The 1,132,080-nt window shown below is 32.8% G+C and overlaps 11 protein-coding genes and 1 long non-coding RNA gene across 19 annotated transcripts; 9 read left to right on the top strand and 3 right to left on the bottom strand.

Moving 5' to 3' along the window:
• The first annotated feature begins 11,033 nt into the window (after positions 1–11,033).
• On the top strand, positions 11,034–52,934 carry LOC140448393 (synaptic vesicle glycoprotein 2B-like). 2 transcript variants are annotated; one of them, XM_072541480.1, is made up of 11 exons: positions 11,034–11,287; positions 18,812–19,015; positions 25,652–25,814; positions 26,627–26,808; positions 26,862–27,046; positions 33,115–33,275; positions 36,679–36,823; positions 38,339–38,453; positions 40,860–41,019; positions 51,771–51,898; positions 52,723–52,934. In XM_072541480.1, the coding sequence occupies exons 1-11, from the start codon at positions 11,146–11,148 to the stop codon at positions 52,776–52,778; spliced, it is 1,641 nt and encodes a 546-aa protein (XP_072397581.1). In that variant the 5' UTR covers positions 11,034–11,145; the 3' UTR covers positions 52,779–52,934. The 2 variants fall into 2 exon arrangements, with proteins under 2 accessions (XP_072397581.1, XP_072397582.1); XM_072541481.1 differs by lacking the exon at positions 11,034–11,287 and adding an exon at positions 14,713–14,797.
• Positions 52,935–62,322: 9,388 nt separating this feature from the next.
• LOC140448392 (uncharacterized) lies at positions 62,323–64,636 on the top strand. Its single transcript, XM_072541479.1, has 2 exons — positions 62,323–62,736; positions 63,317–64,636. Exons 1-2 carry the CDS (start codon positions 62,391–62,393, stop codon positions 63,601–63,603), a joined length of 633 nt encoding a protein of 210 aa, XP_072397580.1. The 5' UTR covers positions 62,323–62,390; the 3' UTR covers positions 63,604–64,636.
• Positions 64,637–69,780: 5,144 nt separating this feature from the next.
• LOC140447493 (facilitated trehalose transporter Tret1-like) lies at positions 69,781–101,478 on the top strand. Of its 4 annotated transcripts, none has more exons than XM_072540177.1 (3): positions 69,781–69,916; positions 83,654–83,918; positions 100,121–101,478. In XM_072540177.1, the coding sequence occupies exons 2-3, from the start codon at positions 83,762–83,764 to the stop codon at positions 101,467–101,469; spliced, it is 1,506 nt and encodes a 501-aa protein (XP_072396278.1). In that variant the 5' UTR covers positions 69,781–69,916; positions 83,654–83,761; the 3' UTR covers positions 101,470–101,478. The 4 variants fall into 4 exon arrangements, with proteins under 4 accessions (XP_072396278.1, XP_072396279.1, XP_072396276.1 ...); XM_072540178.1 differs by having other exon boundaries at positions 69,793–69,916; positions 83,648–83,918; XM_072540175.1 differs by lacking the exon at positions 69,781–69,916 and adding an exon at positions 76,399–76,562.
• Positions 101,479–127,326: 25,848 nt separating this feature from the next.
• Positions 127,327–141,898, top strand: LOC140447492 (facilitated trehalose transporter Tret1-2 homolog). The gene is made up of 2 exons (XM_072540173.1): positions 127,327–127,738; positions 140,543–141,898. The coding sequence occupies exons 1-2, from the start codon at positions 127,588–127,590 to the stop codon at positions 141,886–141,888; spliced, it is 1,497 nt and encodes a 498-aa protein (XP_072396274.1). The 5' UTR covers positions 127,327–127,587; the 3' UTR covers positions 141,889–141,898.
• A 7,566-nt stretch (positions 141,899–149,464) lies between these two features.
• Positions 149,465–162,566, bottom strand: LOC140447491 (uncharacterized). 2 transcript variants are annotated; one of them, XR_011951601.1, is made up of 3 exons: positions 161,753–162,566; positions 161,351–161,693; positions 149,465–149,747 (listed from the first exon to the last, which is right to left on the bottom strand). It is a non-coding gene; the product is annotated as an uncharacterized lncRNA (long non-coding RNA). The 2 variants fall into 2 exon arrangements; XR_011951600.1 differs by having other exon boundaries at positions 161,457–161,693.
• LOC140447490 (facilitated trehalose transporter Tret1-2 homolog) lies at positions 155,589–171,047 on the top strand. Its single transcript, XM_072540172.1, has 3 exons — positions 155,589–155,749; positions 159,004–159,359; positions 169,606–171,047. The coding sequence occupies exons 2-3, from the start codon at positions 159,179–159,181 to the stop codon at positions 170,940–170,942; spliced, it is 1,518 nt and encodes a 505-aa protein (XP_072396273.1). The 5' UTR covers positions 155,589–155,749; positions 159,004–159,178; the 3' UTR covers positions 170,943–171,047.
• A 37,577-nt stretch (positions 171,048–208,624) lies between these two features.
• LOC140448794 (uncharacterized) lies at positions 208,625–1,061,666 on the top strand. The gene is made up of 7 exons (XM_072541909.1): positions 208,625–208,856; positions 208,991–209,050; positions 220,167–220,933; positions 641,438–641,740; positions 894,498–894,648; positions 916,439–916,650; positions 1,061,509–1,061,666. The coding sequence occupies exons 4-7, from the start codon at positions 641,662–641,664 to the stop codon at positions 1,061,664–1,061,666; spliced, it is 600 nt and encodes a 199-aa protein (XP_072398010.1). The 5' UTR covers positions 208,625–208,856; positions 208,991–209,050; positions 220,167–220,933; positions 641,438–641,661.
• Positions 249,443–273,936, top strand: LOC140447488 (facilitated trehalose transporter Tret1-2 homolog). The gene is made up of 2 exons (XM_072540171.1): positions 249,443–249,730; positions 272,582–273,936. Exons 1-2 carry the CDS (start codon positions 249,589–249,591, stop codon positions 273,925–273,927), a joined length of 1,488 nt encoding a protein of 495 aa, XP_072396272.1. The 5' UTR covers positions 249,443–249,588; the 3' UTR covers positions 273,928–273,936.
• LOC140448798 (uncharacterized) lies at positions 307,543–309,324 on the bottom strand. The gene has a single exon (XM_072541915.1). It carries the CDS (start codon positions 309,322–309,324, stop codon positions 307,543–307,545), a length of 1,782 nt encoding a protein of 593 aa, XP_072398016.1.
• Positions 315,522–316,073, top strand: LOC140448797 (uncharacterized). The gene has a single exon (XM_072541914.1). It carries the CDS (start codon positions 315,522–315,524, stop codon positions 316,071–316,073), a length of 552 nt encoding a protein of 183 aa, XP_072398015.1.
• Cyp4aa1 (Probable cytochrome P450 4aa1) lies at positions 347,851–429,819 on the top strand. 3 transcript variants are annotated; one of them, XM_072540170.1, is made up of 10 exons: positions 347,851–347,995; positions 403,800–403,957; positions 412,286–412,483; positions 413,505–413,681; positions 415,561–415,606; positions 415,665–415,791; positions 424,694–424,831; positions 426,623–426,854; positions 428,261–428,440; positions 429,621–429,819. In XM_072540170.1, exons 2-10 carry the CDS (start codon positions 403,804–403,806, stop codon positions 429,782–429,784), a joined length of 1,416 nt encoding a protein of 471 aa, XP_072396271.1. In that variant the 5' UTR covers positions 347,851–347,995; positions 403,800–403,803; the 3' UTR covers positions 429,785–429,819. The 3 variants fall into 3 exon arrangements, with proteins under 3 accessions (XP_072396271.1, XP_072396270.1, XP_072396269.1); XM_072540169.1 differs by lacking the exon at positions 347,851–347,995 and adding an exon at positions 364,573–364,729; XM_072540168.1 differs by lacking the exon at positions 347,851–347,995 and adding an exon at positions 388,832–388,968.
• LOC140448795 (KRAB-A domain-containing protein 2-like) lies at positions 573,306–574,067 on the bottom strand. Its single transcript, XM_072541911.1, has 2 exons — positions 573,707–574,067; positions 573,306–573,598 (listed from the first exon to the last, which is right to left on the bottom strand). The coding sequence occupies exons 1-2, from the start codon at positions 574,065–574,067 to the stop codon at positions 573,306–573,308; spliced, it is 654 nt and encodes a 217-aa protein (XP_072398012.1).
• Positions 1,061,667–1,132,080: the final 70,414 nt, after the last annotated feature.

Below are 1,132,080 nucleotides of genomic sequence, written 5' to 3'. Positions count from 1 at the left end.
AAAATTCCGTTTAGGGAAGACGTCGCAAAGTTAGGAGAATCTAAACAGGAAGCATTCGCCAGATTGATGCAACTAGAAAGGAAGTTTGCAAAAGACAAACAGTTAGAAGCGAATTACAGACAATTCATGGAAGATTATGAAAACCAAGGTCATATGGTAATAGCAGAAAACCAGGGAGATGGGTACTACTTACCTCATCATCCAGTGAGAAAAGAGGACAGTACTACAACGAAAATAAGAGCCGTGTTTGATGCATCAAGCAAAAGCTCATCGGCAGTAAGCCTGAATGATATTATGCACACAGGGCCGAAATTACAACAAGACTTGACAAATATACTATTACGATGGAGATCCAATAAGGTAGCATACTCAGCGGATCTGGAAAAAATGTTTAGACAAATCAGAATGGCAGAAGAAGACCAAAAATATCAAAAAATTTTGTGGAGAAAGGACACAAAGGACCACATACAAGAGTATAACTTAACGACGGTGACATACGGCACGGCCGCAGCACCCTTTTTAGCGTTAAGAACAATACAACAATTACAAGAAGACGAAGGAGCGAGGTTCCCGTTGGCATCGAAAATTGTAAAAGAAAACATGTATGTAGACGATATACTAGGAGGAGCTGAGACAGTGCAGGAAGCAGAAACAGCCCAAAAGGAATTAATACAACTGTTCAGAAAAGGAGGTTTCACTCTTAGAAAATGGTTGAGCAACGAAGAAAAAATAATGGAGAACGTACCGGAGGATATGAGGAACGTAGACTCGAAGGCATTCAAACAAGAAGAAGTACGGAAAACGTTAGGAATACACTGGTCACCTAAAGAGGATATAATCACATTCAAAATAGGGATAACGACGGCAAAGAAAATAACGAAAAGACACGTACTGTCAGAAGTAGCAAAACTATACGACCCACTGGGATGGATAGCACCTGTAGTAATTCAGGCGAAAATGTTCATACAGGAATTATGGGAGCAAAAGACCAGTTGGGATAAAGAATTAACTAGCAACCAACAAAGCAGGTGGAATACATACCAGGCGCAATTAGTAAATCTGGAGAAAATAACATTGCCCAGGTGGAACAACTTAAGCAAGATAAACAGAGTAGAACTACATGGATTTGCAGATGCGTCTATGAAAGGATATGGAGCGGTAATCTACTCAAGGGTATTAGGCGCAGAAATTAAAACGAATCTAATGATAGCAAAATCGAAAGTCGCACCATTGAAAGGGAAAACGACGTTACCGAGGCTCGAGCTGTGTGCCGCGGTACTACTAGCAAATTTAATGAAGAAAACCCTACAAGCATTGAACAGGGAAAACATTGAGGTATATGCATGGTCGGACTCAACGATAACCCTGGCTTGGATAAGGGGATCATCAAAAAGGTGGAAAATGTTCGTCGCCAACAGAGTAGAGGAAATAAGACGCGTTATAGGACCGAAAAATTGGCATAAGGTAGATACAAAGGAAAATCCAGCGGACATCCTCTCACGTGGAAGTACCGCATCAGAATTATTAGAAGCAGAGCTATGGTGGAAGTGACCAACTTGGCTGACTAGTAACAAAACTTTAACTCAGGAATCAGAAGAAATACCAGAGACAAATGAGGAGGAAGTCAAAACGAAAATAACGGTGCACACGACAACGATAAAGGAGGACATATGCGAGAGATTCTCAAATTTAGAAAGAATGAGAAGAGTACTTTCATATTGTAGGAGATTTGCAGACAAATGCAGAAAAAAGAAGGACAATGGACAAAGTCAGCTTACAGTCCAAGAATTAGAGGAAACGCTATTAAAGGTGATAAAGCACACACAGCACGCCTACTTCAAACAAGAAATAAATAAGCTGGAGAAGAAACAGCAATTAGACAAGAAAAATAAATTAGCGTCATTGGTACCATTCCTGGATAGACAAGGAATTCTAAGAGTCACCGGAAGACTGAAACACACGAATCTAAAGTACGGAGAAAAACATCCGATAATTTTGCCAAAGGATAGTGCATTAACAAAGTTACTTATAACAGATAGTCACGCAAGAAATCTACATAGCGGATTACAACAAACACTACAGTACATAAAAAGGAAATACTGGATAATCAACGGCAGAAGAACCGTGAAAGATCATCTAGCAAAATGTTTAAGGTGCAGGAGGTATAAAAGCCAAGCAGCACAACAATTAATGGGAGATCTACCGAAAGACAGAGTGAACCCGAGTCATCCCTTTACTAACACAGGGATAGATTATGCCGGGCCAATAAAAATAAGTACCACGAGAGGCAGAGGACAGAGGAGCTATAAGGGCTACATCTCAGTATTTGTGTGTCTGTCAACGAAGGCAGTACACCTTGAGGTAGTAAGCGATATGTCTACGGATGCTTTCATCGCAGCGTTCAAGAGATTTACGGCACGCAGAGGACAGTGCAACAACGTATACAGCGATAACGGAACCACATTCGTAGGAACAGCAAATTTGTTGAAAAAAGAAAATCAAAAAATAGATGACGAGATAAAACAAGGATTACGGGCACTAGGTACCCAGTGGCATGTCATACCTGCATATGCACCACATTTCGGAGGATTATGGGAGAGCGCAGTGCGAATAATGAAATATCACTTGAAAAGAATCATCGGGGAAACAGTTCTAACATATGAAGAATTGAGTACGGTGCTGGCACAAATAGAAGCATGTATGAACTCGAGACCATTATGTGGGTCATCAGAAGACCCTGAAGGGAAAATAGCCCTGACACCAGCTCACTTCCTTATAGGGAGAGAAATTATATCACCAAATCGGGAAGAAGAGCTTACGACTTATTTGAAGATGCCGACGAGGTGGAGATTAGTGGAAAAAATAAAAAGAGACTTCTGGAAAATTTGGAAACAGGAATACCTGCACCAATTACAACAGAGAAATAGATGGCATAAGGCGCACCCTAACATAAAAGAAGAAGAAATAGTTATAATTAAAGAAGAGGATACACCTCCAGGCAGATGGCCATTAGCGAGGGTAACAGAAACACACCCTGGAGCGGAGGGATTAACCAGAGTAGTAACAGTGAGAAAGGCAAACGGGAAACTGACTAAAAGACCCATACATAATACAAGCTAATACGACTGGAAGAAGAGAAACAGGAAAAGCCGAAAAAGGCAGCAGCACTAAGATGGAAGAAAATACTAGTAGCTATAATGTTTTTAACGATGTTAAAACCCATAAAGGCAGAACCGTATAAAATATATAATCCGGTACCAGGATTTTTCACAGAAGACCTTGGAGAGGTCGTCATAGACCGGGGAACATTTCGAATAAAGGTGTTACTCGAAAAAGGAAGAATTCGAACAGAGCACCAACTAATAGGAAATATGATACAAGGCGTACGAGAACTGTGTCATGAGATAAAAATCGTGAATTGTAAGGATATAATAGAGAAATTGGAGGAAGGACAAAGAAAGGCGGAGTCAGTAAGCGAGGGGCTGACAGTAGAAATAAAAGGAAGGGAAAGAAGAGGAATATTAGGAACAATATTAACCTCAGTATTTGGAGTCAATGACGAAGCCTACAGTAACATTGAAGCATTAGATAATAACCAAAAGGAGCTAATAAAGGGATCACAGCACCAGGCGAAGATAATGTTAGAAACAATAACATCAATCAATCACACAGAGAACAGGATAAACGAGCAAATGAACAAGTTTAACAAAGCACTAATCACAGGTCTACAAGAAATATCTAAAGGACTTAACGAAGTAGAAGACAAAGCACAAAAACTAGAAACCGAATATAGCACGTTACGAATACAAACGATAGCATTACAAGTTATGGACTTCATAAACGAATATACTCAATTTTACGAGGGAATATTAAACCTTCACTATAACCACGGACACTTCATTGATATAGTGAAACCGGGTGAAATAACCAAATTAATAGGGAAAGCAGGGCAGATACTGCCTCAAGGGGTCGAAATACGACGACAACCCATTATAGAAACAGAAGTCAGTCATGACGACAGATATATAACAGTCATCGGCTACTTCATAGTGACAGGGAAAAATAAGTACAGCATGCTCAAAGTCACGGCCATACCACTTAACGTTGAGGGGTCGGTGTTGCGCACATTTGTCGCCCCAAGGAATCTACTGGTCGTAGATTATAACACACTGCACTACTTCGAATTGACCACGGAAGATAGAGAAAGGTGCTTACTGTTGACAAAGGCGCAGATAGCGTGCTCACCAACGGCTATAAGAAACATGGATACCCAACCAAACTGCATACTAGAAGAAATTTATGAGCGATCTAAGAATAGCACATGTCCAGTGGTAGCCAGGACAATACAGACAGCTCAATGGAGTAAGATGGGTACTCCCAACCTCTGGCTAGTTATCACGCCAGTCACGATACACATATCCATTATTTGCGATGGAAATCGGAGCGAAAGAGTACTGGAACGAGTCACATTCCTGAAGCTTTCACCCAAATGTATCGCCCAAACGAAAAATATTACATTACTCCCCACTAGCAGTGGGGTGGACAGAGCAGTGACGAGTTACCTGAAGTCGCCAATCACTCCCGTGGCCCAACTGGTGGCGAGGACACCCCGCAAGTTTAACACGCCTCTAAACACCTACCTTGACATACCAGGAGGAGAGCTACGTCATGTGTTACTTGAGGAGGAGAGTCTGGAACAAGAAATGACGCATACGCAGTGGCGATCGATTCACGAATCTAATTGGCATTATTTTGTGGCCACCGGGATCATTACTATAATGGTAATAATTGGGATACTCACGTTATGGAAGTACCGTCCTGTTGCACGACTATGTCGTTCAGGGAATCCACAAACTCAGACTAACGAACAGGAAGTACCTGTATTAGTTAGTAATCGGCACAACAATGTACGGTCGACTTCCCAAGTTGACATCCCACTTTCCACATTTTCATCCAATTGCCCTAATTTTAATCTAGAGATAGAGTCGGACATTGATAGCTAGGGTACGGTTGGAAGATTATTGATTATTCTTAAACTATTTATAATTTATCATGTTTGAATTTTACTATGTTATGTAATACTTATATGTAAACTTTGAGTATTGACACTTGGGCCAGATTGCCCGATTCCGCAGTATGTCCAATATCAAATCTTCATAATTCATATCCGAAATTGGACAGTATAATTTTATCACCCAGTAGACCGAATGAATCTATTTGTTATTAAATACACACACGTAGTTAATTAGGTTACATACACATTTGGTCAATTATAAATAATAATTTGGACATCAGTCAAAAGTACTGACAAAGTTAAACAATTTACATAAATTAAATACACATATCACGCTAGGTACGCGAAAAATATTGACCCAAATAGAATTTATATAAAACTAATATCTCTTGACTAGAGAAGCATTCAATCAATATTCACTCAACGAACATATAGTCTTCAACGATCAACTTCATCAGTCTCTACTCAAAGTAATCCCGGGTCTACACCCATAGTGTACGTCTCAACAATAAACTCTGCTACTATTATTTGGTGTTTCCATTACAACTGAACGAACATCTTCACTGAGCCAACGAAGGGAATTTGTTCATAGATTTATTCATGTAAATTTCTACATTATTACATTCGTCAAACATAAAAAATACAATACATGAGACATGTACTCATCAATAGAATAGAACCTGTGGTAAATCAAGAGTTCTTTAACACTATGTTTAAAAGACTTAGAAGATAACGGTTTATATCGTATAGGTATAGAATAGAATGAACTAGAAATATGCATTATTGTCACAGAAAATTGTACAATTTTATGGATAAGCTTACAAAAAGTCAGAAAATAACAATAATTAAAATTTACTGAAATTAAAAAAATTGCCAATATCACAAAATAAAAGGTAATAAAATAAACAATTAATTGCAAAATTTAAATAAATTGCTGGAATACTTCGGTCATATTATGAGACACCCTGAAAAATATGATCTTTTACATCTGATCATTCAGGGAAAGATCCAAGGTAATCGTGGTCCTGGTAGAAGAACATCATGGCTGAAAAATCTAAGGCAATGGTATGGAAAATCAACTACATCGTTATTTAGAGCTGCTGTCAATAAAGTCACGATAAGACAATCGATTCAACTCTAGATGATAAATAATCGTACCAGTTTTTGTTTTCCTTGTTGTGATGTATCAAAAAAAGGTATTTTAATACATGTAGCACCATCTTTCTATAACTTTTGTTAACACTCGGTGTATGGCGTGTTGCCAATATTGATTATTGAAATAAAGATGAAGTCATTGCTATCGAACAAAACATGGCGTTCGTTATTTCAATGTACCCCAGAAAATCCTTACTTCCACTATAATTTTCCAGATTCCTAAATAGAGCATTCTGGAAATATAAAAAAAAAACTAATTGCAAGGCGTGAATTTCAGAGGAATCTCCGGTCTTCGTTTGTCAGGAGAGTTTCTGGACACCCTGTATAACGTAGAATGGTACGTAGTCTGATTGATTGGAATTATTACTGTGATGTAGTAGATGGCAACCATGCAGTGTGGCTACGTCACTCAGCTGAGAGGAAACTCAGGACAGACGCAACGATGATCTATTTAATGTATATTGTTATTTGCATTACGTTTTGGAGTGATAATTAAAGTCGGTAGTATTTCCTATACTGTTGTTATTATTTATAACCCGGTCCGATACTTATTATTTGGCGACGAGGATGGGATCTGTGTGTGTGTGCCAGTTTAAGTGCATTATTTCGTCCCGGCGATAAAGCAAATTGTGTGCAAGATGGTGTGTGACTCTAAAGGTTGGGAACGTCGGGCGTATGGATTTTTTCTTCTTGGCAAATAACATTACGGACCCTGATAAGAAGAAAGCTACATTTTTAAGTTTGTGCGGTCCAAATACATACGAGATTATTAGATCTTTGGTCGCGCCGTCTAAAGTGTCTGATAAAACTTATGCGCAAATCATAGTTGAGTTAAAAAAGCATTTTCTCCAAAAACGTGGGAAATTGTGTGCAGGTTTAAGTTATATCGTCGGAATCAACAGACTGGTGAAACAATATCTGTGTATCTGAAGGAATTACGAAAATTGGCAGAACCCTGGGGTTTCGGAACTAGCCTTGACATAATGCTACGTGACCGACACGTTTGTGGTATTACCGACGAATCGCTACAGCAAAAGTTGCTAGCCACAGATAAGTTAAAACTTAAGGACGCGCAAGACATGTGCTTTGCACACGAGGTGGCCATGGAGAGTTTGGCGGTGCTACGAGAAAATGAGCCGAGCGCAGATGTAAACGCGGTAAGTTTTTGTAAAAATCAACCGCGCCAGTTTAAACAACAATTAGCTAACCGCGAAAGGAAGAAATGTTTTCGGTGCGAAAAAGAACATTCTCCTGAAACTTGTGAACACATTAAATCAACCTGTGCATATTGCAGGAAAGTTGGACACATCGAAATAGCTTGTTTTGCTAAAAAAAGAACCAAAATCACAAACGCAAAGTACATCAGACTACCGTGGAATCTACGTCCAATACCGAGCCGGGGAACACTCGGAGTGTTTTTTTATCTAAGTAGGGACTATGAATTTTCGTTAAATGACGTGACGTCTGATAGCATTACCGGTAAATATTTAGTAGATGTGCTACTCAATAACCAAAAAGTAAAAATGGAGGTTGACTCGGGTGCGAGTTATTCAGTGATAAGCAAATCAACCTACCCTGAAATCTTTAATTCGACCTAAAATAGATAAATCCAGTGTTATTTTACACTACTATCAAAACACAGTGATACCCACACTGGGTGTCAAGTGGAGGTAAAGAGAGGTCCAAGATCAGCGACACTTCCTCTCATAGTCACGGAAGGAAATCGCGCCAGTCTACTCGGCAGAAACTGGTTTGATAGTTTAGGTTTAACCATAGCTGGGGTAAGTAAAATTTTATCAATGATTAATTATTCAGAAGAATACAAATTTGGGATCTTACCGGGGTCCCCCAGTAAGTTTTTCGTTGGACAAAAATGTAAAGCCGGTTATGTGTAAAGCTCGTAAAGTTCCATTTGCGCTAAAAGACAAAATCGAAGTTGAACTGGACAGGCTTATTGCGAAAGGGGCTTTAGAGCCGATTAGGCACCCAAAATGGTGCACCAAAATTGTGAATTGTACAGGGTATCTTATCCACACTTGCGGGCGGTAAAGTTTTTGCAAAACTGGACATGGCGCAAACTTACCTGCAGTTAAGTGTCAACCGCGAAGCTTCTGAAGCACAAACAATAATTACGCATAAAGGGGCTTTTAAATGCATTCGTTTACAGTTCGGTATATTAGTGGCTCCACAAATTTTTCAAAAATTCATAGACACTCGATTAACGGGTATTCCTGGTGTACTACCTTATTACGATTACTTTTTAATAGTCGGTAGCTCAGAAATAGACTTGGATTCAAAAGTGCGCGCGGTATTTTCGCGTTTCCAGGAACACGGACTGCATTTGCGCAAAGAAAAGTGCGTTTTTCGAACAAAAACTATAAAGTTTCTTGGTTTTCGAATTAGTGAAGACGGTTTACGCCCCACTAAAGACAAAATCGCGGCCATAACCAATGCGCCTGCGCCAACCAATAAAACCGAGTTGCAAGTTTTTCTTGGACTTTTAAATTTTTATCATGTTTTTTTAAAGGACAAGGCAACAATTGCGAATCCGGTACATGCACTGCTCCGAAAGGACGTTCCCTGGCAGTGGCGTTTCATAGAACAAAAAGCTTTCGATTTATTAAAAGAAATTTTAGCGAAAGAACCTGTGTTAGGACATTAGAGTGAACAAAAAGATTTATTTTTGACGTGTGATGCCAGCCCTTACGGGGTAGGTTGTGTGCTTAGTCAACGTGATGATGAGGGACGTGAATATACAGTGGCGTACCATAGCCATACTCTATCATCTACTGAACGGAATTTCTCCCAAATCGACAAAGAAGCACTGGCCATAATATCAGGCATTAAAAAATTCCATGAATATGTATATGGCAGGAAAATAGGCATAAGAACGGACCATAAACCATTGGGTATTTTTAATCCGAAAAAAGGTGTTCCAGAGATACTATCACCCAGAATGCTTAGATGGGCTCTTATGTTATCTGCTTATGATTACGAATTATGTTACGTACCAGGTTCAAAAATTCAGAATGCAGATGCTCTTAGCAGATTGCAGTGGGCTTGGAAAGGTTGGCCTGATGAGAAAATTAAATTTTCAGACGAATATACTCCTTATCTACTACATAAAAACAAAATTAGCTGTTATCAAGACTGCCTGTTATGGGGTACAAGGGTAATAGTTCCACTTAGCGGGAGGAAAACAATACTGAATTTGCTACACTCAGCACACCCCGGAATCGTAAAAATGAAGTCACTGGCACGCTCATATGTTTGGTGGCCAAATCTCGACAAATAAATCGAACACCTAGTAAATACATGCAGAGAGTGCCAGGAGTCTAGAAAGATGCCAAAAAAGGCTCCAATCCATCCATGGGAGTGGGCCAGAGCTCCATGGACAAGAATACACCTCGATTTTGCCAGTCCACTTAAAGGCAAAATGTTTCTGATTATCATAGACTCGTACTTGAAGTGGTTGGAGGTTAAAATCGTTCCAAATACCTCTAGTGTTGTGAATATAGATGTATTATGTGGTTTATTTGCCACTCATGGCATCCCAGATGTTGTCGTATCTGATAAAGGAACTTGTTTTACGTCAGCTGAGTTCCAAGATTGTTTAAAGAAAAACCTTATAGATAGATCTTTATTTAAATAGAAACCTAATATACATACAATATAAAGAAAGTACACTATACATTTTTGACATATTATTTAAGTAACATTTTGAAATTATTGAGATTAGTACATTTTTTTTACAGATGTTGGTAACTGATTAAAATTTTGATTGAAACCAAAGACAAACATTGGTTGCACCGTACCATCCAATTAGTAATAGGCAAGCGGAACGCATGGTACAAAATGTAAAAAATGCACTAAAAAAAAATGACAGATAGTCATGAAGAAACTAAAATACAGTTAGCATTGCACATATATCTCAGCACATTACACCCCATTTTACAACAGGGAGATGCCCATCAGAAATATTAATGGGGCGAAAATTGGCTCATTATTTGATCGTTTACTGCTCGACTTTAGAAAAGAGATGTTATCTAAGCAAGAGATGAAAGATTCTTATAAAACAGTACCGAGATGTTTTCAAGAAAACGAGACTGTATTTGCAAGGTCATTTGCTCCAGGTGGTCAAAAGTGGCTTCCTTCCAAAATAATTAAAACCACTGGACCGTTAATCTACAAAGTTCAAACCCCTGATGGTAAAATTTTACGTCGTCATTCTGACCAAATCAGAACCCGTGTGTGTGACCAAGAAACAACAGACGAAGTTACACCGTCAACCTCGGTGGAAACAAAATTACTCGTAACTCCGCAACCGTTGTTTCTGCATCCAAACGAATTTGTGGACCCAGAACCAGAAATTGTAGAGCAGGCCGCTGAAGTGTGATGTATTGGCAACCATGCAGTGCGGTTACGTCACACTCAGCTGAGAGGAAACCCAGGACGACAGACGCAACGATAGTCTATTTAATGTATATTGTTATTTGCATTACGTTTTGGAGTGATAATTAGTCGGTAGTATTTCCTATACTGTTGTTATTATTTACAACCCGGTCCGATACTTATTAATTACGTACTCTATAAATTTCGACTATATTTTTAATATATGCTTCTGGCTGCTCAAGTACCATATTATAAGCATATTGCCTCGGTTTTTGTGATATCGCAATGGATTTTTTTGTTATTAAGGACACGACCACATTTTGCAACAAATTTCTGACAATCTTACATTTTACGTACTAAACGATCTTGGAAGTATTTATATAAGATTTTATTTGTTAAATTGTTGAATCTCAAAGTAAATGCATGATAAAAATATGCACATTTTCAAGAGAGTTGCAATCGTTATCGTTATCACAGTAATCTCAAGCGCTCAGACAATTTTTGGTTAAAAAAATCGTTCATTATAAAAACTTAAATGTAAAAATCTTAACAGTTTCTGTAGCGCGTATACTCGTAGTTCAACCATGACTGCAAAAATTTCTGAAGATTTAGAAATATTGACTTATGTACCTGAATTAGAAGTTAGTGAAGGAGATGTGAAACTGAAACCTGATCTTGCAGATAGAGAATCTGAAACTTTATTCTTATTTCAAGACGTTGCAAAAGGTTAGAATTAACATTGTGTTATTGTATTATCACTTTCTATCTAGATTATTTGAGTTTTTAAGAAGATGAGATATAGGAGTTTTTAAGAAGAGGAATACAATTTTTTTTACATAAGATACCTTGAACCTTGCTCTTGCAGTGCCTTCTATTGAAGGTAGTTGACAATTCTGTCAAATCCATTTCTACTAACCACTTTTTTAAAAACTACATATTCCAAACATTCCAATTATCTTAACTCCTCGTCGTTTTTTATGTCATATTCTTTTTTTCTTTATTTATTAATTGTATTAATCAGTTTTTTTATTACTCAGTATATGTCTAACATATTTATTTGTTAATATTTTTATGAAGCTATTTTCTTGTGGCACTAATGCAATAACAATTTTTATTGGGAATAAGCCACAATTCAATTTAAGTTTATTTTTGCCGTTTGGATTTCCAACTCGAAAATCGTTCTCAAAATACAAAATAAATGTTTATTTATAAAAGTTGCATATAAAATGCATTCGACACGAGCAGTCTGTGTAGACGGTCTTTTATCAGAGTTTGAATACTATAAATGGAAGCAATTATCATGTTACAAACACAATGAAAAAATCTACACTCACTAGATTTGTAGCAATAGGGATTTGTTGACAATCAGAGAATAACGACCTTGACCTTTTTGTCTGCAGTGTAATATTTATTCTTTGATGAGTTCTAAATTGATTACTTTGTTTTTATCAATTAAAACCATATTAAAAAATTATCCTGCACTGAGATGAATGGTAGTACAGTTATTATGTAAATAAAAATTATTTTTCAGTTGGTTAAAGAATTAGTTGCTACAAATTTAATCTTAGATATTGTATATGTTGTCCGTCTAGAAAATATCCGGAATTTATATTTTTCATAATTTTAATAGATTTCCTTTTTGTAACATTTTAAGACAAAAGTAATGCATCAAGTAGGTTGTGCCGATAGTAGGTTATGGACAAAATCGCATGACAACACCATCTGTCAAATATTGTTGTTTGTAAACAGACTTAAGATTTGTGAAATAATGTCGCAAGTAGAAAAACGAAAAGTGGTGGAATATTTGTATAGAAAGGGTGTCCAAAACGTTAAAAAATTAGGGCAATTGACTGAACTCAGAAAAAGTGCAGTGTATGAGACAATAAAGAGTATAAAAAATGGCATAGATATGAGACATAGACCAGTTTCGGGTAGACTGCGTAAGATTCGCGGAAACAATTTAAATGCTTTAGTGGTTTAGAATGACAAAATCCGCGCCTAGGGTTTCGAAAATTAGCGAACAGATTTGGAAATCAACGAAGAATAAAAGTGTGCCCAGAAACTGTCCGCATGTCAATGAAAAAGCAAGGCTACATATCAAGGAATCCAAAAAAAATCCCTACAATGACACCTCTGCAAAGGCAACGAAGAATAGATTTTTGTCAACGTTTTCGAGAAGATAATTTTAAGAATGTCTTTATATCTGATGAAAGTTGTTTCCAGCTTGGTGCAAATCATCTAAAAGTCCTATCAAGAGAAAATGTTGCCGTTTAAATTTTCAAATTTCTAACTAAAATAATGATTTGGGGAGCAATATCTCAGCGTGGTGCTACACTTCTCTGTATAGTGAAAGGTACTGTTGATAGTGCGAAATATTTTGACATCCTAAAAGGTTTCCGTCTTGAAACGGCTCATGTTTTATATCCAGAAGGGTGGCGTTTTCAGCAAGATAATGCAAGATGCCATACTTCTGCTTATACTCAAGCTTGGATGCAAGAACACGAATTGGCAACAATTCCGTGGCCAGCAGCATCTCCAGATCCTAGCTCCATTGAAAACATATGGGGAATGATGAAGATTAAAGTTCAACGAGCAGCGCCACGAGATAAAGAAGGTTTAATTCGGTTAGTTTTACAGGCCTGGAACACCATTACAGAAAATTATGGCCTTGACCTAGTTTTAGTTTCGGGTGTACCTGGACATTTAGTTAAGTGTTAAGATATAAATGGAGGTTATATAAGTAAATGACATGACTTATTTGTTGAAATTTTATATTTCAAGTGATAGAAATAAATTCCGTAAAATTATAATTCTGTTTTCTTTTTTCCGGATACTTTCTAGACGGACTATACTTTCATAACTAGCTGAATTCCCGATTTGGAAATATATGATAGCCTAGTTTTTATGACAGATGATTACAATGGTCTTTATATGGATAGAAAAATTGTAAATATCGATAACTTTTTGTCTTAAGTTTTTATTTATGAATAACAAACAGGGCAAACCCACTGCCAAAATTATACGAATGGAGCATACAATATAATAAAATTACAAATAAAAATAAAATATACATAAATACAATAAATAAGTAAGTACACACCAGTATGGAGCTGAGTCTCCATTATCTGCAAAAAAATTTGCAGTATTATCTGCCAAAATCTCAGTCATTAAAACCTCGACCATTCATTTTAATGGAACGATAAAGTTCATAAGAATGCATAATTCCTTAAAAACAAGTTGGATATTCTATCTGGACCAGAACCTGTATTGGTATTAAGACACTGTGCCAGAATGTAAAATTTTAATAGTTAAGGAATGTATATGGCTGTGAGTGATATCAGGCTTATAACTCCACTCGTCTAGGCAGGAAAAAGAAGGAATATGGAGACTGGTAAAGAAATTGTTAAAAGCATTAACAATTGACTGCGGCTCACTCAAAACAGAATCATTTATACGACTAGAAATATCAAAATTATTTCTCTTACAATTAACCAAATTCCAATATATTATACCGATGCCTCAAAATAAAATAATGGTACGAGATGTGCATTCTATATAGCATGAACAAACCTTCAAGAAAAAATTTAACTTAATAATAATATTGTTGATTGATATACGGTTGAACGCTCGAATAAATGAACTTTGAAAAATTAAAGTACTTTGCCCAAGTACTTTCGCTTTCTACAGCATCATCAGGGGCATTTCGTCAAATTTGGGCTATCCAGCAAGCGCAGAATGTAATAAACATGAAATTGAAACATAAATTGTACGTAACACTACACTCAAACAAGGACAAACAGTTTAAAATTATTTAAAAAGTTTCTATGCTACATTCTTGTCGGCAACAGGAGAGAGAACGAGCAAGGGAAACATTGTTAATAAACCATTCAGCAAGCAAAAAAAGAATACATTTCCTTTTGTTTTTTACTGGGAGGTTAATACTCTAGAATATTGGTTGTCCCCACCTCAAACCTTAGATTCTGCAGATCAATGCGTCATTCAAAACCGATATGGACCAAATTCGGGACAAAACTAATTTTTTCTGCTTATTTATTTGCTATAAATATCTCTTTTTAGTACGCTGCTGGACTCTTACTAAAACCCAAATGAAATTGTACGCATTAGAAGATAATTAGCATTCATATAAGCATTCATAAACAAGTTTTTATCGATTAAAATAATCAGGTAGTGTAGAAATCGTGAAACAAGTGTTTATTACGATGGCAGCCAGTACAGGTATAAAGAATTATAGATTAAAAATGGATAAGTTAGTTTCCAAAAATATTGGCATACACAAGACGCATATAATATGTTGAAGTTTGAAGCTTTGTTTTTGGTTTGCGATCTTATATCAATAAAATTATATCAATATCTATGAATTGTTTAGTTCTCTAATATCGGAATGTAATCACATACATTTAATCAACATCAATAAAGCCTATATTAACGGATTTATTAATACTGTCAGAGACACTCAGTAGATTATTTTATTTGTTTATTGCTTAAGTCGAGTATTATTGCTTATTAAGCATAAGACGCACTCAAAAGATGTTTATTCTAAATATTAGGGCGACGTGGTTTTTATGTTTATATCTCACGTCGAGAATGTGTGATTAAATTTAACGACTTCCCGCTTTGATTATATTTTTATTTCGGAGAAGCCGTGGCATGTTTGTATTAATTTAAAATATTGTAAAATCAGTACCTTTGTGAACTTACCACCGATATATTCTTTAGAATTATTTCATTTTAAAACTGCCTGTAATTTTTGAATAGAAGTTATTGTTGATAATTTTGGACTTTCATTTCATCGAACGATATTGATGTAGAACGGGTAGATTTACATTGATACAACCAACAAATACACTCACGATCATAAAATCCGGGTCACCTTGAAAATCGCCGTTATTTCATTTTAACGAGCTTTATCGTAAATAATAAATACACAAATACAAACTAATGCATGTTTATGAGAATTGTTGTCGGCTTAGCGGTTTCCTTTGTAATAAAGAATTCCAAAAATGCCGATTTCGCGGAAAACTATACACTTCCCAAAATGAACGGTACCTGTAACTGCCGCTTGTTTTAAATGTCTCATTTGTGCTTCGACTTTCTATTCAAACGCAACAAACAAACGTTTATTATTGCCATAATTAGTGTTTATTATTGTTTATTTTTTGCCAAAAATGCCTTGACTGTTGTTGAAACAGCACGCATTGTTGCGTTTGTGGAAGACGGTCACACTCAACGGCAAGTCGCAAGAACTGTTGGCGTAAGCCTTTCTACGGTTCAACGAGTGCTTCAACGCTTTCAGAAGACGAGTTTGCTAACCAGACGACCTTGATCTGGACGAAGAATAACGACCACGGCACGAGATGACCGTTTTCTTGTGTTTCAGGCTTTACGAAACTGGACTTCAACTGTGGTTATGCATCGAAATTGCCTACAAGAAGTACGAAATTGCAATGTTAGCTTGCAACAGTTAGGAGAAGACTTCGTTCTTCTGGACTATCTTCTCGGGTAATGGCTACAGGACCGCCACTTGGCCGTGCCCATCGAGTTGCACGACTAGCTTTTGCTCGACAATACGCGCATTGGGGAAGTAATGATTGGAGCAAAGTGTTATTTTCAGATGAATCTCGTTTCAGCCTGATTGGATCCATTGGACGTGTAAGAGTTTGGAAGAGAACCGGTAAACGCTTTTCACAAGCTTGCATTGCTCCAAGAATGCCATTTGTTGGAGGCTCCGTCATGGCTTGGGGAGGTGTATCTTCCGACTTCCGCACAGAATTACCCTTCATCGAAAATGGGTCCTTAACTGCACGAAGGTACATTACGGAGATTCTGGAAGAAAATGTTATGTCCACTATGACAGGGCTTGGAGAAGACGCAGCTTTTATGCAGGACAACGTTCGACCGCAGGTTGCCAGGATCAGTATGCAATACTTGGACAAGGTTGGAATTTCGAGGTTACCCTGGCTAGCTAGATCTCCGGATCTGAATCCCATCAAACATCTCTGGGACGATTTGAAAAAATGGATTCAAACCCATACACCTCCTCCTAACAACGCACAGGAGCTTAAGGATCTGTTAGTGAGAGAGTGGAATAACATACCACAACATGTAATCCGGAGAAAAATTGAGATTATGACCCGTCGTCTGAAAGAGGTTATTAGAGCAAGGGGAGGCAATACACGATATTAGTCATTGAAATTCTACCGATATTTTACCACGTTCTGTATTTTTAATTTTTTCTTTCGTATGTCTGTTTCATCAATTTGGTTTGTTTTCTGCTTTTTCAATAAAAACAATAAAAAAACAGTTTTTTCTTTCTTTCAAACAAACATTGATGACAAATAAAAAATACATTAGTCTAAAAAAAGGTTATTACTGCACCAGATGAAAAAATATTTAAGAAACTTGAAAATTTCAAGGTGACCCGGATTTTATGATCGCGAGTGGCATAGTTTTTATTATAGGTGAAACTGGCAAGTGTATTTTCTCAAAAACAACTTGACAGTGTGCAATTTTTTTTATTAAAATCAGCAGTACTTTCAGCATGTCACATGCCACTTTCTGAGCTTGGTCTTATAGGAGGTTATAAATACCTCATGGAAGAATAATTGTCAACACAAACACAACAACAACTCAATTAAAGGTCATTGCCTGTTACAGGGATTAATCTCTTTTAAAACTTAAAAACTTAAAAACTTTCTTTTTTTGACAGGCTTGTAGAGAGGAAAAAACAAAATAATTGAATCTCTGCCGTTTTCGGCGCACCCTATCTTCTTCTTAAAGTGCCCTCTCCTCAATGGAGGTTGGCTACTACAATTTTAAACTATCTTCAGCTGTTCTTATTAGCTGTTCAAAATTTAGCCCTGTCCATTGTCGGATGTTTCTGAGCCACGATAGTCTTTTTCTTCCTAGGCCTCTCTTTCCCTCGATTTTTCCTTTCACTATAAGTTGGGCATATTGGTACTTATTATTTTTCAGTATGTGGCCTAGGTATGATGTTTTTCTAACTTTTACTGTGCTAAAAAGTTCTCTTTCCTTGCCTATTCTATGCAGCACTTCTTCGTTTGAGGTATGCGATGTCCATGAAATTTTGAGTATTCTCCGGTAGATTCACATTTCAAAGGCCTCCAATTTATTTACGGTTGATGTTTTAAGGGTCCACGTTTCAACTGCATATAGAAGAGTCGACCAGACGTAGCATTTTGATAAACGTAGTCGAATTTCGACTTTTATTCGAGAATCACAAAGCAGTTTTTTTTATTTTTTCGAAAGATTTTCTGGCCTGTTCTATTCTTGATCTTATTTCTAGATCAGGATTTAGGCTGCTATCGATACAACATCCCAGGTACTTAAATCTATTGACCTGTTCTAAAATGTGCCCATTTATTGTGCAAGGTTGAGGTACGTTTTGGTTTTTTCGGATTGACATCACTTTGGTTTTTTTAATGTTTATTTTCATACCAAATTGCTCACAGGTCGAGTTGGTCTTGTCGATGAGTCGTTGTAGACCTAAGTCGGAATCCGCAATTAACACTGTATCATCGGCGTATCTGATACTGTTAATATTCACGCCATTCACATTGACTCCATCCTGGGAATCCTCCAATGCTTCTTTAAATAGAAACTCGGAGTAAAAATTAAACAGCAGACGCGACAGAACACATCCCTGTCTAACTCCCCTCCTAATTTCTACTTCTGCGGATGTGGAACCTTCGATCCTAACTTTGGCGTTTTGGTTCCAGTACAAGTTTTTTAAGAATTTGATGTCTTTTCCATCTAAACCGACTTCTTGCAAACGTTCTAATAGTAGGTCGTGTCTTACTCTATCAAATGCTTTTTCGAAGTCTATAAAGCGTATAAATATATCTTTCTGTTGGTCGTAGCATTTTTGGGCGAGAACTAGTACATTGAACAGGGCTTCTCTCGTTCCCATGCCGGCTCTGAATCCAAACTGATCATCTTCGATGATTGTTTCGCACTTTCTATAGATACGATTATGTACGATTTTTAGAAGGACTTTTACTGCATGACTCTTAAGGCTTATCAGACCGAACTCATTGCAGTGTTGTGGGTTTGGCTTTTTTGGTAGTGGGATGAATATTGACTATAAACCTCCAAAAAGCCATTATAACATTAATACCCTTGACAATAGAACAATAATCTGCTTACCTTTTTTTTATTATTATTTTTGTATTATTTTCTTAAGGTTATTAATTTTATCTTATATTCATTTAGGAAGTGCACCTACAACTTTTGAAGAGGCTGCCAAATTGGTAGGATTTGGCAAATTCAACATTTTGCTGATTAGTTTAACAGTTTTTGGTATATTCTCCCATATGTTTGAGTCTGGTTCAGTGGCATATATTCTTGCAGCAGCTCAATGTGACTTAAGTTTATCTTTACAGCAAAAAGGGTATCTAAATTCTATAGTTTTTGCAGGTAAGAATTTTTATAAATAAGTATTTCTAAATATTAATTAATGAGAAACAGAAAAATGTATTTCTTTTGATAATTTTAATGGAATGGTTTGTAATTGTTTTTATAAAACGATTTGTCTTTATAACTGATGTATATTTAAGAATTAAGTTTTATGTTTAGAGTAGAATCTAAGTTGTATTTTAGACATTACTGTTTTGTTAGTCTGTATGCAGCTTAAGATCATGAACTTTAGTGTGTAGACAGCTTAAGCTGACAGCTAACAGAGAATAATGATGGCCGCTAGTTAGAGCCCGTAATGTAAGTTTATATGTTAAAAAAAAAAGTCCTTAAGATAATTTGGTTTTTTAGTTTTACGTCTGTCGGAAGGGTATTCGTTTATTTCACTATTTTTATCAGTATCTGAGTCACTCTCAAACACCAGCTCTATGTTACTCTCAATTATTGTTGAACCGTATTGTCAAAACAAAACTGCCGATTTCTTCTGAAAATTTAAAATCTAATATTGTTGATCCACAAGTAGTTTCAGAAAAATTAAAAGCAAATTCACAAAAAATGAAAGATCACTATGATAAAACAGCTAAAAACTTACCTACTCTTCAGAAAAGCGATAATGTGTTATTCCGGAAGAATAATTCATGGCAAAAAGGTAAAGTAGTTGATAGGTATAATGAGAGGTCATATTTGTTAGTTGATACAAAAGGCCAACAATTCAGAATAAATCGAAAGTTATTAAATAAAACCAACCTGCCAGTTACAGTTTCTGAGTCTTATTTTTCAAATTTATTATATGATGATGCTCCTAGTTCTAGTTTGATGTGCCATGTTAAAAATAATGAGACTGTAAATATGTCATCTGAGATGGAATCTGCTGATGAATTAGAAAACACAGTCATAGAAACACAAAATACCTCAGCTGAAACAGCACAGAATGAGGACTCCAAAGATAATGCTAATTGCTGTGAAAATCCTGTTGGTAATAATGAGGAACAGCCGTCCATCTCAGGTAACATACATCAAGTAACTGAGAGTAACATAGAGCTGGTGTTTGAGAGTGACTCAGAAACTGATAAAAATAGTGAAATAAACGAATACCCTTCCGACAGACATAAAACTAAAAAACCAAATTATCTTAAGGACTTTTTCTTGTATTAATGGTTTTGTTAAAAAAAAAGCGTGTTGTATATTTAAGAATTAAGTTTTATGTTTAGAGTAGAATCTAAGTTGTATTTTAGACATTACTGTTTGTGTTAGTCTGTATGCAGCTTAAGATCATGAACTTTAGTGTGTAGACAGCTTAAGCTGACAGCTGACAGAGAATAATGATGGCCGCTAGTTAGAGCCCGTAATGTAAGTTTATATGTTTAAAAAAAAAAGAAAATAAAGTTCTCCAGAATAGTTATTTTTATAATATCCACCACCAACGAAATAAAACAATAACTACGATAACTTTCTCATTTAATTACAGTGTCTTTACCTGGAGCATTTCTGACAAGCAGTAGTAGCTTGGAGATCAATATAAATTACACGATGAGTACGTCGAAGAACAATTCATGCATTTTTGTTGAGTGTGATCATACGGTGCATTGTCTGGTTTAACGGTTGAATGTTAATTAAATCATATGATTATTTTTTAAGCAAAAAACAATGATTTTGGCGTATAAGGCGGATAAGGCGTAGCTTCCACTACTGTAGGCACTGTCAGGAACGGTTTGGTAGGTCCAAGGGACCATATCGCACAATCTCTTCGCTTGTTGGTTGTGGAGAAGATTGTATGTCAGAGTGTTAGGAGGTACGTGCAACCTGTTTTGATATTATTCAGAAATTCTTTTGCACTCTTCAGAGACTGTTAGTACCTGCAGATCTCTATGTGAGGCGTCATTCTGGATATACCAAGGGGCGCTGGCGATTATTCTTAGAGTTTTGAATTGAAATCTTTGTATTTTCATAACATTAGATTTGCTAGCTGATCCCCAGAGCTGCGATTTATTTGACCAAATGGGTTTTATTATAACTTTGTATATCAGCAGCTTATTGTCGATCGATCATCATCATCATCAGTGGCATTACAGCTCTTTAGGAGCCAAAGCCTTCTTCAGAACAATCCTCCATTCGCCCCTGTCTCTGGCAACTCTTCTCCATGCTCTAATTCCGATAGACTTCAAATCATTTTCTAGGTTGTCTTCCTTTTTTAGATACCTATGTCTCGGTCTTCCTCTTTTTCGTTGTCCGATCGGCCCTTTTTGGTTAGAAACTTTTCTGACTATGGCATCTTCCTCTCGTCTGATTACATGACCTATCCATCTGAGGCGTGCTACCTTAATGAATTTTACAACGTCAGGTTCTCCAAATCTTCTATACAACTCAAAATTGTAACACCTGCGCCACAAACCTTGTTCTTTTATGCCTCCATATATTCGTCTTAGTATTTTTCGCTCAAAACGTTTGAGCAATTCTTGGTCATTCTGTGTTAGTGTCCAAGTTTCTGAACCATATGTTAGCACTGGTCTTATTAGTGTTTTGTATATAGTCAGTTTAATTTTTCTAGGCATTTTTGAGGCCATCTGTTTTCTTAAGCCATAATAACACTTATTGGCGAGCACTATTCTTCTTTTGATTTCTTCACTGACGTTGTTATCTTTGGTTAGCAGCGACCCTAAGTATATGAAGGTGTCAACACCTTCCAGTTCTAGGTCATCAATTATTATTCGTGTAGGTGTCGGGTTGCTTGACCTAGTGCAACACATATATTTGGTCTTTTGAACATTTATAATTAGTCACATTCTGTGTGTTGTCGATCGATAGGTTTGAGTTTTTTCCCAGTATTCAGTAAAGTTTTTTGTATAAAATTCCTAGTTGTAGTCTTTTCATCCATATATGTTCGGTCCATGTTAATCGTTTGTCCAGATGAATGCCTAGATATTTTACGTCATCCTTTTGGAGTAAAGGATGTCCATCGAAGTTAACTTGTGGACATATACCTCTTAGAGTAAATGTAATATGTGTGGATTTTGAGGAATTTACTTTAATTCTGCAGAGTTTAAACCGTTCATTAGTTTTGTTTGGATGTAGCTGCAGTATCTCTGATGCTATTACTGGATTACTATGAGATGCTAGAAAAGCAGTATTATCTGCAAATGTTGCAAGCGTAAGGTTATTGCTTGTTGGTAGGTCAGCCGTATATATCAGGTACAAGATCTGTCCGAGCACACTACCCTGAGGTACACCAGATATGATGGGGTAGATGGGGTACAGAAGTCTTGTGTGCCACAACTTGTCAAAAGCTTGAGAGGCATCTAAAAAGGCTACAGTACAGTATTGCTTGTTTTCGAGACTAGTTATTATTGTTGTATATAATCTATGAACTTGTTCTATTGTAGCGTGTTTGTTACAAAATCCGATTTGATGGTCGCTAAGACCTTTTGTCTAACATTGGTTTGATTTTTCTCAACAGAAGTTTTTCAAAAACCTTAGAAATGACTGGAAGTAAACTAATCGGTCGGTATGAATTGACATCTTTTGGATCTTTACCAGATTTCTAAATGGGTATAATCTGTGTCATTTTCCGTTGCAAAGGAAAGTAGTGCAGACTTAACATGGCATTGAAGATCATAGTAATTATTCTGTAACAATCATGGGTTAGTTCTTGAAGGACCTTACCTGTAATGAGATCGTAGCACAGCGTCTTGTTGGGTTTTATCTCATTTTATCTGTTTTACTTCTTTAATATTAAATTGGGAGATTGGTAGTTCCATTTGATATGGAGCGTCAAGAAAAGAATGAAGTGGTTTTTATTGTTCTACAGGCACTTCTCTGGTAAATGGACTAAATACTTTCGAAAGATCTGTGAATGTTTTGGATTTTTCTGTGTATGTTCTTGCCGATTTACTTTTGGCATTTTTTAAAGGAGGTATGGCGTTTTGTAACCCTTTTAATTTTCTCCTCGCTTTCCATAAATAATCTTTGAAATGCGTCAGATTTTCTAGATAAGTTTGGATCCCTTTATTTTTTTCTTCTTTTAACAGATTTTTAAGTCTTCTTGTAATTCTGTTTAGGTTTGCTTTGTAAATAGGTGCGTTTGTGATTTGCCAATTTCTCCTTAGTTTTCTCTTCTCTTCAATCAAGCTTTTTGCACTCACAGAACAATTTATGCTTTCCTTTCAATTGTCTGTTCAGGAGTAGCACTCCATCCCGCCTTTTTTATGGAAGTAATAAGGTATTGTACCGCGTTTTCAATTTGTATTTCTGTTTTGATCTAAGAGATCTGGTGTTTTATTTGGATCTGTAGGCTAATAAGTTGGTTTTCTTGTAGATATACAGGTTGTTTCCCATTATTGATTTCAGGAGTTGTCTACCCCTTGTTGTGATTACCCTAAAGCCCCAGTAATGATGTTTGCAGTTAAAGTCTCCTCCTGCTATGAAGTTGTGCCCAAGAATGCTAAAGTATATATTATTAAAGTTGTTTTCGTTAATGGATTAGCCAGGAGGACAGTGGACTGCAGATAAGCAAAGGTTGCCTAGCTAGTCTTCAATGACAATGCTAGTTGATTGTACGTACTTTTCACTGAACTTATTATTTAACTCATGATGTTTTATATTTGATTTGATAATGATAGCTGTGCTATCGTGTGCTTTGTCATTTGGATGTTTTGTGTAGTGAACAATGTATTTGGGAATTTTAATATAATTTTTGTCTGTTAGATGAGCTTCTGATATGAGCATAACATCAATTTTCTTCTCTTCGAGAAAAATTGATTTCTTGGATATGCTGCGTTAGGCGATTTTAGTTCCAGACGGCTACTTTAAGTCTGTGTTGCATTAGTGCATTCATAGTGGTAAGGAGATTAAAGCATAGTGTTTATTCTCTCCATTAGTTTTACCATCAGATTTTCAAAGTTGGCAATTGTAGTTAAATGGTTTAAGCCGACACCCCTTTGTTGGTTTGTGATTTCAGTCGATTGACTATTCTCTGAAGTTTTTTTGTGCGTAAGAAACACCAGGGATTTGTGTTTTATTGCTAGTTTCCTAGTTGCTTTTGAAATATCAAAATGCATTGTCATTATATTTCTTCTCTTTGGGTTTTATGCTTCAGCTTAAGCAGTCTCTCTTTCTATAATTTACGATCAGTGTCTGGCAGTTCACAGAGTAACTATTCCTCATTTACTGGCCTTCGGAACCTGCAAATATACGCAATGAAGTATTCATGTTCACCAAGCAGGTGTATAAAACAATTTAGACGTAGTTCCTCACAGTTCATACATCTTCTCAAGTCTGGAATCAATGATGTTGTCCACTACGTCACTCTCCATCTTGTTGATTTTTACATTTCTTCGTTTTTCGTCTCTTTCTTGTCATATACTCACTCGGTCTATCCTTTATTAACACGTGCATGGCAACACAATCGGTAAAATTCACAAGATCTCATTAAACACTGTAGCACATACCATCCGCAACACTTTTTCGATCTGCATGGGAAAGGAGTTCTTGAATAAGGATTACAATTGCCTCACTCAACAGATTAATGGCTCTCGTCCTCATTGGTTTTGGACTCAAAATATTGGTAATGATCCCGCGCAGGGCAGAAGCCTTTTTTACGGTTTTGTGAGTTGCCATCATTCTACGACTCGGGCGTAATGTCACTAGCAAATACTTTTACTCTCTTCTATTCTGGGGTTCCTTAACATCTCTGACCTCGCCCTTACATACCGACAGTTCCAAACTTTGATATTCCATCCATTACTTGGTCTGATATGCTTTAGACTTCAAAGTTAAAGGCCATACTATCCTGCACTACCAGTAGCGTAGCGACGTCGTTCGCGAACGCGATTCATCATTTGATAGATTAGTCATAGAACTGACCCCTGTTATACCTCAGTCGTTATGTCGATCACTATTCCCTCTTAACTTCTTTTCTTTCACACATTTAATCCAAGACTTCATTCATAAGATAGCCTGGATACTTTCTCTTCTAGATCTCTTATAACTTCACCCCATCGTAGCGAATTGCAGGTATTTTGGATATCTAACAGCATTTTGGTTGAACTGTATTGCCTGGTTTATAGGCCTTTCGACTCTTCGATCAGTTTGCCGATTCTTCTCAGCATTTTATCATATAGTCTACCTATAAATGATAGAAGATATACGGTACGATATTGATTTGCTCCTTGAGGGGTAGCATGGGGTTCTAAGTTTTCCAGATTTTATAAACCGCTACGAACTACACACGTTTTACGTTTTTGAAGCAGATAACTTCTAGCGTCTTATCCAGTGCCATTTTGAACTACTTCACAGTGATTCTGTACTCTCCATTCTTTACGTTCTCACCCAGCTTATCAGGCAACTCTCGCCAGTGTTTATTTTTCTCGGCTTAAATTCTGTTCAGTTTGTTGTAAGGGATAGGTATCCAAGAAAAATACTATTATTTAAAAACAGTAGTATGTTGCTTTATTAAATTCATTCTGCCAAAAGCTGTTATGCTAGACTGCTAAGAATTTTGTTTAGTACATTTATAACCAATTAAAGAGATTCATGCAATCTGGCATTCAGATTTTTCGCTACTAAATCTTGTAGATGAATGACGCAATGAATTGCGCAAGCACCCCGCGGTTATTCTAAGAATAATGTTTCTTATTCTTTTAGGAATGATATCGGGGTCTTTCATTTGGGGGTTCCTTTTAGATGTTTACGGACGACAGAAGTTGATGATGATAGGTTATTTACTTGGCGCAAGTTTTAATTTTTTAGGCAGTCTATCTCAAAGCTTTGAGATGCTTTTAATTTGCAAATTTTTTGGAGGATTTATGTAAGTATGTGCCACGATAATAATAATTTGAATATATAATAGATATCTTTGTAATAAATCGTTATCAATTTGTCTTTGAAAAGTATTTAATCACCACTGGTTGCTCCACGTGAGTCTATACAATAGGTTACAATGTGACGTGAAGATAAATAACTGTTCGGATTTATAAATAGTACATGGGCGGAGCAACTGGATTAATCCTGGTATATACTTAAAATGTTTTTGGTGTTTTCTTCGAATTCTATTTTATAAATTCGAATATACTTTTCGTATATATCGATTTAATTTAAATCATGTATGTCTTCTTCTGTAACTTTCAGTCCACTTCTGAACATAGGATTCTTTCATATTTCTACATGGTGTTCTGTCATATGCTATTTGAAACCAACTATTTTCTGCACACTTTTTAATATCATCAAGCCATCTCTTCTGGGGTCTTCCGACTCTACGTTTTGTCTATTTGAGTCGCCAGTATACCAGTTTAGTTATCCATCTGGTTTTATCTTGCCGAGCTACATGTCCTAGGCATTGGTATTTAAGTTATGCAATACATCTGCTACTTTGGCTCTTTGACGAATTTCTTCATTTGTTTTTCTGTCCCTATTTGCAGACTTTTTTTGTTACAGCCATCGTTTCTAAGTCATAGCTTGCTATACATTTTAATTATTTAATTTAATTATAAAAATTTAATTATATTTTCCAAGCATATACTTCATTTTCCTGATTGCGGCCCAAGTTAGTCTTATTCTTTGTCTTACCTCGGCTGTCTAATTTTCTTTATCTATTTTAACAATATAATGTTTTTGTTTAAGTATTGCAGGTCCTTTTGCTGCCATGTCTGCATATTTAAGCGAATTCCATTCATCAGAATACAGAAACAAGGTTCAGTTAATCAATGGAACTTTAGCAAGCTTCGCGCAAGTCATGGTACCTCTAATCGCCTGGGGAATCCTCCCCTTACCAATCAAATGGTCTTTATTTGATGGGCATGTTGGTAAGAAGGTCAAACATTCTATGATTGCCTGATAATTGTTTTATTGTTTATAGAATTGCATTCTTGGAATGTGTTCCTGATGGTGACGGGCTTGGTCCCGCTGATAGGTGGGATTACATTTATTTTTCTTCCTGAGAGTCCCAAGTTTTTAATGACGTCAGGAAAAAACGATGAAGCAATGGACGTATTACGTACGGTATATAGTTGGAATACGGGAAATCCACCGGATACGTTTCCAGTAAGTATACCATGTAGATTCTCTAAATCATTAATTGCGTATATTGTTTCTTTCGATTATTCAGTTTTTTTATTTTCATAGTTTTTATAGTTCATAGGCTCTTTACCACATCGCAAATACCTGAAGGCTTTGTTGTGAGTAATTTTTTAAGACAAATATTATCATCATTATTATCAAAGCCTTGCACTGCTTGTGATTATAAGTAACGTCTGGGCGTTTTGAAAAGTTTATTTTGAGGTTTTATTCCTCGTTATCATATATAACTTGGTGTGTGTTTTTGCTAAATTTTTGCTAGTATTTGCTTGTGCAAAAGAATCCTTTTTCACCGATTCCATTCGACCGGTACTTACTTCATAGAATAACTGAAGTAGGCAGGTAAATAAATAACTCTCCGAGTTGCACACGCCTTCTGTTTAGATATTTCAATCGCTGCGTTAATTTTGACTAGGAGTTCAGGACTCACAAATGTTGTAGGGGAAAGGATAAGACAGCTGGTCCAATGATTTAAAAGCCAATATTAATAAAACTATATTCTCGCCTTCAACATTTGGTAGATAAAAAATAAAAGTAAATCTCGAAGAACCAGCGACCAATAGATCGCAAAATTTTTGGATTAGTAATAGTGTAGTAAGATTGAAAATAGAATAATTAAAATGACACTTCCAGTAAAAATATTTTTATTTTACGATTTACATAAATAAATTATCTAGCTACCAAAAGCTCGAAACTGAAGTGGAAAATCAAGTGAATAGAGCAAACAGAGCCGCAGGCTGACTGAATGAAACAATATGGAGAAATAAATATATCGGGAAAGAAATGAAAGGCAGAATTTACAAAACAATCATCAGACCAATAATGACATACGTGGCAGAAACACGACCTGATACATATATAGTCTCGGAATAAGGTTAAAGCGGGCCTTAGGCAACATTGTAATTCCGGGCCTATTTTTCAGTCATGACACTTACTTTGCGTTCGGTAGTTTTGTTTCAAAGCAATTAGTATGTAGTTCTATTTAATTATCTGATTTCAAGTAAAAAAAAAGGAAAAACATAATATACTTATGCACAAATTAAATAAACATTATTTATAAAAACAAACAAATATACTCAGATTGTTTAGTTATATTTCCTTTTTTTCGTACTTTTAATTCTGAAAACTGTCAATTAGTTTGTCATAATTAATAGAGTTATTTAATAACTTTTTTCTATATGTAATGATCAACTATTTAATTTTTGTTGGCCTAATGCTGATCTTTCACCGTATTCCTTATTGAAAGGGTTAAATGAATATTACTTTATTGAATAAATGACAACAGTACAGGCTAAATAATATTTTCTTTGCTTATAAAAGTCTTGTCATACTTAATTGTCATATTTAATTTTTTAGTTTATTGTAAAATAGTTTAATATCCCTCAGATCTTTTTTTTGGCTAATTAAAGAATTGTATACAATAAAAGAGTGGAGTGTACCAGGAGACAACGAAAATAATCTGATAAGAAACCAAATCGATTACATTCTCGTTAACAAGAGATTTAGAAATGGGATTAAACGCATGAAAACATATCCTAGTGCTGATGCAGACTCCGACCACAATTTACTTCTTGCCAATCTTAAGATTAAATTGAGAAAAGAATAGAAAAAAAAGTAAAACTAAGACTAAATTTGTCAAAGCTTGAAGCTGAAAAATGCCAAAAACAAATAAATGAAGCAATTGCACCAGCATTCACGGAAGCTTAAAAAATAAAGATATTAACAGTGCCTGGAACCAAAGGAAGTCGGCAGTACTTAACGTTGGCAAAACGTTTGTGGGTAGAAAAGAACCTAGTGCCAAAAAAGACCAGATATTATAAATCTCATAGAAAAAAAAAACGAACAGAGAAGAATACAAGCAAATGAAGAAACTAATAGAAACGCATATCAAGGAGGATAAAGAAGGCTGGATGGATGAAAATTGCAAAGAAATAGAAGAATTTAATGCGACACACATATCCTACACAGGAAACTGAAAAAAATTACGGGTAATACATGGAAGAGAATACCACAAGTTTAAAAAACTCCAATGGAAATCTCCAATTATCCGATTGAAGACGCTAATTATAGAAGAAGAAAAACAACAAACTTGAGAGAAATGCATCAAGGACTTATTTATAGATAATAGGGAACAAATAAATGAAACATTACCAACTGATGAAAATAAAAATTCAAATATCAGAGGTGAAGCAATTAAAAACTCAAAAAGTGGTAAAGCGCCAGGTCCTGATGAAATTCCAGTAGAAATTAAAAATCCTAAATGACGAAAATATTAAGTGTCTAACTAAATTATTTAATAAAATATACCACGACAGTCAAATTCCTGATGAATGGTTACAATCTACCTTTTTACCCTTACCCAAGAAAAATAATCTTAAATCTTGCGATGAATACCGATTTATTAGCCTCATGAACCACAGTTTAATAATACTACTCAAAGTTATTCAACAGCGTATAACAGCGTATAAATTAAAAATATTAAGAACACTTAGACACAGTTTGGATTTAGAGGTGGAATGGGAACAAGAGAGGCATTGTGCGCAATAACGGTACTATTACAAAAATGCAGGGAATATAATAAATATGTTATATAGATGGGCCGGTTTCACCAACAACAAATAAATCACTGAATAGTTAATCGTCGAATAAAATTTATTAGTAGAATAAATTTTATTCCGTTTCAATAACTATTTGTAATTCACAGTTAGTTATTCGTCGAATAAGTTCAAAGTGTAATGATTTTCCACAGACTCATGATACTATGACTAACAAGATAGGATCTTCCCGTAGCACAAAATCGGTCGTGTTCGCGCATGCCGTCATTGGAGATCAGATTTGAATTCTTGTTAAAGTTAAATGGGATTTTTATGCATTCTGTGATGAAATTATTTAATTAGCAAAATAATAATATTAAATAAAGGTTTAATAATTACAATAATCGTACACAAAAGGATATCTCCAAACTATTTAATAAAGATTATTTATTGACACATACAAAAAACTGACATTACGAACGTGCAGGTCTCCAATTACGTCACGACTTATGCGCAATATCTTATCTTCTTAATCATAGTATCATGCACAGACTGTACTCGTTGACACCTCTCTTGGCCTCCACCTCTTAGGTGCTTGGCCAAGCGCATCGCACTATTTTTCACTGTAATCATATACATAACCTATAATATTTGATATTGGTTGATTAATTTGTCAAAATAATAATAAACTCGGTTCGCTATTTCCAGTCCGAACTGTCTAGTGAATTTAGTAATTATTTTTTTGCGAAGTTAGTTACTTTTTGACAGACTAAAAGTGGCTGGAAATTACTATACAACCAAACACATGTACTCATAGCCAATATTTATAGTAAACAAACTAAATAGTAAATAAAATAGAACTTTGTGAATTGCAGACAATCAATATTTATTGATCTGCACCATATAACAAATAGTTATGTTGAATTATAACAACTAAAATATATTTTTTATACTACCCAAAATTTGATGGGTTTAGTATACATTTCCACTATTTAGAATAATTCTTCTTTTTTTAAAGAAAGAAGTCTGCAATAGTAGGATACTTGAGCTATTAATACTGAGAAGTAGGAATTGTTGTGTTGTAGGTTTCCGACAATGAATCTGTCAAAATATGCCCGAGCTAAGCGAATGGAGTTTAATTGTCAATGTCAATACATAATTTATATAAAAAAAATCTGTTTGTTGTGGTTGTAAATTATTGTGAATCTGAAACTTGTGAAAATGGACAAAAAACGCGAGAGGAGCAAAAATTATTTAGAGAAAGAAATGGAGAATTTTGATATTCTAAACCTAGTTTTAAAGTCCACATCATCAAATTCAGCAAAAGGGTTTCTTCTTTGCAGCTGCAAGCGTGGTCTTTTCCTTCGCTGCTCATTTCCGTCATCAAAGGATGATGATGATGATGAAGATAATAATCTAAAATAAATATATATGTATACAAAATTCAAATTGTGTGATATAATTACGTTTACCTCCAATACATTGTTGATAATTTCAAGTTAAACTAATGAATTTTCTTTATTATTGATATTTAAAGTGAGGTTAGCTGTCAACTTATTCGAAGAATAAATATTTATTTGGCCGATATTGGACTAATAACTTATTTGGAGTTTATTCATAGAATAAGTCTTATTTGACGTTGGTGAAATGCAGATATGTCAGTTTACTTTACAATACTCTGCAATAACTTTATTCATTGAATAGACTGCTATTTGTCGTTGGTGTAACCGGCCCATAGTTATATAGATTTATATGTTATATACATTTTCAAAAAGCATTTGACAGAGTTCAACATGGTAAACTCATACATTAATTGAAACATATACACCTAGATCCCAAGGATATTAATTTAAACAAAAGTCTATACTACAATCAGTGGTCGTACGGGTAGAATATAACCAGAAGAAAGAGTGAGACAAACTAAGTAGAAATTCAAAGATGAGTCAGACCCATATTATCATAAAGCTGTCCCCGACAGTTAGTGAAGTCTACATATAAATTATTTAAAAATTCTAAAATAACTTTCTCCACCACCTATTCCTTTTGTAAGTTTTCACCACCTCGAGAAAATATAGGTAGAAATTCCAAAAATCTTTCTTCTATACCACTTGGAAGAATATAACGAATAATGACGTTTAATTGATCTACGGGATATAGGTATATCAAGTGTTGAATGAAATAAAAGAGAGTGAAATTTGGCTTCCTTTAATTTGTTTCCTATTGTGAGTTGTAAATATTTCGATGTTATTGAAATTCATTCATCACATATTGTAGACGAAAAATAGTTTATAGTAACGGTGCCACAGTTTGCATATTTTTTTCACGTGTGTCCTGAAAAATGGATCTAATTTGAATAAGTATTGCAAAGCACCTATATAATTACCATTATTTTCACTGAAAAATACTTCATATTTCACATTACGTTTTTCAGTTAAATAAAAATAAAAATAAACGATAAAAATTAAACAAATAGAGCTTTGCATATGCCTAGGTTGCCTAGGCCTTAGTCCGCCTCTGTACAGAGAGGACAAAAAGGATGATAGAAACAGCAAAGATGAAAACACTAAAACATTAATGGTAAGACACTATTTGACAGAGCTACAAGGACAGATATGCCATAGAGGCAAGGTGGAGAACATCAATAACTGGGTAAGAAATAGAAGAGTAGAATGGAACGATCCTATAAGCCGAATGACAACAAATAGAGTAGTAAAGACGGCAAGAGCCGGTTGCTTTATAGGAAGACAATTAGTAGGAAGACCACGAAAACAATGGAACGACAACCTACTGGAGGTACATTGAAAAACAGACAGTCATGTCTAGATACAAAGAAGAAGACACATAAATAAATAGCAGTATGAGAATTATCAACAAATCCCCTTTGAATGATAATAAAATACATAAATGTTCATATAAAATGTTGTTAAAATACACAAATGTTCATATTAAGTGTTTTTAAAATTAAACAAATCAGATGTGTAGATTAATAAAAGTTTAGTTGGATATCAGGCAACCCTTCGGACCGGCATTTACGAAAGATTGGCTCAAAAAACTGTTGATTTCTTTTTCTTCTGTATTAATTAGAATAGCAGGTACTTACATATTTTATGCACTAATACTTAATTTAATGAAGTAAAAACTATTTAATAAAATAAAATTGACTTAAAATCTGCTTCTATTTAAGATGCACTATTAATTGGCTTTTATTTGAGAAGCTAAAGAGACAGTTTGACCAGCGTGCTTCTATTTGAGAAGACAAAGAGGAAGTGCTTTGAGGTAGTTAGAATTGAATAGTTTGAATTTAAAAAACTGGCAGGAGCAGGAGATACAGGAAGAACAAGACATGCCGTGCTGATCGTAGCTCTATAATTTAGTTACATGGGAAATTTAAATATTTTAATTATTGTTGTTTATTTATTAAACAAACTATTGTAGAACAGACAATTTTTTACAAGCATCTTTACTTTTTATAGATTTCTACGTATTTTTTTACTATTTTAGGTTAAGAGGTTAGTGGAAGAAAAAGTTAAAGGTAACACCAAAAACAGAAATATTCTAGAGGACATCAGAGTGGGACTTCGCACCTCAATCACGTTATTCAAACCTCCACATTTATGGAAGTTTCTTATTATTACCATTACAATGACCACGTGTCTATGCAGGTATAATAATTTCTTTAAACTTTTATACATTTCAAGTTTAATCTAGTTGAAAGAGATATTGATCTTGGCAAAGGGCAGCTCTCAGTAAAACACTGGTTCAATTTAACTAAAAATAATATGTACAATAAAAAGTAAAACGTCAATCCTGGCGACGACGGCGATATGACCCACTGTTTAATATCTGTCAAAAATAAAATACAATTAATGACATAAAATCTAAACGGTAATTACGGTGTGTTATACATACTAGAATAGAAGAATAGAAGTCTTCAAAGAATAGCAAAGCTCCAGGACCAGACGAGCTACCAGCGGATATACTAAAATTGATAGACAAAGATCGAATCCACTTGTTAGTAGACTTATTTAACAAGATTTATGAAAACAGTATAATTCCTGAAGAATGGCTAAGATCAACGTTTGTCCCTCTTCCATAGAAGGCACATGCTAAGCAGTGATCATCGCACGATCAGTCTGATGAGCCACACCTTAAAAATATTTCTCAAAATAATTCACAATAGAATTTACAGAAAATTGGAAGGAGATATCGGAGAAACTCAGTTTGGATTCCGGGAGGGATATGGAACTCGCGAAGCATTATTTGCCTTTAACATCTTGACACAGAGGTGTTTGGATGTGAATCAAGATGTATTTGCTTGTTTCATTGATTACAACAAGGCGTTTGATAACGTCAAGCATGACCAACTTTTAGAGATCTTGGAAGCTAAACAGTTAGATACTCGCGATATAAGAATAATATCTACTCTGTATTATAATCAGAAAGCAGTCGCACGCATCGAAAATAGCACAACAAATGAAATTCAAATTTAAAAAGGAGTTAGACAAGGATGTGCGCTGTCACAAATGCTATTTAATCTATATTCGGAAGAAATTATGAAGAAAGCATTGGAGGAAGAAGAGATTGGGATAAAAGTTAACGACCAACCAATTAATAATATTAGATACGCAGATGATACGGTTTTAATGGCGGAGACAGTAGAAGACCTGCAAGCCATTTTAAACAAGGTAGTCACAGCTAGTGAAGAGAAAGGGTTAACAATGAACGTCAAGAAGACGAAATTCATGATTATTTCAAAAAAAAAACAAAGATTGAATGCAAACCTGTACATCCACAATAACGAAATCGAACGGGTGCACAAATATAAATATTTGGAAACAAGCGTTAATAACAACAATTACATCACAGAAGAAATAAAAACTAGAATTGGAAAGGCTCGAGCTGCTTTTGTTAAAATGAAGGACATTCTGGGAAATCATGACATTAACTTAAACCTGAAAATGAGATTGGTTAGATGCTACATCTTCTCGATACTACTGTACGGAGTAGAGACTTGGACTTTAAACAAGACCAATATTGATAAACTAGAGGCTTTCGAAATGTGGATATACGGAAGAATTTTGAAAATACCTTGGATAGACAAAGTAACAAATAGTGAAGTTTTTCGAAGAATGAACAAAGAAAGGGAGCTGTTACTCACCATCAAGAGAAGAAAGTTGGAATATTTTGGTCATGTGATGAGAGAGAAAAAGTACCGATTGCTCCAGTTAATTATCCAAGGAAAGATTCAGGGCAAGGAAGCGTGGGGAGACGACGTATATCTTGGCTGCGCAATTTAAGAGACTGGTTCCAGTGCACATCTAACCAATTATATAGAGCAACAGCTTCAAAGATACGAATAGCAATGATAATTGCCAAACTCTGTAGCGGAGAGGGCACTTGAAGAAGAAGATACATATAGGCGGAGAAGGGCTAAAGGAATAAAGATGGAACGGGCCAATCAACACTCCGGCGACGAACGGACGGTGACTAATCAGTACTCAGTCACAGGAAAAAATAGGTCTGTCACAGATCAATACTCCAAGACCGAGTACGGAACTGCTACTAGATCAATACTTTAGCAGAAGCGGTTGGCCTTTAGTGAATACTCAGAGGCACGGTGGAGTTCCCACTAGATTAGTACTCTAGAGGAACTCGACTCACTCTTGCGATGGCTGCTATTTTATACGGTTGTAGGCCTTCCTTCTCATCTAGCGCGCATAGATGGAAGAGAAACTTGTGGTGGGAATTGGGAATCCGTTTGTAAGGAGCGCTAACGGGACGGAGGCGATGCGCCTCGTTACATCTTAAAAAAAAAGTGGACACCTTAAAGAACACGATTTTTAAGTAGATTTGGTTGAGTAAGTGATTTATTGGTAGCCATAGTTTATTTTGTATTTTTTTAGGCTGTGGGCTATAAGTTATTAACATCTCTTTTCTCCAGCCACTGGAAAAGCGGGGTGAATGACTAAAAACCTGAGAAAATTTGATAGAAAACTTCACAAAGGAGTTGTATAGGTGGTTAAAATGTTTCTGTTAACCAGAACGTTATCAAACTTAGTACTTGCAGTATTTCCCTTTATCAACAGTTTCCTTCCATCATTGGAGTTGGAAACGAGTGACTGTTATCATAAAATTTCGCTGTAAATCTCTATAAAGGTTTTTCGTGGATGGTAAAAACGTTTCTATGAACCATAACATTATAAAAAATCATTGTGACGAGGAGAGCAACAAAGAGGAGTGAGTGGCGAAGAACTAGGCAATTTGCCAATAAAGTGTTTTTTAGATGTAGAAAATTACCATTTCTTTATTGTGAAGATTTCATTGATACTGATTGTGACTTTCTCGTTATGATTGATATGTTTAGAGATGATAGTAAATTAAGGGAATCTAAAAATTAGATAAAACGCTGAGTACCGTTTTGCTTTCCCCTCTCTTCCACCTTTTACCTTTTACGAAACGATGATAAAAACGATTCCTCTATAAAATGATATAAACATGATTGACAGAAACGTTTTTTTAACCCCACTACAACTCTTTACAAAGTTTTTTAGCGAATTTTCTGGTCTTAGTCACTTATCCCTTGGTTATCTCTGATGTTGAAAAATAATAATTGGGATCTCTGTAAAGAACGATTTTTGATAAAGTTTTTAGTCACATTTTCAAACCTTGGGGAGTAAATCTACACATACTACAGAACAGACAATTGGAAATAAAAGAATTATAGTAGAAATCTTTAAACAATAAACAGAATTTTCTTCGATTTGAATTTGGATGTGGATATAAAGTGTCAAGACATAATTAAAAAAAAAACAATTTCAAATTCACTTCGCAAACAGATCACAAACTTTACAAAATCAACGAAGAAAACAAAACAAAACTTTAAATATTTCCAAAATTTTTCACAAAACGTATCAAATAATTTCCAAAGTATATCATATCATATTTTGTCAAAAAGAAATTGGACTTCCTAACAAACAAAAAACGGTAGTTTGGTTTGATGGAAATATTAACAACGCGAAGCTTTTTAATTATCACTCTGTATTTACTTTCTTTCTTCTCTTTCAGTCTTCAGTGTTTACGTCAGTGGATGCCTCAGCTGTTTCAATCGATCGAAGACTACAAATCGATAAATCACGGCAATATTTCGCATATTTGTACAATGTTAAGTGGATTAAATCTGGAGAGAAGATCCAATGACGGTTGTTCTACGGTGAGTATAAATATATATATATATATATATATATATATATATATATATATATATATATATATATATATATATATATATATATATATATATAGAGTAAAATTTAATGGCATATCTCGCAAAACAGAAAACCAAAAAAGGTATATCGATTGAAGGCAACCGTATATACGTATTTCTGACTATTGGTCGTGTTCAGTATGGTGCAGCCAAGTTAGAAAAGGAGCATGTTAACTTGGGAAAGGATCACTACATGAGCAATGCGACCAATTTGTGGCAGTAGAGTTAGAAGACCCTGATGGTTTCCAGGGCAACAATTAACAATAACCAAGGTATATATATATATATATATAATATATAATATATATATATATATATATATATATATATAAAAGAAATACTGGATATTATTGACTGTCGACATAAACAAACAACACAGTTTATTAGGGCTGCAGTCAGGAAGTTTGGCCGGGATGTTACAAGAAACACTCTTTTGACTTTTGGTCTAGCTTTCGGAATTATTTTTATTCCTTCTTCAAGACACTGTCATTAGAATTATTTAATATGTTATATTTTATATGTGTGTAATTAATGTTGAGTGTCGTAGCTTTATATAAATAATCTGACTAGTAAGTTGCATTGACATTGACAACTTGTGATATATTGTAAATATTTACACATTCTTCTAATTACAGTGTCTTAAAGAAGGAATAAAAACAATGTCGAAAGTTAGACCAAAAGTCAAAAGAGTGTTTCTGTAACATTCCGGCCAAACTTCCTGACTGCAGCCCTAATAAACAGCGTTGTTTGTATATATATATATATATATATATATATATATATATATATATATATATATATATATATATATATATATATATATATACGAAAGTAAAAGATTGCTTCTCATCAGCAACCCTTGTGGGAGTTCAAGTGTTCCTGATGAGAAGTTAAATAACTCGAAACACGTGTAGGACAATTATTGAATTTGAATGAAATAAAATACAATCTTTACTTTCATTTTAAATTAAGGAATGTCCAGAGAGAGACATCAGGTGGAATCATTATTAAAATCACAACGTGTGAAGTTAGTACTGTGATATAAGTTGCATTAAAGAGGAACTAATAGATTTAAAGCTAAACAATGTTTCCATAACAGAAACTATGATATTCAATAAAGTTTCCAAAGAATAAATGAATTTTTCTTCTTCTTCGTGTTCTTTTTAATTCTACTTCATAGATTAGGTATCTAAATATGTCCTTCGAATATGCTTCCCAATATTACTTCATTTTGTTTACCAATACTTTCCCTGAGGGAGCGCATTCCACAGGTTGAGAATCGCTGTTGTACTACAGTCTTAAAATTCATTGTAAAATCACTTTTTAATTTCGTAGGAGTAAAATTATACATTACTGCCATTTTATTATACGAGTTCACTTAATATTGTTATTTATATCTGGCCAATGTTTTTATCGTTTAATATTTAATCTTTCGCTTGCTCATCTCAACATCTTTTGCAGGATGTTACAAAATCCATGGTCTACATAAATGCAATGGTTGGTGCCAGTTTTCCAGTTGTTGCTTATTTTCTAACGGGATCCATAATAAACCTTTTAGGAAAAAAGAAGGTTCTAAGTAAGTAAGACGATTCTATTATTTCTTTACCATTACTACTAATAAATAAAACACTTTTGACGAAAGATACGAAAAGATAACGAACAATAAGAACAAATAGAGATTAAAAAGGATGTTCGTCAATGCTGTGTGATGTTAAAAATGTATTCCTATAAAATATACTATGTACCATTCTAAAAACCAACGACTAATTTACAGTAAATAGTCGATCCATAAACAGTGTATGATTTGTATCGTATTTTTTTGTGATATTCTGTTAGAAACCTATTGAGAAGCTACGACTTTTCCATTTTAATTTGTGGAGTGAAAGATTGAACGAAATATCTAACCGACATAAATATTGGAGGTTGTTGAACGATGTATTACCCTGATTTTAGTCCTATTTCCATTTTCCATTTCCTGAGTTTTATTTTGGGCCATCTATTTTTGTCTCCAAGTCAATTTGATTTCCACAAGCTGAAACGAAATACTGTCGGGCAGTGCGCTTATTTCGCACCAAGAATACAGTCCCCCCGACTACTATTGAGATTAATAAATAATAATAATAATAAGAAAGCTGTACTACATTCGACGTCCAGATGCGTGCGAAAATTTTTGAGAGATACACCGACGTACCAAGTCACCTAGGACTCGATAACATGGAAAGAGTCCCACCAGAGCTGAATCCTTTTGATACCGTAGGTATCTGGGATGAGCGAATGTTCCCCTTACAGGGAGTGTGAGCCGTATGGCTAAATCTGAATAATAATACAAATTGTTGTTCCTTGAATCAGAAGGTTCATTACACGCCATTCAGGATCACGTTATACCAACCAATAATTACCTGAAATATATCTTCAAAGACCCTCAGGTCCAAAATGATAAATGCCGATATGGATGTCAAGCTCAAGAATCCATCCAAGGAGGGTACTATAGCGAAAACTTTAGATTTCAAGTATACCCACGGAAAAAACTCTAATGATGTGAGGTCCGGTCACCGAGCTGGCCATTCTATCGTACCTCGTTGTCCAATCCATCTACCACGATATTCCTCATCTAGGTAACGTCTTATTGCACCATAATGGTGTGCAGGAGTATCATATTGTTGAAACGTTATTTCCAAGTTGCCGAATTCATCTGTATTATGCTCCAGAATTTCAAGTATTAACGGTTCAATTGCATTTTGTAACATCTCCAGCCACACTTCAGAGGTTAAGTTAGTATTAGGAAAAACAGGCCCAACTATGTGGTTTCTCAAAATACCTGCCCAAACATTTATTTTTGTTTGAAATTGAGTATGTGTTTCACGAAAAATGTGAGGATTTGTGTCACTCCAATACCTCACATTGTGAGCGTTAACATTTCCATTGAGAGAAAAAGTACTTTCGTCACTAAAACAAATTGTTTTTATGTAATCGGGCTGTGGTTACTTTTATTAGACATATTTTCACAGAATTCTAGTCTTCGGTCGGGGTCATCATCTGAAAGTTGGTGCACAATTTTTAATTTGTATGGATGAAATTTGTTTTCAGCCAACACTCGGTGTACCGTCTTTTGACTGATTCCATAGATATATGCAACTTGGGCTGTAGAAGAAGTAGGGTTCACTACCATTTCTGAAATGATGTCAATTTTTTAACGAAAATTAAATATTAACTAAGAACAACTAACTAAAAACAACTTGACTAAATTTGAATTGACTAAACTAAGCAGAAACAGAAACTATATATTGAGCTATACCTAAACGTTTTTGCAAACTAAAAATAACTAGAGAATTGACAAACTTCAACTTTTTTGACAAATAGCCAAAAGCGGACGTTAGAATTTTTATTAATTAAATGCCAAACTAGAATTTTAGTATTTATTTAATTTATTCTTCAAAATTATCTTAAATCCAAACAAAATTAGTATGATTCAATAGGTATTCGCTCCGTGCGTGACTGACGCGACACCTACCGCCTTCATCTGACAGTTTTGGACCTACCAATTTTCAGGTTAAACATATGACATTAATGACATATGTTTGACATTGTTAAATACAGGCGAAATTGACAATTATTAATAATTAACTTTTTAATTATATTTTTTCAGTTTATGTACAAAATAAATGTAGTATTAAGCGAATAGGTATATTTAATTAATAAATATTCTAACGTTCGCCTCTGGTTAATTGTCAAAAAAGTTGACGTTAACGTAAAAACAATTAGAGAATTGAAAAACGTCAACTTTTTTCACAAGGCCTTTTTTAAAATTATCTGTCACAGTGGCGCTGTAACGTCATTTCACATTATAAGTATTACCGTTTAAAAGATACGAAGGGGGAACGGACTAGCACTGTATATGCATATATTATATAATACATATATATATATATATATATATATATATATATATATATATATATATATATATATATTCTTTTTTTAGTTATATTACCTGGTGTTTCGGTGGCATGCATTATTGGACTATTATATTGGCGAGAAGCTGTATATATAACTATATTTACAGGAGTATTCATCGCTTGTGGACATGTTAGTGCTTATATGTTCTTGTCTGTCATTGTTGATACATTCCCCACAAATTTAAGGTATGTATTGTAATTTATTTTAAATAGTTTACTCTACTTAGTTTAGCCTCTGTTCAGGAAAGGCATCATAGTCAGACAGAGCCAAATCTGGTGAATAAGGAGGTTTACGAACACTAAATCATCAATTGATTGTACGAAATTTCATCGATTACGTTGTTTCTGCCGTCCACACAGACACACACACACACACATACACACACATATATATATATATATAGTAAACTCTTAAATATTGGGGAAATCTGCAAGAAATACTCTAATGTGTATCAATTGTTTCGCCGAACGTTTTCGCCAAAGAGAATTAATTTGGCTTCTTCAGGGCTGAAAGAGAATAAATTATAATTAGCTACCATATATTATCTATTAAAACATTATTGATCTTACCGTAACTTAGAATTGTAGAGTTAGTATATTAAAAAACTTTGCTAGTAACATAGTGGTGTTTTTTGTTACTATGTGCAAAAAAAGTTTTTTATAAGAATTGAACTGTATGGTAGCTTCGAACTTGACACGTAAAGGCTTACCCAAGGTTAATCGAAAAACCCAATGCAACTACATTTAAAAGGAGGTAATTCTTTGAAATGTCGGCAATAACTAAATTTTTGATTTTAAATAGTTAAAAGTGAGGTTCTGTTTAAGCCAGAACGCAAGCGCTGACAACTTCATTATAATTGTAATATATAATCATATATATATATATATATACATATATATATATATATATATATATATATATATATATAATATTATATATCTATATATATATATATATATATATATATATATATATATATATATATATATATATATATAATGTGTGTGTGTCTGCGTTCTTTTATCTTTTGAGACAGCTATAAAAATGGTCCTATCTTCCTAAGTTCTCGGAACCTGCCCTTTTAGTTTCAGTAAAAACCATAAATATCCACCTTTAGTTTTTTTACCTCATACATAACCTACTACTAGAATATTATACTCATTCAACCTTGTACAGGGTTCCTTACTGGAACCGTGTTCCATCTTGTATAGGTCTATTCAATGTAGTCCAGTAGATTCTCGTAGTACCTAGCCAAGTAATCCCTCGCAATTATACAAGATATGTTGTACTGTTTCAGATTACCTAATATAGAGTCTGCAGCTAATTCTCCAGGAAATAGATTCATTGTATGTAAGGGTCCTTAGCTGAAGCATTTCTAGTAAAAACCTGTTACGATACTAAGTTTTTCTGTTCAATGTTTCGAAGTGAATACTTCTTTTTTAGTACTTATGCCCTATTACCGCATGCCTATTCAATATACATTTTGTAGCTGATCTTTTTTTAGCAAGATCACTATATCTCGTTGCTTTTTATTCCTTGATGAACTACTACAAATATTATACTATTGCGAAAACGATTTCCAATCTTAGATGTTTACGCCTTTTATCTCTGGGTATATATGTGACGAGGTGATAGTTCAAAGGTGTTTGTAGTAATTAGGGTTTGCCCTCATAAAACTGCATTTCATTCGATACACCAAGTTCATAATTAGTAATTTTTTTTTCTTTATCGGTAAAATTGTCTATTATGGTAAAGTTGGATTTAATAACCGATATTATTGCTGAGCTAATCTGCTCATAGAGTAAGTTTTTCATCAAAGTGGTTTCATATTGGTGCAGAAATCTGAGTAATATTAACGATTTTATAGAAAAAACTTTTATTATCTCTTTAACTTGTTCGTTGACAATAATACCCTCGCCTTTATTGTGGTCTATATGTGAATAAAACACCTGATTACCCTCTACTTGTATTTGTACTACCCTCATTTCTTTTACAACATTGTAAATTTTTCAGCATTGAACATAGATCTTACATTTTATATCGCTATTCTCTTCATAACTGACCGATAAACTCTTATGCGTACCATGATCATCTAATATTTATCAGCGATTGAGATCCGCAGCATGACGTTTTTCAATCATGTGATGATTTTTCCTGGAAAGTTTACTGAGATAGTTTTCCGTTGCTTTTTTCATCGCAGTATCTTTATCTATTTAACCAGTATGTAGTTTTTATTAATGACTTTTTGATATAAACACCTTAATTGAATATCTTCCAATGCTGTGTTTTCTATCCCTTTAATAATTTCGCCCCATTAATGATATAGCTGCTATCCTATGTTAAATTCTCGGTATAGGACTTCGTCTACTTGACATTGGAATACGTCATGACAGGGCTGAGGACTTCTCTGTCCAGTGTGTTTTCAGTGAAATACAGAAGAAACCCTACTCACTTTAGAACTCTATCATGTGTTCAATATCAAAACCTAGTGGAGTCTCGTCAATGTAGAGGACGTTATTATTTTTCCATCAAGTCCACTGTTGAAACCGTGCCTTCGTGATATTGAATTTGACTTGTAAAATAGTACTTATCATTTTAATTGACTGATTATAATATATCTGTGAGGCTCTTTGCAAAAACGTGATATGTCAAATAGAACAAATTTTCAGTAGAGCAAAATTAAAAATTTATATCCTCATGGCAATTTGTTTTTATTTTTTACTCGCTCAAATTTTTTTAGATTTATATAAAATTTCGTGTATAAATAAACAAAATGCTGCTTAAACTGATAGTATACATTAATTTTGGAAATTCTATTGCGAAGAGGGATTTTACTAACATATCATGTTTTGACAAATATCTTAGATGCCATATATAGAAATATCTTATCAAAGTAAAGTACATAAAATACGTGAATATCTTCTTCTTCTTCGCGTGCCATATCAGAGTTATCCGACGTTGGCGATCACCATTGCGAATATCATAATTACAAAATAAAAAATGAAGAAATTTATACCGAAACTAAAACTTTGATATTTAATAAAAATGGTTAATTTTAACCAATTAATAAATAATTTAAACTTCACCAATTTATAGAATATCTAAATTTAAACTGTAGTATAAATCTCTTTGAAATGAGTAATAACAATTAGCAAAATTATTTTTATTCACTGTTATCAATTTAGATAAAACAGCAGTGTTTATCATTTAACAATAAAACATTAAATTCCATCATTTACATTCTCACTAGTCTTGAGTTCGTGCTAAAATAGATGGGACACTGGATTAAGGTATGGCAGCAGGAAAAGCAAGTCTTCCTTTTTTTGATATTTAGTGGGTTTAGGTTCACTATAAACAGGTTCTAATATAGGATACATCTGTTGTCCTCTACGTTTAATATTAGGCCTAGAAACGTCAAGACCTTTATGTGCATATTTAATATCTATAACACCAAAACCTAGAACTTTAATATCATGCCATTTCACATTTTCATTATCCACATCTTTATCACGCTTTACATAGTTATTTTGGTAAAGTTTTGAATACGCTAAAAAATCTTTCCTCTGGATTCTGATAACTTAAAATTTCTTCTTACCAGGGACAGTTCTAACAAACTGGTATAGTCCTACCAGAGATCTAAGAGAGTCATTAATATGTTTATTATCGATAAGTGTCTACCGCAAGGCATCGAGGGATCGCCTCTGGACAGGATCGTACTTTTATTTTCGATTTGCGTCACTTATTCGATTGTTAGGTGGGTTTAAAAGCCGGTCTTTATTATTGTCTACTAAAGTTTTAATAGTTGGAAAAATATTTGCATACACTACATTCACATATTGACAAAACTTTATCATTTCTAAATAGAGTACAAAAACAACAGAGGCAAAAATATTTTAGAAAATTATTTTCAAAATTGAGATGTGTCTAAAAGCTGGTTTTATACCATTATCAACTGAATTTAAAAATATTTACATACATTATGTATACGTAGAAAGCTTACCATTTATAAATACAATTCAAAAAGTACTTAGATTTAAAAAAAAATACATGGACAAGTAAGTTTCACTCTCACTGTCGTTATCTAGATCTATAATAATTGTTTCTTTGAGCAACCTATCTGTATTTATATAAGATCTTTTCATCTTTAGAACATGTGCAACACTATTTTTCGTGCTGTTCTTGGCTATTTTCTTTATTTCTAATTTAATTAGACGAACCACAGATGAATTTAGGGTAAGCGAAACATTACTTCTCCTTAACGATGCTTTTAGCTCATGTCATATATGTTTAATAAAATTGAACATGCAATAGTAAGGAGGAAGTCTTAATACTGTATGACCCATTTATTCCACCAAACTGTCGCAATAATACTTTTTTTGATGGAAAATGATTTTAATGTTTCAAGTAATACAAATCATGAATGTGTTGCTTGTGTGAGTCCATTTCAAAAGGTAAAAGAAATAATAAGTTAGACTTACTTACAATCAATTTAATTTAACTAATCGGACGACCGGTTTCGCTTTCTATAATATGCAAAGCATCTTCAGGTCACGATACAAAGTTAAAATGCTGAAAATAATATGGGATTATTATTTTCAGCATTTTAACTTTGTATCGTGACCTGAAGATGCTTTGCATATTATAGAAAGCGAAACCGGTCGTCCGATTAGTTAAATTAAATTGATTGTGAGTAAGTCTAACTTATTATTTCTTTTACCTTTTCAAGTAATTGTTTTTGAGAATAATTATCTTCATAATATATCATTTTCCAGCAAATATTCCTGGAATCTAAGTTTGGTGTCATTAGAACATGGAAGTTTATTCAGCCTACGAGTGTGGTAGATGGCATTGTCCATCACAATTACACTGTTTGGTGGTATATTTGGCAATAACTTCGCTGAAAACCAGTTTTGAAATAATTCTGACGTGGTGTCAACATGTTAGTCGAGACGGGAGTCCTTAATGTTTTTGCATGACAAGGCTAAAGCATTAGGTATAAAACCATTTTTTGTTCCTGCATGGATTATTGTAATACGTTTTCCTTAATTTGATGGAGCTTTTTTGTACAGCGACCAGAAGAATCTGCCCAAACATATTTTGGAACGTCATTGGTGTCAAACCACGCGTCATCCAGATAAACAATTTCTCTTCCACTTTCTCTGAATTTATAAATTTGAATTAAAAATTCTGTCCTCCAGATTTGTAGACGAGCAGATTCCATAATCACTTGGAGTTTATCGATCGTTTTTATTTTAAAGTCGTTTTTTAGAAGACATTGCCATTATTCTCGCACTGCAGCACTTGATTCTTCTGTCATCTTTCTGCAACTTTTGCATGATGATTTTTAACGTGGGGACGATGTGTTCTTCATACATGTTATAAATTTTTCTTCTAATGATTTCCACATTACTCCGGTCTAGTTTCCTAAACATATCAGCGTCTTTTCTTTGTCTTCTACTTACTATCGGTGGTTTTGTTATGAACCACACTGTGTTTAACGGTGAACAGTGAAAACTGGTTTTCATCGAAGTGATTGTCAAGTATACCACCAAACAGTGTAGTTGTGATGGACAATGCCAGCTACCACAGTCGTAGGCTGAATAAAGTTCCATGTTCTAACGACACCAAACTTAGAATCCAGGAATATATAATGAAAAATGATATATATTATGAAGATAATTATTCTAAAAAACAATTACTTGAAACTTTAACATCATTTTTCATCAGAAAACAATATTATTGCGACAGTTTGGCGGAAGAAATGGGTCATACAGTATTAAGACTTCCTCCTTACTATTGCATGTTCAATCCTATTGAACACATATGGCATGAGCTAAAAGCATCGGTAAGGAGAAGTAATGTTTCGCTCACAATAAATTCATCTGTGGTTCGTCTAGTTGAATTAGAAATGGAGAAAATAACCAATGGCAGCTGGAAAAATACAGATAGGTTGCTCAAAGAAACAATTATTATAGATCTAGATAACGACAGTGAGAGTGAAACTTACTTGTCCATGTATTTTTTTTTAAATCTAAGTACTTTTTGAATTGTATTTATAAATGGTAAACTTTCTACGTATACATATTGTATGTAAATATTTTTAAATTCAGTTGATAATGGTATAAAACCAGCTTTAAGACACACCTCAATTTTGAAAATAATTTTCTAAAATATTTTTGCCTCTGTTGTTTTTGTACTCTATTTAGAAATGATAAAGTTTTGTAAATATGTAAATGTAGTATATGTAAATATTTTTGCAACTATTAAAACTTTAGTAGACAATAATAAAGACAGGCTTTTAAACACACCTAATAATCGAATAAGTGACGCAAATCGAAAATAAAAATACTATCCTGTCCAGAGGCGATCCCCCGCTACCTTGCTGTAAACACTTATCGATAATAAATATTAATGACTCTCTTAGATCTCTGGTAGGACTATACCAGTCATGAGGTATACTTATTTCAATTTGTAAAGATTTTTTGGCACGCTTAATTCTCGCATGGTCGGCATCACATTCCATTACAGTATGATCCACTTCCAGGAACTTACGTTCTATTTCTTTTATTGTTGTTGATCTACAAACAAATAAATATAGTGCTCCTGCAACAATGTTATTTTTATTTTGCCCGTAGCAAAAATCCGAATATACAACTAATTTTTAAACTGTATCGACTAAGCTGTCAAGGAATTTTAAAAGACAGGAAGCTACTTGATCTGCTCCATGATCTGACAACCCCTCATGCCATATGAAACATGAAGTGGTATTTTCAGTGCAATTTCTGATAATGAGGTTATATATCCAGAACAATCTTTTATCTTCTTCAAGTGCCATCTTCGTTCCGAAGGTTGGCGATCATCAGGGCTATACGTATTTTCGAAACTGCTGACCGAAACAATTCGTTGCTGCTACAGCTATACCATTCCCGTAGATTCTTTAGCCAGGAGTTTCGTCTTCTTCCTATGGACCTTTTTCCTGCTATTTTCCCTTGCATAATTATTCGAAGCAGTTCATATCTTTCGCCTCTTGTAATGTGTCCCAAGTATTGCAGTTTTCGTTTTTTGATCGTAAATATGACTTCCTTTTCTTTATTCATTCTTCTCAAGACCTCGACATTTGTGACTCTCTCGGTCCATGATATTCTCAGGATTCTGCGATACATCCACAGTTCAAATGCCTCTAATTTTTTGGTATCAATCTTTTTCAACGTCCATGACTCCATTCCGTAGAACAGCACAGAAAGTACGTAACATCTCATCAGGCGAAGTTTCATTTCAAGGCTCAAATCTCTTCCGCAGAACACTCTCTTCATTTTAGTGAATATGGATCTGGGTTTTTCTATTCTTATTTTGATTTCTGCTGACCTATCGTTGTCTTCATTTATAAAAGTGCCTAAATATTTGTATTTGCTAACTCGATCGATAATTTCATTGTGTAAATATAAATTTTGGACATTTTGTGTTGATTTCGATATTACCATACATTTAGTTTTCCTTATGTTCAAAGATAGTCCATATTCTTCGCTGCAGTCTGCTATCTTATTCACCAATGTCTGTAGCTCTTCAAGTGTTTCTGCGATCAGAACGGTGTCGTCGGCAAATCTCAGATTGTTTAATCTAACACCATTTATTTTAATACCTACGGATTGCTCAAAGAGTGTTCTATTCATTACGTCTTCGGAATAGAGATTAAACAGGGTTGGTGACAGTATACACCCTTGTCTCACACCTCGCTTTATTTCGATTTCTTCAGTGGTATTATTCTCTACTCTCACTACTGCTTTCTGATTGTAGTACATATTTGCTATTAGTCGGATGTCTCGTTTATCTAAATTCTTTTCTGTCAGGAGTCTGATTAGGTGATCATGCCGCACTTTATCAAAGGCCTTGTTTGTAATCTTTTATAGTAGACTCTATTTGTGCTTAAATTTGGTGTTGGTAGGTACTGTTGCAAGTCAAATACTAAAATAACCATTTTACCGCTACTATTTCTGGAATGTCTGTTTTTTTTTTCATTATATGCAATCTCTGCTAGCTAAATGTGTTTATTTTTCTTCTCATTCACGGCTGCACGCATGTCTTCACTACTAGAAGATTTTTTTGGTTTTCTAGATAATCACAAATCTTACATGTATCAATACTAGGATTTTTAAATTTATATCCAAGTTCTTTAAAAATCTTAGCATAAAATGAATATGATACAGGCATTGTTCTGTTTGATGCATAAAGATCATAAAGATTTAATATTTAAGTTGGGAGCTAGATAGAGTCGACTTGTGTATTTTCGAAAGTAGTGGCTCTCATTTTTTGTGAAAGATTCTATATGTTTTATAACCTCAGCTTTTTCATCTGGTAGAGTTATGTGTTTGGCGTTTACCAAATCCATTAGGTTCTATAAAACCTATGGGTGATAGTTGTTTCTTTTTCATCAAAATATCAATTTTTCCTCTTGTGATACTATGCATATTTCTTTGCAAATTTTTAATGTTTTTTCGTTATATGTCATATATATAACGAATATATATATGATACCACAATCTGTCTATTTATATTATTTCTGCATTCTCATTTATCTTTTCGTTCTGTCTTCTTTGACTCTATCTTTATTCTTTCAGAAATTACACGGTCTTAGTCTTGCACTTTCTTGAGAAAATCATAAAAAAATTCTTTTTGTTCATCTAGGGAGAGTTTCTCGTGACATTTATTGCGACAGCATGTAGTAAGCGCTTAAAATACTTTTGCAAGCTTTTGTATACCTTTTATAATTCTTCTCTAAATTCTTCTCAAAACATCTTCTTTTTTTCTTATTTCTACTCTGTTATATTTTGGTTTTTTAGATTGAACAATTTTTTTGGTCTTTGCCATCATCACTTTTATTTGTAAAACTACTTACTTTTATTACTATTACTACTACTATTATAACTATTACTTACTTTCTCACACATATTATTACTGGTACTAGCTGTTATTTTACACTTTTTAGATTGAATTGATTGATATTTACCTAGCCTTTACCTCTCATTGTCACTTGTGTCAAATGAAGTATCCGGATATATAATTTTCATCTACATCTGAATTATCACTTCACAAATATGACACTAATTCTTAAGAATGACCAGTTGCTCCAGAGGTTGAATTTATTTCTTTAATTTCGGCATCATCTAAATACCTTTTCAATCCTCCTATATCACTTCCCACTGATTTGTTAAAATCCTCACTTTCAGCGTGTAATACTGTTTCTTCGTTATTTACTAAAACTGCCGAAGTTTCATGTTTTGTATAAAACTTAATGAGGTCGCTGGTTAAATGATATTCGATAAATAATAATAACGAAAAAATGAAATAATTTGTTTGTAAATCAATTAGCGAAAAATAGCAAATATAACTGTCAATAAATTAGGAAAGAAACTGGTCTTACTCATTATTGTTGTCTGTACAAAGAATATAGACTCACCTTTTGAAATATTGATGTCGTAGCCAAGGAAATCTCGTTGGTACCGTCGGGGCGTCGGCCGACGCTCGATGGCGAGAACCTATCACGCACTAGGTCTGTCTCGATCGCTGTCTGGGGATGAAGTGTTTTTAGATTGCAGGTCAGAAAAGAATCTTTTGGCCGTTGGGTAGAAGAGGGTACATCAATAAATCACCCTATTGTATTGTAATTGAGACCGTAATACGAAACCGTACACTTGTGTGCATCTTGGTGACACCGAATACAAAGGAGTCAAATTCTCCGCACTTCAAACATAATACATGAGACAACCAGTTTGGCAATTTTACGAAATAACCGGAAACAATATGTTTTACCAAAGTCGTTAGAATACATAGCATTATATTAGATCACATTACAGTACCGTAACAGAAATATTAATAGTAAAAATATGAAAAGAAATAGTACATACTTTCCCAAACATTTCATGTTGGCTAATAACCATATCAACTAACAGCTTTTCACACAACATACTTTTTACTAATAGTTTTCTTAAAAGAACCAAAGAACCATCTTATTTTAGTAAAATGCACAACACTAAATTTGGGTTATTTTATCTGTTGTCTATAGAACATCCGTCCACATTTTAAATTTGATAGTGACAAAACTTGATATGTCGACTTATCAACTTTTGGCAAAAATTAAAATGAAGTAATTTATTATATATCATGTTTCGTTGTTAACTTATATACATTTAATAATATTTTCCTTAGACATATCAAGATTTGGCATTTAAAAATATAACTTTAAACACATATCATGAATCACAAAGCTGAAATCCGTGATTTTTGACATATCCACTTTTAGCAAATAGCCACAGATATGATCAACGTCTTCTTGATATTTTGAAGCAGGAAGCTTCAGTTCAGTCTCAGAGACTGGGACAAAGTTCTTCAGGGACTCCTCGACAGGGAGTTGTGTAAACTTTCATTTATTTTGATTCTAACATCAGATCTGTGGTTAGGATCTCAGTTATCGCTATATAGTAGTAAATTCAGGTTTCAGGACGTTAAAAGTTTTAACAGTACAATAACAGTTTTAGTAAGTAAATTACAATCATACAGTAATATATCGCCATCAACCAAGCAACATCATTTAACTTATTTTTCTTCAAGTTTACAGGAGAGCAGTAACAAAACAAATTATTTTTATTGACGACGAATCTACCAAACCAGCCCTCAATCGATTTAGTATGAGAACTAAATGGGATACGTGGTGTTGTAGTTAGAAATGTTATACGTGGTGTTGCTTTTTTGCGATTACAGCCAAAGCTGTTGAGATTTTTTCAAATCTAAAGTCATACAGATATTCCGCGTGAGACTTCGCATCAAATGAAACAAAACCCCATTTATCAAAAAATTGAGTTTCGTGGTGTTGCTTTGTTGACGACGATATATAGATTTTTACAACTGTGAAATGCTTTAAACCAGTATCGTTTACATTTAGGGCTTCCGCATTGATAATATCGCCAGCAATAGGGCGGATGGGAACTGTTGGCACCAATGCACTATTTCCGGTGTTGTTTAAACAAAGCTGTAGCGTTACCTTTATTGTTATTGGTGGTTCTATGGCAGGTAAGTAATAGTGTAAGGTTAAGTTAGGTTAGGTATATAAATATGTTTAAATTTTTTAAAGTAACTAACAATTTTGATTACTTACGTGACTGTTGATACCCCTTAATAAATTCAGTATTTTTTTTCGACTTTCAGTAGCGAAGAAAACTAAAAATTATACAGAAACAGAAAGTAAAATAAAAGAGGAGCCCAATAACAACAGTGCATAAACTGGGAACACAAGTCATATATAAATACCGTACAAAGGAAATATAGTATCGACTAAAATGTAAAAATCATGATGATGGACTTAAAGACAGTAGAGAGTCTCGTTGAGAGATATTCTTAAGCAAATAAACAATCAAATAACAGGATGAAAATGCGCAATTTTCTTTTTAATCTCCATAAGAAAATCTGATCACTAGATCGACACATATAGAGTAAGTTATCGTGAGAAAGTGACGTCCCATTCCCTGTCAATTACGCCTTGTCACGCGGAATGCATGAAAATAATTTGTATGGAATGGAAAATAATTTGTATGGAATGGAAAATAATTTGCGACAAAGTAGTGGCAATTCAGTATAATTTTGTTTATAAGGTGATAACTTTCATAATCTACATAATTCCAGTTAGGAAGTGAATATTTCCATTTAAGAAATTATTGTTAGCCAGAGCAACATGGAAAGTAATTCAAATGAATGAAAGGCAATAAAAATCGGAAGTAATAAAATAATTATGCCTACTTCTTGGGGTCTCAAGTAGTTCAACTCATCTTCGTCATTTAGTACAAAAATAATCTTTAACTATAGAAAAGTTATTTTATAAATATTTTACTTTATTTTAGTGTGTGGTATACTGAACTTTTGGCTGCCAGATACAGAGCGCAAAGCTTTACAATGAGTCATACATGTGAATGGGCGAATAGGAAAGGAATTCGCTCGGTTTTGCAAGTTCAAACTAGTTTCTTATATAAGAAAACTTGTTCAACAGCTGTGATTAAACATACATTTTATTTTGTAGATTTTGTCTATAAATAATAAACGTATATTAATTTTACTGTTTTATTTACTGACCTTAACCCTGAACTAGTATCGTGGGGTCATAGATGACCCGAATTTTAAAAACCTCTAAACAAGATATAAAAATACGTTTATTATTTTTTTTTTGTATTTTAGATAAATGCATGTGTATATAAAAGAGATTTTTTGTAAACTTAAAATTTATTTCAAGAAAATTAAGATGCTATAATAAAAATAATAGAACATTAAAAAAATTTTTTATCAAAAACATAATTTATTATCCAGAGATCCAGCTCATCAGTTCTAGTTGCAGTTCTAATAGTCCAGACTGTGAGTAAAAAAAAAGGGACAGTTTTTGTCATAATTCTATAATTAATTGTAGCAGTTGGGGGTTGTAGGGGGGACCTTCCTGAGTAATTCTTATGTAAAAGCGACCAAATTTTTGGTTATTATTTTTTTATAGACGAAAAACAGTGAAAAATTCGTATATTTTTCCTTTTTTTAATATATCATTTAAGGTAATTATTTTGAAGCAAAACTGCTTATAACATATTATTCCTTATTTTTTTACCTGCCATTTAAGCTTTTGTGAGTTCAATTTGGTCCAATAGTTTATGCATAATTAGCCTTCAAAGACGAAAATCGCTGTTTTTTTTTTCAAATTGCAATATTTATTTCAAAAATTTTTTTGAACGATTTAACCTTTAAAATGAAGCTCTTTTGATTCCCCATCGAATAAAATTTTGTAAAGTAAAATTCGTTAATTTGTTGCTGAGAAACATTCATTTGTTGTCCCCACGACCAAAATTTTGAAATGCTGTAACTTTTTTTTAAAAATGGTAGAAAGATTTTTCAAAGTGATTTGTCTTCTTTGAGATTTAAATTTTCATTTCATACCCTGAGATATTCCAAAAAAATATTTTTTACCCCTCATTTTTTAATTTTAAAAAAGTACTATTTTTTATTTATAAACAATTAAAGTTGTAGCCGTCTCTGATCATTGCACGTAATTTTAACTTTCAGATTCTTTTAGCTGAAGACAAAACAAAGATTTTAAAAAAAACATTCTACGACCAATAGGAGCCGAGATAATTTTTTTTTAAATCATAGCCGCTTTATTTATAACAATTAGGGAACAAATCACACGGCATTCGACAGTTAAATATCTACATTTTTAAATGGTATACATTATTTCATATAAAAAACGTTATTTTTTTATTAAAAATGAATAATAAAAACAATCAATTTCTGTGCGACCGAGTCAGAGAGGTGGTGGGGGAATCTCTCTTAGGCTCGCGCAGCGCGTAGAAAAATGAAATCGGAAGTTAAAAACAGCGGCGCTCGGAAAAATTTGCATTATCTCGGTCAAATATGAACCAATTTTGATGTTTTTTGGGGTAGCTTGAAAAAATATTAACATCTACATCATTTATATTTATGCATAAATATTTATTCAGCGCTTATGAATATGATATTATAAATATTTATATATTTTTATATATTGAGTGTGTACTTAAGAAATTAAATTACATATGTACAATAAAAATAATATTTTACTTACGTGTGATTTATTGGTCACTTTATTAATGAAAAAATTAAAAAACTATTGGACCAAATTGAACTCACAAAAGCTTAAATGAAAGGTAAAAAAATAAGGAATAATATTTTATAAGCAGTTTTGCTTCAAAATAATTACCTTAAGTGATATATTAAAAAAAAAAAGAAAAATATATGAATTTTTCACTGTTTTTCGTCCATAAAAAAATAATAACCAAAAATTTTTGGTCGCTTTTATATAAGAATTACTCAGGAAGGTCCCCCCTACAACGCCCAACTGCTACAATTAATTATGGAATTATAACACGTTTTTTTACCCACAGCCTGGACTATAAGAAGACAGAAGGAACATACAAGTGAACGTCGGAAAAAACCTGTAAGTTTTTGATTATTTATTATCATTTAGAGCAGTGCATTTTTTTTGTAAATTTAAAATATTATTAAAGAAACTAAAAAAAGCTTTCAATTTTTACTAATACTTAATTGAAATATTTTTATTCTGCATACCTTTTTACTTAAAATAATAATATTTTGTCTACTGCTAATTCAAATCTAATATTTTGATTATTTTGATATTAATTATATTCGATAATTTTGATTCTTATAGTTTGAAATTCTTGAAACATTTGATTTTCATAATATAATGACATACTTATTTTTGACAAATCGTTATTTTTATACACATTTTGAGTTCATTCAATTCCACGTATATCGTATTTGCATTTTTTATATAAAGAATTTTATTTCTCCGGTTACAAGTGATAATATTACATTTTTTAATTGATACAATAAGCGGTGTCAACAAGGTTGAGATCATTGCGTTGTTGTGTAAGGTAATCTTGCTGAGACTTTAAAAGTTGAATTTAGGTCAAACTTATATACTTACGTAGTCGAAATGCACAGATTATATACAGAACAAGAAAAACTAGGTCAAGACATAACTAAGTTTCTAATTAACTTAAGAAAATTAAGGAAAGAAAAACGTATGACAGAATACTTAAACATAAAAAAACAGACAATGGAAGAATTGTGGAGCGACTTTGAACTTCAAAACAGAGAAAATGAAGAAAAGGGTTCAAGAGATGATAAATATTTTACATCTAACTTTTACGAGCAAGTACAAAAAAATATGAAGAAACGAAAAAGACGTTAGAGAAATTTATTAAAAATTCATACAAGTCTTCGACAAAAATTACAGAAGTAGAAATTAGGATGGAAAAACTTCATCATTTATTGGAAGACGACGAAAACGATGAAGATATAGGTACAAGGGGATTTAAAAGAAGAGTTACAAAAAAAAGATGCTTTAATAATGGAAATAACTTTGGACAATGAACAGGATGCACTAGAAGAAGGTGAAATAGAAAGATTTTATATAATGAAAAGAAGGGTGCGGTCGATCATACAAGAAAATAAGAGATTGGAGGCGGAAGGATGTGAGAAAGAAAAAATAATATTACCCCAAGTGAAGTTACCCTGTTTTGAGGGAAGGTATGAATCCTAGGTAACATTCTATGATAGTTTTAAACGTTTGATACATGAGAATAACCAACTATTAAATGTGGAAAAAATGCAGTATCTGAAGATAAGCCTCCGACGAGAAGCAAGTAGAATAATACAACATTTAAACACAACAGAAGCAAACTACAGTGTTGCCTGGAAAATGTTGCAAGATCGGTATGATAATCCAAGGATAAATCAATTTATATTAATAGACAAGATACTTCAGGCTGCGGAGATAAAAGAAGCGTCAGCAAAGGCGCTGAAAACATTACATAATATTCTCCATGAATGCTTAGAAGCGTTTAGTGGACTAGGTATAATGACATAGTCCTGGAGCACTATTCTATCAAGGATGAGCATGTGAAAGTGGGACACAGAAATTAGGAGATTATATGAAACGTCAATTCAAGACAGTAGGGACATTCCGACATATATGTCAACACAGGAATTCCTACAAAGAAGATTCCAGACATTGGAGATGTTGGAAACAGAAAGAAAAGGAACAGATCACAGACAACAGATAAAGAAGGAGATAACCTGTGTGGTGTGTCATAAAGAACATAAACTGTTCAAATGAACAAAGTTTCTAAGTCAACAAGTACGCGAAAGAAACAAAATCCTAAAGGAAAAGCAATGGTGCGGTAGATGCCTATTACACAAAGGAAAGTACCATGTTATTCCTCTTATAGATGTGCAAAATGTGGTGGACAGCACCATTAATTACTACACTTACCATTAATTGCATGTCAGAAGATCAGTATGATAACAGAAAGAATTCAGAAAATAGAAGGCCACAAAATAGACCAAATTCTAGTGGGTCAGGTCAGTATGATAACAGAAGGAATTCAAAAAATAGAAGGCCACAAAATAGACCAAATTCTAGTGGGTCAGAATGTCAGTACGATAACAGAGGGAATTTTGAAAACAGAAGGCCACAAAATAGACCCAATTCCAGTGGGACTAGAATGAAAAAGTGCTACTTGCAGGGCATTAGTACGAGTAAGAGACTCAAAAGGAAGCTCACACTTGATGAGAGCATTGATTGACGAAGGCTCGCAGCCATCATTGATTACAGGGCAGGCCGCTACAAGTCTCGGAATAAAAAGAAAGGCTGTCCACGCTCAGATATCTGGAATTGCCAATGAAGACCAAAGGACGTCGAAATGGAGCGTGATATTAAACTTAGAGGCGCATTTCAAAAATGAATTTGAAATGAAGACCGAAGCACTTGTACTACGAAAAATAACAAAAAATCTACCGGATAAGGAGATACATATGAAAGAAAGGAACAATAGGAACTTAGTCCTGGCGGATCCAAATTTTAATGAAACAGGTTCAATAGATATTTTATTAGGAGCCGAAGAATATAGTTTAATATTACTGGACGGAGTAGATCCAACAAAGGATGGTTTGCTCACCCAAAATACAAAATTGGGTTGGATAATGTCATTGATAGCACAGTAAGAAAATATTCCTAATGTACAAGTACTTAGCATAATATCTAGACGACAGATGGATGACGAAATAAAAAAAATACTGGGAGTTAGAAGAAGTAGATCAAAGCCAAACTCTCTCTCTCAAAGTAAAAAGGGATAACGAAGAAAGATTTATAGTTAAAATAGCCTGTAATTCTAATACAAGCCTATTAGGGGACTCAAATCAGCAAACATATGCGAGACTGCTGCAATTAGAGAAGAAATTTCAAAGAGACAGAAACCTATAAAAAGAGTACAGGAAATTTATAAAGGAATATGAAGATTTAGGTCATATGAAATTGAATTATACCGAAACCATAAATAAGCAAGAGTATTACCTTCCTCATCATGCAGTAATAAAAGAGGATAGTATCACAACAAAATGCAAGGCCGTGTTTGACGTTTCCAGTAAAAGTTCAACAGGAATCAGTCTCAATGATATAATGCACTCTGGACCTCGTTTGCAACAAGATCTTACAAATATATTAATACATTGGAGGTCGTACAAAATAGCATATACGGCAGATCTAGAGAAAATGTCTAGGCAAATAAAGATAGCTGAAGAAGATCAAGTTTACCAGAAGATATTATGGAGACAGTCTGTAAAAGAACCAATAAAGAAGTATCAGTTGTCAACAGTAACATACGGTACGAAGGCAGCGTCATACCTTGCATTAAGAACGATACAGAAATTATGAAATGACGTGAAATTAAAATATCCACTAGCTGCGGAACTTGTTAAACAAAACATACACGTAGACGACGTGCTAGCTGGATCACAAACGTTGGCTGAAGCTCATCAAGCTCAAACTGAGTTAACAGAAATGTTCAAAAAAAGGGGGTTTTGTATTAAGAAAGATTTAATGGAAACAATACTGGAAGAACTAAAAAGTGTCTATCTCAAAACGTTAGACAGAGAAGATATACATAAAACGCTAGGGATCCACTGGTCACCGGTTGAAGAGGTAATTATATTTAAAATAAAATTAAACGAACATAAAAAAATAACAAAGAGGCTGGTGTTATCGGAAATAGCAAAAATATATGTTATAATATAATATATTTTTGGAACAGTTGGAGACATGACTACTTGTCAAATCTACAACAGTGATATAAGTGGCAAAAACCGTCGCAAACCTAGAAAAAGAAGAAGTGGTAATAATAAAAGAGGATGACACCTCGCCGGTAAATGGCCATTAGCGAAGATAATCGAAACACATCGCGGAGCTGAGGATTTGACACGAGTCGCAACAGTTCAGAAGGCGAACGGAAAAGTAACTACTCGTCCTATACACAAGTCAATACCAATAGTACGAGAGCCCACCTCACGAAAGACAAATAGAGCACGTAGTATATGGAGAAAATTTATGGTTTGCATCCTATTTTTAGTATTTTTGAAGCTATCAAATGCAAATTTGTACAAAATTTATACCCCATCCCCCGGATTACATTCAGAGCATCTAAGCGATCTGTACATAGATCGAGGAATATTTAGAATAAAAACTCATCTAGAAAAGAAAAAAAATTTAGATGGTGAACGAACGATAGATTCAATGCTAAAAACGCTGGAAGATATGTGTAAGACAAGCAATATAATAAATTGTGATTCACTATCGAGCCAGCTAAAAGAGGAACAAGAACGAGCAAACATGATAAGTCGAGCATTAGATCTTGAAGTTAAAAGAAGACTCTTATAAGAAAAGAGTCTCCTTTTCTTAAGAAGAGGGATCTTCTAGGAACAGTCCTCACATCAGTATTTGGGGTAAATGATGAAATATACAGGGACATAGATTCTTGGACGAAAATCAAAAGGATCTAATAAACAATTTAAAACATCAGACGAAGATGATTTTACAAACAATAGCTTCGATTAACTCTACAGAAGAAGAAATAAACGGACATTTAAATAGGTTCCGAGAAGTACTGATAAACGAAACTAAGACAATGTCTAAAGGCCTAAGAAATGTCTCATATAGAGCTGACACATTAGAGAAAGAGTACATACGACTTAAAGTGGAAACGACTTATAACCGTGTAATGGAATATGCAAAAGAATATGCGAACACATATGAAAAAATATTAATTCTTCATTACAATCATGGACACTTCATAGATATTATACAACTCTGACAAATACAGTAAATCATTTCGAATGCTACAAGGTTCTTTCCATAAGGAGTAGATATAAGAAGGCAGCCAATAATAAACATGGTCGTACAAGATGAAGAAGGAGACATCGTCATTATTGGCTATTTCCTAATAATTGACAACACTAGATACAACCTACTGAGAGTTACAGCTCTTTCGTTGTCGGTGAGAGGTGGTGTTGTGCGCTCGTTGTTGGTCCCAAAGAATCTACTTGCAGTATGTTACAATAACTTACACTATTTTAAAGTGACATACGAAGATAAAGGAAGGTGTATAGAATTAAACAAAAGAGAGTTGGGAATGAGAGTTTAAACAAATGAGAGTGGATTCCAATGGGAATCATTAATATGGATACCCAGCCAAACTGTATCTTAAATGAATTATATGATATAACTACCAACACCACCTGCAATATAATAGAGTACACGATAAAGGAAACCAATTGGTTGAAAATGAGCACACCGAACCTCTGGCTAGTCGTTTCACCATACGCTATAAATTTAGCTATAATGTGCGACGGTTCTCGATCTGAACATATAATCAATCAGAGTTTTATAAAGCTGTCACCAAAATGCGTTGCTCAGACCCGAAACATAACATTACTCACATCCAGTAATGGATTGGAAACAGCAATTGGAAGTTATTTAAGACTCCCGTCAGTCCCATTGAAGAGCTTATGCAGAGGCCAATCATGAAGCAGAACAACATTCCCAGACATACTATAGATATACGGGGAGATGAGTTGCCAAATATTGTACATGAGGCAGAGCAGTTTGACGAATATATATCCGAACACACCTGGAAAACCGTTGCTAACTAACCATCAGTGGATTCCTCATTTAACCACGGCTAGTCACTATATTTATTGTTATGTTGATTGTCATTATGTGGAAGGTAGTCAGATATATTTAAAACTCCGAGAGAGCCAGAAAACAAAGGCATCAAGGTTCTTGCATCCAATCTCATTCAGCGCCTCGTAGACACACGATATCAGAACCAAATTTAAGTAAAACTTTAGAGAAAGCGATCAGTTTCACTTAATGAGCTTAGATTTTAATTAAATAGTTTAGCTGAATCATAAATTCTAAATATTCAAGTTATAGGTAGTACTGGTCGGGTGAGATAATAATTCAAAAACCGAGTGAATTAGTGTTATATTATTATTATTATTTTATATTTTATATGTGTTTAGATATTTTCTATTGGTCGTCTGTTTCTTTTATATAGTGTCCAATATGTCCAATCACAAATTAATCCCTTAATTTGTTATCTCACAATATTCTTAACTTATTAACCTTTTATAGTTTCACCGTGTATAGTTGAAACATTGTGAAATTAGAGTTCATTCATCTGCAAACTTATTAAATTGTCAATTTCAAAGTGTTGCAATAACGGACTAGATTGAATTGTATTATTGTAATTGTAATACTAACTAATTGTAAGCTCATAGTTCAAAGTTTGTTAGTATGATAGAAGCATTAACCTCTGTTCTGAGGTATACATCATTTGTGAAATTATAAATTGGGAATATGAGCTCATTTGATCGCAGTCTATTATAGACAGTTACCCAACTAACATCTATAGTGTAATTATTAGTAGCTGTCAATAAAACTATAATTTTTACTTCACGATTTCAACATTTTATTGTATTACCATCGTCGATCGAGAATAATAGACAAAAGAGCATTAGAAAACAGTTCCATCCTGATATTTACATCGAATCTGTCCATTTGGGAATAATGATTCGTTTAATTTTATCCCATACGATGCTCCAGTCGTCCCGTCCAGTAGGTAAACTAATATAAAATATCTAAAATAAACACTTATATTTGGGAGGTTCGATATAATTTTTTTAAATAAGATTTTTTACATCTGGTTTTGCTAACACTTTCGAAAAAGTCACGTGCCGCCAGCGTGTCTTCATTCTCAAGCGAAATTAAAGTTTTTTGTGCATTTTTTAACGGTATTTACCTTTAGTATTTAAAATCAAATAGCGATAAAAAGGAAAAGACAGTTAATATTTGATTTCACGTACAGGGCGCTTGCGCATCCGCTTATACGTATTTCGGCCTAATAGGCCTTATCAGAACGGCTTTCGCAATCGCTCTGAACGTGAAATAAATATTTTCTGTCTTAGGAAGCAACTCTAACATGGCTTCGTATAGACGCAATGTAGCGACATCTGATAATAAAATCGTAGACTAATTTTCGAAACCAAATTCAGAATTAAGCTTTAACACTAGAAACACCAGAGCGGTCATTTTGACTGCTTTTCATTTTTGACACTCTGTATTACCTATTCATAAATGTTTTAGAAACTTGATAATTTATGACTTTTCCTAGATCTATTTGAAGATTATAATTTCTCGTTTACAGATACTTAGCGTAATTACTTTTTAAGATATGGTAACGTATACCTAGAACTACCATATAGCAGTCATTTTGACTACTTTCTATTTTCGACCCTCATTAGTCTAAAGTATTATATTAGTCATTCATATTTATTTTACAAAATTTATGATTTGGGACTTTATTATTTACTTGAGGATTATAATTTCTTTTTTACAGGTACTTAGTATAATTACATTTTGAATATATTTATGTTGATGTCTACCTAGAAAAATGCGCTCCTAATGACGAGGTAGTCTAATTTTTGTTCTACTTTTCTGGGAAGTTTTTACTTATTTTATGTATAAAATAAATCGAAAATATTTGTTATTATGTAGTTTGAGTATACTCTTTGCAATTGCATGTTCAATCTGTATTTTGATTAATTTTACATTGTGATTTTTATTATTTCTGCTGTTATCATGTCTCGCCGATATTTGACTCAGCAGGAGCTATTAGAGTGTCTACAGAATTTGTCAGAAGATGAATCTGTAGCAGAGTTATCTGATGAAGATGTATCTGATAATGAAGTTGACGAGTATGTGCCTAATACAGTTGATCAAGGACATTCATCGGGCAGTGATTCTGAAGGTGAAGTTGAGATTGAGGTGATGCCCAGTACTTCTGCTTCAACTTCGAATTCAGACTTCAATACATCTTCAGAAATGATTACCAACCAGGTAAGAGGAATTTGCAGAAGCAATTTGGAGAATTCTTCCATAGATACCATAGGATGGGAGTTACTTGACAACAATGCTAGTACACCAGGTAAGCAACTATATTATATTAGTAGTTTCTATTTATGTATTCACTTAGGTGTATAATATTTTTGAGCATATTCTTTTTGATGTCACGAATATTGGCGATAATCATGGCAATATTTACCTTATCTGCAGGATGTTCTTCTTCCTGGACCCCGTTTTCCAAATATTTTTCCTTGCAGGATGGCTTGTAGAAGGGCGCATCTAGATTCATTTCGCACGATGTTTTCGAAATATTGTAACTTTCGAGATTTGATAGTGGTCCACGGGATTTGAAGTGTTCTCCGATTTAGCCACAGCTCGAATGCTTTCAATTTTCTGCATATATCTTCGTCAAGGTCAACTGTTCAACACCATAAAAAAGAAAAGAGAAGACGTAGCATCGCAGCATCCTTACTTTTATACCAAGAGAGAAGTTATGGCTCTTAAAGAAGGCCCCCATCTGGTTGAAGGTGGATCTAGCTTTTCCGATGTGCGCTCTTATTTCTTGGTTGTTGTTCCATTCTTTATTTATTACGGTGCCATTTATTTAAATAAATAAATAAATGAGTATATACCTGCATACTAATTTATCTCGTTCATTTTAGGAAGGCGTACCAGTCAAAATGTTCTAAAGGAAGCTGCTGGACCAACCCCTCATGCTAAGAGAAGCATTATTAGAGATTCTGCAGCTAGTGCATGGCGGCTGTTGATTGATGAATGCATACTCTGTAACATAAAATCATGTACTGTTGCTGAAGGTAGAAGAAAACTCAAAGATGAAAATTGGCAAATTTCTATTGAAGAAATCGAAGCATTTATATCCTTACTGTATGCTAGGGGAGCTTATATGGCACGAAATGTTAGCATAAAGATGCTGTGGTCTGGTACATGATTTGAGAAACAAATTTACACAAATAATGAGTTTTATCCGTTTTGATATGAGAAATACCAGGTCTGAGCGATTATCAACAGATAAATTTGCACTTGCGTCGGGAATATGGAACCCATTTATAGAGAATTGTATATTATGTTATACACCTGGCGAAAATATAACTATCGACGAACAGCTTTTTTCCACGAAGGCAAGATGCCGCTTTACCCAGTACATGGCGAATAAACCCGATAAGTTTGGAATTAAATTCTGGCTTGCAGCTGATGTAGAGTCCAAATATTTGTTGAACGGATTTCCTTACCTGGGGAAAGATGAACAACGACCAGCCAATCAACTTCTGGGGGAACATGTTGTTAGCCGTCTAATGGAACCATTTGTAAATAAAGGAAGAAATGTCACGACGGATAATTTCTTTACGTCCATAAAGTTTTACAAAAGAAACTAAAAGAAATTACAAAAGAATTACAAAAGAAGGCTACCAGCATTGTTGGAACAATCAACCGAACAGGAAAGGATATTCCACCGTCAGTAAAAAATGAAAAGATGGAATTGTACAAAACAAAAATTTTCAAACACGAAGATTTGACGCTAACGACGTATCAGGGAAAAGTCAACAAAAATGTTCTAGTGCTGAGTTCTTTACACTCGAATGTTATTAAAATGGGCACAGATAAAAAGAAAAAACCGGAAACCATCATCTTCTACAACCAGACCAAATACGGAGTAGACGTTGTAGATCAGATGGCTAGACTGTATTCAACCAAATCTGCTTCAAGAAGATGACCGTTGCAAGTTTTTTTTAATATTTTAGATATGGCAGGAATAAATGCTTGGGTTCTGTATAAGAAAGTTACGGGCAGTCAAATATCTAGGCAGGATTTTTTACTTCAGTTAGCAGAAGAATTGCGAGAAGATCACATGACTAAGGGCAGGACAACATCAACGGATACAAATCCAAGAGGTACAAAAAACCACCAAATAATAAACGTAAGCAGTATCAAACAGGGAATTGCAACAAAAATAAAACATTTGAAATTTGTCATATATGTAAAAATTTTGTGTGTGGGTCATGTACAAGCAAAATTAAAAAATTTTGCTACTGCATAAATTGTACTTAAATAATTAAATAATTTATTTAAATATATTAAATACGTCTTTTATTATTAGTTATTAACTTAATATAAAACGGCTGGCAATAGAAAATTCTAATATCCGTCATTTTGACCGCCGGTGGTGCTTCTAGGTATGCACAAATGCTGGTGCTTCTAGTGTTAATCTGTGCCTTCTAAGAATTGCAAGGCAAAACAGACGTTGATAAAGATGTTACGAGAGACATGGGGAATCTAAAAATTGCATTCCACAACATATCTCCTCAACTAAGCAAAATTCTTAGCGAATTGGTTTATAGTACTCGTACAGAGTATATCGAAATAAAAAGGAAAATACAGTTAAGATTTGATTTCACGTACAGGGCGCTTGCGCATCCGCTTATTCGTATTTCGCAATTATGATTATCTTTACAAATATTGAGCACTTCTTTTGTAAAATGACTCGAACGATTGTCTCCTATTAAGACCTTCTTTTCTTCAATTAAACGAGCATGAGCCAAAATTATAGTCTTAAACCAATCGGTAAAATAAATTGCATCAAACCATTCATGATTAGATCGATTATAACTCGTACCTTTACTGCAGCAAAGATTTTCACATCATGGGACGCCTCTAGGACCTCCTTGGTGCCAAGAACCCCACAAATTTGTAGCATTATAAACTACATAAGGCGATAATATATCTCCAGTTGCCGAAACATATAACATAATTGTCACAGCACTTTTAGTATAATCTATTATATTGTCTGGATATTTGACACCTCTTTGATAAATTAGTTTCTTTTTCCCCGGATCATCACTTAAATTACTTTCGTCGTAATTAAATATTGCAGGAGGGTAGACACCTTCAAGTGTTTTGCTTAATTCCTTAAAACAATTTGTTAATGTGTCAGCATCGACGACAGCACGAGCTCTTTTTATGTTGTTGTTTAAGCGTTCACTTAAAATTTGTTTGTCTTTCTAGGAACCCCTTAGTCCAATCGTACCCAAGAAAATTATTTTTAAAGAGTGAGGTTTACCAAGACGGTCTAGGTAAGCTTTTGCAGTTTAACGAAGATCCAATATATTTAATGGGAATCCTCAATTTGCACAAGTAATTACTGGATCCACAAAATCATCTTCTTCAACTTTGGTAAATGCTGTTTAATGCATCGCCCATGTATTCTGTTCATTAACGTACCCTTTGGAATATTGTATTTTTTCGATGCTGCATTAGTACTTATTTTTCCATCTAAATCTTCTGCGCTGTATTGTTTAAGAATTTTTGCACCATCATTACGCTTATACACCCTCGCCATTTTACAAATTTATTGTCGATAAGTTCGTAATTATTTTTAAAAATATTTTACGTGTCAGCACCCTTCCACGTTTCAAACTAAACTAACAATGAAACAATAACCAGCGCCGATTTAGTCTAGCTACGATACAAGATCATGCAAGTTTTGACCTGATGGGACATCTTTACCTCGGCGCGGCGGTTAACTTCACCCCAAATTCAAGCGAAAAGTGCATAAGTTGACAAATTTTAAGATTATAACGAAACTATTTTATTCAAAATTAGTAACTGGTATTTTTATCTACATTTAATGATTCGTTGAAATATTACCAACAGTTGCCAATAATATTTTTAGTTTAATGATTTTTGTATCAAAGATTAGGAATATTAATTTTCTTACAAATTAAGTTAATAATTTCGAGGTCGAGATTTTAGTATATACAAGGTGGTCCAGAATTATGTACATTAATTTCTAGAGCTCATAGTACGTCCAAAAATAAGGGTACTTCTTTATGTACACTTTTTTATAAAACTGAATAATAAGGGAGATACAACCCTTTAAAGGGGTGAATTGAAATTCTTATTTTTTCAAATATCTTTCAAACGGTTTTGAATACGGAGTTCATATTTTGGGAGTGATTATAAGACATTAGGATAATTAATTTCATGTCACCACTTACCACATCCTATATTAATACAGGGTAGTTTTGGGGGGTAAGTGGGGGTTATTGCGTCACATGTTTTTTAATTTTTACATATTTTAAAAAAATATTTTAAAAATTGTTTCCTTAGACTTTTCTACCCAAAAAAGGTGCTCTTGTAATATTTCGATAGATATCACCGTTTTCGATTTATTTAAACTCGAAGGTATACATGTATTTTATTGTAATCGTTACATTTCTTAATATTCATCAAGTATGCTTTGGAATTGACACTTGTGTTAGCAACAACACTTTAATCTCAAGTAGTCTATGAATTGTCAGTGACGTTTAATAACAATTAAATTATTTTATCTACACTTTTATTGTACTCGACAGTGAAATTTGTTTAACACGTCTCTTTTGCTATATTTTTAAATTTGTTTGCCCGCAATATGGCACACTATTCAAATTCTGAGATGACAGACATACTTTTAGTATTAGGGGAATGTTCGGGAAATGCTGCTGCCGCTGTAAGACGCTACAGAGGAAAGTATCCGAACATAAATATTCCCAATGTCAGGACTTTTGTAAGTACTGAACGACGACTGAGAGAAACCGATTGTCTTCAAAGAAGGAATACAGATGCTGGTCGTCGTAGAGAAGCAAGAAATGTTTTCGTTGAACAGCAAATATTGGATGCTGTAATAAATAACCCCACAATAAGTACACGCAGGTTTGGATTAAGAACGAATATTTCCCATCAAAGTGTTTTAAGAGTTCTGCATGAAGAGCAATTACATCCTTACCACTATCGACAAGTGCAGGAATTGTTACCTGACGATATGCCACTTAGAGTTGATTTTTGTGAAGTATTGCAAAATAAAGTTCAAACTGCACCAAATTTTTTAAGCAACATTCTGTTTACAGACGAGGCCACATTTACAAGACAAGGTATGTTCAATTCTAGAAATATGCACTTCTGGGCTGAAGAAAATCCAAGGGCTACAATGGAAACTCACTTCCAACACACGTTCAAGATAAACGTTTGGGCAGCTACTTTAGGAAATAGTTTCATAGGATACCACATCTTTCCCGGAAATTTAAATGGTAACATGTATTACAATCTTCTAGACAATATTTTACATGATATTTTGGAAGATATTCCATTACAAATACGAAGAAACATGTTTTTCATGCATGATGGTGCTACACCACATTATACAAGAATTTGTAGAAGGTGGTTACATGAACATTTCCCTGATAGGTGGATAGGCCGGAGTGCGGATGCACCGATTCATTGGCCTGCTCGTAGTTGTGATCTTAATCCAATGGACTTTACAGTATGGAGTTATTTGAAATCAAAAGTGTATAACACTCCAATTAATACAGTAAATGCGTTAAGAGACAAAATTGAACAAGTATTTACCGATTTACAAAACGATCCAGTAATATTAAATGGATTAATGCGTTCGCTAAATAAAAGAATTTGATTATGTATTCAACAAAATGGAGGACATTTTGAACAGTTGTTGTGAAATATTATTTTCGCCATTAATTAAATGTTAAGTATTAATTAAGTTTTCCATTAATTTGTAATATTATTGCTAACACAAGTGTCAATTCCAAAGCATACTTGATGAATATTAAGAAATGTAACGATTACAATAAAATACATGTATACCTTCGTGTTTAAATAAATCGAAATCGGTGATATCTATCGAAATATTACAAGAGAACCTTTTTTGCGTAGAAAAGTCTAAGGAAACAATTTTTAAAATATTTTTTTAAAATATGTAAAAATTAAAAAACATGTGACGCAATAACCCCCACTTACCCTCCAAAACTACCCTGTATTAATATAGGATGTGGTAGGTGGTAACATGAAATTAATTATTCTAATGTCTTATAATCACTCCCAAAATATGAACTCCGTATTCAAAACCGTTTGGAAGAATTTCAATTCACCCCTTTAAAGGGTTGTATCTCCCTTATTATTCAGTTTTATAAAAAAGTGTACATAAAAAAGTACCCTTATTTTTGGACGTATTATGAGCTCTAGAAATTAATGTACATAATTCTGGACCACCTTGTACAAGAAAAGAAACATTTTCAACTTTTCAGTCAAATCCACCCCAGCGGTCAACTACACTCCATTTCTTGTACTAAAAATGATCAAATATTAACCAAAAGTGAGGTTATTGTTAATTATCCGTAACAATTTTTTAAACAAATTATTATTATTAATTTGTAAAAAGTTTTTATATGCCAAAGGGTCTTCTATTAATAATTCTTCATTCAACATATTTAATATTCCTTTGCCTAATCCTTTCTATCGGTCCATTTTTTCTCCACTTACGGTTTTTTTAAGAAGCTTATGATTTTTTTTTCTTTATAGCTAGCATCATTATTACAATTAAAGATACTGCACATAATTGTAGCTTCTTTTTCACAGTCATTACTTCATTGTTAGGTTATCAATACAAAATTGGTAGAGCGCATGCCTAAATGCTAATTAAAATTAAGATAGTTGCTAACACAAACATACATTTTTCATACTAAATCGACTCGCGCACCTAAAAATATTTTAGTACTGAAATCAGTGTTGAAATTAGCATAATGGCAAGCGGACATAAAACGGGACTTTATTGTATTCAAATAATATCAACCATAACTTAGTAGAAGATATTTTCCTAAAATGGCATTAATATAAATACAAAAAATAGGTCAGGAACATTTCATACCTTTTTCTTATGTATATTTTTCTTTTTACTGTTTTTATTTTTACAAATTCTTTCTTCCTGTATAAAATTTGGTGTTTGTGAATCTATAACTATATTTCAAGAATTTTATAAATATAATTGATACAATTTTTATAAAATAATATTATGGTATTTGTCACTATTCGATTTACATAAATACAATCAGTCACTCAAACTATCACGTTTGGTTTTGTCGAGTTCAAAAGTTTTTACAACTGTAAATATTTCGGTATTTGCTAATAATAAAAAGATAATATACAACACCAAAATAAAAATAAATACTGCAAAAATATTTATCAAACTGCTTCTTCAACTGATAAAATTGTTCAAGGAAATGCAAACAAAGACAAATACAAGCACTACTTTTACGTGCTCACCAAAAGTATTGGGAAAACCATGAAGCTTTAAAATGAATTTGTTTTGTGTACTCAGGCTAATATCAAGCGTAATACAGTACAAAACATTTTCTAAAATAGTGCAATAATAAAATAAAATGATAAAAAAATTTAAAAAAGGTGCAGTACAGAAAGTAAGTAAAGAAAATTTAATATTTTATGCTGTATGTCGATTTTCCTTTTTTAATTATTATTAACTATTTTTAACTATTTGTTGGACGATTGGAATTGGAATGGACGATTTTGTTTAACAAAAAATAGTCTGAACACTTGGGATTATTGTGATAACAATATGAGTTCTTTTGTGCAAAAGTTCATATTTTTATCATGCATTTACTTTGAGATTTAAACAATTAAACAATAAAATCTTATATTAAAATAGATATTTTTGCACTATTTAATTGTGTCATTAGTAAAAAAATCCATTGCAAAATAACAAAAACAAGGCAACATGCTTATAATATGGTACTTGAGTAGCCATCACTGCAGTCAGAAGCATTCATAAAAAATATAGCGAAAACTTTACATATATAGCATTTTTCACATAAAAATGCTTGCACGTCATTCAAGATTTACGACGTCAGAACCCCACAGCGTTGCCAAAACATCAGAATAGTTAGTAAATGAGGAATTTTTAAAATGTCAACTATTTGTCAAACTATTATATTAACAGTAAATACACTTAGTTTTAAGACTACTGCAACACACTAAAATACATAAGAAAACATTTTAATACAAAATTATATATTCTAAATTTTAAACTTACCTCTTTTAGGGCTGTAATAGTAAAGACGTCCCGCCATTATTTCTTGTTCAAAATTATCTATCTTATATGAAAGCTTATCAGCTTTCTAGAGACTATTTATTTGTTTTGACATAGCACAATCACAATACACAACAATAATTAGTTTTTAAAGCTATTAGTCTAAATTTAATATGTATTTATAAATACAATTTATTAATATATATTATATTATGACCAAATTGTGTAAGAAATCAAAACATAAACAAAATTCTTACTCTAAAAAAGCGGCAACACATTATACACTTTTGCCACACGCTGAACTGTTAATAAAATTTGAAGTATTCCGGTATCAGTTGCGTACAATTATCTAATCTATTTAATTAAAATTATTATTTTGTGCAATATTAGACTTGAAGAGTTATTTCATAAAATTTATATTAATAATAATAACAAATGTTTTTGGTTATTTAATCAATATAATTCTAAAATTTTCAATATAATGATGATTACATTTTTCTGATTATTACACCATGTTGACGCCTATGAAAGATCGAGCAGTTCCGTATGGGTTTCGTATTATAAGCTGTGTTAGAAACATTTGAACTCTAAGGTTGACGTTCTGGAAATTTTAAATACAAGTGACGTCACTTTGTATAAATCGTGACGTGCAAGTGTTTTACTTAAAAAATGGTATACTGGTATACTAATACCAAACTGCTAGGTACCTATGATCACAAAAAATTAATAACAGACTCGGTCAAAAAGGCAAAACTCAAATTTTGCAAGAAAAATGACACCAAAAGCGAAGAGATTAACAATAATACACCTCTGATGAAAATACGATGAAAGCTAAACAAAAAAGACAACAAAGAAGAATATAAAGAACTAAATAAAATAATTTCAGCAGAATTTAGAGACGATCTGCGAAGATATAGTATGTAGTTACTCAAACAGTACAAGAGGTTTAAAGATAATGAAAAGATAAAAAAAATCGAAAATAGGAAAGAGAATTAAAAAAGAAATATGCAAGCTGAGATAAAGTAAGAAAAGGTAAACAGGACATTCTTAAAATGGGACACCCTGAATTAGGACACCCTGTATAATTATAAATAATAAAAATGCAATAATTTTTTTAATATTGTCTTTTTATTTGATAATTTAACATTTTATGGATATTTAATATACAGGGTGCGGCAGATAAACGGCCAATTAGAAATATCTCGATAACTAAAGGTAACTTCATCATGAAAATTAGTAGGAATAGGTTTTGAAGAGTGACCTATTTATTGAAAATATTTTCATCTACTTGCTACTTCCGGTTAGACCGGAAGTTGCCTATAACTGCGTTTTTTTATGGGACACCCTGTATATTTTTTAATTTTAGAAATATTCACGTAAATTTGAACATTTTTTGTTAATCCTCTATACCTATTGTGAACCGTTTTTAAGTTATAATGGTTTTTATATAAAAATTACACTTTTCTACCCTGTATATAAAGTTCAACATCCTCTAATGTAATTTAAATTAAAGAGTTTAAATTCCTTAGAAACTTCGATATTTTAATATGTTTTTACTATTAATCTGTATTGGTATTCCCTATCTCTTGCAGTTTTCAAATAAATTACTTTTATACATTTTTGTCACAAAAAAGATTTTTTTCCTAGACTATGTTGCATTAATTTACAACTTTCATATTGTAAGTTAAACAATAAACAATTAAAAAGATGCTATCAAAGAAAATAGGCAATAGCTTATTAATGTAATAAATGTTCAAAATGTTACCCATATAATAATGCTGGATAATCATATAATGTTTATTAGATTGCTTCCATCAAGAGTTCCATATAGTGGAACTCTAGGGGTAGTTTACCCCCTACATGGGGTTGATTAACTCGAACTCACTGGATACTTATAATTACTTTATTGGTTCTCTAAGTACAATAATGGAGAGAGTACCCAGTTGAGGATGACAACGCTAGCTTTCACTGGCTAGCTTTCTCCTAATTCTTAATGATCTACTCCCGTTATTTTCCGGGTATTTAACTCACGTGCTTTTGTTTATGCATTTATGTTTTTCCAATATAATTTGTACACATTATTAAACAAGCTTTTGATTACATTGCAAATTTCACTAGGTCAGCGCGTGTTCTAGTTACACCGATATTTTCAATGTCATAAACAAACAATCGCATTGAGCAATAAGCAATGAATAATATTATTAAAAGGATTTTAAATTTTTAAACTGAATTGGGTTACTTAGATCTGATTTCTGGATGCTTAATTAAATCCCTTTACACCCATCAACCTCCAATCATTTATGAACTCTTTTAATCAGATTTTCATTATTAGCTCTTGATATTGATTCTTTATTTATTTACTTAAGAACTTGAGGGACTTTATTTATTATAGGCTCCTCAGTAGTGATAGGCTCAGAGAACACCTTATTTTTAACATGTCTCTAAATATAGTAGTGACAACGGGATCTTGGTGACCAGAGAAACGGATCTTTATTAGCTATACGTCTATAGCTAAATATTTCATTAAGTTTAAATTTTCGTCAATAATCACGAGAGCGACTATCTTATTATTTTTCACAGCACAAAATACGTTGAATGAAAATAATGCTTAAAATTTACTATCCTACGTGAGCTGAGGATTTTCGTCACTCCAGAAGTGACTGTTATGATGGTTAACCATGTCATTTTTTGTAAACTTCGATTTATCACACCAAATAATTTTTGTGTAAAATCTTGATCTAGGCATTTCATTAAAACTCATTCAAAAAATTCTACACGTCTTACATAATCTCCAGGATGTAAATGTTGAGCTAGGACAGCCTTAGGAAGATTCTCTGCAACTTATCTTCAAGTATCAATATACTCATAAGAATTCTTAGATGTTACGTCTTTAGTAGCCTCCTCTATGAAGTATAAAGCTGGAGCCTTACAGAAGATGTTATAAAACGATTGAAATGTGGTGTTACCGACGTATGTTGAGGGTTTCATATATACACCACACAAGTATTATAACTATTCTCCGGAGGCTAAGGAAAGACAAAGAAATTATCAACACCGTAAAGAACAGAAAATTGGCTTACTTCGGCCACATCATGCGTAATAATAAATACCGACTTTTACAGTTGATTCTACAAGGCAAGATTGAGGGTAAGAGAGGCCCTGGACGTGGGCGTATATATTAGCTGGCTAATCTTAGGAAGTGGACTGGTCTAACGTCAACTGGTCTATTTCGCACTGCTGTGAATAGAATAAGATCGGTCAGTGTAATCGCCAACATCTCTAGAAGATATTCGCATTTAGAAGAAGTAAATGTTGAGCTAGTGTATACGATTAAAGGGTTCAATGATGTTTTTAAAAATTCTGTGAATTTTTTATGTCGATCATCATCATAATCGGTGGCATTGCAACTCGTTATGAGCCAAAGCCTTCTTCAGAACAATCTTCCATTCGCTCCTGTCTCTGGCAACTCTTCTCCATGCTTTAATTCCGATGAATTTTAGATCATCCTCTATGTTGTCTTAATACCTAAGTTTTTGTCTTTCTCTGGCTCGTCTTCCCACTGGTTCTGTTCGGTTGAAAATGTTTCTGATCGTTGCGTCTTCACCTCGCCTAATTACATGTCCTATCCGTCGAAGGCGTGCTAATTTAATACATTTTACAACGTAAGGTTCCCCAAAAATTCTGTATAACTCATAGTTGTAGCGCCTACGCCACAAACCCTGTTCTTGTACTCCTCCATATATTTTCCTTAGAATTTTTCTCTCGAAACGTATAAGCAATTCTTGGTCGTTCTGTGTAAGTGACCACTTTTCTGACCCGTATGTTAACACTGGCCTTATTAGTGTTTTATATATGGTAACTTTAATTTTTCTGGGTAGTTTTGGGGCCATCTGTTTCCTCAAGCCATAATAGCACTTATTGGCAAACACTATTCTTCTTTTAATTTCTTCGATGACATTGTTGTCTTTGGTCAGCAGCGAGCCCAGGTAGACGAAGGTGTCCACACCTTCCAGTTCCAGATCGTCAATTAATAGTCTAGGTATCTGGTTGCCTGATCTAGTACAATACATATACTTGGTTTTATGTGCGTTTATTTTTAATCATATTCTCAGTACAGACGCCCTTAGTGATGGAAATGCCTCGATCAGAGATTCTGTGAACCTAGCAATAATGTCTATGTCATCTGCATATCCGACCACTTGTACAGATTTATTAAAGATGGTGCCATTCGTATTAATATGGCACTCTTGAATTACTTTTTCTAGTGCAAGGTTAAATAAGAGACACGACAGTCCATCTCCCTGTCTCAGTCCATTTTTACACTGGAAGGGTCTGGAAAAGTCGTTTTGGATTCTGACTACACTCTCTACGCCTGTGAGTGTAAGTTCCGTTAGTTGAACAAGATCAAGCGGCATTTGAAATGACACCATAGCCTGTAGAAGTTTTGTATGCGGCTTTGAAATCCACGAATGTGTGGTGGGTATCGACTCCGAACTCAAGCATTTTCTCAAGAATCTGCCTGACTGTGAAGATTTGATCCGTTGTTGATTTATTGGGTCGGAACTATTGTTCATATCGATACCAGTAATAATTGCTCATTACCGTAAAGATGAATTTGGATTAGCTGCCAAATATCCCAGAATATCTATGTGTAAGTCTATACTATCGACGTGGGTCCTTTTACTTATAAACTGACCAAACTGGAAACAGTTGTTCAACAAACGTTTTACTCTCACCAAAAACACGGCTAGTTCTGGATACTATTCTGTTACACTCACCGTAAATTATAATTAAATTTAAGAAATCATCATTTGTATATCCTAAATGAGCCATTAGTATGTTGTTAAGAAAATTAGGCAAACTATTATCATAACTGTCACCCAATAGCATACCACAAGGTTACTACTAAACATTAACAATAACTGATATTTTTCTCAGAATATTCCATAGGCTACTTGATAAAAAAATTCTTGTGACAAAAATGTATAAAGTTAATTTATTTGAAAACTGCAAAAGATAGGTATAATAAATACTAATACAAATCGATAGTGAAAAACATATTTTTCTAAAATAATAAATCACATACATTTGAAAAAAAGGAATTAGGCGAAATTTTAGGATGCCGGTTTTATGCCAATTTCGACAGCACCCTGTATAATAAAACAGACAACTTTATAGTTTAAACGAAAATGCTGTATCTGGTTAATAAGTTTCAAAGGAATTTAAACTTTTATTCAAATTACATTAGAGGATATTGAACTTTATATGCATTTTAGAAAATTGTAATTTTCATATAAAAACCATTAAACATAACTCAAAAACGGTTTACAATAGGTATAGGAAAGTATTAACAAAAAATGTTCAAAATAACGTGAATATTTCTAAAATTAAAATATATACAGAGTGTCCCATTAAAAAAAAACGAAGTTATAAGAAATTTCCGGTATACCGGATGAGATGACAATATTTTTATTAAATAGGTCACTCTTCAAAACCCCGTCATTCCAATTTTCATGATTCAGTTACCTTTAGTTCTCGAGGTATATCTTTATACCGTCTCTAGGAAATTATAGTTGACAGTTCTCAATTCTCGTAAAGTATACATAGATAAACAGACTTTTTTTTTAAATTTGCTTTTTTTAGTTTAATACTTTTGATTAATATTATAATAGTGCCTTCGCATGTATGCAAATACTATTACCCCACAGAAATATTTTTCTCACATCCTCTATCATACTCCTCATTGTTATCAACACATTTTTGTTTGGAAAACCCAATTAAGATACGTCTCATCATAATATTTATTTAATGATGTTTTATCACATTTAAAGAAATGAATTGTAAACTTTCCTTGTCTTGTCTTTAATTGAGTTTACAGTTAGATCTTAAGGAGTTTAGTATGATACGTATCTAATGTGTGATTAATGTTTTTGACTATATTTAGTGTTAAAAATTTTGAAGGCAGGTGGAAGAGGTATTCAACAATATACAATAAAAAACATTTCTTTAAAAAAGAGGTATGTAATTTTTGCCGCTAAAAGTCACTAAATATTTTATTTTCATCTTTTTCTCATTTCTTTAAAATTTGTTCATTTAGGCATAGACAATGAGAAAATTTTTTTAGTAAATTTTAAAATAAGTATAGATAGATCATTGTGTATTTTTTAGTTAATATCCTTCTTTTGGGTTTTAATTGAATTAGAATTCAATTGAATCAAATTGCTGTAATTACTGTTTGCTCTATTTAATTGATCTTCCAGTTCTGTTTCAACCTTTCCATAGTTAGACAGTGGGATGACTAGATATTTACAACTCCATCACTTGTTCTATTATCTGATCTTTCATCTCCAATTTACATCTTAGTAAATTTGCTGTTATAATAATGTATTTTGTCTTTTTTTGGGAACATTATTATGTTAAACTTTCTGGCGGTTATATTTAATTGGTGCAGCATACGTTGTAAATCATCTTCGCTTTAAGATATTAGTATTGTATCGTCTGAATAGTAGATTATTTTAAATTGTTTTTATCTCATTTAGTAATCTTTTTTAGTTCTTACTTTTATCCATGATCAGGAACAACAGAGGGCTCAAGGAATCCCTCTGTTTCATCCTATTGCCAGCTGCAATTGAGTCAGTTAGTTCTTCTACTTTTACTTTTATTATGTTCTGGTAGATATTTTTTATCGTTTTGATTATTTCTTGAGGTATTTTTCTTGCATACAATAAGTGGATCATCATCTAGCCTTCTGCGCTCAAAGTTGAACATAGTACCCTCCCTTAATTTCTTTCAGTGCTGTCGGTCTTGAGCTTCCTGCAGCCAATTCCCATTTCTTTTTTACCATTTTTCAGTTTTCTTCTCAGAACTATGAGTTTCCTATTATTTTCAAACGTTTGTTGGATTTGTGCACTTTTATGCTTTGGGTTGTCCATCCAAATAGATTTTTGTATTCTTTTACTTTTCTCCCATACTCATACATCTCTTTACTTCAAGTTCATGATGATCTTTGCTTCTGTTACTTTGCTTCTATTTATTATTTGATTCTATTATATTTTTTCCTCTCTTTGAATAATGCTTGGGTTTGGGGAATATCTATTATAATGGCATTATGAGTGTTGCTATTTGTGTCTGAATTCTTATTGCTTTCCAGAATGCTGCTGATGTGTCCGTCAAATACTTGCATTTATATTATATATATATATATATATACATATATATATATATATATATATATATATATATATATATATATATATATATACATATATATATATATATATATATGTTCGGAAAGATTTCCGCGGTTAGAGCAATTAAACCTAGAGCTAAGATTAATACTATTATAAAAATTAATATTAAACTCTCCAGTCTTCCGGGTTGAACCGCGTTGATTTCCATTGCGCCGAGCTTTCGACATCCTCTTTGATGTCTTCTTCAGGGCTTCCGTGGCCTCAATCTCCCGAGCCCCCAGACACTACTGCACTGATCACTATTCACTATAGTAGTAAAGTGAATAGTGATCAATGCAGTAGTCTCTGGGGGCTCGGGAGACTAAGACCTCGAAAGCCCTGAAGAAGACATCAAAAAGGATGTCGAAAGCTTGGTGCAATGGAAATCAACGCGGTTTAACCAGGAAGACTGGTGAGTTTAATATTAATTGTTATACTAGTATTAATCTTAGCTCGAGGTTTAATATATATATATATATATATATATATATATATATATATATATATATATCTATATATAAATGTTACACTTGAAATTTCCGCGAGAGCTATATGTGCTTTCTTTGGCTTTCCAGGTTTTACTCCGCTTTGAATAATTTTGGTTTTGAGAAAAACCTTTATTTTGACGATCGATGTTTTAGACAAGGTCGTACGTGCCATTGTCAAATCAGGTCAGACCAGCAAGAAGCGTTACTACCTACTTTTCTATTTTTTAATTTCCTTAATGCTTCCGTTCCCTCTGCCTTCTCAATGTTTATTTCTTCATTTATAGTCACTTCTGGTGTTGGTGGTGCATTATCGTGACAGTCACATGCAGCAAATAGTGATCGACAGTGTATTATGCCCATGTTTCCTTCTGAATGTGTTTCGTTTTTATTAGTTTGTTTATCTATTTTCTTTTTTCTCTGGTCATTCTCCATTTTTCTCTTTGTGTTCCATAGAAGTCGTTTTCCATTTGTTTAAAGATCTCAATTTTTAAATAGCCCTTGAATATTTAGGTACATAAATAATTAAGATTTGAATACTGAGCATAGCAATATATGCAAAGAAAAGGCATCTCCTTCATAATTAACAAATTACAGGACAAAAACATCTTAAAATAGTGTAAAAGATGATTGTTTATTACTGTAATAAAAAATATTAGAAAGTAATTAAAAGGAGAGATTTGAAAAAGCATTTAGAGCAACCGCAATTTATTGCTAGAGATAGTCAACCCGAACATCTATTATTTTACTCATATATTCGATAAAAGATTGCACAACGAATGCAAAGCTGATCTAATTGGCAATGTAAGAGTACTAGAATGAGAACCTCGAGACAGACGCAAACCAGAAAGGCCAAGGAAAAGTTGGAGGGAAGGAATCGATAAGGAAACACTTAGAGGATGATCTATGGAATGATATAATGAGACGGATAACTTTATAAACTGATGACAATAACGTTTTGTAATTTACTAATCGGATTTCGTTGCTACTTGTTACTAAGTGTGTGGTACTTAGTGTGCTATGAGTGACATATCAAACGCGTATATTATATATTTAATTTATTTAAGATCTATAATTTAAAAAATGTATTGTTTATTCTACCAAATGCACTATAAATATTTTTTCATGTATGTACTAGATGCATATTTGACGAGTATTAAGCAACTACAAGTTATCTAAGAACTCATTCAAAAATAAATCTATGCAGCGTCATTTATTCTGGAATATTACTTTTACAAACTAAAAATAAACATACAAAATTGAACTATACTTTATTTGGAAATAAAGAATAGTACAGTTTTTAGGACAAAAAAAACACAAATTACAACGGGAATATTCAAAGCACAATACACAATACAGCACAAGACTTTAAGGCTTTGCTTTTCTGTGCCACACTGCACCAGCCTGTTTTCTTATGTCATAGTCCCATCTTAAATTTGGCCCTCTTCATGGTCTCTTAGCCCCTATTGGATACCATAGTGTAATTCTTGTGGACCATATATTGTCAGTTCTTCTCGCTAAATGTCCCGCTCAATGCTATTTTAAAGATTTAATTCTTTGGATTTCATCAGTCATCTTGGTTTTCTGTCTGATCCATTCTATTCTGTTTTTGTTATACCTAGCATGTATCGCACCATTGATCTTTGAGTGACTTTGATCTATTCGTGTCCAAGTTTCGCAGCCGTATGTCATGATTGGTAGTATACACTGATCAAATGCATTTTTCTTCAGTTGGAGTAGCATCCTGCATTTGAATATAACTGCATTTTTACCCAAAGATCTCCAAGTCAGTTTCATTCTTCTGGTGATTTCTGGGAGTAAGGAGCCAGATTTATGTATTAATTGTTTCAGGTATACATACTGATCTACTGTCTCAAGTGTAGTGTTATTTATCATTAAATATTCGAGATCCACGAGCGCATTGTACATGGTTTTTGTTTTTGTCAAGTTCATTTTTAGGCAAACTTTAATGCTAGCTGGCTTTAGATCATTTATAAGTTCTTGTAGTTCTGCAGGATTATTAGCAACCAGAACGCAACTGCAAATTTTGGATGGCTGAGGTATTCTCCATCAATGGATAGGCCTTTGTTGTACCAGTTTATTTTGCTAAATATATTTTCTAGAATTACAGTGAAGAGCTTTTCTGCTATTGCTTCTCGTTGTCGGACGCCTCTGGTAGTGGAAAATTCTGGAGTGTTTTACGGTTTGCCAATACCTTGATTGTCAAAGCTTCTATTCCTGCATCGGGATATATAGAATCAAAAACCTTTTTGAAATCTATAAAGGTTAATGCTAGCGGCATTTAATATTATTTAGCTCTATTCATTACTTATCGAAGCGTATAGATATGATCCAGGGTATTGAATCCACTTCTGAAACTAGCTTGCTCTCTTGGCTGTGCAGCAACTAATGCATTTGTTAATTTGTTGTTGATGATCTTTGTGAATATTTTGTATATGCTCGGTAGTAGACTTGTAGTTTTTGATATCCTGTTTTGCTACCTTTATTATCAGCGAGAATTATGTTTACTGTATTCCAGTGGTCTGATATGAAAAACTATGTCTGTTATGATTTTCCAGGTTTTTTGCCAGCCTATTTATGTTGTTCCACTGTTATGATAGCTATTCCAGCTGTTTTACCGCTTTTTATTTTTGTAATTGTGGATTCTACTTCTTCTGGAAGAACTTCTGGTACATCTTCTTGGTTACTGATTGCTTTTTTTAAGTGTTTTAGGGGCATTGTATATTTTTTTGTAGCATTTTGTCACCAGTTGTATTATTTCATTTCTGTCTGTAATTCTGGTGTTTTCGTTTGTTAGAGCAACGATTTGCGCCTTTCCAATGATTATTGCTTTTCTTGTTTTCTTTTAGCTATTTTGGTTTTCGATTGCATTTTCTGCCAGTCTTTTATTATATTATTTTTTTATGTGCTCCTTAATACTTTTCCTTATTGCTTATTGTCTTACACAGTTCTGTGTATTGTATTGTCTATATGTTGCTACTTATTTTTATTTATTTTCTTTGTTTTAGCATTATTTTGGTTTTATTAGACAATTTACTATATTCATTTTGTTGTTGCGGGCCTCTGATGTTTTTGGCACTATGAAGGATGATTTCCATTAATTGAGAGCTGTCAATTTGGTCATGACATGATTACATAGATTACATTGTAATCTTTCATCAATTGTCCTTTAGTAGTGATCTGAGTTTTTTTAGGTTGTTAATATTTATACCGGTTATTGTTGGTTTTGTGATTAATTTTATTTTATCAAAAGATATTAGTAAATTAACTAGTATGACAGATCAAAGTACTTGAGAACTTGAGTACTGAGTACTTAGGATATGTGATGAGAGGGCAAGAATACGCATTATTACAACTTATTATGCAAGGCAAAATCCGAGGAAAGCGAAATGTGGGAAGACGAAGAATATCCTGGCTTAATAATTTAAGGGAATGCAGTAGTGCAGAACTTTTTAGAGCGGTAGTCAACAGAGTCCGCATAGCCATGATGATTTCCAACCTTCGATAGAAGATGGAACTTAAAGAAGAAGACAGATCAAATATCCAACAATGACTAGTTTAATCACCTAAATTACTTATATGGAACAGATGACATAAAAGCTATAATGGTATTTGAAATCATACCTAATGAAAAATGTCGAGATTTAGACCTGCAGAAGTCCTGTATGAATTTAAGGATTGGAAAAAAACTCGTCCAAGAGGAGCAGAACTGGACCTGCTGTTGCGATCTCCCACTTCACTGCTCGAAACACCGCCATCAGCGCGTCTACCGGACTCTTACCCTAGCATAATCCATACTGCCTTGGGGACAATTCGCTAGATCTCTTTATTTCTCTTATCTACTTCTTCAACCATTTTACATCAACTCCTGAATGTAGGTCTCTTTCAATTGCTTCGATCTTTTTCTATCTTGCGCCAATATAATCCACTGTTTGACTGGCACTGCTCTTATGAAATTTACCCATCTCTTTTGAGGTCTTCCACTAATTCTTGTCATCCTCCTTTGTCTCCATTCTAAGATTTTCCGAGTCCACCTGTTATCATATCTGGCTATGTAATCGGCCCAGCGTTTCATTCTCTTGTTCTTATATTCTTATCGACTCCTTCTATTTAAATAAATATCTGTCTCCCTTTGTGCATGTCATTTTCTATAACAAATGGTCGTAGGATTTGTAGTTGCGTGCTTACTTTCATAAATTTCGTTTTTTTTTGGTATTTATTATTAAACCCATTTTTGTAGCTGATTCTTTTAATGCTACATACGCCTCTCGTAAAGCGTTTTCTGTTCTCCCAACAATATTGATAGCAGTAGAGGCAAGGATTTTTACTGATTTATTAGTTAAACCAATAGTTACTGTGACCTACCAATTGAATCAATAGTAGGTGGTATGTGACTTCGCATTACTGTTTCCAGAGCCACATTAAACAGTATACAGAAGAGAGGGTCTCTCTCCTGTATAAGCTGATTTGGTATTCTTAGCTCTTTCATTACTTTGAACATTTCTCTTCTATTCACAGAGTCGTAAGCTGCTTTGTAGTCTATCAATATGTGATGAGTATCAATGCCGTATTCCAGTTTTTTTCTTAAATTTGTATCATGGGTTTAAATCTGATAAATTGTCGATTTACCACCTCTGAAACTAAAAAATATTTTCCTACTATCCTTTCTGCATATGGTGCGATACGGTGACATAGTACTGTGGAAAATATTTTATACGCTGCATTTAGAAGCCTAATTTCTCTGTATTTAGAGCATTAAAAGATATCTCCTTTTTTGTGTATGGTGCAAAGTATTCGTTTATTCCAATCATTGGGGAGGGATTTCTGTGTCCATATTTCATTTAAAATCTGCTATAATGCCATTATGTTATCATGACTACTTTTTTTTTAAATAGTTCAGCTGGGAGACTATCTATTCCGGGTGATTCGTTTCTGACTAGTTTTTTAACTGAATTTTTAACTTCAAGAATGGGTGGTGCTTCCTTTTCTTTATCGTCTGTTTCCCTTACCTCATTTCTTTCGTCTTCCAGGTTTTCTACTTCTTCCTCTATATTAAGTGCCTGGTTAAAGTTTTCCACCCATCTGTTCAATACATCTTTCCTTATTGTTAGTTTAAACTGTAAAAGCATCAGTTTGTTAAATATATTGTTTTGTACCCCTTAAAATTATGCCAATTTAAACACATAAACAATTAAAAGAATTTTAAATCCAAAAACAATAATGCGTAAAAAGTGTGTAGTCGTACGTTAATATAAATATGTACATTTAACATTTGTTTCTTATCAGGGCCAACTTTTTTGCTCACTTAAACTTTAAATAAATATTTTTACTGTAAAATCCGGTCATGAAGAGATTCATTTATGTCAGTTTCAGCTCCTATAGTTCAAAGAACCAACAACGATGATATAAACACGATCGTACTTTTGAGTTGCAATATCAAGAAAAATAATAATTTAAAAGTGCATTTATACAAAACTTGCCATGGATAATAAACCTGTTGGATCGAATGATTACTCTTATACAGAGGACGAGAAAGCAATGATGGATAAAAATTTTTCGGAAGACAGTTTACCGTTAAAGATAGAAATTGAAGAGAAAAAGCGAGATACGTTTTTCTTGTTATTTATGGTCATAGCAGGTAAGTTTTTTAATAACAAATAAGGTGTTTTACTTTGTTAAATTTGGTCCAAATTTTATCTTGCACTGCTAAATATTTGGGTAACTTCCTAAAAGGTCCAACTTTTTAAAGTTTTATTTCTTTGCGGGCATATTTCTCTGCTCTGTTTGTTTTCTAAGATCCATTTAAAAATTAGGAACAAATTTTAAAATTAATTTTCTGCTTGTTTGATGATGATTGCTCAAAACACATCCAAATTTACGCAAAAGAAATATATTTAAAATTCGAAATATTGTGGAAAAAACGTGTAATGTTTGGAACCAAGTGGTAACATTCATCGGTTTCGAATCATAAGATTTTTGAATATCTGCTCGAATTTTACGAGGGAAAAGACCAGTGTTCAAATTACATATATATTTTGAACGCTAACCATTCTTTAGCGTTTCTCCAGTGGTTGAACAAAACTACCTACTAAATATATAAATATTTTTGTTAATTTTACAAAATGATATGCACGGAAATTTAAAAAAAGTAGACTAAAATAACTATAATTATATTAAATAATTTGTAATTGATATTTTAAAATCTTATTTTCTACACAATAAAATAAAATATTGTAACAATAAAACACTGAAATCTTTGTTTTCAAAACTTCTACAAAATTTATTATAAAATCTTATCACTACAGCTGTTTCGGTGGATTGCCTTTCTCAAGTGATTTATTTTTGGCATGCGTTTAAACTTTATAGTCTTTAATGAAATAGGTTAAGGAGGGGAGAACTGTTTGTCTCAAGTTGGTCATTCAGAATTATATCTGTATTTTTGACGTGACAACGTCTTAAATTAGGTTGTGGCTCGGAGTCATTTAAGAAAAAGTGTAACACCCGCTCACGTCTGTTACAGTGAGTCGCCGAACGAGAGAGAGGCCCGCCGGACCGGCGAATGCCTTGCGTCTCTCTCCCACTCAAACATGATCGGTCCGCTGCGCGCGGCACTAGAGAATTAGGCGCGTTGAATCGCTAAAGTTGAAAATCGTTGAAAGTATCGTCAGCTGTGTCTGTAGTGAAAATGTGGAGTGCTTAGATTCGTCATTTACAACAACTACAACAATAAAGGTAAATAATTGTACACTAATATTTCATTATCGTAAACTATGATTGATTGATTAATTGTTAGATTGACACAAAAGTTGAGAAACTGAGTTTATAGGTTATGTCATACTATTGACAAATGTTGATAGTGTTAAGTAAATTATTAGTTTAAATCACTCTGCAATCAATCGTAATTCAGTCGATTGAGAAGAAACAGCGCGTTTCAACTGCAAACAACTATTGTGCAATTTAATAATATTCATATCAATAAATATTCTACCGAGAAAAAGACGTTGTCACGTAAAATCTTCGCCCGTAAAACCGACTTTACAGGCAACCGATTTTTTTAATTTGTTCATTTCCATAGATTCTAACAAAGATAGCTTAAGGCGTTTATTTTGAATGTGAATTTGAAGATCGTCATTAAAAGAATGATTATGATCTAGAAGGTGAAGTGCGTATGTAGAATCTTTTTTTCTATTATTGAAAGCCCTTTTGTGTTCTGCTATTCGTTTATTAAAATTTCTACCAGTTTGACCGATGTAAGTTTTTGGGCAGTCGCCACATTTAAGTTTGTATACACCACTGTGTAAGTGGCTTTTTATTTTGGCTCTTGTTGTTTTTAATATATTTGCTTAAGTTGTTGTTTCTTCTGAAAGCTGGTTTTATTCCCTTCTTTTTATGTGTTTGGCTATTTTTGTTGATATTTTGCCTGTATATGTAATTAAGCAGAAGTTACTGGGTTTTTTCTCTGGTGGAGGAAATACTAATTTCAGAGCTTTCTTGTGTAGTTTTTGATTTAAAATTCTATTAATTGTTTGTATCCATTGTTTACGGCTGTTTGCTTAATGATATTTAATTATGTCTCGAAGTTGTATTTTGACATCGGAATTTCTGTTAATATATATAACATACTATGATAGGCTGCCAGATTATGTTGTGTGGGATGGGATGATGAATTGAGTATAGTCGTGTCAGTTTGGGTAGGTTTATGAAATATGAAGAAGTCATGTTTTAAGTCTGATAATTTATAAATCTAAAAAATTTATGGATTGATTTTGTTCTGTTTCTATTGTAAATTCAGTATGACTATGAAGTCAATTAATATACGATAAAAATTGGTCGAGGTGCCTGTTAGTTCCTGTGAAATATACCACTACGTCTACGTATCTCCTTCTTCTTCTTCTGGTTCCTATCCGTTTCGGATGTTGGAAATCATATTGGCAATCATGACCTTGCTCGCTGCGGCTCGAAACAGCTCCATTGAGGTTTTCTTAAACCATGTTCTTAAATTCCGTAGCTATGATATTCTCCTTCTACCGGGTCCTCGCTTACCTTTTACTTTACCTTACACTATAGACTGCAGCAGGGAGTAACGGTGCTGATTTCTCATAACGTGTCCCAGATATTGCAATTTTATGCGTTTGATCGTAAACACAATCTCTGGTTCCTTCTTCATTTTTTCTAGAACTTCCTTGTTCGTGATCCTTGCTGTCCATGATATTCTCAGCATTCTTCTATAAAGCCACATCTCGAATGCTTCAAGTTTTTTAATAGTGGTGTCTGTAAGCGTCCATGCCTCCGCCCCGTAAAACAACACAGAGAAAACATAGCATCTCAAATGTCTCATTTTTGTATCTAGGGATATGTTGCGACTTTTGAAGATAGCGCTCATTTTGGTAAAGACCGTTCTTGCCTTTCCTATGCGGCACTTTATTTCCTGTACATTGCTCCACTGTTCGTTTATAATAGTTCCCAGGTAGCAATACTGTTTTACTCGCTCTATCTGCGTCCCATTAATGTATAGATGAGCCCCATTTATATTCTCCTTGCTGATAATCATTTGTTTCGTTTTGTGGGTATTAATGTTTAGTCCGTACTGTTAACTGTACTCGTTTATTCTGTCTATTAGCCTCTGAAGTCCCTCTAAACTATCTGCTATTACCATGGTGTCGTCGGCATATCTAACATTGTTTACTCTTTCACCATTTAGAAGGATGCCTTCGTCTATTCCGTAAAGAGCCTCGTTAAAAATTTTCTCTGAGTACATATTAAATATCAAATAGGATAGGATACATCCCTCCACGTAGTATTTTTATGTGATCTGTTTTTTCTCCGTTAATTATCATGTATGCGGTCTGATTCCAGTAGAGTTCTGAAATTATTCTGAATTCTATTATTGTTTTGAAATCTTTGTCTCTAGATGATCCATAAAAATATCTGATAGCAATAGGCTTAGAGGATTACCCATTATAAGTCCTGCACTGTTATTTGTATATATTTGATTATTAAATTCAAAGTAGTCCTGGTTTATGAAAATTTCAAGAAGATGTAAAATTTAAGATGTAATGATTCGATTTGTAATATTTTGGTCTAAGAGGTTTTTTACTAGAATAAAAGTTTCTGTAGGTGGAATAATAGGAAAAAGACTTTTTACACCAAATGAAATTAATCTGGAGTTGTTAGGTAATTGAAAATGTTGTATTTTATTAACTAGGTAGTTCTATTGTATTTTTTATGGTAAATTTAGGTGAAAATTTAGTGTGTTCTAAAATAATCTCTACCAGTTCTTTTGAAAGTTTATATGACGGAGCTGTATAAGAAGAAACTACAGGTCTTATTGGGTGATCTGGTTTGTGTAGTTTAGTAAAAGAGTATAATTTAGGAGGCTGTGGGTTCATGATATTGAGGTATTTCTGTTCTGTTGGATTACCTATTGATTTTGAATTTTCTAACGCTAGCTTAATTTGTTTTTGATACTTTTCTGTCGGATCTTTGTGTACTGTTTCAAAATTTTGATTATATAAAAATTATATTGTTTTGTTATTATATTCTATTTTATCTATAGTAATAGTGAACCGTTGTCTACTTTTGTAAACACTATGTTGTTTTCTATTGATTAATTTTTAATTGAAATGGCTGTTTTATTCTCACTATTCACTACACACATTCTGCAATAGATTTTGCAATTATACTTTTTTCGATTATGTTAGCAGTTTTTTTTACATTTTATACCTAAATATTCTAAAGTTTTCTGATTATTATGTTGAGACAAGTTCTGTTTAAATCCATTCTCTAAAAGTTGCATCTCGCTATTAATAAATTTAATTAGGTATCAATTAAATCCATCAATTAAATAAACTATTTGTTAAACATAATAACAAAATATGATTTCCTATTAATAAATTATTTTAAATATACCATGGTAAGACAAAAAAATTAAATATATATGAATGAATGAATTCATTTATTTAAGATTTGATAATCATTAATTGTTTATAAAAAATATTTTATTAATTAAAATGTAAATGAACTTTCACTGTGATAATCAGTAATAATAACAAAATATTATAGGAAATGTTGATGTTTTGGGTAGCTTTTTTTTCAAAAATTGTTTTCACAAATTGCAATGTTTATTTTTTAAGTAATTTGATGACTAATTGCGCATTTTTATTGTATACTGAATGTTAATGATTTTATGTATATGTATATATATATATATATATATATATATATATATATATATATATATATATACATAAAACACCAACTTTTTGGGTATGCAGCGGAAGACAGAACAAAGAAGTACTCTTTTTAGTTGACCAAGCTTTATGAATAGACTGAAACACTGGGATAAAATTTCTGCAGTATGTAGCATTGATTATGGTATGTTTATTGAGATGATAGAGTTCTTGTTTAATTCCACTTGTTTTTCTTTTAAGAACAAATATTATAAACAAATTTTTGGAACTCCTATGGGAGCTAGTATCTCCCCAATTCTGGTTACATATGTAATGGACAATCTGTCGGATATTGTCCTCCAGGTTGTTCCTGTTAACGTTCCTTCTAATAAAAAGTATGTTAATGAAATTATTATGTTCTGTTATGATAATAACATAATAACATTATTATGTTATTATGTTATGACTGAGCTCTTAGACATTTTCAATAGCTATGACCCCTTCATTCGTACTCTTGAAAAAGAAGATCAAAACCAATCTGTTTCTTTCCTTGACACAATATTCACTGGAGAACTGGATAACATCATTACAATTGATTGGTATACTAACAAATTTAGCTCTGGGAGATACATACCTCAACTACCATTCATACCACAAGTCAAGCATGAAAGTGAATCTAGTAAAACAAATGACCACAAGAGTTTGTAAACTGGCTGACCCTGTTTATAGAAAGAAGAATCTTAACATTTTTTTACAATTGCTCCTAGACAACTCTTACCCCGAATCGTTACTCAGAAAAATCATCTTCAAGACATCCTCTGTTATACTTAACACACAAGAGAACCCTCCCCAAAATATAGGTTCTATGAAAGTTAGCTCTGATTCCCATTCACTGACTAACACTATTTCTAAAATCTCTTTTGTATCACTTCCATTTATTAAATATGTCACTCCCAAATTGACCAGAATTTTTGCTCAATACTTACCAATTTAAAAATTGCTTATAAAAGCACGCTATTTGTGGGATCTTTGTAGTCATTAAAAGACAAAATACCAAACTCAGATAAAAGTGATGTATACAAACTTAGTTGTTTAGTCTCTAAAGGTTCCTATATAGGTCACACCCCCCAAAAAGTTTCCAGACGTTTGACTATTCACAAAAGTGACATTAGGTTACACCCTGATAGATGTTCCCTAGCCACACATGCTAACGCAACAGGACACTTTCCATTTTTCGAATGTAAAAATCCTATCCACGGGCAGTAATTATTCAAAAAGATTACTTCTCCAGATAGCTTTTATTTTTCAAGAGAAAGAAACCATTAATAAAAAGACAGATACTAACAATTTGAGCAACTTATACTCATTATTGTTAACTTTAAATAACTACAAATCTATTAATAAAGATAATTCAGAGGCAATAATAAAGTTTCATTATATAAGTGATATATAATATCTCTTCTACTTCATAAAATAAGTCTTTTTGCCGCTTCTTTTTTAGAAAATCCAGCGCCTATCAGGTATACCAATAACTTTACATATATTGTCATTCTCTACGTTTTAAAACAAAAATTTTTTTTAGATAGTTTTCGCTATTGTTTGTAGGAGCTAGATGAGCTGTTCATAAGACCTTGACAAGTAATCTTAATTAGTGTAAGATACAAAATAAGTTTTTATTCTGTAATTTGTACTAATTCTGCTTCTTGTAGCAACGATTTGCGAAAACTTGGCCAATTAAAAAGAATACTTCTTTGTCCTGTCTTGGTATATATATATATATATATATATATATATATATATATATATATATATATATATATATATACATATATATATATATATATATATATATATATAAATATATATATACATATATATATGTATATATATATAATATATATATATATATATATATATATATATATATATATATATATATATATATATATATATACAGTGATGAGTGCCTTAAGACGTATTTCCATTTTTTAATTTCACATAAAGTAAAAACTGATTGACGACAATAAAGCAAAAATGTGAATAAAATAATTTAATTAATAGTAATTATTTAATCTAAAGTTTTAAATTATTAATCAAGAATAATTTCTTCTATGATGTGAGGATTTCATACACTCTTGTCACGGAATAATCAATATCCTTCGTGGATTAGTGGTAAGAACTCGACACAGACGTCGCAGACGATTAGAGTTCAAAACCCACATGTGATTTTCTTTTTTTTTTATTTTTTTTTAATAATATAAAATTATGCAGAGATCGTTTTGCTTAAGTAAAAATTCTACAAAATTAAAAAAAATATTCTCTATAAATAACGATGTTCTCATGCAGGCGCTCAGGCATAGAAAAACCTTCGGTTGTTCTCTGGTTCAGGGTTCAAATCCCACATGAAGGTTTTACTTTTTTAAAAATTTAAAATTATGCAGATATTATATCGTTTTGCTTTAAATCACTAGACATTTATTTCAGTTTTTATTAGAAGTGTTTGTAGTAAAACATGAAAATCTTATTGAAAAAACAACGTCGTACTTTCGAAAATAAAGTAATAATTCTTCAAACATAAAAGAACGTTCTAAATAAATGTACTTCCAAAAATATTTAAATAGGTAGAAACTTTATAAAAATAAAAAAATTATTCTAATGAAATGTATTTACAATAAATATTCGAATAAGCCTCCATTAGCAGCATAACAATAACCCAATCTATTATAAAAGTTTCGTCTAACATTAGTTAATGTTTCTGGACTAATACCTCTCATTGAATCAGAGATCTTTTCTCTTAATTCTTGGAGAGAATTAGGCCTATCGTCTTCAATTCCATATAGCTTGGACTTGATATATCCCCACATAAAAAAATCACAAGGTGCAAGATCAGGTGATCTTGCAGGCCAAAAAATATCTCCGTGGCCACTAATCAATCGATTAGGAAAAGTCGCACTGAGATATTCACTGACGATGCGAGAATTATGTGCGGGACAACCATCGTGTTGAAACCATATGGAATCGAAAGGTATTGGTAAATTACGAAGGGCTGGGAAAATTTGATTTTGCAGAAGTTCCAAGTATTTCCGCCCAGTCAACATACCGTCTATAAAAAATGGACCAATGACATGATTCCCTATTATGCCTCCCCAAACATTTACTTTTCGAGGACGCTGGGTACGAGCGACATAAATCTGACGAGGATTTCCTCGAGACCAATACCGAGCATTCATTGAATTGTGACGGCCCTGCAATGAAAACGTACATTCATTGGTGAACAAAACGTTCTCTAAAAAATGTTCATCTTGATGTGACATTTCCATTGCAGTTTGACAAAATTCTAAACGTCTATATTGATCCCCAGGGAATTGTTCGTTGGATTTATGAAGTTTATAGGGACGGTATCCATGTCTTTTCAAAATTTTACCTACTCTAAATCTTGAAATTCCATATTGTTCTCCGAGACGAGATGTTGATCGGGTAGGATTTTGCTCAATACTTGCACAAATTAAAGTGTCCCTTCGTTCCAAATCTGGATTTACCTCCCTTCGTCTACGAACTCCTCTTGCAATGAATACGGATCCATAAGTAAAAAAATTACGTATAATAGACTGAATTGTTGATCGTGCTGGAGCCGGCCTATTTGGAAACATATTTACAAATTGTTGTCTAATCATGTTGTCTGATAATCCATTCACATGCCAGGCAACAATTTGCACTTTTTCCTCGACCGTTAAAACCATTTTCACGAATTGTTTTTTCAATAAAAAGTTTCTGTTTACCGTGCACAAACACTTCTCGGTATGTTATTATTTTTGATGGCTTGATGATTTGGTTAGCTGTAAAGCAGGCAGCTGTTCGCGCGCATCCATTACAATGTTGTTAATTGTTTTGAAAATCATTACACGTACAGAGGAATTTATATTAACACTGAGAATTTAGTGATGGATTTGGCATTAAACAGTCTTAACCGGATTATTTTGCAATCACAACTGAAGACTGTAAAACTGAAATTGAATTTGAATTATTTTGTATTTCTATTTTTTAACATTGGAATAAGAATAAACTGTAAATAATGAGTTTTTCGAAAACTTTTTACCTAATATGTATCATATTTTCTATTATTTTTTGATTGAATAAAACAAAAATTTTATCCTTGGTGTGAATTGAACCTCCAATCTTCTTGTCACTAGACCACGTCTCTAACTATTCCGCCAATTCTAAACAGAATAATTGTTTTCGGATTGAACATACCTACCTTTATTTTAATCAAATATTTCAGTTAAGTTATTTTTATTATTAAATAAACTTAAAGATTTATAATTTAAAATCGCTAATAATTAATGTTTTTTACTATAATATATCTTAATTTATTCAATCATTTATTCTAACATCAGAAATTATTAAAATAAAATATTTTCGAGGTTATCCGTATAATTATGACTGAAGTGAAATAGCCACGTCAAGAACTAGCTTTATCTCATACTATCTCACAACTTAATCTGTCTTCTATCCTTTCCGCTATTTTGCTGGATGATAAGGCACTCATTACTGTATATACATCCTCCCATAGTAAGTAAGCAACTAATTCATTATATGTAAAAAATACCTAATAACCATCATTGTAGCTTTCTCTGTAATCTAAGGTTTCCTATAAACTTCCATTCTTCAGATACTAGAGTTCTACCCACATATCTCTATATTTATTATAGTTTTCTTAATTTCGCTTGTCCAGTAAGTCTTTCCAGTTTTCTGGATTTTGTGTATAGCCAGATTCGATAGGCTTTCTTTTAAGTATTTACCAACTCTATTATTTCTTGTGATCATCATTCCGCATCTTAATTTCGTACTCGTAAAAAGTACATACAAACTAAAAACTTTTTTTTGTAAGCAGGTTGGTAACCGCGCTAAAACCTTATTTCACTAGGTATAAAGATAGAAAAGCAATCAAAAACCTTTTTACGACAGCTCATATTGAAGTATAAAAAGGTATAGCTTGCTAAAGTAAAAATTGTTGATACCCCTTTTCTGAACTAGACGTTATGTTCTTCTTGTATTATGACATTTATTCCTGCAACTTCACAATATGGGTCATTATCCACTGGTATTTCCGTCGTCTTCAAACCTGGTACTAGAATCTGTGTGAAGGTTATTTAAATGTTAAAGTAGAATAAAACGATCATCATCCTCTGCCAATTCTACCAAGAAAAGCTGTAGTGATGGATTTTGCGTTTATTAAATTGTAATACCTTGTAAGTCAAAACTAACTTTGGTAAACAAATCTGTTAAATAAGCTATGTTCGATTTCCATCCGATTGAGTTTTCCTTCAAATCGGAATCTTTAGTAACCAAACAAAACACTTCCAAAATCTTGCCAAACCTAATCCTTTCAAGAGCAGTACACTGGCTCTTGAAAGGATTAAGCATGAAGGAGTAATCTATAAAACTTCTCGTCATTTCTTTGACACAAATGAAGAGATTCTCATGTAATCTGGCATTTAATTTAGCCTTTAGACTAATTAAAGAGATTTATGTAATCTGGCATTCAGATGTTTATACAGAAAATATTGTCGATCAATCACGAAATGAAATGCAAAATTATCTTTCACAACGTTAAATATTGATTAGCCTTTTGTGTCTGTCGCCAAAGTTTTAGCAAAGAAAATTTTTCTTCTTGGAATTCTTGGTCCATAACAAAATGAACATACGCTATATAGATCACTTTCGGAATCTTTAAAATAGATCAATGGAATATCCTTTACGTTTTATAGACTTACTTGAAAACACAACTAGGGGGATATTTTATGAAACCTTAATAAACAAAGACTGCCATAAAATAAACATTTAAACTTGTGGGTAGATAAAGCATGTTACGATATGTTTTTTTGTATAATTAGTTGCAATTTTCCAATTATATTAGAGAAAAATAAAAAATATGCTTTGTAATATGCTGACGGGTATTTACATTATAATCATAACATTGTAGATATTTTTGGAAAATTTGGGGTCATACAGATTATTTATTAGGTCAATAAATATAAAATAAAATATTATAAATGAAGAAATAGGATATAGTACATTGGTTCCGGGAAGTCTTAGTAAGTGAAATACATTTTAGCACTTCTTGATTTGTATAATCAAAGTTCAAGAGCTTCTAACCTGTTCATCACTGCTGAGCTCAAGGTCTACTTTTTGGTCCCATTTAATCGAATGGACTACACTCCAGCAAAGAAATAATAAAATGAGTCATACTGTATAAATTAGCAGTCTCTTTAAGTTTTACGGTGAAGAAGCGTGTCAGTAGCGAAGAAATTATTTTTTATTTAGCGTATGGAATATTAAGAACACTTAAATAAGTTCCTTTCCATTTTTTGGTAAAATTTTCTCAGCTCTATTGGCTTACTTAGGTCTTGTTCTTGAAGTTCTTTGTTCATATTTTCTATCTTCTTTATGTTGCATCAATAAATATGCTCTGCTTTTACTCCTGTTATAATCTGACAAAACAGTCATTCGTTCTTGCTCTTCTTTATTTACCTTTTATGCCTAGTAATTCTTGAGCTGCTTGTTTCATGATGTTTCTGCAACCTCCCTATTCTTCATTTATATTTTTATATTTTAGTCTGTGTTCTAGTTTGGTGTTTATGTTTTGTTTAAATTCTCTATTTTTGTTTGTAGTTTTGAGTCCTTCTGCATTGTATTATTTATATTTAGAACTTATTTGCTTTCTTTTTTAAATATTCAAAAATCCGGCCCTTATCCTACTTTCGAACCAGTAGTGATTAGAATTCGTATTTGATCCTTTGTTTCAAATTTGTTATTTCTCGAGCACCAATTTTTTTTTATTTTGTTGGGATACTTTATCATTCCTGTTCCATACCATGCCCGTTAAACGTTTAATTTTTATTCGAGTTCTTCCTTTAACGGTTTTATTAGTTTTTTTATTGACGCTTATGAAATGAAAGTATTTGCTTCGTTGATTCATTTGTGCTATTTTTATTTTGCTATGTAAACACATTTCGACTTATTATCAATACATTGATAAATTCGGTTATTAAAAAGACTTCTCGGTTATTTAACACTCAAGAGAATTAAATTTTTCTCGGAAATAAATTTCGAATCTTGATAATTGCGTTTCGTTCTGTTTACTGCCATAAACATAATACGTAGAATCAATTGCGAGGAGTATTGTATTTGTAACAATATAATTCATGATGGGCACGTGATTTCGGATACATTTCAACACTTACGGCGCGTGATTTCGGATGACTAATTTCATTTAATATTTGCCAGACTATGGATATTAGCATTTTAAAATGTGTTCCTAATAGCACCAAAATTTTATAATTTCCAATTTCGGCATGCCATTTCTATTCTTGTTTTAATGTCTGTTTTCCTTGTTCTCCTGAATTTTAGCGGTTAATAGTTCTTTCTTTCGGTTTGTATTTGATTTTTTATTTAATATAATGTGTAGTAATAATAATATATTTTATTGACCTTTTGAAGGTAATTTCACTTATATTAATTTATATTTTATAATTTAAGCATAAATGTTTGTAACTCTGCAAATATTATGTTGAATTCCTAAGTCACAATAATTAAAATTGTTTCTCTGCTTGTAAAGATTAAGAAAATCCACAAGGAAACTAAGTTCCTGTAGTTGGCTGTATACCATATATTAAAATTTTTTTAATAAAATCCTTTATAAAAAGGTATATAAAAAACTTACCAACTTATAACTTAATCTTTTATTTTTCCTATGTACCTAGTGTTGCTTTATAACAGATAGGGCCTTTTCTCAAGTTATAAGTTGAGTACTTTACGATCAATATATTACAAAAGCACTTCCAACCATCAAATTTTGTTCATTTCATATCTGTTTCAGTCTGTTAACACTTAATCAGATATTTATATTCATGAACTTGTAACTCAAGAAGTTTTACATTTACCAGGTACCAAATGTTGCTTTTTGACACACAGGGCCTTATATAATCGAGTTATAAGTCAAATTTTACATGAACTTTATATTACAAAAGTTTTAATTCATTCACTAAATAACATTCTCACATATTAAATATATTAATTCCTATACTTTTTTAAGAACCCAACTTTCCACCTGTGTCTAGTTTCCATTTTCCAGGTACCAAATGTTATTGAAACATAAAGGGCCTTATATTAGAATCTTTTTCACCACACCACTTGACACTTGTATAGTTGGTTGCCTAACTATAATCACATAATTTTCTCACCACAATTTCATCTTACATACATAATTTAAAACAACAACATTGATGGTTGATACTGTTATAATTTTTTTATTTTTATTTTAACTTTCACAATTTTAAATAACGTTGGCTTCTGTCTTAAAAAGACACATACAGTTACACTGACTGCTCTGTTACAACTTCCGTCATAACCTGTCAAGATTGTCATTTCAATCAGTTGTTTTCATAAAGTCCTCGTAGACATACCGTCTCAGGACTTGCAACTTAATGTAGAGTCATATGTCGCCATGTTACCAATCCAACGGTAACTTTACCATCTTAATCTTATACAAGAAATAATGTAAACTAAATTTTAATTAGTAATTTTTAAAGGGTTTTTACCCCCATATTTAGTGGCTACATTCATGTATTAACCTGTAAGTATTAACCACATTTTACATTAACCTTAGTTAAAATTTAAATTATTTCCTGTTCTTTTTAATTAAGTGGTTAAATACTGTTTTAGGACACTGATGATGGAATATTTATTCCGAAAACGTTTTGTCTATTTAACATAGCCCGACTGGGTTTTTATATACCTTTTTATAAAGGATTTTATTAAAAATTTATTAAGAAAATGTGCTGCATACAATTAAGTTACATTTTTTTTCGTGGAAAAACGTTGTATTTACATTCCTTTCAATGATAAACTAATTAAAGTGTTAAACAAATACTATTATCGGCGATTTAGTTTCAAATTTCCAAGTGAATGTTAATTTAATACATTCATTGTTTCAAATTTACTCAATGACGTATAAACCAAGACATGATTCAAATGTGACCTGAGTTTTGTTAATAATTTTTCATTGGATAATATTCACAACAAACGAACAAGACAGTATGTTTTAATATGCATTTTTTTTTTATTTGAAAAGATGTTTTACAACGTGTACCAAGATTCGGTATCCTATTATCATAAAAAGAAAAAGGCGCGTTAAAAACGAAGTCTATACAGGGTGTCCCCGAAAATAGCCCTTAAAGGTATGGGTAGTAGGCAACATTTAGAGCAAAAAAGTCTGATAACATTTTTTTCTAAATGCAACCGTTTGACCAAAAAACGAAAATACATTTTGGTATGCAAAAAGAAATCTGTCAACTACGTGCAGTGCTAAAATCTAAACTTATACAGTCACAACTTTAGTAAACAGATATTTTGGAACAACACCGCGAAAATGTTTTTAATTCATGAGTACCATGATATGTTGATTATTTATGGAGAAGCGCAGTGTCACAGTAATTTAGTTGTGCAAATTTATGTCGGGAATTTATGTATACTGGACTGTCAAAAAAAGTTGTTCATAGAACATTTAGGGAACAACTTTTACATCCATACCACTATCAAAGAGTACAAGATTTACACCAAGGTGATCTTCCTCTGAAATTAACATTTTGTAGGTGGTTTCAAGATACACTTGTCAGAGAACCTGAATCCTCCTGAAGTGTTAAGTGCGGATAAAGCATGTTTCACGAGAAACGGTGTGTATAATTATCATAATTGTCACATATGGGGTGACCAGAATCCTTATTTAATACGTAGGTTAGTAACACAGAAAGCTTTAGAAGGTCGAAGCTTTTTAAAGGTCTAAGAGATCATTTTTAATATAAAATAAATAGATTAGAAACACGAATAATAAGCAATCAGCATAGGAGTTAATTCCCAACGGGTCAATCGAAAATTGAGAAGTTAAGATAGTTATGACAAGGACAACACTTATTTGTATGTGTAATACTTAACAAACTGAAACATTTAGGGCGTTTTTTCCTTCTTCTTTGAGTATTGTAAAATTCGATATGATGACAAACTTCATTGTGATTGTCTTTTAATATGTGGCTAATGTACCTTTCTTTGAATTTAACCCTTTCACGACGGCAGGTTTTCAACGTGCCATGCCTCAGATACGGCAGTTTTTGTGCCTTGCGCTTCAATGCGTTTAACACTTGCGCACATATATGCGTTTCCCGACTTTTGTGGTAAACAAGCTCGTAAGTGTAAAATTGAAAAAACAAGTACAGAAGATAAATGTTCTAAACAACATCAAACTTTCATCAATGCATAAATTTTCGAACGGGTAAAACACGTCTTTGTATGCTTTCAGAAGATGAGATACAACTAATCTTATTTTATGTAGTTTCTCGTTTTTCTTAGTATCGTGGTTATTGTCGACAAAATGCAAATTTCGTTGAATCAATAAATAACGGTCTCGCGTAAAAATTTGTGAAAATATCGGTGTCGACAACAAAGAATCTTTAGACCAATAGTCTACCAGCCGTAGTTTTTTTACTTGCGCCATCAAAATTAACAAAGCTATAAAACAGTACACTTCACTTACTGTTATTTCACTCCATTGTTTTGTATGGATTCTCTGAATATTTTCGTTTTGGGAGCAGAACAGATTTGTTTGTTCCGTAATTAGTGTTACGATATTTACAGAGAAAAACAGTTGAAAACATTCCAAAATACTGAGGCTATCATTTTGAATTGAGGACCCTGAACGTTCATTACCAAAGGGAAGTGTTTTTGGTTTATATACATTACCGTCTTTCCGCCACTGGATCTCATCATCATCATCGATTAACCTCATTTTTTTTTTTCATCTTGATTCAGCTGAAAGTAAAAAAAAATAATATAAAAATAAGTCAAATTGTTCTACAGATAAAATTAGAACTGAAACTAATTTTTACTATATATTTATTAGAACTTACCAAGTTCATCAGTATCAGTGGAACAATCCGGTACTGGGTTTTCTACTTCCATGTCTAGTTCTGTATCTGATACATCAGTTATTATTTGTTCGTCTACTTCATTCTCGTTTTCAGAGAAATCTCCATCTGAGTCACTTTCTGCTTCAAAACTAAACTTCTCATCACTATCCGACTCTTCCAAAAGCTACTTTGACTCGTCTTCAGTCAGATATCTTTTTTTCAAACCCATTTGTTAAAAAAAAAATATTATTATAATTCAAAATATTTAAATGAAGGTAATGTGGTTGAAAAGCACATTATGCACGTACCACCGTCGTCAACAAATGACTTAACATTTTTTCCAAATGTACTGACTTCACTCCAACTCCCACGCAGTTCACCGCAGCTGTGTGAAATTCAATAAGCGATGGCTGTTAGAAATAGTATACAATACGAAAATGCGATTACGAACGTTTCCCTATCTAAAGTACATTTTGATGTAAGTGAATATATGAGTCTCCCGTATGTGTGGCTAGAAAACTTTTGCGCGTATATTCGGTTCCCGACGTTAAAGGGTTAATATTGATGTTTTTGGTTTTAGTTTTCTTTTTCCCTTCTTGCATAAAATATTTGTTTCATATTTAGAAATAATTTATATTTAAATAAAAAAAAATATTATTTATTCAGCTGCATATCTAGTAAAAGTTTTAACAATATTTTTTATATTTTAGGATCAATGACTAATGCTGTGTCTGGTGCTCACTTAGTCTGGACCTCACCAGTAGTTCCCAAATTAAAATCGGATATTTCAGATGATAATCCCTTAGGAAGGCCAGCAACGACGCTGGAAATCTCCATGATAGCAGGCTTTGCTCCACTAGCAATGATCGCTGGCTCACTGATACTTGGTACGTTATCAGAACTGCTTGGAAGAAAACGATCGTTGCAACTGTTGGCGATAGGAATTTTTCTAGCCAATGTGGTGTTGGCTTTCAGTACTAATATAGTACTAATCATAGTATCCAGATCCATATTGTTCTTTTTTTTCAACGGCACTATGACTATTTACCCAGTGTATTTAACAGAAATTTGCGAGGATCATAACAGAGCAAAATATGGTTGCTTAATGGGTGTGTTTTTGCCCTTTGGTAGCCTCTTAAGTTACGTTTTAGGATCTTTTTTTAGTGTAAGAGTCTACACTTTATTAATTTCTGCCCCTCTAATACTATTTTTGGCGTTCTTCTTTTTTGCTCCAGAATCTCCAGTGTACTCGTTATCGAAAGGAAGAAGAAATGAATGTTTGCAAACTTTAATGAAACTAAGAAGCAATAAGACTGAAAAAGAAATTATGGTAGACATGTACAAAATAGAAGAAACAATAAAGGCAAGGGTTTCAGGTACTTCGACTAATAGTATGGTATCTGTATTTTCTACAAAAGAAAGAAGATACGCTCTAATGCTTGCTCTGGTCCCAGTGGCCATGCAGCCTCTATCTGGAGTACTAGTGACCTTACAGTTTTTGGCGCCTCTGTTTATTGAAGCGGGTACAAAATATGATAGCAATCATATGTCGATCATAGTAGGATCGATAGAGCTGTCCAGTTTTCTTCTAACAACCTGTATTATTGAAAGGACTGGACGAAAGCCAATGTTATTAATTTCTGCGATTGGTATTGGCATTACTCACTTTGTTCTAGGTTTATATTTCTACCTAAAGTATATAGAATGCTCTTTTATATCCACCATACACTTACTTCCTCTGGCTTGTGTTATAAACCTCATTCTGATGTACTCATTGGGTCTTGGTCCAATACCAATGGCAATAATGGGAGAATTATTCACTCCTGACATCAGAACCAAAGCTTTATCGTTAATTATGACAGTTTTGGGTATTGGATCATTCGCTACCACCTCCAGTTATCCTTTTATGGTAGAGTATTTGGGTATGAATTGGTGCGTTTGGATTAACAGTTTATGTTGTATAGCGGGAGCTACCTTTATATACGTCATGATACCAGAAACGAAGGGTAAAAGTATTGTTGAAATTCAGGAATATATCAATACCAAGTGCAATAAATGATTTTATAATTTTGTGTTTTATTTTATAAACCATAATGTATACCTCTCCATTTTAACTTAATATCAATCCCACAAAATCTGCTTTGTCTTTTCACGGAAAATTTCCTTGTCATCCTCGTTTAAGCACCGTTGTACGTGAAGGGAATAATGACGTGGGACATCGTCCTGTCCTTTCACTTCCGTGTCAAAGTGGCATTCAGCTGGGTTGGCTAATGAAGCAGTAGGTGGCAGTCGTCCAAAGTGATCAAATACGCAAGATTGATAAGGTTTTTTACTTAAGTGCAAGATATTTTGTACAACCATAATCTTAGTAGTATTACTTTAAATCTTTAAAATACTTGACAAGCTGAAGAACAGAAAAGCAGCAGGTAAAGACGGGATACCAAACGAATTATTAAAATATTGTGGAACAGCAATGGCAGAACAATTACAACATTAAATTAATAAAATTATAAAACACAATAAAATACCGGAAGAATGGAGAACGAGAAAATTAATTTTACTACTCGAAAAAGAAGATTAAAAACAGTCAGAAAACTACAGAGATAGAAACTTGTTAAATACTACCCTAAAACTTACAACTAAAATTATACAAGTACTAATAAATCAGAGGGTAAGTTTAGCAGATGAACAACAGGGTTTTCGTAATAAAAGATCGTGTACAGATGCAATATTCGTTCTAAAGCAAACTACTGAGAAATCACTAGAGTATAATAGACCAGCATTTATGTGTCTGATTGACTTAAAAAAAAGCGTTTGGCAGAGTAAGATTCAAATATGTAATCAATCTTCTGTATAATAGAGAAGTTCCCCTAAATATTATAAAAACTATTGAAAACATCTAGCAAAACAACAAAATGGAAGTCAGAATAGATAACTTACTAAACGTATAGAAATATGCTCTTCAATTTAATCATGGATGAAATCATCAGAAGCGTTAACAAAGGAACAGGATACAGAATGGGAAATAAAGAAATAAAAATACTCTGTTACGCAGACGATGCAATTATGGTAGCCCAAGATGAAGATAATCTACAAAGACTGGTCCACAGATTTAACATAAGAGCAAAATAATTTAATATGACAATCTCATCTCAGAAAACTGAAACAATAGGAATCAGCAAAGAACCAACCAGATGTAAAATAGAAATTGATGGCATCACTATTGAACCAGTAATGGAAATAAAATACCTGGAAATTACACTGTCCAGCTATGGAGACCTGGACAAAGACGTAAGAGATCAAGTACAGAAAGCAAATAGACTGACAAGATGCCTCAATGTATGGCGAAACGGACACATTAAAACTGAGATGAAGTCAAGAATTATCAATCTAGTGTAAGACAGTGTATAAATGACTGGATACAAAATAGAAAAAAAGAATGGAATAACCACATTAGCAGAATGGGTAATCTCTCTCAAAATAGCAAGAGATGTCACCAACCGGCAGATTGAACGGCAAAAAGAACAATAATCTTGAGAAACATAATTTTATCAACAGAGAATATTATATACTACTATTGCGCACATAACGGATAAACTGTCAATAAAAGGTCTCCAATAAAGAAGAGTAAAGCGGTCTTTATTCAAGTTACCTCACTGTAACAAGTTGATCAATTCGATAAAATAATTGAGTTTACTCTTCTTCTTCTTCTACTTCTTGGAGGTCTTTCGATCTGTTTAATTCTGAAGCTGCCTCTGGTTAATTTCCTGGGAGGTAGATTGCCAACTATCCCTCCATCTTTTAGGTGGTCTTCCGGGAGGTCTTGAACCGGGCGGGTTGTTCTCTAGGGCAATTTTTGGGAGTATATTCTCATCCATTTATCTTACATGATTGTACCACATCCTCTTACGCTGCCTTCCCCATCTTACAATATCTTGAATTTTGCACTGCTCTCTGACGTTTGTATTTCTCTTCCTGTCTCTTCTTGTTTTGCCCACTATTGTTCTTAGGGTTTTCAGTTCGGCAACCCTTAGCATATGTTTCGTTTTGTTGGTATCTTCGCTCACTTCTATGCTATATGTCATGATCGGTCGTATGCAAGTCTTGTAGATTCTAATTTTACTATCTGTGCGCTTATTCGGATTTGATCAGACTATCTCCCGCAGACATCCCGACAATGCGGATGCTTTGTTGATCTGACTCCTTAGGTCCTTTACTGCGTCGTGTGTGCTTGATATATCTATGCCCAGATATCTGAATTGCATCACCTGTTCAATGGGGCTGTTCTCAACCACCAACTTACGTCTGAGCGGATCTTTTGCTATTGTCATACATTTAGTTTTGTTGGTAGAAATGGTCATATTTAGTTGGCGGCTTATTTGAAAGAACTGAAAGATCTGTCTCTAAAGATCATCTTCTGATTCGGCAATAATTGCATCATCTGTGTAACACACAATACCAATTCTTTTGTTGCCCATTCTGTATCTGAGATTGAGAGATGTTACTTTGTTTATAATTTTGCCCATGAGTAGGTTAAACAAGAACGGGCCTAAACTGTCGCCTTGTCAAATTCCTCCCGGTGTTGGAATATTTTCAGTGAACTGGTCTCCTGCTCTAACTTTGGTTACATTGCTGTTGTTTAGGTTATGGACTATATTTGTTATGTTGGTCGATGTTTTATTTTCTATTAATACATTTAGAATGTCTCCCAGGCAAACCCTATCAAACGCCTTCGTCAGATTAATGAAGCAAATAAACGCTGGCATGCCGAACTCTATAGCTTTTCTTTTATTTGTTTTATTATGAATACTGCATCTGTTATAGATCGCCCTCTTGTAAAACTTTGTTGTTCTTCAGCATTAGTGATTTGCCTTTCCAATTTGTCCTTAAGAATACTCGAGAAAAGTTTCATCGTTGTATTTAAGATGGTAATTTCTCTGTAGTTAATTAAGCAAATTTTGAAATTAAAGACATATTATATGCATGCGCGTTTACATAGTGATGTTTTGAAAACCACCTATATTTATACATTGGATGTCAGACTTGTTTGTGAAGATGGAGGGTATTCCAAGTTAATCAGCCAATAGTAAATAACAAGATAAGTCTATACAAGATTCTCGAGGAACTAAAAGGAACATTTTAGAAGAAACTAGTAAAAACAGTGCGAAATTACCAAGGCGAAATAATTATAAAAATTTAAATAATATTTTGAAAGTTTTTGTGATGTACTTATTTCCTATGTTTTTTTATTTTTTAGGATAAGCCTTTTACATATAAAGGATACAGGGAAAAAACCAGATATGTCACTTTTTATTGAAAATCTCGGAGAGGCGCCATTAAATTCTTCGAATAAAGACCTATATTTTAGAGTACTGGGAAAAAACTACCGTATTATGGCATAACACAATAGGGAGTTTTTGTTACTACCTAACGTAACGTATCTCCCTATACGTAAAGAACTAACGTATCGAAGAAGATGAACGTTAAATTGAGAGTTTTTGTTCTGCACGTAACGTAACGATGGTGTTGCCCTCACCGAATTAGTGATTAACTAATAAATTGTCAGTGCCAGTCTTGTCCTTGTCATTTAACCCTATTTTTGATATTCAAAATAAATAACAAATATTTTTTTGAACAATTTTTAATGTTTGAGATGGACGCGATATTAAATGTAGGTGCCATTATTGATGATGAAGAAGACAAAGACAAATAAGATGCCCTTCTTCTTCACATCTTGCACAACTATACGGCCGCTTTAATTTTGATACCATTAAAAATATTTTTCGCTTTTGAATTAAATTCCACCTTTCTGGATGGTCGTAAGGGTTCTTGTCTACGACTTCCTTCAACAAGAACAAATCATCTTCATTGCTGAAGTGAAGTCGTTTTCTACTGCTTTCCATTATTCATAAAAATCAAAACAAATATACGTAACCAAAAATGTAAAAATACACATACCACGTGTGCTTATGAAATGTGGAGGTTGAAATTTTGATAATCAGGTAAGATTCCCTTGCGCATTCGGTTACCTTCGGCTCGATAGGGATGCGTATGAACGTAACGTACCAGCCCGTTAGGGTAATTTAGGTTATTAGGTAATACGTATCTAGATACGTTAGTTCAACCATTAATGCGCATGCTTATATGTCAAAAAGATACGTTACGTATACGTATTTGCTTGCACAAAAACTCTCTAATGTCTAAAATATAGCGTATCGAATAAAAAGCAGTTTACGTGTCATGTAAACCAACCGGCTGATGCAATATTCATTTTTAAGAAACGTGTCAGTTTTATTGTCTCCGCAAAAGTGTAAGTTCTTGTTTGTTTGTATGACTATTAATAAACGATTATGGCTAATAGTGATTTGGAGGGGTCCGTTGAGAACAAAATTATGCCTTCAAAAAATAGGAAGACTATCGGCCAGATGTCAGAAGTCTCTAAAATGTTGAAGTTATCGACTCATGAAGCTAGACAGCCTGATAACTAAGAACAACTTTATAAGGTTGAAGTTCTTTGAGGTAATTCATGAGGCGCAAAGAAAATAAATATTGAGAAATTTTAAAGCTCTGCGCTCTTACGATGAGCAAAATTATTATTTGGCTGGTTTAATTACGGTCTTACCCGTCCAGCATAGAAGGTCTCGTCGAAACGAGAATACTGCGAGTTTTCATGATGCAAGTTACGCGTATCGAGTTCGAGTTCGCGATTGTCATATTCCGGTGTGTGCCAAAGTTTTTTGTTCCATTCATGAGATTACAAAAAATAAAATAAATTATATAAAGGAAAGTCTCAAACGAAGTGGTGCAGCTCCTAAGGACAGACTGTAGCAAAAAACTGGGGTTTGTAGGAGGAGAGATGTATAAGAAGAGTGGTCTATATATATATGGGATAAAATTGATAGAAGTAAAATAGGTAACAATTAAGTAAAGAAGTATGAAAAAAATATTGAACGGAATGTGGCTAGGCTAGCAATGTAGGCAAGAGAATGACCACTAGAAACTCAAGGATGGATACGGCCAATTTGCATGCCTTTTAAAGACAGTAAATCAGGAAAATATGTATGATGGATAGAAAAGAAGATATGAAAAATGAATAGATATAATGAAAATTAACAAAGAAAACAAATTGAGGGCGCCAGAAGAGGGATACTACTCTAAAAAGAGTAACGGTCACTTTTCCAGGTATCGTATACTGCTAATATTAATTAAAGTTGATGTAATAAACAAAAATACTGTAAATGTAAAAAGGTAAGGAAATATTAATAAAAAATTATATGCAAAACAAATTCAAGTTTATTAAATATAACTTCTTAGATTTTGACAATCTCTAAGTTACCAAAAAGTATATGAAAATTTCACAATATAATATTTTAACAGAAATGTTGAAAACAACTATAACAAAAAGTTGAAAACTACACAGAATAACTCTGATATAGAGTGTACAACCTACATCTAGGTTAAAAAACAACCCTAAACAAAATAATGCTAACGTTGGAAGAACGTATAGCCAAGTAAATATATTATACTAACCTACAATATGACCAACAATATTGTTAAACACCTCTAAATTCAAATATAAACAAAGTAATATATAAATGGGAACAAGCCAAGTTAAACAATTGAAACGGTCTATTATCCTGAAGGGATAATAGCCAGAGTTAATAACGCAAGATGATGTTATAAAAAAAACCTATAACTGGTGAAACAAGATATATATATATATATATATATATATATATATATATATATATATATATATATATATATATATATATATATATATATATATATATATATAGTTCTGAAGCAAAAACCAACTGTCCTCCTAGGTGAAACAGTTGTCTGGAAGGATACTCCCGAATGGCTTCGGTGTCCCAGCGAAGTCCTCCTTGAGGTCCGAAATTAGCACGGAGCTGGTGCTAATTGGCTCAGTTCCGATGGTTACTGTCCTGCCCTACCTCTAGGTGCAGGCTGGAGAAAAAATGAGGGTGGAGTAGACAATACCCCCTGGCTTGTCCCAATGACCCTGATTCTTATAGAGTTGAAGTGGTACTCTCCCTCGGATGTTCTAAGGGGAAGTTTAAAATTCCATGGGAGGTGGCTAAAAACAATTCCCCGTTACTTCTAGTCTCAACATTGATAAAAAGAAATCAAAGAAAAAGTGAGGAAAGTTTCTTTCAGCATAAGAAACCGGAGCAAAAAGATAATTATAGTAGATGAAAAAAAAAAACACATCCAATCGGATGTAGCGTGACCTTGCTTCACATAGAGTAAAAATATAATGGCCTTGAACAAAATACTATATTAAAATATGAAATAATGAATCTGAATAATAGGATATGGATAAAATACTCTAATGTTCATTAAAATATCTGTGGAAATTGTAATAGATGTTAGAGATTTACGGAAAATTCAGAATTTTAATTAGATTCATGCCAGAATGATTGTAAGCGGCCATACTATGCTTGAATTCGTGACCCAAGGTCATTCTGAATACCTTAAGGATGTGGGATGTGGGAACAAAAAGTTAGTTTTTATAATATAAAAAAAATAGTTATCAGACAGCTACTCAATTCCGTGCTAGAAATTTCACTTCAGCCTCCCGAGTTTCCGAAAAAACCGTCAATTAAATGGTTACGGTTATACTTAAAACATTTAACTTCTTGAAGTGAAGGAAATTCTATGAATTAATTGGATTTTCTTTCGCTAACTACCACCTTTGTACCACTTCAAACTCTCGATCAAAAGTGAATTTTAATTCACAGTTTGTTAACCAAGAGCCAGTTTCCACTCCCCCCTAATCTCCTGTCATCTCTCTGGTTTGCAATGGTACCAAATTTAGATCAGAGACAACTTAAATTATTAAAAATACACACTTAATGAGCAAATGAACACTTAAAGTTAGGCAACCCATACTACATCTCTGAAATTACTTTAATATAAATAGTAGTAAAAGTAACGACTGTTACAAGACGTGGAAAACATAGTGCAACACATAGGAAGCTGGAAAACTTAACAAAAGGTTTGGTATGTGACCACATCAAAGGTTTTAAGGGTCGCCAGAGCCGCTATAGTCTGGAAGATAAAAAAAGACTTATTTACCAGAAGAGCACACAGTCCAAAAAATGTTTAACCTCATCCTGTTTAAGGAAAAGCATCTAAATGCTAAAGTCTTATATGAAACGTACAAAACAATTTTTAATAAGCAATTTAATATTGCTTTTGGATACCCCAGAAGTGACACATGCGCAACGTGTGATGAATTTCAAATTAAGCTTAAAAGTTTGACTGATACTGATGAAATTAAACAAATAACTGTTATGAACGGTTGGCATAAAAGAAAGGCTAAAGCGTTCTATTCAAGGAAAATGAAAACCAAACAATCTGCAAGAATGCAACGAAAGGAAGCCATCTGCATTGATTTTTCAAAAAATGTTTCAATTCCGAAAATTGCCACACGATGTGTACTATAAACGCCAATTTTCTACGTATGCCTTTAATGTACATGTCCTTTCTTCTCGTCAGTCTATTTTATACCTATCCTGAAGAAAAGGCTAAAAAAGGATCTAACGTATTTGAATCTTTTCTTCTCCATTTTATCAATAATTACTTATAAGGCCATGTTGAAGAACTTCTGTGACTCTGCCAGAGACAAAATAAAAACTACTATTTTTCGATTTATTCATTTTGTAGTAAACAACAAAATTCTTATTCTGAAAGAAATAAATATCACACTCCATGTAAGAGGACATGTCTATTTGGTGTGTGACAAAAATGTAGGATTTTGTGATTTAAGGGCCCCTTTGAGGTCCCGGAAGGGTTTGAAGAAGTCATTAGACATTCCTATTTCAAACCATCGCCGTTTGTTATAGTAAGTGTGTCACAAAACATGGTACTGGATTGGAAATCATTTTTATACACAATATATTTACAAAAATGCCCATTTAAATCTCTGAAGGAAGTAGTGGCATCATCTAATCAGAGCCGCCTTATTTACTACCATTCATTAAAATTACATTAATTAATAAATATTAAAAAATACATTAATTATCTTTTTTAGTTCAAAAATAAAAACGGCTTCTTTTTGTCTATTTTAGGTGACATTTCTGTTTTTGTTCCTGCAAAACCGTGAGAGTGATTTTTTGTAAACTAAAAAACTGTAGTTCTAATACTTTATAATAATGTTAACTTTTACTCCAGTCGTCAGAGAGTTGACCCCCAAAAATCATACGAACAAGTTGAATTTTGCAGAGAATATTTTTTGGGACCCCAAAAAGATGCAAAAAAGTTTACCACTTTTACCCCCGGGTTTCACCCTACAAGAGGGTAAAAACGCAAAAAAATCGATTTACCAAGAATCTGTATATCGTAGAAAAAAATGTTTCAAATAAAAATGTAGCTGAGATAATTTCAAACAAAAATATTAATAAGCATTTTTTGTGAAGAATAAACCGTTCTCTTAGAAACAACGCTTGGAGTGACTGTCGAATTTGGATGTCAGTTACGCTCGCGCGAAATCAATGTTCAATAAAATTTGTATCAGCTTGACGGTAAAAATTCGATATCTTTTGATCCAAGTGTCGTATCGACAAAAATCAAGAAGCGTTTTAAAGGCAAATAGTGTAGCTTTCGTATGCCGTTTTTGTATTTTGCCGCAAATAAATTCAGATTATATATTTTTTTTATAGCCCTTTTTCTATCCGAATTGTCGAATAAAATCCTCTCCCATTTCTCGCCATTCATCCCTGTTGTGTGCTAGGCGTTTCCACATTGGTCCTGCGACTCTTTTGATATCGTAGCTCCAGCGCATTTGAGGTCTTCCTCTTGGTCTCTTTGCATCGTACGGTCGCCAGTTTCCGACTTCTTTGTTCCATTTACCATCTTCGAGACGTTCGTTGTGTCCAGCCCATTTCCATTTTAATTTAGCTGCTTGTTTCGCGACGTCCTTTATTTTTGTTTTGTTCCGGATTGCTACGTTCGTTTGCCGATCTATTAGTGAGATACCAAGCATCTGTCGTTCCATGGCTCGCTGAGTTTTTCGAATCTTGTCCATGTTCTTTTTTGTGAATGTCCAGGTTTGAGCTCCGTAAGTGAGAACGGGAAGGATACAAGAATCGAACACTTTGGTTCGAAGGTTTTGGGGTATCTTTTTGTCTTTCAGTATGTATGAGAGTTTTCCAAATGCGGCCCATCCCATTCTTACTTGTCTGCTTATTTCGGTAGTTTGGTTTTCTTTGTTTACCTTGATATTCTGACCCAGATATATGTATTCTTCTACATGTTTCACTTTTGTTCCTTGGATGGTTATCGTCGGTTGATCATCTTTATTCGACATTATCTTAGTTTTACTCAGATTCATTTTCAGTCCTTTTTTTATGGATTCCGTATGAAGCTCATCGATCATCGTCTTCAGTTCTTTCCAGCTGTCGGCTATTAGTACTACGTCATCTGCATATCTTAGATGGTTTAAATACTTTCCGTTTATCGATAGTCCTTTCGTTTCCCAATTTAGTGATTTAAAGATGTCTTCAAGCTCGGCAGTAAATAGTTTTGGAGATATGGTGTCTCCTTGTCTTACTCCTCGGTTGATTTTTATTGGCGTCGTTTTCATTCCGTTATCCATCGTGACTACCATTTCAGCGTATTGATATATATTATGTATTAATATCCTATATCTAGAATCTATTCTGCTGTTGACCAGTGCTTCCTCAATAGCCCATAATTCTATGCTGTCAAAAGCTTTCTCGTAGTCTATAAATGCTAAACAGATTCATCATCATCATCAGTGGTGCTACAGCTCTAGTTGAGCCTTGACCTTCCCCAGTCTATTTCGCCAGTCGTTTCTGTTCATCGCCAACCGTTGCCAATTTGCCGCGCCGATTTGCCTTGCGTCCTCGTCCACACCGTCCCTCCATCTCAATCGTGGTCTGCCTCTACTCCTATTTCCCACTGGGACCGATAATAGAGTTCGTCTGGGTGGGTAATTTTCATTTGCTCTTGATACATGTCTACGTCTATGATACATCTAAGCCTACCTATTTTTATGAAGGATATTACATCTCTACCATTTACTATTTTTTTATACTTCTCGTACAATTCGAAATTATATCGCCTTCTCCAAATACCATTCTCACATAATGCGCCCATTATTCTTCTTAGTATCTTCCTTTCGAAGACGAGCAGAAGATTTGCGTCTGTTTTGGAGATGGTCCATGTTTCTGACCCATATGTCAGCACTGGTAGGATGAGTGTTCTATATATTATTAGTTTGGTTTTCTGGCTTAAATTTCTGTTTTTTTGGCTAAACAGATTGGTAAATTGTATTCGTTAACTTTTTCTATTAGGACCTTTAGTGTGTGAAGATGGTCACATGTACTGAACCCTTTTCTAAATCCGGCTTGCTCTACTGGTTGATATACATCGAACTTTGTTGTCAATCTATTTGTAATTATTTTTGTGAATGTTTTATAAAGTTGTAATAGTAGTGATATTGGACGATAATTTTTCAGATCTGTATCGTCCCCTTTTTTGTGTATTGTGTATATTTTGTGTTTTGAAGCGTTGTTTCTAAGAGAACGGTTCATTCTACACAAAAAATTCTTATACATGTTATTGTTCAAAATTATCTCAGCTACATTTTCTATTTGAAACATTTTTTTGTACGGTGTACAGATTCTTGGAAATCGATTTTTTTTGCGTTTTTACCCCCCTGTGTGGTCGGGGTTTTAGGGGAAGTCCGGGGGTAAAAGTGATAATCTTTTTTGCATCTTTTTGTGGTACCAAAATTAATATTCTCAGAAAACGTCAGCTTGTTCTTATGACTTTTAGAGGTTCAGTGGCATTTTCGTCTCTGATTGGAGTATTCTGTTTTTATGTAAACTACTGTTTATAATCCCTTTTTAAAATAAAAATAATTTATTTCTAACATTATAATTCAATTTACGCAGTTGTGAAAAAAAAATTAAATATCTGGATTTTTCTCTGTACTTGTCATATTATGTTGTCATTATACCTATTGTTTTCATCTTCAAATCCCTTCTTGTGAGAATTTCTTGTGTTTTTTTGCTGTTTACCGTCTTTATCTTGTGGAGCGCCTTATTTATTTATAAAAATGGATAATTATTTTTTGTTAAAATCTTTATTAGCAAGTTTTTTTTCTTCCTAAAATACCGTTTTGTTGAAGCAGGTGTCGGGACCACGTTTCAGCAATTAATATTTGCTACGTTAGTTATTTTTATGTTGACGAGTAGTTCACCTATAATTAGTTCATTATAAAAGTTGAAAATTAAGTTATAAATTATTTTAAACGTTGCTGTTCATAGTATTGATACCAGCATAAAATATAATATAATATGGCCTTAAGGCAAAAACAGGACGATAATGTACTTTTGTGATATTCATTATATTGACAGGTAAGTTGTTTGACTGAAAATAGTTTCACGAATATCTCTCTACAATTTTGTCTATTTTTCTCCTGTGATCCTTAGGAGGTCACGAAGCCTTACTCGGGGGGTCGCCGGCTGAAAGAAAAAGTTGAGGTTCTTACACAAAAAAAAAGTTTATCAAATAGTGGTGCCATTTTTGAAACGATAATAATCAAATCATTTTCTAATTGCAGTATATTTCTCTTTTTAGTTTTAATGTCTACCATTGAGGAAAATGTCAGGTCACACAAGTATGAAGTGGCGAATTGCACTAAAAATTTAAGAGCTTCCTTTGCCAGCTCTGGATACTTGTGTTTTCTTTTCATCCAAAATACGTCGACACTTTGGGAATAAAATTTCATTTTAAGCATGCCATCAGCAGCTACATCTAGAAGACATTATTTCATTTTTATGGTGACATCAGCCAGATCTATTAATTTGTCCAAAAAAAAGGGTTTAAAATCCATCTATGCCCATTGTCAGCTTCAGAGTGCCTGGAAAGTATGTCAAAGTTGTTCTTGTAAATTATGCAAGCTCTGTATCATGCAATAAATGTGAGCCGATACTGCAAAACTTTGGTCTGTTGTATTATCTTCAACAATCATCTGAACACATGAAACAGACTTAAACATTTTATTTTGCAGAGATGTTGACCACAAACGAAGCTCTTGTTTAAGATGTTAAACTATTGTCTTCTCTTATGTCTATACAATATCAACCTCGGAGAGTTATTAGTGGAATTATAAAATCAATAATTTAAGCTTATCACTGTTGGAATATTTCCGTCATACTGAATTTACAGTAATTTTACGTTAAAAAAACAAAATTGTAAGAAGCGTACAGAGTTTATCTATCTATATAAAAGGCTATGATGACTTGTCACACCGTTTGTCCAGTAAGGTGACTACGCCACCTAGGAAAGAAATCTGAACTACCAATATTTGACCTTTCAATCATACTTTGTTTTTGAACGACACAAGGCAACTACCAAAAGGGTGCTACACAGTATCTTCATTAATAATAAACCTATAGCGACATATCATAGGGTACTATCAATACAGATTTACTATTAGACAAATTTTGATTTATTGACTTAAAGAAGGCCTCTGGCTGGGTATAAAATAAAAAACTGATTGAATCCTAATATAAGACATACCAAATAAAATTCATTCATGAGAAACATTCGGATGCAATTGTAATTTACTTGGTGAAATTCAGTTCTCGTGAGTGGGAAAATAGAAAAGTGGATAAATCTTTGGCAAATTTGAATGAATTTCTTGAATCTTTCAAGAATCGTGCAGATTTTTGGACTTATGGATTACAAACCTGAATACAAAGATAAACGCTCTAGATCTCTGCTAACTAACACAAGTAGAAAAAGAAGTTGTAATTTTTACAAACAAAATCATTTGATTTACAGTTATGACGAATTTCTTAAACTTCCGGTAACCCAAAGATGGAAGAAAGTAAGACAACTAAATTTATGTACAAACTGTTTATGTATTGGGCATTTTTACAAACAATGTAAATCGTTTAGTTGTGAGAGAAGGGGTTAGAAGTAAAACCGCCTAAGTCCAATTTTCACCAAAACGACTTTAGTGATGTTTCACGTTCTGAATATCTTATATTGTTTGGTAGTAAAATCGACTACGCTCTAACCCTACTTTATCGCCATCATTTGATGAATAGAAAAAACAACCAAAATGAAATTCACCAACCGTTAAGAGCAGAAATCGCCTTAGCGCACCTAGGCTGTTTTACTTCCAAACAAGCGACTGGAAATAAATATATTTTTATTACTTATGTTGTTTGGGTTCCACACAACGGTTTGGATTTGTTTATGGTGTGAAGGTTATACTTCTTTATTGGATTAATAGCAGTATTTTAAGTAATACTATTGTTTGCAGAAATTATATATTTTGTCATTAGAATATTTCGATCATGTTTTTTGGGTCAGGTAATGATTTTTGGAAAAAAAATAAAATAAGAATCTATTAGTTAAATAATTTTAAGGTTATATTATTTTTAGAGTCAGATAGTGATTCATACGGTACAGATGGAGAATCTGTAAAAACTACCCGAAAAAGTAAGCGTAACATACATGCATGGAAGAGGAATAATATCACAAATAAGAGGTTTGAGAGAGAAAAGGAATATGAAAGCAGAGAAAAATGAAGAGAACGAAATGTGTTCAAGAGTATGCGCATATTTGTAGGTACCAATGTGGAATATTTAATGAGGTTGAAAGACAACGACTCTTCTTTAAGTTGTACAGTTTACCAACCTGCAAACAGCTATTTTAGCTTCATACATCAGAAAAACTGAACGTAAAAAAAACTGGCTAATGGCAAACAAAATTACAGTACAGAAATTAAACTTCTTGACAGCTCTGTATGCAGAGTTTTTCCTAAAAACTTTTGATATCAGCGATAGTCGCTTTAAGGTTATGTGTAAAAAAGTTGACAAAAACAATTTTGTGGAGCCTGATAAATATGTCCCAACCACCAAAGTATCAGAGAACGCAAGAAAGAGAGTAATTGAACATATCAGATGATTTCCACGTTATAGAAGTCATTACTCTTATAATCTTTCTGTTATATTTGATTATATAACAAAAAGACTGATTTGGGAAAGCTCTAAAATGGGACTGAAAGTTAATATTATTAAATCAAAGTACATGGAGATCTCGAGCAAAAAAGAAATGAGCACCAGGGAATCCTTTAAAATGGAGGTGGAGAATGGATCAGTTGTAGAATTCGAGAAGGTGGATGAATATATGTACTTAGGTACTCTTATTGATCAGACATGTAAGGAAGAAACTGAAATCAATCTGAGACTGACCAAGAGCAACAGGTGTGCTAGAGCCATGAGCAAAATTATGAAGGCCAAAGATATATCTCGTAATACAAAAATAAGAGTATAAAAAACTGTAATTAGGCCCACAATGCTATACGCTGCCGAGACATGGACTATGAACAAAACCGTACAGAACACATTGGAAGCATGGGAAAGAAAGATACTTCGCAGAATATTTGGTGGAAAAGTAGTAGAGGGAGAATTAAGAAGACGAACTAATGCAGAAGTGTATCATTTGTATGCTAACCCTACAATAACAAAAGTGGTGAAAAAACGTAGACTAGAATGGTTCGGCCATCTAGAAAGAATGCAAGGTAATAGACTAGTCAAGAATATTGCTTGGAGAGTACCTGAGGGCAAAGAAAAGAGAGGAAGACCAAGAAAGAAATGGAGAGATGTAGTGATGGAAGATGTCAGAGAGATGGGAATCAGAGATTGGAAGCTGTTAGCTAAGAATAGAAAACGATGGAAATTATCCATCCAGCAATAGGCCTAAAAGGCTTGTTAACGCTGTACATACATACTCTTATAATCAATATCCAAATACGAAATACCTTTCATTCGATTTAAACATTCGTAAAATGTATTGTCTCTAAAAAGATAATAACTGCACTGATAACGATGAACCCCCAGTTGAGAAATTATATCACCATCATATTTTCAATAAAATTTAAAATTTCGCCATCCTCATTCATACACTTGTAATTAATGCGATCGATTGGTAAACTTAATCTCATCATCAACTGAAGACGAAAAAAAGAAGTACGAGACAAGTTAAGTATCAAAAATGGGAAAATTTACAACAGCTGCTAGAGTTCATACACCCCATTTACCATCAATTTTATAATGATTTGCCGCATAAGTCAAAGCAGCAAAAAACAAGGAAAAAAGAATCTTTTACGTGGAAATAAACCACCTGATAATCATGTTTAAGACAACAGTTTAATTGCATCAGTAAAACGTAAAAGGATAAAATTCCAAAAACTTTACTTTTGGAAAATTAAATTAAACTAAAATTAAATTTTTATCTCTTTAACTATTTTTAACAGCATAAAACTCTTAATTACTTTTTTGTAGTATGGGATAAGCAGAAGATATTTATGTAACAATTAGGTTTTATATGTACACATTTATTGAGTAACTACTATTTTACTTATTGGAATGTTATCCTTTTAGAAGTAGAGTAAAAAATCAACGCTCTTTTGTTACTACACACTTATTTTAATTACTATTTAAATGAGAATAAGCCACAATTAAAGGTTAAAATACGTTTATTGACGTTTCAATTTCCACTTCGGAAATCGTTCTCGTATTTTGAGAACGATTTCCGAAGTGGAAATTGAAACGTCAATAAACGTATTTTGGCTTATTGTGGCTTATTCCCATTTAAATAGTAATTAATTTAAAATGCTACAAGAAAATAGCTTCAGAACAATATTACAAACTTATTTATTTACATTTAAATGCTGTTTTACATATACAGTTTATTCATCGTCACTTAAATCACTAATAAGACTTTCATCATTCCCTCCATTGGAATCGATTGGTCCCAACTTAGGATCTGTTCCTAGAAATGTTTATATTCCTATGGTATATAATGCATATTTTTTCTGACATCAACGAGTTTGTTAGCTTGTACTGGTAACATTGAGTGATAGACTTAATCTGTTGAAGCTCCACTCTTCCTCCTTTATACAATTTGAAAGTTCCAACCACGAAAGAATCAATAAATGGATGAGGACATATCCATATTTCCACTGGTGTACTGGAAGTGCTTGAATTTACTGATGTTAATCTTGGCATTTTGTAGTTTTCTTGAATATTGAAGGCCACTATTGTTTAAAATCAAGAAAATTTGCATGTTTCAATAGTACTACATACTAGAAATTTTGGAGCTTTTACTTTAGCTTTTTGAATGATGTTATCGTATTGTTCTGGTGTAAAAATACGGTCATGTTTATGAATACCACGATTTGCTGTTACAAAGTCGTGATCACTGGGTGAGAAACTGTAACCGCAAACTAGGAAATAATGGTGAATTGTGTTAAATCTTCCTGTCATTGTTAGTGCTAAGAACAATCTTATAATGGTGTGGTTGCGGTTTTGACCACCGTAATCGTCACTAAACACATGTAACTCTTTTACTTCAGGGGATATTTTATCTCTAATGTACTTAGATACCATCGTACAAACCTCGTTAGGTCCTTTTTCCCTGAACCCTCATGATAGATAAAAAATACTACTACGTTAGTTGTTAGGTTATGGACACTAAAGATATACAACCATAGTTTATGCAGGTAAAACATTTCCTGCACAGGTAATGCAGACAACTGTACATTTTGCATAAAACTAATTACCATAATGTCTGTTCAAATATTGCACATTTCTGGAAGACATTTTATTTTAGAGTCAAATTTTTTAGCTCTTCGTTTATGTATTACAATATCAGCCGCAGCTGATAACTTTGCATTTTGGTTAATAGAAGATTTCATTTTCACAGAGAGTTCTTTGCAGACTGAACAGACGTCAACTTCGAGGCCTGCCGAATTTAAAATTAAAGTTTTCCTTATAGTATTTTAAAAAGATCTCATACTTGACATCATTTGACGAAATTTCAGGATATTTGTCTAAAAACATATCATAGACTTTTTTTACGTTTAAGGTTGCATCTAAATATAAAACTGTCTTTGATTACTAATGAGATGTTTTCTTTGGATATGATTCAATATCATCTTAGATATTTTTAACAATATCATTCGATTTTCTGGGGTGATTTTCATGAAACCCTCTTTAATCATATGGAAGCTCACCATTATTTTTTAAGTTAGTAAGACGTAATGCTTTATTACTTATTGAATGTAAACTTTAAAATGCCTTTCTACAAACTTCCACTTTTGTGTTGTTTCGTAATGAAAAATACTTAGATGATTGTATTTGCTTAAAGTCTTCATTTTTAGGCCTATGTCTAGTCACATCGGGTCTGTTAATAAGGCCTATCAAAAAAGTGTCGGACTCATTCTTAGGTTGATCATTGTATACAAGTTTAATAATTGCTGCTTTCTCTTTAAGGGAAAATAAATCTGTGCATTTTTCCTTACATAAACAGTGTCAGGCCAGTTTTCCTTTCTTCAACCAAAACACCTTTGGAAGTAACAAATTTTGATCCACAGCTTCTTGACTTCTTTTCTTTTAATTTTTCACCCCACTACCTCTTCTTTTCACAGAATACTGACTAATAGAGTTATTAATATTAGACATCATAAACCGTTAAATAATTATCTAATTATTAGAACAAACTAACCTCACTTTACACAACATACAAAACATAACCTTAAATGCTGATGTAATAACAAACACTCTGTCACAATATGCTTTTGGAAAGAAGTTAATATGGTCACGTGACACGTGAAAAGTAAAAAAAGAGTAGAAAATAGAAAACAAAAAAGAATCAAGAATATATAAAACTGGAATATTATCCTTTTAGATGTCAATTATGAAAATAATTTCGTTGAGGTCAAAAGGGATAACATTCCAGGAATGTTATTTAATTAGATTTCACTTCAGGAAAACTAGCTTAATATTAAGCTATTTAACGTGAAGGAATGTTATCAGTTTTTGACTAAGTCTGTAGAACTTGGTAAAGTGAACAAAACTGCTATCTTAAATAAATTTGGCAAAAAATGGAATGTTATCTTTTTAGATCTCACCGATTCAATTAATGTCAACCCGAACAATGAGTGAACCAAATAAAGTAAACGTGTTGTCAACTAATATTCTAGAAAATAATGTTAATAAGATTATTTAAAAATAATAATTGTTCAAATAATGATTATGTACTGTTGAGTACAGCTAAATTGAGGGTATAGGATAAATATGGAAAGACTCATATCGCACGGGTAATCCTAGATTCAGGGAGCCAATCCTGTTTTATTACAGAGGATTTTCTAAGTAAACTCGATTTAGACACAAAGAAAATAGATATTTGTGTGTAAGCAGTAAGATAGGTATGTTACTTGATGTTAGTTTGTTTTGGGATATAATGTTGGATGGTCGCATAGATCTTGAACAAAATTTACCTTCCCTTCAAAATACTGTTTTTGGTTATCTTATATATGACTATATTAGATGTCATTTTTCACAAAGATTTATTAACGATGATTTACAATTAGAAAAATTTTGGTCTGTCAAAAAACCAAAGCCTCATATTTCTTATTCAAAGGATGATGCTTATGTTAAAAATCACTTTAAAGATTTATTTTCTCGATCAGATACTGGACAGTTTGGTGTAAAAATTCCTTAGAATGAAGATCCTTCTGTCTTAAGTGATTCTAAGCAATTAGCTATCAAACGATTATTTATTTAGAGGATATATTTAAGAAGAGTTCCGAACATAAAACTTGTTATTCAAATTTCATGAGAGAATATTCCAATATAGGTCACATGTCAATTGATTATAATTCTGATGCGGAAGGCTCCACAGAACCTAATTATTTTTTACCACATCATGGTGTTATCAGAAATGAAAGCCTAACAACCATACTCTGTGCTGTTTTTAATGGTTCTGCCCCATCGAGTAATGGGAAGTCCTTGAACGGTATTCAATATTCAGGACCACCAATTCAAAATAATATTTTGGTTATTTTGATTAGATTTATACAACATACAGTTGTTCTGGTTTCTGACATCAGCAAAATGTATAGGATGATACTTGTTCAAGAATGCAAAAAATTGTCCCTCTCAGCCAATTTCAACTTATAATTTAAAATCCGTAATATATGGCAAGGCCAGTGCGCCATACCTAGCCATTAGGTGTATCCATCAATTGTCATTCGATAATAAAATCAATGTGAAATCAAAGCAAGTGAAATTATTCTGAGAGATTTTTATGTTGAAGATTTGATTACTGGATTTGAAAGTGAGGCTGAAGCTATGGTAAGATGTGCGATCACTGCGATCCCTCTATAGTTTTTAGGATCCGTCTTTGTGCCTTTCTTATGTATTGGAGAGATATACGTTTGTCTCTATTCTTCTGGAACTTCTTCTCCGTTTAAGCATCTTTCGAATAATTTTCGGATCATTTCAAACAGTTTTGATGATCCATACCTAATCAACTCTGGATGTATTCCGCCTGGGCCTGGAGATTTTCTTAATTTCATTCCTTTAACTGCTTATTTCACTTGTTCTATTGATATTTCTATTCTTCCTTCTATTTCCACTTGTTCATTTGTCTGTTTAAACCTTTTTCTTCTCTGTGTTAATAAGTTCTCAAAATGCTCTATCCATGTGTTCTCTGGTATTCTATTTATTATGACTTGGTTTTTTGTCGTTGTTCTCAACGTTTTTATAGTTCTCCAGGCTTCAGAGCTCTTTGTCCCTCCTATATGGTTGTCTAGGTATTGGCATTTTTGTTCCCATGCACTATTTTTCTTTTTAACCACTTCTCGTTTGACTTCTTTATTCAAGTTTTTATATTGTTGTTTTGTTTGTTCATCTCCCTATTGTAATAACTTTTGATATACTTCCTTTTTCCTTTTTGTCTTTTCTTCCACTTCTTTATCCCACCAATATGGTTTATCTACTCTCCGTATCTGTGGTCCTAAGGCTTGTAGCGCTGCGTCTTTCATGCAGTTTTTTATATGTTCGTATTCATCGAAAACATTAATTTCTATCAAAAATGATTTTAATTTACTATTTTATAAATAATCTGATCTTAACAAATTAATTAGAATTATGCCTTATTGTAGAAGGTTTGTTAATAATTTAAAGTTAACTTCTAATAGTAAAAGTTATGGCCCGATTTCAGAAATTGAATTTAATAACTCCAAGGTTTTTCTTGTTAGATTAGCTCACAGTCAGAAAGTTTTTTCTGAAAAGATTTCGCTATTAACTAAAGCTAAAGACCTTCCGTCAAAAAGTAAATTATTATCTTTAACACCTTTTCTAGATGTAACTGTATTATTGAGAGTAGGAGGTCGTCTTGGAAAGTCTTCTTAGAATTATGATGGGAAACTTCGTTTACTATTAGATAAAACTATGTTTTAAGCAAACTCATGTTTTAAGCAAACTCATCTTGAGTGATGAGCATGTGCACCTTCAGTATGCTCGGCCACAACTCTTGTTAACGACAGCTCGTAAAATTTTTTGGATAATTGCAGGGATTGCAGGTTGCCTAGCTAAAAAGGTTGTAAGAACTTGTATTAAATGCTATCAGTTTAAATCCAAACCTGCTTCTACAATTATGGCTGATTTGCAAGAACATCGTGTTAATATGTCACAACATTTTTTTAAAACCGGATTAGATAATCAGGGCCATTCACATTAAAAGATAGAAAGGTCGCGGATGTAAAGATAAGGCGTCTATATGTTTATTTATTTGCTTCGCCAGGAAAGCAGTACATTAAGAATTGATTAGTTCCTTGACATCTGAAGCTTTCATGGCAGGCCTTAGAAGATTTGTTTTTAGACGCGGTAAACCCGCGTATCTGTACTCAGATATCGGTACAAGTTTTGTACGTGCTAAAAAAAATTTGAAAATTTTGTATGATTTCATTAGAAATTCAGAGGATGAAATTGTCAGCTTTTGCGCAGCTCAGAATATTGTATGGCATGTCATTCCTTCTAGTAGTCCACATTTCGGACTATTATGGGAAAGTATTATAAAAAGGAATAAAATATCGTTTATATCATATTATTGGTCAAACCCTGCTAACTTATGAACAGTTTTGTACATTTTTAATTCAGATTGAGGGCACTTTGAATTCACGTCTCTTATATGCCTTATCATCCGATCCTAGTAATTATACTCCTTTAACTCCCCCACATTTTTTGATTGGAAGGCCAATGACCGCTATCCCGGATCATACGTTTCAAGCAGAGATCAAAATAAACCAGTTGTCCAGATTTCAATTGATTCAGAAAATAGTGCACGATTTTTGGAAGCAGTGGTCAAGGATTTACCTGAATGATCTCCAACAGCGTCGCAAATGGAGAAACAGTGCTTCCAGTCTTCAAATCAGAGCTTTAGTGCTCCTAAAATCTGATAATTTGCCAACTTATCAGTGGCAATTAGGAAGAGTAATATCTGTTCACCCTGGTGATAACGGCGAAATTCGAGTAGTAAGCGTCAAAACCGCTCACGGACTTTATTATAAACGAGGAATAACTCAAATTTGTCCATTACCATTAGTTGAGACTTGTTTCTAGTGTTTCTAATTATCTCTTTGAATATAACTTAAGTGATTTGTATTTGAACGTTACTGGAGCCTTTCAAGGCGGGGAGTATGGACAAATTATGATTTATTATGATAAAGTCAAACACAATCCAGCAACTCCACTATTTCATGTCTGTTTGACTAGCGACCTATGACACGAAGAACACCGCAGAGATAGAGAGAAAGAGAGAGAGGGAGAGAGAGAGAAGATTCAACAATTCAACTCCAATAGTATTTTTAAGAATAAATTTTGATTTACCAATCTATAATATAAAAATGAATCGCAAAATGTGTTGGTAAGCGCATAACTCAACAACTCATGGACCAATCTTAGCAATTTTTTTAAAATGTTCCTTGAAGTCTAAGGATGGTTTTTACGTCGAAAAAAATTCGAATAATTTCCGGGAAAACCCTAAAACAGCCCTTTTCTGTTTCCCATACAAATATTTTCTTACTAAATATAGAGTCAATTTTGAACTTTATTACTATTCAATAAAGTTTATATTAAATTACAAGCACTCACTGGTGTCTAAACAATGTAGGTGTATTCCTAACGTCGAAGAGTCAATTTGCGCTTTATTGTCGCTGCCCATGTGCGCGTTCATGTGTGTGCGCGTTCGTGTCTGTGCGCGTTAGTGTGTGTGCGTGTTCGCGTTGGATGATCTAATGCATTCACAGAAAAGTGATAATATCGTGAACCCGATCAAATTGAAAAGTCAAAAAATATAAGAGCTATAGATTTCATTGGCCTCGCAATATTCTTTCTTTTGTTTCAGTTTCGGAACGCGACATAAATTGCATCAGTTTTCATGTCGTCGCATCTGTCAAACAAACCGCGTTAAATAGCGTTTATTATCTTTAATAATTAATTTATTATTAATTTAATATACCCTATACACATACAACATTGTTTTGGCTTAAAGCACTTGACTCCAAGTCATATCAAATTGAAAAAAGTTAAAAAAAACTAAAACGTAGTGTTATACCCTCTTTGATTATATTCTCTTTCACAGACAAAGTAGAGATTTCACAGACAACAACAACCTGTCAATTTGCAGGTGTACATTGGTGTTCACACACGTGTTGTTTTTCTGGGATTTTCTGTTACCTTGTCTACTCAGTTTTCTTTTGTCAACTTGATAAACGAAACAAATTCTCCAGTTTTCTTCGATTTATTTTTGATTGATTGTTTTATATCGTGTTTTCTGCAAAGTGTTTTAATACGTGTGATTAATAATTATTAAGTATATTCGATATGCCTCCCATAAGACGAAGTAATTTAGGTAGAAGAACCCGAAATGCTACAAACCAATCTAATTACCGATCTAATCATACTGCACAAGAACGTGACGACCGAAATGAACGTCAAAGAATTCGTATATCACGAACGCGTTAAGCGAGAGCAAGAGATTCAACTAATAATGGCGCAAGTTTGAATCGAGCTGCTTTCAATTTATTACGATTTGTCAATTGACTACAGTAACTACCAATGTGTTACTATTGGATCTATGAACTTGGTTCATTGCTCTCATTGCTCTCATTGTAAGGCATTGAAATACAAAAATGAAGCCAATGGATTATGTTGCGCAAATGGGAAAGTGAAATTGATACCATTGGATCCACCACCAGAGCCATTGTACTCATAGGTTTCAGGAATAGGACCAGATTCTATACACTTTTTGTCAAATATCCAACAATATAACAATTGCTTTCAAATGACGTCATTTTGGGCAACAAACGTAGTTCGGGAAAATTTCATGCCAACTTTTAAGGTATGTATTATAGCAGTTAATCATTATTATTTTAGTGAACAAAATTTCCTGTTAACTGAGTAAAGATGTGTCATTAACCTTCAGTTCTCTAATTCCCAAGAAATATATTACTTAGTCATAATATTATTTGGTGATTCAGTATTAGCAACACTTTTATTATTTTGGAACACAATATAATTATTTGATGATGGGTATTAGTTACAACTAATTATTATATATTGATATACTTAAGCATATCAATTATTATTGGTGATTCAAATTAGGAGACAGATATACTTTTCATCATAATTTTTTTTAATTTACAGATACAAGGCCAAATATATCATAGAGCAGGTTCACTGTTACCAGTGTCAGATAGCAATTACAAATTTCTGCAAATTTATTTCATGGGCAATTCACCACAAGAAATTGATATGCTTTGTTCATATAACAATTTACTAAAGAGGTCTATTGTAGAACAATTACAAACTTTATTTCATGAGCACAATCAATAAATTGATTATGTTGTTTAAAACTGCACTGGATCTGATGCCATCTGATAATCACAAAATTGTAATCAGTGCTGATAAAACACCTGTTGGCCAACATGCAAGACGTTTTAATGCACCAACTATTGATGAAGTTGCCATCGTTGTAGTTGGAGAAAACTTAGAATCCCGTGGTATTGTTTTACATCGTTGGAATGATAAATTACTACGTATAAAGACGTATATCAGAGTCTTTAGACAAAAGTTGAAATCTTTAATGGATTTCATTATAAAACATTATGTGTTTGGAGAGACACGCTGCTGGATGTATTCTGTGGAGTGGCAGAAACGGGGATTGCCACATGCACACATTTTGAATTGATTAGTTGAAAAGATAAGGCCAAATGAAGTTGATACAGTAATATCAGCTGAAATTCCTAATGTAGAAGTAGATCCTGGATTGCATGAGGTAGTTATCAAAGACATGATACGTGGTCCCTGTGGAACTCTTAACCAAATTCACCGTCTATGGTGGATGATAAATGTTCAAAACGATATCCACGGACATTAATATCTGAAACAATTACTGGTAATGACGGTTATCCACTGTATCATCGCCGATCGACAGCAGACAATAAAAGATCAACAATTGTCAAATTAAATCAACAAGATATTGAAATAGATAATTGCTGGATTGTTCCATATTCACCCATTTTATCAAAGACCTTCAAAGCGCACATCAACGTTGAATCTTGCCATTCAGTGAAATCTATTAAACACATTTGCCAATATGTAACCAAAGGGAGTGATATGGCTGAGATTGGTATTAATGCAGATAATTCCAATGATGAAGTTACTCAATACCAAACAGGTCGCTATGTTAGTAGTAATGAAGCAGTTTGGCGAATATTTTCTTTTCCTATTCATGAGAGACACCCATGAGAGTTCATTTAGCTGTGCATTTAGAAAATGGACAAAGACTATATTTTTTCAGCACAGAACGCAGTGCAAATAGCTGCTCAGCCACCTTCTACTACATTAACCAGTTTTTTTAAGATATGCCAAAACGATGCTTTTGCTCAAACATTGTTATATTCTGAAATGCCAAAATATTATACTTGGAATCAATCCTCAAGGAGATTTATACGACGGAAACAAGGAAAACCAGTTACAAATGACGCTCATTGGGATCAAACTTTCAATGATGCTGTAATATCATCACAAGTTCATCAAATACGAACATTGTTTTCTATAATCATATCTACATACTTCCCATCAAACCCAAATAATTTGTGGATCAAGTACAAAGATAATATGTGTGATGATTCTTTTGTATCAAATACGGATTAGAAGTGGAAATCCAAATAAACAAATAAGCGAATAAATTTACAATGAAGCATAACTTAGCTTTTAGTCAAAATTTCAACATTGACCGATTAACAATGGGCAATGTTGACATTAGCCGGACAATGATAGAAACGTTATCAGGAATTAAAAATTATCATCAATGTCCAGTTTCTATGGAGAATAACGAAAACTTCCAGCCATTTTAATAAATTTACCTGTTGCAGTTCAGGCCATTGCTAGTCTACTCTTGATTTCTGAGAAGTTATCGCTATTGTTGGTTATTAGATAGCCCTAGACAAATCTGTCTACTACTTCGAAATTCGCCAATTGGTATATGCGCGGTAGATTGTTATTTGCCCTGTCTATGATAATTGATAATCGTTTTTGTTTTTCCGGCGTTGATCTAAAGCAGTTATATATCTGAAGGTATATCACTAGCAGATATAGACAACAAATAACAAATTTCATATGAAATTGGCCACATAACAATCTTAGAAGTTTATTCGGCTTACTCTTGTTGTCTTTTTATTAATAATATTGTAATTGTCTCCATAAGGACAATCACAACATCAGAGAATACAATGAAAATTATTAATAATAATAATGTCTGCCTTACTGGTAAAACCCCAAGCTAAAACGGACAATTTGTTTAACAAGGTGACGTTCTTATAATAAAGCAAAATACTAAATTGTTTTCTTTTAGTAAATAAATGATTTTGTCAGTTCATCCTTTTGTAAAGCAAAAATATCAAGATAAAACTTCCATTGTCTGGTATCTGTACGCAAATAAGTATTTTGCAGAATAATCTTCACGATAAAATTATAGCCAAAAATTTTTTATGTCATACTAATATTGTAGAAGAATGCACCTATTCATGTGTGCTAAAAGACTATTTAAAAAATTATCACAAGCTACATTGTTACAAATAATATTAAAAAGATCAAACACAAGTTATTGTTAATCTTTTTCAATATTTACGAAGTAATGAGAGAAATATCGTCGTAAAAATGAGCTGATAAAACAGTTTTTCAAAACTAGCAGTGAGTGAGGTGCTAGTGGCACGAGGAGTATAATTTTTGAAGATAAAAACAGTTCCGTCATGACAGAGTCTAAGCCCAGTGAAAGACGTGGGGTAGAATATGTACCTTACAATACACTAAATACAGAAAAGAACAATTTCGTCCAACTTAAGCCTCAAAACCAAGACACTAAATCGGACACACTTTTCTTGATCTTGACAATTCTTTCAGGTAATTATAGCATTTGGTTATTTACTTTGATATGCTAGTGTTCATTACTTTCCTCTCTCTAAGTGCTTCTATTACTGCGTTAATTATGTTATTTTTGAGTTTTCCCAGCTTTTCTCAATGTTATCGTTTTCTAATATTTCATTCCCAGCGATCTTATTTGATATTCTTTTTATATATAAGTATTGCATGGATCCCGTATTTAATCCTTCGACTCTGACCCCCCTATTACCATTTTTTCTCTGACTTAGTCTTTACTTGTTTTAATTCGTCATAAAACGTTTCTTTGTTGTTTGAGGCTTGTTATTTTCTGGGACGTGTACTCCGATGAAGTTCAGGTTTTCCTTCTCCATTCTTATCTTTACTGTTACAATCCTTTCTGATTGTGTATTGACACTTTTTGATGTGATTTTGGTGTATTAGTAACGCTATACCCTCTTTGGCCCTGTTTTCTTTTGCTACAAAAAACTTATTAAGATTGAAGCACTAAAAATGCGAATAAATGAAGAGTATGCAAAAATATCGCCACGCATCTGGCTTATGTGATATATGTATGCATTTGTTATAGTTTTGTACAATTTATTTTTTATTATTTCTTTAAAAAATAAAAATGTATATTTACAATTAGGTATCACGGCCCTAGTAATTACAAACCTTTTTTTTATTTAAATTAATGTGTCTCGGCTGCAAAGACCATTGACACAAACAATATTGTGTACAATAATTACAAAAAGTACATGTTACTAATTGCTACAGTTAATCTATAAGATTAGAACCTATGACTAAATAATACAACAGTTGTATCACTAAGTTATAAGTTAAAATAAGGTAAAATAATAAGGTAAAATACATGGAAAACAAGGGGTCATATTCTGTTGAACAACTGAATGTCTTTCAAGAAACCAATTAAGTTAAAGACTTGATCGGGTGAGTTTACAACGTCTTTGATATTTATATAGCATTCTCTGTTTTACGTACTTGGGACACTCGATCAGGATGTGTTTCACATTTAATACACTTGAGTAGATTTAGCTATTGGGTTTCGGCTCGGACTTCATTAACCATTCATGTGTGAGTCGGGTATGTCCTATTCTTAATCTTCGGATGACAGCTTTTTCTTTTCTAGAGATTGTTGGAAGTTCAAATTTTTCAACAGTCTGCCGGATCTCATGTAATGCACTCTTGATTGTGTTCCAGTGGATTTGCCAGGTATGATACTGTTGTTGCTTGAATATTTGCTTTAGGTCATTACGGATTTGAATATGTTGGGCTTTTGAGGATTGACTGTTTACACAAGAAGCTTACTTGGCTGCTTTTTCATTACCGGGGATGCCAATATGGGATGGTAGCCAGATGATCGTGACATTTACACCTTGAAAAGCGAGTGCACTGTAAATCCTATGGATTTCTTGAGCTAAGGGATGCTGAGAGTATAGACTTTTTATCGAGTGTAGTGACGACAGGGAGTCTGTGCATATTGCGTGGTTTTTATCATCTGTTTTTTAAATGCTTCTAGTATCGCATAAAATTCTAAAGTGTATACGTAATACATACATAAATTCTGCAAAAAAGATAATTTTATTATTTCATCATAAGTGGTAACGGCACATCCAACGCCTGCTTCGCTTTTGGAGGCATCTGTATACAGATTTCTTTGGAATTAGTTCTTGCTTATGACTTATTCGAAGTGTTGCCTTATAAAAAGGTTTAAGGTTTCATGTTTACTGTATTCTAATAGAGAAGTGATTGAATGTGGGATTGGTCTATTCCAAGGCGGAGTATCCGGGATTGGGAAGGGATGTGTTTTGTAAGGTCGATGGTTTTTCTTAGAGTTAATTTCTGGATGTCTATTATTGATTGGATCCTTTGCGGAGTCTCCACAGGCGATGTTGAAGTAATTAAATGGTAGACTGGATTGGATGGATTTGCGGCCACGGAAGCAAAGTAAGATTGAAGAAGATACTCTCGTCGAATTCAGAGAGGTGGTTCATCAGCCTCGCAGTAAAGGCTGTCTATGGGACTATATTTGGAAGCGCCTAAGCTAAGACGAATAGAAAGGTTATGCACAGAGTTCAGTAGCTTTAAGTCAGATTTTGATGCAGACATGGTACTGCTTTTTTAGAGGGGCATATTGTTATTTTTGTAAATGATTTTCTGCAGACATAATAATGCAGTTATTAAAGAGAGTTATTGCCTCGTCTATATCTTCAGATTGTTGAAGTAATAAGATATGATCTTCGGCGCTAGTCTGAAAATTATTCTAGTCCGCTTTAGCGATACTCCATTTAGTAATGGTGCAAATATTTTTATTGCTATTTGTTATGACTATCGGGATTTACTAGTGGTTACTATCATATAAGCTTTCTAAGGTATACCATAAGAGGGAATCGGCAGAATTGGAATCATATATGCTTAGATCGATAGAAGAGTAAGATCCTGAGGCGATGTTAAAATATGTAGTGGCTCCACTATTCATCAGACAAGCATTATTGCAACTGAATACGGCCTTTACGGTTTTTCCTATACCAAATGTTTCATTTGAGCCCCACATAGTATTATGGGCGTTAAAGTCTCCAACCAGTATAAAAGGGCTGGGAAGTTGGCGAATTAAGTCATCTAACTAGGTTTCTGCTAAGTTATAATTAGGTCGAATATATGTACTGCATATGGTTATTTGGTCGGGACACCAGACAGTTATTGCTATGGCCTCTAAATTGGTAGTTAGGATATATTGTTCCTCCGCTTACTCTTGTAAGGAAATGGTAACCTTCAAAATTTTTTAATCAAGTCTATATGTTTCCTTGAAATTGGTTTCGTAAAGGCAGATGATATCTGCTTTTGTATTATTGATTAATTGTTGTAAGCGTTCTAAGCGAGGGTAGAACCTATCGTAGTTCCACTGCACTAACGTGAAAGTAAAATATATTTAACATTGAGAACGTTGAGAGGTCAGAGAAGAGTCGGTTAGATAATCTTCATCATTATTTGTTGATTACGATGTTGTTCCAATTTTGGAATTGTCTATATCAAGTTGCTGTTTAATTTTCTTAGTAACTCTGGTAAACCTCCTCAAGGAATTAAAGTTCCTGTAGTTGGGTATATACTATATATGTATAACAAAAATTTTTATTAAAAATCCTTTATAAAAGGTATATAATTTAAAAAACCCAATCGGGCTATAACACAAAACGTTTTCGGAATCCATATTCCATCATCAGTGCACCTAAAAAGTATATAACCACTTAATTAAAAAGAACGTGAGATTTAAATTTTGACCAAGGTTAACAGAAAATGTGGTTAATACTTACTAGGTGGGTATACATGTATTGAGCCACTAAATTTGTGGGTAAAAACCCGTTAAAAATTGTTTTTTAAATTTAGTTTACATTTAAACGTGAAGTTGCTGGTCCTGAGACGATGTGTCTACGAGGACCTGATGAAAGCAACTGATTAAAATGACAATCTTGATAAGTTAGGACGGAAGTCCGAACAAAGCAGTCAGTGTATCTTTATGTGTTAGTCCAATTAAGACAGAAGCCAACGCTATTTAAAAATTGAAAAAGTTAAAATTAAAATAATGTAACAGTAGCAACCGTCAATGTTGTTGTTTTAAGTTGTTAATTTGTCCTGAATTTATTTTTAAGACTATAGTGGAAATTGTTTTATTAATTAATGTATTTGGTGAGAAAATTGTGTGGGTATTGTTAGGCAACCAACTATACATACGTCTTAAAGTAGTGTAAATTAGAGATTCTAATATAAAGCCCCTTATGTTTTCTCAACATTTGGTACCTGAAAAATGAAGCAAATTCCAAGCAACCCTCTGACACCCAGACTGTATGGTTTACCTAAGATACACAAGGAGGGCATTCCCACTCGTCCAGTTGTTAGTTTTATAAACACTCCAGTTTCCATCCTATCAAAATTTATATTGAATCTTATTAATAACATGACGAACTTCACCCCTCGATTCTCAGTCAAAAATACTAGTTATCTAGTCAATAACCTACAACACATTAATCTGCACCCCAACACCACTATGCTTTCATTTGATGTTAGCAATCTATTCACCTCTGTCCCTAAACAAGAAATAATTAATCTGGTTCACTCTCTTCTAAGAACCAACTCCATTACCTTATCTACCTCTAACTCCATTATCCAACTATTACAACTTTGCTTGGATCAAGATTTCTTTGTTTTTAACAACAAATATTATAGACAACCTGACGGCTTAGCCATGAATAGCTGTCTCTCCCCTCTATTAGCTGATGTATTTATGGATCCACACAGATCACGAAAAATCCTGAAATACTCCATTGGTTTCGCTATGTTGACGACTGTTTAGTCTTTATTTCAGGTAACTCCAATTCAGCTGAACTATTACTTTCTAAAATTAACCAAATCCACCCCAATATCAAGTTCACCATGAAACTAGAATCATCTATGTCAATCAATTTTCTTGATCTCACCATTACCAGATTAAATGACCACTTCGACTTCAGTATCTATAGGAAACCCACACAGACTGACCACGTAATACCATTCTCATCTAACCACCTCATTTCACACAAATACGCAGCTTTTCAAAGTTACATCCATCGCCTAGAAACCATTCCACTTTTAGATTTAAACTACAAAAAAGAACTTAACATACCAGGTACAAATAGCAGTCAACAATGGATATGATCACAACATCATCCACAAAAGACGCCTTAAGACCCTGCAGGAGACTAAGTTCCCCAGAGACCTTACCACCAAACCCAATTAGGTTTCACTCCCATACCATCACGAAAGTCTTTCTGGAGATATTCGAAATCTTATCCAACGTTCGGTTGAAAATATCTATGTTTCCTTTAAAGTACCTAATAATTTGGGTCAGCACATATCTAATTCCAAAGATCCCATCAATTATATAAACCGTAGTGGTGTTTACAGACTAAAATTACAGATTGTGATGCCACCTACATAGGTAGAACACGTAGATCACTGTATTCACGCTCTCTAGAGCACACAAAAAGAGAAAACACTTTCACTTTCTCTCAACACCTCAAAGAACACAACCACACGCTCAATATCCTAGAAGACGTTTCACTTATTCACAATATCCCCCAAAAAAACTTCCTCAAACTAGACTTATATAAAGACATCTTGAAGAAAAACAAAAAAGTCCAAATTGTGTTAATCGTCATGTCTCATTCAATTGAGACTTCCTCCCTCTCCATCGCCAACTATTCTCATAACCCACATCTTTAATTTACTCTACAACAAAATCTATATTTATTATTATTCGTTCGTCCACTATCCATCTTCCTTAGTTCACTACAAAACCTCACTTTCAATACATCATACTCTCTAACTTTCCCCACTTCTTTCTATCCAACCTACACTTCAAGTCTGACCCCTATATCTAATGTTTTCATGCTTCTTTTCGACACCTCTAAATTCTGAGTAGATTATTCTTTATCCCTCTCCTAAACTATTCAGTTCTCATTTGACTTATACACACATTTCCCTCAGGGTTTGGTTTCGGATCTCTGGAGACCCCAGTCTTCTGTAGTCTTTCCTCTTCTCATAATTTTAAAAATATCATAACTTCCTTTTTTACTTAAAATTAACAGAGCCACCCACAACCATTTCATTTTTACAGTTCTTGTCAAGATATACCAATAGTCTATTAAGCTCATGAACTTATAACTTATCCTTTTATATTTCTTATGTACCTAGTGTTGCTTTATAACAGACAGGGCCTTTTCTTCTTAAGTTATAAGTTGAGTACTATACGATCATCATATTACAAAAACCACGTCCCAACCATCAATTTTGTTCATCTCATATATTTGTGAATACACACAAAACAACAAACCTACTTCTTCCGTGATCACCTAATCAGCTACTTACGTTCATGAACTTGTAACTTAAAATTTTTTACATTTACCAGGTACCAAATGTCGGTTTTTAACATACAGGGCCTTATATGCTTAAGTTATAAGTTAAATATTACATAAACATTAGATTACATAAGCTTTTATTTTATTCACTCAACACCACCTCCAAATATAAAATATATCAATTCGTATTTCACCCATCAACAATAAATATTCAAGAATCCAACTTCTAACATATGTCTATTTTTCATTTTCCAGGTATCAAATGTTGAGAAAACATAAGGGGCCTTATATTAGAATCTCTAAGTCACACTACTTTAAGACGTATGTATAGTTGGTTGCCTAACAATACCCACACAATTTTCTCACCACATACATTAATTAATAAAACAATTTCCACCATGTGCTTAAAAATAAATTCAGGAAAAATTAACAACTTAAAACAACAACATTGATGGTTGCTACTGTTACATTATTTTAATTTTAACTTTTTCAATTTTTAAATAGCGTTGGCTTCTGTCTTAATTGGACTAACACATAAAGTTACACTGACTGCTTTGTTCGGACTTCCCTCCTAACTTGTCAAGATTGTCATTTCAATCAGTTGCTTTCATTAGTTCCTCGTAGACACATCGTCTCAGGATCAGCAACTTCACGTGGAGTCATACGTCACCATGTTACCAAATCCACTGATAATTTTAACATCATAGAATTTATCACCATATAATGTAAACCAAATTTAAAAAACAATTTTTAACGGGTTTTTACCCACATATTTAGTAGTTAAATACATGTATACCCACCTAGTAAGTATTAACCACATTTTGTATTAGTCTTGGTCAAAATTTAAATCTCACGTTCTTTTTCATTAAGTGGTTATATACTTTTTAGGTGCACTGATGATGGAATATGGATTCCGAAAACGTTTTGTGATATAGCCCGATTGGGTTTTTTAAATTATATACCTTTTATAAAGGATTTTTAATAAAAATTTTCTTGTAAATCTATTCTTGATTTTTCTATCTTCCAGTGAAGGGTATATTCTAAACATGTCGTCGAGTAGTGATCGAACACTTTGAGTGAACTTTTATGCTTCTTGTAGAGGGTTATTACTGCCGAATGAGTTTTCCAGAAAGGCAAGAAAATTTTCAACCGGTAAAGAGAATAAGTTTGGATTTTCTTGATAAAGATTATTGATTGTGAGAACAGACGAAGCGGTTAATTTAGATTGATCGGGTGCGACTTTCTTGGATTTTTTAGTTTTATGCTTTTTATGCGCGTTTGCATCTGGTGAAGGCATTTTTATGTCTTTGATGGGTAAGTTAGTAGATGAGTAGATTGCAGCAATAGAAGTGGTGGATATATCGACAGTTTTTATCTGTTGCCTGGGAACCGTATTTTGTGTTGTGTTTGCTGGTGCCATATTGTTTGATATTGGGGTAGCAGGAATGGATTCAGCTTGGGATGTTTCTTCATTTGGGAGAGGATTGCTAGGGTATTTTGACAGTTATTTGCTGTATATCCATGTTTTTTGCATAGAAAACATGCCATTTTGTCGGTGGAGAGAAATATTCAGTACGAATTATTATCGAATGAATTATTAATGAAGTTTCAATTTCGAGGCTATCTGTGGTTAGAGTAACGTATACCTGTCTTCTCAAGCTCATAATATGCGTAAATTTATCACCGGGGATTCCAGTTTTAATATATGACACTGGTGAAGCAACTTAAAGACCTAGATCTTGAAGGTGTTTTTCTATATTTCATGAGGTACTGATGGACAGACGTTGGAGATAATTAGTCTTTTGGCTGGGGTAACCAGTCTTGTTACGGATAGTTCTACAGAGTTGATTGTAATCGTAGGGTACTCTATTAAAATATGTTCGACAAGTTCAGGATTTGTTAAGTAGATGCATATCCGATTATTGGAAATTCTTGAGGTGAAGCATATGTTTTTGGGGCTAACAATGTTACCTATGGCTTTGACGTAGTCGAGTAGTAATAAGTTTGGTTCAGCATGTATTAATATGGCTTGACCTTTTTTGGGATATTTTGGTTTGGGTTTTGACATAGTAGCAGTTGCATATGAATTTGGATTATTACTGATGATGTTGTTTCCAGACATGGTGTTGCTAACTGTATGAGAACATTGATTTAAGTTGTTACTCATGTAGGCAAAAGTAACTATTTTTGGTTTTCTTGTAATAAAGTTTCGACTGATAGGCAGCAATTGTAGCGCATATCTGTATTGCTGGTTGCCTGGCTAATACTTCATGTCAAATGTGGCAAAAATGTCAATACAGCTATATGTTTTGGTTAGAAAAGTATTAATAAACAATTTCTTACCGACTAATATTACAGCTCTTGATGTTAAAAACTCTACACACCAATTAATAATCACTTGATGGTTAAATACTTTTAAAAACTTGTGTTTACTGCGATAAAGAGCCATTTTTACATTTATTCACATAGCGGTATGTACTCGTTCGAATGACATAGGACAAACTGTCCCAAACCTTTTTAAAATCCTTTGAATTGTATAACCTGTAATTGGTTTATTAGAATACCTTGCGCTAAAGAAAAATCTCTCAGTGTTCGCACTATTGCCTGAATAAAACATCATTGCAGATTTTTCCTAAACTGAGTACATTTCATTAACTTTATATTTCAATAATACATATATATATATATATATATATATATATATATATATATATATATATAATCATCAAATTAACTAAAGAAAATCAGAAAGAACAAATAAAAACCAGAAAAGGGCTGACATGGAGGACAGCATTCGAAAAGCTTTCCTATATACTAAAGAACGAATAATATCTCCTTTTATTAACGTATACTTTCTATTCTCACATATGGAGCTCAAATCTGGATGATTACAAAGAAAATTATGGAAATGATCTCTAAATGAGATCCATGAAGAGAAATTCTAAACATGAAACTCTATACAGGAAAAGCAATTGGATTGAATCCGTAAAAAAACAAAAGTGCGGGACGTTTTAACACAAGTAGCCAAACTTAAATGGACGATAGCTGCATATACTCTAAGGCAAATAGACGAGAGATAGAACAAGATACTTATATTATAAAGATCGTGAAACCACAAAAGGAAAAGAGGGACACTGCAAAGGAGATGCTTCACAAAATCACAAAATCAGTTCCGCTTTATATCTAATAAATGCACCAGTGACGCTATGTTATGCAAATTTTTCTTTTTGCTGATGATACGAGTATCACCTGGAGCAACGCTAATATTGTAACTTTTCATGCAACTATAACTTCTGATCTACTTACAATAAAAACCTGACTCTTATTTACTCTCCTTTAACGTGGATAAGACAGTAGCAATTTCTTTGTATTTTTATAGACAGCAACTTTAAATGATTCCTTCATATTGATTTGTTAGTAAAAAAGCCTCAGCCTGCTATGCAATGAGATCTGCTTCGAAGGAAATCAATTTATCATCTTCCAAAATAATATTTTTCTTTGTTCGAGTCTTATCTTCGATATGGTCTTTCTTTCTGGGGTTCTTGTACAGCTGCTCAATTTGATGATATTTTTAAATTACAAAAAACTCAATACGGTATCTGTTTGGCCTTCGCGAAAGATCACGCGAGTTTAATGCTTCCCTCTTTATATGTTTTAGAAACTGTTTGCTCAATTCGTAAACACCTACATGCTTTTTCAGCAAGACCTAATTAAGACTATTCCATCAAAAATTCAACTTTTGATGTTTATTTACCGATACTGTCCACTGAGTTAGTAAAGAACAAACAACAGAGTCTGCAAACAAAATGTACGACGATCTTCCTTTACAACTTAAATCACATCTTTCCCCAAGTTACGTAAAATGACAAAAGCCTATCTATCTGAAAGACCATATTATTCAGTAAAAAAGTTTTTTAATGAATAACTGAGAAATTACAGTACCTTTATGTACAAATAACTACAAATATGTAACTATTGAACAACCTACCAGAAACGGTGGGTGCCAATGGGTAATAATATATGAAGAAACTAAATGAAAACCTCCGAAAGTTGGATGCCAATGTAGAACCATAAAACTCACAACTTTCTTTGGGAGCCAATTGTTAGGCGTCGTTTAGCTCAGTCTCTCAAGCCTGAGAACGTTTTATTTTAGAAGTAAATCTGAACAATGAGTTTGGCTGGGACAAATAAACTAAGATATTAACTAATCATACAAAATTTTAATGGATATTAAAAATCAAAGCAAATCTTGCCTATAAGCTTTACAAATATAAAATATGATACTTATGGCATCACTGGATAACTTGTTGGCTTCAAAGGATTACAGAATATAATTGTTAGTTGCTGATGTTGGCTTCACACAATAGCTTGCTAGAGGTACCGGGATCCACCCAGTTTTAGTTCTGAGCAGCTATTAGGTTCTGCGTATCTGCTGCAGTTGTCATCCCATGTGTATGGTGCACCACAAGGCTTTTATAAACTTCCACCCAACAAGGAAGAACGAGATAATTAATTAGGCCAAAAAAACCCAGGAAAGATTTATTATATAAAATGAATTTTGAGCTGACGATCCAGCTTAAATAAGCAACATCACCATAAAAACTAATAATCTACCTCTAGTTAAAATGACATGACAGGGAGGAGTTGTCAACTGATAGACACACTGTCTATACCTATAGCAGTGAGGCATAGAAATTTATATGTTCTATGTCTGTGACATTGAACAGACTGGAGTGAAATACAGGAAATATAACTGAAATAAATGAACATTGAAAATAAAAAATAAAGATTAAATAGGATATTTAGTTGATTGAAGAATTGGGATAAGAATTGGACGCCAACTATTTTTAGAACAAAAATAGTAAAATGAAAGGTAAAGTCAATAAATAAATAAAATTAAAAGACATTGAATTAAAATAATTATTAAAAGAAAAATAACGAACATGTGACGTTTATAACGTTACAAGTATTTTTACCTATATTTGGGTATCATATGCAATAACTGCAACTAGTTCGTAAGGTTTTATTATGCAATTGGCAATTTATTAAAATTTTGCAATGGATTGTTTATTTTATTATCGTTTATTTTGTGATACTTTCTGATTTTTTGTAAGATTTGTTCATGAAATTATACAATTTTCATGGACAATAAAGCATATTTCTATTTTAATCTATAGATGGAGAGATAAATGGAGATGGAGATCTAAAAATAAAACGTTGGCGCAAAATGAATGAAAACTGTGCATTATGGAGAGGCATGGAAGAAGGAAAGAGAGGTCGTTATCCAAAGATGGATATCTGGTTCTGCTTAGATAAATATATAAATATTTATTATTATTTTAGTAGAGACTTGCCATCTCAGGCACTTTAAATAAAAAAATAAATTTACTTTTATTTTTATTTAAAAGATCACGTTCCTCATTGGACGTCTTCTACGCCTGCATCTTATTTAACATCACCCTAGAAAAAAAAAGCCAAAACCATAGGAACCATAAAAAAGGTACACAAATACTAGCATTTGCTGACGACGTTGTCTATAAGATGGCATATTTTTGACGATATGATAGATGAAATCAATCTAATAGAAAAAGCGGCGGAACACGAAGGCCTAAAAATAAATAAAGCAAAACAAAATGAATGAACGTTAGTAGGCCAAAAGGACTGTAGAAACTCTAGAGTATTCATGTAGGCAACTGTAACTTCTATATCTAGGATCGTTAGTTACTTCAGAGAATATTACTAGTGAAGAGATCACAAGGATATGCATGGGAAATAAAACATATAACGGACTTTTTAAACACTTAAGATCTCTTAACTTAACAAGAAGAGTAAGATGTAAAATTTAAGAGACACTGGTCAAACTAGTCCTAACATATGGATTAGAAACATGGACTAGCGGTCTGAAGCTACTAGCTGTGTTCGAACGAAAAATTTTAAGACATATATGTAAAGTAAAAAAAGGCCTGCGGCTACATAGACGTATATACTGAGCATCCCAGCAGCGAACAGTGACGACAACATCTTTTGCGGTTGTTCGATCTGTCTCTCTCTAGCGCATTGAAATTGCGCACTTGCTCTTTCCCTTGCTATACTTACTTGATGTAAGATACAGACACAAACAACGACAACAAAGATGGTGTCGTCACTAAACTCTAAGATGGTATTTAATTTTAATGACCAGGCTTCAACTCCATACAGAAGGACTAACCAACCGTAGCTTTTAATAACTCTAATTCGGACGTCTAAGCTTAGTTTTCGGTTATAAATAATTTGCTTCCGTTTTTTAATGTTAATTTCTATATCTGGATCCCACTTATCATTTAGTACTAATCCTAAGTATCTGAATTTGTGAACTTGTTCTAATTTAGTGTTATTTAGGTCAATGCGACAATTTTCATCGGTTTTACTAATTACTATTACTTTAGTTTTTTGAAGATTTATCGTCAGTCCCATTGCTTCATCTGCATTATTAACTCTGTCTAGTATATTTTGTAAGTCTTTTTCTGCTATCAGAACTGAATCTTGTGCATACCTGATATTGTAAATATATATATATATATATATATATATATATATATATATATATATATATATATATATATATATATATATATATCGTTTTATTACATATATCAATTTCGGATCCATCTAATGCTTCTTGCGTTTAGAGCATTGCATTCAGAGTACAAGTTAAAGAGCAATGGAGTCATGGCACAGCCTTGTCGGATACCATTTTGTATACGGACGCTTTAAGTAGTGGGGGTAGAATATTTTAAGGTTACTTTTTAGTTTTAATGAAGGTTTTAATTATAAGAAGACATTTTCCTTCTTCAATGTATAAAAATTCTTTTGAAGTCCGTGAATAGGACCCATGTTTTGTTTCTTTTATTTAGGTGAATAATATTAATCTTATTTTAAGGTACGACGGTCGCCACTATTACTGGATCCCACATGGTGTGGACGTCACCCGTTATCCCAAAAATTACCTCAAACGTTTCTGATGACAATCCTTTGGGAAGAATTGCAACAACCTACGAAATATCGATGATTGCTGGTTTTCCACCATTAGCATCTCTTGCAGGATCTTTATTTCTGGGACAATTGGCAGAAGTATTCGGAAGAAAAAGGTCTATATTGATCATGGCTTTGGGAGATATTACAGCAGTTGTTTGCTTGGCATTTAGTACCAATGTGTATTGTATAGTCGTATTTCGATGTGTAATATTTATGTTTTTTAACGGAGCTATAACTGTCTTACCTGTTTATTTGACAGAAATTTGCGAAGATCACAACAGAGCTAGGTACGGTTGTTTAATGGGTGGTATGCTACCTTTAGGCAGCCTCTTCGGCTACGTAGTAGGGTCATTTTTCACCATCAGAGTATTTACTTTATTAACCCTTAGTCCATTATTACTTTTTATTTTCTTTTGCGTATGTGCGCCCGAGTCTCCAATTTATTCCCTATCTAGGGGAAGAAGAGAAGAATGTTTAAGAGCTCTTAGAAAGTTAAGAAGCAATAAAAATGATAAAGAAATTGAGGGCGATATGTACCAAATAGAGGAAGCTTTAAAACTTCGAGCAAATTCTTCCTCTGGTAATATATTTACCTTATTCTCAACAAAAGAAAAGAGGTACGCAACGCTTTTAGCATTCATTCCCCCTATGATACAAGTTCTTTCAGGAGTTGCTGTTTTGGTCCAATTTATGGCACCTATATTTATTGCAGCTGGTACTAAATTTAACAGTAATCATTTGGCAATAGTAGCTGGTTCTATAAAAGTCATTAGTTTTATAATTGTTTCTTTCATTGTCGAGAAAACTGGAAGAAGGTCCATGCTTCTTATCTCTACAATAGGATCCTCTATACCACTTATCATGTTGGGTGGATTTTTCTACCTCAAGCACCTCAATTCTCCATTAATTGCTTCACTCCAGTGGCTACCTTTGACCAGCGTAGTGACTTTTATGATTACTTACTCCCTAGGAATTGGTCCAATTCCAATGGCGATCATGGGAGAACTTTTCACTCCAGATGTTAGAGCCGCAGGTGTATCATTTATTATGACAGTAATGGGTACATGCCTTTTTTGCGCCACGACTAGTTTCCCAATCATTAACGAGTTTCTGGGCTTACATTGGTGTATCTGGATGTACAGCGTGTTTTGTCTTCTTGGGGCAACATTTATTTATTTTATGATTCCGGAAACTAAGGGGAAATCTGTTGTAGAAATACAAGAATATATTAAAAGCTGTGTAAATAAATAAACACTTATTTTTCAGTGTTTTATTTTTAAATAGTGTTCTTGAAAAAGACGTTTATTACGATGATAACAAGTTATAGAAGACTTATAAAATGTACATTTAAGTACAAACTTCGAGTGTAATAGGTATATGTTTAATAAAATATTTAAAATTACATATTAATTATGTTTATATTAAACATTAAAATTGTAAACATTAATTAATATTATTAAAAGATTAAAATGATTTCGGAAAAAATAAATATGTATTTTCTAATTGTAAATTAAGTTTATTATATGAACTGAATACAGGAAATTAAGTATACATATTTAGGGTTTATGATGTATTTTTATAGAACAGAAAGTCCGTGATCTTCGATGGCACGTAAATTTGGTCTTGCATGTGCAATAAGCCTTTGGACTATTTCTAAGTCAATCTCACGAAATTTTTGCAAAATTCTTCGCCTTAGCTGATCTTTATTTTGGGCTTCCCAGCCTTTATTATACACCATTCAACGCAAAGCAGTCCTAAACTCTTCTATAGGTCTCACCTGAGGCACATTTGGACGATTGACGCGCTTGAGATCAAAATTTATATTTTGAGCAGTTAACCAATCTATCGTTCTCCTGGCGTAATGACATATATGATTTTATCATTGGGATAATGAGTATTTATAAATTTAACAAGCTTTTTAAGACACCTGTCAACGTAATTGTCAGCATTGAGAGCTTCACTGCACCGAACGGCTGTGAAACACCAGCTTCTGAGATGGCACACCATACCAAAATTTTATCGGCAAATTTCACTTTTCCCTTAAACCTAACTTTGTCAGGTGCATCTTGTACATTGCGTGTATAAAATCTGTCGTTGCCCTTCATTTCGGAATTGGATAAAATAAAATACTTTACATCGTTAATAATGAGAATTTTACCAGAAAAATGAGTACTTCTCAATGCACGGCAACATCTAGTTTTTTTTTAACTAGGCTGGTGTGTACTTAGGTTACCTTTTTTTTAATACTATTCTAAATTATTTCTAGAAATTGTTCTACTGTCAGTCATTCGGGAAATATTATATCTTCGGCCAACATTTCGCGAAGACTTTTCTAATTGGTTCTCCATATTCTGAATTATTCTCTGTTCTCGAGCAGGAATTAAAACTCTTAATCTTCCACTTTTGGGTAAATTAAGGCGTGGTATGTCATTCGCACTCTTTAATTATCAGGTAAATCGTTGACAAAAAAATATTTTGAGAACTAAAAATTCTTAAAATATCGCGTTTTGGTACATGTCCAAATAAACGATAAATACTTTGACGAATATTAAGTTTGTACGACATCTTAACGAATCGTATTTGTCAAAACTGACATTGCTTATATCGGTTAAGTTGTTTACTAACTTTGGTTTTCAACAGCAACTTGATAAAAAGGTTTCTACAAACAATACTTTTAAATCTAAAATTTTCCGAAAAGTTTAAGGACATACGTTATTTTAAGTGAAGGAAAATATGGTTGGAAAATAGAACATGTAGTAAAGATTAGTTAGTTAGAAGTCTTGCTAAATAACCTTATCACTTAACAGTGGATGTGTTTATATTACATATTCTTCTTCTTCTTGATGTGCCTATCCATTACGAAGGTTGGCGATCATCATGGCAATCTTTATCTTAACTGCAGAAGCACAGAAAAGCTGCACAGATCTTGTATTGAACCAGATTCTGAGGTTCTTTCTAAATATTTTTCCTTACAAGATGGCTTGAAGGAGAGCATATCTGAATTCATTTCGCACAATATGCCCGAAGAATTGTAACTTTCAAGATTTGATGGTGGTCAGTACCTCTCGGTTCTTTTTCATTCTTCTGAGGATCTCCTCATTTGTGACTCGGTCAGTCCACGGGATCTTAAGTATTCTCCGATATAGCGGCATCTTAAATGCTTCCAGTTTTCTGCACTATCTTCGTGCAAGGTCCAAAATTTAACACCATAAAAAAGGACAGAGAAGACGTAGCATCGTAGCATTATTACTTTTGTACCAAGAGAGAGGTTGTGACTCTTGAAGAAGGCCTTCATCCGATTGAAAGTGAATCTAGCTTTTCCGATGCGTGCTCTAATCTCCTGGTTGTTGGTCGATTCTTCATTTACTATGGTGCCGAGGTAGTTGTAGTGCGTCACTCTTTCTACAGGGGATTGGTTCACGTAGAGTTGACCTTCTGTTATCCTTATCTTGCTAATTATCATAAGATTTGTCTTCTTAACGTTTCTATTGAGTCCATATTGTTGACTGGAATACGTGATTTTGTTTAGAAGAACTTGTAGATCTTCTAAGTTGTCCGCAAATACTATGAGTCATCTGCATATCTGATGTTATTTAGCCGGTAACCATTTAGTAGAATACCTTTTTCAGTCTCGTGCAAAGCTTCGATAAATATTCTTCCAGAGCACAGATTGAATATTGGAGGAGACAAAATACAGCCTTGCCTTACTCCACGCATAATTTTCACATAGTCAGTATGTTCACCTTCAATTCTGAGATTTGCTGTCTGACTCCAGTAAAGATTTCTAATTATTTTCAGATCTTGGATGTTAATTCCTACTTCTTTTAGTATTTGCATCATCTTGGCGTGCTGTACTCGATCAAACGCTTTCTCGTAATCAACCAGACATGCGTATACGTCATAGTTGACGTCTCTGCATCTCTGGAATAAGACTTGTACTTTGAACAAAGCCTCTCTAGTACCACAGCATTTGTGAACCCGAACTGGTTAGGGGAAATTTGACTTTCACACAGCTTGTAGATTCTCTTATGAATTATCTTTAGAAACAATTTTAGGAGATGACTCATGAGGCTTATAGTACGGTAATCTTTACATTTTTTGGCTCCTGGTTTTTTTGGAAGTCAATAAACTCAGATTTCGGCCATTCTGTTGGTATTTCTCCAAAGTTGTGTATGTTGTTGAATATCTTTGCGATTATTGCTATTGATTCGTTGTCTATTAGTTTGAGTAGTTTTGCTTGTATATTATCAGGGCCTGCCGCTTTGCCATCCTTTAACTATGTTATTGCAGAATAAACCTCCTGCTGTAATATTCTTGGTCCATCATTTACCTCTTCTCCTAGCTCAAAGGTGTTATCTCTTTGGTCTTCAAATTAACATTTGGTCTTATTCCATATTAAATGTTAAAAATTATAAATTGAAACTTGTTCCAAACTTTCTGGGAAAACTATGACCCCTACTTGAAATTATTCCGCATCTGGGTTAAACTCCAAGTAAATGAAATTTTATTTTGGACTGCTTATGATCTAGAAAAAACCATTTAAATACCTTTTCTTTGGTTTAAGTGTAGAATATAACAACAATAACCGACTTATAATAACTAACTGGTTTACAAAATATATTTTGTCCGGAAGATATCTAAATTTTAATACCAACGCACCTATAACTCATAAAAGAAATTCGGTCTAACTAATAGAGCAATTAAGCTATCTAGCTCACAATACCATTCCGAAAATATGAAAAAACTAAAGATATCTTAGAAAAAAATACTTATCCGCGAGAATTTCATAGCCATCTAATTAAAAAATAAGTTGCATTATCAGAAAGTAATCTAATTCCAATACCAATCCAAAAAAAACCCAAACCATATATAGCAATCATAATAGTAATGTCACTAAATCAAACAAACACTATATCTCCCCATCATACATTAATGGATTATCTAAATAAACGTTGGCAAAATATGACACCCATGTTGGACATGCAATACAATATATATTGGACAAACACACAATTATCTATATACAGGCTTGTTGCACACAAACATAGTGTACAAACCAACAGATTAAACACTACAGCCTTGGTCAAGAATTCCCTAGAAAATAGCTATTCTTTGGATTTTGAAAATGTACAGAATTTGGAAAAAAACAAAACTACAATAAAATATGCATAGTGCAGATGACCCACATAAAAAAGATTAAAATTGAATCAATAATTAAGCTGATATCAAAGATATTTCCAATATGTATCATAATTTAGTAGAAACTGATCATGGGAATCGGAGCCCAAGATCCAGCATGGGAGGAACAGGCAAGGACTCCCAGGTCGTTAACCGACGAAACCCTTGTCAAACATCAAAACAAGACAAAGTAAAACTATCAAAAGCAAAAATAGGTACGTGGAACGTCAGAAGCATGTATCAACCTGGTAAAATGCATAACATCCTTCAAGACATGAGAAGAATGAATATAAATATATTAGGTGTAAGCGACTCATGGTGGTCTAACTCAGGATACTTTTCGACAAAAACCGGTACTTTATATTACTCGGGAAACATTCACAACCAGCATAGACGTGGAGTAGCAATTATGGTCGATACAGAGGTCAACAAGTCAATAGAGGGTTTTGTCCCAATCTCAGAAAGAGTGATGCTACTACAAATAAGGACATCACACACAAAACTAAATCTGATCCAGGTATATGCGCCAACGACGGATGCAACAGAAGATGAAGTAGAAACATTCTACTAACAAATTGAAGATGCACTGAAAATGTCAAAGAACAGGTAAATCACGGTACACAACAATAATGGGCGATCAAGGACTAGGAGAACGTAACGATAGAGGAGATCGTCTAAAACGATAGAAAAAATAAATGGAAGAGCTCTTCAACTACGAAAGAGAAAACCTATAAGACATATCTTTTGAGGACATGAGAACAAGTATAGAAATTATAAAGGAAGAAATATTGTATGCACTAAAGAACACCAGAAACGGAAAAAGCCCGGGGCCAGATCAACTGCCCATTGATATTCTTAAAATAATAGAAAATGAGTACATGGATGTCCTCTTAAAGCTCTTTAATGAAATTTATCAGTCGGGTCACATACCCAATGATTGATTGACCTCCACATTTATTTGTCTCCCAAAAAAGAATAATGCTAGAGAATGCACCGACCACCGCATCATAATCCTGATGTCTCACACACTCAAATTGTTTTTGAAGATCATCCATAAACGCATTTACCAAATACTTGATATGGATATTGAAGAAACCCAATTTGGATTCCGTAGAGGCGTAGGTACCCGTGAAGCACTCTTTGCATTCAACGTACTAATCCAGAGATGCTTGGATGTGAACCAAGATATGTACGTCTGTTTCATAGATTACAAGGTTTTCGATAAAGTCCGCCAAAAAGAGCTAATGGACGTCCTCAGAGCAAAACAATTACAATACAATGACCTTCGAATTATAACAAATCTATATTATAAACAGTAGGTACACATACGCATTAATGAACACACATCAGAAGAGTTCGAAATTAAAAGAGGAGCACGACAGGGGTGTGTATTGTCACCACTACTATTCAATGCATACTCTGAAGAAATTATGAAGAGAGTTCTTGAGGAAGAAACAGCAGGAATAAAGGTCAATGGAACACCAATTAACAACATTAGATGTACGGACGATACTATTATAGCAGACAACCTCCAGGACCTCCAAAAGCTAATGACCAAGATAGTTCAGTATGGAGAAGAATATGGATTATCAATAAACATCAGGAAAATTAAATTTATTAGGATATCAAAAACTCAAAATAATGATGAAAGCCTAGTTGACAAGTTGAAAACTACAATTATCTTGGCACAATAATGAATCACACAAATGATTACTCAAAAGAAATCAAAGTTCGAATAGAGAAAGCACGAACAAACTTCAATAAAATGAGGAAGATACTTTGTGCAAGAGAACTGAAATAAGACTTGAGAGTTAGGCTGTCAAGGTGTTATATTTTCTAGACTCTATTTTACGGGATAGAAGTATGGACACTTGACGCGTCGACTACTAAAAAGTTGGAAGCATTTAAACTGTGGGTGTATAGAAGAATCTTGAAGATATCATGGACCGAGCATGTAACAAACAACGAAGTCATGAGAAGAGTCAACAATATCTGGGACATGTTATGCATAATGAAAGATACAACATACTTCAATTAATTATGCAAGGGAAAATCCAGGGCAAGAGAAGTGTAGGAAGGACAAGAATCTCAAGGTTGCGTAACTTGAGGGAATGGTACGGATGCACATCAATCGAACTATTCAGAGTGACAGCATCTAAGATCAGAATAGCTATGATGATTGCCAACCTCCGTCGCTGAGATGGCACTTAAAGAAAAAGATCATAATTGAATAAATTGAGTTGTTTTTTTAAATGCACCATGGCAGATATTTAAAATACTATCCTAAACCACTCGTATTTTGAAGTACCTTATTTAAGGTTAGATACCACTTTTGTATTTCATGGTAAACTACCAAGAAGTCAGATATAAAATATAATAACTGTGTATTGTTTAATGTTGACATCGCAAACGAGCAAATAGTGCAGACCAAAAAATATGAATTGTATTAAGTAATGTTTATATAATTAAAGTGCTTATTGAAAATGGCAAATGGTCGAAACGTTTAAGCAATAATTAATTGTTTTATTTATTACAGGCCGATAAACCCAGGAATTAAAAAAAAGTTATAAGAAAAAAGCATATAGAGCAATATCTTTGTCAGCTTGCAGAGATAAATTGTTAATAAGTTCTTTGCTTTTCTAGTTTATTAGTTTATTACCTATTTTTATTCTAAATATTTATTAGGTTCATTTTTCTACATGACTGTACATGGCTCTACATATTTTAAGTATTTAATTTCATTTTTTATTTCTTCAAAATTTCGTCGTATTTTCGTTTTATTTTGATGCCTTAACGCTTACTATTACTTACGCTAAAACTCCGAGGACTTTTATAACGATTAAAGAAGGGACATAATAAGCTAAATTGGTTACAGGACTACCGGTGCAGAACGCAGTACTTTCGAGAAGAAAAAATTACTGTAGTATATGATAAGAGTACCATTTGCATCTGATTTGTAGGCAACTTAAATTACTTTTCTTACTATGTATTATGAGATGATAAGTTATTTGTATTTTACCGCAACGATCGTTATCAGACTTTAAAAATAACACAGATTTCTTATCGTATTACGTTAAAAACCTTTCGAAGTTGGGATTTTTTTAGCACATCTTATGATTTTAAAAGGAACAAGTGTTCGATCACTTCACAAAGTATTTAAAAGTAAATTAACGGAAGAGCTAAATCATCGAAAAGTAATTAAATATTTTTATTATCATCGTAAAGATTTTAAGATAAAATGTTGTAGGCCAGGTCAAAATGTAAAAAAATTGTTTTTATATATTATTTATAAATATGTTCTTTAGAAATATAACTAGGGTCTCAAAAGTTCATGTCAAAAATACTAAATTTAGATTTGAGGTGTCAGAAATTCACTCTCCGTTGGTCATTTGATCCTTCAAACTTTACTTCAAACTCAAGAATTTCATTATATCGCGATAGTAATTACGCCTTTTTTATTTTATTTAATTTACGGGAAACATTTAACGTCATTGTTTTAGTTGGCTATCTTGAAATCTGTCACCTGTTATTAGTTGTCAACCTATTTGCCTCCAGATATGGAGTATTCATTTTGTATTTACTTGGAACTCATAGTCAAGAATTCATAAGGAAATGCAGGTTAAATAATTACACAAAATGATTAAATAATTATACTATAAACAAAAGCAGATATACAAATCTCAAGAGGATTATAACCGCAAAGAGGAAGAAATTCCCAAAGCTTCTTTATTAATAAACTTTTAATATTTTTTGAGAGATATATTGCCCTCATCCTTTAGTTCTTTGGTGACCTTCCTTGCATATACCCACTTGGTTTTATTTCTAGTCTGGATAATCTGTATTTTTCCGTTCTTCTTCGGATTAATACATATTGCACCTGACAATGCGCTCTCATATCTTCCATCGAGATTTAACAAAATATCCATTGGGATCTACAAAAAGTAAAAGAATTTTCAAAATGTATTTTGCAGCCTGTATGGAGATGATGTTGGATTAAAATGTAACGTTCATATACTTTGTTTTAAATTCTTTGGTTAGTTTGACTTCTGATCGTGACTGAAGTAGGTACATACTATTCAAGATATTACATAGGACAAACTAACCAAAGAATTCAAAACAGAATCGATGAACATTCACATATTAATAGTAAGTTTCTAGTTATAATAATTTTGGTTATAAGTTTGAAGATTGTCATATTCCAATGTGAATGCGATAATTACCGAGTCATATGATTATCCGCGGTGATATCCAAAGTTAATACAAAAATACTAGAACAAAGATTTAGTCAGATGATAGAAAATAAAATAAGAAGAATAAGCTTTTATGTAAAAAAGACAATAAAATAACAATATACATAATATTAAAAACATTTTAGAAGGGAAACCAGAAACGGAAGGACTAGTATTAAAAATAACAGTTTTGGAAATAAAATTTCTTCTAGGATTATTAAAAAGACCAAAATAGATACAGTAATTAAGAAATTAGACCAGAATTAGAACATATGAATCAGCCAAAACAATTTAAAAAAGAGAATAATAGATGGAAAGACCACAATGAAAAAGACGAACCATGGAAAAATGTAGAGATAGAATAAAAGAGTTAGAAAAACAAGAAAAGAGAAGCGATTTAATAAATGAGTACAGAGCAGTAAAACCTAAAGAAATTGATAAGGAACAAACATAAAACAAACAATTTGACGCTGAAAGGCATAAGGATTTACGCAAAAGTGAAGAAAAAGTTTGAACCAAGGAAGCTTTTTTCTATATGTTCAACTGGTGTCATAGCAAATGCGGTTACCTTGAGGTTCCATAGGTTACCTTTCCAGGTTCCATAGTTTCTGGTCACTCCATTCAATTTCTCTCAGATGTCTTTCACTTTTCTTTTTGGTTATCATTTTATGAGAGTAATTACTAATAGACTGGGAGCTAAGCGATTAATATTTTAAGACTTTGAGAAAGCATTTGACTCAGTACAGCATACCTCCATTTTAAAAGCGTTTACTAACTGCAGTATTGATCATAAATATACAACTCTTCTTCGTAATTTATATAATAACGCAACAACTGCAATCAGAAACAAACACATTTTCCTTGAGAAAGGGTATTAGACAAGAAAACACCATCTCTCCTACATTATTTACCGCTTTGTTGCAGAGTGCTATAAGGAGCAATAATTAAGAAAATGTTGGAGTCAACATAGATGAGGAGTTTATGAACAACTTGAATATTTCCAGACAAAACAGTGGTTATTGCGGACCGGGTATATAATAAATACAATCCAAAAACATTTAAATATAAGGCACCCAAATTAAACAATTGTATAACTATAAGTATTTGATTCACGAAATTAAATTAGAAAGGGACAGCTTAAGGAAAACTGAGGGAAGTCTTTAGATCAGCTATTGTCATGTGCTTGAAAAGGAAGGACTTTAATCAGTCTGTGCTTCAGTTTCTAACGTATGGAGCAGAAATACTGACCCTTACCAGAAAGTAATAAATAAAATACAAGTGACACAGAGAGCAATTGAGAAATCAATGTCGAGTATATTTCTCAGAAACAGAATTTCAAATCAACTAGTTAGCAGAAAAACTGGTGATACGGACGCAGTTAAAAGCATTACAAAGCTGAAATGGAATTGGACAGGCCATGTTGTTTCAAACAGAAAGCCATGGACTAAATTTATGACAGGCCTATGTTCATCTGGATTTAAAACGGCTGCTGATGATGATAACGATAATATTACTTAATGCTAGGTTTTCTTCAGGCATTGTCTTTCGTTCTTTCTCTCTCGGTTTGCCTATTTTTTTATTTCAGCGATTGACATACAAAATTTCGATTGTCTTAGTGGATGCGTTCACATCAAAGAATAATAAAGCAACATGAGAAAACCAAATAAACCTGGACATTTTCAGATATGGAGGTCTCTTGCTACAACTAAGAATATGATAAATCAATGTTGGTTAACCTTCTACCACTGACTTGTACTTTCTGGAACATAACTACTTATGTGGTACCAGGTAGACCCCTTGTACTTTCTATTTGGCATTGCCAATTTTTTTTAAAAATTTGACAAATTATGTTAAAGATAATCTATTTGATACATTTTATTTTACAATAAAAATTAAAGATTAAATATACAAAATATGAAAAAACAAAACAACAAAAAAATTAACCCCCATATGAAAAACTACAACACATAAACTTTGACAATATTGGAATTCAGCTAAAAAGTTACTTTGCACATTCTTTACAAACATTAGCTCTACAGGCATCACACATTGATATCTTACAAACATTACATTATTTCTTAGTTAATTACTATTTAAATGGGAATAAGCCACAATTAAAGGTTAAATTACGTTTATTGACGTTTTAGTTTCCACTTCGGAAATCGTTTTCAAAATAAAAACCAACAAACTAATGTTTGTATTTTGAGAACGACTTCCGAAGTGGAAATTGAAACGTCAATAAACGTAATTTAACCTTTAATTGTGGCTTATTACCATTTAAATAGTAATTACTTAAAAATACCACAAGAAAATAGCTTCAGAACAATATTAATTCTTAGTTTTTTTATCATTTTTTCGTGGACAAAGCTTTCGTAGATCTTATTCGTTTTTGGTTCACATCGGGATGCAGGTTTTTATTAATCATCGGTTCCTTAGCATTCTACTTATGTTTATTCTCAATTCTGTTAGAAGTATTTGGTCAATAATTCTTCTATTGAAATGTAGTTTAACGAGTTTTTTTTGGCGAGCAACTTCACAAATTCTATTAGTCGTATGTTGTTTGCTACTGGATAGCTTTGGTGTAAAATATATGAGTTAACTCCAGCGACATCGATGATGGAATAAAAAACCACCTTAGGCGTCTACTTGAATTATAAATTGCATATTCTTTATCCAGGTCATCTACGCCCTGTTTGGTTTCAATATAAAATACAATAATGTCAGGTTTTCCAGTTTCAGCATCAGTTTGATGCATCATAGAAACCAAAAGTACAGCCTTACTTTTCTTTGAAACATGAGATACAGTTGTAATATTCTTAGTAAATCCGTAGATACAACTCCCCACTTCTCTCTTTCGGTTAAGCAAAAATTCCTTTCCGATTCTTCTTAAGCATACCTACATACATTAATCCTCTTTGTCGCAACACATTTGCAAGTTCAATAGAGGAGAACCAAGTGATATTCCTATTTGTATTTATAGTAGGTTGAATTAATTTCACCACGGATTAGGTACAGCCAAACATATTTCTTCATGTGTTAATAATTTGCCATGGCTGTCTTGGCAGGTATAAATATATACATTGAAAAAATAATGAGTACGGGCACCAATAAGAACCAAGACCTTCAGACCATACTTGTTAGGTTTATTTGGCATGTACATGCGAAACTTTACACTGTCCCTAAAACTATGAGCATCTCATCAATACAGATATATTATTTACAAATTTATTAAAAATCCCTGATATTGCTACAGCACATCATTTACTTTTTTTCCGCTCGGTCTTCGGGGTTGTCAAAACGTAGACATCTTAAAATCATCTTTTCTCGAGACATTACACAACGGAATATATCACGGTTACTGCCGTCTGTTGCAAATAAAGACTGAATGTCCTCCTTGTTTGATTTCAAAACAATGCTGTAGCCTAAAAAGGTTTTAACGTCTATAATATCAAGATCTTCGAGTTCCGGTATATTAAGCCGCTTATAGTTTCTTCATAACTTAGATAATTTTCGATTATTATATGTAAGAATTTCAGCTATAATGTCATTATCAATTAGAATCTCCATATTTGTAAAGGCGATGCACTTTTGCCCATTTGTTTGGTATAGAGGTGTGCTAAATATCACTACCCTGTGAGTTAACTTTGTGATTAGAAAATAACAATCACGACCTGTGTATAACAACAAAATATACTGTGACTGTGATTTCGGTCTACTACGTCTGTAGTTCTTGATGGCCAAAACGTGATATTTCCAGTTCTCGTCTGAGTCGATAAAACGTGAAATGAGAGACGTATAACAGGATAACAAGGAACGAGATAGAAATAGTCGGCGGTATTGTAAAGCCTCTTTCTAATGAGGAATGCAAAGATAATATTATATCGTCTTTGGAGGAATATGAACATCGATAGTTTAGTGTAATATTAGTACATAAAATATTATTTGAAGAAAATGAAAAGGGTATTTAGAGTTTCACTTGAATTTGTGTAACTCGTCGTATTTGCAGGGATATTTAATAATTTTCATTCTCATACATTTTAAAAATGCCAAATAAAAAAAGACAAATTACTAGTTTATGGAACTTTTTTATAGAAGTGGATGAAAATTATGCGTCATGCAATGTTCATTAGGCAAAGTTGTCTTATAAAACGAGCACATCTAATTTAAAAAAACACATGCAAGTAAAACATCCGACCATATCGGATATACCAAAATAGTAACACGTGTATAACTGTATGATGGTCTATACTAGCAATACTTTTTATTCGGAGGTTAACAGACGACTATTTCGTTACTCTGTGAAATCACAATCACAGGTAAAAATCACAACGAATAAAAATTACGATCACAGTAATACCTGTGATTGCCGAATCACATTATAGCACATCACCAGTTTGGTATCGTCACAAAGTACTGGCAAATGAACAATTATGTTATGTTTCTCTGTGCTCGTTCTATATACAAAAGGTTGTGATGACCACTTAAATTTATTTTTCCCATAATAACTCCTTCAATATTCAACTTCTTAACCAATTTTAGAATCGGATTTGTCAGACAGGTCACCACTAGCTCCATCACTATCATCTTCTAATACGGAATCTGTGTCATTCAAAGTCCATCAGGAGGTCATTTAAAGGACCACCTGATTCTTCCATATCGCTAACTTCACTCTCTACCTCGTCATACCATGCTAACAGAGCTTTTTCATAGTTTTTACCAACGTAGTTTACTGTTTTGGATGGATCTGCCATTATCATAAACCTTTCACAAACACTGACGTTGTGCCAAAATGAGCCCTTTTAAACTGTAGAGAGTTAAAACTCAATTTCACACTACTGAAGATCTAATCAATAAGTGAAAGGATCGACGTCACTGTAACTTGAAGCTAGCTGGAGTCACAGATCTATACCAACAAAAATAAAAAATAAATCGCGTAACTTGAATTTAGTATGGTCATGTGGGCACCACGTGAGTAGTAGAAGGTTAAAATCTAAAATACCAGACAAACAGAACCTTAAAAAAGATGACCCTAACTGTTGCGAAGACTATCGAGTTATCTGTCTATGTAATCTATTAAATATACTCCAAAATTATTTGTCCAAAATAATCACACCCACTTTGTTACACGAGGGAGAAAATAAAAAGATACAGAACACAAAACATACGACAAATAAACCATATCTAAACCCTGAATAAAAAAGATTAGACACATTTAATACTAAAAACAGGCAAAATTAGCAACCTAAAGGAAACGAAGCTACCTACTATTAATAGGTACATTGGAATCATAACGTCCAATCTCTGCATTTATCCTATTTGGAGAAGAATGGAAACAAACATTACGAATTCCACCAATGATAAAAAGTTTAATAAGACGTTCTCATCAAACAATCTGATATAAGCTGTAGACATTATTTATCGATGACACAATTATTGCACAACTCAACTAAACAACCGATCTATATAAAAAATTATTAAAATGTTTTTATCTCTATTGAATGCATAAACAAGCTACTATAAACATATAACAGAAAAAGTAGTCTAAATTTATTATTTATTCCATTTAGAATTCCCATCAGTTCAGTGTGCAGTACGCTTGTGAGCAGAAAATACGTAAATAATTCAGCTACGCACAATATCAAAGTTTTCATTACGATAATAAACAAAAAGTGTGAAGTCGTGGTTGAGGTTAAGAAATATTTAAGGTGAGTTTATTTCCGACACAATATAATGAGAGTAAACATAATCTGTAATTTTTAAAATCAATTTCACGCGATTTTTTAATGTACCTACATTATTTTACATTATTGACTAGAATTGTACATTATATTATTGAATACAAGTACTTACAATTAAAGCATCTTTAGAGTCTTTGCGACACAAGGCACAATGTTCATTTCCTTCATTATAATCTACAATTTGTCTCATTTGTTGTTGTCTGTACAAATTATGTAAGTGATACAATAATTTTACTAATTTAAAATTGTATTGTTCTGTTTTTTATTATATTTATTTTTGTTTTATACTTTTTATACTTTTTGTACTTTTTGTCTGATTTTTTTAGCTTTGTCCATAAAATTTTCATAAAAAAATAAAAAAATAAAATTCAATAATTTTCAGTGACAATAAAGCATATTTCTATTCCATCTTTCTATATTTTTATTAGGTATTTCTCCCTTCTTTGCAAACTTACTAATTTTATTTACACATTTAGACATTTATTTATTTGATTTCTAGTCTTGTTCTCCTTTCCTCCCATCGTTTTAGAATTTGTCACTTGGTTCTGTGGAAGTCTTTCGATATGTTCTTGCTATTAGATAGATTATTTGCTACCTTCACTTGATGCAGTAGCGCACCTAGAATTTGCCTCTGGGGGGGAGGGGGGGGTTTGGTTGGTCACCAAAAATTTTTTTATGATATTACCTCCATTTTGAGTGCTTAAAATGTGTGAGTAACAGTGTCGGAATAGGGTCCTGGTGGGGGGGAAGGTTTAACCCCCAAATCCCCCCCTGGGTGCGCCACTGACTTGATGTAATCAATTAATTCGTGTAGATTTGATCATCGGCAAACAAAAGGATATTCTTATCTGTTTATTGCATTTATTTGCATATTTTATCAAGTGTACCTGAGCCTTGCCCTGTTAATACATGCATTTAAATATCTATTATTAATATATCTAGTTTAAAGTCTATGCATTTTCAATTGAACTTCTTCTTCTTCTGGTTCCTATCCGTTTAGGATGTTGGGAAATCATATTGGCAATCATGACCTTGCTCGCTGCTGCTCGAAATAGCTCCATTGAGGTTTTCTTAAACCATGTTCTTAAATTCCGCAGCCATGATATGCTCCTTCTACCGGCTTACCTTGGACTTTACCTTGCAATATAGACTGCAGCAGGGAGTAACGGTGCTGATTTCTCATAACGTGTCCCAGATATTGCAGTTTTATGCGTTTGATCGTAAACACAATCTCTAGTTCCTTCTTCATTTTTTCTAGAACTTCCTTGTTCGTGATCCTTGCTGTCCATGATATTCTCAGCATTCTTCTATAAAGCCACATCTCAAATGCTTCAAGTTTTTTAATAGTAGTGTCTGTAAGCGTCCATGCCTCCGCCCCGTACAACAACACAGAGAAAACATAGCATCTTAAATGTCTCATTTTTGTATCTAGGGATATGTTGTGACTTTTGAAGATGGCGCTCATTTTGTTAAAGACCGTTCTTGCCTTTCCAATGCAGCACTTTATTTCCTGTACATTGCTCCACTGTTCGTTTATACTAATTCCCAGGTAGCAATACTGTTTTACTCGCTCTATCTGCGTCCCATTAATGTATAGATGAGCCCCATTTATATTCTCCTTGCTGATAATCATTTGTTTCGTTTTGTGGGTATTAATGTTTAGTCCGTACTGTCGACTGTTCTCGTTTATTCTGTCCATTAGCCTCTGAAGTCCCTCTAAACTATCTGCTATCACCATGGTGTCGTCGGCATTGTTTACTCTTTCACCATTTAGAAGGATGCCTTCGTCTATTCCGTAAAGGGCCTCGTTAAAAATTTTCTCTGAGTACATATTAAATATCAACGGCGATAGGATACATCCCTGTCTAACTCCACGTAGTATTTTTATGTGATCTGGTTCTTAATTGAACTTATTTACGATATTTCGACAAACGGATAGTAAAAAGAGAAAAATCAGGAAGCGGCTCTAATTATGCTAAATGAGACCAATAATTGTGTCGCAAATTCCTCGGTAGAATGTAGTAGGATCTGGTTACCCATATTAAAAGAGGAAGTTATTAAAAGGAAAATACCAGTTTTAGTAAGTCAGTAACATATAGATGATACATTATTTATGTTTTTTAAATAACAAACATATTAAATGAGAATTTGGTGTTTATTGAAAGTAAACTAAATGTACGACCAAATACTTACCATGTGGGAATAGTACTATAAGGTTCTTTTTCCTGGTTTTCCCCTCATAATTTGCTATGGAATCACTAACAGGAGAATTTTACTGTCATCATGGCATGTGTTTGTCTTTTTAAAAGACGAATTACATGCTATGATTTTTTCTGATGGATATTCTCAAGTTATAAAGTTGATTTCATGTAATCGAATGAACTATCTTATAAGTAAAGTCGTCCCAGGAACCCAATTCAACAATATTGGCAATACCATTTGAAAGTCGTCTACTTTAAAATGTATAATGTATGTCTGAATTGTCAATATAAATGAGTAAGACAAAATTAAATTATTGGAAGAATTTTTGATCAAGTAACAAAAAAACAAAATTTGTTTAATTTACTAATGAGATTTGGAGAACGATTTTCGAAGTGGAAACTGAAACGTCACTAAACGTACTTTACCCTTTAATTGTGGCTTATTCTTATTTAGATAGTAATTACTTTAGTCATTTTTGCGTTTTCATATTTTATTTTTAAACCGACTCTGTGTGTTACTTGCTGTAGTTGTTGTAGTATAACTCTTGCCTCTCCTAAGTCGTTTGTTTTGAGAACAATTTCATCGATATATTGGAGATGATTTAATTTCTGCCCATCGATGTTAATACCCTTTCAGTCCCAATCTAATCGTTTAAATGTCTGTTATAAATAGTTTTGACGGCATAGTATCTCCCAGCTGCACCCCTGTCAATTTTTAGGTTCTCAGTCATGTAATGAAGGTTGATAGTTGTTGCATTTTCATCTATATTTCGAATAATATTCGCATGCCTGTGATCTGTTCTGCATTCTAATGCAGTGCTTTTAAGGTAACGACTGTTACCACTGTCAACAAAAATAAGAATCAGGTGTTTATTATATTAGATTGCCTTTTCCCTAGACCCAAACCCTAGATATCCATAGTAATAGAGCCGTATAGACTCGATTTAACAAATAAAAAATTATTTATCTAAATGAATCATTTTTAACCTTCTGTATTAATTAATTTTATTTTTTTTCCAGCTTGCTCTCCATTTGTACTACTAATCACACCTATCAGCAAAAGTGTTTTTATAACGGGAAAGTACTCGAGTTAAACCCTTTGTTTGGAGTGGGATTTGTTCGGTGATAAAAATAAGTTTAAAATATCGAAACACCAAAGTACCGTTCATTGCACATCGTAACCGCGAAATGAACTATGACAAATCAAAAACAGTCTTCGAATTCGTACGGAGCCACCATTCACAGTAGTAGCTTGCAAGAGGTGAAGTATATACCTAGTGCAGTAGGAAATGTAGAGACGGGTCAAGCGTTTAAGCCTGAGCAGACTGAGCCGAAGAAGAAGGATACTTTGTTCCTCTACTTCGTAGTATTAACAGGTAATTTTTTTGTTTGATCTAATTGATATTTACTTTAGGATTTGTTTGTCCACTTTGAAAATTTTTAAGGAAACCTGTTTTTGTATGTCCATGTTGTATTAGTTATTTTTGTATTCGATTTAAAAATGCATGACAACACACTTTTATGGCACAAGATTAAAATGGTTTTTATATAGACCTGCCAAGCAGAAAAATTATAAACATCGATATCTGTTGCGTCAGTTTTGACCAACTTTGAATACATTATAACATAAACAGCAAATTTAGCGTTTGACCAAAATAATCTTCGAAAATATCGTCGTTTTTTGGTAGTTTTTCCAAATCTTTAAAACAAATCTTAATAAACCAATCCCTTGTCACTTACAATTTGACTGATAACCAAACAACGACCTTTTCCAGTTGGAAATTTTACTCCAGTAGACGCCTGACGACCAGTTGTAAACTGTTTAGCTTTCCAAAAGTTTTCCTACAAAATGTTCTTTACTTATCCATGTTTCATGCAGGTAAAAAATATCAGCTGATTATCTTCTCTTCTCAACAAACACAGATTTTCTATCGTGCTTCTCCCAAACGAAGACTAACTCATGCAAAATTTTCTACAATTTTTATCCTGTTATTTTTGGCAAACTTTAATCACTGTTATTGTCTGCTAAAGATTTTTCCAACGAAGTAATTTTATTTAGAAAATAATATGAGTTCACATTTCTTTGAATTATTTGTTTTAAAATGTTTATGTCGATTGGAAACTGAAGTTCTTAAAAAAAGGCGCCTTGCACTTGGGGAGTTCCGACATGAGTGATTACTTCTTATCGCTTATTATGGCTATGTGTGGGTTAATGAAATTTTACGTCTTCTTATTACTGAATTGTTGTTGTGAAATGAACACATTTAACTTCTTTAAAATATTAAAAATCTTAATATTTTTGTTTATACATTTTATGTAATGTTTTCAGTAATTTTCAAAATTTGTTAAATATAATATAGAATTTATTCACTATTTACATTTTCAATATTATTTTGTATTTATGTTTAATTACGTCATTTTGATTATTATATTTATATTGTAAAAATAAAATCATAATGAGGTATATAAACAGACATAAAGACATAAAGAGGTAATATATTAGGAAAATATGAAGAAACAGCTCGAAACAATAATGGCATAAGAACGCTAGATTTCTGTATGATGCACAATTTAGTAATAACTAATACATTTTTTTAACAGAAAAATATCCAAATGTACACAAAAAAGTTAAAAGTAAAGAATAGAAATCGATAATTGATTACATGTTAGTAGAAAAAAATAAAATAAGAAACGTAATAGACACAGAAAGAAGGGGTTCAGCAATAGAAAGTGGCGACTATTCAGTAGTAATGAAAATAAAACAAAATAAATCAGATAACAATAACAATAATAAGTGCAAGAAAAAAAATATGAATATAAAAATATTAGGTTATATAAATAAAGAACTAACAACTATAAAACTACTTCAAAGAGGTTATAATAAATACAGCAATGGAAGTATATGGAACACGTAAGAAGAGCAATAAAAGAAAGAACATTGCTGGGAAAATATACTTACAAAATAAAACACCAGAAAGAAAGCTATGAAGAATATAAAATATATAGAAGATTAGTAAAAGAATTTGTTAGAAAAGCAAAATGGACAAGTGGACAGAATTTGGAAAAAAGATGGAAACGAACAATAAAGAGAATCAGAAACTGTTCTGGAGTTTTAAAATCAATGAGAATAGAAAAAATACAAAACATAAAGAATAAAACTGTCGAACTTCTCACAGAAGAAAATGATAATGTAAATCTCACAAAGAATAGAAGATGATAATGTAAATCTAACAACCACAAATGAGCTGCAAGAAGCTATCGCAGAAATGAAAAACGGGAAGTCAGCAGGGTAGAACAGAAAAACAAGTGAAATGATGAAAAAAATGGGAGAAAATGCAATAAAGTTATTACTTAAGGTATTTAATACCATTTGGAAAGAAGAACAGATACCAATTGACTGGCAGAAGGTTCAGCCTTAATCTCCACTGGATGTTCAGTTATTCTAGTATTTGTTCTTTAATGCATCTATGTACCTTTTGACGGTTTCCTTGAGGTTGCAAAATTCCGATGTACCAAGGTTCAAATATACGAAAAGCCACATATTTAGTGCGAATAACTTGTTTGCGTTAACCATCAACACATACATCGAATTTTGATTCTTCACTAAAAATTACTCGGAAACAATTTTCTACCGACCAAGAAAGTTTAGATTTTGTCCAAATGAGCCTGGCTTGCTTTTGTTTTGCAGTTAACAGTGACTTCTCCTTTGCCTAGAAGAAAATATATTAAAATATATTTAAAATATAAGTACATACTTTTAAGCTGTTACCTGTAATTTAACCTTATAAAACTTTACTCCAGATTTAAGTTTCCACTTGCGACAATGTTCCCTTGACAGATTTAATCTAGTTTTATGATTCTATTTAGCTGTAACTTGCCTTAGAGTATTTCTTCTACATTGTTTGCAATTTTTTACTAATATTCTATATACTATTCCTATCAGAAACTAGATTTGAAACTAGAAACGATCCTGTCTTCTACGTTTTTTCTTTATCTAAGATACTTCATGTTTTCTTATAATGCTTGATTATATTCCACACTGTAGTTTTAGGAATATTAATTTCATCCGCCACTTCAAGGATTGTTTTATTGCGGCAATAATTGTTAATCACTAACTAATTTTTAAATTTGTAGAGATACCAGGTACCATTTTATTGAAATAATACAGCTATTCACTCAATTTGACAACAAATTAGTTATAAAATATACTTTGACGTTTGTTAAAGTGTCCTACTGCATTGTTTTTGCAGCCTAATTGTCTTATATTGTGATTTTTTTAGCAGTTACTTCATAATTTCCTATGCCTTAGTTGTCACTAATTTTTAAAGATTTTGATAATCCCTATGTGACGTTAATATGTTATGTGGTTTGTATAATTGTATAAAACAGTATTAATTACGTTTTGTGAACATATATCATTTAAAATATTGCTTACTTAGTGAACAAATTCCCCTCGTTGGCTGAGTGAAGATGTTCGTTCTGTTGTAATGGAAACACCAAATAATAGTAGCAGAGTTTATTGTTGAGACGTACACTATGGGTGTAGACCCGGGATTACTTTGAGTAGAGACTGATGAAGTTGATCGTTGAAGACTATATGTTCGTTGAGTGAATATTGATTGAATGCTTCTCTAGTCAAGAGATATTAGTTTTATATAAATTCTATTTGGGTCAATATTTTTCGCGTACCTAGCGTGATATGTGTATTTAATTTATGTAAATTGTTTAACTTTGTCAGTACTTTTGACTGATGTCCAAATTATTATTTATAATTGACCAAATGTGTATGTAACCTAATTAACTACGTGTGTGTATTTAATAACAAATAGATTCATTCGGTCTACTGGGTGATAAAATTATACTGTCCAATTTCGGATATGAATTCTGAAGATTTGATATTGGACACTTAGCATTCTTATCACAACTATTAAAAAATAATAATACATTAACAGTCAAATGCCTGAATATTAACTGTTTATTATCTTTAGCGGGATAACAATTTTTGCAATGACATCATTGAACTGTATTGCTTGCTTAGGCGCCAAGTCCCCGCTCCGTGCTGGGTCTAGTTCGACGACTAGGTGCTCGAGGGTTTGGGCTCCTCTTGCCCGTTTTTTTGGGTTTGTTTATCCTTTTTTTTTTTGGTGCTTGCGCCTAGTATTAATGTTTTATTATTTCTTTGATGACCGAAACCGTTTTTTTGTAGATTTTTTTGAATTACCATTTTTGTCTAGGTATATGTTAAGAGTATACCTCTGAAACGTGGCATTCGAACAGCAAAGAGAAAAAGAATGGATCCTTCATCCTACTTTTTATTTTAAATCAATTTTTTCATGTGTTTCCGTGACATTTCTTGGGGCAATTTTTTCACTACTTATCACGTAATCTATTTTGTTCAGATTTTGCCCACTATTAGGCTTATACAGATGTTTCTTTGATTATTAAAGGCAAAATTTATTGTCTATGCACTAACCCTTTTTTTGTGTCTTCCATATCAGCTTCCATATCTTATATTCTTGTGTTTAAAACTTATATGTACAATAATAACACCAGTAAAAAAATATCAATTTTTTTACTGGCAAAACAACCAACAATTTTCTGTAACTATTTCCTTGTAGCTTATATACATTATGTACTATATTTGATGAAAATAAACCACAATTAAACATACTAAACCATACACAATGTATTTTTAATTAAAAATGTGATTTATTTTGATTAAATATGGTACATAAAACAACCAACAATATTGAATGAGATTCGTAATAAAGAATTGAAGTTCGCAATAAAACATTGTGGGAAACATATTTTTTTAAAGACATAAAGTTTTTATGTTATAAAACATAACAAATGTACAACTATTATTGGACGGATAAGAATTATGGATTATATTTGAAGGATTAGTTCTAAGAACTATAAGATTTACACTGATAGATATAGGCGTTTTAAAATTCAACAAAAAACTATTAAAAAATGAGTTTATGTGTTTATCAATGATGTGACAAGTTACTGTTAAAGCAAAATTATAGAAAACGAGAATGAATTTTAATATAAGATGTTGATAACATGAACGAGCTAATGATATAAGAGTCTGATAAAGAGATTTAGTCTTGGAACAGATATTATCTTGGTATATGAAGTGGATAATGATTCTAAGAGTCTGATATAGAGATTCAGTCTTGGAATAGATAACTATAAATAAAATTAATCATAAAAATGATTTTTTTTTCCACTTATGCGTATTATAATTAAATTCAGAAATTGTTTTTTATTCTTCTTCTAAAGAGACGCCAATTGTTTCTTAAGACTTGTCTACAAAAAAACTAATACAAAATAAAATCCTCAAGGAAAGTTCCTTTAGCTGGCAGTATACCAGTGTACCACAAAAAATTTATTTAAAAATTCTTTATAAAAGGTATATTTTAAACACCCAATCAAGCTACATCACAAAACGTTTTCGGAATCTATATTCCATCATCAGTGTGTCTAGAACACACGTACATATATACACTTAGACACATTGATGATGGAATATAGATTCCGAAAACGTTTTGTGATGTAGCTTAATTGGGTGATTTAAATATACCTTTTATAAAGGATTTTTAAATAAATTTTTGTAATGCAAAATAATTATTTCATCCAGTGGCGTGCACTGACATTTTCGGAAGGAGAAGCGATTCAATAAGGATATAAAAAATATATTCTTATGAGGATCGAGATATAGGCATATCTACTTAATAGGTATATACCTAATATATTACTACCTGTTAACTTAAAAGGACTAAAAACAAAAACTATAAAAACGATGGTTTCTTTAAACTTAAAAGGAAGGGTTCTATTAAAAATTGTTTTTATATTCCGAGGGGCATTTCCCACAACACACAACTTTCAACAGTATGGACACTTATTTATACTTGAGGTCTATTTTCCTACCAATCAATGCAAATTTATCTATACTAACATCGTCGTAAAATTTTGGGTGTTCCGATAATTGTTTAGTGCACTCTTTTTCAATGGATAATAGGGCTAACTTGGAAAGTATGTCTTGTTCAATTTGTTGTAAAGCTTTTAATGCGTTTTAATAATGAAAAACTTCGTTTAACTGATGCACTTGTGGCTGGGATAGTTTGTACTAATTCACACAACTTGCTACATCACACGGGGACTTATTTCAACCAGTAGTATTTGAAAAAATTAACAGATTCATGGGTATTTCTTAATCACTAATATCAGTTTTTCATAAACGACACTTAATTGAGGATGCTAAGCATATTAGCGATATCAAAAAAATTCCATAATTTAATCATAGTGAATTAAATGCTTCTGTGCGAAATTTTTATGAATTGTAATTAGAAATATTAAAATTACACAATTCTAAAAATTTTAATTCGTTAAAATTTTAAAAGCGAGAATTCATTTGTTTTAGAATATTGTCAAAAATTTCGCCGTATAATCGTCTATAGGACTCTGTGTCGCCGACATTATTAATCTACATTCTTTTTTCTCACAGTTCTCACACCATGTTTTCAGTTTTATCGCAAATATGTTTTAAAATCATCCCGTTTTTTAATTATCAGTAACAGTCTCAACATCTCATTTTTCCTTATTATCCCAAACGTTTTGACAAAAATCTATTAACGAAGTACGGTACTAAAACACTATTTACACTAAAAGTCCATCTCTAATATTATCCTTGCCGTGAGATAAAACCAAATTAAGTCTATGTGAAAAACAGTGAACGAAAATTGTATGTTTAAATTTTTTCCTTTACTTTAGCTTGAGGACCTGCTAACTGACCAGCTATTCCCGCAGCACCATCATAGATCAAGGCGACAAGCTTGGAATCACATTCTAACTTCGAAATGGTATCACAAACCATTTGAATCATATCCCCTGCAGTTTGATCGTTAGTTATGTTCAAATATTTAAAGAATTGCTCTTGAAGAATATCATGATAATTGACAAACATTAGTTACATATATGTTGTTTCATCATCTCGTGCAATTGAAATAAAGGGTGCACCATTACAACGTCAGCAATGAATTTAACTAAATCGTTTTGGATTATGTTTAATGTACCTCGGAAAACTGTAGAATTAGGAAAATAATATGTTAGAGTTACATCAATTAATCCTTTTAACATATCCACATGTTTTTTTACCTTTTCATTATGAAATCTGTGGCTTATTTGCCACAGACTGCGATATGTCCCGAATGTTTTTTTTTTAATTGTACCACTTAAATGACCCTTAATATTTACATAAAATTTTACGCTTTTGTTAAAATTATTTAAATCTGTAATGTTGACTGAGCTCCAATGTGTTTTTTCGCCTGTATTAAAAAATAAAAAAGGCCATCAAAATAATTTTGATACAATTTTGCAGCTTGTCTCTTATAAGAACCCACGTTGACAGTGTCTGGTAAATTACTTTTTACCATTTTTCCGATTTTTCCACTTTTGTCGCTAAATTAATAGGTAGCGCACCTAGAATTTGCCTCTGGGGGGGGGGGGGAGGTTTTGGTTGGTCACCGAAATTTTTTTTATGATGTTACCTCCATTTTGAGTAGTTAAAATGTGTGAGTAACAGTGTCGGAATAGGGGCCTGGGGGGGGGGGTTAACCCCCAAAACCCCCACCTGGGTGCGCCACTGGACCTACTGAACTAATGTCCAGTTTCTCTTAATAATTTCGACTTGAAAATACTTTTTTTTAGTAAGGACAATACAAGCACAGTTTTCTAGATTGTTCACAAACCCACACGTCAGTCCTTTACTCGCTTTTTCCATTGCGGAAAAAATATAAACAACAAAGAAAAAATGCAGGACAAAATTTACAATTTTTTCAACCGTCAACCGTCACCGATCGTACATCGACTGCTACTAAATAAATAAAGTCGGAAGGCGGCCGAGAAAGCGCAGCCTGTTCACCAAATTCCCGAATAATTTAACATGACTCGTGGCTGAGGTCATTAATCTCTGAGTAACGTTTGAAGGGGATAAGTGAGGCTATTTGAGAAGTGCTTCCGTCAATACAGATAGACAGACTCAATGCGTTAAATTGTATTTCATGGGCATTGTCATAGTTGAGTTCAATTCCTTTCATCGATCAATTTCTAATATTTTTCAATGACTATTGCCTATATCATGGATTACTTAGATTAGGAAAAAAATGTTGATAATTAAACATTAATTAATAATATATTTTCTTATCGAAGTATAGGGAAGCGGTGCTGCTCCTGCTTACATGGACCACACGCCTATGTTTTCATTCCAAATATATAATGCCACGCCGGATATTGAGAAATTCGCTTTTTCTATGGCTAATGCCTTCGAAATTTGTCGGTCAAATTGTTAAATGGTTTTTAGCAGAACCTTTAATTTGTTGTGAAATTATAACAAACTGTTCGCCAGTAGATTTAGTTATAGTTTGACGAAGTTGCAGGTCATTTAGCGTTACCCAGGGAGCATCACGTTGAGGCGAGACAGCTTCACACCCCATTATGCTTATGACGCAAATAAATAAAATAAATCCAAAATAAATATTATACACAGAAATTTTGACATAAATTTTGACTAAGGCTTCAGATCCAAAGCAGATCAAAGCAGTATTTTGCAAATTTATTACAATCTCTTTCATGTACCCTTGGTATTGAATCCATTATTACTGATCATTAAATCGTATGTTATTAATTATGGTTTTGGTAAAAACTGCGCACCAACAAATGCATATTTAATAATAAAATGTTTTTTTATTATTAAAAATGCAATATGCATGTGATAATCCCTTCTGTGTGTGACTGCTGTTTATATTTCCTCGAGAAAAAATACTTTAATTTGAGATAAGAGCCATAGTGATTATTCATACTCGTTATTAAATGATACAGACACAATTATATATACATAATAAATATATTAGCGACATATTTGTTATTAATATCCTTTTTAACCTTGTTTTGAACAAAAATACCGGAAGCTACAAAGTGAGACGTAAAAGTAGTTTCTTTGTGGCGTATCAGTTTACGAGGTTTGTTACAAAAGTATCCGATTTTGATTCTTGACTTAACAATGCTTATTTTTCGTGTCAATGCTTTCGAATTAAGAATTCGGATAATTTGTGCTGACCAAATTTTAATTGGCTGAAATGTATCGTGAATACTTCTATTGTTACAGCTGGCTCACTGTTAAAGACCGAATATTATCTATTAAAATGCACGTAGAGATATTAAAATGTTGTGAACCGATATGATTTTGATTTTCTTATCACTAACCGACGTATTTGATTTGCACCTTGTACCATACGTAGGCCAAGTTACATTTATCAATCACCGTAAGGTATACTAGATCATCGTCAGCTTCAACCACAGTCTCGTATGTTACGGACTACTTGTAGCCTCGTGTAAAAAGGCTATCATTACCGATTCATTTTTTCCGGTTAATTTTCCTCTAAAACTTTTATGAATTATCTAGCAACTAAAGTAATATGAACAAATTCTCTAAAATTTGTGCTCACACTGTAAATCTCGGGTACTTTTGTTCAAATGTCAAATCATGATAATTATAAAATCGGATATCGTGATATAATAATCATAAATCTACCTTAGTCTATTTTTAAACTAACTTAATCATTAATATGTATTTTAAGTGATTGGGAATGTTTTGTAACATTAGTCGTTTGAGATAAAAAACGTGTAGATACGATGTTGATAGTAAAAGTATGTAGGTATAATATTAATATAATGTGAAGTACCTAATGAGTATTATAGGTATGAAGTACTTATAGATTAAGGTAAATTTAAAATGATGCACAATTTAGCTCGCAGGTGCAACAATCTTCCCAAATCTCCCAGTCAACATAGTAAAGAGAAGGAAAACAGTGGAACAGTAGACGGTACTGTGGACTAGTGTGGAGCTTCATACTATGTTTTCTGCATATTTAAAATTTAAATAATATATTTAAAATTAAATAAAGTAATTTTATTGTTTATATATTTTTTATATTTAAGTAAATTCAATAAATTATTATGTTCGCTATTAACGCCATCTGTTAACGTATTAACAACGCATACATTGTTTACCTCTGACAAACCTATCAAAGTCAGACCGAATATTAATAATAAAATATAAATAAATATTATTTGATAGTAAATTTAATTATTATATAAACTAAATAATATGTTTAAAAATAATAATTGTTTTTATATGAAATTATTTTAATATCTATATTTTGTTAGTTATTTTTCATGCAGATTTTAATTTAAACCTTCTTAGAGTAAATATATGATAACTAGAAACGGCTTGATCGAGAGTAGTGAATCAATGTCCTATACAACTATTCTATGACGCTACTCGTAACGACGCCATCTTGTGACGCTAGTTCTGTGACGCTCGGCGTAGCATTTTACTGCAAAGAAAAAAAAATAATACAACGCCAGTATAGAAGCTTCGCTTTTAAACATGAAATAAAATGATGCCATGTTTGAAAATTATGTTAGAATTATTATTGTAAAACAAACAATTAGAAGAAAAGTGCATTCATTTTATTTTCAAAATTAGATAACTTCTTTATAAAAACTTTAAGAAGCCATTAATCAAAATTTTTCAATTTGTCTTTTTCTATTTTCCAGGATGTATGCCCATAATAGTAGGCGGCGGATCCTTCGTATGGACCTCTCCGGCGATCCCCAAGCTTCAGCTGAACAACAGCGAAGAGAATCCCATAGGTAGACCCATAACTACCACGGAAGTGTCCATGATAGCAGGTCTTCCGCCACTTATGATGCTGCTTGGATCCCTTCTCTTAGGAAGACTTTCTCAAATAATAGGTCCTAAGAAGTGTCTGCAAGTTATTGGACTGGGAATTTTTGTCTCCGCAGTTATAATAGCTTTTAGTACAAAAGTAATATTAATTATAGTATTTAGGTGTTTTTTGTATATGTTTTATAACGGTACCTTGACGGTTTTTCCTGTTTATATAACTGAAATTTGTGAGGACCATAATCGAGCTAAATATGGTTGTCTATCGATGGTATTTTTACCATTAGGGAATTTGTACAGTTATATTTTAGGTTCGTTTTTTTCTTTAAAATGTTACTCTCTTCTACTAGCAGCTCCTGCAGCTTACTTTTTAATTTTTTTCTTCTTTGTTCCCGAATCGCCAGTGTACTCCTTATCGAGAGGGAGAAGGGAAGAATGCAAAGAGACCTTAACAAAGTTGCGAAGCAATAAGACTGAAAAAGAAATAGAGCACGATATTGAAAAACTTGAAGATACTCTTAAAGAAAGAGAAAATGCTAAAAGCGGTAATATTTTCCAGATTTTTAGTACTAAAGAACTACGTTTCGCTATGGTACTGGCTCTTGGACCAGTTTTGGTGCAGAATTTGTCTGGTGTGACAATAGTCATGGCTTTCATGGCACCTATCTTCAACGCGGCTGGTTTTTCGGGCAATTATATGTCCATAATCGTAGGCTGTATAAAAGTAAGCACTATCACACTGACTTCATTAGTTGTAGAACGAACTGGAAGACGGCCGATGCTCTTGATATCTTCTATAGGTACAGGCATACCTCTCCTAATTCTCGGCTTCTTCTTTTATTTAAAACATATAAATTCCCCACTCGTACCAAGTATACAGTTTCTTCCGCTAGCTTGCATAGTATGCAACGTTATTATGTATGCCCTGGGCCTGGGCTCCATTCCTATGGCTATCATGGGAGAACTTTTTACTCCGGATATGAGAGCAGCTGCGGTGTCAGTAGTAACAGCCGCTATGGGGCTCTGCATATTTGTCACAACCTCGTCCTATCCCTTCATGGAAGAGATGTTAGGAATACATTGGTGCGTTTGGCTGTACTGTTGTATCTGCTTCGTCGGTGCTACCTTTATATACTTTATGATACCTGAAACTAAGGGAAAGAGTATACCAGAAATACAAGAGTACCTGAGAACTAGAAAAATGTGATTATTATGTTTTGTGTTGGTAAATTTGTATTTTTTTATAAATTATGTTTTTGTACTTAAAAAATTGACGATAATGTTTATGTAAATATAAGATTTTTTATATAAATTGCATTTTTTTTATAAAATGGAACCCAACAAATGTAAGCCCCCTTAGTTTGGTTTCAAAAATGGTTTTGTTCCATCTTTTTATGAGGCGATCTATACTTTTTTTTCCATTTGGTTTATAATTTAGTATTTGTTTATTTAGTAAAATTTCATCCATTATGTTTATATGTTCTTTCATTAAGATCTATATTTTTTTTGTTTTCTCACTGATCGAGAAGTTCTTGTCTGAAATATTTCATTTAATTGTATATTTAGTTTTGATATGCGTTCCATTCCTACGAGAAATTTTCTTACATCACTACCCAGCTTTCACATTCGTATAACAGAGTAGGTCTGCTCATTGTAAGTTTTATTACTGTTCGCTTCTGTTCTGGTTTTTCAATGTTCTGCAAATTATTCCGCATATATATTTAAACATGTCAATTGGATAATGAGTGTCTCTACATTTTTTGTAACTTTTGTAACCTACAACACTTGAGGGAGATTACTTTCGATGATAAAGATATGAGAAAGATCTAACATCTTGTAATAATTCAAAAAACTTCACGTAAGTTTTAATTCACGTATTTAAAATCCCGTCCTGTATAAAATTTAAACTTGCGTCTTAAAATTCTCCCAATAAGCACATAGTTTTCTTGGATTAGAATAAACATTCACTTGATTGTTTTTAAAAACTAATGTCGGAGTTTTCTATTAAAACAGGCTTGAAAATCGCTAATTAGATGATTTAGCGTTGAGTGTGTTAGCCCATTCCGAAATTTTTTGGCTGAAATTGCGATGAGGTATGAAAAATAATATTTATTCCCTATTGAGCTTCTAAACAAGCCAGTAGTCTGGCATTATTTCGCCAGTACAGTGAGCTTTAAACCATAATACCAACAATTTTCAGTTAAGTCAATTAAAAGTTAAATAAAGTTTTTATCTTCATTCACTCGCCAAAGATGGGAGTGGAAACAAAAGATGTTTTGGTTTTTTATTGCTGATAAAAAAAGCATGGTTTAGTTAATATTGGGAAACAGCCTTTCTTCTGTTAAAAAAATCCGCAAGTTTGCAGTAAAAGTAAGTATAACGACACAAAGAACTGAAAAGAAAATTCCAACTGACTGGCTTAAATCAACAATTATCACGCTGCTTAAAAACACTCAGCAAGGAAGTGTTGTGGCTACCACGTAATTAAGTAATGAAAATATATAGATGAATTTATAGGAAATTTGAATCTTTTATAGTCAGCACATAATTTTGATTTTGTATGATTTTTGGAAAAGAAAAGAAGTCTGTTAAAAGGTTATTAATCGGATCCAATATAACAAAAATAAATATTTTTAAAAATGTTTTCCTAGATGATAGCGATCTAAAGATATCTGCCAATTTGTACGGGAATCAGACAGCCCAAATAAAGTTTAACCCATTTATCTGAAGAATTATTATTTAAATAACTTGTTTTTCAACTCAATCAAAATCGGGATTTTGGTACAATCGTTTCGTAATGAACCCACGTGCGTGTACTTAGAATTTAAGTGATTTTTCAACTTCTAGTCCATGTGTTTTCATACGACCCAGATTATATTTTGCATAATATTGTGGTTGACTTGCAAAAATATACATGTAAATAAATCTTATAAGGTGTTAACATTATCTTTAGACCAACTCTTAACAAAATGTTGTAAAAACCTAATATACTTTAACATTTTGCCAGAAATCCCCATCGATCGAATAAAATTTTAAGAACTTTTCATCACAACTACTTCAAAAACACCGACGACAAAATTTACATTTTAAAAATATTTACTTGGAATGGAATATTTTTCTTATCAGTCACACACTAGAGATTTATTTTGCAAAAACATCAATGAACTGTACATAAACCTAACAAGATTAGGAAACTCACAGGTTTGTATAACAAATTAAAAAACAGTGCTTTTTGCGGGTATTTTAACATTATTTTCTGCTCTGTCTTGTGGAATTCCTTGATTATTAACAATTGGTAGTCATTTTTTGTTAAAACCTTTATTAGAAGGATTTTTCTTCTTGAAATGCTTTTTTATTAGGGCAGGAGTTTTGAGCTCTATCATATAATGATTTTATGATTTCTTTTTGATATTAACGTTGTGATATGAGGGATAATTTAAATATCTGTTGGAGTGGGTTGGTTTTCTGTAAACTTTGGTTGCATATCCTCTGTCATCTTTTCTGACTAGCGCATCCAGAAGAAAAAGTGAATTATTGTTTTCTTTTTCCATGGTGATTTTTTTTTAATGTTTTGTTCGAAATCCTCCAAGAATGGCTAATTCGAAATTTTGCTTATGGAAATCATTATTAAGTTAAAAATAATTAAAAATACAGTATCTAGGCTATCTAGGTGATGAGAAGGAGTAAATGCCTGCTTATGCAAGTTATCATTTATACCACAGAGAGAATAGATTGTAAACCAAATAAAGTATTCAAGCCAAATAAATCACTTTATGGACTAAGGCAAGCATTAACGTGTTGGAACATCAAAGTAATTTAATATATACTTAAAATGGGCTAAGATCGAAGGCTGATTACTGTTTGTACACAAAAGTTTTTGAAGATGGACAGAGGATGTCAGAATGTATCTGATAATATGTAGATCATATTGTAATAACAGGACCAGACTTAACAGAATTGAGATGGACAAGAAAATGATAATTAAAGAAAATGAAGAATTAGAAAAAGGATCTACGGAACACGCACGTACGATATTTGAAAGTGTGAGTGGACACTTTGAAAAATTGTATCTGGATAATATAAATCGTAAAGACATTTATTAAACGTCATTTTGAAAAGGAAGTATAGAACTTTTTTTCTGTGAAGCAATGCCTATACCAATACGTCCGTGGAAAAAATTTATCGGGCAAAAAAATCGGGTTTTTTTGTTTTATTTTGCTTTGTTTTTTGAATATATTTTTATTTTTGACTTTAAAAGATAATACTATTTAGATTCGCAATAGAATAGAATAAAAATATGCTGTATTGAAATCATGATTAAGTTAAAAATAATTAAAAATACAGTATCTAGGCTATCTATGTGATGAGAAGGAGTAAATGCCTGCTTATGCAAGTTATCATTTATACCACAGAGAGAATAGATTGTAAACCAAATAAAGTATTGAAGCCAAATAAATCACTTTATGGACTAAGGCAAGCATTAACGTGTTGGAACATCAAAGTAATTTAATATTTACTTAAAATGGGCTAAGATCGAAGGCTGATTACTGTTTGTACACAAAAGTTTTTGAAGATGGACAGAGGATGTCAGAATGTATCTGTTAATATATGTAGATCATATTGTAATAACAGGACCAGACTTAACAGAATTGAGATGGACAAGAAAATGAAGAATTAGAAAAAGGATCTACGGAACACGCACGTACGATATTTGAAAGTGTGAGTGGACACTTTGAAAAATTGTATCTGGATAATATAAATCGTAAAGACATGTATCAAACGTCATTTTGAAAAGGAAGTATAGAACTTTTTTTCTGTGAAGCAATGCCTATACCAATACGTCCGTGGAAAAAATTTATCGGGCAAAAAATTCGGGATTTTTTGTTTTATTTTGCTTTATTTTTTGAATATATTTTTATTTTTGACTTTAAAAGATAATAATATTTAGATTCAGAATAGAATAGAATAAAAATATGCTTTATTGTCACTGAAAATTGTACAGTTTTATGGACAAAGCTTACGAAAAGTCAAAAACATAACAATAACCATTAAAATTTACTAAAATTACATAAATCGTAAATATCATAAAATAAAAGATAATAAAATATACAATCAATTGAAAAATTTAACTTAATTGCAAATTGCACAATAAAAACTTACGAACTAATAAGTTTACTATAATTTGTAAATAAACGTACTGTAATTTCTTAATGATTCGTTTTCCCTTTTCCACTAAATAATATTGTGTTTCAGATGGATAGGCTTTTGTCAATTTACGGAACTTAAGGAAATAAGTTGTAAATTTAAGTTGCAAATGGAGATGGTTGTTTAATTTTTTTGTCGAATATAATAAACATTCTTTACTAACTCAGTGGACGGGATCGGTAAGGTAAATACACATCAAAGATTTAATTTCTGGTGGAATAGGCATGATTAGGTCATGCTGGAGAAATATGTAGGTGTTTACGAACACGATTTAAAATCTTGTGATTTTGATGTAGCTTCCGCAATAAGTTATTCTACTGAAGACAAAAAGATATCTTATTGCTCTTTTTTGTAATTTAAAAATGACACGAGATTGGGCAGCTATACTAGAACCTCAAAAAAGAAAGGCCATATTGAAGATGAGACTAGAACAAAGAAAAATATGTTTTTTTGGAAGATGCTAAATTGATTTCCTTCAAAACAGATCTTATCGCATAGTAGGATGAGGCTAGTTTCTTACTTAACAAATCGATATAAAGGGACCATTTAAGGTTGCTGTCTATAAAATACCAAGAAATTTTACAGGATAAACGATACTGATCTGGCTGTTATTAAGAAGCAAGGGTTGAAGAGCTCCTTTATAGGATAAGGCTACTGTCTTATCCACGTTAAAAGACAGTCGGACCAGGTTTTTATTTTAAGTAGATCAGAAGTTTAAGTTGCATAAAGAGTTGCAATATAAGAGTTCCTCCAGGTAATTCTGGTATCATCAGCAAAAAGAAACATTTTTCCATCGATTTTTAAGTTAGCGATGTCATTTATAAAGATAAGAAAAAGTAGAGGAACACTACTGAACTTTGTAACCCTTCATATACAATTCATTTGTGACTAGTGTCAGAACCATTTGCTCAAACTAGTTGTTTCCTATCCTTTAAGTAAGATTGGTACCAATTTAAAGAAATACCTCGAATTCCATAGAAATTTAGTTTTTTTTATCAAAATGTCGTGAAAGAAACAAAATCCCAAATAAGTACAGAGAAAAACATGAATTAATAAGGAACAAAATAAAAGAGGCTAAGTAAAAGTGGATGATGGAAACATGCCTCGAAAAATTGGGGGCAAAGAAGAATTGCAGAAAAAGCATGATAATTATAATTTACATAAAAAAGTGAAAGAATTATCTGGAAAATCACGTACAAATACCTAACCGATTAATTGACAAAAACAATAAACCTATTAATAACTTAATTGAAATAAAACAATTATGGACTAAATATATTAAAGATCTTTTCATGGACACAAGAACGGAACCAACACAAATTGATAACGAGGAAGCTCCAATAATATTAAAATCTATCCAACATGCTATAAACAACTCAAAATCTGACAGAGCCCCTGGGTCAGATAAAGTTCATATCGAGCTGATTAAACTTATAGATGAAGACAATTTAAGTGCAATAACTATACCCTTTAACAACATATACAAACCATTTAATGTTTTATTTTTTTTCTAAAGTACATACATACAATATTGTCTTTTAATTGAAATTTTTCAACTGAGGCAATGTGTACTGCAGATGAAACTATAATCATTAAATGTTTTATTAATCTTATTAGTTTGTGTCATTTAAAATTAGTATCAAGTGTAAAAAGACGACTATGACCTAGTTATTTAAGAAAAACGAAGCACGTTACCGAATTTTAATTGACGATTGTCGTTTTTAATTAAAACTAATTATGTACTATATCTAAAAACGCAACAGATAACTTTAACTGTACATTTTGTACAAAAATAATAAACAGTGTTTAAATTTAGGACAAGATATTATGCTTTTTATATTACTCCAGTAAATGACCGTTTTGGAGTGTAATTTTTGTCGTCACGACGGATTTGCTTGAATATTTGTATTTCAGTTTCTCTTACCCTCTACTTCACTTTTGGACTCAAGCTCAGGGTTGCTTTTACATGGTGGATGAAAGCCAATCCTTATCAGGGTGAAAAATATACGTACATGCATTCAAAACAAGTCCGAAAATGGATAAATTGGCTAATTATATACAACTTTTGTTTCATAAAGTTTTTTTTATTAAAGTCAATACTTTTTGAGTTATTTTTTAAAATAAAAACCACGTTTTCAGATGGTTTATTCCTAGCAAAACATATCTTTTAAAAACCAAAAAGAAATGGTGTACTTATGAAATCTGTAGACCCAGCAGATGCAGATTTGTAGCTAATGAAAAGTAGGTTCTTATTTGTCAAATTGCAAATTGAATACTTCAACATAATATAATCAAAAAATAAAGCGCATTTAGGGAAAAACTCATCAACAGTGTTTACAATGCTTTATTTTTATTTTTTTAAGTTTCTAAAATAACCTAAGCGAGTTACGCTCAAAATAAAGGTCACTCTGTATTTTGTCAAAAATATCAAGAAAATTACCCCTTAATTAGCACCATCAATAAAATGAATCGTTACCGCTTTATAATTTACTTTATTTATGTATTTTTTATATGATCTTTAATTTTGACCGGTTTAAAGTGCTTATTTAAAAAAAAAATGGTTTTAAAGTGAAAGAAAATTTTTGAAATTTTCAGAAAATGCCTTTTTTCAAAGTATTAGTGATACAAAAAATCTTAAAGAGTAAAAAGTTGTAGGATTTGCTCGCGATTAGTGACTCGTTCAAGCCCTTTCAACTACAACTCTTCTAAAAATAAAGGTTTAAAAAAATTATTTTAAATGATCTTTAACAGCAATGAGCAAACCCAAACAGAATTTCTAGAAGACATAAAAATCTGTTAAAAGAAGAAAAAAATTAGGGGATCCAAACCTATCTAGAAAACCTGACGCCGTTCAAAGATTCTTTATGGAAAGCGAAGAGAAAATTAAAAAGGCCTCAAGTCGCCATACCTCCTTTAAATAATGCCAAAAGTAATTGGGCGAGAACACATACAGAGAAAATCGGGACATTGGCAAAACATCTTTCGAAAGTATTTAGTCCATTTACCATAGTAGTGCCTCTAGACCAAGAAGAACCACTTCATTCTTTTCTTGACGCTCCATGTCAAATAGAACTACCAATCTCCCAATTAACCATTACAGAAGGAAAACAGATAATAAAAAATGAGATAAAACCCAATAAGGCGCCGGGATACGACCTCATTACGGGTAAGGTCCTTCAAGAACTAAAACATGATTGCTACAGAATAATCACTATGGTCTTTAATGCTATGTTAAGTCTGTACTACATCCCTTTGCAATGGAAAGTGGCACTACCATCTGACCATCAATATGCTACACTAGAACAAATTCACAGATTATACACAACAATAAGAACTAGTCTCGAAAACAAGCAATGCTGTACTGAAGCCTTTTTAGATTCCTCTCAAGCTTTTGACAAATTGTGGTACATAAGACTTTTGTACAAGTTAAAGAAAAACCTACCTTACACTTACTTTAAATCATACTTTACAGACAGAAGATATCTAGTAAGATATAGTGAAGCCTGTCCAAAACTCGATTTCATCAAATCTGTTGTACCTCGAGGTAGCGTGCTCGGACCGATCTTTTACCTGTTATATACGGCTGACTTACCAACAAGCAATAACCTAACGCTTGCAACATTTGCAGATGATACTGCTTTTCTAACATCTCATAGTAATTCAGCAATAGCATTAGAAATGCATCTAAATAAAACTAATGAATTAAAGTAAATCTTTCAAAATCTACACATATTACATTAACTCTAAGAAGAGGTATATGTCTACCAGTTAATTTCGATGATGGACATTCTTTACTCCAAAAAGACGACGCGAAATATCTAGGCATTCATCTGGACAAACGATTAACGTGGACCAAACATATATGGACCATGGATTAACATGGACCAAACATCCGACTAATAGAAAATTTGTACTACAATCAGAAAGCAGTAGTAAGAGTAGAGAATAATACCACTGAAGAAATTGAAATAAAGCGATGTGTGAGACAAGGGTGTATACTGTCACCAACCCTGTTTAATCTCTATTCCCAAGACGTAATGAATAGAACACTCTCTGAGCAATCCGTAGGCATTGAAATAAATGGTGTTAGATTAAACAATCTGGAATTTGCCAACGACACCGTTCTGATTGCAGAAATACTTGAAGAGCTACAGACATTGCTGAATAAGATAGCAGACTGCAACAAAGAATATGGACTATCTTTGAACATAAAGAAAACTAAATTTATGGTAATATCGAAGTCAACACAAAATGTCCAAAATTTATATTTACACAATGAAATTATTGATCGAGTTAGCAAATACAAATATTTAGGCACTTTTATAAATGAAGACAACGATAGCTCAGCAGAAATCAAAATAAGAATAGAAAAAGCCAGATCCATATTTACTAAAATGAAGAGAGTGTTCTGCGGAAGAGATTTGAACCTTGAAATGAAACTTCGCCTGATGACATGTTACGTACTTTCTGTGCTGTTCTACGGAATGGAGTCATGGACGTTGAAAAAGATTGATACCAAAAAATTAGAGGCATTTGACCTGTGAATGTATCGCAGAATCCTGAGGGAAGAATCAATAAAGAAAAGGAAGCCATATTTACGATCAAAAAACAAAAACTGCAATACTTGGGACACATTACAAGAGGCGAAAAATATGAACTGCTTCGAATAATTATGCAAGGGAAAATAGCAGGAAAAAAGGAGAAAGAAGACGAAACTCCTGGCTAAAGAATCTACGGGAATGGTATAGCTGTAGCAGCAACGAATTGTTTCGGTCAGCAGTTTCGAAAATACGTATAGCCCTGATGATCGCCAACCTTCGGAACGAAGATGGCACTTGAAGAAGAAACATATATGGATGAAAAGACTACAACTACGTATTTTATACAGAAAACTTTACTGGATGCTGGAAAAATATCCACACCTATCGATCGACAACAAGCTGCTGATATAAAAAGTAATAATAAAACCCGTTTTGACATATAGTTCGCAGTTCTGGGGATTAGCTCGCAAATCTAATGTGATGAAAATACAAAAATTTCAATCTGAAACTCTAAGAACAACCGCTAAGGCTTCTTGGTATATTTAGAATGCCGCCTTACATAGAGATCTGCAGGTACTAACAGTCTCTGAAGATATCCTAACACCCTGAGATACAATCTTCACAACAACCAATAAGCGAAGAGATTGAAGCGATATGATCCCTTGGACCTACCAAACCGTTTCTGACAGTGCCTACAGTATTGGAAGTTACGACTTTTAAGTGCGCCCAGCCATTGTAATCTGTACCACTTTTAGTATTCGTATTCGCATATCTGTATATATGCGCGTCTCACATGTAAACCAGCCAATATTTCTGTTCTGATGGTTTGGTCACTGGACCTTACATGTCTCTGACATTGCTAAGACAAACAATTTTACTTGTTGTTACTTTACTAATTGTTTTTATGGTGAAACAGATTGTCAAAAATTTTGTTAGTCAGATGTTAATAAAAAAATCTTGTTGCCCTTAGAAAACTGACAAAATGTTTTTTTTAAGTACTTCATAGCTTGAAAGCTAGCCGAGTAATGAGTAAAAAATCAATCACACATTTTAGGAGATACCAGAACTCTTAGGTATACTGGAATATTGTAAGATGCACATAATGTGCTATTAAGGCACATACATACTTTCACTTATCCTTATAAACTAATAAGGGTTTTTTTAAGTTGAAATAAAATAAATTGATAATATTTTGATTAAAAAAAATATTTTATTTATACTTTTAATGACAAAAAAATAGCACAACTATTCGAATTTTTTTGCAAGGGGTCGTTTTTATAAGGGTAGAAATTATGTGGTAAAAAATTAAAAAAGTAAAGAAATCTAAATTTATTGTCATTGTATAATTATAGTTTATTTTTATGAACGAGAGAGTAATTAGCATAATTTTAACTGGTAGCTCCGACCACTCCATGGGCGTGCTCAAGATTAATTGAAAAATTACTTTGAATAATTGTGGAAAATAAATGAATTATTTCAGTGTTATAAAGTGTTATGTGTATGTAAACAAAAGTGACCTCTTTTATCACACACTATATTAGAACTGACTGGCCTACATTAAAAAGGGTTTTAAAAGATTCACATTTTTTTTAATTTTTAAAAATTACAAAAGAGAAAAACAGTTTTTAAAACCGTCTAAGGTATGTTAAATAGATGAATAAAAATAATAATATAAAACTTACAGCTACTTGTTACAAATCCAAATCAGATTCAGAAGATGAACTTTCAGAACCAAGATTTATAATAACTGGCTCGATCATTTTATCAGTAATATTGTCCAGCTTCCACATTTTTTCCTCTTCTTTAATAGTGTGATTTACTGCCTTTTCCCAGTTTTCAGGTTTTACATTATTTACGGCCTCCAAAAACAACTGTTTAACATCATGAATTTTAAAAGTGGTATTTTTTCTTGAAACTTCACTCTTTATCTGTGCCCATACCAGTTCAATCGGGTTTAATTCACAATGATATGGTGGGGATCTAAGTACTGTCATTCCACGATTTTTGGCAATTTCATCAATTTCGTATTTTTTAAATTTTTCTTTATGAAGGGCACACAACGAATAAAGTTCCTTTCTTATAGATCCGGGATAGTACGTAATATTTTTTGAACTCAGCGAATTCTGCAAGTCTTTTTTTAATCACTTGGTTGTGGGCAGTCCTTCTATAAGTCTGGAGTGATAACTTGCATTATCCATTACTATTACACAGTTCTTAGGAAGAAGATCTATCATTTGTTCGAACCATTCTTGAAAGACATCAGCGTTCATGTCTTCATGGTAGTCACCGGTACGAGTTGATTCAAAAGTTAATAAACCACCTTCAACAAAACCGTCTGAACTGCCAATGTGTACTATTATCAGCCTGCGTCCTTTTCCTGATGGTGGGTTTAAACCAGTAGATAAGTTATTTACAAAAGCGTGCCTTTGACTTGTAACAGTTTCATCCTGCCAAAATGTATTTGGTGTATGACCCTCGTTGATCCATGTTTCATCAAGATAAAATATTTTTCTTTTTTGGTTTCTCATTTCCTGTATGGTTCTTAGAAAATGTCTTCTTCATATGACAATATCACTTCTTTCTAATAAAATAGACTTTCTGGTATTCTTTTTCCAGCAGCGGAAGCCTATTTCTTTTAAAAGTTTCCATAACGTACTTCGACTCATTTCTGGGTAATCCTTATCATCTCGAACTGAGACAAGAACTTTATCCAATGTTGGAAATTCTTGTCTAAAGAAGAATTCATGCACTTTCCGTCGAAGTCCTTCTTTAAAATGATATTCTATTTGAAATTTTGGTTTCCCTGGAGCATTACGTGGCATTTGAAAACTACCACATTTCTCTTCTTTAATAACTCTGTAAATCGTAGATTTCCCAACACCAAGTGTACTGCTAACTAACTCAACGGTCTCATTAACACTTTCACATAAACGTTTGTCTGTAAATGATTTAAAACAATTAAATATTAATGTTTTTTCATTAACTGTTAGAGGACCAATTTTTCGGCGTTTACACGGCACTTCCAAATTTTCCATAACACTAGTATACGCAATAAACTGCACCTTGCAACTGAAGTACCTACTTTTAGTGAACTGTTAAGAATTTTGAATACGCCACTTGGACCTTCCTATATACAAAATGGAAAAACCCACTATCACATTCTCTGTGGAATAAGTTTAGAAGGTAATTATCTAGTCAATTACTGTCGTAGATTCCTGGAATTAAAGAATTAAATGTTTGATTGTTAAAACCCTTACTTCGTGGAATGCACTCATTTCAGATAAAATAAAACGTTTTATTTTATCTAAAGAATTAAACTTTATTTTGCAAATAGATAAAATAAAACGTTTTATTTTATCTAAAGAATTAAACTTTATTTTGCAAATAGGTAGGTACTTATTAAACTTTTATTGGTTATATATAACCAATAAAATAAACATCTTACATTTCTTGCAAATTCATTAGTACCTGTTAACCTCCCTCACTCCGACACTGGCAACCTTATTTAGGGATTAGTAACCTTCACAACTATTGTATTCTATTCTGCTCCAACCTTTATACCTGGTGGTCATACTCAATTTAAAATTGTTTTCCTATATACTTCTGTAAACTTGTTGACAAATATCTGTTTTTCATTGAGTCACCCGTATCAACAGTTTAGGGATTTGCATACATAATTTATTGTTTTATTACTCTCTCATACATAAAAATACACTATAAATATTTCCAAATTGCGAGCATTTACAGTTATATGATTTTTTTCTAATGGAGGTCTTTTCACCCCTAAAAAATTAAAAAGCAACCAATGGAACAAGTTCAATTATGAAGTGGAGAGTAAGTATAAACATGCAAATCAGTCAACATAAGGTATTCAATGACATTGTTTTAATTGTAACTAATCAATTGGGTAAGATTTAGGGGTTAAACTGTGATAAAACCTTGAATTATTTGGTTAATGTTAATTGGCATTTATTTACTTCATTAAAATATTTGAATCAATTATCCGCTTTAATTTAAAATTATTCAATTTTTGTTTAATAGCGGTAGTTTTTACCTGTAGACAATAGAAAGCAACCAATGGTACAAGTCCTAAAGTGAAGTGGAGGGTAAGTACAACCTAAATCCAAATTTTCATGCCATTCGATGGTGCCACGGAAAATTACAGGGTATTGCCGTATTTCACTTTCATCTACTGGACTCTATTGTTCGAAACTGCCGGTGATTTGAGAAATAAGTTATTATATTCTATAGATTCGTATCGTTTGCCAAGGTAAGGAAGGCAAATGAATAATATTAATACTAGGTTATACCTATAGGGGAGAAGAGGGAAACTTAATCCTACCGTCACATTTTTTCAGATAACTTTTTTTACAACCGATCTAGAACCTTGATAATTTAGTGGACCATTACAAATGTATCACATTTTTGGGCATTATACACCAGAAAAGTATACTGCTAATAAATAACGAGTTTTTGTAGAATCTAGTAATAGGGAGCAACTAGTCATATCTCCAAGTACTTCGGAAGACTTGATCCTTGTGTATGGGTGACATGATTATTCCTTCCCAAATTTACGATATTAAAATAAAACCGAAAATTGGATGTTAAAAACTAACTTTACTCAGACAGACTTAAAAAATATCATTAAAAATATAAACACTTTCTGGCAGAAAATTATACCCAAAAAGTTATAAAAGTGAAAAAAATTACTGTTGAATATTGAACATCCGCAGTATTTTAGGAAAGAAAAAACATCCTATGCGCTTATTGTAGCTCCTAAAAGTCGGGCTTGGTAACTTTTTTAACAAGTTCTCGTAGACACTTTGTCTCAGGACCAAGCAACCTCATGTAGAGTCGTACGCTGCCATGTTACCAATTCCACTGGTAACTTTAACATCTCAACTTATAAGAACATATAATGTAACAGAAATTTAAACTAACAACATTTAGCGGATTTTTACCCAAATATTTTAGTGGCTCAAAACATGTACTTAACTTTCAGGTTACACTGATGATGGAATAGAGATTCCGAAAACATTTTGTATTTGTGATATAGCCCGTTTGGGTATTTTATTATATACCTTTTATAAAGGAGTTTAAATTAAAAAAAATTAAATAAAAAAACGTTTTGTCGCCCTTTTTTTGGGCAAATTTTATTTTAAAATTGTCGTTATTTTTTTCCGTTATCTGTCCTACGTAACGATGGACTAAGATAATTAGTTACCCAATCTTCTGCTCGTCACCTTCTGCGTTTGATTCACATTCAGTATCAGTCTCTACTTGCATTTCATCGTTAGGATGAAATTCAGACTCTGACGATGGTAGTATTTGTCACTGCCCCCCGAACTTAAAGATTCTTTCATATCCTTAAGTTTTGTTTAGTTATTTTTTAGTAATCTTACTTTGGCCTTTGCTGTTTTTCTAATTTTTTTCTGAAAATATTGGAATTGAAAGGCTGTATACCCGTAACTCTAAATCCACTCTCAATGTTATGTGGAGTAAAAGCTATAGCTTATTAAATCATAAGATTCTCAAATGATGCAAATATAAATCATACTTTCACTGCAGCTCTAAATCTAAAATATATCACGGATAAATTCCCAGTGGATAAAGATTTGAGACCAGGATGTTGTACATTAAAATTGAAGCTTTTAGACAGCAGGAAAGAAAAATTCAGGGAATCTTTACTACATTTTGCCAATAATGAAACAGTTGTACCAAATAATAAGGAAGATAAGGAGTATATGATTTGTAAGGCTAATGAAGAGTAAGATATCTGGAGTTTGATCCAAAATATCAAACATCGAAGCAGTACCTAGTGACCTAGATTTCTGGTGACCTGTTGCAATGGAATAAAGTTCAATATAATCATAAATTTAATACATTTTCTGGTAAAACCCGTAAAGATTATGTTATGCAATTATTACAATATTAAAGAAACACCTGATATGACGTCAATGAGTTTAAATCTAAAGTTAATATGCACAACTTTCAAATAAATATTCAGGTAAATGTTAATTGTTTACGATAAACTGCTACTAGCGTTGCATGTTGATCCAAATACACACTATAGCATGATGGTACCATGAAATTTTCGTGTAGTTTTTTCATGAAATATACTGGAATTTCTAACAAAATAGTTTAGCTGTCATGAGTGATAACATGGAATGTGTTATATTGCTACAAATAAATCTTATTATAATTCCTTGTCCGTTGTTTTGCTAGCGAAACAAACTTACTGATTTTTTTTGGCTGATAGTAAGTAACTCATATGATTCTTCTTCTTTTTCTTCTTCTTCTATTTCTTTGTCTGCTTCCTTAGCTCTTCTCTGTTTCAGGAGTCGCTGTTCCTTATTCTTCCTTGTCACTAATTCTTATCCATCTTCTTCATTTGAAGCTTTATCTCCGAAGTTCTCTACATCTTCTTTTCAGTCTTCCTTTCTTTCATCATTTTCTAACAGCTTTATCCTTCGTCCCACATAGTTTTCATTTCTGATCATATTCCTTCCTTACTGTTTTAGTGAGATTTTTACTACCGGATAAGTGCGTCTTATGAGCCACGTTTTAAAAATCTTTTTTTAGAAAATAAGGTCCAGGGTTTATACTAGAATTGAAGGAGAAATTAATGATACCCAATTTGGTAATAATCTTGAAACAAGAGAGGCACTATTCAGCGTACAAGTACTGGTTCAGACGTGTAGAGATGTCAATTATCTGGGATACACGTTCTTTATAGACTTAACACATGGAAAATTGTTGGCAATTCTTCTACTAGTAGAAATCACTTCTTCTTCTTTAAGTACCGTCTCCTAATCGGAAGTTGAATATCATCACCATCATCTTTACTATATTAACTGCTGCTCTGAAGAATTCTATTAAACTGCATATAAACTAGTCCTTTAAATTGTTTAACTATGACACTCTTTTTCTTCCTATACTCCTTACTTCTCTTATCTTTTCTTTATTATTAATCTGCTATATTTAGTCTTTCCATTTATTTAACAGCATTATGCAATTTTCCAGCTTGATGTAGACTTCTAACATTGCAAGTTGAAAATAGGTAAGAACAACTTATTTCGATTCAAATATAAATGACAATTGGCATATGAGCAAAGAGATTAAAATCAGCATTGAAAAGGCCAGAGTAGTGTTCTTACAAATGCAAAAACTATTGTGTGGATGGAATATTGACAATAAACTGAAAATAAGATGCGCTAAATAAGCTTTCAAAATGTACGGTGTATCAAAATGTACGGTTTAATATAAACCCTCAGAAGTTTAAAATCATCGAAGGATTAAGTCCTCCACAACTAAATGGACAACTTTAAATCTAGTGTGCGAAGTAACGTAAAGATTACGATAAAGTTGATACATGGAACGTAAAAACTCTTAATGCAACAGGAAAACTCAAACTGGAATTTTTGGGTTCAGATATTAAAAAATTAGTATGATTGGCATAAGCTGCGACGAGTCGGTGACGACGACATAAAAAGAATAGTCGGAACAAATTGGAAGTATAATGCTCGGTATAGAGATTAACGGAAGGAGTTTCTAGAAGGCTATGTCCTGAAATAAACGATAGAAGGTTAAGAAGAAGTAAGTTTGGATCCCTAACAAGTAACCAGGACCAAGGCATACTGTACTACTTTGGCAGTAAAGAAGAAGACGCACATCATAGGAATGGAGTTGGTATATTTACAAGATATTTTAAAAATAATGATTCACGAAATTATGGAATTGATGGAGCAAAAAAGTCACCGAAATTAATAAAACAAAAAATAAAAGTGGCCAAAGAAAAAGTAATGAAGGATAAATGCGTAAAAATAGAAGAGCTGAAAGACCAACATGATGTGTTTAATAATAATAGTTTAATAGTAAGTATAAGTTTAAGAGTAAAACAGCTGCTCCGTTCACATCTTAATACTAAAAATTTCTTTAAGGCACTAAACACCTACGCTTAGTTATTCATTTAGTATTATTAAGTGGACTTAACTGGATATAGAAAGTCTTTAGCAATAAGTACGAACGAACCTCACAAAGGCACAAAAACCCTATCCTCGAAGTGCAGTAGAAAGAACGACATTACCGTGGTATTTGAAAGGACGAGGACTTATGGATATAAGTGAGCAATTAGAAAAACAGATTACTAATTTAAGAACTTATTTTCAGATGCAGGCTGATCAATCGATAAAAATAAGGGAATCAAAAATGCACATAAACAATCTAACTAAGGTATTAAAGATGAGCAAAGTGCATTTTTTCAATTTTTTACCAAAGAAATGATAGAAAGTGTAACATCGTACACAAATATTTTTATTATAACAATTTAACGAGTGTACACAAGGGACAGAGATGCAAAATTAACAGCGCCAAGGAGATCCTTGAACTTCTTGGAATTCTCTTCCTTGATGGTATAAAAAAGCTAAGCGATACTGATTTTAGAGAGAGACGTGGGCCACTGATGGCACAGAAATCAGAACCTTTTCGGCATGTATGGGATATATACGTTTTCTGTTTCTCCTTGGAGCATTTAGGTTCGACGACAAAACAAATCTTGAAGAACGGAAACAGACAGACAAATTAGCGGCAGTGCGAGAAATTACAGACAAATTCACAGACAACTGTCGGAAAAATTTCTGCTTAGGTGAACGTATTACAATTGACTAAATGTTAATTCCATACTAAATATTTGCATTGTGGGATTCAAAGATGTTTTATGTCTCAAATTTAAAAATTTACTGTGGCAAACAGCCCAAAGGAAGATATAATCTACCAAACACTGCAACAGATATTGTACATAGATTGGCCGAGCCCTTCAAAAATTTTAAAAGAAACTTAACGACAAATAATTGGTACACCAGTTATCCTTTGTCTCAAAAGCTTCTTCATCGAAAAATTACTTCGAAAAAAAAAAATAAAATAAAAATTTCACCGAAATTACTATCAAGCAAAACTAGACCTATACACTCCTCAATTTTTGCATTTCAGAAAGATACCACCCTTGTGTTCTATAGTGGAAAAAGGAATAAGGCTGTCATATGACTTTCTACGTAGCACCCTGATGATTCTGTAGATGAGAAGTTAGGCAATCCAGACATAGTACTATCTTACAATGAAACTAAAGGGGGAATCGATGTAGTTGACCAAATGTGCACCAATTACACTGTCCAAAGATGATTTAGACGGTGGCCGTTGGTCGTATTTTATCAGCTTATGAATATTGCAAGAATAAATGATAACATTTTATTTAACACCACTAATTGCGATAGGGCCCTAAGTCACATTAAAAAAAAAATAGCGGTTTCTCTAGTGACGCCCCATTTGCAAAGAGGGCAAATATCACCAACCTATCTGTTGGCATCAAAAGCTACTTAGCTCCATATAAGAGTTCCAAGACTGAGACTCCAAAACTACTTTACTAATGTAAAAAGCATGTGATCACCACACACATTTGCTTAGAATGCCAGCTTCATAAAAGTCAAACAGAAAGTCCTTAAAATGAATTTCCGTTTTGTATCTTTTTATGTTTATCTAAGAATTCTATTTTATTTTTGTATTTTATACTTTATTATATTTTTTACATAAAATATGTGTTTATTTACTCCTATGTATTTAAGAATGTAGAGTGTTAATTTAAATACCTACTTATTTTTGCCTGGCGTACAAAGTACGCCAAGCGACCACTTATGTAAAAAATATTCTAGCTACCACTTACGGGTTAAAAAAAATTACGGTAGGTGCCCCATAGTCCTACATAATGGGCGTATATACCCAAATGGGCACTGCAAAGGTTAAATTTAAATCACTGTAATATTGATTAAGATCGATTGATTTAACTTAACAACATAAGATCATTTGTCTATTTTGGTACCTATAGCAAACCTAACAACAAACTAAAACAGGGCACAACAAATTAAACTGGATTAGAAAAACCAGTCTAACGAAACCACAAATATTATAATAAATGTAGGACTATCTTTTGTTTGTTCTAGCTTAAACTGGCTATTTTTGTATTCTTCATCGTTGTTTTTACGTTTTGTAGAGAACAAAAACTTATCGTTAATAGATAAACAAAAGCATTATTTAAATTGTTTTAAATTGTTATATTATATAGAATAATATTATCCAGCACGTGTTCCTTAATATCTGGTTTAATGCCTGTAAATATTTGATACTGACAGTAACTTTACCTCTATCAATAAAAGTAGGCCTTTGTTTGGTTATTAAAAATAATAATACATGGGAAATTTTGCTGTACGATAATACAGGAAGGAGAATAAATATATTCTTAATTTTATTACTTGAGAGTTTAGTTTTTGCTCAAATTCTATCAAATTTTATCTGTATGAGCCGTATATCGTGTTCAATTACAATTACAGGTTGACTGCCAGCCTCTCTTTTTCTGCATTACCAAAGAGTCATTTGAGTACCATATATGGTACTTAGTCCACAAGATAAATTCAAATATTGAGGGCCAAATTTGGTACTCGCTATCAAGAACGCTTAACTAGAAAGATATTTCCATCGTCCAAATATGTCTGTCACAGCAGGACGTGGCTGTGATGTATGTGTGAGGATGAATCTTTTGAAGATCATTTTTTACGAAGAATTTAAGATTAAAAAATTTATTTTAAGATTAACGTTTTGAATTAACGAAAATAAATTCATTTGCTAGTGTTAGAATTGAATTGATAAAAATGTCAGTTTACTCTCAAAATAAATGTTTGGTAAACAAAATCTATAAATCCGTGTTTTACTTACATAGTCAGAATGCAAACTAAAATATTCAAAAACATTTGATATATACATCTGTAATAAAAAGCGCGGATCCGCTAGTCATTTAACAAATAAAACTATTCAATACTGAACTATTTATTTCACAAAAATATTATAGGTAAAACTAAACAGAATAAGTACAACACTAGGTATTCCGTTTGAAAACATTTTCCCATTGAACAATTTTATTTAATTTTCTAATTTTTGACCTAGTTGAATCCAACACCGATAAATGTTTTCGCTTCAATTTCAAATTTTCGCTTCTTTGGATTTTATATTTCTATAGATAGATAGATACGCTTATTGACAATTTTTACATAGGAAGCACTATATAGTAGCACATAGAAAGTCACTTATGTATACATAGGAAATAACTAAAAAATAATACAAGAACACATAATATAACATACACAGTGAAAAATAGAAATATAAAAACAATTCATTCAGTAAGGTGTAAAATAGTTTTCATAAAAACGACTACACTAGGAGCTCAAACAAATTCCTGTATTAGCCCAATAAGTTAAAAAAAAAGGTCGAAAATTTTTTCGCAGATATCTGAAGCTTTTAAGACATAGGCGGGGGTTACTAAATGAGGAATAGATGAAAAAGTAGTCGTATTTTTACCTTGCTTTTTTTTTTTAAACAATAATTTATGGTCACAATTTGATTTTTTGTTTATAATTTTCTCCTTTATATTTTACATAAACAATATTTATATCATTTTTTTATATCAAGAATATCTTTATTTTCCCGTTTTTTACATTAAAATTGATTAATAATTTACGGAGATATTTGCAAAAAAGCAGTTTTTTGCACTAATTTATAAATTTTATTAATTTTTTTATTAACAAAATAAACTTATTAATAAAAAAGTGTTGCACACAACACGTGGGGAGCAGATAGTAAAACACTGACCCTTATGTATAAGTCATTGATCAGGTCCAAACTCGATTACGCTTGTATTATTTATGATTCAGCAAAATCATATATCATAAAACAACTTGATCGAATACAAAATAGTGCTTTGCGAACCATACTAGATGCCTTTTATACTAGCCCTACTGAAAGTTTATACTGTGAAGCTGGAGAAGTCCCCCTGGAATTCCGAAGAAAACAACTTTCACTAACATATGCGGCATCAATACAGGCAAATCCAATCCTGTTAACCACTATGTAAATTCAGACCGTTTTAGGTATATCTTTAAAACACATGCTAGGCTTGACCTCCCTTTTTATGAAAGGGTAAATAGATACCTCAATGAACTTGAATTCAAATTTCCAGATACCTATTGTATACCAGATATTAACACTGTTCCCCCTTGGACTGTTCCCATCCCATCTATCAATACCAAACTCTCCATATATAAAAAAGCAGATAACCATCCCAAAGCATTATATCAATATGTCCTCCAAGAACTCATGACATACAGTAACCATAATCTTATATATCAAATATCAAAAGCTGGCTGTTGTGCCATATAACTTTGTTCTATTTTTTTAACATGTTCACACCTCTTTCTCCATTGTTCGACTGAAAATGAATTAAAAAAATCATCACACAAACTTTCCACTAATTTAAAATCAAAACTGACATTTTTTTTCAGCCACATATTGCTTAATAGAAACCCATACTAACTTTATAGGATTCAAATCAGGATGATACGGGGGTAACCGTAAAACTGAATGTCCTTTATCCTCGAGTATTTTGTCAATTTCATACGTTTTAAAGCGAGGTTTTTGTAATTTTATAATGTCGTATAGTTTAAATTTCAACATGTCATCTGTAAACGAAATATTTCGAGTTGTCAGGCACTGCTGCATTTCTGCTTTTCTTGGAGACATAGTAGTACATTTCTCAGTTTGTACGTTGTGATACGGTGCATTATCATCAATCACTAAAACGCTGTTCGGGGTACCGCAAATTTGGTATCAGCTTATCCTGAAGCCACTTTTTGTAATTGTCGTAGTTTATTGCATCATGATATTCTCCTGTTTTTATAGTAGGTTTGTAGCGCAAATAAGCGTTTTTAACAAAACCACTTTCACCTCCAGCATACACTATCACAAGAATCTGTCCTATAGATATTGGTTTTTGTAGGCTCTTGTTTGAACTATCAGACCAGCTCTTTTGGTAGGTATGACATTAATGGACGTATGTTTTATCCATGTATATAATTGGGCGATTTGCTTTCCTGTAACGTTTCATACTACGTAAGAACTTCAGTCTGAGATGTTTAATATTGGGCTTTTTCATTAATAATTTTCTATTAGTTCTGGTTTTTTGCCAACGAAATCCCATCTTTCTAATTTATGTTCGTAGGCTTTCTATGAAACCTGAATGCAAATGTTTTGTGTATGCGTTTCACAGTTGGCACTTGTTTTTGTGTTATACAAAAATCCATTATATAACGTCGAAGACGCCCTATATCAATATCGTCCAAGCACGTTTTTGAAGCGTTTTCTTTCCTCTTTTTGTTTGGAGTTACAAATGAGGAACATTCTCCGTCTTCAATTAATTGCATTTCCCGAGCAATTTTTCGAACGCTGCTTAAACTGACACCTGTTGTGAGTACCACACGATTCTGCACTTTTTCAAATATCTACACTGTTTATTGTCTTTGATTTGTTTTCTCATAAAATTAATCACATTTGCTGTCACTTCCCGTGTCTGATTATTTAAAACTTTACCCTTCAGATTCGATGTAAACTCCATGTTTAATATAGGTACACAACACAGATTTGCAAATTTGGAAATGACTCTCCTTTGTGGTCCGTTTACAAAAAATGTTTCACAGACTGTACCGACTTGTTCACGTCACAAACGGTAGATATTAAGTGGACGCTCACTGCGAGATCCATCGGATGACGAATGCGCATCATGGGCGTGGTTATTTTCAGACTCAGTTATATTTGGTTAACTGTACCTCAGCAATCGCTCGGCTTGTATATTTTATATGGAGCAATGGAGCATATTTTAATACGTATTATAATTTTTTTTTGGAGGTTGTTTATCAAAGTGTGGTAAAATGCTTTTTAACTTAAATATTTATTTATATGTATAACAAATGCTAACAAATGGCATAAAAAAAGTCAACAAGTTTAACATATTATATGCTCATGAAGAAAAATTATTGTAATTTGTGTACATCAATAGCAGGGATTAAACAATCATATTTAGTAAGCACATCTTCGATAATAGCCTCATCTTCTGTTATTTTTATTTTTTATTTGTTAGGTACTTTGGAATAAATATGAAAGATAACAGTGAAAGAAAGATTGCAGTATGACATAACAAATTGTAGTGCATTATTTTTTAACAGCGGTGCCTACAATTATTGTTTTAACACTATAGTTTACTCTTTTGTGTTATTCTTTTGTCTGTGACTTACCTAAATAAAATATTACTATATTAATGTTTCATTGACAGTACAAAATCTTTGAAATCGGAGGTAGAAGATGCGATAAAATATGCAAACTCTAAAAAAAGCTGTTGGTGCCGGAACACCAAGGGTATTCCTCCAGACTAAAACATTGACTTGTGTCAACCGTCCAATTGGTTTTTGCCATCCAGCACCGATTTATAAGCATTTACAGGTTAAAACTAATAATTTCTTTATTTAAAAATTTTTGAAAAATATATAAAATAATTTAACCTACAAATGCCACAATAAAACGAGAAACAGGACCAGGAAATAAACGAAAATTTTCAAAGAACTGAAAACATATTTAATACAATAAAAATAACGTTTTTCGGGAAAAGAGAAGTACCAAAGGAGATAAAAACGATAGTCTTTAAAAAAGTAGTGAGGCCTACAATAATATACAGTAGCAAGACTGGGACACTAACAGAGAGACAAAAATCAAGAATCAATGCAAAGGAAACGAGGTTCCTGAGAAAAATAGGAAAAGGATAGACTAAGAGACAACTCTGGTCTGGCAATGTGTGTCGTATGTCGGATCAAAGACTTACAAAACACAAGTAAATGGAAAAACAGAAGAGAAAGACCAAGAGCTAGGTGGTTTGGGGGTTTTAGGGAGGAAGTTGTAAAGAGGGATTTAGTAAAGGAAAAAGTACTAAATCAAACATATGACAGTAAAACGTGAAGGCAAATGAGCAGAGCTCAACGAAAACCGCCTTACACCTAAAGATAAAAAGGCTTAGGACTAAGTAAGTAAGTGTATTAATTTTATGATTTGTCAGCAGATTTTCAAAGCAAGCCGAAAAGCACATTTCCTGATAACAAATTTACCTAATTGCTTTCTCAATTATGGAAGTATTTTATAATCAAATACTTTATTTTAGTAGGTACTTCATTTTAGTCTCGAGTGGTTTTTCAATGTTCACGGAGAATCCCCTTTTTGTGATAATTTAAAATATTTGCCTCAAGATATATTATTTAACGAGGTAACTTATATAAAATGATACCTACACTACATTTTTATTCATGCGTCATCACTTATAACATACGAAATAATTCGCAATAGAAATTTTGACATTGTTATCATTCTAAGTACTTTTTTTGACTTTTCACGAACAGGTCGGAAGACGTTTTGATGGTAACGCTTTTTGTCTTTATCGTTTCTTATTTGATTTGGCTTAAGTTACATTATATTTCCTATCTTGAGCGTCCCTCTCCTCCAAATTCCTGCGCTCCAGTGCCTTCCTGATATTTCCACTTCACGACGATCTTGGTCTTCCTCATTTACTTTTTCTTAGCGGATTCTATCTAAAGAATCTACTAGGCCATCTACTTTCTTTCATCTGTAGAAGATGTCCAAAATACTTCTCTCTTTAATCCTGACCCCCCGGAGGGAGTGTAGTGGTCATCGAGATATCGCGTATTTTCCGATTTTAAAGATCTATGTCTCTGGTCATTTCTTTTATTTCATGGATCGATCTTTTATATATTTCTGTAATTTGATCGATCCATCTTGTTGGGGATTTTCGTCATGATCTTCGGCCTTCTACATTTCTTTAAATAATAAGTCTTTCCATGTTTTCTATGTCTGCTCCCATAACATATCCAAAGTATGTTAATTGTTGGAGATGGACTTTGCTGGATAGCCGTTTGCTGACTTTTAGGTCATTTAAAATTAAAATATTTATCCTGTGGTCGGTCCACGGAATTCGTAACATTCCTTTCCAACAGAACATTTTATTGGTGTCTATCGTTCTTCTTTCTGCGTGTCGGGGGGTCCAAGATTCACATCCGTATGTCAGTATTGGGAATATTAATAGTTAATCAACCTCATTTTTAGAGTTTGTGAAATTTGAGAGGATATAGAATATACCATGACCCAGATATCGTAAAACATATTAAGATAGGACCCAGCTAGAAAAACCCTCCTTGATAGACGCATTGGCCAGATACCAAGAGGAAGACCCAGAACAAGGTTCCTTGATAACATCGATGAAGATATGAGAAATATGGCAATACGTGCTTGGCGGAGGAAGGCCATGAATAGGGATAACTGGAGAAACATTCTTAAGGAGGCTAGGACCCACACATGGTTGTAAAGTCAAAATGATGATGATGATGATGATGAAATTTGAGTCCTTCAATATTTTGGCCATCTTTCGGCGTATTTTGCTAGATCACATCTACGTTTTATTTCTTCCTGTAGTGATCCTGTGTTTGTGATCAATGATCCCAGATATAAATATGAGCTTACAACCTCAAACCGGTCAATCGTGGTTATATACGGATGATTGCTATGTAGTCTATTCACTATCATAATCTTTGTCTTTGATATGTTTAACTGCAGATCAAATATTTGACTTTCATTTTCAACCAATCGTATGAGATCAATTAACTCTTATTGACTATTTGCAAGCAGCCCTTCCTGCAAATAGTCTGTTATATCAGTTAACGTGTATGTGGTATTTTATCATCATCGTCATGCAACCTCTTCTGTCCACTGCTAGACATAGCATCTCTCATTTTTCATCACTCTTCACGGTTCTGTGCGTCTTGTTGCCATTTCTTGGATATTCGTTTAATATTGGCCATCCAACGTGTTTGTGGTCGTCCTCTGCTGCGTTTGTCTTCTCTTGGGCGCCAGTCAATTAGTTTTTTGGTCCATCTTGAGTCTTTTAGTCTCGCTATGTGACCTGCCCAATTCCATTTCAGCTTGGCTATACGTTCGACGACATCAGTGATACCTGTTCTTTTCCTTAGGTCTTGGCATGTGGACATTACGAACACTTACTTTGACAAAAAGATATGTTATTTAGTTTAACTATTTCCAAATTTGGTTTGTAAACAAAATGTTTTGATTATGACTTTAATTTAACATAAAACGTAAAATGTTTGATGTAAAATCCTATTACTCTGTTATTTTGTCAAATCCTATTATTAACTATCCTGCTGAGATAAATTATTTTATTTATTATTTCGTTAACTATTAACTTTAGTTAAAAGGTATTTTATACCTAAATTTAGAAATATTAACGTTTTTGTATATTTTTCCTTCGTTGCCTGGAGTAATTACCTTAAATCAGAATTATGCAACTGATTTGTAAAATGCGATTATCACGAAAACTGTTGAGTTTTAAAGTTATTAGCAAGTATACCTTTTTTTTGTTAAAATAATGTATCTTTAATATCTTTTATCACAAATACAGGTTCGTAATATTTTAAAGTGTAGAATCGACTGTTTCTTTTTGTATAATTACTTAAGGACCACCCTGTATATACTTTTCTGTCAATTCTACCCCTTGATTTTGGATGTGTCAGTCATGAATTTAGTCTTACTGATGTTCAATTTTAGACCTATTGTTGAAGATACGTTTTCTAATTTTTGTAGGATTTGTTGTGCTTCACGCAGATCTTTGGTAATAGTACTATAATATGGTCGGTAAAACCCAGATGATTGAGCATTTCCCCGTCTCTTTTTATGTCCCTATTTTCCCACTTTAACATTTTAAAGGCATATTCGAGGACCGCTATAAATAATTTAGATGAGAGAGTGTCGACCTTTCTCACACATCGCTTTATATGAATTTCTCTGGTGGTATTATGTAGTTTTACACGCATTGTGGCGTTTTGGTACAATGTTTGTACTAACTTTGTAAGCCGGTAGTCTATTCTAATATTGTTTAGAGTAGTTATAATGCTGTCTAATTCCACGGTATCGAAGGCTTTGTGAACGTCTATTAAGATAAGTATCAGTGATCTTTTATATTCTATCGATTTTTCTATTAAGATTTTTACTGTTTGTAGGTGATCGTTTATTCCGAATTTTGAGCGGAAGCCAGCTTGTTCTCGGGACTGGTAGAAATCAAACTTTTTTTTTAGTCTTGTCGTAATTATTCGGGTAAACATTTTGTAGATATGGTTCAATAAGCTGATTGGTCTATAGTTTTCTAGGTGCGCCTTGTCTCCTTTCTTGTGTAGTAAAATTGTTAGTGCATTGTTTCATGTTTCCGGTATGCAACAATCTGTTAGACAAGGGTCAAACAAAATTTTTATTTGGTTGAGAAGGGCACGTCCGCTCCTCTTTATAGTTTCTATTACGACTCCATTTTTTCCTGGTGCTTTGTTGTTTTTCATCTTTTTCATTGGGTCTTGGATTTCGCTTAGTGTGATCTCTGGCACGAGTTCTGAACCCTGGTTGATGATTTTGCGTTATGCAAAAGTTTAAAGTAATTCAAGGTTTTTAAGTTCGTTTGGTCTTCTCTTTGACTTGTGTGTAGTTCTTGATAGAAGTTTGAAACTATGTGTAGTAGTTCTTCTCTATTTGATATGGAGACTCCTTCTTTGTTCTTTAGTTTGTGTATTTCACATTTTCCATTATTTAGCCGTCTTCTCAGGACTTTCACTGTGGCATTTAATCTATCTCTAATGGTCTCGTTGGTAATTATGTCGCACCTTGATTCTGCAATACATCTAACTTCCTCTTTTCTTCAGCATTTAAAGTCCACACTTCAATTCAATACGTTAGTACAAAGTTCACAAATGCTCTTCCAATCCCAATATTTGCTTTCTGTGTTATTTGTCGGTCCCACCATACTGTGTAAAGACTTCCAATTACTTTCTTTCCATGTAATATGTGGTGTCTAATTTCTTCTTGTCTTAGCCCATCTGTTGTTAAGATTGCTTCTAGATATTTTAACGATCTTATCTGTGTTACTTCCACCTCATTGTCAATCACGACCTTAAAACTGGCTTCAGAATCAAACGCTAAATATTCTGTTTTTCGCAAACTGATGTTAAGTTCCCAATCTTTATATGCTCCGTATAATCTTCTCAGCATAAATTCCAGATCATAGGAGTCCTGTGCCACAATAGCTTGGTCATCTGCGAAGTTAATACTGGTTAAATAGCCGTCGCCCACTGGTATCTACATACCGGCACAGCTAAGTCTGCACTGATATAAAATTCTTTATAAATATACATTAATTTATAAAGGAGATAGACTACATCCTTGTTTTAACCCTTTAGTTAAAAATATAATTTCTGATAACATATTATCAACACGAATGTAGGCTTTGTTGTTTCTATATACCTATTTTTTTTTAATATTTATTGTATAATAAAGAGATTATCAATATTTTACCTCCCAGACAATTTTGGTCTTCACTTATTTTCAGTGCCGTCGCCACTTCAAGTTTGTTCTTTATTATCTATAGCACAAAAGTCTTTTTTATATTGGATATTGGATATTGGATATATAAAGACACTTTTTATATTGAAGTGGTGATGTGCTTGGAAGTATTGTGAACTTATATCTACTAATAAACCACGACTATTCAGACTGTCATCATGTGGTAAATACGGCAAGTGGAGCACAGAAGATTTAAGCAGTGATATTTTCGCTTTTCGTAATGGTTCTTATGGGCTTAATGAATGTGCAAGGTTGTTTAAACTATCTAAAGCTACACTAAAAAGATATCTCGAAGAGAAAAACAAACGGGCAAATAATGCAATTTAAAAAATGGGCAGGTTTACTATATTTAATGAAGAAGTTGAAGCAGAATTGGCTAAGCATATTTTGATTTTCGAAGAGCGAATGTTTGGGATACGAGACGTCCGCAACGGTATTTGAATTGGCAAAAGGAAACAATTTGAAACACAAGTTCAACACAGATAAACGTATTACTATTTAAATCTTCAGGCAGCCGGAGAAAACTTCAGTGGCAAGAGCTGCAGGATTTAGCAAAGCACGTGTTGATAAATTCTGTGAACTTTTACAAAGAATTTGTGAAGAGGCAAAATTGACCTCCCCACGTTTTAATATCGATACGTTAGTGCGATGATCAATCCAGGACATTCTTAACATGCGGCGGTATACCCACATTTCAAAAGCGTCTAGTTTATTTTTATCCGCTTTCTTTAAGGTCCACGTTTCGGATGCATGTGTGGCTAAGGGAAAAATGAATGCCCTTACTAGCCTTAGTTTTGTGTGTATTGCTATGCTAAAATTTTTCCAAATTGTTACCAGTTTCATCATAGCTGTTCTAGCAATAATAGTCAACCTTCTACGTATCTCTCTATCACACCCTCCGTCATTTGTTATTAGGGACCCCAGGTATATGAAACTATTTACTACTTCAAAGCCCCCAATTTCTTTAATTTGTTGAAGATTATTCCGAGCTCTGTCTACTATCACGATCTTTGTCTTACTTCTATTTAGCTTTAATTAATATGTTTTGCTTTTCCCCTCCAGACATCTCATTATGTCTTCCATTTCTTCATGATTTGCCGCGATTATCAAAGTGTCATCAGCATATCTCAAGTTACTGATTTTTTGGCCTCCTACTGATATTCCACCCTTTCATCCGTCTAGTACCTTTCGCATAATGTGTTCGCTGTAGATATTAAACAACAGAGTTGGCGAGATTATGCATCCCTGCCTGACACCTGCCGATGTTCTGAAATGATCGGAATGGGTGTTGTTTATTTTTACTGTGCACTTATTATTTTCATATAGACTTCTAATTAGTTGAATTAAGTGGTGGGGTGCTCCTATTTCTGCTAGTATGGACCATAGCTGCTGCCATTTGACTTTATTGAAGGCCTTTGTGTAATTCACAAAGCACATAAGCATAGGAGTATTGAATTCACGAGTTTTTTCTATTAGCTGTCTGACATTAAGGATGTGTTCTCTTGTGCCTTTTTCTGGGAAAAATCCCGCTTGTTCTTCTGATATCTGAGGTAATAGAAAAGCTTTTAGTCTTTCATGTATTACATGAAGTAGAACCTTGCTTGCATGGGATATTAGGGTTACCGTTCTGTAGTTCTCGGTCTCTTTTAAAACTTCTGCGGTGATCTGCGGTAGTTTAAACTACCATGTATCTATTATTTGTGATTTTTTGGAATATTAACAGTATTTTCCGTCGACCGTCCATTTATGATCAATTTTTACATCCTCAAAATGATTGATTAATGACCCCTATTAATGAATGATTTTCTATTAATGAACAATGAACGATTTCATTATAGGCAACACAACATACATTGCTTGCATTAATTAATTAAACACTCTGTGATTGGTAGTGACCTGTGGTGTAGGCAACCAAACATACACCTATTTATATTCCCACTAAAAAATTTAAAATTATTTTGTATAAAAATAACAAATGTTCCACACAGCCAGTTGGAATAAATACGTTTTAAAAAATTCCTTCCGTTATTGCTAAATTCTTAAAATTAGAGCATCCGCATCTCTACACTGGGCATTGTTTTAGACCTTCCTCTGCCTCAATAATGTGTGACAGTGGTGCAGACTTTTCAGCTATTAAAAGACTAGGTGGCTGGAAATCGACTGCTGTAGCAGAAGGTTATATAGATAATTCTATGCAGAATAAACTTGAGACGGCTGAAAAACTCTTGGGACAAAATACCACTAAACCTTGTTAAAGTACTTCAGCACCACCGCTTCTTCTTCTATCACAAAATTTACAGAGGTCCAAGAAGACTTAAATATAAATGTGTCAAAATGCTATACAACAGATAATCATTTATCAATACCTTCCTTTAATTTCAGTAATTGTACTATTTTGAATATTAATGTTTACAATAATAAAACTATCACTAAGGAAAATTAAACTTTGAATAAAATTAATGAAAGCTGAAAAAATTGTTGTTTATCGATAAGTAAATAAAAATTTAAACTAAGATATATTTATTTCTAAAAAGTACGGTCGACGAAAAAGTTTTGTAACGAACTCGTGAATTAAAATGGCGATTAACAATCTCGAACATTAAACGATACTAACGATAACGTTAACGATATTAAAATATCTTAATTGTTAATCGCCCTTATTAATACACTTGTTGGTTAAAAAATAACTATTAGTAAATGATTTTTATGATAAAATTTTAAAATAGGTACTTATTAACATGCGTAATGCAATAGATATGAAAAGTGGTCCAAATTAGGAATAATAAGTATATAAGTAGAACCCTAATAATATATAAGTAGAATGAACATAAAAATAAAATTATTAATCGCAATAAGTACTATTAATTATTACACACAATTTAGGAATATAATTTCAAAAGATAAGTATATGTATTTAAAAATTTAAATTTGTAATTTGTTTCCTACTACTTATGCAACCGAAATACACTTCAACTATTTATACCACAGATTTTATTATATTATCTTTATTTAGAAAACAACTTAACCAAACCCAAATATTAGTGAACAATTAGTAATTGCTAAACTAGATAGTGATATAGAAATCAAAATTAGAGCAGCCATGGCAAAATCAGCAATGATTAAATTCCTAAAATACTTATACAGGAGGGAATTTCCGTTTTCCTTATTACCTTAAAGTTTTTTAAGGTCAAGTAATAGCATACTGTTTAACAAAGTCATTTTAAAATAAAAGTGAGTAATATAAACCTTCGTTGACCTTCAAAAATATGTGCCCATCTTATATCAATACAATACAAAAATACAAAAATGTATTGGGTATCTCATAAACGGCTAATGTAGTACAGTAGATACTTTATTATCTTTAACATATTCTTTTGTGACTTAAAATGAGCAATTCAGATCCCTGGATCTTCGTTCATTTTAAATTTTAATAAAACTACCAGAAACAACTGTTCAAAATAACATTTTCAACCTTAAAATCGTTTTTATCACCAATAATTAGTGCTGAATCATAGTACCCTGCATTTCCAGTTGTAAGTGACGAATCGGATGATATTGTAGGCAGTTCTAGTCGATATAATTAGTAGGAAAGAAGTACCACCTTCTTTAAATCAGCTAATTGAATTATTAGTACGTATAATGGGTGGATCTCTAACAGATATTTGTATACTGGTTAAATAAGCTGTTTTGAAGGGATTTATACAAGCAATATCATGAATTTTGAGATAGAAATATCATGAAAATTCGAAATGTAGTTTATACAATATTTAGCCCAGTGTGGTTATGCAAAAATTATCGATTTCACGGCAAAATTTTTCGCAGATATCTGAAGCGTTTAAGACATAGGTGGGGGTTACTAGATGACGAATAGATGAAAAAGTACTCGTATTTTTACCTTGCGTTTTTTTTAAACAATAATTATTTATGGCTACAAGTAGCGTACAATGAAAAACAATGGAAAGGAAGACTTGAAGAGGCTTATGTTCAGATGTGGACGTGAATGACTAGACGAAGAAGAAGAAGAAGAAGAATTATTTATGGTCACAATTTGATTTTTTGTCTATAAGTTTTTCCCTTATATATTACATAAACAATATTTATATCATTTTTTTATATCAAGAATATCTTTATTTTCCCGTTTTTTAAATTAGAATTAATAAATAATTTACGGAGATATTTGCAAAAAAACAGTTTTTTGCTCTAATTTATAAATTGTATTATTTTTTTTCTTAACAAAATGAAATGTTATTAATACATTTGAACATCGAGGAATTACGGTCTTTTAAATTTGTGCGAAATTTCCCCCGATCGGTCAAATAGTTTAAAAGGTATTTAATTTATTTATCCCTGAGGCTAAATATTTACCTAAACTACTGAACTTGCTCTATTAATGATGGGACACATTTAGCAAATTTCATAGGATTCTTCAAGACTTAAACTATCTCAAAAGTTAAATGCATTTTGTGTTTTCATCGAAATTATTTACAAACTAAAAGTTTGAAAAAGGGGTAGGTATGTTTTTTACTTATAAACAATTGTAATACCTTCTATATTTTTTAAGCTACAGACTTGTACGACTGTACATAACCATTGGATAGCTGGTAAAAAATTCACATTTAAAAAAAAACCTTCTATGAGTACTAAAAACAAAAGTTAGGGACTATTTTTAAAAAAATCATATCTCCATTGTTTATACACATTAAGAAGTAAAATTTGCACAAATTTTACTTCTTTGTAGATATCTGCGAAAAATTTTTCGACCTTTTTTTTTAACCAGACTGGGCCAATTTGTCATCGTTGTGATCCAGTTGTAAAAAGGTATATTGTTGTGGAAAAAGTACACTTTTTTCTTATTTTTTGTTGTTTTTCACCAATTTTTTTTAAGGTACAATAAATCTAGACAGACTATAAAATTCGTTGTTAACTGTTTTTTATTTCTTAAAGTTTTAAAGAATTCCAAGAGGAATTCAAATACTTCAGCAAAGAAGCTCTCCTTCCCTTTCTATAGGCTACTTGTTCTTCAATTGTCTTAATCGTGTTGTATTATTTTTGTGTATACCTACTTTGAATACTGCTGCAGCTAGACATATTGCTTAAAAGTTGTTATAAAAGTTGTTGGCCTCTTCTAATTTTTGTATTGTTTTTTTATTTGTTTTAAAAAACAATTTGTTACATTGTTGTTAAACGAACATATTGTAAGCAATAGTTTTAGTCTAATGACTATTAATTCCTAGTGAATCTATTTTCTAAATCTTCTCCTTGGGTTTTTTGTACCTCTTCTTCTATTAACTTCTAACAGCTCTAGGCTTTGCCCCACATAGTTTTCATCTCTACGTCTATCTAACTTTATTACTTATTTAATCAATATTCTTTAGCTTCAATTTAGTCAGATTTGTAAAGTCACAAAGACTAAACTGGCTTGGTCACCTAGAAAGAATGCCAGATAATCGAGCTGTAAAAGTAGTCCAGAGATGGAAGCCCCAAGGAAACAGAACAGGAGGAAGGCCCCGTAAAAGATGGATAGACGACGTAGAGAGGGATCTTAAAACCATGAACATCAGGCAGTGGCGAAGGAAAGTACCCGACAGGGCAGAATGAAAGAACATTGTTAAGCAGGCCAAGACTCACAAAGGGTTGTAGCGCCATTAGAAGAAGAAGAAGAATCAATATTCTTTGAGATATCCTGCTTTAATTCTTCTGCCAATATATGTATATCTAAAGTTGCTTTTTCAGCCGTCATGGGTTTCTATTTGCTTTATTTGTTAGTAAATTTTTCTATATACATAAAATAGCACTAAAGGCCTTAGACGCCCATGGCTTGAAAAGTTCTTTCTTCATTTTCGCTTTTCTTTATATACTTTGATCTTCTCTAGCTCGATATGTGATTTTTCTTCATTCCTTCTTGTTATTTATTTTTTTTTCTGGCCTTCTAGTTCAATTTTTTCCATATCTTTTTCTACCTGTTGATTCCATCAATTTTTTGGCCTTCCCTTTTTTTTGAAGCTATAGTGTAGTTTAGTACCCTTTTTGGAGTCCTCGTGTTCGGCATCCTTTCTAGGTGATCTCGCCATCTTAGTCTATGTGCCTTTATGACTCCTATTATATTAGGTTGATTATATAATTCCTTTAACTCATAATTTGATCTTCTTATCAATAAACCGTCCTTTATTATTCCTCCATATATCTTCCTCAGTATTTTCCTTTCCCATATCTCCAGTAAATTTTGTTCATTTTTTGTCATTGTCCATGTCTCACTGCAGTATGTTACTATTGGTTGTATAGTTGTTTTGTATAACTGTATTTTTGCCTTTCTTGATCAACACTTGCTTTTCAACATTCCACTAAGAGCACGCACACTTCTATTGCCTGCCATTATTCTAGCTTGTATTTCTTCTAAATGTTGGGTTTACGTGATACTATTGCACCTAGGTATGTAAATCTTCCTACCATTTCGAATTCGTATGATGATCCTTCTTCTACTTCTACTTTAAACTTTTGTCCATCCCTGAACCGATCATCTGTCCACTGCATACATTTTGTTTTAGTTTCATTTATGTAAAGTCCTATTTTCTTTGCTGTTTTTACTATTCTCTGTACTATCTCCTGTTGGTGTCTTTTATAATATAGGAGTCCTTCTCTATTGATTTTCGCTTGATGAGCAAGGATCGCCCTGCCTTAATCCTTCGTTTACTATAAATTTTTCCGATGCATGATTGTTTACTTTGACTCTGTTTTCTGTATTCTCTAAAGTAAGATGTATCATGTTACGCAACTTTCTGCTAACTCCCAGTTTCTCAATTTTCTCTCTTTTAATTCCTTCCTCTTTATTCCATCGTATGCTTGCTGGAAGTCGATGAATAGTGCTATCGTTGGTAAGTTGTGCTCATAGCTTTCTGCTTGTAATTCTCTGATTACAAATACTTGGTCCGTTGTGCTTCTCTCTCGTCTAAATTCGACTGATATTCGCCTATTATATTTTCAACTTCTGTTTTTAGCTTATCTTTTATGGATTTTAATAGGATTTTATATACGGTATCTAGTAAAGCTACTCCTCTGTAACTACTGCATTCTGTTTTGTCTTCTTGTTTGTATAATGAACAAATAATTGCTTCGCTTCCTTCAAATCTTCTGGTATTCGTTCTTTTATACATATCTTCTTTATGATCTTGTATATCTAATCATTTAGCAGTTTTCCACCATATTTTATCATCTATGCTGTTATGTTATCGCCCCCATGGCATTTGTTGTTTTTCAGATTTTTATAATTTCCTCGATTTGTTCTTTGCTGGGTGAATTATCTTCTATGTCTTCTAAGTGTTTGATTCTTGCTTCTGCTTTCATACATTCTCTTTATTTTGACTTATTATTGCCATTTAGTAATTCATCAAAATACTCTTTTCATCTTTCCACTATTTCTGCTTCACCGCTTATATTATTTCCTGCTTTGTTTTTAACGTATATGGGTTTTTGTTGAAAACCACTTTTTTGTGGTTTCTATTTGCTTAAATTTTGAGCTGTAAGTAAATTTTTATATCTCTATTCAAAGGTTACATTCAACAACCTTATGGTGTGTAAAATATTAGTTATTTTGCAATAAAACGGAACAAAGTGGACATAACATTAAAATATACAAAATATATAAAATTATGTGAATACTAGTAGCCAGTGGCCTTTACTAATTTTCTTTTGTATATACTTTGCTATAACTTTGTATTTGTATTTGTATTTACTATAACTTTAATCCTAAATTCATCCCTTTTCTTTAAAACATCCTGCTTTGATTCTTTTCTCCATATATTTATATGTCTATTTGCTTTACAGCTTCTCCTGGGCTTTTATTTGCTTTATTTTTGAGCTGTAAGTAAATTTTTCTATCTCTATTCAAAAGTTAGACCTTCTACAAGCCATATTTTTTAAAGTTTTTGGTATGGTACAACCCCTTGTGTGTAAAATATTAGTTATTGTGCAATAGAAATGAACAAAGTGGAAAGAACATTAAAATATAAACAAAAATATATAAAATTATGTGAATACTAGTAGCTAGTGGCCTATACTAATGAAACTTTAATACCTAATTCATCCCCCTTGTTTAAGACACCCAGCTCTGTTTCTTCTCCCCATATAATTAGATATCTATTTTATTTACAGCTTCTCCTGGGCTTTTATTGGCTTTATTAATAGGCTGTAAGTAAATTTTGGTATATCTGTTTAAAAATTAGACTTTATGGATGTTAGATGCCTCATAGTTTTAGTAAATATCCTTTAGAACAATTCCTTTGTCTGCAAATATTGGTTATGATGAGGTATAAACAAATTTTTAAATAAATTTGAAAAGTAGGTCAATAAAAATTAATAAAAAGTAGTCAGTATCCTAAACTGATGTCCCTTTGAGACTTTACTACCTATTTCATCAATTTTAAGTGACAATTTGGGTCACATTTTCTTTTGGGGTATCTCTATTTGATTTATTTTGTAGGTTATAAGTAAACATTGTTATTTCTGATCAAACATTAGGCTTTGTGGATGATATATTTGTTATAATTTTAATAAACATTCTTTAGAATACCCCTTTGTCTATAGAAAATTAGTTATAGTGGAATAGAAAGGAATAGATTGACAGCAAGATCAAAATATAACAACAATTAGAAAAATATGAAAACGACTGACAAAACAACTTGTCAGTAGTTTATATTATTGTCCTTTAAAACTTTATAATTTACTTTACCTTTTTCCTTGAGGACCCACTGCTTTAGTTCTTCTTCCAATACCTCTCTATCTATACTTTCTTAAGGGCTTCTTCTGAATAGTCCTTGTGATTTATATTCTGGTTTAAAAGTTAATATTGTTGTCTCTGTTCAAAATTAGATTAGTTAGATATTATATTCTTCATAGTTTTAGTCAAAATTATTTAAAAGGACTTTATTGTATGCATAATTTAGCTAGGATGAAGTGGAAAGATACCTAACAACAGTATTAACAAAACATAGAAAAAATTAGAAAAATATTGCAATAACAGAGTAATCAATTAATATAAACTTCCTTTTAATCTGAAAATGCTCACAAAATACTCCAAGGGACTAAAAAATTATCATGAAAGTCAAGATACTTGCAAAGAAGAGTAATATAACAGGTTCTGCAATTTTAATGTGATACCAGACGAGTTTCATTGGGTATTAAGACATACAAATATACTAGTTTACATAAGTATATGTATTTAATAGGGCTTTAAGATAAATATCTTATAGTTTATCAAGAAAACAACTTAATGTTTATTTGTATGCTGCCCTATTTTTTCAATAATTTAGGAATACAATTTGTTTTAGGGTTAAATCAAGGTCAGGGAATGGGAAAATAATAAATTGAAATAAACAATTTCATATTCTTTTAAGTTTCTTTTAATTATTATCATTTATTTTATATACTAAAAGGTAAAAATACCCATTTTTAGGTAGAATTATTATCTTCTGAAACGATAATGACAGGTGTCCGACCAATGGCAGAAGAGTATTTGAATAAATTCAAAATACTAATTATTGAGAACTCCAATTCAAAATGTACAAAAGCCAGTCGATTTTAATTTTTTTTTAAGTTCAAACAGTACCAAAAAAACTTTATTTATTATAATATTCAAAATTTTAGAACTTTGATGTCAACATCTATCACGTCACGATTGACCAATCACAGCGTGAGCTTTCCCCTACCCATCAAAAGGGTATAAAAGCAGATTTTCCCCTTTTGGGTCATTAGTCGCAAAGGTTAAGTGGTTATAAAAAGTTGTAGCGGTAAAGTTGTCTATTTGCACGGTTTTTCGCGGAAATAAGTACTCGTTTGAATCTCGTGACGGTTCAGAACTAGTGTTGCCTCTTCATTCGAATTTGTCGGCTGTCATCTGTCATTTATTTTCAAATCTAATAATGGTTCTCGTTTTGTTTTTTAAAAGAACTTTTTAGTTAATAATTAGTTTAGATTTTGTGTATGGCAGCAATATTATGGTATGTACTCATGATCAACAAATTTTCTTTTTATTTGTACATTTTTTATAGGTTATTTTATTATTATTTATATTCTGTTTTCGTGGTAGTAATTTGTTAAATTGATTGTACTAAAGTTTTATCTTTGTTTTTAGCTGCTTTCTATGGGGATTTAAATGGTTATGGACGATGGACAAATCTCCAAGAATTTGAAGGTGAGTTTTTATATTTTTTCTTTACTTTTATTTTTTATTAATATATATTTTAATAAATTTTCAAATTTTAGATGATTTTTTATATTTTTTGTTCCTATTTTTTACAGTTTTATTATATTTTTAAACAATTCTTATTTTTTAATGAATTTTTCGTTATTTTTATTATGTTTAAAACATTTTCTTAAACATGTATTGACTTTTTAATTAGGTAATATGTTTTTAAATATTTTTTTAATGAATTTTTAATTAATTTTTGTACTTTTTAAAATATTTTCTTGAACACATCTTGACATTTTCATGAATTTTTAATTTTAAATGTTTAAAACTTTTATTAGCTATTTTTAATTTTTTTAAAAACTTTTAGTAACTTTTGAAATAGTCGCCTAAATATACCTTCTTATCTTAGCATTGTAACCCTGGATGGGCCTTATGTTTATAGTTTTTAGATTTATGTCTCAACTATCTCGTTGTGCGTTTTCTTTCTCTTTTGTCTTCCATTATTACATTTCCTCTGTTTTTTTTATCTGCTTGTCTTTAGACGTGGTCCAACCTTTGAAATTTTATAAATCTTACAATATTAGGCTCTTCATTAAATTCATCTCGTGTTTTAATCTTGCACCACACCGTATATTTTTCTCAATACCTTTCTCTTAAATATCTAAAGTAGCTCGTCCATATTTTTTGTCATTATCCAGATCTCACACCGGACTACGGATCTAGTAAATGTTCTGTAGATAGATTTGTTTCTTTTCTCTTATAATTTCGCTGTCGTCATTTTTTTTTTGTTTCTGCAACTTTTTTTGAAATATGCCAGAACTCGTGGCTGAGTTCGATGAGTGGCAATTTGAATCTCATATGATGTGTCGTTTCTAGAAACATTTTCGAATTTATTATCATTTTTACTAAAAGTTTTCACTAGACACCACTGTGATGAAAATTTTATTCGTGATGTTTGTTTGCTTTATTTCTTTTTAATCTATCTCCACTTTGATTTGGTCTTCCGTGCTGTTTTCTTTAGTTACATTTAGGTTGTATTTTTTTATTTCGGGGTTCCGTTTTTCGGAATATGTACAATAGTACTATGCCATATGTAAATACGCATATCTCTGCATTTATCATTTGTATTACAATTACATTCCATCCTATACAGTATTTCCCATGTGTACTTTCCTCACCACTGTGCGGTACGTAATTTGAATTACCTGCAATTATTTTCTTGACATTCATAGCTCCTGCATTGTGTTGCGCATTACTTTTTGGAGTCGAACGGAGCATTAAAGTCAATAAAGGTCCGATATATGTTTTATATTTTGTAGTGCTTATGTTATTAACTTTTTATCTTATGACTTTGAATTGTGTTTGCTCATCTTCTAATTTTTTTTCTTGTATAAAGCTTTGAACACACCGAAGATAGGTAAATATCACTATAGTTCCCGTAAACGGCTTCTTCTTTTTTGTGTATTGGTATTAATCAGTTGTCTTCCCATTCTTTCGGTATTTTATTTGCGCTCCATACTTCGATCTTCTGATTATTTCGGGCAGCCGTTTATTTCCATCTTACTCAGTCCATTTCATCATTTCGGGATCAATTTTATCTGATTCGCTGGCTTTTCTTACTTTTATTGTACTTATTCCTTCTCCCAGTGCTTCGGTTCTTATTTCTTCTATTTGGTGTTTGTTTGCAGCAATTTGTTCTATGGTTCTCTTTGTCACTGTTTCTTAACTATCCTCAACCATATAGATTCCCAGTAATATCTAACATTTATGACCTCTAGTATTTCTGATATGTTTGTCTTTATTTGGTAGTTTGACTCTTACTTTTCTGGGCCCTTTTTTTTCTACCATACTTCTTACTTTGCTCCATTTGTTCATAAATATTAGAAATAGTGTTGGCCTAAGTGCTCCTTCCTGTCAAACTTCCATTTATTGTAAACGTAGCTGATGCTGAATTATTACTAATTACGGCATTGTTGTTTCGATTGTATATTTTTATATCATTTTTAGCAACTTGTCCATTCTTTTTTCTCTTAATATTTTTCACAGTTTCTTTCTTGGTACCATATCGAAGGCTTTTCTAGGCCAAAGAATGCAAAGTATATTTTTATCTGCAGCGCTTTTTGTGTTCTCTGTTTTTAAGTAAATATATCATCCTGTATACTCCTACCACTCCTTTTATATGGGTACTATTAGTGACACAGTATTGTTTTTCGTAAAATTTATTTTCCATTTTTTCCTATGATTTTTATAATTTCTGCTATTATTCTACCAACTCCAAATGCTTTTCCATACTTCAACAGTTTTCTGTGTTATCTTAAAATATATTATTTTGTTCTTTATTAATGCCGTCTTGGTTTATATCTGTTAATAGTTCTTCAAAATGTTGTTTCCATCTTTTAACTGCTTGTTTTATTTCTATTACTAATTCTCTATTTTTATCTTTAATGCTGCATGTTTCATGTTTTTTTTGTTCGTACCATCTTCAGGGTTCTGTAGAATAGCTTTTGGGTACTTTTGCTATCTTTGCTGCTGTAACTAATATATTGGCCCTATATGACATTGCGTTTTTCTGCTTTTATGCTTTCATATTTTTTCTGAGTTTTTTGTTATCTCCTTTGTTTTTCATTTTTGTTACATAAGTATGATTTTTTATCTTTTATTTTCGTTTTTATCTCTTTTATCAGCTTTAGTATTTTTTCGAATTTATCATCAGTTTTATCATTAGTTTTAGTGAGAATTTGATGGATTCTTTTAATCTTTTGGAGTATTTCGTAATTTTAAGCATCCCTTTTTCTATTTTGATTCTTCCAATAGTCATAAGAGTCCATGGTTTTTCACGTAATATATGTAGTTGTAGATCACTATTAATAATGCAGCCCCTTGACCGGTTACCTCAGCTAGCCTTCTATTTACAGTGTTTGATACTCTTAGCAGTGAAATATATCTAAGCGTTCTCGTATGTCCTTTAAAATTTTCTAATGCCGCCCTTGTTGCCTCTGATGATTTTGTCAGCACTTTGTTTACACCGGTAGACTAGTTTGATTGTCTGGTTTTTCTGCCTCGTCTATGTGCTGTATTGTTGATAAAGTGTTTATTTACAATTCTAAAATTATCACACTAAATCAATAATATCAATTTACAGGTTTTGGTTAGTTATTATTATAGAGTTAATCCTAGCATCTTATTTATTAGTGAAATTTAAAGACATAATAAGAGCTTATTTATTTAATACACTAGATTTTCTATTATTTTTTATTTCTTTATTGTTATTTCTGTGTTTACAGTTACGTTCATATTCCACAGAACCTATTTTTAGACTTCGTCTACTGTTTACACTTCAGGACCGGATCCAACGCAGTATTTTTTTTTTATAATAAATATAAGAAGCTTGAAGTCTAAATACATATATAGACCAATCAAGTTAATAAAAAATAAACATTTTTTCGTTACAATTGTATAGCCGTTACAATTGTATAATTGTATAGTTCGTTACAATTGTATAGACATCAAACTTATTGCCAAACTTTACTGGAACCAAACAGCCATTATTAATACCAACAACAGAGAATCAAAGCCAATCAGTATTGAACGAGGCGTGAGACAAGGCTGTATACTATCTCCCACCCTCTTTAACGTGTATTCTGAGAATCTATTTAGGGAAGCTTTAAAAGATCAAAAAGGAATTATCATAGGAGGAGAAATAATTAACAATATACGGTACGCCGACGATACTGTGATTCTATTATCCAATAACTCATTAAATTTGGAAATCCGTAAAAGGTTTACAAGATGTTACTTGTGGTCTGTACTTTTGTATGGATGTGAAACTTGGACTTTAAACGATATCATGAATAAAATCGAGGCGTTTGAGATGTGGTTGTATCGAAGGAGACTAAAAATTCCATGGACTAGCAGAACTAGAAACGAAGAAGTTCTTCGAAGAATGGGACATCAACGAACTCTATTAAATATTATTAAGAGGCGTAAACTAGAATATATTGGACATATAATCAGAGGACCAAGATATGAGTTCCCTCGGCTAATTCTCAACGGTAAAATCGAAGGAAAGAAATGGATAGGACGGAAGAAACTCTCTTGGTTGAGGAATTTGCGGCAGTGGACAGGTTTGACAGCGGACCAATTGTTACACGTAGCGCAAGACCGAGATCAGTATAAAAATATTATAAGCATGGTAGTCGCCGATGTTCCGTAGGGATATGGCACTCTAAGAAGAAGAAGTATAGCCGGGTTTGACAGTTAAAATGAGTAGTATGAGATATTACAAAAACACCCTCATCTAGGGATTTACTAACTTTTTAGAGGAAATATTTTTAAATAAACAATCAAAACATGTGTCGGGGAAAGGATGAGGTAGATAGGTCGAAAAATTGCGGATTATTAATAGTGTAGTAAATATAAAAATTGAATGTAGAATAATTAAAATGAGATTTCCGGTAGAAATATTTTTGTTTTATTATTTACATAAATAAATATCAGTATGGGAATTGCTAACAAATCCACCTTTTTGATTGATAATAAAAAACATAAATGGTTAAATAAAATGTTCTTAAAACACACAAATGTTCATATTAACCTTCCGCCGGTAACGTGAATTCTTGTAACATAGTTGGTAACATCGGTCTACGACACCGACTTTTTTAATAATGAATATCTTAGGTTGTGATTTCTGTTAATATTTTGATGTGACTAAATATTTAATGATCAATATTTATTTATTTTCGAGAAAAAAATGCACATTAAAAAAATTGACTTCATTTATAGTTTATTTTTATGAACGAGAGAGTAATTAGCATAATTTTAACTGGTAGCTCCGACCACTCCATGGGTGTGCTCAAGATTAATTGAAAAATTACTTTGAATAATTGTAAAAAATAAATGAATTATTTCAGTGTTATAAAGTGTTATGTGTATGTAAACAAAAGTGACCTCTTTTATCACACACTATATTAGAACTGACTGGCCTACATTAAAAAGGGTTTTAAAAAATTCACATTTTTTTTAATTTTTAAAAATTACAAAAGAGAAAAAGAGTTTTTAAAACCGTCTAAGGTATGTTAAATAGATGAATAAAAATATTAATATAAAACTTACAGCTACTTGTTACAAATCCAAATCAGATTCAGAAGATGAACTTTCAGAACCAAGATTTATAATAACTGGCTCGATCATTTTATCAGTAATATTGTCCAGCTTCCACATTTTTTCCTCTTCTTTAATAGTGTGATTTACTGCCTTTTCCCAGTTTTCAGGTTTTACATTATTTACGGCCTCCAAAAACAACTGTTTAACATCATGAATTTTAAAAGTGGTATTTTTTCTTGAAACTTCACTCTTTATCTGTGCCCATACCAGTTCAATCGGGTTTAATTCACAATGATATGGTGGGGATCTAAGTACTGTCATTCCACGATTTTTGGCAATTTCATCAATTTCGCATTTTTTAAAATTTTCTTTATGAAGGGCACACAACGAATAAAGTTCCTTTCTTATAGATCCGGGATGGTACGTAATATTTTTTGAACTCAGCCAATTCTGCAAGTCTTTTTTTTTTCAAGTCTGGAGTGATAACTTGCATTATCCATTACTATTACACAGTTTTTAGGAAGAAGATCTATCATTTGTTCGAACCATTCTTGAAAGACATCAGCGTTCATGTCTTCATGGTAGTCACCGGTACGAGTTGATTCAAAAGTTAATAAACCACCTTCAACAAAAATGTCTGAACTGCCAATGTGTAGGTACTATTATCAGCCTGCGTCCCTTTCCTGATGGTGGGTTTAAACCAGTAAATAAGTTATTTACAAAAGCGTGCCTTTGACTTGTGACAGTTTCATCCTGCCAAAATTTATTTGGTGTATGACCCTCGTTGATCCATGTTTCATCAAGATAAAATATTTTTCTTTTTTGGTTTTTCATTTCCTTTATGGTTCTTAGAAAATGTCTTCTCCATATGACAATATCGCTTCTTTCTAATAAAATAGACTTTCTGGGATTATTTTTCCAGCGGAAGCCTATTTCTTTTAAAAGTTTCCATAACGTACTTCGACTCATTTCTGGGTAATCCTTATCATCTCGAACTGAGACAAGAACTTTATTCAATGTTGGAAATTCTTGTCTAAAGAACAATTCATGCACTTTCCGTCGAAGTCCTTTTTTAAAATGATATTCTATTTGAAATTTTGGTTTCCCTGGAGCATTACGTGGCATTTGAAAACTACCACATTTCTCTTCTTTAATAACTCTGTAAATCGTAGATTTCCCAACCCCAAGTGTACTGCAAACTAACTCAACGGTCTCATCAACACTTTCACATAAACGTTTGTCTGTAAATGATTTAAAACAATTAAATATTAATGTTTTTTCATTAACTGTTAGAGGACCAATTTTTCGGCGTTTACACGGCACTTCCAAATTTTCCATAACACTAGTATACACAATAAACTGCACCTTGCAACTGAAGTACCTACTTTTAGTGAACTGTTAAGAATTTTGAATACGCCACTTGGACCTTCCTATATACAAAATGGAGAAACCCACTATCACATTTTCTGTGGAATAAGTTTAGAAGGTAATTATCTAGTCAATTACTGTCGTAGATTCCTGGAATTAAAGAATTAAATGTTTGATTGTTGAAACCCTTACTTCGTGGAATGCACTCATTTCAGATAAAATAAAACGTTTTATTTTATCTAAAGAATTAAACTTTATTTTGCAAATAGGCAAAGAATTAAACTTTATTTTGCAAATAGATAAAATAAAACGTTTTATTTTATCTAAAGAATTAAACTTTATTTTGCAAATAGGTAGGTACTTATTAAACTTTTATTGGTTATATATAACCAATAAATTAAACATCTTACATTTCTTGCAAATTCATTAGTACCTGTTAACCTCCATCACTCCGACACTGGCAACCTTATTTAAGGATTAGTAACCCTCACAACTATTGTATTCTATTCTGCTCCAACCTTTATACCTGGTGGTCATACTCAATTTAAAATTGTTTTCCTATATACTTCTGTAAACTTGTTGACAAATATCTGTTTTTCATTGAGTCACCCGTATCAACAGTTTAGGGATTTGCATACATAATTTATTGTTTTATTACTCTCTCATACATAAAAATACACTATAGGTACTAACATAATAATTGACAAACAATTTACCAAAACATGTCAAGTTTTTTAAAACAAAATATCAACAAACATAAAGACAAAGGTTGAAATGACAAAAAAAATGAAAAATTATTCAACAGATGTTCAACATAAACTGAAACTATTGTCCGTTTGCTTCCTTATTTTCTTCTACACTGCACACAACGCATAGTCCGGTTAAATGTTCTAAACACATATATTTTCCACACTGCCTATAAAGAAACCGAGTTTTGCGGTTTTTCTTACTACTGCAGAACGTACATCTTCCATACACATTATTCTGGATAGGTTGATTTCTTGTCTGCATGCCAAAAATTTTCACTAACCTCATACGAATTGTCCTTGGAATATTTTGTTCTAGGGCTCCTCTGCGAATATGTTCGTCAATAAGTTGAAAACCTAAGTCTGTCAAAAACTTTCGTCTTGGAATGCGTGTGTCTGTATTCGATTTGTATATAATGTAAGAATTTATCCCAGCGACATTCGACTGTACAAAATTACCATTGGCCAGTGACGGGTTGCTCTAGCGCAATTGTGTGCCGCGCAGAGTTAGTCCACGACATCCACTCCTCCTTTAGTCTTATTATAATCTATGATTATTTCTGGTTTACCTGTATAAATGTTGTCGTCGTAATGCATAGTAGATAACGCTAAAACATTTTTACCTTTTCGAGGTACATACGATACAAGGGTACACTTCTCTTGAAATGCGAACATACTGGTTTTTTCTGGCCTTTGTTGTGTTAGCACTAGAGGAATTTAAGGTTTATTCTTTCGTAACGTTCCTATAACAGTTAGACGATGTTCACGTTGAAGTAATCGCGCGAGCTGAACGCTTCTGAAAAAATTATCCATGGTAACGTTCCTTCCCGTTCCCATTCACACAGACGAGGTACAAGTGACATATTTGACGTATCAACAAAATATTTTCCTGCTGGCTGTCTACCAACATATACTTCCATCTTGGACATATAATACATATCAGCGTCTGCTAAAGCATATATTTTATACCGTAACTATTTGGTTTATTCGGTATGTAAACCCTGAATGAACGTTTGCCGCGAAAGGCTTCTAACTTTTCATCTATCGTAGTATATGCTGAAATATTGTAATGCTTCGGTAGATTAGAATTAAAAAAAAATCTCACGTATCGCGGCCAACTTGTCGAATTCTTGCTTTAGTATTCTAGTACTTTTGTCATTGAACCGAATGTGTCTTAAAATGAACTGGAACCTCTTTAGCGACATCGTAAGGCGATAAATCTCCATTGACCTTCCATCTGTTTTCTGCTTTTCTGGTGCTAACAAAAGGAATCAGCATTCTGATGATTCCTTTTGTTAGCACCAGATAAGTAGCCCAAACAGAGCTTTTAATTCTATAAGATCAATTGGCCTAGCCGTTCTGTTATTGACTGTGTCATAGCGTTTCAATGTTATAAACTTATTGGTGCATTCTACTATTTTTTTCAAGAATATCTGTAGTGAAAAAACATTCCCAAATCTCTTTTATCACCAATTTTCGCCTAATATCACCTTTTGGTCCTGCCAGATTGGGTAGAAGATTTTCAGTACGAGTTCGAACGTTACATTTAAATTCATGATGTTTCCTCCACCTTGTTCCATTTTTCCCAAACAAACGTGGTATACGCGGTATTACATCTACTGGTACATGATTTGTGACATATTATTCATCACAGAAATCCTCCTCTGAATTGGTATCATATTCTAGAACTTCTGAACAATCATCATCTTGCAAACTTGCGTCGTCAACTTCTGGTTCCGGTTCGGAATTATCAACAATTTCGTCAAAAAGTTATTGCAACCTGATTTGTTCTCTTTCGTAAGCCATATTCACATACAACTCCTAAAATTAATATCTATTATTTAAATTGACTATGGACAAAAACGACAAAAACTTAGCGTTGAGTATAACACAAATGGTAACCTCGCTCACAGCGTCAGGTCGAATAACATTATGAACTATCCTCACTCGGCTACAGATTTTTCAAGACTGAATAGCGTGATGAGGATATGCGCATAATATGCGCATTTGAGTTTTAGCGCGAAAAATCTACTACGTCGGTGTCAGGGACCGTACGTTACCACTCGAAGGTTAATTGTTCTTAAAACTAAATAAATGCGATTTATAGAGCAAAAAAGATTAGTAGTATATCCGGCAACCATGTAATTTGTCGGACCGTCACTTACGAAATATTAGCACAAAAACTGTCGATTTCTTCTGTATGAATTGTAATAGCAGGTGCTTACATAATTTTATGCACGAACACTGAATTTAACTAAGGTAACTATTTAATAAAAATAAAGATAATTGAAATCTGCTTCTATTTGACAAGCGTGAAAAGGATTTACTTGTTTCTAGCTGAGAAGTAAAAAGTAATGGCATGTCTCGCAAAACAGAAAACCAAAAATGGTATATCGATGGAAGGCAACCGTATATACGTATTTCTGACTATTGGTCGTCTTCAGTACGGTGCAGCCAAGTTAGAAAAGGAGCATATTAACTTGGGAAAGGATCACTACAGGAGCAATGCAACCAATTTGTGGCATTAGAGTTAGAAGACTCTGATGGTTTCCAGGGCAACAACTAACACCAACCACGGAGGAAGCTACAGCTACCTGGGGAAAGAAATGCCAAACGTTTTTTGGTGCGTAGAATTGATTTTTTAAGGATACCAGGCTAAAAACCCATCAGATAAGTTGTTGTTAACATGCTGTATATCCTAAACAATTAAAAATATTTAATTTTACCGAAATGAAAATTGTTCCTTTTAAAATAATGAACAAAATGACGTTTCGTAAACTTTAATTGTATTGTTAGAACCGGAGTTATAACAAATTTCACCAAAAACAATTGCAAAATAAGCATTCGATGGTGCATTTTCAAGTATAACTCAGTATGTTTACATGCAATTATTAACATACAAACTTTAAACTCCTGTTTTAAAAAATTACCCGTTTTTGTGCCCCTATTGCCTACAGCCGATGGTATGCTCAGGATTTCTTGTCCATGTTTTTTAAAAGATTTTTTTTCTTCTGCATGTTCTAGTCGCTTGCACTCTCTTCTCTGCTGTTACTTTGTAGTTCATTAAATCTAGCTTACTTTTTCCATATGCTGCTGTTCTATATTCTTTCTACATTCCGTATACTGCTGATTCCGTTATGATCGTTTTAATCTGTCTCAATTCCTCCTCTGGATTCGTATTATCTTCTCTGGTCTTGTTAATTTTTAGTTGGGGAGTAAACTGGTTTTTATTGATCTCATGAGAATCATAAAAAATTGCAAAAATTGCGCAACCTTTGTTTATTTAACAGATTTATAGAAACTGACTTCATTTGCGGTAAAATTCAAAAATTGCATACAAAAGCTGCACTCTTCATGTTTAAAACTCATTTTCTGTTTTGTCAATTGGTCACTCTGATCAACAGATATCGAAATTTTACCGTCGAGTTAATATAAATTTTAAATGTCATGTTAAAACATGACATTCAAAATCGTCGGTAAGTTCAGGCGGTTCATTTTACAGAAAATGTGTTCAACATTATCTCAGCTACATTTCTTGTTTGAAAAATTATTTTACGGCGTACAGATTCTTGGTAAATCGATGTTTATGGTGCTCTCTTAAACACCCTGCAAAGGGTGTTTAAGGGCGAAACCTATGGGTAGGAGTGGCAAACTTTTTTGCATCTTTTTGGGGTCCCAAAATTGACATTCTCAACAAAATTAAATTTGTTCATATGTTTTTTAAAGGTTTAGTGGTGTGGAGTAAAAGTAATAAAGGTTTTTTTATCAAAATATTCTGTTTAATGTTTACTATAAAACTTTATCGTGATTTCCCAGAATAAAATAACTGTTATATACCTCCAATTTTTTTACTAAATTAATTTTATACTAGTATACTACAGACTATTTTATTTTTGTTGCAGAAAGTCGATCTTAACGCGTAAAGGTAGGAGTATACGTCAGGTGTAGATATGAAATGCACACTTACCATATGAATTTAGCCATAATGCATGTCTTAGTTTTTGAAATACATAATGTACAACTAAAATATTAATACTTAAATTAATCTATACGGTGTAAAAGTGAGAGCGTAATGTATTTGATTGTCAAATGGGATCACATGCAGTTTTTGGGTCAATAAGTTGACTAATTCTTGAGACTTTCGGGTGTCAAGGTTTAGTTATGCAAGGCTGATCCGAGTCTTCTCAATAGCTGTCTAAAATGATAATTTTGAAATGAAGAAGAAAGAAGTGGATACCGACTATAATCATATATTTATTATTTGTTAAAAATATTTGAAATTAAAGTTATTGTACATTGAACTAAATAAATACAAATATTAATTTATATTTTTCATAAAATCAAAGATTTTCAAAACCAGATCCGCGTTTCACCTCTAGATACGTTGAGTAGGTTAGTTACCCTATTTGCATCCTCTTCAGACTGTTAGTTTTATCGTTAAAGTATAAATTATCATAACCACCAAAGAAGTTCACCTCGGCAACCTTAAAATTCCCATTTTTTGACAGCTAAAGGGTCGGCTTATAGGAACTGTTTTGTGATAGTGTGGATATATGTCAGAATGAGTTGGTCGCAGCCGGGTTTAGAAGATGGTCCGGAGTGAAAGAAGAAACTGGAATATATGGACTTCTTCCTGGGACCAGATTTTGGATGGAGCTGTTTAAGCGAGGTAAGCGATTTCTCAGTTTCTTTGTCAGGTAAGTCGTTGATATTTGGCCATGTAAATATTTATTGATATTGTAGGTCATACTTTTATTGTATTTAACAACAATTATAATTTTATTTGTGCTTCATAGGTACAAATATATATTTACTATATATTCATATTATTATAATGTATGAAAGTAATATTTGTTGTTTTCATTATCTGTTGTTATCGTTATATGTGGAGAACGATAAAAACAGATAATGAAAACCAATTAGCAATAAAAAAAATGCGAAAAAGCTATTAATAATTATAACAATTATATGAAAAAAAGCAGTTTAACAAACCAATCCCTGACGCTGCGCCTCTGGAGTGCGAGACGTAATTATGATTTTCAAACCCCAACATATGGCATCTTAAGAGTCCTGTTAGATGGACCAGTGACATAAGTGTGGGTGCCCGACCCTTTTGTATATATTTTTGTATTACAGATGTATATAGAACACAAAAAGATAGTATTCGCATTACATTTAGTCAGTAAACGTTTAGCTTTTTGTAAAAGATACACGATTATATAGCTCTCTCAAATCATCGTAATTTCTATTATAAAATAAACCCAAAAAACCCTGAGATTAATTATTATTAGCATAACATCATAGTATAATAATATGTTCGACTACTTTACGTATTCATGTTATAATAAATGACTCCCAGCTTGTGGCTTTTATTTGAAAATAATTATCGGTGAAAAGTTTTGCTCTGTTTCGGTAGTTCTAACGAAAAATCGCCGTAGAAAAGTGTGCTTTCGCCCGGTGTTTACGTGAAAGTGAGTTTCGGTAGTAGTACTTCGGACCATTTTGGACCATTCGGACCACTCTGGGTGTAGGATCTTTAAATGAAAGTTGAAAATAATTAGGTGATTCGCTAATTAAATTTCATATTGTATTAATTAGTGAACCTACTGTTTGTTAAGAAATAACAAAGGGCTTCGTTAGATACTCGGGCACTTTTTCTAGTTAACTTATTAGACAATTGACTGCTTCAGTATTACTTGCTGGGCTATACGTATTAAAACTTTCTGTTTTGTCGAACTCGGAAGTGATTTAGTGCTTTAGTGTTCCAAGGTTCCAAGGGCCATACCGTGTGGTGTGCAGAAAGGTATTTTATTAAAGATTCGACATATCTATTTACTGGCAAGTACTTTACAATTTTTGTATGCAAAATCATTTGTACAATTTTCGACGTCAAAACGTCGTGTTGACCAATGAACAGACCCAACAGCTTTTAGAACGGCGTCATTCCAAAGTGGCAACATATCAAAATGCCATTCACGATTTGACAGACACAATGACACTGACGTAAATGTCTATTAGCGCCGTAGAGATATATAAAGAGTGTGCATCAGTGTCTGATAAAAATGCGTGTCCGGGAATCGCGATGGTTTTCGATGATCTCGCGGCAAAATGATATCAAGGCGTCAAAATATACCATTTGGATATGGGAGGAACTTGTTTGCCTATTAAGAATTACGTTTGGTCTGAAAAAACCGGCATATTCTGTCTACCGCGAATTATTTGCCGATGGGCAAGACAAAAAAAAAATAGTGGACGTCTACTTTTGCCGATATAGGGCTAGTCTCGCGCAATTAGAACTAGGCAGCCTTACAGAAACAATCCAGCTGGATATGGTGTATTTACTACAAGAAGCGATTAGAAGAAAGAGTTCTCGAGAAGTCGAAAAAGGATGGTAGTACGAGACTTTGCGTGGACTATTAACATTTATTTAAACGCCGTAAGTACTAGTGACTCGTATTCGTTACTGCTTATGGACGATTTATTACACGCCGCGAAGCGAATATTTTATATGTCTACCATCGATTTGCGATCAAGGGATCACTAAGTTAACGTCGCGGAGGCTGACCATGATAAAACTGCATTTGTGTCACCGTTTGGGATTTTTCGATACTTATGGATGCCTTTTAGTCTCAAATTAGCCCCAATGACTTTTTAAAAACTCATGGACCGTTTTCGCTTTGGTTTTACTAACTTAAATAGAAAAGAGTGCGTGTTTGATCTCGAAAAAGTGAAATATAAACATGCCGATCGACGTTTCAAGGAACTCAGTCTATTCAAAGAAGGGGATTTAGTATGGACCAAAACAACTGCTCTTAGTAACAGGTCGAAAGGTAAGACAGCTAAATTCTACTCGAAGAGAGATCTACCCTATAAGATAAAGCAAGTGGTATCGCCTGTGAGCTATAAATAAGCTTTGTGAAATGAACACATCTACTACCCTTGGTGTGTCCCACGTATCCGCGGTTACACAAGATAGCCTCAGTGACGTTGAAGCCCCAACGACTGTGGTACCAAGATGAAGATGAGGACGCCCTAAGAAGAAAATCACATCTGCTTCCCTCCTCTAATGAGTTTGGGGTTAGGGGGAGACTATAACAAACCAATCCCGGACGCTGCGCCTCTGAAGGGCGAGCCGTAATATTATGATTTTTAAACTCCAACACATGGCATCTCGAGAGTCCTGTTAGAGGGACCAGTGATCTAAATCTGTATCGTCTGACCGTTTGGATATATTTTGGTTTTACAGATGTGAGTAGAACACAAAAAGACAGTAATCGCATTATATTTAGTAAGTTAACGTTTAGCTTTTTGTAAAACAAACACGATTATACAGCTCTATCAAATCATCGTAAATTTTATTATAAAATAAACTCAAAAAAAACCGGAGAGATAGATAGATAGAATTTATTCATCACAAATAAATAAGTTTACACAATTTTTACAAACAATGTATAAATTTTATCGGGCTAGTCAAAATTTTAGTACAAAAGAGTACAATATATAGTAAAAGTGCTCATAATTAAAATAAAACATTGATTACAATAAAATAAATAAGAAATAAGAGTTACAAATACAAATTTAGAACTATTGTTGCAAAAATGTTAAAAATTTAAAAATCCATCAACACTGTAAAATGTGTTGTCCATTAAAAATGAATACACAGTTTGAACCTTTATGTAAAGAATTACTGAGAATTAATATATTGACTATTTTATTATATTATTTTATTCATATATATTGAGGTGCATGTTGGGATACACCTAATCTAGAGAATGGTTGTCAAAAATTTGATTTACCTCTAGTATCAAGTGAGTGAACGTCCTCATTTCTGCCAAACTTAAGTTTGTTTTCCTCAATGTGCAATATTAATTGGAAAATTAAAAGGCTAGGTAGTGTTAAAATATTAGACTTCTTAAATAGTGGCTTGCAACTATCTGAAAATGGAACACCATACATACTTCTTAAAACTTTCTTTTGAGCTATAAATGCCCGTTCAAGATGAGATCAGCAACCCCAAAATATTAAGCCATACTGAAGTACAGATTATACTGAAGTAAGACTGGACTAAACTAAAGTAAATCATTCGCAATATATCAAATGAGACAGTTTCGCTTAAATTGCGCATTATATGGCTACATGTACTAAACATTGCTGATACACGATTTACGTGAGTTCCCCAAGTAAGTTTATGATCTAGGGTTACTCCCAAAAATTTCGTTGTAGTATAACTTTCTACTGATTTGGCATCCACATGTAAATAAAAGTCAGAATTTGGAGTTCAGTTTTTTTCATAAAATGTGTTTTTGTTACGTTGAGCTTCAGTTGAATATTTTTACAATAGGTGCTAAATTCAGTAGACGCAGCATTGGTATTTTCCACCAGTTGAATAGGTTCACTGTGAGACATGAGCATATTGGTATCATCAGCATACTGAACAATTTTATCTGGCATTGAACAAAACATGTTTAGGTCACTTACAAATATAATGAAAAATAAAGGCGCCAGTATTGAGCCTTAAAGTACACCCATCGTACCTTGAACTGGCCTTGACGTTACATTTTTCACTGTGACTACTTGAGTTCTATTACTTAAGCCACGTTTACACGATGACAATTGACGAAACAATTGTCATTGGACAATTGTCATCACGTGCTTGCGAATTGTCGGAGGCCAGTCTAGTTGAATAAGAAGATATTTATACGGGGCCAACTATTGCCATGGCAGTAGACAGCTAAAACATGGCCGACTGCTCGTCATGTGTTGTGTCCGGTGAGGACTTAAAACTAATGTTAAATCAGCTTTATCTGGAAGTTATCAGTAAGTCTTGCAATGTGCTAGAAGAGGAGTTAAATAAGAAAAGGAAGTGGACAAGGAAATGACTTTTAAGAAGAAACAGTCACGGTGCGTCATCTCAATTGATAAGGGAACTGCGGATGGAAGATCCAATGGAATATAAAGCATGTTTAAGGATGTTTTGATCAACTTTTACAGATGGTTGAAAGTAAAATATTGAAAGAGGATACCTTAATGAGAAAGGCTTCAAAGGAGAAGCCAAAACGTCGCAAAATAAGTAAAACTTTACACAGAGATAACCAGAAAAACAATTCCAATATAATAGATAATGACTCATAGGTATATATAGGTATACGGTGTGATAATTTACGTGAATATATATATCTATATATATATATATATATATATATATATATATATATATATATATTAAATTCAAACAGTAGTGAACTAGAAGCGACTAGTGAGTGTAGTAGTATCTGGGGGCTCGGGAGACTGAGACCTCGGAAGCCCTGAAGAAGACATCAGAGAGGATGTCGAAAGCTCGGCAAAATGGATATCGACACGGTTCAACCCGGAAGACTGGTGAGTTTAATATTAATTTTCATAATAGTAATAATCTTAGCTCTAAGTTTAATTGTACCAACTGCGGAAATCTTTCCGAGCATTATATATATATATATATATATATATATATATATATATATATATTTATATATATTGTTATGATGTGTTTTTTGTTTGAATTATGAGCAATGAGTATTTTTAATAATATAGGGTTTTTATCGCGGTTCTCAAAGAATTAGCTTGTAAGTACTTTTTTAAATTATCTTTATTATAACTATTATGAAACACACATATATATCTAACCTAGTCAATGTAAATTTAAAATAAACTATCTTTAAACTGATATTCTTATAAAACTAATTAAATTCTATAGACAATCTAAAATTTAAACAAACTATCTTCAAAATTGAAATTGTTATGACATTAACTAAATTATATTAACAAAACTTTGTACCTTTCTTTCACTGAATGCCTAAATGAACTGTTTTCCACTATATATATTCTAATCACCACTGAATGTCTTGGTACTTCGGTTATCCTTGTTTTTGTGAAATTTCTTTTTCCAATTATCAGCTTCTACCAATTTAAGATATAGTTTTCTTCACCAGCATTTATACACCACCAACCAAACCAGCAAACAGCATTTATATTTATTCTTCTTTTCAATATACCAATATCCAATTATTATAAGTTGATTTATATTAATCTCCAACCATAATATAATTTAATTTCTTCCAATATACTTTTATAATCTTCAATAATTATTTGTGTATAATTATAAATGTGCATTAATTATATGCATAATTTTTAATCTTCATTTAACTCACTATATTAAACAATTTGACTATTTGTACCTGATTCACTGACTCCAACTAACTTTCATATTTCTTATAAAACTGCTTGACTGACTTACTAAAACTGTGAACAATTGACTTCACTAATTAATTGTGTCTATCTTCTACTAACTTTCATAATAAACTGCTTGACTTCTGACTAAAAACTTCCTTACTGCTTGACTTCAGACTAAAAACTTCCATGACTAAAAACTGCCTAAAACTCTTCTGACTGCACTATCTAAAACTTTTCTGACTAAAAACTTTCAAAAACTGCCAAAAACTGCCATCTTGAATCCAAATCACGGGTATTTATATCTTTTGGACATTCTAGAACCATCTCGTAAGATATCATGTTCTATTTAGATCTATTTAATACATGTCTGAATTTTCTGGAACAAATCATTTCGCAAACATGGCCATCTCCGGAGATCCAGAGAATTCCATTCTTTTCTATTAATAATTTTGTTTACATTTAGGCTTTTCAGATCAGAATATATAATTAAATTAGTAACTTAACATTCTAATTTAATAAAATACACATTTCAAACAATATATTATTATAACCCACTTATATTCGTAAATATTCTTAAACGTCACTTCAGAGTATAAATATCTGTCAAATTTCGAGAGTATTTTTGGTTGCCTAGGCACATGGCTCACTTAAATCTATCTACCACATTATAATTACTAAAATACAACTTTTTACAATTATTATATGCTAATTTCTTAAAAATGCCCTCACATAAATATATTTTAATTAAATTCTCTAGTATATAACTTCTTAAAATAATCAAATACTTTTTTATATCTAATATTATGTAGTATATAACTTATAAATTATTTTCTATAAACCCCAATTGTCACAATACCCCAAAATAATATTTAAAATAAATAATTTACTTATTATTTTTTTAAATATTAATTTTCTCATACCTTATTAAATTTAATAAATTACTAATTCAATTTTTTTTTTATTATTTAAAATGTGTTAAATACATCCCTGTTCGCTGTCTATGTCAAAACAGAGAACAACGGAGCACAGTTCGGCTATTCTATGGTCAAACTGTCATGTCAAATGGAGCAATGGATGCGATATCAGAGAATAAAATATAACCTTAATTAAAAATATAATCTATATTGTGTTATGTTTATTTATAGACAAAATCTAGGAATTATTTCCATTCAAAATAACTTTCATCAATATAAATTGGTAAGTTTTACACTTTTTATAAAGACATTTACACAATCAATTCTGTATCTAACCCCAAATTATGATTTTTATGGTACCAAACAATTTCCATATGTACAAAATTCAACAAGTATGATGTCAAATTTATTTCCAACAAAGAAATCTATCATCTATCTATAAAATGGATCTATCAGTAAGTTTTTTTTTTTTTTTTTTTTTTTTTTTTTTTTTTAATTCTTTTCTTTGTTTAGTTGATATATTGGGCATTGGGTAGTAATTTCTTTTGCTATACTTATGTCATTCTTTGCAAAATAATTGTTCCTAAATAGCATCCATAGCTTTCTTGAACCAATATGCATATAATTGTTATGTAAATTTTTCAATATTTTCTTTGCTAAAGTTCTAGTTATTACATATACTTCTATGCCATTTATTATTTTATAATATACCCCATCTTTCCTAAGGACTTTTTGTTTTTCACTCAAATTGATCTGATCTCTTATAATTTCTTCTTTAGAATATAATCCAGTACTTTCTACTAATTGATTTAATCCAATTTTTATTGTTCGCTGCCCTTTTTGTGATGTATTTTCTAACCTTGATAAAGCATCTGCCACTATATTGGATTTTCCAGAAATGTATTTGATTTCAAATGAGTATTCACTCAATATTAGACTCCACCGATGTATTCTACTGTTTCCATATTTGTTATTTAATATAGATGTTAAAGCTTGGTGATCTGTTTCTATTGTAAATTCATTACCCAACAAATAAAATCTTAATTTTGTGACACAGTGTATTATACTTGCTAGTTCTAATTCTGAAACTGAGTAACCCTTTTCATGTGGCTTTGTAATTCTTGAAATGAATTGTATTGGGTATTCGACCCCATCATGTATTTGTAATAATACCCCTGATAATCTCTCTATTGATGCATCTGTTCTTAATATGAATGGCTGTGTGTAGTCAGGATAGTATATTTTCAAATTTGACAGAAAAATGTTTTTAATTTCTTGGAATGCTAGTTCTCTTCTCTGATCCCATCTCCATTTTACACCTTTTCTCAGTAGTTCAAGTAATGGAATTTCTTTTATACTTAGATCTGGTATCATCCTTTTATAATAATTAATTATTCCAATAAATCCTCTTAAAGTTCTTAAATTGTGTGGTGTTTTATATTCCTGAATGACTTGTGTCCGTTCTGGATCCATTTCGATTTCCTTAGTGTTAAGTTTATAACCTAGATATATGACTTCTTTTTGAAAAAATGTACATTTTTCTTGATTTATTTTTAGTCCAACTTTGTCTAATCTATTTATTATAATTTTTAGGTGTTTCTCATGATCTTCAGCCGTTTTAGAAAAAATTAATATATCATCAATGTAGTGAATTACAAAATGTTCATATTGATCCAAAATATCATGAAGACATCTACATAGAGCACTGCAAGATGATTGAAGTCCAAATGGTACTACTTTGAATTGATATACTACTCCATCTATCTGAAATCCTGTATACTGTCTACTTTTTCTTTCTAGAGGTATTAACCAGAAACTATGCTGTAAATCGATTTTAGTGAAAAATGACATTCCTGTAATTCTTCCTAATATTCCATCTATACTCATTGGTGCTTCAAATTGCTTTTCAGTAATCTTGTTAATATTCCTTGCATCCAAACATAACCTGATTTCACCTGATCTTTTTCGTACTACTACTATGGGGTTAATAAAACGTGTGTCTGCCTTCTCAATGATCCCATCTTCTAACATATTATTAATTGTTTTGTTTACTTCTTCTCTGTATTTATATGGTATTGGGTATGATTTTATTTTAAAATCTTTTTCTTCTTTAACTTTTATACTATGGATATAATTTTGTGCAATTCTATTTTCTTTATTGACAAGTCCCTTGTGTTGCTGCAATATGGAAATGACTATTGATTTATATTCTTCAGGGCAATTTAAAACTTTTATCATATCTTCTTCTTTACAAATAAAATTATTCTTCATTATGTACTCATTATTCCTTGCTTCCAATTTTACGCACTCCGCCTCGTAGGCATCCATCTGCTTAAAATTTCCATTCCTTAAATATTCACTACAATAATTATTCTTTACATTCTTTTGGGACATATCCCTATCATCAAAATACATTTCTTCTTCATAAACATCATTATTTTCTTTTAATAATATCCTATCAACTCTTATTCCTTCTTCCACCTCATCTTTCTGCATAAATTTAATTATTTGCCCTTTCAAAGTTACCATTTTTTCTTCAAAATCTATCTTTACTTTCTTCTTTTCCAATTCATCATTTCCCATTAATATATCAACACATAAATCCTTGACAATAAATCCTTGCATATTAATTTCTTTATTAAGAATATTAATTTTAAAATTGGCTAGTTTATCAATTTCACCCAACTTCTTATTATTTGCACCAACAATTTTAATTTTTGGAATCTTTATTATATCTGATAGTTTTAATGTATTAAAAATAAAATTCTCCGAGACTAAAGTACTTTCTGAACCAGTATCTATCATAATTTTAATCATTTTATTTTTGGCCAAATCATTTATATAAATTAAATTAATAGAGTCAATAATTTTATCCTCATCTAAAGAAATAAATTCAGAAGGTTTTTCATAATAGCAATGGCCTAACTTGTAATTCAGAAAGTTTACTGCACAAAATTTTGATTATTAGAATTGTCAGATTGTATCTGACCACTTGGATCTGATGTCCTATGTCTTTCCCTACTATGACTTCTACTCACATTTTCTTGCCTTGTACTATTTCGTTCCCTGTCTTCGCAGCTTCTATTCCTTCGAACACAATTTACCTGTCTGTTATAGTTAGGTCGCTCTGTATTTCTTCTATTGTTAAAATCTTGTCTATTATTATTAGTACTGTTATTAAAATGTTGTCTATTATAACTAGTATTGTTATTACAATTTTGTCTAATTTGATTACTGTTATTATTATTAAAATTTTGTAAATTATTACCATACCTAGTATTATTGTTATATGATTGTCTATATTGTTGATTATCATTTTTTTTATATTGAAAGTTATTATTGTTTTTTTTGTTATTATTATTACTTGTCATATTGCCTCTTTGTATTCTTTGAATAAAATTAATAAAACTATCTATTGTTTGAATATTTTGTACAGTTACGGTTTGCACAACATCAGCATCAAAATGTCTAGATACATTTAAGACTGTTTCATCCTCTCTAAGTGGTGGTTCTAAATATTTTGCAACTGTTATCAATTTCAATGCATAATCTACCATATTTGATTTTAAATTTTGATTATACTTTCCAAAATATAGAATTTCTCTAAACTTGGCTTGCTCTAATTCACCCCAATAATAATTTAAAAATTTATTTTCAAATGTTTGAAAATTATCTAAATCATTCTCAATACTAGCAAACCAAGTTGCTGCATTGTCATTTAATGTCATTCTAATATAATCTTTAATATCATTAATATTATTCACAAATCTTAATTTATGTTTTAAACTATTTATGTATACTCTAGGATGCAAATTTTTTATATTACCAGAGAATTTAATCCCAGTCTCATTTGTTAAATTTAAGTAAGGTCTCCCTATGTCTCTCATTTGTGAAATATCATCTATTCTCTGTTCCACATTTCTTATTTGATTACTATTTATTTGGATATTTTGTTGTATATCGTCTAATTTTTCTTCTGTGTTTCTCCTGTCTTCGTTAATTTTTACTTCTAAGTTACATTTCTGTAACTCTATTTTCTGTTCTATATCTATTTTATTATCTTGAATAATCCTCTTTACTTCTGTCCTCTCATTGTCTATCCTTTTCTTGTAGTCATTCCGTATACTTTTTATTTCATTTGCTACTTTTTTTTCTGCAGCTTCAAGTTTTTTATCCATTTGTTTTTCCATTTGTTTTACAATTTTATTATTATTATCTTCTATTTTCTTTTCTAATTTTCTATAATTCTCTTCCAATTTCTGTTCCATTTTTTTCATGTCTTCTTTGACTTCTTGTGAATTCTGTTCCATTTTTTGTTCTATTTTTTTCATGTCTTCTTTGACTTCTTTTGAATTCTCTTCCAATTTTTTTATGTCTTCTTTGATTTCTTTTGAATTCTCTTCTATTGTCTTGTTCATCTGCATCATTAATGACATCAAAGCTGCCATATTGACATTTTCCTCTCTTTCTGGATTCATTTCTGCAGTATCTTGTGGAACTTGAACTAAACTCTCCTCTTGTATAGGTTGTGTTTCTACTTCCACATCTTCTTCATTCTTTTTGCTTCTTGTACCTTTCTTTCCTTGAGACATTTTGAGACTTTACTTGTTCAAATATAATTAATAATAAAATCTATTATTTTTCCTTTCTACTGATAATTAATTTAATTATATGAGAGCACTTATCTTCCCAAACTAATTCTTTTAAATAGAGAGCCACCGCGTTGGGTGCCAAATTGTTATGATGTGTTTTTTGTTTGAATTATGAGCAATGAGTATTTTTAATAATATAGGGTTTTTATCGCGGTTCTCAAAGAATTAGCTTGTAAGTACTTTTTTAAATTATCTTTATTATAACTATTATGAAACACACATATATATCTAACCTAGTCAATGTAAATTTAAAATAAACTATCTTTAAACTGATATTCTTATAAAACTAATTAAATTCTATAGACAATCTAAAATTTAAACAAACTATCTTCAAAATTGAAATTGTTATGACATTAACTAAATTATATTAACAAAACTTTGTACCTTTCTTTCACTGAATGCCTAAATGAACTGTTTTCCACTATATATATTCTAATCACCACTGAATGTCTTGGTACTTCGGTTATCCTTGTTTTTGTGAAATTTCTTTTTCCAATTATCAGCTTCTACCAATTTAAGATATAGTTTTCTTCACCAGCATTTATACACCACCAACCAAACCAGCAAACAGCATTTATATTTATTCTTCTTTTCAATATACCAATATCCAATTATTATAAGTTGATTTATATTAATCTCCAACCATAATATAATTTAATTTCTTCCAATATACTTTTATAATCTTCAATAATTATTTGTGTATAATTATAAATGTGCATTAATTATATGCATAATTTTTAATCTTCATTTAACTCACTATATTAAACAATTTGACTATTTGTACCTGATTCACTGACTCCAACTAACTTTCATATTTCTTATAAAACTGCTTGACTGACTTACTAAAACTGTGAACAATTGACTTCACTAATTAATTGTGTCTATCTTCTACTAACTTTCATAATAAACTGCTTGACTTCTGACTAAAAACTTCCTTACTGCTTGACTTCAGACTAAAAACTTCCATGACTAAAAACTGCCTAAAACTCTTCTGACTGCACTATCTAAAACTTTTCTGACTAAAAACTTTCAAAAACTGCCAAAAACTGCCATCTTGAATCCAAATCACGGGTATTTATATCTTTTGGACATTCTAGAACCATCTCGTAAGATATCATGTTCTATTTAGATCTATTTAATACATGTCTGAATTTTCTGGAACAAATCATTTCGCAAACATGGCCATCTCCGGAGATCCAGAGAATTCCATTCTTTTCTATTAATAATTTTGTTTACATTTAGGCTTTTCAGATCAGAATATATAATTAAATTAGTAACTTAACATTCTAATTTAATAAAATACACATTTCAAACAATATATTATTATAACCCACTTATATTCGTAAATATTCTTAAACGTCACTTCAGAGTATAAATATCTGTCAAATTTCGAGAGTATTTTTGGTTGCCTAGGCACATGGCTCACTTAAATCTATCTACCACATTATAATTACTAAAATACAACTTTTTACAATTATTATATGCTAATTTCTTAAAAATGCCCTCACATAAATATATTTTAATTAAATTCTCTAGTATATAACTTCTTAAAATAATCAAATACTTTTTTATATCTAATATTATGTAGTATATAACTTATAAATTATTTTCTATAAACCCCAATTGTCACAATATATATATATATATATATATATATATATATATATATATATATATTATATATATATATATATATATATATATATATATATATATATATTTATATATATATATATATATATATATATATATATACATGAATTTCATATTTACATATTTAATAATTTGTATACAGATTACGATATCTTTATACATAACTAGTCGGTTTAATGCAACCGTTTAGAACGTCCAACGTTTAGAAGAAGAATATTTTCAAAGATGTAGGTACTTAATAGAAGTCACAACTTTCATCGTACTTTGCTTTGTATTCAAGTAAAAAGTAATAATATTCAACCAAATTATCTCAAATATTATTTAGAGAAAAACAAAAATAAACATATACTTTAACATCCTGTATCTCTGTAACGCATTATTTCGGGATACATATTTATTACATGACCTGACCAGGAAACTGACCAGGAAACACAGTGTACTGCTTCTCTAGGGCACTTTGAAGATGGTGCAATGATGGATTCTGATATCCCAGTAAATAAATAGCAAAATGAAAGTTTTAAATAATTTTTGGAAAAGTACTGTGAAAGGAATATGCTGGATGAAAGTACTCTAAAAAAAATTATGTTAATTGCGTTTTCAAGGAAACCATAAAAAAGTAAAAACACTAGTGGAGAACAGTTTCATCTTGTTTGCTGTGGACGAGACTACAGATATCTGAGGAAGGGACGTCGCTAATTTAATCATAGGCGTAACTTCAAGAAGAAATCTTGACAAAGGGTTATTAAGTGTGCTCCACACAAGGTCTGGAAGCAACAAATAACAATACAGTTTCAAGATTCGTAAATAAAGCTTTAACAAATTGTTATCTTTCCGAGGCTGTACCAATCAATAAAATAGTATTAATGCACTAACTAACAGCAGAAAATCTTAAACTGATTTATCCAAACCTTATTTACTATACGTGTCTCGTACAAAAGCTCCTCGTATAAAGCTCCTTTAAGGGTGCAGCTTTTTAGAAAAATTTTGACCATCACTTCATTACCTCCCGAATTAGTGTTAAATGGGTGGGATATATGGCTAGGTGCAGCTTTATACGACGCTGAATATATCGAAAATTTTAAAAGCTTCTTATTGAAACTTTAAGATACTGCTAGCAGAACGATTAAATATTGTCAGGATATTTTAGGTGAAACAGAATTACAAAACAATCTTTCTTTTATCAAAAACAACTTTCGTGAGTGACAAAATAAAAAAAAAAGGGGTGTGGCAGTCCAGTACGTTCGCCGTTACAAATTTATATGGGAGTCAATCTGCACAATCATTACATATGTAATGCTATAGGTAAGAGAGCAGAAAGATAACCAGAATTAGGTATATAGGTATATGGTGCATCGTTTGCTGTATATAAACAGCATTTAACCTGTAACAGGAGTGTAGTAAATGAAGGATTGAATCAATATTTTGATGAAAAGTAATGAAAATAAAATACGATTATTACTAATGTGCAGCTACATTGTGCAGCTATGGAGTATTGGACAAAGAAGTGAGAAATAAAGAACAAAAAGCAAATAGCCTGACAGGATGAACATGGCGAAACAGACACATTAACACTAGGATGAAGTCAAGAATTTATAGTCAGTGCAAGACCAATAATGAAATATGCCTCAGGAACAAGACCAGACCCAGCCACAAAACAAAGGCTACTGGAAACAGCAGAGATGAGAGTGATAGTACTGAGAATAGTTACAGGAAATACGCTGAAAGATCGAAAGAGAAGCGAAGACATTAGAAGAAAATGTAGCGTACAGTGAATAAGTGAAACATTAAAATGGAATAACCCCATAAGCAGAATGGGGGAGACCTGTGTCGTCAAAATAGCAAGAGGTAAGTCACCAGAGGTATTAGAGAGCCGGGTAAAAGACGGATTGACAAACTTCCAATGATGTATTAATTCGCCAATGAACAAGCAGAATTGCTTATAAAGACTGAGAATAAGAAGAAAAAATTCAATAGGGTTCAACCTTGGAGCAAGGTATGCATCAAATATCAAGTTTTTAGGATTTTTCCTTTATAGTTATAGCACATAAAGGCAGAAAAACAGACAGACAATAACTGTTCAGTCCTTAATACTAAATATTAAAAGAGTCAAAAATTTTAGTATATAGTTTGTTCTCATGAATTGTGGAGATAATTACAACATATTCAACATATATTCTAGCAAAACTGAATGAATTTATTCAATATGCTAACGTGGAAATAAAACTAAATAACCCAAACAACTCTTTTCTGAACCCTAAAACTTGAAATATTAAATTTTTAGGTAACTGAACTAAGCCTCAGTTTTATTAATAGCGTCTTGGCGCCATTTTGTAAGATACTTTTAAGTGGGACAATGAAGAAATTAATATATTATTTGAAAGCACTTGTATAAACCATTAGGTCCCTGGATTTTTTTGATTCTTTGTGGCACCGTTTCAAAATCCCCACTAAATTGTGAAAATCTTATTAAATTAACTCTGGGTGAAAGAATATTTCCTTCGTCCCAGATGGATAACGTCACTAGTATTATAAATGCCAAAAAATCTTGATCCAAAAATTAAATCGACCTTTTTTGAGATTTATCTTCATACATATAAACATATATATAAAAGAAATTTAAAATAGTAATCATTATATTTTGTCCCTTTCAACTCTACGCCCATGACTACTATATATGCTAAATATTCAATGATAAATAAAATAGTTTCGAAAATTAAATATTGTAGAAAATTATCGAAACAATATTAAAAAAGATATTATGATTTTCCATTCTTTGATTTTTAAAACCAAAGTGACAAAAATCAGAACATAGTGATATAAAAAATATATTCCCCTATTGGGATCGAACTCGCGACTTCTGGTTCTAAATACCGCGCTTTAAGTCATTCGACCAGTAACCTTAAATAATAAGATGCTTAATCAATGTCATTTTTGACAAGAACATTATTAAGATGTCAGTTTTTTGGTTGTATTTTGTGTTTGTGTTTATTTATTTATTGTATTCCAAAAATGGAAAGGTTATTACGAATCATAGAAGTTCCAGGAAGGATATTTATTTGTAAAAGACTTTGGTATATCTACCGAATTAATATAAAATAATAATATTATTAATAAATATTAAATATATTTACAAAAGGAACAATTTTGTTCTCGAGAGGGGAAATATATTTTCTGTCTCTCTCTGACCTATATCTTACATATGTAATGATTTTGCCGATTCACTCTCGTACAAATTTCCAACGCCGAACACGCGTATAGAAGTATAACTTCAATAAACAGCAAATGTCATTAGTTAAGCCGATCCAAAAATCAACAGGTTTGAAAGAAAGATAAAAGATATCCCTGGGAAAATTGGTAACATGGTATTAACAAAACTCAACGATGTATTAACCAAAAACAAATGTTTTCAAAAGATGAAGAAAATATTTTAAATTTTAATTAGAGAACACGTTGAAGATATAAATATCGATCCGGCAGTAGTGGCAAAGTAAAAGTATGCACTAATAACCATGCGGACGTTGAAAGAAGCTTTTCGATTTATAAAAATGTTTGGAGTGACAGACGCCGAAATTTTACGATGGAACATTAAAATGAGTATATTTATTTCATGCTTTAAACAAGAATTATATATTTTACTTTATCCAAGGTGTGTCAATAAAAATTAGGGTAAATTATTTTTGTTTCAGTCATCTATTTTTTTTGTTTATTTTATTTTATTTTATTTTTAAATTTATAATAGGTACTTAGTAGTTGTTAAGCTAAGCTTAGAAATTATTATATAATGTGTAGTAGGCAAACATATAATACGATGTTATACTAATACTCTCTAAATGAATCATTTAAATGCGGAATATTTTTAGATATAAAGGAATCGAAAGGAATCCCTATTTTTAAAAATAAAGTATCTGCAACGGATATTGCAGACTATAGGCTGATTTGTGTGTCAAGTCAGTTCTCTAAAATATTTGAAGCAGCATATGCCAATAGATTAACAGATTATTTAGAACATTTTAAAATTCTTTCTGTTATTCAAAACGGGTTTAGAAAAAAGAAATCTACAAATACTGCTATTTCTGACTGTCTTCAATAATTTATTTATAAAGCATTAAATGATAAATTAAATGTGTTAAGTCTTTATTATGACCTTAGTCGTGCATTTGATACGGTTGTTCGTGAACTCGTATTACAAAAATTGCAGGGTATTGGAGTACGTGGTATACCGTACAATTGGGCCTTATCTTATCTTAAGCCGCGTTTACACGATGACAATTGGCGACACAATTGTCAAAAGACAACTGACTGGCATGAAATTATTATCTTCGTCTAAACACTTCAGGCCAATTGCGTTGCCAACTACCCTCACAATTGGCACAAAATTCAGTTCTTTCCGGGAGTAGACTGAGGACAATGAGCTGCGCCCAGTGAGCCCCCCACCACTGGAAATCTCAATTGTCGCGACAATTGGCGCCGTGTAAACGGTGTAGACCAGTAGTGCTGTCTGGTTTTTTGCCAGTTCCCTCTAGTTCTCTTGTGTCAGTCAAAACATACATGTGGTTTGTGTTATTTGTGTTACGTTTGGTTATTCTTTAGCAAAATGGAACCAAAGTGGAGTGACGAAATGAATTCAAAATTCGTTGAACTTTACACAGGTGTTTGTGGGACCAGCAAGACGACTTGTAGAAGGATAGAAATGCTCGTGAAACGGCACTCGTTGCAATTGCTTAAAGCATAACCGTCAAAGGATTTGGTGTATCTGATTTGAAAGCAAAAATCAAGTCTTTCCACAGTACGTTTAATATTGAGATGGGTAAACTGAAAAAAAGTACTAAATCTGGATCTGTATGAGCGGATGTGTACTTGCCGACCCTTAAGTAGTTTAACGTAATGAAGGAAGTGATCGCGAATGGAATACTGACAAGGCAGACCAAAGGCATTTTTTCAAATATTTTCAAAAAACATAGACAGAGTTTACATGTAACAAAAAAACAGAAATAACTTAAATAAGGGTATATAAATAAATATACCACTTAAATGATGTACTGCTTTGGCTTCTTCCAATAATAACGAGTGTATCATTTTAGCTTGCCATACTACAGCTCCTTCATTAGCAAAGTAGGTTTTGTAAGCATCCCTTCTATCTTTGGCATTTTTGGTTTGTTGATGTGGCCCGACTCTTGCAATACTTTGCAACCCATTGGTTTCTGTCCTACAGCTGCTTTCAATGATGGCGCCTAAGTCAAAATCCTCATAGTATACTGATTTCCTTGGCATGTATGATGCAGTTGATTTGCTCCGCAGGAAATTCTGTAGGGCACAAGCAGCACAAATCACGTTGTAGATTGTTTCAGTTAGAAGAGGAATGGATTTCCCACATTATCTAAATCTACTGACTAATATTCCGAACGCATTTTCCACTATGCGCCTTGGCCTTGATAGCCTGTAGTTAAATGTTTTCTTTTCTAAATCCAACAATTGTCCTCCATATGGTTTCTTGGGGTATTCTTTCAAAGCAAACGCATCGTCTCCCACAATAACTCAATTTGTAGGCAGCAACCCACCTTCAAGTGGTTTGCACAGAGAAGATCTTTAAAAAACTGTGCTGTCCGACCTGGTACCATTGCTTTTAACGTAAATGAAAGTGAAACAATAGTCGTGGTCAACTAGTGCAAAAAGGATAATGCTGTTATGTTTCTTATAATTGAAAAATGTGCTTCCATAGTTTTCGGGCGCTCGTATATTCACATGCTTCCCATCGATTGCTCCATATCACCCCATAAAGTTCCATCGATCTCGAAATCCTTGCTCAATTTTTTGCCAGTCACCAACGGTCTCAGGCACCTAAAACCAAAAGTATAAATAAATTGTTCGACCTGTTTAATTTGTAAACAGATTACGATATCTTTATACATAACTAGTCGGTTTAATGCAATCGAATTTTTTAGCCAGGTCGAACAATTTATTTATACTTTTGGTTTTAGGTGCCTGAGACAGTTGGTGACTGGCAAAAAATTGAGCAAGACTTTCGAGATCGATGGAACTTTATGGGGTGCTATGGAGGAATCGATGGGAAGCATGCGAATATACGAGCGCCGGAAAATTTTGGAAGCACATTTTTTAACTATAAAAAACATAACAGCATTATCTTTTTTTCACTAGTTGATCACGACTACCGTTTCACTTTCATTTACGTTGGAAGCAATGGTACCATGTTGGACAGCACAGTTTTTCAAAGATCTTCTCTTTGCAAAGCACTTGAAGGTGGGTTGCTGCCTATAAATTAAATTATTGTGGGAGACGATGCCTTTGTTTTGAAAGAATAGCTAATGAAACCGGTGAAGGACTATTGTTGGATTCAGAAAAGAAAACATTTAACTACAGGCTATCAAGTCCAAGGCGCATAGTGGAAAATCCATTCGGAATATTAGTCAGTGGATTTAAAATATGTGAGAAATCCATTCCTCTTTTACCTGAAACAATCGACAAGGTGATTTGTGCTGCTTGTGCCCTACAGAATTTCCTGCGGAGCAAATCAACTGCAACATACATGCCTAGGGAATCAGTAAACTATAAGGATTTTGACTTAGGCGCCATCATTGAAGGCAGCTGGAGGACAGAAACTAATGGGTTGCAAAGCATTGCAAGAGTCGGGCAACCAAAAATGCGAAAGATAGGGATGCTTACAAAACCTGCTTTGCTAATGAAGGAGCTGTAGTATGGCAAGCTAAAATGATACACTAGTTATTATTGGAAGGAGCCAAAGCAGTACATCATTTAAGTGGTACATTTATTTATATAATCTTATTTAAACTTATTTCTATGTTTTTTTGTTACATGTAAACTCTGCCTATGTTTTTTGAAAATATTTGAAAAAGTGTCTTTGGTCTGCCTTGTCAGTATTCCATTCACCATCACTTCCTTCATTACGTTAAACTACTTAAGGGTCGGCACGTACACATCCGATGATCCAGATTCAGATTTGGCACTTTTTTTCAGTTTACCCATCTCAATATTAAACGTACTGCGGAAAGACTTGATTTTTGCTTTCACCTCAGCTACACCAAATCCTTTAACGTTTATGCTTTCAGCAATTGCAACGAGTGCCATTTCGCGAGCATTTCTATCCTTGTATAAGTCGTCTTGCTGGTCCCACAAATACCTGTGTTCTTTGTAAAGTTCAACGAATTTTAAATTCATTTCGTCACTCCACTTTGGTGCCATTTTGCTAAAGAATAACCAAATGTAACACAAATAACACAAACCACGTGTATGTTTTGACTGACACAAGAGAACTAGAGGGAACTGGCAAAAAACCAAACAGCACTACTGGCCTAAACCGTTCAGACGTCGGCGGCGATAATTGTCGCGACAATTGAGATTTCGAGTGGTGGGGGCTCACTGGGCGTAGCTCATTGTCCTCAGTCTACTCCCGGAGACAACTGAATTTTGGGCCAATTGTGAGGGCAGTTGACCAGGCAATTGGTCTGAAGTGTTTAGACGAAGACAATAATTTCGTGCCAGTCAGTTGTCTTCTGACAATTGTCTCGTCAATTGTCATCGTGTAAACGCGGCTTTAGATAAGATAAGGCCCAATTGTACGGTATATCACGCACTCCAATACCCTGCAATTTTTGTAATACGAGTTCACGAACATGTTCGTGTTCAAATGCACGGCCAAGGTCATAAAAAAGACCCAACACATTTAATTTTTCATTTAATACTTTATAAATAAATTGAAGACAGTCAGAAATATATGTATATGTAGATTTCTTTTTTCTAAACCTGTTTTGAATAACAGGAAGAATTTTAAAATGTTCTAAATAATCTGTTAATCTATTTGCATAGGCTGCTTCAAATATTTTAGAGAACTGATTTGACACATAAATCAGCTTATAGTTTGCAATATCCGTTGCAGATCCTTTATTTTTAAAAATAGGGATTCCTTTCGATTCCTTTATATCTGGAAATATTCCGCATGTAAATGATTCATTTACAGAGTATTAGTATAACATCGTATTATATATTTGCCTACACATTATATAATACTTTCTAAGCTTAGCTTAAGAACTACTAAGTACCTATTATAAATTTAAAAATAAAATAAAAGAAAATAAACAAAAAAAAATAGATGACTGAAACAAAAATAATTTACCCTAATTTTTATTGACACACCTTGGATAAAGTAAAATATATAATTTTTGTTTAAAGCATGAAATAACTTTATACTCATTTTAATGTTCCATCGTAAAATTTCGGCGTCTCTTACTCCAAACATTTTTATAAATTGAAAAGCTTCTATCAACGTCCACATGGTTATTAGTGCATACTTTTAGTTTGCCACTACTGCCGGATCGATATTTATATCTTCAACGTGTTCTCTAATTAAAATTTAAAATATTTTCTTCATCTTTTGAAAACATTCGTTTTTGGTTAATACATCTTTAAGTTTTGTTAATACTCTTACCAATTTTCCCCGGGATATCTTTTAGCTTTCTTTCAAAACTGTTGATTTTGGATCGGCTTAACTAATGACATTTGCTGTTTATTGCTGTTTATTGAAGTTATACTTCTATACGCGCGTTCGGCGTTGGAAATTTGTACGGGAGTGAATCGACAAAATCAATACATATGTAAGATATAGGTCAGAGAGAGAGACAGAAAATATATTTCCCCTTTTGAGAATAAAAATGTTCCTTCTGTAAATATATTTAATATTTATTAATATTATTATTTTATATTAATTCAGTAGAAACACCAAAGTCTTTTAGAAATAAATATACTTCCTGGAACTTCTATGATTCGTAATAACCTTTCCATTTTTGGAATACGATAAATAAATAAACACAAACACAAAAAACGACCAAAGAACTGACATCTTAATAATGTTCTTGTCAAAAATGACATTGATTAAGCACCTTATTATTTAAGGTTACTGGTCGAAAGAGTTAAAGCGCGTTATTTAGAACCAGAAGTCGCGAGTTCGATCCCAATGAGGGAATATATTTTTTAAATCATGATATTCTGATTTTTGTCACTTTGGTGTTAAAAATTAAAGAATGGAAAATCATAATATCTTTTTTAATATTCTTTCGATAATTTTATACATTATTTAATTTTCCAAATTATTTTATTATTAAATATTTAGTACATATAGTGGTCATGGGCGTAGAGATGAAAGGGACAAATATAATGACTGTTATTTTAAATTTCTTTTATGTATATGTTTATAAGTATGGAGATAAATCTCAAAAAAGGTCGATTTTATTTTTAAATAAAGATTTTTTGGCATATATATGATACTAGTGACGTTATCCATCTGGAAAAAAAGAGATATTCTTTCACCGAGAGTTAATTTAATAAGATTTTCATAATTTAGTGGGGATTTTGAAACGGTGCCACAAAGAATCAAAAAAATCCAGGGACCTATTGGTTTATACAAGTGCTTTCAAATAATATATTAATTTTTCCATTATCCCATTTAAGAGTATCTTACAAAATGGTGCCAAGACGCTATTATTAAAACTGAGGCTTAGTTCAGTCACCTGGAAATTTAGTAATTCAAGTTTTAAGGTTCAGAAAAGAGTTGTTTGGGTTATTTCGTTTTATTTCCACGTTAGCATATTAAATAAATTCATTAATTTTTGCTAGAATATATGTTGAATATGTTGTAATTATCTCCACAATTCATGAGAACAAACTATATACTAAAATTATTGACTCATAATATTTACTATTAAGGACTGAATAGTTATTGTCTGTCTGTTTGTCTGTCTTTGTGTGCTATAACTATAAAGAAAAAATCCTAAAATACTTGATACATACCTTGCTCCAAGGTCAAACACTATTGAATTTCTTCTTCTTATTCTTATTATTTATAAGCAATTTTGCTTGTTCATTGGCGAGTTAATACATCTATGAAAGTTTGTCAATCCGTCTTTTGTCCAGAAGTCCAATGCTTCTGGCGACTAACCTCTTACTATTTTGACGAGACGGGTCTCCCCCATTCTGCTTATGGGGTTATTCCATTTTAATTTTTCGCTTATACACTGTACGGAACATTTTCTTTTAATGTCTTCGCTTCTCTTTCGATCTCTCATCGTATTTCCTGTAACTATTCTCAGTACTATCACTCTCATCTCTGCTGTTTCCAGTAGCCTTTGTGTTGTGGCTGTGTCAGGTCTTGTTTCTGCGGAATATGTCATTATTGGTCTTACACTGACTTTATAAAGTTTTGACTTCATCTCAGTGTTAATGTGTCTGTTTTGCCATATAGTGTTATTAGTTCATCCTGTCAGTCTATTTGCTTTTTGTACTTTATTTCTCACTTCTTTGTCCAAGACTCCATAACTGCACAATGTAGCTGCACATTAGTAATAATGGTATTTTATTTCCATTACTTTTCATCAAAATATTTATTCAATCCTTCATTTACTATACTCCTATTACAGGTCAAATGTTGTTTATATACAGCAAACGATGCACTATATACCTATATACCTAGTTCTGGTTCGCTTTCTGCTCTCTCTTACCTATAGCATTACATATTTAATGATTGTACAGATTGACTCCCATATAAATTTGTAACGGCGAACGCACTGGACTGCCACATCCGTTTTTTTTTATTTTGTCACTCACGAAAGTTGTTTTTGATAAATGAAAGATTGTTTTGTAATTCTGTTTCACCTAAACTATCCTGACAATCTTTAATCGTTCTGCTAGCAGTATCTTAAAGTTTCAATAAGAAGCTTTTAAAATTTTCAAAATATTCAGCGTCGTATAAAGCTGCACCTAGCCATATATCCCACCCATTTAACACTAATTCGGGTGGTAATGAAGTGCTGGTCAAAATTTCTCTAAAAAGTTGCACCCTTAAACGAGCTTTATACGAGAAGCTTTTTGACGAGACACGTATAGTAAATAAGGTTTGGATAAATTACTTTAAGATTTTCTGCTGTTAATTAGTGCATTAATACTATTTTATTAATTGGTAGAATAAGATAACAAATTTGTTAAAGCTTCATTTATGAATCTTGAAACTGTATTGGTATTTGTTGCTTCCAGATCTTGTGTGGAGCACACTTAATAACCCTTTGTCAAGATTTCTTCTTGAAGTTACGCCTATGATTAAATTAGCGACGTATTTTCCTCAGATATCTGTAGTCTCGTCCACAGAATTAACATAATTTTTTTTCAGAGTACTTTCATCCAGCACATTCCTTTCACAGTACTTTTCCAAAAATTATTTAAAACTTTCATTTTGCTATTTATTTACTGGGATATCAGAATCCATCATTGCACCATCTTCAAAGTGCCCTAGAGAAGCAGTACACTGTGTTTCCTGGTCAGTTTCCTGGTCAGGTCATGTAATAAATATGTATCCCGAAATACTGCGTTACAGAGATACAGGATGTTAAAGTATATGTTTATTTTTGTTTTTCTCTAAACAATATTTGAGATAATTTGGTTGAATATTATTACTTTTTACTTGAATACAAAGCAAGGTACGATAAAAGTTGTGACTTCTATTAAATAGCTACATTTTTGGAAATTTTTCTTCTTCTAAACGTGCCTATCTACTAGAGATGTTGGCGACCACGTTGACTGATCTTTTTCTATTCACAGCAGCTCGAAATAAATCAGTTGACGTTAGGCCAGTCTACCTCCCAAGATTAGCCAGCCAGGATTTACGCCCACGTCCAGGGCCTCTCTTATCCTCAATCTTGCCTTGTAGAATCAACTGTAGAAGTCGGTATTTATTATAACGATTGGTGTGGCCGAAGTAAGCCACTTTTCTGTTCTTTACGGTGTTTATAATTTCTTTGTGTTTTCTTAGTCTCTGGAGAATAGGTATATTACATGTGTGTTGTTTATATGAGACCTTCAACATACGTCGGTAGCGCCACATTTCAAATGCCTCTAACCGTTTTATGGCATCTTTTGTAAGGCTCCAGCTTTCTACTCTGTAGAGGAGGACACCAAAGACGTAACATCTAAGAATTCTTATGCATATTTTGATACTTAACGGTAAGTTGCAGATAATCTTCCTAAGGCTGTTGAAAGAACTTCTGGATTTTTTAGACGAGTTTCTATTTCGTAGCTGTGATCCCAAGTATTCTTAATATTGCAGCCCAAATAGCATATTTTTTTCACTTTTTCTAACGCTGTATTGCCTATTTTAATTTGGGCGTTTATGTTGGTATTCCTACTAATGATCATTATTTTTGTCTTCTTGCAGTTTAGTTTTAGGCCGTATTTGTTACATGTTTCTACAACGTTGTCCATTATCCTTTGGAGCCCTTGCGCACTATCTACCAGCAACAGTTTATCGTCTGCATATCTAATATTGTTTATAAGTTGGCCATTTACAGCAATCCCATCTTCTGATTCATCCAAGGCCTCTTTAAAGATGTTTTCAGAGTATATGTTAAATAATGCCGGTGACAATATGCAACCCTGTCTGCCCCTTTTTCGAATGTAAAGATCTCTGACAGGAGATATATATATATATATATATATATATATATATATATATATATATATATATATATATATATATATATATATATATATATATATATATATATATATATATATTTGGAGATATATGTTTAAAATCAGTCTTATATTTTTACAACCGAGTCCTGATATTTTTAGGATGTCAATTAGTTTCAAACGTGGAACTTTATTAAATGTCTTCTCGAAATCAATAAAACATGCATACACATACCAGTTGACATCCTTGGCTCTCTGTATTAGAACGTGCAAACTAATGATAGTAAGGAGTACTTTAAGTACATGGCTCATCAAACTAATTAATCTATGTTCTTCAAATTTTCTAGCGTTGGCTTTTTTAGGAAGTAGAATGAATATTGATAGTAGCCAGTCTTTTGGTAAGTAACCAGTCTCGTAGATGTTGTTGAATAGCTTCGTAAGAGCTGAGATTTGGTGTACCTCAGCTTTAAAATTTTACCATGCACCTCATCAGATCCTGGTGATTTTCGATCTTTAATCCGCTTAATGGTCATAGTCACTTCGTCGTTTGTTATTTCTAGGCTATAGGGCCATCTTCGAATACTTCTTGCATATATTCTTTCCATATACGTAATTAGTCTTCAATTGTAGTCAAAATCTGACCTTCAATGTCTACAACTATACCTGAATTGCGTTGTTTTCTGGTGTTCTGTACCTCTTTAATTTTTTTGTGCATATGGAAATCGTCATGTTTGCGTTGTAGTGTTTCAATTTCCGTACATTTCTCAGTCAGCCATGCTTCTTTTGCTCCTTTTATCTCCCTTAGTATAGTCTTATGCAACTTTTTGTATTCGTTTTCATTTCTACCTTCTACAAAAAGTAAAAAAAATGTAGGTACCGCACTCTACAACTAATCCAATACTGAGGTCATATTAGAATTTTGCATGTCAAAATATACCCAAATACCAATTTTCATCCAAATATCGACATTGTTTCAAATATTACTTGCAAAAACCAAATAAACATAAAATTTTAACACCGTGTATTCCTCTAGAAACACGAACATAATACTTACAAGATTTTTTTAAGCAGAAAAAGTAAACTAAATTTTTGAAAAAAAATTATCATTAGACTGAAGGAGGCGGGGAATTATTTTTTTGATAGCATGGGACGATATCGTCTTTTTTTGGCTTTAGGGTAAATACCCACACAGCCAGACACAAATTTTTAAAAACAGATACAAGGATTACACAGAGATTACACTCTTCTCTCCCAGGGACCAATCAGGGCATTTTTATAAACGATAAAGGGTAGGCCACGGACAGATAGGTATTCGTACATTAAGGAAAGACATCAGGTATTAACAAAGGTTGTTATATTTGTATATTTGTTGTTCTGACGAAAGACAGCAAACAATCGTAAATTTCTTTTCTGTCTAAAGCAAGAAGATGCAGTATATAATATAGGCTTTCAATGTTTAATTTTAAAAGTTGTCTGAAAAGCTCATTAGATTGAGCTCTATATTCTAAACAATCAAAAAAGATGTGGTCTAGGTCACCGATTTTATTACAGGCTTCACAAAGATCACTCTCAAGTATTTTTATTTTATATAAATGTGGTGGATAACATGCGTGACCAAACTTCATTCTGCTGATAGTAGTTATACTTTTTCGACTGTAATCGTACTCATTGTACCAAGGTTTTCTCCTTAATTTGGTTTCAAGTCTGGTTTAACGTGTTGGATTTGTAAAGCTGTACTCTTGCCATAAATAGGACCATTTCTTCATCATTCTCTGTTTTGCTATGATTATTTGTTCGTCTGCAGTTAATTCGTAATTTATTTGTTCCCCATTACTATGCTTTCTTTGACAATTTAATCTGCAATTTTATTGTTTGTTATTCCTGCGTGTGCTTTGACCTAGAAAAATTTTATATATTTATTTTGATCTTGTAAATGTTTGAGTATTGCTTGGATGCAAAAAATAATGTCATTAGTTGTGTTTGGGTTTGATTTTAAAATTTTAAGAACGGAAAGTGAATCGGAAAAGATTATAGCATTCTGGTCCTCTTCCTAGTGGAATATATTCTAGTGAAATAGATGAACATATTCTAGTGCTTTTAGAATTGCTATTGCCTCAGCTGTGAAAATAGATGTGTTTTTGTTTAACTTATATTTTTTCTGTATACGTTTAGGTATTACGAAAGCGCAACCTGTACCATCGGTGTTTTTTGATCCATCAGTGTATATAGTGATGTAGTTTGGATGTTCTTCTTAAATTTGATTTATGACTATACTACTAAACGATGCTAATTCCGAATAAAGGGGTATATTCACATCACAGGAAACAAAGTGACCAAAGTAGTCGGTCTCTACCTTTGTTTGTGGTTTTAAGGTCACGTTTTTTAATCCATAACAAATAGGAGGAGAGGTTTTATGAATCCAAAAAGACTTACTTAGGTCGTATTCGTTTAATTTATATATGCTGCTAATGAATGGTGAGTTTTTCTTCAGCAACTTTTAATCATTTTTTCAGCTAAAAATGATCTTCTCAGTTCTAATGGAGGTTCGATTGCTTCAGCTCTTAACGGTTCAACTGGTGTAGATTTCATTGCTCCCAGACATATTCTGAGTGATTTGTTTTGTATAATATCCAGCTTACGTAAATTTGTTTTATTGGCTGTTCCATAAAGTGTACAACCATAATCAATTATTAATCTTATGTAAGCTTATTGTCTTAAACCCGATAATTGAAATCATTACAAAAATGTGAAACACAAAAAATAAAGCAGTAGTGCAAGAACTAAATTAATATAATTAAAAAAATTAATCAAAAAAAGTATATAAACGCAATGGATGGAAATTGACTAATTAAAACAATACTAAATTACAAACCAAGCTTAAGAGAAGCTTGATCGAATGAATAGAAATGTCTGTCTTGCTGCTAAATCCCCGGAGTGTTTTCCATACGTTCATATCGAAACTGGCAATGTGTTGGTGATAAACAATGCGATATACTAAATTGTTTTCTTTCGGTAAATAAATGTTTTTGTCAGTTTATTCTTTTGTCAAGCTAAAAAAGCAAGATAAAAAAACTCCCATTGTCTGATATCTGTACGCAAATAAGTATTTTGCAGAGTCATCTTTACGTTCAATTTATGGCCTAAAAATAGTATGTCCATACTCTTATTATATAAGAATCCGTGTATTAACGGGAGCTAAAATGGTATTTAAAAAATTATTACAAGCAAAAAAACTTATTGTATTGTAAACTTAAATTATGGTTAATCTCTTTTTCAACATTTATCAATTAATAAAAAAAATATTGTCATATAAAAATGGGATAATGAAACAGTGTTTCAAAGCTTGCAGTGAATAAGGTGCTACTGAGAGCAGGAATATAATTTTTGAATATAAAAACCGTCTCGTTATGACCGAGTTGGAGCCCAGTGAAAGAAGTGGGGTAGAGTATGTGCCTTACAATACAGAAAAGAACAACCTCGTTCAACTTAAGCCTCAAAACCAAGACGCTAAATCGGACACATTTTTCTTGATCATGACAGTTCTTTCAGGTAATTCTAACTTTTGTTTATTTACGTTTACTTTCATATATGTACAAACTGTATCTCATTAAATAAGTGATGAATTCGACTGTTTCCGATTCCGTGAATGTAGTTCATTTATCTAAAACGAAAATACTGAAAACAAAAATTTTCAGTAGTTGGTATCTCATTAATATGTTTCTAAAGTGTACAATAGACAGTGCACTTGTTACAGTGCATCTTGTAGTTATGAATCAACAGTAGATCATCGGTTCTGAAAATTAAAGTACCTACTCCTGTCCATCATCCGCACGTATAGTGAGAGGGAATATAAATGGTTGGGTCTTTGTCTGTCTGGGTTTTTTGTTCTATTCAGACCTCTCTTATATCCCTCTCTTTCATTGTCTTACATTCATCATTTTCAGGTCACCTTTCACTTCATCCAATCATCTAATAAAATCTCTGGGGGATGATCTAAAGGGACTCCTTCCCGTACGTTTCACCGTAAAGATGGTTTTCGTATCATTGCCAATATTTTTTTTAGTACATGACCTACTAGTGAGTTGTCCAGTGAGTTTTCGTATATTTTTCTTTTTCTAAAGCTGCCTATCTTCTAGTGATGTTTGAGACCACATCGCTCCATCTTATTCTTATAATATCAGCTCGCAAAAGACCAATTGACGTTAGACCAGCCCATTTCCTAAGATTAACTAGCCAATATATACATCTGCGTCCAGGGCCTCCCTTGCTTTCAATCTTGCCTTATATAATCAACTGTAGAAGTTGGTATTTATATGTATTTAAATGCCTTACGTGACCGAAGTAAGCCAATGTTCTGTTCTTTATGGTGTTTACAATTTCTTTGTTATCTTTTTACGAATGGCATTTAGGAATAGACCGGTGGTAGGAGTGGTCAATTTTATTGAAACTGTTTTGAGATGCCAAAATTGACATTCTCAGCAAAATGCAGATTGTTCGTGTGAATAGACGAGAAATTAACAAACGCTCTGAACAATAACACTGGCGAAAAATGGATGACTACTTATGGTAGAGAGATAAAGAAGACTGATGTCAAATTTAGGGTTTTTGTCGCAATTCTAAAAGAATTAGTATGTTCTCTGAAGTTCTTATTACAATAATTAAATAATACTGTACAAAATTTGGTACCTTTCTGTCACTGAATGCCTGAATGAAATTGTTTTCCAAAATAAAGTTTTTAATCGTCACTCAATGTCTCAGTTATCAGTCTCTGCTTATTCTTCTTTTTATGAAAGGGCTTTCCAAAATAGACCACAATGTTTCAATTATCAACTTCCACCATTTCAAATTATTTTTCTTCTTATTAAAATTTATACTTGAGTTTCTGTAAAATATTATTTCTTCTTTATTGTGATTGACTTCTACTATTAATAATTTATATAGTATTGTTTGTTTGATTTCTTTTCTATTAATATTTAACAAAAACTTGACTTTTTTTAAAAATTATTTGTGACAGTTCTCTTTTCTCCAAAATTTAATCCCGCCACGCTCAACGTAACAGCGTATTTTATAGCCCAGGCATTTTATAGTCCCGAAGCCACAAGGAAGTCCACAAAAAAAAATGTGTTTTCTGATTAAATAACGTAAATTCATATTGATATATTCATACTTTTCATTAAACCGTTTACCGTAAATTTACCTTATATAGCAAATATAGAAGGGGCCCGCCAGGCCTTCTATATTTCTATATACCGCTCCGCGGACTAGACGCTTAAGGCAGATCGAAATGAAAGATCTACTCGCGAAATCCGAGCACTAAGGTCATGTGCGGCATACATGGGATTGGTGGCCGGACCCCTCTCGGGTGCTCAGCCGGCGAGGAGAACAAAATTTATTTTGCCAAATCGGCGGCTGAGTGACCGAGCACACACTCTTTTCCGGACATAGAGTCATTAGCTCAGGCTGATGGCTCTATGGTCGGAAGACACGCTCTTTTTTCTTTTTTTTAGGGACTCAAGTCCCGACATAAAGCTAGAGTAAAATCAATAATAGAGTCAATAAAGTAAATAGGGAGAAAAGCCTAGATGTGGCTACCCCTACAGTTAGGTGGCATAACCACATTCACTAAAAACCGAGGATGTCCTAGTACCCAGGGCATCTTAAGTAAATTTCAGATCATAAGCCTCCTCACGTAAGTCACACGATGAGGAGGGGTGGTGGAAAAGCCTGGGGGTCAGATAGGTACCACTTCGATTAGCGAAGTGTGACCGGTTTGATCTTCGGACGTGTGGATCCCATACACATGTTCCTAGGGGCAGGGTTGATCACTGCGTGTGTGTGTGTGTGTGTGTGTGTGTGTGTGTGTGTGTGTGTGTGTGTGTGTGTGTGTGTGTGTGTGTGTGTGTGTGTGTGTGTGTGTGTGTGTGTGTGTGTGTGTGTGTGTGTGTGTGTGTGTGTGTGTGTGTGTGTGTGTGTGTGTGTGTGTGTGTGTGTGTGTGTGTGTGTGTGTGTGTGTGTGTGTGTGTGTGTGTGTGTGTGTGTGTGTGTGTGTGTGTGTGTGTGTGTGTGTGTGTGTGTGTGTGTGTGTGTGTGTGTGTGTGTGTGTGTGTGTGTGTGTGTGTGTGTGTGTGTGTGTGTGTGTGTGTGTGTGTGTGTGTGTGTGTGTGTGTGTGTGTGTGTGTGTGTGTGTGTGTGTGTGTGTGTGTGTGTGTGTGTGTGTGTGTGTGTGTGTGTGTGTGTGTGTGTGTGTGTGTGTGTGTGTGTGTGTGTGTGTGTGTGTGTGTGTGTGTGTGTGTGTGTGTGTGTGTGTGTGTGTGTGTGTGTGTGTGTGTGTGTGTGTGTGTGTGTGTGTGTGTGTGTGTGTGTGTGTGTGTGTGTGTGTGTGTGTGTGTGTGTGTGTGTGTGTGTGTGTGTGTGTGTGTGTGTGTGTGTGTGTGTGTGTGTGTGTGTGTGTGTGTGTGTGTGTGTGTGTGTGTGTGTGTGTGTGTGTGTGTGTGTGTGTGTGTGTGTGTGTGTGTGTGTGTGTGTGTGTGTGTGTGTGTGTGTGTGTGTGTGTGTGTGTGTGTGTGTGTGTGTGTGTGTGTGTGTGTGTGTGTGTGTGTGTGTGTGTGTGTGTGTGTGTGTGTGTGTGTGTGTGTGTGTGTGTGTGTGTGTGTGTGTGTGTGTGTGTGTGTGTGTGTGTGTGTGTGTGTGTGTGTGTGTGTGTGTGTGTGTGTGTGTGTGTGTGTGTGTGTGTGTGTGTGTGTGTGTGTGTGTGTGTGTGTGTGTGTGTGTGTGTGTGTGTGTGTGTGTGTGTGTGTGTGTGTGTGTGTGTGTGTGTGTGTGTGTGTGTGTGTGTGTGTGTGTGTGTGTGTGTGTGTGTGTGTGTGTGTGTGTGTGTGTGTGTGTGTGTGTGTGTGTGTGTGTGTGTGTGTGTGTGTGTGTGTGTGTGTGTGTGTGTGTGTGTGTGTGTGTGTGTGTGTGTGTGTGTGTGTGTGTGTGTGTGTGTGTGTGTGTGTGTGTGTGTGTGTGTGTGTGTGTGTGTGTGTGTGTGTGTGTGTGTGTGTGTGTGTGTGTGTGTGTGTGTGTGTGTGTGTGTGTGTGTGTGTGTGTGTGTGTGTGTGTGTGTGTGTGTGTGTGTGTGTGTGTGTGTGTGTGTGTGTGTGTGTGTGTGTGTGTGTGTGTGTGTGTGTGTGTGTGTGTGTGTGTGTGTGTGTGTGTGTGTGTGTGTGTGTGTGTGTGTGTGTGTGTGTGTGTGTGTGTGTGTGTATAGATATTTTAATGCTCGCGAAAATTCTCGAACGAAAAGAAGTTAGATTCTTTCTATTTTGATATATTAGACTTTTTGACGTTTTATTTTTAAACTTCTAGAACGTTCTTTTTTTTCTATTTCGAATTTTTATCGAAATTTAGGCTTTTCAGATCAGAATGAGAACATATATATATATATATATATATATATATATATATATATATATATATATATATATAAATTAGTAAATAACATTATTTTAATCCATAATTATTCTTTAAAATGTCCACTTTCTGTTCAACTTCACTTATATACCATATCAATTCATTCACAAAATGTCCCAATATAACAAATTTACTCATCTTAATCTATTTATAACATCATAACTATCAAAATAACCAAATAAAATACATTGCTGCAAAATAAGAACTTTTAAATAAACAATTATGCTAATTTTTTTAAGGATGTCCTCATGTAAATACTTTTTATAATATTCTCTAGTATATAACTTATAAATTACTTCTTTAATCTAAATTTAAGTTCATTCTAGGTTTCTAAACATTTTGATTAGCTTCCTTTTTCTGATATTTAATATTATCTTAATATATATATATATATATATATATATATATATATATATATATATATATATATATATATAAATAAATATATATATATATATATATATATATATATATATATATATATATATATATATATATATATATATGTTCGGAAAGTTTTCCGCGGTTAGTACAATTAAACTTAAAGCTAAGATTAATATTATTATAAAAATTAATATTAAACTCACCAGTCTTCCGGGTTGAACCGCGTCGATATCCATTTTGCCGAGCTTTCGACATCCTCTCTGATGTCTTCTTCAGGGCTTCCGAGATTTCAGTCTCCCGAGCCCCCAGACACTACTACACTCACTAGTCACTTCTGGTTCACTCACTAGTTCACTACTACGACTGGGACCAGTGGACGGTTCATTTATACCGTCGATGGTGACGTGGCCTAGGCGGGGGTTAGGGTGAGGATTGCCGCGAGAGTTGGAGCGAACATTTCCGACAGTGGGATTTTGATTCGAAGATGGAGGGGGCGATATTTTGTTTATGAGAGGTCTCCATTTAGAAGGTAACCGTATGGCGTCATCTCTTTTATTAAGGCAATTTGGTCTTTTTTCTATTTCTATGGTTTCTTGGATAATTCTTGGTTTATAAAAGCGGATGGGGGCTATGGTTCTGGAGTTTTCGAAATCAATATTGTGACCTGTATGAAGATGGTGTTGACCGAGAGCTGAAATTGAATCGGAATTGCGAACAGAAATGGAATGTTCATAAATCCTATTTTGAATTCTACGATTTGTTTGGCCTATATAGGATCGGGGACAGTCTGCACAAGGAATTTCATAAACTCCTTGCTGTTCATTTGGAATATTGTCTTTGATTGATCGGACAAGAGATGAAAGTTTTTGTTGGGGGGTAAATATTGTTTTTATTCCTCTTGGTTTAAGAATTTTGTCGATTTTGTCAGTGACACCTTTGATGTAAGGAAGAAACGCTTTCGTATGATAAGGGTCTGAGTCTTTGGATTGAGATTGAGTGGGAGATTGATGTCTGTGGATGCTCCTATTGATGTGATTTTCGCGGTAGCCATTTTGGATGAGGGCTTGTTTTAAACAAGAAAGCTCAGCGGATCTACTTGCATCATCAGAAAGGCGTATTGATCTGGATACAAGGGTATTAATGACTGAATTAATTTGTGAAGGTGGGTGGTGAGAGTTGGCATGCAAGTAACGATTGGTATGTGTGGGTTTTCGATAGACAGAGTAATAAAAACCTTGGGATTGGTGTTTCTTTATGAAAACATCGAGAAACGGTAGGGATGAATCAGTTTCCACCTCCATCGTGAACTGGGTACTAGGATGTATACCATTCAGATGGGTTTGGAAAGACACCAAAGCATCCCTGCCATGGGGCCAAATGACGAATGTATCGTCAACATATCGTAGCCAACATGTGGGTTTGAGCATTGATGTGGATAGTGCTCGGGTCTCGAAGTCTTCCATAAAGATATTGGCAATCACTGGAGATAGAGGGGAGCCCATTGGGGCACCATTTATTTGTCTGTAGAATTGATTTTGGAAGATGAAATAGGTGTTGGACATACAATGTTTAATGAGAGATAAGTGGTCTTGTTGGATACTGTACTTAGTTTTCAGAATGTTTAGAGTTTCATCTATAGGAATAATTGTAAAAAGTGAGACAATATCGAAACTTACTAGAATGTCTGACAGTGATATAGGGTATTGTTTAAGAAGTTCGATGAAATGAAAAGAGTTTTTGACGAAGGATGAAGCATTTTCGGCGAAAGGTTGTAGAGTTTTGGCCAAATACTTGGCCAATGGTTGTGTAGGGCAGTTATATGCACTGACAATGGGACGTAGAGGAATATCGGGTTTGTGAATTTTGGGGTGGCTATATATTCGAGGTGTTCTTGAAGACTTTTCACGAGGAATTAGAGATTTTTTGATGTCAACAGGAAGAGAGGTTTTATTGATAATGGCTTTTGTTGTTTTCTCCATATAGGTTGTTGAATTATTAGGAATTTGTAGTCTGGAAACTTAAAACTAAAATATCCTTAAAGGAAAGGTAAAATAGACGGCCGTAGAGGTGTAGGAAGAAAACAAGTTCCTTGGTTAAAAAACATTCGTGAATGGACACAGATAACAAATGCAGGACAATTATTCCATATTGCAGAAGATCGAGAAGCCTTCGCAATGGTGATAGCCAACGTCAGATAATTCTGATATGCTACGCGAAGAAGAAGAAAGGATTCTGGGCTGAAGTGTAGATCAGGTTTGTTAAATTTTGGCTAAGCCGTAACTTATATAAAAATTATGATAAGTCGTTTTGCAGTGCATAAATCTTGCATTTTGGTGGATTCATTTCCAGTGGTTTTGATTTTGCTGGTTGGTTATCATTTCGATGTAGCGGTTGCGGTTGATACTATAGGTAACATTTTATTCTCAAAAAATTTAAAGTAAAGATCCTTTTTAAAGATGTATAAATAAAAAAACCCAAATCCAAAAAAATGACTTTGTTCCTAATATTCAAGGGTGGAGAACCAAGTCAGAGGAAATCATAGCAGAAGTAGAGGAAGACAAGAAAGTACAAGCGGGAGTATCAATATCGATATAAAAAAACTAAAAGGAACCCTGCAAAGCTGGGAACAAAGCAATGAGAGAAATATTAGAGTATCCATTACGTAAAAAAAATACGATCTCGAGATCATTGGACTATGTTCTTCTTTGAGTACCGTGCCCAAGTTTTAAGCGTAGCTTTAAGGGTAGCTTCCACGACGATTTGCCGATATCGTTCTCGACCTTTGAGTATTTCCGTTGAGTATCGACTGCATTATCCTATATCTGCTTCCTCTCATTATATGCCCCAGATATTCGAGTTTAATCTTTTTTGTCATCTTTGTTTGTTCAAGACTTCTTTGTTTAAAATGTGTTGAAACCCATGATATTTTGAGCATTCTACGATATAACCACATCTCGAAGGATTCTAATTTGTTCATCACGTTAACCTTCATAATCCAGAGTTCAAATCCATACAGTAATACAGAATACACATAACATTTTAGGAACTTAATTCTCAGCTTTAAGTTCAGCTGAGAATTGATCAGAATAGAATTAAGTTTCATAAATGCTCCTCTTGCAATTTCTATACGAGTTTTAATTTCTTTATCCGGATTTAGTGTCTCGTTTATCCAATATTCTAGGTATTTAAAATGGTTAACTTTTGTTATCGGTTCATTGTTGACAATTAGTTGTATAGCGCTGAGGTCTTGTTTACTAACCACAAGTAACTTTATCTTTGTTGTATTTATGCTTAGTCAGTTATTAGAGCATTCTCTAGTGACTAGATCTATAAGGAATTGAAGATCTTGGATACTTTCAGCTATGATCGCGGTGTCATCTGCATCTGATGTTGTTAATAGTTTCTCCCCCGATTCGAACACCACATTGCCCTTCTAAGGCTTCGTTAAAAATTATTTCTGAGTAAACGGTAAACAAAGTTGGGGACAACACACAACCTTTGCTAACACCTCTTTGAATACAAATTTTGTCTGTTTCTTTGCCGTCTAACAGAATAGAAGCTTCTTGATTCCAATATAGATGTTGTAAACGTCTTAAATCTTTATCATCTATTCCAATCATTTCTAGATATTCGAACAGCCTACCATAGTGAACCCTATCAAACGCCTTCTCAAAATCTATAAAACATACGTAAATTGGTTTCTGTACTTCTCATGATCGTTAAAGTAGTGTTAACATTGAGAACAAAGCTTCCCTTGTTCTCAATCCTTGTCTGAAACCGAATTGTTTACTTCCCATTGTGTCTACACATTTCTGCTTGATTCTATTAGAATTATCCTAAGAAGTAGCTTAAGAGAGTGACTTATGAGAATAATTGGTCTAAAGTCTTTACATTATGATGTATTTGGTTTTTTTGAAAGTGGGATAAATGTAGACTTCAACCATATTCGTGGCAGTATTGTTTCAGTTTCGTATATGTGGTTATAAATGTTTGTTAGTACTGAGACATTGTCGTCATCTAGAAGTTTGAGCCAGTCTGATGGTATTTGGTCGGGCCCTGGAGATTTACCATTTTTGCTTTGTTTGGCGGCTTTCTCTACTCCTGCTTTTAAAATACTAGGACCAGTGTTCGTATACTTTGTGGTTTTAAATGGTGGCCTCGTATCCAGGAAGAGCTCTTTTATGTAGTTGGTCCATTTTTCCCTTTTTTCGTTTAAGTCGAGAATAATTTTACCTTTGGAGTTTCTCATAAACTGACGAGTTCTTTTTCTCTAAGTGTAGGTAATTTCTTTAAGTTTTTTGTGTATATTAAAATTGTCATGTTTTCTTTGTAGTTCTCCATTTCACGACATCTCTGTTCCATCCAGGGCTCTTTTGCTCGCTTAACCTCGTATCTTATTTGTCGATATATTTCTCTATATTGAGTCTCATCTTTATTTTTACAATTTCTTCTTTGCTGAATAAGGTCTAGTATGTTATCGGTCATCCAATCCTGTTTCTTTACTGGCTCTTTTTCTGATTTCAAATTTTCTGCTATGGTAACCATGGCGGAATCCATTATATCTATATGTTGTCCGATATTTTCTTGTTCAGATCTTTCTAGCTGTTTTTTATTTTCATTATTTATCTTATTTTCGAACTCATCTGCTATTTTGACATTTCTTAGGAGTCAATTATTATGTTTTTTCTGAGCTGTCGGGGCTTTTATTTTTTATTTTTTTAATTTTAGTTTGAATCCAGCACAGAGCAGATTAGTTGCTGCGTCTGCACTTGAGAATGTTTTTGCAGATATAGTAAATACTGTTTCTAAACCTTCTGTTAATGATAATGCAGTCGATTTGATTTCTGACTACCTTTCCTTCTTGATCAGCTGGAGAGTTAAAGGTATATAGTCGTCTTTTGGTTTGTTGAAACAAAGTGTTTGCTATAATGCAGTTTTCTTCTTGGCAGAACTGTATTAGTCTCTGCCCTCTTTCGTTCCTTTCTCCAAGTCCATACTTTCCGGTTATATGTTGTGTTATTTCGGCACCAACTTCGGCGTTGAAGTCTTCCATAATAATCGTATCTTCATGTTTTTTTTGTGCTCCGGACTATATGCACCATCAAAAAGTGCATCAATGCAGCTCTTCGAAAATATAAATAGATGCAAAGAAATTGTACTGTTGGAAGATTTTAAAGCTTGGGCAAGAAAAAACAAATGACAAAGTCGTAGGTAAATACAAACATGCAAAAATAAATGAAAATAAGGAACATTTATTCCAATACTGCGAACAGCACTCTCTGAAAATTTTAAACGGATTCTACCATCTAAAAATATACATAAGTATACCTGGATCCAGCCAACAAAAAACACCAAATCAATTTTAGATTACATTATCACAAAACAAGAAAAACATACAAGTCGAAAACGTAAGAGTGTTAAGAGGGCCGGAGTGCAGAACTGACCACTAGATGGTGAGAATAAAATCCACAAGAAAACTAAGTTCCTGTATACCATGTATCACAAAAAAATTTTAGTAACAATCCTTTACAAAATTTATATAAATTAAAAACCCCAAACGGGCTATGTCATAAAGAAAAAAACGTTTTCTGAAACCATGTTCCATCATCAGTGTCCTAAAAAGTATATAACCACTTAATACTTACTAGGTGTACATGTTTTGAGACACTAAATATCAGGGTAAAAAATCGTTAAAAGTTATATTTTACAATTTAGATTACATTTTTGGTATTATATTTTAAGATGTTAAAGTTTTCAGTGGATATGATAACATGGCGACGTATAACTCCACAAGAAGTTACTGGTCCTGAGACGAAGTGTCTACGAGTACTTGATGATAGCAACTGATTTGAATGACAAAATTGACATGTTAGGATGGAAGTCCGAACAAAGCAGTTATTGTAACTTAATGTCTGTGTCTTATATGAGAGAATCCATCAATATTTAAAAATTGAATAAGTTAAATTTAAAATAATTTAACAGTAGCAACCATCAATGTCGTAGTATTAAATTGTGAATTTGTCCTGAATTTATGTTAAGAACCTGGAGAAAAGTGCTTTATTGATTGATGTATGTGGAATGAATTGTGGTGAAGAATTGTGTGGGTACTGTTAGGCAACCAACTATACATAGGTCTAATGAATTGGTATGAAATCAGGATTTTAATAAAAGGCCCTTTATGTTTTGCAATATTTGCTACCTGGAAAATGCACAATAGACATATGTGGGAAATTGGATGCTTGAGACTTTATTGTCGATGGGTGAAATAGGAAAATATTGTTTGCAAACAATATTAAGTAAATACAATAAAATACTTTTGTAATGTGGTGTTCATGAGGTATTTAACTTATAACTTGAGCATAGAAGGCCCTGTATGTTAAAAAACAACATTTGGTACCTGGTAAATATAAAAGAATTTTTCAGTTATAAGTTCATGAACATAAATAACTGATTATGCGTTATCAGATAAAGTTGGTTAGTTGTTTTATGTTAACAACTATATGAGACGATTAGAAATTGATGGTTGAAACGTGATTTTGTAATAAGTTGATCATGCGTTACTCAGCTTATAACTTAAAAAGAAGATGCCCTGTCTGTTATAAAGCAACACTAGGTACATGACAAATATAAAAGGATAAGTTATAAGTTCATGAGCTTAAAGTGGGTAGACAGAGTTAATAAACTGTTGTTGTATATTGACAAGATATGTAAAAACTGCAAAAGTAGAATGTTTGTAGGTGGCTCTGTTAAATTTAAGTAAAAAATGGGGAGAATGAGTAAGTTTAAAAAGTTGTAAGAAGACGAAAGACACTACAGAAGGCTGGGGTCTCCAGAGATCCGAAACCAAATCCTGTGGGAGCTTTATGGGTAAGTAAAATAAGATGGGGGATGTAAAGGATAAAAAGGTGATGATCTTGTTGAAACAGATATGTGGGTGGCTTTTGTAATAGGTAGACTCAGCTTATAACTTAAGTAGAAAATGCCCTATCTGTTATAAAGCAACACCAGGTACATGAGAAATGTAAAAAGGATAAGTTATAAGTTCACGAGCTTGAGGTGGGTAGAGAAAAGTTGATAGACTATTGGTGTATATAGACCTGAAGTGTAAGATCTGTAAAAGTAGAATGGTTGCAGTTTCTCTGTTAAATTTAAGTAAAAAGAAAAATGAAAATTAAAAAGAAAATGAAAAATGTGATGTTTTAAAATGTTGTGATGGTTGTGTCAAAAAGAAGCATGGAGAACATTAGATATAGGGATCAGACCTGAAATTTAGGTTAAATAGAAAGTAGTGGGGAAAGATAGAGATTTTGATGTATTGAAAAGAGGTTTTGGAGTAAACTGGGGAAGATGAATAATTGACGAACGAATAATAGTAACTGTAAATTTTATTGTAGAAGGTTATGAGAATAATTGACGATTGAGTGGGAGGAAGTCTCGATTGAATGAGACATGGCGATTAACACAATTTGGACTTTTTTGTTTTTCTTTAATGATTTCAAGGTCTTCGTATAGGTCTAGTTTGAGAAAGTTTTTTTGGGGGATATTGTGGATAAGTGATAGATCTTCTGGGATATGGAGGGTGTGGTTATGTTCTTTTAGATGTTAAGAGAAGGTGGAGGTGTTTTCTCTTTTTGTTTTCTCTAGAGAGCGTGAAGACAATGATCTACATGTTCTTCCTATGTAGGTGGCATCACAATCTGAACATTTTAGTCTATAAACAACACTACGTTCATATAATTGATGAGATCGTTAGAATTAGATATGTGTTGACCCAAATTATTGGGTACTTTAAAAGAAACGTGGATATTTTCAACCGAACGTTTGATGAGATTTCGAATATCTCCAGAAAGACTCTCGTGATGGTATGGACGTGAAACATAATTGGGTTTGGTGGTAAGGTCTCTGGGGAACGCAGTCTCCTGCATGATTATAAGGCGTCTTCTATGAATGAGTTTATTGATGATGTTGAGATCATATCCATTATTGACTGCTATTTGTCTCAGAATGTTGAATTCTTTTTTGTAGTTTGAATGAGAAAGTGGAATTGTTTCTAGGCGATGGATTTAACTATGAAAAGCTGCGTATTTGTGTGACATAGGGTGGTTAGATGAGAAGCGTATTACATGGTCGGTCTGTGTGGGTTTTCTATAGATACTGAAGTCGAAGTGGTCATTTAATCTGATAATGGCGAGGTCGAGAAAATTGATTGACATGGAAGATTCTAGTTCCATGGTGAACTCGATATTGGGGTGAATTAAGTTTATTTTAGAAAGTAATAGTTCAGCTGAATATTCAGGAGTATTTCATAATTTTTCATGATCTGTGTGGATTCTAAATGATCCATAAATACATCAGCTAATAGAGGGGAGAGACAGCTACCCATGTCTATGCCATCAGGTTGTCTATAGTATTTGTTGTTGAAGACAAAGAAATCTTGATCTAAACACAGTTGTAATAGTTGGATGATGGAGTTTGTAGTAGATAAGGTAATGGAATTGGCTCTTAGAAGAGAGTGAACCAGATTCATTGTTTCTTATTTGGGGACACAGGTGAATAGATTGCTAACATCAAATGAGAGCATACTAATGTAGGGGTGAAGATTAATCTGATTTAGGTGATTAACTAGATGACTGGTATTTTTGACTGAGAATTGAGGAATAAAGTTTGTCATGTTGTTGATAAGATTCAATATAAATTTTGATAGAATGGAAACTGGAGTGTTTATGAAACTAACAACTGGACGAATAGGAATGCCCTCCTTGTGTATCTTAGGTAAACCATACAGTCTGGGTGACAAAGAGTTGCTTGGAATTTTATATTATGGTGCAAAATGTTCTGATAAGAAATCTGTAAAATATTTGATTATTTCTTTTAATTTATTTATAAACTTTTGAGAGAAGTCTGTTGTTAGTGAAATAAAGTTGTTATTATGGAGGAAAGTAGAGACTTTATTATTGTATAAAGTTTGGTATAAAACCACTAGGCAGTTATCCTTGTCAGCATTGCTAATAATTAAATTGTTGGATTTGATTTTATTTTGAAAGGATTTGAGGATTCTTCAACAGCACTTAATACCAACACCCCCTCATCTATCAACTTTTCTTTCACTGACCAAAACTTTCATCTCACGCCTTATTCCCGTAAACTCTCTCAAAACAAATGCAATGAACACTTAAATACCCTCAAATCCATCAAAAAAATTTATAAATAAATTAAAAGAAAATATCAAACATTTTACAGATTTCTTATCAGAACATTTTGCACCATATTATAAAATTCCAAGCAACCCTTTGACACCCAGACTGTATGGTTTACCTAAGATACACAAGGAGGGCATTCTTATTCGTCCAGTTGTTAGTTTCATAAACACTCCAGTTTCCTCGATTCTCAGTCAAAAATACCAGTCATCTAGTTAATCACCTAAAACAGATTAATCTTCACCCCAACATTACTATGCTCTAATTTGATATTTGCAATCTATTCACCTCTGTCCCCAAACAGGAAACAATTAATCTGGTTCACTATCTTCTAAGAGCCAATTCCATTACATTATCTTTTACAAACTCCATCATCCAACTATTACAACTTTGTTTAGAACAAGATTTCTTTGTCTTCAATAACAAATACTATAGACAACCTGATGGCTTAGCCATGGGTAGCTGTCTCTCCCCTCTATTAGCTGATGTATTTATGGATCATTTAAAATCCACACAGATCATGAAAAATCCTGAAATACTCCATTGGTTTCGCTATGTTGATGACCGTTTAGTCTTTATTTCAAGTAACTCCAATTTAGCTGAACTATTACTTTTTAAATTTAACCTAATTCACCCCAATATCAAGTTCACCATGAAACTAGAATCTTCCATGTCAATCAATTTTCTCGATCTCGCCATTACGAGATTAAATGACCATTTCGACTTCAGTATCTATAGGAAACCCACACAGACTGACCATGTAATACGCTTCTCGTCTAACCACCCTATGTAACACAAATACGCAGCTTTTCATAGTTACATCCATCGCCTAGAAACCATTTCACTTTCACATTCAAACTACAAAAAAGAATTTAACATTCTCAGACAAATAGCAGTAAATAATGGATATGATCACAACATCATCAATAAACTCATCCATAAAAGACGCCTTAAAATCCTGCAGGAGACTGCGTTCCCCAGAGACCTTACCATCCAACCCAATTATGTTTTACTTCCATACCATCACGTGAGTCTTTCTGGGGATATTCGAAATCTCATCAAACGTTTGGTTGAAAATATCCTCGTTTATTTTAAAGTAACCAATAATTTGGGTCAACACATATCTAATTCTAAAGATCCCATCAATTATATAAACCGTAGTGGTGTTTATAGACTAAAATGTTCCAGATTGTGATGCCACCTACATAGGAAGAACATGTCGATCATTGTCTTCACGCTCTCTACAGCACACAAAAAGAGAAAACACCTCCACCTTTTTTCAACATCTAACAGAATATAACCACACCCTCAATATCCCAGAAGATGTATCACTTATCCACAATATCTCCTAAAAAAACTTTCTTAAACTAGACCTATACGAAGATTTTGAAATCATTAAAGAAAAACAAAAAAGTCCAAATTTTGTTAATCGCCATGTCTCATTCAATCGAGACTTCCACCGACTCCATCGTTCATTATTCTCATAACCCATATCCTTAACTTACTTCTACAATAAAATTTACATTTACCATTATTCGTTCGTCAATTATTCATCTTCCTTAGTTCACTACAAAACCTCTTTTCAATACATCAAAATCTCTATCTTTCCGCACTCCTTTCTATTTAACCTAAATTTCAGGTCTGATCCCTATATCTAATGTTCTCCATACTTCTTTTCGACACAACTATCACAACATTTTAAAACATCACATTTTTCATTTTCATTTTAATTTTCATTTTTCTTTTTACTTAAATTTAACAGAGAAACTGCAACCATTCTACTTCTGCAGCTCTTACACTTCAGGTCTATATAGACCAATAGTCTATCAACTTTTCTCTACCCGCCTCAAGCTCGTGAACTTATAACTTATCCTTTTTACATATATCATGTACCTAGTGTTGCTTTATAACAGATAAGGCATTTTCTACTTAACTTATAAGCTGAGTCTACTTATCACAAAAACCACCCACATATCTGTTTCAACAAGATCATCACCTTTTTATCCTTTCCATCACTCATCTTATTTTACTTACCCATATAGCCCCCACAGGATTTGGTTTCGGATCTCTGTAGACCTCAGCCTTTAATGTCTTTCCTCTTCTCACAACTTTTTAAAATTACTTATTCTCCCCCTTTTTTACTTAAATTTAACAGAGCCACCTACAAACATTCTACTTTTGCAGTTCTTACATATGTTGTCAATATACAACAACAGTTTATTAACTTTGTCTACCCACTTTAAGCTCATGAACTTATAACTTATCCTTTTATATTTCTCATGTACCTAGTTTTGCTTTATAACAGATAGGGCATCTTCTTTTTAAGTTATAAGCTGAGTAACGCATGATCAACTTATTACAAAATCACGTTTCAACCATCAATTTCTAATCGTCTCATATAGTTGTTAACATAAAACAACTAACCAACTTTATCTCATAACACATAATCAGTTATTTATGTTCATGAACTTGTAACTAGAAAATTCTTTTATATTTACCAGGTACCAAATGTTGTTTTTTAACATATAGGGCCTTCTATGCTCAAGTTATAAGTTAAATACCTCATAAACACCACATTACAAAAGTATTTTATTGTATTCACTTAATATCATTTTCAAACAATATTTTCCTATTTCAACCATCAACAATAAAGTCTCAAGCATCCAACTTCCCACATATATCTATTCTGCATATTCTAGGTACCAAATGTTACAAAACATAAAGGGCATTTTGTTAGAATCCCGATTTCACAATAATTCGATAGACCTATGTATAGTTAGTTGCCTAACAGTACCCGCACAATTCTTTACCGCAATTAATTCCACATACATCAATCAATAAAGCAGTTTTCTCCAGGTTCTTAACATAAATTCAGGACAAATTCACAATTTAATACTACAACATTGATGGTTGCTACTGATAAATTATTTTAACTTTAACTTATTCAATTTTTAAATATTGATGGCTTCTATCATATTTAGACACAGATATTAAGTTACAATGATTGCTTTGTTCGGACTTCCGTCCTAACATGTCAATTTTGTCATTCAAATCAGTTGCTATCAAGAGTCATACGTCGTCATATTGTCATATCCACTGATAACTTTAGCATCTTAAAATATAATATCAAATAATGTAATCTAAATTGTAAGATATAACTTTTAACGGGTTTTTACCCCGATATTTAGTGGCTCAAAACATGTACACCTAGTAAGTATTAACTACATTTTGTATTAACCTTGGTTAAAATTTTAACTTCATGTTCTTTTTAATTAAAGTGGTTATATAATTTTAGGACACTGATTATGGAACATGGTTTCCGAAAACGTTTTGTCTTCATAACATAGCCCGTTTGGGTTTTTAATTTATATACCTTTTATATAGGAGTTTTACTTAAAATTTTTTGTGATACGTGGTATACAGCCAGCTACAGGAACTTAGTTTCCTTGTGGATTTTATTCTCACCATCTAGTAGTCAGTTCTGTACTCCGGCCCTCTTAACACTCTTACGTTTTCGACTTGTATGTGTGTTTCTTGTTTTGTGATAATATAATCTAATTGATAGTATAGCAGACTACCCTGCTATACTCCCAAAGCCGCGACAGCGGTATAAAACGGGAGACTACTATTATTATATATAATCTAATTGATTTGGTGTTTTTTGTTGGTTGGATCCAGGTATACTTATGTATATTTTTAGATGGTAGAATGCGTTTAAAATTTTCAGAGAGTGCTGTTCGCAGAATTGGAATAAATGTTCCTTATTTTCATTTATTTTTTCATGTTTTTATTTACCTACGACTTTCTCATTTGTATTTTTCCTGTCCAAGCTCTAAATCTCCCAAGAGTACAATTTCTTTGCATCTATTTATATCGTTAAAGAGCTGCATTGATGCACTTTTTGATGGTGCATATAGTTCGGAGCACAAAAAAAACATAAAGCTACGATTATTATGGGAGACTTCAACGCAAAATTTGGTGCCGAAATAACACAAGATATAACCGGAAAGTATGGACTTGGAGAAAGGAACGAAAGAGGGCAGAGACTAATACAGTTCTGCCAAGAAGAGAATTGCATTATAGCAAATACTTTGTTTCAACAACCTAAAAGACGACTATATACCTGGAAATCTCCAGCTGATCAAAAAGGATAGGTAGTCAGAAATCAAATCGACTACCTTATCATTAACAGAAGGTTTAGAAACAGTATTATATCTGCAAAAACATTCTCAAGTGCAGACGCAGCAACTAATCCGCTCTTTGCTGGATTCAAACTAAAATTTAAAAAATAAAAAATAAAAACCCCGACAGCTCAGAAAAACATAATAATCGACTCCTAAGAAATGCCGATATAGCAGATTAGTTCAAAAATAAGATAAATAATCAAATTAAAAACAGCTAGAAAGATCTGAACAAGAAAATATCTGACAAAATATAGATATATTGCATTCCGACATGGTTACCATAGCAGATGAAGTTTTGAAATCAGAAAAAGAGCCAGTAAAGAAAAAGAATTGGATGACCGATAACATACTAGAGCTTATTCAGCAAAGAAGAAATTGTAAAAATAAAAATGAGACTCGATATAGAGAAATATATTGACATATAAGATACGAGGTTAAGCGAGCAAAAGATTCCTGGATGGAACACAGATGTCGTGAGATGGAGAACTACAAAGAAAACATGACGATTTTAATATAAACAAAAAACTTAAAGAAATTACCTACACTCAGAGAAAAAGAACTCACTTTATGAGAAACTCCAAAGGTAAAATTATTCTCGACTTAAACGAAAAAAGGAAAAAATGGACCAACTACATAAAAGAGCTCTTCTTGGATACGAGACCAACACTTAAAACTACAAAGAATACGAATACTGGTCTTAGTATTTTAAAAGCAGGAGTAGAGAAAGCCGCCAAACAAAGAAAAAATGGGAAATCTCCAGGGCCCGACCAAATACCATCAGACTGGCTCAAACTTCTAGACGACTACAATGTCTCAGAACTAACAAACATTTATAATCACATATACGAAACTGGAACACTGCCACGAATATGGTTGGAGTCTAGATTTATCCCAGTTTCAAAAAAACCTAATACGTCATCATGTAAAGACTTTAGACTAATTATTCTTATGAGTCACTCTCTCAAGCTACTTCTTATGATAATTCTTAATAGAATCAAGCAGAAATGTGTAGATACAATGGAATATAAACAATTCGGTTTCAGAGAAGGATTGGGAACAAGGAAAGCTTTGTTCTCAATGTTATCACTACTTCAACGATCATGGGAAGTACAGAAACCAATTTATGTCTGTTTTATAGATTTTGAGAAGGCGTTTGATAGGGTTTAACATGGTAGGCTGTCGAATATCTAAAAATGATTGGAATAGATGATAAAGATCTGAGACTTTTACAACATCTATATTGGGATCAAAAAACTTCTATTCTGTTAGACGGCAAAGAAACAGACAATTTGTATTCAAAGAGGTGTTAGACAGGGTTGTGTGTTGTCCCCAACTTTGTTTAACGTTTACTCAGAAATAATTTTGAACGAAGCCTTGGAAGGGCAATGTGGAGTTCGAATCGGGGAGAAACTATTAACAACATCAGATGTACAGATGACACCGCGATCATAGCTGAAAGTATAGAAGATCTTCAATTCCTTATAGATCTAGTCACTAGAGAATGCTCTAATAACTGACTAAGCACAAATACAACAAAGATAAAGTTACTTGTGGTTAGTAAACAAGACCTCGGCGCTATACAACTAATTGTCAATAATGAACCGATAACAAAAGTTAACCATTTTAAATACCTAGAATGTTGGATAAACGAGACACTAAATCCGGATAAAGAAATTAAAACTCGTATAGAAATTGCAAGAGGAGCATTTATGAAACTTAGATCTGTTCTGAGCAATTCTCAACTAAACTTACAGCTGAGAATTAAGTTCCTAAAATGTTATGTGTATTCTGTATTACTGTATGGATTTGAACTCTGGATTATGAAGGTTAACGTGATGAACAAATTAGAAGCCTTCGAGATGTGGTTATATCGTAGAATGCTTAGAATATCATGGGTTCAACACATTTTAAACAAAGAAGTCTTGAACAGAGTAGGTCATGGAGAAGGCGACTTAATAAAGATAATAAAAAAGAGTAAACTTGAATATCTGGGGCATAAGAGGAAGCAGATACAGGATCATGCAGTTGATACCTAACGTAAATACTCAAAGAGCGAGAACGATATTGGCAAATCGTCGTGGAAGCTACCCACCACGCCTAAAACTTGGGCCCGGTACTCCAAGAAGAACATAGTCCAATGATCTCGAGATCGTACTGTTTTTACGTAATAGATACTCTAATAATTCTCTCATTGCTTTGTTTCCAGCTTTGCAGGTTTACGTTTAGTCTTTTTATATCAATATTGATACCCCCGCTTGTACTTTCTTGTCTTTCTCTACTTCTGCTATGATTTCATCTGACTTGGCTCTCCACCCTTGAATATTAGGAACAAAGTCCTTGTTTATTTGCTACGTCGTCTTAGTTTTTCCCATTTGTGTTCCAAGGCTGTATTTTTTGCAGTGGGTTTTTTTACAGGTGAAAAGGAATAGGCCTCACGCCCCAACCTATGGGGCGTGAGGAGTGAGGGCGTGAAGAAAATATAGTATCTCGTCTGCCCTCGGAAACCCAAAAGCTATTCAGGGTCGAAAGAAACAAGAGTCAAGACAGGCTGAAAGGAAAGATTAAAATCGTTGAACTCAAAACTCAAACTCAAAAAAAGTTGAAATAGGGTGGAATGTATATATATATATATATATATATATATATATATATATATATACATATATGTAAATGGAAATAAGCTACAATTAAAGGTTAAAGTACGTTTATTGACGTTTAAATTTGGAAATCGTTATCAAAATACAAACATCAGTAAATTAAACAAATTAAAATTTTCTCTTTTTACCATCCGTTTCTTTTTTGAATCATTCCATTGAACCCTATGCTCATTATTCCTTGGCCTTGGTATTTCACCTAAATAAATCTGATCGCATTCACGAGGTATTTTATAAATGCAATTATTTGTTCTTTTTTGTTCATTGTTATGTTTAGTTTTAGACAAAATAGATCTCAATGTGTTTGTTGTTTTGAATGTTGTTGAAATGTTGAATTATTTCCTATTCTTATAAGTTTTTCTGATAATCCTTTTATGTATGGTATTGTTATTTTCATCGTATTATTCCTTGTGTATGCTGTAGGATCTCGTTCTAAGTTGTTCTGTTCTATTCGGTCGATTGTTGAAAATTTCTTATTCATAAACGATAAAGGATAATAATTTTTTAATAAAACAGTTGTTAACAAATGTTTTTCCACCGAGAACGAATTTTCTTAGGACAAGTAACTTTGGCTCTATCGTATAAGCATTTAATGAATAAATGCTTTCTGTAGTTTTCCGGGTTTGACTCCGCGTTTAATAATTTTGGTTTTGGTAAAAACGATTATTTTGACGACGTTTCGGCAAGGTCGCACTTGCCATTGTTAAGTCAGGTACAGTCTGTCCCAAACCCTTCTTTCAGTGCGTCACTAATTTTGAAGTCATATAAGATTTTAAGAATGTTGAGAGTTATTGCAAGACATTTTAGTTAAATCTGACAGTTGCAGGATCGTAATAAACTAAATGTGAAAAGGTTGTTTTTTAAAATGTGGAGTAAAAACTTTAAAAATTCAATTTTTTTTTTTAATTTACATATTAGAGGTTTTTCTTGAAGAGTATAAAGGGTAACATGTTGGCCCAAAATGAACAAAAAACAATGTAAAGACACTAGTGATATTTTAGTAGGTTATAACAAACTATATTTTGATACAAACCTTCATTAAACATTCTGTATACACGATTTCTAATAATACGTTCATATTTATTGGTTAATGAAGTTCCTAGATTTTCACATACTGAAGTACTGAATACATACAAGTACATACTGAAGTATTTTCACATGTTGCAAGAGTATAGCTGGCGTCTGTTTGAATGCCTTCATTTGCCAATCGTCTTACTATGGGTAACGAAACTCCTAACGCCTTGGCAACACGCTAAAATATATGGTCTTTAAACTACTATTAATATTTTTTAGAATAATTTAAAACTTACTTCACGAAAGGCAGAAACTGATAATAAAGTTGTCCCTGTCTCTTTTTCTAATTGAAAATAATTTAATAATTTTAATATTAGTCTTTGTTCATTCTCGGTATATCTCGGGATATTTAAAATATTTTTAAAACAATAAATACAAAATTAAATTTTCACTGTAAAATGTCTGAAAATACTAACCTGGAATGGCAATTATCATTTTATCAGTTGAAATTGTCTGTCAAAGTATCTGTCACTATCGAGACCATCTGCGTCAAATTATATTTATGCGCATTATTTATTGAATATCTATTTAGCGTATTCTAAACTCCAAACAAGTATTATATCCATAAGTAGAATTCGCTTTAATATGCAAATACCCGTGAACGATACATAATTTTATATGTATGATAAGTTCTATCTATAATAATCACAGACTCACGTTTTTTTTTTCTATCACTTCTAGCTTAATGCGTTAGAGAGAATTCGATCAATGAAAATGATGAAAATTACTTGGTTCCCGGGAAGAACCGCGTTGAGAATTTATTACTTGACGTTTCGGCACCCATTTTGGAGCCATTATCAAGAGTGATAGGGTTCGGTTCGAGTTCGGGGTCTCAATCTGCCTACTGGCTTGGTTTATTACAGAAGTTGAAAAACTTATTAGTGTAATTGAAAATTTTTTTAAATGTTTTAGATTGTTTGTTATGTGAAACTTTAAATACAGCGTTTTTTAAGCATATTTCAAATGCCCCAAATTTGTTACCAAAACTCAAAATCAAAATTTTATGCTATAGGTTTTAAAATTTAAGCACTAGTAATCAAAACTTTATAGTGGCCAGTCAGTGAAAGGAATAGATTGTATTGATCTAGTGAGAATCATAAAAAATGGCAAAAATCGCGCCACGTTTATTTATTTAACACCTTTATAAAATCTGAGTTTTTTCGGCATATTCGGCATTTCGAATATTTGCGGCAAATACATAAACCGCATCCGAAAGCTGAACTCTTTATATTCAAAACGTATCTTGATTTTTGTCTATAGGCCACTTGAATCAATAACTATCGAATTTTTACCGTCGAGCTGATAAAAAATTTATTGACACTGCAAACATTGTTTCAACGAATTTATTTTTATTTTTATTAAATAGAACACGTATTTGTTCATGCTGTATAAAATGTCCGTGTCCAATATTTACTGTTTTTCATTTTACGTGAGTAATAATAATTTTATTTTAAGGGACTATGGTTGCCACTGTTGCTGGAACCCAATTGGTGTGGACGTCACCCGTAATCCCAAAAATTACCTCAAACGTTTCTGATGACAATCCGTTGGGAAGAATTGCAACAACTTACGAAATATCGATGATTGCTGGTTTCCCACCATTAGCATCTCTTGCGGGATCTTTATTTCTGGGACAATTAGCGGAAGTATTCGGTAGAAAAAGGTCTATCCTGATCATGGCTTTAGGGGAGGCTACAGCAATTGTTTCCTTGGCATTTAGCACGAACGTGTATTGTATTATCGTCTTCAGATGCGCAATATTTATGTTTTTTAACGGATCTGTAACTATCTTACCTGTTTATTTAACTGAAATTTGCGAAGATCACAATCGAGCTCGATACGGTTGTTTGATGGGTTGTATGCTACCTTTAGGTAGCCTTTTCAGCTACGTAGTGGGATCATTTTTCACAATCAGAGTATTTACTTTATTAGCACTAAGTCCATTATTAATTTTTATTTTTTTTTGCGCATGTGCTCCCGAGTCTCCAGTCTATTCTCTATCTAGGGGAAGAAGAGAAGAATGTTTAAATGCTCTTAAAAAGTTGAGAAGCAACAAAAATGATAAAGAAATTGAGGGCGATATGTACCAAATAGAACAGGCTTTTAAACTTCAAGCAAATTCCGCCTCCGGTAATATATTTACCTTATTCTCAACGAAAGAAAAGAGGTACGCAACACTTTTAGCATTCGTTCCTCCTATGATACAAATTTTTGCAGGGGCTTCTGTTTTGGTCCAATTTATGGCACCTATATTTATTGCAGCTGGCACAAAATTCAACGGTAATCATTTGGCAATAGTAGTTGGTTGTATAAAGGTTCTTAGTTTTATAGTCACTTCTTTTATTGTCGAGAAAACTGGAAGAAGATCCATGCTTCTTATATCTACAATAGGATCTTCTATACCACTTATCGTGTTGGGTGGATTTTTTTACCTCAAGCACCTCAACTCTCCAATAATTGCTTCACTCCAGTGGCTACCTTTGACCAGCGTAGTGGCTTACATGATTACTTACTCCCTAGGAATTGGTCCAATTCCAATGGCCATCATGGGAGAACTTTTCACTCCAGATGTTAGAGCCGCAGGTGTATCATTTATTATGACAGTAATGGGCACAAGCCTTTTTTGCGTTACGACTAGTTTCCCAATTATTAACGAGTTTCTAGGTTTGCATTGGTGTATCTGGATGTACAGCGTATTTTGTCTAGCTGGAGCAACATTTATTTATTTTATGATTCCGGAAACAAAGGGAAAAACTGTTGTACAAATACAAGAATATATTAAAAGCCGTGTAAATAAATAAATACTTATTTTTCAGTGTTTTATTTTGCTCATCTTACCTTCAGTTACTCAGTCAATATTTGTCATTTTTAGGCAACATTCATTACACGTAGTAAATGCAGGATTTCTACCCACCGAGTATTTAAAACAGTTTTTATATAATTTTATACAAAACAGACCGTTTTTAAAGAACCGATCGGTTTCGTACACCATAGAAAGATTTTATTCCATCTCATACTTTAATATATTACAGTTTCATATTTTCTGTATTTTTACTGTTCAGTTTTTAATTTTAAGACAAACATGGTATTATAAAATTTCGCATTTTCCACACATATTAAAGAAAATTGAATTGAAATTAGTGAAAGAGTTTTGATAACAGCTCTAAGACGTCAATCTTCAAAATGTTTTATAATTTCGCGATGCGTGTTCTGTTAGAGATGTTAGAATTGGTATGTTCTTGTCGTTGTTTATTTGCTAGTTATTATTATATGCTATGTACTCTGGGAGCGAATTTTGTATATGCAATTACCATTCGTCGTTTATTTCTTTCAATCCGTTCATTCCAAGCCCAAAGAGCTCAATCCAACGTTGAAATGTAAAAAAAGCGGCACCTTTTCTTTCAGCACCGTGTCCACAAATAGAAGAATCATTTATGAACTAGACATACTCTTTAAATAGCAAAAGAAATGTCCCTCCTTCAATTAGTTTGACTTAAAATTTTAGCTTTCTAAACATTCTAAAGTTTTTTTAATTTTTATAATAAAAGACTAGGTATATATATATAGGTATATATAAGATACATTACATAAAATACACTATTTTTATATATTCAAATATTTAATTTTAACATTTGTATTATTTTTAATTTTTAATATCTTATTAATTTTAATTATCAATATTTTTACTCGAGCATTGTAAATTTTATTCTCGAATACAACTTCAAGTACTTGCCTAATAATTGTACCTAATAGCTACATAAAAACTAGTAAATAATATAGCCACAAAAAAGCATCTCGATAATAACCAAAATAGTTAGAAAAGGAGGTAAGTATAGATATTTTTACTATCAATAGGTGGATTGTTTGATACAAAAATTGAGCGGGTTTATACCATACTTGCAAGCAAGCTACATTAATTGGTTTGTGGTAAGCGGAATATATCCTACAAGTTTACGTTCAGTCCAATGTCTCATCACTCCTAAGTCTATTGGTAATTTATATTTAGTCCAGTTTTTGAATATGGGCAATTTTAATTTATATTTTTATAGAATAAGTTAATTAAAGTATTAATAAAAATCAAATTATTCAATCAATATTGTGTTCCACGAAGGCACATTCAATATCCAAACATGCTGAGAATAATACAATATTCCTTCAAACAAAGTTCGAAAGCAACACCCCATTTTTATCGTCATACACAGGATCACAAAAAAAATCTTAACTATAGAACACTATACTGAATGTAACAATAAAACACTGAAAACTTTGTTTTCAAAACGTTAATGACGAATTTAAAATTCTCCACATTCAAAATAAAGGCCTTAAGCTATCTTTGTTAGAATCTATGGAAATCAACAAATTAAAAAACACAGATATAATTCTGAATGACCAGCTTGAGACAAACAGTTCTCCCCTCCTCAACCTATTCCATTAGAGACTATAAAGTGTAAACCCATGCCAAAAACAGATCACTTGAGAAAGGCAATCAGCCGAAACAGCTGTAGTGATAAGAATTTAAAATAAATTTTGTGGAAGTTTTGAAAACAAAGTTTTCAGTGTTTTATTGTTACATAAAATGAATTTCCATCAAGTAACGGTCGAATCCATCAATTACTATACTGAATGTTGTGTTGCCTACTTTTCAGTATAGATATAAGAAAAATACACTGTAGTTTGTAACAGAGATTATGTAAGAGACTGTCTTACATATCTCTGGTTTGTAAGGATACCAGATAAAACTTTTAACGGAATATTGTGTTGCATATCTTCAGAATGTCTAGTTTCCACAATCTTCACAATATTTTTAAATAAAAGCGAATAGTATAGAACACCGAGCTTCTTGTACACAATTTTATGCTCTTGACTACTATAAATTCTACTGTTCTGCTGAAAAGTGTTACAATTGTGCTAATAATTTCTTTTTTCTTAGATCGCTTTGTTTACTGTTCTCATTACAGTTGTACCTACTGGTATAAATAATGTCTATTTGTACTATTCCTAGTTATGACAGGTTTAGACAAGCAAAATTAGTATTTTACCAGGTTCCAACACCAAAACTAAGTTTTCAACACTAAATACAAATATAATATATATATATATATATATATATATATATATATATATATTTATATATATATATATATATATATATATATATATATATATATATATATATATATATATATTTATATATATATATATATATATATATATATATATATATATATATATATATATATATATATATATATATATATATATATATATATATATATATATATATATAGGGTAACGCGGGCTTATACGGACCACTTTTTTTTATCAAGATATATTTTACGATGTATAAACATTTTATTAATGAAAAATATATCAATATACTTAGTGACTTTTTCCCTAACATAATATCCATATATAATATCTCAAACATTTAAATAAATTATATAAGGACCTTTTTTTTTAAATTGTTTCTGTGGACCAGTTAACCTAACCGGTTGGGTTAGGTGGACCATCGGTGGGCCAGTTAACCTAACCAGTGGTCCACCTAACCTGATTAATCGGATTGATTCTTTTTAATCTTCCTAATCAGCTAAGATACTGCAGGTTGATAAAAATACATTGTAATTAATCTTTTAGGCTGTATTTAGAAACAAATATTAAAATATTAGCAAATATTATATTCAGTCACATCAATATTAAAATAAAACATATTCTTATAATGGCCTTTTGAATATGTAACTGGATTTGGTAAACTACACACTATATCCTCATAAGAAATAAAACTGAGATCCTCGTCTGTGTATTTAAAAAGATTTGAAGGATTCTGCTTCTTTAACAAAATAATTTCATAACCGTTATACAATTCTTTTATGACTTCTGCAGCATAATTTCGGGAGATTCTCTTACCGTGCACTTTTACAATAAGGTAATTTCATTCACAGTCATATTCATTGGGCGGGTTATAAGTCGTAGCTTCTTCAGACTCAATTTCATCAGAGTAATTAGAAGAATGTTTATATGGCGGTTCTTCCTCTGATTCAGATGAGGAGAATTGGAGAACTTTGCGGGTAACCTTTTTTTTGTGCGGACGTTTTTTTTTCTAATTTTATTTTGTCGTGCTTCGAACCTCTCTTCAAGTTCAGATTTTACAGGAGTATTAGTTATCAGAGATTTACCCTTTCTTATGTTATTATTAGATTTTCTAGGAGCTGCTTTTACAAATGACCCAACAGTTTCTGGAAAAACAATTTGTTTTTCATCGCCAGGTTTATTACTGGGGCAAACCTGCTGTATTTTGGTCACTCTATTGGGATATTTTTAACATCCCTGCTGGCTATTGTCAAATTTATTTAAATCGTTATCTTGATCCATTTGAACGTCTGAACCTTCATTAGATTAGCCTATCTCTTTTGACATATTGGCATTTGAATTAGATCGTTTGATCTCTTTAGACATATTGGAAAAGTTGCCGATACATATGTCATTCGTCAAAATAGAGCTTTCCAATGGTTCTAAGCATCGGTCTATAACGAATCACGGTAGAAAATCAGCGTCTATAAATATATCATTAAAAGCGCATATGCCGAATTTACGAAACCACTGTTAATATTTTGAAATGTAAATGCCTTTGGATAGGTATCACCTACAAGCTCGGCAACGTGGTATATAGTAATTACATTGCCGGGGTGATTTGTCATCCACCTATTACTAGCATCATAATAATATTTTTTAAAAGGACCAAATACTCATAAATCTAACGGCTGTAGCTTGTGACTACAGTGGGGTGGGAATGTTAAGAGGATAATTCCACTTTTCTCAGCATAATCTAGAACCGTTAAATTTAAATGGCTCTCGTGGTTATCGATTAAAATTAATTTGGGCCTTTTAGGGTTTGGTCTCTCACAAGTGACAAAATGTTTTAAAACATCTAAAAATAGTTCTCCCTGCATCCATCCCGACGATGTGGCATTTCCTTTAGTTCCAATAGGTGCGTTTTTCAACATATGATTCTTAAAATGTTTTCTTGGGAAAATTAGATAAGGGGGAATAACTCTTCCTGTACAGCCTACTATAGAATATAAGGTGACTAAGTTTCTCTTTCTGCTGAGGTAACTTGTCCAACTTGTCGTATACCTTTGGCTGTGATTATTTTTGGGGGCTTATAAACAGTTAAACACCCTAGAACAAAATAAATTAAAATTAAAATCAATACATTCATATTTTTAAGTAAAAAAACTTGACAAGTAGAAAAATTATATACAAACCTGTCTCGTCTAAATTATAAATACCTTGCGGTTAAAGATTATTGGTTTCTAGAACTTTTTTCAAATTTTGATAAAATATGGCAACATTATGACGGTTGAAGCTCGTGAATCGGCTTAAACTAGTTTGCTCTGGCGTTCTAAGGGAAAGATTATATCTCTTCAGAAAAGCCAGTATCCACTCTTTTCCGGCCATCATCTCTTTAGTCCAATTTTCTAAACCTTTTCTAATATTTTTTTGGTTTGCTGTAGCATAATCAAAGGCCAGTTTACGTGCTTCCTTTAGAGTTAAGCCGTAGTGCATCATTGATGATTGTTTAATATATTTGGCAAGGGCCTCTTCTTCGGCATTAGAGAAAACCTTCAGGTGTTAATCCTTAGGGCTAAAATTCATATTTTCAAATCCAATAGCATCGGCTTTAGCTTTAAATCTCACAACGTTGTTTTAGGTATTTGATACTCTCTTGAAGTTTTTCGAACTCCCAACCTATTTTCTACTACCTCTCGAACAGCGTTCTTCGAATTTTTTAGATCAAATGAACGATTTTCCGTTGTTCTTTTACGATTACGTGGCATTGTAACCTGTAAAATTAAATGATTTTGTTATAACACGTGCGAAAATGTTTGTGGGGTTAACTGGACCAGGACCAAGTAACCTGACCTATAAGTGATCCAGTCAACCCCACTGTAAAAAAAATGTTATTTAAATATTTTTCATGTTTATCATTTCGTAATAACTTATAATTTGCATAAACACGTATTCTACAATAGTTATTGTACTTACCTATTCAGCCGCTAATAAAATACAACTAAAACTGAATCCCAAAAATGTCGTCGCAAAAATACGTTAAAAGTAACTTTCCATCTTAAAAAACCACAATCGACTGCAGACGAAGACGAAACAACAATTAAAGGTAGACCGTACCAATTCTGCGCGGGGTTTCGGCACAGCTCGGAGATAATCGACAAACGTTTAACAGCACAATACAGTGCCGCGAAAAAATTGAAAATAGGGTGGTTTAGTTAACCCGACGGTCCAGTTAACAAGTCAACCAAACTGTCCCCTATATATATATATATATATATATATATATATATATATATATATATATATATATATATATATATATATATATATATATACTTAAATATATAGTAGTAGCTATAGTAGAAGGGGACAAAAAGTACTCTTTTTAGTTAACAAAGCTTTCGGAAAAAAATTTATTTGCATCATCATGGTGCTACAATAAGTAAAATTATTACCATTATTTAAACCATTTATAAAAAGATAGATACCAACAATTTGAGCAACTTATACCAATTATTGGTAACTTTAGATACTAGAAATCTATTAATAAATACAATTAATGATCAATAATATCAGTTTTATCATATAAGGGATATATAATACCTCTTCTACTTCTTAAAATAAGTTTTTTTGCCTCTTCTTTTTTAGAAAACCCAATGTTTCGAACATTTCGGAACTTTTTATTCGTCTCTATGAAGAGAAATTTTACCAGCTCACTAAATCATATAGCAAACTACTCCTACGTAAGAATCGTCTTCTTTGTGATTTGACATTCTTTAAAGCCTGCCGAGACCATAAAGTCATTCCCAAATTTCTTAAAATTAAATACGATATTTTTTCTTCTTCTATCTCCCAAATTCTTAGAAAGACCAATTTTGCGCTTCTCCGTGACGCGATTCATTCCACTAGACGAAAAATAGTGTCACAAACATCAGTATTTTTAATATCTGGTCATTTATTAATTCTTTGAAGGTACATTATATCTTATTGGATAGTTTCACCCGAATCAACACATAGATAGCCCCAAACACAACACAACAACGTTGAAACCCATTGCAGTCATTCATAACTTTTCTGATAATCCTATTTCGATCATTGCCACTCAAGCTTTAGCAAAAGGTTTCAATTACTCTGTTACTCCAAGTCACATTCCAATTTAGACAATTATCTCTCAAACTGAAAAAGGCCATCTCCAGTTTACCTTTCGAAGATGCTGAAATAATCAGACAAGACTTCTCTAGAGTTCTTAGCAACTGAAAGTCTTCTACTCTAACTATTAGGCAATTCGAGAAAAAAAAGCCCCAAAATAACTTCAGTCAAATCGAAATCAGTCAAATCGAAATCTAGTCATTCTTCCCGCCGAAAAAGACAATGCCACCGTCATCCTAAACATTTCTTATATTAATATACTCTCAAATCTCACTAATACTAAAGACTACAGACCAATTCATAATAATCCAACAACCTATCTTGAGAAAACAAAAAAGCCATTCTCAATAGAACCTCTTTTCTAGTTGACATAAAACAACCTCTAATTCCTCGTGGAAAGTCTTCCAGACCACCTCGAATATATGGCCTATCAAATATTCACAAACCCGATATTTCTCTACGTCCCATTGTCAGTGCACACCACAACTGCCCTACACGACTATTGGGCAATTACTAGGCCAAAACGCTATAACCTATCGCCGAAAATGCTTCATTATTCATCAAAAATTGTTTTCATTTCTTCAAACTTCTTAAAAAATACTGTATCTCACCGTCAGACATTGTTGTAAGTTTCAATATCGTTTCACTCTCCACAAACATTCTTATAGACGAAACTCTGAACTATCTGAAAACTAAATACAGTATTCAGCAAGACCACTTATCTCTCATTAAACATTGTATATTTAACACTTATTTCATCTTCCAAAATCAATTCTACAGACAAATAAATGGTGCCCCAATGGGCTTCCCACTATCTTTAGTAATTGCCAATATCTTTATGGAAGACTTCGAGACCTGAGCACTATCTACATCAATGCTCAAATCCACATGTTAGCTACGATATGCTAACGATATATTCGTCAATTCGCCCCATGGTAGGGTTACTTTGGTATCTTTTCAAATCCATCTGAATGGTATACATCCTAGTATCCAGTTCACGATGGAAGTGGAAACTGATTTATTCCTGCCGGTTCTCGACGTTATTATAAAAAAAAACTCTTTTTTTTATCACTCTGTTTATCAAACACCAGCCAATACCAATCGTTACTTGCATCCCAACTCTCATCATCCCTTCACAGAATAAGTCAGTCATTAATACGTTTGTTTGCAGCTCAATACGCCATTGCGATGATGCAAGTAAACCCGCTGAGCTCTCTAGTTTAAAACAAGCTCTCATCCAAAACGATTAACGAGAAAATCACATCAATTCAATAAAAGCGAAACTATGTTTTGTTGTAACTTAGGACCGACCAGTAAATAGTCGTTAAAAGACTTTTCTGAGACGCAATATACACAACTCGAATTTTATTTAAAACACTATCTGGTTTCACAACGCAATGATTTGGAATATAATACTTTCCCTTTTTCTTTTCGGCATTAGGGACTAACTGCATATGACCTATATCAAGATACTCCTGCATATGAAAAGAATATTATTTTTTCAAACTTGGTTGTCGAGATAAGCGCCGTTTCAATGATAGCAGTGTATTTAAAGCAATATCATAGCTATCTTGCAAACAAGGCGGCGATTCATGAAAAGGCAAAGACACAACATATTTACTTGAGACGTCCCGATTATGCGTTTCCTGATAAATATTTTTGCACAGAGCGTCTTCTTGTTCTGAAACTGGCTTTTGCGGTATGTTTTCCAGTTCCCAAAATTTCGATAACGAAGAATCTAGTGGGTCTTCAATATTTGAAAGACAAACAAGCGAAGTCGACGAAAGGTTAGGTGTGCTAGTAGGACCTAACAAAATATTTTTAAAAACGGTATTTAGAGCATCAGGTTAACCCGCTTTACCTTCAATTTTACCTTTTAAAAACACCTTCGAAAATATGCTACAACCAATTAACAAATCAATGGATTGACTACAGTTAAATTCGGGATCGGCTAACTTCAAATTTTTAATATAATTCCCGTCAATATGTCAATTTTGGTGCTCGGCAAATCCGAGCAAACCCGATCAGTAATAATAGCCTCTAAGTGAAACACCGGTGACTCCTTATTACGAGGTTGGTTAAAAAAAAAACTTATTTGACCGTGATTCAGTTTCGTTTGCATCGAATTGAGTCCGTTAACTTCAAATGAACAAGGAGTTTTAGGGCAGCCTAATCTACTGGCAGCTTTGCGACTAATAAACGAACTCATTGAACCCAAATCTAGAAGACATCTCAAGGGCTGTTTACACCCCTTACTATCAATCGCGTGAACTAAAACGGTACCGAGTAAAATTTTCTTTTTTGTTTCGTTTTTCTTCCCGACGAAAGTAGCAGCACAATGTTAATCAACGCGATTCAACCCGGAAGACCGTTATGTTTAATATTAATTCCTGTAATAGTATTAATCTTAGCTCCTCTAGGTTATATATATATATATATATATATATATATATATATATATATATATATATATATATATATCTTTTTCCTTAACTGGTCAACTGAGTACATTTCATTAACTCTATTACTTTTTAAACATTAAATCATAAAAAAACATTGAGAATTCAAGTACCTACTGTTTACTTTATTGTCACCGAATACAACCCTTTATACAGATTCTGAATTACATGTGGCCTATCTTTTAGAATAATACCCTGGCAAATGTAGTATATTTTACCAATATTTTGTAATTTGTTTAATGCATAGAACAATTTTAATTTTTGTTTTCAATACAGTTTTCAGCACTATATATATATATATATATATATATATATATATATATATATATATATATATATATATATATATATATATATATATATATATATAAGAAAAAAGAAGTACTTGTGACTCGTTTGGAAAAAATATATAAATGTTTTGGATGGGTTGGAGTTAATAAAAGGGGCTTTAACTATTTATTATCTGGAGCTTTCAATTGTGTTTACAACTATTATCAAGAGCTGCTAAAAAAGACAAAATATCTTACAAAGTTGAACTAGAAAGAAAAAAATTTTTGTTAACTCACCAAATAAAATTAGTTTGGTAAATAAAATTGCTGCTAATACATCTCAAAAATAAATAATACAAAAATGTCTTAATCTAATAAATGCTTTTCTGAAATTTTAGTATAATTTTAAGAACATTTTCTTAACACAAAAAAAATTGAATTTATAAAAAGTTAAAATAACGACCAATTACAAATAAGCCTCAATGTCATAAATGTCAACTTAAAATTTTTATTTTTGACAATTATATTGCCAAAAATAAATTTTGTTTAAAAATTCTTTTTTGTTTAGTATCAATAAAGAAGATTCATTCACCATTGATAGATGTCTGACAAAATGTAACAGATATATGGAAAATTAAATCAAAATGTAATATTTTACAAGTTTTATACATAAATTATAAAGAAATAATATAATTATAAATTTTGCTTGGATTTTTAATTTCTGTTTTTTTGTTTAAATTATTATCACTTTTACTAATACAAACTGGGGCACAATAACTTCCAGATAGCTCCAGCTGGCAGAGCAGGTACAAGGGTGTACCTAAGAACCAACCAAGATAACGAGAAGCTCAAGCAGAATTTTATTTCTACGAGTACGGCGTTCCACACGTGCACGAAAAAATCGGAGGTGTCAAAGAAGCTAGTGATGAAGGCAGCCCCCGGCATGGACCTGGATGAAGTAGAGTCCGAATTACGTAAGCAGGGAATAGTCGCAAAAGTGACAGAAATGAAAGCAAGACAGGATGGAAGAACTAGTAAATCCTATCTACTCCAAGTAGATAAGCAGCAGGATCTGAAGGAAGTAAAGAAAATCAACGGCCTCCAGAACATAAGAGTAAGATGGGATGCTTACTCAAAGCCTTCAAGAGCTACCCAGTGCTTCAACTGTCAAGAGTTCGGGCACTCGGCGAAGAACTGCTTTAAAGCTCCAAGGTGCATGAAATGTGCACTTGGTCATCAAACAAGGAACTGTCCACCACCTAAGGGAAAAGAAAACAAAGTCAGATGCTGCAGTTGCCAGGAGGAACATACTGCTAACTATTCAATGTGCAAGAAACACATTGAATACTTGGATCAACAAGCTGCAAGAAGGAACAGGAACCAGCCACAACGTAAAGCCACTCCACCGCCACCGCATTCATTAACCTTCAAGACGACAGTAAGCGGACTATCTTACGCTCAAACCACAAAGGGAACTCAACAGCCAACCTCCAAACCAGAAGGAGTCAAGAGCGCTTGGGCAGAAATCAACAAAATCGTCAATGTTGAGAAGATGATGACCATACTTCAGGACATGAAAAAGGAATTGCTCGCAGCTAAATGATTTGCAGAACATGCAATGATTTTCCTGAAATACGAAGAGATCTACAATGCCAATTAAGCATCTATGGATCCTGCAGTTCAACATAGCCTCACTGCGGCTAAGAATAAACGAACTTCGAGAGACGGTAATAAGACATAATCTAGATGTCATTTGCCTGTCTGAAACACGCTACATGATGGAGACTCAACTACCAAGGATCACAAATTATGACGGATACGAAAGGAGGGACGTGCCCAACGATAGAGGAGTGGCCATCTATGTTAAAAATAACATAGAATGGAACCAAGTAGTCATGGAAACAAACCACTTTGAAAACGTGGGAATCAAAGTAGGTAGTACTAATATCTTTTTTATTTACAGGAGCAGTCAGAAGAACTAGCCATCGAAGAATTAGATGCCATGCTTAACTCAGCACCAACCGTTGTCTTAGCAGAAGACTTCAACGACAAACATACATCATGGGGATGTGTGACGGACACAGCATCAGGAACAGCACTACTAAGGTACTGCGAAGACAGGGACAAGATGTTATTCGCATCAGACGAACCAACAAGAATCAGCCCCATGAGAGGACATAACAATTCAACGTTGGACTTATTCATCACAAAGGACGTCATTATAGAAGATGTTAGGGACAACTTCGAATGCAGTTCGGATCATAAACCAGTCACAGGAAGGCTGACATCAAGAAGCACAAACGCAAAGAAGCGATGACGCAAAAACAAGAAGAGAAGTCGACTACGAGTACAACAGGATCAAAAGAAGAAACGAACTCCAAATAGAAGAAGACCACACCAGCCCATACGAAGTAGCAAGGATCATCAGAAAACTGAAAGGAAGCAGAGCACCAGGACCAGAAGGAATCCATAACATCACCCTCAAGGAACTCCCAAAGAAGATCATAGTACAACTGTACTATATCTTCAAATACTGCTTGGAGAAAGGACACTTTTCGAACAACTGGAAACACGCGAAAATCATACCCCTTCTAAAACCGAAGAAGGGCGGAAGAAGACCAGAAAGCTATAGGACTATTTCTCTCCTAGAAACCATGGGAAAAATTCTGGAAAAGATCATCTACAAGAGACTGATGAAGCACACAGAAAGAAGAAGAATTATCCAAGAAGAACAATTCGGATTCAGAAAAGGAAAGAATTGCAAACTTCAATTAGCAAGAATCATCAGCGACACCAAAATAAAATTCAACAGGAACCAAAGGACAGGATTTGCCATACTGGACATAGAAAAAGCATATGACATGGTTTGGAAAAAGGCACTTATCTTTAAGATGGACAAAGCTAGACTTCCTAACTACCCAATCAACATCTGTGACACATATCTAACTAACAGAACATTTCAAGTTTCAGCTGACCAAAAGATGTCAACAATACAGGATATACACGAAGGAATGCCTCAGGGCAGCATCTTATCTCCAATTTTATATAACATTTTTGTTTCAGACCTACCAACAGATCCAAGAACTTCAACAGCTCTTTATGCAGACGATACAGCAGTGTATGCACCCGGAAAAGTCGAAGGAAGAATCATCAGAAATATGGAAAACCACTTAGAAAAAATCACGAGATACACGGAAAAATGGAAGATAAAAATCAACGCCTAAAAGACGCAGTTCATTTTTTTCAGCCAGGGTACGAGAGCACCACAAAACGAAATCAGAGTAGGAGGCAACAGGATCCAGGAAGAAGACTCAGTCAAATACCTAGGAGTCCACCTCGACAGAGGACTCAACTTCCAGGTGCATACACAAAAAACTAAGGTAAAAGCTAATGCAGCTAAAAGACTAATACTCCATTTCATTTTTAGGACCAGCCCGCTGTCCAAGGCCAAGAAAATTCAGTTGTACCAGGCCCACGTGAGATCGGTGATATTGTATGTAGTCCCAGTGTGGAGTTCCATCGCAGAGACACACTGGAGGAGATTAGAAGCTACCGAAACATCATGTTACAGGATCATCGACGGAACATCATGGAAAAACAGAGTAACGAATGCAACCATCAGAGAAAGGCTCCAGTACACACCACTGAGGGAGGTGGCCGAGAAAAGGACCAGATTCTTCTTTCACCAGGCTACAAGAAGACTCCAAAAGACTAGGGACATCCTCGAGAAAAACAGGATCCAGAGGATGCATAGAACCACGCACAAACTGATCGACCATCTGATCAGGGTCTAGCCGGATGGTTGCCGGAAAACAGCCAAGCAGGGAAGTAGGTACGATTCCGTAATTAGTACCTACAGAAAAAGACGAGGATAAAACCACCCAAAAAAGTCCAGGATGCCGAGAGGAGAAATAACCAAGAAGCTGGCGGTGCAAGTGCGAAACGCTGAAAAAAGAAGGCTAAAATGAATCAGATACCTGAATGCAATGTAAATTTTTATTAGGCAATACATGTTTTTATTTTTATTTTTATTTTTATTTTTATTTTTATTTTTATTTTTATTTTTATTTTTATTTTTATTTTTATTTTTATTTTTATTTTTATTTTTATTTTTTATTTTTTATATAATACAAACCATTTCCAAAAAAGTCCTTTTGTATTACTTTCACTACATAAAATTTTAATGTTATCAAAATCGATAATATGGTCTTTATCGATTACATGCTCTGCCAAAGCACAAGATGGTTTTTTTAATTCTGCAATCACATTTGTGAGAAATAATTCGATTTGAAAGATTTCTTTCGGTCTCACCAACATATTCAGCTTCACACTGAGTACAATTAATGCTGTATACTACATTGGTTATTTCAAATTTGTCTATAGGATATTTAATTTTGGAATATAAAGATAAAACAGTTTTGATGTTCTTTGTTGCTATTTTTATATTGTCAATAACCTTAAGTGTTGGTATTAATTTAGATGTTAATGATGGTATAAAAGATAGTGAATGATAATATATGTTCTGATTGTTAGATACAATGTTTTGAGATTTAGCAAAAAATGGTGTTAAGTTATTTATATTAAAAATATTAGAAAAAAGCATCCTATGTAGCATATCTGGAGGATAAGAGTTATATCAGTAGATAAAACTAAATACCCTATAGACAAATTTGAAATAACGAATGTAGTTTACAGCATTAGTTGTACTCAGTGTGAAGCTGAATATGTTGGTGAGACCGGAAGAAATCTTTCAAACCAAATTATTTCTCATAAAAGTGATTGCAGAATAAAACAACCATCTTGTGCTTGGGCAGAGCATTTGATCAATAAAGACCAATCAAGATTTTGATAACATTAAAATTTTATTTGGTGAAAGTAATGAATTCAAAAGGACTTTTTTGGAAATGGTTTGTATTAGCAAAAGTGATAATAATTTAAACAAAAGATCAGAAATTCAAAATCTAAGCAAAATTTATAATTATATTATTTCTTTATAATTTATGTATGAAACTTGTAAAATATCACATTTTGATTTAATTTTTCATATATCTGTTGCATTTTTTCAGACGTCTATTAATGGTGAATAAATCTTTTTCTTTTTTGTTACTAAACAAAAAATAATTTTTAAACAAAATTTTATTTTTGGCAATATAATTGTTAAAAATAAAAATTTTAAGTTGGCATTTACGACATTGAGTCTTATTTCTAATCGGTCGCTATTTTAACTAATTTATAAATTCAATTTTTTTTGTGTTAAGAAAATATTTTCAAAATTATAGTAAAATTTCAGAGAAACATTTATTAGTTAAGGACATTTTTGTATTAATTCTTTTTGAGATGTATTAGCAGCATTTTTATTCACCAAACTAATTCTATTTGGTGAGTTAACAACAACAACCCGAATAGCTAGGTAAAAGTAATAAATATACCAGACATATGGTATTAGTCACTGCGACATACCAGTGTTAAAACAAGTCGCGCGTATTACCACAGTGATAGAAAATCTGTAGTCGGAAGCGGTTCCGTGTCATTGTAAAACATTTTAGTTTAGTTGAACAAGCGGTGTGAAGTTTCGAGTGTTCTGTGCATACCTACTAACTTATTTTACATTGAGTGATTTCGAGTTCTTCTCTTCTTATGAAGACTTCTCACAAAACACCTGAAGAATTTCAACGGTTATTACGGTTTGATATTGTAAAAATGTTGAGAAACTCGTTGTGCCAGTAAAAAACGACAGAGATCCTATTGTTTATTAAGTATTTATGGAGGAAACTTTCGATATCATTCACGAGACCCATATTTTAATTGGACATGGGGGCCGCAACAGAATGATGAAAGAACTTAAGACGAAATATAAGAACATTACTGTGGAATTTATCAAGGTTTACTGAAATCTTTGTGTACCGTGTCAAAATAAAATGAGTATAAAAAAAGGACTCAACTTTAAGTAGTAGTAGTAGTAGAAGTAGTAGTAGTCAAGCCAACTTTAAGTAGTGCATTTAATTCAAAATGTCAAGTCGATCTTACTGATATGCAGTCACAAGCGGATGGTGACTATAAATTTATTATGGTCTATCAAGACCATCTTACCAAATTTGTAAAGCTCAAAGCAATAAAAACCAAGCGTGCCGAAGAAGTTGCGTACCATTTGTTGGAAGTGTTTACCATATTGGGAACTCCACACATTTTACACAGTGATAATGGTTGAAAATTCGCAAATAAGATTATTGAAGAAGTCTGCAGTATGTAAGACGAACTGAAAATTGTCCACGGAAAACCCAGACATAGCCAGTCGCAAGGTTCGGTAGAGAGAGCGAACCGAGATATCGAAAAAATGTTGGTCACATGGCTGCAAACAAACAAAACGAGTCAGTGATCGGAAGGCATAAAGTTCATCCAATTTATGAAAAACAGAGCTTATCATTCCGGCATTAGCTGTAGTCCATACGAAGCACTATTCGGTTGTAAGGCTAAAGTAGGATTAAAAACATCCTTACCTGCTAGTACTTTAACTGAAATTAGAAGCGAAGAAGATTTAGAAGCAATACTAGCAGATAAGTTCAATGATGCTGATGATGGAGCAAAGCACATTGGTAATTTGGTAACGTACCACAAAAAAAAACGATACAGTCACAACACAAAAACCATTGGAAATGATTAATATGACAATGCTGAGAAAAATTGGAGGATATATCGTGAAAAAGCAAACACGGTAGAAAAAAATTAATAATGAAAAAATAGAAAAAAATATAAAAATAATGTTAACCATTTTTCAATCCCATAAAAAATCACTGAAATATTCCACAATCTTTCACATGTACTAGACACCATGAATATTTTGACTTCTAAACTATAATGTTATTTAAACGGTCTGTACGTTGCATAATTTACTGGATTTTTCACATTTGTTGAGCTTTTGTTAACAACTTGTATACTGTCGTTTTATTTTGGTCGTCTATCAAATTAAAATATATATTATCAAATTAATTTTAATCTATTCAGGTTAGCCGTTACGTTTGAGTGTTTTTGGAAATCCAATAGTACCTAAGAGGTATTTTTAGTAAAGGAAAACTTAAAATAATTAAATTGTTTTTAGTGAGGTTAAGTTACATAGTTTTAAAGCAAGTCCGTTCAGTTATTTTATTACACTCGCTTACTCTCCGTAATTAATAATAAGATTTAAAAAATCATTATTAGTAAATACTAATATTGAAATAATTAACTGTTATGTTTTACCTTAAAAAAATAAAGTATCTCAAATGAATTGGCTTAAAAAAATATAGCCGAAAAGGTAATAAAATACACGTTCTAGTAAATACCTAAGTGAAATTAAAACACCCTGTACATAATATCAATAAGTTGGACGTGGAATTATCAGACATGCGCTTGTTTATGGGTTATAATTTCATGTCAGTAGCCTCGTTATTAATAAATATTATCCTGCCAGTCCTCTCGTATGCCTCTGCTGCGTGGGGACACACCTGTAAAATAAACAGGAAGAAAATACAAACAGCGCAAAATCAACTAATAAGAGATGCCCTGAACCTACCGAGATATGTACCTCTGAGAAATTTATACAGAGACTCAGGACAAACAAGAATCCTACACACAATGGACAAAAAGGCATACGAACTTTTCAACGGACTAAACAACCACCCAAGTAGCATGTTAAGAGAGCTGACTAACTACAACGCAAACACCAGGACGGTACACAGAAGACCTAAACAGCAAATAGCCGGATATAGGGTCCCAAACGAATAAATGAAGAATGAGATGGTCGCAAAGACGCTAAACAAAAAGAATGCAGTCATCAGAAAAACAACCACCCAAAAAAATCATTCTATTTTAGGACTCTGGCGAGAGGATACAGGTGCCAAGGCACTTAGATAAGGACACTATACACCGGGGTGTGTGGAGGCCGTATACACAAAAAAAATCGGTTGTTTTTCTCTTAAATTCAGCAATTATAGATTAAATTTATCACTAAACGTTTTAGCGTAACTTCATCTTAATTTTTCCATATAGAAGGCCCATCAGGCCTTCTATATACCGCTGATGCGGATAGGCCCTTAAGGCGGATCGTGTGATACTGATCCTCTCGCGGTCTCGCGACACCCGAGCACTGAGGTCATGTGCGGCAAGCATGGGCTTAGTGGCCGGACACACATCGGACACCCAGCCGGCGAGGAGAACAAAATTTACTTTTGCCAAATCGGCGGCTGAGTGATCGAGCACACACTCTTTCCGAACATAAAGTCGACAGCCCAGGCTGTCGACTTCATGGACGGAACACACGCTATTTTTTTCTTTTGTTTTAGGGACTCAAGTCCCGAAGTGCAGTTAGAGTAAAATCTATAGAGTCAGTAAAGTAAATAGGGAGAAAAGCCTAGATGTGGCTACCCCTACAGTCAGGTGGCATAACCACAATAACTAAAAACGGGAGGTGTCTCATTACCCAAGGCACCTCTAGTAACTTTCAGATCATAAGCCTCCTCACGTATGTCACACGATGAGGAGGGGTGGTGGAAAAACCTGGGGGTCAGATAGGTACCACTTCGACTAGCGAAGTGTGACCGGTTTGATCTTCGGACATGTGGATCCCATACTTAGTTTGGTATACACATGTTCCTAGGGGTTGGGTTGATCGCTTAGCGTGATTGTGTGTGTGTGTGTTATTAATAAATATATAGTTATTCAACGTGGAATGGCATTTTTTCAAAAAACAAAAAAACAAATATCTCGAAAATACATATTTCATTTTTGCTGTAGGACATTGTGCACAAATTTTGCCTATAGTTTCATGCAGAATTCGAAATATATTTCATATATAAATCTTTATAATTTATATATAAAACTTGTAAAATATCACATTTTGATTTCATTTTCCATATATCTGTTACATTTTTTCAGACATCTATCAATGGTGAATAAATCTTCTTCTTTTTTGTTACTAAACAAAAAAGAATTTTTAAACAAAAATTTTATTTTTGACAATGTAATTGTCAAAAATAAAAATTTTAAGTTGGCATTTATGACATTGAGGCTTATTTGTAATTGGTCGTTATTTTAATTTATTTATAAATTCAATTTTTTTTGTGTTGAGAAAATGTTTTCAAAATTATACTAAAATTTCAGAGAAGCATTTATTAGATTAAGACATTTTTGTATTATTTATTTTTGAGATGTATTAGCAGCAATTTTATTTACCAAACTAATTTTATTTGGTGAGTTAACAAAAATTTTTTTCTTTCTAGTTCAACTTTGTAAGATATTTTGTCTTTTTTAGCAGCTCTTGATAATAATTGTAAACACAATTGAAAGCTCGAGATAATAAATAGTTAACCAATAGCCCCTTTTATTATTATATTATATATATTATATATATAAACGGGCAACGGGCCATAGAAAACTTATTGGGGAATTCTAAACTTTTGAATTCTTGCTTTCCTAGTTATTTTATATCAAAAGTGATGAGATTCTTTGTAGAGGGCTAAAACTTTATTGAAAACAAAAATTAAAATTGTTCTACGCATTAACAAATTACAAAATTTTGGTAAAATATACTACATTTGCCAGGGTATTATTCTAAAAGATAGGCCACATAAAAAGTAATATAGTTAATGAAATGTACTCAGTTGACCAGTTGAGGAGAAAGATATATATATATATATATATATATATATATATATATATATATATATATATATATATATATATATATATATATATATATATATATATATATATTAACCTAGAGCTAAGATTAATACTATTACAGAAATTAATATTAAACATAACGGTCTTCCGGGTTGAACCGCGTCGATTAACATTGTGCTGCTAGTTTTTTAGTTCACGCGATTGATAGTAAGGGGTGTAAACAGCCCTTGAGATGACTTCTAGATTCGGGTTCAATGAGTTCGTTTATTAGTCGCAAAGCTGTCAGTAGATTAGGCTGGCCTAAAACTCCTTGTTCATTTGAAGTTAACGGACTCAATTCGACGCAAACGAAACTGAATCACGCTCAAATAAGTTTTTTTTATTCAACCTCGTCATCAGGAGTCACCGGTGTTTCACTTGGGAGCTATTATTACGGATCGGGTTTGCTCGGATTTGCCGAGCACCAAAATTGACATATCGACGGAAATTATATTAAAAATTTGAAGTTAGCCGATCCCGAATTTAACTGTAGTCAATTCATTGATTTTTTAATTGGTTGTAGCATATTTTCGAAGTTGTTGTTAGAAGGTAAAATTGAAGGTAAAGCGGGACAACCTGATGCCCTAAATAACGTTTTTAGATATATTTTGTTAGGACCTACTAGCACACCTAACCTTTCGTCGACTTCGCTTGTTTGTCTTTCAAATATTGAAGACCCACTAGATTCTTCGTTATCGAAATTTTGGGAACTGGAAAACATACCGGAAAAGCCAGTTTCAGAACAAGAAGACGCTCTGTGCAAAAACATTTATCAAGAAACGCATAATCGGGATGTCTCGAGTAAATATGTTGTGTCTTTGCCTTTTCGTGAATCACCGCCTTGTTTACAAGATAGCTATGATATTGCTTTAAATTGACTGCTATCATTAGAACGGCGCTTATCTCGGCAACCAAGTTTGAAAAAAGAATATTCTTTTCATATGCAGGAGTATCTTGATTTAGGTCATATGCAGTTAGTCCCTAATGCCGAAAAGAAAAAGGGAAAGTATTATATTCCACATCATTGCGTTGTGAAACCAGATAGTATTTCAAATAAAATTCGAGTTGTGTATAATGCGTCTCAGAAAAGTCCCAGTCGTGGCAAATCTTTGAACGACTATTTACTGGTCGGTCCTAAGTTACAACAAAACATAGTCTCGCTTCTATTGAATTGATGTGATTTTCTCAGTAATAGTTTTGGATGAGGGCTTGTTTTAAACTAGAGATCTCTGCGGGTCTACTTGCATCATCGCAATGGGGTATTGAGCTGGAAACAAACGTATTAATGACTGACTTATTCTGTGAAGGGATGATGAGAGTTGGGATGTTTTTGATAAACAGAGTGATGAAAACCTTGGAATTAGTTTTTCTTTATAATAACGTCGAGAACCGGCAGGAATAAATCAGTTTCCACTTCCATCGTGAACTGGATACTAGGATGTATACCATTCAGATGGATTTGAAAAGATACCAAAGCAACCCTGCCATGGGGCCAATTGACGAATATATCGTTAACATATCGTAGCTAGCATGTGAGTTTGAGCATTAATGTGGATAGTGCTCAGGTCTCGAAGTCTTCCATAAAGATATTGGCAATTTCTGAAGATAGTGGGAAGCCCATTGGGGCACCATTTATTTGTCTGTAGAATTGATTTTGGAAGATGAAATAAGTGTTGAATATACAATGTTTAAGGAGAGATAAGTGGTCTTGCTGAATACTGTATTTAGTTTTCAGATCGTTTAGAGTTTCGTCTATAAGAATATTTGTAGAGAGTGAAACGATATCGAAACAACAATGTCTGACGGTGAGATACGGTATTTTTTAAGAAGTTTGAAGAAATGAAAAAAATTGTTGATGACGAATGAAGCATTTTCGGCGATAGGTTATAGCGTTTTGGCGTTTTGAATTTTGGATAGGCCATATATTGGAGGCGTTCTGGAAGACTTTTCACGAGGAATTAGAGGTTGTTTTATGTCAACTAAAAGAGAGGTTCTATTGATAATGGCTTTTTTGTTTTCTCAAGATAGGTTGTTGGATTATTATGAATTGGTCTGTAGTCTTTAGTATTAATGAGATTTGAGAGTATATTAATATAAGAAATGTTTAGGATGACGGTGGCATTGTCTTTATCGGCGGGAATAATGACTAGATTTCGATTTGACTGAAGTTATTTTAGGGCTTTTTTTCTCGAATTGGCTAATAGTCAGAGTAGAAGACTTTCAGTTGCTAAGAAATCTAGAGAAGTCTTGTCTGATTATTTCAGCATCTTCGGAAGGTAAACTGAAAATGGCTTCTTCAGTTTGAGAGATAATTTTCTCAATTGGAATGTGACTTGGAGTAACAGAGTAATGGAAACCTTTTGCTAAAGCTTGAGTGGCAATGATCGAAATAGGATTATCAGAAAAGTTATGAATGACTGCAATGAGTTTCAACGTTGTTGTGTTGTATTTGGGGCTATCTATGTGTTGATTCGGTTGAAACTATCCAATAAGATATAACTATCAAATATAATGTACCTTCAAAAAATAAATAAATGACCAGATATTAAAACTAGTTTTCGTCTAGTGGAATGAATCGCTTCACGGAGAAGCGCAAAATTGGTCTTTCTAAGAATTTGGGAGATAGAAGAAGAAAAAGTATGGTATTTAATTTTAAGAAATTTGGGAATGACTTTATGGTCTCGGCAGGCTTTCACAAAGAAGACGATTCTTACGTAGGAGTAGTTTGCTATATGATTTAGTGAGCTGGTAAAATTTCTCTTCATAGAGACGAATAAAAAGTTCCGAAATGTTCGAAACATTGGGTTTTCTAAAAACGAAGAGGCAAAAAAAGTTATTTTAAGAAGTAGAAGAGGTATTATATATCACTTATATGATAAAACTGATATTATTGGCGATGAATTGTCTTTATTAATAGATTTCTAGTATCTAAAGTTAGCAATAATGGGTATAAGTTGCTCAAATTGTTGGTATCTATCTTTTTATAAATGGTTTAATTAATGGTAATAATTTTACTTATTGTAGCACCATGATGATGCAAATAAAAATTTTTGCGAAAGCTTTGTTAACTAAAAAGATTACTTTTTGTTCCCCTCTATTATAGCTATATATATATATATATATATATATATATATATATATATATATATATATATATATATATATATATATATATATATATATATATATATATATATATATAAACAGGTTATAGACCACCGTATTTTCAATTTTTTCACGGCACTGTATTGTGCTGTTAAACGTTTGTCGATTATCTCCGAGCTGTTCCGAAACCCCGCGTAGAATTGGTACGCTCTAAGGCTCTATCTTTAATTGTTGTTTCGTCTGCTCGTCTGCAGTCGATTGTGGTTTTTTAAGGTGGAAAGTTACTTTTAACGTATTTTTGCGACGACATTTTTGGGATTCAGTTTTAGTTGTATTTTATTAGCGGCTGAATAGGTAAGTACAATAACTATTGTAGAATACGTGTTTATGCAAATTATAAGTTATTACGAAATGAAAAATATTTAAATAACATTTTTTTTAAAGTGGGGCTGACTGGACCACTTATAGGTCAGGTTACTTGGTCCTGGTCCAGTTAACCCCACAAACATTTTCGCACGTGTTATAACAAAATCATTTAATTTTACAGGTTACAAAGCCACGTAATCGTAAAAGAACAACGGAAAATCGTTCATTTGATCCAAAAAATTTGAAGAACGCTGTTCGAGAGAAAGTAAAAAATTAGGTTAAGAGAGTATCAAATATCTAAAACAACGTTGTTGAGATTTAGAGCTAAAGCCGATGCTATTGGATTTGAAAATATGAATTTTAGCCCTACGAATTAACACCTGAAGGTTTTCTCTAATGCCGAAGAATAGGCCCTTGCCAAATATATTAAACAATCAATGATGCACTACGGCTTAACTCTAAAGGAAGCACGTAAACTGGCCTTTGATTATGCTACAGCAAACCAAAAACATATTAGAAAAGGTTAAGAAAATTGGACTAAAGAGATGATGGCCGGAAAAGAGTGGATACTGGCTTTTCTGAAGAGATATAATCTTTCCCTTAGAACGCCAGAGCAAACTAGTTTAAGCCGAGTCACGAGCTTCAACCGTCATAATGTTGCCATATTTTATCAAAATTTGAAAAAAGTTCTAGAAACCAACAATCTTTAACCGCAAGATATTTATAATTTAGACGAGACAGGTTTGTATATAATTTTTCTACTTGTCAAGTTTTTTTACTTAAAAATATGAATGTATTTATTTTGATTTTAATTTATTTTGTTCTAGGGTGTTTAACTGTTTATAAGCCCCCAAAAATAATCACAGCCAAAGGTATACGACAAGTTGGACAAGTTACCTCAGCAGAAAGAGAAACTTTAGTCACCTTTTATGCTATAGTAGGCTGTACAGGAAGAGTTATTCCCCCTTATCTAATTTTCCCAAGAAAAAAATTTCAAGAATCATATGTTGAAAAACGCACCTATTGGAACTAAAGGAAATGCCAAATCGTCGGGATGGATGCAGGGAGAACTATTTTTAGATGTTTTAAAGCATTTTGTCACTTGTGAAAGACCAACCCCTGAAAGGCCCACATTAATTTTGCTCGATAATCACGAGAGCCATTTAAATTTAACGGCTCTGGATTATGCTGAGAAAAGTGGAATTATCCTCTTAACATTCCCACTCCACTGTAGTCACAAGCTACAGCCGTTAGATTTATCAGTATTTGGTCTTTTTAAAAAATATTATTATGATGCTAGTAATAGGTGGATGACAAATCACCCCGGCAATGTAATTACTATATACGACATTGCCGAGCTTGTAGGTGATGCCTATCCAAAGGCTTTTACATTTCTAAATATTAACAGTGGTTTCGTAAAGGCGGGGATATGCCCTTTTAATGATGATATATTCACAGACGCTGATTTTCTACCGTCATTCGTTACAGACCGATGCTTAGAACCATTGGAAAGCTCTATTTTAATGAATGACATATGTATCGGCAACTTTTCCAATGTCTAAAGACAACGAACGATCTTATTCAAATGCCAATATGTCCAAAGAGATAGGCCAGTCTCATGAAGGTTCAGACGTTCAAATGGATCAAGATAACGATTTAAATAAATTTTTAAATAGCCAGCAGTGATGTTCGAAATATCCCAATAGAGTGACCAAAATATAGCAGGTTTGCCCCAGTAATAAAACTGGCGAAGAAAAACAAATTGTTCTTCCAGAAACTGTTGGGTCATTTGTAAAAGCAGCTCCTAGAAAATCTAATAAAAACAGAAGAAAGGTTAAATCTATGATATTAACTAGTACTCCTGTAAAATCTGAACTTGAAGAGAGGTTCGAAGCACGACAAAATAAAATTAGAAAAAAAAACGTCCGCACAAAAAAGGTTACCCGTAAAGTTCTTCAATTCTCCTCATCTAAATCAGAGGAAGAACCGCCATATGAAGATTCTTCTGATTGCTCTGATAAAATTGAGTCTGAAGAAGCTACGACTTATAAACCGCCCAACGAATATGACGTAGGCAATTGGGCAGGACAACTGGGCCTTAGGCTTAGCAGATTTTATTGGTTACTAGGTAAATAATCACAACTATCTTTACACAATAAGATATTAGTGTATAAATCAGTCATGAAACCAGTATGGAGTTATGGGATTCCGCTGTGGCGATCAGCGTCCAGGTCTAATGTAGATAGCTTAAAGAAGTTACAAGTCCTACGCGTCATTAAAAACACACCACGGTACAATTTACAAATATTTTTTAATAAATTAAAATATAACAGGAAATTGTCATAGAACAACTTCTTGCAAGTTATTTGTAAAATAACTGCACAATTTACTTATTGTAATATTAATACAGATTGAAAATAAATAGGTTAAAAAAGTAATTATGTGATATACCGAATTAAGAAACGACCAAAAGGAAAACGAAAAGTCGCACTCAAAAATTGCGAGTTTCAGAGTTTATTGAGGGGGGTTTTGAAAATAAAAAGATAAACAGTGTCGCAATGATTGATTAACAGTTACTTACGATCCCGTGAACCACAAAAAACTGCTAGGCAAAATATATAATACACTAAAAGACCTGAACCAAATGAAGGTCGTAGAGTCCACACTGCAGAATAGGAGATTTTACGGTATGCTTCATGGTAAGAAGAGCAGATACAGAGATAAAAAAATAGCATGTTCCGTCTCTGTTCATTATACATACAAACGACTGGCAAATAACAGAAAGCGCAAGACACTTTTTTTATATTGCTAACCCGGTACATTGCGGTAAAATTAAAGAATTTCAATATTTTAGCTACCTTAAACCGAATGCCTCAAAAACATAGGTAAGCGTCTTCCATCTAAATACAAGAAATGCGAGGTGGCAACTACAAGTCACACGAGAGGAAAAAGTACTACACTGACAAACCTAAATACCTTGCAGTTACGTTGGATAGATCTTTTAACATTTAAATACCATCACTGTTATAAAGCTAGACAAAAAGTATACAAGAAATGCCCTACTAAGAAAATATCTATCTGAAAATAGTTGGAATGCAATATCTGACACAATGAGAATACCAGCATAGACAACGTGTTTTTCAACAGGAGAGAATGACTACTCAGTCTAAAATCGATCAGCCTATGCAAAAAAAGTTGATGTAGACTTTAATGAGACGTGTATAATAGTAATCGGATATATGAAGCCTGCACCACTCAACCTTTTGTAGAAGGCAGTAGATTTACCACCACCTAAAGAACTAAAGGAAGTTCTTTTTAATTTGCAAGTTCTAATACAGAGAGCCAGGGATGTCAACTGCAATGTGTATGCATGTTTCATTGATTTTAAGAAAGCATTTGATAAAGTCCCACATGGAAAACTAATCGATATCCTTAACACATCAAAACTGATCTCAAACTTATATCTCCAACAAAAAGCAACAGTACAATTAGAAAATGAACTGTCTGAGATCTTAACAGTCGAAAAAGGAGTTAGTTGCATATTTTTACCAGCAATATTTAACATATACTCTAAAAACATCTTTAGAGAGGCCTTGGATGAATCAGAAGATGGGATTGCTGTAAATGGCCAACTTATAAACAATATTATATATGCAGACGATTCAGTGTTGCTGGCAGATAGTGCGCAGGGGCTCCGAAGGATGACTGATAACGTTGTAGAAGCCTGTAACACATTCGGCCTAAAACTAAATTGGAAGAAGACAAAAATAATGATCATTAGTAAGAACACTAACATAAACGCCCAAATTATAATAGGCGATACACCGTTAGGAAAAATGGAAAAAATATGCTATTTTGGCTGTAATATTAAGGATAGTTGGGATCACAGCTACGAAATAAAAACTCGTATTGAAAAATCCAGAAGCTCTTTTAACAGCCCTAAGAAGATTATCTGCAACTAATCTTTAAGTATCAAAATATGCATAAGAATTCTTAGATGTTACTTCTTTAGTGTCCTCCTTTACGGAGTAGAAAGCTGGAGCCTTACAGAAGATGCCATAAAACGATTAGAGGCATTTGAAAGTGCTACCGAGGTATGTTGAGGGTATCATATATACAATACACAAGTAACATAACTGTTCTCCAAAGGCTAAGAAACGACAAAGAAATTAAGAAATTATTAACACCATAAAAAACAGAAAATTTGATTATTTCGGTTACATCCTGCGTAATGATAAATACCGACTTCTACAGTTCATTCTACAAGGCAAGATTGAGGGTAAGAGAGGCCCTGGACGTAGACGTATATGCTGGCTGACCAATCTTAGGAAGTAGACTGTTCTAACGTCAACTGATATATTTCGAGCTGCTGTGAATAGAATAAAATGGGTCAATGTGGTCGCCAACATTTCTAGAGGATAGGCACATTTAGAAGAAGAAGAAGAACAAGAAAGAACATAATAGATCTGCTGAATATGAAGAGCAATTTGAACAAACTTTCAGTAAAGAACGCTCACTGTTGAATACGGAACCCAACCGTTCGAGGCTGAAATCCAGGAAAAACTTCCTGCGTTGTATATAAGTCGATCCTCCAGAAAACTACTCACCATTTCAAATAAAGAGGCCGTCCGATATTAGTCTTGACTGGGTAACATTAAATCGTATTACAATTGCTTATCATTAGCTTAAAGATCGAGAGAATCAAGAAGCTGCAAAATACTAATTAATATTATGCCCAAGATGTTTCTCATCATGTACCGTCAACGACCTGTGGTTGGTTAGCGATGTAGAATCGACATGGCTCGTTATTGAGCAGAGAATTTCAAGTAGATTAAAATTATTACAAAAATCAGATAATTGCATATAATGAGACATAGTAGATAGAGGCTTAAGAATATACGATACTGGAGAGGTTTCGGGTCAAACGATTTTTCAAAGAGAAAAATTTGTCAACATACATTCGATACCAGAAGGTCTTGAGGAAGAATGTACCATAGAACTGATTTATATTCAGATTAAAGTGCCATTAAAATACCTCCTGCAATAATTTCTGATATTACGTAATATTAAATTAAACGTTGGGATTTTGCAGATGAGTATTAATCATGTCAAAAGCCATATGTACAACAAAAAAGTAAGTACAGTTCATAAAACGCTTCATAAATAATGCAAATTCTATTTTTATTTACGTTTACTATTGCGTTCAATTTCAACGTTGACACGCCATATCAAACTCAGAAATGTTTGAGAATGAATAATATAGGCATTTGGAAGTAAGATAGTAATTTTTAATGGCAAAGTTACGTTACATTTTATTTAAATAAACTAATAGCTTATCAATATTTTTAATTTCTACAGACGTAGCGTACTTAACATACTAATTACTTCCTAAGTAGTTAAATTTTGGCGACCGTGACATTAGTCGAGGCGTCCATAATTATTTGGATGTTAGACAAAAATACCGTATAACTTTAAATTAATTAAATACTTGTTTTTGATACATTATGAAACTCTTTTGTTAACATAATTCATTGTTAGATAATGAGAAAAATGAGGTATTTTGTTGTTTTGGCGAATTACGCTTTCTTTGGCGATTTATATCGACAAGAACATAGTTCAATGTTAAGGGTCGAAGTTCAAAGTGAAGGCACTAAAATCTAATGATACCTGAATGTTTGCAAAAATTCGTAAAAAATTAAATACAAAAAATGTATAAGCCTCAAACTTAGCTCTTCTTAGGTTTATATCATACTCACTGTATTCTATCGACTAAGGTGCAGCCTCCCCTACATAATCGTTCTTGACATGATTGACATGATTAATACTCAACTGCAAAATCCCAACGTTTAATTTAATATTACGTAATATCAGAAATGATTGCTGAAGGTATTTTAATGGCACTTTAATCTGAATATAAATCAGTTCTATGGTACCTTCTTCCTCAAGACCTTCTTGAACCAAATGTATGTTGACAAATTTTTCTCTTTGAAAAATCGTTTGACCCGAAACCTCTATAGTATCGTATATTCTTAAGCCTCTATCTACTATGTCTCATTATATGCAATTATCTGATTTTTGTAATAATTTTAATCTACTTGAAATTCTCTGCTCAGTAACGAGCCATGTTGATTCTACATCGCTAACCAACCACAGGTCGTTGACGGTACATGATGAGAAACATCTTGGGCATAATATTAATTAGTATTTTGCAGCTTCTTCTTTATTTTCTCGATCTTTAAGCTATTGATAAGCAATTGTAATACGATTTAATGTTACCCAGTTCTTCCAGTCAAGACTAATATCGGACGTCCTCTTTATTTGAAATGGTGAGTAGTTTTCTGGTGGATCGACTTATATACAACGCAGGAAGTTTTTCCTGGATTTCAGCCTCGAACGGTTGGGTTCTGTATTCAGGGTTGGGTTATTCAGCAGATCTCTTAAGTTCTTTCTTGTTCTTCTTCTTCTTCTAAATGTGCATATCTCTAGAAATGTTGGCGACCACATTGACCCATCTTATTCTATTCACAGTAGCTCGAAATATATCAGTTGACGTTAGAACAGTCCACTTCCTAAGATTGGCCAGCCAGGATATACATCTACGTCCAGGGCCTCTCTTACCCTCAATCTTGCCTTGTAGAATCAACTGTAGAAGTCGGTATTTATCATTACGCAGGATTTGGCCGAAATAAGCAAATTTTCTGTTCTTTATGGTGTTAATAATTTCTTTGTCTTTTCTTAGCTTTTGGAGAATATTTATGTTACTTGTGTATTGAATATATGTGACCCTCAATATACGTCGGTAGCACCACATTTCAAATGCCTCTAATCAATCAAGGCTCCAGCTTTCTACTCCGTAAGGGAGGACACTAAAGACGTAACATCTAAGAATTCTTATGCGTATATTGATACTTAAAAATAAGTTGCAGAGAATCTTCCTAAGGCTGTTAAAAGAGCTTCTGGCTTTTTTAATACAAGTTTTTATTTCTTATCTGTGATCCCAAGTATCCTTAATATTACAGCCCAAATAGCATATTTTTTTCCATTTTTCCGAACGGTGTATCGCCTATTATAATTTGGGCGTTTATGTTAGTGTTCTTACTAATGATCATTATTTTTGTCTTCTTCCAATTTAGTTTTAGGCCGAATATGTTACAGGCTTCTACAACGTTATCAGTCATCCTTCGGAGCTCCTGCGCACTATCTGCCAGCAACACTGTATCGTCTGCATATCTAATTTTGTTTATAAGTTGGCCATTTACAGCAATCCCATCTTCTGATTCATCCAAGGCCTCTCTAAAGATGTTTTTAGAGTATATGTTAAATATTGCCGTTGACAATATGCAACTAACTCCTTTTTCGACTATTAAGATCTCAGACAGTTCATTTTCTAATCGTACTGTTGCTTTTTGTTGGAGATATAAGTTTGAGATCAGTTTTGATGTGTTAAGGATATCGATTAGTTTCCCATGTGAGACTTTATCAAATGCCTTCTCAAAATCAATTAAACATGCATACACATCGCAGTTGACATCCCTGGCTCTCTGTATTAGAACTTGCAAACTAAAAAGAGCTTCCCTTAGTTCTTTAGGTGATAGGAAACCTACTGCCTTCTACAAAAGGTTGAGTGATGCAGGCTTCATACATCCGATTACTATTATACATGTCTCATTGAAGTCTATATCAACTTTTCTTGCATAGGCTGATCGATTCTAGACTGAGTAGTCATTCTCTCCCATTGAAAAACACATTGTCTATGCTGGTATTCTCATTGTGTCAGAGATTGCGCTCCAACTATTTTAAGATAGATATTTTCTTAGTAGGGCATTTCTTGTAAACTTTTTGTCTAGCTTTATAACAGTGATGGTATTTAAATGTTAAAAGATCTATCCAACATAACTGCAAGGTATTTAAGTTTGTCAGTGTAGGCCTTTTTCCTCTCATGTGAGTTGTAGTTGCCACCTCGCATTTCTTGTATGTAGATGGAAGACGCTTACCTGTGTTTTTGAGACATTCGGTTTTAGGTAGTTAAGATATTGAAGTTCTTCGATTTTACCGCAATGTACCAGGTAAGCAGTATAAAAAAAGTGTCTTGCGCTTTCTGTTATTTGCCGGTCATTTGTATGTATATTGAACAGAGATGGAACATGCTATTTTTTATCTCTTTATCTGCTCTTCTTACCATGTAGCATACCGTAAAATCTCCTATTCTGCAGTGTGGACTCTACGACCTTCATTTGGTACAGGTCTTTTAGTGTATTATATATTTTACCTAGCAGTTTTTTGTGGTTCACGAGATCGTAAGTAACTGTTAATCAATCATTGCGACATTGTTTATCTTTCTATTTTCAAAACCCCCGTCAATAAACTCTGAAACTCGCAATTTTTGTAGGCGACTTTTAGTTTTCCTTTTGGACGTTTCTTAATTCGGTATATCACATAATTATTTTTTATAACTTTCTATTTATTTTCAATCTGTAATAATATTACAATAAAAAATTTAAGTAAAAATCCTTTATAAAAGGTATATATAAATTAAAAACCCAAACGGGCTATGTCATGAAGACAAAACGTTTTCGGAAACCATGTTCCAACATCAGTGTCCTAAAAAGTATTATTTACTTTTCAGGACGCTGTAGCAGTCTGTAACACTTTAATTAAAAAGAACATGAAGTTAAAATTATGACCAAGGTTAATACAAAATGTGGTTAATACTTACTAGGTATACATGTTTTGAGCCACTAAATATCAGGGCAAAAACCCGTTAAAATTTATCTATTACAATTTGGTTTACATTATTTGGTATTATATTTTATGATGTTAGAGTTACCAGTGGATATGGTAACATGGCGACGTATGGCTCTACATGAAGTTGCTGGTCCTGAGACGAAGTGTCTACGAGGACTTGATGATAGCAACTGATTTTAATGACAAAATTGACATGTTAGGTCGAAAGTTCGAACAAAGCAGTCATTGTAAGTTATTGTCTGTGTTTAAATATGACAAAAGCCATCTGTTGGGGTAAATCGCTTGTTTGGATAACTCGCTTGCGTAAAACTGATACACTAGTAGACTTTATCTTTATTAAAACAAACAAATATCTCGTTACAAAAACTATTTTTACGCTCAACATTAAATCTGTTTCTAACTTCATTGTCTTCTTCTTTTTTCATCTGCTGTCACTTTTCAACTAAAGATGTGGATAACTGCACCCACTCTCACCGACAACTGCACTTCATGTTTTAATTCTCCGTAACATACCGGCCGCCTTGAAACGTGTTAACACTTTCAACTATGTCCTGTGCTTCAGTCGGTAATATACAAAGTTTTAATACGGGTCGTTTAAACATTTTATTGTTTATGCGGACTGTTACCACTCGCACTACTCCATCAGTTCCTGGATGAACTTGTTCGATCTTAGCCATTGGTCAACTTAGGGTTGGAGTCTGTTCATCTATCACTAGGACAATATCTCCTGGTTGGATGCTCCTCTCGGAATGTTGTTTCCACTTGCTTCTGATTTGTAGTTCAGCAAGATATTCTCTCTTCCATCTTCTCCAAAAATGCTGGAGAATTTTTTGTAATCGCTCGAAACGCTTGAGACGATTTTCTGGTATCTGACTGACATCTCTGTCTGGCAGCAAAACTAAACTTCTGTTTAGTGAAAAAGGTGAGCGGGAGTCAAAGGATTTAACTGATCAGGAGAGGATGTTATAGGGCATAAAGGACGTGAATTAAGAATTTATTCGACCTGAACCAGTACTGTGTGAAATTCTTCTAGATTTAATTGTGCTTCTTCCACAACCCTCTTAAAATGAAATTTAAAACTCTTAACTCCGGCTTCCCAGATGCCTCCGAAATTTGGCGCTCTGGAAGGTATAAAATGCCAATCTATTCCTCGGTGAAGTAACTATTGAATTCTTCCGATATCGCTTGGTTTTTAAGAAAGTTATTAAGACTTTGTAGTTCCTTTTTTGCACCTACATATGTTTTTCCATTATCTGAATAAACCTTACCTGGTTTTCCACGTCTGCTCACAAATCGTCTAAAAGCAGCTAAAAAACAAGCAGTGGTTAGATCAGATGTACAAATATACATACATAGCTTTTTATTAATTTAGAACCTCTAGTCAATTGATCTTTTAACAAAAACGAAACAGCGAAATCCGTTCCTATATTAATGCAAGGTAAATATTGTTTTATTCTTGTAGCTGGTAATTCTCCCATAATGTAATTACCAGGTATAGGTTTTGCTCTAATGCATGAGATACAGTTCTTGACAATTCCCTTGCAAATATTACGTCCAGATATTGGCCAAAACCTTTCTAGAATCGAATCCAACAACATAGTTGGCCCACAATGCATCAATCGTTGATGCTCAGATTTTAAAATTAAACGTGTTAGTACATGTTTAGGTGACAAAATTGTTGGATATTTTTTATTGTATTCGTAGGTTGACTTCTGCCACCCACTCGGATAATACCATTCTCTTAGAATGGGTTCAAAGATAATAAGGTACTATTGCGTTTTAATCTTAAACCCTTACTTAATCTTTCAAAGTCTTCAGGAAAAGACTCCTTTTGTGCCACGGTTACTAATATGTCGAGTGCGTCTCTTAATTCATTACTAGTAAATAAGCCCACTCTTTTTTCCTTATCGCATAAATCCTTCACCTTTACCCTTAGTTGACAATTGAATATAAATCTCGCAATATACGCTGTTACTCGAATCAGTTAATTCAAATTTGAAAAACGTGTGAACAAATTAAAACTATCAATTAATATTGAGTGATAAGCAGTAGCCTTTTGCTCTGGTAAGTCTTCAAAATTTAGGATTTTACTAGATATAAATTCTTTTAGATCATTTGTAGTTAGCCGGCTAGGACCATTCTACCACAAATTTGACATAAGTATCTCATAAACGCTCATACCACTAGAGACGAGATCCGCGGAATTTTGATCAGTCATGATAATGCTATCTGTGGATCCGAATAAAAATAGCACTTATCATACTTAATTTGTAAATCCTTTATGGTTCTCTGTATCAGCTGTGCTAATAGCAACGAAGCACAGAGCTCTAATCGCGGTATAGTTAATAACGTTTTAACTGGTGCTACTCTGGATTTTGAACATAAAAGTTTGGATATATACTGGCCTGATTTAACTTTACACCTAATATATATACAACAACCATAAGCCTTTTGGCTAGCATCGTCAAATCCATGCAATTCCACAGATACATACGTAGACACTGACCATTCTGGGTATGGTAAGATAAGTAATCTTCATTAAGTCGTCCTTCAAATTCAACTATACATTAACTATTTCTTCGGGAAGATTCTCATCCCAATCGAACCGCCCGTGCCATAGTGATTGCATTAATAATTTCAAAACTATTACAATAGGACCGAGTAGACCTAGAGGGTCAAAAATCTGCGAAATAGACGACAATATAACGCGTTTCGTGATAGCTTGGTAAGTTTTAAATACTGGCAAGGAATATTTTATGGAATCAGATTCAGAGTCCCAGAATATCCCTAATGTCTTGTTCGTCTCTCCATTGTTTATATTTAAGACACTTGATTCCAAGCTCGTATCTACTTGGAATTTTGTCAATAATCGTCTTTTGTTACATAGCCATTTCCTGAGTTGAAATCCTGCACTCGCTAAAATGGATGTCACTTGAGCTTGTAAAGTCAGTAATTCATGCTCACTATTTGCTCCTTCTAGATAATCATCCATACAGAAAGACCTTTTTATCGATTCAGTCGCTTTAGGATTACTTTTTTCATGTTCACTTGCTAATTGTGTTAGACAGCGTACAGCTAAATAAGGAGCTGAAGCCGTACCGTACGTCACTGTGTTCAGCTGATAACATTTTAAGTCGTTGGCTGCGTTTTGTCTCCAAAATATTCTCTGTAGTTTACGTTGTTCGGGAGATACGTGAATCATTCGATACATCTTTGATATATCTGCAGTCATAACAAATTGATACTTTCGAAACCGGAGAACTATTGAAAAAAGATCATTTTGCAAGGTCGGTCCCACACATTGTACCTCATTAAGAGACAGACCAGATTCCGATTTCATTGAAGCATCAAATACTACTCGAACACGTGTAGTTTTATTTGTTTTGCGAATAACTGCATGATGAGGCATATAGTAAGCTAATTGTTGCTCTCGTTCTTCATCAATCGCACTCATATGTCCCGATTGTAAGTACTCTTGCATAAACATATCATAATCGCGTTTTAGCTCGAGATTTTTTAAGAGCCTACTTTCTTGTGAAAAATATCTTTGTAACGGGATTTCTTGTGAAAAATATCTTTGTAAAGCACTCTTACGTGAATTACCTAGATCTGTTAAATTTTCCTTAAATGGAATCGATACAATGAATTTATTGTCCGCTGATCGCTTGAATGTATTTTTGAAATACGTTTCGCAATATTGCTCTTCTTCTGAAATAATCGTTTTTACACTAGAATGAACATCTTCTATCTCCCAGAATTTCAACAGTATTTTATCAATAGCCTGCTCCTGGCTCAACTCGCTGGAAAAATTGCTAGCATGCGTTTCTACCTGGCTAGACGTTGAGCTTATCACGCCGCCCAAGATCCATCCTAATTTTGTCTCTTGTAGAACAATTTTGCTATCTTCTAATTGAATCCTGTCCAATTGTAATATTTCCCAGAATACAGATGATCCTATTAACAGGTCAATTTCTCTCGCTCGATTGTAAGTATGGTCAGCCAATTTAATATCCTTTGGTATTTTTAAAATGTTTTTATTAAATGAGGTGGTAGGTAGCTTGTCGGTAATATTTTCTAACACTAAACAATCTATAATTGAATTGAAATCGCTTGTACAAGAAGATATATTTAGCTTTACTTGATAATTTAACTTGGATATCGCTTGCTCTACTCCTATTATTTTAAAATTAACCGACTCCATACTTATATTTAATTTTTCACAAAATCTTGTTACAAAGTTGCTTTGTGATCCATTGTCTAACAGAGCCCTACACTCATGTACATTGCCTTGGCTGTCCTTAATATTGACCAAGGCTGTTGACAGAAGCACTTGTGATGTCATAATTTTCTCGCTAAAACAAGTATGACTACTTTCTACTTGTGTAATGTTATGATTTTCACATGTACTTTGTAATGTTTGATTGTCGTTGTTAATAGTTCTACAATTATCGCTAGATTGTTTATGAATATTATGTAGAAGACTGTTATGTCAACCTCCGCAAGCTTTACAACCTGAATGCCTACAACTCATAATGTCATGTCCTGGTCTCAAACAATTCTTACATATATTTAATTTACGAATCTCAGGTAACCGCATAGCTGGGGATAAGTTTAAAAACTTTCCCCATCGAAAAATAGTATGTTTTCCTTTACAAAAATAACAAGTTACCGCACCTGATACCGATTGACAAGTACTTACAAATGCATTTCTTTTATTGTTATTGAATTTGTTATTAAAACCTTAACTTAACTTAAATTCTTTTGTATTATCATGAACTACATTTGAAACTTTAAGCTTCTCTAATAATTCACATCTTTGTTTTAAGAATTTATTAAAATCAATCATTGTCGGCAAATCGCCCTCAATTCTAAATAGTTCCCATTCTCTATGAGTATATTTATCTAACTTGTTAGTAAACAAATAAATCAATAACCTATCCCACATGTTTACATTCTCTCCTAAAACTTGCAATGCTAGCAAATTCTTAGTGAAGCTATCATAAAATGATCTCAAACTTACATGACTTTCTTTTTGTATAACAGGATATTCAATGACTATGAATTAATAAACTCGTTTGATCATACCTATCTTTTAACAAATCCCAAGCTATTATATAATTATTCTCGGAAACTGAAATTATTTCTATAAGCCCTAATGCTTCATCACTCAAACATGATCGTAAATAATAAAATTTTTGAATATTAGACAATGTATTATCGTCAACTATAGTAGAAACCCTCAATTCAGAAGAGTGATTTCATAGTTTAAACGCCGAATATCCTCAAATGTAAATGTACACAGCGGCCCTCGAAAACTGCCTATTTTCTCGATTGCAATTTGCGTTTCCTCATAAGAAATTACAGAATATATAAAGTAGTATATTTATTTGTGCTTCTCTATAGTAGACTTGACCAGAAGTTGTCGTACAGTGTAGCCAAATCTTGTTCACAAGTAGTAATTATGGTCATACAAAACCTGTATTCTTCCACGCAGCGATTATTACCGTCATAAAAATACCAAAAAACGTGATTTTTTCAATAGTAAAAATTAAGCACAAAATTGTAATAAAATAAATTTTATTTATATGTTCCGTTTCGTTACGTATTTAAATTTATAAAATAAAAATCGATATTTTAAAACATTATTTTTCAATCTTTTGGCAATGTTGGAATTAGCGAGGGAACTCTGTTTTACAATTCGGATCCAGACATGCAGTAAAACTAGTTTTTATTATTTTTTGCCGAAGAAATGAACGAAGAAAACATTGGTGTTTCTATGGGTAAATAGTGCATGTGTTTTTGTGAGTATATTTTATGTGATAAGTTTGTAAACTTATTGTTGTCAATACTGTTTTATCAATACTGTATTGTAGTATTGATAAAACGTGTTATTGATAATAAGAGTGTTATAGTTTGTCGTTTTATAGCAAATATTTAGTTATATTCTTTGAAATTATTGTATATATAGTATATATCCAGATTATTGAAATACGATGGACGAAAAACCGAGTTGTTCCAAGAGAAGACAGCAAAATTCTGATGTTGATTCCAAGAATGAAAAGCCGCAAAAGAGACGGAAAATGTTAACGTCCGAAGAGAAGGTAATGATACGAAACGTTTATAAAGGAATTGTCGGCAGAAAAATGGCATTAAACGTTAGCCAAGCGGTCGACATTTGTAGCAGTTTAACAAAAGTATCCGTTAGCTGTATTTATCGTGTACTTAAAAATACATCGGAAAATAAAAAGCAAGAAAAAGGTAAAACTAGAGGTAGGAAAAGCATTGTTTTGGATGACGAGACAAGGAATATTATACGTCGAAAAATTCATTCATTTTATTTTCGGAGTGAAATTCCAACACTGAAAAAAATTTCTCAAGAGCTCGAAAATGATGACTCTTTACCCAAGATATCTCGTAGGGTCTTAATCAGGACCATGCACGAAATGAACTTTCGATACGTAAAACGCAACAGAAAAAGTATGCTATTAGAAAAAAATGAAATTATTCTGTGGAGAAGAAAATATTTAGAAGAAATACGAAAAATTCGCAGCACTGGATGCAAATATTTGGATGAAACCTGGATTAACGAAGATCATACAGTTGGAAAAGTTTGGCAAGATTTAAATGTAAAAAGTAAACGCGAAGCATTTATAGAAGGCTGGTCTACAGGATTAAAGGCTCCATCAGGAAAGGGACGGCGTTTAATCATCACCCATATAGGAAGTGATACAGGGTTCCTTGATGATGGTTTGCTTCAATTTGAGTCGAAAAAAACAGGTGATTATCATGAAGAAATGACTTCTGAAGTATTTGAGCGCTGGTTTAAGAGAATCTTACCAAAATTGGACTCTGGGTCTGTGGTTGTTATGGACAATGCGCCATATCATAGCCGCAGACTAGAACAATTACCGACGACGGCATGGCGGAAAAGGAGAATTCAAGAATGGCTTACAGAAAAGGGGATTGCATACGAAGAATCAATGCTCAAAATTCAACTACTTGACATTGCACGGTTAAGGAAAAGTGAATATCTTAAATATGTTGTGGATGAAACTGCAAAAGATGATGGTGTTAAAGTTCTGCGTCCACTACCTTATCATTGCGAACTTAATCCCATTGAACTTATCTGGGCGCAAGTGAAAGGAGAAGTAGCACGCAATAACAAAACGTTCAAATTAAACGAAGTTAAGGAACTTTTGATTCAAGCAATCGTCCATGTAACTCCAGAGAAATGGGCTAAATGTATAGGCCACATAATTAAAGAAGAATATCGTATGTGGCAACTTGACACTCGTGTCGAAGTTTTACTAGAGCCAATTATAATTACACCAGGTGAAGATAATGACAGCGATAGCAGCACTGCATCTTCAGATTTAGACAGCGAATAATATTTTTTAATAGTTTAGTAGGAACATCAGCATAAAAAAACCAAAAACAAAAAAAAAAAAACGAGAAGAACATAGTAAGTGTGTATAGTGTTTGTGTTAGAATAGAACAATGTTCTGTTACATCCAAAATTATTTTTATTTTGTTTTTATAGAATTTATTTTGTTTTATAGGATTTTATTTTGTTTTGTTTTATACTGTTTAAAGTGTTTTGTTTATTTTATTTAATGGGAAAATATGGCTCTTGGCGAACACCCATTTAAAAAAAAGTAACGCGCCACAAGACATACCTCTCGGGTGGTGTGGAAACTGTCTTAAAATTTGTTTTAAAAACATTTCATTGTGTAACTCTTTAAGGGCGGGTCACGTCAAAAGACGTTTTAGCGTAACTTCCGCGGCAACCGGGTGGCATCAGTAAGCTTTCTGCAAAATTACTTGTTTTTTATAGCTTTTTGTTTGTGGCATTCTGTATTTTTAGGAGACAGTAGGGAATAAGCCACAAAATATTTATTCATAGGTTTAATTTACTGACGTTTCGATCTCTATATAAAGAGATCGTTTTCAAATATACAAATGATAGCAATATTTATTTTTTTTGTGGCTTTTTGCTTGTGGCATTCCGTATTTTTAGGGAGAATGTTGGAAATAAGCCACAATACATCTATTTACATGTTTATTTTACTGACGTTTCGATCTCTATTACAGAGACCGTTTTTAAAGTTAAGAAAAAAAAAAAGAAAATAATATAAGAATATATAAATATATAATAATAAACAAATAAAATAAATATAACTATAATTTATATCTTTGAAAACGGTCTTTGGATATAGAGATTGAAACTTCAGTAAAAACCAGATAAATATATTGTGGCCTATTTTGAACAATAATATTTAAACAATATAATATAATTTAGATTATATTATACTGTTTGCATTCAGGTTGTAAAGCTTGCGGAGGTCGACATAACAGTCTTCTACATGTCGATAGTTCTAGGTATACTAGGGCATCTAGCGATAATTAAAGGGAAATAATATTCATAAACAATCTAGCGATAATTGTAGAACTATTAACAACGACAATCGAACATTACAAAATACATGTGAAAATCATAACAATACACAAGTAGAAAGTAGTTATACTTATTTTAGCGAGAAAATTATGACATTACAAGTGCTTCTGTCAACAGCCTTGGTCAATATTAAGGACAGCCAAGAAAATGTACATGAGTGTAGGGCTCTGTTAGACAATGGATCACAAAGCAACTTTGTAACAAGCAGATTTTGTGAAAAATTAAATATAAGTATGGAGTCGGTTAATTTTAAAATAATAGGAGTAGGGCAAGCGATATCCAAGTTAAATAATCGAGTGAAGCTAAATATATCTTCTTGTACAAGCGATTTCAATTCAATTATTGATTGTTTAGTGTTAGAAAATATTACCGACAAGCTACCTACCACCTCATTTAATAAAAACATTATACATTACATACATTATTAAATTGGCTGACCATACTTACAATCGAGCGAGAGAAATTGATCTGTTAGTAGGATCGTCTGTATTCTGGGAAATATTACAATTGGACAGGATTCAATTAGAAGATAGCAAAATTGTTCTAAAAGAGACAAAATTAGGATGGATCTTGGGCGGCGTGATAAGCTTGACGTCTAGCCAGGTAGAAAAGCATGCTAGCAATTTTTCCAGCGAGTTGAGCCAGGAGCAGGCTACTGATAAAATATTGTTGAAATTCTGGGAGATAGATGTTCATTCTAGTGTAAAACCGATTCTTTCAGAAGAAGAGCAATATTGCGAAACGTATTTCAAAGATACATTCAAGCGATCAGCGGACAATAAATTCATTGTATCGATTCCATTTAAGGAAAATTTAACAGATCTAGGTGATTCACGTAAGAGTGCTTTACAAAGATATTTTTCACAAGAAAGTAGGCTCTTAATAAATCTCGAGCTAAAACCCGATTATGATATGTTTATGCAAGAGTACTTACAATCGGGACATATGAGTGCGATTGATGAAGAAGGATAGCAACAATTAGCTTACTATATGCCTCATCATGCAGTTGTTCGCGAAACAATTAAAACTACACGTGTTCGAGTAGTATTTGATGCTTCAATGAAATCAGAATCCCGTCTGTCTCTTAATGAGGTTAAGAGGTTAAAACGTTATTAACTATACCGCGATTAGAGCTATGTGCTTCGCTGCTATTAGCACAGCTGGCACAGAGAACAATAAAGGAATTACAAATTAAGTTTGATAAGTGCTATTTTTATTCGGATTCACAGATAGTATTATCATGGATAAAAGGTCCAGCTAGTAAGTGGAAATTATTTGTGGCAAATCGTGTAAATGAAATTCAGCAACTAACAGATGTGAGTGATTGGTATTATGTAGCGACTGATGAAAATCCCGCGGATCTCATCTCTAGGGGTACGAGCGTTGATGAGATACTTATGTCAAATTTGTGGTGGAATGGTCCTAGTTGACTAACTACAAATGATCTAAAAGAATTTATATCTAGTAAAATCCTAAATTTTGAAGGCTTACCAGAGCAAAAGGCTACTGCTCATCACTCAATATTAATTGATAATTTTAATTTGTTCACACATTTTTCAAATTTGAATAAACTTATTCGAGTAACAGCGTATATTGCGAGATTTATATTCAATTGTCAATTAAGGCTAAAGGTGAAAGATTTATGCGATAAGGAAAAAAGAGTGGGCTTATTTACTAGTAATGAATTAAGAGACGCACTCGACATATTAGTAACCTTGGCACAAAACGAGTTTTTTCCTGAAGACTTTGAAAGATTAAGTAAGGGTTTAAGATTGAAACGTAATAGTACCTTATTATGTTTGAACCCATTTTTAGAGAATGGTATTATCCGAGTGGGTGGCCGGTTGCAGAAGTCAACCTACGAATACGATAAAAAATATCCAATAATTTTGTCACCTAAACATGTACTAACACGTTTAATTTTAAAATCTGAGCATCAACGATTGATGCATTGTGGGCCAACTATGTTGTTGGCTTCGATTCGGGAAAGGTTTTGGCCAATATCTTTACGTAATATTTGCAAGGGAATTGTAAGGAACTGTATCTCATGCATTAGAGCAAAACCTATACCTGGTAATTTCATTATGGGAGAATTACCAGCTACACGAATAACACAATATTTACCTTTCATTAATATAGGAACGGATTTCGCTGGTCCGTTTTTGTTAAAAGATCGATTGACTAGAGGTTCTAAATTAATAAAAAGCTATGTATGTATATTTGTATATTTGTCGACAAAGGCTGTGCACCTAGAGGTTACATCTGATCTAACCACTGCTTGTTTTCTAGCTGCTTTTAGACGATTTGTGAGCAGACGTGTAAAATCAGGTAAGGTTTATTCAGATAATGGAAATACATATGTAGGTGCAAAAAAGGAAGTACAAAGTCTTGATAACTTTCTCAAAAATCAAGCGATATCGGAAGAATTTAATAGTTACTTCACCGAGCAAGGAGTAGATTGGCATTTCATACCTTCCAGAGCGCCAAATTTCGGAGGGATCTGGGAAGCCGGGGTTAAGAGTTTTAAATTTCATTTTAAGAGGGTTGTGGGAGAAGCACATTTAAATCTAGAAGAATTTCACACAGTACTAGTTCAAGTCGAATCAATGCTTAATTCACGTCCTTTATCCCTATAACATCCTCTCCTGATCAGTTAAATCCTTTGACTCCCGCTCACCTTCTTCTGAGAAGAAGTTTAGTTTCGCTGCCAGACAGAGATGTCAGTCAGATACCAGAAAATCGTCTCAAGCGGTTCGAGCAATTACAAAAAATTTTCCAGCATTTTTGTAGAAAATGGAAGAGAGAATATCTTGCTGAACTACAAATCAGAGGCAAGTGGAAACAACATTCCGAGAGAACCATCCAACCAGGAGATAATGTCCTAATGATAGATGAACAGACTCCAACCCCAAGTTGGCCAATGGCTAAGGTCTATTAAAACTTTGTATATTACCGACTGAAGCACAGGACATAGTTGAAAGTGTTAACACGTTTCAAGGCGGCCGTTATGTTACGGAGAATTAAAACTTAAGTGCAGTTGTCGGTGAGAGTGGGTGCAGTTGTCCACACCTTTAGTTGAGAAGTGACAGCAGATGAAAAAAGAAGAAGACAATGAAGTTAGAAACAGATTTAATTTGAGCGTAAAAATAATTCGTGTAATGAAATTTTTGTAAGTTTCTTTTAAATAACAATAAAGTCTACTAGTGTATCAGTTTTACGAGAACATTAAATATAGGGATCAAACCTGAAGTGTAGGTTAAATAGAAAGGAGTGGGGAAAGATAGAGATTTTGATCTATTGAGAAGAGGTTTTGGAGTGAACTAAGGAAGACGAATAATTGACGAACGAATAATGATAAATGTAAATCTTTATTGTAGAAGTAAATTAAGGATGTGGGTTATGAGAATAATTGGCGATGGAGTGGGAGGAAGTCTCGGTTGAATGAGACATGACGATTAACACAACTTGGACTTTTTTGTTTTTCTTTTGTTTGTTTGAGAAAGTTTTTTTGGGGGATATTGTGGATAAGTGATACATCTTCTGGGATATTGAGTGTGTCCACCTATCACAAAAACCACCCACATATCTGTTTAAACAAGATCATCATCCTCTCATCTTTTCCATTCCTCATATTACAGCTCCCAGCTCCCTCAGGATTTGGTTTTCGTATCTGTGGAGACCCCAGCCTCCTGTAGAGTCTTTCCTCTTCTTAACAACTTTTCAAAATTACTCAATCTCCCTTTTTACTTAAATTTAACAGAGCCACCTACAAACATTCTACTTTTGCAGTTCTTACATATCTTGTCAATATACAACAACAGTTTAACTCTATCTACCCACTTTAAACTCATGAACTTATAACTTATCCTTTTATACTTCTCATGTACCTAGTGTTGCTTTATAACAGATAGGGCCTCTTCTTCTTAAGTTATAAGCCGAGTAACGTCCGATTATTTTATTATAAAACTACGTTTCAACCATCAATTTCTAATCGTCTCATATAGTTGTTAACATAAAACAACTAACCAACTGTATCCAATAACACATAACCAGTTATTTATGTTCATGAACTTGTAACTTGAGAATTCTTTTATATTTACCAGGTACCAAATGTTGTCTTTTAACATATAGGGCCTTCTATGCTCAAGATATAAGTTACTTACCTCATGAACACCACATTACAAAAGTATTTTATTACATTCACTGAATATCATTTTCAAAATTATTTTTCCTATTTCACCCATCAAGAAAACATAAAGGGCCTTTTATTAGAATCCTGATGTCACACCAATTCATTGGATCTATGTATAGTTGGTTGCCTATCAGTACCCACACTATTATTCACTACAATTTATTCCACATACATCAATAAATAAAACACTGTTCTCCAGGTTCTTAACATAAATTCAGGACAAATTCACAATTTAATACTACAACATTGATGGTTGCTACTGTTAAATTATTTTAACTTTAACTTATTCAAATTTTTAAATATTGATGGCTTCTGTCATATTTAAACACAGACATTAACTTACAATGACTGCTCTGTTCGGACTCCCGACCTAACATGTCAATTTTGTCATTAAAATCAGTTGCTATCATCAAGTCCTCGTAGACACTTCGTCTCAGGACCAGCAACTTCATGTAGAACCATACGTCGCCATGTTACCATATCCACTGGTAACTCTAACATCATAAAATATAATACTAAATAATGTAAACCAAGTTGTAATAGATAAATTTTAACGGGTTTTTACCCTGATATTTAGTGGCTCAAAACATGTACACCTAGTAAATATTAACCAAATTTTGTATTAACCTTGGTCATAATTTTAACTTCATGTTCTTTTTAATTAAAGTGGTTATATACTTTTTAGGACACTGATGATGGAACATGGTTTCCGAAAACGTTTTGTCTTCATGACATAGCCCGTTTGGGTTTTTAATTTATATATACCTTTTATATAGGATTTTTACTTAAATTTTTTGTGATACATGATATACAGCCAGCTACAGGAACTTAGTTTCCTTGTGAATATTACAATAAGTAAATTGTGTAGTTATTTTACAAGTAACTTGCAAGAAGTTGTTGTATGACAATTTCCTGTTATATTTTAATTTTAATAAAAAATATTTGTAAATTGTACCGTGGTGTGTTTGTAATGACGCTTAGGACTTGAAACTTCTTCAAGCTATCTACATTAGACCTGGACGTTGATCCCCACAGTTGGATCCCATAACTCCATACTGGTTTCATGACTGATTTATACACTAATATCTTATTATGTAAAGATAGTTGTGACCATTTACCAGTAACCAATAAAGTCTGCCAAGCTTAAGGCCCAGTTGTTTTCTTTTCATAAATATATGCTTCTTCAATGTTAGCCGCCTGTCGAGATGCATACCCAAGTATTTGACATGATCTTTTTGTTGTAACTCTTGGTTATTTAAAGACATTGGTGGGCATGCGTTTTTTCTATTAGTCAATGTTATATAGATTGACTTGCTCTCGTTTACTTTTATTCTCCACTGTCTCAGCCAAATTTGTATTTTATTAAGATTGGCCTGTAGTAGCTGAAAAATAACATTGTTGTTTGGGTATGAAGTTAAAATTGCTTTGCCGTCTGCGTACTTTCTGTGATTATAGTGTTACTCGTAGGTAGATCCGATGTAAATATCAGATAGAAAACACGTCCCAGCATACTACCCTGTAACATCTCCGCTTTGGTTGGATTTAGACTTGTACTGATAGAAAAGAAATCGAAAGCAAAGGAGGATAACGAAATAATTTAAGGGAAGGACTTATCTTTGTAGTGTAGATCCGTATGCCAAACTCTATCACAGGCCTTAGAAACATTCAAAAATGCTGCTAAACAATATTTCCTTCTAGAGCTTCTTGAATCAAGTTACAGACTCTATATATTTGCTCAGTGGTGGCATGTTGTTCTCTGTAATCAAACTAGTAGTTAGGTATTAATTGGCGTTCTGCAAGAATTGGTTGTAACCTATCCAGCAGTAGTTTTTCAAAAACCTTTGACATCATCGACAGTAGGCTAATGGGTAGACCGTTCTTAGAATTGCATTGAATATCTGTGTCAAGTACAGAATTCCTTTTTTTGGGAGTTGTTTGAGGATTTTAGCGGTAATCAGGTCGTACAAAGAAGACTTTTTAAGGCTTAACACTGATTGTATCTTCTTGTGAACTCGTTTGGTAGTGAATTTTTTCAAGGATAGTTCAAATTGATGAGGTGATTCAAAAAAATTTTGGTTCTCGTTTGTTATGCCAATGCTGTTGTTGTCTAGAGGGTTTGGCTGGAACACATTCACCAGATGATCGGCAAATGCTTCGGCTGTTTCTTTGTTGCGCCTAGCCCATCCTGCCTATCAAAGTAAGTACTCATTGATTTCCGTAGTTGATAAGTTTTTCAGGTAATACTGAATGCTATTATCCTTATGATTATTTAGAAGAATTTTTAATTGGGCGGTAGATTGGTTCAATGCAGTTTTATCCTGAGGCACTGCAAAAATCGCGCTACGTTTATTTATTTAACACCTGTATAAAATCTGAGTCTATTTGCGGAAAAACACAAAAACTGCTTACGAAAGCTGAACTCTTTAAAACGCATCTTGATTTTGGTCGATATGTCACTTGAATCAAAAGATATCGAATTTTTACCGTCGAGCTGATACACATTTTATTGAACATTGATTTCGCGCCAGTAACTGACATGTAAAATCTCAGCTACGGAAAAGCTCGGGTAAAAGTGGTAAACTTCTTTTCTGTGGTACCAAAATTAATATGCCCAGCAAAATTCAGCTTGTTCTTATGATTTTTAGAGGTTCAGTGGCATTTTCGTCTCTGATGACTGGAGTAATAAGAGAGTGGTCGGACGACAATTCAAAACAAGATTGTACTGTTCGAATTTCGGGTGAAATTCCCTTAGTGACACAAAATCGACCAAGTCTGGAGTTCTGTTAGGTTCGATCGGCCAGTAAAGGTTCACATGTTTACATACATTTGTCTACCTTTCAGATTTTTTAATCTAGATCTCCAATAAATATGTTTAGCATTGTAGTTGCCTCCCGCAAGAAACCTATTATCGAGTTTGTTGAAAAACTCTTGATATTACTATTTGTTTATTGTGCCGTGATGGACTCTAAATAGCACTAACAGTCAGTAGACGGTTTCAGGATTTCAGAATTTATTTGCTGATGCTTTATCGATGATCTAATTATAGTTGCAGTTCCTACATGTGCGGTGCCATTTGAATGCTTTGTATTATATATCAAGTAGTTTGAAATTTTGATGTAACTTCGATTTGTTAAATGAGTTTCAGATATTAACATTATGTCAAAATTGTTATTTATTATAAATGCTTGGACCTTATGGGCATGTTGTGCTAGCCCGTTGGCGTTTTAAATGGCTATTTTCATGAACTTATTCATTTTGAGATTTGGGCGATAACAGTTGTGAGTAGGTTTAGCCCAGTGTCCAACATAATTAAGTATCTTTTTAGTATTATACAGAAACTTCTCATTGTTTTTAAAGTTTAAGGAACAGTCGTCGACATCCTTATGATACGCTTTCTACTAATTCATTTTGTCGTAACTATGAAATATTCCAGTAACCATTCAAGATTTAATGGAACAATTCCCTAACACTAACTGACAAATAAAAGAGCTCTTAGATTATCATTCGAACTTTACTGGATTAAACTATAAAAGACACAATACCAAATGTAAATTTGAAGCTATTCGTCAAGAACTAAATGAGAATATACAAAAAATTTTATCTGACAATTTAAAAAAAAAAGGTAGCAGAGGAAGAAGAGTTTTGGAAACTTAATATGATAAGTGAAGAAATAATATATCCAATTATAGTTTCGTTTGGTAGCGACGAATATAATGATGATGATGATGATCTTCTATTGATGATGTTCTATTTATTTATAGTAAACTATTGTAACGATAATTACAATTGATTTAATGATTGATAATGTTACGGTAGAAAATATAGTTACAAGATAGTTACCGACAGGTTATACACAGGAAAGTTAAAGAATTCACGGGTGGACTAAGGCGGATACACAAAAAAAATCTAATTGTTTCTGATGCAAAGAGATAACACTTTGCTAGAAAAGGATATAAATGATGAGCTAAATCATTTTTGCAGCAAGAAGTTCATTTTTGTACTAACACAGCTAAAGAATAGTAAAGAAGCAGGCCTCAATAATATATAAGCGGAACTACTCAAACTAATAGACAATGAATCAATTGGCAAGGAACCGCAAAGTGGGCGACGCCTGGTGGTAGATTTCAAAAGCATCCAGTTCGGGAAAACATTGAAATTGTCATTAATTTGTATACATATTGGCGACCGGTTTATATTGTAATTAACAATGACTTCGACTTCAAAAAACTATTGCAGTGTTCCTCAATGTGCATCCTATTATAATTCACAAAATGATTCCATACATAAGTTTCCGCTGGACGAGAATATGAGAAAAATTTGGCAATGCATTTTGCGAATTGGCAGATCTATAAGACTGTGCAGTTTACATTTTACTGAGAACGATTACTTTCCAAATAAGTATTGATTAAAATATTATATATATATATATATATATATATATATATATATATATTTTAATATATTTATTTCTAATTTACTTTATAGTAACACCTGAAACTAAATTGAGAAGACTGAAAAATGCTGTTCCATCAGCTAAATTGCTAGAAAGGACTCATGAAGTTATTAGTACAAAACGTAAGGCGTAATTTACAAAATATAACGTGGCCAGCTCCAAAAACTGCCTCACCCTCAATTAAAGATCTCTGCCGACCTTGCAACCACAACAATAATTGAGATAATGTAAATTTTACTTTTCGTGTTACAGACATACTGTAAAAAAACGAAACATTTTATTTTATTTTTATTCAGGTTTGGGAGTCATTTACCGCATGTATAAACTCGAATCACAAACAAATAAACTTTGAAGAACGTACTCCAACTTTTACTTTAGCAAAACACACGTGTAAATGATTTATATAAGAAATACCAACACAATAGTTGTAGTTTGTTAGACTTCCGAAAAAATCAAGAGCTAAGAAATAGAAAGAATATCGTACGGTATATCGATCTAATATAATAAATCTTTTGTATTTTAAGTTTTTTTTTGTTTTGAACAATCCTTAAGGATTCTTGTAATGTATTGCCATAAAAACTGTGCTCTCATTTAAACATCGAGTATAAGCAGACAGAAATCGAAAAAACGTATTTTTCACGTACGGACATACTTTATGCACGAAACAATCACTTACATGATCGAAAACGATCGTTTCTTTATATAGGTACACGCAATTAGTATTACTCAAGGAGATACTCAAATTAAAATCCACATGAACGGTTTCCAGTTATAAGAAAATGAAACATTAAATATGTCGTTCGGGGTTATTTGCAATTGCCTTGGCTGTGTAGCAAGTGGGCCGTGTAATAAAGACCAACAACGTAAAAACGAGGCGTTTGCAATGAGTGTAGAACACGTTTTGGGCAATGCATTATAATAGGTACGTCTGGGGTCGCCCGGTAACATTGAAAACTGAATGATCGAAATTCCGAAGAATATGCTACTCGTACGTTAAATACATTTAAAAAAGAAAAAAATATTATATTACCACGAAATATTAAACTTTAATGGTCTCAGAGTGTTTTAATTTTATTTACCAGATCCACATATTTATATGCGTTTTCAATAATTGACCGGCACAAGTAAAGATAACAGGATGGAGAACGGAATTAAAACCCTTTCAGTCATGAGTTTTTGTTTGTAAAGATAAAAATTTTAAACTTGAAAGTTGAAGTATTTGATTTTTTTAAAGATTTATAAACAAAAAATTTTGCCCATAGTACCAATTTTTTTCGAAAAAAAAACTAATGTTCGTTAAAACGACCATGGTGACTCAATGGTGGCGCATGTAAAAAATACGCAAAAAATCGTAAAAAACATATTTATTTTGAATGAAATTCAATGAAACAATAGCGTTCACGGACAATACATAAATAAATTTTGCTTTTACTACAACTAATGTGTGTCTTTTACAGATAGGTTCCATTTTTACATCTTGCACCTTGTTTGCTTTGGTCAAATATGGGCAAATGATCCACGCCGTCAAAACGAACTTCTCTTCCATCCTCAATTTTTTGGTGATTGGTGGTGTACATTAGTGGTTAATGGACGTCCTATCTTTTTTGTTATTGTACTCTAGTCGTCTGAGACGAAAATGCCACTGAACCTCTAAAAATTATACGACTAAGCTGAATTTTGCCGAGCATATTAACTTTGGAACCCCAAAAAAGATGCAAAAAGTTTACCACTTTTACCCCCGGGTTTCTCCCTAAAACCCCCCTCGTAGGGGGTAAAAATATTATTAAATCCAATACTACTACCTCAAATTCTTTTGTGCGTTATTTCACAGAATATCAGAGAAATGTATGCAAAAAAAATTATACCACTACAATCATATACATATAAGTTTCCAAGTCATTCAATATATATATATTTGACCGGTCGCAGAAAGTGGAATAGATCAGTGCCCCCCCAGGACCCTATTCCGACACTGTTACTTACACATTTTAAGGACTCAAAATGGAGGTAACATCATAAAAAAAATTTTGGTGACCAACCAAACCCCCCCCCAGAGGCAAATTCTAGGTGCGCTACTGGAATAGATATCATCATAAACAACCTAAAGTAAAAAAAGTCTCCGGGAATTGACAAAATCACCTGTCAAACAATAATAAATAAAAATAGACAAATGAAAAAACAATTAGCTGAATTAATAAATCTAATATTTCAAACAGTCCAGTCGTCAGAGAGTTGACCCCTAAAAATTATAAGAACAAGCTGAATTTTGCCGAGAATGTTATTTTGGGACTCCAAAAAAGATACAAAAAAGTTTACCACTTTTACCCTCTGGCTTCCCCATAACACCTCCCTCGCAAAGGGGTAAAACGCAAAAAAATCAATTTACCAAGAATCTGTACACCGTAGAAAAAAATGTTTCAACTAAAAAATATAGCTGAGATAATTTTAAACAAAACTGTTTATAAGCATTTTTTGTGTAGAATAAACCGTTCTCTTAGAAACAACGCTTGAAGCGACCGTCGATTTTGCATGTCAGTTATGCGCGCGAAATCAATGTTTAATAAAATTTGTATCATATTGACGGTAAAAATTCGATTTCTTTTGATTCAAATGACATATCGACAAAAATCAAGATGCGTTTAAAAGGTAAAGAGTTCAGTTTTCGTATGCAGTTTCTGTATTTTGCCGCAAAAAAACTCAGATTTTATAAAGCTGTTAAATAAACGTGGCGTAATTTTTGCCCACGCAAATCTTTTTGTGATTCTCATAAGATCAATACAATCTACCCCTTGCATTGACTGGCCACTATAAAGTTCCGATTACTAGAGCCTAACCTTTAAAAATTATAGCATGAAATTTTAGTTTTGAGTTTTGGCAATAAATGTGAGGCATTTGGAATATGCTTAAAAAATACTTTAAAGCGTTTTTCAAGCATAAAGAAATTTAAACTTTCACATAACAAACGATCTAAAACATTTACAAATTTTTTTTCAATTACCCTAGGACATTTTTCAAAAGCACAAACATTGTGCAATAAAATACACTCAAAACCGATAAATGCATTTCCCTTGATGTGTGATCATTTGTAATCTAAAACATTAAATTCTGCGTTTTTTATTCATATTTCAAATGCCTAATATTTGTTACCACAACCGAAAATTGAAATTTCATGTCATAGGTTTTAAAGTTTGATCTCTAAAAATAGAAATTTTACTACAATTGGTCAATGAAGGTGATCAATATTATTGATCTCACGAGAATCGTAGTTTATTTAACACCTTTATAAAACCTAAGTTTATTCTCGGCAAAATATAAAAACTGCATACGAAAGCTGCCTTTAAAACACATCTTGATTTTTTTCGATAGAACATTTTGATCAAAAGATATTGAATTTTTACCGTCGAGCTGATACAAATTTTATTGAACATTGATTTCGCGCAAGTAACTGACATGCAAAATCGACGATCGCTTCAAGCGTTGTTTCTAAGGTAACGGTTGATTGTACGCAAAAAATACTTATAAACGTATTTGTTTAAAATTATGTCGGCTACATTTTTTTATTTGAAACATTATTTCTACAGTGAACAGATTCTTTCTAAATCGACTTTTTTGTGTTTTTGTGCGAGGAGGGTTGTAGGGTGAAGCCCGGGGGTAAAAGTGATAAACATTTTTGCATCTTTTTTGGAGTTCCAAGATTAATATTCTTTGCAAAATTCAGCTTGTTCATATGATTTTTAGAGGTCAACTCTCTGACAACTGGACTATTGGTAACCTTGAATATATAAGGGCTTCTGCAATTTACGTTCTGAAACTAATCAAATCCAACAATTTGTTTTTGGGAATATTCATTATTCTGGTTTTCTCCTTGTATTCTAACGAGGAATTTACACAGGCTATATGTACCACATAAGTGAACATTCTAAGTGTACACTTTTTACTTCTTTAGAGTGTTCTACATATACTGATGAGGGACTCTAGTTTGTCGACTTCGCCCATACGATTAGTAAAAATCTATGTACACTCATATTTTCTCTGAATTGGGATGCCTAATTTGGAATCCCAATAGAATCGGGTCCTGGGATAATACAAGTTACCCATCATGATTGAATCCGGATAAATATTTTCATCTCTATATAACAGATTTGTAGGAGCAAAGTTGTTTTCAGCCGCGTGTAAATTTGTCATTTCGACCATGATATTCAGAGGCCATCATTAATATAGCTGGAAAATTATTTGATTGGGGTTAGAATCTCAAATATTTCAGTATGAATAGGTTTGTACCAAGGTAATGGTGGTGTTATATATTGCACATTTTTCATCCACTCTATATTTTCTTTATAAGTGAGACCGTTTGCTTTACAATATTGTTTTATGTATGCCGTAGATTTATAGTTATATACTTTTAATCTATTTTTCTCTTCTTCAGCATTTCCAACCAATTTGTTTCGTTTTTCGTCTTTACCTACCCTATTTTATTCTTCGGCGTCAGATTTGAGTTCTTCGGATCTTTCATTGTTATCTAAAATTTATTTATATCGTCTATAGTGTATTTTTATGTATGAGAGAGTAATAAAACAATAAATTATGTATGCAAATCCCTAAACTGTTGATACGGGTGACTCAATGAAAAACAGATATTTGTCAACAAGTTTACAGAAGTATATAGGAAAACAATTTTAAATTGAGTATGACCACCAGGTATAAAGGTTGGAGCAGAATAGAATACAATAGTTGTGAGGGTTACTAATCCCTAAATAAGGTTGCCAGTGTCGGAGTGATGGAGGTTAACAGGTACTAATGAATTTGCAAGAAATGTAAGATGTTTATTTTATTGGTTATTATATAACCAATAAAAGTTTAATAAGTACCTACCTATTTGCAAAATAAAGTTTAATTCTTTAGATAAAATAAAACGTTTTATTTTATCTATTTGCAAAATAAAGTTTAATTCTTTGCCTATTTGCAAAATAAAGTTTAATTCTTTAGATAAAATAAAACGTTTTATTTTATCTGAAATGAGTGCACTCCACGAAGTAGGGGTTTCAACAATCAAACATTTAATTCTTTAATTCCAGGAATCTACGACAGTAATTGACTAGATAATTACCTTCTAAACTTATTCCACAGAAAATGTGATAGTGGGTTTTTCCATTTTGTATATAGGAAGGTCCAAGTGGCGTATTCAAAATTCTTAACAGTTCACTAAAAGTAGGTACTTCAGTTGGAAGGTGCAGTTTATTGTGTATACTAGTGTTATGGAAAATTTGGAAGTGCCGTGTAAACGCCGAAAAATTGGTCCTCTACCAGTTAATGAAAAAACATTAATATTTAATTGTTGGGAAATCTACGATTTACAGAGTTATTAAAGAAGAGAAATGTGGTAGTTTTCAAATGCCACGTAATGCTCCAGGGAAACCAAAATTTCAAATAGAATATCATTTTAAAGAAGGACTTCGACGGAAAGTGCATGAATTCTTCTTTAGACAAGAATTTCCAACATTGGATAAAGTTCTTGTCTCAGTTCGAGATAATAAGGATTACCCAGAAATGAGTCGAAGTACGTTATGGAAACTTTTAAAAGAAATAGGCTTCCGCTGGAAAAAGAATCCCAGAAAGTCTATTTTATTAGAAAGAAGCGATATTGTCATATGGAGAAGACATTTTCTAAGAACCATAAAGGAAATGAGAAACCAAAAAAGAAAAATATTTTATCTTGATGAAACATGGATCAACGAGGGTCATACATCAAATAAATTTTGGCAGGATGAAACTGTAACAAGTCAAAGGCACGCTTTTGTAAATAACTTATCTACTGGTTTAAACCCACCATCAGGAAAGGGACGCAGGCTGATAATAGTACACATTGGCAGTTCAGACGGTTTTGTTGAAGGTGGTTTATTAACTTTTGAATCAACTCGTACCGGTGACTACCATGAAGACATGAACGCTGATGTCTTTCAAGAATGGTTCGAACAAATGATAGATCTTCTTCCTAAGAACTGTGTAATAGTAATGGATAATGCAAGTTATCACTCCAGACTTATAGAAGGACTGCCCACAACCAAGTGGTTAAAAAAAGACTTGCAGAATTGGCTGAGTTCAAAAAATATTACGTACCATCCCGGATCTATAAGAAAGGAACTTTATTCGTTATGTGCCCTTCATAAAGAAAAATTTAAAAAATACGAAATTGATGAAATTGCCAAAAATCGTGGAATGACAGTACTTAGATCCCGACCATATCATTGTGAATTAAACCCGATTGAACTGGTATGGGCATAGATAAAGAGTAAAGTTTCAAGAAAAAATACCACTTTTAAAATTCATGATGTTAAACAGTTGTTTTTGGAGGCCGTAAATAATGTAAAATCTGAAAACTGGGAAAAGGTAGTAAATCACACTATTAAAGAATTTTCTATTTATATAGAATATAAAGTATTCTAGTAAGAATATAAAGTATTCTAGTAAGAAGCCGGTTTAGGATCATTTCCTTTACGCCTAATTCTAGTAATGGTGATCGCTGCTGCCCTTCACCAGGTTGATTCTATACTATCCCTAGAAGTTTCTTCAATCATTTGAAAGACATTCTCAAATTTTCCATAAATTATTTTCGTTAAAACTGTTTCTTCTGCTGATTCAAAGTGGAATGTCTCTGGGTCACCTCTATTCTTGTTAAGAACATTCTTCAGTCGTTCTTGGAGGATCTTCTTGGACCCGCTGCAGTCATCATCGCGTTCTTCTAGTTGCTCACGCAACTGTTTTACTGAAAGTTGTACTAACAGCATCTTTGGTCAGGCACACACGTACTTTTTTAAATGTTCTTTCGTACAAAGATCACTACCGAACTACGTGGATGTTTTCGACGAACAATACTTTATAAAAGTTCAGAAGTCATTTCTTTTTTTAAAAACTGCTGAATTAATTTTTTTAATAAATCAATTGTTCTCACACTGTGACACCAACTGTAGCGTTTTTAAATAAAACGAGCTGTTCGAATTTATATAAATATATTTATTTATAAGTTTACAGTTCGGTAATATCTTAACAACTAAACTAACTCATAACATCGTTACATATATATATATACCAAAAGTATTATTCTAGGATAATCTAAAGTAGTCCCACCTCTAATTCGCCAACGGGAAGGGTTGTGCTCTCTTGCACTCGATATCGTCGGAAAGTTCTAGTCGTTTTTGAGATGCAACCGTTACACGGGCCATGCCGGATGCATGTTCGTAACAATATGTTGAATGAAGAATTATTAATAGAAAACCCTTTGGCATATAAAATTTTTTTACAAATAAATAATAATAATTTGTTTAAAAAATTGTTACGAATAGTTAAAAATAACCTCACTTTTAGTTAATACTTCATTATTTTTAGTACAAGACATTAGAACATGCTCTAATTTTTAGTACTGAATCGGCGCGCGCATCTAATTTGTAGATACAATATTTTTAGTATTAAATATATTTAATACTAATTTAGCATAATGGCAAGCAGACCTAAGCCAAGCAAAAATCTCTCCATTTTACGTTGTGTCCTTAATTTTTCCGTTGACATTTTTGTGAGAGTTAAGGTTTCCGCACTGTATGACAGAACTGGGAGAACGCACTGTTGAAAGATTTCCTTTTAAATGGATTGTTATTGAACATTTGTTATAACACGTCTCTCATTTTTCCGAATGCAGCCCAGCCTAAACTTACTCCTCTGAGTAGCTAACATGTTTGGTTGTCTCGAATTAATCTTATTATTAATCTTATTTCGTGCACTAAATACATATATTTTCACAACTTTTCTGGACAATTTTTCGATTTGTATTAGCTCTTTGGGGACTAAATTCGTCATCATTTTTGGTTTCTGCATATCTTTGGCTTCTCCCTAAGTCGTGTTTTATGAGAACAATGTCATCGGCATATCGGAAATGATTTGGTTTCTGTCCGTCGATGTTAATACCCCTTGAGTCCACTCTAATCGCTTCATTTAAAAACATGCATAGCTCAATATTAAATTTGTGGTCGCTGTAACAAAAATATGTTAATGTAGCAACAATTGTGCTAGAGGAAGTCTGGGTGACTCTATCCAGTGTAGCAAAAGGGTGAACTCTAAAATGCACCTTGATACACCAACGAACTAATATGGGGAATAACGGAAGATGGAAGGGATTAGATAGAAATAAATTATGTAAAAGAAATAAATATGAATTTTATGAAGTAAATATGAATTTTAAAATATAACAGAATTAAGTGTTGGCTAGCGACTATGCAGGAGAATGACCACTTGACACTCAAAGAAGGATTCGGCCAATTTGCATGCCCTACAGAGACCGTAAGATATAAGAATTAATGACAAGAAAACTACCAAGAAATAAACAGATGAAAAGTAAAAGTTGCTCTAGTGAATGCTTGGGCGCCAGGAAGTTAAATGTTTTCTTCCGAGATATCTTGTATTGCTGAAAATAAGAAAGATAGGTACTAATTGAAATATTAAATTTTAACCCAACTTTAATAAATACCAATTTTATGTACAGACTATTTTAAACACTTATATATGACCCATCACCTCTTATATACAATTAACTTATCTATATTTACAGTAAAATCCCTGAATAATTATAAAACAATTTACCCCTGATATACCCCTTAAAAATTTCAAATTGTGACAAAAGTTAGATCCAATAATAATGTATAAATAATAAATATAATTATATACTACTCACTAATAGTTAGTTTTCGTTCAAAAATTGTTTAGGTTTTTAAGTAAAAATTCTCCGGGATATGTGTGCACACAATAACCTAACAAAGAGAAATTCAAGGGAGAGTTATAACCTCATCCCTTGGTAAACAATAAATAATTAAATTAAATTACAATGATAAAATGTTTTTTTTTTAGGAAAAATTGAAAATATTTATTATTAAGGATAGTTTTTGTTATTAAAAATTGAACCAAAAGTCAAACCTTGAAGAGGACATAAAAAAAAATTATTTAAAGTAATTGAATGATAATAAAAAAAAAATAAGTCAGTTCTTCCTGTCGGTTTCCCTCGAAGAGTGGAGAACTGGACTCAGGTGGTAACAAGATACCAAACCTGTATTCCCTGGATCAGGTACTATTGGACAAATACGTCCCTTTAAACTGCTTCTTAATTTCCCATAAAAACCAACTTGAAACTCCTTCCCCTTATCTTTATTAAGTATAACCCCAACTAAAAAATAATTCTTCCCCTGACTTGTAACTGGATTCTTGAGTAGGCTAAAAAAACAGTTGTGTTACTCCAAGTTTTTGTACATACAAAAGTTAAGGAAAAACACAAGGGTTATCAACCTTGGAAGGTGATACAAAAAATGTCAGCAAGTGACCTTAAATTGAAATAAAAACCTTAATGGTTTTCGGTAAATAGTGACCTTCGAATGGTGTGACAATGTTTTTATAATGTATGGATATATTAAATAGATAATTTTAACGGCAAACATGATCTTATATATTATAGAATAGGAAAAAAAAAGAAATATTAGCCGGTTTAACGGTATGAAATTGGAATAAATAATTGTTTGCTTTAATTCTTGAAAGGAAATAAAAATTTGAGATAGATATAGAATCTAATACTTATAATTTATTTAGGTATAAAACTTTTCCTTAATGAAATAAGGTGAAATATAACATGTATCAAATATATGAGATACCTATCAAAGACGAAATTAAAATAAGTCTGAATTTTACTAACAATGGCGGATGGTATGAAGGATTTTTCCTTATAATTTATTTGTAATGTTATCTTACCGGCTAGGGTGATCCAACTGAAAATATCCTCGTACAAAACAACAAAATAACTCAAATGGTTTCTTCTAAAATAACAGCTCTTCCCATAAAAAATAAACTTAAACTAAATTCGGGAAAAAAAATGGACTCCCAGCCGCTCTACTCTGAGATGTTTATTCACTCACATCCAGTTAACAAGTGACAAGTTGAGATTTTACACGTCGCAGAATAAATGTACTTTCAGAATTTCGCCGCTGAGGGCGCAGTTTAATGCCAACCTCAGAAAATAATATTCACTGGGAGTTATTTAAATATTTAGTTTAAGAATATTTCAATATGAATTTAATTTAGAACTAAATTAAAAGATTCCAGTCACAAAAAGAAGGTAAACGATTATTTAAGTAACGGACTCGTTACATCGCAAGTTAAAAATGTCGTTATTCAGGAAATGAAAACAATGCAGGCAAATCACACAGCAAACAAACGCACCTATTATAGATATAAAACGATTATAAACGCTAGAATTAAAAGAGCTTATTAATTATTAAACAAAAAGGATATCACAAATAACAAAATCACGCCGAATCATTTCATTTTTGTACCATCCAGCTTCTCCATAGTACTGTGTTAGAAAGATACGCTTTCCAAACAAATTTCTTCTATCAGTTAAAGATAAAATAAGAACTTTGAATAAATTGATGTCATAAAAAGATCTCAGTATTAAATATCAAATAGGTATTAAAAATATATACAGCACTTTGGAAGATGGTGAGAAATGGGAAACTATTTTTAATTTATCACAAATTATGGCGTACGCTAACTGATTCTGTATTATGATGCAAATTATACATTTTTCGTGATCTAGTTTGAATAATTTTTGTTTTTAGCAATTTCCACTATTACACAGTAGATCGTTATCAGAAACAATATTCATAATATGCCTATATTTCACATTAAATAATAATATCTTTATACTTTTATTTAATATTAAAATACATCTTGGCTGACATAATAAATATTTACTACTTTTATAAATCGATACTACAAATGAATCGATCAACTATGAACAGAACAACGAATAGATTAAGTAGATATATTAATTTCTTCATATAACCTTCATTTTACGCAATGTAGACAAATTAATTCAAAACAGTAGAATATTTTGGGAGTCTTAATTAATATCAAATCACCTAGTAAACATGTATGGAACCTTGAAATGATTTAAGAACTAATTAATGACCTGAAGAAAATTTAAGACCCGGAAGTGTTAAAGGAAATAAAAAAACGTGGTTGTTTATATTTTTGTGAGATTTTGTCACATTTATCGTAGAAATTCATCTTAATTTGCAAAAAATGTGATGACAACCAATGAAAAATTAGTCGTAAATTGAGATTTGTCGCAGTATTTGATGTTGCTTGCTGTACATGCGATGACCACTATATAATTTATAAGGCGATCAAAAAGCAAGGAGAATGTCTATGTTCAATCTGAAACTCGCTAGTTCTCCCTAGCACCTTGGGTATTATGATATGGAATAAGTAAGAAAACTAAAAATAAATTACATTTAAAGCAAGTAAACTGAATAAACAAATGACATACATTTTAATTCGATTAGTAACTAATTATTATATATGACTTAATTTTTAAAACCTGTATTACCGCATTATAATAGTATTATTTTAAAACAATTACCGCAGCTATGCCAATGGCCGTATCCAAAAATCTCCCTTATGCACCCCGCCGAAACGAATGAGAGGTGCCGATATAGTCTTTTATGAGAACGTAACGGTACTTTAAAATTTTGTATCTTTATAGACCCAATTCTTCGTATATCGTTCAGCTTTTTTATTCCTTAAAAGGAATATCCAAACAGGATTACTTTATGGCTACTTTACTTCAAAGAGAACATATATATACATATATATATATATATATAAGAAAAAAGAAGTACTTGTGACTCGTTTGGAACAAATATATAACTGTTTTGGATGGGTTGGAGTCAATAATAGGGCTATTGGTTAACTATTTTTTTATTCTCGAGCTTTCAATTGTGTTTACAATTATTATCAAGAGCTAAAAAACAAAATACTTACAAGGTTGAACTAAAAAGAAAAAACAATTTTTGTTAACTTACCAAATAAAAATTAGTTTGGTAAGTAAAAATCACTGCTTACATGTTCAAAATATTTAATACAAAAATGTTTTTATCTAATAAATGTTTCTCTGAAAAATTTTTATAATTTTGAAAACATTTTTTTTAATATAAGAATAATTGAATTTATAAATAAGTTTAAATAGCAACCAATTACAAATAGCCTCAATGTCATAAATGCCAACATAAAATTTTTATTTTTGACAATTATATTGCCAAAAGTAAAACTTCGTTTAAACATTCTTTTTTGTTTAGTAACAAAAAGAAGAAGATTTATTCACCCTTGACAGATGTCTGAAAGAATGTGATAGATATATGGAGAATTAAATATGACATTTTACAAGTTTTATATATAAATCATAAAGAAAGAATATAATTATAAATTTTGCTTAAATTTTGAATTTCAGATCTTTTGTTTAAACTCTTATCATTTTTGCTAATACAAACCATTTCCAAAAAAGTCCTTTTAAATTTATTACTTTCACTACATAAAATTTTAATGTTATCAAAATCCATAATATGGTCTTTATCGATTACATGTTCTGCCAAAGCACAAGATGGTTTTTTAATTCTGCAATCACTTTTGTGAGAAATAATGCGATTTGAAAGATTTCTTCCGGTCTCACCAACATATTCAGCCTCACACTGAGTACAACTAATGCTGTATACTAAATTCGTTTTTTCAAATTTGTCTATAGGATATTTAGTTTTAGAATATAAAGATGAAATAGTTTTGATGTTCTTTGTTGCTATTTTTATATTGTTTAAAAAAATTTATAATTATATTCTTTCTTTATGATTTATATATAAAACTTGTAAAATGTCATATTTAATTCTCCATATATCTATCACATTCTTTCAGACATCTGTCAAGGGTGAATAAATCTTCTTCTTTTTGTTACTAAACAAAAAAGAATGTTTAAACGAAGTTTTACTTTTGGCAATATAATTGTCAAAAATAAAAATTTTATGTTGGCATTTATGACATTGAGGCTATTTGTAATTGGTTGCTATTTAAACTTATTTATAAATTCAATTATTCTTATATTAAAAAAAAAGTTTTCAAAATTATAAAAATTTTTCAGAGAAACATTTATTAGATAAAAACATTTTTGTATTAAATATTTTGAACATGTAAGCAGTGATTTTTACTTACCAAACTAATTTTTATTTGGTAAGTTAACAAAAATTGTTTTTTCTTTTTAGTTCAACCTTGTAAGTATTTTGTTTTTTAGCTCTTGATAATAATTGTAAACACAATTAAAAGCTCGAGAATAAAAAAATAGTTAACCAATAGCCCTATTATTGACTCCAACCCATCCAAAACAGATATATATATATATATATATATATATATATATATATATATATATATATATATATATATATATATATATATATATATATATATATATATATATAACTGTTTTGGATGGGTTATGGGGTATATATATATATATATATATATATATATATATATATATATATATATATATATATATATATATATATAACTAGTTTATTACAGCTGCCGCCGTTTCTCGCAACCTAGCGTCCAACGCTTGCGATCGTTCCAGTCATCTACTTGTAGACCCCTATCTTCCATTGCACCTTTTACTTCTTGTCTCCACGATCTTCTTGGTCTTCCCTTTTTCCTGCGGTTGGTGGGGATCCACTGTAATATTCTCTTTGGCCATCGTTGATCATTCATCCTTTCTACATGGCCATACCATTTCAGCCTTTTGCATTCTATAGTTTCCAGGACGTCAATGTCTATGCCCATACGCTCTCTGATTTCAGTATTTCTTACTCTATCTCTTCTAGTTAGTTGGCAACATCTTCTCCAATAATTCATTTCCATTGCTTTTATTTTGGATGCATCATTTTTATTTATTACCCAAAGCTCTGAACCATATGTAGCAATGCTTTCTATGATACTTTTGTATATCCTATTTTTTGTGTTTCGGGTGATGTGGTTATTTCAAAGTATACTATTTAGTTGACGTATTGCTGAATTTCCTTGACCAATTCTAGTAGCTATTTCTTTTGTATTCCGACCATTGTTTGTAATGTTTATACCAAGATATTTATAGCTATCAGTATTTTGAATTTGTTTGCTTCCTAGTTCTAAGTGCTTTCCTTCACCTCCCACTACTACGTACTCTGTTTTTGATGGATTAATTAATAAGTCCCACTTAGTATATTCTTCATCTATTTTTCGTAACATGTAGTGGATATCATCTTGATCTTCTGCAAGTATTACTTGGTCATCAGCAAAATGCAAGCTGTACAGTGTATGGTCTCCAATTTTAACACCCATAGGTTCACATTTTCTTTTCCAAATATGCAAAACCCCCTCCAAATAAATCTTAAAGAGTGTAGGTGCAAAGCAGCAGCCTTGGCGAAGTCCTTTGGTCACTTTTATCTTTTTTGTCACTTTTTGTCCAATCTTTATTACACTCGTCATATCATTGTACAACTCCCTTACAGCATTAATGTAAATCGGTGGAATATTCTTGTCTTCTAGCACCTGCCATAGCTTGGCTAATGGGACACTGTCATACGCTTTTTGAAGATCAATAAATACCATGTGTGTCTCCATATTATGTTCCAAACGCTTTTCTATTGTTTGTTTTAGGCAGAACACATTGTCTATACAAGAACGACCAGCAAGAAAGCCACTCTGATCTTCAGCGTCTTTCCAGCAATCTTCAATTCGGCTTTTAATTATCTTCCCGTAGACTCTACAGATTGAGTTAGTTACACTAAGCCCTCGGTAGTTCTTACAATCTGTTCTGTCGCCTTTATTTTTTGTATAGATTGCTGATATATGCAGTTTTCCATTCTGGTGGTAGCTCTTCTCCTCTTAAGAATAAATTAAAAGTATAAGCCAATAGCTGAAATAGTTTGTCAGGGCCATATTTAATCAGTTCAATGGGTACTCCCCCCGGTCCTGGAGCCTTTCCATTTTTCATAGCGTTGGCGTGTTTTTTAATTTCTTCTGGTGTTATTTCAGTTTCTTCGCGGTAGGAAATATCATATTTTTGGTAGCCAATATCTTGGAATTCTGTTCGATCTTCTGTCAGCATTTGTTCATAATATTCGACCCATAATTCTGGGGCTATTAGAGTTAACCTACTGCATTCTTTTCTATCTGTTCTACTACCTCTAATTGTTTTCCAGGCTTCTTTACTTCTTGCTGTACCCATAAAATTTTCTACGTTATCGCAGGCTTTATTCCACATCTCATTTTTGGCTTTATTTACCTCTTTTTTTACTTCTTTGTTTAAACTGTTGTACTGTTGTCGATAGTAAGGGTCCTTTGTTGCTAGCCATTTGTTATACATATTCTTCTTCTTCCCCACAAGATCTTCTATTTCTTTATTCCACCATTCATTTCTATTTTTTATGCTATCCACTTCTCCAATAGCTTCCATTGCAGCATTCCTTTGCATTGCAGCAAAGAGAACCTTCCCCTCAATATTGTGTTCTATTTGCCTTTTTGATTCCCTTTTTAAAAAATACCGTTATGTTTATATGTTTGCTCCGAAAATGAAAATGGTAGGTTCTTGTTAAAAATAAATTTTTCAAGTGGGGATTATTCTGTTCTAGGGGATAGTTTGTCCAATTTGAGAAATTAGAATCACTTTTCATTGGGTAGTCTAGGAGATAACGAAATAAATGACGAAAACATACGAACAGTTTAGGGTAATCAAATAGTGGGGACACCACCATAAACAAGGACTAGACCATATATGACTTCTGCACCAGAACATCTACTACTTCTACTACTACTAAGACTTTCTACAGTTTTGTTTTAAGCGTTACCCACAGCTTTTATGATCGTATTAACCTAAATTTTGTTGGAGTTTTCTTTCCATCGGCTCGTCTAGTTTAGCTCTGAATGATTTTTGAAGGATTCTTATCTGATTATATTCTATAATTTTGTTTAGTTAGCGTCCTGAGCCAGCTGTTTTAACATATCTACACTCGTTTTTTCTCTGCGTTTTCTATTCTCTGATAATTATTAGATTAATGACTCTTAAACTTCTTCTGTTTCTTATTTATTATCCAGTTTTTGGACCTGTAAGACAGACTACTTCTTGTCAACTATGAAAAATTTTTAGTGTATAATTTTTGTTCTGTAGGGTTTAGCTTAACTTTATATTTTGTTCTGCAAAAAGTCTTGGGAATTACTAAAAATAGCGACATTAAATAATATCATTTTTAACAACTACTAGTAAATCCAACCGTATATAAAGACTTTTAGTAAATGAAATAGCAAATGTTTTTATTTACAATTATAATTTCCTTCAAGGTCTTCTATTATCCTCTGAATACATGCAGAATCTTTCGTAATGTAATAATTAGCGATATGCGTTAACTGATCGGCAGGATTGCTCAAACAATTATTTTTGTTTAAATGCAATTTAATGCAATTTTCCGTGCACGCAATGCACTTTTATTTCTTTATTTGCATTCGGTGTTTCACACAGGAAATATCGATCATAGACAAATAGGTCTTGAATTTGATATATAAGGTGAGCTGTATTTTCCTGTAACATTTTTCTAATGATGCTTTTTCTAGATTCTGTTATGAGTTTTCTGATGTCTTCTTTTTTCTGTTAGGTTAGGTTAGGTTAGATTAAATTAGGCTGTTAAAATATTAGATGACCCAAAGTTAAACAAGATGTGGTGATCAAAACCAAAATTAATTTGACGCTTTGAGACAACAAAAAATTTTTTATTTAACACTCCAACAGCAGTAAGACCTTGCCGTTCTGCTACACTGTAACTATTATAATATATCATACAACTCATTTTGCTGCATCTTATAATACACATCTTCTAACTAGAATATAAGCGGCTAGATATGGGTTGGCCTATTCATCTTATACTGATATCCAATGCACGAAAGGGAGAGAAGTACAAAGAATAACTAACGGACTTGTGAAAAGATGAGAAAGAGCACGAATTTGTCTCATTTGGATAAAAACACTACCACACTTAACATAACATGCACATTTTAAAAGACATTATTTCTTCACATATATTGTTAATTCACATGTATGAGGATTAACGTAATAGTTCACATCTCAGAAAATAAAGTCGACTATTGTCGCTCCGTAACTGCTTCTTCTTCTTCTACCTGCTTTCTTGATATGCTCACTACCTAGGTTTTGGGAGCACCCTTTTCTTGGGTGTCCTAATGTCCTTGTTCCGATTCGCGAACTGTCTTGCTATTCCTACTATTCTGTTTTTTATTATTTTTTTATAGGTTAATTCCACTCGTATTTTTCTTCTTTTTTTACACAGGTTTATTTCCTTTCATCCCAATTCTCGTTCGCATTTCCTTACTTCTTGCTATTTTTTAACGTTGAGTTTATTATTATTCGTAAGACCTTCATTTCTGCTGTCTCCATAATCTTTGTGTTTTGGAAATATTCGCCCTAAAGTATGACGTACTGGAAGCTCAGTGGATGCTTATATATTTAAAAAGGATTAATAGTTTAAGACTCTATCCTTTTTTTGCTCTTCTTAAAGTGCACTCTTCGCTTCTAAAGGTCAGCAACAATTATAAAAAACCTTTATTTATCCTGTGCGGCTCTCGCCGAGAAAAATACCAAGTACTGAGAACAATTCACTCTCTGATGTTTTTTAACCATGAACATCTTCTACCTGAACCTCTGCTTCCTTCAATTTTCTCTTCCATCAATACACTGATAAGTTTATAAGATTTACTATTTGGCGAAACTTAATTTAAATTTTTACCACTGTGCTTTCTAAAACTTGCGAAGAAAACATATTGATAAATTAGTCGACAAGGGGATCAATAATTTGCATTCCGCATGCCGTTTATCACGGTAAAAATTCTTAGTGAATTTAGTTTCTGGTACTCGAAAGCGAGTAAAGAACTAAAACAGAAAGACAGTATTAGATTTAATTTCGATGCAGGGCATCCGCCAGTCGCTTATACGTATTTCAACCTCATTAGCTCTCATCAGAGCGACATATGCAACTGCATATACTGCTGTTGCAACGGTGACATGTGTGTTCCCATGGAACAGTGGGACCCACATGTCCGAAGATAAAACGGGTCACACTCTGTAGTGGAGTGGTACCTATCTGACCCCCAAGCTATAACCAACCATCCCTCCTCCATCGCAGGACATAACGAATAAGGAGGCTTTGTACTGAAAGTTACTTTGAATTCCCGGTGTAATGGGACATCCTCTGTTTTACTGAATGTGTTTAAGCCACCTGATTTTAGCGGTAGCTAGAAAAGCTTTTCTTCCTATAAATGACTGAAGTTAATTTTTACATGACTGTGGACTTGTGTTCCAAAATGTGTGTTCCGGACCTAAGGGGAGTCACCGACCTAAGACGGTAACTCCCCGCCCGGATTGTGTGTGCTCGGTCACTCTGCCGCCGAATTGGCAAAATAATTTTTGTTTTCCTCGTCGTCTAAGCACCCGAACGGGTCTAGCCATCAAGCCCACGTTTGTCGATACAAGACCTCGAAGAGCCTTTTAGCTGAAGAGCTTTTCTGCCTTTGATGGAAATCAGCATTCACTCTACTTTTTTGTATTGTATTGGCGCTGCATGGCTGCTGTAATAGAAAGTTAATAGAAAGTATTAAAAATAAAATTAACTAAATAAATGAAAAAAAAATGTAAGGATAGGATATACTTTTGGGCTTTCTGTTACTGCGTTTATTCGACTATTGGATGGTTATCATTTCTTCATTGTTCTTCTGGGTCTTCTCTATATCCAGCTAGCTGTTGTCTGGGCTGTTTATGTACTGAAGTTTGGTTTTCGTCATAGTCTGTCACCTTTCTTAATAGTCTACTAGGATGGTTCCTGAGATCTTTGAAAATCATCTGTGCTTTTTCGTCTATTGTTCTTCGGATTGTCTTTTGTTTGAGTCCCTAAATACGTACCTCAGTTTAACGTACTTAGGTATATTGAGATCCTCTCTGATCATAAGGTTCTGGACTATTCGTATTTTATTTCTGTTATATTGGCGACACGGTCTCCATGCGACCGAGGCGTATATTAGTGTTGGTAAAATTTTACAGTTTGCCATCCTGATCTTTGTTTTAAATCTTAGTTTACTCTTCCGACCTATTTATGATGAGAGTTAATTTCTAACTATTTTAGCTTTATGGACCGATTGTGTCACGTGTTCTGTGAACGTCAGCTTTTTGTCCAACATTACGCTTAGGTAGTTGGCTTGATTTGACCATTCGATTTGCGTATCGAATAGAGATAGAAGTCCATTTGACCCTCTTCTTCTTTTTTGGTACATGACGGCCTGTGTTTTGTCAGGATTGACAGCTATCTTCCACTGTATACACCAATCTTATAGTTCGTTAAGTGCCCGTTGTAGGTGTCTTGTTACTAGACCTGGGTTGGTACTGCTAACAGCTATCGCTATATCGTCTGCGTATAGACTTAGCAACGATCTGGGTTCCATTGGGGTGTCTGCTATATATATGGTATATAAATACGGCGACAACACTGCTCCCTGTGGTACACCAGCCTGCATAGCTCCAGCTTCGGACAGGGTTGGCTCCATCCAAATACTGAACCTTCTGTTGGCTAGGTATGACGAGAGAAGATATGTCATCGCCTCACTATAACCATATTGGTTCATTTGATGCTGCAGGCTTTCGTGCCAGACTCTGTCGATTGCTTTACTGACATCTAGAAAGCTGCTGTATATTTCTTTTTATTTAACCCTTTTGTGATATATTCTGCTAGACGCAGTACCTAAAGTTCACATGAATGTTCGGATCTGAATCCAAACTGTGCTTCAGGTATTGTTCCGATTTCTTCTGATTCTTGTTTTAGTCTAGCTGGTGTGAACCATTCTGCAATTTTGCTTATTGTTGGTTATAACCTTATCGGCCAATAATTCTGTGAAAAGGTGACATTTTCCCCTGGTTTTTCGATCATTATTACGTAAGCTTTCTTTCATCTGCCAGGAAAATGTCTTAATCTTAGGATGTGGTTGATTAAATTTGTTATGTAAACTCTTGCTATTGCTGCCAGATTCTTCAGAGCTCTATTCGTAATATGGTCTGGTCCTGGAGGTTTTTTGGCGTTAGTACGCTTGATCAACTCTCTGACTTTTTTAGGGAAGGTACGGCTAATATCTATATTGCCTTTCCTTCTTTTTATTGCCCTGTATCTTCTTTCCACTTCTTCTGTAAAGTCGAATTCTTCATCGGGATGATTTTTTTTCTGTTTTTTTTTTGAGTAGCCGAATCAGCTCCGTTTTGACTGGTTCACCTGTCAACCCGGCGCACTTCAAAACCGTGGCGGTAGGAAAAACATCGCATCTTTGTTAAATATGTGCCAATTTTGCTCTTTTTTTGAGCGAGGAAATTTTTTTTTTGGTTGCGATTTACACTTTAGTGACTATTAACTTCTCTTTTTAAATTTTTCTTTACCTAATTTATTTTACATAAATGATATATTTTTTTATATTAAATAATAAATATTCATATAAAATTTATTTTATAATATCTATTTAGTGCATGCTGTATTAAATATTTTTGAAATAAAAAGTTAAAAGTATTTATTCTGTAAAACTGTATTAAATTGTGGAAGTTTCATTGAGAAAATAGGACAGCCCCGATGTTACGGAACTGTTTCTCACTCTTGAATAGCGACAGACACATATAATGTGTAAAGAAGTTTAACATGTTTAGAAATCGATTAAAATATAGAACTTAATAGAATTTTTTATCACAAATAGCTCAGTATATATTTTCTGTTAGATTTCAGGTGATTGTTGCTTCCAATCCAACTTCTTAGAAGACTTGATTTTTTCGTGGCTACTTTGATGATTTTTACAAAAAATGATAAAATGACTTTTTCTACACACTACAGACATTAACTTGCAATCACAAATAAGCGGCGACTGATTGAAGACTAACCAATAATATAATAATTTAAGATACCTAACCTACCCTTAAAATTTAATTTTGTTCGTTTTTCCTAGAATAATTCATAAAGCAGAAAGTATTGGTAGTATTTTGCAATATTTAAAATATAATAAGGATTTACTAATGTAATCTTTTCACGTGCACCAGCAAATGAGCTGCAACAAAATATGCAATTATATGCTCTTAAATCTCCAAATATTTTCAAGGCATATTGAAAAATTAATTTATAAAAAACATGGAAAATATCTAGCGTATTATTATATGCATATGCATTTTGCATATAATCCAGTCTCTAGTTATCATGTATAGTATACAAATCTGTCTACTACTGTAGCATTTTCGTTTCACCCCGTATATCATTAAACACCGAAAAAGATTCTTAATCTTTTGCATCTCTAAGATTGGTAATCTAAACATTTTCGAGTCTGTTTATAATAATTATAATTGCTCTTTCTCCGTTTACTGATTTTTTTAGGATGAGGTCACTCGTTGATGGACCGACTGCGAAAGCAGTCGATTTCATTGCTGAAGTCATGAAGAATTTTGTCATCCAGAAATTCGACAGTGTAGTAGTCAAAGGAGAACATATTGGGGTCTGAACGAGGAAACATGATTTTCGGTTAGAGTTTCAAAAACTGGAAAATTTGACTTTAATTCGATGAGTTTTGGCTAAAAGAAGGTGATTTAAATTCAAAATGCTATGTGCCAGGCTTTATATAGTGAGTTAGTTAGTTAATTACCGGTTTATTGCAAGCTTTTTCTTTGTCCAGGAAGTTGATAATAGCGCCATGAAGGCTAAGAAAGCCGTTTTCAGTGAAAAATGAGCAGCCGAATTTTGAAGAATACATATTGTTATCACCCAGGATAACCTTGTCATCAAGTGCCACCAATCACGCACTTCGATGTTCATCACCCTTCCTTCTGGAACATATAATTAAATTTAATTGGTTGAGAAATGAAAGAGTTTCATATAAAAGTTAATTTATCTTTAAATATGGGACATTTTCGGATCTCCAGTCAGTAGTTGTGATAGTAGTGTCTAACTCATGGTTTTACTCGTGTAGGGTAGCTCCCTAGAGCACTTTGCTCGAAGGGCTATATTTCTTTTTAAGACTCTGAAGCTGAGTTTTTTTCTTCTTAAAAAGAATGTGTTTTATTTCCACCACCTAATAAAACCACAATGGCATTGTATCTTCAAGATAATGCCACAATAAGAGCGTGCCGGCCAACTACGCAATATTACACCATATTGCGCAATAGTTGGACAAATTAATAAACATGGAAACTTGCACCAAGTTGCAATCAGTTTTTCAAACGTTTCTTAATTACACCGGAGACGACATGGCGCCCAACCTTCAACGAACTCTACCACGACTCCGAGATGTCAGAGTTCTCATGCTCCGCGATCGAAAATCGCAAACAGTTCCAACACGATGCCTGCATCAAAACCACTCAAGAAAACAGCGGAGAGAAGCATCGGATGTTAGTACACCAAACTAACATGCCGATATCCACCTTCTGCAGCCCTGAAACCGCCGATGTGCCATATCTCCGACGAGCCAGCCTACTTGATGCTAAGTACCTGATGCAATGGATGTCTCCGCAGTAGCCAGTCACTGCCTGCCCTACCATTATGTGGTCCAGAGCACCACGGAGGCCCAGGCAAACTCGCCTACGACACACCGGCGACATGCAGATGGGAAATGTACAGCTAGAGAGGACAAAGCCGCCGTAGAACGAGAGCACGTCGTCGAGAATGGACCTGCAGATGCTGTCAACAACACCGACCACCGCCTGTGAGTGTTTTTGTGCAGTGTAAGTGCGCGCTACGCGAGTGTAGTGTGTGTTAGAGGACTTGTAAGTAATTTGACAATATAGACATATTCATTTTGATATATTTCATGATATATTTGATATATTTTATGCATTTTTTTTTCTTTCCTATATGTGATTTGTAAAAAAAATTGTTTTCTTAAGTTTTTTTTAATAAAATCATCTTTTTTTATCAGCCTCTGAGTCTCCAAAGCAGGGGGATGTTATCAAGTGCCACCAATCACGCACTTCGATGTTCATCGCCCTTCCTTCTGGAACATATAATTAAATTTAATTGGTTGAGAAATGAAAGAGTTTCATATAAAAGTTAATTTATCTTTAAATATGGGACATTTTCGGATCTCCAGTCAGTAGTTGTGATAGTAGTGTCTAACTCATGGTTTTACCCGTGTAGGGTAGCTCCCTAGAGCTCTTTGCTCGAAGGGCTCTGTTTCTTTCTAAGACTCTGAAGCTGAGTTTTTTTCTTCTTAGAAAGAATGTGTTTTATTTCCACCACCTAATAAAACCACAATGGCATTGTCTCTTCAAGATAATGCCACAATAAGAGCGTACCGGCCAACTACGCAATATTACACCATATTGCGCAATAGTTGGACAAATTAATAAACATGGAAACTTGCACCAAGTTGCAATCAGTTTTTCAAACGTTTATTAATTACACCGGAGACGACAACCTGAAGCCCAGCTAGATGTTTGACCGCTCCCAAGATTTATCCAACTTCCATTTTGTGTCTCGCATGAGTCGGATCTAGATCGTTTAAAGTTTGTGTGGGACAATGTTTTTTGTTCAAATCTAAGGAGAGAAAAACCTTTCTTTCTAACCAACAAGAGGATTTTAATTTTAATTAGTTTAGGAATCTTCTTGTGTAGTGTTGTTCAGGACATATCTGTAAGTATTTTTCTGTTTTGTAGTTTCTCCCCCCTTCTTCTTCTTTGAGTACCGTGCCCAAGTTTTACGCGTGGGTAGCTTCCATGACGATTTGCCGATATCGTTCTCGATCTTGTGCGGCATGTAATAATTCATCTGCTGATAAGCCAGTCCATTGACGAAGGTTTCGGAGCCATGAGTATTTCTTCCTACCAATTCCTCTTTTTCTGTCGATCTTTCCGTTGAGTATCAACTGCATCATCCTATATCTGCTTCCTCCCATTATATGCCCCAGATATTCGAGTTTTCTCTTTTTTATCATCTTTATTAAGTCGCCTTCACCTTGACCTACTCTGTTCAAGACTTCTCTGCTTGAAAGTGTTGAACCCATGATATTCTGAGCATTCTACGATATAACCACATCTCGACGGCTTCTAATTTGTTCTTTATGTTAACCTTCATAATATAAGTCTCACATCCATACAGTAATATACACATACAATTTTAGGAACTTAATTCTCAGCTGTAAGTTAAGATGAGAATGGCTCAGAATAGATCTAAGTTTCATAAATGCTCCTCTTGCAGTTTTTATACTAGTTTTAATTTCTTCATCCGGATTTGGTGTCTCGTTTATCCAACATCCAGGGTATTTAAAATGGTTAACTTTTGTTATCGGTTTATTATTGACAATTAGTTGTATAGCGCCGAGGTCTTGTTTACTAACCACAAGTAACTTTGTCTTTGTTGTATTCATGCTTAGTCCGTTATAAGAGCATTCTCTAGTGACTCGATATATAAGGAATTGCAGATCTTTGATACTTTCAGCCATGATGACGGTGTCATCTGCATATCTGATGTTGGTAATAGTTTCTCCCCCAAATCGAACTCCACATTGCCCTTCCAAGGCTTCGTTAAAAATTATTTCTGAGTAAACGTTAAAAAAGTTGGGGACAACACACAACCCTGTCTAACACCTCTTTAAATACAAATTTTGTCTGTTTCTTTGCCGTCTTCCAGAATAAAAGCTTCTTGATTCCAATATAGATGTTCTAAAAGTCTCAGATCTTTATCATCTATTTCAATTATTTCTAGATATTCGAACAGCCTACCATGTTGAACCCTATCAAACGCCTTCTCAAAATGTATAAAATAGACCTAAATTGGTTTCTGTACTTCCCAAGATCGTTGAAGTAGTGTTAGCATTGAGAACAAAGCTTCCCTTGTTCCCAATTCTTCTCTTAAACCGAATTGTTTATTTCGCATTGTGTCTTCACATTTCTGCTTGATTCTATTAAGAATTATCCTAAGAAGTAGCTTAAGAGAGTGACTCATGAGACTAATTAGTCTAAAGTCTTTACATGATGATGTATTAGGTTTTTTTGAAAGTGGGATAAATGTAGACTCTAACCATATTCGTGGCAGTGTTCCAGTTTCGTTTATCCCCTGGTAGTCCCCCCAGTCCTCCTTAAATAAAGGAATCCTTATCCACAACTCAGCTCTCCAACGAAAACACGAGTAGCCGTTCGCAAACGTTTAAATTTATTTGCTTACCCTGTCTCTAAGCCCAATTATAGTTCAGTCCTCCCTTTCAACCCCTTATAAGCAAGTTATAAATTGTTACACTACTTCAAATTTCTTTTATAAAATTAACAAAAAATACTGCTTGGTTTGCTGTTGTGACTTGGCGTTAATGATTTGAGCATTATATTCTTATACTTTTCTATTTATAACGTAAATAAACTTCTTTTCTTAATAATCATCGAAACATTACCAACACCTTTAAGAATATTTAAAACGGTTACACAAACTATTAATACGAAATATGACATTTTAGAGTAAACAAATAACCTGGCTTTCAATGACCCAGTATTAAACTCACCGTTCGGTTTCTTGTAATCAAATACAATTTGTCTGTATCATATTAAGAACTTATGAGTCACCTTCATATTTTTTTTGTTTCCCCATAAGTGCATTTAGTATGCACATCGATGGAATTGCAAAAAAATAACAAATGCGAACGAATATGAACAACTTACGGTGTTCTGCATCAGCGGTATTCGTGGTGAATGTATGCTATATAAATGTGAGTATAAAAAATTAACATTAATAAAAAAATCACGTTCAATGCTACAGCAGCTTGATATACATATTAAAGATTATTTTGTTTGGTATCGCTTGCGGAATTAAGGCGCGCATTTGAATCTTTGATGACGGCAATGAGTTAGTTCTCTATTTTTTTTCAGTGTTAGTGACTTTTGATGTGTGTACCTACTTGTGCATTGTGAATTTTGTGTGTATTCCTAATTAACCTCATTAATATACAGAAATTTTGTGATAAAATATACGGTAAGATATCAATATTATTTTACGGATGTTTATTTTGTTAGATTATTATCATAGAATATTATTACCATTTTTGTTTAAGTTTAGTAAGAGTCCGAAAAAAAAAACCAGTTTTTATATATATATTTTTTAAATTTACTTAATATTATTGTATTTTGTTTGTGAGTTACTGTAAACATGATTTTAATAGAACTCAACACTAAGTATTGCTTTCTTTGTCTTCTTTATTTCAAAATTTAGGGATTTGTTGCCTAATTTGTCATCAAACTTCTCTTCATCCCTTTACAACAAGCTTTTTCTTCCTTCTTGTCAGTTTTTTTGTAATTGTCCATATTTTCTTTTTGCCTTCAATTTTCGGACAATTTTTTAATGTATTCCATTTAGCTTTATAGTTTGCTTTTAATGACGGTACTATATTTCAAAAACTTGGTTATTTCCCTAGAATTTTTCCGGTTGCTTTCATTTTCCGGTTGCTTTCATTTTCTCTCCAATCTCTCACGCATATTTGAGACAAGTCTGGCTTTACTGCTTCCAACCATTTCTTCTTTGGACAACCTCTTCTTTTTTCCCACTTCTTCCTCCTTAGGTATTGTTTTAACATTTCGGTTCTCTGGCATTCGTATAATGTAACAAGCCATTTATAGCTATTTGGGCTCGTATTTTGTCGTAGTTATTATTGGTTTTCTCTCTTCTTTTTATCCCGGTTTTTTTTTTCTCCTTCAGCATCATTTTAACATTTCATTGCTCTGGCAGTTGTATAATGTGACCAGCCATCTAGCTCTTTGGGCTCGTGTTTTACCGTAGTTATTGGTTTTACATACAATCTCATTATTTCTTTATTTGATTGTCTTTTCCAAAGTCTTCTCTGCCGTCTGTATTCCTCTGAAAAATTTTCTTTCCCAGATCTCTATTTTTTTTTCTTCCTGCTGATTCATAATCCACATTTCGCTGGTATACATCACAGTGTCTGATAACTGTCTCGTAGACTCTGCTCCTTTCATTTTGATATATATGCTATCATTTGTTATGTCTCCCCTAATTTGAATATATTGCGGTTTTGTTTGGTTTATTTGTAGTTCCTATCTTTTCGCTTCTTTGTCAAATTTCTGGAAAACTTTTTCTAGATGTTTTCTCGTCCTCGATAGTATTAGCACATCATTCGCATACGCTATTCACTGTTCCTTGAGTGCTCATATTTGATCTTCTTACGATTGATTCATGTACATGGTTAAATAAATTTATTAACAGCGGATTCTTTTGTTTTAAACATCTATTCACTGTGAACTGCCTTAAAAGCTTTCTTTCATTGTTATTGTATTTCTTTAGGTCTTTAGCGTAATTCTCATTAGTCTTATAAGCTTTTCTGCTATTTCTTATGTTTTCATGGCCTCATATAGCAATCTTCGGTATTCTTTGAAATCCTTAGTTTTGTTCATTGCTATTACTTTTGAATTAATTTTAAGGTACTTATTTGATCAGTAGTTGTTTTTCCTGGTCTAAACCCTCCCTGTCATTCTCCGATAACTTTGTTTTCATATTTCATTAACCTTTACCTAATAATTTTTGCAAGTGTTTTATAGACCACTTCTAATAGTGTTATACCTATACAGGGATGAGTGCCTTAAGAACCGGCAAAATAACGCAAAAGATAGAAAACATAATACGTTGTGAAATAAAAAGAGATGCAAGTAGTGGAGGTGAGAAATTATCGATATAAACCTATAATTTACTTTACATTACATTAGATCTATCGAAAGTTTCCCACCTTTAGACGTTAGCTTATGAGCTGGTTGACTTTAGTCATAGTAATACGTATCACGTAATGTAAGAAAAACAGTTCAAGTACGAGTATGTTTTTATCCAAAATTAAAGTATTGATCAATAATAAACTGTGATTTGAGACGTCGCATACACTCTTCTCAATACAGAATTATCATAGCTTATTATTCTGTATTTATCAAATTACTACTAATTAAACTGTTTACTTACATTTACTTTATTGCCTTCAATCAGTTTTTACTTTATGCGAAATTTAAAAAATGTTAATGTTCGACGTCATACTTGTAATATTATGACTGAAGTCAACTAGCTCATAAGCTAACGTCTAAAGGTGGGAAACTATCAATAGTCCTAATGTAATGTAATGTAAATTAGAGGTTTCTATCGATAACTTCCCACCTCTACTACTTTCATCTCTTTTTATTTCACAACGTAATATGTTTTCTATCTTTTGCGTTATTTTGCCGGTTCTTAAGGCACTCATCACTGTTTTCGCACTCCGTTTTGTCGACTTGTTTGGAAATTTTCTTCTTTTGCCACCTGGCCAATTTTAAGCGGAATATTCTTTCGTTTAGTCTTTTGCCTATTATTTTTTACCTTTATTCAGACTTGATTTCTCGTACGTTTCCTCTTTATCTTTTTGCCAATTCTCATTTCTCTTTTATTCCTTTTGTTGGCCTATATTTAACAGATCTTCGAAGTGTTCCGCCCATCTGTTTAATTTTTCTGTAGTCTGTCCTAGAAGTAAACCTTCTTTGTTTCTGCAATATTTTGTATTATTCTTTTTAATTTCTCTGGATTTTTTAACTTTTTTTACCTCTTTGTTTATGTAGACGTCTTCTATGTTTTTCAATTGCTGTTCTAGCTGTTTTAATTTCTGCTTTCTGCAAATTCTTTGAACTTTTTTTTTCTAGCCACATATTTATCGATCGTATATTGTGTATTTTCTCTGTCTATTTGTGCTTTTGTTCAGTTTCTTCTTACCAAAGCTATGCTACATTCTTAATCAAACCAATCTTCTCGTCTCTTTATACGCACTCTTCTTATACAGTTTTCCGCTGCTTCTGACATGGCTGTCTGCATGGTCTGCCATTCCTCTTATATTTTCTTCTTAACTGGATTCTTTAGCCTTTTATTTATTTTTTACTCTAGCCTGTTTTTGATCTGTTTCTCTTGAAGGCTCTCTAACTGGTAATTTAGTCTGTATCTAACAGATATTGGAATTATTGGTAATTGTTTATTACGCTTAAACAAAAACATAGATATTTGCAGTATTTTTGACACATTGCCAGAAGATCAGGTACGATGGAAAAACTAATAATCTACGGGTGAGTTAAATTAAAAAGACCTAGAGGAAGAAGCCGTTGAATGGATCAAACAAAAGTATTGACTAAGGGTTACACGAAGCCAAATAACCAGGACGGTAGTCCAGGACAGAGAAGAAAAAAAGGTAGTTGTAAAAAAATAATTGTTGATGGTGTCACAGTCCTAGAAGGAACTACGACCAAGCAGGAGGATTGTATTTATGTTTTAATCAACCAAGGAATTTCTGTCGTTAGATGGTTTAATGTTTGTTAACTCCTTTATTTTTTTAAAACTTTTTATTTTTGTACATTTATCATTGTACCATTTTTCCTTAGCTGTTAGTATTTTTTTTTGCTCTAATTTTTTTCTGTTTGTCTTGTCTTCTTTTATCCAATAAATATCTCAGCTGTCATGTATGGTATGTTAATTTCGTTGGCCTTATGTTTAGTCTAAGATCCTTTAATTGGAATTAATATTGGGTCTCTAAAAGTTTCCCTTTTTTTATTATTTACTAGAATGATCTGGAAGAGTTCACCTTTATTCTCGCTTGTATGAATGCTTTGATCTATCAGCCGGCCGATACATCTTGAATATTCTCGAACACATATCATCATTTCGAGAGATGCACTCGTTAGATGGGGTACGTCAAAATTAGCTTGTTCGTTACATTATTATTATCTTTATTTGTGATGAACTTTTTTTGTTTAGTTCTTCGTTATTTTTACCTTTACTCTTCTTTTATTTTCGGGTGTTGGTTCAGTGTTTAGTTTCTTATAATTTTCTTTTGATCTTGTCGTACAGATTTTAAGAACCTCCAACTTTGCCTACTTCTTGTCAGCCTAGATGTAATTAACATTTACACTTTTATTGGCATGCTTTATTTTTCTTCCGGCATAACATTTTTTGCACTTTAACTTGAGTCTCTTATATACTATCGTACAAGTATCATTCTTTGTATTTAAGATCTTTTGATATTGGTCTCTTTTCCTCACTAATTCTTTTTTTGTCTCTTTTCCTGCGCACAATAGGCGGGACGTTAATTCTTTAAAAAAAAATTCCAATGATTATTTGATTGGACCTAACTGTAACATTAAGTGGCCTCCGAGATAGGGAGATCTAGCTCAACGGTCAGGGATCACGGTCCCAGTATTTTCAAATTTTTTAAAATCCTTTGAATTTTTATGTAACCTCGAATTGATCAATTAAAATTTCTTACGCTAAATAAAGATCTGGCAGTGCTGGCACTATTATCTGAATAAAACGTTATTGCTGATTTTTCCTTAACATTTCATTAACTTTATTTATTTTTAAACAATAAATCATAAAATAAAAATATTGACAATTCAAATATTGGTAATATCTAACTTTATTGTAACCAAACGCAACCTGTTATACACATTTTGCCCTACGTGTGGCCCTTTACAATAATACTCTAGTAAATGTATTATATTTTTGCAAAATTGTGGAATGTGTTTAATTTGAAGTACAATTTTCGTCTATAAATAATATCTCATGCCTTTTGATGTAAAATAATTAAATATATGTAAAATAATTTTCTAATTTTTTTTTTTTTTTTTTTTTTTTGAAAATAAATTCTGGTTAATCATGACGTTACGTAAACTAAAATGCTAATTTAAATGGCTTAAATAAGTCTTATTAACTGAAACAAGTGCATGATCAGTAACGAGTACTAGTATTCCCCTCTAGCTCTTATACTGCTTGAATCCTTCTTGGCATGCTTACTAATAAATTTTGGACATATCCTTGGGGAATTGAATTTCATTCATCCTGTGCAGCAATTCGAAGCTGCTCTATCGTATTTGGAACGGGATTTTTTTGTCGTATGCAGCGTTTTAGTTGATCCAACACGTACTATATTGGATTTAAATCTGGGCTAAATGGTGGCCAATCCAATCTTCCAATTTGGATCTTATAAAGATAATTACTCACTATGTTAGTGGCATGTGGTCAAGCATTATCGTAAATTAACGTGAATCTGCCATATTCAATGTAACCAACATATGGTAAGACATGATCTTGCAGGATGTTTTTAACGTAAGAGTCACCAGTTATCCGTCCAATCACTTTCACAAGTGCAGTTCGTCCCTCCCAACTAATACCTCTCCAAAGCATTATGCCACCACCTCCAAAAATAACGGTCTGAGCGAGATTGCAGGTAGCGAATTGTTCTCTAACTCTTCTGTCTTCCATAATAAGATTCTGGTCTTATCAGTAAAAAGAACATTTTTCCAGTTGTCGATTTTCCAGTTGTGTTCTTTAAAATTTTTAAACGACGAACTTTATGCTTTTGAAGAAGACGTAGAACTTTGACATGGCATCTACGCTTTATACAAAATATCCTGTCTTATTGTACCTTTTTGAAGTATTCAAAACTGTAGATTTACTTCTCCTGAAACGTCGTGTGATATCTTTTTGTACATATCCTTCCTCGTACAAATCTATGCTGCTTGGGCTTCACTGTGTTGTCGAATTTGTGGCATAGTTGTTTTAAAATTAAACTTAAATAAATCAAAACAATATTTAATTAAACTGAATAAATTAAACTAACAATAACCGAATTTCTATGGTTTTTTCTTTACATCTTCTTCTTATGGTGCCCTATCCAATTAGTGGATGTTGGTGACAATTCTGGCATACGCCTCTCGGTCTTGTGTGACTCGAAAGAGTGCATGGGCATCGAAGTTTGTCAAATCCGTTATGATGTTAAACCATGAGTATTTCTTTTTTCCGATGCCCCGTTTTCCTTTTATCTTCCTTTTCATAATAAGCTTTAAGAATCGGTACTTTTAATTTCGAAATATGTGATCCAGATAAGCAGTTTTTCTTCTTTTTATTATTGGCAGCAATTCTTGTCCTCTGCCCATTCGATTTAATACTTCGACATTTGTTGTGTGATCTGTCCAGGAAATTTTAAGTATTTTTCTAAATACCCGCATTTCAACGTCCTCCAATCGGTTCATCACATTGGCCTTTATGGTCCAGGTTTCTACACCATATAGCAGTATGCTCTTTACATAACTTTTACATTTACTTTTATATAACCTTTCTTTACATAAAGAAGGTTTTTTATGATAAAATGCACGAATGACACTAAACGCCGAATAAACGTCAAAATATTTCAAACCAATTGAGTAACATCAGTAATCTAAAATTACTGAAATAATGGTCTACATGGTCTACATACTAATGGACTACAAAAAAAATTGGAAAATATTCTTAAATATTCGATATTTTTGTCTATGAGTATATATACATATGTACATTATAGTATGTAATAAAGACATGTCATAGAAACTCTTTTTAATGCACAAAATCATTTCTCTAGTTATAATATATTGTAACTTTTTTTTGTGCAACACAACAGAGCAGATCAATGTCAGCGACCACGAATAAAATAAAACGATGAACTTGACCTAGCTATTAGAAATATAAATACGCTGCGTACAAAAAAAACAGATTCACATAAAAAAATGATTTTTGACATAAAAAGCAGCCGATAATAACTTCGATGATTCTAAATGAATAATAGTTTTTTGAAGCAAACTGAAATTTGATTTTATGAATAGAAGTAGCTGCTGAGTAACGTTGCTTTAAAAAATTTGTATAGCATCGAAGAGATTGGGAACTTTCATCCGTTAGTTAAAGCTTTAATTATATTTTTAAAAATCTATGAAAATAAAATAGAAATATGTGTATTGAGTTGGTATAAAATATTTTTAAATTTTGTCCTGCATTGAGAAAATATGGTGCAGCATCGCATAAAATGCAATAATTTACGGCAAGCAACAGAAAACGTGATAGTGTTACACCAATCATTAAATAAGATATACCTTCCTGACGAATCAGTAGTTTTGTCAACACACACGTAGAAGTAATTATTGTCGCTAATATAGTTTTTATATTATCTATTACTGCCGATCACGAGTTGACATGGTTTCACTTTAGAGACCGTTTACTTGGAATATTCAATTTTTTGGAAAGTTTTAAAAAAGTTAGGTTTTCATGGGATAATTTTGAAAGCGATATATTTGAAAAGATTATTGCATAAGTCTTCAATAAAAGTATCTTGTTCGTTTCCTTCTGTAGAACTTAACCAAAAAGACTTAAAAACTGAAACTTGATATTATTCTCCAGATTTAGTCTTGTCTTTCTTGGTTAAATATGACGCTGTTCTGACATGTTAATCTATCTGAATCTAAAGACATCAATTGTAGACATTTCATTCAAGTAACTGCACGATTATTGCATGACAGTCACTGATATTTCAGCAATAGTTAAAATATTTATTTTATAATAAATCTTTATTATTTTAAATAATTCGAAAACACCTAATCTACAAGATTAATCAGCATTTTTTCTTTACCTGGTCTATCCTAGCTTTTTTGACAAGAAACGCCCACTTCTTTGTTGTGGCTTCACAACACAGCACTGACTCTGCTTTTCACTGCTTACGTCCTTATTGTGGATACAATGCACAACACTAACTGCCTTGTACAACTTCACACATTCCACATGCTCGAACGGTTTAGTCTTCTTGTACTTCGTATCTGGGGTTGGTAGACCAGAAGCTGAGTTACTTCGTGGTTGGGATGCTTATGGTGCCGCTCTTTATGTCTCGACTTTCTTAATTTCATTATAAATGGATTTGACTTTAAGGTCTCTACGTAAATCGTCATTCTAAACATACCAAGGAGCATCCACAATATTCCTTAGTATTCGGTTCTGAAGCGTTTCTAAATTTCTATAATTGCTTTTTTTGGTACATAAATATTTATATATATTAAAGTTTAATTATATTACTTCAGTTTCGTTAACGTTAATTTATGCAATCATTAAAATATTTTTCCGTCGACCGTCCATTTATGATCAATTTTAACACCCCCAAAATCATTGATTAATGACCCCTATTAATGAATGATTTTCTATTAATGAACGATTTTATTATATGCAACACAACACACTCGTACATTGCTTGCATAAATTAATTAAACGCTCTGTGATTGGCAGTGACCTGTGGTGTAAGCAACCAAACATATACCTATTTATATTCCCACTAAAAAATTAATTTAAAATGAAGTAGCCGCTGTTAGTACTATCTGTCATTAGTGTCATTGTATGTCATTAAAATTCTGTGTATTTGAAAAATCAAAGGATGGATATTGACGAAGAGTTTAATTTAATTCTACCAGAATTTCTTCTTCTATCACAGAATTTACAGAGGTCCAAGAAGGCTTAAATATAAATTTGTCAAAATGCTATACAGCAGATAATCATTTATCAATATCTTCCTTTAATTTCAGTAATTGCTCCATTTCGAATATTAATGTTTACTATAATAAAACTACTACTAAGGAAACTTTGAATAAAGTCAATGAAAGCTAAAAAAATTGTTGTTTATTATTAAGTAAATAAATATTTAAACTAAGATATCTTTATTTCTGAAAAGTACGGTCGACGGAAAAGTTTTGTAACGAACTCGTGAATTAAAATGGCGATTAACAATCTCGAACATTAACGCGCTCGCTTTGCTCTCGCGTTAAAATATCTCAATTGTTAATCGCCCTTATTAATACACTTGTTGGTTAAATAATTATTAAATAACATACCAAATATAGAAAAGTATTAAACATTTGTTTCTTACAATTTTGCTACAAACTGAACAATAAAATTTGTCCAAATCCAACTCTTGGTAAGGTTTAATCCAAGTAGCGACACTAGTTATGTTCGGCGTTTTAAAATCAAAATAGTAAACAAATTAAACAATCTCGACTGACGATGCTTAAGTTTTCACTTTCACTTTTGAGAACCAAACGATTTGCAATAGAACAATTCTATTTATACCTAACGCAATAAACTTTAGAAACACCATTTTATTACGGGATTATAATCGGTTACCTGCTACAATAATACCAAGAATATTAGGTAGTATAATATCTATAGGTACTATAGATAATATTAAAGACTAAAATATTAAAATAAAATGAACATTGGAATTTCCAGTTACTTAGTCATACCATGGTTAGATAAATATTTCTAAGATAATGTTATGTAATTTTTTGTATAAATATGCAAAATTCCCAGATAATTACATAAAATATGCATAATAACGCATTTTGCATATTTGCCTAAGTCTAATTATAAACATTGATAATTTCTTCTCTAAAAGTTTTTAGTTTAATCTTAAATAGCAACTGTAATTGTCCATAAGATCGACAAAATTATACGGTAGAAATGTATCACTTAACCAAGACAACCTTAGAAAACATCAGAAGTATTTTTTTTTGTGGTAGCCTTTTGTAGAATTTAAAACACATTCTAAGAATCCGGGATCAACAAATTCATTATTTTCTTTAATATAAATGAGAATTAAACTATATCAGAGAAATTGGCAAATAAAAAACTTTTTTTGTGATACTCGTTGATGCAGGTAATCTGCTTTTGATAAATTTGGTGATATGCAAAAGACCAAACGTCATTTTTAACATATAAACAATAAAACAATGTTCAATTTCTATTTGATTTGATATTAGAATGGTAAAGACTGGTAAATTACATAGAAAGGTGACACTTTTACTAAGAAAGCATAGCAGAAAATGTATAAAGTTATTTTTGTTAATTTGTTGCTTAATTGTTGTGAAAATAGTTTCAAAAGGATTTTTTTTTTAAATATTAATAACTTTTCTACAAATGAACAAAACACTTTAACTTTGCTTGATAATTTAGACGTTTCCATATATTCAGCTATACAAATTTCAGGAAGATTTACTTCAAAATTGAAACTATCTATTCTAGAAAACTAATTCTACAACGTTATTATGCGTTAACAAAAGTGTTCAGTGTTTTATTGTTAGGTAATCTATTAGGTCTACATTATTTCTGAAAGCACTAAATTAAATAGAAAGGCTATTTTATGAAATTAAGTCATGTAACAATTAAAAAATTTATGTTAAATATTTTAAAATATGTTTACCTAAGTACTGTGATTTGAAGCTTATAAACATTTAAAATATCTCAGACACATCAATGCATATAAACTCAATTGTTTTTATTCGAAATTTTGGTATTTTTACACGAATTAAAAAAATACATTGTCCTACAACTCTTAGAATCCGAGTTAGCACTTTTTTATTTCTCTTAATTGTGTAAGAAAATTTTAATAGCGAATAAAAAAATAAGACATCTATATTAATGATTCTTCTAAGGTTTTTCCATTACACTAAAATATTATATAAGGTTAGTTCAAACAATTTCAACTTCAGAAACTTCAGTAATATCTTCATTAACTTTAATTATCTTCAAGTCATCTTCAAAATTTTCTTTATTAAACTCTTGCTAGGTTATAGAATGTTGTTGTAGATTACAGCGGTTGTAGTTTACAAAAATTAAAATGGTCGATTCTGCCTCAAATATTATAATCTTGCACTAAGTTTATAAACGTTAAACATCATACGCTTTGATTTTATTTATCCGAATCCATGTCTCTCATCCACAATAAGCACCAATATTTAAATTATAACTTGCAAGATAATAACAAACTACAATAAACATAATTTATCTTCCAGATAACTTCCTTATTCGGTACTTTTATTTGACAAATAAATATTTTACATTTTATTTGTCAGATTAGCTTATTCATGTCAGTTCTTTACTGACATGAGTAGTGTTGGCACTAGGTGTTTAAATCTAAACTAACGTTTTAAATTATTTTGTTTATTAAGTCTTATCTTAAAATTACAACAACCAATATTTTTGGCAATCTTGCGAAGAAATTAGTAGTATTATTAATTAAGTTAGTATGTAATTATTAATATTAATTACCGTATCGTTTCAAGAATAAAATTTAATGAAAATGTCAGATGTAGGTAGTTCTGATTTCTTGTCTAGGTGGCGTAGTTACCCTACCGGACAAACAGTATAACGTGTCGTCCTATCTTTTATACAGATCACGACATTGTTTTATTGGCCATACAACACAATGGTAATCGCTGTGATATGTTACACGTTTCCACCTCTATATTCAATTTACATTAGGTACGAATTGTCGTAATTGTCACATTGACATTAAAAATTTCAAACGAAGTTCTGAAGGAATAAACAAATAAATGTATACCGTCCAAGAAAAACTTGTAACATGGTATTTTCAGGGTCATTCGATACGCGAAGTAATTGATTTATTTATTATTGCCTTCGAAAATAGACCTTCACCTAGTGGTACGACAGTTTAAAATACCATTTAACATTTTCTAACTTCGAGATGTATAAACAGTTGTAAAAAGTGTCATGAAGGTAATGAACCACGTGTTAGACCTGTCGATGAGGAGCGTCAAAACAGGGATATTGATATTTGTGCTTTTGTGAAAGCTAGTGAACCCTGCAATAGTGTACAAATTGCTAGGGAAGTTAACGTGAATCTCAAAAGAAATGGGTATTACTGTTTTAAGATACAACCAACACAAGAACTGTTTCAGGAAGAAAACTTTAGACGGATGGAGTTTTGTTGTGAATTTATGTTAGATAAACAGAATGAAAATGAACACTTTTTAAAAAATATTTTATTTTCTGACAAATATTCATTTTCATTACATAAAAAATACAATCCATCCGTTGCAAGGTATTATTCTCAAAAAAATAAGCACCGCAGTGTTACAGTGTGAACTCAGCATCCGCAAAAGTTAAATTTTTGGACTGGGATGTGAGGCGACCATATAGTCGGTCTTTTTTTATCGATGGAAACCTAAATGGGCCCAAATATTTACAACTTTTAATCCTTTGCCCGTTAATTTTTAGGAGGTTTATTTCCAACAGGATGGGTGTTAGGCTCACAACTCTAGGGCAATTATTGACTTCCTCAATCAAACGTTTCCTGTACGAGTGACAAGTACACGTGGTACAATTTAATGGCCCTCTAGATCCTGTGACTTAGCGCCTAACGATATCTTTTTTGGGGTTTTCTCAAAGAAAACATTTATAGGCATCAGTTTGAAAGGGCCACAAACCTAGTCGAATTAAGGGCAAAAATACTTCATTTCTTTGCAAGCATTACACCGGCCCTACTCCAAAATATGAGGAGAAATCTGTATGACAGATTTGGTTAAGATTTGGTTACTGTTTAGCACAAGGAGGTGGAATATTTAAGCCCTTAATTTATTAATCTGCTTTTCTAATTTTTTTTGTTAGGTACATTTTAGGAAGTTTGTATGTTCTTAATTAGGTAGGTAGTATTTTTTATGTTTAGGTTTGGAAGAATTTTATTGTTTTTTTTTTATTTAAAAGTACAAACGATTCTTATTCTGATTTTTTTTCTTCTTTCTTGTCTTATTGTTATAAGCTTTGTCCATACAATTTGTACAATTTTCAGTGACAATAAAGTATCTTGCTTATTCACTTACTTATTTATTTGTATTGCTATTTAGGCTAAAAAATAACAAAAAAATTAGTTTTAGAGCATTATAATAAATATATTCTAGAAATGGAATTGCAATAAATCTTAATTCCCATGGTCAACAAAACAATGTCGTTATCTGTATAGGTAGATTACACAAAGTTTACAACATTTAATTTGTGTAAAATATATTTGTAATGTTTAAAAATAAGTAAAAATAATAAGCATCATTTAAGAAAAATTAACACATCGATTTGATTTTCAAATAAAAAATAAATTTTTTGTAAAATTTACTGTATATATATATATATATATATATATATATATATATATATATATATATATAATGGGCAAAGGAAATTAGTAAAGAAAATTTGCCGAATAAAGAAATGAGAGCTTTTAGAGAGCCAACTTCAAAATATGGAAGAAAAATATCAAAGTAAGGATATAAAATATTTTTACAAATATGTTAAAGAAATAAGCAGAGGTTACAATTTAAAAACGACATACATTAAAGGCAAAGAAGGTAATCTGATAGGAAATGAATATCAACATTTGGACAGATGAAAACAATATTTCGAAGAACACCTGAACGAGAATGAACGAGAATCAATACCAATGGATGGAATAGATATTGCTATTGTCAGAAGAATTGCCAGATCTAAGAAGAGGAAATAATTCCTAAAGAGTGGTGCAAGTCTATAATATACCCAATACATAAGAAGGGAAACCTGTCAAGTTGTCATAACTATAGAGGAATAGCACTATTGGACGTCACATACAAAGTACTGGCAACCATACTAAAAAGAAAAATAGAAGTGTACACAGAAAATATATTGGGCGACTATCTAGATGATTTTAGAAAAAATCGATAAATTCGTGACCATGTATTTATGCTGAAACAAGTTCTCTATGGTGCATATGAATAGGACATACCAACCCACCTTCTCTTTGTGGATTTTAAGGGTGCATATGAGAATGTAGGTAAATCAAAACTAATGAAGGCACTACAGGAGTTTAAAAATGCCATCTAAGATAATCACACTGGTACATATGACGTTTCAGAACACTACAAGCGCAGTTAAGATAATTGGAAAGAAGAGCCAATACTTTAGAGTTCAGAAAGCTGTAAGACAAGGGGATCCTTTATCTACCACGCTGTTTAATTTGGCCCTTTAAAAGATAATAAGAGACAGCAATATGAATAAAGTGAAAACAATATTTAATAAGAGTTACCAGTGTCCAGCTCATGCTGATAATGTTGTACTTTTGGCTAGAAGTAGAAAAGAATTAGAAAAATAGCTAAGAATCTTCTAGAGGGAGAAGGCAATATGAAATTACGGATAAATATAAATAAAACAAAACACATGGAGCTGAAGAATTAGCAAAATAAAAGCAAAAAACTAAATATGGAAATTGCATTGGGGAGAGAAATTCTTGAAATTGAAGAGGTGGAGGATTACATGTACTCTGGCAGTTCTTGTGACAAATAAATGCAAAGAAAAAAAGAAGATAGATCTACAAATAGCAAAAGGAAACATATGTGCAGACAGTTTGCAAAGAATAATAAAATCGAAAGAGGTATCGAGAAATACAAAAATAAGGCTCTATAAAACTATCCTGCGACCTAACCTAACGTATGGGTGCGAGACATGGGTGTTAACAAAGAAACTACAACAGAAAATTGAAATCTGGGAACGAAGAATATTAAGAAGAATTATTGGAGAAGAGTATACAAAAATAGCATGGGAGCGAAGAACAAATGCTGAAATTTATGAAATGTTAGGCGAAGGGAAAATAAGCGATTTTTTCAAAGCTAGAAGATTGCAGTGGCTAGATCATCTTGTTAGAATTAAGGACAGTAGAGAGGTAAAGAACATAGCATTAAGAACCGGAAGGTAAGAGGAAAAGAGGCAGACAGAGGAGAAGGTGAAGGGAAGCAGTTGCGGAAGATCTACAAGAAAAGAAGATAGAAAATTGGAAAGAAGCTAGAGGTAGAAGAAGATGGAAGAGAATTACTAAGTTATCGGCCTAAAACGGCCTGCTACAAGCTTTTATATATACATATATCATTTCATAACCTTTGCTACTAATAATAATAAGACAAAAATTAAATTTTGAAAAATAAATATTTTTTTTAAATTGTTTAAATAAATGACTTGATTAAATAAATAATACAGAAATTAACTAAATGAATTTTTAAAATATATGCCATGAAGTACCCCAAATAAATCAAAACATCAATTTTCAAATTCGGTTTTTGAAATCGCTTGGCTTTCTTTCGCGCATTATAGACGGCTCATTTTTAAGGAATCGTTTTTAATTTTTTTTGTCTAAACTTGAACTCCTAATCTTTCAAGTGGTTCTTTTTAAATTGTTTATTGTTTATAAACAAAGCCCCGATAAAATTTTGTAAAAAATGGTTAACTCTGGTTTTAGGAGTCGCAGGACATTAAGTTTTTTTTAATTCGCGTAAAAATGCCAATATGTCGAATAAAAAAAAAATTAAATTGCTACATGTTATTGCGTTTATATTCCGTGGAGTCATGGACCTTAACTGAAGCATCACTGAAGAGACTCGAAGCATTTGAGATGTGGTGCTATAGACACATGTTGAGGATTTCTTGGATAGACAGAGTTACCAACGAAGAAGCACTACATAGAATGGGTAAAGAGCGCGAACTAGTCATAACCATAAAACGTCGCAAACTAGAATACCTGGGCCATATAATGCGCAATGAACAACGATACAACCTGCTTCGGACCATACTTCAAGGTAAAGTGCATGGGAAAAGAGGTCCAGGACGAAGAAGAATATCCTTGCTGCATAACCTGAAAAAATGGTTTAACTTAACCACTACCGGACTTTTCAGGGCAGCAGTCAACAAAGTCAGAATAACCATGTTAGTGTCCAACATCCGTAACGGATAGGCACCATAAGAAGAAGAAGATGTTATTGCGTCTGAGTTATTTTAAATGTGTATAAGTTTTAAATCAAAGTACTTTTGTAAACCTATTTTACAATATTTAACATAAACTGTTTAAATAATTTAATATGATAAAATAAGCCTCTTTCTTTAATTTGATGCTTTTAGAATTCATGTAGACCCAATATTTTGAGCATGATAAAGTTGTAAATAAAACCTTTGTGGGATAAACAATTTTAATTTTACAATAACTATTAAGTGAAACTGTGATATTGAGTCATATTATATTTTTTATTCTTACGCGAAATCAAGTTTTTTGTGCATTTTTAGAAAAGTTGTTAATAATTTTTAAAAAATCGACTTTTGACGCTAATTAACAAAAATATCTTTACAAACCCTCATTTTAAAGGATTTTCTATGCTTTTTTGGTAAATTATGACTTTTTCATATAGTTTACTGGTCTTCACCTTCGGTATTTAAAATCAACCAGCGATCTTACATTTTTACATATTTTTTATAAGTAAAAAATGTCGTTTAATCTTTTGCATATTTTGATTACTTATTAGATGTTGTTACTATCAAATTTATCAAAAGCACTTGATAAATACCTGTGTCAACGAGTGTCATGAGAAAATCGTTAATGTTCCGTAGTTCCGTAGTCTGAACGACAACCTTCATCTTCTAATCCAGTCGATAAACTTTCAGTGAACGCCCTTCACAAGGGCGGTGAACAAGTGAGGAGCACTTGTAACTTGTTTATCTTTCTCAAATTTTCTTCAATTCCAAATTACAATTTCATATTTTATCCAGAAAAAAAAAATATTACCGAATATACCCCACTAGAAATTAATGGAAATAGTTAAAAAACAGCAAATCTAAGAAACACAATATTCGCGAAGTGCTCGGATATTAACATACAGCATTTACAAAAAAATCGAATAAGTTACGGAAGACAAAAATCTAAATTACTAATTAAACATTATACCCACTCATCGCTCGATATCGTCTTGTTACCGAAAATAACGCCCACCTTCTGACATCAGATCATGTAAGATTTGCATGAATGAACTTTACTGAAACATTAACATTTGAACCGGTTACCGAATTGCAAAAACTCCCCCCACTTGTCAAAGCTGCTTGCAGACATTCAATAAAAAAGCAGCCAGTTTGATCACGGTCGTCTTTCGAGATTACTCAAATCTGTTATTAATCTACGTATATACTGGTTCTTATAATTTTTTTCGAAGTTAAGTCATGAGATAGTGAACTTGTGTTATAGTTTATTAACAGTACTTAAAGAGTTGTTATTTAAAAATAAAAAAGGTAAGATACAGTGAATAAAGATTTTAAGAATTATCTCAGTGTTTTAAGAATTAAGTGAAATTATCCCAAATTTCATTTTTACCAAATACCACTTACAGTGAAACACAATCCTTATTTTTTAAATGTTTTTATGCTTTTTATTTATTTAAAAAATAGGATAGAATTTAAGAAAATAACTAAAAAATCTATATGGTTCTGCAATAACTATGCGAAAAATCTGTTATGAGATACATAAAATGTTTCTCAAAAAAATTTGAAACATTTAACAACAAATATAATTGTGTCACTTATTATCCAATACAATAAAATCTGTAATTAATTTATTAATAAAAATTAATGAACAAAGGATTCATCGTCATTCTATTTTCTTTATCTGTGTGTAGCATATAATCTGATTAAAATCTGTTGCTTTTCTTCGGTCTAGCTTTGTCTATTTATATTTATATTTTTCTTTTCATCCTGGCTAATATCAATTTGATAATATAGATTTTTATATGTTTTTGGTACTGCTACTTTTTCTTCATCTTGTCGACTTTGTAGTTTTAAAGATTTCTGTCTGACCTATTTTCTTACCACCCATAAAAGTTTCTTTGACTATCATAAGATCTCTTTTTTTTGCCATTATTTTTTCTGAGTTCCTGAGTTTCTTGTTGAAAGTTCTTTAAACTATTTTCATCGCATAATCTCTGACAGTACTTACCATATTTTTCCAAATTTTATTAAAGCTCCCTTTCATCGTTAAGGGTAATAGTTAGACCTCCCAGCGTTATTACATTTTATCCAACAATTTCGAAATTATAGTTCTTGTTTGGGTTCTGTATCTTAAGAATTGTCCTAAATGATTTGTAGTTTATGATCATCATCTATTTGGTTTCTTCCTCAATTATTTCTTAGCTATACTGCCTTTTCTCATTAATCTATTAAAAATCAGGTTTTCTTCTACTAAAGCCAAGATCATTTCCATATGCCATTGATGCTATTTATATACTACACATTTATCGTTTGCAAAAATTTGCTAAGAATCGCCATATCTAGTATGACTGCTACTGTCATCGTGTGCCTTAGTCTGTGGACCAATAAGCACGTCGATCCGCATCGTCCTGCTTTTTATCTTCTATATAATTGACGATTGACCAATTGAAATGAAACCGATATAAAAAAAAATGTCTAAAAAGGGTGCATTTTCAAGCCAAGGAATCTAGTCTTGCTCTGGCTCCCACATAGGCTCTCCTATACCCTGGGAGCCAATTCACGGGGCTGTGCCCCAAACTATGTTTTATTGTAAGAAATTACCTAACCCACCAAATTGGGACAGAAACGCAGAGGAAACTTCAATTGGGCTGGTCGAAGCCCTCTGCAGAGCATCTAGCGAACAGATATGAGTTAATTCTTGCCAAGACCCCAACCTCCCAATGGTGACACTACTTTTAACAATACGATTCTTAACACCCTTTAGAGGTGCAAAGCCTAGTTCTTCGTATATCGCTTTATATTATTCGTTTATGACTTCACTCTCTGATTATTCCTAGAACGCCTAACCATAGAAATTGTAAAAAGTTTTTTTTTTATTTTCCCAAGACCGACTTGGAACATTTTTTTAGGGTTTTATAATTAAAAAATTATAATTTTGTTTGTAGCGCAGGTATAAAAAAATTAATTAAACTACAGCGAAACTATTCTGATTGTTATTTATTTTAAAGCTTCAACTTTTTTGAGGATCTCTTAAACTTTCACCTTCGCGGTTTGATTCCAGTATAGACTACATATAATTCTAATGTCTCTGCAGTCTATGTTTTTGTTTAACAAAATTTCTTTCTTCAGCTGACTACACGGCATTCTGTTAAATGTCTTCTTGAAATCAACGAAACAAGCATATAATTTCTAACTCCTTTTAGTCATCACTGCGAATTAACACTCACTGCAAACAGTACATCTCGAGTCTTCAGATCTTTCCTAAATCCCATTTGTTCATTACTTATGCCTTCGTCTATTTTTCTATGTATTCTGTTGTGAATTCGATGGAAGTTCCATCAGATCCAGGAGATTTTCCACTTTTAGCTTATTTCGATGCATATTTCATTTCTTTTCTTACTCAGGCCCAATGTCATATTTGTTCTTTTGGTGCTTGTTTTCTCTTTTTCTTAAAAAATCTGGTCTATATATATATTCCGCCCATTACATAGCAATAAAATACCACCCACGCGCTGCATAAGACAATCCCGGAAAAGATGAACAGGTGAGCCGGAATAGGTCATAAGTCCTAATTCGTTAACAAGACGACGATGAACTTTTAAAACCTATTCATTTTAAGATCTTTTTTTCTTCATCAATTTTTTTGAAAAAATAAAACTGTGCTATTATATATTTCTATTTTTATCATTATTTTTGAAACACTTTGTTTTGCTTATTTATCCGTTTTATATGTCGTAATGATCAAAATTTTATTATCTGTTCATATTTATAGCTATAGGTTTGAATTCCCTAGCAAGATTAAATTCCCTTTATGTCACCATGTTTTACTTTGTCAAATAATTTTTCAAAATCAACGTAACAAACATGCACATCCAAATTGAGCATCGACATTTCCATGCATCTATGAGCTATCATGTTAAAAGTAAATGACGCCTTTCTGGTTCCAAATCCAAACTGATTATCATCTATTCCTTCTTCCAGTTTTTTATTTATACGACCATGTTTTATAACGCTAAAGGTGGAGAATAATCATTGTTTTGGTATATGGCCTGTTTTTTATATCATGTTAAACAAGTCTTCTGTAATGTTAAAGGATTCATCATTTATGCATTTTAAGCTTTCTAGTGGGATTTGGTCTGGACCTATTGCTTTGCCATGTTTTCTGTTGTTTAATGCCATTTTAATTTTTCCTTTTAATATCTTTAAAACCGCACCATTTTCCACTTTTACTTCCATCTCTTCTGTTTTATTGTCTTTAAACAACTCATAGAATGATGTATTCTGTCCATCTCTTTAACTTTTCGCTAGTATTCAACATTAGTTTTCCATTTGTATATTTCAGTATTCACGGTTTTCTTTTTCCGTTGTAATGAGTGAATTCTTCAATTTTTTTATTTATTTTTGGAAACAATTCTTCCCATTATATGTTAAAAAGTAATTTATATACCAGCAATAATTTATATTTTGTGATTAATTATGATCAATTGTCAGCATGTTTTGTGTACCAGTTTCCCATATACAGAAAACCATTTTTATAAATATCTCACAAAACGTTTATTCATAATTGATAGCATTAGAAAGGAATATTTAATATTTAAAGGCTAAAATGCACTATTCGCAATTATTAATGTCATATAACTAGGTCTATGTATTAATAAGTTTTGGTATATTTAATAAAACATATTAACTAAAGTGAAAGAGTGGGTTTAGTCATATATGAATGGGTGCACTTCGGTCTTGAACTAGTATTTTCGTATTTTCAATTAATTTTGTCTATACTAATTATAAATATAAAATAAAGTGAGATTAAAGTGTTAATCGAATGATATTACGCAGAATTTTCCTATTTTAATGACTTAAAGTGATTTTAACTTTGGTGTTAAATATTCAGTATAATAAACTAAAAAACTGATGCTAATTATTACCAAAGAAATGGCTTTTAAACTTAAAAAGTATAAAAACGACAAATGTGATTAACATGCTATACATAATGACTCAATTCCTATCACCCAAAATACTATGTAGCTACAAACGCTAACCTAAGACTGAGTCGTGAAAATTAGATTTCTCTTTCTTATCGTACTAGAGCCCAAGTCGGTCCCTAGCCTTCTCCAGCATTTGCCTCCAAGCATCCCTTTCCTTGGTTGATCTGCTCCAGTTGTTATCTAACCTCAATATTCTAAGCAGTGGTTTTTACTTCGTTTATCCACCTCTTACTGATCTTCCTGCTGGGCGTCACCGACGTCCATAGTTCCACTAAGCGTTCTATTAGGTGTTCTGTTATTATCCATTCTCACAAGGTCACCTGCCAGCGCAGTCTTTGTAATTTTGCATAAGTTTCTATAGAGTATTCTTTGTAATATTGGTATATCTAGTAGTTAAGCCTTGTTTTCCACATATCATTGTCGCAAATGGATCGTTCCCAATATTTTTCTTTTAAAAGTATTAATAAGGTTTATTGCTTTTTCTGTCAGAAAATTAAATTTTATGAACATTAATTGCTACAAGTTTAATTCTATCGAGTACCTAAAAAATATTATTTAGTATTCGGTTTTGAGCAAACGAACAAGTACAACTAATACAACAACAACGGCAACAGCAGGAAAACAAGAAGTGCAACAGTAAGAACTGACGTAAGATGGAGAAAATAATGAACTAGACCTCTAACACTAGAGGAGGTTTTAATGGCAATTTAAATACAAAAATTGGTAAAGCTACAGAAATAGATAAAATACTGGCAGAACTATAGAAGCGAGTCAAAAATTTTTTTACAAAACAGATGTACAAGCTACTATTAAGAGATGAAATATAGAGAAAAGAAAAAATCCCCAAACAATCGAACAAAAGCATAATGTATCCTATCCATAAAAAGCGAGACAAATTATTATGTCAGAATATCTATCTACTTTGTCGTCCAAGCCTTAACGGTCAAACAAGTACTAGCCAAAGAATGGGAATATGACATAGACGCTTACAATACGTTTGTAGACTTTTAGCAATCCTACGATTTAACATAATAGAACAAAACTGCTAAATAAAATCCAAGAACTCACCACACCAGCAAAATTAACGTTAAAAAAGTAACTTAAGGACTAAAACAAAGTGACGGAATAGCTCCAACGCTTTTCAATTTTGTCCTTGAATATGTAATTGGACGGTTAACGGTGAGCAGAAGTAACATACTTACAAACAAATCCACCCAATTGGCAGTATACGCAAATTATATCAACATAAAGAGCAGAACAAAAGATGCGGCGGAAGAAACATCCGGAAGTGCAGAAGTTTTAGGGTTAGTAATAAACGCAAATCAGCCAAAATTATTCGTAAAAACTAGATTTATTAGACAAGTGCAACAATAACACTCCATAAATGATATAGAACACGTGAACAGGTTCACGTAATTAGGAATAGACCAGGCCGCAAGTAATGAAGAAGAACCTGAAATAAATAGAAGCTGCTAACCAATAAAGCCTATTTCGGCATGGAAACATTTTCGCCACATATTAAAATCTCAAGATTTAGACCAGTAAACAAAACTCCGATAAAACACAAGGAAAAAAACCTGTTGGTACACCAAAAAGATATGGGAGGACGAAGTAGATGCGGGTAACAAAAACTTTCTAAACGCACGTTCATGAAAAATAACAGTAGTAAATAGAGATCTTTGGAAAAGCTTACTGAAGAAGGTCACCGCCCGACTTGGGTTGTAGTGTCATTGGAGGGATGGATTCGGTTTTGATCTCTTTCGGGACAAGCAAAGTTAGTCTTACTAATAGAGTCCCATATTTTTAGACGACAGGATTGTACTGAATTTGTATTTGAATGTACGTTGCGAGCTTCTTCCTAATAAATTTATAGGTATTTACCAATTTTTTATTGAAAATTTTGTTTTTTGATATAACAGAGGAAGTAATTTTTTTAGGTGAAGTCTGTTGTGTCTGTGTGAAGTTTTTTATTTCACAAGTATTTACATTATTCACTGCGTTTTTGAGGAGCCCAGTGGTCTCTTTGGATGAATCTCTAACCGTTAATATTCGAATATTATCTGAAACAAATATGCTTCTTATTTTTTTTCACACGTATCCTCTTTTCGAATTAGCGGAAGCTGTTAACTTGATCTGCCTATTCTTTTTGTACTACTACTACTACTATCGGTTTACAGCATTCTCCGACGCCTTCCGACTCCTAACCGCCATTCTTCTTTATTTAACCATAGGCCTAGAGGGATTTCTCTTTCCTCTAGTTCTTTTTCAATTCCCTCTCTCAAGATTCTTCTCGGCCTTCCTCTTTTTCTTCTTCCTTGTGGTGTCTACGTCAAAATCTGTTTCGGAATCCTGTCATCTGGCATTCTCTGTACATGCCATGTACAGAGAATTCTTTTTGTACATTTCCATAACGAGTAAGCAGTGGCTTGGTCACGTGTCATATTGTTTAGGTACCTATTGCTTTACCGGTATATTTTTAATTTATGTGCCTATTTCTCTTTTAGGTATCGAGTAAGATTCCTAAACACATTCTTATTTTTGATGCATATCTACTAAATCATATCTTTCTACGTTTTATTTTTCTTTCAGGTAAATTGCGAATTTTTTGTCGTAGTACTGACCATGATTTTTTTTATAGTTTAATTGGTATTATTTTATGAAGCTTATTTGTTGATAATTAAGTTTTCTATTTCTCCGACAAGTTGTTCATTGGTTCTGATTGATAGTGATAGTGATAGGTTAACTGTACCACTTCGTTATGTTATTTTACCGAGCAGGGTTTTTTTTTGTCTTAATGGAATATATAATTAATAAATTTATAATATTATTATAAATTTTAATCAGAATGAAAACCATCAGGTTTTTTTATTTTCATCAAATCTGTTGCAACTTTTTGAGAAATAAAAACTATTGTGTATTTTCAAGTCCATTCAACATATATAGTAGATCTTTTATTCTATATAAATAATATTAAATTTTGTCCTATTTGCTTGTGAAAGTAAAAGCGTCATATTTATTCTCAATTAAAAACACACACATATTGTAATCAATTGCTTGAGTTTGTCTTCCTGTACAAATTTGATATCCGTCATTTTCCAAATTAATGTGTAATTAAAATTTTTTTTCTAGTAAGTAGGTAACAGTATTTTTCGCAAATTACTATGCAAATTTGCAAGAAACAGGTGTAATAGGTTAAGAAGATATTACGGTGTCAAGCAACAGGTACACCTTTTCCGCTTTCATAATACGATAATGATCTACAGAAAAATACATGATTGTAAATAGTATTTTTATGAATTTGTCACTGGATTCGTATAAAAATATATACGATTAGACCACAAATTATGATACTAATATTAATATATATACATATATATATATATACATATATATATATATATATATATATATATATATATATATATATATATATACATATAGTATAAACTTGGGTAAAATCTAATAACATGTCTCGCAAAATAGGAAAACAAAATATTTATATACGTACTTGTGACTATTGGTCGTCTTCAGTACGATGCAGCCAAGTTAGAAAAGGAGCATGTTAACTTTGGAAAGGATTACTACAGTAGCAATGCGAACAAATTGTGAAATTAGAGTTAGAAGGGCCTAATGGTTTCCAGTTCAACAACTAACAATAACCACGGAGGAAGCCACAGCTACCTGCGGAAGGAAATACCAAACGTTAAAACGTTTAATATATATATATATATATATATATATATATATATATATATATATATATATATATATATATATGTTTTTATATGTTTTTATGTTGCCACTTAAGGCTTATTCATTTGACTTTAATACTACAAAATGACAAGCTTAAAATTATACATGTTCAAAGGCGAAGATTCTGGTTGCGTCTGTTTCGTCACTGCACTGGTAACCATTCATCTTCGTTCTCAACTGGGAAGATTAAAATAAATAAAAAATTTGGCGTTGTCAGGTCTCATTTAAAATGGAAATGTCCAATACATGCCCAAGACATAGCCGTCTCCCTCGAAAGCTAATATGCCTTTAATAATAAGGCAATGTACATAATTGAAGGTACATTTGAGAGGAGGAAGTCCATCCTTCTTGAATAATACAAGCGTACCCGAATTTAACACTTGGAGCTCCGATTGCTTCCATTTGTTTGGGGATTGTAGTCGTGAAATGTATTCGAAGGACCATCTATTACAAAATAATTAAAGTCTTCCTTGGATCAGCTGATATTTGTTGAGACGGTGTTCGCCGAGAGGAAGCAAATTCTGGTCTGGTATAGAAAAAAGTGATTCTCTTATTAAAAGATAGGGGAGAAATTAATCGGAAACTTAAAATAGACTATATTTTAGTAAATAGGGTTGAAAAAATACTTTCACCGATGCTTCGGCGCAAATAATGCTTAACCGACTTTCCTCGATCCCAAATTCTGCCGAGAGATCCCAAAGTGCAGAGAATTAGGCGGAATAAACCGTTAATCAATGCTTTCCTGACAGCTTAGTTTGAATCTCGTTCAAATTGATTTTAAAAAATTGTTGTAATTCATTTTTTGCACCTTTAAAATTAGTATCTGAACCGTGATCTGAAAATATTTTTTCTATAAATACCACGTCGCGCTATAAAGCGACGAAGTAGGGCTATAAAACATTATGTGGTAAGGTCACTGGCCAGTTCTAGGTGTACAGCTTTTGTACCAAAGAAAACAAATAGGCAAATATAAAATGTTAACACCTTATAATTGCGAGTTCTCTATCACGTAACTTAAATGGGTCTGCATAATCAGTGCCACATATCGAAAAGGGACGAGAAGGTCTCGTTCGATCAATATGTAAATCTGGCATCAGGTATTTAACAGTTTTAGTGTTAAAACGAAAACATCGAATATAATTATGAACGATTTGTTTTACTAAATTTCGACCATTTTTAGGCCAGAACTATTTACAAATTACTGATAATGTAACTTAAGGTTCAGCATAAAGAAGAGCAATATGTTTAGATTTGACATAGAGTTTAGTGAGATAATGGTTTTTAGAAAGAATAGCTGGATTTTTGTTAACATAGTTAAATTAGGATCTATCCAATCGTCCTCCAACTCTAGAGCTACCTGAAATATTTGTAAAAGGGTTTAAAGAAAACAAGTAATAAGAAGGATTCAATTTGTTGGCTTTAAATGATTTAATTTCTACTAGAAAGGATTCCTGTTGACAAATGTGGGTTAATTGTTTTAGAGAGTTTCTAAATTCTTTGCATGTCAAGGGACTAAAATCCTTGTTAGAAGAACTGGGACGAAAAAGACGAATACAATGCAATACATAAGCAAATACTCTTTTCGTTTCGAAGTCTGGAATAGTAATTGAAGGAAAAAGACAGTTAAGATTTGATTTCACGTACAGTGCGTCTGTGTATCCAGTGCTCTTCAGAGACGGATATTCACAGCCGCTCTAAGCGTGAAAATAAATCCCTTCTGTCTTAGGAAGCAACTCTAACATGGCTTCGTATAGACGCAAATAGCGGCATCTGATATTAAAATGCGTAAACTAATTTTTGAAACCAAATTCAGATTTATGCTTTAATCTGTACCTTGTAAGAATTGTAAGGCAAAACAGACGTTGATAAAGATGTTTTTAAATACATGGGGAATGCAATGTTTAGATTCCCCATGTCTCTAATAACATCTTTATCAACGTCTGTTTTGCCTTGCAATTCTTGGAAGGCACAGATTAAAGCATAAATCTGAATTTGGTTTCGAAAATTAGTTTACGGATTTTATAAAAAATTGAGTTTAGCAATTTTTAGGAATTCTGTCCAGAAGAAAAGGTGCCCATTAAAACCTTGGGCTTTTTTTTTCTCTTTTTTTTTTCAAGAAACTCCGCATTTACGATAATAGTAATGTTAATTAATTCATCACTCAAAGATCATCGGTGGAAAACGACAGATGCCGATAAAAATCCCATCTAAAAATCCCATTCAACGTCTTGACGGCAGTTCCCAAAAGCTGCAACTGGATATAACTAGGCATAAATAAGTGGATTTTTCCGGAGATGTATTAAAAATTGAAACCAACTTCATTATACAATAAGTCCATAACAGTATGCTTTAAAACGATAACTACAAGCTATACTGGATACTGACTATGTTCATCATACTGGTAATTTCTCGGTTTTGGCCGATAGGGTTGATATACTATGCAGTAACAGCAATTGCTAAACTCGTTAGAAATTATGCTGGAAAATTGAACTGCGTAGGAATATTCAGCAAATAACAAGATATTTTTGGGAAGTGCAAGCTACAAGGTTATGTAGGTGAGCTAAAGAAATAATGATGAGCACTTCGGTGCATTCACAACATAATCCAAGTAACAATACCGCTTAACAATGCCTTTAAAGGCTAAAACAGAAACTCTTTTGTTTATTCAGGCCTCCTAAAGAGACACTGTAACAAGTTGAAATGCGACATTATACTTTTTGGGTATTTAAAGAAGGTGTAGAAAATTCAAGTCAATTCTTCACTATTCGGCTAACTTTATTGCAGATTAAGAACCATTACACAACTTCACTTTACTGGTGAACGAAGGTATTTTTTTTATTTAAAATTAACGTGTCTCGACAGCTTATGGTCATTGACACGGTTACAGTTTACAACATTATACATATTTTATATAGGTAGAAGCATTTGATATGAAATATTTTTTTGTGGAAAAGTTAAAACAATAAAGCTTATCACTATGTACTGTTTATATTAGCTGAATTAAACTTGTTTCTTTTAAAAATTTAAGAACACTGTCAAAACGGTTTGGAACACTAAGAATGTCTTTTGGATTTCCTTTTAGGCTATGCTTGTTTCTGGAAGAATCATACTGGCAGCAGTCCACTATCACGTGTTTGATGGAAAGGAGGCTATTACAGTAGTGGCATACTGGAGGGTTTTCTAAAGCCATAAGGTATCCATTTATGAGACGTGTATGCCCTATTCGTAGTCGGTAAATAACTGATTTTTCTTTCCTGTTCATAGAGGAGATATTGACGCGAGATAAGTTGGGTGTAACGTCATGCAGCTTAGTTCTGTTTTACTCCACAGGTCCGCCCATGATCTGAGGATTTTTTGTTTTATCAATATTTTAAGATCCGTATGGATTTGGACCTCTTTTAAGGCTATGTCGGAAGAACATGCTGCTTTAGCGGCTTGGTCTGCTTTTTCGTTGCCCAATATACCAACATGAGATGGAGTCTAGATCATTATGACTTTTATGTTAGCAAAATATAGTTGGTTACAGATAGTGTGGATTTTCTGTATCTTATGGAATAAATCGACGAAAGAGAATCAGTACAAATGGCGATTTTTATGCTTTCATTTGAAGTAGGATGGATTGATGAAGTCTTTAATGTTTGGAGTAATCCATATAATTCTGCGGTATAGATACTACAACTTTTAGGCAATCGCACAGAGCTTATTGTCGTCGTCAGTGTGGACACAGCGGAGCCACAACAGTCTTCATTCTTGGACGCATCGGTGTATAAAATTTTATCAAATTGTGTTAAGTTGAGTATGTTTTGGAAGGATTTTCTAAGGATTGAGTTTGAGGTTTCTGTTTTGTCGAATCTGCATAAATCAATATTGAATATTGGAAGATTGTGCATCCATGGAGCTGTCTTGGGGGTACAAATAGAAGTAGTATTGGAAAGGTAGATGGAATCTAATAAAGGAGACAATATTTGTGGTAATGTGAGAGACTGATTAGATGCGTTTGCTGGGGGAGGTTCTATGAGTTCTATGGGATTCTATGGGATAAGTAGAAGCTGCCACCTTCTTAGATGGATTGGTGGCTCTAAAGATTCAACGCAAACAACGTATACAACGCAGATGTATTTTGAATCGTGTTTAGAGACCTAAGTAGAGAGGTAAGTAGTATCTGGCATCTAGTAGGGAGCTATAAAGAATACTGCCATAATCTAGCTTAGAGCGAATTAACACTATATATTTTAAGAAGAGATTTTTTGTCAGCTCCCCAAGAGAAGCTAGCAAGAGTAATTTGATTCTTTGGGTACGGTTTTTTTTAAGTTTCTGAATATGCTGTCTCCAGAGAAGCTTTTTATCAAAGGTGATACCAAGAAGTGTCAAATAATTAACTGTTTGTAAACGAAGTCCGTTTAGAGTTATAGAAGAAGGTTTATGCTTTTTGGTAAAGTGAATTACTTTGGATTTAGGAGCTGAAAACACAAATCCAACACGCGTAGACCAGGTGTCTATTTTTTTTATTGCATTTTATAGCAAAGTGCTGGTGGTAGCTGTGACTCTGCTTTGGCGGTATAATATAATATCATCAGCATATATCGAGTACCTGACTGGTGGTTCTATATATGAGGAAAAGTCATTCATGCTAAGAAAAAATAAGGTAGTGCTTAAAACTGAGCCCTGAGGCAAACCGTTGTCCAAAGCATGTGGTTTTGATATTTTTCCAATACTCTAAAATATCGCCTTGTTAAAATTTTTTTTTAAAATAAATAAATGTTACCAGTTAAATTATATTCCGTTAATTTTCTTGGAATTACAGGTCTTTGTACAGCACTTTGGATATCTAAAGTTGCTGCTATGACTTCCCTTCTATTCGAAAATGCGTTAACAATGTCAGTATGTAGTGTGACCAGGTTATCCATTGTACACGAAGATATTTAAAACGGTGCGTTTTTGGCCTTCAATTGTTAATAATTTAAAAAGTCTGTGGTACCCACTACAGGAATCATAGAGATTTTGATTATCGAGGTTCATAAAACTCAAAATACTTGTCACACACGTGAACGGGTGAAAATACCCAACAAGGTACTTTTTTACCTTATTTCTCTGGACTATTACTACAATTTCTCTGTCGTAAATCAAACTTATGTATTTAAATGAATTTTTAACTTTATATTTATTATGTATTTACTCAATTTCAATTATGTTGGCACACATTAGCAGGTGATCCTCAGAACTAAAGGGCTTATTCACTCACGATCTCTAAATCCTCACACTTAATTCATTCATACTGTTATCGTTTCCTCGTGATCCTTTTTTTTTGTTTGGTGACTTCCTTTTTGCACCCCGTGTCTACTAGCACATACCATTGTTTTCTCTAATCATTTAATTGTAAATAATTTAGAAATAAACATAATAAGTTTACATATACCAAGAACCGTTAATGTTTTTTAATTAAAAATATATTATGACTCTTATTGCTTAATACAACATTATTACAAACCTTTTAAAACTCTTTTAACGGCAATATTTTATTTTTAGTAAGTTATTATATGTTAGAATAAACATCTTGATGGTGATAATCTACCTATTTATACGTAAATAAGTTTTTTTAAGTAATTTAATCGCAATTTCTACTATTGTTTACAATAAAAATGTTACTCTTAAGGTTAAATAAGAAAACAACATCATTTAGTGTAATAAACATAATGTGGCATTTAATTATGACAATTTCTGTAAGCAAGGTCAGGTACACCCTGATGAAAGTAATTTCTAAACAATGGTTGATGATGATCATCGAAAAGACAGAAAAAATTACCATTATTATAAGCACTATAACTGTATTTTTAAGGCTTTATTTTTCTTGGCAAACGCGTACAATTGAGAAGAATGTGGTTTGGTTCGTTATCCAAAACTATGTAACAGATTGTTATGTAAATTTGGATGGAGTTTTTCTTTCAACCATTTAACCAATATCTCCCTATTTATATTATCGTGACAATTGGCCGATTTTGTTTTGACGAAAACACAAGATACGCTCCATGAATAAAACCATAAAACCAGCTCGCTATTTTCGATGTCAATACACAAACTCTTTTCAATCACAAGTACTACTATGACAAACTTTGTAGGGTACCATTAATTTGCAATCGGTTTGGGAGTATCGCTAAAGTAAAATATCAGTTTCTCTGAATGGTCAAAAACCCAAGTACAGGGCATGAGGGATTCAATATCTACGCTTATGTTTATCGTATTGTCAACACCATATCTATCCATAGTGATTTGTCAAATCAGAGTACATAAATAACAAATAATTAAACAGACGTAGCTTCAACAGTATGTCCGCTATCAACTGTCAAATTCTCTCTCAAGAAGTCTCTATCAGAAGACCCTGTATTTTAAAATCAACAAAATATATTAAAAATTAAGCAATGGAAAATTTTATTTGGAAACTGTAACCAGGAAACACCTTTATCTGTTGACGCAGTTTGCGCAATGATTAATAATTTAAAAAAACTGTAAAAACCGACAATAACATTAGCCTCTCCTCCTGACCTTCTCCTTAACCTTACAAGAGCTTCGTCCGCTTTAGTTTTGAATTCTGCTTATAGTTACACATAGAGATACGCTGGGCTACAAGTTTTTAAAAATTATTAACTGTGAATAAAACAATATGGCTGGCCTGTGTGTCAGACGTTTATTGAAAGTTTCCACGTTGTAAAAATCGTGAACGCAAATTAGGCAGTACGTACAAAAATAGATTTTTTTGTGATTTACTGACAAAGTTTTTATATTTACCTTGATTCAATAAGGATCTGCAGATTACACGGTCAATAAACGAGATTCAGACGTGAATGTCATGATTGACATAATATATTAAAAATTGTGTATCTGGCTGCAAGTATAGTGTGGTTGGTATTAATGAGTAAGAACCAAGTTCAAACCTAAGTTTGAAATTGAATTCTAAAACAGACTCCGATATTTTTATAAAAACCCATTGCGAATAATTATTTAATTTCTGTTTATTATCTCGTTGATCGAGTAAATTTCTTTATAAAGTCTTTCATTCTTGTGAGAGTCTTATTTTGATAATTTGGATTTTTTAATGTTGTTACATTCTTCATAAGTTCTTGTCTTATTATGTGATAAATTCCATACAAATTTTGCCTTTTAAGTATACTTCTATGCAAATGGTATGATTATACCATAGATTCTTATAATGTTGGATTTATTGTTGTTCTTTAGTGACTTTTAAATTTTTGGTTTCTCTTTCTGTTATACTAATTTGCTTTATCAGTTTTTAAGTCTTCTAAAGCTCTCGGTCTTCTAACGCTCTGGGTATTGTAAAGCTTTGGAGAGATTAGAAAAAGCCCGAAGGTATAAATCTTGAAGAAGAAAAAACTCAAATATGTACCTTCATGTTGTAAACCATATGCATCATCCAATGGATGATTCGCGCAGATAGATACCAAGTAAGGCTAAGGTCGGATGAGTTGGTAAGTGCTAGCGTACTTTGTTGTTCTCAGATTGAAAAAATCGGCACAGAAGAAACTGTTCAACGGCATACCGATCAAGCAGACACTAGGAAACGATTAGATTTTATTTTTTTAACATCATATCCGAGCTACCAATCTATTAACGATCGCGTTATCAAAATATCATTTTACTTCCAGGTCCTAAAAACTACATATTAGTCACGTAGGTATACATGCTAACTTCAAGCCATTCAGATGGCGAACTGGAAACGAAACATGAGCAACTAGAAAGGGTTATGTCCGCATTTGGTCCGCTTTCTTCCATTTCACCGACGATACCCTCTCTACAACTTGTTTTTGTCTACGTATTCTACGTCTTTCCTTTAATAATCGATCTTCTCCCATTCTCTAAACGTGACCATACCATTTCAATTGTTTGTATCTTATGTGGTCAATTATCGTGCTTTCAACGTTCATAAATCTGCAGATATCCCTATTGGTAACTCTTTGATAACTATTCCTCGACGTGATCTTCCAACTGACCTTCCGAAGTACATTTTTGTGGCTAGATGTGTTTTTTCTGTTTTGCTTTGTAGTGGTCAAACTTCGACACTGTATGTGACAATACTTTCTATAATGATCTGGTATATCGCTCTTGTGTTTTCTTTAAAAATAATTTTGTCACACAGAACCCCGTTCATTACTTTATCTAGGGTCCTATCATCTGCCCATTTCATGTCGAAATATTTGTACGTCTGGATATATTGTATACGTTCTCCATCATTAAGTTTCAGATCTGGGTTAATAGCACTTGATCATCCGCAAAACATAGTGTAATATGGTATGTTCTTTTCTATTAATGAAATTCCCATATTGTTATACTTTCTCTTCCAGATTTTAAGGCATGTTCCAACTATATTGTAAATAGAGTCGACATTAATGTTTTAGAATTTTGTTTACCTTTAAGGGATTTGACAAACAATTTGTCGTTTTCACTTGTATATTGGTATTTCTGTATAACTTTTTCACATAGGAGTTCCAATAGTTTTGTTTGGGTAACACTGCCATAGGCTTTCTAGATTAACATCTAAAATGTGTATTTCTTGATTAAATACCCTTTTCTTTTCCGCTGTTTCTGTCATGATCTATAGTATATCTTCCTTCTTTAGAACCTGCTTGTTTTTATGCTTCCATGTCCCTATCTTTTACTTCAATTTTATTTTTATAAAGTTTATCATATATTCTACTGACTCCTCTTTGCATCCCTTTTTATGAATGGTTGATAGATGTGACAATTTCAATTCTTTCAGAAGTTTGTTTCCGTTAAGACAGTTTTGTAATAGTCTTTATAGATGTTTAATACATATATAATATGTATAAAGCTAAAAAACATGTAACAATTAGTGCTGTGTTACAAAAAATAAAAGACAAGGAACTGTATGATTAACAAGTTTCTGGAGAGTGCTAAAACATTTAGGTTTTCGATATAAAAAGACAAATAATAGACGAGTATTGTGTGAACTCTCTAATGTTGTTTCAAAACGGTGGCATTTTTTAAGAAAATACATGAATAATAAAACGTCTGACAGTCCAAGGCAAGTTGTATTTTTAGATGAAACTTGGATTTTCGCTAGAGGAAATTATGTCAAAATAATCCTGACAAGATAGCACCACGAAATGTTATTCTTCTAGTCATTCCGGTAATGGTAAACGCTACATTATACTTCGTGCTGGAAATGATGAGGGTTTTATTCCTGACACTAGTTTAATTTTTTCGTAGACAAAGAATACAGGTGATTACCATGGAAATAGGGATGCAAATATTTTTAAAGAATGGTTTGAAGAAAATTTGTTAAAAAAATTAAAGCAAACATCCATAATAGTGTTGGATAATACATCCTACTTACTGAATATACCTACCTAGGTATATTCAGGCCCGTAGAACAATTGGATGCCTTAACGGAGTTCTTTGGAGCTCAGAAATTGGTAAAAGACGAAAATACAATATTTATGAATCTCTCATAAAAACCAGCTTAACCTATGGTACAGAGACATGGAGACTAACAGAAAGCAATAAAAGAAAACTCGAAGCAACAGAAATGGATGTATTTAGACGATCACTTCGAATATCTAGAGCAGACAGAATTAGAAACGATGAAATAAGAAATAGGATGGGGGTAGATGGATCACTGGCAACAGACATAGAAAGGAAACAACTTATATGGTATGGCCATGTTCAAAGAATGCCAGAAACAAGACTACCGAAAATCGCCATGAAATGGATACCACCAAATCGTAAGAAACGAGGAAGACCAAAAAGAACATGGAAGGAGGGAATAACAAAGGCAATGAGCTCCCGAGACTTGACCGAAGAACAATGGAATGATAGAAATTCGTGGAAATTAGGCATCGGACAACGACGCAAGACGTTTTGAAACCGATATATATATATATATAATACATCCTACCACTCAAGATTAGAAGAGAGATTTCCTTCAAGCAGCTGGACAAAAGAAGAAATAAAGTTGTGGTTGACAGAAAAGAAAATTTATCACAGTGACATATTTTACTTAGTGACAAGTCGATTTACTTTAAAGGTGTGGAGAGCACAAAATTTAAAAGAAATTTGTTACTGACCAAATGACTCTTAAATATGGCCATGAAGATCTTCGACTTCCGCCTTACCATTGCCACTATAATACAGTTGAGTTAGTTTGGGGTATAGCCAACAATTTTTGTGATAAACATGCATCCAAAACAACAGATGACGCTAGCGTTCTTAGTTTATGGAAAGAATCGCTAGAACCAATAAAGGCAGAACAATGGCAAAATTGTATTAGACATACGGAAGACACAATCGTTCAGTCTTTTCAACCCGAGCGAGGTATAAATGATGTCCGGCCTTTTATTATTCGGATAGACAATTCAGATAGTGACGATTCTCATAGTGAAATATCAGACAGTGAATAGGACAAATCGTTTGCTAAAAAAGAAGTAACAAAAAAGTGTTTCGGGAATTAAATTCGGACTTTGTGGTGTGTTTTAGTTAAACGATAAAGTACCTTCGGTCTAATTACTATACTGCATACTCTCAATAGCTTTGGTATTAATTACTGCACTACACGTGTTTAAACCGTTTGTTTTGCTGAAAACTCGGAAGTGATTTAGTGCCAATTTGTTTCAAGGTTATATTTAATACAGTGTCTGCAGAAAGTAAAGTCTTGGATGTAATTTATTCAAATTTGGACATACCAACTACTTAACAAGTATTTTCCAATTTTACTTCATGCAAAACCATTCGTATAATTTTCACTCTACGAAAAATAGAGACTTATAGAGACCTTGATGAACATTTTATGTCGACAAATAATTTCGAGTATTCGAAATATTCCGTCCCACCTCTTTTAACACCCCCTGTATATACATATTATTATATTCATTTTATTTGCCTTTGATACAGTAAAATCCAATATAACTACTGAACATAAAATATAGGAAATTAAATATTTTTACTTTTCAAGCGATCGGAATTAAATATTAACGCCCCACTGTTTGAGGCCCACTGATCATTATCTTAATTGCATATCGGCCGTCATAGGGTAAAAGAACTTTATGTACGATATAAAATTCTTAGATCGACCCAGCATTGGAATAATTGTTGTCGCACTCCATTATTTGTAATGTTTCATTTACTTCTTTTAATATGAGTAGGTATAGAAAAATATATTAAACTTATCGAGTAATTCAATGGACAACTATTTTGTAAGAAAATCATTATTGACAATGAATCTGTCTCGACTATAAATGTTTGTTCACGGTGGTTAAGTTTCGAAATACGAAACTGGTATGACACATGAGGTAACACAAATGAAGTTTTGGCCAAATAATACATAATTTATATCATTCAATTTGATGTAACATTTTTCCGTGATACGCTGTTTAAAAACAAACAAAAAAGGTGCAAATAAGATTAGCATATTATAATCCTTGTGTAAATATTTAATGTAATGAGTATGATGGTTAGAATTTCTTTTTGATTGTTAATTGGTAACATATAAATAATAATAAAGTTTTTTTTATAGTATATTATGAAGTGTGAAATAGCTAATTTGTCAACGACTATTCACACATTAAATAAAAACGTTTTTTTTACGGTGACCTGGAATAAGTTATAATAAATTCTAATAATAAATTGTTCGCACACGTCGATTTTTAAAACAAAATTATAATACGGCATTAAAGTTTCGAACTATCTATGATCATTATTCAGGTGACGGTCACAATGTAATAAGTTTGTTACCATTAGCTTTAGGTTTATAGCATTTTTTTTGTCAGGTCGTGTTTTTGCCACAATTGTCATGATTGGCGTGATCACTGATTTGTAAATTTTGCCCTTCATTTCTTTCCTGATATTTTATTTCTCCGTATTGTTTTAATCAGATATCCTGCGGCTCTCTTTGCTCTGTTTACTTCTGTTTCGAGCTTTCCGCAGCTAGACAGTGTGATCCCTAGATAATGTAAACTCCATCAAGTGTTTTACAGGATCAGATAATATTATCTGATCCTTCACTTCCAATTTACATCTTAGTAAATTTGCTGTTATAACCATGTATTTTGTCTTTTTTGGAGAAAATTAACATGTTAAATTTTCTGACAGTTTTATTAAATTGGTGCAGCATACGTTGTAAATCATCTTCACTTTGAGATATTAGTAATGCGTCGTCTGCATAGCAGATTCTTTTAAGTTATTTTTTATCTCATTTGTTATCCTTCTTTCGTTCTTACTTTCTTTATTATCTCATTCATGATCAGGTTGAATAATACAGGGCTCAAGGAATCTCCATGTCATCCCATTGCCAGCTTTAATTGGGCCATTTAGTTCGTCTTCCAATTTTGCTTTTATCGTGTTCTTCTAATATATAGTTTCGATCGTTTTGATTATTCCTAGAGGTATCTTTTTTGCGTACAATAAGTGGATAATGTACTTTAATTTGATCCTATCAAATGTCTTCTTCTTCTTCTACGACACTACAGCGCAAATTGAGCCTTGGCCTCCTTTATTTCTTGCCTCCACCCTTGCTTGTCTGTGGCTGATCTTCTCCATACACGGGCTTCTAAAAGGGCTTGTGCGTCGCTGTTTACTGTGTCTTCCCAGCGCTTTATTGGCTCTCCAACCTGTTTCTTTCCCTGAATTCTAGCATACAGTGCTCTTATTGGTAGCCTATCCTCTCCCATTCTTATCACATGTCCGGTCCATTGCAATTTTTGTATCCTAATGAAATCTGACAGTGGTGCTTCCTTATAAAGTTGATAAAGCTCGTTGTTGTATCGACTTCTAAAGATTCCGTTTTCCCTTACAGGTCCTAGTATTCTCCTCAGTACTTTCCTTTCGAATGTGTCGCGTTTGATTTTGGATGTTTCTTTCAGGTCCCATGCTTCACTGCCATAGCATGCTATTGGTCGGATTAAGGTTTTATAGATTCTCATCTCATCTCTAATCACTTGAGATATGCAGACGACATTGTATTAATAACAGATAAAAGGGAACAATTACAAAATATGATAGATGAATTAAATAGCGAATCAACAAAAATAGGTCTACAAATAAATTATAATAAAACGAAAATTATGACCAAGCAACCAGAAGAATTAATAATTACAATTGCACAAACAACTATAGAACAAGTAAAAGAATATGTATATTTGGAAAAACTAGTGAAATTAAATAAAGAAAATCAGACTGGAGAAATAAAGAGAAGGATACGGTTGGCTTGGGTATCCTTCGGAAAACTTTCCTATATAATAAAAAATAGAAAATAACCCCAATATTTAAAAACAAGAGTCTTCAACCAATGTATACTTCCTGTTCTCACCTATGGTTCTCAAACTTGAACGTTTACAAAGGAAAACATGGAAAAAATAGCTAAGACCCAAATAGCCATGGAAAGGTAAATGCTGAACAGCAGGCTATCAGACAAGAAAAGAAATACTTGGATCTGCAACAAAACAAAAGTGACCGATGTATTAACGCAGATAGCAAAACTTAAGTGAGAGTTCGCTGGACATACCATAAGACAGAAAGAGGGCAGATGGAATAAGATGATTATACACTGGAGACCATATAGTTACAAACGAAAAAGAAGAAGGCCACAAATGAGATGGTCAGATGACTTAAAGAAACACGCAGACCCTAAGTGGATACAAACTACCTACAATAGAGAGACGTGGAAGAGGAGGCCTATGTCCAAAATTGGACAGCAAGGGCTGTATAGATAGATAGATAGATTCTCATCTTTGTATTTCGGTGGACATTTTTAGACCGAAATATATGGGAGAGAACAAAATAAGCTCTGTTTGCCTACGTTATTCTCTTCCGTATTTCTCCATCTTCTGATCCGTCGGCATATATTTCTACTCCCAGGTATGTAAACTTTCCAACCGTTTCAATGTCATCTTCATGTATGATGTTTTGTGGGACTATATTTCTTCTGGCCTGTATTATTATTTTTGTTTTTTCTGTGTTAATTGCCAGACCTAGCGTTTTTGTTCGCGTTTTTAACTCTGCATATGTTTCCTGTGCTTGTTGATGTTCTACTCATAACATTAATATCATCGGCATAAGTGGCCAGTTGAACCGTTCGGTTAGTCAGTACGTTTCCTCGTCCAGTTTGCCTAAGCGTATACTTCAGTGCCAGGTTAAACACAGTTGGGGTCAGCCCATCTCCCTTGATTTAGTCCCTGCGAAATTTTGAAAGTCTTTCCCATGGTTTTGTATTCGTACACATGCCTGAGTTTCATCCATTGTGGCTTTAATGAGTCTAATTAGCTTGTGTGGTATTGTCAATTCAGCCAATATATTGTAGAGTTTTTCCTTTTGACTAAGTGGTATGCCTGTTTGAAGTCTACAAATACGTTGTGAACATCGATGTCATATTCTCATGATTTACTCAAGATCTGTTTGAGTGTAAGTATTTGATTTTCCCGATCTTCCCCGTCGGAAGCCCGTCTGATACTCTCCAATAATATTTTCTGCTAATGTTTATTATAATCTTGATGTCATTTTTGGGCGCATTATCATATACTATCTCCAGCTGTTGGGCAGTGAATGTTTATCATTGTTAGGTTGAAAAAGTGGGTGCAAATTCTTAACTTGCATATCCTTTCACTAACTGCCTGGAAGTCTATGATTTTTGACTTAAAACCATTATCCACCACAAACTCAAATCCACATTCGTTGCTTCCTTGTCCTTCTCACTATATAGAATTGTGTGCGTTTCAGTGTCCCTGACACCTTTCTCCAGCCATCTTGTCTCCTGAAGAGCAGTAATGATGAGCTTATATCTTTTTAGTTCTTGCAGAAGTGCGGTTTGAGCGCCTGGTTTATTTAGTGTCCTCACATTCAAGTTTCTAAATATATAGTCCATGTTTCGTAGCTTGAGTCGTTTCCGGAAGTTCCGTCCTGTATTCCGAGGCAAATGTTCGGGTTTTCTAACAGTGTATTTTTTCCGGGAGTGTGTTGTCAGCCCACTGCCCAACCTTCCTCCTTTACCCGGGCTTAATATCGGTAGTGGTGACTCCTGAGCTACTCGATCCACCCATTTGTGACCACAGGCGGAGTTCCTATCAAACGTAACGTTCAAAAACATAAATATGCAGGTTTGTTGTATTCTAATATCTTCTAAAGACCCCTGTAGAAGAGACACGTGATTTTATTGCTCTATACAAAAAAAACTGCTACGACGAACAAAGGCTACCTTGACTACAGTGACCTTGAACCTCTCCTAACATATATAGCTACATTCTTCGGTTAATGAAACTTCATAACAGACCTTATAACTTTGTCAACTCACTAAACATTATAAAGACATTTTTAATACAACAATAACTTCAATTTTTTAGTAAAGTGCATCATGTAAAACCTGATTTCAAATTCTTTGCCGAGGTAATTTCAAACATGTTTTGGTTCCAAACCTTCTTTGACTGGATATTTTTGGTACGTTTTAAATAGGTAAATAAAAAGGTTGTCTCTTTCATTTGACTGCTTTTTCCTACATCAATTTTTACTTTATTTTTGCAAGTCTTTTCGGTTTGTAATCTGTTATTTATTTTTGTTTTGCTTGTTCTTTTTCTTCTTCTTATTTCTTGTTTATAATAGACACAAACTTTATCCACGTGCATCAATGTTCAGATTGTCACTCCATCTTTTTCGAGTCTTCTAAGTATCTGAAATAAACAAACTGAATAACTTTTAAACTATGTAATTCAGAATCAATTTCAAATTTTGGAATTATTGAACACCACAAGGCCAAACTTTTGACGCAATATCAAAGATATAGATTTTCGGAGTAACATATTCATTTTTGCAATTTTAGAACTTTTTAAATATTTTTTATTTATTTAAAGTATTATTTAAAACAAAAAAGGTATGTTGTAAGTTTGCTCCAAAGTTTTCGAGTTATAAATACTTTCAAACTGAAAGAAAAAATATTGTTTATTTGAAATCATAAAGTGCCTAAATTTAAGCTCAAAACTTCTTCTATCAGACCTCGATGAAAATTTTGACCTTAGTTTATTTTAAAATATTGTTTAATTGGTAATAAGGCCCGTATGACAGTGCGGGCTCTTATTTGTACAATGAGAATTCAAACCAGGAAAATTTTGTGCCATAGGTTTTGTTTCTCTCTCTTATACACGCAGCAGCTCGAGCACCTTGATTAAAAAACAAGATTTTAAAATTCAATACTGCCAAAATACTTATCAAGAAACGATAGAACAAAATTCCAGCTTGAATGTAGGTCCTTAGTGAATTCAAACATATTATTTTTTACTTGTGTTTTTGAACCTTGAAAATCGTAATTTTGCGTTTTTTTTTAGTTTTAAATTGTTTATAACTCGAAAAGGATCAAGTTTACAGAAAAATTACAAGAAACCTATTTTGTTCAAAATGATCCAGTAAATTCAAAAAAGATTTGTCCGGCCAAAAAAATTGATTGTTATAATTTGTTAAAAAAAATTGTTTAAAAAAATTTGAACAAATTTTCGCCTCTTGAACATTATTTTGGGGTATCTCATGAAAGTTTATCAGATTATGCAAAAAAATCTCATGGGAATATTTTTCCGAACGAACATGAGGTTTCGCCTTGTCTAACTCGAATCCAAGAACAAGTATATTTAGTCTGTTGTTTTTAAATGTTTTTTAGTCACCTTATAAACTAAATTTTAATGACCTATGTCATTAACAAAATCCGCTTAACATTAATATTTCTATTCTAGTTAAAAATTAAAAATCATTTCTTGTTAGTATTTGTGTGGATAATGCACTGACTTTGATGTTAAATGTTAATAGAAGGTAAATTAGTTGAACTACATTTATAATTAGTGAGTAGGTTATCTATGTAACGGATAATAACATGTTTTTTAACCCCGATGGCTCTAGTTCATTCGATATTGTTTATTACCTGTTAATCTTAATTAATTGGTTAATGGTTTGGTTACACCGTTCTTGGAAGATTTGGAACAAGGATATTTGTCTTCGGCTTGGGACTTTCCGTCTTGTGATCCTTTTGTGTGTGTAGTGATACCGTTTGTGAAAAAGGTTGTACTTATCTGGATGTCATAGCTCACATGTAGGTATATATGTACTTTCGATGGCTCTGGTCTCGAAAACTTTGGAAATAAACAATGGATAATGAATTATAACAAATAAAAAACGGTGGTTATTCGCAGAAATAGAACATTTTTAAAAACTTGTAAAATAAAAAAGGTAATATTATATAAAATCGAAGAAGGTTGAAATATTAACAGATTATATAGAAGAATTGTATTACAACATATTATATTTCATATTTCGAAAAAGGAAATACCATTAAAAAAAACCAATACAGTGGATGTTGGCTAACCATGCTGTTTTTCCAGCTCACGTTTCATTTAGTTTAGTTTCATTGTAAGACTTCCCTTTTGGTTGCCATTCGAGTATTTCCTTTGATATTCGTTGTTTATTTATTCTTTGTATACGTCCTAACCAGATAAGTCATCTATGATTGTTCGTTTGATTTAAATTATTTCTCAAATTCGTTCATTGTTAACTATTTCTATTCTAAACCTTCTAACCACTCTTTCCCAAAAATCTCTGTTGCTATCAGATTTGCCAATATTATTTATTTTGATGGGCATACTTTACAGATGTATAAATTGATACTTTTCACTATAAAATCATATATTTCCTTTAAATTTTCTTTGCTGGTAGATTGGATCCATAAAATACTGCTTAACATTGTAATAGCTTTTTTACCTGCTTGTACGTATTCCTCCTATGGGTTTGTCTAATGTTCTATCGTGGGAAATATTGATACCTAGATATTTGTGGTTGTAGCACTATTTTTTCCTGGTTCTGTCATCTAATAAGAGATCAGTTTTATTGCCCTTTAATGCACAAGTATTCGGTTTTCTTTGTATTGCCTACAAAATTCTTTATATAGTACCGTTCAATTAATTTTCGGTTCATATAGTTTAAATCGTCATAATATTGAGCCAATATTCCTTGATCGTCTTCAAAATTGAACGTATATATCAAAGTGTTGGTGAGTGGTATCCCCATTGTTCTACATTTTTGTTTCTATCTATTTAAAGCGCTTTTGAGGTATATTTTAAATAAAGTAGAGGACAGGCAGCATCCTTGCTTTAATTCATTTTACGCTACAAAATCTGTTATTTGTGTTCCAGTTTTTTGTTATAGGTTGATTATATAGTACTATGACTTTTTTATTAATATCCTTATTTTCCATTGATTTCCACAGCTTATTCAGTGAAACGCTGTCGTAGGATTTCCGTATGTCGAAGAAAAGCATATGAATTCCGTACCATTTTTTCTATTCTTTGGATTAATCAGAAAATGTGGCCAAATCCTGCTCGTTTTTCTACTTCAGAATCTAAAATATTCTCTCTCAAATCGATTCTTCAAAACTTTCCCATATATTCTACTCAGAGATTTGGTTACAGCTATTCCTCGGTAAGTTTCACATGTTTTATATGGTACTGAGATATAATTTTTTTTCATTCCTTAGGAAGTTCGTTTCTGTTTATGTGTTCTTAAAATAGTTGCCGAAGATGATGATATTATTTATTTGTTCCATACTTAAATAATTCTTCGGGTATATCCTCTGGTCCTAGTGCTTAGCTCCTTTTTAGATGTTTACATACATTTTTAATTTATTCTGTTGTTAATCTTATTGACGAGCTTACTATTGCAATTCTACATTGATTTTGATTTCCACGTTCTTAAAATTCTTGAACTTTTTAGATTCTAATACAATCTATTTTTGAATAATTGTTAGGTACTTTTTTCATCTAGGCTTTTGTTTTGATCTTAGATCGTTTAACTTTTCTTTTTAATTTTTTTTTATATATGTTTCTCGCCTACTCTATTTCTACTCGTTTATTCCCATCTTTTCTTTCTACTGTTAATATCCCCCTTATTATTACTTCCTGAGATTAACCTATTTTTAACATTTCTTCGTAAAGCTGTTAAAAAAATTAGTTTTACATTGGCCAATGTGTCGTTATTTATTGCTTCCATCCATCTATCCTACGGCGCTACAACCTAATTTGAGCCTTGGCCTCCCTCATCAAACCTTTCCATCCGTTACGGTGATGTTCTCCACGATCGACTGTCAAGAAGATTTCTAGCGTCCTCATCCACATCGTCCTCCCATCGTTTTCTCGGTATTCCAATAGGTCTTTTCCCCGGAATTCTTACATTCAAGTTTTTCTTTGTAAGCCTGGTTTCTTTCATCCTAAATACATAGCTTGCCCATTGAAGACGCTACAGGCGAACATACTGAGATAAAGGTGGTTATATATATATATATATATATATATATATATATATATATATATATATATATATATATATCTATCATATATTTCGTAATTGTATCTGATTCACCACCTGTTGTTCTTATTTATAGTCTAGTATTCTCAGTACCTTTCTTTCAAAATGTCTATGCTGTTTACAGATCTTCAGATCTTAGATTTAACAACCCAGTTTCACATCCATAGCTTACTATCGGTTGGATTATGGTCTTGTAGATTTGTATCTTAGTTCATTGATGTACATCACGTGATTTAAATATCGAGCTCATAGCAAAGTATGCCGTATTGGCTAGGATGATCCTTCTTTTTCTTTCTTTCTGATTTTCTTCATTTATAAACTATTTGTTTAGCATGTGATTTAAGTTCCGTATACGTATTCTCAAATGTTGCAACGTTTCTGCTCATAATATTTATGCCATCTGCATATGCTGCCAGTGGGACTGATTTATTGATAAGTGTGTTGTTTCTTGTGATTTTCTTACTGCGTATTCCAGTGCTAAATTAAACAATGTTGGTGCCAGCCCATCAGCCTATCTTAATGCTCATGTTACTTGAAATTGTTCTGTCGTTTCATGTTGTATCTGTACCTGAGCCACTGTGTCCGAAATCGTCATTCGGATGAACCTAACTAATTTAGAGGGTATTTATTGCTTATGCACTATTACTTTAATATTTCACTTATAGCTTCCCAAATTGAGAACTTTCTTAGTCTTCTGTGAATCTTTAAAGAAAATCCCTGTTGGGCCCTACATTTTTTTGGTATTTCACTGCAGAAATGGTCGTATTTTCCTAAATTTTTACAGCCGATTCCCTTCTTTTTTCCGTAATAACTGCTATATCAATGTTGAGTTCTCTTACTTTGTAAGACTTTAGTCAGTATTTTTTAAAGCCCTTGAACGTTTCCTGTAGCCAAAATGGGCCATTTGTCGAACCTTATGTCGTCTTTGTTGTCCCATCCTATTCTGAGACGTGTGATTGGGTCTGATTAACATTTTTTACTTTTTACAAGTACTGATAGTTCGCTCAATCCCTTAATCTGGGTGACCAGGGGTTTGGGTTCAGAGTCTTCTCGTAGATTGATTGCGGGATCTAACTCTAATTGGTTCCGTCCACCCGGTATGTTGGTCCACGGTTGATATTTAATTTCCCACCTGTCAGACTGTCACGAGGGTCTTGTTAAAGTAATGAAATTGAAATACGTCGAAATCAATTTATCAAGTGGTAACAAGTCCAGGAACAAATCAGGGAATAAGGGGCAAAAGCAAATAGAATAGTAGGTTGCCTGTAGAAAAACATATTATCTAAACTTAGAAATCAAAATGCATATATACTTAATCACAATTTAGTTACAATAAATATTCTGGTGTCATTATCCTTTCGTACTTTAACCTTTAATATATATATATATATATATATATATATATATATATATATATATATATATATATATATATATATATATATATATATATATAATTATAATGTATGTTTTGACAATGCTTGTTCTTAAATATGTGGTATTTGTGAAGTAAAACCATTAGATGGTGCCTATAATAAATTATTCTCAGGTATTTCCTATCGTTTTTTTATCGCCTTGTAGTTTATTGCTTGTACGGTATTGTTCATTCACGCTTTCATTCATTAATTACACTTTTATTACGGTATATATAAGTGTTAGCGGTGCTGGTAATACAAAACATTTTTTTAACAATAAAACAATACTCGTGAAGGCTGCTTAAAAAAAATTTATGATGTGAACTTACCATTTATCACTGATTAACCATTACCTATTAGGATAAAAATTAAATTCTAATATCTTCAAGTTAACAACAGCATATGTTGAAATAGTGTACACTAAAAAAATGTAAAAACTAAAAAAAAAACAACTGGGAATAGACGAAGGTAAACAAATCAAAGGAACAGACAAGTATAAGTATTTGGGCTTCATAATATCAAACAGAAGAACAACAGAGGAAGATATAAAAAATAGACTAGGACAAACAAGAGACTGCATACGAAAATTGAACCCGGTACTATGGGATAAGAACATCAGCATGAAAACAAAGAAAAAAATATATAATACCATGACAAGAAGTATCCTCACTTATGGGTGTGAAAATTGGACAATAAATAAGAAAACCAAAAACAAAATAGGAGCAACAGAGATGGAATTCCTAAGGAGAAGCTGCAGAGTAACAAGAAGAGACAGAATAAATAACATGGAGATTAAGAGGAGAATGGGAATGAACTCCGACATAATAGACTACATCGAACAGAAGAGATTAACATGGTACGGACATGTCAGAAGAGCAGACCAAAATCGGTGGATAAATAGAATAACAGAGTGGAGCCCGATAGGAAGAAGAAAGAGAGGCAGACCCCGAAGATCTTTCAGAGATGAAGTGGACGAAGCAATGAGTAGAAGAAACCTACAGGAAGGGGCTAAACAGGAAAAATTGGAGAAAACGGTTGAGTGAAGGAATACAGTGAAAACTATGGAAATCCTTGTATATATATATAAAAAAATGTTTTCGTAGAATAGTTATCAATCAAAGACGACGACAATAAAGAAAAAAATTTATAAAAAATGCGTCAATTGTTTCACAAATAGTTTGAAGGCAATTAATAGCTGGACTTCGTGTAAAGGGCTAAGAAAATGAAGACTACTATTAGCCCAGGGAGATGTGCAAAAATTAATAAATTCATTGCAACTCTATCTCTCTCTCTAGCTTCACAACTGTTTATGGGTGGTCGCTGCCTGTACTGCTTGCCTCCATCTTTGATCAATCATATCTTCTTGCCAGTTTGGTATTATCATGACATGCAAAAATTTTAGAATGTTATCTGAGTCTAGGTCAGTCTATAGGTGTCCTGCCTATCAAATTTCTCCCAGATCTGCTTGATGAGCCGTTCCTCATTGGCTCTATCCAAATTTCCTACCAATCTCAGTTTTTGGGCTTTTATCTCGGTAATGATGTTGGTTGCTAATTTTCCAGTTCTAAATTTGTTCCAATTTAATAATATCTGTTTATTCTGTTAACTATCGAACCATATATTTTTTGTAGTGTTTTGTGTTCAAAACGCCTGTTCGTTTTGTTTTTTGTGGTCCACATTTCTAAGGTCTAATCTCGTAGGTTACGAGTGTTCTAGTCACTCTGGACAGCTTCTTTGACTTCAGTGTATCTTGTAATGCAATCTAAGTCTCGTCCTTATTTCTTCTGATATTTTGATCCCGTAGTTTTTCTATCCTATTTTTCTTGTTCATTTATACGCAGGATAAGCAAGCCATCTCAATGCTTAATCGTATCGTTTGAGACCAGAACATTTCAAAATAAAATAAAAAAAGGACCTATAACTCCATTACAAACGAAAGAATACGAGACACAATAGATGCAAAACACTTATTATTAGATGATATCAAAATTAAACAAATAATTTGGTACAACCTCGTATATGAATTAGGGAAGACTATTCAAACAGATTTTGGTATGGTCACCAAGAGGAAAAAGAAGAAGAGGAAGTCCTAGGAAAAGATGGAGAGACGACATAGATAAATAAATAGAAAGGAGAGAGTTAATTGACAATATTTGGGCTGGTAGATTAGTGGCGGTTAGGTGTCGGAATTTATTTTCAATTTTTTTGTAATTAAAGCAATCATTTTTCTCGGTGTATCATGTTAAGTAGATGACTATTTAATGATGTTTTGGATTTGAACAAGCTAATGATGTGTTTAGAATGTCTGCAAAATTTAAGAGGGCAATACATCAATTTGAATATTACTCATTTGTTTCATTAATTAATTTATTACAATATTATTTCTCACTAATAAAATAATTGGACAGTATCTTCTTCGTCTTCCGTGTTTTATAAAAGACATGATGCCTGTTTTATCTTTAAAGATTTAAGTTTTAAACATTTTTTTTATTGTTAAACTAACCTAAATGTTTCACACAATTCTCTACTCAGGATTAATGTTATCTGTACTAATTATAATGATTGATTGATTGATTAAGTTAGGGTGGACAGGCAAATATCTTCATGGAATAATTTTGTATTATAGATTCAGCATATTTTGGACTCTTTTCCTTTATATTGTTTCATTTTTCCCCTTCTTTTATTTTTTACATGTTTACAGTTTTTTTTGCTACATAGCTAGTCATAACATCTTAATATTTTCTAAACAATTTCCCCGCCCAGTCTGTCTTACGTGCAGTAATGAAAGTCCCCTACTGGGTTCAGAGCCCCCCTCACGCAAGCTTAGATTGGATAAATGGGGTAACTAGATGGATACAGAAGTTGACATTATAATTAATATTTTTTTAGTAAACATGTTTGTATTTTTAATAAATTTTAGTATAGATTCGAAAACATCTTTTCTATTTTCGTTTAGAAGGCAAAGTATGTTTGTTAAGAATTTAATGCCAATTTTTGTGACGTTTTCCATTAGGGTGTTAATGTTGGTGATCTATGTTTTCTACATTTTAGGAATATGTTGTCAATATCGACTCTTTCGTTACATTCCTAGCACATATCCGTTTCTAGTATCCTTAGTTTGTTCAGGTGTACTGGGCATGACCAAATTTTATTCATGTTAGTAGGACAATTTATCTTCGGTTGAAGGAGTAATTGCTGTACCAGTAGGTTCTCAGGTTAATTTTTTGAATCAATGTATACTATGTGTTACAGCCTTGTAACATATCGCCAAAACATATTTCTCTCACAACGGCCCTAATATATTCGTTTATTAAATATTTCAGAATACGTCTCTGCATTCTGTTTCATTGCAATTTACTTACATATTTTACTACAAAAAAGGATAGTTCATTAACATAAACTGTTTTCAATATACTCCTGCATCTACAATTTATTTTTTTGTACCATCCGTTGATTTAGGTCACTCTCGTTAAATCGTTAAAAACTTGATTCACCGCAAAAAAAACAGGTAATTTAAACCGATCCTTTATATCTAATTCTTTTTTTTTTATCAACTTTAATATGTACCCGTAAATCTTGAATCACACACATTTCTAGTTTTTGTCTTTATATTTCTGAAAGGTTTCTTAAAATCTATCACAAAAAATGTTTTATTGCTTCGAGCTTACTAGAAGAGGAATAAAAATGCCCATTAAGACATTCGTTACCTTCCCCAAAAATCCGTTAATAACCATTAAAACAATTTCTCTACACATTGTCGCATTTGGGCAGTAACATTTCATTCAGTTTAATTATTATTATAGCAAGAAGTTTAATTTTCAATTAATTCTTTTGCACAAGTTTTGTAAAATTAAAAGTTTTTTTTTGTAACTGAGATGAAGAAAAAAAAGTTAATTTTAAACTCAAAAATCTACAACTTACTATATATATATATATATATATATATATATATATATATATATATATATATATATATATATATATACAGATTGAACGAATTTAAAACGGAACATACGAAATCAATGTATTTCGGCTCAACTCCGCTCTAGGTGGTTGGCCAACAAAAGGTTGTCAAATAATTATATTATAAAAATCCAATACTTCAGCGGGCTACTGGATTCGGAACTCATTCAAGAACAAGTCAAAACTCCACCCAAATAGGTTGCCTAGAATCACTGAAAAACTAGACTTAAAAAGCAGTTATTATGCTGTCAATCCACTTATCGCTTCCTTATAGTCCAAGAGATAGGGCCGAATTTATAATGTTAACTATTAAATATTTTTGGTATAACAAATAGTAATTTTACTTATTTTTTATTACAATAAAAAGGTTTTTAAATTTACATTGCATAAATAATGATTGTTCAGATATAAGAAAAATTTGATTTATTATTACATTAATAATCAAATACAAAATATATTATTTCTATTTATCAATAGGTAAAATTCAAATTGTAGAATTCCTTTAACATTTTATAAATAATTATTAATAAAAATCAATTTAATAGTGGAATTATCAATTTTTTAAGTTTTGAAATTTACTTTGTAGATATTTTCAATATTTTTTTGACGTGACAACGTCTTAAATTAGGTTGTGGCTCGGAGTCATTCATGAAAAAGTGTAACGCCCGCTCACGTCTGTTACAGTGAGTCACCGAACGAGAGAGAGGCCCGCCGGACCGGCGAATGCCTTGCGTCTCTCTCCCACTCAAACATGATCGGTCCGCTGCGCGCGCAGCACTAGAGAATTAGGCGCGTTGAATCGGTGCGTGCTTCCGTGCTTGTGTCTCTGTCTTTCTCGAGCGTTCTTGGCGTTCAAGACACATTACAGCAGAAACACTTCCTTTCATTTCATATTTCTCCTATCATCGTCCTATCCTCAACAAAATCACTCAAATAGAAATTAGTTAAGTTTAAGTTTACATGTACAATGTTTTAGTAAACAAAATATATTTCTATAGTTAAAATTTGTGCAATTCTTATTTTCATTCAATTCCTTGTTCCTATTGTGCAATTTAATAATATTCATATCAATAAATATTCTACCGAGAAAAAGACGTTGTCACGTAAAATCTTCGCCCGTAAAACCGACTTTACAGGCAACCGATTTTTTTTAACTTTCAAGTTGATTGAATTTTTTTTCATTAGTTAATTATGTTTGGACATTAATTTTGCATCATTATTATTTTAAAATATTAAAATAATAATGATGCGCGTTCATTTAGATCAGTAATTCTAGACGCATGCGCTAAATGTAATAAGTATCAAGATGCTTTTATTCAACTTCGATTTGACTGACTTCGATTGTAATGAAGTTTTTGAAACCTTAGTCACTTATATGGAACAGGACTGACGAGAACAATTCCAAAAAGAAAAGTAAACGATGTCAGATTTTTACTATTTAACCGGCAGTATAAGTTGCATGATGTGAACGAGCCTTAAAAAAAAAACTAAAAAATTTCGATGCTTCAAGCTTACCACCATGTCAAGATGAATTACACCAACATCTACTGCGAGCTCATTATATTTCAAATATTTGGACAAATGCTCATAAAAAAGTACCAACAGAATTGATTGTTGAAGAACATGGTTGGGAGTTTGAAGATGAAACATATAAATTCAAATGGTTTAGTGGACCTCAGATGCCAGAATCAGTTCGAGAAGTAGTGATTGAAAATGAAGCAGATAATGAATGTGATATTATTGAAAGTAAAAGTGACGAAGATTATGAATGTGATAACATCAATGAGAGTGAGAAAAATGACGAAGTTTTTCTAAATTTTTTTTTCTTATCGGAAAAATCGTTTGAAAATTTTTGGAAAAAAATCATGGTATAACATACAGAAAATTGAAAGGATTCTACAAATTAGATTTTACCTCAAAAAATTACGAAAATTTTCATTTACGGAAATTTTTTTGGAAAATTTTGAGGAAAACTCTACTTGACGCTTCTCAGAATAGTAACAGCAGTGAGCATACAAATTTTCAAATCAATCGGTATAAAAATATCATAATAAAATCAGTTTGAAAATTGTTACCGAGACCTAAAATGCGCAGGCAAGTGGTACATTTGACCCCGTTTTGTGGCTCTCTGTACCAACCCATGGTATATTAAACGACAAAGGTAACATATTGCGCACACAGCATGACCGTCGGCCAGGGAGTGACGTCACCCGCAGCGTAATCAGTTAGAAACTAGCATCCGTAGAGTGGAGTTATCAGTTTCGAAGTTTTCTCACATATCTCACAGATATATTTTTAATTTTTACGATATGCATTGTGCGGTTTTTCGCTGTTCCTTTAATAACAAGAGCAAGCGAAATCGTTGCCCTGACACGAGGCTTTTTCGTTTCCCTAAAGAGGAAAATCTAATTAAACAATGTGTGCATGTCACCGGTAGGAAAGATAAATTTAACCCAAAGACGGCTTATATTTGTTCAAAACATTTTACAGAGACTGACTTTCATGTAAATCTTAAACATCAACTGCTGAATTATCGGCCGAAAAATTATCGGGGTTTGAAAAAAGATATTGTTCCCAACAAGAAATCGCCTATGATGAAACCTGAGGTCTGGTGGAGTAGAAGCGCAAAATAAATTTTGCAGAGAGTGTCTGATATGATTTCAACAATGCGAGTTAAAGGCAAGAAATCATTGCTTTCGTTCCAAAAAGGTAACACAATATATCAAAGTAAAAACACATTTATAACATTTTCCAAAACGTTGTAGGTATTCTTATATCAAATAAGGCTTTGCAGTTGCTGCTCGAAGATGTAGGCAAACGATACAATATAAACTACCTTTTGACGAGGCGCTTAAACCAAGATCCCTTGGAGAATTTTTTTAGGGTCATAAGAGCGAAAGGTGGTTTAAACGATCATCCAACTTCTTTAAATTTTAAATACCGACTGCGTTTTTATTTAATGGAAAAAAAACGAAGGTGCCTTTTTAAATTAATGTAATGTAGAAGACGATGGTACTCCTACATTAACTATTAGCGGTAGTATGGTAGAAAAGCTTGCTTAAAAAAACAATCATTGACACCAATCCTACGGATGGAGATGACATAGTCCTCTGTAAAGAACTCGATGATTTAGGATATGATGGACTAGGACATTAAGGAGAATTTATTTGTAGCAAGCTTAAACGCAAGTTACCAAATTTAACTAACCAAAGATCGACGTAGTCATTTGACAGAAGGTGGACTATATAAATCTTCTAACGAATTTATGGCTCATTTGGAAAAAGTGGATATACCATATTTATTGGCAAGCAATATATTTCAAGTCTGTAGTCCGCAATATGTCAAGTCTTAATATTGATTGCCGTCAAGATGCTAAGAAAACATTTTTTCGGTCGCGTGTGTACTTCCGTATAAAAGATTTTAATAAAAAAATTGTTTTAGCCACGTACTAATACAAGTAAATACAAAAAACTATCGCATAATGTATATAATTTTATATTTTTAAACGTAAATTGTTTAAAAACTGTTTTATATATTATAGTTATTTAGCAAGAATTAACGCGATCGTAATATTTATTTTGAAAATTGGCATCGTACTTCTGTAAGTGACTGTTGTTTTATTTAAATTTAAGTATATATTTACCAATTATGTATAATATAAAAAAATTTTTCCTTCTCAAAAGTTTATGAAAAGTGCAAGTATGTAGGTACCTAACTCAGTAGCTATTTGTTTGTACTAATACCTTATTAGTTCTAAGTCGCATAAAAATTAAATATATTTGACTAAGAAAACATAAACATTTGTTTTTATTTGAAATGTATGAAGAAAGTAAAATAATATGCAAAATATCCTTATTTAGGGTGGCTAAGTTAAGAGTGCTTATGTATACAATGTGAATACTACGCTGCGAGTGACGTAGCTGCGCAAGGTTAACGCGAATTTGCACTTCGGAATAGATGGCCCTGAGTACCAACCCAGCTGTCCGCCCTTTTGGATTTAGAGTTTTTAGGGGCTAAATAATAAGCCATGAAAATGGCGGACATATTACTTATCGTTAATTTTTCCCCAAAAAATTGCAACTTCACCCCTGTCCGCCACCCCTTATGTATCCACTCTCGCGTCCGCCCTTTGGGATTTCGTCTAGTTATACCAAGATCTTACTCTGGGCAAATTTTCAGCCATATTATCGATCGTTAATTTTTCCGAAAAAAATTTCAACTTCATCCCTGTATAGCCACCCCCTGTACCACGAGGGACGTCCGCCTGTAAGGCAAAGTCTTAACCCAGATACAATGAATATATTCCAATAGAGAAATGTCATATTACTGATCAGTTCAAAATTTCGGCTCTATCTCTCCGACTATTAGGCAAACTCCTCTTTCCTTTAAAGGAGACAGATAGTTGAACGATATTTTATACAATGTCTATCACCGGGTATGTATTTATTTTTGTCCAAGTTTTATATTGGTCCACTATTTCAAATGCAGTTCAAACAGACATATATTAAATTGTATGTTCCGTTTTAAATTGGTTCAATCTGTATATAACGAGTTTATTACAGCTGCCGCCGTTTCTCGCAACCTAGCTTCCAACGCTTGCGATCGTTCCAGTCATCTACTTGTAGACCCCTATATTCCATTGCACCTTTTACTTCTTGTCTCCATGATCTTCTTGACAACTACAACTTACTTACTTCTTTACTACTTCTTCTCTACAACTTACTTCAACACTGAATTAGTACCTGCTTCGACAAAGATTGGTAAATCTGAGTATTTCATAGTCAGCTACTTTAAATTCTTGGCTCTCGTCTTATGATAAGGAAAGAAACATCCACAACACTATGGTTTATGTGTAATACAATAATTTATAAGATGTCCATTTTTGACAAATGTTTTCTTTATACATTTGTATGCAGTGTGACAATTCCCTTCAGTTCCTAGTTCCTCTGTTTTTTTTATATGGCTTTGGCAGTTTGCCATACAGCCAGTTACATGATCTTTTAATCTTATTCGTCTGTTTCTTTACCATCTTTTGCGAGTTATTCACGTATTGGAACATCTGACTTTTTTAATATATGGGTAAAGTATTTCATAACTTAGATTCATTGGCTTTCTAGTACTTTTAAAAACCGACATTGAATTAGAAAATAATGTAATATTCTTTGGACGTTAATCATCTAGCCTTTTGCGTCCAAAGTTGAACATAGGCCTCCCCTAATTTCATCCAGTTCTGTCGATCTTGACCAGTAATTATTTTGACGTCGTCTCTCGATCGTGTAGGTGGTCTACTTATGCTTCTTCTCTGAGGATACATATTCATTCCAAAATCCTTTAAGACTCTATATGCCTGTAACAATTAAGCTTGGTTTGTTCATTTTGTACTTCCTTTCGATTTGTGCTTATGGACAAATACTGAACAATAACATTTGTTTTCTTTTGTTCTATGACTTTTTTGGTCTTATTTTAGTTTAGTTTGATAATAATCAGCTAATCTAGTCCTTTTTGGTCTTTTATTGGCCATCCTATACTTTTTCTTTATTTCTTAGTTATTCTAGTCATTCTTCTTTTATCTATTTTGTTTATATGTTTGTTCTGTATTCTTTTATTGATCGAGCGTAAGGTTTTTCGATCTTCTTGAGATAATACAGTTCTTTTCTTACGTCTACATTTCTCTGTTTTTCAAGCTTTGTAATGCTTTTCAGTTCTGAAAAATCTCATTACGCTAGCTTCGATTCTATCCTGGATTGCTGGTGATGGGTGATCATCTGTTTTATTATAACTGTTTGATAATTAGCGGGGAAGTTCTTGAGGGGGAGATATTATCAAATGAAATAGGAATAAGGTATTATGTAATTGTTCGTTAAATGAAAGTGATGTTTTATATTATTAAATTATTAAAAGTTATTTACAGCTATTCCATAGATATATTTTAGAAATATGTGTTAATTTATTGGATTTATTTAAATTAAAAGGATAGGTATATGACAGTGAATGAAGTTAGATGTACAATTTTGTGGGTGTGCAACTGCTTTTTATCAAATTTTGATAAATTGAATTTGGTATCTGTTTTGGCAGAAAATTGTGATGTCAGATATATTAAAATTACCAAAAATTAAAACAATTAAGGACACTCAAAGACAATTAGGGAAAAACAGAACACAATTAAGAGGACAAAACAGACATTAAATTCAAAAAGGGAGCACTTATTGGTACTACATCACTTGTTAGAAGAGGAATTCTTAGTTTTTTGTTATCTACTAGAATTTGAGAGGTAAATTTGACAAGCTATTGTAGGTTAAAGTGTGATACTTTACACACAGGATAAAGTGTGATACAAGGTTAGACCAAGTATTGAATTTAAGGTATCTGTGGATAACCAGTTAAATCAACACTGCTTCTTTTATTTATTAAGAAATATTTAATTTATTGCAAGTTCTTAAAAAAATGACGCATCATCATCATCAGTGTTGCTACAGACCTAGTTAAGCCTCCACCTTTCGTAGTTTATTTCACCAGTCGTTTCTGTTCATCGCCGAAATTATATTGCCTTCTTTAAATACCATTTTCACAGATTGCGCCCATTATTCTACGTAGTATCTTCCTTTCGAAGACTAGTAGACGATTTGCGTCTGTTTTGGAGATGGTTCATGTTTCTGACCCATGTGTCAGCACTGGTAGGACGAGTGTTCTATATATTGTTAGTTTTTTTTTTGGCTTAAATTTCTGTTATCTTTGCTGTTTATTTAGGCCAAAATAACATTTGTTCACTATCAGTGCCCTTCGTTTTATTTCTTCAGATGTGTCATTACTGCTTGTTATAAGAGAAGCCAGATAGGTAAACTTATTTACTACCTAAAAATAGTGGTATGTGCTAAAGTTGGGACAAATGACTAATTTCTTTTTATGTTCTAGGAAAATGGACTACTACTTAGGATACATCTTAACAGTATTACTAACAATATTTAGAACAATAAAGAATTACATCAGATCTGTGATTTTGGCTTGGAAATTGCCAGGACCCACAGCTTTACCCATATTGGGTAACGTTCTTATTTTAAAAAATCACACAGGTAAGTTAAGTTTATTTTTAATTAATGTTCTTTAAAAATCATTAAATAAACAACAGTTGATGACTTATGATTAAGTGACTAATGTAGTACATTTCGTGATATATTTTACAATGACGCTAATAGCTGTTTTTTTATTTTGATCGCTAACTTTTGATAACTTGTAGTTGTAACCTAATATCTGTATCATTACGTCATCAGTGTCGGCGTAATGACGTAATCGACGATTTTTTTAAATACAAACCTGCAATAATACAATGTAAAAGATGGGCAATAAATTCTTTCCCAACGTTTTCCGTGACTTCAGGTGTTATTTGTGCAATTTCCGTTCTGATGCGCTCCTTCAACTCTTCTATATTATTCGGTCGATTTTGATACACTCTGCTCTTTTAATATCCCCACAAAAAAGTCTAACGGAGTCAAATCTGGAGACCTTGGTGGCCATTCGATGGGCATCCTTCTACCTATCCACTTACCTGGAAAAATGTTATTAAGGTAATTTGGTACCTCAACGCCATAGTGTGGGGGAGCCCCATCATGTTGGTACCACATTTCAAGCTTTGGAAAATAGCTGATTCAGCTGTGGCAACAGATAATCCTGAAAAAATTCTAGATAACGAGACGTTTTCCTCAAAAAAATATGGCCCTACAATTTGATTGTTTATAATGCCGGCCCAAACATTCATCTTTTCGGGCTATTGTGTCCTATACTCTTCCATCCCATGTGGATTTTCTCTAGCCCAGTATCGAAATGTCTGGCGATTTACGTGATCGTTTAGGATAAAAGACGCTTCATCAAAAAAAAAAGTACCTTTTGTATGAAACCCTGATCTCTGTTACATTTTTCCATAACGGTTTCGCAGAATTCGATTCTTCTATCAAAGTCATCTTCTAATAGCTCCTGGACCAGGTGTACTTTGTATGGATGCCACTTCTCCATTTTTACAACAGTTGATTGGTGGACATTATTATCTAGTGCGGCTTGCCTAGAACTGGTATGGGGATTTTGTTGAAACGCCAGTACAACGTCCAGTTTCTTGGATTCGGATATTGATTTTCTACCACTTCTGGGAAGATCTTTAACATTGCCCATTTCTCTAAATTTTTTTTTTTTATTTTACTTACTGTTGATAGAGTAATTGGTTCGCGATTGGGTATTTAACATTAAACAAATTACGAACTTCTGCTTGAGTCCTCACTCTATCTCCATAACCAATCATGATTAAAATCTCGATTCGTTCTGTTTCTGTTAGTTTTGCTTTTGTAAATGCTGTTATTAATGTCAATGACAATATTGTTTTAAATATTTTTGAAAAATAACTTGGAATACTTACTACAATAATTAATTTAAGATTGTAATGTAGCATTGTTTGTTATCGATGTATTTTTTTCGAAACCAGCAAAAAACACTATTTGATTTTGTTCCCAGTGGCGTTCCTTAGTGTATTTTAGTTCAATGAATGAATATTTAATGTAATTCCAGATTACTTAACAAAAGTTCATAATTTTGGTGAACCCTGTAGAAATAAATATTCAAGTGATTACAGCGTTGTAAAGACGATAAGGAGACCTTCCAAATAAGATGTCGCGTGACCTCGGTTTGCATTTTAAAAAAATGTCGATTACGTCATTACGCCGACAATGATGATGATATCCTATATCAGTTGATGGTCATTCAAAAATTAAAATTGACGTGTTTTAAGATTTTTTTAAAAGTCGTCTGTTTCTGAAATAATAAATTTATTCCATAAATTTGCATCATACTGTAGTTATTATGTGTTGTTCTATTTCAATTAATAGGGAACCTAAAAAAGGAGTCAGCCAAGTGAAATATAAAAAAATCTATGAAGTGCCAGTTACAGAAACCAATTCAACCTTTTTAGTGAGACTGATGGTTATAACAGTTGGCAACATAAAAAGTTTTATTTAAAAAAAATCTTTTGCCTATTACCAATTAATTAGCAAAAATAAGTACTTATTTACCATATCATTACCTTTGAAGGCCATTTCCCTCGGAACTGCTTCATTATATCTATCAAATGTAACTACCAATAGTTTAATTTGTACAACACAAATCAGAAATGATTAATTGTTGAAGTTTTTGTAGTTTTATGCAAAACATTGTATTTTAGTTATAATAAATTACGCCTATATTTAAATTACATTTAACGATGGCGAATTTTGTTCTAGAAAAATATTATTAACGTAAATGTATCATTAGTGCAAAAAAATTGAATTTTTTATGTACTGAGCAAACTACCTATATACCGGTACTGCGTATTATTTGATTAATGCATGTAATGCAATGAAATTAAATGTACTCTAGTTCATATTTTATATTAATAACAAGCTTTTGAAAAGAACGTAATTAGAGCAGGCCTTGGAATAGGATGGCATTCTTTCGGATGATTAGCTACACCTACACAAAAAAAATCAAAATAAATGTAACCTAACCAAACTGTTGGACATAATGTTTAATATGTAGGGTGGTAGAAAAGATAAAATTAGAATTCCAAGAAAACAGCTTTTGCAAGGCCGTCTTCTTCGATGTTAGTCAAACATTTGTCAAGATCTGGCATCCAGGATTACTATAGAAAATGTCACACTGAGAGTGCAGTACGGGTAAGATACGGCAATGCTTTTCTTATGGAGAATAAACGCGCAGGGTTGTCGGTTTTCTCCAGCTGTTGATTGCTCATTGTCTCACAGGACCGGCTTGGATAAAATGCATCTGCCGGCAGTACGAGTAAAATATTTTATATCATTTATACGTATACAGTAAAATAAAAAGGCATTGATGAGTTATTGACAACGAAAACTATGAATTTTGAAGAACAACATACAATAACTGTAGTTATTGCAAGATGACGTAGACCAATTGATAATACACGCGAACACAGGGGAGAGTAGCAAAAGCGAATCCGACATCTCGGATGTAGAGGACGACTTTAGTATAATTCATTGAATATCTGTGAGTAACCTCGATTATTTTACACTGTATAACCAATAAAATGCATTTACCAGTCCAATCAGAGTATGGGCTTTTCGGATATTGGGCTGGGTGCACGGAAATCGAGTTCCCGGAGGTTCCACCCTGTATATTTATAGCTATCAAGAAATGTAATTTAAAATATATTTGTTAGTTTAATAAAGTATAAATATAATATAATGTTAAATAACTTACACTATAAACCTTATACCTGCTCAGCTGGTCAAGTGTGGGCAAGGAAAACCATTATCCCATATGGAATAACACAAGGTTTCGCTGAAAACTACCAGGTTGCTATGCCAAGGAACTAGGTAAACTTATGTTGTGTGTAAAAAATGTGAGACTGCATTATGTTTTAACAAAGACAAAAACTGCACTTCAGATTTCCACAAAAAAAAATTTCATAGTAGGTGTTAAAATTTCGCAGTGATTCAAGTGCGCAACTTGTTTTTTTAATAACATCGCCGGGATTAAAAAATGTGCAAAGCTTTTTCGATATTCCCGTTCTTGATAATTTTTCACATATTTAGAAAAGAAAAAGTTTTTCTTGGATATTGGGCTGGGTGCACGGAAATCGAGTTACCGGAGGTTCCACCCGGTATATTTACAGCTATCAAGAAATGTAATTTAAAATACATTATTTGTTAGTTTAATAAAGTATACGGTTTTATAATAAAATTCTCGCTAAGAACTTAAGGTCTTTTTATTCAAATTCATGCCTCTTATTTGGCTACTTGAAGGCAATTATTTTATCAATATATTATTTTATAATAAATAACAGAGCCCGGCGTAGAGATCTGGGTATGGTTCTGTGACTACCACTTGGACCTGTTTGTATCGCCAAGCACAAGGCGTGAAATCCGGCAATTGTGCATTCCTATATTAGCCGTACTGCACTCTCGGTGTGACATTTTCTATAGTCAAACTGAAGAAAGCAATCTCTCAGCCGCTGTACACGATACTAAACTCGTACCTCGAAGAAAGACTGTTTTATGCAAGATACGAAGAAAGTGTGTCTAACATCCACAATATAACTGCAGGAGTCCTGCAAGACAACATCTTGGGATCAATTCCCTACACAATCTTAACAATTGATTTCCCGCAAATCGCAACATTCGCAGATGACACTACAATTCTGGTCAAAAACACATATTTTTACATTCATTTAACAAAACATAAATTTAATTGAAATCTGGGCTAAGAAATGGAAGATAAAGATCAACGAAGCAAAATCAGTTAACGTGATATTTACTAAATGCCACAAAGAAATACCAAATATCCTAACGCATAACAAGAACAGTCCTAAAAATGATACTGTAAAATATCTTGGATTATATCTTGACAAAAGGCTAACATATAGGACACATATTTGCATGAAGAGAAAGTTCTCTTCCTGTACCACCGTCTTGAATCACCTACGTAGATTTTTCAGCCAGGAAATTCTTCGCCTTCTTGGTCCTCGTTTTCCTTCTACTTTTCCTTGAATGATTAATTGCAGCTACTCATATATTTCGCTGTTCCTCATGATGTGACCAAGATATTCAATTTTGACTGTTTTTATTGTGGTTGACAACTCTTCCATTTTAGATTCTTAATAAAACGTTCTGGTTAATAACGTGGTCGGTACAGGATATCTTCAGGATTCTACGATAAAGCCACATTTCGAAAGCCTCAATTTTTTTTACAGGTAGCTCTGTGAGAGTCCACGACTCAACTCCGTACAACAGTATAGGAAAGATATAACATCGTAGTAACCTGATTTTCATGGGTACTGATAAATGGTGGCATTTAAATAGCTTAGCCATTTTTTGAAATGTATATCTTGCTTTCTTTATGCTGGATTTTATTTCTAGAGAATGGTCCCAATTTTCATTGGCGTTCTGACTTCTGTGGTTCTATTCGTTAACTCCTGGAGAGAGTACCACCATCCGCGTATCTGATGGTATTGATACATTCTCCGTTAATTCGCATTCCGGCTTTAACATCTACTGCTTCTTGAAAGATTTCCTCAGAGTATATCTATTAGACAGCAAGCGGGATAGTGTACATCCCTATCGGAGCCCACGTTTGATTTTGACATCATCGGATTCTCCTGCCTCTGTACGGAGAAACGATGTTTGATTCCAGTAAAGATTGCTAATCATTCTTAGATCACAGGTCTATATTTTAATATTTTTTAATATCTCCATCAGCTTGTTGTATTTTACTGTATGAAATGCTTTATGCTAATCAATGAAGCATGCATAAATATTGCAATTCACATCTATACATCGTTGAAATTGTAGCTACAGAGAGCCTCTCTCGTACCCACTGCGTTCTGAAAACCAAACTGTGTACGGCTGATTTTTTCTTCGCATAGTCTATATCCTTTGATATATGATTTTTAGAAATAACTTAAAAATGTGGCTGATTAAGCTGATGGTCCGGAAATCATTGCAGAATACGGATTTTGTTTTCTTTGGTAGAGCAATAAACGTTGACTTCGGCCACGATCTTGATATTACTCCGTTTAAATATTATGTCATTGAATATTTTTGTTAGTCGTTGAGTACCGTCGGTGTTAAATAGCTTTATGAGTTCAGCATATGCATTTTCAGGTCCAGGAGCTTTGCCATCTTTTAGTTGTGATATTGCTTTTTCCACTTCTTCTGATGTGATCGGTAAGTGGTCATTACATATGTAGGACGGAGGTTATTCGGACCTCCGGATGGGAGGGGATCCGGAGGGGAAGTAATTAGGAAGAAAATTCTAAAAACACTACTGGTTACTCGGCTGTACTCACAATTGTACTCAAAATTTTCCAGGCATCGTAACGCTAATTGTCAGCCTCGAAGCTTCCGTTCCATATAGTGGGATACTGTGTATATCGTTTTAGCATTATATCATTCGGTACCGTAGAGCTAGATCAAGATCTCGGTTGAGGAGACGGTTTGACAATTGTTCCATTTGTAGAAATGCGTTTTTGACCTGTTCTATTCTAAATTCGACTAAGGTTTCATGTATCCATCATCCTAGATATTCATTTATACTTTTCAACTAATTTAGTTATTTGGTCATTTACTAGTATGTTTATGTCTGGAGTATTCTCTTTCGTTATTACCATTCTTTTTATTTACTTGGCATTAATTTTAGGACCAAATTTTTTACCCTTGCTCACTACCTTTTACAGCAGATTTTGTAGTTCCTGTTCGCTTCTGGCAATTAATACCATATCGTCGGTATTAACAATTCTTTCGTTGACTTTAATACCTCCTAGTGCCTCATCTAGAGCTCGTGCAAATATATTCTCTGAGTAAAGGTTGAATGATAATGGCATGCCTATAAAACCTTATCTAACTACTCTTTGGATTTTTATGGTCTCAGTGTTTCCCATCTTTGTTTTAATAAATACACTTTGATTCCAATAGGGTTCTCGTATTATGTTTATATCATTGGGATTTATGTTCTTTTTTTATAAACATTCTATTAGTTTTTCGTGCTTGACTTTTTCAAGGGCCTTTTCATAATCTGTAAAACACAAATATGCATATTTTTGTTTATCGCAACATTTTTACATGAGCTCAATAAAATTAAACAAGGCCTCTCGAGTTCTCATTTCGTTCCTGAAACCAAATTGTTCTATTCCCTTATTCTCTTACCCTATTTGTAAATTCTGTTATGAATTATTTTCAGAAGTAACTTTTAGTACATATGGGACATAAGACTTATCATTTAAACATATAGTTTTAGATCAAAAGATTTTTGTAAGGAGATCTAACTTTTCATCTTGTAAGAGCTTTAAAATGTCGCTGTGAATGTTATTGGGGCCAGATGTTTTTTCAGTTTTCCAGATTTTGCATACTTATATGTTTTCCATTTATTGTTTATTTCTTCTGTTTATTTTCAGTTGAGCATTTAATTTTAATTTACTTTAATAAATTGTCTACATTTCTTTCTACAGGTGAACCTTTATTTTGTTTTGTACGTTTGATAATTTTTATATACCTAATTCTGTTTTACTTTTTACCACACGCATTACTAAAACAGATTAATAATAATTTTATTAACAATTTTTAATAAAACTGTTACGATTCCTTAGGAATGTAAGGAGGGTATTGCCCAGATGACCTTCTCTCTGTTAAAACCGGATTGCGAAGTGGTTTGTGCGTATTTATTTGGATATTATATCCTCAGAAACTATAATAATGTTGTGTAAGGTTTTTATTTTTGACGGAAACAACCTTAATGCAATTTTATAACATCCTTTCACTAATATTTTTGTTTGTTTATAAAACGAAGATTAAAAGCACATTATGTTATTTGATTTCCATAGATATTTTTATAGTTAAAATACTATTTTTTTTATTAATTTTCTTCCTTTTCTTTTCCTACTATGTGCATATTAAAACATCAATTATGATCCATTAATATTGTCTGGCCATATTATTTTGAGGTATTGTTTCTTTTGAAGTACAACAGGTAACAGACCAACAATGTCAAATTCCTGAAATGAAGAAGAAAAAGATTTATTTTTCGTTAACCAAAATTATAAATCAAAAGAGAATACTACAAGATCGGAGATGAAACTTTATGATAACATTATTGTAGTTGATTCTTTCCTCTATGATAGGGCCAAAACTGTTAGTTGAATTTAAAAGTCGCCGATTAATTAATCTTCGTCGAAGGAAGCTATAGTTAGATGTTGAAGTAATATTGTATACTGTGAGTTCCATTTTATGTGAGCACATTTAATTTTTACAAACACTTTTTACAGTGTTTTTCGAAAACTGTGTTTAAACAATACTTTTGTATGTCGGCGAGTATTTGATTGTGTGCGATAAAGGACAAGATAGTTGTGATAGAGAGCATCAGAATGATTCTGATTGTATACGTAAAGTGCGCTTGATAATTGTTCTGAGGACGAGATAGAACTAATCTGATTTTACGGACAGAAAACATACATGATATAAAAAAGAACCTGATTTATATGCAGGTATTTAAAAAGATCGCTTAAATTTTTTTTTTATACCGAAAATGTCACGTCGGATTGATGCCTCAGATATTATGTAAATAATGTTTTTTAGAGTATATATAAAACGGTCTGATTTAGGAAATAATTTAAACTTAAGTAGATATTTAACGAAAACTAGAGTTTTTAGTGGTAAAGTAAATATAGTACAGGACTGGGGTTATGTTTGTCGACAAAGAAATATTTACAGAGCCGTATTCAGTTTGTCGATAACGAAATATGTGAGGGCGAGATTATGATATGTTACAAGGCTGTTACAAACCTCTTTACACATTTACAAATATCTATATTTGCTCTAATATCAAATTTTCTCAAGATTTTTCTTTTATTGCAGAATTAATATATCTGGGCAACCATGCCTATAACATGTATGGTAAGTTTTTCAGGGTGTGGTGTTCCATTTTACCTGCTGTCTTCATTTATGAACCAAGACACTTAAAGCTGATCCTTTCGACGAACAAAAACAATGAGAAGAGTCTATTCTATAGGGCTTTACATAATTTTATAGGAGAAGGGCTTATAACAAACAACGGTGAGTTTAAGACAAATATTTTTACATACATTTAATAATATAGTCATAATATATTTAATATATTGTTCTGAAGCTATTTTATTGTGGCATTTTAAATTAATTACTATCTAAATGGGAATAAGCCACAATTAAAGGTTAAAATACGTTTATTGACGTTTCAATTTCCACTTCGGAAATCGTTCTCAAAATACAAACATTATGTTTGTATTTGTATCTCAAAATACAAACACTAATGTTTGTATTTTGAGAACGATTTCCGAAGTGGAAATTGAAACGTCAATAAACGTATTTTAACCTTTAATTGTGGCTTACTCCCATTTAAATAGTAATTAATATTTAATATATAGCAAGCAAGACAATGTTTTGTAAGAGTAAACTGTAAATGTATTGTCCGAATAAGAGGTTATTTCTAACATAGTTCAACAGCTTCCAGCAAACTTAGATCCGCAGAGTTGTCTCATTTGCCATCAAAGAGAAGCCTCCAGACTTCTTCCAGTATTTATATGTTACTAAGATGTTCTTTTATGTTTTGTTCATTACAGCACCCCTTTATGCATTAAGGTACAGAGTATAATGCATATTTAAAATACATAAGTTCAGTTTTTTAATAAATTAGCATCATATTTAAGGCCTTTTGGCTTGTGGATTCTATTTATTTAAAGGTTTTCCATTTACAGGAATAACAAAGTTCTCATCGTAGACAAAGCTTCTATCTAGAATATAGATTTTGAATCTAGAATACAGATTTGATCTGTTTTGAAGCTTACCTTGTGATGAATTAGTTTAACATCTAAGTCTTACTCGAGAGAATTAAGTTGTAACCATTGCCTTATATAAAGTTTTATCGTTTTATTACTTCTTGTCTGTTCATCAATTCTCTGTGAATTGTTCAATTGTGAAACCTAACAATTTTGTTATCAAAGTCACCACATATTAATATTATACTGTTTAATTTAAATTTAAAAGGAAAAAATTCATAAATGAATTTTATTTATTTATTCATATTTATTTAACGTTTCAGGTTATAAGTGGAAAAAGAATAGGAAGATGATACAGCCCTATTTCCACATGAATATTTTGGAGAAGTTTGTAGATCTATTCACAGAATGCTCTAGCAGATTTGTAAGCAAACTTGAAGGGGAGCAGACAGTAAAAATTACTCCATTTATCAATGACTGTGTGCTGGATATTCTTCATAGTAAGTCAAATATTTAAAAATATTACGCAATTTTAAAATTTTAACTCAGAAAATATGTCAATAAAATAAACTGTTAGCTCTTCTTGTGACTAAACCATTGTTATAAAGTCCTCTAACTAGTGTGTTTTCCAGGTATATGATACACGTAGTTTGTGTCTTTGATGAATGAGATATTTAAGTTCTGGTGTAAAGCGTCTTGTTAAGTATGTCTCATGGTGGGTTTACTATAGATCTTAAAATTTGGATGGTGTTCATCTACGATAGTTTTAAACATGCATCTTAGCAGATGGAGTCCGTAGTGCCAGATAGGTTTACGTATTGATTTGTATAGAATAATTTTGTTTTGGATGTTAAGTTTTGATTTTCGTTGTGGAAGCCAGTGGATTTGCCATACCTTTAAGTAGCGCTGTCTTCTTTTGGTATAGATGTGTTTTCCAATTGAGGCTTTGTTGAAGATGGAGACCAATGTATTTTATGTTGGTTACTGTGGGTATTCTTCCATTATTCATTTTTTGGTATATATTATTTATGTGGATTTTACTGTGTTTACTTCTGTTCAGCAGCTTGTCTACCAATCATTCATTAGCAGCGATCCAGGACGCTACCCTAGGAGTTGATAGGACAGATAATGGATTTGTGCTTATTGAATTTTACAGAAAAGAATCTGATATACAGAATTTGACTAAGAGGAATAATTACTGGATAGTACAATTTTTAATTTGTACATCAGTATTTGTTGAACGCTTGAGAAATGTCTAGGAATATAGCAGTGCAGCATTACTTTTCTTTAAAGCTTTATGATTACCTTTTATCATTTGATGGATTTGCTGGGTACTGACGTAATTTTCTCGAAAGGCAAACTGATATTTTTTGGTAGTAATGTTAGGCATTCATGCTCTGCGTAAATTCAGAAAATGGTCATATTTTTTGAAACTAGGACTAGTTTACCATGCAGTTGAATACATTAATACGTAGAATGATAGTCTTGTGAGAAATTGTTTTAATACGTGGCCCAAGATTATGTTGTAACCTAGGTACTTGTGTAGGTTTAGTTGGTGAATTTCTTTCTTGACTTCTGTAGAGGTATAGATATTTTACATACTACGTTTATAAGTTCTTCTACTTCTTCATTAAAACCTTCTGGTTGAGCTAGAAATAAGATTTTAAGATTTAAAGTAAAGATGTCTGCTTTTCTGTTGCTACGAGTCTATTTGCCGCTAGGTTTTCCTATAGAAGGGTCGGTTGCAAATCGTCTATTAAGATTTCCTGTTATCCTGCTGCAACAATTGTAATGTAAAAAGGTTTCGTTGCTTACGTAGTGCATTGGATATGTGTTGGTCTATTATTTATAGATCTTTGCCAGGTTCTTATGACGGCGAATGTGTAGGGGACACTCGTGATATATATATATATATATATATATATATATATATATATATATATAGGTTTGCGTCGGTTCATTATATAGATTTCCATACCACTATTTGCATGAGTGCTGCGAAGTATTTGGGCTGCTGTATCTAGCTCGTCTAAAGATTTGAGTCGCAAATTATGATTCAATTTTTTTCTAAATAGAATTAAAAATATAACCAGTTAAGGAATTGAGGAGGGGTATATTGTTTATAAATACTGTTCGGTGTATGATCCAGTGAGAGATCGTAGCTGGATTTTATTAGAAAATTGTTTCTAGACATACTTTTGCTTAGAAAGTAGTCTAGTGAATATGGAAGTTTTCTGGGGTCTGTAACATCCTAGCTAAATGAAATGAGTCACTTGTTTTATTGGATGATCATCAATTACTATTTTGTTATAACATATTTTTGCTAAGATAATAAAAATATAGTTTAAAACAGATAATTATAATTTTCGAACATTATAGATGGAGTATTAGGAGTTCCCTTTGATAAAGATTCTCCATACAGAAAGTGAGTTATGCCTTTATTGTATACTCTACTTAGGTTCTTTTATAAAAAATTGTTTTAGAGGTGAACTGCAAGCGATCGAACGATTTGTGAGACCATGGTTACTTTTTGATTCAATATTTGATAGAACAACTTCTGCTAATTACGAAAAGAAACAAAAGCATAGTCTCCATTCATATACCAAAGAAGTGAGTACATTTTTTTTAAATTAAATTCTTATTTCAGATAGAGATTACTTCGTTAAAATTATGTTTCTTTCACTATTTTGATATTTTGTACAAATATAAACTGAAACTATAGTTTTGTATGGTATTTTTTTTATTAATTTACTGTCTTTTATGGTAGTAAATCACAATATGTTATAGTAATTTTAATGGCCATATATGGGTATTAGCAGAAAATTTAACTAAAAATGCTCTAATATACATAGACCAAGTGGTTGTTTTAGCATACAGCAACTAAAAACTAAAGACATTTACTATCATAATAAGTATTTGAGCAAATTTAAATAATATTAGAAGTAAAAATACACACCTTCACCGAGAAGACACTTAAGAGTAGAAAAGACCTAAAATTAGCACAATTTTGGACAACAAGAGGAAAATAGAAAAACAAAAAGAAAGAAGCAACATAAAAGAGAGTTCACCAACGTCTTTGTACAAAATTGTATGACCTTTCTATAAAAAGTAACAATTTAAAAAATTGTCCTTCGAGTTAAATCTTGGGGATGAAAAATTTTCACTGACAATCTTTCCATTTAAAACAAAATTGGCCTCTTTTTTCCGATTTTTCATATTATTTATAGGTATTAAGAGATTAGGGTGGGAATTTTTAAATCGTGATCCAGTATATAGGAGATATAATAATGTACCTATCTATTTATTAATAATATATAGGTACATATGAAGACACTGAACTACTGATACTATTTTTGTAAACTACAAAAGTGTTACTCTTCATATTACATATTTAGAACGTAAGAAGAATTAAGCAAAAAGTGAATATTAATAGGAATCTCGGTTATCAAAAAAAATATATTTAGTCAAAATTAGTATATCGAATGGGTGGGTATGGTATCTTGTATCAACTATTTTAATTAGCGTGCGACTTCATTTCAGGAAGCTGTTATTCAATTTTGAAGGTTTAGGTATTCGCTCGTAGATGGCGACACCTACATGGTACATTAATTTTATATTGAAAAATTTTAGAGATTTTTGATTACTAAAATAACGAAATTTCGAGTAAAATAAAAGTAGTATATTTTATTACTAACTATTGTGTTGCCAAATGTTTAGTAGAAGAAGAAACAGTGTAAATTTAAATAATAAACCAAAATACACTACTCAACAATTGAAGTGGATAATTTTAAAATTCCTAAAATTAACATATAAAACTATTTTTAAAATAATTACCTGTACTATACTCTATAAGCTATCTTTATTGCCAATATTTTTTACATGTCGTTTTTTTCTCCCTATTCTTATCGGCCCTTATCTCGTTCAAAGAGAGACATGTTGTTCCAAACATCAATATATCATTCGTATAAAAGTGCTTGTATTGGCTTTACCAGTTGTCAATAAGTCAAGAAATCTATTTATCACAAAAACATTATGCCGCAACGTCTGTTTTGAACTAGTGCAGCTCGAGCAATTAGTTCGTTGGATCCAACAAGGCATAACTCAACAAGAGGTGGCTATGAGGCTAAATGTGTCGCAAAGTGTGATAAGTAGTGCATGGAATCGGTATGTAGCAACTGGATCTGCAACATACAGGCATGGAGGAGGAAGAGAACGATCTACAACTCGTCGGCAAGACCGTTTTGTAGTTCTGACGGCAAGAGAAAACCCAACATTCACGGCTTCCAGAATTAACAGTATCTTCAGGCATGCTACTGGACGAGCGATTTCCAGTCAAACTGTCACAAGACGGTTACATGCATCCAATTTAAGGGCTAGACGGCGCGCTACCCATCCACGACTAACTAGGGAGCAGCGTGCAAGCAGATATCGCTGGGCGATGGAACACTATCAGTGGAATTTCGAAAATTGGAGGAATTGTCTCTTTACTGTCGAGTCCAGATTTCGTTTGTATACGAATAATAGCCGAATATTGGTGTGGAGGGAAAGAGGACAGCGTTACAATGAAAATCTGAGGGTCCCAACCACTTTTTTTGGAGGTGGATCCGTTTGCGTGTGGGGAGGCATATGTTTTGACAGTCGCACGGACTTAGTGGTCTTAATTAATGAGGCAATGACTGCTACACGATATCGAGACAGAGTCATAGTACCAATAGTTGTTCCATTTTTTGGTGCAATAGGCGAACTATTTGTTCTGATTGATGATAATGCTCGCTCTCACCGTGCGAGAATTTTCAACGAGTGTATAGAAGCTCATGGCATTACAAGAATGGAGTGGCCACCGTGTTCACCTGATATGAATTGCATTGAACATGTTTGGGCCGAAATGCCTAGGCAACAAAACAGGCTCCTTCAACCGCCCCAAAACTTAGATCAGTTGGCCAATACATTACGCGCGATTTGGGAACGTATACCGAAGCAGTTCATCAATAATTTAATAAGAGGTCTTACAAATAGAGTTAGAGCACTAAGGCGACACCGAGGTGGACCCATACACTATAAATTTTTCTTTTCGGGATATTAGAAATTGAGCAGGAATAGAAATTTTAGGTTGTTAATTTTACAATTTTTGTTTATTTTCTATTTTTTTTTTCTTAAAGAATTGCTTTCTTTCGGTTCGTCTGTATGAAAATACGAATTAAAAATAAATCTTTATTTATATCACTCCATTTTTCTATTTGACCTTATGAACAAAAAATAAAATACACATTTTCATAATATCCACTTCAATTGTTGGGAAGTGTATATACCTAGAAGCAGTGTAACAGTGGTCTGTTAATAGCTGTAAGTACAGTTTCCAAATTGGCAGTAGTTTGATTACAAACATTGTTTTTATATACATACGAAGAACATTTTTATTTCGTATTTATTAATTATTTAAAAAACTAGTTTTAACTCTCGGCATTATCTTGCTAATTGCTAGATCGACTATTTACTTTTAAATAAACAGAGTTGGACCTACCCAAATTAAAATTATTGAGATGGAAGTTCAATTTTAAATTTAAAAAAAGATAGAAGATTAAATTTGACAAAATGACAGGTGGTATTTCTGACTACAGGGGTCCATCAATTAATCCCGATCAGCAAAACATTACTTATTCTACCATCACTAAGCAACAACCATTAACAAAATTCCCAAGAAAAAACCAGGCCATAATTTTACTGGCAGTAGATGAAATAAGAACAGAAGAGTACACCATTTCAGTAGGAACTATAGTCCATCCAAAAAATGTACTGTTCTCATCTAATATGTCAAACGGAAGATTATGCATTTACCTTTCAAGCATACAAGTCGTAGATGATTTTCTAAGTCAACATGGTGAAATTAAAATTGGAGAACATACAATCAAAGCACGTAAACTAATTACACCCGCTTATAGACTAGTTTTATCCAACGTATGTCCATCTATACTCCATGACATAATCGAACAGTCTTTAATCAATCTTAGTTTTAAATTAATGTCTCCGATTTCGTTCCTTAGAGCTGGAATACAAGACCCGCAATACAGCCATGTACTTAGTTTTCGAAGACAAGTTTACTTTGCACCTACAGACAATTTTTACTGTACCCGTCCTAATTTATTTTAAAAATAGTTCGTACCGAATTTTTTCTTTCCGATAAATTAACTTGTTACAAATGCCATCAAGCTGGACACGTTTCCTCGGACTGTACCTCAAATCCCTCTTATCCACAAAATACTCAGAAGCTCTAAACGCAGGAAAATTTATGACGAATGACGAATTACAACTTCTTTTATACACATATGAAAATCCTTCATTTACTATACTCCTATTACCGGCCAAAGGTTTATATACAGCAAACGATGCACCATATACCTATATACCTAATTCTTTTTCTCTTTCTGCTCTCTCTTACCTATAGCATTACATATGTAATGATTGTGCAGATTGACTCCCATATAAGATTGTAATCTATAACGAACGCGGGTATAGAAGTATAACTTCTACCGGCAGTCCCACTTGACTGCCACACCCGTTTTTTTTTAACTTTATTTGTTTGATTTGCATACACGGTACCAAATCCCTTTCTTCATTTTTTTTTTCTGTGCACATTTTATTTTTATCTCCATAATTTAAAAATTTTTCTTGGCCAACCTCAAATACGCTAAGTTTTTTTTTTTTTTGTAAACTGTTTTAATACTTTGTTTTAATAAATTTGTCCAGTCATGTGGCACCTCGATTTCCATGGCATTTTTTTTAGCTTTTTCAATGAATACATGTATCGTATCGGCCGGCATATGGGTGTGCCCTGGCTCCATAAAGTAGTGGTTTATCTCAAATAATGAGTTTGTGGCTGGTAGCTCCTTTAAAAGTCTGCAGAACATTGTAGCAACATAAATATCGTGTTCTGTATAAATACAAAAACAGTCAAACGGCACTGAGGTCTCAATCTGCCTACTCCTCAGTGTGTGCCTGTGTGGCTGTTTTTATAATATATATATATATATATATATATATATATATATATATATATATATATATATATATATATATATATATATATATATATATATATATATAATTGTACTGACAGACTATGATACTTCTTCGTAAAATGTATATGTTTTATCTTAATTTAAATCTCTGGTAATGACCTCTGTAATATGCGTAGGTCCTGGGTTTTTTAGTTACACCTGTAAATCTGTAAATGTCCGGGTCAAAATGCTAATAGTCAAGAATCTTTACCATTTTTTACATCAATAATCGGCTGATAGTAATAAATTTTTAAATATGTTCATTATTTCTGTTCTTTTATCTATAAATTCTTTAACATTAATTCGTTCAATGACATAAGATTATAGTTAAATTAGAAGAATTTTTATTATATCTGGTTTCACGCAGATAGTTTCCATAATAAGATGATAAATTTGCATCATAAATATTCACAAATTTAAGCAACCTTAAAATATATCACATAAATTCAATAAAGTTCTTTTTGTTCTTTATTTATAGAATTTTATATGAAAATGAATGTGTCTTATTGAATTTTTTATTTGATGCGTGAAATCCTGTAGTTTCTTTTTGCATAAAAAATTAATAAATTATTGAATTATATATTTAAAAATATCTTAAAATATCTTCAACTACTATATCTTATAAGAATAAACAATATGTATTTTAAACAATATATTATTTTTAAAGTTTCGATGTTTTAAATACACATTAAACAAATTAGTTTGATTTTTTAATCGGAAATACCATTTAAAACTCTATTAAGGATTTTATCAACAGAATTTTAGTTTATAAATCAATTATAAAGTTGCTGCGAAGTTAGGAATCCAGGTATATAGATAGCTTGGATAGATTGCAATCAAAATTCCTTTACATAATTAAAAATGCAACTTTGATTCTACGATTTGTTTGGCGTATATGGGATCAGATGCAGTCTGTACAAGGAATTTCATAAACTCCGTGTTGTTCATTTGAAATGTTACCTTTGATTGATCGGACACGAGATGAAAGTTTTTGTTGCGGGGTAAATGTCTTTATTCCTCTTAATTTAAGAATTTTTTCAATTTTGTCAGTGACACCATTGATATAAGGAAGAAAAGATTTCATATGATGAGGGTCTGAGTCTTCGGATTGTGATTGAGTGGGAGATTTAATATATATATATATATATATATATATATATATATATATATATATATAACTATATATATAAATCGGTTTAAAACGTTCTCCTACGTCTTCTGGTACCCAGTTGCTACTCCTCTCGATTCATCCATGTCTTCTTCTATGTCTCTGTTTTTCATTTCTCTATTGATGCCTTCTCTCCAACTAAGGTGGGGTCTTCCTCTTTTTTTTTTACCGTGAGGGGTCCACATTAAGACTTGTTTTGGGAGACGTTCTTCAGACATTCTCTGTACATGACCATACCATCTGAGTTCTTGGGTACCAATATCGTCTACTATTTTATGTTTTTCCTAATTTCTCTTATTCTGTTGTTCGTTACTCTTTCTAGTCTACGATTTTCCAGCTGAACGTCTCCAGAAATCCATTTCTGTTGCCTATGGATATATTCCGTCCATGTAGATATATATATATATATATATATATATATATATATATATATATATATATATATATGTAAAAGAATAAATCTTCTAGCAAAAGCTGCTATCGCTTTGTTAATTTAAATGGCCAAATATATGGCCTAGGAGGACAAATTCGTTAAACTTCCCGTGCTCGAATCGGTATCAATAAAGTGTTATGACTCATTTCGGCCTATCCCCGCCTCATCAGACACTTGGGCTGATACAAATTCAAACTCGGAAAGTCCGGAAAGTTTTGAAATGACGTTGTATAGAGACTGCAACGGATGATACTCAGAATACAACTTTGTTCTTGAAGCTGAAATTTGTTGAATACTTTTTAAAGAAATGATCGATTGGAGTAAGCTGATGTAATGAAATTGATGAAAGAACTTAGTAGCCCAAGATTGATAAACTTCCCTTCTAGTATATTTAATTGGACGTTACAATATGTTGAAGTTGTATCCAAAAATGTGGCTAGATTATATATCTACAGGTTTTGAGTAAATCCTAAGTAGTCATCATTTATTAGTATTGGGTACTAGTGAATCGGGGGAATACGCCAAACAAATCGTAGAATCAAACTTGCATTTTTAATTATGTAAAGGAATTTTGATTGCAATCTATCCAAGCAATATACCTGGATTACCAGCTTTATAACTGATTTGTAAACTAAAATTCTGTTGATTAAGTCCTTAATAGAGTTTTAAATGGTATTTTCGATTAAAAACTCAGTTTAATGTGTATTTAAAACATCGAAACTTTAAAAGTAATATGGTGTTTAATAATTAAACCTTTTTATACCTTTTTTATAACAAACAAGTTAAGCGCAAATTTTTGGCATATAAACTCCTGGACAAAATTAACGCACCACTTTAAATAATCTAAATATTTCCAATAGGAACACAAAATAAAACTAAGTTGCATTGAAATAATAATAAACACCTACAAATAAGTCCAACATGACTTTATCATGACCTTAATTTGCCTCATTGTTTCTTTAAAAATTTGTTTTTGTCGGAAATGCGTAAATAAGCTAGCATAACTCCAAATTGCAAAAAGGAAAAAAATCAGTAAAGTAACACAATAGAATGCATCTGGGACAATACTAATACCGTGTGGGCCCTTCTTTACTTCTTAGGACTGCATTTATTGCGATTATTGCAAGGTTAAAAACTTGCGGAATATTCTCCCATTCTTCAATAACGGCCTCAATGAGTTGGTTGTGGTTGGCAATAGGGGGTCTACGACTTTGAATCTTTTTTGAGATAGTCCCATAGATGCTCTATAGGTTTCATGTCCGGACTGTTAGGTGACCACTTTAATAATGGAATATCAACATCATTTAGGTGGCCAATAACCTGTCGAGAAACATAAGGACGAGCGTTGTCTTGCATGAATAAAAAATTAGGTCCAAGAGACGGAGCAAAAGGCATTATATGTTCGACAATAATGTTGTCTAAGTAATAATGGGTATTCATAGACCTCGTACGTATGGGGACTAACTCCGTACGAGCTTCAAAACAAATTCCCCCCAAAAAATTTTAGAGCGACCACCAAAAGGTACGTTAGGAGAGATATTGCAGCTGGTAAACCTTTCTGCTCGCCTTCGACAGACACGCTCACGACCATCTGGAGCTTTTAGGCTTACTTTAGTCTCATCGGAGAAAAGAACTCGTTTCCAATCATCGATGGTCCAATTTTGATGCAATTTTGCAAAATTTAATCTCTGAACCCTGTGTTGTCTGGTAAGCAAGCGTTTTTTGGCCGGTTTCCTGTTGCTCAATTCTGCTTCATTTAAACGTCTTCTAACTGTTCGAGACGATATCGCGACATTTCGAACATCTGCTAGTTCATTTTTTAGCAAATTGCTGGTGACTCTCCTATCTCTGAGAGCACGTTGTCTCAAAAAACGATCATCAATTTGATTAGTGCAACGTTTTTGCCCTTCACCTGGTCTTCGATGGTACGACCCTGTTTCATTATATCACCTCACCTTGCGACTGATGCTGGAATGATGTCTTCCTAACAAATCTGCAACGTATCTCATTGAATATCCTTCATCTAGGAGAGTCGATGCTCGCACTGCCTCCTCCATTGACAAATTTCTTTGTCGGTTAATTTTTTTATTTGATTTTTATGCAAATGAACTTCCAAACATGCATGTGATAAAAATATCACAATAAAAAGCTTGTTTCTCACAAGCACTTTGCTTTAATCGGCACTTTTGATGAAAAGTTTAACTCACTTTTAGTCTAAAACGAAGTTTAATACAAATTATTGTTAAATCAAGACTATTATTAGCTTACGTAACAACTGTCACTGTCAAACAAGGTCCATAGGCAACTTTTTGCACAGTAAATTATCAATAAATAAAGAATATTGAGAAAAATATGAGTGGTGCGTTAATTTTGACCAGGAGTTTATGTAGCTTATGTGGCGCTCTTTATTAACTACATTAATGTTTGCGTTAAATTATAATTTTTCATACTAAAAAACACACAGTTGTAAATTTATATACATAAATGTTTACAAACATAAAAGTTGTAGCGAATAATAAAATTTTAAATTTCCACTTTATCACTTTGTATCTTTCTTAATATCAATGCTTTATTAAAGCAAGTTGGCTTAAATTGTAATATTTTAAACTGTAAAATCTACTGTTTAGTTTTGTACAATTACTTAATGACCACCCTGTATCATTAATAGTCGGGGGTTTTTTCCTTCATTTTCTGGCATAGTTGTCGGCATTTATGTATCTTTTTTACGATTATATGATTATTTGACTGTTCCTTGAGGATAGAAAATATAACAATATAGAATAAGGTAAAAATATATGAGGATAGGTTCAATCGTATTTATTTATGTAACTGTTATTAATTTCTGCAACATTTTAGGTTCTCAACAACAGAAGGCAGGAAATAAAGAAAGGAACCAAAACGTGTTTTCTAGACATGTTCATAGAAATAGCTGATAACAATTCTCAGTTTACCGAAGATGATATCATTAACGAAATTGTTACCTTTATGTTAGCGGTATGTAATTTTTTAATTATGGATCAAAACTATTTTTGCAACCTCTCATTTTCGTATTAGAATATTTTACTTATATCTTTAAGGACTAATTCTTTAATTTATATCCCTAGGACTTCTTTCTCCCTTAAACATGTAATTCTCTAAATGTATCTATTATTTTTTATATATTTTTTTATTTCCTTAGGAAGATATTTCTTTATACTACAATTTTTCCTTTGTTTCTTAGCTATTTATTTTCTTTCCTATTAGTAGTTGTATTATCCTCCTAGCTGATTATGTATTCCTATCACATCCTATTTTGTCGTTATTTTCTTATCCATTTAGTTATTTTCTTATTTACGCCTTGCTTATGAAACGATACGATATTTTATGTACAGCAGATCAAAATGAGAAGGGCATTAGGCGAAGAGACACCGTCTCTCCTAAAGTATTTACCGCATTATTACAGAGTCAACATAAATGGGACATTTCTGAACAAATTAAGGGGTTCTAGACGTCCTTATTGCAGATCGGGTAGATCATTCCAGCTAATTTCTTCAAGACATTCAGAGCTCTTCTAGACGAATTGGCTTTTTCAAAATTTTTCCAAAATACAGTACATGACCAACCTTGTACTGCCCAAAAACATTTCAACTAATGGCCCACGGATTTAACAAATGTATACCTATAAGTATCTGGACCAAGAGATTAAACTAGAAAGAGACAATTAAACAACAGAGTTAAAGAGAAGAATGGGACTAACATGGGCAGCGATTACGGAAAACTGAGGGAAGACAGTAGATCAGATATTCTCTTGTGTTTAAACAGGAAGGTTTTTGATTAGCGTGTACTTCTAGTTCTGACATATGGAGCAGAAACATTGACCCTTACCATTAAAGCAATTAGTAAAATACAAGTGGCAGAGAGAGCAATGGAGAGGTCAATGTTGAATATATCCCTCAGAGACAGAGTTTCAAATCAAATAATTGGGAGAAAAACTGGTGTTAGGGACACAGTTAAAATAACTACAATGCCGAAATGGAACTGGGCAGGACTTGTTGCCAGAATCAGAGATGGAAGATGGATCAAGAAAATTTTGGAATGGAGACTTAGACACGATGATTATCGTAATCAAGGACTTCTTTTAACAAGATGGTCGGATGACATCAAGCTCATACAGCACAACTGGATTCAAGGTACTTAGGATCAGATGCAATGGAATTATGTACGGGAGGCCTATGTTCAGTAATGGACTTAAAACGGCTAATGATGATGATAATTATATTTAAGTAAAGTCCAAAATAAACAATAAAAAAAGGAGACATTACGCTATATATACGGAGCAATTCTCGAAACAGTCAAGAAAATGATGCAATGGTAAAACTTTATAAGAGAATGACTACACTTACCCTCTTATATAGACTATCTAAATAAACATATATAGACGAATTAATCACGGTATTTTACAAAGATACAACATCTTGAGACTCATAATTCAAGGAAAAGTAGAAGGTAGGAGGAGCGTAGGAAGAAGACGCGTTTCCTGGTTGAAGAACCTGAGAGAGTGGTTTGGTTGCAGCTCAAGGCAATTGTTCAGAGCAGCTGCCTCGAAGGTCAGAATAGCCATGATGATTGCCAACCTTCGTCGCGGAGATGGCACTTAAAGAAAAAGAAGAACTCTTACCTACTTGTATCTTTTTCCCAGTATCCCTATATTTCATCTACTCTTTTCATCATTTTGATGTTCTCATTTTGATATTTATTTTTATCTTTATTCATAAATTATCTCATCGATATTAATTTTTTTTGTAGGGACAAGATTCGGTGGGAGCTACGATAGCCTTCGCAATGTTTTATTTGGCTAAACATCCTGAAATTCAAGACAAAGTGTTAAAGGAAATCTCAGGAATAGATGATACTCAGAAAATAACGATCAAAGAATTAAACGAAATGAAATACCTAGAGCAAGTAGTCAAAGAGACGTTAAGAATGACTCCAGCTGTTCCGATCATCACGAGGGTGCTAACAGAAGATGTAACGTTAGGTATGCGTCAAGATTTGCTAGAGTTGTTATGAGCATTAGATTGTAACTTATCTTTGCTAACCCTATTTACCTGTTAGATTTTTATTTTAGATATTCTTCCAACGAACGCTAGTAGCAAAAAGCTGTTGAAACATTGACATCTTAAATTGCTAGCAATAGGCCAAATTTAGACCTTCGTAAATTTAAATAAACTTGTGTATTTTGTCAGACGTGTATGAACTCATCACTTTATAGCCCCCCATAAAATTATTAGACCGTCTGAGATATAGTAACCTGATCACCGGCATCCTTTGGAGATAGGTTAACTCATCACCAGCATTTTTGCCCTAAGGCGCTGGTTTTTAATGCGGAAGGTTGTCTATTACGTGTTACGTTTATGAGGTAATTTATTAAATTCAGAAATTATTTTAAGCAAATTATTGCTTTAAAATAGATATTAATATCGGTTTTCTTACGGTTAGGCCTATTAGACGTATCTGCCAATCTAAAAGGTTTTGAGATCTGAAAATTCAGTTGCATAGGTTTTAGATAGTGAACTTTATAATAAAAATATTTATGAGCATGTGCTGTTTCCGTTTATATCGGAAATAGTCCCCTACTTATTAACTAATTAGAAATCTATTTATTATGGCAGAATGAATCAAAATTCCGAAACATGTGCGACAGATGTTATGTATCTATAAAAAAAAAGTGAAATATGAAATAAAAAAACACTGGATATTGGTTAAATATTATATACAACTTTCCACTAGAAAAGACATACTAACATAAATGAATTTTCAATAAAATCATTCCTTTATATGGATGAACGATATTTATAAAAATGTGCCACTTTTACAGAATTGAAATGACATGAGAGACCAGAGCTGCCTACTAAAATATACTTTGTCGACTGAAGTAAGGCATAAAAATTTATATATGTTTTATCTCATAGAACATAATGGAGTTTGAATACAGGGAATTAAAATATTAAGTGAAAATTAAAATTGAAATTTTGATTAAATAGAAAGTTGAATGAAGAGTCGAGTTCTTTACAATACACTAATACCACTCGCGTACATACCTATTGTATTTGGTTACTTGTCGGGTTGGAGTCGGATACCAACATCTGGTATTATTAAACTACCCATTAAAATTTCTTGGATTTATTTTCTGAATAATTTTATTTTCATAATCAGATTTTGTAGAAGATGTACTATATGTCAAATATTGTAAAATACGCAACAAATCTGCAATGGTCGGCCTCTAATTGTGATATTAAATAAGAGTCCTAAATATTTTTGTTATTATATAGTAACTTTAATAAAGTAACAACAGTAAAAAAATATAGAACATAACACTCTTAGTATGATCTGACTCGTCGTCTTGTGAAAAATAACCTTAATATAACATATATTTATTTTCAGATGAAACAGTATTCCCATGCGGTACAATTATTTTTATTTCACCGTTTATGACGCAGAGGCTGCCTCACGTCTTTCCCGATCCAACCAGATTTGATCCGGATCGATTTGAAGAATCAAATCTGGAAAATATACACCCGTACGCGTTTTTACCTTTTAGTCTTGGACCAAGAAACTGCATAGGTAAGTTTTTAAACTATTTTAAAGTATATGTTTTTTGGAACAAAAAGGATAAAATGAAAAGTATTTAAAGGCCTCCTCGAGAAAGGAAACACCAATAATCAGTACCACTGTTGCGAAATAAAATGGCTTGGAATAAAAAAACCATCGAGGAATTTAAAATTTGGGTTTTTTATTTCTTAAATATTATGTGAAAATATAGTTGTAAAAGTGTGCAAAACACAAAAAAATAAAATTGTAAAAAAAACTTGCACTTGCCGTCTAAACTAAATCTAAATCTTGAGCGTTTTAGCTCTAAGGATGGGTAAAACACAAACTGTTATATCTGAAGAGCAGTAAAAATAAACACCACACACGTATATTTAAAATCATAAAATCAGTAAATATATATAAAAAAAACGTTTCGTTATTCACTATCGCTCTGATCAAGCTGTTTCTTTTTCTTTAAGTACCATCTTTATACAAGAGCCAAAAGAAAAAGCACTTAGATAGTAGTGTATACAAACTTAAATGTAGCGACTGCTAAAAAGTTACATCGGTCAAACAAGTAGAACTTAACAAACGTATATCAGAGCACAAAAGAGCTTTCAATAATAAAAAAACAGATTCTACGTAAGCACTTCATCTTAAAGACCATTATCATTCTTTTAATGAGAAATTTCAAATTCATCAGATTCAAAATAAAGGCCTTAAGCTATGTTTATTAGAATCTATGAAAACTAACGAATTAAAAATATAGACAATTCTAAATGAGAAACTTGAGACAAGGAGTTCTCCCCTCCTCCACTTACTCAGTTGAAGACTAGAAAGTGTAAACGCATACCAAAAAAAAATCACTTGACAAAGGCACTCTGCCGAAACCGCTGTATTGATAATAAATTATAATAAATGTTGTGAAAGTGTTGAAAACAAAAGTTCTCAGTGTCTTATTGTTGTATTGTTAGAATTTAACATTAATTTTCTTTTCAATGTTTATCACTTTTTCGTCAAATTGGTTCATTCTAATAAACTTTATCCTCAGTGATTACCAATCATTTGGAAAATTTTGACATATCATGTCAAATTCTTCTTTTTTTATATTAAAACATAAGGCAAATATTTAAGAATAACATTGCCTATATTTTCTTTTATATTTATCTACACTATTTGATATGCATTACTTCAGCTGCTTTCTTCCTTTCAGGTTACAAATTTGCAATGATAGAGGTCAAGACTGTACTATTTTACGTATTAAAGAAATTCCAATTATCAGTAGCTAAAGGCAAGGAGGAACTCAGCCTGTCCTACAGGGCGACTATAAGGGCAAGTGGTGGCATTTGGGTAAATTTAAAACATAGGAAAAGTTAGTGCATTAGAATTAGTTTACCAATAAAAAATATATAAAAAAATTGCAGTTATTATTTTTGACACGTTAACCCTTATCCCTTAACCGAAACGCCAGTTCTTTTATAATAAACCGATAAAAAATATTAATTGAAGTTTATGCATTAATAAATGAATTTGTTTAGAAGTATGTTTCCGTTAACATAGTCATAAGTCATTCAAAATATTTATTATCATTTTTGAAATTATTGCGCAGGATAAATTTTGTTACTTTGTGGCAACACGGGTCCGTCGGACCCTATTTGTTTTTATAACTAAGGTCTAATCCAATATTACAATCTTGGAAAGAGATCTTTACAATAGGTTTTATATCTATTCTAAATGAATTTTAAAACTCATAATAATTTATGGAATGCAATAATAGAGATTAGGTGTACATATTTTAAAATGAATAATGCATCTGCTGTCAGTCATTTGTCATCAGTCATATTGAATTTTAGTGTAAGCAGAAAATGCAAAAAAAATTATCCGAAAACCATTTTCAACTGCCGAACGGTAAGAGATTGCCAATCATTAATGAGACTTCGATAATGAGGAATCTTCTGAAGTAGGTGGCTTGATAGTGACTCTGAAAATGAAGATCTTTCGCAAGCAAGTGAATAGGATGATCAGCAAGTAGTATTGAATGATCTTGAAGAAGAATGTGTAGCTACAAGTTCCCAGATTTTAGATTGTGTAGTTTTCAAAACTAACGATGGAATTAACTGGAAGTGTCAGCACTACCGACAGGACGCAACCGAACCTGAAACATAAACAAAAACAAAATCCACTGTTTCCTACGTTCCGAAAAAACAAAGAAGTGTGCTAGTCCTGTCTACCATGCATCACAATGCTGATTGTAGAGATGATGTTTATATAAAAAAAACAGTAATAATACTCTTATTATATAATAGTAAAAAATATGGTGTCAATACGCTAGATCAAATGGTTTATAAGTATATGTGCAAAAGATGGGCTAACCTCTGGCCTTTTGCATTTTTTATGAATATTTTAGACGTGACTGGGATAGCCTTATTAATTACTTGGACAAATTTATATTCAAAATGTAAGGAAAACAAGAAAAAAGCGAAGATTGTTTTTACAACGGCAGTATAACAGTTAGTGTTACCTCAAATTTTGAGAAGAAAACCAAGAGAACTACATCGGAGAACAAAACCGGAAGGATATACTTAAGAAGACCACCACATCAATAAATTTCCACTAATTGATTAAATTAGCTTTTCCTAGGAGAGAAATTTCTTACTAAGAGTATTTTACCTACTTAATTTAATGGTAAGAAACTGAAAACTTTGAATTCATCATACGAGGTGGAAATAAAAATTAAGTATAACCAAACGGTATAACCTATTTTTAATTAACAATAGTAATCACTAAAGAACCAATAATCTGTAATCAAGTAAACTGGAAGTCGATGAAGTATGCATTGAACAAGTAATGGAGATAAAAAACATTCTCCATCTATTGAGATGTTGAAAAATAAGTAAGAAATTAAGTAAAAGAACAAACAGATTATCCGGATACATTAATAACTCTATATAGAGTAACCGCTAAAAAATAAGAAGAAATGGTGCAGATATGGGAACGAAAAGTACTAAGGAAAATATTTGGAGGAAAAATGGAGAAAGGCGTTTGGATAAGAAGAACAAATGAAGATCTGGGAGAGTTATATGGGGAGCCCAGTATACTAGGAGTAATAAGTATTCATCGACTAAGATGGCTAGTACACACAGAGAGGATACAAGAAGATAGGCTACCGAAAACGCTACTGTCAAGTATAATAGGAGGACGTCAGAGAAGAGGTCGACTAGAAGCCATGCTCCTATTGGGCTCGATGCGCAAATTATTATTGTTAATAACTGTATATGTGTATAAAGACGAAGAAAAAAAAACGGGTGTGGCAGTCCAGTGGGACCTGCCGGTGAAAGTTACACTTCTATACACGCATTCGCCGTTACAAATTTATTTGGGAGTCAATCTGCACAATCATTACATATGTAATTGTATAGGTAAGACATAGCAGAAAGAGAAACAGAATTAATAACAACTTACTAACAATGAAGGATTGAATCAATATTTTGATGAAAATGTATATTTTTATTTTCATATATGTATGAAAGGAGTTGAATGCAAAATTTTTTTACACATACTCTGCAGTAAAATTCATTGTTTATTTTGTTAATAATATAATAATACAATACAAATTAAACTGCAATATTCATAAGTATTTAAAAATGACAATAATATACATAAAAAATACACTACAATACAGTGCAACATAATTCCATATATAATAATACAATACAAATTAAAATGCAATATCCATAAGTATCTAAAAATGACAATAATGTAATAACATTAATAAAAAAGTCTTCCCCGACTGGGAATCGAACCCCGGTCTCCCACGTGACGGGCGGGGATACTGACTACTACACTACCGAGGACATAACACAAATGTATTTCAAAATTGACAGTCCTGGATCATACAGTGATTTATTGAGATTATTATTTTGAAATACAAAAGAATAATATAATTATGAACATTTAATTAATAATACAAAACATATCACATAAATAATAATATTAATAAATATTTTATTATATGTCTATATATCTTTATATAATATGTACAATATTAAATTATATATACAAAAGGAATATTTTTATATTCGAGAGAGTAAGAGAGAGAAAATATATCTTCTGTCTCTCTCTTACTCATTATCTTACATATGTAATGGTTTCACAGATTCACTCCCATACAAATTTCCAACGTGGAGCGCGCGTATAGAGGTATAACTTCAAAAAGGGTACTTTTTAAACTATTAGTGAATCGATCTTACTGCCACTTACTTCTCGTTTTATATATTTGAGCGATACATTTCCCTTTAGAAGTTACAAGCAGCTACAGTTTATTGAAAATACTGGTAGAAAAAAATTACTATGTAAGTCAACTACATACGAAGTTATTGCAGTTCCCAGACTTGTGTAAAATGTAAAAACGCCTCAGCGCCGGTAAAAATAAAATAACACACCAAAGCCATAAGTTGCTAGCCAGGATCGATCATAAAGTTCCGCAAGTGACAGGTCCATGTTCTCAACACAATTATTATTCTTTTCAGGGCCCCTCGCGTAGGACGAACGGCAGGAGGGTGTAAAGGATGATCTCCCGAGCGACGACGAATTTATTAAACACCCTGTGCACGTCCGAGGTCTGACACTCTGGCTAAATCCCTACCATCATTTATTAAAAGTCCTAAACAAACCGTCGTTACGTTGGCGAAGAGTCCCTGCTGACGGATTTCTTATTTTTATGTGTTATTTGGCGAAAATAAACGATTTGTTTAGTTTCTACGTGAGCAACAAATTTGTTTGATTAAACTTTACAAACAATAGAATAGGTTGATCTGGCATCAGCGAAAAATAAAGTACAACATGAAGATTCTAGAATTCTATTAGGTTTTCACCTTTCTCTTCTCATTGATTGATACGAGAATCTCGTATAATAGAATATATATTTTACTGAAAATAATTGATGATCTTTAGTCACTTTCAGAGGATAATATAGGGATATAGGTTTAGTAATCATATTACTTTTAAAATACTTTTAAAATTAAATAAAGTAATTTTATTATTTATTTTATTATTTATATTTTAAACAAATTATATTGTATTATATTGTATTAAAATATTTCGATAAATTATTATATTTGCTCCTAACTTCACCTGTTAACGTATTAACAAAGCACACGTTGTTTACTTCTGATATACTTGTCACATTCTGACAAAATATTTATTATTATTTAAATATAAATAAGTATCATTTAATTACTTTATAAACTAAATAAGATGTTTAAAAATAATAATTATATTTCTATAAAATGATTTTAAAACAAAGAAGTGTCATAAAAATTTAATAGCACGATTCAATATTGTTATCATCGATATATTAATATACCAAGAATAGAGCCTATGAATAAATGAAGGGGTAAGAACCAAAAGGATCTAAGTGCCGTTATGTTCGTTTGGAGATATTCAATGTTAAAGTTAATTGCTTATTGTAAAATCTGTAAAGACGTTTCGTATATGGTTTTTAAGGAAAAAAGCGCATAATATATTTAAGTGTTTAATTAAGATTCACAAATGTTACATGCTTGATTAACAAAAAAAAGTCACTCTTTGGTTCTAATCTTTTCTAGATTTTTTTTAGAAAACGATGATTTTCCTAATAAGAAAACTTTATTGCAATAGTAAACATAAAAAAATATTAATTGTCATAGTCAGAATAGATGTCAAGATCATTATTTTCTTCTTGGACATTTTCTTCCGTTTGAGTTTCCGTCGTTGGCTTACTTTTTGTTGAATTTTTATTCTTTTTGGGTTGGTGGGCCATATTTTGGTAAAAGGTATGATAAACTGGGGGAATAAAAGGCAACAGCTGAATAAGATTTTTCCACTTAGCATATGGAATTTCCAAAACGGCTCTATACAGGGGTTGGTTTAAATTTTCCACAGATAAATTTGGTCTACCTACGTTAAGTAATGAACACCTTTCAGATTGGAAAGCAAGGTCATTATTTGGATGCCTCGTTGTATGGAACACAAGGAATAAAAAGTGTTCGTGTCTGTACTCAAACCATACGATTTCTCGCCATTTTATTGGTCGCTTTTCCATGTCTTTTTTTGGATCACACATGATCCTATGAAGGTAGTCAAAGTCGAGAAAGTCATTTTGTTCCATGGTATATACTTGAAACTTTTTGGAACTTTTTGTTATTAAATCTGTCCAATGTTCTGGCATAAAAATGTTTAAGGATAGCTTTCTTCTTTTCTCGATTCTAGCAAAAGAACGGTCGCATTCCATATACGAATGTCCTGGCTCAAAAAATTTATGTTCTATTATTTTCAAAGTAGTACTTTGAACCAAAAACATAAGCAATTTAGCAATGTTCGTATTTTTATTTTGGCCACCACATTGGTCACTGTAGCAAATCTTTTATGTACTGCAAAAAAATATTAATTAATAATAAACAATGACTAAGTAAGGTATAGCTTTACCTTAATAAGACATGATCCAATTTCTTGGGATCCTCGTTGGCCAATGGTCTCATTCCAGACGTATATAAAGGATATTCCACTAATAAGATCATGGACACAGACGTTATACGTCCATAACTGACGTAGATAGTAAACTTTATTTGTTGAAAGTAGCGGTGTTGGAAGAGTTTTCTGTAGATCAAAACACACTACACGAACTTTTTCTGGATTTGCCCTTCCATGTTCTATGTCTAATTTCTTGCCATTTGTTACACTTTCTACCTTCCTTTGATGGAGTTCTAATTCGGCTTTGCATTTAGCCAACACTTCCAAATCGACAGAATTTTGTATTATAGTATTCAATCCGTCACATGTATAGCACGTATCAGAATGGGGCTTGTGGAATTTTAGATTAAACTCTACACAGAAAATTTTTCTGTAATATGATTTTTTAACAGGAATTCTATTTGTTTCTTTGCACCACTCTATATACATTAAGTGCATTTTTTTTATATTGAAATCCTCTGGAAGGTAACTTGAATTATTGTTCTGAGTCCGCGAATAATGGCTCTTATAGCGGGGAAACATTTTTATGTGACTTATGATATCATTGCGAATATTTGGGACAATTTTATTCGAAGGAGTGTGAGATCCTCGTTTGTCAGGTTCAGTAATACCTTCAGAAGTTTTTTTTTGGCAAACAATTCGGAGTCTTCTGTTGGATATGTCGAATGTACGAAGAAAATACTCCTTGCACACTCTAAAATTCATAAGACGTAATATTGTGGCAAAATTTTTATGCGAAACTGCCCCACGATTAGGCGCTTTATATCCGTTTTACTTATACAATATGCTAAATACTGCGTTTGCAAATCATACGTTTGTATTTCATAAAACTTAGTGAAGAGATTTATTCTCTGTTGTTCAGATATTTTGTCACACTCATATCTGCAACGATGGTCATATGGTTTTAACACCTTCTTCGTAATCTTTTTTCCTTTACTAGTCACATACTCATTGCCACTTATTCTAGCCCGCTTTCTTTGCTGCTTCTTTCATTTACCCATATCCTTATTCCTTTTTCTGGTATTTTTTGGGGTAACTGTAATAAATGGCAAGCATTATTATTACTGTTTGTCAGCACTATCAAAATAACATACCATGAATACCACTAGTAGAAGGTCTATTCTCTGTCCCACTAATTTCCGATTCAACATATTCTATAGATTCATCAAAATCCTCGGATGGGTAGTATTCACTATCCTCGTCTGCTTCGAAGGGGTCGTGTTCACTATCATCCGAATCTAAGCTATAGCTTCTTCTTCTTAAAGTGCCTATCCGTTCCGGATGTCGGCGATCATCACGGCTATCTTTACTTTATTTATTGCAGCGCGAAACAGTTCAGTGGTAGTCGTGTTATACCACTTTCGTAAATTTTGAAGCCAGGAAATGCGTCTTCTTCCCGGTCCTCTCTTACCATTTACTTTCCCTTGGAGAATCAGCTGGAGAAGGCAGTAACGTTCTAGATTTCTCATTACATGTCCTAGATATTCCTTTTTGTCCTAAACTTTTTAGTTTTGACGGTCATGAGAATTTCACATTCTTTCCCCATTCTACGCAGGACCTCCACATTAGTAACTCTGTCAACTCAGGATATACGTAAAATGCTCCTATAACACCACATTTCGAAAGCTTCGAGCCGATTCATAGATGCAACAGTCAGTGTCCATGCTTCCATTCCGTAGAGCAGAACTGTGAATATGTAGCAGTTCAATAGACGGCATTTTGTTTTTAATGATATGTCTCGACTGTTGAAAATGGTTCTCATTCTATAAGCTATAGCTTACTCCCCCTAAAAATATTTTAGGTTAGGTTTAATTTGAATTTAAAAAATCCTATAAATATAAATTATTTAATAAAATATCTATATTCTTTAAAATTCTAAATTTACCTGATGCAATTCTCTTTTCTGTAGTCATGTTCAAACACTATAAACTTAATATTTCACTTTGAAAACTACACTAAACTTGCAAGACACAACGTGGATAATAATCAATAACTGATAATAAATTAGCGGCATAATGGTCTAAGAGCGATTGGACCTCTTTGCCACTAATGAAAACAGGACATCTGTAAACCTAATTATTCCCCTTACCGAGAGATGGAGCAAAACGTTTAAAAATCAATTGGATCGTTTTGCCAGTAAGTAATGTAGTTTTAACTTTAGATATTTGCACTTAACTCATTTTTTTTTAAAATGTCACTTAGACCCTTTTGGTTCTTACCCCTTCAAATACTTTGGTACTTATATGTACAATAATTATTTATTTTCGTTGTTATTTACGTTTGAATAAAAGATATAATGACATTTAACATAAGAAAATAAACAAATTATTATTTTTTTATAGCATAAAAACATATATACATTTTACAGGCACTTAGTTGCACATCGCACACTACTGTTGTGACTGGATGCAAAATGTAATGTGACGTCACTTCCGTCGTCTATCAGCTACATGTAAAAATATCAAAATTTTCCATCCTTAGTATATTATATTGATGATTGTTACTAATTGGATGACGAATCGAATCTTTCATTGATAGATATTCTTTTAATTTTTTACTTTTCATTAAATATCTGTATTTTGTTAAATTAAATGTCTGTATTTTGTTACTTATTTTTTATGCAGTTTTTAATTTAAACCTACTTAGAATGAATATATTATGACTAGAAACGATTGATCGAGACGAGAATAGTGAATCGATGTAAAGAACTGCTATTTTGTGACGCTACCCGTGACGCCTTCTCATTGTGGCGCTAGTTTCATGACGCTTATCTTAGCATTTTACTATAGAGAAAAAAGTAATACAACGGCCGCATAGAAACTTCGCTTCAAAAAATTAATCCTTCTATGACCAATAGGAACCAAGACCATTCTTTTTCTTAAAATCATACTGCCATTGTTTATTAACATTAAGAGCTGAAAATTGAACAGATTATAAACGAAAATCTATTTTTAATGATCCATTGTATAGATGTACTATACCTAGAACGAGTAAAAGAGTAAAAAAATGGAATTTCAAATTGGAGCATGCTGAAAAAATTTGCAATATCTCGGTTTTTATGACACTCAGAAGCTTGATTCATTTTAAATTGCGGTAGCTCAATAAAATAATAACAGTTGGTTAGATTTTTCCCTACAAAAGTTAATTTAAGTTATAAAAGACATATTTAAATTTTATTGATGAATGTATATTTTTTATATAAATATATAATAATAGATAATTATCATTAATTCTTCTTTAGTAACATAAATCATAAAAAACATGCTACCTATTTAAAAAAAAAATGACAGAAATGACTCTAATCATTACAGAGCGATAATGCTTTTAAGAATTGCAATAAAGGTATATAAAAAGATAGCAAACAAGCGAAAAAAGCTAAAAATTGACACATGAGAAGAATCTCAGAAGCATTTTAAAAATCACTGTAACAGTTTCTCCTTTGTTTTCGTAATTTTACATTTAAATATGTCTGTATGTTTTTGCTTCTGGGTTAATTTGACAAAGAAGTATTAAATTGAAAAACAAAGAACTGAAAATACGAAGCACCAGCGGCTGAAACAAATTAACAAATCTACCGTCGATCGGAAGAGGTGTATGACAGAATTCAATCATGCTAATCTACCAAGCTAATCCGATCCTTTTATCACATTCCACCGTGTCACGCTAATTCATACATTTCCATAATGAAATAAAAAGTGTAATGGTTGTTAATTATTCCAAATAATCCCGCCCTTCTCTCATAAAATCGGATAAACACAGAATCCCCACAACGAACGAAATCATTTATTACGTAATATTTAACAGAGGAGTGAGCGTGCATCCGACAGAAATTGCTGGCTGTCGTCTGTCACAAAAAAGCTGGAAAAAATCGGTTGTCGTTTGTTTAGAAACGGTATTTATATATGTCCAGCTAATAAGTGCCAGTGTGTATTTATTCGCTGTATTATTGTGAGGGGCGATAACATAACACAATATTGTGCATATTCACTTTATTGTTTACTATTGTTTCTGTTGAATATTCCAGTAATGGATCAAGCAATTTTGACACTGAAGTATTGACACATTTTTATTGATAGTCTCCTTTTTAACTTCAGGATTTGGGCATATACTCAGTCGCCAGATACGAAAATACCACTAAACATCTAAACATAATACGAACAACTAAATTTTACTGAGGATGTTAATATTAAGACTCCAAAAAGACGTAAAAAGTTTGCCACTCCTACGCACTGGATTCCTCCTAAAACCAGGGAATGGAAAACATCGATTTATCAAGAATCTGTACGCCGCACAAAAATATTTATTAGCACTTTTTACGTAGAATGAACCGTTCTCTCACAAACAACGCTTGAAACGACCGGCAATTTTGAATGTCATTTACGAGCTCGAAAACAATTTAAGACGGTAAAAATGCGATATATTTTAAAATTTACCAGAAATACTTCAACGAAAACGATATTGGGTGAAAGTAGTTGAACTTGTGTAGTTTTAAAACACTTACTTGTGTAATCGAAAGGCAGATTTAAATGTTTGAAGTTGTTTGTAATGTAAAATTTTAAATTCAGCGTTTTTTAGGCATACTTCAAATGTCTCATATTTGTTGCAAAAAACTCAAAACCGAAATTTTATGCTATAGGTTTTGAAGATTAGGCCCTAATAATAAAAAATCTATAGTGACTGGTACAACAGGTAACAAAAGACGTGTTATATTTTATCGATTTCATGAGAATCGTAAAAATGGCAAAAATCAGGCAACGTTTATTTATTTAATACCTTTATAGAAACTGACTTCATTTGTGACAAAATGCAAAAACTGTATACAAAAGATACAGTCTCTACTTTTAAAAGGCATTTTAATTTTTGTCGATAGGGCACTCTGATTAGAATATATCGAATTTTTACCGTCGAGCTAGTACAAATTTTATTTAAAATTGATTTCGCGCGCGTAACTGATATTCAAAATCGCCGGTCGCTTCAAGCGTTGTTTTTGAGATTTCTGAACGGTTAATTCTACGCGAAAAGTACCAATACACATTATTGTTCAAATTTTTTTCAGCTTTACTGTTAACTTAAAACATTTTTTCTGCGGCAAGCAGATTATTGGTAAACCGACTTTTTCCGTTATTCCCCAATAAGATAAGGGTTTTAGGGAGATGTCAGGGGGTAGAAGTAGTAAAATTTTTTGTATATTTTTTGGAGTCCCAAAAATTGACATTCTAAGCAAAATTCAGCTTGTTCGTATGATTTTTAGAGGTTCAATGATATTTTTGACTGTGACGACTGTAGTAAAAGAAAAGGCTATGGATATAATTGTCATCAATTTCTACTTTCATCTCTCCACATTTTTTGTTCGTTTTATCGTGGTTCATCTATATAAAGTTTAAATAAAGTTGGTGACAGGCAGTATCCTTGTCGAAGTACCTTATCCACTTTAAACGGTTCTGGATAGTTTTATCCGACTTTTATTCTACGTGCATTGTCTTGGTAAACTAATTTTATGGTAAAAATAAAAACAAATAATATAAAACCCAACGAAAAAAGCTAAAACAAGTAATAAAATAACTTCTTCTTCTTAGAGTGCCATATCCCTACGGAACGTCGGCGACTGCCATGCTTATAATATTTTTATACTGATCTCGGTCTTGCGCTACGTGTAGCAATTGGTCCGCTGTCAAACCTGTCCACTGCCGCAAATTCCTCAACCAAGAGAGTTTCTTCCGTCCTATCCATTTCTTTACTTCGATTTTACCGTTGAGAATTAGCCGAAGAAACTCATATCTTGGTCCTCTGATTATATGTCCAAGATATTCTAGTTTACGCCTCTTAATAATATTTAATAGAGTTCGTTGATGTCCCATTCTTCGAAGAACTTTTTCGTTTCTGGTTCTGCTAGTCCATGGAATTTTTAGTATCCTTCGATACAACCACATCTCAAACGCCTCGATTTTATTCATGATATCGGCGTTTAAAGTCCAAGTTTCGTAAACTTTTCACGGATTTCCAAATTTAACGAGTTATTGGATAATAGAGGCTTGAATTTTTGAAATGAGTTTCTTGCCTGTTCAATTCTGCATCGAATTTCGAAGAATGGATCTAGATTTTGGGTAATCCAACATCCAAGGTATTTGAATCTCTGAACTCTCTGCAGCGGTTGTTGGTTTAATAGCAGTTGGGTTGCGCCGATATCCACTTTACTGGTCACCATATATTTAGTTTCATCGATATTTATCGACAGTCCCCAATTTGTGCATTCCATGTCAACTCCTGCAGATCGTCGATGTTTTCAGCTAGAATCAGTATATGGTTAATTATTTCTCCTCCTATGATAATTCCTTTTTGATCTTTTAAAGCTTCCCTAAATAGATTCTCAGAATACACGTTAAAGAGGGTGGGAGATAGTATACAGCCTTGTCTTACGCCTCGTTCAATACTGATTGGCTTTGATTCTCTGTTGTTGGTATTAATAATGGCTGTTTGGTTCCAGTAAAGTTTGGCAATAAGTTTGATGTCTTTCTCATCTAGTGGATGCTCTGCAAGGCGGTAATTAGTCTGGTATGCTGAACGTGATCAAATGCCTTTTCAAAATCAATGAAGCACATATATACGAGTTTTCTTACCTCCCAACATCGTTGAAGGAGTGTTTTAGAAAATAGTGCTTCTCTAGTTCCAAGGCATCTCCGGAACCCGAACTGCTCTTGACTAATTATTTCTTCGCACTTGTTGTTAATTCGATTTAGGAGAATATGCAACAGTATTTTAACAGCATGGTTCATTAAACTAATGAGTCTACAGTCGCTACATTTCTTAACGTTTGGTTTCTTAGGTAGAGGAATAAAGATCGATTTTAACCAGTCCGATGGAATTTCACTGGTATCATATATTTGATTGAAAAGTACAGTGAGTTCTTTTATATTGTCATTTGAGAGTAATTTTAGCCATTCGCTGTATATTTGATCTGGTCCACTGGCTTTGTTGTTTTTGGCTTGGTGTATGGCTTTTTCCACTTCTGTTTTTAAGATTGATGGTCCTGTATTTGCACTTAAGTTAGGTAGTGATCCTCGATCATCCTTAAAAAATGCTTTAATGTAGTTTTCCCATTCCTCCATTACTTCGTTTTCTAGGGATAGTGCATGACCTTCATTATTCGTTAATGCTATGGGTGTATTTCTTTTGTGTACTGTAACTTCTTTTATTTTCTTATGTGTGTTAAATTCGTCATGTTTTCGTTGCAATTCTTCTAGTTCCTCACATTTTGCTTGCATCCATAACTCTTTGGCTTCCCTGATTTTTCTTCGAATCACATTATGCTTTCGTTTATACTCTGAGTTATTTCTATTTTTAAGCTGTCTTCTTTCGTCCATTATTTCGATTATTTCATCTGTCATCCATGCTTGCTTTTTATAATGGGTGACAGGTCCACTTTGCGTTGCTGTATTGATGATACCATTCTTTATGTTATCCCATCTTTCTTCGACTGTTGGTACATTGTATACTTGTGTGATGTTGTCTCGAATTTTTTCGTTCATTGTCTGTTCAAAGTAATGTTTAAATTCTTCTTCTTTTAGTTTTTGTCTATCGTATTTCTTTGTAATGGAAGGCTTTTTGATTGTCTTTAATTTTAGGTTGATTCTAGATGCCAGTAAATTGTGGTCGGTGGCTGCGTCGGCACTTGGCTATGTCTTAGTACATTTACATGAGTTTCGAACTCTATTGTTAATCATGATATAATCTATTTGGTTACGCATTACACTACCATGGCCATCTCTCGGTGATATCCATGTATAGAGACGTCTTTTTGGTTGTTTAAAACATGTGTTGGTGATAACAAAGTTTTCCTCTTGGCAGAACTCTACCAATCTATCACCTCTTTCGTTTCTTTCCCCAAGACCGAATCCTCGAGTAACTCCGGGAGTTATGTCTTCTCCTACTTTAGCGTTGAAGTCTCCCATTATTACACAAATTTCGTGTTTTTTTGTGTTATTTAGTGCTTGCTTTAATACATGGTAAAATTCATTAATTTCGTTGTCTGTACTGTTACTTGTAGGAGGGTATACTTGTATTAAGTTTATATTAATCTTACTTTTAATAGTTATCATCGTTATCATCAATAAAATAACTAGAAAACAATAAACGTACAGGATAAGGCAAACAATACGTCATAGAGAAAAGAAAAGCTAGAGCTAATTTTAAAAAAAATGTTGGGGCACGGTGGCAGATGCTAAAAAAAGAATGGCCTTAACATTATCACAGGTGGGATGAAAACAGAATAAAAGAAAATCAAGAAAAGATGGATATACATAGTCTAGTCCAATTTGCAGACAAATTGGTGGAAAGATAAACAACTTCTAATAACGTTCTAAAATATTTACACGAAGTAACACTGAATAACAGCAATTAAATGTTTGTACCAAAAACACTGATTATCACCATATAAGTTTCAACAATTCACGAATGTATTCATTTCAGGGACTCCATAGTCCATCACTGAACAGCGAGGTCCATTGGGTAATACTTTACAATAACATCGATACCTGCTTTACTGTAAAATCAGCAATGTTTCAAGTGCGATGAATAATACATACGGATTTATTTTAGCAAATTGAAATGTTTTCCAATTTTATGATTTATAAATTTTCGGTTTTAGAACGTAAAAGGTTGATATTTGATACACAATACAAAAAAGAGTAGAATAAATGTAATTCAGCGAAATTTGACAGAATTTATCATTTTTTCTCTATAGACTTAATATTTCAGGGCACTTGCCTGCATCTGACCACCTGTGTAAACATCACATGTGCAAAATCATGTTTTTATTTGTCTAGAGTTGTTATTTTAGACCACCCGTGCAAACATCTGAAACTAGTAATCAGGTTTTTTTTGTTTACACTTGTTTGCACGTGGGAAATGTGTAGTTAGATTATTGTAATAACTTGAGTTGTTTTTCAAGCTAACATTAATTAAAAAAAAAGATAACTTCACAAAATCAGATGTGCTTAAATAAAATAACATGTAGGAGTCTACCGGCCTGCTTGTTCACCCGATTTGAATCCTAGAGATGATTTTTATTGAGATACTTAAAAAGTAGTAAAACTAAATCAGCAATTATTGCAGAGCTGAGGAAAGTAATTATTTATGAAACCATCAATTTCTAGAGAAACATAGAGAAATGTAATAGACCCATTCTACCAATGAAGTAAACTTTTATTTATTATGTTCAAATTTAGTTGCACCTAGTTTGAATAAAAAAAAATATTGACACGATTAGGCGTTTCTAGGCTTTTATTTTATCTTTTTAAGATTTTCCTGAATAAATCTAAAGTATTGTATACAGTTGAACTGGTATTAAGCTGACACCTGCCACGTGGGGTACTACCAGCATCCCATAACGCATTTTCATAAATAATTTCGTATTTCAAGTTTGGCAACACTGCTGTGCGTCATAACTTTATACAGCATATATCTATTTGCGTTTGAAGTGGTTATTTGGCATGGTACAAAGAATACACAAGGTATGATACATAATGTTCCAAAATCGGTTCGCTTTCGCGCATGACGTAGTCAAGATCGCAATGTAGTTGTATAGGAAAGACTTTTAATTTTAAGTTTTTTTATATAATTTGGCTAATTTAATTATAGTAATTATAAAGAGATGATAAAATTATGTTATTATAATATTTATCCTTTATAAAACATAGATATCCTTTATAAGACAAGTTTTAATTATCTTTTATTACACGTAGGTACAGGTTAATTAACTTATACTCCAGAGTTCGATATTTCAGATGTTTAAAAAGATACAGAAAAGTGGTAATGGAGGTATACAAAATTTGTACCTATATATACCTACTCAACTAAACACAAAATCAAAATAAATAATGACAAAGTCAACTTTATTTATATCGAATGAGCTAGCTGGCCATCGAATATGAGTGTAGTGAGGGCACACAATATTGCACAACATTTAAAATGACATTTTTGTAATATTCACACATAAAATTATCTTGGTATTGTTTATAATAATGATAGCATTGTATATTTTAATAATAATAACATGATTTAACAAAGAAAAATATGCTATTTTGGAAGATGCTAAATTGATTTCCTCCGAAACAGTTCTTATTGCAAATTGCATAGCAGGCTGAGGCTAATTTCTTACTAAACAAATCGATATGAAAAAACCATTAAGGTTTCATGACTAATAATTAATAAAAATAAAGATTTAGACTTACGTCGTTGACCTAGAAGTAGTAAGAAGCTGCTGAAGATACTTTTTGGACTCTCTGTGTTCGCCTCCTTGTACGCGTTTCTTTTGGTTGGTTAAAAGGGTAGCCGATGTTGATTTAGGCAAATAAAGGCTAGGTACTGCCTCAGGTTTGAGTTTTAGACCCTTTTTAGAAAAGTAATTTGAAAGTTCCTGTTGTAGATTTCTTTGGTAATCTTCAGTTTTAAAATGTGTATAACAAATTCTTGCAGTATTACAATTAAAATTATCCTATCTACAACAAGATATAATCCACAGTTTTCTGGTCACGCTATCTTTAGGAAATGTATGAAACCTAAAGATTTTATCTTCATTGTCACTATTGCAACAAGCAATTGCACAGCGTACTTTGAAAAAGGTACAAAACCAGATATACAATGGCAAATAACTACTATATACTATACAGTATAAATAAATAGTAACTAAACACCATTTGTATAAAGACACATATATAAGCATATATCTAAATTATTTTTCTATTATAAAATAGATGACTCAGTCAGTATTAAGATACTTTAAAATATATTTATTATCTCATAACTTGCAATTTGCAATAGTCACCATTGATAAGTCGATATTTATTGTGTTTTGCGTTTGAACTAATTTGTGTCTTATTTTCATATTATTATATTGTTTGATAAGTAAATTTTGCATATAATAATCGGTAGGTTATAGTAATGTGTATATTTTTTATTCTACTAAATTTCAATATAACTCATCTAAAATACCATATTGCATTGTAAAACAGATTTTTCTCTATTGTACTCTATTTTGTTTTTATTTCAGTAAAACTGCTTGGAAGTGAGTGACAGTGAATCAGAATAAGCAAATCTACTACTATTTACCTATTCACAGTATTTCCTCTGCAGAAAATTTTTAAATTTCAAGGGATTTGCATACAAAAAGAGTACTTATATTATTAGTATATGTATGAAAACAAAAATAAATATTTTGCCTGAATCTCTAAGAGAAGTAAAGGTTTTACGCTACTGAAAATATATTGTTTATTCAATTATAACCAAAACAAAACATTTAAAAAAAAAATTAGATCACCTTTTAACCATAATTTCAAAATTAATGTGTACGTTAAGCTGTAATAATGGGTTCGGGGTGGTTCAGGCGATCTTAACTACGTCACACTCCTGGGCCAGCTGTCAAATGTCATGCGCAATATCATACCTTGTGTATTCATTGTGTCATGAATGTTCATGTGTCATGATTCATTCATTCATGATGTCAGTTGTGATGTCTATATTTGTTTTATTGACTACGCCAAGGCATTTGACCGTTGTCAGCACCAGAAGATGGTCACCGCACTACAAAGAGTTGGATTGGATGAGAAGGACATTCGGATCATCATGAATTTATACTGGAACCAGCATGCTCAAGTCAAGGTCGAAGACCAGCTGACCGACCAAGTGAAGATCATGCGAGGAGTAAGACAAGGATGTGTGCTATCGCCGACTCTTTTCAATATATACTCTGAGGAGATTTTTAATGAAGCCCTCACAAACCTAGACATGGGAATCCGAGTGAACGGTGAATACATCAATAATATCCGCTACGCCGATGACACTGTGTTACTAGCAACCAGCCTAAACGATCTGCAGGCCTTACTAGACCGAGTGCGAACTGTGAGCGTAACATACGGACTGAACCTTAATATTAAGAAAACTAAATTCATGGTTGTCAGCCGTACAAATTTAGATCCCGGGGCACTAATGGCAGGTAGCGAAGAGATCCAGAGAGTCGACAGATTCACTTACCTCGGAACTACCCTCAACGTACAATGGGACTACGCTCAAGAGATTAGATCCAGAATTGAAATGGCACGGTCTACATTTATTAAGTTGAGATCCTTGCTGTGCTGCAGTGATCTCAGTTTGGGAACCAAGATGCGAATAGTGAGGTGCTACGTTCTTCCAGTGTTACTGTATGGAGTTGAAGCCTGGACACTGACGCAAGCCACTGAAAAACGAATCGAAGCCTTCGAGATGTGGATATACAGAAGGATACTAAAAATATCTTATGTGGACCATGTCACCAACGTTGAGGTCCTACAGCGCATGACAAAAGAAAAAGAAGTGCTTAATTTAATTAAACAACGCAAGCTTGAGTACCTCGGCCACGTGATGCGGAACGAAGAAAAATATCGAATTCTTCAACTTGTTATGCAGGGTAAAGTATTTGGCAGAAGAGGACCGGGACGCCGTCGTATCTCGTGGTTGAAAAATCTCCGACAATGGTTTGGGATGACCTCAGCGGAGCTGTTTCGCAGAGCAGTCAACAAAACCATGATAGCCTTGATGATCGCCAACATCCGGACCGGATAAGGCACTGAAGAAGAAGAAGAAGTGTATTCATTGTACCATGGTTATTTGGTAGCATCTGACTTTATAGCTATAAAATCGACTTGGGGTGTTATCAGATCCCCATTTGGGAGTTTAAGTTCTAAATTTTTTGTGTTTTTGATAAACAGGTTGGTATGTTTACATAATAACAAATTTAAATTAATAAATAGACTGTATGCCGAGATTAAAGATTTGTCTGATTCTAAGTAGATACTAGACAGTTTAGCAATTACAATTCGGATTCAGAAACGTCAGCAGCTTCGGATAGCGACGAATCTGTTTGAGACGCAAAAACTGTTGTAGAAAAGGGCGGCACTAGAAAATGGAGAACTACAAGGGGGGATAGAAATGTTCGTACACGATCGCAAAACCTCCTGATTCATTTACATGGCGTAAAACAGTGTGCAAAAAATTGTAAGATAATTTTGGAAAGTTGGAACTGGCTTATAGATAAAAATATTTTTGAAATAATAGTAAATTTTACAAACAAAAAACTTTTAACAACAAAACGTTGCTAAAAAAGCATAGTTATCAAACATGTATGGCTCAGTTAGAAGGCGTTGTTTGATTTACTGTATATTCCTCTGAATGCCAAAACATGGAGGATTTGTGTTTATAAGGGAAATTGGACATTGGCATTTTCAGAACAACAATCAGTCTCCATAGGTACTGCATGCCACTAAAACGCCTTTTTTTTTGGACGTAATAGACACATGCAGTAAAATACGTAAACTTGATAAACTTGCTCCAATCTGTGATGTTTATACCATTTTTCAAAATAACTGTGGAAACGTATATTCCATATCTGAATACTATTGATGAATAGCTGGTTTCTTTTAGAGGTATATGCTCATTTCGCCAATATATACCGAGTAAGCCAGCTAAGTATGGCATAAAAATATTTAGTATTGCCGATGCCAAAACATGGTACTCATTGACATTTGAAATATGTGTAGGCCAACAACCTAAATACCTTAAGCGGTATCAAATAGTGCAGTTAGCTTAATTATGCGGCTATCTAAGCCAATTTACGGTTCTGGTCGCAACATTACTGGAGATAATTGGTTCACGAGTATTCCACTTGCCGTAGACTTGCTACAAAAGAAATTGACATATGTCAGATCTATGCTTAAAAAAAAGAGAGTTACCTAAACAGTTTGTGGAAACTAAAAGAAGAGCACTCCACAGTTCAAAATTTACATATACCGACAATATAACAATTTTATTATTTGTACATAAGAAAAATAAAAATGTAATGGTGTGATCGTCAATGTATTTACGAGTAGAAGATTCCATGATAAGTAAACAGGATATAAGAATCTTCCAAATATAATTACATTTTACAACCAAACCAAGTCCGGCGTGGACAAGGTGGATGAGCTATGCGGTTAATATTCCACTGCCAGAACATGTCGAAGATGACCATTTGTTGTATTTTTTAGAATTTACCTTATTTTACAATTACAGTAACCTTAACTTTTAACAATTTTGCAAAAAAATTAATTACTGTGAAGTAGTAAAATTTCTGATTAACAATATTGAATCATCAATTTGTAGAATGAATTAGCAATAAGTCAACCGTATTGTTTCAAGAACAAAATATAATTGAAATGTAAAATGTTGGTAGTTCAGATATTTTTCCTAGATGAACTATATTTAATATAATTTGGTATAATATATTTTCGTAGTCTCATTTCGCCACCATCATCAACTAGCTTATATGTGTCTACTGCTAAAAGTAGGCCTTTCGTAAAATCTTTCACTCATTTCTGTGATGTATCGTATTTACTCACTTCTATTAACATCGGGATAACATACTTCTGCTTTTTTCTCCTTTTTCTTTTTTTTTATGTAGACATGAGTTTGTCAGTTTTTAAATGTGCCTCCAGTAAATTGTCGTTCCATCGTTTTTGTGGTCTTCCTACTGATCGTCTTCCTATTGGGGAACCGTCTCTTCCTTTACTACTCTATTTGTTGTCATTCGACTTATATAATCGTTCCATTCTACTCTTCTATTTCTTAACTAGTTCTTGATGTTCTCCACCTTGCATCTACGTCGTATATCTGTACTTCTAGCTCTGCTGTTTGTCTTCTTTGTGTCAGGTCGTGTTTCTGCCGCGTATGTCATTTCTGATGACTGTTTTGTAAATTCTGCCTTTTGTTTCTCTCCCGATATTTTTATTGCTCCATACTGTTTCATTTAGGCAACCTGCCACTCTGATTGCTCTGTTTACTTGATCTTTTACTTCAGTTTCGACCTTTCCGTAGCTAGATAATGTGATGCCTAGATATTTAAGCTCCATCACTTTTTCTACTATCTGACCTTCCAGCTCCAATTTATATCTTAGTAAATTTGCTGTTATAACCATGTATTTTGTCTTTTTGTATGTGTTTAAAAAATTAACTCCTTTGTAATTTTCCGGGTCCGATTTATCTCCCTCTTTGAAGAGAGGTATTAGGATGCTTGATCTCCATTTTTGAGGAATTCTATTTTGTTATATTATTTTTTGGATTAGTTTTAATAGTTTTATGGTAAGATCTGGTCCTCAGTACTTTAGGAGTTCGTTCGGTATTCTGTCCTTTCCTGGTGATTTTTTATTGTTTAATTTCGTTAATTCTTCCTTTACCGCTTTCTCCTCAATATTTATTTTTTAGTTTGTCGCCATCTCTGCTGTTGGTAATTCATTATCGTCACCTCTAGCAAGTAGGGATCTAAAATAGTCTACCCATGTCCTTCTGAATAAGCTTCGTTTTTATTAGTTCGTTCATCTTTTTTTTTTGTCCTTTTATCATTCTTCATGCTAATTTTTGTGTTCCGTATAAGTTGTGTTTCATCCGTTTTGAGAAGCTCTGTCAGTGTTCCCTTTTTATTTGTCTAACTAAAGTATTCGTTTCATTTGTGATTCGTTTATAGTGGTTATATGCCTGTTGTGTTTGTTGTGTTCTGTATTGTAAAAGGGCTTTCTTCTTTTCTTTACATTTTGTCTTGACTTCCTCTCTGAACCATAATGATTTATTTTTTGATATGTTAGGTAACTTTTACTGGAATGCATTACTTATTTAAATAATTAAGCATTTACATCTTAAATTATGAATACATACTATGAATAAAATACTGAACGACTGAACCTCGATTTATTTATAACATACTGGTTAATAGGCCAAATAATGTTTATATAAAAATGCTGAATCTTCAAGGTTAAATTTGAGGAGTAACAAAAGTATTATAAAACAATACACGCATGGTAACAATACGTGTACTCTAGTTTCTAATTGTCCTAATAAAGTTTGGTAAACAACTACTGTAATTTGTTAAAGTAATGTTATGCCGTTTTATTAATCTAGGATATATTTTCATATTAGAGACACAAGAGTTTTTCGGCTCATTATGTAAGTATTCAAATTGATTAATGTTTATGGTAGAATTTAAAACGAAAGGAATATTAAACGTTAAACTAATATCTTCAAATTCAATCTGTTTAAGTATTTTTTAGTCTTTTGTTTATCAGAAAATTTCGAAGAAGAACATCATAATTTCCAAAGGGCTATAGAAAGACAGGTCTTTTTTTTAAACAAATTTTTTGTCTAGATAATGCCACTTGCTTATCCGATACGCAACTGCGCTGATGGCACATCAAACAAATTTCCTGGGTGGTGTTTTACAATTAAAATAAGTTTGGCTCTGCCATCTTGATAAAATTTATTCTAGAGAGGGTAATGCGTTTCCTCTTAAAAAACCCATATAAATTCCACTAAAAAGAGATCAGAAAGTGGCGAAAAAAAGAGCGAGCCAGATATTGCGCTGAGCTGATGCGACGAGAATTCGAGTCCGTTGTTCGTGTAGTGTTGTAGAGTTTCACGAAATGCTTGATGTTTTCGGTTTTTACGTTTATGAGTTCGGTATTTGTTAACGTTTTGTTTTTATCATCAAATAATGACAAAATAGATTTTTCAATGGGCTTTATGATTTTTATATTAAATATTATGAGATTGTACATTGTGATTTTAGGCTATAAACAAAGTAGAATATTAAATTTTCACATTTCAAATTTATATCAAAGTGCTCAACAGCACTTTTTGTTTAATTATATGCCCGGCTATTTTAAAAAGTCATCCAAAAATGGTTTTTTTTAACGCGAATTCAAACTTACTTAAAGATTATATTTTGCACATTTTGTATAGTGCAAAGGACAGAGAACGATAATTAATAAATCGTTTTTACTAACTACTGAGCTTAACCTTAGTCACAAGGTTCTTCTTCTTTAAGTTCCATCTTTTATCGAAGGTTGGAAATAATCATGGCTATGCGGACTCTGTTGACTGCCGCTCTAAAAAGTTCTGCACTACTGCATTCGAACCATTCACTTAAGTTCTTAAGCCAGGATATTCTTCGTCTTCCCATATTTCGCTTTCCTCGGATTTTGCCTTGCATAATAAGTTGTAATAATGCGTATTTTTGCCCTCTTATCACATGTCCTAAGTACTCAAGTTTTCGTCTTTTGATAGTTAATATTATTTAGTTACTTCCACGTTTGACATTCTTTGAATCCATGGCATTCGTAGGATTCTTCTGTAACACCAAAATTCAAAGGCAGCCAACTTATTCAGATGGCCTTGTTTAAGTGTCCACGCTTCGAAGCCATAAAGAAGAGTAGAGAACATGTAACATCGAAGCATTCTCAGGCGTAGTTCTAACCTTATATCCCGACAACAAAGAAACTTTTTAAGTTTAATGAATGATGCACGTGCTATTTCAATGCGTGTCCTAATTTCTTTGGTTTGGTCTACATCTGATGTTATCCATGTTCCTAAGTATTTATAGTTATTAACACCCTCAATTGCAGTATCTTCAATAGTCAATTAGATATTTGCATGTGCTGATTTAGTCATGATGATGCATTTAGTTTTCTTTAAATTTATCCTCAGTCCGTACTCATGACAGCGTTCATTAAGGCGTTGCATTACGTTCTGTAAATCATTGTTGTTATCCGTCATTATTACTGTATCGTCTGCAAAACGTAAGTTATTCAAAACTTCTCCATTGATAGATATACCTTCTATTGACTCTGAGAGCGCTTTTTGAAATACCGCTTCACTGTAGACATTGAAAAGTAGTGAGGACTCCTCTCTGTATTTTGATATTTTGGGTGTACTGGTTGTCAACTCTTACCTTGACAGTTTGATTCCAATATAAATTAGATATAATTTTCATATCACGACTGTCAATATTTTTGATTTTTAATATATCTACAAGCTTTTTATGTTGAACATTATCCAATGCCTTTTCAAAGTCTACAAAACATAAGTACATATCCTGATTCATGTCCATGCATCTCTAGTACTCATACCATTTCTAAAGCCAAATTGTGTGTCACTTATTTCATATTCAAGAGTTTTAACAATTCTGCTGTGAATTATTTTCAAAAATGTTTTAAGTGTGTGACTCATTAAAGCTATTGTTCTGTGATCTGAGCAAGTTGTTGCACTTGGCTGTTTGGGAATTGCTACAAAGGTCGATTGCAGCCATTGTCTGGGGATTGTGGCAGTCTGATATATTAGATTAAAGAGTTCAACCATTACATCAATAACATTTTCATCGATGAGTATTAATAATTCGATTGGCACATCATTTGGTCCAGTCGCTTTACCTTTTTTTGTGTTTTTGATGGCATAGATGACTTCTTCTCTTAATATTGGTGGTACGGTATCCTCGGTGATTTCTGATGACAGTTCTTCTCTTTCATCATTAAATAGTTGTTGGATGTAATTGGTCCAGTGACATAATCTCTCCTTCATATCAATAATAATATCCCCTTTATCATTTTTAAGGATATTCGTTCTTATACGTTTTCTAGAACCTGTCATTTCTTTGATTTTTTTGTGTAAATTAAAGCTATCATACTTTTTATCCAGATCTTCTAATTCCTTGCATCTGTCTTAGAGCCACCTCTCTTTTGCCTCTCGAATTTTCTTTCTGATGTTTCTCTGAAGTTCTTTGTATTTATTCAGGTATTTTGCTTTATTTTTTCTTCGTTCTTCCATAAGTTCAAAAAGTTCTACTATCATCCAAGGTTTTGTTTTTTCTTCAAGTGGTTTGAGGGTTTCTTTTCCAACTGACACAAGGGTATGTTGAATTTTTCTCCATTTTTGGTCAATAGTTAGAGTTTTCGCATTATCTTCTTCGACTTTCCTTAAGTTCTCGTTTATTTTAAATTTCGTTTCCACATATGTGTTGTCTTGTTTGAGACGTCTTGTATTCATGATTTTCTTGGTGCTAATACTGTTGACTTTCCTTAGTTTCACTCTCATCGACAAAACAACCGGGTTGTGATCGGAGGATATGTTCGTTCCTGGATAAGTTTTAGATAATATAGAATTTCTATATCTTCTGTTGACGATAATATAATGTATTTGATTTATGACTATTTTGTTGTTATTTTCAGCTGGTGACCTCCATATATATATAGTTTACGGTTAGGAAGTTTGAACAAGGTATTTGTAATTATGAGTTCCTCATTGACACAGAAATCGACAAGGCTATCGCCACGTTCATTCCTTTCCCCGAGTCCATATCGCCCCACTCAATTCTCCACTTCTCCTTGGCCCACTTTAGCGTTCAATTCGCCCATTATAATATTTATATTTTGTCTTTTAGTTAGCCTTAAGACATTGTAGATTTGTTCGTAGAAGGTCTCTATGGTGTCTTCATCCTTGTCTGCAGTGGGTGAATATACTTAGATTATATTTATTTTACGTTTTAAATGAGAGTTTAGAGACAGCATTAATACTCGATCAGAGTAGGGAACAAAGTTACAAACAGCTTTCTGAAAATTCTTATCAACTATAATGCCAACTCCGTGTTTGTGCTCGGAGTCGTTGTTTCCAGAATAATACATTGTTCCATTTCTGGTGTTACATTTTCCTGATTCAGGCCATTGTATATTGCTAAGGCCCAGTATGTTAATTTTCATTCTGCACATTTCCGACACAGCGTTATCCAGTTTGCCTGATTGGTATAAACTTCTTACGTTCCATGTTCCGATTTTCAAGGCTATATAGTTATTCTTATTTGCTTGACAGGGATTTACCTTGATGACGATCTGAGAGGCCCTGTCGTCTAAATCTGATTGTCCTCCCCTGCCGGATCTTGGAATCCGAGTTCCATGATCATTAAGTAAATTATCCATTAGTGGATCCATGATGATTTTTACTAAGGATATCCTTACGTATCTTTAATGTGGTACTCATTCCCTGGCTTTCCACATCCCAATACCGTTGACTAATTTAGTTCTTCCGCTTTCGGAGTTAATTTCTATGCTCCAGGGCAATGAAGTGCCCTACCACGTGTCGGTTCTTCCACCCGTAGCTGTTGACCAACAGGTGGAGGATTACTTATACCGGTAATCGTTCGGTTAATTTAACAGCTCTAGTATCCAATAATATACCGATCCAGGATCATTTCCCCAGGTCACTAGGTAGTAATACCAATTTGACAGTTGACTTTCTTGGCCTCCATCTGGTAGACAATTAGCAATATTTTTTGAGTGACATTCTGAAAGGTGTCATTATATCCTTGGATTGATATCAAATTTTGATCTTATTGTACTTAACTGCGCCAAGAGTCCTATTATGTCTCTATACCAGTAATTTCGTCCTTGATTAGAATGTAACTCGAAAGGAACTCCATGTCCCTTAGAGTAGAAAATTTTACTCGCTTGACGATACGACGTGTGATATAAATGTATTAAGTACTTATTTCCTTTCTCTATCATCGGAAGTGGACCGAGAATATCTACTACAAGTCGTTCAAAAGGCTCTTTAAAAAGATATTCTTGTTCAAAAAACTTCTTGTCCTAAGACCTTTTTCACCGTTACATAAATCGCATTTCTGACACCAATCTTCTACAACTCGGCAACAATTGATCCAGTAAAATCTGTCTCGAATTCTGGCAAGTGTTTTTTTGACTCTAAAATTTACTCCAGAAAGGTTGCTATGAAGTTTTTGGAATACACTTTTATTGTGTTATTTTGGCAGTACCAATTGTTGAACTGTACGTGCTCTAGCGGGGCTTTTCCACTTCCGCTATAAATACTTGACCATTGCAAAGTACACATACTCTCATTGAGCCCAGCATGCCTTTATAGTTTCACGGTATTTGGTTATTTCCTGCCAAATAGGTCGTACTCCATTTTTAAGCTATTTTTATATGATTTTAAAATATTATCTTTTTTTTTGTTTTTTAAGGCTTTTCAGGAAAGTCTGTTCATTATTTTCTGCCCTACTGGAGACTCCTTACCGAATAAGGACTGTAAGTCAACTTATCTGGAGACTTACTTCTTCGGTTAAATTATCTTTTTATTCAAGATGATACTGCCTTTGAACATGTAATTTGGGTAAAGCATCTTGAAATTACTGTAATTGTTTATTTAACACATTTCTTCTTCTTGTAATTTCTTTTGTTTAACCGCTTGCCTTACGAATTAATTTGAAAAAATCTGTGAAAAATGTAACAATTTTTTTATTGGCATATTTTAATATATAAAAGTAATGCAAAATCTAAATTAACAAAACATAAAAAATAAGACATATTAAAGGAAAAATTAACCCTTTAAAAAAACCAAAATTATTATCTCATCACCGAAAAATTAAGTGCTAAAAACGTTGTTTGCCAATAAAAGCGTTGGTATATTTTATATATTTGATTTAGTGTGATAGTCTTTGAATCATTGCACAACACATAATGGCACTTGACAGTTAGGACACATATATCTCGTTTCCTTTTTAACTCTTTTTCCGGTGTTATCCCTTTTTCTGCTACATATTGCACATTGACGTGTCGGATTATTTTTCTTCTGTGTTGAAGAAACATATTCTGGGAATTGTCTATTAGATAAACAAAGAGGCGCTAGAGTCGATCCAGGGCGACCAGATTTTGGCACGATTATACTGGAGTGACAGGTTTCAAATATCATTTCAATCACATTCATGCGAAATTGTAAAGTGTGTATTATCCTCCATTTTTTTTTATAACAAATAAGAGTTCCAAAGACATAACTCTGTCAGATGGTAAAATATTTTCTTGTAGTATACCTTTCCACGTTTTCTGCTTATAGGGTATTCGCTGATATGCTGGTCAACTTGTGATGGGTAGCTCTTTCGGGGCGATAGACTCAGTAAAACACAGGTTTGAAATAAAAACAAATCTATTAATTTAGTATATACAATAAATAAAAATAAAAAGGAATTCTACGTTGTATACTTATACAATGAAAAAAAATTAAAACGAATCCTACGTCTCCGTCTGGATCCCACGATGAACGAAGTCCCCGGCGAATGTCTATAAAAGAAAAGAAATTAATTAGTATTAAAAAGAAACGAAATGGGGGAAATCGATCGCGCGCAGATTTATACTCGCTTTCGCTTCAATTCAGCGAAAGCTCCGAGTATGCTCGCAAACAAAATATTTAGCTGTGCAGACCCATGGCAATGTTCAATACACAATGCCGACGGGTTCCGCTTGGCTAAGGACAGAGAGTATGATCCTCAATACGGAAATCTCTCCGTCCCGGTTGGTTCTGTGCAGATCCACGGTAATGCTCAATACGCAATATCGATGGGTTCCGCTTGGTTAAGGACAGAGTATGATCCTCAATACGGAACTCTCTCTGTCCAGAATGGCTCGCAGGTTCACTACACCGGCGAGTCAGGGAGCCTAGAGCGCTAGCTACAAGACTGTCTAATTCCGCTATTCACACGCCTTAAATAGCCGTTCTGATTCCCACTTCGCCATCACGTTGTAGAAGTGGATGCGCAAATATTGACACTCCCACGGTTCGAACTGTTAAACGATCAGAGCATCGTTACTGTATGACCCAGTATCTATCAACTCCTGCCATTGTAGAATTGTAGTCATTTACTACTATTGGTTTTACGCTTTCTTCATTTCGTTTTTTTAAAACTATAGTATCTGTGTTATGGACAGAGGAATGCATAATTATATCTCTTTTATCTCGCCATCGTAATGCTACTAATTTTCCAAGTTGATAACCAATGATATTTCCTTTTGGGACTTTTTTGTGTGCATGAGTGGTGGCATTTCTTTTTTATTAGCTTTTGCGGTTTCATAGGTGTCGGTTGTTTTTTTATAATCAGAAAATTAGACAGTTGAGGAGAAGAATAAAAGTTGTCAGTTATGAGGCAAGGGCCTAAGTCGAATAGCGGCTCTATAGGAGATAGTACAATTTGCGATGTAAATCCATACGTTGCATAATTTTAGTTGATAACAGTTCCTTTGACGGTATATATTATAAATGACCAAACATAACCACTTTTAGACTCAACACAACATATAACTTTTATTGCCAAATTGAGTTCTCTTGAGCGGAATGTATTGTTTTCAGCCAAGTCTTCCTTTGTATAATAACAAACTTTAGTCTATTCCGAACGTCACGATCGGGGTAATAACACTTTCTAATTTTTTTTGAAAAGTGTTAATAAATAGGCCAGATTTTATTTAGTTTCGGTTGCTTGTTTGGTTTATATTCTTCGTTATTAGAAAAATGTAAATATTTATTTATTTGGCAATATCTCTGATAGTTCATAGTTTCTCTGAAAAATGAAGTTGATATTGTGGATTGTTTTGGCCAATACAGTTGTTGGTCCGGCTTTTTTATGATGCTCTGTAGAATAACTAAACCAAGGAAAACACGTATTTCAGCATCTGTAGTTTCCTCCCAATTCTAATAATTGCTGTCACCACTGTAGAAGACGCCTGTCTCAATATCCTTATCAATGCATCTACAATTCTTAGGCGATACTTATCCATGCGAGCGGGGCAAGGCTTACTGGTTCCACTAGTCTGGACTGACTGGTTTCGCCCTCGCGGATTTACAAGAGGGTAGGGAAATTTTGGGAGGAAGGGGATTAAGGACTTCTCGGTCTCAGATCCTGCAAAGAGTGAGAGGCTATGGGCTTACGTTAGAAGCCGGAGCACTGCATAAGCGAAATGTGTATCTCTTCTAGTCTCTACCTGTAACGGCCGGGAAGAACAAAAAAACAAATTTCGAGTTTACAATGTATTAAATAGACTGTATACTACAAAATATCACTTATGACCAATAATGTTTCGATCAGGAGCGAATGGAGACGAGAAGAGACAAAGCAAGGAATTAAAGGGCGGGCAATTCCGTATTATTAGATATACCTTGGGTTAGTATATAGATCTTAGTTACCTTCGCGTATTTAGGCTCTAGCTAATGAATACGCCTCCAGTCCTACAGGGATTCGAGATTCGTCAGTTGAAGCGCGCTATCGCGAACTTTCGAATTTCCAGATACCGGCACTTCTTCGTCACACTATCCCGTCGAGTTAAATAGCGCGCTCACTGGCTGCGTATCGTCCGATCTCCCGTACTTCTTGCGTGGGGCGCTCTCGAGTGCCACCTTCCCACTAGTCAACTAGTAATGTAAACAAGTAATCCTTTCGACGTAGCTGGAGCATTTATAGTTATTTGTTCCGCATACCGATTGATTTTGGTGGTAATTTGAGCAATACTACTATCGTCAACGAATTTATTGAAGAAGTGTAAGACGTTGTTTGGCTCAGGAATTTTAACATTTATAGAAGATTTCCCATGAAACTTGGTGGAGGCGGCGGTGGCGATAAAATATTTATTTCACACCATTTACGTGCTACTGTTACATTAGTATCACTATCATCTGAATGATTAAATTCATCACAAACACTTTCGGTATTACTTTTAGAACCTGAACGGCTTATATTATATTCTGATCCACTATTTTCGTACTGATAATGTTCGTCTCCACTATTACCCTCCATGAATGCCACGCAGTATTCGTAGATAAAAGAAACAAACTGAATTCTAGTCTTCTGGATGTCGATCTAGGCGACATTTTAACCTCATTCTTTGGTTTTATTTCCTTGTCTTTTGCAATGTCATATTTTTTGCTATTAAAACATATTCTGTTTTTAATTTAAGTTTCTTTTTGAAGAGTTTGAAGTAAAATTAGAGATAAAATATGTTGTTGGTTATCTGCGGTTTCTTGAAAACTAATTTTTTTTAATTTTGGGCAAGATCTGCAAATACTTTTCGCCGATTCATACTCCTGGGTTAAGATTAGTGCTCCATTTAGCGTTTTGTGTTGTTTTAATTTAATTTTAAGGGAGAGCTTGTTATATTTTAATATCCTGTAGTACAACTATAAATGACTGTATAACAAACTGTTCCAGAAAATGTTCAGCTACTTGAGGGTGTGTCAAATCCAATAATCCTTTATTATCGGCTTCAAATTTGGAAAACTTGCTTTACATGCTGCTACCCATATCTTGTCTATAAAACTTGAATATTAGAAAGGTATAACTGGGTGAATCCTGGGGGAAAAATGGCACGACGGTTACTGTCTGTTCTCGGAGCGACACAACCAAGGACGCATTTCTTTCTCAGTATAGTCATTTGCTCGAACTGCAGCTTTAAATTTAAAACGTTTTCCATGCTCTTTGATCATTGACTGTAAGTGGTTTTAAAATGTTGCTATGGAAGATTATGAAGCTGTTTCTTCGTATACGACATTAATTACTAAAACAATAGTAGGTATAGAGATTGTGTTACCAATTTTTCTTAAACTCAGCTATTTATGTTTCTAAATCAGATTTTAAATCATTCTATTACTGTTTTAAATCGTTTTGTTGTAACTAAATTACTTTGTTGTTGTTCTATTTTATTTTCTAAATTTTTATATCGTTCAGTTGTTCTTATTTGTTTAGTATACTAGTAATTTGACTTAACTTCTTACTTAAAATTTTTGTGAATTTGAGATAAACAATGAATTCTACCTCTACTTTTCTACGCCTCTTCTCTTTCTCTTCCTCTCGTCTTTCTTTTCCTCTTCTTATCTACGCTTGTCCTTTACCTATTTTCTTATAGCCTTCGCTTATGTTTCTCTTCTTTCCCTTCTTGACTCTTCTTTTTTTCTTCTTCCATATTTAAAAACCATGGTCGGTCGTATTAAATTCATTTCTTTATAAAATTCAGTAGATTTGTATTTTCAATTAACACTTATTTAATATATCTTTCATCTCACACTTCCACCGATGTGACATTTCTTTCTAATCACTTTTATTCCAAATAGTAAACAATATTACAATACTTGTTCAGATGGCAGGAATATTTACACATTCAATTACTACTACCCCTTGAACTGACAACTCCCTGTGTTTATATACATCTTCTGCCGTTTCATACCTTTTAGAATATTTAGGTGACATCTAGAACATTCTAGATTTTTTATACTCCTTCTATTTGGTCAAGGGACTTTTTCTTTATGAAATAAATCTTACGCAATGGCCGTAACAATATATTACCACAAATTAAAATCTGTATTGTTATTCTGGCGTTAGCAGATCTCATTTTGTTTAAGAGTCATATTGCCTGATCAATCCAATCAAAACATTTCAAACAGATGATGAATAAATTAAAAAAATATGTGCACATATATGCACTTAAAAATCTTATTCAGCTCCGTGAAGTGTGCTCTATTCCCATTACCCAGAATCCCCATGTACCAGTATTTACCAGCAGTGTTACACCGTTCTACTCCTCATCCTCATCCAAGTAAGGCTTGTGGATAGGGGCGTGCGCCATTCTGCACGTTTTGCCGGGAATCTCCGGCATCGGCTCAGGCGGCAAACAGTCTTCACTCGCTCCAGACTCTCGCGATCGTTCCATCGGCAGGTCCAGGACGTCGGTCGTCGGACGCGATCTCGCTCGCCGTTCAGTCACGCCCACAATTACGTACGTAAATATTTCTTTCGGTAGGATTGATACGACACGGGAGTTTTACTGTGGGTTCTTTAGGATTCCGGGACTTACTCGCTGTACGGACCAACTTGACAGTTTTAATCAAGGATTACTATATATTGTTTAAGTGCAATTGTGCAGTTCATTGAAAGTTTTTTTGACGTAGAAATAGTAAGTACATATTTGTTTCCACGATCGTAACCAATGATCAAAAAAAATGTTTATACTTAAAAAAAATTTTTAAAAAACACCCCGAAAAAAATTATTTTTTCCTGTTTTGTTTTGTTAAAGTTATAGAATAGATCAGAATATTATCCTGATCAAAGAAAGCCACAAGAACAGTATAAACAAAAAAATCTGACATAGTAAAGATCAGAAATTTTAAATATTTCACTATAATAATAATTCTGACTTGAACATCATAACGAAATTCTAAACAAACTACGCCAGAAAAGAGTGTATCAGATATGTTGTAAATTTATAAAAGACTAATGGATAAAAAGTTAGTATTGTATCCGATTATGACTTATACACCGATAACACTTTATTTGCTTTGGTGTAATCTAAAACGTTGTTGTACTATGATCATGGAATTACTATTGTACTTTGTTGATGATACGAATTACAAGCATTGCTTAAACATGTTATAAATATGAATTCTTTCACCTGGTTTTCGTTATATATTCTGGTTTTTGTTTTCTTGGCTTAGATTTATATTCTATTCAATTATCGATAGAAGAAGGCAGTCGAAGATGATTGTCTTTTTTATTTTCATTCCATTATCTATATATTAAGTAGTTGTCCTACTATCTACATATTCTCTATCTACAAGAATATCCATCATACTCTTATGTTATTATTACCTGGTCGACTGTGAGACTGCCGAGTATAGGACTGTATACCGGAGGCAGTCATTAAGTAGTATTTCTGCATAACGATTTATTAGCAACAGTTGTTAATCTATCAAATAAACATTTAAATGCGACGGAGAATTTAATATTGCTAAAAGGTCTTTGCGATTACTCATCCATTTATTACAAAATTGGACATCATTAGCTCAGTGCAGGAAATATCCCAAAATTTACCAACCCACCAGAACAAAAACAATAGAGTACTATGTAAAATTGAATTGGAAAAGTCTAATAAAATTGAACAGAACATAAGTAAAGAGGAAATAATAGCAGTAAGAACTTTAAAAAATGATGACTCCATATTATCCTACTAGCGGATAAGGGAAATGCAACTGTGATAATGGATAAAATTCAATATGAGGACAAACTTAAAGACCTAATAAGAAATGGACCTTATACCAAATTAACAAAGGATCCAACGAATGCTTTGAAAAACAAGATACATTGAATTTTATTTAAGTGTAAAGATTTTATTTATTAGATCATCAAAGAAAATTAATTGTACCTCATTTCAGTAAGACACCTTATTTTTATGGAGTACCGAAAGCGGAAGTTCATAAAGCGAATACACTACCTAGACCTATTTGTAATACCATGAATTCTCCTTGTAGTGAACTGTCAAAATTTTTATTAAATATTCTACAACAATTTAAAAATAATAATGACACATTTAAAAATAATACACAACATTTTTTAAATAAACTATCAAATATTGAATTTAATTTAAGTAATATTTTAGTTTTGACATAAATAATTTATTTACAAACGTAAAATTAGATAAGACTTTAAAAATAATCAAAACAAAATTAGAGAATGATGATATAGTGACAACTAACAAGACTAAATAATACCTATTTTTAACTAAATATCCGTATAAACCGTATTCTTCGGATATCCTGGACAGACCACATCACTCACGTGGAAGTAATGCAGAGAATAGGCAAAAGCAAAGAAATAATCTTCACCGTAAACAAAACGGAAGCTTGAGTACTTCGGACATGTCATGAGGCATACTAAGTACCGGCTGCTACAGTTAATAGTCCAAGGAAGAATCGACAGTAGGAGGGACCGGGAAGAAGACGACACTCATGGATGCATAACCTGCGACAATGGTTCGGACTAGTATCGACCAAACTGTTCAGACCAAAATAGCCTTGTTAATAGCCAACGTCCGAAACGGATAGGGCAAAGGAAGAAGAACTAAATAGTTTATTCTATAAAAAAAATTTTGGTCTAGTAATGGGCTCTGCTTCATCTCTCATTATTAGCGAATACATTTAGTGAAGATTTCGAAACAATATTATTTCGAATATTATTTCTAAACACAATTTAAAACCCATAGTATGGTGGAAATATGTAGATGACGTATTACTGACGTAATATAATAATACACTACCTTTTCCCGATAGTTTAATAGAAGGATACTGCATATGAGACTCAGGTTTATAGAAAACCAATACATACTAACAGGTAGGTACCTAAAGTACAAATCAAATCACAACGTTAATGTTAAAAAGGGAATCGTTAAATCCTTATACGGTTAAGCGAAAATTACTTATCCTAACCAAAATTCGTTCTTTTTTTCTCTCATTTTTGTTAATATCTATTTTATTAAATAATGATTATCCTTTGTTATTAACAAATAAAAAAATTGAAGAATAGACCGAATGTAACAGAACAACTAAGAACGAGATCCTATAATATTCACCAGAAATAATAAGAAGAAAATAACAATACTATACATAAAAGGATTATCAAATACCTTATAAATGCCAACATTTTTATTTAGGTGAAACATCAAGACTATTAAAAGTTAGAATAAGTAAATATGAATCTTTTATTAAAAATAGAGACTTTGTTACATTTCAAATATGTAACACGTTTGGGAAAATGAACATAGAGTTCAGTGGAGAGCCAATCTGCCAATACTTCCAAGTTATCTTCTTCCACTAGTTTTAAAAATTCTACATGTATTTCGTCTAATTCAGCTACCTTATTTTCTTTACAATTATTAATAGCATAGAATTTGGTTTCATTTATCGTGATCTTCTGTCTCTGTAAAAAATTTAATTCTTGTATCTCTTGCATTTCATCTCTCTCCTTTGAAAATATTCTCTAACGTACTCGTGTCTTGTCTTTTATGTGTCCTTATTGACTCGTTTTCCCACTTTATTTGAAAAGTTCGTTTGGTGTGTTAACAAGTCCTGGTGCTGTTTTGTTTTTTTTTTAATCTACGTATACTATCCCTGATTTCGTCTTTTATTATTTCCCAATTGTCATTATTATCAGTTTCGTCTTCTTCTGCCTTTGTAAGACTAATACTGTCCCAACTATAAAGTTCTTTTATATAAGATATCCACTATTTTGCCCAATTTGTTTAGATTTTTATGTTTAAGAACGAGTTTCTTCTACTTTTAAGGATTTTCCAAACTTTTCTTTGCTCAGCATATGGGTCAGATTTCATATCTTTGGGGAATCTCGTCCAATAATTCTGAAAAATTTGGTGTTCTTTCTTTTAAGTTTGTATTGCAGGTAGGTGTTAATTGTTTATTGCTGCAGTATTTTAAGTATGCTTTCTTCTTGTATGCCAGATCTCTATTCCTGGTGTTGAACCATGGCTTTATTATTTTTTGTATAAAGCTATTTTCCTGACCCTAACTTTATTTTGCTATCTTCAGTACATTGTATTTTTGTTACATTGTATTTTGCACATATTTTATTTACATTTCCCCTCTGTTCCTAGGTTTGTTTGAAACTTTTCTTGTAAGCTTTTTTCATACAACAACTGTAGAATCTGTCCTCTATGACTATTTTATGTCATAGTTATAGACTGTTATTTCTCACTCTTGTGTTTCGATTTCCAACAATTAATATTTTTTTATTTCTTTGTGTCCTGTTCAACCCATCTTTTAAAAATACTGTAAAAATCTTTCGTTTTACTTAATCTCTGCCTATTCCGATGGATTAACTAATTTTAATATGAAGTTTATTGTTTTTCACGGACAAAGACGTTTCAGAATTTGTACTGTTATTCTATTAAGCTAATGATCCACGCAACAGCATCACAGTCATGTTGACATTACAAACATCTGCAAATTTTTGTTTTTTGGGAATGTTGCCACAAAACTCTAGAATTAGTTGCACGTGAAACTTTCTTCTCATTTTATAAAGTGCCCACTAAGTTTTGCAACTAGATCTAACATCAATTGTTAACGCTATTTCAACACAAAGGTTTTTGTGAAAAAAGTTTTTTTGTCTTGCCTATCAAACATTTTGTGGATAAAAATGTATCGAAATTTTTAAGCTTAAAATGTAGACAAAATTAGCTTACATTTTGTTACAGCCAAAAACAGCTCTTTAAAGCCATTGTTTTAAAAGATAATTGCGCCAATAGTAGGCAAATAGGAAGTATCCTCTAAAACAAGTATAATTCACATTACCGTTAAACAGCTTCTAACTTAATATATTGCACGTAGGCCTCTTCAGTTGTATTTTCTGCTTTCTATCTTGTCTCATGTATATACAGTTTATTGTAGCCCTTATCAAAACTTAAGAGGATCTTCCAGCTAATGCTCAATTGTTTATCTATATGAAGATTTTTAAAGAAAGCTATTGATATCCCGGTTAAGCCATTAGTATATTTAATTAATGTAGAGTGTTTATGTAATGAAGTATTTCTAAATAAACTAAAATACAGTAATCAAAAAAATATTTTTTGTAAATGATCAGGTAAGGTTATAAAGGGAATAGGTTAGTCAAATCTAAAGCCAGTTACATAAATTAAGCTAGAATAAATGAAAATCTAACTAGTACAACTAATACATATTTTAACAGTTTATATTCTATTTTAATCTTTACATTAAACTAACTTATCAGTTTTAACAAGAACTATATCGACTACAAAACATACACATTTTAAGGAAAAATTGTAGTGAAATAGGTCATTTAAGTATGTAAGAACAGATCGTAATATAGAACTTTAAAAAACTCTGCGCAAAATGGTCCATCAAGTTTAACATAACTTTAGTATTTATATTAAATTAGCATTATATCAAATTGACAATTTTGCTAAACATTAATGCGCTTTGTTACAATTTTATTAGGAATAATTTTTTTTTGTAGAATTTTGTCCCTCATTCTAAATAACGCGTTACTTTTAGGATTTACAGTCCATGCGAGATTATTTTGTCCCTCAGTGTACTAAATTGTTTTATCTGTGTACATAATTCACATGATTGGATTACATGTCTGCAACTGACTTATTCGAATACCGGAGCAAGGTCATTTTCTATTACAATTCTCCAATTTTTAACAATAATTCGTTGCGAATGATACGATAAACAATGTCATTATTCAATTTGCGGTTTATGAAGCTCGTTAGTAATAAACTGATTAAATACGGTGATCTGGTTTGTGTTATAATAATTTTATATCAATATTCCATGCCTCAACACCGGCGTTCCATAATACCGAATAATCTATTTACTATTTTATATTCAATTATTATCAATGAGTATAACTAAATGATGCTCTTAGTATATTACGTATTAAATGATGTTGACATAAAGACATATTTTGAGGTCGTAAAATTTTGAATTATAATAAAATTGAATATGTGTTTTATGTGACATAATTTCTAGGATAGAAATTTAGGTTTGTAAAACCGATCGAATCGAATTTTTATTTCATGGTGCTGATAGTTCCACATCAATTTTAATTGGGGTTCAATAGGGCTAAGATCTGGTGAAACTGTTGGCTATTTAATTATTGCCAAACGCAGAATCAAAGCTGAACTATAGATGAAAGTATGGCAGCTTTCATTTTCCTGCCGAAAACATCTCAACATAAATGAACATTATATAAATATATAACAAACTATCATATAAGATAAATAAACAAATAGTCACTGAGTGTGTTGGTGTACAAATATAAATATATAAATAATATATAATAATGCAAGTTATGTTAAGTTTTACTATCTTTAAAACCTCCTTTAAGGATTCAAAGAAAGTATCAATATTCGTACATTGTTCTGTTTTCATTTAGTATATTTGTTATTTTTTCGATTTTCTATTTCTGCTGTAATATGTGTTTACGTGTTTGATGGTTTCTATTGGATCGTTATATATCCTACTAGGTTTAGTTGGCTGTGTTAATTTCTTTAATTTAATTTGTATTTTGGAGCAGAGTAAATTATGATTTGCGCTTGATAACAGCGCTGGGGCAAGTTTTTACATCTTTAATTTTGTTTCGAAATCGGTTATTAAGATGTCTATCTATTTAATTCCGTAGAATTCTACTTTGTTGTCTATTTTAAGGGGATTTTATCTATTTAATTCCGTAGAATTCTACCTTGCACGGGTACAGACACCCTTTTAAAAGTTAAAACTAGGGATTTGTAATGACTAAGTCAAAGTTTCCCGTGATGTTTTGCGTTATCTTCTGTCCATCTTTAGCGTTAAAGTCTCCCATAACTATTGTTGTTTCGTACTTCTTTGTTATTTTTATCACTTATTCTTTTTAATAGGAGAATTCTTCAATTTTCTGTTCATCTGCGTCAGCATTAACTTAATGATATTTAAATTTACAGGTTTGGTACTCAACTGTATTAAATTTACTCTGTCTGTCATTGAGATTAAGTTAGTGATAAACTTAATAATATGCTGTATCATAAATATTGATATATATATATATATATATATATATATATATATATATATATATATATATATATATATATATATCAAGTATATTCTTTATGCCTAGTAGAAAAATAGTTGAATTCATGCATCTTCTGGCCAAAATGTTGGATCCATAGCTTTATTAAAGTTTTTTCTAGTGAATTGTCACTTTCGAAGACAAATAAAAATCCGGGTGCTTTCCTGTTATCACTTGAAATTGGATATATACTTCTAACAATGACTTAATAATTTTTCTTCTTGTTGTTTTTCAGCTTTTTTTACTTTCAACTGGTATCTAATGTGCATGCATCTATTCTTTCTTCAGGTGTTATTATTTGAGACCATTGTTCCTCCCCGTCATTGTTTATTTAAATACGTTTATTCATCGACGTTGAAAGCTAATTTTTCTCATGTAATTTTTTTATATCGATACGATCATTAATAGGGCTTTTCCTTGTGCCTTCTACTTCACTATGTTAATCTGTCTGACTTAAGAAGTATTTCTTCACTATATGTTTAAGTATGGGAATTCCTCCAATTTCTCTAGTATTTCAATTGTTACTCCTTAGCTTGCGCAGTTTAAGGCATTTTTTATGTCCAGGAAGAAGGCCATCAATTACCTGCTCCTACATGTGACATTTACTTTCCTGATCCTACTGACTGCGTTTATTGCAGATTTTTCTTTTCTAAACCCATATTGACGTTCAGACAAGCCCTCGTTATCTAGCAGTTCTTTCTCTAGTCCTTGCTTAATAAGTAAGATCTTTTCCATTGTAATAGGCACATAGGTTTAAAAGCTCTCGTTTCTTCAAGTTCTTTTCCGGGTGTGGATATAAGTAATAGATTTGACGTTTTCCAAGCTTCTAGAAATTTTTGCTTTCTCAGGAAGTCATTAATGATTTCTTTCACCCATGGAGCTTTTTCCACCATGATTATTTTTTCTGTGGTCTCCTGGCGTTTAGTGCTATCCCCGCCTTTATTAACTTTTGAGTGGAGAAGTCTGTTTTCGGCTTTTCATTTCTTGTTCGATTTGAATCGTTTTTTACACACACCTTTTTTTGATATATAATGTAGGCGGACAAGATTAATTACCTTAGAAATATTAGAAAAGTAACTAAAAGGGATGGACTAAAAGAAAAATAAGAGCAGATATTTTAGATTGAATCAGCATTATAAAGTCAGTGTTAAAGATTAGGAAATGCAAGGCAAAATAAAGAAAAATAACACAAGATAAAAACAAACAAAGAAAACATAAGGAAATTTAGAAACGCAACGCTTGCATTATCACTGAACAAAGATGAGAAACAATAACAAAAGCAACGAAATTAGCAAAAAGTACTAAAAAAATTACCAAATTTTATTTGTTTTTCACATTAACCATGGAACATGACACCTACACATGGGTGTTTATCACATATCCAAAGGTTTTTGTGAAGAAATAAAAAAAAGTAAATATTTCATGATTTCCAGACACTATCTAATCACTATTGAATACACAAGAATAATCAAATAAATCATTTTATTTTCTTTCTTTTTGTCGAAATATTGGAAAATAATTAAAAAAGATTTTCTAAAAAATCAGAATCATAATTCAAAATATTTGACCTTAATTTATATACAAGATGGTACTTCTAACTAAAAGGTAACACCTTTTAATTAAAGAAAAATAACTCATATTCATTCTTAGATAGGTATTTCAATTTTACTAATTTTGATGACCACATTCACAAAACAGTTCAGCTCTATGCACCAAGCGCTATGCTTTATGGAAACCGAGCATTCATGCTTCGTTTTTCTAGGTTTTTCTTTGCAAAAATAACACCTAGTTTGTTTTATTACTTGTGGGATGTTATGTTCGAAGGTCTTGCCATACATTTTTCTGCAAAGAAGATATTTGAAGTCTCTATCGTATTAGTGGTTCAATTAAAGCTATTCCTTTGAGAGATTTGCAAGAGAAAGTAGCAGTACTGTATTTATACCACTTGCATCAGGCATGTTAAAAAAATTCTTAGTGGTCCTTTTCTAGAGTTTTCTGATGCAGTATAAGAATGGCATAGTTGGTCAAACGTATATGTACCTCCTTTTCATTCATTATACTTGTGTATAAGGTTTGGTTTTTCTGTAAGAGTATTTAACGAATCATCGTGTGTAATGTTGGGACCAAAATAACATTTTTTTTGAGCTGTGTAATGTATGAGAAGATGGTTTTATTTTCGTAGAATGTGAATAATGATGTACCTACTTCTTTTTTATCGAGAAAAGATGGTGGAATTTCTCGTTTATTTTTTCCCAGTGTACCCAAGAGAGCTCGTTTGAATTGCCTCTTCATTTGATTAGCCAGAGATATATTGAGGTGAAATAGTTATCTACTTTTATATTTCGGTTATTTCCGGGTATTGGTTCCGAGAATTTTCGAACGTAAAAAGCTGACAATTACTCATTATCATCTGTTTGGAGTTTTCCAGTATGTGGAATAGTGTTAACCATGTAAAGTGTATCAGACTCATTTGTCATAATGATCTTTATTCCATATTTATCGGGCTTGGTCTTACTGCTCATACAAAATGTTAAACGAGCGTTTACCTCTGACTCCTACAACCTGTTTATCGATAATACATAACTCAAAAGGAGTGAAGTATGATATACAGTTGCTTTTAAAAATTTCCTATGATTCGCATATAGGTGCAAATTTATCCGCTGTTTTTCTTATTGCTCTTTTTTCTTTATCACGACAACTTAGGCGTACAGCTAGAAAATTAAACCTCTGCTGCGACATCGTAGCACGAAATATTCCACTTCCCAAATTGTAGGAACCAAAGTTCATCAATGTTGAAGTTAGAAACATGCAATGCACCAGATAATAACAATAACCCAACTTCCACTTCTGTTTTATTTGTCAATCTGGTATAACTTTACACAACGATATTTTCACTTTTGCGAATGATTTCTTTATTTGTGTAAAGTGCGGTAATATCTAAAACATTTGTACATTAAACAGTAAGTTTCAGGCTTTTTCAGCGTACTGAAGTATCCTGGCTTTTACTTTGGTGCCTGGTAATTGCGTAACAATATTTCTGGCCGCTATACGACCATAGCTTGAGGGTTCTTCTGTAGATCAACGATGCCCGTCTTTTCCAAGTAAACTTAGTAAACAATATTTCTAACTGGTTCATGATCTAATTCACTACCACTTTGTTCACTTTCATCAGTATCGGTATTGGAGTTTTGTTTTTTACATACTCCTCGTCGAATTCGGGAATCGGCACCAACGATATGTTGACCATCATCCTCGTGGTTTTCGTTAGAAAATAAATTTTCTACTTCCCTTTCCACTTCAGCTTGGGTCAACGGACGACGCTTTTCCCAATTTTCTTTCCAGTTACATAGAGTCATTTCACTAAAAAATAATTATAAGAAAAATTAATAAATTATCACAAACCTCACACATGTGTGTTAATTGATCAAATGAGACCGCAACTATACACTCGTCCTTGGCAGACTACAGATTGAATTTACATGAAACGAAATTTAACATTGAATTGCTACTGTGCATATGCTACATTAAGCAGTGTCTGGATGGGTATCTCACACCCAGGAGTGAGCTTTTACAATTTTAAGGAACAGTATTTGTAATTAGTTATTTGAATGATGTCAGTGTTTTCATTTGTTTAAAAATAAAAAAAGGAAACACTAAAAAAGACCGTATTAAACAAACAAAAAGCATTGTAAAAAAAGTAGTTTCGATTATAAAAGACGAAATTTTTAAAATTAAACAATAGAATAGATTACTCAAGGTCAAAATATTTGTCAAATGAAAATATTCAATTAGATGATCAATTTGGTCGTAGCCTACAATAATAATTGTGTTAGTAAGTGTAGATGTAGAGTAGGTTAAAGCGTAAAAAAACACTTAAGTAATTAACCTAAAAAATGCATAAACATTTTTGCAAAGTGTTTTTAAATATATACGCCATTAAAAACTGTTAAATATCGTTGGCCTAGTGTACAAAAGTGCTAAGTGGAAAATAGCTAACTCGCGTAATTGCAAAAACCAAGTTTACCACATAAAATCAATTAATATAAATTTTGTTTTGACTGATTTATTTGTTCTTGGTAAACTATATAATTAATTGATAATACCAGTTAAACAAATTTAAATAAAACTCATAACTGCTTTAGATATGGTATATTTTCAGAACATAAATTTAGTAAATAAAAGAACAATAGATTGTATGAATGTTTATGGAGAATGTTTATTTTGTTGGCAACTAAATATTGGGATATAGAACGAATATTTCTTTTTAAAAGTAGCATCGCCCTCACACTTTATAAGACCGCTCTAATTCTATTGGGCATTGACTCGACTAAAGACTTGCACTCTTCAGGGGTAAATTAATTTCAAATCTGCTATATCTTCAATATAGCTTTAAAAACAAATACCTTTCCTACCAAATTAAAAGATACATTACAGTTCCTATTTTTAAATCTGGTAATATAAATTATGTAAAAAATTACAGACCTATTAGTATTTTAAATTCTCTTGCAAAACGATTTGAATCTACCTTATATAACAACAACTTATTACAACATTTTATCAATTCTTTTAATCAATATTAACATGGATTTCTAGAATCAACAGATCAACAATTACAAACTTTTGATTTGTGAACTGGCCTAATCGAGCTAGAACGTGTATGTTCGAATCGTACAACCTCTTTAATATTTTGTTGTCTAAATAGCGAAACAGTTGATATTAATTGATAAGAATCACAGTGGAGTAAAGTTATTGTGTTGTGCACCTGCCAGTAATATTGTGGTGAGTAAAATTTAATTTTACTTGCATTTACTGGCATAAAAACATTCACAACACTTTATTTAGTAAACGACTTTTTGCTCCTGTTATCAATAATTAGTACGGTACAATAAACATAAACCTATTATTGGAACAACTACCTGTCGAATAGGCAGCCAGAATTACGATGAGTAATTACTGGTTGCTAAACGTAATATTCACCAATAGAAGACAAAACTAAAAAGATTTCCAGGGTTGCTTTTGACTACGAGGGCATCCCAAATAATAATATGAGTTCACCGACTGAAAATAATCCTTAATAATAAACATCTCAAATCCTTCCATCTCTTACACAGCTGCAGTTAAATCAGCGCCGAAATGCTCCTTTCCAAAAAAGGAGCAGGCCATAGTGATCCATTCAGAAGAAGACTTAAAGTTATATGACTACGTTAAATCCATAGGAGATATTATCGGACCAAGGAATATATGCTTCGCCTCAAGGATCTAAAACAGCAGAATATGTATTTATTTAACCAAAACAGATCTAGTTGAGCAGCTCATTTCCACAAATCCTACTATTACCATCGGAAACTTTATCAGAAATTACCATCCTTTCAGTCAGAAGATTATTCACTCCAGCAAAACGATTGATCATGTCTAATATATGTCCTTCAATACCCAATGAAATAATCCCTGAAAAACATAGGACTTCAGCTAGTCTCTCCAATATCATTCGTACGAGCTGGCATCCCAGGAGATGAATACAACCATATCTTGTCCTTCCACAGGCAAGTATATTTTATGCCACCCCATGATAATTCTGAGATTCAAACATCCCTGATTATTCCATTTGAAAATAATGATCATAGAATATTTTTATCCACAGATAAAATGACTTGTTTCTACTGTAAAAAACCCGGTCACATAGCATCAAATTGCACCTCCCCTGAATCCAATCAATCACAAAATTCGAACAAAACATCTCCACTTCCCTCTGATATTTCCCAAGCTGCAAGTCGAAATACACTACCGGTAGTTCCACAAGACGACAATTCAGAAACACCTAATGACACGCGCAAAATTAATATAACTTCAAAAGGTGAAAAGAGACCAAAGTCAACTGACTCATCAGAAATAGAACACCCAACTGATTTAGAGTTTATCGTACTAGAGCAAGCCACAAAAAAAGTGAATCAAGCCAAAAAGAAACTCAGAAGGGACTCTTCTATTCAAGATGACAGCAAAATATCGCTTGAATCTAAGAATAAAATCATAGAACACTATCAAAAAGACTCCTTTACGTTACCGGTCCATAACTTCCTAGCTTTCTTAGAGAATTGCTACGGTAAAACCAGTCCACTGAGCGAAGCACTCCTGTTTACAAACAATATAGAAGATCTTCTCTCCGACATTTCCAAGATTTACAAATCAATAACTGAGAGATCTCTCAAAAATCGACTAACTAGAATTAGTAAGAAAATTAAAACGGAACTAGGCTCTGATAATTCTGACGCCGAAAGCATAATCTCGGTATCCTCTCAAGACAATTTCGAAGAAGACCATCTCTCTGAAGGGGCAACTACTTCACAAACATAACACTCATTTTTTTTTTCTCTCTCATTTACTCATTTTTAATTTAATCCAGTGGAACTGCGACGGGTTTTACCCCCGTCTAGAACGTATTCAACAACTAATCATGGACACGAATGCTGACATTATTTGCCTACAAGAAACAAACTTCAAGCAAACGGACAAGAAATATCTCAATGGTTTTCAAGCACATCACTTTTTAAGAACAAATTATATCAGAGCTAGTGGAGGCACATCTATATATACTTCTAAAGACTACTATTGTAAAAAAGTACACTTAACTACCACACTAGAAGCTATAGCTGTTACTATTTGGTGTCCAAATAAAATTACTATCTGTAGCATTTACATACCACCTTCCCACAGCCTTACTGAATTTGAGCTAATAAACTTAATTAATCAACTTCCAGCCCCCTTTATTTTAGTAGGCGATTTTAATGCCCATAAAATTCACTTTGGGGATCGGAAAAAACATTTGGTAGAGGAAAGGTCGTTGAAAATGTTTTAAACTCCTCTAACATCTGTATATTGAATACCGGATGTTACGTCCCTCCACATATATTCTTAGTTTTTTATTAATAATTTTTATTATTTTATTTTTATATTTAATTCTTTAATTAAAGTGTGTGTATGTCTTGTCAATCGTGAATTGATACGGACCTGTACAGTCCGCCCCCCCCTAAAAGTCTTAAGGGTGCAACGCTACGGGGCGATACGCACTTCAATCTTAGATATAGTCTTGTATAGATCGGCGCGATAAACACTTCAGTATTTTTTGTGTAACCTGACCACGTGACCTTGTGAGAAGATTCTGTTCCCGAGTCAACCCAGTGCACTAAGGAAGAAGAAGGAGTATTACATCAACATCACAGGTACCGTAATTTGATTGCATACACACACAGTATTTATATTAATTGATAAATTTACATATAACTTATTTTCATATTAAAATAATGCCAGCACCTTTAAACAATTATGAGTGAGTGTTTCTCTTTAGAATTTACAGCTCATTCACCGGATCCCAAACATACTTCAACATTCTTAGTGGCACTTTCTCCTCAATTGATCTTAGCTTATGTGACCCAAGGTTAACACCACTTCTTACCTGGACTACAAGGGGTTGCCTTTATGACAGTAATCACTTTCCTATCTTGAGTTCTAATTCTATCAGCAAACACAGAGCAAAAATTTCAAAATGGAAATTATCTCACGCTAACTGGAAGAACTTTTCAGACTTTGTTGAAAACAAGATCAACCAGCTACAACTACCAGAAGATTCTGATATAGCACTAGACTCCCTAGTAAGTTTAATCACCCTGGCTGCTCAAACGCACATTGGAACATGCACAATATCGTCTTCTCGTAAAACTGTACCCTGGTGGAATACTGAATGTAAGAAAGCTATCTAAGAAAGCAAAACAGCATTATATAAATATCGTAGAATCAGAACTGAGTCAAACCTGATTAAATTCAAACAACTAAAAGCTATAGCGCGAAGAGTGATTAAACAAAGCAAAAAAGACTGCTGGAATAAATACATATCTTCCATATCTATTGACGCCCCTTCCAGTCAAGTTTGGAAGAAAATTAAACAAATGCACAAAAAAACAACACACTTGTCAATTTCAGCGCTCAGTTATCATAATTCAATAGTAACTGAAGATGATCAAATTGCTAAAATTATGGCAACTCATTTTCATAATAAAAGCAAAAACGACAACTACACAAATACTCTGACTCAACATAAAGATCTTCCTTCTACTACAGATCTCTCAGATGACCTTCTCGCTTTAAACACACCTTTTACTTTTCAAGAGCTTTCCTTTGCTATATCTACCTTAAAAAATTCTGCAGCAGGAATTGACAATATACCCTTTATATTCCTCAAAAATTTAGCCCTCAATGGACTTACAAAATTACTTTCATTTTATAATCTTCTTTGGATAAACGAAAAGTTCCCCAACCTGTGGAGATAATCCATCATTCTTCCAATTAAAAAACCCGACAAACCTTCAATAGAGCCATCCTTTTATAGACCGATTTCATTAACATGTTGCATGTGCAAATTAATGGAAAAACTAATCAATAATAGACTTAACTGGTTTTCTATAAAGCACAATATAATTAGCTCCGTTCAATCGGGATTCAGACTACATCGAAGCGCTATGGACAATTTAGTATTGCTACAAAACCATATAACCGAGAATTTCAATAAGCAACATGATACAGTTGTGGTGGCCTTCGATATTGAAAACGCCTTCGATACTATTCCAAAGAGTGTAATATTACAGAAACTTATCGATAATAATATTACAGGCAATATTTACAAGTTCATAAATAACTTCTTAAATCACCGTAAATTTAAAGTTGCAATAAACGGTATTGAGTCAAATGTTTTAAACAGCTCAATGGTGTACCTCAAGGCTCTGTTTTAAGTCCAATTCTGTTTAACTTAGCAATTAATGATATCTCAAAAGAAGTTCGCCAACCGGTAAAAGCTCTGCTGTACGCTGATGATCTATTTATTTACTGTAGTGAAGCAAGCATATCCAGTACATCAAATATTATTCAAAATGCTGTAAACAACGTATACTCTTGGTCCACACAACACGGCATCAAACTTTCCAGCTCAAAATCTAGGATACTAAGATTTACCAAAAAGCAAAGCGTTCAAAACCCGGAAATATATCTAAACGATGTTTCTTTACCTACAGTAAATGATCATAAAATCTTGGGCCTAATATTTGATCAGAAGTTAAACTGGAAAATACACTTAAAAAAACTAAAGGACAACTGTGCTGGTAAACTAAATATATTGAAAACACTTGCACATCATCAATGGGGAGCTGAAGAAAATATGTTATTGAGAATCTATACAGCTCTTATTCGCTCTAGATTAGATTATGGATGCATGCTCTACATGACCGCCTGTAATACTTATCTTAAATCCCTTAACTCAATACAAACGACCTCCTTACGTATATGTCTAGGTGCATTTTGATCTAGCCCCGCCGAAAGCATGTGCGTTGAAGCTTTGGAACCTCCTCTTTTCTTACGACATCAGCTTTTACTCTCTTCCTAGTTTACTAGAGTTTCAGCCAACCCAAAAAACCCAGTATTTAAGCTCATTAACATCCCCCACGCTTCTGAAAATAGAGACAGATCTGTTTACCCCCTACCACAATTAGTAAATCCTTTGCTAGCAGCCATAGACCTGAATATAACTACCCCAATCAGTACTTCCAATAATTCTCCATGGACCAATAAGCTACCTGCTTTCAATACCAGTTTAACTCGACATAAAAAAGAAGACACTCCTAACCACCTCCTTAGACAATTATTTCAAGAAACAATAAATGCAAAACAGTACAACCAAGTTCTTTATACCGACGCATCTAAAGATGAAAAGAATACTGGCTGTGCTGTATGTACCGAAAACATAACTTTAGCTTTATATCGACTACCAACCACTTATATGGTATCCTTAAAGCTCTTGAAATGACTTCTCCCAATACCAAATCTCTAGCTATATGCACTGATTCTCTTTCCTCAATTCAGTCCATTGCCAACATATACTCGTTAAATCCGATAGTCCAAAAAATCCAACACATCTGTCATCAAAACCACAGCAGAGGAACATCAATAACCATTCTTTGGACCCCATCTCATGTAGAGATCACTGGAAATGAGTCTGCAGATATCGCAGCAAGAAAAGCAAGTTGTTCTGACCTAAGCCAAGAAAAAATTCAAATTCATCAAGATCTAGCAGCAACCATAAAACAAAACACTCGTAAAATATGGCAAAATCATTGGAATGGACAAAACACAAAACTGTACATAATCAATCCCACTGTATACTCATTTAAGATACCTACAATGACTAGGAGGGACAAACTCATCATTCGAACAGTATATCATCATAGTAACACTATATGTAACTATGTTAACTATCTGTAACTTACTGTATTTATCTTATAATGTAATAATCTTATATGAATAATGTAATACTCCAGACGTTCTTGTACCCGTGTCAATGGCCATAGATGTCGAGACACGTTAATTTCAATAAAAAAAAATCATTTACGCCCTTAATTGCTCACACAACTAACAGAAAATCTTAAAACAACTTTAAACAAATTTAAAGAAAATAAATAAAGCATTTCAAGTAAGTGCAAAGTTGTTTGTTTTTTAAAACATAATATATTCACCAATGAATTATATTACTACACGGTAATATTTTAAGCGTTTTATATTTTTATATATTTTATGTGTGTGAGATGCAAAAATAATAAACAGTGCATCCCTTGCAAACCCGTTATTGCCGGCCCTGGTTCTGGCCGTATAATAGACTGCTCCTTTCTGTTGAAATATATAATTCTCACCAACATTTAATTTCACAATGTTTGGTAGTACGCTGTTTTTAAGTATTTGTTGATATTTCGCATTATTTACGGTAACTTTAATAAATTCAAAACATCCTAACCCTGAAACTGCCATACAACCCCAAATTATTACTCCTTTAGGAAATTTTACGGTCCGAGTCAAACAGTCCTTGTGGTAAGCCTCATGCGTAGTGCGAATAATTCGTTCACAGTAATCACCAACACGTACGTCCAATTTTGATTTGTTACTAAAAATTATTCGGGACTAATCTTCTACCGACCAAGTAAGTTTATATTTTCCCCACATGAGCCTGGCTTGTTTTTGTTTTGCAACGATGGCTTTTCCTTTGCCGATTAGAAAATATAATTTTTTAAACAACGAATACCCTTTTAAATTGTTGCTTGTAATTCAACCTTATAAAACTTTAATCCAGATTTATGTTTCCACTTTCGACAGCATTCTCTTTGTAGATTTAATAAAATTTCATGATTCCGTTCAGCTGTAACTTGCCTGCTTGTTTGCCATGTTTTTTTTCCAAATTTTTCGAACAGATAGCAAAAACAGATTAACACCTGCAAAGGAAAAGATAGTGTACAAATTTCATATTGGTCGTCAAACCCTTGTGACGACTTGTCAAATTAGAGTTACTTACAGCATTTTAGTTGTAGATTGCTGAATCTGTTGTTTGTCTCTTGTGGGAATGAAATTTTACAAAAAAGTAAAACAAAATAGCAACATATTTAAAAAACAGGTTTCCACTGTACAAGTTGACAATAACAACAAAATTATTGTTAATTAGTACGAAATGAGAAGAGAATGGCAACTGTATATATCAGAGTTGTTTGAAGATGACCGAATCCTGCCAAAATTGTACTGAGAGCCCAGCATGTAAAATTAATGCAGATGCTAACAAATATACGAAAATATGACAAAGATATTTATGTCCTTAAAAATATATACTGGAATCAAAGTGCTATCGTAAAAATTAGAGACACTTACACCAACGAAATCTCCATATAAGGAGAACAAGATTGCATTTTGTCCCCAACATTGTTCAATGTTTACTTGTACTAGCTATTTAGAAAGGCAGTTTGTGATATCCATATGTAATTCAAATCAATAAGGAACTACCTACTGTAATTTGATAAGCGATACAGTAATTGTGTCAGAAAATATTGAAGGTCTCCAAAATTTGCTTGATCGTATTTACGAAGAAGAAGAGGAAATGGGCATTAAAATAAACTCAAACATAACCAAATTTTTAGTCTTTAGTCGTAACCCAAATATAAATGCAGAGCTTCAATTAAACGGAGTCCAAGTTGAAATAAATCACAAAATCATATTTGGGAACTGTCATAACGGCCAACTAGATCCAGACATAGAAATAAAGAAATGAATAGCAATAATTACTAAAACTACTTTTAAAAAAATGAAAATATTTATCTTCAATAATCATCTCAGTTTAGAACTAAGACAAATAATGATTAAGTGCTTTATTTGATCTGTACTTTTGTAGGAAGTAGACGTGTGGACACTAAAAGTATTAAGTATAAACAGAATTTAAGGATTGAAAATGTGGATTCATAGACGGATGCTGAAACTACCTTGGATAGCAAGAAAAACTAATAAGGAAGTAATAAAGAGGGTCAACAAAGATTGAGAATTGCTAAAGACTGTTAAACACCGCAAAATGTCTTATCTGGGACATATAGTCAGATAGAAGACGATATTGAATATTACAACTGATCCTTAAAGGCAAAATAGAAGGCCGTAGAGGTGTAGGAAGAAGACAGGTTTCTTGGTTAAAAAACATTCGTGAATGGACTCAGATATTAAATGCAGGACAATTATTCTATGTGACAGAAGAATGGCAAGCCTTCATAATGGTAATCGCCTACGTCGGTTAACTCTGATATGTGACGTGAAGAAGAAAAAGGGGATGAAATTATACAGTAAACTTGTCTTGATTTACTTTGCTCTTGTATCGTACGGAAATCGAGAGAGAGAAACAGACAGAGAGAGAGAGAGAGAGAGAGAGAGAGAGAGGTAAGGTATTCGGACATCTGTCAATTTACAAAGGTAGCGGTACTTACATTTAAAATATTACAAATTTATAAAATTATACTCGGTTTTCCAACAACCTAGACTAACGATATACACTTTCATTGTCAATTTCAAAATAGTCGAAACTGTTAAATATAATATTAGCTTTTTTACAAAAATTATTCTCTATATATCAACCCACTGACCTTATTTGACGTAATCTGATGCGTACATTAAAAGCATGCATTCGTACTATTTGCCAGCTAATATTGGAGAATTACGGTAAAAGGTAATAATCTATTTTCAGCAACAACTACATCCACTGTTTGTAAATATGTTCAATAATCTGAATATTCAGTGGTGAACATTTTAATCCTATACCATATACGATGTTTATTTTCTGAAATTTGTTTGTAATACAATGTTTTTATTTTTTTCTGTCAAAATTTAAGTAGATCGACAACAACTTTTTTGCGTGACAATTACTTCCATGTTTCGAAATAATTACAAATATCTTGATAACGTGTGCCAAAACAGATCCTTAATAGAGCATTGGCCATCGCTAAGAGTTAATTATTTTCTTCGGCAAAGTACATTCCTGAAACGATGAAATTAATAGCAGTTTTTATCCTGATCTATAGCTCCGATCCTGCCATTCATTATCCTTCGAGGATATGCGATCAAATGCCGCCTGCTGCGATGAAAAATGGACTATCCTTTTTTGCTCCTACTGCTCGAGATCGCTTAAGAAATTTTCACATTATGTGAGAGGGAGCGAAAAAAACCGAAGAAAATATTTTTAACATGGCCTTGTCGTTTACATGAAATTTTAATCAAACTAAATCGTCTCGATGGACTAAATAATTTTATAAAATATAATAAATAATAATTTAAAAGTAAGATTACAATTTCAAATGCAAGTTTAACTTGATTATATTGAAGGTTCTTAAAAATCTTGTGAATAACAATCAGTTTTAATCAGTGATTACGCCTTTATTCCTTGTATTAAATAGCAACGTACAGTACATACAGAGTGTCCCATAATAAATTGGACATTAGCTAAAAGCTGACATCAAAATAAAGCGTTTGAGCTCAAATTGCTTAGGCAAAATGTTGCTAGTTTTTGTTCTATAGGGTGATTCATTAATATTTTTTTATATTATTTTTAGGGATATATTGAAGAATATTTAACCGATTTAAGTGAAATTTGGTAACTTGCTATTATTTAGTATGCTTAATATGAAAATGATTAGTTTTACCATTTACACTAGGTGGTGCCACCTACTATAACATTGGTTTATTAATGTGGCCATAATTTTTTTGTCCGCCTTGTATAAACATTTTAGGAAAAGAACATGAAATAACCTTCAATAACATGTGTTGAGAGGCGAAAGATACGAATTACTTCAAGTTATACTGGAAGCAAAAGTACAGGGCAAAAGATCAGTAGGAAGACGCCAGAACTCGTGGCTGAAGGACCTGAGGAGATGGTTCGACCGCTCATCCACAGAAATCTTTCGCGCAGCAGTTTCCAAAACTACAATTGCCATTTGGATCGCCAACCTTCGAAAGAAGACGGTGCCATGAGAAGAGAAGAACATTCAATTCTACACAAAAATGGTATACTTGTTTCAAATCAAAAAAGTGCACCGTTTTCGAAATAAACGTGTTTTTTAGAGACGTGCATAAAATAAAAAAAATTTACAAAAACTTATATAAATTCAAACATTATTCAAATGGTCTTAAATACCAGTGAATATTCAATGTATTAGTAGTAGATAAATTTTGCAAACAAAAACATATGATTAAAATCATTATGTGAAGTGAATATAAAACAATTGACACAGTGAATAATTCAAAACGAAACGAAAAAAAATTACAAAAGTGTTCAAAATGTTCACAATTAGATAAACTACATATTCTAAATCTTTTGTGTAAGTTTTGACTTATTTTAAATATTTAGTTTCTTTGGGCCCTAACTCCCTCTACAATATTTTGTCATGCCTCTTCACGGTTATTTATTTTTTTTATTTAAGTGACTTTAGGTAACCTCACAAGTGAAAGTCTAGGGGATTTAGTTTGGGACTGCGTGCTGGCCATGGGTATACACTACCTCTACCAATCCACCTTTGAGGATAAATCATCTAGATAATTTCTAACTTCTGGGCTATAATGTGGTGGTGCAGCATCATGCATGTACCAAGAGCTACGTCTCAAATTTAGAGGTATGTCTTTTAAAAGAGTTGGTAAATCTTATCTCAAAAAATTTAGATACGTTACTCCGTCAAGCTTAATTGGTAATTCGAGTGGTCCTACAATACAATCCCCAAATATACCACACCAGATATTTATAAGAAACTTATGTTGAAAATGATGTTCTTGGAAAGTATGAGGATTTTCTGTCGCATAGGTATGGTTATTGCGCCAGTTAAACACACCTCTTCTAGTAAATGTGGCTTCATCGGTAAATAAAATTTTATTATAAAACATTGAATCTACTAAATGCCGCCCTATCATAAACTGACTAAATCAGAGCCTTGCTGGAAAATACTCTGGTAAAAGATTCTGTACTGAAGTAAAAGCAAACGGATTCAGATTTTGTGTCCGTATTATTCTTGACACCGTAGATTTGTTATACCAGTGACCGCAGGAACAAGTTTTACTGCTTTCTAGATCTTCTGCAACACGCACAACAATTTCATCCTCCATATCCGCATCAATTACTCTCGCTCTTCCAGCATTCCTATTTTTGGGATGAAATGACCCTGTTCGCCTAATTTGTCGAACAGTGATCTAATAGTTTTATGGTTTGGTTGCCTTCTATTGGGATAAAGTTCGAAATAGCGTTGAGCTGCTTTACGAGAACAAAAATTTTCCTGGGCATACAAACAGATCATATCGCGCATTTCTATATTAGAAAATTCACTATGACGTGGCATTTTACCTTTATCTTAAGTGGTTTATAAAAAACTTAATAGCACTTTGACAAATAATGAATCGCACTGCACTTTGACAACTAATAATCAATAAATTCGTAGTTACGTCTTGACGTTGCCATTCAGTTCAAAGCATACTTGTTTTGCAAAAAATTAAACAGAGACATGCATCATTAACAAAATACGTTTATTTCGAAAACGGTGTATTTCTTTTATGTAAAAGAAGACTAGGTACTTTTTTGGGTAGAATTGAATGTTAATTCATGTTTTTGAAGTTATACTTCTTTAGGTACAATGGGGAAAAATGTTGAGAGTGAATTTTTATAAAAATGACAGTATGAAGTACCGATGCGCTCACCGGCAGTATAAAGTTAGTTGCTAAATCGTTGAAGTTACGTATCACTGCAAATAAAGTGTCAAAAAAATATATTTTATAATTTTTGTGTCTTTGAATTTGTCTTCGTCGGAAATGGGATAATAGATATTAAAATATGATGAAAATACGATTAAAAGGCAATCTTAATATTATTTGTAGATAAACTCCATTCGCTTAGCTCGGGCATATTTTGACAGATTCATTGTCGGAAACCTACAACACAACAATTCCTACTTCTCAGTATTAATAGCTCAAGTATCCTACTATTGCAGACTTCTTTCTTTAAAAAAAGAAGAATTGTTCTAAATAGTGGAAGTGTATACTAAACCCATCAAATTTTGTGTAGTATATATTTAAAAAATATATTTTAGTTGTTATAATTTAACATAACTATTTATTATATGGTGCAGATAAATAAATATTGATTGTCGGTAATTCGCAAATTTCTATTTTATTTACTATTTAGTTTGTTTACTATTAATATTGGCTGTGAGTACGTGTGCTTGGTTGTATAGTAATTTCCAGCCACTTTTAGTCTGTCAAAAAGTAACTAACTTCGCAAAAAAAAATACTAAATTCACTAGACAGTTCGGACTGGGAATAGCGAACCGAGTTTATAATCTGTCAAAATAATTCATTTTAGTATGAATTTTACGACCATAGCACACTGGCTTACATCAGTTGCCGCTCGAAAACAGGAGTCAAGCAGGGTCGACCGGAGTCAACCTTTCGATGGGTGACCGCTTAGGAACATGTCATGTTATAGCCTTGCTTACTTTTTTTTTATTTTCGGTATTATTTAAGAAAATTTTTAGGAAACTTGTAAGTATTAAAATTAGTTTAATATTTAAATAAAACACAAACAAACTGTTTAAAGTATATTTGTTTGGTTGAAATCATATAATAGAAGTATAACTTCTGACCTGCGTACAAAGTACACACATATTCTTTTTTTTTTACAATAATAGACTCGCACTGCACTTTGACAACAAATAGTAAACAAATTCGTACTTACGCCTTGACTTTGCCATTAAGTTCACAGCATACCTAGGTACCTGCTTGTTTTGCGAAAAATTAAATATAGACATGCGTATCATTAACAAAATACGTTTATTTCGAAAACGGTGTACTTTTTTGATTTGAAACAAGAATACCTTTTTGTGTAGAATTCAATGTTATTTCATGATTTTTTCCTAGAATGTTTAAACAGGGCGGACAAAAAAATTACGGCCACATTAATGAACCAATGTTATAGTAGGTGGCGCCACCTAGTGTCAAAATTTTCATATTAAGCATACTAAATAATAGCAAGATACCAAATTTTACTTAAATCGGTTAAATAGTTTTCAATATATCCCTAATAATGATATAAAAAAATATGAATGAATTATCCTGTAGAACGAAAACTAGCAACATTTTGTCTAAGCAATTTGAGCTCAAACGCTTTATTTCGATGTCAGCTCACCCATTACTCATCACCCATTAGCTAATGTCCAATTAATTGTGGGACACCCTGTATAATGGAACATGAACGATCATAAATACCGCCTTCCAATTGCGTAAAAAATTCGTACCGTTTCTTACTCTAAATTAAACTATATGACTAGTGCTCAAGTGATAACTATATTAAAATAGTACCTTATTAAGGCAGTAAAAGAGTTTAAAAGTAAATTTTTTACAAATATTTTAACATTTATTTTTGCTTTTATCATCCAGGTCCCAATATTTCTTCGTCCAGTAATAAACGGCATAAGTGGCATTCTTTTTGTTTCTTCGTCGAAGAAATTCTTCGAAAGTGCATCTACCAGGGCATAGTCTACTTTTCAGTAGGTGTTCTATGTTCTGAACTTCGCCGCATTCGCTTAGTGAATCCTGTGCGTCAATCCAACACCACCTAATTTTTTTCTTGACACGTGCAACGACTCTTCTTAAACTCTTTAGAAACTTCCATGTTCTCGAGTAGATACATGTTTCACAAGGATTATCTAGTCAGGTGGCCCTAGTGGGATTATCTTTAGACAGCCTTTCCTTGAACATAGTCTAGACTGATCGTGTAATGGTGCTCCATATAGTGGGTGTCTATCATCAAACTCTTGTTTAAAATCTTCAGATGTGTTTCACGTGCCTGGCGCGATCCGTTTAAGGCTACATCTAACTGTTTTGCATGTACAGATCTTCTCCACACCAAGCATGCATGTTCCCCCGTCGAGTAGCACATGGCTTGTGCTGCTGTTTTGAGAACTGTAGTGGTTTCTTTTAGTATTGTATTATACTATAGTTTCTATAAAAAACTCAAACAAATAAACAATACTGTAAAACAAACTATTAAATGAAACAAGACTTAAATAAATTAAGGAAAATTTTGCATAAATTACACTATGCTTGAGAGAAGTACAATAGAAAATCTTAGAAAGAAAAAATAAATAATTTGTACGAAGATATTTGAGAGACGTTTTATACATGGATTATACATGAAGTATATTTTGTAAGAAAAATGACAAAATAAACAATTTACAAATGCTCGTCAGGCTTTTACTTGAGGTTTGAATACTAGAATAAAATTTTCAGCTGGTGAAGATCATCGGTGTTATTGGACGAGATAAAGGATTTGTTTATCAAGACTATCTTTAGAATCTCTGACTACCTTGTAGAAAATAATCGAAGATTATTTTGGCCAAATTATTCTGTGTTAAAAGATCTGAAGAAGAGCTAGCGACAGCAGATGGATAAAAAGAATAACCGAATGGAGCCCCATAGGAAGGAGGAAAAGAGGACGACCCCGAAAATCCTGGAGGAACGAAGTAGACGACGCCATGAGTAAGAGAGGACTAAACGATGGAGAATGGAACAACAGAGAGAGATGGAAACGGTTGAGCGAGGGAAGGCAGTGTATACTGTAGAATCCCTAAATATATATATATATATATAAAAGATCTGAGTTGGTACAACACAATGAAAATATTTAGAATAGTTGAAAATAACAAAAGTTTGGAAATATTAAGACAAAACATGCCCGCAGAAAGAAAAACCATCCACAAACTAAGAAATTAACAACTTTCCCAAGTATCCAAAAAACAGCAATATATCCAGAGTCGATCATTATTAAAGATAGTTGGGTAAATTCAAAAAGCAGTGACACCAACTCAGTAGGATAAAGCAGAAATTATTCTACTTCATAAAAATGGCACCTCAGAATCCACAGACCCATTAGTCTACTTTTCTATATTAAGAATATTTTAAAAAAATAATTACGATTTGATTAGAAAATATTATAAAAATAATAGTTTCTCCAGATCCCTAGAAGACAAAATCCCAGAGCGCCTGCTCGACGAAAATTAAGAGTAGCTGATTTCATAACGATAGTAGCAATACTGGAATGGAGAAATTAAGCCTACCGATGTATAGGTCGTCCACTTATACGATAGACTGACGATTTAAAAATTTTGCCTTAAAAACTTAATGCAAGAGGCACAAAATCGAAAGAGATGAAAAAAAAAAAAATGACTGAGATCTCTATTCAGCAGGGGACAAGGGAAAATTGTATAATTCTGGCTTAAACCCCTACATGTTGTATTTTATTCGAAGGTTTACTCCAGTCGCCAGAGACAAAAATGACATTGAACCTCTGGAGATCATACGAAAAAGCTAAATTTTCCTGAAATTGTCAATTTTGGGACCATAAAAAAGGGCAAAAAGTTTATGGAGAAATTTTTGACTAAGATATTTTCTAAATTTACTGAGCGGTTTCATTGTCTTAACATTAAGTAATTCAATAGGTGTATATCTCATATCACCCATGCAACACCATCTATATGACCTAAAATGTAATTACTAGCCGATCCGTAAAGAATATGCAGTTTTCCAGGTCAGTTTTATATCCAGAATCATACCCAAATATTTTAATGATTGACAAAGATTAAAGTTGTTATTATTAAATTTTATATAAATTTAAACTTTCACATTACAAATGATCTTCTTCTTCAAGTGCCCTGTCCGTTGCGAACGTTGGCTATCAACATGGAAATTCTGATCTTGTTTGCGAATAGTATGACCGATGTGAGCCCGAACCACTTCCGCAGATTTTGGAGCCACGAGTGTCTTGTCCTGCCTGGCCCTCGCTTACTGTCTACTTTCCCCTGGACAATCAATTGCAGTAGACGGTACTTATCGTGTCTGAATATGTCTCAATATCGTGCCTAGATATTCAGGCTTTCTTTGTTTGGTTGTGCTCACAAATGATCTAAAACGTTTAAAACTGCTTCTTGTGATTGCACAAGTACGTTGTTCGAAACGATACAACTTCAGCTACGAATCCCGAGCACTGCCGTCTTTTTGAAAGCATTTCCCGTGACATGAAATCGTTTGTAACGTGAGAGTTTAAATTCACCGTTTTTAGATATACTTCAAATGCCTCATATTTGTTGCCAAAACTTGAAATTTGATTTTATAGGTTTTGAAGATTAGGCTCTAACAATGGAAATTCTATAGCCAAAGGTCGGTGGAAGTGATACATTTTATTGATCTTGCCTTAAAATGTAAATATTGCGTACGGAAGCTGAACTCCTAACTTTAAAAAAGCATTTTGACTTTTGTCGATAGGACACACTGATCAAAAGGTATCAAATTTTTACCGTTAAATTGATACAACTTTTATTTAAAAAAAAAACAATATTTCATGCGCGTAACTGATAATTAAAATCGTCGGTCGCTTCAAGCGGCATTTCTGAGAGAACGCTTCATTCTACACAAAAAATGCGAATATACATTTTTATTCAAAATTATCACAGATACATTTTTGATGTTCTCTGTATTCCCTCTAAGAGGGAGGTTTTAGGGGGAAATGCAGGGATAGGAGTGGCAAACTTCCCCAGCAAAATTAAGCTTGTTCTCGTTTTTGGAGATCAAATCTCTGACGACTGGACTATTGTTAAGGTAATTAGATTATTTTTATCAATTCTTGTACGAAACTGAGACAAGAAACTATCGATGTTAATAATTTTTCTGCTTTCAACTCTCCTGTGTAATCTTTCACCATATACAAAACATTCTTTCAACTTGAAGACCTTTCTTTGCACATTTTAAAACTATTTTTCTGATTTTCTTGTACAGAATGTCCCATTAAGAACGGGATATCAGCAAATGAAGATTTTCTAATTCAAAAACGAGACGGTTAAACAAAAAACGCTGAGTAATTTAGAGTGTATTAATGTTAAAAATTAAAAACAAAACTATTGGCCATATTTTTTAATTTTGTAAATGTTTTTCTATTATAAGATATACCTGTTAATTACAAAATGTGCTAATTTAACTTTACCAGTTAGTAGCAGACAGCATGCAGCAAGATCAAATTCTCCATGAAAAATTTTCTTATTTTATTATTATTAAAACCACTTTACAGACTTTTTAAAGAACTCTGAAATAAAAATATACTCCGCAGTACTTTAGAAAACCAACATTTTGTAGTTATATCCCACTTCAGCCAACTACTTGAAAGTTGTAAGAAATGGCGCAGATGCAACAACTCTTTTCCAAAGACCAAATGTTGATTTTAATAACAGTTCGTCATATTTTATACTTCTTAGGAACTTTAACTTCCGGAAGTTGTTGCCTCTCTTCCGGCAGCCGTTGCATAATTAATTGAGGACGAGTCTAAAATGATCCGTTGATGAAAACTTAAACGGCAGAGGGAAGCGTCTTTCCCGGGGGTTAATCTTTAATATTTCGGTTAGTATCCATAAAAAGTTTTAATAATTTTTTTATTAACATTCTTCCCGTTTAATTAAGATAAAAAGAATTCTCTGGTATATATTAACGGGTTTGTCTTGCGGATGTTAGTATTTTGTATTGCGGAGAGCCAAATTTTTTATTTAATTTTTGACTGTTTCTTTACTTATTTTGCTTTGCTGCAGTGTTTGTTATTACTTAGTATATTTCAAAGTGTTTGTTGTTAATATATTATATTTTTTGTCATCTCTTTAATAAATTATTTCATTTGCACACAAAAAATGAAATTCCTGTGGTTGCTTTATATCATAAATCATACAAGCTTTATTTAAAAATCCTTTATAAAAAGTATATAATTAAAAAGACCCTTTCGAGCTAGCTACATCACAGAACGTTTTCGGATTAAGTCCATCATCAGTGCATTTACCTGGAATAAGTATTACCACTTTAGTAAAGACAAACATAAACATTAAATTTTAAATAAGGTTAAAGCAATGTGGTCGAATACTTACCAGGTGCACATGCGTGGAGTCTCTAAATGTGAATAAAACCCTTTAAATTATATTAAATTTGTTAATTATTACATCTTTGCCAATAAATTGGTATGATGTTAAAGTTTTAAACAGATATACTGCATAGCAACGCAAGACTCCCAATTGGGGTTTGCTACACCAAAATATCTTGGAGTGACTCTTGACAGAACTTTAAGTTTTAAAGAACACCTACAAAGAACGGCAGCAAAACTGAAAACGCGAAATAATATAATCCAAAAGCTATGTGGTACGACATGGGGGTCCTCAGCCTCCGTACTCAGATCATCTGCTATCGGACTTGTATACTCGACAGCTGAATATGCTTCCCCAGTATGGCTCAATAGCAAACACACGAAGATTATTGACACCCAATTAAACCAGACAATGCGAATGATTTCAGGTACAATTAGACCAACACCCAACTATTGGCTTCCCATCCTGAGTCACATTCCACCGCCGAAACTACGAAGAAGTCACTCCCTTCTCAGAGAATATCGAAAAATCCAGTCTAACCATCAACTACCCATCCACCATGATAGGCGTGATATCGAAATGAACAGACTGCGCTCCAGATATCCTGTCATGTTAAGGGCCATCTCCTTACATCAGGAACATTTCGACCTCACCAACGCTTGGAGAGGACAATGGGAGCGCGACTCACCACAGGAAGCACAGCAAATGGCCTGTATCGAACAGAAATCGCCAGGCTTTGAACTGACCCGGAGTACATGTACAACGCTAAACAGAATAAGAACAAGAAGCGGTAGATGTGCTGACAGCTTACATAAATGGGGAAAAGCCCTTACTCCGGAGTGTGACTGTGGTGCGCAACGACAGACCGTCCATCATATTGTTGAAGAATGCCCCCGTAGGCGGTTCCCTGGAGTTTTTGACGAGTTCCTGAATGCGACCGAAAATGTTTTAGACTATATTAATGCATTAGATGTTCGTTTGTAATACTCCATGTAATGTTTTATATTGATTTTTAAATATGTGTTCTTATTGTATGCCATACGATAAATAAAATAAATAAATGGGGGTTGCTAACCCTGAGCCTACGTCTCTGAATGAGCTCTAGATGGCAACTAATTAAACTGATATTTTTAGGACGGAAGTATAAACAATGCAGTCAATGTAACGTGTATGATGGGGCACTAGTCAACAATGTGTTAAAATGTATAAAATATAGATAAAGTGTAATATACCTTGAAAATTATGTTAGAACATTGTAAAACAATTGGATATGTCAATAGTCAAGGATGCGTTTTTCAATCAGATCTTACACTCTTCAAAATGAAGCCTCTAACTACAGCAACCATAGTAGTAGTACTGTTAAATGGGGTGAATAGAAACAGTTTTCAACTTTGAACATAAATATCGTGAAGTATTATGAGATGTAAGGAATTGAAAGCTACCTTGGTTTATGGGCCTTGCAGTCCTCTACAAACCTACACCAATATTTTTTCTTTTAAGTACAAGGAAGAAAATTTTAAAAATTTAAACATGCTGTTTCTGTTCGCCCCATTAAGTGGGGTGAATAGCAACAGACACTATTTTCCAAGTATACTTCAACTGCAGAACCTGTGGGGATGATAGAAACAGTCAGCACTGTCACTGCCATGGGATGAAAAGAAACAACACTTAATAAAGAAGTTTATGTAATGTAAATATCAAATTATAAATGACCAAATATCAAATTATAAATGAGAAAATGAATCATTGATAATCAAGTTAATTTAATTATTAGATGGTAAAGTTACTGAGATCATCAAGGAAACTAATGCTTGTTTTCATACGGGAGGAGGAAGAATTAGATACTTCAACTGGCAGCAATAAGTTTCTTCATTACATCCTCCTTCAGGAAAAGGCATTCTTCTTCAGTTGGTAAAAATGTGTTAGAAATTGATTTATTGTAAAAAATTCTCACATAACCATTGTCTTCAAGGCGAGAGATTTTGCTAATGTACATTCTAAACACATTTTTAGGTTTCCCATATACTTTTACAATTGCAAAGTCATCAACATGGAGGTTACTGTCGAGTTCTTGATCAAAATTTTCCTTATTAGATTCTTCGGAGTCAGATAGAATAGGTTATGCATCAACATTTTTATGTTTTTTTATTTTTACATATTTGTTTTTTGACCTGGTTAAACTAAGGAACTTACTCTTTTTTATAGTAGCTTCATCTCTGTCAGGTCCTTTTTCCGAATCAGCAACAATTGCCTGCCATGCAATTTTCATTGGCCGAAAAAATGCTACATCTAACGGCTGTGTTACATGCGTAGTTTGCTGATAGAAATATGAAATGAACATTGTTCTCTGAACACGTTTGTATGATATCAAGTGACATGTGGCTAGCTAAGTTGTCTCCGATCAAGTATTTTTACCGTCATATCATCTAAAAAATGAAAGTATGACGGTTTCATAAGGAGACAAAATTTAACCATCAGCAGTAGCAGAAAACATCACTGAGATGAAGGTTTTAGTAGAATTCATCACCTCTTGAGGATATATTTACATCCTCATCCAGCTATTATTTTACTTCTGCCGGATCACCAGATAAGTAAGATTCGTCTTACTTGATTATATTCGATGGAGGAATGTTCTATTCCAGTTCTATTCTATTCTATTCTATTCCAGTTCTATTCCAAGTCTGTCAAAGTATTCAATAATTGTTCCGGAGAGATGGTTGCTATGGCAAATTGTCTTTGAATTGCTCTATGGTCTTGCCTTGGCGGTCAAGAGAATATTTAATTAAAAGTCTCAGAGTAAACGACTCAATGGGATAGCCCCATTCACTGCAAATAATTAGGCGACTCATGAAAGTTTTTTCCTTATCTTCATTCAAAGCGGTTTTTCCCTCCCTCTTTTTTAGCTAATTACCCTTTCTGAAATGTCTATAAAGAACACTATAGTTGATGTCATATTTACTCTCGGCTTTCCTGGGGCTGAGACCATTGGCTATCTCTGCTACAGCTTTCTGAAGTAACTCTGGATCTTGTATTTGCTTCGGTTTCACAGGCTTGTAATTCCTTGATATGCTAAAAGTATATTAGATATTTTGTTAAGTATAATAGGTATCCTAAACTATTACCATGTTTCACTCCTATTTACCACTAATAAAATAAGAAATAAGAAGTTTTGGATTTGTGGGGTGAATAAAAACAGCTGACTACTGTGTGTATTAAATATGTAACATAACCTCAAATAACATTCTGAGAATAGAAAGATGTGTTATTTATACATTTTAAAAATATGTCGTCCTTTTTGTAGGTATATAACACAAGAGAAATAGTCGAAATCAAGAACATAACATGACAGAATATAGTACTTACATGTAAAGTCTAGAAGATGACGAATTATCTGCTTAAATCAAAACCTGTTATTCTTGCAATAAATCTGACTCATAATGCTGCCCACCAAATAAACTTATTTTTCCCTTCAAATTTAGAGTGTTACCAACCAAGTGTAACCAGAAATTTACTCCCTGAAATGTGACATAACTATTTTCGAAGTTTTGTTACTATTCACTCCACTGTTTCTATTCACACCATTTTACTTATGTCGTTCAGCAATATTTATAAATATGTTGGATAATCTGCAAAAACGTTATGAAGCTTGTTTGCGCCGCAGTGGTTCATATTTTGAACATATAAATTGAAAAATAAATATATTGTTTACTTTAGGTACTGTTTATTTTGGCGACTATTTTAACGCCCATCCATACATTAGAACAAATCCTACCTCGCCCACAAAAGTAGAGAAGTTAAATTTTCTCATTCAAGTAATATTAATTCCATTACGCGTTAAAATAATTTTTAGAACAATGCTGAATCTGTCGACGTTACACATTTCATCCAACAATTCAACCCAAATTTCTAATCCCGAAATTACATCGCTTGACATCGTATGACATGGAGGCTCTTATAGCTTATGTTGGTATTGTAACGGGCACAGACAGACCATGTTTAAACACTCGATCCATGTCCCATGCCGAATGTATAGGCTGTTTGGTACGTGTATTAGCCAATGTTTGGATGATCACTTTCGAGATGTATGTGATTTATTCTTGGAAGCTAAGTAATTGCCGACACATGTGTCTACATATAGCGACACGAGTAACTGTTGGATCAGTAAAATTATGTGATTTGTTTATAGAGAAATGTTGCACCATAAATAAATGAAACATTACAATCTTTAACTCCTCCTTCAGATTTGTCATTTAGTTTTTTTTGTTTATTTAGAAAAACAGCTGCAACCAACGTAATGGTTACTAGTGGCGACTACTATATACAAAACTAGATTTTATAAAATCTTTTTATTAATTTAAAAATATTATCTGTATTATATATTCAATAATAATTGCAAAATTATTTAATATTTGTTGTTCCGAATAATCCAAAATTCTACTTTACATTAATTTGCTTTGACGTTTAGATTTCCACTTCGAAAATCGTTCTTAAGATACAAAGCATTAAGATATTATTAACAAAATTAGAAATTAAATTACTACCAAGTGTTCTCTTCTACCCTTTGTTATATCGTACAGACAGAAAGTTTATAATGGTCAGCTTTTACGTTGTCTTCGATGCCATGGATGAAATACCTACAACGATTAATGAATGATTCGTTTATAGTTTTCTTGATGAGCTTAGATTTTATAAACTGTTTAAGGAGGCTTACTCCTTTGTCATACTTTGATGCATCTTTGAAGATTTTGTTATAATGCTTATATTGCTAAACGGAGATAATAATAATAATAATAATAGGCGAGTCTTCTACAGCTGGCGCCGTTTCTCGCATCCTAATTTCCAGTGTTTTCTGTGGAAGCAATCTTCAGTTTTTAAATCTCTAGCGGTCATTGCATCTTCGACATCTTCTCTCCATATCCGTCTTGGTCTACTTCGTTTTCTTCTAGTAGATGAAGTCCATTTTTCCATCTTTTTTGGCCATCTATTTTTAGGCATTCTCTGCATGTGTCCATACCAGTTTAGTCTTTGGCTTCGATAGTATCTATTATGTCTAAGTCAATTCCCATTTCTCTTCCAATGTTTACGTTACCCACCCTATCAAGTCTAGTGAGCAGGCAACATCGTTTTTAATAGTTTATTTCGATAACCTTAATTTTTAATTTGTTTTTTGATTGATTTCCCGTTAAGTTCGGCGCCGTACAACCCAATATTTTCTATTATTGTTTTATAAATATCTCTTTTACTTTCTTTTGGTATTTTATTATTCCACAATAGTTAGTATAGCTGTCTAATGGCTGATCTTGCTTGGATAATCCTAGAATATATTTGTTCGTTACTACCTGCTTTTGATGTCATTTGGACTCGGGACAGGTTTCAGTTAATTTTATAGTTAAAATTTCAATTTGTAGGCTCTCTGCTTTTTCTCCTTTAAGTAAATACTCGGTTTTTTGTATATTAATTGTAAGGCCCCACTTAATGTGCTCCTCCTAAAGTTTTCTAAGCATATAGTCTATATCGGTCTTGTCTTCAGCTAGAATGGCTTGGTCGCCAGCAAAGTGTACCGTATACAATCTCTTGTCTTCGATTGGAATGCCCGTTTTGCAGTATTTTTTTCTCCACACTCCACACTGAGAGCGCTTTATTCAAATATATTTTGAAGAGTGTAGATACTATATAGCAGCCTTGCCATTACCAATAGGAATTTCTCTAGTTAATTTATTTTCAGTTTTAATGTTTACCGTCATATTTTTGTAAAGCTATTGTATTGCTGTTATATATTTTTTTATTTATTCCTTGTTTTCCATTGGTACCCAGAGCAGGTGTAGTGGTAAACTATCGAATGTCTTTCTCAGATCTACAAAGACTACATAAGGGGTAAAAGGTTATGGGCTAATCTTTTTTCAATAACCTATTTTAGAGAAAATATACAGGATCTACCTGGACGAAAGCCATTTTGTTCTACTAAATCTGTTATCTCTTTTTCAATTTTATTTCTTAATATTTTCCATAAAGTTTTGAAAGTGAATTTATGTTACTTAACCTGAAATTTGAACAATTCTTTCTATCTCCTTTTTTGTAGATGTTAATATGTGCTTTTGTCTACTCCGCTACGCTGCTGAACGAAGAATTATCTTTAATGTACTTAATATGTGCATAATTAATATCATGTTTTTCTAATAGGGCTAGGCTAGTATTTTTATATTCGAAGTAGGTAATTATTGTCGAATTCGAAATATTAATCATGATGAGTATTTTAAAAACGGTTGGGAAGGTATCGTGGGAGTTTTATATCCAACATTTTCATGCAACATCGTATTCGCACAGAGTTAAGTTATTTTTGTTTTCTAGCATTTTATAATTTTTATCTCTATTAACCCGGCACCAGTGTAGTAAACTGAAATGGAAAAACCTGTGTAATAGAGTATCAGACTGCAAATTAAAAAAAAAAATAAAAATTTTTAGAAACATTTTTAGAAAATTTTTTATTATAATTTGTATTTGAACATATAACAAACTTAAATCCAAAGAAACTAGTGTTTGCAAAATCAAATTGCAAACTGAATATTTGAATACTACAAAAAAATCTAATTTTACAGCATAATAAACCTGACACTTATTTTTTCTCGATTATAAAAAAAGATCAGAGAACTAGTAAAAATAAATGAATTTTTAAAAATACATAACATACAGAATACATTTTAATTATTTTTAGCTAAATAGCAAGACTCACAATGCACCACTGAATGCTCTAAATATATAGTTTTTTTACAAATCACACAATTATAAAAAGTCATTCTGTTCTGTTTTCTCGGACAAACATTACATCTTCTGGCCACTTTTATTCTTTTATCTGGTTGCACTTCATCATTTCTTGCAGTTCCTTTAGGATGGACTTCTAAATTTTGCAAAAGCCTTAAGTTTGAAGACCGAATTTGTTTGTATTCGGTTACTACATGTAATGCTAAAAATTACAAAAATTTCCTTCGTTTTGTCTGAAAATCGTCAGTATTGGTATATTACTCTAGCATTGTATAAAAAATTGTAATCGGCCACCTTTTGCTATTACGTGAATGATCTTATAAAGCCGACAATTCATCTACCACATTTACCTCACATTTTGTGGCGTTATAAAAATAAACTATTTCTAATTTTTTATTTTCGCCATCACTATCGTTAATACCAGGGGTGTGGTGTAAGGTTGACATTGGAAGAACTATTTTTTCTTTTTTTATACATGTAAAACTAACGTTATAATCTCTTGAAATCCAAATTTTGAGAAATGTTCTGGGCTGTTCCTCGATGTTATAAAACTTTTAGGTATTTCCCTTTGGTTTTTCTTACCGTTCTAGTAGACGTCAATTGATGATCTTTTAAAAGCTTCATCATCAGCTCATAACATGTGAAGCAATTATCGAATGTTGGTTGGTAGAAATGTTAAAGTAAATATTCGTTTATATAATAGTTCATTATGAGATTTTCCAAAGTTTTGTCTATATGATTTTTAAAATTTCTCCACTAAATCGAAATAATTTACCATTAAGAATGATATAGGCCGGGGTCAGTATCGGAGATTTTAAATAATAATAGAATGGTATTATACTACGAATTAATATGTACCTCGTATTAGGTCAAACTTGAAGAATATGTCAGTATTTAAATCAAACTTACTAAATACTCCCATATTAGACCCAACTAGAAGAATATGTAAGTATTTAAATCAAACTTACTAAATACTCCCATATTAGACCGAACTAGAAAAATATTCAGTATTTAAATGAAACTTACCTAATACTTTAAAGGAAAAAACTTTCGATAAGTTTGTGCTGCCGGTACTGATATATGGAACTAAATCAAGGGCTGTTGACAACAACACAGTCCACAAACTCCAAGTCACTCAGAGAGCTATGGAAACAAAAATGCTTAACATTAAGCTTTAAAAAGACGAACACAAGTTACAGATGTAATCCAAAAGATTGTCATGTTAAAATGTAACCAGACAGGGTACATGAGAAGAATGGAAGACGACCGTTGGACAAAGCGAATTATTAAATGGTGACCAAGAGCAAACAAGAGAAGTAGAGGCAGAATTTAAAACAGATGGACTGATGACATCAAGCGAATGGCTGGTCACGATTGGATGCAGAAAACAACAAACAGAAGTGAATGGTCACAGCAAAGGGAGGCTTATATCTGTCGATGCATGGAATAGCTGTTGATAATGATGATAAGAAGAATATGCTGACCGCTAAAAACTCAGAGAATTTTTTTCAAAAGTCAAATATCTAGCGAGAAAATTCAAACCGCAGACCCAGATCATCAAAGATAATAGTAGAAAAATCATAATAAAGCCGGAGGGTATCGCAGCTGTATGAAAAACAATATTGTAAACTACCATTCTCTAAAAATAAGATAGATGATAATACAGAGCGAAGAAGTTAAAAAAAAAACATAAATAAATAAATCAGAAATTAACGTAATAACAAAAAAGTTAAAATTTAGACAAGCAGACAATCCAGAGGAAGAACTCCAACATAATGGTCGAAAGCAAAACAATACGCACAGAAGAGAGAAAATTGGAGAGAAATAGTCAAACGAACTACATGACACCACTATATTCTTACGAAGGAGAGAGATAGATTAGGAGGATAGTGGTTATTGCCGTAAGTGTACTCGAAAACTTTCCTAGAAAGACGTGGAACTAGAACTAGACCGCACAAACTTAGGTCTATTTTGGAAGATTTTTCCGTACATATGTCAAATCTTTTAGGGAGCCATTTTCCTCTACGATCAGTTCACTTAAACCCCAAAATAAAGTTTTAATCATTAAAATCGCCTACGATATTTTGGGGAGACGGTATCTGTTTTTAATAAGGTTTTCTACTTTTTCATATCTAGCTGAGGAAGTATGATAATATCATTCAAAGAGTAAATATATCAGAAACTTTATCTTTTCTGAAAGTGGAAATTCTAGTTTAAAATATACTTTTTTTTTGAGTGATACTTAATTCGTGGATTTCTTCCATCGACTCGGTATTCGAGTTATTGTTCCAACTATATTAGAATAGTTGTTGAATAAATATTGTCAAAATTTATAAAATATTCGTTACCAAACATACTTCTTAATGAGAAAAGTATGAAAGTTAAGGATCTGTCAGCTCTTAAACAGTTTTTAATCGATTTCGCGAAGAAACTTTATGTCAACGTTCATTAAAAATGCTCGCAGAATGTTTTCAGCTCTAGCTTTGTTTTAGTGCTCTATTTACTTTTGATAGTGACGTAAAAGTCTACGAAATAATTACCGACAGCACCATTAACTAATTTAATTACCATTTTAACTCTCCAGAATTTAATTTAGTCTCTGCTTTTGAAACTTTCTTGCCTGATGCTCTCTGATGTTTTCAAACAACTTAGAACGTGGCTGGTATATACTGCGTAAAAATGTTAAAAGGCTGCATGAAGAGTCACATGTTTTTGTTGTTTAACTATATAATAGAATAAAGGTTTTTAAAAAAAAATAATAAAATAACAGAATCTAAATGAGAATATTCCAAATAATATTGTCAGAAATCAGATTGATTTTTAATACGAGTAACCCTTACGCTGCGTAAGACTATATGAGGAGCTATTTTTCAAAAGGCAACAAGTCCATTTTTCCAATTTTTGGGTATGGTTAAATAACTGATTTGACGATTCTGCAAATCGCAGGAGACCAAATTATGTGTTTTAGAATTAAGGGCATATAGTTATCTAGAATTATGATTTTTGGTAAATCAGAATGATTCCTATCCATTTATTTGACCGCCATTTAAATGTACTTGTCTCTTTTTGAAAAAAAAAAAACGCGGACTAGTTACATTTTGAAAAAAATATGTATTTTAATTAATACACTAAAACATAAAAAACGAATTAAAAATATGTATTTCATTCACACCTTTAGTTCTGGCTCTTCTTGAACACATTCGCAATTAACGTGATGGTCGTGATTATTTTTCGCATCCTCTTCATAGTTTTGAATATTATTAATCAGCAGTTCGAAATACCAACTTAAGCCTTCTTCAAGACGCCAGTTTTCTCCGAAAGCTGCAATCAAAAGTTTGTTAATGGCTTTTCCTTCATCAGCCGAAATCTTATTGTTTTCCCTTAATGGTCTCAGTGAAACACCTGCTAAAGATATTTCTCTTTTCAAAAGGGTTTTTTCTCTTTTTGAAGGATCGTTGTTTCTATAAAATACTTGCGAAATTATCGTTACTACATTATTTTGTTTACCACGGTTTAAAGTTTTCTTTATATTAACAATTTTTTGTTCGCTTATCCCGTCGTATTTATTAAACACCGCGAGCAAGCCCTTTAGATCGTACACTTTCCAATCCTTCTCCAATTCAAATACATTTCCAAACTTCTTGTAGATAGCAGTATAATCTGAAGGTAAAATAATTCTGTCGTGTCTCCGTAAGTCTTTTGCAACTCGTCCGAAGACGCGATCAGCAGGCAAATAAGAATGACCACGCACAGGATAAACGATTTCAATTTCTTTAATATACATGGGCGATTCCCTATACAGCCAGTACATTAGGAGGTGCAGGATGTGGCTATTCTTATTTTGACCGCCACATCCATCACAAAACAAATGAATTTTCGTTACGGATTCATTGAACTGAGAGTGCGTTAAAAAATGAAAAAGCGCTGACCCAGCCTCGTTTGATCCTCGGCCGGAAAAGTTCTCAGTCCAAATATAAAAGTTTGGCATTCTGGCATCTACATCAACTACACAAAAACAATAATAAGCTATTTGGAGAGTAAAATGTTTCCTATATGGGAATTTTTGGCAGATTTTGAACTTGTTGGAGGTCAAAACAGTAAGGAACTTTGTTGTCTCGCTTTTCTTTCATTAGTAAATTAAACTGTTTGGCCTTATGTTGATGAACTTTTAAATCACGTTTGGCCTCATCGTCTGTTGGATTATTTTTTATTCGAAATTTTGTGCGTTCGCAGTAGCTACATACATCTGTAGCAGGTGAACCGAATCCAAGATTAAGCTGCGCAGAAAAAACTTTATGAAAATAACAATATTTCACTTAAAACTCGACATCTGCTTGATCAATATACGTCTTCCACATTTTTCTTATGGTAAATGACGAATGCAGATAGAGCCTTTTAGATTTATTGCGGTAATAATGACTCTCTTGGGCTTTAAAATTACCAATGAATTGTTTTACTCGTTCAAATTTAGGTAGTTGTTTTTGAGAACGCCTGTCACCGCCACTTTTATCTCCAACGCTTTCTCCGTTTAGAGTTTTACGTGCAATTAATAAAACACGTCGAGCTTTCACTTCAAACAGTTTTAAGAAAAAGGCTCTGGAAACAACAGAATATCTTCCCTTCTTACCGACCTGCAAAACAATAATATCCCTTTAATACGAAACTATTATAGTCAAATTGGTGTTAATAAACTTACAGTCTACTGAATTTGAAAATCGTGTGGCTTAGAGGTAGTCGCATTTCTCTTTTGGTTCCTTACAGGCTTAGAAACTTTCAGTAAAGACGCTAATCTTACATTTTGCTTATTTTTGGAATTATCTTTGTAGACATAATGTTTAACGTGTTTTATGTTTTGAAGGTTAATTTCCTGGCATCTGTAATTTTGCTTTTTATTATGTTGACATGGAATTTCCCAACGCACCAAATTTAGGTCCGTAGATACATATCTAAATCCAATACTTACGTAAAAATCCAAAAGTATGGAAAGAAATTTAAGTAAAAAAGGAATTTTATTCAATACAATAATTTACACGGTAACGGTACTGTAGTAATTGCCATTTTTAACCTCAAAAAAATATTGCCGACTTCTTAACTTACTTTGCGTTCCTTTTAGCAATTCTCTCATTGGTATTCGATCTTGAACTTTTGCGAGTATCTGTCACATTTTGAAACAAAACATGGACATGTTGCCTATTGAAAAATACCAGTTGGTGGACTTGTTACGTTTTATAAAATATATGCAAAGTATTGTATCTATTTACAAGGGACGTGTTGTGATTTGAATAACAAAATGTTAGTTTAGATGTTGCTTTACGTCTAAGGAATGCAACGCCATCTTTTCTTAAAATTCGGAAAAATTGGACTTGTTGCCTTTGAAAAATAGCTCCTCATATCCGCAACTATGTGTTATCTAGTGATGCTTAGAACAATAGGCGGAACATTTGACCAATATCAATAAAATCACGTGATTACAATATAATGTCATATACTCTCCCACAGGCTTTGTACTAGGATTTTAGTCTTATTTGTGTTTATTTGACAGACAGTTTATTTATATCATTTTTCTAACTACGTATTCCACTACTAAATTAAGCAGTTTAGTTGCCAGCTCATTAGTCTGTTTTATACCCCCACTGCCTATTTCAAAATACTTTTTAGCCTTACATCTCTTATCCACTTCATCTGCTTTTTGTACCATGGTGTAGTCAATAATTGTTTTTGATTTAATTATTCTAATGAACTTGTATATATTTTTATGCTGAAAATGTGTATACATTATAGCCAAGTTCTATCTACACAGAATTCTAGTAATAGGTTGCCATTTTTGTTGATTTTTCCTCCCCTTACAGTTCAATGACATCATTTCGTTTCTTACTTCCTTTTCAAATCTTGCATTTATGTTTCCGCTGATCATAGTGGTAGTTAATAAATAATTTTTACTACAAATTTGTTTAATTTGATTAATTTCTCTGGATTTTACAGCGCCATGAATACTACGATTGAATACTAGCCATCTTGGAATAAGGGGTACAAAGGGTTTTCGCGCTGTATCTCGTGAACTAGTAACCCTACAGAAAATTTTATTAAATATTATTTGTAGAAAATTCAATTCTCTGCATGTCTGCAACTTATAAACAACAATAACTAAAAACTTTTGAACACATTGTTTTTTGGCCTTATAACTTTTTTTCTGGTCATTTTATAAGCAAAAAAATATCAGAAAAATATTATAGAGGGTTTTCAACGAACAGTTATCACTGGAAATGTATATCCATGGTGTCATTGCATGATTCACCAAAACATAAGTCAGGATGCAGAGCATTTGAGTCCTACTTGTCGGCAACAACACATACTTTCACAGTTTCTCTTGATCTGCAGAAAATTCATTTCAGAAGTTTATGGGGTGCTGAAGTTTGGGAACGGTTGATTAGTATCCCAATTGTTTATGCTTTTTCCAGCCCCAATCGTCAGGATTTTCTTGGTGAAAAACTCTAACACTGTGAAAACGAGCTGCAACTTGTTGGTGAAAGTAATAATAATTTAAATAGAACTTTGGTCACTGTCTTGGCGAATCGTTTGTATCTCATGCTATTAGAGCATCATAATAATTTCCACCTTATAAATAAGACAAAGATGGCTGGCATTTCTCACTGAGAAATAATGATATTCAGCTAGATAGCTTAGGGTGTTTCTTCTATAAAATTGTGATGAATTTAAGATTGCCAATACTAATATTGTGTCCCATCTTGCAAAACATGGAGAAATAGCAAATTCTGTGCAATGACGTCGCAATAATTAAACTTGAAGGACAGTACAATTGATATCACTTACACCCTTTTGAAGGTTTAAAAAATTGGACACATTTGACACACATATTGGACTGCTTCCTTCTTAATACCGTAAGCAAAACAATAATATAAATGTACTCTGAACGGATGATGATTGCATCTGCATTAGATTCAGCCTGGCTGGCACTAAAACCAACTTCTGATAGAGCAGTTTTGAGAAGGTCTAATAACTTTGTTTTGTACAATTCATTACCAAGAAATTTATCTTGGAACAATAATGGAGCTGGTATTAAACTTTATCTCTGTCAATTAGTGCTTTTTCGTGCGACGCAAGCGCACGAGTTGGGGTGAAAACTTTTGTGATGGCGGAATGGGTTCATAATGAATTAATAATAGCGTAGAAATGTTAAGAAAATAATAAATTGATTTAAAATGATATGAATAAAAAATAAAATACAAAACTAATCCTAATGGTTATTTTAATCGTATTCTTATAAGTAATCAAGAATACGGTCAACTTCAGAAAAATCCGGAAATCATACAAATTTGTTTGAAAAAGATTCGTTACAAAACTCTCTAATATTGCTTTGACATCATTGTATCGTAAAATGACTAGAAAAAAGGGTGTGGCAGTCCAGTGGGACTGCCGGTAGAAGTTATACTTCTATACACGCGTTCACCGTTAAAATTTTATATAGGAGTCAATCTGCACAATCATTACATATGTAATGCTATAGGTAAGAGAGAGCAGAAAGAGAAAAAGAATTAGTTATATAGGTATATGGTGCATCGTTTGCTGTATATAAACATTTGACCTGTAATAGCAGTATAGTAAATGAAAGATTATATCAATATTTTAATGAAAATATATATTTTTATTTTTATATATGTATAAAAGGAGTTGAATGCAAAAAAAATTAACACATACTCTGCAGTAAAATTCATTGTTTATTTTGTTATTAATATAAAAATTACAATACAATAAATACACTGCAACATAATTCAATATATTAATACAATATAAATTAAAATGTAATATTCATAAGTATTTAAAACTGCCAATATAACTTACTTTACGAAGATAAAAATAAAAAACCAACAACTCGGATTATGTTGTAAATTTTCATTTTATTTTAAAATTTATGTTTTTTGCGTATATTACATATATTTAATAAGATTAACGTGAGGTTTTTAAATATTTCAAAAATAAAAAAGGAAATTCATAATTGGGATTCGAACTTACAACCACCAGCGTATGAACCAAACACGTAAAGGATTTGCCAATTAGACATGACACTAACGGATTTCAAAATTGACAGTTCTCGGTAAAACAGTGATTATTTTGAAATACAAAAGCCTAAAATAATTATAAACGTTTAATTTTAAATAATACAAAACATATCACATAAATAATAATATTTATACATATTATATTATATATAATATTATATATATACAATATTATATATAATATAATATATGTTACGTCCCTCCACATATATTCTTAGTTTTTTATTAATAATTTTTATTATTTTATTTTTATATTTAATTCTTTAATTAACGTGTGTGTATGTCTTGTCAATCGTGAATTAATACGGACCTGTACAGTCCGCCCCCCCCTAAAAGTCTTAAGGGAGCAACGCTACGGGGCGACACGCACTTCAAGTTTAGATATAGTCTTGTATAAATCAGCGCGCGAAACACTCCAGTATTTTTTGTGTAACGTGACCACGCGACCGTTTGAGAAGATTCTGTTCCCGACTCAACCCAGTGCACTGCGGAAGAAGAATTGTTACATCAACATCACAGGTACCGTAATTTGATTGCATACACACACAGTATTTATATTAATTGATAAATTTACATATAACTTATTTTCATATTAAAAAGCACCTAAATAAACAATTATGTGTGAGTGTTTCTCTTATAGAATTTAAAGCTTATTCAATATATATAATATTAAATATATATTTATACAAAAGGAACATTTTTATATTCGAGAGAGGAAGAGAGAGAAAATATATCTTCTATCTCTCTCTTACTCATTATCTTACATATGTAATGGTTTCACAGATTCACTCTCATGCAAATTTCCAACGCCGACCTTGCGTATAGAAGTATAACTTCAACAATTTAGAGCTGAAAAGAAAAGATTTTAAAAAATTTTCATTGTTTTTTGCTAATAACTTTTTACTTTCTATTTTACCATGTTAATAATAATGTTCAATAACATTTTCAGTATGGTTGAAAGTTTGCGAGGTAGAGCGCGAAAACCGTGTACCCCTTATTGCAAGATGGAGAGTATTCACGAATACGGCAAACTTCGGAGCGCTGTAAAATAAAGAGAAATTAATGAAATTAAATAAATTTGTAGTGAAAATTATTCTATGAAAAACCCTCTATGATATTTCTCTGGTGTGATTTTATTGTAAAATTACCAGAAAAAAAGTTAGAAGTCCCAAAAGCAAATTTGTTCAAAAATTTTTAATTATATTTATTTATTTTATTACAGCGCGAAAACTCTTTCCCCCTTTTTTCAAGGCGACCCCACAAACTTAAACTTCAGCTTACATTTACCCTCCAAACACATCAAAAAAAATAAAATTGTGTCCTCTAAAAAATGCAGGCAAGGCATAAAAAACGTAACATTTCAATTGACTATGTTTTTTCTCCCTAACTAAATAATATTTTTATGCAGAGAAATGGCAGCATAGAATACTATAAATAGTCCAACAGTCTTTTTATGGTATCTCTTTTATTTAAATACTAGCTTAACTTTGAATAAGCAGTTTATTTCTGGTATAAGTGTCAGAAATCATTATTAACTATTACAAATACAAATAGGCCACCGTAATACAAAAACGCCAATATAATCATCTATTTTTATTATTATTGCCTATACTTACACAAGTCTACGTTCAAATTTAAATGTATAGCAATAATATTTAAAATTCAGAACTAAATTTCTTGTTTCACCCATAAAATAAAAGGGTAATATTTCCACACAGCTCAGAAAGTATTCTTTTGACCTAGTTATTGCGTTCGCGAGGTACTGTAGCTCATTCTTGCTATAAGAAAGTTCTTATAAACTTTTGCCACATTTCATTTCTGTAGTAACACGTTTTTCCATGTATTTTTGTTTCTATAAATCTCGTTATTGCGGGACTGGTGTGAGGGGAACTACGAAACTTTAAAACAGGTCACTAAGGAAAGTATATGTAAATGTGATCAAAAAAAAGTTTACTAATAGTATATTGTCTGTTTTAAATAATTTTATCAATTCTGAAGCTAATATAAAAGTTGACTAACTGTCATATTGGTATTATTACCCAGTGACTCTACTCTTCAATTTAGTTGCTTTAGAATTTACGTAGACCCAATAGTTTATGCATAGTATCGCTTTATGGAATACACATTTTTAATTTTGCCATAACTATTTGGTGAAACTTCGTGAAACTTAACCTAATACGCAAATATCAAAGAAAAACTACTAAAAAATAACTCATTATTTTGTATTGCCTCCCTTAGCCTCTATAACTGCCTGTACACGTCAGCTCATGCTGTTTATGAGGTTGCGAATATCATCTTGCTGGATGTTTTGCCATTCCTCTTCTAGAGCCAACCGAAGTTCGTTAATTGAGGCTGGTGCGACTTCGCGACCTCTAATATTTCTATCAAGCATGTCCCAAATATGTGCTCTATTGGTTTCAGATCTGGTGAACACGCTGGACAGTTCATTTTATAAATACCAACTTCCTCTAAATATTGCGTGACACAAATTGCAGAGTGGGGTCGCGCATTACCTTGCATTAATAGAAAATCATCGCCCATATATTCAGAAAAGGGTACTATGTGATTCGCTAAAATTTCCTCAATATACCGGTGTGCAGTCAACGAATCCTCAATAAATACCAATTTAGTGTGCAGCTCTCGGAATATTCCTACCCATACCATCACCGAACCCCCTCCATGGATAACGCGGGGACTGAAAGCGCACTCCGCAAATCTCTCTACAGTTCGACGCCATACTCGTTCTCTCTCATCATGAAGACAGTATATCGACTCATCCGTAAAAAAAAACATTTCTCCATTGTCCTAAATTCCAATGTAAATGTTCCCTGGAAAATTGTACTTTACCCACTCTGTGCCGTGGAAGTAATTTGAGCCCAGTTGCTGGTCTGCAACATGGCAAACCAAATTCATGTAATCTTCAACGAACTGCAAATACACTTACATTATTGCCTCGAACCTCTCAAAGCTGATTTCTGGTTTGCATCGCTGTTAAATGACCATCCCGCAAAGCGTTGACTTATATAAAACGATCATCTAAAGCGGGATCATTTAAAGTCCTAAATTGTGGGTGGCAAATTAATTTGGCTCTAAAAAATTAAACAAGCCATATTTTGATATGAAACACAATGCTAGGAGACATGGTTGCAAGCGAAAAATAAGTTTTTACGAAAATTCGCAAACGGAATTATTCTACAGGATGTTTCAAATTTAAGATAATAAAATCACGTTTTAATTAACCACGTACAATAAGTCTAATATAAAATACACTCACCGGCAAAATTAACGGAACACCTTAACAATGGGTCATGTTAGATGTCTCGAATTTCCTAAACATGGCTTTCTTAACATTTTCTTTTATGATTCATTTGCTTGTGTTGGATAATAAAAAAGTTAGGTACTTTAACAACTAGCCATGTTTTTCATCAAAAAATTCTCATTTTCTGCTTAGTTTCACCGGCATATTTAAAGGAACAACCATAAAATCTGAGTATTTTCTCTCTAGTCTATATATTGTTAATATTGTTTAGATAATATCATAATACGAATGTTGGTGAAGTATTTTGAATTTATATTACAATGGTAGTACAACATGAAACCTGTTTAAGAAGAAATAAAACACAAAGATGTCAGACTCAAACAAAATACGGATTTTAAACACATCAACTTTATTGTACAGTTTGAACTTAAACTGGTTTTTTTATGCATTTTTTTTTGGTTTAATAGCGTGTGTTTGCCCACGAGCCCTTACAACTGCAGTTATTCGTCTTCTCATACTTCTGATAACGCTATCAATCAGTTGTTGAGACAGTCTCTCCCATTCCTCAATAAAAGTAATTCTGACTTCCTCTCTAATTTGAATAGCAGGAACCCGTGCCCTAAGTTTTCGGCCTAGCATGTCCCACACATGCTCTATCGAGTTCAGGGCTGGGGAACAAGCTGGCCAATTCGTCGTTGTTATACCCACTTGTAATAAGAAATCTCTTACACAGCCTGCGACGTGTGGGCGCGCATTATCCTGCATTAAAATAAAATTTTCGCCAATATATGGTGCAAAAGGTAGCACATAGGCTTGGATAATATATCTGATATACCTATCTGCTGATAATGCTCCATCATCAATCACCACTAACTCTGTTCTTGCTCCCAAACATATACCGCCTTACACCATAATTAAATCTCCACCAAAAGGTACGGTCGTAGTAAAATTGAAAGGGGCATTTCGTTCTCCTTATCGTCGATACAATCTTTCTCTACCGTCGATGTAATTTACACAGAAACGGCTCTCTCCCGTAAAGTGAATTTGACTTCAGTGGTTAACATTCCAATTTTGATGTACTCTACCAAATTGAAGTCGTGCTAAACGATGTTGTCTCTGGAGTCTGGGAGCTTTTATTGGCACGTATGACTTGAGACCGGCTTCTTTAAGTCTCCTTTTTTACTGTGCGTTCACTTATGGTAGTAGCACGAATATTTTTCTACAGGTTTTTGGTTTGAACTGCCGTTTGACGTCTACTACGTAATATACAACCGTGGTTAATCGTTTTCTACCTTGTCCCCTTCTGCTTACATACTCCCCGGTTTGTCTCCAACGACTTACACAACGATGAATGGTTGATGGTGATTCACCAAATATTCCAGCAACTTCCCTGTACGTTCGACCATTTTCGACCATTGTTACGCCCCTAGCAATATCAGTCGGTATTAAATCACCCATTTTACTTACTTTTTGCAATAAGAACACCACTAATTAGAACAAATCAAAAGAAAAATCACATCCAACAAACTCAAACAATTTAACTTATCAATTAAATACAAGTTTGTACTTGTTATCAACAGACAGAACGACTGTAAAATGTTAAACACAATACAAATAAACAAATTAATTTGACATTTTGACAAGACTTTCTTGTGACAAGGGGCATTCAAAGCTATGTAGATATAGTCTATAAAATACAAATATAAAAAAATATTGCATTAATAACTTATTTCTTTAAATTTTGCGGTGTGTGTATTAGATTGTTAACTTCTCATAGCCTACTTTAGGACTTTAGGCTTGTTTATTAAACTAAGCAGAACATGAGGATTTATTGATGAAAAACATGGCTAGTTGTAAACGTACCTAATTTTTTTATTATTAAACACAAGCAAATGAATCAAAAACAAATGTTAAGAAAGCCTAAGGCTATAATTGAGTTTTAATTTCAATATTTTATATAAATATGCTAGAATATTCCACAGGGTGTTCCGAACTTTAGGGAAAAAACACAGTATGATTGTTACACCCGGTATAAAATGACATTGACCTGTCTAGCAACAATATTATTACAGCGATATTCTTAAATAATATAACTATAACACATTAAAAAAAGTCACTGAAATCGGACAACAGGTTTAGGAAATTCGAGACATCTAACATGTCCCATTTTTAAGGTGTTCCGTTAATTTTGCCGGTGTGTTTATTAACAAAAAACTGACTATACTATTAAAATTTATAAATTTATACACAGTATGCAAAAAAGGGCTAAAAATAAAAAAAATATATATATATATATATATATATATATATATATATATATATATATATATATATATATATATATATATATATATATATGTATATATTTGCAATCTGATAACCATATTGTCAAACATGTTCTTCTAAGTTTACAAAGCATATTATGTGGACTGTTTTATTGCATTCTATCAATTTCTCAGCTATTTGTACAGGATATTTTGTTTTGTTGAGGTTTCTTATTATTGTTGATTCGTTTGATGCTATTTCTAGATTTTTAGGTATTCCATTATTGTTGTTATTTCTTCCTTTTGTAAAGTTACGTTTCTCTTACAAAGTATGTTTAATAACCGTCCTGCAAACCCATTTCGCATATTATACACAATTGCTATTTACTCTCAACAAATACATACGTTTATATGCAGCATAGTAGTGTCATGAATATATCTCTTAAGGTGGGTACACATATGCGAGCCGAACTGTTTGCGAACTGCTCGTGAGCTGTTCGCGAAGAGTTCGTCGAAAATATGTTTATGTTCAGGATATCCAATACCCTAACTATCTAATAATAAACCAAGAATTAATTTACTTCGGTATTCTAAACATTTCGGTATTTTGTTTACATTATCTGTTATTAATTTCTCTCGTTACTTAGATAAGCCGCGCTCGTTCAGCAATTTTGTTTAATCGAATGATATCATCGCACACTTAGCAGAAACAATTTATAGACACAATTTATAGTTCTGCGAACATTCTTTGTGTTCGTCCCAAAAACCGACATGCTGTGGTTCCTGACGAGCAACGAACGAACAGCTCGCAAGCGGTTCGTCCCGTCGTACAAATTAACGAATATAGCGTTCACAAACGGTTCGCGAACAGTTCTGCTCGCATATGTGTACCCGCCTTTACGTAAATAATACAACGATCATAAAACGGCGGCTCAAACAACAAAATAAACATTCCTTTTAAAGTGGTTTTATAAGGCTTTTCTCCCGGTGACTGCACCTAATTACTTTCATTTAGCGAATACCTCTAAGCTGGGCATCATGCTACCAGCACGCTCGGCATTCAGTGCTAGAACACCGGCAAGATAAATAATAAATTAATACGTAAATACCCGCTGACGACACTTTAATTGCTAATACGTCGGATGAGCCGTTCTGGATTAAATAAAATTATGTTGTAACATATAAATAACTGGAATGTACTTAACTGTGAATACAATTGGCGGGAATAGATCTTTCAAAATTGAACTGAAATAATTTGATCATGTCAATTTTGCAAATAAGCAAGACCAACGTTTATAGTAAGAATTTTAATCGATACATTTTTTGCATTTATAAATAACCTGATTCTTTCACGAAACTATTTTTTTAAAACTTTCTAAATTTGCTAGATGACCTGCCAAATGCAGAAAATTTCCATACGGTGAGTTCAATACTAATTACGCTGCTAGTCATGCTACCCGGCTGTCCTTGGTTAATATTTTCGAATAGTATAATCTCACAATGCACGTTAATTATCTCACAAGAATTACCGAAACAACATCTAACATAAATGATTATATTGTCTAAGATTTCTCACCCCTGATGTACGCTCTACAAATATTAATGCAGGACTATCTCATCAAGAAGCAGTATATACCAAGTTTAACACTCTCAACAAATCCTTCTCGAGAGCCCACGTTTATGTAGGATTTTTTCCAATTAGAAATTTTGTAAATTGAAAAATTTATGCTTGACTGCTTGGTCGCACTTTTCTTCTGTTAATTTTAGTAATTGAAGACCCTGGTGCAAGAAGGGAATAAGTACCAAATTCTGCAAAAGCGAGATAGGTGCTTATTTAGGTTGAAAAAGTAACTGTTCTTGCCTGGCGCAAGTATTTTAAATGTACAGGTAAGAGATACTGAAATTATAAGAGCAAACTGCTTATCCCCTGGTATGGTCTGGTGCAAGAATGGTATAAGAAATGTGTAACTTATCCCGTTCTTGCACCAAATTTTGAATTAATTTTTATATTTGTGTTATTCAGTCCCACTATTTCACCGGTGGCTTGCCGCGATTGGAGAGGTGAAGCTTATAAATCTACGACAACGGGAAAAGTGGTACCAGAGAGAAAACAAGGCGATGATTGCAAATGTAGTAAGAAATGCATAGAAAAACTTTCAGAAACCGAAAAGCAGGAAACAATATCGATTTTTAATACTCTTTTAAGTCAAGAAAAACAAGACTCTTATTTGACATCCAAAATTAATAAGGAACTATACCTATAAGTGTAAGGTAATATTTTTTTAATATTCTTAATTGTATTTTGTGTATTGTCCGCGGTGATAGCCTAGCTGTCTGACAGCCTCAGTATTCTCAGTCATTAGGATAGAATCGTCGATAGACCAGGGTTCGAATCCCATCAGAATTTTTCTGGAAAAAAAAAATTAGATTAATAAAACATTAAAAATTAAAACACACATTTTTAGTACAAAAATACAAGTGTATTGTGTATCTACAAACTTTTAAAAATGCTCTGACGTTTTTGTGTTCAGTATTTTTGAAGTTTTTAAGGAAAAAAAATTTTTTTCTGTAACGAAAAGGTGCTTTTGAGTTAAATATTTGCAATATAGCATTGTGTCTTCTTCATGGTATAGGAAAAAAACGTCTGGAGCGCATCGCAACCCATATGTCTACAAACATTACACCTGTTCAGGATAAAAGCGGTCGTCATTCAAGTAGGCCTAATTTAATTCCTGAAGATTTAAGACGGCAAGTACGAAATCACATCAACAGCTTTCCAAAACGCATTTCCCATTATACTCGAAAAAAAAAACCGATAAATATTATTTGTCAAGTGATTTAAGTATTTCCATTATGTATGATTTATATTTGAAAAATTATGAACCTGATATACATAAATTAAAACAAGACCATCTTCCATACAAACCAAAAATATCGTATGATTTTTACGGGCGTATGAAAGTATCGTATGATACTTTCGTGAGAATTTTAATATTAGTTTTGGTGCTGTACGGAAGGACACTTGTAAAACATGTGATATTTTAAACAATAAAATACAGAGTGCTGATTCAGAAGAAGGAAAGAAATCATTCGAATTACAAAATAATGTACATCTTCGAACATATGCAGTGTTCTACAAAGAGCTAAAAAATAAGTTAAAAGAAGCACAAGAAAATGATGAAATTGAAGTTTTGTGCTTCAATTTCCAACAAAACATGCCCCTTCCAAAAATACCTTCACGAGATACCTTTTATTTGAGGCAGTTATGGGTATATAACTTCTGTATATATTCTGCGAAAAACAAGACTGGACATTTCTTTATGTATAATGAAAGTATTGCTAAAAAAGGATCAAATGATGTGTTAAGCCTTTTACATTACTATTTTAAAAATATTTTACATCCAAATGTCAATATATTTCTTCTTCTTCACATTTTCCATTAATTCTCTATTTCTTGCAATATGTCCATTGCCTTATGTTTCGGAGCCAGGACATTTTATTGCGTCCCATTCCTCTCTTGCCTTCAATTTTACCCTCGGTTATAAGTTGGAGGAACTGGTATTTTTCATTTCGCATGATGTGACCTAGATACGCCGTTTTCCTTTTCTTGATGGTTTTGAAAAGTTGGCGTTCTTGGTTTATTCTTTTAAGGACATCTATATTTGTGATTTTCGCTGTCCATGGTATTTTTAGGATACGGCGATAGAGCCACATTTCGAAAGCTTCTAATCTGTTTATATCCCTCGTTTTGAGTGTCCAGCACTCTACGCCATATAGCAGCACTGACCACACGTAGCACTTAGTAAACCTTAGTCTCAGTGGAAGATCGAAATCTGAACAAGTCAGTACCTTCTTAAATTTTACGAAAACTTGTCGAGCTTGCTCAATGCGACATTTTACTTCCCTGTCCGATGCCCAGTCTTCAAAAGCCACGATCCCAGGTATTTAAGTTTACTTATTCTTTCAATGGACTTAGTATTCAGTGTTATGGTGGAGTTTTCAAGTGCATCCAAGTTTCTGGAGATGATCATAAATTTGGTTTTTTTGGTATTAATCTCTAATCCCATTCGCTTACTGCATTCTCCGATTATAGTGACAAGTTGTTGAAGATCGACTATGTTGTCACAAATTAAGACACCATCATCAGCATATCGTATGTTGTTGAACAATACTCCATTCACTTTGATTCCCATCTTTGCATCCTCCAAAGACTCTTGAAATATGGCTTCCGAATAAATGTTAAATAAAAGAGGGGAAAGCACACATCCCTGTCAAACGCCCCTTCTTATATGTATGGGTTGTTGCCCATATAGAATTGTCTATTTTTAACTGTGCCGTTTGATGCCAGTACAAGTTTTCAATGCATCTTATGTTTTGGTCTATATCAATTTTCTGGAGGATCTGCATTAACTTGTGGTGTTGGACACGATCAAACGCTTTTTGGTAATCTAAAAAGCATAGGAACACATCCTTCTTCTGATCGTAACAATTTTGGACCAGCACCTATGTTGCTACTATTGCTTTTCGTGTTCCTAAACCTTGCCTAAACCCGAACTGGGAGTCACTGATGTCCCATTCACATTTTTTGTATAATCTTTGATGTAGTATTTTTAAACATATCTTTAAAGTGTGACTCATCAGGCTAATGAGTCTGTGATCCTCACATCTTTTTGCATTGACTTTCTTGGGCAGGGGAATAAAGGTAGAGCATAACCACTGTTGAGGATAGCAGCCAGTTTCATAAATTAAGTTAAATATTTTGTGTAGTGCTGAAATTCCCCTTTCATCCAGTAATTTGAGTATTTCTGACGGGATTTCATCTGGTCCAGGTGCCTTTGAATTGTTTTTTGAATTTAACATTGCCTTTTCTATCTCCTCTTTGGTGATTGAAGGGCCAGTCAGCTGGTCGTCTGTATAAACTTCACTCATGGGTCTTTCGTCATGGAAGAGCTCCTGGATATAATTTTCCCATATATATTTATTTACCGATAACTGTTGCGCGCAAAATAAAAATAATACTGTGGTTAAGTTTTTAGCTGCATTGTGTCAGGATGAAAAAATTGATACCATAATTCATCGTTTTCCTTATACTTCGAAATAATTGAAAAAATGAAGAAATGCATATGCGACAAATTATCGACAAAAATGAATATGCGATTTAAAGGCAAAAGTGCAGCTTTCGTATGCGGTCTTGTATTTTGCCGATAATAAACTCCGTTTTTAGAAAGGTGTTAAATAAATTAGCGTGGCGCGATTTTTGCCATTTTTTACGATTCTCGTGAGCCTAATGAAATTGATTACTTTCATTGACCAGTTGTAGTAAACTTTTCATTTTTAGAGATTAGTCTTTAAAACCTATGTCAAAATTTAAATTTTGAGTTGTGGTAACAAATAGCAAAAAATAAAGAAAGTTAAAGTACTTGGACCAGATTATATCAAAGCTCAAAAATGTCCTTTAAATATTAAGCAAGCCAGCAAAAATTAAACAATCAGTATAATTTTCATGTAAAATATTGCACTTTTATTTACATATTTCCGATATTTTCCCATAGTTTCCTTGTTGTTTTCCATGGCAAAATTTAAATTTTAAGTTGTGGTGACAAATATGAGGCATTTGAAATATGAATAAAAACGTAGAATTTAATGTTTTTCATTATAAACGATCACACGTCACGGGAAATACATTTAACAAGACGGTTTTTGGGTGTAGTTTATAGCAGAACTTGTGTTCTTCTGAAAAACGTACTAGTGTAATTGAAAAAAAAGTATTTAACGTTTTAGATCGTTTGTTGTGTGAGCGTTTAAATCCAGCGTTTTTTAAGCATATTTCAAACATCACATCAAGCCTTACATTTGTTGCAAAATACTCAAACCTGGGATTTTATGCTATAGTAATAGAAACTTTATAGTGGCCAGTCAATGAAAGAGATAGATTGTATTGATCTCGTAAGAATCATAAAAAATGGCAAAAATCGCGCCACGTTTATTTATTTATTACCTGAGTGTATTTGCGGCAGAGATTTAAAAATTATCAGACTTAAAAACAAACATGACTTCTCCATACCTACACATACTGACACGACTATACACAATTCATCATCCCATCCCACACAACATAAACTGGCAGCCTATCATAGTATGTTACATAGATTAACAGCAATTCCTATGTCAAAATACAATTTTGAGACAAAATTAAATATCATTAAGCAAATAGCAGTAAACAATGAATACAACGAACAAACAATTAATAAAATTTTAATCAAATCAAAATCAAAAACTACACAAGAAAGTGCTGAAATTAGTCTGAAATTAGTATTTCCACCAAATTCTAAAGATCACCAGAAACATCCACTTGTTAAGAATGGTGATGCAAAAGTACGTGGTGGTATTTCATCACGCTATCCCCATTTCATTAATCGCTTTCCATCTCATTTAAGCTACTATTAGCTAGAGCTGTTAATATTCGATGCTTGATTTTGCCCCTCCTCACCATTCACAATAACTCAAACATTCTCGCTACCCCAGATGATCATCAACCACAGGTTATGATCATCTGTGTCTCGTCTCTACGTAAGAACATTTCAGCCACGCTCTTCGCTTTAATCCTCAGTTTATATTACACTCTCGTCTGTCTTTTATCAAATTTTCGTAAGATGACAAAATATGTTCCACAGTATCTTCGTCTTCTTCTTTATTCATTTCCGGTTTATTTTTAGTGACTGATGAAACAATGAAGCTTGTTACCATTCGAATACATACACAGAAGATCTGTTTGTTTCGTAAATTCCCAAATTGTTTATGATATTAATACGATGATAATGGTACTATCAGAAGGAAATATAATGTTTTTTGCTTGCGACAATTTTCATACAGAACATTTTGTTGAGTATTCTAAATAAAATGAATTGAGTATTTAAAATAATACTTTTTTTAATTTTTCAATCCATTCAGTTCAATTCAAAATTCAATAAAATAGAATTCGGTTCATTCGTTCAATCTTAAGAATCTCACAAATCTCGTACTTTTTGCAACTTAAGCCGTTATGTACTATCATCTGATACAAATGGATTCGAGACTATTTAAAACTAACAATACTGTTTTCCAACAATTTTAAACAACGAATTAAAAGTCTTGTATTTACAAAACTCATCGTCGATAAAGAAAACATCGAGTGATAAGAACTGGAATTCATGGATCCATAGAGTACAATAAACTCTTTAAATATAACAGAAGTTTTTCTGTTGTAACAATGAAAGTCTTAACGATTCACCTAAAGTTTTACTATCACCTCCACTTCCGCAATAAAATCTTTTGCACAAGTTTATCTTGACGAAGTTCTGTCATACTTGTATTTTAAATTGCCGCAGAAGAAAGGAGGTGATGGTTTATATATCTTTGAGCTGTTTAAAGAATGTAAAAGAGTTGGAGATTATGTCAATAAAAGAAAAATTCCTAATCACAATATAGAATTATAGTGATAAAATGATGTGGATATTTTTTTAAACTGTTATAAAATTATTGATTCGTATCTCTTATGCATGAATTCGTGTTTGTAAATATAGTAAGGGATGGAACAATAGTGTGCTACTAAAAATTCGCGTGTTACATAAAATATAACAGAAAGGTGTTTGGAAGAGTTAAATCTGTCTTTACTGAGTAACAATTATTATTTAATTAATTATTTCTCCTATTGCTGGTGTAATCTAGATTTTTTAGTTATTCTCTTTTCTTCACCTAGGATCTCTTTTCTAGCCTTTAGTATAGCGTTTTTCATATCACTCCGTTCCACGCTTGTTTTAGTTGATTTATCTATTTCTGTGTCCATTTGTTGTTTGTAATTGTCGTCTTCAATGCTTTTGATATTAATTTTGGCGATTCTAACCTTTTTCTTTGGTTTTATGACTTTTAATATAACGTTTTCTAGCAATACAATATGGTCAGTATTTGCATCTGCGCTTGGATAGGTTTTTGTACTTTGCATTCAACTTCTAAAATCTATTTTGGTTCTGATTATTTTATTCGAATATTTAAAAAAAGCTTAAGTGTATAATTTTCGTAAGAGTAAGTAGTGGTACAGATGTATTTGTTATGACCAAACCTTTTCCTGGCAGCACTTGACTAGAACATCACCCCTCTCGTTTCTTTTTCGTAACCCAAAGTCGCCAATTATTATTTTTGTCCTGCTTATTTTTTGTTAAAAGCTCTCAAACCGCGTAAAATTGTTTAACTTCAGTATTATTGCTATAATGGAGCATACAAAAAAAAAATAAACTTTAAGATGGCGTCCTATAGTCAAGTTGCAGTTTTAACGAGGGAGCTAAATAAGTTAACAAAGCAGGAACTAATTAACATAGTGGTGAATTTTAAGTTACCACTGTCCGGTTCTAATCCTTAGTTATCAGAGTATGTTAATAGATTATCACAAACAGTGTAAAAAGTTATATAAGCATTTAATGTCGAACATAACCTAGACGTTATTGTGTGTGATCAGTGTATAAAGACAAACAAGGAACTAACTAAAATGAAAAGTGAACTTGCAGCAGTAAGTAACCTATCTTCCCATTTAGTATAATTTCTTCATCAATACATAAATATAATAAAAATTCAGCCACAGCCATACTAACGTCATCTAGTAAAAAAACTGTAAATAAATCAGACCCGAGCAACTCAGGTTCTACCAGTCAAAACCCATTAAATTGTCATTAAACAAAAGCACAAGTCAACCTTATTCATACATGAGTGATAAACAAAAAGAAAATAAAAACAATCTAAAAACAGGACACTCATCTTGGAACACCCAATCGAAAAAGAAAATAAATACAAACCGATTATTGGAAGCAATGAATCGTCTACTGTAAACACCATTCCTAGACAAAATCATGTACATGTATTCCGCATAGGTGTTGATATGAAAACAGTCTAAAATCTTTGGGTGAGAAGGTACCCGATATTACCTTTAACTGCTTGAAATGGCATAGAACTGACAAATACTCCACATATAAGGTTTCTTTCCCTCTCAATAAAATTGATGAAGTCTATAGATCTAATATTTGGCCCAAAGAAGTTGCAGTTAGGGGATTTAAATTCAAAAGAAATTTTTAGCACATGAAGAAGACGGAGCAGGAAACCTAGAAGCTTCTACAAACTTTTATCAAAATAAACTAATTCGACAAGGTACGGTTAGCATATTTCATGTTAGTTTGCAGTGTATTTCAAATAAAGTCGATATGATCAATGTTTTTCTTGCGGATCAAAATTTATATGACGTCATATGTTTTTCGTAGCATTGGCAAAGTGAAGAAAATTTAAAACTAATTAGCATCTCCGGCTTTTCATTAGCTAATTTCTTTTGTAGCGTAAAAAAAACAAGGTGAAGTTGCAATTTATGTAAAATAAAGTCTTATGTATTCGTCTCTTAATCTTAATAAATATAATGTAGAGCAAAGTTCAGAGTTTTGTGCAATTTATATACCTTAAGTAAAAACAATATTTTAATTGTATTTAGATCGGCTAATGGTTACTTTAACTTGTTTTTGGTGAATTTTGAGAATGTCGTAAGGTCCTTGCTTAGTAAAGTAGACAAACTGATCATACTTGGTGATTTTAATATTAATTTTAAAATTGAATCTGACCCTTTTTTAGATATTCAAAATATAATCTTTTGGTCTAACATCTTTTGGTCTAAAGATATCTTTAAACGATTATACTAGAATCACATCCCAGTCTAGTAGTTGCATCGACAACATTATGACAAATTTTTCTGAAAATATTTACAGAGTGAGCCTATTTGAAACTTATTTTTCTGACCATAGAGCTCAATTTTTATTTATTGACTTTGAGCATAAAGCTGTTAGCACTAATCAAACATTTCAACGCTTTATAACTTCTGGTTTACAGAAGCTTAAAGGTGCGCTAGCTAGTATAAAGATGGATTTTTTCTATGATAATAATAATGATCCTGATTTTTCAACGGTCTTTCTTACCGAAACTTATAACAACTCAATATTAAAGCATTTTCCACTAAAAAAAGTATGACAAACTGCTAAAAAATACCCGTGAAATGGTTTAATATTGAATTAAGGTCTTACAGATCCAATCTTTCTCTTATTAAACACATTGCAGATGCCACTAAGGATCCCGATTTGTTAAAAGTATATAAATAACAAAAAATTGAATATAATCGGCAAATACAAATGGCTAAAAAGTCACCTTACTGTAATTTTATTACTAATTTCAATAATAAACGTAGAGACTGCTAAAAAATAGTAAATTTCAAAAGAAATAACACAAGATCCAGTTCGGTACAACCTGATCTACCTCCAGACGAAATAAATTAATTTTTTACTACTATTGCAGAGAATATAATTACATCTCTTCCCACTATTATTGTCGATGTCCTTTTCATTTATAAAAATTATCCTTCTCCGAGCTTTTTTTCGCCCCGTTGTAAAAATAGAGGTATCTCAAAAAATAAAGTCTCTTAGTAATTCTAATTATACGGACATTCACGAAATGAATAGCAAAATTTTAAAAGAAACTTACCAAATAGTTTTAACATCTTTCACTCATCTCAATAATTTAATTCTATCAACTGGAGTATTTCCAGAAGTACTAAAATACTACCTATCTACAAAAAAGGTGATTCCTCAAAAACTGACAATTACAGAACCATTCAAAAGGTTATCAAACAACAATTTTATTCATATTTTGAGTCAACTAATTACTTTAGCAACTCACAATATGTATTCAGAAGTGTTTGTTTTACTACGAACGCGGTATTTAATGTTCTGAGCGAGGTGATTGAGCGGCTTGAACGCGGCAATCGCATAGCATTTCTCTTTGTGACTTGTCGCAGGCTTTTGACTGCGTTTTACACAACATGCTACACAAATTAAATTACTATGGTATCAAAGGTATCCATCTTATCTATGTGGCAGACACCAGGCGGTAGAATCTAAAGGTCACTATCCGTAAAACATGGAGTCCCACAAGGTTTGGTCTTAGGACCTTTTTTGTTTAATATTTATGTCAACGATTTGCCTAAATTCATATCTCCGTACAAATCCATACAATTCGCAGATGGTACGACATAAGTTATATCACGGAAAAATAATGATGATTTAAAAATGTCTCATAAGGAAGTTTCTACTAAATCTATCACATGGTTTGCTGCAAGCAAACTAAAACTTAACTTTGACAAAACGCAAAATTGGGTTATATCTGCAAGCAATTTACACAATAATCCAGATAACAAAGAGACTGTTAAACTATTGGGAATAACCATAGATGATCGACTGAACTGGTCGGCTCATATGTCACAACTTAAGAAAAAGCAATCAAGTTCATTATTTATTATTCGCCTTCTTTGAAACATTACAAATGATATATTCTTATTTATTGTACTTTCACCTAAACTATGGTAAAATTATATGGGGCAATTCAACAAATGCACTACAAATTTTTAGAATGCAAAACAAAGGTGTCAGGATTTTAGCAGGGGTTAGTTATCTAGAACACTGATGACCTTTCTTTATCAAATTTAAAATTATGCCGCTACCTACTCTGTCCATATTTTAAGTTCTAACTGAAATTTACAGAAAACGTGCCCATTTAATAAAGCAGTCTGATTTAAGCGCCCACAATACGCGTAACTGTCATTACCTACGAACAAATCGCTGTAAATTACATCTCTCTATTACAAACTATTACAATATTTTACCAGAAAGTATCAAACAGCTAAGCTGTAATAGTTTTGAAAAAGTTATAACAAAATATCTTCTGATGCATTGTTTTTACTGTTCAGAAGAATATATTATGACTCATTGCAGAACATCCACTGAACTGCTTACCGCAACTTTGCCATAATTCTTTTTCTTTTTAATAGGTGTTCTTGTTTGTGAAGTAACGTTTTATATTCCTTATTTACATACTATGTATTTTTTTGATTTACTACAAACAATATTTGTATATAAATAAACTCTAAACTCTACAATCGAATTAGATTTGGGGGCTTCGCTTAGAACTGAAGTAGCATCAGTTAGTAACAGTTAGTTCAAAGGAATAAAGTTTATAACATACTGCTTTAATTCTTTGTTAATAACAATACCAACACTATGGCTGTGTTTTGCAGTGCTTTTACCGGAACATTATATTTCTATAGAATCACCATATTTAGAACACGAAAGACAATTGTCACAAAAAATCAACCTACTACAATCTCTCGTCTCTGACTTTTATGGAGCAGACAAAGAATCATTTTTTAAAATACATACAGCACTGATTTTGAACACTACAATCGTGTTGTATCTGTATATTTTCAAGAGTGTAACAATTGTTATAAATTGTGGATGCCAATAACTCCAAGTAGTCGAAATAAGTTAAAAGCAAATAAGTTATTCAACCTAATTACGGTATAAGTTATAATGTGATTGACAGTTTATAATCAAAATATTACAAATACTTAGATCAATTTTTCCGTTTACTAAAATACTAGCACTGTAGTAATAAAATAAAATAAAATATTAGTAAAATAAAAACAAATTTTTTATTTGCAGAATCTGAAATGTTTCGTTTCATTTCATCTGACATCAATATTTATTATTGCACCTTTTGACCAGATTATCTTATTAAAACAATCAACTATTTTCTCCTCCCGTTTGACTGGCTCGTTCCGCTGGAAGTTCTTCTCGGTAATTTTTCATTCAGACAGCAATTTCCCGAGCAGAATTAGATTAGTCCGTCTCTGTTGGCGGAGATCTAATTTAGAAACAAATTACATCTAATCTATTAAGCCATTGAGTCGACGATCTACCTACTGACAATATTACGACCAAAACAAGACTTTTTCGTAGTGAATGTAATATGTAATTTTAAAAGTGCTATTAGATAATATTATCTTCTTGCTAATATACTCAGTCAGTATCGTAACACATACAAGTACTACATCAGCCGTCAGATGAATGAACATCAAGTTAAATTAGTTCGAAATCAACAAATATGCAAACCTCATCTAAAAGGATTTCATTTTCGGATACTGGGGATATTTTGTTTGTCGATTACAGTGAAAAACCAATCAATCGTTTATTGGATATAGCTGATGAGAATTTGGAGACCACAGACCAATTATTTAATAAATACTTGTGGAGATATAAATATATAAAAAGTATACAATTGATTCTTCCTCTTCTTCTTATTTTTCTCGTAAATCCTTATATCTTTCAACATATCCTCGTATTGTTTATTTTGTAACGTTATAAACGTTACATGTTTATTAGTTTTCATTAAATAATTATATGATTTTAATTTCTTTCGCTTTAATTCAACTATTTCTAAACTATTTCTTAGTTTTTGTTTTAAAATCTTTTTGTTTTTTAGGAGATATTTGCCTTACAACACCACGCCGGCAAGGCGAGTTGGTGAGTTTTTAAATTAGCCGCTCATTGTGAGTACCGACGCTGTTTGAAGCCGCCCGCTCCGGGTCAGACGCTTCTAGGTTTGTGATCTTATACTATTCCTAAAATCAGTGGTTGCCAACTCCACCATCTTCGCCGTACTGAAATTATTCTTCGACGCCCTGGTTCGAAAATTCGAAAGTTCGTAATAGAAGGTATAAAAATGGGCGGACGTGCCCTTCTCAACCAAATAAAAATTTTGTTTAACCTTTGTCTAACAGATTGTTGCATACCGGAAACATGGAACAATGCAGTAACAATTTTACTACACAAGAAAGGAAATAAGGCGCACCTAGAAAACTATAGACCAATCAGCTTATTGCACCACATCTATAAAATGTTTACCCGAATAATTACAAGACTAAAAAAACATTGGATTTCTACCAGACCCGAGAACAAGCTGGCTTCCGCTCAAAATTCGGAACAAATAATCACCTACAAACAGTAAAAACCTTAATAGAAAAATCAATAGAATATAACAGATCACTGGTACTTATCTTTGTAGACTTTCACAAAGCCTTAAACGAATATCTACCTTCCAATTTTAGTTTGCACCTAGTTACTTCGTGTCCATGCCATAGACATAATATAAAATATCCATGATGTCTATTCTCCATTTTATAAGCGACTAAATACATTTGTATGTTGGGAACTCGTATACAAGCCACGACTGTAAAAATTAAAACTTAGACCTATAACCCAGTAGTCTTAGCTATAATATTGCCTACAACATAAAATACAGTCAGATTTGTATGCAATATTTTTAAACTTCCAAGAAAGTAGATTCATCATCGGAGGTGATTATAATATGAAACATACTAAATGGGGATCAAGATATCCCACCACTAAAGGAAGAGAGCTCGCAAAAGCCTGCAGACCATTGAACTGTGAAGTAGTATCGACTAAAAAACCGACCTATTGGCCAACGGATCAAAATAAAATCCTTGATCTGATTGACCTTTTCATAATTAAGAATATTGCTTCTACACTACACTTAGTGTAGAAATAATACGAAAAGAGACCTCCTAGACTGATAAAAGCAAGAGCAGATTGGCAGAACTTAAAAAAATGAACTAGACGACTCAGTTAATCTTTCGGCCCTTTTGAAAACTAAAAATCAGTAAGATGCAAAAGACTGCTTACCAAACAGATGTAGCAAGCAGCATTGAACAGTACTGCAATCATTCCTATTAGGACAGAAGGAAAAAATTATTCGAAAGAAATTAAAACTCTAATATCTGAAAAAACAATTACGTCATAAAATTCAACAAACCAGATCTCCCAAGTACAAGACAAGTTTAAACAATTTGTCACAAATTCTAAAGCGAGAAATACAACGCATCAAGAATTAATTGATTGCGACATACCTTAGCGAGTTAACAGCTAAAAAAACTAGTTAATATTTTTTCTGGAATGCCACCAAATGGCTCAAAAGACCTATACTACACAACCCAGCAATCAGAAACACTGATGGATACGGGGCTCGAACCAATGCTTAAAAGGCCAGCCGCTTTATACAGCATCTCGAAAACACGTTCCAATCAAACAAAGGAAATGACTTAGTCAACGTGAATGGTTTTTGAACTAGATCTCTTGTAAATTAAACCTACATACCAAAGAAATTGTGAAAGAGATAAAAGATAATATCGATCCCAAAATGCTCCAGAGTTCGATTTAATAACAGGTAAAATAATAAAACAGTTACCAAAAAAAGCCATCCTTAAGCTTACCTACCTATTTAATGCATCATTTAGACTAAAGTGTGTTCCCAAAATGAGAAAAGTCGCAGAAGTACTAATTGATAAATCAGGAAAGTCGTCAAATAAGGTTTCATCCTACAAACCTATTTCATTGTTGCCTGTACTTTCAAACTTATATGAAAATATTCTAATGGAAAGACTAAAGATCATCATCGAAGAAAAGAGATTAATCCCATCACATCAGTTTGGCTTTAGAGAGAGTCATTCAACGATAGATCAGGTACCAGAATCACCAACATCATTGAAAAGGCGCTAGACGAAAAACAAATCTGTTTAGCTATCTTCCTGAAAGTCGCCCAAGCCTTTGGTAAGATATGGCATGAAAGCCTTATCCATAAATAGAATAGAGCACTACCGAGGCAGTATTCACAATTATCAAAGTCGTATTTAACTGAAAAATACTTTAGAATAAAGTAGGACTATACAGAATTAAAGGAAATCAAGGCGGGAGTACCACAGGGAATTCTGCTCGGCCCAGTTCTCTACTTGTTATACATAAGCGGTATCCCTGAACTTAAAAATAGAGCAATAGCAACATTTGCGGACGTCAAAGCTGTTTTGGCATTGGGAAATAATCATGAAGAAGCTGCAAGAAATCTAAAATCTTCAGTGAACATTATCAATGATTAGACCAAAAAATGGACGATAACATTAAATAAGACCAAATAAGTGCATGTGAATTTCGCTAATTAGAAAAAACAATATGTGCCAATTGAAATAAATGACACCCAGATTCCTGTTAAGTACCTGGATATGCATCTTGATGAGAGATTTTATTGAAAGGTTCACATAAATAAAAAATGAGAGGAACTTAAACTGAAATACAAAAAAATGTACTGGTTGCTTGGAAAAAACTCAAAGCTCCGCATAAATAATAAACTTTTGATGTATAAACAAATACTTAGACTGGTATGGTCATTCGGTACACAGCTCTGAGGCAGTGCCAACAAAAAAAATATTTTAAAGATACAACGCTTTCAGAACAAAGTGTTAAGGAGTGGTGTCAATGCTCCTTGGTACGTTAAACACAGATATATTCACCGAGACTTGAAGATGGAGACTATTGAAGAGGTAATAAGGAACTGTGCCAACAAACATAAGCAAAGATTGCATCAACATGTAAAAATCGAGGCTCTCCAACTCGTGGATAATAGGGAGTAAAAAGACTGAAGCGGATGAAGCTCTTCGAGTTAGTGTAGTGTTTAGTTCAAAACCAAAGAATAGTACAGATTTGCGCACATGAGTGCTTGTGTAAATATTAATTACTGTAAGTAAAAAAGACTCTGTAGAAACATTATTGTATGTAACTATAATTTTAAGATTTATTAGTATTAATTTATAACGGAACAGAACTGCTCATTGATCTTTGGCCAGGTGGCGGCACGGTTTCAAACGACAGATATTACTGTTTACGCCCACAGAAGTTTTGTTTAGTTTAGTTACCGTAGTTGGTGCTACTAAGGTGTCAAATTTATACTATTCTTTTTTACAAAATGGAACCAGTTTTTCAATTCGAGTAAGTACATTAAAGTTGTATTCAAAATAATTACTATAACAATTTTTTTAGGTTTGGTTAGTAATTTAGTCATATATTCATGTAATTTAGAAAAAATATCATACTTTTAAATATTATGCGATTTATACTAATCAAAATTTAAGTGTTACATATATGTAACGCTAGGCTTTTATGTTCACGTAATTGCCCATTTATTTTAATTATTGATTTTATTTATAAATAAACTCTGGAATATTTATTTTAAAATTTTTTTAATCAATCTAAAGCTTCCTCTAAGCGAGGATTTACTTTACAAGAGGCCTTTAACATGGCATTTGATGACACAGAGAAAATTTTCATAGAACTTCCAGAGGCAGCCGAAGTGACTGACGAGGATTCTCTGGATGAAGACGGTGGTACTCTCGATAACTTGACTAAGTCTTAAATTTTTTCAAATGTAGAGATTAGACTAGTGAATACAGAAATACTAACATCAGATGAAAACCTCGTTATTTCGGAGTCGCGAATATTTCCTAAATTTGGTTATGGACACTTAAAAGAAAATACTTGTATCAACATATTCGAAAAAGTTCAGAGATTGTTGAACTATTGGTAAATGAGACAAGAAATTATGCCTTGTCCAAAAATCAGCCGGATCTTAAAATAACAGCTGATATTAGATGCTTCATAGCAATACTGATTGTAAGTGGTTATAACTCAAAACCAGGTACAAAGTATTTCTGGGACTCTGGAGCAGATTTAAAAAATACGGCAGTCTACAATTCCATGAGACGAGATAGATTCAAACAAATCCTTCGGTTTATCCACTGTGACTACAACACAAAATTAGTTCAACGTGACAAGCGACAACTGCGACCTTTTATAAATCTAGTCAAAATTTGTAAAAAATTTTGCTTTTGTCTCTAATCTCGATTATGACGAATCAATGATTAAGTACTTCAAAAAACATGGTTGTATACAGTTTATTATGGGCAAGCCTATCCGATTCGGCTTTAATAAGTGGTCCCTTAATGGTAAAGATAGATATATAGTAAATTTTGACCTTTACCAAGGAGTAAAGACCATCTTCCATTGAGCAGTATGACTATTTATTTGGTAAAGCCGCTATACCACTAATGTCCATGATTCAAGATATACCTCATCTCGAATATCCCTATCATTTTTTTGTTGACAACCTGTTTACGTTGTTTAATTTTTTGCATGTCCACTTGTCTTTAAAAAATTCATTAAAAACTGGAAACGAGGCTCTTATACTTCATCTATTGATAAAGACCCTGGGGTTATTTGTGTAAAATGGAAAGACAACAATGTAGTAGCTATCGCATTTACAATTTTTGGTGTCAATCCACTTGATCCGATTGAAATGACAATCAGTTGCTATCAACAAGTCCTCGTAGACACTTGTCTAAGAACTAGCAACCTCCAGAGAAATCTTACATTGCCTTGTTATCGATTCCAGTTGTAACTTAAACATCCTAGGATATAAGATCAAATAATGTAACTTAAATTCAAATTAAAAACATTTAACGGGTTTTTTAGCCAAGTATTTAGTGGCTCAAAACATATACATATAGATACACTAATGATGGAATATTAATTCCAAAAACGTTTTTAATTATATACCTTTTATAAAGGATTTTTACATTAATTTTTTTGATACATGGTATACAGCCAGCTGCAGGAACGTAGTTTCCTTGTGGATTTTATTTTATATCGTTAAATATTTCCTTGTCGCCATAGGTATTTCATTTTGTTAATTTTTGATCTTTGTGCCGAAATAGTGATGACATTTTTGTATTAATATTGCTTTTATTTCTGCCGAAAAACTCGTAACTTTTGTAAATTAATTTTAATAATGTAGCATAAGAGTAGTATTTGACAATTGATCGAAAACTCAGCAACAGTAGGTGATAAAAAATACTGTCAATGCAACAACGTTGGTAATGTACTTACATCAAATTAGCTGCAAATATAATAAATTATATCTATCTAATTCATAAATATTCCTTGCTAATTTATTACTAATGCCAAATAAAAGATAAAGTGCTATAAAGAAAATCTAGTTTAACTAATTAGATTGAAATGTAAAGTGATTAGTTACTCTAACGTAATACATAGATTAAAACTGTTGTACCAAATTTCTAGATAGTTATTCATGAGCCCGACCAGTATCAAATCCAGCGCCCCAACTTATTAATTCCTAGTAATATTAATCTAGTCCCGAAACTTCTAAACCCATCCACCTAAAATCATTTTTCCTTATCAAACTCCCCCGTAACGGCAGTACACCAAACAATCGCCCTTGTTTGTGTATATACATTAAAACTCCGAACAATATCCCCAAAAAGTTGTTCCAGAGTTCCCTCCGCATCCAGAATTCGACTAAGTGCTTTATAATTGTCAGGCCATTGATTCGGACTGATCCCTCCTTTATTCCCTTTATCCAGGTCTATCCAGAATTGCTTCCTCTCCTAGGGCAAGTTTCGGGACGATGCAGACAGGCCCTCTCCGAAGGGATTTCCTTATCCCTGACCGTATCCCGGTGGAATAATGTTTTCTTTTTGGTGTTGTCGGGAATGGGGAAGGCCGCTGTGCTGCTGCCTTCAATCGAATTTGGCGAGCCGCTGCGTTCGTGCGCTTCGACTGACTTTTACTCGAAACAAAAAAGGTCTGCAGGTCGCTTGTGAAGGATAAAGTCTGAAATGCACTTTTCGACAGCGAGCGCTTGCTGCGATGTTTTTTCATTTGTAAACAGATTTTCTAAAAACTTTTAGATTGAAATCAGAATCATGTTATGCCAGATGAAGTTGCAAATAATCCTTTTTATATTTAGAATAATTGTTTAAGGAATGAATAAATTGAAAAGAAAAGTACTTTAAAATTGGGTAGGGCATTTATTAATTACTAACGCTTAGCGCTTTTGGCTTACAAAGTCATCAGAGCTATGCCACATAATGACTAAATGTATGTAACTATTTAAATTTAACAATGGTTAATTTAATACAATATAACTACAAACAAGTGCTATTATTTGAAAAAGAGGGCGGCTATTTTAAAAAGAGGAACAAATCAAAATTTAAAAACTTCTTTAACGTTAAAAAGGCAGCACAAAAATACATAAAAAGTTTGCCCATGGTACGGGTGTAAGCACCCATTCAACTGGACAGAGCTAAGACGACAGGCAGACTGATAAAAACCGAATCTGCTGATTAGGATTCTGCAAGTGCCATGATTAGGAGACATTATTAAAGGGACTGTTAGTATTTGCAATTATTAAATTGCATAAATCTTAGTTTAAATGATTGTATTGCATACATGTTCAAATTGAGTGAAGGTCAAAAAGGTCAATTAATAAGTTATCCCCAAACATAATAGTTAAAATAATAAATTTGGGGGTGTTTTGCAAAAAATACTTGATTGTTATGTTTCTATTTGGGTACTTTATAGAATTTAAAAAAGTGGAAAACTAGGCGGTACTGTTGACTATCGCGAAACTTCATAATATTTTCGGTATTTTAAAAATTTAAATATTATTTTTAAAATTGAACAAAGTAATTGTATTATTTATTTACTTTTTAGTTAAAAAAAATATTCATTACAATAATTCAAAAAATTACTACGGTTGCTCCAAGCGTCACCTGTTGACGTATTAACATAGCATACTTTATACAGGGTGGCCCTTAAGTAATTGCACAAAAAGAAACAATATATTCTACAATTTAAAATATTACGATTTAAGCCAAACTGCTTGAATAAAATGATGATATTAAGAAAGATACAGATACATTAAAGTGAAAATTAAAATTTTATTTTTGGCTATAACTTTTATGTTTGTGAACATTTATGGATACAAATTTACAACTGAGTATTTTTGAATATGGGGGATTTTAACTCGATGCACACCTTCATGTAACTGATAGAGGGCGCCACATATGCTACATAGGTGGCATACATTTGCACTTAACTTTTTTGCTCTTAAGTTTCCAGTATTTGTGATAAAAAATATTAAAGATACATTATTTCAACAAAAAAAGGTACACCTCTTAATAACTTCAGAACTCGACAGTTTTCGATATAATGACATTTTACAAATTAGCTGTATAATTCTTATTTTACGCAATTACTTCAGACAAAGAAGGAAAAATAGACAAAATCATTAATACTTCTGAATTTTGATGTAAAATACCTTTAAATTAAGTAAATAGTTAACAAAATATTAAATAAAATAAATATATCACCAGGATAATTAATAATAGGATTTAACAAAATAACAGAATAATAGGATTTTACATCAAACATTTTACGTTTTATATGAAATTAAAGTCATAATCAAAACATTTTATTTACAAACCAAATTCAAAAATAGTTAAACTAAATAAAATTAAACTTTTTGTCAAAGTAAGTGTTCGATATGTCCACCATTTTCTTTATTTCATTTGTCAATACATTCCATAAAAGATCGTCTCATATTAAATAGCATCATTGATTCTTAAGAAACTGCTGCAGTATTTATTAAAATATTTATAAGTATATTAATAAGTATTCTTTTGGGATGTTTTATGAATTAAATAATTAAATTAATATCTTACCCTATGATTAAGGAATATGACTACCACGACCAATCCAACGTTCAGGAAAGTTGAATTTTATGTTCTCACTGCCCTCTCTCTAAAATGTGGTAGTGTTTCATCTTGCATAAACCACATATTATTTTGTATTAAGTTTGATGACAATTCTTCCACAAATAATGAAATCATTTTTTAAAACATGTAAATAAATCTCTCCATTCAAATTAAATGGTAATTCGCATGTTGGTAAAATATTATTACCAATGGTTTCAAATCATACGTTTATTTGAAATTCATGTTGAAAATGCCTTTCTCTCTTCATATGAGGATATTTAGTATCTTAGAAATGATTTTTCTCTAAATTTAAATGACCATGGTGTGTAAATTTAGTTTCTTTCGTACAAAATATTCTATCGACAAAGGAATGGTCCAAATTTTACCGGTTTGAGACATCATTTGGAAATCTGCATCTCAAAGGTAAATCTGCTGACAATAGATTTTGCATACGAGTACAATGGTAAGGATGAAAATTCAGAAGCTAAAGTTTTGCTTATTCCTAACGCTGAAGATAAGTCGCGAATCTTCCTGATGATGCGTAATGATTTTCGGTAGGTCCAAGTTGTCACGTTTAGGACGAAATGAACCACATTCGCTTAAATTTTCGCCAAAAGAGATGTTTAAAAGTTTTTGATGATTTGGTTGTAGCCTGTTTGAGTATCTTTTTAAATATTCCTTTTCATATAAATATTAGAAAAATTATTATGCCTCGGCATTTTCTGCTTTTCTTTAATAAACCAAAATAAACTATCACTCATTAATCGAAACAAGACTTATTTTTAGTGATCAAAAGTATTCGTGAAATCAGCCTTCTATGCTAAAATGTAATACCCGTATTACATTGGGGTTGTCTACTGGCATCAAAACTGGTTTCAAAAGAAGCTGTAGGCGCAGTAGCTGGCACTGCAGACTAGCGCGAAGCTTCATACTACGTTTTCTATATTTTTTAAATAATATTTTTAACATTTAATGTGATTTTAAAATTAAGTTATTATTTATATGTTAAACAAATTATATTAAGTATATTAAAATAATTCAATAAAAATGAAAAAGACAGTCAAGATTTGATTTCACGTACAAAGCGTCTATGGATCTGTTTATACGTATTTCGCCTTAATAAGGCTCATAAGAACAGATATTTATAGGCGTTCTCAACGTGAAAAATAAATCTTTCCTGTCTTTAAGAAGCAACACTAAAATGGCTTCGAAACGGACGCAATAGCGACATCTAATAATAAATTATGTTTGCTTGTAGCGCCACCTGCTAAAGTATCAACAAGATACAGACCCCTCAAAGTGAGACTAAATATTAAGTTATTAATAAAATATAAATTAGATATTTAAAAATAAAATTTAAGTATAGTTTGAAAAGAATTTATTAACAACTAACGCTAAAAAATAAATGATGACTAGAAATGAATTGATAGATAAGTAAATCGTGGTGAGGACTGTTATTTCGTGAAGCTACCTGTGACGCCGTCTCGTAGCGCTACTTCTGTGACGCTCGCCTTAACATGTTACAATAGAGAAAAAACAATACAACGCCAGTATAGAAGCGATAGAGAATGGAAATTGTAAACATGATGACGGCCAACGTCTGAATACGGACACGGCACCTAAAGAAGAAGATAGAAGCTTCTCTTCAATAAGACATTTATCAGCTATATCAAAGCATTTTGTGATGTATTATCATCTTTGAGTTGTTATGCTTTTAACAACTAACAAAACTATTAATTATGCTTATCCACAGGTACTCAGTGTATTACCGCACAAATATCACAATTAAGAATTATTATGCAGCTGACTTATAAAATGCGATTATCTCGAAAACAGTTGAAATTTAAAGTTATTAGCAAGTATACCTTTTCTTTATAAAAATAATGTATCTTTAATATTTTTAACACAAATAGCGCCAACTATCAGCTGTGTCAAAGTGTGTATCAAATTATAATTCTCCATATTCAAACGTACTCAGTTCTAAATTTTTATCCATAAATATTTACGAACGTAAAAGTTATAGCGAAAAATAAAATTTTTAATTTCCACTTTAACACCCCGTATCTTTCTTAATATCAACATTTTATTAAAGCAAGTTTGCTTAAATCGTACTATTTTAAAGTGCAGAATCTACGGTTTCTTTTTGTACAATTACTTAAGGACCACCCTGTATACTTGTATTACTTCTGTATGTCTAATAAACATTATTTGATAATAAATTTAATGATATATATAAACTAAATTTTGAAAATAAAAAAAAACAGCGTGACTGTTGGGGAGTTCTGACAGAAGTGAAAACTTCTTATACCGTGTTATTGCTATATGTAAGTTAATGAAATTGTATGTCTGCTTATTACTGAATTATTAATATTTTTATGTGACACTACACAATTAAGTTTTCTAAAATTTAAAACATTTATTTTTTTTATTTTTATTAATTTTTTATAATTTTATTTAATTTTATATAACGTTAGTAAATTTTATTTAATTTTATTTAATTTCATTTAAATTATTTAATTTCATTAAAATATTAAGAGGATTCAATTGTTATCAATCGAATGACATTTACGACTTTTCACTTTTGACTCGAATCTCTTATTGACTTCCCTTTAATTTTTTGCTTTTAATTTAATATCAATATTTGTTTTGTTATTTGACATGCAATTTTTAATTTAAACTTTACTATAGAGAAAGAAGTAATACAAAGCCTGTATAGAAGCTTCGCTTTAAAAAGATTGATATTGTTCTGAAGCTATTTTCTTGTGGCATTTTAAAGTAATTACTATTTAAATGGGAATAAGCCACAATTAAAAGTTCAATTAAGTTTATTGACGTTTCGATTTCCACTACGGAAATCGTTCTCAAAATACAAACATTAGTGTTTGTATTTTGAGAACGATTCCCGAAGTGGAAATTGAAACGTCAATAAACTTACTTTAACCTTTTATTGTGGCTTACTCTCATTTAAATAGTAACGAAACGTAAATAAAAGGAGTTTAAGGAAAGTGGTGCTGAATACATTGATTGATATAAAGAAAATTTTTTTTAGATTTTTTTTTTATTGGAAATAATTCAGTATTTATTTTCTTTACGTTGAACAATAAGATTTATTCAGTATTTATACGCTTTTATTTTTTTTTTGTTTTAGAAAAACATTTTATTTCGCAAAGTAAAATCAATGAGTTCAGAGAAAAAATCTATTTTTTTTTATTTACAAAACATCTGTGACTACTTTATTAAAAGAATTATGATTTAAATAAAATAATGGAAGAGCATTAATTGAGCGCATCAGTATTGCTGTTTTAAGAATTAAGTTCCTTCGTCGATATTAGAACAATCTTCATAGTGTTCATCTCACAGACTTTGTTTTATTGAATGAAACGTGGATGCACTCAAAGGAAAATAAAATATTTTTCTGACAAGTTACCAAGTAGGTTATGGTGGTAAACTGTTATAATTGTTTACGCTGAAAAAGTATTTGTTACTAAAGCAAGTTTATTATTTTACTGGAAATCTTAAGTAGCTGATTACCATGAGAAAATGAACAAGGAATGATCCACCAAATGGATAAGTGAACAATTAGTTTACAATTTAGAATGGTAATCATTAATTGTGATGGATATCACAGTGTTCTTTTGAGAAAGTAATCTTTCACTGTTTCAACAAACAAGATCAAGTATGACGCAAAACTCACAAAACCTGAATTATTATAAATGCAAAAATAAAGAAAAGAGAGAATGTATATATAATTGATGAGAACTAAGAGAACACGGACACGAAGTGTTGAGAATATCTCTTTATCGCTGCGAATTCGAAACCTGAATTAATTTGGATAAACTGTATCATGTTGCAGTAAGTATATTGGTAGAGCTGAACATTCTGATAGTATTGTTATAAATATGTAGAAAAAGACACTAAACCGATGTTACACAGAAATTTGTAAAATGTGTGAGACATACTGAAATTATTAAAACGTGGTATATCCGAGAAAAAATATGGTTTTCATTAAACATTCAACCAATCATTGTACACCCTAGTAATATGAGTAGCTCAGATTCTGACAGTGAGAAATCTTTAATTTATGATTGTTTACTTGCTTGAATTTGAAGTATTTAAAATAAATTGTTTTTTCATCCAGCTCAAAAGGTTTCTATTCAATTTATTTTACATCGGTTCCTTATTTGAATTTTGTTGCTGTATTAAGTTGTTTTTATAGTTTGAACTATAAACGTAGACGCACTGGAAAAAGATCAACATAGAATTTTGTGTACTCTTATTTATAAATGAACCTAAACGCATGACAGAACGTAAGTAAAACGAACTGGAAAGGAAGAGTTGGTCAACTTTCATCTTTTACAGTACGTTACTTGCGTCTGGCCAATCAAAAGGAAGAATTTCGTGCTATCAACCAAAGTGAACTGTCCGGCCTGCCCTCCAAGTTGTTTATCAACATATTCGAATTTTGTTGAATATTTGTTCCAATGGACGGTAAATTAATAATGTAATGTAATAAAATATTAATAATAAATAATAAAAGGACATTATAGTACAATTTCAGTATTTCAGATAAATATGAGCTGTTAATTAGCCTAATTCGGGGTTATCCACACATATACGATAAATCCAATAAACATTTTAAAGACAAGGAAACCAAGGCACCAAGGAGCATACCTTCGTGTATTTCATAATCCATTGTTACCCGGAAAACAAAAAATATTATAATAAATAATAGTATAAATAAACACACACAGTTTGTTTATGATTCTTATAATATCGACATAATATTTAAAGTCCGTTTGTTACGTCTCCGGTCCGTCTACGTCTACAGTCCGTCAAACTATAAATCCAGCTTTAATTTTTGTAGGTTTATGTTTTCCAATTTAGTTTTATAGTGTCTAGCCTGCATCTAGTATTATTCTGCTTATTACAGTATTAGTTATTTTGTACGAATAATACTCGTTATTGGCTCAAAACTCTTCGATCTTGAACCCATCAATCTTCACAAAACAGTATTAAACATAATGCTAATAATTAATTCTGAAAACCATAGTTAACACTAAATACGCAGAAAGGTTTTTACGCAGTCTTTTAAATCATAACTTATCTACTTGCTTCTTTCCGATGAAAACACTTTTATTTCTGATTACTACGGTTTAAATATTTATTTACTGTATAATGTTATTGGACAACCTGTAGGTTTACAAAAATTGGAAAATCAAGTTCATAAATGTATACCCAGTTTTAAAATCCAACAAATCTAATAAAAAAAGTATAAAAACGTTCATTATAACATTAGCCATTGTTTAGTTCTTGTAACCAATATATTTACATTTTTTCTATAATACGAATGATGAGAATGTGCAAAGATTCTACGGATCTACTGTATACAAGCTTTTACTCTTTTTCATATTTCCCTAATTGTAAAATTAATTATTTTATTCTATTTTGGTTCTGCGTACATATTCATCTTGTATACACACTCTTCTTGTGTAAATTCTGGATAAAATGAGAAGTTCTATGCAATATTTACAACAGTTTTCTCTTATTATCAAGACAAACTAGATCTTAAAGAGAAAATATGCCCAAAGTAATTTAAACGGGTATTATTCAAAGCCGCACTGTAAATTTGCCAGATAAAGGCACCGCTTTTGCATATTATCCACTTAGGCAAAATAAACTCGGCGGTGCAGTCTGCACAAATACAGAGACACTGGGCAAAAACACACACAGCGCGACACACAAAATAGACATGCGGCGGTGAGGAGGTTTAATAGAATTTGCCGTGCCTTATTGAGAAGTTTCGGGAGTGACATGGAGGGAAATTGAAGGAATTAGGGGAAGTTTGCATGGATTCCTGGGAGTGGTTTGTTAGTGGGTTACGTTTGTAAGTTAACAATGCGACACAACTACAGATTTCGGTTGCTTTAAAGCACACTCTGATTAAAGCAGGAAGTTGGAAGTTCGAGTCGAACGAGCCTAATATCAAACGGCAAACAGATAAACCAACAACAGGGATATACTGAGAATTCACTAATTAATTCTGAAATTAAAAGTGTTAAAATCTATAAGTTAGTCACATCATATCTAACCAACATATACCTTACTCAACAAATATTAAAACTATTTTGCTAAGAATTTCCCATTTGCTTGTCCAATTTCTCTATAAATAGCGTCATAAACGAGCTTGCGCTAATTTTTTTTATTTACCCACTTAAAACATAAATTTAAAATGATTCTTCTAATCGAATATTTTTTAAAATCTTATATTATCAAGACAGTATCTCTTTATTCAAACGCACAAAGTATATGCTGCAATAAGACAGCTAAAGGATTTAAAAGCAGTAGGCCCCGACAATAAACAAGCAAAACTGCTTAAACTCATAGGCAACGAATCAATCGCAATAGTCACAAAGATACTCAACAATATATACAACTCTCTGGAGAAATATCAACAGAATGGCTGAAGTTTGAGTTTATTGCACTTCCAAAAAAATCAGGAGCCAAAAATGCGAAGAATACCGTAGCCTCATGAGTCATCTCCTAAAATTCTTACATTCAAAAAAACAGTTCGGGTTCTTAAATGCTGTTGGTACAAGAGAGGCTTTGTTCTCATTGCAAATCTTATTCCAGAGATGCAGATACGTCAGTTGCGACGTATACGCTTGATGATGATATCTGGTTAATTAAGAGAAACTGTTTGATCGAGTACATCATGCCAAGATGATACAACTACAAAAATATGCAGAAATTAATAACAAAGATCTAAAAATATTAACTTTATATAACCTATATAACTTTTATTGAAATTAGACTGGCAAGGTAAGGCTGTATTTTGTCTCCTGTAATCTTCAATCTTTGCTCTGAAAGAATATCTATCAAAGCTTTGCACGAAACTAAAAATCTACTAAAGGGGTACCGCTAAACAACATCAGATATGCAGATGATACCATAGTATTTGCGGACAAACTAGAACACCTCCAAGTACTTATGAACAAAATTAGGTATTATATTCAATAATATGGACTCAATATAAACGTAAAAAAAACAAGCTCGTAAAATTAGCAAGAAAAAAACGGGTGTGGGTAGAAGTTATACTTCTATATACGCGTTTGCCGTTAAAAAATTATATAGGAGTCAATCTGCACAATCAATACATATGTAATGCTATAGGTAAGAGAGAGCAGAAAGAAAAAAAGAATTAGTTATATAGGTATATGGTGCATCGTTTGCTGTATATAAACATTTGACCTGTAATAGGAGTATAGTAAATGAAGGATTGTATCAATATTTTAATGAAAATATATATTTTTATTTTTATATATGCATAAAAGGAGTTGAATGCAAAAAAAATTACACATACTCTGCAGTGAAATTCATTGTTTATTTTGTTATTAATATAAAAATTACAATACAATAAATACACTGCAACATAATTCAATATAATAATACAACATAAATTAAAATGTAATATTCATAAGTATTTAAAACTGCCAATATACATAACTTACTTTACGAAGATAAAAATAAAAAACCAACAACTCGGATTATGTTGTAAATTTTCATTTTATTTTAAAATTTATGTTTTTTGCGTATATTACATATATTTAATAAGATTAACGTGAGGTTTTTAAATATTTCAAAAATAAAAAAGGAAATTCATAATTGGGATTCGAACTCACAACCACCAGCGTATGAACCAAACACGTAAAAAGGATTTGCCAATTGGACATGACACTAACGGATTTCAAAATTGACAGTTCTCGGTAAAACAGTGAATATTTTGAAATACAAAAGCCTAAAATAATAATTATAAACGTTTAATTTTAAATAATACAAGACATATCAAATAAATAATAATATTAATACATATTATATTATATATAATATTATATATATAATATTAAATATATATACAAAAGGAACATTTTTATTCTCGAGAGAGGAAAAGAAAGAAAATATATCTTCTGTCTCTCTCTTACTCATTATCTTACATATGTAATATTTTCACAGATTCACTCTCATGCAAATTTCCAACGCCGACCGTGCGTATAGAAGTATAACTTCAAAAAATTTTACACATACTCTGCAGTCAAATTCATTGTTTATTTTGTTATTAATATAGAAATTACAATACAATAAATTCACTGCAACATAATTCAATATAACAATGCAATATAAATTAAAATGTAATATTCATAAGTATTTAAAACTGCCAATATACATTATAACTTACTTTACAAAGATAAAAATAAAAAACCAACAACTCGGATTATGTTGTAAATTTTCATTTTATTTTAAAATTTATGTTTTTTGCGTATATTACATATATTTAATAAGATTAACGTGAGGTTTTTAAATATTTGATGATAACGCCTTGCAACAAAACAGCACAAAGGAGGAAGCATTTTAAAAATTAAGTTAAGCAGCAGCGTTCAGATAGAATCAGATGAGTAAGCTGGAATTTCCAATCCTCCGATTCAGGAAAAAAAAGGTATTTACGATATTTTTGGTAACAAAAAATATAGTTAGAAAATATTTTTCTATTTTAGAAGAAAACAGAAGTCGTAGGCGACACAGAAACGCAAAAAATTGGAAGTGCAACAAGAAAAAGAAACTCTTTGAGCAATGACTTGAATATATATCGATAAGAAATAAAATAGTCACAGCAAAGTCTGTAAAGGAAATGAAAGACCTGTCTACATAAGTGCCTTTTTAAATGTAGTCAAATAATAACAAATTTAGAACGCCAAGAAATTTTCAAGGAGTTTTATAAGTTGTCTCTGAAAAAAAAAACTTTTTATTGTCAATACAACGAAGAGATTTCTATCAGAATGACGCCGGAAAGGAAAAGGAGAAGCCACATCGCGAAGAAAATTTAAGTATTTTGTTGATGTCAAAGGAAAAAGTATCCAGGTTTGTAAGTTATTCTATTGCGGTACATTATCAATAAGCCAGAAACCTATATATACCGCACACGAGAACAAAAAATCGTAGTACTAGCACCCCAAACAATAGTAATCAAGGCAGCCATAAGAAAAAATTTATATCAGATGAGAGCAAGTCATTAGTAATTGAACACATTAGACCACTATGCAGAGCTGATACAACTAGAGAGCATCTGGATTCATCATTGAATGTGAAAAAATTTATGAATTATATAAAAGTCTTAAATGAAAAGCAAGTATTAGAATCTGCATATCCACAAATCCTTTGCAATAATTTTAACTTATATTTTCACGATTTGTGGGAAGAGTATCGTCTATTGGAACGGGAGAATGGGTGTTCTGATAAAAAACGTGCCATATTTCAGCAACATAATAATGAAAAGAATTGTGCTCGAGAAGAGAGAAATCGTGACAGAGTAGGACTTACTCCAGTGTTGTTTTCCGATATTCAAAATGTGCTAAGCTTACCAAAAGCAGAAGTAAGCAATTTCTTTTTCAACTAAATTTAACATTTACAATCTGACTGCTTACTTTTCTGTTTCCAAGGATGTGTATTGTGCTCTTTGGACCGAGAAAATGATGGAAATATCTGCTAATGATATCGCTAGTGCGCTTTACAAAATATTAGAAAGGGTGTTAGCTGATAATCCCAATATAACAGAACTAATCCTGTGGTCAGATAGCTGTGTTCCGCAGAATAGGCATTCAGTGATTTCTTACGCTCTAGGATATTTTATAGAAGAACATCCAAATTAAAAAAAAATTACAAAGAAATTTTCTACTTCTGGTCATTATCACCTAAAAAACCTTATCACATTATACAAATGCAAGAAAATGATTTTAAAAATTTTCAAGAAAGTGCAACATCTTATGTCTATTCTCTTGTACCTTTCTCTAAAGTAACATATTTAAAGTTTTCAAGATGCCTTTATGAACTATGAACAATATAAAATCGCATATGTAGCCTGCTACAATTTGCTAATGGGTTTGATACACATTTTTCTTCATTAAAAGTAAGACGAAGACTACTTCTTTGATTTTCCTTTTTTAATGTCTCTTGACCTTTTTACATATCTGTGTTTTGTCGAAGTTTCTGTTATTGTTACAAATGCTTCTTCTTCATCTTTATTTTGTGAGACATTGTCATGTCATGTTACAAATGTATGACATATTTTTAATCTGTCAAAGGTCCAAACGTGAAATATACGAATTACTACGATCGCGCACGATTATTGAGATGATTGGGATTAGTCATGCAACGTAAGCCGCAGCATCTGATGCAATGGATCGGAAAGACTTCAATTGCGAATTGTCTAATGGGCTAGTTCCACTTATACTCTTCGTTATGAATACCGTTATTTTACGTAACGGTCCCAACCCAATGGATAATCTATTATTTATTGCGAAGTTCCACTCCTAGTTGACTTTTGTGCGACAAAACCAAATTCTTGTTCTGCTGCGACCTTTTTTTCTGGCTATATCCACAGTTATAATTACTTTCAGCACTGATGTGTTAATTATAAAATCATGTTTTAGTTGCAACTTTTGTACATTTTGTTGTGGAAACATAACAAACATATTTTAAAATTTAAATTTTTAATTAAAACGCTATCGTATAAAATTTTTATGTATACAATCGAAATTCGAACCGTTGCACTATAGAAATTGTTTCGCAAATGGCTGGCAGCGAGCAGAAAAACGCTGAGTTGAGTATACGGCAGTATTGCAGGCTTCAGGCTAATTTATGATAATGTAGATATTAACAGAGAAAATCAATAGGAGTTAGTGTTATTCCCTTAATATCTGGTGGTAGTTGAGAGTTCGTGCAGTTAAATTTGGTTTTAATCGAAGAGAAGCCATTGTCATATTCTAATATTCCTGTTAAGTGCTTACCAAATGCACGCAAACGGCGTTGATGCTGGTGCAAAAACCGAATCGAGTTCACTCGACCGTTTAACTTATACGATGATATTTTAACGTTGTATTGCTGTGCAATTGATTGGAAATAATCACTAAAACTAGAGCTCTGGTATTTTCTTAGATCAGGACGTGTTTTGTGTTATTTATATAAGAAATACATCTTCGCGTCAAAGCGAATTGACGTACATATGTGAGTGATTTTTGACATGCAGCGGTGTTAAGACTTTACTTCGCGATAAAATCATGTGGTTTTTTTTTAACAATGTGCATTACTTTTAAGAAGAAGGTGTTAAATTTGAAGAAACACGTTATGTTGTTTATTTAAAAAGGAAGAGAATTATTATTTTGATTAGTTTTGTTGGTGCTTGATCCATAATTGTCCGCCATCGACACAGAAAATAATTTAATTTGGGATTCAGTTTTCAATTTCAGTTGGTTTAGAAAGAACTCTTCCATGTTGGTCCATTCTAGAGACCCGAGGAATACATAACCATTCTGTTTGTATAATAATAATTTTTTTGTTTAAACTTAAATTTAAACTTTAACTTAGTGACATCCTACCCAAAGCTTTAAATTTTTCTTTATTCATAATTTACTCACATTTGTTTCATAGTAACTACTTTAAGGGGAAGTTTTAATAGCCCCATAGTCTCTCGTAATGTCAGGTATTTGTGTACACATGTAACTGGAGAGTTACTATTATTTTTAAATATTTCTGGGACCTATCCAATCAGGGTAGATATCCCATTTAAATTTTATTTATTCTTTTAACCGAATACCGAAGTGTAGAAATACTTCATTCTAGTAGATAAGTAGATTATATTTTAAAATCAAGCGTTTTTATGTTTTTTATGTTATTAAAATTTGATGCTGTTTACATAATAGAATTTATAGTTCATAATAAGGGATTTCAATATATTCAAAAGTTAGGTTTAGACTACATAATAAATGAGAGATAAAATAGGTTAAATTTACTTTGTACCTAATATATATTTTAATAGTATCCCATTTTTTACAGCTTCAACTTAAGACAGAAACAACTTAAGATAGCTCTTACAGCACTCTTACAGATATTTTAAGAAGTAATTTTGATACTTTCCTGGCTTCCACAAATATTCTTAAATTCATTATTTCACTACTCTTTTCTCGCTTATTTATTTTTTTTATTTAAAGAAACAAAGTCGCATCCACCCAAAGGTTATTAGCAACATTCCTGTAAAATTTGTAATAATATTAACATTTGTAACAATCAATCATTGTAACAATTAATTACAATTTGTGAACAATTGAACATTTGTAACAATTAATTAAGTTAAATTTTGTGTAACATATTTATACATTTTAAGTAACCTAATAAATTGTTCGGAACTAAACTTTTGTTGAGGAGTGCTTTCAGGTTATTTGGCAAATTGTAAGACTGTCTTTGATTTACATATTTAGGACATTTTATCAAGAAGTGCTTTATACTCTCTACTGTATTGCATGTTTCGCATTTTGGAGGTTCACTATTTGAGAAGAGATAGGCATAAGTATACCTACAGTGTCCAAGTCGTAGACGTGTAATAATAGTTTGGCATCTTCTACTTCTGGCTGTGGACTTCCATGAAAAAATGTCACTTTTGATGGTTCTGAGTTTCGAACTAGTCATTCCACTCCCGATTCCACGCACTTAACACCTTATTTTTGAAATAAACTTTTAGATCGCCTGCGATACTCCGACACTCTGATGCGTCACTGGTGATAGCGTTACGCGCACTAGTATCTGCTTCTTCATTCCCTTCTATGCCTATATGAGATGGTATCCATAAAAAGTGGACTCTTCTGAAATTTTCTTGAGCTTTCATTAATTCGGCCCTGATAATTTTCTCAATGGGGTGTTTAGTGTATACATTTTGCATAGCTTTGACTGCGCTGAGAGAGTCAGAAAGGACTAGACAACAAGGGATGTTTTTAATATTTACTTGCTTGATGGCTTTGATCAAACCAAATAGTTCTGCAGTATAGATGCTGGAATTTAGAGGAAGTTTAAATTGAAAAGTGTCATTTGGGGTTACCATTTCAGTTGGTAACACTTATTTCTAATTAACTGTATTTTACAGGAATGCAAAGGAGCCGAATACTTTCTTGAGTGTCAATTGGTTATTTTCCGGCATAGCCTGCTAGCCAAGCTGCATTAAGTTTCACATATTTTGTGTTGTGAACATACTCCTTATTCTTATTACATTTTCTTTTATTTTAGCTACATTGGCCACTGCATAAGTCAACTTCATATTTTTGCTACATTAGTGCATATGATAAACCTACTCTATAATTTTTGTTACAATTTCCGATTCTGTCTTTTCTGGTGTTCAATGACAAATTAGTCCATTAACTTGTTATCTTACATTAATCTTAATTTCCTGATTTTTTATAGTTTCATCATGTATAAATATAACACATATCGACCAGTAGCTTAATTACAGTTTGTTCAACTTCCTGCAAACTGTAGATTGCCTAATAGGTATTAAGCTTGAAAATGCTTGTAATCATTTCTTTAGTTCAAATTATATTTCTCAGCTTTCAAAAGTAAAAGATTTTTGTTTTAGACAGAGAGGCAGTACACTGATTTGATGAATCGTAGCATTTTAGTGAGATTATAAATATAGCTTCGGGATTAGTTTGGGACGCAGTATATTATAAACTTTTACCTCAACAACAGCTATAGTGTAATAATTCAGTAGCTGTCATTAAAACTATATTTTACTCTACGACTTCAACATTTTATTTTATCATCGTCGATCGAGAAGAATCGGACACTGGGAATTATAAACAATTCAAAATTATAATTTCATTCCAATTGTCTATTGGTCATTTCACCATACGCTTTAAATTTAGCTATAATATGCGATGGTTTTTAATCTGAGCTTATAATAAATCAAACAAGTTATAAAGCTGTCACCAAAATGCGTTGTGCAGACCCGGAACATAACATTTTTCACATCCAGTAATGGATTGTAAACAGCAATTGGAAGTTACTTAAAGACTCCCGTCAGCTCCATTAAAGAGCTTATGTAGGAACCAATAATAAAACAGATCAAAATTCCCAGATATAATATAGATACTCGGGGAGGTGAATTGCCAAATACAGTACTTAAGGCAAAGCCGTTGGAACAAGACATATCCGAACACACGTAGAAAACCATTGCCAACCATCAGTGGATTTCCTATTTAACCACAGGACCAATAACTATATTTATCGGTATGTTGATTGTAATTATGTGGATGGTAGTCAGAAATCTTCGGATTCAAAGAGAGCCAAAAAAGAAAGGCAACAAGGTTCCGACATCCAACCTCATCCAGCGCCTCGAAAACATAAGATATTACAACCAAATTTACGTATAACTTTCGGGACAGACCAGCTAGATCAATTTTACTTAATAAACTTAGATTTAAATTAGATAGTATAACTAAATCATAAATTCTAAATATTCAAGATATAGGTAGCGCTGCTTGCTAGAATTCGACATTGCGATACAGACATCGCAGACGATTAGAGTTCAAAACCCACATGTGTTTTTTTTTTTTTTTTTTTAATAATTTGAATTTATGCAAAGATCGTTTTGCTTTGAATCACTAAACAAAACTAAACAAAAACTAAAGTTAAAACAAAAAATCTTATTGACAAAATAGTATCGTCGTACTTTCGAAAATAAAGTAAAAACTTTTAAAGAATGTTTAAATAAGTAAAAATTCTACAAAAATAAAAAAATATCCGAGGCCACTAATCAATCGATTAGGAAAAGTCGCACTGAGATATTCACTGACGATGCGAGAATTATGTGCAGGACAACCATCGTGTTGAAATCATATGGAATCGAAAGGTATTGGTAAATTACAAAGGGCTGGGACAATTTCATTTTGCAGAAGTTCCAAGTATTTCCGCCCAGTCAACATACCGTCTATAAAAAATGGACCAATGACATGATTCCCTATTATGCCTCCCCAAACATTTACTTTTCGAAGACGCTGGGTACGAGCGACATAAATCTGACAACGATTTCCTCGAGATCAATACCTAGCATTGATTGAATTGTGGCGGCCATGCAATGAAAACGTACATTCATCGGTGAACAAAACGTTCTCTAAAAAATGTTCATCTTGATGTGACATTTCCATTGCAGTTTGACAAAATTCTAAACGATATTGATCCCAAGGAAATTGTTCGTTGAATTTATGAAGTTTATAGGGACAATATCGATGTCTTTACAAAATTTCACGTACTCTAAATCTTGAAATTCCACATTGTTCTCCGAGACGAGGTGTTGATTGGGTAGGATTTTGCTCAATACTTGCACAAATCAAAGTATCCCTTAGTTCCAAATCTGGATTTACCTCCCTTCGTCTACGAACTCCTCTTGGATCGATCACGGATCCATAAGTAAAAAAATTACGTATAATAGACTGAATTGTTGATCCTGCTGGAGCCGGCCTATTTGGAAACATATTTACAAATTGTTGTCTAATCATGTTGTCTGATAATCCATTCACATGCCAGACAACAATTTGCACTTTTTCCTCGACCGTTAAAATCCTTTTCACGAATTGTTTTTTCAATAAAAAGTTTCTGTTTACCGTAAAAAACACTTCTCGATGTGTTATTATTTGATAACTTGGCTTATTTGAAGGCTTGATGATTTGATTCGCTATAAAGCAGGTAGCTGTTCGCGCGCATCCATTCCAATGTCGTCAATTGTTTTGAAAATCATTACCTGTACAGAGGAATTGATATTAACACTGAGAATTTAGTGATGGATTTGACATTAAACAGTCTTCAATGGATTATTTTTCATTCACAACTGAAGACTGTAAAACTGGAATTGAATTTGAAATAATTTGTATTTCTATTTTATAACATTAAAAGAAGAATAAATTGTAAATAATGAGTTTTTCGAAAACTTGTTACCTAATATGTATCATATTTTCTATTATTTTTGATTGAGTAAAACAAAAATTTTACCCTTGGTGTGAATTGAACCCCAGTCTTCTTATCGATAGACAACGTCTCTAACTATTACACCAATTCTGGATACAATAATTGTTTTGGACTGATCATACCTATTTAGTTTAGTCAAATATTTCAGTTGAGTTATTTTTATTATTAAATAAACTTAAAGATTTATAATTTAAAATCGCTACTAATTAATGTTTTTTACTATAATATATCTTAATATATTTAATCATTTATTCTAACATCAGAAATTATTAAAATAAAATATTTTCGAGGTCATCCGTATAATTATGACTGAAGTCAAATAGACACGTCTAATAACTAGCCTTATCTCGTACTATCTCACAACTAAATCTGTCTTCTATCCTTTCCGCTATTTTGCCGGGTGGTAAGACACTCATCACTGTATATAATGTTGCTGTCTTTCGTTTTACAAAATCTGCTTTCTATGAGATACGGCGTTATCCATTTATTTTTACTTTTGTGGTTTGTTTTTTAACCAGGAGGAGTACTCGTAATTCAAATTTACCGCGCCATAATGCTTGTTTGTAACTGGTCCAACCACAGGCAAGTATACTCCACTAAATTATGACATTTTGACACTAATGACATTTATGAAATTTTAAAATTCAAAATTTATATCGACGATTTTTTGTATTTTCTGCGTTATTCACATCGAGTTAGAATCAATGAAGAAGCTATTAGCATATTAACGTGTGTATTAAAAACGGCATCAGTAGGTGTGGCTAACGATCATACCAATATGGCGGTGGGATCAGAGCCTGACCCAATATTAAAACTACTATACAAATATGACTAGTTATTCAGAAGGTTTAATCATCATCTAAAAAAGTGTAATACATTTTTAATAAACTATGATTTATTTATCCCGCGGTAAACACTGAAAACACGACATATTATACATAAAGATAAATTAATACAGTCAAATAACAAGTTGTATCTGAAAGAGATAATAATATAAATGAAATTTTAAAGGGCAAAATGAATATACGGTATGATATAAAAGAAATACGTTCGTTTTACAACTTATATATTTGATAACTACAAATTAACTGACACTTAAAAATTTAGTTCAATTAACAAAGTTAGAAAAGTTATTATTAAAAAAACAAAATTGAATATCTGCTGAATATCACAATGGAAATACTGTGTGGAAATAAAAATAATTATTTTGCAGTAGGTAATAAAAAAATTTAAGATATTAAGGATGAAGATATTTGAGTATTCTCAAGAATAGCACGATCTACCTTACTTATAAGATTTTTTATGAATACTTTTAATTTATTTTCTGAAGTACGGGCCATTAATTTGTTTACATATTTGTATACTAACCCGTGGAACGTTATTCCTGAAGATTTTTTATTAACATTGCTTCTGCTACTGCAACTACATTGAGAACTACATTGAGAAACCATTATTATGCACTATCACAATATAATATTACAGTTTTTATAAAACTATTATGAAACTAAAAATATTAGAAAAACAACAAATGTAAACAATCATACACGATCTGTCAAAACGATCATAACAATATGGGCCAAAGTGAGGTCGTTTTTAGTCACGTGATGCCCTCTCCATTAATTCTAACTCGATGGTTATTCCTTTAATTTTTAGATTTTTGCAAACATAAGATGAAAGAGTTAAAACATCTGTACGACAGATAGTACACAGCTTCTTTTTTAAGAATGAAATGCCTACTTTAAATAAAATTTTAAAAGAAATTTACAACCTCCTAGTTCTTCCAAATACATATGTTTCGTTCATTATTATATAAATTCTTGAAGCAAATCAATTTTAAGTAAGTATATAGTAAATGAGGTAAAAAAGTAATAAATTAGACTTACTCACAATCAGTTTAATTTTACTATCTAAGACGACCGGTTTCGCTTTCTAAAATTTGCAAAGCATCATCAGGTCAGTGGTACAAAGTAAATTAAATGCTGAAATTATAAAAAGCTCATATTAGGGTGCTGTCTTATAAGGATAAAGATCAAAAAAGGTTATAGATCAAAAAATGGTTTTAGTAATTATACCAATATTACATGGCTGTGTTAATTAATATGCATAAATTGCATTAGCAGACAGAGTAATAACCCACAAATTGGTAAGAGAAAAATCTGTTGAATTTTAATAAATTAGAAATAAACAAAATACTACTTACATTCCGGCACAAGAGTTATTATATAGTGATTGGTGATTCATGGTTCAAACTATCATTTATTACTGATAATGCGTGATCTTCGGTCAATGTTGTAACTGTCTAACAACTTAGGAGGAAGTTTCTTGAGGGGATGATGTTAACAGATGATGTAGGAGTAAGGTATATGTTATTGTTTGTTGAAAGAAAATGTGATGTTTTATATTATTTAAATTATTAAAGTTATTTATATTTATTGAAAAGATATATTTTTGAAATGTGTGTTAAATTATTAAAAATTTTTTAAAGAAAGAGGACAGTTATATGACAATGAATAAAAGTACTTGTACTATTTTGTGGGTGTGCAATTTCTTTGACTTGTAATTATCAACTTTTGATTGAAAGCTTTTAATTTCTGCTATAGAGCGTTTCACGTTAAGAAAATAACATTAGAGTTATGGAGATCAGTGTTGCCAAAACTCTCAGGCATGCGGTTTACTAGATTGTCGATATATTTTTCGAATTTCCATTTTCAACTAACATTTAACTGTAAAGTCAGAATAACAACTGAAGAACCACAAAGCCTTATTATCATTATGTAGTCTCAGAGAAAGACATAAAATCGCTGACATACGCACACCGTATTATTTTAAGTTGCAATTAGTAATTAGGTATACGCATTCCAAGCGGTCCGTTTATTTGCTTTTAAATCTTTAATAGCCGGCAAAGTGCATGATTTAACTAAGCAATATTTTCTACTGATTTCTATGATTCATGGTATATGATATTCTTACCGAAAAACAAATAAACTGTCGTTACTATAATTAAAATAAGATAAAATAAAATTATCTTTTGTAAATACTATTTATTTAATTAAAATCATTTTCCCTACTTTTCATCTCTTGTTTCGAATGGACACTTTTGGCCAATTACGTTAAAATCAATTATTTAATTCATGTCTATGAAAAAGAAAAAACAAATTATACAACCCTGAATCGTGCTTGTGTTCATCGTGGCATCGCTGCGCTTCTATCGTCCATAAGAAATACATGGCCCTATCTCCGCAATGTTATTTTCTTAACGTGGAACGCTGTATAGGAAGGGAATTGTGAGGTCAAATGTTAAAATAATAAACTAAAACACAATTAGGGACAAACAGAACACAATTAACAGAACAAAACAAACATAAAACTTTAAAAAAGGGGTTTATAGGCACTACATTACTTGCTAGGAGAGGAATTGGGTTTTTTTGTTGTCTACTAGTATTTTAAGAGGTAAATTTGACTAGATAATGTAGGTTAAAGGTATAGTAAATATATAGTAAATAAAAAGTGCAACACAAAAATCTTAATATTGTGTCTGAGTTAGGCAATCAATTAGAAGAAGATTAGAAGATAAGTCAAAAAGCTTAGAATTGAAGGGAAGTCAAAAAAATATTCTCATTGAACGTGATGATATTATAAGATGGAGTCGTAATTATTCTATAAAACAATACAGAAGTTTATTAACATTTTATTCAATTATATTTAATTTTTATTGTAATTAGAAAAACAAAAAACATATATTGAAAGTGAATTGGAAAAAATTATTATTCAAACTCCTCCTCCTCTCTATTTTCTTCTTCGTAAGGATGTAGTGGCGTCTGTAATTTGTTTAATTATTTTTGTCCAATTATCTCTCTTCCCTGTGAGTGTTGTTTTGCTTTTGTTACTTTGCGGGTAACCAGTCATGTCCTTTATTTGGTCCGACCATCGTACTGGAGATCTTCCTCTGGATCTGGATTATTCAAACATAAACAAAGTTAGGTTTCAATCAACGTGTGACGTTGTCCGATACTGATTACTGGATTACCGCAAGGCCGAGATACTCAACCCAAAAAAGAAGATGTATTTTGGTGACTTTTCTAGTAAGTTTCTTGGGTGTGAATCTGTCTTTTTAGTTTATTCCTCCTGGCTGGTTAAACAACAAAACATAGCTGTTTTAGGTTTAAGTGTTGTGTTATGGCCTTGTTAGAGCATCATAAAACATGTGTCTTTCCTATTCTATAATTACATAAAATAATGTAAAAACCTTTAACTTTATTACCACAAAAATTAATTTAAACTTCTGTTTGTGTATTTTTGTGATAACTTATGGCATGATATTATTAACAATGTTAAGAAATATCGTTCAAACACGTGACGAATAAGTAGTATTCTAAATAGTTTCCTTAGTACACGTTGTTTGGAAGTTTGCAAACTTTAGAACTTCACAACTTTTGTTAGGTTATTTGGCTTATTATTTCTGGCTAGTTAACGCAAGCTTATATCTATTCTGAAATGTTTCTTTAGAGTTTAAGATAAACCGAGCAGAAAATCATATGGAAAATAAATGTACAATATAAATGTTGAGCAATATTTCCTAGCATTATAAACGGTGGTGAAACAGGTCGGTTTATTCTATAACGAATACACTAACAAGTACATGTTGGTTAGTAAGAATCTTATAGCAAATGAGGAATGGAAGACAGCCTTTAGAAATCATATCTTTTAACGTGTCTACAGCTTCACATACCTTGGCTTGCTGGTGACTACTACTAACAAAACAAGCAAAGAAATTAAAAGACGAATAAATCTGACAAATAGTGCTAATTATGGACTCCAAAAACTATTCCACTCAAGAAATATTGAAAGAAGAACTAAAACTATTAAATATAAAACACTATTAAGACCGGCCCTTGCATATGAAGCAGAAACATGAACACTAACAGAAAAAGATGACCGACATTTAAGAATACTCGAGCATAAAATACTCCGCTATCAACGACCAAAAGCAGTGGCGCAAAAGATATATCTTTGAAGTATATCAACTCTTTAATGTACGAATCTTAGAGTAATCCAGGATCCACAAAAAATTTAAGAGCCAAATATGATGATTATACTGACTTCTGTTTACCATTTTCCTTTCACCCAATATGACAGGATACAGGGAGATACGTATTGTCTGTGCTCCAGAGAGAGGCGACTATGTCGCAGACTTTGACTTTATACTCATTTCAATTTATTTTAGGTGGAGTTTCAAAATGTTTTCTTATAGCTAAATCTATCATCATCGATACTGTGTCATCAAATCTTTGTTCAATTCAAGATTTAATATGTAAATATAATGTTTTTATCAACTGAGTGTCATTAGAAGTGATACACCCAGAACGAATAATTTCCTAAACTTAATTTTTTGGCAATATGGTAGATTTACATCAAGAATGAAACGATAATGTTGTCAAGAATTTTTATTAACAAGTAATCAAAAAAATATTAATAATGTATTTGGCGACCCCGTAGCTGAATACACTCCTGTGTACATTGACAAAATGAGAAAAACGTCTGCTTGTGGTACCTCGTTCCAAGCAACTTGAACTTCACGTATTAGCTGTGCCAGAGTCTGTGGATCATGATGCAAAGTGGACAGTCTCCTTTCCATCATATCCCATACATATTCGATAGGATTTAAATCCGGAGCATATGGCGGTCATGGCAAAACATTAACGCCAGCTTCTTGGAGAAAGTCCATAGTTTAACGAGCAATATGGAAACGCGCGTTGTCTTGCTGAAAAAGGACACCTCGACGGCCGTCGAGGTAAGGCAGTAAAGTGGTTTGTAAGATGTCGTCAACATAACGCGTAGCTGTCATATTGCCTCGAATAAACACAAGTGGTGATCGGCTACCATAGGAAATAACCCTCTAACCCATTATTTCAACTGTTCTGTGTACATGCCTCTCAATGCCTCTCATGCGTCTTACCATCCTACGACCATCATGTCTTCCTGAACAGAATCGTGATTCATCGCTGAAGGCAACATTACGCCATTCTGTCACCCAATGATGCCGTTATCTGCACCAATTCAAACGTTGATGACAGTGATCCGCAGTCAAAGGAAGCACTAGTCGCGGGTTGAATGAAACTAGTCCAAAGGCTCGAATGCGACAGTATAGTGTACGCATACTAACAGGTCTACTTACTACTCCAAACCATTGGTCTGCAATTTGACGCGTAGTAGCAAAACGGTCTCGCAGAGCCAGTAATCCAAAGCGCCTATCTTGACGCTCTGTGGTACGTCTCGGTTGACCAGTTGGTCTTCTTCGTGTTTCTCTACCTTCGTTTGTCCACACACGACAGACATGCCTAACCTTCATTGCCGTACAATTAACACGACGGCCAATTTCGCGATACGACAAACCCATACCTCTATACGCAATAATTCTACCCCTGTCAAAATCGCTAACATTGTTTTAATTTTGGTGTCTTCGAACTCGAGGTATTTTCTTACACTGAATACAATTAGACTGAGAAATAATAACTAAAAATTCTATGAGAACAGGTTTTCATAAATCGGTCTCTTCACAAAAAAAAATTAAAAATTAAACTTTATTTTTACAAAGAGTAGAAAAGATAAAACATTGGTATTGTTATCATAGCATATTTTAAATATAGTCATTCTGTTGTCAAAAAATTAAGTTTAAGAAATTAATCCTTCTGTGTGTAACACTTCTAATGTCACTGAGTATACATTATATGGCTGCACACATGTCTTTATAAAGAGTAACAGATGATGGTTTCATTAGATAGGAAAGATGTTGGTGAGTATTTAACAATCCTTTTGGATATTTTTTATAAATATACCTTCTACAAATGTAAACTATACCATTTTTTAAAGTAAAAACATTGCACGTCACAATTTATATAAAGTGACGTCACTTATATTTAAAATTTTCAGAACGTCAACCTTCAAAATTTTCAATTCAAGAGTTCAAATTTTCCTAACACAGCTAATAATACGAAACCCATACGGAACTGCTTGATCTTTTATAGGCGTCAACATGGTATAATAATCAGAAAAATGTAATCATTATATTGGGAATTTTAGAATTATATTGATTAAATAACCAAAAACATTTGTTATTATTAATAATATAAATTTTATGAAATAACTCTTTAAGTCTAATATTCCACAAAATAATAATTGTAATTAAATAGATTAGACAATTGTACGCAACTGATACGGGAATACTTCAAATTTTAATGACAGTTCAGCGCATGGAAAAATTGTATAAAGTGTTGCCGCTTTTTTAGAGTAAGAATTTTGTTTATGTTTTGATTTCTTACACCATTTGATTATAATATATTATATAATAATACATTGTATTTATAAATACATACTAAATTTAGATTAATCGCTTTAAAAACTAATTATTAGTGTGTATTGTGATTGTGCTATGCCAAAACAACTAAATAATCCGTAGAAAGCTGATAAGCTTTCATATAAGATAAATTATTGTGAACAAGAAATAATGGCGGGACGTTTTTACTATTATTGCTCTAAAAGAGGCAAGTTTAAAATTAACAATATATAATTTTGTATTAAAATGTTTTCTTATGTATTTTAGTGTGTTGCAGTAGTCTTAAAACTAAGTGCATTTACTGTTAATATAACAGTCTGACAAATAGTTGACATTTTAAAAATTTCTCACATACTAACTATTCTGATGTTTTGGCAACGCTGTGGGGTTCTGACGTCGTAAATCTTCAATGACGTGCAATGATTTTTATATGAAAAATTCTATAGCGTAAAACTTACGTTACGTAATTTAAAATGTTTGAAACTGTGCGACAAAAATAGGCAACCTCGCACAGACGCTGTCATAATTTAACGCAAATGGCATAATAAAGACATTAAAATATTAATTAGCAAAATTGATTATTTTGGTGAATATAACCCACTTTTTCATTATAATACAGTATTCTAAAAAAAAAATTATGAAATATTCCGTACTAATACGATATAAATAAAAGATTAGTAGAAATACATAGTTTTGTTTTATAATTAAATGAAATGCTTAATATAATCCACAAGGAAACAAAGTTCCTGTAGCTGGCTGTATACAATGTATCACAAAAAATTTATTTAAAAATCCTTTATAAAAGGTAATTATATACCTTTTATAAAGGATTTAAAAAAATTGTTTAATGTTATATTGTATAGTGGACTCCACTTGCCGAGTAAATTAAATCTTCCAACTATTTCTTCCAGAGATATAAATCAAAATGTGTACATTTGTGCAATTGATTTTGAAAAGGCTTTTGAAAAAGTCCGACATAACAAAATGCTAGAAATATTGGAAACAGCTGGATTGGACGATAAAGATTTACGATAATTACAAATCTATACTGGCATCAAGTGGCAAGAATAAAGGTAGAACAAGAACTGTCGGATGAAATAAATATAAAAAGAGGAGTGAGACAAGGCTGTATATTGTCGCCTTTACTTTTTAACTTATATTTGGAGGAAATATTTAAGGAAGCCTTAATGAAGACAACCGAAGGTATTATTGTGAATGGAGTAGTAACCTTCAACAATATTAGATATGCCGACGATACCTTCTTCTTCTTCTTCCCGTAGCACTACAACCCGGGGTGGGTTTTGGCTAACTGCACAACTTGCTTCCATCTTGAACGGTCGTCCATAATAGTTGGGTCAGTGGGCAGCCCCATTGTTCTTAGATCTGACCATATATTATCTCTCCATCGCATTCGTGGACGTCCTAAGGGTCTTCTTCCTGTGGGGGCTTCCTCCCATAATAATTTGGCAAGGCGGTTATTAGGGAGTCTATGGACATGGCCAGCCCATCTAAGACGTTGGGATTTAATCTCTTGGACTATATCGCTCGCTCTGTACAACGACGATACCTTAGTGCTTTAGAGAAGACCTTCACAATCTAATGAACAAAATAAAACAGACTTGTGATCAGTATGGATTAAAACTCAACGTTAAGAAAAGTAAATATATGATAGTTAGCAAAAAAAATTATATACAGGATGACGATATAAAAGTCGAAGGTGCCACACTGGACAGAGTAGAGAAACTCATGTATCTCGGCAGTAATATCAATGAGAGCTGGGATCCAACCGCAGAAATTAAAAGCCGAATAGAACAAGCGCGAGCTGCCTTTGTAAAAATGAGAAACGTACTTTGCAATCAAGATCTTAGCATTGACCTTAGAGTTCGAATGACATCTTGCTACATCTTTCCTGTCCTGCTATATGGAGGGGAAGCGTGGACTCTACCTGAGGCTATCCTTAGACGCTTGACAGCCTTTGAGATGTGGTTATACAGATGACTTCTGAAAATAAGCTGGGTCGACAGAGTTAGAAATGAGGAGGTCCTTAGACGGCTGAACCAAACAACACAACTGGTCGATATAATAAGGAAACGTAAGCTGGAATACTTCGGTCACATTATGAGACACCTTGAAAAATCTGATCATTCAGGGAAAGATCCAAGGTAAACGAGGTCGTGGTAAAAGAAGAACATCATGGCTGAAAAATCTAAGGCAATGGTATGGAAAATCAACTACATCGTTATTTAGAGCTGCTGTCAAAAAAGTCACGATAGCGAATATGGTAGACAATATGATATCCAACGATCGATAACGGTCATGGAACTAGAAGAAGAAAAAGAACTATTTCTTGTCGCAACGATCTGATCGACCATGTCGGGACGATCTGATCTGCATTTTACTATAAAGAAAAATTAATATTACGCTAAAAAGCTTCGCTTAAAAAATAACTTCTACTTATGCTAGTTGTATTCTAGAGTAAAATGCTGCAGCAAACGTCACGGAAATAGCGCCACAAGATGGCGTCGTCACAGGTAATGAAAGTAGCGCCACAAGATGGCGTCGTTACGAGTAGCGTCAAAAAATAGCGGTTCTTTACATCGATTCATTACTCTGGATCAATTCGTTTCTAATCATTATATATTTAGTTTAAGCAGGTTTACATTAAAAACTGCATGAAAAATAATTATTAAAATATTTGCATTAAATGAGAAGTAAAAAATTATATAAAGAATATCTGCCACTAAAAGATTCGATTCGTAACTATTGTTAAAATTTAAAAGTCATAAGTTTCATCCCATTAATATCAACATTGAATCTATTTAAATTTTTATGATATTACTCGTTTGATATAAATACAATTATTATTTTTAGACGTATTATTTAGTTTAGGTATATAATAATTAAATTTACTATCTACTACTATATAATATTTGTATTTTATAATTAATTTAATATTTGGTCTGAATTTGATAGGTATATCAAAAGTAAACAACGTATGTTTGTTAATATGTTAACAGGAGACATTTGGAGCAAACATAATAATTATTTGAATTAGTTTAAAATATAAAAATTAAATCAATTATAAAATTTCTCTATTCAATTTTAAAAATATTTAATTAAAATCGGTAAACTAATTTTCGAAACCAAATTTCAGATGCCGCTATTTGCGTCTATACGAAGCCATATGAGAGTTGCTTCCTAGGACAGAAAATATTTATTTTCACGTTCAGAGCGACTGTGAAAGCCGTTCTGAAGAGGCCTATTAGGCCGAAATACGTATAAGCGGATGCACAGGCGCCCTATACGTGAAATCAAATCTCAACTGTCTTTTCCTTTTTAAATATTTAATTATTTAAATTTTAAAAATACAGAAAAAAATAATATGAAGATTCGCGCTAGTCTACAGTACCGCCTACTGTTCCACTTTTTTATTTAATAGTTTTTACTGTTAAATTCATTACGCTTTAAAACAATACAAACAGAACAAACCTACATTTCCACATCTGCATTACAATTGACTCAAATTGCTTGTGAATATCATTCACAGTTTTGCCTGACAGCTTGTCTTAATGTAATTGTAATTATGCCGCTTTCGAACTGCCTCCAAAACAGCCTTAGATATTTTGTTTAGTCGAGAAGCTATAATCAATTCGTTTGTGGAATCAACCGTAGCGTGAAATTCATTCTGTCGAAAATATTAACCAACAGTTTTGTGCCTTTGGTGAGGAGTGTGTTTCCAGGTTAGAAAAACAAGATGATCGAAATATCAACAGTCAAGCGAAACGGTCTGGCCTCGAGCTTTGTTGTCTGAGCTCACGCACGCACGTATCCTGCTAGTACGAGTTCGAGAATAGAGCCTGAAGAATGCCCGACATTCGATGGTTCGAGCCGGAGATAAGGAAGTTAATAGCACGCCGAAAAGGAGGAAGGATTAGACAAAGGCGTAATGCGATATACGAGGCGGTGTAGCGAACGAAAATCATGGTAAACAAATTTATGAAAGCTCTCAACGCCCAAGCATAATGAAAACACTGTGTGGATGTATTACATTTAAAGTATTTTCCACGGGTTTTTAAACTGAACTGTTTTGTTTAATTTATTTCTACATAGAGTGAACGATCAAATATAGAATATTTTTTATTATATTTTTATACTTTAGAATTTAGAAACTCGTTTTGTCAGTATTATTGTTTTCGGATTTAAATGCGTCTCTGATGCGTCTTGTTACCAACCCTCTCTATCTAAAACATTTTCCTCTCATATAATATTTCGGTTATTCATCTGTGGATTCTACCTGGTTTTTTCTTCTAGGTGGTCTCCAATAAAATATTCTTATAGTTCACTGCTTATCAGGAATTCTTAATAAACATCCAAACTAATTTAAGGACGTTTTTCTATTTGGTCTACCATTGTTTCTTCTGCTTTAATTCGAGTTCTTGCTTCCTTATTTCTCCTCCTTAATATTATTATATATTTAAATTCACTGTAAAGAGTTTTCTCCAAACCTGTTTTTATAGAAATATGAGCATATTTAATTAGGTGTTTAAATTTATCCACTTAATTTATATTTACGTCATCATGAATTATGAGTCCTAGGCTCAACACAACTAAATCTTAGGCAAAACTAAGTGAAAAAATCGTATTGTTGTTATTTCTAGCCATTCCTATTCCAACACATCGCGTTTTAAAACTTTTAAGCCTCTCGTTTAAATACATATTATATGGGAGACAAGACATTCCGCAACCCTGTCTCATGTACTTTTGTGACATTAAAATTGTGATTGTCAAATTTTCTTTTCTACTGTACTATTTTTAAATAATTCTATAATATTCTGTAACAGTTTAGATGTCTGAGTTCACAAATAGAAAATATAATTCCTTTCCTACACCTACAAACAAGAGGAGTATGCGATATACTACATGGGACTGTGACAAATCGTACATTAGAGAGATCAATCGAAGAATCCATGTTAGACGGGAAGAACATCTAAAGGGGAGGAAAAATGTCGTCTCTTGCACAATATGTGTCAATACAGGACATACAATGATATGAATATGAACCAAACGACAATGCTAGCTACCATTTAAATTAAAAGAAAACGTTAAATCAGAAAATCAAGAAAAAAGATAAAAATCTCAACAGTTTAAACCCAATAAACTATTCTTAAAGATTTCTAATAACATGGAAAATGGTGTTAAAGAATAAGACAAAAATAAATCAGGAAACAAGACCGAAGACCGAGTACGACCCCTTCCACCCATACACGTTCAACTTCAATTAAAAGAAGCGCTGCCAAAAACCGTTTAAGAGAAAGAGCCAAGATCCTCTACATAAGTAACCGCTTCGACTGGGAGTGTCATTTTGCTTTAAGCACCCACAGCAACAAGAAACGTTCCTGATTGGAAAATGGCAATTGCGACCTTACCAAAACGTATGTGTGGTTTTATTCAGATTTTGCACAATACTGGCTCATGATTGCTTTTTATCTCTGCCGATGTTAGTGTCCTTACTTATGTCAAGTCATTAATCCTTATCCTGTGTTTTTTTTTTTTTTTTTTTTTTTAAGAACACTTGTTTTATTCTTTGTGATTAAAAAAATATTACTAATACCACCATTTTCATTTTTGATATCCTCGGTATATCGTGGTTTTATCTTTAGTCTGTCATTACCAATACGGGCGTTAAAGTTATTCATCATGAACATAATATATTCATTCTGTGGCATTTTGTTTACTGTGCTCTGGAGGTGTTAGTAGAAGCTTTCCCTTATATTTTTATCTGTTGTTTCTCAGTTGCATAAATTGCTATCGCATTTAAGGCCTTGACATCTAGTTTATTCTTCATGCAAATTATCATTCTGATGAATATACAGTCTTCTACTTGGTATGCAAGCGTCTGATGTACAAATAAGACGACTCTTTTTGTCTCTTGAATTGCACAGATATCAATATTCTTCCATTTAAGTTTTTTGGTTGTTTATTGTTGTCTTATGTTTAGTGATTTTACGTACTGATTCAAAAAATGTATTTTGTTTTCCTTTGTGTCGCGTTAGTCCTCATCGTTAAATTCTGTTCAAAGGCATATCCTGTCTCTATGAGCAAATTATTTATAGTCCATCAGTAGGGTGCCAAACTTGTTTAAGAGTCCATTTTCCATTATCTGGGCTTGGGACCAGCAACAGTACCAACAGCTAGTCAGTCGACCCAACAGAACTGCTGGGGGAGTTATACTGTATTGCTGTTGTTGTGTTGAATTGTGTAACAAGAAGATGTTAGCAATAAGAATATACCACCATTGTGGTTATAGCAGGTCAAGGATATTAATAATAAACAACAAAAAACACAGAAAATCAAAATTTGATATCATTCCGAGATTACAACATCCCTTAGAATTTCACATCAAAACATGGCTAACGCCTCCCTACAAGATTGCGAATAAGTAAGTCAACTAAATATTTATAATTGCTATTTTGGAATTTTTTTGAAAACGATTTTCGGATTGGAAATCAAAACTTCAAAAGTATTTTTTTTAGTTATATCTATATTTATTTACAATTAAAATCTGGTCATAAATGACCAATAATAAATTTAATATATGCTAAATTACTAGAGTTGCTTGAAATAAGAGTTTACCCTTGATCTTTTCTTAAACCAATCTGATAAATAACGCATTCATATTAACACCACACGCACAAGGACCATGGTCTGCCCTTTTAATTGTCACTTAAACTAATTAGAAGGTGAATATTCGATAAGACAGTTAAGATGGTTTTAATTCAAAAGGCTTTGTCTTCTTTAGTCTTGTATTTAGCTCTGTATTATGGAGGTCCATGTTCCTCACATATCAAGGAGCATTCAAAATGTGTCTTTAAACTTTATTCTGAAATTTTAGGATTTTTTCTATATTACTTTTCTTGGCACATTCCCAGAGTTGGCTACCATAAATCCAAATAGGTCGTCGTATTTGTCTTTGAAGTAAAAGCTTGTTGTATATAGATAGAGAGTATTTTCTTCCAAGCATTCAATACATTTTTGTTTTATCTTGTGCCACGTTCTTTCCCTAACTTATACCAAGTGCATCTAATGTTATACCTAGGTATTTTGCCGTATTTGCATATGGTACTTGGTTATTTTTAATTAAAACTGATATATTTTGTATCTTTTTAATGGTAAAGTTAACGTAGAGAGATTTATTTTAGTTCAGCCTAATTTTCCATTTTTTTTTGTCCAGAAATGTATTTGGTTAACTGCTGTGCGGTGGCAATGGTATTATGATTTAATATGTCGCACGTGTATAGCAAATAAAGTATCGGACTCAACATGCTAACTTGCGGAACTCCTGCTCCAAGTTCTTTTATGTATGAATATGTGTTTTCTGGTTTAATTCTTAAGTGTCTTTCAGATATATAAGATAGTAAAATTTACGAAAATTGCTTGGCCATAAATTATTTTATAAGATATATAGTAGAACATAAACTCTGTTCTTCTAATGATTTTTCAATGATATTTATGATTCTACGGACTTAATAAATTGTCGCGTGCTAATTTCTGAAGCCAAATTGATGTGTCGGAATTGGGTTTTTTTCAATAAACGTTTTCATTCTTTTGAGTAGGAGAGTCTTGAATATATTCGATATTACAGGAGGTAGTGATAGTGGTCTGTACAAGAGTTTATTGGAAGGTTTTCCTAATATAGCAATCATTAGGACATATTTTCTATATTCTGGGTACATACATTAACCTTAAAGGACAATTATTATGATTAGTAAGTTTTCCAAAACCTTACGAGGGATGTTTTTAGTACCTCACCAGTGATTAAATTATAGCCTGGAGCTTTTTTTGGGTTGATATCTTCTTTTATTTTAGTATTTATTTCTTAAGGAAATGTTGATCTTATTATTTCCTCTACTTAAACTAGTTTTTTTCCAACTTTGTTTATCTTCTTGGCTTGCATTGGGTTTGTTGAATGTGTTTTCAAGATGTAGCAAATCTTTCTGCTTTTACTTCATTGTTTCTGGCCCAATTACCGTCCACTAGTCTAATGGGTGAGAAGTGGATAATTGATCTTTTTCCTTTTTTTTTTGTAGCTTTCTATAAAGAATAATTAGTTTTAATATCATCTGTTAAATTTTTAAGTATGTAGTTAATGTATTAATTGTTTCATTCTTTAGTTGTTGGGTTTCTCTTTTGAGTTCTTTATTCGTATTATTTATTCGTGTTTAACCTTAAAGAGATATAGTTTGTTGCCGTATTCTTCTTAGTTTTCTTGTATCGGTTATAAGTTTTTCTACTTTCTTCGGATAATTATTTTCCTTTACCCAGTTTCAGCACAGGAATGTTTTCCGTGCTGCTTGCTGAATATTGTGCACAAACAGTAACTTCCTAATTTGGAGCGGTAATGCCACGTTAATTTGTTCTTAAATTTTGAAAAATTTTCCAATGTGTTAGTTTATTAGTTATTGTTGTAATAATATTTTTTTTAATGAATATATGGCTTAGAGTTAATATTATGGGTGAATAATCCGAGTTCATGCCTCAACCATCATCAATATCTAATCTAGGTAATTAACTGAAATATTTTTAATTCCGAAGAAATCTATTAGGTCAGGAATTTTTTTTGTATCTGTAGACTAATATGATAGACGGCCAGTAGATATTGTTTCGCACCTATGTTCGTTGATAGCCAACAAAAGTTCCTTTCTTCTAGTGGTAGTTAGTCTAGAGCCCTAATGAGTATTCTTTGCATTAAAGTCTCTTCCTACTATATATCTTTCTTGTAGATGTCGCTTGTAGATGTGCAGTTTAATACTCTAACTCTTCGTGATCTTCTTTTTCTTGTTCCTCTTTATAAGCAATTCTGCTTGTCCATTGGCAGATTAATACCTCTATGGAAGGTTGTCACTCTATCTTTTTCACAGTCGTCCGATCCTTTTTTGCCGATTAGTGACTTATCTCTTACTATTCTGACAACATAGGTCTCATCCATTCTGCTTATGTGGTTATTCCATTCTTTGTACGTTACATTTTCTTCTAATGTCTTCACTTTTCGTTCGATCTGTCAGTGTATTTCCTGTAATTCTTCTCAGGACTTTTATCTTTGCCGTTTCGAGTAGCCTTTGCGTTGTGGTTGTATCGGGTTTTATCGTGACGAATATTATTTTTATTGTCTTGCACTACATACCTCCCTTGGCTGCTTTATCAGAGTATATTGCGGGTACACTTTATATCTTTTGAATTTTATGTATGAGATTGATTTGTAAAATGTGTCTCACATACGAAACAGATGTCAATTTTCTCGATCTCAAGGATCGCCTGTAACTCTTTTTAATGTTGTAGCCACCCATTGGCATTCCATTTAATGATCCTGATTTCACTAGTCATTTTTGATTTTGGGAAAAGCACCCTTAGCGCCATGTTCCAGGCGAGTAATTTTGTCATTCAATTTTTTCAGTTTATCTAGTATGAAGCTCGATTCTTATTATTTCTTATTTTGGTTTTCCATTTATAGATTTGCATTGTTGGTTTATAATGCATTGCTGTATTTCTTATTTACAGTAGCTGTTTCTCATTGTTTCCAATCAGTAGCATTTTATTTACTTTTAATTACTTTTATTTCTGGAGGATTTGGTAGTTGAGCATTTTTGTCTTTCTGTTTTTGTATTTTTTTCATCTCTTGGCGACAAAACTCCATGTGTAGCTGGCAGGATGCTCATCACGACAATGGACGCATTTTTGGTTCGGCGTTTTTTGGCTTGGTGCTATCTTTAGGTAAATGCTTTTTCGTGCATTTAACACATCTTGGTTCTCTAGCATAGTGTTTCCAAATATGCCCATTGTGGTACTAATTTAGAAATTTAGATCTTAACTGGCTGGATTTCATTTGGACATCTTCGTCTTGCCTAAAGTTTACTACGAATCTCTTTAATGGTTGTTCGCTGTTTTAGTTTATTGATGGCATTTATCACTTTGTAGACCTTGATTTGTAGATCAGCTACAATATATTTCTGATGTAGAACGTCATGTATAACTGAACAAGAGTAATGTACTTTTTTCACTGTTACTTTAAACAACCTGTCCTTTTTATTTTCATAAGAGTAGTATTGATAATTTTCTTCATTTAAAGCTGTTGCTAATTTTCTATATTTCAAAGCATTTTCAGTAATGAATATTTAATAAAAATGAGTTTCTCAGAAGACACTAATATTATTAGTTTTCTGTGTATTCAAAATAAAAAGAGAAATATAAAACAGAAAAACTGAACATCAAATAAAGTATGTAGAGACATAAATCTTATTTTCTTATTAGAGAAAAGTCTCTACGACCTCCGATGACATTCCACCGCTCAAAGAACTAAACAAACAAAATGGAGAAATATAATTACACATCTTCAGTACGTTTCTTTGCTATATCGTTTCTCAGTCAAATTCTTTTCCTAATTAAATTTAAATTAATATTTCTATTTTTATTTAGAACTCTTTTTCAAGAAAATCTTGTCGTAATGAGGAAAATGAAATTAATAAAGGAAATCCGCCAGGACGGCGACGTACAGGAGGAAAATTGAAAATTATGCTTCGGTGTTCCAGCTCCCGTAATATTCACGAACAATGACTTCCAATTAATAATAATTAACTTTATTGAATAATTTACTGTAATTTTAAACCTCCTCAACTTACAGTACCTACGTCTTGGATTCGCAAACCTAATCATTCAATCTACTGCAGTGTGATTACTTACTATTTGTCAAAAATATCAATTCTTCATAGATATAGAGATTGTCCTGGCAAAACGTCAGCTGATTCAGTTTTTGCAATCTTCTGTGACGATCTGATTTCGACACTGGATTAAATTAGTTGAAAATTTATATTCATAAGTTTTAATTCATCATAATTTAATGCTTATGGTAATGTTTATTTTATATTGTACTAAATATAATTTATTCCCGTTAAAAGTCTTGAACGGAATAGGTCAAGACGAAGGTGACTTGATGAAGAAAATAAAAAAGAGAAAACTTAAAAATCCAGGGCATATACGTATGTGGCCGTATTTTTATAAATAAACTTTGAACGAGAGAAGTATAACTGGGTGCGTCTTATTTTGATAAAAAAGGAGGCTGTAAATCTCATAAATACAGTACCAGACAGACCGTGTCCCGTTAAGGATGGGTCCATTTACACGCAGTCCTCTCCAGAGGAGTCATGCTCACAGATGTAACCATAGCTCCCTACCTACCAACTAAAGTCCAACCCCCTTAACTAAACTACTCATGCGGTAGGTTCTCTCCAGACCGATGACTAACATGAATAGCCCGTCTTCTCTATTTCTCTCTCTTTTATTTTCTGTTTTACCTATGCTGCAGATTCCTCTCCATAACATTTTTTTTTTCGATAATTTAAGTAACTGCCGCTAGTCTCGCCTTGTATTCAGTCTTGCTCCTCATTGCTACCTGCATAATTGTATTTGCGCTAACCCTACCTCTCTACCTGTATAATTTGTTTCTGTCGTCATTGAGTATTCTGCACTCCAACATACGGAACTAGGTGAAAAGTAGTTAGTGTCTTTGTCGCCGCATTTCATTCAGTCTATAATATTTGGAATTAATACTTTCGTCCAGGCCGCTCTATGCTCGTTTGTCCATTCTTCCTGCCTTTGTTATGTTGCTATCCCTATCTACTATTTATGTTCTCCTGATTATCCTTTTTATATGTTTCCACCCTTTTTTCACCATCAGGTGGATGGGTAACACCCACGCGATGACTTGTATGTATGATCCTTTTTCCCTCAATAGGTTCAGTCTTCTCGGCTGGCAGTATGAAGTCCCTGCTTTTCATCCACGTCTTCACTTTGTTGTAGGCTCTGTTCGCTCTATGCATGATTGACCAGTTTTCGTTGTTCACAGACATTCCGAACAGTTTTTCCTTTCCTGAACCCATACTGGTAGTCGTATATGCCATTTTTCTCCATTATGTTTCTCCCCAGCCTTGTCTTCACAAGGATCTCAAAGACCTTGTCTAAGATATTAAACAGGCAAATAGGTCCATACGCCTCAGAATCCTCTAATTCCTTTGCCGGTTTCGGGGTAAGTGTGATATTTGTCGTTTTCAGATCTCCTGGTAACTTTTACTTTCTTAGCAGCTTATTCATAATATCCTGTGATCATTGCAGTTTCGCCTCGATGTTGATTTTTATTATTTCAGGTGCAGGTGCTGTTCCTGATTCGAGCGTTATGCTAGCTTTCGTCACTTTTTCTCTTCTAAATTCAGTCAGGGGTGTCTTCACTGAAAGTGGCATAAAGCTTACTTGCTCACTGTGTGAGAAAAGACCCTTGACAAGTTCTTCGTTTCCTACTCTCATCAATCTTAAAGAAGCCTCCTGTTCCTTTAAAATACCTGACAACTGGGTCCGTTTTGGGGAATAAATTGCAAAACGGTTACTGCACGTCCTCGACGTGCAGTAGAAGAAAGCTGACATTTCTTTGTCAGTCCATCCATGTGCAGGTTTTAGCTGCACCTTTGAATTAAAAACGTTAAGTTTCCTATGCTGGCGCACTCCTCTTGTTACAGGTTTGCGGCTATTGTGACTATGACTGACTATTTACAATACAGTTTTTTAATAAAATTGATATCTCGTTGTTCTAGATATTATTGTTATTATTATGTTTTAGATATTAAGTTAGTGAGTTTGGTCTCTTTTGCTCGGTAAAACGCTTGTTCATAATCGATAAAACATAAATTATATAAACATCTTTTGTCTGATATCTGCATTTTTGTAATAGAACTTCAAGACTAGTGAGGGCCTCTCTGGTCCACAATCCTTAACGGAACCTGAACTGTTCATCGCTTAACTTTTGTTCGCATTTTATGGCATGTTTAAGGTCAATTTGGTGAGTATTAAACTCACCAGAAATAAAAAGGAAAGACCAGAGGAGACCTTGTGAGAAAGATGTGTGTAAATAAAGTAGATATTAGATAATATAGGATAATAATTTATAAAAAAAAAGTTATTAGGGAAGCGAATTCTGCGTAGAAATACATAATAGAGTATGGTGATTATGTCTTAAAGCTTATAAAGGTAAAAACAATGATAGGAAATGGAAAAAAGTGATAAAAAAGGGTTACGAAGAGAATTTGGTGCAAATTAAGAACAAAAAAAGGTTTATATTTAACTTTTCTAAGACCTGTAGTGATCAGAAAATTAATAAATTAATTTAAATCAAAATTAACACAAAATTGTAAAATTACGCACGATTTCCTGGAAGCGTTCATCAAATAATAATAAAACGGTAACTCATAATTGGACCAAACCAAATTGTTATTAATTTCGACGTATTGTTCTTCGCCCGTTGTAAAGATGGAACGCTCAAACTGGATTTTCAATTGATTTTCCGAACGCTTTCTTCGCAGATTTACTCTATTAATTTCCTTTCATTTATCTGAACATTTTCGCTATTATGGAATTCCGTCTTCCGTGAAATAATTAATAAGCTAATAATAATCTACCTCCACGCTGTCGATGATAACAACGGAATATTTTATGGGTTTTTGAATTAATACAACGGTCGCGTTTTTATTTCTACGTAAGCTGCGCCAGCCTTAAAAATCAGCTTTTTTAAACCATAGTCCAGTCAACTAGCCATATTATGTATATGTGTATATATGTTACGGTCAATGTGATAAGTACGGTCTGTATTAATAATAACTGGTAAATATTAATAATAACCTTAGCAGTTGGTCAATGTGATTAATAATGCCTTTATAATTAAATTAACCGGTTATTATTAATTCTATCCTAACAGCTCTGGTAAATGTAATAAAAACGCATTTTGGGCTTCGCTACAGTTTATTTATGAAACTTGGTAATAAAGTTAAACACTTAAACAGAACTTATTAATCAAAAAACCTAACTAGACATGTAATAAGTAAAAACAGACTCGAATTTGGTAATAAAGTTAAACACCTAAACATAATTTATCAATAAAAAAAACCTAACTAGACTTGTATTTGGTAACAAACAAGTAAAAATAGACTTGTATTTGGTAACACAGTTAAAACACTTAAACAACATTTATCAACCAAAAAAACCTATTTAACTAGACTTCTATTTGGTAGCAAAGTTAAAACACTTAAACATTTATCAATAAAAAAAACCTAACTAGACATGTAATAAGTAAAGACAGTTAAAACACTTAAGGGGAAAGGCGCAAAATGTGTCCTGTCAAAATTTTCAATGTCTTTTAAATGTATTCATTTTTTTGGAATCCTGAGAAAACTAATAAGTATTTTAAAAAAATTTAAACGCAGAATGAAAGATCACGTTATTACCGAGGGACTCAAGTACATCAGAATAAATAAAAAGTTTCTTTTGAATGAAATATTTGCAATTAAAGATAACTGTAACTTATTAAAATAAACATTATAGAAGTTTTTAGGGACTTTCGGCCCTCGGTAATCATGTAGTCTTTCATTTTGCCTTAAAATTTTTCAAAAATATTTATTAGTTTTCTTAAGATTTGAACAAAATAAATACATTTCAAGCACATTGAACATTTTGTCAGGCGACATTTTGCGCTTATGCCCTTAAACAAAATTATCAATCAAAAATCCTAACTAGACATGTTATAAATATTAACAAACTCATATTTTGGCAATATATTTAGACAGTTAAACAGAACTTATAAATAAAAAAACCTAACTATACTAAATTTGCAATCAAGATGCAGTAGAAATTTACAATGTATAAACTTTGGAAATCATGATTTGGGATTTACAATGTATATGGGTACATTGTAAATTATGATTTAGGAGTATTTCTAGTAGCATTTAACGTGTCTTGGTTTGTTTATTTCTACTGCATCTTGATTGTTAATTTAGTATAGACATGTAATAAGTAAAAATAGACTCGTATTAGGTATGTTAAATATTTAAACATAATTTTATCAATCAAAAATCCCAACTAGACATAAGTAAAAACAGACTCGTATTTTCGTAATAGATTTATGTCTGGTTGCACCAACAAATCTTCATCTCCAGCATCTTGATCTCCCTATCTGCTTATAGATAGAGCCGTCTCACTTACTTTGCACCATAATTTTTATCGATCCATTGCACTTAGCAATCCATTGTGACAAACTGAAAATTTATCCAAAACTCAATGGTGTAACGCGTATGTTTCGTAAGCCGAGCTTAAGGCACGTCTTAAGCTTAAGATCTGTTGGTGCAACCAAGCCTAAAACACTTATCAGTAGTAATATCCCTAGGACATTGATAACAGACAAGATAATTTCATGATAATCGAAAGCTCGTTCCTTGGTAACAGCACGAAGCCGAAGGCTGAGTGCTGTTACCAAGCAACGAGCTTGAGAAATTTGTCATGAAATTATGAGGCATTCATCAATGTCCGAGGGATATTCGGCGGATAATTTTTTGAAAAAAAAAATCATAACGAAACATTTATTTATTAAAAGTACAGTTAGTGAAAGTACAATTATTAAAATTTAAGTTAACATTCTCATTGCCGAAACGTGACATTTTGAAATTTATTTGGATGAAGTTGTCAAACTCGATAGTGTTGTCATAGGGATTGAAAATTGCACTGAATCCAATTATCAGTCTAATGTTGACATTATAGAAGTTTTTAGGGACTTTCGGCCCTCGGTAATCATGTAGTCTTTCATTTTGCCTTAAAATTTTTCAAAAATATTTATTAGTTTTCTTAAGATTTGAACAAAATAAATACATTTCAAGCACATTGAACATTTTGTCAGGCGACATTTTGCGCTTATGCCCTTAAACAAAATTATAAATCAAAAATCCTAACTAGACATGTTATAAGTATTAACAAACTCATATTTTGGCAATATATTTAGACAGCTAAACAGAACTTATAAATCAAAAAACCTAACTATACTAAATTTGCAATCAAGATGCAGTAGAAATTTACAATGTATAAACTTTGGAAATCATGATTTGGGATTTACAATGTATATGGGTACATTGTAAATTATGATTTAGGAGTATTTCTAGTAGCATTTAACGTGTCTTGGTTTGTTTATTTCTACTGCATCTTAATTGTTAATTTAGTATAGACATGTAATAAGTAAAAACAGACTCGTATTAGGTATGTTAAATATTTAAACATGATTTTATCAATCAAAAATCCCAACTAGACATAAGTAAAAACAGACTCGTATTTTCGTAATAGATTTATGTCTGGTTGCACCAACAAATCTTCATCTCCAGCATCTTGATCTCCCTATCTGCTTATAGATAGAGCCGTCTCACTTACTTTGCACCATAATTTTTATCGATCCATTGCACTTAGCAATCCATTGTGACAAACTGAAAATTTATCCAAAACTCAATGGTGTAACGCGTATGTTTCGTAAGCCGAGCTTAAGGCACGTCTTAAGCTTAAGATCTGTTGGTGCAACCAAGCCTAAAACACTTATCAGTAGTAATATCCCTAGGACATTGATAACAGACAAGATAATTTCATGACAATCGAAAGCTCGTTCCTTGGTAACAGCACGAAGCCGAAGGCTGAGTGCTGTTACCAAGCAACGAGCTTGAGAAATTTGTCATGAAATTATGAGGCATTCATCATTTCCGAGGGATATTCGGAGGATAATTTTTTGAAAAAAAAATCATAACGAAACATTTATTTATTAAAAGTACAGTTAGTGAAAGTACAATTATTAAAATTTAAGTTAACATTCTCATTGCCGAAACGTGACATTTTGAAATTTATTTGGATGAAGTTGTCAAACTCGATAGTGTTGTCATAGGGATTGAAAATTGCACTGAATGCAATTATCAGTCTAATGTTGACATGCTTGGGTGAAATTGTTCCACATGACACAAAATGACGAAATTTGAATGGTTGTTAGAACAGTCGAAAAATTATCAATCAAACATAACTTATCAATCAAAAAACCTAACTAAACATGTAATAAGTAAAAACAGACTCGTATCAGGCAATAAAGTTAAACATTTAAACATTAATTTATCAATCAAAAATCCCAACTAGACATGTAAAAAGTAAAAAAACTCGTATTTGGTAATAAAAGTTAACACTTAAACAGAATTTATCAATTAAAAGTCATAACTAGACATGTATTAAATCAAAACAGATTCGTATATGGTAATAAATTTAAACATTTAAATATAATTTGTCAATCAAAAATCCCAACTAGACATGCAATAAGTAAAAACAAACTCGTACATACGCATTAGCTGTAAGTTACCAGACTATAATTACTTGTTTTTGCAAGACAGGTTCTTGTGTCACTTAGAATTACACAGAACACTTGCTTTTTTACATTTGCAACGATTTGAGTTGCATTGGCCACTACAATTGCAGTGACGGAATCCTTGACCACCTAAATTCGAATCTTTATGGGCCCATTACTTATTTTAGTAGCAGACACATCATTGACTGAAATAAGTGTTTCCTTGCAGGTGGTAAATTCGTTTCTTGCATAAAGTTGGTTTAAAATACCATGCTTGGTACCTAGCTTATACAGCACTTCATCTTTAACAGAAATAATAATGGCAACAATATTTCGGCTATCAGCCTTAGCTCTATCAACTTCTGGAATTTGCACTCTAATACTTTCACCTACTTTTGCAACAGAAAATTAATCATTAGAATGCTTTATTCTGTCAGATTGTTTTATAAATGACTGTTTATAAGATCTTGAATCTCTTGAATTTTCTTTAAAGTTTTCTCAACTTCAGTGCCATCTTCTTCATGTCCCTCATTTTTTTCAACTCCAATTGTCTTGTCTTCCCCATTGTCATTGTCTTCCCCATTAACAGCAACTATTGCACATGCATTATATTCTATTGGACTGTTAGCGTTACCGGGATATTCAACATTCGCTAATTGTGAATCCTCGGTTGTACTGTTAACATCCAAATTACCACGGTGCTTTACTCTATCATCAGCATCATTGGACTCATCTGCTAATATTGCTTCTAAATCTTCTTTGCTTCTAATTTCAGTTGAAGTACCAGCAGGTAAGGATGTTTTTAATCTTACTTTAGCCTTATAGCCGAATAGTGCCTCGTATGGACTACAGCTAATGCCGGAGTGGTAAGGTCTGTTTTTCATAAATCGGATGAACTTTATGCCTTCCGACCACTAACTCGTTTTGTTTGTTTCCAGCCATATGGCCAACATTTTTTCGATATCTTGGTTCGCTCTATCTACCGAACTTTGCGACTGGCTGTGTTTGTGGCTTCCGTGGACAATTTTCAGTTCGTCCCACATACTGCAGACTTCTTCAATAATCTTATTTGCTAATTCTCGACCAATATTACTATGTAAAATGTGTGGAGCTCCAAATATGGTCAACACTTCCCACAAATGGTACGCAACTTCTTCGGCACACTTGGTTTTTAATGCTCTGAGCTGGACAAATTTGGACTTGACATCTGGAATTAAACGCACTACTTAAAATTGGCTTCACAACGAGTCCTTTTTTTGGAATACTCATTTTCTTTTGACGCGGTACACAAAGATTTAAGTAAACCTTGACAAACTCCACAGTGATTTCTTATATTTCGTCTTAAGTTCTTTCATCATTCTGTTGCGGACCCCATATCCAATTGAAATATGAGTCTCGTGAATGATATCGAAAGTTTCTTCCATAAATACATCTCTGTCGTTTTTTACTGGCACAACGAGTTTCTCGACATTACCCATTTTTACAATATCATATCGTGATAACCGTTGATATTCTTCAGGTGTTTTGCGAGAACTCTTGTCTTTGGTTGTTTTAGCTTTCATTAAAAATGCATAACACTTATCTCGGGTGAATAAGTGATGATTGTTTCCTTTTCCATATTTAAGCGTATCAATTTGATCGCTAAATCTTGCTTTTATGGACTCGAAATCACTCATTATAAAATAAGTTAGTAGATATGCACAAAACACTCAAAACTTCACACCGCTTGTTCAACTAAACAAAAATGTTTTACAACGACATAAAACCGCTTCCGACTACAGATTTACTGTCACTGTGCGCGCGCGCCTTATTTTAACACTGGTATGTCGCAGTGACTAACACACTTACTTCCCTCCACCCCGCAAGACTTACTTTCTAAGAACTTATTGGTATTCAACATGTATCACGTTTACCGTTTGTTTGCTCCTCTCACCCTTTTTTTTTGGAGGAGTGTAAAAAGCCAACGGTTGTTTGAGCACTTTCTGTGATGTCCTATCTTTTTTGACGATTGGATCGGCTGTAGGAAATTCACATTAAAAATGACGATTTGAAATTTCTTTAATTAGTTGCGAAAACAATTTGTATCAGCACAAAATAACACTAAGCGAACGTAAAATTCGTAAAATGTATTTTTTATCGGCTGGAGTGGCTGGCTCGATGTCTTTCAGCTAACTGGTCGCGTGGCGCCTTATTTTCGTTCCAAAACTACTCTTTACCTCTTGAAAATAAAAAACATGTTTTTAAACAAAGGGGAGCCCACTCAAGGTTAAACAAAAGGTTTTATGACATAATAAATAGTATCTTCCAACGAGGGAGAATATAAAAACTATAATTATTCAGTATAATTTTTGTTTAGAAAACTACTCAGTAATATCGCACACACAAGTAATATTGCTCTATTTCCTCGGGAAATTCAGCGATGTTATTTCCATGTGGTATATTCTTATAGAAATAATAAAAACATGGATGGATCCACTGCAAACTTCTGTAGGTCATAAAACTTTTTAGATGTTATGGGCCGTAATGATTTACTTACAGGATGAATATCTGTTGGCCAGTTGGTTCCTCTACGAGAATTTCGATTTAAGTCTATCATCTTAAAGTCCCTTTGAAAAGACGTTTTGTAAAAGACAATTCCTAGATCTAACAATCGTACTTGCAGGTGAACAACTTCACTAATGAGGAGATCTTCATGATTAGATGTTTTTTTCTGTTTATTACCGGAGCAGAATTGTTGTCGAACAGTGTTTTGAAATTTTTAAAATCCTCTAACTTCATATTGTATACTTCAATTACATCTTGGAACTATCATGGTGTTTATTTTATCAATTTTCTTTTTGGCTCTCTCTATAACAGAATAGACTTCGTCAACCTCTATATGAGTGTGTCCCTTTAATAAAAATTTGTGATTTATATATTTTAATGCTGGGGTACAGTGAATAAGCCACATGTACGAGTACATAGCAACTATGGTGAAGTTTCTATTTTAGCCAGCACAATTATCTGATAATATTATTCCTCTATATTTGAATTTAAGTTAGTTAAAGCCCACCTAAAAATGCACGAAGAAATTTCACAGGCTCCACGGGCACCAACTGTTTCATCCCACATTGCACAATGACTTTTTCCTTCTGTTGCGTTAAATATCGTGAGGTTTAATGTCCATAATTTTCTCAAATAAAACGAACAAGTATTTGCCAACAATAGAGTTGGTAAACATTTTTGTAAATCTACCATTATAGTAATTTTCTTCGAATTAGTTTCCTTAGAAATATCCTTATCAGTTCTTTTTAGAGTATATCGGAGACTGGCTTCAGTAAGATGTTTCTCAGATCGTGTTTATATGAATTGTTTTTCACCTTCATTCTTAGTACTTTTAAATTTCATATTAACCCTTTGCGGACCGAATTAAGTATTAAACAAAAAACTGCAAAGTTATTACAAGTTAGGGATAGAGTGATACAAAAGATAACGTCAAGTGTCAATTAAATTTTTTTTATATAAGGGGTGGTTTAGTTTGGAGGTGGTTCCATGGTGGAACCACTGGTACTGATTAGTACTATCTCAATTTTTATAAAATGATAATAAATATTCATAAAGGAGGTAAGTTCACTTTATTTTTTATGATATTCTAAAAAACAATTGATTTTTTCAGATAAACATAGTCTCACCTTACATACAGTGCAATGCTACCTCGTTCGATGAGGTTGGTTTCTTGTGCTGCATCGAGCACATCTTACTTTGGTTCCATGTATTGGCATATGCTCCGACTTGTTGGTGCGTATTTCAATAGGAACGCAGATTTTAAATTTATTTACCTCAGAACCGGACGATTTTCTTCCTTTCTGAGTAAGCGAAGGAGTACCCATAAGTCCTGCAGAAACTGCTAACCGAAATTCTTTTAGAGAAAGTGTTGATGCACCACCAGATCGTTCTTTAAAAATAATGAAGGCATTAACAACCGTTATGTCAACAAAATGCCAGAATATTCTAGGCCACCATTTCTTGGATTTGCGGTTAATTTCGTAACAAGATTTGAGCATATCTGACTTGTCCACATAACCCATATGCTCGTTGTAATCTTTGACCAAATTTTGGCAAGTAACATTTTCTTTGGAGCCATCCTTTTGTTTCCTTGAAATAAGTTTAACATCAGTAGGATCATGAAAATTACTCATAAAATGAACTGCTCTGTTATCCATCCATTTCACAGCAAGTACACCAACATCACATCTTCCATTGAGTGTCTCCCCTTTCCATGGTTTTGTCCTCTAGAAAATTACATTCTGACAAATATTTAGTATTAGCTTTTACTGTTCCACATCCATATATATACTTGGATCTAAGTTGTTCCAAAAGATCATACGAAGTAAAATAATTGTCCATAAATATTTTACGGCATTTTCCAGCAAGACTGCTTGTGAGGTCTTTTACAACTCGTGCACCTAAGCCTTTTTCAGGTAAGTTGTTAACTTTACCAGTGTAGATTTGAAATTCTGAAACAAAACCAGATTCATTAGCACGAATCCAAACTTTGTAGCCTCGTTTTACAGGCTTCTTGTGTATATACTGGCGTAAAATGCTTCTACCTTTGAATCTAATCATTGACTCATCTACTGACTGGCATTCACTTGGCTTATAATATCGAATGAAATTGTCAGATAACCTATCGAGCATTGGTCGCACTTTATACAATTTGTCGTAGCCAACTTCACCTTTTTTCGGTTCAAGACTGTTATCATTTAAATGAATATGTCCCAGTAACCAACTGAATCGATTGCGAGACATATAAGATGCAATAAAACCATCACGTAGATCTGTCCTCGAAGACCAGTAATCCTTGTAGCTTGGTAAATGCTTTATTCCCATCAGAATGTTTATCCCCAGGAAACACTTCATTTCTTCGCGATTAGTGGGAGTAAATTTGTGAGCATTTCCCTGATTCATTTGGGTTGCATAGAGATTTGTTTGAAACACTAATATATCTAACAGCTCCTCTGAAAATAACAACATGAACAACTCCAACGGATCTTCAAGTAAATCCGGTATGTCAGGACCCACTTCTTCAACAAAAGATGAAGGTGTCTTGTAATAAGTTTAAATATTTTCTGACCATTTGACAATCTCATTTTTCTTTGCATGTACATTATTATTTTTTTTCCTTGCAGTTTGTTTTTGTTTTGTAAGCTTTCTTTTCCTTTTCCCAAAAACAGATAGCGGCGTACAATCATCCGAATCACTGAAAACACTTTCGTTATTTTCTTTTTCATGTTCACCTTCGTCAACCATTTGATTCATTTCTTCCAATGAATGTTGAGTGCCCGGGATGCTGTTATCTGGTTCACTATTTCCAAGATCCTCAACATCAGAATCAATATCTGACGCTTCTGACTCTCCGTCAGATGGTATTTCCTCAATCAAAGCAAATACACCATCATTACCCATAGCTTCTAAATTATTTATTGTCCATTGTTTTCTTTCTGTAATAAAAATGAAAAAAATGTTCAGGAACTGTAAAGTCTTTTAAACCCCGTATCAATATATTACCCCGTATAAAAACAACAACAAAAAATAATAAAAAGTACTTGTGGGTCCATACGGAACCACACCTTTTAGATGACTTGAAAATATAAAATATACAAAAATATCAGAATAAATTGTATACGATCTCTTTAACAACCATCAAAATTACCTAATTTAGCTGTTCTTACCTGCCATTATCAATTTGTTTACGTTCAGTAGAAATTTTAGTAGTTGGCGCGCAAAATAGCGAAAAACGTGTCACATCAATCACCTACTAGAACACACTAAAGCGCTCCAAAACCTGATCGTATGCATGGCCGATAGTGTAAGAGAGGGGATTAAAGAATTTGTCTGTGGTTCCGGCCGGCGCTTACCGGGACAGTAGGATAAAAATTCTTGAAATTGTGGTTCCACTATGGGACCACTGGCCCACAAAGGGTTAAAATGATCACATGTATCGCGTGTATGATTAGACGACAGTTGTTTAAAAGATAGATTGAATTCCGTAATAAAATTTTTTTTGTATAACCAGTTTTTCGCAATAAGACTTTCATTTATATTATCAACTATACATTTTTCATTATATAACGAGTACATCTTTGAGATATTTAAATTATTACCCAAATAATGGCTCTAGACTGTTGGAAATGAGCTTATGTGTGACCGTACTCCTTGATAAAAACTTTCGTTAATTTTATTTGGCGGTGGTTTCTTTCCTCTATTATCTGGTTCAAAGATTCCTGTATCCGTTCTTTTTTGCTTAAGCGGTTCTCGCAAACATATCTGATACACAGCACAGAGTGTATTTAAGAAGAAATGTTTGCAGACTAGTATTTTAGTATCTCTTATAACAAAAAAATAGATAAACGTTACAGGTTTAACATTTAGGTTTGTAACCAAACTTCGAGAAACAGGTTTTTTTTCCATATTGTTAAATACAAATTGCCGTTTGAAATTATCAGAATTTTTTTTACGCCAAAACTTGTCGAATATGTTAAGCCTATCATCATGGGAAATTTTTTCGGTACCCCTTTTTGTGCAGGATGGCAGACACGGTGATTTTATTGCTTTTGCTGCTACTAATTTTCTTTTTTTAGAAATATTTTGTTTTTCTGCTAGCTTATTTCTTTTGCTGATGTTGCGCTTCCAACTATCATCATCACGCATTCGTTTCCTTCCCCTTTTTTTCATTGATACAGTTGATGAGGTAGATATATTATTTGTCAGGTTATTCTTCTCAGCCACGGCATCTTCACCAGAGGAGTCTGCAGATTCCTCATCCATCTCATAATCCGGATCTTGGACTAAATCGTCAACATCCGAACTTATGAAATCATTGCTCTTAATATCAGTCGATTCTTCAGTCATGGAGTTGTTCAATTCAGTTGTTCATTCATTATATTTTCCTCGTTTTTATTGGAAGGTGTTTGTTTTTTAACAATCTGTAGCAAAACGTATTTATGCATTTTCTTATAAATAAAATAGAATTTTATTTTTCATCGGTGCCTAAAAACATTTTTATGTATGTTAGAAATAATTTTATATTCTTAATTTTATACCAGGCTTATGATGAAAACAGTGATCATATAAATGAGATAAGTTTACAACAAAATTTTATAATGGTTTCTAACAAAATATAAATATTTTTAAGCAGGCAATAACTAATACGAAACACTACCAAATATAAAATATTTTTGCTTGCAAGGGTAAATTTTTTAATACTCATAATACATTTTTTGTTATTATTATAGATTAAAATTATAACGAGTTTTAATTCAATACCCAATACATTGTCCTATAATACAGTGATGAGTGTCTTACCACCCGGCAAAATAGCGGAAAGGATAGAAGACAGATTAAGTTGTGAGATAGTACGAGATAAGACTAGTTATTAGACGTGTCTATTTGACTTCAGTCATAATTATACGGATGACCTCGAAAGTATTTTATTTTAATAATTTCTGATGTTAGAATAAATGATTAAATATATTAAGATATATTATAGTAAAAAACATTAATTAGTAGCGATTTTCAATTATAAATCTTTAAGTTTATTTAATAATAAAAATAACTCAACTGAAATATTTCACTAAATTAAATAGGTATGTTCAGTCCGAAAACAATTGTTGTCTGTGGAGTTGACGTAATAGTTAGAGACGTTGTCTATTGATAAGAAGACTGGGGTTCAATTCACACCAAGGGTAAAATTTTTGTTTTACTCAATCAAAAATAATAGAAAATATGATACATATTAGGTAACAAGTTTTCGAAAAACTCATTATTTACAATTTATTCTTATTCCAATGTTATAAAATAGAAATACAAAATATTTTAAATTCAATTCCAGTTTTACAGTCTTCAGTTGTGAATGGAAAATAATCCATTGAAGACTGTTTAATGTCAAATCCATCACTAAATTCTCAGTGTTAATATCAATTCCTCTGTACAGGTAATGATTTTCAAAACAATTGACGACATTGAAAAAATGCAAATTGTTGTTTGGCATGTGAATGGATTATCAGACAACATGATTAGACAACAGTTTGTAAATATGTTTCCAAATAGGCCGGCTCCAGCACGATCAACAATTCAGTCTATTATACGTAATTTTTTTACTTATGGATCCGTATTCGATCCAAGAGGAGTTCGCAGACGAAGGGAGGTAAATCCAGATTTGGAACTAAGGGACACTTTGATTTGTGCAAGTATTGAGCAAAATCCTACCCAATCAACACCTCGTCTCGGAGAACAATGTGGAATTCCAAGATTTAGAGTAGGTGAAATTCTTGGTTAATAATTTAAAACTTTAGATTAAATAATCACTATTAATTAAATTATTTTATTCACATTTTTGCTTTATTGTGGTCAATCAGTTTTTACTTTATGCGACATTAAAAAATGGAAATACGTCACACATTCGACGTTACTCATAATAATTATGACCGAGGTGATTTAGCTCGAATCTAACGTCTAAAGGTGTGAGACTATCGATAGTGGTAATGTAATGTAATATAAATTATAGGTTTTTCCGATTATTTCTCACCTCTACGAGTTTCATCTCTTTTTATTTCACAAGGTAACTGTGTTTTCTATCTCTTACGTTAAAAAGCCGGGTGGTAAGACACTCATCACTGTATACCATTCCTATAATTAATTGCATTTTAAATATTCGACTTATATTTTCCAGACATACAATTGAAACTGTAAATTTCAACACTATAGGTGAAGCAATAATTTATGAATTATAGAATATAAATGAGATATTGAGTTTAATAATAAAAATTACTATGTAAACATAGACTTCTAAATTCGATTTTTGAGGTTAGGTTTTTGAGGTACTGATTTAAATTAAAGCAAACACAAACGAACGAGCAAAGAAACGAATCCGAAGATGATCGCTTGGTCATTTTTTGTTCATTTGTCTGCAAAGTAGGTAAGTAGGACCGTTTACATTGTAGCGAACGTTCGCATTCGTTGATGATCCGTCCGCAACGTCGGATAGAGATAAAGATGTAATCATTAGCGCTACTAGTTTTATAGTTATTGTAGGACTTGAAAAAAAAAAGGAAAAGTATAGAGTTCAAATTTATTATAAAAGAGAAAAAGGGGGAGACAATGTATTGTTAAATTATTTAACGACTGACAATTTAGTTCAATACAAATTTCTGTAGAATGGGTGATTTTGAAATGAAATTTAAAAGCAAATCACGTAGAATTATAAATTGTGTAAGTCCCACTACCTGACTGTTTTGAAGAGCCTTTAAAGCTCTTTTGTCTTTCTCGTCTAAATGATGCCAGAAGCGAAGTAATCTTTTTTTTCACTTCAGAGACATTAGAATTCATATCAGTAGAAATTTTGTTCCAAGCATCAGTTTTTTTTTAATTAATATTATATATATATATATATATATATATATATATATATATATATATATATATATATATATTCGAATTCAAAAGACATTCTTCGTTTCTATATAATTAGATCAATTGAAGCCTCTTTTCATTCGTCCATTTGATATTGCAAAATTATTTACGCATACAAGTTCTCAGCACTACACAACAAACAGCCCTTTCAAACTAATTTGTAAATAAATTAGTATTAAAACAGTACTTCCCAACGAATGGTATCCACCATTTACACCGATTTCTTTGAATGGTTCGCTGATAAACCGACATCGGTTGGAACGTGTTCAAACTGGAACGACTTTGTTCGGTCGTGTTTGATTCTTTGTTTAAATACAATAATTTTAATGAACGAATTTATTCGTTCGTTTGTGTTCGCTTTGATTTAAATGCACCTTTAGATACCAATTTTGTTAATGTTGATGCTGATGAGTCCCGAATTTTCGTATTTTTCAGTCAATTTTTGAATCCTATAATCATGCCTTCCCCATTGTTGACCATAATGGCTTCTTCGTCTGTGAAGAAAAAAATTGTCATGTACTTGTTTCCAAGTTCTATTTCCTTCCCTGTGCATTTTCTCCTTCAGTTGCCTAATGCTTCCTGAATACAAATTTTGAATAGAGTTTGAGATAAATAACTACCTCGCCTCAAGTTTTTTGTAACAGGAAATACGTCAGAAATGTTATTCTCCATTTTGTTTTCTATAATGGTTTTTAAAAAAATGTTCTTCTTTGCGTGCCATATCAGAATTATCCGACGTTGGCAATCACCATTGCGAATGCTTCTCGATCTTCTGCAATATGGAATAATTCTCCCACAAAAATGTTATCTTTTTTAATCACATACAGTAGTTTCATTAGATATTCCCATGTGAAGACAGACAACTCAAGTAGAATACCTTCATAGCTTCTTCTACTTGTCGTAAAAAGCGACTAATTGAAGCAGCTATCCGTTTACCATTAATCAACTTTCTATCCTCTTCTGAGCGATATCCAATATTCCTAACTATCATACGACCCCCTCTTTACTTATGATTCCCATCTTGATACTTAAACGTATTACCGAGGAGAAAACATCTACTAATATAAAACCATTGGAGGAGACCACTGAGAACAAACATATATAGATAGGGCATGCAGCTTATACATCAACCTAATATACCGCCACAATACCAACCACAAGGTGTAACGGCATCGTGCTGAACTGGTGCATATACCAAGGAAATCACAAGGGCTGCTCAGGAAAGGTAAACCCAAGAGAAAAAGTCTTAACAGCAGGTGGGTTAAGGACGCACTCGACCGATCAGCACCACCCAACTTGTGGGAATAAAGATGGGAAGGAAAAAGAAAAATAATAAGACGACAGAGAGGGTAACAGGAGTGATAGAGAAAGCAGAAGACCGGAAACAAAACAAAGAGAGAAAAAGAGAAAGAGGGAGGAAAACAGATAGAAGGATGAAAAGTAACAGCAAAACAAAACGGCATTACGGAAATATTTAAATCAGAAAAAATGACAATCCAAAGCAATATACAAAAATTGTTTTTTTAATAACAACTAAAAATATTTTATTACCAGTCACTCGTTATAGATCTAAAACTATTTTCTAGTAGCACTTCTGCATTATCTACATATTCTTATGATAACTAATCACAGCTTTAATTTAAAATATTTTTCGTTTATATATTGACGTTTAGATTTCCATTTTAGAAATCTGTTAAAAATCTTTGTGTTTCAGAATTAATTTCTTCGCGACTGGACTATTTAGTAATCGGGTTTGCAAATTAGAAAAAATACATACTCTGAAGAAATATAATCCGAAACAATAAATTTCATATAAAATATCAAACATTGGAGTAGGGATGAAAGATAATATGATTGTCTTTTCAAAAGAGCGTTCAGTAGCAGAGAAGTCAATAAGAAGCTTAAAAATTGATAACAAAAAAAAAATATTTTTTAACAAGTTTTAGAAGATTTTAGAGGCTAAATAATTCCCAACGTTAAAAAAATTATTGTGTTTTATACTATTTGTAATTAAATTATCAAGTAGTAAATACAATAATGTTTATTTTGTATAAACGAAATATAAAATAAAAAATACGATACGATAAAAAATACGAAATAAAAAAAAGTATAAAATAATGTACGTATATATATATATATATATATATATATATATATATATATATATATATATATATATATATATATATATACATATATAATTAAACCTAGAGCTAAGATTAATACTATTATAAAAATAATACTAAACTCACCAGTCTTCCGGGTTGAACCACGTCGATATCCATTGCGCCGAGCTTTCGACATCCTCTCTGATGTCTTCTTCAGGGCTTCCAAGGTCTCAGTCTCCCGAGCTCCCAGACACTACTACACTTCACTAGTCACTTCACTACAACTCCTACTCGGCCCAACGGATATTGACGCGGTTCACCCCGGAAGACTGGTGAGTTTAATATTAATTTTTATAATAAATTTTATTTGTGGCAAAAAGATGGTATAGAAATTATTATTGGTGGCCTATATATTCTTATAAGAAAAAGTAGTATATCCTTTGGAGGAGGAAGAGGTAAAGCGTAGTAACTCCATTAGATGTCAGAATTATTTATCGGCGCACTACTTCACGCAATTTTTTTAAACACTCTAAATATTTCCGAAACAGTTGTACGCAATATTCTTAAAAACGATAATATGGGAGGCTTTGTGATGAAAGATATTAGTGGAAGGCATAAAGCATATAACAAAACACCTGAAGCAGTTTTAAATCGAGTACTAGAATACATTCACTCGTTTCCGTGCTACGGGAGTCATTATTCTCGATCAAAAACTGCAAAAATCTCGGACCAGAATTAGGCCTTGAAAAAATGTACAAATTATATACCTTAAAGTGTAAGGAGGACAATATCCCAAAAAATGAAAGTTTTAAATTAAGGCTGTAATTTAAAAACTTCAATATGCTTAAACAAAATCTTCCATATATCGGCTAATAATGAAGATAAACTAGAGCCCATGACTGTACCAAAATTTTGTTTATAAAATTTATTATTTAGTTGAAAGTAAGTATTATCAGCACATAATGTCAATAACCCCATTATATCTGATATATTTGGTCTTGTTCTAGTTGCCAATGTATCATCACCGTCTAATTCTGTCTTGACTATATTCAAAGTCTTATCTAATTTCACATTTGTAAATAAACTTCTTCTTCTTCTTCTAATGGCGCTACAACCCTTTGTGAGTCTTGATCTGCTTAACAATGTTCTTCCATTCTGCCCTGTCGTATACTTTACTTCGCCACTGCCTGATGTTCATGGTTTTAAGATCCCTCTTTACGTCGTCTATCCATCTTTTACGGGGCCTTCCTCTTGTTCTGTTTCCTTGGGGCTTCCATCTTTGGACTACTTTTACAGCTCGATTATCTGGCATTCTTTCTAGGTGACCAAGCCAGTTTAGTCTTTGTGACTTTACAAATCTGACAATATCTGCGCTCTGCATTAGTTCATCCAGCTCGTGGTTCATTTTAATTCTCCACGAACCATCGCTGCATTGGGTTGGTCCAAATATCTTCCTTAGTATTTTGCGCTCAAATATTCTCAGTTGATTTTCATCAGTGGTTAAGAGGGTCCACGTTTCACATCAATATGTGACCACTGGTCTAATTACTGTTTTGTAAATTCTTAGCTTAGACTCACGATTCAGTAACTTACTTTTCATTAAGTCTTTGTATTCATAAAAGCACTTATTACCACTAGGAATCCGTGCTTGTATTTCTTGGCTGATGTTGTTGTCATTTATTATTGAGCCTAGGTAGGGAAAAGTGGAGGCATATTTGTAGGTATGGTTGTCTACCTTCAGATTCTCATGTTCATTCGATTTTGTGCACTCCATATATTCTGTTTTGCTTTCATTTATATAGACCAAACGTAGCAGCTTCTCGTTTTAGTTCTATAACTTTTTCGCTTAATGCCCTTTTGTTGCGACTTATTATGGCAACATCATCCGCATATGCGCATATTTGCATTGATCTTGTATTAATACAGCCGTTTATATCCAGTTTTCTAACAACAGCTTCTAAAGTTAGATTAAAAAGTATGTTATATTCAACACATTTTTCATGTATACCTCTTAACATATGTATTTGGTCTACAGTTGACCTCTTTGGTCTGAAGCCACATTGGTATTCACCAATAATCTCCTCCAAAAACGATTCCAGGCGGCTGTATATAATTTCTGATAATATCTTGTAGACGACATTTAAAACTGTTATGCCCCTATAATTTTTGCAGAGTCGTTTGTCTCCCCCTTTGTACATGGGAAGTATGATTCCTACTTTCCAGTCTTCTGGGATGACTTCTAGTGTCCATTGTACATAAACTATTTATGTTGAAACTTAATTAAATATTATTTGAATTAAATTCAATATTTAATAATTTATTTAAAAAATGTGGTCTTTTTTTATGAATGTGTCATTTTTATTTGCAAATGGTTGTATAATTTCCGAAGTGGAAATTGAAACATCAAAAAACTTATTTTAACCTTCAATTGTGGCTTATTCCTCTTAAAAGAGTATCTATTTATATTTTGGTTTTACAAAATCAAATAATTGTTTACGGGAGTTAGGTTATCTTTTATATGTTTTAAATTCTCGTGTGAAACTGACTTAACCTTCCATCCGAAATAAAACTTACAAAGCTAGCTCTAATAACGACCTATTATTCGATCGCTTTATGTCCGTTTTCATAAAACGGACATAAAGCGATAGTATCTCCCTGTATAAAGAGGAAGCAACACCAAATCAAATTTGTGATAAATTAGCTTCGTTAGTTGCAAGGGTGAGTGATCGGTCGCATATATTAAATTTACGTCTCACAAAATTCCAATTTGGATTCCAGGTGATCTTGACGTTTCGGATGTTGATGCCTTCCCAAAAACAATTTAAACTGGCACAATTCATTCAACGGGTCAAATGTTTTAGTAGTTTATTTATTACAGGGTGGGAAACTTTACACAAACATAAAAATAAATTGGTAGTTTTTGGGTTTGAAAATTTAAAAACATACCAGTAAGTTTTTTATTGCATACATATTACGACTTTTAAAAATCCTGTTTATCTAGTCGTTATGATCTGCAGGACATTCTTGCTGAAAACCAGAAATACAAGTTTCATACAGTATTTTTCCGTAATCCAAAATCTCATTAATTATTTAAATCAGTAAGAGGATATGTCACTGAATTTAAGTAGCTTTGTTGCTTTCTAATAGTCATTAATAACAATTTTAATTTATCTTATCTATTCTTTATTTTTCTGGTGAGAGCTTAAATAAAACCACAATCATTACTCACGTACTTATAAAAAAACATTTATTTTACATATTTACTTACTTATTTTCAAATACTGTAAAAATATACGAAGAAAACGTAGCCTTCAGAGCGATTTGCAGCAGGATTGATTTTCCTTGCACCAAAAATTTGGGAAACGGGTAGCTCTCTATTTGAAAGAATATGGTCAATTATAGATTATTGTCTTGTGGTATTTTCAAAGGTATACTTATGTTCTTCTGGGAATATTCGAGCGTAAGATACTCCGCAAAATATTTGGAGCTATAAACGATCAAGAGCAGTGTCACAAAAGATTTAATTTCGAATTTTTTATAATATATTATATAATAATTTTTATTTTGTAATAATTTCGAAGAAAATCAAATAACAGTTAGATGATATGGTTAAGAAAGGTGCTAATTCTTCTTCTAAGGGGGCATGTCCGTTTCGAACGTTGGCGATCATTCTGGCTATGATGACTTTGTTGGTAGCTATACGGAATAGCTGTGTTAAGGTCTTTCTATACCATGCTCTCAGGTTAGCAAGTCAGGATATTCTTCTTTGTCCTGGGGCCCCTTTTACTTCAATTTTACCTTGCAAAATGCATTGGAGTAGCTCGTATCTGCGTTGATTTCTCTCCATATGTCCCAAGTACTGCAGCTTACGGCCCTTCACAATGTTGACCAAATCCACGATTGTGTTCATCCTCCGCAGTACTTCTTCATTGGTGACTTTGTCTGTCCATGGTATCTTCAGGATCCTTCTGTATAACCATAGCTCTAAAGCCTGAAATTTTGATACAGTTTTTGCCTTCAATGTCCACGTTTATACTCTGTACAAAAGCACTGAGTACACGTAACATTTAAGCAGCCTTATTTTTGTTTCTAGGGTGAGGTCATGGCTCTTGAACACAGAGCTCATAGTTAAGAATGCACTTTTTGCGTTTCCTATGCGACATTTAATCTCTTGGATATTGTCCCACGACTCATGGATTATAGTTCTCAAGTAGTTGTACTGTAAGATACGTTTAATTCTTATTTGGTTCACATACAGAGTTGCTCCAGTTATGTTTTCCTTGCTGATGATTATTAGGTTGGTTTTGCTGGTATTTATATCCAGTCCATATATTCTACTTGTTTCCGTTATTTTGTTCATTAAGTTTTTTGTTCATTAAGCCTTTCTATGGTATTGGAAAACACTACTGTATCATCTGCATAACGCAGGTTATTGAGCTTGACTTCATTTATTAAGATGCCTTTATTAATATCTTTTAGAGCCTCTTTAAAAATGTGCTCCGAGTACAGATTGAATATCAGTGGTGAAATTATGCACCCCTGTCTTACTCCTCTTAAGATTTTGACCTGATCTGTATATTCTCCATCTATTCGGAGTACCGCTGATTAATTCCAATACAGGTTAGCTAATTCTAAAACATATGATAATTCTAAAACAATCAAATTCTTTAATAATAAGTCTACAATTATTATAGTCCAAAAAGACATAAATTTATCTCAAAAAAACTAGTGAACAGCCCTAGTATATTATTAAATATTGACGTTTTATATTTAAATGCACAGAGTTTGTTAAACAAAATGGATCAAAGCTTTGTGTGGGTGTAAGATCTACAGAGGGTATTGTACTATATTTCAGGATAACCTCAAGTGTACTGCCGCTAAAACTTTTGTTAAAAAAGATTATTTTTGGTGTAAATTTATTAAATTAGTTAGATATTGGTTCTTACAATTATTATATTTGGCGATTTTAATTTGAATTTTTAGCTTCTACATCCAGAAAATTAAAGTAATGTTTTTATAATGTAGCAGTATGCAGTTAGTAACTAAACCAACTAGAATAACGAATGTTAATGAAACCTTAATTGATTATGTTCTTGTTAATAGTGATCCGGTTAGTTGTTTTGTTCATTTAACTACCAAGTTGAGTGATCAATAACATCGGTCAGTTTTAGTAACACTGTTCAAAATTTTAATATCTCTAGTAAACGTTACAGATATCTTAACAGGAAAAAATGTATCAAATCCAAATAAATTTGCTTTCTTTTGATAGAGATTTAGATTCTACTAATAGTCAATACTATTTATAATGAAATTTTATCAAACAGTCAGTCTATCATAAATAAAATAAAACCTTTTTAAACATGTCAGATCAAAAATAACATACCATAGTTTGATAATGAAGGTAATAGTACAATTAAAATTGTCACATTTCTAACGCGGTCGGTCCATGGAATTTTCAGCATACGACGAAATACCCACATTTCAAAGCTCTCTAAACGTCGTAACGAGCTGACTGTTAACGTCCAAGCTTCCACACCGTGTAATAGTACACTATATACATAACACTTTATCATCAGTATCGTAGGGACAGATCAAGATTACGGGTAGTGAGTAACTGTCGCATCTTTAAGAAGGTGTTTCTTGCATGTTCTATTCTACATTTAACCTCTTATTCTTGGTCTAAGGTTTCATGTATCCAACATCCTAGAGACTTAAACTTTTTCACTTGATCAACTAGATTGTTGTTGACTAGTATGTTTATACTGCTATTGCTACTGTTACCATAAGTGATAATAATGCCAAGTGGGAATATTTTCAAACAGCAAGAAATGCAGTAGTTAATATGTTAAAAGCCAAAAAAGAAAAATATTATTTTAATAAAATCGATAGGTATAAAATAACTATAAACTAATGTAGAAAATTATGTCAAAAATTCCGTTAGTGCATTGAATTTAAGGTTCAGAATGAGATATGCATTCTGCGTGACGAAGTTGAAATGGTGCGTCAGTTTGGTGAGTATTTCGTCTCTAGTATTCGGCAGATTGTTGAAATTATGACTCCAAAGTTATGATAATCAGAATTTTTTTTTTCGGTATTCATGAATTTAGGTTACTATCACTGAGTGACTTAGCAGTCATGGTTAAGTTGTTAGATAATAGGAGTAACATTAATGAAATACTAAAATCCAAAATTTTAAGAGTTTTTTGTAAGTTGTAGTCACATTATCTTAAATTTTATAAATATTTCTCTTAGATCATCCAAAATTCCAGATTTATTAAAAATCAGTACAGTTATTCCATTCCCAAAAGTTAATAATATTATCAAGGCGGATGCATTTAAACCTATAAATATACTTTTACCCATTGCGATATTATAAGAGTTAATAGTATATGATCCAACTCGGAATCTCACACCGGGAAACCGGCCTGCCTCAAGGATTCTGAGGGAGGCAAATATTCGACAAAAATAAATGTAGGGACGTACAACATCAGATCCATGAGCGAAGACACTAAAATCCACGAACTAGAGGAAGAACTGACTAAAATACAGTGGGATATTATCGGCATATCCGAAGTAAGAAAAAAAGGAGAACAAAGAATACAGCTAAAATCAGAAAATTTGCTATACTATAAAGGTAATGAAGAAAACACCAAGAATGGAGTAGGATTTATGATAAATAAAAAAGTAGTTAAACACATACAATCCACCAAGGGCATATCAGATAGAGTAGCATCTCTATCATTAAAAAGAACATTTTTACGAAGATCTAACAACAGCTATGGAAGAACAGAAATTAAAATTAACGCTAATAATCAGGGACTTCAATGCCAAAATAAGAGAACAACTATATAAAGAAGAAGACAAAGTAGGACACCATGGATACGGCAAAAGAAATGATAGAAGACATACATTGATGAATTACTTGGAGGAGAAGCAACTGCAATGCAATGAATAAATTCTTTAAGAAAAAACCCCAAAGAAAATGGACATGGATCAGTCCCAATAGTGAAACTAAAAACGAAATTAATTATATTCTTTCAACGCAAAAATCCATGGTTAAATTCGTACCAGGCCTAAATCGCTTCTCAACTGGTAGCGACCATAGACTAGTCCGAGCCAAGCTGATCACTAATAATAGATTTGAAACAAGAAAGAAAATGGAAAATAATCAGAAATTAGACTTGGAAAAACTAAAACAAGAAAAACAGACGTACGAAGAGAGAATAAAGGAAATATTGCCGACCAAGGAAGATATGGAACACAAACATATCGATGAAATAAACATGATATTTACTGAAACTCTAATAAAAGTGGGTAAAGAAATAGCACAGACAACAACAAAAAAAGAAAGTTTCATATCCCAGGCAACAAAGATTCTTATGAACACAAGAAAAACATTACTAAAACAAGGGGACAGAAATAAAATGGAATACAAAGAAATAAACAAAACTATTAGAAAAAATATCAAAGAGTGTAAACGGAGAGTACAGGAAGAAAAGATAGAGAAAACAATTGAAAAAAATAGAAACATGAAGTGCTTAAAGCAGAACCTGGGAATCATATAAATTAATAGCATAAAGAACAAAGAAGGAGTGGAGACCAACAATATAAAAGAAATTTTACCGATAACGCACGAATATTATACAAATCTTTATAAAACAGAACAAAAACCAACCCAAGAAATCCGTAATCAGTTACAACTGAAAATAAAGAACGTTAACTCACCAGAAACCAGTTACAACCAGGAATCAGTAAAAATGAAATAAAAAAGGCACTCAAAGAAATGAAGAATTACAAATCTCCTGGAAAAGATGGAATAACAGTGGAAGTCCTTTATTTACTAATGAATAAAATATTGAACACAAAACAAATACTCACCACATGGAACGAGGCAATAACACTATTACTATTTAAGAAAGACGATAGAAAAGATCTGAAAAACTATAGGCCCATAACACTACTGAATGAAATGTACAAACTGTTAACTAAACTACTAACAAACAGATTAACAACTAAGTTAGATAATTACCAGTCAAGAGAGCAAGCCGGTTTTAGAAAAGGATTCAGTAAAAGCGACCATCTGCTTACGATAAAAATAATAATTGAAAAGGCCAACGAATATCAAATCCCAATTTATATGGCATTTGTAGACTTTGAAAAAGCATTCGATAAGGTAGAACATTGGGCAGTAACGAACTCTTTACAAAATGGGAGAAGAGACTATAGATATACGGACTTAATTTCCAATATATATGATCAAGCAACAACATCCATCACAATAGTTGAACAAACGGAGCCCATTACGGGTGACACTATGTTACCCAAACTATTCACTCAAGCTTTGGAAGACTTATGAGGAAATTACAATGGGAAAAACAGGGTATTAACACAAATGGCCAATACTTAAATCACTTGAGATATGCAGACGACATTGTATTAATAACAGATAAAAGGGAAGAATTACAAAATATGATGGATGAATTAAATAGCTAATCAACAAAAATAGGTCTACAAATGAATGATAATAAAACGACAATTATGACCAACAAACCAGAATAATTAATAATTACAATTGCACAAACAACTATAGAACAAGTAAAAGAATATGTATATTTGTGATAACTAGTTAAATTAAATAAAGAAAATCAGACCGGAGAAATAAAGAGAAGGATACGGTTGGCTGGGGTATCCTTCGGAAAACTTGCTTATATTTAAAAAAATAGAAAATACCCCCAATATTTAAAAACAAGAGTCTTCAACAAATGTATACTTCCTGTTCTAACCTACGGTTCTCAAACTTGGACGTTTACAAAGACCCAAAGAGCCATGGAAAGGCAAATGCTGAACATCAGGCTATCAGACAAGAAAAGAAATACTTGGATCCGCAACAAAACAAAAGTGACCGATGTATTAAGGTAGATAGCAAAACTTAAGTGAAAGTTCGCTGGACATACCATAAGACAGAAAGACGACAGATGGAATAAGATGATTAAACACTGGAGACCATATAGTAACAAACGAAAAAGAGGAAGGCCACAAATGAGATGGTCAGATGACTTGAAGAAACACGCAGGCCCGAAGTGGATATAAACTGCCTACAATAGAGAGACGTGGAAGAAGGAATAGGAGGCCTATGTCCAAAATTAAACAGCAAGGGCTGCATAGATAGAGATAGATAGATAGTATATGATCAAGTCATGGAACACGTTGATAAAAATGAAATCTTAATGAATAATCTGCACTGCAACTTTCAATTTGTAAATTCAGGTCTGAATTGGACAATGATAATTATGTAGTAGTAGTATTCCTTGATTTAAAAAGAGCGTTTGAAACTATTGATCGTAATATACTTCTCACTAAATAAGAAGGCAATGGTGTTGGAGGATATGTTCTTGAATAGTTTAAAGATTACTTATTGGATAGAAAGCAACAAGTGAGGATTGAGATGAGATTTCAGAATTTCAGAACATGATATTACTTCTTCTGAAATTAGTGTTAACATTGGGGTACCTACCTTAAGGTAGTGTCTTAGGACCCCTTTCGTTCATATTGTATTTAAATGATATCAACTTGTTTGTTGAATGTTATTTCTTTAATTTGTATGCAGATGACACACTATTTGCATGTTTTAATTTAAACTTAGAAAAGGCTGTATCTAAAATGAATTCAGCATTACAGGTTGTTAATAAATATTTAAAGATCAACAAACTAAAGTTAAATGTGTTAAAGACGAAGGCTATGAAAATAACAACTAAATATAAATACTTAAATATTAATATAAATACTATTATTCTTTAAATTTGAAATGATAAAATTGAAATCATCACAACAATGAAGTAACTTGGTTTTCAATTCAATAATTTATTGTCTTTAATGACCATTCTAGTTATATATTAAAAAAGATTTTTAAATAATTACACTTTTTTCCACAATATCTAAAAATTTGTCAACTTCAACTAAAATTACAGTTTTTAACGTAATTATTGAACCTCACTTCGATGTTTGCCTTTTGGTTATTTTTCTCTTCAGTTTAAATCAATCGGCCCAGTTGCAAAAATTACAAAATCGCGGAATGAGAATCATTCTTGGTGGAAGCAGATATACACCCATAGCAACAATTCTTAGCATGTTGCAATGGGTTTTAGTTCAACAAAGGATCTTTTACCTTACAATGGCGTTCATTTATAAAATTTTAAATATTTGTCCACTGCTTAATTTTGTGAGTTTATTACACGGAATTGTGATATTCACAATCACACTACTCGAGGTAATTTCAATTTACACATTGTGAAAACAAAAAGGACGGCTTCAAGAAACTCCTTGTTGTTTAAGGGTTTTGATCTTTTTAATATGCTTCCTCCAACAGTTAAACGTTGTTCATCCGTACACATGTTTAAAATAAAATTAATGGACCATATTAAAACCACCAAAGTTAGGTAGTTGTTTTTTAGTCGTGTTTCATGTTATATATTTTTAACAACCGTAGGTACTATATTTTAAATGTAATTGTTATTTTTATCTTATTATGTATAGTAGGGTTCTAGGGTGCTTATATTGCTGAAGACTTCCTCCTCCTTTGTTTGGGCTTAGTACTGGTAATAGTATTGTTAAGCGATTCGGTCCACCCATCAGCAGTCCTGGCAGAGTTATTAAACATACTGAAGGGGTGATTATAATTAAAGAAAAAGATAACATGGCAAGACGAAAATATTATTTTTAAAGTTTGCTTGATGTCAAGATAAAATCAGAATGGGATAAACTATGATATAAACGATGATATGAAAGATAGATCAAACACTGTTATATAAGAGGAACTGAAAAATACTCCACAAATTCTATAAAATAAGAAATTCATTATAAATGATAAAATAACACACCAAATGAAAAAAAATCTAAGAAGTAATGTAATCTTTAACAAAGTCGAAGGAAAGGAAGTTAAACGATGCTATTAAGGAATAGTCCAAAAATTTCAGAACAAAAATTGAAAAGAAAGCATGAAGATACAAGTGTACAATCCATCAAATTATACACTACAGCCTTGGCAGCTACAGCATTCTCTAGAAAATAGGCATTCTGTTAATTTTGCAAATGTACAGATTACGGAAAAAGAACAAAACTACAATTAAAGATGCAAATTGACATAAAAACGATAAAAATTGTATTTAAATAATAAGACTGATATCAAAGATCTTTTCATTATGCTGCGTAATTTAATAAATTGAGTTGTTTTTTAAATCCACCATTAGCAAATAATTAAAATACGATCCTAAACCACTAGTACTTTGAAGTACTTGCCAAATATATTTAGAGACACATATCACCTTTGGATTCCATGTTTTAAACTATCAAAAAGTGAAGACATAAAATATGTTTTTGTATTATGTAATGTTTAAATAATTTAAGTGCTTATTGAAAATGACAAATAGCCGAAATGTTTAAGCAATAAGTAACTGTTTTGTTTATAATAGACCGACTAACCCAGGAATTAAAATACACTCGCGATCATAAAATCCGGGTCACTGAAATGACCGATGAAAATCACCGATATTTCATTTTTAACGAGCTTTATCGTAAATAATAATAACACAAATACAAACTAATGCATATTTCTGAGAATTGTTGCGGTTTACTTTGTAACAAAGAATTCCAATAGTGCCGATTTCGCGGTAAAGTGCACACTTCCCTAAATGAACGCTACCTGTAACTCCGCTTGTTTTAAATGTCTCGTTTGTACTTCGACTTTCTGTTCAAATGCAACGGACAAACGTTTATTATTGCCACCATTAGTGTTAATTAGTGCCATTATTAGTGTTTATTTTTTGACAAAAATGCATTTGACTGTTGTTGAAACGGCACAAATTGTTGCACTTGTGGAAGACGGTCACACTCAACGGCAAGTCGCAAGAACTGTTAGCGTAAGCCTTTCTACGGTTCAACGAGTGCTTCAACGCTTTCAGGAGGCAAGTTTGCTAACCAGGCGACCTGGTTCTGGATGAAGAAGAACGACCAAGTCACTAGATGACCGTTTCCTTGTGTTTCAGGCTTTACGAAACCGGACCTCAACGGCGGTTATGCATCAAAATCGTCTAGAGGAAGTACGAAATCGCAATTTTAGTGTTGCAACAGTCAGAAGAAGACTTCGTTCTTCTTGACTATCTTCTCGGGTAATGGCTAGAGGACCGCCACTTCGCCGGGTGCCTCGAGTTGCACGACTAGCTTTTGCTCGACAATACGCGCATTGGGGAATTAACGATTGTAGCAAAGTGTTATACTCAGATGAATCCCGTTTCTGCCTAACTGGATCGATGGACGTGTAAGAGTTTGAGGGAGAACCGGTGAACGATTTTCACAAGCATGCATTTCTCCAAGAATGCCATTTGGTGGAGACTCGGTCATGGCTTGGGGAGGTATATCTTCCGACTTCCACACAGAATTACCCTTCATCGAAAATGGGTCCCCAACTGCACGAAGGTACATTACGGAGATTCCAGAAGAACATGTTATGCCTAACATGGCAGGGCTTGGAGAAAACGCCGTTTTATGCAGGACAACGTGCGACCGCACGTTGCCAGGATCAGTATGTAATACTTGGACGAAGTTGGAATTACAAGGGTACCCTGGCCAGCTAAGTCTCCGGACCTGAATCCCATCGAACATCTCTGGCACGATTTGAAAAAACGTATTCAAACCCATACACCTCCTTCTAACAACGCACAGGAGCTTAAGGATCTGTTAGTGAGAGAGTGGAATAACATACCACAACATGTAATCCGGAGAAAAATTGAGAGTATGCCCCGTCGTCTGCAAGAGGTTATTAGAGCAAGGGGAGGCAATACACGATATTGGTCATTGAAATTTTACTGATTTTTTACCACGTTCTGTATTTTCCATTTTTTTTTCGTATGTCTGTTTATCAACAGTTTGATTTGTTTTCTGTTTTTTTCAATAAAAGCAATAAAAAACCATTTTTTTTCTTTCAAAACAAATATTGATGACAAATAAAAAATACATTAGCCAAAAAAAAAAGGTTCTTACTGCACCAGAGGCAAAAATATTTAAGAAACTTGAAATTTTCAAGATGACCCGGATTTTATGATCGCGAGTGTAGTTTCGTATATATATATATATATATATATATATATATATATATATATATATATATATATATATATATATATATATATATATATATATATACATAAGCTCGTTTAAGTCATTTTATGGTATTAAATGTATGGAAAATACCTCGATTCATATCGAACGTTTATAATAAATGTCTTTATACCCGTTCAAACTAGACACAAGTGCTTTATATTCAGCATCAAAGCCAAACTTTTCCAAGAGTCCATTCTATTCCCTTTTATTTCTGATTTTTTCCATAAATATCACTCGGGTTAAGGTTACGCATATTGAATAATTCAAAGAGAAAGCACACTTAAAAATATGCGAGCCTTTTTTTCCGACAAAATTCTTTCTCCCTACAACACGGCTTTACTAACACTGAACTATTCACGAATTTTTCGCATGGAAAACTGTAAATTTGACCGTTATAGCGAACAGGGACGTTTCCTGAATATGTTTTTATTTATACATTTATTTGTAGTAGGTATTTTATTTGGTTGCTTGAAGTTTTGGAAGTATTATCACTTAAGTTTTCTTTTTGTTATTTGTTTTTCTTATTTTAAAGCTCATTTTCTTTATCACAAAACGATTTTCTGCTGATTTTCAGGTATTTGTTTGGTTGTAGTTACAATTAGACATTTTCAGAATTAAATCTCAATGACAATAACGAACTCATCTTTTCCAGAAATCATAACAGTTATAAGTAAAATTGCTTATGTAAGGGAAGAAGACAAAAAAGAAGGATTTTCTGAGAATATTGTTTTTGATTTCCACTTTATGACGTGCTTTCTTACAGTGCTATCTTTCTAAGAACGAAATTCTATCAGTGTCTCTTGGAAGAGATTATTCGCTATAATTTTAACTTTCCTCTAGATGTTCGTGATTCAATAGGGTTTCTTGGTATTACTTGATAGAGTTTCTCTGTTTCAGTAATCTGAGCTTACTGACCTTTTTGAAGAAATTCCGTTATATCTTGCTACTGTATGTAATAACCGTTTTTGTCCTAAGTATTATTCCAATTTTTTCGCCTTTTCTCACTAAGTATTTCAATAAGTACTGTTCCACACGGTATTTTCGTTTTTTAGTTGAATGGATGTTTATTATAAAATTCTCCGTAATTGATCAGAATAGTTTTTGATTTCTCAGAAAGGGCTGATATAAAATACCGGTTGAAACCTCTGGACATTTGTGGCTTGATATTCTTTTAAATATTTCTTCAAAAGTTTTGTAATTCTCTCTGCTCAAATTATTGGCTGCTCTTATTTATGTTCTCTACAAAATGATTCTACTTGAAATTTGGATGTTAAATCTTTTACGAAAACAAATGAGCATTTATAAGAAATCATTTTAAAAAGAGAATGGAAGGATTTAACATTTATTCTAAAAGAACAACCTAAAAGGCAGAAGGTAATAGATTTTGCTTTATTTCATTTTGTCTTTTTTTGTGGAAATTAATATATTAAATTTAAGTAATATACTAATAGTATTTTATTTTAATCATTCTGATCACCTTCTATATCAAATACACAATTACATACATAAATTATTACTAGCGGACCAACTCGACATCGAGTTTTTTAAATGAAATTTTTATTTTGCGAGAAAAATTAAGAGATCAATACAAACAATATAAGCAAGAATATACATAACATTCATCAATAATAATACAAGTAAAAAAAAGTGATTATGAAAGTCGACCTCAAAACTGGAATGCAATTTTTAGTTCATGAAATGTCGACATGGATATCATTTAGCAGTTAATTTTGCATGCTGATCACGAATCCGGTGTCAGATTTGCTGTATCTTGACGTTTTATGCGCGTTTTGGGTCACTTTCGGTGTCGGATCGCAACCGGAAGTACATATTTAGATTCGTCTCGACGAGACCTTTCGATCCATATATACATTGTGGGGTCTAAAACTTAAAGTAAATTTTAACTTCCGGTCATCTCAAAACCGGAAATGAATTTTTGTACCAAAAGTATATCTTGACAATCTCATACGTAATACCAATAATATTCCGAAAAAATATTTTAATTATCTAATATGGTTTTTGAGTAAAGTGGTGGACAAGAAAAGGGCTTAGCGTTTTAGTATATAAGATTTCACTATGTAAGAATACATAATTCACAACATTGCAATAATGTCCACACCAATTTTAACACAACTGCTTTAACTAAAATCATCACTCCCTTCCATTTTCCTTTACAGTATACTTTATTTTCCTTATCTACATATGATCCTCTCAGGTTATGGTTTCGGACCCCTGGAGATCTCAGTCTCCTATCCAGTCTTCTCTCTTCTCTCATTAACAATAAAACATCACATATTATAACTTTAGAAAAATAGAGCAACCTTTCACCCATCAATTTTGTTGATTTCCCACATTATGTTAACACAGAGTATTTTTTAATTAACCCTCTCTATCCACCTTATGTTCATGAACTTATAACTTACACACCTTACATTTCTTAGGTACCAAATGTTGTTTTTTACATGTAGGGCCTTTTCTACTTAAGTTATAAGTTAAGTAATATACCAGCGGTACATTTCAACATTTATTAATAATAATAAAACCATTAATAATAAAATAAAAGCTAAATATAGTCAGAGGACAGGTTCAGCCCGAAGGTTTCGATATGCAAGATGGCCAAAACATCGTGGCAATGGGTGAAAATGATATAAGTAAAACTCGGAGTAAAACAAGCTCGGAAAATTGACCATAAACAAATGAAAATTGAACTAACTTCGGAGTTCGTGCGAAGAGTAAGACAAATAAATCGGTCATATCTTAAGAGTAAAAATTTGTTTAAGGCATTCATTAAATACGTACGCCTGTTCCGCGCTGAGCTACTCATTTGGTATTTTAAAGTGGTAAAAAACGGATATAGAGGGTCTTCAGCGGAAAGTAAAAACACTTCTCACAAAGGCGCAAAAACATCATCCACGCAGTGCGGTAGAGAGAACAATTAGTAGAGGATGAACACAACTGTGGATTTGGTCAACATCGTAAAGAGCCGAAAGCTGCAGTACTTGGGACATTTAATGAGAAATCAAGGCAGATACAAGATACTTCAATGTATTTTGCAAGGTAAAATTGAAGGAAAAAGGGCCCCAGGATGAAGAAGAATATCCTGGCTTGCTAACCTAAGAGCATGGTATAGAAAGACATCAACACAGCCATTTCGTATAGCAACCAACAAAGTCATCATAGCTAGAATGATCGCCAACGTTCGGAATGGACAGTCACCATAAGAAAAAGAAGATTATAAAGAACTCCATGACTCAGGAAATTATCAGGAAAGATTATTCACCAAGAACTAGCTGATAAAATGGGACTTCTCCAAACCGACCATCTTCCTTATTATCAATACGTCCCTGACAGAATGCTTGAAAATAACAACTACAAGCTATACTGGGACCGCACTGTGCTTACGTACCAACCAGTGATGCATAATAGACTCGATCTCATACTAGTTATTAAACTTAATAGGCAAATAACACTTATTGATGTGGAGAAACCCAACACCAATAATTTAAATACAACGAAAAAAAAGCCAAGTACAGATATCTAAAAATACAAATAAGTTGACAATGTAGAATGGAAAGTACCCAGACAGTACCTATTATTCTAACTACTAGTGGTGTTATTCCCAAAATCCTTCTAGAGAACACAAAACATCTGGGTCTAAATGAACATTACTACGAGGCCATGCAGAAAGCTGCACTCCTCGCGACGTCCAGATATGTACGAAAATTTTTGGGAGATACTCCAACATACCAAAGCTCAATCCTTTTGATACCGTAGGTATCTGCGTTGAGTGAGTTTTCCCCTTAGAGGAAGTGTGAGCCGTATGGCTAAATTTGATAATATTTAAAAAACCCAACTTCCTACACATATATTTGCTTTCCATATTTCAGGCACCAAACGTTGAAAAAACATATAGGGCCTTTTATAAAAATCTTTAGTTCACCATCAATGAATTTAGATATCTGTGTAGTTGTTTGCCTACCTATATTTATAACTTTTATTAACCTTTTAGTCCACCTACAATAATACAAAATTTACAAATTTCCAATAAACTTTCAGGATAAATCATACTTTAAATTACAACATATTGATGGTTGCTACTGTCACATTTAGACACATCTCCAGTTACATTGACTGCATTGTTCAGACTTACCTCCTAATATGTCATTTTATTCAGTTGCTATCAACAAGTCCTCACAGACACTCCGCCCAAGGACTAACAACCCCAATGGAGTCTTACGTTACCATGTAATCCAATTTCTTTTGTAACTTACACATCATAATTTTTAATTATCAAAAATGTGACTTAAAGTTAATCAAACAACATTTAAAGGGTTCTTACTCATGTATTTAGTGGCTTTAAACATGTACATCCAGTAAGTATTAACCACACTTTTTGTAATAACCTTGATCAAAAGTTTAACTTTCACGTTTGATGAAGTTAAATGTGTCGATAGCAATTAAAGTAAATTGTATACTCACGCTTAATCAAGCCAATAAGAGTGATGCTGGGAATATTTATATTCCACTATGCATCAACAATTTACCCATATAAATTACCGTCATTCTTGTACTCATTGCGTCGAGTAAGAACGATAAATATACGAAAATGGTTGCGTTTCGATTTAATTTGAGTCTCTTATCACTCCCTAACACTTGTTTCTGGATCTACCCATTATCAGAGAGAGTTGGTAAGAAGAGTCTTCTTACAAACTCTCTCTGATGACGGGTAGACCAAGAAACACGTGTTAGGGAGTGGTAAGATACTCAAATTAAGTCGAAACGCAATCATTTTCGTATGTTTCACGTTTGATTTAATTAATTTAATTAAATTGGTTATACTTTTTAGAATTGCACTAATGATGGAATAGCTATTCCGAAAACTTTCTATAATGTAGCCCTGTAGAGTTTTGTATTATTATACCTTTTATAAAGAAATACATTTTTTGTGATATATAGCATACAACAAACTACAGAAATTTAGTTTCCTTATGGATATTAAATTCTGTCGGTTATATTAAATTGATGCTGCATACATTGTAAATCATCTTCACTTTAAGAGATTAGTATTGCTCTGGTCGTGTGCATAGCAGATTATTTTAAGTTGTTTTTCTCCGATTTCGTATCCTTTTTTAGTTTCTGCTTTTTTATTATTTCATCCATGATTAGGTTGCACAATTAGAACTCGGGGAATCCTCCTGTCTTATCCCATTGCCAGCTTTAATAGATCAGTTAGTTTTCCTTCTCTTTTAACTTTATTGTGTTGTTCTGGTAGATATCTTTGATCGTTTTGATGATTTGAATCTTTCTTGAGTACCATAAGTGGAAAACTACCTTTAATTTGACTCTGTCAAATGCCTTCTTAAAGTCCACAAAACCTAAATATGCCAGTTTGTTGTATTAACATTATAAATATAGTGTCGTTGCCTAATCGGCTCGACCTAAAACCTTGTTGTTCTTCTGCTAGTGTTTTAATGTTATTCATTTTATTCATTATAACATTGATTGTTAATTTTAGTGTTCTGATTAATATAATAATTTCTTTGTAATTGTTAATTCTTAGTTCATTTAATAAAAAAATCCTAATAATTTTTGGTTTTATTTCTACAGTTTTTTAAGTTAATTTAACTTTCTCTGAAAAAGGCCCAGAAATAACCAAAGAAGAAGTGATTCACGCAGTAAAATCTCAGAAAGATGGAAAAGCCACCGGTCCACACAATATCAATGTCGAAATACTAAAACTAATTGCAGATAATGAAAGTAAAAGTCTAGATTTAATAACAGCACTATTCAATAAGATATATGACAGAGGTAAAATACCAACAGACTGACTAAAATCAACATTCGTAGCTTACCAAAAAAATCGAATTCCTCACAATGCGATGAATATCGAATATTAAGCTTGATGTCTCATGTCCTTAAAATTTTTCTCAGAATTATCCATACACGAATTTACAAGAAGTGCGAGTTCCAGATAAGTGACACTCAATTCGGATTTCGAAACGGATTGGGAACACGAGAGGCTCTTTTTGCTTTAAATGTGTTAACGAATGTAGATGTATATGCATGTTTTATTGACTATCGAAAAGCATTTGACTGCGTTAACCATCAAAAGATGATCGAAATTCTGAGAACAACTGGAGTTGACGAATAAGACTTGCGAATTATCTCAGAACTATACTGGCACCAAACGTCAACAATTGAAATAGAGCACACAATATCCGAAGACATACAAATCCGACGAGGTGAGACAGGGTTGCGTCTTATCACCGCTACTGTTTAATTTGTATTCGGAGTCTATATTCAGAGAAGCATTAGACAAGGTCCAAGGCTGAATTAAGATTAACGGAATCAGCATAAACATCAGATATGCTGATGATACCGTCTTAATAGCAACCAACGCACAAGAACTACAAAATATAATAAATGCGGTAGTTCACCACAGCGAAATGTTCGGTTTACATTTAAACGTTTCCAAAACTAAAACTTTAGTATTTTAAAAGACACCAATAAACGTACAGGTGTATGCCAAGGGTCAAATAATAGAACAGGTAAATTCGATAAAATATTTGGGAGCAAATATAAATAGTCAGTGTAATCCAAAAAAAGAAATCCTATCAAGAATCGAACAAGCAAGGAAAACATTCATGAGCATGAAAACATTTTTTATAAGATCTGACCTTAGTCTACAACTTAGAATCCGAATGATCAAATGTTACGTTTTTTCTGTCTTACTGTATGGCTGTGAAAGTTGGACAATGGACTCCGAAATAGAAAAAAAAATAGATGCCTTTGAGATGTATATATACAGCCGAATGTTGAGAACTCCATGGGTACAAAGAGTTACTAATGAGATACTTCGTCGCATGTGTAAACAAAAAGAATTACTAAGAATAATCAAAGAGAGGAAAATGCAATACTTGGGTCATGTGTTGAGAGGCGAAAGATATGAATTACTTCGAGTTATCCGGAAAGGAAAAGTACAGGGCAAAAGATCAGTAGGAAGACGCCAGAACTCGTGGCTGAAAGACCTAAAGAAATGGTTCGACCGCTCATCCGCAGAGATCTTTCGCGCAGCAGTTTCCAAAACTACAATTGCCATTTGGATCGTCAACCTTCGAAAGGAGACGGCGGCCATAAGAAGAAGAAGAAGAACTCTCTGTCAACAGACATCAGTAAATTACCAAAAACTGTTTTCTTCTGTATCTATGCAAACGCGTGTCATAAATAAAAACACCTATCTTTTGAAACAAATCTACAACTAGTATTAAATTTCATAGAAAGTATATATTGTATACCACGCCTGTCCTGTATAAAGCACATGAAAATAGAGCAGATTGGGAGTGCAGTATGGCTTGGATGTAGCTACATGTTTATGTTTATATTAGTGGCAGCCAGTCTTGTTTTAAGGTGTTTTTACTGCAAATTGGAATGGGGTTTATTAAAATTACGTCCCCGGTGGTTGTCAAGTTATGTTTTTATTATCACTATGTTTTCACACCCTTTAAAGCAAATGTGCGAACTACAGAAAATAACTAAATTTTTTCCTTAGTTTACTGTCTTAGAAGGTTGTGAAATTATTTCGTCCTCAAGTTTTGTAATAAAGTGTTATGTTTCTTCTATACATATTTAATAAATATAACTAACTTAACACCATAATTTTTATTATAGCTTAGCAATCTGTGGAGGTTTACTGTTGACGACAGGGTGTTTTAAAAATCTTATTCTGAGGTAAGGTGAATTATTCTTTTTATCATTTATTATCTGGCCTGGCTCGCCTTAGAATTAACAGGTTAGGTTCCATCATATTGAAAATTTTAATATCTTCATTGGCCGTTTATTTTTTTTTAGTATTTAGTTTTATGTATTTCTATTACTTTCTTTAACTTTCAAATCAAAATCTTACACACTATAATGCGAATTTTGGTTAAAATTTCATTTTTTAAAATGTGAGTCCATGTTGGAGTTTCGCGGCCACCAGCAAGATTTTTATCACAAAATGGCTATGAAAGATATAAGGGCACAAAAGAAAACGGAATATGGCGAAGACGATACAACTCTGAACTATACAAAATATACCAGGATCCGGATATTATAGCATTCATCAAAATAGGACGGCTGCGTTGGATAGGACATGTAGAAAGAATGGAAGAAGGCGAAATACCAAACAAAATATTCAAACAGATGCCAGTAGGAAAAAGAACAAGAGGAAGACCGAAACTGAGATCCTTAGAACAAATAGAAAATGATATAACAACCTTAAAAATAAAAAACTGGAGAAAAAAAGCACGAAACAGATCGGAATGGAGAAGAATCCTAGAACAGGCCAAGACCCAAAAAGGGTTGTCGAGCCAGTGATGATGATGATGATGCCTATGAGAGCCAACGTGGCAGCACGCCTTGACTTATCTATTCCTGTTAATAACGTGTCAGTAAATCTAACCAGCGAAGGCACCGTCGGTGTGGCTTGCGTTTTTCTTGCCAGTACTTGAATTGGAGTGGTACAAGGCAGTCGTACGAGAGAGAGCAACAAAAACTTGAAAAATATTGACAAACAATTCTGTCAGATGGAGTACCAACCATTTTATTTTAGTGACAGTAAAAATGAATCGCTTACTGCGGAACAGAATAAAAAAAAGAAAACTTGTGGCCAGAAATACCAAGTTGTTGGGACAAGACGTATCGGCGTCCACCAGTAAAGAAAAAGAATATACGAATTTCGGAGAACATGTTGATGCTGCTATAGGATCTGTCATTCCACAACGTTGGCATATTCGCTGGTTAACAGTGAAAATCTACAGAAATTTACATTTGAGGACTATAATTCTGCAGGTTTTCATACAAAATTATACAAAAACTTCTACAACAAATCACCCTTTAAATTCTACGAATATTTTGTAGACAATAGTCTTTTATCCATGATGGTAAATATCTCTTTTGTTCTTGCTCAACTGATTTTGATTTGTTTTTTTAATTTGTAGGTCGAAGAAATAAATCGTTATGCTCTGCAGTGTCAGGAAAGAAATCAGAAAAAAAGCGCACGTATTACCGCGTGGCACAACATTGATGCCGCTGAAATAAAACGATTCGTGGGTATAATTATATGGTTGCGATAATATCATTTTCTACCGTTTCATTCGTACTTGTCGTAATGATCTTTATGTGTATAATATAAAAAAAGTAATGTCAAGGAATCGCTTCCAGTTATTGTGGAAAATGCTGCATTTCAACGATAATTCAGTAACAAGAGATGACCGTTTGTAGAAAATCGTTCCTTTGGTTAGCACTCTGAAAGATAAATTTAAGGCTGCCATCGTTCCAAAGGAAAAAAGTCTGGCAAATATGCGGTTCTTTTCATTACGAGAAGAAAATCCACTGGCAAATAGCTACATGGAAGGTACAGTCTCGAAGCTATTAGACTTTATAAAAAGGGTCAGAGAGAATGTTATCTAGGACTAGAGGACCACAATAGATCTGAAAAGGTCGCAGTGGAATGTGCCAAAAGGCCACCTCTTCAACCTCGTCAACAAGGTGTAACGATGCTATGATCGTTTAACAGTTCGAACCGTGGGAGTGTCAATATTTGCGCATCCACTTCTACAACGTGATGGCGAAGTGGGAATCAGAACGGCTATTTAAGGCGTGTGAATAGCGGAATTAGACAGTCTCGTAGCTAGCGCTCTAGGCTCCCTGACTCGCCGGTGTAGCGAACCAGCGAGACATTCTGGACAGAGATAGTTCCGTATTGAGGATCATACTCTGTCCCTAACCAAGCGGAACCCATCGGTATTGCGTATTGAGCATTACCGTGGATCTGCACAGAACCAACCGGGACAGAGATTTCCGTATTGAGGATCATACTCTGTCCTTAGCCAAGCGGAACCCGTCGGCATTGTGTATTGAACATTGCCGTGGGTCTGCACAGCTAAATATTTTGTTTGCGAGCATATACGGAGCTTTCTCTGAATTGAAGCGAAAACGAGTATATTAGTAGTACTAATTAGTTTCTTTTCTTTTATAGACGTTTGCCGGGAAATTCATTCATCGCGGGACCCAGACGGAAACGTAGAATTCATTTTATTTTTGTTTTATAAGTATACAACGTAGAATTCCTTTTTTTTTTTAGTTTTTATTTATTGTATATATATATACTTAATAGATTTATTTTTATTTCAAACCTGTGTTTTACTGAGTCTGTCGCCCCGAAAGAGCTACCCATCACAAACTGGCGCCCGAGCAAAAATTAATAACATGCCGACAGATAAAGACACAGACTCAGTAACAGGTACGTCGTGGATAAATCGACTTTGCAAAGAGGAATTGCAGAGCGAGGCCGAAAAATACGGCTTAGATCCCAAGGGAACCGTCGACGAATTGAGAGCACGACTCAGAACCTATTTTAAAAATCGCGAGGAAGCTACAGGAACAATCCCAAAAGAAAAAACTTCCAAGGGAACAGAATCCGACACACTGGCCCAGGAAATTTCGGGCATCCGAAGACAGTTACAGGAATTAGCAATAACGAAACAAATGGGGCAACCAGAATTGCTAAATCAAGTACGAAAGTGGAACACACACTTCGACAAGAAACATTCGGATGCAATAGAATTCTTAGAGAGGATAGACGAATTAAGCTTGGCCTACGAGATCGATAAACAAGATCTACTAAGAGCATTACCAGAATTATTAGGAGACCACGCCTTGTTATGGTACAGAAACAATAACAAAAATTGGAAGTCATGGACAGATTTCAGCGAAGATTTTAAAAAAGCTTTCTATCCCAGGGGATATTTGCTACAACTAGAAGAGGAAATCCGAAACAGAAAACAGAGACAGAACGAACCAGTAGATAGATATATCATGGAGATTCAAACATTAATCAGACGAGAAGGATCTTTTTCTAAAAACCAAGAACTCGAAAGGATATACAAAAATTTGTTACCAGAATATAAGCTTTATGCTCGCCGCCGGGATTTCGGAAACTTAGCCGAATTACAGGATTTAGCCCAAGAATACGAAGCTCTAGAAGACGAAAAGACCCGAGCAAATCAGATTTGCCGTGGAAACTGGAGACGCACGGAGCAAGCAGAGTACGATGCGAAAACGGCATGCTTTAGATGCAAGATGCCAGGTCACAGCCGTAAAAACTGCAAAAACCCATGGAAAAAGTTTTGTTCGCGTTGCGGCAGAGAAGGGGTTTACAGCAGCGACTGCTGTTTCAGGCGTCAGGGAAACGAATTACAGACTGGAGAAACAAGGAGTCGTCCCAGTCTGTAAAACAAGATTCGACTCCATTCGTTTTCGCCGTTACACAGCCAGCAAGCAATGACATTCGACTGTTCGCATCACTAAAAATAGGGCAAAGAACATACAGAGCGCTCATAGACACAGGAACTACTAAAAATTACGTCGGGGATAGAATAGCTCAGATATACAAGGACTCTCTAGATAGCTACAGCGGGAGAACAAGACTAGCAAATGGAGCGTCAATTGAGCTTAACCAGAAGTTGACAATTGAATGCGAGATCGATAAGTTACAAACCCGACAAACATTCATAGTAATGCCAGGGTTGACGGAAGATGCATTAATAGGAGTGGAATTCCTCAGGAACCATTCTATCGAACTTAAATTCGATAAACATACGACCAAACAATACATACAATATCAAGAAGAGACGTGTAACACTTTAAAAGACTCCACTCAAAATACGGAGTTAGAAAGGTTCCTAAGAAAAGAACTAAGGGAGTTTGAGAACATAACAGGACCCACCAACTTAATAAGACACGAAATAAAATTGAAGAAAAAGTGCGATCCAGTCAAGCAGCCTTATAGGCGGCACAATCCCGCAATGCTACAGATCATCAACCAAGAAGTGGACAAGATGTTAAAAGAAGGAACCATCGAACCCTCCACAAGTGGTTGGAGTTCACCGATTGTACTAGTTAGGAAAAAGGATAACTCGTACAGATTTTGCATTGACTTTAGAAAAGTCAACGAACTATCAGATAAGGACGCATATCCGTTACCCAGAATATCGGAAATTCTGGATAGACTTAAGGAAGCAAATTTTATATCGACCCTCGATTTGAAACAGGGATATTTTCAAATACCCCTAGAAGAAACAAGCCGCCCAGTGACAGCATTCAGCGTACCCGGAAAAGGCCATTTTCAGTTCAAAACCACCCCATTTGGACTGCATTCCGCAGGAGCCACTTTCCAACGCCTACTGGATAAGGTAATACCTCCCGATATGGAATTCGCGTTTGCCTACTTGGATGATATCGTAGTAATATCTAAAACGCTCCAAGAGCATTTAAATCACCTACATGAAGTTTTCCGAAGACTGAAAGAAGCCAGATTACAGCTGAACTTCGAGAAATGCACGTTTTGCCAGTCAGAACTCAGATACTTAGGACATGTGGTTGGAGCAGAAGGAATAAAAACCGACCCGGAGAAAACCAACGCTATAACCAGACTTACAGCACCGAGAAATGTGCGTCAACTCCGCCGGTTCCTAGGAATAACATCATGGTACCGCCGATTCATAGAGAACTATTCGACAATAGCAGGACCGCTAAACATTCTTCTGAAGAAGAAGATAAGATGGAAATGGACCGATAAGCAGGAAAACGCGTTTGAAGAGCTAAAATCAAAACTTACATCAGCCCCAGTATTAGCATGCCCCGATTTTTCGAAAACATTTTACCTGCAAACAGATGCGTCGAACTGTGGACTTGGAGTTGCACTAACACAGAAATACGACGGCCAGGATAAAGTAATTGCATATGCTAGTCGAACCCTCACACCAGCCGAGACAAAATATTCCACAACGGAAAAAGAATGTCTATCCATCGTGTACGGGATAAAGCAAATGAGGCCGTATATAGAAGGATACAATTTTAAGGTCATATCAGACCATCAGTCCCTCAAATGGCTGAAGAACCTTAAAAACCCGTCAGGTCGGTTAGCCAGGTGGAGTTTAGAACTGCAACAGTACGATTTCGAGGTAATATATAGAAAGGGAGTCCTCAACAAGGTAGCAGATGCTTTGTCACGACAACCACAAGAAAACCAGAGCGAAGAACCAGAGTCGGAATTATTAGCATCAGAACTGGAATCATGCAGTTGGTACGATAATTTATATAGGAATGTACTCCAGAACCCAGACGATTTCCCGGATTTACAAATATCAAACGGGAAATTATATAAACACGTTTGGAGCAGCCGTAATTTAGCCGACCCAGAGTTTAATAACCCATGGAAATTATGCGTACCAAGATATAAAAGGAAAGATATTTTGGAGGAAAATCATGACTCGACCACAGCAGGCCACTTAGGAATTGCAAAAACAATTTGCCGAATAGCGCAAAAGTACTATTGGCCTAAGATGTTTAAACAAATTGCAGACTACGTTAGAGCCTGTACGAAGTGCCTCCAATATAAACCGTCTCAAATGCAACCAGCCGGGAAAATGCAACCATCCACTGTAGAAAAGCCTTGGCATACTGTCTCAGTTGATTTAATGGGACCATTCCCAAGATCTGCAAAAGGAAACATTTTCTTAATAGTCGTGCAAGACCGGTTTACCAAATGGGTCGTCGCTCAGCCAATAAGAGCAGCATCTACGAACTCAATCATCGACACTCTACGATCAAAGGTAGTCATGCAATTCGGTATTCCGAAGAAAATCATCTCGGACAACGGCGCGCAGTTCACAAGCGGAAGTTTTAAGGCGTTCCTAAAATCCTATAACATAAATCACATTCTAACATCGCCGTACTCACCTCAATGCAATCCAGTAGAACGAATGAACAAAGTACTGAAAACGATGATAGCTACTTACGTGGAGGATAACCATAAAGACTGGGACAAATTCATACCAGAATTCTGCTACGCCATAAATTCCTCAAGACACGATTCAACAGGATTTTCACCAGCGCTTCTTAATTTCGGAAGGGAATTAGACACAACAGAGGCGACAAATGGACAAGATATACAGGGGTATGCAGAAAACTTAAACAAGTTAGAAGCATTAAGAGAACTAGCGAAAGTGCACATGGAACACGCTTTCGAGGACCAAAAGAAACATTACGATCTAAGACGAAGAGACTGGCAGCCACATCCAGGAGATCGAGTCATGAAAAAGGAACACCACCTATCATCAGCTAGTGCAGCTTTCACCAGCAAACTAGCGCCGAAGTACTCAGGACCATACATAGTAACGTCAGTAATATCACCAGTAATAGTAAAACTGAAATTGGCCGATAGTAGTAGCCGCAAGCAGATGACGGCGCATGTAAAAGATTTAAAACCGTGGGGAGGAAGATTGTGATAAAGATACCGAGAGGGATAGATGACATCACAAGGCTGTAGACACCATATACACAAAAAAAAGGTATGTTACTTTTTTTTTTCTCAAAGAGAAGGGGGTGTAACGATGCTATGATCGTTTAACAGTTCGAACCGTGGGAGTGTCAATATTTGCGCATCCACTTCTACAACGTGATGGCGAAGTGGGAATCAGAACGGCTATTTAAGGCGTGTGAATAGCGGAATTAGACAGTCTCGTAGCTAGCGCTCTAGGCTCCCTGACTCGCCGGTGTAGCGAACCAGCGAGACATTCTGGACAGAGATAGTTCCGTATTGAGGATCATACTCTGTCCCTAACCAAGCGGAACCCATCGGTATTGCGTATTGAGCATTACCGTGGATCTGCACAGAACCAACCGGGACAGAGATTTCCGTATTGAGGATCATACTCTGTCCTTAGCCAAGCGGAACCCGTCGGCATTGTGTATTGAACATTGCCGTGGGTCTGCACAGCTAAATATTTTGTTTGCGAGCATATACGGAGCTTTCTCTGAATTGAAGCGAAAACGAGTATATTAGTAGTACTAATTAGTTTCTTTTCTTTTATAGACGTTTGCCGGGAAATTCATTCATCGCGGGACCCAGACGGAAACGTAGAATTCATTTTATTTTTGTTTTATAAGTATACAACGTAGAATTCCTTTTTTTTTTAGTTTTTATTTATTGTATATATATACTTAATAGATCTATTTTTATTTCAAACCTGTGTTTTACTGAGTCTGTCGCCCCGAAAGAGCTACCCATCACAAAGGGACACAAATTTGGGATAAAATTATTTAAACTTTGTCTGGAAGGTGGTTATACCTACGGTTTTAACATATATTGTGGAAAAAAACATGCTGAAGGTAGCACCGTACCAAAAAATGTGGTGATGAAACTTATGGATGGACTGCTTGACAAAGGATGAACATTTTTGCATTTTTAAATGTCTACGTCGCGCATTAGAGCAGGATGATTACCAAATTCAAGGAAGAGGTAATTCCTATAAGAGGGCCTATTAGGAGATTTTATTGTCACACCAGTCAGTCTTTTTTTTTTTTTTGGGAGGTGGAATCTTCTAAAAGACCGTCTGGGATCGGGTGTCAGCCCTTTACCCAGGTGTGTCGGATTCAATCTCTTACGCTTCACCGCGTGACGAGACCGCCTACCGACTAAACCACCCCCTCTTTCTCCGACCGACGGGCCGGAACCGCTCTTAGCGAGCATATCTGGCCCGTCAGCCTTACTCTTAACTTCCCTCTGGCACTTTTCGCGTGCATTACCTGGATTTGACGGCCTCCCGGTCTCTCTCACCAGCACAAGGCTCGGGCGAGACTGGTCGGTGAAGCTACCGTCCTGCTCAATCCTCATTCTGGCGAGATAGCCTGTTTGCCACCCCTTCCACATTGAAACTAACGAGTAGAACCAGTTGGCAATTAACAGTAACACCATTCATTCGTACTTTCATCAATTCAGTTCCGCATTCATACCCTCATTCACTAAATTTCGGGGTATCGGGACATCCGACGGGATTGGATGTAAAAAGTCTTTTCCCGTCCCATGTCCCGCGGCCCCGAAAATGAAATAAAATAAATAAATTAATAAATAAAAATAGATAAAAAAAAAATAAGTTAAAAGTAATGTAGATAAAATAAAAATAAAAACAACAGGTAAAGTTGGTATAGATAAGATATAGTAAAAACGAAAGTAACCTGAAAAAATAAAATGCAATAAAACAAGTAAATAAATAACACACATTTTTAAAACAGTACATAACTATAGCGGTCAATCCATCTGCAGCCGCCTCTCTTTCTCTTCCTTGTGCTTTATGGTTTTTGTAACAAAGGCAATGATCAGTTCGAAATCGTGCTTGCTGTCGATGGCTTTATCGATCAGCTCGTGAGGCTCGCCTAGTGGAGATCCCAGGCTCAGCTGCAGTTCGTTTCGCCCCGTGTGGTATGCAGGGCAGTCGAAAACAACATGCTGCGCATCGTCCACCACTCCACACTCAGGACATAGATCGTCTCTGGACCTACCGATTCTGTGGGTGTATTTCCGAAACGATCCGTGCCCCGTCAGAAACTGCGTGAAGTAGTAGTTGACGCGCCGATGTCGACACCCGTACCACCTCACTACATCCGGGACCAAGGACCTCGTCCAGGCCGCCTTTTCGACTTCGGTTGCCCATTCCCTCTGCCACATCTCCAAGCTTCTGGCTCTTTCTTGTGGCCCTGAACCAACCGCCCCGCTGCCCCTCTGATACATTCGAGCTCTTTCCCTGGCCAGGATGTGCACGGGTACAGAACCAGCCACTACCTGTAAGGCAATGGTAGATACAGTTTTGTACGCGCTGCACACCCTGATCAGAGGTTTCCTTTGAGCCCTAAAGAGCATGTTCTTCATCTGGAGAACCTCGTGCCACACGGGGGCCCCGTATAAGATGATCGATAATATTGATTGTAACATAACTGATCTCTTCTGAGATCCGGGCCCCCCTATGTTTGGCAATAATTTGTTCAATGCTGAGATCCTCCCTTCCGCCTTTCGACATGCTTCTTGTATGTGCTGCCCAAAGGTAAGTCGGTCGTCGAAAGTAATACCGAGATACTTGACTGTCCTTTGGGGTCTTATTTCGGAGCCTTGATATTTAAAAACCAAGTCATCCCTTTTCCTTGGTCCTCTCAGAATTATTATCTCTGTTTTGTCTACTGCTAATTTTAAGTCGTTCTTCTCGATCCACGCCGCGGTCGTGTTTATTGCTTTATTTACCTTTTCTGTTATGCCCCAATTCTTATCATCCTCAACCAATAGGGCTAGATCGTCTGCGTATGCTATCGCTTTGACTCCTTGTCTCTGCTTGTGAATTTCTAGTACCCCATTGTATAACATGTTCCAGAGTAAGGGTCCCAGGACTGACCCCTGGGGTACTCCCGCGGTCATTTGTTTCTTTTTCTTCTTGGATATGCATACGGATCGTTCCGAAAGGTAGTCCTTTATTATATTGGACATATATTCCGGAGCCCCGCTTTCGACTACTCGGTCTACTATGAGGCCCCAGTTTGCTGAATTAAAAGCATTTTTTATGTCTAACAGAACAAGAACCACCCATCTTTTCTTGCTTGATTTGGCCGCGTTTCTTATCCAGGTCGCGGCGTCGATTGTCGATCTGCCTTTCCTAAATCCGTACTGTTGGTTGGATAAGACTCTCTCATCTTCCAACATGCCTTCCAACCTCTTCTTGATAAGTCTTTCGTAGAACTTACCAAGGCAGTCCAGAAGGCATATTGGCCGATAAGAGGTCGGTGAATCAGGGGGTTTCCCGGGCTTTAGGAGTAGAACCAAGTTCGCCTCCTTCAAGTCCTTGGGAAACTCTTGTTCATGCAGTAGATCATTAAATATTCTTCTGATCAAACCTGGTTTCTCAGTTGCTATTATCTTTATTGCCTCTGGTGGCAGCCCGTCAGGGCCGGGAGCTTTCCCTGTCTTTGTATCCTGACCAGCGGTTTTCACCTCTTCTTCTGTGAACTCTTCTATCATGGTTGGGAAAACCTTGGTGAAATCTGGCATGTCCTTGGTGGGAAAGAGGAGTTCAGCTGATCTCATCCGCTGGTCTTCGTCGAGTCTATATGGGGCCATTATCTTTAAGGTCTTCATTGTGATTTTGTATGCATCACCCCATATATCCTCGTCGAGTGCTTTTATCAGGGTCTGCCACTTTTCTTTTTTCTCTTTTTTTATTGTATTATTTAATCTTTTCTTCAAATCCTTGTATGTATCTTTAAGGTCGAGGTTGCCCTGGCTTCTCGTATAATTCCTTCGAGCTCTGAGGCATCTCTCCCGTAGATCTTCTATCTCATCTGTCCACCAGTAGGGGGATTTTTTTCCATGTTTCTTCTTCTCGGTAGCCAATTTTGCCGCATTTTGTAGAGCTGTTCGAAGTTGGCCGAGGTCAGAAATCTCATCTTCATTTATTTTTCTGACCTCCGATAGGTACTTGTTTTTGTTGAAATATGATTTTGCTGTACCTATCGACCGCTTTACCCCCCCTTTAACCTTTACCTCAAATTGTATATATCGGTGGTAGGTGAAGAGCTGATTGTCGAGTACATCCCACCCGTACACCTTCCTGGATAGCCCTTCGCTCGCGAATGTGATGTCAATGTGTGATTGGCTGGCCCCCCGTACGAAGGTTGGCTTATTGTTGTTCAGCACTTGGAGGCCAGCCTGGGCTATCCATTCATTCCAGAGTTCCCCCTTTTTGTCGTTTATGGGGGAACCCCATTGTCTGGACTTCGCATTTATGTCCCCGGCGATCAGTATTTTTTTTTCGTTTATAGCGGCACCCATTATTTCATTACCGATTGTTTCGTATCTCATCATAGGGATGTTTGGAGATACATAGCATGCCAGGAGGCTGAAATCCCTCAACCTAATGAGTAAATGATTTCCTCCCCTGACAATGCTCTGCACTCCGACATCCCTATTTTTAATGAGCACCGCTACATTTTTCCCCTAGTCTTGTATCCACCCACCGCCTGTCGGTATCTTTTTGTTAGGTTCGGGTACGATGAGTAGATCTATATTTAGCTTGCAGGCTTTTGCGTAGATGAGGTCGTGCGCTCGGCGCGCCCTGCCTACGTTCACCTGCAAAATCCTTATACCAGGTTGATCTTTGGGGTTCATTATGGTTCAGTTCCCTGAGATCGCTTCCGCAGTGGATTCGCGTCTTATATTAAAATTAAAATTCTTATAGACTAGGATAAAAAAATAAATAAGTATAGATAAAATTAGTGTATAAATAAAAAGTTTATAAATATAATATGTATAAATAAAATAAGATAGATAAAATATATAAATAAAATAAGAAATGTGTGTATATATAAAATTTTTAAATAAATAAAGTATATAAATATGTAAATATAATAGATAGCATTTAGTGAATAACGTGGATATAATGTTGTAGTACTTGGATGCCTTTATCCATGAAAAGCTGAGAGAGATGGCTTCCTGTCCCGCCGGTGGGTTGTATAGGGGCCCACTCGCGTTCTCCAGGGAGCCATCTCTCGCTTTTTTGTTTTCCTTTTTACATTTACCCACCCTTTGGGGGTTCCCTGTCTCCTCCCCTGCCATACACCCACCTTCTATAGGCTGGGCACTGCATCCTATCCATTCTATGGCCTTCCTCGTTACAGGTGAGGCAGTATGAAGTGCTGTCGCACTGCACTGCTGTGTGCCCTGATTTTAAGCAGTTGTAGCAGCACGCTGCCCTGCTCTCACCTTTGCACTCATATGTGCTGTGGCCATAGTGAAGGCACTTGTAGCACCTTGTTGGGGTATATCTTTCACTGATAGGACATGATACCCAGCCTATAATTATGGAGCTGTATCTCCTCAATTCTTCAGCTGTTGAGGGGCGTACGGCTACGGTCGCCACCTGCTCCCCATGTTTATTAGTTCTTAGCGTCTTAATATCTATTTCTTTTTTCGGTATTCCTGTGTACATTTTTATGGCACTTTGGAGTCGTTCCTCCGTCACCCCTGGATCCAAACCTGTTATGTTAAAAAAACATTCTTGGCGTCGGATTGCCATATTTAACCCTGTCATCCTTGTATCCATTTCTTTTCGTAATTTCTCTGCGGCCCCTTTGCCCTTTAGTTTTACTAGGATATCCCCCCCTTCTGTTTTTTTGAGTCTATCTACTTTAACCCCTATCTTTCCGATGTTAATTTTTTGGTTCATTTCCTTCAGTACTTCCGTGTACGATTTGCCCCCTGTTTTGATTAGGAGGGCTTCCTCTTGCTCGTTCTTTACTCCTTTATCCATTTCTTTACCTCTTACTTGGATTTCCCATACGATGTTTTCTGCCCGGCCTACAAACTCCAGGGCTTTCCGTACCTCATCTTTATTTATCTCATTATTGATAACCACCCTTATTGTTTCAGGTGGCTCTTTCCTTTCCCTTACCCGTTTGATGGCCTTCTCGGCTATTTAGTACATACCTTGATTTTTTGGTTTGGCCACATATGTGTACCATTCCCTTCTCTGGCTGGCTATGGAACTTTCGTTCCCGTTTTTTATATATTCTACATTTCCTTCTTCGCAGACCTCTATTAGTTCATGAACTTCCTCCCTGAGAGTACGTATCACGTCTTCTACCCCCCCGTATTTTATATCCTTTTTAGTTATTATAAGGCATTCTTTTTTAGTTATCGTCTCCTGTAAGCTCACCTGTTTCCGTTTTGTCTTTTCAAATACTTTTTCTTCCCATTTCTTTTTTTGTATTTGATTGAAGTTATTTATATCTCCCCCTTTTTTTAAAGCACTTATTATTTTTTCTGTTTCTTTTCTTTGCCTTTCTTTCAATAGTTTTATTTTACATTGCTCACACTTAGTTTCTTCGTCCTCCCCTTTTGCCGTTTTTTTTTTACTTTGGCTGGTCTTAATCTGAATTGTGTTAATTTCTCCTATTAGTTTGCTTGCTTTGGCTTTTTGTTCCCCCTCGATGGGTCCTTTTCCATTTAGGATATCCATTACTTCTTTTAGTTTCCTCTGTATTCTTTCGCATTCCGTCTCCTCTTGGTATCTCTCGCTTTCTCTTTCTTCTTTCTTTTCTTTCTTGAGTTTTTTATTTATCTCAAAACTGTCTCTTTTCCTCTTTTTCTTTTCTTTTATCTCTTCTTGGTCATCATCGTCGAACAGCGAGGCTGTCAGGATGCTTTCCTCCAAGTTCTGCCAGTTTGTGGTTCCTTGCTCTTCATTTTTTTCTTCTTCCTCTATGTCCACCACATCTGTGATTTCTATTAATGATTCCTCCCCTCCTGAATTTTCTTCTTTCCCTTTGTCTTTTTTGTTCATTGCTCTTAAAATGTCCTCTCCCACCAACGTTGAATGTTTTGGAGGACCTGACCTATTCATCTTCGGCTGACTCTTATGCCAGTTCAGCATCTCTTCTTCGAATTTCTTTTGTTCTTCCGCTTCGCTCAATCTGCCGTCTTGCGGTGTTCTACCCCATTCTCGTATTATTCATCTTCATTTCTTCCTTGTTCGTTTGCTTGTGTTCGTCATTGTCTTTTCTGTCCTTTTTATGTGTAAAGTCCATGCAGTTCCCACGAGTGGGGACGTGCTATATGTCCGGCGCGGCAGTGCGCCCTTACCGCGCTAAGGCTAAGTTACTTCGGGAGGTCGCCAGGTATCCCGAAGGGATCGTTTGTGATGCTCTAACCCTCGCATCTCTCATATCTTTGGCACGATGCCTTTCACCGTGATAGTGGGGATTTTTTATCGAGCTTTACTCCTCTAGGCTTTGTTTTTTTCACGGTTGCCTCCAGACGCAGTGGCAGTCTGTATGAACAGGCTGCTTGGAGTTTCCACGTTACTGCTGCCTCCCCTGTTACGTGGGAATTGGAGCAGGACGTGTGACGGAAAAGGTGACAGGTGGGGTAAACATGTAGACTACTATGAGATTTGTTGAGGGGTTGAAAGAAAATTTTTTTTTTGTTTTTTTTTGGATGGGCGAGATTGGAAATTGGGATTAAGTAGCCGTAGGAGAGTTGGTAGGTAGTTGTATTGCTGAAGGCAGAAGGCGTCTCAACTGCTCGCCTCGGTTGCGGCGCCTTTTTAGCGTCCAGCGGCGGTGTCCGGCGCTGTAGTGATGAAACTTATGGATGGACTGCTTGACAAAGGATGAATATTTTTGCATTTTTAAATGTCTACGTCGCGCATTAGAGCAGGATGATTACCAAATTCAAGGAAGAGGTAATTCCTATAAGAGGGCCTATTAGGAGATTTTATTGTCACACCAGTCAGTCTGGAAAATAGTCACAAACTCAGCAATGTTGGTCGTGCAAGAAGAAGACGATGTACAGCTGGTTCCTAAAAAAACTGATAAGACTCTTAGTAAGATTTGATCATTTTGAGCAGTGGTATTTGATTGGTCCGACATTATATTATATTTATTATTACAGACAAATAAAAAAAAATAAACAAACAACAAACACTTGATTACGTATGTTAATTCATAAATTGTAATACGTATTAAGGTCTAAATTTTGAGATTATTTTGAATTCTTGCATTTTATAAAGAGTGTATAAATGATAGTTTTTACATAATATAGGGTTGTTGTTATTATTTTTATTATATTTAAGAAATAAAACAAACGACTTAACCCAACAGAATATTAAAGCAGGAATTGTAATCAAAATAAAGGATATCTGGGCAGTATAAGAGGCAGCACAACATTTGAACATAAAGTAAACCACAGTTTTCCTATTAATAAAAAATGGAGGGAACAAGAAACTTTCGAAAGAAAGCGAGGGTCTGGAAGACCAAAACTATACTAAATTTAGGTATGTAAAAATAAAATTAATATTTTGTCTTTTGTATATTATTGTCTTCTTCAGAGAGCTCTTCCCAAACCTATTGTATATTGTGCCACAGCTCTTCAGCATTTTGAGGTATAAAATTACACCGATACATCCGTTTTATAATAACCCCCATACATTCTCGATTCGGTTTAAATCGGGACTGTAGCTGAACTATGGTAAGGTTTCGATGTTGTTATTCTGGAGCTACTGGTTTATTATATTTGCAGTGTGAACAGGACAATTATCTTGGATAATAAGATTATTTTCTGGATACAACTGTTCTATACTGGGAAACACAATGTTTCCTAGAATACTCAGATATGTCTGCAAAACAAACCTGCCATTAATACGCCATACCATTCCCATTCCTCTAGATGAAATCCATTCCTATACATTGGCGCTAAAATGACCAGCTGTTCGATATCCATTAACATATAGAGGAATAAATCTATGATTATCTGGTCTATACACCCCAATTTGCCCTTTTTGGAAGATTGAAAAATTTCCTTATCTGTAAATATTACCCTGTCCCCAAAAATCTTGATTTTGTAGCTGATTTTTTTAAGCAAATATAAGTCTTGATTGCTTCTGTTGTGGTGTATGAGCTTATTTTTTTGCTGCAGTTCGGTATACATTTAGTGACAAAAAATTAAATTAGTACTTTATATATAATTTTTATATGTTATTGCGTTTTGTTTTATGAAAGTAAAGCTTATTTTGCCTAAAATGTGTTTTTACTATGTGTATATAACAAAAAAATATAGAATTACGCAATTGTTACTTATAAATATTATGGGCCATGAGAGTCCTCGTTGATATCTCAGAAGCACAGACCAAGTATGCTTTCTGGACCATCTGGCCGGGCTCGAAATGTCCCTGTGTATTTGAAATAAGTTCGAAAAGCCGCTGTTGAGCTACACAGCATTTTCTGACGACCTAGCACGTGAGTCCACGTCAGCATCTCGCGACCTGTATATAACTTTTATGTGTGAGTCCGTGTTGGCCTCTCATTACACTTAACCTGTTAATAAATGTTCTGTTAAAATACTAGCTGAGTTTTATTACCTTTTTATATTAAGATCAAATTAGTTCAAGTTCAAAAATTAGCTATTTCACGTAGCAGCATTCAAGATCGAATAAACCAGGCGATAATACATCATGATCATCAATAAAACGTACGATTAGATGAACTATTTTTAATTATGTCGCTGTTGAGTAGGTTTTATCGTACAAGTCTTTGTTTCTCTTATTGTTGTTTTTCTGTGCATCTTTTCTTATATTGCCCGTGCATTTTTCGTTTAATTTTGTAGGTTCACTGATAAGGTTAATATGTTTTTATTTATCGGTTGTTAAAATTTTTCTATGACTTTTAAGCTCTTGTAATATTTCTAGATTCGATTATATAACTCTGATAAACCACTGATATAACTTGTAACTTTTTCCACGGTTCAGGAATTTTGGATTACAACCAATATTTATATATGTATAAGATGTATAAAAAGAAAAGAAGTTTTTTAAAAATGACTTGCTGATTTAGTATTACATCGGCCAATTGCAAAACATTATTAACTGCATCTCTAATGGTTCAGTTCAAATCAACGCATATAAAAATGAATCATTTACAGTGCGGACACATACTACCTTTAATCAACCTGTCTCTGGCAATCCATTTGCCGTGATTAATGTTCTGTTATCCAGGTATCCAATGCTCTATGTATATGTACGTAGCATATTTCCCAATTTATCCCGCTGGATCTAACAATGACTCAAATCTGAAATGTCACGCTAATGGCGGAATAACACAAAGAGGTGAAACCTACAAATGGATGGGATGTCGGCCAATGTTTCGCTCGATTTTCCTGTTATATGCGCTGTTTTAGACTGTCGTTAAATATATTACCGGCTTGCATTTTGGTACCTAGAAGCTTCTTACTTCATTAGTTCGCCTTAATGCCTCATAAGCAGTGAAGAGGATGTACGTGCTTTATCACATAGGGCGTCTATAAAATTCGTATAATCTCGTTTATTAAAAAGTTTAGAAATTTAGGTATAAAAGTAAGTCAATATTTTTCTTCTTCTTGAGTCCAATCATTAGCCACTTATTCTTCATGTTATCAACCAGCTTTCACATTATTATTATAGAGTAGGTGTATATTTTTTTCTGTTCTGGTTGTTCAATATTCTGTTAATGGTTCAGCATATAATAAAAATCATAATAGAAAATTAAAGACGACCTTAACAAGAAAAAGACTATGAGAAAGATTACCGACAAACGAGTAGTATTCTAAAATAATTAGTCATAAACAAGAAGTGACCAAGAGATTCTGATCTAATTGGCCACATACAATCGGTATATGGGCCATCCTTGAAAACTAGAAACAAAGAAAAAGTAGTATCAAAATACTAAAACTTCCTTGGTATTTACAGTGGAATAAACAAAGAAGATTAGCAAGTGAAATATTAAAAGGGCATTGATGATATGAAATATATCATCCTCATAATACTCTATTCACGTCTATCTATTCCGTAGATCTCTCTCTGACATTGCCTTTTGGACTCCATTAAGCCATGTTGTTTTTGGTCTTCCTCGTTTTCTAGTTCAGGTGGCTGCCAATCCAATATTATCTTTGGTAGGTGATGGTCTGTCGTTCTCTGTACATGTCCGTACGAAATAAGCTGTTTTTGATGTTTTTAATTACTACGTCCATCATTCTAGATATAGGTGCTAATCTGCACCAAAAATCCATCTTCAGAACAAGGAGTTTTTGTTTTGTTCTCTTAGTGAGTTGTCACATCCATAAAGTACAACGCTTTTGAAAATACAGTTACATAGTTGTATCTTTTTCTATTTAGAGATAGTTTTACATTAGACTAGGGAGTTCAGTGCGCCTATTTTTTCCCTTTTTTAATTCATTCTTCGATTTCTGTTTCAGTACATCTATTTATTTTTATCTTTGCCCCCAAATAAATATATTCAGAACATAATGAAATTACCTTTCCATGAGTTTATCGTATTCAAATCTTCAAAAAGCGCGTATATTTTGTTTTTGTTAAATTAACATTTAGATCTCATCGTTCATATTCTTGTATTCATTGCTTTCTCAGGCACTGTAGATATTCCTGGTCTTATGCGATGACTACTTAATTGTCCTCGAAATAAAGTCGAAAGTTTGTTTTCTCATTTAATGTATACTCATTCCAGATCATGATCTCCTACATTTCTTCTGTGCCTCGTTCAAGTAGATTTTGAAAAGTGTTGAAGATAGACTGCATCCGTGCCTTAGTCCCTTCTTTACCCTAAAATTCTCGGAGAACTAGTTATTAATCTTTATTTTAGTTCGAAGATCGTTGTAGAATCTTTGTATTGCTTTTAGAAGTATAATATTAACAGATTAATAGATGAGCTTTCCAGTACTTTCCAGGTTCATATTCATTTTCGACTAGGGTTTTTATAACCTTTCCATGTAATCTACTGAGTGTGCTGGTAACTAAGACGCATCGGTAACTAGTACGATTGTTTTGTTCTTTTTCAATTTTACCTGCGTATGTACCGTCTTAAATGTAATCCAAATAAATACAAACTAAAATTATGCTTTAAATTGTTTTGTGAAATAAATCTTACCTTAAAATTACAGCAACCAAGATTTTTGGCAATTTTGAGAAAAAAATAATCGTATTATTAATTATACATGTGATTAATATGTATTAATATATGCAATTAATAGTATTAGTATTAAATTAAACGTATCGTTTCAAGAACAAAATATGATTGTAATGTCAGATGTTAGTAGTTCAGATTTCTTTCCTAGGTAGCGTAGTTACCCTACCGGACAAACAGTGTGACTTGTCGTCCTAGCTTTTTATATAGATAGATATAAAAGTACGAAAAAAAAGTACTTGTTGACTCGTTTGGAAAAAATAAACCTATATTTAGATGGGTTGTAGTAAATATATTCAATAAAAAGGGGCTATTAAAGAACTATTTTTTACTATTCGAACTCTCAATTGTGGTTAAAATTATTTTTAAGATTAAAAATAAAAATACAAATCATCTGATAAAGTAGAACGAATAATTGTAAAAGAGTAGTAACTCACCAAATAAAATTAGGTTTGCTAACGAACAATAGATTTATAAGCTATTACTCCCTTCCTTATAACAGTATTAAAAGAACGTGTTTTAAGGCTGTCCCATTAACATTATCTACAGGAAGATCTTTAATTGTTGAAAACTATTTTAATTGAAAACTGTTCTCCAAACTTGCTACTTAGGATGCTTTTTTCTAATACTGTTATGATAAATAAAGGTTACGCTTTTCTTGATGTTTGAAAAGTTTTAAGCGTTTGAAATTTCTTTCCTCAGGTATCTTAGCTTCCTTCTTGGATGTGTAAGTTCTTCCTCTGGAATCCTCAAAGTCTTCTAACATCATTGCCACAAATTGGTAGCATTGCTCCTGTAGAGATCCTTTTCCAAGTTAACATGCTCCTTTTCTAAACTTTTCTGCACCGTACTAAAGACGACCAATAGTCAGAAATACGTATATACGATTGCCTTTTATCTTATACACATATTTCATTATATATTCTTTTCCTTTGTTGCGAGCTATGCTGATATCTACTGCCTTTATATATATATATATATATATATATATATATATATATATATATATATATATATATATAATATATATATATTGATATGATTGGTGTTTAAAGAAAATAATTTATAAGTTATATACTAGATAATTTTAGATATAACAAGTATTTGGTTATTTTAAGAAGTTATATACTAGAGAATTTAATAAAAATATATTTATGTGAGGGCATTTTTAAGAAATTAGCATATAAAAAGTATTTTTTTAGTAATTATGATGTTGTAGATATATTTAAGTGAGCCATGTGACTAGGCAACCAGATATACATACTCTGAAGTGACGTTTAAGAATAATTACGAATATAAAGTGGGGTTATATTGATAATATGTTGTTTAAAATGTGTAATTTATTAAATTAAAATGTTTAATTTATATAAGTTACTGATTTAAATGTATACTCTGATCTGAAAAGCCTAAATGCCAACAAAATTCTCGATAGATAAGTAAGGAATTCTCTAGATCACCGGAGATGGCTTTGTTTGCGAAATGGTTTGTTCCAGAAAATTCAGACATGTATTTAATAGAACAAATGGAACATGATTTCTTACCAGATGGTTCTGGAACATCCAAAAAGATATAAATACCCGGTGATTTGGATTCAAAGTCAGTCAAAAAGTTTAAGTCAAGCAGTCAGAAAGTTTAGTAAGAAAGTCGATTCAGTTAGTTATGAGTTTTTTTCGTATGAAAATTAGTTAGAGGCAGTCAAGCAGTTACAATTGTTCAATATAGTGAGTTAAATCAATATTAAGAAACAGTATAAAGAAAATAATATTGAAGATTAAAAATTATGTTATGTATAAATGATGATAATGGAAGAAGTATTAATTGAATATTAAAATTAAATGATATTTTGGTGATTGGATAATGATATATTGAAAAGAAGAATAAAAATAAATGCTGTTGCTGGTTTGCTTGGTGGTTTATAAATGCTGTGAAGAAAAACATCTTAAATTGGTGGAAGCTGATAATTGGAAAAAGTAATTTCACAAAAACAGGGATAACCGAAGCTGAGAAGAAGACATTTGAGTGGTGATTATAATCTATATAGTGGAAAACAGTTCATTTAGGCATTCAGTGACAGAAAGGTACAAAATTTTGTTAATATAATTTAGTTAGTGTCATAACAATTTCAATTTTGAAGATATTTTGTTTAAATTTTACATTGTCTATAGAATTTAATTAGTTTCATAAGAATTTCAATTTAAAGATAGTTTATTTTAAATTTACATTGGCTAGGTTAGATATATATGTGTGTTTCATAATAGATATAATAAAGATAATTTAAAAAAGTACTTACAAACTAATTCTTTGAGAACCGCGATAAAAACCCTATATTATTAAAAAATACTCATTGCTCATCATTCAAACAAACAATACATCATAACAATATATATATATATATATATATATATATATATATATATATATATATATATATATATATATAAAGAAGTACGACCTTCTTTTTATTCCCCATTAGTACTTCCTTATATATCCAACCTTTATACATTTATACAGATTCATTTCTAATTTATATTAAACCTTTACTTATTTTACATTCTATATTCTCTTTCCTTGACTAAATCGCCATAATAAATTTCAGACTTCAACCTTTCTTCACTACATAAATTGGTTTTGTAGACATTTCCACTCAAAAATTTTAAAACTTTATTTCCTTCATCGTCCTCTGCGTTGTTGGTTTGCGGTCTTGTGTATCGCGCCTGCTTGTCTCACACTCCAATAAGATGTCTCAACACATAACCATGAAAGACACACAACAACTACATCAACGTAAATGCCGGTAACTTGACATTCGTTTTCCGGTTAGAACTCTATAATTTTGAGATGCGCCCTAAAGTGAAGTATAAAATCTTTTTTAAATGTTAACTTTGTTATAACAACAGCTCTGTGCCAGTGTGTTTTGTCAATTTTTTGTTTTTATCTCTACACTTTACTGTTAAAGGTTTTTTTACGTCCAATGTGACGGGTTTTTATAGTGCTTCGTAGTAGTTTTTATTCATTTCTTTCACTTTTAAAGTAAAATTTTATCTCGTTGTTTACATGAATGCTACTACATATGAACATTTAGCTACTATTTTAACGCCACCATTTTAATATTTTGATCACGGTTACCAAGAGAATGGTGTATTTGTTTTACACCTTCACCTTCACTCACCATTCGTTCTTTTTCCATGTTTTAGATTCTTGCCTACCACCATTGTATTCTTTTAGATTGAACTGATGAAGCTTGTAAATACAATAAGCGAAACGTCTTCAAATATAGAAATGGAACTGTGATTTCCTTTGATTATTTCTCCTTTGACCGATATCCTCGTAACCAAAAGATTAAGTTCTTTGGTACTTACTCATTATATATATATATATATATATATATATATATATATATATATCTTTAAGGATAAGACCGTTTAATTTAATATAAAAAAATGTGCACTCGTAAGTAAATGGGATATTTTCGGTCAATTTGGAGATAAAAAAGACAAGAGTTGTGCTACTTTATCTATTTATTAAAGACGTTTCGCCCAATGTTCATTGGGCATCATCAGTTCATCTAAAAGAGTATTATAGGCGATACATCCATATGAAAAACAATTAAGTAAATGATCTTACCTTTAAAAGATTAAGCATTTAGATGTTATTATTGTGAAAAAACATCATTTTTTAATTTAACTTTTGAAAACATTGATTGATTCTAAAATCTATCAAAAAATGTAATTGTCAATTTTGAAATGTTATATTAACGAAGGCAAGGCTAGCAAAGCTATATATGTATATATATATATATGTATATATACATATATATATACATATATATATATATATACATATATATATATATATATATATATATATATATATATATATATATATATATATATATATATATATATACAACGAGACAAAAACGAGAGCAGATAGAGTCAAACAAAAAAAAACTTAGATAGTTAGAAATGTAAACCTTGAGAAGACGGATATTGAATCAATATAGGTAACAGAAATGACAATAAGACTTACTCATAATCTATTTAATCGACCCCGAACGACCGGTTTCGCATACTACAATTTGATATGCATCTTCGGGTCTTAAGGTACATGGTAAACTGAATGATGTCGGTACAAGAATTATTATTTAGCGATTTGGTATAATCACACACTTTTTCTTTCAGTACGCTGTCCGATTATCGAACGTTGGCGATCATATTGGCAATAATAACTTTGTTAACGGCGGCTCTAAATAAATTAGCGCTGGTCTCCTGATACCATTCTCGAAGATTTCGCAGCCAGGATGTTCTTCGTGGGTCTGGGCTTTTCCTTCCGGCGATCTTACCCTGTATTATGAGGTGTAGAAGGTTATACCTCTCTGGATGTCTCATTACATGACCGAAATTTTTATCGTTTTTGTTATTTCTGTGCTCTTTTTCATTCGATATAAAACTATTTCATTTCTTATTCGATCAACCCAACTTATCCGCAATACTCGTCGATAAAGCCACATTTCAAAGGCCTCTAATTTTTTTATTAATGTCTCTGTAAGGGTCTAGCTCTCCATACCATACAGCAATGTGGAGAATATGTAATTTGAAATGGACTCACACAGGCAACTTATTAAAAATTTGAATCAATATAGTGAAAGACTTGCTCGAATAGTGGGGAATTTTATGCCGACAGGGATTTAATCTTCTGAACGATTCTTTAAAAGTCGGCGAAATAGCTGGCTTTCAACACTTAACAAATTTGACTAAAGCTTTAAGATCGACCAAGAAGACGAAAATGTGCTTTAGAACAGACATTTCGTAAAAAGAATATAAAGACGTTGTAGAAAAAAGTTATGTAGTAAGAATTTATATAAAACAATAGAACTCTTATCAATGACAAAAATAAGACCAATGAGTTACCTGCATTGGTATACGAAAATTTTAATTAATAATCGATTAAAGAAGATAATATTAAAGAAAAACGATTCTAAATGAGAAATATGAGAAAATGGATGATTACTCTACGCTTCGAAAAATTAAAACCAGCAGCAACACACAGCCAAAATTTGTCAGAGTAATCACTAATCTTCCATTAATGAGAGGCCACTCATAAGCCAAAATACCAACATGTAAAAAAGTTTACAGATTGAGGTAAGGCATATAGCTAGAATGCCCGAAGGGAGAATGTTTCCAAAATCAGTTGAAACTAAAGCTGATACTACAAAAAAAAAAGGAGAATTCACAAAAAAACAAGAATTTAGGAAGAGAAAGGTTGGAATATCTTAAAGACATGGTTCGAACAAACTAACAAAAAACATAAAAAACGTTACTAAAGCCATGGTATTCTAAAACTTGTTAAACTGACAAATAATTATGGTGTAAAGCTAATTTAATAGATACTCTGTTGCAAAAATTATTAAACGACAAAATTTGAAAATTGACACACACGCTTGGTTTTTGGATTAGAGCAATTCACAGGTGATTAAAGGACAACAAACGACACAATGATTAAACTTTATAAAACATTGCAAACACTTTAATCTCTTATGTGAATCTAATAATGTGAAACAACTAAGAAGTTTATTACGCTCCTTAAGAAGATGAAACGGGCGAGAAATATATAAAAGCCCTTTTAAAATAAGAAGTAAGTTCTGAAAGAATATATTAACTTCTGAAACAAAATGCAAATGCATTAAAAAAACCACCAAATAAAATATTCTGCCAATGTTGAACAACTTTATATAAATATTTTACTATTCGATATTTAAAATTATTGACAACTTCTACGGACAGAAATAGATACTTAAATTTAAAAATTTATCTTTTCTGGGAATTACAAAACTTCAACTGAGTTCAGGATACGAATTCAAATGATCCGGAAATGTATTTATTGAAGCTCTTGCTTCTCGACAGCAATTCCTGAAATCGACTTATTATAAAAGAATAAAAAAACTGGATTTAAATATTTTTTAAAATGTTTTATACGGTTTAATTTTATTAAATATTTGAACGAATTTTAATACAAAGTAACGAAGATACAAATACAGCTATTTGCACTACAATATACTTGCCATTGTTAAGTCAGGTAATAAGGCTTTTTGCTGATGCTTGAAGAAGACTGTCTACTTGTTTTAGTTGTTCAAAACATATTTCAATTATTACACGCTCCTTTGTAAATAATATTATAAGGAAGTTCTGCAGGAGTGTTTGGATTTATAAAGGGTACCATAACCTTCATCTACTAAAATTATTATATTTGACCTCCTAAACTGATTTTTAACAATGTTACAAATTTGCCAGTTGCTGCCTATCCGTGAATCATGAACAGGTCCTGGCCATAATGCGTCTAGACTTGTAAACCTCTCATCTGCATTGCAAGTGGCTTGAACGTTGATACTGTGATATCCTTTGCGATTGATATATTCATCTCCATAAAGAGGTGGTCTTATTATGTTTATGTGGGTGCAATCAATCCCGCCCACAGCATACGGAAAAGTGTACTTTGTTTGCCATCTTTCTTTAGCTTTTATTATATCCGCCGGAATATGAGAAAATGTTATCCAACGTATGCATTTTTCTATTATCTGGTCAGCAACTTGCGTCACAAGCTTAGACACAGTAGTTTGGTGAACAAAAATATCTTCTCCCACTCGTGTTTGAAACCTCGGATGACCTACATATGTTAAAAATATTTCTATTTTATGGAAGTTACATATAGCACCACCCCTTGTTTCTTCCAATTATTCACTCGAAAAGTTATTTGTAAGCCACTTAATATTTTTTTCATTAAATCGATATAATACTTTAAACTCACGATCACACGTATAATATTTTTTTGGACACAAATTAAACAGGGACTCAGTCACAGCTTTGCCACGATGAAACTGAAGTCTGGTAACTATTAGACTCCAACTTTATGAAGTAGGTTCTCATGCTAAAGAGCATAAAGATGTTTTTATTCATTTTAAAAATAAGAACATTTTCACAACAAATTATACATAAGAGTATCTACTTAAGCCGAGTATCTACTTCTGTTTTTTATTCATACCACGTGGAGTATTTACTAGAAAGTTGGGAGTATAAACTAAATTCTCATTTTTATTCATAATCCCCAATACATTTTATTTAAATTATAACGTTTTAATTTTCATAAATTTAAAACATTGAACAAAACGGAACTTTCGAGTTACCTCTGTCTAGAAATTAATTTTTCATCCCTCTGAACACATATAAGTATTCCCACGAACGTACACGTATTCCTTTCCTTATTTAAACTACTTCATTTAAGTGTCAAACTTACATAGCCACTCTTAAAATTTTATCTTCTTCTTCTTCAGGTGCCATCTCCGCTACGGTGATTGGCAATCATCATAGCTATTTTAATTTTTGAGGCAGTAGCTCTAAATAGTTGTTTTGAGCTGCATTAAAACCATTCTCTCAGGTTCTTGAGCCATGAAATTCGTCTTCTTCCGATGCTTCTTCTGCCATCTATCTTTCCTTGCATTATGAGTCACAGGATGCCATAATTCTCGCCCCGTATCACATGTCCGAGATACTGTAGCTTTCTTTCTTTAATTGTAAGTTCAACTTCCTTCTCTTTACCTATTCTCAGTACTTCATTGTTCCTAACTCTATCTACTCAGGAAACCCTCATAATTCTTCTATAGGTCCACATTTCAAAGGCGTTAAGTCGTCTCATTGTTTCTAGATTTAAAGTCCATGATTCCACTCTATAGTATAGTACACTGTATACGTAAAATTTTGTTAGGCGTACTTTAAGAGCTAATGTTAAATCTTTACCACATAGGAGCTTTTCCATTTTCATAAAATTAGGACGTGCTTTTTCGATTCTGACTTTGATTTCTGCAGTGTAGTCATTATTTTCTGTTATAAGTGTTCCTAAGTAAGTTTACTTTTTTACTCTTTCGATCTGCTGGCCTTCTACTGTCAAGATTTCGTTAGTATTATGGTTGTTTTTACAAATTTTCATAAACTTTGTCTTTTTGATATTGAGCGAGAGTCCGTATTCCCTACTACACATTACTATTTTACTTATGAGTCTTTCCAGGTCTTGTAAACTACCGGCTATTATTACTGTATCATCTGCATATCTAATGTTTTTAACTAAGACTCAATTTACTCTTATGCCGACTGATTCATCTTCCAAAGTTTCTCGAATTACCTCTTCAGAATAAGCGTTAAATAATAGAAGTGATAGTATGCAGCCTTGCCTGACTCCTCTTTTTATTTCCATTTCTTCAGATGTTTTACTTTATCAAACGCTTTATTGTAGTCTATAAAACAGACGTAAAGAGGACGGTTAACATCCAAACATCTCTGCGGCAGCACGTTGAAGGAGAATAGTGCCTCTCTGGTACCCATACCATTGCGGAACCCATATTGTGTGTCACTAATATCCAGCTCCAGTTTAGTGTGAATTCTGGCGTGGATAATTTTCAACAGAATTTTCAAGGTATGTGAAATTAAGCTTATGGTTCGATAGTCACTGCACTCTTTGGCATTCACTTTCTTTGGTAAACACACAAATGCTGATATCAACATTTCTCTAGGGATGATTCCCGTAGTATAGATAGCTTTAAATAGTTCTACTTTTATTTCTAGGTTTTTCCCGTTGACCAACTCTTTTTGACCAAAATTTTATCTATTTATCTTATTATTTTATATTTTGGGTTATAATTAAAGTTAAAAGTGGTAAGATATCCTCATTGAAACTAATACCATAAAACTATTTATCCCTCTCCAAAAAACTAATTAGCTCTGGCCAAAAGTTAGTTAGTTGTCTGTTGAAATGCACTATGACGTTAATATATTTTAGGTGTGATCGAGAATTCACATATTATGATGTGATAAGGTGATCATTCTCTGTTTTTTAATTAATTTAAATATAAAGAGATCCTTTTTTCGTAAATAGAGTTTCACTGGAGATCCCTTTTTATTACCGACGCTCCGCCGTAAGGTTCCGGCCTTTTCTACCATCTGATTATTGCAGACGAGAAATAAAGACACTTTCATCAAAGAGCATCAACCTTCATTCCTTTTCGATACATGTGCACCTGTTTTCGCCTGTATCAGATCCGTTTCTTAGAATGTCAACAAACTTTTACGTGAGTGTATTATTTCATATTGATATTTGTTTCTTTTGCGGTAACTAGACATATTAGATTTTATTATTACCTTTGCCTATTTTTATTGTTAAAAGAAGCCATAACACCATAGCTATTTAAAGTGTTATATTATATTCGTTTGATTTATTTATTATTATTATTACTTGTATATGATCTATGCTGCTATAACCTTTTTTTAAATACTACCTGTTCCTAACGTTGATAATTATTTAATTTGTTTGTTAGTCGCAATGTAATTATCTTCATAAACAGCTTATATAAGACTTATAATAGGCTAATGGGTCTATAGTTCTCTCTAATTTATTTTGTTCCTCATGTAGTGATCCATTTCAAAGTGCAGCTTACCTATCCTAACATGGCTGCGCCATACTCACAAAAAATACGTATTTATGGTTGCCTTTATCGTTTTTCTGATTATATATTTTATGTTTTTTGTCATATTTTTTTTGCGAGATTTGTTTTAACCTTTTATTCTTTTTCTGGCTTAGAAAAAACGCCAATAACATTACAACTTAATAGGTATCTCAAAGGCCCATTCCCATAAACATGCCTGTTGACTCCTTCTCGTTGATGACCCCGAAGAAGTTTCTTATCAAATCGGCTCTCGTTCCAAAAGCGCCGCAAATTCGCAACTCCCATTTCGAATACTCCATTGACCCAATAAAAGTAATATAATTTTATGCATTGGAAAACATACATCATGTAATCTGGAGAAAGTATCAGCAGATATAAAACAAAGTTGATAATTTATTTTTGGAGTGTGCGGTCCAGGGCCGAACTGGACGGGTTTGTAAACTGTTTACGGATTTTAAATAACACAATGATTTATTTAGTAAATATTGCTGAAGATAATTGGTGTGTTATTTCCCATCTATTGTACTCATATTGTTTAAACAGGTATTACTATATTTCTACACATTGTTTATTTAAATAAACTACAAAAAATGAAAATATAGTATAGCTCGAAATAAACAGTACTAAAATTGAAACATGGGTGTCTCCTTTTGCTCTTTTTTATACCCAAATTAACTATTATAAACATGTTAAGTAATCCTTAAACAATTAATTAGTAAGGCCTAATTGTTAAAAATGGTGGTTAAAAATCAGTACAGAGAACAAAGTGTTTCTCGTAGAGCATTATTTTAGCTCATACGAAATCGGCCGACGTAATGTAGCCCAGTCTGGTTATACAAAAATCATCGATTTCACGGCAAAATGTTTCGCAGATATTTGAAGCTTTTAAGACATAGGTGGGGGTTACTAGATGACAAATAGATAAAAAGATACTCCTATTTTTACCTTGCGTGTTTTTTAAACAATAATTTATGGTCAGAATTTGATTTTTTATCTATAAGTTTTTTCCGTTATAATTTAAATAAACAATATTTATACCATTTTTTTATATCAGGAATATCTTTATTTTCCCGTTTTTTTAATTAAAATTGATAAATAATTTACGGAGATATTTGCAAAAAAGCAGTTTTTTGCACTAATTTATAAATTTAATTAATTTTTTTATTAACAAAATAAAATGTTATTAATACATTTCAACATTGAGTAATTACCGTCCTTTAAATTTGTGCGAAATTTCCCCCAATCGGTCAAATAGTTTAAAACTTATTCAATTTGTTTATCCCTGGGACTAATTATTTAAACCATTGAACTTGCCCTATGAATGATGCTAGACATATTTAACAAATTTCATAGGATTCTATAAGACTTAACTATCTCAGAAGTTAAATGAATATTGAGTTTTCATCGAAATTATTTACAAAATAAACGTTTGAAAAAGGGGTATGTTTTTTACTTATAAACAATTGTAATAACTTCTATATTTTTCAAGCTACCGACTTGTACGTACAACCATTAGATAGCTGGTAAAAAACCTCACATTAAACAAAAAAAATAAACCTTCTATGAACAATAGGAACGAAGTTAGCGACAATTTTTTGTTAATTATATCTCCATTGTTTATAAACATTAAGAAGTAAAATTTGCACAAATTTTGAATGAAAATCTAAACTTTATATTGAATTTTATAGCTATAAACTTCATCCAATTTTTCGAAACTTAAAACCTTTCGAAACGAAGTTACTTTCGAAAGATCGACATAGGAAAGTGGAGGGGAAACTGTTTTAGCTCCTCGCTGCAAAATTTAATATTATGGTTACGGATTTATCATTCAAAAGCTTTAACAGTTCTGTAGGAATTTCATCAAGTCCATTTGCTTCTCCGTTTAGCGTTTCTTATTGCGTATTCTACTTCTTCTTTCAATATGTCTGGCCCAGTTGCATTGATTATCTGAGTTAAGTTGTTTCTATCGTCTTCAAATAATTCATTCAGGTATTCTGTCCATATTTTTATTTTATTCTCTAGATCTACAATAAGATTTCCATCTTTGTCTTTAAGTTTACCTATTTGGCATTTCTTTATGCTTCCTGTTATCTCTTTTACTTTTTTGTGCATATTGAACGCATCGTACTTTTTCTCATAGGTTTCCATTTTTTTACATTGTTCTTTAATCCACTCCTCTTTGGCTTCTTTTATTCTCTTTTTTATGTGTTTCTTTATTTCTTTGTATTTGTCTGGGTAATTTTTCATCTTTCTTCTTTGTTCCATCAAGTCTAGTATATCTTGTGTCATCCACCCCTTATTCTTTGTTGTTGTTTTTGTAAGATGTTTCTTTCCTGCTGTTTGTATAGCTGTATTTATGTACTTTAATTTTTGATTAACGTTGTTTGTATCGTTAATTGGTTGCTGCACTGAACGGAGGTTTTCATTTATTTCTTCTCCTGTTTCTTGTCGTATATTTTTGTTTCTAAGTTTATTTAAATCTAGTGCCTTTCTGTGTGGTCTTCTAATCTTTTTTGGTCTCGCCTCTATCACAGTAACTACCGGGTTATGACTGAGCCTATATCAGCTCCTGGGTACGTCTTAGTACATTTAACAGCATTATGATACCTCCTTGCTATCATAATGTAGTCTATTTGATTTCCCACTATTTTTTCTTTGGTATGTTGTGGAGATGTCCATGTATATGACCGTCGAGGAGGTAATTTGAAAAAGGTATTTGTTATTACGAAGTCTTCACTTTGGCAAAATTGAATCAATCGATCTCCTCTGTCATTTCTGTTTCCAAGCCCATATTTTCCTACTTGTTCTCCTACCTTACCTTGACCCACCTTGGCATTAAGATCGCCCATTAATATGTTAATGTATGGAAAGACTGAGTTAATAAGTGAAGACAAACAACCTGCAACAAAAAGGTTCAGACCTGACAGAGAAGTCGAATAAATGTTCCAAATTTTAACTTTTAAACCACTGTATGTAAAGAAAATAAAAAAAGTAAAGTTCAATAAACATTTCAAAATTTAATAAGGCAAGTGATGAAAAAATCGACTTATTTTATCAAAGCAGTAAGGCAGATTAGATTAATATTTTATATCATATTTGTAAGAAAAAAAGAATAAAAATCAATATTGTTAATTATAAAAATACAAACAATTATAATTAATATAAGGAATATAATAATATAATGTGTAAAAAATTACCTGAAATTTAATTAGGGTGAATTTCAAATGGACTCAATTTTTCCGAGTTTTCGGCCAGTGAAAACTATGTAGTTATTTATATTTCGACGAGCTACCCCAGAATAAAAAAAAGAGGCGTGCAGCTGCAAAGGAAGCCGAGATAATGTAAATTTTTCCTACGTGTTGCAATTTGAAGTTCCGATGCCGAAAAAAAAAACGGAGCTGATACAGATATCCTCTCCACTTTCCTATGTCGATCTTTCGAAAGTACCGTCGTTTCGAAAAATTAGTTAAATTTTATAGCTACAAGTTTCAATATAAAGTTTAGATTTTCATGCAAAATTTGTGCAAAATTTTACTTCTTAATTTTTATAAACAATGGAGATATGATTTTTTAAAAAATAGTCACTAACTTCGTTCCTATTGGTCATAGAAGATTTTTTATTTTTTAATGTGAGCTTTTTTACCAGCTATCCAATGGTTGTACGTACAAGTCTGTAGCTTGAAAAATATAGAAGTTATTACAATTGTTTATAAGTAAAAAACATACCCCTTTTTCAAACGTTTATTTTGTACATAATTTCAATAAAAACTCAATATGCATGAGATAGTCTAAGTCTTAAGGAATCCTATGAAATTTGCTGAATGTGTCTAGCATCATGCATATGGCAAGCTCAATAGTTTAAATAATTAGCCTCACTGAAAAACAAATTAAATAACTTATAAAATATTTGACTGATCGGAGGGAAATTTCGCACAAATATAAAAGATGGTAATTCCTTGACGTTTAAATGTATTAATAGCATTTTGTTTTGTTAATAAAAAAATTAATAAAATTTATAAATTAGTGCAAAAAAACTGCTTTTTTGCAAATATCTCCTTAAATTATTTATCAATTTTAATTAAAAAAACGGGAAAATAAAGATATTCTTGACGTAAAAAAAATGACAAATATTGTTTATTTAAAATATAAGGGAAAAAATTTATAGACAAAAAATCAAATTGTGACTATAAATTATTGCTTAAAAAAACGCAAGGTAAAACTAGGAGTATCTTTTCATCTATTCATCATCTAGTATCCCCCACCTATGTCTTAAAAGCTTCAGATATCTGCGAAACATTTTTCCACCTTTTTTTTTAACCAGACTGGTCTAATGATGCAAGTCTGTGATACATGTGTGATCAATTCACACAACGGTTTAATAAACGTTTTCCAAGTAATGCTGTAATTATAAAGATTATTAAAAAGTTTAGAAGTACGGGTAATGTATTGTGCAAACCAAAAGAAAACTCGAGTCGTCCCAGTACAGTTAACAAAAACAATAATCATGAACGTGTTTTTGACTGAATCTTGGTGGAAAATTCGAAAGCCAGCCAGTTAAGGACAGTATTGCATCTTGGCTTAAAAAGAACTTCCGTTTAAAGAATCCTGAAGGAGCTGTGTGCGTTTTCATATGTGATTCAGGTACATAAACAATTACATCCTAGGGATTATCGCAGTAGAGTAAAATATTGCGCAAAAGTAGGGTTTTCAGACAATTTTATTTGTCGTGCCATGTAAATCGTCGCATAAATCGATTTCTGGGCTTTGCCAGACCAGATAAAGTGCAAGAAGTTCCTTTACATGTGCCATGTACCAGTGCGAAAGTGAGTGTCTGGTGTGTAGTTTCGGGACAGGAAATAATTAATCCGTACTTTAATAACAAAACTACATACAAATTTTAACACGTTTTATCTTTGATCTACGTTCATTCTGTCGTGCACGTAATTTTGCATTTCGAGACCAATTTTTCCAGCAGGACGGGGCAACTTGTCATACTACTATCGCAATTTGTCAATTTATTTAGGGACATCTTTTTTTAAGCATATTCATTTCACGATCTACTGACTTTGTTTTCCTTTACATTATCCAGACCTCAAGTTTCCAGACGCATATATTTGGGGAATGGTTAAATCTGCCGTTTTTAAAAGGGCACCACACACCATTGATGAATTAAAGGATGCCGTTAGAGCCTTCTTCGCGAACCTGGGACAACCATTATTACATAACATGACGAGAAACTTGGTACATCGGTATACAGTCCGTCGTGAGCGAGGGGAAGTACATTTAGAACATGTAATAAAGTCTCAATAATATGCATTTCTTAAAACAACAAAATAATTACAAGTACAGTACTGTTTGTTTTGTACTGTATTATTAAATATTATTTGCACAATTTTATTTATTAACTACACAAAGTTATCAGTTGTTGCTGAAATTAACGCTTTTGACTTTATATCCATACAACTTATCTATTACATACTGACTTAATTAACTGAATAACTTTTTCACTTTTTATACAATCATATATCAAATTTTATTTTAACGTCCCACTAAATTCACTATAAATATAAAGGACCTATTAACACAACTACTCTATTATATGTTTAGGGAGGACAGTCTGATAAAGTACTGCATGTTGTACTTACAAATATGTTGGAAATTTATTTCTTAACATTATCTTATTTTAACTGAATACAGTTGAGGAAACAACACTTTAACTTCTTTATTTTACTTCTTTACTTATATTTCTGGCCAGAGAGGGACTTTTCAAGTTTGGAAATAAAAAGAAGCCGCACGGGGTCAAATCTGGAGAATACGGTGGATGGGGCAGCAGTTTGTAGTCAAATTCGATCAATTAGGCCGTAACGATGGCGGAGTTGTGAGCCGGTGTGACTATGGTGAAAAAGCACTCTTTTCTTAGCCCTGTAACAGTTTTCCCCTTATTTAAGAAGTCATTGTAGATCACATCTAGTGAATATCAAAAAGCGGTGGCCATCAGCTTGATGGCCGATGAGACAGACTTGGCCTACGTACTTTGAATAGTTTGTAAACAGCGTCAAATACTACTCAAGTATAGTCTTACGAGTGCGCTATTTAGACACGATACTACTACACGATTTACGTGTACTACACGTTTAGTACACGATAGATTATTTTACTTGATAGTGGTGCTATCTGGTGGTGAGGTTAAGTATTAACGTGGATATTTTCAAGATTTTTATTTGAATATTTAATACTTTATTTATACTCTAGTCTTCAGAGACAAAAATGCCATTAAACCTCTAGAAATTATACGAATAAGCTGAGTTTTGCTGAGAATTATTTATTTTAGAACCCGAAAAACTATGCAAACAAGTTTACCACTTTAATTTCCGGTTTCCCTCTAAAACCGAGTCTTGTAAGATGAAAAACGGAAAAAGTCGATTTAATAAGAATCTGAGCACAGTAGAAAAAAATGGTTTAAATATAAAATGTAGCTAAAACAATTTTTATCAAAAGTATTTGCATTTTTTATGTAGAATAAAACGTTCTCTCAGCTTGAAGCGATTTTAAATGTCAGTAAAGAGGGCGAAACCAATTTTAAATAAAAATTGTATCAACTCGACTGAAAAAATTCGATATTTTTTGATCAGAGTGTCTTATCGACAAAAATCAATATTCGTAACAAAGGTAAAGAGTAAAACTTACGTATGCAATTTTTGCGTTTTTCCGTACAGCCAGTTTCTATAAACGTATTAAATAAAGATTTTTGCCATTTTTCTACGATTCTCATGAAATCAATAAAATCTGTAACTTTTTTTAACCCGTCCCTTTGGAATTTTTATTGTTGGAGCCCAATCTTTAAAACCTATGACATACATGTTCAGTTTTGAGTTTTGGTAACAAATGTGAGGTTTTTGAATTATACCTAAAAAGACTGAATTTTAACTTTCACATTACAAATGATCTAAAACGTTTAAAACTGATTCTCTACACAACTTCAGCTACAAATTCCATGTAATACCGTCTTCGTTGAAGCATTTCTCATGACTTGCGATCGTTTGTAACCTGAAACTTTAAATTCAGCGTTTTTTAGGCATTTTTTAAATGCTTCATATTTATACGTGATGATGAGGATCTTAAAAAATGGCAACAATTACTTTTATTTATTTAACATATTTATATAGACTGACTTCATGTGCGGAAAAATACAAAAAATTGCATACGAAAGATGCACTCTTCCATTTAAATCTCATTTAATTTTCTGTGGAATAGTCACTCTGATTTGACACAAATATTTGATAAATTTTATTTAAAATTGATTTCGCGGAAAGAACTGACATTCAAAATCGTCAGTCGCTTTAAGCGTTGTTTTCGAAAGAACGGTTTAATATACAAAAAAGTGCTGATAAATATTTTTGTTTAAGCTTTAGCATTACATCAGCTACATTTTTTATTTGACACGTTTTTTACGGCATACAGATTTTTGGTAAATTGCTTCTTTGCTTTTTTTTGGTCAAAAAATTGGTATTCTCACCAAAATTCTGCTTGTTCATCTCATTTTTAGAAGTCAAATCTATGACGACTGGACTAATAATTATTCTGTTTAATATTTAATATTGTAAGAACGCTTTTATATTTTTCCCATAGAACTTGATACTCTAACAACGTACTTTTTAATTGCGACTTTGTCGGCGACACTGTTCCACTAAATGTAAAATTTCGAGTTGCATTAAAACAGGGAATTGTGTTCGACAATATTATTAGCCCCGTAACGAGCTCTTACAGCACTCAAAGTATTATATTTCCCGTTGATTGGATAAAAAGCAAACTCTTGGTTAGCGTTCAGACCGAAATTAAATTTGCCAGTCACGAGCCACGGCTCCTGGAAATTTTAAACTTTGAATGGATCCATAAATTATCATCCCAAATCCAGAAACTGGTTCGGCGATATCAAGAGACTGATCTTTATCTATAAATGGGTCTTCGCGGTATAAAAGTAAATCATCAAGTGCCGTATATTCGGAGGGTAGGACTAGGTGACGGATAAAAATTTTTATAACTTGAAATATTCATTGTGTTCTATTTTAATATAAACAATAATCTGAACTTTCTCCAATTAAGATTTATAATTAATTTGGAATTTAAGTAATCTGAAGTTGAGTGAAAATTAATGCTAATTTAACAAGACTTATAAAAAAGAAATTTCAGATCCGACAATATCAATATCACGACAATACTAAATAAGGAATGAAGAAAGGCTTCGACCCGCTTATATAATTTAAATTTAAAACAAATATTGAAATTAGTATAACACTTCTAAACTAAAAAAACAGTCTGTGATCAATGAATCACTATATCTAAAGATTGCTGTACATCGGTGAAAACTGAATCTTATACTTAAATAAAAAAGTTACTAGCTGGAAACTTTCCACCCTCACTTATTTTCATTAAAAAGACTACACAGTAAAGTAATTCGAACTTTATTTTTCAGGAACCCATCGACCTCTGCACCAAATACCTACATCGCATCCAGCAGAGAGAATTTCCAAGAAAAACCTATAAATAAACAAACCAGCGGCAGTTCGTTGGTAAAGTGAATATTTTATTAAATAGGTTGCACTTGGACCGACACAGGTCCATTTTTAATAATGCAGTGACTTGGAATTCCAGACTTTTCGGTGCGGAAGGCTCTTTTGTAGAAAAAGCTGTTTACGGATGGACGCGGGGTCTCCGCATAAAATAAGGGAAAACATGCAGGGGTGCTTTTCGGTGGTTGCGGTCCTCTTACATTTGGGTAAGTTTTTTTTATTAATTTTTTAATTTATAATGTCTGTAATACCAAATCGGATTAATCAATGGCTATAAATATAAAGTAATATAAATAAAGTTAAGTTATAAATATTGGGGAAATCTGCAACAAAAATGTCAATGTCAATGTGTATCAATTGTACGGCCTAACGTTTTCGTAAATGTTTAATCACTCTTTAGGACTGAAATTAAGAAAATATCAAATAACCATAATATTATCACTATCATCAACTTGTATGTTTCCACTTCTGGACATAGGTCTCCCTCAGCTCTTTCCATCTGTCCCTGTATTGTGAAGCTTGCATCCAGTTATTGCTTACATGCTTTAGGTCGTCAGTCCATCTAGTTGGTGGCCGTCCTCTGCTCCGTAGTCGTAGTGCTTCTCGTCTTGATCTAGACCCGACAATACGTTTTGTCCATCGGTTGTCTAATAATCTAACGATATGTCCTGCCCAATTTTATTTTAGCAATGAGATTTTTTATATTTATATTTAATACCATGCTCTCTTAGATCTGCCTTTTTACAAGTATGTTTTAAAAGCAGCGTGAATGAATTTGGGCACCCATTTTGGAGCCATTTTCAAGAGAGATACAGTTCCGTTCGAGTTCGGGGTCTCAATCTGCCTTCTCCCCTCACTCGCGACGTACCAGTATTAGTTGTATAAATACAAAAACCGTTAAAAGGCACTGACGTCCCAATCTGCCTACTCTTCAGTGTATAGTGACGACACTGACGTGGTCTGAGATGACGTAGCATGAGCGGTGTGGGTTGAGGTGGGGGGCACTGAAGTACCGGTCGCCATGTTGCCAGTAGTGGTTTAGCGTCATCGCGCGTATTTAAGCTGTTAGGCCGTTTTTCAACTTCGATGGCTTCATGAATGATTCTTGGTTTTAAGGAGCGGATAGGAGATGGGAGCGATGGTTTTTGATTTTTCGAAATCTATTTTGTGGCCTGTCTGAATATGATGTTGGGCTAGGGCTGAAGTAGTATCGGAATGTTTGACTGAGAGAGAATGTTCGTAAATACGGTTATGGATTCGTCGGTTTGTATGTCCTATGTATGAACGTAGGCAACTGGAACAAGGTATTTCGTATACACCATGGTGTTCATTGGGGATTTGGTCTTTTACGGATCTAATGAGATTGGACAACTTGGAGTGAGTAGTGAAGATGGTTTTGATGTTTAAAGGGATAAGAGTTCTACCGATCTTGTCAGTAACACCTTTAATAAAAGGTAGAAAGATTTTGGGTTGATCCGGTAGCAAAGTCTCTTTTTTGGATGGAATGGGGTTTAGATGTTTTTGAATGCTTCTATTGATTTGATTTTTGTTGTAGCCGTTTTATAAGAGTGTTTGCCTTATTGAATTGATTTCGGATGACCTGCGATTGTTGGTGCTGTCTTATGGATCGGGAAATAAGAGTGTTGCATAATTGAGTTGGGCGGGGGGTGATTATGTGACTGAGCATTGAGATAACGGTTTGTATGAGTGGGTTTGCGGAACATGGAATGGGAAAAACTGTGAGGTGGACTTATTTTCCTTGTCCGTTGGCATTTTATTTTTAATTTTTCCCTGTTTTTTGTTTAATCCAGTAGACAAATACATCCTGTTCAGCCAGTGAAGGTAGGTTTGTGGCAGAGTATGTCGATGGCGGCATTGTTTATAAGTTTTTTAGTTTATTGAAATAATTTCGCTCTTCATGTTTTTCGGACGTATAATCTTGATAGTTTATAAATAGTTTATTTTCTCGGACATAGCTTGATTTTCCAGGTTCTTCTCAGAAAATTTTAAAATTTTTTTTAAATCTTAAGATCTTCTTACTGACTTGTTAAATCAGTGATATAAATAAACCTGTGCTTTTTAAATCCCTTTTACTAACTTAATTTTGATCGGGCATTTATCCGTGCTACTCATACATCATATATATTTTTCAGAAATGTTGACTTTTAATTTGGTTGTTATTTTATAAATCGGTAAATTTACTCAGAGTTTTTATAACTCCGTGAAAATTTATCAATTTTTTTATATCAATAAAGTTATCTCTTCGAAAGGACAGATATTAATTAGTCCATACCTTTGTCATCCCCATAAAGAAAAACACAAATATCGTATACCTTCCTAATTAAATGAAGACTGACGAAGCCAACTTCCCTGACGTTGATTAAGTTTGCTACAAAAATTCATGAGGCTACTGCCTCCCTCTAACTACGAACGAATTACAAGAGATGTTTACAGAATATGCGATCTTTCTTCAGCAGGTCATAAATATTCAATGGAGCTGGCACAATTAGGTAGTTTGATGTTTGAATTTTTTGTACCCCACATTAATTAAGCATCATTAAGAGAAGCGAATCTGTAATCGATCATCGTAATATTCTGCGTTTTTTTTGTAAAAGATAATTTGCGGTATTTTTTAAATATTAAACGTAACTTGTTTTGTTTAAGATGTTGAAAGCCTTAGAGAATTTGCGTTAATTGTTCACTTTCGTATTAAGAACAAGCTGTCAATTGTAAAATCAAAATTTACTTAAATTGATTTAATAATAATAGCAGATTATAGGTTTCCATATAATGTTTTACAAACGTTGCTCCTATTTTTATGTGAAGTATCTAATGTTCTTTTAGTAAAGATTTTAAATTTTTATCCTGATTGTGTTTTATGAGCTTGGAGTCATCTTAATTTTTATGAATTTTATCCTTATAGAGAAGGAAGAACTTATATAAAATCGATGCAACCTATTAGAGCAATCGGAGCAATTTAGCGGAGATCATTTTTTTTACTACTGTAAAAACATTTTGACATTTTTTGTCCCACAAAATCAACTATGGTTTACGGTCCTTAATCGAAATAAAATAGGCTTATTGTGCTAAACAAAACTTTATTAATAAACAATTATAGTTAATTAAACAAAAATTTTTGTTGCTAATGCAAATTTAATCTTATTAACAAACATAAAAGGTATTTTCCCCAAAAGAGCCTAGGAACAAATACTTACAAAATTTAATTTAGTTCATAACTGGGACAGTAATAAAAAGAATTGGGTTTTGCAAATATGTTTTTGACATATACAACATGAAATATTAGTCTTGTTATCATTTTTCGAGCAAAATTTACAGCGTACTCGTTTAGCAGGCGGAGTTGGATTGTCCATAAACGGTTCACTAGAATTTCCATCTTCTCTACTCGCTTCTGTTCGTGTTCTTATTACCAGTTCTCGTGAGACTTTAGTTCTTGGTAAATTTTATACTGAAAGGAATAAGTGGTTTCACCAGTGTTTTTTTTTAATTCCTCAAGAAAAATTCGCTGTTTTGTAAGTTTGTTGGTGTTCCATTGGGGATTTATTGATGTCCATAAAACGTATGCGTTGCAGGCAGAAATGTCCAGCATATTATAAAAACAATCATAGGTCAGCGATTTGTCTTCCTCTTACATATATATGTACCAACAAGCTGATCTAGAGTATCCACTGCTCCCTTACTGGAATTGCAATCTAAAATAGTACTCATTAGAATAACCTTTTTATTCTTTTTAGGAATATAGTGAACAACAGTGGTATTTTGCGTGAAATAAAAACACGAACTATGAACTTCTTTATTCCCAATTTGTGCTGAAAGCTCTGGCTTATTTTTCTTCCAGTTTTCAGCATTGTATTTTTTCTTTTTAGAAAAAGTTGTCCTAAATTGTATGATGTAAAAAAGTTATCACAAGTAATATTGTGGTCTTTAGAGCATACGAACTTTTACTATCACATAAAGCCAAAATTTTTATGCTATATTTCGCTTGTTTGGTTGGAATGTACTGTTTGAAGAGACAGCGGCCTCTAAAGGTAACTAATTGCTCCTCGACGGTAACATTTTTATCAGGGTTAACAAATTTTGGTAGATTTTCTACCCATTTTTTCCAAATTTTACGTTTCAATGTAGCAAGTTTACCATTACGTCTTCTATCCTGTCTAGTAGTCTTGTTATCAAAACGTATAACCTGCGAAATTTTAGTAAATACTTCCAGAGATATTGTTGCATAAAATACACTACGACTCGTTTCTTCATTCCATAAACTTTTAGTTGATTTGCCATAGGACCTAAAACTCCAGCTAACAATAAAAGACCAATGTATGATTGAAAACAAATTTTATTCAAGTCTTTCCAGTTGGTTTCAAAAACACGATGTCCTTCCCTGTTGGTCATATTTATAATTTGGTTTACTATGTCAGAAAAGGGTGCGTCAAATGAATTTTTGATATAAAAAATTCGTGCACCCTCTTTTGAAGGAAATGTTACAGAACAGTTACACTACTTGTATTGTTTTCTGTTTCTGATATGCACTCATCACTTCTGATACGTTCGCGAGCTCGCGAAGCTCATCTTCGGTTAGCGTTCTTCGATGCGACATTATCAACCTGCAGAAATAAACTGAAATTTGAAATGTAAATGAATGCGGTCCAACTCCTTCTACGTGACATGCCGTTCTAAATGACATAGTCCAGCTACACTATACATTTTTACAAGTTCTAGCTTGCAGAAACTTGTTTCTATTAATAGACGTACCTGACTGACAATCTATTAGAAAATATATAAAATACTGCCAACTAAACATAAGTACACAGGTAATTTTTAACGGTTTAAATACGTGGGTCATCTTGACCCGAAAGTACTATAGGTAACAATTTAATTTTGATAAAAAAAATCAGGAAGTTGATTTTTTATCTCGTATGCAATTGAAAGACCTCATATTAGGTAATAAAGTCATGAAACACCAAAACGTTACGCCGCGTAATAATTTGAAAATAAGAAATACAATATATTTTTTTATAGCTTCCATCTGTTCTTTGGTTTTAGGTATACCATTTTTATCAATTTTATAGCCACAGTACTCAATTTACTTTGCTAAAAATTGCCATTTGTCACGAATAACTCTAATATTGTAGATTGCAAGTCTGCTGAGAACTAATTCTAGTCTTTAATATTGTAACTCGTCAGATGCTGTAATTTTTATGTCGCCCAGGAAAATTGACACAAATGAGATGTCTTTAAAAATGTTTTCAATTTCCCTCTGCTTTATTTCACGTGCACTGGAAATCACATATATTGACTTGTACTTCTATATAACCCCCTGCGTGTACTAAATGTTAAGTACTTCTTATCTTCTGAGCGTACTTCCATTTGTAGGTATGTCTGTTGTAAGTTAAGCTTAGTAAACTTATCTTCACTAGTCATTATAGAAAATAAAGCTTTAATTGTAGGTAACTGGTATTTCTATACCACTAAATGCTTGTTAAGTGTATTTTTAAAATCTCCACAAATCCTTACTTGACCATTACTTTTAATAACTGGTAGGTAGTATAGATATAGCGTATTCAAAACTATCAAGTTTTTCTAAAATAACTTATTTTTCTAGCTTCGTAAGATCCACTTTTCGTAATATTGCAAAAGTGAAGTGTTTGATTTAACTTTTAATGCAGCTTGTAAACCTTAAACTTTTCATATACTTTCATGGAAAACTACTGCATATTTTGTAAGCAAATTTGTGAGTTTGTTATTTGTAACTTCAGATCATTCTGATATTATCGCACATTATATCGAATTGACGTATCAATTCAAGTTTCATTTTTGAATTTTTGTAATATATAACTAACTTTAAATTTGTATTTTGTAATTTTAAATTGGTAAAATCTGTTTTAAAATTAATGAAATTTAATAATGTAACAGATGCACCTGAATCTATCTTAAAGCATAGTCAACCTTTTAGATTGAAGTCAACCTTGTTGACTTCAATCAAAATTGTAAATTTTTTTCTGTAGATGCATGATCAGAACGAATGTTGAAAATTTCTTCCACATGATTTACCTGAGTTGAACTTTTACTTTTCATACATACTTTGTAAAGATCTGCATCTAAAACAAAATATATTTCTAGTTTGGTCATTATGGATATCATTTCTTTTTCCATTTGTAGGTTGTATTTGTTCTTGTTTATTATTGACACTAGAAACTTTTTTGATATTAGAATTAGTATTTGCTGTCTGTAATTAAGCTGCATCTCTGATTAATGTTTCTATGCTGATGGCAACTTCTAGTGCTTTCTTAATTGTAATGTCCTTGTATTCCAGAAGTCTGCTTTGAATATTTTGGTTCCTCAAACCAAATACGAATTGATTGCTATGTTTAAATAATCCCCAAATTTTAAAGTTGTAGGTTATCTACGTAAAGCTGTAATATATTCATTGGCACTTTCCCCTTCATGTAGATTTCTTTGTGAAAATAAAAAAATTTCCACTATTTATTCATGGTATTTACCAGTTCATCATAATGACTGGTCGTCTGATTTTGGGGATGAAATATTATCATAAAGAATGTCATATTTTTCTGGACCCATGTAGTGTAAAAGATATGTAGCCCTTTTGTCTTCTGGTACTGCAAGTACGTTGAAGGCACTCTGAAGTCGCTGTAGCCACCGGTCAAAATTTCTTAGATGTGCCGGAAGCTTTAATGATTGAAATTAAATGTGAACTAAATGGATTGTAGTCTTAACCATCTTTTAAATATAAATATATAGGTATATGTGAATTTGACACAATTACAATTATATATGTAGATTCGGATGTTGGTAAAGTTTCACTGTCGATAGCGATTGAGCCGTAAAGTTATGTTCTGTCTCCTTCCATTACCCATAATGTAACATCCTAAACGATTTTTATACTGTTTGTCCTTTTTGCTAGTGTTTATTATTTGTTTGTTAAGTGTACTTAAATGTTTGTGACATTCATTAATGTGCTGGGTAGCCAAATTTTTTTTACGAAATGCCCCTGAAGATGTTCTGAGAGCGAAAGTATTTGGGCAAGAGTTAATACAAGAACTGTGCTAGATATTTGCTTTTTATTTGTAAAATACTTAATATTTATATATTTTCTTGTAGATTCGATTCGTACTCATTGCCAAACTGTTGTGTGTGTACCATTTGCTTTTACGCTAAGCTGTTTTGCGAATTTACAAACAATACAAAATGTTTCCCTTGTGACCGATATCTTAAAGAAAATTTGTTTATCGTTGTTTTTTTTGTTTAAAATCCACTTTCTGTCGATAAAGAACACCACCGCGATCACGCCACCCTGTAAAAAGGTAGATATAAACCAATCAACTTTTCAAAACAATTTTCTTTCTGTACTCCCGTGCTTTCATGTTTCCTCCTTTGGGAGTAGTAAGAGAGTATATCGGGATCGATATCCCTTCATGTTTTTAAACATGTACTACATTAGAGAAGATGGATGAGAGCTCTTTTTGTTTCAGACGTGCGATTTGAAATTGCATTTTTTGCTCTTCCTCTAGGGCATCCTCGTCCCCGTCGGGGACGGAGTATCAATGACGCGTCGTATTTTTGCTAATGGTGTAACGGCTTTTGTAGTATTTGATGATGATGGAATTTTCTTGTCTACTGAATTACTTGAAGGAGGCTCTTACTGCACCGGAAAATCAACAATGAAGTTTTCAGTTTCAATTTTTTTTATCTTCTTTACTGTTTCATCGTTGTTTATATTTGATAAACACTTTTAAAAATACGATAAAAATATTTTTCCGCGTCCTATATTTAAAATACTTTTGCGTTATTCGATTTTTATGTATAAAATGCCTCTTTATTTCTAATGAAGCATATTTTTAACGTGATTTCATGATTTCTACAGAGTGTCGTAGTTAATTAGTTTCACCACAAATCAACAACTGAGATCACCTTAGAGCATGTAAAATATAAGTGTGTACTTAGTACAGGTTGAATATTGTGTAATTATGATTTATGTCAACGTCACATTTGTTTGTTTGTAAGTAAGAAAATGACAATGCAGATAAAAATGTAGCATGTTGATTATATTAAAAGAAGGTATCTATCATTAATGAGTTTATTTGTCATTTCTTGAGGAAGTTGTTTTGCAGAACTATTTAGAGCGGCAGTCAATAGGGTCTGCATAGTCATGATGATTTCCAACCTTCTATAGAAGATGAAACTTAACCCTGTATTGCCCCTCGTAACTCTTAAGTTACATATTGAATAAGAGTCATAAAATACTTTCTAAACCGGATATTTCCGTAAATTTTCATTGTTTCTTCAAGGTTACAGACAGCTGTCTCCCACAAAACATTCCAATCATACACAAGGTCATATTTTATGCATAGGTTCTAGAAGTTGTCGTGTGTTGTCGTTAGTACTGTTGCATTGTTGTAATAGGTGACGTGGTCAAAATTTCAAGTACTTTCTATACTAGCTGACGAAATAAAAAAAAATAAAACTAGAAGTAAGTACATTCTGTTTCTTATCGTAGCAAATATATGCTCTATATGAACCTAAAGAGTTCATTAGTGGTACAGCCAAACCACTCTCTCAAATTACGCAACCATGACATTCTTCTACGGCCTGGATTCCGTTTTCCTTCTATTTTCCTTGCATTATATTTTGAAGTATTGCGTATTTATGTCCTCTCATTAGGTGACCCAAATATTCGAGTTTTCTTCGTTTGATCGTTGACAAAATTTCTGAGTCTTTTCCTATCATTTCTGAGTTTCAAAATGTGGTAGCACCACATCTCGAAACTTTCAATATTTTTTATATTGTTCTGCTTGAGAGTCCAGGCCTTTACTGCCTTCTCTGTTGCAGAAGAATTTCCTCATCTTTATGAAAGTGGCCCTGACAATTTCAAATATTATTGTGAAATTTTCAAATAAATAGTGGCCGGACCGAAAAGTCTGACTTTCACGCATAAGCTACCTCCAACATGAAGACTGGTAAAAACTGTGGTCAGATTCAGATTTTAGCGACGACTGTCTGACTTAACGCGGTGCAGACCGCTGGCTTTTCGCGCCTACAATGTAGCGTTGGCTAGGTAGTTAAGCCTGGAATTTACAAGAGAACAGGCTGCAGCTATTTGGCTACTTAGTGACAATTTTATGCTCAATTTGCTTTTCAGATAATATTTTTTCTCAAAAACGCGTCAACAATATTTATGTTAGAATCTTTTACTTTCTTGTCTTATATAAAAGGATTAACCTGGACCTTCGTTATTAATTACTTAATATCCAACATGAATCATACTTTAACCGAATACAAATCAATACTCATCGACGTGAAGTGCCTGAAATCAGAATGTAAGGTTCATCTGGAGTTAGACTACCAGCGTACAGGTTGTCAGCGCGCAGGTGCATTTTGGCTAGACCTACCTAAATACTAAGGATTATTTGCACACCGACTCGGAGACAATCGGCGTCGGCTGTCTCACTCCGAAACCAGCGTTAATCTTGGACGTACCAATGCCGGTGAACATCTAGAATATCTAGATATTTTTACAATATCTTCAGGACCAAGGTCGACTAAGTCTGAATAAAATAAGTACTTTGCGTAGAACCAGGGGTAATAATAGGCAGTTGAATCTAGCACCAGCCTTATTACCTTCTTTATATATTGCAAGCCCAAGAGATATCAGACTACCCTGCCAAAGCCGCTTACTATTCTTCTTCTTTTAATGGCGCTACAACCATTTGTGAGTCTTGGCCTGCTTAACAATGTTCTTCCATTCTATCCTGCCGGATACTTTCCTTCGCCACTGCCTGTCTTTCCATCTTTTACGGGGCCTTCACCTTGTTCTGTTTACTTCCATCTCTGGACTACTTTTACAGCTCGATTATCTGGCATTCTTTTTAGGTGACCAAGCCAGTTTAGTTTTTGTGACTTTACAAATCTAACAATATCTACGCTTTGCATTAGTTCATTTAGCTCGTGGTTCATTTTAATTTTCCACGAACCATCGTTACATTGGGTTGGTTCAAATATCTTCCTTAGTATTTTGCTCTCAAATATTCTCAGTTGATTTTCATTAGTGGTTGAGGGGGTCTACGTTTCACATCCATATGTGACCACTGGTCTAATTACTGTTTTGTAGATTCTAAGCTTAGACTCACGATTCAGTAACTTACGTTTCATTAAGTCTTTGGATGCATAAAAGCACTTATTATCGCTAAGAATCCGTGCTTGTATTTCTTGACTGATGTTGTTGTCATTTATTATTCAGACTAGGTAGGGAAAAGTGGGGGTTAAGTTGTAGGTATGGTTGTGTACCTTCAGATTCTCATGTTGATTCGATTTTGTGCACTCCATATATATATATATATATATATATATATATATATATATATATATATATATATATATATATATATATATATATATATATTTAGTTTTGCTTTTATTTATATATAGACCAAACGTGGCAGCTTCTCGTTTCAGTTCTATATCTTTTTCGCTTAATACAGCGGCTTATTATGGCAACATCATCCGCATATGCGCATATTTGCATTGATCTTGTATTAATGCAGCCGTTTATATCCAGTTTTCTAACAACAGCTTCCAAAGTTAGATTAAAAAGTGTTCATCTTGTCTTAAAAAAGCATCACCTTGTCTAACTCCATTTTCAATATCAAAGGCCTGCGTCATATCTCCATCTATTCTCATCATAGCTTTGGAACCCTCCAGAGTCATTCGTATAAGTTTAACCAATTTCTTGGGTATCCCTAACATAAATAATTGCTTTAACATCTTTTGTCGATCTGCTTTTGCTGCTTATTATTACAAATAAATAAATATTCTTTGATTTTTTACGTTCCATTTAGCTAACTTGATTAAGATTTTAACTTATTTTCAATTTGTAAACAAATACAACGCAACTAACAACTTCGATTAACGAACCCTGTACGACAGTAGAAACGAAACACCAAAAAGAATAATTTCCAATTTGAAAATTCCATCAGGTCTAACAATCAACTTATTTACCGCTAGAGCAACGGTGAAAAAGCTGTCACATGGACTGACCTGGAAACTACAATGGAAATTGCAAGTGTACTGTGGTTTTTTGATTGATTTTAATTACTTTTTTGAACTAAATTGTCAGTGAAAAATTCAATTACCCGAACGTCCAGCGGCCGTCACACATCGGACGGTCAGGACGCGGAGTTTATTACTTTTTGGACCGAGTTGATCATGACTTTCGAGGCAGTTATAGGCACAATTGTCCTTTCTCTTCTCTAATTTCTTCGTAGGCCGGTTACTCGATTTTGCTGTTCTCCAAAACTAAGTAAAATTTGTCAAATTGCACGAAATTTTTGTGGATGTAATTTTAGGGACCACATTTATATTTTAAATATTACAACCGAACAAAATATTGATTATAAAGCTGCTACCATACGAAGTGTTAAAAACGTAGGCACTAATTTACTTTATAATGCTTTAAATAACACTGAATTCTGATGAATTTTTTATTTTTTTAAAAGTAATTCATCTTTTTTGAATAGTAAAATTGGTTCGCTGGTAATAAAAAATGTGGTTATTTTATTTATAGATCATCAAACAGCCTTTGACAATATTAAATATGATCTATTGATAGAGAGGTTCAAGCTAATTGGTTTCTATGAAAAAGACATAACGTTGATCCAACAGCTGTAAAGGAAATAAAATAGATAGTTACGGTTTGATTTCGTTACAGCGTACCACCATTCGCTCATATGCATATTTTTGCCTCTTGATTTAATCAGAGCGAAATCATCAGTTGGTATATACAACTTTGTTGACAGCTGCTCTAAATATATGTATGGTGGTCATTCCTGCCCACTGTCTGATGTTCTTCAACCACGATGTCCTTGTGCGCCCTTGAGATCTTTTGCCTTCTATCTTGCCTTGTAAAATTAGTTGAATTAGTTGATACTTCCCATTGCGCATCACATGCCCAAAGTATTTCATCTTTCTGATTTTCACGATATGCATAATTTCCAGATCTTTATTTATACGTTGGATCACGATGTTGTTGTTGTAACATGATGGATATAGGAAAATGGTATACAAATTATAAATGACAATGCCAGTGCATTTTGGTGCATTTGTTATCTGTTTTACTTTTTAGACACATATTTGAGCTAAATCATGAAATTGATTTCCGCTTTATAATTTTGCTAGCTGTAATGGAATTAACCGGCAGAATGAAGTGTTACCAAAATTGTAGTAAGCATAATAAACAAAAGGAATGTATTTAAGTAAAGGAATGCGATAGGGTTGTATCCTTTCCGCACTGCTTTGATAACGTAAACATATACAGGAAACATTTTTCGACTTGCACAGAGAATAAAAAGATATCAGAAATATTTTGAAACGCTAAAAATACTTTACGATATTCTAACTACTATCATGTTACACAAAAGAATGGAGGTTCTAGTGGAATAAACTTTAAAATATTGTACTTTTACTGTGTTCGTCACATTTATGTTCTTATGAGATGATTCCTTGATGATTAACCTGGTGCTAAATCGAAATACTGTTGTTGATGGAAGGGATATTGTGCAGACTGTATCTGATAAGTACGTAGGACAAGAAACTCGGTTTGGCAGAGATAACGAGACATGTGAGTTCCCACGTCGCATAGGATTAGCCTGAGCAGAGTTTGGTAAATTAAAATATTAGTCCATTCGTCAGAGATTTGAATACTAAAAATTATACAAAAAAGCTGAATTTTGCCGAAAATATCAATTTTCGGATCCCAAAAAAAGATGCAAAAAAGTTTACCACTTTAACCAACGGGTTTCCTCCAAAAACCCCGCTCGTAGGGGGGGGGGGGGGGTAAAAACGTAAAAATATCGATTTACCAAGAATCTGTACGTCGTAGAAAAAAATATTTTAAAAATTGTAGTTGATCTAATTTTAAACAAAAACCTTTATTAGAATATTTTGTGTAGAATAAACCGTTTTCTAAGAAACAACGCTTGAAGCAAACGGTTGATTTTAAATATCAGTTCTGCGGGCGAAATCAATGCTAAATAAAATTTGTATCAACTCGACAGTAAGAAATCGATATCTTTTGATGAGCGTGTCCTATTGACAAAACTTAAAATGCGTTTTAAAGGTAAAGAGTGCAGCTTTCGTATGTAATTTTTGTATTATGTCACAAATAAAGTCAGTTTCTATAAATCTATTCAATAAATAAACTTTACGCGATTTTTGCCATTTTTACGATTCTCGTGAGATCAATAAAATTTATTATTTTCTAAAAGTCTAAATTGACATTGGCATTTTTGTCTCTGAGTACCTATATGTTTTTAAATCAGACCTACCCATATGCCTCAAAAGCAAAAATTAACATACAAAAAAGGTAGTGAGTAAGATTAGCGTAACTCAGAGGGCTATGGAGCGCTAGATGTTGGGTGTCTCTCTGAGAGACCGAATCCCACACGAAGAATATCGTCGTAGAACAACAACAACAGACGCCATCAAAGAAATCGCACCTCTAAAATGGAATTGGGCAGGACACGTCGCCAGATTATCAGACAACCGATGGACAAAACGTATTTTAGAGTGGAGATCAAGGCAAGAAGCAATACGGAGCAGGGGACGCCCACCAACTAGACTGACTGACGATCTAAAGCGTGTTAGCAATGACTGGACTGCAAGCCGCACAAGAGAAAGATAGATAGAAAGAACTGAGAGATGCCTGCAGCATTGGACGTATACAGGTCGATCATGATGATGACTTTAGTAGTCATTGTAGTTTACATTTAATATACAATCCATTTTTTAAATAAAAATTTACTACAATCTTTAAATATTCAACGTTTGCTTTTCTGAGAGTATCGGTCAGTTTGTTATAGTTTTTATTGTTGAACGTTTTTGTACCTAACTTAGAAACCAGCTGAAAATTTGCTAGCTGCTTGTCGTCGTATGCTCAATCATCCGCTGACGAATAAACCCTTGACTAATTCGTTGACCTTAAACCCAAACTTCCAATAATAATGAGGCTAATGAGAAGATATCCTTCTTAATTGATTTAGAATCAAATTAGATCCATTCTGACCAAAACCATACCAAGCAACACACAGGAAATACAACAACAATGTGAATACAACCATTTTTATGTGAAAGATAAGCAAACGAGTCTGTGACAACAAGCATAGAATACAATGGAAAGATGCATCTAGTAATATGTTTTCTCCCAACGCCACCTGTTAGCGCATTAACAAACTATACGTTGTTTGCTTATGACAAACCTGCCAAATTCAGACGAAATATTAAATTATTAATAAAATGTAAATAAATATGATTTGATAGTAAATTTATATATTATATAAACTAAATAAGATCTTTAAAAATAATAATTGTATTTATATGAAATTATTTTAAAACCAGATTAATTGGATGACATTTATGACTTTTAAATTTTGACAATCATTACGAATCGAATCTTTCATTGATATTCTTTTAATTTTTCACTTCTCATTTAATGTCTGTACTTTTTAGTTATATTTCATGCAGTTTTTAGTTCAAACCTACTTAGAATAAATATATGATCACTAGAAACGAATTGATCGAAACTAGTAAATCGCTATGAAGAACTGGTATATGTGACGCTACCCGTGATGCCTTCACCTCGTGGCGCTCGTCTCAGTATTGTACTATAGAGAAAAAAGTAATACAGCGGCAGTATCGAAGCTTTGTTCTTATAAGTTTCAGTAGGCTTGCTTTTAAAAACTGTCTGTTACGAAGAATTTGTCGAGTGTGGTGTTCAGAACACATTATCATTACTGTCATGCGAGGATAACTTTGATTTTGATTTAGTTTTCCGGCTTAATTAAATTTACCAGTACTTTCTTGGCATCCGACGACTTACAATGCTAAATTATTTTTATTCTTATCATGATCTTTTTTACTTTGTGTTTATTCTATAGGTTCAGGAACGACCTAATCAAAAAAAAATGGAACGTGATATGCGGTCAGCGGCTTCATTGTCAATACTGTCAGTAAATTCTTTTGTTGTAATATAAATAAGTTAATCTCATTTATTGCTGAGTTCTTCTTCTTCTTCAAGTGCCCTCTCCGCTACGGAGTTTGTCAATCATCATTACTATCCTTATCTTTGAAGCTGTTGCTCTAAATAATTGGTTAGATGTGCACTGGAACCAGTCTCTTAAATTGCGTAGCCAAGATATACGTCGTCTCCCCACGCTTCGTTTACCCTGAATCTTTCCTTGGATAATTAACTGGAGCAATCGGTATTTTTCCCTCTCATCACATGACCAAAATATTCCAACTTTCTTCTCTTGATGGTGATCAACAGCTCTCGTTCTTTGTTCATTCTTCGAAGAACTTTACCATTTGTTACTTTGTCTGTCCAAGGTATTTTCAAAATTCTTCTGTATATCCACATTTCGAAGGATAGTTTATCAATATTGCTCTTGTTTAAAGTCCAAGTCTCTAGTCCGTACAGCAGTATCGAGAAGATGTAGCATCTAACCAATCTCATTTTCAGGTTTAAGTTAATGTCATCATGACTTCCCAGAATGTCCTTTATATTAACAAAAGAAGCTCGAGCCTTTCCAATTCTAGTTTTTATTTCTTCTGTGATGTCATTGTTCTTATTAACGCCTGTTCCTAAATATTTATATTAGTGCACCCGTTCGATTTCGTTATTGTGAATGTACAGGTTTGCATTCAATCTTTGTTTTTTTGAAATAATCATGAATTTCGTCTTCTTGACGTTCATTGTTAACCGTTTCTCTTCACTAGCTGTGACTACCTTGTTTAAAATGGCTTGCAGGTCTTCTACTGTCTCCGCCATTAAAACCGTATCATCTGCGTATCTAATATTATTAATTGGTTGGCCGTTAACTTTTATCCCAATCTCTTCTTCCTCCAATGCTTTCTTCATAATTTCTTCCGAATAGAGATTAAATAGCATTGGTGACAGCACACATCACATCCTTGTCTAACTCCTTTTTTGCCTCTTGATTTCAGTAATATTCCCAATGTTTAAACTACATGCATTGAAAAGTATACACATCTCACGTACTTTTTGCCTCGTAACTAGATTATTGACCGACATATTTGTGCAAGCGATGTGTATTGGTTTTTTACAGCCATCACACTGGAGCTTTTAAAATAAAGGAACGATTTTAAAAGACTCTTGTTAAGACCAGGTTTAATTTACGAAATTGTGCCAATTCAAACAATTGGTTAGTTACAAGCCCTGTAGGAAGAAAGAGAGAAAGATAAAAAAACCTGGTGCAGACGCTTAAGCAAAGCATGTCTGTAAAGAGGATTAATATTATTGGTATGACCTAAGATAAAAACTTATGACAAAATGCCATAAGGAAGACGACCCTGCTTAGGAATAACTTCGAAGAGAATGATAACGATGAATTATATTTTTCTTTATATTTTTTAAATCTAAATTTCGTTTTCCGTATATATCAAGTTTCCAACGAATAATACCAGTGTGATGTAATATATATACAATAGATATTTAGACAATTAAAAGGTTTACGTGAACAAAGACAACAAAACAAAAACTTTTTGGTGGAAAACCCTTAAAATCCGTTTTCCCTCGAATAAGTAAAACGTAATAACCCATCAGATGAAAATTGAAACGCCGGCGGGCACTTTTTTAAATCCTGCTTTTAAAGTTTCATCATTTTTGCATACTTAATGCAGACCTAATCATCTACATAGCCTTCGGCAAGATTTTAAAAGAAAATAAACCTCTCAGTTGTTATTAAATTAAAAGTGTCTTTACAAAAACATCAATTTGTTTGTTTCAAAAGCCAAAAAAAGGTGGGCGATTAATTTTTTACTATAGGCCTTTAAAATCTTTTTAACAGAATATACCTTTCGAGAAATAATCTTTGTTGAATGAGAAAATAGCATTTCGTTTTTTATATATTAAACTTAAGCTTATGTTATATTTGTAAACTCATTGAAAGTGCTAAGACTCTAATCTTAAGACACTTCTTCATTAGTAAAAAATGCATACCTTACAACTCTATGCAGAGAATAACCAGCAAAATCTTCCAAATGCGAACCTTTTCCAAAAATACTTAAATCACAAGTTTTGTAACCTAACTTGTCCAAAAGGGATATTGAAGGTTTAAAAAGGGGAACTTCAGGTGCAAATATGTTCACCTTGTAAACCGGCGCTCAGGTGTTTTGAAGAACACAACGGTGAGCTTTTTAACGTAGGTCTATAGAACTAGGATGGCGTATATTTAGATAAAAAATTGGAAATTTAAACGTACCAATAGAAATGACAGAATTTGGTAATAAAGAGAGGAGAAAAATAAAGGGCGCCACTTTATCATTTTTTAAGAGATCAGGAAAACTCGACACAAAAGAATAACAAATATGCTAAGCTTTTCTAATAAACCAAAATGCATACGTAATTAAAAGGAAAGAGAAGTAAAAACACTTACATGATAGAATCGCTCTACGTTCCTGTCTGAAATTTTTGATTATTTCCCAAAAGAAAGGAAGACTATGAGAGAGTAATAAATAAATAATTACAACAGATTAACAACTTTTATTTCGTAAAATTTCAGCTAAGTAAAAGTTTATGTGGTGCCAACATATTCCAAAAGTAGACAAAAATCAAGCAACGCAAAAAGCAAAATCACAAAATTTAGACAAATCTGGTTTTAAACAAATATTTTTAGAATTTGATGGAAACCTGTATAACTGAGTGAAGCTGAACTGTCAATTTAAATAGCAAAAATTAACAAAAATATTATAACTTTACCTCTGTTAATAGTGACATCTATATTTAAGAAAGGAGATTCTTTCATATATGACATCTATATTTAAGAAACGAGATAGAAAACGATGCGAAAACTACAGAGGAATAAGCGTAATATCATCAATAGGAAGATTATATGAAAAGATACTACGAGAAAAGATAGAGCAAGCGATAAAAGGCAAAATCCGGGAGGATCAGGCAGGCTTCACGGCAGGAAGATCATGTATAGACCACATATACAGACTGGAACAATAGTTGGAAAAGAAAAAAGCAAAAAATAGAGATATATATATTTGGCATTTGTGGACCTGAGAAAGCCGTATGACTCTGTACCAAGGTCAGAACTATGGGAGGCAATGTACAAATTAAAAATACAGACGAAACTTATAGAAGCTACAAAAGCTCTGTATAAAGAAAATAAAGTGTCCATTAAAATGGAAACAAGAATCATAGGAGACTTCACCACAACAAAAGGGCTCCTGCAGGGTTGTTCCACATCTCCAACCTTATTCAAAATATACTTAGAGTAAGCCTTCACTACATGGAAAAGAAAATGTCAAGGCATGGGAGCACCGGTACGGAACGAATACCTATACACGTTAAGCTTTGCAGACGATCAAGTAGTGATTGCATAAGACCAAGATGACCTCAGTTACATGATGAAGAAATTACAAGAAGAATATACCAAGGCTGGCCTAGATATTAAGCTCGCGAAAACAGAGTACCTATATAGTAGAAGTGAAGAAGACATAGAAGATCTACAGATTCATGACAACGTAACAATCAAAAAAAAAAATTTTCAAATACTTGGGGTTTATAATCACGAAAAAGGCAACAACAGAGGAAGAAATTACACAAAGATTAGGACAAACAAGAACAGCAATCCGACAACTTAACTCAGTATGGTGGGATAGACACCTAAATATGAAGACAAAAACACAGATTTATAAAACATTAGTGCGAAGTATTATGACATATGGGGCTGAAAATTGGTTTATAAACAAGAAAGACAGCAGTAAGATAGTAGCAACAGAGATGGAATGCCTGCAAAGATGCTACAGAGTAACAAGAATGGATAGGAGAAGTAATGACGAAATAAAGCAAAGAACGTCAATAGAAACAGACATATTGACATATATAGAACAAAAAAGACTAAAGTGGTATGGACATGTAAGAAGAACTAGCGACAGCAGATAAATAAAGAGAATAATCGAATCTAGCCCCATATAAAAGAGGAAAAGAGGACGACCCCAAAAATCCTGGAGGAACGAAGTAGACGACGCCATGAGTAAGAGAGGCCTAAATGATGGAGAATGGGACAACAGAGAGAGATGAAAACGGTTGAGCAAGGGAAGGCAGTGAATACTGTATAATCCCTGAATATATATGTATATATATATATATATATATATATATATATATATATATATATATATATATATATATGATATATTGGTGTAATAACTTACTGTGTAATAAAATAAACCTACACTATAGCCGAGAAAAAATATAATAATTACCTCTTGATTACTAGAATACTAAACATATAAGCTTCTGGGTTTTACACAAAAAACAAAGGTTGTTTTAAAATACAAAAAAAATTGTGTGACATACACTATATAAAAAACGTAGCACTGCACTGTACTAAATACATATGGAACAAAAATTAAAAATAGAACCAGATACGTTCGTTAGTTCACCAATAGAAAATATTCAGCTATGGATCTTCATCTGTTTTAACAGATTTTAAATTAATTTAAAAAAGAACTTAAAAGAACCCTGTTTATTTTCTGTCTAATCGGCATTGCACTGACTTTGTTTATTTTAAACTTTTAACTTCATTTCTGCTTAGCTGCTATTGCATCTCTTGAAATGAGACGATGTGTACTTAATTGTTTGTAGTACTTAACTCTTGATATTATTTTTCTTATTTTTTACACACAAGTAACTGAGTTCCGTTGGCACATTGAGACAGGAAAGTGACGCGATCCAAAACACATTCTTTCCGTGAGGATGGAAGGAAATTTCCTAAAATGGACTAATATTTATTCACTGCGTATATGGCGGCTTTGGGAAATGGCATTTTATTTTAAAATCTATATAAGAAACTGAGATAAAAAGAATTAATAAGTGAGGCAGTTAGGATTTGATCTCGGAAGAACACTTGGCTACTTATAAACAGACTCCAAAGTTGTTAAGTTTATCAGTTTTAGAAGCCAAAAAAAGTATGAATCACTTTTTGTGCTTATGATTTACAGGGCAAAATTAGAATGCTAGAGCCCCAAAGGCAATAAAACCAAGTAATCAAGGAAAATCATCAGTAAGAGTTCCTGTCTTTAATCGTCTCAACTCGCTGATTTCTAATTTATCTATTTTTATTGTTTTTATTTTCTTTTACGACCTGAGAAGCCTCATGTTTAAATAGGTTTCCCCTATCCAGGCGTATGTTGGCCTTAGTTTTCCATAATTAGTGACAATTGCAATTGCAATTGAAGTGTCAATCTTATGACGTCGACCATTTGTGGATTCATCCAATTTCGATAACAATTTCTCGACCCCAGGCCAAAAGAGTTCCCTGACATTTATCAGTTTTTGTCAGTTAGTGAGAGATTGCTTATATCGGTTATATCGCTATTTATCTGGCTCCCTTAACGTAGCATGCAGACCGAAGTAGTTGCCCAATGATGTTATCAGATTTGGCATTTTTATTTGCGTGTATTTCAGTAAATTTTAAAGCAGGTTTTCTATATACCTTCTCAAGCTATTAATTGTAATTTTCCTTTTAAGGATATAAATAAATAATATCTTGTGCAAAGGCACACGTAAAACGCTGAAATTTATTATATAATTAACTCTCCCACTTTGTCAATGTTAGGTTTTATTTTAAATTATTAACAAACAAGTTGAAAAGTAATTTTGGGAGCTTAGCAAACCCACTACAATATTTATGCACATTGACTAAAACAATGAAAAAATTAAATTCCCTAATTAATCGACAGCGTCCCAACTTTTCTGGAATCGAACCCAAAAATGTATAGAAACTCCCGATGAATAACAATCAAACAATGCCCGCCAAGAAAATTAAACAATGGAGCAGTTTGGCTTCGATTAACTTTTATCAAAAGTTTCCTCTAAAACCGGTCGATGCCGTAAACTTTTTCATATTATTGTGGTCAATTCGAAGTTCTTCAAGCGAAGCTATTTCCTCAAAACTTTCCTTGATTTAGTTTAAAATGAAGGTTTTTTTCATACTCGAATTGCTCGGCATTCTGCAAGTATTTCTACTTTCTGTTGCATTTATTTTTTAGAAGAGGTTTGGTTTAAGTGACGGGTTCATTATTTTTCGTAAGTTTTAATTTGTTAGAAATTTAAAATATAAAAAGTTGTTATACTATTTTATATAACTACATAAGCCAGATAAAATTTTGTTTCTGAGGAATAATAAAAATTAAACGTAAAAAGACTGATTTTTAACTATTCTGACCACTTTCGTAACTTTTACCATCCGCTGTTAAACAACCTCCTTACGAATTCGCAGAATTATCCGATACATCCAGATTTCGAAGGCTTCAAGTTTTTCGTATCTATTTAGAATTAACACCGTGTCATCCGCGTACTTCAAATTATTAATATTCTTCTCTTCTTCTTAAAAAAAATTATCAATATTGATGCCATTAATTTTGTTATCACATTGAATACTAGCCAATGCTCTATTGATGTCTTAGATATAGATGTAAATGTCATAGATGGTAAAAATTATTGTCGATAAAATGTAGTCCTGTCTTACTCCGCTCCGTATTTGAAGCTCAGAATTATTCAGGCCAAACGTGATGTTTACACGTTTATGCCAGTAAAGATTTTTAATGATACAAAGGTGTTTTTCATCAATACCTACGTGCTAAAGAATGGATAATATTTCAGCATGTTTTACTCAATCAAAGGCCTTCTCGGTCCAATCTGAGACATAATCCAAATAAAAGACATAAACTGGATGATGGACATCTCTACACCATAACATGAATAATAAATAATGCTTCTCTGGTTTCAAGGTTATTTCGGAAATCAAACTGCGTATCACTAAGTTTTTCTTCTATTTTTTTGTACATCCTTAAATGCAATATTCGAAAAAATATTTTTAAAACATGGCTTATCAAGCTTATCAAGATTTTCGCATTTGCTTTTTTAGGTATTGTCACAAAAGTCGAGAATAGCCGATCCGTTGGTGTATATAGCCGGTTTTAGAAATTTTATAAAAAAGATGAAGTAGAGATCTTTTCCCTGAACTTTCGAAGAGCTTTATTATTCCACTAGGTATTTTATCTGGCCCCGTCGTCGCTTTTCCGGTTTCTGCTAATCTTATTGCTCGTCCAATTTCGTCCAGAGTTATAACAGATCCTGTCACTACTTCTTTAATTTAAAGATCGGTCCTTTTAGTATTAAACAGTTCCCCAATGTACTCTTTCCATCTGTTTATTTTATCCAAATTAGTTTGCCGTCTCTATCAATGATGTAATTTGTATATTTTTTACTGGCCTGCTACTTCTTTAATTTTTTTATACATATTAAATTTTTATACTTATTAAATGTATCATGTTTTCCCTGTAACTCTGTTTCTTCTGTAGCTTGTATTTTAGTCCTTATCTCCTTAATAACTCGTTTATATATTTCGACGTTCAAATTATTTTATTAATTTTAATATTAAACCTTATAAATGATTTAAATAAAACTTGCCTGAAGTAAACCTTGTGTTTGGGAAAGTATATACTATTTGTTTTCATATTTTTACATTTAATATTTTTCTTTTAACATGTACTATAATGTGATCTAATTCAATCCTGTATTCTAACGACTCTGTTAAAATATATTGCTTCCTGTAAAATTGTTAAACTGGCCATCTCATGTATTATGTTTTAAGTACAGAGAATTTGACTTCTCTTTTGTATTCTGTGTCACAAAGATGCACACAAGTGTACGGTTTCGTATTACAGTCACAATTAACTTAAATTATCGCCACTCAAAATCACAATACACTAGGGTGATTTATTGATGTACCCTCTTCCACCCAACGGCCAAAAGGTTCTTTTCTGACCTGCAATCTCAACACTTCATCTCAAGACAGCGAACCAAACGGACCTAGTGTGTTATAGGTTCTCGCCATCGAGCGTCGGCGGGCGCCCCGACGCGGTATCAACGAGGTTTCCCTGGCTAAAAACACATCAATATTTCAAGGGGTAAGTCTATATTCTTTGTACAAACATCAATAATGAGTCATTCATCATCATCCAGTCTCAAGAGTCCACTGCTGAACATAGACCTCTTCCTCATGTTTCCAACCCCGTCTATCTTGCGCCGCTCTCATCCAGTTTTTATTGAGTCTTCTTAAATCGTCAGTCCATCTTGTAGGTGGTCGACCGACGCTTCTCTTGTCTTCTCTTGGCCTCCATTCCAATAACCTCTTTGTCCATCGCCCATCTGTCATTCTGGCTATGTGTCCTGTCCATCTCCATTTTAGTCTGGCTATCTTCTCGATGATGTCAGTCACTCCGGTTCTTCTCCTGATGTCTTCGTTTGTTATTCTGTCTCGCAGAGTTATTCCTAACATGGACCGCTCCATTCTTCTCTGCGTGACTCAGTTTGGTAGCTGCTGCTTTTGTTAAGGTAAGTGTTTCTGCTCCGTACGTCAAGACTGGGAGGACGCACTGATGAAATACCTTTCTCTATAGGAATGTGGGCAGCTCACTTTTTAAAAGTTTCTCTCAGCTTTCCAAATGCTGCCCACCCAAGGCCGATTCTTCTCTTCAGTTCATGAGTCTGGTTATCCCTGCCAATCATAATTTCATGTCCCAGGTATTTATATCTATCTACGAGTTCTCTTTCTTTTCCACCAATACTGATGTTCTGGTTGGGTACCAATAATGAGTAAGACGAGTTAATTTCTTAATTTACTGACAGTTGTGTTTGCTATTTGTCGCTAATTTATTCACAAACAAAATATTACATTTTATCTTTATAATTATTTATCTAATATCATTTAACCAGCGACCTCTTAAGTTTTATACAAAACACCTTGTAATAATATATATATATATATATATATATATAATAATAATAAATAATGAACATGTATTTTATATTACAAATAACCGAGTAAGTTGCTTATCAACAATGCTTTTATTTCACATAAATCCAACTAGAACTTAGAGTTTGACTGTTAAATTCCCATCCTTTCCTCAAACTACGATTATAGTTGTAACTTGTAAATATCTTGTGCATAACTCCTCGAAAGTACATAATAACAATGCCAGCTATAAATTACGACGAGATAAACTCTTACTTGGCACTATCAGATTATTGAGTGTCCCGGAAAGCCGACAAATCATAACAAGAGTTTGGATGTTGTGATTCACGCAGTGAAAAATGGAAAATAAAGTATGAAATTTAAATTGTGTAAATGTGTTTAAAATTATTTAGTATACGGGTTGTCCCAAACTTATATTTATTTATTTATTTATTAAAACTTACAAACACCACCTAGGGAGTAATTACATGTAAGAGTGCTCATTACTTGGTATAACAATTAAAAAAAAATACAATATACACATAAGTACAAAAAAAAACACAGAAAGTAAACAAATTAAAAAAAGACTAAGTTAATAAAATTTTAAAATTGAGTCCATTACTTATCCATTCATAACATTTTATAATATCCCTTACACTACAGTTAAAGAGGTCTATATCACAGATCTTTATTAACGCATTACAATGATATTGCATATAGTTTATTATTGCACAAGAATTATGTGGACTACAAGAAAACAGGTTATTACTGTTTACCCTTAGGTTGACCTTTGGCACATGAAACCTAATAAAGTTGATCAAACCACATGTCTTATATTTAACATTGTTAATAATATTATGAATATTTTTTTTATTTTTTTTATTTGACATCAATACGATGTTCCTATTATTACAATCTAGTCTATAAAACCAACAAGCAATTTAATTCTGACCTAACTTAACCAGCAGAATCTGTTAATACCAAGTTATATTATTTAGCGTTCTTAGTTTCACTATCTTTGTTTAGTACACAACTTTATCTTGTACACTTTACACCGCACCTTTCGCACTTTAGTTTAACACTCACTCTGTCAGATCAAGTGGTTTTGTTCGTTTAAGTCGTCTAATCACGTTAGTATTGCCTAAGAGTTGACGAACCTATGAATTTACATACTGATAAGCCTTTTTCGTGACCCTTAGATTGTATTTTTAGTACCTCAGTGACGATTTCTACATTTAAGTCTTTATGAATGTTATCATTACGAATGGAATTCGCAGAAAACTTTTCGTTGTAGAAAAAGGCACGCTAAACTGCACTGAAGTTCTCCATAATTTTTTTAATTACTTAGTTTGTTTAAAATATTTTTGCCTGTATTATCAGTTAGAGTTAATGTGTATAAAATAAGGAGAAAATTCAAATGGAATTTTAAATATTATTGTTTATTTGGCTAATAATGATTGTGTCAATATAAGTTTCCTATTTCCCTAATTCAAAAAACATTGCTGATACCTTCTTTTTAAGACCAGTTGATAAGACTGAACTCATTCGAACAATTCGTAGTATAAAAAGCAAATCGTCCTGTAGTACACATGGATTATCTATTAAAATTTTCTCAAATCTTCCGCATAATGTATTGGAGGTCATAGTCTCGCTAGTAAATGATTCCCTTGAAAAAGGTACATTCCCTAACTGCCTAAACATTGCCATCGTTATTCCTCTTCATAAAGGTGGGGACAAATCTGATGCCTGCAACTATAGACCTATTGCCTTGTTACCAGCACTATCAAAAATTATTGAACGGCTTATAAAAGCTCGACTTATGCCCTTTCTCCTTAAACATAACATTTTATCGCAAAATCAGTTCGGCTTTTTGTCTAATAAATGTAATAGTGATGCCATGTTTTCGGTGTTACATGAGGTATATCTATCACTAAATAGTAACCTCTTCTCCGCCACCGTTTTCTGCGACTATTCCAAAGCCTTTGACTGCGTAAATCACGACATTCTATTAAAAAAATTAACTTTCTATGGAATTTGGGGTGTGTATTTGAATTGGTTCAGAACTTACTTGGTAGGTAGGAAATAAATGGTTAGAATAAAAGACACCGACTCTAGTTGTACAGACATTGAGTGTGGAGTACCGCAAGGTTCAGTATTAGGTCCCATTCTTTTTTTACTTTTCATTAATGACATCACTTACTTGAAAATTAAAGGGAAAATTTTTCTATTTGCTGATGATACCAGTATTACTTGGAGCAGCTCTAATACTTCAACGCTTCATTCAATTATAACCGCTGATTTGCTTATAATCAAGGCTTGATCAGACTCCAACTTACTTAGCTTTAACGTAGATAAGACAGTAGCATTATCTTATAAAGGAGTCATTTAATCCTTGCTTTTGAATGAGAGCCAAATCAGTATCGTTAATTCCGTGAAATTTCTAGGTATTCTTATCGACAGTGATCTTAAATGGTCCTTGCATACTGACTCCTTAAGGAAGAAACTAGCCTCAGCTTGCTTTGCAATGAGATCTGTTTCGAAGAAACAAAATTTATCTTCTGTCAAAATAGCATATTTACATTGTTCGAGTCCCATCTTCGATATGGGCTTCCACTTTGGGGTTCTAGTACAGCGGCCCAATTTGATACTATTTTTAAGTTGAAAAAAAGAGCAATTCTTTATCTATTTGGTCTCAAACAAACAACTCATTGCAAGACCTACTTCAAAAATCACGGAATTTTGACGCTTCCCTCTTTATTTATTTTGGAAACGGTTTGTTTGATTCGCAAGCATCTAAACATTTTTCCCGATAGACCTGATCATGGCTACTCCATTAGAAATTCGGATTGTAACGTTTATTTACCGATCCCGTCCACTCAGCTAGTAAAGAATTCTATTCTATACAGTGCAAAAAAACTTTATAATCACCTTCCAAGAAAAATTAAATCCGCAACATCTTTCATTAAGTTTCGTAAGATGACAAAAATATATCTCTCTGAAAGGCCATATTATTCAGTTGACAAGTTTCTTTCAAAATGTATAACAAAGAAACAAAATTAGTATTGTTTATAATTACATTTGGGTGTCTCAAGCAGTGGCTACAATTTGTCTCATTTGTTGTTGTCTGTACAAATTATGTAAGTGATACAATAATTTTACTAGTTTAAAATTGTATTGTTCTGTTTTTTATTATATTTGTTTTTGTTTTATACTTTTTATACTTTTTGTACTTTTTGACTGATTTTTTTTAGCTTTGTCCATAAAATTGTTCAATAATTTTCAGTGACAATAAAGCATATTTCTATTCTATTCTAATGGTTAACCTGCTGTACAATTATTTTGTAAATAATATTATAATAGTGCACTTACTGATTATTTAATCAGTAAGTACTAATCATCATCGTCACTAAATTCACTACAGGGTATCATTATGTAAATCTATAATCACTGGATTAATTTCACTAATTTTATTTTCCCGGATCCACCACTCTTATATTATTTTTTCACATTTATTTAGAGTTTTGGCCCATATTTCTGGAGTTGCAGTTTTAAGAGCTTCTTGCCACATTATTTGATGGGACTAAACTGGCGGTGATACGGCGGTAACCGTAATACTTGATGTTCATAACTCGATACAATTTGGTCAACTATTATAAACTGTTGGTTTTTTATTACGTTTTTAAATTTCCAGTAACTCTGATTTGAAGGCGTATTTCAGAAAATTAGTTTTATTTTTAACTAACCAATTTTTTATGCTCGGCACGTTCCACGACTGTTTTGGTTGTTTCTCCAAAATCTCCGTGGATTATCTAAAAGTATAACTGATGGTTTACTCACACTAGTAACAGCCATTTAACAAACATATTTGCATTCATGTTTTCACGGAAATCAGCAGATTTTGATTTTGAAAAAAAAAATCAAATCAAATCAAAAAATAAAATCTGCGTGTTCTATAAAGCCTTCTTTCTCTCTTGCATGAAGAATGATGTGTCTTTTGCCTTCGCTATCTGTGTGTTTTGTTGATTTTATGCTGTCGTCTTGCCAAATTCTTTTAATTCCACCCTTTGCAAATATCCATGTCTCATCTAAGTAAATTAATGTTGCATTTTCAGATTTAAGTCCAGTATATACTCTCAAAAATTTATTTCTTTTGTGAACCACACTACTCCTTTCGCATAAAAGTAACCTATTATTTTCTTTTTTGAATTTAAATAATAATCGTTTAACCCTTTCTAAAGGCCAGTCTTGTTAATTTCAGAAACTTGTCTTTCTCTTATTTTGGCCAGTAAAGTATCTAAACTGACATGTTGATTGTTTTCACGTATTCGATACAAACTATTGCGAATTCAAATTTTTCTCCATCAGGTAAGTCAATGCTCCTAGAATGTTGTACGACTTGTTTTCTTGTCTTCGTGATACTTAGTCACAGTAAAATCTTCTTGAGAATCTCTGACAGTCTTCATTACAGTTTTAAGCTTACTTTTACTTATCTTGAGTGCGTCACAAACGCGTTGATTTATACATAATAATACCTTTAAAGGTCCGCCAATGTTTCTTTCTATGGTCAAGTATTTATGCACATTTGCAATTAATTCATTAATATCCAACTTGCGTCTAGGCATGATGGTCACTTAAAACTACACGTTTGAATTACAGTATTCTGAGTTTAGGTCAATATAACAGAAACTTTCTTACTGTTGTGCTTGAGAGGTAAAATATAATATAACCACTTACAAAGATCCTAAATACATGAAGCAAATTAGCGTTATGATCAATAATAATGCCGATTATAATTTAATTATGTTTGATAAAACGTTTAGAAAAGTTTAGTTTAGATAAGAAGTTTAGGTTGGAAACCGAACATAAACAAATTAAAATGTTTCCCACAATTATTTTATTTTTAGTACTTTCATTAACATTACAAGTATTTTCATGTGAAAATAAAATCAAAACCCTAACAACTGTACACTCTAACAGACATATGGTCAATCTAACCATCACTATTTAAATTGACAAAATGTTTTAGTTTACTCCAAAGTATTTTTTAACAAAAATTAAAACTGAAATTTTAGTACTTTGTATATCTACTTTAAATATAAATTTTCAGAAAAAAATTATTAAACAAGTAGGTGAAAGAAATTTACGTTAAATAAAATTATGCAAGTAAAGTAAAGTTCGTGTAACCTTCTGGCTAAGGTCTAGTGTTAGGGTTTTCAGGTCGCGCAAGCGCCCCTAACATGACCTAACGACTACTTTCGTAGCCGGGATCGACGGCTTTACGTGCCCTCCGAAGCACGGTGGCAGCTCAGTTAAATTAGAAATTTTTAAATTTTTGTCGGTGCCGGGATTCGAACCCAGGCCCTCCAGCTTGTTAAGCCAGTAACATAGCCACTGAGCTACGGCTGCCACAATTATGCAAGAATACTATTTAATAAAAAAAAATTTAACAAAATATGCAAAACTATGAACAACGGATTAGTGACACTTATATTTATTTTATACCTAAAATTTAGCAAAGTGTTAAACATTATGGAGAACAATCGTGGTTTAGACACACCAATCGTTTAGAGGTGTAATTTGGTTGAATGTACTGTACCAGGGGGCATCGAATATGCCTCGAAGTACTTTGTCCTGGAACCTTTGTATGATACTTACATTGCTTGCACTGGTACATCCCCATAATTGGATACCGTAAGTCCACACCGGTTTGAGGCCTTGTTGATCGATCAGGAGTTTATTTTATAGTAATAAGGTCGAATATGGACCTAATAACCAATACATTTTCTGGTATTTAAAGTTTTTCTTACTTTTTTATGCCTTATGGCACACATGATATGGTATATTTTCCCTAAACAATGCATTTATATTGTTTATTCTGGACACTGCGCCTTTTAACGATCATAATTTCATTTAAAAATACATTTATTTTGATGTTTTGATTAGCTCTTGTTCATTGTTACACATTGTTCTTAAAATATTCATTACTTTGAAAATAATTTGCGGAGTGGAAATTAAAACATCAAAATAAATAATACGTTTAACCGAAATTGTAATTAATTGTTATTAAAGATAGTAAATAATACTAAAAGACTACAAGAAAATAACTTCAGAATAGTTTTAATGGTAATATTTAAAACTCGAAAATAATTTACGTAAATCTACGACATAGTTGATTATAAATGTTGTTGAGACACTCTGTAAACACATGGCACACAACAACAAAAATTGTTTAGCATTTTGGGACAAAAGCAAAATTAAAAATGCCTATTTTGATAGGTATGTTAGTGTTAAGAACCAACAACCATCACATAATTCACTTATAATTAATTATCTATAGGCACATCAAGGATAGTGTACTGGTTGAAGTTTTGATACATCATGGAGAGTGTGTCTACAAAACAGGATTCTCTACGGAAGCTGCATTCCATCACCTCATGCAGAAGTTGGGGTTATAGAAAACCAACAAATGATGCTGGGTGCATTTCACGAAATTTGTAGAAGCATTTGATAACACCTCTTACAAAGCAAGGACCATTCGGACTTAGGAAATAAACGAAACAAGCTGCAGGTACATTGGTTGCATACTAAAAAGCTGAAAAGTCATGTGATATACGCAACTTTATTGGGTAATAAGTGTCGATGTAAGTAGCTTAGGGGATCTTATTGTCTCCTCTGTCGTAGAGTTTGGTCATGAATTGGCTAATAGCGACATTATATCATGCCGTTAGCCATGCAGGTGGCTTGCTCATCTTAACTTATGGTAAATTTAATGACAGTCAGAGGTAAAATGCAAATCAAACGTTGGCCTTAGTTAACGACTATACTTTAAAAGTAGTGCTTAATATATAGCCCATTTTCTTCTTCAAGTTTCATCTTTTATCGAAGGTTGAAATTCATCATGTGAATCTTGCTGACTGCTTCTCGCAATAAATCTGCGCTACTGCAAACGATTCACTCATATATTTAAATTAGATATTAATCGTCTCTCGACATTTTACTTTTCATAAATTATGCTGTGCTGGTAGCAACCCTTCCACGGAACCTCAGAATTTAAGATCATGAGATTTAACAAAAAAGAACAAAGAAAACATGCAAACTTTTGCTGCATCTAAATATTCCATAAATAAATCGCTACCAACGTGCATCTATAAGCTGTCACTCTCAAATGAATCGCCGCAACTGCTGTAGACCATGGGTGATAACCACAAGTAGGAAAAGGCGTTGCTAGCCCAATAGAACAAATAGGTATAAACCAGGCATAAAAAGAAAGTAGAATCAGAAGTCCCATATTGAGGCTGTTTTTTCAATAATGAAGGAAGGTTGTGTACGATTACTGCATGTATTGATCTAATTAGGTAAAGTCTTTTCCATAATTAAAAGCTTTTAGACCTCTAGTATTGGTGGTTTTCTGGATTTAAGTCAGTTTGATTCTAAATTTGGGATGTCTTTGGAAAGGAATTTGGCGGATGGTGGTTGCCTACCAAGGATATTGCTTGGATGATACTAACAAATTACACTCTGTCACAGGTAATTGGATCCAAATACATCCATAGGGAAGTAAAGTTCAAAATATATAAAACTATTACATGATCAATAGCAAAATATTGCGCAGAAACATGGATCATAACAGAAAAAACATATCTTATTAACACTTTTGAAAGAAAGATATTGGGAAGAATATTGGGACCCATCTGCGACAATGAGGTTGAAGAAGAGCAGTCACAGAAAAGGATGCTGGGAGAGGCCAGGGCATGAAAAGAGCACTGCAAAGTGTTTTGGACATTACGGAACACACATGGCTTGTACGTCAGTTCTCTTGACTTATGGAAATTAATTAATTCTATATAAGAAAAGTCACAGACTTTTAAGTTTTCTTCTAGGTCATCCCCTTCCACGAAATGAGAATAAATTTTCTAGGGCCAGTATTCGTAATCCTTTTGGAGACAACACTTTTTCTTCCGTGCTATTCATCTCATAGATTCGATAATATGGGAATTGGAAAGCGCAATAGTGGCAGTTAAACTCTTAACGTACGGTGAGTTAGTTTTGGTGTAGTTATGGAACGGATTATGTTGAGGATGAGAAGTTTCTCACCCAGTGTGCCATAATCTGAATCTTAGAGAGCATAGAGCGGCACGGGAGAGAAAGATACAAATTTTCCCGACTTTTTAAATTTAACTACCAATGAAAAGACAAGGTATAAACTATACCGATTTTTATTTAGCTAAAATATAATAATATTTCACTCTAGAAACTGTTATATAATTTATGATCAATATTTTCGTACCATTAAATTTTTTTAATATAATTACGTGATAGAATAAAACCTTTTGTTATTTTATGTCAAAAATAAACTCTACGTCCACATTTATCCAACGTCTGCAGCAATCACGTATCCGTAAACTATTTCCATAAAGCAAATCATCATTTTTATGGGGACAATTTGTATTTGACATAAAATCGCATCGAGCCAGAGAGTAATGTGGAATAAAATCCTGTTTACCGCATACAATAGTATTACAATTGGAATGATAGGTAGAAATAGAAATGGGGAACGTCCTCGCACGGTAGGACGTTGTCGGATAAACTTGATCAGGAAGGATGAGGATGTGGATGTGATCCATTTTACGGGCGCTCTAGCCGTAATGAAGTGTCAAATTCAGGAAACGCAATAATTTTGAATTCGAAAAGGTGAGTAGTTTAGCGAGGGAGCCTAGCTAGTTTTGGAAGAAAAATGTACACTACGAAAATATTGCAATATCATATTTGCAATATATTTAATTAAAGATAATTCTAAAGAACATTAAGGGCAGGCTGAAAAATTAATATGGTTTTAAATGGTACTGATATCATTTTTACAGAATTACAATAAATACTTGACTAACTGTCTAATATTCATCGATTATTTATTTTCTTGGTAAAATGAAACAAGTGGCTCGCTCGTGATCGACAGCGACCACTGTAATAGTATTCTTAAGGCAAGGTCACAGAGTGATGTTTTGTTGCCTATGCCGTATGTCGATTATGTAAATCTGATTTAACTAGCCTTTCAAATATCTGGGGAGCGTTTATAATCTTCATGTACAGCATCAAATTACTGCGAAAGACAACATTGATCCGTTTGACTTAAAGAGTTTTTAGCAAGAGAAGTTTAAAAAGTTACTACTGATATTTTTTACTGTCATAGTTATTCTGCTCAGTGCGATAATACTAAGAGATCTGGTTGACGTACCTCTTTAAGCGAGCAATGATACGAAGCTCAGATCCGTGAAAATGTGCCTGAACACGTTCAAGGCCTTACTCTTTCTAGAAAAACGTAACAAAGATATCTTTTGTATTACAAATAGTTTAAAAGGTTTGAAACAATGTGATTTTACTAAGTAATTGTATTGAATAAGGATGGATCTTTGCCAATTGACCAAATCTTTAGACAAATGAGTATTAGTATTAAAATCTATTCGATGTTCGACCTTTTAATTATTTGTAAACCTATAGAGTTGTAACTGATAGAAAAGTTTTAATGCCGCGATCTACTGATATTTAGTCCTCAGAGATTTTTCTAGTTAATTAGATGAGACACCTGGTTTTTATGAAAAAAAAATATAAAGGCTAAATATGGATCAAAGTGTTCTGAGATTATGATGCATCCTTATATAGGAAAACCAACAGAAGGTCAACGATGGGTTAACTTTGGAGAGCAAAAGCGAAGGTATTTATTAAAATCTTTTAAAGGCTGTAGTCAAAAACGTCACAATTGAACATTTTTGGAGCTACCTAAGACATTTAACTCATGAAAACAGTCTTAAGTAGGAACTGTGAAATAATATAAAAGATTTATTTTCCCAAATATATAGTAAAATATTGACAGACCGCTTTATTATTGTTTATTCCACCCACTATTTTACTAGTCACGATTCTGCAGCGTAAGTGTTAAAGAAAAACGAAAGGTAGTCATGCTACATTCTTCTACTTATACAACATAAGAAGCAGAACAAAAGCAAAAAAGATTTCTTCTTCTTCTTAGCCTTCTGTCGTCCATGTTTGGACATAGGCCTCTCCCAACTCCTTCCATCGGTCTCTATCCTGAGCAACATATTTCCAATTTGTTCCGGCTATTCTTTTAATGTCATCAACCCATCTCATATGTGGTCTTCCTCTTGGTCGTTTACTTTCGTAAGGTCTCCAATGTTGTATTGTAGTATTCCAACGTTGGTCTTTTTGCCAGTGTGGCCCGCGAAGCTCCATTTAAGTTTGGCAATTTTTGTTGCTATGTCCTCGACTTTTGTTTTGAATCTTACCCAGTCGTTACTCTTTTTATCTGACAGTCGTATACCTGACATTGCTCTTTCCATTGTTCTTTCTATTGTGGCTAGTTTATTCATGTTTGCCTTGGTTAGGGTCCAGGTTTGACATCCCTATGTCATGATAGGAAGGATGCATTGGTTGAACACTTTGCTCCCCAAGTATTGGGGTATTTTGTGGTTCTTAAGTATCCAACTGAGTTTTCTGCCCATGCTAGTCTTGCTCTTCTAGTAATTTCCGCACTTTGGTTCTCTTTTTCAAGTCTCAGGATTTGACCTAGGTAGATATATTCCTGGATTTGTTCTATCTCACCGCCATTTATAGTTATACGTCTGGGGTCATCTGTGTTTGTCATTATTTTTGTTTTTTTCATATTCATTTTTAGGCCGACGTATTGTGAGCGGGCTGGTAGTTATCCCATCATAATTTGCAGTTCCTCGAATGTGCTCGCTATAATCACTATGTCGTCATTGAATCTGAGGTGGTTTAACTTGTTGCCATTACCGTTAATGCCATAAATTGGCCAATTTGTAGTTTTGAAGACGTCTTCTAGGGCTAGGTTGAAAAGCTTTGGCGATATTACGTCTCCTTGTCTCACTCCTCTCTTAATGGGGATGGCATTTGTATTTTCGTCTAACTGTACTATCATAGTTGCATTTTCATATATATTATGTATAAGTTGCCTATATCTCGAATCTATTCTACAATTATTAATAGCTTGTTCTATGGCCCACATCTCGATACTATCAAACGCCTTTTCATAGTCGACGAAGGCAAGAAATACGGGTAGTTGGTATTCATTTGCCTTCTCTATCAATGTTCTCATTGTCCGCAGATGGTCTGATGTACTATATCCTTTGCGGAAGCCAGCCTGTTCAACCGGTTGGTAATTATCCATTTTGTAGGTTAACCGGTTGTTAATAATTCTTATAAATAGTTTGTATACTTGACTGAGCAACGATATAGGTCTATAATTCTGTAGATCACATTTGTCCCCTTTTTTGTGTACGAGTATTACTAGACTCTCGTTCCAGTCAAGAAATGATTTAGCATTACCAAAAGATTATATTTTGAAGTGTAGTATAATTGTAAATGCCTTCAGTTGAAATTAAATATATTCTTTTTTCGTTGTCATATCGTTATAGTGATAAAACTATTTGTTTTTTTTAAGACAAAAATTTTACGTATATATTAGGATTTAATAAAAAAGAAAATTTTAAACAAGTAGTTAAAAAAAACAGTTAGAGGGTTAAATGTTTTTCATTTTATATTATTTTTTTATCATCATTGTCTAATTTTTTAATTTTCAAAGTTTTATTGTTTCAGTTTTGAAAACTATGTTGTTCTTATAAGTTTTTAGTTTGATACTTTAAGAATAGTTGCTAGGAGGTCAGTTTGCGCAAACCACACAATTGTTTCAAAAAACAAAGGATACGGTTTAAATAAAAAATTCTAGAAAAATCAAACAATGGAAAAAAAAAATTTTTTAAGTGTGCAAACATTTATTTCCTAGCTGAGCGCTTTTGGCTTACAGAGCTAAAACTTCAGGTTCAGCTAGGAAATAAATGTTTTGCACACTTTAAAAATACTTTTCTTTTCCATTCTTTGATGTGTTATAAGTGTTTAGAAAAATATATAAGTCTTTTCAATTTTTAAAAAGTTCTAGGATTATGTAGTCTAGCTGTATGTAGAGAAAAAATCAGGTTGATAACAGATATAAGAAGTGGACAGAATAATCAAAAAAACTATAATAAATATTATTTTATAACCTCCTTGGACCCAAACATGAATTGTAGTGATTTTTTTGTTGCCAAGTAAAAGAATTATGATTAGTAATCATAAAAAACAAAAAATTACCAAAAAACCCCTTTTGGTTTTTTCAAAAATTGTAGTATCACTAGTTATATTTTGGGTCTATACTGACAATAAAAAAATTAATATTCACTTATCATTTTTATTGATGAAATTTAGTAAAACAATTTCTATTGGCACTACAACATAATAAAACCTTGCATAGGGCACATTTGACAAACGTCAGGTTGTGTCAAAGTTCTTTGATTACCAGCAGAATTGAGCACAGATATACGGAATAGAGGCGTGAGACAGAGTGACACAATATCACCGAAACTTTTCAATCAGGCTCTGAAAGATCAAAAGATTAGAATGCTAAGAAAAAGGTATAAAAATTTGTGGACAACGCTTGAACCATCTAAGGTACGCTGATCATCATATAAGGTACAATGACATCGCATTAATAACCGATAAAAAAGAAGAATTATTTGAAGAATTGATGAAAGAACTGGACGTAGAAGCTGGAAAGATAGGCCTTAATATGAATTACAGCAAGACCAAAATCATAACAAATACAGGTAAAGACATCAGAATGAGGATCGGACAAGATGAAATAGAACAAGTTTAGGATTATATATATATATATATATATATATATATATATATATATATATATATTAATATCTGGTCAAACTATAAAACTTAACAAAGAAAACCAAACAGCGGAGATAAAAAGACGAGTTAGACTAGCATGGTTGGCATTTGGCAAACTAATCTGCATTCTTAAAAACAAAAGATATCAACAGCATCTTAAGACCAAAGTATACAATCAATGCGTACTAACTGTTCTCACTTATGGTTCCCAAACGTGGACATTTACAAAAGCAAACATGGACAAAATCATAAAAACCCAAAGAGCTATGGAAAGACAAATGTTGCACATAAGACTAATGGATAAAAAGAGAAACACGTGGATAAGAGAGAAAACAAAAGTGAGGGATGTTAGACAAGAAGTTGCAAAATTGAAATGGAGATTTGCCGGACACAATATAAGACAAAAAGAAGACCGATGGAACAAAATTCTTATAAGTTGGAGACCGTGGAAATATAAACGAATCAGAGGAAGGCCCCAAATGAGATGGGCAGATGATATCAAGAAGGAAGTGGGCTCTAGGTGGATGACTGTAGCGACAGACAGAGAAGAATGGAAAAGGATTGGAGAGGCCTATGTCCAAAGATGGACCGAAGAAGGCTAATTAGATAGATAGGTTGTGACATCCAGGAAACCTGTATTTTGATCTTGATTTTTGGCTTTCATTAACGAATTCTGGGAGGTATTTAGCTTCCTCTGACCGTAAGCGTTTATCAGGGATTGGTGCAGTGTTTCTTCTTTTTCTGGTTACATTTTAATTTTCTTTCGTCAGATGTGGGTTCACTTTTGTTCTTGAAGTACAAGAGCGACCTAGCAAGCGAAAACCTAAATGACAGGTAATCTTGAATATGTTTTTAGGGAGTTTCTGGTAAACAGTCTTTCTTGTATTGTAGCCAACTAGCTGCAGCACAAAAATCAATAAAAGCGTAAATACATCGTATTTTCCATTTATTTGTTTTACTGCTCATAGGGTACTTTGACATAATCCTATCCAGCAAATCTACTCCACCCATGCTTTCATTGTAGTGCTTAATCACTACTGGACGATTTATTCCTATGTATTTTTTATCTTTTACTGACCAGCGCTTACACAATCCCAAGGGTTTAGCTCCAAATGCTGATGAAGCCATATAGATTGGTTTGGAATTAAACCATTTTGTAACAGAATGTTAATTAGAATGTCATGGCTGCGCAACCTGAGAGAGTGGTACGGATGTACATCAAATGAACTTTTCAGAGCAGCCGTCTCAAAAGTCCGAATAGCTGTGATGATTGCCGACCTCCGCCGCGGAGATGACACTTGAAGAAGAAGATTTTGTAACAGCTATTTTGTTGTCTTTGTTAACGAGCATGTGAGCCTCTTCCTGATTTCCTTAGATCTTTATGTGTCTTAAATGTCACATCAGCTTTTGGTATTCCATTTTTCATTAGTGTACCTGTTACATAAAGCTTCCGTGAATGTAATGCTTCAATCAATATTTTTGACGTAAAATATCTGTCAACAAAAATAGATACTTCTACTGGCGGAGTATCTGTAAGTTTTAAAACAGCCCTTCCCCCGATATTCAGCCGTTCTGGTGTAAGTACCAAGCTGGATTCAATAAATCTGCCTGTGTGAAAATCAAGTAGAATCCCCCCCAACCCCGTAGTCATCATGATAAAATTCTTCAATCCTACAGGGTTGGGTTTTCCTCGCACAAACTGACTCATTAATACTTTTCCATGAAAGGGAATAATTTGCTCATCGATTGACACTTTTTCAGTTCTTTCATTATTCAGACAAGCCCTTTAAATTTGATCTAACAATGGTCTTACTTTCCAGAATCTATCATTTTCTTTAGTCTCCCTGTTTACCGAATCAATAATTTTAAGTCGTATTCGAATGGCAAAAACACGATTTCTTAGCATGTTGTCTAAAACTATTGGTACCCTGGTATCCATTTGCCAAAACATTCGGATTCGTGGTAAATTATAAATACCAATATGCAAGCAGCATGCAATAAACGTTTTAATTCTTCTGCAGAAGTGTCCAAAGATTTTCCAGTTATTTTACTTCCTTAATATTTGTGTACAACGGATGGATTCAAACAAATTGTTGTCGATGTATTTATTGAAGTAGTTAATAGGTTTTGGAATATTTTCGAGATTCAAGGGATCTTGCACAGAGGGTTGATATTGGGCAAATTGTGGTGTAAAATGTGTTTTCTTCCATTCTTTTCTGTCTTTTTTAGGAACAGACTTTGCCGTGTAACTCCTTTAAAAGCCGGGTTGCCAAGAGCATGTCATCATCCGAATCGTCGCCTGATATGTCACTGATTTCAGCCTGATTGTCACTCCTTTCTTCCTCATTTTCAATAATTATTTCATTCTCATCCAGATTTATAGGTTCATCCCATTCATTCCTATCATCATCACTGTCAGAAAAAAAAAAGATCCAAATCAGAGCCATCTAAATTCACATTATCTGCGATTTCCTGAAGTCCAGTCGCAATCAGCGACCTTAAAAATAAAAAAAAAATATTTTTTTTAAATACACTACCGTTTAGGACCCAAGATATCATCAATGATACTTTGTATTTGGGACCAAAGAACTATTGTACCTATCATCAATTTATCACAATTTCAATTTAGTACCTTTTTTTAACACTAAAATGCACTGATCATACACAGAAACATGCTAAATATTATTTAGCGTCTGCCACACGTATTTACTTACGTAGTAGATGCTTAACACGGATCATACTAACGGGCAGAATAACTGCGTTTGCTGTCGAATGCGAAAACTAATTTGTTGGATCGTAGTATCATAATATGATACCTGGGGTCCGAGGAGGATAAAGGTACTCGTTTATGATTCAAAATAAAATGAATTTGAAGAAAAAGTTGTTTTCTTATTCCACATCTGTCCGTTTTTATCTGTATCAATTTAGCTGATAATTTTATCGTGGAAAACTTACTTCTATTGAATTTATATTAATATTTTTTTCTTTTATTCGCAGCGTTTTTAAACAGCTGTAAGTTGTATAAATTACTTTGATTGAGCTGATTTTCAGTATTTCCCTAACAATTTCTTGCAACTAAATTTTTTACTACAATCTTTTCAAAAGGTGCTGTTTGCGTTACAAAAACCAAACAAAGATCATTTCTTTTTGTGTGTTCCGTTAAAAAAATGAAATAAAAACTGAGTCGTAAGTAAGTTCTTCAACCTCTAATAAGGTAGAGACTTTCGTCGCGAAAATAAAAAGCCGATATCAGAAGCGAGTGAGAGGTTTTCCCAATTATGTGTATCAAAGTTGTTTGAACGACATAAAATTGGATGGTAAATAGTGGAGTTTCGTCTCCGCTCTGGAAAATCTTTTTATGAGTGTGGAAAATCGCGAGGTGGATCGCCCCAAGCGTGAACAATTTCCCGGGAAAAGTTTTCCGAAGAGCCCGCATTGCATTACAATAAATTTGTTGACGAACCGCCACTATATTAGAAAGAAAATGGATTAGACGTTGTGAAAAGCGAAAAAAATTGAATACAACGTCGGAGATGAGGCGAAATTGAGACAAACACTGATGCTGGCAAGGAAACGGTAAACTTTTTAGAGAGTGTTATTTGTATTTAACGTTAAAAAATGTGTACCAAGATAAAACAAATCATAAATGTGCTAAATCTCCTTTAATGATATCGTAAATAAACTGGAAGTGCAATAGCTTTATATTATTAGGAGATAAATTTTTATAAAAAGAACTTTGTTAAATACCGACGTCGTTGACATCTGTCTATTTAAAAAGCCTTAATTGCCTACTGCTGAACATAAGCCTTCTTCTCGTTTTGCCAATACTTTATATCTTCTGCCCTTTTTAACCATCCAGCAACTGGGCAATCTCTATGTTGTCGGTTCATCTGCTGGGTGGCCTGCTTCTATTTGTGTAAGCTTCGTGCTTATGCCATGCCTCACATACCTAGTGGTTTAAGTGATGTTGATGTTATTTATTTATAGAGAAGCTAGAATTAAGTTTGTCCTGCGGTTTTGAAATATTTATTTTCCAATCGACTTCTTTAGCCGATTTTAATATATATTGTACTTCCTATATATTATCTAATTTTTAGTATGAATATTATCTAATTCTTGAAACGTCTTTCCTAAAACATAAGTGACTTAACATTTCTCCATCGATGCTGATCCCAGCTGATCTCCATTCTATTCTATGTTAATAATTAGTACATCTTGAAGGAGGGCCACAAATATTTTTAAAAGGAGTCTATTAACCTGCCTTAACCCTCTGTTTATGTTGAATTTTTTTGTGTATTGGTAGGTTGGTATTTTAACAAAAGCGATCTATGTGTTTTAGAAATGGCTGAAGAATAAACGGAGAATGGGTTTACTCCAACCGAGATGCTTTTGAATTTTATTGAAGATCTTCCTAATGTTGCGGTTTATTATGACGTCTTTTGCAAAACTATTTGTCACGTTGTAGATGTTTATAGAGAAACAGGAATCGTAACAAGCCAGGGGCAGGCAGGCCCAAAGTGCGAACTGAAGAAAATATCGAACTGGTCAGAACAGTTATTGCACATCAACCAATACATTAATTCGGCATTTACATCAACAGGTGGATCTTTCACAAAAAACTTGCCAGCGTATTCTTAAGCAAGATTTACATTTTCATCTGTATCGTTTACAAGCCTTCTATAAAATCAACCTTAACAACTTCCTCTCAAAGGCTAGCCTTCTGTTGTCAATATCTGAACAATCTTAATAATAATGATTATGTAATAAGCAAAACCTTTTTTGCTGAAGAATGTTGGTTTCATCTTTGTGGGTACACAAATTCTCAGAATATGAGGATATGGAGTGCAAGTAACCCACATTATTTTATTGAAACATCTTTATATCCACAAAAGCTTAAAGTTTGGGCTGCTATAAGCAAGCGACGTATTGTGTGACCCATATTTTTCAAAGGAATTCTAAATGCTGATAGATACCGTCAAGAAATTTTAACTCCATTAATAAATCAATTAGTGGATGCCGAATTATTCTTCTTGCAGTGACTATCTGTTTCAAATGTTGGCGACCATTATGGCAATATGTATTTTGTACACTGCTGCTTTGAAAAGAATTGTGGTTGTTGTGTTGAACCACGCACGTAGATTTTGTAGCCAGGAAATTCTTCGCCTACCTGGTGTGCGTTTTTCATCTTTTTTTCCTTATATAATTAATTGCAGTTATTTATCTTTCGATGTTCTTTATAATGTGACCGAGGTATTCGATTTTGGCTATTTTTATTGTAGTTAATAACTCTTTTCCTTTTTGCATTCTTAATAAAACCTCCTGGTTAGTAACGTGATCAGTATACAATATCTTCAGGTTTCGACGATAAAGCCACATTTCGAAAGCCTCAATTTTCTTGCAGGTAGCACCTGTGAGAGTCCACGACTCAACTCAGTACAACAATATAGAAAAGATATAACATCGTAGTAACCTGATTTTTATGGGTACTGATAAACCATGGCATTTGACTAACCTAGCATTTTTTGGAAATGCAGATCTTACTTTCTTTATCCTACATTTTATTTCTAGAGAATGGTCCCAATTTTTAATGACGTTCGTACCAAGGTAGGTGTACGTTTTTAGTCTTTTTATTGGTTGCCCATTCATATTGATTCTTTTAATTTGCTGTTCCTTCTTAAGGAACATCATACATTTTGTTTTCCTAATATTCAGTGAAAGTTCATATCTCTGACTCACTTTTGATTCTATTCATTAACTCATGGAGGGCTTCATAACTGTCAGCGAATACCACCGTGTCATCCGCGTATCTGATGGTATTGATAAATTCTCCGTTAATTCAAATTCCGCAAGGGTAATAGTATACATTCCTGTCGGTGCCCACGTTTGATTTTAATATCATAACATTCTTACGAATAATTCTTAGATCACAGGTGTTTATTTCAATATTTGTTAATATCTTAATCAGTTTGTCGTATTTTACTGTATCAAACGCTTTATGGTAACCAATTAAATATGCCAAATTATCGCAGTTTACATCTTGACATCGTTAAAATAGTACTTGTATGCTAAAAGGAGCCTATATTCTATTCACTGCGTTCCAAAAACTGTGTACGACTGATTTTTTCTTCGTATAGTCTATATGTCTTTTGATGTATGATTTTTCGACATAACTTTAAAATGTGGTTCATTAAGCTAATGCTCCGGAAATCATTGTAGGATACGATCATTATTCTACTCCGTTTAAATATTATGTCATTGAATATTTTTGTTATTTATTGAGTACCGTCGGTGTTCGATAGCTTTATGAGTTCAGCATATGCATTGTCAAATCCAGGAGTCTTGCCATCTATTAGTTGTGATATTGTTTTTTTCACTTCATCTGATGTGATTGCTAAGTAGTCATTACTTATGTAAGACGAAGGTTGTTCATCAAAGAGTTCTTGTATGTATTTGGTCCATATGCATATTTCTTGATTTTTATCTGTGATGATGTTCTCTGTTAATCTTGCATTTTGCTAGCTGTGTTGGATTTTTTAACCTCCTGATACCCAGAGTATTTTTTTAAATATTTTTAAAGTATTTTGGATTTTTGCCGTTTTATTTGACTTATACTCACAGCAAAAAAATGACAAAAAAAATATGCCATGGTAAATATGGCTTTTCTCAATGTCATATATATATATATATATATATATATATATATATATATATATATATATATATATATATATATATATATGACATTGCGTTTATCTATTAAGAAAATAAACTCGAACATAAGAAAGAAAGACTACAATAAATACTCATATTTTTTAACAATCTTTTATTATTCATTATTTTTATACACAGTACAATGTATTAGACCTCAGTCTTTGGTATGAAACTTTAAAAAACAATTTCGTTTCGGTGTACTACAAATATCTTACATTTTGTACAAAATGCAGTTGTGGTATTGTTACAATTGATCTTTCTGCATCTATTTTGTTTATCAGCATAGTCCACTAAATGTTCAGCCTTATGAAGACGTTTAACTTCGGCAGGTATGGGTTGAATTTCGACTCTTCTTTTTTTATGTTTTGGCTCCAGGTCTTCGTAGTCGCTACATGTTTCAGAATCGAAGGACTGAGTGTTGTCCAAAATCATCTGCTCTCCCATATCTAATTTGAATGATCTCAGTTGAGAAATGGTTTTGGTTGGTACATGTTTTTCCTTTTGTACTGCTCTGTATTGACACCAAGAGTTACAAACTGCTAAATCTAGCATGTGGCTGATGAAACGAATTGTCCACTTTCTTGTACGTGCTCGTGCCGGACAGACTGCCATCATTCTGTCAACAAGGTCAACTCCGCCCATGAACCGGTTATAGTTTTTGATCACCTCAGGTCTATTAACCATTTCGTATTCCTTTTTACGTTTTGATCATCTTCTGCATTGATCTGGGTTGTTAGCAGCATGGTATGTAGACACAATCGTAACAGGTGTGTTGTCTAACCAGCGAGTTATAGCAATACTTCCATCACCTCGAACCTTCGTTTCTGAAGTGCCTCTTGGATTTTTCGTGAACTGTTTTTCTGGTGAAAAGATACAATTCCGAGGGACTCTCCTGTTTACCATCGTGCCTGTTGCGTGGAAACCTCTTTCTAGTAATATATCAGCAAGTTTTATTGTCGTAAAATAACGATCAAAGTAAAGGCGATGACCAGGAACAAGACTTTCACACAAACTCAGAATTGCTGATTCACCCAAGCCATATTTCTGTGCTGTAAGCTCTGGGAACGTTGAATCACCCTGATATACTATCATATCGCATACTAACCCATTGGGATTGGCAAGTACAAAAACCTTAATACCAACAGGGTTTGGTTTTCCTGGGCAGTATTGACGAATTCCGCAATGGCCGGTGAAAGGTATTATCATTTCATCTATACTTATATTATCAGATCTTATTTGAGCATGACAACCATTTAATATACTGTTGAACAGAGGTAAGACTTTCCAAATTTTGTTTATTCTTTGTTGATCATTGATTTCATCATCATAAACAAACTTTAGAGATGTTCTGAATGTAAAAAATCGGGTTCGCGTCATAGCATTTTTGACGATTAAAACACCATACTTTCTAGACCAATACATTCTAATCGTCGGAAGCTCTATAGCACTCATAACAAATAGGATGCCAATAAATGTTTTTAACTCTTTACTTGTCAACTTCAGCTCTGTTCCTTTTCTTTCTACATATGTTCTATTTGTTGCTACACTCATGGTTTCCAATATGCGGTCATCAATATATTGCTTAAAAAAATCTTCGGGAGTCCATAACTGACAATCCATATCTTTATACCTTGGCTGGTAAAGGAGTCTTTCTAGCGGAGTGAAATTACCGGTCCATGCATCAGTTACAACTGGTAATGGTACTGGAGTACTATTACGGCGACCTCCACTACGTCTTGTTCTGGCACCACGACTACAACCTGCTCTGATAGATCTACGAAACGTACGTGTTTTTTGTGTTAGTGACGTTGAGAGTGATAATACTGACTCAGATGGAGCCTCTGAGGTTTCTTCTAAGGTGTCCGAGTTGTCTGAAGGATTTATGTAGTTAGAATCGTCATTATCTGATTTTGGCGACACAACTAAGACATCTTCTTCATCATCGGAAAGGTTTAAATCCGATTCGTAAAGAAGCTGTTCAAGTTCTTGTTGAGTTAGTGCTGCAACAAATGAAACATTTGTTACATTGTCGAAAGTCATACAACATTGTCAGTAGACATTAAGACCCTATGTAATACCTATATGACATATGCTAAAGGGGGTTGAGTCCCCATGTAATACCTATATTACATAAAACTATTACGTGCCACAATCAAAATATGTCCTCATGAATTTACAAAATAAAGATCAAATAGCAAAAACTGATCATCTAGATATACAATAAATATAAAAATATGAACAAAAAGTATATGATGACATTAATATTTTATGATTACTTACGTCGTGAACGAGGACGGTAGGCCATCTTTCATGCTTCATTTGTTATATAGTGTTATAACTTCACATATTTAACAGTTACATTGTACAGGTCCCAACTCTAAGAAAGTAAAGTAGTTTTCTTGGGTATCAGTTGCGTATCAGTATCACTAGAAAAGTTTGATTTTTATGTTATAAATATATGACACTAGGCCCCAGGAAGTTATGACAAGCTGCTTGTTTTACCTTTGATGCATATTAAATGTATCGTATTTTTGTTCCAACAACTCTATCTTTTTACACTGCGCTTTTAACCAATTTTCTTTGACCTTTTGTATTTCGGTTCTTATTTATCTCTTAATATTTTTGTACATTCCTTTGTTATTCTTCGATTCTCTTCTTTCTTCTTTGATTTGCAGTATATTGTCATTCATTCAACTTTTCCTCTTCTCTTTATTTTCTATTAGATGTTCTTCTCTAATCTTGTTGAAGGTTTCACATATATTCTGGATTGATTCTTCTGGATCATATGTTTGCTCCATGTTACTTAGCTTTTACAACTGTCTCCTTTGTTTTCTTATCTTTTAGTTTTCTCATATCAAATTTTTTGTTAATATTCTTGTTTCTAACCTTTTTAAATTTAAACCTTGATTTACCAATAGGATCTGACGATACGTCAGCACCGGGGTAACTTTTAACTAATAGGCATACATTACGGAATCTCTGGTTTACCATTATGTAATCAATTTGATTCCTTATTAACTTTCCTTGTTGATCTTGCGGAGGTACCCAAGTATACAAAAGACTTGGTGGAAGAAGGTAGAAGAATGATTAATTAATAGGATATTTTCAGCAAGACTACTATATACGCCTACTATATACTACGCCTACTATATTCTCGATCGATCCTGGGAGTTGACTGCTTGCAATTTCTTTTTGTAGCCCAATTTAAAAAATTCGATTTTTAAAACTCCTGTAGCGGATTTGGAAGATATTAGATAAAGAATAAAGGATCATATTGAAGAATTTAATAATACTCCATGGGTCCTAAACAATGTTATAAACTCAACGAGCAGAAAAGTTACGTTATATAGAGATGTTGGTTGTGGACATATACAGCATTTTCTTGATTAGTTTTAATTAAAGTTTTGTGTTTAAGGTTTTGGCTGATTTTTTTATGTTTTACAATATTAATCAAACTTAATTTATAAACAAATGATACAAATTCAGCAAGGTTATAGGTCTATATTCGTCTCCACCTACTCGCATCAAAAGCTTAACTTTGTGTTGTTGGAACACACTATATAAATCAACACAAATACATTGTTTGTTTTTTCTATTTGGTATAGCATATTAACTGTTCAAAATGTATATTGATCAGCTGACATTGCTTGGTTAATCAATTATCTGTGTATCGAGGCAAAAAATTGTAACCATGGTGACGTTAGTTAGTTGTTAAAACGTCAATCAAACGTCGCTAACGAAGTGGCTTTTGAGTTTCATTTACAATCAATTATTTCATAGAACCTTATCGTATTGAAATTTTACCGATAAAAGGTTTCGAGTAATTTTGATGTGTGGATATCCATACAATTTTAAATCAAAACCGGTCTGATTTATATAATATCTAATAAGAAAATATACTATATGACGTTACTTTATATGCCTATATAAAAAGTGAGTTATCAGAAATATTTATGATTTAAAACTAATATAATCACACCTATGCAGTTTAAAATAAAAATCAAAAAACGTAAACGGAGACTAACCGAATATCAGCAAGCGTGCGACTAAAAGGCACTCTAAGAAATGTATTGAACTGTTTTTATAAATTTAATTTATTAACTTTATTTATTATAAAATGTTCTACACTTCACAGGTTTATTTACATACATTTATTTAGTTAATCTACATAAAAATACTTAAATAATAATGTTTTCTTTTAAATCTCAAATCGTCCGTTTTATACCTGATTTGTTTATCTAGAAATTTCTGCTCGCTTCTTTAACCTTCGGTCGGAACGCAAACCATGATGTTTTCTTTTTTGATATGTTAGTGTTTGTTATTTTCCTTAATCCAAGTGATTCTGTTGTTGCGTTAATTATGTTATTTTGAAAATTTTCCCAGCTTTCCTCTATATTATTGTTTTCTAATAATTTTTCCAGCGATTTTCTCTGATATTCTTTTTCTGTATAAGCATTCCCTTGATTCCATATTTAGTCCTTCGACTTTGAGTTTTGTTTGTGTTCGCGCTGCTTTCTTGGGTGTAAAATATTTCAGGATGAGCATTATTTAACATAATACTAGGCTATGGTGGCTACTTACATCTAGTGAGTTGAGGCATCTTACCTCGATTATTTTCGATGCATGTATGTCTCTGTTTGTTATAATCTAATCTATCATAGATCTTTGTCCACGAGTGTTATTAGATTTATATTTGTGTTGGTCTTTGTGGTTAAAAAAATGTGTTGTTTATTCTAAGTTCGTTATTCTTGCAGAAGTTTATCATTAGTTCTCCATTTTCGTTTTTAACATTCTCGTTATGTTTTTGCTTAATTTCGGGTATTACTTGATTGCCTATTCGAGCCTTAAAAATTCCTCAATATTATCATCTTTCCTCTGATTTGATCTACTACTTGTTGTAATTGGTCATAAAACGTTTTCCTTGTTGTTTGAGGCTTGTTATTTTCTCTGCCGTATGCACCGATGATGTTCAGATCTTTTTTCTTCATTTTTATCTTTACTGTTACAATCTTTTCTGACATATATTGACACTCTTTGATGTGATTTTGGTACCTTTGGTGTATTAATAAGGCTACATATTTTTTGGCCCTGTTTTCTTTTGCTACTCTGTAGATTAGTACACTGTAGATTAGTATGTTAAAAAAATGTTAAGTATAATTTTTTTTTTAATTTTTAATATCTTTTTCATGTGCCTTGAAAACTCGTTTTCCGGTAAGACAATAATTGGCTCTGCTTTAAGTTTTTGGAAACATAACTTTCTCACCGTAGGCCATGGAAGGAGTGGTGGATCGAGCAGAGGTATGATAAAAAAAAAAGGCGAATGACTGTAACGACAGATCGCACGAACCACAGATTGTGTACCTATAGGTATATACATTATATCTACCGCGCTCTAATATGACTGTCTATAGTTTTATAATTGGTTCCCTTATCCCACACTCACTCTCTTTCATTCCATCTCTTTTACGTTCACACACTACGTGGAGCAGTGGTAAAGGCAGTCTCATGTGTGCTTCTTGTTAGAAGTTTCATCTAATTTCATCTTGCTAAGTTGGGCGTGGGCATTAGAAACAACAGAGGAGAACTTCTATAGTTTTCCACTGAAAACAATCTAGTGCTATAAAATACACTTTATGAATACCACCCAAGAAGGCTCTCAGTATAAACTTGTCCAAATATAGAACACAAAAATTAACATACTGACAACGTCAGTATTAAATGTATTAGCTATGCCTGTGGCATTCTGTGGATCAGATCATAAACTGCTAAAAATAAACTGCAGGCTCAAACTACACACAACTAGAAAAATACATTAAAGACGTTATGCTACAACATATCACTTAAACAAAAAGCAACACTCAAGAGATAGCGAAGAGAAGGTTTTCAATCAACTAATAAACAAAAAATCGCCATGGATCGATGGCATACCGGCGGAGTCTCTAAGAGCAATGTACAAGATTGGCGTAGATGTAATACTGATATATGCAACATGATATGGATCATAGATGAATGGTCTGATAACTGGTGCGAATCAAACTTTATCCCTATTGATAAAAAAGGATCACATGCAGCAACTACAGAACTATTGCTTTTATTTATGCAAGCAAAACGCGGGAGCATATACTAAACACCAGACAGATAGTAGAAAAGCAAGGGAACACAACATACCAATGCTTCTTTGTTTCGTAGGTTACATAGGTTTACACATAGGTTTTTGATATGAATTTGATGATTTGATTTGAACTAAAATGGGATCGCCTTTAAAGTATTATGAAAAATATGATAGTACCTAACCACCTAGTTAACCTAATAAAAAATCTGTTTGATAAAAACTAAGCTTTAAGTTAAAATACACGAAATATATTCAGATGCGTTTAAAACAAATAAAGGAGCTAGACAGAGATGTATACAATTACCATTATTGTACAATATATATTTTGAATATAATAAAAAAAGAACTAGACGAGTGAGATAGAAGAATTACTATAGGAGCCAAAAAAATCCATAACATGGGACACTCAAATAACATACTTTTACTAGCATTCAAATAAAGTCGAAAGGATTACCGTCACCGAAAGGCTAAACTATATCAGCGAATAATTCGGACTTCAAATCAACACCGCAAAAAAAAAATAATGATCGTAGACAAAGAAAATAATAATCTACCGCACATACACCAAAAGGTGAATTTCAAAGTGGTAGACAGATTTGTATACTTGAGCTCACTAATAACCAACAATGGTGATTGCTCCACAAAAATCAAACTTTCACTAACAATGACCCGAACTGTAACAGCTAAATGTATGAAAATATGGCAAGACCGAACACTAACAAAGAATACTAAGTTCAGGTTGGTCAATGCCATTAGTTTTCCCATACCTGAATTACTTTGGCCACATAGCTAGAAGAACAGGGACCATGGAGCTCTTGATAATAGAAGAAAAGGTACAAGGCCGAATACCAAGAGAAAGATCTCTAATACGATGAGCAGATCAAATAAAGACTCTGACTCTGTGAGACAACAAAACTAACAATATTTAGAGTCCCACCACGCCCGGACAAGGGCTCAAGGAATAAGGACGGATATACATATATATTAATTGATATGAAAGTCCTTACTGTAATTGAGGTTATCGGTCAATCCATCTTGGTCAATAACCTTAATTACAGTGATTCATCCATCGTCAAATCGCTAAGTGTGTCGACCACTAAAAGCTATGCTTCCCCCCATTGATCCTGTGTGCCACATCCTGTTTTGGCTTATATTTTTATTATCTGGTTTACTTTTGTTCCCTTTTTAAATTATTTCGTTTATCGGTACCTTCCTGGAGCCTACTAAGACCTCCTTTCCTTTATGTTTCTCGTGCTCTTTCCTTATTTGTTTTAGTATTTCTTGTTTTTTTGGTTGTCATTTGCTCATTTTATGGCTCTATGTTTTAATCCTGATTTTATTCGCCTTATTTCCTTTAGTAATAAATCGAATTTATCCTTTTGTTGTTCTCCCCTTTTATTAGGTATATTTGGCGTCCTTTGAGACCTCTAAACATATCTTCTCCGAATATTCTTTTACTTTTGTTGGACGAGTCGGACTGCATTTTTAGACCTCCCTAAATATTTGTATTAACAGTTTTTTTTAATTATGTCTAATCTTATTATACATATCACCATTTTAAAAATTGCTGTAAATAACTGAATGATCAAAATGAATGAAAAACATTATCACATTTTGGAATTTTTAATAATTGCTAAATAATACAACAAAACCATCAAAGGGTTTATTGCAATAGTAGCCTCCACAACATATTTATTCCCCGTGCATGAAATTTTTACGTCAATTTAAATTCTATATGAAAATTCCTGTGTCGAAATTAGTCCTCTATAATATCACAAAATAATGCAAATAGCTAATTCTCCGGATGTACATTTCACATTCAATTTGAAAATTATATTAAAATTATTAAAACTAGATGTAGGTAGATTAAAATAGAGAAGAACACGAAGAATTTTATTTGTATGTTTGTCACTAAAATAACTCAAGCGAGTAACAGTCTTAAAAATGGTCAAGTACACCTTTAAAAAATGCCCTAGTTAAGTAACCAGTATTTAGATTACTTTTATAAAAGGAATTTAAGAACATCTATTGTTTATTTAAAAAAAAAACACACAGGGTATTAATGGCTAGAAAGCTTGTGAAATGGCTGCTTTTGCTCAAATGTAAATTTCACCTTCACGTCGTACTTCCTGTTACATTACATTCCAAACGGAATTAGAGAAATGATATTCCACAAAACGTTAAAAGTAAAGGGAATCTACAACCACAATATAATATAGAATATTTCATATAAAGAAAAGTGCATGTCATTAAGTTTTACGACGTCAGAACCCCACAGCGTTGCCAAAACATCAGAATAGTTAATAAGTGAGGAATTTTTAAAATGTCATCTATTTAAGAATACAATACACTAGTCAATTCGATTTTTAAAATGTGGTAAAATTGTAAAAAAACTCCAAGGTTTTATAAATTTAATAAACCCAATGCTAATAATCTTCTTAAAGTGCCCTCTCCTCAATGGAGGTTGGCTACTACAATTTTAAAATCTTCTTTATCTTCAGCTGTTCTTATTAGCTGTTCAAAATTTAGCCCTATCCATTGTCGGATGTTTCTGAGCCACGATAGTCTTTTCCTTCCTAGGCCTCTCTTTCATTCGATTTTTCCTTTCCCTATAAGTTGGGCATATTGGTACTTATTATTTCTCAGTATGTGGCCTAGGTATGATGTTTTTCTAACTTTTACTGTGTTAAAAAGTTCTCTGTCCTTGCCTATTCTATGCAGCACTTCTTCGTTTGAGGTATGCGATGTCCATGAAATTTTCAGCATTCTCCGGTAGATCCACATTTCAAAGGCGTCCAATTTATTTACGGTTGATGTTTTTAGGGTCCACGTTTTAACTGCATATAGAAGAGTCGACCAGACGTAGCATTTTGATAAACGTAGTCGAATTTCGAGTTTTATTCGAGAATCACAAAGCAGTTTTTTTTTATTTTTTCGAAAGATTTTCTGGCCTGTTCTATTCTCGATCTTATTTCTAGATCAGGATTTAGGCTGCTATCGATCCAACATCCCAGGTACTTAAATCTATTGACCTGTTCTAAAATGTGCCCATTTATTGTGCAAGGTTGAGGTACGTTTTGGTTTTTTCGGATTGACATCACTTTGGTTTTTTTAATGTTTATTTTCATACCAAATTGCTCACAGGTCGAGTTGGTCTTGTCGACGAGTCGTTGTAGACCTACGTCGGAATCCGCAATTAACACTGTATCATCGGCGTATCTGATACTGTTGATATTTACGCCATTCACCTTGACTCCATCCTTGGAATCCTCCAATGCTTTTTTAAATAGAAACTCGAAGTAAAGATTAAACAGCAGAGGCGACAGAACACATCCTTGTCTAATTCCCCTCCTAATTTCTACTTCTGCGGATGTGGAACCTTCGATCCTAACTCTGGCGTTTTGGTTCCAGTACAAGTTTTTTAAAAATTTGATGTCTTTTCCATCTAAACCGACTTGTTGCAAACGTTCTAATAGTAGGTCGTGTCTTACTCTTCAAATGCTTTTTCGAAGTCTATAAAGCATATAAATATATCTTTCTGTTGGTCGTAGCATTTTTGGGCGAGAACTAGTAAACTGAACAGGGCTTCTCTCGTTCCCATGCCGGCTCTGAATCCAAACTGATCGTCTCCGATGATTGTTTCGCACTTTCTATAGATACGATTATGTACGATTTTTAGTAGGACTTTTACTGCATGACTCATAATTCTAATAATAATAATATATAATTAACGAATTGACTAATGTGACTAACCTTTTACTATCTGTTTTTGTGGTTCTGCAACTTCTTTTGTCTTTATTTTGCCATTGTTGCAGTTTCGCATCTGTGCATAAACATTTATTAAATATTAAGACTTTTGTGGTAGTTTTGATTCTCCCCGTATATCAAGATTCTATGTACAAGGGTGCATCTGTGTTAAAAACTACTAATTTACAAGACGATGCATCTGCAAAATGTCACAGATGTGTATTTGAGACAAGCGACGCATCTACAAAATCAGAGTCGAGTTTTATCTCTCAAACCATACACATGTGTATAGGCGTTTGGGTTAAAGGTACCTGAGACACTTGGTATCGGCCTTGTGGCCGAGAGAGTCGTAAAAATGCAGTAAGGTTGCATTATCAAATTTGTGTGGTTTCTGTGCGTCGCTGAAGACGATTTGCGATAGCTGTGATGCTATCTTTTCATGGGGTAAAGTACACCTTATAATATTTGTTGCCAAAATTACATTGCTGCCTATATCAAGTACGCGCATTTGATATTTGTTTGGAACTTTATCGCATTTGTGCCGCGGTCGCGATTGAACGTTGTCAATTGGACATTTTGCATTTGTTTTGTTTTACTATCCGACAAGCGAGAGCTGGCGGGTTGCGCGTAGAACAAATTGAAAAGTGGAAGGGATTGCTCATTTCTATTGCTGTCGGCTACGAGTTCACATCGTGGAATTAGTGCTAGATTTCTAACAGTGTTGTCAAGTATTTACATTTTTATTTGGAGTGGCTATATTATAAACTTATTTATATTTATTAAAATGGCAAGTGTATTAAAAGGCAAACCTTTGGTATCTCAAGCACGAGAAATAATTTTCAATGTTTTTAAGTTTACAACCGAAGAAGCTAATGCAGATAAAGTTGATTTAAAAAAGATACAAGAACGTGTAGCTCATTTAACTGGTAATTATAATACTCATTTTCAAAATAAATTGAGCTTTAAATAATTTAATTTAAGTTAAGTTACAATCAATAAATAAATAAAAAATTACAGTGCATTAGATTACCAGTAAATAATGTGAAACACATGTGAAATAGAAATGACATAAAAATTGAAATGTTTTTCTACAATATGTTTATTTACTATATATATGCTGGACACTTTAATATTTCGATACGTTGCATTTTTTATAAATGGGTATGATATTGTAAGCAATGATATCACAAGATAAAAGGCCGATAATACTTGAGTTTATCGTCTGGCTTAGAAACACAAACAAAGAACGCGTGTTCTGTGTTGTGTTTAGTTTAGTAAGCATTAAGACATAATTTGTATCTGTCTGCGATACATACAAAAATACCTACCCTTTGAGAATTAATTACATTTTACGAAAATAAATATTATTAACAGTTTTTTCTACGTTTTATTCAATATTATTATAATTTTTATTTTGTTTTCGTGGTAAATAAGTTTATCACACACGCATCCACATAACCACGGAACATATCTACTAACGTAATTTTCAGATCCCAACTAAATTTTTGATACGGCAACTACGCATTTGTGACACCCGCGATTAAGTACCTCTCCTATCTCTCTTAGAATAAGTCCTTTTCTATTTTCGCGCATCTCACCCGCCAGCTCTCGCTTGTCGCATTGTATGTAATATTTACTGTATTCTTATTTTTTGTATTTTGTTATTACCGATTATACTTTGAATTGAGTTTATTAATATTTGTATTTGTATTTGAATATATACTTTGAATTGAGTTTAATATAATTCATATATGTTATGTTTGATTGCATTTTGTGTAACTTTATTAACAAGGTTTGTTCATTTTACCACGAATTAAAAGTATTATTATATGTGCGCATATTTTTCACTCGTTAACGTTTAATATCAACTTAAGCTTTATTTCTAATCATACTCAACCATAGCAATCGAAATCTTAATTTCTTTGTTGTTAATGTGTTCTTAAAACCTATTCATCAACATCTTTGTTTTGGTTTGTAAATGGTTATCTTTTCGGTGTTGTTTCATATTAACTAATATTTAAGTTTATATCCTTCTTTAGTTATAATTGTATATTGGGTTATGTATATTTATGTTTAATTTCACCTCTTTTTAAAATAGAGTTTTATACAGTCCACTGGCTTTCATTTATTTTCTTTATTTGAATATACATACCCAATCCGAAAGGGGGAAACAAACGGGTTCAAAATTGAACAGAATATCATTCCCTCCCCCTTCAGGATAACCCCAATTGTTATATTGAGGTCATCGTATGTGCAGAACGCAACAGCCATAAACGACATATTATTCGATTTTAAAAGAAACTTGGACAAAAATTTCTCTGCAATATAATTTCTAAAAAAAAAATTTCTCCTTACTGCAATATTAGGTAGTTGCATAACTTTACGCCTTGGAGCATCTTTTTTTCATCTGAAAAATAACCTTCATAAAGATGCAATGGAACCATCGAACATCTGCTTCTTAACGATGTTGTCTCTTAATAATTTTAAAGTTACATATTTTCCTACAAAGAAAACACTATTATTTAACATTTCTTATGAACAGTCTTTCCGTCTACATTTGCTAATTTGTCAAAGAACTTACTTGTTTTGTACATGTCATAAATCACATCACGAATACCATTGATATTTAACTCTTCTGTGTTAGTATGTCTTTTTGTAATAAAGTTTTTTAGGGAGTGATTTTAAAAGTTTATTATTTTTAATAGCTTAAGTAATATTATGAACTGTAGATACACTTAGATTTAAGACTACTGCAACACACTAAAATACATAAGAAAACATTTTACTACAAAATTAAACATTCAAAATTCTTTAACTTACCTCTTTTAGGGCATGAATAGATTGCTGCGATTTAATCGGTACATCGACCACACGATTTATCTCCCAATATTAGCGACAGCGTTTTTTCATATCATGAACACATCGCTATGACGACGACGTGTTTTGTCTCATTGATCACATTGAACCGATGACTACAGCATAGTCTGTAATGGATTCTTTAGAGTGGATTTCAATATATTCCAAGAAATTTACAAATGCAACAACATTGCACAAACAAATAATACAAAAAAAAACACAAAAAATAATTAGAATTTGATATTCCGAGGAAAAAAACATCACCCTTAAATGTTTTTTTAAACAAAAGTGGAATATTGAATATAAAATCGAGGCCCAGTAAATCAACTATTAATTATTGATTACCTAGCATTTTAATTTTATACAATTTATTCCATAACACAATTAACTGTAGCAATTTACTAGCCATAGTCTTTTCTATTGTCAGTCATAAGAGCAGGAGTGGAAATATCTTTGGTATATAACGTAAAAGTATGTAAACTCTTCCATTTTTAATACTAATTACTTTTTTTATATATAGTGATATACGTTTTTGTATAATACATTTCTTGTCTTTGGACTTTGACTTTTGGAAATAAATAGCTATCTATCTATGTAGATATTCTTCCTTCTCTTTTAACTTCTTTGACATATTTGTAATCTAAAATTAATGAATAAAATAAATACAAAATCTTTTTCACTCGCGTCGGAGGCCTGGTCCTTTCAAGCACATCAGATATTCCTCCATTAGTCTGATTAGAGTATACATATCCACTTCGTGTGATCTTTACCATCAGGATTACACTAATTCATTTAGAATTCTTAAATATCCTTGGGGTTTCTAATTTCCTAATTGACATAGTCCCTTGATGTATATGACAAAGTATCTTCTCGAAGTTATATTACTTAATGCATGGTCTAAAGATTAGTCCTGCTGTTAACGTAAATCATCAGGTTTTCAAAAATGCGTCTACCAAATTTTACTGTATATGAGTAGGTAAAATGCTAACAAGCTTAAGTCACAAATAAGTAATTTCTTAGGGAGAGGGAGGCGAAAAACTTGTAGCTTTGCTCTGAAAAAGAATAATGAGTTCTAATCGATGTTATACAATAGTATTGGTTCCAAAAATGCGATTAAAATATTCATTTCAGTTAGAGTAGCTAGCAAACAGTTTACAAAATTGATTTCGTTTTGCCAATAAGACATTTGGCACGAACTCTGTCTGTTCTATGTTGAAATCGTTTAAAAAATCATCCTAAACATGTAGCATTTCACTTTTAACTCCTGTTCACACTGATCATTATACTTCTTTTAGACTTCTTTCTGCTGTAATGTGGTTCAGTTCCTCTGAGCTTTTTTATGTGCTCTTCTTTAGATATTTCTTATTTTTTGTAGTGTCACCTTCTATGCAAAATGCACTGTTTTGCCTATGTTTTTTTATTCTAGTTTATCCAAAACCAACAACTGTGCGAAATAATCTTAAACATACAGAAGTTTTAGCATCAGAGACAATTGGAAAGAAGTATTGTATTGAGTACTGTGGCTCAGGACCAGGTTTTTTCTTTCTATTTTTGTTATTGGCCTAGGTTTATGTCTTTTGATTTGTGTTCTATGAATCAGACTGGCAATTATATTATCTTGTTTTTGCTTGTTTGAAAATTTATCAAACTCTTTTTGAAAGCTTTGATGTACTTAGGCCTTATTTTTACGCACGTAAAATAATTATTGTTGTGCTTACACAGTATAAAAACTAGGGCTATTTTAGGAGCTACTTAATATAATACTACTTATACTAATAAACAAATTTGATTCAGAGTAGTGGCTATACCGCTCTGAGGAGACCTCAAGAGGTCGAAATACATATAAGCGGCTGTCGCCGCCCTGTATCAACGGCATGTGGAATGCAATTTTAGATTCCCTTGCCGAGTAATTTATTAAGCTATTTGCTTTGCAAGTTTTAGAAAGCACAGTGGGAAAAATTTGAATTCGGTTTCGCTAGGTAGAAATCGTTTGATTTCTCTTTTTGTTTTTAAATGTCGTAGTTACGTCTGTATATAGTTATTTTAATAACTATTGTCTAGGACAAGAAAGATTTTTGTTTTGGTTCAGAGTAGTGGCTATACCGCTCTGAAGAGACCTAAAGAGGTCGAAATACGTATCAGCGGCTGTCGCTGCCCTCAAAAACAAAAATCTAATACCGTCATTATAAAATATTGTTGGATATTATAGAACTAGATAAGAAGATCAGAACAATAGTATGTTTTGGATGAGAGACATGGTTGGTGACAGAAGACACAAAACGAAAGCTGGAAGTTTTTGAAAGTAAAGCCCCAAGAAAGATATTTGGACCTAGTAACGAAAACAGAGTATGGAAATTTAGGTACAATCACGAATTCTACCAACTGTTCAAAGAGGCACCGATCTCAGAATTCGTTAAACTACAGAGACATCGATGGGCTGGTAATGTAGTGAGAATGAAGACCGAATAATTGCTAAAAAGAAACCTAAAGAAAAGATAGTAAAATAAAGGGCAAAAGGAAGGCTATGGAAAAGGTGGGAGGATGAAGTGGCAGCGGACACGCAAAATTGGCTAGACATAAGAACCTGGAGAAGATCGGCTCGGGACCGGCATAGTTTGGAGAAGGTCAAAGGTCGATTTGAGCTGTAGCGCCATTGGAGAAAGAGAGAAACAGATAAAAAGCTTTTACATCCATGTAACATAGTAACCATGGTTACCATTTTATAAAGTTTTTTCTTTGTATTGTTTATTGTTTTATTCTTTTTTTCTGTTAATTTTTCCGTAATGGTTATCGTAAAGATTCTCACGAAGTATCGATCGCTTCTCCATTACCGGGTACATTATTAAAAATCAATGGTTGGCAGAACATGGAACACCAATATATTGAGATGCCAACAATTCATGTCAAATTCGCAGTTTTGGTCTTTTTTCATTTTGGCCACACAAACAACAACTGGGTGCTATTTTATACTCCTAAGCATCAATGGAATCATCTTAAATCGTACAGATAACGATTGGTTTGAGACGAACAGAAGTGGAACGTGATTGTCTTCAGCAACTGTGTAGATGAAAAATTCACATTCTCCAAATTTTCATATTTTCAGTTATGTATATCAATGAATTCGTCTTTTAAAGGCGAATCGAACCGTGATAATATTTTTAACCAAAACTTACATTTTAATATCAAAAAACTACTGAAAATAAAGTTTTGAAACATAAGTCATATTATCCGACACATAATTTGCAGCAAAATTAACATTGTCCAATTCGACCAATCAGAGTGCGTGTCTCGTAATTGTCGTCACTCTGGTGATTGTCGTTTTGTTAAAGCTTTTTTTAATCTCACATCACTTGTTGCATTTCCATGTGCTTGTTATGGTTGATTAACGCTGTTATGACCGTGATTTAAAGAATACGACTTTTATTACTAGTTTATAAACTAAATTATTGGTGCATAATGGGTGAACTAGTACACATCTTTACTGGTCAAACAAGGAAAGAGAAAATAAGTCCCGAGAAGTGGAAACAAAACAAATCTAAATTAGCAAGTTTAGTTGTAAAATATTAGTAGGTTTGTCTTACCAAAGTTGTTTTTAAGTCATTTTCACTACATCTAGAACCAAGAAAAATATTGTTAGCTAATTAGCTGTGGAAGAATATAAAGCTAATCATACTTTTCTTGTGTAGGTACTCTGCGAAAGGTATGTCGGACTTTTCTTCTTGTAACTACGATTAAAGACAATTTTAATGCGCTACCGTTTCTTTTTAAGATATTAGACGTTTCCATCAAAACTTCTACTGTCAAAAAGATAGAGTTTACCAAGATAATTTTATTCTCAAGTTTTCCTCATCAGTAGAAGTTAAAGGAAGACCAACTTCTGGACGGTACAAAAGACAACCTATGAGGACCAAATATTTTATAGGCTTGAAAGATAAATCCATGATGCCTGTATGCCTTAACACGTTCATTGGTGTACTCCATCTTTCAAAATTTTGGGTAAGTGGTATTTTAAAGCGTTTCAGAAAAACCGGTCAGCTTAGTAAAGAAAACAGAGGAGGTAACAGGGTTTCTACTAGAAGTTTTTGTAATTAAACGCATATAATGTATATTAGAAACAGTTTCAAATGTTCAGAGCCTCATTAGAGTGCCAAACACATGGGCAGAAACTATCTTTTTGCGGAGTTGAATATTGGAAAAATGGGGAAAATTTATATCAGTTTACTCACGGTAGTTCAGAGAGATTTAAAAGTAACACACTGGTACTTTAGGTCAATTTTCATCACGAAGTACAATCATGGTTTCAGATCCCATAGGGTAGACGTTTGCTTTACTTTATTGTTTTTGATTGATTCAGAAAAACCTACCCTTGCCCAAATTATCAGATCAAGGCACTTACTAGAGTAGGTAAATCTACCTTTACAACTTCACTGTGGTTAAAGGGAATTTTAAAAGTAAAATGACTCCAGATAATGTGACATCCTACATTTGGACAGAAAACGAGTTTAATTAAGGATCTATGAAATTGCTTGGTTTGTTTTTGATACACTCAAAACAAAAGAAATTTAAAGACCTATTACTACTGTGCGATTAGCAGAGACTTATTTCTGGATTTCTAAACATGCACGAAAAAATTTAAAAACGGTGGAGTTCTTTTTTTCCATAACAGGTCATCCACCAGATCGAGTATTTGGAGTCTGAAAAAAGTTTATAAGAAAAAAAAAAATTATTTACAAACTGTCAGAGTACATTGATATAACAGAATATTTAAATATAGTAAATGTTGGCCAATACTGTGACGTCTTTGACTGAAAGAAAGAAAAGGATGTATTTATGAAGAAACCGGCACAATTTCATTTTCAACTGGGGACATGCAAAAGGATTATTCTGACAAGAACTAAATACAAAAATGTTCTCGTTACAGGTGAGTACATAATAATATACCAGTCAGAGATGAATGTGGCAAAGTCTTTAACCAAGACAGGAAAATTACTTTTGAACATAAATCCAAACTTGATTCCTCTGTCAAACTCGACGAAATCAGTGAAGAAAATTGACGTCAACAACTTGTCGAAGAAGCATTATGGGGACCAGTGAAGGCACAATGAGGATTTGCTCTCCTACAAAAGTGTCATCGATGGAGCTGATTACAATATAGGACTCGAGTCAGTTTGTGAACACATAGAAGGAGTCAACATCCTTAATGTTTAAAAATATGTTATTCTAAACAGTGTATCTAAAACAATCAAAGCAAATCGAATTTACAAAACAAATAACAATTAGTTTTAAAAAGTAAAACATTATGGCACTGTAAAATAAATTTATTGATTTGTTAAAATTAAAATTAAAATAAAATAATTTATTTAATGTTTTCATTTCTAACCCACAAAAATCATAACAATATAAATCACCTTATTTTTTTTGGTTCTACTTTTAATTTAAGATGAAAAGAAAATTAAAGCAAAGTTCAAATATTTGGAATTTTTAAAATTATAAATTAAATTTACAAAACAATATTTATTAAATACACCCATAAAGTTAAGGCAAACAGTTTCTATTACAACAAAGTTGTTACACGCAGAAAATTGAAGCATGGTACGAAGCCACGGTATAGGCCTTCAATGGTAAAGGGTTTTTCTCATTTTTCCGAAAGTTGAGAAACGTGGAAAATATGAATTTTGCATCTATACAATTCGAATCTTGATTCTGTTTGGGGGTGTATGATGGCCGAGCTAGAGTCAGAAGACGATGAAGAGAAAGACGAAATCCACAGTTTTTTTGGCGAATCGTTAGGGTTATAATGTGAAATGTGATCGTTTACAATCCAAGGTCACCTCTAATGTTCGTCAAAGAGAACATGACATCTCAGCAATACGTAGATAAGAAATTTTTGAACCTCATCCCATTAAACGCTCATAATATCCAATTTTTCAGCTGGATCACGCAAGGTTACACATTTCAGGAGTCACTATGGACTTCTTTGAACGGACCCTCAAAAGCCCTAGATTTATCGCTTATTAAACAAGTATGGGACATGATAGATGAGAGACTTCTTAATTTGAAGGACCCTCCCTAAACTTGGCAGTATAAAGAAAAGTTAATTAGGACACGAAACGAGATACAGCACAATGATACTGGCCTCCTAATCAGAAGCACGTCCACGCACATCCTAGAGTATGTTGCTCAAGCAGTGCATAAACATATTGTTAATTCATTTACCCCTGTAATTTAGTTAAATTATATTAAAATTTTGACCCTTTTTTTTATATTACTAAACTTTATAATAATTTATAACGGTTATTTGGATTGGAATGTATATTTTTAAGTTGAAGACTGAAATTTCAGTACAGTTAATGCATTAACGTTTGCTCTAAATATATAAATACCTACTAAGTTCCGAATACCTAAAACTCTTATCTGTACTATTCATACCTGTAAGTTTATAAAGAAAAGTGATGTCGTCACTTATATTGCAACTCGAAGTTTTGGAAGACGATTTCCCTTATTTAATCTGGCTTTACAACTCAAACTGTCTATTATATAAGCTTGTTTGTAAGTTCCTTTTATGTATAATGAGGGAAATATTTGAAATATAATTTTGAGTAAATTGTACTTAACAATAGGAGAATATCAAATTAAATTGAAGAAATAGGAAAACTCACATTACGTCATACTTTGATCTTCTCCATATTTAAGAGCTGTACGCTCATTGTTAGTTTTTTAAAATAAGAAACATGGTAGCAGTCTATTAACCGTTATTATAAATTATACTTATTTGCGTAACAATTTAGATATTATTAGCTGAAAACAGATTAAAAAAACTACAGAAATATCTATCGATATCTATAAAAGGTATTATTATGAATTAAAATATTGACAAATCTATTGGTACAAAATAATTATGATATTGTCCATTTAAATTATATGCTATACAGTATAATGCAAATGTGTGGAATAAATTCATTATTTCAAAAACAGACGACTTTTAAAAAAATCTTAAAACACGTCAATTTTAATTTTTGAATGACTATCAACTGCTATATATGTGTTAGACATTACGTCATCATCGTCATAATAATGACGTAATCGACGATTTTTTTAAATACATATCGAGGTCACGCGACAGCTCATTTGAAAGGTCTCCTTATCGCCTTTGCAACGATATAATCGTTTGAATATTTATTTCTAGAGGGTTAACCAAAACTGTTGGTTTATTAATACAATAAAATTACAACAAATGTTCAAATTGACTACCTTCAGCAATAATATAATGTAAAAGACGGGCAATAAATTCTTTTCTAAAGTTTTCGATGACTTCAGGTGTTAAATTTCCGTTTTGATGCGCTCCTTCAACTCTTCTACATTATTCGGTCGACTTTGATACACTCTGCTCTTTAAATATCCACACAAAAAATGTCTAACGTAGTCAAATATGGAGACCTTGGTGGCCATTCGATGGGTACCCTTCTACCTATCCACCTACCTGGAAAAACGTTGTTAAGGTAATTTCATATCCCAACGCCGTAGTGTGGGGAGCCCCGTCATGTTGGTACCACAAATTATTTCTATTTGGAAATAGCTGATTCAGCTGTGGCAACAGATAATCCTGAAGAAATTCTAGATAACGAGAAATAGTTAAGTTTTCCTCAAAAAAATATGGCCCTACAATTTGATTGTTTATAATGCTGGCCCAAACATTCACCTTCTCGGGATATTGTGTCCTATACTCTTCCATCCAATGTAGATTTTCACTTGCCCAGTATCGATTTTTCTGGCGATTTACGTGACCGTTCAGCATAAAAGACGCTTCATCAAAAAAAGTACCTTTTGTATGAAACCCTGTTCTCTGTTACATTTTTCCATAATGGTTTCGCAGAATTCAATTCTTCTATCAAAGTCATCTTCTAATAGCTCCTGGACCATATGTACTTTGTATGGATGCCACTTCTCTTTTTTAGCACTCTTACAACAGTTGATTGGTGGACATTATTATCTAGTGCCACCTGCCTAGAACTGGTATGGGGATTGTCTTGAAACGCCAGTACTACGTCCAGTTTCTTGGCTTCGGATATTGATTTTCTACCACTTCTGGGAAGATTTTTAACATAGCTCGTTTCTCTAAATTTTTTTTCAATTTTACTCACTGTTGATTGAGTAATTGTTTCGCGGTTAGGGTATTTAGGATTAAATAAATTACGAACTTTTGCTTGAGTTCTCACTCTATCTCCATAACCAATGATGATTAAAATTTCGATTCGTTTTGTTTCTGTTAATTTCATATATGTAAATGCTGTTTTGTAATGTCGGCAAAAAACTGGAAGAGTAAAAATTTGTCGTCTATTATTTGACAGATTCATAGATTATTGACAAATAAAGACGAGTCAATGACTATATTGATTTATATATTTTTGAAAATTAATTTGGAATACTTACTACAATAATTAATTTCAGATTATAATGTAGCATTGTTTGTTATCAATGTATTTTTTTTTCGGAAACAGCAAAAAAGAATATTTTGTTTTATTTCCAGTGGCGTTCCTTAGTGTATTTTAGTTCGGTGAATGAATAATTATTGTAATTCCATGTTACTTGACAAAATTCATAATTTTAGTGAACCCTGTAGAAATAAATATTTAAGTGATTACATCTTTGCAATGATGATAAGGAGACCTTTTAAATGAGCTGTCGCGTGCCTTCGGTTTGTATTTAAAAAAATCGTCGATTACGTCATTACGCCGAAACCGATGCCGTAATCTCCAACACATATATATGTCAGTTAATGGTCATTCAAATATTAAAATTGACGTGTTTTAAGATTTTTTTTAAGTCGTCTGTTTTTGAAATAATGAATTTATTCCATACATTTGCATCATACTATATAAGTTATTGTTTAAATTCTTCCTTTTCTTATGCGGTCTAAACTAATATATTTATGATTAATATATGTACAATTATAAAAATGCAAATTACTGAAATAAAGGCATCAGAATATCCTATGAAATTTATCCTGACAAAGGTAAAAGTAAAAAGGTAAAAGTTTACAACTTATATAAATTATCTAAGAAACAAAACAATTAGTTAATGTTATTGTTGATTGTTTTGACTTTTGAATGTTGTTTTGTCTACCAATGTTAATGTGATGACAAATTTTATTATAGCTTATTAATAGGTATTACTAACCTCTTTGTTACTACGTTTTATTAACGGTTTAATTTGTTCAAATAAAGACATACCATCTTTTGTCCAAGAAAACTCTTAGTACTTGAAGAAGTTATTACCATCATTTTAAATTCGACAACAATAATATTTTAAACAAACAGTTAACCTAAACACTTAGAAGGGGTACACGTAAACTCATCACCAATTACCATAAATACCCTCGTACATAGTACAAACTCATCACCGCCATAAAAGTAGGGTTTTCAAAATAGACCCTAAGAGATCGGTAAACTGATCACTGGCGTACCTGCACCCCGGATCAGGTATAGACCATAAAATCCTTGCAAACGGCTAGTTTTTGGTAATTTTACAGAATATTCCAAATCCATATATCTTAAATGCAACTGCAATTTATTGGTTTTTATTTTATGATTCCACAAAATTCTATTAATAGCTACCTAAAATCATGCGAAAAGAAAAATTTCTCTTCATTTGCCCTTGTTTCTTCAACATGGATGGTGAACTGCTAATTGATTACGTTCTGAGCGAACGTGGACAAAAAATGATGGTTATGAATAATTTCAAATTTTAATTGCAAAAGACTTTAAAAAAATCAAATTGCCTTTTGTGGCTAAATGTCATACAACTGGTGAGTAGAAATTTTATACCGTTTTTGTTTAGTTGTTTCGCACTAGTTTTCGCCAATCATCCTGATCAAATAGAAAAAAATCAGCGTAATTAAGTTCTTTAAGTTAACTGTATAAGATGTTTCTTCTAGGTAAGGCATAATATTACTTTGTTGCTGTAAATTACCTTTTCTGATATTACATTTTGGGATTTCTAATTAAATTGTTAAAATCACATTGTTATATATATAGGGTATCCAATTAAGTCGGCACCATATGTGAAACCTTTTTATTTTTAGTTTTATGAATTTTGTCATATAAAATAATTATGTTACATAAAAAGTTTTGAATGATCTAAAACCTAGAATACAATGATCATATATTAAATGTTTTTTAGTTGTATACGCGGTTTGTCTAAAAAAAATGAATTGTGGATATTCTCAAGTCTTAATAAAATTCATGTTGTTTAACGAACCGCCTAAATGACTGAAGAATACTAATATCTAATTCTGATGATTGAAGTTCTAGATCATTCAGAACTAGAGATTAAATTTTTTTTTTTTCATAAAAATATAAAAAAATTTTCCATATGGTACCGACTTAATTGGACTCCTTATATATATATATATATATATATATATATATATATATATATATATACTGAAAAAGCGATAAACACTTGTAGTCAACGCTGATCAGTTAGACTACAAAACGACTATCTGGGTGTGCAGCCGAAGATAGAACAAAGAAGTACTCTTTTTAGTCTACCAAGCTTTCGCAAATCTTTATTTGCATCATCAGGGTTCTACAATAAACAAAATTAGTACAAATTACAAAATAAAAATTATTTTGTATCTTACACTAACTGAGGTTAGTTGTCATGATGTTTATAAAATGAACTGAACAACTCATCTGACTCCTACAAATAATGGCGAAAACTAACCAAAAAATGTAAGAAAATTGCTTTTAAAAGCACTGTAGTTGTGGGATCTTTGTACAAGTTATTTAAAGATAAAGTACAGAAAACTGTACTTAAGCATTTTGATGCATTCTGTCACAATAAATGCATTGCTAATTACTTTAAATTTAAAAATTTCCGCCAATGATGCCATAAAATGTAAAGCTTTGCACGTGTCAAAAATTGAATTTTACTTCGACTTTTATGCACTAATAGCACACTTAAGTTTTCAGCTTTTTCTATTTTTTAGATATTTTATATTTACTAACTGTCCAATGTCGTCTATTATTTTTAAGATAGTCAAATAACGCCAAAACGGTAAGATTTAGACCCAATGTATGCTTAACAAATTATCTCGAGAATTCAATAAGAATTATAAAAATGCAATGAAAATCAAATAACGAAGTTGGGGACTACCTCCGATATAAACTAAAATAGCACATGTTGACAAATATTTTCATTTTAAAGTTCACTATCGAAATCCTATGCAACTAAATTTCTAGATCTCAAAACCATTTAGATTGGCAGATACATCTAATAGGCCACACCGTGAGACATATTAATATCTCAGTTACATTTTAATGCAACTTGCTTAAAATAATTTCTGAATTTATTAAATTATCACATAAACGAGAAGTATAATAGGTAAGAGGCAATCTTTCGCATTAGAAACCAGGCAAAAATCCCGGTGATGAGTTTACCTATCTGCGGTGATGAGTTTACCAATCTCCAAAGGATGCCGGTGATCAGTTTACTATATCTCCGAGGGTCTAATAATTTTATGGGGGGCTATATAGTGATGAGTTCGTACACGTCCCTTAGAAGTGGTCCTTTAATTTATCTAATGTTCACTCTTAATTTATTATGATATCGGACGTAATTAAACAGACGATCCTATATTGTCATTATTTGAATATAATATATATAATTTTCAAATTATTACTGCATGGGATTGGTTACAGTTAACTAGAATTGTTGAAAAAACACAAATATTTAAAACTGTATGAAATGACAACCTCTAATTTTAAAGACTTTAATGAACCATACAATTCTTACGATTCACCGTTTTAAACTGAGAAGTAACGAAAAATTATTAATGCCACAAACATTATGTATCCAATTCAGACAAGAAAATTTTGAGATTCTGTACTTTCAAACAGATTTCGATTTTTAATTTCAGTGTGTAGACTTTAAGCGAGGAGTTGGTAGAGGAAATCACCAGCCTATAAGATTCTCTGGTTTCTTTGAAATATTCCTTAAATCAGATAAGTACTTAAAAATTCTATAATCTTCAAAATCTACTAAAGTGGGTTCCAGCGAGTTTTCACGATTTTTTTCAGACTCTAGTCTAGTGCATAAAGACGCAATTTAGATTACTGATAATTAGCGGCTGTAGCTCTGCATTTATTTAGTTTTTAATTATTATTTTTTGGTGTAAGTACTTCAAAAAGTTATTGTTAACTTTTTTACTTAATAAAAATAAAGTTGCGTTACAAAAATTTGTTTTTTTTTCATGTTTTAAGAAGTTTTTTTTAATACTTCGTCTTTGCCATAAAATAGGAGCAAAATTAGTACTAAGTTACAATCAATAATTTATTTTTCAGAGCAAAAATGTGTTAAGTCCATTTTTTTTCTCTAAAACAATAGTATTAAAAAAATCTTTTTAGTGGTAAAAAAATGATTATTATTTACATTTATATGTGAATGTGACAAAAAAAACTAAAAATTATTTTTATTTTCGCTCTCCTCTGAAATTTATATTTTGTAACTTAATACACTTTTGTTCTTAAGTTGTCCTCCGGAGGCGTGTCAGCCGATAGCTGACATCCGTGCCGGACGCATCAAGGAATTTGGATATCGGTCAAAATACTTGGGAATTCCAAGTTTGGCCAAATCCAAATTTCTAATTGATTCGATGCAGGGAAATTCCACTTTCGCTACGTAAAACAAAGGATTTGTTTTACATAAAAGCAGGTAGATTTTCTCTCATCGATCAGTCGAGCTTGCCTCTTCTACTGTAGACCTAGTCGGTGCTATTATTGTTCCAACTAAGTTATTGTTTTATTTCTGATTTTCTGTATACCTTTTTATTTTAGCATTATTGTATATTCAGACCTTTTCAGGTTAGGATATTACATTGATCTATATTTGTTCATGTACTGATTGTTTATTTTTCTTGTATTCTGTGTCTAAGTTGTTCTTCCGTAAGTTAAGAACACTTAGAAATATTTATCTTGCTTTTTCTATTTTATATTTTGATTTGTACTTTGTCTAAGTAGTTCTTTCCGGTAAGTCAAAGAACTCTTAGAAATATTTTCATAATCATTGTTGCATTATTATTTCCGATATTTTATCTAAGATATTTTCTTTCTTAAGTTAAGAAAATACTTAATACATTTGTTTCTTTCATTTTCTGTTTTATGCTAAGTTGTTTCTTCCGTAAGTCAAGAAACACTAAGCAATATTTTCACATCTTTTCTATATTTGATTTTTCTTATTTTCTATTATGTCGTTTCTTCCGTAAGTCAAGAAACACTTATAAACATTTGTGCATTTATTTTACTATATTTGATTCTCTTGTTTATTTTCTGTTCTAAGTTGTTTCTTCCGTAAGTCAAGAAACACTTAGACATATTTCTATAATCTGTTTCATTTTTGCATTTCTCGTTTTATATTTTAAGTATTTTATTTTTCCACTCTAAGTCGTTTCTTCCGTAAGTCAAGAAACACTTAGAAATATTTCCATATTTTACTCTCACATTTACATATTTCATTTATCTATATTTCTGTCCTAAGTTGTTTCTTCCGTAAGTCAAGAAACACTTAGAAACATTTTTTTCTTTGCATTATATTTTTATACCATTTAATTTAATTGTTTACTAACTTATTCCTTCCTAAGTCAAGGAATACTTAGATCATTTTTACCTATTTGTTTTCCATTTTTGCTCTGTTACTTTGTAACTGTTCCTTGGAACCGTTACCTATAACAGATATTTGTCACTGGAACTGTTATTTATAACAGCGGTAGTATTTAACCTTTCTACCAGCGACAAACCAAAGATGGTGAATACCCGATCCAATTCCGGGGATAGGAAGAAGCCCGAAGAGCCGGCGATGGGTCCTACAGGCCCAAATGCCCCCTCTCGGCAACAAAGTACGGTATATGATCTAGAAAATATATATACTAGAAACAAATTGATCGATAGTAGTAAACCGATGTGAAGACGCTGTGACGCTAAGTGTTCTATTTAAAACACGAAAGTTCATTAGATTGTAAAAGAAACAGACGATCTGACAATAATATAAATACCACTATAATACTGGCTACATTACAAGACCCTTATACCCAAATTTATAAAACTCGTGCAAGCCGTTTCTGAATAATTAAGCCGTTCCATACTTAAAACTCACTCTATATCATCATTAAAACTGCACATTTCCTAAACAAAAATAAATATTGACACAAATCCAAAACGTACGAGTGCCCCCAGACGAAACTCTTGGGGGAGATTCATCTCCTCAATTCTCGATTGTTGTTTGCCATCCGTTAAATGATGCCTCCTACTCTTCAACTCTCCTGCAACATTTTAATCAGGAAATCAATTAGTGCAGGATATTATCTGGAACACACAATTCAGTAGGGTACTCCGTTTCTGAGTATTGACTAGCTTGAACTTTATGTGCAACTATTATGAGAGAATAGACTAATTTTGAGATTCGGGAACGCCTGAGGAACTTGAGGGATCCTGTGCACAGAGATAATAATAAACGTCCTCTAGTAACACTGACTCGATTTATACATTTCAAATATTTCAAGAGTCGTACAAGAAATGAATAATAGCGCTAATTAAATATGAGAATGCTACTAGAGTAATTATGCATTCTCAATAATACCAAATTTAATAGAAAAGTTTTTTAAATGTAACACCAATGTAGTATATTGGAAAGGCCGTAACCAATTATTTTCTTTTGTCTAAATAAATGGAGGTTATTCCTGTGAGAAAGTATTAACTTTTTGTCACTCCCGAGAAGGAAGAGACCAAAAACCTGTAATAAATTAGAACAATTATTTAAACTAAAATAAGGTTTTTTTAAAGAAAACACTAAAATGAAACAATAAATAAACTGATATGTTTTTTTGCACACTTATGACAAATCAAAGAATGAAAAAGAAAATTATTTTGGAGTGTGTAAAATTTTTATTTCCTATTTTGATGGAAAGATCTACAATTTACCACTACTCGAGAGATTTCAATAAAAAATGAAAATGAAAAAATTCACAATTTTCCTTTTATAAACGTTAAGTTACTTCTTTGAAAAAAACACACAAAATACAGAACATTGGACTCCACGAAAACCACTAAAAAATATGTTTTTATTTTTTTTGTTTACTGCCTCAACTAAAATTAAAGGGTGCAGTAATCAAGTGCTATTCCTTGTAAAATTAATTGCAGCAACCCATATCTTTAGCTGTTCCTCATGATGTGACCGAGGTACTCGATTGTGGCTGGTTTTATTGTGGTTATCAACTCTTTTTACTTTTGCATTCTTAATAAAACTCTCTGGTTAGATACACATAAACACATGAATACACTTATGGTAGATACTAGCAATCAGTAGTGAGTCATTACTGAGATATAATATTTCGGTCTCTTATGGTAACTTGATTTTAGCCAACATATCTATTATAATTATATATAATATTTATGTTCGGCCTTATCGTTTTAAATACTTTGTCGCTTGTACAAGCTATCATTATTTTTAATTTTAAATAATTGTATTTTGTATCTTGCGTTGTCATGCATATAATTTTTAATTTAGAAGTAAATGTATGTATAATATTCTTTTTTCTGTCACTTGGTTTAAATATATTCACTTATATTCTTTTTGCATATTTATTTTTATTCGTAATACTTATAAAGTATGTAATATCTGATTTCTCTTAATGGAGAGGAGATCGAAAGGGTAAATCATTTTAAATACCTTGGCAGCTGGTTAAATGTAAATTGTGACTCTGATGAAGAGATAATAACCAGGATCGAAATATCACGTAAGGCTTTTATGACCTGGAAACCAGTTATATGCAACAGAAACCTGTCGATGAATATTCGTAAGAAGGTCCTGAAATGTTAGGTGTGGTCCATCCTATTGTATGGTTGTGAGACATGGACGTTAAAAACCACAATGCTAAATAAGTTAGAAGCATTCGAATTGTGGTGCTATAGACGAATCCTAAAGATATCGTGGGTTTCTCACACTTCCAATTAAAATGTTCTTCAAATGGTCAATTCAGAACGTCTGCCCATAAACACCATAAAGAGGAGAAAAACAGAATACTTCGGCCATATAATTAGAGGACCTAAATACCATCTACTTCGCCTTACTATCTTTAACACAAGGAGAAGTGAAAGGAAAGAGATGGACTGGTCGAAAGAAACTTTCATGGCTGCGTAATATTAGACAATGGTGTGGTTCCACAGTAGAAGAATTATTTTGCGCAGCAGCCGACAGAGAAAGGACAGGAGAAAGAAAAAGAAGAAGTAATAACGTACCCGTTATTCCAAAAATCAACAACGGGTACGAAAGATATCAGGTGTCAGGGGTAGTATTTGTCAATCTAAATGCTTACGACATATTAAATTAGAGAACATTTCTCCAAAAATTGTATGACGTCCCCATAGATAAAAACATCACATGTTTTATCCGCGATCTAGATTGAATTGCTCTTTTCTGTTGATTCGCTTGTATTTGTTTTTCATTTTGTTGGTTTTAAGTTAAACATTTTTCGTGTTCTCTTCACTTTGTTGAAGATGTCGTAGACGGGAGCGAGTTTCTTATGAGATCAATATCATTAGCATATGCTAGGAGTGCTTGGTACCTTATGCCATTAATGGATTGCATTTTAAATGGGCGATTTCTATTTTAGTAAGCTGTTGTTTAATTTTTTGAATATTTGAATTGAGAATCTGTATTTTATTCTACTGTTTTATAACACAGAGTTTCATAAAATCTAGTGCTGTTTATATAGTGCTGTTTAATAATAATAAAGTTCAAGCAGCAATTCATATATGCAATAACTTGTAACTGATATCTCTGCTCCCCAATATTAAATAAAGCAGTCCCGAAAATATTAAATAAATGCTACATTAAATAAACTGCTACACTCATGCTTCCTATTATCCAACGATTAGCCAGTCCAGGACTATACGCCTGATTATGGAACTAATATTGCTGTTGTCCCTTATAAGTAAATAAAATATGCAAGGAAGGTTTTGGCAATTTAATAGGATTTTGTATGTTAGAATATTATTTCTCCAAAAAAGTGAAAAATATGTATTTGATATACGGATTTAATCTATAGATGAAATATTAGAATTCTATAGAATAATGCTATTAGCAGCAAATAATATGCAGCGGATAATATGCTGGAATTAGCAGTAGCACTAGGTATGGGAACTGTTAGTAGATGATTTAAGAAGAGAAAAAGCCAACTTCTCAAATTCAAAAGCAGACAAAATCAATTCCAAATCTTGATCGTAAGCCAATCCCTTATGTAAAGACTCTAAAGTAATAATTAGTGAAACTGTAAGCCAACAGCTTACTAGGTATACAAGTAAAATAGGAAATAAAACCAAAATATCGGGAAGAGTCACAAAAACAATCAATTGACGTTAACAAGCGACAAAGTCGTTCAATTTAGAACAGAAATAGAAGAAAGAATGTGTTGGAATGTGGAAATAGGTCATAATGAAATTTGGAGAAATGTTTCAAATTATTAAAGAGGGTGCAACTAAAATACTTGTAAAAATCTCAGGAAATTGACTTAAAAATTGGTAAATATAGATAGTCAGACAATGGTTAAGACAATATAAGAGACAAGAGAAAGTTATATAAGAAGGGACAAGAAAATATATCAGACTAAGATTATCAAAAGTATCAAATAGATAAAGAGGAAGCAAAAGTAGCGGTAGCACAATCTAAGGTAGCAGCGTATGAAAAGCTGTACAATGAACTGAATACTAAGAAAAAACATATACAAAATTGCTAAAAGTGGAGCAAAGAAAACCAAAGATTTTAATCAGATTAAATGTATACGAAATACATACATTAAACTATTTATGCAAGGAAAGGCTACAAAAAATCGCTGGAAGAAGTTCTTTAACGACCAATTAAACGAAGAGTTTGAGAAAGCATTTAAAGAGCCAACAGAGACAGTAATAGCAATGGTGCCGAAAATGACGACCGCAGAAGTAATTCAAGAGCTACATATAAGATGAAAAAAGAAAAGGCATAGGTCCTGACAGCATCCCTGGATATATATGATCAGCATTAGGAAAATCAGGAACAAGTTGGCTAACAGGTCTATTTAATAGAATTTTGAAAGTAAGGCGAATACCAGATGAAAAGAGAAGTAGCATACTTTACTTAATTAGTAGACCCATTGATACCTTTTGGTGTTGGAACGTCCTCTTCTAAGATGTCAAGAGACGCGTCTAACTCTTAATGAACTTTCTCCATTCTTTCTCATTTGCTGCAATTTGTGTTGCTTCTAGCCAAGTTTTACCTACATTTTGTACTATCTGCGAGATGGCAATATTCCCTTCGCTAATGGGTCTTCCTCTTCTGCTCTTTTTATTGGTTTTGCTGTACACATTATTATCACTTATGTTGTTGTCCATCCGGCTTAGATGTCCGAACCATGCCAATTTTTTCTCTTTAATTGAGTCGAGTATCGGTTTGATTTTGAGCCTTTTTCTGATTTCCTCATTTTTTATCCTATCTGATCTTCTTACTCCAATCGTTCTTCTTAGGTATTTCATCTCTGCTGTTTGAATTCTACTCTGATGTCTTTTGTTTAAGATTCAGTTTTCTGAATTTTCATCTTTTTATCTTGGTCTTCGTTGATATTTCTTTATTATTAAGGAATTTTCTATTTAGTGTTCAGAATAGGTTTCCTATGTTTTCCATTCTGTTGTTAAGATCGTCCTCAATGCTGCTGGAATTCTACACTGATGTCTTTTGTTTAAGATTCAGTTTTCTACTCCGTATCTCACCGTAGGCCTATATATTGTTTTGTATATTGTCATCTTGATCTTCATTGATATTTCTTCATTATTAAGGAATTCTCTATTTAGTGTTTGGAATAGGTTACCTATGTTTTCCATTCTGTTGTTAAGATCGTCCTGAATGTCTCAATGTATTGTTGATTACTATTCCCAAGTATTTGTATGAATTTGTCTGTATTATTTTTTGTTGATATTTCATCAGTTTTAGTTGATCTTCGGTTCCTTGTTTTCTTGTTATTTGCATTACCTGAATCTTCTCTTTGTTTACATTTAAGTTGTATTTACTTGCTTCTATGTTCGATTTCTCCAAGTTGTATTTCAGTTTTTCTGCTGTTTCCGTAATTCGTGCTATGTCGTCTGCAAATATACACATCTCAGCGTTTATCATTTGCATTTTGTTCCAACCAGTGCAATATTGTTTTCTGTTTCAATTAATTGATTTATACAACTTTACTCTAAATGTCCAGTTTCGTAAGCTTTTTCATATTTTTAACATCATTGACTGCTACATGTCTTTGTAAGGTAACACACTTTTATTGTAACTTCTCTATGGATTTTTGGTTTCATATTGTTCTTTTTAGATGAACTGTTGATGCTTTCTGACCAGAAAGCGAAACGTCTTCAATAAATAGATGAAGTAGCCACCTTCTTTGTCTTTTATTTCTCCACTTTGACCAAAAAACCCACCACTCTTCGAGTGTACCTTAGTTTATTTTGGATTGACGGTCGTACTCCTTTTCTCTCTCTCTCTCTATATATATATATATATATATATATATATATATATATATATATATATATATATATATATATATATATATATATATATATATATATATATATATATATATATATATATATATATATATATATATACGTGGCTTATATGCGCATATCATGTATAATGTGACTCTTAGAATCGTGATATCTCGGGAATGGTAACACCTAGAAAAAAAAATCGTAAGAACCTTTTTTGTAGAGAATTTTTTACAACTTTGGTTTAAAGTTTACTTTTGATATATCTTACCCATTCCGAGTCCAAAATCCAAAAACCTCAAAGTTTGACCTTTGACCCCGAATAACTTTTGTAGCATACATACGATCGATGGGGATTTTTAAAACTTTATTTCTAATGGTAAACTCCAGCTCTCCACCAATATTTGGCTTTTCGGGAATTTTTGTTGTACTATGTTTCATAGATTTTTATTTTATATAACTTTAATTTTTAATTAACATACCAACTGAATTTATAATTTTATATTGTATTTTGTCTTTCCGCTAATAAGCTTCTGTGGTTGACGCGGTTATTAAAAGAATTAAAAAAAGAGCATAGTCATTTTATTTGAGGTTTTTTTGAGTTTATGGGCATATTGCTCTATCTCTCTATTTCCATTTTTTTTCTTTCGAAACCAAATAAACTGTAAAAAAGATGTCTTCAAAATACTGGTCAACCATGTCAAAGCTAAGCTGACTTTTTACATTCTTTAAATAGTCAAGTTAATGCAAGTACTTTTTAAAGCAAAAAAGGATCTGTATAAGATCTTAAAGTAAATAAAACGAATGTGTTTGTTTTTATTTTTATTATTTTACCAGACACTTTTAATGTCTTAGAAAACAATTTCAAATATAATATCTGCGTTATTTGTCGGGTAAACTCGAATAAGCATACACGTAGGTATAAAATTCTTCACCTCTTCTTTGAACAGATGTATAGAAACATATATATCTTATCAAATAACTTCCGGTGTATGAAATTCTAATCTTCAAAAACACGAAAGAAATAATCATAAACAAACGGCGGTAGCGAGGAGATACAGAAACCCCGGACAGGTTGAAATATACGACATCCTCGATCTTTATATACACTGGGCACATATGTACATACGTAACATGTTTGCAAAAGTAAAATGTAAAATGTAAATGGTTCTTTTCTAAAAGATGAAATACGCCATGGAGCGGAATACGGAAGTGAATTGGAATTTAAACAGGTCATATCATTAGGATGCCTGCGTCTTTGGCTGCCATTTCGTATGATTTTAATTTCTTTTCCGTATATTTCCCGGTCTAGAGTGTATAAAATATTAATGCACTTTTTTATGTGAAATATTTCTAAATATACAGTGTGCTGTTTTCCAGTGCACATATTGTAGCGTTGGTCTACTTTAGAAAAACGTGTTGTATTTTTAATTTATTTTAAGACTTAACACACGTACAATTGACTCACGTCAGGTCTTAAACTACATTACGCATGACGTCAGCAATACTACTTGTATTAACCCTCCAGTATACACGCATTACATACGTAATCCATTGAATTTTATAATATTGCTATTCGGACTATACTGCATATAAAGTAGCCTATTTCCTTATACCTTCAGGGCATAGTATAAGGAACTATTTTAGTATACGACTGTCGCTTGATGTGTGTAGATGTAACAAAAAAATTGTGTTCTGTTACCGTTGTAATCCACGCGTGTACTTTTTCTTCTTCTTCTTGATGTGCCCATCCGTTACGAATGTTGGCGATTATCATGGCAATCTTTACCTTATCTGCAGCAGCACAGAAAAGCTGCACAGATGTTATATTGAACCAGATTCTGAGGTTCTTTAACCAAGATGTTCTTCTTCCTGGACCTCGTTTTCCAAATATTTTTCCTTGCAGGATGGCTTGAAGGAGAGCATATCTGGATTCATTTCGCATAATATGTCCGAAGAACTGTAACTTTCGAGATTTGATGGTGGTCACTACCTCTCGGTTCTTATTCATTCTTCTGAGGACCTCTTCATTTGTGACTCGGTCAGTCCACGGGATCTTAAGCATTCTCCGATATAGCCACATCTCAAATGCTTTCAGTTTTCTGCACATATCTTCGTTCAAGGTCCACGATTCAACACCATAAAAAAGGACAAAGATGACGTACCATCGCACGATTCTTACTTTTGTATCAAGAGAGAGGTTATGACTCTTGAAGAAGGCCCCCATCCGATTGAAGGTGGATCTAGCTTTTCCGATGCGTGTTCTAATCTCCTGGTTGTTGGTCTATTCTTCATTTATAATGGTGCCGCGGTAGTTGTAGTGCGTTCCTCTTTCCATAGGGAATTGGTTGACGTAGAGTTGACCTTCTGTTATCCTTTTCTTGCTAATTATCTAAAGCTTTATCTTCTTAACATTTATATTGAGTCCATATTGTTGACTGTAGTACGTGATTTTGTTCATAAGAGTTTGTAGTTCTTCTAAGTTGTCCGCAAGTACTATGGTGTCATCTGGATATCTGATATTATTTTGCCGGTAACCATTTAGTAGAATACCTTATTCAGTTTCGTGCAAAGCTTCGATAAATATTGTTTCAGACTACAGATTGAAGATAAGACGTTAGATTCAAATTAGAGATTAGATACAAATCTCAAAATACTTAAATGGGGCCTATTAGGGAAAGAAAATACAGAAAAAAAATATACATCATTGATACAGTATAACTTCAATGCTGAACTTGGGGACAACAGTGTAGACACAGAAGAATAGACACTAACAATTACAGAGGTATTAGCTTACTTAATGTGGACTAGAAACTATATGCATAAATAACAGCATCACTCGCATAGGAAGAACAAGATGGATTCCTTAAGGGTAGCTCACACGTAGACGCTATATTTACGATTCAACAGATAATTTAGAACGCCGTGAGTATATCCTAAAACTCATACCGCATTTATAGATTTGACTAAAGCTTTCGGTAGTCATTGTAAGGGACTAAGGGAATATTAGAAAATAAAGGCTTTTCAAAATATTTAATTATTGTTGTTAAAAGTTTATATAAGCACACCGCTATATTTATTGACAATACTTTTATAATGTAAACGAAATAATTGTAATATCAAGGAGTACAATAAAGATACTGCCCATCTACAATACTTTTTAATATATATTTAGATGACAATTAGAACATCAAAACTGAAAGCAGCCTAGGTAATTAGTCTTCATCCAAGAACTTTAATTAACCTCACTTTTTTGCTGAGTATTAAGCACTTGCAATATCCGAAGATGACCTACAAAAAACCATACAGTGTTTATACCTTGATGTTAATAAATACAACTGTGAAATTTCCAAAAACCAAAACAAAAGTCGTGGAACAGGAAACAATAAAATCTAATATCTGTAATACTAATACGGGCCTGGAAAAAATCAATGCTTTTAAATACTTCTTCATGTTTGAATCCACTCCTGGACATTTTTCACTCTTCTCTGTTTTGTTGTCAGTTTCTCTCCATTTTTGCTCTGATATCATCTAGTCATCGTTTTTAGGGCTAGAAGAATTCTTAGGATGTGTCACAATTCAAAGTTAAAGTACATTTATTGACGTTTCAATTTCCACTTCGGAAATCGTTCTCAAAATACAAACATTGTTTATATACAAATCAATGTTTGTATTTTGAGAACGATTTCCGAAGTGGAAATTAAAATGTCAATAAACGTACTTTAACCTTTATATTGTGGCTTATTTCCATTTAAATAGTAATTATTTTAAAATGCCACAAGAAACTAGCTTCAGAACAAGTTTAATAGAATGTGCTACCTAAGAAGAACGTTAGGTAATAAATGCAAAAAAATACACAATTAAAGTTTCGTTTTGTCGTAGTAACACTTCTCTGTGATTACAACACGTGTGCAATAAAACAAAAAGACATGTCACAAACTTAGACAAAAGAAATGAAATTTCTTAGAAGTGTCAAGAGATCTACAAAGTTAATGCTTAGTGTCCAAAAGCGACAAAAATGTTTTGAAGGTGTGCTTAAATAATAAAGAGTAGGTTCGAAGGATGTGTATTGTCGTTATAACAAAGCCGGCCTAACATAAGGATAAAGAAGAGATTGAGATGACTTTCAAGATTAAAAACTTCCTTGCCAAATAATCACACTAATATCCTTCTAAAATTTCCTGAAAAATAAAGGACGGTTTCTAAATATCACTCTTTTAAGCATTTTTAACATGTTTTCTGGTGATTTTTTCATTTCTAGGAACGTTATTAAAACACTGCATTTTTTGTCCTTTTAACTGCCTTTGTCAAGTTGTTCTAAAACAGTAATTCCTTTTGAGGAGCTCCTTATCAGAGAATTGCTTTACACAACAAAATCTACTTAAAAATAGAAATATCCTAAAGAAACCAATATAAAGCTGATTAAAAGCTAAACTAATAAATATTTCTGAAATTAAAAATTTATTAATAGCAATTAAAATTAAGTAAACAGAAAGAAAACGCGAACTCCAATTAGAATCGAAGAAAAAGGTAAATAAGATTTCAAGTGGTGTCCTTATCACCTTTCAAAAGTTTTAATTAATTAATAATCAATGATTTACCCTTTTTTCGAGCTTTGTCTTTTGTTTGCTCACCAATTTATTAAAATGCTACATTTTAAGCTCTAGATTTGTTGTTTATTTAAAAACATATAGAATAGTTGTGAAACAATTTTTTTGCAGGACTTGTATGTTATCTACTGTTTTTAATGGAAATTAACCAAAATTTAAATTTTAAGTACGTTACTATAAACTGTTACACATAGACCTTCTCTAAGTTAATTTAAAGTACATGATCATCATATAGCCGTTACTATCCACTGTTGAACATAGATCTCCTCGTTTCAATTTCATAGTAGTTCATGTTACAAACCGAGGAATTAAAAAAGTTTCTTTGTATTATATTAAAAATAGTTGGCGATATACTACTATCTTGATTTTGTCGTTGATAATAATATTTAAGTACCATCTTTTATAATTTAAATTACCGTATTGTTTATCATTTTCCCGCATGTTTAGAAAACATCTAAATACACCTATATTTCCCTTGCCCCAATTTTTGCAATGATTGGATACAATCTCGAGATTTAGGGCATAAAATTTTTATTTTATTGCTTTCCAAATTACCGTTTAAATAGAGGTAGCCAAGCCCAAAGAATCAGAGCTGGAAGAATGCCGATTAAAGATATTAGAAATTCAAAATACCTTAAAATTTTTATAGCTATCAATAAATATTGATATCCTTGTATAACTGTTAAAATTTTATTGGGTCATTTTTAGAATTTTACAATCATTTGAAAACATAAAGGTTGCATAGAGGATGATGTCGTTTGGTGTATTAAGAGTACATAGTCTTAGGGGATTATGTATCAATCATAAATTTTTTTGGTGCCAATTTTATAAAACAATGAGCTTAATAGATTAAAGCATAATAAACTTAAAATTTTGTTTGCTAAATCTAAAAAGTGACAAAAAGCGGTGGCATAAGTGATCACACTAATATTAATAAAGACCTACAAAAAATAAAATTTTAGAAGGAAATAAAAGGAACTATTTCTACTGGTCGGTAGGAATATAGTCACTATGCTAAAGGATCTTACAATAATGATTTGATATTGTCAATGCAAAGACTGGTTATGCCTATATTTTCAACAAATATTTTTGGGAAAATAAAGGGGGGGAAATTTGGGGGAGATTTAGTTTGTATACCACTGTATAACAGCGGCATACAACTGCTCTTGCGAAGATAGGATAGATAGACTATATCTAAATAATGAAATTGTACTTTACAATGAAACATAAAAATATAACATATTAAATTTATAAATTTTAAAATATATATGTTTTTTGTGCAATTCTTAAATTTTTAAATTACTGTTCAGGTAAGAACTGCTCATAAATTAATCTCTTGAACTTGGCACTAGACAGATTGTTAATCTTCTAGGACAAACTGTTAATATTGCAAGCAATTAAATATGAAAATGAACGTCTAAAAAAGCATGTTGAATGTTTAGGTAAAGTGAGGGATTCTTGTGTCTAAGATTAAGAATATGAACGTCAGTCCTATAAGTTATTGGATTGTACAGGTATGGTGGAACTCTCTCTTGAATAATTTTATGAAAAAAGCATGAAGTTTTCGACGATTTGTTATATTTAGCCACTTGACTATGGTGAAAACATGACTTATCCCGTAAAATTTCCTGAAACCAAAAATCAAACGCAACCAAGAATTTTGCAATTTCTGTATTCTCCATAAATCAAATTTAGTGAGACACGCATTGTAAAGTACGTCACAATAATTTAATTTTGATAATACTAGAGCATTACATAATATTGACTTTGTGGCTCTACTTAATAAATTACGGCTTTGATACAGTAATTTTAAAACGGCGTAAGCTCATTTCCTACAATAATTCGATTGGCATAATTCTCCAAAAATATTTTTCTATAGAGATTTCTTCCAAAAATGATACGCTGAGTTTTTGATGTATTCAATTTTAAACAATGATTTTAAGAAAAAATCTGTAGATGAAAAAGGTCATGAGGTATTGCATTTACCGCTTGATCACACTTGGATATAATGACAAACAGAGTTGGGCATCGTCTGCGTAATAATGTTGTGAACAGGACAAAAACATAGAGATAAAATTAGATATGTAGATAGATAATAAAATTGGACCCAATATAGATCCTTGAGGCACCCAAGTTTTACTGCTTGACATTTATTAGAAATATAGGATTTCACTAGATCAACTGCTCTCGCTTCTAGACCAATATACTTTAAAATAGAGAATAACAAATTATGGTTAATTGTATCAAAATCTTTTGAGTAGTCTAGAAAAATTAGAATTGATATTTTGTTTTGGTCATAGGCTCTAAAAATATCATCTGTAATATTTAATAAAGCAGAAGGACAGCAGCTATATCTGGACCTAAAACCGGACTGCATCGTAGGGATTAGGTTGTTATTTTTTAAATGCGTCTGTAACTGAATATCGATTACCTTTTCCATTTAGATTTAAACCTATGCAATGTTTTATGTAGTCTTTTTATTTATCAGCAATTTGCAACCTATAAAATCTGAGAAAAGTTGCCAAAAATGTTGTTTATTTTGTCACCAAAAAGAGTTATTGTGTGTTTAGATTTGAACTAATACAATTTAAATAATTTTTGTAGTATTCATCATCATCAGTAGCTCGATAACCCTTTCTGGGTCCTGGCTTGTTCTAGAATTTTTCGCCATTCTGTTCTGTTCCTTGCTTTGTTTTTCCAGTTGGTAATCTTAAAAGTTTTTAGGTCTTGTTCCCTACCTTATATACATATAATATATATATATATATATATATATATATATATATATATATATATATATAATATATAAACAATAAACGAATTTTACTCCATATGGATTCTTTTAAAGAGGAGCACAAGTGGATAATGAGGTACGTTCTGAAAAAAAATGAGATAAAATTTTATTAATTATTTATTGCGAATAATAAATTAATATTAAAATAACGTTTATTAGTATGACCAATAAATTAATAATAATAATTTTATACATTAAATAATTATTTCATTTAAACTAAAAAGAAACAAATATTAATTTAGAGTTAATAGACTTAGACTTAGAGGTTTAGCTTCTAAGAATTTTTCTTGTCACTTTTTTTCGTGATTACAGCGTTTTTTCAATCTGCAGCACTAAATTCGTCAAAAAAAGTTTCGCACATCTGTTTAATATTTCCAATATGAAAAGACAAATTTCTTTGTCCCACGTACTGCTTTAATGGTCAAACTAATTTAATGAGATTCAAATCTGGATGGTATAGAGGTAAGACACTGTGGTCATGTTGAGTTAAAATTGCATCTATCTCGAAAGTTTAAAATTTTGGCTTATCATAATTTGTTTTCTACTGTTAAAATTCGGTGCTTTATCTTTTTAAACATTGTGGTAAGACGCATTGTCAATAATTACGACTGACTTTGGAGGTAAGTTAGGAATTAATTTTTCTTCAAACCATTTATTGTAATTCGTAAAATTCATTTCTTGATGGTAGTCTCCAGTATTTCTATTTGATTTAAAAATCAATTAAGCGTTGGGAATGAAGCACTTTTTTAAAATGGGTCTAGCTAGTCCTTCATTGAAATTGTCGTTCCGGTAATAATTGACGTAACGGTATGTGAGGTACGAATATAAGTTTCGTCCATAAAACAATCGTTTTATTTGACTGTCTGTACGATTTTATGGCACTTTATGGTAAAAGGCCATTCTCAAGTGGCGGTTATCATGTCTTTCCATTAATATTTTTCTCTTTGTTTTCGTCTTTCTCCAGAGAAATCCTTTCGATCAAATACCGATTTTATTACTTTTCGAAGAAAATCTTTACTTCTTATATACCCAGTTTCTTTAAATTTTCTTAAAATATTCGGCAATGTAGGCTCAATTTTGTCAGTGGTATAAGTTTTACTAACAATTACAACAAAAACTTACATCTGTCAAACTGGCAGAACCTTTAACAAGCGTATAGCAGAACACAAATAGCTTTTAATCCTAGAGAAACAGACCAACACATCATTTTAGATCACAATCATTATGAAAATTAATAAATTAAAAAATAAAGACAGAATTTTAAATGACCAACCTAGGACAAACAGCTTTTCCGTTCTCAGCTTATTCAGTTAAAAACTATAAAGTATAGACAAGTAGTAAAAATACATTACGTAAGAAAGACACTCTGTCGAAACAGCTGTAGTGAAATTAAATTATGTTAAAAGTATTATGTTATTTTTGTAATTATTTTTGTGGGATAAATTTGGCTAAACTATGTAAAAAGTAAAAAAATAAATTCGAAAAGCTTCCAGCAAGTTCGAAAAGACCTATTTAAATTTATATAAACTTTCTTACAGCTTACATGTATTATATTTGCCACTAGAAAACACTATATTTGTGATAAAACAATTTTATTCTCAACAGAACTTTTTTTATAAGTAAAAATCTGCAGGTTATAATTTTAAAGAACGATGGTCGTTCAAAATGGACTAAGCTATGTGTGTATATTGTGGTATACTTTTTATTTTATTCATTTTAACCACTGAGATATATTTTGCCGTATTTTAAATAGCAGACATTCGGTACAAAAAGGAAGAATTGTTGGCACTGGAGTGATAATTTGATTTCCTTTGGCATAATATCCGTCAAATTACGTTCGTTACGTAGCGATTAAATTACATGAAAAATGTGGGTTAAAAATGGAAATAAAAAAAGCGATTTCTAAAGAATTTAATAAGTTTTATTTTGATAAAAATTCTGCTTTGTAGGAATTAATCTTTAAGTAAACTGTAAATTTTATTTTATATTTATAGAAGCATATTTAATCCTAAATAAAATAAATGTAGGATAATGACAGATGGGAAAGTTTTGCCAATATTTTCGTTTTCCAGTTTTCGTTTTTTGAAGTTATACTTCTATACGCGCGCTCCACGTTGGAAATTTGTATGGGAGTGAATCTGTGAAATCATTACATATGTAAGATAATGAGTAAGAGAGAGACAGAAGATATATTTTCTCTCTTTTCATCTCTCGAATATAAAAATGTTCCTTTTGTATATATAATTTAATATTATAATATATTATATAAAGATATATATACATATAATATTATACATATAATAAAATATTTATTAATATTATTATTTATGTGATATGTTTTGTATTATTTATTAAATGTTCATAATTATATTAGTCTTTTGTATTTCAAAATAATAATCTCAATAAATTACTGTATGATCCAGAATTGTCAATTTTGAAATACATTTGTGTCATGTCCTCGGTAGTATAGTAGTCAGTATCCCCGCCTGTCACGCGGGAGACCGGGGTTCGATTCCGAGTCGGGTAGGACTTTTTTATCAATATTATTACATTATTGTCATTTTTAAATACTTATGGATATTGCATTTTAATTTGTATTGTATTATTATGTGGAATTATGTTGCACTGTATTGTAGTGTATTTTTTTTATGTATATTATTGTCATTTTTAAATACTTATGAATATTGCAGTTTAATTTGTATTGTATTATTATATTAATAACAAAATAAACAATGAATTTTACTGCAGAGTATGTGTAAAAAAATGTTTGCATTCAACTCCTTTCATACATATATGAAAATAAAAATATACATTTTCATCAAAATATTGATTCAATCCTTCATTGTTAGTAAGTTGTTATTAATTCTGTTTCTCTTTCTGCTATGTCTTACCTATATAATTGATAGGTACCAATGTGTAATGATTGTGCAGATTGACTCCCAAATAAATTTGTAACGTCAAATGCGTGTATAGAAGTGTAACTTCCACCGGCAGTCCCACTGGACTGCCACACCCGTTTTTTTTTTAAATAGAAGCATTCTAGAGGTATTAAAAAGAAAAGTAATTACAAGAAGCTATCTTCAGAGATCTCTAGCTGCCTTAGGAAGCATTTTTGGAGTAGGTGAATTGGTTTAAATTGTCTTAAAATTATCCGAGGAATCTCTGGTCTTCGTTTTTCAGGAGAGTTGTTGGACACCCTGTATATTATTCTTGTCGTATTGGTAGTTTGATTGTTATTAAAACATTTTTATAGATGTTATTATACAATTTCCACATTTTGTTTGCTTATTTTTACCACTTTTTGCTGTTTTTGCTTATTCTGTATATTCAGCTTTAAATTTTCTTTACCGATTTTTTTATTTTAAGTCTCTGTTTTTTTTTGCGTCAATGCTATAAATGTTTGTATTTTAGATCTTTTTCTTTTTGTTTTTTTTTTATCCTTATTTACGCGGTACTTTAGTTGGTTTTAAATCTTTTTGTCCTTTTTAAATATCGAACCGTCTTTGGACGATTACTAAAAATGCTGTATGTCTGTACTTTTTCTGCTACTGCTATTTTCCCTGTCACTATTATTTTTGCGTTTAATTTTTTAATCTTTGCTTACTGCTTCTCATCCCCACTGACTGGATGATCTGTTTGTTCCTGTTGCTTTGTTTTATTTTTATCCCTAGATTTACTTTAATTTGTGGTGTATTCACCAAAAAGTAAAATTTTGGTGGATGCACTTTGCACCTTTAAATTTTGATGAATGCGCAATCATTTTTGCTTTTTTGTTTTCTGTCATTATACTTATTGAAATGTTAGCAAACAAATGGAATTGGTTAAAAGACTGGTTTCTACTGAAGATTTACCGATATCTCAAAGATTTAAATGTTTCTTTTTATTACCTCAACCTTAATTACATCGTCGCAAAAACCTCGGTATAATAAAGTGAAAAACATTTACTTTGTAATTATTTCTAAGCCAACCGTAATTTCCGATTAGCATTTCCGGTCGGTCCATCTCCCTGCTAGCAGTTACACGGGTCATTAACTCTATAGGATCAGGATCAGGATAACGAGTGATTTCGAAGCCAACGGTTCACCGAATCGCAGAGTTATAGTACGAGCTCAGCTCTTACGATTACGACGATTTCAGGCCAGCAATTGGATCGTCGTTACTGGCTTAAATATTATTAGGGGGCTGTTGGATTTTATTTGATGATTTCCAACACGAAATATTACCCGATCGGGTAGAAGATATGTCATCAAGATTCATTTAATTATCCGCACAATAAACAAATATCAAAGTTATTTTGTAAAATGTAGCAATTGAATTAATTTTTGTAATAGTAATAGACAGACCTAAAAAACGTTATTTTTAAATAGGAAATTGTATAAAGCGTGTTCCTTAATTTAAATTATGTTTTGAAGTTGCTGAAAAAGAATCTAGAATTATTTGTGTTTTAAAAATGTAGGAACCTCTTAAAAAATTAATTTTTATATTGGAATATATTGTCGAAATATACGTTCTAATTCATTCTTTTTTAGATTTTTGATAACACATCAATTGTGTGTTTTTACTAAGGTAACTAAGTTACTAAGTTTTTTAGTTAATTAATTAAAGAGATTAGTACTCTGTATCTGAATCTGTATCTGTACGTTTAGCAATGATACACTTCTATAATTTTACCATGGTACAATTTGATTTCATTCAACTTTGTTTTTATAAGTTTTTATGTTGTTTTGCCTGTTACTATTTGTGACCAAAGCAAAGATTACGAAGCTAAAAAAAAAACAGAAAATAATCTGGAACAGATGGTATACCCAATGAACTCTTAAAATATGGAGGCCTGAATTTACAAGTAAACTGTCACAACTATTTAACAAAATCTTAAGCGACACAGAAATGCCAGAGGAATGGTATAAGAGCATCACAATCACCATATTTATAAAAGGACAATAAACTTGCCCACAAAACTACAGAGAAATAACCCTTTTAAACGCAACGATGAAACTTTTCACGAGTATTCTTAAGGACAAATTGGAAAGGCAAATCACTAATGCTGAAGAACAACAAGGTTTTACAAAAGGGCGGTCTATAACAGATGCAGTATTCATAATAAAACAAATAAAAGAAAAACCTATAGAGTTCGGCATGCTAGCCTATATTTGCTTCATTGATCTGAGAAAGGCGTTTGACAGGGTTTGCCTGGGAAACATTATAAATATTTTAATAGAAAATAAAACACCGACCAACATAACAAAGATAGTCCATAAGCTAAATAACAACAATGTAACCAAAGATAGAGCAGGAGGCCAATTCACTGAAAATATTCCAACACCGGGAGGAATTAGAGTTAGAAGGCGACAGTTTAAGCCCCTTCTCGTTGAACCTATTCATGGGCAAAATTATAAACAAAGTAACATTCTTAATCTCGGATACAGAATTGGCAACAAAAGAATTGGTATGATGTGTTACGGTGATGATGCAGCAATTATTGCCGAATCAGAAGATGATCTTCAGAGACAGCCCTTTCAGTTCTTTCAAATAAGCCGCCTACTAAATATGACCATTTCTACCAACAAAACTAAATGTATGACAATAGCAAAAAAACCGCTCAGATGTAAGTTAGTGGTTGAGAACAACCCCATAGAACAGGTGATGCAATTCAGATATCTGGGCATAGATATATTAAGCACACACGACCCAGTAAAGGACCTCAGATGGGGAAGAAGGAGTCAGATCAACAAAGTATCCGCATTGTCGGGTTGTCTGCGGGAGATAGTCTGGTCAAATCCGTATATGCACACAGATAGTAAAATTAGAATCTACAAGACTTACATACGACCGATCATGAGATATGGCATAGAAGTACGCGAAGATACCAACAACACAAAACAGATGCTAAGGGTTGCCGAAATGAAAACCCTAAGAACAATAGTAGGCAAAACAAGAAGAGACAGGGTGAGAAATATAAACGTCAGAGAGCAGTGCAAAATTCAAGATATTGTAAAATGGCGAAGGCAGCATAAAAGGATCTGGTACAATTATGTAAGACGAATGGATGAGAATAGACTGCCAAAAATTGCCCTAGAAAACAACCCGCCCGGTTCAAGACTTCCCGGAAGACCACCTAAAAGATGGAGGAATAGTTGGCAATCTACCTCCCAGGAAATTAACCAGAGGCAACTTCAGAATTAAACCGATCGAAAGATCTCCAAGAACTAGTAGAAGAAGAAGACTATTTGTTGATTTGTATAAAAATATGTGACAAGCCAATATGGTTTTTATTTTCTTAATACTGCCACCTTTCATTAAATATTCTCGTACTTTGATTGCCTTATCTACTTCATCCCTCCTCGATCCCCCGTAGTGTACTTCTTCTTCTCCCCCTTATCGTAAAGTAAAGTCGTGGATTATTGAATACCTTCATCTATTCGAATGAAAACGCACCATCTATTAAAAGAATTGTACATTTTTATCAATTCCGGGTAATATGGATGGACGAGAAATATTTAATTTGTTTTCAGTATTCAAAGCATCATATAAACTACTATTTTTATATAGACCACTACATCCTACTTCTATAAAAACAAATTTATAATGAGCATCTACCAGACCTAGGAGTAAAATGCTATAAAATCCTTTCTAATTGAACTACATAGATCATTTATTGGCTCGAGCAGTAATGGCTATATGTTTTTCGTTAATGGTCCCAAGGATGTGTAAAAAATTTTATAATTCTTCAACATTTTTGCAATCTCTAACCACTTATCTTGTTTAGAATGGCACCTACAAAAAAAAAACCATTTATAAAAGTATCAATTTTCTCTTTTGTTTGCTGGGCATCAGTTGTCAACGAAATAAAAAAAATCCTCTTGGAGACAGCCATCGGCCAAATACCTCAAAAACTGTTGCTACACCTACGGTACATGCTGAGGATTCCTAAATAAGCAAGCCAGAGGACCACAGAAGCTGAACCATTAAAAGATGTAGCACTAAGAACGGCCTGTTTGAACCTGGCTTTTTGTTTGTCAATTATTGTTCTTTATAATCTATTTACCTTTAAATATTTTGTTTGTAAAGTCGTATAAGTTGCAATACAAACTTAAAAATTATACTTAGTTGATATTGCACTTCTTTCACTTCTAGATAGATACTCCAGGTATTGGTGGCTATCTCCAGTAGCCAAATAGCGCACATACATTGCTAGTTTAATCTTGGAGCTGATAGCATTTCTAATAACAGTATCCTGATAGGTGATCTTTTCTCTAATCTATAAAAAATCAAATAAAACATACTAAATACCATATACTGGGATGTACGCTTACCTGTTCATGTACCTCCAGAAGTCATGTAATACTCGCAAAAAATTGTGGTACTTTTTATTGTTTGCATTTAAAAGGTCACTGAATAATTTGTTTTCACTGCCATTACTGTGCTTATTTAACAAAAATCGGCTAATCCAAAGACGGCGACTTTTTTTGTGTGTCATTGTTTTCGAAGTTTTATTGCATACTAAATTATAAATAACAGTCACATTGCAGCACGTATTCTTCTGTATTACGCCATTTTAAAAATAAACTATTATACAGGTTTTTTTGAGACAATATTTACCAAAACTTAAGCTATAATCTACTTTGATAATAATTACTATTTAAATGGGAATAAGCCACAATTAAAGGTTAAAGTAAGTTTATTGACGTTTTAATTTAAACTTAGGAAATCGTTCTCAAAATACAAACATTAGTAGATTAAACAACTTTTATTTTGTTACTTGGTGAAATAGTTTAGTACTAATAATTTAATGTTATCTGACTCATTTTTATTGACAAATCAGACATACATTGTGCATTTTAAAGTAGACGACTCTAAAATAATATTGCCAATATAGTTGAGTGGCGTTTTTGGGACGACTTTAATGTAAGATAGTTCATTCGGTTACATTAGATCAACTGTAACTTGAAAATATCTATCAGAAAAAATTATAGCATGTAATTCGTGTTTAAAAAGACAAACACATGCCATGATGACAGTAAAAATCTCCTGTTAGTCATTCCATAGTAAATTATGAGGGGAAAATCAGGAAAAAATCGGAAAAAATCCTCATAATACTATTCCGATATGGTAAGTATTTGGTCGTGCATTTAGTTTACTTTTAATAAACACCAAATTCTGATTTTATATGTTTGTTATTTAAAAAACATAAATGATGTATCCTCTATATGTTACCGACTTACTAATACTGGTATTTTCCATTTAACAACTTCCTCTTTTAATATGGGTAACTAGATCCTATTACATTCTGCAGAGAAATTTGTGACACATTTGGTCTCATTATGCTAATTGCCCTATAATTTTTATATTTTCTTTGGTGCCCTTTGTAAGGATTTATCCACTCTTCAGGTAAATTTTCAATGTTGATGATTTATTAAAACATATTTTTTTATGCGAAATAACTTTTTATTAATTAATTAGTTCTTGCACAACTCTTCCAGGTCCTGCCAATTTCTTGATTTTAATATTCTTTTAACTTCTTTTATAGACAGATCCATTTGACTGTGTCTCTCTGTATTTTCTACAAGCTTCGTAATATTTTTCGCATTGTTATACAGTTATATTAGCTTTCTATATTATCGCAAAATATAATAACGCCTTAAGTTATTTTTTTTCTAATTTATTCCTGTAGAGCTTCCATAGTTTTATCTGCTGAACTATTTTCTGTTGGGCCGTTTATCCTAAAATGAATACGTGAATAATGAATATTTCATTTATAGAATTCTACATATTTTTATCCATTTTATTTTCGTTAAGACCTTACGCCGGCTTTAGCTCCTTCTTGTTTTTGTACTTAACTCCGTAGGAGAAGGCTTCTTCTCCCAGAGTCTGTTTTATTCCCTTTGATTTTTATTTATACTCAAATTTTTATTATTCAAATAATCGTTTTAGTTTCTGTTCTTTAGATTTCGTTTTTCATTTTTAAGATTAATTAAATTGGAACCTTGTGATAATTGTCATCTTTTAAAGATGTTAAGGCATGTCTTTCTCATTCGTGGTAACTTATCCTGGTAAATGTCTTAAGAGAAATCTTGAGGGTATAAGAACGTTTTAAGGTACAAGCAATATTTGTGTATACAGTGCCTTAAACAATTTGTCATGACCAAAAAATGAAATTAAACCGTGAACATTTTTGTGCGAAATTTATCACAACTTTTGTCGTGAATTATCAAGACAATCGTGCATTAATGAACTTAAATTGTTATACGCAGGTTAAACACCATCTTTTGGCACGGCAAAAAATTGGATACAATGGATTAAGTCGTGGTCGGCGCTCTCTTTAGGACGAATTACGTGAAGGTCGCCCAAAATCTGCTGTTCTACCAGAAACCATGATTCTGTACGTAAACTGATAAAGAAAGATCATTATGTGGCATACCGTGAGATTTAGGTATCTTTCGACAATAGTATCCCAGTATTAATAAGATATTGCATAATTATTAGGCTGTAAAAAATAATTGTTTACGTGGGATCCCACATAATATGACAAAAGGTCAAAAAAGGTTCGTGTCAATGGGTGCAAGGAAATGTTGAAGGAAAGGCATCGTGGTGCATTATCTGCTGTCTATAACATCTGTACAGGCGACGAAACATAAATTTATGCATATAAGCCCAAAACAAAACAGCAATCAACCGTATGGGTATTTCACGAGGAACCAAATCCAACAAAAGTTGTTCGTGGAAGAAGCACACCAAAACAAATGGTCGACTGTTTCTTTTGTATAAATAATTATGCAGCTACAGTGACATTACAAGAATGTAAGACAGTTAATTCTGAATGGTATAATATGCAACCATTTGTTTGCTAGACGTTTTCAGTGAAATTTGGAAAAAGTATAAAAACAGACAAATCATTCTTTATCGCGGCAATGCTCTCAGATACATCAAATGGAGTTTTTGACCGAACAAAACATCAAATTAACGGGTCGTCCGCTTTACGATGCTGATTTGGTACCGAATTTCTTGTTTTTATTATTTTAAAACCCATGTTTTGAAGTTACCTAAATGGATTTAAACGCATGTAAAAGTGTATTGAATTTCATTGAGAATATCTTGAAAATAAATAAAACCATTTCTACCATTATTTGAAAATAAATAAAACCAATAAATACTTGTTTTTTCATTGTTAGGTCAGAAATATAAATATCAACTTCTCGTATTCTATTCTGGGTTTAATTTCTCTGTAGTACTTGTCTTCATTTTTTGTATACATACGATGGAGTATTCTTGTCCTTTAAACTTTCGGGACATTTTCCTGGTTTTATAAAGTTAGGCTTTAAAACAATGTCCACAATTTTAAATAATTTAACAACATAAACAATTTTCCGAAGGTGCGGACCTCTTGTAAGCTTGTACTTCGACAAGTTTGTCATTTATATTTACCTAAAAGATTATAAAGTTTTTAACAGGGCGGCAAGCAGCGAAGGGAAGACAAAACGTAAAAAAGTTAACGCCAGCAATTTGCCTTCTTTGTACCAACTTCCAAACTTTTTTCATTAATATGTAAACGCATTATTTTTGTTTTGAATTTCTTGAAATTTACATGAAGGCACTTTGCCATTTTTTTACTGCTGTTTAGAGGTAATTTTACGAAATAATTGGATGCCGGGGAGAAATGTTTTTATATATTTTTCTGACAGCAAATTCGGTATGGTTGTGTTTTATTTTTATGAAGCCAGAAAAAGTATAAACCTCGCCAGTCTCGCGAGTGGGAACTTTCAAGTAATTCGTTAAATGTTTATGATCTACGTAGTCCAATTAAAAGTATTGAAAAGTTTGCCCTTTATTGTTTATTATCTTCTACTTGTGGCTCCCTGAGTAGATGGAGTCTTAGTACAATTTATGACGAGTTTTGTTCAACTATATAATAATATCGTTAGAAATAAGCCTTTTAGACTAGATGCAAACTGGAACGTGTAAATTTAAACACATAGTGATTACAAAACACTTATAAGCAGTAACTTAACAACAACACTGTCATAGTTAACACAATATATTTCGCGCCGGTCTGACTTTGAATGTGGACTCTTCAGTGTATCTTACAGGTTTTAATGAGTGGAGAAGTTCTCATCTCTGACATGGCGTATCCTAAAAACCTGTAGAAAACTTTATTTATTAACACAATTTGACAGGCATTGAAGACCTAGGACTTAAATAAAATTAACATAATACTTATAGGTTACAAAGCTTGTAACAAGTGAAGTGGCTTCTTGTTCAACTATGCTTCATGCCTACTAAATTAATTTACTATTCTCCTTTATTCGTCTTTGTTTGTTGCTTTTTGTTTCCAACCAATAATTCCCATTTTTTTGATATCCTTCTGTACTTTATTAAACCATCTTCACCTGGATCGTTCTTTTCTTCTTTTTGTAATTGTTCCCCGTTTTAGGATCATCTTTGCCATCCTATTTCTTACCATTCTCATTAAGTGCTCCGTTTATATTACTCTCTGTACCCTTATCAAGCAACTGATGGTTGTCGCACCCAACCTTCCACCCTGTTTTTGCCTCCATGTAAAGCTCTGAGCATGTTTCTTTCTTATCTTTCCAATTTTACTACCATAAGTCAAAATGGACTCTGTTACCGTTTAATATATCCTTAACTTTATTTTTATCGATACATATTTGGATTTTATCAGTGGTTTTAAGCTTTCTTTGATTTACCCTTATCAATCTGGCATTCAGTTTCCATTATTTCTGACAATTCTCTTCTATAATAACTCCCGATGCGTAACGTGAACTACTCTCTCAACACTATATTCCCTTCATTCATTATATATTAAAGTAAACTGGTATTCTTCTTTTCGCTCTGTATATCCGAGTATTATGTACAGTCTGTCCCAAACCCTTCTTTCAGTGCGTCACTAATTTTGACATAATATAGGATTTTAAGAATGTCGAGAATTATTGCATGTCATTTTAGTTAAATTTGACAGATGCGGGATCGTAATCCCTCTTTATCTAATTGAAAATAATTTAATAATTTTAATATTAGTCTTTGTCCTTTCTCGATATATCTCGGCATATTTAAAATATTTTTATGAAAATAAATACAAATTTTCACTGTAAAATGTCTGATAATACTAACCTGGAATGACAATTATTTTATCAGTTGACGTTGTGCAAGTACTGTCAAGATCGAGACCTTCTGCGTCAAATTATATTTATGCGCATCATTGATTGGATATCTATTTAGCGTATTCTAAACTCCAACCAATTATACATCCGTAAGTAGAATTAGCTTAACGATAAATAATTTTCTAAGTTCTATATATAATAATCACAGACTCACGTTTTTTTCTGTCACTTCTAGCTTAATGTGTTACAGAGAAGTCGATCATCAACTATAACGCACTGAAAGAAGGGTTTGGGACAAACTATACATTGACTTTTCCTATTATATTTCTACGTCAAAATATTTCTTTTCTTTTTTTCTAATTTTTTTTAACATTTCTTTATTCTTTTCTGGTTTTCGTTGCAATAGTAAGAACATCAGCGAAGCCCAGACATTAACGTTTATTGTTTAAGATGGATCCGGTCAATTTAACTCTACTATTTTTGATTATTGTTTCCAATATGAAATTCAAAAGAAGCATAAATAAGGAATATCCTTGATCCCAAGATCTCTGTTAACTTTAAATACATCCGATGAGAATCGTATCCATACTACATTATTTTGTGTACCCATTCATTTTTGAGTCATTCTCACTAACCTAACCAATTTTGCGGGTATACCTAATTAGCTCAGTGCTTCATAGGTTTTATTCCTTCTTATCGTATCACAATATTGTTTAAAATCTATAAACAATGCATAGAGTGTTACCTTATATTTGTGCAGGTAGTCTAGATTGCTTTCAGTGTGCAAAAATCTGATCTATTAATGATCTATTAACTCTAAAACCGGCCTTATACTTACCTAGTTTTTATTTAGCAAATCTGTCTTTCTGCTAGCATCCTGGCTAATACCTTGTAACAAATATTTAACACAGTAACAAATATTCAACTTTTAATATGGAACATATTAAAGTTTTGGTCCAATCTTTGGACATATTTTCCTCCTCCCATATCCTCTTGATAAGGCTATACATCCTTTTTTGTAGTTCCTTTTCTCTATTACATGTAGGTTTTTTGTCAAATTTAAGTTAATTGATTATACTTCTAATCTATCTTTTATTGAACATGTTATAACAGGGAATAAATAGAGGGTCAGTATAGGTAGTGAAAGATTGGCAGCAGGGAGAAGTCTTATCTTCTCTCTTGTGGAACCTGTTATGAATGGCCTGATAACTAAACCCAGCAAATGTTATGATATTATTAGGCAACCCGGACTACTAACGTAGACATCGTTGGTTGCCTAAGGGTGGAAACGATGATTATTATCGTCATGTTATGGTATTATTAACACATGTCTATTTAAAGTATAGTTTAATAATATTTGAAATATTAAGAAAATAACAACCGATCAGAAACGGCAGCACTAACTGTCCTGGATATTCATTATTAATTTTATATCTAGTTTGTACAGGTTCTTGTTTTTCAGAACTTCAATCAATATATTATATTCAACTCTACTGAAGGGTCTATTAAATAAAAGTAAATAAAATAGATGCAGTGATTTATTAAAATATATATCTAGAACAACAATAACGAAGAAAAATACTGTTATAAATACTGGCCTTTATAATAAAGAACGCTTTCAAATTGCTAGTAATATGTAATATTACTTCTTTAAAGTAAAAAGGCCGTGCTTTTCGTTACATTATTGAAAAGATATATTTAGTCGTTTCCGAATCATTTCAAAGAAATATTCACCAAAGGGTATTTTCAATAACATTCAAAATACTTATTTACAAACTCTATTGATGTCGTCCGTTTTTGTGTCGCTCGATCTGTGTTTTCCAATAGAGCGAACCGAACAAGGAAAACTCATCCAATTTCTTAAGGGCCAGGTAAATCGACTATTTCTTTGTCCTTTGATGTAGGTACTCTACGGGAAAATTTCGGAAAGTATTCATATGACCATTAACTGTGCACGACATGGGAATACCATTACAGAGTTGGATGCTTGGGACTCGACCACAATGCTATTAAATTTGTATAAACATTTAAGTCCCTATTAAAAATATTCCCAGCATGATTAAGTAAGAGTAAAATTGATTTTATTTTTATATACACTCATGGACAAAAATATCGAATATTTTGGAATTTTCTAATTATTAATTTTTCAAAATAAATTCTGGCCAATCAAATTGTTTATTGTAAAATAGAGTTTATTTTAACAATGTTTAATAAACAATTATAAGTTTTTATGCGGAGAAAATTGTGAAAAAAATTAATGTTTAATATTAGGTAAATAACGTTATTTTACTCTTAACTTAAATGATAATTTAAATTGCTTAAACAAGTCGTTTTAACTGAAAGAAGTGCATGATCGGTAACGAGTATTCCCCCCTCTAGCTCATATTACTGCTTGCATCTTTCTCACCATGACCGTAAGTAAATTTTGGACATATACTTGGGAAACTGCATTCCATTCATCCTGTGCAGCAAGTCGAAGCTGCTTTATCGTATTCGGAACGGGATTTCTTTGTCGTATGCTGCGTTTTAGGTGATCCCACATGTGCTCTATTGGATTTAAATCCGGGCTAAACGATGGCCAATATATTCTTCGAATTTGGACCTCATCAAGATAATTACTCACTATGGCAGCGGGATGTGGTCGAGCATTATCGTGCATTAACGTAAATCTTTCATATCCAATGTAACCAACATATAACAAAACATGATCTTGCGGGATGCTTTAAACGTAAGAATCACTAGTCATCCGTCCAATCACTTCCACAAGTGCGGTATGTACCTCCCAACTAATACCTTCACAAACAATTATGCCATCAACTCCTAAACTAACGGTCTGGGCGAGACTGTAGCTGGCGAATCGTTCTCCAAGTCTACTGTAGACGTAGTTTTGACCATCTGGCTTCCATAATAAGATTTTGGTCTCATCAGTGAAAAGAACGTTTTTCCAGTTGTCGATATTAAACTAAGTATGTGTTCTTGCAAATTCCAAACGACGAGCTTTATGATTTTGGAGAAGACGTAGAACTTTGGCGGGGCGTCTGGGCTTTAAGTTTGCTCCTTTTGATCTTCGTCTAACTGTCACATTAACTTGTCTAACATTCAGTAGCTCATTTCTGAGGTGCATCGATGTGAATGAACGATTTCGTGTAAAATTAAGAACCAAAAAACTTTGACCAGGCCTTCGTACAAAATTTCCTGTTTCGCGGTACCTTTTTAGAGTATTCGAAACTATAGATTCAGTTCTGCTGAGACGCCGTGCGATATCTTTTTGTGCATATCCTTCCTCGTAAAAAATAACAGTATGTGCTACTTGGGCTTCATCGCAGTGTCGAATTGGTGGGATACTTATTTTAAACTTAGTTAAATAAAAACAATATTTAATTAAACTTAATAAATTAAACTAAAAATAACCGAATTAGTATGATTTTTACTTTACGTGAAGAAGGTTTTTTATGATAAAATGTACGAATGACACTAACCACTGATTAAACGTCAAAATAAACATCAAAAAATTTGAACCTAGTTGATTACATCAGCCTACTATGTATGTAAGTATTATCAGTAATCTAAAATTATTTTTAAATAATAGTGACTACTTTTTCATTTAGAATTGTTAAATTTTTTTTTTACTTTAAATTGATTTAGTTTTAATTTATAAATAAAATTTAATTGTATTTAATTGCAATAATTTTCATAATATATGACATTATACAGGGTATCTAGAAACTCTCTAGATAATATTTTAATAATATCTAGAAAATATTTTGTTGATACGTCAAATATGTCGCTTGTACCTCGTCTATGTGAACCGATTTGGGGAACAGAAAGGAACGTTACCATGGATAATTTTTTACAAGCGTTCAGCTCACGCCATTACTTCAACGTGAAGTTAGTTTAACTGTTATAGGAACGTTACGAAGGAATAAACTTCAAGTTCCTCTAGTGCTGACATAACAAAGGCCAGAAAAAACCAGTGTGTTCGCATTTCAAGATAAGTGTACCCTTGTATCGTATGTACCCCGACAACATTGTTAATAAAACAGGTAAACCAGAAGTAATCATAGAATATAATAAGACTAAAGGAGGCGTGGATGTCGTGAACAAACTCTGCGAGGCATACAATTGCGCTAGAGCAACCCGTCGCTGGCCAATTGTCATTTTTTACAGTTGTTTGAATGTCGCTGGGATAAATTCCTACATTATAAACAAATCGAATACAAAGACACGCATTCCCAGACGAAAGTTTTTAAAAGACTTAGGTTTTCAACTTATTGACAAACATATTCGCAGATAAGCCCTAGAACAAAATATTTCAAGGACAATTCGTTTGAGGTTAGTAGAAATTTCTGGCATGCAAGAAATCAATGTATCCAGAATAGTGTGTATGGAAGATGTACGTTTCGCAGTAGTAAGAAAAACCGCAAAACTTGGTTTCTTTGTAGGCAGTGTGACAAATATATGTGTTTGGAACATTTAACCGAAATGTGTTGTGTGCAGTGTAGAAGAAAATGAGGAAGCAAACGGACAATAGTTTCAGTTTATGTTGGACATCTGTTGAATAATTTTATTTTTTTTTGTGACATTTCAATCCTTGTCTTTATATTTGTTGATATTTTGTATTCAAAAACTTGACATGTTTTTGTAAATTGTTTGTCATTTATGTTAGTACCTAAAAAAAGCTAATTTTTTTAAAGTGCATTTTTTTCTCGAAAATAAATAAATATTGATCATTTCTTACTATATTTAAATATCTTATATACTAAAACGTTAAGCCCTTTTCTTGTCCACCACTTTACTCAAAAACCATATTAGATAATTAAAATATTTTTTCGGAATATTATTAGTATTACGTATGAGATTGTCAAGATATACTTTTGGTACAAAAATTCACTTCCGGTTTTGAGATGACCGGAAGTTAAAATTTACTTTAAGTTTTAGACCCCACAATGTATGTATGGATCGAAAGGTCTCGTCGAGACGAATCTAAATATGTACTTTCGGTTGCGATCCGACACCGGAAGTGACCCGAAACGCGCATAAAACGTCAAGATAGAGCAAATCTGACACCGGATTCATGATCAGCATGCAAAATTAACTGATAAATGATATCCATGTCGACATTTGATGAACTAAAAATTGCATTCCGGTTTTGAGGTCGACTTCCGGTTTCGTTTTTATTAGTCAAATTAATAGAGAATTCAACGTAGAGTTCAAAAATATAAGTTCACGAAATTATCATTTATAGTTTTTGAGTTATTGATAAAAATATTTTTACTTCCGGTCTTTGTATATATTGTATATTTTTCTAGCAAAATAAAAATTTCATTTAAAAAACTCGATGTCTAGTTGATCCGCTAGTAGTTATATTAAATATTTAGTCACATCAAAATATTAACAGAAAATCAAACCTAAGATATTCATTATTAAAAAAGTCGGTGTCGTAGACCGACGTTACCAGCTATGTTACAAGAATTCACGTTACCGGCGGAAGGTTAAACTATGTTCCCACAGATCCTACAACCCTTGTGCTAATACACAAAATTATCTCAAACACTTGCATCTTTAAAATCAGAATCCCCGCCATGGTCTAGAACACCTCCTTTTATAAACATGTCCCTCTGTAAATTTAATAAACAACAAACAAATAATGTCATTTTTCGACAAGTTTCAAGGATATTGTGAATACATCCCAGTATAATAGGGTGCTTTATGCCGATAATTGTACCAAGTTGGCTGTTCTGTCACTACAGTTGCTACAGTATTACGACAATACCAAATATCCAACGAATGTAGCGTGTTTTAAGGACAACTCTTTAGTATTTCAAAAACTCTCGAGTTACCTTTTGACAATTATCAAAGTGTAACTCTGTGCACCCAGTCCTTATCTGCAATTCATTCGTTAGAAAATATTTACAATCAACATCCTCTAGTGCAAAAAACAGTGGTATCTATCCATCTTCATACTTCCCGAGGGACTTCAATAACAATAATATGGATGCCTTCTAATATCGGCATCAAATAAAATGAGATATCTGAGAGCGCTGCAAGAGAAGCATCTAATCCAACTTACTCGTCTACAACATACATCTCCAAGAAGATTAATAAAAATTAAAATACAAAAGGAACATCAAATTCAAGTGACAGGTACTTTGGACCATCAAAGACGCAAAGCTTAAAAAAATACAACTTATGTTAACAGCTATTTATCCCTAGCATCTTTAAACATAAAAAAGTTAGCAATATGAAGATTGAAGACAAGACACACACGGTCATCTTATATACTCTAGAGACCAACAGTTATGCTCCCACTGCAACGATATTCCTATTCCGTCAAGCACATCCTCCCAGAATGTAAACACTACCAGACCAATCGCATTACCAACAATATAACTTACAGTTTAAAAGAACTTTTGAACTGTTCAAGCCGACTCAAGACCATAAAAGACTTATTTTGTTTACTTTGTAAACTCTAGATTAGATTAAATTAAGCAAGGTGGCTTTTCGGTCTATTTCACTGCGACCTTTTCAGATCTATTGTAGTCCTCTAGTCCTAGATAACATTCTCTAGCCTAACCCTTTTGTAAACTCTAACTCTTACTACTATTGTAAACCTTTGCTACCGTGTCAATGACCAAAGATGTCAAGACACGTTAATTCGAAATAAAAAAAATTATGTCATTTTAAAGCTTTTTTAAATGTTTTAAAAGACATTTTGGAATTTTATTACAGTAAGTAAAGTGAATTTTTGCACTTAAATCTTAATAAACAAAAAAAAACACGGAATTTTCTCTCTTAAATAGGAAATATGTGGGATTTTTTACCATATGTATATATTAACTAAAAAACTTGCTATATAGTTGCATTATTCCAAAGTTCCGAGAAAAGCTTAGTTTCCCGGAACTAATAATACGGTTTATAGTAAATCTCTAATTTTTGTAGCCTTCGACGCATATATTAAATAGGAACAGCAGGTGAACCTAAGAAATATACATCTATCTCTGTTCATTACCAGGCACAGCATTATTTAGTACCGTCGTTAACAGACACACCTGCATCCTTACCCTACATGCACCTTCCAGTGAGCTGAAGCTTCTTTATTACCCCAATAGAAAAGTTATGACCTTCTGCCGACCCTGCATGCGAATATAAATTTCGACGTTCCCGGTCGCTCTACGTGAGTTTTTGTGTAATGTAGAAAATGTATACCCATATTTTATGCATGATCAGTGAGAGATGAAAGATGTAGAAAAATGTTTCCTGAGGATTCTCAATAATTTTATTGGCTACGGGGAAGCTATTGCTTTGTTATTCAGATATATCCGAAGAAGTATGTTGTTTTTCGTGTTAGTTTTGATATGATGATGAATATTGTGTTAAAAAGTTTAGGAATATTAACTTATGATCATGCACATTGATTTTTGATGGTTGTATTAATTTTTAAAATAGGATTTGTTGAATTTTTGTTCATAAATTACTAACTGTGTACAAATAAGTATACCATGCGGTCCATAGGTATGGAATAAATTCATTTTTAGCGTTATTATGTACTATGTAACAAAAACCTGAAACAGGTCGATTTTTATTCTTAAATTGACAATTTACAGTATGAAAATATTATCCCCCTCCAGCACCCCCATTGAATTATAAGCACCCCCTCGAAAATTTTTAATTACAAAGGGGGTCGTGTGGCACCTTGTTAGAAAGAGATTTCGGTCCTTTGTTCAGCAATATAAAGTTTTTTGAGTTTGTGCAATCATAACTGAAAAAATTTATTTTTCCAATTAAACTAAATGTTCAACTTGACCACCATTATTTATTTATTGACAATAACCGAGGCGATTTTGGAATTCTCGTACAATATTTTGTATGAACTCGTGGGTTATTTTGTATTTCTTCCGTTATCCTGACTTTTAAATCAGCAATATTGCCTCTTCTTCTTCTAATGGCGCTACAACCCTTTGTGAGTCTTGGCCTGCTTAACAATGTTCTTCCATTCTGCCCTGTCGAATACTTTCCTTCGCCACTGCCTGATGCTCATGGTTTTAAGATCCCTCTCTACGTCGTCTATCCATCTTTTACGGGGCCTTCCTCTTGTTCTGTTTCCTTGGGGCTTCCATCTCTGGACTACTTTTACAGCTCGATTATCTGGCATTCTTTCTAGGTGACCAAGCCAGTTTAGTCTTTGTGACTTGTGTACTTGTGACCAGTACAAATCTGACAATATCTGCGCTCTGCATTAGTTCATCCAGCTCGTGGTTCATTGTAATTCTCCACGAACTATCGCTGCATTGGGTTGGTCCAAATATCTTCCTTAGTATTTTGCGCTCAAATATTCTCAGTTGATTTTCATCAGTGGTTGAGAGGGTCCACGTTTCACATCCATATGTGACCACTGGTCTAATTACTGTTTTGTAGATTCTCAGCTTAGACTCACGATTCAGTAACTTACTTTTCATTAAGTCTTTGTATGCATAAAAGCACTTATTACCGCTAAGAATCCGTGCTTGTATTTCTTGACAGATGTTGTTGTTGTCATTTATTATTGAGCCTAGGTAGGAAAAAGTGGAGGCATATTTGTAGGTATGGTTGTCTACCTTCAGATTCTCATGTTCATTTGATTTTGTGCACTCCATATATTTTGTTTTGCTTTCATTTATATATAGACCAAACGTAGCAGCTTCTCGTTTCAGTTCTATAACTTTTTCGCTTAATACCCTTTTGTTGCGGCTTATTATGGCAACATCATCCGCATATGCGCATATTTGCATAGATCTTGTATTATTACAGCCGTTTATATCCAGTTTTCTAACAACAGCTTCTAAAGTTAGATTAAAAAGTGTTGTTGATAAGGCATAACCTTGTCTACCTCCATTTTCAATATCAAAGGCCTGCGTCATATCTCCATCTATTCTCACCATAGCTTTGAACCCTCCAGAGTCATTCGTATAAGTTTAAACAACTTATTGGGTATCCCTAACATAGATAGTTGCTTTAACATCTTTTGTCGATCTACTCCATCAAACGCCTGTTTGAAATCGATATACAAGTTGTAAATAGGTATGTTATATTTAACACATTTTTCATGTATACCTCTTAACATATGTATTTGGTCTATAGTTGACCTCTTTGGTCTGAAGCCACATTGGTATTCACCAATAATCTCCTCCGAAAACGATTCCAGGCGGCTGCATATAATTCCTGATAATATCTTGTAGATGACATTTAAAACTGTTATGCCCCTATAATTTTTGCAGAGTCGTTTGTCTCCTCCTTTGTACATAGGACGTATGATTCCCACTTTCCAATCTTCTGGGATGACTTCTAGTGTCCATATGCGGTCGATTAGTTTATGGATACGCCTCCATAGCGCATGTCCACCATTCTTTATTAGTTCTGCAGTTATTCCATCTGTGCCAGGTGCTTTGTTATTTTTTAGATGTTTTATTACGTTTATCGTTTCTTCCAATGTTGGTTGGTCAACTAGTTGTTCTGCTGTGTGGTGAATTATCTCTTCATCTTTATTTTGTTCTTTTTCTGGGTTTAACAGCTCTTGAAAATGCTCCTTCCACCTTTTCATTATTTTCTCTTTCTCGCTGATAATTGCCCCATTTTTGTCCTTGCAAACTGTTGATCTTGTTATGTATCCTTGGGTGCATTGTTTGATTTCCTTGTAAAATTTTCTAGCCTCTCTTTTGTTATTATAATCTGTAATTTGTTGTATTGTTCTATTCAACATTTCTCTCTTTTTCCTTCTGCATATTTTCTTTGCATCTTTTCTGAGTTCTTCATATACCTTTCTATTCGATCGGGAATCCCTTTGTAGACATTTCTGTCTAGCTATAGTTTTGCTATTTATTACTTGTTGGCAATCTTGGTCAAACCATTCCTCGTTTCTTTGGCTTGAGGTTTCACTTAATGTTTCCTTTGCCATATTTGTAATTGTCGTTTTGATGATATTCAATTCTTCTTCAATGTTGTTTTGTTCTCCTCTTTCATTTAATATTACTTTTATTTTCTGCTGGTACTCATTCTTCTTTTTAGGATTTTTAAACATATATGTATTCCAGCAATATTGCCTGGTCTATTAAAATATACTTTAGAAATAATCAGGTACCTTCGTATCTTTTCTGTTAAACATTAGAAAAAAAATCTTTAAAGATAATAAAATATTAGTCAAAAAGCCAAATAAACAATTGATATGAATCTAGTAGAGTGCTGTAATTTAGGTATTTAAAGTTATCAAAAGACGTCAGTGTAATATTTGTGCGTGTATTAAATTTAGTTATGGTTCATTAAATTAGTATTGCAAAAAAAATACTATAGAAGACTCAAAATAATATATTAATAATTAAATATTTTAATTAAAAGCCGATTTTTTCAAGCAAGCTTAGATAGTGTGCACCATATTGTTGCATATGACAGTCGACCTGTTAATAAAAAATTATCAGTTGTACAGGTAGTTAGTGTATTAGAGTTTGGTTTTGTTGCGTATGCTGCAAAGCAAAGTACACACACTTTAAAAAGTTTTAGACGTTTGTTTAGAAAGATGACTTCTAAGTTAAGTGTATGGATAGGACCATATTCGGAACTTACTGTAGGAGATGGAACATTTTGTAAACCGTGCGGAAAATCGGAAAGTTTTATTTTTTGTCGCTCTTTCTCATCCCATAATTAAATCAAAAGTGGTTCTGTAATTCTAATTATTGTTATTTTTTTAAATTCATGGATTTCAAGTATAGTTTATTTTTTTGAACGAGAGAGTAATTAGCATAATTTTAACTGGTACCTCCGACCACTCCATGGGCGTGCTCAAGATTAATTGAAAAATTACTTTGAATAATTGTAAAAAATAAATGAATTATTTCAGTGTTATAAAGTGTTATGTGTATGTAAACAAAAGTGACCTCTTTTATCACACACTATATTTGAACTGACTGGCCTACATTAAAAAGGGTTTTAAAAAATTCACATTTTTTTTAATTTTTAAAAATTACAAAAGAGAAAAAGAGTTTTTAAAACCGTCTAAGGTATGTTAAATAGATGAATAAAAATATTAATATAAAACTTACAGCTACTTGTTACAAATCCAAATCAGATTCAGAAGATGAACTTTCAGAACCAAGATTTATAATAACTGGCTCGATTATTTTATCAGTAATATTGTCCAGCTTTCACATTTTTTCCTCTTCTTTAATAGTGTGATTTACTGCCTTTTCCCAGTTTTCAGGTTTTACATTATTTACGGCCTCCAAAAACAACTGTTTAACATCATGAATTTTAAAAGTGGTATTTTTTCTTGAAACTTCACTCTTTATCTGTGCCCATACCAGTTCAATCGGGTTTAATTCACAATGATATGGTGGGGATCTAAGTACTGTCATTCCACGATTTTTGGCAATTTCATCAATTTCGTATTTTTTAAATTTTTCTTTATGAAGGGCACACAACGAATAAAGTTCCTTTCTTATAGATCCGGGATGGTACGTAATATTTTTTGAACTCAACCAATTCTGCAAGTCTTTTTTTAACCACTTGGTTGTGGGCAGTCCTTCTATAAGTCTGGAGTGATAACTTGCATTATCCATTACTATTACACAGTTCTTAGGAAGAAGATCTATCATTTGTTCGAACCATTCTTGAAAGACATCAGCGTTCATGTCTTCATGGTAGTCACCGGTACGAGTTGATTCAAAAGTTAATAAACCACCTTCAACAAAACCGTCTGAACTGCCAATGTGTACTATTATCAGCCTGCGTCCCTTTCCTGATGGTGGGTTTAAACCAGTAGATAAGTTATTTACAAAAGCGTGCCTTTGACTTGTAACAGTTTCATCCTGCCAAAATTTATTTGGTGTATGACCCTCGTTGATCCATGTTTCATCAAGATAAAATATTTTTCTTTTTTGGTTTCTCATTTCCTTTATGGTTCTTAGAAAATGTCTTCTCCATATGACAATATCGCTTCTTTCTAATAAAACAGACTTTCTGGGATTCTTTTTCCAGCGGAAGCCTATTTCTTTTAAAAGTTTCCATAACGTACTTCGACTCATTTCTGGGTAATCCTTATCATCTCGAACTGAGACAAGAACTTTATCCAATGTTGGAAATTCTTGTCTAAAGAAGAATTCATGCACTTTCCGTCGAAGTCCTTCTTTAAAATGATATTCTATTTGAAATTTTGGTTTCCCTGGAGCATTACGTGGCATTTGAAAACTACTACATTTCTCTTCTTTAATAACTCTGTAAATCGTAGATTTCCCAACACCAAGTGTACTGCTAACTAACTCAACGGTCTCATCAACACTTTCACATAAACGTTTGTCTGTAAATGATTTAAAACAATTAAATATTAATGTTTTTTCATTAACTGTTAGAGGACCAATTTTTCGGCGTTTACACGGCACTTCCAAATTTTCCATAACACTAGTATACACAATATACTGCACCTTGCAACTGAAGTACCTACTTTTAGTGAACTGTTAAGAATTTTGAATACGCCACTTGAACCTTCCTATATACAAAATGGAAAAATTTACTATCACATTTTCTATGGAATAAGTTTAGAAGGTAATTATCTAGTCAATTACTGTCGTAGATTCCTGGAATTAAAGAATTAAATGTTTGATTGTTGAAACCCTTACTTCGTGGAATGCACTCATTTCAGATAAAATAAAACGTTTTATTTTATCTAAAGAATTAAACTTTATTTTGCAGATAGGCAAAGAATTAAACTTTATTTTGCAAATAGATAAAATAAAACGTTTTATTTTATCTAAAGAATTAAACTTTATTTTGCAAATAGGTAGGTACATATTAAACTTTTATTGGTTATATATAACCAATAAAATAAACATCTTACATTTCTTGCAAATTCATTAGTACCTGTTAACCTCCATCACTCCGACACTGGCAACCTTATTTAGGGATTAGTAACCCTCACAACTATTGTATTCTATTCTGCTCCAACCTTTATACCTGGTGGTCATAGTCAATTTAAAATTGTTTTCCTATATACTTCTGTAAACTTGTTGACAAATATCTGTTTCTCATTGAGTCACCCGTATCAACAGTTTAGGGATTTTCATACATAATTTATTGTTTTATTACTCTCTCATACATAAAAATACACTATAGTAAAAAGTACTTTTTTAGAACACTACTTCATATACTTAACTTGAAAAAATTTAATTCCTCCAAATGAGTCCAAATATATTTGCGAGATAGATTAAGCAGTTTAAAAATAAGAAGGAAGATACATTTAAATTTGATTTATGCCAGATCATGATTTCATCCAACATTAAAATCTGTATTAAGTTAATCACCCTAGTTTTAAGTCATTTTTTGTAAAACATTTTAATACATAATTACCGGAGAAGGTACATTAAGAAAGCAAACTATAGAAACGGTTATGTGGAATGTATTCTAAAAATTAAGCGGGAGTTATAGGGCAATTTCTTGTATATTGACAATGTGTATTGTGTTGATAATGTTTAATTATTAATTAAAAAATATTTAGTTGTATGTTATGTTACCAACGTTATGTAGTTTTAAGTATGCTATATTTCACGGATAATTCAAAAGCGCCTGAAGGCGATAAAATATATAAAGTCCAAAACTTAATTAATAAGATAACAACAAACTTTAATATGGTTCTCTGCCCAACCCAGTCTGTATGTATTGATCAATCTATGATTCCTTTTTTGGTCAGGCTTTCTTTCCGTCAGTACATGCAGAATAAAAGGCATTGTTACGGAATAAAAATATTTAAACTTTGTTCTGAATCATATTATACGTTACAATTTAAAATCTACTGCGGAAAAGAAGCAGAGGACGATATGCCAGTATCATAGAAAGCGGTTATACAGTTAATGGCTCTTTATTTAAATTTTGGACGTACATTATTTACTAATTATTGTTATACGGGTGTACTACTCGCAAAAATACTGCTTTAAAATTTTACTTATTTAATTGAAACACTACGTGCTAACAGGAAGAAAACACCATCTGAAGTAGTAAAAGAGAAGTTTAAGAAAAACGAAGTTGTTGCTCGTGAAAACGACTGTGGCATTACAGTTCTTAAATGGAAAGACAAAAGAGATGTTTTGTTACTAACCACTAAACATATAGATCTATGGCATAAAATCTAAACTATGTGTCTTAAAAATAGAATATAATATCGGCAAATCTGCTATTGATTTATCTGACCAGATGGCATTCTACCATCGAGCTTTAAGAAGATCTGTAAAATGGCATCGAAAAGTTGCATTTGAGATTATTCTAAATACAGCTGTAGTAAACGCAATTTATCTGTATAATTCAGTGACAACAAATAAAAAAAGGAAAACTACAGAATTAAAAGAAGAGTTGGTGCAAAGTCTTCTAACAAAAAAAAAGCAAAATGTTCAGAAAATATAAATCATCACATTTTACAGAAGAAAAACAAAAGAGAAAGATGCCGATATTGCACAACAAGCACAACAAGCTTCTAAAAAACTATGAACACGTTGTCCGATTTGTTGTAATACCTTTGCACTGATTGTTTCTTTAAATTGAATTAATCCGTATTTTTGATGTGTTTACATTTCATGAATAAACTATTTTTCTTTTCACTTAAAATAGTGTAATATTTTGAAACATTCTTGCCAAAAAATAATAGGTTATATTTCCAAAATTGGTCTAGAAGACCAACAGATTAAAATTTGTATGTAAAATATTAAGCTTGCGCATCTACACAGTTTTGACTACATTAGCATGCTGTGCACCAGATAGGTACACACTTTGTCGTTGGCAAAAAAATGCTGTGTACCAATATGGTTTACAAATACATAATGGCAAATACTACTAAATCAGCTTGGTGACCTGTTAATCAAGGGAGAAAAGTTAGGTGCCAAATAGTTAAGCCTCAAGTTTTCAATGTAGATCAGGTACATTTTTCTAGAAATCTATCATAACCAAACCACTGATATTTTATTATTGATCTAAATTTTTTTATAGAAAGGTTTTTTATAGTAGCATGAAAAAAAAAAAAAAAAAAAGGGCAAATAGGGGGAATTTACGAAAAAAGGCAAAATGTGCAAAAAAACACCTAAAATGGGCTAAATGGGCAAAAAAGACATTCAGCCTATAATCTTTCTAATTGTTTATATATATATATATATATATATATATGCTTTGGTTTCCTTAATGTTTTTTTTTTAATTGAGTGTATACTCAATACACTCAAATCATAAAGCTCTAAAACATATATTAATGATTAAAAAACAAGGAAAAAACTTAGCTGCAGGGTATTTCCCGTTAAAGGATTAAATATGTTGTGAATTAGCCATTCCCTCAAATAATTTTCGGAACATAATCTCATTTCGGCACCAGACATTCGTTAAATTATTTCAGCAAATACATTTTCTCTTTTAAGCGAAAAGAGTGAAGCTTTAGAGTTTTTTAATAAACACAAATGGTCAGAATATTTGCTTTGAGAAGAAGACACGTAATGAAAGAAATACCTGAAGTTTTCTTGAAAAAACCCGGAGTCTTTCCACGTAATTGGACTTTTCCACTGCCCCATTTCTGGCAATCTATTTAGTGAGACTCAATCTACTGAAATTGACAGGAAAGTGAAAAACTCCTGGACTTTCCAGAGGAGAGTATACTCCAATAATGAATGTTCCTAACATTTTTTTCAATTTTCTCAGACTTTTATTTACTCCTAATGGTATCCAAGTAAAATTCAATCTCGTTTTTTTTTGTAATTTTTATCCGAAATGCCTGTGTTTAATTTGAATAAGCGTTTTCAGGGGGATTTAATAAGGAAGGTGTTTTTGTTTAGAATTTGTGACCGAACTGTTTTATTAAAATAGCGTTAAATAGAAAATTAAAAGTCACAAATAACATTATGTTTTTAAAAACTCGTCAAGACGTACATGTTGAATGTTTGCCAAAACAACGGGCTGAAAAAAGTGTAAATATGCAAGAAGATAGATACAAGTACAGGACAGCAAACTAAGATACGGACAACTTAACAATGATAATAATAATGACAAATATGACAGGTGCAAAAATATACAAGACCCAAAGAAAAAAGTATTTACACAGTGGTGTAAAATACAAACTTACATGTGGTGACTGTCCAAAAACATACATTGGTCAAACTGGTAGAATCTTTAACAAACGTATAGCAGAACACAAAAGAGCTTTCATTAATAAAAATACATTGTTTACGTACCCACTTCACCTTATAAATTTAATTTTTCCTTTTACCAACCAATTTCTCATCCTCTACATTCAAAATAAAGGCCTTCAGCTATCTTTATTATAATCCATGGAAATTAATAATTTAAAAAAAAAACAGATATAATTTTAAATGACCAACTTAAGACAGCTCTCCCATTTTCAACTTATTTAGTTAACGATTGTAAAGTGTAGGCGCATAGTAAAAATACATCACTTAAGAAATGCACTTTGTCAAAACAGCTGTAGTGAAAATAAATTGTAAATCAAATAACAGTAGAATCCATCACTTTGCAGGTTAACTCTCCGTGCAACAGTATTTTTTTTGTATTTCCTATGGTAAGGAATTGTCTCTTGACTGGCATATGTTCAGCACGGAAACCTGTTAAAACTGTGAACGAATTCCGCAGTATTCAGCACTATTAGTATACGTTTGTTCAACATTTATGTCATGCCATGTGCTTGACTGGGTACGTCTTTCCAGTCAGGTTTCGTTTTTGCCATTCTGCCGAGGTCTGCATCTCGGATTTCCCACACTAGCCTCGAGTCAATCAATCTCTAACCTAACCTTTTTTTGTGCGCTTATGTGGGCAATACCTCCGTTTGGTTACATGCACACACACACGGACAGGACAACATATATGTGTAAATGTAAAATAAAATATTGTATAAATAAATAAATAAAATTGGTGTATAGATAGAATGTAAAAATAAAATGTAAAAATGTAAACAATGGGTATCAAATATATAGAAAATTGTATAAATAAAAAGTTAAAATGTTAAAAAGTAAAATGTAAATACTAAACCTATGTGTATAAATAAAAGTATAAAAACAAATAAATAAAATAAATAACATACCTATATGTGTACGTAAGCTTTAACGCCCGGTCGCAGTGTAAGCGTCCCTCGTCCCATACGCTCATCCTCCCCTAGGGCAGTCTCTCCTTGTCTTCTTTCTTCCACAGAACCGCCCTGATAAACCAGTGGATGCTGTTTCACCGTCCTGAGTCCGAGAGCATAATGTCCACAAGACTGATTACGGACTCGAGGCGATGGTCCAGCTCCAGCTCCAGCTCCAGGCGATTGCGGTCCCGCGTAAAACGGACGCAATGCAACAGTGTATGCGACACACTGTCCGAGCCATCCCCGTACAGGCAGACCTCAAAGGCTGCCCTCTCGAACCTGCGCAGGTAGTTGCGGAAGCAACCATGTCCTGTAAGCACCTGCGTCAGATAATAATCTAAACGCCGATGCTTACAGGCCACCCATCTGCTCAGGTTTGGGATCAGGGACTTCGTCCACTATGCAACATCCAACGTTGCATTCCACTTCCGCTGCCACAAGAGCAACGTGTGGGCTCGCTCTTCGGTTCCGTCAGGGCGACTCCGATGGAGGCGTTTCCTCTCTAGCATCATAAGGTGCAGGGGAATACATTCCGTGATCACCCACAGGGCCGTCGCATACACAGTCCTATAGGCACATGCTACGCGTAGTAGGCTGGTCCTATCCACTCGTACCAAGTGCTCCCAGTAGGACGATGTTTCCATCGCCCTATACCAGACTAAGGCTGCGTAGAGAACGGTCAAATTCACAACACCAGGCAGTACCCTCCTCCTTTCGGGTTTGGGACCACCGATGTTGGGCATCAACCGGCTCAGCTCAGCCACTCTCTGAGCGGCCTTCTGTGCGATCACACGGACATGCTTCCCCCACCGTCCGTTTGTGTGAATGTTCACCCCCAAGTACCTCACAGATGCTTTGGGAACGACATCCACCCCGGCGCAACGAAAGACTACCCCCGTCCTGTCCCTAGGGCTTCTGAGAACGATCGCCTTGGTCTTTCCCGTCGCAAGCTCCAGATCATGATCGCACATTCAGTCGTTCACGACGTTTGAGGACATGTATCCCCTATGCAGGAGCTCGTCCTTGTCACGAGCCGTGACCTGCACAGCGAGGTCATCCGCGAATGTGAAAGAGGTACACCCTTCACCATATTCGCGGCGGTTGACCCCGTCATAATAAATATTTGCTCGCGTTAACCTGGAACAACAGAAAATACAAATTATTTTTAGGAAACCACTACATTCTATGTAATTTTCAAATATACAATTATTCTTCTTTTTCTTCCTCTTTATAAGCAATTCTGCTTGGTCATTGGCGAATTAATCCTCCTCTATGGAAGGTTGTCACTCCATCTTTTGCGCGGTCATCCGATACTTCTTCTGCTTCTAACTTATCTCTTGCTATTTTGACGACACGGCTCTCCTTCATTCTGCTTATGTAGTTATTTTATTCTTTTTTTCTATTTTATTTTCATTCATTTATACACTGTATGTTACATTTTCCTCTAATGTCTTCATTTCTCTTTCGATTTCTCAGCGTATTTCCTGTAAATCTTCTCTCATCTCTCATCTCTGCCGTTTCCAGTAGCCTTTGCGTTGTGGCTATATCGGGCTTTATAAAGTTTTAACTTTATCTTAGTTTTAACGTGTCTGTTTCGCCATATAGTGTTGTTAAGCCATCCTGCCAGTCTATTTGCTTTTTGTACTTTATCTCTCACTTCTTTGTCCAGGTCTTCATAGCTAGACAGTGTAATTCCCAGGTATCTTATTTCCATGACTTGTTCAATACTGATGCCATCTATTTCTATTTTTGATCTAGTTGGTTCTTTGCTGATTACTCTTGTTTTAGTTTTTTGAGAAAAGATTGTCATATTAAATTCTTTTGCTCTGATGTTAAATCTGTGGACCAGTCTTTGCAGACTGTCTTTATCTTGGGCTATCAATATTGCGTCGTCTGCGTAACAGAGTATCGTTTCTCATTCTGTATCCTCTTCCTTTGTTAACGGTTTTGATGATTTTATCCATGATCACATTGAAGAGCATGGGGCTTAATGAATCCCCTTGTCTTATTCCGCTGCTTATTTCTATAGGTTCTGTAAGTTGTCCATCTATTCTGACTTCTATTTTGTTGTTTTGGTAGATGTTATTGATAGTTTTTATAATATTTAGGGGAACTTCTCTATTATACAAAAGATGGATTATGTCTTTGAGTCTTATCCTGTCAAACGCTTTCTTTAGGTCAATCAGACACAGAAATGCTGGTCTAATATACTCGTAATTTTTCATTAATTGGCTTTATAATGAATATTGCATCTGTACAGGATCTTCCACTACGAAAACCTTGTTGTTCGTCTGCTAAACTTATCCTCCGATTTTTTAGCACTTGAAAAATTTAAGTTATAAGTTTTATCGTAGTATTTAACAAGTTTATACCTCTGTAGTTTTCTGGCTGTTTTTCTGGCGAATTAGTTCGCTCGTTCTCCATTCTTCCGGTATTTTATTGTGTTTTATAATTTTATTAATTAATGTTGTTAATTGTTCTGTCGTTGCTGCTCTACAGTATTTCAATAACTCGTTTGGTATCTCGTCTTTACCTGCTGCTTTTCTGTTCTTCAGGTTTTCAAGTATTTTCCGAACTTTCTGTAAATTTATATTAAGTTCTTCATTTGTGGTAATTTCTGGTATTTCCGGTTCTAGCGTCGTTTGTTCTTCCTCTGCATATAGCTTTTCAGGTAGTCAATCCACGTATCCTTTTGTATGTGTTTTGGATCTATTAGTTCCTTTACCACAGTTCTTTGACCCCTTATGAACCTCTTATTTTCTTTTGCAGACCGTAAAAATCATGTACCACTATTTATCAGTTACCTCATTTCGTTGATAAGTTTTCAAAGATTATTTTTTTCCTACGTTGAGTACATCTTAATCATGATATCAAATTCATCTCTTTTATTGATGATTTTACTGCTCCAGAACTGATGGTGCACATTTTCGTCACAATCGATGATCAATTGCTATCCATTTGAATCTCTTAGTAGCTGCTCTAACACCCTTGGTTGTATTTATTCGATGTCATCATATGGAAGGTATGCTGTTCCGAGAATTATCTCCTTTATACTTTTTCCCACTATGGTCTTCATCTTTACCGTTTTTGAATCCCTCGAATAGGATATTTATGACTATTATACAGTTAGTCGGGACTTTGGCAAATCGGCTGTATATAAACTTTCTAATAATGCTCTATAGATCTCGTATTTGACCATTGGAAACTAAATACTCTTTTATAAAAGCTACATCAAATTCTAATGGTTTCGAAGGATACCTTACGATACCGAAGTTTGAACGAAGTTTCTAATACGCCTTGAAATGTGAAGCACTTAAAGATTTATAAGAGACCACGTCCAATGTGTAAACTAAGATTTATGCTTTCACCCTGATCTTCCAAATTTTCAACAACCAGTCGATCATGTTAAGATATTGATTTTGTTTTCTTATGATTTTTTGATTTTAATCGCAATTATTATTTATTCACTAGTTAGATTTTCCTTTAAGCCATGTCTATTTACCTATTTTCTTAATTATTCAATATATTTTATCACATTGTGTTTATTTTTTATTTTTAAATGCTCTTCTATTAATTCCAGAATTTATAGATTGATCGAAGCATTATTACATAGCGATAGAAATAACAAAAAGGTTTAAAATAAAGATAATGTTCCTTTAAATTACTACATGCTGCTAAAACTATAAGAAATATAAAAGATTTAAAACTATAAAAGTCTTTATGAGCAAGGCGGGTCCTGGACACGAGGTTTTATTACAAAACCAACGTTTTTATTTTCTCTTTAAAATCACCTTATCGTACTGTGGTTTATAGGTTTTATTCCGGCATTTTAGTGCCAAAGATACGAGTAGAAAAAGGCTACCATATAGAATTAAACATCCACATAAATATGAGACGTTTAAATGTGGCACATTTTAATAAAATAAAGTTAAGATTAGTTTGAAGCGATGTATTAATTATTAACTATCTTAAATAATAATTATTGGGTGCTGAATCTAAAGATGGTAAAGCGGTAGGGCCTGACGAGTTTTGTGCAGAATTCCTAAAACTTATGATGAACAGGAAATAAAATGGATAACAACTGTATTCAACAACATATACGTAACTGGAAAAATACCCCAAAGCTGGTTAAAGTAGACATTCGTGACCATACCAAAAAAAGTAAATGCCAAGACATGCGAAGACTACAGAACAATTAGCCTAATAAGCCACTTACTTAAAACGTTCTTGAAAGTGATACACGGCAGAATATATAAAAAATGCGAAGAACAAGTATCATGGACGCAGTTTGGATTCCGCGATTCCTTAGGCGCCCGAGAGGCTCTATTCGCTGTCCAAGTGCTTATGCAAAGATGCAGGGATGTTAACTGTGATGTGTATACTTGTTTTATCGACTACAAAAAGGCATTTGATAGAGTAAAGCATGATAAACTTATAAACATCTTAAAAGAAGTGGGGTTAGATGATAGGGACTTAAGAATCATCTATAATTTATATTACAACCAAACAGCCAATATTAAAGTGGATGACCAATTGACAGAGGCAGTCTCCATAGATAGAGGAGTGAGGCAAGGATGTATTCTGTCCCCGGTGTTATTTAATATATACTCTGAAACTATCTTCGAGCAAGCGCTAGGCGAACTACAAGAAGGCGTATTAGTCAACGGAATACGTCTAAACAACATTAGATATGCCGACGACGCAGTAGTTTTCGCAGATAGTCTGGACGGTTTGCAAAGAATAATATCGCGTATATCAGATATAAGTAGAGAACACGGACTTGATCTTAATACGAAGAAAACAAAGTACATGGTAATCAGTAAGCGCGAAATATGAAATACACAGCTTTTGGTTAACCAACGTCCAATTGACAGAGTGGACAGCTACACATACCTTGGTACCAACATTAACAGCCAATGGGATCACTCCAGTGAAATAAAACAACGCATAGGAAAAGCGAGATCGGCGTTCATAATGATGAAGTCTCTTTTCAGAAGTCACGATTTACCACTTAATACCAAAATCTCTCTCATTAGATGCTATGTATTTTCTACGTTAGTATACGGAGTAGAGGCCTGAACACTTTCCGAAGCTTCTTTAAGAAAACTCGAGGCATTCGAGATGTGGTGTTACAGACGTATTTTAAGAATTTCATGGGTGGATCGTGTGACTAATGTTGAGGTCCTACGTAGAATAGGCAAGGAATGCGAGATTATTAACACCATCAAAGAGGGCAAACTAGAATATCTTGGCCATGTTATGAGGAATTAACAGAGATACGGCTTGTTGCAACTCATTCTTCAGGGCAAGGTATTTGGAAAGAGAGGACCAGGGAGAAGAAGAATATCTTGGCTTCAAAACCTGAGAAAGTAGTTTAATACATCGACAACCGGACTATTCAGAATAGCAGCAAGCAAAGTTAGGATAGCCATGTTGATCGCCAACATCCGGAACGGATAGGCATCGTAAGAAGAAGAAGAAGAGGGTGCTGAATAAACATAATTTTTAATAAGTCTTCTTAATGCGTAATTTTTACTTATTTACGTCTTTGTTGGTGTTATTTCATTTTAACTGTCCCAGATTCATTGTTCTACCTCACTCCGTCTCTTAGCATCTTCTTTTGTGGTGGTATGTCATTTTATAGGTTAGAATTTAGGTCTTTCGTAAGTATAGTAGTAGTAGTATTACCACCGCTTGTGGTGACTGGTTATTAAAAAATTGTCCCGAACCAATGACTATTTATGATGTCTGCAAATATGTAGAAATGGCTTATCCCTTTTGCACATATAACTCAGAATATATTGGTGGGATTTAGGGTTAGTGGAATATTTGCGTTAAATAAAAGCATTTTCCAAGATTGCGATTTTTTGAGCTCCTTTGTAACTGATCGTTCCGAAACAACTGCAAATCCAAGCATTCCTAGTTCCTCAGTTGCTAAATCTGCTGCGTAAACGTAATAGTTCCTCCCATTTTTGTGTTGCCAAGAGTGTTTTTAAAGAGCACATGCTAAATGGAGCACCTTCAGAAAGCATTGGTTTTACTCACCCTTCTGGATGGTCCAACTCAGAAATTTTTTTTTTCCTCAAGCTTTTGGCCAACTTAAAAAATATTATAAATCTGCTTATGGCGATTGATTATTAAAAAATGGCTCCAAACCAATAACTATTTATGACGTCTGCGAATGTGTACGAATTGCTTATCCCTTGGCACATCATCATCATCATCATCATCAATCAGCCCTGAGTTGTCCATTGTTGAACATAGGCCTCCTCTAGACTTTTCTATCTGCTTCTGTTCTGCGCCTCTGCTATCCAATTGGTCACGATTCTTTTGAGGTCGTCGGTCCATCGCTGACACGGGCTGACAACCGTGGTCTCCACTCAAGCAATTTTTTTGTCCAACTGTCGTCTTTCATTCTTGCAACATGTCCTGCCCATCTCCATTTTTGCCTTGTAATATGTTTGATAATGTCTTCCACTCCGGTTCGTCTACGAACTTCCTCGTTTCTTATTATATTTCTTAAGCTTATTCCAAGCATTGATCTCTCCATCTTTCGTTGTGTCCTTCTCAATTTTTCGGCTGATGTTTTTGTGAGAGTTAAGGTTTCTGCTCCGTATGTGAGGACTGGTAGAACGCACTGGTTAAAAGCTCTTCTTTTCTGAGTAGCTCGCATGTTTGGTTATTTCGCGTTAACCTTATTTCGTGACCCAAATACACATATTTTTCCACAAGTTCTATGGGCGACTTTTCGATTTCTATTAGCTCATTGGGGACGAGATTGGTCATCATTTTTGTTTTTCCATAGTTTATTTTTAAACCGACTTTCTGGGTTACTTGCTGTAGTTGTTGTAGCATAACTCTGGCTTCTCCTAAGTTGTCTGTTATGAGAACAATATCATAGGCATATCTGAGATGATTGAATATCTTTCCATCGATGCTAATACCCTTTGATTCCCACTCTAGCCGTTTAAATGCGTACTTCATAACTGTTATAAATAGTTTTGGTGACAAGGTATCTCCCTGCCGCACCCCTCTGCCAATTTTTATCGTCTCAGTCATGCAATGAAGGTTAACGGTTGTTGTCGCATTTTCGTATATACTTCGAATAATATTTGCATACCTGTGATCTATTCTACATTCTGATAGTGCTTTTAAGATAGCAACTGTATCGACTGTGTCAAATGCTTTGTGGAAGTCGACAAAGATAAGAGCAAGGGGTCTGTTATATTCGATAGACTTTTCAACTAGAGTTTTAAGGCATTGTAAATGGTCGTTTGTTCCGTGTCCCGCTCGAAATCCTTCCTGTTCTTCTGATTGATAGAAATAGTTTTGCTTCTAATCTGTTTGTCAGTATTCGAGTAAAGAGCTTGTATAGGTAGTTAAGCAAACTAATTGGCCTATGGTTTTCGTGATCTGATTTATCCCCTTTTTTGTGGTGGAGGATTGTAACCAAATTCTTCCATTTACTTGGAATGTTTTTACTATGCAGACATAGATTAAAAAGTGTTTGGATTCGGGACATCAAAAGTGAACCTCCTAGTTTAATTGTCTCAATGACTACACTATCTTCCCCCGGAGTTCTATTATTTTTTCATATTTTTGAGGGCATGTTGAATTTTCTCTCGTGATATATCTGATATATGATATATTGATCTGATCGATCTGATTGATATCGTGATCTGATTTATCCCCTTTTTTGTGGTGGAGGATTGTAACCAAATTCTTCCATTTACTTGCAATGTTTTCACTATGCAGACATAGATTAAAAAGTGTTTGGATTCGGGACATCAAAAGTGGACCTCCTAGTTTAATTGTTTCAATGACTACACTATCTTCCCCCGGAGTTCTATTATTTTTTCATATTTTTGAGGGCATGTTGAATTTTCTCTCGTGATATATCTGGTATATCCTCCGATCCTACATTATGTACATTTTGTATTGGTTGTTCGATGAGCTCTGGAATAACTTGACTTCTATATAATGTTTCATAGAAACTTTCCACTATATGTATATGTATTATGTAATATGTAATATGCTTGGCACATATAACTCAGAATATCTTGGCAGGATTCAGGGTTAGTAGAATATTTCCGTTTAATAAAAGTATTTTCCAAGATTACGATTGCTTAATCTCCTATTTAACTGATCGTCCCGAACTAACTGTAGATCCCAGCATTCTTAATTCCTCAACTGCTAAATCTGCTGCTGTGACAAATTTTATTAATCCAGAGCATATACGGCCATTTCCGAAAGCTGGAGCAAGGCAGATAAGGTGTGGCGAACCTTAACCTGGCCGGTGTCGTGTGTTGACTGACATTCCAGAGAAGGAAGAAATATAAACGAAGAAGCAGCGAAAAACATAAAAATCAATAACAAAAAAATAAAATGTAAACTGTTTGAGAAAGAAGACTCAGGGCAAGATAAAGCAATGTCTTTAAACAGCGATTCACTTAAAGATGTTAATTTTGGAGTCACAGAGTCAGCCAATATAGAAGACAAAAGGGATATTGAAATAGATAACATACGGGAAGGCGGATTAGTTCGCGTTACTGGTAAAATGAGGAAACATTTTTATGTTGTGGAAATTCTAAAATTATATGGTGTTGTGTTAGAGGTACGCTATTTTAAAAAGGCAACCAGTTGTTCAGAAAATAAATTTGTTTATAACTCTGAACAAACATATGAACTTTTCATGAATGACATATTCAAAATATTACCTGTGCCAGTCCCTGTTGGGTCCACTTCTATGCTTTTTACGGTAGTCTTTACAAACTATAATTTGGAATAGGTTAGGTAAGTTTAGCCTAAAGGCTTACAATCACAAATTTTATAATAAAGATAATTTGTTTCCACTGGTATTGATTTATTGTATTTTAATCTCTCATCATGTGTCTTAAGGTAAGGGATAATGTTGTACCTTGGAACAAAAAGTAAGTTTAAAATATATTTTTCAGGTATTCATAATAAAAATACAAACTTAAAGAATTATAACTGTATACTAGCTGGGGAACAGCCACGCGTTAATATATATTTGATTTTTTAAATAGTTAAATAAAGTGGATATTGAGGTCTTTAAAACAAGCGCGACGGCGCAGCCGGAGTGCTCGAAATAAAGCAAGTAGTGTTTTAAAGACCAGTTATCCACGAATACTTTACGCTATTTTTTTTGTTGGTACATTTTGAAATCATGTGTTATTACTACAAAAAATTGAAAGATTAGAGCTAATAATGTAAAATGGTACAAACTGTTTATGAGAGTAATAACTCACAGGTTAACGTTGAAGCACGATAGCTATCAACCCGTAGAGCAGGCAGGATTCCGAAAGGGTTACAGTACAGCGGATCATCTTCTTACAGTCAGAACGCTAATAGAGAAAGCCAATGAATATCACTTAAACTTATAAATTGGCTTCGTTGATTATGAAAAGGCATTCGACTCCATAGAACTCTTGGCAACAGAGAGAGAGAGATGAACAACTGCAGGATAGACTCCCGATACAGAATGCTCATACATAATGTTTACAAGAAAGCTACAATGAAAATACAAATAGATGCGAAAACCAAAGCTATACCAATCAACAGAGGAGTTCGCCAGGGAGATGTTATCTCACCAAAGCTATTCACACTTGGACTGGAAGACGTGTTCAAAGACATTAACTGGATAGATAAAGAAATAAATGTTGATGGAAGAAAACGGTGGTAATATTGTAATATTCGGTACAAGTTTCGAAGAACTACAGACCATGATGACACAACTATTTCAAGCTTCGGAAAAAGTAGGTCTTAAGATGAACTTGGAAAAAACAAAAATAATGACAATGACACCGAACATTAATGAAATAAAGTTGAACGACATAAATTTAGAAACGGTAAGCGAATACATCTACCTGGGACAGATAATGAAAGTTAACAAAGAAAATCAAACTGCCGAAATTACCAGAAGAATAAGGTTAGCATGGGCAGGCTTTGGAAAACTGAGTTGGATCTTGAAAAGCACTTAAATTGAATAATATTTGAAAACCAGAATTTACGATCAGTGTATTCTCCCTATACTCACGTATGGTTCACAGACGTGAACACTCACCAAGTCTAATATGGATAAAATAGTAAAAGCACAAAGAGCGATGGAAAGATCAAACAAATGGATTAGAAGCAAAACCATAGTAAAAGACGCAAGGGGAACATGCTGCCAAATTAAAATGGAGCTTCGCAGGACACAATGCCCGACTAAGGGATAAAAGATGGAACCACGAAATACAACAATGGAGACCATGGTTCGGAAAGAGAAGCAGAGAAAGACTACAAATTAGATAAGCTGATGACATTAAGAAGATCGAAGGACACAAGTGGAAGCAAGTGGCGCAAAATAAAAACACTGAATTGATTTGGGGGAGGCCTATGTCCAAAGTTGGATTATTTAACTCTGAAGAAGAAGAAGAAAAATGGTTGAACTTGTGATGTACATCAGTATACCTTTCGTTGTTATGGAAATGAGAAAAACAAAAATTAATTTGCAATCTGTCACATAAGATTAATATTGTTATTACGGGTTTCATATTGCTTAAAAAGAGTTCTAACGTTGATTACGTAAATAGTATAGCAGAATCGCAGTTAATCGCAGTTAAACACAAAAATCGGAAGACGCTTATAAAAAGAATATTAGTAATAGAGATACAAGTTCATTAAATGGATTGAAGAGCAAAAGGTAACAGATACATATGAATGAGTTGTGCTTTCTTACCTTCAGAAAATGTTGGAACAGTACAAGCCGTCGGTTAATGGAAGTACAACCCCTTTGGCTTTCGAGAATGTCGGTAGTATTAATTTGATCAGCATTTTCTATGATTTAAAAAACGAAAGTATAAATATTTCAAACAATACCAACTGTATTTTCACATTCATTTTAAAGATTAGGATTTCCAAATATTTGAATAAAGCTTTTGAAATATTAGTTAGTAATATTTTATTCATATTTTATTTATTTGAAGTTACAAGTTATGTACTCCTGTTAGATCAGATCAATTTTAAACTGTTGATGTTGCCATGGTAATATAAAAAACACGGTATTTTGACAGTTGAATTTAAACACGCTGAGGCGTACTTTAAATTATCAAAATAGGATACCAATAAAAAAATATGTTAACATTGTTTTTTTTTAAAACGTGCCCCATCGTAGTACTCTACCTTATCTTTTCCTAGAAATCTATTGTAAACAAAACATCGATATTTTATGTCCCAAAATTTTCGGCGATTACACTTTCGTCCAAAATAATGAATGTCATAAAAGAAGGTATACATATTTGTCCAAGCCCCTTTAAGTGAGGTATACAAGTTCGTCCAAAGGGTCAGGTATATTTTCGTAATGCTTTTCGAAGAAGCAAATAATACTAAATATATAAGTATGTACGAATCTTCGAGTTTATTCATTTGTGAAAATAATAAGTGTTTATATTGCTATAGTCTTGAATTGTGTTATGAAAATCATTTATTCTTGAAACGTTATGGAGAATTTCGACAAACGTATGGTGGTGAAAAAAAGTGCAACGAAAAGAGATGCTCCTCTTTTGTTCGTGAATAACTATAAATTCAATTTTGCCAAATAGTTGAAAAGTGGAGAATCACGCTGGAGATGTCGTACCAAAGGTTGTAACGCTGCCGCCTACACAATTGGGGATGATGTAGTAATTTCTAGACAAAACTTACATAAATCATTCTCATCAAAGTCTGGAGGCCAACTGCATTCAACAACAGTTTGTAAACGTAGCAGTAGTGTAAAGCTGCAGAAGATATAAGTACTCAAGCCAGGAAAATTTTACATCGCGTTTTAAGTGAAGAAAAAAATACCAATTTAACTATTATGAATTTGAAATCGGTGAGACGAAGTATTTATAATGTAAGAGAAAAATTACTCCCAAAACTTACCAAAAACTTTAGAAGAAGTACTAGAATCATTGGAAAAATTAGAGGACCCTATTATCACGTTTAGAAATGAAAACTTTTTATTGGTAAATAATAAGAGTGCAAAATTGACTATTATATCTTGTAAGACAAATCTCAGACATTTATGTAAGTGTTCCAGAATATATATGGATGGTACATATAAATATTGCCCAAAATTCTATTATCAACTGTTTACAATTCATGGATACTACAATGGCCACTACATTCCACTAGTATTTTGTTTATTGTCAAATAAATTATCATCTACATATAAAATATGTTTTAATTTGATAAGGACCAAATGTTCAGAGCTAACTTTAAATTTTGTTCCAAAAGATATTGTCACTGATTTTGAAAAATCGATTCATAAGGCTGTTAAATTAGTTTGGGGTTAATCTAAAATAATCGGATGTAGATTCCATCTTTCGCAGGCTTGGTGGCGTAAAATTCAAGAACTTGGCTTAACAAATAATAACAAAAGCAGAACTGAAGTGGGAAAATGGATTGGTCATTGCTCTGGTCTTCTTTTTCTAGATCACCAAGAAGTTGGTAATTGTTTAGTTTTTGATCTGATCGAAATTATGCCCGAGAGTCGAACTAAATGCTTTTGTTGATTATTTAGTTGAGACAGATGTTAATGAAAACTTAACATTTCCACCGATACTCTGGGCTGCAAAACTATCAAAAACTACGAGAACAACCAATGCTTGTGAATCTTTCCATTCACATTTACATAAATCCTTTAATACATACCATCCGAATATATTCGTGATTTTAGAGGCTATTAATCAATATCAAAATGAGATCTACATTAGAATTCAAAGTATTCATAAATTTAACAGACCTAATAACAAAACTGAAAATTTTAATAAAAAAAACTTTTACTAGGCCTCTAATATATTAATTATACATCCCATTATTTTAGTTTTTAAGTAAGTTTATTATTATTTGCTATTTATATTGTAAGTTTTAAATAAAATTCACTAATCTAAGATAATAAATTTTACAGTAAGACAACTTTTTTTTTTAATTATGGGATTGATCCCCGCGGAGCTCGACAACTGGACGAAAGTGTATACGCAAAAATATTTGACTTGGAAGAAAGTGTTATTTCTTCAGGTAAAAATTTTAGGTAAAACTGATCTCATTACGATATTTCGGACAAAAGTATATCTGTTCAAAATTTTATTATAGAAAGATTATTTAGTAATAGTAGAATAAATTATATAATATAACGCAAGCAAATATATAAATACACTAGAGCAAAGCTAAGCAGATTAGCAAGAGATTATCTATTTGTCGAAAGAAGTAACTGCAACTCACTAATAGATGTGCGAGATAGAAGCGGTCATAAACGACATAAAAAATAAATCATATATAGAGTCTATAAACCAAAACACAACAATATTTCTAGTGTACTCAAACAACAAATAGAAGCAATATGGTCAGATTTGCTTCAGGCAATACAGAAAATCCTGCTTTTGTGGTGTCTTTTTTTACAAAAATAAAAAATAGCACAATAAAAAAATATAAAAAAATTGCTTATGGTTTTGACAATAAAACAGACATTTCCATGAAAAATTTCTCAATTAAAAGCTATCAGTTTTTCTGACAGTCAGCCAGCAAGTGAATCCGACCGAGGTAAATGAAAGTCTCTGAACCAATAGCGAATGAATTCCACGGCCCATTTACTACCCCATACCGAACAACACTTTCGCATCTATTAGTTGAACGATTGTGTTTCGTTCGATTTCTGTTGCATCGTGCAGCCGATTCGAATACACTTTGTTCACGACAAAAAGAAATCTTATTTCATTCGTCGAATTTGAAACAGAGAATGGAAATAGATCGGTTTAGAGGTATTATTGTTTTGGAAAACAATTTGTATGCAAAACACATTGAATTTATTGAATTTTATAAAAGAACAGAAATAAATAAGAGCAATTTAAGTAACTTAATTCAAACTAATAAACTTTGTTTCTCTACGCTAATAAATGGTGAACAAAAATTAAAAATATATGAGACAAACGTGTGGTGAAATGTAGAAGCGCTAAAGGAAAAAAATAATATTTTTGTAAAAACACTTCAGGGATTAATAAGGTGATCCTGCACAGAAACATTACAATGACCTCGTTGCTCAGAATCGGATGCGTTATAAGGAGTGGGTAAAGATATGACTAATAAAAGAAGAATAGATAGATCCAATTAAGTTTGACGAAAATTTTTTTTACATCCTTTATTTATTGTAATATGTTTCTAGAACTACAAAAAAAAACAGCAATCAATAGGTTTATCACGTAATAATCACAATGGAGATCCTTACAGTGACAAAAATCCTTTAAGATAAATTTCTAATAAATATAAATATTTGAAATATAAATAACACTTTACAAAGACCTATACTAACATATTAAAAAATAGCAATAGTTAAAATACACATACACAGGTATAAATTAATAAGGGATACAATATTTATGCATTTACAAGTATAGAAATGTCCAAGGAATCAAGGCATATTAGTCTTTCTCTCCTCAGTCGCTTCAGTAGGCCTTGGGTAAGTGTATTTTGGATGACTCAGTAGTTTATTTCTGTAAGTGCTACGGAGATAACGGTGGCTTTAATGTTTTGGATCTGAAGGTCTCAATGTATAACATAATTGGGCACATACCACGGTGCATTGATAAAATGTCTTAAAACTTTGGATTAAAAACGGATTAAAGTTTCAGTAAGTGAGAATTAGATGCTGTACCTCGTATGTGTATAATAATTCTAGATGCAGTCGCTTTGTCCAGATGTGCTTTCCTCAATTTAGTCGGCTGTCAAAATTTACTCTCAAGTATTTAACATCACTTCTTTTGGGTATTATGGTATTGTTTATATGCACAGATAGTACACTCTCCCTGCGTTAAATAAATTTTATACGTGCTGATTTGCTGCCATTTACTTTAACTTGCCACAATTTTAACTATTTCTCTAGATTATTTAAATGAATTTGTAAATTTTGACAGGCTGAAACAGGAACCGAGCTAGAAGCCATTATTGCAGTGTCGTCTGCATAGGTAGAAATTGTGCTGTTTACTCTTCTGGGAATATCTGCTTATAGAGTTAGTATAAAGTTGGTCCCAGTATACTACTCTGAGGTACTCCCGATAGAATTGGAGATATGATTGATACTGCTTTATTGTATCTGACTTAGAAGTATCGATTGGTAAGATAGGATCTCAAAAGTGCATACAGAGAATGAGGAAAGTGAGTTTTTACTTTAAATAGCAGCCCCTCATGCCATACTGTATTAAATACTTGTGAGACATCTAAAAAGGCTACAATGCAGTATTATTTCTTTTCAAGTGCATCTCTTGCTACTTTAGCAACTCTATGTACCTGCTTAATTATTTTATGCTCTTGCCTGAATCGAAACAGATAATTCGGTATTAACATTTGTCTGTCGATTATAGAATTCATTCTTTGACGGAGTATCCTTTTAAATATTTTATGAGATAATGGAAAGCAAACTGATTGGACGATAGGATGATAGTTCGTGTGGACCTTTATTTAGTTTAGGTATTAGAATAATTTGTGCCATTTTCCATTGAAACACAAAATAGCCCAACCTTAGTATAGCATTAAATATGTGTATAATTAACCAATATATTGGAACCTACATGGTGTGAAAACATTAGATGGAAATAGCACGGATGCGCAACAGATAAGTAGAGGAGTGAGACAGGGCTGGGTATTTTCTTCATTACTATTTAATATCTATTTCGAAGAGTTATTTACGCAAGCACTTGAAAACTGTACAGAAGGGATCTAGATAAATGGCGAAAATATAAATAACATTCGTTATGCTGACGATACAGTCATTATCGCTGAAAGTGAGACAGACCTGCAGACGTTACTAAACACAATTTGTGATACTGGGGAACAGTTTGGTTTAATAATAAACATAAAGAAAACAAAAACCATGGTTATCAGTAAGAGGGACAAAGTCATTACAAGAATCCATATAAAAAATAAAAATATTGAGCAAGTGGACAAAATGAAATACTTAGGTGTCTGGATTACGAAAGATCTGAATTAAAAATCAGAAATTCGCTCAAGAATAGAGCAATCAAGAGCAGCCTTTTTGAAGATGAGGAAATTTCTTAGTAACCAAAGACTGAATCTACAAATCCGATATCGGATGGTAAAATGTTATATCCACTCTATTCTTCTTTATGCTGTCGAATCCTGGACTATTAATTTTGACTTAATGGGAAAAGTGGAAGCTTTTGAGATGTGCCTTTTTAGGAGAATTTTGAAGGTACCATGGACCGATCATATTACGAACGAAATGGTGTTGCACAGAATGGGAAGAGATAGAGATCTTTTGACCACCATTAAAAGGCGAAAGACAGCATACTTGGGGCACATACTTAGAAATGATAAGTACGAGTTTTTGCAGCTGATTATGAAGGGTAAAATCAAAGGAAAAAGGGGTTCTGGTAGACGACAAATATCCTGGCTGAAAAACATTCGGTTCTGAAAAACTGGACCGGGTTAAACACACAGACGCTTTTAACAAAAGCAGAAGATAGAGACAAATTTGCAATGGTTATAGCCAACCTTCATTAGTGGAGACGGCACTAGAAGAAGAAGATAACCAACCAAAATCTTACTTCAGGTAAATTTTTGTAGATTTTATCCGATATTAAATCATACTCTGGAGCTTTTTTAATATTGAGATGATGTTTTACTAAATCTTAAATGTTATTCATTTTGATATTTTCTATAGGAGGTGACATCTGGTAGGTTGCATCTAAGTTCTTGTTAATGAATTCTTCTTCTTCCATTGAGATAGTTCTAAAGTGAGGTTGAAAAACTTAACTGAGATGATTAGCGAATGCTTGTGCTTTATCCTTTATCTATTTCCAAATAGAGTAATTTGTGTCATCCGTTGCAGTGAGGCTTTCAAGAAATTCATTTATGCCTTGATCTTTGTATTTGTGTAGTTGTGTAGCCCTATTCAGTTCAGTTTTGTCCTTATCCACTGTTTTCTTAGTTTTCCCTTTTCGTTGATTAAGATTTTTATATGGTGTGAATATAACAGTTCAAAAGATCCGTTTGTGTCAAAGGGCGATGGAGCGTACTATGTTAGGCGTTTCACTACGAGACAAGATCCCAAATCGCCAGTTACGACAAAGAACAGGAGTGGCTGATGCAGTAGAGAGAGTAGCAACACTAAAATGGAACTGGGCAGGTCACGTGGCTCGAATGACAGATAATAGATGGACAAAGCGGATACTGGAATGGAGACCAAGAGATGATGCCTACCGAAGCAGAGGTCGTCCACCAACACGTTGGACTGACGATCTAAAACGTTGTCATAGGAATTGGATGCAAGAGGCACAAGATCGAAATAGATGGAAAATTATGAGGGAGATCTATGTCCAGCAGTGGATAAACGAAGATTGAATGATGATGATGATGATGATGATGATGATGATGATGATGTGAATATGGTGCACAGTTATTACTCTGGTTTAGATCTAGAGTTGCTCTCCAAGCTGCCTGTTAAATGGTTGATTGAATTGAATTTCTTGAATTTTGTAAAAGAATAGAAATCAATAAAATCAATTTAAATAACTTAACACAAATAAATAAACTTTGTAATAATGCAATAACACAAATAAATAAACTTATAATTAATATATTGTAAACATAAATTAAAAATATATGAGACAAACGTGTACCAAAATATAGATGCTCTGAAGGAAAAAATAATATATTTGTAAAAAAACTTATATCAACATCTACATTTGCGCACAAAACCATATGTATCTACCTTTGACAGTATTCCTCGTGCATCAAATTTCTTTCATATATTCGCTCCGTCACGAATAAACATTTTTTTTATTTCTTTGCTTATTTGCAAAAAAAGTACTCTGAAACCATCCAAATAATAGAAAGCATTCACGAACATTTTAAATCTTTTGTTTGTAAAGAAAATCAGCTTAAGTGGCCAAAGAAAACAAGATTACGGGTTAATAAGGTGATCGTGCACAGAAACATCGTTGGCCTCGTTGCTCAGAATCGGGTGAGTAATTGGGGTGGGTAAGGATATGACTACTAGAAGAAGAATAGATAGATCACAAATGGACTAAAGCTTGACAAAATAAAAACAAGAAATACCTAATTCTAGGATCTACAAAATAAAGGGGCCGATTTTTTATTTTTATAAGGCTTTTACATAATGCGTTCAAACTTACTATTTGTTTGAAAACAATATAATACTGCAAGTTGCACTTAATTTCATTTAGTTAGTTTCCTTCAATAAACTAAAATTTCTCTCGACCTTTCGTAATAAAATCGTACGTAGATTATACGATTCCTAACTTTACAGTGTTCTAATCTGCGGTGGTTGGTTCTGTCGCATTGAGGGCGAAATACCAGCCCTTACCTACAACACCGCATAGTGCTAGTGTTTTTGGGGTGGCTAAGTTTATTACAAACTTTACAACTAGTTAGGTGACATTCAAGTCTGTATTTGCTTATTAAGACATGGGCTTGCTAATAAATTTCGATAAGAATTCGGTTACAGGTTGGATTGCTGTCGTAGTGAGTTATTGCTGAAGTTGTGGGAAGATTATGTTGAAAGCGAAATAAATTACGACCTGTATGATAATATAAGTTTATAAAATATTTCAATTTGTATAGAATCTTCAGCTGTCACGCAGCCAATGAAATATTAACTGATCATGTACTGTTGCATTTAAATAGTGTTATATTATGGTATTTTATTTGGTATTTATATGTATTCTGACTAATCATAAAGCTAAACAATTTAAATTTGTTAAACATCATCTGTTTTTACTATCTAAACGTTTGTACTTGTTTTAATAAGCACAAGTACTAATTATTATTGTTGTGCCTTTTATAAAAAAATGACATAGCTACGCTTATCTTTAGTTCCAAGTCACAGTCCCACTTGCTGTAGCTCTAAAGTATTTAAATCTTAGAACCTTTTTAATAGCTTTGTTATTTATATTCAACTGAGTTTTGTTTATAGTGTTGTGTGATTTCCAATATTAAGAACATAGCACACCGGACTCACACTCTATTGACCAACTTATATCTAATCCTCGTATTGAAAACTCGTCATTATTGTCTCCTCCTAAAGACTTTATGGAAGAAAATACAAAACACGTGACGAAGAAATTAAAAATGGATTCCACAGATAAATTCAAAATAGATGCACCAAAGTCAATAATTAAAGATCTTTACACAAACAACCCCCAAAGCTTTTTTAATCAATCAGATCATCTCATAGCCTTTCTTGAGAACGCCCTGTCAAGTAGTAACCACTTTAACAGATAATACTGCCTCTTCCTAAGTTTGGAAAAAAATTAATCAAATGCTGGGAAAAATACGCACACACACATTCCAGCTCTTTTACATTAAAGTAACTGTTCGGCTCACGATTAGTTTACCGTGAGATATACTTGCTATAAAATAGTATTTTATCAAATTAAAATAATATACGAGGACAATTTTGATAAAACTTTTATTGACTAAGCTAAACGTGTGTACAGAACTGAGTTTCGAATGATACTCCTAAAAATACATTACAAAGCGTCCAACAGAAGCCCCTAGTGGAGGGGAGGTCGTTTCTAAAAACTATAAAATTTTATCTTGGGAAAGCACGTATTGTCCTTCTCAGAAATACGTAGCGGGCACGAGAACAATGAACCGCTTGATTCGACTAACTGTAAATGTTAAAACTGCCTAATTTCCAAAGACAGGGATTATTATCTACAAATTTTTCCCAGAAATATGTAGAACTGATAATTATTTTAACCTTTAATAAACTTTAAGAATTACCGATATCAATCTAAAATAATAAAGTAAAATCGACAAACAACACGAAGTAAATTATAATGAGACGGAACAGTAACTTAGTAACCGATGATCAACAAATTGTTAATATAATCAGCGAAAATTTCTATTAACGATTTAAAAATAAGAATTTATTCAAAGAAACAAATCCTCCCATACAATATCCTTCCCAATCTCTTAAATTTGACTCTACTGTCTTCATTTACCCTACAGGAACTCTGAAATATTCTTCTAGCTTGCAAAAATTCAGTTGCACGACCGATAACATCCACTTTATATTCCTCAAAATTTTTCCATATCTGCCGTGAAAAACTTCTTATATTGTACAACATAATATGGACCAATCAGAAATTTCCAATATTATAGTGGAAATCTATCGTTATGCCAATTAAGAAAGAGGACAAATCCCAAAATAATGCCAATTCCTACCGCACCATTTCACCGACAGGCAGCTTGTGTAAGCTGCTAGAAAAACTAATAAACATAAATTTGTGTTATATCTAGAGAAACACAAAATTTAGATTCAGCTCAATCTGGATTGCGTCCATCCTGAAGCACGGCTGACAACTTAGTAATGTTACAACAAACATAGATCACAACTGCCTTTCAAAGTAAGCAAGATTTAATAACAACATCATTTGACACCGAGAGCACTTTTGACACTTTATTACTTTCTACTGTACTGACCAAATACAATATTACAGGAAATACATTATCTTTTATCTAACAGTTTCTTTCTAATCGCTAACTAAGTATTAGTTAACACAAAAGCTTCTTCAATCTACGTTCAGGAAAATGGGGTACCCCATGTATCAGTTGTTCTAAAATCCACTTTATTTTTATATATATAATTTCGGTTTACAACGTTCTTCGACGTCTTCCGATTTCCAATCTCCATCTCATTCTATCGTTCCATAGATCGTCTTCCAGTTCTCTTTCTCTGATTTCTTTATCAACTCCTTCTCTCCAACTTCTTCTAGGCCTTCCTGGTCTTCGCCTACCTCTTGGTTGCCATTCAAGAATTTGTCTTGGTATTCTATTCTCCGGCATTCTCCTTACGTGTCCGTACCATCTGAGTTGTGTCGTTTTGATGTCATCAACAATATTATGTGTAACCCCCATGATTTCTCGGACTCTCTCGTTTGTTATTCTGTCGCGTCTGGAGATTCCCGCCGAGCGGCGCCAGAAGTCCATTTCTGTTGCTCTAAGCATTTTCTCTGATCTGTCTTTTAGGGGCCACACTTCGCATCCATATGTTGTGATACTTTTTATTATGGTGTTGTATATTCTTCTTTTGTTGTCTTTGGAGATGTTTTTATCCCACAGTACGCTGTTTAGTAAGGCTATGCCTTTCCTTCCCTGTGTATTTCGTTCCTTAATGGCTGCATCTAATTTTCCGTCTTGAGTGATTTTTACTCCTAGGTATTTGTAGTTATCACATATTTTGATCTCTTGATTTTCCTCTACGAGAAGGTTATGTTGATCTCCTCCGATACTCATGTACTCAGTTTTTTCCATATTCACTTCCAAACCCCACTCTGTAAACTCTTCTAATAGTTTTCGCATCATGTAACTAAGGTCTTCAGAGTCCTGTGCGATGATGACCTGGTCATCTGCAAAGCACAGAGTGTACAAAGTTAAGTCTATTAGTGGTATGCCCATATTCGTACATTTTTTCTTCCATTTGTTGAGTGCTGCTTCGAGGTATATTTTGAATAATGTTGGGGATATACAGCATCCTTGTCTTAGTCCTTTAGTCACTTTGAATCCCGGTGTTATCAGATTTCCTGTTTTAATTCTTGTTGTTTGTTGGTAGTACAACGTTTTTACTGCTTCAATCAATTCTATATTTATATTTGTTTTCCCCAGTGCCTCCCATAATTTATCAAGCGGGATACTGTCATATGCTTTCCTAAGGTCTACGAACGTCAGATGGACTTCTTGGCCACGAGCAACTTTCTTTTCAATTATCTGAGTAATAGAGAAGACATGGTCTATTGTAGATCGACCTGCACGAAAACCAGCCTGTTCTTCGGCTTCCATATCTTGGTATTCTTCTTCTATTCGATTTTTTATTATTTTCCCATATATTCTGCTAATACTACTAGTAACTGCAATTCCTCTATAGTTTTCAGGTTTCGATTTATCTCCCTTTTTATGGATGGTGCTCATATGCGATTCTTTTCATTCCTCAGGTATTTCATGTTTATTTATGCATTCCTGGAAAAGTTGTCGTAGTCGTTGAATTAGTATTTTGGGTCCATGTTTAATGAGTTCCGGAGCTACATTTCCGGGGCCAGGTGATTTGCCATTCTTTAGATGTCTGCATACGGTTTCGACTTCTCTCTCATTTATTCTGATTGGTGACCCTATCAGCCTGACGCCTTGTAAACCATAGTTCTCTATCTGTTTGAAGGGCTCTCTTGTCTCTGTTAGTAAATCTTTAAAGTATTCTTCCCAAGTTTGCGGTGATATGGACTGGATAATATCTCTTTTTTTGTTGTTTCTTAAATTTTTTAACAGTTTTTTAACAGTTTCCAGCTTTCTGAACTTTGGCTTCCACCAATATATGTATTTATCATGGTGCACTTTTTTTCCCAGGATTCATTTTTCTTTTGGCAAATTTTTCTTCTGACCATCGCTTGCATTCTTTTGTATTCGATTCTGTCTTCCACATTTTTTGTGTTCAGATATTTTTGATACAATTTTCTTTTCTGTGTTATTTCCTGCGAAATATCTTGAGCCCACTAATATGGTTTTTGTTGTCCGATCTTTTCATATCGCCCTAGTGCTTCTAGGGCAGCGGCGTGTATACATTCTTTGATGGTTTTGTATAACTGATTAACATTCCTGGTATTATCTTCCGTTTCAATTAGTTTTTGTTCCAGTCTACGTTTATATAGTTTTCTAACACTTTCTTGGTGTAAACTATTCAAATTGTATCGTACTTCTTGTACTTGCTCCTTTGTATGGTTATCTTGCGGCGTTTTCTGTTCTCTTTTATGTGGGAATGAAATATCTGAACGTAGGAGGTAGTGGTCACTGCCACAAGTGGGTCCTCTACATGCTCTTACGTCTTTTGTTTTCAGTCGACTTTTTTGTTTTCCACTTTATTTTTAAAAACTATTAACGATATTTGCAAGAACATTCACATCCCAGTGGAGTACAACTTATATGCTGACAACCTGATTTCATATTGCCGCGGTAGAGATACGTTCACAAATGCAAACCTAATCTAAAAAGCAGTAAATGAACTAGGCACTAAATAAGCTCTGGCATTAATTTCTGGCACTAACATGGAAACCATAGCTTACAAACCCCAAAGCCTCCATCGACTCGATTAAAAATATATATTCCGAACATACATTAGTTCATGCCATATATGAAGCGACATTAGTCCATGCCATACATGAAGCAACAAACTGGCTTACTTCTTCTAGAAGAAACATAACATTAATCTAGATTTCTTCACACGTTGGCATTTTAGGTAATGCGACTGCTAACACTGCTGTAAAAAAGCAATTAAAATCAAATCAGACATCAAATCTGTTCAACTAGCATCAGATCTAAAACCACTTTTTAGGTCCTAAATCCAAAACGTCTTGGAAAAACCAATGGAAGAATTCAACCTCAAAATTACACAAAATACAACATACCATCGAAACCTTTCAGCTACCCAACTTAAGTAGACGAGACAAATTAATCGTTCGCAGCCTAAGAATTGGTCACACACGGCTGACACATGGACGCCTGATGGCTTCGGAGGAATCATCTGTTTGTAAAAAGTGTAGTGAATCATTAATTGTTCAACATATTCTTACACAATGTTTAATACGAGCAAGAAGAAAAAATACCCTATAAAATTTCTTGCAAATGTGATCCTCAGCCAATTAGAAATTGTTCCACATTGTTCGAAATGTACTAGATTTCCTTCGAGAATCGAACTTGTATTACAAAATTTAGTGTTCTCTTTTTGATAACTTTCTCTTTTACATATTCTTTTTATTGTAAATTATACCTAATGTAATGTAAAATGTATAGTAACAAAATTGAACCAGTGTCAATAACCGTAGTTGAGACACCATAAACTAAAAAAATATATTAAGAACAGTTTGATATACAATAAAAATAATTGGAAACTCAACACATAAACTAAATGTAAAACAATTAGGAGTGAAATTATATAATAGGAATATAATTGTTTGAATTTAATAAATAAAATAATTACTATTTAAATGGAAATAAACTGGGTGCATTACTATTTAAATGGGAATAAGCCACAATTAAAGGTTAAAGTACGTTTATTGACGTTTCAATTTCCACTGCGGAAATCGTTCTCAAAATACAAACATTAGTAAATTAAACAAATTTTGTTTTTTTGTTACTTAGTGAAAAATTCTTCTAATAATTTAATTTTATTTGACTCATCTATATTGACAATTCAGACATACATTATACATTTTAAAGTAGACGACTTTAAAATAATATTGCCCATATTGTTGTGTTGCGTTCCTGGGACGACTTTACTTATAAGATAGTTTATTCGATTACATGAAATCAACTTTAACTTGAGAATATACGTCAGAAAAGATCATAGCATGTAATTCGTCTTTAAAAAGACAAACACATGCCATGATGACAGTAAAATTCTCCTGTTAGTGATTCCATAATAAATTATGAGGGAAAAACCAGGAAAAAAAACCTCATAATACTATCCCGACATGGTAAGTATTTGGTCGTGCATTTAATATACCTTCAATAAACACCAAATTCTGATTTTATATGTTTGTTATTTAAAAAACATAAATGACGTATCCTCTATAGGTTACTGACTTACCAATACTGGTATTTTCCTGTTAATAATTTCCTCTTTCAATATGGATAACCAGATCCTACTACATTCTGCCGAGGAATTCGCGACACAATTGGTCTCATTTAGCATAATTAGAGCCGCTTCTTTGATTTTTCTCTTTTTACCATCCGTTTCTTTTAGGACTATATTTGAATCATTCCATTAAATTAAAATGCCACAAGAAAATAGCTTCAGAATAATAAATAAAAATTTGACGTTTATAAGATTACAACAGTCTTGATTTACTGTTGAGTTAGTTTATAATTGAAACCTTAATATGGTGAGTATTCCGGGGTATTCAGGTTATTCTCCAATTTCACATATCAAATGTGTCGATATTCTGGAATTATTTTGACCGAAAAATTTAAAAAAAGAAAGTGTTTGGAGAAAAATAGTATAACGAGCATGTTATATTCCGAGGCCAAATAGGAAGCAGTAAAAGTCTATCAACAAGACAAATATCTTAGCTGAGTGAGTTAAAGTAACTAGGCAAAACCTCGTACTATAATAAAGTAAAGAAGTTTTGAGTTTTATAGAAAATAAGAATATATTATACACCTATGTACTTATTCTTACATTCTTATTAATATTATTTCTAGACTTGGTTGAGGACTATAAAATAGAAAACGGTTTTCTAACACTCGTCTAATCCTACATGCAAGATTCCTCGCAGCTTCGTTCTCTTTCCTCTCCTTCCCTTAACACTCATCTACATAAAGCCCAAAAATTTGATTTCTGAATTGTAAATAGCAGACAGGGAGGGAATTTTGTCGTTAGCAGAAAGGGCAAACTGGAAATGCTTGCGGTTTTGTATATTAAACAAGTGATGTGTTGGCGTGTTAACATGCCAGAATACTAAATGTGAAATCACTCAACTCACAAGCTGCGAGTTGAACGTTTCAGTGGGTCTTTTACTATATTAACTCAAAATCCTGCTTAAAATAGTAAGCACTTATAATTTATGCGATGAATTATGAGGTTCTTGTTGTATTTCATTAGATTATTAACAAAAAAAAAATCAAGGCGCACTGTTGATTAATTTATTAATTGAATGTTGATCAAGGATAGAAAAAGTTTCATTTTTGTTATCGATCGTTTAATATACTCCAGTCATTACAAACCAAAATGCCACTGAACTTCTAAAAATCATGCAAAGCTGAAATTTTGTGAGAATCTGCTATCTTTCGGCTTCTCCCTAAAACACCCCCTCGCAGGGGGAGGGGGCATTAAAGGAAACACGATTTACTAGAAATTGGTACGCTGTAGAATAGAAAGAAATGTTTTAAATAAAAAAGGTAGCTGAGATAATTTTAAAGAAAAATGTTAATTAACACTTTTTGTGTAAAATGAACCTTTCTCTCAGAAACAGCGCCTGAAGCCAACGGCGATTTTAAATGCTAATTACGTGCGCGAAATCAATTCTAAATAAAATTTGTATAAACTCTTTTGATGAGAGTATCCTATTGTTGAAAACCAAAATGCATTATAAAAGGTATGACATTTTCATATTTTTCCGCAAATAAATTAAGTCTTTGTAAGGGTGGATAAGAAAAATTCAGCTTGTTCGTATGATTTTTAAAGGTCAAATCTTTGACGACACAACTAATACCACATTTATAATAAAAACTTTGCAGAATCCATTTTTAAAAAATATAATGTACAGGGTGTTGTTTTTGGGTCGGGATATTTTAGGGTGTTTTCGATTAGATTCCATCTTGGGAACAAATACTCCCTGGAGCGAAGAAAAACAAGAAGAAGAATATGAAGGCAAATATTAAATATCGAAAACCAAACTATATGTCCCATATATATTTAATAGATAAAAGCTAGTCAGGAAAGAATGATACTAGAAAGCTTGATTTGATAAAATACGAGATTTATCATTACTTATCGTGTTGAAAAATTTGGTTTTCTGTTGCTGAATATATAATAATATAGTTGTATGTATGGTAAAAGGCTAGTATGATGGGTATGTCTTAGAGCTACACTCAATCTCAATGAAACGTTTTGGATGTTTTATAGACCTTTATACATCATATGACATGGTGTTAATTTATGTGCTGCGAAGTTGAAGTGTTATGAATGCATTTCCACTAATTCTATTGTCAAATGCCAAGTAACTTGGCAATAGGATTACTTTCCTCCCACTTATAATTATACATAAATCGAGCTCTGAACGCCCACTTCTAAACAAAGCCCTTCCCTTGCTTCCATTCCCGTCTATCTTGCGCCGTTCTTATCTAGACTTTATTCATTTTCTCCAAGTCGTCAGTACATCGTGCTAGAGGTCGCAAGTCGATGCGTACTTTATCTTAAATTCCTCTTTGTCTGTCTACCGTCTGTCATTCCCGCTAGTGTTCTGCTTATCTCTTGTTTTTTTCGACATTTTGGTCTAGCTATTTGTTTGTAAATATCAGTTACCTTAGTATACCTTTCGTATATCCTTGTTTTTAATTGTGTTACGTTTGTGTATTGTGTAATTGTGTCACACCATCTCTTTCTTGGTCTGCCAATACTTCTTCATCCATTTGGTGATTTATCTCGTGCTATTCGTACTGTCGCATCCTCTGCCATTCTACTGTGTTTATTCCACTCCTATTTCCTTTTGTCACCCATCTACTTATGTCTTTTATACTGCATGCTCTTCTTATGTTTTCGCTTCTCTTCCTATTTAACAGACTTTTCCCTGATATTCGTCGAAGTAATTTCATCTTTGTTGTTTCTAGAAGTGGTCTCGTTTTAGATGTGTTGGGTCTTGTCTCTATATATAGGTCTAATTGCTGCTTTATAGATTCTTGTTTTGGTGTCTTCTGTTAGGTGTTTGTTCTTCCAGATTGTGTCATTAAGAGATCCTGCTACTTTACTTGCTTTTAAGCTTTGTTGTCGTACTTCTTCTTCAACCCCTCTGTAACTAGTTATATCTATTCCCAGATATCTAAACCTTGCTTCCTGCTCTATTATTTTTCCATCATTTCGATTTTACATCGTAGTGGGTATTTAGATGTTGTCATACATTTGGTTTTTTCTGCTGATATTATCATATTGTATTTCTTGGCTATTGTATTGAAAATGTGTGTTAATCTTTGGAGCTCGTCTTCTGTCTCGGCAATTAATGCGGCGTCGTCTGCATAATATATTATTTGGATTTCTTTGTTCCCCATTCTGTAACCATGACCTTTACGTACTGCTTTTATTATTTCGTCCATTATTATATTAAACAAAAGTCGGCTTAAAAAGTCACCCTATCTGACTCCGCTTTGTACTGGTATACACTGTATTAGTTTTCCATTTATCTTTGCCAATTCGATTATGGCAGTAGATGTTTTCGATGGTTTCTATATTATTGATTAGTATGTTTCTTTTATACAGTAGGTGTAGGACGTCTTCGACATGGATGTGATCGAAAGCCTTTGTCATTGTATTGTACTTGATATTCTTTTCTGTGATTTGTCTTAGTACATATACAGCGTCTACGCCAGATCTTCCGGATCTGAATCCTTGTTGTTCATCTGATAAAGCTGTTAGTGTATTGATTTTGTTGGTTACGACTTTTGTGGTAAGCTTGAGTGCGATGTTCAGTAGATTTATAGCTCTATAATTGTTGGGGTCTTCTTGATCTCCTTTTTTGAACATTTTTATCATTATCCTGTTTCTCCTGTTTCTCCATGCGTCTGGTATGTTACAGTGCAATATTAGTTTTTGTATAAGTTTTGTCATCTCTATGGTTATACTTTCTCCTCCATGTTTTAGAAGCTCTTAATTTCCTAATTGTAACTGTACATTTTTATTATGTAAAAAGTAAATAAAATGGAATTTATGATAATTTATGAACATAAAACTAGAAAAAATGTATAAACATTTTGTACTAAGCAGTATTTCAATCAAATGTTAACATATCGTCCAACATTAGCCAGAACGTGAGGCGTTCTTTTTGCATAATCTTTAATAATTCAATATTTGTAGAATTAATGCAAAATAAACTCTTAATTGTAAATCCCCCAGATAAAATAATCCTTTCATTCTTATTCTATAGATCTCGAAGGCCACTTAATGTTACAGTTAGGTCCAATCAAACTATATATCAATCACAATACCAATCAAAATATGATTTCTGTTTTTTAAAAATTCTTTAACCTCTTGGCTATTTTGCACAGAACAACCATCCAGTTAAAACTAAATTTCTTCTTCATTCAGAGTTACTTCTGCAACTCTCGGTAAAATCTCACCTTGAAGCAAGTCCAAATTCTATTCTGAATTTAAATATTCCTTACAGAAAAATGGTATAAATACAATAATATGGTATATGGTACATTATATGGTATTATAGTATATGGTATATTATACAATAATATTGTATCTAAATATTTCTAACCAGACAATTATTTTTTGACGATATTGGTATTGTTTTCAGTAATACTTCGGGCTTTTTAACATTAAATCCTACAATTTAGTATATTTGGTTCATGATTTAAAATAAATGTACATTCATTGCTACCGAAAATGTTTTTTTTTTTTAATTGTCTGTCCCCAGTAGCCCTCTCTAAAATTCCGTTCATCTCTTCTTATCTATTTTTCTTTGGTTCTTGATAACATTGAAATTTATACGAACGGAATTTTTTTTATTTTCCAAATTTCTTGGTACCTCAGCAATATTGTTTGTACAGGATTCAAAATTAGGAATCACGGTCATCGTATTGTCAAACTTTTTTAAATTCTTTGAATTTTTGAATGGCTTACAATTGGTTTATTATAATATTTTTCCGTCGACCGTCCATTTATGATTAATTTTAACACCCTCAAAATCATTGATTAATGACCCCTATTAATGAATGATTTTCTATTATTGAACGATTTCATTATAGGCAATACAACATACATTGCTTGTATAAATTAATTTAACCACATTTAACGCTCTGTGATTGGCAGTTACCTGTGGTGTAGGCAACCAAAGATACCTATTTATATTCCCACTAAAAAATTATTTAAAATGAAGTAGCCGCTGTAAGTACTGTCTGTCATTGTATGTCATTATTTATCATTAAGTAAATAAAAATTTAAACTAAGGTATTTTTATTTCTGAAAGGTACGGTCGACGGAAAAGTTTTGTAACGAACTCGTGAATTAAAATGGCGATTAACAATCTCGAACATTAACGCACTAGCTTCGCTCGCGCGTTAATATATCTCAATTGTTAATCGCCCTTATTAATACACTTGTTGGTTAAATAACTATTAAGCTAAATAAAGAACTGAGAATAATCGCACTATTGCCTGAATAAAACATCCTTATTCTTTCTACTTTTTCCTCAACTGAGTAAATTTTATAAACTTTATTGTTTTTTAAACAATGCATCATATTGTAAAAATGTTGACAATTCAATGTTAATATCCAACTTGACTGTGACCAAACACAACCCGTTAGACACATTCTGCACAATACCCAAGAAGGTATTTTTGTAAAAAATTTTAAATGTTTTCAATACAGATTTCATTCCTCTACAAATGAATAGTATAATATGACTGTTGCTGTAAAATAATCAGGGAAGCAGGAATTCAATGGTTTAGAATTTCCCATTGATTTTTCTATGGACCGTATGACGATAAATTTCCGGTAAATAGTCCAAATTTGGTTTATTCATATATTTATTTATACCGCCGGTATATAGTTTAAATTTTGTTTTTGTTCATTTTATTTATTAAAATTGGAAAGTTTTCTTACTGAAGGTACTGTAACCAACATTTCTAAAGCGATTAAAGCAAAAAAATAAATAAAATATTTTTAAAAAAATATGTCGATTAGTGGTAATATAATTCTGCCATTACTAAATTTATGTAGATCTTGTATTGTCCTGTAATTGCTTCGTAAATGTAAAAGAACAACATTTGATTAATTACAGATCGCCGTGTCACACCGTATCGGCAAAAACGTTTAGTTCAACACGAAAGCGAGACTTTGAATTATAAACCGATCGGAAACGCGGAAGTTAGAGGTGGATAATTTGGATCATAAGTGAGATTCGATTAAAAAAATCTAGATTGTAAAGATCTGAGACTTAAAAACAACGAATTTATCGATTTAAAAGCAATCACAAATAATTTTGTTCAATTTTAATATTACATATGTATTACGGGCATTTTAGATTCTATTGCACACCTAGTAAACCATCAACTGAAACTCTAAAAGTTCTTACGTGGTGAGACGAAAACTGTCTAGCAGCTTCAATTTTAAGGAAAAAATGATTTTAAAGAATTTAAATACAATCTCTTGTTTTTTTTTTAATAGAAGTAGTACGAAGATATCCGTAAACGCACTTTTCGCTCAAACGCTAAATCTAGCTGGGCACGGTATTGCTCTACTTTTAATAGGCTAAACCTTTCATCAAACATTTGAAAAAAGATTAATAAATTATTATTTTCGGAAAACGAGATAATGTGAGTTAAGGGCGGTGGCGTAAGGTTCTTTTCAATGTTAAGTAACTAGGGGAGAAAAAGAAACAAATCCATTAGTTTAATTGCGATACTTTTTTTAGCTTTATATTTACTTATTGGCGTTAAAATTATACAATTTAATTTTTACATTTATTTTAACATTATTTTGTCTACTATCCCAATTTATTTTTCGATAAAACTGATACTCCAGTCGTCAGAGACGAAAATGCCACTGAACTTCCAAAAATCATACAACCAAGCTATATTTTAATGAGCATATTAATTTTGGGACCCCAAAGAAGATGCAAAAAAGTTTACCACTTTTACCCCCGGCATTCACCTTAAAACCTCCCTCGCAGTAGGGTAAAAACACAAAAAAAATCGATTTACCAAGAATCTGTACAGCGCAGGGTAGAAAAAAATGTTTTAAATACAAAATGTAGCTGAGATAATTTTAAACAAAAATGTTTATAAATATTAATGTTAATAAACAACGCATGAAGCGACCGTAGATTTTGCATGTCAGTTACGCGCGCGAAATCAATGTTTAATAAAATTTGTATCAGCTCGACCGTAAAAATTCGATATTTTTTGATTTAAGTGACCTATCTACAAAAATCAAGAGAACGGTTAATTCTACACAAAAAATGCTTATAAACATTTTTGTTTAAAATTATCTCAGTTAAATTTTTTATTTGAAATATTTTTTTATACAGTGTACAGATTCTTGGTAAATTGATTTTTCTTGCGTTTTTACCTCCCTGAGAGGGAGTTTTAGGGGGAAGCCCGGAGGTAAAAGTGGTAAACATCTTGGTGCATCTTTTTTGATGCCCCAAAATTAATATTATCTGCAAAATCCAGCTTGTTCGTATAATTTTTAGGAGTCAACTCTCTGACGACTGTACTACTTTTTCTCCTAAATATATATGTTCTTATTCTGAGGCATATATTTCATAATGAACATTCACTCCTATTTCTTTTTCTTGATTGCAGTACACTACTCTCCAAAATCAACGCTCAATCTTAAATATACTACAATTGTAAGACTAGTTTCTTTTTAACCTTTAATTGGGTTTCAATGATTTTTGTTTCACATTATAGGTCTTATTTTTCATATTGCACGTACCAATGTTTTCTCAAATATGTCAACATTTTATTCACATACGGGCTGATGAAATAAAGTTGTGTTTTTTTATTTTATATTACAATACCCGTAGAGTGTATTAAAAGTAAACGCTACAATTAATACTAATCTAATTAATCTAAGTAAACGCTCTTAATATTTCAAGATAGCCTCATTCTCAACAGTTTGTTAAAAAAATAATCTCGATATCTTTATTATCAAAGATTATACAAAACCTTAAATGTAGCAAGTTTTTATGAATATTTAAAGCAAATGAAGGTAATGAAAACACATTACTTACATAAACTTTATTGCCATTTAAAATAACTAAAGCCTAAGAAAGCATAACTGCATAACCTTATAACCTATACTTTAACAAGTAGTCTCTCTCTCTCTCTCTCAAACTCTCTCTCTCTCCCTCTCTCTCTCTCTCTCGCTCTCTCTCTCGCTCTCTCTCTCGCTCTCCCTCTCTCTCTCTCTCTCTAAAAAGCTAGTAACGAATATATCCACCTCTATTTCTCATTATTTCTTCGCAGCGACTAAGCATACTTAAAATCAAGCTTACTTAAATTCAACCTTGGCATTTCTCAGAAAATATTGGTAATAAACAGTTCAGAAGAAAAATAGGTACATTTAATGTGGTACGGTAATTATGGAGAGTAATGTATACACACATGTCCAAAAGTTTGGAATACGTAAAAGTAATATATCTACGCCTATGGTGGTTTTAAAACTGTTGTTAATTTTTATTCTAGAGCGTTTTTAAATGAAAATGGTAAATAATTTGAATCGTTTTTGTATGATTTTGGTCACATTCAACATCAGCGTAGTTAATTATTTCAGTCTTTGTTTAAATTTAAATTGAGCCGTTTAAAAATGCCTTGAAACGTGATATCTCATTTTCACAGATCTATAGTAATTGCTTTGTTATAACAGAGATTTAGTCAAAGTTATATCGCGAATATTATTGATGTTACTCAGAGTGCTGTATCAAAAATTTAAAAAAATCCAAGATACAAATGACGTCAAGGATCGTCCTAGAAGTGGTAGAAGTCGATGTACAACAGCAGCATAAGACTGGCAAATAACATTAATAGCTCGTAGAAATCGTCTGGAATCTACAAGTGGTATATCCAGAGAAATTTCTAGGCTTCATGGACTGAATGTTTCACGGCAAACAACAATACGCAGACTAAATGCGGTAAATTAACCTACCAACACAAAATAGTAAGGTTGCAATGGGCTAGAGAAATGGTACATCATGGTCCTAACTGGAATAACGGGATGTTCTCTGATCAGTCAAAAATTGGCTTGGTATCTGATTCGCCAAGAACACTGGTTTGGAGGGCCCAAGACGACAAACCCGACTAGAAACAGCCCAACTACGTGTCCCATTTAAAGGTGGAAGTATTATCGTTTGGGGTGGTATTATGAGAGGTACACGGACGAAACTGCTTGTTCTGGAGAGAAGAGCTACTGGTGCTGTGTACATTTAGGAAGTTTTAAATCCTGTCGTACGTCTATTCCGAGGGGCAGTACGTGATGAATTTGCGTTTATGCATGACAACGCACCTTCTCATCGAACAGCAGCAGTACAAAATTTTCTGAAAGAAGAAGGAATATCTACATTACAGTGGCCTTCGAATTCCCCCGACATAAACGTTATTGAACATGCTTGGGACACGAATCAAGAAGGGAAACAATTCCCCTATTACACTTTGAGAAGTAAAAGATGCTGCTCGTGAAGAATGGGAGAGAATTCCGCAAGCCCAGCTCGACCAGTTGATCGGCAGCATGCCAAATCGCCTACAATCATGCATACAGGCCAATGGAGGAAATAATATTTATTAGTTTTATTAAAAACTATTTTTTTCTCTACTAATTTATTTTTAAATGTAAGTTGTACATTGTAAGTTTTTCACTCCATGTAACCTCCCCCTAATGCCATGTCAAGTCCTTTGTACAGCATTATTTAGTCTGGAATATTCTCGTAATTTCAAAAGCATTTATAATCTTCTTACTATTTTTCACATAGATATATTAAGCACACATGATCCAGTAAAGGACCTAAAGAGTTAGATTAACAAAGCATCCGCGTTGTCGGGATGTATGCAGGAGAAAGTCTAGTCAAATCCGTATATGCGCACAGATAGTAAAATTAGAATCTACAAGACTTGCATACGACCGATCACGACATATAGCATAGAAGTGTGCGAAGATACCAACAAAACGAAACAGATGCTAAGGGTTGCCGAAATGAAAACCCTAAGAACAATAGTGGGCGAAACAAGAAGAGACAGGGTGAGAAATACAAACGTCAGAGAGCAGTGCAAAATTCAAGATATTGTAAGATGGGGTAGGCAGCGTAAGAGGATGTGGTACAATCATGTAAGACGAATGGATGAGAATAGACTTTCAAAAATTGCCCTAGAAAACAACCCGCTCGGTTCAAAACCTCCCGGAAGACCACCTAAAAGATGGAGGGATAGTTGGTAATCTACTTCCCAGCAAATTAACCAGAGGCAGCTTCAGAAAGATCTCGAAGAAGTAGAAGAAAAAGACTATTTTTAATTCTTTGATCTTATTCGTTTCAACATTCCAGTTATCTTATGGTACCAAACACCTTGAACTACTATCAGGGATTCTTGATTTCGGAATGTAGCCATCTACATCTCGAGTATCTCAAGTTAGTTGAGCGACTATTGCGGCATTTATTTTCAGTTCTCTTCAGGATCATTGACTTTGGCTAGAATATTACCTAATTTATCATGATAAAAAAACTTAAGAATCATCTTTTGTTACTTCGTATTATAGTTTATGGGCTAATATATTGTATAACGTTTTATTTGTAGACATTCTTAGAACCTGTTGTATATCGGTATCTCATAGTCCTTTACCAAAACTAGTTGTTTCAGAAAGTTATCTGGTTCTGTTGAATGGATTAATCTGGTTGTGCTTTCAATATCGATTTCGAACTCCTGCAGAGGTTCATGTGACTCATGTTGCATGGACTTTAGTTGTGCTTAGTGCAGTTGCTGCTAATATTTATTGCCATATCATATTTCTAGCTGCGGCTCCAGACTTTAAAAAATCTATAGCTGCTCCTCGAAGTTGGCTTTTACCGCTGCCAAAATCTAGTTTAAATAAACCAAGAACCGTTTGTGCCATCAAACGTTGATGGTATTTTTCGTCCATACGCGTAATTCAGTCTTTTTACCACAATAACCAGCACTCAGGAATAGGTAAGTGTCTGACTGTGTTCTGGCTTTTCTAGATTTAAACTACTAATTTTTTCTATTCTGGGTCTAGTCTGGGCTTGCTCAATTTTTTTTAATTTTTTTTTGTAATTTTCCTTTATTTTGATTATAAGTGTAAAGTGTAAATGTCAACACCTTAATCCTTCTCAACAATTATTGTTTTTAAAAACAACCATTCTCTCTACACTACTGTCACAACACTCCCTCCAAAAGAATTTTTTCAGCCCCCTATTGTTAACATCATATCTTTTATACCTCACTATTTCATTATTTTACAATCTTCACGTTTGCACCATATTCCTGTCCATTCTTTTTTCTTTTGCTAGTTCTCTGTCTTTTCATATATCTACCATCCACCCATTAGTTCCAAACTCAGTAAACATTTAAACACAATCCAGCAATTCATCAGAATTCACTTTCTCCCACTTTACCTAAACCTTTAATCAACCATTGCTCCCCCCTCTCTTAGTCAACAACTTAGTACACCATACTCACAAATAAAATTTCAAACTTTTATGTATCAGATTTTAACACAACCAAAATATATTTTGTTCAGGGTGCTAGATGCTTTAAGCATGAAGGACCTCTATCATCTCTAATTTTGTTGATTAACTCATTCATTTCCCTTTAACCCACTCCCCTTTATTCTTTAGTCATTCCATTTACTGTTATTCCTGCCAGGTCTCTGAGGATCTCAGTCTTTCCATAAAATTTTTAAATTTAATCACATAAATTATAACTTTAATTCCTTCAGCCGGAAGATTTTCAATCATTTTTTCTCAAACTATTGGACTCACTTATATTAAAAAAATTTTTACGATACTAGCAGTATTAAACAATTTCATCTACTTAAAAAAGTCTTACATTAGCTACAAATATATACTAATTATTCTTCCTTGTCCTAGATGTTAGCAACATAAAAGGACATTTCCATATATTTCAGCTAATTCTTCACAAATTACACCTTTTAGACCACACTCCATACGATAAAGAGTAAAATAAGCTGCCTAATACATACGTCATCTTCTTAAACATGACCTTCAACAACACCAGTAATTTACATCTTTTACATCCAATATTAAATAATTATAGAGAAAAATTTTTAAATTCCAACACCTGGATTACTGTTATCATTTTAACATCATCAAAGTTTTTTAATCTTTTGGCTGTAGTAATATAATGTTTAACTAACACTGTTTCATGGTTCATTGACATTTTGTTTCTGACACCGCTCATGAGTATTTCATCAATCAGTTGCCAACCGTAGTCCGTTTGAAGAGGTTTACTCTCCGGACACTGGAACTCACTTAAGCATGGGTGTATGTTACCTGAAGTAAAATCTAATTAAAATATTAAACATCATATAATATTATAAACATCATGTACATTCTTCGGTAACATTTTTCAATTTAAAGGGTTTTTACCCAAATATTTTGGTGGCTCAGGCATGTTAACCTGTAAGTATAACCATTTTATTGTTTTTAACCTTAGTCAAAATTTTAAACCACGTTTGTTGTAACTAAATGGTTTATACTTATTTTAGGCATTTTAACCTGATGATGGAACAGTTGTTCCGAAAACGTTCGTGCTTGTAATGTTGCCCTTTTAAGGGTTTTTATAAAATAAAATATACCCACATACAAAGACTAACCTCTTTCATTATATTTTACTTCTGGCAACAAATGTTACATGGACTTCGTTAAAAAATACTGTGGAATTCACTATCACAACGTTCGTTTATCAAAAACTCAAATATAACTTAACTTTTATCAAAAACGTCAACGTGACAGCTTGTCACCTTCAAATGAAGTTCTTCTAATTCCATGTCGGATCCTTTACTAATATCTAGTCTTAAATATTCTCGTAATTTCAAAAGGCTTCTGTAGTCTTTTTACTATTGCCAGATTCTGTGATCTTGTCCATTTCACTATTCCAGTAACCTTTCTCGCAGCGACTAAGCACATGTCTCAGTTAAGGTTGGTTTTTATCACCATAGATTGATTGTTGTAGGCGAGCGGTTTACCCCTCAAAAGACGCTTAGAAACAGAATATACCGACTAAAATTCTTTTTGCATTTCTAATGCACCAAACTTTTTTTATTCGATTCTATATATTTTTCCAAGATGAAATGTATTTTTTTTAATTTTTACAAGTGGGCCGGCAATTGTTATTAACAATTAATACAAAAAAGCAATTTTACCGAATTGCTTCAGAATCAATTTTTTTAGGTGTATCTCATCAAAATAAACACTTTTTCTCTCTTGATAATTTTTCGAAAAATGCTTCCTTTTCGAGTTATTTGCATTTTTTTGTTGAAAAAATGCCGTAATTAGTGATTTTTGGGATTTTTTTTTCTAAAAAACTACTAAATGAATTGCAATTCTACAAATAGCTTTATAATCTTTAAACCGTCGAGTACAAGTTAGAATATTTTGACAAGGATAATTTTTTTCTCTCTTGCTAAAAACGTGGACCCAAATATTTCGAATATGCCTTTCGAGCAGTCTACCGCTAAGTGTGTACAGCGGTTGCGGCGATACGGGCGTGCGGCACGTAGAAATATTTGTTTAAATTTAAAAAATTAATTCAATACAAATATTACGTACAAATTATTAAAAAAAAAGATATTTCTAATTATTTTTATATAGACATATTATAATTAAAACAATTAAAATTTATTTTTTACAATGCTATAATAATGTAATTTTTCTTTTAATTTACGTGGTGACTATATTATTGAATGTTTTATTACAGTGAAATACATTAAGCAATATATAATTAATTTTCATTGAAAAATATAATAAAATTAAAATTTAATATTAATTATACATCGTTTTCATTGTCAATAATTTGAAAATTTTCGTCAACAGCAACAGGATTTCCATCTAATAAGCTGATTTCATTGTCTTCAATAAAGTCGTCTTTAACATTTTTACAATTCTCTGGTGTACATGCACATACTGCGCAGCATTCTAAATTATAGGAAATACAATTACAATTTTTCGTAGAACTTTTTCCGGTACATGAGCAGAAATACTTTTGTAACATATCTAAACTAGTTTCGCCTTCAAAATATTTAAAATCGAAATAATTATTTTCCATTGTCCAACCATGGGTTAATGGATCAAGAGATGAAATAATATTGTTTTTTGCTTAAATCCATTCATTTATTTGCCACTTTGCTCTTAAGTAATGTTGTAATAATGCTGGTTTCGAAGGTGGTAATTTTTCATTAGATGCATTTTTTTTAGCGCCTACAGCACCTCAACCGCTGTACACGCTTAGCGGGATACTCTCGAAAGGCATATTCGAAATATTTGGGTCCACGTTTTTAGCGAGATAGAAACCGTTTATCCTTGTCAAAATATTCTAACTTGTACTCGACGGTTTAAAGATTATAAAGCTATCTGTAAAATTGCAATTCATTTAGTAGTTTTTTAGAAAAAAAATCCCAAAAATCACTAATTACGGCATTTTTTCAACAAAAAAATGCAAATAATTCGAAAAGGAAGCATTTTTCGAAAAATTATCAGGAGAGAAAAAGTGGTTATTTTGATGAGATACACCTAAAAAAATTGATTCTGAAGCAATTCGGTAAAATTGCTTTTTTGTATTAATTGTTAATAACAATTGCCGGCCCACTTGTAAAAATTAAAAAAAATACATTTCATCTTGGAAAAATATATAGAATCGAATAAAAAACGTTTGGTGCATTAGAAATGCAAAAAGAATTTTAGTCGGTTGATGCTCTGCTTATAGGGGTAAACCGCTCGCCTATTGTAATACAGTCGTGTTCCCCCAGTGCGACAGAGCAAACTGGCGAAAAGCAGTCCCTGTATCTCGTCTCTGTTATAACTGGTCATTTCAACATTATCTGCATGGCTCTACTTTGCTCATCCTATTTTCGATACTCTTTTTGCTGAATATGTACACTATTGTCTTTCGTGTTTGTAATTTAAAAATTGAGAATTATTTTAGGATGTGCAGGTGAAATAATCAAGCATATGCGTTTACAGAAACTTTTATGTTCTTTGTGTTGTACTAAACATTCAAATTCCATGAAAATTCAATTTATTAAAAAGAGTCGACTCATTGACTCAAATTGTAACCGACTCGTCCATCGCTAGTAACTATAACGTCGGCATTACAGGTACGACCGTTTAGATCATTATCCAGATCTTTCTCTGCTTACGATGTTTTTGTTTCTGGATGCCGGGCACGTTTTTAATACTTCTAGATTTTATCTATCGGAGCTCTCCTCTCTGAACAGCGAACTTCTCGCGTAGCTCTTTTTTAATTGAAATAGAACAGTTTCTAGGGCATCAGGTTAATTCTCTGACGGCTTTTTCCAATTATACTTTGTGCGGATGTGCTTTCCTTCCTACACGAGGATTTCGTTGTTTTATTTTCTTTTTACATCGTTTTTATTCGTGTTTTTCCGTTTTTGTTTGTCGGAACAACGCTGATGGACATATGTGGCTACGATTAGCACGAAATGAGATAAAATGTCGTTTTTAGTGGCCCGGAATTAATACTTAACTAACAAGGTATGTATATAAAAAGACGTTTATGACGTAACTGACTCTAAAGTACTTTGCGTTCCCGTTTTAGTGTTGCTTTGTAATGACTTATATTTATTTACATATTCTGATTAGAAAAAAAAATAAAAAAAATACTGAAAAAGATTACACAATAAATATCAAAGACTAAAACTAATTGTTTGGTATGCTTTATCGTCAACTTCCAATTTACATTTTACCAGTATTTAGAAGTGGTCATCCATTTTGTTTTTTCAGTTACTAGTACCAGAGCATTTGACAATCGTCTTCATTTCTCCGTATTAGGACAGAATCGATTGCATGTCACAGTATTGTGTATATGTCATTTAGAGTCGATCTATGGGTGTTATTTTAAAATTTCTCCTAAAAATTTCTTTCAGTCTCTTATCGGTCTTCCGAGAAACTTAGCTTATAATGTTTTTAGTTTCTCGGAAGTTTTCCATAGTTTTATCAATTGTTTTCATTATTGTTCGTTTGCCGATTGGAATTTAAATGTTTTGGGGCTTCTCCAATTATTTCTTCTAATTTAGCACTGCCTTTAATTTCTTGAAAAAACTTTTTAGAACCACTGGAATCTTTATATAGCATCCTATTGCTCCCTTATCTCTTTCAGAGTCAACTGTATTTAAAAAAAGTAAAGACTTCTGATATATATGATGGTATATTTTTGTTACTTATTAAAATTTTTAAAATTATCCAAAAGGATTACAATTATCTTCATCAAACCCTTTCGGTCTATTAATTACATAAGGTAGGTATACTATACTGACATTTTTATATCGTCGTGGTATATGCAAAAGGTTGAATGTCAATAAAATATATTTTTTCTTTTTTGACATGTAAGTATCCGAAACACGCTTCTCCACTTTTGCAAAAACTCCCATGTCTATCGACCAATCAGAAGCGAGCGTTTGAATTAGTTGCAATAAACCAATATCAGAGGTAAGTCTCTGTTTTGGTTAATGCAAATTGTCGTATGTCATTGTATTCCCGTGGCGTGAGACGTATTTTGTATTGTTTTAATTCAAGCATCATTGTTGTGTCGTGTACCCAGTTGTTTAACTATTTAACTCTTTTTTTTAATATAATTTAACCTCACAAATAATAATAATACTTTGTATTTGTAATGATAACTGCTAAATTTATTTCAAACAAAATACTAACCTCACTTTTTCTATATTGTTTAAGTTCAAACTTAAATGATCATAGTGTTATAATGTTTTACACTAAGATAAAAGTTTAAATCGCTTATAATAATTAATTTTTTCTGTATAAAATAATTGAAATTTTTGAATATTTTTGTTGACAAAAGATATTTTGCAAGAATCATAGTTCGATAATATAATATTGACATAGGAGCTATTGCATTTGACAAATTATTAACTCGTTATTTGTTGCAGGAATAACAGAAAAAGACCTTTCCTAATATGGCTGGAGCTAGAAGCCGCATCTTGGTAAAGCTGGCTCTTAGCTCCAGTATTAGTGAATTTAGCGAATATCAAGCCAGCTCTGTTAGTCAGCCCAGCTCAAGTCAAGGAGACTCTTCGAAATTAGTCGTTGAAGTGACAGGTGCTCAGGTATTATCAACGACATCAAAACCCGTCTTAAAACAGCATGCTATTAGAGACCAAGAACTGCTTGCACATTCATCCGAACCAACCGCTTCGATTGGGGCGATTACACCCTCCATTGGGTGTCATGATGTAATGGAGTACACAACACAGATCCGTACTGTAGAAAAGCTCGATGAAGTCATACAGTAGCAATCAGATACAGATTTTAGTTCAGGATCAGATGAATTTTATGCTCCATCCGAAAGTGAAACTGACACAGATGTAACAGCAGATGATGTCACTAATATATATTCGTTCGCTAATATACCAACACGACAACAGCCGCAATCAATGTCCGATACAAACCAAAATATTATTACAGATCAAGAATAATAAAAACCAAGAAAGCGTAAAGGTTAAGTTAACCGAAATGGGTGGAAGAGATTAAAAAATGCCAAGTTAAGATTAGAGGGGAAGTCTTATGTTGTATTTGAAAAACAAGAAAATGGAAAATATAAGCAAACTAAAATTAACGAATCTAGATGCCTAGGGTCAAGATGTAATGGGCATTCTCGGCCGAAAAAAGGTAAAGGAGGTCCAAGGCAAGATTTCAAATGTAATACGATTAGTGAGGATGATCGAAAGTCAATACATTCGTACTTTTGGAATATGACATCTTGGAAGGCTAAAAAAGTTTACGTCACTGGGTCTGTATTGCAGGCACGTCCAAAATAAAGAAGAAAAACTACTACTACTTCAAGAAAAAACACCGGATTTTCTTTTTACTTGACTGTAAAAGAAAATGGAGATGATGTGAAGAAACGTGTTTGCCGAAATATGTTTATCAACTCATTAAGCGTTGGTGAAAAGACTGTGTGCTCTTGGATTTTATCAGATCGACCCAGTACAAGCCAAGAAAACGGAGAACAGGACGAAGAAGAACAAGAAAATCAGGCACCATTAGAAAGACCAAATATAGTTAACAATAATGTAGAAGAATTTACTGCCTAAAGTAGAAAGCCATTATTGTCGAGCGTCTTCCACTAAACTTTACGTTGAGCCCTTGTGGTCTAGTCTGCGAGAGATGTACCGCTTTTATAAAGAGGATTGTCTAACACAAAACAAAACTGCATCGTCCATAAAAACCTTTTATATTACTTTAAAAACCATGAATATAGATTTTTATACTCCAAAAAAGGATCAATGTAATACATGCACACAGTATACAAAAGGAACGTGCGATGAAGAAACATTCCAGAAACACCAGCAAAAGAAGCAATTAGCAAGAGAAGAGAAAACAAGAGACAAAGAACAATCTAACAATAATGCTAACACTGAAACCTATACTATAGATTTACAGGCTGTTCTTTTATCTCCAAGACTAAATGCAAGTGCAAATTACTACAAGACTAAGTTAAAAGTCCACAATGAGACTTTTCTTAACTTAAGTACTAAAGATGCCGCCAAAGTGATAGAAAAACAACACCCAGAAAAATTACAATTTGGAGTGATGAATGTGGTTAGTAGAACCGATATACCAAGCTTTCTAATGCACTTCTTGAATTAAGCATTAAAACAAAAGTAATTATTGAACAAAAATACTTGGAAGTTGGGCACACCTTCATGGAAGTAGACTCTATTCATTCCAGTATTGAAAAAAAAATGCGCCATCGTAGAGAGGTCTATACACCTCTCCTGCAGACTACATTCCAATAATTCAATCTGCAAGACAACGACCGAATCCCTACAAAACAATTTATTGTAGTAATGATGATTTTTAAGCAACAAAGCCGGCGATCTCTGTGTTAACGATGTGGTTGGTTTTCAGTATACCCCTAATGGTATTATTCCTTACAAACTGTGCTTCCAAGATGAATGGGCTGATGTACGTGTAAGATCAAAGCGCCTGGAGTCACTACCAAACCATCTCAAACTGTACACAGGGCCAATTCCAATCGAAGCGTCAAAATATGCACACTTACAAGAACTAAAACAATTAATTCCACAAGATTATCGTCAATTCTATGAGACATTACCTCACAAATAAATTTGTTCTTTGCTCTTATATATAAATAAAAACTTTAATGACTAATTAATTTCACCTATGTCATCAAATTGGTTTGATTTTAAGTCGCAATATATCCTACGTCAACATTCCTCAAAAACTGTAAAGTCAACAACCACTTTTATAATCTATTATAAATTCATACTCAATTTCAAAACAAAATTCATTGTCATAAAACATATTTAACTAACTAAAAAACGAAAAATCAGTTTTTAGTCCTTCCTGTAAAATTGCACCTAATTGATATTCAACCTATTGCATGTACCACGAAGATATTTTTCTTAAAATAATGCAGAAAAAACTTATGTATCTGTTGTATTTTCATATAGAAGCGCGGTATATGAATCTTAATTTTTTACGCACACATCGTTGCAATATCCAAGGACATGCTCAATAAGTAAACTTAAGAGACCGTAGAAGGTACTACGATAGAGAGCTGTTAGCTTCAGCTTTCGTGATAGTGAGGTAATGTCCGCCACTTGCTTTTGTTTGTTTTCGTGGAAGAATCTAGAACTTATTATATTCTATCTTATATTGTTGTTTCAATTGGGCATTTATTGATCATCATCATCATTCAATATTCGCTTGTCCCCTTCTGGACATAGATCTTAATCATGATTTTTCATATGTTTCGATCTTGTGCCTCTTGCATCTAATTCCTATGGCAACGTTTTAGATCGTAAGTCCAACGTGTTGATGGACTACCTCTGCTTCGGTAGACATTATCTTTTGGTTTCCATAATTTTTTACATTATCCACTTTGACCATCTATTATCTGTCATTCGTGTCATTTGGCCTGTCCAGTTCCACTTCAGTGTTTCTATTCCCTTTACAGCATCAGGCGCTCCTGATCTTCGCCGTAACAGGTGATTTGAGATCTTTTCTTGTATTGAAACGCACAGCGTAGCACTCTACATCGCCCTTTGAGCCACACGGATCTTATTTACTGTTCTGCTTGTCATAGTCAATGTTTCCGCTCCCCGAGTCAACACTGGCAAAACACACCAATTAAAGGTATTTCTTTTAAGACATATTGGTATGTTGGACAATATGAAAAGTAATTCAATTTGTCGAAGGTTGCCCAAGGCAGGATTTAATTATCTTTTCCTATGCGAATCTCGTGACCATATCATCATCGTGACTATTCATTACTGAATCCAAATTAATGGAAAATAATAATTTCTTCTATTTCAATATAGGTTATAGCAATATCTTCTTAAATAATTTGGAGACAATTGGTAGCAAAGATATTGGTCTGTAGTATTCTACTTTATTTACTGGTTTCTCTGGTTTGGGAATTATGATCAGTTTGACGGTTTCTGCGGTATTGCGGTATATTGTAACCTGAATACTGCATTTATAAAATTTGTAAGTTTACGAGGTAATTGTTGTAGTACTTCCCGTGTTAATAAATTAAATCCCGGTACCTCTTTGAAATCAATATTGTTTTTGATTATTTTGGTTACTTCTTTAGGGGTAGTAAGGTTTATTATTTCTTGATCAGTAGTGTTCACATTGTGTTCAGTGCTCTTATTATCATCGTTTTTGGTTTATGAAACAACCAGTTTTGCTTTTTGTTTTTTGTCACGTGCATAAGTTTAAGTATAATATATAGAGGCGTGTTTTTTAAGTAAGTACCGCTTTGGAATTAAAAAAAAGACGTGCAAAGATATGGCAATAATTTTATTTTTACATGAAAGCCTGTACCTTAATCTACTTTTCTACATAATTTCTGTGCTGGAACAAATGGTAGTCGCTGGGCGCCAGATCAGGGCTGTATGGAGGATGATCTAGAGTTTCCCATTTAAATGATTTGATGAGATCTTTGGTCTGATTAACCACATGTGGACGGGCATTGTCATGCAGCAAAACGATACTCTTATTTATCTTTTGTTCTGGATTGCACGACGCAGATTTTTCAATGTCTCACAATAAGACGCTGCATTGATTGTCTCATTACGAGGCAAAAACTCTACTAGCAATACTCCTTTTCTGTCCCAAAAAACTGTGTACATGATTTTCCGGGCAGAAATTGTTTGCTTAAACTTCACTCTTTTGGGTGATGATGAATGTCCCCATTCCATTACCGATTGTTGTGTCGATTCTGGTGTGACGAAGGCCACCCACGTTTCGTCACCAGTAACAATTTGGTCTAAAAAATCTTCACCTTCACTGTGGTACCGCTCAAGGAAAGTCAATGCACTGCCTAAACGTTGGGTTTTGTGCAAATCCGTCAACATTTTTGGAACCCAACGTGAACACAATTTCCGGTAATTCAAGTTCTCGGTAACAATGCGATACAAAACACTACGAGAATACTGAGGAAAGCAGTCGGACAATAATGAAATTGTAAAGCGTCTGTTTTCTCTCACCTTTTCGTCCACTTTCTGCACCAAATTTTCATTAACGACCGAAGGACACCCACTCCGTTCTTCATCATGCACATTTGTGCGACCATCTTTAAATGCTTTCACCCATTTCCTTACCATTCCATCACTCATAATGTTTTGTCCGTAAACTTCAACGATCTCACGATGAATATCGATCGGTTTTACGCTTTTAGCACTAAGAAATCGTATAACAGCCCGTACTTCACAATCAGCGTTTCTCACGATTGTTGGAGGCATCTTAGACACTGGAGTAAACAAGTATACAATGAAGAATCAGACTGTAATGGCGTCAGTTCGTAGACAAGAGATGTAGGTAACCAGCGCTCATGCGCGGAACGCCGACCGTAGCGCTGCGGCGGCGGAATCGCAAAACGGTACTTACTTAAAAAATATGCCTCGTATATATATATATATATATATATATATATATATATATATATATACATATGCAAAAAAATCATAATGTAAAAATAAAAATCGTTCTGTTTCAGGATTTGTCTCCAACAAATGTCAATTATTCTGGAAAAAATGAATTATTTTATAATTTTTCCATTTACTCTGTACCTTATTCTTTACCTTTTTTGTCTTTATTTTCTCCTGGTATAAAAAATAATGAATTTTAGTTGTTCTGAAAAATAAAGCGGATCTCTGAAAGTAATTACATCTGTTTTTACAATAAGCCGCATTAACAGAAATGCTGTAAGTCATGTAAGCAGGCACCTTTCGTTTTTTTGCACACCATAATAAACTATCACAAAAATTCTCACAACATTAAATTCCAGATGACCCGGCAGCAGAACATCCAGCATCCAGCATAGCAAGCGGCTCTCCAAAGCTCTAATTTATTTCTCAAAATTATTAGGAGAGCGGCAAAAACGGCAACGCTGACAACTTTCCAGAAATACATTAGAACGACCGTACATAACCACAAAATGTATTTCTCTCGGATAAAATAACAATTAAGGATGATAAACTGCTGGTGATGTCGGTGCGTTTCGTAATATCCCCTCCCCGGACCGAGAGACCGAAAGACCGACATAGTTTTTTGCCGAAGAAAAGATTTGTTATGTCGTCGCGAAGGCAAACACTGGAACACTCATAACCAATTATTTTTTTGACGTGTTTTTTGCAAGAGGTGCCGTCCCGGCTCATCCATCATTCCGGTTTTTGTACAAGGCGATACCGTTTGCCCCGCTGCTCCCGCTGGTCATATACAACATGTTTACTTGCTGGAGTTATTTATCGCTGCAAAACATGAGGCTTTTATTAATTTTAGCCTGCAAAATATAAATTTATCTGCCAGCTTTATTATAGCTCCAGTCTCGCTAATGGAATTTTAAACTATAAAGAATTAATCCAAGAATAATAGTAAATGATTCAATGTGGGTTCCGAATATTTTTAATACTAACGAAGTTTAATATAAGCTATAAATTGTTAATCTCAGTGATATACTGAAATAACCTGTAAGTGTACAAACTCTTTACATAATATCCAGTTAAATTAATATAAAGTCAACTAGATTGCAATTATTTGTTATTGTTGTCAATAAAAAAATCTAGTTTTATCAGCAAAGTAACCACTTTTAGTAAAGGCTTATATGCCTACTTTAACAGGTGTGCAGGATCGGACTTACTTTTCACATAAAATTTATCAAAATGAATTCAAATATGGAATCACACAACAGTTCTAAAATTCAAAACCATCAAAGTTAAATAAACTCTTTACAAACATATTATTTGGCAGCGTCGAAACTGCAATTTCATTACAAAGACCAGGCAAAAATTTTTAATGCCTTAAAAAACACCAAACTTCAAAACTACCTTATCCCACTGAGAGAATAAAATGGAACCGAAAAATATAGTCTTCTCTTCTAATTATCTAATAATTGCATATGTATGCATTTATCCAATAAACAAATGGTGGATGATTTTATAAAGAATCATGGTCAAGTCGAAATACATGGTGAAATTATCACAGCAAGAAGGTTAGTTACACCAGCGAAACGACGTCCTACAATACCACATGACTTGCTTATCAATGAGTTACAAAAAATCGGCATAATTTCTGTCTCCTCCATGACATTCCTTAAAATTAGTGCTTCTATGCCGGAGTACAATCACATTCTTAGCTTTCGAAGATAAATGTATATTAGTTCCCACAGTCTAATACTATTAGAGTCATTTAATCTTGTTTTTAACAACACGACATTATATAATATTAATCTCTCAAGACTCTTATATCACATTGTTCCGAACCATTAGCTCAATTAACTTCCAACCAAAACAATGAAACATCGTTGTTCAGCACAACAAATATATCTTTGTAAAAAGCCAATGATATAAACCCTTTTCAATGTAAAAAAATGTTTATTTCTAATGACCTAGAGATACCGAACAAAGTAGATGCATTAAATAAGGACAGTCGCATAATTAATCAACCAAAATGGAGCTTTGATGAAATTATTTCACCTAAAGCAGATCTATCTTCAAAACAATGTAACATTTGTAAGTAAAGTCCAAGCAAAAGCTAAAAAACTAAAATAAGTTCAGCAAGCACAACATTTGTACCCGCTAAAAACTTCATAGAAAATCACTCTCAACCTTTCGCTTTAAACTTTGACCAACTTAACATGCTACAAATGCATATCACTGGATCAAGAGACCATATAAGCACAATTCAAGAATATAACACAGACCTACCAGCCTTGTCCAATATGGTCAGTCAAGTTTACCCTTATTTAAAGGAAAGATCCATAAAACTCTACTTCAATGGAATATTGATCGATTTTTCCATATCCTTGCTATGCTCCAACATCTAATTGGTGAACAGGTGCACGTAACGCTATCACCACTGACTCATCAGAAACAGAGTGTCTGAGTATCGCTAGCGATCTAAAGTTTTTTCTAAAATATTAATAAACTTTTCAAGGAGATTCAATTTGAGATCTTCTACTACTGCCAGTAGTAGAAGATCTCAAATTATTATTATACGTCTACGACTTGGACACTGTAGGTATATTTCTGTATTATATTCTGTATGTATCTTCTCAAATAGTAAACTTCCAAAATGCGAAACATGCAATACAGTAGATAGTATAAATCACTTCTTGATAGACTATCCTAAATATGTAAATCAAAAACATTCTTACAATTTTTCAAATAACCTGAAAGCATTACTCGATGAAAATTATTCCGGACAATTTATTAGGTTACTTAAAATGTGTAAACATGTTATAAAATTTTAACCTAAATTTGATTAAAATTAATTAATTAATTGTTTAATTGTTTACAAATTGTATTTTATTGTTACAATGATTTATTGTTACAAATGTTTAATTTAATATTGTTAAGAATGTTACAGGAATGTCGCTAATGACCTTCGGGTGGACGCGACTTTGTCTTTTTTAAATAAAAAAATAGTAAATTTTATAGACTATATAACATTGACAGAGGGCCTCAAATAATTTGGAATAGGAATGTTTAAAATAATGTAATATACCTGTCGTGTTCTTCTCCAAGTATCTTCGAAATTTGTGGGTCTTACATGTTTCCTGCCAAGAGTTTTTTTTAGTTATAGTTAAATAAAATATTTAGTTACCTATATATATATATATATATATATATATATATATATATATATATATATTATATATATATATATATATATATATATATATATATATATATATATTGTTATGATGTATTGTTTGTGAATGATGAGCAATGAGTATTTTTAATAATATAGGGTTTTTATCGCGGTTCTCAAAGAATTAGTTTGTAAGTACTTTTTTAAATTATCTTTATTATATCTATTATGAAACACACATATATATCTAATCTAGCCAATGTAAATTTAAAATAAACTATCTTTAAATTGAAATTCTTATGAAACTAATTAAATTCTATAGACAATGTAAAATTTAAACAAACTATCTTCAAAATTGAAATTGTTATGACACTAACTAAATTATATTAACAAAATTTTGTACCTTTCTGTCACTGAATGCCTAAATAAACTGTCTTCCACTGTATAGATTCTAATCACCACTCAATGTCTTCGTGCTTCGGTTATCCTTGTTTTTTGTGAAATTACTTTTTCCAATTATCAGCTTCCACCAATTTAAAATATATTTCTTCTTAAGCATTTATAAACCATCAAGCAAACCAGCAAACAGCATTTATATTTATTCTTCTTTTCAGTATACCAATATCCAATCACCAAATATATTATATAATTTTAATTTTCAATTAATACTTCTTGCATTATCCAATCACCATTTATACATTACATAATTTTTAATCTTCAATAATATTTTCTTTATACTGTTTCTTAATCTTCATTTAACTCACTATATTGAACAATTGGACCTTCTGACTGACTATAATTGATCTGAGTTCTTCTTATTAACTGAATGTCTTATTTCATACTAACTCTAACTAACTTTCATACTAAACTGGCTCATAGTAACTGTAACTCATAACTGATGATTAACTGAATGGACATCTTGAATCCAAATCACCGGGTATTTATATCTTTTTTTATGTTCCAGAATCATCTAGCAAGAAATCATGTTCGATTTGTTCCATTAAACATATGTCTGAATTTTCTGGAACAAGCCATTTCGCACACAAGGCCATCTCCGGTGATCTAGAGAATTCCTTTCTTTTCTATTGAGAATTTTGTTGACATTTAGGCTTTTCAGATCAGAATATACACTTAAATTAGTAACTATATATAAATTAAACATTTTAAACTAACATATTATTATAACCCCACTTTATATTCCTAATTATTAATTTCTGTCTGTCACTTACTGTATAGTTGGTTGCCTTTGCACATGGCTCACTTAAATATATTTACAACATTATAATCATAAAAAAATACTTTTTATATGCTAATTTCTTAAAAATGCCCTCACATAAATATATTTTTATAAAATTACCAGTGTAGATTTCAATATAACGTCGCGACGTTTTATAATTAATTTATTTGTTCGACTGGACTCCCTCTCCAGTCGATATTGTTCTATTGATGCGCACTTACCAAACGCACACAAAGGTATCTGATTTATATGGGATGAAAAGAGAAGCGCGAATTAAAAAAAAAATAGCACTTTGAAAGGATACGGTGTGTGTTTACTATTGCTTAAAAATCTTTACACGATTCAATTGTTTATTAAACGTAGAAACGTGGACTTTCGTAAATTTGACGCTCCTCGGTTTTTGTCGCAGTTCGGGTGCAATGCTATGCTCATAACCATAACCTATGCCCACACACTTCTTAGTAGCTGTTTTTTAGTCTTGATTTAACAGGTGGTGGGTGTGTTTCATTACTACTGTAATTATGATGTACTACTGTGACGGTGTATTACAGCGTAAAATAAATGTTGAAGATAGTAAGCATCAACCTTTTGAAGATAGTGGAAGTGACTAGGAGTTAGAAGAAGATACTTTGGAGTTTGAATCGGACGATTCAGATAAAGAAAATAACACTAAAAATAGTGGTGTTTCAGAAACTTTTCAGTCATCCAGTGTAACCACTTCATCTGTAAATGTAAATTTAATGGATCCAGATATAAAAGCAATTTTGGTGGAAGGCGAAAAATATACAGACTAAATACCTGGAACATCGGGCGAGAACGCCACTGTTGCTCAATTTATTGTCAATCCAAGAAGAATAAGCTAGAATAAGAAAGGCTCTAAAAGGTAAAAACGGGCATAAGTGGTCGAACAAAATACCTTCATTGTCAAAGAGAACAGCAGCTAAAAATATTATTTATTTTACAGCTGGTCCCAAAGGAAATGCCAAAATTACACAAAACTTGAAGAATATTTCTTACATTTTTTTTTCAGATGATATATTATGTCGTACTCTGTTACACTCAAATACTAAAACTACAAGACAATCTAAAAAATATGCCAGTTGTGCTTATATTTCTAACATGATTAAAAATGAACTAAAAGCTTTCTTGGCAATTTTGATAATTTCTGCAGCAAATAAAGACAGTCATCTATCCATGAAATATATGTTTTATAGTAATATACCAGGAAAACTTTATCAAGCCTGCGTGAGTGGTCAGCGTTATAAATATTTTATAAACTGTCTTAGGTTTGATGAAAAGGAGATACGAAAAGAAAAGAAGCAAGACAATCCTTTTGCGCATATACGCGAAATATCGGATATTTTTATTACCAACTGCAGAGAATCGTATATATCTTCACTCTATCTGCTTCGAGGACGTTGCCCTTTTCGAATGTATTTACCTGGTAAACCTAATTTGTATGGTCTTAAAATCGTTATGATGTGTGACAGCTCTTTGAAATATATGATCGATGCTGTTCTCTATTTAGGCAAGAAAACCAATATCAATGGTTTGCCGTTGTTTACATATTTTGTACAGAAAATTACAAAATCAGTTCACGGTAGTAACAGAAATATTACCATAACCAATTAGTTTACATCAGTTAGCTTATCAGAGGAAAGATCACTACAAACTGACAATTTTTGGAACTCTTTGAATTATTTTGAAGATAATTTTCATAGGAATTGTTAAACGTAAAGAACAGATTTTCCAATACATCTAAGTTTTGCTTTAATAAAAGTAAGACATTGGTATCATATATGCCGAAGAATAATAAGGTAGTTTTACTTCTTTCAACACTTCACGATGGTGCTAATATTTCCAAAATATATAGTAAACCCACTATAATAACTGATTATAATGGAACGAAAGGTGAAGTGGATATATTTGACCAGATGTGTTCGAATATGAATGCGGGTCGTAAAACGAGGATATGGCCTTTGTGTATCTTTTATAATATGATGAATATTGCAAGTATTAACTCGTATGTTATTTACATTACAAATACATTAAAAGCTAATAGAAAAGTTTTATCCCAAAACGAATATATGGTTGAATTGGCTCGGTATTGTGCCAAACCCTGGCTGAAAGAACGATTGGGTATTACAACTTTACGTCGAAATCTTAAGCAAAATATTAAAAATGTCCTCAAAATTGCCTAAGAAGGTACACGACCGTTACCTAAAGAAAAGAAACGCAGGCATGTTTATATTGTCTGAGTAAAAAGAGGCGCATGACTACTATACCAATGCTATCACGCTATATGTGGCGAACACCGAGGTAATATATATACAACGTGTGTAAACGAGTAGTGTATATAGACTTTATTGAAGTTATACTTCTATACGCACGGTCGGCGTTAGAAATTTGCACGGGAGTGAATCTGTGAAACCATTACATATTATGTAAGATAATAAGTAAGAGAGAGACATAAGATATATTTTCTCTCTCTTCCTCTCTCGAGAATAAAAATGTTCCTTTTGTATATATATTTAATATTATAAATATATTATATTATACATAATATTATATATATAATATAATATATATTAATATTATTATTTATGTGATATGTTTTGTATTATTTATAAAATCCACAAGGAATCTACGTTCCTGTATTTGGCTGTATACCATATAATAAAAAATTTTATTAAAATCCTTTGTAAAAGGTATATATTTTTAAAAACCCAAACGGGCTGTGTTAGACAAAACGTTTTCGGAATCCATTATTCCATCATCGGTGTCTAGGAGTACATGAATGTAGCCACTAAATACATGGGTAAAAACCCTTTAACAAATAATTAGTTACATTTGTTTTACATTATATTTTATAAATTATTAGGATGTTAAAGTTACCGTTGGATTAGGTAACATGGTGACATATGACTCCACGTTGAAGTTGCAAGTCCTGAGACAGTGTGTCTACGAGGACTTTATTGAAGCAACTGAACTGACAACTGACAACTTAGTTGCTTCAATAAAGTCCCCGTAGACACACTGTCTCAGGACTTGCAACTTCAACGTGGAGTAATATGTCACCATGTTACCTAATCCAACGGTAACTTTAACATCCTAATAATTTATAAAATATAATGTAAAACAAATGTAACTAATTATTTGTTAAAGGGTTTTTACCCATGTATTTAGTGGCTACATTCATGTACTCCTAGACACCGATGATGGAATAATGGATTCCGAAAACGTTTTGTCTAACACAGCCCGTTTGGGTTTTTAAAAATATATACCTTTTACAAAGGATTTTAATAAATTTTTTTATTTATAAAATGTTCATAATTATTTTAGGATTTGTATTTCAAAATAATCACTGTATGACAGACAACTTTCAATTTTGAAATCCGTTAGTATCATGTCTAATTGGCAAATCTTTTATGTGTTTGGTTCATACGCTGGTGTACGTGAGTTCGAATCCCAATTTGAATTTCCTTTTTTATTTTTGAAATATTTAAAAACCTCACGTTAATGTTATTAAATATATGTAAACATAATCCGAGTTGTTGGTTTTTTATCTTCGTAAAGTAAGTTATGTATATTGGCAGTTTTAAATACTTATGAATATTGCATTTTAATTTGTATTGTATTATTATATTGAATTATTTTGTAGTGTATTGTATTGTAATTTTTATATTAATAACAAAATAAACAATGAATTTTACTGCAGAGTATGTGTAAAAAAAATTTTTTGCATTCAACTCCTTTCATACATATATGAAAATAAAATATATATTTTCATTAAAATATTGATACAATTCTTCATTTACTATACTCCTATTACAGGTCAAATGTTTATATACAGCAAACGATCCACAATATACCCATATACCTAATTATTTTTCTCTTTCTGCTCTCTCTTACCTATAGCATTAAATATGTAATGATTGTGCAGATTGACTCCCATATAAATTTGTAACGGCGAACGCGTGTATAGAAGTATAACTTCTACCGGCAGTCCCACTGGACTGCCACACCCGTTTTTTTTATTATTGTATCACTTATTAAGACTCAAATTTTTTCTTACTTACTTACATTAAGAAGTTTAATGTTTGTGGCTACATATCTTTAAACCGTTGCATTAAAGAAATAGTATTTGTTTTTATTTAGTAAACTTAGTACATTGTATTAAATATACAAACACATTTTAACCAAATTTATAAAGAACATAGATAAAAAAAATTAAAAAAGGTACCAAGTACAAGTAAAAACTGAAAAAAACAAGGACTGTCCAAACATCACGTTGTAGAGCATTAGTTGCACAGCTGATAGAAAGGCTGAAAACAAAATAACTCTTAATATTATGAGGTAGAAGAATAAAGAAATGGTTAACTGGTAAAATTAAACCTACTCGTGAGGTAGGGCAACGTAATAGCCTTGAGCATCCTGTTGAGAGAACATCATGGGCGTCAGTAGACTTTTATATTTTGCAGCATAAATTGCTAAAAAAACTAAAAGTGTAAAAAAAGCATTAATTTCTCTTTTAAAAAATACACAACAACTTACCAGTATATGCAGGTGGTGGAAGTTCAAACTCCCCCTCTGGTAATATATTTCTGACTTTTGAAGTTATTTTGGAATGTATTGGAGTTATAGGGCTTTGTATCCAAAGACCTTGATAATTTGTTTTAAAACTGAGTTGAGATGCTCTCGGGCAGATTCTATTTGTTTAATTTTTTGTATTGGAAATGGGCATTTTTTGACATATTTTCCATTTCCTAAAAATGCATCGCATTTTTTAACCATAAATTGTTCCACTTCCACTACCTGGAATGGTGACGGTCTTATCCTTGACACCTTCAAAAGTTGGAACCAGTCATTGGGTATTTCCTTGTGCGTTTTTAGATCCACGAGCCCCATATTTTTATCACATTCCATGTAGGAATGACCTCTTTCAGGAAATGTTATTCTTGTTGATTGCAAAAGTTTTGTATTGTTAACAACATAATGAATAAACCGAAACATTGCATAGTTTTTATTCTGGCCACCTGCTGAATCACAAAATATGTGTAAATGTTTTGCGTTTTAATCCATAAAATTAGTAATATAATGGAACAGGAATGACAACACTTCATTCGGTCCTTTCTTTGCAAATGTTTCCGGATATAAATAAAAAATGGATTGGCCAGTCGACAATACATGGATATTAAACCTATACATAGATAACTGTCTTAAACAGTACACGTCATTCGTTGTCACGTTTGGCAATGCAATATTTTTTTGATAGTCTAATGCAATGGCTACATAGTCGGCTGATTTTTTTAACTTTTTGCGAGCAGCCTTTTTAAAATCATAGAATGTCTGTGCCTTACGTTTGTGGAACTTATTTTGAAGTGATAATTTACGAATTTCTGCAGCATCCTTGTCATAATTTAATGATTTTAATTTCGCCTGGAATTCATCACATGTTGAACATGTGTCTGATCTTGGGTAAGCAAAGGACAAATTTAATTTCGTGTTAAAAATTTGCCGATATGTAACGTAAGAAACTTTAATGGTCGGATATTTTTTTTTGAACAAGTTGAACATTTTTGTAATGTTCAAACTCTCCGGTAAATACTTTTTCTTAGATTCGTGTAAACTTTAATGGGATAATCTAGTTTTAAAAGAATTTATGTGGTTATGTATTGCTTTGCTCGTTTCTGGATGCAACTTTCTATGCTGGGAACTATGCTTACCACGTTTGTCTAGTCCAGAAGTTCCTGTAGCTTTTATATTTTTTGTAGGTGTTTAATTTTGCTCTTAGTTACATCATGTGTTGACATGAATGCTTTAAAGCACACATTAATTTCTTGGGAAACTCCATTGCGCTTAACTCTAACTTTATAAATAAAAAATGTATCGTGAAATTTTGCATGTTCTTCGTTTTGACGGACTCGTCGTCTTTGAACTGGTGTAATAGTCATCAATTCAAACAAATATGCGTTTTGTTTATCACTTGAACCTAAACTGTTAAAATATTTTAACACTTCTCTTCTGTCTATACTCGTTACATTTTCGAAACACTTGAGCCTTTTGCAATTGCATGGCAGTCCTTCTTCGTGCGACTGTAGTCGCATTTTCTGCATTACATCAACCAATCTTTCCCTTTTTAGCCTATTTCTCGTACTATCACTGTTATTTTTACATTCGTCGCTATCGGAAGACATTGTTGCGTCTATTATTACCAACGAGTGTACGAATAAAAACGAGACCAGCAGGTTCTAACAAACATAAACAACTATACCCGGTTCACAATTTGTTGATAGCTCACTACAAGTTTAACCCTAATTAGAAAACTGAAATACAGAGAGGATAAGTAATACGATATAATAGTAAAAACCAACCTAAAACTGACGGTTTAAGACTAACCCACCTTATATCTGAAGGAATACAATACCTTATAATCTTATTACGGGGGTATTTTGAATGGTTAGATATGAACGACCAGTGTCGTAGAGTATATGATTGAAACATTTATTTGAACTAAATAAATATATTTTTTAAATTGTACTTATGTAAATTGTATTTTTTAATAAAACTTATTTATTTTATTTAAAAATAAAAAGTTTCTTGCCATTTGTAAAAGATGCATTTATTTAATTAAGGAAAAAGGCGCCAAATGTCGCAAATTTAAAACACATTGAACATTTTGATAGGCGACATTTTGCGTCCCATTTAATACCTTACGATTACAACTACTATTACTTACCTTATATAATTACGATTAGAAAACTATTCAAATTCAAAATAAATAGGATCAACTTCGGAATCCGAGTCGTCTTGAGGGTTAATAATTAGGTTAATAATCTCTACGGTCGCATCAATTATGTTATCAAGATCCCACATTTTTTGTTCTTCTTCTATTACATGTCTTACTGCATCTTTCCAGTTTTGTTTGGTAATATGTTATAAAGATTCGTATAACAATTCACGTACAACTTGTATTTTATATGACGTATTTTTTCTAGCCACATAACTTTTCATTTGTGCTCAAATGAGTTCAATTGGATTTATTTCGCAGTGGTAGAGTGGAAGTCTAAAGACTGTGATGTTTCGCCTTTCCGCCATTTTGTCAACTACGTATTTCTTGAACTTAGATTTGTGTTGCCGGGCAATTTTTAAAAGTTTTGCTTTTACCATTCCATCTTCGTAAGGCAGATACTTATTCCGCAGCCAGTCAAGAATATTCTGTTTCTTCCACGCATTCGTTAGAAGTCTTTCTACTAGTCGTGAATGATAAGGTGCATTATCTAATACTATAATTGAATTTGGTGGTATGTGTTCAATCATTTGCTCAAAATACTCTTCGAAAACATCAGCTGTCATCTCCTCGTGATAGTCTTTTGTGCTTTTGGAATGAAATTCCAACAAACCATGCTTAACAAATCCCTTTTCACTGCCAATGTGAGAAATTATTAATCTACTGCCTTTACCAGAAGGTGGGGAGATACCAGTAGACCAACCTTCCATAAAGGCTTGCCTGGAGCTTAATATATTTTTATCTGACCAAGTATGACCTGAGTTTACCCATGTTTCATCCGGGTAGAAGATGGGCCTTTCTTTAGCCCGGAATTTTCGTATGAATCTTAGATAATTTCTTCTCCAACATCATCTTCTCCTCCCGGTCAATCAAAAGTGATTTTCGGTCTGATTTCTCCCACCGGAAATTTAATTCTTTTAAAACTTGCCACAATTTAGTTCGTCCGATATGAGGCAAATCCGGGTCGTCTCTAACTTCTTGTAAAATTTTGTTCAGGTTTGGTATTTCTTTTTTGAAAAAAAATCCATGAATTTTCCTTCGAATACCATTTTTGGCAAATTCATCAATTTCAATAGGCTTTTTCCCTCTCTTTAAGTGTTCGTTTGTGTTTGGGTTAGCTATACCGTGTTTTTTTCTTTCTGATAGGAACCTATATAAAGTTGACTCTCCTACGCCAGTCATGTTCGCACAACTTTCGACTATGTTGCGAACAGTGTTTGTGGGATTCTGAGAAACCAGAGCATCGTGAATATTCAGGACAATGGTCTTCTCTCTTGGTGAATAGACAGACTTACTGACTGTACGCAACAGTACCGGTGTAAAACTTGATGATGAAGCCATCACAAACAATCCAACAAAACGAGCACGAGCGAAAGGTACGTATATGTTCGTAGGTATATGGAATAAAAAATCACTCACGCACTGCATATAATTCGCAAAAGAAATATTCGAGACGCTAATTACTGCCGTAGACGCGGAAACACCGACGAGCCGTAAATTACATATGATCAAAAACGTACTAAACAAAAAAATTGTTTTCGTTCGTAACAACTTCACCCTTTCAAGTTAAGTTTCGAATATAATTATATTATTAAAAATCTGGTTAATTCCATCTTAATTATCTTGCAACGAATAGTACCTTCGGATATGAATTCCAGGTTTTCTAGTAAAGTGATTAAAAAAGAAGATTAGTATTGAAATATCCAAAGAGATAAGGTATTCTTATTTACAAAATTGTTAATGGTTAAATTCTTATTTTTATTAATATAATATAATAACCAACATTAGTCGTGAAAGTTTTAATTGTTTTTTTTTAATATTATATATAACAGTGTTAAAAAATATTATATTATTATTCAATGAATAAACACATTAGGAACGCCTATGATTTACGACCGTTTTATGAGTTTGAGGCATATTTCGTGCTCTCAACAATTTGTGAACGAAGAATACACTAAACGATTAAACTAAAAATGAAAACGTAGTTAATTTTTGTTTTTGTTCAAGTGGACCCTCCTTGTTTTCATCTTTCACGCGTGGACATTCTGGTTTTTATCCTTCGTGGCATTATTTTAAACAGGCATTTTTAACAGACATTCCAAGTTATTATTTACCAATCTACTGTAAATAGTAGATACATAAAAGATCTCTTAGATAGCGTCACTATCTCAATTTTTTACAAAACGTGACATTCCCTGTTTTTCTCCTTCACCCATTATTTATATTTATTTTTCACTTTCTTGTTCGATGCCGTAAAGATAACGATAGTCCATCATAACTGCCAGTAAATTATAGTCCACATTTCTAGAGTTAAAAATCTTATATTTTTATGATATATACATACTGTAAAAATCAAAAATTCTTAATGATTGTTAACTGTGATCTAATAAAAAAATATAATTACTAGTCAGTAAAAAAACTTTTTAGAAAATGGAGGAAGAAAAACAGATATAAACAAAAATCAAAACTAAATGATACCTCCCCTTTATTTAAAACCCTTTCCAAATGAATCGGAGCTATACCTATAGTTAAACAGTAACATAGTAAATATATCCTACCCCCATATCGGAGGATGAACGATATCCAGCGAACGGTTACGTTGACGTACTCGTATGTACTTAGTGTTTGCCAACATAGATTTCCCGTTTTACAATATTTGATGACAATCGAAGCAAATGCGGGATCGACGTCACAATATTGATTCAAGAAGAGGGTTCACGTCTGCAACCAATCCATTTGAGAAAATATTTAATGAAGTTGAAAACAACGGAGGAACTCGAGGAGTGCTTGTGCTATTTTAAACAATACGAAATCGAGAGCATGCTTTAATATATACTAGCGATGTATATATAGACTAAACAGTAGATGTAGTCAGCTAAAAATCAAGATAAAATAGAGAGGATATTTCTTTTGAATTATTTTAATATAAGATATTTTTAAAATACGTTATTACGTAATACATAGAAAGAAGATTTTTTACCAGATCCCAGAGAAGGAAAAAATTTTTAGGTGGGAGCCAGATAAAAAAAAGCTTTCACGCCTAGTGCCGAAAAAAAAACAAACAAAAGAAAGTAGTAAACTTAATTTTTGATTTTTACATAAAACAGCATGTATTAAATTTAACAATGATCTAAACTTAAATCGTGAATATAAAAATATCAGTCAATAACTATCACTACACTAAAAGAAAAATAATAAAATGATGTGCGAAAGACAACTCGAGAAATGCACAAAACCAAAAGCATGACTTTTCTGATACTCCTATTTCGACCATTGCAAGTTTTAGCAAACGGTTTCAATTACTATGTTACCAAAAGTTACATTCCAATTGAGACAATCATCTGTCAAACTGAAGAAGCCATCTCCAGTTTACCTTCCGTAGATGCTGCAATAACTAGACAAGACATCGCTAGAGTTCTTAGAAACTCAAAGCCTCAGACTCCAAACATTAGCCAATCCGAGAAAAAAGCTCCGAAAGAACTTCAGTTAAATCCAAATTTAGTCATTCTTCCCGCCGATAAAGGAAATGCACCGTCATCCAATACACTTCTTTTTACATTAATAAACTCCTAAATTTCATTAATACTCCAGACTATAGACCAATTCTTAATACTGCAACAACCTATCTGGAGAAAACAACAAAAGCCATTGTCTCTTTCTGTTGACATAAAACAATCCCACTTTTTAGTAAAGTTTTCCAGAACCCCTTGAATATTTAACCCTTAAATGCCCGTGATATGAAAATAACCATAAATGCCCATGTGGGGTCTCCTAGGGACCCCACTAAAATTTTCAATTTAGTAACGTCATTTAGCACTGACTAAAAGGAAAACACGGTTAAAAATAATTTTAAGCATATTTGAATAATTTTTATTTATTTTTCATACAAAATTAACGGCTTTTCTAGAAACAAATTATTTTCAATTCGAACAAAATTAAAATTAAATAATAATATAAGCATCTAACTTTTAGTTGCAATTTTTACATACAATAGTTTTTTCTTCTTTTCTGTGCACCTGGCATATAAATTTTTTGCAAAAAGAGCAAACGGTATTCACTTTTCTGTCACAGTTTCGCGGACACTGGTAACAACGAGCACGTTTCTTAGCTGAATGGACGGATTGAGTTGCAACTTCGGTAGTTGGGTTTACCATTGGTATGCCACAATCTTTTAGAGCAGATTTTACATAGGCTTTATGTTTTATATATTTCGCTCTTTTTTCCATGTTGTTTCGAGCAAGCTCAGCCCCTAATTGTAACAGGAAAATACGTCTTCGTGAAAAATTATTTTTCTTTTTTTTCTTTTTGTCAAACTTAGTTGTGGTGGTGTATCAGGTTTATTTTTGCGGACGGTCCCAAGTAAAGTAAGGTTTTTAGATAAAAGATATTGAGCAAGAGGAACACTGGTAAAAAAGTTTTCAGTTGTAATTCCTCTCCAACTGCCATGATATGGTTTCACCAGATCTTTCACAACACGAAATCCCTGATTTTTCTCTATTCTACCACCTGGTAGTTTTCCAAGGTACACCTGAAGTTTTGATAAATAAGATGTTTTAACATCCGCGGCAGCCCAAATTTTTATCCCATAGCGGCAAGGTTTTGATTTTATATATTGTCTAAAAGGACACTTTCCTCTAAAACTCACTAACTGTTCGTCAACGGTTATATGTTCGTATGGTTCAAAGGCTTTGTCACAGTTAGAGACGAACATGTCCCAAATTACTCGTATCGCCGCTAACTTATCCTGTTCCTTCCGCTCCACCCTGGTCACTTTGTCATCAAACCTCAAGAAACTCGATAATTCTTCAAATCGGTTCCTAGCGAATGCGGCTGTAAAAAATGACCGGCGTATTGAGGTGTCTGTAGACCATATCTCTCGTGTCGATTCTTTCCCACACCTTAAAGCACCAGCTTTGATAAGTGCTCCTAAAAAGCTATCCAGTTCATTGTTGGTAAGTACCGTCCACTCTTTTTTGTTATTCGGATGTTTTTCGTTCCACTCTTGATAACGCCTAACAGCTTCTTCATTAGTATGAAGGCATATGACATTCTTCATCTCTTTGGTCAAAAATAAATTGAAATAGTCTAAAAACGTGTTGGAATTTTTACTATAGTTTGTTAAGCCTGGATGTACATTTATAATATTTTTTTGTTGCCTCTTGGATCTCACGAAAGGTAGGCTATTCCACTGCATTCCAGATTTGGATGTATATGTTGGACCACTAACCTCACTAATATTATCGTCCACTTCGGTAGGTTCTGCATCTGATTCCTCGTCACTGTTGACTTCTAAATTGTCCTCAGTTTCCGAAACATTTTCCTCAAAAACATCTTGCTCTTCGCTATCTGATTCGTCGGTAATCTCATAGTCGAAATCGGAGTCTGATATCCCTTCTTCTATATTTCGGATAATTTTTTCATGTTCTTGGTCGCTTATTGTCATTTTCATTCTCTTACGGTCCATTTTTCAATGTAAACTGACGAAAAATGTTAAAAATAATAAAAATATTCTGGTGCCTCTAAATGCCTAATCGGGGTCACAGCGAGACCCCACTTATCTAAATCTCTCTTACAGACCACTGCACCTCACGAATGTTCGTGGTATACTAACAGAAAACGTAGGAGACACGTCCACACAAATACCTGATTGCGCGGTTGCCAAACGTTTCAAATAAAGATATTATAGCCAAAAATGTATGTCTGGGGTCCCATAGTGACCCCGATTGGGCATTTAAGGGTTAATCTACTCAAAATTTTCAAACTTGTCAAACTTTCTTCTACGTCCCAATTTCAGTCCATACAACTGCCCTATGCAACCATTGGCCAAGTATTTTATAGCTAAAACTCTACAAACTGTTAAAAAATGCTTCATCCTTCGTCAAAAATTCTTTTAATTTCATCGAACTTCTTAAACAATACTCTATCTCACCGTCAGACATTCAAGTAAGTTTTATTATCATTTAACTCTTTACAAACATTCTTATAGACGAAATTCTAAACATTCTGAAAACTAACTACATTATTGAGAAAGACCACTTATCTCTGATTAAAGACTGTATATCCAACAAGTATTTCATCTTTTAAAATTAATTTTACAGACAAATAAAAAATGCCTTAATGGGCTTCCCACTATCTCCAGTAATTACTAATATCTTTATGAAAGACTTCCGAGCACTATCCACATCAATGCTCAAACCCACATGTTGGCTATGATATTTTTGACGATACATTAGTCGTTTGGCCCTATGACAGGGATGGTTTAGTGTCTGTTTAAACCCATCGGGATGGTATATATCCTAGTATCCAGTTTACGATGGAGGTGGAAACTGATTTATACCTACCGTTTCTATAGGTTTTCATAAAGAAAATTAATCCCAAGGTTTTCATTACTTTTTTTATCGAAAACTCACCCATACCAATCGTTACTTGCATGCCAACTCTCATTGTCCAACTTTACAAATTAATTCAGTCATTAATACCCTCGTCTCCTGATCAATACTCCTTTGCGATGATGCAAGTAGACCCGCTGAGCTTTCTATTTAAAAAAAGCCCTCATCCAAAAGACTGAGGCCCTACGAAAGCTTTTCTTCCTTACATCAAAGGTGTCGCTGACAAAATCGACAAAATTCTTAAATTAAAAGAAATATAGACAATATTTACCTTCCAACAAAAACTTTCATCTCTTGTCCGATCAATCAAAGACCACATTCCTAATGAACAACACTGAATTTACAAAATTCCTTGTGCATACTGCCCCCGATCCTATATAGACCAAACAAATCGTAGAATCCAAAAATAATTTATGAACATTCCATTTCTGTTTGCAATACCGACTCAATTTCAGCTCTAGGTCAACACTATCTTCATTCAGGTCACAAAATTGACCTTGAAAACTCCAGAACTCTGGCCACTATGCGCTTCTATAAACCATGAATTATTCGAAAAGCCATAGAAACTGAAAAAAGTCCAAATTGTCTCAATAAAAGAGATCACGGCAGACGATTACCTTCAACCTGGACACTTTTCATAAAACCTCCACCTTAAACCTCCACCCAAACCACGTCACCATCGACGGTATAAATAAACCGCCCTCTGTTCACAGTACCAGTTTTTTCATTAGTTAGTGAGTCGTCAGTGAGATTGAGACGTCAGTTCCGTCTCAATCTGACTACTACTCGGCACTGGGGAGGTTATTTAACTTTGAGGGCAAACACTAATGTTCATTAATTTAATTGTTTGGTGATTTAATTTTCACCCACAGCTTCATGTGGTTATGCTGTGGTGACACAAAGTAGAACGGATAGACAATGCTAAACTTAAATTGCTGAACTGCAAATTTAAATCACCGTAAAATTAAATTAATGAACATTAGTGCTAGGTTGTCGGTATTTGTTTTTCTTTAGGTTATTTGCTCTTGATATTAAGTAATCTTACAGTTTTTAGAGTATCCAAAAAAACTACAAATTGTTTTTGAACTTACGAAGCTTTTGAAATACCAAAACGTATTAAATTAAACTAATAAAGCAGCTAACTTAAACTGTTGCCTGGCCAAATAAACCTTTGAATTCATTTTCTGAATACATTTTAAATTGAATTAAATTTCAAATTAAATAGATAGCACTTTTAACCGTTGGGCAATTAATATTATTTTATAAAATATTAAAAAACAATGAGTTAGTACGCTATTTCATAAAACCGGCGCATATCTAAAGGATTTCGATTTTCAGTGTACCATCGCAATATAAATCACCAACTTCAAAAATGACCCATTTCGAGCGAGATACTCCTTATACTAAAATTTATTTCAAAAGAAATTCCTCGCCAAACCAAATCCCGTCGATTTAGCTCCCTCGATTTGGTTGGTGGATATTATAGATACTTCATACCGAGGAGAGTGGAAGAAGATGCAAGCGAATGAACTAAATTCCTCTGTAAATAGAATTCGACGGCTTTATGCAAACACTTACAAACCCCTTTTCACAACACTCCCATCCGACGTTTCCTGGAAGCTTTCGAACTGCTTTTCCGACGTGTTTTTTGACGACCAGGAATCCATAGAACGACTGTATATATCGAACATCCTTATTATCTTTCATATTTAATAAGAAGAGAGGAATTATTGTTTTAAGCTACCAGTGAAAATAACTTCATCAGAAAATTATATTCTTGGATTGTTTGACTGGCAATTTGTGGTATTAAATCTTCATTATGAAATTAATATAAACTTAATAGAAACGTTGTTTTCGCTGTTGCTATGATAAAAGGAAAATTAAATTCCAATAATTATTTTTTATGTACAAGTTTAACAAGAAGTCGTTATGGTATATAGTTCTTCTACTACTACTAAGGCACTACTACAAATTTTAAGTCGCTAGCTTATCGGGAAGTTGGCTGAAATGCTCTCACAAAATTCTGTTACAATTATAATTTCTTTGTTAAATGATTATGAGTGATTATGATCATGATGATTATGCTATCTTATTTAAAGAAAACGACATATTTATCTAGGTGTGTAGTCGAACTGAACAGGTGTTTAAACATCGTTCCTTAGTCAATCTAAATTTTTGGTCAATTACAAGTCTTTTATACGCGAATAAGTAGTTTGTGACTGTGATTAAACATATAGAAATAAGGGAAAAAGTTACGTATAGTATTTTTCATATAAAAATGCGTGCACGTCACAATTTATATAAACAGACGTCACTTATATTTAAAATTTCCAGAACGTCAACCTTAGAGTTCAAATTTTCCTAACACAGCTAATAATACGAAACCCATACGGAACTGCTCGAGCTTTCATAGGCGTCAACATGGTATAATAATTAGAAAAATGTAATCATCATTATATTGCGAATTTTAGAATTATATTGATTAAATAACCAAAAACATTTGTTCTTATTAATAATATAAATTTTATGAAATAACTCTTTAAGTCTAATTACACAAAACACACACAAAATAATAATTTTAATTAAATATATTAGACAATTGTACGCAACTAATATGGAAATACTTCAAATTTTTTTAAAGTTCAGCGTGTGGCAAAAGTGTATAAAGTGTTGCCGCTTTTTTTAGAGTAAGAATTTTGTTTATGTTTTGATTTCTTACACAATTTGATCATAATATATTATATATTATTAAATTGTATATATAAATACATATGAAATTTAGATTAATAGCTTTAAAAACTAATTATTGTTGTATATTGTGATTGTGCTATGCCAAAACAACTAAATAGTCTGTAGAAAGCTGATAAGCTTTCATATAAGATAGATTATTTTGAACAAGAAATAATGGCGGGACGTTTTTACTATTAATGCTCTAAATAGAGGTAAGTTTAAAATTTAGAATATATAATTTTGTATTAAAATGTTTTCTTATGTATTTTAGTGTGTTGCAGTAGTCTTAAAACTAACTTTATTTACTGTTATAATAGTTTGACAAATAGTTGACATTTTAAAAATTCCTCACTTACTAACTGTTTTGATGTTTTGGCAACGCTGTGGGGTTCTGACGTCGTAAATCTTGAATGACGTGCACGCATTTTTATATGAAAAATACTATATAAAGATTTTAACAACTAAAGGGTACAGGGGAAAAACCAACACAGTCCAAAAATAAAAAAAATCCGGTTTACCTTTCCACACTTTCTGTTTGCCTTTTATTTTATCTTGATAAATCGTCAAGACACGTAGTCCTGAGATATTCAAGGTTTTAAATACCAGGGGAAAAATCAACATAGTCAATACGAAACAAGGGAATAACCTAGACAGTCCATAAAATTCGTTATTACTTTCAAGCAGCTCATCGCAGCCGTGTTTATTAATTGTTTTTTCGACACATTTATTCAAGCTGGTTCGTTATGTTGTTAAAAAGTATTCAGTATTCTTCAATTCTAACGTCTTTGTTAAAATTTTTAGTGTTTAAAATGTCTGAGAGTGACGAAAATACATGTGTTAATCAAGAAAAATCAACGAATAAGGCTAAAACACATGGTCGCCTTAGAGATGTGGCTAAGAATCTACGAGCCTCGACCTTTGAAACCGAAAAAGACTGTCAGTGCAAGCGGTATAAGTGCTTTTAGAATATTTCTATTGCCGAATCAGTTAATTTAATAAGACAGTTTAATAACATTGGCCGTGACAATGGTAATGATTCCTTAAATAGTTACTTATCTGGACTTATCTCATTACAACCTGTGTTTCAACGAAGGTCAAGGAAAACCGAAGACGATGCTAGATTGAATGAAAGCTCCTACAGCTACAAAGTAAGCTACCAGTATGTTTTAAAGCGTTTCAATCACTGTTTGGAATTAAAGACTTCCGATTACATACAATAAAAACATCTTTAAGAACAACTGGCAAGTAGCCGATCGATAAAAGGGAAGAGCATACCAATAGACCTCATTAGGTAGATTAACAAACTCGTGAATTGTTATTGCAGTTTTTTGGTTCATTAAAGGGACGTAAAGCGCACAACAGTTTAAAGAACTGTAACAGAGTTTATCTCCCGAAAGATATGAATGTTAAAAGGATTTTTAAAGATGATATTGAGATCTATTATAAAACATTCAAGCAAATATTTTTGTCAGAGTTTAAGATCGCCTTTGATTACCCACGAACTGAAACGTGCTATTGTTGTAAGGAGCAGAAATCTAAAATTATTGAGCTTGATAGAAAACCTGCTGTTTTGAAAAGATGGTGACGAAAAAGTAAAGTTAGAGAACGATATCAGGATTTGAAAAAACACTCCATTTGAAGAAGGCCGATTGGTTTTATGAATTAAAAATGCGTGCAAAAACTGAAACTAGAAAGTCATCAACTGAAGATGCTATCGCTATAGACTTTGGAAAAAATCTCACTTCTCCGAATATAAATTCTGCTAAAGATTATTAATAGTATTTTGCAAGACAGCTGTCATTCTATATTTTAAATATTCATTATTTTGTCAAATGGTGTTTTAATCTTGTACACGTACGAACAAACCACCGCAAAAGAGGGGTTGGGTTAAGGTTGCCTCAATGCTCTTTAATTTTTCTATTACCTACCTGGATCCTGGTGTTAAAAAACTTTATGTGTGTTGCCGACTCTTGCGGAGGACAAAACAAAAATCACTCTATCATCCAATTCTTATACTACGTAAGTGGTACATTAAAAGATTTGACACTGTGACAATTACTTACCCAGTGCGCGGCCATTCCTTCATGGAACCGGACAAAAACATGGGATTGATCCCCAAAAGTGCAAAAACTAAAAGCCCAGATGGCTGAAGAGAGGTTAGAGAGGCCGCGAGAATCAAGCCACATTCATTTGTTGTTGTATCGTGTGAACAAATTATGTTTAAAGAGTGGGGTACATTTTTGTCCTACAAGTTCTTCAAAGAGGAATTTTCTTTTCTTATTTGGCAACTAAAATAGTTAATGTTTTTGACACAAAATACAAAACCCTGGATTAGAGAAAAACATATAACGGACCTTTCACATCTTCCTTAGTAAAGGACCAACGGAAGAACCAGAAGGGGAAATCAAAGATAATCGATCTTTAAGAAGTCAATCAGCTTTACCAAGTACTATACCTTTGCCCAAAGAAAATTGTGCTGATCTAAAGTTCTAATGAAATTCTTTGAAAAACGGATCTAGGGAGATAAAAAATATTCAAAAAAAAATTTATGTGTAAGGGAAAGAACCAACTCAGTTCACACTGTATTTAAATAAAAAATATCTAACTACAAAATAATAATTCATATAAATAAATTTTTGGATAAAAATGTAAAAAAAACATAGGATTTTTATTATTTCAAATCTTGTTTATTTTCTCCTAAAAATATAGTGTTTTGATTTAGTTGACTTTTCCCCTGTACTCTTCAACTGAAAGCACATCATGTATAATTTTTACAGACGAACTTAGTGAATACCAGAAAAAACAATTAAATAATAGGTAAACAGATCGTAAGCAGATGTGGAATTACGTATCCGGAAAGGGTTCTAAAGCAACTTAAGGTGTTTAAATTTTATTTAACTTAGAATTACCTTTAGTAGACTTTTATTACCTTTAGATATTATATAGTACTGAGAACAATAGTCTTTAATGGGCGACCTGGGCTCAATACAAAAAAATGGATTCTGATGATTCGATGACAGTTGAAGGTCAGATGAAAGCTAGTATAATTGATGAGTCAGAAGTTACTACATTTAAAAAAATAACACCAAAAAAAGAAGAAAATGAAAGCTTGTTAGACGCAATGACGAAAATGATATAACAACTAGTGAATAACATGAAGGAAATAAAGGAAGAACTACATGAAACGATATGAAAAATATAACCCAGAAATCCAGGAGATTAAATAAGAACAAGAATAATATAATAAATAAACAAAAGATCTGTAGATCTTTTATGTACGTAAATAAAGCAACTAAAAGAAAAGCTGAATCAATAAAGCCCTGACGAAAGCTTTGATGAAAGAAAAAGTAGAAATAGTAGAAAGTAAAAAACGAGTAAAACATATAGTAGTACAAGTACTTACAATTAAAACTAATGTACACGAAGAATTGTCAGAGATAATGAAAAATTTTATTAGGATAGAAATAGGAGCTGAAATAAGTGTAAATGTTAAAAAAAATTGGGAGAGAAAACATGCCCGGTTAAGTTAAGTAGTAGAGAAAAAAAATAACAGTTATGGAAAATAAAAAATAAATTGAAGAACATGAAATAAAAGGTCACTATAACTAATGATATGACCAATGTATAAAGAGATATTCAAGCAAAAATCAGGAATTATGCAAGCGACGAAAGAACAAAAGGAAAAAATGTTAAGTTATTTAAAAGATATTTATCCACAATGAAATATGGGAATGAAATCGAAAAAATGATAACCTGAAAAATAAACAAAGATCGTAGGTAGATTTATGAAATACGGAGAACTCATATTTATTTGTTTGTAAATTTTCTACATATAAAAGTTATCAGACTTAATATGATTAAGCAAATAGCAGTAAACAATGGGTACAACGAATAAACAATTAACCAACCACCAGAGGAAAGACCCAGTACCTTCTCCTCGGTTACATAGACAGGCAAGATATCAAAAAAAAAATAGTTTAACGTATGAAAAAGACAGGAATACACCAGCTTTTAGAACAAACAACAACTTAGGCAAATATATTAACAACAACTAGAGCCAAAAGAAAAAGCACGTATACAGTGGGGTATACAAACTTAAATGTTGCGACTGCATAAAAACTTTCATCACATCGGTCACACTGATAGAACTTGTAACAAACATATAGCAGAGCATAAAAGGCTTTCAATAATAGAAAAACAGACTCTACTTACGCACTTTATCTTCTAGACCATAATCATTCTTTTTATGACCAATTTCACATTCTTCATATTCAAAATAAAGGTCTTAGGCTGTCATTATTACAATCTATGAAAATTACCAAATTAAAAAATACAGACATAATTCTGAATAACCAACTTCAGACACATAGTTCTCCCATTCTTAACTTATTTAGTTGCAAACTTTAAAGTGTAAACGCATACCACAAATAGATTACTTGAGAAAGGCACTCTACTAAAACAGCTATGGTGAAAATAAATTATATTAAATTAAAGTGTTACAAACATAAGTCTAGAGTGTTTTATTGTTGGGTAAATTCGTGAAGTTTGTCTTAAGTTGTATTTTATTTGAAGTTAATCAAGGTAGTTATATTATTGTTATATATTTGTTAAAAGCCCTGTATAACGATTTTTGTAATATTGTGCCATAAAAATAGTGGTATAATACATTTTCCGGTCGAGTATAATCGAGTAAACGGATAAACAAAAAGATCTTAGAAGCATATTTATTTTTTGTACAGACACTTTTATTAATTCAGCTACTTTTCCTTTAAGACAATAGTCTTTATTAATTTTCTTTCAGTTTTCAACAAAGCTACAGCGACAAGAAACTTATTGTCACTTTCCTATAAAAAGCGCCATGCGGCGCTCTGTTCGCGATTCTAATTTTAGATCTTAGAAGAAAACTCAAAGAAAACATCCTCTCCTTCAATTTAATCTACTTTACAAGCTTTTTTATACCGACTTGGACTTTAAATATTTAATGCTTTTGCTTTTGTTTTGAGCTTCTTACTTCGGTAACAATTAGAAAAAGGTAAAAGGTGACGTACTGAGATCAAATTGGAAGGGAAATACAGAGTAGTCTACTTGATAATTCTTTTAGCTTGTTTGGTTTAAGATATTTCTTGTGAAGGCATATATATATATTGTGACGATTGGGGTTTATAGAAAATAATTTATAAGTTATATACTACAGTATTTGATTATTTTAAATAAGTTATATACTAGAGAATTTAATAAAAATATATTTATGTGAGGGCATTTTTAATAAATTAGCATATAATAATTGTAAAAAGTTGTATTTTAGTAGTTATGATTTTGTAGATATTTTTAAGTGAGCCATGTGACTAGGCAACACACTATACCCTCCATTCCTAAGTGTCATTTTAAGAATTTTACGAATATAAGTGGGGTTATATTGTTTGAAATGTGTATTTTATTAAATTAGAGTGTTAGTTACTAATTTGAATGTTTATTCTGATCTGAAAAGCCTAAATGTAAACAAAATTATTAATAGAAAAGAATGGAATTCTCTGGATCAGCGGAGATGACCATTGTTTACAGTCGAACATTCTCGATATAATGATTATGGCGGTGGATCGAACAGATATTTTTTCGAGAACATCTATATAGAAGTTAATAGAACGATTGGAACATGATCTCTTACCAGATGGTTCTGGAATAGAAAAAAGGATATAAATACCCGTGATTTGGATTCAATATGGCAGTTTTGGAAGTTTTTAGTCAGAAGTCAAGCAGTTTATTATGAAAGTTAGTAGAAGATAGACACAATTAATTAGTGAAGTCAATTGTTCACAGTTTTAGTAAGTCAGTCAAGCAGTTTTATAAGAAATATGAAAGTTAGTTGGAGATAGTCCAATTGTTTAATATAGTGAGTTAAATGAAGATTAAAAATTATGCATATAATTTAATGCACATTTATAATTATACACAAATAATTATTGAAGATTAAAAAAGTATATTGGAAGAAATTAAATTATATTATGGTTGGAGATTAGTATAAATCAACTTATAATAATTGGATATTGGTATATTGAAAAGAAGAATAAATATAAATGCTGTTTGCTGGTTTGGTTGGTGGTGTATAAATGCTGGTGAAGAAAACTATATCTTAAATTGGTAGAAGCTGATAATTGGAAAAAGTAATTTCACAAAAAAACAAGGATAACTGAAGTACGAAGACATTCAGTGGTGATTAGAATCTATATAGTAGAAAACAGTTCATTTAGGCATTCAGTGAAAGAAAGGTACAAAATTTTGTTAATATAATTTAGTTAGTGTCATAACAATTTCAATTTTGAAGATAGTTTTGTTTAAATTTTAGATTGTCTATAGAATTTAATTAGTTTTATAAGAATATCAATTTAAAGATAGTTTATTTTAAATTTACATTGGCTAGGTTAGATATATATATGTGTGTTTCATAATAGTTATAATAAAGATAATTTAAAAAAGTACTTACAAGCTAATTCTTTGAGAACCGCGATAAAAACCCTATATTATTAAAAATACTCATTGCTCATCATTTAAAACAAAAAACACATCATAACAATTTTGGCACCCAACGCGGTGGCTCTCTATTTTAAAGAATTAGTTTGGGAAGATAAGTGCTCTCATATAATTAAATTAATTATCAGTAGAAAGAAAAAAGTATAGATTTTAATTTTAATTATATTTGAACAAGTAAAGTCTCAAAATGTCTCAAGGAAAGAAAGGTACAAGAAGCAAAAAGAATGAAGAAGATGTGGAAGTAGAAACACAACCTATACACGTTTAGTTCAAGTTCCACAAGATACTGCAGAAATGAATCCAGAAAGAGAGGAAAATGTCAATATGGCAGCTTTGATGTCATTAATGATGCAGATGAACAAGACAATGGAAGAGAATTCAAAAGAAATCAAAGAAGACATGAAAAAAATGGAACAGAAAATGGAAGAGATTACGAAAAAAATGGAAGAGAATGCAAAAGAAATCAAAGAAGATATAAAAAAATTGGAAGAGAATTCAAAAGAAGTCAAAGAAGACATAAAAAAAATGGAACAGAAATTGGAAGAGAATTATAGAAAATTAGAAAAGAAAATAGAAGATAATAATAATAAAATTGTAAAACAAATGGATAAAAAACTTGAAGCTGTAGAAGTAGAAACACAACCTATACAAGAGGAGAGTTTAGTTCAAGTTCCACAAGATACTGCAGAAATGAATCCAGAAAGAGAGGAAAATGTCAATATGGCAGCTTTGATGTCATTAATGATGCAGATGAACAAGACAATGGAAGAGAATTCAAAAGAAATCAAAGAAGACATGAAAAAAATGGAACAGAAAATGGAAGAGATTACGAAAAAAATGGAAGAGAATGCAAAAGAAATCAAAGAAGATATAAAAAAATTGGAAGAGAATTCAAAAGAAGTCAAAGAAGACATAAAAAAAATGGAACAGAAATTGGAAGAGAATTATAGAAAATTAGAAAAGAAAATAGAAGATAATAATAATAAAATTGTAAAACAAATGGATAAAAAACTTGAAGCTGCAGAGAAAAAAGTAGCAAATGAAATAAAAAGTATACGGAATGACTACAAGAAAAGGATAGACAATGAGAGGACAGAAGTAAAGAGGATTATTCAAGATAATAAGATAGATATAGAACAGAAAATAGAGTTACAGAAATGTAACTTAGAAGTAAAAATTAACGAAGACAGGAGAAACACAGAAGAAAAATTAGACGATATACAACAAAATATCCAAATAAATTGTAATCAAATAAGAAATGTGGAACAGAGAATAGATGATATTTCACAAATGAGAGACATAGGGAGACCTTACTTAAATTTAACAAATGAGACTGGGATTAAATTCTCTGGTAATATAAAAAATTTGCATCCTAGAGTATACATAAATAGTTTAAAACATAAATTAAGATTTGTGAATAATATTAATGATATTAAAGATTATATTAGAGTGACATTAAATGACAATGCAGCAACTTGGTTTGCTAGTATTGAGAATGATTTAGATAATTTTCAAACATTTGAAAATAAATTTTTAAATTATTATTGGGGTGAATTAGAGCAAGCCAAGTTTAGAGAAATTCTATATTTTGGAAAGTATAATCAAAATTTAAAATCAAATATGGTAGATTATGCATTGAAATTGATAACAGTTGCAAAATATTTAGAACCACCACTTAGAGAGGATGAAACAGTCTTAAATGTATCTAGACATTTTGATGCTGATGTTGTCCAAACAGTAACTGTACAAAATATTCAAACAATAGATAGTTTTATTAATTTTATTCAAAGAATACAAAGAGGCAATATGACAAGTAATAATAACAACAGAAAAAACAATAATAACTTTCAATATAATAAAAATGATATTCAACAATATAGACAATCATATAACATTAATACTAGGTATGGTAATAATTTACAAAATTTTAATAATAATAACAGTAATCCAAATAGACAGAACTTTAATAATAATACTAGTTATAATAGACAAAATTTTAATAATAATACTAATTATAATAGACAACATTTTAATGACAGTACTAATAATAATAGACAAGATTTTAATAATAGAAGAAATACAGAGCGACCTAACTATAACAGACAGGTAAATTGTGTTCGAAGGAATAGAAGCTGCGAAGACAGGGAACAAAATAGTACAAGGCAGGAAAATGTGAGTAGAAGTCATAGTAGGGAAAGACATAGGACATCAGATCCAAGTGGTCAGATACAATCTGACAATTCTAATAATCAAAATTTTGTGCAGTAAACTTTCTGAATTACAAGTTAGGCCATTGCTATTATGAAAAACCTTCTGAATTTATTTCTTTAGATGAAGAGAAAATTATTGAATCTATTAATTTAATTTATATAAATGCTTTGGCCAAAAATAAAATGATTAAAATTATGATAGATACTGGTTCAGAAAGTACATTAGTCTCGGAGAATTTTATTTTTAATACATTAAAACTATCAGATATAATAAAGATTCCAAAAATTAAAATTATTGGTGCAAATAATAAGAAGTTGGGTGAAATTGATAAACTAGCCAATTTTAAAATTAATATTCTTAATAAAGAAATTAATATGCAAGGATTTATTGTCAAGGATTTATGTGTTGATATATTAATGGGAAATGATGAATTGGAAAAGAAGAAAGTAAAGATAGATTTTGAAAAAAAATGGTAACTTTGGAAGGGCAAATAATTAAATTTATGCAGAAAGATGAGGTGGAAGAAGGAATAAGAGTTGATAGGATATTATTAAAAGAAAATAATGATGTTTATGAAGAAGAAATGTATTTTGATGATAGGGAAATGTCCCAAAAGAATGTAAAGAATAATATTTAAGGAATGGAAATTTTAAGCAGATGGATGCCTACGAGGCGGAGTTCGTAAAATTGGAAGCAAGGAATAATGAGTACATATTGAAGAATAATGTGATTTGTAAAGAAGAAGATATGATGAAAGTTTTAAATTGCCCTGAAGAATATAAATCAATAGTCATTTCCATATTGCAGCAACACAAGGGACTTGTCAATAAAGAAAATAGAATTGCACAAAATTATATCCATAGTATAAAAGTTAAAGAAGAAAAAGATTTTAAAACAAAATCATACCCAATACCATATAAATACAGAGAAGAAGTAAACAAAACAATTAATAATATGTTAGAAGATGGGATCATTGAGAAGGCAGACACACGTTTTATTAACCCCATAGTAGTAGTACGAAAAAGATCAGGTGAAATCAGGTTATGTTTGGATGCAAGGAATATTAACAAGATTACTGAAAAGCAATTTGAAGCACCAATGAGTATAGATGGAATATTAGGAAGAATTACAGGAATGTCATTTTTCACTAAAATCGATTTACAGCATAGTCTGGTTAATACCTCTAGAAAGAAAAAGTAGACAGTATACAGGATTTCAGATAGATGGAGTAGTATATCAATTCAAAGTAGTACCATTTGGACTTCAATCATCTTGCAGTGCTCTATGTAGATGTCTTCATGATATTTTGGATCAATATGAACATTTTGTAATTCACTACATTGATGATATCTTAATTTTTTCTAAAACGGCTGAAGATCATGAGAAACACCTAAAAATTATAATAAATAGATTAGACAAAGTTGGACTAAAAATAAATCAAGAAAAATGTACATTTTTTCAAAAAGAAGTCATATATCTAGGTTATAAACTTAACACTAAGGGAATCGAAATGGATCCAGAACGGACACAAGTCATTCAGGAATATAAAACACCACACAATTTAAGAACTTTAAGAGGATTTATTGGAATAATTAATTATTATAAAAGGATGATACCAGATCTAAGTATAAAAGAAATTCCATTACTTGAACTACTGAGAAAAGGTGTAAAATGGAGATGGGATCAGAGAAGAGAACTAGCATTCCAAGAGATTAAAAACATTTTTCTGTCAAATTTGAAAATATACTATCCTGACTACACACAGCCATTCATATTAAGAACAGATGCATCAATAGAGAGATTATCAGGGGTATTATTACAAATACATGATGGGGTCGAATACCCAATACAATTCATTTCAAGAATTACAAAGCCACATGAAAAGAGTTACTCAGTTTCAGAATTAGAACTAGCAAGTATAATACACTGTGTCACAAAATTAAGATTTTATTTGTTGGGTAATGAATTTACAATAGAAACAGATCACCAAGCTTTAACGTCTATATTAAATAACAAATATGGAAACAGTAGAATACATCGGTGGAGTCTAATACTTAGTGAATACTCATTTGAAATCAAATACATTTCTGGAAAATCCAATATAGTGGCAGATGCTTTATCAAGGTTAGAAAATACATCACAAAAAGGGCAGCGAACAATAAAAATTGGATTAAATCAATTAGTAGAAAGTACTGGATTATATTCTAAAGAAGAAATTATAAGAGATCAGATCAATTTGAGTGAAAAACAAAAAGTCCTTAGGAAAGATGGGGTATATTATAAAATAATAAATGGCATAGAAGTATATGTAATAACTAGAACTTTAGCAAAGAAAATATTGAAAAATTTACATAACAATTATATGCATATTGGTTCAAGAAAGCTATGGATGCTATTTAGGGACAATTATTTTGCAAAGAATGACATAAGTATAGCAAAAGAAATTACTACCCAATGCCCAATATGTCAACTAAACAAAGAAAAGAATTTCAAAAACCAGAACACATATAAATCTAATGTTGTATATGAAAAACTAAATACAGTTTCCATGGATTTTATTTCAACTTTTGTTCTCAGTCCAACAGAAAAAAAGCATATACTAGTGATAGTTGATTTATATACAAAATTTATTAAACTATATCCTTGCTCTAAAACAAATGTTAAAACATTAAAATTATATATTAATCAATTTTTCGAAGAAATAGGACCATTTAGAAATTGCATAATAGATAATGCTACATATTTTAACAACCAAAAATTTCGGACATTTTGTGAGAAAAAGGGAATCAACATTCATTTTACAAGTATCAGACATCCTCAGGCAAATCCTGCAGAAATATATATTAAAGAAGTTATAAAATATTTAAGGATACTGTGCCAAAACCAACATGAAACTTGGCAGCAACATATACCACAAGTAGAATATTTTTTGAATAATACACATAATTTGAATACAGAGGAAGTACCAGAATATTTAATGTTTGGCCATATAGGAAACAGAATGTGGATTAGTGAATATAATCAGGATATGTTAGAACAAGTAATGCAGAAAGTGAATAACCGAATTAGGAGGAAAGCTGAAAAATATATCAGAAGACAAAATCGAAATATAAAAAAACCAATCACATTTCAAAAAGGAGACCTAGTGTTAATTCGTTCACTTAGAAAAAGTAATGTTAAAGAAAACCGTTGTAAGAAATTACAACCAATGTTTGAAGGTCCATATACAATTGAAAATCAGAATGGACTAAATAGTTATGTGTTAATAGATGCAGAGAACAGACTAAGAGGCATATTTCATATCAACGACATTTTTCAATATCATGAAGAGATTGAATAACATTTTCTATACCTTTAACACAAATATAATAACACTAATAACTTACTGATATATCCATTTTATTCAATAGACTTGATTTGTTAAATGGTAGATGGTAGATTTCATTATTTTGAATCAATTTGACATCATACTTGTTGAATTTTGTATATATGGAAATTAATTTGTACCCTAAAAATCATAATTTGGGGTTAGACACAAAATTGATACTATAATTGCTATAAAAATGTCTTTCTACTATAATAAAATAAAAAAAAAACTTACCAATTTATATTGATGAAAGTTATTTTGAATGGAAATAATTCCTAGATTTTGTCTATAAACAAACAGAACACCATATCGATTATATTTTAATTAAGGTTATATTTTATTCTCTGATATCGCATCCATTGCCCCATTTGACATGACAGTTTGACCATAGAATAGCCGAACTGTGCTCCGTTGTTCTCTGCTTTGATATAGACAGCGAACAGGGATGTATTTAACACATTTTAAATAAAAAAAAAATTGATTTATTAAATTTAATAAGGTATGAGAAAATTAATATTTAAAAAAATAATAAGTAAATTATTTATTTTAAATATTATTTTTGGGGTATTGTGACGATTGGAGTTTATAGAAAATAATTTATAAGTTATATACTACATAATATTAGATATAAAAAAGTATTTGATTATTTTAAATAAGTTATATACTAGAGAATTTAATAAAAATATATTTATGTGAGGGCATTTTTAATAAATTAGCATATAATAATTGTAAAAAGTTGTATTTTAGTAGTTATGATTTTGTAGATATTTTTAAGTGAGCCATGTGACTAGGCAACACACTATACCCTCCATTCCTAAGTGTCATTTTAAGAATTTTACGAATATAAGTGGGGTTATATTGTTTGAAATGTGTATTTTATTAAATTAGAGTGTTAGTTACTAATTTGAATGTTTATTCTGATCTGAAAAGCCTAAATGTAAACAAAATTATTAATAGAAAAGAATGGAATTCTCTGGATCAGCGGAGATGACCATTGTTTACAGTCGAACATTCTCGATATAATGATTATGGCGGTGGATCGAACAGATATTTTTTCGAGAACATCTATATAGAAGTTAATAGAACGATTGGAACATGATCTCTTACCAGATGGTTCTGGAATAGAAAAAAGGATATAAATACCCGTGATTTGGATTCAATATGGCAGTTTTGGAAGTTTTTAGTCAGAAGTCAAGCAGTTTATTATGAAAGTTAGTAGAAGATAGACACAATTAATTAGTGAAGTCAATTGTTCACAGTTTTAGTAAGTCAGTCAAGCAGTTTTATAAGAAATATGAAAGTTAGTTGGAGATAGTCCAATTGTTTAATATAGTGAGTTAAATGAAGATTAAAAATTATGCATATAATTTAATGCACATTTATAATTATACACAAATAATTATTGAAGATTAAAAAAGTATATTGGAAGAAATTAAATTATATTATGGTTGGAGATTAGTATAAATCAACTTATAATAATTGGATATTGGTATATTGAAAAGAAGAATAAATATAAATGCTGTTTGCTGGTTTGGTTGGTGGTGTATAAATGCTGGTGAAGAAAACTATATCTTAAATTGGTAGAAGCTGATAATTGGAAAAAGTAATTTCACAAAAAAACAAGGATAACTGAAGTACGAAGACATTCAGTGGTGATTAGAATCTATATAGTAGAAAACAGTTCATTTAGGCATTCAGTGAAAGAAAGGTACAAAATTTTGTTAATATAATTTAGTTAGTGTCATAACAATTTCAATTTTGAAGATAGTTTTGTTTAAATTTTAGATTGTCTATAGAATTTAATTAGTTTTATAAGAATATCAATTTAAAGATAGTTTATTTTAAATTTACATTGGCTAGGTTAGATATATATATGTGTGTTTCATAATAGTTATAATAAAGATAATTTAAAAAAGTACTTACAAGCTAATTCTTTGAGAACCGCGATAAAAACCCTATATTATTAAAAATACTCATTGCTCATCATTTAAAACAAAAAACACATCATAACAATATATATATATATATGTATATTTAAAATATATTCAATAGTTGAATAGCAGAGGTTTGATCGGTCAATAGTTGGCAAATGAAAGTCGTCAACTACTTCATTAATTTACTTGAATACGTTTCGCTTTTATTTTTAGAAGCATCGTCAGTTCACTATAAATACAAAAGATCTTAAAATATAAGTAAACAACGAACAGGATTCATACTTACACAAACAATTTGTAGGTTTTTTTTAGATGTTATAAAAACTCTACGAGAACATTAAAACTTACTCAAACTAAACGAGAAAAAAGAAAGAAACAAAAAACACAAGAAAAACTGTAAAATGGCACTATTGTTTATTTAATTTTGAAAGACCTAAAGGAGCTTAAACCAACATTTATATGAAGCCATCGGTACATTACATGGGCAAAAACAAGACGGGTGTGGCAGTCCAGTGGGACTGCCGGTAGAAGTTATACTTCTATACACCCGTTCGCCGTTTTAAGTTTATATGGGAGTTAATCTGCACAATCATTACATATGTAATGCTATAGGTAAGAGAGAGCAGAAAAAGAAACAGAATTAGGTATATAGGTATATGGTGCATGGTTTGCTGTATATAAACAACATTTGACATGTAATAGGAGTAGAGTAAATGAAGGATTGAATCAATATTTTGATGAAAATGTATATTTTTATTTTCATATATGTATGAAAGGAGTTGAATGCAAAAAAACTTTTTTACACATACTCTGCAGTTAAATTCATTGTTTATTTTGTTATTTATATAAAAATACACAAATCTGAACAGAATGGAAAAGTGATAATTATATTAATAAATATTAAATATATTTACAATAGGCACATTTTTATTCGCGAGAGAGAAAGAAAGAGAAAATATATCTTCTGTCTCTCTCTTACCTATATCTTACATATGTAATGATTTTACCGATTCACTCAAGTACAAAATTTCGTATACGTCATTATTTCTTCCACTTTTCACCATGATGATTCCATTGATACGAATACAGGAGAACAAAAAAGTCACATATAGTTACTTTTTCTAATCTAACAAAGGAGGTGTAGACATTGTCGATCAGCTACAAAACGGAAGACTACTTCGTTCACTACTTAAACTTACCACCAGTAGGAATTCGCCTGTAAACAGTGCAAAAAAAAGAAAATAGCAATATTTTTGTCTTAAATGTAAAAAACAATATGTATTCCGCTTTTCGTTCTAAAATGTACATATTGCAAAAACGGGAAAGCCGTAGGTAATGCTACCGTTTAATTTGATCTTGTTATTCATTTGTTTATTTAGGAATATAACGTTTTTTCATAGCGTATTATTTTAATAAAGACAACAAACATACAATTTTCGATTAATTTTGAAGCTATAATAGTAGGTAGATAGTTACCAGACCATATATACCAGATAGTATCAGAGTCTACCAGACCCCATCAGACCTAAATCACTAGAATTAAGTACCAGACTAACCCAATACCTTTGTTTATATAACATCAATTGGTATTTCTTTTGACATTAATTCCGCCTATAAGATAATTTGGGGATCAAACAAACAGGAATATTTCCATTTATGCTTTGTTTATACCGGGTTGGGCGAATGATGTCACTCGACGATGGACCGCGGAAGTAGTCAGTTATTGTTTGAGTCCGGATTTTTCTTCAAATTCGTTATTATTTTTTTGTTGTTCGTTATTCGTTTTTATCATAGAAATATAGTGTAAAGTGGTAGTAACCATTAAGGATTAGTTAGAAGAGAAGATATGTATCTGGAAGAGATTGCTTTCGGCGTGTAGTCTTCAAAGCCTGCAATTTTTTTAAATTAAGAGGTGAATTTGGGCTCAAGATTTTGCAGTTTTTGTTGAGTTAATCACCGATTGTTTGTGTTGTGCCCTATGTGAGGGATTTGTAAGACGGCGTTTCCAACCATTTGAGAGGTCCACACGGTTTTGAGAAAGAATTGAGTGGCCGAGTTTTGAAGATTGCAGTTTGTTAACATCCAGGATAATCCGAAGCCCGAATCAGTGTCCAACTTCTGAAGAATTGTCCATTTTGTGTCCCGTGGTGACCTTAGACTATTTGCAGTTTATGTGGGACACAGTTGTGTGTTGTTTGCAGTGTTTTGATTCAATTACAATTCCAAAAACTTTCCCAAAAAATACACCAGCCAGTGATACCAGGTACTTTTTATAAAAATTATTCAAAGTACAAATACACAATTTTTTATTAACAAAAAAAGTTTGCTTTCTTGACAAACTAAAAAAAATATAAACAAATAAAATTATAAGTTTTATGGATTAGCTAATTGTCATATTAGTCTTTTTTTAAACGAAGTTAACTTTTGTAATTAAAATTAATGTTTCAAATTTTAAAGTAATTAAACTTTAAATAACTCAAATTTAGTAATTAAACCCTCTATCGTTGTCCGGCTCCAACTTCCAGAAAAAAAAAAGAGAACAGGTGGTTATAAATCGTCTAAGAATTGGCCATACAACATTAACCCATCAACACTTATTAACGAAGCAGCTACTACCAGAATGCTCATACTGTAGATGCCAAAAACAGTTCAGCACATACTTACAGACTGTCCACTTTACTCATATGAACGAAGCACCAACAAAATTTCTGAAGAACCAGGTCAACTTAAAAAATGTCATTTTTATTTTAGTTGATAAATTTTTATGTTAACTAACCTTATAATATGTACACTACCATATATATATTGTAATAAACTTCCGCTAATAACCTTTTACGGTTGATGCGGCTTTTTGAAAATAAAAAAAAAATTAATATTTTATTTCGACGTATGACAGTCAGTATTATCCTTTTCTCTTATTTGGTATAAAACCACAATTTTGAATTCGGTTTTGTTTAAAGGTTAACCTCAATGTAAGCTCCATTGAAAAATTTAGATAATTTATATTTCTAATAATTATTTAAATAGTTACAACCAGTTGCAAAATTGTTACAACTGTCACCCAGCCTGTAAAGTTTTTTGGTAAATTTTGTTAATATTATTTGTAATAACTGTTTATGTGAAATAACAATAAATATGTAATGTTTCTTTCTAAACCAGGAGTTGTAGAATTTTTTCCTTTAAAAATATTTTCATCCCTTAGTATTTTTTTTTGGAAAGAAAAGCCTTTCTTTCTATACAGCAAGAAGATTCTTTTAAACGACGTCCAATTCAAATAGTTTAGGAATCTTCTTGTGATTATTGCCCAGGAAAGCTATGTAAGTATGTTTTTGATTTTTTTCTAGTTACCCCTTCCAGTCCCTCCTTTATTAACTTACTTACAACCCAGTTCTCTAATCAAAACAATAGTGGCCTTTCGCAAACGTTTCGGTTTGTTTGCTTACCCTATCCCCAGCCTAAGAATTACTCAATACCCACTTTCAACCCCCTATAAATGATACTCAATGTGGTTGGCAAATTAAATCGTTACAAACTCTTAAGTCCAAATCTCTAAACCATTACAGCAATATTATTTTTATATTAGTTTAAATATCTTATTTATACTTATTTAAAACTTAAATGCAGTACTCATAAAACTGACATGCCTATATGGCTCTTTATTTTTAATATCTGCTTAATAAATCAAACTATATTTTTAAATTAAATAGAATATAAAACAAATTAGTTATTGTGTAATTGTTAGCTATCAAAAATTGTCATTTTGTTAAGAGCACCATTTTTAAATATTTCTTCATATGTCGACTCTCTATCAAAATCCTTAAGCGCTCAAACCCCATAATCGTATTACCATAACGCCATTAAAATTTCAAACGAGAGTAGTATCAGGAACCCGTCAATGTCGAGCTAATTGTAGTCGCTTCGATGCCGGCGGAAACGTGAAATGAAAAAAGAATAGAAAGTGCCAATTGTCGCTTTCCGAAGCGCCACCGTTCAATTTCAATTCCATTCAATGGAGGTAGGCTCTGAAGGAAACAATGGACTGTCTCAGTCTGCTACGACTATTCGATTATAGCCAAAGCTGAAACAATGAAACTAGATCGTACGAGGGTGTTCGTATCTCGCATTCCCAAGTTTGAGCTTGATTCATTTGTGCAAGATGTAGGTGGTATTTTTATTTGAAAATTTGGAGCACATTATGGATTTTTTTATATCCTGGGTTCTTCTTATTTCTGCAACAATGTTTGTTATGTTTATGTTTCATATATATATATATATATATATATATATATATATATATATATATATATATATATATATATATATATATATATATATATATATATATAGTAGTCCAAAGTTTTTTGACTAGTTTGGAAAAAATATATGTAAATACTTTTTTCTTTTTGGGTGTGGTAGTCAATAAAAAATAGAGCTTTGCTAAGGCGTACTATTTATTCTGAATCCAAGCTTTCGGTGGTTTTTTGCCACCTTTATCAAGGTCTACAAAGAAAATTACTATGTTGTAACAAACTGAATGGTGCCAAAAAAGGCTGTAAAAAACTATAAAAAACTTACCCGAATGTAAGATTCGTGGCATAAACAACAACGTTAAATAACATGATAAAACTGAGGTTACAACTAAACTTAAAAATGTTACTGTTAAAAAACACTTTAAAAATTACTAAAAACGTTAAAAGTTAAAAACAAAATGAAGGACGACATGTTGAAAACAGTCGTCGTTGCAGGCTTGATTTCAGTCACATTTCACGAGCAGAAAGAGAAAGTGAGTGGATAATTATTGTTTAAATAGTTTGGAGAAAATACAAAAAACAACTTTGAAAATAACGTCTAACAGAATACTGTTAGTGAATTTTTAGTACTGCCAACTGTATTACCAACTTGAAATTAAGCGGGAAATTAAAAATGTAAATTATAACATAAGCAATCGAAAGAAAATAGTATTTAGTAAATAGGTTTAGAAAAAACAACTCAAAACAAAACAAAACTGAATTAGTAATTGCAGTTTGATCGTAAATACTCAATTAATAATGAAATTTCAAAAAAAGGAAAGAACCAAAGAAAACTCTGAGATGCAAAATAGCTCAGTCAAAAGTCAATATAAAATTGTAAATTTTGCTAAGATTCTGGATCTCAGATCTCTTATTGTGTGTGTGTGTCATCGAATTTCCTGACTGTGGACTTAATCCATTAGCCGAACTTATTTTTGCTCTACAGATATTTATGTCACATATTACTATTAAAATAAGATTTTGTATTTTAAAGATATACCTAGATTCTATAACAATAAATGGATAATTTAATCTTTAGCTACAATCATACAATATTACACATTTATATAGATATATTTATATCAAAAAATATATTCTAGTATTATTCAACATTATTCTTTATTGTGTGTTTTTTATTATTTTCTTTTTTTTTTATTTTTTATTTTTTTATTTATTTATTTATTTATTCATTTATTCATTTTTTTTTTTTTTTTTTTAAATTACATTATAAGGAATGTCAACAAGGAGTACTTCTGCTCAGGGGTCTTTCAGAGCAATGCACAAACACAAGACTAGACCACGGAAAGATAGGTAAACAAATGGGATAAACACAGGTATTAATAGTTCACAATTTTAATTTTATATTAAGTATGTGTTTAATTAGGATCTCATATACACGTTCGTCTAAACTAGATAATATTGTTTTTAGATTAAAAGGTCTTGTAATATTGGTTTCTCTATATACTTGATTCATGAATTGATTTATTTCTATTATCTTTAGTCTACAGTTTAGTATCATGTGTTCTGCAGATCCTAACTCACCACATTCACAAAGATTACTATCACTAAGACCTATTTTAAATTTGTGTTCTGGAACTAGGCAGTGTCCAAATCTAAGTCTGCATATGTATGAAACAACGATTTTTTCGCTGTGGTAATGATTAAACAATGATTTAGCTGGAATATTTAATTGTATGTTTTTGTAGAATAGCCCTTTAGTTGAGTTGTTATACCATTGTTGCCAGGTTTTGGTTTTATTGCTGGTAATATTAGCGTAAACATCATTTAATGTTAATTTATATTTACTTTCATTTTCTTGTTCGGTGGCCTTCTTAGCTAGAGTATCTACTATTTCATTGTGTTTAAGATTAGAGTGAGCTTTTACCCAACAAAATGATATTTGTTTGCCCTTAGCCCTAAGTGCGATATATGCTTTAATAATGTCAATATATATGTAGTTTGATATGTCCTTCAAACTTTCCAGTTTAAGTAAAGTACTTTTGCTGTCTGTAAGGATTAGAAATTTCTCTTCGTTATTGTTTATACTGCTTATATACTGCATTGCTCTCAGTATTGCAATAAGTTCTGCTGAAAATGTTGTAAAATTTTCATTAAGTCGTATACCCTCTTTATACCCTCTCCTAGGGTCCCACACGGCAGCGGCCACCCTCGAATTTATTTTTGAGGCATCGGTATAAATTTGGTAATGTTCCGGAAATAAAGTTTCTATATCCACATTAAACATGGCATTCCTTAAGTAAACTGGAAATTTCGAGTAATCTCTCATGTAGGTTGGTTGTATGTTTGGTATATTGTTTAGATTTATCTGAAACATGGATGGCAGAGTTGATGTGTATAGCTTATTTTTAAATTGTCTTATTCTATTGTAACTTTCGGCAAGAAGTAATGTTGGCTTTTTCCTCCAGTATTCAGTGGTTAGGTCATTTATATAAAGTTTGTGGCAGTTGTTACATATTATGCTCTCTTTAGTTATCATTTTAGTTATAAATTTTTCACACATAGTTTTCCTTCTTAACCATAGTGGTGGTTCATTACATTCTACGCTTAGGTTTGATATTGGAGTACTCATCAAAGCTCCTATACATAATCTGAGGCATTTATTTGAAAGGATGTCTATTTTTTGAAGATGGGTTTTGGCGGCTTGATTGTAAAAGTAACATCCGTAATCTAATATTGATCTTATGTATGATCTATACATTAGTAATGCTATGTTGGGATCTGCTCCCCAGGTTGTATAGTTTACTGCTCGTAACGCATTGTACCCTTTGTCAGCTCTTGCTACGATGTACTCAATATGATCTTTCCAAATCATTTTCCTATCCAGTATAATACCCAAATATTTAACTTTAGGTTGAACTTTAAACGAGACATTTTGCAACTCCACTACTTCTGGAATGTTTCGTTTTCGGGAGAATATGCAAGCTTGTGTTTTTTTGGTAGATATGTTTAATGCTATTTGATCTAGGTCTTCTTGTAGATGTTTAAATACTGTATTTATTTTACTACTGCCTTGTTCTATTTCCAATTGGTCTACATATATGCATATATCATCTGCGAATTGTAATATTTTACCTTGTTTGCTAGTAATTATGCTTTGACCTATATGAGCTGTGTAAATAGTGTATAATATTGGACTTAAGATGCTCCCTTGAGGTAACCCGATGTTTGAAACTCTCGGTCCTATTAGTTTGTTATTAATTTGAAGATAAAGAGTTCTATTGATGTAAAGTTGATGAAGTTTCCAGCAGAGTATATCTGGCAGTCCGATTTCTTTCATTTTGTGGTATAGAAGTTGTAGGTTCACATTGTCATATGCATTTTCTATGTCTATGAATGTAGCAAATACCGACTTGTTGACGGAAAATGAGTTATATATATCCAGTATTAAGTGCGTTAAATTTTCCATCGTAGAACATGATTTTCTAAAGCCGAATTGTGTTGCAGGTATTTTAGAATTTTTTTCTAACCAGAATTCTAGTCTAGATTTAATCATTCTTTCCATTGTTTTTAACACACATGATGATAGAGAAATGCCTCTATACGAATCCGGACAGTTTGGTGATTTGCGTGGCTTAAGAATTGGAACTATAATGTACTCTTTCCATGCACGTGGTATATCCATACTCATCCAGATATTGTTTATTACATTTAGTAGTTGAACTTTCTTATGCATGGGTAAATTATACAACATACTATAGTGTATACCATCTAATCCTGGAGCTGAATTATTATGTCTTTTTAGGCAGTTCTTTAATTCTTCCAGACTAAATGCTTGTGTGAAAAAAATTTGTTGTCTGTGTTTGCTTCGTCATTTTCATGTCTATTATCCATAGGGTTCCTGTGATTAATTTCTCCTTCTATAACCCAAGGTCTAGCAATTTTATTAAAAAATATATCTGTCCACTCATTTACAACTATCGGATTATTGGGAGGGTTATAAACGTTTTTTAATTTTCTTATTTCCTTCCATATTTTGCTAATGGGTGTATTTTTATTTAAACTATTACAAAAGTTTTTCCAAGAAGCTCTTTTGCTGCCTAAAATAATTCTTTTTTTATAAGCTTCTGCTTGTTGGTATTTTAAATAATTATCGTAATTAGATAGTCTTTTAAACTGCAAAAAAGCTTCTTTTTGTTGTCTTACAGCGTTCCTACAATCATCATTCCACCATGGTTTATTAAATTTTGCACTGGGCCCCCTTTTCCTCTCTGGAATAGAGCATTTACTAGCTAAATTGATTGAGTCACAAAATGTGGAATATTCTTGCTCTGAACCATCTGATATGTTATTATTCTTTTTATTGTTTAAGAGATAGGTAAAGAAAGCCCAGTCTGCCTTTTTAATATCCCATGTAATTCTAGATCTAGATATATCATTAGTTTCAATGACATCATTACTATTAGTAACGTTATTATCAGTATTATGGTTAAATTCTATTACTATTGGGTAGTGATCAGAACCCAGACTCAAAGTTTCTGTGTGCCAATTAAATTTGTAATAAATATCCCTAGAGCAAATTGTTAAGTCTATAGCAGATCTATTTAAATTCATAGGTCTACGAATTAATGTTTCTGACCCATCATTTAGGAAATTAAGTCCACATTCCTCCATAGCCTCAAAAAGATTAAGACCTTCTTGATCGGTGACATCACAGCCCCACATTTTATTATGGCAGTTGAAATCTCCCCCTATTAAAAAAGGTTTTTGTAAACTAATAAAAAATTTAACCCATTCGTTTTTTGACACACATAACTTGGGTTTTGCATAAATGGAATATAAATTTAAGATTTTATTATTTATTTTAATCTGTACTGCAACGCACATGACATTATTTATTTTATAAAAATTTAAATTGTTCTGAAAATTGATATTTTTTCTTAATAATATCGCTACTCCTGCATAACCATCTGATCTATCTTCACGGAAGATGTTATATTGGGAAAAGCTTATCTTTGAATTCGGTTTTAACCAAGTTTCACTTAAAAGAATAGCTAAGAACTTATTTTCGAAAATGTACTTTTCAAAATGGCCTTTATTGTTCACTATTGATCGTGAATTCCATTGTAAAATCTTATTATTTACTAGGGCCATTTAAAACTTTTTCTATATTACTTTTAATGTCGTCTAAAATTTGTTTGTTTGCTATTGGAATTAAGTTTTTGTCTAAGAAATTTTTAAATATTGTTACTATATTATCAGTAATTTGTTTACTAGTTAGTGAGTTTTGTTGGACTATTTTTGTTTGATTTTGATATAATGGGTTGTTTATAATTGGTAGCGACGGGTAAGCAGAGGCGCTTGCAGTGTCCAGTATATTTTCGTGTTCTTTTGAATAAGGATAAACTGATTTATTTTGAGCTCCTTCGCTCCATTTTCTTTTGGTTGTCACTGTGTACCTATTTCCTGTGTTTGTTGAATTCAGGACTGTCCTATAGCTACTGCTGTATTTTAATTTTGCTTCTTCAAAAGGTAAATTTTCATTTGCCATTATATATTTAATGCCCTTTTGTTTTTCAAACTCAGCGCACTTGTTTCGATCTAATGCTGAATGGTTTCCGAAACATAATATACAAGTGGGATCTGTTAAATCGCATACATCTGAATCATGTTCCTGTCCGCACTTGCTGCATCTTTTCTTACCTCGACATTGTGACGTAACGTGTCCGTATCTAATGCAATTAAGGCATTGTATTACTCTCGGAACGTAAGGTTCCACTTGGTATATCATTCTTTTAATGATTACTTGTTTTGGAATCATTTGGCCTCTGAAAGACACCACTATCGTACCCGTCTCCACCAGTTGATCATTTTCTTTTCGCTTTATTCTTTTAACGTTTATTACTTTAAAATTGCCGTATCTTGGAACAATAATATCTTTTAATTCGTTTTCTGAAATATTTTTGTCTACCCCTTTAATTACCCCACTCTTTTGAGTAAAAAAATTTGGAATATATAAATCGTAATTTCTTTCTATTAATTTTTTACATTCCACTAAAATATTAGCGCTTTTATATGTGTTACATTCAATTTTAATTTTATTTTTTCCTATAATATTAATATTAACAATATTATCTTTAATTGCAGGTACTGCACCTAAAATTAATCGTGCTGTCGCTATGCGATGCAATCGGCCAATGTTACCTTCCTTATTCTGCATAAAAACAAAATAAGGACCTTGGTCACCTTGACTGTATTTATTTTTCACCTCTGACATTATGGACTGGCCTATATTAATATTTGTTTTATTGCTTACCTGATAATCTGGTAAAAAGTTTTTTGAATTTGTTATCGGTACCTGTTTTGATTGTGTATTAATATCAATATTTATAATTTCCTCAAACTGCTTTTGTTTTTCATTAACTTCATAATCCATATTACTAGCAACATCGTCAATCCTTCCTCTGTCAGGTGGATTTCCTCTGCCATCTGAATTTAATTCCATTTTTTGGTAAAAACAACAACAACTCTATTAATTAGCACTTCGATACCACAGAGAACTATTCGCTTCCGCTGCTACAATCGAACTGTGCAGATCTCTTATTAAGATTGTTATTATCACTCTTGCTGATATGTACCATCTCTAAGAAAGTTCTCTTGAATTTATTTTTCTCTCTGGCTAATATTTTTACATTGTTGAAATCTATCTTATGGTCTAGATCGATAGTATGCTCTGCCAAAGCACAAGTAGGTTTGTTTAATCTACAATCACTCTTATGAGAAATAATACGGCTAGACAGATTCCTTCCAGTTTCACCAATGTACGTGGATGGACATTCAGTACATTGAATGCAATAAACAACATCTGTAGTCTCTAGAGTGGTTAGGGGTTGTTTTATTTTGCTATACAGCTGACGTATGGTTTTGATGTTCTTGTTAGCTATTTTGATATTCTTAAAGTCTTTAAAAATCTTAGTGAGTTCAACGGTTAGTTTCGGAATATATGGAAGGGCATAAAAATACACACTTGTTGGAGCAGAAATATTTTGTGCTGAGGGCACTGATTGTGACATAGTAAGTATGTTGTTTCTATTAACAAAGGGGACATTAAAAATTAATTTATTTATCAGTCTTAGAGGATATGAATTTTCAACAAAAATATTGCGTAAGAGGTTGAGATCGTGTTGGAGATAATCCGGATGAGACAACCTTTTGACACGTTCTTTCATCGCTAGGACTAAATTAGTTTTCATCCTAGGGGGGTGGTAGGAGTGGTAGCTTATGAATCTATTGCTACATATGGGTTTTCTATACCATTGTGTTTTCACAACATTATCCTCACATCTATGCAAACTCATGTCAAGGAAAGGCAAAGATCCCTCCCGCTCCTCCTCGCATGTGAATTGCAAGTGTGGGTTTTGTTGGTTGAACACATTTAACGTAGAGTGTATGGAGTCTGCAGGTAGTGCCAAGATTAAGTCATCCACATATCTCTTTATGAAAGGTATTTCAAAATTGATTTGTTGCAAACTATCTTCAATCAAATCATCTAAGACATAATTGCACAGTATTGGTGAAATACTGGAACCCATTAAAGTACCAAAGACTTGTTTGTAGTAACAGTCATTAAAAATAAAAACATTAGAGTCAAAAACAAAAGAAATGAGTTTTTTGATATTAGCTAAGTTAAGGGTTGTGTGTATTGATATGTCATCCCAGTGTTTCTCAACGCTAACCAATATTGTGTGTAATGGTAAATTAGTGAACAGAGACACTACATCAAAACTAACGAGCTTATAGTTCGTAGGTAATTTAAAGTTATTAATAAAAGAACTGAAACTGAAAGAGTCCTGAATGCAAAACTCGCTGTTATTACTGTACGTTTCTGTGAGAATATTAGTTAAAAAACTTGCTATGGGGCCATTAGGTGTACCTATTGAGGACACTATTGGTCTCATAGACAGAGTAGGTTTATGAATTTTTGGGAGAGCATAAAATCTAGGAGCAATTGCATTGTAAATTTTCAAACTTTTACCAACTGATTGATCTATTTGATTCTCCTTTACCAAATCAGAAACTAGTTTATTAGCCTTTTGTTGCAAAGTACACACGGGATTATTGTTCAACTTTTTATAATATTTAGTGTCAGTGAGTAAGTCTTCACATTTTTGTATATAGTCCCTAGTGTACATTGCTACAGTGACATTGCCTTTGTCGCTCTGGACAATCTTAAAGTTTCCTCTTTGTTGGCAGACATCGAAAACATTTTAAGACCAATTGAGAATGTCGATAAGGACATTCTGAGGTCCAAATGCACTAATATAATTACTAACTTTCTCAACAAAGATGAAAAAGACCATTTCTTAAATAAATATTATATCAAATGCAAAACTTTTTTGAAACATCACCCTGAGATCAAGATTGTCCAGAGCGACAAAGGCAATGTCACTGTAGCAATGTACACTAGGGACTATATACAAAAATGTGAAGACTTACTCACTGACACTAAATATTATAAAAAGTTGAACAATAATCCCGTGTGTACTTTGCAACAAAAGGCTAATAAACTAGTTTCTGATTTGGTAAAGGAGAATCAAATAGATCAATCAGTTGGTAAAAGTTTGAAAATTTACAATGCAATTGCTCCTAGATTTTATGCTCTCCCAAAAATTCATAAACCTACTCTGTCTATGAGACCAATAGTGTCCTCAATAGGTACACCTAATGGCCCCATAGCAAGTTTTTTAACTAATATTCTCACAGAAACGTACAGTAATAACAGCGAGTTTTGCATTCAGGACTCTTTCAGTTTCAGTTCTTTTATTAATAACTTTAAATTACCTACGAACTATAAGCTCGTTAGTTTTGATGTAGTGTCTCTGTTCACTAATTTACCATTACACACAATATTGGTTAGCGTTGAGAAACACTGGGATGACATATCAATACACACAACCCTTAACTTAGCTAATATCAAAAAACTCATTTCTTTTGTTTTTGACTCTAATGTTTTTATTTTTAATGACTGTTACTACAAACAAGTCTTTGGTACTCCAATGGGTTCCAGTATTTCACCAATACTGTGCAATTATGTCTTAGATGATTTGATTGAAGATAGTTTGCAACAAATCAATTTTGAAATACCTTTCATAAAGAGATATGTGGATGACTTAATCTTGGCACTACCTGCAGACTCCATACACTCTACGTTAAATGTGTTCAACCAACAAAACCCACACTTGCAATTCACATGCGAGGAGGAGCGGGAGGGATCTTTGCCTTTCCTTGACATGAGTTTGAATAGATGTGAGGATAATGTTGTGAAAACACAATGGTATAGAAAACCCATATGTAGCAATAGATTCATAAGCTACCACTCCTACCACCCCCCTAGGATGAAAACTAATTTAGTCCTAGCGATGAAAGAACGTGTCAAAAGGTTGTCTCATCCGGATTATCTCCAACACGATCTCAACCTCTTACGCAATATTTTTGTTGAAAATTCATATCCTCTAAGACTGATAAATAAATTAATTTTTAATGTCCCCTTTGTTAATAGAAACAACATACTTACTATGTCACAATCAGTGCCCTCAGCACAAAATATTTCTGCTCCAACAAGTGTGTATTTTTATGCCCTTCCATATATTCCGAAACTAACCGTTGAACTCACTAAGATTTTTAAAGACTTTAAGAATATCAAAATAGCTAACAAGAACTTCAAAACCATACGTCAGCTGTATAGCAAAATAAAACAACCCCTAACCACTCTAGAGACTACAGATGTTGTTTATTGCATTCAATGTACTGAATGTCCATCCACGTACATTGGTGAAACTGGAAGGAATCTGTCTAGCCGTATTATTTCTCATAAGAGTGATTGTAGATTAAACAAACCTACTTGTGCTTTGGCAGAGCATACTATCGATCTAGACCATAAGATAGATTTCAACAATGTAAAAATATTAGCCAGAGAGAAAAATAAATTCAAGAGAACTTTCTTAGAGATGGTACATATCAGCAAGAGTGATAATAACAATCTTAATAAGAGATCTGAGATCCAGAATCTTAGCAAAATTTACAATTTTATATTGACTTTTGACTGAGCTATTTTGCATCTCAGAGTTTTCTTTGGTTCTTTCCTTTTTTTGAAATTTCATTATTAATTGAGTATTTACGATCAAACTGCAATTACTAATTCAGTTTTGTTTTGTTTTGAGTTGTTTTTTCTAAACCTATTTACTAAATACTATTTTCTTTCGATTGCTTATGTTATAATTTACATTTTTAATTTCCCGCTTAATTTCAAGTTGGTAATACAGTTGGCAGTACTAAAAATTCACTAACAGTATTCTGTTAGACGTTATTTTCAAAGTTGTTTTTTGTATTTTCTCCAAACTATTTAAACAATAATTATCCACTCACTTTCTCTTTCTGCTCGTGAAATGTGACTGAAATCAAGCCTGCAACGACGACTGTTTTCAACATGTCGTCCTTCATTTTGTTTTTAACTTTTAACGTTTTTAGTAATTTTTAAAGTGTTTTTTAACAGTAACATTTTTAAGTTTAGTTGTAACCTCAGTTTTATCATGTTATTTAACGTTGTTGTTTATGCCACGAATCTTACATTCGGGTAAGTTTTTTATAGTTTTTTACAGCCTTTTTTGGCACCATTCAGTTTGTTACAACATAGTAATTTTCTTTGTAGACCTTGATAAAGGTGGCAAAAAACCACCGAAAGCTTGGATTCAGAATAAATAGTACGCCTTAGCAAAGCTCTATTTTTTATTGACTACCACACCCAAAAAGAAAAAAGTATTTACATATATATATATATATATATATATATATATATATATAACTTATAACATGAAACAAAAGAAAAGTTACCATGCCTGAGCCACCAAAATATTTGGGTAAAAAACCTTTAAAATGTAATGTGTTACCAAAGATTGTACATGATGTTAATAATATTATATGATGTTTAATATTTTAATTAACTTTTACTTCAGGTAACATACACCCATGCTTAAGTGAGTTCCAGTGTCCCCGGAGAGTAAACCTCTTCAAACGGACTTCGGCTGGTAACTTTAGTTACCCACATACAAAGACTAACTTCTTTTTTTTTTTTTTTTTATATAAATAAAAACCTTCTCGCAGCTGGACTACAGGTAGCAAAGAAAACAAGGACTTAAGAAGACAAAATAAGCAATGAAACTAAACAGCTGATGGAAGGCAGAGAAGGAAAAATATAAAATAACAAATATTGTCGAAGACTTCTACACATCCTTGTACAGCTTGCAAGTCCAGCCCAATGAAACAATAAAGGAGAACGTCAAAAGAAAAATAAAAAACGTGGATTCAGAAGTACTACCAAATATAAAGGGATTCAAAATAGAAAGAGCTTTAAAAGAGCTAAAAAATAATAAAGCTCCAGGACACGACGGTATAATTGCCGAGCTCTTGAAAACAAGCAAGACATTAACAATCCCTGTACTAACAGAGCTATTTAATAGATGTCTCCATAATAGCAAGATCCCCAAAGACTGCAACGAGAGTCTAGTAATACTCCTACACAAAACAGGGACAAATGTGATCTACAGAATTATAGACCTATATCGTTGCTCAGTAAAGTATACAAACTATTTATGAGAACTATTAACAACCGGTTAACCTACAAAATGGACAATTACCAACCGGTTGAACAGGCTGGCTTCCGCAAAGGATACAGTACATCAGACCATCTGCTGACAATAAGAACATTAATAGAGAAGGCAAATGAATACCAACTACTCGTATTTCTTGCCTTCGTCGACTATGAAAAGGCGTTTGATAGTATCGAGATGTGGGCCATAGAACAAGCTAATAACAATTGTAAAATAGATTCGAGATATAGGCAACTAATACATAATATATATGAAAATGCAACTATGATAGTACAGCTAGACGAAAATACAAATCCCATCCCCATTAAGAGAGGAGTGAGACAAGGAGACGTAATATCGCCAAAGCTTTTCAACCTAGACCTAGAAGACGTCTTCAAAACTACAAATTGGTCAACCTATGGCATTAACGTTAATGGTAACAAGTTAAACCACCTCAGATTCGCTGACGACATTGTGATTATAGCGAGCACATTCGAGGAACTGCAAATTATGATGGGGAACTAGCAGCCAGCTCACAATACGTCGGCCTAAAAATGAATATGAAAAAAACAAAAATAATGACAAACACAGATGACCCCAGACGTATAACTATAAATGGCAGTGAGATAGAACAAATCCAGGAATATATCTACCCAGGCCAAATCCTGAGACTTGACAAAGAGAACCAAGGTGCGAAAATTACTAGAAGAGCAAGACTAGCATGGGCAGGATTTGGAAAACTTAGTTGGATACTTAAGAACCGTAAAATACCCCAATACTTGAGGAGCAAAGTGTTCAACCAATGCATCCTTCCTATCATGACATATGGATGTCAAACCTGGACCCTAACCAAGGCAAACATGAATAAACTAGCCACAATAGAAAGAACAATGGAAAGAGCAATGTTAGGTATACGACTGTCAGATAAAAAGAGGAACGACTGGGTAAGATCCAAAACAAAAGTCAAGGACATAGCAACAAAAATTGCCAAACTTAAATGGAGCTTCGAGGGCCACACTGCTAGATAAAAAGACCAACGTTGGAATACTACAATACAACATTGGGGACCTTACGAAAGTAAACGACCAAGAGGAAGACCACAGATGAGATGGGTTGATGACATTAAAAGAAGAGCCGGAACAAATTGGAAATATGTTGCTCAGGATAGAGACCGATGGAAGGAGTTGGGAGAGGCCTATGTCCAAACATGGACGACAGAAGGCCAAGAAGAAGATATATATATATATATATATATATATATATATATATATATATATATATATATATATATATATATATATATATATATATATATATAACTTATATAAAAATCAAATGTCATTTAGATATGTTAAAAAAATTTAAATTTTTACTCTTATAGTTGTAAGTATTGAAATATTCACTTTGTTTACATAGAGTAATTATTCTAATAAATTTACAGTTTTATCCTGAAGAAGTCACAAACTCGGGACGAAATATTGAAGACATAAAACAAATAGCTGATACTAGAAATCAATATTTAACACATTACGGCCGAAAATAATTTAAAAAATAAAAAACGATGTGGTTATAGCAGAATATTCATAACACCTACGGAATTCACACCGTATAGTTAAAGAAAAAATGGTCAATATCAAACCAGCAGCTTGCAAAATATATTAACAGAAGAATATTTCTAATGCAATGCAGAAAAAGAAACATATCGCCCAGATATATCTAAGACAGCAAAAAGAATAGTGAAAATCTTCTGACTACCAACACAAACCGATTCTTAAACAACAAAATTGGAATCTTTTTAATAACATTAAATCGCAAAACTTTATCTTTGAAGATTAAAGTAACATGCAATAAAATTTAATATTAAAATCGTACCATAACAAACATAAAAATTGAACTAAGAAATCCTATTCCCATTACAATTTTCAGTGAATACTCTAATCGACTAAAATCCAGTTTTGAAGCGACTTTAAAAAATACTAAACAAAGAAACATTGACAAATTTAATGCGTTAATAAATAATTAACACCCAAATGTACTTTTTCTAAACAACTCAAAATGGTTTAAAAATATTTCGACAGTTATTACCAGATATCCCAGACTTGTTATAACTCGGTCCAAAATTTGGTGTCTCATGCAATAACAATGATATCAATATACAACATTTTTTAGCTGACATCGAGAACATCATTAAAGATATATCCAGCGCATCTAGAGATTTACTAAGAGCAAAAGTAACCAATATAACAACGAATCTTATTTAAAATCCTAACACCGTAAAATTCTCTCATCTTAAAACAACATTTTATAAAACAAAAAAATTTCTCAACGATCACCCTGACTTATACATTCTACCGGTAGACAAAGGAGGATGTACCGTTGCAATGGACAAATTAGACTATATTCAAAAAGTAGATACTGTTCTTTTCAAAAAGAAGAAGGCCCTTAGGACGTCCACGAATGCCATGGAGAGACAATATATGGTTAGATCTAAGAACAATGGGGCTACCCACTGACCCAACTATTATGGACGACTGTTCAAGATGGAAGCAAGTTGTGCAATCAGTCAAAACCCACCGCGGGTTGTAGTGTTACGAGAAGAAGAAGAAGATACTCTTCTACAAGATAATACAATATTCACCCAAATTAACAATGATTCGACTACCTGCACTCAGACTACATATATTAAATTAATTAAAACTTTAAAGAACGAAAATATGCTTATAGAACAATAAGATAAAGAACTAAAAATTTACAATTCTGACATACCCAAATTATATGGCCTACAAAAAATACATAAAGCGAGTATACCGTTACGTCCAATTGTTAGTACTATAAACTCCACAATTTACCACCTATCCATATGATTTCAATCAGTTGCTTTGACAAAGTCCTCGTAGACATACCGTCTCAGGACTTGCAACTTATTGTAGAGTCATATGTCGCCATGTTACCAATCCAACGGTAACTTTAACATCTCAACTGTAAATTAGACATAATGTAAACTAAATTTCATTTAATAATTTTTAAAGGGTTTTTACCCACATATTTAGTGGCTACATCCATGTATTAACTAGACACTGATGATGGAATACTTATTCCGAAAACGTTTTGTCAATTCAACATAGCCCAACTGGGTTTTTTATGTACCTTTTTATAAAGGATTTTATTCAAATTTTTTTTAATATATGGTATACAGCCAAATACAGGAACTTTGTTTCCTTGTGGATTTTATGTAACTTTTGACATAGTCACTAGTTGCATATTCACATATATTTATTAACATATAAAATAATTTTAATATAAAATAGAATACTAGAAATATTTCTTACTTATATTAACTTACACCGTATGCAACTCGCATTACTGTTGACTTAGTTTCGTGTTGCATATACACAGTTTTATATTAGCTATTTTTAATCAAATAGCTCAATACAATTATATAATTGATGTGATTCATAGAATCCTTTTTGTTTCATTTGCAGCTCCAAGTTTTGAACCTTGGACTGTTGGAAATTATGATTAATCTTCACCTGTGGCTGTTTAACCATTCACAACGTTGACGATTATATATGAGTTTTTGGTTTGACCTCACTTGTTTTGTTTGTTTTTTCTTAGCCGATCAATGGGCGAAATTTGGTGTTATTAACCACCTTTCCTTTTCATTTATTGGTTCCTTACAAACAGGTTGTCACCCAAACTCATCCTATCATTTAAATAAACCGCTCTATCATTAGGGTTGGTATTTCACCTTGCTGTTCTGTCATAATTAATGACCTCAAGGTTTTGACTGTCTTTTACGTTGATAGCGTGGTTGTCTTAATTGAACTCCATTTTACCGGCAGCATTCAAGAAGCCAGGAGTGGCAATTTCATTATACATTAAATTATTTAATTTCAATATTAATTAATACAATAATGCTACCTAAAGTAAAAATTAAATCATAACTATTGCTATATTGTTGGAAGTGCTTCTTTGATTTTCTTAGTTCTTCATTCTCTTTTTTAATGTTTTTTTTAACTTATACATTTATATAAAAAAAAAAACAAAACCACATGTTCTTTTTGTTGTGCTTAGTTTGAATAAATTGTTAACTTATCTAGTTCAATTTATTGTTTATACAACATAATCGTATAATGTCCATTTACTTAAGTGTCTTTACAACTTTGTTATCACTGACTGCTACATATCTTTTTAAGGTAACACATGTAACAACTTTTCCATGCTTGTGTGGTTTTTTCATATTGTTCTTTTTAGATGAAGCTTAATGATGCTTGAGACCGGTTGTATCGTAGGGGAAACTAATAGAAAATTATTATTAGAATAATAGCATGTTTACAGGTTAAATATGAGTCATATTTATCGTAACATTGTCCCTCTCTTAAAAGATGGTTCCTCCTGGAACCTTATCGGGACTGAAACTGGAACGGTATGATGGTATCGGCAACTGGACCCTCTTTTACAACTACCAGTTGTATAAAAATGACCAGGGACGGTTTTCTCTTCGCACCAGTAACTATGCGGATTGCAGATAACAGATAACAGACTAGCACCTGGACTTCGTTGTCTTTAAAGATCTCCTCCACCATACTTCGAATAACCCTCCAATCTAATTGGCGGCACTCTAACTTTGGCTTTGCTAACATTTGCACGTCTGACTCTAGTATGTGCTCTCTCAACTGAAGTAAGGCTTCCCATACATCTCGGTAGGTAGGTTGATCACGGGCAGTGTCTTTTGTTACCAGGTAGAAAAGGTAACGTGATGCATTTTGAAACTCCAATTTGTATCGTTCCCGGATGGATCTACTTCAGGTGAGATAATTTAATCAAAACTACGTTTTGATTGATTAATTATATGCCTGTCATTGAATGCATCTCTTTTATTAGGTATACCTGGGTTATTAGGAATCGAAATTGGTACTTATTGAGAATGGTTTGTACTCGTATCATTGGATGTTTGCAAAGATATATTTGTTGTGCTGGATAACGATTTTTCGTTGTATATGTTGGGGATTCATTGAGCTGGTGGTTCGGAGCACTGTTTTGATATGTGACCTGACTTCTTGCAGTTGTATTATACTAAAAACGAGGCTACTGATTATTATACTTCTACATACTTTTATATCCTTTTTTACACGATTAATATCAGTTGATAGTAATTTTTATAATTTCCATTAAATCAACATCGTACAGCCAGGACATGCTACATATTTATTTGTATTTGTTTTACTTTGAAACCATCCCTTGTACATAATTATATAAAAAATTAAACTTGAAATAGCATGCAATATAATATTTGATCGACAGTTAAATAATTTTATTAAATAATGATCAGTCAGAACTATTCATTTAATCGAGTTCAATTTTTCCGTGACTGCACGTAATGCTCGGAAAATAGCAAAAAGCGTAACTTGTTAAATAACAATAAATAACAGAATTAGTTGCGGAATATATCATAGTTAACATGCAAATGTTTGAGTGTTTGTTGGTCCGCGAATTGATAAATAATACAATAAAAGCATTGAATAGTATATTTTAATTAAATCAATAATTTGGCACAAAATATGCACAAATTTCACAATGTGAAACATTTGTATTATGAAAAGATACGATAGGTCCTTATAAATTTAAACATACAAGGTTTTACTACATTAATGAACTGGTCCAAGAGCCCAGCGTCGCCAGACGTTTCTTTTGTTACAAATAAAATGTATACAATAATGTAGCATTATCTTTTTTCTGAAACTAATATCCACAAGGAAACTAAGTTCCTGTAGCTGGCTGTATACCATGTATCACAAAAAATTTATTAAAATCGTTTATAAAAGGGCTATAATATCTGGGTAAAAACACATTAAAAGTTATTGGTTTAAATTTATTTTACAATATTAGATCTTATATGTTAAGATGTTAGAGTTACTGGTAACCCTAATATCTTATCATATCTTTTACTCAGATATTTAGTGGCTCAAAACATGTACACCTCGTCACCGATGATGGAATATGGATTCCGAAAACGTTTTGTTGTTTTGATATAGCCTGATCGGGTTTTTTTAATTATATACCCTTTATAAAGGATTTTAACAATTTTTTTCTGTAATTACTTACTTATAGCATGTTTAATTTAAATATTATGTTTATATGGGACTAAGCCACAATTATTGGAACACATTTTTTGTTGAGTTAGATCTGACACTCGTTTTCCACTAATTTTTGTGGTCTGAATCTGAGAATAACCTCAGATTTTGTCTATCAAGTCAAATTTTTAAACTAGAGGATATCTTCAAAAATTATGCGTATAAAGCTCTCATCCTTTTTAATTTCTGAAATCGTTACCACGAAATGTTCATCTGCAAGAAGTTGTCGAATCTGTGGACCATCAAAACAACAGGCCTTTACCTTTTTAAATAACAGGTTAGAATATTTCGACATACTTGAAACAGTCTCCTTCAGTTTTCAAATTGCTTTATCGTAAGACCCAATTTTATATGCAGAGGTAATAATATAATATTCTTTCTGTTGACAAGTGGCTGATGTACAATTTTTTGATAACCAGGTCTCAGGTCCGGTCTTGGCAGCCAATTCGACTGCACCCAATGTTGCGCACGAGCTCTGCTGTTCTAATATTATCATCATCATCATCATCATTATCATCATCATCATCATCATCCAGCCTTCATTTATCACGTTCACTGCTGGACATAGGCCTTCCTTAAACTCCTCCATTATTTGCGATTTAGTGCTCTTTGTTGCCAATTTTTCGTGATACGCCTGATGTCGTCAGCACAATGTGTAGGTCTTCCTCTAGTACGTTTGTCTGCTCTTGGCCTCCAATATGTACTTTTGCTTGTTAATCGTGAGTCATGTATTCTCGTTAGATGGCCTGCCCAATTCCATTTTCGTTCCTCTATGCGTTTCACAACATTAGCAATACTCGTCCTTCTTCGCAGATCTTCGTTTCTTATTCGGTCCCGCAACGTCACTCCCAGCATAGATCGTTCCATTTGTTTCTGTGCCACTCTTAATTTGTGCCACAGTCATAGTTTCTTCCCCCTAGGTCATGATCGGTAATAGGCATTGGTCAAATGAGACTAATTGGTATGTTGGCCCTAATTGTGTCTCGCAGTTTTCCAAAGGCTGCCACGCTAAAGTGTTCCACATACGCAAAAAAGCAAGGATACTTGTATCCACGTGTATCCACGTTGTTGACCAAGTAGAAAGAAGAACATTTTATGGTCAACACAAATGATCCACATTGTGGATAAACCACTTCATCACCTTGAAAGTATTGCAGAAATGCCGTTTCTCGTGTTCGAAAATAGGATACCTTGGCTGCCTTTTTAAACAAGTTTCTCTCATTGTCGTCATTGTCGAAGAGTCATCTTCAATTTTGAAATCTTCATCGTTGGAGTCGCTTTCATCTGCAACATATCCATATTCCCCTTCTTCAAAAGAGGAAAATTCATTGAAAACTGGCACGGCGATTTCTGCTGAATACGGTACTCGACATATAGCTGACAGTAAACTAGGATACTATATCTTACATTTGTTTTTCTTGTTATATCCTAATGTTTTCACTATACAAAAGTAACAATCACTTGAATGATCTTTGGACTCTCGCCAAATAATAGATATACCCAATGGAAGTTTAGCACGTGTTCCCTTGGTCCACATCCGTAAACCCTGGACAAACTGTTTACACACCTGTTAACACACTCTATAAGGTGCCCATGCATTATCTTGATCACCAACTTTCACTTTAAAATAGGCAAAATAAGCTTGTCTGACAAAGGTACTAATGTTTGTCCTTTGACTGCAAATAATAAAACCGCCACATATATAACAAAACGAATCGGGGCTATTTTCGTACTTACGACGTGTAGGAGCAGAGGTAAGGAAACGTTTCAGTTTAAACACACTTAGTAGTTCTATATACTTCAGTAAAGAAAAACTAAATATTGCTAACCGACACACAACATTTCATAACAGTATAACAGACGTAACTGAAGTGAACATGCAAGTCTAGACCAACATGTGCCCCACCCACAAAAAAAACAAACATAATAGAAGAAAACTAAAAATAGTTTTAAAACCAGCATGCCTAATTCTATAGAAAATAGCTTAAAAATCTAACTTAACAGAAATTCAATTTCAAATTGGTCCCCAGTGATTGGTTGTAATAAGAAATCTTCGGAATTCAAAACGTCAAACAATAGTTAACTAAAAATGTGATTGTCATTACAACCAATTAGGGCTTCTTCCCATCATCATTCAATCTTTATTATATTGCCCACTGCTGAACATAGATCTCCTTCATAATTTTACAGCTGTTTCGATCTTATGCCTATTGCATCCAATTCCTATGGCAACGTTTAAGACCGTCAGTCCAACGTATTGGTGGACGACCTCTGCTTCGGTATGTATCATCTCTTGGTATCCATTCAAGTATCAACTTTTCCCATATGTTATCTGAGTTACGTGATCTGCGCAGATCTACTTTACTGTTGCTATTCTCTCTACAACATCAGCCAATCCTAATCTTTAAGCCTTTGAGCCTGGTTCTTTGAGCCACACGAATCTTTTTCATTGTTCTTGTTATAGTCAACGTCCCATATAAACAGAATATTTAAACGTCATATTAGTATAAACTTGTAAACCTATACCTAAACCTGTATACCTAAAGTGTAGGTATACCTGCTAGCTTGAGCTGACGGCCAATCGATGGTGCTAAAAGTAGGTAAAAACACGCCTAACTTTCCTTATGGTCTGATTTTTACGTATATTTTCGAAAGTATTGTTAAAAAATCGGTTGCCTGTAAAGTCGGTTTTACGGGCGAAGATTTTACGTGACAACGTCTTTTTCTCGGTAGAATATTTATTGATATGAATATTATTAAATTGCACAATAGGAACAAGGAATTGAATGAAAATAAGAATTGCACAAATTTTAACTATAGAAATATATTTTGTTTACTAAAACATTGTACATGTAAACTTAAACTTAACTAATTTCCAACGCGCCTAATTCTCTAGTGCTGCGCGCGCAGCGGACCGATCATGTTTGAGTGGGAGAGAGACGCAAGGCATTCGCCGGTCCGGCGGGCCTCTCTCTCGTTCGGTGACTCATCGTAACAGACGTGAGCGGGCGTTACACTTTTTCATGAGTGACTCCGAGCCACAACCTAATTTAAGACGTTGTCACGTCAAAATTAATAATTAATACTGCTAGCAAAAATTAATGTTTGTAAAAAACTAGGAAGGGCAAAACATTCCGCCAGACATACACAAGAGCTCGCGGTATGTAAACAACAGTATTTATTTGTCTTAAAGGCTGAGTGCTTATTTTTACGAATGTTTTAGAAAATATTAAAAGTAATTATTGCCTGACTAATTTTTGGTAATTTCACAAAGATATGTTATAAATTTTATTTATTTATAAAGCTTAACAGGCCTTAAAGGACTAGGTCTAAAAAGTTTAAATTTGTCATTAAAATTAACTACTCATAATCAGGCACGCGCTTAAATATACCAAGCCTTTATATGTGCCTGGGAGAATGTTTGGCCCTTCCGATTTTTCTGGCTGCTTACAAAAAATATTGGATTAGTTCCCGGAGATAATTAACTATAGAAAAAATCAAAAACTCTTATATGGCGCATTAAAACAGCTCAGACAAAAGAAAAAACACATGATGCCGAATATAAAAGACAAGAATGGAAAGGTAATAACAAAAGAAAACCAAATAATGGAAAGATTGAGAGAACATTTCAAAGAGCTAACTCATACAGACGTAGACAACATAGTGGAGATATAAGAAATAAATGAAGAACAAAAAGTAGAACCCATAACAACGGAAGAACTTTAAAAGGCAATTGAAAGAGTTAAATTAGGCAAAGCACCAGGCAAGGTTCATATCACCACGGAAATGATAAAATTCATGGGAATAGAGGGAGTGGACAGCACGAAAGAACTAATGAATGATATCATAAAGAGAGCAGAAATACCACAGGACTGGAAGAAAGACATTATACTACCAATACACAAAAAGGGCGACAAGAGAAACTGTAATAATTACCGAGGTATTACTATATGAAATATTCCTGGGAAGGTATTCGCAAGAATTATAGAAACAAGAATAAAAACCCAAATAGAAACAACTATGGAAGATACACAATGTGGATTCAGGAAGGACAGAAGCACGCGAGAGCACATATTCACAATAAGACAAGTAAGTGAGAAAGTAATCAATAAAAATAGAGAAATACATATATGCTTTATTGACCTGGAAAAGGCGTTTGACAGAATACAAAGAAAGGACGTATAGAGGACATTAAAGGAAAGAGGAGTTGACAGGTTAACAATTAATGTAATAAAGGATATGTACAATAGCAATACAAATACTGTGAGAACCATCAACGAGGAATCCAAAGAATTTACTACAAGTCAAGGCGTCAAATAGGAATGCGTGTTAAGCCCACTGCTGTTCTCAGTGGTACTGGATGAAGCAATAAAGAAAGCCAACAGAAGAATGAGAAAACTAACATTAGGTTACTGGCAAATGAAACAGACTTAACTATCAGAGCTTCTATTTGCAGACGACATGGTTGTGATAGCAGAAAACAGAGAAGACCTACAGAACAACCTTGAAATCCTAAAAGAAGAACTGTCAAACATAAATATGAAAATAAATACAGAGAAAACAAAAACAATGATAATTTCAAATAAGAGAAAGACACACGCAATACAATTAAACGGAAAACAACTAGAACAAGTGGAACATTTTAAATATCTAGGAGTAATAATTGAATCAAACGGTAAACAAGACATGGAAATAAATAAGAGAATGGGACGAATAGAAAGCTTATTTAACACTATGAAAACAACATTTTTGGGGAAAAAAGAAATACCGAAGAAGGTAAAAACGGCAGTCGTTAAATCAGTAGTTAGACCTACAATCATGTATAATAGCGAGTCATGGACATTGACTGGGAGACAAAAATCTCGAGTCAATGCTATGGAAATGAGGTTCCTGAGGAAAATAGCAAACAGAAAGAGGACAGACAAAATACGAAACTAAACAATCAGACAAAATCTAAAACTAGAACCAATAAACGAAGAAATAGTAGAGGGGCAACTAAGATGGTTAGGGTACGTGTGTAGAATGTCGAATGAAACATTAACAAAACGAGTGTTTGAAACGAGAGTGCAAGGGTAGGTGGGTAGGCGAAATCAGAAAAGAAGTTGAGAAGAAAAGATTGAAATGGGAAAGTGCTCGAAATCTAACACAAGACCGGAAAGCATGGAGACAACAGTGCAAAACTTAACTCCACCAGCCTTACACCTAACGGTAGAAAGGCTTAGGACTAAGTAAAGTAAAGTAAAGTTCCCTGAGTATCATACATAAAAATCAAGACGGAGCTAATAAGTAAAGTTTCATTCTTTCTTGGAAGTTTTAAAGCATTTGGTAAAAGTTCTTCTTCTTTTTCTTTTAAGCCTTTTCTCGTCTATTTTTGGACATAGGCCTCTTCGAACTCCTTCAATCGATCTCTGTCCTGAGCTGCATACTTCCAATTTGTTCTGGCTATTCTTTTAATGTCTTCCACCTATCTCATCTGTGGACTTTGTCAATTTTTGTTGTTATTAATGTATTTTGCTGGTAAAAGGTATTGCCAAAAAAATGAGTCAATATTTAATATTAATTTTGATCAATATTTTTTAAAACATACCTAAAAATAAGTGCTGACATCCTTCAACCACCTTACCATACCTTTATTTCATCTGGCTCTGTGTATAAACTATATGTTTATTAAATATATTTCTGGTTGATGATTGTGGTAACTCTAATTGTGATATAAAGTTCTATTCATAATAAGATATTTGTGCGGTGTTTTGTCCAGGGTATACGCATATCATTATACGATAGACCCACATTATACTTTGTGATTGATATTTTTTACAAATTGCCATTATTACTTTATTTTTGGCAAAAAATAATGGCGTCAGGTAGTTATCGCGAGCTGTGATTACAATATTTTCTGTAATGTCCTTTAAATATAGATTTTCAGTTCATTTTGCGACAAGCAGCATCCCTCTTTCCAACCCATCATCCCTCATCATGTTGATCCCTTATCAACAAGGTCTATGATACTCAAAATTGTTTTAAATATGTTTTTTATTTTTAAGAAGATACATTTTTAATAGTTATTACTTTGAAAAATATTAGGCCATAATGTACGTATGTGCATTATTGTTAGTGTCGTATTACACGTTTCACATCGCGGCGGTTTGCACTTTTTAATTAAGTAATCATGCGTTAACCTAGTAGGTCCAAGTCTGAGGCGCGTTACTATTATTTCTTGGCTTCTTAACGTAGGTAACACATTTCGTGTCTCTATGCTGGGTTTCACTTGTTTTAATTTTGAATTCGACCCATTCCATTTATTTTTCCACGCACTTAAGATTGCTTTTTTACATAAACTTTTATATCCGTTGATAGTTTACGATTTCGGAAACGTCACTCACTAACGCGTCTTTCACACTATGGTCAGCAGTTTCGTTGCCTTAGGTCCATTCTTGTCACAATTTTGTTATTTTTTCATTTCATACTTTGTATCCATATCCAAAATTCAAAACGTAGAAATTTAAGGACTACCACAAAACAGTTGAAATATTACTCTGGAAATAATGCTTCAATACTTTTATTTTCCATTTTTTTCTTTGTTATTCATATTATCTTCTATTTTCAGGTGTCTTTATTCTCTTTAAGAGGCCTAATCCTGTTTATTCTTTGATATTATGTAACCAGGTCCTTTGTTGTTTGGTAGGTGTTGCTTTAGGATATGTGATGATGTTTTTTAAACTTTTTTTTATTTACTTCGTTGTTTGACTGATAGACTTTTTAAGATTTGACATAAAAACATGCAGTTTTTATCGTTTATATTTTTTTTTCTACAGATTATATTGACACAAACTCTTTTCTATAAGAAACGTTGACCACTGTATTTTATATTTTCAGCATTTAGTTTTTATATTCTGTTTTTTTTTAATATGGAAAAGTAGAACCCCCTAGTACGGCAATGATGCAAGACTGATTCGCAACATCAGTGTCTGTTCCAGAAAAAAATGTTTCGTAATTTTTTCCTAAATGTGATTTATGGGGATCATAGATTTTAGTCGGCGGCAAAAGTTAGCGGAGAAACTTTACAAGTGAGGAAAAAGTGGTTTTCTAACGTAAAAACTCGAGAAAAGAGTTTTTTATGTAAAACGCTATGGTAGACGACTTACTTTTAGATACCTGCCGTGTTTGAAGAATAAATTGAGGTGAGGAAAATAGTTACGTGAGATGAATAACAAAGTTATATTTCCATTTACTTTGGATATTTATATTTAGATACGAATTACTCGAATTTAAAGATTCTAGCTGTAGACATACAAAGGTATGATACTTACTGTTATTTATAATATATAGTCAAATTAATCTACAATGATATTTGACAAGTACTGGGAACAAAGAAAGAACATCACCAATGTAAATGACAAACGACATGAATTGAGAAACTTCGCTACTACTAACAAAATAAAAATCACAAACGCGTTCTTTGAAAAGCAAGTTATTTATAAACACACACGAAGTCCTTCAGTATGGAGGTAGATAAAATACTAAATAAGAATTACAAAGCTAAGTAAAATGCATTATTTCATTACTGAACATATATGGGACACCCTAGAGAGAAGACTAAAGTTATTTAAAGGCTAAGATCCTTAATAACCCTGACATGGTGAAAAGTGCCCAACAACTCATTTATTTTTAAATGTTTAAAGCATTTATAAATATACAATTGCTATTTACAAATCGGTATTTTGGCAAAAAAATATAAAATTTAGGTTTAAAATTTCTGTGGGCTTATTTGAAAGATATTTATCTGTGCAGAGCATCTGTTAAAGCATTACCTTAGGTTTCTAAGCCATTGCGTCCTTTTTAGACATGGCCATCTTCTTCCTTCTATCTTGCCTTGTGTTAATAAATGAAGGATAATTTATCTCTCCGGTTGACATATAAAATGTCTGTTAACAAAATTTCTTCCACACTTCCATAACGTTTGCCATTCGCTGCAAAACAGCCTCGTTGCGAAATCTATCTACCCAACTCATTCGCAGAATTATTCAATACACCTAGCTTTCAAAGGCTTTAGGTTTTCTTAGAAGTATGTCCATTAAAGTCTAACCTCATCATCATCATCATTGACTCCATAACCCATGGTGGGTCTTGGCCTGCTCAAGGATAAGTCTCCATTCTCTCCTATTCTTCGCCTTGGCTTTCCAGGTTCGTACTCTCAACATTCTCAAGTCTTCCTCTACCTGATACTTACACTCCATCTATTCTTGGGTTATAAATAAATAAAAATAGAAACAGTTGCTATCATCAAGTCCTCGTAGACACTTCCTCTCAGGACCAGCAACTTCATATGGAGTCATACGTTGCCATATTATCATATCCACTGGTAACTTGAACATCCTAATATATAACACTAAATAATGTAAACCAAATTGTAACATATAACTTTTAACGGGTTTTTACCCAGATATTTAGTGGCTCAAAACATGTACACCTAGACATGATGGACACCTACTGATGATGGAATATGGATTCCGAGAACATTTTGTCTTCACGACATAGCCCTTTTGGGTTTTTTAATTTTATATACCTTTTATAAAGGATTTTAACAAAATTTTTTTGTGATACATGGTATACAGCCAGCTACAGGAACTTAGTTTCCTTGTGGATTAGAAATTAAATAGTAGTGGAGACAATAGAGCCCTGTTTAACCCCTCTGTATATTTGAAACTCTTCAGAATCATTCTGGCCAATTCTGATGTTTGCACGTTGATGCCAGTAAAGATTTTTAATGATACGTATTATTTTTATCAATACCTACCTGTTGAATAATGGCTATCATTTTGGCATGCTTTCTTGAACAAAGGCATTTTTGAAGTCAATAAAACACATATAAACTGGATAACCGACATCTCTGCATCGCTGTAACATAACCTGAATACTACTTAGTTGGCTTCTCTGGTTCAAAAGTTATTGCGAATCCCAAACTGCGTGTTCCTAAAATGTTTTTCTACTTTTTAGCACTTCCTTGAGTGCTAAATTCAATTAAACATTTTGAAAAAATGGCTCATCCATCTGATCATTCGGTAGTCACTAAATTTTTTCTCATTTGTATTTTTAGGTATTGTAACAAAAGTTGACATTAGCAAATCCGTTGATATTATAGCCAGTTCTATAAATTTCATTAAAAATATGAAGATGAAGATCTTTTACCTGAACTTCAAGAGCTTTATTATTTTACTCGGTATTTCATCCGCTTTCTATTGCTCATTTAATTTCGTCTATAGTTCTGTCTGATTCTGTCACTAATTGTTTAAAGCATGAAGATGATGGCGAAGCAGGTAACAAATACCTTAGCTGTGGAATGATAAAAGACATATAGAATTATATTAAAACCTCATATTTGTCACAGTGAAATAGCCGAACTACAAAAAAATCATTTTTCTTAGTGTTTTTTTTTTAATTTTAATATTTTTGTCATAATCATATAAAGTAAGCTGGATTTTAATGATATTTTTCTTTTAAAAGCTTTTCATAAACATTTACGAGAAAACAAGGAAAGCGTCGAAATAAAAATATTTAACGTAGCATATAAAACGTTTGCATTGTGCAAACGGGCCACTCACATGTATTGTGAAACTTAATGGGTCCGGCAAGCTGCAGATAAAATTCTTTGCACAATAAGGGATTTTTATATTAAATAACACAAAAATAATAATAAGCATAAACTACACGTATAATTAGCTGAGTTGTTGGTTTTATTAGGCTTTAATAAAGATTTTGTAAAAATACTGTTTTTCTTTTTCTTTTTCGGTTGGTAATACTTGATTAAAGAAGCTCTCTTCTTCTGTTTTAACTGGATCGAGAGCTTCTTGTGTTTCCGGCTTTACCGTCGTTATAGTGGCGGATACGAAACTACTGAAATTATCATCGGGGTTTTGTAAACCAAAAATTTACATCTTCGGAAACAGGTACACAAAAATTTTTGATGACAAACGATTAGAACACTAAATCAACAACGATGTTGATTTTTCTCCACCTAACTTGATTTCTTGAATCGAAAGAAGCTCTCGATCCAGTTAAAACAGAAGAGGAGAGCTTCTTTAATCAAGTATTACCAACCGAAAAAGAAAAACTGTTTTTCTTCTTATATCCTAAAAGAATTATTAGTTATTAAAAAAAAATGTTGTTCTGAAGCTATTTTCTTGTGGCATTTTAAATTAATTTATTATTTAAATGGGAATTAGCCACAATTAAAGGTTAAAATACGTTTATTGATGTTTCAATTTCCACTTCGGAGATCGTTCTCAAAATACAAACATTAGTAAATTAAACAAATTTTGTTTTTTGTTACTTAGTGAAAAATTCTTCTAATAATTTAATTTTATCTGACTCATCTATATTGACAATTCAGACATACCTTATACATTTTAAAGTAGACGACTTTAAAATGATATTGCCAATATTGTTGAGTTGCGTTCCTGGGACGACTTTACTTATAAGATAGTTCATTCGATTACATAAAATCAACTTTAACTTGAGAATATCCGTCAGAAAAGATCATAACATGTAATTCGTCTTTAAAAAGACAAATACATGCCATGATGACAGTAAAATTCTCCTGTTAGTGATTCCATAGTAAATTATGAGGGAAAAACCAGGAAAAAACCTCATAATACTATCCCGACATGGTAAGTATTTGATCGTGCATTTAGTTTACCTTCAATAAACACCAAATTCCGATTTTATATGTTTGTTATTTAAAAAACATAAATGATGTATTCTCTATATGTTATAGATATCGAATCGATAATACTTTTCAAAGGACGGAGCTCTCTAAAGCAGTACAATCCCCTCAGACCTATCAAGAGAGGCTACAAATTATGGTGTCTTTCCGATCAATATGGATATATTATGAAATTTGAAATTTACCAGGGAAAACACAGCATAGTTAAAGAAAAGTATAAGGACTTTGGACTAGGACTAGGACTGTGTAGTTCTGCATCTTACTGAATGGGGAAAGCAAAGAATGATTTATTTCGATAACTATTTTACCTCCATACCCTTGTTAGAGAAGTTAAAAAGTGAACTAACTTTAGCATGTGGAACAATTAGACCGAATAAAAAGTTTCTTCCTAAGAACTTGACAGCTGATAAATCCATGAAGCGCGGAGATTTTGATTACAGGATTTCGTCGATGGATATTGGAGTATGGAAATGGAAGGACAATAAAATTGTTTACTTTGCTAGTAATTACCACGGTTGTGAGGAAATAACTGTTCAAAGGACCCAAAAAGATGGTACGAATGCTGATATTGTTGCTCCCATGATTGTAAAAGATTACAATAAATTCATGGGAGGTGTTGACCATGCTGATCGTTTGAGAACTGCTTATGGACTTGACAGACGTAGTAAGAAGTGGTGGCATAGGCTATTTTGGGAATTAATAGCATTCGTTAATGCTTATATAATATTCTGCGACATACGAGAAAACCAATCCCTTTTAGATTTTTGAAGAGGAGTTGCTATGGGCCTGATGGCTCACAAACTTCAGTAAACTCCATCAAAACGACGAAGATTGAATAGTGATGTGTACCCTGAAAGGAGAAGAAGAGGAACATATTATTCAGTCCCATCCGATGTACGCCTTTCAAATAGAGGGTAAACTGGGTAAAATATAATGCCCAAATAGGTAGATGTGAGGTATGCAGCAGCCAAATTGTACAATCGCGACCTCATTCACATGTTCTACCTGCAAAGTTTATCTGTGTTCGAATGAGAAGAAGAACTGCTTCAATATATATCACGATGTTGAATATTGATGTATTTTTTACAAATAAATTGATAAAAATCTCCGTATTTATCATTTGTCACTAATAACTTACTACCACAGTAAATTACTCTACACAGCCTGACGGTACTTTAAAGTACCGCATCTGTTTTTTTGCGTAAAAGGTTTAAAAAAATTTTGAAAAAAATTATACTTCTTTTTGAATGTATTTTTTAACATATTTCATCAAAAAATTTAAAAATTTTGTATCATTTTTATTACCCGGCAACTAAGGGTTAATATGTTTTCCATCTTTTGCGTTATTTTGCCGGTTATTTGCGAGCTCATTACTGTTATGTATTTTGAAAAATGTTAGTGATTGATTTAAAAATTATATTAGAAATTTTGAATTGTTTTTAAAAATTACTGAAATAATTTTTGTGCCTATTCTAAAATATAGGTATAATAAGAAAGCAATACAAATGTAAAAGCTAACATAATATGGGATATTCTCTACCATTACAAAATTAAACAAATACAAATTAAAACGAGGCATTTATTTCGCTAAAAATCTAAATGAAACACATTGGACAAAATCAAATCTACTAATTTTATTTTGCTTTATTTCTGCTATTTTGTGATCAACAAATTTTTGACGCTCTAGAAGTACTTTTCGGTACACTTTTTTTGGTTTCACAGAACTTCGTATTTTTATATAAGTGTCAATTTGAATATCTTTTAAAACTTCTAAAAATTAAAATATATTAGGCTGCGGATTGTAAAATAACGAATTAAATTTAGAATGGAAACTTTCACAGGCATTAGTTCAAGTGATGAACTGTTTTCCGACCACATCTCAGGAAGGAAGTCTGCCTCTTCAGAAATATAGTTGTCCACCAAGTAGTCAGCAATTTGTTGTACGACTTGGCAATATTTCACTAAAGTCTAAAGCAAAACACTCGCCTACTTCTAATGGATCTAGGAAAGGTAGACCAAACATATATCTAAGATATTTTCCGACTTCATTGTCGTTTGAATCCTCAGTAGCCAGACCAACTTTTTAAATTTTTCTTCACCATGATTGTCCGAGATGAAACCTACATCCTTTTATTTTCGCAGCTGGAAACACTTCACTTACAGCTGCATGGATCGCTTTTTCGAAATCGGCATACAGAACCTTGGGACTAAAATTTAAGTTTAATTTTTGACACTCCGTCTTTAAACAATTTAAGGCAGTCACATATGAGTTTGTTAACTTATTTGAAAGCAAAAAGAATACCAACGGTACATAGTGTCCATTTTTGAGTCCGTGAACTTGAATAAAATAGTTGAATAAAAAATTTACTGCAGTATTTAAAAGTTCCATCAACATATATTGTTTCTAATTTATTTAAAAATGTTAAGTTAGATACATAAGAAAAAGCAACAAATTTTTTTACAGAATCAGTTTTCAATAAAAATTGTTATTTTTGGTTGGTTGTCACTTCCACGGAGATTAACGAGTCATGTACTTCCTGCGCGCATTTCGTAATTTTGGAATAACTTGTTTTCTGCCATTATATAATTTTTACTAATCACATGTACATCTTCCACAGTAAGACTTTTAGTGCCTGTTTGTTTAATTTCGCTGTGTATCAATTTCAATGGTTTTTTACACAAATCATCCATTGTCTTCCGCTTAACACTATTACCGTACCTGGTTGACCTTTTTAGTGTAGTCACCAACCACTTTATATCACATCGATAAGTCTAGTTTTCACACTCACACTCTGTGTCCACTACATTTGCCCCCAAACCAACACTTAAGTTATCACTGATGTTTTAATGTGGGATCTGCATTATACAGTCTACATTTAGTAATTAATAGTATATTACTTTATGAGGCGGAGAAGCATGACTTTTCTTGACGCGCCCGATATTACGCGCCGAACGAAGTGAGGCGCGTAATAGAGGGCAAGTCAAGAAAAGTCGCTGCCGAATAAAGTATACTATTTTTTCTTCAAACGTAGCAATTTTCAACCATAAATAGTACAATTCATACGCTATTTTTACTCGAAATTAACTGTGACAACTATCAAAGTCGTCTAGATGTTAGAAATTAAAATAATTAAGTCGTCGGTGGGATTTGCATCTCCCTGGTTACAGTTGTTTGACATTTGTTTGCAATTATTAAAGACAGCTTATTGTTGTTGCAACCACAAGTGCAAATTTAGTGCGAAAATGGCAAACCTGAACGAAATTGAGTCCGCGGCTAATGATGCAATAGGAATGATTGCTGAAAGTTGTTCTCGACCATCAGTATCATCAACAATTACCAATGCGTATCAAGAGTCGGGAACATTTTTGCACGGTTTCAATTTTGAAAATGCCTCATTAAATAATTGTACTTTTAATATTACTATAAATAAAAATGATGTTTAATTGTTGTTAATGACATTTGTATTGTTGCTTTGTGACATGTTTCATATTGTTGCTGTGACAACATTTTTCCCTCCGCCGTAAAGAAATGGGAAAAAAAAACATTATTTGACGTTTGAAGAAAAAAACTATTTAATTTGTATCCACCTTTTTGCCTGACTGCACATACACGTCAACAATTTCCAATTTTTCATTTAAATCGTTCTTGCTACATGTTCCAAATATTAGATAAATTCCATTACCATTTTGTTAAAAAAAAGCTAAATATAAACAATTGTTGTTTTACATTGCGAGAAAGGTTCACATTACAATATTTAAAATGTTTAAAACTTACAATTTTGAACATACAGGTTTAAAAATTTACAGATGGGTAGCATAGGAAAACTGGAATTCTCATTAACCTTCCCAGATAACGTGAACAATTTTAAAATTTTTGATAACGTCGATCTAACAAACCGACTTTTTCTAAATTAAAAAAAAATAGAAATTTAGCTGTAGGTGATAACTATTTGTAATAATATATAAATATATGAAATTTATAATTTTTTTGTTAAGGGGGTATAAATTTAAGGGGGTATTAAAAAAAGTGTCATTTTTATGAACAGGCTTTTAATAAAATCAAAATAATTATAACAAAATTCTGGTTCCACTAAAACATAAATCAGTTACTTGTATATTAATAAACAGGGAAAATAAAATTTTACTCTCAAAATTTACACAGATTATTGAAACTATTCCAAATTTTGGGCACCATAATTTTCAAACAATGCCTACATAATCTCGTCAGCTGTTCTAGACACAAATATTTTTAACAGTTTGCACAAGAATATCTTGTTCTTCGACTTTTGTAGTGCTGCAGACGTACATCGTCCATGAGTTTTTGATTCTGAGGAGCAATATCCTCAGTTTCTATACCACATATTTCAAAAAGACGTAAACGGATTATCCTGGGAATGTTTTGCTGTTGTGTTCGTCGACGAATATGTGGGCTAAGGAACTGAAATCCTAAATTTTCTAAGAATTTTCTTCTATCGATTTTTGTTTGGGAATTTCGAGGTGTAAATGATGTAACTATTTATTCTGCTCTACGGAATGGAAGCATGGATACTGACTGTTGCATCTATGAATCGGCTCGAAGCTTTCGAAATGTGGTGTTATAGGCGCATCTTACGTATATCCTGGGTTGACAGAGTTACTAATGTGGAGGTCCTGCGTAGAATGGGGAAAGAATGTGAAATTCTCATGACCGTAAAAACTAAAAAGTTGAAATATCTAGGACATGTAATGAGAAACCAAGAACGTTACGGCCTTCTGCAGCTGATTCTCCAAGGGAAAATCAATTCTAAGAGAGGACCGGGTGTAGCATTTGAAATTTATTGTAATCCCCTCGTATATGCGTTAATTGAAATCCCCTTATATATGCATTATCATAACGAAGAATTTTTTCAATGTTTCTTAGGTCGTATCCTTCAATTTAAAACCCCAATAATCTTTCGTTCTTTTTAGGTCGCCGCCGTCGATAATAAATCGTTTAATTGTTTATTTATGTCACAAGCGCAAATTCTTCGATATTTCTTTGTTCAAACCGCCCGATATTGCGTTTTCAAATTTATCTACGTCTTAATTTTCGTTGTGTTTTGTTTATTTTAGCGTTTTGCTTATTCTAGTTTATGCTATCAATTTTTTAAGATAATTTCGGGACTCTCAGTGGAGCCGCTGTTGGAGGCAGTGGTTCCGGTGTTGGTCCGAATTTTCATCTAGTTCGTAATGGTTTTTCCCTATTGTTTTTTTTTATCGGAATTAGTGAAGTTTTTTAGTATGTAGCAGTTCAATGTGTAGTTACAGAGGTCAGTCAATTTGTTTAAAGTAAGTGGAATTTTACTCTTACGTAATATGTCAGATTTAGAAGAGTAACCACTTGTTTCGATGTTATAAAGATTTGTGTGAACATCTGAAAAGTAAAGATGGTTCCCGTTTATAAGATGTGTATAAGTGCCCCACTTCAACCTCGTTTTGTTCCTGTTCTATTCCTGGAGCAGTTTTGTATTTGAATGTGCCAGTTTCAACTTTTAACCTCAAATAGATCCAGTTTTTCTTCAATCGTGTCCAGATAGTTCCCAGAAATATTAGTAATGTCCAGTATCCCGTTTAATCCTCAGAAGTTCCAGTGCAAAATTTTATGTGAATTAAAGGTAACATTTTGTGTTTAATTTCTATAGTAAAATAGACATTTTCTTTTAAATAAACGTAATAATTGCTTTCATACAAAAAAAAATTGTAATATTTAAAGTACTAAATTTTATGGTTTGACTTTTAGCTGTCATTTTATTTGTTCAGTTTTGTTTTAAATTTAATGTTAACATATGACAGCTCGCTTTATTATTTTTTATATTGATTTGTTTTGTATTCCTTAAAAGAAAGGTTAACTTACATGTAAATTTTGTAAGTTTTTGTAGTATCTCCAACTCCTGGAATTTGTAAACAGATGACACATGTAAGTCTTTTTTGTATTTTGCTACTATTGTTGTAATATTTTGTATTTTTTTGAGCATTCTTGTGTTCTCTATGTCTTGTAACTGTTTGTGGTGACACAAAAATAAATGTTAAATTTTGTTTCTTAACATTTGTTTATTTTTTTTAACTAACCCTTTTTGAGTTTTATTTGAAAAATATATGTTTTTTATGTTTAATAATTATATCTTCAGTTACAACTAGCTGGTTGTAATAGGTATAATTAGGCACCTCAAGTGGCGCCCTATATTAAATTTCTTGAGGTGTTTCCGGTTTATTTTCATTCTGTTTCTCCCAAGAGATTTATGACCCTTTATTTCATTTTTCTGTAGTTGCCCCAATCCAAACCCCCTTATGTCTTTTACTTATCCACGACCCCAGCTCTCCAACTAACCCCTGAGTACCCGTTCGCACAAGTAGAGTTTATTTTGCTTGCCCTTCTCCACCCCCAGTAGTTTCTTCCCCCAATTTTCTACCCTTGTATTAATGCCCCCTATGGTAGGCAAAATATATCGTTACATGGAAAGAAGATGCATTTCCTGGCTTCAAAATTTACGAAAGTGATATAACACGACTACCATTTAACTGTTCCGCGCTGCAATAAACAAAGTAAAGATAGCCGTGATGATCGCCAACATTCGGAACGGATAGGCACTTTAAGAAGAAGAATTTATTCCAGCAACGTTCATGGCACTATAAAAAATGACCATTGGCCAAAGACGAGTTGCACGAGCGCAGTTGTAGGCTTCGCACATTTTGTCAACAACGTCGACACCGCCTTTTGTTTTGTTGTAGTCCATGATTATTTCCGGTTTGTCAGTTTCCTCGTCAACAGCATCATCGTAATGCATAGTCGATACTAACAGGATATTTCTTTTTCGTTTTGGAGAATACGAAATGAGCGTACACTTATCTCTAAAAGCAAACATAATGGATTTTTCTGGTCTTGCTAGTAACATTTGAGGAGGTATCTCACGTTTATTTTGACGTAATGTCCCAACTGTAGTAAGACGATTTTGCCTTAGTATCTACGTCAGAGTTAAGCTGGTAAAAAAGTTGTCAAGCGTGACATTTCTATTTAATCCCAAGATAGGTGAACAAAGACGAGGCACGAATGCTAAATTCGAAGTATCCCGTTGCAATGGTCCGGCAGGCTGTTTTCCTATGTATACTTCCAAATTTGCAGTGTAAATCATTTTAGCGTCCACTAAGGCATATATTTTTATTCCGTAGCGATTCGGTTATTTAGGCATATACATTTTGAAAGGACATTTACCTCGAAATGCTTCGAGTTTTTCGTCAATCGTGGTGAATGCTGACATATTGTAATGTTGGTACAAATTGGATACAAACTCGTCGTAAATTTCCCTAATTGGAGCTAATTTGTCGACTTGTACTCTTTCTTGCCTGGTAGCTTTATCGTCGAAACGAATATGTTTCAACAAAATCTGAAATCGTATCCTGATCTGAATATGTCCATAGCCATTCCTTCTGTCCTAAATAAATCTTCAGCGTTTCTCCGGTTATTTTTACTAGCACCAGAATTATATAAAAGTCCCAATACTGCTTTTATTTCTAATAAATCAGTCGGTCTAAAAGAACGATTTTGTGAAACGTCATAGGCTTGCAGTTCTATAAATTTGTTGGTGTAAGTAACAATTTTTTCCAATATGTTTGGAGAAAAGAAGCATTCCTATATTTCTGAAGCTTTATTTTTATGCCTTATATCTCCCTTAGGTCCAGGTAAATGTGTGAAAATATTTTCAGCGCGTGTTCGAACATTCCGTGCTGATGCAGGATATTTTCGCCACCTGGTAGTTCAATCTTTACCGATAAGGCATGGTATTCTTGAGGTACAAGGGGTTTCTTCAAGAATAGGTAAGGTTTGTTGATTTTCAAACTCCTCTTTCGAGTCTATATCCTCAATAGTTTCTATAATATGGTCGTCTATCTACTCACATCATCATCATCCGGTTCTGCCTCTGAATTATTTAAAACTTCCCCATGAAGTCGCAACAGTCATTCTTGTTCCCTCTTGTAATTCATTATAAAAGTATGCCTAAAATATAATATAAATCAGTACCGCAAACAAAAAATCAAACAAAATTAGTCTTACCTCAAAATGTAACGGCAACTATAACGTCGGTTTGTGGGACCGAATCGTGTATAATATTCAAAATTCTTATTAAACGATACACGCTGTCTACTTGCTAAACTACAACTGAATAGATACAGGATACAGGCACGTTCAAAAGGTACTGTGAGATGCAGATTGAAATAAAAATTAGCAGCGCTTAAACCGCGAAAATTTGAATCAGTCGGTGCGAGAGACCTAAAGTTATCAGCCGAAGGTAAATTAAAAACTATACGTGTAGAGAAATTTTTATCGCTATTAAAAGATAATAACATAAGTTTCTCTCTAAGAATAAAATCCACAGCATATTTTCTTAAAATCATTGATTTTTTTGGTAAATGTATCCTCCCAATTAAATTTTCTGTTGATATTTTAAGCACTCCTTTTTTCAAAAGTAAAACATCACGTAAGAAAAAGCTTTTATGTAACAAAAATACCCAACATTAATCCCGTTCCTGGAGAAACTCTTTAATGCAGCTATAAAGAAAGTTTCTACAGCCACTGTTTCAGAGTAGAGAAGGCCACATTGAAAACCAAATTGTTTTAAGTTCAAATGGAATTAGGTTTGTGCAGAAAACAATTTCTGTTAAGTGCGTCTTTATAGTGCTGTTGCACTCCGCAGGAATATTATATGGGCTAATTTTGTCTAGTAAAATATATACTCCTTGCAGTTTCCCGATCGACTGTTCTTCGGTGTGGCTATAAATTTGATAAGCTGGATTTTAGCTCCAAGAAAATTACTTGAAGCAGATCTAGGGTTTCTAATTCAAGCGAGAATATATTTTAAATCTTATTTGTTTAACAGACGAGCAAAATTTTAATATGATTATTGAATACTACCACTAGGACTCGTCGCCGAACGGGATAACTGTTTACAAATTAACATTAACAAAACAAAATAAAAATGAAATTTAACTTTTAATAAAGTAACTTAATAAAAACGCAGTTTTTGTCAAGTTACCATTAATTTGTTGGTATACTAAATAGAAATGTATTTTGATAATGGTATGAGCTAGATTGAAATATATAGCCAGATTATACAAATATTTACGTAAGACGTCAACATACTCATAAAATAAGTTAGATTTAGAAATAAAAATTAAGCGACTTACTTAATTTATTGTTATTGGTTTACTAAATTTTTTTTTGCAAATATTGAAGAGTCATCGGTACAAAACCGATAGAAAAAAATTTTTATAGAGCAGGTAAAAGAATATTATTTACATGACAACACTAACGTTGAAGCTCTTTCTAAGTGTTTAAGCAACGTTTGGAATTCTAACGATAATTAAGAAATTGTACACGATATACTTTGCTGACGACCAAGTCCTTCAAGCTGAAGACAAGAGACATATTTTATGTTTAAAAAACATATTTGCAGGAGAAAACCCAAAAAAGCTACGAATTGAAATGGGAACTATAAAATTAACAGAGACCTTCAAATAGTTTGAAGTACAAATAACTTTAAAAGTAGGATGTAACGTGAAAATACATTCCAGTATGGGCTAAGCAAGATCAGCTACTAGACAGTTACATGTACTGGTGAATAATCAAATAACAAAAGAAAATTAAAGAAGAATTTATAAAACGATTAGTGATTTTTTTCGTCATTATGCGACGGTAGATTCAATCGTTTGCTTCTACAATCATGCCATTTAATTATTCTCTCTTCCTTCTATTTAAGGTTAGGACGACAACAGAATAATATTTTAATCTGTTGTACAACTGTCGTAACAAATAAGTCATTTTTAGAGTCGCTGAACTTTTTGCGTAAAGCCGTCTTATGAAATCGTCTTACGTATAAAACTCAAATTTTGTATTATATTTTTTACCGATCACCAAATCGCAGCCAGTTTTTTAGGATCAACTAAATTTTCAAAAGAATAAAAAACTAAATTTTTAAAATAATAAACTTCTTGCATTAAAGGGCCGGTCGTTTCATTTCCAGATAAATATTGTCCTATCTGACAAATAGTTATCTGAAGGATAGACATTTATTTCCAAAATAAAATGTACCCGTCTTTTCAGGTCACATTATGTTGCGGTTACTTATCTGTAAGATAAACGTAAAATTTATTTCGGAACACACCAATATTTAATTAATTGTCAAAAAAATTACAATAATGTTTTTATATCTCTTTTGAGAGAAAGAAATCACAGTAATGTTTAGTAACAAATGAAAAAATATTATATAAGGTTAGCTCAAACATCTTTAACTTTAAAAAGTTCAGAAATGTCTTTATTTAGCAATTCATCTTCAAAATTGTCTTATCTTTGATCTCTTGCTAGGTGTTTTTTTTTGGCCTTAGGTTCAAGACCTATTTAGCCAGACAATTGGTTTAATAAGTAAAAACAATCTCCTACACTTCCTTTAAATTCGTGACAATTTCCTAACCGTTCGTTTATTCACTCGATTTCCTAACCTTCCTATTGAAAACAATATTGGGTGACTATACAAAAAGGAAAGAATCGAAAAGGAGAAAGAAATTGTGAATACAATTAAACAAAGAAAGCTTGAATATCTAGGCCACATATTGAGACACGATAAGTACCGTCTACTGCAATTGATTGTCCAGGGAAAAATAGACAGTAAGCGAGGGCCAGGCAGGAGAAGACACTCGTGGCTCCAAAATCTGAGGAAGTGGTTCGGGCTCACATCGGTCGAACTATTCAGAAGCGCCGCAAACAAGATCAGAATCGCCATGTTAATAGCCAACGTTCGCAACGGACAGGGCACTTGAAGAAGAAGATACAAAAAGGATTGAACAGGAACACACGCTTCACGCTGAGGTGCCCTTCATAGCGACTTTTTTTTACACAAACAATACAGGCAACGGTTAAAGGTAAATGACATAAAAGGAAAGACAATGGGAAATACAACAACTAAAGTTATACCATTTCGGATTCACACAACACTGAAAAAGACAGTTTAAATTTTCCGTTTAGTACGTTTGAAAAATTCCCATAAAATTGAACTAATAGTTGAATTTCGACTACCTAAATAGAGTATAGAAGCAACGTTCTGCGGCAGTATGATTTTTTGTTGGGAGATGGCTTGAAATAAAAATTTTATGGCTTCTTGATTATACCGACATTGAAACATCCAGTGGTTAAGGTCGTCATAATTGTCATTACATTCACATATATCAGTTTCGGAAAGTTTTATTTTATATAGGTAAGCATTTACTGTATTATGTCCAAAAAGGCATCTAACGTACATAGTATAAATTTTCCGAGAGATGGGGCTTCTGTCATTTGGGGGAGTAGATGGAAGAGTTGGATATATACTGCAATATGTATTTTTGCTACTATTAGTAAAGGATTGCCACTCAATTTCCCAATTAAGTCTAACATGTTTCTTCCTAGCTAAAACTATATCCCATTTGGACAACTCGTTGTACTCTATACCCACTAAAGTAGCGTCTTTAGCCAAATGGTCTACTTTTTCATTGCCTGGAATATTAGAGTGACCTTTAACCCACACAAAGTTAACAATTCTTTTTCAAGAAGTTAAGATCCTTAGCTGTTCAAGCGCATCTACAATTAGTCTGTTAGTATATATGTGTTTGGAGAAGTGTCTTAATGGGAGGAGGATAGACTGTGAGTCAGATAAAATTATATATCGTTCGAAATATAATGTGCTATTAATTATCCAATCCAACGCCTTGACAATAGCTACCAATTCAGCTATGAATATTGAGCAATCTGATTTTAATTTGTCCTGAAACTAATCTTGAATATTGTCTGTAAATCGCACAGCCAACACCAGCCGGCGATTTTGAGCCATCGGTATAAATTTACAAGAATGGATACAGTTTTCCAGCTTGTTCTGTACTACTAAATCTTCGTAAACAATTAAAATAGATGAAGGAATTACTACAGCAGGTTTATATTCATATAGTATGACATAATCCCTTCTCCATTGAATGAATATTGTGACAAATTGGAAAAAGCAACTACTAAAGTTAGAGAGTTTTTATTTGCCCACCATTTGTTTGTTAGATTTTCAACACAGAGACAAGATATTTTTTGTAATAAGCTGTTTTGATGATTAAAGTGGAATTTAAGAATACATTTTTCTGCCAAAAATAGACGTCTTAAATGTAAAGGTGGCTCATTACATTCTGCCAAAAGGGCTGGCGTGGGAGTAATTTTAGAGCTCCTAGGACTAACCTTAAAGCTTTGTATTGTATTCGATCCAATTTAATCAAACGATACTTTGTCGCTAATCCATAGAAAAAGCTTCTGTAAAATAATAAGTTTATTTTCGGGTCTGCTCCCCAATCGTATCGATTAACGGCCTTAAGGGTATTAAGGCTTTTTTCACATTTGGTAATGTAATTATTAATATGCTCGTTCCAGGTTAATTTTGAATCCAAGGTAATACCTAGGTATGTAAAACTGTTATATACAGGAATTTCCAGGTGGGAGAATTTTAACGTACTAACTTTTGGTAACCTGTGTCTCAAAAAAAATACTACACCTGACTTCTTAGGTGAGATGTCAAGCCTATGACTATCAAAATACTTTTTGCAATAAGGGCATTAACACATTGTTAAAAAGTTTTTTTCTGAACATAGAAACAGAAGTCATCAGCATATTTTAAAATGTTACACTGCATTCCCATAGTATGTAAGTTTAATCAATACAAGTTAAATAATAAGGGACTAAGAACTGAGCCCTGAGGTAACCCTTTTGTTAACTCTTGCTAGGTTATACTCGTAGAATGTTGCTGTAGATTAGAACGGTTGAATATCTTCAACCTTATAGCCACATCCACTGAATGAAATAGTCCTTCTAGACCTAAACCTTCTGTTTCATACATAAAAAGTTATATTGCATATCTGGTTCTAATATGAAATTCATAATAGAAACTGGATTGTTTTAAAATTTGTTTTAAAATGTTTAAAAATGGCTTTCCTTTATAATCAGAATCTCCTTGTAAGAACCCATTTCTATTATCTCCATTTATAAACTTTTTAAAAGAATACAGAGTTATTTATTCTTACCTGTTAGGTACCTAGAAAAATATATCCAAGAAGTATAACGAAATGGTCAGAATTTCAAATCGATATCAAATCTATACATTATTGAAAGTTTTGAAAATTTCCTACTACACTCTGGATATTTTGTATACGTACTCTGAGTTTTTTTTATATATAATTGAATGTATTTTATCATTATTAAAAGAATATGACAACCTAGTTTCTATGTGCATATTTTTCATTTTTGAATCCAATACTACTATTATTGAATCAATAGCACCAATATCTCTCGAAAAAGGATAATAATTAATCCATTTTTTAATTATCAAGACTATGAAAATATTAAATACCTAAACTAAGTAAATAAAAATAGGTATACACCTACTTTAATTATAATCATTTATTAACAACTATTTACAATATTTTCTCAGAATATAGATCACTGTTGGTTTACTTAATCTTAATCTTTTAAAAAAGTCTTTATTATTACAAAAATTGTAATGTTCAATTTTGCGTCAAATATTATAATCTTGCACTAAATTTATAAACAATAAACATCATACTGATCATACTCTCCGATTCCATTAAATCTTTTAATATCCATGTCTCTAACCTACACTAAACAACAATATTTAGGTTATATTTTTTATTTCGCGATATCCCACAACATAATAACGAACTACAATAAACACAATTTATTTTCCAGATAACTATTTATTCAGTATTTATATTTTATATTTATATTTTAATTTATTTTATTTGTCAATTTTTCTGTTCAGATTTCTTTCAGTGACGCTAGACGCATTTAAATCTAAACTAACATAACTTTAAATTATTTCTTATTAAATCGTACCTTAAATATATTAATAAGATTATTTATTAATTATATTAATATGTAATTAATATTTTTTGTATTATTAACTTAACGTATGGTTTTATAGTTATTTATTGTACAAGACGATAAAATTTTACTTTATCTTCGAGAGCGTTTTTTAGCGTCGAGACGTCAGTCGAGACGCTAATTATGCTCGAGAAGATAATGCGATTTTATCGTCGTGTGCAATACAACATTTTTTTCTATAGCAAGACTTCAAGTTCAGGTGAAAAATATAATTTCAAAGAAAATTGTAATTTTTAGCACAAAAATCGTAATTGTGTTGCTCCGTTGCTAGGGATATGAATTACTCTATCAACAAATGTCAAACAAATGTTACGTTTTGGTTTTTGCGGAGAATATTGTTGCGTTTTGTGTACAATGTGAATAAATGAAAAAAAAAAAAATATATAATTGACTCATAGGTTAAAATGTCAGTACTTTAGATTTATCTGTTTAGATGGCGTTAGGATTTTAAATCTGAAACAACACAAGGCTTTAAATTATTTTTTATTAAATTCTACCCTAAAACTAATATTAAAATAAATTATTAATTATATTAGTATGTAATTAATACAGTCTTAATAATTAAACGTATCATTTCAAGAACAAAATATGGTGGTAGTGCAGATTTCTTTCCTAGATGGCGTCGTTAGTTTACTGGACAAACGGTGTGACTTGTCATCATAGTCTTTTATATAGATAGATCATAAAAAGGATTGGGTTGTACGGCGTCAAATAACTAAACTGGTATGGACACTTACAAAAAATGCCTGAAGATGGCCAAAAATGATAGAAAATATCCACTAAAAGAAAACAAAGTAGACTAAGACAGTCCTGGAGAGAAGATGTCGAAGATGCAATGACCGCCAAAAATATAATAAAAAGTGAAGATTGCTTCTACAGAAAACTCTGAAAATTTCATTTGTCAGTGTGTCATTCTCTATAATTTAGTGCTTTTTATTTTTAATTTATATCTAGACGAGATTCGGAGATATGGGCACTCGACATTGCAGTGAGTGTTCTCTCCATGAATGATTCAGCTGTAGTTCAATTGAATTTCAGACACGTAACAAACTTACTACCACCGGAATGATTTCCAATCTCCGATAAGAGCGGAACTTCGTGAAAAAGTTACTGGACTTAAATATATAATAGCATAGTTTTTATGAAAGAAGTATATAACGAACTTTCTACAGGGCTGTTGAAAACAGAAATCTTAAAAATATCGATTGATAATTACCATTGCCACAGTTTTGAATAAGATTTTAAAGGTCGATTGGAAATAAAAGTTTTGTGTTGATTGGAAATTGTAATTCCTAATTACTTAGTGCTCCTTAGGTATAATATTTTGTACCAGAATAGATTATATAGATGCATTATATATTTATTAAGTACTGCAAAGTTTGAGACAAGAAAATTCAAATAATTTTCAAATTCTCCGTCATTCGTTTAATAAACTTTATTGGCGATTTTCACTTTTTACATAAAACAGTGCTAGCAATAAATTCTAATTAATGTATAATGATATATTTGTAAATAAATTATTAATATCAAAACGCTCCAAAGTTTCACGTGGATTAAATTGTATTTCTGATAAGTTTTTTAGTAAAAGTGTAAGAATCTTGAAACATTGTAAAAGACCAAAACAATTGTAGAGTCCAACTCTGTCTACCAGGATAGAAAGTTCTCGTATTCCGTTTTGTAGACTGTAAGGAACTACGAGGAAACTAAAAGTTTTTCCCTCCATCCGTTCCATGACGGTTCCAGAAAAAATTAAATTTGCCTTTTGTCTTTCGTATATATTGGAATTCATTTAGAGCAGAAAATTAGTTTCACTACTATCACAATAAAATACTCCAAGAACGACAAAGTTTCGAATTTGTACACTGTAAAAAATCTTGATCTGAAATTAGAACAGAATAAATAAATTAGTTTTTAACAGCTGGGCAAAAGTCAGTTAACCAATTTGCATACAAAATAAAAAAAAACTATAAAGAAAACTAGTTTATTGTGTTGATTATTTATAAACAAAAGTAATTATGATTTTAAAGTTACTGTTTGTGTCTAACTGCAGAGCTTTCCGCTAACCAACAAAAAAATTTGTTGGTTACGATACTTTACGTACGAGGTGTCGATTTGCCGATAGGACACTTGAATCAAAAGATATCGAATACTGAACATTGATTTCGAGCGTGAAACTGGCAATTAAAATTGACTGTCTCGTTAAGTGTTATTTCTGACAGAACGGTTCATTATACACAAAACATGCTAATAAACATTTTTTTAGAATTATCTTATAGTCCTTTTCCATCATATTGATAGCACGTTATGTATGCAAATCCTCAACAGGTCAAAAAACCATAGGCGTCACCCTATACTTGTTTTGAAAATATGATAAGTAAAAGTTGATAAATAAAAAAAAAATTAATATTTTAAGATACCGTCAACAATTCATTATCTTTTAAAAAATCTTCTGTAAAATAAGTGTCCACGAATCTCACTATACTTTTTTTGTGCGTAAAAAACGTCGGTATATATGCCACACGATTATTGTTAATTATACACGGGTGATTAACGAGAGAATTCAATGTTTCACGAAATAAATTAATGTAAACAGTAATTTAAAAGTGATTATTGTTTTCTATACAAGTTATCGCCCGACACAAAAACAATACCTTCTTTGTACGATTACCTGGAATTACTGATAAGGCTTCACTAATGATAGTTTAAGTAGTTTTTATGCCACATTATAGCTTATGCCAAAAATATAAATTAGAAATTGTTTGCATCTTCCATTTAGTTTGTAGATGTACATTGCTCATGTCTTACCTACCTACGTTTTTGGTGTCGATATTTTGTTATTTGCATTTAAAAATGACGTCGACAACAGGTTTTATCCCGGTTAAGTGTAGTTTTAAAGGTGCCTTCAGTCTAAGAGAGAAAAATATAATATTAAATGTACACGATGCACTTGTATATCAACGCACTTTAAGTAATGTTCGTGAAATCGTTAACATGTGTTCAAATATGACAGGGGTTGGAGAAGCAACAATTTATAGAATCCTAAAAGAAAGAAAAGGAGGAACTGTTTCATCTCTCAAGAAGAGTGGAGGGAGTAAACCCTTGGAAATTGAAGAAATACATAAAAACATGATAAGACGCATCGTCCACTCATTTTTTTTAACAAAGAATTGCCAACATTGGACAAAATCCAAACATTAATTAGAGAAAACGAAGAGTTACCAATCATAAGCAACAAGAAATTATGGGGACTATTGAGAGAGATGGGATTTCGTTGGCAAAAGAATAGAAGAATATCCGTTTTAATTGAAAAAGAGTACATTGTATGTTGGAGACGAGATTATCTAAGAACTATTAAAAAGTACCGAGAAGAAGGGAAAACAATTTTTTATTTGGACGAGACTTGGCTAAATGAAGGTCATACTGTAACATATCTATGGGTTGATACAAATGTGAAAAGTTCCCGTCAGGCATTCATCGAAGGTGTATCTACTGGAATAAACAATATTCAAGTTGAAAAAGGAAGCAGACCCATAATAACCCATACTGGAAACGAATACGGTTTTGTCAATGGGGGATTATTAAGTTTTGCCTTAAAATCAACCAAAGATTACCACGAGGAAATGACTGCTGACGTTTTTGAAGAATATTTTGAGCAAATGTTGGATTTAATTCCAAAAAATTCTGTCATAGTCATGGATAATGCTAGTTACCATTCAAGACTAGCAGAAAAATTGCCAACAACGGCATGGAAAAAAGGAGAGATAATCGAATGGTTGGATAAACACGCAATTGAGTACAAGGAGAATTCGACAAAAAAGAAATTATTACCTATTGTAAGGCAACATAAAGCAGCTTATAAAAAATATTTAATTGATGAAATGGCATTAAACCGCGATGTAATTATTTTACGTTTACCCCCATACCACTGTGATCTGAATCCGATAGAAAATATATGATTTCAGGTAAAGGATGAAGTCGGACGCAACAACAAAACTTTTAAATTAGAAGACAATTATTAGAACATTTATTATCAAAAGTAACTCCAGAAAATTGGAAAAATGCTGTTAGTCATGCTCACAAGAAAGAAAATAAAATGTGGAATTTGGATAATATGACTGATGCAATGCTGGAACCGGTAATAATTAACATTGGAGTTGAAGATTCCTTAGATTCTGAAGAAAGCAGTGAATCTGAAATGTAATTTGATTAAAATAATATTCATTTTTTTACAAATCGGCCCCTGTTACGGCCACAAATTATTTTATATATAACCAATAAAATAATCATCTTACATTTCTTGCAAATTCATTAGTACCTGTTAATCTTCATCATTCCGACACTGGCAACTTTATTTAGGGATTAGTAACCCTCAAAATTATTGTATTCTATTCTGCTTCAACCTTTACACCTGGTGGTCATACTCAATTTAAAATTGTTTACCTATATACTTCTGTAAACTTGTTGACAAATATCTATTTTTCATTGAGTCACCCGTATCAACAGTTTAGGGATTTGCATATATAATGTGCTATCAATATGATGGAAATGGACTATAGCTACATTTTTTATTTAAAACATTTTTTTCTGCGGCTTAGAGATTCTTAATAAATCGATTTTTTGTGTTTTTACCCCCCTACGAGGGGTAAGCCGGGGGTAAAAGTGGTTAACTTTTTTGCATCTTTTTGGGGTCCCAAAATTAATATTCTCAGCAAAATTTAGCTGGTTCGTAGGAATTTTAGGGGTCAACTCTGTGACGACTGGACTATTAATAAATCATACTGAAAGTATAGTTTTTAGGATGGTTGCAGAAAAATAATTTATAGCTCACGGTTTATTTGTAAATAAATAAATAAATAGATACTGATATTTTTTGAACATCCTGCTTTACCTTTATTTTCACTAAAATTAATTACAGAAGTACGTAAAAATATAACAAAAAAAATTAATATTTTAACTCTGCTTCTCCTTTAACATAATAATTACTATTTCAAATTCACCACAGAACGCACACTAGCTAGAAAACTTCTAGGATTTTACAATGGCCAACTGGACAGTAAATCTTCATAGCTACAATAACGATGATAAGTGGTGGCTGCGAAAGTGCCCTACATACAACATACTTTTCAAAATAAAGATATATCTTGAATCAACAATATACGAGTATCAAGACAAACGAGAGGACTAGCTCGGTGGAATTTTTCCTTTTCTTTGCGTATACATCTCCCGAAGTTGTGTGCGACATAAGATAAGATCTAAAAGATTTCCTTCGTAAAAACGGCTTAGAAGTTTTTTATGTAGCAGAGTTATAAAAAAACTGTTTGCTGTTTAAATTACGATATATTACTTGACTGTGACCAGCAGTTTTTATTAGTTCCTGTATTATTCAAATTAAAAAACTCTTCTATGGGTTTGTTTATAATAACGTTGACAATATATACAGTCGGGACATCGAGTTAGAATCTATGGAGAAGCTATGAGCATATTAACGCGTGTATTAAAAAACGGCGTAGGTAGGCGTGGCTAACGATGATACCAATATGGCGGTGGGATAATGGCCGGACTCAATAATAATAAAACTACTATAAAAATATGACTAGTTATTCAGAAGATTTAATCATAATCTAAAAAAGTGCAATACATTTTTAATAAACTGTGATTTACTTATCCCGCAATAAACACTAAAAACACGATATATTATACATAAAGATAAATTAATACAGTCAAATACTATTAATTTATTCTCTAAAGTATGGGCCATTACTTTGTTTACATATTTGTATACTAACCTGTAGAACGTTATTCCTGAAGATTTTTTATTAATATTGCTTTTGCTACTGCAAATACGTTGAGAACAAGAAACCATTATTATGCACTATCACAATATATTATTACAGTTTCTATAAAAGTATTATAAAACTAAAAATATTCGAAAAACAACAAACGTAAACAAACATATACGATCTGTCAAAAGTGTCAAAACAATCTTAACAATATGGCCGAAGTGAGGTCGTTTTTAGTCACGTTATGCCCTCTCCATAGATTCTAACTCCATGAGTCGGGAACAGTCTATGTATACCGCCAATTGTTACGTAATTCGCTGGCGTTACAGTTGCTTAGGAATTGGCGTCAAATTTTTGATGGATAGAGCTAGATTGATGGAAGGATATTTCATTATGATTGAAGAGAGGTCTGCATGCTTAGGTAACAAGTTTTTCTCATCTCTCTTATTGAGGCAGATATGAATAATACCTCTATTGAAGATTGTCACTGCATCTTTGCGCGGTCGTCCGATACTTCTTTTGCCGATTGGTGACTTTTCTCTTGCTATTTTGACGACACGGGTCACCTCCATTCTGCTCATGTGGTTATTCCTTTTTTTGCTATTTTGTGTTCATTCATTTATATTCTGTACGTTAAATTTTCTTCTAATGTATTCACTTATCTTTTAATCTCTTAGCGTATTTCCTGTAATTCTTCTCAGTGCTCTCATTTCTGCCGTTTCCAGTAGCCTTTGCATTGTTGCTGTGTCGGGTCTTGTTTCTGAGGCATATGTCATTATTGGTCTCACACTGGCTTTATAAATTCTTGATTTCATCTCAGTGTTAATGTGTATGTTTCGCCATATAGTTGTATTAAGGCATCCTGCCAATCTATTTGCTTTTTTTACTTGATCTCTTACTTCTTTGTCCAGGTCTCCATAGCTGGACAGTGTAATTTCCAGGTATTTTATTTTTATTACTTGTTTAATACTGATGCCATAAATTTTTATTTTTCATCTAGTTGGTTCTATGCTGACTACTATTCTTTTAGTTTTCTGAGATGAGATTGTCATATTAAATTCTTTTGTTTTTATGTTAAATCTGTGTCGTCTGCCTAACACAGTATTTTTATTTCTTTGTTTCCCATTCCGTATTTTCTTCATTTGTTAACCCTTTTGATGATATAATCCATGATTAAATTAAAGAGCTCAATGAGTCTCGTTGTCTTATTCCTCTGCCTATTTCTATGGGTTCTGTAAGTTGTCCATTTATTTTGATTTCAATTTTGTTGTTTTGGTCGATGTTTTCGATAATGTTTATAATATTTAGGGGAAATTCTCTATTATACAAAAGATGGATTACATCTTTGAGTCTTACTCAGTCAAACGCTTTCTTTAGGTCAATTAGACACAGAAATGCTGGTCTATTATAGTCTAGTGATTTTTGAGTAATTTGTTTTAAAACGAATATTGCATCTGTACACGATCTTCCACTACGAAAACCCTGTTGTTTATCTGCTAATCTTATCCTCTGATTTATTAGTAATTGTACAATTAGTTGTAAGTTTTAGAACAGTATTTAAAAAAATTATACCTCTGTAGTTTTCTGGCTGTTTTTATCTCGTTTGAATAGTAGGATTAGTTCGCTCATTCTCCATTTTTCCGGTATTTTATTGTGTTTTATAATTTTATTAATTAATGTTGTTAATTTTTCTGTCATTGCTGCTTCTCAATATTTTAGTAATTCGTTTGATATCCCGTTTTTACCTGCTGCTTTTCTGTTCTTTATTTTTTAAGTATTTTAAGAACTTTCTGTACATTTATAGTAAGTTCTTCATTTATGGTAATTTCTGGTGTTTTCGGATCTAGCGTCGTTTGTTCTTCCTCTGCATAGAGCTTTTTTAGGTAGGTAGTTAATCCACGTATCTTTTACTATGTGTTTTAGTTTTAGTAGTTCTTTCACCTCTTCTGAAGCGCCATATTTCCTTTTGCAGACTGTAAAAACATGTTCCATTTGTTTCGAAAAGCGTTTCCAGTGATCATTTTTTATTTTGCTTACAAGTGCATGTGTTTCGTTTCTAATGGTCTTGTAAGTATATGATAATTTTTTGTTTATAGAAACGGATGGAGGCTACAGCTCTTGGAATTTTGAAACCAGTATTGTGATCTGTATGCAGATGATGTTGACCTAGGGCTAAAACTAAATATGTTTTAAATTCTTTGATTAGATTTACCTACGGAAAATCGTGACTGCAGATAAAAAAAACGACCAAACTAAAATCAAAATTAAAAACCAATTCAATATAACAATAATAAATAATAAAGTTACAAGAAGTAAGTATAAATGGTAGAAATAATTGGAAGATTTGTTCCACAAATTAGGATGGCGATCTTACTACCACTTAGAGCTTAATAAGTAATGTATTTAGTTCCAAGTCGAAGGACCACCCACTAAAGTGAAAAATAAAAACACAAGCATTAAAAAATACGTAATTTAATGATTAACTTTGTTAATACAACTAAGTTGAGATCTAGGCAAAGTTTTAGCGTAAAGTTTTTATATTTAAACCGCAGATCATTATCCAATTTACACGAGTGCGCTAAACACCATACGAGAGCACTGTTACAGTTTATACGTTTTACTATTAAAACTGTTACATGAACCAAGGATGTTTCCTTTAGTATTATTATACTTTATTAGTAATGAGCCTTTGTGAAACATGTAGCCTTTAAACTATAAGCTATATATCACTATAACTAGGTATACTCAATACGCGAGATTCTAAAACTCTTAAACCAGATATGCGTCGAATTTGGTCAAATACTAAACTAACACTAACCAATATGCGAGAGTTGAAAACTCTAACCAAGACGCGACCAACTAAGCTGTCATACAATTTGATACTAAGCACGTGACTACTTTCAAATTATCATTGCCTCACCTATTAGAGGTCAGGGGAAATTTCTTTGACATTTCTATTAGCTAACTAAAACTCCCTTCTGAATGATTGCTAACGGGGATTTCCAAGGTACCAGTTTTTAATGGTTAAAAACAGCTTTTGAATGCTTTATACCAGCAGCGATTTCTTTGGAATTTGCTAGCAGAAAGTTAAAGGTAACTGGGTAGATTTTACGAAATTAGAAATTGTTTGTTATCAGTGGCTTAGCAATACTTGCTGGCGTAGCATCCATATAAAGGACGATTTAATGCAAGCTTAAGTGGAAAAACAGATGAAACAACGTTTACAGAACAGTGACAAGATATTAAAACACAAAATTAAGTACAAATAAACCATATATAGGTACAGGAAAACCAAAGCAAAAGACTTTTATGACGAGGAATTAAAAAATTCTGAAAAATGGAAATAAGAAGGAATGGAAACGTTGTCGGTCACGACAGATGAGTGGTCTTATCGAGATGTGTGTAGACCGTTTTAAGAAAATATAACAATTTAACAGACAACTTATGCACATAGTAAAGGATAATCGACTAATTAAATAAATAATAAGTTACCAAACACTCCTTGAAGAAGCTGAGTTCGATGCCGAAACAGCCAAAAAATCCCTATACCCTGAACTAATAAAGAAGAAGAATGAAAATAAAACAATCTTTTTAATTTTTTCTTAAAACAGTTTAAAAATAGAAAAAACAATGTCATTTGTCAATTTTATAATTTTGTAATAGACTCAATAAAAACTACGTTGACAAATTACAAATAAAACAAAAAATGCTGCACAGTTCTTTAAAAAAAAATGTGTTATTCCGTTGAGAAATTGCTCGTTACAATCGTTTCGATGGCAAACGTCCTGAGCGTAGTATTGTTTTTGACACATCGGCATTTTTAGTGGGAAACAAACTTCCGCCAAAGAGCGTTTTTGCCACATTCCAATGCTTCTCGCCGGTGGTGGTGTTGATGGTGACGGTAGCGGCGGAGCTGGTGCGTTAGCTGCAAACCGTAATTGCGCTAAAACCGAATAAAAGTCGCCCACACTTACACTTCATCGAAATGTGAGCTCAGCGGAAGTTTATGGCAATCGGGGGTAATGTACCTGAACATTTCAAACAACGCGATGGAATGATTTGATTAATGACGTCAGTGATCTTTAAGTTTATTTCGCTATTGACTTAATACTTTTTGAATTTATCGTATATATTAAGAAGTATAAAATCATAAAAATATATAGCTGACACTGGCGTTTAAGATCCATATAATCTAAGGCCAAAGAGGGGCTGCTAAACACAAACATTTTGAGCTTTGCTAAACTCGTTTTAATAAAGTTTTAGCTAAAATACAGTAATTTGAAATTGACCTTTTTATTGAGCCGTCTCCTTTCGAAGGTTGGCGATCTAAATGATAATTGTAGCTTTGGAAACTGCTGCACGAAAGATTTCTGTGGATGAGCGGTCCAACCATCACCTCGGGTCTTTCAATCACGAGTTCTGGCGTTTTCCAACTAATCTTTTGCCCAACATTTTACTTTCTAATATAATTTGGAGTAATTTATATCTTCCACGTCCCAACACATGACTTAAGTATTGTATTTTTCTCTCTTTGATTATGCTGAGTATTTTTTTTTGTTTACTTATGCGTCGCAGTACCTCACCGTTGGTAACACGTTGGTAACTTTTTGTATCCATGGAATTTTCAGCACCTGTCTGTATAGATACATTTCAAAGGCATCTATTTTTGTTCTCTTTTAAAGTCCATTGTCCAACTTTCTTTTCACTTTTGAAACTGCAAGACAAGCATTTGTGAAAATAAAAACAATGCTTACCAACAGAGACCTTCAGTTGCATCTCAGATTGAGGGCTCTAAGATGTTACATATTTTCTATCTTACTATACGGAATGGAAGCCTGGACATAGAAGAAACAACACATAAGAAAAATAGAAGCGTTCGAAATGTGGTGTTACAGAAGAATATTAAAAATTCAGTGGGTTCAAAGGATTACCAATGCTGAGGTACTACGACGTCTAAATAAGGAGTTAAAAATTATGAACAGCATAAAAAGAAGAAAACTAGAATATTTGGGTCACATAACCAGAGGAGAAAAATATGAGTTGCTGAGAATTAATATGCAAGGAAGGATCCAAGGAAGAAGAAGCATAGGAAGAAGACGCATCTCCTGGCTGAAGAACCTTAGAGAATGGTTTAACTGTAGTTCACTATAGAAGGAGAAATCGTATCATCTGATCATTCGAATTCTGAGCTCTAGACTAAGGTGTGATCTTGTAAAAAATGTTTTCATGTTCATGAGTGTTTTCCCCGCTTGTTCGATTCTTAATAGAATTTCTTTAAATTACTATTTAAATGGGAATAAGCGACAATTAAAGGTTAAAGTAAGTTTATTGACGTTTCAATTTCCACTTCGGACCTCATTCCTAAAATACAAACATTAGTAAATTAAACTTACTTTAACCTTTACTTGTGGCTTATTCCCATTTAAATAATAATTACTTAAAAATGCCACAAGAGAATAGATTTAGCACATTAAGAATTTTTTTTTGGGGTTAGACTGGCTGTGGCTGTGGAGCTGTAGCATCACTGATGATGATGATGATGTTAGACTGGCTGTTGATATTTGCTCCCAAATGTTTTATGGAAGTAAATATTTGTTCTGTTTTATTATATTTGTCCCTTGGCATACAAATGTACGTTTGTTGATATCTTTGAAAATAGTAGAATTTTAGTTTTGGCAAGATTTATATATAAACCGAACATTTCGCTATGACGAACTACCGCATTTATGATATTGTGTATATAGTTCTTATGCGTTGCTTGCTATTAGGATAGTATCATCAGCGTACCTGATATTGTCTAGGCTGGTTCCATTAATGTTGATTCCACCTTGAACCTCGTTTAATGCTTTTCTGAATATAGATTCCGAATACAGATAAAATAACAGCGGTGGTAAGGCGAAACCTTTTTGCACTCCTCGTCGAATTCTTAAATCTTCGGATGTTGTGTTCTCTATGTTGCAGTTTGGTGCCAATATAGTTCTGGAATAATTCGCAAGTATTGTTCTTCAATTCCATTTGTTCTGAGAATTTCGGTCATTTTTTGATGGTTATCGTAGTCAAATGTTTTTCGATAGCCAATAAAATATGCATATACATCTACATTCATGTCTCTGCATCGTTGTGTAAAACAAATTTAAGGCAAAAAGGGTTCTTTCGTGTTCCAAATCCATTTCGAATTTCGAATTGAGTGCCACTCATCTGAAACTCACACTTGTTATAAATTCGTGTATGAGTGATTCTGAAAAAAGTTTTAAGGATATGCGACATCATGCTTAATATTCGATAGTCATCGCAGTGTGAGGCATTGAATTTTTTTGGCAGTGTTACGAATATTGATTTTGGCCAGTCTGATGGTATTTTACCTGTGTCATATATCTTATTGAAAGTGTTGTTGTCAAGTCGAGGCTTTTGACCTAGCTAATGCGATTTTCGCGCAATCGATGACATTTGGTAGTACCTACTAATATCTATGCACAACAAAATAACTTTTGCGTGTCCAATTTTAAGTCTCAAATTCTTCATTATTGTTTCTACTGTATATTGCATCTTCTGAAAGTGTGAGAATCATATAATATATAATTATTAATATTAAAAAACACTTTTTCATGATAAGCGTCCAGTAATCGTCACAGATAATAATAGAAATTTCAGAGCTGCCTCAATCAACAATAGATAAGATAAACACTATGCTTAAAAAATAACAATACACCTTGCCTTGATGGTATTCACTGAGAATTTCTTAAAGTAATGTGCGGAACGAAATGTCGATTCATTGATATGGTACTATCACTATTTAGTGGCAGCCATAGCTCAGTGGCTATGTTACTGGCTTAACAAGCTGGAGAGCCCGGGTTCGAACCCCGGCACCGACAAAATTTTCAATTTCTAATTTAAATGAGCTGCAACCGTGCTTCGGAGGGCACGTAAAGCCGTCGGTCCCGGCTACCAAAGCAGTCGTTAAGTCATGTTAGGAGCGCTTGCGCGACCTGAAAACCCTAACACTAGACCTTAGCCAGAAGGTTACACGAAGTTTACTTTACTTACCACTATTTAACGACATATACGATCGTGAGAAATCACTATTTACCACTATTTACAAAAAACCGCATGTAAAGAGTTGTGATCAATACGCCTAATCAGTCTGATTAATACGATAATAAAAGTATTCACTAAAATTATTTATAGTGGGCAGAAATCTAACAATACTTCATTGAATAAATTTGTCAATTAATTCTTACCAAACTATGTAACATTGAAACGAACCTGAACTAACTTTTGAGCTTCAGTAATGTGTTTATATACCAAACAAACAGCTTTTTCAGCAGAAACCTTTTCTAAAATATATTTTTTTTCAATTTGACTATTATTTACATTTTTAAAGTAATGTTAACTTTTGAACTTTCTTTTCCAGTGGTCCAATCTAATGCATTACGCCTCACGCGAATGGACGCCCCTCCTGTGGCGGACCTAAGACAAAACATGACTTTGGACTGCCATTTTGATATGGGAAATGAAGATCTCTACGCAGTCAAATGGTACAAGGATGACCAGGAGTTCTTCAGGTAATATTTTATTTACATTTTTGTTTAAACTTTTTTTTTGATAAATATTTATACCACTAATGTTGTTTTTAATTATTTTAATTACACAATTGACTTTTGGTATTCAATTCTAATAAATTATGTTAGTTTACTATAGATCAAATTCCAAGAGATTTTTTTGTATAAAGGAACACGAGGCGGAATGGTCTAATTTTGATGCCTAATTTTTGTTGAAAATGAAAACAAACTGCAGAAATTAACTATCAATTATTATAAAAAAAAATAAATAAAATGAAACTATAGAAAAAAAATCAAGTTAGTTGACAATTTTACTTGCTATGCAAAGTAGTTCACTTTACCTATTCCGCCCCATATACGGGGTAGAACGCGATTTAATTTTTTATTAGCTCACAGTCATAAGAAAAGCATACATTAAAATATAATTAGTTGGAAATTATTAATAATATTAACTTTTATTAATATTACCTCTAACATAATTTTTATTTGATACAAAATTTACAGATAAAACCTTATTCATCATCCACGTCCGCACAAGAAGTATGTGCCCAACTATAGCACGATGAGCATGATACCCATCCTTCATGGAAAGTTTAATAAAAGTCGTGGCAGTATAAACACTGGGCGTCATCTTTAGTGTCACTGGAATGAGAGTTTTTTTCTTGTTTTTCAGACCTTTATTTAACATAATCCTCTTCTTTTTTACCACCTCCTCTTTAGTGGCTTTACTTCCGTCTTTAATATTAAAGTTGACTTTTCTTTTTATCCGTTCTACTTTTTCAACCGACTTAGCTTTTGTTTCAACTGTAGCAAGTATGGCGATGAAGTCAAAATAGCTGCTTTTTTTTTAGAAGTTCTCTTCTTATTCTATTCCACTTTCGGTATCGGTAGAACATGTTGAGGAGAAACAGTCGGAAATCACGTTATGTTACAAGAAATTTAAGGATTTAAAACAGTGTCTGGCATCCATGAACACTGAGGAAGAATGGGTAGATGTCCACCGTTAGATGCTGGTGTTTTAGAGTTTGTTCCTATGAGTTTAGTAGTGGCATCATTTGGATTAATTTGTTTCTTCTCAGCTATTTCTTTTGTCGTTGAAAAATTATTGGCATTACTAGGCTTTAAATTATCTATTTGAATATCTGTTGGTGCAGGTGGAAGAAAATCGTTTAAGGCATTAACACTAGAAGCCACATTCCTGTTTTCCTATAGTCACTTAGTGCTGTTTTCATTTTATCTACAATAATAAATGCAGCTCCAAAAAATGATGCAATTTGAAATAAAGTCACTACTTTTCCAGAATTTGATCCTAACCATTTTCGCAATTCCTCTTCATATTAAACACTAATAGGCTTCATCAGTAAAACTTCCAAATGCTGAAGAAAGTGCGAAGAGTGAAAAGGAAAGCGGAGCAATACAACTCCATTATCTCAAGTAAGATCAATGAGTTCGAGGTTTTCGGTATGTGTTAGCATCCGTTAAACGGAAGCAAAACAGGAGCATTTTTTGTGGCCTTAGAAAAATATCAAGTTTTTTTAAACCAACCAACAAACGTTTTGGTTGTAACCCATCCTGAGTCAGATACTTCTGTCCACCTGGAGAGTAGCAGACCCAACTCGAAGTTTTGCTGCTTTCGTTTCCTAGGGAACATTAACATGGGGGCCATGTAAGATACACTGACAGAAAAACACAACTCCACAATTACAGTTTAACCTCTCTTAGATGTTTGATTGCATACCTGCCATTTCCTTTCTTCCTTCGCACAAGCTCCAAAGGTTGCCTCAGGTCTTCTTAAACTTTAATCGGGATTTCTCTTTAAAAAGCCATTAATCCAGTCTAGTCCTGCTTTTTCATTACTTTGGTTAAACTTATTAACAATTCTATTGTGATCCGCTAACTGATACTAAAGGTGACGTAAATCTTTCATGGATATGTCAAAGAATCTTTTTCCATGTTTTACGTAATTAGAGAGTCCTGATGTTAATTGAAAGTACACATAATTTTCCTGAATTTTTGTTCATGCGAAATTCCGGACTATCACGCTTTTTCTTAACATATCGACACAATGTTGATATTGGTACACCAAATTAAGACGAGGCTTTGTCTAAACCTATGTAACAGTCAATTACTGCGGAAATTGCCTGTTTCATAAAATCCACAGGTCAACTTTGTCTCTCTGTTTTTCTAACATAGTTGCAAACCCTCTGTAAGAAGAACACTTGAAAGTAGTTTTTTGTTAAGCGACATAAAATAAAGCAGGTGGAATGAGACATCTCGTTTTGTCTTGAATTTTGAATTTCAAACTTTTGTGAGGTTATAATATAGCATTATGTTAAAAATCTGTAAGGGTTAACAGAAAACTACAATATCCATTTCAATAATACTTAATGCTGGATAAGCAATAAGAAAAATTTAGTTACTTACTTTCACATCTGAAATGGACAAAAAATGCAAGAATACAACTGAAATTCACAAGTACGTTATAAATACCACCTTCACTTCGCATTAAGTAATGGCGACTACCAGTTACAGAACTACTCATCGGAGCGTAGCTTACGACCAAACAGCGTAGATGGCAGCATAACACACGCGTAAAAAAATTTCTTTCTTCCTCGCCGGTCCATTCTGCAACGTGTTTCCTTACTGTTTAATGTTATATTTTGTCACGAGAAAACGTTTACTATTGTGAGGTTGATGAGTTTTGTTTAATAAAATTTTTAGCTGCAGCTTACTGTAATGCAACGTGAAAGCCTACATTACCTGAATCTTATAATAAAAATGTTAATAAATAAAATATAAATAGAAACCAAGAACCAACAGATCGGGTGTTTCAATAGTATCATCAACTTATACGAAACAGAGAAAGAAGTAGGGCATCAATAATTAAATATATACTATAAGAAAAAATGGAAAGCAGAGACAATATGATAATTAAAATTCAATTCCGTCGCACTACGATGATATGGTGATGAAAAAAAAACATCTGACAATAAATAGACTAAAAAAAGGTTCTAATGATTAACATCGTGTAGAAAATACCGAATTAGAAAAACTTTCACACAGAATAATACAAATGAATAAATTTTAGCTTCGAGCGGTAATACCTCACATTTTTTAGCAAAGCATATTTCTAAGTAAAAAATACCAACTGCATAACTTGTTTAGAACTCACTACTTTTTAAAGTCACTTAATTTTCATTCAAATACTCTGAGATCGCATAAACAGTGACTTATTAATTTTATTATTATTAATCGATAATAAATTCCACAAGGAAACGAAATTCCTGTTGCTATCAGTTGCTATCAACATGTCCTCACAGACACTTCATCTAAGGACTAGCAACCTCCAGTGGAGTCTTACGTTGCCATGTTATCTATTCCTGTTGTAACTTAAACATCCTAGTATATATAATCAAATAATGTAACAAATTCAAATTAAAATAATTTAACGGGTTTTTACCCAAGTATTAAGTGTCTCAAAACATGTATATTTAGATACATTTAGGATGAAAATATTAATTCCGAAAACGTTCTGTGATGTAGCCCCATAAGGTTTTTATTATTGAAGAGGTCGGGGCAATAAGGGACCTTAGCCTCATTTGAAAAGTTTTAAGTAAATCACATTTAAAGTTTTTGAAAATAACAAAACAAATAAAAATTCTAAAGGCCAGAATATTCCTACAATATTATTTTTTTATTAAAACACATCGGTTTCGTCATTCCTGTCTATTTTCTCTGTTTCATCAACTTGGTTGTGGTCTTGTTCAATGTTACTGGTACTGTTTTCAATAATACTGAGATAAAATTGCTGGTTTATGGGAGGAATATATGGCAAAAGTTTCTTTATGTCCTGAATTTTTTTGATGTTAAGTACTATTGGTCCTCCATATATTTTTTAAGGATTTAGTTGTTAATATGTTGTCACCAAACTTTACACCCCTCTTACCAACATTTACTTCATCAAACGCTCCATTTAGGGTGTGTTTCATGAAAATGGAATTTGGGTGTTCGCTATCGAACCAAAAGCAGCTCACGTCTGTAAAGTTGAGTGGTTGTTTCTCGATGGTAAATGTTTTTTTTTTGTTAGAACTATTTCATCAAAACTATAAAAATCTTCCTGTGACATTTCAACTACTGCAAATGGATTTTTTCTGTTTGATTTTCTTACAATTTCAAACCATTCTTGTGGAGAAAACACTTGCTTAACATTTTTTTTCTATTAAAGCAAAATCTCTATCTGAAGGCAAATAGGTGTGCCCAGATACTAGAAAACGATGTTCTATGGTTTTGTAATTTTTTTCCCTAACTAATTGCAGCCATAATGCCATTATTAGCCAATTCTTGTTTTGGCCCCCGCAATTGTCAGTAAAGACTACAAGATTTTCAGATCTTGATGGCTTATGGGTTATATACTTTAGGAGTACACTAGCAATTTCGGAACTTCCTCTTTTTGCAACTAGCTCTGTCCACATAAACATATGTCCTTGCCCATATACATAATCATGTACGCCAAGATTATAGGTCCATGCTTTCCTAAGGTAAAATGCTACGCCAACAGTCAATGAAAGTGTGGGTAAGGTTTGTTGTAAGTCGAATGAAATTATGTCAGTGTTGTGAGTTTCTTCATTTTTCATAATTTCGTTCTTAAGGTCTTGCTGCATTGCCTGTGCGCCACTTTTATGTAACCGTAGTTTTACCTGGAGATTTTTGGCCTCAGATTCATTATTATCGGTATTAGAACCTATCATAACATTTAGTGAATCACAGGTTGAACACGTATCGCTTTTGGGCATCTTAAACCCTATGTTGTATTCTAAGGTAAAAATTCTTCGGTACCGATACTCTTTAACTGGAATAACACTACGCTCTTTACACCAAGCAATGTAGTAATCCTTATACAGGCTTGAAATATTAACATCATGATTTATATACACTCTGTTTGGATTAGCGGTTCTACTATAATGGCTAACATATTAAGGGATACTTCTAATGTGGTCGTGGACTGATTGTACCATTTCTGGGGCAACTTTGTTCGGTCTATTGTGATGTTTACCTCTTTGATCTTTTTTTGGTGTTGATCTTCCTTCAGAAATTTGTTTTGAAATTAGTTTAATTCGCTTACTTGAGTTTTGTAGTCCATGAACCGATAAAAACTCCTGTTTGCATATCTGCACATCTATTCCGTTTACTTTTACAAAATACTGTTGTGAATTTATTAATTGTTATGTCTTTAATTTATAATGTCTTTATCAAAAGGTTCTTATCTAAATTTATTAAAAAGCACAATAACTGATATTAATTTATTTATCACTAAATATACATAATTTATTAAAAGGCGAGCGTAACAATAAATATCGCGAGCGCGAATCTTCTTTATTAACTGTTTCCTATTCTCCAAAAAGTCCTGTTATATATTCACTACTGTTAGACTAGAAACGTCTAAAACCTTCTTGAGTAGACGACGGCGAAACGGTAAAGGCAAACTGGATTTCCCACATCGGTTCGACCTTGTTCTGGAAGGTCCATTCAGGTAAATAGACGCCTCTTGTAAAATCTAAAACATAAGCATGTGAATAAAAACATGTTTACAGGTTAAAACTATGACTCATATTTTTACGTAACATTGCCCCCCTCTCAAAAGATGGTTCCTCCTGGAACCTTGTCGGGACTAAAACTGGAGCGGTATGCTGGTATCGGCAACTGGACCCTCTTTTACAACTTCCAGTTGTATAAAAATGACAAGGGACGGTTTTCTCTCCGCACCAGTAACTATGCGGATTGCAACAGACTAACACCTGGACTTCGGTGTCTTTAAAGATCTCCTCCACCATATTTCGGATAACCCTCCAATCTAATTGGCGGCACTCCAACTTTGGCATGGCTAACTTTTGCACGTCGGACTCTAGTACGTGCTCTCTCAATTGAAGTAAGGCTTCCCATACATCTCGGTAGGTAGGTTGGTCACGGGCAGTGTCTTTTGTTACCAGGTAGAAAAGGTAACGTGATGCATCTTGGAGTTTCAAGGTTTTACCGGGAGCTGGCACTTGGCATTGAAGTTCTGCAACTCGACCAAACTTCCTTCGAAAGACGGATGCCAACCCTGGTACGTCTTTGATACTGGCCGGGATGGTAAGGGCCAGCGAGTGGTCATCGGGGAGCGCGAGTAGATCTTGCTTTTCTTCAGTGGTAACACCATGTCTTGCTTTACCGGTACCTCCATAGGCACCCATGAATTCCTCAAACGTGAGGTCAGACACATCTTGGACTTGGTTTACTTCCACTTCTTCATCTACGTCGTGGTCACCTTCGAAAGACGCCAGCCGGTTATGGTGTACTATCATCGGCTTTCCCCTCGGAATCTTGCTTATTCGGTAGATGACATCGTTGATCTTCTCCATAATGAGGTATGGACCTTCCCAAAACTGCTGCAATTTGGGAGAACAACCTTTTCGCTTCTTGGGATTATACAGCCATACTTTGTCGTTCTTCTTAAAGCAACCCTTTTTGGCTTGTGTATCGTACCGTTTCTTCATTCGGTCGCTAGCGATCTGAAGGTGGGAACGGACCAACTCATGTACATCGTCCATTCTTCTTCGTAATTCGATCACATAATCTTCACCTGCTACATCTTCTCCAGGTCGACATCCAAACTCGAGATCACAAGGTAGTCGCATTTCGCGTCCGAATAGGACTTTGGCTGGTGTCTGGCCTGTTGATTCGTTAACAGCAGATCTGTAGGCCATTGTGAAGAACGGAAGGTATTGGTCCCAGTCTCGCTGATGATCGGACACCATCTTTGTCAAATACTTGCCAACTGTCCTATTCATTCGTTCTACCATACCATCCGATTGCGGATGATACGCGGTAGTTCTTGTTTTCCTTATGCCTAGTCTATCACATATTGTTTGGAATAGATCGCTTTCGAAGTTCCTGCCTTGGTCACTATGTATCTCCAAAGGCACTCCAAATCGGCTGATATTTTCTTGGATCAACTTATCTGCAACGGTGGCGGCCTTCTGGTCGGGAAGTGCGTAAATCTCGACCCACTTAGTAAAGTAATCCATTACTACCAACATGTACTTGCCTCCATTTTCACTTTCTGGAAATGGCCCTGCAATGTCCAAAGCTATTCTTTCAAACGGGCTTCCAACATTATATTGTCTCATAGGAGCTCTCCTTTTTCGGTGAGGCCCGTTACTCGTAGCACAAATAGTACATTTCTTACACCAGTCTTTTACGTCGTCGGAACTGTTCATCCAATAAAACCGTCCCCGAATTCGCTGAAGGGTTTTCCTTACACCAAAATGCCCTCCCGATGGACTGTCGTGTAACTGACGAAGTACTTCGGCTATTCTGCTCTTTGGGATCACCAACTGTCTTCTCTTCTCTGAACCGTCATCATTTTCCAGGACTCGTTTGAGCAAGCCATCTTCGATGATAAATGAGTCCCACTGGGCCCAATACGTCTTAACTACTGAGCATAGGTTTGATATTTCCTGCCAAGGTGGTCGACGGTTTTCCTCTTTCCATTTTCGGATTTTCTGTATAACTGGATCTCTTGTTCTTCCCTGATCTTAGTAGGCGTCCAGTCGTCGTTGACAATCGTCGTTCTTAGCACTGCTGCTTCCTTGGATTCCGTTTTGTTGCAGTGGGAACACTCTGCTGAGCATGGCCTTCTGAAAAGAGAATCAGCGTTTCTGTGGCTAACTCCGGCCCGGTGCTCAATCTTAAAATCGTATTCTTGGAGTCGTTCGATCCACCTGGCTATCTGACCCTCTGGATTCTTAAACTGCATCAACCACTTAAGGGCGGCATGGTCGGTTCGGATTAGAAACTTTCTGCCATAGATGTATTGATAGACGTGCTCTACTAATTTAACTACTGCTAGAAGTTCTCTTCTCGTGACGCAATAATTCCGCTCAGGTTTTGAAAGAACTTTACTAAAATATCCGAGGACTCGTTCCTGTCCTCCTTAAATCTGAGACAGCACTCCTCCAATTCCAACATTACTTGCATCCGTATCTAGGATGAACTCTCCTTCTGGCAGTGGATACCCTAAAATTGGTGCTGTTATTAGATGTTTTTTTAAGGTCTCAAAGGCATTTTGGCAGTCTGTATCCTAGCGGTATTCTCTTGCTTCCTCTGTAAGTCGCGTTAATGGCTTAGCGATATCTGCAAACTTCTTAATAAACCTCCGGTAGTAAGTACATAGTCCAAGAAAACTTCTCACTTGATGTTTGTCAGTTGGTTTTGGCCATTCCTTAATGGAATCGATTTTTCCCTTATCCACGGCCACTCCTTCTTTACTGACTATATGACCCAGATAATTTACTTTACCTTGAAATAGCTGGCACTTCTTGGGGTTTAGCATCAATTGGGCAGCTTTAAGTCGATTAAAAACGTTTTCTAAATTCCTCAAATGATCTTTGAATGTCTCCCCCAAGACGATTATGTCATCTAAATAAACCAGGCATGTTTTCCAAGATAACCCTCTCAACACATTTTCCATAAGCCTCTCAATTGTCGCAGGAACATTACAGAGTCCAAATGGCATAACGTTGAATTGCCACAATTTAGATCCTGTGGTGAAGGTTTCTTTATCTACTGGGTCCATTTCTACCTGCCAGTATCCAGACTTCAAATCCAAAGTAGAAAACAATTTACTTCCAGCCAATGTGTCCAATGTGTCATCGATCCGAGGCAGAGGATAACTATCTTTCTTGGTAACGTTATTCAGCAAACGGTAATTCACACAGAACCTCGTCGTTCCGTCTTTCTTCTTAACCAGGACCACCGGAGAGACCCATGGGCTCGTAGAAGGTTCTATCACCCCGTCTTTCTTCATTTCCTGAACAATCGTTTCAGCTTCCTCTCTCTTCGCCTGTGGTAATCGTCGAGCTGTTTGACGAATTGGCTTAGCATTACCAGTATCAATTTTATGCTTAACAACGGTAGTTTTTCCCGTCTTTCCTCCTTTCGGTACGAAAATATCACGATACTGCCGCAGAAATTCCCTTAATTTCCTTTTCTCCATCTGATTTAGAGACTGTCCTGCAACTGCAACCATTTGGTCGAATTTGTCGTTGGAATTATCAGATGTTGTCGCCTGACGGATTATGGATGTCACAGGTACACAAGTTTCTACTTTTGTCTCTTTCTTTATGGTCACTGGGTAGTCGTTGACATTGATAAGTCTCACAGGAATTTCTTTAGCCGAAGTCACCAATTTCTTTCCAATTATGATTCCACGGCCAACCTCATCGTCGTGGTTCCAAGGCTCCATCATAACAGGTCTCCCTTCGTCCACAATTCCCTGTAGCCGCGCTACTATGATCGTTTCGCTTCTCGCAGGCACGACTGTATCTTCTGTAATGGCTGCTTGCACAGTGTTGTCATTATGTGGATGGAGAAATACCTCCTCGTTGCCAACTTTGATTACCTTATTCTTAAAATCCAATTGGAATCCATGCATATTCATTACGTCCATTCCTAATATAACATCCTCTTCGATGTCAGCAACTATAACAGTATGGACGAACTTTTCTGCTCCAATTCCCAATTGTACCTGGATTTCTCCATGAATGTTAGCATTTTCACCTGTAGCGGTCCGAAGTCGCAACCTCGTTGGTAACAGTTTCTTTCGGCTGTTTATAACTGTCGGGCGTATAATGGTTCTGGTCGCTCCGGTATCCACCAACAACGTATGCTTTTTACCATTTATGTCCCCATCTACATATACACTATCTTCACGACATTTCAAAGAAGCTATTAGTATGAGAGGGTCTTTGGAAAAGTTCTGGGTCGAAGCTGCCCCCCTAAGGCTGACCCGTTCTAGTTTTCCTGATGGTGAGTTTCTTGATTTGCGTCGTACCTAGGGTGTTTACAGGAGCTTCGTACGTGTCCTATTGCGCCACAATTCCAGCATCTGATGGTCTTCGTTTTCTTATATGTCATGCTTTTCATCATATTAACGAGCTGGTCAAGTTTATCTTCATCTCCTTCCTCTTTTACAGTCCTAACTTTACTGTACCCGCCAGAGGCCTGCGTAGCTGACTCGTATTCGAGGGCGGCGGATAAGACATCAACCAGCGTCTTGTGACGAGCTAATCGTAGCGTTCTCTGCATTTCATGATCACGAAGACCATCAATAAACGTTTGAACGGCCAATTTTTCCATCATGTCTTCGGGAGCTGTTGGATAAGCATATCGTACTAATCTGGCAATATCTACCTCATATTCTTGAAGAGCAATCTTTCTTCTGTCTACGATTTTTAAGCTACGACTGATATACATGCTCCAAATGTTCGTGGCCATATCGCATATTTAACCTCTTCTTCAGTTGTTCGAAATCATCGGTCTCCTCTACGGCTATGGTCTGAAGCACATCTAAGGCATCTCCTCGAAGAGCGATAGTCAGGTTTACTGCCTTTTCTTTTTCAGACCATCCATTCGCTCTTGCAGCTGATTCGAACTGTTTCATGTAGTTATTCCATGATGATTTTCCGTCGAAAGTTGGGACTTTAACATGAATAGAACCTCCACTTCCTTCAAATTTCGGCCGTGTCTCCAACTTACATTTCGTCTCGTCTTCTTTTATCTCCACTGTAATCTGATTGTTACCTCTCTCTGCTGTCCCTGTTTCCTCCATCTTCCTTTCCATCTCTTTCATCTTTTCTTCGAAGGCCAACTTATTGGCAGCAACTTGGTTTTTTAACGAAGATATTCTATCGTCCAGGGCAGACATCTCAGAAGTGACTTTAGAGATTTCTGAAGAGATGTTAGCAGAAACTTTGCTTTCCAGGGAAGAAATCTCGTTAGAAACTTTGCTTTCTAAAGAAGCGATGTCGCCGGAAACTTTCGAAATATCGCCAGAAACTTTGTTCTCTAATGATGCGATGTCACCAGAAACTTTGGCTACATCATCAGAAACTTTGGCTACATCACCAGAAACTTTGGCTACATCACCAGAAACTTTCGAAATCGACGAGAGGACAGCATCTTCAAATATATAAGTCTCTGGATCTAGTCCTTCTTCTAGCAAAGCGTTCTTTAGTCGTTGGACTAACTCAGCCTTTTTTCCGGTAGAAGCTAATTCTCTGTCTTCAAGATGTCTTCTTAAATTAGTCACTGTCAGCTCATAAATCGTCGTCATTTTCACAATTTACAAATATTCACTTGTATTATTATTATAAGTCTAATTTATGTTCGATCTCACTTCTGGTACCATTTGTTGTGAATTTATTAATTGTTATGTCTTTAATTTATAATGTCTTTATCAAAAGGTTCTTATCTAAATTTATTAAAAAGCACAATAACTGATATTAATTTATTTATCACTAAATATACATAATTTATTAAAAGGCGAGCGTAACAATAAATATCGCGAGCGTGAATCTTCTTTATTAACTGTTTCCTATTCTCCAAAAAGTCCTGTTATATATTCACTACTGTTAGACTAGAAACGTCTAAAACCTTCTTGAGTAGACGACGGCGAAACGGTAAAGGCAAACTGGATTTCCCGCATCGGTTCGACCTTGTTCTGGAAGGTCCATTCAGGTAAATAGACGCCTCTCGTAAAATCTAAAACATAAGCATGTGAATAAAAACATGTTTACAGGTTAAAACTATGACTCATATTTTTACGTAACAATACAAATTGGTAAATTTTCGTTTTGACTCTTGTCTTTTTGTTTTTCTCTTGTAACTTCTCTTTTTCTTTATAACCTTTATTGTGGAAAATAAATATGTGTTCTGCTTTTCATATGTCTCTAAATCCCAAAAGCCGTTAAATATTGATAATTCGGTATCCTGCAGCAGTTCTCTGTACTTTTTTTTTACATTTACACGGATCTCCAATCTTCTTTGCTTCTTTTACTGCACCTTTCAAATTTATATAGTCGTGTCCAAAGTTTCGACGTTTTTTTGCTTTTTCTTTCTTTCTTTCTTCAATGTTAACTTTTCTTCATCGGCTTGGTGGAAGTTTTTCTGGGGTCAAAATAATTGAACCTCTGTTGCCTTCTACTTGACTTTGATTAGTATCTGCAGTTGCAGTGTGGTATTGTCGACTTCTCTAAAACAATAAAGGTGCTTTAGTCAAGAAGGGCCTAAGCCACCTACTAAATAAAATACATTTTTGGTCTTAGAACCTGTTATGTACAAACGAATTTAAACAGAATATAATTTTATAAGTCTCAAGCCACTAAAATGTTTACTTACCTTTTTCGTAGAAGATTCATCACTTTCACTGGAACTTGAATGCGGAGAATATTCTCTATCGTTTACAGAATCGTCAGAGTCAAAATCCGAACCTGAACTACTGTTTTTTTTTCATATAAATTAATTGTTTTTCTGTTAGTTCTCTTCGATCACGTGTCGCCATGTTGATTTTATTGTGGCTTATGACGTTCTTGCCTAAAAAATTTTCATGATTTTTCAAGTAGGCAACAAGGTCGATATAGCCTGGTGGCGACATCTATTGCCCAATAGTCGTAAAACTTCGCTGGTGGCTTAAGATCATTTTACAGAGCCCGTTTTAATGAAATCGTCAAATTTCAAAAAATGTGGCTTAGGTCCCTTATTGCCCCGAGATCTTCTATTATACTTTTTATAAAGGAATGTTTTAAATAAAATTTTTTGATAATAAAATGTTGTTAAAATTTTGATCGTTGTAAAAATACAATAAGAAAAATATAAAAATAAAATAAAATATATTTGCTTCGTACAGTTGGGGCCATGGTTCTTGACGCGTGCGTCATCATTTAAAGCATACGAAATAAGTCGGAAATTTACTCCACGCAACAGCAAGTGACAGACAGTGTCTACTTCTCCGATCACGGATTATATTATAAAATTTGATGGTATCAAATAAATACAATGCAAAATGTCAGTTTTGCTTTAAAATTTTGGTGCAGAATTATAGCTACATTTGAAGTGGCTTAATAATTTGTAATCTTTAAATTATTTTAAAAATAAAACCTGATTAAGCTTAAATAAAATTGTTGCAAGTTTTTAAACGTATGTTTCCGTTTCCCTTATTTCATTTTAATTAAATCTGAACTGTTGTCTCCAATATTAATTAATACAGGTTCGATACACATTATACATATTTTCTTTTCTAATAAACGACCATTCAATTAATTTTTTAGTTTGTTCTACACACTTTGCTCATGGCCATATCGTTACTGTATTGAATTGCTTCCTTCCACATATTTAAAACATGTTCATCTATAAATCCATGTCTGCCATTATATGTATTATAGTAAGTCTTGCAATCCCCCCACACTAATTCGATAGCATTAAAATCTGGGTGATACGGTGCAAGCTAAACACTTCGTGTCCATGTTAACGTATCAATTCATCTACAATAAATATATATATATATATATATATATATATACATATATATATATATATATATATATATATATATATATTCTTGTAGATTTATCCTGGCCAATTGTAACAATTCTGGTTTTAATTGATGTTCATCAAAATTAACATTGTATTTCTTCAAACAATATACAACAACTGATTTTAACTAATTAGCAGAAGGTTGTTTATTCATGATTTTACTTAGGTAGGGTGCGTTGTCTTTGACAATTGAAGATGGGTGTTCTAAATATACTTATCCATTTAGTAAATATTGTACTATCCATTTTACCGTTATAATCTGCAGTCAAGAATTTGGAACTAAATAACATACTGGCGTTTAAAATAAAACTCTTTTTGCTGAACCGGCATAAACCACAGTAAATCTTTGTCCACCATAACCACCTGGTTTACGTACACTTCTGCTGTTGTCATTCTGCCTCAACATAATTTTATTTCCCCTAGAAAAATTCACGCTTCGTCTAAAAATACTTCTTGTGGATATCTACTATTTCTGTTTTCCATATATTTACGAAAGAAACACGCCTATGGTGATGCAATATGAGTTCTTACAATTAAAGCTCTTGGATGTACATCGTTTTTAAATTTAAAGCTCAAATCTTTTAATATTTTACTTAAGGATGTTTTACTTGTAGAAACAATTTCTTTAATTGATCAACGCTTTACGGGTTACATGTTTCTCTAAAAAGTAATTTATCTTAAAAGAAAAAAGACAGTTAAGATTTGAAAGGAAAAAGACAGTTAGGATTTGAAAGGAAAAAGACAGTTAAGCTTTGATTTTACGTATAGTGCGTATGTGTATCCGCTTATACGTATTTCGCCCTAAAAGGGCTCTTCAGAACGGCTATATATAGTCGCTCTGAACGTGAAAATAAATCTTTTCTGTCTTAGGAAGCAACTCTAACATGGTTTCATATGGACGCAAATAATTTATTTTAATATAGTACTATAACATGTTAAGTCCTACTCGCAATTCTCAACAGAAAGTTGATTTACTTACTATCCTGGTACATATTATATATTGTATTTAGAACTTCCATTTTATTGCCCTCGGGTAAATCAGTAGTTTTCATTTTTAACTGAGGTCTGCTTTTCCCCGGAAAAAATAAAACAGGATTTTTTCTTTTTTTTGTATATTGTAAACTATTTTTCTCGCCAACTTAAGTGCAGCTACTAGCCTCTTAAATAAATTTAAAATATTATCAATATTTTTAATTGAAATTGAAAAAAACCAAAAATAAAAAATTCCTAATTATAAATATTTTGTTATGTAATAAAGTTGGCAAATAAATAATATTAAGAATATATATATATATATATATATATATATATATATATATATATATATATATATATATATATATATATATATATATATATATATATATAATATATATATGTAAAGAAAAACTATTGTTTTGTTTTCCTTTAATATTATTTCTATTTATATTCTCATTTTGTTACTCCACTGTCAAAACATTAAGTTCTTCTTTTTGTTTTCATGTTATACATACTTGTGAGGTGTGTTGACAGTGACAATTCATTAATTTTAAGATTGTCAATTGTCTGGCCATTATTACTATTGCCTGTAATTTGTAAAATTAGAATATAAGCTTTAAATGTTGTTTCTCCTTTACAGGTAATGTATTTGTTAATAATTAATATTGTACAGAAAAGAATAAAGTTTATTTTAAAGTTTGCTGATAAAAAACCTTACATATATATATATATATATATATATATATATATATATATATATATATATATATATATATATTGTTATGATATGTAAAATCGAGAAAAATATTGGTTTGTTTAAAAATATTTCAAAGTTTAAAAACATTAAAATAATTCAGATAAGTAGGATAATATCCAACAAACATTTCGGAGAAGGAAAGTTATTAAATCCTTGGATTTCCTGTACTAAACAAAGTGTAAGCTTTGCATTTATTTCTTTGTTATACTTGAGTGACCCGCATAAGTTTAAGTGAAAGCCACAGACAATTGAACGGGGTTTTTCAAAATACATTAATGCAGTGATTAAAGACAATAGAAGGGATTATAGAAAGTGGTTTTTGTTAGTTTTTAAGAATTATAGAAAAATATTATTTGTAAATAAGTTTTAGGAAATTTATAAGTATAGGTAAAAATTTGTTTGTTATCGAAATAAAAAAATGGGGGAATTGTGACGAGTTGTGATTGGCGGAGATTGAAAAAGGTGGGATAAGTATGTAGGAAAAAGTTTAGCGAGATTGAGGAGAGAGAAAAGATATGGTCAGTTGGTTTCCAAGTCTGTAAGAAGAACAGTGATTGTTCTTTGGCGGTTCCTGAAATGTAGCAAGCAGTAGTGTTGAATGTTAGTGAGTTTTTGTGGAGTTAGTGTATCTGACAGAAGCTGAAGCAGCCAAAATATTGTAAGTCATATTTCTCTACTTATATTCCAAGAGTCACTGTTCAGGCCAACGAGAGATTCAGTTTATCGTAAAGAGAAGATATTCCAAGAGTCATTTTTCACTCGGGCCAACGAGAGATTCAGTTTATCGAGAGGAGAAAGGCTATTATAATTTGAATGATTTGTGCTTTTGAAGGAGATCATTAAGGACGATATACTTGCAACAATCTGTGTAAGATTGCTGATTACATAGGGAGCGGTTGAGAGGAGATAATACAGTCTACAAGGAACAAGGATTTGGACCACTCATCATCAGAGAGAGATATTTTTGTTTTCTGCAGTTTTTTCTTTTATTGATAATACAATTTTTCACATAATTTAGAAAGGATATAAATATTTTGATTAGGAGAGTTAGAATAGTTTGGGATTTTGAGATTTCAATTAATATTGTTTGTACCATTAATTTTGATTGTTCACGTACGGAGAACAAAATTATGAGAATCCTTATATGAGATTTTTATTGAAAACTTCTGAGTGTGAATTATTTCATTATGTTTTATTTCAATATATAGTGTTAGATCATATGTGTTTTTTATTATTCCGGTATTCTCTGGACCTTACCTTTCACATGTAATAGCATAGATATTGAAGCACGAATTTAACCCTGAGATAAAAGAATTAAAAATTGTGATAGAGTCATAATCATATCATTTAAATAATTTTAATTAATCAAAAAAATTAATTAGCTAATTATTGCTTGGCGCACCAAGACTTTAAATATCACAATAACTGGCTTCCAAAACGTGGGGCTTGAAAATATCGCAGCTTTACATTTGAAGGAAGGGAAAGAGATCTGGAATAAGTACAGGTGATCCAGAGATAAAAACATATAACATTGAGGGAATTTGAATTTGAAAGTATTTTGACAATTTTTCCAGGGAATATAAATTTGATTTATTGTTTGATCGTAGTTAGTGGATATTTACTGCTATTGAATTATTTGATTTTATTTTCTTTACCAATCGTACATTTGATATTTATTTTGAATTATTTGAATTTTACTGATTGCATATTTGATATTTGTCGTGAAAATTTAATACATTTGGGGAGAAATATTGTCGTGTTCTGAAACATATAGAGTGTTGTAAAATTTCACATTTGGCGGGGACAAAAACAATAACAAAAAGTAACAACATGTCTGTCACAAGGAGACAAAGTAAAATGCAGGAAAGGAAGGAGAATAACAGAAAAGATGAAATAATTTTGGAAGAAGTATCGGATAATGAAGGAAATGTGACAATAGTTGAGGAGAGAAAAGAACTATCAGGAATAGATAAAATATTACAACTAATGCAACTCCAGTCACTAAAAATGGATAGAAATCAACAAGAAACAAAACAAACAATAGAACTAAATAACAGAAATATAGAGCAGCGTTTGGAAAACTATGAACAAAAATTAGAAGAAAATGATAGAAAAATGGAAAAGCGTTTGGACAAATATGAAAATGAGGTAAAAGTCTGTTTAGAAAAAGTCAGAGAAGAAACAGAGAGGAAACTAGAGATGCAGAGAGAAGAAATAGAAAATCAAATGAAAGATATTAAGACTGTACAGAAAAAGGAATTAGAACAGTTAGAAACAAAATTTGAAATGGCTTTACAAGAAGACAAGAAAGAAATAGAAAAACAAATTGAGGATATCAGAAAACAACGAGATATGGGAGACAGGAGAGAAGTACTCATCCAAAGTCCGGGTGACATAAAAATACAGTTTGGCGGGGATATTCGGAAAACACACCCAGTACCGTTTGTTAAAAATTTGAAAACCAAATTACAACATATTAGATATTTTGACGATTGCAAAGAAACAATTAGAAACCATTTGAAAGAAGGAGCAGCGTTATGGTATAAAAGCAAGGAAGATGAGTTTGAAAATTGGACAGATTTTGAAAATAAATTTCTCAACTATTTCTGGGGGAAAAATAAACAGAGAGAAATCAACCAAGAGCTACAGAATGGAAAATATCACGAAAAAATGGGAATATCTGAAGAAAGATATGCTTTGCAGATATATAACAATTCAAAATATCTAGAATACAAATATTCTACCGAACAGCTGGTAGAAATGATCAGCAGACATTTTGAGGAAACGTTGGAAGATCACGTGATTTTGAGAAACTATCAAGATATTGATAGTTTGTGCCAATTCCTTCAATTAAAAGAAGCGAAAAGAAAAGAAATGAGAAATAGAAGACAACATGACCAATATAATGGACCGGAAAGAAGTATTCATCAAATTATGACCAGAGAAACCGACATCCCAGATCAACAAACGAATATAGGCCGAGAAATTACAATAATTACAATAGACAACAAAATTACGATAACCGGAATGATACACAAAATAGAACAAATGAAAATCACAACAGGAATAGAGATGCACAAAATCCTCCGAATAGGAATACGAACGAACAAAGGGACGATAGAAATAATCAGAGATTCCAACGACAAAACAGAAGGGAGATGAATCATGTAGCAATAGGAAACGACAGACAAATTTCTAATTCTAATCTAATATTTTTAGATGCATTTATAAAACATAAAGCGATTAAAATTGTGATTGATTCTGGATCGGAGATATCGCTAATCAATAAAAAACTAGTAAAAGAATTAAATTTGGACAGATTTGTGTATAAGATTCCTAGGGTTGATTTAGTGGGTGCAAACAATAAAAATTTGACGACAGTAAACGAAGGCTTGGGAGTACAGATAAGAGTGGGAAACAAATTCCATATTATGAAATGTGTGGTGATTGAAGATTTAAATCATGATATGATAGCGGGAATTGATGAATTGAGAAAAAAAGATATCACCATAAATTTTTCGGAAAATAAACTGGAAATCAGAGCAGAACCAGACAACACAGGAGAAGAAAAGCAAACAGATAGGAAAACAAATTCTGGAAGGATCAATGCACAGGAAAAACGCAAAGAAATCGATATGACTGTAGAGGATAAACCGAAAGTACAAGAACAAGATCTAACAGAAAAGAAAAAGAGAAGGAAGAAAAAGAAGAAGAGTTCGAAAAGAAAGCAGGAAAATAAGATGGAGACCAGAGAAAAACAGGAAATAGAAGGTACAGAAGAATTGTTGGCAACCGACGATAAAACAGAATGGAAGCAGGAAGAAAAAGAAGGTATCATCAGAGAAATGAAAGGAATAGAAACATGGTGCTCGGAATACCAAAGGAAATTAGAGGATAAAAAGAAAACAGAAGAAAAAATGGCATTGATGGACGAGAATCCAGAATTTTGTGAAGAAGTATTATGGACAGTGAACACATGTGAACAAAAGGTGGATGAAAGAAAAATAAATTGTGGAAAAAACATGGAGAAGGAAATAGAGAAGATTTTAGGAAACCATGGAGATTTTGTTAATAAAGTAAATCAAGTGGTTAAAAATTATGAACTTTCTTTTAAGGGAAAATACTTGGAAAAATTTAAAACGAAAATATATCCAATCCCTTATAAAGACAGGCAATATACGGGGTATTTTAACATTCACGACATCTATCAATATCATGAATAGATTTTAATAACATAGTAAAATAATTTGATCCTAGAAAACTTTTGTCATTTTTAAAATTTAACAAAGAGTTTTCGGCAGATCAAATGGCGGGGATTTGTTATGATATGTAAAATCGAGAAAAATATTGGTTTGTTTAAAAATATTTCAAAGTTTAAAAACATTAAAATAATTCAGATAAGTAGGATAATATCCAACAAACATTTCGGAGAAGGAAAGTTATTAAATCCTTGGATTTCCTGTACTAAACAAAGTGTAAGCTTTGCATTTATTTCTTTGTTATACTTGAGTGACCCGCATAAGTTTAAGTGAAAGCCACAGACAATTGAACGGGGTTTTTCAAAATACATTAATGCAGTGATTAAAGACAATAGAAGGGATTATAGAAAGTGGTTTTTGTTGGTTTTTAAGAATTATAGAAAAATATTATTTGTAAATAAGTTTTAGGAAATTTATAAGTATAGGTAAAAATTTGTTTGTTATCGAAATGAAAAAATGGGGGAATTGTGACGAGTTGTGATTGGCGGAGATTGAAAAAGGTGGGATAAGTATGTAGGAAAAAGTTTAGCGAGATTGAGGAGAGAGAAAAGATATGGTCAGTTGGTTTCCAAGTCTGTAAGAAGAACAGTGATTGTTCTTTGGCGGTTCCTGAAATGTAGCAAGCAGTAGTGTTGAATGTTAGTGAGTTTTTGTGGAGTTAGTGTATCTGACAGAAGCTGAAGCAGCCAAAATATTGTAAGTCATATTTCTCTACTTATATTCCAAGAGTCACTGTTCAGGCCAACGAGAGATTCAGTTTATCGTAAAGAGAAGATATTCCAAGAGTCATTTTTCACTCGGGCCAACGAGAGATTCAGTTTATCGAGAGGAGAAAGGCTATCATAATTTGAATGATTTGTGCTTTTGAAGGAGATCATTAAGGACGATATACTTGCAACAATCTGTGTAAGATTGCTGATTACATAGGGAGCGGTTGAGAGGAGATAATACAGTCTACAAGGAACAAGGATTTGGACCACTCATCATCAGAGAGAGATATTTTTGTTTTCTGCAGTTTTTTCTTTTATTGATAATACAATTTTTCACATAATTTAGAAAGGATATAAATATTTTGATTAGGAGAGTTAGAATAGTTTGGGATTTTGAGATTTCAATTAATATTGTTTGTACCATTAATTTTTATTGTTCACGTACGGAGAACAAAATTATGAGAATCCTTATATGAGATTTTTATTGAAAACTTTTGAGTGTGAATTATTTCATTATGTTTTATTTCAATATATAGTGTTAGATCATATGTGTTTTTTATTATTCCGGTATTCTCTGGACCTTACCTTTCACATGTAATAGCATAGATATTGAAGCACGAATTTAACCCTGAGATAAAAGAATTAAAAATTGTGATAGAGTCATAATCATATCATTTAAATAATTTTAATTAATCAAAAAAATTAATTAGCTAATTATTGCTTGGCGCACCAAGACTTTAAATATCACAATAATATATATATATGTATATATATATATATATATATATATATATATATATATATATACATATATGCTTGTATTCATTAAAGCTTTATAATAGTGCACATTTAAAAAGTGTACTTTTGTACCTCTTCAAGAGATGACAACGTTTCCAACGGTCGCCCATTCCTTTTTTCTAATTTAAAGTACTCGATTAAATTTAAAACGAGTTCTTGAGCCTGTGAGGTAGGAGTTTTATTAGACATAATCTAAAAAAAATTCAATAAAATATTTTTGTCACTTTTGTGGAAACTTAAACAAAACCATTTCTTAACTGTGTGAAGTTAACTTTGTTCGTAAAAATAAAATGGTAAATGTATGTAATAAAATTAACTTAAAATAAAATTTTAAACTCAAATATAAAATTAGTTATGAAAACAACTGTTTGTGTAGTATAAATAATTTCTAAATGCAAAAACAGGACAAAGAACCGCAAAAATCCAACAAACTGACAGCCAAAAGTAAACGAACCAGAATGTCACAAATTGTACTTAAAATCTGAAAATATTCCCAAGCGTCTTGTTTGTACCTATCTATTTTCGATGTTCTGAGTCTAGAGCTTTTATAAAAATAACATTTGTCTTTATTCAATTACAGGAGGTAGTTGGTTTGTCTTTGATTTTATGCTTTGAAGACAATGATGCTAGATAAAAAGTATGTATTTTATCTCGCCGGGTATTTATGATGCATGGGTAAAGAACCATAGACTCAACTGTACGTATTTCCACTACAATTCCTATAATAACCATGCAGCAATGTTGAAATTTATAGTTCTGTCTCATTACTATATTTATGTATCTCTCTTACTCTCACATAATTTGAATAAGCCACTTAAAGTTTTGCAGAAATTTGCTATATTTTGAAAAAGTTAATTATCTGATTTTACTCCCTTTTCCAGGTACATGCCGAGAGGCCAACAAAAGACCCTGCTGTTTCCTGTGCCGGGCGTACAAGTAAGGTCATCTGAAACAGACTGCAGTCAAGTAAGGTGCAAAATAACACTGAGCGGCTTATCCAGGATACACAGCTCGGGAGCATATCGCTGCGAGATTTCCAGCGAAGCTCCAGCGTTTAGACTCGCCTCCGAAACGCATAATGTCACTGTAGCTGGTAAGTTTTTATTTATGTCTTTTGGTATTTTATAAAATTAGTCGAGAAGTTACGGCGAGTTACTTTTTTTTACGATTTATTTTATCATAAAACTAGGGCGTATAATATATAGGACGTTAAAATTTTATATGTACACTAGCACTAAAACATTAACAAAATAAATATATGAAACTCTCAAGTTTTCAATAAACCTATTAACTGAGTTTCTTATTACTTAAAGGTAATATTTATTTATTTACAAATACATCTTCAAGTCAAGTACATTGGATGATGGATAAACAATGTTATTAATTGATTTTATTAAATAAAAAATTATGCACTATTTGAAAGACCTTCTTTCAAACAATGTTACTCAAGAAAACTTTCAAGCTTTCTTCCGTCAATTTTTCTTGATAGGTTCCACCCACAATTTTTAAGCGAACATCGGATCGCGATGTACAAACTCAGTTTGGAAAATAAATCGCAACGTTCGACAATGTCTGCGCGTGTGTTTAAGTCTTAAGTCTCATTGATTGTCATACCGAAAGCTCGCTTAACAAGAAACTGATGACAACGAAGCTTGAATGGGGGCTTTGGTTCTAATCGACGAAAAAAACACGACTCTTTAAATAGCGCGTCCATTAAATAACCAAGACTTTTCAAAGTCACAACAAATATTCTCCTCTCGTTACACAGTCCATTTCTCGTGATTAAGTTTCTCCATAGTATAGGTCAGGTTGGTCCACTCATTAAAATGAGCGGGCTAATTAAAGTTGTCTAAAATATTCAAAAAACTTGTCCCCGTCGTCCGTCAACTTTTTATATAAAAGTCTATTTTAAATCCTTTTGAAAAGGTATATAACTTAAAATCCCTTTCGGGATACATCACAGAACATTTTCGGGCTAAAAAGCCCATCATCAGTGTTTTGTTACTAGGTGCACATGAGTCAAGCCACTAAATACCCGAGTAAAAACCCTTTAGATGGTACAAAATTTAATATTTCTTTTATTTTATTTTAAAAAAATGTTGTGATGTTTGAGTATTTCTCAGATAATTGATGGATTCCACCGTTACTTGATGGAAATTCATTTTATGCATCCCACACAACATAAACTGGCAGCCTATCATAGTATGTTACATAGATTAACAGAAATTCCGATGTCAAAATACAATTTTGAGACAAAATTATCATTAGGCAAATTGCAGTAAACAATGGATACAACGAACAAACAATTATTAAAATTAAAAACTACACAACAAAGCCCTGAACTTATTGTTTTCACCACCAGAGAAAAAAACCCAATACCTTCTGCTCGATTACATATACAGGCAAAATATCAACAAAAATAGCCAAACACATAAAAAAGAAAGGAATAACACCAGCTTTCAGAACAAATAACAATCTAGGCAAATATATTAAAAAACAACAAGAGCCAATATAAAAAACACTTACACAGTGGTGCGTACAAACTTAAATGTGGCGACTGTCCAAAAACTTACATTGGTCAAACTAGTAGAAATTTTAATAAACGAATAGCAGATTATAAAAGGCTTTCAATAATATAAAAACAGATTCTACATACGCACTTCACCTTCTAGATCATAATCATTCTTTTAATGACTAATTTAAAATTCTTCACATTCAAAATAAAGGCCTTAAGCTATCTTTGTTAGAATCTATGGAAATCAACAAATTAAAAAACACAGATATAATTCTGAATGACCAGCTTAAGACAAATAGTTCTCCCCTCCTCAACCTATTTCATTAGAGACTATAAAGTGTAAACCCATGCCAAAAACAGATCACTTGAGAAAGGCAATCAGCCGAAACAGCTGTAGTGATAAGAATTTAAAATAAATTTTGTGGAAGTTTTGAAAGCAATGTTTTCAGTGTTTTATTGTTAAATTTCTCAGATAACCTGCATGGCAACGTTAGACTTCCACTGGCAATTAGTTGCCATCTAGAACCCATTCTGATATCGTCTGAGCAGCAACCCCTAGTGGGAGTCTTACGTTGTTTTGCAGGTTATCTGAGAAATACTCAAACATCACAACATATTTTTAAATAAAATGTAAGACATATTAAATTTTGTAGCGTCTAAAGGGTTTTATCCAGGTCTTTAGTGACTTGACTCGTGTGCATCTAGTAACAAAATACTGATGATGGGCTTTTTAGTTGGAAAACATTCTGTAGTGTAGCCCGAAAGGGATATTAAATTAAATTCCTTTTATAAAGGATTTTGTACAGCTCATTACAGGAATTTTATTTTTCTTGTGGACTTTATATGAAGTTAAAATTTTTCCTTCGGTTGCTCTATTCTTCCAAGCTTAATGAACCCACACGCGTTTATTTGTAGTATGTGTTGCCTTTTGCTGTTGTTCTTCTTCATCTAAGATCTCAACAATGATCAATAGTTCGCTGTCTAAGAACACCGCCATTCTGATAACCTTCATTACCATGCACTATGCTGTGAACACGAAGCGAAACAGTCGAAATTACGAGGCGGCGAAACAGTGATACGACACTGTCCCGTTACGGTCACGTGACCAGTGTGTGTGAGTCGACCTTAAAGCTTACTCATTTATGTTTTATGTTATATTGTATTTGTTATATATATATATATATATATATATATATATATATATATATATATATATATATATATATATATATAAGTTTGTCTAGGTAGTCATATTACTTTTATAAATTCTTGTACAGAACTGAGCCAAAAAATAATGAGAATAATCATGTTAATAAGAACAATGTACATCGTTTTACCTATAGAAGCGACATAAATTAGTGATTACTTCTACGAACTACATAAAACATTACCGCCAATATAACTCGGTAGGTACCTAAGAGAAACGATAATTTTAAACCGTCTCTAGTGTTTCGTCGTTTTCATTTAGGATTCCAGAAGGTTTAACTATTTAATAGCGCTAATAATCTCAAATATGCTAGAAAGCACTACTTCAGATTTATAATGAAATATTCCCGAACTGTTATGCATTCGGGAAAACCGTTTTACCTGCTTTGGGTTATTCATGAACGTCGAGTTTTAGCGCAGATAATCGGAAAAAATAACACGCGAACACTTGGCAGAGTTAAAAATTGGAATATAAAAGCGAATAACGTCGAAAGACATTTATAATATGTTTCTATATATATCGCGAGATTCTTCAGATTAATTTTGTAGTTTTCCGCATACCGTTACTCTTGACTTGTAGCATAAGATTGAATAAATGATTTGTATCAGTTAAAATTGTTTAATAGTACTTAAAATCTAAATGCATCGCTAACCCAATTAATGTGATGGCTACTGATACAAATCCGTTTATTAGAGAATTAAAAGCAAGAATTCATAAATTAAAAAAAAGTCAATACGAATTAAAATTCACTTGGGTAAAAGCTCATATAGGACTTCGAGGCAATGAAGTTGCAGACTCCTTAGCCAAAGAAAGCTTTACAACTGGAGAGCATATCAACAACAATTTAGGTGGTCAAGAATATTTAATGATATCTAAGAGTAATTTTAAGGCAAAACGTGAATTGCATTGGAAAAACTATTGCTCTAATAACCTCACACGATATACACTATTACATCCAAGTATTCCGACAGATTTGTGGGACCAAGAGTTTGATTTTACAAGAAATGATATTGTGACCAAGTTTATTAAAATGTGTAACTTAAAACTTTAGTGTAGGTGTTAAGCTCTTTACCTCTGTTGAATCGCCAAATATTTTACCTTTTTACCTATACTTTCCGTGGTCTACACTTTCTGTCTGTGAGTCACCTTGAATGACCCCTAGGTGCGAAAAGTAATCCTAGTTCCTCTCCCATCGTAGTCTTCTTTTAATTTCCAGAATTGTAGTGCATTTAGTTTAGTTAGAATACGGTAATTTAAGTGAACGTTATTACACATTTGCTGCTGGCTGGATGGGCACTTAGCCCGATTGCCAAGAACAAAAAAAGTACTTAAAAACAGTCAAAACCAAATCGTTGTAAATAATTGATTACAGTATGAGACTACGTGCTTCGCGAACCTAAATAAATTTTTTTGGATCAATGTCTAAAGTTGATATTAACTCAACTCTTAGTAGGTAGTTCGGTATTATGTCAGCAGAAATCATAGATGAGCCACCTATGGACCAGACCACCACTTGGTGGGATCAAGAATATACATGAGCAAGCTTAAGCAAGTTAATCAAATTTTTTATACTTTAAAGACTATTGTGATTATAAGAAGCATTAAGATGAGCAAGCTAGAGTACTTTAGACATGTAATAAGTCTCTCCAAATATACGTTGCTACAAAATTTTCTGCAAGGAAAAAATAGCAGGCAAACGCAATCCAGGACGAAGAAAGACTTCGTGGTTGAAAAACTTGCGATATTGGTATGGTATTGATATAAGCATGCTATTTGTAGCGACAGTAAATAAAATTAAGATATCTTTGATAGTAAAATTAAAAGCCAGTAATTTAATTTATGTTGGTACATGGAACGTTCAAGGGCTAAAGACAATCTTAGGTAAGCTTTTAAAGATTAAAAGAGAGCTGGCAAGGTATAACATTGAAATCTCTGGACTAGCTTAAACACATTTATTGGGAAATAAAAGAGCCATTTTAGAACTATAATGCCAATTATGTTTACTTCACACAGTGTATACCAGTACGAAGCGGACTCAGACAGGGTGACTCGTTAAGCCCTTCTTCTTCAAGTGCCCTGTCCGTTGCGAACATTGGCTGTCAACATGGCAATAATTCTGATCTTGTTTGCGGTGCTTCTGAATAATTCGACCGATGTGAGCCCGAAATACTTTCGCAGATTTTGGAGCCACGAGTGTCTTCTTCTGCCTGGCCCTCGCTTACTGTCTACTTTCCTTTGGACAATCAATTGCAGTAGATGGTACTTATCGTGTCTCAATATGTGGCCTAGATATTCAAGCTTTCTTTGTTTGATTGTACTCACGATTTCTTTCTCCTTTCTGATTCTTTGGAGTACCTCTATGTTGGTGACATGTTCGGTCCAGGATATACGAAGAATGCCTTTCCACGAATACACGACATCACGATGATCACTATACTCCCTCTGGGTGGTCGGGACTAAAGAGACAGAGATAATACAAAAATAACGATTTGCGACCTAATGCCGTACAAAAATATTGTTACCAGGAGCAGACAATTTTTTTAAATTTTCGAAAAACTTTTTCAAATCTACATATAGATTTATTTTTTTGCAACGCCGTAAATTTTGGCTCTAGCAGAACCGATAGATTAGATTAGATTGAGAGAGGTGGCCCTTCGGCCTATTCCACTGCGACCTTTTCAGATCTATTGTGGTCCTCTAGTCCTAGATAACATTCTCTAGCCTGACCCTTTTTATAAAGTCTAGTAGCTTCGAGACTGTACCTTCCATGTAGCTATTTGCCGGAACCGATAAGAATGGGCGGCATAGTTTCTTAAGTTGGTATTACATATTGAAGTATTGATTTATATGTAATTCATGTTGGGTCAAATGATTTCCTAAAATTGTCCCATAAGTTTGTAGTCTATGACTGATAGGTTCAGCTTATTTTCCGGTCACATCTTTTCATTAAAGCTAAAATTCGAAAATTCGAAATTCGAAATTATATTTTCTTGTTTTATTTTTTAATAAAAATAAATAAAACTTATTTAATTATTGTTTTTTACCCATCAAAACAACTGTAAATATTACAAGAATTATAAGGAAAATAATTTTTGTTGAGGTTATTATCAGAAATAAGTCTTCAATTGATTATCGCTTGAATGTATACCTTAAAAAGAAGTATCTTCTGTTAAATGAACTTCCAAATATCTTGTGACACTTTTAAAAGTGTAATGGATGGACTCAGTTAAGGTAGAAACCGAGGGACATTCAGACTAATTAGTCGGAAAAGGTCGAATTCGATTTGAAAAGGGTGATAGCGGTGACGCACGTGCCAGTTGGCATGCCTGCTTAATTTCCTTAAGCACTTTCTGGAATTCGATAGTTAGAACCTATCCCCAAGACTGGATTAATACCAAATTATAGGTCTGGGCCCCTTTAATTTAACTTTAAGATGTACAGAGCGGAAAAACCTCAAATCAAATAGGAAATTAGGAAGTTATATAGAGTTTAATTGATTTATAAATAAGGCTATGAATATAGTATAACTCTGCATATTAGAACCAACAATTTTACGTGTATTTTATGGCATTCAAGAATGAACACACATATAAGATATTATCTACAGGTTTATTTTCTGATGAAGTTTAAAGGCGCGTATCCACTGAAAAGTTGGCAACTTTTGTGTTTGCAACTCTTCCGAAGTCACCAACTTTTGTTTTTTATCGTTGTCCACATCTAAACATAAAGTTGTCAACAATAATTTAGGAAACATGTTAGTTGGCAACTGGCAGTCTCCATCAAGATTATTGTGTTGACAAAATGGGGTCGATTGATGACGATATTATCTTAGCAGCTGCATCATTTATTATTTTGAGTAAAAAAAAGAAACGAAAACATAAATATTGGGTACGACCAAGCCTCATAGGAAGAAACACACATGGAGGAATTGAGTTAATAAATGCTTTGAGAAAAGATGATTTGTTAGCAGGACGTATTGAAGACGGACAAATAAGAAACTTTCTCCGTATGACTGATTCCGATTTTGAGTGGTTGCTCAATCTTGTTGGACCAAAAATTACAAAAAATGACACTAATTTTAGAAAAACCATCACACCTACCGAACGCCTACTAATTACAATAAGATTTTTTGGCTACCGGAGATTCCTACACCTCATTAATGCATTTATTTAGGATTTCAAAGCAAGCGATTTCAAAAATTGTACCAGAAGTATGTATAGCAATATGTGAAGTTCTTGGCGATCAAATAAAAGTAAGTGTATTATTATTATAATATTTTTGACGGTTTCTTTAGCAGAGCAAGTTTGGTAAAATATTCAATTTTTGTTCCCTGGGGTCAGGTTCGATTCGTTTCCAAAAATAACTGAAAACGCATTTAGAAAGTTTTTATTTAAGAAACTGTTTTAATGCAAATCATATGAAACATCATTGGGTACACATTATTAGTCTAATATATTAGCAGTATTTATAGCTTCCAGCAGAATACTAGATGCAGCCAAACTTGTTTCCTGTTCTGTTTGTGAATCTGTGAGTGGTATATCCTGTGTTTGTTGTGGGATGTATTGTGATGAAGATGGTAATGCATATTGTGGCGAGCGTAGTTCAGGTACTGTTTGAGATTCTGTCACTTGTGGTATGTATTGTGGTGAAGGGGATGATACATATTGTGGTGATAGTAGTTGATTGTAGTGTGATGTGAGTGATGATGTGTCATCTGGTGATGAAAGAGGTGGATGTATGGGAAAACTGGAACTTGATGAATGTGTTGAAATTGGAGTCATTTGTCCAGAATGTCCAGTAGCAGGATAGTCATATTTTCCGATACTTGATTGAAACAAAATAATTGATATTTCATGCTCCACCACATTTTGAGCATAACTTGATTTTAAAGCTTCCATTTTCATTGCAACATGCTCCCCAAAGACACTGTATTTATGGCGATTTTTCTTAGCTTGAAGTTCTTTCAATACGTTGTAAGCTTCCTCTTGCCTTTGGTCACCAGTTGAAACCTTCCTTTTTGAACATTTAGTTTTTTTCCCAATACAAGGCGCTGTGGACGGACCTGGTTGTGAATTCGGTGGTTCTGAATCCGTTGATGGTGGGACTATTGTATTACTTGTATTTCCCTTATTTGGTAACAGATTTTGATTTTGGGAGATTTCTGCCTCAACTTCTTCCGACCCAGAATCCTAAAAATATATTTTTTTATAGATGCCTGGAACTGCTGAAGAGTGGAAAGTAGTGGCAACACAGTTTAATAATCTATGGAATTTTCCACAATGTACAAGAGTTATGGACGGAAAACATATTATGATTCAATCACCAGAACACAGGGGAAGCAATTACTTTAATTACAAATCGTTTTTTAGCATTGTGCTTTTTATTGTTGCTAATGCAAATTACGAAGTGTTGTATATGAATGTTGGCTGCCAGGGACGCATATCGGATGGTGGTGTTTACGAAAATACCCAGTTCAAAAGAATGTTGTCCGAATGTAAACTTAATCTACCTAATAATGAAAAGCTTCCTGGTAGAGCCATGGCTGTTCCTTATGTTTTTCTGGGTGACGATGCTTTTCCATTGTCACCAAATTTGATGAAACCTTATCCAGGTACCCAAGAAAAAGGATCACAGGGAAGAATATTTAATTATAGACTATCAAGAGCGCGAAGGGTATCAGAGAATGTGTTCGGAATATTATCTGCACGATTTCGAGTTTTCAGAAAAATAATGTTACTTGAACCAACGAAAGCGGAGACAATTGTGACTGCTTGTATTTGTTTACATAATTATTTAAGAAAAAAAAATCAAGGATTACCTACACTTCACCTGGAACTTTCGATTCTGAAGACAAAGACAGTGGTAATATTATTTCTGGAGCTTGGAGGAACGAGATGCAAAACAATATGCCATTCCATAGTTTCGATAAGAGAGCTCGGAAATCAAGTAGTGCTGCGAAAGATGTGAGACAAGAATTTGCAGAGTTTTTTATGACCGACCAAGGGAACATTCCTTGGCAAAATGACTATTAACAAATTATATAAAGTAACGAAACATACAGCAAGAAAATTAATTCATGCATTAATAATATTAATTTTATGAAGTTAGAAGTTAACTAACTTTCTACTAACTGCTAAATTACTAGAATATGATACGTTATGATCCTCTTTCAATCGTCGTTATTCATAGCTGATAAATCGTAAAATAAATACAATATTGTTGCATACTTACATGTTTTTCATTTAATCCCTTTTCAAGGCATAACTTAGGTTCATTTTTGTCTGATAAAAATAGAAGTCGTTGGTACGCAAACCACTTTGTGGTATCAGAAGTAGCTGAACCCGATTTATTTTCTTCTTTTAATTTCTTCTTCTCTCTGAAAAACTGTGCCGTCAAATTTTTTATTTTCCTTTGTATTTCAAGTTCGTGTAGCCCCATCACATCACTGATGGTTTTCCAGGCATCCTTTTTCGTATTTTTATTTTTATAATTTACGTCTTTTGGATTCCATAGTACACTTTGGGTGTGATATAAATCAATTAAGGTATCAATAAGTTCATTTGTCCACGTTATTACTACAGACATGTTTCTGTTTACAACTTATGTTTCCAACTGAGCGACCGTCCCCACAAAGCCGTTAAAATGTCGACAACACGCGCATTCGTTTGATGTTACCGCCAAAAAGAGAAACAAGGTTCTCAACATTTGTTTGCAATTTTTGTTGGCAACATTAACATATTTCGGAAACTTTTGTCACCAACGCATGTTGACAACACGAAAGTTGCCAATTTTCCTTTGGTGGAGACCCGTCTTATGACTAGTTCACATAAAACTGTTTATCCTTAATCAGTCATGCTTTATAGCGTTAAATAAGTCAATATTTATCAATATTTTATTTTTAAAGTTAAAAATGAAGCAATTATTAAACTAACTGTAATAAATTCAACTTTTTCTACACTAATGTCTTTTATTAGTCATTATTTGATAGTAGTAATGTGGTAGTGTTCATAAAACTTGAAGATACTGTACATCTTTTTGTAAATTTCATCCGGATGAAGTAATTAAAGAACGATAAAAGAAGGAGATAAAAGCCGGTGGCTCGGCAGTTACTTTTTCTTTCAACAACTGACTTTTCCACAGTTCATCATCCCCGTTATCATCGAAAGTTAGCGTCCCCGTTTGGCTAATAAATTCGCCGGGCGCACCTCAAGCCACTGCTTTGCTTACCCACAGGAGGCATTTAATATGTAAATGGATAATAGCATTTAGTCCTTCTAGGCTCCTGCGTTGTATAAACAGAGATCTTGTATCGTGAGCGTATAATTTCTGGCAGGTATCGGAGTAATGTGATCCCAAGAGGCGGCAAGAAGTTTGTTTTAGGACCGAGGAGGAGCGTTGAAGACGGGTGAAGGACTGGGGGATTGGAGGGAGAGAGAAAGGATGACAACAGGGACGCGGGTCAGGGGAGACGTTACCGTCTGCTTAATCTGGGTGTACTACTTGGTAAAAAAGGTAACACTAAGCTTTAGCAAAAATTTGAGAGACTATTTAAAAAATATGTAAAAGTAATTTTACATGATCATTGTTAGCAAAACAGTAAAATATGCTCTAAGGGCTTATCTGACAGGAAAATAACAAGTTTTGAAAGGATTTTAATCAGGTGCTAGTAGTATTTAAGTACTAGTTGAAGGATTCATTGAGCAAACATTATTGGGGAGATAAAAACAATACCATCTGAGTGAACTTTCAGTTTGTATATTTTTTGCAAACATTTTTTCATTTTCTTTTTCTTTGAGACTTCTCCACAGAGATATAATGTATCTAATTTAATTTTTATTCTGCATCAATGCGATGGTTGTTTAATATTTTCGTTGGAACAGTTTTTTTTTCAATATGGACTGTGTCAATTCGTGTTTGAATAGTTTGTGGATAATTGTAGTATTATAATTATTATTTTTATTGAAATTAACGTGTCTCGACAGCTATGGCTATTGATACAAGTACAAAACGTCTGTTATATTTCATTTAGGTTAAATACAGTAAGTCACATTAGAGTTATTTAAATATAGTCTCTTACATCACAAATCACTGTAATCAATTGCAATATTTGTTTTTTAACGAACAATATTACAATATTTTTTTACAATATTTGTTATAAAAGATAATTATAATCTGCAATCTTTTATAAAGTCAATTATAGCACTATACACATTTGGAGAACTAAGTGTCTGCTTGATGTTATCATTTATATTATATGCTAGTCTAGAAAATCTATAATAACTACACTCTATGAGTAAATGTTCTACTATAAGGCGATAAAAATCACAATGTTTGCAAGTTTCGGAAGTTATGAGGTATCCGTGAGTGAGGCAGGTGTGGTATCTTAAGGTGCGTAGAAATTTGGCGAACGCATATGACCAAAGCCTTGCGACCAAATGCCTTCGGTAAATGTGTATGTCCCAACAAACGATAGCAAACGCATGTTTGAGTTCGCTCACTGAGCAATAAATCAAAAAAAATTGAAGAAGGAATCATTTTGGTCGTGTTTAGTGTGTAGGCTTTCGAGTGAAATTGTCGAACAATACCCCGATTTTATTTTGATTCTCCAATTTGCAATTATCAAGTGGACTGATTTTTTTTTTGTTTAAAACTTATTGGTTTACATTGAGAGCGGGAATCCAGTACTTAAGACTTGTATATCAGTCACCAGTAGCTAAATATCGTAAGGTTAACATTAACCTTTCTGTTGACGGTATCGCTTTTCTAAACTTGGCAATATCTTTTTTCGCGAGTTTTGGACTAATTTCATTTATTAACCATTCAAAATCAGTAGCCTTCATTTTATAAAAATTTTGAAAAGCTCATTTTCCATTTTAGCTTTTAGATCTTTAATAAGTCTACCCCTTTATACCGATTTCTTCTTTTGAACAATGATGTTATCCACCAGCGCCGTTTTCGTCGTTTTTTGCAGAGGTCTTTCACTTCTTTGGTCTCCGCATAACTAATAATAATATACCATGCATTTGCAATAATTATATTCTCATTTGATGTCATTTTTACAATTTACATAACTGCCACGATTTCCCAAAAATACCCGCGAAACTAAACGAATGACTGCAAACGAATTCGTTTACTGTAATTTGGACAAAAGATCAAATTTTTCATCGAACACCGAAAACATCGAATCAATTAGGTCAAAGGGCTTCAGTCACATGCATTCGCTAGATATGTACGCGCCTTTATGAGATTAAACAGTAGGTTGGATCATACGTAGTTTTGTGTTTGGTACATTCCAGTGAGTTTGCCATGTTTTCAGAGTTTTTTGTTTTATGATTGCTGTTAGGTCGTGATGAAGTTAAATTTTTTCTAGGTGAAAGTCAGAACAGCTTGCCTTTCTTGCTGCGATATCTGCGGATTCATTTCCACTGATCCCCACATGAGATGGGGTCCAAAGAATGGTTATTGATGTTCTTCTGGTGTGATGTTGGTGACAGATATGGTAAATTTTTTGGACTATCGGATTTAATAAGTATACGTTAGTATTGGACTGAATTGAAGAAAGAGAATCAGTGCATATTGCTAGAAATTTGCTATTAGGTAAAGTCCTTTCAAGAGCTTTAAGGATTCCATAAATTGTATTGTTTGACACCATATCTTTTGTGATTTGTTTATTTTTGATATTGTAAAGTGTTTTTTGGAAATGCTGTTTTTAGTGCTAGTAGTAATTTTATCCGTTTTGTTCCATACAAGATTCTACATCTAATTACTGAGGCTGGATGCTTGTGTTATTTCGCTCGGGGTGTGACGTGTTATTTCGATGTTTTGATCTACTACTTTAGTAAGACATCACTCAATTTGTTAAAAGTTTATGTGTTTCTGTTCAGAAAATCATGGGAATGTCTATGCTGTGGAAGCTTATAAGAAAAGTGTGCTCAATGATTATTTTACACTTTTTTATTTCTAAGTTTTTAAAAACTTAGTCTCGTTTCCTTAGAAGTAAAAAATGTTTATTGTGTTGATTTCACACATATAGGAGAAGCTTAGTATACTTCAAGGTTTTCATCTGGTTGGAAAAATTCTTGCTTTTGACTAAATCCAATCACAAGGTCGTTACGTTTGGCATTATCTGGGCCTAAAAAGTAGACTACGTTGCCAGCAATTGTTTTTTAATGTCTTTTACCTCTTCAGTAAGTTCCTTAGAATGCCAATACCAAAAGATTTTGGTTTGCCATTTCTTTTTTAATTATTTGTAATTTTTCAAGGATTTGGATTAATCCCTAAACGATATATGTTCCAATTCTTTGACACTTTCTAAAATTTAGGTTAGATTTGGATTAAATTGCACAGTTTTTGCAAAATGTTTGATACCTTACACCTTGGCAGTCAGTAGCATATTTCATATTATCCGACCCAGATCCAAGATAGCGCCTAGAGTAAGTCGGTTCACTACAAATTCTATCTTCCTGATACTGTCATATTGTTAGAAATTCATTTGAGAATATATAGTGCTGTGGTGTCCTTTTGCCTTTTGCACCGCAGTACCACAATAACTTAAACTGTTCCAATCATATTTGTGGTAGTCCAGTGTCAAGCCGGTCCAGGATCATTTCTTCTGCGTCTTAAGCTAGTACTGATCGCGGCTGCACTTGATCGGGGAGGGACAGAAAAAGGTAACTAGATTTTTTGTTGGATAAAGATAGGGGGATAGTTTCTCTCTGTAGGGAATTAAGGGCAAAGCATGGATTGTATAAATACGGATTGGTTCCTTGAAGTGGACCTATTAACTATTGCGATCATAGAAAAGTATCTATAGTTCGTCTCAAAACCCTTTTTTCAGTGCGTCACAGTTGATCGAATTCTCTCTAACACATTAAGCTAGAAGTGATAGAGAAAAACGCGAGTCTGTGATTATTATACATAGAACTTAGAAAATTATGTATCGTTCACGGTTATTTGCATATTAAAGCGAATTCTACTTAAGGATGTATAATTGGTTGGAGTTTAGAATACGCTAAATAGATATTCAATCAATGATGCGCATAAATATAATTTGACGCAGATTAGTGACAGTACTTTCACAACTCAACTGATAAAATGATAATTGTCATTCCAGGTTAGTCTGTCATTCCAACAAAGACTAATATTAAAATTATTAAATTATTTTCAATTTGAAAAAGAGGCTGGGACAACTTAATTACTAGTTTCTGCCGTTCGTGAAGTAAGTTTTAAATTATTAATTAATAAAAATTGTTATACAGGACGGGACCTCTAATATGTAAATTAAAAAAAAAATTTGAAATGAAGTTTTTACTCCACATTTAAAAAAAATAACCTTTTCACATTTAGCCGATTACGATCCTGCAACTCTCAGATTTAACTAAAATGTCATGAAATAATTCTCGACTTTCTTAAAATCCTATATGACGTCAAAATTAGTGACGCACTGAAAGAAGAGTTTGGGACGGACTGTATCCGTTACACGAAGCCATAATACAGAAAACCATATTTTTGGTCATATATGAAGTGTAGTCTTATCTAATTTGAATCTCGATTTTTATGATATGGGAAATATATTTTTCAATTTTAATTAATCAAGTTATTACTGCAGTTTGATTGTTTTATGCCCCGTAGCTCTTTAACTTTTGATGTAATGCAAATGTATGGTTGCTTTTATAATTATTTGATTTCTGAACATTTTTTACTATGCCATTAATTAGCTAGTAGTCGTGTTTTAGTTTCATCGAAGGAAGATGACGCAAACAAAAAATATAAAAAAAAATTATATTCATATAAAAAAAAATTAGAAAAACTTCTTCGCTAAAAGAACTTAAAATACAATTAAATAGTGATGGTTTGAAAGTTAATCTAAAAAAATGAAAAGAAATATCTGAACGAATATTGAAATAAATTATCTTTTAATCAAAAAAATCAAACTATATAAATACCTAGGACACTGAATTAAATCTTTTTTCTTCTTTATTCCCGAGATTAAGCGTTTGTATTTTTTCGAAATTTCGAAGTATTTTTAAGCTAATAAATAAATTTATGTCCCTTTTTTGTATAGGCACATACAGTTTCAATTTTTTTTATTTGCAAAGCTGGTATTTTTACGCGATTTTTCTTACTATCAGCATATATCAACTTATCGATTTTCAAATTATACCTCTATCGTGCTTCCTCTGACCCCCATCACATATTGACTGCTGTCGAATAATGTCCTTGAGAGTTTTTTATTAAAATTTCCATATGTGCCCGCTTCGATATACAGCTTAAAATGTGTCAATCTTTGTTTCTCTCGTGGCAAAAGTTTTATTCGGAATAAGATTTTGCTGAAAACTGATAATAAAAACTTTTTCGAAGGGTCGAAACTTTACGATAGACTTCGTATAAGTAGCTCATCTCCATTCAGAATTTGCCTAAGCGAAATTTAGTCTCAAATCAACCAGTAAAATGTTATTTTAAATATTTGCTAACTTAAATGGTAATAGTCTATTGCTTACTGTAATTATTTGAAAACAAAAACAAAAATATTGCTAAGGAATCTGGCAAAGGATGAACTAGTAGCGACTCTAAAGCCAAATGGTCATAAAACAGTTGGATATGCGGATGATTTGGTAATTATCTTGCAAGAAAAGTACAATACGGTAATCTGTCGTCAAGACTGGTGTGGGACTGCATCAGAGAAAGGTTGTCCTTGTCTGGATACCTCATCTGGATTAACTTTATAAAAGAAGTTCGAATGAATTAAAGGGACCAGCTCTGACCTTGGGAGCAGAAAAGGCTGCAAAACGTAGGGCTGTGGACCAGAAAAAATCATGAGCGATATTAGGAGAGAATTTAAAAACAAACACGTGCGATTATCTTCAATGGTGGACCATATACATAAAGAACAGGGGAACTTATTCATATGGGCAAAAATAAAATAAGAACAATAACAGGAATATTGACCGGGTGTACGCCAGTTAAAGAATTCCTAAATAAAATAGGCACTTACAATGGAGAACTGCAAACACGGAATATGCAGAAACCCTTGTATATTTACGATATTTCAATCAAAAGACCTGTATAAACTTCTACAGGATACCAAAATTCTAGACTATGTGTAGGCAACAACAACATGCAACAAACACAATAAGCTTCAGCCTTAGTCTTCTTCTTCCTCTTTATAAACAATTCTGCCTAATCATATGCGGATTAATACCTCTATGGAAGGTTGTCACTCCATCTTCTGCGCGGTCGTCCGATACTTCTTTTGCCGATTGTTGACTTATCTCTTGCTATTTTGATGCCACGGATTTCCTCCATTCTGCATATGTGGTTATTGCATTCCTTTTTTCCATTTTTTGTGCATTCATTTATTTACTGTACGTTACATTTACTTCTAAAGTCTTTACTTCTTTTTTCGATCTCTTAGCGTATTTCCTGTAATTCTTCTTAGTACTTTCATCCCTGCCGATTCCAGTAGCCTTTTCGTGGAGGCTGTGTCGGGTCTTGTTTGTGAGTTATATGTGAATATTGGTCTTATGTGATTATTCTTTCTTTTTTTTTCTATTTTCTGTCCATTCATTTATTCACTGTACGGTACATTTACTTCTAATGTTTTTTCTTCTCTTTCGATTACTCAGCGTATTTTCTGTAATTCTTTTCAGTACTTTCCTCTCTGACGTTTTCAGTAGCTTTTGCGTTGTGGCTGTGCCGGGCCTTGTTTCTAAGACATATGTGATTATTGGTCTTACACTGGCTTTATAAATTCTTGACTTCATCCCAGTGTTACTGTGTCTGTTTCTCCATATAGTGTTATAAAGGCATCCTGCCAGTCTATTTGCTTTTTGTACTTGATGTCTCACTTCTTTGTCCAGGTTTCCATAGCTCGACAGTGTAATTGCCATGTATTTTATTTACATTACTTGTTTAATACTAATGCCATAAATTTCTATTTTACATCTGGTTTTTTCTTTGCTTACTACTCTAATAAATTGGGGTGGCTAACTGTAGTAATTTAGGATTGAAGCTGTAAATAAATCTAATAAACCCCTCTAATGAATTGTTTCCACTCTGATAAAGGCTGTCACCATTGTAGAAGACGTCTGTCTCAATATCCTTATCAATGCCTCTACAATTCTTAGGGGATACTTATCCCTGCGAGCGGGGCAAGGCTTACTGGTTCCACTAGTCTGGACTGACTGGTTCCGCCCTCGCGGATTTACAAGAGGGTAGTGAATTTTTTGGAAGGAAGGGAATTAAGGACTTCTCGGTCTCAGGTCCTGCAAAGAGTGAGAGGCTATGGGCTTACGTTAGAAGCCGGAGCACTGCATAAGCGAAATGTGTATCTCTTCTAGTCTCTACCTGTAACGGCTAGGAATAACAAAAACAAATTTCGAGTTTACAATGTATTAAATAGGAAGGGAGACGAGAAGAGACAAAGCAAGGAATTAAAGGTCGGACAAATTCCGTATCATTAGATATACCTTGGGTTAGTATATAGATCCTAGTTACCTTCGCGTATCTAGGCTCTAGCTAGTGAATACGCCTCCAGTCCTACAGGGATTTGAGATCGCGAACCTTCGAATCTCCAGTTGCCGACACTTATACGTCACACTATCCCGTCGAGTTAAATAGCGCGCTCACTCGCAGCGCCTCTCGCGTGGGGCACTCTCAGGCGCCGAGTTCTTACTGAACGTTTGACCAACTTCTGCTTGTTTTTTATGTATTGCCAACTCGTACCTTAGATTCTTTTTGTCACGTCCGAAGTGGAGATTTGTTTTTTACGTTTTCGCTGATTATGTCATCTATTCCATGTGATAAACTGGATCACGCTATGTAAAACTTCTTAGTCAGCTCAATTCTTCTCACTTGTTTAACAATTTGTACCTTGTATTAATTTCCAACAAGGTCTAAGTGTCGTAATTATTTAAACATTCAGGCTTGTGTTAAACGGGGTCAATTGTTTTGTTTTTAATTTGAAATGTATGCGTTAAACTGTGTCGAATTTATTCTTTATTAATTTGGAATATATAATAATTACTTAAATAATTATTACTCTTTACTAGGCTGATTACCTCTTAATTTTTCCTTCTTTACTTCCTTGCTATGTTTACATTACACTACTATTGTTTTAGTTTTCTGAAATAAGATTGTCATATAAAATTCTTTTGGTCTTATGTTAAATCTGTGGACCAGTCTTTGCAGACTATCTTCATCTTGGGCTATCAATATTGCATCGTATTGGTAACAGAATACTTTTTTTCTTTGTTTCTCGTTCTGTATTCTCTTTCTTTGTTAACGCTTTGGATGATTTTATCCATAATTATATTGAAGAGCATGCGGCCCAATGAATCCCCTTGTTCTATTCCGGTGCCTATTTCTATAGGTTATATAAGTTTTTTATTTATTCTGACTTTCATTTTGTTGTTTTGGTAAATGTTTTTCATAGTTTTTATAATAATTAGGGAAACTTCTGTATTATGCAGAAGATGGATTACATCTTTGAGTCTTACTCTGTCAAGCGCTTTCTTTAGGTCAATCAGACATATTCAGCCGTAGTGATAACAAAAATCCTTTGTATCAGACAGGTTTAAGAAAAAAAAATATCCAAATAAAACAGCTTTCAACATGCAAGTTGAAAATTCATAGAAGAATTAATAGGAATATAAATATATGATAACATCTCAACTCTGATAACCGAAAACATTGAGAAAAATATCTGTTGAGCACGCTTAAACAATTTCAAAGTATTAATAAATTTTTTTTAAAGAGATCTATATTATTTTACATTTCTCGTGTAATTACATAAACTAGACCCCCGTCACTGAAGTAACGAGATCATGTCGTTCTCATGTTGAGGAAAGAGAAGTGGAGTCTGATATCGGATAACTTTCTATGGTTGCTTGCGTGCATCACCCGCTTACTCGGCTACGAATGAAGAGATGGAGATTTCGGGAAATTAGTCGTATTCTACGCGTTTAGGTATAAACGAAAAACAAATATATGGTGCAGACAATTCCTGGATTCGATAGATAAGATTCTGCTGCGGCTTTTCCGCGTAACGTACTGAGTTTAATCTTCGGATTAGGGTAAACACAAGATTTGCGATCACATGCAAACATGTTATATGTCATTATAGTTTAAACGAACCTAAAAGGGTAAATTAGCTATTTCTTAATATGTAAACATTGAAAGTGTTATACACATCCGTCATGTACTTATAATATAACAATGTGGCAGTTTGAAAACTTTCCAGGGTTGATATCTTTATTAACGTATATATTGCTTATGAAAAACTGGAAAGACAGTTTAATTTTGTTTTGAACTGGTAAACTTTCTTTAAATAATCATGAATGTGTTGCTTGTGTGAGTCCATTTTAAAAGAGGTAAAAGAAATAAATTAGACACTTATAATTAATTTAATTTTACTACCCAAGACGACCGGTTTCGCTTTCTAAAATTTACAAAGCATCATCAGGTCAATTAAATGCTAAAATTATAAAAAGCTCATATTAGGGTGCTGTCTTATAAGGATATAGATCAAAAAAGTTATAGATCAAAAAAGTTATAGTAATTATGCCAATATTATATGTCTGTGTTTATTAATATGCATAAAATTGCTTTAGCAGACAAAGTAACAACCCACAAATTGGTAAGAAAAAAAATCTGTTGAATTGTAATAAATTAGAAATAAACAAAATACTACTTACATTCCGGTACAAGAGTTTTTATATAGTGATTGGTGATACATAGTTCAAACTTTCCCGTATTGCGGATAATGGGTGATCTTCGGTCAATGTTGTAACTGTCTGACAACTTAGGAGGAAGTTCACATTAGAATTACCTAAAATTTACTTTAGAGATTCAAGATGACTCAAATAGCTTAAATTTTCAAATTTTGTTATATAAAAGTATTTCAATGAATTTGACTGTCACACTTAAATTTTAAATTTAAATTAAATTCATCTAGTGATTAATAAAAGTATGCCAATATTATAAATAATTAGTGTACATTTTCAATTTCATTTATTTGTTTAACTACTAAGGTCTGTTAGCTTCAAAAACTAGTTAACTTTAGAAATAGATGCAGAACTGTCACACTTTAACCTACATTAGCTTGTCAAATTTACCTCTTAAAATACTAGTAGACAACAAAAAAACCCAATTCCTCTCGTACCAAGTAATGTAGTGCCTATAAGCCCCCTTTTTTAAAGTTTTATGTCTGTTTTGGCCTGTTAATTGTGTTCTGTTTGTCCCTAATTGTATTTTAGTTTTATTATTTTAACATTTGACATTACAATTCTCTGCCTAGCAGAAATCAAATGCTTTTATTTAAAAGTGAATAATTACAAGTCAAAGAAATTCCACAAAATAGTAAAAGTACTTTCATTCATTGTCATATAACTGTCCTCTTTCTGCATAAAAATTTTCAATAATTTAACACACATTTCAAAATATATCTCTTTAATAAATATAAATAACTTTAATAATTTAAATAATATAAAACATCACTTTTCTTTCAACAAACAATAACATATACCTTACTCCTATATTATCTGTTAACATCCCTCCCCTAAAAAAACTTCTAAGTTGCCAGACAGTTACAACATTGACCGAAGATCACCCATTATCACCAATACGGGATAGTTTAAACTATGTATTACCAATCACTATATAAAAACTCTTTTACCGGAATGTAAGTAGTATTTTGTTTATTTCTAATTTATTACAATTCAACAGATTTTTTCTCTTACCAATTTGTGGGTTGTTACTTTGTCTGCTAAAGCAATTTTATGCATATTAATAAACACAGACATGTAATATTGGCATAATTACTATAACTTTTTTGATCTATAACTTCTTTGATCTATATCCTTATAAGACAGCACCCAAATATGGGCTTTTTATAATTTCAGCATTTAATTTACTTTGTACCACTGACCTGATGATGCTTTGCAAATTTTAGAAAGCGAAATAATTTTTTTTCTTTAAATAATTTAAGCCGTAAAGGTTTAACTTTCAGCAAGGGTAAATGTTACTCCTTTTTATTAGGTATATTATTGGCTGTGTTTAATTACCGCTTCTAGCTTGTCTCTTGTAATTGAGTTTCTTAAAGACAAACTATCAGTATCATTTTAACGACTCTTGTACCTTTATGCGAGTATTGAAATATTCTGATAAAATCTTTCTTGAAACTCATCATCTACAGTTTTACAACTACGGTGAAAACATTGATGTGAGTATTAAAAAAGTGGATTTTAAGAGACATGAAATATCTCAATTGTTTATTTGATAATACTTGCATTAAAAAACTCGAACATAAAAGTAAAACACTGTTGTAATTGGTATATTTAATTAAAAATTCTTCTTCTTCCTTCTTGTATGTGGGCTTTAACTACTGTTTCTTATTCAATATTAGCCTCCTAAATTTTTTAAAATATGGCACCATATTTTTCTTGGCCTGCCAATACTTCTTCGTCCATTTGGTGACTTGTCTTGTGCTATTCGTACTATCCTATCCTCTGCCAATCTACTAATGTGTTCGTTCTAATCGTGTTTCCGTTTTGTCACCCATCCATTTATGTCTTCTTGGACACTCTCAACAGTGGAATAAGACAAGGGGATTCATTGAGCCCCATGCTCTTCAATTTGATCATGGATGAAATCATAAAAAGGGTTAACAAAGAAAGAGAATACATAATGGGAAACAAAAAAATCAAAATACTCTGTTACGCAGACGACGCAATATTAATAGAACAAGATGAAGATAGTCTTCAAAGACTGGTCCACAGATTTAACATAACAGCAAACAAATTTAATATGACAATCACATCTCAGAAAACTAAAACAATAGTAGTCAGCAAAGAACCAACTAGATGTAAAACACAATATGGCTAAACAGATACATTAACACTGAGATAAAATCAAGAATTTATAAAGCCAGTGTAAGACCAATAATGGCATATGCCTCAGAAATAAGATCCGACACAGCCACAACGCAAAGTCTACTGGAAACGGTAGAGATGAGAGTACTGAGAAGAATTACAGGAAATACGCTGAGAGATCAAAAGAGAAGTGAAGACATTAGAAGAAAATGTCCTATACTGTGTATAAATGAATGGACACAAAATAGAAAAAAGAATGGAATAACCACATAAGCAGAATGGGGAAGACCCGTATCGTCAAAATAGCCAGAGATAAGTCACCAATCGGCAGAAGAAGTATCGGACGACCGCGCAAAATATGCAGTGACAACCTTGCATAGAGGTATTAATCCGCCAATGAACAAGCAGAATTGCTTATAAAGAGGAAGTAGATGAAGATAATTGTTAAACAATAATTATACAGGGTCATCAATAGCCAAAGTTTCGCAAATATTGCTTTCCCCTGTATTATTATTATTTATACCATTGGATAGCTTTTTGTGTACCGTCTTTTATATATAGTCTTTTACAGAGTCTTTTATAGTTTTTTTATATATCAGAAGTAGTGGTTTGCAATTTAAACTTTTTTGGTTGTGGTGGGTGGGGCCTAGGGGGTTGATGTGGGTAAGTTCTCTTTCATGTTATTTTAGTTCACCCTTACTATCCTAGAAACGTTGTTCGTGAGGTATAGCCCATTGTAAGTTTTAAAATGAACACACTGTATGTGTAAGGGCAATTTTAAGTTCTTATTGTTGTAAAATTAAGATCATTTAAATTTTATTTAAAAAAGTGAGAATTTTCTATGAGTATTGATGTTAAAAGTAAGTAAATAATTAAGAGGGTCGTGATAGTGATGGGTGAATTATAGTCAATGTCATAAGTTAATAATGTAAATTGTAAAATTGAATAAAAAATTATTTAAGAAAAATGGGGGACACTTAATGGACACTGAAGTGAAGGGGTGTCAGTATAAAGTATGGATGTAAAATCAAATTATATGATTGAATATAAAATCCTTCATGGTCTAAGAGATTACGAATGTAAAAGAAATTATCTATTATTTGGTCTAATGTTATGAATATGTACGTATTAAGAATTTGTTTTTATGAGAAGTGCAATTGAAATTAAATGTTAAAAATATGAGATACACGGTTGTAGAAATAGAGAAGAAGAAATCCATTAAGGACTGGACATAAAAGACTGGATGAGTTAATATTTCGTTAAAATAGGAAGTAAAGAAATAAAAGAAAAATTGATATGAAAAAGTACGAAAATGTAATAAATTTGCTGTTCAAGAGATTAAGATGAAGAAAAGTGTCAGTGTAGAGGCAGCAGAAAAAGATTGGATGAGTATGTACAGTTGAGATTAATATAAGCTGGGTAAAATAATTGCAGTTAATGAGGCATAGGAGTATGATAGAAATAGAAGAAAATGATAACGTTATTGACAACTTATTGAGCTGAATAACTTGCCAGAAGAGTCAGTTACAAAATACTCTGGTGCACAGCTGTGCGCAAGAGTACTAAAAGTACCGTCCCCAACCGGAAAAAAATCCTGGATCCAAATGAAAAACAAAAAGAAAGAAGTTGAACCTGCACTTTGCTTATTATGAAGAACAAAGAAAAAGGAGACATTTTAAAATGAATTTATTATATTGATTTTTACGTAAAGTTCTGTAGTCATTTTTGTGATAAATTTTTCCTTTCAATATAATAATTTTCAAGCTCAATTAACAAAACTAATTAATTATGTATATGGTTCAAAAGATTTCTTAACGGAATATTCTCACATGTCTTCTGTAAGAGGCAGTAATTTTCTATGATAGAGAAGGATATCGATTTCATACTCATAATGTTATCATATAAATTCTAATTAATAACATTATTCAGTGTTACGTTATCCATACTAATATGGAAATTGGATATGGATATTACATTGACGATACATATAGAGTGTGGTGCGATATATAAATAGACTTGATTATCATTATTTTACATTTAAATCTATTTAAAATTAAAAAAACGAAATATTACGAAATTTTGTTTTTATTTAAGTTATGACTGCTATATTTGTCTTGCGATTTTTTAGGTCGTCTTATTCGTGGTATATTTCTTTTGTTTTCTTGTTTATTTATAGTTTATATTAAATATATCGATAAAATAATTTGAAGACTTTTATAAATAAAATAATGACAACTATTAACTGTGTTGACATATTTATCGTTAACTGTTTATCGAAAACCCACCCATACCAATTGTTTCTTGCATGCTAACTTTCATCATTCACCTTCACAAATTAATTTAGTCATTAACAATCTTGTATCCAGATCAGCACGTCTTTGCGATGATGCAAGTAGACATGTGTGGAATTCCTTGTGCAGACTGCCCCCCATCTTATATAGGCCAAGAAAAACATAGAATCTAAAATAGGATTTATGAACATTCCATTTCCATTGTTCGCAATTCCGATTCAATGTTAGCTCTAGGTCAACACCATCATTTGGTCGTCATCAGTACGGTGCAGTTAAGTTAGAACAGGAACAAATTAACTTTTGGAAGGATCACTATAGGAAAAATGAGACTAATAGGCAGTAATATCGAAAGACCCTACATTTCAGAGTTACAATTAACACAGCCAGGAGGAAGCTGAAGCTACCTGAGATAGGAAACGCGTCAAATTGGGAATGATTTATGAAAGACACCACTTTGCTAACAAAATAATGAAACAGATTAATAAAAGACATGCAGTTGTACAGAGAAATTAGGGAAATACTTGGAAGCACAACATTTACACATAATTCTTCTTCTTGTGATGTTGGAGACCATCAAGACAATCTGTATTTTGCAAACTGCTGCTCTGAAAAAATTTTGTGGTTTCACCTTTCTGTTCCTCGTTTTCCTTCTTATTGACCATAACTTGGTCCTAGTTCATTATGACCTGGTCCATTATTAACCATGCAATAATGTAACAACTTTAATAAAAAAAAACTACAAAAACCAATAGCAGCCATGAGAAAAAAGTTTGCAAATAGTAAAAGAGGCAACAATCACGATTGATTGAGAAAAGATGACAAATGATACAAACAAATGAAATAAGATATCAGAAGAGTACGAGACCGAAGAAAATGTAAACGAAATAAAAAAAGAATGGACTAGTTAAACGAATACTAAATTACAAACTAAAAGTTTGGAAAGTAAGAAGAACTGTCAGACGCAGTATAAAAAGAAGTGTTATGTCTAGACTTCGGCAAATATGCAAATAAAAATGTAGAAAATATGCGCATAAATATGCACGTGTTTACCCGAAAATATGCAAATATTTTACAAAATATGCATACAAATAAATAAAAAAATCGTAAAATAGTAACAATTTTATTAAAAAAAAAAGTGTACATAACTAAATATTTTCTACTATTCATTAAGATTTACATTTATTTTAAGTAACTACATCATTTTTAAGTATGAATAAACTTATTTAGAATTATGGTAACAATAAATGACCAAGTGGTGTTCAAAATTTTCTAACAAAAACTTGTGGCTTCTGTCTGAGTACATATATTTATATATGGAAAAACTTCGTTCAACATCAACTGATGTAACGGGAGCATTTTTCAAACTAACCAAAACATTTGGTTCTAAATTAATTGTTTCCGAAATATTTCCAGCTAGAACACTGACTACTTCAAAAAGAATATGGTAACCTTTATTTTTTTCCATAGTAGCTTCAAATTTTTTAAAAATATCTTTTCCAATATTACCTCTAACGTTCCGACAACATGACGCAAATTCTTTTATTAATGCTGTACTTTCGAACAATGACAGTTTTGGTGATTCTAACTGAGTAATTGTTTTTTGAACAAAACTAAAATTTGATTTTATAAATGAAAGTTCTTGTTGAAGCAAGTTACTCTGAAAAGTTTGTTTAGAATCCAAAAGAGATTGGGAACTTTCATCTGTTAACGTATCAATTATGTTCTTTATTTTAACAAAATGATCTGCATAAAAATTAGCTGCTTCTAACCATGTTCCCCATCGCGTTAAAATAGGTTGTGGTGGAAGAGGAATGTTAGGTAGCATTTCTTTATAAATTTGAATTCTTATAGAAGATTTAAGAAATACTTTTTTGACACTGGATATCATGGTATTTACAAGAGGAAACTTTTTTCGTATTTCCTCTGCAACTCTGTTTAATCCATGCGCTACACAAGTAACATGTATTAAATCTGGGAAAAATATTTTTAAATTTTGTCCTGCTTTCACCATATAAGGAGCAGCATCCGATAAAATAAGCAGTAATTTATTAGAAGGAATAGTTGTCGGAAGAAAAAAAGTTGCTAATGTTTCTTGTATAAAACGCGAAATTGTTAAAGCATTTGTTTTCTCAAGTTGCTGGCATGAAATAAGATGAGATTTTGGTAAGGTATCTTCTTTAAGAACACCAATCAATAAATGAGCAATATACTTTCCTGAGGAATCAGTGGTTTCGTCTACAGATATGTAAAAATAATTATCTGCAATTTTTTCCTTAATATTAATTAACACCGACGAGTATAGCCCGTTCACATTATTCCTTCTTAGAGACCGATCACTTGGAACATTAAGTTTGCAATATTTTTTTAGAAACGAACTAAAATTTACATTTGCTAATTTTGAAAGCGGTATGTTTGCAGACACTAATGCGCGACAAAAGTCTTCATTAAAAGTTTCTTGCTCATCTAATTTTTTTGAAGTAGATTGGAAACATTTAGCCATTGAAGTTTGATGTTTTCCTCCTATTTTTCCTTTTTTTTTGCAATGTGTGAAGCAGTTCTCACATGTTGGTCTATCTGAAATTTCTTCTCACATGCTATCTATAAATAAAAATAAAAACCTTTATTTTAACCCAACCTTTAAAATATAAAAATATACAAGGTGTTTTTGGTTAATCAAATAACTGGTTTGGAAAAAAAACACTCGCTAAGTGTTTTAAATGCAGTATTAATCCACAAATTAGTTTTTGTTACTAACCATTAGTACATCATATAACTTATTTTAAAATTCAACAAAAGTTTTTTTTTTGTTAATTTAATTACAATAAAAATAATTGTGTTTTAGAATAGCTGACTTCATAAAAAAAAGTAAAGGTGAAAAATTTTTCTGAATACACACCATTGTATTGTACCATGGACAATTTTTTCTCACTAAAGGAAGCTATTTTTCATTTAAAAACAACCTACGAGTACTAAATTTCAAGTAAATACGTTTATTGGTTTTAAAGTTATTGTTGTTATTAACTAAAAGAATTTAATTTTTTTTAATTTTAACACCCTGTATCTCGAAAAGTAAATAAGTTTGACCCCTCATTAACTATACCGTTTTGTTCAATTTTTCGAGAAGTATCTACAGTCAAACGTTGTAAGTGTCATTTGGAAACACCCTGTATGTATAGAATATTAGATATTGAATAGAAAATATTAGATACTTACAATTTTGCCACAGACTGAACAGTAGATTTTTCCCATATCCATAGACAGCTCTTTATAAGGTTTAATCCAAGTTGAAGCACTGGTTGTTTTAGGCATTATAAAATCACAATCTTCCTTTTTGTTACGCACAACGAGTGTTTACGGTTTGAATATCAAAACAAAAATGATTTACAAATCTGAGCATCAAATTAGAAATGTTTAGGTACCTAATTCAATAAACTGGGAGATTTTGGAAAATCCCTAAATTAGGAACAAAACTATTAGCCGTTTACCTGCTGTTAAGATACAATAAATTGTAGATAGATTTGGGGATTAGATCATAAAATGCAAATGAGCGAACCCTTAGCGATTATCCAATAACTGAATGCCTCAGTGACCGAGACTTTCTAAGAATGTTGAGGGCTACTTAAATTGATCTTCTTTGAAATTGTAAATGTTTTGTACCTGTAGAGATTACGTACTTAGATCATTTCTTGATTAAAATGACTAAAAAATTTTATACAAGAATTGAAATAAATTGGTATGTTCAAAAATTTTCAAATACAGTATAAAAATCTGAACTTTTATGCACTTTTGCAAACTTTTATACAAATATGCCAAAATATGAAATATTTGCATAAAATATGCACAATATGCAAAATATGCAATATGCATATTTGCCGAAGTCTAGTTATGTCCAAACAGAACACAAATGTCTAGACTCTAAAATGAAGAAGATAAACTATCTCCTAAAAAATAGATATTGTATAATGTAAATGACGAAAATATCTTTCTTTTGAAATTAATACCCTTTTTAAGTGAAAAATAGGCTAGTTTTTAATTTTTATAAGGAAAAAATATTTTAAGGTGATATAAATGATTTAGACTTTAGAAATATAAAATATCTTAATACCTTTTAACGGTGTAAAAAGGACTGAAAATGCTTTAAGCCGTTAGTGGAACACAGAAACCACATCTGGCTCAAGTTGAAGTTTTGCATTTAAATTAGCTGTCAAGTGTTATTACACTCCATAGTTATTTCCACAAAGGATTCTTTATACTGTTCGCTTTGAAAATCTAACAGCTTCTGATAAGCTGCAGACAATTTAGCTGTTCATTCACTTAGCGGTTGTATTTCGCACTTAATAAAATATTTTTAGCAGTTCGAAGCCGCATCTGACATAACAATTAACAGGTTAGAGTTAAAGGCTTTTATGCGGGTGATACTTAAAGAATGCGAATTAGCTTTGATCGTGAAATAGAGGAAGACAACATTGGCAACATTTATTATTCCAGTAAAATTATCAAAAGTCAGAAGTATTCATGAAAAGGAAACGAATTAATAACATAATTTAAAAGCATAAAATTGGATATATTTACGATAACAGAAACTAAACATAAGGGATGTAATGTAATAAGAGTAAGTATTAAGATTTATTTTATATGTATTATATTAAATAACATCAAACATTATTTAATATTTTACCGAGTCAACATTGTGTATTGGTATTTTGTTATATCGAGTAATTGGATAATTATTTTTTTAATGTGATAATGTTTGAGGTACGAGTATGTTAAGCTCGTGTGTGACTGCAAGAATACACTTTTATACATTTTTAAATAAACAGAATAAACTGGGACGCCACTTAGTAAAGATGTATTTACTTGCCATTGAAAAGAACCTACCACCACCCACCTTATAGGGACAGGAAGAGATAGAACTGGATAATGGTCATGTACCAATTTACGGTAAGTAAAAAACAGTATCATGAACAGAATCATGAAGAACAAACTGTAGAAATTGGAAGCCATCTCAGAAAGATTATTGTTAGTATTATTTGGCAAATATAGGAAAAGTTTTTAGAATCTTAGCCATCGGCGCAGAGAACAGAGAGAGCGCGCATTCATCTCGAGTCGGTAGCTAGGTATCATTAGGAAGGTAATTAATTTAATAAGTTTTTAAATGCCAAAATTTAAATACTAAGAAACATTTGGATATAATACAAATTAAACAAATACCTAGTATGGAGTCATTAGCAAGAAATATTTTGTTGAATTTGACGTAATCCATTAATGTCTTTGTAATCGTAATCAAGTTATACAGGAAGGTAGGTATTATTTAAAAAATACGTCAAACATTAATTTTTTATTTATTAGCTTTTTTCCTTTATGGTTTACATTTTACATGTGTTTACACTAAATAAGTAAACAATAATAATAAAATAAAACTATAAATAAAGTAAATAATTTTATTACAAAATAAATACAAGTAAACATAAAAGAAGGTAATTATAACCAATAAATTCTAATAAATAATGTGAAAATATAACTACTGTTATTATTGTTTTAATGATAGATTTCAAAGCCAAAAAATTACAATGTTAGTTACAAATTTACTATAAAGCGATTATAATAAAAATACTACAGTAAAAACAGATACTTTAGCTGGATTTAATAGTAACGTCATGACTATCGCAGTTTTCGAGGATATTACAGGGGCATTTGATAATGTTAAACTAGATGTTTTAACAAACAAATTAATTTCAATTGGATTTCTTAGACAATAATTAGCGAACTTTATACCTAACTACTAGCTACACACAAACAAGAAAATGGATTTAAAAATAAATCAAGTAACGACTACACCTAGAACTACGAACCTTGGACTCCCCCAAGGCAGTAAGTTAAGTCAAGTTCTGGTTTATTGCATTCAATGGATGCCAGTATTAAACTAGTAAAAGTATTATATTTACAGATTGCAAAAGTGTCGTAGAGAGACTAAAAAATATAAGTGCGTCCATGAACTTAAATCATCTAGAAGCCATCTAATTAATATATATATATATATATATATATATATATATATATATATATATATATATATATATATATATATATATATAAAGAGTATAGAGCCTTCTTAATAAACAGAAAAGAAAATTTTTAAATTTTGCGAAGATAGAGCAATATGAAATAATAAATAAGAAGAGTAAAATGTTTACAGAGGCTCAACTCCTGAAAAATCACTATCATACTCAGAAATATCATTACTGACATCACTACTACTGTCTTCGTCAAGATTTATCATTATTTTATCAAAAACTAAATCTAAAACAGGTTCTTTTTCCCTAAAAAATTGTTCGAAACTTTTAGCGTGTTCACACCGTTTTTTCCACTCTTCATTTGAAATGAAAATGTTTGAAAAAATTAATCGCAAAAACAATTTGCAGAACTAAACTTAAAGTCAACGTTTTTATCGGCCACCTATTTCTTAAGAGCTGCCCATACTAATTCTATGAGGTTGAGGTCTAGATGATACGGAGGCAGCCGTAATACCGAATGACCACTATTACCCAGTATTCACCTTAAATCTGGGTTTGTGGATTTGTACAATGCTGTAAAGATCTACTTTTAACATATCTTCTGAAAAAGGCAGATTGCGTTGTCTTAGCCACTCTTTCATTATATTTGTCGTTGAAATCATATTAGGACACTTTTCAACTTGCACATTGTGATAAGAAGCATTGTCAACAACCAGTACACTACGTGGAGGAAGATTGGGAATAAGCATTTCCTGAAGCTTTTTTTATAATTTTCGTAATTCATTTTACGGTGGTAGTCACCTGTTTTTGTGTTTGATTTAAATTTCAAATAAGCATTTTTCACAAAACCGTTCTCACCACCTGCATGCAGTATTACCAGTCTCTGACCTTTTGAAATCGGAGCACGTAATCTCTCATTGGAATTGTCGCTCCAACTTTTCGAGTGAGTATGGGAAGAATGAATGTAGGTTTGGTCCATGTATATTATAGGATGCTTCTCTTCTCGGTATTTTTTAATATCTCAAGGAAGTTACGTCTTAACTGTTCGATTTTCGGTTTTTCCATTAAAAGTTTTTTTATTAGTTTTTGTTTTTCTCCAACGAAACCCTATATCCCTCATTGCTTCTCTCAATTGCAATCTTCTGATTCACGCGAACCATTGTAGTTGTACTCAGTGGCAAATTTTCTATGTACTCGTCGTAAAGTTGGAACCTGTTTTTCGGTAATACAAAAATTAATAATAAATCGACCAAGCACCCCTTTGTCGCACTCATCCAACTTAGATTTTAAAGCCGACTTATTTCTTTTTTTATTTGGAGTACTAAATGTTGATGCAGTACCATCTTCGATGCACTTCATTTCCTTCGAAATGGCTTGAATGACAAACAAACTTACACCTGTTGCTCTTACAACACGTTTTTGCACTTGTTCTAACTATATTATTAGAGGTACTTTGTCCCTTGCTTCTTGTTGCATAAAATGAATAACATTTGTTATAATTTCTCGGCTTTGACCGGACAAAACTTTCCGATTTAATTTTGATTTAAATTCCATTTCACGTTACTGGGACTCAATGTTTTTTAAGAATACTCTGCCGCAGACTGTACCGACCGAACTTTACACCTTGAACGTTGAATTGTTGACTTCGACTGGTATATTTCCGATAAATTTAGTGCGCATTAGGTGGGCGTGGCGATTGTAAGATTTTCAAACTTCTTCCTATGTTTGACAAATAATACATACGAAAAGGGATAGTGGTGAAAATTCCGGTAGTGTATGGACTCAATAAAAGGTTACAGAAAAAGATCTATTTTTGGTAATATTTTTAGTCGCAATTGAGTCTAGTAAAGTGCTAGATGTACAGCTGGTTCCTAAAAAAACTGATACGACTCTTCGTACGATTTGATCATTTTGAGCAATGTATTTCATTGATCTGACATTATATTATATTTATTATGACAGACAAATAATAAAATAAACAAACAAACAGAAAGGAATTGATTACATATGTTAATTCATAAATTGTATCTAAATTAAGAGTATATAAATGGTAGTTTTTACATAAAATAAGGTTGTTATTATTATTTTAATTATTATTAAGGAATAAAACAAACGACTTAACTAAACAATATATTAAAGCAAGAATTGCATTCAAATTAAAAGATAACTGGGCACTCTCAGAGGCAGCAAAACATTTGAACATAAGCAGAACCATATTTTTTCTCTTAATAAAAAATGGAGGGAACAAGAAGTTCTCGAAAGAGAGCGAGGGTCTCGAAGACCACAACTATACTAAATTTAGGTATATAAAAATAAAATTAATATTTTGTAATACCTCCATCAGCATTGATAAGAGCTTGTAGTCTTAGTTCCATCTGTGTGAAAGGTACTATGAAATTGCCCTCTTTAGAGAGCTCTTCCCAAACCTGTTGTATACCGTGCCACAGCTCTTTAGCATTTTGAGGTATAAAATTACGCCGATACAACGCCGACTGTAGATGAAATAGCTTATTATATTTGCAGTGTGAACAGGATAATTATCTTGTTAGAAGATAAAATTATTTTCTGGATAAAACTGTTCTACACTGGGAAACATGATGTGTTTTAGAATATTTAGATAAGTCTGCCCAAAAAACCTGCCATAAATACGCCATACCATTCCCATTCCTCTAGATGAAATCCATCCCCATACATTGGCGCTAAAATGACCAGCTGCTGCATATCTTGTGTTGCCGAGAGGGGGCATTTGGGCCAGTAGGACCCATCGCCGGCTCTGCGGACTTCTTCCTGTCCTCGGAATTAGACCGGGTGTTGACCATCTTTGCTTGTCACTAATGAAATGGTTTAATACTACTACTGGTATAAAATAACGGTTACCGTGACAAGTATCTGTTATAGGTAACAGTTCCAAGAGGCAGTTACAAAATAACAGATCAAAAATAGAAAACAGAACAGGTAAAATAGTCTAAGTATTCCTTGACTTACGGAAGGAATAACTTAGTAGGTAAACAAGAAAAATAAAATGGTACAAAAGTACAATGCAAAGAAAATGTTTCTAAGTGTTTCTTGACTTACGGAAGAAACAACTTAGGACAGAAATACAGATAAATGAAATATGTAAATATGAAACAAGGTATGGAAATATTTCTAAGTGTTTCTTGACTTACGGAAGAAACAACTTAGAGTGAAAACAAACAAGAGAATCAAATATGGAAAAATAAGAATACAAATATTTATAAGTGTTTCTTGCCTTGCGGAAAAAACGACTTACAAATACAAAAAATCAAATACAGAAAAGATGTGGAAATATTGCTAAGTGTTTCTTGACTTACGGAAGAAACAACAAAAACCATAAAATAGAAAATGAAAGAGACAAATGTATTAAGTATTTTCTTAACTTAAGGAAGAAAATATCTTAGATAAAATATCGGAAATAATAATGCAACAATGATTACGAAAATATTTCTAAGTGTTCTTTTGACTTACCGGAAAAGAACGGCTTAGACGCACAATTAAAATAACAAGTCAAATATTCAGAGAAATATTTCTAAGAGTTCTTTGACTTACCGGAAAGAACTACTTAGACAAAGTACAAATCAAAATGTAAAATAGAAAAAGCAAGATAAATATTTCTAAGTGTTCTTAACTTACGGAAGAACAACTTAGACACAAAATACAAGAAAAATAAACAATCAAAATATTAAATAAAATATCAAATAATCAGTACATGAACAAATATAGATCAATGTAATATTCTAACCTGAAAAGGTCTGAATATACAATAATGCTAAAATAAAATGGTATATAGGAAATCAGAAATAAAACAATAACTTAGTAGGAACAATAATAGCACCGACTAGGTCTGCAGTAGAAGAGGCAAGCTCGACTGATCGATGAGAGAAAATCTACCTGCTTTTATGTAAAACAAATCCTTTGTTTTACGTAGCAAAAGTGGAATTTCCCTGCATCGAATCAATTAGAAATTTGGATTTGGCCAAACTTGGAATTCCCAAGTATTTTGACCGATATCTAAATTCCTTGATGCGTCCGGCACGGCTGTCAGCTCCCGGCTGACACGCCTCCGGAGGACACTTTCGACATATAGAGGATTAAATCTATTATTATCTACTCTATACACCCGAATTTTGCCCTTTTTAGAAGATTGAAAAATTTTCTCAACTGTAAATATTATCCTGTCCCAAAAATCTTGATTTTGTAGCTGATGGTTTAAAGCTAATGGTGTAATAGTTTGTTTTTTTGCTGCAGTTCGGTACCTAAGACGCGATGCTTTAATTTTGCTCCAAGTTGTTGTCTTTCTTCCCGGAAAATGTCACATACTTGTTGCAGTTTTCGCATCTTCAGAAGGATTTCTCTTCTAATCTCTCCAAAAGCGTACAATCTTCATGAGTGGTACATATTTTTGGTCTTCCAGAACCTTGCTTTCTTTCGAGAGTTTCTTGTTCTCTTCATCTTTTATTAATATTAAAAACTGTTATTCTGCTGACGTTAAAATGGTTTGCTACGGCAGATAGTGACCAACCATCTTCTAATTTCGTTACAATTCTTGCTTTTAGTTCTTTGCTAGCATGTGGAGCCATTTTTTAAGGTTAAACAGAATAAGTTATCTGACAAATTTTAAGATTTGGCCATGACAGTGACAGTATGTAAATAATAAGTATTTATCTTTTAAAATACACTGCTCAACTTTCTACTACAAAATACGCTTTAAGAGTCATAATAGTTTTTTTAGGAACCATGTACGTAGCGATTTCAGCAGGAGAAAAAAAAGATGAGATATTTCCAAGACTTTTATATCTATAAAATGTATAAATCTATTATTTTTAATTTTTTACTTTTATGTTTAATATAAACTTATAATTGTACTATGACCTCTATTCTTTGCTTCTTTTCTATTATTGGTCTAGTAGTTTTTATATTTTCTTGTCTATTAGTATAGCTACACCGTAGCGAGCTCTTTCTTGTTTGATCTGCTCTACTGTAGATCATTATGTAAGTTATACTTCTATACGCACGGTCGGCGTTGGAAATTTGCATGAAAGTGAATCTGTGAAACCATTACATATGTAAGATAATGAGTAAGAGAGAGACAGAAGATATATTTTCTCTCTCTCTTCCTCTCTCGAGAATAAAAATGTTCCTTTTGTATATATATTTAATATTATATATATTATATAATATTGTGTATATATAATATTATATATAATATAATATGTATTAATATTATTAGTTATGTGATTGTATTATTTAAAATTAAACGTTTATAATTATTTTAGGCTTTTGTATTTCAAAATAATCACTGTTTTACCGAAAACTGTCAATTTTGAAATCCGTTGGTGTCATGTCTAATTGACAAATCCTTTACGTGTTTGTTTCAAACGCTGGTGGTTGTGAGTTCGAATCCCAATTATAAATTTCCTTTTTTATTTTTGAAATATTTAAAAACCTCAAGTTAATCTTATTAAATATATGTAATATACGCAAAAAACATAAATTTTAAAATAAAATGAAAATTTACAACATAATCCGAGTTGTTGGTTTTTTATTTTTATCTTCGTAAAATAAGTTATGTATATTGGCAGTTTTAAATACTTATGAATATTACATTTTAATTTATATTGTATTATTACACTCTGGGCCAGAATTCACCGGCCACCTTAAAAATGGGTAATTTTTGATTTCTTATATCTCCTAAACCTGTTGTCCGATTTAAGTGATTTTTTTAATATGTTATAGCCTAATATCTTGAAAATACCTTTATAATAATATTGTTGCTAAACAGGTAACTTTTTATTGTATACTGGGTGTACGAATCAAACTGTGTTTTTTTCTTAAAGTTTGCATCACCCTGTGGAATATTCTAGCATTTGTAGAATACTGAAATTAAATCGTAACTATAGCCTCATACTTTCTCAACTTTTTGTTTTTTGATTGATTCGCTTATGTTGGATAATACAATAATTAGGTGCTTTAACAACTAGACATGTTTTTTATCAATTTTTATCTCCGCGGAAGAGAAAAAAAATTTCTTTTTGAAAAAAAGTCATTTGTTACAGTAAAAGTCCAATGAATAAAATCTTCGAAGAAAATTCAAATTAACAATATTTTGGAAATCAAAGTCTAATTGAAAAAAAAAATTGGGTATCAATAATGGGTGTTGCCGTCTCTAGCCCTTACGACTTCTTGGAGCCGGTTTGGCAATCCATTCATGATATCCTGGATATCAGATTGGGGGATATTGTGCCACTCCTCTACCGCAGCTGTCTTCAGCTCTTCAAAGGATGCAGGTGCTGGTACTCTTGCTATTACCCGTCTTTTGAGGTTGTCTAAGATATGCTCAATTGGTTTAAGATCGGGACTATGTGCTGGCCATGGTAGAACTTGAATCCCGACCTCATTAAGGTACTCACGGGTAGATCTTGCTGTATGGCAACGTGCATTGTCATGCATTAGTCTGAAGTTATCACCAATGAGTGGTGCAAAAGTCATGACAACATAGTTTGGAGAACTTCTTGCACATATACTTGGGTATTCACACTGTCTCTACCGAACTCAACAAGATCAGTACGCGCTTCGTAAGAAATGCCTCCCCAAATCATGATTGACCCTCCTCGGTAAGCCACTGTTTCGGTTATAGCGCATGCAGCAAACCTTTCATTTTGACGCCTATAGACACGTTGGCGTCCATCTGGACCTTTTAGGGCTATTCTGCTCTCATTTGAGAACAGTATATTCTTCCATTCCGCCATAGTCCAGTTAGCATATTCTCGCGCAAAATGGAGTCTAGCTTTACGGTGTTGTGGGAGCAGTTGTGGTGAGCGAGCTGGACGAAAAGCCCTCAAGTTTATTTCTGACAGTCTTCTTCTAATCGTTGTCTACTCACACTAACGTTTCTCACCTCAAGAAGAGACCTACGAGCTTCAGGAGCGGTGCAAAAGCAATTTCTCAATACTTTAGTGACAATGAAGCGGTCATCTCGAACTGAAGTGCATCGTTTTCGGCCTTGACCTGGCCTGCGTTTGTACGATCCTGTCTCCCGAAATCGTCTGATGGCATCTTGTACCGTAGTTCTGGGTACATCGAGTATACCAGCGATATGACGTTGACTGTAACCAGCATCAACTAAAGCCACTGCGCTAGCAGCATCAGTTGGAACGAGTGGCATTTTTAAAATCACAAACAATAAATAATCACAAAAATTTCAACTTAAACAATATTCGCTCACAATGATATAAAATTACAATTTTAATTGTTAATTTTAATTACGAATTTAATTCTAATTCCAAATTGTTTAAAAATTGTTATTAACACGGAAACAGATTTGCAACAATGTCGTACAACGACTATATGTCAAAAATCCTTTGATGACACAAATTTAGGAAACAAACTGTCACAGGTAATGTAAACCAAACAATAATAAAGGTGGTGGGTTAATTTTGCTGGTGAGTTAAATCGTCTGTATTGATGAAAAACATGACTAGTTGATAAACTACCTAACTTTTGTATTATCCAACATAAGTGAATGAATCAAAAAACAGAATGTTGAGAAAACATGGGGCTATAGTTAGGTTTTAATTTCAATATTTTATAAATGCTAGAATATTCCACAGGGTGATGCAAACTTTAAGAAAAAAACACAGTTTAATTCGTACACCCAGTATACAATGAAAATTTACCTGTTTAGCAACCATATTATTATAGCAATATTGTCAAGGAATAAGGCTATAACATATTAAAACAATCACTTAAATCGAACAACAGGTTTAGGAGATATAAGAAATCAAAAATTACCCATTTTTAAGGTAGCCGGTTAATTTTGGCCCAGAGTGTATATTGAATTATGTTGCAGTGTATTTATTGTATTGTAATTTTTATATTAATAACAAAATAAACAATGAATTTTACTGCAGAGTATGTGTAAATTTTTGTTTGCATTCAACTCCTTTTATACATATATAAAAATAAAAATATATATTTTCTTAAAATATTGATACAATCCTTCATTTACTATACTTCTATTACAGGTCAAATGTTTATATACAGCAAACGATGCACCATATAGCTATATAGCTAATTCTTTTTCACTTTCTGCTCTCTCTTACCTATAGCATTACATATGTAATAATTGTGCAGATTGACTCCTATATAAATTTTTAACGGCGAAAGCGTGTATAGAAGTATAACTTCTACCGGCAGTCCCACTGGACTGCCACACCCGTTTTTTTTTAGTTTCCCGATTGTTTAGTTGTATTTATGTCTGCTAAAGAAGAATCTCTCCTACCGAGTCACGTCGTTCTTTATAATCAGTTCCAACAAACGTTTAGCAGCCCTTGGTCTTATTATTTTCTCTACATGCATCTTTAACACTTTTTCCAAAAAATTTTGTCAAATAAACAAAAAAAGATCCACTCTGGTGGTACTCACCTAGTTTAACACATTTTTTCTACACAAATACATTTTGAAAACGATTTTCCTTTTAAAATTGGAAACAATAAATGAACAGTTGAATTTTATTAGCCATACATTTGCTTTCAAGTGAGATGGATTATAACAGCTTCAAGTTAGATTTCTTATTTTAATTTTAATTTACAAATTGGTAAAATTTAGCAAAAACTCTATTTTGTTCTTGTTTTAGTTAAGAGAAAACTTTAATAAAACCCGCATAAGTCACACAACATATGTGGCAGACTGGGTATAAAAATCATATTTAGAAAACAAGTGTATGCTCTAAAACTTTACGTCAAGATGATAAATTGTAAATATAAGACTGATGCAGGTTACTCAACGTTAGCTTTAATAAGCGAGACTTTCAAATTATTTTTAAAATGAAATTTGTCGTGAATAGTAGATGTGGGAGTACACAGTTTTACTTTATGTGGATTTAAAAGATACTCTTAATAATAATGTATGTAAAAGTGCACAAAATAGCAATTTTTAACTAAGAAAAGGCATTTTTCTGTCATTTTCTATACAGTTTTTTTAACTGTGCAAATATCGAGCAATTCTATAGCCAAATTCAACAAATAGTACAAATAGAGATGAATTTTCTATTACAATGGGAGACTTAAAATTTAAGATAACTTAAAAAATGGTGCCAAAATTACACGAGATATAACAAAAAAGCATGGACTTGTAGCAACGAATGAAAGGGAGCACAGTGCTGATAAGAAGAGAAATGCATTACAGGTAATACTTTGTTTCAGCAACCTAAACGACGACTATACACCTGAAAATTTTCAGCTAATCAACAGGGAAGAATAGTCAGAAATCAAATTGACTACACTACCAATAATAGAAGATTTAAAAGAGTATTAAATCAGCAAAAACATATCCTAGTACAAACACAGCAACTAACCATAATCTGCTCTGTGCTGGATTCAAACCAAAACTAAAAAGAATGGAAGCTTTGTTAAGATAGAAGAGACCTAATATCTACTCCTAAGAAATGCCGTAATAGCAGATGAGTTCGGAAATAGATAAATCGTGATATTAAAAAACAGATAGAAAAATCGAAACACGGAAATATCGGTCAAAATCTAGATATAATGAATTAAGCCCTGTTCACTATAGCAAACGAAGCTTTAAAACCAGAAAAAGACTCAATAAAGAAAAAGGATTGTGTTTAAATTAAAATGAATGGTTGTGTAAATTAATCGATACATTTATCCTCCCTGTAACCCTACGAATCCGATAGCACCGATCGGAGAATGAATCTTACGATCGAGCACATGGGCGTCGATAAGATGGAGCAGAAAAGAAAGAATTAACTAATTACATAAATAAGCCCTTCCTGGATACGCTACCACCGCAAAGTATACGAATACTGGTTGTAATATTTTAAAAGCGAAAGTGGAGAAAGCCATCAAACAAAGCAAAAATCGGAAATCTACAGGCCCTGACCAAATTCCATCAGACTGATTCAAACTTCTAGTTGGCGACAATGTCTCAGCACTAGCAAACATTTATAAATATACTAAACTGAAATAACGCCACAAATATGGTAGCCTAATACATAATCATGTAAAAACTTTAGACTAATTTATTATATTAGTCTTATAATTCACTTTGATTCTTAACATAATTCTTGGAAACAATGGGAAATAAACAATTAGGTTTCAGAGAATTATTGGAAACAAGAAAAGCTTTGTTCTCAATACTAACATTATTTTAAAGGGGCGTGCATGATTTGGACGCTAAATTAATTTAAAATTCGACACTGAAAAATAAAATTACCTTTTCTGCATACATGATTTGGACGCTGGGTGTAATTGAAATGTAAATGGAAAGTTAGGTAATAAAATTCTAGAGATTAAGCTTAATAAGGTTTATTTGTCACTTTGAAATAAATACGACATACATTTTACGAAATGGAATCGATCGATACAGTTAGTTTGATACTCATGTATCCTATTTCTAACGAATATAATTTTTTTTTCTACTCTTTGGATCTTTAAGTCTATTACTTTCACTATTACAGACACTATTAATTTTAATGTAAGTTTCAGTTTGAAAATTTTTTAAAACATCAATAAAATGGAAAATATTTGGATGAGCATGGTAAAAATTATCATTAAAACGCGAGTGGAACGATTCACAAGCATTAGTTGTTAATTGTAAACTCTCACTCATCGCAGCCCACATCTCCGACGGAAATGTTGCGTGGTCGCCAATGTAGTTGTCCAATAAGTAGTCGGAAAACTTTTAAATTTTTGAATCCTTTGGTTGAATAGCCATAAAATCATATATGAAAGATTCTTCGACTTCTGAGGAAGTTAAAAATGGCAGCCCAAAAATATATTTCAGCCATTTAGATATTTCACTGTCTGCCAATTTATATTCCCGAATTAAGCCACAATCACCGATATTACGGTACCAAGCTTGCATAAGATGAAAATGGCACCCTTTACGGCACGGATAAATACATTTATGGTAAAAAATTGCTTGAAATATTGAGCACAGTAACTAAATGTACCGTCCACATAAATCGTTTCACTGCCGCACAGAAAACGCATGTTAGTGTTACACGAGAAGATGATAATGTTAGAACTTAGTTCAACCGCAAATATAAAATTCTCGTCTTTAAGTGTTTTGATATTCATAATATTTACCGCAGCAATAGTTTCTTCTTTACTTTCGGGCAGTTTCAGTTGAGCCATTCACCGTTAACTGTATATTTGATTTCGTATTAAATTAACGTCTTTAACAGACATGTGGATCAAACAATCTACATTTTCTTTCAAAGCACTATGTATGATTTTGGACGGCCTTTCGGTCAAATTATCCTTAGCCTTCCTTTTGGTACTGCTACGCACAATCTGTCTATTAAGCGTCTTGATATCACACTCGTGATTATGTTCTAGATTACTTCGGATCACTAACTTTTCTGGCCCTTTCGTGAATATCTTCGCTTTACACGACCGTTTTACGCACCTCCAATACTTTTCTCCCGATTTTAGTACTTTATCTTGAGAAAAAGTAAAACTGTTCACTTTGAGCAAAATTTTACCACGATTACTTACTAACGTTGAAATTTCCATGTTCACTTTTCACTATTCTCTGACGTGACAAACTAATAACTAGTAACTAAGTAAATTTCAATGACCATCATTAAACCCTAATTATATCTAATATCTGGTACCTGCGATAATCCTTCCGGCAGCGTCCAAAACAAGGGTACTTTTATGACCCTCAGGTATTCTACTTCAGCGTCGAAAACATGCCCGCCCATTTTAAAGATCATGGAAGTACAGAGACCAATTTACGTCTGCTTTATAGATTTTAAAAAGCCGTTTGATAGGGTCCAACGTCATATATTGTTTAAGTATCTAAAAATAGTTGTATAAATATATAAATATATAAATATATAGTTGTATAAATATATAATAGTTCTAATAGACGATAGAGATCTGAGACTTTTAGAACATTTACATTGGAATTATAAAGCTATAGAATAAAATAGAAATATGCTTTATTGTTACTGAAAATTGTACAATATTATGAACAAAGCTTACAAAAAAAGTCAGATTAATAACAATAACCATTAAAAATTGACTAAAATTACATAAATCGTTAATATTACAAAATAACAGAAAATAAGATACACAATCCATTGCAAAATCTATATTAATTGCAAATTGCATAATAAAACCTTACGAACTAATAAGTTGCTGCACATGATACCCAAGTATAAATAAAAATACTTTAGTTACTTGTACATAAACATACTGTAATTTCTTAGTTATTTTTCAAGAAACTTTTTAACTGAATAATATGGTCTTTAAGATATATAGGTTTTTGTCTATCTATTTTCGTCTGAAGAGTTAAAATCCCGTGATTTTTAAAGCGGCTTCTTCAATGTGTTGTCTGAGCCCAAAAAGAAACCATATTGCTCTTTTTTGTAATTTAAAATTAACATCAGATTGGATAGCGGTACTAAAACACCTCCCAAAAAGAAAGACCAAATCGAAGATGAGACTTGAACAAAGAAAAATATTTTGGAAGATGCTAAATTTTTTTTTATTGTTTTATTTAATGTCGTCGACAACAATGAAAAATACATATTAGAACAAAGAAAGGTAAATATTAATCACATACTACCATGGAAGAAGATTAATATATGTAATTTGTGATACAGACTTGATTTTTATTTAAATATAAAAGTATATTAGTTTAGAAGATGCTAAATTGATTTCCTTTGACACAGATCTTATTGCATAGCAGGCTGAGGCTGGCTTCTTACTTAACAGATCGATATGAAATGACCAATTAAGGTTGCTGTATATAAAAATACCAGAAAATTTTACAAAATCAACGATACTGATCTGGCTGTTATTAAGAAGAAAGGATTGAAGAGCTCCTTTATATGATAATACTACTGTCTTCTCCACGTTAAAAGAACGTAAATTAGAGTCGGACCAGCTTTTTATTTTAAGTAGATCAGGAGGTATAGTTGCATAAGGAGTTGCAATATTAGAGTTTCTTTAGCTGATACTGGTATCATCAGCAAAAAGAAAAAAAATTTCATCGATTCTTAAGTTAGTGAGTCATATATGTATAAGAGCTTCTCTTCTAAATCAGACAAAATTTTTTATTTCCAATCTTGTTTAACATTTACTCGGAAATAATATTTAACGAAAACTTGGAAGGGTAATGTGTAGTTTTAATTGGAGGAAAAGTTATTATCAACATCAGATTTGCAGATGACACAGCGATTATGGACGAAAATAGCCGAAGATCTTTAGTTTCTTAAAGGTTGAGTTACTAGAGAATGCACCAATAAGAGAGTTGGCATAAATATATCAAAGACAAAGTTACTTGTAGTTTAAACGAAGCTTGGATATATACCATTGTTTAAAAACATAAAAGAATTCTTTTAAACAATGTCTATGCTGTGCAATTCTCAGCTAAAGTCACAACTAAAGATCAAGTTTCTAAAATGTAATTTATATCCTGTATTACTAAATGGATATAAAACCTGGATCATGAAGGTTAATATGATGAACAAATTAGAAACCTTTGAGATGTTGTCATATAATAGAATGCTTAAAATATCATGGGTTCAACGCATCTTAAACATAAAAGTCTTAAACAGAATAGGTCAAGGCAAGGGTCACTTGATGAAGATAATAAGAAACAGTAAACTTGAATATCTGAAACATATATTGAGAGGTAGCAGATACTGGATACTGCAGTTAGCACTCAACGGAAAGATCGAAGACAAAACAGAAACTGGAACTTTATCTGACAGTAGTATACCTAACATTGCTCTTTCCATTGTTCTTTCTGTTATGGCTAGTTTATTCATGTTTGCCTTGGTTAGGGTCCAGGTTTGACATCCATATGTCATGATAGGAAGGATGCATTGGTTGAACACTTTGCTCCTCAAGTATTGGGGTATTTTTCGGTTCTTAAGTGTCCAACTAAGTTTTCCAAATAGTCTTGCTCTTCTAGTAATTTCCGCATTTGTTTCCGCCATTGCCGATTATATTCAAATTTTTGTTATTTATACACATTGAACAAAGCGGAATCCTTAGTGGCATCTGCAATGTGTTTAATAAGAGAAATATTGAATCTGTTAGACCTTAATTCAATATTAAACCATTGCACTGGTGTTTTTTTAGTGGTTTGTCGTACTTGTTTTAGAGAAAAATGATTTAATATTAAGTTGTTATAAGCGTCGATAAGAAAGACTGTCAAAAAATCAGGATCATTTTATAATCTTCTTCTAAATGTGCCTATAGAGATGTTGACGACCACATAATACCATAGTAAAATTTCATCTTTGTACTAGCTAGCGCACGTAGACTAGCTTCTGTAGACTAAAAGTAATAAACCGTTGAAATGTTTGAATAGTGTCAACAACTTAATGCTCAAGGTCAAGAAATAAAAATTGGGCTCGAAGGTCAGAAAAATAAAATACGCTCTGTAGATATTTTCAGAAAAATTTGTCATGATATTTTGGATGCAGCTACTGGACTAGGATGTGATTCTAATATAATCGTATATAGTGACTTTTAGAAAAGGTTTTAATATATTTTAAATACCAAAAAAAAAAAAGGTTCAGATTCAATGACATGACATGGATGTTTTTACCTTGTTTAGGCCTGGGCCTCTTCTAGGAATGGGGTACTCCTTTTTTTTCTCGGAGTAGTGGGAGTATGGTAAACGGCAGTTACGTGAAGTTGTTGTCAAGAAGTAGTGGACTACTAAGGAGCAGGGGGAAAGCTGAAAGTGGCTATATTGTGTGGACGATCTAAGAAGATCTAGAAACGCACAAGAGGAAGTGGGAACTGCCTAGCATGCCAGTTTAGGTACTTCAGGGGTTACAAGCCAAGTGGTTGGAACGGCTCTTTATCAGCATTATTGGCGCGCAGACTTTACCTGCGATATTGGATGGGGAATGATTCTAAAATGTCAAAATACTCATCAGGAAGTTCGTGTCCAGTGTTGTGGAGAAGTTTAGCTGGAGGAAATGGAACTTTTTTAAAGGGAAGCCTGGTGAGTATTTGCCCTCTATGATTGCAAGGTGTCTTCAATGTTCGTTTGGCTCTGTTGTTCGAGCCAGCTATGGTTCTTAGGACATACTTCCTGCTGAGGGTTAGGATTCTGTCCCTTATTGGTGTTATATTGGCTAATATTTATATGTGGGCTGATGGATACGACCAGTCCTTTCTCATGCAGTATCTTAAGATACGGCGTTCAGTAGCCAAGATGGCATTTAGTTGGTGTGTCTTGAGGGAGACATGGACGCATGCCTTGTATTCGACTATCGGTCTGACAAACGTTTTGTATGTGTGCAACAAGGTTTTGGAAGATGTCCCGTCCAGTTTACCGGACAGCACTTTCAGGAGGTGGAACCTCTGCCTCATCCTATCAGATTCAATTTTAAAAATTTATATTAATATCACCAAGTATAATCAGTTTGTCTGCTGTACTAATCAAGGACGTTATGACATTTTTAAAATTCACCAAAAACAAGTCAAAATCACCCTTACCCAATCTGTATATAGTTAAAATATTGGTTTGTATTAAAGGTACATAAATTGCACGAAATTCTGAATTTTGCTCTACATTATATTCATTTAGATTAAGAAAAGAACACATAAGATTTTCTTTTACATAATTTGCAACTCCACCTGATCATATCGACTTTATTTGAACTACACTGCAAATTAACATGAAACGTGCTTACCGTACTTTGTTTGTAGAAGCTTCTAGATTTCTTCCACCGTTTTTTCTATGTGCTGAAAATTTCTTCTAAAGTTCAGTCTCCTAACTGCAGCTGTTTTGGACCATTATATTAGATCCGTAGGCTTCGTCAATTTTATGGGAAGGAAAAGATACCTTATATATAGAGTATTTGTTAGTTCTATGCAATTCCATGCAGCTAAAAGTAAAATTGTGTACTGTCTCACCCAAAAATTTTAGAAGAAGAAGGCTTTCATATCAACACCTATGCGGGACACATGTAAATGACCTTGTCTAGGAATGGTGTTTACAATGTTGCTTCCAATAATGAGTTCTTATTTGTTTTCTTTTTTCGATTTGGTTTTCCAAGATGAGTTCTTGTGAATTCTTGACTGGTAGAACCTGAGTTGCTCGGGCCTGCTTTATTTATAGTTTTTTCGTTAAATGACCTTAGTATGGGTTATCTTTGGATGGAATATCTTTACATAAATAAATTTAAAATGTATAGATAGAAATTAAAGAAATAATAAGAATAATATTAGCCGTGACAAATACAAATAAGGTTTGTTTGTAATTGTTGTTTTAGCAGATCTTCGAAATAATTTTTTTATCCTGCGTTCATTGCTGCGTCGTCAGTGATAATTTGTCCTTCAGTTTTTCACAAAAAATTAGTGCGTGGTATATATTGCTCTCTGAATTATTTCAGGAGTTTAGGTATATGCCCCGCTAATGTCACTCTAATTGAAATCTTCCTCCATTTTTAGTATTTGGTCGTTTTTATATCTCCTTTTTATTTTTTTGCATATTTTGTCTGCCTTTCTTCGTTCTTCTTTACATTTTTCGCGACTTTCTTGCGTTCTTTATTGAGTATTCTACACATATAATTAATTTCTTTTGTCTATTGCTTGTTTAAATTCTTCATCAAACCAAAGCTCTCCTCTTTGATGTTTGTAAATTCCTATTACGCTTTTATATTATCCTCTTAATTTTATTTTATTCTTCTTATACTGTTTCCTTTCTCAGTTCTCGGAGTTTTTTATTCAATTCTTCTGGCAATCGTTTCTACTGATGCAATCGACCAAAAATAATATACATTTTAAAATCCATATTTTATAATTTATTAATTGAAGCGTCAAATGATGTACTGTGTCGTTTAAAAATATTAAATTTATGATTCTCCTGAACAAGTTGTTCGAATATGTAATATGCAGCAAAATTACATTACAAGTGGGAGGAGCAACATTACATTGTTTTTTTTTATAAATACAAGTCATTTATAAGTTCTAATTTATTATTGATTTATTAAAGTAATTGCTATCAATCTTCTGGATATTAGATCCTCGTGCAAATGGATTGCATTCCTGTTGCGTCGGTGTTCGCGACGCAGCATCGCCCACGTATCTATCCAACTGCAGCGACCATTCCGATCTCGTATTAGGTAATCCAGTCAATCCATTAAAACCTATAATCTACATAATACCCATATGAATATCAGCTTTTACTATAGACGAATTTATACTTGACATGGTCAAACAATTCGCTATTAATACGATTTCATGCTGATTATGCACTACTGAATTGGATTAGTGAAGTTAAAATACCAAACATTTCACTTAAAAATTAATTCGTCTAAACAAAAATTACGAGATATTTTTAGCGTCAAAAAATCTTGTAATTGTCAATTGATTTTTATATTTGGATATTATAAGATTTTTTTCCTTACATGACGCATTAACTACGCAGGGTTATTAGCGTATGTGGATTGTGTTAGAAAATTAGAACGATTTCCAAAAAATTTAAAAGATGTTTAGTTTATTATGGTTTGTCAGATAATAAATACTTTATTACTTTGGTGTGAGTACCAATTCGACCCTTCCTTTTCTTCTTATCTATGATAATTTTATCTTATCTATCTATCCAAGTCTCTTTTGGTTTTTCAGGTAATAAAAACTTTATTACTTTGTAATAAGCACCAATTTATCACTTCCCTTTCTTCTTATCTATGATAATTTTATCTATCCACCTCTCTTTTCTATTTTACTTTATCTCCGTTAATTTGTTCTTTTAAATCAAATATGTACAAGTTTCAAAAGCTTGTTTCGAACCCACGGCTCGTTCTCCACCCTCTTCTAGCTGCCGGTCGTAGTATATCAATTGATGACCTTTGTAGCAACATAAAAAAGGGTTTCTCATTGGTTTAGGGTTAGTACGTGCATTTTTTGCTATTTTATCTACCCCATTACCTTCCATTGCAGTATGTGACCCAGTACCCACATAAAATTATCTTTATTACATTCTTATTATCTACATATTTTTGTTTATGAGGAGTTGTGAACGATCACAGTATATTTGGTTTAATACCATTTTTGATCTGCGAGGATCTGTAATAATGATATTTCTCTTTTTATTTTTGTATAAGATTGCAAGTTTGTTTATTTTATTTTTGTGTAAGAACCAGTTTTTTTCGTATGACAAAGAGTTCAACAGAGAACGTTGCTGTATATATGAAGGTAATTTTTAAATTGCTGCGTAGTCTACTAAGTTGATTGCTGCCCCAGTTTCGTCTTCGTTTTTAACAGGTTAATTGCGACCATATTGAAAATTTTAATGTCTTGATTGGCCAATCCTTTTTTTAAAGGTATTTTTATTAAAGTAAAAGAAAGTTACTTTTAAATCAAAATCTAACACTCTAAAATGCGAATTTTGGTTAAAATTTAATTTTTCAAAATGTGAGTCCACGTTGGAGTTTTGCGGTCACTAGCAAGATTTTTATCACAAAATGCCATCCAACGCGGCATCACGCCTTGACTTGTCTATTCCTGTTGATAACAAGTCGACAAATCTAACAAGCGAAGGTGTCATCCCGCCGTCACCGTGGCTTGCGTTTTTCTTGTTAGTACTTAGATTGGAGCGGTACAATGCAGTCGTACTAGAAAGAGCAACAAAAACTTGAAATATATTGGCAAGAAATTCTGTCAAATAAAGAATTGGGTGAGTTTGGCGACACGTATCTTTCGGACAAGTACCAACCAACTGATTCTAGTGACAGTGAAAATGAATCGAGTACTTCGGAACAGAATAAAAAAAGAAAACGTGTGACCGGAAATACCAAACCGTTGGGACAATGTGTGTTGGCGTCCACCAGTAAAGAAAGAGAATATTCGAATTTCTGAGTTGATTGATGCTGCTACAGAATTTGTCATTGTGTCATTGCCCAACAATCTGAACTGTCCGAACAGAAAATTTTAGAAGAACCAATAGTATCGAATGAAATTAATGAAGCTATTGTCTGGGGGCCGGTAAACAGCGAAAATTTACAGAAATTTACATTTGAGGACTATAATTCTACAGATTTTCATACACATTTATACGAAAACTTCTACAACAAATCACCCTTTCAATTCTACAAATATTTTGTAGACGATGGTCTTTTATCCATGATGATAAATATCTAATTTATGCAATGCAATTTTTAGGATCGTACACTGTGGAAATGAGCTACATCTTGTTTTGACGGAGGGGAGGATAAGTTGAATGTATGTAATTTTGGACAATGTTTTGGCGAATCGTTTGTATTTCATGTTGTTAAAAAATTATTTTTATTTCCACCATATAAAGAGAAGTAAAAACGTTCGCGAACGACAGTTTGCAAAGATGGCTCGGCTTTCTTACTGAGAAATAATGCTGTTTTGCCAGCTTACTCAGAATGTTTCTGTAAAATTTTAATGAATTTAAGTTTGCCGATCTTGTAAGCTACTAATGTTGTGTTGCATCCCAAAAGCATGAAGAATCAGCAACGATATGATACTTCTAAAGAGCAATATCAACAAATCAGACAACAGTATTTAAAACAAAGAAATAATGGACGTATTGAAAATAGCAACAGCATGATAAAAGAAAGTTGGAAAATCATCAATAATAATCAAAATAGAAATAAACCTACATTAGCAAATACAATTAAAATAAATGAAAATGAAAATATAAAAACTAAAGATAAAGCCAACCTCATAAATAATTATTTCATTAATAAATCTAAGGGAATCCAAGGGATTTCCAATTCTTAAAAAATAATGATTTTGCAAGTTATATTGAGAATTATCGTTTGATTCGTATTTCTAGTTAGATTGCAAAGTTGTTTGAACTGGCATTCTGTGAAGGACTAACAAGCTATCTAGAAGCATTTCATTTACTCTCAGATGTCCAAAATTGGTTCAGGAAAGGCAAATTTATTGTAAGTGCTGTTGATGACTGTCCTAATTGTATATATGAAGCTCTTAATGAAAAACAGAACACGTTGGGTTTTTTTTATGATATCAGTTGTGCTTTTGACATGGTGGATCACAGGCTGCTTCTGATGAAGATGGAAGGCATGGGAGTTCGAGGTATACCACATGACTGGATAAGATCATATTTGTCAAATCGTTTGCAAACAATAATATTAGATGGTACACTATCAGACCTAATGAAGTCTTTTGTTGGAGTACCACAAGGTTCGGTTTTTGATCCTCTCTTCTTTATTATTGAATATGCAGATGATACAAAGTTTATTATATTACATCATCAGTTTAATCAGGATGTTAGCAAGGGCAATACAGCATCTCAGGAATTTAGTAAGTACTGCAAAGACAACGGCCTTAAATTACATATAACAAAAACATGCTTCATGAGATTTTTACCAGAGAATATAACCCCTGACTATAATCCTTATTTATATATTGATCAAAAGTCCATTCAAAATGCTGAAGTAATAAAATTTTTATGACTGATGCTAGAGCCAAACTAATGTACTATGGCTTGATGTAGTCATTCCTTAATATTTTAGGGCTCATCTCCATATACGAATAGAGCTTTTACATCTCAAAAAAAAATACTACGAACTATGTTTAAAGTATCACCAACTGCATCATGTAAGCCACTATTCATATAAAGCTAACATTTTAACTCTTCCTAGCATATATATTTTACAGCTAATAACGTATACATTCCTTAGGAACACTGATCTACATCCACATAAAACACGCCTAAAGGATAACATACATTAGCCTTTTTTCCGCTGGGGGTCGCACAGCATGCTCCTAGCGACATTGGGATCAAATGTTTTAATAACTTCAGTGACATGTCGGTGATACATAAGATTCATCTTGGCACTATTAAATGCCTTGAACGAAATCTAAAAGCAATTCTAGTTAGCCATGCTTTTTATAGTATTGAAAATTTTTAAAATTTTTAATGTATGTATTTTAATGTATTTTTTTAATGTACTTAACTTTTAATATGTGTATACATTGTATAAATTTCTAGACGAATAAATTCTATCTATCTATCTATCTCTGCAATGGCACCGCCATTAAAACTTAAAGATCAGTATAATTGATGAGACTTACACAATTTTGAAGGTTTAAAAAAATTGGACGCTTTGGACACCAACATTGGACTCGGACCCTTCCTAATGCCGCAACAAGACAAGAATGTCAATGTCCTCAGCACAGTCACAGAATGATAGGCTTGAAATGCAGCAAACGCAGCACGGATGATGTCCCTATCTACATCAGATTAAGCCTGGTGGACACTAAAATCCACTTCTGAAATAGTAGTTTTGAGACGGTCTATTAAGCTTGTTCTGCAGAAAAATTAATGAAATTGTACAAATTTGTAGTGAAAAGATTTTCCGCAAAACTCTCTAAAATATTGTCATCACCTATCATTTTATTGTAAAATTACTAGAAAAAAAGTTAAGACCGAAAATAAAATTTGTTCCAAAATTTTTATTTATTTTCGTTAATAACTTTTTATTTTCCATTTTACTATAAAAATAATTTGAATAAATTTGTGGACAATATAATTTTCTACAAATAATGTTTTATAAAATTTTTTGTAGGTTTGCTAATTTACGAGATACTGCGCGTAAACTTTTTGCACCCGTTATTCCAAGATGGCGAGTATTTAATAACACGACCAACTTCAGAGCGCTGTAAAATCCAATAAAATACATGAAATTACACAAATTTGTAGTGAAAATTATTCTATGAAAAACCCTCTATGATATTCCTTGGATGTCATTTTATTGAGTCTATTAAATAAAAAGAAGTATTTGCTTTTACTTCATTGTATTTAAGTATTTAATTAATAGTAATTGAATAAAAGAACAGTAACTACTTAATTTAAAAGAATTTGCTTGGAGCAGAAAGTAATCTCTGTTATTTTCAAGTAGTTACTGAAAGTATAAAGTTATACTAAATTTTTCCAGTTCTTATGTCTTTTTAGTTGAATAAAAAGAAGACTATTCTACAATTAGTAAGTAATACCTTAATATTTTTTAAGGGATCTCAAATGAATACTTACGCCAGAAGAGTGTGCATACTTACAATAGTAGACTGGTGGTTCTAAATATTTTTCGTTTGTTATAATTATGATTGACTTATATTATGTTCGTAAAAATAAACACTACAAGAAAAGAAAAACATAAGTCCCCGTAAATGTAAGCGATAGTATAGTCTTTCTATCAGATTATTGTTTGCCACAGCTAGATGAAAGTACTTTGGTCTCCACAAAAGATGGAGATTTTTCTGCGCTACGTTAGTGATACTGGATTTCAGCAATAACTAGTTTCTCAGAATTTTTAAGAAATCACATCAGTGGATAAAGTTTCCGTCTGACATGGAAGGTATGGAAGGAGCAAGTATAAAATGGGCAAATCAATTCCAAATACCTACAGTCATTGGTGCACTGGATTGTACCCATGTTCGTATTAACCCATTTACGGCCAAAGGTGCGTAAACGCAACCTTTATTGTTAATTGTTTTTGGCCCGAAAATAATTTTTTTAATATTCTCTTTTTATTGAAGTAACATCTCAATAGATTGAGGTATATAGTATCATTTTTCTTTTGATAAAAATATTACTTTTTAAATATTTTAAGATTATTATAATTTTGCATAATTTAATGATTTATGCACATCTTCATACAAAAAATTTTTCCGATACTAATTATAAACTTAATTCATATTTTGTATCCTATAATTATAAAAATATGTTGAAATTTTTATTATTCTAAAAACTTATTCATTCATACTTTAAAAATAAGGTCTATAATTGCATGTTTATACGATGGATTCGTATACGCACCTTTGGCCGAAACCATATTATATTTTTTTCGTACACTAAACAATCTGAAATTACGATCTCGTCAATAGTCAATACTATTATATTTGCTTTTTTCTTGACTTAAATCAGTTTGAAAGTTTCCTTGTGTTTATTTGTTTTATATTCCATATAAGTTGAAATAAGGTAAGCTAAATTATTATCATATGAATGCGTGTATATAGTAGTAGTATATTTTTAGTAGTGCATGTTTTTGTTTATTTTAGTAAATTCTCGAAATAGGTAATGAAGAGGACACTAATTACTAAAGAGTTAATGGCTTTGTTAGAAGAAGACTCAGACTGTGAAAATGCTGACTCACTTGATGTGGTTTATGTGCCGCCGGAAACAGATGAAATTTCCGATGTAGAAGACATTGATGATAATATTATTGGTACAGAAGGAATAAAAACAGATATTGCAGGTATACATGAAATACAAGTGAATGGGAATTCTGATGATGATATTCCTCTGAACCACAGATCAAAACGTCCAAAGAAAGAACCAGGCAAAAATAATAAATCCAAATTTGTCCCAAGTTGGGTAAAAACAGATACTCCTTCGTACTCGGCAGTAATTCAACATCAGTCTGATCAATATTTAGAAAATATAAAAGCCAACCATGGAGGCAAGTCACATTGAAGTTTTTTTACTCTTTTTTGATAAAGAAGTAAGTGAGAGCATTCGATATTTTACAAATATTTATGCATCGCAGAATAACCGCCACAGATTTAAAAAAATTTATTGGCATATGTATATTATCTGGTTATCACAGTCTGCCTCAACTTGATATGTATTGGTCGAAGGATGAGGATAAAGAAGTGCGCATTGTAAGAGAAAGCATGAGCCGACATAGATTTCGTTCAATCAAACAGAACATACATTTGTCAGATAACACCTTACTGAATAAAAATGATAAATTTGCAAAATTGTCACCAATTTTTGAAATAATTAACCGAAAGTTTGCACAATTTGGAGTCTTTGCAAAAAATCTTTCCATTGACGAGGAAATGGTTCCATATTTCGGGCGACATTCGTGCAAAATGGCCACATTGTAAAAAGAGACGATAATAGTGCAAGAAGAAAATGTCGGATGTGCAAAAGTAATACTATTTATTTATGTAAAAAGTGTACAGTGCATCTACACCCCGAATGTTTCGAAAATTTTCATCTTAAAATTTAATTTACAGTTAAGATACAATATGTTCCTTTTTTAAAAATTGTATGCGTATTCGGCCAAAGGTGCGTATACGCACCCACCTGTTTTTCCTTTCATGAGAAAAAAAATTCTTTTTGGTTGTAAATTAGTCTTAATTTATGTGTTTTTAATCCAATCTAATAAATCAATTGTCAAATTTCTCTTTGTTTATTGTCTCGGCCCTTAATGGGTTAAAAAACCTTCAGAATTTTGGTGACGAATTTATTAATAGAAAAGGATTTTCTAGCATAAATGTACAAGTAACGTGTGATGCAAATGAAGTGATTACAAATGTAGACATTCAGTGGCCGGGAAGTATTCACGATTCGAGGATTTAGAACAAAAGTTCGATTTATCAAATTTTACATAGGTTTAGAGGAAATTTTTACCTTCTTGTGTATAGTAGATATGGAATTGCTTGACGGCTATAATGCCCATTCAAAAACCCTCAAAACAGAAGCAAGGAATTATTTAATATCACTCATTTCAGAGAAAGGGTGATAATTGAAAAAGTATTTGGGCAGTTAAAGCAGAGATTTCCTATACTAGGATCAAAAGTAAGAGTATCGTTGCCAAGAGTTTCAAAAATCATTGTTTGTTGTGCTGTTATGCATAATATTTTGAGTTTCCCGAAGATGAACTGGAAAAACCACAGGACCTAGATGATGTACACCACAATGAAGAGGAAGTAGATAACATCCGTCTAAGAGGAGCTGCAAAACGTCAATTAATAGTGGAAACAATATTTAACAATAATATTTAAAAAATTCAACTTGATTTTGTAATTTTCTAGCGGTAATTTTTAATTTGTTCACTTAAATGTCATTGTCAATTTTTGTGTCATAGATACTACAATATATATATATATATATATATATATATATATATATATATATATATATATATATATATATATATATATACTACTTTAATTAATTAATCAAAAAATTTTTATTAAATAAGCAAATCAAAACATAAACAAAAAACAAATCTCAGGGCTAAATTTTATATAAATAACCTTTATTCCTGACTTCTAGTATTTCTTAGTTGTTTCCTCATCGGTATAGACACGGGAAAATAAAAATACACACATAAATTCAATAGAAATTGTCAATACCATGTATTTTATCAAAAGGAATTAAAATATTAAATATTGCAATTTTCTTATTTCAAGTATATGTATATCATACTAAAGACACGAATGGAGAATCTTATTTCTTATTGTCTCCTTTGTAACTAAAACCAACTTTCACAATTTATAACAAACAAATCTGATTAAATTTGGATAATTTTATAATAATGAAATATTATGAAATTTAATATGCAATATGGTATTTAATACGAAAAACCCATATATTCATGTCACAAAAGAAAACGACTGACCTTTGCTGATAAATCGACAATGTCTGCACACGTAAAATTTTTTCTTCCTGGATTGTGTTGTAACCAAAAGAACTCGTCCACGTTCCCCAACAATGCGTTTCTGCTATTCTGCAAATTCTGCTGTCCTTTTTGTTCACTGCTTCCCACAGTGCTCGTTCCTATCTTCTCCTGATGCAATTCTTTACCTTTTTTTTAATCACTTCTACTTTTTATGACCCAAGGATTTCTTTTATCGACTCGGTACCACAAATTCAAACAAACTTTTTCTCGTTTCTTACACAACTGGACACATCAGACTCCACGGAATTTTCAAAAAAACCTCTCTACTTGGTCTATCACCCGTTCCACTATTGTACTAATAACACTTGTAACTTAACACAACCTGCGGTACTTTTCCCACACACGGTCTTCAAAACTGGACTTCTCCTTTCTATCGAACAAACACAACTGTCAAAATCTTACTCATTCATTCCAGACATCGGCTCATTCTCCCCTTCCATCATTATTTTTCATCTAATAAAAAAAAACTTTTAACCATACCTTATAATTAACCAAATTCAACATCTCTTTTAATTCTAAAGAAATTCTCAAACTTTCGTATTTGCTTGTTCTTTCTGTAGTTACAAGAATAATCACAACTTAATTCTACACTTTCCAAAAATTGTGTTATCTATTTTTAAGAAACTAATACAAAAAAAAATTTTGAAAGCTCTCTACTTTATACAACAATCGATCTTTGAAATATATATGGGTTACTGGATTTTCCACCCTATAAATGGCTATCCGAATAATCTCTTAATCATACTGTGACGCCTTACCAAACATTCATATTTCGCCGAAAACACTTTCTTAAAACTATCTATAATTATTTTTACAAATTTTGTCATATACAGGGCATTGAAAATTTACATGATCGTGGTCTATGAAGATGCAATTTTTATTTTATTTTTGATTTCAAATAGGAACATAGCAATATATATATATATATATATATATATATATATATATATATATATATATATATATATAATCAAGTTTATTTATTGTTTTGTTATTTAATACACTAAATTAATTATAATTAACCAATTATAATAATTGCAGCACATATTTGGAAATTACAAATACATTAAAAAATTGCAGTACATATTGGGAAATTCCAAATACATATCAAGTTCTGCTCCAAACGTTCTTCAGGAATTCGAGATGGTACAATATTTGTCAATTTTTCTATCAGAAGTTTTTCTCTTTGGGATTGACGTCTGGCAACATTTAGTTGTTCAAGAAAAACAACTCCTGTGTTGATGAACTTTCCGTTTCCTCAGTCTTTAACTTAAATTTCTTTTTCTTTGGGCGTTTTGTCAGCGTTCCTATAGATGGGGGCATTTGTGAACTCGTACTAGCTGATCTAGTATTTTGTAGATTATTCGCTTCTCCATTGTCAATTCCAATGGAACATCCCCTGGAATTTTCGTGAATACTGGATTTTTTTTTAAATTCAATACATCCAGAAATTTTTTTCCCACTCGTGCAATTTAATTTTTTTGTTACCAGTCATATTCTTATTCGCTTTCTTCTTTACGTCTGTTTTCATATTATTGAGATTTTTTTTATTTTCTCAATAGTAATACTTGCACTAGAAGCCTTAATAAATTGGTCTTTTATTTCGTTCCATGCCTTCTCTTTACTTTTAACAATTGCGACAACTATCGATTTATTTAAAAGAACCATACGGTTCCAGTAATGTTTTTCCAGTATTACCTTATCAAAGAAAACTTACTTTTATTCAAATATAAAGAGGTAATATAAATATTATCGTTATAAGCTTTAGCTTTTGTTTAGAAGTTACTACTTATAAGGTGACACTTATTTTTATTCAATAAACCCGTTGTAAAATTATCAGAAAAAAGTTAGAAAGCCCAAAAGATTATTTGTTCCAAAAATTTTTAGATATTTTTGTTTATAACTTTTTTATTTTTAATTTACGATTACCATTAAAAATACAATTGTAGATAATTTAATTTGCTACAAATAATATTTGATATAATGTTTTGTAGAGTTGCTAGTTTACGAGATATAGCGCAAAAACATTTTACCTCCATTTTTCAAGATGGCGGCCGGTGGAACAAGGGTGGCGACCGCACAAACTTGAACTTAAGATTATATTTACCCTTCGAACATATCAAACAAATTATATTGCGTCCTCTAAGAAATGCACGCTGAGGCATAAAAAACGTAATATTTCAATGGAATAATAAACGTTTCTATTATGAAAATAATGCCTGGTTACAGTATGAACTACTTATTGACTAGTTGACATATTTGACATGCACAGGTAGTACCAACCATTATCACAAAAGATTTATCTATATAAGGATTTTTACAGCTGTCGCCGCCTAAGTTTAATGTGTACAAGTAGTTGTCCCGGATTGGTATTCCCATCCCTTCACATTTCCTTTTCCATGGTTTTAATATTTGTTCGAGAAATATCTTGAACAGTGTCGGAGATGTAGAGCATCCCTGCAATAAGCCTTTTGTGGTCTTAAATTCGTTGGAGTATTTATTGCCGGTTTTAACTCTTACCTTGTTGTTGTAAAGGTTTTTTACGGCTTCTATTAACCTCTGAGTTATTCCGATTTCCTTCATCGTGTTCCATAGTTGTTTGCTGGGGACCGTGTCATATGCCTTTTTTAAATCTATAAAATAGATTGCACAAAAGATGCAATATAAAATTTGAATACCAACATAATTTATTTCTGGTCAAATTTCTTTATTTATTTATCTATCCATTTTGGTTTTTCGTCTATCATTTTAAGATATTTCAGTTCCATAGTTTTCAGTTTTGTTTTATGTTTATTCTGTAAAGTTTATACGTCACTCTTTTACATAATGGATGATACAACCATTGTCCATTAATTATTTACTATTGTATTAAAGGTTACCGCTTGTGTTTACTTTTTTCCTTCCTAATATTTTTTTTGTTGCTATAGATTTAGTTGCTCCCTTTTCAATATGTCTAAGTAAGTCGATATTTGCATCATTAGAAATTATAGTCCATAGATAATTATATACACAGTGATTGATTTGTGTGAGAAAGCTCTGTAGGTCTGTTATAGTACCAGTATGCAATCATATAGGCATCCTTCTAATCACAAAAAACTTTGATACAACTGCACCCTTAGGCCAAACATCATTGTTCCAGACTCTCTTTAGATATTCTTGATGAATGGTAGCTTTTATAGAACTATATGCTTTAGACATTTTTGTTTTGTGTCCGATACATTGAACTTTAGGAAAGGATACAACTAGGATTTTATGTAAGTCAATAGTGGTAATTTGTAGTTTAAGGCGTGTGCCATACAGAGATACAAATTTTGGAACGTTCTCAATCGGTTTTTCCTTCTTATTTTTGCTAATTAAGTATTGGCGACTAAGTTTACGACATTTCTGAGTCAACCTCCTGTCTCTCTTAATTCCACAATCAGTTTCTTCAAAATTTTGTATTCCTGAAATTTTTTTTTGATGTAGGGAAAAGATGGTAAAACATCTGGCAGTTGAAGTTGGAAATAAGAGACAGAAAGATGATTTCTATTTTTCCAAATATTGTAAAAGGTAAATTTTATAAATTAAAAACATTTATTTGTCGTATTTGAATTTAAATAAAATTCCTCAAGTATCATCAACTTAAACTTATATAAATTATCTGACAAAAAAACAGAACAGAAAGCAGATTTTACTTTTGTCTCTACAAAGTTTATTTCTGTGCGTAATATTTAATGAATCGAAATGAGATCAAAGGAATTGAAACGTATATATAAAATTTTGCCGTTTGTTTAAACCTACTTCAGATCACAGGAATTAAGCAGAGGAGGGGAATTAAAAGCTTTGAAAATCATTACGATTTTCGAGAGAAATTTTGGTACACGCTTAGGTTTTTCACACGTGCTCAACTTCATCTATATTTTATTTTAAATTATTAATATATAGGTAATTATACAAAGTTGCTTATATAGCGCGTCCAGAAACTCTTCTCACAAACGAAGACCGAAAATTCCTCAGATAATTTTAAGACAATTTAACTCAAATTCACCTAGTTCGAAAATACAGTATAGCTCAAAATAAACAGTACTGAACTTGTAATTTTTGTATTGTTTTAAAAAATACATTTAACTGACACTTAAGCTTTTCTCTCTCGCTCAAGCCAGGCTTAATACTGATGTTACAAGTTTCTCGTCATGTTATGAAATAAAGGTTGTCTCAGGTCCGCGAAATAGGCTCTAACAGCATTCTTTAATTCACCAATGGTTTGTCTATCTATCTATATAAGGATTTTTACAGCTGTCGCCGCCTTCCTTCTTTCAGCCAACGTCTCCAGTTCTTTCTGATCTGCCATTCTCCATCTCTAAGGTCTCGTCTTTCCATGGCCTCGTCCATTTCATCCCTTCATGATCTTCGGGATCTACCTCTTTTCCTCCTTCCTATTGGGCTCCAATCCAAAATCTTTGGTATCCACCTTGTATGATCTGTTCTTCTCACATGTCCATACCAAATTAAACGTTTTTCTTCGATGTAGCTGAGTATGTCTCGTTCTACTGCCATTCTTCGTTTTATCTCCTCATTTCTGATGCGATCCATTTTTGTCACTCTGCAGCTTCTTCTCATAAACTCCATTGATGGTTTGTGGTGACCATTTAAAAACGGCAGTTTTAGCCATGCTCCAAATATATACGTCTGGACATGTGAGGTCTGGGGAATATGAAGGATAAGAAAAGTTGGTAAATCGTTAAATGAATCTGCTTGAAAAATGTCCCTGAAGAATTTGACGAAGTGCGACGGCAGTATGGCGACAGCACGTCCTGCTGGAAAAATTGATCTTGAAATGAAAAATTTACTAATTTTAATTACTAATTACTCATAGTAATTCTAATTACTAATTTTCATTAATTATTATACATATATATATATATATATATATATATATATATATATATATATATATATATATGTTTGTTGATCTTTAATTTCTTTCAAACAATAGGTCAGCTTTCAAGCTGACACGTAGCTGTGACATATTAGTATTAGTATTAGCTGTATATCTGTTGGTATCGCAACATATCAAAGTTAAAGAAATTGCCCTTGTGTTTAATTACAAAAGATAAACCATTTTATTTTCTATGTAAAGAAGGCCCTTTCTAAAAGTCACTTCCTGTGTTTTCTGTCGAACAAATTAATTAAGTGACTGTCAGCCTTGAAACCGGCCCGAAACCGGCGAAGTGATCCGCAACTCCAACTCCTTTTGTAGCATATTTTATTACATTAAGTCCCGCATAATCTCTAGCTATTTTATCAGTCGGATAACCACCATTTATCAGAGTCCTTAAACCCGCATATAAGGTCATCGCAGCCGTTTGAGCCGCTTCCCTTTGGCCCAGCTTCTCATATCAGGCCTCGAACCCGAGCCCTTTTAGCCTGGCTTCGATGTAAGACGCTGTTAAGCCTCTATCCGGGATTTGCCCTCCGAAACGACGAATAGAAAAGTGTAACTACTATTGGGGAATTAGGAAAGTGGGAAAGGAATCACATTTATATATCGTGGTATCATCCTCGGCGTTGATTTCCAATCGGGAGCTGTTTGGATCATGATCATACTTATATCTTTTACTTATATCTTTTATTATATAGATTATAATTTTGAAAAATTAATTATGGGTAAAAAAGATAAAAAACGTTCTATCAAACCAATAGTTACACAATAATTCTTGTAAGATAAGTAACTAAATAAAATTACGACAAGAATGCACCGTTGCAACAATTGAATAAGTATACACTCTGCACCTTGTAACATCAACGTTTTAATTTAGTGTCAGCCTTTTTCATGCATAGTCTTATATTAGCAGCTAATAATTTGTTAGATTCTTTTATATTTACGATGTAATTTACCATTGAATTTCAGAGTGTTCTTTTTAAATCGTTTGATTCTTTGATTAATAACACAGTCCAATAAAAAAATTGTCGTGCTACCGAAAAAAGATTAATAGATTTTGGTTAATTCATCTGCGCTGATTCCAAAAATACAAACCTTTTCTTTGTATCAGCTCTAGTTTTCCAGATACATAATCGTCAAATATTTAAATATTCTTACATTTCTTTATATTCCACCACTATAATTGCAATATATTTATAAGCAAACAACAAATTACTTCTAATTAAAGTGTACTTATTGGAAATGCCCATAACATAAATTAGCGCCAATTGCTTCTTAACTATTGTCCGATAAGTAAATAGTATTTTCTCTGAAACGGCCTTAATAAATTCCTGTAAAATCGACTGCATTCTATTCTAAAATTTAGTTTGAACTTAAGCTTCGTTGCAAGAGTTTATTTTTGATAACTGAAAACCATGGCTTCTACAAGCAGGCGTTGTTGTGTGAATAGCCCGGACGTTTTTTGCTACATGTAGCGAGTAAATTGTAAAGAAAAGTAGAAAACCAGTTTGTGATTTTATAAAAAGGGCCTATTAAGCCTATTTTGTGGTTCATTTAGGATATCAAGATAAAGTCTGGGCTAAGGATGTAGCGTTCAAAATTTGTCTTGAAAATTTGTGACAGTGGACGAAAAGACAACGAAAATGTTTGGTGTTTCAATGGTATGGAGGGAACCCAAAAATCATTTTAACGATTGCTATTTCTGTCTTGTAAATATAAAGGACATTAATCGTAACAATCGACATATGTAGACATATCCTAATCTGGATTCAGCAATAAGAAAAATTCCACATCAGCTTAAGCAGATAACCACTCCAATATTTAGCAGTCTACCTACGATACCACAGGATAATGTCGAAACGTTATCTAACAAACTCAGACTAATAGATTTGAGGAAGGCGACAGTAATTTTAAAGGATTCAGCACGTCCTGATCGCTTTACTCAGGAAGAGCTAAGCGGTCTTATCAGAGATTTTAACCTTCCAAAGAATTCATCCAAGTTGCTTACCTCCAGACTAAAGGAAAATATTCTTTTTTATCCAAACACCAAAATTACATATTACCGTAATCCAAAAAAAGATTTTTGGCTTTTTTTTGCTCATCAAGATGTTAGGGTTTTTGTAACAATATTAATGGACTAAGGGCCTGCGTAGCGCAAGCGGTAGGATGCTTGCCTCGCACGCTGGTGGTCCGGAGTTCGAACAGCCTGAATAAAATAAGTACCTTGGGTAAAACCAGGGGTAATATTAGGCGGTTGAAACGTAGCACTGGCCATGTTACCTTCCTTGTATACCGTAGGCCCTAGATATAGCAGACTACCCTGCTATACTCCCAAAGCCGCGAAGCGGTATAAAACTGGAGACTATTATATTATATTAATGGACTGTTAGAAAAAATGGGTGTATCGGCATATACACCAAATTACTGGTGTCTTTATCGATAGTTCCAAACGAAGTTTAAAGTGTGTCCCACATAATGGCAACAAATATGGAAGTATACCAATTGGGCATTCTACAAAAATGAAAGAAGCATATAAAACAATATCACTGGTGCTAAAAAACAGTATGACCAACATCAGTAGGCGATTTGTGTTGATTTTAAGATGATGAACATTCTCCTGGGACAACAAGGTGAATATACAAAATATCCTTGTTTCCTGTGTCTTTAGGACAGCAAGGCTAAGGACTAACACTGGAGTAGAAGAAAATGGCGTTCTAGAGATGCTTTAGTTCAAGAAGAAGCTAACGTAGTTAACGAAGCATTGGTCGACCGACAGAAAATAATATTACCTTTGTTACATATTAAACTGGGGCTGATGAAACAATTTGTAAAGGCCCTAGACCAGAATCGTCCTTGTTTTTAATACTAGTCCACCAAATTCCTTGCACTTAATGAAGAAAAATTGAAAGCTAGAATATTTGATGGGCCTTAGATACGATAACTTATAAAAGATTTCCATTTTACAGAATCCATGACTGAAATTGAATGTAATGCATGGTGCTCTTTTGTGAAAGTTGTCTAAAATTTTCTTGGAAATAATAAATCGGAAAACTACCGGGAGAGATATAGTGGAGGAAAAAGTACATATATCTTGGTCATGAAATTAAAATAGGCAAGGACAACCAGACCTGCGAATTTCAACGTCAAATAACACTTGATTGTGCGGCGTATGGTTCACTAAGAGACATCTTTAAGAGCAACATCCCGATAGCTATTAAACGGAAGACATTTGACCAATGCGTTCTTCCTATTATGACATACGGAGTAGAAACTCTCACGCTCACAAAAACAATAGCACTAAAAACGCGAGTGGCACAAAGGCACATGGAAAGATCAATTCTCGGCGTTGACAAAAAAAGACAAAATAAGGAATCAAGACTTAGGGAAAAGAACAGGTATCAGTGATGTCATCGAACGTATAGCTAAGCTGAAATGGAATTGGGCAGGTCACATAGCGAGACTGAAAGACACAAGATGGACCAGAAAAATAATTGACTGGCTCCCACGAAAAGACAAACGCAGCAGAGGGCGACCGCCAACACGCTGGATGGACGACATTAGACGAATATCCAAGAAATGGCAACAAGAAGCACAGAACCGTGAAGAGTGGCGAAAAATGGGAGAGACCTATGTCCAGCAGTGGACAGAAGAGGTTGCATGATAATAGTGAAGGAAATGCTTAAAAATTTTAAAAAATACGGTTGTCACATGAGTATTAAAATTCATTACCACCACAGCTACTTAGATCGTTTCCCAGAAAATCTTGGTGACCTTAGTGAGGAACAATGGAAACGCTTTCACCAAGATATCAAAACGATAGAATAGAGGTATCAGGGGAGATGGGACACTCACATTATGGCGGATTACTGCTGAAGTCCTAAAAGGTACAGTCCTTTTAAAGCCTTTGCAAGAAAATCCTATAAAAGGAAGTTTTTAGGTGACGCCGAATTACAGATTTGTGCTGTGATACTGGTTAGGTTAGATGAAAAGTTAAGTTTTTTTGGCAGATATTTGTGATAATTTTGATAAGGATATTGCTGTACAAAAAACATTTTAATTTTTATTCGTATTTTGTTTATTGGATGGGTAGCAGCACTACATAGGTGTAGGTAGTGCTGAAAACTATCTGATAGAGCAAATCTGGCCTCATTTTTGGATTCAGCATACCCAAGTTATCTAGAAACAGTAAAAAAATTTCCGGCAGCAAACTGTGTGTTTACCAATGTAATTTTATTACTTTTGTGTGACCTGGTGTTACAACCATTTTTAAATCCTGCTTATTCTAGGACTACTGGTCATCAAGTTTGTTTTGTTAACCGCGTTACTTCTCTATACTAAGGTAAGTTACGTTGAATTAATCTCTTTGAACTCCAATATAAATCGTTTAATGTTTTGTTTTTAAACTCTGTATAAAAATAACGATTCTGAATGACATTAGTCCATTTAATTTTTCATTTATTCTTTAAAAATGCATTATCTTAAATTTCATTTTACATTAAATAACGTTTTTTAATTTGAGTTAAACTATAGATATTTTACCAAATGTGGCTGGAATCGACTAAACCGTATACTCTTCGGAAAATCTGTAATACCGTCGACAAGGGCAATGCGACGGCCAATTCCGCGTTATCTGAGACGAACCAGTATCGTTCGGTCAATGCAAGAAGCCAAAAGAGAGTGTTAGATCCATAAACACCGCCGAGGCTCTGATTCCACCAAATTGCTTTTCGACGCTCGTCTGGGTGTTGCCCCGTTTTTTTTTTCTATTTAATTTAACAACTCTAAAATACTTTTTTGCGAGAATTGTTAGAAGAAAGCGCAGACTAAAGCGTAAATTAGAGGATTTGGTAAAGGGTTTCTAATAAAAAGCTTGGCAAAAAGTTAACTTCTTAATGGGGCATTAAAATTCTCTCAAAAATTTTTTGTGGGGTATAAAATGCCCACTTTATTTTCAGTTTCATCCTGAAAATATTAAATAATTTTGTATATTTAGGAGACTAAGATTACAGTATAGCTTATATTAAGGATTGCAGAAAAAGTTTCGTTAATAAAACTAGTCAATTGTCAGGAATAGATATTTTACACAGCTTTTAAATTATTGTATTCTTTCGAAGGTTTTAACCTAAATCAAGTTAAAATTGTACTGGTCTGATGCTGTAATAGACATATCTATCAGACAATAAGTTGTGTAATAAGTAATGGAAGTAAGAATTTGAGACTATTATGCATATTTTCCTATATAGACCTTTTGTTTCAAGCCACCTGCATCTGTGCAAACACATACACCTGATTACCTGTGCAACCATCTGCAAATGTTTTGATTGTGTAGATTTGCACTAATATAAGAAACAGACAGTCTGAAATTCTCCGAAAGTTATTACAATGTTTCATGTAATCATGTAAGCAACGCTTAACATTAAAATTAGAAAATACTTATCAGAAAAGAAAAAACAAATTTAGACAAACATGATAAATGATTGCGGTAAAACAGGTCTATAGTCGAAACTGTCAAAACTGTCAAAAGTCGAAATTTTTGATACCAAAAAATTAGAGGCATTTGAACTGTGGATGTATCGCAGAATCCTGAGAATATCATGGACCGAGAGAGTCACAAATGTCGAGGTCTTGAGAAGAATGAATAAAGAAAAGGAAGTCATATTTACGATTAAAAAACGAAAACTGCAATACTTGGGACACATTACAAGAGGCGAAAGATATGAACTGCTTCGAATAATTATGCAAGGGAAAATAGCAGGAAAAAGGTCCATAGGAAGAAGACGAAACTCCTGGCTAAAGAATCTACGGGAATGGTATAGCTGTAGCAGCAACGAATTGTTTCGGTCAGCAGTTTCGAAAATACGTATAGCCCTGATGATCGCCAACCTTCGGAACGAAGATGGCACTTGAAGAAGAAGAAGTCGAAACTATTAGCTATTCTCTATCTGTCCATGATGTTGCCACTAGTTACTTAATTAATATTCAGGTGGTAAAACAACTCCATTTAAATGAAAAATATTAATAGGTTCCTACGTCAAAATCAATTCAATCAATTCTTACTGTGTCTGAACACATGAAGGTCGTTCTCTGTGTTAAGAATCGTTATTTTAGTTTTAATGCTTATATTTGGAATGTAAATTAACTAAATTTTGGACATTTAAACATAAAGGTGTAGTATATTGGAAATTGCTGTTTACTCTTACCTACGAGTAAGCGTAAAGGTAATATTTTTTTTTTTATTTATTTAAAGAAATAAAGTCGCATCCACCCAAAGGTTATTAGCGACATTCCTGTAACATTTGTAATAATATTAAATTTAACATTTGTAACAATCAATCATTGCAACAATTAATTACAATTTGTGAACAATTGAACATTTCTAACAATTAATTAAGTTAAATTTTGTGTAAAATATTTATACATTTTAAGTAACTAATAAATTGTTCGGAACTAAACTTTTGTTGACGAGTGCTTTTAGGTTATTTGGCAAATAGTAAGAATGTCTTTGATTTACATATTTATGACAGTCTATCAAGAAGTGCTTTATACTGTCTACTGTATTAAACGTTTCGCATTTTGGAGGTTCACTATTTGAAAAGGGATAGGCATGAATATACCTACAGTGTCCAAGTCGTAGACGTGTAATAATAGTTTGGCATTTTCTACTTCTGGCTGTGGACTTCCATGAAAAAATATCACTTTTAATGGTTATGAGTTTCGAACTAGAGTCATTCTACTCCCGATTCCACGCACTTAACACCTTATTTTTGAAATAAACTTTTAGATCGCCTGCGATACTTTGACACTCTGTTTCTGATGTGTCACTGGTGATAGCGTTACGCGCACTAGTATCTGCTTCTTCATTCCCTTCTATGCCTATATGAGATGGTATCCATAGGAAGTGGACTCCTCTGAAATTTTCTTGAGCTTTCATTAATTCGGCTCTGATAATTTTCTCAATGGGGTAATTAGGGTATACATTTTGCATAGCTTTGACTGCACTGGGAGACTCAGAAAGGACTAAACAACAAGGGATGTTTTTAATTAAAGTTGGCTTAACTGAGATGTGTCACTTTCCGCTTCCGATGCCTCACTGTTAATATAATTATGGATGTTTTTCCTTATGGACGTACATTTACGTTTTATGGATCTTTCGTTTAAATGGGGATAAACTTGAATGAGCATATCGGACAAAGCTGGTAGGTCTGTGGTATATTCTTGAATTGTGGTTATAGGATCTGCTGACCTCGTGATATTCATTAGGAGCATGTTAAGTTAATCAACGTTTAGAGGGAAAGGTAGAGGGTGATTTTCTATCAAGCTTTTAGCAGGGTCAAGTAAGAGAGAAAATGAGCATTCAGGAGTGCTTGCTAAACTAATTTTAGCTTTTGTAGATTTTGCTTGAACTTTAGGTGGTGGAAAAATGTTACATTCTTTTGAAGATGGATCTGCTTCAGGTGAAATAATTTTATCAAAGTTTCTTTTTGGTTGATGAATTATGTGACTGTCCTTATTTGATGCATCTACTTTGTTCGGTATCTCCGGGATATTAGAAATAGACATTTGTTCACACTGAGAAGGGTTTGTGTCATTGGATGCTTGCAAGGATATATTTGTTGTGCTGGATACCGATGCTTCATTGTTTTGGTTGTGGTTTAGTTGAGCTAGTGGTTAGGAGCACTGTGAAGCGATGTGTCCTGGCATCTTGCATCTAAAGCAAACTAAACTGTTTTGAAAAATGAATATTCTATATGTTCTGTTGTCAAAAATAAGAGTAAATGACTCTGGTAGTGTTAGATTGTGCGGACTGATATAGATTTGTCTTCGAAAACTAAGGATGTGATTGTACTCAGGCACAGAAGCACTTATTTTGAGGAAGGTCATTGGGGAGACAGGAACTAAGCCGATTTTTTGTAACTCATTGATTAGCAAGTCGTGCGGTATTGAAGGACATACGCCGGAGAGGACAAGTCGTTCCGGTGGTGTAACTAACCTTCTTGCTCTGACAATTTCGCCTTGTATTTCTATTTGACCATAATTATTCATAAAATCGTCCACTATTTGTTTATTGGATAAATACATACATATGCGATTATTAGATAATCTAGAAGAGAAGATTATATTTTTCGGTTGAATTATATTTCCAAGTAGGAGAAGGTAGTCTTGAAGTTTGGTGTTTTCTAAGGCACTAAAGATAATTGCTTGGGACTTTAAAGGAAATTGCACTCTCGACGCTGCCGAAGAGTATGACTGTGATGTGTTTATTTGATTTTGATGGTCTTGTATTGTAGAACTGTTGTGTGATTCCATGTTTGAATTCATTTTGATAAACGTTTGTGAAAAGTGAGTCCAACCCTGTACACCTGCTAAAACAGGTATATCGGTCTTTACTAAAAGCGGTTATTTGTTGGTAAAACTGGATTTGTTTATTGACAACAATAACAAATAATTGCAATTTGCTGACTTTAATGCTAATTTAACTGGATATTATGTAAAGAGTTTGTACACTTACAGTTTATTTCAATATATCACTAAGATTCACAATTTATAACTTACAATAAACTTGTTAATGTGAAAAATATTCGGAGCCCATATTGAACATACAACATTATAATTATCGATGCAGAACCGAACTCCTTGGAGAATCAAAGGTAATATTTAAAATCTTACTATAATTGTTGCATTGAACTGTTTATTTTGTTGAGCTTTAAACCTTTTTTGTGCCCATTAGTACATTTTCTAGTACTTGCCTATTAAACATCGGATCAAGTATATACTTCAGTATATCTTCTGGCACGTTTTTTGCAAATAATTTGAGCATTTCTGACCCAAAGTCATCATCCCTATTAAACTCCGATAGTTACTTTGATAGCAATCCCGTTTTAATTCCAATTTACAATAGCGGGAATAAATCTAGTAAATTATCATGTACCCAAATGGCGAATCACCAATGCAGATTAGATTGGCTTCTGCTCGTATTTCGAAAAAAAAAACACCACTTTTGTGTCTTTCTGATGACGTAGACAAATCTCTAAATCTCTAAGTTCTTATCCACTTCATTATCTCTGCAGCTGAACTACATATTGGCAAAATTTCTACAAGCTATACACGGAAGAAGGTAGCATGGTTGAATAAGGATTATGAACACGCAGTTTGTCAATGCAAAAAAGCATTAAACAGATACCAAAGAACTCGAAATTACGAGAATTTTGTGCAATTTATAAAACTAAAGGAAACACTAAATATGTTTTAAACGAAAACAATAAATTTGCATGGAGAAAATAAACTTTGTCACTAAAATCCAACACTCCTTCTGCCCAAGTATGGACGAAAATATGACAAATACAGGAAGGTAAGAAAAGTTTCGGTATTCAAAGTATAAGTTATCAAAACAACATTATCAATGAGACACAACAAATTGCCAATTTACTATCTGATATGTTTGAACAAAAATCCAAAAGACAATACTATACTAGCTAATATAGTATTCGCCACATTAAATGGAAAGTTGTCCTTACTAAAAACTGCGCAAGAAATCGATGTTATTAATACACCATTTACCGTAAAGGAACTATTGACGGCATTCGCTTTGTGAAAAAACCCACCCTTTGGTCCAGATGACATTCCTTTCATATTCTTAAAGACATTATTGAATTCTTGTAGTATTATTTTATTAAAAATGATATTTGGAAAACAGTTATAATGTTCCTAAGAGGTGGCAAAAATCAAATATCATACCAATTAAAAAAATTCATATCTAAATACAACGTTTATCTAACTCATAATGGCCAATATCGCTGACGTTAACCATGTGCAAATTAATGGTGAAAATGATAAACAAAAGATTGGTCTGATTTTGGAAAAAAAAAAGTTATTTCACTGGCACAATCCGGTTTTCGATCTCATCGCGCTACATCAGATAATTTGGTAATTTTGAGCTGTAAACAAGATTTATTAGCAGCTTTTTTTAATGTCGGAGGAGCCTTTGACAGTGTTTAAAAATCTGTAATACTCCAAAACCTTCAACAATGTGGACTTGGTAGAAACATATACTTCTGTATGCAGAATATTTGAGATGATAATAAACTTTTAAAGGAGTATTAATAAAGGATTTAAACGTAAGGCTGTCCTCTACTCGTATTCAACATAATGGAGCAACAAAAGGTTCTGTTATAAGCATAACTTTGTTCGGTTTGGCATTTAATGATGTAGGCAAAATCATTCATCTCCCTGTTAAATACGCAATTTAGGCTGATAACCTTTTACTATTTTGCAGAGGGAAGAGTATCGAAACAACCTGTCAAATTATGCAAACAGCCATTGATAATATAGAAAGGTGGTCAATGCATATTGGGCTTTCCTTCTCACTTAAAAAAAAAACTAAAATTATGGAATTTACCAGAAAAATGACAAAAGATAATTCAACTTTGACATACAACGGAGTATTACTAGATATTATTAATTAATACAAAGTCTTAGAACTGACTTCAGACTCCAGACCTACTTGGAATACACACATACAAAAAACGAAGGGCAGCTGGTAAAAAAATATTAATATCCTAAAAAGTTTAGCTCATTTCCAATGGGCAGCTAAAGAAAGAGATATGGTTTATACTTTACAGATCCATTATTCGCTCCAAAATAGACTATCTACTTTTGTCAATATGTCTGCCTCTAAGTCACATCTGAAAGCTCTTAAATCTGTACACAATACAGCTCTTAGGATCTGCTAACGTGCCTTCAGATTTAGCCCAGCTCGAAGCATGTATTGTGAAGCTAACGAACCGCCACTTTGGTTAAGAAGACAACATCTTCATTTGTTATATGTAGCTAGTTAATCAGTTGATCTACAAAATCGAGTCTACCAACTACTTATTTAACCAAATACGCTCATTCATCACTTTCAGATCACTAGAGCTGCCCAACCTCTTTCTTGTATACTAAATTCTCTCCTCGATAGTTTCGATTTTGCTGCAACTTTACCCTTTAATATCTCTACACATCCTCCGTGGCATAAGCGACTACCGAATGTCAATACTTCCCTTTCATCTGTTAATAAACATGATACTCCTAAAGCTATCGTTAAACAATCGTTCCTAGACATACTTAATTAAAATTAGTTTAATAAAGTTCTTTATGCAGATGCGTCTAAAAATAATAAAGAGGTGGGTACGTAGTGCTGTTGTTTTCTTTGTCAGTACTACAAAACTGCCGAGGACGACCACCGACTAGATGGACCGACGACATAAAAAGAGTAGCGGGAAACTGGCTACAAGCGGCTCAGTGTAGAGAACACTGGAAAGAACTGAGGGAGGCCTATGTCCAGCAGTGGACGGGATTGGCTGATTGATGATGATGACTACATAACTAATCATACTTCTTGCCGTTTATAGTGTACACACTGAAGAAATATATAATATCGTCGAGGATTTTCATATGTTGGAACCAAATGACCACAAGGTAGCCATTTGCGCAGACTTCTTATCATTAATACAAGTAATTAAAAAATGTTCTCAAATCATCCTCTGGTAAATTTAATCATCATCATCATCCAGCCTTCATTTTTCACGTCCACTGCTGGACATAGGCCTCCCTTAAACTCCTTTATTCTTTGCGGTTTTGTGATCTTTGTTGCCAATTTTTCGTGATACGCCTGATGTCGTCAGCTCAACGTGTAGGTGGTATTCCTCTACTACGTTTGTCTGCTCTTGGCCTCCAATGTGTAATTTTACTCATCCATCGTAAGTTATGCATTCTTGCTACATGGCCTGCTCAATTCCATTTAAGTTCCGCTATGCGTTCCACAACATCAGCAATACTCGTTCTTCTTCGCAGATCTTCGTTTCTTATTCGGTCCCGCAACGTCACTCCCAGTATAGATCGTTCCATTCGTCTCTATGTCACTCTCAATTTCGAAGCCGTAGTCTTGTTTAGAGTCATAGTTTCCGCCCCATAGGTCATGACTGGTAATACGCATTGGTCAAATACTTTTCTTTTGAGGCTAATTGGTATGTTATCCCTAAGTGTGTCTCGCAGTTTTCCAAAGGCTGCCCTCGCTAAAGTAATTCGTCTTCAGATTTTGCATGTTTGGTTGTCCCTGCTACTTCTTATTTCGTGACCCAAATACGTATATTTCTCCACCAGTTCTACCACTTTGTTTTAAATGGTATTGGTTATTGGGGACCATATTTGTCATAAACTTAGTTTTGGACAAATGATAAATTTAATACATGACATATATAATAAACTTTCGGACCATGAAGTAATTGTCACTACTGTCTGGGTACCTTCATATGTAGGACTTATAGAAAATGAGGCTGGAGATTTAGCCGCAAAAGAAGCCTCTATTTTGGATATATGTGCCTATATTAAATATACAGCTGCTTAATTATATTTAAAAAATGTTCAGAAAGCGTTTATATGACAAATAGCAAGCTAATTGGAATACAACATCGAGTTACTTATACAATACACAACCAGTTATACCTTCCTTAGGGCTATTACCTATGCCCAGAAGACACAAGGTTATTTTAAGAAGATTAAAAATTGGACACACTCGACTTAAACATGTCTTTCTCATGACGTCTGCCGATCCACCTGCATACGGCCATTGCAGCAGTCCCTTAACAGTCAAGTTTTTCCTCCAAGAATGTACACATATTTTTTCTAAAAGAAAATAACACCAGTTGAAAGATAATATACAAAAAAAAAAACGTGTGTGGCAGTCCAGTGGGACTGCCGGTAGAAGTTACACTTTTCTATACGCATTCGCCGTTACAAATTTATTTGGGAGTCAATCTGTACAATCATTACATATGTAATGCTATAGATAAGACATAGCAGAACGAGAAACAGAATTAATAACAACTTACTAACAATTAATAAACAACATTTGACCACCTGTAATAGGAGTATAGTAAATAAAGGATTGAATCAATATTTTGATGAAATTGTATATTTTTATTTTCGTATATGTATGAAAGGAGTTGAATGCAAAAATTTTTTACACATACTCTGCAGTAAAATTAATTGTTTATTTTGTTACTATTATAAAAATACAATACAATACACTGCAACATAATTCAATATAATAATACAATACAAATTAAAATGCAATATTCATAAGTATTTAAAAATGACAATAATATACATAAAAAATACACTAGAATACAGTGCAACATAATTCAACATAATAATACAATACAAATTTAAATGCAATATTCATAAGTATTTAAAAATGAAAATAATATACATAACTTTTCTATTTACGCATGTGTTTAATTTACCATGTAATAATATTAATAAAAAAGTCCTCCCCGACTGTGTATCCAACCCTGGTCTCCCACGTGACAGACTGTCACGAGACTGTCCTCGAGAGAAAATATATCTTCTGTTTCTCTCTTACTCATTATCTTACAAATGTAATGATCTCACAGATTCACTTCAATACAAATTTCCAACGTGGAGCGCGCGTATAGAAGTATAACTTCAAAAATGTTGAATAAAACTGAAAAATATGCAAGTCTGTTTAAATATGTAACAGACATACAAGTGCTTTATAAACTCTGAAATGTAACTATGTATAACGGTTATAAGTATTGTGTATTATGTACTGTCTATTGTCAAATGTAAAACTGTATTTGTAATACCTTTATATTATATTATACTGTAATCGTGTGAATGACCTCGTCATCGAGGTATGTTAATTCAAATAAAAAAAAATCAATCTAGACAAGAAATAAAATGAATAATGGTTGCAGGTATTTGCACAGGCAGCCGAATGCAAGTTAAGTTTTTAACCAGTTAAGTTTTCTGAACTATAAAACACGTTAACAATATCCCGGAGAAGTTTACTGGAATTTATATAAATCCATCTCGATCCTGTTCTATCAAATATTACCGTATTTAAATGAAAGTTAAATGGAAACCTTTCAGTGTATACGAATGCCTTGTACCCATCCGTCAAGCGGCAAGGCCCGCAGCTACAGTAGCATAATTATCAAAAAGTCATCTCGTACTCCGGCCCTAGGGCTCGGCGTGCTGCTTAATATAGATTTCATCATCTAAATATTAGTCTTGGTATTAGTAGGAAATTATCAAATTAATTCTCCCTTTTCTCGATGGAAAACAGGGCTCTGATGATTGAAAAGCTCTTGCCATCAATAATTACGAGAAAATTACTCGGAGAAACATCCCCCGCTGATTTAAATTCCAGCAGGAGTGGTGTATAAGCCTCGTTGAGGTATTCTAACAGTTTTGGGAATATGCATAAAGAAGTAATTATTTATACAGGACGCAATTTTTAGAACTCCAGTAAAATTTACAAATAAAATGCTTTTTAGTTAACGTAGTATATTATGCAACGACAATTTCCTTCTACCGGTTAGTAATTATTCATTTTGTAAATTCACTGGTTGTTAATAATTCTAATAAACAGTTTGTACATTTGACTGAGAAACGATACAGGTCTATAAATCTTTAGGTAACATTTGTCCTCTTTTTTCTGTAGGAATATTACTAGACTTTATCCTCTCGAGAATTCTCGAGAGGATAAAGCCCTTTTTACTACCTAACATTGCGGAGGAACAAGCAGGTTTCGTCCCCGGACGTGGTACTAGAGAACAAATTTTAAACGTACGGCAGATTGTAGAAAAATCCAGAGAATTTAACATCACAACATATTTGTGCTTCATAGATTATAGTAAAGCTTTCGATTTGGTCAACTGGAGTAAAATGTGGCAGGTTTTGTCTGAAATGGGAGTCCCCAATCATCTGATACTGCTAATTAAAAGCCTGTACAATAACAATTATGCCAGAGTTACAATAAATGGGGAACTAACCGATAGTTTCAGGGTCACAAAGGGCGTGGGACAAGGCTGCATACTAAGCCCAATTCTATTTAACATCTATGGTGAATGGATAATGCGGAAAGCTACTGAGGACTGGAACGGTGGCATCACCATTGGCGGGAAGAAGATTTGCAACTTGAGATATGCAGATGATACTACTATCCTCGCTAGTTCTAAAGCTGAACTGATTCACCTGCTACAACGGATAGAAGACGTAAGCTTAACGATGGGCCTTAAAATAAACAGAGATAAAACGAAAATCATGATAATTGACAGAGCTAACAACAATCAAAATCATCTGGTCATGATAAACAATATCGCTGTTGTAGATAAATTTGTGTACCTGGGCTCATTAATAACCAACAAAGGAGGCTGTACTGAAGAAATAAAGCGGCGGCCAGCAATCACAAAAAGCGCTATGGCAAAATTAACAAAAATTTGAAAAAGCCATGAAATAACTACCGATACAAAAATGAGACTAGTAAGAAGTCTAGTTTTTCCAGTTTTTACTTATGCATCGGAATGCTGGACCCTTACTGAGAAAGACAAAAAGAACATAGATGTATTTGAGATGTACTGCTGGAGACGAATGCTGAGAATACCATGGGTGGCCCGAAGAACAAATGAATCCATACTGGACCAGCTAAACATAAAGAAAAGACTAAGAACACAAATATCAGAACAAATAATAAGCTATTTTGGACATGTCCTTCGAAGAAATGGTCTTAAAAAACTCACCATCCAGGGAAAAGTAGAAGGCAAAAGAAATAGAGGTAAATCTCCCACACGATACACGGACCATATTGTTGCTACCATTGGCGCTCCATTGTCAGAATGTGCTAGAATGGCAGAAGATAGAAAAACGTGGAAGAACATTGGGAAATTTAGCTAATAGCTTCATGATATCACGATACCTGCATCAGGTTAACGACTAAGAAGAAGAAGAATTACTAGACTCTCGTTCCAGTCTTCAGGGATTATGTTACTACTATTGTTAGGTTATGACTACACGTCGGGGGATCCAATCAATTGTCATCTACAGTCAGTTAATAAATTTTTAAAATAATAAACTTTTACTAACTAAATAACGTTTGACGATACGTATAAATAACGTAAGACCATCAATCAAACGTTATTTATAAAATAAATTGTAAAGACTACAATTCAACATATATTGGACAAACACACCAATACCTACATAGAAGAATTGTTGCACACAAACATAATGTACAAACTAAGGCATTAAACACAACGGCTCTAGCCAAACATTCTCTAGAAAATAACCGTTCTTTTGATTTTGAAAATGTACAGATTTTTATTTTTTAACTTTTACTTATTTTATTTAATTTTCTTTAATTTTATTTAATTTTATTTAATTTTATTTAATTTTATTTAATTTTATTTAATTTTATTTAATTTTATTTAATTTTATTTAATTTTATTAAATTCTATTTAATTTTATTTAATTTTATTTAATCTTATTTAGTTTAAATTTTATTGTAATTTATTTTTAAATTAATGACGTAATAAAGTAGTAAAATTTCTGATTAACAATATTTGAATTATCAATTTGAAGAATAAATTTGCAATAAATCAGCCTTATCGTTTCAAGGACAAAATATGATTGCAATGTCAGATGTAAGTAGTTCAGATTTCTTTCCTATGTGGCGTAGTTACCTTACTGGACAAACGGTGTAACTTGTCATCATAGTCTTTTATATAGATAGATGGACACATCTATGAACACAATTAAATAGCTCTGTTATTAATGGGATTTTTGCTATATTCCGTGTTTTTAAGAGCTCGGTAATTATACCGTCGGCGTCGTGTCCTGTAGCTTTATTAATTTTTAACTCGTCTATTTTAAATCACATCTATATTTTGGAGTCCCTCCGATCCCGCCTTTTTTTCGAGCTGTAAATAGGCATGTAACACAGGCCTGTGAAACCTGTAATTAATGAATACATTATTTTCCTTTAGTTTTGTTACCACATATATACAGATAAGGATCAGATAGGGAAGTACAATTGCAAAAGTTTTTGTACCCCAAGTTATAAAACTGCTCTTTAAAATGTTTACAGTCATGTCTAAAATAATCAATGTATAAATAAAAAATATGTGAAAAGCTTCCACAATGAAATTTTGTTTTTAAACAAACCTGTCTTTTGTTAATTGAAAAGATTTAAATATTTCATTAAGTGTTGGGCACAATATCGTTAAAAATATTGAATAGTACAACTCGTTTGATAAAATAGACGCCGATTAAGTAAACTGTATAATGATATAAGCGTTCCATAAAAAACTTTATCCGTTTCCACTAAATCTGTCTCCTGCAGTCTAAAAGAGAACCAAAGCATATTTAAAGCAGACCTCTTTTTAGAAAACAATAGATATTTCACTGGGATATTCATTACCGAATTATATTCCCGCACTGACTTCCACGCCTTAAATTTACCACCCGGTCCCTTCGAATCGTAGTAATGTTAGGAACCCCAGCCCCGAGGAGTGATTTAATGGCACTCACTGAATCATTGGACTATTACCAACTCCCAGAATATCGTACGAGTACGGCGACGATGAAGTTCATTGTTGGGAAATGGAATATCTAAAAGATAGTGTCTGCAAGATTCTAGTTGGACGGAGGGTTATTTATTGTTGCTCTGGACATTTAGACAATGCTACATTTAATGACTGGAGGATAAGTGAATTTAACGAGTCGAATGAAAGTTGGCGATTAATGATAAGAAAAGAGAAATAAAACATGTCTAATGATGAATTATTTACCAAAAATATTAGTCCATTTTTAAAAGGTTAAAAGGAAAAATAGAAAGTATCAATCACAATTAGTGTTACTGTAACAAGACGAACGATTTTGGGCTCTACAATTATTATCAGGTTTACGCTAACAAGATACTTCACTAAATCGCTAAAAACGAGAGAAAGAATACCTTAGTTGTTATAGATGGTGAAATTATATCAATATTAGTCGTATATATATATATATATATATATATATATATATATATATATATATATATATATATATATATATATATATGTATGTATGTATATATATATATATGTACATATATATGGTTTTAGTTGTTTTCAGGGTTTGACTACGCGTTAAATAGTTTTGGTTTTTAGAAAAACCATTGTTTTGGCGACGTTTCGGCAAAGTCGCACTTGCCATTGTCAAGTCAGATTAGTTCTGCTTCCTCTTAATGTTCCAGGCGAACTGATGTTCCTGGTGATAATCAGCTTCATATTGGTCAGCATGGTTTTCTTTCTGGCCGTTTAAATTCTACCAAACTACTACTTTACACTAACTACACTATAAAGGCACTGAAAAACAGTTCTCAGGTAGATTCCATTTATACTACTGATTCTCTAACTGTGCACTCAAAAGGGTAGTTCATTGCCTTGTATTACATAAACTGGAATTTCTTGTTATGTCTAGCGGACTTGTTTACTGGTTAAAAAGTAGTATACAAGACAGGTCTTGGTAAGTCACACTGAAAGGCTTTACTTTATTTGAAGACCTTTCACGATCTGGAGTGGTCTAAAATGTCCATATAGGACATGCACTCTTTGCAATTTTTATTGATGCTGATTAGATCCTTGACTAACTGTGAAGTCTTAGCGAATGCAGATGACATAAAATTATTTTTAGAGACCATTCTAATTGTATTCTATTACAGAAATTATCAGACAGTTTTGCAATCTAGTGTGTTACAAAAAATTAATTAACAATCTTGAAAAACGTCTAGATTTATCGATCGATTTGTTAAGCCTCTAGTTTTTAATTAAAATTTAGAGGATATTTTGGTTGAGAGAGTCAATATTGTTACACATTTAGATGTGGTGTTTCAAAGAAATTTGTTCATTAATTTGCATAAAGATTTTATATACAACAAGGTTATGAAACAGCTTTGTTTTATTAAGAGACATATCCGAGATTTTCGTAGGATTGCATCTCTAAAAGACGTCAACTTTTCTCTTGTCCGCTTCCAACTTAAAAAATCAACTGCGATCTGGTGTCTCTTTTACTCAAGCATTTATGAAAAAGAGATAATTTAAAAAAGATTGCTGATGTTCTGTTCTTTTAAATTGTTTATATAATATTCTCATTCTGATATGATAAATTTCTTCAACCTGGATTCTCTTCTTACTAGAATAGTTTACTTTAACTTGATCTATATTTTTAATGTTGTTAATTGAATATTCTAGTCTCTTGAATTGCTTTACCTAATTTGATTTATATTATTTCCCATTCATTGCTTCAGAATTTGCTGTTTCATGTTCCACATCGCAGAACAGAACTAATTATAATTCAAATGGTATGATCCGGATTCTCATACATGCTTATGAGTTTTCTCATGAGATAGACCTATTTATAAGTTATAGACCTATATGTTATAAAATAAAGTAGATAAGTTCTTGTTTTTGTAATTTAATTTTCTTTGCGATTTCCACAGTTTTTTATTCCACGTCTCCTAATCTTCATAGGATAAGCCTATAATGATCCAAATACAAGTGTATTGCAAGTACACTTACAGAATGGTACAAGGTTTAAACTAAGCGCTCTGTGGCGTTGGGTTTCCACTACACTAGCCCAACTGGGATTTAGGTTGACATTCTCCCAAAATAGAGATATATGGTACTTTTCTACTTAATTACAAACTTCAATTGACCCAGGTCGCGGTCGCGACATACATTACGACGGTCAGAAATTCTACTCACTAATTTGAAATAATAACACTTCAATATGAAGTTCAATTCGAGCGCTTATGAAACAATTTGCGTTGACTTTATTAAAATTTCTTAAGATTTTATTTTCCTTATGTTACATGTATATTATCTTGATTTTCGACAAAGCGGTGTTGTTGAAGGAACCAAACTGCTGTGCATAGAAACAAGGATAATTTTAAGGTAAAAATAAAGACAGAAAAGAAGAGGAAATATATACTTACAAGATATAAAACCAGTACCTGGTCTTGTGTTCGTCTATCTATATATGTATTGACCCTAAAATTTCCCAAATTTAAGGAATTGTATGCCAAAATAAATGATTGGCTTGAATTAAAAACGAAGAAATAAACTCAACAAATCCTTGTACACAAAACTGCATTTATTGACAGCTTGATATTTACAGCATCGCGATTTTATAGCGGCACAATATTAGCATCCAATTCACGTTTTCATCAAATATTTAAAGTAACACCAGTCACTAATAACGAATCCCTCTCTCAGCCATCATAACACCCAGCACTCTCTTTGCCCCAGCAAATATTTTTCTTCATAACCGAAAAATATGACAAGCGTGTATGAAGATATATGCGACAAAACAAACAGACAAACATTAAACGTATTTATGGGCGCTGGTGATGCTGCAGACTCGTAATTTGAACTTACACGTACACTTCATATATCTGCTCTTTAAAATTTTCGCTGGTTTTTAGTATCCACGGATGAGAGCGCAAATAGGTTAAAAACATTATGGATTTTCGCAAAAAGTTCGGTTTTACTGCCTTCAGCCATACGAGGGTAATCATTTTACTTGGTTTACTTGCAGGATGAGGAAATATCTTATGCCTTCGGTGGCCTCGTTTTAATGCTCTTTATATAAAGTGTGATATATTTTAAATCACGTTTTATAATACTTGACAAATATTTTATTACTAACTTTAAGACATGTCGCAGGGCGGGATGAACAGGTGAAATTAAACATTAGCAAAACGAGTTTATAAAACTGGACGGCAAATCTACTTAGTGAAATATTACGTTTATACACACAACGCAAAAGTCTAGGGATATTTTTATAAATAGACGTATTTTGTTTATCTGTAATCAACTTAAAAAAAGTAATACAAAATTTGTAGTTTAAATTGTAGTTTAATATGTCAAAAACCATAAATTGCAAAAAAAACAGAAAATTGGAGCAAAAAAAATATATTAAAAATCACCCATGTTTCACATACCACCATAAAATGTCAAAAATACGAAAAAATATAAACTTAAAATAAAGTATGGCCACCACGTTGCTTTATCACAGCTCCACATCTACTGTTCATGCTCCGAATCACATTGTTAATGTCTACTTAAGGTAGTTGTGTCTATTGTTCTCTCAGAAGCTCTTTTAATGGAAACTCATTGTAGATATTGCCCATATGTGGAGTAATTCTTCGTTGAAGCATGTCCCATACATGCTCAATGGGATTCAAGTCCAGTGATTGTGCTGGCCACGGCAATACATCAATACCCTCGTTATCCAACCAGTTTGTTAAAATATGCGCAACATGTGGTCGAGCATTATCATGCATAAAGTAAAAATTTTCTCCAACAGCTGCAGCAAACGGGCGCACAACAGGTTCAAGAATAGTGTCCAAATATTGCTGACTTGTGAGAAAGCCACGTGGGAAAACGAGGTCAGTTCTTCCGTCAATCATGATTTCGCCCCATACCATTAATGTACCACCTCTATATGCATACACTTCTTTAAGATGTCGTAATCGTTCTCCATCTCCGGGTCGTCTCCAAACTCTTGTCCGACGAGAATCTGGATGAAATCCATATCTAGACTCGTCACTAAACAGTCATTGTCAGTCCAATTCTGAAACTCTTGACACCAGGTTAATCTTGCAGCGCGATTGCCTCTAGATAGAGGTGGACATCCCAGTGGTCGCCGACTACGAAGATTGGCTTCATGGAGACGATTCCTCACAGTACTGCTGCTAATTGTTACATTATGTGCAAGTTGTAATTCATTAACCAGCTCGGGTGCTGTGATTGTTGGCTGCCTTCTGGCATTTAAAATTAAATATTGGTCTTGAGCGACGGTTGTAGAGCGACCACGTCCTGGATATTGCTCGGCTGGACTCCCAGTGTCTCTAAACCGACGCCACAAATGACTTACGACGCTTTGAGAGACACCCAGCTGATCAGCAATTTGAGTTTGTCGCATACCAGCTTGAAGGAGGCCCACGGCTCTATTCATCTCGTCCAACGTTAAATGTTGTCTTTGCATGGTAAAAAGACAATATCTTTAACTCACCTATTAAGCAAGAATGGTATAAAGTGACTAAAATTAAAAATAAACAAAACATAAAAATGTCGATTTTTTTGTTCCTAATAAAAACATTCTAAAACACGTATTGCTATCAGTTTTACATTTTTTTTTTGATAAAATGTGAGTGTCTGTATTAACAATTTTATAGTACAAGCAAATTTATATGGTCATGAAATTTCTGTCATTGGTATTGTCAAATTATTAAAATATCCTTAGACTTTTGCGTTGTGTGTATTTTGGGATTAAGCCGCAGTTGATTGTAATAAAAGTTACATTTTGAACTACTGCTTAATATTTCGATTCCCACATTTTGTTCTCAAGATCAAAAATTTCTTTAAAAATTGTACGAAAAACGTAAATAACACGATATGATTTTTAAAAAAACGGTGGACTAACTTGCTTCGATTTTGTAGGCAATGTATTGTGTGTTTGTATATTATATGCTTGTGTATTGTATGTTGCATGTGTAATATATATAATTAAAGATGATATGTCTCCTACTTTCAATTAATCCAATATTTTTGGCGTATTCTTGTTGCTGACTTCTTCGTTTCACTACAATTAAGTTTTAGAACTTTTTGACTGTACGGATTTAGTGATAATGGCTTTGGACCAACCAGAGTGGCAGATATCACAATTTTAAGTATAATTCATGTTTTTTTAAAATCATGTTGTAAAGTATGGTCTATAGAATCTTCATATTCCAAACAACGCCTTCATTTGAGTCAAATATGAGTCCGACGAACATAAGCTTGGAAAATCCAATTAACATTTCAAGCAACAACAAAAATGGACAAAGTGGACAACACAAAAAAAACAAACAGACAAGAAGAGCATCGAAATTTGCAAATCTAAAAATCCCATTTCTATATTAATTTCAATAAGAAAGATACTATGAAACCATCGATAAATTTGAATCCTTAGTCTTGCTTTCCTATACAATCAACCTGCCGCAGTATGTAACAAAAGATTTACCAACATAATCGTTAAACTCTTTTTGGCTTCCGAAGAACTTCTCACTAAACTACCTAAGGACGCCGATGGAATTGGTCTAACTGAGATGGAAGCTGATCTTGATGCTTTTAGGTCCTTTCTCACTTTTTAAAGAATTATTCACCTGCAAAAATCAAGAGAATGTTACCGAAATTACTATTTCGTTGTCTCTCCAAAATAAAATTTTTAAATTACGACGTGTTCTGTGGGACTAGAAACCCTAAATTATTATATGATGACAATTTTAGCATGGTTCTGATTAATATTTGTTCTACGGATATAAAACGAATGAAATATTTTTGTTTTTAGAGGAATTATTTATATATATTTAGGGATTCTACAGTATTCACTGCCTTCCCTCGCTCAACCGTTTCCATCTCTCTCTGTTGTTTCATTCTCCATCGTTTAGGCCTCTCTTACTCATGGCGTCGTCTACTTCGTTCCTCTAGGATTTTCGGGGTCGTCCTCTTTTCCTCCTTCCTATGGGGCTCCATTCGGTTATTCTCTTTATCCATCTGCTGTCGCTAGTTCTTCTTACATGTCCATACCACTTTAATCTTTTTTGTTCTATATATGTTAGTATGTCTGTTTCTATTGATGTTCTTTGCTTTATTTTGTCATTACTTCTCCTATCCATTCTTGTTACTCTGCAGCATCTTCGCATGCATTCCATCTCTGTTGCTACTATCTTACTGCTGTTTTTCTTGTTTATGATCCAATTTTCAGCCCCGTATGTCATAATACTTCGCACTAATGTTTTATAAATCTGCGTTTTTGTCTTCATATTTAGGTGTCTATCCCACCATACTGAGTTAAGTTGTCGGATTGCTGTTCTTGTTTGTCCTAATCTTTGTGTAATTTCTTCCTCTGTTGTTGCCTTTTTCGTGATTATCAACCCCAGGTATGTGAATTTATCCTTTCCTTTGATTGTTACGTTGCAATCAATCTGTAGATCTTCTATGTCTTCTTCACTTGTAGATAGGTACTCTGTTTTCGCGAGGTTAATATCTAGGCCAGCCTTGGTATATTCTTCTTGTAGTTTCTTCATCATGTAGCTGAGGTCGTCTTTATCTTGTGCAATCACTACCTGATCGTCTGCAAAGCTTAACGTATATAGGTATTCGTTCCGTACCGGTACTCCCATGCCTTTGCATTTTCTTTTCCATGTAGTCAAGGCTTTTTCTAAGTATATTTTGAATAGGGTTGGAGATGTGGAACAACCCTGCAGGAGCCCTTTTGTTGTGGTGAAGTCTCCTATGATTCTTGTTTCCATTTTAATGGACACTTTATTTTCTTTATACAGAGCTTTTGTAGCTTCTATGAGCTCCGTCTGTATTTCTAATTTGTACATTGCCTCCCATAGTTCTGACCTTGGTACAGAGTCATACGCCTTTCTCAGGTCCACAAATGCCAAGTGTATATCTCTATTTTTTGCTTTTTTCTTTTCCAACAGTTGTTCCAGTGTGTATATGTGGTCTATGCATGATCTTCCTGCCGTGAAGCCTGCCTGATCCTCCCCGATTTTGCCTTTTATCGCTTGCTCTATCTTTTCTCGCAGTATCTTCCCATATAATCTTCCTATTGATGATATTACGCTTATTCCTCTGTAGTTTTCGCATCGTTTTCTATCTCCTTTCTTAAATATAGATGTCATATATGCCTCCGTCCATTCCTTTGAGAGCTGTTCTCCATTTAAGTAAAGCAGAAAAATTCTATGGGGTGACTGTAATATTAATTACGGTACTGCGTGTGCTACCCAACTGTCCTTGGAGAATTGATTCTAATCGTATAGGCTCACAATTCTCCTACAAGAATTATAAAAACAACATCTACCATAATTGATTATATCATCTAAGATTTCTGACCCCTTGATGTACGCTCTACATAAAATATATTAATGCAGAACTATCTGTTTATAAAGCAGTACATACCAAGTTAAATACTCTCGACAAACTTTCCTCGAAAATTCAACGTTTAGGTAGAATTTTTTCAGCTCAGAACTTTGGCAAATTCCAAAATTTATGCTCATTTCTGGATGACATTTTCCTTCTGTGAACGTGGACTATATAATTAATATCAGCCAAGAATATACGTTTTTTACTGTACATCAAGAAATTTACTACCAAAGTCTCTGTTACTGAATATATCACCAAGTTCAGAGGAACCTTTTTAAAATGTATCAAAATAGCTAAAAATTTGTACTATCAAAATCATCTGGGATGCTCTAAAAGTGTTGCACAAGAAATTTGGTCGATAACAAACGATTCTATAAATAAAACTATCACATTTTAAACATTTTTCCTTTTAAACTGAAATTTTAAATAAATATTTCGTTAATGTGAGTAAAAATATAACAAAAACTATTTCGTCACAATATCACATTTCCTTTCGCCCCAATTCAAAAAAGTCTCGAATTCATTATTTATAAGACGAGTGGATAAATCTAAACCGATTGTGAAAAGCAAATCTTCCTAATAGTACTGATAGACTATCCGCAAACATTTTTTCAAATCTTCCAAAAAAGTGTTACAAGTCCTAGTCTCACTCTATTAATGATTATTCTGGAAAAGGTATATTTCCAGAGTGCTTAAAGACAGACATTAATATTTCTCTTCATAATAGTATTAAAAATTAAATGACGACCTATAGTGAACTATAGACCTTACTACCCGTATTATCTAAAATTATAGAGAGACATTAAAGCCCGACGTATGTCCTTTCTCTTTGAAAACAAAAATGCTCCTTTTCTAACTTAGCTGCACCGTACTGAAGGCGACCAATAGTCAGAAATACGTATATATGGTTATCTTTCATCTTATACACATATTTTGTTACATTTTTTTCATTTGTTGCGAGCTATGCTGAAAATGATGATTTTGAGTCAAAAGTGCACCAGATCATACTTTATTTTACTTGGATTATATGCGAAAAGTTTATTATTTTAAAAATTTAATGACTGATGGAAAAAGTTACAAGTAATAAATAAATTTGATTATTTTATTTAATTTCAGCATACTAAAGTACATTCGTTCAGCAAATTCCCAACCGTAAACAAACGCACGTGTTGATATTCGCCCTTCCTATTTGTCAAAAGGCTATTAAATACAATTTATTGGCTTAAGCCAGACGGATTCTTATTTTACAGGTCCAAACTTAACAGTCTGTTTAAATTCAAATTGTAGCGTGTTGGTTTTTAAGTTAATATATTGTGTGTTACATGTTATAGTTATTGTTAAATTATTTATTGGTCGTGTAATTTTTTAGAGTTGAGTTTAAGTGTTTAGTATTAAGTTTTATAGTGTGCAGTGATCTTTTAGTATCCAAAATCAAAGTATTTGTTAATCAAAAGTAAAAATAGCTTGCGGTAATCACTTTAAAAAAGAAAAGAGAAACCAATATTTTAATTTATTGATATTTCGAAAAGTTTTATTTCCTTTTTAGTCTATTTATTGACGGTTTTTGCTGTAAATATTAAAGAACCGCTTGCATTGACATGAAATTTGTTATATACATAGCTAACGGCAAAGAAAAAAAGTGATATGAGCCGATGTGTGCTTTTGCCATGGGAATGAGTTTCACCCTCTCTCGGGCGTGAAAAAACATGCGTTCAAAATAGTCCAGAATTAAATAAACTGACTAATTCTAAGAAACTTTTGTTTGATACAGTTTTTGTACAAAGTCAATACATATTGAGTTATTTACGAGTAAATATGACCATTTTTCGATAAAAAATACACGTTTTTAGACGGTTTTCCGTAAAAAGCTCAAAAAGTAAGTATTTTATCAAAAAACATATTCTTAGCAAAAATATAGCTTATAAAAAAGTTAAAAAAAAATTATATACTTATACCTACATGAAGTCTGTAGACTCAGTAAAAGCATAATTCTAGCTAATGAAAAGTAACTCAAATTTCAAACCTAATATTTCAACGAAAAATATCAAAAAAATGAAGAACTTTTCAGGGAAAACTCGCTGTCGGGAAAGTGCTTGTTTTTTTATACTTTTACGTTGAAATATTCGATTTTGACGAATAGGAACCTACTTTTCATTAGCTACAAATGTGCTTCTGGCTTTATACGTACACCATTTTATTGCTATTTTATACGCTATATTTTTGCTTAGAATATATTTTCGATAAAATACTTACTTTTTGAGTTAATTGCAAAAACCGTCTAAAAACCTTTGTTTTTTTGTTGTTGAAAAAATGAACATATTCACTCGCAAATAACTCGAAAAGTATTTACTCAGTAAAAAAACTCAACTAGTTTATCCAATTCGTGATTATTTTGAAAATATGTTTTTTTCACCCCTCCCTGAGAATGGGTGAAACTCATCTCTAGGGCAAAAACACACATCAGCACAATGTATCTTTTTTTATTTGACATGTTAACTGTGTGTATGACAAATATTAATAAATAATATTAGTCCAAATACGTGGCAGAAATGTGTGCCACACGTTCAACAAAAAGTCAAATCCAAAATGTGGAAATTGCACAATATAATAGAGAACCATATCAAACCCACAATAATAAATTCAGACGAAGACAGTAGCACATGTAGCTCCTCAGACTCTGAGTAATTTAAATGGTATGTTTTTATGCTTTGATAAACTTACGACAATGCTACTTTATTCAAAATTTTCACTTTGTTTTTCACATTTTTTTCAGCACATTTTTTTCAATGGAACATTAAAATTTGCTCACAATGATTAAATTTCAAGAAATTCTTACACTAACAGTTTCAAAAGTAAATATTTTTAAAAATCATATACACCTCAGTACGACTCTGTTTGGCTTTCACGTGCGTTTATTGACAGTTAGGAATTTGTAAAATGAATGTAGTTTACATGCATATTTTGTCTTTTTGTAAGTCCATATTATCCCATATCTAAATTATCTAGCTACCTTTGGGTCGATTAAGCATTTGTTTAGAAATTTAATAGAGACAGAATAGTGTTACATATAAGTTGTAAGAGTTCTTAACACCTAACCTAACTTTTACAAAAAAATAGTGCACGCCACTGGAAGACCAAGAATAACGCTATTCGAAAATCACCATTTCTTGAAATTTATTGCGTACAATTTTAAAACTATACCACACAAACCCACGGTCTTGATATCACAACTATTAATTTAATAAAAAAAAAATAATACAAGTTAAAAAACAATTTAAACATTAATAATACTCAGCTTTTTAGTTGATTGCATGTCGTCGTCTAACAGAAACTCCTCTAATATCATCCCGATGAAAACATTGAGGTACAAAAAGCAGAAATTTCCCAGAACTGACAATAGTGCAAGATAAATTAGTTTTCCGCAATTACCAAAAGCATTTTCTTGGTGAAAAACTTTCATTCTTTGCCGGCTGAATCCTTTCAATGCTATCTAGACGAACAGGAACTAATTGATCATTTGGCATCCGCGTATTTGAAGACTGATAACTAATTTTCTTGAAAAAAATTTCATTTCCTTTGTTGCAGGATAAGAATAAAACAGGTGATTAGATTGGCGTATAATCTTCGTGAGTAAAATACTGTCAGAGTTTTATTTCATCTATTAAATTAAATAATTATTTAAATCATATTATTTTCAAGTCCTTTCATTTTTTTCTTCCTGAAGCATGACAATAACTGTATATTTTTTAATCAATAAGAAAATAGAAAAGCACAAAACAAAATGGAAACAACATTATAAACGAATTGTTTATAGATTCACATATTGAATTCACATGTGTGGTCAATATGACAGTATCATCTGCATACGTAGCAATCATAATCATAATGTGGTTGAAATATTCTTTTAATATGTACATTATTTGTTTTTCAATATGTTTGGTACAGTGTTTATAATTTTTCTTATATACCCGAAATTATTTGATACGTAATAATAAACCCTGTCTCTGTTCGCAGCTGCATGCCGCAAATCCGCTTTTTCTATAACCGAATCTCAACAGGATCCCATTATTGACAATGCCTCGCGTCGCGTGAACGTTGTGCCGGTGCCTATTAAACGGAATATCAAATAGGGAATTCCTGCTGAGACGTTCTGTAATGCTCAGATGCTGAGCCGTCGACGACGATACTTTGAGGTGTCAAAGCAGCCATTAGAAGCCCATCTTTGTGAGCTTATCACATCAAAGGATATTTATTTAGTAATAAATATGTTGGAAATGACATTGAAATGCGGTACGTGAGATAATGTGGAAGAAAACAACGGATAACAGGAATATAATTAGCTAATAATTTTGTTTTAAATGAAAAAAAAAATAAACCTATTATCTTCTCTTTCTTCTACTTTCTATAACCTGTTTAACCTTCATATGTCATCGTTTATCCTTCTTTCCCAAACGAAATAATCTTCTTGCTATAAATTCTTCCATTTTTTTATTTCCATTTATCCAGCTGTGTTTGTTCGAGTCTAGGTTTGGCTAACAAAAGTTACTGTAGATCTTAGCACGGTTTTATACACCCCGATTTTATTTCCGCTTGAAATTACATGTTATCTGATCAGTGGCGGATCCAAGGGGGGGTTACGGGGGTCATGACCACCCCCAAAACAGAATTAAAAAATATCAATCAAATAATCCTAAAAAAAATAATTTAAAACCCATCAACCCTATAAGCAGGAAGTCAAGAGTTGAAATGATTCAAACTCATTTATTGTAGGGGTAAGTGTAATTCTGAATACAGTAATACCTCGATTACACGATTTTCAAATTTTGACAATTCGTCATTTGAGTGTCAGAGAATCGTTCGATTATCGATGAGATAGAATTACCGCCCACACATTATTGCTTATTCAATGTACATGACATGACTTTTCGCACGAAATCAGTACATTTTTATTTTTTATTAGGTATTTCTTATTTTCAGTTTTGTCTACGAATTGGTTATTTGTAATTTGAATATGTATTATAATTGTTGAGACTGTGTGCTACATTTTATAATTTATCTATAATAAATATCAAAGTGAATATTGTTGTTGCATTAGCTCTGTCTGATACGTTAGTGAATACAAAGAAAGGAACTGGGGGCTGCTGTCCAAGGTATTTGTGAAACTGTGAAACAGTAGTTTGTCTTAGTGATGTTTTAGGTACAACTGTATCACTTAGTTGTCTTCTTCAGTCACCAAAATTAGGTTTGAAGTAGGCTACTGAGGCCATAGAGGACACTAAATGCATTCTTCAAAATAAAAGATCAAATGCTGAATCTGCTTTTAGCAAACTTTACTATGAAGTAAACAAATAGCTAAACATATATAGAACAAACATATATAGAACAAAAAAGACTAAAGTGGTATGGACATGTAAGAAGAGCTAGCGACAGCAGATGGATAAAAAGAATAACCGAATGGAGCCCCATAGGAAGGAGGAAAAGAGGACGACCCCGAAAATCCTGGAGGAACGAAGTAGACTACGCCATGAGTAAGAGAGGACTAAACGATGGAGAATGGAACAACAGAGAGAGATGGAAACGGTTGAGCGAGGGAAGGCAGTGAATACTGTAGAATCCCTAAATATATATAAACAAATAGCTGAACAACTAGACATTGAATTGAAGATGCCTCGTATAGTTTCTCGTTAAACCTGTCGTCAAAACCCATCTGCTTACTCTTGCGAAGATTATTACCGAAGATTTTTTTATTTACCCCTTTTAGACAATATCTTAACTTCCACCTTCCAGGATATTATTGGACCAACTAATTACTGCATATTCCACAGTAGAACAAGAGTTTTCACTGTGGATTCAAAAGTGGAAAAGAATCGTGCAAAATAATGGAAAACTTCTTGATTGTATTTTAGAAGTATTAGAAAACTACGATATTTATAGGAATGTATCAAAATATCAGAATATTTTTGCAAATAATAATTACACTGCTAGTCAGTGCAGCAACAACAGAGCGTTCTAGGCTTAAGCGTCCAAAGACTTGGCTTAGAAATAGAACTTCTGTTAACTGGTTTAGCACTCATCAATTTGCATCCTGAAATTTTTCTATATGTTGATGCAATCATAGAGCGATTTGCTAAATCGGATAGACGAAAAGAATACAATTTTAAAAAATTATATATTTACTTTTCTTATAGTACTTTTAATCACTGAAATTTTATTTACCACTCGTTGCCGGCTGTTGCTGACGATTCGTGCACTTATAGCCTAGTATGCTTAATTATAGAAATAACTATTGCTTAATTATATGTTATGTTATGTCATGTCATGTTTTTTGTTGAATAAATCAATTTAAATAAAATGCTGTTTACACTTATTCTTAAGCTTTCTTCTTCATTACGGAAGGGTAGCTATAACTACAGCAAATTGCTTTCTATCTTGAGCTGTTCTTAGTATCGAATGTGTGTTCATACCTGTCCAGTCTCTTACATTCTTCAGCCAGGAGCATTTTTTTCTTCCTTGGCCTCTTTTTCCTTCTACTTTCCCTTCCAGTATGAGTCGTAGAAAGTTATATTTTTCTTCTCTGTAAATATGTCCTAGATAACTCGTTTTTCTGTTGTTTACAATATCTAGGAGTTCTCTCTCAGTCCTCATTCTTCTCAGCACCTCGTTATTGGTCACGTACTCTGTTCACGAAATCTTCAGCATTCTTTGAAAAACACATATTTCAAAGGCTTCTATACGCCTCATACTTGTAATTCCGAGAGTCCATATTTCCACTCCGTATGAATGTTGTTACAAATTGATATCGGATATCCAACGATAAGATAGAGTTTATTAGGAATGTTAAATACATTAATTGATGTTTACACGTACATTGAGATATTGCATTTAAATTACTTAACTTTGGTTTATACTTATTTATCCTTGGTTTGTTCTTGATTTTGTAGCTATAGGATAGGTGGATTTAAATTATATAATATATATATATATATATATATATATATATATATATATATATATATATATATATATATATTAATTGCTAATTATGACCCTTATGATGTTTTTTAAACGTTAATTTTCCTTACGCTCAATTTTCTGGAACAAGTAAATTTCTCTTAATTAATTTTTAATCTCAGGGCTATTTTTTATCGTTAATTGTTCTACGTGGCTTCAAAGTAATATCTATACTATGGCCTTTGAGGGAAAGATGGACAATGGGAAAATAAATAAATTTGTGATAAAAATCATCAAACAATTTTTAAAAATTACTTTCAATTTATTAATTAAATAAATTTATAATTAACCATTAACTACAGACATTCCATTATTACCACGTAACAACAGATCCCTGGTATTTTTCACCAGTCACTATAAGCAACAATTATTATTTAGTAATTTAGTAATTAATTAAATTTAAATTAGCAATAATTAATTTTATAAATAAAATGGTAGATATGATCTGGATATTGGGAGAATGCAATAAAAATTCGTTACTATCAGCTAAAATTTATCAAGAACGGTTTCCAGATAGGCGGCAACCTAAACAAGATACATTTGAAAAATTGAAAGATAGATTTAAACGCACTGGTTCAGTGAATTATCAAAAACCTGAAGGAACAAAAACTAGTGTGACAGAGGAAAACGAAATAAGTGTGTTGATGGCAGTTACAGAAAACCCACACACAATTATAAGGAGTATTTCCAATGAACAAGAACTTAGTTACTACTCTGTTCAAAACATTCTATCTAAAAACAAGATGTAGCCTTATATTCAAAAGCACCGAGAATTAAATAATGATGATTTTTAGAAACGAATAGTATTTTGTAAATGGACCTTAGAAAAAATTAATGAGCAGTGAGATTTTTTTGATTATGTTCTATTTGGTGATGAAGTTACATTTCATCGAAACGGTTCTGTTAATAGGCATAACTTTTACTACTATTCAACAAATAATCCATACCACATAGTAACACATAGTCAAACAAGATGGTCTCCAAATGTGTGAGGAGGTATCGTCGGTAACCATGTAGTAGGACCATATTTTTTTGAAGATAGTGAGATTTATTTAGATTTTATCATAAATCAGTTATCGATATTATTAAAAGAGGTTCCACTTAATAAACGTGAACAAATGTGGTTTGTACATGATGGTGCTCCTGCGCCACACAACGAATTAATACGTGGTGAACTTAATGATCAGTTTGGTAAAAGATGGATCGGAAGGGATGGACCGGTAAGGTGGACCCAAGGTCACCAGAATTCAATAAAATGGACTTATTGGGTTACGTTAAGAACGAAGTACAAAAAATATCTCCAACAACAAGGGATGATATAAAAATATAATCCGAATGGCATTTCAAAATATTTCTTTACAAACGCTTAGTAATGTAAGCAACTCTTTCAATGACCGCTTTCAAGTTTGCATAAATGTTTTCGAAGTTCATTTTGAACACCTTACTTAAGTAAGATAAGTTAAAATTACTGTTGTTTTTTTATTTTCTTATGTGTTGTTATTTTTTTTAATTTTCCGTCGGTTATTTTTTTATAAATTTTACTTGTGTCGTCTCCGGTGTAATTAATAAACGTATGAAAATCTGATTGCAACTTGGTGCAAGTTTCCATGTTTATTAATTTGTCCAAGTATTGCGCAATATGGTGTAATATTGCGTAGTTGGCCGGTACGCTCTTATTGTGGCATTATCTTGAAGAGACAATGCCATTGTGGTTTTATTAGGTGGTGGAAATAAAACACATTCTTTCTAAGAAGAAAAAAAACTCAGCTTCAGAGTCTTAGAAAGATTCAGAGCCCTTCGAGCAAAGTGCTCTAGGGAGCTACCCTACACGGGTAAAACCATGTGTTGACACAGACTATCACAACTGACTTGAGATCCGAAAATGTCCCATATTTAAAGATAAATTAACTTTTATATGAAACTTTTTCATTTCTCAACCAATTAAATTTAATTATATGTTCCAGAAGGAAGGGCGATGAACATCGAAGTGCGTGATTGGTGGCACTTGATGACATCCCCCCTGCTTTGGAGACTCTGAGGCTGATAAAAAAAGTTGATTTTATTAAAAAACTTAAGAAACAATTTTTTTTTACAATTCACATATAGGAAAGAAAAAATGCATAAAATATATTAAAAATGGATATGTCCATATTGTCAAATCTACTTACAGTCCTCTAACATACACTACACTCGCGTACACTCGCGTAGCGCGCACTTGCACTGCACAAAAACACTCACAGGCGGTGGTCGGTGTTGTTGACAGCATCTGCAGGTCCATCCTCGACGACGTGCTCTCGTTCTACGGCGGCTTTTTCCTCTCTAGCTTTACATTTCCCATCTGCAGGTCGCCGGTGTGTCGTAGGCGAGTTTGCCTGAGCCTCCGTGGTGCTCTGGACCACATAATGGTAGGGCAGGCAGTGACTGGCTACTGCGGAGACATCCATTGCATCAGGTACTTAGCATCAAGTAGGCTGGCTCGTCGGAGATGCGGCACATCGACGGTTTCAGGGCTGCAGAAGGTGGATATCGGCATGTTAGTTTGGTGTACTAACATCCGATGCTTCTCCCCGCTGTTTTCTTGAGTGGTTTTGATGCAGGCATCGTGTTGGAACTGTTTGCGATTTTCGATCGCGGAGCATGAGAACTCTAACGTCTCGGAGTCGTGGTAGAGTTCGTTGAAGGTTGGGCGCCATGTCGTCTCCGGTGTAATTAATAAACGTATGAAAAACTGATTGCAACTTGGTGCAAGTTTCCATGTTTATTAATCTGTCCAACTATTGCGCAATATGGTGTAATATTGCGTAGTTGGCCGGTACGCTCTTATTGTGGCATTATCTTGAAGAGACAATGCCATTATGGTTTTATTTGAGGTGGAAAATAAAACACATTCTTTCTAAGAAGAAAAAAAACTCAGCTTCAGAGTCTTAGAAAGAAACAGAGCCCTTCGAGCAAAGTGCTCTAGGGAGCTACCCTACACGGGTAAAACACACACTGTACACTGTACTGACTTGACTGACACGAGATCCGAAAATGTCCCATATTTAAAGATAAATTAACTTTTATATGAAACTTTTTCATTTCTCGACCAATTAAATTTAATTATATGTTCCAGAAGGAAGGGCGATGAACATCGAAGTGCGTGATTGGTGGCACTTGATGACACTTGAAATAAATTGTTTTCTTTTATGTGTCTTTATTTCTTTACTAAAATAATAAACAATAACGTCAAACTGACAGTTTCTGACAAATCAATCATGGCCAACTCACAATAATTTATTGGTAAACGTTAAAATATCTACCAAATTAACTTTGATGGAAAAATAAAAATATCTAGAAAACTGATAACTTTAGGTATAGGGACTACTTCAAAAATTTTAAAGCACGATATTGATACTTTTCGATAGTGATAAAAAATACAGGGTGTTCCATTTAAAATTACCAAGAAAATAATGTACTTGCATTTTGTCTTACCCTGTATTTGATTTAACGAATATTGTGAAAACGAATATGTTTTATAATTTTTAACAATTATTAAAAAACTGTGGTTGCAATAGATCAATGTTCCTATATTCCTTTTTAATTATACAGGAAGTTAAACTTGATACGATTTTCTTAAACTTGATACGGTAATATTGGTTATAACTTTTTAAATACCTGGTATAATATAATAAAACTTTACATCGTTGTGATGTGGAAGTGAGGCAGATTTGAAATTTAAAATAAAATATAGGGTTTTCTATTAAAAAAAAAAAACATAAGTTTGGTCTGCCACCATCTCATGGAACACTCTGTAAGACTGTAACTAATTTTAAAATGTGGAGTTTACAGCTGCCTACAATTTTTGTCAATAGCTTTTTTTTATAATTTTTACTATAACAGATCTACTGAGCTTGCTCACACTAATCGATCACCCAGTATATGAAAAAGTTTAATTTAATGCTTTTTAATAAACAGTATTTTTTATTTTTTTGCGTTGCGTAAATATAAATTAATGGGTTTTCTGACGCGCTTATAATTGTCCATACACGAAACATGGACACTCTAAGTTATTTTCTCTAACTTTGAACGGTTGGCTTTGTAATTTGTTTATTTATTGTCACTGCAAAAGCCAAACGCACGGAAAATTAAAAACGTTTAAAATCAAATGTTACATTCGTTGGAATTACACGCGTGATCAATACATCATCTCCATTGTATTTTTCCCTAATAATTGTAACCTCAATATAGCCTCAATATATTCATTAGCATTTTTAATGGCGTTATTAGGTGGGAGTTGGAGCAACTCCAATAAAATAAAATACTCTTGAGATAGTTGACTATGTCATCCTGAAACTGTGTCAATCAATTTAACCGAAAACAAGGATGGTCGCATTCAGATCATCCACATCTTTATTTATAGTCGCCCATATTGCTCATCCAATTATGGTATTTGAACCGGTTAGCCGTGTTCGAAACAACGATCTGAATAAGCTCAGCCCATCAAATAAATATTAGATTTATTTTAGAATTACATCAAGAAGGTAAAATGATAATTGTAGACATTGCTACTACGCTCGATGCCTAAACTATAGTAATAGCCGACAACTATGTAGAGAAGATAATTGAAGCGTGCATTTCCATAACGTTGTAAGTGCCAATATGCCTCATTTGGTTTTTTTAAGTTAAATGAGTTGCAAGTGCCATGTTCCATCGCCTAAAATTTATTTCATGTCGATATGGCTAGCGACGGCGTGAAAAGTGGGGATAAAGTAGCGGTGCAAGTCATAACGTTGTAAGTATCGTAGTGCAATTCTGTTAAATGTAGAGTGGCGCATCAGTTACTAAATTATTTTTGTTTGGACGTGTTGAGTTGGGTTTAAACATAAGTATTTGAAGCAAATATGGATGAAACTACAGAAAAACGGTCCAAAAAGAAAAGAAGAGTTGTTGATAGTTGGAAAAAAAATAAAACCAAGAAAATGAGAAACTCATAAATGACAAAATATTTTCAAGACTGTCTGGACTAACAAGATTATAGAGCATATCGAAAGTTTTCCAAAAATTGAGAGCCACTACGCAAGGGCGAAAACCCCGGATAAGCTCTTCTTGTTACCGGATTTAAACGTAAGTAGAATGTACCGTGCATTTTTAGAGAAATATTGTGCAGATTATCAGCCGCCTAACAAACCACCAGTGACTAGACAATGGTATAATGAAATTTTTATATCAAAATTTAACTTATCTTTTGCAAGGCCTAAAGTAGATACATGCTCCACATGTGATAGTTTGGCTGTTCAAATAAAATCAGGAGATAAAGCTGCTGTAACAGAACAGGAGCTTCACCATCGGAGAGCAGAGGCTGCTACAAAAGCAATGTCAACTGAGACCAAAAATGCAGGTACAAGTAATTGCTATGTTCTTTCCTTCGATATGCAGCAGCAAATGTACATTCCCCAATTAACTCACTCCGAAATGTACCTACTATTCACAACAGCTTGCAGTGTGTAACTTAGGAATTCACGATTCCATCACAGGAAAGGGATTCATGTGTTTATGGACTAATGACTTTGGGGGAAGGGGTGCCTTGGAAATTAGCTCCTGTTTATATACTTACCTTACTAAGGAAATTGGCAATCACGGAAAGAAAAAGCTTATTTTGTGGTCGGATAATTGTGGGGGTCAAAATAAAAATCAGTTCATGATCGCCATGTATTTGACCATACTAGCAAATAACGTTGTTGAGGAAATTATTCATAAATTTCCTGTAAAAGGACACACTTTCCTTAATTGCGACAGAGATTTCGCAATCATAGAAAAACGTAAAAAAGTGTGTAAGGCTTATACATTAATGAATGTTGTTAACATCATTACTAGTGCGGCCCAGAAAAATCCATTCTCGTGCATTGTGGTTAAGGACTTTTATGATTTCAAAACCGTTGCCTGTGATAAACTGAACACAAAGAAGTTAGGAATTTCAACAGCTACGCAGCTTCGTCTTACAAGAGAGAAATTTGGTACGGTGATGGTGGCTAAAGGACATAGTGAGCTCGCTGGATGAAGTGAGACCAATGTACTCAAATCTGAAGTTACATTAGAAGACTTTAAAATCATAGACCTTCAAAAAACTAGAACTCACTTTGGTATCCCAGAGAAAAAAAGAACAGATATTGAAAAAATGCTCCCTTATCTTCACGATGCTGCCAAGAAGTATTTTAAAGAAAAATTAGGTCAACCAGGGCAAGTTTCTACTGTAGGAAACAACGGTTAAAAATCTGGCACTTAAAACGTTTTGACTTGCAAACCTGATGGCACTTACAACGTTTTGACCTTAGACAGATTTTTGAATTTTTTTTTTAAGTAAGCTTGTTCTAAGCTAGTGACCATTGTTCCTTTGCGGTATGTTTATATTATATAATACCTTTAAACTAATCCTTTTTCAGTATGTTACATTATAAGAAATAAACATGTTCGATAAAAAACTGTTTTTTACTCCTCCTGAAAAATTTATAATTTGGTACTTACTACGTTATGGAAATGCACGCTTCAATTATTGAAAATATGGTTTTTATTATGTCTGATTACACCGGTGGTTATATAATGTTGGATTTGAAAGATGTCTCATCTGTTTAAAAAACGACCATCCTACAAACTGGTTTGTAAGCGGATGCATCATCCCTAGAATATCGCAAAACATCAGCATTTAATTATAAAATCCGGTTTATCGTTTCATTAAATTCAAAATGGCGGAAGCGTTTTTATCAACATTCTGTCGCGAAGTGATTATATTAAAATTAAAAAAGGCCAATGTAAAAGCACTGTCAAAAGTGGAGCTCCCTCCAACAAATATATTAAAAAAAGGAAGGTTGATTTATTCCAGAAACTCCTGTAATTTATCCAGCTGGAAGGAGACCACATTTCATCGTAAGAAGTAAATTTAGGAGAGATTTTCTTTTCTGTGCGACTTTGAATAAATTTGTGAGATCGACGTTTCCACATTTTTCTTCATTTAAATTTCGGGTCAGCACAAAAGGGCGCTTTCTCTTAATTTATAGTAAAATCGAAAACTGCATCTTCAGGTAATCTTGATGTATGAATTTGAATATCGCCACCATAAAACGCTAGATACTGTTCGTGGCTGACGGTTTTTCCCAGATTTAATATGACGGGGGAGATCCATTTCTTATAAAAAGGTTTTGGCACGCGTTGGATGCAAGAAAGAAAGAATTTAAATATAAAACATAAATTTTCTTTTATTTATTTATTTTGCTTTAACCACTTAGGGTCATTAGCATAAGCAAATACAAAAAGTGATAAAGACATACATAGGCATATACAAAATATAAATTACATAATTTAATAAGTTTTAAATTTTATTAAAAAAGTTTATAGATTTTAAGAATTCTATCAAGTCAGCAACGTATTTAGATTCTCCCAAAAGTTCTTTTAATGTTTTTGGAATGTGGTGATATAGTCTTTCAACTAAGTATATTGGACAGTCAATCAAAATGTCCTTCACTGTAACTTTACATTCACAAACAAAACACACGGGTTTCTCTTCTCTCTTCGGCAAGTATTTATGTGTTGTAGAAGTGTGTCCCAATCTGAGACGTGTTATTAGGACTTAATGTTGTCGCTTTAAAGGCCAGAAGTTCCATGGAAGGACGGAAGATTCTATTTCTATCAATTTGATGGTGCTATTATTCCATTGATTTTGCCCCAAACATCGTGCAATTTTGCTTTTGAGTAAGGTTTTAAATCTACATGCACCGTTAGATTTTCCACTGCTGCGGATGTACTGCGAACCTAGCTAGACTATCTGCCTTTTTGTTACCATCTATTCCAACTTGTGCTGGTACCCAGAGGAACTCTACTGTCAAATTGTTTGGTATATTCAGTATAAAATTAACTTAATCTGCTATAACGTTGGATGAGAGGAAAAAATCTGACACATTAATGTCAGACAACTAAGTGAATCAGATATTATAAGAGATTTGATATTTTTTTTTCTAAAATAAGGGTTTCGGTCCTAATTATGGCAAATAGTTCTGCTGTAAAAATACTTGTCTCAAAAGACAATGTATAGATGGAATTTTCATGTGATATCACAAAGTATGATCCTACTTCATTTATGGTCTTAGATGCGTCCATGTATATAAGATGGTAATTTTTGTACTGCGTGAGAACATGAAGCAGGTGAGTTTTAAAAAATTGGGTATAACGTTATTTTTGTTATATGCTGTAAGTTTAAGGTTACAAAGCGGAGAGAGAACAACCCAAGGAAAACATAAATTTATTTCACAGGTAGGATAAATGGAAGCTAGTTCAATATTAAAATCTAATAAGTATTTATTAGCTTGTTCATAGTAAGGTACAGGACCACTATTTCTTTTTTGATAGACTTCCCGAAATTTGTTAGCAACCGCATGAAGAAGAGCTGGATTTTTTGGGTTAGATTTTATATTCGAGACATACGATAGAATTAAGTATCTTCTTCTTATGTTTAAGGTTGGCTCTCCAGCTTCACAGAGTGGACTATCCACAGGACTGGTGCAATAAAACATAAATTTATTTATTTGTTATTTACTAATTTAATTCCAATTATTAGATTATTTTGTGCCACTTGTTTTTTTACTTTGTCTGCTTTAATTAATTTATTTCATATTAAAAATCACAGATATAATATTGACTTAATTACTGTATTTTTTCTTTATTAGCCAGTACCATAATGCGGGTTTTTGTAATTTCAGCATTTAATTTACCATGTACCGTAAGACCTGAAGACGCATAGCAAATTATAGTATGCCAAACCGCTCGTTGGTGGTAGAAATAAATAGATTGTGAGTAAGTCTTATTCTTATTTCTTTTACCTATTTGAAATGGACTCACCCAGGCAATACATTCAAGATTTATATTAATTTTAGTTTTTCTTTGGATATTTCTTAAGTGGAATCATTTTTTAAGTCCATAGTATGACCTATTTGTAAGGTTTATTGGTCTTCTAATTGCTTAGTTGGTCTTTGCTTGTTTTATTGGTAGTAGTCACCTTATGTACGTAGCAAGCCAAGGTATGCGAAGCTGTTAAAACGTTCAAAGATATAACTTTCGAAGGCTGTTTCCCATTCCTCATTTGCTATGAGATCTTCTTCTTCTTCTTCACTGGCTTTACAACTCAACATCCACTATCGCCCTTCATCCTCTACGATCTTGCGCTTTTATTTCTCATTGTTGTACTCAAATTCTAGATAAATCGGCTTCAACATCATCCTTCTATCTTTATCTCGGTCGGCCTACTGATCTTCTACCATCTGGTCTTTCAAAAAACACTGTCTTTAACATTTTGTCATCCTCTGATCGTACCACGTAACCCGCTCATCTTATTCGGTTTGCCTTTATATGTCTAACTATGTTTTCAGTTCCATACCGAGTCATCAATTCAGCATTGCGACGTTTTCTCCAACCCCCTGTGAATTTATCTTTTTGAGGGCCAAATATTATTCTGAGAACCTTTTTTTCAAATACTAGAAGCTTATTGATTTCCCGGTGGTTGAGAGTCCGTGTTTAACTGCCATATCTAATAATTGGGCAAATAATCGTCTTGTACAGTGTTAATTTAGATTTTCTTTTTGGCAGCTTTGATCGTAATAATGTTGAAAGGGAATATAATGCTCTATTTCCCGCAGCTATCCTTGCTGAGACCTCTTTTTCTAGGTGGTTGTCCGCTGTGATTAACTCCTTTACTACTCCGAAGTTGTGATCATTAATACTGATGTTTTGCGTTAATTCAACTAATTTTCTTGGTATTCCCATTTCTAACATTGCTATCCACAATTTGCATCTTTTTATGGAATCATATGCTTGTTGGAAATCTATGAAAATTTGGTGCACATCGCGGTTAAATTCCCAGTTTTTCTCTAATATTTGTCGGATGGTAAATATCTGATCTATAGTTGACCTTCCAGCACGCAAGCCGCATCGGTAGTCGCCTAGAATATCTTCCGAATATGGTGTAAGTCTCTTTAGCAAGATAATTGATAGCACTTTATATGATGTGCTAATAAGCGATACGCCTCTATAGTTTCGGAATTGTTCTTTGTTTCCTTTCTTATATATGGGAATTATAACACTTTCATTCCATTCTTTAGGCATTTTCTGTTGTTGCCATACTCTCAGAATGATGTCATGCGATTTTTGGTGTAAAAGGTTTCCTCCTTTTTGCAACAACTCTCCATTTATGCCATCATTTCCTGGTGCTTTATGGTCTTTTATAGACTCCATCGCATTCTTTACTTCCTCAAGTGTTGGTGCTGATATTGCTGAATGTTAAACATTGTCTCATTTTGTCAGACAAGAAGTAAAAGTTTATGTAGTGCTTGTTGCAGGGCGTCGCCACCATTCTTGCAGAACTCACTATAAATTTGATCAGTTTATTTGATCAAGAACCTGGTACTTTATTATTCTTAAGCTCTTGGCTTGGGCAACCTCTTTAGTGGTAGGTGATCTTTCGTTTGGCTTAAATATATTTCAATCATTTTAATTTGCTACGGTGTTATCTGCTTCTTCGATATAAGTTAAATTTCCGTTAAATTTCACGTCGAAAAATTGAATCCATCGGTTCAAGATGGATTTCTCCTTCCTATTCTTGGCTTAAACTTTACTTTACTAATTTTGTTTACATTTATGTAGAACTTTCGAGTTTCGTTTTGATTCCTTAACTATTCCATGACTGCATGTTTTTCAACTACTTTTTTTTCAAATTGTCTTTTTCTTCTTCTATGTAATTTTTTTTTCTTTCCTTCTAAGGGTCCGGTATTCCTCCTTTGCTTTTCTTGCGCTCTCTGTTGCTTTTGGCACTCATCGTCAAACCATTCATTATGTCTAACTAGTTTGGTTTTCACAATGTTTTCGATGCATTCTCAGTTATTATTTTTCTATATTTTGTTCACAATTCCTCCACATTTCCCCCCGCTTCCAGGCTCTCTATTGCCTCATACATTTGTCTTCTATACTCTTTCGCCACGGTTGCAATGCACAACTTATCAACGTTAATTCTGTCTTGTTTCATATGTTTATCCTTCTTAAGGTTTAAAGTTCTTCCTCTGAGTTTTGCCATTATAAGAAAGTGATCACTATCCATGTTTTTACCTCGGTAGCTTCTGACATCTATTAGGATGTAATTTATCTGGTTAACGGTTTCGTTTTCAGATGATTTTTTTGTTCCTTTATGTATTATTTTATGGGGAAATCTTGTTTCTCTTACTATCATGCTTTTGGTGCTTGCAAAGTTTATTAGTCACAACCCGTTATCGTTAGAGTCTTCATGTAAGCTCTCACATTCTATAGTTGGCTGAAAAGAAATTGTCCTTTATCAATTTTTGCATTAAGGTCCCCAACAATTATTTTTACGTCATGACATGTACATCACATTCTTTGTCTTAGGTGTCGTAGAATTCATCTTTCTCGTCGTCTTTTTTTTTCTTCCGTGGGTACGTGTACACTAAGTAAGCTATAGTTTAAGAATTTTTTTAAGACGTTGATAACATATTCTTTTTTTTATGGGTTTAAAGTTAAGAACTAATTCCTTTGCTTTTTACTGACTAGAAAACCACTGCCAAACTCGTGTCGGGTGCTTTGTCCGCTATAGTATATATTGTAGTCTTTTCTCTCCAATAATTTCCGAACCAGTTCATCTCATCTCTACATTGGCTTTCTAATTATCCAGTTCGTGTTTTTACAATTTAAGAGCGCCTGGGACACAAAGGGGTTTGTAGTTCTATGTGTAGTTCCGTTAATCGTTATTCCTTTCTCCTTTGCTAGGTCGTTATGAATTAAATAGTCCGGCTTTTCTTCTTTATGCTTTCATATCAATAAGTTTTTTTAAGGGAAGAGGTCGTTAACTTTTTGCCCAACCTCGCAATCTTCGAAGGACCATTTCTCCCGTTCTCGTTTGCCCTGACGATCTGCTTCCCACTTGGTTGAGTTGGTTACCACAATCTTCCAGAGTTGCTTAGGTTACCGGGGTTCACTGCATAGAAGTGAGAGTCTAAATTGAGAAGAAGAAGCTAGTGACGCTAACAAGATACAGTGTCATATTTTGCGTATCACTACCCCATTTGAGCAACTATATTTTCTGTAAGTAAATTTCTCGCAACTGTTGCACTTAACCAGGCTGTCCAAACTGTCTTTAATTTCACTAGAACATCAACAATGCATATCAGAGTTTTGAGGTTATTAAATAAATCCAATTACAACGTTTACATCGATGCAATTTTTAATTAATTATTTTTGAAAATGTAGCACAAAGTAAAATAGAGCAACTTAAAACATAAACGTAAACAATAACATAACCTAATTTAAACATAATACGTTTACGTAGTAATAAGAATAACATTCGCCTTAATAAATAGTGTAATGAATCAGTTCTCCTATTATCCTAACCAAATTCTCCCCAATCAAAACTAAACGCTCCACCCCAATTAACCTGCCCCTCAAAATCGAATTTGCCGGTCCTCGTTTCCGCACCTTTCACCTTCTTCATCCAAACAAGTAGAGGAAAATATTTACATACGTACACAATACAACATGGCAATAACGGTCGTTCTTGTCTCGGCACACCATAAACTGCGTTGCGGTAATAGCGGGAGGCTTATTATCCCGATGTTGATCCAGATCGTAATGAAAATTGGTCGTGGCCTGGATCCGTCTGCTTACCGATATATGGCACATACATATACATGTATTTCCTGCAAATGACAGCAGACGCACTTGATGAGACGACCTATTGGCCATTTGATAATAAACTTCGATCGACTCAATTGGCATTAGACAAAATTGATTGTCATTAACTTGATCTAATGGAGTGGATGGATTTAATAAAATGCCAGATGATGGCAATCTATACTCAAAAACAGTGATAGCTTTTATATCAACGGACGAATATTATTTTTCAATAAACTATTTACTATATAAAAAGAGTACTTTTATTGCATTTCAAGAACTTTTGTCTACCAGTAAAGAGTAAAGCATTTTGAACTGATTTGGGGATATATATTTAATAATACACATTTAAATCTTAAAAATGGCGATTTACAAAATTTGAATTGCTAATCTTTTGCTTAAAAAACTGTAAAATACTCAAGAATTTTTAATTTTTAATTAATGTTAATAACTATTCTAAAAATAAACCTCAACCTTGATATTGCATGGAAAGTTGTGTTTTATAATGTTAAAAATGTGTTTAAAATTTCGACTGATTCATCAATTCGTTTAAAAGTTAGTTAATTTGATTATCCCTAACAATTTTTTATGCAATACCATAAATCAGAAATAAAAAGAATTTGATTATTTCTAGATTAGAACAATGATTTTACAGGTAGCATGTCCAATAGAGAGAGTTATTCTCTCTATCACTTATGCTACCAAGATTATTATTATTTACCAGATTTGGCCATGCGGGTCACACTCTTTGTAAGGAGACAATGCAGTTATCCTTGATACCTACGGTATCAAAAAACTTGAGCTCTGGTGGTACTCTTGTCGTGTTATCGAGCCCTAGATGACATAGTACGTCGGATATCTCCCAAAAATGTTCGTACTCATCTGGACGTCGAGAGTGGCACAGCTGTCTACATGGTCTTACAGAGATGTTCATTCAGACCCGGCTTTTTTTAAGTTTTTTAGGAGGTTTTTCGGAATAACTCAAATAGTAGAAAGCGTAATAGGTACTGTCTAAATACTTTTCGTTCTCCATTTTCTTCGGTTTTGAATTTCCAGGTCTTTGAACTTGGCGATCTTTTCGTTGTATTTAACACTCAGATTAACACTCTTTATTTTATTAACTAGTATAAGATCCGGTGTATTATGTGCCACTGATTGGTCTGGCTATCTCTTGATGAAGGATTTTCCCTACTGAATCATGTCGTTTCTCCTTATATTTAGTTGCAGCAAATGCCTGATAGCCTCGAGTAAGATCTTGGATGGTTTTTTGGACTTGACATTCATATCGGCATTTGTCGTTTTGGAACTAGGGGTCTTTGACGATATATTTCAAGTAATTTTTGGTTGATATAACCTGATTCTGAATGGCGAGTAAAAAACCTTTTGTTTTAGAGAACATCTTTCCTGACGTAATAGTTCGACACTTTATTGTCGACATATTCGCGACTGACTTTATTGGGATGTCACCCGTGCAGGGATTTACCCATTCAGGTGCCCATTTTTTCGTCCTTAGTAAGATGGTTTATGCGCTTTTTTGGTTCTCTTAGTTTGATAGGTGTTGTCATCTACTGAACAAATTGCGCGATGTAGAGTAGATGTCTCCGCCTGCATCTACTTTTTTAATTGCTCACTTATATCCACAAGCCATCTTTCTCCTAAATACCGCGGTAATATCATTTTTTCCACTGCACTTCGAGGATGGTGTTTTTGCGCCTTTGTGCGGTGTATTCGTACTTTTCCCTGACGAGTTTTTATATCAGTTTTAGTCCACCTAATAATAATAATAACTATTGTTAATATTATTCAAAATAATTAAAAAAAAAGGAAAAAACTATTTCCAACCTTGAAAAACTTGATTACAAAACCATTGCAATTTTTTATTTATAATAAATAATTTTAACTTTTGCTCTTGCCCGGAAAAATGTGTTGTTCATATTCATAAAGATGGCAAGTTTAAACAAAGTTACGATTATTCTGGACAGTTTGCTCCTTTTTTTTCAAATCGGCTTGTAAATTTAATCTTGTAAAATGTTTAAATAAGTTTTGAAAAAAAAAGTTTTATGATATTTTTAGCACGATATTTTGTTGATAAATCATAAGAATAGCTTATTGACAGCTAAATTTACAATAACTTAAATTAAACGTTATATTAAGAAAATACTCTCGCTTCACTAGCTTCGATAAAAATAAGTGAAATGAGAATATTTAGGAGAATAATAGGAAAGCCACTGACGAACAGATCCATCCGACATTATATCAGAATATTTCAAGAGAATAATAGAAAAGTTAAAGAAAATCAAGCAACATGGCTAGGAAAAGGAAAATAACCTATTAGGGTATATTTATAATACACCACTTTCCCTATTGGTTTTTATAAATAATCTTTAGCTAGTCGTTAATATTAGCGATTATTTGTATCTGCATTGAATCATCCCTTTCCACAGAACTTGTATTGGGTTTTCTGCATTGGGGGATATTAAAGTGAAGGACCTAATCGGATTGCTAATTTAACCGTTGCATAACAAGCCTTTGCCGTTAATTTAAATAAATTAGTAATAGGGCATACATGAAACAATATATTGCCCTGGGATTACAATTTTGTTTTTACCGTTCTTCTATTCTCTCTATTACATACAGAGTGATCATTTGATCCCAAAATATAGTTTATAATTTCTACAGTCTAAAGTTATTTTTATCCTCTTTATACATTTAGATTATGTACAAGTTTGTTTGCGATTACCTGGTCGATAGTTTCAAAAAAATAAACTTACAGCCATTACGCTCCACCAATACGAGATTGCGGCATGCAGAAGAGACAAAAAATGCATGGATAGTTAAAAACTGCGAAGAATTAGAACTGCTTCTTTTAAAACATGACTATCTTAACTTTGGTGAAAAAGCTCTAAAATATCCTAATGACTGACCTAATTAAAATTGCCGAATGGAACGCCAATGACCTTTTTTCGCCAACGCCAAAATCTGTGCTTTATACAAAATAATAATTTAAACATAATGCTTGTAAGTGAAAAATTGTACAAATAAAAGCTAGTTTAAAATACCTGGGAAGGGATATAAACAAGATTATCTACAGGCAACAACTGTTTTCGTTCATGACTTCAAGGGGTCAGTACTAATATGTGCAATATACTGTCCTTTAAACCTAAACCAATACAACAAAATGGAACAATACCAAGATTTTCTTATTTCGTTAGATAATAAATATACAAATAGCTGGTGGAGACTGGAACACCAAACATACACAATGGGGTTCTAGGGTTATAACAACTAAGGGCAAGAAATTACTTGCAGCTATAACAATTCAACATACTTAATAAGATAACGGGAACATATTTCCCACTTTACTTTGCCGCCAAATTTCGAAATAGGTTATGATATTTCTTGCCGCTAAAAGTTGATTTTTGTTACAATTTTTCAAATTATTTGGTGAATCGGCTCGAAAAATTCTGGTAAGTACAAAGTTATTGTATTATTGATATATATATATATATATATATATATATATATATATATATATATATATATATATATATATATATATATATATTGTTTGGTCAAGCTAAATACATTGTAATTTGTTATACAAATTTATGAAAAGATAGTTATTTTTGTCTTTGAAGTTGGTGGGAAAATTATTCCCCTTATCCAATTCCATAAAAAAAAACGCAAAAGTCATGCACCAGAAACATTAAAATTTCTGTTATATTTTAGGATTATGAATTCAAGAAGGGGATTATCAGAACGTGAACTCCTTGCTGCCTTAGAAGAAGATTGGTCTGATGTTGATCTCGACACTGATGATGATGATGACATTTTTATACCATCCCCATCTACTTCTGTTTGCGGTAAGTCCGATGGAGATGTTATTGATAGCAGAATTGGGCAATTGCTTGGTGAATTTGATGAAATTGTTCCTTCTACAACCGTTGATGTAAATTCCACAACTGAAAGAACATCTGAGAATGACCCACAAGAAAATCAAAGTGTTTTGGTAGAACAGAGTCCAGTGGTTACGCTAACTAATTTTACTGGACAATGGACCTCTGAAACAGATGTTCCAGAAATACCAAAATTTGAGCCTGTGTTACAGTCAAATGTTCAATTCACCCATAAAAGTCAACCAATATTTTATTTTGAGAATTTCTTCCCTTGTGATCTAATAGAACAAATTGTTGCTCAAACGAATTTATATGCTGTACAAAAAGACAGCAAAAATTACAAAAATACTAGCCAAGAAGAAATAAGGGCAATGCTAGGTGTTTTTATTCTAATGGGACTGCACCCTGTACCAGACAAAGATTTATATTGGTCAAGTGATCCTTTTTATAATAATCCTGTTATCTCCAAAGCTTTTACAATAACCAGGTTCAAAAAATTAATAGAAAATATCTATCTAAATGACAATTCAGCAGCTGCAGAGAGAGGTTCACCTAACTTTGATATACTGTATAAGATAAGACCATTTATAGATAGACTAAATGAAGTTTTTAAAGAACAAGCCAAACCTGGAAGTCGATTTTCTATTGATGAATGTATGGTGAAATTTAAAGGACGTAGTTCCATCAAACAGTATATGCCCAAGAAGCCGATTAAGCGTGGTTATAAAATTTGGGCAAAGTGTGATGCTATTACTGGGTATCTGTACCAGTTTATTATCTGTACTGGAAAAAGTGAAGGCATTGAAAATGATGGCTTGGGATACAAGGTTGTAACTGAATTATGCCAAGATATACCACACAAATCTTTGGTTGTTTTTGATAACTTTTTTACGAGTTGCAAACTGTTGGAAGATTTATATGCTAAACAGCTGTATGCTATAGGTACAGTTAGACCTAATCGCAAAGGTTTGCCCGATTTCATGAGGAAAAAGCAAACCAAAAATGAAAAACTTCGAAAGAATGAATTCTATTGTTTGAGCAGTGGCCCTATAACAGCAATAAAGTGGTTGGATACCAAAGAAGTCACGGTTATTACAACTGCTAATCAACCACATGAAGTAACCATGATAAAACGTACACAAAGAGATGGCACAAAGAAAGATATAATGTGCCCAAAAGTTATTGCAGATTATACACTAAACATGGGAGGAGTTGATCACTTTGACCACTTTAGGGCATCATATCCCATAAGCAGGAAGTCTAGAAAATCGTGGATGAGATTGTTCTTCTTTCTTTTAGATGCAAGTGAAATTAATGCATATATTATGTACACAAGAATTCATGATCAAAAAAATACTTCTCACAAGGATTTTAGGCTTCGCCTTGGAAGAGCTCTCATAGGTGACTTTACAGTAAAGGCATCTCGACCTGTTATATTTAAAAATAAAAAAACGGGCAACTTTGGTGTTCCAGACGAAATTCGGCTGAGAAATGTAGGACCACATTTACCAGATGTTCAAAAAAATTATACAAGATGCAGATTTTGCTCAACAAAAAATAAAGAAAAACGAACGAACATTATATGTAGTAATTGTCTACTGCTCACTCACTGCTGTAGTTGAGACCTAAATTAGTTTTGTCACCCATATATGCATTTTTGTATTTTTGAATTAATAAATTGTTTCACAAACTGTATAAGGGTAATTAATTTCCCACCTACAAAATTTTTTTAAAGAACAACGGGAAAATAGTTCCCATTACTATTTGTTTATTACTTTTTCAAATTATTTTATATTTCAACAAAAATATGTTTTATTTACCTCCTTTAGATACCAAAAGTATATAAACAAACAAATTAATTCTCCTTATATCCCATGTCTTATTAAGGGTTAAGTACTGTCCAACCAACTTTTTACTTATTTTTTAATAACGACTTTTAGATCATAAAAGGAATCAGTAAAAATCATTTTTGGTATAGCATTCCCTCGGATTACTCGCCAATCATAACCTCACTGTTCAATAATATTGAAAACCCAAGGCAAATAACTCTATTTAACCATAAAACAAACTAGGTACAATTTAGGGAACACTTAGATGCACAAATCAATCTGCAAATCTATTAAAAACTCCACAATAAATAGAAGATGCAACAAAAGTAATCACAACAGCTATAAAGAAAGAAGCATAAACAGAAACCCCGACTATTAACTACACTTAACTCAAAAAAATCTTGACCCCATACTTAAAAAAAATACTAGGAAAGACAGCTACGAAAAAAATGGCAGATATTGAAATGCGCAAGCGATTAAGCAAAACTTAACAGAGCTGCCAAAGATCGAACACAGTAACCAAATAATTTCAAAAACAGAGGTATTTAGGATTACATAGGTTCTCTTGCAACCTTTGAAGATACAGAACGCTCACGTTGAAAGGCAACAAAAAAACTAAAACAACCATAACAATATTGTCCTCCAAAAAGGGACATGTAGGGTAAATTGGCCAAAGATAACAAAGAAATAGCCGCAGCCTTTGATAAATATTTGATAAAAGTTTTTGAACCAACTAAACCAGATCTCAATGTCAATTTTAGAGATATTCATAACTTCTTGGAAACATTACTTCAACCGGAATTATCGATTAAAATCTTTGCGCTTTTGTAAGAATGTGTAATAAAAGGGTACAAATATCTGCGGTAAATTTTTTCACCATCATCAAAACAGGCTAGTTTTCTAATCAATGGAAAATTTCACAGTTTGTGTTGACACCAAAACCTAGAAAAAAACCAGAAGAATTAATCTACTATAGACCTATAAGTTTGCTGGGGGTTCAATCAAAGGTATTTCAAAAGCTTCTATTCATAAGATTGATGTCAATCTAAGAAAAAACTAAACTTAGTTCGAACCATCAATTCGGCTTCAAACTAAAGCATGGGACAATTGAACAGGTCTACAGAATGGTAAAAAAATCTCGTTTGCGCTGGAAAGTAAATCTTCTTCAGATAGACACTTCCTGGTATAGAAGCACTATGAGATCACTCAGCTCCACCCTATCAAAGTAGGTGTTCCTCAAGAAAGCATGCTAGGACCTATTTTATTCTTAATGTAAACTGTAGACCTTCCATCCAGCAGCAACACAGAAGTTGGTACTTTTGCAGACGACACTGCAATACTGGTCATGGATTCTAAAGCGTGTTAATTCGAAATATTCTTTTTTTAAAAATTTTTTTTGTGAGAGACGATGCGTTTGTTTATTAGTGCCTCATTTAAGAAATAAAATGTGAAAATAAATGTAACTTACGATTTTGGAACAGGTCTTGCAACATATTTTTCCACTTAGAATTTTGGAAATTACATTACCCTAATCCTTTTTTGAATGTTTGGTATATACACCATAAAACGTTTGTTTTAAACAAATGTTTGCCAGAAGCTGACAAAATAATTAGACCCTTAAAAGCAGGTAGGTAGCAACTTGCTACGCTAATAAAATAATATTTTCCTTGAAAAACTCATAACTATTATATTAAAGTAATAATTAGAAAGTCCAGATAGATTTCAACTGAGAAGGAAAAATTAAAAACTGTTATTTATTTTATTTTTGTTTATCTTAAATATGCAATGTTCTCTGAAATTAGCAAAAATATGTAATAATTGGATATATATGCACTTTGCATAATATTCCGCTCTCTAGTTGTCAGTATGTAAATTTCCGTGCACTTGATTTTAGATTGTTTAGTTAGTCTCTATAAAGCTAACAGTTTCATAGATTTGTAATTTTTTTCCCAATTACCATCAATATATTGTTGCCGAAATAATCACAAAGCATTTGTCCGAAAGAAGGAAGATCTGCTATAAGTTTTTTTTTGTGGCTCTGTATTATATTGATAAAGATAATAAATAAGGGAAATCAAATTATTAATGAAATTCATCTATATCAAACAGGTCAACTAGTTCAAAAAAATAGAACTACAAGGGCATACATTAAGAATACATTCGAAAAATTTAGATGTAAATAAAAAAAATTTTAAAATAGAATTTTATTTGATTTTGTTTTTAACATACTTTAAAAAGAAACATTTAAATACAACAGTAAGCAAAAAATTAAACAAATGTGAATAATTAGGACAATCCATTTATCCGGTCGTTAGCCACCTTGTATAGCAATCTATGGCATAATATAGAGAGGGTCATCGTATTTGCGACATTCCGTAAATTACCAGTGATTAATCAAGCTGATTATCGCCAGGTATGCTAACGGCCAGGCATCTGTACACGCCATTATATTACTCTCAATTTTATATCCTGCATATTGGATCTATTGTGTGGCGCTGATTGAACTATCGGACAATATGTATAGGATTGTACCCCTTACAGTCGATCAAAGCCTTTGAATAATTCAATCATCGTTAAAAATTTCAGTTAATATAGAGTAATTACTATGTATTTGTTTGATTATGGAAATATATTCCACCAATTACAAATATATGCAATAAACTGTGCACGAAAACACAATAACAAAAGGGAAAACTACGAACCATTCTTTAAGAAGCTAGGTAATAGGTTCATCGGAGATGGCAATTATAATGCCAAAAATACGTACTTGGGAGCCAGAGCAACAACAAGCAACGGGAGACCAGCTGACAGACGCAAAATTGTAGTCTAATTGACTTTTGTATTACAAAGGGACGTGATATAAAAAAATATAAAACAAATCAACATAAATCCGTCGCCCAATGATTCTACAGTAATTAAAACTATGCTTTCTGATATATTGCAGATACTACGGGAGCCTAAACTGCACATAAAAAATACAGACTCGAAGTAAGTTAAAGAATATATATATATATATATATATATATATATATATATATATATATATATATATATATATATATATATATATATATTTAATTTTTATTATTTTCGGCAAAGTTTGTGTGTTGTTTTTTGTTTTTTGTTTTTTGTTTTTTCTTTTTTGGTTAAGTTAGTTTTAAATAATGAGTAAAGTGTACAGTAGATATATGATAACATCGATAATATACTACATATTGAGTTGTAAGTTATGAACTATAAACATCTGTATTTCTTATAAACTCTATGTCATTTGTTATATTTTAGAGAACGGATGAAGCTTTAGAAATATGAAGCGAAACGTCTTCGATAAACTTATGAAGTAGTTGACTTCTTTTTTTATTTGCCAACCTGAATGACCGATTAAACCTCTGAATTCACTAGTTGAATACTTTAGAAATATATATTTATATATATATATATATATATATATATATATATATATATATATATATATATATATATATATATATATACAAACTTTTTCATTTCCTAGGTTTGTCTGTCTGAAGTAAATAAAACTATTTAAATTTTGCGTAAACGTTTCGGCAAATTTGCCATTTTCAATAAGCACTTTATTAAACTTTAAACATTACATTTTACATTTAAATTTCATGTCTACACTTTTTTCTGACCAATTCAGATACCAATTTTTAATCCATATTAAACTTTTTAAAAAAGTGTAAACATGAAATTTAAATGTAATGTTTAAAGTTTAATAAAGTGTTTATTTAAAATGGCAAATTTGTCAAAACGTTTAAACAAAGTTTAAATAGTTTTATTTACATCAAATCGACAAAGCCGGGAAATAAAAAAGTTTCTATTTAAATATTCACGGTCAGGAAATAACAAACTATATATATATATATATATATATATATATATATATATATATATATATATATATATATATATATATATATACATATAAATTAATGGGAAAATCCCAGTAGTTGGCTGCATACCATAGTTAAAAAACTTATACAGAAGTAAAAACTTCAAAATTTGTATATTGGTATAAAAACATTTAATTAAAATGTTAAAAGTGTCGTCCAAAATTTATAGATACATAACGTTTTCGATCTAGATCAGATCATCCTCAGTGCCTTTTTTTGGTACTTGTAGCTAACACTAAAGTTGCAGTGGACACATCAATATGTGGTTTACATATTCAAATTTAAATTATAATGCGACCCTAGGTCGATGACAATGGTTGTAAATGTTAATACTTAAAGAGTAATATGTTTCCTTGCTCGACTTGATCACGTGGTTCTTGTCAGTTAAAACGACACAGACCAACTAGCTGAGGTGACAGGAAGCCACCAGGAAAATTCAGTACTCATTACTAATTTTACGAATTATAATTAAAATTTTACAATGTTATAACGTATCATTTCAAGAACAAAATATAAATGAAATGCCAGATTTGAATAGTTCAGATTTTCTTTCCTAGATGGCGCTAGGAAAGAAGGTTTTAAATTTAAAATAACGTAAACCTTTACATTGTGTTATAGTAAATTCTACCTTAAAAATAATATTAAAATTAATTATTAATTATAAAAATATATGATTAATACAGTATTAATTATTATTAATTAAACGTACCGTTTCAAAAACAAAATATGATTGAAATATGATAGTTCATATTTCTTTCCTAGATGGCGCCGTTATGTGACCGGAATTACAGTGTGAACTATTACTGTCATCATAGCCTTAGATATATATATATATATATATATATATATATATATATATATATATATATATATATATATATATATATATATATATATATATATATATATATATATATATATATATACATATATATATATATATATATATATATATATATATATATATTGTTATGATGTATTGTTTGTTTGAATGATGAGCAATGAGTATTTTTAATAATATAGGGTTTTTATCGCGGTTCTCAAAGAATTAGTTTGTAAGTACTTTTTTAAATTATCTTTATTATAACTATTATGAAACACACATATATATATCTAACCTAGTCAATGTAAATTTAAAATAAACTATCTTTAAATTGATACTCTTATAAAACTAATTAAATTCTATAGACAATGTAAAATTTAAACAAACTATCTTCAAAATTGAAACTGTTATGACACTAACTAAATTATATTAACAAAATTTTGTACCTTTCTTTCACTGAATGCCTAAATGAACTGTTTTCCACTATATAGATTCTAATTACCACTGAATGTCTTCGTACTTCGGTTATCCTTATTTTTTGTGAAATTACTTTTTCCAATTATCAGCTTCTACCAATTTAAGATATATTTTTCTTCACCAGCATTTATAAACCACCAAGCAAAGCAGCAAACAGCATTTATATTTATTCTTCTTTTTAATATACCAATATCCAATTATTATAAGTTGATTTATACTAATCTCCAATCATAATATAATTTTAATTTCTTCCAATATCCAACCAATATTCTTCTAACATACTTTTTTAATTATATTAAACAATTGGACTATTTGTAACTGATTCACTGACTCCAACTAACTTTCATATTTCTTACTAAACTGCCTGACTAAAAACTCTCTGACTGACTGATTTACTAAAACTCTGCACAATTTACTTCACTAACTAAATGTGTCTACTAACTTTCATAACAAACTGCTCATCTTGAATCCAAATCACGGGTATTTATATCTTTTCAATCTTCCAGAACCATCTGGTAAGAAGTCATGTTCGATTTAGTTCTATTTCTTCTATATGGATGTTCTCGAAAAAAAATATATGTTGGATCCACAGACATCACCATTATTTCCAGAATGTTCGACCGTCAACAAAGGTCAAATTCTGCATTCTGGAGAATTCGTTAATGTTCTATTGATAATTTTGTTGACATTTAGGCTTTTCAGATCAGAATAAACATTTAAATCATTAAATATATATAAATTAAACATTTTAAACTAACATTATTATTATAACCCCACTTTAATTCCTAAAATGTCACTTGGAGAGTATGTATAGTGTGTTGCCTAGTCACATGGCTCACTTAAATATATCTACAAAATCATAACTACTAAAATACAACTTTTTACAATTATTATATGCTAATTTCTTAAAATGCCCTCACATAAATATATTTTTATAAAATTCTCTAGTATATAACTTATTTAAAATAATCAAATACTTTTTTATATCTAATATTATGTAGTATATAACTTATAAATTATTTTCTATAAACCCCAATCGTAAGTCCATATATCGTATATATATATATATATATATATATATATATATATATATATATATATATATACGATATATGGACTTCTTCTTCAAAGCCTGTGTGAGGGTCTCGCAGGGTTTAGAAAACTTTTTAGTTGTAAATAAATTTTCTGTTCTGTAGCAAATAAACTGCCAGATATATTGCCATCTTTTAAAAGGACTAATGGTTCTCATCCTGATAGTGTGGTGCCTCTCATTATCACACCTCAGTCACTCACTCCTGCGACATGCTGGTTCCATTCCTCTCTTCTCGTGTATGTACAGTACTGTTAATCCATTACTAAGTTAGAGTTTTCCCGTCATATTTTAAGTATTAATTTGATGTCATTATTTGTTGTGGACCTTTCCTATTTTTTAATTGGTATGAACTCTTCCTAATTGCATTTTTTGTGATATTCTTTTTTCTTATCATCATCACTTTCTTTCTCTTCTACTTCTCTAGGTTTTTTTGGAGATGTTGACAGATATGTGAAAAATCATGGGGCTTCAGACTCAAACTAATGTACTGGCTATATATGACTGTAGTCAGAAGAAAAAACTCTCGAACGCTTTTATATACAGTGCTAGTCAAAAGCCCGTTCCCCCCTCTTATCTTTTGATTGGTTATTAGACTGTAATGGTGTGAGTTCCGGTGACCGAGCTGGCCATTCTATCGTACCTCGTCGTCCAATTTACCACACTATTCCTTATCTAGGTAACGTCTTACTGCACCATAATGATGTGCAGGAGCACCATCTTGTTGAAACGTTATTTCCAAGTTGTCGAATTCATCTGGATTATCCTCCAGAATTTCAAGTATTAACGGTTCAATTGCATTTTGTAACTTCTCCAGATACACTTTACCGGTTAAGATAGTATTGAGAAAAACAGGCCTAACTATGTGGTTTTCCTAATTACCTGCCCAAACATTTATTTTTTTTTTGGAAATTGAGTGAGTGTTTCACAAAAGACGTGAGAATTTGTGTCACTAAAACACCTGATTGTAAACATTTTCATTAAGATAAAAAGTACTTTTGTCGCTAAAACAAATTGTTTTTATGTAATCATGCTGTTGGTTAATTTTATTGTAAATATTTTCACAGAATTCTATTCTTTGGTCGGGGTCATCATCTGAAAGTGGGTGCAGAATTTTTAATTTGTATGGATGAAATTTGTTTTCAGCCAACCCTTGATGTACTGTCTTTTAACTGATTTCATAGACCGATGCAACTTGGGATGTAGAAGAAGTAGGGTTTACTACCATTTCTGAAATTATGTCAATTTTTTTGTCATTACTAATTGTGAGTCGACCAGATCGTTTGACATCTTGAACACTGCTTGTTTGTTTAAACTTCCGAAGAAGCTTCCTTAAATAAGCTTTTGATGTAGGGTGATCAGGGTACCTCTCATTAAAAAGATGTTCCGCTGCATGGAAATTATTTCCACATTCACCAATTATTAACACAGTTGCTACTTTATCGGCTACAGTAAGTACCATTCTGGCTTTGTAAAAATTTAAACATCTCGTTAAACAATAATTAAATTAAATATTAACTAATAACAACTAACTAAAAATAACTTGACTAAACTTGAATTGACTAAACTAAGCATAAACAGAAACTAAATATTCATGTATAAAGGCATTTGTAAACTAAAAACAACTAGAGAATTGACAAACGCCAACTTTTATGACAACCAACCAAAATGGACATTAGAATTTTTATTAATTAAATGCCAAACTAGAATTTAAGTATTTATTTAATTTATTCGTCAAAATCATCTTAAATCCAAGAATAAATTAGTATGATTGAATAGGTATATTAAAATAATTGTAGTTTCGCATTTAATTAATAAAATATTCTAACGTTCGCCTCTGGTTAGTTGACGTTGACGTTAAAACAATTAGAGGATTGAAAAACGTCAACTTTTTGACAAATAACCAGAGGCGGAGGTTTTAATATTTATTAATGAAATGCGGAACTACAATTTTAGTATTTATTTAACGTATTAATTAAAATGAGCTTAATCTCAAATTAATTAGTATGGTTGAATAGGTATTTTCAATACCTTTCAAACGAGGTATCACTTGCCATAAGGTCCTATTTAAAATTATCTGTCACAGTGACGCTGTAACGTCATCTATCGCTATTACGTCACTTGTTATGGCTAGTTCATAAATTTAAAAATTATAGGTATAGCCGTTTAAAAGATACGAAGGGGGGTGGGACTTTTGACTGGCACTGTATAAACCTTTAAACAAGATACCCAAGTATGTACTAGATATGAATAGGAATGATCTGCGAATAATCATAGGCCTTCTAACAGGATACTATCGCCTCTAACGGCACATGAATAATATCGAACTGGCAGAAAGTGTGGATCGCAAATTGTGTCAAGCTGAAGACGAGACAGCTCCCAGAGTTGCTAAGATAAATTATAGGTAAGCATTATCAACTGACGTCCTATGGATATGTAAAAATGTCAATATCAGACTTTGTTAAAAAGGCTAGGATAGACGGACAATTTTTACCTAGGAATAAGGCAAAAAAGATCTCTTTGGTCGAGTGGAAAGGTGGTTAAGCGCCCACTTATATTAAACTCAATGACATATAATACAAATAGACTCTGCTCTGTAATACAAGCCTATTCACCCAGTACGACAAAAAAAGACACAAAGAGTCCCTGCATCTCTATCTAATCTTCTTCTTCTTCTCGTGCCTAGCGGAGATTGGAAATCATCATGGCCACTGCGACTTTGTTAGCAGCGCGTATAAAAAGTTCAATCGAACTACACCCGAACCATTCACGTAGATTACGAAGCCACGATATTTTTCTTCTTCCCACACTTCTTTTGCCCTTAATTTTGCCCTGGATGATATTTCTTAAAAGTTCGTACTTTTTACCTCTCACAATGTGCCCCAAGTATTCCATCTTTCTAGTTTTTATCTCATTTAGAATTTCGCACCTTTTGTCTAAAGTTTGGAGTACTTGCTTGTTAGTGACGCGGTCCATCCATGATATTCTGAGAATGCGCCTATAGCACCACATCTCGAAAGCTTCGATGTTTTTTGTGGTCAACTGTTTTAGTGTCCAAGCCTCTACTCCATACAACAGGGTAGAAAAGACATAACACCGCAGCATTCGTATTCGTAACTTTATGTTGATATCACGATTGCAAAAGAGTTTGCGCATTCTATTAAAGACTCTCTCTATCTAATGGGCCGAGTTTATCGACCACATGACTTTCTCTTTATTTGGATTTGGACTGAGAAGGTCACGTGAACAATAGACGTTGCCATTAGAAAGAGATGCGGGGACTGTTTTGCGTCAGTCGTCTCTGTCGCACTGAGGGAACGGGATTGTATTGCAGCGCTCAAACTATTTTTACTATTATGTCTATGATTGAACTTAAACTAATCACCTAAGTTTCTTATCTTAGAACTAATATTATTTCATGAATTTTTATATTGCTGGTACATATTATTTTTGTTTTGTTGCTGTATTTCTGATTTTGATGTATATCCATAGCTTTGATATTTTTGTTGCATTAAAATTTATTTTCCTGACTTCCATACTTTTTTTTGTAGTGTGTATTATGTTACTATCAGTTTTGCTTAGATCTCGTTTATATTTTCTCCACTTGTTTGTCTAAAACTTTTCTCCTAAGAAATTTTTATACAACCGTTTTATAATTCTAAACTACTTTTAAAAAGTTTTAAAAATATTTACTGTTGAAACTACACTCGCGATCATAAAATCCGGGTCATCTTGAAAATTTCAAGTTTCTTAAATATTTTTGCCTCTGGTGCAGTAATAATTTTTTTTATCTAATGTATTCTTTATTTGTCATCATGTTTGTTTTGAAAGAAAAAAAATGGTTTTTTATTGCTTTTATTGGAAAAAAGAGAAAACAAATTAAATTGTTGATAAAACAGCCATAGGTACCAAAAAAATAGAAAATACAGAACATGGTAAAAAATCAGTGAAATTTCAATGACCAATATCGTCTATTGCCTCCCCTTGCTATAATAACCTCTTGCAGACGACGGGGCATACTCTCAATTTTTCTCCAGATCACATGTTGTGGAATGTTATTTCACTTTCTCACTAACAGATCCTTAAGCTCCTGTGCGTTGTTAGGAGGATGTGTATGGGTTTGAATACGTTTTTTCAAATCGTCCTAGAGATGTTCGATGGGATTCAGGTCCGGAGACCTAGCTGGCCAGGGTACCCTCGTAATTACAACTTCGTCCAAGTATTACATACTGATCCTGTGCGGTCGCACGTTGTCCTGCATAAAAACGGCGTTTTCTCCAAGCCCTGACATTTTGGGCATAACATGTTCTTCCGGAATCTCCGTAATGTACCTTCGTGCAGTTAGGGACAAATTTTCGATGAAGGGTAATTCTGTGTGGAAGTCGGAAGATATACCTCCTCAAGCCATGACCGAGCCTCCACCAAATGGCATTTTTGGAGCAATGCAAGCTTGTGAAAATCGTTCACCGGTTCTCCTCCAAACTCTTACACGTCCATCGGATCCAGTTAGGCAAAAACGGAATTCATCTGAGAATAACACTTTGCTACAATTGTGAATTCCCCAATGCGCGTATTGTCGAGCAAAAGCTAGTCGTGCAACTCGAGGCACCCGGCGAAGTGGCGGTCCTCTATCCATTACCCGAGAAGATAGTCAAGAAGAACGAAGTCTTCTTCTGACTTTTGCAACACTAAAATTGCGATTTCGTACTTCCTCTAGACGATTTTGATGCATAACCGCAGTTAAGGTCCTGAAACACAAGGAAATGGTCATCTAGTGCCTTGGTCGTTCTTCTTCCTCCAGAGCCAGGTCGCCTGGTTAGCAAACTTGCCTCCTGAAAGCGTTGAAGTACTCGTTGAACCGTAGAAAGGCTTACGCCAACAGTTCTTGCGACTTGCCGTTGAGTGTGACCGTCTTCCACAAGTGCAACAATTTGTGCCGTTTCAACAACAGTCAGAGGCATTTTTGTCAAAAAATAAACACTAATAATGGCACTAATAACCACTAATGGTGGCAATAATAAACATTTGTCCGTTGCATTTGAGCAGAAAGTCGAAGTACAAACGAGACATTTAAAACAAGCGGATTTACAGGTAGCGTTCATTTTGGGAAGTGTGCACTTTACTGGGAAATCGGCACTATTGGAATTCTTTGTTACAAAGGAAACCGCAACAATTCTCAGAAACATGCATTAGTTTGTATTTGTGTTATTATTATTTACGATAAAGCTCGTTAAAAATAAAATATCGGTGATTTTCAAGGTGACCCGGATTTTATGATCGCGAGTGTATTAGTGTAAGAATTTCTTGAAATTTAATCACTGTGAGCAAAATTTAATGTTCCATTGAGGGAAAATGTGCTAAAATAAAATATTCATTAACTGAGAGATACATAACAAAGTAAACATTTTGAATAAAAAAGCAACACGCTACAATTTGAATTTAAACAGACTGGCAAGTTTGGATCTGTACCATGAGAATCCGTCTGGCTTAAGACAATAAATTATATTTAATAGCCTCTTGACGAATGAGAGGGCGAATATCAACATGTGCTCATGTTTACAGACGGGAATTTGCTAAATGAATAAACTTTAGTTTTCTAGAGACTCTATGTTAGGTTAAAAAGATATATATATATATATATATATATATATATATATATATATATATATATATAATATTTTTTAGCAGATATTTATAAAATAAGTTTAAATGTCACTAGAAAGAGTTTCTAAATAATATTAAAAAAATGGCATCATTCGTTGTACTCTACCATAATTACCTATCAACCAAACTTCCACAAGACTGTAAAATCATCAAATTTTCTGATATACTATCCAGTCTGGTGTAATTTATAACAATAGATAAGGTTGACATTCTGAACTTTTGAAATTAATTGATGAAGAATTAGGTAACGGCTACGAGCGGGGCTTCATTAGTTCGGAGGAACCGGGAGAGAAATTTAGTGACCTATTTTCTATCAATGAACGTGAAATTAAAAAGTAAATAGAAAAATGAAAAATGGAAAATCGAATGCGGATGTGCTAATAGCGTATTTTCACGGTAGAGTGTAGATTTTGGTCACAAATTAATTTGATTTACTTTGATTTGAATGAGAAAATTTGGTTTAAACGAATTCTAAATGTTATTTCATTAAGACATAATTTTATAAATGAAATATCCAAAACCAAGTAGAAGTTATTTGAGTAGAGCGTTAAACTGATATATATTCGGACTATTATCTATACTTGATTTGAAAATGTGTGATGATATACTTTTTATGCCGAAAGTATTACTACGGTTTTTATACAGATCAAAGCAGAAAAATTTAAAAATACCGATACTTCCTTTTCTCAGTTTTTCATAATAATTTATAAAACTAATATAATCCAGCCCGTCAGTAGGTCACCCAGGTTAAAAAATAGAGGATCCAGGGAATTCCCCGTGTTGCACTCAGGGCCGGAACTAGGAGATTTGTTCGGGGCAAAGATGAATTTGCCGCCCCCTTCCTTTCCACCAAAGTAAGGTATTTTTTAGTTGCGGTAGTTAACATTGCACACTATTACATATACTATTAAAAAATTTTATTTATTAAAATCGCTTATATTAATACATCTGAACATTATAATACATATATTACACTTATATTAAAAAGCACATTCATTAATTCACATATACATGACTAATACAAATAGTTTGTTTGCAGTGTAACTCAACTTTAACTATGTAAAAATTTGTTATGTATTGCAAGTCAAAAATTAATTCTTCCAGCCGTATTAGCTGCAAATGTAATGATGATGTCGTCAAAGTTAATTAAGGATATTTGTTTGTGTTTAATTAATATTATAATTAGAGTAGAGAGTCTCTCATGTTTTATTGTACATCGTGTATAATTTTTAATGATTTTAAGTTTGCTAAAAATTCATTTTCCAGGTGACACTGTACCTGGCAGCGTGAGAATCATTCTCAGCGCAGTAGTAATATTAGCGTAGCCTTTTTCTGGTTTCTTTTAATAAATAAGTTATACAGTGTGACCCATTTAGATTGGAAACACCTCTATAAAATTTAAAGTTGTTAACCGATTTTAACCAAATTTTTTTTTTAATGTCATGTAATAAAAGGTCTATTGCGGGACAAAATATGAAATAGTAGAATTTGTATTAGCGATTTTTTTATTAAAAAAATTTCTACGCCACTGGATTTAGAGTGGCTTCAAATAGCTATGACAAAAATTTTATTAAGATATATGTATTAATAACAAACTTATGACAACTTACAATTTTAAAACTCACTAAGAAAAAAACACTCTGTATTAACGTTAAAAAAACACTCTGTATTAACGGAAACATGGAAACATAATTTTGGTTTAAATCCTAGTTGCCTCTACCATTCCACCATCTAATTGGATACATTTGTCGTAGCGTTTATGAATATTTCTAATTAAATTTCTTAGCTGTTGGGGAGTAATTTCTGCACATGCTTGTCGAATTCTTGCACGAAGTTCGTTTACGTCTCTTGCACGGGTTTGGTAAACTTTTTGTTTGATAACTTCCCAGTGAAGGAAGTCTAAAATTGTGAGATCTGGGTGGCCAATCTATCAACGGACTACCCCGGCCTATCCAACGGTTCGGAAAATTTTCATTTAGCCATTGCTTCACGGTTCTGGCGTAATGAACAGAACACCCATCTAACTGGATATACAAATTTAACCGTTCATTAATTGGGAGGTCATGAATAGCATCCCACAAGTCGGTGTTTAAAAATTCTAAAAAGTTCTGTGAGTTCAAGTTTTCTTCAAAAAAGAAAGGACCAATAACTCGCTCGTTCAGTATACCACACCAGACATTGATTTTTTGAGAATACTGGCTTTTACAGTTTATTACCCAATAGGGATTATCTGCTGTCCAATAGCGACAAGTTTGTGATGATACTACTCCATTTTTAGTGAAAGTGTCTTCGTCAGTAAACAACACGTTTTCTGGAAAATTTATATTGTTTAAATATTCTCCTTGGGCCCATAAACAATATTCTAAACGTTTTGATTCGTCGCCTTCTTGTAATGTGTGTAAGAATTTTGGTTTAAAAGGTTTAATATTATTTACCTTAAGACATCGCCGAATACTCTCTCGAGGCACATTCAAATATAAACTGGCATTCCTTATAAACTGGCATTCCTTAAACTGGCATTTGGGTTATTTCTGAAATGATCTAAAATAATTTGATCATATCCTCTTCTTCTTTGTAATGGGTTATTTTTAAAAATTAGTTTTGATACTGCACCATATTCATTAAATATTCTATTTATTTTGTTTACCGTACCGCAGCTAATATTAGGACGATCCACATGTCTGTCATTAAATATTGTACAAACTTCCCTGGCACTTCTATCGTTATGTCCCAAAAGACGTATAATTTCAATTTTTTCTCTCAAACTTAATCTTGCAGCCATGGCACAAAATATTAAAAGAATTTGAAGTAAATATTGTTGCAGATATTATGCATAAATTTATGCTAGCACTGAAATTTGTATGACAAAAATAATGTCAAACAGTAATATCGTTGTCATGGCAACTGAGATTTAAGTTGTAGCATGTAAAGTTAATAATAATCTAAGTGCGTTACTTGCATTAAATTTTTATGCTATTTTAAACATTTTTTTGTCTAGTAGTGGTTTATTATTAAAATTATTTGAAAAATAATTAGTTTTATGGTTATCTGTTGATACAGGTTGTACATCAAATTCTCCATTTTCGACGAAGAAAAAGTATCGTATAATGCCCTGAAAATTTAACTGAATATTTCATATTATGTCCCGCAATAGACCTTTTATTACATGACATTAAAAAAAAATTTGTTTAAAATCGGTTAACAACTTCAAATTTTATAGAGGTGTTTCCATTCTAAATGGGTCACACTGTATGTTATTGTGAATAACACTGTTCAAAGTTCCAAAAAATTTCTGAGCCTCACTAGTAGCACTGGCTGCATTAATGCCAACTAAATTTAGAAAGTGAGCAGCACACGGGACAAAATATAATCTAACTCGTTCTCCTAAAGTACTCTGGACTAAACTCCTTTATATTTCCTTGTCATATTTGCCCCATTTGTCATAGGATTGGCCTCTACAGTTCTCTAAGCTTAGTCCATGTTTGTCTTGTTTTTTTTTAGAATTTCTTTACTGAGACATTCATCTGTTTTGTTACTTAGTGAGAAAATTATTAGTGAGTTATTTAGTGAGATAAACAATAAAACTTTCTTCTTTTTTTATTTCATTTGTTTTGACGTGACAAACGAATATTAAGGAATAATATTTCGCATCCATAATGTCTTTTATTATCTTTTGCCTTATGTCATTATAATTTTTAGGAATTTATCTTTTATTTTATGTGACAAATGCGAGATTTGCCATTTCTTATGCCGCTCAATATGTTGTTGAAGAGGGATATTGTAATGTAATACAAGTTCTACGGTATTCAAGAAATTTCCACTCGATAGGTCGCTAAAATCACAGTCTTCCATAGTTCCTTGAATAGACTTCCTTGCTTTGCTAGAAATAGAATAGCACTAATAATGCAGCACAATACCGCCATTCAGTGAGACTCTTCTTGATGGATTTTGTTTTGGAACTCTGTATCAATACTTCCTTTCCTTAACAAGATTCTGTCGCTTTGCATGAACAAAACCAAAGTTTGTGGTTAGATGAATTTTCATGTTAAAGCAATTTTTCATTGAGTTTTCTCCAATTAGCAAGTTCTTTAGCTAAGGCAGACATCTATAGTACACCTGTACGCCGGTTCTTGGACGTAAATCAAAACTTAACATCCAAAACAAAATTCTGCTATACAAAACCTAGCTGGTTCTAAGGACTACACCTATGGTGTTGTGAAAAGCCAAGGTCGTTGGATATTATTCAAACATTCCAGTCTAAAGTGCTAAGATTGATAGTGGATGCATCGTGGTACGTAAGTAATCAAACACTTCACTACGACTTAAAGATTCCTTTCATCATAAAAGAAATCCTTCGAGCCACGGAGTCATAAAATGAACATACCGTTCACCATAAAAATGAGCTAGTAAGGGAATTATTCAACAATGGTCCAGCCACAAGAAGACTAGATAGAACCTGGCCGCAAGACCTACTTCAAAACTAAACTAAAATAGAATAAGGTGAGACACCATTGGATGTCTCTCCGTCAAAACAAAACCTCCGCAAAACCTGTAACACATTTACTTAATACTCTGTAATGATGTATATTGTAAATAAACATAATTATAAAAAAAATGTACGCTGGTTACATGGGTAGTATAGCTGTCTATAACGACAACTATGACTGTAGGTGTATGTTTGTAAAGTTTACGGTTTATTTAAAGCAGAGAGGAAAAAAGGAGTGAAATTGATAAAATGCTTGCGTATTGCACAATGTATTTGGGGCCACGACCCCGCTGCCGAGCACTCAGGGTAGCAGTTTTCGTGTCAATAATTAATACTTACTCCAGTCCCATAAAATACGTTAATTATTGTGTCTTATATTGAAGAAAATAACTTGGTATACAGTGTCAGTGTTAAAAAGTTTGTAAATTGTGCAACAAAAATCAAATAAAATTAAAACATATTAATGTATGTATATGTATGTATAGTGGTATTATTATTAATCTTTAATTTTTAAATTTGGCCGCCCCTGAACTCTGCCGCCTGGGGGCACGTGACCTTCCTGTCCTGCCAGTTCTAGGGCTGACACTTGCCTCCTATAAATATAGCGTCGGTGCATGATCTTTCCGATTTAAAACCTTATTTTTCTGGTAGTGTTTTCATTTAGTGAAGTTAGTGAATTTCGATCAATTTATTTGTTATTACTTTGGTTGTTCATTTTAGTGTTGTGTGTAATGAATTAATTCCTCTGTAATTCTCCAAGTTCGATTTGTTTCCCTTTTTGAAGAGAGCTATTAGATCTCCATTCTTGTGATATTTTTAGACTGTTTTGTTCTATTATTTTTTGGATTAGTTTTAAAAGTTGTTTTTTCAGATCTGGTCTTTAGTACTTTAGGAGTTTATGCGGCATTATGCCCACTTCGGATAATTTTTTATCTTTTAATTTTCTTAATACTTTCCTAACACTTCCTCCTCAATGTTTATTTCTTCGTTTGTGATCAATTCTGGTGTTGGTGATTCTTTATCGTCACTTTTAGGGGATCAAAAGTAGTCTATCCATGTTTTCTTCTGAATGTATGTCATTTTTATTAGTTTATTAATCTCTTTTCTTTGTCCTTTGATCATTCTTGACATTTCTTGTGTCCCGTAGTTGTATTCCATCTGTTTTGAGAAGCTCTCCCAGTATTCTCTTTTTATTTTTCTAACTAAAGTATTCTGTAGAGATTTCCATTGCTGCATAAGTTATGTAATTTCCAAGTTTTTCCAGTTTTTGTTGATGTTATCGGTTTCTAATATTGTTCTTAGAAATATTCGCTAATATTTTTTTCTGTATAAGTATTCCGTGATTCCGTATTTAGGTCTTCGACTCTTTGGTTGAAAAGTTTTCAGTACTGATTTATGATATTAAGTTGGGAATTATCTGCTGTGTCATAAAAACTGATTTATTAATAATTTTCAAACGAAGTATACCTTATCCATAATGGAACAGCTTCTGTTTAAAAAAGCACACTCTTTGTATTTGATGTAAAATATGAAAGTTATTACAACTTGCAATTTTTTGTGATTTTTACGTTGAAACGTTTAGCAAAAACTAACTTCATTTTCGCTTCACTTTAATTGTAATTTTGAAGAGATTGACGAAAGTAAATATTAATCTGCCTCGGGTTATTCCGCTTGGAACAAAGACGCCGTTAAATTATTATGTCTCAAGCATCTAGGAATACAACTTTAATTAAGCTACAGCATATTTGCATATTACCCTCCTGGATAAAAATGCTCAACGTTTAGACGTTTAGAGAGTAGTTTTAGAATATAAAAGTTTGTTGTTCTTGATCGGCAAGGAAGTGTTCTTTCTATTCTAAAGTGTATTCGTTCGTTTATTGGGGATTTATATTTAAATTACTAACTGCGAATCTGCTTCTACTGGTTTATTTCTTTTACTATAATAATATTGTCACCTAATTAAGAGAAGTAAGGCACTAACGATCCGGTAAATAAAAAGCCCCTGGTTATTTAGAAAAAAAAAAGAAGTTAGATAATAGGGCATTTAAATAGCACGTGCATCATTCATTAAACTTAAAAAGTTTCTTTGTTGTTGGGATATAAGGTTAGAACTACGTCTGAGAATGCTTCGATGTTAGGTGTTCTCTACTCTTCTCTATGGCTTGGAAGCGTAGACACTAAATCAAGTCCATCTGAATAAGTTGGCCGCCTTTGAATTTTGGTGTTACAGAAGAATCCTACGAATATCATGGATTCAAAGAATGTCAAATGTGGAAGTAACTAGAAGGATAGGAAATGAGGCGGAAATAATATTAACTATCAAAAGACGAAAACTTGAGTACTTAGGACATGTGATGAGAGGGCAAAACTATGTATTATTACAACTTATTATGCAAGGCAAAATTTCTAGGAAAGAGAAGTGTGGGAAGACGACGAATATCCTGGCTTAAGAACTTAAGGAAATGGTTTGAATGCATTAGTGCAGAACTTTTTAGAGGGGCAGTCAACAGAGTCCGCATAGCCATGATGATTTCCAACCTTCGATAGAAGATGGAACTTAAAGAAGAAGAAGATAATAAAGAGTGTTAAGAATCCTTGACCTGCACTAGACTACCAAAAACGACGATCATTGCATATACATACTTACATACATAGCACCCCTTGTGCGTGACACTTAAAAATATATATTCAAAGAAAGAAATATTTAACAATTGTATAAATGTAAATAGTAAATTATATATATTATGCGTACTTACAAAAATACATAATTTTAATTTTAATAGAGCATGTGGCACAACTGTGAGTCTTCTTCTTGTTATGATGCCTATCCATTCCGGATATTGGCGATCAACATGGCTATTGTTGTGAATTTATTAAAAGGTTCAATATTTATAACACTTACGGATTTAATTTATTTCTTTATTTATATTAACTTATCTGACAATAATTTATTATATCCGTACGTAACAAATTCGCGAGCGCGGGTGTTGAGAATTAACTGTCCCTTCCAAATAAAGTTCCGTTATTATATACCAGTGCCGTTATCTCGAATAGTCTAAAACCTTCGATGGCGAAACGGTAAAGGCAAACTGAATTTCCCTCGCATCGGTTCTGGAAGGTCGCTCAGGTAAATCGAGGCCTCTCGTAAACTCTACAACATATTAGAATAAAAACATGTTTTAAAGGTTAAAACTATGACTCATTTTTACGTAACATTGCCCCCCTCTCAAAAGATGGTTCCTCCTGGAACCTTGTTGGGACTAGAACTGGAACGGTATGCTGGTATCGGCAACTGGACCCTCTTTTACAACTTCCAGTTGTATAAAAATGACAAGGGACGGTTTTCTCTCCGCACCAGTAACTATGCGGATTGCAACAGACTAACACCTGGACTTCGGTGTCTTTAAAGATCTCCTCCACCATATTTCGGATAACCCTCCAATCTAATTGGCGGCACTCCAACTTTGGCATGGCTAACTTTTGCACGTCGGACTCTAGTACGTGCCCTCTCAATTGAAGTAAGGCTTCCCATACATCTCGGTAGGTAGGTTGGTCACGGGCAGTGTCTTTTGTTACCAGGTAGAAAAGGTAACGTGATGCATCTTGGAGTTTCAAGGTTTTACCGGGAGCTGGCACTTGGCATTGAAGTTCTGCAACTCGACCAAACTTCCTTCGAAAGACGGATGCCAACCCTGGTGCGTCTTTGATACTGGCCGGGATGGTAAGGGCCAGCGAGTAGTCATCGGGGAGCGCGAGTAGATCTTGCTTTTCTTCAGTGGTAACACCATGTCTCGCTTTACCGGTACCTCCATAGGCACCCATGAATTCCTCAAACGTGAGGTCAAACACATCTTGGACTTGGTTTACTTCCACTTCTTCATCTACGTCGTGGTCACCTTCGAAAGATGCCAACCGGTTATGGTGTACTATCATCGGCTTTCCCCTCGGAATCTTGCTTATTCGGTAGATGACATCGTTGATCTTCTCCATGATGAGGTATGGACCTTCCCAAAACTGCTGCAATTTGGGAGAACAACCTTTTCGCTTCTTGGGATTATACAGCCATACTTTGTCGTTCTTCTTAAAGCAACCCTTTTCGGCTTGTGTATCGTACCGTTTCTTCATTCGGTCGCTAGCGATCTGAAGGTGGGAACGGACCAACTCATGTACATCGTCCATTCTTCTTCGTAATTCGATCACATAATCTTCACCTGCTACATCTTCTCCAGGTCGACACCCAAATTCTAGATCACAAGGTAGTCGCATTTCGCGTCCGAATAGGACTCTGGCTGGTGTCTGGCCCGTTGATTCGTTAACAGCAGATCTGTAGGCCATTGTGAAGAACGGAAGGTATTGGTCCCAGTCTCGCTGATGATCGGACACCATCTTTGTCAAATACTTGCCAACTGTCCTATTCATTCGTTCTACCATACCATCCGATTGCGGATGATACGCGGTAGTTCTTGTTTTCTTCATGCCTAGTCTATCACATATTCCTTGGAATAGATCACTTTCGAAGTTCCTGCCTTGGTCACTATGGATCTCCAAAGGCACTCCAAATCGGCTGATATATTCTTGGATCAACTTATCTGCAACGGTGGCGGCCTTCTGGTCTGGAAGTGCGTAAATCTCGACCCACTTAGTGAAGTAATCCATTACTACCAACATGTACTTGCCCCCATTTTCACTTTCTGGAAATGGCCCTGCAATGTCCAAAGCTATTCTTTCAAACGGGCTTCCAACATTATATTGTCTAATAGGAGCTCTCCTTTTCCGGTGAGGCCCGTTACTCGTAGCACAAATAGTACATTTTTTACACCAGTCTTTTACGTCGTCGGAACTGTTCATCCAATAAAACCGTTCCCGAATTCGCTGAAGGGTTTTCCTTACACCAAAATGCCCTCCCGATGGACTGTCGTGTAACTGACGAAGTACTTCGGCTATTCTGCTCTTTGGGATCACCAACTGTCTTCTCTTCTCTGAACCGTCATCATTTTCCAGGACTCGTTTAAGCAAGCCATCTTCGATGATAAATGAGTCCCACTGGACCCAATACGTCTTAACTACTGAGCATAGGTTTGATATTTCCTGCCAAGGTGGTCGACGGTTTTCCTCTTTCCATTTTCGGATTTTCTGTGTAACTGGATCTCTCTCTTGTTCTTCCCTTATCTTAGTAGGCGTCCAGTCGTCGTTGACAATCGTCGTTCTTAGCACTGCTGCTTCCTTGGATTCCGTTTTGTTGCAGTGGGGACACTCTGCTGGGCATGGCCTTCTGGAAAGAGAATTAGCGTTTCTGTGGCTAACTCCGGCTCGGTGCTCAATCTTAAAGTCGTATTCTTGGAGTCGTTCGATCCACCTGGCTATCTGACCCTCTGGATTCTTAAACTGCATCAACCACTTAAAGGCGGCATGGTCGGTTCGGATTAAAAACTTCCTTCCATAGAGGTATTGATAGAAGTGCTCTACTGATTTCACTACTGCCAGAAGTTCTCTTCTCGTGACGCAATAATTCCGCTCAGGTTTTGAAAGGACTTTACTAAAATATCCGAGGACTCGTTCCTGTCCTCCTTGAATCTGAGACGGCACTCCTCCAATTCCCACGTTACTTGCATCCGTATCTAAGATGAACTCTCCTTCTGGCAGTGGATACCCCAAAATTGGTGCTGTTATTAAATGCTTTTTCAACGTTTCAAAGGCATTTTGGCAGTCTATATCCCAGCGGTATTCTCTTGCTTCCTCTGTAAGTCGCGTTAATGGCTTAGCGATATCTGCAAACTTCTTAATAAACCTCCGGTAGTAAGTACATAGTCCAAGAAAACTTCTCACTTGATGTTTGTCAGTTGGTTTTTTCCATTCCTTAATGGAATCGATTTTTCCCTTATCCACGGCCACTCCTTCTTTACTGACTATATGACCCAGATAATTGACTTTACCTTGAAATAGCTGGCACTTCTTGGGGTTTAGCATCAATTGGGCAGCTTTAAGTCGATTAAAAACGTTTTCTAAATTCCTCAAATGATCTTCGAATGTTTCCCCCAAGACGATTATGTCATCTAAATAAACCAGGCATGTTTTCCAAGATAACCCTCTCAACACATTTTCCATAAGCCTCTCAAATGTCGCAGGAGCATTACAAAGTCCAAATGGCATAACGTTGAATTGCCACAATCCAGATCCTGTGGTGAAGGCTGTCTTTTCTTTATCGACTGGGTCCATTTCTACCTGCCAGTATCCAGACTTCAAATCTAAAGTAGAAAACAATTTACTTCCAGCCAATGTGTCCAATGTGTCATCGATCCGAGGCAGAGGATAACTATCTTTCTTGGTAACGTTGTTCAGCAAACGGTAATCCACACAGAACCTCGTCGTTCCATCTTTCTTCTTAACCAGGACCACCGGAGAGACCCATGGACTCGTAGAAGGTTCTATCACCCCGTCTTTCTTCATTTCCTGAACAATCGTTTCAGCTTCCTCTCTCTTCGCCTGTGGTAATCGTCGAGCTGTTTGACGAATTGGCTTAGCATTACCAGTATCAATTTTATGCTTAACAACGGTAGTTCTTCCCGTCTTTCCTCCTTTCGGTACGAAAATATCACGATACTGCCGAAGAAATTCCCTTAATTTCCTTTTCTCCATCTGATTTAGAGACTGTCCTGCAACTGCAACCATTTGGTCGAATTTGTCGTTGGAATTATCAGATGTTGTCGCCTGACGAATTATGGATGTCACAGGTACACAAATTCCTACTTTTGTCTCTTTCTTTATGGTCACTGGGTAGTCGTTGACATTGATAAGTCTCACAGGAATTTCTTTAGCCGAAGTCACCAATTCCTTTCCAATTATGATTCCACGGCCAACCTCATCGTCGTGGTTCCAAGGCTCCATCATAACAGGTCTCCCTTCGTCTACAATTCCCTGTAGTCGCGCTACTATGATCGTTTCGCTTCTCGCAGGCACGACTGTATCTTCTGTAATGGCTGCTTGCACAGTGTTGTCATTATGTGGATGGAGAAATACCTCCTCGTTGCCAACTTTGATTACCTTATTCTTAAAATCCAATTGGAATCCATGCATATTCATTACGTCCATTCCTAATATAACATCCTCTTCGATGTCAGCAACTATAACAGTATGGACAAACTTTTCTGCCCCAATTCCCAATTGTACCTGGATTTCTCCATGAATGTTGGCATTTTCACCTGTAGCGGTCCGAAGTCGTAACCTCGTTGGTAACAGTTTCTTTCGGCTGTTTATAACTGTCGGGCGTATAATGGTTCTGGTCGCTCCGGTATCCACCAACAACGTATGCTTTTAAAAAGCTATTAAAAGCAAAGAAGCTATTAGTATGAGAGGGTCTTTGGAAAAGTTTTGGGTCGAAGCTGCCCCCCTAAGGCTGACCCGTTCTAGTTTTCCTGATGGTGAGTTTCTTGATTTGCGTCGTACCTAGGGTGCTTACAGGAGCTTCGTACGTGTCCTATTTCGCCACAATTCCAGCATCTGATGGTCTTCGTTTTCTTGTATGTCATGCTTTTCATCATATTAACGAGCTGGTCAAGTTTATCTTCATCTCCTTCCTCTTTTACAGTCCTAACTTTACTGTACCCGCCAGAGGCCTGCGTAGCTGACTCGTATTCGAGGGCGGCGGATAGGACATCAACCAGCGTCTTGTGACGAGCTAATCGCAGTGTTCTCTGCATTTCATGATCACGAAGACCATCAATAAACGTTTGAACGGCCAATTTTTCCATCATGTCTTCGGGAGCTGTTGGATAAGCATATCGTACTAATCTGGCAATATCTACCTCATATTCTTGAAGAGCCTCATCTTTCTTCTGTCTACGATTTTTAAGCTGTGACTGATATACATGCTCCAAATGTTCGTGGCCATATCGCATATTTAACCTCTTCTTCAGTTGTTCGAAATCATCGGTCTCCTCTACGGCTATGGTCTGAAGCACATCTAAGGCATCTCCTCGAAGAGCGATAGTCAGGTTTACAGCCTTTTCTTTTTCAGACCATCCATTTGCTCTTGCGGCTGATTCGAACTGTTTCATGTAGTTGTTCCATGATGATTTTCCGTCGAAAGTTGGGACTTTAACATGAATAGAACCTCCACTTCCTTCAAATTTCGGCCGTGTCTCCAACTTAAATTTCGTCTCGTCTTCTTTTATCTCCACTGTAATCGGATTGTTACCTCTCTCTGCTGTCCCTGTTTCTTCCATCTTCCTTTCCATCTCTTTAATCTTTTCTTCGAAGGCCAACTTATCGGCAGCAACTTGGTTTTTTAACGAAGATATTCTATCGTCCAGGGCAGACATCTCAGAAGTGACTTTAGAGATTTCTGAAGAGATGTTAGCAGAAACTTTGCTTTCCAGGGAAGAAATCTCGTTAGAAACTTTGCTTTCTAAAGAAGCGATGTCGCCGGAAACTTTCGAAATATCGCCAGATACTTTGTTCTCTAATGATGCGATGTCACCAGAAACTTTGGCTACATCACCAGAAACTTTGGCTACATCACCAGAAACTTTCGAAATCGACGAGAGGACAGCATCTTCAAATATATAAGTCTCTGGATCTAGTCCTTCTTCTAGCAAAGCGTTCTTTAGTCGTTGGACTAACTCAGCCTTTTTTCCGGTAGAAGCTAATTCTCTGTCTTCAAGATGTCTTCTTAAATTAGTCACGGTCAGCTCATAAATCGTAGCCATTTTCACAATTTATTTTATATTCACTTGTAATTTATTTTCGCAATTTATCTAAGTATTCCACTGTTCTGACACCATTTGTTGTGAATTTATTAAAAGGTTCAATATTTATAACACTTACGGATTTAATTTATTTCTTTATTTATATTAACTTATCTGACAATAATTTATTATATCCGTACGTAACAAATTCGCGAGCGCGGGTGTTGAGAATTAACTGTCCCTTCCAAATAAAGTTCCGTTATTATATACCAGTGCCGTTATCTCGAATAGTCTAAAACCTTCGATGGCGAAACGGTAAAGGCAAACTGGATTTCCCTCGCATCGGTTCTGGAAGGTCGCTCAGGTAAATCGAGGCCTCTCGTAAACTCTACAACATATTAGAATAAAAACATGTTTTAAAGGTTAAAACTATGACTCATATTTTTACGTAACACTATCCTAACTTTGCTTGCTGCTATTTTGAGTAGTCCGGTTGTCGATGTATTAAACCACTTTCTCAGATTTTGAAGCCAAGATATTCTTCTTCTCCCTGGTCCTCTCTTTCCAAATACCTTGCCCTGAAGAATGAGTTGCAACAAGCCGTATCTCTGTTCATTCCTCATAACATGGCCAATATATTCTAGTTTGCGCTCTTTGATGGTGTTGATAATCTCGCATTTCTTGCCTATTCTACGTAGGACCTCAACATTAGTCACACGATCCACCCATGAAATTCTTAAAATACGTCTGAAACACCACATCTCGAATGCCTCGAGTTTTCTTTAAGAAGCTCCGGAAAGTGTCCAGGTCTCTACTCCGTATAATAACGTAGAAAATACATAGCATCTAATGAGAGAGATTTTGGTAGCAAGTGGTAAATGGTGACTTTTGAAAAGAGACTTCATCATTATGAACGCAGATTTCGCTTTTCCTATGCGTTGTTTTATTTCACCGGAGTGATTCCATTGGCTGTTAATGTTGGTACCAAGGTATGTGTAACTGTCCACTCTGTCAATTGGATGTTGGTTAACCAAAAGCTGTGTATTTGATATTTCGCGCTTACTGATTACCATGTACTTTGTTTTCTTCGTATTAAGATCAAGTCCGTGTTCTCTACTTATATCTGATATACGCGACATTATTCTTTGCAAACCGTCCAGACAATCTGCAAAACTACTGCGTCGTCGGCATATCTAATGTTGTTTAGACGTATTCCGTTGACTAATACGCCTACTTGTAGTTCGCCTAGCGCTTGCTCGAAAATATATTCAGAGTATATCTTAAATAACACCGGGGACAGAATGCATCCTTGCTGTGTACTCACAACTGTGAGTACACAAATGTAAACATGATATTAATTGCAGTAAATTCAAGAAATTTTGTAGTTTCTAATCAGAGTCTATTTAAATATTTATTATTTATTACTATTGTTCTTTAATCAGTTCATAGAATTGTTTTGTTTAGAATAGAAAGTGTTGTTTTGTTTTCAATCCATTGTTTAATTTCATATTTATATCTATGTTTTTTATAACCTTTTTTATACCTTAAATATCTAGATTGATGGACATAATTGTTAATGTTTAATATTATATTTTTTTCATATATATGTATAAGGGCTTTATGATAATATATGCTGCTCATGACGTATTATTCTTTTTTTATACCAAATTAAGGCTAATTTTTTCTTAATATGATTATATAAAGTTGCCAGAGAAAAAATGGTCAAAAATTCGAGTTTCCAGCTGTTAAAAACGCGAGGTATAAAAGATAAAGTAAAATAGAGATAGGGGGCAACGAATTTGGTTTAAGAAGTAATAATATGTATATTATTATATATCTATCGACGCGTGCTTTGAAAACTCACACAACTGACACTTCAAACCAGTAGCGTTGCTCGCTAGCTGTCTTTTATTTTATCTTTGATACCTTACGTTCTTTTGTTGGCCGGAGGCAAAATTCTTGGTTAGACTCTACGTAATTGGTATCAATGCAGATCGATTGATTTGTTTAGAGCAACAAGTTCAAAAATAAAAATAGCAATTATGATTGCCAAGCTTTCTGTAAGGAGACGACACTCTAAGAAGATACGATAGGAAAATTTAGAAGATGGGATTGAAACAAGCTTGTTACACTATTGAATAGTAAAAAATTAGCTTAAATAACAAAAAATCTAAGATCAACGGGCACTAGGCTACTAGAAAACCTTTTAAAAGACCTTTTATTAATATAAGAAAATAAATTAGAAAAAGCAAGAAAGTGAATTGATACCAAAATAACAATTGTTATTGTTTTTAAAGCATATCTAGATATCTGATGCCTTTCAACTGTTTTATGCTATCTTACTATTCAAAACAACTCTTAAAACCCATTTTACTTGATATTTATAAAACCGTTTATTTTACCATGGAAAACGTTAGTTTAAATTAAAGTTTACTCTATATTTAAATCGTCTTTCAGGGCGATAAACACTAGTTCGAAGACGAAAACTTTTAAATGAGGCAGCCTAAATCAAATAAAAGAGATTAAACTAGAAAATTGCGACAAAGAAACTTTGATGTTTTTGCCTCATTTTTCCCTCAAAATTATTCTCTATTTTCGGTGAACAAAAGTAGAAGTTTCATTTACATTTCTGATAATAAGGTATTAGTGTATAAATTTTGTATGATCTATTTGTAATCTGTTTAATTTTTTAATTCTTTCCCATTTGTATACTTGTTTTTTCATTTTGTAACCATTGTATTAATATCTTGAAATAATTGGGAATTTAACGGATGAAATTAAATTTTCCATAATACCATTAATAGCATCAAGGGAGTGACACTAATGAACGATCTTGGAAGGGTACCATTTTACTATATTCTTTTTTTTGTGTATGTACCTAATGATCTAATTTTACATGAATATTTTTGATTCTTTAAAAAAAATTGCAATGAAACATATCGTCCATGTCCTTACAATACCTCCTATCTGACAATTTCTTCGTAAATACGTTTATTATTCCATATGATTTGTATTTTCTAACTACGCATGCCTGTGAAAAGCTTATAACCAGTAAAAATTCATTTCTTACATTATTTCATTAAACCAATACCTACTATCTGCAGCGCTCTAAAAACTAAACGTAATCCCTCCTATCCAACAAAAATGGCGCATATTGTATCCACGTGATACTAGAGACTACCGTATATTCAACCATTTCAAGGTATTTGTCTATTCAAATTATTTTTATTTATTAACACTTAAATTAACATGATCTGTTTACTTATCTTGCTGTAATTTAAACAAAGTAATCAGTTTTTTAAACAGTAATGATAATCATGATTATATCCATAGTTTCAGTTAGGAGGTATTTCTGATACTGTTTCATTTCATCTTTCAGTCAGATAGGAGTTATTTCCGATTCTGTTTAATTCTAAAAGATTATTTTTGTCTGAAAGAACCAAAACAATTTTGCATCTCTCCAAAATTGGGAAAACCCAAGTGGGTTTTATATAATCTTCAACAGATAGTCAAAAATGCAATATTATTGATTCCAGTATTGGCACTACCTCTCAGTCAATTAAGTCAAACGTTTCTACTTCTACGTTGAACAAAATAAACATTATTGACAATTTTTAAATCAGTTCTGCCGATAGTTCAGTATTATCCGATGCACACTTCAACGATCAGACCCAATATTTCAAAACCATGGACACTGTTTCCATAACATTAGACCTACTTTTAAACGAACCTATAATGGATATAGAAAATATGGACATTATTATCTTGAATGAGAATATTTTAGATGAAGCCTCATCACTGGGAAATCCAGCGTTTGAACGAAGAGAACTAGAATTTGATGACCCAACCTTCACAAATATTGAGGATATAAATCACCATGTAAACGATTTATTGATTCCTGCGGATAAGCAAAATAATAAACATACCAATACTGACGACGTCCAAGATCCAATACAAGAACAAAATTTTAAAGATATTACTAATGAAATTGACGTTGATAATGGAAACTTGGAAACAGGAGGAAGAAAAAAATAGTTGCAGACCCTAAAACATGGTTAAAAGTGGTCAACCAAAAGCTTAGAATGGAAGGCAAAGAATATTTGGGTTACACGAGAAGAAACAAAATAGTGAAGCACAGCATAATCAGGAAGGCTAGGCAAATTGGCTCCACTTGTAACTCAAAGCTTTGCAAACGATCAAAAGTTCGAATCTGCGCTAATTTTTCTGAAGAAACTCGAAAAAAATTATTCCAGTACTTTTGGAACCAGACGAGCTGGGATCAAAGAAAAGTTTTTGTTGCTTCTCATGTCACGCAGAATTCAAGTGAAACGAAGTACTACAGAAGGCCAATCGAGACGTGACGGCACATTACAATATAGCTTACCTTTGAAAGGTGAAAAGGTACCGGTCTGCAGACAAATGTTTTTAAACACGTTGGCGTTGGGTTCATTCACGGTACAGTCTTGGGTACAAAAAAGTGAATACAGCATGCATTCTTTTAAAGCTAACGAAAACTCAAAGAGGCCAACACCTAGAAACAACAGTGCAGAAATGGTCTATTTAAATCAATTTCTCGATGACCTTCCCAAGTTACCGTCACACTATAATAGATCTAACATGTCTAAATTATTCCTGGAGCCATTAATAAGAAGCAAAATGAACTTTACGAAATATATACAAAAAAGTGCGTTGAAGAAAATAAAATTGCTATGTCACGGCAAGTCCTGCACAAAATTCTCAAACAAAAAAACATTTCCATCAACAAAAACAAAGACAAATGTGACATCTGTGTACAGTATGAAGTAGAAAATTTAGGGTATAATGAATGGATGCAACATGTTAAGAAGAAGGACCGTGCTCGAGAAGAGAAGTTTGTTGATAAAATTCACGCCAACGAAAACGCTTGCCTTACACTTACAATGGACTTACAGGCCGTCAAACTGTCTCCAAGTAGGTATTAACGCCAGCTCTACATTTTTTAAAACGAAATTATGTTGTTACAACTTCACTATGTATGATCTCAATAGTCATGAGGTCACATGCTAATGGTTCAATGAAAGTGAGTCAGATTTAAGTGCTTCAACTTTTACATCACTTGTTATAGACTACCTGTCAGACAATTGTATTGGAAAAAAATTGAATATTGTGCTGTTTTCGGACGGGTGTGTGTACCAAAACAGGAATGTTGTAATGGCAAACGCACTTTTAAAATTTGCCGTGGATAATAATTTGGAAATAATTCAGAAGTTTTTGGAACGGGGTCACACACAGATGGAGTGTGACTCCGTTCACAGTTTAATCGAGAGAAGGCTTAAAAACAGAGACATATATTTGCCAAGTGATTTTATGAAAATTACCAAAAAAGCTCGTCAGAAACCATTTCCATATAAAGTGAAAGAATTGGACCACACATTTTTTAAGAATTATGCCGATAACAGATTTTTGAGGTATACTTCAATTCGACCTGGCCGAAAAAGCAATGACCCCACTGTAACAGATTTAAGGGCTATTGCTTACAATTTCGAGAACTCGGGTAAGATTGAGTATAAGTTACATTTTGATGATGACTGAAAAGACTTGCCAATTAGACCAAAGAAAGTAAATTATGGCGATGGATACGAAAATTTACACATACGTAGGAGATCCATTAAATTGACAAAATGGAATCACTTACAAAGCTTAAAGACTGAATTGCCTAGAGACTGTCATTCATTTTACGACAACCTACCACAGGATACTACAAACTGATTCTCCTTTTGAGGCGCAAGCTTGTTATTAAGAAGTATTGTTATTATGTTAAGAAGTCTGTTTTAGTTTTTAACGAGTTTTGTTTTTTTGATTTCTTGTTTAAATTTTTTATATTTTTTATTAATAAGTACGAGTAATAAAGATTTCTAGTTTCATTCCGAATTATTATATTTTATCTTAATTATTTAGTATTAAAAAATGATTGATAATTCAGTATTATTACCTAGTGTTGACTGCTCCTAACTGCACTGTAGCTTCAAAATTTCCAAGAGAGTATCGCCTATCTCACACTTAAAATTTATCATGCGCATTAATTGATAGCTTATATGGTAATATGATCTCTAATGGCTTATCTATACCTAATATCAAAATGTTAAACAATTTTTAGTTCTCAGCGCCTTTGTAGACAGTTTTTTATGTCTCCTGTAAAATTTGACATTTCACAGATAGGAGGTATTGTCAGGACATGGACGATATATTATTTCCTCTAAAATACAGTTGTTTTAGAACTTTGATTATTCTATGGCACTAACCATTATGACATATTGTCATACTGTATAAAAAATATTGCTACGCAACTTTGACTATTTGGAAGTGCCTTATGCACCTGTGATTCGAGGCCTATTAAATTGTAAAGAGTTCTATTCTTACGAAATTTACTTTGTTCTTTAGCTAAAAAAGAGCTTTGTTCAAGATTCACCTAGAATATTATTAGGAGCAGGAGTAGAATTTCTTATGAAATGTATTAACTCTTTTTTATTTACTGGAGCATTTATTTCTGGTCTTTTCCACGCGTAAGTTCTACTCAACCAGCTCAGGTTCTTAATTAAAAAAATTCATTACGATAATTTGGGTACTTAAATAAGAGTCATAGTATGAAGCCAGAATATTAGCTATACAAGATCTAGATGTATAGACAGTAATCTTGTAAATACTTTATTGAGAGGTTTTATGGCATCTAAGAATTTTATTATTTAATAATAGCCCTTAACCTGTACATCCTTTTAATTTAGTTTCGAAATTTCAGGCACAGTTTTTTTATATGGGAGTCTAACCGTAATTTATAGTGTTTTACTTTTATACTACGATTGCCATCCATTTGACCTCAGCAAATGCTGTACAAATACGACATCATGGTTTTTTTTTCTGAGACTTTTATGTTAATAATATTAACATATTATTTAGAGTTGTCAACTTTGTTGTACTTCAATCTTTGTTTTTCCTCCTCCTTTATCCTTTATCCTTCGTAAGGATGTGGTGACGTTATGGTATTATCTAGGCGCGGTGTGCTGTCTCAGACAGAGAGTAACCGGTAGCGCACTTTATTTAGTCTGAGCATTCTTTTACCGTCTACCTTGCCTTTAACCACCAATCTGTCCATGCCTTCCATTCGTCTGGTAATGTGTCCAAAGTACCTCAATATGGTTTGGTTGATGATTGTGGTAAGTCTAGTACTGATGTCGAGTTCTATCAATATTGAGACATTTGTGCAATGTGCTTTCTATGGCATGCGCATCATTCTACGATATCCCCACATTTCAAAGGCTTTCAAAAACTCTCAATCGACTGACATCATACTGTGACCGGGTATTGGAGATCAGATTTCTATAGCTTCAAAAATGTTATTGATCTAAAAAGACAAACAAATTTTATTCTGGCTGGTACAGTTGTCATAAAAAAATTTCAAATAACGTTGTTCTGGCTTCTGATTTTGCATATTACAGTCCTGCAGCAAGTCATAATCTCGTTTGGTCTCTTCTGAGCGACGTGTTCTGCAGATATATACATATTAACTTTTCCTGTCGTTAAGCAACGTCCTCGCAGATTATAAATCCACAACTGACGCAAATAGTATTCGTCCGCAATATTCGTTACAGGTACAAGAAATTTTTTTGATCTCCCTCTTCTTCTTCCTTCTTGTATGTAGGCTTTAAATCCTGTTTCTTCTTCAATATTAGCCTGACTATTACTATGACGTCATGGATCGTCCCCGAAGTGGTAGAAGTCGATGTACGGCAATCATCTCAAGACGGGCAAACAACATTGATAGCTAGTAAAAATCGTCTGGAACCTACAAGTGATATCCAGAGAACTTTATAGGCTTTAAAGACTGAATATTTTACGGCAAACAATAACACGCAGACTAAATGCGGTAAATTTGTATCGTAGAAGACCGCTACATGCTCCTAAACTAACCTACCAATACAAAATAGTAAGGTTGCAATGAGCTATAGAAATGGTGTATCATGGTCCTAACTGGAATAACGTGATGTTCTCTGACGAGTCAAAAATTTGCTTGCTATCTGATTCGCGAAGAACACTGATTTGGAGGGCCCCAAAAAGACAAGCACGACTAGAAACAGCCCACCCGCGTGTCCCGTTTGAGGGTGGCAGTATTATGGTTTGGGGTGGTATTCTGAGTGATACACGGACGCCACTGCTGGTTCTGTAGAGAAGAGTCGCTGGTGCTGTGTACATCGAAGAAGTTTTAAATCTTGTCGTACGTCTATTCCGAGAAGCAGTAGGTGATGAATTTGTGTGTATGCATGACAACGCACCTCCTCATCGAACAGCAGCAGTACAAAATTTTCTGGAAGAAGAAGGAATATCTACACTACAGTGGCCCTCGAATTCCCCTGACATGAAAGTATTGAACATGCTTGGGACATTCTCAAAATACGCATTAACAAGTGAAACAATCCCCCTATTACACTTCGAGAACTAAAAGATGCTGCTCGTGAAGAATGGGAGAGAATTTTGCAAGCCCAGCTCGACCAGTTAATCGGTAGCATACCAAATCGCCTACAGGCATGAATACAGGCCAACAACAGGAGGAAATACTAGTTAGAAGTTTTATTAAAAATTATTTTTTTCTATAATAATTTATTTTTAAATATAAGTTGTACATTGTAAGTTTTTCACTCCAAGAGAATAAATAATTTTTTTGCATATCGTTTATCCGGTTTTAAGATTTATTTAGTATTGTTGAGAATTAAAACAAAATGATGTTTAACTATTCAGAAGAGTTTATATGATTTTTTCTTTAAGGTTTTTAATAAATTTATGTACTAATGCTTCTTTAAATAAATAAATACATATCCTAATAATAGTATATCTTTTGAAGAAATAATTGATGTCTGCTCTTTGGATAGATAACTAAAAATACTGGTAACTGTTGAGTTTGTTTTATTAAGTGCAGTTTGTGAAATAAAGCTCATTTCTTAAGCTTATTATAATAAAAGTATATATTTAAATAAATTTTGAAACTAACATTTGTGCTGGTTGCGGTTCTTATTAAAGAAATTTGTCCAGTAATTAATATTTGTTGTTTAATAATTTTTGATAATTGATGTACGATCAACTGACTTACATATTGAAACGCTAACTCAAAAACTTTTCCAACTCACTCACTGATATTTTTGTAAACTTTTTTCTAACTAAAAATGCACTTATCTTGGTATCATATTTTATTCTTAATTTTTGTATAGTTTATACCAGATTTTTTTTTTAAAATATCGCTTTTGTTTCAGCTATTCCGCAAGCCAACCCCAAAATCGACGGCCTCGTAAAATCCTACATAGAGGGCGATAACTTCTCCGTAAAATGCACATCGGATTATGCAGATCCAGAGCCAATTCTAACATGGAAAATCAATGGAAATGATGTAAGTATCCCCGTAAAAATTTAGAATTGGTTATATATTAAGTTTAAAAAGAAACACTTTATGTTTCTTGAAAATATAAAAATTTTATGAGCTTTTGGGGGTACGTGGACTAAAAGAGAGCAGTATGCGCCACAAATTTTATAGTTGTGTAGTTATGGTTCATGACCAGTAAACATAAATGACGTTTTAGGTAATGATCAACCGTAAAATTTAAAAATATGGGCATCTGTAAATTTTATTGTATTTGACCAGCTTCACCCATATATTATTATTTCAATCTGTAATCACAGTTTCATATCTGAATATATAATTGTTTATTACTAAAATCAATCTTTTTGTTTGCCTTGTAATTTTCGTAATAAATAAATGTGTAATTACTATTTAAATGGGAATAAGCCACAATTAAAGGTTAAAATAACTTTATTGACGTTTCAATTTTCACTTCGGAAATTGTTCTCAAAATACAAACATTAATATATTAAACATTTTATCTGACTCATTTATATTGATAATTCAGACATACATTCTACATTTTAAAGTAGATGACTTTAAAATGATATTGCCAATATTGTTGAGTTGCTTTCCCGTGACGACTTTACTTGTAAGATAGTTCATGCGATTACATGAAGCCAACTTTTACTTGAGATTATACGTCAGAAAAAATCATAGCATGTAATTCGTCTTTCAAAGACAACCGCATGCCATGATGACAGTAAAATTCTCCTGTTAGTGATTCCATAGTAAATTATGAGGGAAAAACAAGGAAAAACCTTATAATACTATATCGACATGGTAAGTATTCGGTCGTAAATTTAGTTTACTTTCAATAAACACCAAATTCTGATTTTATATGTTTGTTATTTAAAAAACATAAATACTGTATCCTCGATATGTTACTGACTTACTTACACTGGTATTTTCCTTTTAATAACTTCCTCTTTTAATATGGATAACCAGATCCTACTACATTCTGCCGAGATCTCCAAGATTGTTCCTATTTTTAAAAAGGGCGATCGTGACCTTGTAGAAAATTATAGACCAATTTCCATAGTTTCGATATTTAGTAAAATAATTGAAAAAATTCTGAAGAAACGTCTTATATCGTACTTCGAAACAAATAACTTTGTTACTAGTTCACAATATGGGTTTAGAAAGGATCGTTCCACAACACATGCACTTTTAGATGTGATGAGTGCCATAGTTGATGGGCTTGAAAAGCATAATCACTCTGCCATAACGCTGTGTGATCTTTCAAAGGCCTTCGACTGTATTTCTCATGATATTTTGCAAAAAAACTGCATTTTTACGGTATAAGAGGTACTCCTTTGGAACTAATTTCACCGTATCTAAAGGATAGATACCAAGCAGTCAAGTACGGAAATTGTCTCTCTAAATTTAAGCAGATAAAGCATGGTATTTCACAAGGATGTTCTGGGCGCTTTATTATTTATAATATATGTTAACGACTTGACCAATTTCATGGCTCCATTTAGAACAGTTTTATTTGCAGATGACACTACTTTTGTTTTTTCTGATAAAAATCGTTCAGTCTTAGAAACCACGTCTGAGTATGTAAATTCCAATGCTCAATCATGGTTCTTAGCAAATAAACTTAAATTAAATGATAACAAAACTTAAAATTTAATTTTTTCGTCTACCTTTGATGTGAGTGCTGAAAAACATAATGTTAAATTGTTGGGCATAACAGTTGATAACATATTGACTTGGTATATTGACCATATTGACCATCTCAAAGGTAAACTTTCTAGTATCTTATTTTTACTCAGGCAATTAAAACTATTTACAAGTGTTGATACCTTGAAAATAACGTACTTTTCTCTTTTTCATTCATTTTTAAGCTATGGTGTTATTCTGTTGGGAATCTCTTGCAATGCCCTAACAATATTTAAATTGCAAAAAAAAACAATAAGAATAATTGCAAAAGTTAGCTACTTTGAATCTTGCAAACCATTGTTTATTAAATATAGAATAATGCCCTTGCCAACATTATGGCTATATAGCGTTAATGTAGAAATACATAAAAACGCTGATACTTTAATTAAACACTCTGACTTACATAACTATAGCACAAGAGGTGCAAATAACATCAGAACAGTTAAGTATCGTTTGAGTAAATCACAAAAAACTCAATTTACTATAATATATACAATGTCCTACATAAGGATTTAAATCAATTTTCGATGAATAAATTTTAAGTAAGTCTGAAAACAGACCTTTTGAAATTTGCTTTTTACTCTGTTAGTGAATACTTTGATCACTTCAAGGCAGTAACATGAACATGGATGTACTCACTATGTTGGTATATGTCTGATTTTGTATAATTTATGTTTTATTTTATGTTATGCGCATTAATGTATTTTCATCTCCTATTGTATTTTGTGTATGTTAAATATTATCTTTTTTACTTATACATATAATTGGCTTGCTACAAACAAATGTAAAATTTGTAAACGTAGTTAAATAAATCGTGAATCTTGAATCTTGCCGAGGAATTTGCGACATAGTTGGTCTCATTTAGCATAATTAGATATGCTTCTTTGATTTTTCTCTTTTTACTTCCTTCTTCCAGGACCATACTAAATCATTCCATTGAACCCTATGTTCATTACTCCATGCGTGTTTACACATATGAGATCTTTCAACTTTTCTATATATTTTTAATATTGATTGATGTTCACTTATTCTAACATTTAATGGCCTTGATGTTTCACCTAAATAAAACTGATCGCATTCATAAGGTATTTTATAAATACAATTCTTTGTCCTTTCTTGTTCATTGTTAAGTATTTTTTTAATTTAAAACCCACAGTATGGTAGGAACATGTAGATGGTATATTCTCAAGTGCCCTCATAGATCAGAGTTGTTGGACACACATTCCTGAATGATATAAACGATAAAGAAGAGACAATATCAGTTACCATGGAAAAAGAATATAATAACACACTACCTTTCCTGGATGTTTTAATCTCTAAAAACGATACTGGATATGAGACTCAGGTGTATAAAAAACTAAACACACACCAACATATATTTTAATTTCAAATTAAATCACAATATTAATATTAAAAGAGGAATTAGTAAATCCTTATACGATAGAGCCAAAATTGCTTATTCTAGCGAAAATTCGTTCTTGAAGGAAAAACCTTTATTAACATCTGTTTTATTAAAAAAAGATTACCCTTTATCGTTTATAAATAAGTAATTTTTAACAATCGACCGAATAGAACAAAACAACTTAGAACGAGATCCTACAGCATACACAAGGAATAATACGAGGAAAATAACAATACCATACATAAAAGGATTATCAGAAAAACTTAAAAGGACATTGAGATCTATTTTGTCTAAAACCAAACCTAACAATAAAATAGAAAGGACAAAGAATTGTATTTATAAAATACCTTGTGAATGCTATCGATTTTATTTACGTGAAACATCAAGGCCACTAAATGTTAGAATAAGTGAACATCAATCTTATATTAAAAGTAAAGAATTTGATAGATCTCAAATATGTAAACACGCATGGGATAATGAACATAGGGTTTAATGAAATGATTCAAGTATAGTCCTAAAAGAAACGGATGGTAAAAAGAGAAAAAAATCAAAGAAGCGGCTCTAATTATGCTAAATGAGACCAAATGTGTCGCAAATTCCTCGATAGAATGAAGTAGGATCTGGTTACCCATATTAAAACAGAAAGTTATTAAAAGGAAAATACCAGTTTTAACGTATGGTCCTAAAGTTTTGGGAAAAATTTCACCTGGTCTGATTGAGAAGCAAAATGCATTTAACAAAGAAGGCCATGGAATTGAAATGTCATCAGTTATTGACATTTAATAAACAAAGCAGAATATTTTAGTTTGTGCTCTGCAAAATGTCTTATAAAATTGATATTCGTCGAGGTGTTTATAATATGGTTGGGCGAATGTCAAAACGAGATATTGTTAATATTTATCGAGATCAAAACATAAGCAAATCGACAATTTATCGCACAATCAGAGAATGTGAAAAAGGGATACCATGTGTTAACTTGTGTAAAAGTGGCCGACCGCGGATTTTGAACCATATAAGAGAGGCAAGACTGATTGAAGCAGCTAAGAACAACATTGGGGTCTCACAGCGAAAACTGGCCAGAAGATTTCATGTTGGAAAGACTACAGTATACAAGACCCTATCAAGTAACAATATTATCTACCGGAAAAGAAGGAAAGCTCCAAAATACACAGAGGATCAATTAGAGAGAATTTCGAGATGTTGCCGCGCGTTAAGGCGAGTGTATTTCGTCAACAAGTTGATCGTGATGGACGATGAAAAATATTTTACTTTGTCCAACTCTGAGATGAAGGGTAACGATGGGTTTTACACGAACGATTACGAAAATGTACCTGATGAAATAAAATTCAAAAGTAAGAAAAAATTTGAGGACAAAATTTTGGTATGGTGTGCAATTTCTGAGGCTGACTTTATCTCACAGCCCTACATTGGTGTTGTTCGAGGCGAATAATAAAAATAAAAATAAAAATAAAAATAAAAATAAAAACGTTTATTGCCATACTAATATATTTACATTTCAAAACTTAAGATATTTTAGCCTTCTTTCTTCCTCGACGTCCCGCTCGTGCACCGCCAGCTCTTGAAGATTTCTCCTTTCGGTTCCTGGATTTTTCTGGGTGGTGTCCTCGTCTGCTTCTGTAGGTACTAAAATCGGCAAACGTACCTACTTCCCTGCACACGCCTGGTTAGACCCTGATCAGGTGGTCGATCAGTCTATGGGTGGATCTGTGTATCCTCTGGATCCTGTTCTTCTCGAGGATATCCCTGGTCTTTCGCAGTCTTCGAGTGGCCTGGTTGAAGAACCACCTGGTTCTGTTCTCGGCCACTTCCCTTAGTGGCGTGTATCCTAACCTGTTCTTGATTGTAGCATTCGTGACTCTATCCTCCCATGCTGTTCCGTCGATGATTCGGTAGCATGAGTTTTCAGTTGCTTCCAACTTTTTCCAGTGTGATTCCGCAATGGAGCTCCACACTGGAATAGCATACAGAATCACCGACCTAACATATGCTTGGTAGAGCTGAATTTTCTTCGCCTTCGAGAGTGGACTGGACCTAAAAATGAAAGGAAGTATTAGTTTTTTAGCTGCATTAGCTTTTACCTTAGTTTTTTGTGTATGCACCCGGAAGTTGAGTTTTCTGTCGAGGTGGACTCCTAGGTATTTGACCGTCTCTGTTTCCTGAATTCTGTTGTCTCCTACTGTGATCTGGTTCCGTAGTTGTCGTCTGTCCTGGCCGAAAATGATGAACTGCGTTTTTTCGGCGTTGATCTTGATTTTCCATTTTTCGGTGTAGTCCGTGATTCTTTCCAGGTGGCTCTCCATGTTATCTATGATTCTTCTTTCGTCTTTTCCGGATGCATACACTGCTGTGTCGTCTGCATACAGGGCTGTAGAAGTCCTTGGATCTGTAGGGAGGTCTGAAACAAAAATGTTATATAAAATGGGTGATAAAATGCTGCCCTGAGGCATTCCTTCCTGGATTTCTTGAATCGTCGACATCTTTTGGTCAGCTGAAACTTGGAATGTTCTATTAGATAGATACATGTCGCAGATGTTGATGAGGTAGTGTGGAAGTCTAGCCTTATCCATCTTGTAGATTAGTGCCTTCTTCCAAACCGTATCGTAGGCTTTCTCTATGTCCAGTATGGCTAATCCTGTCTTCTGTTTCCTATTGAATTTTATCTTCGTGTCGCTGATGATCCTTGCTAATTGGAGTTCGCAGTTTCTTCCTTTTCTGAAACCAAACTGGTCTTCTTGGATGACTCCTCTTCTTTCTGTATGCTTCACCAGTCTCTTGTAGATGATTTTTTCTAAGATCTTTCCCATAGTTTCCAGGAGTGATATGGGCCTGTAGCTTTCCGGTCTTCTTCCATCTTTCCTTGGTTTCAGAAGAGGTATAATCTTGGCGTGTTTCCAGTTGTTTGGAAAATGTCCTTTTTCCAGGCAGTATTTGAAGATATAGTACAGTTGTACTATGATCTTCTTCGGAAGTTCCTTGAGGGTGATGTTGTGGATTCCTTCTTGTCCTGGTGCTCTGCTTCCTTTCAGTTTCCTGATGATTTTTGCAACTTCACTTGGGCTGATGTGGTCTTCTTCGTCTATTTGGAACTCGTTCCTTCTTCTGATCCTGTTGTATTCTTGCTCGACTTTCCTCTTTGTTCTTGCATCTGACATATCCTGGTTTTGTCTGTGTGTGGCTGCCATCTTCCTTGATATTGCATCAACTTTTCCTTGGGTGTCGTAGTGTGTTCCCTCGTTGTCCATGATTTGTGGCATCTTTTGTTTTCCTCTTCTTCTTGCCTTCAGCATTTTCCAAACGTTTCCATGGTTTTCTTCTGCTCTTCTGATGTTGTTGTGCCACTGGTTTTCAGTAAGACTTCTCAGTCTTACTCTTATTTCTTCGGATAGGATGTCTCCGTAGTCCTTGAATTCCTGTCTTCTGGTTCTTTGGAATGCTCGTCTGGCCTTGTTTCTATCCTTGATGATGTCCTGTAGTTCTGTTGGGATGATCAGTCCTCTGTTGTTCGTCATGGATTTTGGGATGTTGGCTTCCATTGCTCGTTGGATTCTTCTTGTGATTTCTTCGATCTTTTCTTCCACTTCTTCTGTTGATTGGAATTCTCTCTTCATTTCCATTTGGTTTAGCTGTCTTCTGTAGTTAGGCCAGTTAGCATCTTTCCATCTCCATCTTTCTACTGGTTCTATCCTTGGCAAGTCGACTCTCGATGTCATCCTTCCTATTACTGGTTTGTGGTCCGAACTGCATTCGAAGTATGTTCTGACGTCTTCCATTATTACATCCTTGGTGATGAACAGGTCCAGTGTTGAGTTGTTGTGTTCTCTTATTGGATTGATCCTTGTTGGTTCGTCTGGAGCGAATAACATCCTGTCTCTGTCCTCGCAGTATCTTAGTAGAGTTGTTCCTGGTGCTGTGTCCGTCATACATCCCCATGCTGTGTGTTTGGCGTTGAAATCTCCTGCTACGACTACGGTTGGTGCAGAGTTAAGTAAGGCATCCAGTTCTTCTATGGCTAGATCTTCCGAGTGTTTCCTGTAAATTGAGAAAATGTTAGCTATACCTACTTTGATTCCAACACTTTCGAAGTGGTGTGTGTCTATCAAAACTTGATTCCATTCTATGTTGTTCTTAACATAGATGGCTACTCCTCTGTCGTTTGGTTCGTCTCTTCTTCCGAATCCATCGTAGTTTGTTATTCTTGGAAGTTGGGATTCCGTCATGTATCTTGTTTCAGACAGGCATATGACATCTGGGTTATGTCTTACCACTGTCTCTCGAAGTTCGCTGATCCTTAGCCTCAGTGATGCTATGTTGAACTGGAGAATCTTCAGGTGTTTATGGTTCATTGTAGATCTCTTCATACTTCATGAAAACCATTGCTTTTTCGGCAAATGATTTTGCTTGTAATAGTTCCCTCTTCATATCCTGAAGAATTGCCATCATTTTTTGGACATTGACTACTTCGTTGATTTCCGCCCAGGCGCTTTTGACTCCGTCATTCCTTGGTGTCTGTTGTTCTCCTTTGCTTGCTTGTGCATATGATATGCCACTGGAGATCTTCCTGAATGTTGAAGGATGGGGCGCTGGTGGAGCTGTCTTCTGAGGCTGGTTCCTCGCTCTTCTTGCTGCCTGTCTATCGAGATATTCAATGTGCTTGCTGCACATGGGATAATTGGAAGTGTGTGCCTCCTGGCAGTTGCAACACTTTACTTTATTTATCTGTCCTTTCGGCAGAGGACAGTGTCTTGTTTGATGTCCATTAGCACACTTCATGCATCTGGGCTGCTTGAAGCAATTTCTGGCTGAATGTCCGAACTCCTGGCAGTTGTAACACTGCGTTGCCCTGGAAGGTTTGGAGTAGGCGTCCCATTTCACTCTGATGTTTTGCACTCCATTAATTTTCTTTATTTCTTTTAAGTCTTGCTGCTTGTCGACTTGTAGTAAGTAGGAGCTACTTTGTGCTCCTGGCTTCCTGGTTTTGAGTTCTGTAACCTTTCCGATTATGCCTTGCTCTCGTAGATCGGCTTCGACCTCGTCGAGGTCCATTCCTGGAGCCGCCTTCATGACAATCTTCTTCGTAACTTCAGACTTCTTTGTGAAGGTATGGAAGGCCGTAGATGTTGAGATGAAGTCCTGTTTTAATTTTTCATAGTCTTCGTTGGACCTAAGGTACACCCTTGTACCTGCTTTTCCGGACGGTGATATCTGAAAGTTATTGTGCCCCAATAACTTCGTGATTTCTTTTATGAAAGTTGAGTAACTCCCTATTTGTCCTGCTATGACAAGGGGAGGTACCCTTTCTTTCCTGTTGTTGGCTGTTGGAGTGGCTTCTTCCGTGTCGACTGTAGTTAAAACTTGATAACGGTTTTTTGTTGTAACCGTTCCGCTGGTAGTTGGTCGTTGTCTTGCTCCTGCGATGTTTTCGTGGGAATTTCTTCTTTGGCATTTAACTGCTTGGAAGGGTTCCTCCTCCATGATTTCAATATTGTTGGAAGCCATTGTTGCTGTGGTTTCTTCTACTGAGTTTTCAACTTGTCCTATTTCGGTATCTTGTAACTGTTCCTTATCCTGGGCGGGTCCACCTCTCCTTGAGGTGGGCCTGAAGCTTCTGTTCTTGAATAATTTCCTGTGAAGTGGGAATTCTCGTCTTATTGGACTGGAAGCTGAAATTAAATCTGCAATTTTATTAGTAATAACAGTTTTATCGTCTTTTTTAGTCTTGAAAAAGACTAAATCAGAGATATCCTGATTTTTCTTACATGAAAACAATTCAGTCAACGTAAACCGTTCAGTTTACCGCCGACTGGATTGGGTTGGGGTAGCTGTTTGACGTCAGTCGCTCGGACCTAAGCCAAGAAGCAGGAAAATAGACTGTGATACTATGGTCAACCTTCCAGTTGCGAGTCTCACCGTCTACTTCGAGGCGAAGCCTTAAACGCAAATATTTATATTCAAAGATTTCTATCTAAATTGCTTGAGTTTGTGAACACACATCATGCAAATGATCAAATAGTCTTTTGGCCAGATCTTGCTTCATGTCATAACGTGAGGATCACAAGGGACTAGTACTAAACTAACAACATTACCTTTGTACCGAAAGCAGACAATCCCCCCAACCTACCTCAGGCTCGTCCAATTGAAGAGTTCTGGGCAATATTAAGTCGGAAAGTCTATAATAACGGATGGGAAGCACAAAATCAGGAACAGTTAAAACGCCGCATATATACAAAAATTAGAGAAATTGACGCCGAGGTCGTCCAAAGGATGATGCAGCGTGTCAGGGGAATTATTAGGCAAATCGAAAATAATGGTCCCTTGTCTGTCATTTGAATTTTGATTTATAATAAGGATAGTTAAGTTAAATTGTTGAATAATTTAATAAAAATATAAGATATTATTGTGGTCAGAGTTATATGCTTTTGAAATTTTTCCCAAAACTTTAGGACCATACGTTAGTAAGTCAGTAACGGATACATCATTTATTTTTTAAATAACAAACATATAAAATCAGAATTTGGTGTTTATTGAAAGTAAACTAAATTTACGACCAAATACTTACCATGTCGGGATAGTATTATAAGGTTTTTTCCTGGTTTTTCTCTCATAATTTACTATGGAATCACTTTCTTCTTCTTCTTACGATGCCTATCCGTTCCGAATGTTGGCGATCAACATGGCTATCCTAACTTTGCTTGCTGCTATTCTGAATAGTCCGGTTGTCGATGTATTAAACAACTTTCTCAGGTTTTGAAGCCAAGATATTCTTCTTCTCCCTGGTCCTCTTTTTCCAAATACCTTGCCCTGAATAATGAGTTGCAACAAGCCGTATCTCTGTTCATTCCTCATAACATGGCCAATATATTCTAGTTTGCGCTCTTTGATGGTGTTAATAATCTCGCATTCCTTGCCTATTCTACCTCAACATTAGTCACACGATCCACCCATGAAATTCTTAAAATACGTCTGTAACACCACATCTCGAATGCCTCGAGTTTTCTTAAAGAAGCTTCGGAAAGTGTCCAGGCCTCTACTCCGTATAATAACGTAGAAAATACATAGCATCTAATGAGAGAGATTTTGGTAGCAAATGGTAAATCGTGACTTCTGAAAAGAGACTTCATCATTATGAACGCCGATCTCGCTTTTCCTATGCGTTTTTTTATTTCACTGGAGTGATCCCATTGGCTGTTAATGTTGGTACCAAGGTATGTGTAGCTGTCCACTCTGTCAATTGGATGTTGGTTAACCAAAAGCTGTGTATTTAATATTTCGCGCTTACTGATTACCATGTACTTTGTTTTCTTCGTATTAGGACAAAGTCCGCGTTCTCTACTTATATCTGATATACGCGACATTATTCTTTGCAAACCGTCCAGACTATCTACAAAAACTACTGTGTCGTCGGCATATCTAATGTGGTTTAGACTTATTCCGTTGACTAATACGCCTTCTTGTAGTTCGCCTAGCGCTTGCTCGAAGATATATTCAGAGTATATATTAAATAACACCGGGGACAGAATGCATCCTTGCCTCACTCCTCTATCTATGGAGACTGCCTCTGTCAATTGGCCATGGAATCACTAACAGGAGAATAGTACAGTCATCATGGCATGCGTTTGTCTTTTTAAAGACGAATTACATGCTATGATTTTTTCTGACGGATATTCTTAATTTAAAGTTAATTTCATGTAACCTTATGAACTATCTTACGAGTAAAGTGGTCCCAGAAAAGCTACAGTATTGGCAATATCATTTTAAAGTAGTCTACTTTAAAATGTATAATGTGTGTCTGAATTTTCAATATAAATGAGTCAGATAAAATTGAATTATTAGAAAAATTTTTCACCAAGTAACAAAAAAACAAAATTTGTTTAATTTACTAATGTTTGTATTTTGAGAACGATTTCCGAAGTAGAAATTGAAACGACCATAAACTTACTTTCACCTTTATTGTAGCTTATTCCCATTTAAATAGTAATTACTTTAAAATGCCACAAGAAAATAGCTTCAGAGCAATATTAAAATAAATGTGTAGTAAAATCATATAATCGTAAAATCATATATCAAATCTCTGATAAAATATATATTATATATTTGTTAATAGTTGCTAATCTCTCCTTCCAATTCACCTACAGCCTAAATTGAGCCTGGGCCTCCTCCAAACTAAGCCGGTTCCGCGCCGAACTTGCCCAAGTTCGCACGTCTATCGAATTTTGCACGTCCGCTGCCATTTCATCCTTCCACCTATTCGGTGGCTTTCCTTCTTTAGTCTTGCGCCACATATTTTACTATGTGGCGCATGTACTATTTTTATATCAAAAACTGGAATGTAATTACTATCTGTGGCACTAAAACTTTCTCACCTTTATTATCGTCTTCCTCCCTATAAGCAATTATGTGTGTTCTTTGTTGCTTTTAGCAATAACAGAGTCTTTCTGTTTTCGAAAGAGGATCGGACTCTCCTCAAAACATAATAAATCTGCAGTAAATAACAAATACAACATAAAATGGAATCTGACTAGAAAATGAGAAATAAAGGAGAAAAAGAAAAAATGACATAAACGAAATGAAAATGATGATAACACAGATGCTAAAAAGAATAGAGAAGCTTAAAGAAGGACACTATAGATAATGATTTAAAAAAGGAGAATGCAGAATTGAAATAAGAAATAAAGAATTTAAGTAATAGCGCAGAAATATTCGAGAATGAAAGAATTAAGCCTACTTTGTTATAAATGAGTGATCTTAATTCGGATGATAAAACAACACTTAAATACAGCACTAGTTAAAATTGAGGAGATACGGAAAATAGAGCAAAGACCGGAAAGTTCAATGCGAAGTAAAGAAGAAATTGATAACACAGCAACAAAACACACAACAAATTATAAACAATATAGAGGAATAATCGACTTCATCTCAGATTTCAGATCGCTCTCGCTTTAGTTTTAATCCTTTGATTCGATCCTTTTGCTCGCGTAAATAACCGTTTATATATAAAAGAAAATATAATTTTACATTTTGCATAAATATACTAAAATTACGAAAACTTCTCTCTAATGAACAGAATAAGAAATTGCTTTTTATACTGAAATTAAGGATAAAGATATACAAAATCAACACGAAACTTTTCCGTTGCTGATATGAAAAGTTATTATAGTCGCACTAAGTATATACAGACATGCAAATTTTTAATATCTAACAAGATTCATTGTAGATGAGTTGTTTGAGCATTTTAAGAAAGAGACTCAAAGGATGGGAGTTTCTTTAATGCGACTTTGTGAATTTCTCTTATAAATTGTGTAGGTGAAAATACTGTTTTAAATTAAAGCTATTGTTTGGTCTTTGTCCTAGAGGACAGTATATTTTATGTTTTTATTCGAAAATAATTCTTACCTAAATGGTAAAAATAAATTAGAAAATTACGTTTTTTTTTAAGTGAACTACTGTTATTCTGTAGGATTGTTTAAGTTATAAAGCTTTAATTTTATTTGCATCTCGTCTGTCAGTAGAACATAATCTAGTCTACATTATTATGCTCTTAGACTCGCACATCTTTAATATTAATAATGTTATCTTGATTGACTATTATGTAGTCTATTATTGTTGTAGAAGGAATGAAACAATTCAGTAAATGTACATTGAATGATGAAAAACACTGATTTTAGATGAACTTTATTTACACAGAAGTTAAACGCTGTTGAACGAATTCGCCATCTTTTCGTTCCAGAGTATATACCCCACTAGTAAGGTAACTCCCATAGAAAGTTTTGGGAGAGAGTTTCTAGCGCCAAATAAGGACAAGCCGAAACTAATTTCATTTGGCGGCAAATTCAAAACTTAGGTTTTGAATTTTAGGCGGCAAATTCAAAAAATAAGCTCTGAATTTTAGGAGCCAAAATTCAAAAAGTATGCTTTTAATGGAAAGTAAATATAGTCATAAAATACGAAATAAAAACTTATTCTATGCCAAAAAATATATTCTCTCTGTCCAAAAATACAGTATACACTTACACATTTTTATATATAAATGTATAACATAATATCTGATACAGAAAGAGTATAGATTATGGTATAGGACAGTTTTTATGTAATATTTTATGATTATATCTGTTTTCCATTACATTAACAAACCAAAGTCCCAAAAAAAACCAAATAAAACACAGACATCCTGACACTTATTTATTTGTATAATTTTCTTTCGTAAAGTATTGGCTACAAATTATCCTCATCCTCCTCATTTCTTGAGCACTTCTTAAGGTGTGGGTGGAGACACTCTAGATATCATCAGCTTGCTGTCTCCATTGGCTACAGTTCTGTACCAGATGGACAACTTTATAAAATGATTTTTCCACCAATCTTCATTTAATCTTCCCATCGTGTTGGAGATCTTTCTTTTGATATACAAATATAGATACCTCTATATTCATCAGTAACGGTTTGTTGTAAGTTCCATACCCTCTAAAATACTCTGCCATAAAGTACCATGTGTAAATAATAAAGTGTAAACTCTAGCATATCAGCGATCCTGCTCTTCAGGATCATCACAAATTAGCATGTAACTCCATGTAACTATTGCTCAGAAGTAGAAGATCCATGAAAATCTAAAATAATGAAATATTATTAAAATTAAGAATGTATGACTTTTTTTGTAGAATAAGGCCAATTTTAGGAATGCACTTATAAGAGTTAAGAGTTTTTTTATAAAATAAGGCAACTTTTAGGAATGCAATGATCAGAGTTAAGATTTTTAATGATTTTAAAATATATATAGTATATAAATATAACACTAATGTTGGTTAAGATTTAAAGGTAATTTAAGTACAAAAACAAAATGTACAGTTCTTACCTGGTGCTCGTAAAAACAAACGCCTATTCCTCAGAATGTTTAATAGCCATTTGTCCAACTTTAACTTTCACCCATCAACAAAAAATATTCTTTTAATTGGGAATACTATACCAGTTTGGTAATGTACCTTCTTCTCTTTTAGCTGTGTTTATTAGATATATAAAAATTGATGTATACTGTTTTTATAGCCTTTTTCTAAAATTTGTGATATGATTTTTTATAACGCCATTTGCAACTTGCAAAGGCGTTATAAAATACATATATGACTTATACAATTGTTGTTAACCTTCTAATTACTTAAGTCGATAAAAACATCTCTTGTGGCGGGTGTTAATCCTTTCAGAGGCGGTTGGAATATATATTCCCACCATCAAACATTTTATGATAATATAGGAATTAAAATTTTAAATTTATAGATAAAAAATTAGGTACTGGATAAGGTTTCTTTTTGATTCATAGTTACTCATTATTTATAACTGGTTATTTATTTTAATTACTTGTTTATAAAATTAATTTAGTTATTTTAACAAGTTCTATAATGAGATGTATTACTAGGAAACATACTTCCCATAGTCCAAAATATTGGGTCATAAATGAGTCGCTCGGAAGCAGAGTGGCCCAGCTTTCATTTCAATGTGGTTCAACTAACATTTTACTGTATACCAGGAGATGGCGCGAGTTGTACAGTTAGGCTACGTACACTCCGTTCGCTGTATCTTTGCACATCATAGTTGTACGAATTAAATCAAAGCGTTTAAATCAAACGTAAGTATTTTCTAGATTCATGAAATAATTAGGAAATGTTTAATATCCCGTTAAACGTATTTATAGTGATTGTTTTTGTTTATTTATTGTACTGAATGTTAAAAACTCAATATAGAATTGTTTTGAACGTAATTTTGAGTTTTCTACATATTCAACGTTATTATGGTTATTGGAAGAAATGCTCTATTTAAAATACTGTAGTCGAGAAAGATGGACCCACGATGAAACAGCTTAAATTCTCATATTTATTTATTTTTTTTTTTTTTTTAAGTTTTCATTCAAAATACAATATTAAACATTTACATCGTATACATATGACATTCAATTTTTAAGTTTAAGCATAAGAAAATGCCCTAAAAGATAAAAAACTTTTGTGCATGCTTTTCGAACTAAGTTGAACACAAAAAAAAATTAATTAAACTTTACGAAACAAAACAATAAAAACAATGGAAAGAAAAAAAATTCTAAATTATTCTACATTAATTTGTAGAAAACTTAATGGGTGTTATAAATTAGTGCTCAATCTGTTAGGCTAAAATAATACGACTTTCTTTATGTCGCATACCTAGAGACTTAGTATTTATTTTTTATACTAGCTGGTTTTTATCAATTTTTTTTTACTTGTGTATCGAACTTCTCTGTAATTTCCAAAATAAAGTGTGAAAAGTTATGTGTAAAAGGTTTCATTGTTTTAGCCTAAAGAATGGATCAATTACTTTGTTACAACCTATTTCCACAAATATGACTAAATAACTAAATTATTAAAATAACTTGAAAAAAAAAAAAACAAAATATCAAAATTATATATTTCCTTCACTTCCAGAATCCAAGCTATCTCCAGGATTTATTATAATGGGTTGAATATCAATATCAACTATATTTTGCTCTCGGATACACTACTTTTGAATAATTTCATGAGTATCTCTTACACATTTTTCCCAAATGTCTCCATTACATTGATTAAGCGCCTCTTTCCACATATTTATAACAGCACTATCAGAATAGCCGTCCCTACCAATATGCTTATTGTAATATGATTTGCAATTTGCCCAAATTAATTCAATCGCGTTGAATTCGCAATGATAAGGAGGTAGTCTCAACACTTCATGACCATGCTCTCTTAGTAACTCATCAATAACATACACATTTTCTTTTTTATTCATTTTTTCAACTTGTAATAATTCAGGTTTTGTAAATTTTAAGTCAAATTGGATGTTATTTGTTGTCAGTCAGGTAACAATTTCATCTTTCTTTGAAGCAGTAGTAGGTTGCTTTTCTAAAAGAACACTATGATATGGAGCATTATCCATTACACTCAACGATGGTTCTTCTAAATTGGGAATTACTTGTGTTCTTATCCACTTAGTAAAAATGTCGTTGTTCATTTCTTTACGGTAATCAATATGTTTAGACTTAGAACAAAACAATAAACTTGCTTCAGAAACAAATCCTTTAAAAGAACCAGCGTGAACAATTATGAAACGTTTACCATCAAAACCTTCTGGTTTACGTACACTTTTGCTACTAGTGTCTTGCCAGGAAGTTGTTTTATTTTCTTTTGAATAAATCCATGTTTCATCCAAAAAAACAAGTTCTCTTGGATGCACACTTTCCAGGTTTTCAAAGTACTTACGAAAGAATTTTGCTGTTAAAGCAGCAATATTGGTTCATTCTAATAATGATCTTCGATTGTCATCCTTTTTAATATGTAAATCCTATATTTCTCAGTACAATGCTTAAGGATGTTTTTACCATAGTAACAACTTCTTTTTCCTCTAATTCACATTTCAACTTTATAGACTAACATGCTTTTCTAAAAAAAAACAATAAAAACTAGTAATAATAGTAAAACATTATTTAGAAGTGTTAATTTTAATGTGAAACATCTATTGGCTGGGGTATAAACCAGATCGTTTTTATTTTGTACAATATCAAAATATACTTATACTTACTTTGTAGGTACATATTGTACACAGTATTTTGTATTGCCATTTTAGTTCGTTCAGGCAGATCAGTTGTCTTGCTTTTACGACGACGTCTACTTTTGCCTAGACTTGAAAGGACAGGATTGCTTTCTTTTCGTTTTTTAATTGTACTTACTGTACGCCGTGATATTTACCTACCTACCTACAAGGAATATGCAGCCAAGGCTAAAGATACCACAACAGTAATAACATTTGATTTGATAAAAAGTTTAGCTACTCCTAGTATTTCTACGGGAGTGGCTTATTACCACAGACAGCTATGCATATATTGTTTAGGCATTCACAATCTAACGACAGGTCAGATACACATGTATGTATGGCATGAGGGCATAGCCTCACGTGGGCCAAGAATGTTAACATAACGGTTTTGATCTTGTACAGCGATCAATGCAGAGGTCAGAATCAAAATATTAAACTGGCATCTATTTGTGCATACATAACTGTAACATAAATTTAAGTACCACAGATATACATCACAAATTTCTAGTTTCTGGTCACTCTTTGCCATGTGAGACTTTGGAGTAATAAAAAAACCAAAACCCTATTATAAAGACATTTTTCTGCCAGACGATCAGTTGAAAGTTAATTCCAGTTCCAAAAAGAATAATAAATTTCAGGTATATAAAATAATCACTGAAAATTTTAAGTGTACTTACACAAGTTTAAAAACAGTACAGAGAAGTTCCTTACAAAGCAGAAAAAAGGGGAGCAAGATATAAAAGTAGAATGGCTTAAAATGCAGTGGCTAATGTACAAAGCAGACGAACCCTTTAAAATTTATGTTACGAGAGAGTTACTAATAACGAGAGTTTATTATTTAATTGCGTTAATGTCACAAAACAAAAAAACAGACGTCTTTCAGATTAAAAAAGAAGACTTCTAGTTAGACATCCTCTATCCTGCTGGAAGACCCATAGAGCAAATAAAAGACCTTTAGAGTCTTCTTTCCTACATTCCGCTGGTCTATCATGAATTCTACGCAAAGCTAAAGACAAACGTGGAGGCAATAGATGATATTGGATCGGAAATAGATGAATAGGTGACATAAGTGAAAGTTTTATATTTTTTCGTACAAGCTTTATATTTGACATTGTGGAGTTGGGCCACTATGTGGTCTTCTTTTCTACAAGATAATATTTTTTTGTTAGTATTTCGCTCATTCGACTCATATAATGTATAAGCTTCCAGTAGTGTTTGTAAGTGAATAGAATAATACTGGTTAATAAAAAAACTACTTTTATTTTTAGTTCAATTCTTTAGTTATTGAAATCTCAAAATATCAGTTTTACACTTAGGCCATTGTGCTTCTGGGCGACTCATATATGGAGTCAGTAAATTTATTATCTTTTAGTGGGCAGTTGACTTTCATGAAACTCTGAGGTTTACTTTCACCTTTAATTCTGATCATTATAACTATCCGTCAAACCAAGAGAACTTAACATACATATACAACCATTCCACAATATATTTAGAGAACAGTCCTGACTTTGCAAATTGTAAATTTTACCATTCTATTTTTTTGTCGTTGTTTTGTTGTGTATCAATTATACTCAATAATAATATTTATTTTATTTTAATATTACTGCACTTCCTTAAAAGGTGTCATCGGCGGTATATTATATAGAGTAGCTAATTATATCTAAAATGTTTCAGGACAATAATAAAAAAAAAAAAAAATTAAATTACTATCTGTAGTCCCAAATCAGCCTCGGGTGAGACTACGACGTTGTGAAATAGGTTGGAATGACGATTACGTAGCCGGCAAGGTTAATTTCTGGAACAACTTTAACAAGTAGAAGTACATTCATCGCGGTGGAAAGATTAACTCTTCCGAATACCGACTTTCAAAATGCATTTATTCTAATTTTCGTTGTGAGCGAATTTCTACTTCTAAATAATTACGGAGTCGCTTTTCTAGCTGTCGCTAAATCAACTTTTCCAAGTATTTTCTTCTTATAAAGTAATGGACTCCTCGATGTAACTTATTTTATGGAGATTTTCTCTTTATGTGGGTTGATTTTAAACAGGCATCTATCACTGCTATTATTTCCTGGGTTTCAAGCATAAAAATTAATCACTTTAAAGGTAATTTTTACTTTAATGAAAATTTTCTAATTAACATTAACAAATCCTGCAGTTTACCCTAATGTCTATAAGCGAAGTTCCTATTTCTTCATTCCAAGTGTTTAATTTCTTACATGCAAAAAACCATGTCATATTACTAACCCTTACTGCCCTTGCTTCAACACCAATACTTAAGAAGTACAGACAGTTTTAAAACAGCAAACGAAAAATACTCTCTCTCGACTGTTGATTGACGCTAGTAACAGATATTCTTTATTTCTCTCTCTCTCTCTCTCTCTCTCTTTCTCTCTCTCTCACTGATACTTATGCGAAAAATACCGCAAATCCTGTTTTGAATCGTAGAGACTTCTTCTTCTTCCTATGCCGTCCCCATTAACGGAGGTTGGCGACCACATTTTTAAAAGCTTCTCTGTCTTTTGCAACGTGGAATAATTCGTCTACAGTCATGTTTGTCCAGTCTCGAATATTTCGCAGCCATGACTTCCTCTTTCTACCTAAATCGTAGAGACAATAAACGCAAATGTACTCCATCTCTTGATCTCAGTGTTAGTATCGCAAGACACGTGTTTAGAAACCGGTAAAGACAGCTCACGCTTTACTAAAAAAAACAACCGCAAGTGAAAGCCTAGAAATACAGCGAGTGTGTGTGTGTAACAGCAGTATTGGTAAGACTTTTTATAAACTTGATTTGGCTATTATCTGTATCAATGCTTCGCAATGCTGCTACAAATAGAATAATTTAATCTTGACTATATAAAATGGCACCTGACAAGACAATGTATACTTCATGCCTACGCAGAAAGGCACGGCATCTTAACCCTTGCAGAACTAACCTTTATTAGAAAAATTAAGCACCTAGGGAGGGTCAATAAATGTTCACATAAAAGAAGTATTTCTAGACGTTAACAGATCAGTGAAAAAGATGCAAATTTATAATTTTCCCGGAGTCTTCGGCTTTGGTAAAATTGGCATCATCGCAGGATACACAAACATTTGACCCCTTGCTGTGCTTACCACATACATACTTCTGGCATTTTGAACAAACTATGGTTATTTTTGCCAACTTACTAGTGTTTTCTCTCTAATTGGTAACATGAGTGTCCCTTTTCATATAAGGGTGGTGTTGTAGGTACCACTTGGAAAAAAGATAGCGTTAAGGCAAGTCCTTATTCTTGAAGAAACAAACGATAACAATTGCTCTTATTTTTGTTCTAATTTTGGAAATTGAAAATAAAGAGAGAGTACGCATTGTTGGCTGTGATATCCAACAAAGTGAAAAAAACTGAGAGTGGCCATCATGGAAGCGCATCGATTGCTTTGACGTATATTTTCTCACCATTTGTGATTTTGTTATCATCATAATGCTGTGTTAATGGAAATAAACGTATTTTTGTAGGCTTCTGACGTGTTACATAAAAAAGAAGAGTAAGTGGTAGGTTTCCAGTGTTTTACTTTAAAAATTCAAACATATTTGTACACAATTGCCTTCCGTTTTATTAATTACTTCTGGTATATGACTGCAGTTTTGTTGGAGAGTTCCAACTAAAGTCATCAAAAGTCTTTGTAGAGATCTTCTGCAAGCCCCACAGAAGTGTAATGTCTGTACGTGATTATATTACATCCTACGTTCATATTTTGCTACATAAACCTCCATACACAAAACTTAACGAGTTAAACAATCTGCAAGTATTCGTATAACAACACCATATTTACTAGGCTTTTTTTTTTCATGAAACGGGCATTTGCTTCGAAATAAAGATAAAATTTCGTCTATTACCACGATCATACCTGGTGTAAAATATCTAGAAAATTCATCCTTCAGTAAATTAAACATTCTACGTAAGGGTGCAAACATATCTGCCTGTTTTCTCTCAGCTCTGGTGGCTTATAGTCAAATCTGTTGTCACTTCTTGGAATCTGTTTTGACTAATCGGAGCAATATACGATGATCTGCCGAATTTTGTAGACCACAAATCGTGATAATTAAATTTGGTGTCATCATTAGCTCCCATCAAAATAAAAAACAGGTAAAGCCAAAATCTCGGTATCATTTGTTTCTGGCACGTTTGTACTCTTAGCTTCTTAATTGCGCCCAAGATTTTTTAGTATTTTTGCAGTAAAGAATTTTTGGAACGACTGCAATATTAGTATTGCAATGTATTAGTACAGTTGATTTTAACCAGGTTCTTTAGATCGGTGTACGGATATCTTTTCAATTTTGCAGTATGGTTTGAGTTTATTCGACTTTTGTTTGCCAGTTGATCTGCTTTTTCATTTCCGTAAATACCTGTATGTGAAGGTACCCAAATAAAAGCCGTTTCCTTTTCTAATGATCGGAATGTTTTTAGTTTGTTTTTTATATTCTGTATAATAGGGTTATGGGTATATATTTGTTTCAATTCCAGTAATGCATTTAATGAGTCCGTTACGATAATGCACTTCATCGTTCTACTCTTTTCGAAGAAGATGAGGGCTTCCAAAATAGCTGTAGCCTCGCCTGTAAGTATACTGCAGTTTGTTGGTATCGATATGCTATAAGAATTTTCTTTAAAGTAGTAGGCAGCAGCGTGACCATTGGGAGTTTTAGAAGCATCGGTAAAGATTTGCAAATAATTAGGATAGTGGTCTAGAATTTCCATGAATAGAGATTTAATTATTGTTTAATTTGTAGTTGATTTGGGATACTTTGTAAGTCTTGGGTGGCTTGTCCAGGGGGGAGAGTTTGCATTTATATGTAGCGATACATTGAGTTAATTCCTATTGAAAGTTGTGAGTTTTATTCTTTCTATGAAGCGTGTAGAAATTTTAGTTTTACTGTTAGGAGGAAGACCCGGGTTGCAGATTGCGTACTACTAACCGGATTAGTTTTAAAAGCTCCCAGTTTTAATGTCGAAGCTGAAGAATGAATACTGTTTAGTTTTAAGTGGTATTACATGCAGCATTGTAACATAAACAATCATAATCGATTTTAGTTCTATTGAGCGATTTGTAAAACCTAATTAGTATTTTATGATCAGCACCCCAAATTTTGTTGGATAATATTTTGAGTATATTTAATCTCTTTTGGCAGGAAAGCTGTAGTTTATTAATGTGCGAATTCCAATTTAAAGTTCTCTCAAAAGTTAGACCTAGAAAGTTTATTTCTTTTGACTGTTCTAAAGGTAAATTATTTAATGTTAGACTAGTTGTGAGATGGGTTTTATTTTTATTAAAAATAATATATCGTGTTTTTTCAATAGAAAAAACAAATCACGTTTTTATCGTCTAATTATTAAGCCGATATAAGAAACTCTGTATAACTTTAGTTGCTTTCATTACATTATTCGATTTAGTATAAATAACAATGGCATCTGCGTAAAAACTAGCCTTAAAGGATGCTTTAATTACATCCATAATATTATTAAAAGCGATTAAGAATAAAGTTGGACTAAGAATCGAACCTTGAGGAATTCCGTTTTCTAGTATCTTAGATGAGCTTGCAACACCATTTATTCTAACGTGAATTGAGCGATTAAAAAAAAATTATAAATTCAAGTATGTGACTTGAATGCCAGTATCTTTCAATGTTTGAAGAATACAGTGCCTCCATGCTCTATCGTAGGCTTGGGTTATATCGAAAAATATTGCAATTAGTTTTTAGTTATTTGCAAAAGTCTGTAATGCAACGTGATTATCTAATGTGGATCTATCTCTGCGAAAACCACTTTGGAAAGGAGTAAGAAAATTATTATTTTCTAAGTACGATATGACGCGGAGGTTTAAAATTTTTTCTAGGATCTTGCACATGCAACATGTAAGAGAGATGGGTCGGTAAGAGATAGGATTGTTTTTTGTAATGGTAAGTTTTTTATGAAGACTGGTAGAATATCATCTGGTCGGGCAGCTGTATTTTTTATATTTGAGAGAGAAAACTCTAACTCTTAAAGATTTAAAGGAGCATTTAAATGGCTGTCAGAGTTGTTAATTGTGGGATTGTAGAAGCTTATATGTTTTTCTTGTATATTAGGGATTCGTAAGAAATAATTTTGTCGCTAGAATTTTGTTGATAGACATCAGCTAAAGCTTCTGCGATTGTATTTTTGCAAGTGAATAATTTATTATTGTGTGTTAAAGTGTTTATTATTTAACATTTGTATTATTTAACAAAGGCAGTAAAAATACTGTAAAATATAATTTCCACGTAACTTTGTACTCATCTTTACGACGTTGTCGAACATTTCGAAGCTTTCGAAGCTGTCGAGCTTTCGATCATTCTAGATAACTGTCAGTTCCATAAAGGACCAATGAGGTTATTTATAGTTCACCGTAAAGTTTTTATTAAAGTAAGAGGGAAAATAAAATTATACAAATGCTAATTCTAACATCTAATACAGTCTCGAGTCGATAGCCGTAGAAAACGGTTTGTTTTGATATTGCTGTAGGTGCAAGTTTGAAAGTGATCGTTATTGTGTTATTTTGTGAATTTTTTTAGTGCAAATTAGACCCATAATTTGGTATTCCAAAAAATCTAAGTATGGAAGAAGAAGCTATTGGAGGTCATAGACCGCCCGATGAATTACATTCCGTAAACACGTCTGAAAAAACTAATATTGATGATAACAGGTCTGTAAATACTTTAATTGATTTTGAAAACCGGTATAAACCCAGCGATAAGGCCCCATTCTTTGTATATATTGAACACAAAAATAAAAATATTGTTAGGTTATTTCCAATGAAGGTATGACATTTTTTATTAAATGATTCGTCCATTAAAAATGATGTACTTGATATAAAAACAGTTGGCATTAATAGGGTAAAAGTCATTTTTAAAACTTATTCTATAGCAAATAAAATAATTAATCATGATTTGATAAATAAAAATGATCTTTTAGCTTATATTTTAAAATTTTATACACATAGAAAGGGCATAGTCCGTATGGTTGATACTTCCTTTTCGGAGAATTATTTAAAGGATGCGATAATATCCGAGAGATAAGTGGTAAATGTTCAAAGGATGCAACGAAAAGTAACGAACAACTCAATTAGTACCAAGACAAATGATAATTGTAGAATTTTTGGGCAACGAGGTTCCACAAAACATAATAATTAATTTATGCAATTTTTCAGTATATCCATACATACACCCGGTAGTGCAATGCTATAAATGTCTCAGATATGGTCACTCCTCAAAACAATGTAAATCTAAGGACAGTAGATGTAAAAAATGTACAGACACCACCCATACTGTAGAAACTTGTAATGAAAATAATCATTGCATATATTGTAAAACCAACGATCACACCTCGTTGTCTAAAAAATGTCCAATATACTAGAAACAGAAGAAAATGAAAGCAATAATGGCATCAGAAAATATAACATTTACAGAAGCAGAACAATTACATAACAATCCAAGTTACGCAAAAATAATAACTAATAATAGATTTTCTATTCTAAATAACACTTCCAATTTTCCCAGTTTACCTACCTCGTCTAACAATGTCCCTAATTTCACATTAAATAAACCGGTAAGGAAAACTATTCACACATCTACAACTAATAAACGTAAAGCAACTTCTCCACCAATTTTACCCCATACCTCTGTGTCAACTTCTAGCAAAAGACTTACCGCTAAATCTAATCCTATAATACAAAATCCCTATAGGGACGAATTTATTGACTACAAGGATAAACTTATATTACTTGTCACATCTCATATTAATCAACTTATGTATACCAATAATCAATCTCAACTTATATGCAATTTAGAAAATGAATTAAGAAAACCTATTTCTAATAATTTAGAAGAAACGGTAATAACACAGAAACGGATAATTTAGCGACGAGTAACAATGAAAGCATTCACTCATATTATTAATTTCCAAATGCACAGTCAACTTACTCAATCTTCCTTAAATATTTTACAATGGAATTGTAGATCATTAGTAAGTAATAGGGATAATCTCATAAATTATATTAATAATTCTCATGTAGATATTATTATTTTATCCGAAACTTGGTTGTAAAAACAAATGGACTTTAAATTAAAAGAGTATAATTTTGTTTCAAAATTCCGTGAAAGTGGCTATGGCGGTGTAGGCATTTTCATACTAAAGGGCATTGATTACTAAATAATTAACATTAACTATAATTTTAATACCGGAATAGAAGTGTGTGCAGTCTTACTTAACAAAATTAATATATCTTTTGTGTCTATATATAAACCATCTGACATCAGAGTAGAAAATACTGATTGGATACATTTATTTGAACAATTCGATTATAATAAAACAGTTTTTTGTGGTGATTTTAATGCCCACCATTACATGTGGGGTCCGATCCCGGATGACCGTAATGAATCGTATAAACTGGTCAGTATATCCCGACACATTGGGATCCGATTATTTTCCTATTAAAATAGAGCTTAAAATTAATCCTACTTCATTCCTAATTAATCCATCAACAAAATGGAACGATTGCCGCGCTGACTGGAAGCTATTTCAGACAGATTTAGAAAAACAATTATCCACATTTTTATCATCTAATAATCTTTCTAACGATGAGAAAACTATCAGAGAAGACTCTTTCAGACTACCTCTCTAGCTGCTTCCAAATCTATGCCCATAAAAAAACCTTTTACTCCTTTAATTCCAAGGCCTTATTGGTGGGATGAGGAATGTACATTCATAATAAAAAAACGATCAGAAGCATTGAAAGTGTATCGAACCCAAAGTAACCATAATAATTACATAAACTATAAAAATATAGCAGCTTAAACCAGACGATTATTTAAAACAAAGAAAAAAAGTAGTTGGATAATTTTTTTAAATAGTCTAAACAAAAGCACACCTCTCTCAAAAATATGGTCAACTGTCAGATCAATTTCCAATAACTATCAGTACAACAAAAAACCTCAACTTTCTGAAAATCTCATTAAACAGATGTTAGACCAACTTGCACCTTCATCTGCGTCTGGTAATGTTGGTAGGATTAAAGAATTTTTTCGTTTTAATACTAGTATAGATTCCATGTCAAAACCTTTTATTCCTTCAGAACTTGATTTCTCACTAAAAAAAAGCAAAAATACAGCCCCCGGTTTAGACGGTTTTACTTATAAGATATTGGACAAATTGCCGTCAAATGCCAAAGATGTTCTCTTACAAATCTTTAATAGTTGGTGGTTGAAACTAGAATATTGCGATACTTTAAAAAATATTATCATATGCCCTTTACTCAAATTTAACTTAAACCCAGAACTTCCATCATCTTATAGACCCATTTCTTTATTATCATGTGTAACAAAATCCTTTAAAAGGCTTATAAAATTTAGATTAGAACATTTTATTGAAAGTAGTTCAGTTTTTCCCTACTCACAGTATGGATTTCGTAGAGGTCGAGGTACCATTGATGCTCTCATATATTTAGTTACGGATATTCAACTCTGTTTCTCAAAAAACGAATTTATGCTATGTTTGTTTCTAGATTTAAAGGGTGCATATGACGTGGTTGATTTGGGTATATTATATTCAAAAATGGTGGGGTGTGGTATTGATAAAAGATTATCTGTAAACATAATAAATTTGTATGTGAATAGAAAAATATACTTACGGGACCATAGAAATGTATTACACGGTCCAAGAATATTATATAACGGTGTCCCACAATTCTGAATTCTATGTCCATTATTATTTAATGTTTATACTGCAGATCTGCATGGTTTGATGGATGAAAAATGCAAAATAATTCAATATGCAGACGATATATGTTTATATACCAGCCATAAATCCTATGAAGATTGGATGTTGAATCTAAAACTTAGCTTTAGTAACATAGATAAGTGGGTGAAACAAATGGGTTTAAGTATATTACAAGAAAAATCTTCGATTGTTTGTTTCACTAGACGTAGACAAAAATTAACAGGCAAGTGCCAGATAGGTGATTATAATTTCCCCTTAGCAGAAGAGTATAAGTATCTAAGCATGATCCTAGATAAAAAACTCTTGTGGTCCAGCCATATAAAGTACGTAAAACAAAAGTGCGAGCGTGGAATAAACCTTCGTTAACTGCGTTTCGTTTCTAAAAAATATAAAATATCTCTTTAATGTTTTATAGATCCTACATACGATCCATTCTGGATTACGGTTGTATTCTTTACGGTTCAACATGCAAAACAAATCTATTAACTCTTGACAGAATACAATTTAAATTAATAAAAATTTGTCTAGGAGCTATGATGTCTTCACCAAACCAAGCAGTTCTAGCAGAAGCCCAGGAACCACCTTTACACATACGTAGGCAAATGTTAGCCAACAAACGTCTAATAACATACAGATCGCTTAATACAACTATGGTTCACAAGATAGGTTTACTTTTAACAGAAAATTTAACAAATTCTTATTGGAGAATAAAAAATTCTCCTCCTCTTGCAGAATCTTTTATCGATACGAATTAATTTCAATTTTATATATTACAGCTACCAAAATTTCCTTTTTACATACTTAGAAGTTCTGATAGACAAACCAACCATTATAATGCCCTCTTATTCAGACTTGCCAATTTTAACTAATATGATATTCAAATCCATACTAAGCAAATTAGGGGAAGATTTAACAATAATTTATACAGATGGTTCAAAAACTGTTGAAAGTACTGGTTTCGCTTTTTTTGTTTCAAACAGCAATTATGTTGAGAAATATCAAATTCCTGAATGTTGTTCTATTTTTACAGCCGAGGCTGCTGCTATACAGAAAGCACTAACTTGGTGTGTCAATAATTATTGTGAGAACATCGTAATAGTATCAGATTCTCAGGCAGTATTACAAGCTATTCGTAGCCATCCATTGGATAGTTTTCAAAACTCCATTATACTTGATATCAAAAAATTATTACATGATCTAAAATTCACAAAAAAAAACAGTTACTTTACTCTGGGTTAAAGGACATAACGGAGTAATTGGAAACGAATTAGTGGATGGTATGGCAACAAATACATCTGAGATATCCGAAATTACAAATTTTTACTACTTTAGAGATCTTTTTTCTATTATCAGGACTATTGGCAGGGAAAGATGGATGTCAAAATATAAAGAGGTTCAGAAGACTTCAAGAAACCATTACTTTTCTATTCATCCATGCTTACCAAAAAATATTCCCCATTTTAATTTTAACTATAATAAAGTACATTCTTCGTTAATAACCCGGTAAAAACTTAATCATGGCCTCTTTCCAGAGCATCTGCATAGGATTGTAATCTATGAAACCCCTTTCTGTCCTTGTGATGGTAAATCTGTCGGAGATTTGAACCACTTATTTTTCGATTGTCCTAATCATAGCGAACAGACTCGAAGCCTATATCTAGGTTTAATTGATCTCAATATTAGCCTACCAGTTAACATCAGCAATCTGTTATCTTATTCTGGCAAATCTATATATATAATATTCTAATCAAATTTATAAACGATTCTAAAATAAAAATTTAAACATCCTTATAACAATTTTCTGTGACAAAAAGGTTTTTTGTCTAATGCCATCTCTCTCTCTTTCTCTCTCTCTCTCTCTCTCTCTCTCTCTCTCTCTCTGTCACACACACACACACACACACACACACACACACAACATCTAATACAGTAGTAGTACGCCGATAACTTCTAATTATTTGAGATTTTTAGGAACAAAGGTATTTAGAAAATCGGATGTAATGTGGATACTTTTTAACCCACCCTTGATCCTTCTAGGGTTAAGAAGATGAAGAATGCATTTTAAAAATAATACCAATTGCGCTGTTTATGATTCAATCAATGCTATCTCTTCGATATTTAATGGACTGTATTTTTATTTTAAAGTATTGTATTGTGCAATGCCTTTATTTCAATGATGTTTACTGTACACTTTACATTTTATGACCATAACTTAGTATTTTTTTATACATACATACACTGTACATTTTATGACCATTTTGTTATAAATGTAGATTTTTATCAAGTAAATAAAAATAAGGTATGGATTTATATTTTTACATACATCCTATAAAATCATTCTGTATAAATGGAGCGCAGACCGCTTTTACAAAATCCTTCCTCATTATATTCTGGACATTGTGTCCTGGTACAGCCATTTTCGGTTTGGAATATCCGACAGATATTCACAAAAACGAAATTCAAAGGCACACACTCGGCTTTACATTCGAAAGTCCGTACATCAACAATATTGAATGCACTTTACTTTTGATATTGCAATCGAAAAATGGCGTAGTAACATCTTTGCTTTAGTACAAAGACCATATATTTCATTTCGGCGTTCGGTGCTTTTGTGTTTCTATATCTTTGAATGAATTCGTTTGTGAACTAATATCTGTGAATTTTGTAAGAATAGTATTTTGCAGCGTCGACTACAAGACATAATAATAAATATCTTATCTTTTTCGCTTACGTGTGTTTCTATTTCGTTGTTTACCATTACATATTCTATTGAGATATAAAAATACAAATAATATTATGTAAAGAATAATGCGTAGCATTGTGACTTTCTGCCAAGTAACTAATTGATTTGTTTTAATTTTATATTGAGCTGAGTTTTTTTGACGTTAATGTGTTGCTTTCAGGTGAGCTTTTGGTCAGAATGCAACCCAAGATGGGGGTATTGTTTAGGCTAACTTGTGGACAAGTACGTCTTCTTGTTGTAAATGTGATTTGGGCTGATTTATCGTTATTGACTTTAATTTTCCATTTTGTCAATCAATTCTCTAATGTACACAAGTAATTTTGCAGCTTTTCAGATGCTATATCTGGGTCAACTAAAACGGCTATATCATCGGCAAAAGTCGCCACTGTGACGTCATCTGTTATAGGTATGTCAGCAGTAAAGATTAGGTACAGGAAGGGACCAGGGACACTTCCCTGAGAAACTTCGGATTAGATTGAGTGATAGGTAGAGAAATAATTATTGATTTTTACTTAGAACGAACGTTCGTTAACATAGGACTTCAGGATAAGATACATATCGGTAGGCAGTAAACATTTTAATTTATATAGCAAATGTTGTGCCAGACTTTATCAAAAGCCTGCTGAATATCAAGAAATACTGAAGCACACATAGTTTTTTCTTTCAAACTTTTTTTGATTTTATTTACTATTCTATGGCATTGTTCGATTGTTGAATATTTTTGACGGCAAACAAACCGATATTCGGGTATTTTCTTATTCTATTTAGCAGGAGTCTTTCAAATATCTTGTACATCAAGGATAAAAAACTTGGACATTGGACGATAGGAAAAAGGTGCTGTAGTTGGCTTTTCAATCATTATAATATGAACATATTTCCACTGAATTGGAAAATGGCTTAACTACAGCATTGTATTGTAGATAATAGGATTCTATATTTGATTAAATCATATCCTGCTAATAGTTGGTACGCATTATTATTCTGTGAACCTCGAATGGAGAGAATTCTTTTATTGGCAGGGTGCATTTAAATATTTGCTAACTACATCATTTATGTTTTGACTTAAATTTGAAGTAAATATATTTTCTAAATATTCTGCAAATACATTAGCTTTTTCATGGTCAGTTTGAGCATAACTTTGATCAGGTTTTCTTATTGGAGGAATTGATAGTATCGCTTTGTTGAATTTTTCAGTTGCTCTCCATATAGAGTGGTCATCTAGAGAGAGATGATTGTTAATATAAAAATTAAAGGTGTCATTACGAGCTTGATCTACCGCTGATGTTACCTGGTGTGTTAGTCTATTTAGCTGTATCTTATCGAGTGGATTTAGTAGTCTTAATGCCTGTTAATTGTTTATTATAGTTGTGCTTAATGTTATTATTATGACGCTATAGTCCTACCTTAGGTCAAAACTAGGCTTTATTTTTGAATACGTGTTAGGTAAACCTTTAAGTATTGCAAAATCTAGAATATCCGTAAATTTGTTGTTATCCGCTGGCATGTTGGTTGTCCTGTTAATAAGAAGAATGAATTGTTTTTCTGTAATGATCGACATAGATTTTTACCTTTCGTTTAGTAAGTCGTGATCTCTATAGAGTTTTTTGACATTACAATCGCCTGCTACCAGGAAGTGTGAGCCAAGGGTCTGGAAGAAGTTGTGGTATTCTTAAATAAGGATATTATGTCTGGAAGGTGAATAAATAGCGGTGACAGTCAATGACCACGAGAACGTTTGTATTCTGAGCAAAGTGCTTTCAATTTTAGGTGTGGAATAACTTTGTAATATGTTATGTTTAACAGATGGTCTGACTATGATTCCCGATCCTGGATGGGCTGTTTCGTCGGGATGATGGGTAAAATATGTTATTTACATATACAATTCTATATGCTCTAGCTTGTTGAAGTTGGTAGCTATTAAATATAAATTTTTTCTCTCTTATATAGCTTACTGGTTTTCTGTAAGTTTTTCGACTTAAGGCGTTTATTTTTACTGCACTATCTGGGATATTTTTGTATAATAAATTTCAGCGGGGGTGATCCCTATCAGTGAGTTAATCATTGTCATATAGTCGGTCACTCTGTAGGCATATATTGAAGGTGACCTTTGATCTTTTGATTGAGTAGTTGATGTTTGATTATCAGTGTTGTTGTTTGTTACCAGTTTGGTTTCCATCGGTTCCTTGTTCATCTAGTACTTGGAATTTGTTGTTTGTCGTGGTTGGTGTATTTTGCTTAGTAGGTATATGTATTTGTGATTTCTTTATTTGGTTACTTTTTGCCACGAGGGAGATACATGTTCATTTGTATGACTTTCCATTTCTTCTTTGCTCGATGACTGCTCTGGAGAGTAATTTGGGTTTTCAGCTGTATTCTGAGGGTATTGTATTTTATTTGAATGAGTGTATAAGGGTGCTGGATTTGTATTAATTTTAGTCGGTGGAGGTGCTTGTGACTGAAGGTTGAACTAATTGGCAAAAGTAATAGGGAAGGGTCATAATTGTTTTTGAAGGTATTGTAACATATTCACCGATATTGGGTTTGGCTGTTGTAGAAATTTGTAGGATATTTGCATCATTGACATTGGATATGGTTGTTGGTGGACTGGATCAGTCTGATGGTTAATATTTAATCCGGATCCATTCCCGATCGGGAACATTTTTGGTGTAAGGAATTAAATTTAATATTGATTAAATTTGTATCCTTTTGTGTAGTTGGTTCTTTCCCATGAGAACATTTTTAACGACTGTCAACTGTTTTATTTTATTTATTTTGTTTTTATACACATGCGAATTTATTTTTATACGGCGATTTGATGAAATTCTGTTAAATTAAAATTTGCAAATAGTTACCCAGAGGCTAGATATTACACTTTCACTTCTGGAGCACTTTTACACATTATTAAACTGTTGATTTGTGAGTTATTTGTCGATTTCGAGATAATAGCTGTTGTTAACCGGGTGATGGTTCAACTGCACTAAGGCGCCTTAAATACGTATGATTAATTGCTTCAAATTGTGCTTAAAATTTTAAAGATAGTCTATATTTCCTTTAAAATTTTACTAAAGTAAGAATAATAAACTCAAAGATAGTTATGGAGCATCAGAATTTAATACATGTTCAAATGGTAAGTGTTGTAAATATGATTCAGGCTGGCCTTTTACAAGCTGAAGTTGCACGTCATTTTGACGTGTCTATAATCATGATTTCGCGATTGTGACGTCGATATGAACAATTTGGTAATGTCGCTGAAAGACATGGGGGCTGCCAACGTAAAACTACTCCTTGAAAGGATCGGTATACTGTAGGATTAGCTCGTCGAAATGTGCATACAACTGCACGTGAACTCAATGGGTCCTTAGAAAATACCCACAACATTACTTTATGTCACCAAACTTTAAGGACCAAACTTGCGGACTCAGACTAATGTCGGCACAAGAATATGTGCTATGGGGCTTACAAGAATAGAGTTCTGCGTTATCTACAGTTTTGTCTCCACCCTAATTAAAGTAGAGTGAGAGTTTGAAAAGAACCTGGTCGACAAAAGACACTTAGGCATGTACAGGGTGTTCAGCCATATAGTGGCCTACAAGTTATGGTGTGGGCTGGAATAATTTGTGATCATCGAACTGTTCCCATTTTTGTAGAAGGCACTTTGAATCAATCTCAATATACTTCTTGAAAATAAATTTATTCAAACTTTAACTTGTTTACAATATTTTAACTGTTTAACTGACTGACAACTATAATCTTCAAAACTCAATTATAACTGTTACAAACTGTCATCAACATCTGTTTATATATATTTTCTGAAATAACAGACAGTTTTAGAAATTTCAGGATTCTTCGATGATATCTCCAAAGTTATAGATTTCTTGATTACTTCTTCTTTTTCTTATATATATATATATATATATATATATAAGAAAAAAAAATATATATATATATATATTATTGTGATATTTAAAGTCTTGGTGCGCCAAGCAATAATTAGCTAATTAATTTTTTTGATTAATTAAAATTATTTAAATGATATGATTATGACTCTATCACAATTTTTAATTCTTTTATCTCAGGGTTAAATTCGTGCTTCAATATCTATGCTATTACATGTGAAAGGTAAGGTCCAGAGAATACCGGAATAATAAAAAACACATATGATCTAACACTATATATTGAAATAAAAATAATGAAATAATTCACACTCAAAAGTTTTCAATAAACAAATCTCATATAAGGATTCTCAAAATTTTGTTCTCCGTACGTGAACAATCAAACTTAATGGTACAAACAATATTAATTGAAATCTCAAAATCCCAAACTATTCTAACTCTCCTAATCAAAATATTTATATCCTTTCTAAATTACGTGTAAAAATTGTGTTATCAATAAAAGAAAAAAACTGCAGAAACAAAAATATCTCTCTCTGATGATGAGTGGTCCAAATCTTTGTTCCTTGTAGACTATATTATCTCCTCTCAACCGCTCCCTATGTAATCAGCAATCTTACACAGATTGTTGCAAGTATATCGTCCTTAATGATCTCCTTCAAAAGCACAAATCATTCAAATTATGATAGCCTTTCTCCTCTCGATAAACTGAATCTCTCGTTGGCCCGAGTGAAAAATGACTCTTGGAATATCTTCTCTTTACGATAAACTGAATCTCTCGTTGGCCTGAACAGTGACTCTTGGAATATAAGTAAAGAAATATGACTTACAATATTTTTCTGCTTCAGCCTCTGTCAGATACACTAACTCCACAAAAACTCACTAACATTCAACACTACTGCTTGCTACATTTCAGGAACCGCCAGAGAACAATCACTGTACGTCTTACAGACTTGGAAACCAACTGATTCTCTCTTCTCTCTCCTCAATCTCGCTAAACTTTTTCCTACATACTTATCCCACCTTTTTCAATCTCCGCCAATCAAAACTCGTCACAATTCCCCCATTTTTTCATTTCGATAACAAACAAATTTTTACCTATAATTATAAATTTCCTAAAACTTATTTACAAATAATATTTTTCTATAATTCTTAAAAACTAACAAAAACCTCTTTCTATAATCCCTTCGATTGTCTTTAATCACTGCATTAATGTATTTCAATTGTCTTTGGATTTCACTTAAAATTATGCGGGTCACTCAAGTATAACAAAGAAATAATTTATGCAAAGCTTACATTTTGTTTAGTACAGGTAATCCAAGAATTTAATAACTTTCCTTCTCCGAAATGTTTGTTGGATATTATCCTACTTATCTGAATTATTTTAATGTTTTTGAACTTTGAAATATTTTTAAACAAACCAATATTTTTCTCGATTTTACATATCATAACAAATCCCCGCCATTTGATCTGCCGAAAACTCTTTGTTAAATTTTAAAAATGACAAAAGTTTTCTAGGATCAAATTATTTCACTATGTTATTAAAATCTACTTATGATACTGATAAATGTCGTGAATGTTAAAATACCCCGTATATTGCCTGTCTTTATACGGGATTGGATACATTTTCGTTTTAAATTTTTCCAAGTATTTTCCCTTAAAAGAAAGTTCATAATTTTTAGCCACTCGGTTTACTTCATTAACAAGATCTCCATGGTTTCCTAAAATCTTCTCTATTTTCTTTCCCATGTTTTCTCCACAATTTATTTTTCTTTCATCCTCCTTTTGTTCACATGTGTTCACTGTCCATAATACTTCTTCACAAAATTCTGGATTCTCGTCCATCAGTGCCATTTTTTCTTCTGTTTTCTTTTTATCCTCTAATTCCCTTTGGTATTCCGAGCACCATGTTTCTATTCCTTTCATTTCTCTGATGATACCTTCTTTTTCTTCCTGCTTCCATTCTGTTTTATCGTCGGTTGCCAACAATTCTTCTGTACCTTCTATTTCCTGTTTTTCTCTGGTCTCCATCTTATTTTCCTGCTTTCTTTTCGAACTCTTCTTCTTTTTCTTCCTTCTCTTTTTCTTTTCTGTTAGATCTTGTTCTTGTACTTTCGGTTTATCCTCTACAGTCATATCGATTTCTTTGCGTTTTTCCTGTGCATTGATCCTTCCAGAATTTGTTTTCCTATCTGTTTGCTTTTCTTCTCCTGTGTTGTCTGGTTCTGCTCTGATTTCCAGTTTATTTTCCGAAAAATTTATGGTGATATCTTTTTTCCTCAATTCATCAATTCCCGCTATCATATCATGATTTAAATCTTCAATCACCACACATTTCATAATATGGAATTTGTTTCCCACTCTTATCTGTACTCCCAAGCCTTCGTTTACTGTCGTCAAATTTTTATTGTTTGCACCCACTAAATCAACCCTAGGAATCTTATACACAAATCTGTCCAAATTTAATTCTTTTACTAGTTTTTTATTGATTAGCGATATCTCCGATCCAGAATCAATCACAATTTTAATCGCTTTATGTTTTATAAATGCATCTAAAAATATTAGATTAGAATTAGAAATTTGTCTGTCGTTTCCTATTGCTACATGATTCATCTCCCTTCTATTTTGTTGTTGGAAGCTCTGGTTATTTCTATCGTCCCTTTGTTCGTTAGTATTCCTATTCGGAGGATTTTGTGCATCTCTATTCCTGTTGTGATTTTCATATGTTCTATGTTGTGTGTCATTCCTGTTATCGTAATTTTGTTGTCTATTGTAATTATTGTAATTTCTCGGCCTATATTCGTTTGTTGATCTGGGATGTCGGTTTCTCTGGTCATAATTTGATGAATACCTTCTTTCCGGTCCATTATATTGGTCATGTTGTCTTCTATTTCTCATTTCTTTTCTTTTCGCTTCTTTTAATTGAAGGAATTGGCACAAACTATCAATATCTTGATAGTTTCTCAAAATCACGTGATCTTCCAACGTTTCCTCAAAATGTCTGCTGATCATTTCTACCAGCTGTTCGGTAGAATATTTGTATTCTAGATATTTTGAATTGTTATATATCTGCAAAGCATATCTTTCTTCAGATATTCCCATTTTTTCGTGATATTTTCCATTCTGTAGCTCTTGGTTGATTTCTCTCTTTTTATTTTTCCCCCAGAAATAGTTGAGAAATTTATTTTTAAAATCTGTCCAATTTTCAAACTCATCTTCCTTGCTTTCATACCATAACGCTGCTCCTTCTTTCAAATGGTTCCTAATTGTTTCTTTGCAATCGTCAAAATATCTAATATGTTGTAATTTAGTTTTCAAATTTTTAACAAACGGTACTGGGTGTGTTTTCCGAATATCCCCGCCAAACTGTATTTTTATGTCACCCGGACTTTGGACGAGTACTTCTCTCCTGTCTCCCATATCTCGTTGTTTTCTGATATCCTCAATTTGTTTTTCTATTTCTTTCTTGTCTTCTTGTAGCGCCATTTCAAATTTTTCTTCCAACTGTTCTATTTCCTTTTTCTGGAAATTTCGTATCTCCTTCATTGTATCTTGGATATCTTTAATCTCTGTCTCTTGTTTTGCATTCTTTAGGGTTATTTCTTCTATCTGTTGTATTAGTTCTTTCTTTATCCCCTCAACACATCCTTTAATTTCCTGTTCATAGTTTTCCAAACGCTGCTCTATATTCCTGTTATTTAGTTCTATTGCTTGCCTTGTTTCCCGTTGGTTTTCTTCCATTGTTTGTTTTGTTTCATCCATTTTTTGTGATGTTTCTTGTTGATTTCTATCCATTTTATCCATTTTCTTTGATGTTTCATTTATTATTTGTGTCTGTATTTGCATCATTGCTAATAATTTTTCCAGCATTCCTGTTTCATTTCTTTCCTCCATTATTGTGGTATTTCCTTCATTATCCGATCCTTCATCAATAATTGTTTCCTCTTCTATCTTATCCTCTTTCCTTTCTTGCGTTTTACTTTGACTCCTTGTGGTCGACATGTTGTTTCTTTTCGTTACTGTTTTTGTCCCCGCCAAATGTGAAATTTTACAACACTCTATATGTTTCAGAACACGACAATATTTCTCCCCAAATGTATTAAATTTTCACGACAAATATCAAATATGCAATCAGTAAAATTCAAATAATTCAAAATAAATATCAAATGTATGATTGGTAAAGAAAATAAAATCAAATAATTCAATAGCAATAAATATCCACTAACTACGATCAATCAATAAATCAAATTTATATTCCCTGGAAAAATTGTCAAAATACTTTCAAATTCAAATTCCCTCAATGTTATATGTTTTTATCTCTGGATTACCTGTACTTATTCCAGATCTCTTTCCCTTCCTTCAAATGTAAAGCTGCGATATTTTCAAGCCCCACGTTTTGGAAGCCAGTTATTGTGATATTTAAAGTCTTGGTGCGCCAAGCAATAATTAGCTAATTAATTTTTTTGATTAATTAAAATTATTTAAATGATATGATTATGACTCTATCACAATTTTTAATTCTTTTATCTCAGGGTTAAATTCGTGCTTCAATATCTATGCTATTACATGTGAAAGGTAAGGTCCAGAGAATACCGGAATAATAAAAAACACATATGATCTAACACTATATATTGAAATAAAAATAATGAAATAATTCACACTCAAAAGTTTTCAATAAACAAATCTCATATAAGGATTCTCAAAATTTTGTTCTCCGTACGTGAACAATCAAACTTAATGGTACAAACAATATTAATTGAAATCTCAAAATCCCAAACTATTCTAACTCTCCTAATCAAAATATTTATATCCTTTCTAAATTACGTGTAAAAATTGTGTTATCAATAAAAGAAAAAAACTGCAGAAACAAAAATATCTCTCTCTGATGATGAGTGGTCCAAATCCTTGTTCCTTGTAGACTATATTATCTCCTCTCAACCGCTCCCTATGTAATCAGCAATCTTACACAGATTGTTGCAAGTATATCGTCCTTAATGATCTCCTTCAAAAGCACAAATCATTCAAATTATGATAGCCTTTCTCCTCTCGATAAACTGAATCTCTCGTTGGCCTGAACAGTGACTCTTGGAATATAAGTAGAGAAATATGACTTACAATATTTTGCTGCTTCAGCTTCTGTCAGATACACTAACTCCACAAAAACTCACTAACATTCAACACTACTGCTTGCTACATTTCAGGAACCGCCAGAGAACAATCACTGTTCGTCTTACAGACTTGGAAACCAACTGATTCTCTCTTCTCTCTCCTCAATCTCGCTAAACTTTTTCCTACATACTTATCCCACCTTTTTCAATCTCCGCCAATCAAAACTCGTCACAATTCCCCCATTTTTTCATTTCGATAACAAACAAATTTTTACCTATAATTATAAATTTCCTAAAACTTATTTACAAATAATATTTTTCTATAATTCTTAAAAACTAACAAAAACCTCTTTCCATAATTCCTTCTATTGTCTTTAATCACTGCATTAATGTATTTCAATTGTCTTTGGATTTCACTTAAAATTATGCGGGTCACTCAAGTATAACAAAGAAATAATTTATGCAAAGCTTACATTTTGTTTAGTACAGGTAATCCAAGAATTTAATAACTTTCCTTCTCCGAAATGTTTGTTGGATATTATCCTACTTATCTGAATTATTTTAATGTTTTTGAACTTTGAAATATTTTTAAACAAACCAATATTTTTCTCGATTTTACATATCATAACAATATATATATATATATATATATATATATATATATATATATATATATATATATATATATATATATATATATATATATAAGCTAACTACTGTTGTAGTGAAGTTCTGGGAGACATTCGTTGGACTTTCCGAGTTTGAATTTGTATCAGCTCAAGTGTCTGATGAGGCTGGGATAGGCCGAAATGATCATAACACTTTATTGATACCGATTCGAACACGGGAAGTTTAACGAATTTGCCTCCTAGGCCATATATTTGGCCATTTAATTTAATAAAGCGATAGCGGCTTTCGCTAAAAGATTTTATCTTTTACACATTTCGCATAGCGCAGCGCAAAGAATACAGAAAACGATATTATCATATCGTTTTAGTTCACGGCCGCCAAAGCAGGTGGCGCCTTTGTAAGCTAACTACTGTTGTAGTGAAGTTCTGGGAGACATTCGTTGGACTTTCCGAGTTTGAATTTGTATCAGCCCAAGTGTCTGATGAGGCTGGGATAGGCCGAAATGATCATAACACTTTATTGATACCGTTTCGAACACGGGAAGTTTAACGAATTTGTCCTCCTAGGCCATATATTTGGTCATTTATTATATATATATATATATTATTATATATATATATATATATATATATATATATATATATATATATATACTCGTTTGGAACAAATATATAACTGTTTTGGATGGGTTGGAGTCAATAAAAGGGCTATTGGTTAACTATTTTTTATCTCGAGCTTTTAATTGTGTTTACAATTATTATCAAGAGCTGCTAAACAATTTTTGTTAACTCACCAAATAAAATTAGTTTGGTAAATAAAAATTGCTGCTAATACATCTCAAAAATAATAATTAATATAAAAATTTTAGTATAATTTTGAAAACATTTTCTTAACACAAAAACAATTGAATTTATAAATAAGTTAAAATAGCAACCAATTACAAATAAGCCTCAATGTCATAGATGCCAACTTAAAATTTTTATTTTTGACAATTATATTGCCAAAAATAAAATTTTGTTTAAATATTCTTTTTTGTTTAGTAACAAATAGGAAGAAGATTTATTCACCAGTGATAGATGTTTGAAAAAATGTAACAGATATATGGAAAATTAAATCAAAATGTGACATTTTACAAGTTTTATACATAAATTATAAAGAAATAATATAATTATAAATTTTGCTTAGATTTTGAATTTCTGATCTTTTGTTTAAATAATGATTATCACTTTTGCTAATACAAACCATTTCCAAAAAAGTCCTTTTGAATTTATTACTTTCACTACATAAAATTTTAATGTTATCAAAATCCATAATATGGTCTTTATCGATTACATGTTCTGCCAAAGCACAAGATGTTTTTTAATTCTGCAATCACTTTTTTTCTTTCTAGTTCAACTTTGTAAGATATTTCATCTCTCCCTGTTGTCCCATTCTCCGTCGTTTAGGCTTCTCTTACTCATGGCGTCGTCTACTTCGTTCCTCCAGGATTTTCGGAGTCGTCCTCTTTTCCTCCTTCGTATGGGGCTCCATTCGGTTATTGTCTTTATTCATCTGCTGTCGCTAGTTCTTCTTACATGTGCATACCACTTTAGTCTTTTGTTCTATATATGTTAGTATAGTCTGTTTCTATTTATGTTCTTTGCTTCATTTCGTCATTACTTCTCCTATCCATTCTTGTTACTCTGCAGCATCTTTGCAGGCATTTCGTCTCTGTTGCTACTATCTTACTGCTGTGTTTCTTCTTTATGATCCAAAACTTTTTCTATATAAAATAAATCTTACGGAATTTTCGTAACACTTCTCCTTTCTTTATAGTTATTCGTCACAAATAACTGGTCTATCAGATACCGACTGAATTCAACTGGGTTGATTAATTCCATAGACTGGAGCTAATCTCTCGATATAAACTACCATGGGTTTACTTTTAGCTGAAAACTGGATGCGGTATATTAGATCGTTTATTTTCTGTAGGACGGTGTACGGGCCTTCCCAGTTTCGTTAAGTTTCGGACAGTCACTTCTTACGTGTACGATAGTATAACCATACTGGGTCACCTCTTTCGAAACTTGTATCTGTAGCATGCAAGTCGACCTGGTCTTGGCCTTATCACTTTAAAGCTTCAAACTTTTACGAGCGAAATCGTAGACTTTGTTCAACATGTTTTTTTAAATTGTCAATGATAGTCAGGGATAAAAAATCTTCTTCGCAGGGAAGCAATCTTCCGAAAATAATATCTAAAGGAAGCTTTATTTCTCTTCCAGTGATCATCGTTGATGTAGACTAACCAATTGATTCATGTTCGGATCTTCTTTAGGCTAACAGGAATAAAGGACTTACAAAATATTAAATATTTCTGATTATCAGCGACAAACATTAAAAGTTATTGACAAAGAGTTAGATTATGACTTTCGACCATTTCATCCGATTGTGGATGAAAAGGCGTAAAGAGGGCTAGTTTTCTTAATACCCAAGATTCTTATTAATTTTTTCCATTATTCTGATTTAAAATTTCGTCCTTCATCAGAATGTAACTCTAAAGGAACTCCATGTCTTGATATGAATGCTTTTGCTACTGTATCTGTTGCTTTTGGATTAGGGAGATTAGTAGATTAGTAAAAGATTAGGAAGATTCCTTTTTCGAGCCATTCTGAAAAATAATCAATTGCGAGAGGCGTAGAGAGGCCTAGTTTTCTTAGGACCCAAGGTTCTCATTAATACTTTCACTATTCTAATTCAAAATTTTGTCCTTGATCAGAATGTAACTCTAAGGGAACTCCATGTCTTGATATAAATGCTTTTTCTACTGTATCTGTAGCTTTTAGATTAGAAAGATTAGTAGATTAGCAGAAGATTAGGAGGATTACAATTTTGTCCATTTTTAAAAATAATTCTTTGCGACCATTAAATACTTGTTTCCTCTCTCTACTCTCGGAAGTGGATCGAGAATATCCACTTCAAGTCATTTAAAAGGCTCCCCGGAAAGATATTGTGCCATTTTACCACGACTTCGTATTCTAGGGCTTTTCTACGATTAAAAAAATTGGATTTTTTACACCAATCTTCTTCATCTCGGGGATAATTCATTTAGTAAAATCTGTCTCGAACTCTGTGTCCTTTTAACTCTAAAATATCCTCCCAAAAGGCTGCTATTAAGTTACACTGGCAAGTTGTTTCTGGTTTCAGCTATAACCTATTATGGCTATTTTTTATAATCAATTAGAGTAGAGGCATATTCAAGCTTAGTCATGGAGTTTCATGGAAATTGAGCAAAAAATCATTTTTAAACATTTAAAAAAAAAGATCGTAAACCACTAGCGACTACCAAACTATCATTTTTAATAACACAAACTTAAAAAGAAGTTAGTCGCCTCCTTGTCTATCAGCGTAATCATTTAAACCCTTTTCCAGAGGTCTTTCCCGGAAACTGCAAACCGCTAAATCGCCTTTTTATTAATTTCGGCTCAGCTAGTGAGACGACCCGACCGAGTAGTGGAATGTGCCAGCCCAGCCAGTAATTTATTTTTTAATAATGTAATTAATTATAGTGAAACAAAAGCGGCATTCACACGAACTGGCTGGCGGTTTCAGCTGCCACGGAGCGTTTTCTTTTCGCCATTAAATAGATTAAAACTAAAATAAGAAGACAGGGTCCTTTTCTCCTCCGACGGTTCTGGCGCAGCTAGGAAATATCCACGTAATAATTGGAAAAGTATTTCTTTTATTCGGGAAGTGCAACGTAAAGAGCAGGATAAATATTTTTGTTCTAAATTAAAGCTATAATAATTTTTATACCAGCGTAGGTATTTTAGTTTACTGCAAATTTCTTGATAAAATTATACAGAATTATTGTTTAATTGATAAATAATTTTAAATGAAAGTGTTTTATATAATATACGATTCTTGTAAAGATATACTTGGTAACGGTTTGGTTTCTTTAATTAATTTATGTCACCAACATGCGGCATTAGACTTAAGAAGACCATTTCTATTAGCTTTTCTATCGCTTGCTTGGATTATTCTTAATGCAAGCCAGATTTTAACCTCACCTTAATAATACATTTTTGGATCTCGTTTTCTGTACTTAAAAGGATGCAACTGTGTCGATTTCAACTGATATTCTATTAAATACTTCGCAACATCATTCAGCTTATACTATATTGTTACATGCAGCCAATTTAAATTTGTTTCTTAAATGTGATGTCTTCTATTATGATTTTAAAAAATGTTATTTCAAGTTTTAAATGAATATTTAGCCTTAATTCCTTGGGACCAGGTATTAAATGAATCAGATATTAATTGCTACATAAAAATGTTTACCACATTTTATACAATATGTTTGTTCCTACCAAACGGTTTAAATCATTTAAATTTAAAAGCATTAGGCAACTTATATGAGGCATTTTTGGTGTTAAGGAGAAGATGTAAATCATTACAAGCAGTATGTTATACGAACTATTTAGACAATATTCAAGCAAATTTTTGAAGTAATCCCCGCTCTTTTTGGAGGCATGTTAGTGCTACAAACACGTACGTATAGTGCTTATCCTAATGTATGTCTAATAAAGGTGGGAATGTAAGAGCTCAGAGTGGTAATGAAATAGTCAATCTATTTGACACTTATTTTTCAGGTAGATATAATGATACTGAGTATAATTTACCTAATTTTTTTTTTTTTATTTATTTATGCCTCGACCTCATAGGGTCATTGGCGTTGTACAATTTAGAGTTTTACAGTTTATTTAGTACATTTATGGAATGTAAGTATGATGTCAAATTTTTCATATCAGTTCCGTCACTTAATATTGCCTGTAAGGTATCTTGTAATTTATATTGAAGTCTCTCCATGCGATATAAAGGACACTCCAGTAAAATATGGCGAACACTGAGCACAATATCACATATGTTGCACTTTGGTTTTAATTCACTCTGTAGCAGATGTTTATGGGTGATGGCGGTGTGGCCTATTCTCAGACGAGATAGGATGGTTTGATGTTTACGCTTATTTGGGGTTGATTTCCAAGGTAATATGGAATGTTTTACTTCTCGTAGTTTGGATGTTGACTGATTCCACTTGGTCTGCCAATCATTGATTATTAAGTTCTTGATTATAGGTTTTATATCTAGATGTGGAATGCTTCTGATTTCTACAGCTTCCGGACTCGAGATTGCTAGTTTTGCCAAGGAATCTACTTCTTCGTTACCAGCAATTCCAATATGGGAAGGAATCCATACAAAGTTGACATTTATGTTCATAGTTTGCAGTTGGCTTAATGCTGATTTAATAAGTAGTAGACTTGGATGACTAGGATATAAGTTATTTAGGGCAATTACAGAACTTAGGGAATCCGTAATAATGACAGGGTTTTTGATACTATTTACTACCACAAAATTTATTGCATTGAGAATAGCAGTTAATTCGGCTGTGTAAATGGATGTTAATTTAGGGAGTTTCATTAATATTTTTGTTTCATTAGACATAAATGCTGCTCCCACTCCATCTATAGTTTTAGAGGCATCGGTATATATAAGTGTATGGTTACTGTATGTCTTGAATTCTTGGAGGACATATTGATATAATGCTTTGGGATGGTTATCTGCTTTTTTATATATGGAGAGTTTGGTATTGATAGATGGGATGGGAACAGTCCAAGGGGGAACAGTGTTAATATCGGGTATACAATAGATATCTTGAAATTTGAATTCAAGTTCATTGAGGTATCTATTTACCCTTTCATAAAAAGGAAGGTCAAGCCTAGCATGAGTTTTAAAGATATTCCTAAAACGGTCTGAATTTACATAGTGATTAACAGGATTCATAGGATTTGCCTGTATTGATGCCGCATATGTTAGTGAAAGTTGTTTTCTTCGGAATTCCAGGGGGACTTCTCCAGCTTCACAGTGTAAACTTTCAGTAGGGCTAGTATAAAAAGCACCTAGTATAGTTCGCAAAGCACCTAATTTTGAATTGGACTATAGTGTGGATTTCCAGATTTTGAAATTTAGTCTGACTGATGTTTTCGAGGGGATTATGAATTTAAAAACTACATATTCGTCATTGTCTGATGGTATACCTGCAGCACTTATAAATAACTGTATTTTTTCTTTGTAAACCTTTATAACAAATTTTCAAATTATCATTGTCATCATCTGTATTTCCACAATACTGGAAAAATAGTTTTCTTACACCTATCTATAAATCTGGCAATCGTGAGTGTGTTAACAATTATACAGGTATAACTATTCAGTCAGCAATCCTGAAACTTCTTGAAAAATTGGTATCAATAAATCTCACCTGGGCTTGCAGAAACATAATATTATTGATAAACAACAGGGATTTTATAACGAGAAGTCAACAGGAACAAACCTTGTCAATACTTGTTGGGTGCATTTGAGAATTAAATTTAGGTCGACAGCATTTACACTGATTTCTGAAAGGCCTTTGACCAGGTTAATGATAACCTTTTGGTCTACAAACTTCATGCATTAGGCTTTGGTGACTCTATTGTTAATTGGATTAAAAGTTCTCTGATGGGACGTACTCAGCAAGTTCGTATTAACAATAATATCTGAAAAGAATTCCATTGTTGTTCTGGTGTCCCACAAATATCTCATTGTGGTCCCTTGTTTTTTAACTTGTTCATTAACGCAATTGGTAAGGCTATCAAAAACTTAAACATTCTACTATTTGCTTATGATCTTAAGTTATTTCGTTATATACATAATAAATTGGATAGATAGAGATCTCTTGCAAGATGATGTAAATAATATATGTGTATGGTCGAAACAACATGGTTTAAGCTTAAATCCAACTAAATGTTCTTGTATTTTATTTGGTCGTATAAATAATCTAATAGCTAATAGACATGTTCTTAATGGTGTATTTTTGGATTCAGTTACGAAGACTAGAGATTTCGGTGTATTCTTGGATTGAGCATTGACATTTAGAAGTCATTTTCTTAAAATTAAGGAAACAGGATTTCGTAATCTTGGTTCTGTTTATCGTAAGAGTCATGATCTCTCACCTATTGTATTCAAATTATTGTATTGCTCTCTGGTACGATCAGGTTTTATAACTCGACATATTGCACACTTTTATATTTCTTTTCATAGGACTAATTATGCTCGTCATTTTCCCTTGACGAGAATGCTCAGCTCTTGGAATGACCTCCTATTGGATTCATTCTATCCAAATATTATTGTTTTTAAAAGGCAACTTAGGAGTCTAATTATTCTAAATAAGTGATATTTTTTAACTTTCTGTAATTTAATATACTGTTTTAATGTACAAATGATTACTGTTTAATTATTGTTTCTTTGTTATTGTTTTGATGTTTATTGTAAATGATCTTTACTTTTTACTATTTTTTGTATTTTATTGTAAATGGTTCTAGTGTTGAAATAAATAAATAAATATTCTTTCTTCTTCTTTAGATACTCTCTTCCAGCAAAGGTGGACGATAACTTCTGCAAATTCTTCTCTATCTTAGGTTTTTCCTATTAGTGATTGAAAGCATAACTTAGCCCGTTCTTTGATGTTTCTTATACACGTTATTTGTCGTCTACCAGGACACTGCCCTGCTGTCAATCTTCCCTTCCATTATTATTTAAAAGAAGTTATATAAAATCTTTAGCTTGTTTATTTGACAGTTTTGATGTATTACATCAAATTTACAATTTTTACATATTCTTCCATTTAAAATTTGACTTTACCTTTTTAATTAGTCTGTTATTTCCCACGTGACCACCAAACATTGGGTGATTATAATATGTTTCTATTAACCTTTATCCGGGCCATACATTTTACTTACATAACTGGGCAACTCAGTTGTGTTGGAACCATCACTCTTCTTGAATGTACTATTGATATTTAACAATTTATTTCCTCTTTAATTTTTTATTGAAGTTAAATTTAAATTCTCTAGATTTAAAAAAAAGCAATAGATTAATCAATTCGTTTTCTTTATTGCAATATTTACAAACTTTTTTAATAATACAGTGATGGAACGTAGTTAAGTTAGATAGTTTAAAATATGGTACGAAATATGGTAGAAATACGAGTTTGACACAACGAGAGTGTTGGTGGTGAGGGAGAAAAATTTAGGGTGTGAATGGAGAAACAGTGTTTTCGTTAGAGTTTTGAAAATTGGCAAAATTGTCTCTTAATCCATGAGTTTTAGTGAGAAGAAGGTGATTTGAGCTCAATATGCCATGTGGCAATTTTTGTAAAGTGAGTTAATCACCGTTTTGTTGTGAGCTGTCTCCTGTGTCAGGGGATTTGATAACCGAGTCCTGTGGGCTAAGAAAACCTACATGGTTTTAAGTATAAAATAGGCAGCGGAGTTTAAAGAATCAGATATTGTTATCATCCAGGATAACCTGAAGTCAAGTTGTGGTATTTGAGTATTTGATTTGATTTCTTCCAGGATTTGTGCAGCATCCATTGTGTGTCTCCAATGGATCAAATCTAGACTGTTTTAAAGTTAGTGGAACGTTTTTTATTTAAATGTAAGGTAACAAACTTTTTTTAATAATTAAAAAGAACTAATTAGCCAGTGAAATTAGAGTTTAAAAAAATATTTCTTTTAAAAAGATATTCACCCTTAAAATTTTTTAGGAAAGAAAAACCTTTCTTTGTAAGCAGCAAGAGTATTTGTTTAAATGGCATCCTAATTTTAAAAAGTTTAGAAATCTTCTTGTTTAGTGTTACCGAGGACATTTCTGTAAATATTTGTTGATTTTAGTAGTTAGTTCTCCCAGTTCTCCCCAAAAAAAGGAATCCATATCCACGATTTTGCTGTCCAACCAAAACACGAGTAGCCGTTTGCAAACGTTTCAGTTTATTTGTCCTACACTATCTCCAAGCACAGTAATTGTTCAGTTCTCCTTTTAGCTCCCTGTAAGCAAATTATAATTGTTACAAGTTTTCGCTTCTTATTACGTGGATCAACTTCATGTAAGCATTTTTCGATACACTGTTTTGTTTCCTGATGTAATCCTCTTGATTTTCTTCTCAAAATTTGAGGCAACACTAGTTGATCTGCTATCGTTGTAAGAAACAATCGTCGCTTTTCATTTTTGTTTTCGTTGCATTTTGGACGTAAATTTGTTTAAGTAATAGATGAGGCTTTCGCAACTACGTCTAAAATATTCATGAAAACTGCAAAAGGCCAGCAGTTACTGTGTCTTTTGCACATTATGAACCATTTGGTCTAGTGTATGGATACCACATTTTGTACTATTATAATAGAGAGTATCATATCTGGTTTATTGTTAAAATCATTTTTACAGTCAGAATTTTGCTGCAGGTTAGACAGGACTAGGACACTAGGTACACACAAAAAAAATATCCCACCACGCTAGAAACTCTATTTGGCTGAAATAGTGGGGAGTCACTACAATGAAGTGTAGCACAAATGCCATAGAACATATGTCTATGATGGAATTAGCTCTGCTGTCAAAATAGAACAGAATGTTTAGTCTACCGGACAGACAGAAAGAGGGCGCCCCATTTTGTAAAGAAAAAATGGTAAAAAAATAAACTAAAGGTAAAGGAAATACTAAATTAATTAAGAAATTAAAATAAGATAGTTATTTTAATATAAATTAATAAAGATGTGACGTTTATACCGTTACAATTATAATGCAAAGAGATTATCTTTCGAATAAAGTCAATTGATAAAAATCATCTTTGTTTTATTCCTTTTCAAAGTTCTCTACCTCTGAAAAAATACCCTATATTATGGGATTTTAGATACTACATAAGAGTAATTATTTCATTTTCTGAAATAATTAGCCTTATGTAGTATATATTTTCAGGAAATCGCTTCATTTTTTAAGTGCAAAAATAATAAATGGTAAACTTAAATAAAAAATAAAAAATTAAGTTAATGTTGCATTATCTTCAGCAAATCTATTATACTAGCATATTTCCTAAGTATTTCTAGTTTTTGGTAGAGGATTAGAAGCTGATGTGAACCAATACAATAATTATATAACTGCATAAATCAATTAAGACACGTATGCACAATAATAAATATCACTAGTTTTTTGTAGTTTTTATTAATGGGAGCTATTTTTAAACTGAAATATCTGGGGGAAGTAAATAGAAAAGGAGTATTATCTCATGGTTATCGAAAGTTTTACTACGTCATGTCATTTAAACAAAAAAAGCGACTTTTTTCATTCATTTCAATACTGTAAAAAAACTATGCATTGTAGATAAAAATGTTCAAAAAAAGACTTTCTTGAAAATACTTGCTCTTTAAAATGAGACTTTCCAAAGTAAAAAATGTTTATAAATAAAACAGTTATTGCAAATTAAATTCGAAAATTAGCATGTTTTTTTAATTTCAATAAAAATATTTAAGACATATTTCACAATGTGAGTTTGTATGTAGTTACTTTACTTGTAAAAGATGGGACACTCGGTCAAGCAGTTTTTAAATAATTATGTTTGTTTATTCCATTTGAGAGAACAAAGGTGATTTTCAAATGGCTGTACAAGTACTTTGTCAATAATTGGAATGGTTTTTTTGTGATCTGATTCTCTTTACAACGTCTCAAATTTTTGAATGTTTTTTAAAAACTGTAATAATTTTTAATTGTTTACGTACAAATAACAGATGCGCAATGATGAAGTACCATTATCATTATAATGGATATATCCCTAACTTATGCTGCGCTGTATATTTTGTTAAAATTTGAACGAATATCTGTATATAAATTATCGGAACCTAAGTTTTCCCATTTTTTATGTTTTGAATTTCAGATTTTATTTTTCATTTTAGTATTAGGAAATATTTGTTGTCAGGTATAATGATCATTGATGTTTTGTGTTTTGTTATCTTCAAATATAGCCAGTAGAACCGGAACTTTTATGGAACTATTTGCAGTAGAATGAAAGGTAGAAATCCAAAGACCAAAAGGATGGTCTCCAACAGGATGGGCAGACCAAATGAAAAATCCCAATATAAAACCATTTATCTGACTCAGAATCGCAGCCAATGGACACAGGAAGCAAGCAATGGTCTTATACAGTTCTTTAGAATTTTCTCTTCAGCTTCAATAACATTTTTCTGTCACACAACACACCACTCGCTTCCTTCCACTTTATTCACCCAAGCCTACTTCTACTGCATGCATTTCCATCTATTTCTCCATTACTTTATAATACCGATTCTGGGCACTTAAAACTAGAAATGTTCATATTCATTTCATCATTCAAAGGAGATATCATGAGATATCTATTATAATTTTTTGTTGATAGTCATAAATCATAATTGGGAATGTCTTTGAGATAAAGTTGTTAATTTTGTTTTTATTTTACAAGAGGCACATTTCCTTCTGTCACTATAAAGCTTGCGTTGTCTATTTTAAAGTCGACATAACTGCAAATATTAGCAAAGTAATAGTATCCAGTCGATTTAGCAAATCCCACGCAAATAAAGATTTGCGAATCAGGGAACATTAGCAGGCTGTGCCTTCGCCAATTGCGTAATTAACGAATTAATCGACCGGAATGCCTCCTTTAGAGCAAATATGTACCTACGCTGGATATTCAATGGATATGGGGGAGTTCGGAATATAATAATCCCTCCGAGCGTATCGTATCCATTATTGCTGAATAAAATTAATTTCCATTTCGAGAGAACGATCTATACGTTGATACTTTCTTTCCTTGGGTACCTTAGCATTACGAGAAAATATACAATGCTAATTGAAATAAAATTGGAATTTTACTAATATCATTTTAAATTAACTACATTATTTTATGGGAACAAACTATGAGTTTAATTAAAAATACATTATGTATTGAGAACACATTCAAAATCGTGAATACTAAATGAATAATTAACTAATAGACAAGAATGAAGCCTGTGAAAATGGTAGAAATTTAAAAAAAATGGAATAGGATGAAACTTATTAGAAAAGGAAGATAATATAACAAAAATGAATGTTAGCAGAATAAATTACTGCCGATCTGAGGTTGAAAATTGGAAAAGTAATATATAAGTAAGGTAATATTTTAAGGATAAAAACGGTGTATCATAATTTCTGGCAAAACTACAAGTCCAGGAAAAAAAGAGCAACGTTGTAGGTAATAAAAGGATCTACAACTTTTATAATAACACGTTGTTTACATAACCTCAAAATTTATAAGAAAAATTCAAATAACCGAGTTTTTAATGTTTTTTAACTTTAACTAAAACAATTTTTTTGGCGATTTTTTGTAAAAACTTAGCTTTTGAGTTCCTAAATATACTACAATTTTTTTGATTTAAAACATTTTTTTTTCTCCTAATTTTCAATAAAAAATTCTCACATCAAAATATCTGCTGCTTTTAAAAAAATTGTGGGATTTTTGTTCGTTAAAATATTTACTTACTAAACCGTATTCATTTTACAAATTCCCAATCGTCAATAGAACCACGTGTAAGCCAAACAGGGGTCAGACTTGGTCCGACCATATTACCTCTATTTGTTAACGTACGAACTCCAGACTGTATCTTATTTGGAGGTGTTTTTTGAGAGTTTCAATGCAATTATTCTGTAAACTTTACACTATTTACGTACGACCCATATTTGAATACGCTGGACAAACGTGGTATCCTGATTTGGTTCGAGACAAGACTTTGTTAGGAAACGTTCCAACAACAACCACTCAAATTCCTTTGGGACCGAGAAGACCTTCTTACGCAGAAAGACTTAGTATGGCTAACCTAACTTTTTTTGAACTTCGCCGACAACGTGGAGACTTAATTATAACATCTAAATACTAAAATTCAATTTTGTAAATCTCGATGAAATGAGAGAGATCATCAGTTTAAACTAAAAAAAGAAAATTTTTCTACAAGATCAAGTCATAACTTTCTACCAAATAGAGTTTTTGAGTGCTGGAATAACCTTAACGATAACATTTTCTCTGCTCCCTCTACCAACTCGTTCAAAATCAACTTGACCGTTTTATATTATAGTTAAAATATTCTTTTTCTTTTAAAGCTTCTTTTAAAAATTGTAATTTTACTTCTTTTTTTTGTAATTTTGGTATTTACTAGTAGGTTATTAACGAAATTTGTTTATTTTTGGGCATAATAGGGACTTGTTCCTCTGCCCTCGCTTATGTATAATATTAATAATAATAATAATACCTTTTTGTTCTTGGCTTAAGTTCTTGACGGCTACCATTTAGTAATTTGTAATATTTTCCTAATCTTTTTCTCTCTTCTAAGCCGTCTATACTTTTGTGTTTAAAATTCTAAATATTACCTAAAGTGGTTCTTCTTCTTCTTTTGGCATCATAACCCTGGATGGGTCTTTGCCTGTCTGGCTATGTCCTTCCATTCAGATCTCTCTTGTGCCCTTCTTCTCCATTGTCTTGTGTTCATTGTTTTCAGGTCGTCTTCCACGTCATCCAACCATCTCGTTCTGGGCCTTCCTTTTTTTCGCCTTCCTATGGGCTTCCATTGTAACATTTTCTTAGTTGTTTTTGCATCGCTTTGTCTCTGCACATGTCCCAGCCATGACAGTCTTTGACTTTTCACAAATCTTACAATGTCATAACCTTCATTTAACTCATTAACCTCGTCGTTTCTCCTGATTCTCCATGTGCCATCTTCCTCTTGTACCGGGCCATATACTTTCCTCAGTATTTTTCTCTCGAATGTCCTGAGTTTGGCTTCATCTTTTTTCGTCATTACCCAAGTTTCACGTCCATAGGTTACTACGGGTCTAATCAGTGTTCTGTAGATAGTCATTTTGGTTCTTTTGTCTAATAATTTCGATGTCATCAATCTTTTATTAGCATAGTATGTACGATTCCCGCTGGAAATACGTGCATTAATTTCGCTACTTACGGAGTTCTTCTGATTGATTTCTGTGCCGAGATATGTAAAGGCATCCACTCGTTCGATAGTATAGTTGTCTATTGTGATATTGTAACCACCTAAAGTGGTTTGTAATTAAAAAAAAACGAACTATGAAAAGGTGGAGAGTTCTCTCTATAATCAGAATTAATAATGGCATCAATCAAGGTGACATCCCGTCTTGAATTTTGTTTAATTTAATCCTGAAATAAATGAAAAGAAATTCTGGCACCAATTGCACAAAATTTAATGTCAATTATTTGCCGTTCATTAAAAATACAACAATAACACAGGTTATCAGCGTATATTTCGATCTAATTAGACCTTTAATAAAACCAATATTTACTGTGTATGGAACTCGAGAATATCATCAACAGAATCCTTCTATTATCGTAAATACTCCTTTACGTTATTATCCTCTAAATACCTCCTGATTAGAGCACTTAATCCCGATTCTAGAACAATAAACACCTGTAAGATTCCCACTTGGAACTTTCGGAAGACAATTAGGCAACATGCAAACTTATCCCACTTCTGATAGATTGTATACCGGAAATCCAGGTGCTCGATGACACCGCACCCGCCTCGAGTTTGTTTCCGCTATCGCAGTTTCCGCAAATCTGCTCTTTACCCTCTTTGAAATAGAGCTTGCTTCAAGAATGATGTTGATCGTTATTTTCGATCGTGCATATAAACTGAAATCAATAGAAATGTAGAGAACGAGTATTTAATGTAAGTTTTATATGGATTTAGTTTGCTTAAAATTATTTTCTATCATTTCGACCGCACCGAATGGACAGCAATAGTTTATGCAAAAGTTGTTACATAAGTTAAGATAGAATAACCTAAGACCTATTAACTACCGGCATTTGTAAAAAATACAAAGTTAAAAAGTCGTCTATACCTTAATGGGTTGTCCCTAACAAAGCTTAAATTTAGTGAATAATGACGCTGCAAAGCAGTCTTAAAAAATTAAAAGCTTTTTCGGTGTTGTGCAGGAACTTCACATTTTTTTCTACATTGACTAAACGTGGGCAAGTATTCAAAGATAAAATCTAACTTTGACACTTAAAGCCCTTTCTAGTAATGGAAAAACAGAATAGATACCCTTAAACTTCTAAAATTTAATTTAGCAAATATATATAGCGCTTTATATGCCCTTATTTTGATAATAGCAGAGACTCTAAAACTAGAAATATTTCAAATTCGTTACTTTTAAAAATTAAGTGGTTTAAATTTATTTGCTCCTATATCACTTGGAAGTAATATTCAACGTTAGTTAAAGATTTTGCTGAAGTCATAGAAGACCTTTCCAGTCTACAGGGCAAGAAGCACGCCTAGACGAATCCATCCAAAGATTGAAAGAAAAAAGATCCTTTCTATATGAAATTTTTAATTCATTTCTATAAGTTAAAACAAAATTGTCAAAATAACTGTCAAACTTAATGTGAATTTTGGGATTCTCCCTGAAAAATTTAAATTTTTGGCGGTTTTCTGAAAATATTGTAATTGTGCTAACTAATTATCAATCTTCTCGAGATTTTATTTATTTAAATTGATTATTGGTAAATAAATAAATTGTCATTTATCCAGTCAATGTGAAATAAAAGTGAGCTCTAAGTGAAGTGAAAATGTTTTCAACAGGGAACAAACCAGGATCAAGTGATTTTCAGTACAGTGCAGTTTCCAACTGTAATGCAGAACGAGCCTACAAATCTAATACATCCTTATTACCAAGTAAATCAAATAAATACTTAAGATGCACCATTGTGCTCATCAAATCAACCAACAGTCAACCAAATGATACCTTTTGATAACTATCAACAACAATATCAGGTACAGCCAGTAGTTGCCGAGCAAACCAACTTTTCTCATTCTACATCAAACTCTCAAGCTAACTTAAATTTAAAAAACAATCCAGAAACACAGAATGAATATGATTCGACATCAGATAAAGAACATGAAGACTTTTGACTCTGAAGCTCAAAAAGAAAAAGGCTTAAACGTCAAGATTCAAAAGAAGTAAAAGCTCCAATTACACTCTCAAATAGGTTTCAGCCACTTCCACAGGAAAACTCCCTAAATGACACAAATAAAACTCCACCAATCTCAAAATTCACTTCAATTTTTATATATGGCTTGAATGACTATATTAAAATGATAGATAATTTAGCTTACTTTATTATAGCTTTAACAGACAACACAATAAAAATTTTACCGAAGACACCTGATTCCTACAGAAAACTAATACATCAAGTAAGAGAGGAAAATATTGTCCACCATATATACCAACCTAAGGAAGACAGGGCATACAGAGCAGTTATTCGAGATCTAAATTACTCCTTTCCGATAGATGAAATAAAAGCGAAAATCCAGAAAAAGGGTCATAAGGTAAGGAACGCTACAAATATCAGACACAGATTGAGCTGTGAATCATTACCATTATTTTTTTGTGGACCTCGTGCCTCAAACGAACAAAAAAATATTTGAACTACAGTATATACAACATTGTAAAATAAGGGTAAAACCACCGAGAATTAAAAGAAATAAACCAAAATTTACACGATGTCAAGAATATGGTCACACTAAAGCGTACTGTGCAAAACCATATAATTGCGTAAAATGCGCTGGATCACACAAAACAAAGGACTGCAAGCAACCAAAAAACACGCCAGCAATTTGCACTAAATGCAACGGAGACCATCCTTCTAATTACAGAGGATGTTCTGTTTATCGTGAACTACTAAATGTCAGATACCATGACAAATCAAAACGAATCACCACTCAAAATCCTGTCAACAATCCCAATGTAAACATACACCCAACATCATGCTCATAATTTCAACAGAATCAGTTATAGAGATGCTATCATTGGAAACACAAACGCAGATAACAAAAATAACAACACTGAATTAGCAGATAAACTATCAAATTTCCTAATCGAATTCAAAAATATGTTCTCTCAACTCTTAAACCTTAAACCAAAATTGCATTTTAACCATATTTTTTTTTTAGGCTATAGACTTTTAGTCATTCAGCCAGATTAAACATGGTAGAAAAAAGGTTGTCTGAGTTTATATTAAAATAAATATACAAAACCGTAAACAGGTAAACAGGGTCACTCTCTTCTCGCCTAGGGGCCCATCAAGGCATTTTTTTACATACAACACTAGGCCACGGTAAGAAAGGAATTTAAACAATTGGGTTAGAGACAAAGGTTGCGTTATTAACTAATGTATAATTATTTATATGGTTATTTTACTATCTTTTAAAAACATAACTAATAAATCATACACTGCTCTCGAGTCTAATGATAATAGGTACTGGAGGTTCCAAGGGGCTAATATATTGTGTTTATGTAAATTATTTATTAATATGGATGAAATTATAGTATTTCTGGGGCAACTGAAAAATATATGATCTAGGTTTCGTTCTTCTGTACAAAATTCACATTGATCATTATCTAAAACCTTAAGTTTAAATAAATGTTTGGGGTAACAAGCATGCCCAAATCTCAGTCTTATGATCGTGGTAACATATTTTCTAGGTACATTAAAAAACTTATACCAAGGAATTTTAGGAATATCTGTTTGAAGAGAATTGTATTTATTTGGGCTAACAATGGAATATTCCTTCCATATATTATCCCACCTTTGATATAATCTTAATTTTAAGGAAGCCAGAAAGTCGCAAGCCGTGATTTTATACGAAGTTTCTCTACCAGACATAATACTTTCTCTTGCTAATTGGTCTACATGTTCGTTATTTTCTAAACCTATATGTGCTTTAATCCAAACAAAAAGTACATTTTTGCCCCTTGTTACTAACTTTTGTTTGATATCCTTAATTTTGTAAATATAAGGGCAACTGTACGTATTTGGCAATCCCGGTTTCCCAATATAAAAAAATTAACCATATTAACTACAGTCCTTAACAAAATAATAAAATAGCTTTCAAGTCACTACGAATTGCGTCGTGGAATGCTAATGGCATTTCAAACCATATACTAGAGATATCACTGTTTTTAAAAATGTATAACATAAACATTCTATTAATATCTGAAAGCCATGCCACACAAAGAACGGTTATTAAGATACCTTACTATACTGTGGATTATATGCTCCTGCTCCTCTGTCTATCCAGACAGAGGAGCAGGTTCTGCCATTATTATTAAATCAAAAATTAAACACTATGCAGTCTAACCTTATATTACGGAAAAAATTCAAGCAGAAATTATTAAAATCGAAACAAACACCTTCCTCACTGTATCATCAGTCTACAGCCCACCTAGACATCCAATTTCAAGCGAAGAGTATCATGATTTCATACGAACTCTTCAATCCAAATTCATAGTAGCAGGAGACTGGAATGCCAAAAACACCAAATGGGGTTCCAGATTAATCACGCCCAAAGGTCGAGCATTAATGCATATCATCCAACAAAATAACTTAAGATAATTATCTACGGGAGAACCCACATACTGGCCTACGGATGCCAACAAAATTCCAGATTTGGTAGATTTTGTTATAACAAAAGAGATATCTGACATTCATAGTGCAATAGAGTCAAACTTCGATTTAATATCAGATCACAGTACAATAATAATAACCTTAAGTACACACATAATATGGAGAACACCACCACCAAAACTCACAACTAAAGAAACAAACTGGGATGTTTCCCAAAATTTTGTAAATACAAAGATTATACTAGATATTAGGATAAAAGAAAACCAAGATGTAGAGAAAGCAGTAGACTATTTAACAACAGTTTTACAAATAACAGTATGGGAAGCAACACCACAGCGCCAAATAAGTGTGCAAGCAAACCATAATATCTTCCTCCATATAAGAGAACTGGTAGCAGAAAAAAGAAGAGCTCGACGTATATAGCAACAAACGAGAAATCCACTAAATAAAACGTTCTTTAACAGGATAAGTCATAGGTTAAATAGAGTTAAAAAAACGACTCTTTTCAGTTTTATGTTTCGAACCTCTCACATGAAGACCACTCTATATGGAAAGCTACAAAAAAATTTAAACGACCGACAATATCAAATTCACCTTTAAGAAAAACAGATATGACCTGGGCCCGCGCAAACGCAGAAAAAACAATAGTATTCGCAGAGCATCTTGCAACTGTATTTGCAGCACCAGATACTAATAGCGATGAAGATGATGATATAAGAATGTACCTCGAAACTCCATGTTAACTATCTCTTCCTCTGACAACATTTACGCCGACAAAGGGTCGACAACAAAAAAAATGCTAAATCCTAAGAAAGCTCCGAATAATTTTGTTTTGTTGTAAGTATAATTGGATTTTAATATAATGCCCCTGTAATATACCATATACTAATTACTGGCTGACTATATGGTGCAGTTTTCATCAGATTGGTTACACTTAATAGCACTAACGTCCCAATATAATATTTACTTTATCAATCTCACTCTCAAATAATATTTTATTTTATTTTATTTCAGTTGTTCATTTTTTTTTATGTTAATTTAGCTTGTATTTTGAACACAAATAAGACTAATGTACTGGGGCCTGATGATGAAGCATATATTGTAAGGCTTAAAACTGGTAGCCCAAAATGTACAATCATTAAATAATAAAGACTACTTAAGATTGTGAGTATTTACTCATTTCTAATATACTGATATTATGGACTTATATTGGCAAACTTTTCATCATTTTAAATTTGGTGACTTTTTTAAATTATAAAGATTTTATAGGCAAAATAGGAAGGTCCTAAGTGCAATTTAAGTTATTGAAAAACATTGAATAATAAAAGACTTGTTTTCCCCCCTTTTTTGTATTTATTGTAATTTGGAGAAAGGATTAATAAATTAAAATAATATTAACCAGTCATGTCTTATAGAAAGTTTAATTATGGCTATTTGACTTTTTACGATTCTGCTCTAAAATGAATCTTTTGCAGTTATAAGGAAAGTAAAAAAAACGATGTTTTTAGTCATTTTAGAGGCGAGAACAAAAGAGATTAGAAGACCACACAGAAAGGCACTAGATTTAAATAAACTTAGAAATAAAAATATACGACAAGAAACAGGAGAAGAAATAAATGAAAACCTCCGTTCAGTGCAGCAACAAATTAACAATACAACCAACGTTAATCAAAAATTAAAGTACATAAATACAGCTACACAAACAGCAGGTAAGAAACATCTTACAGAAACAACAACAAAGAATAAGGGGTGGATGACACAAGATATACTAGACTTGATGGAACAAAGAAGAAAAATGAAGAATTACCTAGACAAATACAAAGAAATAAACAAACACATAAAAAAAGAATAAAAGAAGCCAAAGAGGCGTGGATTAAAGAACAGTGTGAAGAAATGGAAACCTATGAGAAAAAGTACGATGCGTTCAATATGCACAAAAAAGTGAAAGAGATAACAGGAAGCATAAAGAAATGCCAAAAATATAAACTTAAAGACAAATATGGAAATCTTATTGAAGATCTAGAGAATAAAATAAAAAGGTGGACAGAATAGCTAAACGAATTATTGGAAAAATGGAAAAGCAAATGGACCTGATGAAATTCCTACAGAACTGTTGAAGCTTTTGAATCATAAATCCGTAACCATAATATTACATCTATTCAATACAATATACAGTACTGGTATAATACCTCAAGAATGGTTGCTGTCTACGTTTGTCACCATACCGAAGAAAACTAAGGCAACGCAATGTTCTGATCATCGAACAATCTCCTTGATGAGTCATCTACTTAAAATATTTCTTAGAGTCATCCACAACCGAATCTATCAAAAGTTAGATATACATATTAACGATACACATTCAGATACGGATTCAGAAAAGGATTAGGTACAAGAGAAGCTCTCTTTGCCTTAAACGTCCTAACACAGAGATTTCTAGATGTTAACCAAGAGGTACACGCTTGCTTTATAGACTTTAAACAGGGCCTTTGACAAAGTACGCCACAATATACTCAAAGAAATCCTGGAGGGTAAGAACATCGACAAGAAGAGACATACAAATAATATTAAATCTGTACTGGAATCAGCGAGCTAATATAAAAATAGAAGACTAAACATCGGACGAAATAGAAATACATAGAGGAGTACGAAAGGGTTGTATATTGTCATCACTCTTGTTTAATATCTACAGCGAACAAATATGCCAAGAAGCTCTCTCACATGCAAACGAAGGGATAATAGTCAATGGAGAAGTTATCAATAACATTCGATATACTGACGATACTGTGATGATGGCAAGAACAGCGGAAGATCTACAATATCTAGTTGAAAGTATGAATGAGATATGTAATAACTACGGCATAAGGATGAACATCAAAAAAACCAAATATATGACCTTCAGTAAGAATCCAATACATGACACTAGTATCGCAATAAACGGTACCCAACTTGAAAAAGTAAACAAATACAAATACTCATTGGGAATACTCATCATTGGGAATACTCATCAATGAAACAGGTGACCAAAATCACGAGATAAAAAGACGTATTGAGATTGCCAGGTCTACCTTTATAAAAATGAAAAAATTATTTTGTAATCGTGATATTAGTATTCAGCTACAAACTAGAATGTTAAAATGCTATGTATTCAGTACTTTGCTTTACTGCAAAAATCTTAAAAAATTTGAGATGTGGTGCTACCGCCGTATACTAAAAATAAGTTGGGTGGATAAAATTACAAATAAAGAGGTAACATGCCGAATAAATAACGATCCAGAAGTTATACTGAATGTAAAAAAGAGAAAACTTGGAATACTTTGGCCACCTGATGAGAGGACAAAAGTACACATTCCTGCAAAATATAATGCAATAAAAAATCCAAGTACGCAGAAATCCAGGCCGTAGAAGAATGTCCTGCATGAAAAATTTAAGAGAGTGGTATGGCTGTACCACTAAAGAATTATTCAAAACAGCAGTAAATAAAATTAGAATCGCCCTAATGATATCCAATCTCCGATAGGAGAGGCACCAAAGAAGAAGAAGTCATTTTTATTAATATTTTAATTTTTTAATCAATATTTCCGACCAACTTAAGCGAAAGGATGTCAGTTATTATTACTGAATTTATCACACAACTTTTTCTGTCAAAATCCTAATGCCACCTTTCACATCCACCTCAAAACAGATACGTCCTGGTCCATGTAATGGTCTCGTCATACCAATCATAGATATGAAAACTATGTGAGAGGAAGGCTAAAGCTGTTAGAAGTAGAGGTAAATAGAGGTATAGAAAACCAAAAAAAAGATGGAAGGACTGTGTGGCAGAAGACATAACAGATAAAGGTTTAGATGAAGAAGACACAATTGAAGAATAAGAAATGTCTGTTGGATCCAGGTTTATCGTCAGTTTTTATAATCGCAATAACTGTCGCGGAAAAAAATGTGTCAGCAACATAGCTTAAATTATTAAAAATATCTTCTTCTTAAATAGTATTTAAAAAAATAGTGTCATAATTCATAAAGAATCAAATTTAACTATTAAAGAGCTGAATAATATAGAAGAATAAGTTTTAGAGGTCTATTTTATGAATTATTAATACAACTTTTTTTATTGTATTGTAAAAACTTTTATTTTTAAAATGTGCATTGGTCCCAGATGCAGAATATTAATATCTCGATGAAAGGCTCGTTTCAGTGTTCTCCTAAGCACCCTCTTTTGATTGACAATTGCCTCGAGATCTCATTATATATGCATTTCTGCATGTTACTTTTCGTCGACTGTCATATTTGTACATCGTATGCAAGCCGAGATTAAATCTGGACATTGCATGCATTCGTATAGGAAGCGCAGTTGTCACAGCCTACTTATCGGGGATCTCAGCTCGAGAGGAAACGACAGCACAAAGGGATGCTGATTACAGAAATCGTATCCTCGTAAACAGCAAAAAGAGCATATTGTCGTATCGTGATGACGTGAGACTCTATTCATGTCGTTTCGATGGATTGGTACGATTGATATGAACTTTAAAGTCAATTATGTTATGTACAAAGGTACATTAAGAAATGATTTTCTATAAGTGCAATACAATTTATTGTTGGAGACAATCTTAATTTAAGATAACTTCATTTTATATCCACTCGAATTAGACCATTACATTGAGATGACGAAAAATATGACTATTATATTGCTTGCTTACCTGTCCTAAATAATTAATACTACAGATTTGTATATTTATTAACACTAGTCGAAATAGACTGTTATGTTGTTACATAAAAAATTGTTTATTAGTTTAATTAGGTAAGAAATCTCTAATAAAATGTCTTGAAGTTTCATTAATTTTAACGGAATTAATGGATTATGGGAACTGGAAAACAAATTTTTAGTTAACAAGCGCAATAATAGAATAATCAATATAAATCAAACAACAAATGACGAAATTATGCAATATCAATTTACTTTTACGTTACTACCTTACATACGATCATTAACACCCAAATTAATTAAAGTTAACCAAACATTCTCAAAAACTAAAAATATAAAATCAGTGGCATCTATCTATATCAGGGATACTCACTAGGATTTCTTTGAGAGCCTAATAGTTTGAATGAAATTTTCCTCAGAGCCGCAAGTACAAGTAGTGGTATGAAATAACTTTAAAACTATATGACTATAACATAAGTTTATTACAAGTTACGTAAAAACAATATAATTATAAATTATATGGACTGTTTTGTATGTAAAAAGTAGGAAAATATCTTTTACTTGACTCCAGGAATTTCAAGTCCTGAATTTGGTTATTTTTTGAAGTCGACTAGCGAAATTTTTCACAGCTCTCTAGAATGGCATCTATTTTAGCAGGTTGGGAAGAAACTGAAATTCTCAAAATATTTTTAACGTTCTTACTAGTTAGACTAGATCTGTACTTGTTTTTTATGAACTTTAGCTTACTGAATGTAGATTCGCAGACATATGTAGATGCAAAAATACACAAAATTTTCTTCCCAAAACTTATAGTGAGCTTTTTCCTTCTTTTTTTCTTCAAAAATACTTTTAAGCTCTGTATCATTCTGAAGATCAATTAACAATTTTTTAAATCCCTAGCTTCGTATCCAAAAATAGAAAGATGAGCTACATTTGCTGTTGTTGTTGCCCATGGATTTTCCACCAAGCGAAATGGTTCACAGACATTTTATCCTTTAGGTCTGCTAACAGCTTCATTAGGTCAGAAATCCATTGACTTTTATCTGGATTTTCATCAAACAGTGCTTTAACGGAAGGAAAGCTGGAATAATCTTCATTTCACAATTCTTCAATATACATATTCAGCGAAATACAAGCAGAAAGCTACGAATATGGGAAACATACAATGGCCCTATTCATCGACTTTAAACAAGCGTTCAATAGGATAAAATGCAAAGAAATATACAAAGCACTACGTGAAATGGGAATTAGTGAAAAACTGATAAGAATGGTAAAAGTGACACTCCGAAAAACAGAGAATAGGGTTAAAATAAATGGCGAAGAAACAGATAAGTTTGAGGTCAGTGAGGGGATGCGACAAGGAGACCCAGTATCATCGCTGTTGTTCAGTATCGTTCTCGAAGTTACCATCAGAGAAGCTGGAATCAACAGGTTAGGACTTATATATCAAAGAAAACACCAATGCTTAGCATTCGCTGACGACATTGTACTGATAGCCAGAAGTAAGCAAGAAGTAAAAGAAATAATAAAAAGATTAGAAATGAAAGCGAGAAAGAAAGGGATGTACATAAATGAAGAAAAGACCAAATATATGGAATGGACAGAAAGAGATTACCTACAAGAACAATATCTGACAGTAATAACAGGTGAAAAAACATATAAATTCGAAGAAGTAGAAATATTCCAGTATTTAGGAGCGACATTCACGAGAAGACCAAATATGAAGGATGAAATCCAAGCGAGAATTATGGCCGGTAACCGTTTTATTTTTGCACTAAACAATTTATTAAGAAGCAAAAACATATCTAGAAGGGCTAAGATAAGAATATATAAGACAGTAATAAGACCTATTGTATTATATGCCAGTGAAACATGGACAATGAACAAATCCGAGCAAGTCTTGCTGCAAGTCTGGGAAAGAAAAGTCTTCAGGAAAATATTTGGAGGTAAATTATGGAATGGTATATGGATAAAAAGACCAAATATGGAATTAGAGGAGATGTATGGAGAACCGAATATCGTAGGGATCATAAAGTCACAAAGACTGAGATGGTTGGGACACATCCAAAGGATGGAAAACACGAGACTGCCAAAAAGAATGCTAATGAGAGGAATAGTAGGGAAAAGGAAAAAAGGCAGACCGAAAACCAGGTGGAAGAAGGATGTTGAAGAAGATATAGAAAAACTTAAAATACCAAACTGGAAAAATAAAGCAACAAACAGAAAAGAATGAAAAAGAATAGTAACCCAAGCCATGGGCCTTCTAGGCCTGGAGAGCTAAATTATATATATACAGATTCAGCTTCTGCTCCAGTGAAAACACAATACACATCATTTTCGTTACAATGTTATTGTAGTCTCCTTCCAATTTGGTCAATGTTTTATTCATAATGCTCATTGTATCAGTAAGAAACGCTACTTTAAGCCACCAAGTAAAATTATGAATATCAGGAAACTCTTTGTAGCCAAAACAGAGTAATCTCATGTCGAATGCTGAAGAAACGTTCCAAAACTTTATCCTTACTCAGCCATCTTACTTCTGTGTGGTAAAGAATGTCCCCATATTGCGACATAAGTTCTTTCAAAAATTCTTGAAACTCTCTGTGGTTTAGTTCATTTGGTCTTATGAAATTCATAATCTTTACAAGTGTTTTCATAAAACAGCTGAAATGTTCACCAAATTTAGCAGCTAAGCTTTTTTGATGAATTATACAATGGAAACTTAATAAATTATTATTTCCCAAGTGTTTTTTCAACAGCTGAACAAACCCTATATTTCGCCCCAACATTGATGGGCAACCATCAGTACACACAGAAAAAACCTTTTTCAAATCAATGCTATGCTCGGAAAAAAAATGTACTATTGTGTTCAAATAATCAATACCTTGAGTTTGTCCAGTCATAGGAATCATGCCCAAAAAATCTTCTTTAAGAACACAATCCTTCGATACATACTTTACGAACAATTGAGTAATTGCCGTTATGTCAGTGGACGAGTCGAGCGCAAGAGTAAAATATTTACTTTTCTGCAGTTCATCGGTAAGATTAAAGGCAATATTTGCTGCTACGTTCTGTGACCGTCTCATGCACGTTGAATCAGACAGCTGAAGTTTTGAAACTTCATCTAATATTTGTTTATTATTAGCAAATTGTGAGAACAAAGTTTTGCAAACTGTGACAACACATTCTATTACAATTTCTGCATCAGAAAACGGCCTCATCTTTTTTGTTAAAATTTCCGGCCAGTGTTATAATAATATTTGAAACCGAAGAGATACCATTATTAAATCATAAGGTTTGTTCCTACCCGTCACATTACCGTTCTTGAATGGTTACGAGCATGAGAAGAAACACATTTTTCGTTACTGAGCATACTCGTAACCCTTCAAGAACGGTATTTGTGACGGATTGGAACAAACCTATTGTAGACATTATTTTAAACGGGATTTTTTTGTTGTATATTTTATTCCTCATCAAACAAAACATAAAAACAAATATCTGTTTACATTGATTTAGTATATCCCTAAATTGGTCTAATGTTTTAATGCAAGAAGTTTCGCGTATAAAATAATTTTGAGTATAGTCCTGCTTTTAGTGACCAGTTGTAAAACGGAAAGTTTCTTACCGTTGTCTTTGCAATTTTACACGTTTAATATCTTCCTGTCGCTTTGGTCTTTTTCTACTTTTGTTTGGCGTTTTTTCCTCTATCGAATTATCCATATTTCAGTATTATTAACTTAATTTTACAACATAAAATTAGAAAAAATCCTCCGCGTTGTCGTTAATCATCGACAACAAGTACAAGATAAGTGATTCAGAATGGTATAGTCACGTGAGCAAGTCTCGAGTTACTATTGGTCGAAATGGACTAGCCCATAATTGAAACTGAAATTGTCAGGATTTGACTAAATTTGAACATCACACTGATTTTTATAGGCAATTTGTAAGCGTTAATATGGATTTGGCCCGGTATTGAACATTAGTATTCTGAAGACTCGTTTTCAAGGTTTTTACCCACCATAAAGGTACATTTTCTTAAATTTTGGATTTGACCAATTTTGACTCAAGGGTACAGATATATAAATAGAAACTTTTTTAATTCCTGGGTTTGTTGGTCCATTATAAATAAAACACTTAATTGTTCCTTAAACATTTTTGCTATTTGTCATTTTCAATAAGCCCTTTAATTATATAACTATTATTATTTTTTATTAAACATTATGTCTGCACTTTTTGGTGGTTTATAATGAAATGTAAAAGTGGTATCTGACTCTAAATACATATGGCAGGTACTTCGAAATACGAGTGGTTCAGGGCAGGGTCGTATCTAAACTATCTGCCAATGGTGCATTTATAAAACAACTTAATTTATTAAGCTATGATACATATTCGAGAGATCTTTGATATCGGTTTTATTATTGATAGATTTTTGACCTTTCTTTATGTGAATCATCTCCAATTACCTCCAATCATCTCCATCACATGTAAATATTTTCGAGTTTAATTCGAGTTTACTACGTTACCACAACAGTGACAGAATCACAGTATAATGCTTGATCTCAATATTTTATTAAAATAAAAGTTACAAATAAAATACTTCCAACTGAAATTACACTGCTCAGAACACGGTAATATTTATTTGGCAATTATATAATAGGATATTATAATTATTTTTCAATAAAGCTCAACAGTTTTTTGTACAAGGAGAAAAAGGTGTCAAATTTCCGAAATAATGACTTATTTCCGAGTGGGAAGTTCTCGTGACGCATCTGGTGGCAAAACGGCAAAAACGAGGGGAAGAAGAGTTGGAAACGGCGCGATTTCGGGGTAACGTAATTGACTATTTATATTTTATGGGCATCCTTGTCACCAGTTCAGCCTTTGATGGGGTGAATTTTAGTGGGCGATCAATAGGAAAATAGGAAAAACATTCGGATGCAGCCGGGAAGCTGTTTCCGATAACGGTGCCGCGTCGTTTTAGATAATGTCGTCAATAAAGCAGGAATGGGATATGGAAAAATAAAAGAGGACAAATGGCTGGATACCGTTTTGAATTATTCTGTTATAAAAAGGTAAAATATTCGTAGAATAATTTTACATAATAAGAATTTTTATATAGATAAGTGTTGTAAAATGATAGTGTACGTAGAAGAAATTTTCTCTAATAAAACCTTATCCCATTAACGCCCAAATTATTTTTTTTTTCAAATTTAAAAATTTTACTTATACATAATTATCAGTCGGTAATATTGAATGAATTGATATATATATATATATATATATATATATATATATATATATATATATATATATATATATATATATATTCAGGGATTCTACAGTATTCACTGCCTTCCCTCCCTCAACCGTTTCCATCTCTCTCTGTTGTTCCATTCTCCATTGTTTAGGCCTCTCTTACTCATGGCGTCGTCTACTTCGTTCCTCCAGGATTTTCGAGGTCATCCTCTTTTTCTTCTGCCTATAGGGTCTATTCGGTCTTTATCCATCTGCTGTCACTAGTTCTTCTTGCATGTCCATACCACTTTAGTCTTTTTTGTTCAATGTATGTTAGTATGTCTGTTTCTATTGATGTTGTTTGCTTTATTTCGTCATTACTTCTTCTATCCATTCTTGTTACTCTACAGCATTTTCGCAGGCATTCCATCTTTGTTGCTACTATCTTACTATTGTTTTTCTTGTTTACGATCCAATTTTCAACCCCATATGTCATAATACTTTGCACTGATGTTTTATAAATCTGTGTTTTTGTCTTCATATTTAGGTGTCTATCCCACCATACTGAGTTAAGTTGTCGGATTGCTGTTCTTGTTTGTCCTATTCTTTGTGTAATTTCTTCCTCTGTTGTTGCCTTTTTCGTGATTATAAACCCCAAGTATTTAAATTTATCCTTTCCTTTGATTGATACGTTGTCATCAATCTGTAGATCTTCTATGTCTTCTTCACTTGTAGATAGGTACTCTGTTTTCGCGAGGTTAATATCTAGGCCAGCCTTGGTATATTCTTCTTGTAGTTTCTTTATCATGTAGCTGAGGTCGTCTTGGTCTTGTGCAATCACTACTTGACCGTCTGCAAAGCTTAACATATATAGGTATTCGTTCCGTACCGGTACTCCCATGCATTCGCATTTTCTTTTCCATGTAGTCAAGGCTTTCTCTAAGTATATTTTAAATAGGGTTAGAGATGTGGAACAATTCTGCAGGAGCCCTTTTGTTGTGGTAAACTCTCCTATGATTCTTGTTCCCATTTTAATGGACACTTTATTTTCTTTATACAGAGCTTTTGTAGCTTCTATGAGTTCCGTTTTTATTTCCAATTTGTACATTGCCTCCCATAGTTCTGACCTTGGTACAGAGTAATACGCCTTTCTCAGGTCCACAAATGCCAAATGTATATCTCTATTTCTTGATTTTTTCTTTTCCAACAGTTGTTCCAGTGTGTATATGTGGTCTATGCATGATCTTCCTGCCGTGAAGCCTGCCTGATCCTCCCCGATTTTGCCTTTTATCGCTTGATCTATCTTTTCTCGCAGTATCTTCCCATATAATATTTCTATTGATGATATTAGGCTTATTCCTCTGTAGTTTTCGCATCGTTTTCTATCTCCTTTCTTAAATATAGATGTCATATATGCCTCCGTCCATTCCTTTGGGAGCTGTTCTCCATTTATGGCTTTCTAAAATATCCATTGTATCATCCGGTGTAATTTTTTTGATCCGTATTTTTTAAGCTCAGGTGAGATGCCTCCAGGTCCCCGTGATTTCTTATTTTTGATTGTTTTTATGGCCGTTCTCATTTCCCTATCTGTTATATTTCTTGTTTTGGGGATTTCCAATGAATTGTGGTCTTTGTTCTGTTAACAGTTTCTTCTAATAGTCCTTCCATTCTTTGTCCTGTATATTTCCCAATTTAATTTTTTCTTTTGAGTTTTGTTTCAATCCTCTCAGTACTTTTCATGACTCCGAAGTTCTTGTACCTCCTATGTATGTTTCAATATTTAAGCAAGTTCTTTCCCATTCTTCATTCTTTTGTTGTGTTATTTGTTTTTTCACTTCTCTATCTTTTTCTCTATATTCTTTATAAACTTCATCGTTGTTTGTAGTCAGCCATTTTCTGTATAGTTGCTTTTTTTCTTCAATTATTCTTTTTGTTGGTTCATTTATTTCATAATAGTGCTGTTTATTTGTTATGTGTTCTTTTTCTCAAAGGGCTTCGAATGCTGCTTGTTTTATACTCGCCTTTATATGCTCGTATATTTCTTCGATGTTGCCGTATCTAAATTCTATGAATCTAGAATGAATTGAATAATATGAAAATATCCATGAAATTGTTTTTTATTTCTGCATTTTTGAATTATGATCCGTTCTATAAGTAGATCACTGGACGTTATTGTTATAACAATTGCAAGTATATAATAATGAGTTAAAATAGTTCTGGGAATTAATTTTTTTTTTCAAACGTCACAAAAGAATTAATTTTTGTGACGTGGTTGACAATATAAAAATGTTACTTTTACGCTTAGACATAAAAGTGTAACACTTTTACCCCTAAATACAAAAATACAAAAATATGTTATTTAAAAAAAAAAATAAAAAAAAATATCTCAAAAACGTAACTTTATTAATTCACAATATTTACATTATTGGTGCAACAATTTTTGTACTTTTTTACAATAAGCACAAACGTTCACAAAACTTAACGAGTATCGTAAAAATTGGTGATTTTTGATAGTGGTCTTATTTGTCAAAGCGGCAATCAATAAAAGTAATTAAAAAAACATAAAAATTATATGCCACGTTAATGTCACATACAGCCTCGCCACAAAAAGTATCATTTTTACTCCTAATGAAACAATCTACTGTTATTTGCGTCTAATAAAAATAACTTTGTTATTATAAAATTGTAAAGAACAATTTTTACACAATGTTACAGTAGTACTTCTTCTAAACATGTTAGTGGTTTCTCTTTATAATTTTCTCCTGGACATCGTTTCTGCTCTTAACGTTAATGTTTTTACAAAATCCGTTTTTATCGGATTTTTGTGTGTATTAATTTATAATATACAGGGTGAACCAAAACTCTGGAAACGCCTAATTATCTCTTGAATGGATGGTCCAAATTATTCAAAAACAGGGATAAACCTATTTTGCAATATCTTCTTCTTCCTCTTATTCTTCTTCTTCTTCTTCATCTTCTGGCAAATACAGCAAGAAGAGGAGATTTTGCAATATGAAGATTTAAAATTTGTTGTTTGTAAGATTGCCAGATTTATCATTTTTTCTGATATCATTAGTCACTTTGGTTTTTTGAGTACAACACCCCGAATATTGTACCTCTATTAAAACCTCCACTTTAATACCAGTTTAGATTATATCTAGTAAGCAACATCTTAAAATGATAAAACAAAAGCCTAGAAACGCCTAATCGTCTCAATAAATTTTGTTGGTCAAACTATGTACAACTAAATTTGAATATAATAATTAAAAGTTCACTACATTGCTAAATTAATGTCTACCCAATCAAGTGTTTAAAAAGTTTGCCGTTGTCAATTTGACAGTACCCTAAACGATG

Source organism: Diabrotica undecimpunctata, chromosome 8, assembly GCF_040954645.1.
Source record: "Diabrotica undecimpunctata isolate CICGRU chromosome 8, icDiaUnde3, whole genome shotgun sequence".
In the NCBI taxonomy this organism is placed as follows: domain Eukaryota; kingdom Metazoa; phylum Arthropoda; class Insecta; order Coleoptera; family Chrysomelidae; genus Diabrotica; species Diabrotica undecimpunctata.
This window is presented reverse-complemented; position numbering and strand designations above follow the sequence as displayed.

Coding starts and splice junctions, on each gene's coding strand:
- LOC140448393 (XM_072541480.1), top strand. CDS start 11,146: ATGACTGCAAAAATTTCTGAAGATTTAGAAATATTGACTTATGTACCT. Junction 19,016..25,651: donor AAATTCTATAGTTTTTGCAG/GTAAGAATTTTT, acceptor TTATTCTTTTAG/GAATGATATCGGGGTCTTTC. Junction 38,454..40,859: donor AGGAAAAAAGAAGGTTCTAA/GTAAGTAAGACG, acceptor TTCTTTTTTTAG/TTATATTACCTGGTGTTTCG.
- LOC140448392 (XM_072541479.1), top strand. CDS start 62,391: ATGTCTCGCCGATATTTGACTCAGCAGGAGCTATTAGAGTGTCTACAG. Junction 62,737..63,316: donor CAACAATGCTAGTACACCAG/GTAAGCAACTAT, acceptor CGTTCATTTTAG/GAAGGCGTACCAGTCAAAAT.
- LOC140447493 (XM_072540177.1), top strand. CDS start 83,762: ATGGATAATAAACCTGTTGGATCGAATGATTACTCTTATACAGAGGAC. Junction 83,919..100,120: donor GTTATTTATGGTCATAGCAG/GTAAGTTTTTTA, acceptor TTTATATTTTAG/GATCAATGACTAATGCTGTG.
- LOC140447492 (XM_072540173.1), top strand. CDS start 127,588: ATGACAGAGTCTAAGCCCAGTGAAAGACGTGGGGTAGAATATGTACCT. Junction 127,739..140,542: donor GATCTTGACAATTCTTTCAG/GTAATTATAGCA, acceptor TCTTATTTTAAG/GTACGACGGTCGCCACTATT.
- LOC140447490 (XM_072540172.1), top strand. CDS start 159,179: ATGACAAATCAAAAACAGTCTTCGAATTCGTACGGAGCCACCATTCAC. Junction 159,360..169,605: donor CTACTTCGTAGTATTAACAG/GTAATTTTTTTG, acceptor TCTATTTTCCAG/GATGTATGCCCATAATAGTA.
- LOC140447488 (XM_072540171.1), top strand. CDS start 249,589: ATGACCGAGTTGGAGCCCAGTGAAAGAAGTGGGGTAGAGTATGTGCCT. Junction 249,731..272,581: donor GATCATGACAGTTCTTTCAG/GTAATTCTAACT, acceptor TTTTATTTTAAG/GGACTATGGTTGCCACTGTT.
- LOC140448798 (XM_072541915.1), bottom strand. CDS start 309,324: ATGACATCACAAGTGCTTCTGTCAACAGCCTTGGTCAATATTAAGGAC.
- LOC140448797 (XM_072541914.1), top strand. CDS start 315,522: ATGGGAGAATTACCAGCTACACGAATAACACAATATTTACCTTTCATT.
- Cyp4aa1 (XM_072540168.1), top strand. CDS start 388,949: ATGTTAAATGTTAATAGAAG. Junction 415,607..415,664: donor AAAGATTCTCCATACAGAAA/GTGAGTTATGCC, acceptor AAATTGTTTTAG/AGGTGAACTGCAAGCGATCG. Junction 424,832..426,622: donor TTGTTACCTTTATGTTAGCG/GTATGTAATTTT, acceptor TTTTTTTTGTAG/GGACAAGATTCGGTGGGAGC.
- LOC140448795 (XM_072541911.1), bottom strand. CDS start 574,067: ATGAGTGATTTCGAGTCCATAAAAGCAAGATTTAGCGATCAAATTGAT. Junction 573,599..573,706: donor ATATAAGAAATCACTGTGGA/GTTTGTCAAGGT, acceptor GTTTAATTCCAG/ATGTCAAGTCCAAATTTGTC.
- LOC140448794 (XM_072541909.1), top strand. CDS start 641,662: ATGGACGCGGGGTCTCCGCATAAAATAAGGGAAAACATGCAGGGGTGC. Junction 641,741..894,497: donor TGCGGTCCTCTTACATTTGG/GTAAGTTTTTTT, acceptor TTTCTTTTCCAG/TGGTCCAATCTAATGCATTA. Junction 916,651..1,061,508: donor GCATAATGTCACTGTAGCTG/GTAAGTTTTTAT, acceptor CTTTTGTTTCAG/CTATTCCGCAAGCCAACCCC.